This window comes from Saccopteryx bilineata, chromosome 1, assembly GCF_036850765.1.
Source record: "Saccopteryx bilineata isolate mSacBil1 chromosome 1, mSacBil1_pri_phased_curated, whole genome shotgun sequence".
Lineage (NCBI taxonomy): Eukaryota > Metazoa > Chordata > Mammalia > Chiroptera > Emballonuridae > Saccopteryx > Saccopteryx bilineata.
In genome coordinates, this window is record NC_089490.1 from 159,712,201 (window position 1) to 160,801,263 (window position 1,089,063).

Sequence of the window (1,089,063 nt, forward strand, 5' to 3'; positions counted from 1 at the left end):
CCAGTTTTGAGTCAGCTCTACTAATGAGCATCACTTGTTGACTGACTCCCTGGGAGGAGCTCATTATTCACTTTTGGCCCAGCGCCTTCTCTTGTAGGATTGCAAAGGAACAGATGCCATACGGCATCCATGTTCACCTCAGTGGAAAAAAGTGTAAAGATCATCAAAGTAACAATTTAGTTCATGCTTCTCATTGAAAAGGGGTCAGATTAGCTGGAAGGAAGCTTGAGGAAGCTGTTTGGCACAGAATTTTCACACTTGATCTATTCCTTTCTTCCTCAATGCATTGCCCCTGCCCATCCCACCTTGATCCCTTGAATGGGGACATTGTTTGCTCCAAGTCATCCAAAAGAAAGCCTCTGTTCTTCTGAGCAATTGCTGCTCCCCAACCCCCAGATGCTTGGGAAATACAACTCCTAAGAAAACAACATGAGGTTGAGAAGATTATGTCCGGAGTCCCTCTTCCTGTTAAAAGGACTGGCCTAATCCAGAAACTTTACTTCTGTTATTATCCTTGCTTCAAACCCCCTACAGCAGTGGTCCCCAACCATTTTTGGGCTACGGACCGGTTTAATGTCAGAAAATATTTTCACTGACCGGCCTTTAGGGTGGGACAGATAAATGTATCACATGACCAAGACAAGCGGCAAGAGTGAGTCTTAGGCCTGACCAGGCGGTGGCACAATGGATAGAGGGTCGTACTGGGATGCAGAGGACCCAGGTTCGAGACCCCAAGGTCGCCAGCTTGAGCGCGGGCTCATCTGGTTTGAGCAAAAGCCCACCAGCTTGAACCCAAGGTCGCTGGCTCCAGCAAAGGGTTACTTGGTCTGCTGAAGGCCCGCGGTCAAGGCACATATGAGAAAGCAATCAATGAACAACTAAGGTGTTGCAACGCACAATGAAAAACTAATGATTGATGCTTCTCATCTCTCTCCGTTCCTGCCTGTCTGTCCCTGTCTATCCCTCGCTCTGACTCACTCTCTGTCTCTGTAAAAAATAAATAAAATTTAAAAAAAAAAAAAGTGAGCCCTGGCTGGTTGGCTCAGCGGTAGAGCGTCGGTCTGGCGTGCAGGAGTCCCGGGTTCAATTCCCGGCCAGGGCACACAGGAGAAGCGCCCATCTGCTTCTCCACCCCTCCCCCTCTCCTTCCTCTCTGTCTCTCTCTTCCCCTCCTGCAGCCGAGGCTCCATTGGAGCAAAGATGGCCCGGGCGCTGGGGATGGCTCTGTGGCCTCTGCCTCAGGCGCTAGAATGGCTCTGGATGCAACAGAGCAACGCCCCAGAGGGGCAAAGCATCGCCCCCTGGTGGGCATGCCGGTTGGATCCTGGTCGGGCGCATGCGGGAGTCTGTCTGACTGCCTCCCCGTTTCCAGCTTCGGAAAAATGAAAAAAAAAAAAAAAAAAGTGAGTCTTAGACGGATGTAACAAAGGGAATCTGGTCATTTTTAAAAAATAAAACATTGTTCAGACTTAAATATAAATAAAACAGAAATAATGTAAGTTATTTATTCTTTCTCTGCGGACTGGTACCAAATGGCCCATGGACCAGTACCGGTCCGGGAGTTGGGGACCACTGCCCTACAGTATCTTTCTCTTGTAGCTCTTCATCTCTTGGTAAGAACTCTAAAATGAAAACTCTAGATAGAGTCTAGTGTAGGTATTTGGAATTAGAAATCAAGGTAGAAAATAAGTTGGAATGAATGGTCCGCAACTCCAAAATGCTTTCCTGGGCCATCCCCAGCTGACAATCCAAGGAAAGGGAAGAGACCTAGAGCAAAGATCAGATTTAGATACTTTAGGTTGATGGTTTTAATATAGATAGCCACCTTCTTTAATCATAAGACCACACGCCCTGCCCAGATAGCCAGATAACTCAGTCTTCCAGAAATGCAAAAGTTATCGGTTCAATCCCTGGTCAGGGCACATACAGGAACAGATCAATGTTCCTCTCTCTCTCTCTCTCTCTCTCTCTCATCAATAAAAAAATAATCATGGCCCTGGCCGGTTGGCTCAGCGGTAGAGCGTCGGCCTAGCGTGCGGAGGACCCGGGTTCGATTCCCGGCCAGGGCACATAGGAGAAGCGCCCATTTGCTTCTCCACCCCTCCGCCGTGCCTTCCTCTCTGTCTCTCTCTTCCCCTCCCGCAGCCAAGGCTCCATTGGAGCAAAGATGGCCCGGGCGCTGGGGATGGCTCTGTGGCCTCTGCCCCAGGCGCTAGAGTGGCTCTGGTCGCAACATGGCGACGCCCAGGATGGGCAGAGCATCGCCCCCTGGTGGACAGAGCGTCGCCCCTGGTGGGCGTGCCGGGTGGATCCCGGTCGGGCGCATGCGGGAGTCTGTCTGACTGTCTCTCCCTGTTTCCAGCTTCAGAGAAAAAAAAAAAAAAAAAAAAATAATCATGATCCTAAGACCACACTACACAGAAGTGCAGAAAGGGAGATTTCTTCCTCTCCCCGAAAGGGGAGGCTTATTTCATTCCTTCCCGTTTCTATAGCCCACAGATAAGGGAAAAACACCTCAGCTTGCTTTGGGGCAGCCTTCATTGCTGTCCCTGCCACCTAGGACTTCTTCTCCTGACTCCTAGACAACTTCTGAGCTGACATATTGATTAAAAAAAATGTTTTTATCTACAGGAATCCCTTCATTGTATGAAGGAGAGTCAGGGGCCTTAAGAGGTAAATGATTTACAAAGATATAATCCAGCAGTGTGGGTTTCCTTTTGATGTTACTCTGGCATGGCTCATATCAATAAGTTTTAAGACCACCATGCTCCCTTTAACAAGGGCTGTGCAGTTGGAGGTGAGAAAAGAAGGGATGGGGAAATTAAACAGCACTAAGGAATGCAAGTTTAGCCCAGCTTTAGTCTAGGTCAGGGGTAGTCAACCTTTTTATACCTACCGCCCACTTTTGTATCTCTGTTAGTAGTAAAATTTTCTAACCGCCCACCGGTTCCACAGTAATGGTGATTTATAAAGTAGGGAAGTAACTTTACTTTATAAAATTTATAAAGCAGAGTTACAGCAAGTTAAAGCACATAATAATAATTACTTACCAGGTACTTTACGTTGGATTTTCGCTAAGTTTGGCAGAATAAATCTTTATAAAACAACTTACTATAGTTAAATCTATCTTTTTATTTATACTTTGATTGCTCCACTACTGCCTACCATGAAAGCTGGAGTGCCCACTAGTGGGCGGTAGGGACCAGGTTGACTACACTGGTCTAGGTGAATGAGAGGGGTGGAAGCAGTGTCAGCCCTTCTCTCTGCTGCTCCCTCTCTTTCTTTGGGGCTCTTTCTGTCCATCTCTCCATCTTCCTGTCTCTGCATGGTTCTCTTTGTTTCTGTTTTTCTATAGCCCTGTTTAGACCAGGAGTTCTTAACCTATAGTTCATGGATCCCTTGAATATAATAGAAATATGTCCATTGTATGAGGAAAGGCCTCTAGTTACTCATATTCTTAAAATGGACAATGAGAAAAAAGTGAACTATTATTCTAGACTTTGACCTCTTCCCCCCCCCCCCCAGGATTCTGACTCTTGTATTGTTATCACCCTTCCTGCCCCTGCTGATGTCTTTTCTGTCTCCTCTCGTTCCTTCTCTTTCCCCTTCTCTTTGGTTTCTTATTCCACGCTCTCTTTATTTCTTTTTTTCTTTCTAAAAACTGGCCATAATATGAAACGGAATACTAATAATTGTCATGTGTTGAACAATGTTCACTAAATAAAGGTTTAGGCTCCTAATTATGTTCCTAATTTTAAGAAACCCTAAGTTGGTTATTTTATATTTTCCTCTAAAATTTTTTTCACGAGGGGTGGTTGTTGGCCACTTTTTAACCTCTCTGTGATAACTGATTTATCCCTCTATGATCCCACTGCTGTGAGAATATAACTTACTGACCATGGTTGACGGGAGCATGATTGCTCCTCCTTGTGTCCTACTTTGAGATTGCACACTGAATCTCAAAAACTGAAGGGCAAGAAACCGAATGGAATTTGAGTCCATGAGCGGGATTCTTTTTCAGCAGCTTGCTGGGCTGTCAGAACAGATGGCTGCAGAGAGGCTTAAAAAAAAAACCAAGAAGGTCTGACACTGTCATCTAACCAATATGAGACTCTCCCTGATGGATACAAACAATTAGAGCAGGTTTTTGATGCTCATGAGTATAGACTGCAATCCCACGTTTTGGTGTTTTGATATATTTACATTCCAGTATTTTTGTTGGCATAATGCTGCCACCAGAGTGTTCCTAAAATCTGAAACGTTCACATCTTGAGGAGTATTTAGAAAGTTAGACACTATATTAATTTTCAAATGGAGTAAATGATCTTTCATGCCTTCTTTTTTATGTTCTATAATGTTCAAGAGAAAAAAACTAGTTGGTAGAGACTCGCTTACAAGAATGAGTCTTGATTTTAAAGGCTTTTGAACAAGCAGAATGTAAACATCATGCTATTGAAATTGACATAACTGCCAAACTCTCCAGCTATACTTGACAAAAGCAATGGAGATAAAGCAATTCAGACAAAAACTATAACTCAGAGTCAAGAAAATGATTGCAGTTTCTGAAAAAGTACACAAAGGAGTTCTCCTTAAAAGATTTTTTTAAAGATATAAAGCAACCAAAAAATTGTATAATGTGAAGACGGATTCAGAGAAAATATTTGGAAATAGCTTATAACTATTGTTCTCTTACTCTTCCCTCAAGTCGTACAGAGAACACTTTTCAGCAACTGGGAAGATTTGCACAAAATATACTCATAAGTGAACAACAATATCATTGGAACATTTTGTTTTTTGATGTTTCATGCTTTTAAAGCTGAAATTGTTATTTTGTGTTCAATTTTTCATGATGATTTTTATTTTTACCATTTTAGAATAATACCACTTATAAATATATATACTCTACTTGATGGTTGTGTTTATAACTTTTAAACTTGAAATGTGTGAAAGTTTTTTTTCACTGATATTTAATTTCATAAATTCTGAACCTTAAAAAATATGTTATAGTCTGACCAGTGTTGACGTGGTGGATTGTCAACCAGGAGCACTGAGGTAGCCAGTTTGAAAGCCAAGGTCACCAGCTCAATCCCGGAGTCGCTTGCTCGATCCCAGGGTCGCTGGCTTAATTCCAAGGTTGCTGACTTGAGCTTGAGGTTGCTGACCCGATCCTGAGGATCCCAGGGTCAGTGTCTGGATCCTGAGCTTGCCAGCTAGATCCCTAGTCAGGGCATATATGAGAAGCAATCAATAGATGCACAACTAAGTGGAGCAACAAGTTTATGCTCCTCTCTCTCCCTTCCTCTCTCTCACAAACAAACAAAAACAACAACAAGTATGTAGTATCTGCTAAACAGTGTGTGTAAAGCCAGTAGCCACGGCCACCATCACAGCCACCTAGCCCATGCAGGTTCACATTGGATTCGGACAGATGGTAATGAAACAATGAAGCCAAGAACTGGTGGGCCATCATCTTTATCCTAACTCAAACCCGACAGGCAAGAAATACACACAGTGGGAAAATGCTTCCCTTTCCATTCAGGGCTCCCAAAGCCACTGACTTATCTGAGTTTCCTAGAATCAAAGGTTTGTACCTCACCAGCCTTATTCACCTCTGTTCCCCATCTCCTTCTCCCTGCACAAACTCTGCGCAAACTGGCTTCTCCTTCAGAACTCCACCATCTTGGCTGCTTCTCTTCTCTGCCATATGGCCTTTCTCTGCTCTCCTCTCTAATGCTAATCTCAGGAACCAAGAGAGCAAGCTCCCAGTCTGCCCCACTTTATAGTGTAGAAATCAAAACCTTTAATCCAATATACAAACAAGGAAGTCTCTGATACAAAGTCACTTATCTGAGACATAATGGGATTCCTCATAAGAGTGCAACACCCCACATCATGCAATCAGTTAAGGGTGTGGGGAAAAGCTTAGTTTTAAAACTAAGCCTTAGGCTATAACCACCTTGCCTGCTTACAGCCTGTCCCCTACACCCAATGCAAACTATAAGTGAGCAAACCTATATATCATATTTACAAACTTATTTGACCAACAATCCACCCCTTTTGCTCACTTACAATCTAAAACACAGGTATTCCAGCACAAGGAAATTAGGTATATTACACAAATTACAACAGCACAAATCATACAGTTTCAACAATTACAAAGGTACATTTCACCTGTCTCTGAGCACTTAGCCCAAAGCACAGAATTTCCTCGGACTTCTTTCTAGCCATGGGAAAAGCTTCCCGGGGCAGGGGGAGGGCCTCCAGCAAAGCTGTCCCCTCCACCCCCATCAGGGTATTTCACATTGTCCAAATTCAATAAGTCCATCCACAAAGGAGCCAGTGCCCACTCCGGTCATAGTCCAGGAATCAGTCCACACACATGGGGCCGCAGCCCCCCCCCCCCCCATCCCTGCCATCCTGCAGGTCTTACACTGTCCCAAGGAGGAGCATGTGGCATTGGCAGTCAGCATTTCCATCTCTGCTCTGGACAGCATGATGGCATTCACACCTATGTCCCAAAATCGCAGACCTACCAGGGGCATAGCAGGTACTCCTTGCTGCTGGGCTCTCATCTTCTGGAGACTGCAGATCACAACTCCAGCTCGATTCTCCTCATCCTCCAAAGAGGAACCAGAAACACCAGCTTCTGCTGCCAAAATCGAGCCCTGAGCCGCCGCCGCCTTCTACTCCGCAGGTCTTGCAGCCCCAGCTCCAGTCTCAGCCCCGGCCCCCCACAGCTGCTGGCTCTCTACAACGTCCAGGGCATGCTGCAACTCACGAACCTGTGATTCCTTCTCCAACAGCTGCTCCATTTCCAAGCGAATCTCATGAACCTGGTTGGCCTCCTCCTCCAGCGCTTCCTCCAGCTCCAGGGTCAGCATCTGTTTCTCCCATGTCTTCTCCAGCTCCTTCTACTGCTCGGTTTGCAGGTCCCAGGAAGCCTCTTCCATAGAGCTCTTGGTTTCCTCACACATGGCTGTAAAAGTCAGCCAGCCTATGGTCCCCAAAAGGACAGCTGTTGGGCAGTTAAATTATGCTCACTTTGTTAAAGATGGCGCTGCCCACATGGAAGCCCTTCACCCAGGTGATGGTATTGGTTGCCCTTCTTGCTTGGGATGGGCATGATTATATTAATGTGTGTTGGGGGCGGGCTGTGGGCAAACAGGATCCTTGTAGCCTGGGGCTTGGTTTTGGGACTAAGCCTTTCCCACTCTTTTTGATGTGGGGTGGTGCACTCTCATGAGGAATCCCATTATGCCTTAGATAAATGACTTTGTATCAGAGACTTCCTTGTTTGTATATTAAATTAAAGGTTTTGGTTTCTACACTATAAAGTGGGGCAGACCGGGAGCTTGCTCTCTCTCGGTTCCTGAGATTAGTATTAGAGGAGAGAGCAGAGAAAGGCCACATGGTGAAGAGGAGAAGCAGCCAAGATGGCAGAATGCCAAAGGAGAAGCCGTTTGTTCAGAGTTTGTACAGAGAAGGAGATGGGGAACAGAGGTGAATAAGACTGGTGAGGTAGAAATCTTTGATCCTAGGAAAACTCAGATAAATCAGTAGCTTTGTGAGCACTGAATGAGTGGGTTTTGGAGCCCAGTGTGTGTTTTTACTTGCCCACCGGGTGCAAGCTAGGATTAAAGGTAATGGCCCACCAGTTCTTGGCTCCATTGTTTCATTACTGACTGTCCGAATCTAATGCGAACCTGCATGGGCCAGGCTGCTGTGATAGTGGCCTTGGCTACTGGCTTTACAACAGCCATGGGGAACCATAACAGCAGCCAGTCCTCTACTCCACCACTCAAAGGTGGTGGCGGCTCCTTGCCAATCTGTATCAAATCCTGCCGACTATGCCAAATGTAATGCCAGTATTTTGACTCATTTCATCCTCACAATTCTGTTATCGTTTCCTCTCCACAGATGGCGGTGGTAAGTGGAGATTAAATAACTTTCCTAATGTTACATCCTTAGTATTGGTAGAGTCAGGATTTGAACTCCAAAAGCTGACTCCAAAATCTATGCTCTCAAACGCTACATCATACTGCCTCTTCAAAGAAACACTAATATCTCGGTGTTACGTGAAAGAAATCCCAAGGCCAAGGCTCAAACCAAGACCCAAGCGGAGGCTGCAGCTCTGGCTTCAGCTTGGCTCAGGCTCAGACTCCCAGAGGTGCCCAGGCCCTCATGAAGGCGCCAGAGCAGGGCCTCTGCCTGCTGTATGAGGAGGGAAGGATTGCTGTGCCCCTGGCTTTCTGCCTGAGGCTGGTGTCCTGTGCTATTTGTACAAGTAAACCTGAAGCAAGATCTGTAAAAAAAAAAAAAAAAAAGGGCTGGACCCAACTAGTGGTGGCGCAGTGGATAGAGTGTCAACCTGGGACATGAGGTCCCACTTTCGAAACCCTGAGGTCTCCAGCTTGAGCTCAGGCTCATCAGTTTGAGTGTGGGGTTGCTGGCTGGCTTCCATGTGGGATCATCCACATGATATGGTCACTGGCTTGAGCCCAAAGGTCATTGGCTTGAAACCCAAGGTCACTGGCTTGAGCAAGAGGTCACTGACTCAGCTGGAGCCCCCTAGTCAAGGCACATATGAGAATTAATCAATGAACAACTAAAGCAGGGGTTGGGAACCTATGGCTCGTGAGCCGATGTGGCTCTTTTGATGGCTGCATCTGGCTCGCAGACAAATTTTTAATAAAAAAAATAGTAACATTAAAAATATAAAACAGCCCTGGCCAGTTGGCTCAGCGGTAGAGCATTTGCCTGGCGTGCAGGAGTCCCGGGTTCGATTCCCGGCCAGGGCACACAGGAGAAGCGCCCATCTGCTTCTCCACGCCTCCCCCTTTCCTTCCTCTCTGTCTCTCTCTTCCCCTCCCGCAGCCAAGGCTCCATTGGAGCAAAGTTGGCCCGGGTGCTGAGGATGGCTCTGTGGCCTCTGCCTCAGGCGCTAGAATGGCTCTGGATGCAACAGAGCGATGCCCCAGATGGGCAGAGCATCGCCCCCTGGTGGGCATGCCGGGTGGATCCCGGTCGGGCGCATGCGGGAGTCTGTCTGACAGCCTCCCTGTTTCCAGCTTCAGAAAAATGAGGAAAAAAAAAAATATATATATATATATATACACACACACACACACACACACACACACACACACACATATATATAAAACATTCTCATGTATTACAATCCATTCATTTCCTACCACTCATGTTCATGGTTGTGGGTGGCTGGAGCCAATCACAGCTGTTCTCCGGGACAACACCAAATTTTTATTGGATAATGCGTAAGGTACACAGGTTGTTGAATGGCTCTCATGGAATTATATTTTAAAATATGTGGCGTTCATGGCTCTCTCAGCCAAAAAGATTCCCAACCCCTGAACTAAAGGGATGCAACCACGGGTTGATGCTTCTTATCTCTCTCCCTTCCTATTGTCTTTTTCTGTCTCTGTCTCTCTCTTGCTAAAATAAATAAAAAAAGAAGGGAAGGAGGGAAGAAAGGAAGAAGGGAGGGAAGAAGAAAGGACTGACAATGGGATTGAAGGCGAGGCAATCATTAGCCTCCTGCCACCACCACCACACCACACACCCCCAGCTCCATCTGCCCTCACTTGCCTAGTCCCTGCACACAGCTGTCATTTATCCAGTCCAGCCCTTCCCTAGGGGAGCTTCACCCCTCCCTCCACCCACACCACTCCTAGTCCTTTTTCCGTGGGTCATGAAGTATAAATGAAACAAATCTCCCATAACTGCTTTTCTATTACTAGGTATTTTGTAAGTTCCTCCATACATATATTAAAGTCATTTGGAAATTTTATGCAACTTTTACTTTGAGTAAACCTCTTCAGAACTTAACAGTGTTGCTAGAAATGGTTTTCCTGAGGAGACATGGCAAGTCCACCATACTACAATTCCAACAGGCTGTTTCTATAACTTTACAGCAATAACCTGTAGTTTAAAAATCAAATTCCTACATAATAATGTACACGTGAGTTTACCTTCACGGGAATGGTGTTTTCTAAAACAAAGCCTAGCTTTTTCCAAATCCCTTTTAAAAATTAAATAATTCAGAATGCTGTAGGAAATCCTTAGATCTCTCTTGCACATTCTCGATGAAAGAAATGAGTGGGGCCTGACCTGTGGTGGCGCAGGGGATAAAGCATCGACCTGGAAATGCTGAGGTTGCCAGTTCGAAACCCTGGGCTTGCCTGGTCAAGGCACATATGGGAGTCGATGCTTCCTGCTCCTCTCCCCTTCTCTCTCTCTCTCTCCCCTCTCTATAATGAATAAATAAAATATTTTTAAAAAATTAATTAATTGGCCCTGGCAGGTTGGCTCAGCGGTAGAGCGTCAGCCTGGCGTGCAGGAGTCCCAGGTTCGATTCCCAGCCAGGGCACACAGGAGAAGCGCCCATCTGCTTCTCCACCCCTCCCCCTCTCCTTCCTCTCTGTCTCTCTCTTCCTCTCCCGCAGCCAAGGCTCCATTGGAGCAAAAGATGGCCCGGGCGCTGGGGATGGCTCCTTGGCCTCTGCCCCAGGCGCTAGAGTGGCTCTGGTCGCGACAGAGCAATGCCCCTGGTGGGCAGAGCATCGCCCCCTGGTGGGCGTAACGGGTGGATCTCGGTCGGGCGCATGCGGGAGTCTGTCTGACTGCCTCCCCATTTCCAGCTTCAGAAAAATACAAAAAAAATAAAATAAATAAAAATAAATTAATTAATTAAGACAGAAACAGAACAGAGGCATGATGGGTACTGTACCACATGCCCTCAGCGAGTTAAACAGGTAGAAATGAGAGCATGGGTGTTGGAGCTTCAAGGGCGGGTTTTCTTTGGGAGGTAGAAGGTGAGGATGAAGTCAGGGAGAAATTCTATCCCACCATCTTTCACGGGCACACGCTCACCTTTCCTATCAACAGCGAAGGAAACTACAAAAGGAAGGTCCCGGTCTGTTCCTTTCACAAGGTGAGGTGCTCCCAGCTGCCGTGCTGTCTGCTTGCTTTGCACATTTCCTCTCATCATATGCTAACGGCGCCTGTCAGACGCCATCCTGGCACGGATCCAAAAGGAGGCAGATGAGTTAGAACGTGGTGGTGGTGGGGGGGGGGAGCAGAGCATAGATTGCTGTTTTGGAATTTGTGATAATACATCAGTTACTTTATTTTTTAATTTTAATATAGTTTCTTGTATTTTAATTGAGTTATAACTTACATCAAGTACGTAAACCCTGACAACTTTTTACATGTGTATCAGGATCAGGTAACCGCAAACCACATTTAAGATAGGATCCCTTACGCTGTCTCCTAGGCAGTTTCTCCCCAAAGGTAACTGCTTTGCCAGCCTCCATAAATTGGCTCTGCCTATTTGTTTTATATATATGGAGAGATAGATAGAGAGTATTTGTGTGTTTGTCTTCTTTTTCTCATCACTGCCTTTGAGATTCATCCAGGTATAGTGTTCTATATGGCGATACTTCGTTCTTTTTCTCTGCTGTGCAATCATTCCATTATATGACATATCACAATTTATCCATATTGTTGTCGATGAGCCTTTGGTTGTGTCCAGCTTTTGGTTGTTACAAATAAAGCTTTTGTGGACATTCTTGTACATTCTTGCACACTGTAGACATTCATTTCTCTCCTGTTTGTACCCAGGAGTAGAATGACTGAGGCACAGGGTGCATGTGTGTTTAGCGCTGGTAGGTACCAAACACTTTAATCCCCAGTGTCTCAGAAGGAGGAGAAGCCTCCACAGAGATGCTTATCTGGGGTTTATGGAAGACCCAGGGAGTTGCCAGAGGGTGGGAAGTAGTGAGGGACACAGGGAAATTGTAAAAGAAAAGAACAAAGGAGGGACGTAAAGACAGGACTGGAGGAAGGCTCGGCTGTGGAGATGTCGGGGTCTAGGAAACGTGGGGGGGCAGACTTGCGGTCCTTCAGAGTATTGTACAACTGATCACAGCAGTGAAAAAAAATGCACAAGACAAGCTTTTATAAGAGGTTAAAATCTTTTAGAACAATGCCATTTGCCTGTGAAAATAAGTAAATTCACTCTCCTAAAGACAAATAACCTCTTAAATGCCATTATGTGGCCATCCTACAGTGATGGCATTGGAGCCTTGGCCATGTAAGTCAGAATTTAATGTCCCCAATAGGCACAGAATTTTCCATGTCTTATTTACTTTAAAATGCATGTTTAGGCCCTGGCCAGTTAGCTCAGTGGTAGAGCGTCAGCCTGGCGTGCAGGAGTCCTGGGTTCGATTCCCAGCCAGGGCACACAGGAGAAGCGCCCATCTGCTTCTCCACCCCTCCCCCTCTCCTTCCTCTCTGTCTCTCTCTTCCCCTCCCACAGCCAAGGCTCCACGGGAGCAAAGTTTGCCCGAGCGCTGAGGATGGTTCTGTGGCCTCTGCCTCAGGTGCTAGAATGGCTCTGATTGCGGCAGAGGACGCCCCAGATGGGCAGAGCATTGCCCCCTGGTGGGCATGCTGGGTGGATCCCGGCCGGGTGCATGCGGGAGTCTGTCTGACTGCCTCCCCATTTCCAACTTCAGAAAAATACAAAAAAAAAACCCAAAAACAAAACCATGTTTATTATAACAGTTTAACTTAGTTATTTTAGAGACAGCATCCTAGATCAACTTCTTAAGCAAATATAAAGTGAAATCAGGTATTTTCTTTAGAAGCCTAAATTTTTCATCTATAACTCACCTCAACTTTCTCTACACACACACACACCCTATATTAGCAGTTAATCTTCAGCCTTCAGGATGACGGCACTTCACTTACCTTGAGTGCCTGTTAGGGGTGGTCTGTTCTGTCTGGGCTTCTTGAGCAGATCCCAGCAAGGCTTCGGTTTGCCTTTTCTGTCTCTCTGGCCTGAGAGGACAGGAGGTAGCTGTGAATACATGTAAATGCCATCAGAAGCTCAAGATCCCAGCTCCTGTCTGTTTTTCTCAGTCTTAAGTTGGTGTTTAACACCTACCTGAGTAGGAGTCATACTACCCTATCTTATTCCTTTATTCTTTTTTTTTTTCTTCTTCTTCTTTTCCTAGTGAGAGGAGGGAAGGTAGAGAGACAGACTCCTGCATACACCTCAACCGGGATCCACCCAGAAACTTCTGTTTGGGGCCAGTGCTCTGCCCATCTCAGGCCATACTCGCAACCGAGCTATTTTTAGTGCCTGAGGCAGAGGCTTCCCAAGTCATCCTCAGCACCTGGTGCAATGCACTTGAACCAATCAAGCCATGGCTGCAAGAGGAGAAGAGAGAAAGAGAGAGAAGGGTGAGTGGGAGGGGTGGAGAAGCAGATGGTTGCTTCTCCTGTGTGCCCTGACCAGGACTCAAACCTGGAACATCCACACGCTGGGCTGACACTCTACCACTAAGCTAACTGGCTGGAACTATTCTTTAACATTTATTGAGCATCTCCTCTGCATAAATAACTGTGAAAGTTGCTGAGAGGAGATGAAAAAAATGAACGATACGATTACAACCTCAATTAACTTAACAATACTCAGGGTAACTTTAGGTGTCTAAAAGTAGTGTTAATAAAAGGTAAATATAAAGGTTAATAAAAGATAAATAAATCACATAATGGATTGATACACAAAAGGGTAATAGAATCTGGGAAAGCATTGGCTAATCTCGACTGGAGGCTGTCACAAGTTTCTCAGCAGCTGTAGCATTATTGGCTGTGTCTTAAACATGATGAAATAGAATTTCTGTAGGTGGAGAGTGGGGGTAGGGGTGGGGAAAACCCAAGGAAAGGCAAAATTTCTCATTTGCTATAACTAACTGTGACTCCTTAGCAACCTCTAAGCCCTGGCTAGAGCTACTGCCATTACAAATGCTCTCAGGTAAAAAAAAAAAAAGGCCATAGCACTTTCACAGCAGAGAGCATTTGGAACACAATGTAACTATCTTTTTTTTTTTTTTTTCTTTTACACAGAGGCAGAGATAGGGACAGACAGACAGGAACAGAGAGAGATGAGAAGCATCAATCATCAGCTTCTCGTTGCGCGTTGCGACTTCTTAGTTGTTCATTGATTGCCTTCTCACATGTGCCTTGACCGCGGGCCTTCAGCAGACCGAGCAACCCCCTGCTGGAGCCAGCAACCTTGGGTCCAAGCTGGTGAGCTCCTTGCTCAAGCCAGATAAGCCCGTGCTCAAGCTGGCGACCTCGGGGTCTCGAACCCGGGTCCTTCCGCATCCCAGTCCGACGCTCCATCCACTGCGCCACCGCTTGGTCAGGCAATGTAACTATCTTAAAACAGACATGTGAGCTCATCTCATTGCAGAAATGCATGGAGAGCTACCTTTCCAGAGGTCTCTTGGTAGAGATGTTCAGCCAATTGGGATTCTTCAGAAAAGGATTCAGGATTCCATGCTGCACTGCCTCTCCCTTCTCATTCCTTTGCTGCTCCTGAACAGCAGCCGCTTTCTGCGAAACCATTTTGGGATTCAATTTAAAGAAACACTTCCCCAAAATAACGCTCTTTAGTTTGCTTTCGGTGGTTTAAAATTTATTCCTTCTTTTAGTCAATCAACAAACGTTTGCTAATTGCCTTTTATATGCCAGATCAGTTTCTGGGCACTGAGATACAGGAAATAAAATAGACTGAAATAATCCCTGCTGCCTGGCCAGTTTGCTCAGTGGATAGAGTGTCAGGCCAGTAAGTGGAAGTCCTGGGTTTGACCCCTGGTCAGGACACACATGAGAAGCGAACATCTGCTTCTCTTTCCCTCCATCTCCCCCTTCGCTCTTTCTTCTTCTCTAGCAGCCAGTGGTGTGATTGGTTCAAGTATGACCCCAGGTGCTGAGGATGGCTCAGTTGATTTGAGCATTGGCTGGGTGGGGAACAGGGGATATTGCTAGGTGGATCCTGATCGTGGCACATACAGGAGTCTATCTCTCTGCCTCCCCTCCTCTCACTGAATAAAAAATAAATAAATAATAAAAATTTTTAAAAAAGAAAATACTTCTGCTGTTTCATAGAGTTTCCCTTCTTTTAAAACAAAACAGACCATCGCTAAAGAAATAAACAAGAAAACGATCAGCAAATGAGAAGAGCTACACAGAGAATTAAAATAAGGTGACTTAACAGTGAGTGAATACGGGGCTTCTTATAAGGGTTGCCTGCAAAGGTGACATAAAGCTGGAAGCTGAGTTCTCAAGGAGTCCGTCATGCAGAGATAGGAGAGAAGAGCATTCCAGGCAGACATGGCCCCTGCAGAAGCTCAGAAGAAGTAATATTCACTTATTTGAAGAACGGAAACCAGGCCAATTTGTCCAGCGCACTGGGAATGAACAGAGAGAGTGGATAGGAAATAGGTTAGGAAAAGGCAGTCTGGGACTTTGTGACTCAGAGGGAGGAGTGACATTTCTCCAAATGCAATAAGAAATCATTGGAAAGCTTTTAACAGAGGGATAATTTGATATCTCAAATTTGATTATATATGTTGATTATATAATTTGATCATATATATATATATATAAATTTTTTCCCCCCAAGGTCATGCTGGTAGGCTTGTGAAGAGAGGACACAATTGGGATCAGTGAGAACAGTGGGGTCAATACTGTAAAACAAAACCTGCTGGTGGCTTGGGCTTGGATGTTGGGTGGAGTCGGAGTAGCACAGATGAAGAGGAGAAAATGCACTTGAGAGCCTGTGGATGCAGACACAGGTTCTACAAGTGAGAAGGGAGATGGGAGAGATCTAGGAAAATTCCTAGCTGTTTGGCAGTAAGCACCTGAGTGGATCATGTTGCTTTCTCAGAGACAGGGATGCCTCCAGAGAAGCAGGTTTGTGTGGGGGGAGGGGAGCAGTGAGAGTTCTCTTTCCAGCAAGCTCATTGGAGATGCCTGTGAGACCGTTCAAGTGTTAATCTAGAGTTCTGGGCAGAGGTGAGGGCTGGAAAATATAGATTTGGGGAGTCATAGGCAATAGGGCAAATTCCCTAATCCTCTGTTCAATTACTATTGCCTCTGTCTCTCCCTGCCAACATTATCTTCTCCTTCCAGGTCCCTGGAACCTTACTTACTCCCTCAAGGTGATAAAAAGTGAGAAAGCCACCTTTTCTCAGCCTGCTCGCTTTCTTTGTGTAAATATGGGGACCAGATGACCTGGCCATTTTTCCATTTGTAATAGGACTGCCTTCCCATTCCCATTAATCTCCCCCATCCCCATCTGAGATATACCTACACACACACGCGAACACACACTTACACACACTTCTGGTGGATTACATTATTGATTTACTTTGAAAAATTATTTTCCATTGATTAGAGAGATAGAGAGGAAAAGGGGGGAGAGAGAATTAGAGAGGCATCAACTCGTTCCACTTAACTGTTCCATTTAGTTGTGTACTCATTAATTGCTTCTCAAACATGCCCTGGGAGTCAAACCTGTGACCTCTAGTGCAGGGGTCCCCAACCCCCGGGCCTAGGACTGGTACTAGTCTGTGGGCCATTTAGTACTGGTCCACAGAGAAAGAATAAATAACTTACATTATTTCCATTTTATTTATATTTAAGTCTGAACAATGTTTTATTTTTTTAAAAATGACCAGATTCCCTCTGTTACATCTGTCTAAGACTCACTCTTGCCTCTTGTCTCGGTCACGTGATACATTTATCCGTCCCACCCTAAAGGCCGGTCCATGAAAATATTTTCTGACATTAAACCGGTCCGTGGCCCAAAAAAGGTTGTGGACCACTGCTCTGGTGCACTGGGTCAATGCTTATCCACCGAGCCACCCAGTCAGGACCTATATTCATTGATTTTTGATTTGTTACCCTGACCCCAGCAAATGTAAACATAAATACAGATTAAGCCAAGTTCACTGAACTTAACAGCTAGGAAAGCTTCCAAAATACCAGATAGTATCAATTCTTAATGATGACCTTTGCCCTGTTTCTCAGCTGAAAACATTGGATGGATCTAGGTTTTCATGCTGATCAGTGGCAGAGGCAGAAACTAAGTCCACTTTGGGATCTCGATTGTACTGGACAGCAAAGCCACAGAGCCACTACGCACACAGTGCAGTGGTCCCCTTCATCGCCGATGGGACCTGATACACTCCCTGGTACTGTCGTTGGGACCAGAGGAAAGAGGATGAACAGGGACTTCTGAGCCCAGGCATTGAATACTGGCTCTGACACTAGAAACTGAAAAAGAATTACTGAACACTTTTGTGTGGCAAGAACTATTCTTTAAGGTTATCTATCTTAATTTCCACACCAATCCTGTGGAATGATTTTTATTATCCCTACTTTCCAGGTGAAAAAAAAAAGGGGGCTCAGACTGGAAATATAATTTCTTCAAGTTTGGGCATCGAGCCCAGATCTGTTTGATTCTATTAATCTGTTGTCCCTCCTGTTCTATGTCCTTGGGCCAGTCTTTTAACCTCTCTGGACTGGGGTTTTGTCATAAATTAAATATGACATGAAAAAAAAAGTATTTGGTTATTTTTTTTGTTGTTTGTTTTTTGTATTTTTCTGAAGTTGGAAACGGGGAGGCAGTCAGACAGACTCCCGCATGCACTGACTGGGATCCACCCGGCATGCCCACCAGGGGGCGATGCTCTGCCCATCTGGGGCATTGCTCTGTTGCAACCAGAGCCATTCTAGCACCTGAGGCAGAGGCCATAGAGCCATCCTCAGCGCCCGGGCCAACTTTGCTCCAATGGAGCCTTGGCTGTGGGAGGGGAAGAGAGAGACAGAGAGGAAGGAGAGGGGAAGGGGAGGAGAAGCTGATGGGCGCTTCTCCTGTGTGCCCTGGCCGGGAATCGAACCTGGGACTCCTGCACGCCAGGCCGACGCTCTACCACTAAGCCAACTGGCCAGGGCAAAAAAGTTATTTTTATATTCTCATTTAGCTCTACTAGTCTGGATTCTAAATGCATTTAATTGGGCTTAACTTTTCAGTTTCAACGTGAGGGTTTTGAATCATACTGGACTGAAAGGCCAGAGTGTGCTGTTCACCCCTTCATGGTGAGAGGGGTTAATGACCTTGTATTTGGACTGTCTGGCACAGAGGGGTTTTTACCCTGACCTCAGAAGTGAAAGCCACTTAGAAACAGAAAGGATACTGTCTTAGTGTCTTTGTTCCCCTTGTTTTCAACTCTTGATTTCTTCTTACATTTCTTTATCTCTGGGAAAGACTTCTCATTTTCTAAATCCTTATGCTTTGAAGACAAAGCTTGCCAGAGGAATGTCAAAGGAGGCACAGGGTTAAATACAGAAGTGACTCTGTTCCCTTCTAGCTGCAGACATGTGCCACTGTCACCCCAGACCTTGTTGTCCTTGCCTCCGCTGTGAGAGGACAGGCTTGGCATTCCAGGTCCATCGTTCCCTCACAGTTGGCTGGCAGCAAAGGGCAAAGGGCTCTTTCTTCATTGACGTTTGCCTGCCTGGGTCCGGAGGAGCATTCTGGTGGCAGAAAGGACAAGCAGCGTCAGCCTAGTGGCAGGATGTTTTTTTTTGTTTGTTTGTTTTTTTCCTTTTCCCTTTTTGCACTTTTCTGAAGCTGGAAACGGGGAGAGACAGACAGACTCCCGCATGCGCCCGACCGGGATCCACCCGGCGCGCCCACCAGGGGCGATGCTCCGCCCACCAGGGGCGTCTCTCTGCCGCGACCAGAGCCACTCCAGCGCCTGGGGCAGAGGCCAAGGAGCCATCCCCAGCGTCCGGGCCATCTTTGCTCCAATGGAGCCTTGGCTGCGGGAGGGGAAGAGAGAGACAGAGAGGAAGGGGGGGGGTGGAGAAGCAAATGGGCGCTTCTCCTATGTGCCCTGGCCAGGAATCGAACCCGGGTCCCCCGCACGCCAGGCCGACGCTTTACCACTGAGCCAACCGGCCAGGGCCTGGCAGGATGTTTTGGTCAAAGCCTGTCTTCAGTGTAAGAGTCATTTGGGGTTTTGATCTCGTACTCTTTGGAGAATTCTCCATTTATAACCTATTTTAAAACTCTAGCAAGGAGGCCCTGGCCGGTTGGCTCAGCGGTAGAGCGTCGGCCTGGCGTGCGGGGGACCCGGGTTCGATTCCCGGCCAGGGCACACAGGAGAAGCGCCCATCTGCTTCTCCAGCCCTCCCCCTCTCCTTCCTCTCTGTCTCTCTCTTCCCCTCCCACAGCCAAGGCTCCATTGGAGCAAAGTTGGCCCGGGTGCTGAGGATGGCTCCATGGCCTCTGCCTCAGGTGCTAGAATGGCTCTGGTTGCAACAGAGCAATGCCTCAGATGGGCAGAGCATCGCCCCCTGGTGGGCATGCCGGGTGGATCCCGGTCGGGCGCATGCGGGAGTCTGTCTGACTGCCTTCCTGTTTCCAACTTCGGAAAAATACCAACAAACAAAAAAAAAAAACTCTAGCAAGGAGAGTCTTCTCTCAGTATTCTTGGCCAATTATTTACCCAGGTGAAGTTTATTACCTTATTAGTTTTTATAACATATTGAACATAAATTTTTTTTCCAACATGAATGAGTGTTGGATTCTGTCAAGTATTTTTTCCGCAACTGTTGATATGATCATGTGATTTTTGTTCTTTAGCCTGTTGATACGCTGGATTATTTGAATGTTGATTTTTTAAAAATGTTTATTTTATTGATTTTAGAGAGAGAAAGGGAGAGAGCAGGAGAAAGACAGGAACATTGATCTGTTTCTGTATATGCCCTGACCAGGGATCAAACTGGTGACCCCTGAGCTTCGGGATGACGCTCCAACCAACCGAGCTATCTGGCCAGGGCTTAATGTTGATTTTTGAACATTGAATATAGCCTTCTGTGCCTGAGATAAATCCCACTTGGTCGTAGTGTATAATTCTTTTTTATGCATTGTTGGATTCAATTTGCTAGTAATTTGTTAAGGATTTTGTATTCTATATTCAGAAAAGGTATTGGCTCACAGTTTTCCTTTCTTATAATATCTTTGTTGGTTTTGGTAGTAGGATAATGCTGTGTCCTCACAGAATGAATTAGGAAGTGTTCCCCTTGCCTCTAGTTTCTGGAAGGGTTGGTAGAGATTTAATATATTTTCTTCCTTAAATGTGTGTTAGAAGTCATCAGTGAAACCAATCTGAGCCTGGTGCTTTCAGTTTTAGAAGACTATTAATTATTGATTCAATTTCTTTAATAGATAAAGGCCAACTCAGATGATATGTTTCTCGTTGTGTGGGTTTTGGTAGAAAAGAGTTTGGCAAAAAGACTGTGTCTTTCAAGAAATTGACCCATTTCATCTAAGTTGTCAAATTTGTGGGCATAGACTTATTCATAATATTCCTTTATTATCCTTTTACTGTACCTAGAATTAGTAGTCATTTTTTTATGTGTTTATGTATTTTTAATGTTCATTGGATCTTTTATTTCTGATATTAGCAATTTGTATCTTTTCTCTTGTTTTCTTGGTTATCCCAAGCAAGTTGATTTTCCTGTTAAATCAGCTTTTGGTTTTGTTGATTTTCTCTATTGATTTCTTGTTTTCAATTTCATTGATTTCCGCTCTGGTTTTTGTCATTTCTTTCCTTCTGCTTACTCTGAATTTAATTTGCTCTTCTTTTTTGAGTTTCCTAAGATACAAGCTTATATTACTAGTTTTAGATATTTTTTCTTTTCTAAAACATGCATTCTATATTGTAAATTCCCTCTAGTGCTGCTTTCACCACATTCTACAAATTCTGATAAGTTGTATTTTCATTTTCATTTCATGTAAATATTTTAAAATTTCTCTTGGGACTTTGACTCACATGTTATTTAAAAGGGTATATTTTAAAATTTTCCAACTATCTTTTATTATTGATTTCTAGTTTAATTTCATTGTGCTTTAAGAGCATACTTTGTAGGTATCCTTTTTTTAATTGTTAAGGTGTGTTTATGGCCCAGAATGTGGTCTGTCTTGGAGAATATTTCCTGAGTGAGCTTAAGGAGAATGTGTATTCTGCTGTTGAGTGAAATGGTCAATGATGTCAGTTATATCCAGTTGATTGATGATATTGTTGAGTTCAGATACATCCTACCGATTTTCTGTCTGCTACATCTGTTTCTGATTGAGGGCTGCTGAAGCATCCAACTGCAATAGTGGATTCATCTATTTTTCCTTGCATTTATATCAGTTTTGTGTCATATTTTGACACTCTGGTGTTAAGTCTACAAACATTAAGGATTATTATGTTTTCTTAAAGAATTGACTACTTTATCAATATATTTATCATTGTATAATGCCTCTCTTTATCCCTGATGACTTTCCTTGCTCTGACATCTACTTCAGTTGAAAATCATATAGTAGCTACTCTAGCATTCTTCTGATTAGTGTTTGCATGGTATATCTTTCTTTATCCTTTGGATTTAAAAAATATTCCATTGGATTTTGTGTGTGTGTGTGTGTGTATGTGTGTGTGTGACAGAGACAGAGAGAGAGATAGGGAGAGGGGCAGATAGGGACAGACAGACAGACAGGAAGTGAGAGATGAGAAGCATCATTTCTTCGTTGAGGCTTTTTAGTCTCCTTAGTTGATTGCTTTCTCATATGTGCCTTGACCAGGTGACTCCAACAGAACGAGTGATCCCTTGCTCAAGCCAGTGATCTTGGACTTCAAGCCAGCAACCTTTGGGCTCAAGCCCACAACCATGGAGTCATGTCTATGATCCCATGCTCAAGCCAGCAACCCCGCACTCAAGCTGGTGAGCCCACGCTCAAGCTGGTGACCTTGCAGTTTCAAACCTGGGTCCTCTATGTTCCAGTTCGACACTATCCACTGTACCAGCGCCTGGTCAGGCTAAAAAAATATTACATTGGACTATTGATTTGATGTAATATTTTGAAATTATTAAAGAAATTATTATTGATTAATAATTACTGATGATATTATTACTCTGGAAAGTGTAACTACTCTTGCAAAAGTCAGTATAATAAGCTATTTTCAATATTTAATTTTTTGTTTTAGTGAAGATAGTCTTTTATTTATTTATTTATTTATTTATTTTTATTCATTTTTAGAGAGGAGAGAGGGAGAAGGAGAGAGAGGAGAGAGAGACAGAGAGAGAGAAGGAGGGAGGAGCTGGAAGCATCAACTCCCATATGTGCCTTGACCAGGCAAGCCCAGGGTCTTTAACCGGCGACCTCAGCATTTCCAGGTCGACCCTCAATCCACTGCGCCACCACAGGTCAGGCAATAAGCTATTTTCAATCATTCATACTTTAGTATGGATTAGTATATAAGATCCTTTCAATAAACAGATAAAGATAATTTTATGTGGAAGGAAATAGGGAAGTTGTAAGAGATTAAGAGTCAGTAACTGAGATAGGGAGACTGAAGCCCCACAGAGAGGAAGAAGAAGCAATCAGATGTAAAAAGCAAATCTTATGCACTTCAGGATTTTTGCACAAGGTTAATGTCTGAGTGCCTTAGGGCTTTCTTTTCTGAGTGAACTCATTAGCAGTCTTGCACTGAATGTGGAGTTGGATCGAAGAGGGAACTAGGAATTCACAAGGGCTCCCAAGAGTGACCAGTGACCACAATATCTAGTGACACTTCATAGTTTAGCTTATAAAACTTACTGTGTTTCTCTCACTAGGTTGAGGAAATTGAGGGGAAGACAAAATTGATTTCAAGGCTTATTCTACAAGGTTCCTTTTTACTTCCTTCTTTTAGCCACATCTATTTGTATCATCGCAAACTGTTTTTACTCGATACACCGAGTTAGCTCAATGCCAGAAAGCAGGACATGCTTTCTTTCTCTTTTTTTTTTTTTTTTTTTTTGTATTTTTCTGAAGTTGGAAACGGGAAGGCAGTCAGACAGACTCCTGCATGTGCCCGACCGGGATCCACCCGGCATGCCCACCAGGGGGCGATGCTCTGCCCATCTGGGGCATTGCTCTGTTGCAACCAGAGCCATTCTAGCGCCTAAGGCAGAGGCCATGTAGCCATCCTCAGCGCCCGGGCCAACTTTGCTCCAGTGGAGCCTCACTGCAGGAGGGGAAGAGAGAGACAGAGAGGAAGGAGAGGGGGAAGGGTGGAGAAGCAGATGGGCGCTTCTCCTGTGCGCCCTGGCTGGGAATCGAACCCGGGACTCCTGCACGCCAGGCCAATGCTCTACCACTGAGCCAACCGGCCAGGGCCAACAGGACATGCTTTCGAAGCTCACTTCCTGTCAGACTGCTTCAGTCTTGAGAGGATCTGTCCTTTCAGCTACACTGAGTATGTGGTGATTCTTGATAGTATGATTTGAGGAGTGGCAAGGTTGCCACATTGCAAACTTTTATTTTCCACTCATGCCTAAAATTCTAGCTTAATGATTCATCCCTGTTGTTAACACCTGGTGTCTGGAAGGAAAAGACACAGAAAGAGATGCTGGCTAATTTTGCTTAGGGATAGCCCATAAGCAGTCATAAAGGGACTTCAGGGTGTGCAAATTGGAATATCTTACAACTTCCCAGTATGCTGACAGCATTCAATCCTAGGTCTTAACAGGACAGGGAGAAAAAAATCAAAGAGGCTTTCTATGGCTGTTTCTCAAGAGGCAGATTAACAGCAATGAGCTGGGTTTGACCAAAGTCAGGTTAGATCATGGCATTTTAAAAAAATTATTGACTGGGCCCTGGCCGGTTGGCTCAGCGGTAAAGCGTCGGCCTAGCGTGTGGAGGACCCGGGTTCGATTTCCGGCCAGGGCACACAGGAGAAGCGCCCATTTGCTTCTCCACCCCTCCGCCGCGCTTTCCTCTCTGTCTCTCTCTTCCCCTCCTGCAGCCAAGGCTTCATTGGAGCAAAGATGGCCCGGGCGCTGGGGATGGCTCTGTGGCCTCTGCCTCAGGTGCTGGAGTGGCTCTGGTCGCAACATGACGACACCCAGGATGGGCAGAGCATCGCCCCCTGGTGGGCAGAGCATCGCCTCTGGTGGGTGTGCTGGGTGGATCCTGGTCGGGCGCATGCGGGAGTCTGTCTGACTGTCTCTCCCTGTTTCCAGCTTCAGAAAAATGAAAAAAAAAAGAAAAGAAAAAAAATTATTGACTGATTTTAGTGAGAGAGAGAGAGAGAGACAGGAGTATCACTCTGTTCCTATATGTGCCCTGACTAGGAATCAAACTAGCCACCTTTGTGCTTTGAGACAATGCTCTAACTAACTGAGCTATCTGGCTCAATTGAATATCCTTCTCTGTAGTCAGTATATCACTTATGCTCATTTAAAAGCATATGGAGCCTGACCAGGTGATGGCACAGTGGATAGAGCGTGGCCTAGGATGCTGAGGACCCAGGTTCAAAACCGTGAGGTCACTTGCTTGAGCATGGGCTCATCTGGCTTGAGTGCAGGCTCACCAGCTTGAGTGCAAGGTTGCCAGCTTGAGCATGGGATCATAAACATGACCCCATGGTTGCTAGCTGGAGCCCAAAGGTTGCTGGCTTGAAGCCCAAGGTTGCTGGTTTGAGCCCAAGGTTGTTGGCTTGAGCAAGGGGTCACTTGCTCTGCTGGAACCCTCTGCTCAAGGAACATATGAGAAAACAATGAACGACTAAGATGGTGCAACAAAGAATAGATGCTTCTCATCTCTCTCCCTGTCTGTCCCTGCCCCCTCTCTCAATCTCTCTCACTAAAACAAGCAAGCAAACAAACAAATAAATGCATGTGCAATAAAATTGCCTGCTGGTGTCCCCACTACTCCACTTTGTCTTTATTTAACTAAATTTATTATTACAGTAGTGATTTACTAGCTTGACTAAAGCTCTGCTAAGTGTTCAAATGACCACTTACTACAATCTCTCTTTTTCCCATTTATCTCCCATCCTTTTCCACTCTTCTCCCATCAACCAATTCATATATACACACCCCGCAGCAATCTACACACTTGGTTACTTCCTGAGAATGACTGCACGTGGACATTCACAAGTATCAAATATGGATCCGTTTTGACTGCCCTTTGCCCAGCCCTGTCTCTAGCTCCTGGATTCCGGGAGCGTCCTAACTAGCCTCTTCAGGCTCTGCTATCCTTGACACTCCCACTGTCCTTATGCAGTCCCAAGGGCTCCCACTATCCTTGAAAAGCCTGTAATTCAGGAACATTCCTGGACACAGATTTGGGTTGGGCTGCATTTATTTGCTACTTATAAAGTGTTCTCTAACATAAATAGAAGTTAACCAGGTCTACAGTAGAAATAAGCTCTTACCATGTGGAGAGGAAACACTTGTGAAGTATATGCCAACGTTCAGAGCAGAATTATTCACAATGGCCTAAAGGTAGAAACAACCTAAGTGTTCATAAATAGATCAATGGATAAATAAAATGTAGCATGTGGTATAGCCATACAGTGGACTATTATTCAGCTGTGAAAAGGCAGGAAATTCTCACACATACTGTAACATGGGTGAATTTGAAAATATTATGCTAAGTGGAAGAAGTCAGACACAAAAGGACTAGTAGTATATGATTTCATTTATATAAAATATCCAGAATAGTCAAATTCACAGAGACAAAAAGCAGATTAGACATTACCAGGGGTTGGGTAAAGCATAAAGTGAGGAGTTACTGCTTCATAGAGACAGAATTTCTGTTTAGGGTGATGAAAAATTATGGAAATAGTGGTAATGGTTATGCATCATTGTGAATGTAATTAATGTCACTAAATTTTACTCTTAAAATAGTTACAATGACAAGTTTTATATGTATTTTGTCACAATAAAAAGATAGTAAAAAGAGTACCTAGGAGTAAACTTAACCAAGGAGACTAAAGACTTGTACTTGGAAAATTACAAAGCATTGATAAAAGAAATCAAGGAAGATACAAACAAGTGGAAGTATATACCGTGCTCATGGTTAGGAAGAATAAACATCATTAAAATGTCTATTTTACCCAAAGCAATCTATAAATTCAATGCAATACCAATTAAAATACCAATGACATACTTCAAAGATATAGACCACATATTCCAAAAATTTATATGGAACCAAAAGAGAACACGAATAGCCTCAGCAATCTTAAAAAAGAAGAATAAAGTGGGAGGTATCACACTTCCTGATATCAAGTTATACTACAAGGCCATTGTACTCAAAACAGCCTGGTACTGGCATAAGAACAGGCATATAGTTCAATGGAACAGAACAGAGAACCCAGAAATAAACCCACAGTTCTATGGACAACTGATATTTGACAAAGGAGGTAAGGAAATACAATGGAGTCAAGACAGCCTCTTTAACAAACGGTGTTGGGAAAATTGGACAGCTCCCTGCAAAAAAATGAAACTAGATCACCAGCTTACACCACTCACAAAAATAAACTCAAAATGGATAAAAGACTTAAATGTAGGCCGTGAAACCATACGCATCTTAGAAGAAAACATAGGCAGTAAGCTCTCCGACATCTCTCAGAGCAATCTATTTGCTGATTTATCTCCACAGGGAAGTGAAATAAAAGACAGGATAAACAAATGGGACTATATCAAACTAAAAAGCTTTTGCACAGCTAAAGACAACAAGAACAGAATAAAAAGACAAACTACACAATGGGAGAACATATTTGACAATACATCTGATAAGGGGTTAATAACCAAAATTTATAAAGAACTTGTAAATCTCAACACCAGGAAGACAAACAACCCAATCCAAAAATGGGCAAAAGAGATGAATAGACACTTCTCCTAAGAGGACATACAGATGGCCAATAGGCATATGAAAAAATGCTCAACATCACTAATCATTAGAGAAATGCAAATTAAAACCACAATGAGATATCACCTCACACCAGCCAGAATGGCGCTCATCAACAAAACAACACAGATAAGTGCTGGCGAGGATGTGAAGAAAAGGGAACCCTCCTGCACTGCTGGTGGGGATGCAGACTGGTTCAGCCACTGTGGAAAACAGTATGGAGATTCCTCAAAAAACTGAAAATTGAACTGCCTTTTGACCCAGCTATCCCACTTTTAAGAATATACCCCAAAGACACCATAGAATGGCTCCAAAATGAGAAATGCACCCCCATGTTTGTGGCAGCATTGTTCACAATAGCAAAGATCTGGAAACAGCCCAAGTGTCCGTCAGAGGACGAGTGGATTAAAAAGCTTTGGTACATATATACTATGGAATACTACTAAGCCATAAGAAATGATGACATCGGATCATTTACAATAACATGGATGGACCTTGATAACATTATACGGAGCGAAATAAGTAAATCAGAAAAAAACTAAGAACTATATGAATCCATACATAGAAGGGACATAAAAATGAGACTCAGAGACATGAACAAGAATGCGATGGCAACAAGGGTGGGGGCTGGGGGGAGGCGGGATGGGGCGAAGAGGGAGAGAGGGGGTGGGGGAGTGGAGGGACACAAGAAAACCAGATAGAAGGTGACAAAAGACAATTTAACTTTGGGGGAGGGGTACACAGCACAATCAAAAGTCAAAATAATCTAGAGATGTTTTCTTTCAACATATGTACCCTGATTTATCAATGTCACTGCATTAAATTTAATAAATAAATAAATAAAAAGATAGTAAAAAGAAAAAGCAAACTAACAAACCTGGGGGTTTAATAATGGAACTGTCTGTGACTCAAGATACCAGATGTGGGAATAGCCCCACAGAGCTAGGGAAAGAGTCAAAACTCAGAGGAAAACAAATACAAAGGCCTAGAATCTAGCAAACACAGCTTGTCTGGGGACTGGCCACCTAGATAAAGTGAAGTTATCAAGAGCAGAGTAGCAATGATGGAGAGATGAGTAGAGGTCAGATCAGGAAAATCCTGTCTCCTGTGCAAAAGAGTGAACTCTACCCAGGGATGGGTTTTTTAGCAAAAAGGAATATTTGTATGATTTGGTTTGCCTCTGAGAAAAATCACCCTGGCAGATATATTGAACAATTTGGAAAGCAGAGTGATGAGTCAGAACAGTGCTGGGTTAGGCTCTGCGGGAAATACAGTGGTCTCCTCCCTTATTCGCGATTTTTGTGGTTTCAGTTACCCGAGGTTAACACATCATCACAAGAAGGAGGGTGAGTACAGTACAATGAGATATTTTGAGAGAGAGAGACCACATTCACATAACTTTATTATATATATTGTTATAATTGTTCTATTTTTTTTTTTTTTTTGTATTTTTCTGAAGCTGAAAACGGGGAGAGACAGTCAGACAGACTCCCGCATGCGCCCAACCGGGATCCACCCGGCACGCCCACCAGGGGCGATGCTCTGCCCACCAGGGGGCGATGCTCTGCCCCTCTGGGGCGTCGCTCTGCCGCGACCAGCGCCACTCTAGCGCCTGGGGCAGAGGCCAAGGAGCCATCCCCAGTGCCCGGGCCATCTTTGCTCCAATGGAGCCTTGGCTGTGGGAGGGGAAGAGAGAGACAGAGAGGAAGGAGGGGGGGGGGGTGGATGGAGAAGCAAATGGGCGCTTCTCCTATGTGCCCTGGCCAGGAATCGAACCCGGGTCCCCCGCATGCCAGGCCGACGCTCTACCGCTGAGCCAACCGGCCAGGGCCATAATTGTTCTATTTTATTATTAGTTGTTGTTAATCTCTTTATTGTGCCTAATTTATTAATTAAACTCTATCATAGATATATGATGAGTACAGGAGAAAACATAGTCTTTATAGTAGGTTCAGTACCATCTGGTTTCAAGCATCCACTGGGGGTCTTGGGATGTATTCCCTGCCCATAAAGGGGGGGCAACCTGATTCATTTACAGAGCCCCTAATATCTAGTTTAAGTGACAGGAGACCCACCAAGATGTCATTGTTTTGTTACCTCCTTTGCATCAGCTTTACCTGTGCTAATGGGAGCCCATGTGTGTCCTCCACTGTGCTCAGCCTGACACCATGTCCCGTACCTGGAAGAGAGCCCATGTGGGATTTAGCTTAGTGACAAGAATTGTGTGTGAACCCTGGAAGCTCTAATCTAAATGTCTCTCTTCCCGGCAAGGTCCTCTCAGGAGAATCCCTATTCTCAGGAGAATGCCCTAATAAGGGAAATGAGGGGTGTTTTCATTTTGTCTGAGAACATTCTGATTCACTCCCTTGTGCCCTGAGGCTGCCACCCTGATCTTTTACCTAGGCTTGATGAGCTTTCCTTTCCTTTTTTTTTTTTTTTTATTAAGTGAAAGACGGGAAGGCATACACACAGACTTCCTCATGTACCCTGACCCATCCAACAAGCCCCCTACTGGGTGATGCTCTACCCATCTGGGACAGCTGCTCTGTTGCTTGGAAACTGAGCTATTTTAATGCCTAAGGTGAGGCCATGGTGCCATTCTCAGCACCCAGGGCCAACTTGATCAAACCATTCGAGCCATGGCTGCGGAAGAGGAAGAGAGAGAAAGACAGAGAGAAAGAGGGGTGGGGTGGAGAAGCAGATGGTTGCTTCTCCTGAAATCAAACCTGGGACTTCCACACGCAGGGTCAATTCTCTACCCCTGAGCCAACTGACCAGGAGCTGTTCTTAGCTCTGCAAGAATTCACTTTCTCCTGCCTGGTCCCTATCCCTACTACCCTAAAGGCTATATGTGGACCCTGCTTCTGCCTAGGCCACCCCACTGCCATGCTCCTCACTAGCACTGCTGTCCAGTTGGGAGGCTCTGCCCCTAACTAACCAGGATACCCCTTCTGTCTGCTTCTCACTGGGTGCTCCCATTCATAGCTCCCTGCCTGTAGCCTTGAGATTGTTAAGCCAATTATCTGGGCTTGGTGGCATGCTGGAGTTCCAACTCTGTCCAGCAATCTCTTGCTGGTAGTTTGAAGTCAGCCACAATGGGAGTATTTACACCACAGAAATCTGCAGACACCACAGATCAGAGCTTTCCTTTCTGGAGAGCCTGTGGTTGTTTATTCATGAACCGCTGACTGAGCTTCTAGTTCCCTCAGAAGAAAAAATAAAACTAATCTGGAAGTGTTAGGCAGGGCTTTATTACTCTCAGGGACCCTCTGGGTCCCTGTCACCACAGAAAGCAGCAGACTTTAAATACAAGAGATGTGTAAAGCCAGTAGCCACGGCCACCATCACAGCCACCTGGCCCGTGCAGGTTTGCATTTGATTCAGACAGACAGTAATGAAACAATGGAGCCAAGAACTGGTGGGCCATTACCTTTTAATCCTAGCTTTCACCCGGCAGGCAAGAAATACACACAGTGGGAAAACACTTCCCTTTCCATTCAGGGCTCCCAAAGCCACTGACTTATCCGAGTTTCCTAGAATCAAAGGTTTCTAGCTCACCAGCCTTATTCACCTCTGTTTCCCATCTCCTTTTGTTGGGCAGATAAAGTATATTATGCTCACTTTGTTAAAGATGGTGCTGCTCATGTGGAAGTCCGTTGCCCAGGTGATTGCTTGGGATGGGTGTGATTATGTTAATATGTGTTGGGGGAGGGCTTTCACACCAAAAGGTTTTAAAGGGAAGAGAGATCACGTTGTTCTGGGGGAAGAGTGATTAAGTTCTAAGAGGAGCCCATGCTGGAGGAGAGCAGAGAGGAGAGCAGATAAAGGCCATGTGGAGGAGAGGAGAAGCAGCCAAGATGGCAGAGTGCTGAAGGAGAAGCCAGTTTGTGCAGAATTTGTGCAGAGAGAAGGAGATGGGGAACAGAGGTGAATAAGGCTAGTGAGCTAGAAACCCTTGATTCTAGGAAACTTGGATAAGTCAGTAGCTTTGTGAGCACTGAAGTGGGTTTTGGAGCCCAGTGTGTGTTTTTACTTGCCCGCCGGGTGCAAGCTAGGATTAAAGGTAATGGCCCACCAGTTCTTGGCTCCATTGTTTCATTACCGCCTGTCCAAATCGAATGCAAACCTGCATGGGCCAGGCAGCTGTGATGGTGGCCGTGATTACTGGCTTTACACCTTCTCTCTGCACAAACTGTACAAACTGGCTTGTCCTTCAGAACTCTACCATCTTGGCTGCCTTTCCTCTCCTCCACGTGGCCTTTCTGTGCTCTCTCCTCTAATGCTAATCACAGGAACTGAGAGAGCAAGCTCCTGGTCTGCCCCACTTTATAGTGTAGAAATTAAAACCTTTAATCCAATATACAAACAAGTAAGTCTCTGATACAAAGTTACTTATCTGAGGCATAGTGGGATTCCTCATGAGAGTGCACCACCCCACACCATGTAATCAGTCAAGGCTGTGGGGAAAAGCTTAGTCTGAAAACTAAGCCTTAGGCTATAACCACTGCCTACGTACAGCCTGTCCCCTACACCCAATGCAAACTATAAGCGAGCAAACATACATCATATTTAAAAACTTATTTGGCCAACAAGATGCCACTCTGCTTCCAGGCATTCAGACATGCCTTTTCAGCCCTTCCTGCAGGAGGCAAGACTCATCAGCTACACACAGATATATGACTTATGAAGCCTCTAGGCCAAGCATGGCCAACATACAGCCCACAGGCCAGATCTGGCCCGCAAAATGAGTTTATACGGCCCACGATTAAATTTTTAATATTCTCCGCTACTTTAAAATCTCAGCTACTCAGAAGCAGAAGTGTCTTTGATTATTGGAAATTGAGATATTTAAGAAGATAGTGATATGTGGAAAAGAATTCCACGTGTGACTAATCTAGAGTTAACTTCCAATAATTGGTCGAATGGATTCACGATACTTCTTTATTTTTTAAAAAATTCCATTATAAAGATTTATGGCTTTTGTACTCGTCTGTATGCAATATGAACTGTTTGATGTTTAGCAGCGATGTGAAACCCACATTTTTTTAGGCGGAGTTTGCCAGTGCACACCCAAGAACAAACAGTTCGTTATTTTTGTGGTCAAGTGTGCTGAATCAAGTGGCATTGTAGCACATAGACAATAGCTGCAGTTGATAACTGAAAACATATCTAGGCTGTTTGTAAAATGAAATAATTGTTTTATTTGCGATATAACCCTTTCAAATTCATTCTATTAAATATTATTTCGATTGATTGCAATACAGTTTGGATATTTATACGGCATGTAATTATATTTTTATTAAAATATATTTTTTATTAAAATTATATTGTATATTAAAATTTTTTCACTCACATGTATTCATAAACAAATTACATAATAAAATTTTGTTTACTTAAATAAATTGTTTTTGTATTTAATATTTTGTCCGGCCCGTGAAAAAAGTTTTCTTTCTAATCTGGACCGGGGTCAAAAACTGTTGGCCATGCCTGCTCTAGGCTATCTTATCTCAATAACATCCCTAGTTGCAACTGGAAAAGCCTGAAAAGTGTTAAAGGACAGAAAGAAGAAAGTTGTAATCAATTTGGTTTTACTGTGTTAAACTGTTCGTGTTTTGATACATTGGAGATTATATAATGTACATGGTTATTATCTTTGTCATCTGGTGGTGCGATTTTCATAAGATTACACTTTGAATTCCAAGCTCTTGTTCCTTGTTATGGGTTAACTGTGACTTCTTCAAAATTTATAGGTTGAAGCCCTAACCCCAAGTATCTCACAGTGTGACCTTATGGAAAAAGGGTTATTTCAGATGTAATTAGTTAAAATGAAGTCATACTGGAGTAGGGTGGGCCCTTAATCCAATATGATTGGTGTACTTATAAAAGAGGGCAACTGGACATGGTCACTAATACAGAGAGCACACCATCTGAAGATGGAGATGGCTATCTGCAAGCCAAGAAAGCAGCCTGGAATAGATTTTTTCTTCCCATGCCTTAGAAGAAACTGATCTTGTCGACATGTTGAGCTCAGACTTCCAGCCTCCAGAACTGTGAGACAGCAAATTTCTGCTGTTCGTCATCCAGTCTGTGCTACTTTGTTAGATCAGCTCTAGCAAATCAATACACAGCCCAATAAGTATACTTTCCTTATGTGCCCCACTAGCATTTGCTGACAAGCAAAATGTCATGGTTATCTAAAGCCTCAGAACTTTTCCTTAGGTAACTTTAGTATTTAGAATGAAGGGAAACTGAAATATTGCAATGCTATCCAAAATTAGAATCAGTCCCAACTTAGAAATGTTTGAAAAGTTATTTAATAAAAGAATCTTAAGACACATTAAACTCTAAACTATTTACATTGCTCCAAAGTTTCCTTTTACATTTGTCAACATATCTTGCACATAGTTGGAATCATTGACTATGTGCTTTCTTGTGTTCTAAGTTTTCCCATTAACATTCTTTTTTTTTTTTTTTTTTTAATTAAGTGAGCAGTGGGGAGGCAGAGAGACAGACTCCTACATGTGCCCAGACTGTGATCTACCCGCAGGTCCCCTGCCTATTTGGGGCTGCTGCTTTGTTGCTCGGCAACCGAGCTATTTTAGCACCTGAGGCAAGCCATGGAATCATCCTCAGAGCCAGGGGCCAACTTGCTTCATAGGAGCCAGAGCTATCCGCTGCGGGAAGGGGAGTGAGAGACAGAGAGAAGGGAGAGGAGGGGTGGAGAAGCCGATGGTCGCTTCTCCTGTGTGCCCTGACCAGAAGTTGAACCCAGGCTTCCACATGCCAGGCCGATGCTAAACCACTGAACCAACTGGCCGGGGCCTCTTTTTAACATTATTTTATAGAAATATTTCTACATAGTGATAATGATCAGTGTTATTTAAATAGCTACATATTGCCTGACCAGGCGGTGGTGCAGTGGATAGAGCGTTAGACTGGGATGCAGAGGACCCAGGTTCGAGACCCCGAGGTCGCCAGCTTGAGCGCGGGCTCATCTGGTTTGAGCAAAAGCTCACCAGCTTGGACCCAAGGTTGCTGGCTCAAGCAAGGAAGGCCCATGGTCAAGCACATATGAGAAAGCAATCAATGAACAACTAAGGTGTCGCAGCGCGCAACAAAAAACCTAATGATTGATGCTTCTCATCTCTCCGTTCCTGTCTGTCTATCCCTCTCTCTGACTCTCTCTGTCTCTGAAAAAAAAAAAAGCTACATATTTTTGTGCCTTTCACATATTAATTTGTTACTAATTTTTTTATGGTGAATATTTTTGTATAATTTACCTTTTTTACTCCTTTTGAACTATTTCCTTAAAGTATATACCCAGAAGATAAAGTCCTGGATTACAGTTTTATAGTTCCTGTTACATATTAATCAATTATTCTTTAGACAGATTATGCCCATCTGTGGTTTCATCTGAAATAAGACTGTGCAGATTTTTTTCATAATCTTGACATCATTCAGTCTTACAATTTTACTTATTTTCGCTAGTTTAAAAAGCTTTCCCTACTTTTAATGTTGCTTTAGTTTTTTATTTATGTAGGAGATGGCCCCAGGTACTTTTTTTTTGGCCCAAGGTACTTTTAAAGCACCTGGTTTCTTTTTATATCTTACTGAGATATGAGCATTTTGCAATAAATGCTAGCTAGCTGCAGTAGGCCTAAGCGGCCAGCCTGTCCTCTTAGCTGCAGTTCTCACATTTCCTGCGACCGCACCCCGCCGCGGGGACCAGAACTCCGTCCGGAACTGCGCCCACCAGGGGTCAGCGCAGGCTCAGTTTTGGGATCTGGCTTCCCACAATGCACCGGGCTCTGTAGTCCCAGCGTCGGAAGGTGACTGAGCCGCGAGGGTTTGCGAGTCGCGGGAGGGGCCGCCGAGGGGCGGGGCGTCGTGGGGGCGGGACCAGGGCCGCCGCTGCCGCTGTAGTACCGGCGGACCTGGAGTTTAAGTCGCGCGCTCCTCCGCGGTGGAGACCTCTCCACCTGGCGCCGTGAAAGGTAGGGAGGTAGGTGGTGCTCGGGAAGGCGGTATGTGAAGTCTTTTCTTAGTTGTACAAAGAGGAAAAGTCTTAAGCTGCTAAAATGTAGAGCTGGAGCAACCAGGTTTGTTAGGAGGGAATGTGTTTGAAAACTCTTTTGTCTTGAGTCCCTGTCTTCCCGTCCCTCCAGTCGCTGCTGGGCTTTGGGGAGCCGGATTTGGGGAGTGTGTGCCAGGGAAATTTCAAGATCTTGTTTCATCCTTTCTTGTGTTCGGATGGATGCAAGCTCCGAGGTGAAGTTAGAGTGTGTGAGAACTTGTGTCGGTGTTGGCTGGGTTTCTTCAGATGTGTACGTGTGTGAGGGCTCGTGAAAGATTAGAGGTCGGTCGGGATCCATTTCACCGCGTGGCAGAGGGTCCCGAGCCCAGCTGTTTCAGATACAGAAGTGAGTGGCGTCCGTCACGTGTCTCGCCTGCGCCACCTTGTCAGGTGGTGGCTGTCCTGTGATTTAAGCTAGTGGTGCCCTCAAGTTCTAAGAGACCCAAACACACCGTACCCAGGATGCCTCTCCAGGACACTGCTTACCAAGAGTCCCTGCTGCCATACTCCAGGGCCCCTCACCGCACAGCTGACCCTAGTTTGGGGATCCCACACTTTGAACGTTTCAAAAAGTAAAGTTTGGCAGATAGAAGCACTGGCATATCGGGCAGCTGGGATAGCTTTAGGTTGTTGGTGTCTGTCCTCCTCAGTCTGTTTCTGGGTCACACTGGGCTTCCTCTGTTCAGTCCCGCTTCCTGTTATCCTAACACCCCTTGGTGATAATGCCAACGTGTAGCAATGCCAACCTGAAAGCTCCAGGCTGCAGTTCTAAAGTAACTCCACCTCTGCCCACTTCTAAAGCCTCAGAAAAAAAGCACTTAGTCCTCTGATTCCTTATCCCCAATGTAGACCACATTATATTTTTAAAGGTATATTTTTCTTTAAAACCCTCACCCTATATTATGTTTATTCCAATATATATCAATTGATTTTACTTTTGAAATCCAAGCAGTTTCTTTTATTGTTTAGCAATCAAGGTTATACTTAGGAAAACTACCTAAACAATATATTCTTTGGGTGAACATGATCCTGATTAACAAATTAGCTGATAGTAAAAGGTGCAAGATGGGAAATCAGGCAAGGCTGGTTCCCAAACATTTCTGCTTTTAAGAAGAGGTTGGATGATAAAATTATTTTTATTGTTCCTTCCAAATGTAAAATGCTATGAATGAACACAGATTCCTGCCTGACCAGGCGGTGGCGCAGTGGATAGAGCATCGGACTGGGATGCAGAAGATCCAGGTTTGAGACCCTGAGGTCGCCAACTTGAGTGCAGGCTCATCTGGTTTGAGCAAAGCTCACCAGCTTGTACCCAAGGTCGCTGGCTCGAGCAAGGGGTTACTCGGTCTGCTGAAGGCCCACGGTCAAGGCACATATGAGAAAGCATTCAATGAACAATTAAGGTGTCACAACTAAAAACTGATGATTGATACTTCTCATCTCTCTCCATTCCTGTCTAACTCTCTGTCTCTAAAAAAAAAAAAAAAAGAACACAGATTCCTTTTCTTTGTTGGCCATACCTCTTGACTTGAGATAATCAAATATAAGAAATTCGTTTAAATTATTTCAAAACAGGTGTCATCATCTCATCTATGCCCAAGAAAAGAATCTAGGAGTTATCAGGATTCTAAGTCTTTTTTTTTTTTTTTTTTTTTACAGAGACAGAGAGAGTCAGAGAGGGATAGACAGGGACAGACAGGAACGGAGAGATGAGAAGCATCAATCATTAGTTTTTCGTTGCTCGTTGCAACACCTTAGTTGTTCATTGATTGCTTTCTCATATGTGCCTTTACTGCGGGTCTTCAGCAGACTAACCCCTTGCTTGAGCCAGCAACCTTGGGTTGAAGCTGGTGAGCTTTTGCTCAAACCAGATGAGCCCGCGCTCAAGCTGGCTACCTTGGGGTCTCGAACCTGGGTCCTCCGCATCCCAGTCCAATGCTCTATCCACTGCGCTACCGCCTGGTCAGGCAGGATTCTAAGTCTTTGTTAAGCAGAATTTCTTAATGGCCCTTAACCCTATCTCTGGAAGCTTTTCTTCGGAAGTGTCAGTTTGCCATAAAAATATGGAAATTTGAATTGTTTATTATGTCTAATATTTTCTCTATCTGACATTAATATTCATTTCAAAGAGTTGTATGTTTGTGAGTAAAAAGCTACAAACCTTTAAAAGATTAAAAGCAAGGATAAAAAACCTTAGCTAGTAGACATCCTCAGTTTAGTGGCAATATGCACAAAAGATAAAACAAAGATTTAGTAAGTCATTAATAGTCAACAACAACCCATAAGAACTAGAGGGCACCGTTTGAAGCTCCGAAGAAGCAGTTAAGGACATGTTAAAGATAGCTTTGCACAGTAGATTGCCAGCATCAGTAAGCCCATATAGCCTCATAAGATTCATGTGCAAACACACTGATACCCATATAAAGAAACTTATAGACAAATTAATGGCCTCCCTAAAAATAAGCAGATGAGATGTTTTCCATGTTAACTGTAAATACTATGCATGTTAGGTTAATTTAAACAGTTGGCCCATTGCTTTTACAACCTTCCAATGCTTTTATTATCTCAAAAATGGCACAGCTGGCATAGTTCTTGCTTCTGAAAGAGGCAAAAAAACCCCAAAAAACTCTGACCTCTGTTCATAGACTGGAGTTTACAGGAGTTAGCACAGACAACTCATAAATCACTCATTTCTTGAGCAGATGTTTATCAAGCACCTATTAAGTACAAGACTGGATGTATTGCTTTAGCCCACTCCTAATGAAAAATAGCTGTGGGAATGCTTTCCTGTTGGGCAGTGTCATCTGGACTTCATAAATAGGGACTTAGAATATTTCTCAGATGCTGAGGAAGGAAAAGCATCTCTCAGAAGAGCCATGAAGACATGAGAAGCTCAGTTGAAAAACACACAACTTATTTTGGAGGGAGAAAGGAATAAACTACTTCAAAATATTTCTTCTTTGGCTTCCATCTCTGGGGTACCAATTAAAAAAAACTTTATTCTATTATGATACTAATTATAACATTAACTAAATATAGCATTAACAAAATTATAGAGGTAAAGCTGCAAGATGTGAGGCCCAGAAAAATAAGAGATAAGACTGAAGAGAGACCTAACAGACTGAACTGGGTTTGGGTTGCATTTTTCAGGGATCTGGAATGGTGTTGGGGCCATCTTGGACTTGGTGAACATGTTAAGGACACTACTCTTTTATGGATTCTTGCTGTATTGGCCAAGAGTTTGCTTAAAGGCTTTAATCACTGTAAAAAAAAAAAGGAATATAAGATTAGATAAAGAATATGTGCCACATATACACCATGGTATACTATTCAGCCATAAAAAATGATGACATCGGATCACTTACAACAAAATGGTGGGATCTTGATAACATTATACGGAGTGAAATAAGTAAATCAGAAAAAAACAAGAACTGCAGGATTCCATACATTGGTGGGACATAAAAACGAGACTAAGAGACATGGACAAGAGTGTGGTGGTTACGGGGAGTGGGGGGGGGGAGGGAAGGGAGAGGGGGAGGGGAAGGGGAAGGGGCACAAAGAAAACTAGATAGAGGGTGACGGAGGACAGTCTGACTTTGGGTGATGGGTATGCAACAGAATTGAATGACAAGATAACCTGGACATGTTTTCTTTGAATATATGTGCACTGATTTATTGATGTCACCCTATTAAAATAAAAATTTATTTATAAAAAAAAAGTTTCCTTTACAACGATAGCCATTTTATATTAATAAATAAAAACCAACTTAAAAAAAAAAAGACTGAAGAGAGAGGTGAGGGTCAGATCACAGAGGCCTTGCGAGGATGAGGGGAGCCACTGAAAACTTGAGCAGGAGAATGACAGGACCGTAGTAGCTTCAGGTAGCTCACTCTGAAGCCTGACTTAAGAAGCTAGGAGGCAGGAAGAACTGTTAGGAGGCTGTAGCAGTGATTAGGAAAGAAATGGTGAGGACTTAGCTTTTGTAGAATGCATTACCAGTTTTAGCGCTCTTATGCGTCACTTCATTTGGTTTTCATAATGGTCCTTTGCAGTTAGTGGGCTAAGGTTCATATCTTCATTTTGTAAGTGCTTACCTCAGTGCTTTGTGTACATCACCCCTCTCATAAAAACCCTGTAAATTGGGTATTATTAGCCTACCTGACAGAAGCTGATACAGAAGCAGGGTAAGGAGCAGCCCCTGGTCTACTGTCTAGTGCAGGACTCATTTTGAATAGCAGCTAGGTCCTGCTCCTCTAGCAGAAGAGGCAAGACAACCCTTCCAGGCAAACCTGCACCCCGGAAACACCTCTCAGGAGTCAGCAGGGCAATGAGATTGCAGTGCCCAGCTTCTTAGGCACTTCTGTCCATGCAAGAGTCCCACTGAACAGAGCAGTGTGGTAGTTCCTCAGAATAGTAGACGTGCAATTACCATGTGATCCAGCAGTTCCACTTCTGGGTGTGTACCCAAAAGAAGGGTCTCAGACATGTTTGTACACCTGTGTTCACAATACTCAAAAGGTAGAGGATGTGAGGGCGATCTGGCTGCGACATCTGTCACCCCATTGATTGCCAGGGTTGATTCGGCTGATCTGGCTGGCTAGGCAGCTGTCCCTTTCCTCCCTCACTGCTCCATGTGCGTCCCTCCCGAAGCTGCGCACTCGGTCGAAGAGGACGACCTTCCCCGCTAGAGGAGAGGACCGTTCTTTGGTCAAGGGTATACGAGTAGCTGCGCTCCCCTGCTAGAACCTCCAAACAAGTCTCAAAAGGTAGAAACAACTCACGTGTACATCAGTGGAAGAATGGATAAACGAAAAGTGGTATATTCATACAATGAAATATTATTCAGCCGTAAAAAGGAAGGAAATGTTGACACATGCTACAACATGGATGAACGTTGAGGACATCATGCTAAGTGAAATCAGCCAATAGCAAAAGGACAAACTGTATAATTCTAGTTACAGTAGTAGTAAAATTGACAGAAATGAAAAGTATAATGGTGGCTGGCAGGGGCCAGGAGGAGAGGGGAATGGGAGGTTGCTGTTTGCTGGGTAGAGAGTTTTAGTTTGGAAAGATGAAGAGTTGATGGTGGTGATTTTTGTACAATAGTATTTATGTATTTAATGCCTCTGAATTGTACATTTAAAAATGGTTAAAATGGGTCCTGGCCAGTGGTGCAGTGGCTAGAGAATCTTCCTGGAGGGCCGAAGTCGCTAGTTCCATCCTGATGTCACTGGCTCGACTCTGAAGGTGCTGACTCAACCTTGAGGTCCCTGGTTCAAGCCCCGGTGAGGGCTCAACCCCTAGGGCACCGGTTTGAGCCCCCGTCAAGGCACATATGAGAACCAGTCAATGGAACAACGAGTTGATGCTTTTCTCTGTCTCCCTCTTTCTTCCCTTTTCTCTCTCTCTCTCACCCCCCCAAATGGTAATCTTTATTAAAGATTAAAATGGTGTATTTTACTACCAAAAAAATCTGCATTATGAACAGATAACCAAAGTCCAGGTGCATGTGATAAAGTAATGATAAGGAAGACTAGAAAATGTACTTCCAAAATTAAAACAGACATCTTGTAAAACCCCACCCAATAAAAGAATGCTAGCTGGATTACCAGAGACAGATCACAGAAGTGTGAGGCTGAAAGGTACCAGAGATACCATTCAATACAATCTTCGTTTTTTACAGATGAAAACAGCGAGGCCCAGCATTATCACATTTTTCCCAGCCACTGAGCAAGTTCAGGCAAAGGGAGAATTTGAAGCAAAAGCCTGGCCTCTGCCAGACAGTCGTGCCTGATACAGACAAGAAACCACTTTGGGCTGAGAGATAGGTGTGCTCTAGATTTTTATTTTTATTAACTTGGTTAATTTCTCTTTAATTTTATTTATTTATTTATTTTAGAGAGGCAGGGGACAGAGGGAGAGTGAGAGAGAGAAGGGCGGGGGGAGGAGCAGGAAGCATCAACTCCCATATGTGCTTTGACCAGGCAAGCCCAGGGTTTTGAATCGGGGACCTCAGCATTCCAGGTTGACGCTTTATCTACTGCACCACCACAGGTCAGGCTGGATTTCTTTCTTAAGCAGAAAAAGAAACCCAAGATTTCCATTTTTATCAGCCTTGCTGCAGCAAATTCATAAGATTATAATTAGTGAAGAAGTTTGGGTGCTTAGACTCGGGTGTCTGGTTGCTGGCTTTGTCTAGGTATTTTGGTGGGAAAGTGGTGATGAGTCAGTTTGTTCGTTCATTCATTCATTCATTCTCAAACACTTGAGGGACTGTCGTGCCAGATATCCTCTCCGGTTTCCAATGTTTCTATCTAGTAACAGCCGTCTGCCAGTCACCTTGGACTTAAACTCCTAGTTATATAAGCCTTCATCAACTCCTGGAAAGGTGTTAGGGGAACAGGTACAGTCACAGGGGAGGTGATATGAGGTGAAGTGGCAGGGTGTGAAATGCCAGAGAGTTGTGATTGCAACAACGAAGCCACCTGGAGCTGGAGGAGTCTCACTAGGACGGTGTCTAGGGCTACAGATGCAAAAGGATGGGCATCCTGCTCATGTAGCTCGCCCTTGGCACAGACCAAATGTGGGGACTGCCTGGAGTTCTGAACACGTGCATGGAGATCAGGGTGATGCATGGAGACCAGCGGAGGTACCAAGAGAGAGGAAGAGATATAGAAGACAGTGCAATTCTGCAAACAACCTGATTTTCATGGAATGACATCCCCATCTTGTGGCCTGTACAGAAAAAGCCAGGTTGGCTCTTTTCATCTTGTGTGCATGAGGGTGAATAGAGCCCCTTTTAAAAAAAAATCCAGTAGCTTGACCAGCCTGCTTTCAGGGGACCTGAGGAATAGGATACAAGGTAAAACATGACCTACAGAATAAGGCACAAGAGTAGTTTAGTTAAACAAGCACCATATTTGAAACCACTTAACAAGGAGAGGCAAGCAGGAAAGGCACCATGCCTGGCATTTAGGAGACACACACAGTATGTTCTAGCTATTTTTTTTTTAATTTTTATTTATTCATTTTAGAGAGGAGAGGGAGAGACAGAGAGAGAGAGAGAGAGAGGGGAGAGACAGAGCGAGAGAAGGGGGGAGGAGCTGGAAGCATCAACTCCATATGTGCCTTGACCAGGCAAGCCCAGGGTTTCAAACCGGCGACCTCAGCATTTCCAGGTCGATGCTTTATCCACTGCGCCACCACAGGTCAGGCGGTTCTAGCTATTTTTAAAATTATAAAACATAAAGGTGTTCATAGCAGTGAAGCAGAAATAGATCCTAGGAGGCACCTGAGATGAGACATTTTGGCATGGAATCTGCCTTAAAATTTCTTGGAAGCCATGATATAAAAGGAAACAGGTTGGGTTACATCATTTTCTTATCCTGGCAAGATAAAATATACAGATTCAATTATAGCAAAGATTTTTTTTCCCCTGGAACTAATTTCAAGGAAGGATTTATCACATGGGCTCCCTTAAATATAATTTTGAGGCCATGTAAAATATCTTCAATAACATTTATGGACAACTCTGAAAACTCCATGCAGATGAATGGTTTTTATCTAACAACACTACTCTCTATCTTTGGTGGGTATCTAGAGTTACCACTGAACGTGTAAAATATTTTTCTGTTAGAATGCTGCCCTGGTAGGATTCTGGGAGTGTCACTGTCAGGAAGTTACCTGGGGATGAGTCATCAGAAGAACCTGCAGAAGTGGGCAGATTAGATAGCTGAGCCGGAAAAGGTTTGTCTTTTGAGTTCCATCATTTTATTTACTGTTTTTGTGGGGTAGAGGATCCCTTGGCAGGAAAAAAGAGCTAAGTGGTCCAATAGGCATTTAAGTTTTGAAGCAAGAATAGAATAAGCCCTGTGCTACTCTTAATTTAAAAAAGTTTTTTTATTAATTTTTTTTTAGAGAGGAGAGAGTGAGAGAGAGAGAGAGAGAGAGAAGGGGGAGGGAGGAGCAGAAAGCATCAACTCCCATATGTGCCTTGACCAGGCAAGCCCAGGGTTTTGAACCAGCTACCTCAGCGTTTCCAGGTCGACGCTTTATCCACCGCGCCACCACAGGTCAGGCTGTGCTACTCTTGACACAAGATGGCAGTCTCTAGGGACACAAATGGCCGCTGGTGATGGGGAGACCAGCAGTTAATCTCCAGCCTGTTACTTCAGAGTAACAGGAGGTTATGATGTAGTGGGAAGGCCATGGGCTTTGAAGTCAGATAAATCTGGTTCAGCTCCTAGTTCTTACACTTAATAGATAATGTGATTTCACAAATGACTCAATTTTTTTGGTCCTCAGTGGGATATTAATATCTACCTTGGCCTTGGCCAGTTAGCTCAGTTGGTTAAGAACATCGTCCTGAAACAACAAGGTTGCAGGTTCAATCCCCAGTCAGGGCGCTCAGGGCAACCAAAGAATGCATGACTGAGTGGAACAACAAATGAATGCTTCCCTTCTCCTCCCCTCTCTCTTTCTTCCTCTTTCTATCTGTATAAAAAGCAATAAAAATTAAGCCCTGGCCAGATAGCTTAGTTGGTTGGCACATTGTCCCGGAGCATAGAGGTTACCAGTTTGATTCCTTGGTCAGGGCACATACAGGAGCAGCTCAATGTTCCTGTCTCTTTCTCTCCCTGCCTCTCTTTCAAAAGAAAAAAAAAGAAAAGAAAAAAGACCTTGTATGAATTATTTCACTGATCAGAGATAAGATATATAAACACTAATACATAATAGTAGCTGACAATTATTGATGCTTAACTGAGATGAAGCCTTATGTTAAGTGCTTTATTACATGCATTATTTCATTTATTCTTCAAAGCAGCTCTCTGTGGTACATACCACCTGGGACCTGATTGGTATATATAGTATTACTAGTATCAGTTATAATAATAAATCAATCAGGAAAAAGTGAAAGAGGCCATCTCTGCCCTGGGTGTTAGTACTCTGAACAGAGTCAGCAAACTCTTGGCCACTGGCCACATCTGGCCCTTTGTTTTTGTCCAGTGGGTGAGCTAAGAATGCTTTTACCTATTTAAATGGTTGAAAAAATCGAAAGAAGAATAATATTTCATAACATATGATATAAAATTCATGAAAATGATATAAAATTCAAACATGAGTCTATAAATAAAGTTTTATTGGAACACAGCCATATCCTTTTGTTCCCATATTGGCAGAGGTTGCTTTCGTGCTGCAACAGCAGAGCTGAGTAGCTGTGACACAAATACGCCTGCTCATCCTAAAATATTGACCACGGGGCCCTTTGCAGAAAGTGTTTTCTGATCCCCAATCTAGAATAGGCCTCCAGGGGTCAGGGCAGCGGCAGAAACTAAGCCAACCTCAGTGTGAGCAAGACTGGCCAGAGGTAAGTATTTAGAGATGAAATCCAGAAGGAGCAGAACTCTCATTGGCCTCAGTTTGGGGCCCTAAAGATGTGGCAGGCTGTTTTTGGGCCAACACAGGTAGACTGAAGAGAGGAAGATGGCTTGGGCTGGACCATTATCTACCAGCTCTCTGAGCTCAGCCCGTCTGGGACTAGAACTTAGTGAAGAAGCAGGCTTAGAAGTCTGGGATCTGTGAGCTGCTGTTCTTTTTTTTAATGTTACAGGTCTCACTGTCACCACTGTGCTTCTCAGCGTATCCACATTAACAATTTCTGGACACTGAACAACAGTGCCCGTTTTCTTCTAGAATGAGGCTTGTGAGCTGTTCATTTTTATGCTTTTGTATGTTTGCTTTTCCCTTTGTGTTTGTTTACTTTTCCCTTTGTGTTTTAGCAAAAATTCCCTTTCAAATATTCTAATCTTATCTAAGCTAGCCAGGGGAAAAAATGATTGAGTCACACCTGGACCAGGATAAAGTCCAAACTTTTTAACTATTCTTAAACCATAGAGTATCTGGTCTGGTCCCTTCTCACTTGTCTAGGCTCCTCTTCCGACCACTCCCTAGACACCCTGTGCTACACTCATGTTTACAGCTTACACCCCCTGGAAGCGAGTGTGTTCCACATCTCATGTTTTTTTTTCCCATAAAAAATTGTTTTTATATTTATTAAATTTAATGCAGTGACATTGATAAATCAGGGTACATATGTTGAGAGAAAACATCTCTAGATTATTTTGACATTTGATTGTGCTGTATATCCCTCCCCCAAAGTTAAATTGTCTTCTGTCACCTTCTATCTGGTTTTCTTTGTGCCCCTCCCCTCCCCCAACCCCTCTCTCCTTCTTCACCCCTCCCCCCTCCCCCCACCCCCCACCCCTGTTGCCATCACATTCATGTTCATGACTGAGTCTCATTTTTATGTCCCTTCTATGTATGGATTCATCTTAGTTTTTTTTCTGGCTTATTTCACTCTGTATAATGTTGTCAAGGTCCATCCATGTTATTGTAAATGATCCGATGTCATCATTTCTTATGGCTGAGTAGTATTCCATAGTATATATGTACCAAAGCTTTTTAATCCATTCGTCCTCTGACGGACACTTGGGCTGTTTCCAGAACTTTGCTATTGTGAACAATGCTGCCACAAACATGCGGGTGCATTTCTCCTTTTGGAGCCGTTCTATGGTGTCCTTGGGGTATATTCCTAAAAGTGGGATAGCTGGGTCAAAAGGCAGTTCGATTTTCAGTTTTTTGAGGAATCTCCATACAGTTTTCCACAGTGGCTGCACCAGTCTGCATTCCCACCAGCAGTGCAGGAGGGTTCCCTTTTCTCCACATCCTCGCCAGCACTTATTCTGTGTTGTTTTGTTGATGAGCGCCATTCTGACTGGTGTGAGGTGATACCTCATTGTGGTTTTAATTTGCATTTCTCTAATGATTAGTGATGTTGAGCATTTTTTCATATGCCTATTGGCCATCTGTATGTCCTCTTTGGAGAAGTGTCTATTCATCTCTTTTGCCCATTTTTGGATTGGGTTGTTTGTCTTCCTGGTGTTGAGATTTACAAGTTCTTTATAAATTTTGGTTATTAACCCCTTATCAGATGTATTGTCAAATATGTTCTCCCATTGTGTAGTTTGTCTTTTTATTCTGTTCTTGTTGTCTTTAGCTGTGCAAAAGCTTTTTAGTTTGATATAGTCCCATTTGTTTATCCTGTCTTTTATTTCACTTCCCTGTGGAGATAAATCAGCAAATAGATTGCTCCAAGAGATGTCCGAGAGCTTACTGCCTATGTTTTCTTCTAAGATGCGTATGGTTTCATGGCTTACATTTAAGTCTTTTATCCATTTTGAGTTTATTTTTGTGAGTGGTGTAAGCTGGTGGTCTAGTTTCATTTTTTTGCAGGGAGCTGTCCAATTTTCCCAACACCATTTGTTAAAGAGTCTGTCTTGACTCCATTGTATTTCCTTACCTCCTTTGTCAAATATCAGTTGTCCATAGAACTGTGGGTTTATTTCTGGGTTCTCTGTTCTGTTCCATTGATCTGTATGCCTGTTCTTATGCCAGTACCAGGCTGTTTTGAGTACAATGGCCTTGTAGTATAACTTGATATCAGGAAGTGTGATACCTCCCACTTTATTCTTCTTTTTTAAGATTGCTGAGGCTATTCGTGTTCTCTTTTGGTTCCATATAAATTTTTGGAATATGTGGTCTATATCTTTGAAGTATGTCATTGGTATTTTAATTGGTATTGCATTGAATTTATAGATTGCTTTGGGTAAAATAGACATTTTAATGATGTTTATTCTTCCTAACCATGAGCACGGTATATACTTCCACTTGTTTGTATCTTCCTTGATTTCTTTTATCAATGCTTTGTAATTTTCCGAGTACAAGTCTTTAGTCTCCTTGGTTAAGTTTATTCCTAGGTACTTTATTTTTTTGGTTGTAATTGTGAAGGGGATTGTTTCCTTAATTTCTCTTTCTGACTGTTCATTGTTGGTATATAAAAATGCCTCTGATTTCTGAGTATTGATTTTATATCCTGCCACTTTGCTGAATTCATTTATCAGGTCCAGTAGCTTTTTGACTGAGACTTTAGGGTTTTCTATATACAATATCATATCATCTGCAAATAATGATAGTTTTACTTCTTCTTTTCCAACTTGAATGCCTTTTATTTCTTCTTCTTGTCTGATTGCTGTGGCTAGGACTTCCAGGACCATGTTAAATAAGAGTGGTGAAAGGGGGCACCCCTGCCTTGTTCCTGATCTTAAGGGTATTGCTTTTAATTTTTGCCCATTGAGTATGATGTTGGCTGTGGGTTTCTCATAGATGGCTTTTATCATGTTGAGGTATGTTCCCTGTATTCCCACTTTGCTGAGAGTTTTGATTATAAATGGGTGCTGGATTTTATCAAATGCTTTTTCTGCATCTATTGAAATTATCATATGGTTTTTCTCCTTCTTTTTGTTTATGTGATGAATCACATTGATTGATTTACAAATATTGTACCAGCCTTGCCTCCCCAGAATAAATCCCACTTGATCATGGTGTATGATTTTTTCCATATATTGTTGGATCCCGTTTGCTAATATTTTGTTGAGGATTTTAGCATCTATATTCATCAGAGATATTGGTCTATAATTTTCTTTCTTTGTGTTGTCTTTGCCTGGTTTTGGAATCAGAATTATGCTCGCCTCATAAAAGGAACTTGGAAGTCTTCCTTCCTCTTGAATTTTTTGAAATAGTTTGAGAAGGATAGGAGTTAGTTCTTCTTTGAATATTTGGTAGAATTCCGTTGTGAAGCCATCGGGCCCCGGACTTTTCTTTGTTGGGAGTTTTTTGATAACTGTTTCTATCTCATTTGTTGTAATCGGTCTGTTTAGGTTTTCTGATTCTTCCAGATTGATTTTTGGAAGATTGTATGTTTCAAGGAATTTGTCCATTTCATCTAGGTTATCTAGTTTTTTGGCATACAGTTCTTCATAGTATTTTCTTACAATATTTTGTATTTCTGTTGTGTCAGTTGTTATTTCTCCTCTCTCATTTCTAATTTTATTTATTTGAGTCCTCTCTTTTTCTTGGTGAGTCTACTTAAAGGTTCATCAATCTTGTTTACCTTTTCAAAGAACCAGCTCCTAGTTTCATTGATCCTCTGTATTGTTTCTTTAGCCTCTATGTCTTTTATTTCTGCTCTGATCTTGATTATTTCCTTCCTTCTACTACATTTGGGCTTTACTTGCTGTTCTTTTTCTAATTCTTTTAGATGCAGGGTTAAATTGTTTATTTGAGCTTTTTCTAGCTTCTGAAAGTGTGCCTGTAGTGCTATGAACTTCCCTCTCAGCACTGCTTTCGCTGTGTCCCATAAATTTTGAGTTGTTGTATGCTGATTGTCATTTGTTTCTAGGAATTTTTTTTATTTCTTCTTTGATCTCATTCTTAATCCATTCATTATTTAACACCCTGCCATTTAGTTTCCATGTGTTTGAGAATTTTTGAGCTTTTCTGTTGTGATTCATTTCTAGTTTCATGCCGTTGTGATCGGAGAAAGTGCTTGATATGATTTCAGTCTTCTTAAATTTGTTGAGAGCACTTTTGTGCCCTAACATGTGGTCTATCCTAGAGAATGTACCATGAGCACTTGAAAAGAATGTATATTCTGCTGCTTTAGGGTGAAAAGTTCTGAAGATATCTATTAAATCGAGTTGATCTATTGTTTCCAATAAGTCTGCTGTTTCTTTGTTAATTTTTTTTTCTTGAGGATCTATCTAGTGATGTTAGTGGGGTATTGAAATCCCTTACTATTATAGTATTGCTGTTGATCTCGCCCTTTAAATCTATCAAAGTCTGCTTTATATATTTGAGTGCTCCTATATTAGGTGCATAGATATTTATAATAGTTATATCTTCCTGTTGGATTACTCCCTTTATCATTATGTAGTGGTATTCTTTATTTCTTACTATATCCTTTGTTTTAAAGTCCAATTTGTCTGATATAAGTATTGCTACCCCTGCTTTTTTTTCATTTCCGTTTTCATGAAATGTTTTTTTCCATCCTTTTACCTTCAATCTATGTGTGTCTTTTGTTCTAAGGTGTGTCTCTTGTAGACAACATATGTATGGGTCCTGTTTTCTTATCCACGCAGCTACCCTATGTCTTTTGATTGGATCATTTAATCCATTTACATTTAAGGTTATTATTATTATTATTTTTTAATCCAATTTATTTTATTTTATTTTTTTTTTACAGAGGCAGAGATAGACAGGGACAGACAGACGGGAACGGAGAGAGATGAGAAGCATCAATCATCAGTTTCTCGTTGCGCGTTGCGACTTCTTAGTTGTTCATTGATTGCCTTCTCACATGTGCCTTGACCGCAGGCCTTCAGCAGACCGAGTAACCCCCTGCTGGAGCCAGCGACCTTGGGTCCAAGCTGGTGAGCTCTTTGCTCAAGCTAGATGAGCCCGCGCTCAAGCTGGCGACCTCGGGGTCTCGAACCTGGGTCCTTCCGCATCCCAGTTCGACGCTCTATCCACTGCGCCACCATCTGGTCAGGCAAGGTTATTATTGATATGTAGTTGTTTATTGCCATTTTCTTCTTTAAAGGTGTATTCCTTTTTTTGCTATATTCTTTTCCCACTTTGATCTGTTTACAACAGGCCCCTTAACATTTCCTGCAGCATTGGTTTGGTTGTAATGAATTCCTTGAGTTGTTTTTTGTCTGGGAAGCTTTTTATTTCTCCTTCGATTTTAAACAATAGCCTTGCTGGATAAAGTAGTCTTGGTTGTAGGTTCTTGTTCTGCATTACTTTGAATATTTCTTGCCATTCCCTTCTGGCCTCAAGTGTTTCTGTTGAGAAGTCGGATGTCATCCTTATGGGGGCTCCTTTGTAGGTGATAACTTTTTTTTCTCTTGCAGCTTTTAATATTTTCTCTTTATCGCTTAGCTTTGGTATTTTAATTATGATGTGTCTTGGTGTAGGTTTCCTTGGGTTTCTCTTTAATGGAGTCCTCTGTGCTTCTTGGACTTGTGAGAGTTTCTCTTACATTAATTTAGGGAAATTTTCAGCTATCATATGATTGAGCAACATCTCTATTCCTTGTTCCTTTTCTTCTTCTTCAGGAACCCCTATAATGCAGATGTTATTTCTCTTCATGTTGTCACAGAGCTCTCTAAGAGTTTCCTCTGACTTTTTGAGTCTCTTTTCTCTTTTCTTCTCTGCTTTCATGCCTTCATTCCAGTTGTCCTCTAACTCGCTGATTCGATCCTCTGCTCTATCTATCCTGTTTTTAATTCCTTCCATTGTGGTCTTAATTTCTGATATTGTATTTGTCATCACCGACTGATTCATTTTTATACTTGCTATTTCTTTATTTAGGTGTTCATAGTGACCATCCATTGTTGTTCTAAGATCCCTAAGCATCCTTACAATCATTATTTTGAACTTTGCATCTGGAAGTTTGATTATTTCCATATCACTCAGTTCATCTCCTGAAGGTTTCATTTGGATTGCACTTTTTTGTCATTTTTGGTGTTTTGTTTGTAGAGTTGGTTGAGTCTAGGCTTGGTGTTGTCTGCCTCCAGTTTTCAGTTGTGTTATTTCTAGGTCCCACATCTCATGCTTTTTATACTCTGCTGTTTCCTCTGCTTTCCAGCTTCACACATTTTCCCTGCCTGGAGAAATCCTCACTCTTCAAGACGGCTGACAAGTTACCTCCTCAGTGAGGCTTTCCTGACTCTTTCTACCTCTCCTGGAAGAGATGATCATGTTTGCTTCTTTGCCCCTCTACCTGCTATCACAGCCCCTGTCAGTCTATTGGCATCCATTGTTGACTCCTCCAAGGATAGGGATGATGTAATCTTAGCACATCCCTTTGCTTCTGGGACATAGTAACCTAAATGTGTAAAGGCTGAGGATGAAAACCAGAGTACCCTGAAGGTCCAGGGGAGATGACATTTTCAGCTCAAGAACCTGGAAATGATAGGTAGGAAATGGGGCAGGTAAACAAAAACCCAGACAGGAAAGCTTAGGGCAAAGTTCCTGCCTGGGCTTTTGTTTTTTGTTTTTTTTTTTCCCTTACGAGGAATATTGAATAATTCAGTAGGAGATACCCTCTACTCTAAAAGATAACACTAGCCTGACCAGGTGGTGGCGCAGGTAGGCGTCCCCAAACTATGGCCCCCTGAGGCCATTTATCCGGTCCCCCCCACCCCCCCTCACTTCCAGAAGGGGCACCTCTTTCATTGGTGGTCAGTGAGAGGAGCACTGTATGTGGCGGCCCTCCAATGGTCTGAGGGATAGGGGACTGGCCCCCTGTGTAAAAAGTTTGGGGACCCCTGGAGATTGTCAACCTGGGACGCTAAGCACCCAAGTTTGAAACCCTGAAGTCGTAGGCTTGAGTGTGGTGTCACTGGCTTGAGCCCAAAGGCCACTGGCCTGAAGCCCAAGACCTCTGACTTGAGCAAAGGGTCACTGGCTTGGCTGGAGCCCCCCCCCCTACCCCCAAGGCATGTATGAGAAGCAATGAGTGAACAACTAAAGTGCGGACTATGAGTTGAGACTTATCTCTCTCCCTGTTTATCTGTCTGTTTCTCTGTTTATCTGTCTCCCAAAAAGACAACACTTTTCAGAGTAATTCCTATCATATCTCTTGGAAGATGAGTATCACAAGACTACATTGCAATTCAGAGAAGACTTTCAGGAAGGGCTTGAGACAGTATGGTCCAAAACCTTATTGATGAAACTAAATATAAGGATAGAACTTGAAAATACAGGGTGGGGAAAAATTAGGTTTACAGTTGTGAGTACACGAAACAGAGTTTATTCTTGTATTATTATTTGTTAATTAACTATGGTATTTTTCCTTCTTACAGTTATAAACCTACTTTTGCCCCACCCTCTGTGGATGGCTAATGTGGCCAGTAGATGAAATCTTTCAAGTACAAATGTCTCATGCAAACTCTTATCACCTCTCAACTGAAACTTAAGAGTCTTGACACTAAGAAGGACCTTATCTAGCAGCCTCTTGGTATTTGGTGTTTGCACAACCCAAGGGCTATATCTGCCCTTAAGGATTTGTTGCTTGTAACTTCTCTTAACTGGGTGACTGCTGATATCTCAAAACCTTTATTTTACAAGCACAGCTGAGTCTTGTTTGTTTTTTTTAAACCCAGATTCATATCATATTCTAGCCTGGCTGAATCTTTTTCTTTTTTTCTAATTTATTGGGTTGACATGGTTCACCAAACCATACAAGTTTCAAGTGTACAACTCCACATAACACCCTCTAGCCTGCTGCGTCCTAGTGGCCACTCTGGGCTCTGTCCCACCATTTGTGAGCTCTCCCACATGGTTTGTCTCCACCAGGTTGGCAGCTGACTGCACGGAAAAGCTCAAGAGTCATGTCAGCAAACCTCAAAGTTTCCCATTTTGATCAGCAATGAAAAGTGTCCCAGTACTAACATTTCTCATTTATAAAAGTGACCTTTTATATATCTGTTGTTTTACTATAGTCAAACATTTACTTTCAGAATCTATCCTTTCTTTGACTTCCAAGATTTTGGTAAAACTATAGAATGGTTTCTGCCATCAAGTGGGCATCCAGCCAATTCTTCTTTCCTAGTCTCTCCTATTCTCCACAGCAGTTTTTCTTTTTTTTAAAACATTTTTTTCTTATTTATTCATTTTAGAAAGGAGAGAGAGTGAGAGAGAGAGAGAGAGAGAGAGAAAGAGAAAGGGAGGGAGGAGCAGGAAGCATCAACTCCCATATGTGCCTTGACCAGGCAAGTGCAGGGTTTTGAACCAGCGACCTCAGCGTTCCAGGTCGACGCTTTATCCACTGCGCCACCACAGATCAGGCTTTATAGCAGTTTTTCAAATTAACTTTATTCTCGTAAAACTTCCACCCTCAGGTTCTCCTCCCTCTGGGCAAATGACTCTGCCTACTACTTTATGGAGAAGGTAAAGGCTGTCAGACAGAACCTTCAAGCTGCTATGCTAAGAAGTCTAGTAATTCAGGTCTGACCAGAGGTGGCGCAGTGGATAGAGCATTGACCTGGGATGCTGAGGTCCCAGGTTCAAAACCCCGAGGTCACCTGGTGAGTGCAGGCTCACCAGCTTGAGTGTGGGGTCACCGGCTTGAGTGTGGGATCATCGACATGGTCCCATGGTTACTTGCTTGAAGCCTAAGGTCGCTAGCTTGAGCAACGGGTCACTGGCTCAGGTAGAGCCCCTCTCCTCCCCCCAGTCAAAGCATGTATGAGAAGAAATCAATGAACAGCTAAAGTGCCACAACTACAGTTGATGCTTCTCATCTCTCTCCCTTCCCGTCTCTCTCTCTCTTAAAAAAAAAACAAAAGAAATCTAGTTAATTCTGCATGCACCCATCTGTTTTTCTATTCTGTCCCACCTGAAGAGGTATCCTCCCCTTGAGTTAGGGCAAGTCTTTAAATCTGCCTTGCCCTGGCCAGTCCTTACTCTGGTCAGTTGACTCAGTTGGTTAGAACATCATCTCCATACACCAAGGTTGCAGGTTCAGTCCCGTCAGGGCAATTGCAAGAATCAGGCAGTGAATGCGTGAATGGGTAGAATAACAGATCAGTGTTTCTTTCTCTCCTCCCTGCTGCTTTGCTCTCTAAAATCAATAAAAAAAATATTTTTTTTGAATAAAAAAATTTTTTAATTAAAAAAAATTTATGCTTTGGTGCTCTTGACCGTTTCCCCCCCTCCCTTCTTTTTTTTTTTTTTTTTTTTTTTTTTTTTGTATTTTTCTGAAGCTGGAAATGGGGAGAGACAGTCAGACTCCCGCATGTGCCCGACTGGGATCCACCCGGCACGCCCACCAGGGGCGAAGCTCTGCCCACCAGGGGGCGATGCTCTGCCCCTCCAGGGCGTCGCTCTGTTGTGACCAGAGCCACTCTAGCGCCTGGGGCAGAGGCCAAGGAGCCATCCCCAGCACCCGGGCCATCTTTGCTCCAATGGAGCGTCGGCTGCGGGAGGGGAAGAGAGAGACAGAGAGGAAGGAGAGGGGGAGGGGTGGAGAAGCAGATGGGCGCTTCTCCTGTGTGCCCTGGCCGGGAATCGAACCCAGGACTTCTGCATGCCAGGCTGACGCTCTACCACTGAGCCAACCGGCCAGGGCCAAAACATCTTCTGATAACCTTCTGTTAACACACAATTTCTTTTTTTGGGGGGGGGGAGTGAGAGGAGGGGTTATAGTGAGGCAGACTCCCACATGTGCCCCAACTGGGATCCACCTGGCAACCCCATCTGGGCCCATGTTCCTGTATCGAGCTATTTTTAGCACCTCAGGCTGGTGCACTCCAACAGAGGTATCCTCACAGCCTGGGGCCATCCTCAAATCATTCAAGCCACCGGCAGTGGGAGGGGAAGGGGGGGAGAAAAGGAAGGAGGGAGACAAGCAGATGGTGGCTTCTCCTGTATGCCCTGAAGGGGAATTGAACCCGGGACTTCCATATGCTGGGATGATGCTCTATCCTATGAGCCACCAGTCATGGCCCCCACACAGCTTTTTGATTTAGAATTGTTTCTGTTTACTGACCTTCCTTACCTCAACTCTTCAGGCCCCTTCAGTCTGGTTTCTACTCCCATCCCTCTATTGAAACCATCCTCACAAAGACCGCCAACTCCTGCCTGTTGCTAAAGGCATTGCATCTGTCTCAGTAATTGCCTTACTTATCTCAGTAGCGTCTGACTATGCCAACCACACGCTTCTCTTTGAACATTCTCCTCTGTTGGCACTGCACTCTCCTGGGTCCTGCTCTGCTTTCTCCTTGGGCTCATCTTCCTGTCACTTCTTCAGTTCTAACCTGAGCTCTCTGCACTCACTTTCCCTGTTCTTCCAATAACTCTTGGTTCCAAGTGGCAGAACCCCAACTTAAATTGCTAAACAACCAACCCACCAAGCCACCACCACCAAAAACCACAACAAAGGGAACGCACGATTCATGTGCCTGACAAGTCCAGGGGTAGATCTGGGACAGCTGGCCCCGAGATGGGATGTGACATAAGGATGTCACAACAGCCTCCCTGTCTGTCTCATAGCTTTGTTTTTCCGTGTGTTGGCTACATTCTCAGGTGGCCTCTTTCCAAATGATGGCAAAACGCCTGCCAGCTACTGCAGGCTTATATCCAGTCCTCTTAGCAAACACAGTGGAGAATTTTCTATCCATTTCTTTTTTATTATTGATGAGAGAGAGAGAGAGAGAGACCAATTCATTTTTCCACCCAATTGTGCCTTCATTAGACCTCTGTATGTGCCCTGATTCGGGATCAAACCCACAACCGTGGCTCATTGGGACAACTTTCCAGCCGAGCTAACCGGCTGGGCCTCTACCCAATTTCTTAAGCTGGAAGTCTAGGAATTATTTTTGACTCCTCATCCCCCACATCCGCTTAATACCAAGTCTGATATCAACTTTCAAGTATCTTTCTACTCCTGCTGTTCATATTCAAGTTCAGGTCACCATCTTTTGTGTAGATTCACAGACTTTTCTGCTTTGGGTCTTGCTGCCCCAGAATCTATTCTTCACATCACAGCCAGGGCAATCTTTGGAAATGTTTCTCTGATTCCATCACTTGCCTACACAAACCTTTCAAAGGCAGCTAAAAGCAAAACTCCTTGATATGTTATTATGTAAGGCTTTGCTATCCTGATATGGCTACTGCTTGCTTCTCTTTTCACTCCTCACCCCATCCTTGTTCTGGGACACTTGAGCCACAGGTGACAGATTAGTAAACTGTCTCCTAGCTCCACACCTTGTCACAAAGTGCTCCTTCTTCCTGGATCACTTCCCTCCTGACCCCCTTCCTAAATAACCACTACATACCCTTTCGGGTCTCAGCCTTAGAGAAAAGCCTTTTTTACTGCATTGTGTACACACTCTTCCTGTTAGAACGTTCTGCTAACACTTTATTGTGATTGTTTGTTAATTTAATAAGGCCTGTGAAGGCAGATATTTCCCTTGTTTGGTAAGATATCCCCAGCATCACAGAGTAGACACTCAATGAATATTCATTGAGTTGTCAAATAAAATGAGATGTGATGTACTGATTTTCCCATTCTCTTCTTGATATTAGAATCTGGATTGATTCGATTAGTTATTGGAATACCTAAAAATGCAGTATCTACTGCTTTTCTTCTTTTTTTTTTTTTTTTTCATTTTTCTGAAGCTGGAAACAGGGAGAGACAGTCAGACAGACTCCCGCATGCGCCCGACCGGGATCCATCCGGCACGCCCACCAGGGGCGAAGCTCTGCCCACCAGGGGGCGATGCTCTGCCCATCCTGGGCGTCGCCATGTTGCGACCAGAGCCACTCTAGCGCCTGAGGCAGAGGCCACAGAGCCATCCCCAGCACCCGGGCCATCCTTGCTCCAATGGAGCCTTGGCTGCGGGAGGGGAAGAGAGAGACAGAGAGGAAAGCGCGGCGGAGGGGTGGAAAAGCAAATGGGCGCTTCTCCTGTGTGCCCTGGCCGGGAATCGAACCCGGGTCCTCCGCACGCTAGGCCGACCAGCCAGGGCAACTTTTTTTTTTTTTTTTTTTGTATGATTATTGGTCCTCCTTAAAGAACAGTCAAGTTTTAGAATTGAAGAAGATCTTAGTAATTACCTAAAACTAATTCACTTCATTTGACAGATTAGAAAGAGGGAGCTCAGAGGAGCCCAGTAACTTGTACAAACCACAGAACTATTTACAGTTGCATAATTGGACTAGAACTCAGAGCTCATGACCTTCAGTCCAGAGTGGCTTATGATATCAACACTTTTACCAGGTAGTATAGTATGATTTTTATATTAATTCAGAGGAATCTTATTGCCTATAGCCTCACATATTTAACTTTTAAAAATGTACTTCCAGATCCTGTATGTGTCAATAGGTTCTTTCAGTTTCTTACGATGAAAATTACTGATCTAGAGATGCCTAAAGTATTCCATAGAGCCTGTCTTCACAGGTACAGTTGAGAGTATCTCGTTGGCTTTTTAAGATACCATCACAAAAAACTAGAAGTTATATTTTTGATGTAGTTGTTAAACCATTTCACCTCAGAAGAGTAATTACTAAGGAGATGCCATCTGGATTTGATCTGAGGAACTCTCATGTTGTGTAAGAGAAGTAACAGACTTCTCTGATTAACTCTTTTTTTATATCTTTTTTTAAAAGATTTTATTTATTAATTTTAGAGAGGAGAGAGAGAAAGGGGGGAGGAGCAGGAAGTATCAACTCCCATATGTGCCTTGACCAGGGAAGCCAGGGTTTCAAACTGGCAACCTCAGCATACTAGGTCAACGCTTTATCCGCTGCGCCACCTCAGGTCAAGCTTTGTTTAACTCTTTGTATGAACTGCTCCCGTGCCTTCTGGAAGGCTTATAGACAGTGTCCATTATGAACTAGGAGCTCGGAAAGAGAATTGCCTCTATAAAAACCATGTTGATGTTTGGAAAAAAAACAGGTAATAATGACTTTCTAACACTAATTAAAATAGAATTGCATATGGGTGAGAAAACAAATATTGGGGGAAATTTTCATTTGATTTTTAAAAAAACTCATTTTTAAATTTAAAAATTTAATAAAAATTAAGAAAATATTTTAAGGAAACCCCAAATGGAACCTGTTGACCAAAGTATTATGAGACTTTAATTTTTTTTTTTTTTTTCCCACAGAGACAGAGAGTCAGAGTGAGGGACAGACAGACAGGAACGGAGAGATGAGAAGCATCAATCATTAGTCTTTCGTTGCGCATTGCGACACCTTAGTTGTTCATTGATTACTTTCTCATATGTGCCTTGACCATGGGCCTTCAGTGGACCGAGCAACCCCTTGCTTGAGCCAGCGACCTTGAGTCCAAGCTGGTGAATTTTTGCTCAAACCAGATGAGCCCACACTCAAGCCGGTGACCTCAGGGTCTCGAACCTGGGTCTTCCGCATCCCAGTCCAGCTCCATCCACTACAGCTCCATCCACTACACCACCGCCTGGTCAGGCTGAGACTTTAATTAATGGACTTATTCCAAAAGAAAATTTCTTGAGAATTCAGAGACTGTGCATAAATGTTCCTCAAGTATTAATTTACAATAAAAATTTCAATGTATCTTTTCATTATGATTCTTTACTTAAACGGACTGTTTCAGTTAACCAAGTTACCTACCTTTTCACCTTTTGCATGTTATATGCTTCTGAGTCTTTTCATATAGTTGTGATTTTGCTTTTGAACTAAATTTTAAGCTTCTCTAGGGCTAGGACTAGACCATGCATAGTTCATTTCTTCCAAATCTTATCATGGTGCCTGATGCAGTGTTGTTCTATGTACATCTCTGATGATGGACTTTGATTTCCCTAGATGTGAGTGGGGCCAACCAGGCTTTCTCACTCACGGTCAACATTACTGTTTTGTTTTCATCTTTTTTCCTTCTTTCTTAACTCGGGGATTTTTTTTTTGAAAGGAGAGAGACAAGTAATATATACAAAGAGATGCTCAATCAACCAATCTCTATTGGGAACTTTCCATGTATTTGTCATAGTTCTTGTTATTTACACACACACACACACACACACACACACTAAAAATGAAGTGAAAGATAAGTTTAAAATATATTTAAAACAGATGTTTGTGCTTAAATTAAAAAATTCCAACTGCAGCCTTTTGACCCAGCAAACCTGCTTCTGAAAATCTATCCTATGGAAATAATTAAACACTGATAAAAAGATTTAGCTCTAACAAGTTCATCTCAGCCTTGTTTACAATGGGGAATAATTAGAAATGGGTTGAATATATAAATACAATGGAATTCTCAGTTAAAGATAATGTGTTTACTGATATAGGTAGATACAGTTTATTAATTGGAAAAGTTAAGCTATAAAAGGTATACAGTTTTATCCCATATTTAAGAAATTTTAAAAATATGTTTGTTGATTTTAGAGAGAGAGAGAGAAACATCAATCTGCTCCTGTCTATGCCCTGACCAGGGATCGAACTCACAATCTCTGCATATCAGATCAGTGCTCTAACCAACCAAGCTATCCAGCCAGGCTATCCCATTTTTGTAAAAGAAAAATATACAAAAATGAGTAGGAAGATATACACATATATTATATGGTGGTAATGAAATAAAATTTTTTCTCACTTGTGTTTAAAACTTGTCTACAGTAAACTTATATAAAGTTATTTTTATTTATTTATTTTCATGGGGAGGGGAGGGACAGACAGGGACAGACAGGCTGGAAGGGAAACAGATGAGAACCTTCAATTCTTCGTTGCAGCTCCTTAGTTGTTCGTTGATTGCTTTCTCATATGTGCCTTGATGGGCGGTGGGGCAGATCCAGCAGAGCAGGTGAGCCCTTGCTCAAGGCAGCACCTTGGACTCAAGCCAGCAACTCTGGGGTCATGATTATGATCCCACACTCAAGCCAGCAACCCCGCACTCAAGCTGGTGAGCCTGTGCTCAAGCCGGATAAGCCCACGCTCAAGCAGGTGACTTTGGGATTTTGAACCTGGGTCCTCAGCGTCCCAGTCCGACTTTCTATCCACCGTGCCACTGCCTGGTCAGGCTATAAAGTTATTTTTAAATTAAAGACTATGCTAAACAAAATGGTTTCTATTAGTGACATTATTTTATATGACTTTTTTCTACAGAAGTATTTGAATGTAAATGAATGTCAAATAGTTAAGGTTTATGACAGCGGTTCTCAACCTGTGGGTTGCAACCCCGGTGGGGGTTGAACGGCCAAAACACAGGGGTCACCTAAATAAAATATGTATTTCCGATGGCTTTAGGCGACCCCTGTGTTTTGGTCGTTCGACCCCCGCCGGGGTCGCGACCCACAGGTTGAGAACCGCTGGTTTATGAGAAGGTCTTACTGCTTTTACTTTCTTGCTTTGGTACCACTTTTTCCTCTGTGCAGTGGTTCCAAATCTGTGGCTATGTTAAATTAGAGTCTCGGGGCCCTGGCCGGTTGGCTCAGTGGTAGAACGTCGGCCTGGCATGTAGAAGTCCCGGGTTCGATTCCCGGCCAGGGCACACAGGAGAAGTGCCTATTTGCTTCTCCACCCCTCCCTCTCTCCTTCCTCTCTGTCTCTCTCTTCCCCTCCAGCAGCCGAGGCTCCATTGGAGCAAAGATGGCCCGGGCGCTGGGGATGGCTCCTTGGCCTCTGCCCCAGGCGCTAGAGTGGCTCTGGTCGCGGCAGAGCGACACCCCGGAGGGGCAGAGCATCGCCCCCTGGTGGGCAGAGCGTCGCCCCCTGGTGGGCGTGCCGGGTGGATCCCGGTGGGGCGCATGCGGGAGTCTGTCTGACTGTCTCTCCCGGTTTCTAGCTTCAGAAAAAATACAAAAAAAAAAAAAAAAAATTAGAGTCTCGGGAAGAGAGAGAGCAGGTGACTGAGTTTTATATCTAGTTCACTTACTAATTGTCACCTTGGGACATTTACTTTACAACTTTCTGTCCTGTAACTCTCTCTGTAGAATGTGGAGAACTCCTTGTTTATTACTACCCCAGAAGTATTGAAAATATCAGTGGTTCTGGGACTGGAACATGCCTGATCTCTGCTATAAAGCCATAGATACATAGATATGTATAAGTACTATTTATTACTCCACTATGTGAGTATTCACTAAATTATCAATTTAATTCTGAGCCTTTACTTATTAATTGATCCCACAGATATCTGAAAACCGACACACTGGATAAATTCTGGCTCTTTTATTTAACTTTATGAGGTGGGGAAGTAAGTTAATTTCTCTGGGCCTCAATTTTCTTATTTATAAAATGAATAGTATAATACATTGCTTTCTAAGGATTAAATGAGATATAAAATATATAATGCCCAGAAATGAATAGTATAATAAATACATTGTTGCAAGGATTAAACAAGATATAAAATGCATAATGCCCAGCACACAGTAAGTAGAAAGTGTTAGATGCCTAATATGTGCCAAATACTGAGGTTCATATTCAGTCAACAAACATTTATTTAGTGCTTAGTGTGGGCTATACAGTGTTTTAGGTCCTGAGTTACCTCAGTGAACAAAACAGACTTCCCTGCTATCATGGAATTTATATCCTAGCAGGTGGGAAGATGAAATACAATGTAGTTCATTCTCTGGTTATTGATAACAAGAATTACTGTTATGCCTATTAATGTATTATATGCCAGCCACTGTGTAAGTGATTTTTGCATGTAATCTTCTCATTAACCGTGTGAGGTAGGGGTTATTGTTGTCGTCTGATGGTTTGGAAACTGAGCATCAGAGAGGTTACGTCAAATAAGTCGAGAAATAAGTGGAGGAGCTGGTCTTGCAAACCCAGTTTGTCTGATTCTAAAGCTCATGTCACCACTTCACCTTCCTACCTTCACGTGGTGAGTCATTGGTGGGTTTATTTGTATTTATTTATTTTTGCTTATGGTTCTTTCTTGACTCTTTAAAAAATATTTTATTTATTGCCTGACCTGTGGTGACTCAGTGGATAAAGCGTTGACCTGGAATGCTGAAGTTTCTAGTTCAAAAACCCGGGCTTGCCCAGTCAGGGTACACATGGGAGTTGATGCTTCCTGTTCTTCCCCCACTTCTTTCTCTGTCTCTCTATCCTCACTAAAATTAAAAAAAAAAAAAAAAAAAAAGGAGGTCCCCGGTTTGAAACACCAAGATTGTCAGCTTGAGTGCGGGATCATTAACATGATCCAAAAGGTCATTCACTGGCTTGAGCCAAGAGGTCGCTGGCTTGAGCCCAAGGTTGCTGGCTTCAGCGAGGTGTCACTGGCTTTGCTTGAGCCCCCCCCCTCAAGTCACAAATGAGAAGCAATCAGTGAACAACTAAAGTGAAGCAACTATGAGTTGATGCTTTTCATCTCTCTCCTTTCTCTCTCATCAATAAAATAAATTTAAAAAAACTTTTATTGCTTGATTTATTTGAGAGAGAGGAATTGAGTGTAAGAGAGACGGAGAGAAACATCAATATGCCATTCCACTTAGTTGAGTATTCATTGGTTGTTTCTTGTATGTGCCCTAACCAAGGGATCAAACCCACAACCTTGGTATATCAGAGGGTGCTCTAAGCAACTGAGCTACGTGGCTAGGGCTTTCTTGACATTTTTGCCAACACTTTTTGCTCTGCAGTAGGAATAGTGAGGGAAAGAAACTTCCCAATGAGGCAGGATAATTAAAATACTTAATTATTCCTACAGGAAGCGATCAGAGAAAGAATAAATGACAGATTTGCTTAGAGTGTTTCTTTGAATCAATTAGGAGTCCTGGCTGACTCTCCTCCTTGCGTAGGAAAGAGGTCACAATTAGAGGGAGAGGTCAGGATGCAGCCTTGAAAGACGCACATAGGTGAGGCAGAGAGAGATGTGTGCTGGTCATCCTGCCAGGCCAAGGTGAAGGAAACAGTTGATTTCTTCCTGTAAACATCTCACGGTGTTGCACCTTCATTTCCTAGCTCAGAGTCGTTAGGAAAGATATGGCTCCTCCAGCTCCAACTATCCCTTGTCCTTTGCAGATCTATAGTTGCCCAACTCTGTGAAATGTTCATGTCCTCAAAGTAATTCTGGACAGATTATGCTAGAATGTGAAAAATTATTATTATGAAATCTTTCAAATATTCAGAAGAGTACAAAACAATATCATGTCCTCACAACTTAGTTTGTCAAATCTTAACATCTTGCCTATTTTGCTCCAGTTCCTTCTTTAAAATACAAAAAAATATAGATGTAAGTTACACAGAGGACAACTACCATGTGATTTCACTTAGCTGTGGAATCTAAAAAATTAAACAGGAACAAACAAAACAAACAAACTCAGATACAGAGGACACACTAGTGGTTGCCAGAAGGTTGGAGTGGGGTGGAAAGGGAGGAGGGGATGAAGAAGTACAACCTTTCAGTTGTAAAATAAGTCACAGAGATGTAATGTACACATAGGAGATAGAGTCAGTAACATCATAACTGTAATGTGACACGGTTATCAGACTTATTGTGGGGATCACTCTATAGAGTATGTAAATGTTGACTCACTATGTTTTACAGCTGAAACTAATAGGTCAACTATATTATAAAAAATTAAAAATAGGTGTAGAGGAGCCTGACCTGTGGTGGCGCAGTGGGATAAAGCATCGACCTGGAACACTGAGGTTGCCGGTTCGAAACCTTGGGCTTGCCTGGTCAAGGCACATAGGGGAGTTGATGCTTCCTTCTCCTCCCCTTTCTCTCTCTCTCTCCCCCCCCTCTAAAAATCAATAAAAAGATAGGTGTAGAGGAAACCCCTTGTGTACCTCTCCCTAGTTTTATTTTTCTCTCTCCCTTCCAGAGGCCACCACTGGAATTATCATAACCGAGGTCCTGAATTATTACTGTGCATGCTTTCATCCTGTCACTTGCTACATATAAATGCATGGATAAATACACTTACACATGTTTTAAGGCAGTGTTTTTCAACCGCAAATCTATGGACCAGTGCCAGTCTTGACAGAAATTTTGTGCCAGTCCATGAAAGGGTTAACCACCCTGATACTGTATGAAGATTATCGAATCTATTGGGTCTATAATCTCCATAGATTCTATAATCTTCATACAACATCAGGATGGTTAACTCTTTTACGGTTGAAAAACCACTGCTGTAAGGCACATCCTTGTATCTGTGTCCTTGTACACATGTTGATCTAGAGCAGGGGTAGTCAACCTTTTTATACCTACTGCCTACTTCTGTATCTCTGTTAGTAGAATTTTCTAACCACCCACCTGTTCCACAGTAATGGTGATTTATAAAGTAGGGAAGTAACTTTATAAAATTTATAAAGCAGAATTATAGCAAGTTAAAGCATATAATAATAATTACTTACCAAGTACTTTATGTCAGATTTTCGCTAAGTTTGGCAGAATAAATCTTTATAAAAACAATTTACTATATAGTTAAATCTATCTTTTTATTTATACTTTGGTTGTTCCTCTACCGCCCACCATGAAAGCTGGAGCGCCCACTAGTGGGCGGTAGGGACCAGGTTGACTACCTCTGATCTAGAGCAACGACTAGTGGGTCATAGTGAACGCACACTGATGTGGCTGAATTTCTTTCGTAACAGTCGTACCAGTTGATGGGGCATATGACAGAGACTGCTTCTCCACTGCCTTAGCCATGCTTACTGTTCTCTGACTTCAAAAATTTTTTGCAAATCTGGTCCATGTGAAATGATGTCTCATAGATGTTCATATTTTCCCACTTACTAATGAGGTTGAGCTGCTTTTCATGTGTTTATTGGCTATTTATAGCTCCACTTATGCTGAGTTATCTGTCCATGGTCTTTGCTTTTTTGTTGTGTTGTCCTTTTTTTCTTAATGGTTGAAGTAGTTCATTGTGCATTCTGGTTGCCACTCCTTTACCAGCCACAGAGATCTGCTCCAGGCTTTTTGTCTTTTATTTTGTGTAGGTTGTATTTTGATGTATAGACAAGTTTAATTTTGACATAGTCAAGTATTTCACCATCTTTATTATTTGTGCTTTCAAGTCTTATTTTTAAAAAATTTCTCCCACTCCACAGTCATATGTATATTTTCCTATATATATATTTTTTATAAATAAATTTTTATTAATTTTAATGGGGTGACTTCAATAAATCAGGGTACATATATTCAAATAAAACATGTCCAGGTTATCTTGTCATTCAATTATGTTGCATACTCATCTCCCAAAGTAAGATTGTCCTCCGTCACCTTCAATCTAGTTTTCTTTGTGCCCCTCCCCCTCCCCTTCTCCCTTCTTCCCTTCCCCCGCCCCCCGTAACCACCACACTCTTGTCCATGTCTCTTAGTCTCATTTTTATGTCCCACCAATGTATGGAATCCTGCAGTTCTTGTTTTTTTCTGATTTACTTATTTCACTCCATATAATGTTATCAAGATCCCACCATTTTGTTGTAAATGATCCAATGTCATCATTTCTTATGGCTGAATAGTATACCATGGTGTATATGTCCCACATCTTCTTTATCCAGTCTTTTATTTTTTTTTAACAGTGATTAAAGCCTTTAAGCAAACTCTTGGCCAATACAGCAGGAACCCATAAAAGAGTAGTGTCCTTAACATGTTCACCAAGTCCAAATTGGCCCCATCACCATGCCAAATCCCTGCAAATGCAACCCAACCCCAGTTCAGACCGTTAGGAGCTGTCACAAGGAGCAGGAGTCCAGGAAAAGTCCACATCCAGGAAAAGTCCACATGGCCCTGGGATTGTTGTCACAATTCTATACTTTGCAGCTCATGTCCAAGTCCCAGTGACCGCTGCTTCTAGCTGGTAATGATTCAGGTAGATTGGAAAAGCCATCTGCAGCATGTGTGGAGATGGAGCTTCTGTTCTCCTCTGCCTGGAGAGATGAGGCCAGGTTGTTTTTCCCTGGAGCTCTGCGACTGTGGCGTGGTACAGAGAACCTTGGGATACACTAAGCTAGGTGGCAAAGGTAGATTCATAATAGAAGTTGGCAAAAGGGGGAAAGAGAGCTCTAAATTAGGAGTAGGTCCCAGCCTGAAATATAAGTGGGGCATTGAGGTAGGAGAAATAAAGGAAACACTATATATTAAACAAAGCAGCAGAAAATAGGACTATCAACTCCCACAACAGGGATCTTCGAGGGAAGAATAAAAAACCTGACTATTCAGGCAAGACATAGTTAAGTGGCCCTTGTGCAAATGAGATCAGTTTACCTGCTTCTTGGAAGAAATACCCTAGGCTCATCCACAGTGTCATAGATGGGGCTGACGGCTCTGGGCACCTTCAGCCTTCAGTGGCAAACCCCAGCATTCTGGGCGAGGTTAGGTCATAGGTGGCTGGAGCAGGGCTGGAAGAGACTGTACCCTCCCTTAGAGGAGCGAGGGGGAAGCCTACCTCCCAGTGTCCCTTTTTCCTCACAGCAGAGGCATGTAAGTCTGGCAGGCTTTAGCTCAATAACCTTCCTTTTCACTATTGAAGCAGGACCCAGATGGCATCCTATGAGACCCCTTTGGGGCGTTGGAGCCTTTAAGGATGTATCCTAAAAGCTGGTAGTTCACCTGATCTCTATTGGGCTTTATCTGCCTCTTGGTATCTTAAAAGCCATGCTCAGAAGATCTTGCTGAGGGGTTTGAGGATCCCCATCTGCCTATATAAACCTTTTCCGTATATCTGGAGCTATTTGGAAAAAGACAAAACAGTGTTATTAGCTGGATCAAATAAAAGAAGGTAGAAGTTTGCAGGAGAAAAAGATTTGGCGTCTCCTGTTCATCAGCATTCAAAAGAAATAAAAAAATTTTAAAGTAAAAAGCATGATATGGTAGACCCATAGGAGTTCCAGGATATCACTCCCCCCTTTTAAATTTTTTTAAATTGACCTTAAAATATTTGTTGGGTACACTTTAATAATACCTTGACTTTAAAGATTGTAAGAAATACACATAATTAGAAAGGTTTGACAAAATACAGTAAATGCTTTTGCTCCATATGCAGGAGCATTGTCAATTTAACCAGTTTAGGAAATCCAATAATAGAACCATGCATACAGACAATGAGCTATAACATGCTTAGCAGCCTCTCCTGTTCTGACAGAGGTTACTATAAATCCAGAATAGGTATCCACTGTAACGTGGACATGGGACTGTTTGCCAAATGAAGGTATATGAGTAACATCCACTTGCCAGAGGTGTCCTGGTAGGGGTCCTTGAGGGTTAACTCCAAATGAAGGGACAGATTGTAGTATAGGACACCTTGGACAGGATTTACCAATCTGCCATGCTGCTTCCCAAGAAAGTTGAGACTGTTTACACAGGGCTGCAGCGTTCTGGTGATGAATAGTATGAGACTGAATTGCTCGATCTGTCATGGTTGCTCCAAATAATTTTCTTTTGGGTGGCTTGATCAACAAGGGCATTCCCTTGTGCTAAAGCTCCAGGGAGCATGGAGTGAGCTCGAGTATGTCCTATAAAACATGGAGCTCTATGTTGACATACAAGTCTTTGAAGAAGGAGTAACTGCTGAAATAGTTCATCAGCATTTGTCCCTAAGACAGCAGTCTTTATAGTGGAAACACCATAAGTAAATTATTTTCCTATATTTTATTACTAAAAGTTTTTAAAGTTTTGGTTTTCACACTAAGCAGGTAGTTCATTTATAATTTATTCTGTGATTAGAGTAAGTGCTGGCGAGGATGTGGAGAAAAGGGAACCCTCCTGCACTGATGGTGGGAATGCAGACTGGTGCAGCCACTGTGGAAAACAGTATGGAGATTCCTCAAAAAATTAAAAATCGAACTGCCTTTTGACCCAGCTATCCCACTTTTAGGAATATACCCCATGAACACCATAGCACTGTTTCAAAAGAAGAAATGCACCCCCATGTTTATGGCAGCATTATTCACAATAGCGAAGATCTGGAATGTAACTACTTTTTTATTTTATTTTATTTATTGATTTTTAGAGAGAGAGGAGAGAGAGAGAGAGAGAGAAGGGGGAGGAGCAGGAAGCATCAACTCCCATATGTGCCTTGACCAGGCAAGCCCAGGGTTTCAAACCGGCAACCTCAGTGTTCCAGGTCGACGCTTTATCCCACTGCACCACCACAGGTCAGGCACAATAGTGAAGATCTGGAAACAGCCCAAGTGTCTGTCAGTGGATGAGTGGATTAAAAATCCTTGGTATATATATACTATAGAATACTACTCAGCCATAAGAAATGATGACATCGGATCATTTACAACAACATGGATGGACCTTGATAACATTATACTGAACGAAATAAGTAAATCATAAAAAACTAAGAACCATATGATTCCATACATAGGTGGGACATAAAAATGAGACTCAGAGACATGGACAAGAGTGTGGGGGTTACGGGGTTGGGGGGGAGGAAAGAGAGGCGGTTGGGGGAGGGGAGGGGCACAAAGAAAACCAGTTAGAAGGTGACGGAAGACAATTTGACTTTCGGTGATGGGAATGCAGCATAATCTAATGTCAAAATAACCTGGAGATGTTCTCTCTGAACATATGTACCCTGATTTATCAATGTCACCCCATTAAAATTAATAAAAAACAAACAAAACAAATTTATTCTGTGATTGATGGAAGGTGAAGATTCATTTTGCTTTTTCTTCCATATAGAAAATCAGTTGGTCCAGTACCTTTATCAACAGTCTGTTCTTTCTCCACTGAGTTATGTCTTTTTGATGCCATGTTTCCATTTAGTTAGGGGTTGACTGATCTAGTTATTTGTTCCTGGGCTAATATCACACCATCCAAAACTACAACTTTTATATATCTTGACATGTCATAGGGAGAGGTGGCCCACCTTGTTTTTTCTTTTTCAGAATTATATTTTGCTATTCTTAGTTCTTTGTTCTTCCATGTGGATTTTAGAATCTGCTTATCTAGTACCTTAAAAAAGCAGTAGTAAGTACTTGATCTTGGCTTCATCCAGACCGCCATGCTTCTGTTTGCAGTAGACATTATAACATTATTCTTCCTACATAAATTTTCATAACAGATTTTAGTTCCTATGTTTGCAGGTTAGTTAGGACTAATTCCTTTTTTCTTTTAAAAATAATTGTGATAAAACCTGACCTGTGGTGGCGCAGTGGATAAAGCGTCGACCTGGAAATGCTGAGGTCACCGGTTCGAAACCCTGGGCTTGCCTGGTCAAGGCACATATGGGAGTTGATGCTTCCAGCTCCTCCCCGCCCTTCTCTCTCTCTGTCTCTCTCTCCTCTCTCTCCCTTTCTGTCTCTCTCCTCTCTAAAAATGAATAAAATAAAAAAAATAATTGTGATAAAGTTATATAACATAAAATTGGCCATTTTAACCATTTTTAAGTGAATAACTCAGTGGCATTAAATATATCTGTAATGTTGTGCAGGCCCTGGCCAGATAGCTCTGGTGGTTATAGTGTCGTCCAGATTCGCAGAGGTTGCCAGCTCGATCCCTGGTCAGGGCACATACAGGAACAGATCGATGTTTCTCTCTCTCTCCCCACCCCCCCTCTGTTCCTATCACTCTTCTTCTCTCTCTAAAATCAATAATGTTTTGCAAGCTGATGCTACTATGTCCAAACTGTAATTATTAAGCAATAACTCCTCATTCCTCCCTCTCTCTAGCCCCTGGCAGCTACCAATCTACTTTCTGTCTATGAATTTGCCTCTTTTAGATATTTCTTATAGGTGGAATTGTAGAATTTGTGTGATCATACACTTTGTGTCTTCCTTCTTTCACTTAGCATGACATCTTCAAGGTTTATGTATATCATAGCATGTGTGAGAACTTCATTCCTTTTAAAGGACGAATAATATTACATTGTATGTATTTACCACATTTTGTTTATTCATTTATTCCATGTTGGACACTTGGGCTGTTTCCCCCATTTGGCCATTGTGAATAATGCTGCAATAAACATGGTGTACAAATATCTGTTTAATCTCTGTTTTCAGTTCTTTTGGGTATTTACCTAGCAGTAGAATTACTGGTTCATATGGTAACTCTGTTTAACTTCTTTAGGGATGGCCACGCTGTTTTCCACAGCTGCTGACCTGGTTTGCATTCCGCCAACAAAGTCTGAGGGGTCCAATTTCTCTACGTCATCTGCAATGTGCTATTTTCCATAATTTTTAAATAGCCGTCCTAGTAGGTATGAAGTGGTATCTCATTGTGGTTTCAATATGCATTTCCCTGATGACTAAAGATATTGACCATCTTTTCCTGTGCTTATTGGCCATCTGTTTCTCTTCTTTAGGGAAATGTCTGTTCAAGTCCTTTGCCCTCCCCACTCCTCTGATTTTATTTTTTTTTAGAGCACTTTTAAGTTCACAGTAAAATTGAGTAGAAAGTACAGAGAATTCCCATATACCCCCAACACGAACAGACTCCCCGTAATCAGTAACCTACACCAGAGAGGTACATGTGTTATCATCGAACCTACATTGACACATTATTATCACCCAAAGTCCATAGTTTACCTTCGGGTTTACTCTTGGTGTACACTCGGTGGATTTTGAGGAGCATATAATGGCATGCATCCCCCACGATAGCAGCGTATCAAATAGCATCACTGCCCTAAAAATCCTCGGAACTCCAGCTACTCATCGCTCCCTCCCCTCCAACCCCTCTGTATGCCCCTTTTGAAATTGGGTGGTTTTGTTTTTATGTTGTTGAGTTTTAGGAGTTCTTTATGTATTCTGGATATTAAACCCTTATTGCATACATGATTTGCAAGTATTTCCCCCCCGGTCTGTGGGTTATCTTTCACTCTCTTTATGAGCAGAAGTTTTTCATTTTTTATGAAGTTCAACTTTACTCTTTTTTTTTCTTATGTTGCCTGTGCTTTTGGCATCATGGTTAAGAATCCATTGCCAAATTCAAAGTCCTGCAAAATTGCCCGTTTTTTTGTAAGAGATTTATAGTGTTAGCTCTTAATTTAGGTCTTTGATTCACTTTGAGTTAATTTCTGTTTATGGTATAAGGTTAAGGCTATATATACCCAGTCCTAAGAAAGAAGGACTCCTAAACTTTCCCTTCAGATAACGGTTCCTGATCCAAACATTGCTCAACAAAGAAAAGCAAGAACTATTACTTGATCGAACCTTTCAGGCTTATAAGAGGAATATGGCAGATCTTTGTTGAGGTGCCAAAGCAAGATGGGAGGAGTGGGACGGATTCAATCTTCCGTTCATCAGCACTCCACCTGCGTTTGTTAATGGACCTTGTAAGGTTAGCACCAGTCCTCTAATATGAGCAGCATACATTGAATATTCTGTTAATATTCTGGGCACTTTAGAAATTGTCACCTGATTTAATCACTACAGTGAATCTGCAAGACAAATATTATGCCCTATTGTTTAACAAAATCAGCCCCAGAGGCCCTGGTCAGGTGACTCAGTGAATGAATCGTTGTCCCGCGGTTGATTCCTGGTCAGGGCACGAACAAGAAGCAGTCAAAGAGTATACAACTAAATCGAACAACTAAGTGGAACAATGAGTTGATGCTTCTCACTCTCTTTCTCTCTCTTTCTCTCCGCCTCCCCCTTTCTTCTCTTTCAATCAATGTAAAAATTAAAAAGAAAAAAGAAAAAAAGAACGGAAAGAAAAGAAAAGCCTCAGAGAGATTGAGCAGTTTACCGTGGTCATGCAGAGAGGAAGTGACAGGGTTGCATTCAAACCACAGCATTCTGGTTCCCAAACCCATGCTCTTGTCATCTTCTTGTCTTGGCTTCATTAATCTTATACTTCAGGACTAAAAGTCATTCATTCCTCAATAGGTATCTGGCAAACAAGGACATATGCATTGTATCTCTCTTTCTACTATTTTTTTTAAATATAGAAAACCTAGATTTATTTGTTAAGCTATTACAAAGACAAAATAATTATCTGTACTACTCTGAGGACTTGAACCCAATTTCATGTGTTCTAGTACAGAAACTGAAATAAGAGGCTGGAAATTAAAGGATATAACCTAAGTGGTTATAACAGAACAGACTGGTAAAATATGATAAAAGGAGCAAAAGCTAGTCAGAAGCACTTGTGTTAGTATGTCTGGCTGAGATGTTTCCAAAGAGGTTCTCTAGAGATGCCTGAATGAATTAGTCTGGGTCCTAAATTAGTAAAAAGATCCTTACCCCTGCGAAGAATAAGCAGAGACCAGTCTTCCTGAGGTCTTCGTCTTTCTTTTCTAAGGGTAAGGATATCCTTAGGCCTTAAAGAGTTGTATCCTTGATTCAGCCTCTCTCCCATCTAGTCTACTAACATCTTCAAGTGCTTATGTATTTTCACCACATAGCCCTGCGAAGTTCCTGAAGATGCATACACTGAAGGCAAGAATTACAGGCCTACTTAGAGGGTATCTAGACACAGAGAGTTTGGGGATAAATGATAAACTACAAATACCCTCTTGGTTAATTTACCTTTGTTAATAATAAAGGTCATAGTTTTTTCTGCTGGTGACAAGTTGTCTCAGTACAGTCTGTCTCAAGGAAGAACCGGTTCAGGTAAGTTTTGGAGAAGAAAAAATACTTTTATCATCATCCACTCCACAGAGGAAGAGGTACCAGGTTCTCTCCTAAAGTTGTGAGCTGAATCCCAAAACAGCATAAAATAATTTTCAGTGATCAACATCTGCATCCTCAAACTGTCCAGCAACTGTGGGTGTAGTATCTACCTCCATCCCATCTTCATAATCTCTTACTGAATCTTCTGTCCGGACTCCAGCCATGTTATACTGGCTGCTCCCTGACTGAGAAAGCATTCCTTCTAATCTCTCCAATGTGGCCTGGCCTTCGGCTGTTAAATGGGATAATCCTTCTTCATAGGTGTAAAATGTAGGGATGTCCCCCTGCCCTTGTTCATGTGCTTCCACATCATATTCTTCTCCATCGTAATCATCTGAATCTTCATCCTCAGGATCTGGATGCAAAGCCTGGCATTCACACATTGCAGTGAACATGGCCTCCAATGCTGATTTATCACTAGGCACAAATCTAAATTCAGCAATAGGTTCAATATCATCATCACTGTCTTCCTCTTCTTCATCAGCATCAGATTCTTTTGATTCTTCTCCAAATTTGGCATTCACCATAACATATAAATGCTCTCATGGATAGGCAGTTAGGTCCCTGGACACCATATGCAGACTAATAGTGGGGTATTTCAGAGAGAATCCCAATCCAGAGCCATCTAACCAAGACAGGCGGCTCTCAGTGATGTAAAGAGTGCTGGTGCCGAGGCCCTTCCCGTTCAGCACAGCCTCGGTATCTGGCTGCTGCTGCCAGAGACCTTCAGCCGACCCGGGTGGTGGGAAACTTTTGAGGAAGCTCATTGCCTACTTCTCTCTCTCTCTGCTATTTACAGAATAACTCCACCTGGTCATCATGGGGAACTGAACCAGGGTAGAGGCTGATAGAGAGGCAGAGGTAAGTGACTACATGGAGAGTTGCTATTGATGTAAAAGTAATAGGAGTTTGTTGGTGATTGAAAGGGTGGGAAGGAGCAGGTGGTGTCAAGATGAGTCAGGATGCTGGCTCATTGAGAACCATTCTTCCTTTTTCTATATGTATCTATTCATTTTAGAGAAACATCTGCCATTAAAAATGCTTTTCTCTGAGGCATTCTAGCCCCTGGTTATGGACCAGCTGTGAGCAATCAGAAGGCCATGACAGCAGTTTGGGTTTTGCTAAGGTGCAATGATCTTGAATTGTGTGTGCTGTAAGGCTGGTGTATAGGAAGGAGGTGCCTGGTTTCTGAGAGTGTCCATAAAAAAAAGACTCCCAGACCTGTCCAGGTGGTGGTGGCGCAGTGGATAGAGCGTCAGAGTGGGATGCGGAGGACCCAGGTTCGAGACCCTCCCCCCACCAGGTCTCCAGCTTGAGCACAGGCTCATCTGGTTTGAGCAGAGCTCACCAACTTGGACCCAAGGTCGCTGGCTCGAACAAGGGGTTACTCGGTCTGCTGTAGCCCTATGGTCAAGGCATATGAGAAAGCAATCAATGAACAACTAAGGTGTCACAATGAAAAACTAAGAATTGATGCTTCTCATCTCTCTCCATTCTTGTCTGTCTGTCCCTTAGCTATCCCTCTGATTCTCTCTGTCTTAAAAAAAAAAAAAGACTCCCAGGAAGGTCTGAACTGTCATTTAGATTTTTCAGTTTTATATTCTTTATTTTCATTGTACTATAGTAGAGTAGCCCTTTGTTTCATTACTTACTTTTGGTCCCTCCAGCACCCTCTTGCTCTGAAGGAACTGCTGCTGGTTCACTTGAACCATGTGATTCTAGAATGGATGGGTATGTTCTTACAGCTGATTGGTCCAGAGTTGACACCTGACCTCTACTGGCCAATCAAAGACTCTCTCAGGGTTTTTGTGCTTACAATCAGAAAATGTTTGAGGAACTCCTTGCCAGTGGTGATTCTTGGCCCCTACATGGCTGTATTTCCTGCCAGGTGGGGAAGACAATGAAAAAGGCTGATGGGCAGAGCTCTGGTGGTGTTTGTGTCCCTGTGCCCTGTTTTCTTGGAAGCCTACTACACCCGTCTTTTCCTCAATTTGGCTGTCTCACCATTCCTTGAATCCTGTCCTCCAGTTCACTCCCCTTTTGTCACTTGAGATTCTATCACTTAAAATCAAGAGTCCTGACTAACATAGGAGGAAGTTTTGTGCAATAGTGCTGTTCCCACATTTGGGATTCAGGAAGGCTTTAGGATAAATCCCTTGGAAGTATCAAGGTCCACTGTATGTTTTTTAAGCATCAAGGGGCTGGATTTTGCCTAACTTGACTGACATTTTTAAAAAAATAAAACATTTGTTGAATGATGAAAAACTGTTAGCCTCAGCTATGCCCAAACCTACTTAAGTAATTTGAACGGTAGCTTACTTTTCCCACGATTACTAAGGAGCTGAGGAAAAGATTAGTCAAGTTTCAAATTGTACTTATTAAGTTTCTGAGATGAATAGGACCATCATCATCACTGGGGTTTAGAGAGTGGAGGGAGGAAAGTGATTCGCAGTGCTAGATATCAAGTTTCAAACTTGAAGAAGGGGAAGGCATCTCTTTAATGACTGCCCTTGACTTTCCTGGAGCTGGACAGTTCCACTTGGCCCAGCCTGATTAGGAGGAGGATCGCCCTCACCTATGGATATCTTCAGCATTATAGAAATTTTAAAAAAGTATTGTATTCTTATTGTTTACATTTGTAAAATTCTTATGCTACCTATCTGAGCTTCCTTTACGTTTCAGTTTCTGTACTACATAAGAGTAGTTTGATTTGGTTTTTAATATATATGTTATATATAGACACACACATAGTATACACTCCTTTTTGGTTTTTAAGAGTAATCTATACTCAGTAAAATTTTTTATTGGACAGCACATCAAAGCATAAAGATTAGAAAAAAAAAATCACCCAGGTTTACACAATTTGAAGCCAGAAGCATTCAACATTTGGGCAGATTTCTGTGTGGTATCTTTGGGGAGTATTTTCTAAGCTTAACTTGGCTGCCGGCCAGACATCTGTCCCGACTCTTTGACCTCCTGTGCTTCATTCCTCCCTTAATAGAAGTTTACTTAATCGACCCTGCCCTCCTTCTTCTGCCTCCCCCCCCCCCCACACACACAGTAAAAATTAAAGCCAGCTGCTTGAGGATTCTGGTAACTGGTGCGGATGGCTTGTCATGAGCATCCTGGTTATGGGAGGAAAGGCTCTGGTGAAGGGGAAGCACCTGGCAGGGAGCCATTTCAGCCAGGTGGTGGCTCTGAAACCTTGGGACTTGATGGCATGGGTGGAAACTGGCCAGTGGTGCCTGTGCAGAAACTGCGCTCTCCTCTCTTTCATTTCCCTGCTGTTTACAGAGCTGGTCAGAGCTGGCGTCCATGCTCCACATGGTGATGGCCAGGAGGAGTCCCCCAGAAACTAGCTCCCTCATTATGCTAGGCCTCCTAGGGGGCATGTTTTTATTTTTTAAAAATGGTTCTCTTCTTAATTTTTTTGAATAGGAAGACATTCAGGTGGTTCCAAATATATCTTTGTGTTCTATAGAGCAGAGGTCTCTTTCCTGCCCCTTCTTTCCTACTCTGTTTTCACTCTCCGGCCAGTCACTGCAGATAATCAGCTTTTAGTTTTTGTGTGTATTTGTCTACCGTTTACTTAGGAATATTCAAGCAAATACAAGTATATTCTGTGTTCTTGTTTTTCCCTTGTTGGAAACGAAAGAATGCATTGTGTACACGATTTTCTGCACCTTGCTGGTTTGTTTGTCTCTTTGTTTCCCACTTAATATTATCTTAGAGACGTTTAAACATGTATCTGTGCATTGAAAGCTTCCTCATGCATTTTTATACTTTCAGAATACTCCATTTTATGGTTGTAGCATGATTTATTAAACCAGTCCTCTATTCAAGGGTATTTGAGTTCCTACCTATCTCTTGTTATTTTGAATAATGCTGCAGTGAGTAACTTTGTGTTTATGTTATTTCTCAAGTATGGCAGAAGGATAAATTCCCAGAAGTTAAATTACTGGGTCAAAAGAGATCTTTAGTTCTAATTTTGAACTCTGTTGCGGAATTCTTTCCACAAGGGGCTGTGTTAATTTATACTTCTACCCCAAAAGAATGAGAATACTTGTTTCTCTTGGGAGGTTATTACACATTTCTTAGATGTTGCTTTGAATTGTTCGAATGTTGTTTTAATTTGGAAGTTGTCCTTCTCAATTAAAAGGCAAATTTATTGAGTGCAAGGGCTAAGCATTTTGCTGCTTTTGAATTGTCTGCATTTATAAATAATATAACACGGCACCCTAGGAACACAGTATATTGTTTCCAATGTGATTTGGGAGAGTAAGCCAATTAAATCTTAATGCTAAAATGTTCTACTTGGTTACCATTCAACTGAACTGGTTTCTCCCCTGAAGTAGTTATTATGAGGCCTTGTTTCAAGCAGTGTGGAATGAATGCCTAGGTGAGATGTTGTGACTTGGGCTTACACTGGTTCTCATGTCGATTTGTGGATCCAGATCCAGTCCTGTGACTGGGCATCAGCAAGTCTAGTCGCATGCCTGTCCTGTCACTTTCCTCAACATGTGCCAGCACCTGCCCCATAGTGAGCAGGAGAACAAAGAGCTGCTTTTAAATGTTTTTTTGTCTGCCTGGGATGTCAACATTCCATTCATCACTGTAACTTAGTTTGCCTGTATCCTAGTAGCAAAAAATGTACTAATTGTTTCTTTGTTCTCTCCGTTTCTGCTGCATTGGCTTCACCCATGTGCATTATCCTGTGCTGGCACCCAGGGGTCTTCCAACTGTTTGGCTTGCATATCCTCCGGAGGAAGCTTATAAAATTACATGGCCCCTCACACATTTGCAGTCTGTAGCTAAAATTTTATAGTTTACATAGTTGTAAAGGATATATTTTAAATTATATGATCAATATTGACTTTAAAAATAATTGTTGTGGCCCTGGCTGGTTAGCTCAGTGGTAGAGCGTCGGCCTGGCGTACAGAAGTCCCGGGTTTGATTCCCGGCCAGGGCACACAGGAGAAGCGCCCATCTGCTTCTCCACCCCTTCCCCTCTCCTTCCTCTCTGTCTCTCTCTTCCCCTCCCGCAGCGAGGCTCCATTGGAGCAAGGATGGCCCGGGCGCTGGGGATGGCTCCTTGGCCTCTGCCCCAGGCGCTGGAGTGGCTCTGGTCGCAAAAGAGCGACGCCCTGGAGGGGCAGAGCATTGCCCTCTGGTGGGCAGAGCGTCGCCCCCTGGTGGGCGTGCTGGGTGGATCCCGGTCGGGCGCATGCGGGAGTCTGACTGTCTCTCCCCGTTTCCAGCTTCAGAAAAATACAAAAAAAAAAAAATTGTTGAATATTTGTGTACACATATGTGTGTGTATATATGTGTGCCCTTATACATTCACAGATATTTGTTTACCAATCATACTGAAGAAATATCCTGCCAGTTAGAAACCCTGGGCTTGCCTGGTCTAGGCACAAATGGGAGTTGATGCTTCCAGCTCCTCCCTCTTCTCTCTCTCTCTCTCTTTCTTTCCTCTCTAAAATGAATAAAGTCTTAAAAAAAAGTTAAAAAAAAAAAGCTTCTATTTAAGAAAAAAAATCCTTTTATTCTTATTTTTTTTTATTCCTATTTTAATGGGGAGGGTTTTCCTCTCTTTGTTTTTTGTTTACAAAAAATAAAATTTGTCAATTTAAAGTATGCAAGTTGATGAATTTTGGTAATTGTGTATAATTGCATATAATTGTAATATATATAATTGTATATATATGCATATCTGTATGCATTTATATGCATAGTTTGCACATGTATTTATATATGGCATAAAGCCTTGACATAAATATAAATGTACATATATATTATGTACATGTGTGTATATTAAAATATACACATCTAAATAGCCTTAATATGAATATATATGTATAAGACATATATGAATAGATATGTAGATAGCAATATATATGTCAATCCACTTATATATATTCCTGTTGAGACTATATATTATATAAATACATATGTATATTTTATATAAGTGGGTTATATAAATATATTGTATATAACAATATAAAATATAAACATTTATATAAACTATAGATGCTAAACTATGTAGCCTTAACATGAAATATATATAGATCCAGATTTGTGCATATATGTATGTGTATGACACACACTCAAAACTGTCACATTATTCTTTTAAATGTATACAGGAGAATCTAATACTGTTTGCTACCCACTATCATCCATTAAAACAATATAAGAGCAAGTTCTCCTTTAAACACCAAGCGCCCTCTTTGCGCAGTGGTTATAAACATCAGTCATATGAACATCAGAAATTTTATCAGAATTTCCATTTTTTTCCTGAATTTGAATTTCCATTTCACATCCCACACAGACTTTTCCCATATATATTTTTATGCTTGAAAATTTTTTATTGGATTTATTAATGTCATTCCATTACCATTAATAAAAATTTATTAAAAAAAAATTAAAAAAAAATTTTTTTATTGGTTACCCTATTATACTGCAACAAAAAAAATGTATAAATTGACAGTATTTTTATATCCTGTGACCTTAAGTCCTATGATTATTGAATACTTTTTTCTGATGGAGTTATTATAATAATAATTATTATTATTTTTAAAGGTTTTATTTACTGATTTTACAGGGAGGATGCAGGAAGATCAATTCATAGTTGCTTCACTTTAGTTGTTCATTGCTTGTTGTATGTGCCTTGACCAGGCAAGCCCAGGGTTTCAAACTGGCGACCTCAGCATTCCATGTCAACGCTTTATCCACTGTGCCACCACAGGACAGGCTATGAGATTGGTTTTTCATGTTTATCTAGGTGGCAAAAGCTGAACTTGTTTAGGTGGCAAACCCTGGGGGCCCAACGCTCCTGGCTGCTCAAAAGACTGTTAAATTATCCTAATGATTGCCTATGGTTCACTTCTGCATTTTCTGTCTGTTGCCAGCCAATTTGAAGCTTCCATGGAACTTCTTTTCAAGAACTACGTTTCCCTGAAGTGTTTGGGCTGTGGCTTTCTCTTTGTCAATTTCATACTCACACTTTTCATGTTCTAGGAGTTCTCAAGATTTCTGGTCTGCTGATGGCTCCCTTTGACCTGCTGTTATTATTTCATTCTTCCTCAAAATATTCTTTTAAGCATTTCATCTGGCCCTTGGATGGGAAAGGAGGGGGATCTTGTACTCAGTTCAGCAGTTTAAATCAGAAATTGCTGAAAATTGTCGCCCATTCCTCTCCTTGCCCCTTCCATATTCTGGATTTTTTTTTTCTTTTTTTGTATTTGTCTGAAGTGAGAAGCAGGGAGGCAGAGAGACAGACTCCCGCATGCGCCCGACCAGGATCCACCTGGCACGCCCACCAGGGGGCGATGCTCTGTTGCAACCACGCCATTCTAGCACCTGAGGCGGGGAGGCCATGGAGCCATCCTCAGCGCCCGGGCCAACTTTGCTCCAATGGAGCCTTAGCTGCAGGAGGGGAAGAGAGAGACAGGAAGGAGAGAGGGAAGAGTGGAGAAACAGATGGACATTTTTCCTGCGTGCCCTGGCCGGGAATCGAACCTGGGACTTCCACACGCTGGGCCAACGCTCTACCGCTGAACCAACCGGCCAGGGCTCATATTCTGTATTTTCTCCTCCATCAAGCATTTTGGACGATTTCCTGGCAGACTGCACTTGAAGACCTGGGGCTCTCTGTGCTGGTGGTTTTGTTGACTTTATTATTACCAGGTACTTTGAGACTGCAAGGATGTAAGAATACGGCGGTACTAACAGAGCTAGCTATTCTAGCGTCCACCTATGCCCCATCAAAGAGAAATTGCATTGGACAAGTTAAATAGGCAAGGAAGATTTTGTTTAAGACTAATGCTATGAGGGTCAAAACTGTTGCAATTGGGGAGAGAGACAGATCTCAACACTGACTACAACAGGGGTAGCTGCGGGTTTGTAGTCTAAAGACAGGATAAGGTATATCAATGGATAGAAAATTACTGAGAGGAACTTGGTTAGATACCAAAGGTTGGGGGATACTTACTAAACTGGTTTGGCAGGATTCTTGTTGAACTTGACGTTAGCAGGCCAAGGATGGTAGGCCCAGGATACAGCCTAATGAAGAAGAGCTCAGAGGAGCCGGACCAAGTTTGGTCAGAGAAGGGGCTCTCGTCATCTCATTCTACATAAAAGATACTGTGAATATTTCTGTTCAGGGCTGGGATTCTTGGCCTCCTGGCCAAGTGGCTCCCATCCTAATTTGACCGTTAGCTCATGCGTAATGCGATATCTCTTTATTTCACCTGGTCTTCATTGCTGATGCTTCCTTAAAGATTAATCCTTCCCAACACTTACAAAGGCAGAAGTGAATTGTGGTTAAGAGTACATGATTTTGAAGCAGAAGCATTTGGGGTCGGCTCTGTTACTTATCAGCTGTGTGACTTTGGAACGATCACTTAAAACTATCTTCTTCCTAGAGCTGTTAATTATTAATGTAATTATAATTGCTCAATAAATGGAAGCTACTATTCCTATCACATATCTGGATCTTCTGAAGCCAGCCCCAGCAGGACTCCCTGCATTATGACTAATGCTGTATATGGGCCTGGCAGATTGGCAGATATTTAGTAAGTACCAGTAACCTAAGGAGTAGCCCTGTTTGCTCCAGTAAAGGCAGAATCCCTGAGGCCCTCTGGCAGCTTACTCTGAATGGTATTCTGGAGTGCCTTAAACTTGCACTGCACTGACTCTAAGGAAAGCATCTAACTTTATTCCAGTAGTGTCGCACATCGAGGCCACTGGAACATTCTGTTCTTGTGGAATAATTATTAAAGTAAGTTATCTGCATCAGGACTTGAAGTGCCCTGTTAGTGTGTACAGCTTGTCTGCTTTCTCATGACTAGCAAATGCTTCTCTTCAGGTTACCATCTGCTACAAAATGCTGTCACTCATACTAGATTAATTGATATGTCCTATATAGCCTCTTTACTTTCAAGAGGACACCTAAAAGCTTTAGAAACTTGAGAATAAGTGTGTGCATTACAAAATTAGGGGGAAATAGAGTCATTTTTGTTGTAGAACACAGAGAAGACTGAAGACAAAAGACAGAAATGGAACAGGATCCTTGAAAATTATGGTGACAGAAATGTTTCCGCTTTTGCTATTATCCCTAAGTTCTCTACTCTCAGATAATAACAGAACAATCATCACTACCTAGGACAGTACAGTGGGTGTTTCTCTTCCAGCAAGTCCCAGCCTGGACTGCACAGCTAGGGCTGACAGCGCCATAGAGCTGAAGTCGTCAGTGAGTCACCAAATCGGAATCACCTCTGTGGAAATGTCAAGTTACAGACATCCTTTAAAGGGACTTTGTAGAGATTGCTAGGAATAGTGCTGATTTAGTGAAGTAGAAGTAAAAACAGGAAACAGGTGATTTAGAAAGAAATTTTTGCCCAATGTTATATTAGGATTCTCCTGAGAAACAGAACCAGTAGGAGATATATACATAGACATATGCATAAACATGTGTGTATAGATATACAGACAGCCTCCAACTAATGATGGTTCGATTTACTAGTTTTTGACTTTACAGTGGTGTGAAAGTGATATGCATTTATTTGAAACCATACTTTGGGTTTTGATCTTTCCATGGTTAGCCATATGTATAATACCAATAGTCTCTCATGGTGCCGGGCAGCAGCAGAGGGATGCTTTTGCCCAACTGCAGGCTAATGGAAGTGTTCTGAGCACATTTATGGTAGACTAGGCTAAACTATGATATTTGGCAATTTAGGTTCATTAAATGCAGTTTTGACTTACAATATTCTCAACTTACAGTGAGTTTATTGGGATGTAACTCCATCATAGGTCGAGGAGCATCTGTATATACATATGCATATACATATATAAAGAGATTTATTATAAGGATTCATTGGTGGCAAAAAGACCAGACCTCAGTTAAGCAACCTCAGTACTTGAATTCAGCTAAGAAAGAATTCAGAGGCAAGACTCAAACTATAAGCAAAAGTTTATTTAGAAAGTCACAGAGGTAGAAGAAGTAAATGAGCTATTAAAGAAGTGATTCGGGAAACAAGTTACAGAGGTAAAAGAAGGGCCCTTGGAGCTTAGGAAAAAGAAAGGTAAAGAAAGGCAGTACACCTGGGGATGAGAAGAGGAGGGCGGAAAGGTGTGGGCATGTTCCAGGAAGGGGAGGCACTGGCTTCTCAGTCCTGAGGGCTTCTCAGGGAGGAGATTTTAGGGGAGGTTCCAGGGGAGGAGCTCAATAGAATATTCATCAGCTTTTCAGGTGTGTCCTTTCCTGATTGTGGTCTCCACTGGTGGTTTGGTGCCAGGGTAGGCTGTCATTAGTCATCGCAGCTGGTCCTGAGGTCAGCTGTGGCCTGTCTGGTTTTGCTGCTTTTCTGGGCCTGGAGCTGAAGCACAACTGAGGCTTAGTTGTATTTGCTGCGGGTCAGAACCTTATTGTTCTGGGGGCTTAAAGCTTAAGGGGCTATTCTCTGGCCCCTTGTTCATTCCTCCTCTAAGGGGGTCTAGCCTACATGACTAGCAACATGGCAGGGGATGAAAGGTCAGGGTAGGGTCCAAATCTAATGACTAGAGATATGAAAGGTCAGGCCATCTAAACCACAGGACCAGAGATACGCTGGTGGAGGAAGGGTTACTCTGGGGGCAACGTCCTTGTTTTTCCAGTTTTGCCCTTTGCTAGGCACCTAGGGCTTTCCTCCATGGTGACCTTCTGTGCCCGGCCTGCCATCCGTGCTCTGCTCATGTCTGTCTAACTGCCTACCACAGATGGACTTATGCAGTTATGGAGGTTGGGAAGTCCCAAGATCTGCATCCAGAGACTCAGGAGTGCTGAGCCTTAAGCCAAAAAAGAGCCAAGGTTTCAATTTGAGGCTGAAGGCAGGAAAAAACCCAATATGCCAGGCTCAAGGCAGGCAGGCAGGCAGGCAGAAAGAGTTCTATTCAGGCCTTCAACTGATGTATGAGGCCCACCCATGTGGGGAGGGCAATCTGCTTTACTCAGTTTACTGATTCAAATGTTAATCTCATCCAAAAAGAATCTCACAGACATACCTACAGTTATGTTTGACCAACTATCTGGATCCTGTCCACCCTGCCCCAATCTCTTCCTGGTCAGATTGACACATAAAATTAACCATCACAAGTACGTTCTCTGTATTATTTCGGTATTTAATGGTATTTAATTCCCTTCCACTTTCGGAAATGTAAAGGCAGAGAGAATAGTGTGAGAGCAGATCCTTCATTCTTTTCCTGACAGCACCACAGCTCCTGCTTAACCATTGGTTGGATTCTTTACTCAAACTTGCCTGATGTTAACACATCAGTCACTGGACTGGGATAAGGGTAGTAGTTACTAAAATTCTTCTTTCCAGTGGAACCCCAGGAGAATGGGAGTTATGGGAAGACGTGTAGTCCTCCCTTGCCACAGTTATTTTTCAGAGGACAGAATTTAGAGTGTTAGAACCCGTGTTGCCTGACCCGTGTTGGCACAATAGAGAAAGCACCAACCAGAAACGCTGAGGTCACCGGTTCAAAACCCTGGACTTGCCTGGTCAAGGCACATATGGGAATTTGTGGGGCAGCTGTGTTAGGCTTGCTCACGGGTTTACTGGCTGCAAGCACTTTGCTTGATTAGTGCATGAGCACATGGCAGAGACCCGTGAGTGTAGCCTCTGTAAAGCTATGGGTGCTTCCCCCAGGCAGTGATTCTCCCAGATCGCTCTCCTGCCACCATGAGGTGCAGTTTTCTGTGCTCCCTTGCCCTTACTGCCAATAGCAGGTTTTCCTTTGTTTATTAGCTCTTTCCCTTTTGTTGTTTATTCACTCACCTGTCCTTGCCAGCCTCCAATAAACGGGTATGGCCCCACACTTCTCAGCTGGGCAGTTTATGTACTGTCTGTCCGAATCCAATGTGACCCTGTCTGGCCTCAGCCACCAGCATTACAGAGTTGATGCTTCTTGCTCCTTACTCCTTCTCTTTCTCTCCCCTCTCTCTAAAAATGAATAAATAAAATCTAAAAAGAAACATTTTAAAAACCTGTATTCCTCTTGCATTTCTTTTTTTTTTTTTTTTAATTTTTAGTGAGAGGAGGGGAGGCAGAGAGACAGACTCCTGTGTACCCCAACCGGGATCTAACCAGCAAGCCCACTAGGGGGCAATGCTCTACCCATCTGGGGCAATGCTCAGTTGCAACTGGAACCATTTTTTAGCACCTGAGGCTGAAGACTTGGAGCCATCCTCAGTGCCAGGGCCAACTCGCTCTAATCGAGCCATGGCTGTAGGAGGAGAGAAGAGAGAGAGAGAAAAGCGAGAGAGGAAGAGTGAAGAAGCAGATGGGTGCTTCTCCTATGTGCCCTGACCGGGAATTGAACCTAGAACTTCCACATCCACACGCCGGGCTGACGCTCTACCACTGAGTCAACTGGTGAGGACCCTCTTGCTTTTCTAACACATAGCGTCTACATCCCTAGCTGACATTTTCCTCCCTTAGGTAGCTTGGTGGAGGCGGAGGTTGTCGAAGTATGTAACTGTACTGATTATTTGCTTTCCTTAGAGATGATTTTCTTCAGGCAGATAGGATTAGGTCCTCCTAGTAGTGAATATTGTCTGGTTCTAAAAGTGTGGTACCTGGCCCTGGCCGGTTGGCTCAGCGGTAGAGCGTCGGCCTAGTGTGCGGAGGACCCGGGTTCGATTCCCGGCCAGGGCACACAGGAGAAGCGCCCATTTGCTTCTCCACCCCTCTGCCGCACCTTCCTCTCTGTCTCTCTCTTCCCCTCCCGCAGCCAAGGCTCCATTGGAGCAAAGATGGCCCGGGCGCTGGGGATGGCTCTGTGGCCTCTGCCTCAGGCGCTAGAGTGTCTCTGGTCGCAACATGGCGACGCCCAGGATGGGCAGAGCATCGCCCCCTGGTGGGCAGAGTGTCGCCCCCTGGTGGGCGTGCCGGGTGGATCCCGGTCGGGCGCATGCGGGAAGTCTATCTGACTGTCTCTCCCTGTTTCCAGCTTCAGAAAAATGCAAAAAAAAAAAAAAAAAAAAGTGTGGTACCTGACCCAGGCTCCTGAGCATTACCTCGGAATTCATTAGAACTGGAAAAATCTCAGTTCCCCCCAAATCTAGTGAATCAGAAACTCCAGGAGTAGGACCCAGAAATCTGCATTATAACAGGCTTTCTAGGTGATTCAGATTCATCTGAAAACTTGAGATCCACTCATCTAGTCTGTTTGCAGTTAAGATACTTGGTGGTGCCTGACCAGGCAGTGGCGCAGTGGATAGAGCGTCGGACCGGGATGTAGAGGACCCAGGTTCGAGACCCCGAGGTCGCCAACTTGAGCGCGGGCTCATCTGGTTTGAGCAAAGCTCACCAGCTTGGACCCAAGGTCGCTGGCTCGAGCAAGGGGTTACTTGGTCTGTTGAAGGCCCAAGGTCAAGACACATATGAGAAAGCAATCAATGAACAATTAAGGTGTCGCAATGCGAAACGAAAAACTAATGATTGATGCTTCTCATCTGTCTGTCCGTCAATCCCTCTTTCTGACTCTCTCTCTGTCTCTGTAAAAACAAACAAACAAAAAAAGATACCAGGGTTTTGATTAGCTGATGCATATGTTGAAATTGAGCAAAAAGCTAAAAAGGCAACAAACCATAATCTCAGAGATCTTTGATGTCCTTTAGTGGTGTATTAGAGGTCAGAGCTAATACTCTTCTTTGACAAGGATAGGCCAGATAAACCTAGATTGTGGACTAACTGAAACACAGGTTATACGTTCTGTGGTCCACACGCCATGACACAGAGGAGGGAGAAGAGACTCGTGCAAGTCAACTTGCTGTTGTGGTTGAGCCGTTTGGCGTTTTCTTACCTCTGTCAGCTGCCAGAGCTTCTGAAGATTAGGTTAAAGCTCATGAAATGTGAACAGTGTTTGAGCACCCTTACTCTCATCAACAGCAACCAAAGACTTACTGTTCCTCGGCTCCGGTTTTTTTTTTTAATCTTCAAGGGACTCCTGCATACCTGCACAGAGGCTGCCTCCGAGGAAATTTCATGGAAAAAGTTATTTTCACATTTTCCCTTCTCTGAATTAAGTAGAAGTTTTACTCCAGAAGGACAGATATACCTGTAATGGGCAAGAACAGCAATTGGATATTGTGATATTCTTTAAAAATACTTGTGACCGTGTTTCCTTGCAGATCTAAAGGCGGCATATATTACCAAAGGCACAGTAAGATTATGCAAAACTGAATTACGCGTCCCTCCATGCAACTCCCTAAGCTGCTCTCTTAGCATTGTTAGTTTCTTTTGTTTTTAAAAGATTTTATTTATTCATTATAGAGAGGGGAGAGAGAGAGAGAGAGAGAGATGGGGGAGGAGCAGAAAGCATCAACTCCCATATGTGCCTTGATCAGGCAAGCCCAGGGTTTTGATTAGCTGATCAACTCTTGGAGCGCAGAGGTTTTTGTTTGTTTGTTTGTTTTTTTGATCTTGCTTATTATATGCACAATGCTTCTCACATAATATGTGTTAAGTAAATTTTTGTTGAATTAGTGAAATTTTTGAACCTCACCCCTTCCAACTGTCAGGGCCTATTCTTGGTACTGGCTATCTGAAAGCAAATAAGATAGGCTTCTGTCCAGCAAGATATTACAGCCCTACAGAAGAGGGAAACACAGTCAGTACTCTATAGTGTAAGGACAATGTCATAGAGGAATTGATGTCAGTGAGATTATGATGGATGCATCGAAGTTGGCCAGGCAGACACGCTGACGTGGGAAGGTCTGCAGAAGGAAGGGCACTTTGGAGTCACGCACCTTGTGTGCTAAGATACAAAGTTGTAAAGCAGCACAGGCCATTCCAGGAACTGATATTGTATCAGTTGCATGTTTACAGAGGGGAGAAAGGGTGGGAAATATATTGGGAGTTGAGGCCAGGTTAAGGGGCTCAGAAATTATCGTATAAACAGTGGGGATGCCTTAAAGAATTTAACCAAGGAGGAAATGAGGTGGCAGCATGAAGGATGAACTGATTAGTGAAGATGAGAATTGCCAGGGCCCACACCGGGGTCGAGGTGGTCATAGACCTGCCTGTACTTGGAGACCGACCTGAGTGGGTGAGAGGAAGCAGAACACTGAGGAGTTGAAGGTGACCATGTGGGTGGCAGTGCGACCCTATAGCCCAGATCTCTATAATAGATGCAGAGTAGGTGGAGGAGGAGATGGTGAGTTCACGTCAGAAGTGCCACGTTTATAAAACTGCAATATTTTGGCAGAAAGGTCCAGAAAGCAACTGGACATTCTGTGGCCTCAGAGAAGAAGCCAGGGATAGAGTGATTCTCAAATTTAGAACACATATGTCTATTTTTATTTCTTTTTAGGATTTTATTTATTCATTTTAGAGATGGGAGAGAGAGAACAAGAGAAAGAGAGAGGGGGGGGGAGGAGCAGGAAACATCAACTCTCATATGTGCCTTGACCGGCAAGTGCAGGGTTTTGAACCAGCAACCTCAGTGTTCCAGGAGCACACCTATGTTTAAACAAATAACCAAGTCCATCTCTGGGTAGCTGAGACCACTTAAAGGATGTAGCTCCAGAAAAGAAGAGGCCTGGAGAGAGCCGTGGGGAATCAAACGTTAAAGGGACAGAGGAAGGCGTTGGAGAATGGTAGGAAGCAGAGACCTGGAGCAGAAGCGGCACTTCCCAAATTTAGAGAATCACCTGGAGAGCGTGTTAAAGCACAGCTCATGCCAGTGCCCCACAGAGATTCTGATTCAGTTGGTCTGGGTGGGCTGAGAATTGCATTTGAAATGCACTCCCCTGCAACGCTGAGCTGCTGGCTCTTGGCCACACTCTGGATGACATTGGAATAGGCGAGAGAGTGGTCATTGGAGGGCAGTTTGGATTTCTGGGGATATAAAGACCTTGGGCATGTTTAAAGGTCGAGGCGCAGGAGGTAGCAGACACACGGAGAAATTGGACATCCTGGAGAGAACAGGGATGAGTAATGAAGGAAATGCACGGACAAGATAAGAGGAACAAAAGGAAGATGGAGGCACCAGAGATGGATGCAGTGCAAATATTAAAGGGCCGTGGTGTCCACTTTTAAAACCAAAGCCCCTTTGAGGAAGATAGTTTTCTTGTAGCTTCTCCTTGTGTTCTGTGTCTTTATCTCCTGCCTCCTCGGGCTGCTGTTTACTTGACCTTTCCCTCCCCACTGTGCCTAGGAGCTTTGTCTCAGCCGGGATCCTCCAGTGCTGTCGCTTCCGTGTGCAGACGCAGAAGGAGACGACTTGCTACGGATGAAAGATCAGTAATGAATAGGCTTTCAGCAACACAAAGCATTTCAAGGATAAAGGAAAATTTCAAAGAAACGTTTGATCATTATTGCTAAAATTGTGTTTCTGCTGCCTTCTTGCTGGAATTGCTGTCAAGCTGTCTGACAGCTCCCCCGGGATCTTGCCCCTGGTGTTGCAGCCACAGAGAGGGACAAAGGCCCAGCTCTCTCCTCTGTTCACCAAAGCCTGCTTCCTTGTAGCCTCAGAGCCCTCAGACAAACTAGAGAAGCTTCAAAAATCACTTTGTACAATTAAAAACAACAAAAACAAAACAAAAAAACCAGCCACCACACCAATGATTGCTCTGAGCAGCTCTCTGTGTTTGTGTGGATCACACTGTCCGAGTTCAAGACAACAGAAATTTATTGGGGGCTGTCATAGAACAAGTACCCTAAGAGGCTCTGCGATCCAAAGCTTAGGAAAATACTGTTGGGATTCTGAGGGGCTCCTTCGTGTTGCTTTCTTTTTGGAGTCATGGACCAGATGATACAGTTAGAGGAAACAGGCCAGGATTAAAATATTGTCTTTCTTGCTGCTTAAAGCTGGCTGGAGTATGTAGCTTGGGCCCAAGGCCAAGATAGGCATCCCATTTCTTTCTGCACGAATGAAACTTTCCCCTTAGACATAGGCACAGTCACTGGAAACTGTTTTATCCAAGAAGAAACCATGGGCCCAGTGGAGCAGACATCTCTGAAAGAAGAATTCAAAAGCAGCCTGGGCAGTGAGTGTGTAATGACCCTATCCCTACTGTCATTGATCATGTAAGTCATTTATTCTTCTTTGAGGGGGTGATAGTAAGGGAAGTAGGCAGACAGAAGGGTGGAAGCTATTCAAAACTGTAGAGAAAGGCCCTGGCCGGTTGGCTCAGTGGTAGAGTGTCGGCCTGGCGTGCAGGAGTCCCGGGTTCGATTCCCGGCCAGGGCACACAGGAGAAGCACCCATCTGCTTCTCCACCCCTCCCCCTCTCCTTCCTCTCTGTCTCTCTCTCCCCCTCCTGCAGCCAAGGCTCCATTGGAGCAAAGTTGGCCCTGGCGCTGAGGATGGCTCCATGGCCTCTGCCTTAGGCGCTAGAATGGCTCTGGTCACAGCAGAGCATCGCCCCTGGTGGGCATGCCGGGTAGATCTCGGTCGGGCGCATGTAGGAGTCTGTCTGACTGCCTCCCCGTTTCCAACTTCAGAAAAATGAAAAAAAAAAAAAAAAAAAAAAAAAGCTGTGGAGAAAGTGTTACCTATATTCTTCATCAAAACAAGAAGAACATGGCTTCTCCTACATTGTTCAAACATTTGGCTCTTTTTTTTTATTTTTTATTTTTCTGAAGCTGGAAACCAGAAGAGACAGCCAGACTGACTCCCGCATGCGCCCGACCGGGATCCACCCGGCACGCCCACCAGGGGGCGATGCTCTGCCCACCAGGGGGCGATGCTCTGCCGCGACCAGAGCCACTCCAGCGCCTGGGGCAGAGCGCCCGGGCCATCTTTGCTCCAATGGAGCCTCGCTGCGGGAGGAGAAGAGAGAGACAGAGAGGAAGGAGAGGGGGAGGGGTGGAGAGGCAGATGGGCACCTCCCTGTGTGCCCTGGCCAGGAATCGAACCTGGGACCTCTGCACGCCAGGCCGACGCTCTACCACTGAGCAAACCGGTCAGGGCCGCCATTTGGCTCTTAACCCGTGGGCTGCCTGGTCAGACCTCTGGCCAACCAAGCATGGAGCGACCTTCCTGTGATATGTGGGTTGGAAGTGATGAGACAAAGATCAGGGGGTATATTCCAGACATCAAGAACAGCTTGGCTCTAACTTTCATGAGAGCTCTCCCTTATAAACTTTGCACCTTTATGTATCTCTGCCTGGGACCAATGATGGGCTTTCGGCTTTGCCTGCAGAAGATTCTGTGAAGAAGCAGAGCAGAATGTGAATTAAATTAATTCCAGCACTTTAATGTGCTCCATTTTCTCTTTTGGTTCTCATTTCAAGATGTCCAGCCATGTTTTGCTATGAGCTCGAATTGTAGCATCAAAGTACATTACATTGCCCTGAGTTCGATGACTCCTCCCATTCTTAAATCCCAAAAGACAATTCAAGTTCCTACCTCAAGAAGCTTTCAATCTAATGGAATAAAACTAATACTTAAATAATTACAACCCAATCTGAGCATTTGAGGGTAAAAATTAAAAAAAAATTTACAGCAGGTTAGAGGGGGTGGCATTAATTCTGAGAGGGTAGGAGAAGGTTTCGTATAAGTGATGGATTTAAAAACAGTTTTTATTTTGGAAAAATTTCAGTTGTAGAAAAATTACAAGAATGGTAAATTAACTCGGATTCAGCAGTTAACATTTTGTTGTATTTGTTCTCTCTCTCTAGATACACACCCCAGCCCCACCCCAACATTGTTATTGTTGTTAATTTTGCTGAAACATTTTAAAGTTGCAGACATCTTAATCCTTTGCTCCTAAATTCCTTAGGTGTTTTATATAATTTTTTTTTTGTATTTTTTGTATTTTTTCTGAAGCTGGAAACCGGGAGAGACAGTCAGACAGACTCCCGCATGCGCCCAACCGGGATCCACCCGGCACACCCACCAGGGGGCGATGCTCTGCCCCTCCAGGGCGTCGCTCTGTTGCGACCAGAGCCACTCTAGCGCCTGGGGCAGAGGCCAAGGAGCCATCCCCAGCACTCGGGCCATCTTTGCTCCAGTGGAGCCTTGGCTGCGGGAGGGGAAGAGAGAGACAGAGGAAGGAGAGGGGGAGGGGTGGAGAAGCAAATGGGCACTTCTCCTGTGTGCCCTGGCCGGGAATCGAACCTGGGACTTCTGCACGCCAGGCGGACACTACCACTGAGCCAACTTGGGTTATATATTTTTAAAGAACAAGGACATTCTCTTACGTATAACTCCAGAGAAATTTTTAACAGTTTATTGTGTTGACATGTTTTCAAGTGTCCCACTCACTATAATACCCCACCCTGCATTGTGCCTCCCTATACCCCATGCAAAGTCTCTTTCCACCCCCATTCCCCCCCACCTTTGCCCCCACTGCAATTTTTAAACTCAGGAAATTTATTATTGCTATAATATTGTTATATATTAAAGAGTCCATTTTCAAGTTGCAACACTTGTTTCAATAATGTATTTTAGCCTGACCATGCGGTGGCACAGTGGATAGAGTGTCGGACTGGGATGCGGAGGACCCAGGTTCGAGACCCCGAGGTAGCCAGCTTGAGCACAGGCTCATCTGGTTTGAGCAAAAAGCTCACCAGCTTGGACCCAAGGTTGCTGTCTCGAGCAAGGGGTTACTCGGTCTGCTGAAGGCTCGCGGTCAAGGCATATATGAGAAAGCAATCAATGAACAACTAAGGTGTCACAACAAAAAACTGATGATTGATGCTTCTCATCTCTCTTCGTTTCTGTCTGTCTGTCCCTATCTATTACTCTCTTTGACTCTCTCTCTGTCCCTGTAAAAAAAAAAAGTATTTTACAGCAGTTTTCCCCCCATCCATCATCCAACAGAGGGTTACACATTGCATTTAGTTATGTTTCTTCTTCTTTCTTTAAAAAAATTTTTTTTTTAAATAAGAGTTTATTTGAACCAAGGCTGATAACAATTGCTGACAGTTGCCAGGAAGCAAGATCTCGAGTGCTCCCAGTTGTCACATTTCTTTTGTCTCCTTTGACCTCAAACAGTTCCTCAGCCTGACCCTCCTTCTCTCCTTCCTTCGTTCCCTTCCTTCCCTTCCTTCCTCTCTCCCTCCCTCCTTCCATCATTTCTTCCTTCCTTCCTTCCTTCTCTCCCTCCTTCTCTCCTTCTTTCCCTTTCTCCTACCACCCCTCCCTTCCTCCCTCCTAACTTCCTTTCTTTTATTATGACATTGACATTTTCAGAGTATAGGCCAGTTTGGTGAACTTTCCTCAACTTGGGTTTGTTTGGTTGTTACTTCTTGTTTACATTGCCTCATACTTCCTTTTCCTTTTGAAATAATTTCAAACTTACATAAAAGCCAGAATTATATAGGTTTGTAACTTTCAAAGAATTCTCACCCAGATTCATCGACGTTTTAGAGTTTGCCACATCCACATTTATTACATCGTTCTCTCTTCCACTCTCCCTTTTTGAGTGTTTGTATGTGTTATGTATAGAATAGTTTTTAAAAATCTAAACCAGTTAAGAATAAGGATCACCTTTTAAGAGACAGCATAAATTAAATAAATTTTTAAAAATTGTATATATATAGGCCTGACCTGTGGTGGCACAGTGGATAAAGCATCGACCTGGAAACACTGAGGTTGCCAGTTCGAAACCCTGGGCTTGCCTGGTCAAGGCACATATAGGAGTTGATGCTTCCTGCTCCTCCCCCCTTCTCTCTCTCTCTCTCCTTTCTAAAATGAATAAAAAATAAAAAAACAAAAATAAAAATTGTATATATATATATATTTAAGGTGTACAACATGATAATTTAATATACATAATATTAAACTGATTGCTATAATCAAGCTAATATGTCAATTTCCTCAACCCAAAATAGTTACATTTTTTTTTCTTTTTTATGGTGAGAGCACCTGAAATCCAATCTCGTAGCAAATTTCCACTATTAAACCCAGTATTATTAACTAGAGTCATTATGTTGTTAGAGTGCTAGACTTCTTCATCCTAAGTAATTGCAACTTTATAACTTTTTGACTAATATCTTCCCTTTTCCCCCCTCCGTACTCCTGGAAACCACCATCCTACTCTGTTTCTGTTTTCGATTCCACATATTAGTGAAATCACACACTCTGGCTTATTTTACTCAGTATAAAGGCCTCCAGGGCCATCCATGTTCTCACATGCAGAATATTCTTCATTTTTAAGGCTGAATAATATCCCCCCCCCTCTCTATATATATGTTAATATACCTCAATTTCTTTACCCATTAATCCATTGATAAACAATTCGTTTAGCCTGACCAGGTGGTGGCGCAAGGGATAGAGCTTTGGACTGGGATGTGGAGGAACCAGGTTTGAGGCCTCAAGGTCACTTTCTTGAGCATGGGCTCATCCGGCTTGAGCGAGGGGTCACTGGCTTGAGCGTGGGATCATAGACATGACCCCATGGTTGTGGGCTTGAGCCCAAAGGTTGCTGGCTTGAAATCCAACGTCACTGGCTTGAGCAAGGGGTCATTTGCTCTGCTGTAAAGTCAAGGCACATATGAGAAAGCAGTCACTGAACAGCTAAAGAGCTGCAATGAAGAATTGATGCTTCTCATCTCTCTCCCTTCCTGTCTGTCTGTCCCTCTCTCTGACACATACTCTCTCTTTCTCTCTCTCTCTGTCAAAAACAAAACAAAAAACCAATTCATTTGTGGTAGTTCTATTTTTATTTTTTGAAGACTCTCTGAACTGTTTTCAACAAGGGCTGCACCAGTTTACATTCCCACCAAAAGTCTCCAAAGCTTCCCCGCTCTCCACATTCTCAGCAACATGTCATCTCGTTTACCCTGGTTGGTTGGCTCAGTGGAAGAGCGTTGGCTTGGTGTGTAGAAGTTCTGGGTTCGATTCCCGGCCAGGGCACACAGGAAGAAGCGCCCATCTGCTTCCCCCTTCCCCCTCTCCTTTCTCTGTTTCTCTCTTCCCCTCTTGCAGCCAAGGCTACATTGGAGCAAAGTTGGCTCAGGCGCTGAGGATGGCTTCGTGTCCTCTGCCTCTGTCACTAGAGTGGCTCTGGCTGCAATGGAGCAATGCCCCAGATGGGCAGAGCATCGCCCCCTGGTGGGCATGCCAGGTGGATCCTGGTCAGGCATATGCAGGAGTCTGTCTGTCTCAGTCCCTGAGTCCCAGGTGTGTGTGTCCCCAGTTCTCACTAATAGCCATCCTTATAGGTATGAGGCGACATATCATGAGGTGGTTTAGGTTGCCTTTCCCTGATGATTAGTGATGTTGAGCACCTTTTATGGTCTGTGTGATGTCTTTGGGAAAATGCTTATTTAGGCATTTCTCCATTTTTAATTGGATTTTTAAAAATTAATTAATTAGTTAATTTTATTCAGTGAGAGGAGAGGAGGCAGAGACAGACTACTGCATGTGTCCCAACTGGGATTCACCTGGCAAGCCCACTAGGAGGTAATGCTCTGCCCATCTGGGGCATGGCTCTGGTGCTCAGCAACTGAGCTCTTCTTAGCCCCTGAGGTGGAGGGCATGGAGCCATCCTCAGTGCCTGGGGCCAACTTGCTCCAATCAAGCCATAGCTGCAGGAGGGGAAAAGAGAGAGAAAGAGAAAGAGAGAGGAAAGAGAGGGGGAGGTGTGGTGACGCAGATGGGAGTTTCTGTGTGCCCTGACCGGGAATTGGATTGCTTGGTTTTTGACATTGAGCTGTAGTTCTTTATATACTATAGTTTATTTATTTTATTTTTTTTCATTTTTCATTTTTCTGAAGCTGGAAACAGGGAGAGACAGTCAGACAGACTCCCGCATGCGCCCGACTGGGATCCACCCGGCACGCCCACCAGGGGCGAGGCTCTGCCCATCCTGGGCGTCGCCATGTTGCGACCAGAGACACTCTAGCGCCTGGGGCAGAGGCCACAGAGCCATCCCCAGCGCCCGGGCCATCTTTGCTCCAATGGAGCCTTGGCTGCGGGAGGGGAAGAGAGAGACAGAGAGGAAAGTGCGGCGGAGGGGTGGAGAAGCAAATGGGCACTTCTCCTGTGTGCCCTGGCCGGGAATCGAACCCGGATCCTCCGCACGCTAGGCCGACGCTCTACCGCTGAGCCAACTGGCCAGGGGCCTTATATACTATAGTTTAAATATGAATTCCTATCATATATGTTTTGCAAATATTTTCTCCTAATTTGCAGATGCATTTTCATTTTATCAATTGTTTTCTTTGCCATGCAGAGGCTTTGTAATTTATTTTTGCTGTTGTTGCCTGACATTTTGTTGCCATATAAGTGACAGCTTTTGAAATAGGTCTTTAGAGGGATGAAAAAGTTTGCCAGTTGAACAAAAGAAGTTTGGGTGTGGGAAGAGAATTACAACCAGAGGGATCAACATGTGTGAGATATAAGCCAGTAAGTACATGAGGTAGCTGGTGAGCAGCCCATTTTTAATTTTATTTTTTAGAGTAACTGGGCTGGGGGATGAGGGACAAGAAAGGCTGTTAGAACCTATCCAGATAAGGAACTTAATCTTTGTTCCATAAGGTAAAAAGAAAATGTTGAAGATTTTAAAGAAAGAAATGATGGTATCACATTTATTTTCTTGAAAAATTAAACTAGGGCAGTTTGGGGGAGAAAGGGCTAGAGAGACTATGGAGGCAGATATTGCATTACAGCAGGGGGTGACGAAGACCTGAAGGAGGGCATTATGGGGGTGTTTGCTGAGTTCCTACTGTGTGCCAGCCATTTTGCCTATGCTATCTCATTTAATGATCTCAAAAACCTGAGGTCAGAAAGGTTAAGTAATCTGGCCAAGAACGGTCATAGTCAGTTTGTGGCATAGCTACTGTTTGAATCCAGGCCTACATAACTCTAAAGCCCACTGTGAATCACGGTGGGGTCATGAAAGATGGAGCAGGACAGCAAGGGAGCCATCGGGTCCTGGAGGAAGCATTGTCTGATCACCAGTTGGGCTCAGTGGGCAAGGGAGACAGAAGAGATGACAGTGGATGTTAATGATGAAAATGATGATTAGGAACAAAAGAATTGGGGAAGGTAGAGAAAATAATGATTTTGTTAACAGGCTCTATAAATTTGGTTTGGTTGGCTGGGCTTGTGAAACACCTAGGACAAGATATCGAGTGGACCATTTGGCTCAAGAGCTCAAAAGAAAGGTCTAGGTTAAAGTTAGAGACTGGGCTGCTGAAATCATGAATGTGTTTATACAGTTGAGTGCTGAATGAGAACAGAAGTGGCTAAGGCGGAATCCTGAACACATGAACATGTTAAGGATGGTGGAGAAAGAGTGGTGAGAAAGCAATGTCATGAGAAGCCAAGATTGGACCCTTTCAAGTTGAGTGACTAGGAGCCCCAAGTACTGCAGAAGAATTCCAAAAGGAAGCCTAAAAAGATTCCCTGGGATTAATGAATGAGGTTTCCTTAATGAGAGCAATTTCAGCAGGTTGGCAGAAGGCAGTCTTCTGGGAATTAAAGAGTAAATGGTGGTGGAGGACATAGATAGAGTAGAAATGACTCTTAAGAATTTTAGTGAATGAAGATGATAACAGTTAACATTAACGAGGGCTTGCTATTTGCCGGGCACTGGGCTAACAGTTTACACTTATTATCCAGGATAATCCTTAATAAAAGACTCCTGCGAGGTAGGTACTATTATTATCCCCATTTTTTCCACTAGATTTTATTTATTGATTTTTAAAGATAGGATAGGAGAGAGAGAAAGAGCGGGGAGAAGCTGGAAGCATTAACTCGTAGTAGTTACTTCTTATATGTGCATTGAATGGGCAACTTCAGAGTTTTGAACAGGTGACCTAAGTGTTCTTCCAGTTTGATGCTTTATCCACTGCAGGTCAGACCTTATTATCTCCATTTTCTGATGAGGAAGTTATAGCCAAGAGAGTGTAGAGAATTTAAGTAATATGCCCAAGGTTATACCACAAATAAAGAATAGAATCAGGACTAAATCTTGCTGAATTCAAAGCTGATGTTGCAAGATGGTGGTAGTTTGAGCCTGAGCCTGTGTATAAGCAGTGGAGGAAAATCCCTGTAGTGAGGAATATATTGACAATATGTATCAAAGAGAGAATAATTGATGGAGCAAGGTCTAAAGGATGGGTATTAGATCACATTAAAAAGAAAATGAGGACCCTGGTCAGTGACTCAGTGGATAGAGTGTTTGCCTGGCATATGGACATCCTAGGTGTGATTCCCGGTCAGGGCACACAGGAAAAGAGACCATCTGCTTCTCACTGCCTCCCTCTCCCCTTTCTCTCCCTCTTCCCCTCCTGCAGCCAGCGTCTCAATTGGTTCAGGTGTGGCCCTGGTGCTGAGGATAGCTCAGTTGGTCCCCACCGTCAGCCTCAGGTGCTAAAAATATCTTGGCACTCGAGCATTGGATTGCCAGGTGAATCCTAGTCGGGGAGCATGTGGGAGACTGCCTCACTATCTCTCCTCCTCTCACCTAAAAAAGAAAAGAAAAGTACCTAGTTTTGAACATTCCTTTGTCAAAGGCCAGAACATGTGAGATAAGAATCCATAAATACGGAACCAGGTGTCACCTAAGGTAGTGTTCTTTCTTGAGACTTAAATGAAATTGGTTTAAGCCCCCCGTTCACATCCATTGGGAATTTTAGTGCCAATATTTCTGTTAATTCCTGGAAGCTCATCTTATGGTTTCTTTGGCTTTTGAGTTTCTGCTTCCACTAAATTGCTTCATTTCAGTTGTAATTCAATTCTTTCTTTATTTTTTAAACTGATTTTATAGAGAGAGGAAGGGAGAGAGAGAGAGATAGAAACATCCATCTGTTCCTGTATGTGCCCTGACTGGGGATGGGATGTACAACCTCTGTGTATCTGGATGAACCTCTAACTAACCGAGGTATCGGCCAGGGTGTAACTCAGTTTTTATTCCTTGGTTCCATGCTGATCCACTGGAAGAACTCAGACCTGCCTCCTCCCCTATCTTTTTTTCTTGATTTTACCCCAAATCGTGCACATAAAGCATTTACATGTGTGTCTGATATTACTGAAGGCTTGAGGGATGGCAGATCCTTAGCAAGACAAACAGTGTTACTTCCAGTAATGGACATTTCTATTTTAAACATGCTTTCAGTTCCTCCATCACTGGGACTTTCTCCTCAAACTTTAACCTCCCACACTGTTATTTGAGCCATATCTCTGACACCCTGGGTCCCCGTTTCCTCTCCTCTTTGCTGTCTTTCAGTCTTTATATTCTTACTCTTTTTTGTAATGTAATCTGTTTAGCTATCTCTTTGTTTCACAGTTTTATTGTAAGTCAAGCTTCTTCCATACTTCAAGTGTTATACCAGGTAGTTTCCTCAAATAAGGCATTTTCTAGCTCCAAGAGGAACTCTGGTACCAGCTACAAGAATGATAATTTTTTTTTCTTTTTTTTTTTTTTTTGTATTCTTCCGAAGCCAGAAATGGGGAGGCAGTCAGACAGACTCCTGCATGCCCACCAGGGGACGATGCTCTGCCCATCCGGGCCGTCACTCTGTTGCAACCAGAGCCACTCTAGCACCTGAGGCAGAGGCCACAGAGCCATCCTCAGTGCCCGGGCCAACTTTGCTCCAATAGAGCCTCGGCCGCGGGAGGGGAAGAGAGAGACAGAGAGGAAGGAGAGGGAGAGGGGTGGAGAAGCAAATGGGCACTTCTCCTGTGTGCCCTGGCTGGGAATCGAACCCGGGACTCCTGCACACCAGGCCGATACTCTACCACTGAGCCAACCGGCCAGGGCCAGAATGATAATTTTTTTAAACCCCAGTACTAATAGGTAGGAAGAGGGAATTTGGAAGATCATGTCTGTTTTCTCAATGAGATGTGATCTTCTGTTGAGGTGCGGATGGGTCTAGTACAGCCAAGGTAAGGGATTCTGTTAATAGAAATTTATCAGATTTCTAAAATAACACAGAACACAGTATTTACACAGGATGATTCCTTTAACTAAGCCTACAAGCATGTAGAATTGGTTCCCTTGCTAAAGCTGTTATGCTTTTTGTGTGTGTGTATTTTCTCTGAATTAAGAAGCAGGGAGGCAGAGAGACAGATTCCCACATGTGCCCATCCGGGATCCACCCGGCATGCCCTCTAGGGGGTGATGATCTGCCCATCTGAGGCGTTGCTTTGTTGCAACCAGAGCTATTCTAGTGCCTGAGGCGGAGGCCATAGAGCCATCCTCAGCACCTGGGCCAACTTTGCTCCAATGGAGCCTTGGCTGCATGCGGGAGGGGAAGAGAGAGAGAGAGAGGAAGGAGAGGGGGAAGGGTGGAGAAGCAGATGGGCGCTTCTCCTGTGTGCCCTGGCCAGGAATCGAACCTGGGACTTCCGCACGTTGGGCCGATGCTCTACTACTGAGGCAACCGGCCAGGGCCGGGTTATTCATTTTACTAAATATGCTGGTCCAGTGTTTTTCAATGGTCAGTCCTTGGACAGCTGTACCAGAAGTTTCATGCCGATCCATGATAGAGTTAACCACCCTGGTGTTGCATGAAGATTATAGATCAGTGATCTTATAGCGGTCCCCAAAATAACTATTTTTTACTAGTCACCAAGTGTTAAAAATATTGAAAACTGCTGCTCTAGTCAATATGAGAAAAGTTGAAAAAGCAACAAAGAAGGATAAAAATCAGTGTAAATAAACTAAAGCCAGGTTAATGGAGGTCATAGTGCTCACTAATCCTCTATCTGCCAACATAGGCACGTATACATGTTAAGTGGTTACAGCCTTGCACTGGGGCTAGAGAGTCGTTCGTCTTGCTGATGAAAAAGGACAGAGGAGTTGAATTAGTTATTCTTGTTTCATAACAAATACCTCACATGTAGTCATTTAAATACAACTACGGTATTTAGGGGGTTTTTTTGTGTGTATTTTTCTGAAGTTGGCAACGGGGAGGCAGTCAGACAGACTCCCGCATGCGCCCGACCGGGATCCACCTGTCATACCCACCAGGGGGCGATGCTCTATTGCAACCAGAGCCATTCTAGCGCCTGAGGCAGAGGCCACAGAGCCATCCTCAGCGCCCAGGCCAACTTTGCTCCAATGGAGCCTCATCTGCGGGAGGGGAAGAGAGAGACAGAGGAAGGAGAGGGGGAGGGGTGGAGAAGCAAATGGGCGCTTCTCCTTTGTGCCCTGGCCAGGAATCAAACCCGGGACTCCTGCACGCCAGGCTGATGCTCTACCACTGAGCCAAGCGGCCAGGGCTATTTAGTTATTTTTTTAAATCTTATTTATTGCCTGACTCGTGGTGGTGCAATGGATGGAGTGTTAACCTGGAACCCTGAGGTCGCCAGTTTAAAACCCCAGGCTGATGAGCCTGGCCGGTCAAGGCAGATATGAGAAGCAACCTGTACTACGTGTTGATACTTCCTGCTCTCTTCCCCTCTTTCTCTCTCTAAAACCAATAATAAAAAAAGCTATTATTTGGAAAAATTTATTCATTGATTGACTGATTTTATAGAGAGAGGGAGAGAGCGAGAGATAGAAACATTGATCTGTTTCTGTATGTGCTTTGACCAGGCACCCAACTGGCAAACTCTGTGCATTGGGACCATGCTCTAACCAAATGGAGCTGGCCAGCCAGGGCCATGCAGCTGTTTATTATCGCAGGATATCTGTGGGTCAGGCATGCAGGAGTGGCTTCACTGGGTGGTTCTGGCTCAGGGTCTTTGGTGAGGCTGTGGTCATCTGAAGGCTTGACTGGGGTTGGAGGGTCTGTTTGCAGTCTCACTCATAAGGCTGCTGGCAGGTAGGCTCAGTTCCTCACCCACGATGTGGGCCTCCAGGGTGTTGCCCATGCGTGGTAGTTGGCTTCTTCCAGAGTGATGGAAGAAGGAGAGAGCAGCTGTGGTGAAACCTAAAATGCCTTGTATGACAATCTCAGGAGTGGCATAATGTCACTTTTGCTTTGTTCTATTGGTCACATAGACCATCTCTGGATAGTGTGGGAGGGGACTACAAAAGGGTGTGAGTACTAGGCAGCAGGGACCATTGGGGACATTTTAGAGTCTGATTACCATAGGAGTTTTTCCAAAAACGTGTGTGTGTGTGTGTGTGTGTGTGTGTGTGTGTCTTTCTGTGCGGACTCATACTTTAAAATGCCACGAAGAGCCTGACCAGGCAGTGGTGCAGTGGATAGAGCGTCGGACTGGAATGCCAAGGATCCAGGTTTGAGACCCCGAGGTCGCCAGCTTGAGCGTGGGCTCATCTGGTTTGAGCAAAGCTCACCAGCTTGGACCCAAGGTTGCTGGCTTGAGAAAGGGGTTACTCGGTCTGCTGTAGCCCCACGGTTAAGGCACATATGGGAAAGCAATCAATGAACAACTAAGATGTGCAACGAAAAACTAATGATTGATGCTTCTCATCTCTCCGTTCCTGTCTGTCTGTCCCTGTCTATCCCTCTCTCTGACTCTGTCTCTGTCTCTGTAAAAAAAAAAAAAAGTGTTAATAAAATGCCACGAAGACTGGTAGTTCACCAATGTTTGCCTTTAATGGACTATTAAAATAAAAAATAATTGGTGTGGGAGGGGCAAAATGTTGCATAGGGGAGATAGAGAAAACACATTTAGTATATTTCACATAGTTAATGTATTTTTAGATTATACTCATTCTTTTTCTACATAATCACTGCTTTATAGATATGCTTTTCTTTATAGAAAATGTACACAATGTATGCCCCCTTTTACAAGTGTTTGAAATGTCTGATACTATCCACGAGAGATGAGTTTTGGGTTGTTAATTTTGGCCCCCAGCATTGATGGATTTGTAGAAATTGGTCACATTTTCATTTGGTTCCATTTTTGACCTGTGGCATAATATTTACAAGACTGAAAGCTTGGGTTGAAGGGATTACTATTTTGTTCTGGGAATTGAGGGGTCCCACTAGAATCATGCTGTCACCATGGAGGCTGAGAAATAATCTTGAGCAATATATAGGAAAATAGAGAAAATCTTTCTCCTTGATAAAATCATGTTACAAACCTTCATGATTGGTTTAAAACCTACACATTTTTCTTTTGAAAATCTAATTGTTAGAAACTACTTGTTTTTTTAAAATATATAAACTCCATATGGCCTGACCTGTGGTGGCACAGTGGATAAAGTGTCAGCCTGGAATGCTGAGGTCACCGGTTTGAAACTGGGCTTCCCCAGTCAAGGCACATACAAGAAGCATTTACTACAAGTTGATGCTTCCCACTCCTCCCTTCCCCCTTTCTCTCTCTCTCCTTTCTCTAAAATCAATAAATAAAACCTTTAAAAAAAACCAACACAACTCCATATGTAATTAACAAGTTATATATATTTTAAAAATTTTTAGCATGATTACTTTTGGAATCATGATTACTTTGTTTTGATTTTACAGCCAGATTTGTTAACTCAGAAGTTAATTGATGTTCTTTAAGTACTTCTATGACATTTTGCCAATTTTCAGTTGGAATGCCTTGTTTACTCGGGACATTTTTAAGTAAACATAGTGAGCAGTTGATGTTTTGAAACTGGGTAACTTTCTTAGTGTAAGGACAGCCCTGGAGTCATAGAGCTGCATATAAATATGACATTGGAACTCAGCCATCAACACTCTGCATAATTTTTCTTCTTTTCTCTGGTTATAGCTCTCATTACACTAAGTTCTTCAAACAGCCCTGCCATGTTGTGGTATGTTGTGTCTAATTGAACACATTTTAGCTACTCACTGGCATAAGGTAGGGTAAACGTTAGGTGCCTCTATGTTTGCCTTTAGGAACATTTGTATCTTTATTTGGAACTTTCAGTAGCAAGCTTAGGAAATTTTGATGACATTTAAACAACTGATCATCAAACATGACTGCCTCTGCACAGCTGTGCTGACGTGGTGGGCAGAGAATACAAACTCACAGGGGAGAGGGCTCTCGAAGGAAGAAAGGACCTTACAGACGGATACATTATATTTCAGGGACAACAGCTGGTTTTTCAAATCTTAATTGGTCATTACATATTAGGTGTCTTATGTAGACAACAGGTTTGTAACAGGCTCAGCTGCTTGATGTGAAACTAACACATTTATTTTTCCCAGCCACATGGAAGGTAGTTAGTACTATGACATGAGGTGATGAGTTAACAAATCGGCTTTTAATTTTTATTTTTTTATTTATTGATTTTGAGAGAGAGAGAAACAGATAGACAGACACTGACTTGTTGTTCCACTTATTTATGCATTCATTGGCTGCTTCTTGTATGTGCCCTGATTGGGAATTGAACTCATTGGCGTATGGGGATGATGTTCTAACCAGCGAGGGCAACAAACCGTTTTGGACAATGATATGTGCTTTGCTTTGGAGCTGATGTTAACTCAGTATTCTTACTACAAATTATTTGCAACCCCCCCCAAACTGTTTCTCCTTTTGCTGGCCAAGAAACAGCCTCTTTTAAAGGGTAACATCAAAGCCAGGACTTTCAGGATGATCCATTTTGTAGGCTAATAAGTGCTATCCTTGGAGCATGACCCTTTGTCTTTTTGGTATTGATGGACCTAAGAGAAGAGTAACCTTGGAACTCTAATCTAGAAATTGTCATGCATTGTTCTAATTATAAGCCACAAAATTGCTCAATCATTTATATATAGAAAAGATCTAGCATAGTGGCTGTCAGCACTTTCTTTTAAAATCAAAGCATTACAGACAGACAAGTTCTTATCTGGCTTAAACTCGCTGATAATTCCTGAATCATACTTCTTGAAGGTTGCTCGGGGTCACCAATGGCTTGGCTGTGATTGATCTAGAAAGACTTGCTGAGTGGATTATGGGTCTGACAGCTATCACCATGGAAATGACCACTGGCGCCTCCTTCTCTAGGACTTGAACTACTTTTTCTTAAGTGAGAGCAGGGAAGATAGATTGACTCCTGCATGTGACCTGACTGGGATCCACCCAGCAACCCCTGTCCAGTGTTACTCAGATCAACTGAGCTATCCTCAGTGCCTGAGGCTGATGTGCTTGGACCAACCTCAGTGCCTGAGGCTGATGTGCTTGGACCAACCTCAGTGCCTGAGGCTGATGTGCTTGGACCAACCGAGTTATCCTCAGTGCCCAGGGCCAAAGCTTGAACCAATTGAGCCACTGGTTATGGGAGGTGAAAAGGGAGAGAATGAGAAGAGGGAGGAGGAGAGAAGCAGAGAGTCACTTCTCTTGTGTGCCCTGACCAGGAATCAAACCGAGGACATTCATACACCAGGCCAATGCTCTGTTTACTGAGCCAACTGGCCAGGGGCCTGAACTAACTTTTATTATCAGTTTCTTCTTCCAAAGGAGTAAAACCCTTTCTCTTGGATTGCCATTCTGGGAAAAATAGCTAATCAGTGGGGACCCTCTAAGAGAGTGTTTTGCTTAAATCTGTAAAATAAACAATTTCCTGGTGTAAGAACAGTCTCATTTAATATAATTTGTCACACTATATGCATTTTATATTTCTTCACTTTTTTTTTTTTTTTTAATTTTTTTTTTCTTTCATTTTTCTGAAGCTCGAAACAGGGAGAGACAGTCAGACAGACTCCCGCATGCGCCCGACCGGGATCCACCCGGCACGCCCACTAGGGGCGACGCTCTGCCCACCAGGGGGCGATGCTCTGCCCATCCTGGGCGTCGCCATGTTGCGACCGGAGCCACTCTAGCGCCTGGGGCAGAGGCCACAGAGCCATCCCCAGCGCCCAGGCCATCTTTGCTCCAATGGAGCCTTGGCTGCGGGAGGGGACGAGAGAGACAGAGAGGAAAGCGCGGCAGAGGGGTGGAGAAGCAAATGGGCGCTTCTCCTGTGTGCCCTGGCCGGGAATCGAACCCGGGTCCTCCGCACGCTAGGCCGACGCTCTACCGCTGAGCCAACCGGCCAGGGCCGCATTTTATATTTCTTTAGCAACTCTAACTCAAACTATAATTCCCTTGTGAAAGAAAGAAATGCTTACCAACTTAGACAGCCAGTCTGTTAATCTTTTGTATATTTTCTACATTTGAATTCATTTAAAACCAAATCAGATGCCTTAGTTAAATTCATGAATGCAACATATAATCCCTTTTGCCATTTTCAGCATTTCTTTTACTCAGCGTTGCAGTGTAGTATAGTTGTTAAAATCTCAGGCTTTGGAGTCAGACGGCTTAGGACCAAATCCTGGCTCCATCACAAGTGTGTGATTTGGGAGAGTTACTTCCTGTTCTTGGCTCCCGCTTTCTCATCTGTGAAATGGGAATTATTACTGTGTAGGATTCTTTTTTTTTTAAAGATTTTTTAAAGGTTTTATTTATTCATTTTAGGGAGAAGAGAGAGAGAGAAGTGGGGAGGAGCAGGAAGCATCAGCTCCCATATGTGTCTTGATTAAGCAAGCCCAGGGTTTCAAACCAGCGACCTCAGCATTCCAGGTCCTTGCTTTAATCCACTGCACCATCATGGGTCAGGCTACTATGTAGGATTCTTATAAGGACTACATGGAATATTACATGCCACAAACAGAAACCTATTCACACTAACTTATATAAGTAAGGTTTTTAAAAAATGTCATTTATTTACTTGTTTATAGTGATAAGGCTGCGTGAGCATTCTCATGGATTACCTGTGACAGCTGGAACACATGTGTACAAGGACTGGAAGTCAACAGCCTTTGAGGCTTCTTCCTTCTCTCCCACAACTTTGTGTATTTCCTTCTGTGTGTTGGCTCTGTTTTCTGCAGACCAGCTTTCTTGGCTTATTGTTGTGTATATATCCAGAAATTCTTTCTCCCAAATCTATATGATTTATTGATGAACCACTCTCCATTACTTGACCCAGCTTCCCAGTGTCCTGCTCCCAAGTTTCCAGGTGAGAGGAAGCCCACACAGTCAGCTGGGGTGGAGGGGATGAGGCCATGTGGTAAGAATGGTGGCTCTTTCCAAAGGCTGACGGTAGCTTAGGGTCTCTAAGAAGGTGGTGTAATGGTGGTGGCGGGGATGGCAATAATTGGCAACTCTGATTATTGTGGTGACAATGTTCCAGAACAATTAAAAGCTCCTTGCTTTGACCATCAATTACTTATTTTTAAAAACCTATTTAAGCCTTGGCAGGTAGCTCAGTTGGTTAGAGTATCATCCCCATATGCTAAGGTTATAGGTTCAATCCCCGGTCAGGGCACATAGAAGAATCAACCAATGAATGCATAAATAAGTAGAACAGTAAATAAATATTTCTCTCTTTCTCCTTTCCTCTTTTTCTCTCTAAAGTCAATAAAAATATAAAAACCTTTTATTGAAGGATAATATACCTATAGTAAAGGACTCATATGCAAAGTGTATAGCTTACGACTTTTGACAAACTGAACACATCTGTGTAATCAACCCCCAAGCTCAAGAAACAGAATCACGGGCATCCACATAGTTCCTTTTGCTCCTGTCTAGCCACTACTCCTTAAGGGTAGATTGTCTTTGACCGTTTTTATATGTTATATTAATGGAATCATACCCTACATACCTTTTTGTGTCTGTCTTCTTTGGCTTAACATTGTTTGTAAAATTCATCAGTAGTGTTGTATATATACTGTACTATTCACAAAAATTAGGGGATATTTCAAAATGAATATGAAGCAATAAAAAAAGCATTTGATTTTTTTTATTAAACAGGAACATCAGAAAAACAAGTCAAAGAAAGTTGTTTGATTATGCAAATGAGATGTAAAACCAACTTTTATTTCATTGGTGAAAATACACTATACAAAAGGCTGAAAGTACTGGAGTATCTGCATGTTCCCTGATCCCCTAATTTTTGTGAGCAGTGTATTTGTGGAGCATTCATTCTCATGGCTGTATTACATTGTGTGAATATACTATTCTTTTTTTTTTTTTTTTTTTTCCATTTTTCTGAAGCTGGAAACAGGGAGAGACAGTCAGACAGACTCCCGCATGCGCCCGACCGGGATCCACCCGGCACGCCCACCAGGGGCGACGCTCTGCCCACCAGGGGGCGATGCTCTGCCCATCCTGGTCGTCGCCATGTTGCGACCAGAGCCACTCTAGCGCCTGGGGCAGAGGCCACAGAGCCATCCCCAGCGCCCGGGCCATCTTTGCTCCAATGGAGCCTTGGCTGTGGGAGGGGACGAGAGAGACAGAGAGGAAAGCGCGGCGGAGGGGTGGAGAAGCAAATGGGCGCTTCTCCTGTGTGCCCTGGCCGGGAATCAAACCCGGGTCCTCTGCACACTAGGCCGACGCTCTACCGCTGAGCCAACTGGCCAGGGCAAATATACTATTCTTGATTTCTTCTATGCTGATGGACATTGGGCCGTTTTCTGTTTCGGTCCATTCCTAATGGTGCTGCCGTGAACTTGTTTTGCTGAACATGTGCACATTACTACTAATTATTTTTACCACTAGGGGTTTATGTAGGGTGTGGTGAGTTACCTTTCATCACATATAATTGAATCGATGGTCTCTGGACTCTTCTAGGTGAATATTGTTAGGCTTTTTATCTGGTGATTTCTTATTTTATGTTATGACTTTTCATGATATGAGGGTAGGATATTTTTTTAAAACATTTTGCATATATGAGAGAACCTTGGTATATTTTGATAGGTGCTCAACTGTTTGTTGATGGAACAAGCCCTTTTTACAGGAGAGGTTCCAATTGCCATGTTTAGAGAAGGTTGACCTACTGCTTAGCCCAAGCTTATTGTCTGAGGGATGGACAGGGGACCCAAGCTAGGCCAATCATATCTTTTTCGGGAAATTTAAAATTTGTAACCAAAAGAAAGAGATCAAGTCCCTATAACTTTGTTCTAGAGAGAAGACCGCATAGGCTCCTACTGTTTGGTACCAAAGGCACGTTGGTTTCTGTTCTTTTCTGCTTCCTGAAGCAGATAAATATCTACATATATTACTATTAAAAAAAACAGTGCAAAATTATTTTGATTAAGTTCCAAAATGCAAAGTAGAGACATAAGTGTTGTAAAAGGTCACAATATGGAGAGACCAGTAAAGACTAGCCTCATCGTGTATCCTGTTGCCCTTGACTTGCTTTCTTGAAGAGAGCTATTGTATGTGTGATTGTATTTTCTGAGCCAGAAATTGCAGTATTAAGGCAATAGTTCAGGAGAGGAGTAATGAGGACTTGAACTAGGAAGCAGTTTGGGGACTGTGGAGAAGGCAATGGTAGAGATCTTACAGGTAAAGGCTTTTTAAGTCTTAAAAACTGATTTAATGTGGAGGTAAAGAGAGAAATCAAAGATGATGCTGAGTTTTGAATTTTTGTGTTAGGAAAGACAGTGGTGACACAATTATTGTATATATAAGGGCATTTGAGAAGAGCGGATGGAGAAGGGATAAAGACGAGTTCAGTGTGGGGTATATTAAGGTCCTGGTGTGACGACTGGATTTTTCTGGTCAAGAATATTGTCTTCAGAGTTAGGAAGACTTGGAGTTCCTTCTGTACTTTGCACATCAGACTGTGATCTGGGCACCGCATTTATTTATCTTCTTTAAGTCTCAGTTCCCCATCTATAAGCTGATACCTCTCTGTAAGGATTAACGTGAGACAGTGCCTATTAAGGGTTTTGCTTATTGCCTGGCAAGTAAGTATTCATAAAGTATGTATTAAAAGGATGATGATGGGATGTCTAGAGTACAATTGGAAAAGAGGGACTAGAGCATGGCAGTGAGGGGTCTGCTTAGAGGTGGTGGTGATGTAAGGAAGCTGACTAAAACTGGCAAGGAAGGGCGTGTGGAGAGGGAAAAGAAGGTAGCCCAAGTCATGTCTAGTTAGAGACAGGAACTGTTTGAGCTGGTGAAGGCGAAGCAGGAGCGGAGAGACTCACAAGATGCAGAGGAGGAAGAGGATGGTTAGCAGCAGCCAGGGCTCCAGTGAAGTTAAGCATACACCAAATTTTGATTGGGTATATTTTTTCTTCCTAAAGCTTGACTGTCATTAGAATCAGATAAACTGACGTAAGGGGCAGCAATGTGTTCAGTGAGATGTACATGAAGATTTTTAGGCTGGGTCCTCTAGGCAGCAGCTATCTGCAGGCCCTTTCTTGCAGTGTGGAGATGAACCAACACCTGGTAATTCTTACTGTGGTTTCTATTGTCTCCTCCCACACTGCCAGATTTCTGCCTGCTGCAGACCTTGGAGGAAAGCCAAGAAGATTAACCAAGATTAGCCAAGAGAGAGAGAGAGAGAGAGAGAGAGAGAGATATTGACAACAGTTTTCCCCATTTTTATTTCTTGGAATGCTTTTGATTTTCAAAAATTTGCTTCCCTTGCTCTGACTTTCCTCAACAAAATTGATTAAAGTTAGAAAGGGGTTGTTTTAGTATATATGGGATGGCGGTAGAACTTAGAGTTAGGTCATAGGAATGAAGGGGAAAGGAGAGAAGAGAGCAAGGCTTGATAGGGAAAGAAAAATAGAGGATGGAGTAAGGAGATGTCAGGAAAGAGAGAAGAGAAAGGAGCAGAAAGAGGAGGGGCTGATAGGGATGGAGAGATAAAGAGTGTGCTCTGGATAACAGGTTGGTAGGTTTTTTTAAAAGTTTTGTTTTCCAAACGGAATCCTTAGTCCAAACTGTCCCCTGAGGGAAACTCAGCAATCTTCCGTGTTTTGTCGGCCTCCTAGCTAGAGCACGGGCCTGAGCTCCACCAGGAAGGCTGTGCGGATGGGACATGGCAGCTGTGCAGCCAGGCTCGGGGGCAGTACCTCTACAGCTCCAGACCACCCAAGCACAGAGGCTGGGATAGGAGCCAGCCTCTGGCCTTGGCCTTCCCCAGCTTCTCCGGGTCCTGAAGTGTCTTGGGTTCCCTGGTTACAAAACTGTGGGAGAACAGAATCCCTGCCTTTGGGGATTACAAGCATGTAAAAAACATGTTGAAGCAAATTTGACCTTAGTTTATATTACAGTCATAGGTTTTAAATAATGGTTTTAACTCATTCGTGAGTTAACAATAATGATCAGGTGTGTTTTTTAGGATAGGTCGAGTTCCTTCGCCTGTTCCCATCGGTTCAGTTATCCAGAACATCTTGTCCTGGCTTTGCAAGTGTGGAAGTAGACTATCACGTGTCTCTTAGGACTGGAGAATATGTGCACGTTTTGATTCACAGGGGTTGGCTCTAAGCATTTCAAATGCTATTCCTTTTTCCTCCCAGTTTTGGTTGATTATTGCCATTTGACTGGATGAAGCTCTTGATTTTTGCAAAGCCCCTGGATATTTTTTTTCCTAAGTATTCACGCGGCATAGTTGCGTGCATGTGTAGTGTGTGTGTGTGTGTGTGTGTGTGTTGAAGTATGCAACTTGTTTCAAAACTCCAGACCATTGCTGCAGACCAGTCAGTTCAATCAGGAAGGGCTTTTCTAGGGGATGGGTTATTTTTAAACTTGAATTTCACGGGGTCGGCTCCCGGCCGCCAGGCTCCGTTGTGGGAACGGTTGAGAACAGTCGGGAGCATTCCCCCTGCGCCCACTGGATAGGGTTTTCTGAAAGGTTGAGGGACACAGGGAGGACGCAGGTGTGCGGGCCTTGCCCGCACCGCTTTTCCCGGGTTGGCCCGTTCTCCTGGAGCGCCCCCTTTCCCGCCACGCTTCCCACAATCCCTGGCGCTGCTGCCGCTCCGGGCCCAGGCCAGGCCTGTGTCCCAGCCGAGGCCGCAGCGGCCCTTCGGCGCTGTCCGGAAAGTCTCGAACCCCACTGCTGCCGCGGTCCCGAGCGGCGGCTTCGGCCATTTCCGGCCCGGCGCACTTCGGCAAGTTCCGCAGTCACTTGTCGGAAATGGCTGCCCGCCGGCAGGGGGAGCAGAGGATCCCGCGCGGCCTGGAAGGCGGGCGGCAGGCGGCGGGAGCGGCTGCTGGGAAGCCGAGTTTCGCACAGGCGGCGGCGGCAGCGGGAGCGGCTCGTCGCTGAACTGGAAGCCGGTAGGACTCCTGGTGGCGGCGGCAGGAGCCCCGAGAAACCGGAGGCGGCGGCCTGGAAGAGGCTCGTGGTAGGGCTCGCGGGGCTGGCCCCCAGCGCAGGGCACCGGCCGGGCAGGCGGACCGGGGCTGGCTGTGCTGGGGCCGCCGCAGCCCGCGGGAGGCTGCTGCCCAGCGCGGCAGGGGCGAGCAGCCTTGGAGTAGGCCTTCCCAGACATCTGGGGGCCTGGGGAGGGGACCTCTAGGGCCTGAGCCACCGGCGAGGAGGGTTAACGGGTCTCCGTGGGGTTTTACACACGACCTCCCACCCTCACACGCCCCCTATAGCCCCGATTTGGTTGTCTCGCACCCACTTCCACTCCTTTTATGAAAGCTTGACTTCAGCTGTGCAGCCTCTTCTGCGCCTTCAAGCCCTCCACCCATCCTCTGCTCTCCTGTATTTGTCCAGCTTGTGCAGAGCATCTGTTGTTGTGGCTGAAGGGGCTTTCTCGCTGCCCTCTCCCATTTCCCCTGTGCACGCACTCCCACATCTGCTTTGCGCTGCATTCAGACACAGTCGCCAGCAGCTGCTCTTCCTCCGGCTGGTTTTGCCAGGCTCACCTCCTTTCATGATGAACCCACAGTCAGAATAGCCACTTCCTGTCCAAGGGTCCAGGTGCTGCCGTTTTGTGCATCTGGGGCTCTAGTGCCCAGGTTCCGTAGCGATGGGCCTAGCGCTGTTTGGTCAGGAGAGGGGCTGCAGAGTGCATGTCTACACTGCTGAAATCTTAGCCGAAGACGGACCGGGCTGCCACTGGTGATAGTGCAGATCCCGACCTTTGGAGATCAGCTCCCGGCTGCAGCTAGGGTATTAATCTCTTCTCCACACTGAGCCTGTGGTTCAAGCTCCTTTTTAGATATCTGCAGCGATTAAAGGACTTGAATTTGGTAGATTTCTCCACCTAACCTGGACTTTTTCTTCTTGCCTATTCAAAAATTCAAAGGGCTTCGTCAGGTCCTCTAGTTGTACTGTACTGCTGAGGAGGAGAAAACAGAATAGCACATATCCATTTTTTCTTCTATATGTGATTTACTTAGGTGTCTTTAGCATTTGTTCTCAGTTCGTCCTATTCCAATTTAGGTAGCTTCACTTTTGAAGGCTGGGCTCTCCATGTGTTCTTTTGTTTTAAAAAAGTCTCCGTGTTACTTTCAGGCAAATTGCATTTTTCCCTGTTTTGCTCAACAATTACTCTTGTACTGGATCAGAGTGCCTGGGATAGTAACCTGTGGGGCCTTGATCTTTATGAATGAAGCTAAGCATTCTCAACAACTTACTTAGCAAAGGGACCTTTAAATATTTCATGATGAAAGAAAAGCAGTCTTCTTAAACTCTTACTTGCTGTGTTAAAAATATCTTATCCTGTAGGGAGCCTGAGGAATCCTTATAAGTACTTACAAGTATGTGGGAAACTAGCTTAAATGCTTTCTGGAAGAGAATTAGAATCATGGATCTTCAGAATAGTTGAAACATTATTACTACCCTTTTCCACCTGACATTTTCCCTCTTCTCTTTTCCTGTGTCTTCCCAATAAATGATATTCTTGCCAAAAAAGAAAAAAAAAAAGGCCTGACCAGGCAGTTGCGCAGTGGATAGAGCATCGGACTAGGACGAGGAGGACTCCGGTTCAAGACCCTGAGGTCGTTGGCTTGAGTAGGGCTCATCTGGTGTGAGCAAGGCTCACCAGCTTGAGCCCAAGGTCGCTTACTTGAGCAAGGGGTCACTTGGTCTGCTGTAGTCCCCCCTCCCCCATCAAGGCACATATGAGAAAGCAATCAATGAACAACTAAGGTGCTGCAACGAAGAATTGATGCTTCTCATCTCCCTTCCTATCTGTCCCTATCTGTCCTCCTCTCTGACTTTCTCTGTCTCTGTCACAAAAAAGAAAAAACCTACCCAAAACACCCACATTATTTATTTAATGCCCGGAGATATGGTCAGTGCTCTCAGGTGGCATACCTACTACCCAGAAGATTGACATCATGTGTTCATTCCCCCACTCCTCACTTTTCTAGAGGGGCAGCGACTGACTGGCATTAAGTGTTGGAATCTCTTAATGATTCATCTCCAGTTGTAACCTATGATTGAAAAGATTTTAAGTAAACAGTGTGAGAGAAATGAATCAGGGGTTAGGTTAACCCTGAGAAATGGAGTTCTAAGAGAGTGGGGAAATTGCAAAGGATGGTTTGAAGCCATCAGAAGAATGTATGGGTATTAGATAAGGACATGCCTTTTCCCTCAGGACAGAAAGCTAGCTGTTGAGTGAAAAGTCATTGAAAAGTGGTGCTGGAGTGAGGTGGTGGCAATGGTGTGTGTGGGGAGGTCCCTCTCTGAGGTGAGATTGGTAAATAGGCCCCTGGTGGAGGGTTAGAAACACTGCCTGAAGCAGTAGTAGAATTAGATATTAGGAGAAAAAGGAAGATCCCTCCACATCTGTTGTTGGCAGAGATTTGGTCGTCTCTGCATATAGTTATTTCAGAGTGAGGCAAAGAATATGAATCTTTCATGAAGTCCTAAAACTGCACTGATTTCTGCTGGATATTAAGTTTAGCTTAGAAAACTTCACATTAATTCAAAAGTTCTCTGGACATATTTCCATTCTATTTTTGTTTACTCTTAATTTTTGGTAACTTTCTTTTGAAAACCTATAATGATAGAGTAAGTAATAGGAAAGGAAGGATTTTTCATGTATTTGTAGGTTTCATGGATTGGTGGACCACAAGCAGAGTGAGTTTGAGAACTCAAGAGGGCCAGAGGTAGGCTCACCTGTAAGCACAATCTTTTCTTGACTGAACCAGTCCTACACTCCTTGTATAGTTAGAATTTTTCAGATCTCTTTGGTGGTATTATTAGGTGGAAGAGAAGTGGATTAAAATTTATGTAATCTGGAGTATACAAGAGGAATATGGAGACTCTATTTAGTGACGTATTTACCTCCCCTACACTTAGGCCATAATGTTTAGTGTATGTTCACATGCACCAAAATAACCCATTAAACTCCTAGGGAGAGAGACATAGAAAGATGAACGATGTCTCAGCATTCAGACACCTCTGTGGTTTATAACCTGAAAAAAAGTAGACAAACTTTTTCTGTAAAAGGTCAAATAATAACTGTTTTAGTCTTTGCAACTTCAGCTCTGCTGTGTGGAGGGAGAGCAGCATATACTAAATACACGTATGCATACAATCCATAACTGAATGCACAAGGCTGTGTTCCAGTATGACTAATTTACAAAACAGGCAGCTGGCTATGGTTTGCCCTGCCCTAGAGTCTTACCTTCCCAAACACATATCATTACTTAAATTTATCCCTCCTTTTGACTGTACCCAGTACCTTTTAGACTGGTCAGTGCCATTGATGATTAATATCCTGGATGTTAGTTTTGGTGACTGTTTTCTCTGTTATCTTCTTATATTGTTGTCATTTTAATCCACTTCTTCAACTTCCTGTAAAACGTTTTTTTCAACAAATATTTGACACTTGGAGGAATAAAAAAATTAGGTTGGTAATATGCCCTTAGCCTGTGTAATAAGACATAAATACATTATGATGATAGATTACAATGTCTTAAGTTACTGTAGTTTTTTCCCCCTTATTCAGTACTTTCATATAATTTTTTTCATGCAGATTTTGATCTTTAACTCTGAGAGATAGGAGCAAAATGTAACTATTTATTTTTTGAGGGGAAAGAAGGTAGGAAAAATAACAAACTTGGGGAGGCTTAATTATTTGACCAAGGAGAGAGGTATAAGTGGCTGAATTCTTAAACTGACCAATAATATTTGCTGACCTGTCATCATTTGAATACTTATAATGACGTGGACCTCTGTGGACAGTCCTTTCGAATTTGTAGACTGGTTTTTAGGAGGCTTTTCCTTATTTATTTATTTATTTTGGGGGTATTTTTCCGAAGCTGGAAACGGGGAGGCAGTCAGACAGACTCCCGTACGCGCCCGACCGGGATCCACCCGGATGCCCACCAGGGGGCGGTGCTCTGCCCATCTGGGGCGTTGCTCTGCCGCAACCAGAGCTATTCTAGCGCCTGAGGCTGAGGCCACAGAGCCTTACCCAGCGCCCCGGGCAAACTTTGCTCCAGTGGAGCCTTGGCTGCAGGAGGGGAAGAGAGAGACAGAGAGGAAGGAGAGGGGGAGGGGTGGAGAAGCAGATGGGCGCTTCTCCTGTGTGCCCTGGCCAGGAATCGAACCCCGGACTCCTGCACGCCAGGCCGACGCTCTACCACTGAGCCAACCAGCCAGGGCTGGCTTTTTCTTATTGAGCTGCAGTTTGCCTCGATGATTTTCACTTAGCAAAGTCTGTTCTAGTCTATATTACAGTTCTTCAGATGTTGAAGGTTAGCTGTCATGTTTCTTCAAGCATGAGTTGCAAACTGGTGTGCATGGATCAAGTAAGGCCGATGTGCCTCCCACTTAGCTGCCCAACTTACACAAAAGCTGAATTTGGGAGCCAACTTTTAGAAATGGGAAATTTTTCATGAAAATCTCTATTTCTGGCTTTTATTGGTGATACAGAGCTCACATTTCTGATGGCAGTAACCTCCCTAAATATTATACTTGTAAGTACTCGATGTTTTGCTCCTTTCTGCCAGCTTTATTCATTTACTTCACCTTTAGGGCATTTGTGTCATTGAGCATGCCTTCCTTTTCCTAGGGCTTCTATTCCTCAGGCTGAACATTCCCGTGTCCTTTGGGTGTTTCTTGTTTGACAGTTTCAAATCCCCTCACCAACTTCTTAGTCCTCTGGCCTCCATTTACTTTGCCAATGCCTCTCTTAAAGTGTGGCACCTGGCACAGCTTATCATATTCAATATGCAATGTTGGCTAAAAGAGTCTGGAGTAGACAGTAATCTTAACTCCTTCATTTTTGCACTATACTTTGTGTGTGTGTTTTTTTAAATAAGGCGATAGTATTTTTTCTAAGTGGTCATGTATGCTTGACGCATTGAAATTTTAGTCATCTGAAATCACAACTCTGTGTGTGTTTGCATGCTGTTGTTAAACTAAATCATTTATATGTACATAGTTTGGGGATCTGAATCTGAACCTTGACTTTGTCTCTGAAATTTTATCTGTTTAACTTTCCAGATTCCAAAAATATTTTTGGATCCTGGGTTTTTTCCACCTTATTCTTCCTAGCATGACTTCTAGATTTCTGAAATAGAGCTGTGGAATACATTATAAAAACACTGTGGCTTAGAATGGAGAAAATAGTTGATGAGGTCCCAAACCATAATTAATGAGTCAATGGAAAATTAAGGGGGGGGGCCTTTCAAGGAAGACACTATACCATCCTTGAAATCTTAGAGGTGAAACAAAAGGAGGTGTTGGTAATAACCTTGTTGCCCCAAGTTGATATGTTGGTAATATATTTTTTTCCCAATAAAACAAATCTGTATGTGGTTTCTATGTGCAAGGCAGTTGTAAATCAGCAGGGTCTTAGAATCTAAAAGGATTTTTGAGGTCATCTAGTCCAATCCTTTATGAGTTAAAAAAAGGAAAAGGATGAAATGAAGAGAATACTCATTGCTGATCACTTGGTTAAAAAAAAAAAAAAAAAGGAAAAGGAGCACGTGAGTCAAGAAGGACAAGGAATTGTGAAGTTATGGGATCTACTGAATCAGAAAGATGGTAATGATGAAGGGATGGAGAAACTGAAGCCTTAGTCCCTGGCTGGTGGTTCAGTGGCTAGAGTGTTGGCCTGGTGTATGGATGTCCTGGGGTTTGATTCCTGGTCAGGGCACACAGGAGAAGTGACCATCAGCTTCTCTCCCCCTCAGTCTCTCCCTCCTCTCCTTTTTCCCCTCCTGCAGTCAGTGGCTTGATTGGTTCAAGTGTGGCCTGTGGCATTGAGGATGGCTCAATTGGTTCGAGTGTGTCAGCCTCAGGTGTTAAAAATAGTTTGGTACTTGAGCATTGGCCCCAAATGGGTTGTTGGGTGGATCTTGATCTGGGGACATGCAGTCTTTCATACCATCTCCCCTCCTCTTGCTAAAAAACAAAAACCAAGAAACTGAAGCCTCGGGTTGAATTTACTCATGAAGGTTGAAGTGGGATGCCTGAGTCATAAAGCTGTATTTCTGTATAGCTTAGCAAACTTTTACTTAATTTTTCTGGCTCAATTAGGGTGGGTGGCCAAGGGCACAAATGATGTCAATTATAATATGCCTCCATAGCATAAAATTAAGATGTTTTCTTGAGAAACAGGAACCTTAGAGAAATCAGGCACTTGCACATCAAATTGACTGTTCCAGGAACATACTTCAGCACAATCCATCTGAAGTCCATACTTAAAAAGCAAAACAAAACAAAACAACCCTGCCCCTCTCCCTTACAGTTGAGTCTGTATTTTTTACTTAACGTTATACAGTGTGTCTGTAAAGTCATGGTGCACTTTTGACCAGTCACAGGAAAGCAACAAAAGACAATAGAAATGTGAAATCTCACCAAATAAAGGGAAAACTCTCCCAGTTTCATACCTAGTCAGTGCAGTTTGATGTGGGCTCATGCACACATTTTTTTTTTTTTGTATTTTTCTGAAGCTACAAACCGGAAGAGACAGACAGACTCCCGCATGCGCCCGACCGGGACCCACCCAGCACGCCCACCAGGGGGCGACGCTCTGCCGCGACCAGAGCCACTCTAGTGCCTGGGGCAGAGGCCAAGGAGCCATCCCCAGCACCCGGGCCATCTTTGCTCCAATGGAGCCTCAGCTGCAGGAGGGGAAGAGAGAGACAGAGAGGAAGGAGAGGGGGGAGTGGAGAAGCAAATGGGCGCCTCTCCTGTGTGCCCTGGCCGGGAATTGAACCCGGGACTTCTACATGCCAGGCCGACGCTCTACCACTGAACCAACTGGCCAGGGCTCATGCACACATTTTTTAAGGGCTCCTTAGGTAGCTATCCTGTATAGCAGGGGTCCCCAAACTACGGCCCACGGGCCGCATGCGGCCCCCTGAGGCCATTTATCCGGCCCCCGCTGCACTTCTGGAAGGGGCACCTCTTTCATTGGTGGTCAGTGAGAGGAGCATAATTCCCATTGAAATACTGGTCAGTTTGTTGCTTTAAATTTACTTGTTCTTTATTTTAAATATTGTATTTGTTCCCGTTTTGTATTTTACTTTAAAATAAGATATGTGCAGTGTGCATAGGGATTTGTTCATAGTTTTTTTTATAGTCTGGCCCTCCAACGTGGTCTGAGGGACAGTGAACTGGTCCCCTGTGAAAAAAGTTTGGGGACCCCTGCATAGCCTCTACAGACCCGTCACTGACTGATGGCCTACCAGAACGGGTTTTCTCCACCAAACAGCCTGTTTCCTTCAACTGCTTATTCCACCGAGTAATGTTATTCCTTTGTGGTGGCGCTTCGTTATAAACGCGCCGATATTCACGTTGCACTTTGGTCACGGATTTGAATTTAGCGAGCCATAGAACACACTGAACTTTCCTCTGTACCGTCCACATCTAGACTGGCATGGCTGTGGGCTGTTCTGCTGTGTACTTGGTGTTACATCATCATCTATCTGCACAGGCGCACATGCTGCCTGCCACATCATCCTACAGAAACTGGGAGGGTTTTCCTTTTATTTGGTGCAGATTTCACATTTCTATCGTCTTTTGTTGCATTTCTGTGACCGGTCAAAAGTGCACCATGACTTTACGGACACACTATATTGTGAACATGTCCCCATTTTCTTTAAAATGATTGAAAAGCTATTGACAGCATGCTGTTTATATTAATGTCATGGATTTGTCGCACTTTATATTTTGCCTCACTTCTAATTCTTGGACATTTGACTTACATACATATATATTTTTGATTATAAAGAATATTGTGGTGATTACATCTTTATAATACATATCTTGGTTCACATAGAATATATTCTTAGAAAGTGAAATTGCTGGGTCGAAAATATATAGCATATTTCCCCATATATAAGACACATCTTTTTTTGAAAAATTTGGGGTCGAAAAACTGGGTGCATCATATACAGTGATTGTGGCATTTCTAATGCCATAGATGGAACTGAGGATGAGGGCAATATATGAAAACAGTGATTCGTTATCAGACAGAGATGAGGACAAGCTAATGGATGGGAGTTTTGACAGTGATGAGGAGTTGTATGAATTTTATGATGAATAAAACTTGAGTTCAATAACTTTATGTAATACTTTTTTTTTTTTTCCATTTTTCTGAAGCTGGAAACAGGGAGAGACAGTCAGACAGACTCCCGCATGCGCCCTACCGGGATCCACCCGGCACGCCCACCATGGGGCGATGCTCTGCCCACCAGGGGGCGATGCTCTGCCCATCCTGGGCGTCGCCATGTTGCGACCAGAGCCACTCTAGCACCTGAGGCAGAGGCCACAGAGCCATCCCCAGCGCCCGGGCCATCTTTGCTCCAGTGGAGCCTCGGCTGCGGGAGGGGAAGAGAGAGACAGAGAGGAAGGTGCTGCGGAGGGGTGGAGAAGCAAATGGGCGCTTCTCCTGTGTGCCCTGGCTGGGAATCGAACCCGGGTCCTCTGCACGCTAGGCCGACGCTCTACCGCTGAGCCAACCGGCCAGGGCTATGTAATACCTTTTTTTTTTTTTTTTGTAATACTTTTTTTAATTTCAAATTTCTGGCCCCAAAATTAAGGTGGATGTTATACATGGGAGCATCTTATACATGGGGAAATACGCTACATTTTCAAGACTTGGTTACAAGGGGCAAATAACTTTTCAGTTTATCTTCCTACTAATACAATATAAGAATACTTGTTACTGCAGCTGCCTGCATAGTATAGAGATGTACTGTGCCTTAGTAAGTTGTATACCGGTACTTTGTAATTTTCTAGTGTGAATATTCTCGAAGCCAAATAAGTCTTTTTTCTCATTCTTGATTCTTTCTTAATAGTTTCTGGAAATGGGAATGTAGGGTCAGAGGGTAAACACAGTTTCAGGGCTTTTATTACTTACTGCCAAATTGTTTTCCAGAAAGGTGTGCCAATTTTCACTCCTAGGTGCCAAGTGTGGGAGTGTAACCCTTGATCCTGGATAGCTCCAGATGTTATAATTTTACAATTCTTTGTTGAGTTATGGATGGAAAATGTCACTGTATCTGGTTTTAAATGTGCATTTCTTTGATTGCTAGGATGATTAAATATTTAAAAATATTTATCATTTGGACCCCTTTTTCAAATTTTTTAATTTTTAAAATAATTTTTATTTATTCATTTTAGAGAGGAGAGAGAGTGGGAGAGAAAGAGAGAGAGAGAAAGAGAAAGGGAGGAGGAGCAGGAAGCATCAACACCTATATGTGCCTTAACCATACAAGTGCAGGGTTTTGAACCAGCAACCTCAGCATTCCAGGTCGACGCTTTATCCACTGCACCACAACAGGTTAGGCCTGGACCCCTTCTTTTTGTTTAATTTCCTGTTTACAACAGTTGTATTGCCTTTACTTCTGTTAAAGTGATGTCATGTTGCAAATGCTCCCCTCAGTCTTTTCATTGAATCTAATATATAGAATCCTTTGATACTTAATGTAGTCAAATCTTTTGAATTTTTTTATTTTATTTTTTAATAGATTCTGCTTTTGCTTGCATTGCTGTAAAAGTGGCTGTATTAATGCCTGACCAGGAGGTGGTGCAGTGGGTAGAGCGTCAGGCTGGGATGTAGAGGACCCAGGTTCGAGACCCCAAGGTCGCCAGCTTGAGCGCGGGCTCATCTGGCTTGAGCAAAAAAAGCTCACCAGCTTGGACCCAAGGTCGCTGGCTCCAGCAAGGGGTTACTCGGTCTGCTGTAGCCCCACGGTCAAGGCACATATGAGAAAGCAATCAATGAACAACTAAGGTGTCGCAACGAAAAACTGATGATTGATGCTTCTCATTTCTCTCTGTTCCTGTCTGTCTGTCTCTATCTCTCTGTCTCTGTAATAAAACAAAAAAATGTAAAAAAAAAAAGTGGCTGTACTTACCTTGAGATGAAGTTACTTGTATGTATTTCTTTTGCTCTTTTTATGGTTTCATTTATTAGTTACCTCATGAATCCACCTGGGACTTAGCTTTGGATTTAGTTTGTCATGCAGAAGCCTGACTTGATTTTCTTCCCCAAGAGCTGTCACCTCATTTATTGAAAACTCTAGTGTGCTATACTTCCCTTCCCCATTTTTATAACTTTATTTTTACATAATTTATGGTCCAGTTGTAAAAGTAGAATGAGGAATTTCCACATACTCTTCACCCATATTTCCCAACTTTAAAAATTTTTTAATTTTTAATTTTAGTGAGAAAGGGGAGAGGGGAGAGAGACAGGAACATTGATCAGTTCCTGTATGTGCCTTGACCGGGGATCAAACTGGCAACCTCTGTGCTTTGGGATGACACTAACCAACTGAACTGTTTGGCCAGGGCCCACATTTCCCAATTCTAACCTTTTGTCATTCTTGCTTTAGCTACCTCTCTCTGGTGCTAATTCAAAGCCAACAGGAATCCCCAGTTTGGGGCGTGGTAAGAAAGGAAACTTTATTCAGTGCAAACAGCTCAGTTGTAAAACGACTGGGCTATAAGCTCAATAGTGTTACAGCTCAGTTGTGAAGCAGCACAGCTTCCAGAACCCCCTCTGGCCAGGCAGCTCTGTTCTGCTCTGCTCCCCTCTGCTCTGCTCCCCTCCGCTTTAGTCTGGCTGCTCTTCTGTTCTGCTCCAGCAAGGTGTCTTCAGCATTTCATCTTCTGTGTTTCAACTTAAGCAGGGAAAACACAGTCCTTTGAGGTAAGGAAAAAACCCTTTTCTGAGCCAGAGGGGACCTGGCTTATATAGATAGAAGTCCTAGCCCCTGGCCTTTGATTGGTCTGTCCTCATGAGAATGATCACTCCTAATTCTCACAGTTTGATTGGTCCAAAAGGTATTGTCCTAATTGGTCAGAATTAAGCCACTCTGATTGGTTGGTGAAGATGCCAATGGGGGACTAAAGCTGTGCAGCTCCAGTTGGACAGGGATAATCTCAGGCCTATTGGTTGAAGTACAATTCCAGGAAGTCCTTTATAAGGGCTTGTTCAGGTGGCAGGAACACAGTGTAGGGAGGCTGTTCAGTGAAGGCTTCTGAATCCTGAAATGTGGTTTGCAGGAGAGGCCCTTGTTTAGAAACAGATGCTAGGCTCTTTTAATTTTGAGATCACTAAGCCACCAGGAGCCCTTCTCAGTAGGTATCTTCTTTCTAAGGGTCCACAATATATAATTTTTATGTCCTGTTTCTCAACCTTTTACCAATGAATCTTAGCATCCATTTCTGAATCTTTCCTGAAATAGTTATTAATTTGATGCTCACTAAATGACAGTTTTAAAATCTCCATCATTCTGCCATTTCTGTATATTTATTGGGTAGAATTCTCCAAATGAATAATTTTTCCTTCTCCTTCTTTGTATACTTAATTATTAATTTATTTGATTATGAATACATGGTTTTTTCATTTATTGGTAATTTGTTGATATTTATTTAGATAGCCAGTGTCCCAGATTTATCCAGTGGGATCCCTTCAAACTGGATCTAGTGTCTTTTTTTTTTATATGCCCTACTTTCTTTGACTACATCTCTATTTTGGCAAAAGAAGATTTTCCAGCCTCTATTTTGCTTTGCTTGTCTAGTTCTGAAATCAGCTGCTTATTCAAGGAGTCTTCTTAGGTCATGTATTCACACTGATACTTCAGGTTCTAATGGAACACTACAGGTATTATTTTAGTCTTCCCTCATTTCTGTATTTGTAAGACATCACTTTAGCAGTGAGAAAGCCAGTTTGATCTTTTATCCAGACCACTAAAACTGTCCATATTAGCAATAAGGCTGTTTTACTTTCTGATTATTCATGTGTTCACTGGAATATAGTGTGCCTTGAAGTGATTGCAGCAAGATAATATTTTTTTATTTATAAAAATAATGCATGCGTATTGTAGAATGAATGAAGACAAAAATCAATCTTTGAAGTAAACAAGTAGTAAATGACTGAGCAGGTCAGGTCAGACAGACCTGGATTTGTATCTGGGCACCTCAGTTTGCTTGCTGTATGGCCTCACACAAGTTTCATCTAGGTTAGTGATTCACTTCTTTATCTGTTGTTGAAATTACAGTGCCTACCCTGAGATGGTTGATGTAAGAATTAAATGAGATGACATATGTAAAATGTGTTACCTCGTGTACACTGTAATATAAATACAGTTATAACAAGTGGAAAGTTTCTCCTACCCCCCACATCTTCCAAAGGGGCAGGATGTAGTTTGTTGACTTCCTATATGAATAAGGTATATTGCTGTTTGTCTTACTTAGCTGTCTAAAATTACATTGATTCAGATGTCATCTGTCTGATTGCCATTAGTTCTTTGTTAGACCAATGGTTTCGTGCCAGAGTTGTGTGCCCTGTGTTAAAATCATCTGGGAGCTTTGTCAAACTACAGGCAGCGGGGCCCCACACTTGGAATTTCTGATTCAGTTGATTTTGCGTTGGCCTGCATTTATTGTCTGAAAAAATTCTTAAATGAGTTGTGAATCTGAATTGTAACTCTAGTTAGAAACTGACTGGTGAGACATAACGATTTTGATTTGTGGAATGTTATCAAACTGGTGGGAAGGGAAAGACATCAGATGTGGCCTAATTTTCAAATTGAGGACCTATTCTGGGAGATAAGACTTGCAGGTTCAGGTTTATTGCTGACTAAACAGATGACCTAGTCAATAGTCTTAGTTTACTTGTTACTACCTATATACGCCTGAGCAGTGGAAGGAATGCTTATAACTTATTGATGAGATCCTTTTGTGTATTTTGTGATTTGTTTGCTAGTGGAATTTGTGGAACATCTTTGTACTTAGAAATATGTTGTTGAGTCGAAAGGATATTTGTTTTTCTCTTTCTAAAAGCCCTGTAACTGGTGGCTCAACTCAGGTTCTGTGATTGTATCATAATCTTGACTTTCATCTCTTATCTGGTTTTTGTTTTTTTGTTTGTTTTTTTGTTGTTATTTCTATTTTTCTGAAGTTGGAAACGCAGAGGCAGACAGACTCCCGCATGCGCCCGACCGGGATACACCCTGCACGCCCACCAGGGGGCGATGCTCTGCCAATCTGGGGTGTTGCTCTGTTGCAACCAGAGCCATTCTAGCACCTGAGGCAGAGGCCACAGAGCCATCCTCAGTGCCCGGGCCAACTTTTCTCCAATGGAGCCTTGGCTGCGGGAGGGGAAGAGAGAGACAGAGAGGAAGAAGAGGGGGAGGGATGGAGAAGCAGATGGGCGCTTCTCCTGTGTGCCCTGGCTGAGAATCGAACCTGGGACTCCTGCACACCAGGCTGACACTCTACCACTGAGCCAACCAGCCAGGGCAGGTTTTCGTTTTTAATTGCTGACAATTTTCTATAGATGTACCTTGTTTTATTGCGCTTTGATTTTTTGCATTTCACAGGTTTTTTTTTTTTACAAATTATAGGCAAGACCCTCCCCCAGCAAAAGGGTTCTGACTTGCTTTATTGCGGTGACGTGGAGCCAAACCCTCAGTATCTCTGAAGTATGCCTATACTTCCCTTATTTTATGACTTGGTTAGGTGTATCCAGTAAATGAACTACTGTGATTGTTGTATCATGAAAAACACATGGCTTTGATCTCTTGTAACTGGCGAATGCCTAAATGCAGTTCTTATGAGTCATTATTTATCTACAGTTAGCTTCCCTGGAAAATGCGTTTTGTTATTTTGAACAATAGAAGAGAGACGTCAGAGTCTTAAGAATAGTGATAGTATTGGGAAATTTGTTTTAGTGCTTCCTTTTTTTTTTTTTTTTTTTGTATTTTTCTGAAGCTGGAAACGGGGAGAGACAGTCAGACAGACTCCCGCATGCGCCCAACCGGGATCCACCCGGCACGCCCACCAGGGGCTACGCTCTGCCCACCAGGGGGGATGCTCTGCCCCTCCGGGGCGTCACTCTGCCGTGACCAGAGGCCAAGGAGCCATCCCCAGCGCCCGGGCCATCTTTGCTCCAATGGAGCCTTGTTTGCAGGAGGGGAAGAGAGAGACAGAGAGGAAGGAGGGGGGGTGGAGAAGCAAATGGGCGCTTCTCCTATATGCCCTAGCCAGGAATCAAACCCTGGTCCCCCGCATGCCAGGCCGACGCTCTACCGCTGAGCCAACCGGCCAGGGCCAGTGCTTCCTTTTTTTAAAAAAAATTTTAAAGGTTTATTTTATTGATTTTAGAGAGAGATGAAGGAGACAGAGACACACACAGACAGGAGTATTGATAGTTCTTGTATGTGCCCTGACCAGGGATTGAACTAGCAACCTCTGTGCTTCCCGACTAGGCTCTAGTCCAATGGTCCCCAATCCCCGGGCCGCGGACTGGTACCGGTCCGTGGGCTATTTGGTGCCGGTCTATAGAGAAAAAATAAATAACTTACATTATTTCCGTTTTATTTATATTTAAGTCTGAACGATGTTTTAATTTTTAAAAAATGACCAGATTCCCTCTTATATCTGTCTAAGACTCACTCTTGACGCTTGTCTCGGTCATGTGATACATTTATCCGTCCCACCCTAAAGGCCGGTCTGTGAAAATAGTATTTTCTGACATTAAACCGGTCCGTGGCCCAAAAAAGGTTGGGGATCACTGCTCTAGTCAACTGAGGTATTGGCTAGGGCTTACCTGATTTTGATTTGTGTGTGTGTGTGTGTGTGTGTGTGTGTGTGTGAGAGAGAGAGAGAGAGAGAGAGAGATACTTTGGGTCCTAAAAGTAAGTGTGTATGTGTGTGTGTGTTGTTGGTCAAATAAGTTTGTAAATATGATATATATGTTTGCTCGCTTATAGTTTGTATTGGGTGTGGGGGACAGGCTGTAAGCAGGCCTAAGGCTTAGTTTCAAGACTAAGCTTTTCCCCACACCCTTGACTGTTGCATGATGTAGGGTGATGCGCTCTCATGAGGAATCCCATTATGCCTCAGATAAGTGACTTTGTATCAGAGACTTCCTTATTTGTATATTGGATTAAAGGTTTTGATTTCTACACTATAAAACGGGGGCAGACTGGGAGCTTGCTCTCTCGGTTCCTGAGATTATTAGCATTAGAGGAGAGAGCAGAGAGAAGAGCAGATAAAGGCCACTTGGAGGAGGCCAGGAGAAGCAGCCAAGATGTCAGAATGCAGAAGGAGAAGCCAGTTTGTGTAGAGTTTGTGCAGAGAGAAGGAGATGGGGAACAGAGGTGAATAAGGCTAGTGAGCTAGAAACCTTTGATTTTAGGAAACTTGGATAAGTCAGTAGCTTTGTGAGCACTGAATGATTGGGTTTTGGAGCCCAGTGTGCTTTTACTTGCCCACCGGGTGCAAGCTAGGATTAAAGATGATGGCCCACCAGTTCTTGGCTCCATTGTTTCATTACCGTCTGTCCGAATCTAATGCAAATCTGCATTGGCCTGGTGGCTGTGATGGAGGCCAAGGGTACTGGCTTTACATGTGTGTGTGTGTGATACTTTGGGTCCTAAATCATCTGAAGAGAGGTTTTTTTTTTCCCCCTGAAGCTGGAAATGGGGAGAGACAGTCAGACAGACTCCCGCATGCGCCCGACCGGGATCCACCCGGCACGCCCACCAGGGGGCGATGCTCTGCCCCTCCAAGGCGTCGCTCTGTTGCGACCAGAGCCACTCTAGCACCTGGGGCAGAGGCCAAGGAGCCATCCCCAGCGCCCGGGCCATCTTTGCTCCAAGGGAACCTCATCTTCGGGAGGGGAAGAGAGAGACAGAGAGGAAGGAGAGGGGGAGGGGTGGAGAAGCAGATGGGCGCTTCTCCTGTGTGCCCTGGCCGGGAATCGAACCCAGGACTTCTGCATGCCAGGCCGACGCTCTACCACTGAGCCAACCGGCCAGGGCCTGAAGAGAGTTTTATTTTAAATGTTTATTTATTGATCTTAGTGAGAGAGGAAGGAGTGGGAGAGAGAGAGAGAGACAGATAGATAGGAACATCGATCTGTTCTTGTATGTGCCCTGGCTGGGGGTCGAACTGGCAATCTCTGTGCTTTAGGACAATGCTCCAACCAACTGAGCTAACTGGCCAGGGCAAAGGCTTCCTGATTTTTGAACTAGGTACTACTTTGCTAAAATAGGCTGTTAGTCATGTTTATGCTTAGTAGGAAATCAGGAAATGATGTTCTTTTGGGATGTTTGCATTTAAAACAAAACAAAACACCTGAAATGTGGCTTTTAACAACCTTTTGGAAATAATTTCCTGTACAGAATTGTCTTTACCTTTTCTTTTCTTTTTTTTTTTTTTAGGTGAGAGGCGGGAGATTAGTGAGGCAGACTTCCACATGCATCCTGACCAGCATCTACTTGACACCCCCCCCCCCCATCTTGGGCTGATGCTCAAGTACTGAGCTATTTTTAGTGCCCGGGGCTGACGCTCGAACCAGTTGAGCCACTGGCTGCAGGAGGGGGAGAGGGAGAGAAGGAGAAGAAGAAGGGGGAGAGATACAGATGGTTGTTTCTCCTGTGTGCCCTGACTGGGAATTGAACCCAAGAAGTCCATATGCTGAGCCAATACTCTATCCACTGAGTCACCAGCCAGGGCCTCTTTACCTAATTTGAAGGGCTTGTGGCAATAGATATAACAGTAACAATGTGCATACAGTTCTGTATAGAACCTGACGTGGGTTGTAATGAAATTGTGCCTATTTGACTTACTGTAAATGAAAAAGAGAAATTAGTATGACACATACACAGATACACAGGTAGGTCATAGGTACACAGGTAAAGATATTTTGCTGAGTATATTGTTTTCTTGTTTGTTTAGCAGATGTTGATGTAAGAAATATCCAAACCAATAGAGAATTTTTATGAGGTTATTTAAGCCAAACTGACAACTGCTAGGAAGCAAAATCTCAACTGATTGAGATAAATGCTCTGCAAAATGGCCATTCTGCAGCTTATTTTATACATTAGACTCAAAAGATTAGCTGTAAGGTGGGCTATAGGAAATCCATTGGTGGTAGATTAAGGGGGTGGGAGAAGCAAAGCAGGTATCTCGGCTTGGATAAAAGGCAAAATGGAGAAACACACTTCTTTTACATTGGTGAGTACAGGACAGTTAACATTTACAGCACAGAGAGATGGTATTTGGGGAACAAGATAACAATGAGGGGTTCTGTTATCCTGTGTTCTGGTGCAGTGGTGCTGTGAGGGGTCTGGAAATGAAGATTACTCTTACATTTCAAAGTCATGGTATGCTTACATTTAACAGTATGTTATCTTAAATGCAAAAAGACACTAGACAGGCTCACTTAACGTAAAGACCTCTGTCAAGAAAGCTACAGGGCTAGGACATGACTACTGTTACCTGCTTTTAGTTAGGAATTTTTATGTTCAGGCCACTCTGTATGGTTACATTTGGTTTCTGAGTTTGGTAGACCCACTGTACGGGTCTCTGCTGAGCTTGTCAGGTTCAGTATGTGGTCCCTTCTTTGTCCACATAAATAAATACTTATGAATATAGAGATGGCTTTAGGTTTTGGAGTAGTTTTGCCATGCGTCTTAATTTTAACTAATCGTTGTCCATAGTTGCACTGGAGAGGAGTAATAAGGATAATTTAAGAGTAATTTATGCATGATATGAGTGTGCACTGTGTTCCTTAACTGTCACAGGCAGTTTACCATAATGATTAACACATTGATGTGGGCCTTACAGCTAGAACTGCTTTGATCTGAATCCAAGTTTTACTCAGTATGGATGACCTTGGGCAAATTACCTAAGCTCTGTGTTTTGTTTTCTTCATGTGTAAGATGGGTATAACCCTAGTATCTACATCATAGGATTGATGTGAACATTAACTATGTTAAGGTATAACCTGGCACACGTAAAAATTCAACAAATGTTACCTATTATAATTATTTAAAACATTAAAGTCAGTTGGTTTCATTTGGGAACATCTGGAAAGTGTCTAGCTTCTCTCTTTTTCTCCCATTCTCCATATCTTTTAGATGTAATTAATGCATAACAGCCATCCAGATGGAACCAGCAGTTCCCTTATTTCTTCCCTTCTGCTTTCTTTCATTTCCTCCATGGAGTGTTTTACTTTCGTTCAGTTCAGTTCAGTTTTGCTTTTGTATGAAGAAGGCTATACAGCTTATCCAAAGGCATTGACACTGAAATAAACAGATATCCCAAATCCATGATAGGAAGTTTCAGTATCAGAGTGTTTTAATTTGAAGAGAAGTCAGTAGGATGCATGTTCCTGTGATAGACAGTTTGCCTTTGTGATAAGGAATGGTGAGGAGAGGGCTCTGCAAAGTGGAGGAAGTAACAGAGGGCACCGGCATGCTGCGAAGATGAAGGGAGACTGGAGCATATGCAGAACTCTGAATTGCAGCTCTACCCCAGCTGACTTCTCAGCTCACCACTTGGACTTTTGAATTATTTACCATTTTAGCTTTCCAGGTACATAGCTTGTTTTAAGCCCTTAAGTGAGCTGTTAGCAGATACAGAATTCTACTTTCCGTTTATGAGCAAACATCATTTTTGATTAGGGAAAGAGTAGGGCATTGACTATTATCTGAATGATAAATCTCTATGTACAAGTATTTTGAAATTTTCTTTTCCTCTTTGCTGGGAGAAGACACGACTGTAACCTTCTAGGAGATGTACCTTTGCTGATGTTGGAACATTAAGGTGTGGATGTCTGTGTTGCTCACCACTGGTAAAGATATATCAAGAGGGAGGTCAGGGTTAGAGAGGTAAATCTCAGGGTTATCCATTTAGGGCGGCTAACTGAAACTTTTTTTTCTTTTTTTTTTTTTTTCTGAAGCTGGAAACGGGGAGAGACAGTCAGACAGACTCCCGTATGCGCCCGGCCGGGATCCACCAGCACGCCCACCAGGGGCGATGCTCTGCCCCTCCAGGGCGTCGCTCTGCTGCAACCAGAGCCACTCTAGCGCCTGAAGCAGAGGCCAAGGAGCCATCCCCAGCGCCTGGGCCATCTTTGCTCCAATGGAGCCTTGGCTGCGGGAGGGGAAGAGAGAGACAGAGAGGAAGGAGGGGGGGGATGGAGAAGCAAATGGGCGCTTCTCCTTTGTGCCCTGGCTGGGAATCGAACCCGGGTCCCCCGCACGCCAGGCCGACGCTCTACCGCTGAGCCAACCGGCCAGGGCCGGCTAACTGAAACTTATTGGCCAGCTCTAGTAAGTGAAGGCAGAGAAGGGCAAAGGACAAACAAACCCTTGAGGAACAATTGTAAGGAGTGGTAAAAGGAACTGGAGAAAGAGTTGTTGGAATGGAAAACCAAGAGAATGAATGAGTAAAAAATATAAAATACAAATTAACCTAATATGAAATGTGGGGGTGGTGTGAGTGACAAAACACTGATAGGAGAAATAAAGGAAGGTGTGAATAAATAGAATTTTCATGCTTTTGGATAAGATTAACTGTATTAAAATAAAACTTCCCTACTTAAATTACCACTTCTCTCTTAACTGCAATGTAATTTAATTCTCTTCGTATGTTATTGAATTCTGTTCACTAATATTTTAAGTATTTCAAGTATTCATGAGAAATACTTGTCTATAGTTATTTTTTTGGTGCTCTCTTAGTCTGGTTTTGGTGTCAGGGTATTGCTAGGTTTATAAAATGAACTGGAAGTGTTCCCTCCTCTGGAAGAGATTGTGTAAAATAGATGTTTATTCTTTAAACATTTAGTAGAATTCTCCAGTGAAAGCATCTGGAGCTGGAGATTTCTCTTCTGAAAGTTTTAAAATAACAGAGTCAATTATTTATTACAGGCCTATCTATTTTATATTGAGTGAGTTGTCATAGTTTACATTTTTTAAGGAATTGGTCCATTTCATCCAAGTTGTTAAATTTATGTGTGAAGTTGTTCATAGTCTTCTGTTATTTATTTATTTATTTTTTTACAGGGACAGAGAGAGAGTCAGAGAGAGGGATAGATAGGGACAGACAGACAGGAATGGAGAGAGATGAGAAGCATCAGTTATCAGTTTTTCGTTGTGACACCTTAGTTGTTCATTGATTGCTTTCTCATATGTGCCTTGACCGTGGGCCTTCAGCAGACCGAGTAACCCCTTGCTGGAGCCAGCGACCTTGGGTCCAAGCTGGTGAGCTTTTGCTCAAGCCAAATGAGCCCGTGCTCAAGGTGGCGACCTCAGAGTCTTGAACCTGGGTCCTCCGCATCCCAGTCTGGTGCTCTATCCACTGTGCCACCACCTGGTCAGGCTGTCATTATCTTTTTTTTTTTTTTTTTTGTATTTTTATGAAGCTGGAAACGGGGAGGCAGTCAGACAGACTCCCACATGCGCCTGACTGGGATACACCTGGCACGCCCACCAGGGGGCGACGCTCTGCCTATCCGGGGCGTCGCTCTGTCGTGACCAGAGCCACTCTAGCGCCTGGGGCAGAGGCCAAGGAGCCATCCCCAGCGCCCGGGCCATCTTTTGCTCCAGTGGAGCCTCGGCTGCGGGAGGGGAAGAGAGAGACAGAGAGGAAGGAGAGGGGGAGGGGTGGAGAAGCAGATGGGCGCTTCTCCTGTGTGCCCTGGCTGGGAATCGAACCCGGGACTTCCGCATGCCAGGCTGACGCTCTACCGCTGAGCCAAGTGGCCAGGGCCTATTATCTTTTTGATGCCTGTATTTGGATGGACAAACTTTCCTTTTCGTGTACCCTCAAGGTTTTTTTGGCTGGTCTAATAATCAAGTAGACTTGAGACAGATTAGCAACAGAAAATAACCAAGCTTTAATACATATGGGAAACCCGCTTACATGAGAGAGTCAGAGTCCTACATGTAGGAGCAGTTAAAAAATAGGAAGGCGAAATGGGTATCTGAGACATCCTGAGCTAGGGGTGAGGTAAGGTACCTGGGGGCTTCAGAGGGTCACTGCAGGGTGATAAGAAGACTGACAGCTATTGGACGGGAGGGGGCTTGGGGGGCTGGATGAAAGAAGGTGAAGGGATTACTAAAACACACACACACACACAGACATAAAGCACATAGACACAGACAACAGTGTGGTGATAGCCAGAGGGACAGGTGGGAGGGGTTTCGGTGGAGGTGGGCACAGAGGGGGATAAATGGGGATGGAATGAGACTATGTTTGGGGTGATGGGTATATGATACAGTATGCAGATGATATTTTATTGAGTTGTACACTTGAAACGTATGATTTTGTGAACCAGTGTCACCTCAATAAATTCAATAAAAAATAGAGCAGAATAATACAAATAATTTAAAAAAACCCAGATACTTAGTAAATAGAAGTTTGTCATGTCCTATAGATAGGTGAAAAGAGGTTATCTCTGGTAATTCTTATTATGGACAAGTCTCCTAATTCAAATTCTTGTATGTTGTTAGGGAGGGTAGGAAGTTTCTCTTGAGCCTGAAGCTAAAATTGCCCTTAGTGCAAAAAGTCAGCATACCGGAGAAGTACATCTTGGGGTGACTTGTTCTGAACTCCCACATCTGCAGGGACTGTAGTGATATCCCTGGTTTCATTCCTGACGTTGGTAAGTTCATTTTTCATTCTTGATGTTGCTGGTATCTTTTTCCTTTTCTTTGTCCATCTTACAGGTTTGTCAACATTCTTAACAAAAGCAAGTTTATTGATTTTTCTCTTGTTTTTCTGATTTTTATTTCAATGATTTCTGTTCTTTATTTTTTTATTTTTTATTTTTTTTAAGTCACAGGAGGGGTAATAGAGAGATGGACTGCCTCATGGGCCCTGACTGGGATCTACGTGGCAACCCCCATCTGGGGCCCATGCTTGAATCAACTGAGCCATCCTTAGTGCCTGGGTCCAATGTGGGGCCAACACTCAAATCAGTCAAGCCACTGGCTGCGAGAAGGGAAGAGAGAGAGAAGGAGGAGGGTGGCTGGGTGAGAAGCACATGGTCGCTTCTCCTGTGTGCCCTGACTGGGGATCGAACCTGGGATGTCCATACACTGGTCCAAAGCTCTATCCTGAGCCAACTGGTTGGCCAGAGTGGATTTCTGCTTTTGTTTCTTTCCTTCTGCTTACATTGTTCTTTTTCTAGGTTCTTGAAGTAGGAAGTATATACTCAGTAACCAAAAGTAGGGTTATTATAGTAGGAATAAAGTAGAATGTCTACTACCTAAACCCTAAAGTACTAGGATTGTTGATTTGAGACTTCTCGATATTCCTATTATAAGCATTTCATATGTAGGTTTTTCTGTCAGCATTGCTTTAGCTGTAGCCCACAAACTTTTATCTATAATATCCTGTTTAATCCCCACAATAGCTCTGGAAGTAGGTAGGGATTTTCAGTATCACTGTAAGGAGGAAATTATGTAACATTGCTAAATTCTCAAAGCTGAATCCTGAACCAGATAGTCTAGCTGCAAGTGCAGTGGCCTTTAAGCTTCCTCTTACATGTGAAAGTCTCCCTTTTCATTTTACAGTGTTCATTTTCCTGAACTTTAAACTTGATTGAGAATGAAAATGTAAACTTAGACTTTCAGCTGTCATTATTTATTGCACAGTTACCTTCTACCCAGAACTCTGTGGTATTCTCTAGAGGGATTTTAAAAGTGAGAAAAATAGTATCTTTCTATGAGGAATTTTATTTTTATTTTTTTATTATTATTTTTTTTCTGAAGCTGGAAACAGGGAGAGACAGTCAGACAGACTCCCACATGCGCCTGACCGGGATCCACCCGGCACGCCCACCAGGGGCCACGCTCTGCCCACCAGGGGGCAATGCTCTGCCCATCCTGGGCGTCGCCATGTTGCGACCAGAGCCACTCTAACGCCTGAGGCAGAGGCCACAGAGCCATCCCCAGCACCCGGGCCATCTTTGCTCCAATGGAGCCTTGGCTGCAGGAGGGGAAGAGAGAGACAGAGAGGAAAGCGCGGCGGAGGGGTGGAGAAGCAAATAGGCGCTTCTCCTGTGTGCCCTGGCCGGGAATCGAACCCGGGTCCTCCGCATGCTAGGCCGACGTCTATGAGGAATTTTAAATCCAGCTGGAGAGAAACTAATGAACAGTTAAATTCTGAATTTCCTGATACTGGAAGTTTGGAGAGTTGATAAATCCAGTGTGGTTGGAGGAGACTTTATGAAGAGGTAAGACTTGAATGGCTCCTGAGATTAAGCGGAAAAGAGCAGGAATGGCATTCCAGCGTCTGTCAGTAAGCTGTCAGTAAGTGGGCTGTGGAAGTGAGATGAGGAAGATGGGAGCAAGAGCAGAGCTCGCACTCGCTCCCTTTGCGCACTGGTCTAGTGCCTGAAAGGATGATGGGAATGCAGGTGGCCTCGTCTGTAAACAGAGTGGATGGGTAGAACAAACCTTGATTATAGAGGGTCTTGAAAGTTAATGCAGAAGAGTGATCTAAGCAGGGAACTAATGTGGTAAAGAGCAGTTTTAAAAACAGAAAAATTGGGAAACCGTGAACTGGTAGTGCATGAAAAGAGAAATACAGATGCTCAGTGAACAAATTGTTCCACCTCCAGAAATAAAGAAGGGTAAATTAAAACAACAGCATGACATTTTATCTATTAAGCTGTCAAAAAATTTACATTGAATTAGATTAAGTTAATTAATGCTTCACCTTACCAGTAGACTCAAAAATCTTAGTAGCAGAGCATAAAAGTTTATTTCTGGCCCTGGCCGGTTGGCTCAGTGGTAGAGCATTGGCCTGGCATGCATGAGTCCCGGGTTCGATTCCCAGCCAGGGCACACAGGAGAAGCGCCCATCTGCTTCTCCATCCCTCCCCCTCTCCTTCCTCTCTGTCTCTCTCTTCCCCTTCCGCAGCCAAGGCTCCATTGGAGCAAAGTTGGCCCGGGTGCTGAGGATGGCTCTGTGGCCTCTGCCTCAGGTGCTAGGATGGCTCTGGATGCAACAGAGCGACGACCCAGATGGGCAGAGCATCGCCCCCTGGTGGGCATGCCGGGTGGATCCTGGTCGGGCGCATGCGGGAGTCTGTCTGACTGAACTCCCTGTTTCCAACTTCAGAAAAATACAAAAACAAAACAAAACAAAACAACAACAAAAAAAGTTTATTTCTATCACACGTCACAGTTTGATGTGGGTCAGGTGGCTGTCCTCCAGCCGTGACTCAGGGATTGGGGTCGCTTCCTATCTTGACACTTCATGTTTTAGAGTGTTTTGTTTTCAGTTTCTAGTGGTGGGAAGAAGAAAGGATTCATACTTATTCTTAACTGCCTTGTACTGGAAATGACACTTGAGTTCCACTCACATTCCCTTTGGCAAGAACTAGTCTTAAGGCTCCAACCAAACGTTAAGGCAGAAAGAGAAATGTAGGGGAACAAATAGGTACTTGGTGAGTAATAACCATTTCTGTCACACCATTGTTGGTGAGTTGTTGGTAAGTGGGTGCTCTGTGTATTGCTGGTGGGAGGATAAATGATCATCTTTTCTAGTACACAGTAATTTTTTAAATGGCAAGATGTTCTTGCTCTGACCCAGCATTTTTGTGTTAACGTCTTTCTAACAAATAACCATGGATGTCTGCAAGATTGCTGCAAGAATAGTTGTTATCGTATTGATTATAATTAAAAAATTGGAAAAAAAACTTAAATGTCTAACAAAAGGGGATTGGTTAAATAAATTATGGTCTTTCTGTACTGTGGTATGATACTCAGCCATTAATGATCATGTAGTAGACTATAATGATGTGGGTGGGATGTTAGACTGTTCTTGATGTAAGTGAAAAAAATCAGATAACAAAAAAGAACATGAGATACCCCCTTTTTGGAAGCATGTAATGTATATTCATGCATAGACAAAAGGCTGGAGGAGATCTTTGGATTTGGTAAAATAGCAGACTAAATAAATACATATAAAAATCCCCTGCTACAGAAAGCATATTGTGCTCTCAAGGTAGAAAGGTGTCTCCTTATTAAAAAAGTGAGTTGGGGTCAGGGAAGGTTGGGAATTGAAAAAGCAACTGAAGAGCAGTCTGATGTGACAGCCCCATAGGGTGTTTGCCAGTCTTAGTAACTTGTATTTTAGTTTCCACAGAGACCAGAGCTTTCAAAAGCCTTGGAGCAAAAGCCTGTGAGTGTTAGAACTGTGACACCAGGGGAGAGAATGGATTTTCAAAGGGCTGAACCTTCACTAAAGGGGTGCATAGACTAGAAAAAAATTTGCACATGAGCATACAGAGATGTAGTTCTTAGCGTGGATCTTGGATTAATTGGTGAAAGGAATATCTACTGAGAACTCAGGACTATGAATTTCCCTTCATATAGGTTTTATTTAAATATATAAATTATATTGCCTGACCAGGCAGTGGCGCAGTAGATAGAGTGATGGACTGGGATGCGGAGGACCCAGGTTCGAGACCCTGAGGTTGCCAGCTTGAGTGTGGGCTCATCTGGTTTGAGGAAAAGCCCACCAGCTTGAACCCAAGGTCGCTGGCTCCAGCAAGAGGTTACTCGACCTGCTGAAGGCCTGCAGTCAAGGCACATATGAGAAAGCAATCAATGAACAACTAAGGTATTGCAACGCGCAATGAAAAACTAATGATTGATGCTTCTCATTTCTCTCCCTTCCTGTCTGTCCCTGTCTATCCTTCTCTCTGACTCACTCTCTGTCTCTGTAAAAAATACATAAATAAAAATTTAAAAAATATATATATATATAAATTATTCAAATTTACAGTTCCTGTAGGGCAGGGAGACTCTCCAGATTGAGAACTGACCTACAAAGTGGTCTAAGGCTGATACGACAGAAGACTCTGGAAAATACAAACTGTTCTAGAGGGATGGATCCTCACCCCAGACTATGTACACTTCCAGGAAAGAAAGCACTTCCAGCAATGGACTTCACACTGAGTTGTAAAGCATGTGAGGAGACAAGCCACCTTTCCTCGGTGAGCAAGACTATCTGACAAATCAAACACATGAAGAGGAGGGATAGAAAACGCAGGAAGAAGTCCTGTCATAAAAACAAGGCAAATTAAAAAAAAGAGCCAATAGAACTTCTGCAAATGTAAAATAGTTACTGAAATTAAAACCCAGTGTGTAGGATTAACAGCAGTTTAGGCACAGAAGAAGAAGTAATAAAGTAGGTCAGGAGTTGCCAAACTGTGGCTTGTGGGGTGAGTGGGTTGTGGCTTTTTTATAGCTTGTATGGTAAGAATGGTTTTACATTTTTAAATGGTTGTTTTTAAGAAAGCAGGCAAAAGAAAATATTCTAGGTATATTGTATGTGACCCCCAGAACCTAAAATACTCTGGTTATTTACTGAAAAATTTCATGACCCCTAAACTGGATAGATCTGAGAAAATTTCCAGAAGGTAGCATAAAAGACAAAGAAAAAGTATAAATGTGAGGTTTAAAAACCTGGAGGAGGTCTGACTGACATCTAGTCATCTAGTAGGAGTTCAAGAAGAGAGTGAAGGACAGGCAGTGCTCAAAGACACAGTGGCTGAGAATTTTCTAGATTAGTGAAAGACATGAATCAGAAAATACTTAAGAATCAAAGTACAGTGAGTGCTGAGCCCCCCTCCCGCCATTCCACATGTGGACACATGCAGAAGAACTCCAAAGATGAAAAGATCTCAACCGTAAGAATGAAAGTTAGGTTACCCACAAGGTACAATAATTAGGTTGATATCTCATTTCTCAACAGCAGTGATGGAATCCAGAGGAGTCTTCAGTGTTGGTGGAAAAGAAAAGACTTGTTAACCTAGAATTGCATATCTAGCTAGACCATTATTGAAGATTTAGGGATAAAATAAAGAGTTTACCACCAACAGACTCTTCACTGAAGGAACTACTTCAGGGAAAATGAAATGACCAGAGGGAAGGAATGAAATGCAAAAAGGAGTGGAATTCTGAGTAAGGAATTGATAAATATGTGAGTAACTCTAAATAAGCATGAATTCTGCTAAAAGTAAAGGCTAATATTAAGAGCATAAACACAAGGTAGGGATAAAATAGCCAACAATGACAAAAAAGTCTAGAGACAGCTCATATACTGCCCGTATATAAATAGCCTACTCTGTATTAGATGCTGTGCAGGGCATTTTTTATTTACTGTTTTTTTTATAGCAATCCTGAACGTGAGTGCTATCTTTTTCCTGATGAAATAACTGCATCTCAGAGTGGTTAATTGACCATCTAATAGCTTACAAAACTGGGATTTGATCCAGATCTGGCCAGCTCTTGGGTCTGTACTCTTTCCTGTGTATCACTTCGTTTCTAGTGGTGAGACTGGAAGAATGTAGTATCATGGACAGCACTGAAAGTTACTGAAAAGAGGAAGCATTTGCAATCATGATGTAACCATGATATATCCTTGGAGAGATAGCCTTTAGGGAGTTGGCAATACTGGTCTACTAGTGCATAGCAGAAAGGCTAGGATTGGAGAAACTAGCTTTGGCAGTTGAAGCCATTTAAGTGTTTGGATTCATTACCAGGTGATTCTGAAAGCCTTGGGGAGCACATTTTATGTGGGATAGGGGGAAGACTGGGCACCAGCAAAACACAGTGGGAGAGTGAGTCAAGGGAAGAGATGACACTGGAAAGTATGGTTTCAAAAAAAAGTGATTAGTGATACAATTCACTTATTTAGCAGATATTTGTAGAGTACTTACAGTGTGCCTCACACTGTGGGTCCTGGTGATAAATTGTGATCTAAGTAGACAGGGTCCTGCCCTAAGGATTAGGTTTTGGTGGGGAAGGTAGGTAATAAATAAAGAAGTGGAAAAAATACTATCAAAAAAATCAATAGATCAACTCCAGAAAGTGTATTTTAATACAGGCAGACCCAGGAAAAGCCTTGAGACTGAAAATCTACCTCTGTAAATGAGGGCAGGGAAAGACCGAAGGAGGAGGCTGGCCACTCCAGTCTGGTAATTAATAGAGTTTATTAAGGGAAACTTACATATGAGGTCTGTCTCGGGCAGACCCAGATGCAGTGGGTCCCTATGCTGCTTGGCAGGTGCCAAGGAATTATAGAGGGTAAAGTGGGGAAATAGTCGTGGGTACTAGTGTACAATGCTACAAGTTGCCTTTTATGCTTGACCAGGTCAGGACAGCACCCTATTCCAGGAACCAGCACGTAGCAGGAGGCAAGGGGAGGGTGCTGACTTGTGTCAGAGTGAATAGCAGTTACCATCAGACAGTCTCTAGGGGGGTTTGTGGAAAGCTACCTCCATTCTGGACCAGGTCCAGCTTGCTTGACAAATGGTGGTCTCGTCATGGGACAGTGTCTCTCCTTAGTGTCAAGACCTAAGAAGGACTACTTTACAGGGGAATGTCAAGAAAGTTAAGATCTGCAGGATTAGAGTCAGCGGAGAAAAATCTAGGGGAGAACGTTTGACTCTAAAAGAACAGCAAGTAGAAAGGTCCTGACCAATGAAGAGCTCAGCATTGTTGAGGAATTGAAAGGAGGCCTGTGTGGCTCACGTTGAGTGAGCAAGTGGGATGGTGATGGCAAATGAGATTAGATCAGTAGGTGATGAGAAGCTGGTTATGAAGAGCCTGCCAGCACAATGAGAAGCCACTGAAAGATTTAAGGAGGGAAGAGGCATGATCTAATCCATGTTTTAAGAAAGTGATTCTGGTTGCTGTGTGTTGAATACATTTTAGGGGGTGGGCTGACAAATATAGGCGTTCAGTGCTGTGGCAGATGACAGAATAAGATGTGTGTATTCACCTGACTAGGTGGTGGCTCAGTGGGTAAAGCGTTGGACTGAGATGCATAAGACCCAGGTTCGAGACCCCGAGGTCGCCAGCTTGAGCGCGGGCTCATCTGGTTTGAGCAAAAAGCTCATCAGCTTGAACCCAAGGTCGATGGCTCAAGCAAGGGGTTACTCGGTCTGCTGAAGGCCCATGGTCAAGGCACATATGAGAGAAAGCAATCAATGAACAACTAAGGTGTTGCAATGCGCAACAAAAAACTAATGATTGATGCTTCTCATCTTTCTGTTCCTGTCTGTCTATCCCTCTCTCTGACTCTCTCTCTGTCTCTGTAAAAGAAAAAAAAAAAGATGTGTGTATTCTACTTGGAGTAAAAAATCTCTGGAGATCACTTCTTATCTTTGTTTCAGTGACATTTATTTCTACATCCTATTACCTTCATTGTCGTTTTCCTAAGAATGACAGGAGAAATTCTGAGGGTTTGCTTGTTCTTTTGTGCTTGACATAATTTAATTAGTTGTTTAGAAAAGAAAGTTCATGCTATTGGACATTAATGACCCTTTTGCCTCATTTCAGTAAAAGAGATGGAACCTGATGGGGAGAAATTCTTTTGAATTTAGTGTTGAAATACTGGTTTCCATTAGGACATCTGTTTCTGTTTCTAGCTGTTTATATATAAGTTGGTAGCACTAACAATATTATATTAAATATAGTCTGTCTCCAAATGATTTTTTGCAAACATTTTGTTTAGACCTTGTATAATGCATTTTTGAGCTTTTGTTAGAAAAAATTCAAATGTGTGTAGAAGTAGAGAGCCTAGTACATAACAAATTGCCGTGCATCCCCATCGTCTGTGCCCACACCAGTTTACAGCTGAGCTCATTTCATCTGTCTCCAAGCACTTCTCACACCCTCAGCCTACTTATTTTAAAGCTAGTTCCAGATAAACCATTTCCGCTATAAATGTCTTAGTGCAGCAGTTCTCAACCTGTGGGTCGTGACATCAGCGGGGGGTGAATGACCAAAACACAGGGGTCCGATGGCTTTAGGCAACCCCTGTGTTTTGGTCGTTAGACCCCCGCCGGGGTCGCGACCCACAGGTTGAGAACCACTGCCTTAGTGTGTACTAATGTATTTTAGTGTTTTGATTTATTTCCTCTTAGAGCACATAAATAGATAACCATATATCTGGTTATTTGTCTTCCAGAGTGCCAATTTATGTCTGTTGTCCCAGTGTATTTATTACTAGTGGCCCTTTTCATTTAAAAGAGTGTCTTTCTTTGGACATTAAATTCTTTTTTAAAAAACTTTTAAAAGAGAGGAGGGGAGATAGTGGGACAGAATGCTGCATGTGCCCCGACCAGGATCCACCTGGCAACCCCTGTCACCTGATCTATTTCACCTGAGGCTGATACTCAGACCAACTGAGCTATCCTTAGCACCTGGGTGAGCTTGAACCAGCCGAGCCACTGGCTGCTGGAAAGGAAGAGGGAGAGAAGGGGGAGAGAGTTGGGGAGAGAAGCAGATGGTAGCTTCTCCTGTGTGCCCTGACTGGCAATTGAAACTGGGACATCCATATGCCGGGCTGATGCTCTAGCCACTGAGCAACATTAAATTCTATGGTCATGTTATATATATAAGGGAAGCCTTTTCATAGTGGACGGTAAATAAATTCTTTAATGAAACCTTTAATATTGAATATTTTTCTAATAGCATGTCACTTTTTAATTTTCTGTCAGGACAGCAAGCCCCAGAGTTCACCACTTCAAGAAATTATGTGCTAAAATATATATAATGCAACGTGAGTCAGAGAAAGGAAGGCTCCTGAAACGTACAGTAGGAGGGAATGAGTCAGCTTCACGGCCTTGATTATGCCTCCCTTTTTTCCTCCACTCCTTTCTTTCTTATGATTTGACCATAAATGCAGAGAGTATTCTTTTGAAAACAAAAAGATTTTTAACATTTGAATTAAAAGGATAATGCTTCAGAAATATTAACCTACAATTTTTGGGATATTTGGTCAGCTGTTAATTATCCAAGTTTAGATCATCCAAATTTGGCTTTTCCATGATCGATATTTTTTGGTTTTTGTTATCCTTATCTCTTGCTTTACTTACTTAAGCCTTTTAGTAATAGTCTCATCCACTTCTGTGTGAGACAGAGACAGAGAAAGACAAAGGGACAAATAGAGACAAAGGGAGAGAGATGAGAAGCATCAGTTCTTCATTGTGGCACCTTAGTTGTTCATTAATTGCTTTCTTATATGTGCCTTGACCGGGGGCTACAGCAGACTGAGTGACCCCTTGCTCAAGCCAGCAACCTTGGGCTCAAGCTGGTGAGCCTTGCTCAAACCAGACGAGCCTGCGATCAAGCTGGAGACCTCTGTGTTTCGAACCTGGGTCCTCTGTGTCCCAATCTGATGCTCTATCCACTGCGCCACTGCCTGATCAGGCAGTCTCATTAATTTTAATTTTTATTTAAAGGGAGAGAAGACTGTCAAATCTGTAATACTTCTGTATCTTTAACAAAGGTAGAAACCATTTGATAAAGGTTGAGTATCACTACCTATTTTCTTCTGCCTTGTACTGGTGACCTTGCTCTTTGTAGCTTATCTCTTAGGCTAAAGGAAGTCCATGAGATCAAGGAGTATTTTACATTTTAGAATCTCCCACAATTACACTTAGTATGCCTTTGCTAAGGGCATGGTAAATACTTTTTGGAGGAAATCAGTGAATGAAATTGAGAGTCTTCTTTGGCACAGAATATTATGAATTCAGTTCCCGATCCATTGAGTTTGAGGTGAAAATAAGTGAAAAGCTTTTGTGGCCTGTGGTAGTCAAGTTTGGTGAGAGAACAGGACTGGGAATGTTGTTTCAAGATTTATTAGCCTGAGGTAGCCTCACAGCCCCTGTCCTTTATTTTCTTAGCAACATAATATATTGTTGTTATCTCCATTTTGTGATATTAGGAAACTGAGGCATACGGTCTGGTAACAAATCCATCTCTGAAGGATAAGAAATAATGCCCCTCATTTCTAAGTATAATGTTTTTTCTAAAAGACCAAGTTACTATTTATATTTTAAGAAGGAGCACGTAATGTCTACTAACAGGTGATAAATGAGAAGCAACCTGGGAGATTCATTTTCTCCGGATTACTGCATCTACTACTGGGTAAAGCTAAAGGGAGTTCTCTTCAGCTCTTTTCATCTCTAACTATAACAAGCTGAGCTTCTTACAGAGTGTTTTGGGATTTTTTTGTTAGTAGTTCAAAAGGAGACTTTCATGTTAAAGAATGAACATAGCGCCTGAGTTGTGGTGGCTCAGTGGATAGAGTGTTGACCCAGAACTCAGAGGTTGCCGGTTCGAAACCCTGGGCTTGCTTGGTCAAGGCACATAGTTGATGCTTCCTGCTCTTCCCTCCTCTTCTCTTTCTCTCTTTTTCTCCCTCTTCTCTGTCTCCTCTGTCTCTCTCTAAAGTGAATAGATAAACTTTTTTTTTTTTTTTAAAGAATGAACATAAGCTACCAAGGCTGGATAGGAAGGTGTTTCTTCTCAGCTAAAGGTGATGCCTAATTCCAGAATAACAAATTGTTACAAGCACCTGGGCCCACTGTTGAGTTTAGTTAGTTGATTGTTATTTTATAGGGCTGTAACACTACTTATGTCCAGTTAAATAGGAAGAAAGGAGTGTGTGTGTGTGTGTCTGTGTGTGTGTGTGTAAAAACAAAAGCTCATTTTGGCTTTATCCATTTCTTACTAACCACAAGTAAAAATATCCATACTAAACAAAACCTACATTGAACTTAAAGTGTTCTGTGAGACACACACCAGTGTTCCATCTTATAAGAGTCAAGCATTTTCTAGAAATGTACTAGGGAAGGGCAGGGTGGTTGAGCATACTCTCATCAAGACTGACATGGTTCTCTCTCTTTTGCAGGCCTGATTGTTGGCAATGACATCGATAATAGGCTGGCATTATCTCTGTCCTAACCAGCTACTTTATAACTGTGAATAGTAACTATGCATATTTGTTGGTCAGCAAAACCAAGGAACAAGAGCTATGGCCTTTGAAAAAGTCTGTCTCATTCCAGGTTATTTTTCCTGGGTTTCATCATCAGGGACCTCTTCCTCTTCATCTCATCAACAATGTGGTACCTTTTACCATATGATAAAGATTAAGGACATGTTCTTTGATCAACAACCAGAACTAAAAATCTGCTGGAGTAGGGTCAGAGACCATTTCAACTACAGCTGAGGAAGATGAAATTTCCGTTTTATTTGGTGCCTTGTACAGGGAGCAACACTAACTCTTATGGAAATGTGTGAGTAAAAAAGAGACTGAGTTTTGTCTAATAGAAACTCATGGTTATGGCGAGTGACCCAACGTGATCCGAGGGGGCAAGAGCCACACAGGAACTCATGACGGGCTATACCATGTTGCGGAATGGGGGAGTGGGGAATGGAGGTCAAACCTGGATGTTACGGTGGTCCAACCGTATCCGACTGACGTGGCTCAGTTTTACGCTCTTCATTATTCTGGTGTTCTTCCCCCTCATTGCTCACTATTATCTCACCACACTGGATGAGGCCGATGAGGCTGGCAAGCGGATTTTTGGCCCGCGGGCTGGTAACGAGCTGTGCGAGGTAAAGCACGTGCTGGATCTTTGCCGAATCCGTGAGTCTGTAAGCGAAGAGCTCTTGCAGCTGGAAGCCAAACGGCAAGAGCTGAACAGTGAAATTGCCAAGCTGAACCTGAAGATCGAAGCCTGTAAGAAGAGTATTGAGAACGCCAAACAGGACTTGCTTCAACTTAAGAATGTCATTAGCCAGACCGAGCATTCTTACAAGGAGTTGATGGCCCAAAATCAGCCCAAGCTTTCTCTGCCCATCCGATTGCTCCCAGAGAAGGATGATGCTGGCCTCCCTCCCCCAAAGGTCATACGGGGCTGCCGGCTGCACAATTGTTTCGATTATTCTCGCTGCCCTCTCACCTCTGGTTTTCCAGTCTATGTGTATGACAGTGATCAGTTTGCCTTTGGCAGCTACCTGGATCCCTTGGTAAAGCAGGCTTTTCAGGCCACAGCACGAGCCAACATCTATGTTACAGAAAATGCGGACATTGCCTGCCTCTATGTGATTATAGTGGGAGAGATGCAGGAGCCCGTGGTGCTGCGGCCTGCCGAACTTGAGAAGCAGTTGTATTCTCTGCCACACTGGCGGACGGATGGACACAACCACATCATCATCAATCTGTCACGTAAGTCAGATACACAGAACTTACTGTATAATGTCAGCACAGGCCGTGCCATGGTGGCCCAGTCGACTTTCTATGCTGCCCAGTACAGACCTGGCTTTGACCTGGTAGTCTCGCCACTAGTCCATGCCATGTCAGAGCCCAATTTCATGGAAATCCCACCACAGGTGCCAGTTAAGCGGAAGTATCTCTTCACCTTCCAGGGTGAGAAGATTGAATCACTGAGATCCAGCCTTCAGGAGGCCCGCTCCTTTGAAGAAGAAATGGAGGGCGACCCCCCAGCTGACTATGATGATCGTATCATTGCCACCCTGAAGGCTGTACAGGACAGCAAGCTAGATCAGGTCCTGGTCGAATTTACCTGCAAAAACCAGCCTAAGCCCAGTCTGCCTACTGAGTGGGCACTGTGTGGGGAGCGGGAAGACCGCTTGGAGTTACTGAAGCTTTCCACCTTTGCCCTAATTATTACTCCTGGGGACCCTCGCTTGGTAATTTCGTCCGGGTGTGCCACACGGCTTTTCGAAGCCCTGGAAGTCGGTGCTGTCCCAGTTGTGCTGGGGGAGCAAGTCCAGCTTCCTTACCAGGACATGCTGCAGTGGAATGAGGCAGCCCTGGTGGTGCCCAAGCCACGGGTCACCGAGGTTCACTTCCTGTTACGAAGTCTCTCAGACAGTGATCTACTGGCTATGAGGCGGCAAGGCCGCTTTCTCTGGGAGACCTACTTCTCCACCACCGACAGTATTTTCAGTACTGTGCTGGCTATGATCAGGACTCGCATACAGATCCCAGCCGCGCCCATCCGGGAGGAGGCTGCGGCGGAGATCCCCCATCGTTCGGGCAAGGCAGCTGGGACGGACCCCAACATGGCCGACAACGGGGACCTGGACCTGGGGCCAGTAGAAACTGAGCCGCCTTATGCCTCACCCAAATACCTCCGCAACTTTACTCTGACTGTCACTGACTTGTACCGCAGCTGGAACTCTGCTCCAGGGCCCTTCCACCTTTTCCCCCACACACCCTTTGACCCAGTGTTGCCCTCAGAGGCCAAATTCCTGGGCTCAGGGACTGGATTTAGGCCCATTGGTGGTGGAGCTGGCGGTTCTGGCAAGGAGTTTCAGGCTGCGCTTGGTGGCAATGTTCCACGGGAGCAGTTCACAGTGGTGATGTTGACTTATGAGCGGGAGGAAGTGCTTATGAACTCTTTGGAGAGATTGAATGGCCTCCCTTACCTGAACAAGGTGGTGGTGGTGTGGAATTCTCCCAAGCTACCATCGGAAGACCTTCTGTGGCCTGACATCGGTGTCCCCATCATGGTAATAGAAAACTGAGCAGTTTGTTCTATTGCATGAGACAGTATTACACTCTTAAACCCTTTCCTATATGTATATAGATATGTATGTACTTTTTAACCTATACTCCTTCTTTCCCCATGAAATTTCTGCTTGCTGCTTTTGCAGTCTTTTCAGGCTTTGTCAGTTCCATCTCTGCTACTCCCTAAATCTTGTAAGACTCTCAAAACTAAAACTGATCATGGCCTCAGGAAACCCCTTGTTACCCCGTAGATTTCTTCTCCTAACAAAGATGATGATGAGATTGATAATGAAAAGCTAATGTTTAAGAAGGATGCATGATCTAGGCACTGTAATTTAGCATTTATAGAACTTATCTATTGTGATTTCTTCATTTTGTATCTGTGGAAGCTGAGGCTTAGAGGGTTAATTATTTTGCTCAAAGTCATGATTAGTAATGGAGGAGCTGAGCTTTAGTATGTGTGATTCCAGAAGCTGCAGTTTTAATCACTTCCCAAAGGATTTACAGAGAAAACTTGTGTCATTTACCAGGCTGTTATAAAAGTCTTGGAAGACTGGAGTCAGGGATTTATATACTGTTCACAAAAATTAGGGGATATTCTAAAATGAATATGAAGGAGTAAAATATCCCCTAATTTTTGTGAGCAGTGTATTTGGGAGTTGGAGATCCTGAGCCTTTCCTGTAGTTTCTTGTAGGTCCTTTCTCATTCTTTATTTATGGTGGTTAGGATGCTGTATTTTATAGGAACAGTATAGCCAAATATGTAGGATAGGGCTTTTGTTCTGAGTACTTTGTTTATTCACCTTCTGGTGTAAACTTGACAGTCTAGGACAGTGGTCGGCAAACTTATTAGTCAAGAGAACCAAATATCAACAGTTCAATGATCAAAATTTCTTTTGAGAGCAAGTTTTTTAAACTTAAACTATATATGTAGGTACATTCCTTATTGAGGTAGTGCCTCACTTGGTATTTTGTGGAAGAGCCACACTCAAGGGGCCAAAGAGCTGCATGTGGCTCGCGAGCCATGGTTTGCTGACCAGGGGTCTAAGAGGTTAACCATTTCTCTGAAATGTGAAGCCTAGAGCAAGCCTTAAGTGAACTGCCAACTGCATACCCTGCAGTTTAGCTACTTCCTAGAAGAAAGGTAGCAAACAAGGGAAGAAGATCTGATGGGCCATGTATGTGTTGCTAAAACTTGCTTAAGAAAATTAAGTGTAGTTTTTAGGAAGAATTTATCTGGAAGGGGAATTGTTTGGGCTATACTAGCTTTTGGAAATTTATTTCATTGAGAAACTAATTCATGTGAAATATTTCTAAGCAGCAGCATGGTATAATAGAAAGGTATGAGTTTTGAAGTGTTATGTAGATCTGGGATTAAGTAGAATTTTGTGATCTTTGATAAATTAACTTCTCTGACATCAAGATTAAAGAGGATTTTAAGGTAAGTATGTGTTGGGCAAATGCGTTTGTAAAATTTGTGTTATTTGAGTTTGCTCACTTTTATTGTTAAAAATGACTGGGCAGCCTGACCAGGCGGTGGCGCAGTAGATAGAGCGTCAGACTGGGATGCAGAGGACCCAGGTTCGAGACCCTGAGGTCGCCAGCTTGAGCATGGGTTCATCTGGCTTGAGCAAGAAGCACACCAGCTTGGACCCAAGATCGCTGGCTCAAGCAAGGGGTTACTCGGTCTGCTGAAGGCCCGTGGTCAAGACACATGTGAGAAAGCAATCAGTGAACAACTAAGGTGTTGCAACACGCAACGGAAAACTAGATGCTTCCCATCTCTCCGTTCCTGTCTGTCTATCCCTCTCTCTGACTCTCTCTCTGTTTAAAAAAAAAAAAAAAAAAAAAAAAAAAAAAAATATATATATATATATATATATATATATATATATATATATATATATATATTTTTTTTTTTTTTTTTTTTGAGAATGACTGGGCAGCCACCAGGTATGTGATCTGTGAAATTGCTAATTACCTTCCTGCTTGGGAAGGACCATTGTTATGCTAATGTGTGCTGGAAGAGAGGTTTTGGTGCCAGAAAAGTTTTTTCTTTTTGTTTGTTTTTAAAGACTTTATTCATTTTTATAGAGGAGAGAGGGAGAGAGAGAAGGGGAGGAGCATATGTGTCTTGACTAGGCAAGCCCAGGGTTTCAAATTGGTGACCCCAGTATTCCAGGTCAACACTTGGTCCACTGAGCCACAAAAGGTCAGGTGACTCCAGGAAAGTTTTAAAAGGGGAGAAGGAGAAGAAGAAGGAGCCATGATGGCAGGGAAAGAAAGGAGGCCATTTTTGCAGAGAGAGAATACAGGGTGCTGAAGAAGAAGAGAATTTGCACAGAGAGAAGGAGATGGGAAAGAGAGATGAGGGCTTTTGCAAGCTTTGCTGAGACTGGTGGGGCCTTTGATTCTAGGAAAAAGCGGAGAAGATTCTCCTCGTTGTGGAACTGGAGAATGTGTCAGTGGCTTTGTGAGCCCTGTGTGTGTTTGCTCATCGACCTGTTGTAAAGTGCCAAAAGCTACAGAATTAATATTAATATTTTAGGAAATTTAAAGAACATTTTATTAATTTGGGCTAGGCATGCAGAAAGATTTTGTAAGTGTGATTTCTGTGCTTGTGTGATTAGCATCAAAACTAAGATGGCCAATGGCATTGTGTTGTAAATGCAGAAGAGGAAAGAGACTTGGATTCCCTGACCTTCCCCCATACCTGTGGGAGGAGGGGTGAATAGCTAGCCAGGTACAGGAAGAACAAAGGATTAAATTAAAATCTTTTCTTATGCTGATGAGCCACTTAAAGGCATCTGTCTCTAGGGAAACTACCCCTCCCCTCCTGAAAGCATGTAGTTAATGTATGTATCTCTAAACAAAAGGTATAAACTTTTGCCGTGATGTCAGGTTTTCTCCCCTCTCCTGTATAATTAGGAGTATATAAACAGCCCCTGAACTGTTTTTGGGGTTGACACAATTTGGGTCTGTTGCCCTGTGTCAGCCATATGCAGCCTGCACATTTAATAAATTTTCTCCTTTAAGAAAACTTTTAAAAACTCATTTGGACTACGTGCCTCTACGAACACCCGCAGATTTGTGGATTTGGTTATTTTACAACATTTGGTGCCCACACGGGGCCTACAGTGTTTCCCGTCACTGGGTAGAGGCACCCTGAATCGGACTCTACGGGGAGCTGCCCCGAGCCCTCTTGAGAGCGAGGAGAGGCATGCCACCTGAGACTTACAGGGCTCCCAGTCTTCCTATGGGGTTCAGACACCTGTGGGGTTCGGACACAGTTCCCTGGTAGACAGCCCCAGTTCCAAATTTGACAATTTGGACTATTTGGCAGAAAAATAAAGGAGGTAAGAAAAACAACTCTTTCTGCTTTGCTGAATTTTTGTGGCTTTCCTCTGAATACTTGCTTTCACTTTTCTGTCTGAGACTGGTACTGGTCAAAATTGTTTGGGACTAGAAGTAGGTAAAGTAGATTTGGGGGATTTGCTGATTTGGGACTCCGGGAATGTGGAACTCCGGTGGAGTAAGTAGGGCTTTCGAGACTATTTTGCTGTCTGTAACTAGTCTATAGTCTTTATGTTTTGATCTGCTGCAAAACAGATCAGATGTGATTGTAAGTTCGCGCAGGCTTTCCAAGACCGAGATGTCGGTGGAAAGTTTTAGCTCCTGCCTTGGACTCTGGGGGATATCTGCTCGTACTCTGGAAGGACAATTGGTAGGAGCTGAAAGTGGCCAGGTCTGTCGCCCTCTATCACGGTTTTGTGTTTGCACATTTGGTCATTATTAGGAACTGAGTGGACCAGATCCACCAGTTCTGCCTCGGGCCTTCAGAGACATCAGGTTCTAAGAAATATAAGTGGGGACAATGTGTCTATCTCTAGGAAGGTTAAGACCATCCAGGATTAGTCAGTTTCACTTTGCACTGAATCAGTGGAGGCTGAGCTAACCTGGATTGATTAATCTCGACCCAAGACTTCCAAGAGATGTCTCTGTGTTTGTCAAGATCTCATTATTCTTTGTTCTCCTTACTCTTAAATTCTAAAATTCCTGGGTTTAAAGTTTAAAGTCCTTGCAGAATGTGGCCTGTGTACACCTGAGAGGCCAGGAGGGGGAGCCCTTCCCCGTCTATGAAAGAGCACTCGTGTGTGGTTGTGTGTCTTTTGTTTAATGTCTAAACGTGTCTGTTTTAAGGCCTGTTTGAGTCTTTTGTGTTAAAATTGGAAGCTTCTGACTAAAAAAGCAATCTTAAGTAGCAAACTGTTATTCTCTTTGTTCTCAAATACTAGCTTCCGGTGCCCTAGAATGGGCAAGCTAAGGTTTCTCCCCTGAAGGAAATTACTCTCTTCTGTTGGCTTCTCCCCTTGGTTTGGTGTAATAATTAATATCCCTATAGTCAAACACTTTTATTCTGGGTGCTAGTTAACTGTCTGTCTTATATTTTTGTTTTATTGGTGCACTAATTTCTGGATTTTTTTGAAGTATTTTTAATTTTGTAATTAGTAACCTTAGCTATTAAATATGGGAGGAGGGGCCAGTTCACAGAAGACCCCATTAGACTGTCTTTTAAAACTTTCAAGAAGCTTATGGAGATGGCCGTAAATATGGAATTAAATGGTCCAAGAAAAGGCTACGTTATCTCTGTGAATCAGAATGAACTAGGTTTGGAGTTGAATGGCCCGCAATTGGAACTTTTAATCTCGGCTAATAGAGGAAGTCTGGAATATTGTAACTGAGGATCCAGGCTACCCTGATCAGTTTCAATACATTGATCAATGGCTAAATTTAACATTAGATCCACCACAGTGGCTGAAAGCTTGCTCAGTACAGAAAGGGTGATACGTCTTCCTAGTCCGGCCAGACTTATATCTAAGACAGAAAAAGAGATTCGAAAGAAAAAAATAGAACTCAATTAGGAAGAAATCAATATGCTTATTGCAATAGGGAATATGGCCGGGAAAGTATTTCTCCAGCCTCTAGGAGAAAAGGCTGGCAAGTTAGCGATTTAGGTGAGAGAAGAGAGAAAAGCTGAGCGGGGACGTGAGGTGTGTGGAAGGATAGAGTGGGGGTGCGGCCACGGAGAGGCCAATGTGGACATGCCTCCTCCCCCCTTAGCCGCACCCCTGCCCTCGCCACCACAGCGCACACAAGCAGAGGGCAAACATCAGGCAGAAGGCTGAGCACCAAAAGGCAAGCCCCACTGCCACCTCTAGATGCATGCCTAGAATAGGGTTCAGCTTGCTGTGCGTGGGGCAGGGGAGAAAGAGCAATAGAGAAAGGATGAAATAACTAAAATATAAAATAGAAATTGATTTCAAATGTCCCCCTGTGGACCAAAGGAGATTTTGCCCATTTGGAAAATACAGGGTAGGAATAGTATTAAAAATTAAAACTTTGCTTTTAAAAAATATTTTTTATTTATTTTATTTTTTATTTTTTTACAGAGACAGAGAGAGAGTCAGAGAAAGGGGTAGACAAGAACAGACAGAGCCCTGGCCGGTTGGCTCAGTGGTAGAGCGTCGGCCTGGCGTGCAGAAGTCCTGGGTTTGATTCCCGGCCAGGGTACACAGGAGAGACGCCCATCTGCTTCTCCACCCTTCCCCTTCTCCTTCCGCTCTGTCTCTCTCTTCCCCTCCCACAGCCGAGGCTCCATTGGAGCAAAGATGGCCCGGGCGCTGGGGATGGCTCCTTGGCCTCTGCCCCAGGCGCTAGAGTAGCTCTGGTCGCAACAGAGTGACGCCCCGGAGGGGCAGAGCATCGCCCCCTGGTGGGCAGAGCGTCGCCCCCTGGTGGGCGTGCCGGGTGGATCCCGGTCGGGCGCATGCGGGAGTCTGTCTGACTGTCTCTCCCGTTTCCAGCTTCAGAGAAATAAAAAAAAAAAAAAAAAAAAAAAAAAAAAAAGAACAGACAGACAGGAATGGAGAGAGATGAGGAGCATCAATCATTAGTTTTTCATTGCGACACCTTAGTTGTTCATTGACTGCTTTCTCATATGTGCCTTGACTGTGGGCCTTCAGCAGACTGAGTAACCCCTTGCTCAAGCCAGCGACCTTGGGTCCAATTTGGTGAGCTTTGCTAAAACCAGATGAGCCTACACTCAAGCTGGCGAACTTGGGGTCTCGAACCTGGGTCCTCCACATCCCAGTCCGATGCTCTATCCACTGCGCCACCGCCTAGTCAGGCTTAAAATATCTTAAAAGAGAGAAAGAGAATTTAGAAATTAACAAACCGTGGACCTTGCTAATTAATTGGCAATTAAATTAAATTGCAGCTCCAAAAGAAGTAATGGAAACATAAGTAATAGAATTATTAGAAATAAGCCCTCAGTGGTTTTGGAATAGTGGCTTGTTGCCCTCCACTGATGTATAGGAATTTATAGAAGGGTTTTGACTCTCTCCTGCTGGACCAAAGCGGGTGTAGGGCCCCCTCTAAGTTTCCCCTACACTTCCCCAGTTCCTTTGTGTGGCATGGTTGTTATCTGATATGGGAGGCATGGGATTCATGGGAAAAACCCACTGTTTTAGCCATAATAGTAAAAATTGTAAAAATGACTTTTTAGGGAATTACAGGAAAAATTAGAAACCTCATAGGCTAAAGCAACTCATTATTGAGAAAGTAATTTTTGTAAAATTTGTATTTTAATTAGCTGCTCAAAGCAAGGCAGTTAATTTACAGGTGGCAAATTGATTCAAATCCTGCTTAGGAGAAGTCCCATTATCTTTTTTAAAAAAATATTTTTTTAAAGATTTTTTTTATTTTATTGATTGATTTTTAGAGAGAGAGGAGTGAGAGAGAAAGACAGAGAGGGGGGGGAGGGGCAGGAAGCATCAACTCCCATATGTGCTTTGACCCGGCAAGCCCAAGGTTTCGAACCGACAACCTCAGTGTTCCAGGTTGACGCTTTATCCCACTGCGCCACCACAGGTCAGGCAGAAGTCCCATTATCTTGCTAAGGAGCTTGACTACAAACTGCAAGGAAAAAAAAAAGGTAAAAGCGGCAGACTCTACTTTCAGTTCTTGGAGTCTACTTCCCCCTCAGGCATCCATCCCGCCCCTTATGATTGATTCAATAGTGTAAATTACTGTAGGTCAGAAGAAAGTTAATATCTCTTTGCCGGCTGGGTAGTTTGTACCAAGAATCCTTTATTGTGTAAAAAAAAATATTTTTCCATGTTAAAATGTATGTGTTATTTTAAAGACCTTTTGTTAATTCTTTATTTGCTGTTTTATAGCCCTATAATATTAGAATCTTAGTTTAAATATTAGAAATTTTAATGTCTTTTTATGTAATACTTAGTTTATTATCATTTTATAACAATATTGTTTTATACTAGGTAATATAAGAAAAAGAAGCCATATACTGGAACTCTTGCGAATCTATTTTATCATGCTTTTGTTGAAATTTATTTTGAATACTAATGTACTGAGTTATTCAGCAGCAAAGAGACTATGGAATTCTAAAGGAGGCACCAAAACCTTGTTTTTCTTGATTTAATCTAGCTACTAATGCTGATTTGTCCTTTTCCAAGAGTTTATATAGACAAAAAGGGCTCTCAAGCCCCTCAGCGAGATCTTCTGAGCACGACTTTTAAGGTCTTTAATGACCAAAATAGAAACAGAAAAGGCATATAAGGCCCAAAAGAGATCAGGAAAATACCAGCTTTTGGCATATGCTTTTAAATTTAGGCTCCAGTGCCCCAAAGGGCTTCGTAGGATTCCATTAGAGCCCTACTTCAAGAGTAGAAAGAAAGGTCATTGAACTGAGACCTGCCTGGCTTCCCGGCCCCACCGGAGGACAATGTCTTTGCTGTAGAAAAAGGGACACGAGAAGGTAAGCTGCCTCCTTGCTCCATGGAGGGAGGGTTCAGTCTCTTCTAGCCCTGCTCCAGCTTCCTGTGACCTGACCTTGCCCAGCATACTGGGAATTGCCACTGAAGGCTAAAAGGTGCCCAAGGCTGGCCATTGGCCCCATCTCACGATATCATTAATGAGTCTAAGGTATTTCTTCCAAGTAGCAGGTATACTGATCCCATTTCTTGTGAAAACAAGGGCCATTTATTATGCCTTGCCTGAATATTTGAGTTTTATTTATCCCTTGAAGATCTCTACTGTGGGTATTGACAGTCTGATTTTGTTGCTTAATGTATAGTGTCTTTATTCCTCTTGTCTCAATGCCCCATGCCTATTGTAGGCTGGGACTGGCTCCTAATTCCAACTAAAAGCAATGATCATTAGAACTTAAACTCAAGCTACAAAGTGTAGAATGTGACCACAACTCCAATGCATTGTGGACTTTTCCTGAATATATGTAAGTGTGTTCTTTAGGACATTTCTCAAACTAAAGTGAAATTAAGTTACATTGGCAAATAATATAAAGCAATGAGAATGTCAACATAGACTTAGTGAAATTATGTTAACATGTTAAGAACATTTGTGACTGTAAAAGTTTTATTTTGAATCCTGTTATATTAGTTATAATTTTATTTTTGTTTAATAATCTAGTAGGCTTTAGTCACTTTATTGTATTAAGATGCTTGTTATAGTATTTGTTAACATTAGCTATTTGAATTTTATTGTTAATTATATATTCTTTCAGTCTGCCTCAAAATCAGAACATAGTAATTCAAATGAATAGATGCCACCCAGAATCAGTGGGGTTTTGGGACCCTTATTGCCAAAGGTTTATTCGAAACCAATTATAAAAGATTTAAAAACAGGGAAGAAAAGAATTTTCTCAGGTAAACATCTAGAAATAGACTTTAATGAATTGATTGACAATTGTTAGGAAATCACTGTATGTATGGTTCTTTCCGGGTTTAACTTGCCTATAGGTATTGGACCTATATTTGTGTCCACAATTTCAAAGCTAGTAGAAAAGCAACTCAATATTAATTAGAAGCTAATTAAAAATTACATTGTACCCACAGGTACCCAAAGGTTCAGGGCAAGTAAATTACATGAATCAAATAGTAAAAAGAAACATAACCACTCTTTCCTAAGTACTTGGAGGATTTACTGGTTATTTAGCAAACTGATCAAAAGACTGTCCAAAGGTGCTTCCAGCAAATTCAGTACATCACCCAAGGACTGACTCCCATGCAGACTGGGCCACACTCTGTGATCCTGACCACTCCCACTAATGCCAAAAATAGAAGGCATCAGCCACAAACAGGAAACTGATTGGTCTACATATGGCGAATATATGAAGAAACTAAGGACTCTTTTTAATCAGACTTTAGGGAAAAAGGGAACTAGGGTAAAACAAAAGCCAACTTAATTGTCACTAAGAATTAAAGGTTATAAATTAAGAGTTCTGACTAAAAGTAAATTGTTATAAAGGCCAGTTAGTTTTATGTAAGTTGCAAAAAGGTTTGTGCAGTTTATAAGAAGTTAGTCAATAACATTTGTTTCTTTAGTGAACTGTATTGCTATTAATGCTGTCTGTTAAATATCTGTTCTGTGTTATAAGTTAATAGGCTGCTCATCAGTAAATTAAGTCAAAGATTTGACTTGGGAAATAGAATCAGTGGGGAATGTTGTAAAGTGCCAGAAGTTACAGAATTAATATTAATATAATATTTTAGGAAATTTAAAGAATATTTTATTAATTTGGGCTAGGCGTGCAGAAAGATTTTGTGTGATTTCTGTGCTTGTGTGATTAGCATCAAAACTAAGATGGCCAATGGCATTGTGTTGTAAATGCAGAAGAGGAAGGAGACTTGGATTCCCTGACCTTCCCCCATACCTGTGGGAGGAGGGGTGAATAGCTAGCCAGGTACAGGAAGAAAAAAGGATTAAATTAAAATCTTTTCTTATGCTGATGAGCCACTTAAAGGCATCTGTCTCTAGGGAAACTACCCCTCCCCTCCTGAAAGCATGTAGTTAATATATGTATCTCTAAACAAAAGGTATAAACTTTTGCCGTGATGTCAGGTTTTCTCCCCTCTCCTGTATAATTAGGAGTATATAAACAGCCCCTGAACTGTTTTTGGGGTCGACACAATTTGGGCCTGTTGCCCTGTGTCAGCCATATGCGGCCGGCATATTTAATAAATTTTCTCCTTTAATAAAACTTTTAAAAACTCATTTGGACTACGTGCCTCTACGAACACCTGGGAATTTTTGTGGATTTGGTTACTTGACTACAGGCCGGTGCGAGTCTTGAATAAAGGAATGGCCCGCCAGTTTGGCTTCACTGTTTCTTTGCTATCTGCCCAAATCCAGTGAGGACTTGCATCTGCATGGCCATGATTGCCGTGACTACTGGCCATACAGTACAGAATCTAAAAAGTTGCCCAATTATTGATTCCTACTTATTCCTTTATGTTGGAGGAGTCTGGGCATTCTTCCTATATTATGGACAGCTTGAACTCACTTCACTCACTTCTGTGTCCTCTTCATTATTTTCCTCTGAATCATAGCTGTCAGTGCCTCCTTTCTTCTGTACATATCTTTGTGGGTTTTTTTTTGTTTGTTTGTTTTTTAACAGAGACAGAGTCAGAGAGGGATAGATAGGGCAGACAGACAGGAACGGAGAGAGATGAGAAGCATCAATTATTAGTTTCTCGTTGTGACACCTTAGTTGTTCATTGATTGCTTTCTCATATGTGCCTTGACCGCGGGCCTTCAGCAGACCTAGTAACCCCTTACTTGAGCCAGGGACGTTGGGTTCAAGCTGGTGAGCTTTAGCTCAAATCAGATGAGCCCGCGCTCAAGCTGGCGACCTTGGGGTCTCGAACCTGGGTCCTTCCACATCCCAGTCTGATGCTCTATCCACTGCCTGGTCAGGCCATATTTTTGTTTTAAATTTTCCTTTTTGCTATGGCTACTACTTGCTTACTATTAATATTACTGCTCATCTTTTTTTTTTTTTAAATAAATTTTTATTTTAATGGGGTGACATCAATAAATCAGGGTACATACATTCAAAGAAAACATTTCCAGGTTATCTTGTCATTTAGTTCTGTTGCATACCCATCACCTGAAGAGAGATTGTCCTCCGCCACCCTCCATCCAGTTCTCTCTGTACCCCTCCCCCTCCCCCTCTCCCTCCTTGCCTCCCCCCACCCCCATAACCACCACACTCCTGTCCATGCCTCTTAGTCTCGCTTTTATGTCCCACCAATGTATGGAATCCTGCAGTTCCTGTTTTTTTCTGATTCGCTTATTTCACCCCGCACAATGCTACCAAGACTCCACCATTCCGCTATAAGTGATCCGATGTCATCATTTCTCCTAGCTGAATAGTATACTGTGGTGTATATGTGCCCATCTTCTTCATCCAGTCCTCTATTTTTTTTTACAGTGATTAAAAGCCTTTAAGCAAACTCTTGGCCAATACAGCAAGAATCCCTAAAAGAGTAGTGTCCTTAACATGTTCCCCAAGTACTGCTCATCTTTATGTAATTGAATTTATAGTTCGAGGCTACTCAAGACTGAAAAGGGTTCTAAAATTTTTTTTTATTTTTTTTTAATTTTTTACAGAGACAGAGAGTGAGTCAGAGAGAGGGATAGACAGGGACAGACAGATAGGAACGGAGAGAGATGAGAAGCATCAATCATTAGTTTTTTTTTCATTGCGCGTTGCAACACCTTAGTTGTTCATTGATTGCTTTCTCATATGTGCCTTGACCGCGGGCCTTCAGCAGACCGAGGAACCCCTTGCTGGAGCCAGTGATCTTGGGTCCAAGCTGGTGGGCTTTTGCTCAAACCAGATGAGCCCGCGCTCAAGCTGGCGACCTCGGGGTCTTGAACCTGGGTCCTCCACATCCCAGTCCGACGCTCTATCCACTGCGCCACCGCCTGGTCAGGCTCTAAAAATTTTTGACCACAGAATCTGTCACAAAAGTGTTATAAATGGCGAGATTCTTTTATAGACTTCTTTTCAAGTAAATTTCACTTTTTCTTTCTCAGTTACATCTTTTTCAATGTCATTGAAATAAAAAAATACTTGTTCTGTGAAAGGTAGATGCTGCTCACATAGAATAATAAAGCAGCCTTTGTTTTCTATTTTTTCTGAGTTTTCTTTGAATTTGATAGGGATGTGGAGAAGCTGATGACCCTCCCCCCCACTTCACACTGCCTGAAATTTGTCAGGGAACTTACCAGAACTGATCCTTTCTTTTAACTCTGGTGGGAAATACGTAGTCCTCTTTGATTACCGGGCAGCTCATTACAACAATACAATGCCTAGTGGGAAAATACCAAAAGCTTTACAAACAGGGGCCATTCTGAATAACTTGTTCATACTAGCAATACAAGTTCTTTCTAGTTCTTTGAAAAGGAGGGAACAGTTTCGAACTAGCAAATTTTATTCCATTCTCTAAATATTTTGACTATGCTTTCTATTAAAGAGAGGCAGGTTTTTGAGCAGCAGTTGAATTGCTGACTTTTTGGGCATAGAGCCAACGCTACCCAGGTATCAGGGCTAAGAGATTCTTGCAGCTCTTTCTCCTGTGGAAAATGGTGCTATTATGAGACATCTCAAAGTGGTTTTTCCACCTAGGATGCAGAGGTACCTTATCCATTACATTATAGTTAACAGGTCTTTATAATATTAGCAGCAGGTGGTTCCCAGGCAATCTCTCTGATTTCAGTCCTTCAGGGAAAATGATTTGCAATGAGCATATTGGCTGAATGAATCAACTGAGGAATCCACATGCCATTTTAGAAAATGCTGGACAATTTGTGTTCCTTTTATGCTCAGATTCCCATCTCAGCAATAGGAATAAATGCTAGGTATTTGTTGGCTATAAATCTATTGAGCCATAGGTGTCTTGAGTAGAGGGAGATTGTCTTAGGGGTACCTACTGGGATTTATATATTAAAATTCCTCATTCTTTACTATTGTTTACATAACAAAGGGGGAAACTGCATTGGATCTGGCTTGGAGTAAATGTGATATTCACTGCCACCATTCCTGGACACTCCTGCCCTAACTGCTTTATGTAAAGAAAATTTCAGTTCAGATGGGACAGGGCCTGGGCAAGGTGACAGACAGTATTACACTCAGAGAGATGGAAGTAGTGTCACCAGTTGGAGTAGATCTCTCATCTGAATGGTGTGGGCTTCTGAAGAGGTGGTAATGGTGGGTGACTGCTCTTTTTCTGTCTCTTGTCTGTTTAGTGAACAATTTAATCAGGTTCATTAGCTCCTGGAGTGTAACAACAAAGAGTATCTAATGGAAGTCAAATGGAGAGTCTGTTGTGCCAAGGGATTTGAAAGATAGATTTGAAAAAAAAAAACCCTTAATAGCTGGGAGACCATCACTTTCATGCATCTTGAAGATGTTCCACTCTTTCCAGGCCACCATTGTTTCTATCATATGTCAATTGGTTTTCAAACTTTTGTTTCCCTATATGTGATATGTTGTTTTTCTCTGGTTGCTTTCAAGACTTTTTCCCTTATGTGTAATTTTTAGCAGTGTGAGTATGTTGTGGCATGGTTCTCTGAATTTTATTATAATTGGGGTTTGCTAAGCTTCTTGAATATGTCAATTTATGTTTCTCATTATATTTTAGGAAATTTTTATTTATTATTTACTTAGATATTTTTATCTCCTCCATTCTTTTCCTCCTTTCCTTTGGGGGCTTCATTATATGTATTTTAGACATTTTTATGATGTCCCACAGTTCTTAGTGGCTCTGTTTGTTTCTTTTTTTTTTTTTTTTTTTTTTTTTTTTTGCATTTTTCTGAAGCTGGAAACAGGGAGAGACAGTCAGACAGACTCCCGCATGCGCCCGACCGGGATCCACCCGGCACGCCCACCATGGGGCGAAGCTCTGCCCATCCTGGGCGTCGCCATGTTGCGACCAGAGCCACTCTAGCGCCTGAGGCAGAGGCCACAGAGCCATCCCCAGCGCCCGGGCCATCTTTGCTCCAGTGGAGCCTTTGCTGCGGGAGGGGAAGAGAGAGACAGAGAGGAAGGCGCAGCGGAGGGGTGGAGAAGCAAATGGGCGCTTCTCCTGTGTGCCCTGGCCGGGAATCGAACCCGGGTCCTCCGCACGCTAGGCCGACGCTCTACCGCTGAGCTAACCGGCCAGGGTCCTGTTTGTTTCTTTAAAATATTTTTTTCTCGTTTTCAGTTTTGATAATTTTTCTGTTAATCCATCATCACGGGCACTGATTTTTGTGTCCAGTGTTAATCTAGTCAGTTAAGCTAGTCCAGTCAGTTTTCAATTTCAGATGCTGTATTTTCAGTTCCCAAATTTTCATGGTTTTAAATAATATAAATAGTTGTAGTTTTTCTGCTGAGATTTCCTGTCTTTTTTTCTATTCTGAGTGTACTTCATTGAGCATAGTTACTGATAGCTACTTGAACATCTTTGTCTACTTTAACAATTAATTCTAGCATGTCAGTTATTTGGGGGTTTGTTCTTATTTATTTATTTATTTGTATTTTTCTGAAGTTGGAAGCAGGGAGGCAGTCAGACAGACTCCCGCATGAGCCTGACCGGGATCCACCCAGCACGCCCACCAGGGGGTGATGCTCTGCCCATCTGGGGCATCGCTCTGTTGCGACCAGAGCCATTCTAGCGCCTGCGGCGAGACCATGGAGCCATCCTCAGCGCCTGGGCCAACTTTTGCTCTAATGAAGCCTTGGCTGCGGGAGGGGAAGAGAGAGAGACAGAGAGGAAGGAGAGGGGAGGGGTGGAGAAGCAGATGGGCGCTTCTCCTGTGTGCCCTGGCTGGGAATCGAATCCGGGACTCCTGCACACCAGGCCAACGCTGTACCACTGAGCCAACCGGCCAGGGCCCTGGGGGTTTGTTCTTAATTGATTTTTTTTTCTTGAGTACTGGGTCACACTCTTCTGGTTCTTGGTTCATCGAACAACTTTATATTAAACTAGACACATTGTGAATGTTATGTTGTGAAGACTTTGGATTTTGTTTGATTTATCTGAAAAGTGTTGATATTTTAGTTTTAGTTGGTAATTAATTTAGACTTCAGCTGGTCTGCTTATGAACAGCCCCAAGCATGCATTTTTTAGGTGTGGCCCAGAGACTGGGTAGTTTATACACAATTGGAGCTCCTCCTGCCTGGCTTGCTCCTTTCTGGAATCTACTTTCTTCTAGGGCCTGTGGTTACCCCAAACTCTTTCCTCTTATTCTTCAGTTAGGAAGACTTGGGTATCATGTGAGTTTAAGTTGTTTGGCATGGTGATAGCTCTGGCCTACTCTCAGAGTAAAAGCAATAGTGAATCTTGCCATGTTGCTAATTTCTTCCTATATTTCAGCTCCACAGTATAATTTGCCACCTCTGTTCACTGTTAGTACCTTTAGATAATTGTTTTGGGGTATTTTTCCCCCAGAGTATATAGTTACCTTCTGTGGGAGGATTGGGTATGGTAGGAGTTTATTCAGCATTCCTGGAAGCAGAAACCTCCATGTGTCTCTTGTTGAGTCATAGTCCCATCCAGAATTTTGGTTCAAGTTATTACTTTATTCTGACCAGTTACCACATCTTCCACATTCTGTTTGATATTCCAGTAAATAGCAATAAATCAGGTGGCCTTGTCGGAGCCTTCTGTGGAAATGAGATCATCAAAATCTGTCTCCTTGAAGTTTTAACACATGGGATGTTATGAAAGGGACATCTTTCAGGTAACAGTGTAGTGAACATTGCTTGTCTTTACACTATATACTCATTTTTAATTTTTGTGACAGGCAATCCCTTGATTCTTAAGGGTACGGTTGATTTACGCAGTGTGCCTGGAGAGCCTCTTTGAAGAGGTGACGTTTGAGCAGGAGCTTGAATGAAGTAAGAGAAGAGGCCGTGTAGATTCTGGAGATGTACAGACAATGGCAAGTGCAAGAAGCTTGTGTGTCTAGGATAGAGCGATAGAGGGGAGAGTTTGAAAGTAGGTTGGAGAAAGCAGAGGCCAGCACATGTAGGACCATATAGGCCGCTGTAAGGAGTCTAGATTTTATTTCATGTGTGTTAGGGTGCTTTTGAGTAGGGAGTAATGTGATATGTGTGGGGCTCTGGGGAGAAGAGCAGAAACAGTTCAAAGGCTATTGCAGTAGCCTAGGTGAGAGGTGTTGGTGGCTTGGACCAGGGCAGTAGTGGTGGAGAGGTGAGTTCAGAGATAAACAGATCACACCTTCTAGTAGACTCCAAGGTCTCTGTGGAAGTGGTAAGGCCTCCGTGCACCATTTTTTCCCAAATGCAAGCTATAGAGATACAAGATTATTTTCACTCACCCTTTTCTTTCCCTTTCAGCCCTTAATATTAGAATTTTAAAAGGAGAGTTTGGGGAACTTAATGTCACTCCAGGGTAGTGATTTTAATACTGTTTCCCTAGTAGTCTACTAAGAGAAACGGAAGACTGAGAGAGAAACTGTAGTAAACTTGGTGAATTAATATTCAGACTTGGGTCTCTGCCAACCTGGCTGTTAAAGGCTTTACTTCTGGCGAGACCTCAGGCCAAAGCAGAGAGCTCTGGTTATTCCTTAGAAAGTTGATACGCTTTGTTTTTATCTGTACCCACTCTGCTTTTAGAAATATTACTTGAATGGATCAGATGATAATTTCCTAAAACTGATTTCTCACCAAAGTTAAGAGGAAAAGCCTTGTCCAGTTTCTTAGGTTCCACGATTGTGCAAAGTCTGGTAGACCTCATTAAAATTGATGTATCTGGGTGGGGCTTTTTTTGTGGCAATATATTATTTAATAACTTGGTGGCTAATGCTGTGGCCCTTTTTCTGTTTGAGAATGGGCTGCATATAAAAGAAAGCTAGTAGAAGGCCCTGGCTGGGGATGCAGTTGGTTAAGAGCGTTGTCCCAATACACCAAGGTGTTGTGGGTTTGATCCCGCATCAGGGCACATACAGGAGGCAACCACTGGGTTCACAAGTAAGTGGAACAACAAATGGATACCCACCATCCTTCCCTTCCTCTCCTGCCCTCTCTCTCTTCCTCTTCCTCCCTCCCTCCCTCCCTCCTTCCCTCCCTCCCTCCTCTTTCCTCTTCTTCCTCCCTCCTTCTCCCTCCTCCTCTCTCTTCCTCTTCCTCCCTCCTTCTACCTCCACCTTTCCCTTCCTTCCTGTCTCCCACCCATTCCTCTTCCCTCTCTCCCACCCTTTCCTCCTCTCCCCTTCCCCTTCTTCCTCTCTTTCTCTATCTCTGCCTTCTTCTCTTCCTCTCTCTCTCTCTCAAATCAATTGAAAAATAAAACAGTTTAAAAAAACCAAGTTGGCCCTGGCCCATTGTCTCAGTGGTAGAGCGTCAGCCTGGCGTGCAGGAGTCCCGGGTTTGATTCCCGGCCAGGGCACACAGGAGAAGCGCCCATCTGCTTCTCCACCCCTCCCCCTCTTTTTCCTCTCTGTCTCTCTCTTCCCCTCCCGCAGGCAAGGCTCCATTGGAGCAAAGTTTGCCTGGGTGCTGGGTATGGCTCTGTGGCCTCTGCCTCAGGTGCTAGAATGGCTCTGGTTGCAACAGAGCGACGCCCAGATGGGCAGAGCATCGCCAGGTGGATCCCGGTCGAGCGATGCGGGAGTCTGACTGCCTCCCCGTTTCCAACTTCAGAAAAATACCAAAAAACCCCCCAAACAAACAAAAAAAACAAGTTAAGTAAAAGACTTAACTTTTTAAAAAAGGAAAGTTACTAGAAATAGCAGAAATTCTAGATGTATGAAGGAATTGCTGAAGTCACATTGCATAAATTTATAATTGCAACAAATCAGTTCTTCAGGTAATGTTTCCCTCTCCTAGTTTTTATGTATTCTTTTTACTAATTCAAAGTTAGGAATCTGAGTCAGAATTTTATTGCTGTAGATCACTTAATACCTAAATTAGAACTTAGGTGTTAGGACTTCTGACCATAGTTCAGTGGATATTTTTCTTTTTTTACTAAATCTAAATTTTTTGGGAAGGCACAGAGTGTGTGCGTGTGTGTGTATGTGGTGTGTGTTTTTATATATGTATACATATGTATACAAATATACACATACTGACACACATAAATGTTTACAAATTAGGAAGAGGTTGTACTAATCTCATGTTATAACCACAATTTTTGAGCATTTTCTACATGTTGGGTAGGCACAGTGTCATGCTCTTTATATGAATTCTCTCATTTGATTGTAAACTTCTAACCTGTGTTATTTTACCTACAGTTTCATAGCGATCATTGGCAACTTTTGCTCATATAGGTTAAGCAGACTTATCTTATAACCTAAAACATACTTTGTTTTACTGCATTAGACCTAGAATTGTTTATTAAAAAAAAATTATTGATTCATTTCAGAGAGGGAGGAAAGGGGGAGGGGGAGAGAGAGAGAGAGAGAGAGAAACATCAATTTGTTGTTCCACTTATTTATGCATTCATTGGTTGATTCTTGTACATACCCTGACCAGGGACTGAACCCACAATTGTGGTGTATTGGGGTGATGCTCTAACCATCTAGCTGCCAGTCAAGGGCTAGATCCAAATTTAAACTAAGTTATAAATGGAATACCAGTTCACTGTGTTACCTTCTTTTTTTTAAAATTTATTCATTTTAGAGAGGAGAGGGAGAGACAGAGAGAGAGAAGGGGGAGGAGCTGGAAGCATCAACTCCCCTATGTGCCTTGACCAGGCAAGCCAGGGTTTCGAACCGGCAACCTCAGCATTTCCAGGTCGACGCTTTATCCCACTGCGCCACCACAGGTCAGGCCTGTGTTACCTTCTTATTTCTTTTCCTTCTGCCTTTGCATTTCCTTTTTGTCCCGACCACTTCATTGAATGAATGAGTCCCTGGAAAAATTAAGAAGTTTTAATGCTCACTTTTCAGTTGTCTTCTCTCTGTGGATCACCTCAAGTTCTGTTTCACATACCTCACAGTAGGTACATATGATGATGTGCTCCTGCCTACACCTCATTTTCTTGATTCTCCAGCTCCTTGGCAGGTTACTTCTTTAAGTCAGAGGGAAGGGTAAGATGGAAGATAAGAGCTAGTAGGCGTTCACCTTTATTGCCTGTGTGCTGGCTTGACATAAGGTTCGTTTGGAGAGGTGGACTCATTACCATTGTGTGTGTGTGTGTGTGTGTGTGTGTGTGTGTGTGCGCGCGCTGTTGAAGACTGGAGGCTGTTGGTTTTGGCTGGGTAAAGTTGACCTTAAAGAGAAAAAGGATGTTATAAGTGTATTTAAATTGCTTTATGTTTGGCAAGTATGTGTTTGTATGGTTTGTATTTTCCACATTTTCTAATTTTATTACTTCTGAGGTGTATTCTACACTGTGTTCTCTGTATTCCGTCTGCTTTATGACTAGGCTTAATTCACTTAATCTCTCATGTTCTGTTTTCTCTCATGTTCTGTTTTTCTTACACCTGCTATGACTAATCATGAGCTGCTTTCATAAAAGATTCTTTATTTAGGTAGTTCCTCCTTTGGAATCCAGATTCATTATTCTCCTTCATTTGAACAACTATCACTTTCTAAATTGTTGAAATGTTCCTTTGTTCCTTGGTAATAGCAGTAAGTACTTACATTTCCATTCTGTAGATATTAAGAGATATTTGCTAACCAACTGGGAATCAGATTTATCATGATAATTAATTTATGATGTGAATTGATACTTTGCTAATTAATGTGGATTTGCTGATTCTGCTTGGATTCAGAAGCCAAATGCCTTGTTAACATACTAGAGTTGTGGTTCATTTATTATTCATAAACTCCAGAATTCCTCAGGAACCAAGTTGAATATTAACTGAAGTTACTATTTTTTGATCATAGATACACTTATACATAGTTGCATATGGCAGGGTTCTTGGGCATGATTGTGGTACTGGTCCATTGTGATGAGAATGGAAGAGAGGCACCATGAGAAAGTCCAGGCTTTTATGAATGATGGTTAAACAGAAGAACTAGTGATGCATTATCAGGAAGCATTGTGTGTGAAACAAGGAAAATGAATGTTAGTGAGCATCATCCCTGACTTAATTATTGTAGGTTGATGGATTATTTTTTTTTGCAGTGGAAAACTAGATTAAATTTTAAGATGTGTTAGTATATTGAATGTTTATAGTTTTTATATGTAAACTTTTCAAGTCTTTATTTCATATTCTGAAAATAGAGTGAGTAGGGCTAAATTAGATACTGCTTCCTTTTCGTTCATCGGTCTGTTTGTCCGTCCATTCATCCATCCATCCACTTACTTAAACATTTGTTGAGTGTGAGTGTATGCCAGGCACTGTGCTCTATATGTTCTGGTCAGTGTTACACCAGTAGTTATATCAATAACTTGAAGGTAAGTCTTCATGTTCACAGGTTACTAAGGCGTAATCATAAGGCATGGAGAAATAGCCATTGTTAAGGGAGGAGTCGTCGTACTGTATTGGTTTAATTAGACACAAAAGAACATCAACAAACATGAGAATATTTCCTAAACATGACATACTACTCTGGTTGATGCAGTGCTGATCTGCAAATTCTCAAACACTTAGGCACCAATGCTGATTTGCATGTCTGCATTACAAATATTTGAGTCCTTTGTCCTGATTTTTGTGCCAGAATGGATAATGGTGGTTTGCTGATTCTTTTCTAGCCTTTAAGCACTATAATTTTGAAGTAAAACTGTTAGAAGAAGCCCCCTCCCCTTAATTTTAGTTCGTATTTGCAGAGTTTGTAAGACTAGACATCTGTTTTCAGTTTGGGGGAAACGGTGACTGTCCTTATATAATGAGCCACATTTGTTCTTGGAAGTTTGCTTTACTGTCTCCTGGTGGTTGACTATAAATTAGGGTGTCTCAGTAGTAGCACCAGTGACACTTTGGGCTGGGTAATTCTTTGTGGTGGGGGCTGTCCAGTGCTTATAGGATTTAGCAGCGTCCCTGGCCTCGACTCACTAAATATAAGTAGTTCACTTCCCCTTTGCAGCAGTTTTGATAACCAAAAATGTCCACAGATACTGTTACGTCTCCTGGGGAGGCAAAATCACTCGTAGTTGAGAACCGCTGCTCTGAATTCTTAGAGCAGACTTCCCTGACCACAGTTACTTGTGAGTTAACCACAAGCAAGCTGCCCAGTGCTTGACGTTGTGTTTCTGTGAATCCTTAAAGCTTTCTTTTTGTTCTGAAGGCTGCTACTTTACTTCCCTAATCTTGAAAATCTCCCTGTCATCCAGCCCAGAGGAGTCGTGTCAGGACAAGCCAAGGGAGTACGCACACTGTATTCCTGGAACCCACAGTAGCTGTTCTTAATGGACTTTAATAAGCTTGCTCAAATCTAGGCCAAAACCCACTTAGTATTAGACCTTTTGGTCTAAGTCTTCCAAAGGACAAGCAGTCCTCTTGATTTGATTTATGTTGTAAATTGGACAAAAAGTTTTGGATACATTCTGGGTATCACATCACCATTTTAGGTTTTCGTTGTTTATTGTTTTTAGGTTAAGAATTAGGTCGTTTATAGAATTGCCAGGTTTGGCTGGCAAACAGCTTCAGTTTTTGCATACAGCATGGTGCTGTGTTGATTTAGCAAGAGCTTGCTTACCTTGGCGTTCACACATCTAGTAAGTGGTGGTGAACTCAAGCTTTTCTGACTGACTCCAAAGTCAGGCTTTAAAAACCCTCCATCTCAGCGCCTCTCAAAGTTTAATGTGCATGAGAATCACCAGGGGATCTCATAAACTAGCTTCTGATGGGGTAGTGTTGGGGGTGGGCCTGCAGCTCTTCATTTTAACACAGTCCCAGGTTATGCCTGCTGATCTTTCAATCACTCTGAGTACTGAAGCTTGGTGCTGTGTTCCTGGGTTACTGATTTTGCTGGAGCTAATCCCCCTGGTGATTAACCCACAAAATTGGTAATCTACCGTAGAATAGTCAAAAATTGTCTTTTTCAGTTATTTTTTTCTTTATTTTAAACTATGTTTGTTTTCACTACTGGATTTTAAGCTGTATGTATTCACTGCTAGAGTTGAGGGGGAGTGTTGTTCCCCTGGACCTGCAGAGTGGCAGTTCTGTATTAAGTGAATGCTAGGCACGCTAGTAAAGTAAAATGATGATCCGAGGGTAGCTTGTTGGGGGCATCTGAGTGAACAACTACCGTAGTCCACTGATTCCAAGGTGGTCATTATTTACATTTTAACATTCTGAAATCGGTGCATCTGAAGATGGATGGCGTTTTACCATTGCCATGTTTGGTGTTTGGCTTCTGCTACTCTGGCCACCTTCGCACTGCCCGGAGAATGGAGCCCAGCAGCCACTGTGGTGTGTGCCTGGCTGCCTCCCCTCCTCCTTCCCCTGATCCAGGCCTCAGAGCCTTTGTTCTCCCTTGCTGTATCTGAGCCTGGGGGACCTTGGCTACAGGCTTAGGGATTCCTACACTGGTCAGACGGGCTGCAGGGCAAGATGGATTTCAGTGGCTGTTACTTAGCTCTGACATCTGTTGTATGTAGTAGCAAATATATTATAGATCCTTCCTTGTCTTGCCTTGGGTGGAATTCCTCTGGGGCTGAGGCAAAGTCTTGAAACGCTCTTTAATAAAGTCAACTTTGTAAGTGATAACTATTTTATGAGCTTTCTTATTTAGCAGAGTTTTTCTTTCTTGGTGCTACACAAATTAATAATGCATTTTGTTTAATGAGATTTATAAATATAGTATAAGATTAGCAGAAGACTGATGTGGAGTTTGAAGGTAGAAATTAGAGTTTAGCTCTGCCATTTGCTGGTTGGTTGTCCATGTATAAGGTGAGAGGTGGACCAGATGCTCTCTGAGGTCCTTCTGCCTCTTAACTAATTGGATTCTGAGTGTGCTAGAATGAATTAATTGAATTAATTGAAGTATGAGGACTCTTTTAATAACATAGAAGTGATTAATTTTGACAAGGGGTATGTAGGAGGTGGCAGGAAGCCATGAGCTTGGTCTCCAGGGAGAGAATAATTTTTGGTAGAAAAATAGGAGAAGGAATATTTAAGCTGAAGAAACAATATTTGTCAGGTCATAGAAGTGTATACTTTTGAAGTCATTCACGAACTTTTAGACCCCAAATAGAATTATGTTCATCATGCTAGGTAGAGGTTATCCTTAGTACAAGTAGAACATTCTGGCGAAAGTAAGTTGACCCATCCTGGCTTTCTATTGTAAAAAGGTCATTCCTCAAGATGTTCTCTTTGTTTCTGGTTTTTGTGCATAATATGATGGTGTCTCATTAGTTGGATTAATTAGATATAGATATCATAAAAATAAAATGAGCTATCAAAGTACTGAGAAGGGTCATCCTTGTTTATTTGAGTATTGAGGGCAAAGTGAGTAACAGATCTGCTACCTACATTAATAAATTGTGCTTATCTGAAATATGGCTTAAATATAATTTTTAAAAGTTATAATGTAGTTCTGTTTGGGCACTAATCTTTGTTTTATGAAGAAAATACTGCTTTGTACATATGGGTCACTTTGGATAGAGATTCTTTGACTTGAGAGTTGCTGTGGACACAGAAACAGCTTTACTGAATTTAGGTACATCTTAAAAGGAAAAGCTTTTGTGTATGTAGTCAGTGCTGCAGATAGAAAGTGCAAAGTAATTAACTTCAATAGAAGAGGCAATTCTTTTTATTTACTTATTTTTTAATACCAAAAAGAGGCTAGAAAATTGGTTAGAAATAATATAGACTCGAGATTTCTGAGTTTGGTTTTAAAGTTTCTGAGTGAACTGGGGGATTCCGGAGCAGGGAAGCACAGTCTCAGCTCTGCTCTGCCACCTGTGTTCTCGTGGGAAAGTCGTTTGAAATCGCTCTGCATTGTTTATTGCACTTATAAGACAGTGTTCAGCTTTAGCTTGTTTCATGGGAAAATTAGTTAGCAAATGAATAGGGCTTAACCTGTGAAACCCTCACTCACTTGCTGAATGGTAAGACACTATGTATTCCTGAAAGTCATGTGCTAGATTTTACATGTGGGAGGTAACCAGGCAAAATTTTTCTGTAAATTTAGCCACAGTCGCCTTTAAAAAGCAGTTTTGGTTTGTGTTCTGTCATGCAGCAATGACCGTTGATGTTTTTCCTTTTTTTTTTTAACAGGTCATCCGTACTGAGAAGAACAGTTTGAATAACCGATTCTTGCCCTGGAATGAAATTGAGACAGAGGCCATCCTGTCTATTGATGATGATGCTCACCTCCGCCATGACGAAATCATGTTTGGGTTTCGGTGAGGAGCTGACTTTCAATCAAAAAACACTTTGATTTGGGAAGACCAAGTCAAACCCAAATCACGCAGCCAAGTGAATTTCTCGGCTGATGTGACTGGCTGAGAAATCCTTGGAGGTAGTAAGGGCAGACAGGCTGGATGCAGGGCCTTAGGTGATGTCAGAGAACTCCCTTTCTCTTCAGCTCTAGGTTCTCTTTTCCTCTGTGTTGCCTTTGCTGTCGCATAAGCGCTTCCTCTGATGCCAGGGAGATGGACTTCCATGACTGGCCAGGCCAGGGTGACCTGCCTGCCCCTGGAGTAGATCACTCTCTAACCGAAAACCATGTGGATTGAGAATGGAGGCCAAGGGTGGTCCCTGAAGGAAATGTGAGGGTTCTGTGTTTAGAGGAAGGAGGTTAACTCCCAGGCAGGCAGAAACAACAGGTTACTGTGTATTGGGGTAATGGAACAGTGCCAGCACCCTGGGCCTGGGGGTTGGAGGAATGATGGAGTGGGGTTCAGAGATCCAGGAGGAAAAGGGGGAGGAAGAAGTGGTTATGATGAATGACATTTGCTGACCTGTACTGTGTGCCAGGGACTAGCCGAGCACTTTGGTGTATCTCACTCGTCTAAAACTTGGTGATGCAAGTGGTAGTCATTTCTGTCGTACCTCAGACTGAATTGAGATCCAAGAGAACAAAACTGTGCAGCCAGGAAGTGAGTGGCAGAGCTGGGATTCTAACGGGCTGGGTCTAACGGGCTGGTCAGACCCAGAGCTTCTAGTCAGCCACTGCACTATACCTATTTTATAAAATTTAGTAGTTCTTGCCTGGCCTGTGGTGGTGCAGTGGATAAAACGTCGACCTGGAAATGCTGAGGTCGCCAGTTCGAAACCCTGGGCTTGCCTGGTCAGGGCACATATGGGAGTTGATGCTTCCAGCTCCTTTCCCCTGTCTCTCTCTTCTCTCTCTCTCTCTCTCTCTCTCTCTCTCTCTCTCTCCCCCCCCTCTCTCTCCTCTCTAAAATGAATAAATAAAATAAAATAAAAAAATTTAAAATTTAGTAGTTCTCATTTGAGCTTAAATAAACCACTTGAAGAAACATTACAGAGAGTAAAGTAGGTCAGGGCTACTTAGTGTCTGTTGTGGACTGGTATGCTGGTCTATGGACAGTTGATTGCCTGTCCACAGTGAGTTAAGTTCTAAAATTGAGGGTAATCATTTAAAAACTTTAAAGCAATTTGACAGTTATCATGACATCCAAGAGTTTGATCATTTATCTTTCATTTCACTTTTGGGTAACGTTCCATATAATTCATACATTGTATAATTCACATATAAATATATCATTCAATGGTTTTTGGTACATTTAAAAAACTGTGCCACCATTACCACAATCTATTTTAGAAATCTTTATTACCACCAGAAGAAACCCTGTACCCATTAGCTCTTCCCTCCAACCCTTCTAAGCCGTAGGCAACCATTAATCTAGTGTGGACATTTCATGTAAATGGTACCATAACATATGTGCCCTGTTATAACTGGTTTCTTTCACTTACCATAGTGTTTTCAAGGTTCATTCCACATGTAGTAGTGTCAGTACTTATTTTTTATGGATATATACAGTTTAACCATTTATCCATCAATGGACATTTGTAGACAAGTCCTGACGGGGGTGAGAATGACGGAGACGCAAAGACCCGACTCCGGGGACCAGGTTCAGTGACGCAGATCCACTTTATCCAGGAAGTAAGCTAGCTTATATACATGGGTTCAGCCTATAGGGTGTTAGAGCATGTCCTTCATAGCCAATGGCTGAAAAGATCAGGGAGCTGCCTGGTTGGTGCTAAGTCACTTCCTTATAGTGGGCGAGCTCCCTTCCTAGGTATGCCCAGGAGGCTTCTGGGAGCTGGAGTATTCCCACAGCATTGCAACAGCCTCAGCTGCTAGGAATGCGCTCTGCGCTCCACCCACATCTCCCTCTTCTCTTTTAATTAAGGCCAATTGGACTTGATGAATGACAGCTTGCTGTTGTAGCTTCTGAATGCTACGCATTATGCAACGGAACACTAGTAGAACTATAATACCTATTATACTATATGCTAATAGATTAGCTGGATTAAACAATGAGGCAAGCTTCTGTAATGTTTGACTAGTTAGGATATAGAACAGAGGTCTTAAACAGGGGATTCCTCCTAGGGATCGGGATGTCATTTCCTTCCCATTGTGTTACAGAGACCTTCTAGGTGCTGTTAAACACAGTTCCATTTTGATTGTAAAAAATGGACGTAGGTCCATGCACGCCCCCTTTCTACAAAGGTCCCATCGTCCAAACACGGAATGGATGGCTTGCCGTGAGCTGCGTACTGCATATGGTTGCATTCGGTCTCTCAACTTCTGAAACTGGAGGGTTCGCAGGTGTTGGAGGTGTCGTTGGTGGGGTCATCTTGGGACACCGGGAGTGGCCGTACGTTCCTTCCTGGTATCCAAATTGGATGTGGGCTATTTTCTGGAAAAACACAGGCATAACCTCTCCCTTGTATTAGAAGGGGGTGCAGTCCCTGCCGCTGAGCTGTGGCTGGATCCTTCCAGCGTACTAACGGCAATGGGATCGGTTGGCTATGAAGGCCTCCCCAATGTTTATAAGCGGGAGTTACTCCTTCAGAATCAAAAGTTAAATAATTGGGAGTGAATACAGCACTGAGGAGCACTTCTCTGGGTGAGGCCCGGGGCATATCCCCCCTTTCTTTTTGAATTTGAAGCTTAATGTCTTTGTGTCGCTGTTCTACAACGGCTTGTCCTTGGGGATTATAAGGAATGCCAAGGCGGTGTTTGATTTGCCATTGGGAACAAAAAGCTTTAAATTGCCTGCTGGTATAACAGGGCCCATTGTCAGTTTTAATTTCCCAAGGTACACCAAGGCAATGCATGGCCTGTCGAAGTACATGAATTGCATGTGTAGTTTTTTTCTCCTGCTAGGGCCGTGGCTGAGATGGCTCTGGAGAAGGTATCTACTGCTACATGTACGTAGCAGAGTTTGCCAAATTGGGGGACATGAGTGACGTCTATTTGTCACACAGCATTAGGCTGTGAACCTCGAGGGTTGACACCCTGTGGTTGTAGGGGGCCTAAGGGTAGTAAGGGCCCGCACTGTTTACATATGCGAACAAGGTGTTTGCAGGTTGCGTGAGTGAGATGGGGAAAGAGAGATTTGAGAGAATGGGCAGACATATGAAACCAGGCATGAAGTTGTCTGGCTTGCTCTGTAGGGGCCAGTATAGTTAGTTAACAGTGTCTGCATTTCTAAATCATTGGCTAAGAGAAATTGAATATGGTCGAGAAGAATTGACAGAATAAGTACATCAGGCTCTTGGTCATACAAGGTGACACAAGCTCGCTGCAGCTTCCAGCCAAGAATGCAGATTGCAGTCTTGCTGGGGGTGACTAAAGGGGTTTGTTTTGAAACAGGACACCAGTAGGAGTGACTTTTGTGGCTAGGACAATAGCTCAGATTGGCTGATCAGGTTCTAATCTAGCTGTCGATACAGCCAATAGCAGTGTTGATATTTGCTATAACCTGTTTTGCTGCTGTAGTTAGCGGACACTGGTAGGCTCTATGTCGCCCTCAAGGAGGGAGAATAGGGGGTCTAATTTGGCTGTAGAAATAGATAGGTATCCATGTATCCAGTTTATTTGGCCACATAGCTCTTGTAATTCATGTAAAGAGCGTTGTTGAGGGATTGCAAGCATAGGGGAAATAGGGAGGTAGGGGCTCCTCTGAAAGAGGAGTAGCCTGTAGGACCTTAGGGACCGGCGGAGGGTCCCCAGCAGGAGCACCGGTCAAGCAGGCGTGTATTGCCAATAAGGCAGGAGTGAGGCTGAGAGGGAAGGCCCGTCCCTCATGTACCTCGGCCTAACACGTTGGAGAGCTCGGGCCTAATCAGGGTCCCAGTGCAGCGCGTCCTCAATCCAGGGATTGAGACCAGAGAGGATCTCCCAGTAAGTACAGAGATCCTATTCACAAACTTCAACTTGCCTACTCTGCAATAGGGCATGCAGGGCTCGAGCCTGCGGGGCTCGAGAGTGGGGGAGAAGGTTTCCCATTGCAGAGGGTCACTCACCCACTCACCCGTCCCTTGGATGCCGGTTAGGTCCCTGCCTGATGTTGGGCTTAAGTTGTGAACAAGTCTTGCTGGGGACTTGGACAACGGAGGTGAGGACTTCAGCCGAGGGTGAGGACAATGGAGACGCAAAGACCCAACTCTGGGGACCAGGTTCAGTGACGCAGATCCACTTTATTCAGGAAGTAAACTAGCTTATATACATGGGTTCAGCCTATAGGGTGTTAGAGCATGTCCTTCATAGCCAATGGCTGAAAAGATCAGGGAGCTGTGTGGTTGGTGCTAAGTCACTTCCTTATAGTGGGTGAGCTTCCTTCCTGGGTAGTATGCCCAGGAGGCTTCTGGGAGCTGGAATATTCTCACAGCATTGCATCAGCTGCAGCTGCTAGGAATGCACTCTGCACTCCACCCACAGACATTTGGGTCATTTCTACTTCTTGGCTATTGTAAAGCTGCTGTGACATTCATGTCCAAACTTTTGTGTGAGCACTTTCTTTCTCTTGGACATATACTTAGGAGTAGAATTGCTGGATCTCATGGTAACTCTTTGTTTAACATTCTGAGGAACTGCTAGACTGTTTTCTAAAGTAGCTGCACCATTTTATATTGCCATGAGTAGCATATAAGGGTTCTTTACATTCTTATCAACACCTGTTTTCTATTTTTTATTTATAGTGTGAAGTGTATTTCAGTATAGTTTAGATTTGCATTCCCTAGTAAATAATGATGTTGAGCAGTTTTTAATGTGCTTAGTGACCATTTGTATATCTTCTTTGGAGAAATATCTATTCAGCTCCTTTTTGCCTATTGTTATTTGGCTTGTCTTTTTATTATTGAGTTGTAAGAGCTCTTTATATATTCTAGATATAAGTTCCTTATCCAAGGTGAGATTTATAAATATTTTTTGAGAGTTATCTTTTACTTTCTCTTTTTTTTTTCTTCTTTTTTTTTTTTTTTTTTTTATGAAGCTGGAAATGGGGAGAGACAGTCAGACAGACTCCCGCATGCGCCCGACCTGGATCCACCCGGCACGCCCACCAGGGGTGACGCTCTGCTCACCAGGGGGCGATGCTCTGACCCTCCGGGGCGTCGCTCTGCCGCGACCAGAGCCACTCTAGCGCCTGGGGTAGAGGCCAAGGAGCCATCCCCAGCGCCCCGGCCATCTTTGCTCCAATGGAGCCTTGGCTGCAGGAGGGGAAGAGAGAGACAGAGAGGAAGGAGAGGGGGAGGGGTGGAGAAGCAAATGGGCGCTTCTCCCGTGTGCCCTGGCCGGGAATCGAACCCGGGTCCCCCGCACGCCAGGCGGACTCTCTACTGCTGAGCCAACCGGCCAGGGCCCTCTTTTACTTTCTTGATGGCACTAAAGTTTCACTTTGATGAAGTCCAATTTATTTGTTTTCTTTGGTTGCTCATGCTTTTAGTATCATATTTAAGAAACCATACAAGTGAACCAAGTATGGGCCTTGGCTCACTTCAGCTCATGTACTTTACAAAAGTGTTAATCCCCAATTATTTTATTTCAGCTGAATAGGAATGAAACAGACCTAGGCTGAAAAGGGAAGGGCAGGTATAACAATTCCTCCCTCTGGGGAAAGGTAGTATGGGCCTTGGCTCACTTCAGCTCATGTATTTTACAAAAGTGTTCATCCACAGTGGATTGAGGGAAAATGACTTCTGCACAGAGAGTTTGAGAAGCGCTGGAGGAGATTTCCTTGAAGATCTCATTCAGATTACATGTGGATCCAGGAGGGGATTCTTCTTTGTGAAGGTTTTTACACTCAACCTGACCTGACTCACTCTGAGGCTTCCTCTGGTTCAAGTGGATAAGAGCAGATGCTCAGATGAAAGGAGCAGCAGTGTTATTGCTGTATTTGTCTCAAGTCCATCAGTAAACAATTATTTGGCATATTTCTGAGAAATTAGAACATCTGTTGTATCTGTTATCTCCCCCACCCAACTCTCATATTTCCTTTGACTTACTCTTACAGTGTTATTGAGGCAAGAGTCTGTTGTTAGCTGTGATAAAAATTCCACTGAACTGGAAGTGTGTTTTCTTTGTACCTTGATAATAAATAGCCAGCCATGTGATGATTTCAGAAATGGTCTTGCCATCACAATTCACAGTTGTCATTGTTGATGGTGATAGTAAGGGAGGGGGAGGCAGAGTATTTCTCATAAAGCATGATGCATTGTAGAGCATGCTGAAGGACTGGGAACTGTGACAGTGTCCTGGGATGTTAGCAAGAGAATGCCAGTCACCTTCAGATGACAAGAATGATTTAGATAAGAGGTCTTGCTTTAATGAGTTTGGAGCTTATTAAGATAGCTGACAATATCAGCTATTTTCTGTGGCTCTTGGTGGAGGGGTACCTTTGACATTTTCCATTTGTCAACAGATTTCCAAGTGGTGAGAAATTATTGAGAAGCCTTTTATGTCTCTTAACAATCATTGGAAATTTGTATATTTGAGGTTTAGCCCCTGGTTATGGAACTGGCAGATTTTCTTTGGCTGTGCATTCTAACCTTTTATCACCCTGACTCTTCTCATTTGTTTGGGCATTCTTTGTTCTAAAAGCTGTCTTTTATTAATATCCCTAATTATTTTATTTCATCTGAATAGGAATGAAACAGACCTAGATTGAAAAGGGAAGGGCAAGTATAACAATTCCTCTCTCTGGGGAAAGGTAGTATGGGCCTTGGCTCACTTCAGCTCATGTAGCAAAGAAAGAGGCAACTATGTTCTTAAGGACCAGATAAAACAAAGGAGACCCAAGAGAATTGAAAACATATGTCCATACAAAAAACAGTACATGAGTGTTCATACTAGCATTATTTATAATAACCAATAAGTATAAATAATACAAAAAGAGAAATATTATATGATTTTACTTACATGAGACATGTAGAGGAGTCAGACTCAGAGACAGAAAGGAGAATGCTTGCCAGGGGCTGGAGGAAGACAGGAGTGGGGAATGAGTATTTAATGGGAACAGAGTTTCAGTTGGGAGGAAGACAAGTTCTAGAGCTGGGTGAGTGGGGATAGTTGTACAGCAGTGTGAAGGTACTTATGCCACTCCAACTGTATACTGTACTTAAAATGATAAGTTTTATCTGTATGTCACATATATTTTTGCCACACACAAAATATGTTGTCAAAAAAACAAAAGCAAATATGTAAACAACTGAAATATTCATCAACAGATGACTGGATAACCAAAATGTAATATATCCATACAGTGGAGTTTTATTTGGCAATGGGCGAACCTTGAAATGGGCTAAGTGAAAGAAGTCAGTCATGAAAGGCCACATGGTATATGATTTCATTTATATGAAATGTTTATAATAGGAAAATCCATGGAGACAGAAGATAAGTTAGTGGTTGCCATGAACTGGGGAGATTGGGAGTGACTACTAATGGTTATAAGCTTTCTTTTTGGAGTGAAAAATATTCTGAAATTAGATTGTGGTGATGGTTGCACAGTTCTGTGAGTATACTAAAACCCAGTGAGTTGTACATTTTTAAATCAGTGAATGTTAGCGTGCGGAGGACCCGGGTTCGATTCCCGGCCAGGGCACACAGGAGAAGCGCCCATTTGCTTCTCCACCCCTCCGCCGCGCTTTTCTCTCTGTCTCTCTCTTCCCCTCCCGCAGCCAAGGCTCCGTTGGAGCAAAGATGGCCCGGGCGCTGGGGATGGCTCTGTGGCCTCTGCCTCGGCACTAGAGTGGCTCTGGTTGCAACATGGCGACGCCCAGGATGGGCAGAGCATCGCCTCATGGTGGGCGTGCCGGGTGGATCCCAGTCGGGCACATGCGGGAGTCTGTCTGACTGTCTCTCCCTGTTTCCAGCTTCAGAAAAATGAAAAAAAAAAAAAAAAATCAGTGAATGTTATGGTATGTGGTTTATAGCTCAACAAATTTTATTTAAAAAAAAAGGAGATAGTGTAAGTAAGCTTAAGAGATGGAAACTCAGCAAACTCATTAGTCAAAAGAGCCAAATATCAATAGTACAACGATTGAAATTTCTTTTGAGAGCCAGATTTTGTAAACTTAAACTATATAGGTAGGTACATTGTTATTACCTTAATTAGGGTACGCCTAAGCTGGCCTTTGCTAAACACTCAAGGGGCCGAAGAGTTGCATGTGGCCTGCATTTCAAATCATTTGGTTATTAATGGACCAGAGGGAAAAACTTGGAAGTATGACCAACAAGGATAGGAATGTCTTTTTGTATGAAAAAGTCTGTATTCTTTAGTGTCCTGTAATAATATCTTAAATATTTAGTGATCTTTATTCCCAACCATTCTGCCTAAGTTTTGAAAATCAGAGAATCAGTTTTAAATTAAACATTAATAGTAACATGACCTTTGGTTGCATTCAGTTAACTCATTAAAAAATAGTTTTGAATCACACAGACCTGAACAAAAATATTTAGTATTTGGGTTGTCAGTGAACATATTATTTACTTAACTGTCTATACTAATATAGAACTGATGTGTTACATAATGTGCCAAAGTTCATATCATGAAAAGACTGATGCACTTATTTCTTCCCTCCCTCCCTCCCTCTCTCCCTCTCTCCCTCTCTCCCTTCCCTTCCTTCCCTTCCTTCCCTCCCTTCCCTTCCCTCCCTTCCCTTCCCTCCCTTCCCTCCCTTCCCTCCCTTCCCTTCCCTTCCCTTCCCTTCCCTTCCCTTCCCTTCCCTTCCCTTCCCTTCCCTTCCCTTCCCTTCCCTTCCCTTCCCTTCCCTCTCTTTCCTTCCTTCCTTCCTTCCTTCCTTCCTTCCTTCCTTCCTTCCTTCCTTCCCTCCCTCCCTCCCTCCCTCCCTCCCTCCCTCCCTCCCTCCCTCCCTCCCTCCCTTTGTGGGAGAGAGAGAGGCGGGGGCAGAATGACAGGGACAGATATGAGAGCCATCTACTCATCATTGAGATACCTTAGTTGTCCATTGATTGCTTCTCATATGTGCCTTGATGCGGGGAGGTGGGGGGAAGAGCTGCAGCTGAGCTGGTGACCCCTTGCTCAAGCCAGTGACCTTGGGATTCAAGCCTGTGATCATGAGGTCATGTCTATGATTTCTTTTTCTTTTTTTTTCATTTCATTTTCTTCTACAAAGACTGAGAGAATCAGAGAGAGGGATAGATAGGGACAGACTGATAGGAACGGAGAGAGATGAGAAGCATCAGTCATTAGTTTTTCGTTGTGACACCTTAGTTCATTGATTGCTTTCTCATATGTGCCTTGACCGTGGGCCTTCAGCAGACTGAGTAACCCTTTGCTCAAGCCAGCGACCTTGGGTCCAAGCTGGTGAGCTTTGCTCAAACCAGATGAGCCTGCACTCAAGCTGGTGACCTTGGGGTCTTGAGCCTGGGTCCTCGGCATCCCAGTCCGATGCTCTATCTGCTGCGCCACTGCCTGGTCAGGCCATGTCTATGATTTCACACTTAAGCTGGTGAGCCCGTGCTCAAGCTGGTGAGCCTGTGCTCAACTGGATGAGCCCATGCTCAAGCCGGCAACCTCAGGGTTTTGAAACTGGTTTTGTAGCATCTCAGGCCGACACTGGATCCACTGTGTCACCGCCTGGTCAGGCAATGTACTTATTTCAAAGGTGGTTGGTAGTATTTAAATTTGAAATGTTAATAGAAGGATTAGTCATGATTCAGATTCTTCATCTAGATTTCATTTATTTTAAAATTTCTCTTTAATCGCTTCTCGGCCTTTTGGCTAAGATCAAGTGTAGTAAAATTTCTCTTTAGTTTAGTGAAATTATGTTTATACCCAGTGCATTTTCTTGGTTTTTAGTTTGAACTACGGCCCTGGTCGGCAAACTGTGGCTCGCGAGCCACATGCGGCTCTTTGGCCCCTTGAGTGTGGTTCTTCCACAAAACATCACGTGTGGGCACTACCTCAATAAGGAATGTACCTACTTATATAGTTTAAGTTTAAAAAACTTGACTCTCAAGAGAAATTTCAATCGTTGTACTGTTGATATTTGGCTCTGTTGACTAATGAGTTTGCTGACCACTGAACTATGGAATCACATTGAAAATTTTTTCCTAACACACTGTATAGTTAGTTATTATTTTAATACACTTAGAGAATAATTCATTAAAGGGGGGATATACCGAAGCATGATCTATAATACTGCATGTAGATTAAAAATACTGAGTGCAGCATAAATTTGAATATAATGTTACGGAACTGATTATGTGTGGCACTTTTAAATGTAAATTGGTGCCCTGACTGGTTAGCTCAGTGGTAGAGCATTGTTCTGGCGTATGGATGGCCCAGGTTTGATTCCCAGTCAGGGAACACAGGAGAAGTGACCATCTGCTTCTTCATTCTTCCCCCAACCCCTTCTCTCTCTCTCTCTTCCTTTTCCTTCCGCAACCATGGCTTGATTGGTTTGAGTGCATTGGCCCAGGTGCAGAGAATGGCTCATGGAACTTCTGCCTCAAGTGCTAAAAATAGCTTGGTTGTGAGCATGGCCCCAGATGGTCAGAGCATTGGCGCCAGACAGAGGTTGCTGGGTGGATTCCAGTTGGGGCGCATGTGGGAGTCTATCTCTCTTATCTCCCCTCTCAACTTGGAAAAGAAGAAAAAAATAAATGTAACTTGGTAGCAATATACATAATTTAAATGCTTGACTTTTTGAAAAAGTATTTTATTTATTGATTTTACAGAGAGAGGAGGGATAGGGAGTGAAAAGTATCAACTCATATTTGCCTCACTTTAGTTCATTGGTTGTTCATTGTAAGTACCTTGACTGGGCAAGCCCAGGTTTTTGAACCAGTGACCTTAGCGTTCTAGGTCAATGCTTTATCCACTGCACCACCACAGACCAGGCTTATATTAGATGCTTGACTTTCAAATATCCATTTAGACCATATTATCTAGAACCCTGTTGCGTCGTCCCAGGAATTTATTTAAGCCTTTTAGTTGAGTTTATTGCATGTCAGTGCTTGCATATTGTTGTTTTCTTTTTAATAGAAAATTCACACCTGGTCAGACATATCATGGTTGACAGCCTTTAACAAATTAAGCATGTTACCTTTGATTTTGCTTTATTAGGATTGTCAAAAAAAACAAACAAACCCCAAAACAAAGAAGAACCTTCTACATTATATTGACATAAATCAGTGAAATCAGATGACTGACACATTCATTTTTCTATTCTTCTAATCTAATGATACTTCAGGACTAGTAGGAGCAATAGGCATTTGAAGAGATCAGAATCTTTAGGAGTATTGATATAACATTTGGTGATGCCAGTGGTACTTGCTAGCAGTACTTAAGTCCTGGATATGTCAAATTATATTACATAGCTGCTTATGGCTTTTTTTTTTTTTAATGAAAGGAGGAGAGATAGACTCCCACATGTACTCCAACCGGACTCTACCTAGCAACCCCCATCTGGGGCTGATGCTCGAATCAACTGAGCTATCCTCAGCGCCCAGGACTGATGCTCGAACCAGTTGAGCCACTGGCTGCAAGCGGGGAAGAGAGAGAAAAGGGGGAAAGGGAGGGAAAAAGAAGCAGATGGTCGCTGCTCATGTGTGCTCTGACCGGGGATCGAATCCAGGGCATCCATGTGCCAGGTTGACGCTTTAATCCATGGAGCAAACCACCCAGGGCTTACTTATGGCTTTTTAGGTTAGTAACTTGGAGTCAGTTTTAGGAGATAAATCAGGATAGAAGTAGGGATTTGGGTAGGAGGTGGCAGAAAGCCCATCTAGAAGACTTGTGATAGAGGTGTAGTATCTCTTTTATGGGACTAGATTAGTTGCTTTTGAACTTAACAGGAGAGGAATTCACCTGAAGTGAAATTGTGTGTGTTTTAGGAATTGAAGTTCCATGTAAGTGATGAGGGAGTTCCTCAGGCAGTTTATCTGCCCGTTTGGGATTAAGGTGGGGTAGGAGGTGATGGTCTATTGTTTACGGGAGGCTGAAACACTCTGCGGGGCTGCAGGGTTCTGTGGAGCAGAAGTGCTTTCAGCTTTGCAGTTTTAGCCTGGGAAACTGGGGAACTGATTTTGTTTATTCTAGCTAACCTATAAATTTGGGGATGATATAAAAGTTTGTCCTGGAAACATACTGAATTTTTCATTTATTTCTTGCACATACGAAGTCTTTCACTTACATGGTCCTGGAGACCACTTCTTTTATGATGCAGGTCTCTTCCTTAGCTCTGCTCAGGTCAGGAATGACGACTGTTGGACCTTACTCCAGGCAGCAGTCTCCTGTGGTCAGACTGGTGGTCTCTAAGCTTCTTTCACGGTGTACCCTCTCAGTAAAAGGAGAGTATGCAGTATATATTTGTTATGAACAGTCCTAGTGTGCTAATATAGCATTCTCATTAATAACAAAACCTGTTTCTAGAAATTAAGACTAAAAATAAACAAGTAGAAATTGATCTCTTCTTCCTGCTTCTTAGCAGATTGCTGCACACTCCCCACTCTGGAGACCTCTGACTTGATTTCCATGCTGTCCAGCTTGTTCTTTCTGTAAGGGCGGAGAGGTGCTGGCTGCCAGGGTTAGAAGAGCAGTAGTAATAGCAGGTGCTTGTTAAGGAAGCTACATGAGACACTTTGTTTTTATCCTGTTTGGCCTGTAACTGATCTTATAATTGAAAAAGAAAAAGAAAAAGGAATAAAGAAGTAACAGCCTAAGCATGAGAGCCTGCAAGATATAGGCAGTAATTTTAAACATTTCTGATAAACTCAGAGCTTTGTACTTAGTGTGTGCGTATACTTGTGTTTTCTGAGGGTGTGGAGAGAAGCACGAGACCGCATTGTGGGTTTCCCTGGCCGTTACCACGCGTGGGACATCCCTCATCAGTCCTGGCTCTACAACTCCAACTACTCCTGTGAGCTGTCCATGGTGCTGACAGGTGCTGCCTTCTTTCACAAGGTAAGGAAAAGCTTGGTGTGAGAATGGCACGAGCATGGAAATGTTGAGCCTATGTGGTAGTGAAATGCTGCCCTGACGTCAGCTCTTCTAGTCTTTTTATATGTTCCTTCCGCACTACAAGTAAGGTGTGTCTGTTTCTAAAGACAGGGCTTAGAGCAACTCTGGAATAAAATGTCAGAATGAGAAGGCTGCTTATACAATTACACATAGGCCATTAGGGAAATAAGGTCCTTCTGGGCCTTACAGCTCTCTATAAAATTGAGAGGATTGTGCTAAACTGCCACCCAGTGTCAAGACTGCCATTTCAGATGCGGCCTGGCCACCAGGGGGCTGCGCCTGGCACTCTGACTCAGGCTAACCACCACTATCCCAGGTTGCACCACAAGCTGGTGTCTACTGTGGTTCTGTATGTTTGAGTCCTTAGCACTTGTAACTTTCACTGTGCCTCACACACTGGTTTTCAGTGAATATCCAAAATGCACACCCCTCCAGTAGCTACTCCTCTTCTGTACTGTTATCGCTAAAATGTTTTTGGTCTTGGTTTTTTGGGTTTTTTTGCTCCTGACTCATCTCTTTATTTCTTATCTGTTCTGTAAAGTAGCCACTGTCCACATGTGGCTGCTGAGCACTGGAAATGTGTCTGGTCAGTGTTGGATGTGCTATGAGTGTAAAGTACACACCGGATTTTGAGAACTCAGCATGAGAGAAAGAAGGCAGACCATCTCAGTAATGTCCTATATTGATTGTATGCTAAAATGCAGTTATTTTGGATTTACTGGGTGAAGTAAAATATATTACTGATTTACTGTTTCTTTTTGCTGTTAAATATGTGAGCCCTGGAAAATTTAACATGCCATATGTGACTCACATGATATTTCTGTTGACTAATGCTGCTTTGTACCTTCCCTCCCAATCCCCTCCTTGTGGCTCTGAGGGGTCCCTCTGCTGAGATAACCGGGTCATCTGTCCCCTCTGCCCCCCATCTTTGCCCCCTCGACCGCCTCCTCGTCTCCTTGGCCTGATTGGGACCTGACCATTCTCTGAGGACAGTGTGTCTCCTTCGGCTAGTTCCTGCATTTCTCCCAGGAACAGAGATCGAGGCTGCTAATCTCCCCAGATTGGTACTGTGCAGCAGGAAAGGCACAGAGAACTATTTTCACTGCCTACCAATGACACTTCTAGACACTTCTCAACTGTCATATAACATCCCATTTGAGGCGTATGGCGTCTGTCTTATTGCTGCCATCTGCCATCTCGTAGTCATTCCCTCACAGTCATCAAGAATGTTGGCACCTGGCCCATCATCCTCATTCCCACTCCATGCTGTCTGCCATTCTGGGTGACCTCATTGCCTTTATGGGAGACCCGCCCACTACACTTTCCTCCCCATAAATGTTGAAATGTCTCAGTGTTCTCATTCAGCTAGTGCTCTTCTTACTCTGTGTTTTCCTTAGACATTCTTGTATACCTTCAAGGTCTTGTGACTTTTCTTAGCACCTATAAGCTGATGATTTTTATATTCTAGCCTGGGCCCTTCCTTGAGATCCAAACTCGTATATTTAATTGTTTTTAGAACACCTACTGTATGTCCCTTTGGTACTTCACATTAAATTTTTCCCCAAAAAGCTCATCATCTCACACCTCCCCACTTGAATTCCCTCAGATCTTTTGTCCCTCATGTATTTCATATCTCAGATGGTGGCATCCTGCAAGTCATCTCAAATAGAACCTTGGGAGTAATCTTACTAGGGACATTTGAACCAGCCTAAACAGTCATTACACTTTCAGCTTTTTTTTTTCTTTTTAAAATGTAATGTGTGAAGCTGATACGCTCATTTCATTTTTTAACCTTGCCCTCATGTTTATTTTCTAAACTTGGATGGGCCTTTGTGGGGTTGGGGATTGCAAGTAAGATTAGAGAATATTTGGCTGCAAAAACCAAACCAGGCTGGGAGTCATTTATTTTCACACTGGTCGTCTAAGAAAGAGCCACCAATTTTAGCAGTGTCTACTCATATTTTGAGGATTTGTCTTCTGAAAAGTCTACCTTCTCAAATTATCTGTGATTTCTCTTTAAAAGTTATAATAGTCAGGCCCTGGCCGGTTGGCTCAGCGGTAGAGCGTCGGCCTGGCATGCGGGGGACCCGGGTTCGATTCCCGGCCAGGGCACATAGGAGAAGCGCCCATTTGCTTCTCCACCCCCCCCCCCTTCCTCTCTGTCTCTCTCTTCCCCTCCTGCAGCCAAGGCTCCATTGGAGCAAAGATGGCCCGGGCACTGGGGATGGGTCCTTGGCCTCTGCCCCAGGCGCTAGAGTGGCTCTGGTCGCGGCAGAGCGACGCCCCGAAGGGGCAGAGCGTCGCCCCTGGTGGGTGTGCCAGGTGGATCCCGGTTGGGTGCATATGGGAGTCTGTCTGACTGTCTCTCCCCGTTTCCAGCTTCAGAAAAAAAAAAAAAGTTATAATATATCTCTTTACTTTCAAGTATTTACTTATTAAGTAAAGTAATAAATAATTTACTTAATAAGACATAGGTTTATTTTTCTGTTTGAAAATCTAGAGCAGAGGTTACAAACTAGCAGCCCCCAGCCTTCTATAGCTTCAAGAAATGTTTATTTAGCCCCCCAGCGCTGTCTCATATACTGCCAAGTTTTAAAACCCAGAGGATTTTACAAAAAGATCTGGACCTTAATGAAAATGGAGATTGGTTCGTACTGGGGCCCTGTTTCTGCCCAGCGCTAGCGGCCTGCGGCCCCACAGCCCCTGCTCCCTGTCCCCGGGCCCCTGTGCGAGTTTGTCTGGGCCACGCCTCTGTATGTTTCTTACACCATTTTTTTCAAGTGTCATTTATTTGTTTGTACCTTACTTGTTTGACCTTTGAAAGCAATTAAGTTGGTTATTCCCTAATCTGGAATAGTTTTTTTTTTCTTCAATTGCACAGTTGACATTCAATATTATATTAGTTTCAGGTGTACAACATCATAGAGATTTATATAATTTACAAAGTGGTCACCCCCATAAGGCTAGTACCCACATGACAACATTCATAGTTGTTACAGTATTACTGACTATATTCCCTTACTGTACTTTACATCTTCATGACTGTTTTGTAACTTCTTAATTCCTTCACCTTTGCACCCAGCCCCAGCACCTCCCCCAGTCTGGCAGACATCAAAATGTTCTCAGTTTTGTTTGTTCGTTTGTTTTGTGTTTTAGAGGCCACATGTAAATGAAATCATGAGGTGTATGTCTGTCTCTATTAGACTTATTTTGCTTAGCATAATACCCTCCAGTGGAGCAATCAAGTGTTTTTACTGTAAGTGCCTATCATTAAAGAAATTTGAACTTGTACCTCACAAATATGTATATTTTCTTATGAGTTATATTTATATATGTGTACTATCGTACTTATTGACATTTTTGTAAGGTAGATATAAAGATGAAATAAAGTTTCAAAGTATTCTCACTAAATTATTAAATTGTAGTAAAAGCAATGTGATTGAATATGCCTTATTGTTTTTGAAAAGCTTGCCTATCTGTGTTATATCGCAAGTATAAGGGGTCTATTTTTAAATTAAGCATATTTTTGGTACTTGGTTTTAATCACTGTCCCTGGGAGACATATGTTACTGCTGGGCTTACTAAGTCATGTTACTCATCTACCAAGTTGGTAGCATTTTGCTGAAATTGACTAGAATTTCCATCTTCAGTGATGCCATTCAGTTTTTCTTAGCAAACTAATGAGAAGATGTTAACATTTTAATATTTTAGAATAGGTTCTAGCTTCATTGAAACTTTTAATTTAGGAGATTTTAAAACATTACAGGAGGTTTTTCTATGTTTTTAAAATGTATAGATATGAAAGTTTTTGTAACTTTTCATAAATTATTTTTGGCATCAAAATGAAATAGTGAAAATACTTCTCAACCTTTGTTTTCATAATGTTTTCTCTGTTTTTCAAGACAGTTCTTATTATTTCACCTTTCTGATGAAGGATATATATTTTGATGAAGATAGGTATTGTTTTTGATAAATATTTTCTCATTAGTATACTAATGACAGCCACTGACCATTTAAAGGGTCAACATATTTTAAGTATCTTTTTCTAAAAGAAAAATGTATAAATAAGTATTTTATCACCAAACCAGCAAACCAGTGTGTGCTACAAGAACTTTATGATTAATTTTTTCACTATATAGGTTCTATATCTAAGGTAAAAAAATACATAAATCAGTTTTATTGAGCACCTTATTTATCATCACCATATTCCAGCATATCACAGTTAGCATGTGCCCTGTTTTATAGCATTTGCCCGTTTCTCTGGTGTAAAAATTCTTACCATGGCTGATTTCAAGTTACCGACATGAGTCACTGAACATAGAGTTGGGAAGAGATAGACATTTACACATCACTTTATAGTATTTTTGCCATATAAATATGCTAGAAATACATAAATAACCTCAAGATAACAGTAAAATTTAGTCAAGAATAGTAAAATATAACAAATTAAGTAGTGAGCTCTAGGTTTTTATTATTTTTCAGTGTAACTTATTTAACTTGAAGTTTGTATAATTGTATTTTAATAATGGCTCTTTTTCATAACAAGCTCACAAAACTCCTAAATAGTCTCACAGAATTTCTGAAAATTTAGCCATCAGCATTCATGAGCAGGAGTGAGCCAGCCCCTGCTCCCCACGCTGTGGGCCTTGCAGGACATTTCAGAACCCAGGCTTTTACGCTGGAAAGCCATTGAGGGGTATAGAGCAGTGATTTTCAACCTTTCTCATCTCATGGCACACATAAACTAATTACTGAAATTCTACCACACACTAAAAAAATATGTGTTTTGTTGATCTGACAGAAAAACAGGTATAATTTTGATTCTCTCACACCAGTAGTCTATTTTGCAGGTTGTTGTCATTTTATTTGACACCCTAAGGGAAAAGAGCTCAGTGCCCCTGATTAGTCAAATAGTGCATGTTTTAAAAATTCTTGCACACATTGGTTGAAAATCGCTGGTTTAGAGTAAACCATGTTCAGTTGGACTTATGTTTTAATATGATCACTCTGCTGTGCTGAGAATGGACTGTAGGGAAGAAAATATGGCAGCAGGGACACTTTTAAGACAGTATGAGTAACCAGGCAAGAGGTGATGGTGGCTTGGTACAGGGAGGCCAGTGGCAATGGTGAGAAGTGACCAGATTGTAGATCTGCAACTGAGGCACTGAGGTGTTGGCTATTTCATGGCCCAGTGGCTTACTGAGAAGTCTGAGAAGATAACCAAGCTCTTGCCCTTATTTATCCCATATTGCCCTTATCAGAGATAGGCTGATGTTCAACTGAACCAGTGTCTTACCTAATCTGACAGACTTTATATTGTTGTAAAATCACTAAGGTACCAAGAAGGTTCAATGACATTATGATTCTCAGTGGGGGGTGATAATGGCAGTTGGGAAGGGTAATCTTTCATTGCAGATCTGCCTTGCAGGATGGTGAGCATCCCTGGCCCCAGCTCCCTGAATGCCAATGACTGCTACCCCCCACCCCCACTTACTAAGAGCCCCTATATCCATGCATATTTTTCATGATGGCCAAAGCAGTGTGGCTTGTAATGGTGTGTGATTCTTTTTCTATCTCTGACAGTATTATGCCTACCTGTATTCTTACGTGATGCCCCAAGCCATCCGAGATATGGTAGACGAATACATCAACTGTGAGGACATTGCCATGAACTTCCTTGTCTCCCACATCACTCGGAAACCCCCCATCAAGGTGAGGGTTCCACCGCTCATGGGTCTGGGGTGCATGCATACTTCATTCACTCAGTCTGCAGTAGCACAGCTTGTAACCCTGCCTCAGTCCTCATCTGGGAAATGGGGATACTGATACCATCAACCAAACAAGGATTGTCTTCAGGTTAAAGGAGTTAATATAGGGGTTTTTCACACCTAACGCATAAAATGGATAGAACTCAGTTTGGAACTTGGTGGGGGAAATGTTGCATCTTTAATTTTTACTCATCTTTGTGGAATTTAGCATTTAATTTTCATCATTATGAAACAGGCTACAATTCATGAGCACATTTGCAGTAACTGATTTGTCATCAGTGGAACTCACATTTTCATAGCACGTTTGCTGCCACACTTCAAAGTATCACTTGTGTTCACTGCTTTGAAATTTGGGTATTCACTTTTAGATCTTGTTACTTAATGCATTTATAAAAGAGCACATATATTACTGTATTTCACTATAACTTGTTTGCTTTGTAAGCTCATGTAGTTTATTTTATGCATGTAAAGATAATTCTGAGGTGTAGTTTACAGGCTTCACCAGAATGCCAACCCAGAGTGGAGGGAGTCCATGGTAGAAGAGTTTAAGAATTTCTGACTTAATTTAGGTGAAGATCTAAGAATAGTGCCTGGCACATAAGTACTATGTCAGGTATTAACTTAAAAACAAAAGTGGCCTGACCTGTGGTGGTGCAGTAGATAAAGCGTTTACCTGGAAACGCTGAGGTCACCAGTTTGAAACCCTGGGCTTGCCTGGTCAAGGCACATATGGGAGTTGATGCTTCCTGCTCCTCCCCCCTTCTCTCTCTCTCTCTCTCTCTCTCCTCTCTAAAATGAATAAATAAAAATTAAAAACAACAACAAAAAACCAAAAGTGATTCAGAATTCTAGAAATTAGAGTTTTGCTTTTGTCTTTGAGTTGTCAAACATGAGAATATACCAGTGTCACACTCAGCATACAGACCAGTTCTATCGCCCTTTCTGTCACTGCAGAGTCAGAGGAGAGAAGGCTCTCCTGGTAAGGGCTGGGGTGTGTAGGCCTGGTAAGGGCCTTGCAGCAATTAGTAATAGAGAGTCTGTGTGTCAATCAAATTAGTAGTGTAAGGCTGGTGGTTGCGGCCATGTGGATTCACATTGAATTCGGGCAGATGGTAAAGGAACCATGGAGCCGGAAAACTGAGCCATACCAATTTATTGGAGGCTCGCAAAGACAGGTAAGCCAAAAGAAGAAAGGAAAAAAAATACAAAGGAAAACCTGCTTTTTGCAGTGGAGGGTAAGGGATCAGGAAACCGCACCTCTCAGTGGTGGGAGTGTGATCTGCTCCACTGGCCCCTGAGGGGAAGCACTTATATCCTTCAAATAGTGCTGTCACTGTGCTCACGCACTAATTGCACAAAGGGCTTGCAGCCAGTAAACCTGCGAGCAAGCCTAATGTGGCTGTTTTCTGCACAAGTATTATTTATGACTGTGCTGCTAGTATTTATGCTGTAGAATCACAGGTGATGTCCTTAGAATCACACTAATTAAGATCTTATTTTTATTATTTAAAAGGGAAATTATTTAATATTATATACAATGTTACCTTTATGGACATCATTAGTGCAATGAGTATGTAATAATTGGGTACATATTTCATTCTTAACAGTTTGAAGGTGAGTTCTAGAGTAAGTAACAAGCAGCCTGTACTAATAACGATAATCAAATCATGTCTATGGTGGGACGCACTCTGGTAACCAGAGGACCTTGGGTCCATGCAACAAAGGGTAACAAAGGGAGATAAGAAAGCATTGGAGGCCTTCTGCATTCATTTCTACCTAGCAAACCTTTTTCCAAGTATGCCTCAGGGTTAAAACTTAATTCCTGGTCACCCAAAGTTTCCTCTATCCCTGAGCCTTCTGCTAAAGCCTCACAAAAGAATAATTGGCAAAATAATGCACCCAATTGTGTGGGTTTTTTTAAACTGTAAATGATAATAGTATAATTGTTTTAATGAAAATAGTGTGTTTGCCAGGTACAGTGGCGATCTGATATAAAACAATGAAAAGCATACTTCTTTGCAAATGTTAAGGCTGGGAGGCGAGGTCTTAGAAAGAAATTAAGGATTGGTGAAATTTTCTGTTATTTGTTTATCCTTTCTTATGTAGCCAGGAACTGGACTTCAGCCAAGGTGTATACTTCTGTTTATACCTCCCTAGTAGAGCAGAGATGTTCATGAAAATTTGAAGTCTCTGAGTGATTAGGTACCTAATAATAACAGTCGCCTGAATTTCTACAGACATGATGCATTTTTCATCTTCACAGAAGTGTATTTGTCTCCTATATTATTCGGCCGGTGTTTCATTAGCTAAACCATCTCTTCAGTGTAGAGTGAGACAGAAGTAATTGCACATGTTACATGCTTCTTAACAAGTGAAAAATAAGTATTCTTTGTGAATTGTCTCAGTCTTACGGGAATATAAGAGGAGTGCAAGATTAGTATGACCTTATAAAATCAAAGACTCAATAAATTAAGACTTCAAATTCTGAGATAATGTGTTCAAATTCCTAGTCTATTTATGTACTTTATAGTGTAGAACTGGTTTGAACTAAATATATTTTTATTAACTTATCCAATTTTAATAATATCAGGTATATATGCTATTTTGTGTTATAAAATAGTAAATTTTTTTAATTTATTGACTTTAGAGAGAGGAAGGGAGAGGGAGAAAAAGACATCAATTTGTTGTTCTACTTAAATTAATGCATTCACTGGTTGATTCCTGTATGTGCCTTGACCAGGGGTTGAACCCACAACCTTAGAGTATCAGGGTGATGCTCTAACCAACTGAACTACCTGGCCAGGACAATATTTTTTTTTGCTTTAAATGCTTCAACATTTCACTGTTGAACTGTTCTCTCTTGTTAAAATGGAAAAGTTGATTGGTTTTTATAATTAACAGTATTCTTTCAATAATGTTAATATCCTAACAATAGTGACTAAAGAACAGGGAGTGAATTTTATATTGTTGCTTTGAATAATATTATCCTTTCAAGTAGGAATAAAGATCTGGAATGTAAAGAGGCTTTATTCAGAATAAGGACTTGGAGGGGTGTGATTGATGTTTAAGGGTACAAACTTTAGTAGTAAATAAGCCACAGAACTCTAGTACACAGTATAATGAATACAGACAATAATATTGTAATATTGCTGCATTGGCAATCATATCACAAGCCAAGGATCGCTGGCAACACCAGAACTAAGGAGAGGCATGGAACAGATTGTTCCCTTCACCTTCAGAGAGCAGGTGCACCTACTGACACCTGGGTTTCAGACTTGTAGTCTGCAGAACTGCGAGAGAATAAATGTTTAAGTCACTAAGTTTGTGGTAATTTGTTACAGCAGGCCTTTAGTGGTATTCACATTATTGTTTTTTTGTTTGTTTTTGTTTTTTGTATTTTTCTGAAGTTGGAAACGGGGAAGCAGTCAGACAGACTCCCGCATGCGCCCGACTGGGATCCACCCGGCACGCCCACCAGGGGCAACGCTCTGCCCACCAGGGGGCGATGCTCTGCCCATCTGGGGTGTTGCTCTGTTGCAACCAGAGCCATTCTAGTGCCTGAGGCAGAGGCCACAGAGCCATCCTCAGCGCCTGGGCCAACCTTGCTCCAATGGAGCCTTGGCTGCGGGAGGGGAAGAGAGAGACAGGGAGGAAGGAGAGGGGGAGAGGTGGAGAAGCAGATGGGCGCTTCTCCTGTGTGCCCTGGTCGGGAATTGAACCCGGGACTCCTGCACACCAGGCCGATGCTCTACCACTGAGCCAAGCGGCCAGGGCCTGGTTGTTTGTTTTTTTAACTTTTATCACCTACGTATCCATCCTTAAACACTGTGGCTTACTTTTAAAATAAACTTTATGTATTAAAATAGATTTAGATTTACAGAAAGGTTGTGAGAAGAGTACAGATAGTACAGAATCCCCATGTACCTACGGCAGTTTCCGGTTAGGAGCAGCTTCTGTCAGTATGGGACATTGGTCTCGATTAATGAACCAATGTTGACACACACTATATTACTAAAGGCCCTCCTATATTTGTATTTCCTTAGTTTTTGCTTAGTTTTTTTTTAAACTAGAGTGATCATATAGCAGAGTAATATAAAAATATAACACAGAGCAGTATGTGAGCAAACTGTGCCCTAAACTCTTAGTTCTACATTCTTGGACCACATTTGATGATTCCCTGGGGCAGAGGGGCCCTCAGGAGCACGAGGAGATGGCTGCAGACCTGTCCCATGCCAGGGCACAGGCAGCACATGAAGGGAGGCAGACAGGCTATACCTGCTGCCCCCATGAAGCCCTGGAGAGAGGCTCTGGACCTGGCAGGACCGCTGGACCACGGGGAGTCTGCGGCCAGATACGTAGAACCCCAGACTGATCTGTTCCCTACATCTCCCTATTCACATCTCCACTAACTGGAGAGGTTAGAGGAGCAACATGGGAGCTTGCTTGGTTGTCGGCCAGCAGGGATAAATATGAAACAAGTTCCACAGTTGAACTTGGACAGAACTGGTCATCACAGGTGAAAGATTCCAAAGCCCCAGTTAGCACCAGTGCAGAAGGTGGGAGGAGGAGATGTGTGTGTTCTGCTGTGGTCACGGTGGCAAGTACTGTTCTGCTGTCCTGGTCCGACTGGTACAGTTCCTACCAGCTTTCTGGGTCTGCCCTCTGGTGGCTCTGAGCTCTCACTTCTAAACTCAAACTTCCCAGCCTCAGACACACACAAAGCGGGACGGCCAGAGGCAGAGAGGGCTCTGTGACAGGGTGAGCAGGCAGTCCTCCTGAAGACGAGTTCTTCCACACCGGGACCCAGGCAGGGTAGGGAGCCTGCGGGCTCCCAGGAGCAGAAGGCACTGAGCTGAGAGCAGCGAGGATTTCAACGGGGAGAGGACAGGAAGTCAGTGTCTTTTTTTCTGTTCCAAGATCGCTTTTGCCTGTTTTGAATTTTATGTAAATGGAATCATGCAGTGTCACTACTCCATGCCTCTTGGAGTAGTGCTTTCTATATTTTAAAGGTTTTTGTCAATATTTTCCATTTTGAGTAATAATTTTAGTTTACCTTTCATCACTAACATTCTCTTTATACACATCCATTGAGTGTCTGATTGAACTCAGTATACTTTTCTATTGTTCTATTTGGTTCTTTTTCATATCCGCTATCACTTTTTTTTGTTTTTGTTTTTGTTTTTTTTTCATTTTTCCGAAGCTGGAAACAGGGAGGCAGTCAGACTCCCGCATGAACCCCACCGGGATACACCCGGCACGCCCACCAGGGGGCGATGTTCTGCCCATGGGGGGGGGGTCGCTCTGTTGCATCCAGAGCCACTCTAGCGCCTGAGGCAGAGGCCACAGAGCCATCCCCAGCGCCCGGGCCATCTTTGCTCCAATGGAGCCTTGGCTGTGGGAGGGGAAGAGAGAGACAGGGAGGAAGGAGAGGGGGAGGGGTGGAGAAGCAGATGGGCGCTTCTCCTGTGTGCCCTGGTCGGGAATTGAACCCGGGACTTCTGCACGCCAGGCCGACGCTCTACTGTTGAGCCAACTGACCAGGGCCCTGCTATCACTTTTTTGATAGTCCCTTGTTTCTTCCATTAAACTTTGAGAAATCTTAAAATTGCATTGTAATGTTATACACATCAATGGTTACAGTCACTTTCTGGTACTCCTGCTATTTTGTCACATTTTGGGGTCTGATTCTGCTGATATCTCACGTGGCTCATTCCCTTTTCTGTGACTTTTGATTGTGAGCTCATCTTCTCTCAGATATTATTTACAGTGTTGCTTTGAGGTCTGAACTTACACCTGAGAGGGTGTGCAGTTGTTTCTTCCATATTTCTGAGGTCATTACCTACTTGAGACCTATGCTAAATTAGCATTGGGGGGGGGGCTTTTCAGGACACACAACAACACACACGCTAGCCTTGATGTTGAGAGCCAGCTGTTATCAGTTCTCAGAGGAGATGTTTCCTTCTGCACTTAAGAGCCGAGGCTGCAAAGGAAACATCTCCTTCCCAGCTCTCTTGGAAGGGCCACCTCCATCTGGTGCAGTGTGTGGGTACATGGGGTCCCAGTGTTTCAAAAGTCTCCAATCTGATTTCATGGTCCTGCCTCCCACACCTGACAGAGACCCACACTCCTGGCTCTCTCACTGGCTCAGGCTTTCCATTGTTTTGGCCTCTAGGATTGTAGTTTTTATTACAAGAGATGGTTTATATATTTTATCTTGGTTTTTTTTCAGGTATTCTGTGCTGAGGGGGCAGTTTTATGTTATTTGGTTTACCACATTGTTGATAGTGAAGCTGTTTATTCATACTTTTCTAATTGCTTGAAATTTCATAATATTTTTTTTTTAATAAATTTTTATTAATGGTAATGGGATGACATTAATAAATCAGGGTACATATATTCAAAGAAAACATGTCTAGGTTATTTTGTCATCAAATTATGTTGCAAACCCCTCGCCCAAAGTCAGATTGTCCTCCGTCACCCTCTACCTAGTTCTCTGTGCCCCTCCCCCTCTCCCTAACTCTCTCCCTCCCTCCCTCCCATGTCCTCCCTCCCCCCCCACCCTTGGTAACCACCACACTCTTGTCCATGTCTCTTAGTCTCATTTTTATGTTCCACCAATGTATGGAATCATGTAGTTCTTGTTTTTTTCTGATTTACTTATTTCACTCCTTATAATGTTATCAAGATCCCACCATTTTGCTGTAAATGATCTGATGTCATCATTTCTTATGGCTGAGTAGTATTCCATAGTGTATATGTGCCACATCTTCTTTATCCAGTCTTCTATTGAAGGGCTTTTTGGTTGTTTCCATGTCTTGGCCACTGTGAACAGTGCTGCAATGAACATGGGGCTACATGTGTCTTCATGTATCAATGTTTCTGAGGTTTTGGGGTATATACCCAGTAGAGGGATTGCTGGGTCATAAGGTAGTTCTATTTGCAGTTTTTTGAGGAACCACCATACTTTCCTCCATAATGGTTGTACTACTTTACAGTCCCACCAACAGTGAATGAGGGTTCCTTTTTCTCCACAGCCTCTCCAACATTTGCTATTACCCGTCTTGTTGATAATAGCTAATCTAACAGGAGTGAGGTGGTATCTCATTGTAGTTTTGATTTGCATTTCTCTAATAACTAATGAAGCTGAGCATCTTTTCATATATCTGTTGGCCATTTGTATCTCTTCCTGGGAGAAGTGTCTGTTCATGTCCTCTTCCCATTTTTTTATTGGATTGTTTGTTTGTTTGTTGTTGAGTTTTATGAGTTCTTTGTAAATTTTGGATATTAGGCCCTTATCTGAGCTGTCGTTTGAAAATATCAGTTCCCATATAGTTGGCTGTCTGTTTATTTTGATATCAGTTTCTCTTGCTGAGCAAAAACTTTTAATTCTGATGTAGTCCCATTCATTTATCTTTGCCTTCACTTCTCTTGCCATTGGAGTCAAGTTCATAAAATGCTCTTTAAAACCCAGGTCCATGATTTTAGTACCTATGTCTTCTTCTATGTACTTTATTGTTTCAGGTCTTATATTTAGGTCTTTGATCCATTTTGAATTAATTTTAGTACACGGGGACAGGCTGTAGTCAAGTTTCATTCTTTTGCATGTGGCTTTCCAGTTTTCCCAACACCATTTGTTGAAGAGGCTTTCTTTTCTCCATTGTGTGTTGTTGGCCCCTTTATCAAAGATTATTTGACCATATATATGTGGTTTTATTTCTGGGCTTTCTATTCTGTTCCATTGGTCTGAGTGTCTATTTTTCTGCCAATACCATGCTGTTTTGATTATCGTGGCCCTATAATATAGTTTAAAGTCAGGTATTGTAATGCCCCCAGCTTCATTCTTTTTCCTTAGGATTGTTTTGGCTATTCGGGGTTTTTTATAGTTCCATATAAATCTGATGATTTTTTGTTCTGAAATTTCATAATATTAAACTGTAATGTGACCACTTTCCATGTCTTTAAATGTAATTTTCTTAGACATTTTTTAATGAATGTGTAGTATTTTACAATTATTTAACTAGTTCCCTTTTGATGGGTAGTTTTCTAGTATTTTGCTATGAAAAACATTGATGAAACAAGCAACTTTTTACCTACATTTTGCTGTGCAACCAAGATGAAGCCCAGAAGGAGAGTTACTGAGACAGCGACCTAAACATTTCAAGGCTTCTGCTGTCTGTTAAGGATAGGCTGTTTGGAAAGGGCCCTTTGCTGATGGCGTAGACACATCCCCAGCAGACAGGCAGGCAGGCGGGCCCTGGCCCGACTTGCTCTGTGAGCTCCGTGCGGGACCACAGCTGTGGCCGGCTAAGGGCTGCGCCTTCCTGGTCAGAAGCCTTGGGTTGGGTAAGCTGCAGGGCGTCCATCAGTGCCAGCACCTGTGGTTCTAACTGTGCTCCTTCTTCCCTGTCCCCAGGTGACCTCACGGTGGACTTTCCGATGCCCAGGATGCCCTCAGGCGCTGTCACATGATGATTCCCACTTTCATGAGCGGCACAAATGTATCAACTTTTTTGTCAAGGTGTATGGCTACATGCCCCTACTGTATACTCAGTTCAGAGTGGACTCTGTGCTCTTCAAGACCCGCCTGCCCCACGACAAGACCAAGTGTTTCAAGTTCATCTAGGGGCACGGCACGTTCGGAGAGAGATGAGCAGGGTGAGGGTGGTTCCTAAGATTCTGAGACATTGAAGGACCCAGGACATCCCCTGGGTGGTTGCCCAGACCCTCTGCTGGAAGAGGTGCAGGAGGAGTGGACAGGAAATAGTTACCTTTCTCTTGAAGTTGGTCACACTGGGCCTGGAACCCTGGCCAGAGGGCACTGGGGTTTCCTACATAGGGCACTGACTGATAGCTTACACTGAGGACATGGGGACTCTGGAGAGTCACTCACACAGTTCATAAGCCCAGGACAGCTGGTTTGTGGTTTTTAAATTCAGTAACATCTATTATTATTATTTAAAAAGTTTCAGATTTGCTATTCAAGGCTTATTTATATATGTGTGAGTATATATATATACATACATATATATGTGAGTATATATATGCACGCACACACACACATATACATACATATATATATATATATATTTGGGGGGAGTTTGCAATTTCTGCTTGTCTCACAAAGTGAGGGACCCACCAAGGTTCCTGATAGTCTTTTGGTGGAGATGGATCCTGGCCTTATGGTGTCTGGCTCATCCTTAAAGGTCATCTCCATTGTCCCCAGGGTCACCTTTGTGCAGATACAACAGGGTGGGACTGGCCCTCTTATGGGGCCTGAACGAGCTAAGGCCTGTCAGTCTGTTTCTTCTGCTACCAACCAGCGATCTGGAACTCACGTCTCCTCTCACGGGAGTTCTTGGGGAGGACCTGCATCTTTGGGAACACCTGAACTTCTTTGCTGGGTGTGGTGGTGGTTGAGGAGTCACTATTAGGTCATGTTGCCCTAGGGCTTGTCCCTGTTCTCCTGGTCTTTTCCTTGTTGGAACCAGAAGAAGGGGCACATGGAGACCCAAAGGCAGCACTCCCAAATGGCTCCTTTGTCCAGCCCCCCTTTAAAAACATGTGCTTTGGCTTCAGGCTTTCCTGAAGGCTATGTCCTGTACAAGAGAACAGAAAACTGGCAGGCTGCACTTCCAGGAGTGGCCGGATGTGGTTTTCAGGTTGGCTTTCTCTCTCGACGCAGAACAATGAGCGACCCCTGCAGCTCCCCACCCGGCTGGCCGGCAATCCTTACACAAGGCTCCTGCCTTGGCATTAATACCTTGGTGAAATTCACCTTCCCCTCTTCCTCTGTCTGGACCTACATCACATGATACCTATAGTTTTTGGATCCTAATGCCTGGTTGGTTCCAGGACCCCTGAGGTTTGTGGTATGTGCCAGAACAGTGGGAGAGGATCCCTTACGTTCAGCTCAGATCCAGCCTGACATTTCACAGGCATATTCCCCCACCCCCCATATTACCACTTTCTTCTGGGACTTATGTTTTATTCCCTGGGCTGAAATGGAAATAAACTAGTTTTTCATCTGGTGGTGGTGGCAAGTAGGAGAACTGAAGAGGGTGTTAGTGGCGGGGCAGGGAGTTAGCCCATGACTGCTGCCGTTTTCTGGACCCCATGTTCTTCCAGTGCAAGTGAGCGTAGCTGGTGTTCTGCAGCTGAACAAGCGCTCAGGTCTGTCCTGGTCATGCACATGCCTTAAACCAGTTTCGTCTTCCCCAGACCTTGACATCAGTGCTTCTGTTTCTTGGGGGCACATTCCCCTGTGACCTTGTCAGTAGGTTCTCATCAAGTGTCTGATTTGAAGCCAGGCTCTGTTCTGTAGATACCGCCCCACTAGGGCTAGCTTGCCCAAGGGGTCTCTCTGTGGGCACACAGGACCAGGGTCGCTCCCAGGGCCTGTGTTGTCCTCCAGGAGCTCACTGGTACCACATAGCTGTCCTGTGGAGGCAGCTGCTGAGGACAATGAGTTACGCTTCTCAGCAACCCAGCCAAGGGGTCCAGACCCCGTACTCTTAACTATCTAACACCCTTTCCTTGACTTCTGACTTGATTCCTTTTAGCAGTAGCCTTCTTCCCTCTGGGAAGCCAAAGAGTGTGGTGTTTTGAGCTATGTATGTGGCTGCTATTTTTATCTTGTTTATTTTAATGTGAGGAACTTATAAACTGCCAGTGGGACCTGGTGAGAAAGGACCCTTTTAGCCGAGCTGGATTGTCAGGTCCCTGAATGCTGTTGTTGGGCCCAGGAGTAGCTGATGGTCTGAGATTGTGGAGGATGTCAGTGTGCTGCAGGGATGGCTGTGACGTCAGAGATCCAAACAAGGATAGCCCTGTTTGGATCTGAACGGACCCTGACATGAAAGACCCCAAACAGCAGGCTCTGGTGGGCACTTTAAGAAAACAGCTGTGTTCCCTCCTCAGTAGCAGAAACAGGGCAGTCAGATTTCAGGTGGCTTGGTTAGTGCTCCTGGGGAGCCACTAGGGAGAGGTCCAGCTCCGTGCTGAGAGTGCCTCTGGTGCTGAGCAATCAGCTTGGGAAGCCGATATCGCTGTCATTGCCTGACTCACCTGGAACAGGAAAACCGCTCTGAAGAGCCACATGGGTGCCCTCAGCTATCTGAAGGTAATGCCCGGTTGCCTCGTCTTTGCTCCCAGGCCCAGGACATCCTTGCTCTCCGGCTGGTCTGTGCACTTTCCCGGGAGGGGCGTTCCCCTGTGTGCTCGTGGGGCTCTGCTCTGGGCGTGTGCCCCTTGGGCAGCAGTTCTGTCGGTGCAGCTGCGCCTGCGCAGGACCCTGCCTGCAGGAAGGAGGTCCTTGCTGTGGCCGTGGCTCGGGGAGCTCCTGGTCCGAAGTGGTATTTTGAAGGGGAAGCTCTTTGCTCTCCATATCGTGTCCATCCACCCTGCCCTTTTCCAGTCATGAGCACAATGGTCTGACATTGGATTTTTGTAAAAAATAAAATAAAATATGTGGAGACTAACTCGAACAGATTGGAGGTCTTTTGTGCCTTTCCTCTGCAAGGACAGAAGAGTGACCTGAGAAAAGGCACCTGCCCGACTCCGGGGGGGCCTCCGAGCGTGGGGCAGGCCTGTGTGAGGCCAGAGTGGCCTGTGCGCCGAGCCTTGGGGTGCCGGGGACACGCAGCCATGGGAGCCTTGCCTGCGTCCATTCCTGTGTTAGTCATCTGATTCCGTCTAGAACTGAGGTGTCGTTTAACTGGCTCGAGTGTGATGTGGGATGGCGTGGGGCGTATACGCCACCTTTGTCTTTTCACCGTCATTTACAGAGGGCTGTGCTCCTGGCAGAGAGGCTGGCCCAGAGCTGGCTGTTGAGATACAAGGTGTCAGGAAAGGAACCTACATCCAGCTGGTGCTTAGCTGTCAGAGCCCGGTCCTTTGGTGTCTGTGGTCCTAGACTGCGGCTGGGCCAGCGGCAGCCGTCCCCAGGGAGAGAGCCCTGAGTTACCCACATTGGAGATGGATGGAAATGGGAAAGAGGATGGGAAGCCAGGGAAAAGCTGAGTTGGTGCTCCTCTCCTCAGCTCTGCAGCTGGGGGTTTAGGTCACCCTGATAATCCCAAGAATGCGGGGGACTCAAAAGTCATTGTTACCATAAGTAGTGGTGACAGTTGATCAGGTAGATTTGCAGCAGGTTAGGTGGGTAGATAATGTCATATAGGGTGGGAAGGCCTGCTCTGGTCTGGCGTTTTCACTGTCAAGTTCCTATTGTTCCAACTGTCCATTTTGTCCTGGGACCAGAGAGACATAAAGTTGCATGATGTCAGTTCCTGCTTAGACTTAAGGTAAGCTAAAAGTGGCTGGTGCTAGCAGTTGATAATATTGTCAGTGAAATCGAAGGCACCAAAATATTTACAAACATGTGGTTGAAAAGGATGTTGCAATTACAGGTATGGGATCTGGAGTAGATTGACATGGGTTCAAATCCTACATTGCCCATTAAACTAGGGTGGGAAGTAAGTTACCTATTTTAAACTTTAATCTCATCTGTAAAATGGCAGATATTGTGCTACATCTTAAAGACGTGTTGAAAGTTAACACAAATGTGAAGATTCTGTTGGCCACACAATAGAAATGAACCATTATTGGGGTGACATACTATAAACTCTCTAGTGTCTTTTTTCTGTGTGCCATTTGTTTTAATGCCAATTCATTGTTCAAGACTCGGGAAGCACTGCCCTCCTCAGTCACTGCTTAGCCCCCCAAGCCCACCCTCTCCTGCTCGAGCTGCCTCACCTGTCTGCCTCACCGTGCGTGCACTGGAATGTTTAAAGCTGTTTCCCATGCTGGGTTGTAAGCCTCTCAAGACAACAGCATACAAAAAGTGCTGAATAGTTTCTTGACAAATAATGATTTGACAGACTAAAGAGGGTCACATAGAAATCAGTTGACAGCCACTTCAGTAATCTGTACTGTAGTGTTTTGGGGATACTGTACAGCCGATGTGCTATTAACCAGATAGTTCATGGCGCCTTGCCCGTGTGGCTGCGAAGTCACTGTCATTATTTTTATCATGACAAAGGGGGATAAGAGCACACAGAAAAATTCCAGACAGAATGGATTCCAGAGAGATCATTAAGGTGGGAAGTACTGTCCTAGGGCCAGGTTTGGTTTGATAATTAATTCATTTAATTCACTTGCTTCTTAGGCAAATTGTTTTACCTTTATCTACAAATCCTGGTTATATTGTTGGTTGTCATGTTAGAATTTAAACTGGTATTTAGATTCTATTTATTTAAACTATTGGTCCCAATATTTCATTATGAAGCCTTTTAAATATACTGGAAAGTTTAATTTTTATAGTATGAACCTGTATACTTAACCATTTTACTGTACTTGCTTTATAGCTGTCTACCTCTACCTCTCTATCGCTCTCATCCACCCTATTTTTGGTTCATTTCTAAGTAAACTACTGACATCACTGTATTTCCTTCTAAATACAAGCACACACATCACAAACTGGAGGTATTAGTTTCCACGTTTAATGTGAACTTTATTAAATTTACACACTAAAATGCACCTTAAGTATATTATAAATTTTAGCTATATAGCTCAAACCCCTATCAAGAAGTAGAACATTTCCTATCAAGCCTGATGTTCCTTCATATTCCTTCCTAGTCAGGCTCCACCCTCACCCTCCCAGAACCAATATTCTGATTTTTTAAAAAATCTTGGCTTAGTTTTCTCTGTTCTAGGATTTCATATAAATGGTATTGCACAACTTTTACTCTTTCGAACAAGGCTTGTAGGAACTCAGTGTAAGGTTTTTGAGGTTCAGCCTGTGTTGTATTGGTAATCTATCCCTTTTCTGCAGACAGGCACTTGGGCAATTTTTTTGTTTTTCCAGTTTTTGGCCATTATGAGTAAAATTGCTAGGAAGATTCATGTGCAAGTCTTTTTGTGGGTTTTCCCCTCAGGTGAATACCTAGGAGTGGGAATTGTATGATAAGGTAGATATATACATATTTAGTTTTTTGTTTTTGTTTTTTTAATTTAATCTTGCAGTTACAGATTTCATTCAACATTACTTGGTATTGGTTTCAGGTGTGCAGCGTAGTGTGTAGATAGATAACTGTACACTTCACAAAGTGCTCCCCCCATCCTTCCAGCACCCGCCTGGCACCATCCGTAGTTACTACAGTATGATTGACTATATTCCTTATGCTGTACTTTACACCCCCATTACTGTTTTGTAATTACCAATCTGTACTTCTCAATCCCTTCACCTTTCACCCCCTCACCCCTCTGGCAACCATCAGTCTGTTCTGTCTGTTAGTCTGACACATGTTTCTAAGAAACTTAAGACCTTTTCCCAAAGCGACTGCACCCAGTTAGTACTCCCACAGATAGAGTCCCAGTGCTTCCACAGCCTCACCCATCTGTGCTGTTGCCAGGCTTTTAAACTTGCCATTCTGATGGGTGAGTAATGGTATCTTATAGTTTCAACTTGCATTTCTCTGGTGACTAGTGATGTTAAGCACTTTTTTCATGTGCTTATGTCCTTATATATATTTCCTCGACGAAGTATCTGGATAAATCTTTTGCCTATTAAAAAAGTTTTTTTGGTTTGTCTTTTTAGAAAATACATTTAAAAATAAATGTTTTATTGATTAGAGAGAGAGAGAGAGAGGAAGGGGGAGAGGGAGAGAGAGACAGGAACACTGATCTGTTCCTGCAGGTGCCCTGACCAGAAATCAAACCAGCAACCTCTGCATCTCAAGATGATGCTCCAATCAATTGAGCCATCCTGCCAGGGCTAAAATATACATTTATAATAAATAGACTTTTTAAAAGCAGTTTTAGGTTTACAAAAAAATTGAATGGAAAGTAGAGTTCCTCCTCTGCTTCCCCACTGTTAGTATCCTGCATTAATGCAGCAAATCCATTGCAGTTGAGAAGCCAATATTGACCTATTAACCAAAGTCATAGCTCACACTACTGTTCATTCTTTGTGTAGTATATCCTTTGGGTTTGGACAAAAGTATAATGACATGTATCCACTATAGTGATGTTCTGCACAGTAGTCTGACTTCCCTGAAAATTCTGTGCTCCACCTTTTCATCCTCCCGCTCTGCCCCCTGGTCTTTTTATCATCTCCATAGTTTTGCCTTTTCCAGAAATCATATACAGTTTGGAATCATATAGTATGCAGCCTTTTCAGATTGGGTTTCCACTTAGCAACATGCATTTCAAGTTCCTCCATCTTTTTGTGATTTGATGGCTCATTCCTTTTTTATTGCTGAGTTAATTCCACTGTGTTTTATTGTTGAATTCTTTACCTTGGACATTAGTCCACATATTTTTTCCAGTTTGTGGCTTGTCTATCCAGGTTCTTTATGCTATCTTCTGATAAGCAGACGCTTTGAATTTTGATGAGGTCTAATTTATAACTTTCTTCTTGTTGCTGTTTCTGTGAAGAAACCTGTGCCTCCCCCAGGTCGTGATGATATTCTTGTGTTTTCTATTAAAAAGCTTATGGTCTTAGCTTTTCCCTAGGTCTAGGATCTCTCAAATCAGTATTTGTAAATGGTATGTGATAATGGTCAAGCTTCTAATTCTTTTTTTGTGAGAGAGACAGAAAGAGGGACAGGGAGAGAGATGAGAAGCATCAATTTTATTTTATTTTTTGAGAAGCATCAATTTTTTGTTGCTGCACCTTAGTTGCTCATTTATTGCTTTCTCGTATGTGCCTTGATGGGGGGGGGTGTTAACATCAGAGCAAGTGACCCATTGCTCAAGCCAGTGACCTTGGGGTCATATCTATGATCCCATGCTTAAGCCAGTGACCCCACATTCAAGCTGGTGAGCCCATGCTCTAGCCGGTGACCTCGGATTTCAAATCTGGGTCCTCTGTGTCCCCGGCCAATGAATGCTCTATACACCGTGCCACCACCTGGTCAGGCTCTAATTTTTTTTTTTTTTTTATGAATAGTCATTCCAACACCACTTGTTAGTTTTTACTTTCTCCACTAAACTGCTTTGGGGCCATGGTTGAAAAGGTAATGACTGAGTAAGTGTGGTCATTTCTGAGCTCTCTTTTTGTTAGCTGATTTTTTGCCAGTACCTACCCTGGGCATCAGTGTAGCCTTCTAGTTAAATCTTAAAAAGTAGTATGTCTTCCAACTTGTTCATCTTTCTAGAGATTGCTTTGGTCTTATAGTTACTTTGTATTTCTACATATGAATTTCAGAATTAGTTTGTCAATTTCTTTTTAAAAACCTGTTGGAATTTTAAAAATTTATATTCTCATAAAATATACATAACCCAAAATGACTATTTTAGCCATTGTTAAGTGTACAATTCAATGGCATTCACAACGTGTAACCGTCACCACTAAGAGTTGTGAGAGCCTTTTCATCTTCCCCAACAGAAACCCTGTCCCCTCCCCTCAGCTCCCGACAACCTTCATTCTGTCTCTACGATTTGTCTATCCTGGACATTCAAACGGGAGTCATACAATATTGAGTCTTTTGTGTCCAGCTTATTTTATCTAGCATAGATTCATCTATGTTGTAGCATGTATCAGAATCTCATTCCTTTATGGCTCAGATGTTTCACTGTACACACACACATGTACACACACACACCGACAGGTGAGTGGATAAATGAGTGTATTTTGTTTATCCATTCACCCGTCGATGGACATCTGGGTTACTTCTACCTCTGCCCGTTGCGAATAATGCTGTGAGCACATTGTATAAATATCTGAGTCCCTACTTTCAATTTTTTTGTACCTGTGGATAGAAGGGATGCATCATACGGTAACTCAATGTTTAACTTTTTGAAGAACCACCAAAAGGTTTTCCACAGAAGTTGTACCATTGTATATTCCCACCAACATGTGAAGGTAACAATTGCCCCCTTCCTTGCCAGTGCTTGTTTTCTGATAACTACTCTAGTAGGTGTGAAGTGGTACCTCATTGTAAGTTTTTGATTTGCGTTTCCCTGATGACTAATGACACTCAGTACCCTTCAGTGCTTATTAATCATTTGTATGTATTCTTTGAGAATTTACAAATAGACTGTTGAATAGAGAAATGTCTATTTGGTCCCTTCCCTAGTTTAAAAAAAATTTTTTTGTTATCCACTGGGATTTTGATAGTATTTTATTGAATCTGTAGCTTAGTGGGTAGAAGTGAAATATTAATATTTTCTAATCCATGAGCATGGAGAACCTCTCCAAGTTGGGGTCTTTAATTTCTGTCAGCAAGATTTTGATACTTTTAATGTAAGAGATCTTACCCATCTTTTCAGAAGTTTATTCCTAAGGACTTTTCTTACAGTATTATGAGCAAAATCACTATTTTTAAAAAAATTCATTTTCTAATTTTTTATTATTGCCAATATAGAAAATAATTTATATATATTTGAAATCTTGCTAACTTCACTTATTATATAACTGTTTTGTAAATTTCTTAGGCTTTTCTTTATAAGTAATCTTTTACTCATGGTCCTGGAAATTTTCTCCTATGCTTGTGAGAAGTCTGGGGAAACTTGTACAGGTATTTGGTCTGTTATTCTGGGGAGCAAAAGTCATCAGAGACAGCACAATGCATAGAATACAGTAAGTGCTTAATAAATGTTCAGCGACGATTGGAAGGGCCTACTGATGATGACTGAGAAAGACTCGATAAAATCAAAGTTCATTATTTTCAAAGTATTGTGAACAGTGTAGTTACTAGATTAAAAAGTTAGATAATAAAAAAAATGTTAGCAATTAGGTGATAACATGTTAGTCACTCAAAATTTATTATATATTATACGAATCAAAGTTATTTTTTGTGACCGAGTTCACAGTTGTATCAGGACAACTTGTACGTGGTTGGCCTCGGCACTGTGGCTGCCTGCAGAAACGTCAGGGAACTCCTGCTGACACGAGAGCTGTGAAGCGCAGCGCCCCTCCGCCTTCCTCAGAGGCCTCGCTAACCTGAGGGAAACTAGGGCTGTTCCACACGCCTAATGACAAAACACGTGCTTAAGTTTATTGCATGTAAACTGTCTCTTCCCCAGCTTTAGACACTGACATATCTAAGTTTAAGTTGCCCACCATGATGATTTGAGACACGTATATATCGAGAAATAAGGTTTACAACATCATCCCTTCACATAATTACCATTTTTTTGTGGTGATAACTTTTAAGATCTTTTAACAATTTTCAAATATATAATACAGTATTGTTAATTACAGTCAGCACGCTGTACAAACATCCTGAGAACGTTTTCATCTCATAGCCCAGGTGTGTACCCTTGGGTCAACGTGTCCCGACCGCCCTGCCCCCAGAGGAGTCGGCTCCTGCCGCCACAGGACGGCTGAGAGGGCCCAGGGACCGTGGGGAGGAGTCCGTGTTCCCGTTGCCTGAGAAGGAATGGACTAACAGGCATGTCTTCCCTTCCTGACACCTATGACGTTATGACAGGGCACAAGTCACTTACAGGCTGTTTCTGGGAAAGCTACCTCACCTTTGTGCCTCCGTTTCTCATCTCACTCCCTGACTGCAGCCAGCAGGGGGCCCCCGCCGAGCCACCCGGACTGCTGCTCACAGAAACGTGGGAGGGATACTGTTGGTTTTTAAGCCACTAAGTTTTGGGGTAATTTGCTATATAACAATGATATACCACTTCTTAGAAAGATTAAAAGAAGAAAATCAGGCTTCTATGGTTTTTTTATTATTAATCAAAATTTTGTTGGATTGGAGGGAAATTTTTCTAGGTGTCAGTCTCCGCAGTCAGTGGCTGTACGCCCATCGGGCTTGACAGCGCTGGAAGGCAGGTTCTGCCGGCCCGGGGTCTGGGGTCTTCCTCGGGAGTCTTCCTCCGCTAGCCTGCCGGCCCGGGGTCTTCCTCGGGAGTCTTCCTCCGCTAGCCTGCCGGCCCGGGGTCTTCCTCGGGAGTCTTCCTCCGCTAGCCTGCCTGCAGCAGCCCCTAGTATCTGCTCTCGGTTCCCTCCCTGCTCTAATCAAAGATTCTTGCTGCTTCCTCCCTCTGGCTTCCACCACTAAATAGGCGGGAATAACTTGATTAAAACCTTCATAATTTCTAGATCATTCCTTTGTTGGCTAATTTACATCTGCATACTGTTTGTCTCTTTAGTAAACACCTTTCAAGGGATTATACCTGTGCTCGCTGATTGAGCACCTTAACAGGAATCAAACTTGGACAAATCCAAGTCATTCCTGAAAGTAGCATTAGGATAGTTCAGTAAAATAACCATTTTGATTTTTTTTTCCTTTTTGAATTTTTCTGAAGTGAGAAGCAAGGAGGCAGAGAGACAGACTACCGTGTGTGCTTGACTGGGATCCACCCAGCAAGCCCAATAGGGGGCGATGCTCCATTGCAATCAGAGCCATTCTAGCGCCTGAGGTGGAGGCCATGGGGCCATCCTCAGCACCTGGGCCAACTTTGTTCCAATGGAGCCCTGGCTGCAGGAGGGGGAGAGACAGAGAGGAGGAGGGGTGGAGAAGCAGATGGGCGCTTGTCCTGTGTTGCCCTGTCTGGAACTGAACCTGGGACATCCACACACCAGGCCGACATTCTACAACTGAGCCAACTGGCCAGTGCCTTATTTCTTTTGAGCTCTATTTTGTACTGTTTTTTGTCTTTTCATGATTTTAAAAAAACTTCAACTTGATTCTAAGTTTTATTAGGAAGTGTACCTACATTATATTACTGATAATTCTACAAATACTGAGTGTCCACAGCTACGGCACAGCAGCCTCTTATAATGCCAGTCCTCTCACCGGTGAAGGCTCCTTTGATTGGAACAACCTGTACCTTAGAAAACAGACCCAGGTCAGCATCCCTGGGTCGTCATCTGACAGTTAGAAATGGCAAAAAGTGAAGTCTTTTTCCTTCTAACAGAGAACTCATTCCTGCTGATATGTCTAGCTCAGAGAGAGGACCGAGAGTCCACTCCCCATGAAACCCAAGCAGGCAGTGCTGTAGGATTTTATATAGCTCTTGGGCCACCAGAACCCTTTATGATGCTGAGCTGCTAGCCAAGTTGGAGGACTAACTTCTGGCTGGATTTCAACCAGGCCACAAAATTGTTACAAAAAGCAGGCTGAGCTGGGCCTACTACCATAGCCAACCAACTCTAAGACTTGTCCTCTCCACATCTGAACACCTGCAAAATTGGCATGTGTGTTACAAACGATGCATGTTAAATTAGATGTCATCTTGTAAATGTCTGTCTGAAACAATTTGGAAGCAGTATCATTTGAAAAGCAGTAGCTTCCTGTTGTCAGCGGGGGGGTCTGTGGTGTAGGAGTTTGATGCTCAGCTCCACGTGGAGAACCCTGAGCGCCTGTGGGACAGGCGGTGACCGGCAGGACCCTTCCCCAGAGCGTGAGGGCTGACGTTTCTCATTATAGACACAGCGCAGATCAATTTAAGCACCTTCTCATACAATTTAAGAAAAAGATGTTTTATTTTTTAAAGAAAGTTTATATGGTTAAACACACCAAAGCCAACTAAAATTTGCTATATTTTCTAAGCTGACGCTATGCTGCACATCTTCATATTTATCAGATACTGTATCAGTGTACAGTATAGGTTCAACAGAGCATAGATACGTCTATAAAAATAAGTTTTATTAACAAAATGGGCTCACAATATAAAATACAGATAAATGGGTTCGTTTACTAATTATTTTGGATCATCTGTTTTACTCGGTGCAGCACTGTAGCCAAGCGGGTAAGACAGTCAGTAGTTCCCCGCCTGAGGCCCAGGGAGCGTGGAAAACATGCACAGGCCACTTAGGACAACATGTTCGCCATCTTCCTCCACCTTCCCCGACTCGCCTCTCGATCACTCTCACGCTGCTCGGATCGCTGTCCACCCTCCTGGTGACCCTACAGAGCCAGACTTGGGGGAAGAAAGTGAGTCTAACTTTAAAGCAAGAGTGCTGCCTGAAACGTGCCAGAAAGCAGCCTGGGTGATGCCGTCAGCTCTGATAATGTCCCTTGAGAGCCTCTCCCCTCAGGCCAGACGACAGCAGCAGGCCCGCAGCCCCCTGTGCTGCTTCTCAGGGCTTGTGCTGGGCAGCCTGAGGGATGGGCCAGGACCCTGGGGACGTAACACGGCTCAGGTGTCCCGTTTAGAACTTCTGTAGGAATTTGAGGACAAGGTCCCGCAGCCGTACCCTGAGCATCTCGTCATTGTCACAAATGATGTGGGTTGAATCTTCCTCAATCTGGATGAGTGTCTCAGCTTCTTGGAGCAGGACAATATGGCCCTTGGCTGTGTCTTCCACTTTAATGTCACTGAAACCATGCTGCTCCAGAAAAAAGAGAAAGGTTGGCAGGGACTCTGAAAAGGGGGCTGCCTAGATGGCGGGAAATCTCAGCAGCTGAGCATTCTACAGCGGCCCTTCCTGGACAGCTGCACTCAGAACCTAGAAACGGGCATTTCTGACGCTCCTCAGTATAACCATTCAGACTGGGACCTCCCACAGTGATAGACTTGAATCCTCATTCCAGATACAGCTGAACCCTGAATCGTGCAGGGACAGAGTGCCGACTGCCAGTGTAGTTGAAAACCTGCTGGTAACTTCTGATTCTCCCAAAACTTAGGCCCAGTTGTTTCTTGATATCGGTCAGGGGTTGATTCCAGGGCCCCCCTTCAGATACCAAAATCTAGATGCTCAATCCCATATATAAATTAGTGTGGTAAACATGCAGAGTCAGCCCTCCGCACCCGTGGGCTGAAAATATTGTTTTGATCTGAGCTGGTTGAGTCCGCGGATGCAAGACCCAGGGAAAGCTGGCTGTGTATTGAGAAAACTCCAGGTAGAAGTATACCTGCACAGTTCACGCCCATGTAGTTCAAGACTCAACTGTACTTAAGCCCCCAAACATGCAAAATCTCATGCAAAATAACAATTTCTGTAACCTGCTTAAGCTTTTGTGATCGAGGAGCACAGCCAGGCTCCTGGGTTCAGGAGGCCGGACGCTGGGCTCTCCGTCACCAGCCTCCGTACCATGCCCGTGGCCCCTGGTAAGAAAGCTCCATCCAGTCCCGGGAAAATGCCCTTCCTCACAGCAAGACGCCACGACCGTGTGGCGTGGCGTACCTCTCAGGGCAGCGAGGCGGTGCAGCACGGACGTCCCTAGCCTAGATCTCTCGGGTGGATCACAGGGTTCCTTACACAGGGAAGAGGTCAGAAGAAAAGTGGAAAGGAGACTGATTTGCCTGACGGGGAAACAGAACAGGTAAAGAGCATGACCCAGGGAGTTTCTCCTACACCTGGTTCTAGAAAGCACACAGGGAGTTGGGGCCGGGACCAATATTCCTCCTGCAGGAGAAAAGGAGGCAGAGCTGGTGGAGGGGACTGTTGGTTCTAGGGCTCTGTTCCTGGATGAGCCCGGCAGAGGAACTATGTAAAGGTCTCTGGGGAAGCAACACAAATCCAGGGTGAGTCCTTTCATTAGGGCTAGGAGTGCTGCAAAGTCATGGACATTCCCATGTCACCCCCACCAAACATCTAACTAGGGACCAGGGGAGCTGCACAGCCTGGCTGAGGCCCTTCCTTCAGGGAAAATTAAATGACCAGTGGAGAAAAACCCTAATAAAGAGAAAGTCTTGCCTGACTTGGCAGTGGCGCAGTGGGTAGAGTGTTGGACTGGGACGTGGCACACCCAGGTTCAAAACCCCAAGGTTGCCAGCTTGAATGTGGGGTGGCTGATTAGAGTGTGGGATCATAGACATGACTCCGTGGTCGCTGGCTCGAGCCCAGAGGTCGCTGGCTTGAAGCCCAAAGTCACTGACTTGAGCAAGGGTCACTCGCTCTGCTGTTGCCACCTGGGCAAGGCACATATGAGACAGCAATCAATGAACAACTAAGGAGCCACAATGAAGAATTGATGCTTCTTATCTCTCTCCCTTCCTGTCCCTATGTGTCCCTCTCTCTGACTGTCAAAAATAAAAAAGAAAGTCTTTGAGACGTGGAAGAACTCAGCCATCAAGATATTCTGTGTGGACAAAAGGCACTAACTCTAGTTTGAGAAGGAAATCTCTTCCTGGAACTCTGTATCAGAATTAGTTGCAGTCAGTCCTTGCAAGAAGCAGCGTGAATAATAGGTTTGGCCAATTCCTCGATCAGGGGTCTGTAACTCTCAGGGATGCTAAAATAATGATCTCTGAAGTTTTGTGACTGAAGGCAAATTCTAAAAACCTTTAAGATTACATTTTTTGTTTTTCCTAATTATAGTCAAGGAAATTATTCCCTGGGAGGAGCAACCCTGGGCAAGGGTGGAGGCGACTGCTGAGATGGAGAGAACCATCTTCTCTAAGATGGCTGCCCACTTCTCTCTCCTCTCACCCCACCTGGGAGGGGCTGGACCCTGCTTCCTGAGCTCCCAGGGGCCCGGCCACAGGTGCCCTCTGCCCACACTGCCCCATACTGATAGTTAGCACCCACTCACCCGCTGACAGGCCATGCTGGCTCTCTGGCAGCAGGGGTCGTGTAGAAAGTGAGGCTCTAGAGGGGCAGACCCGTCTGTCGCAGCTGGGTGTTTGAAGGCAGGCCCTTCCTCAGTCTGCTCCCACAGACATGGTGTACCTAAGCCACCTGGTGCCCGATGGGGAGAAGCAGCTGGGGAGTGCAGGGAAGGAGGGCACACTCTTCTGTAACTCCCCGGCCTGACCCTGGATCAAGCGGATGCTACAGGGACAGCAGCTCAGACAGTGGAGACTAAGGAAAAGGCGGTGCATGCCTGAGGCCGGAGACCGCTGTGCAGCTCACCTTCTCCAGGGTCTGCACGAACTGCTCCACCGGGATGGAGCCGCTCAGCAGGGGCTTCAGGACCTTGCAGTCGGGGACGTCCTCGTTGGCCCGCTTTCTCTTCTTCCCACTGGTGGGCTGGGCAGGCCTGGGTGGGGGCTGCAGGAGGAAATGGGGACCCCATCAGAACTCCCCAAGAGGATCTCTTCTACCCTGAGGGGACCTCTTCCCTGCCGGCCCAGGGCTGGGCCACCTGGTGTCACCTGTGGTATGAAGTGCTCAAATACTTGCACTCAGGGTCTCTCAGCCGGGGCTCTGCCTGGAGTTCTCAAGAAAAACAAGCTGATGCCAGCTATCTACTCTGCATCAACATCTTATTTGACAAAGATGTCTTCTTTTGATAAAGACTCATTTTTAATTCTTAGTTGCTTCAATGCAGTATTTTCTGAGTAAGCTCTTAATAAACCGCTGGCAGTTTCAGGTACAGCGACAGCACGGGCTGAGTCACTGGTGAATGCCTGGACCCTTTGTCATGAAAAGGAAGGTGGAGAAGCCGCCTATAAGATGGCGGCAGAACCCTGGCAGGACTAAACGGGACAGCACTCGCACACCGGGCGGGGTTGGGGAGGGACGCAGCCGGCACCCAGAGGAGCTTCCCACGGGGTGAAGACGAGTGGCCCCAGCCAGTGACCTTACTGAAAGTGGGGCCCGCAGTCCCAGGAAGCGCTGTCCACCAGGTGCAGAGTCCGAGCGGGGCGCCCAGGCCCTAAGCGCTTCATGCAGGTGTGCTGAGCATCTCCAGGGCCCCACGCGAGGGCGCTGTCTCGGCTGGCTTGTGAGTCTCCCCCAGCACCACCTAGTGCCCTGGTCTACCGGGCGTGGCCGCAGGGGCTCTGGGTGAGGCCACCCTTTCGCTTTCGGAGCCGGAGCCGCGAGCAGCACTCCGGCTGATGCGCGGCCCCATCTCTGTGGTAAGTTTCCCCTCTCTCCCTGAGGCCCAGGCCGGAGGAACAGGTGGTGAAGAGTTTGTACGCAGTGCCCGTTTCACATCCAACCCACCAAGTAGCCTGGTCTCTAACGTTGGCTGGTTGGGGAGCAGTGTCCTGGGAGTGGGTTGGAATGCGAGGGCCGTTTTGCGGAGGGGACTCTGGTCGTCACAAGCCACAGAGGTTCCTAATGGGTTTAAGCCCAGCCACCTCCCCTCCAGTACCTGGAGAACGTGCTTGTTATCCTTAGTGTGCAGCACGGCCGAAACGGTTGCCAAGGAAATGCCGGGCTTAATCTCCATGGGCACCAGCGAATCCGCAAGCTGGAAGCACACACAGGGGTTTTAGCCAGGCTCACTCATTCTCACTCGTCCTGGGTCCTGGGGCTGCAACGCCACCCTCCCTGCAGGGCTCAGGGACGGAAGGAGGCACCAAGGGTCAGCAGCCTGGCCCCTGCCAGTCTGCTGGGAAAAGTGCCAGTCAAGTGTCATAAAGCTGAGCCTTCAAAGATTACCATTTCTTTTCTTTTGAATTTTTATTTACGTGACTACAATCTAAACTAGCCAAACAACTTTAAGGAAGAAAGAAGGTAAAAAATTAAATTTTTAAATAAAAAATACATCATACAAATCATCTATCTACCGGTCTACCGACCGCAATGAAGGGGGGAGGAAGAGCAGACAGAGGAGAAGGGGGTGGCGGCAGAAGCATGGACTGAGGAGAGGGTGGGAACTAGCCATCGTTCCTGGATACAAAGTCGTGGGTGCTTTCCCGGGGCCTCTCGAGACTGCCCTGCCAAGTACCCAGCACAGGCACCTGCTGTGTGTGCTGGGGCGCCGGGTGCTGACCCCAAACACGGGCCAGTACCCTGCCAAGGGCTCAGCATTTGACCTGCTACAACCTCCTCTCCATCTGTCAGGGCCCTGGCAACACCTCTTTCCTAGTAGGTCTTGAAACCTTTAAGGGCCTCCAGAGGCCGACACTGCAGAGGTTTGCAAATGTAAAACAGTGCCCTTTTTTCTTAAGAAACATTTTTCACACAAGATATTTCAGTTAACAGCTAACGGGTTTATATTATTTGAAAATGAGTTAATACATATTTTAAAATATCCTAGTTTTAACTATTTGTACATCAAACATCACTCGCAAAAACAAAGGCTCTCTGGGGTTCTAATTTTAATAAATCTTGACACCATAAAGTTTAAAGACGGCTGGCTTCACCTATTGAAATCTATACCTAACCCTCAACTCCACTGCATGACACTAAGCTAGAAAGTAAACACCAGACAAAGGCGATCCAAAGACCTTGGGTTGGTGTCTCTCACTTTGGAGCAAAACGTAGAAGAAATGACAAGCAAAATCATATACATTAAACAACAGTAAGAGCCAGAAGTGCAGATGGTTAGCTCCACATTTGGGTACAAACAACAGAACAAAAACTTGGCCTCTTTCTGGAGGGGGAACTTGCTTTCACCTCTCCACCATTGGAAAAAAAAGTTCATTATCAACGTCAGATCACTGAAACAAAACCGGCTGTATTAGCCTAGCGCGCTGGGCAGCTGGAGTCTAAGCAGAAGCCGTTGTTCCAGCGCCCCAGCAGAAGGGTGCAGGACACCCGCACACTAATGGCGACCTGAGGACAGTGGAGCAAGTCACCCAGGGACAAGCAGTGGGCAAGGGCTGCTCTCGGGGTCAGTGCTGCTTGTCCGCTCCTACTGGGTTTGATGGAGGGGCTTTGTTAAGGACAGAACAGGGTGCTGTGCACAGCACACACACCCTTCCCAAAAAAGCCAATCCGTTCTCTGGCTCAGTGTCAGAAGGAATAGCAGGCAGATTTATGCTTTTCTTTGGTGACTTAAAATGGGAACAGATGCCTGACCGGGCGGTGGTGCAGTGGATAGAGTGTCGAACTGGGATGCGGAAGGACGCCAGTTGCCAGTTTGAGCGTGGGCTCATCTGGCTTGAGCAAAAAGCTCACTGGAATGGACCCAAGGTCGCTGGCTCAAGCGGGGGGTTACTCAGTCCGCTGAAGGCCCACGGTCATGGCACATATGAGAAGGCAATCAATGAACAACTATGGTGTCGCAACGAAAAAACTGATGATTGATGCTTCTCATTTCTCCGTTCCTGTCTGTCTGTCCCTGACTGTCTCTCTGTCCCTGTAAAAAAAAAAAAAAAAAAAAAAAAAAAAGGGAACAGACAAGCTAACATGGACTATTTAATCATAGAAAGGGATCAACTTGGGAATGAGAAATGCCAGAAATTAATTAGTAAGATGGCTACTCTGTAGATGTCTTAATATTTTTGTGTTTGGCTTGAAAACAACATTCTGGCCTCCCTTTGCCTCTAGTACTGAAAACCAGCACACATGGGATGGTCTCCACCAGTGGAGCTCAAATTCTTAGCGTGCTTCAGGACTGCCTGGAGGCCTTGCGACAGCCCGCCTGGACAGCCGGCTGAGCCTGGCCTGGCTCAGAGCACTGGGCTGTGGCTCGGGACCTGCATTTCTAACAAGTCCCCTTGCAGGCTGCTGCTGCTGCTGGCGAAGGGGTAGCTCTGAGCACCGCCACTGCTCTCAACAGGGAGGCTGCGTGAAGGAAATACCACGGACCCATCTGGGGGCTCTGCTCTCCCTCAGGTTAAAGGAGAAAAGCTGTAACACCTGCTGGGAATGACCTTTGTGGAACAAACATACTGGTGATCATCTGAGGTTTTCCCAGAGATGGAAAAGATCCATCCCTGCCCACTGAGACCACGTCAAATAGAATAACTACCTGTCTCAGAGCTGGGTGATAATCTATGGAGAGTGCTTAGTATTTTCCCACCGGGATGGTCAATAAACAGGTTATGTTCATTATAATTAAACGGGGGGGGGGGGGGAAGGGCTGGGCTATTGAAAAATGGAGACAGAACAACGGGAATTCAGAGCTAGAAGAACTTTTATTCTCTTGGGTCTTGATGGTATGTGGAGCACAAGAGAGCCCACTGAAGTGCTCTGCATGTTGCCCACAGTACTAAGAGCAGTGGGACATTCCTGGGCGAGGCAGCCGCGGCCCCGTCCCAGGAATGAACTGTACTTAGAGAAGTGCAAGTCAGCTCTTTGCTGAGAGCGACAAGGGTTTGAGCTGCTGCCTTTACAACTGCTAATAAAAAGTTATTTAAAAAGAATTAGCAGACTGCAAACATCCAAGTGACCCTCAAAACAGTCTACTTGAGGAGCCGCACGCATCTTTCTACCAGTACTGCTATGTGTTTGTGACCCCCTTTTAACAAATTATCTTTATAGCCAATTTATAAGGCTTAAAAAAACTGGTATCATTGCTTTGAAGTTATCATTTGACTTGGGCTGAACTGAGCTTGCCTGATTCCTCCATCTTGATCCCTTCAGACCAGCACTCATGCAACATTCCTCAACCGTCCCACACGGACCACATGCGTTTTATCTTCTCTCCCTAGTAAAACAGGCTCAGATTCCACATAACTAAAATATTTAGACTTTAGTAGATCACATCAATAGATCAAAATCTTCACGTTATACTAGAATGTGTACAAATAATTAAGTTTATATCCCTTATTTTTTGGTTACTCTTATCTCCTCCATTTATCTCTGAATTTGGTGAAATTGGACCCTTTCTCATAAATGATGTCCAAGAAGCAGGAAAATAATCCACAACCCTAATGTGATTAATGACAGAGAAGGCATCAGCATTACTGTTCTCTGAGGCCCTGGCCTCCCTGATCACATGCAAAAATGTTAAAGCAGCAGTCCGGCTGCGAACAGCTGTCCATTACTTAAAAAATGAAAGCCCCACCTCTCTTCCACCTGCCCACTTATGGGTCTAAAGGGGTTCTTTGCTTCATCCACATTTGACTCAAACCCAAAAGAAAGCCATGGTCCTCCAGAGACTCACGGGGACAACCAGAGTTCAACCCTGAGAAGCGTGCAGCTCACCTCCGGCATGATTTCGATCTTCTCGTACCGCCGCTTGAAGGGCAGGGCGAGGACCTCGGCGCGCCGGTAGGACATGGGCGGCGGCTGGCAGTCGATCATCAGGTCCATCCTGTGGGACTGCGCTGGCGGCGGCTGCGTGTACTGCTCCGGACACACCACGTGCAGGGGCTGGGGCGCCGCGGGACAGGAGGGGGAGGGAGAACCAGGAGGCCGTGAGGCAGAGCGGCTGATCTGGAGGGCCCACTCCTCACCTCACCTCCGATGCTCAGCCCGGCCCCTTCCAGCCATTCTGAACTTTCCTCTCAAACCCAAGTTACCAGTGATAGGAGAGGGGAGCTCAGTGAGGGGAGGAAGAGACAGCGGGACAAGCCCCCAAGCTGCCGCCCTGCAGCCAACAGAGGGTTTGCGGCCTCCCTTTGTATGCGTTTTTTCACTATATTTAAGTCACTTTGATGGCGACTTCCATGCGTCTGCTCCAAACTGGTCTCAGAGCCCCTTCAGGGCACAGGCGTGTCCCATCGTCATGACTGGTGCAGCTCTTGGCTGACTAGCCAGAGCTGTGACTTTGTGCTAGTTTGGTGTTGTCATTTTTTTTTTTAATTTTTTTTTTTTTTTTGTATTTTTCTGAAGCTGGAAACAGGGAGAGACCGTCAGACTCCCGCATGCGCCCGACCGGGATCCACCCCGCACGCCCACCAGGGGCGACGCTCTGCCCCTCTGGGGCATCGCTCATTGTGACCAGAGCCACTCTAGCGCCTGGGGCAGAGGCCAAGGAGCCATCCCCAGCGCCCGGGCCATCTTTGCTCCAATGGAGCCTCGGCTGCGGGAGGGGAAGAGAGAGACAGAGAGGAAGGAGAGGGGGAGGGGTGGAGAAGCAGATGGGCGCTTCTTCTGTGTGCCCTGGCCGGGAATCGAACCTGGGACTTCTGCACGCCAGGCCGACGCTCTACCACTGAGCCAACTGGCCAGGGCCAGTGGTGTTGTCATTTTATTGTGGTATCTGCAGGTCCACTGCCTGACAGGCTGAATCAGGTGGAAACTGTTTCCTTTTTTCTTGTACAGAAAGTCTCTTTTTGTTATTTTGAGAGAAAAAATAGTAAAGCAGTGTTCACTTTGGACAAATACTACCCAACTGCAAACTGATACTGGCAGCCAAGGAGTCTCTGTATCGTCACTGCTTTTGCTTAAGAGTTTGGCTCAAGCCCCAGGTCCTGGAAGAGAATGGCTTTCCAACAGCCTGAACCGGCTGCATGTAAAACAGCTCTCGGGGCTAACACTCCTCGCTTTCCTTCCTGCCCTGGTATTTATAACTGTCTCAAAGCCATCGACCCCACAGTCGCAGCCTGAGGACGTTTCTCACGGATTCCGCTCACACTGGAGGCCAGCTGGGCTCCAGTCTGCAGTACCGCACGCCACCAGGGGCTTGGCCAGTACACTGCTGGCATGAGGAATGTGGTGTGAAGTACCCAGGAACAGAAACCACACGCTCTCACTGACTGCCCCCTCCAGCAGGCTGGGTACACAGCGGGCTATTAGATCACTCCATGTGGCCAAAACATGGTTGGCAGCTCTCATCACGTCTAGAGGAAGCCCTCCTCCTTTCCTTGAGGGCCAGCAAGCTAGTGGTCACCATAACCCATAATCCCTGCATTCCTGAGGGCCCTCGGCTTTCTCTGCTCAGGACCCTTCCTTCGAGTTTTGTGTGGGCACCACTCATCCTGGGGTCACAGGTTCTGTGGAGAGGAGAAAAGTGGACTTCTGACCTGGGCAGGACACGAAAGGGCTCACCGTCCCTGGCTCAGGGCACCCTGGCACTCTTAATCCCCTCTGGCCTGTCCTAAGCTACCTTTCCCGACAATTCCAATCAGCCTCTCCCACCCTCAGCCATCAGTGTGTGCACCGAGCCTAGCTGGAGCTTCACTCCCTGCTCTCCCTCTGAGTTCTGCTGTCTGACTGCCTCCACCCCCGCCCCCCACCATATCCCCTAACTACCTCTTCCCTCCCTCTATGGCAGAAATGCAAAATAAAAAAAAACCCCAAAACAAAGCAGAACAAAAACCAAATCGAACTTCTAGCAGAAAACAAAACACGGCTGCCTGAGGCCCTAGCCCAGACGTGCAACAAGGCCCCCACAGGCTTCGGGAACCTGTCCCTCAGCACCACCAGGAGGACCTTTTTCTCGGAGTAGGGGGAGGGGAACACTAGGCTTTTAACTGGACACAGAGGGTCCTCATCACAAATATGGGGTAGCTGTTTATGCCTTCTTTTCCTTCCAATTCTGATTTCTTTAGTACAGAAACTCCTTTCAGGGTGTAAAGTTCACCACTTTGAGGTTTGCCAGGTAACTAGTACATGACCCAGCACCCAGCCGATGTTGAGAAGTGAAGATAAGAAATGCAGCTAGTGCCTGACCAGGTGGTGGCGCAGTGGCTAGAGCGTCGGACTGGGATGTGGAGGACCCAGGTTTGAGACCCCGAGGTTGCCAGCTTGAGCGTGGGCTCATCTGGTTTGAGCAAAAAGCCCACCAGCTTGGACCCAAGGTCACTGGCTTGAGCAAGGGGTTACTCGGTCTGTTGAAGGCCCACGGTCAAGGCACATATGAGAAAGCAATCAATGAACAACTAAGGTGTGGCAACGTGCAATGAAAAACTAATGATTGATACTTCTCATCTCTCCGTTCCTGTCTGTCTGTCCCTATCTCTCTCTCTCTCTCTCTCTCTTTCTGAAAAAAAAAAATGCAGCTAGGTAGGTCCCCAGCCCTCACAGCACAGGGACACCGGGGACGCAGGGGTAATGAGAACACAGGTACGGGGAACACACAGGTGGGGGAGACACTAGCAATTTCCTTGGTTACCTGCACTTCTTTGAGCAGCTTGGACACCTGGATGAAATTCAGCCGCGTATCAATGGGGCAGTAAATGCATTTCATGGCCAAGGGCTGGTAGGGAGCCAGTGCTTCTAGGTAGGAGAAGTCAGGTTCTAGGAGAGCACAGACAAGAGAGTGTGAGGGGCGGGAGCTGCCATGCTAGCAGGGGCTGCTGTGGTCAAAGGCCACGCGGGACCGCGTGGTGGAGGGGCCCAGAAGGGAAGTGCCTGAGATGACGGGAGCCAGACTCCTCACCGGCAGAGAAGAGCCATTTACCCACAGGGAAAGGGGAGCAGATGGGTGCTGCAGGATGGAGGTGGGGTGCAGGTGTGGGCATGGGCTCGAGGTGTCTGACCCAAAGGGGCAAAAGAGATAAACGAGGGATAAATATGGGGCTGGGAAGGGAAAGCTCTTCTTTGCAACAAAATGTCAACTAATAAATGTAAAAGAAATGGTGAAATTAAAAAAATCACCATTTGGCAACTATACGTTAGTAATAACATAATTCAGCCCAGAATCATCAATAGATGCTAAAAAAATTAAATGAAAATTGGGGAAGACCAGGATATACACATAGATTCCAAGTGTCCCACAACAGACAAAATACAGCGCAGTGAGCTCAGAGTGAAGAGATTTGGCAGAGACCGTGGGCTCCAAGTTAACACCAGGCACAGGACAGCCGCAGGCCACCTGCTTGTCAGGTGCACCTAGAAAATAAAAAGGACTCTGACCCACGTCAGCAAAGTGCTTCTGCTGAGACTGATGCACTGCTATCAGCGAAGCCCAGCGCCTCACAACCGGGACCCGTGTCATAAGGGCCAGTCAGTGCTCTCAAGAGCCGCCCATGCAGTCTGCTTGGCAGGGACTCACTGCACTGGACAAACTGCCCACCTTCAGCCAAAGAACTGGCTCGTTCCTGGTATGAAGAATTATCAGCCTGTGCTCCACGGGTTCGTACAGCCCTCAGCTTACACTCAACCTCCCACGTCCGGTGTGCTCAGGGTCACTGACAGGACGTCCACATTTTTAGATTAACACCCTCCAGTGGATCCTTTTTCCCCACAGAGAGTGCCCAGACTGCCCCCCAGAAGGCTAGCACAGACTGCCTGGGGGGGAGCAGCTGACCCCCTTTTTACATGTACTGTGCAGCTGCAGTTCCCACCATCGTCATAATACAATTGGAAGAACAGGTCCAAACTTACCTCTGACACCGGCAGACATAGTGAATGATAAGCCAGTTTAAATATAAATGCATTACCCAGAGTTGTCACAGTCACAGAGCCTTGAACCCGCCTAGCTGACTGAAAGAAATTCCTACTACAGCCAACACTTCCTATGGTGCCTGTGTGGATGCGACACCCGCTGTCACATCAGTCATCTCCTAAGAATGAGAGAGCACCCTGTCCTCCTGTAACGCTCCCTGACGACCTCCGTGCACAAAACTAGACCTGGTGAGGTTCTGGGTGTCATGAACCAGTGTTGTGTGGCTGACCTCCTCTGCCTTTAGCTGAAAGGGGGCCTGGGGAAAAGGGTTAACAGCGCTGACACCTGCTCTCCTGAGTTCTGGAAAGGCCTGGTGTTGGCAGGAACTGGCCTGGCTCTCACGGCTGTCCATGGTGTTCTCCTGTTGGACACACACAATTTCACAAACACTGACACCAGATAAGGCCACTCAGTGGCCACGATGGAGCAAGACAAAAACAAGAGCTCTCCGTAATCGTGCTTGAACAGAACCATACGCTGTCCGAACCAGCAGACAAGCCCACCGGTCCTTACCCTGGCCCCACGGGTCCCGCCACAGAACCACCGCTTCCTGACAGCACCCTGCAGACAGTTCAGTACCCAAAGCAGTTCAGTAAACTCTGTCTCAGGAAAGAAAACTACAAAAAGAGGCAAAAGCTTCGTCTAGGACAGTTAATTAACAAGACATTAGCTTTATCTCTTTCCTTTGTGGTTTCTATATCCTTTGGTATTTATGACAAAAGAATGGGCCCTGGCCGGTTGGCTCAGTGGTAGAGCATCGGCCTGGCGTGCTGGAGTCCCGGGTTCGATTCCCGGCCAGGGCACACAGGAGAAGCGCCCATCTGCTTCTCCACCCCTCCCCCTCTCCTTCCTCTCTGTCTCTCTCTTCCCCTCCCGTAGCCAAGGCTCCATTGGAGCAAAGTTGGCCCGGGCGCTGAGGATGGCTCCATGGCCTCTGCCCCAGGCGCTAGAGTGGCTCTAATTGCAGCAGAGCGACGCCCCAAGATGGGCAGAGCATTGCCCCCTGGTGGGCATGCCGGGTGGATCCCGGTCGGGCGCATGCAGGAGTCTGACTGCCTCCCCGTTTCCAACTTCGGAGAAATACAAAAATAAATAAATAAATAAATAAATAAGACAAAAGAATGTGTTTATGCCTTATTTTAAAAATTGTCCCTGGGTGTCTACCCTGTAGGTGCACTCAGTGACGTCCAGGGGGAAGGGCAGGGTTTTGCTTTACCTGTGAAGATGACAGTGTTGAGACTAGATTTCCCCCAGAGCTCCATGAAGTGGACTACGTCCCCAAACCGGAGGGAAGGGTGCCCCGTGAACACCACGCACGGCTGTTTGAAATCATTGCTGAAGTCGCCGTGGATGCTGGGGTAGTGCTTCAGCTTGTTGGTCTGAATGAGCTAGAACAGATATGTGGGAAAAAACACAGGAGGAAATGTCAACCTGCTTCAGTGGCAACAGGCCAAAGATTGAAAATTTTACCTACAATGTAACTTTTTAACAGATGGGAGCTGTTGGTAAGGTGAACATTCTGAATAGAAACTTTTCGGGTTGTTATGGCCTGATGCGGCCCAGTCTTCCTTTGCAGCTAGCTTCCTCAGCTCCCTGACACCCAGCCCTGGCCGAGAAGTCCCCAATATCAGTTATTGCTTGAAGTACAGGTAACCTTCCCAAAACATGGGGATCACCGAGTTCTGTCACCAGTAAACATCTCATACAACAGCAACCATTTACCAACCAGGACCTCCTCTTGAGAAGTTACAGCTGTCAGTTACTGTGGCAACCCCATAAAGACAAAGACCGCACTGGCTTTCAGAAATCCAGATGACATCCTCATGGCACAGAGAGCCATGGTAAGAAGCAGATGGTGCACAGCCTCAACCCTGTCTCATATATTTACGTTTGGAACCAAAAAGGTCTCCCTCTGCCCAATACTTGGTAACACCTGCCCAGGGTCAGGCGGACCCAAGGCAACACCACATAGTTACAGATGGCATCTGAGGTCACTGCTCAGAAGCTCGGCCCCCACCCTCCCTACTGCAGCCAGCATCAAAAGGTCAGATGACAAAAAATCCAGAGTCAGACCCTATATATCAGCTAAGCCAAGGGGAATATTGTCTGCAGATGCTATTTAATGGGTAATGAAATGACCCAGGACACAGCTTAACCCTGAAGCAACCCCTAATGCAGAGAAGGGGAGCCCATCAACAACTCCAAGGCCAACTGAAGTCACCCCAATAGCAAGAATATGGCCGGATAGGACAGTCCCCAAATGGAAGCCAAATTCTCTTCAATTTAAAGATTAAATATGTAATTCAGAGACCTGTATTTATTCGCAAGATGGTGTGCCCAGCCTGGGAGCTACCTAGGGTGTCACATGCTCGGATGGGACACGCACAGTGGAGAGCAGTCATCGAACCCCCACCTTCCTTCCAAATGACATGCAAACAGAATTGGCATTATTTTTATAACCTAGCTGGCCAAAATCATGACTCGCCCCCGTTAAGTGGGTGAGCGGCTGTCGAGAAGACTAATAAGTTTATTGTACCCAGCACCATCTGGGAGATGAATGGGCCTCTGAAAACAGCAGCAGGTCTTTGCTGTAACTTAAGTCACCTTTTCAGGCCTCCCTCCAGATCCAGCAGTTCTCCTGGTCAATGCATAGAAACTAAGATAAATTTGTTTTATTTTTTGGCCAACCAGACCAGCCTTTTCTGCTGACTTACGACATCTGAACACAGAACTGCCGCATGCTCCAGCAGACTGCCAGTTTCCTGAGTGGTTATAGCGATTTAAACAGCTTTTACGTATATATTATACATATGTCACATATACACTGCTCACAATAATTAGGGGATATTTTAGAGTTTCATATTCATTTTGAAATATCCCCTAATTTTTGTGAGCAGTATATAACATATATATAACACATATATATAATATATATTTACTTATTATAAAATAAGACACATATACATACATACACACACACATATAAATTGGGAGTAACTCTATTGTCTGATAGTAACAAAATGGTTAAAGTATGTTCATATAATGTGTTTTTGGAATATTAGGAAGCAATAGTCATGACGTGAGTAAGGGGTACAGAAAAATGCCTAGGATACAATGTTTAGTGAGAAGAATACAATGGAATCGAAACTGGGCACATAGCTATATATAAACACCTATCAGTTCTCTGAGAAAAGGGGAATTTTCCTTTTTCAAAAAAACTGAGGTATAGTTGATGTTTTTTGTTGTTTTTAAAAAATTTTTTTTTTTTTCTCCAAAGTTGGAAACGGGAAGGCAGTCAGATAGACTTCCCGCATGCGCCCGACCGGGATCCACCTGGCACGCCCACCAGGGGGCGATGCTCTGCCCATCTTGGGGCATCGCTCTGCCGCAATCAGAGCCATTCCAGCACCTGAGGCAGAGGCCACAGAGCCATCCTCAGCGCACAGGCCAACTTTGCTCCAATGGAGCCTTGGCTGCGGGAGGGGAAGAGAGAGACAGAGAGGAAGGAGGGGGAGGGGTGGAGAAGCAGATGGGCGCTTCTCCTGTGTACCCCAGCCGGGAATTGAACCCAGGACTCCTGCACGCCAGGCCGACGCTCTACCACTGAGCCAACTGGCCAGGGCCAAGGTATAGTTGATGTTTAATGTTAGTTTCAGGTGTTCATGATTTGGTATTTGTATGTATTGCAAAATATATGATACAGTGTTAACTCTAGTCACCATGCTGTGCACATACATCTCTGTTACTCATTTTTTTTTTGTAACTTTTTTTTTTTTAAGATTTTATTTATTGATTTTAGAAAAGCAGGGGGGAGAGAAATGGGAAACACCAGCTCACAGCTGCTTCTCACATGTGCCTTGACCCAGCAAGCCTGGGGTCTCGAATCAGCCAACCTCAGCATTCCAAGTTGATACCTTATCCACTGCGCCACCACAGGTCTGTCTGAAAGTCTGTATCTTTTGACCCATTATTTTTTATTTATTTTATTTATTTATTTTTGTATCTTTCTGAAGCTGGAAACGGGGAGGCAGTCAGACAGACTCCCGCATGCGCCCGACCGGGATCCACCCAACACGCCCACCAGGGGGCGATGCTCTGCCCATCCGGGGCGTCGCTCTGTTGCGACCAGAGCCACTCTAGCACCTGAGGCAAAGGCCATGGAGTCATCCCCAGCGCCCGGGCCAACTTTGCTCCAATGGAGCCTTGGCTACGGGAGGGGAAGAGAGAGACAGAGAGGAAGGAGAGGGGGAGGGGTGGAGAAGCAGATGGGCGCTTCTCCTGTGTGCCCTGGCCGGAATCGAACCCGGGATTCCTGCACGCCAGGCCGACGCTCTACCACTGAGCCAACTGGCCAGGGCCTTATTTTATTTTTTACAGAGACAGAAAGAGAGTCAGACAGAAGGATAGACAGGGACAGACAGGTACGAAGAGATATGAGAAGCATCAATCATCAGTTTTTCGTTGCGACACCTTAGTTGTTCATTGATTACTTTCTCATATGTGCCTTGACTGTGAGGCTACAGCAGACCGAGCAACCCCTTGCTCAAGCCAGTGACCTTGGGTCCAAGCTGGTGAGCTTTGCTCAAACCAGATGAGCCCGCACTCAAGCTGGCGACCTCGGGGTCTTGAACCTGGGTTCTCCGCATCCCAGTCTGACGCTCTATCCACTGCGCCACTGCCTGGTCAGGTGACCCCTTATTTTTTAAACTGAAATGTTATTATTTTCATTATTAAAACCTTACACCTATGATTAATATAACTAACTGGAAATAAGACTTTACAATAAAAACTCCGTTATAGAAAACAGTCAGTAGTAGGTATTAGAAGAGACTTCCTCCTGCAGTCAGTAAGAGAGAGGCAGGTGATGAAGTGTGTGAGCACACGGCTTACAGGACAGGAAGACAGTCATGAAGCTGGAGTAAAGAGGACTCTACTGTCCTCTCATCTGGGAAACAAAGGGCTATATGAGTTTATGAAAGGATTTTTTAGAAAGAATCTAATGGTCCGCTCTCTCTATCCACGTCCATGAATCTCCATTTCTTTCTTGCTCTTGTCCCATGAGACCATTTTCTTACCTCTGCATGAGGAAAAGGTGGTTCTGGGAGATATACCTTCGTCTGTTTGTTGTGACAAAGCCTTAAAAAGGAAAGACAGATGAGCATGTCAGGTGGCACAGGGTCATTTGTTGCCACCTAGTGAGAGCAGCGCAAATATTACAGTAAGTTCTGAAGTTGATTTAAAAATTCTCTGCCAGTGAATCTCATTGTGAATAAAACCCTGTGTCTACAGAGCCCTTGGGACAGAAATCTCTTCTGAGCATGTTTTTTTTTTTCACCTTTGAAATTCCTCAATAGATTCTTTCTTTTTTTTTTTTTTGTATTTTTCTGAAGTTGGAAACAGGGAGACAGTCAGACAGACTCCCGCATGCGCCTGACCAGGATCCACCCAGCACGCCCACCAGGGGGCGATGCTCTGCCTATCTGGGGCATTGCACTGTTGCAACCAGAGCCATTCTAGTGCCTGAGGCAGAGGCCACAGAGCCATCCTCAGCGTCCGGGCCAACTTTGCTCCAATGGAGCCTTGGCTGCGGGAGGGGAAGAGAGAGACAGAGCGGAAGGAGAGGGGGAGGGGTGGAGAAGCAGATGGGTGCTTCTCCTGTGTGCCCTGGCCGGAATCGAACCCGGGATTCCTGCACGCCAGGCCGATGCTCTACCACTGAGCCAACTGGCCAGGGCTCAATAGTTTATTTCTTAAGGAGTAACCTAGTCATTTTGGAATAATTTTAGTTTCAGGGAAGTTGCAAAGACAGTATGGAGCTTGTACCCTTCACCTGGAGCCCCTGCTGTTAATACCGTACACAATCATGGTAAACTTGTTAAAGTGGAAAACTAAACATCAGTACATTACAATGAACAAAGTCCAGACTTCACTGGGAGTTCACCAGTTGTTCGTCAATGCCCTTTTTGCTCCAGGATCCAATCCAAAGTACCACATTGGATTAGTGGAGATCAGTACTGAGGAGACAGTGACACAGTCTGCTTCTCACACCCACAGAATAGCGCTAGTAACTCAAGCTGCAGGGTGATCGAGTATCTCGACCTGGAGACACTCAGTTTCCGGCAGCGTGTGTTTTACGGTCCTAGCGACAGACATGATAATGTGCATGTGGGATGGAGGAGCCTCTCTGAATGTAAATACAGAAAAAAAGATCCTGAGCACAACTACAAGGGGAGGGAAGTCTAGGAAAGCGGGTGAGGGAGAAACGGGGGTGGAAAGAGACTGTGCACGGGGCATGGGGGACACGGTGCAGTGGGTAAGAGGGTATTATATTGAGCGGGACGCTTGAAACCATGTCACCACAATAAATTAAATTAAAAACCCCCAGAGATTTATGAGCCAAAAAATGCGAGTGAGGGGTCAGCATGAGACATGCGATGACCGAACGGTGTACACATTACTTTTTAATGAGAAACTTGGTGGAATTCTGTGTTCGTTAGGCTACCAGACCACTAAGAGGGGTTACACTCACCGTATGGACCTGTGTTTTCACAGCGCTGCATGTATGGAAACACCATTCTAAGGCACTAGGGAGTCTATTGTCAAAGGTAATCTATTTCCTCCACGACTGCTGCCTTTTGGCCAGGTGAGTTAGATACAAATTGGCATCTAGGTAATCCTAAAAAAGCTCACTGACTTCATCCTCTTCAATAATTTACCCACCCTGGATTTGATCAAACAACTTCCTGCAGTAATAAAACAGTTTTGTCAAATATCATGCTATTAAAATGGAAAAATATATATATAAGTTTTTCTTTCTTTTTTCTTTTTTTTTTTTTTGTATTTTTCCAAAGCCGGAAACAGGGAGAGACAGTCAGACAGACTCCCGCATGCGCCTGACCGGGATCCACCTGGCACGCCCACCAGGGGCGACACTCTGCCCACCAGGGGGCAACGCTTTGCCCCTCCGGGGCGTCGCTCCGCAGCGACCAGAGCCACTCCAGTGCCTGGGGCAGAGGCCAAGGAGCCATCCCCAGCACCCGGGCCATCCCTGTTCCAATGGAACCCCGGCTGCAGGAGGGGAAGAGAGAGACAGAGAGGAAGGAGGGGGGGCGGGTGGAGAAGCAAATGGGCGCCTCTCCTATGCGCCCTGGCCGGGAATCGAACCCGGGTCCCAGGCATGCCAGGCCGACGCTCCACTGCCGAGCCAACCGGCCAGGGCCTATATAAGTTTTTCTTTCAGATTGGGTATAAATTTAGACAACATGAGCTTGGGCTTTAAAATCTGTTTTGCTTTTATAACATTAATTTTACTTTGTAACAGGTAAAAGATAGCATGTGAGAAAATAAATTTAACATTTTTGTTACTAATCTGGAAAGTGCTTGTTAAAGTAAAGTAAGTCTTTACCTTTCATCCTTCCTCCCTTGATAACTTACAATTCTTCTAAATGTTGGCAAAATAACAGATTGGCTTTCACCCATACTATCACAGATACGGAAAAGCACAAAATAAAAGTTCCATGGTAATGTGAGGAAAACACAGGACAGCTTCTGTTCACTGCTTGATTGGACTGAGTCAAAGAGAGCTCAGAAAGCAGAGCGGGGACATACCACTCAGCAAAGATCTGGGAGAACTCCAGCGAGCTGTTGGCCACCGGGGAGATGAAGTAGAAGGGGGTGCTGGAGAGGCCGGCTGAGTCGATGTACTGATACAGGCATTCCAGGAGGTCATAGATCACCCCGGAAGGGTAGCAGGGAACCAATACGTTGCCTCCGTTCCGCACTGTCAGTGCTAGAAAAGTTGAAGCCAGAAGGAAAATAGTAGTATCAGAAGACAGCTGCATAAAAGCAGAAGGGAACTTTTACAGTAACATTTGCATTTCCTTCACTGTCCTGCCTCTACCAGGACAACGCGCTTCACATCTCTAACAGTCTGCTTCTGAGGGGGACAGCGCCAGACAGGGAGTGCCCAGAGGCTGCCGGGCAGCCCCGGGCTTAGTCCACACGTCAGGCCCTGGCACAGGCCGTGCGGTCACGGGCTTGGGTTTTAAAGGTGACCAACGGCAGCCAGGCTTCAGGACAGAAGACCCTCCAAGCTCCTCTTTTTAGCTCCCGATCAAAACTTTGCTGGACTTGTCTCTGTTCGGCCTCTGCCCATTGCTGAATGACCTATAACAAAACGGGCTGAATGTTTCCTTTTGACTCATTTTAGTGGCATTTTCTTTCATGAATGTTTGTAAGAAAATGCGCCCTACTTTAAATACTTAAATTATCAAATGAGGAACTGCAAATATGGGTATAATCATATTAGAAATTATAACTGGCTTAAAAAATATCTAAGCATCCTCTCAAGTTTGTTTTCTGTTGGGTTTTCAAAACAAATAAGCAAACAGCAGTCTCCTGAGTGCTGGCTGACCCACTGTCACTAGAGTATGGTGCCGTGGGAAAACCAAGGCCAGTGGTCAGTTAGGGCTCAAGAGGGCTGGCTGTCTCTAGCCCTGCCTTTGCCACAGCTACAGGACTCAGCAAGCCATGACAGCCACGCCAGGAACCAGTTTCATCAGCATGTTAAGAACAGTGAACTAAATCAGTGGTTTTCAAGCTTTAGTTTGCATAAAAATACCCGGGGAACATGTTAAAAATTCAACTTTTCCTCTGGGCCCCTCCTTTCCCCAGAGTTGGATTTACTGGGTCTGCTACCAGTAGGACCCCCATATTTGCATTTTTAACAAGTTGACCTTGAGGCAAGCAGTTACTGGACCCCATTGGGAGAGCCAGTGGATTATAGTTTCCTTTTTCCCTGATGTTCTTTGTGTCTAGGATTCTAGATCAGGGATTTCCAACCGGTGTGCTGTGGCGGGCACTCTGGTATGCAGCAAGGATTTTTAAAACGTGCTGCAGTGTCTGACTGATCTTATTTTCCCTTAGATTGTCCAATAAAAACAACACAACAGCAGCCATCCAGCGTGAATGAATCAAAATTATACCTATGGTTTTTGTGTGGGTTTTTTTTGGTCAGATTAGCAAAAAATATATATTTTGATGTGCTACAGAAGTTTGAGATTTGTGTGTGTATGTGTGTGTGTGTGTGTGTGTGTGTGACAGAGACAGACAGATAGGAACAGACAGGAAGGGAGAGAAATGAGAAGCATCAATTCTTCGTTGTGGCATCTTAGTTGTTCATTGACTGCTTTCTCATATGTGCCTTGATGGGGGACTACAGCAGAGCAAGTGACCCTTTGCTCAAGCCAGCGACTGGGCTCAAGCCAGGGACCTTGGGCTTCATGCCAGTGACCTCTGGGTTCAAGCCAGCGACCATGGGGTTATGTTTATAATCCCATGCTCAAGCCAGCCTACCCTGCGATCAAGCTGGAGAACTCACACTCAAGATGAGCTCGTGCTCAAACCGGTGATCTTGGGATTTTGAACCTGGGTCCTCTACGTCCCAGTCTGATGCTCTATCCACTGTGCAACTGTCTGGTCAGATGATGTGCCACAGAATTTTACCAATTAGTTTATGAGTGTCTGAAGATGAAAAAGGTTGAAAATCGCTGCTCTGGATGATAAATAAACATACAAACCAAGGATTCTATTTGAGACTAGTAACTCCTTTGACTTGCTATCAGCAAAGAACAAAATCAGACTATGCTTATTGGCCTGGCCAAGTGAGATTTGAAAGGATGAAGCCTTCCCTGTAATATAAGATGATACTTTTCTGCCCAGAGCAGAGGTAATCTCTCTTATAACTGCTACAGGTGGAGGGTCTGAGCTCATTAACTTCTCTTTGGTAACTGTTATGGACAAAATGTTTGTGTCCTCCCCTCCCCCAATTCACGCACTGAAGCCCTACCCCCCATGTGACGGTAGTAAGGGGGGTGCTTTGGGACATCGTTAGGTTTAGAGGAGGTTAAGAGCACCCATGATGGGATCAGTGTCCTCCTTGTAGAGGAAGAGGGAGACACCAGAGCTGCTTCCCTGCTGTGTGAGGACAGCGGGGGCGCCCTCTCGCCAGGGGGCCTCCCTAGGACCTGACTGTGCTGGCACCTCCTCTCAGACTCCCGGCCTCCTGAACACGAAGAAATAAAGGCCTGCTCAAGCCACCCAGTCTAGTATTCTGTTACAGCAGCCTGAGCTGACTGAGACAGAAACCAATCTATATTTTTCTAGAAGAAAGGCAGGATTTCTAGATTTTATTGACAATTTCATCCACAGAATGATAAATTGCTTCCATGTAGCAAACACCCCCAGTCTCTCATCTCAATTTAGTTTTCTCCCACATCCTCAAGTGACACCAACCAAAAATATCAGTGGGAAAAATTACACCTGTTCAGTGGTATCAGTGTTGTGAGTTCCAAGTAGGTACACAGTGAGACTCACTTAATGTTGCTGATAGGTTCAGTGGCTTTAAGCAAAACAATGTATAATGAAACCAGTTTTACGAGTTAAGTTCCTATGGCATCTCAACAACCTATAATGACACGGTGCTGAACAAACGACTTTATTGGAGGACAGTGCTGTTATTTGCAAAGCAAAGGTGTGATTATGCCCTTGTTTGACCACTGCCACCCTGTAAGCACCCTGCTCCACCAGCAAAGCCCACCCCAAAGCAAGACTATGAGAATTTTCTATAGAAACAAGTGAGAGAATGTTGAGTATCTGTTGTATAACATGCCAAAAATTCAAATTTACCATTATAGTAACTATTTTTATGGTACTCTCAGACTTAAATTGCTTAAGAGTTGCTTTGGTTGACTACAGGTTTTGAAGAATGAGCACAAGGGGGGAAATACATGGGGAAAAGGCCTTAGAGGGGGTATCACAGAGCATGAATATGAAGGGAAGGGGCAAATATCCTATAGTATATTTGTACTGAAAAATAAACTTAAAAGAAATCTCCAAGTTAAGACTGGAGCTGCGCACGTACCCAGGTTGCTGAAGAACTCGCCCACCATGCCATCCGGGTTTGCGGTGGGAATCTGGGTGAGGCCCGTCAGAACGAGAACATCACTGTTTTTGAGAGAAGCTTGGTCCATGGGCTGAAAAACAGAGAACTACAGTTAGTAATTTAAAAAGAGATGTTACCTACAAGTTGTAAAGGAAAAAGAGAATATAGACTTTGCTCTTCCTATGTCCAACTCATCATCTAGTCCTCTTACTTCCTCTAATGCAGTCTGCTATGAAACAGTGGTTGCTCCTTGCCCTGGCTGGTGGCTCCAATGGTTAGAGAGTCGTCCCAATATGAGAAGGTTACCGGTTTGATCCCCGGTCAGGGCACATACAAGAATTAACCAATCACACTAAGTGGAACAACAAATAGATGTTTTCCTCTCCCCCTTCCTTTCTAAATCAAGTAAAACAACAATAACTATAACAAAAACCAGTGGTTGCCTAAGGGGGATGGGTAGGGACTGATGGGAGGAGGCATGAGGGAACTTTTTTTTTTTGTATTTTTCTGAAGCTGGAAACGGGGAGAGACAGTCAGACAGACTCCCGCATGCGCCTGACCGGGATCCATCCGGCACGCCCACCAGGGGCGATGCTCTGCCCACCAGGGGGCAATGCTCTGCCCCTCCGGGGCGTCGCTCTGCCGCGACCAGAGCCACTCTAGCGCCTGGGGCAGAGGCCAAGGAGCCATTCCCAGCGCCCCGGCCATCTTTGCTCCAGTGGAGCCTTGGCTGCGGGAGGGGAAGAGAGAGACAGAGAGGAAAGAGGGGGGGGGGTGGAGAAGCAGATGGGCGCTTCTCCTATGTGCCTTGGCCAGGAATCGAACCCGGGTCCCCCGCACGCCAGGCCGACGCTCTACCACTGAGCCAACCGGCCAGGGCCGAGGGAACTTTATAGGTGATAAAAAATGTCTTGACTGTGGTGCTGAGCACATATCAAAATATTGGCCCTGGCCAGTTGGCTCAGTGGTGGAGCATCAGCCCAGCGTGTGGATGTCCTCGGTTCGATTTCCAGTCAGGGCACACAGGAGAAACACCAATCTCCTTCTCCACCTCTCCCCCTCTCGCTTCTCTCTCTCTCTTTCTTCCCCTCCTGTAGCCAGGGCTTGAATGGTTCGAGCAATTTGGCCCTGGGTACTGAAGATGGCTCCATGGCATCTGCCTCAGGTGTTAAGAAGAGCTCAGTTGCTGAGCAATGGAGCAATGCCCCAAATGAGCAGAGCATTGCCCCCTAGTGGGTCTTCTAGGTGGATCCTAGTTGGAGTGCATGTGGGAGTTTGTCTCTGCCTCCCCTTCTCTCACTGAATAAAAAAAATTCATTTAACATCTTGGGGTTTCACCATATATAAATTTTCCTTCAATGAAAAACAGCGTATTTCTATAATGCTCTGCTCTTTTCAAAATATTCTCTCACATTTATCACTGGTGGGTCTCAAACACGAGGGTACATCAGAAGCCTCTGGAGAGTTTGCTGAAATACAGGCTGGCTGCTGGCTCCTGCCCCCCCCCCCCAGAGCTTTAGCTCCAGGTCTGAGGTGGGACAGAGAACCTGCATTTCTAACAAGCTCCCAGGAGATGCTCCTGCTGCAGGTGTGGGGATCACACCTGCATGATGACAGCCCTGCACGATGAGTCTCAGAACAACTCTAAAGAGCAAAGGAGCTATGGTGACATGGAATTCGGGACTCCAGGAGTCTCGGTGGCAGAGGGACGAGGACGGACACTGAGTCAGGAATCAGAAACACAAAGCTTCCTTCCATGCCATTACTGGCCACATGGCCTCACACAGGGCTCTGCGCTGGGTTTCTCATACAATGGGCCTATTTCTTGACCCATCTCTCTTCAGTGATTCTGAGAGCCTCAAGTGAACTATGAATGCCTGCAGCACACTGAGCTGCAGGATGTTATTTTTTTATTTATACCTGGCACTATCTGAGTTTTTGACTTTTTTTCTAAATAAAGATTCAAACTGGAAACAAAAATGAAGGCCCATGACTGAGATGCTGGTGAGCTCATATTTTCATTTTGTAACACATCTTTTCTGTTGTTTTATTCACTACACTTGATCACTTATTGATTTCCCAATAAAGAAATCAAGTTCCAAACTATAGCAAAGACCCCTCGTCTGCACTGCTACCGCTTAGTATATGTGCCTTTTGATGCAGTTTCCTTTAGAATTTTATATAAGCATGGTACATAGACTTCATTATTTTTTAAATAACATGACTGTTATTATATAAGTTGCTTTATAACCTCAAAAACATTTCTTTAATACGAATACATCCATGATAGACTACTAGGCAGATAGCAAACAACCCGTGGTGGAATACTAATGACTTAAGGAAAGTTCATTCTTTTCTTTCTTTCTTTTATTTAAATTTAAGTGAGAGGAGAGGAGATAATAAGACAGATTCCTGCATGTGCCCCTACCGGGATTCCCCAGCAACCCCCACCATCTGGGGCCCAAACTTGGAACTAAGCTATTTTTAGCATCTAAGGAAGAGGCTCCATAGAGCCATCCTCAGTGCCCAGGGCCAACACACTGGAATCAACCAAGCCATGGCTATGGGAGAGGAAGAGAGGGGGAAGGGGGAAGGGGGAAGGAGAGAGGAGAAAGGAGAAGGGGAGGAGAAACAGATGTGCGCCTCTCCTGTGTGTCCTGACCAGGAATCAACCCTGGGACATCCACACACTGGGTCAATGCTCTACACACTGAGCAAACTGGCCAGGGCCAGAAAAGTTCATTAAATAGTTAATCAGAAAGAGCAGAAAAGCAGGCTGCAAAGTCATCTTTTTTAAAAGATTATTACATTAAAAAAATTTTTTTTCTAAAAAGAAAAATTTTTTTCCCCTAGGATTTCTATATGTTCCAAAGTTACTACACTAAATATAAATTAATATTCTAATAAGAAATACAAGGACACCTGACTAGGCGGTGGCACAGTGGATAGAGTGTTGGGCTGGGATGTGGAGGACCCAGGTTGGAAATCCCGAAGTTGCTGGCTTGAACACAGGCTCATTTGGTTTGAGCAGGGCTCATCAGCTTGAGCCTAAGGTGGCTGGCTTGAGCAAGGGGTCATTCGGTCTGCTGTAGCCCCCACGGTCAAGGCACATATAAGAAAGCAATCAATGAACAGCTAAGGTGCCACAACCAAAAATCGATGCTTCTCATCTTTCTCCCTTTCTGTCTGCCTGTCTCTCTCTCTCGCTCTGTCACAAAAATAAATAAATAAAATATCTCTTCCTATGTCTTCTATAAGAGATTCATTCACTAGGAAAAAACGCAGAAATAATAGGAAAAAAGGGATGGGAAATAACAGCAACTATGATGGGGGAGATAAGTCACTTGGCTTTGAATGCAATTTTTATAAAGAAAAAAGAAAATACCCTGATAAAATGAATAGTTTATCAATAAAATACAATGATCATGAACACCTATATCCCCAATCACAAAGCTTAAAAACATAGAAAGCAATAATTGGTGAACCTATAGGGAGAATTAGATAAATCAAGTAACACAACCTTTTCAAAAACCAGTAGCTGAGCCCTGGCCGGCTGGCTCAGCGGTAGAGCGTCGGCCTAGTGTGCGGAGGACCCGGGTTTGATTCCCGGCCAGGGCACATAGGAGAAGCGCCCATTTGCTTCTCCACCCCTCTGCCGCACTTTCCTCTCTGTCTCTCTCTTCCCCTCCCGCAGCCAAGGCTCCATTGGAGCAAAGATGGCCCGGGCGCTGGGGATGGCTCTGTGGCCTCTGCCTCAGGCGCTAGAGTGGCTCTGGTCGCAACATGGCGACGCCCTGGATGGGCAGAGCATCGCCCCCTGGTGGGCAGAGCGTTGCCCCTGGTGGGCGTGCCAGGTGGATCCCGGTCAGGCGCATGCAGGAGTCTGTCTGACTGTCTCTCCCTGTTTCCAGCTTCAGAAAAATGAAAAAAAAAAACCAAACAAACAAACAAAAAAAAACCAGTAGCTGAGCAAAGATCTGAAAGACTTGAAAAACACAATAAAGTCAAATAAATAAATTCATAGAGAAAATTTTTCTTTCAAAAGTAAATGCAATCTTTTCCAACATATTTTGAACATTTTGGGGAAAAAAATTAGAATCCTGAAACATGAGTATGACTTGATAGAAGTTTTGTTGGACTCCAAATCTAACTACCCTGGATAGACTAGAAACAAACAAGATTACAGTAAGCACTATAAAATAACCTCTGGTTATTCAAAACATGAATATTATGAAGGAAATGATGATATACTTAGAGAAGAACAACAAAACACTTCATATTAAAAATTTAGCAGACTTAAATGATACTGAGAAAAAACTGACAGCTTTAAATATACTGACTGGAGAGCAAAGAAAGACAAACACAGATAAGTATTAAAAAAAAATAAACCCAAACAAAAAAATAACAATGGGCAGAACAGAGAATGAAATATAATACAACAAAAACCTTTTCTTTGAAGAAAAATAGTAATGCAGACAAACTTTTGGCAAGTCTGCCCAAGGGGGGGAGGGAGAAAAAGAGATGACAATAAACAAAATTTAAAATGAGACTAAAATTACACAAAAAAATTTAACCAAATAAAAGGGTAACATATACAGTTCCATGTGTTAAAACAACTTTATGTTTTGAAAACCTTGGAAAAATAAATTTCTGCCAAAACTGGCAAAATTTTGACCCAGAAAATATAGTTCAATAACCATGAAAAGAATATTAAAATAGTAATCCCAGACTAGACAGTTTTATGGGAAATTTGACTTTCAAGAAAAAGTAACTTTTACATCACACATTTGTGAAATTAGAAAAAGAGGGAAAGGGACCCAAATCCTTTAATGAGACTAATATACCTGGTTTCCAAACAGATAGTACAAAAAAATATGCATAGATGCATTGTTTACTTATGAGTATAAATTATCAACTTCAATAAAATACTGACCAGCCCTGGCCCGTTGGCTCAGCGGTAGAGCATTGGCCAGGCATGCGGGGACCCGGGTTCGATTCCCAGCCAGGGCACATAGGAGAAGTGCCCATTTGCTTCTCCACCCCCCCCCCTTCCTCTCTGTCTCTCTCTTCCCCTCCCGCAGTCAAGGCTCCATTGGAGCAAAGATGGCCCGGGCGCTGGGGATGGCTCCTTGGCCTGTGCCCCAGGTGCTAGAGTGGCTCTGGTCGCGGCAGAGTGACACCCCGGAGGGGCAAAGCATCTCCCCCTGGTGGGCAGAGCGTTGCCCCTGGTGGGCGTGCCGGGTGGATCCCGGTCGGGCACATGCGGGAGTCTGTCTGACTGTCTCTCCCCGTTTTCAGCTTCAGAAAAATACAAAAAAAAAAAAAAATACTGACCAACTGATTCCAGGAGAGCATTTTAAAAAACATGAACTGCAATCATATAATAGTTATCCAGAGAATGCAAGGATGGTTAAATGTGAGAAAAGCTGACTTTGCAATTCACTACATTAATGGTCTAATCCTGAAAAGAAATGACATGATTATCTCAGTTTCAGAAAAACCATTTAAGGTACAACATCTATATCTGATTTTAAAAAGTCAGAAAATTAGGAATAGAGGAGAAACTCCTTAAAATTGATAAATAAAAATGTACAGTAAGCATCATGTTGACTGAAGAAGCTATAAAAGCACTCTTTTAAAATCTGGTACAAGACAAGGATGGTACTATCATCACTTCTATTTAACATGGGACTAGAGAGCCTTGCTAGAAGATGGAAAAAGAAGTAAAAGACAAAGGGCTGGAAGAGAAATGACAAAATTTTTACTTTTTTGCAGATGCTACCATCAATAAGTAAATACTAGAATTAACATGAGAATTCAGCATGATTACTGAACATCAGATCAATTTTAAAAATTTTAACATCCAGACCCTGTGCTCAGTAAAGGCTAGTTCTCTTCTTCCTCCATCTGGGATGCTGTACATTCTTGGCCTTAATTCTCCTCCAATTCTCCAAACATTTTTATTCAGGACTATTTCCCTCCCTTCCACTATCTATTGGTAAATGTTCCTGACAGTCCAGTCTTTCTCCCTTAGCTCTTTATTTATGTGCCTTTAAAAATCTGAAAACTCTTCAATTTGTCTCCAGGCTTGCCTTCATATCTGTGTTCCAGCACTGCATTTCCATCTGTCCCATGTTCCCTCAAATTCCCATTCATCACTCCCCCCACCCCTTCTACAACCAACCACCCCTACCAACTCCTCCTTGTCACCTGGATCAGTGTCGTTATAACCATTTTCAATGTCATCTAGGCATGAGATCTTCTGACTTGTATTTTTCCTTCCCTAGAGATGGTGAACATTTAATATATGTTTGTTGAATTAAACTGCCAATGTTTTCTTAACTGATTTCTCCATTCTTACCATCTTAGCCTTCATCCAGTCTCATTCCTCTGTGTTTATTAGATCATTAGAGCAGCCTTCTAAGCCAGTAAGGGTTCCACGCAAGTGGACCAGTGGTTGGCCTTTTTTCTGTCAAGTTTAAAGTATAACTGCCACAGTGGTGTGTAAGCAGCTGTTAACAATCCATAAACATAAGGGTGTAGCTTTATTCCAACAAAACATTATTTACAAAAACGGGCCGGGGCAGGGGGAGGGGTCAGATTTGGTCCCTGGCCCATAGTTTGCTGACTGCTGAAGTAGACTATCAAGTTTTCTCAAACCAAAACTTTTCTTATCCCTGCTAATTCAATATAGAATCCAATCATTTGGGTAAAAGAAAATCTAATTTCTTTTTTAACATACAATACTGTTGCCAGCTAGGAATTAAAATTAATTACTAAAGTATGTTGCTCACTATTTTCAAAACCTTATTTTCCCTTTAAATTTACAAACCTTATAAGAATAATTTACTGGAAATTACAGCAATAGTACTGTAAAGGCTTTCATGTAAGCAGGACAAATGGGAAGAGTTGGCAGCCAAGTAATCTTTCTGTCTTTCATAGAGGAATATATCAGGAATGATAGAAGCTGCCAATAAAAAAATTTGGTTCAATGAAGCAGATTAAGATGACATTGATGGGCTTTTGATTTCAATAAGCGGGAAAGGCCCAGAATTCTACTAACTATAGGAAAAAATTACAACGTGTGCCCTCTAGACCTTGAGATGAAACCTGATTATAAAAGGTATAAAAAAACAATGCAGAGTGGCAGCTCAGGATCATCTGCTGTTCTAGACTCACAGCAGCTGTTCTTGTTCCCATATTCAAATGCGATATGGACTTCCCTCAGTTACCTATGTACCCATCCATCCCGGCACCCACCCATCACCTGCTATCTCATAATATCCCCTGCCCTCCTTTACAAACATGGGAAGAACTAGGACGTATAAAATAAGTAGTAAATTCTTTAAGATACCTAAATTGGAATAAGTGACACATTTATACAATATTTAAGTACTTAGCTTTGTCAAAATGTTAATGAATGACCAACTTAAAATCTTCCAATATCTTCCCTCTGCACATTAAAATAAAATCCAAGTTTCCCCCATGGCCTATCAAGTCCCACAGGACCTGGTCTCTGCTACCTTCCCGGACACCTCTGACTATACTCAGCATGCTGCAGTCACAGGGTCTGCTCTGCTACGTGCCTGGCTGCTCCTGCTTTAGGGCCTTCGCCCGCCACGTCCATAACTCCATAACGCTCTGCCCTCACAGCTCCACAGGGCTCACTGCTCAGGTCTCCATTCCCATGAGCTCGCCCCCTGAAGCTCTCTGTCTACCCAATCTAAACCAGTCCCCTTCACTCTGTACACTAGAGAGCTCACCCCTGAAGCTGTCTACATAATTTAAACCAGTCCCCATCACTCTGTACACACCCCACCCAGTTGTTCTCAGTCTTCATATCACAATCAGAAATTATTCTGCACATTTATTTTCTGGATATTGTCCTCTCTCTATACGTCAACTGAACCTAGATCCACAAGCAAGGACTTTGCCTGTGGGTCACCCCTGAATGTTATAACACCTAGAGGAGTGCTTGACATGTAGTGGGCCCTTAGTAAACACTAAGTAATTAACACCTACTGAGTAAACAAGTGTCTATCTCTCTTCTACATCAGGTTATGATTATTAGCAGTGCTGGGAAATGTCGGAATCCTAGAGGTAACCCTAGAGGCAGCAGGATTTTACAGAGGAACTTGAGATTCGAAATGCCGGGACACAGGTAATTGATCTTTGATATAGAGTATACTGTAGAATAGCGATTTTCAACAGGTATGCCATAAGAATTTTTATTATTATTATTATTTTTTAAGTGAGAGGAGAAAAGATAATGAGACAGACTTCCTCATATGCCTTGACTGGGATCCACCTGGTAACCGCTCTCCGGGGCTGATGCTCAAATCAACCGAGTTATCCTCAGTACCTGGGGCCGACGCTTGAACCAATCGAGCCTCTGGCTCAGGGAAGGAAAGAGAGAGAAGGGGAAGAGAAGCAGGTGGTTGCCTCTCATGTGTGCCCTGACCTGGGATCGAACATGGGATGCCTGCATGCTGGGCCTACACTCTATCCATTGAGCCAACCAGCCAGGGCCCCATAAGAATGTTTAAAACATGTAATACCTGACTACTCAGTGACACCTCCTTTCTCTTAGATTGTCACATAAAAAAACTGACAGCAGCAAGCATAATAACCACTGGTGTAAATGAATCAAAATTATACCTATTTTTTGGTCAGAGCTGAAAAAACTTATATTTTCTGGTGTGCCACAGAATTTTAGTAATTAGCTTATGTGTGCCATGAAATGAAAAGGGTTGGAAATTGCTGCTGCAGAATACAGTTTTGGTCCAGCAAGCTGAGTAAGCACCAGAAACCTGCAGTACAACACCACACCTAAGTCAACAATAATGTATCATACAGTCAAAAATTTATTAAGAGGGTCAATTTCACGTTAAATGTTCTTACCATAATTTTTTTGTAAAGTGTCTATAGAAACCAAAATTAGGAAGAGTGAAAAACAGCTGGTGGTGCTCTGGATATATTCTGAATTTGGGTTAAATAACCAAAAAGCTGAGTTGTTTGATGAGAACTGAGAGTTACCTGTGGGTGTGTGGTAAGCAAGGAGGATCCAGAGACATAAGACACTTTCTCATAATGGGACTGAATAATCCAGTTAGAGCTTCCGAGGGCATAGCCGGAGCTCAGAGGAGTCACCTGGACCGCGCCAAAGAGCTCCTGGAAAAGAACCACAGGAAGATGTGTGACAAGCGTGCAGCCATGTGGTCACGCCAGGTATGCCTGTAGAAGAGAATAGAACTAGCCTTCTCCACTTAGACACTATTTCAAAGCAGACCAGAAAGTTTCAAGTAAAACAAAAACCCCTCACTCACTAAAAAAGCAGAGATGATATATTACCAAATAAACCAGAGACAAATACTTAAGTGTTTTTTTTTCTTTTCGGCTTAGGTGTTCATCTCATGGCTGTTCGCACTGAGTGGCTCTGAGCACAAGTTGATAGAAATGAGAACTTATCATTATCAGATCAGAGCTCAAAAGTTCTATTTGCCAATGTGCTTCCCGATCTCTTTCATGCTCTCTGTTTCTCATTTCACTTGTCTAAAGTCTGTAAAATAGCATCCACTGTTCTAAAGTGAATAGAATGAAATGCCTTTCTCGTAACTTATTACATGCTGGCTAATCAATGATAGCCAATGATGGGGAATGTGAGGGTTAGGAGAGAGCGCCAATCAGAACCTGGGAGAGATGGAGGAAAATGACAGACACTCTGTTCTGCCTTTTCATGGTTCATGATTCTTAGTGATCAAATGGCTTATAAGGTGAAACTATGGGATCTTATCAAAAAACAATATGAATTGAAAGCATTCATTAATCACTTAACATCATATCAACACTCACAATTTTCTGAGAATATCCCACCAGCTGGATTTTACTGAGGGCGGAGTTCACCTCTTGCATTGTATAGCACTTTCTCCAGGTGGAGACCTCCACCGCGTCCTTGAGAGGAGATGGCAACAGCCTGTGAGTAAATCACAATGTCAGTTCTTTATGTTAGAGAGAGTCCTTTCAAGTGATGTCTCCATTTTATCTAAGTTGTCCAACTTACTGGCACATAACTGTTCACAGCATTCCATTGTAATTGTTATTATTTCTGTTGGTCTTGCTGTCCTCTCTTCTGTTTCTAGTTCTAGTGATATAAGTAGTCTCTCTCTCTCTCTTTTTTTTTTTTGGTCAATCTAGCTAAAGGTCTGTCAGTTTGTTGATCTTTTCAAAGAATTAATTTTTGGTTTCACTGATTATCTCTACTGTTTTTCTATACTTTATTTTGTTTATCAAGCATATTCTGGATCTTTTAATTTTTGATCCAGTCTGATAATCGGTTATTTGATTGAATTGTTTAAGCCATTCACATTTAATATTAGTACTGATATAGATGACTTACGTCTGCCAAAAGTTTTATGTCTCATGCCATTTTCTCCTTCTTGTCTTCCTTTTCTATTCTTTTTTATAATAAGAGAATATTTTCAGTTGTAGCCTCTAAACTTTTTTTATTATAATTTATTTATTAGTCATTTCCTTAGTGGTTGTTTCAGGGCTTACCATATACATCTTAGCAACAGCATTTCTATGTGACATCTCACATTCTCTCCCTGGTCACAAAAGATAAATGAAATAAACTTTACTCATGGGCCTGCAAAGCTACAGAAATAGGCTGTGTGACCTTTCAGACTAGCATCAGGAGCATTCATTAAGACAAATAAACAAAGAAATGTCATTAGAAAAACATTTTATCATTTGCTCTAACATAATGAGAACTGACCTGAGTGACTTCCTTGAGATTCTCAGTACAACAGGTGAAGGGACTCTGGTGAACTGAATGTATGCATTATTAGCTCTGCTCTCTCCCAAAATATCACTGAACACTAATAGCAAAGGGCTTTACCCTCAAGACAAAGAGAACAAGAGAAGCGATAATTGTGGCAGCATTTTGGAAAGCAGACTGAAGGACAAACGCTGACTGACTTAGCAGACCCAGGAAAGTTAAATTCTAGTAACTTAATATACTGCAGAACCCACAGAGAGCTCGGCTGTTGGAAACAGCTGGTTCATCTGGAAATAAAGTTGAGAAGTGGTTCTAAAAACAAGAGGATTTGCTGAAAAAAACTGATTAAGAAATAGAACCTTCCAGTTCACCTCCCCTGTTCCACACAGCTCGGCAATTGTCCCTTCCCCTCCCAGGTAGGTCCCAGGGGTTACTCTCTGCAGAGACTAAGAATGAGAGTCCAGCTAAGGAGCAACCACAACAACCGAGGCAGCTTTCTTAAAGCAAAGTTTATATACGGATAGTAAAAATGTTATCATCATCTGGCTCCCAGAACACCCTTAATCAGGCTTACAACCTCCAGGTTAGGGGACTGGAAGAAACTTCTCTGAAAAATTGATCATCACCAAGGAAAAAATTCAACTAAAATATTCTGACACTGAGGGTTTCACAAGGAAATTTCCCAACTAGATTATATCATGATAAAATCTAGAATTCAACAAGACCTTCTCACGACACAATAGAATCGGTTTTTATTATTTAACTCTTAATCATGTGCCAATAACCAAGGATTACCATACATTTAAGGAAAGTGTCTAAAAGAATAAAGGCCAAAACAAATGGAGGAAGGAGGAGGAAAGGAAAAGAGAAAATAAATTAGGCAAGTAGACTATTATCATCATTGCTATCCTAAGAGAGGTAAATAAGACAAGATAGCTAGGAAATGAGAAATTACCTCTATTTATAAGTGGAGGCATTAAGAGAATAAAAAGAGCTCTTGGAAATATCAAAATTTTAAAATAAATTGAAAACATTAAAAATTATACAAGATGTGAGACCTACATAAATGAAAAATCAGAAAAGTTTAAAACTAAGGTGACAACTCAGTAAAGAATTAGAAATGAAGACTAAAGAGACACACAAGAGTGAATAAACATTAACAGTAAAAAGAAATGAAGAATTTGAAAGAGCCTGACTGGTAGTGGTGCAGTGGATAGAGCATTGACCTGGGATGCTGAGGTACCCGGTTCAAAACCCCAAGGTCAGAGGCTTGAGCGCAGGCCACGAGCTTGAGCGTGAGGATGCTGATTTGAGTGCAAGATCATCGACATGATTCTAAGGTCACTGACTTGCGCAAGGGGTCACTGACTCAATTTGAGCGCCCCACCATCAAGGCACATATGAGAAGCAATCAATGAACAACTAAAGGGAAGCAACTACAAGTTGATGCTTCTCACTCTCTCTCTCTCTCTCTCAAATTAGTACCAAAAAAATTATGAAAAAGAATTTGAAAGTGTAAATGAGACCTAAAAGACAGGCAAGATGTAACATACAGACAATAGGAGTCCCTAATAGAAATCCCAGCGAGGGAACAGAACAAATACCAAAACCATAATTGGTCAACTCAGAGAGGCTCGAAACTACAGACTGAGAGCATACACTGCATACCTGAGAATGCTGATGCAGAAGGACTAACGCCAGATAGATTCTGGGAAAATATTTAGCTATATAGTAAACAGACAAACCAACTTTTGGGTGTATAGGCAAGAAGAGCAAGTGACCTACAAGAAAAAAAAATTAAGATTCCATGAGTTTTCAATAGTAATGCTTTTACTAGAAGAAAGCAGCGTAAGATATCTAAGATGCTCAATGAAGAAAATGAAAGCCAAGAATTACACATCTTGCAAAACTGACTTTCAAGGTCACAGAGAGCATAGATAAATAATTATAAACCCGCAAGAACTCAGGGTATTTTGTTCTTATATAATCATTTTCTGAGATATCTTCTGAAGAATGAGTTTCAGACAACTAAAATGACAGAAATATTGATATATGCAATGGCAGTGAGCATTAAATACACAGTTACTTGTAGATGCCTAAACGAAGGTTAAAAGGACTGAGGATGATACGTGATATACTGTAATGGCTGTATGTTCTGACCATACATAATAAAAAGTATATATTAAAAAAAAAGGAAGGAATGGGGTTGGGTTGCATTTATCAGGGATTTGGCATGGTGTTGGGGCCAACTTGGACTTGGTGAACATGTTAAGGACACTACTCTTTTATGGATTCTTGCTGTATTGGCCATGAGTTTGCTTAAAGGCTTTAATCATTGTAAAAAAAAAAATAGAAGACTGGATAAAGAAGATGTGGCACATATACACCATGGTATACTATTCAGCCATAAGAAATGATGACATTGGATCACTTACAACAAAATGGTGGGATCTTGATAACATTATACGGGGTGAAATAAGTAAATCAGAAAAAAACAAGAACTGCAGGATTCCACACATTGGTGGGACATAAAAATGAGACTAAGAGACATGGACAAGAGTGTGGTGGTTACGGGGAGTGGGGAGAGGGAAGGAGAGAGAGGGGGAGGGAGGAGGGGGAGGGGCACAAAGAAAACTATATAGAAGGTGACGGAGGACAATCTGACTTTGTGTGATGGGTATGCAACATAATTGAATGACAAGATAACCTTGACATGTTTTCTTTGAATATATGTACCCTGATTTATTGATGTCACCCCATTAAAATTAATAAAAATTTATTTATTAAAAAAAAAAGGAAGGAAAATATATTGATATATGCTCTATTCTCCAAAAAGGCCTACAAACAGTGACCAATTTAGTAGCGATGAGCATTGGTAGCAACCAGAACAGGAACTAAAAATTTTATTTCCCACTCAAAGAATCCAGAGTTTCTTAGAGAAATGGGTGATGCCAGACTTAGGGAAGAAAATGTACAAGTATCTTAAACATCCTGTTACATGAGAAAGCAAAAACAAACAAAACAAAAAACATAAAGACGACAATGGTCATAATAAAAGGATACAGTGGATGACCTGCAGATGCTTTCACTGTCCAAAGATGGGACAATCTGAGCTTGTTGGACAATATTGCCATAAACTGAAATCCATGATACATATTTTAGAGTGTGCTGTGATTAGACGGGGGCATAGAGAGGGGCTTTTGAGTTAACTGGAAATTTTCTATTTCTTAACCTGGGTAGTGTTTATAAGAGGGCTTGCCTTATCATAATTTACTAGCTACATATATAAATTTTGAGTGTTTTTTGTTCATGTTTTATATTATAATAAAAAGGTTAACATAAAAGTAGAAAAAATTATGTCAAAATAAAAAAATATGATAGCCAAAATAAAAAACTAATACAAAGGTTGGGGGATAAAATTAAAAGAATATCCCAGACAAAAGAACAACCAAAAACAGAGATGGGAAAGAAGGGAGAAAAAATTCGAGTATCAGTACAGAAGGTTCAACATCTAAATAACAAGAGTTCCAGAAAGAACACAAAAAAATAAAGACGGAAACAAAAAATAAGGGAAAATATTTTTTAAAAATCAATTCTTGATTTCCTAGACTGAGGTTCAGTAAATATTTTCTCTGAAGGACCACAGGCATTTTAAGTTTTGCAGACCACATATAGTCTCTCAAATTATTCAACTGGGCCATGTAATGCCACAGACAATATGTAAATGAGCAACCATGCCAATAAAACTATAAAAACAGGGCCAGGCTAGGCTTGGCTCACAAAACAGGGGCGTGGCCATAGCTGCCACCCCAGTTCTATACAGAAAGGGCCTACTAAGTACTCAGCACATGAATGAACACTGTCTTTTAGTAAGACATCATACACTTAAAGAACAAAGAGAAGATTCTGAAAGTTTTTATGGAGGAAGCAACAGACTACATATCAAAGATCTAGACTCGATAGCATTGGACTCGACAACAGCTTTTCTGGGAGCTAGAAGAAGAAAATGAAGAAACGCTTTCAAAATTCTAAGAAAATCTTTTTTTTTATCTAATCTGCATTTCTATCAGAGCGTGGGGGAAGAACAAAGGCATTTCAGACATGCAGCGTCTCAGACAATTTACTTCCCAAGCATACTTTCCCACAAAGTTAGTGGAGGATGTGCCCTGCAAAAATGAAAGCGTAAATAAGAAAAAAAAAAGAAAAAGAAAGAAAAAGGGCCCAGGAAACAGAACTTCTTACAGAAGAAAGAGGGACAGAAATCTTCAAGTTAATGAAGATAAACTGAAAACTGCAGCAGGCTCAATCAAGAGCAGCTGAAGTAGGGGACAGAGAAAGCTCTGAGAGAGGATTTCTTAAGAAGAAAAAAAACTGTAGGAACGCTGAGTTTGAACACAGGAGAGACCTTTTCAAGTTGGGGAGAAGTTAGAAATAAATTAGCAATAAGTACACAGTAATTATCTTGTTTGCTTATTTGCTTAGTTTTCTAACTCAAGGGGAAACAGAAAGATGTGCAGAAAGAAAAAATGTTATCCTAATAATGTTACCTTTATGTCTGTGAATTGCATTTACGCAGTCAATAATAATGTAAACACTAGAGATTTAGCCAAAATAGCATATAGATCATGTTCTTCCAATTCCCTTTGCCTCTGTTTCTCCAGCAACAAAATATCAAGAATTCTTTTTACATAAACAGACATAAAAATATTTTATTTTCTTCACTCTTTTTAAAATGGAATTTATGACATTGGTTAGAATGATACAGGTTTCAGGTATACACTCATATAATACATCATCTGTATACTGTACTGCAGGGGTCCCCAAACTTTTTACACAGGGGGCCAGTTCACTGTCCCTCAGACTGTTGGAGGGCTGGACTATAAAAAAAACTATGAATAAATCCCTATGCACACTGCATATATCTTATTTTAAAGTAAAAAAACCAAAACAGGAACAAATATTTAAAATAAAGAACAAGTAAATTTAAATCCACAAACCAGTATTTCAATGGGAACTATGCTCCTCTCACTGACCACCAATGAAAGAGTGTGTGTGTGGGGTGGATAAATGACCTCAGGGGGCCATAGTTTGGGGACCCCTGCTGTACTGCATTGTGTTTACCACCCCTCCTCCTCCCCTTTACCCTCTGTCTCTCCCACCCCACTTTTCCTCTTGTAATCACCAAATTATTGTATCTGTTTTTTTCTTTAATGGGTTCACCCTTTTCACCCAGCCCCCAACCCTTTTCCCATCTGCCAGCTGTCTGTTCTCTGTACCTATGAGTCTGCTTCTATTTTGTTTGTTAGTTTATTCTGCTCATTAGATTCCACATATAAATGAGGTCATACAGTACTTGTCTTTCTCTGACTGGTTTATTTCATTTAGCATAATACAAGATTTTCTTATGCCACTTATCTGTCCTGTATATATTTGATTGCTTTGAGTTTTACGTATTTATTCAATAAATATTTACTCAGCCCTGATTGTGGCCATAGCATTTAAGCCCTGTAAGGGATATAACAGGTAGAATAGAAAGGCCTCTGCTCACAAGAAGATTAAGTCTAAGAAAAATTTCCTAACAATACAAGGCAATAAAAGAGATGTCAAAAGCCATGAGTATCCTTGCCTTCCCACATAGAAGGGCCTAAGTAATGTTAAAAACACAAATCTTAGCCCTGGCTGGTTGGCTCAATGGAAAGAGCGTCAGCATGGCATGTAGATGTCCTGGGTTCGATCCCCTGTCAGGGGATACACGAGAAGCAACTAGCTGCTTCTCTTTCCCTCCCTGCCCCCCTTTACTCTCTCTTCTCCTCTTGCAGTCAGTGGCTCGGCTATACCAAGCATCAGTCTCAGGTGCTAAAGATAGCTGGGTTGACTCAAGCACGGGCCTGAGACAGGGGTTGCTGTGTGGATTCTGGCCGGGGCACATATGAGAGTCTGTCTCACTATCTCCAATCCTCTCACTTAAAAAACCCCCCAAAAAACAAAACAACAAAACAACAAACAAAAACCAATAATGCAAATCTTAACACATACACATCCTCCTCCACTTGAATGACTTGTCATTACACTCAGGATAAAATCCAGGGCTCTTCGAATGACTGTTAGTCCCTTCTTTTTTTTTTTTTTTTTTTTTTAAAGAGAGAGAGAGAGTCAGAGAGAGGGATAGACAGGGACAGACAGATAGAAACGAAGAGATGAGAAGCATCAATCATTAGTTTTTTGTTGTGCATTGCAACACCTTAATTGTTCATTGATTGCCTTCTCATATGTGCCTTGACCGCGGGCCTTCAGCAGACCGAGTAACCCCTTGCTCAAGCCAGTGACCTTGGGCTCAAGCTGGTGAGCTTTTGCTCAAACCAGATGAGCCCTCACTCAAGCTGGCACCCTTGGGGTCTCGAACCTGGGTCCTCCGCATCCCAGTCCAATGCTCTATCCACTGTGCCACCGCCCGGTCAGGCTGTTAGTCCCTTCTTCATCTAGGTCCTGCCACAGTCCGTATTCTATATACAGCTGGTCCTCAAACAACAGCATGAGGGCAGGGCTGCTACTCCTCGCAGTTGAAGATCCATGCATAACTTGTGGTTCCTCCGAAACTTTACTAATGGCCACCTGTTGACTAGAAGCCTTACTGAGAACATTAACAGCTGATTAACATATTTTGTATGTTATATGTACATATTATGTACCGTATTCATACCACAAAGTAAGCTGAAGAAAAGATATTATTGAGAAAATACATTCACAATACCGTGGATCTTTTCTCATTTTCTCCCTTCAGGATAAACAACATAGAAATCATAAACTTACATTCCAGAGAAAGTGAAGAAAAGCATTTGTTTATACAGAAAACAGTCATGATGAGTTTTGATAGCCAGTTTGGTAGATCAATGTTGGAAGGAGAAGAGCCATTACATTAGCAAAAACAATAACATATCTTTCATCCTATTAATTATATTATGCACATAGTATCTTTTTCACTTTTGTATCCTCAGTACTGAACACAGTGCCCAACATATTCTCCAGTCACAGCTCAGGAAAGGTAAGAGGCAGTGAGTTAGCTGTGAGTCCTATCTGAAGTGTGCCAGAAAGTTTGGGCAGAAGTGAGCCTTGTGAGAAGTGTGCCAGCCTCAAGGAGGAACAGACTGGTGAGCCAGCAGAGGAAGGCTAAGCAGGTCCTAATGACTCTGGGGTCACCTGGCCTGCTCAGTTTGGACTTTTGTGGCAGGCAGCTTCTGACACAGCTCCCAAGGATCCCATCCCTCCTGTATTCACCACCTTGTGTTGATCCCTTCCACCTGAGTATGGCCTGGATGGCTTATGTCTGGTGCAGAAAACGTGACAAAAGCCACCGGATGTCACGTCCAAGGGTAGGTGACAAAAGACTGTGACCTTCATCTTGCCTACACTCTCGGGCCCTTTGCTTATTAGCTGATTCAATCAGCTGCCACGTTGTGAGATGCTCTGTGGTGAGGCCCACATGGCAGGAGCTGAGGGAGGCTTCAGACCAGTGTCCCTGAGGAACTGAATCCTGCCAACAACCCCGTGACTGAGCCAAGAAGGGGCCCTTCCCCATGCAGCTTGAGATAACTGTGGCCTGCGGGAGACCCATACCCAGATAACCCAGTTATAAGTTAGAAAGCTTCTGCGGACCTGTTCTAGAACAGAGGCAGTGTTTTAATACCTTAACTGAGTTTGAGCTTTTCTCGGGTCTTGTCAATGACATTTTTACAAACTCTGATTGTACAGAACTTCTGTAGAAGGCTGATGTTCCTATCCAATTTAACTTTGATTTTTGCTTTTAGTTGCAACATTGAGCAATTTACTTAACCTCTTTTTTACCTCCAGATTTCTATTTTTAAATTTTTTTATTGATGTTTTGAGAGAGAGCAAGAAACAGAAGAACATTAATCCATTCCTGTATGTGCCCTGACCAGGGATTGAACTTGCAACCTCTGTGCTTTGGGATGATGCTCTAACCAACTGAGCTATCTGGCCAGGGCTGTTATTTTTTTTTCTTTTATTGTTTAAAAACTTTTTAGAGAGAGAGAAAGAGAGCAGGAGGGAGGGAGGAAGGAAAAGAGATGAGAAGCATTAACTCAAAGGGGTGTCACCAGTTGTTGACTGATTGTTTCTCATACACGGCTTGACTGGGGAGCTCAAGCTGAGCTAGCGACCCTTGCTCAAGCCAGCGACCTCTGTACTCAAGCCAGTGACCATGGGATCATGTCTATAATGCCATGCTCAAGTCGGTGACCCTGCTGTCAAGCTGGTGAGCCTGTGATCAACTGGCAACGTCAGAGTTTCAAACCTGGGACCTCAGCATCTCAGGTTGATAGTTGATCCACTGTGCCACCACCAGTCAGACCATATTTCTAAAATGAGGGTAAAATACTTCCCTCACAACCACTGTTCGCACTACAACAAATGAGTAATAAAATATACATTGATATGTAAATAAATATGATATTCAGTACATATTAATCCCCCCCCTTATTCTTCCATTCTTATGTACTTTACATACTGACTACAACTTTCAGATTTAAAACTTTCTATTTCCCATTTCTCTATCTGGAAATGTCTAGGTTTCCTTTTTCATATAATTGTTTTATAATTAAACGATTTGGGTAAGTTTTCTATCAGCTAGACAAAAGGCTTAAACTAGTAATTAGTCAAATGTATTGTTGATGTTTTCAAAAGTACAAAGTTTCATTCTTGCTTTAGATAATGTGATCTTCTGATTTTTTTCTCTCCTTCTTGGTGTGCACTGGCTGATTTTAACCAAGCCAGGAACTGTGTTTTTATCCATCATGCTCTCTTCTCTTAGAATAATCTCTGTCATCATTCAAACCCTACTGAACTTGCCAAGCTCAGCCTAAGTCTGCTTGGCACTTAGTACCTAATCTTTACTTGGTAAGCTCCTTGAGTACAAGGACTATCTTAAACTTTCTGGGCATTTTTTCTACAAACTTATTATAATGCTAGGCACTTGGTAGTTAATCAACAAATAAGTTTGAAGTTCTCTGAATTCCATCTTTATAACCACAAATCCCTTTTGCTAACAACTCTTTTGAGATAGTCACTTTTCATTACTTCCCTCTATCGCCTCACATCTTGTAACTTAGCTTTCCCTCCGATACTATCATAGAGCGGGACTTGCAGAGCCACTCAAAGCCATTAGGATTACTGGCTGATAAATTGGATAAGGAAATACAGTGGGAACAAGTTCCGTTTTTTCCTGACTTTCTAATTTATCAAAGTCAAGTTCTGAGAGTCTAAATGTTTCATAAGTACTTTCTAAAAGATTGCATTGTTTTGTCCTTACCGCACTGAGTGCCTAGTAAACACATCCCACGGCCGTGACATCCGACCAGAGCCCCGCTCTCTCCTCTTCCACCCGACCAGCACAAGGCACAGCTCAGGAGTTTTTGTGAAAAAGGAAGACTTTAGAGTCCAATGAGATCACTTAGACGCTTGTAAATAAAACATTGGTTGAACTTCTTCTAAGTATTTGATGAATGAATGAACAAAATGAATATAAGGGAAAATACAAAGAAAAAAAAGAGGTTGTTTTCTTCTTTCAGCAAACTGTACTTAACCTTCATGTGAGTGGGGCAGAGTGCAGACGTCTTATGTTAGTAGAGTGACATCGAGGGAGCTTCCAAATTGTGCATTTAATATTAACCTGAAACTAGATTACAATCCCTCAGTTTTATTTTAGATCCATTTATCCCTAAAAAGGACAAAGGAAATTGCTTAGGCTCTGACAGTGTAATAGAAACAATTCCTGAGAGTACCTCAACTACCTCTGCTTTAATTCTGTGCTCATGAAAAAAAACCCTCTTTATCTATAATTTGATCTTGTCAGTGGACTTGCTGACCAAAACACAGTGTCCTAGAGAGATGAACCGTTCTAATTCTGGAGCCGGGCCCATGTCTCAGTATAATGTGATTAAGCGGATTTTTTGTTTGTTAGTCAATAAACCTGAGGTTGGTTAGCCTGACTCAGTCCCTCAGAGGCTAATCAACTCTGAGTGAAATGGAATAATTAAGTTTCTGGAATTTTAATGCTGAAGACCAAGCTATGAGGGTGCCATCCAAGTACTGCCAAGCCAGGAGGATCTGCTTGGGGACCTCTCCCATGGACACCTTTAAAAACTATAAGATGAGTGAAGTTAGAGATAGTTTAATTCTTTTTTTTTTAAACAGGAAGGAAGATTGAGTCCCAGAATCTGAATTGCAGTACTGAGTAACCAGAGGCAACAGAGGGATTAGAAAATGGTTTAAGAGACTTCACTTGGATGGTGAACACACAATACATAGAGATATTGTACCATAGAATTGTACACTTGAAAACTATGTAATTTTATTAACCCATGTCATCCCAAATTCAATAAAAAAAAATAAATATAAAAAAATAAAGAGAAAAAAAGAGAAAAGTTTCCCTTCTACTCTCTTACCTTGCTTTCATAAAGAGTCTAGGGCTAAATGAGGCTGGGGAAGGAAGGTGTGTTCTGGTAACTAGCAGGGGGCAACGTGACCAAGGGCATCATTAAAGGGAAAAAGGACATGGGTGTTCACTGAGCACCCACTATGTGCCTGGCACCACAAAAAGGACTTTTGTCATGTTACTCATTTAATCTTCCCAAGAACCCTGTAAAGTTGCTAATATTATTCCTAGTTCATAAACGAGAAAACAGAGCCTAGAAGAATCAAACTGGTGTAGCCACTAAGAAGCAGATCTGGAATTCTAACCCGAGTCTATTTGACCTCCAAGCCCATAGATTTAATTTTCTTTTTACTGGATAGTTAAACCTGATAAGTTCCTCTGTAATACCCAGGGAGTATCATATCAGAGGAATTTCAACTACAATATGCTTGTATTTTCTTTCATATCTTCTATAAGGTATGAGCTCATATTTTAAGCTAAGTATCAAAAACTGCCATAACATTTTAGTCAAGAATATATGAATCCTTACTGCTTGTGAGGACTATGACAGTATCCTTAATTATAACTGCAGATTTTTAGTCTTACACCAAAAAAAAAAAAAAAAAAAGAAAAAGAAAAAGAAAAAATGTCAACCTTAAATAAAAAATACTAGAGGCTATGTTAGTTTCTTAAGTGAAATATTTTGCTTTGAATTTTCCCACAAAAATTACATTGTAAAGAAGGATTCTCCTTTTCCTACCTTTCAAAATCTCTTTTTTCAAGAAGAGTAAAAAAATGCAATGTCAAAATGAGGAAGAAGGATGGTTAACTTCTAAATAAATCTCAGAAGTGTCAACTGAGGCAGGGAGTCTGACAGCTGCCAAAAAGCAAGTAATAGGTGGGGTTTTTTTTCCTATACATACTAATACTAAATCAAATGCTAATTCAAGTGCTAATTTAAGGGAAATAATTTAAGGGAATCTGTCAAACTCCTTTGACCAATGAGTTGGAAAGATTTTAATTTATTGTTTTCTTTAGTTGATGGTCTTATTAGTAACTTAAGATACTAAGATGTATTAATTCTAGGCACTTAACCAAGAGATTGCCTGCATAAGGTTTCAGTATAAGTCAAAAATTGGGGGCTTAAACCTCAAATCCAACTCACAGAAGTATTTTTACTTGGATTATACAGGACTTTAATGTGTGAGCCATCATTTTGAAAAGAATTTTTAAAATGACATTTAAAACAATCAAATTTTGAGCTTTTCCTAAAAAAAAAAAAAAGAAAGAAAAGGGGAGATTTGGCAGTGACAGGCTCCCATTCCCACAAGGCCACACTCGGCTGAAGGTATGTCAACTGCTCCACTGGAGAGGTCAGGTCACTGATCACACTTCTTGGCTGCCACCTTACTCCTGTACTTATGCTCCCCATCCCTGGAGGCATCCGAGTTTGTGATGCCTACTTTAGAAGAATTAGATAAGGAGAGTGCAGAATTAAAGAAAAAAGAAACAAGAGCATAAAGAGAAGAACAGCCCATATCACTTGGGGAAAATGTCAATGTACTAGACAGCAAAAACTAGTGTTTCTCAATATCGTATGTTATAGCTCTCTGGGGCACTAAAGATCAACTGGCTTGTGATGGCGAAATTTTACAGTGATGTAAATTGTTTAGCATAAATGTTGTCCAAATGAAGCACTTTTTAGTATTCCTGCCCAAGGTTAAATTCTAGGTGAATATTTCAAAAGAACTCCTTTTGTCTGAGATCAACTACAACACAGCTCTTCAAATTCATCCACCACTTCTAACATGTATACTGAGTTTACCCAGGAGAAAAAAAGAAGACACAGAGTTTTTCTGGTTTGCCTAACATCTCAACGTAATCTTTACAATACTTAGGCTCTTCTCTTTTGCTGTCAATAACTATAGCTGATCTCATGCGCAAAAGCCAAAACAAAGTACTTGACCAGATCAGAAACATGGTCATGACAGATGAAATAATGAAATGTGGTCTTCCCCAACAGCACAAGTTATTTTTGCTCATATACCAAGTTGAGTTTCAAGCCTCTAACTTTTGCCCACCAGGTGGCGAGATAGCAAATTCAGGATTTTGTTTCACTGAGCCACTTTTTTAAAAAGGGAGAAATCTTAAGACTCTTAGGGAAGAAATTTCAGGGCCCTTCCCTAGCCTTCTGCTTCTTTGAGTTCAATTCACCCTTTTCCCTAATATACAATGACACTTTTTTTGTAAGCCAGTTATCTTGTATTTTATAAAGAAAGGAAGGCAGCGGAAAACTGCCAAACGCTCTGCCCAAGGTCACAGAAGAAAAGGCAAAATAAAGACTTGGGACTTCCTAAGTCTTGGCCCAGGGTTTCAGAATGAGGAAACAGTGACCTTTGAATGTCATTTCTGGTGTGCTAAATTATTTGTGGCAGAATATTCAGGGTATAAATTTAAAAGAAGGAAGCAAGGGAAGCCAAGGCATACATGTTCCATGGGGAAAGAAAACAAAGTCCTAACGTTTTTAAAAAGGGGGATGTGGAGAACTGGGTCGGATGCAGTCCAGGGAGCACATGGGAGAGAGAAAGAAGAGGGAAGAAGGCATAGCAATGGCAAGAGGAAAGGGAGCTGAGAAAAACAAATGCAAAATGAGGAGGGGAGGGGGCCCCTGTACTAAGCAGGTGGGTGAGCCGATCCCGGAAGCCATTTAAAGACTCAGACGTGCGTGTACAGAAAACATTTCCTAACGTGATGTCAGACAGACACCATATCCCCAACTCAGAAAAACAGGGGCATACAGCAGTTCCATCAAACACAGGAGAGAACACACTTGTTAAGTGCACAGTTAAACACACTTCTTCCTCTTCACATGAGATGGGTGTCACACACATGTGAAAAGAAGTGTGTGTACGTACAAGAGACTGCCCAGCACAGTGGTTAAGAGCACAGACTCTGGAACCAGACGAGCCTGACCGTCTGGGTTTGAATCCAAATCCTCCGGTAGCTCACCAGCTGAGTGACCTTGAGCAAGCTATTTAACCTCTCCGTGCCTGTCTTTTCTTCTGTAAAATGCTAATGTGAAAAAATTAAATTTATTAAAGAAAACATTGAGAATAGTGCTACATAAGTTAAATAACTCATATACAAAAGAATGCAGAGAGGAGACTCACGTGCTCAAACAGATACCATAGAAAAACAAAGCCCATTCTCCTAGCTACATATATGTACTCCTGTAGAAAGAACATTCACAAAAACTAAGACATTCTGAAGTTTAGACAACCAGATGACTAACAAATCACTGATCTCCAGGGAAAGAGAACTCAGTAACAAGATAGATGGAAAGAAGAGGCCTTGGGTAGGATGTACGGAACATGTGTGGCTTAAGAGGTCACAAGAGGAGTTTGGTCTTGCCTTGGGGGGCTGGGTCCAGAAGGCCAGGGTGACTGTGGTGCCCGGAGAAGAGGGCAGCAGTTGGCAGGGATAGAGAAACTGCAGTATAATATGTTAAGGTTAACTGGTGTCCTCTCATTAAATATGAGAGCATGGAAGTGGAATCAAGCTGCTATGAATAGTATTTCTACTTCACCTCTTATCATCTGGTTTGTGATCCCAGGGCTGGACTGAAACGACCCTCCCTGGGATTTCCATAGCCAGGGGCCTCGTCTTACATGATGATAGGTCTGCAGTATCCGAGACCAACGACAAGCTGGCCTCCATTCAGTGCACCCCTTCCCTTCCTAATTACGGTGACAGCCTCTTTCACTATTCTTAGCAATCTTTTCAATTCTATCGTAGACATTTCTTTTGTATTAGACTTTTTATGTGCATTACTGCTGCCTTAGTTCAGGCCTCTGTTGTCTCCTCTGGGTTTCGGATAGTCTTCCTGTGGGTCTTCCTGCCCTCACCTCTCCTTCCACCCACTCTCCCTGCTGCTTCCAGAGTGACTTTCCCCAAAATAAGTATGTGATCACCTCATTCTTCTCCTTAGAGAGTTGAGTGGCCTCCCCACTCAATAATATTCCAACTTTACACATAATAGTTCCTTCATTAGCCTGCTCCAACGTTCTTCTTTAGCTTCATCTTTATCTTCTCTATTCTACCCACTGCAATCCACCCGAACTCCCTGTTCCCTGAATACACCATATCCTAGGGGGCTGCGCCTGACCTTTTCCATCTGCAAAGTCCTTTTCTTCCTCCAAGAACAAAGTCTCCCCTGAGACCAGTCCTCCTCGGCTCCCTAGGCAGAGCACTTTTCATTTTCTGAGTGCCTCCAGCACTGGGATCAAGCACTTCTTCTCACACACACCATCCAAGCTGCAATCTGCCTGTGCACTGATTTCCCGTTAACCCGAGGATCTCCAAGATAGAGCCAATTGTTTTACTATTTGAAAACTCCCAGACCCAGTGCACGCTGTGACTGCCTCTCAAAATATGTTAGTTGCACCAAACATACCCTTTCATAAAGTAGGGAAAAGAGAGCCTTTAGTTCTAACAGTATACATATACATCAAATAAGAAAACCAAGAGCCTGGTTTGCAAAGCCTAAGGCTCTACTGTAGAGGGGAACAAACAGGCCTGTGCTCACCGCTGAATATCCTTGTTCTTCCACAAGGAGGCAGACTGAGCCTTGGGCACTCTTTCAATGAAATTCACCAGCTCTTCCATGAGAAGCCTGAGTTTAAACAAACATAAAAAAGTGATGAACACTCAAAAAAATTAGAAACCGCACTCTAACACTGTAGACAAGAGAAATGTGCTTGTCTTCCTCACCCCCATCAGCTATCTCTGCTGCATACAAATATGGGCACCAGTTTACACTTCTATTGAATTTTCATGTTAAAAACTCAGAACATAAATGATTTAATCTACCTTTAAACCAAGCCTCGTATGTTCTTGTCTCTAAACACAGAGATGTATAGGCCTATGCTTTAATTCTCACTCTCAGATGACTGCCTTCATGTCACTAAAAATACAAAAGGAGAAAAAGTTAAATTACTGTGAAGTACCTGATGTTGGTGTCACAGAGATGGGGGTAGGATTTTTTCTTTCTTTTTTTTTTTTTTTTGTATTTTTCTGAAGCTGGAAACGGGGAGAGACAGTCAGACAGACTCCCGCATGCGCCCGACCGGGATCTACCCGGCACGCCCACCAGGGGGCGATGCTCTGCCTCTCGGGGCGTCGCTCTGACGTGACCAGAGCCACTCTAGCGCCTGGGGCAGAGGCCAAGGAGCCATCCCCAGCGCCCGGGCCATCTTTGCTCCAATGGAGCCTTGGCTGCGGGAGGGGAAGAGAGAGACAGAGGGGAAGGAGGGGGTAGGAGTGGAGAAGCAAATGGGCGCTTCTCCTATGTGCCCTGGCCGGGAATCAAACCCGGGTCCCCCATACGCCAGGCCGACGCTCTACCGCTGAGCCAACCGGCCAGGGCCAGGGGTAGGATTTTTTAAAAATGATATTAAATGGACAATTTAAACACGTAGAGTAGGTTTTTATTGATGTGTGTTTTAGGGATTAACAAAATTCCACATGAAAGAATACTCTAATAATTAATTCTAAAAACCTAACTTAAGGACCTGCAAAAGGGCAGGCTGTGCAGATCACAAGGTGAATTAGCACAGAATCACCACTGAGGGAATGTAAGAAATGCCTCCGTCGATGGGATCAATGATCCACATGCTCTGAGGGACATGGTCTAGGACAGGCATGGCCAACATACGACTTGCGGGCCGAATCCGGCCTGCATAATGAGTTTATGAGGCCCACGATTAAATTTTTAATATTCTCCGCTACTTTAAAATCTGAGCTACTAAGAAGCGGAGCGTCTTTGATGATTGGAAATCGAGATATTTAAGAAGATAGTGATATGTGGAAAAGAATTCCGCGTGTGACTAATCTAGGGTTAACTTCCAATAATTGGTTGAATGAATTCGTGATACTTCTTTATTTTTTTAAAAAATTCCATTATAAAGATTTACAACTTTTGTACTCGTCTGTACTTGATATGAACTGTTTGACGTTTAGGGGCGATGTGAAACCCACATTTTTTTTTTTTTGTATTTTTTACTGAAGTTGGAAACGAGGAGGTAGTCAGACAGACTCCTGCATGCGCCCGACTGGGATCCACCCGGCATGCCCACCAGGGGGCGATGCTCTGCCCATCTGGGGCATTGCTCTGTTGCGACCAGAGCCATTCTAGCGCCTGAGGCAGAGGCCATGGAGCCATCCTCAGAGCCCAGGCCAACTTTGCTCCAATGGAGCCTTGGCTGCGGGAGGGGAAGAGAGAGACAGAGAGGAAGGAGAGGGGGAGGGGTGGAGAAGCAGATGGGCGCTTCTCCTGTGTGCCCTGGCCAGGAATCAAACCCGGGACTCCTGCACACCAGGCTGATGCTCTACCACTGAGCCAACCGGCCAGGGCCGAAACCCACATTCTTTTAGGCGGAGTTTGCCAGTGTGCACCCAAGGTCAAACAATTCGTTATTTTTGTGGTCAAGTGTGCTGAATCAAGTGGCATTGTAGCATAGATAATAGCTGCAGTTGATAACTGAAAACGTGTCCAGGCTGTTTGTAAAATGAAATAATTGTTTTATTTGTGATATAACCCTTTCAAGCTCATTCTATTAATTAAATATTATTTCGATTGATTGCAATAGTTTGGATATTTATATGGTATGTAATTATATTTTTATTAAAATATTTTTATTAAAATAATATTGTATATTAAAATTTTTTTCACTCACATTTATTCATAAACAAATTACATAATAAAATTTTGTTTATTTAAAGGAATCATTTTTTTAACATTTTTAAATTTTAATATTTTGTCCGGCCCATGAAAATGTTTTCATTCAAATCTGGCCCGGAGGCAAAAACTGTTGGCCACGCCTGGTCTAGGACCTGTTGGATAAGTACAGGATGACCAAACTAGAAACACAGTTTCAGGACCTTGAGACCCCTTTCATAATCCATGGAGATGACCCACACTGACTTCAATCATCTCCCAATCAGCGTATAGGCGTGGCAGCCATGCATTTATTAGCATTTGAATGCTGACCAACTTTTTGTCATTTTCATTTATTTATCCCTAAAAGCATCCCCTCCTTTCATCTTGAAGGAGCAGCAGGAGTTCCAGCACTCTCTGATCAGAGGCCAGGCTCGCTACCATTTGGGCTGTAGCTTCCTAGGGAACAGTCGGGTGTGTCCATCCTCACGCTCTAACTTTTTCAGACTAGAGTCCAAGGTTTTCACCTTCACCTTGCACAGAAACTGACCCAGCATCACCTTGAGTGTTATATTTTCCTGTAACGCCTCTTCCTCAGATCCCTTTCGTTTCTCTGTACTCACGGCAGGTAACGTGATGTGACGCAAAAACAAGGACACTGTTTTATTTCTGGTACTTTCACCTTGTAGGACTTCTGCAAGACACTAGAACCCACACTGTTGGTCTGGACAGTTGCACCTTTTACCACACCTGTTAGTTTGCTTCAACACACGTCTTTATCCTGAAGTAATCTTCTTCTCACTAAATGATGCTATGGTTACTTACAGCGACCATGAAGGCTGGGGGGAGGGGGCAGAGAAAGAGCAGAGCATCCTGCATCAAAGGTGGGGCTGAGGTTTGTATTCCTTGGCGTTCTGTGTTTCACTCTCATAACAGTCCGGATAACTTACCCATCTGATTACTTACCCTGTTTTCAACAAGCTGTCTGAATTTACAGTCTGTACTGATCCATAAAATGGAAGAAATTTTGAAAGCAAAGTAACAAAATTTCTTCTTTTCTTATATGTGCTATGTTCCCTTCTCCTGAAGCTCTCTGCACTACATGTTTGTGGCATCTTGCTAAATGCCACCTCCCCTAATTAGTATCCTCTGCACAGAGCAGCTGTCTCTGGGAACTCCTTCTTCTAGTTTTGGTACAAAAAAAAAAGTAATGAAGACTACTGCAGCATCTGTCTCTGGGAGATTACAGTGAACATTTGTTTTATGTCGAGAACTGTCTATTCATGCTTATTCTCTGGGTCCGCTGCTCAGAAGGAAATAACAAGCACTCTTGGCACAACACTCTATGACAGTCACCAGTTCTTCAGCCACCTGCTAATGGGGTCAGAATGAAGGCTCACCTGCCGATCTGCACGGTGGGCTCTGTGGCGTACACCGTGCCTGTGAAACCCGTGTGCTCAGTGATATACGGCAGGGCCATCATGCAGTGATAGTTAGAGATGAGGATCACATCCACCGTAGACAGATCTATTAGCTCAGTCTGCAAAGAAAGGACAGGGAGTGATCCATATCTGTTCAGAGCACATAGATCAACATGATGCGACTGAAAAATGAGGCTGTCAGAACGCAGAGTAGTTTTGTCCTATGGAATAATGATGACTTTCCTGCAACACTCCCATTCTCATTTTAGGACATTTCCTAATATTAACATTAAGTAACAGGACAGGATGGCTAACAATGAGAATGTGGCCAGTCCATCGGCAGCACCCTGATTTTACTAAAGCGGAGTTCTGAGTAAGACGTACGAGGATAAATGACAGCACTTTAGCCGCTGCTGCCTGGCAAGTGGACACAGAGCAGAGAGCACAACACACGCTGTGAGGGGAACCAGGCCTGAACGCACCACTGCTGCAGACTGCGGGAACTGCGGGCAGCGCACAGAACTCAGCTCTTCAATGTCAAATGTGGGAACCAACTTTTATTGTTGGTTTTTTTTTTGAGGTATCTTTTGACCACTAGTGCTGGATATAGAGCCAGAAAAAAAAAGTAGTGGAGGAGCCACGAAAGGAAACTATGTTCTCCTCTTCTACCCTAGTCTGAACCCCAAATCCACCCTTTCCCTCATTAAGGTCATGTGAAAAAAGAAGACAGGTTGGCAGGTGAGGGGAAAATGCTACCGTGCTTAGTAAATTTTGTGAAAACTCTCTTAGAACGAAATGGTTTCCCCATAAATGGACCTCTTAACGCTCAGCCCTCTTCCCTCCACTGGGCCTTCCTGTCTGCCCAGATGACGCCACACTTCTCTCTCAGAATGAGCCAGGCCCTGTGTGCGGGTCCCTCTTATGGAGGTTCTCATTCTGTACAATGGCAACTGAAAGTAGTGCTTCGTCCCTCAAATACTAAACCTCTCTGAGGTCAGGAATCCTGTCCCCGCCCAGGTGTAGGTGGCCCACGACAGGCCGTGGGCACCGCTGCTGGAGGAGTGCGGTTGGAAGCAGCACTGTCTTTGGGGAAAAGAGAGGTGCTGCGGTTCAGAGACAGCACCCAGTACTGAGTGTGCCCCTCACAGAACCCACTGAGGACTGCGTGAGGTCGAGGAGGTCTGTTAGAGGGATGGGTCACTGAGTGAATAGGTCCCCCACAGAGAAAAGGTAACAAAGATGTCTGTGCCATCTTTGCAAACAATAGAGACAATGTACCTTTCTGCTGTGGGTATTTTCTGGTTGAATGACTTTGCATATGAAATAAGTTAATCTAACAAAGCTGCTGAGGCGTAATCAGCTTCTGAGGATGGCGTGTAGATGCAAGGTCAAAAGCTACTTACTGCTCAGGGCAATGGCATGCTGTGTGAATAAAAGGCTTAATGACAATAATATTTCATTTCCATCACCCTTAACTCCGGGTTGGACATTGCACTTCCAAGACCATGTCCTCATCATGAAAGGCCACGTGGTAGCATTCTGCTGTCCTATCCCCACTGCCTCCCTAGCACCATTTTTTTCTTTATTTTCTTTATTATTTTTAAAGATTTTATTTATTCATTTTAGAAGGGGGAGAGAAAGAGTGCGTGTGCGCGCGCGCATGAGAGAGAGAGAGAGAGAGAGAGAGAGAGAGAGAGAGAAGGGGGAGGAGCAGGAAACATCAACTCCCATATGTGCCTCAACCAGGCAAGCCCAGGGTTTTGAACCAGCGACCTCAGCATTCCAGGTCTACGCTTTACCCACTGCACCACCACAGGTCAGGCCTCCCTAGCACCATTTTTATTTATTTTTAATTTTTAAAATTTTTATTATTATTTTTTTTTGTATTTTTCTGAAGTTGGAAACGGGGAGGCAGTCAGACAGACTCCTGCATGCGCCTGACTGGAATCCACCCGGCATGCCCACCAGGGGGGTGATGCTCTGCCCAGCTGGGGCGTTGCTCTGTTGTAACCAGAGCCACTCTAGCGCCTGAGGCAGAGGCCATGGAGCCATCCCCAGCGCCCGGGCCATCTTTGCTCCAATGGAGCCTTGGCTGCAGGAGGGGAAGAGAGAGACAGAGAGGAAGGAGAGGGGGAGGGGTGGAGAAGCAGATGGGCGCTTCTCCTGTGTGCCCTGGTCGGGAATTGAACCTGGGACTCCTGCACGCCAGGCCGACGCTCCACCACTGAGCCAACCAGCCAGGGCCCTAGCACCATTTTTAAACAAACAAGGAAGCGAGGACAGAGAAGCAGAGAGACAGGTCCAGAAGACAACAGGGAAGGACAGCTGAAGCCACAGCAAAGCGCAGAAGCTTGTCTGTGTTCCTGCTCATGCAGAACTGGGTGAGAATGTTGGTCATTTCTCTTTAATATGTAAGAACCAGCCCTAGAGGCTAGAGTGATAAGAAATTTAGGAAGGGTAGCTAGAAGAAGAAGAAGAAAAAAATATACATATATATAGTGTCTGTACATATATCAACAGCGCCTACACAAACATGTTATCTCTGAGGAATAAATGTAATATCCAAACCATGTTTACATACTCACATTTACGTATTTACTTACATATTTTCACTTGATGAAATCCAGTAAAGATGATTTTAATTTTAGACTTCTTATATATGGACACTTGGGTTCTACAGATCATGAACTGGGTCAAACTCCCCCCATTTATTGGTTGCTTACTATACTATCCTGGACCTTATCCATCATCCATGGTATAGACCAGGGGTCCCCAAACTTTTTACACAGGGGGCCAGTTCACTGTCCTTTAGACCGTTGGAGGGCCAGACTATAAAAAAAAAACTATGAACAAATCCCTATGCACACTGCACATATCTTATTTTAAAGTAAAAAAACAAAACAGGAACAAATACAATATTTAAAATAAAGAACAAGTAAATTTAAATCAACAAACTGACCAGTATTTCAATGGGAACTATGCTCCTCTCACTGACCACCAATGAAAGAGGTGCCCCTTCCGGAAGTGCGGCGGGGGCCGCATGTGGCCCGCGGGCCATAGTTTGGGGACCCCTAGTATAGACTTTAGGGGACATTAAGATGTGTATGGCAGTTGTATGAGATTATAAATGGTACATTCCAAGGGGACTGGTAGGAGGTGTGGCTGACTCACCTACTGGTCAACGAAGACTGGACTGTGGTAAGTAACTCTCTCCTGCTTCTTCAACTCCTATTTCTTCCCGACCATACAATGCCCTGGTTCTACTTTAGAACAGTAATTATTGCTAACTTGTTATAAACACAAGTTATGACAGAAGTTGAAAATAACTTATATGGCTTTTGAGCAGCAATTTTCAACCCTTTTCATCTCATGGCACACATAAAGTATATAATTACTAAAATTCTGTGGCACACCAAAAAATATATTTTTTGCTGATCTGACAAAAAAAATAGTTTTAACTCATTCACACTGGATGGCTCTTGTTGTGATGGCTGTTGTCATTTTTTTAGTTTGACAATCTAAGGAAAAATGGTTAGTGCCCCTGACTAAATATTCATGTACTACACGTTTTAGAAATTCTTGTGGCACACTATTTAAAAATCGCTGCTCTAGAACCTTAAATATATCAATTCTTCTTTAGCTCACCAAAAGTTGAATTGTGAAATGGTAACTGCCTAATTTCAAAGTTTAGTACTCTATGGAGCAAGTCAAGTAGTTACCAGAACACCAACTGCAGGCTGGTTCTCCACCGCTGTCCACACACTGAGGGCTGCAGCAGTCAGGCCCGAGCAGTCACCGGAGATAAACACGGCCCCTGCGCTCAGGAATCTTTGAGCAGATGGAGAACGGCTTCACCAATTCCCAAGTGACAAATGAAGATGACAGACTACCTGCAGGTAGGGATAGCTCAGGGGTTTGATAACTGTCTCCCTTCTCCTTTATTCTTACTCCTTTAACCTCAGACTCCCTCCCTTTCTGCAACCTTCAATTATCACATCCTTTGTTTTCCTTCCTTCCTTTCACTCTGGTACCCCAAGGGTACATACACAGACTTTAAAGACAGCGAAATGTTTATCTACAGGATATCAAAGAAAGTGCAGCAATGGGAAGAGAGGGGAGAAGAGAGGACAAAAATAAGAGAAGCTGCACTCTAAATTTCTTTTTTCTCTGGCACTGAACTGTGACAGTACCTTCTCTAGGCGCTGTAACCCAGTGGGGCATGGAAACAACAGGACGGCAGCCTCTCATCAATTTCCTCAGGAACCCTGGACTAGCTCCTGGCTTTCCTACACTTCATCTGTCTGTGGAGAACTCCATCTAGTCACTCTGGGGATCAGGCTGTCAGCTGAGATTAGTTTCCTTCAAAACGAATAGAAACTGATCTCTGCTTCCTTTAAAGGATGAAATTGGTCCCGGACTCTTACAACAAGTCTCACTGTGACAATAATATGTAAATGACAGATATCTATAACTCAGTTCAGAATCCATGAATTTCAAGCAATGTTCAATGTGATCTTTCATGCCAGCAAGAATTTTTACAGTTTACCGCATTGGCTAAATAACAGTAATTCCAAATTTATCCACCGTAAGCAAGAATGGGAAAAGTATGGCTAAAATAAGTCACAGGCATTAAAATTACAAAACTCAAAACCATGCCCTAGGACAGGTGTCAGTGGGGATTACAGAAAGCTAGAACAGGGAGAGTAATAAACGATTCCCAGACAACATAAAGAACTCCAAAATGACATTTTAGCTGTATAACAAAGTGACTGGAATAACAGATTCATTTCAACCTGAAAACAGGAAGCCAAGCCCCTTCAAATTATTTGACTTCATTTTGAGAGATGACAAGATATACCTTGTTTCTACAGTGAGGTTTGCTTTAATCTTACCTCTGGCAAGCAGAATTCAGGAACAGAATCCACAAACACATGACCCGAGCACTCCTTTAGCTCCTAAAAATAATGAAAAAAAAAATTCTAGGAAGAAATATCCAATAGATATAGCAACAAAGAAACTTCATCCCCAAACGAAACTTTGCTTGGAGAATCACAGCCTGCTAGAGCTGGAGGGAAGCTAGGTCGTTTAGGCCAACTGGTTCCAGGTGAGGCTCAGGGAGCTGAGGGGTCTCCTTCAGGATAAATGCTGGTAAGTGGCTGACTCGGGACCTGGAGGCATATTTCTTGATGTCTCTTCGAGAAGCCATGTGTGGACACATGTTGCTTCCATTATTCATGATCCAATGCTTCCTGAATAACATTTTGTATGCCATACCAGCAACATCAGAGTACTCGGGGAACTGATGAAGCCAAGATTCCTGGGCCTATCTAAAGCCTAAGAGTTCAGAAACTGGGGATGAGGTCATAGAACGTGTATTTATAACAAGCACTTCCAGTAAGTTTGCTCTGTAATCCGGTAAGGTGTCCTGGCCCTAGAGCCTCTTCCTCCTCCCCTCAAGGGGCAAGGTAAGGAGGAAGATGAAGAATAGAGGGTATGGATTAAACTATACCCCTCCCCATCACCTTCATCTTTGTCCTTGCAGAGCATATGATTCAGGATTATAAACCAAATGTAATCATTCAAAAGAAAGTAAGTATACTTGTAGTTCAACGGCCCACTCTGCTCATGACCTATCATAGTTGGTAGGTCTGTCTTATTTGGATTCCCTCACAAACGGACCCTGAGACAAGGGCAAGCACAAGCTTATGTGGATGGTGCTGAAAAACAGGAGGACGCCTGGTCAAGGCACATAGGGGAGTTGATGCTTCCAGCTCCTCCTCGTCTTCTCTCTCTGTCTCTCTCTCCTCTCTCTCTCCCTCCCTTTCTCTCTCCTCTCTAAAATGAATAAAATTAAAACAAAACAAAACAAAACAAAACAGGAGGACGATGGGTAACTGATAAAGGGAAAGGAAGATGGTGGATAATGGATGTGTTACTGAGCTACACACCACTGTGGGTACATTGGACCTGATCCATGGAGACACTCTGGTGTATAAACCATACACCTTGGAATTATCCTACCCAGTGGCATTCATATAGCCATCCCTGCCTTTTATAACTTCAGGAAGAACTTGCCAGGAAACCATATAGGCACTGGCAGCTGGGAGAATGACAGAGCACGCTGAGGACACAGGAGTGGGCCACCAACAGGGTCGGCTACTAGATGCTGTCCTCCCTCTCTGCAACTTGAAACTGAAATCTATGGAGAATTTTTCGTTCCATCAAGGTTAAAGCTATTTATGACTTTATAAAAAATATATAGCTTTGTTGATAGTTCGCTCTTTCCAGAAAGAGAACAATACTGTTAGAATTTTGTTCTATTGTGTTTTCATTAGTCACTGAACATATATTTTTATATATTCATAGATATGTATCTATATTTATATTTGAGTCTGAATGATTTTACTTTCAATCCTTACTGGGAGATAGTATTAACTATATGGTATTTTCATTTTGAATTCTGTAAGTCTCATATCAGAACCTTGACAGAATATTTCCTCCCCTTGCCTTTCACAATTAAAGTCTGACTCCTTTCCTTACATAAATTTAATTTAACCAGTAAAAGGCTGAGCTAAAAGACTGCAAACAGTTCTTTTTTTTTTTTTTTTCCTTTACAGGGACAGAGAGAGACAGAGAGAGGGATAGACAGGGACAGACAGGAACAGAGAGAGATGAGAAGTATCAATCATCAGTTTTTTGTTGCAACACCTTAGTTGTTCATTGATTGTTTTCTCATATGTGCCTTGACCGCGGGCCTTCAGCAGACCGAGTAACCCCTTGCTTGAGCCAGTGACCTTGGGTCTAAGCTGGTGAGCATTTTTTATTTTGCTCAAGCCAGATGAGCCCGCGCTCAAGCTGGCGACCTCAGGGTCTCGAACCTGGGTCCTCGGCATCCCAGTCCAATGCTCTATCCCCTGTGCCACCGCCTGGTCAGGCTGCCAACAGTTCTTAATTACAAGGTATGTGCCAGCTAAAAACAAATAAGCAATTATGTTTAATAGGAGAAGACTCCCAACTCCCTTAGGATGAGGTTAAAAATGACTGCAGACAAATCATGGGAAATTTCAGAGCTCTGCCTGGTCTTCAATTGGCTATGTGATCCTCTTCCCCATATGGCTACATATCAAGGCATGCCTACCTCGCATGACAAAGCCTCCGCGCAGACTCCCTCCCTCCCGGCTGGGGACATGCATTTACCATTCTGCACACTTACACTGTCACTGTATTTTAAACGCCACTCCCTTCTAATGAAATACTCTCACATCCACAGGCAAGGCATTTTGCTCACAATGCACAGGTAATGGGATGCTTTCTCAGGAACAATGATTTACAGCCAGCAAAATCAGCTGCACAGGCTCCGTCCTGAGTGTCACATAATTTTACAGACTGACTGTGAGGGAAATCTCATTTCAGAGTACATATGTGGCTTGCACTTGAGGTTAGGGTGCAGTTCACAGGAATTAGTTCTGGAAAAAAAAGCACCTCTTTATTTAACAATATCTATTACGAGAAGAAAATGCCTTACTCAGATGAATCACTTTAAGGATCTTTAAACTTATTTCACCTGGCCTGTGGTGGCACAGTGGTTGCAGTGTTGACCTGGAATGCTGAGGTCACTGGTCTGGAACCCTGGACTTGCCCAGTCAAGGCACACACAAAGAGCAATCAGTCAATGAACAACTAAAGTGAAGCAACTATGAGCTGGTACTTCTTGTTCCCTGCCCCTCTCTCTACTCTCTCTGTAAACTTAATTAAAAAAAATTCCTTAAACTTATTCAGTCTTTCAATTGTGAGACACGGGAAACAAAGGCTGATTTAGAAGACTAAGAATGGCATGAATGAACTTTGAAGTTTTTAACCTTTTACTTCTGATTTTTATTTTTAGAATAAAATTTGACTAGATTTTGTTTTAACATTTTTTTTGTACCTCTGATCTCTCATTTATAAATTAACTGCCTAAATAATGACCTGAGAAAGAAATTACTGTGATGATAATTTTTTTTTTTTTATTATTATTATTTTTTTCATTTTTCTGAAGCTGGAAACAGGGAGAGACAGTCAGACAGACTCCCGCATGCGCCCGACCGGGATCCACCCGGCACGCCCACCAGGGGGCGACGCTCTGCCCACCAGGGGGCGATGCTCTGCCCATCCTGGGCGTCGCCATGTTGCGACCCTCCTGGGTGTCGCCATATTGCGACCAGAGCCACTCTAGCGCCCGGGGCAGAGGCCACAGAGCCATCCCCAGCGCCCGGGCCATCCTTTGCTCCAATGGAGCCTTGGCTGCGGGAGGGGAAGAGAGAGACAGAGAGGAAGGCGCGGCGGAGGGGTGGAGAAGCAAATGGGCGCTTCTCCTATGTGCCCTGGCCGGGAATCGAACCCGGGTCCTCCGCACGCTAGGCCGACGCTCTACCGCTGAGCCAACCGGCCAGGGCTGTGATGATAATTTAATGTTAAAAACTTAATAGCCTAGCCTGACCAGGCGGTGGCGCAGTGGACAGAGCATCGGACTGTGATGTGGAGGACCCAGGTTCGAGACCCCAAGGTCACCACCTTGAGCGTGGGCTCATCTGGTTTGAGCAAAGCTCACCAGCTTGGACCCAAGGTCGCTGGCTGGAGCAAGGGGTTACTCGGTCTGCTGAAGGCCCGCAGTCAAGGCACATATGAGAAAGCAATCAATGAACAACTAAGGTGTTGCAGTGCACAACGAAAAACTAATGATTGATGCTTCTCATTTCTCCTTTTCTGTCTGTCTGTCCCTGTCTATCCCTCTCTCTGACTCTCTGTCTCTGAAAAAACAAACAAAAAAACAAAAAAAACTTAATAGCCTAAAAAAAATAAATGATTTAAGTCATTACTTTGGGTTTTGTTAGTCAGATGTTAAAGTCAAAAGGACCCCAAATTTTAGATTCTTAGACTACTATGTTTTTTTTTTCATAAAAAAAGGCTGTGACAAAATCATAGGTCATAGCCTGGAAGGCCCTCTTTACCTAAGAACATGTTTTCACCCCATTCCCCACAGAATGCACTGGCTGGGAAGGTTAAACACCTAGCTCCTCAGTCCATTCCTCATGTGGCGACCAAAGGGATCCAATCAAATGATGACAGTGCCTTCCAGCAATCCTGCTGTGGCCTCTCATCACTCCAAAAAGATACAGCTGACCAGGTGTTGAGGCAGTGGACAGTGTCGGCCTGCGACAGAGGGCCCACGTTCGAAACCCTGAGGTCGCCGCTTGAATGCAGGCTCATCTGGTTTGGGCACAGGCTCACCAGCTTGAGCACAGGATTGCTTATGAGGTCACTGACATGACCCCATGGTCGCTGGCTTGAGCCCAAGGTTGCTGGCTTGAGCAAGGGGTCACACTGGCTTGGCTGGAGCACCCCAGGTCAAGGCACATATGAGAAAGGAATCAATGAACAACTAAGGTGCTACAATGAAGATCTGATGGTTCTCATCTTCCTCCCTTCCTGTCTGTCCCTATCTCTCTCTCTAAAAAAAAAAAAAAAAAAAGACACAAACTTTATAACATCCTACCTACCTGATCTGACCTGACAGAAACAGTTCAAATCTCACATAACTCAAGGATTTTAAAGTTATTTAAAAAAAAAAAAAGGTTTAATCCTTCCAGTCATAGACTTGGTGGAATTCTCTAATAAGCATCAACTTTGAAAAATCTTATAGCAATTATAAAAATAATAGTTTTCCTTTTGTGGGGATGAAATGTATTTGCAGCTGCAGCTCTTAAATTTTTTTCATATGAGAAAATTGGGCCTGAATCTGAACACAGCATTGCTATAAAGCTCTTAAAAACAACAATCAGCCTGACCACGCGGTGGCACAGTGGATAGAGCATTGGACTGGGATGCAGAAGACCCAGGTTCAAGACCCTGAGGTCGCCAGTTTGAGTGTAGGCTCATCTGGTTTGAGCAAAGCTCACCAGCTTGGACTCAAGGTCTCTGGCTTGAGCAAGGGGTTACTCGGTCTGCTGAAGGCCCACGGTCAAGGCACATATGAGAAAGCAATCAATGAACAACTAAGATGTTGCAACAAAAAACTGATGATTGATGGACTTCTTATCTCTCTCCGTTCCTGCCTGTCCGTCCCTATCTGCCCCTCTCTCTGACTCTCACTCTGTTTCTGAAAAAAATAAATAAATAAAATATTAAAAAAAAAAACAAAAAACAAAAAAAAAACCAATAATCACCAAGTACGAAAGGCCCTACCTGGATCCTGGGATCTTTTCAGGGAGAATGTGTGCGAGGGAAAATCAGCCCATCACTCACACTACTATTGTGACTATTGTGTGGCCCTGGTATGAAAAGAGGGTTTTCCCCTGGGTGCAGATACATTTCAGTTAATCATTACCTTGTCCAAGAAAACATTTCCATCCTTTAGGGACCAGCCAGGAAGATTAGACAGCCTGGGACTGCAAAAGAAAGGAAAGAAAGATTAAATTATCCCAAATAGATTATAATTTTTAGTGATTTCAAGGTGACTGTGTTGTCTCCATAAAATTAAAAAGAGCTTGAAATTATCGGCAGCAATGCTCATCCAAAATACTAATCAAAAAGATAAAAAAAGAACCTTGTAGCATCAAGCTTAAGAATTATGAGGCAACAGATCATTAAAAAGCCAAAAAGTTTAGCACTAAAATTGGGAAAATTAAAAGAACACTATGCAGAACAAAAAAAGAAAAAAGGAAGATGAGACATTAGAGCATTTTATAGTTTGCCAGTCACTGTCCCCAACTTCACCTGACTGGTGTCTGACGACCAGCCTGAGGGGAAGGCCAAACAGGGTCATAATCTGTGGATGAGAAAAGCTCAGGAGAGAGGCCAGGTGCTCTGGCAAGAACACTTAGCTCCCCACCGGCCAGCACTCACTGCAAATGAAAATACTCAAATTCCAGTCAAATTTACATTCTGGATTTACTGCTTGTAAGTGGATGTGTCTCTTGTCACTTGTGGCTTGAGTTTCCTCTTTCACAGGCCCAGCCTCCTAACCACTGTCTTCGATTCTGATCATGCTCCTGCCTGAATCCAAAGTCATCTTTTTGTTTAACTTTTTACCTAGAAATTACTTCAGATTTACAGAAAAGTTACAAGAATTGAACAGACAACTCCCAATTATCCTTATTAACTATTAACATTTTACCACATTTGCTTTGTCATTTTCTCTTTATGTCATTTTCTATTTATGTGTATTCATGTAATTTTTTCTGACCCATTTGAGAGTTATAGGCATGACACACCCTTACCACCTAAATGCTTGAGTGCCTGTTTTCTAATAAGGACTTTCTCTACCTAGACACAGTATAATAATCTAAATCAGCCCTGGCTGGTTGGCTCAGTGGTAGAGCGTCGGCCTGGCGTGCAGGAGTCCCGGGTTCGATTCCCGGCCAGGGCACACAGGAGAAGCGCCCATCTGCTTCTCCACCCCTCCCCCTCTCCTTCCTCTCTGTCTCTCTCTTCCCCTCCCACAGCCAAGGCTTCATTGGAGCAAAGTTGGCCCGGGCGCTGAGGATGGCTCTGTGGCCTCTGCCTCAGGCGCTAGAATGGCTCTGATTGCGGCAGAGTGGTGTCCCAGATGGGCAGAGCATCGCCCTCTGGTGGGCATGCCGGGTGGATCCCGGTCGGGAGCATGCGGGAGTCTGTCTGACTGCCTCCCTGTTTCCAACTTCGGAAAAATACAAAAAAAAATTATTACAATAATCTAAATCAGGAAATTTACATTAATTTTATACTAGTATGTAAGCTTTATACCTTATTCATAGTTCCCAAGTTATACCAATTCATATTTTACTATCTATACAATGCCTTTTATAGAGAAAAAGGAAAATAGCAATACAGGTCCAGGATCAAATCCACATCACATGGTGTGTTTAGTTGTCATGTCTTCAGTCTCCTTTAATCTGAAAGGATTTCTCAGCCTGTCTGTGTTATGACCTTGTCATTTTTAGGAGTACAAAGCCAATTATTCTATATAGCATCTTTGAATTTGGGTTCGTCCAGTGTTTCCTCATGATTAGATTGGGATTATTTTTGGTAGGAATGCCGGACAAATGATGATATGTGTTATCAGAAGGCACGTGATGTCAGCTTTCTTTTAGAATTACAAACCTAATCTTGCCTCACCTGTTTAAAGCAATGGTCTTTCATTGCTGTTAGGATAAATAACAAGTACATCTTGGTATATTAAGCTTTATGCCTGCCCCTCTGGTTTCTTGCTCTTTGTTTCCTTTCAGTTTCAAAGAAATCTTATCGCCTGTCTGGGACAGTCACACAATTGTTCCTTCAGCCATGAGGCTCTTCTCCCCTCCTTCATCCCCCCTCTTCTAGCCTATTTAGCAGGAGCTTATCTATCCAATCTTTCATGACTCCAGTTTCTACACAGAAAAGGCATGGAGATGGCATTCTAGTTGGATAAGGGGAAGGGATTGTATGAGGGACTCTTCCTGAAATTTTACTTGAATAATCTTTTGTGTATGTTGTCCATGCCAAAAGCAGATAAGACAGAGGGGAAGAGAGTCCTAAACCTTGCAGCTGCCTACTTTCTCTGTTCCCTCCAAACTCTGCCCCTTGTCCCAGTTTCTCCTTGACTACTTCTATCCAGATCTCACCTCAGTCGTCAGAGACACACGCAAGTCTTTTGCTGTTGCCTAGCCCTAGACCATCACTAGAGGATGTTGTCCTGCTTTGTACTACACGGCTTCATCATTTTAACAGCGTGTATGAGACTTGATATGTCTGTCCTCCAGGAGGACAGGTATGTCTTGCTAATGGTCATCTCACCAGCACCTGAGTGCTTGACACATAAAAAAAGATTCATTAATGAATAACTGAAGATCAACACCTACCTCATTCTCCTACAGCACTGCAAATGATAAGGCTGTTCCCTGTTTCCTTTTTCTACAAAGACCTCCTCCATCTTTACCTTGTAACTCCTATTCCCTACTCTCCCATACAACTACACACTGCCAGAATTGTGAGTCCTTTCTGTGTGAGTCCATGACACCTGCTTACCTTGTCATAGCTTTTATTTTATTTTATTGTAATTGCTGTTTACTGTCTCCCTAAACTAGAGCTTAATTCAAAGATTATTTTATTTACTATCATATTCTTGTACTATGTTCAGAGTAAATTTTACAAATATTTTTGAGTGAATGTCATCATGCCTCTTTCATTATTTTGTGAGCATAAAAGTAATGCAATTCAAAGTAGGAAGTTGTAAAAATGAAAAGTATAAAAAATTAATTGCATACCATATTTACTGTTTCACTATTTTATTTTATTATTTTTATTTATTTATTTATTTTTGTATTTTTCTGAAGCTGGAAACGGGGAGAGACAGTCAGACAGACTCTCGCATGCGCCCAACCAGGATCCACCCGGCATGCCCACCAGGGGCAACGCTCTGCCCACCAGGGGGCGATGCTCTGCCCCTCCGGGGCGTCGCTCTGTCGCGACCAGAGCCACTCTAGCGCCTGGGGCAGAGGCCAAGGAGCCATCCCCAGTGCCCGGGCCATCTTTGCTCCAATGGAGCCTTGGCTGCGGGAGGGGAAGAGAGAGACAGAGAGGAAGGAGAGGGGGAGGGGTGGAGAAGCAGATGGGCACTTCTCCTGTGTGCTCTGGCCGGGAATCGAACCCGGGACTCCTGCACGCCAGGCTGACGCTCTACCACTGAGCCAACTGGCCAGGGCTGTTTCACTATTTTAAATAATAGATTACTTTTAAATGCCTTGGGTTATTTATTTACCCAATTTCTTTTTTAATAGATTATTATTATTATTATTATTTTTTTTTCTGAAGCTGGAAACAGGGAGAGACAGTCAGACAGACTCCTGCATGCGCCCGACCGGGATCCACCCGGCACGCCCACCAGGGGGCGATGCTCTGCCCCTCCGGGGCGTCGCTCTGCTGCGACCAGAGCCACTCTAGCGCCTGGGACAGAGGCCAAGGAGCCATCCCCAGCGCCCAGGCCATCTTTGCTCCAATGGAACCTTGGCTGCGGGAGGGGAAGAGAGAGACAGAGAGGAAGGAGGGGGTGGGGGTGGAGAAGCAAATGGGCGCTTCTCCTATGTGCCCTGGCCGGGAATCGAACCCGGGTCCCCCGCACGCCAGGCTGACGCTCTATCGCTGAGCCAACCGGCCAGGGCCAATAGATTATTTTTTAAGAGAGAGAGGGAAAGTGAGGAGAAAGATGAGAGGCATCAACTTGTAGTTGTGTCACTTAAGTTGTTTATTGCTTCTCATACATGCATTGACCAGTGGGGAGTGGGGTGGGTGCTCTAGCCGAGCCAGTGACTTCTTGCTCAAGCCAGCAACCTTAAAATCATGTTGATGATCCCATTCTCAAGCCAGCAACCCCGCACTCAGGCCAGTCACCTCGGTGTTTCAAACTGGAAACCTCGTTGGGCCATGTCAAAGTTCTACCCACTGTGCCACCACTGGTCAGGCTAAAATTTAGATTTTATATACATGTTTTTCTTGACTATAACATTTTTAATGGCATTCTTTTTTTCCTAAGAAATTCTGTTAAATAGTGGACGCAAAGAAATGTTCATCTATAATCATTATTTTTCTAATATCACCTCCCATATTTTATTAAAATAGATTTCTGTGGCAAGACTCCTTTGTTTTCTTGTTTAAAATTTTTATATAGTCAAATTTTGTAATCATTAAGAACAAAATAGTAAGTTCTTTCCCTTTTGTTCTTTCAAGTTTAGTAACTCTTGATAGTTTAGTTATTAACTCACTGGAACCAGTAACCAAATATTTTCATCCCTGTAGTCAATATTTTTTGGCATTTGCTGACACATTTCTGTGGATCTCTATCTTTGGTGCTATTGTTTTATCCCCCTATTTCAGATTTTTTTTCAAATTTATTGGGGTGACATTGGTTAATAGGATCGAGTAGGTTTCAAGTGTACATTTCTATGATTGTGTACTCACCACCCAAAGTCACATCATCTTCCTTCACCATATATTTGGCCCCCTTTACTCTTTAAAACCCCCCACCCCTTTCCTCCTGGTAACCACCATACTGTTGTCTGTGTCTGGGTTTCAGTTTTATAGCTCACATATGAGTGAAATTATATGGTTCTTAGTTTTTGTGACTGACTTATTTTGCTTAGCATAGTATTCTCAAGGCGCATCCTTGTCACACAAAAAGATGACTTTGGATTCAGGCAGGAGCATGATCAGAATCGAAGACTGGTTAGGAGGCTGGGGCAGTACTGCCTGTGAAAGAGGACAGTAACTGCAGCAGCACTGAAGCGAAGTGCCTGGATTCCAGAGCCCTTTAGAAAGTAAAAATGACAATGCCTAAATGTAGGCTTGACACGGGGAGTGTGGAATAGGGGCCAGAGTTAACTCCCGGCTTTTCTGGCTTTTACAACAGGATGCCATTCAGTAAGACAACGTACTGTAGGGAAAACAGGTCTGTAAGTGCCTGTGCTCCTCTTCGGGCCAAGTCAAGTCTAATGATAAATTCCACTTTGGGCATGTTGAGCTTTGAAGGCAAAGGCACGGCCAAAGATATAACTTTGGTTATATGAATATTTTGGATATATGAATCTTGAGCTCAAAAGAAAATTAACTAAAAATGCACATTTATAAGTTATTGTTTGAATGGTTATGGAATCCCTACACATTTATTAAAATTCCTTTGGTGGAAACTCTGATGGCCAACCACTGGATATTGAAGAATTCTGGTATGTGATGGCCAGTTGTAGAAAGATGACTCTCCAAAGCAGACAGAAGAGGAGGAGCCAGAGATCTCAGAGGAAAACCAGGAACACATTGCCCTGACCAGATAGCTCTGTTGGCGAGAACATTATGCTGAAGTACAGAGGTTGTCAGTTCGATCCCTGGTCAGGATACATACAGGAACAGATCAATATTTCTGTTGTCTCTGTCTCTCTCCTTTCCTCTCACTCTAAAATCAATAAAAAAAACATTAAAGAAAGGAAAAAAAAAAAGAGAATGTGCAACTTTAAAAAAGGAAACCAGGAATGCATTATCATGGAGGCAAGTGCTGCAGAGTGACGGTCAAGCAGGATGAAGACTGACACCCGGGCATTCTAGCTAACGACATGGAGGCCACTCGTGCCTTCAAGGAGAGGTGCTCTGTGGGTGGTGTGGGAAAAGCACAGAGTAGAGAGAAGTTAGGAATGCTGAAGGAAAAAGCAGAGTTGAGAAAAGGTGAAATTTTTTCTTAAATTTGAAGTTATACGTGACGGAATCCCCCGGCCAGGTACTTTGGTTGGTTAGAGAGTCCTCCTGACATGCCAAGGTTGCAATTTGATCCCGGTCAGGGTATATATGAGAATTGACCAATGACAGCAGGAATGAGTGGAACAACAAATTAATGTTTTTCTCTCTGCTTCCCCTCCCTTCCTCTTTCTCTAAAAAACTAAAATAAAATAAAACAACAAAAAAGTTACTGAGCACAATTAAGTGGGATAAACTGAGTGAAGATGGAAAGGTTCAAGATAAAGGAAAAATTATAATAGCGAGATGACTGAAGAGTGAAAGAGCTGGAATCCAGGGAAGAAAAAAGGGATTCATTTACACAACAAATATTTACTGAGAAGCTACTACATTATCAAGAACTGTTTTAGGCACAGAGGATAATGTGGAGAAAAAAATAAAACCCTTGCCCTTATAAATCTAACCTTCTAGTGGAGAAGAAGATATATACATACATATAATCCATGTATGTATATATTATGCAGTGATAAGCACTGTGAAGAAAAATAAAGCAGGATGAGGGGATGGGGAGAAACTGGGGATACTATTTTAGCCACGTATATCATGAAGGTTTCTGAATTGAGCAACAGAAGGTAGTTTTTGAAAGAAACTATGTGGGTTGTCAATCATCCCACTAGCTATAACCTCCCTCTGAGAGAAAACCAATGCCAAGGGGTAGACAACAAAGTGGATTCTAATGCTGAGACAGGGTTGTGAGAATACAAGAATTAGGTAAAGACAAAAAGAAACAGGAAAGGGAAAGTATAGCTAGGACTGTCTGCCTAATTTAGGTTTTGAACACCTAGATAATTCATGACCCCACAGAAACTGTAGGTCCTTCACAGTACCTTGTATTTTATTTTTCTTAGTAGTTGTCAATACATATAGTTGTGTTCTTAACACAAGTATAATGAAATCTTCAACCGTGTAATTCTTTTTTTCCTACAGACTATAAGCTCCATGAGGAAAGGAAAGTTGTCTTGTCCCCTAGTCCAACACAATGCAGATCCTCAGTAAACAACAAATAAATAAACATTTTAATATTTGGGGTGCTGGGGGGGACAACACAGTAATTTCAGTCTTCTTTAATAAGAAATAACCTGTCATTCATATTTGTTGGAAGATATATGTGATCCAGTGCTTAAACCAATTATAAATATATATATATATATATATATATATATATATATATTTTTTTTTTTTTTTTCTCCTTCCTCTTTTGTATAATATCTGTGGATGGTAAATGTATTTCTAAGTGCTAGGTGTGATCATAACTGAATTTTATGAGCTTTGCATAACATGTAAGCTGAAATTATCTCTGACCTTGTCCCCATCACCTTATTTACAGCCCTTAGCTCAAGGGGGGAAAAAAATCAATGGCTGATTTTTACTTTTACTTTTTCTAGATGGTTCATAGGGTCATTGCTATGAATAATCATTGCACACAGTGATGTCTTCAGGAGTGAATGAGATGCATTAGATGATTTACTTAACTTGCTATATGCTCCAGTGCTCTTAATCTGCTTTAGATAGTTTTCTGTTTCCCCTCTTATATGTGGTATCACATTTGGCTACTGGGAGTATGTCTGCTTCTGAAAGTTACTGCTTCTTTTGTAAATTGCTGTCTTAAAATAACAGCAAGCTTCCTAGATGAGGTCTTAGAAGAGTAAAAAGCACTGACTGTAGGCCTGGGATAATCTATCTGCTTTAAAACATGGACTTTGGCTTCACGTACGATTCTATGATATCTACAGCTGACTAGTATAAAAATAATGCATAGCTACCTATCAAAAAAAGCTGTCAGGCTCTATGATGTCAAGTCCCTGCAAAGACAGTTAAATGATTCTAAAATTCAATTCTTGGGCTCATCAGTTGACCATTTATCAGCTCTTATATGAATTAGCAAGAAAGATGAAATATACATGACCTCACTTGCACTGAGCAGTTGCAGGAACATTTTAAAGAATCTCAGAAGTTATAATAAAGAAGTCAATCAATAAATCAATACCATGCTTTCCATCAACCCAGACAAAGAAAATTATTTTGATGAAAAACATCTTTAAGAGAACAAAGTAAACTTAGGACAACACACAGGGTACTGGTAACCTTTAATATAAATGGGTGCCATTTTTCGGCAAACTGAAGCTCATTTTGTCTCAGATGTATCAGCACATACCTTTGAACAAGTGGCAAAGGAAGGAAATTGAGGGTGGAAGTCATGTCCAGTCCACAGTCCAGCATAATGGTGGTTGACTTGAATTTGAGCACATTGCATGGTAAGGTTGGGTGCCCCGACAGGCAATACTGAAGAAAAAAAATCACTTTCATTAATAATCAGTTACCCAAAAGCTGAAAAAGTATGGTAAATTAAGTTAAACTGATCTTCTCTTAAAAGAATCGTATGTAAATTCAGGTAACTTTCTATGTGGATTCCACCCTTTTACAGCAGTTCAAAATACTCAAAAGTCTCAGATCATATCCTATTTTTCATAGGGCACCAAGTAATATCTGAAGCAAGCACAGTTTTGGAGGGGCTGTAATTACACTAAATAGAAAATTTCCAGGCTACAGTGACCTGCTCCGCTTTCACATGACACTTCCAAATTCCCACTGTCCCACTAAATGTAAGTACTGCCTAACGCTGTGGCAGTCAATTATATTCTAAAGCAGTTCCTTAAACTGTGCTATAGGCTTGATTTTCTCCTCCTGTAAATAAGGGATTTTCCTCAAAGAGAAAATGGCAGGGGAGGGTTAACAAACAAGCTCCAGTAAGGAGTGCTGGCTCAACCTCGTCAGAAGAATGAGGCTAAAGGACAAGAGACTTCCCTGATGTTTAGATACTAAGCAGGAGAGAGGGATACCTACTCTCAGCCAATTGACAGTCTCTTGTTGGGGGCAGCAGACCTCAGAAGTCAAAGGGGCATAAGCCACAGTGCAGTATTCACAGGAGAGTGATGAGGCAAGACAACACACTGACCGCAAATATCTATCATGTCCTCCTCAGTGTAGTCGGGATGACAGATCCGCCACACTGGAAATTATTTATATGGGATGCACCCTGTGTCGCCTTTTATAATTCGATTGCTGCTCTGAAGAGAGGAAAGAGGAAACAGACCTTTACCCCACTTCTAAAGTCATTACGTACAGCAAGGCCTGGAAAACGGAGGGACCAATGTCCTTAATCCCTGGACAGTACATTCCTTCTTTCTGATTTGAGTACAAGTCCAGCACAAGCCAGAAAAATATGACATCAATATCAGGCCCCACATGGCCACAGGTGCTCAGGCTAAGACCTCCCAGGTACTTGTTGCTGTTGCTTTTGCCACAGAATAAATGTCCCTTTTTCTCCAGAGGACATTAAAGAGGCTGATGATTTCTTAAAACTGCATGTCCTAAAAGGGATGAGGCCTAAATCCAAGAAATTGTGGGTATTTCCCAAGCTTCTTTATTCCAAGTTTATGTATCATGATTATATTTTCCAAATGAAAATACACAACTCTTGGTCTGAAAGATTCAAGGTTACTTAAAATAAAAACAGTACAAATTATTTAAAATTTTAATTGTCCTTTTAAGGTCCAGGAAGCATGATTTGCCTAATTATACTTTTGCATAAGTTCATTCTGATAGGTATCAAAATTACAAGAAAAAATTTTCCTTTTAATCCCTACCCTATACTTCCACTCGCTCCCCATTGCTAACTTGATCTTATCCCTATCTAATAATTTTTTGTTAAAGATAAACTGTCTCATAGGATTGGTGGTGGTACAGTGGAGAGAGAATCAACCTGGGACACTGATGGCCCAGGTTTGAAACCTCAAGGTTACCAGCTTGAGTGCAGGCTCACCAGCTTGAGCATTGGGTTAATGGCTTGAGTGTGGGATCATGTCTTTTGATTGACATGATCCCATGGGCTTGAGCCCAAAGGTCACTAGCTTGAGCAAGAGGTCACTTGCCTGGCTGGAGTCCCCAGGTCAAAGAATATATCAGAAGCAATCAATGAACAGCTAAAGTGTCACAACTACAAGTTGATGCTTCTCATCTCTCTCATTTCCCATCTCTCTCAAAGAAAAAAAAAGAAATAGAATGAAATATATATAATATAATGATTATCTCTGGGTAGAATAATACTGTGTATTTCTCTTCTTTCTACTTTCTATATTTTCCAAACATTTGACAGTAGCACTTACTGCATTTGTATAGTTAGAAAAAACAAAACAAAACAAAACTGGAGATCTAGGCAGCCACGCTGAATGACAAAATTTTTCTTATCTTCATTTTTACATCTAAATTATGGATAACAAGGTACACCAGAAGACAAAAGGCTGACATGTAAAAGCTGTTGCTCAAAAGATCTGAGGTAAAAGAATTGAGCTGAAAGACTCCATCTGCTCCTGTCACTCAAGGATAAAGAAAGGTGAGGAACATTTTATAAGGGCCATAACCGAACGGGAGCTTTTCAGAGCATTGACTAGGATGACAGACCTTTATCTCACTAGTTCCATTTTTACAGATGAGGAAATCGAGCTTTACACGGCTGCGTGGGTTGTCTGAGAAGTGCCAAAGACACACAGCAAGGTCCCCTGACTAAAGATCCCACTCATGTTTCCCAAATTGCACCACTCACTTTGTAGGTCAACTGAGTCTCCTGAGACACACAGTGACTGGCCCAGGTTCACACAACCAGTAAGGGAGACACCTGCAGTTTCCCAAAGTTTGCTGGTTATTTCTAATATGCTGCCTGCAATCACTTGAGACTAGTACACAAAACATCAGTCATGTGATTTTAATTTTAAAATTAGAAATAAATCTGTATTACAAAAAGTTTGAAAAACAGCAGAAAGAAAAAAATGTATCCACAATCTTTTTTCTATTCCTTGTTATTTTTCATATTTGTAAAAGCTGTAATTTTAGTGCATATACTGCTCTACGTGCTGTTTTTTAAACACATGACAACTATGTTTTCTTTGTCTATGCTGTATCATACTTCACTTTTATTGGCTGCCTAAGTAAACATATCGTTGCTTGTTTAATCATTCCCTTACTGTTGAACATTTAGGGTTGCTTCCACTTGTTCTATTACAAACATGGCTGTGATGATCACTTCAGTACTTAAGGTTTTTTTCCATATTGGACTATTTTTTTAGAGGATTCCCAGAAGTGGCATTAACTAGGTCAAAAAATATGAGCATTTTATGGCTCTTGAAATATGTGCCAAAATGCTTTCCAAAAAAGGCTGAACCTATTTACAATGTCATCAGTAATACACCAGAAGATCTGTTTCACTGCTTACTCCTATCAGCATTATGGTCAAAACCATCTAGAATCTACACCAAAATGCAGCTGTAATGTTAGTAGTAGCTGCCTAGAAGCAATTAAACGGACTTAAACAGGAAAGTCAACTACATAATAAATGGCTTTAATTGTGAGAGGCAGTTTGGAGAAATGATTGAAAGCAGGAATTTGAAGTAAGATTGCCTGTGCCCAAATCCTGGTTGTGCTCATTATTAAAATGTGATGTGGGGAAAGTTACTTAACTTTACAAAGACAGTTTCCTCATATGTAAGATGTAGTAACAGAAGCTCCTGCTTAAAGTTGTGAGCACTAAATGAAGGGATACAGCCCCTGATACAGAGTATATGTTCACTAGTATAGTAGTTTCTATAGTTATAGAATCATTAATGGGCCAAAGAGTCTACTTAAATTTGGAGGAATAACTGATAGCATTTTAGAGAAGCAATTCTATTCGAAAATGGTATTCACTATCCCACAGGTAAAGAAATGAACAATTTTACAAATACTGTCTGTTGGTAGTTGCCCCTGCAGGAAGATAAAATTACTGTTGAATACACAGTGAATATTCTAGCCACTATAAGGTTTTACAATTTGAAATTTTTTCTAGCATAACAAGCACATAGCAATGCTTGTGCAATAATAATGTTAATATTATTTCTATTTAACAGAAAGTTAAAATAAATCAGGTTTATAAGATATAATAAATCTTATAAATGAGAGCAAGTTAATTTTTATTATTTTTTATTAAATTTATTGGGGTGACATTGGTTAATAAAATGAAATAGGTTTCAGATGCACAATTCTACAATACATCATATATTGACTATGTATTCATCACCACGAGTCTCCTTACAGCATCATTTACTCCTTTATTCTCTTTTACCTCTCTCCCATCATCTTTTCCCTCTATAATCACCATACTATTGTCTGTTTCTGTCCTCTTTTTTCTTTTGCTTGAAGAGACAACTACTTAGCTTTTTCTTCTAGTTACTTCTGTATTTCTCAATAATATGGTTATACTGTTACTTCTTAATTTCTTGGGTTTTAGTTATTATGTGTTTATTGACTTTTCTACTATGGAAGAGATCCAAAAGTTTGATGACATTTTTGCTATGCTTTGTAATCAAGGAATGTTCAAAAGAATTTATCACATTCAAATAAATGCACGTGAAGGCAACTGCCAAATTCCTTACACTAGATAAAAGAAATTGCAAATTAAAGAGAAGTTGGTGTATCTAACTTTGTAATATACTGATCACTACAATCCTTAAAGCACTGGGTCATGGTTTAATTCTCAGTGTTGTTTTTTCGCTCAGTGCTATGTAAATAAAAAACATGTTTTAAGAGAATTGTAGGGTCAGCGAATTATTCTACACTTTTTTGTAGTTAGTAATTATTTACTGACATTTCAACCAACTTCTTTGCTCACCAAACCTTCTTGTATCTCATTTCTTCCTTTAATATATATACCACCTGTAGTGATGGTATTCAAAATGGATCTCTCTGGAAATTTCCTAATTTTGACTCTACTCCTTAACAGTGATGGTGTTGAAATTATAAGGTAGCAAACTACCACAGAACACTAAAGATAATAATCCAACTGTCTTCTGTCATTTGTTATCACTGATGAGAAATCTGCTACCAGTCTAACTGCTATTCCATTACATGTTATGATCAAAATCTTCTCTTCTCTATGAACGTTCTGAGAACTTTTTGTTTTGTTTTGTTAATACATCTAATATATGAGGACTCGTCTTTCACAACTGTGAAAAAATGTCAGCCATTATCAATCTGAATATTGTCTCCCTCCTTCCTTCCCTCCCTCCCTTTCTTTTTCTTTAGGTGAGAGGAGGGTAGACAGTGAGGTAGACAGTGAGGTAGCATATGCCCTGACCAGGATCGCCTGGCAACCTCGTCTAGGGCCGATGCACAGTACAGGGCCATTTTTAGCACCTGAGGCTAACACACTCAAACCAAGTGAGCTATCCTCAGTGCCTGGGGCCACGCTTAAACCAACGGAGTCACTGGCTGTGGGACTGGGGAAAAGGAAAAAAGGGGGGGGGAGAAGCAGATGGTGGTTTCTCCCATGTGCCTTGACCAGGAAACAAACCCTGATGTCCATACACCAGGCTGATGCTTTATTCACTGTGCCACTGGCCAGGGCCTCCTTCTAGTTTCTATCAGTGGAATGTCTATATAATGTATGCTGCTCATAAAAATTAGGGGATATTTCAAAATGAAGAAGAAGCAATAAAAAAAAGCATTTAATTTTTTTATTAAACAAAAGAATGAGAAAAGCAAATGACAAGTCAAAGTTGTTTGATTATGCAAATGAGATGCAAACCCAAATTTTATTCCATTGGTGAAAATACACTATACAAAAGGCTGAATGTACTGGAGTATCTGCATACTCCTTGATCTCCTAATTTTTGTGAGCAGTGTATGTTCTAATGTTTCATTTTACACTCAATCTCCATGACTCTATAATCCGCTCATATTTTGCTTTTTAGTTCTGTACAGTACATTCTGCATACTTTCCTTAGCTCTAACACAGGGGTCGGGAACCTTTTAGGCTGAGATAGCCATGAACGCCACATATTTTAAAATGTAATTCCGTGAGAGCCATACAATATGTTTAACACTAAATACAAGTAAATGTGTGCATTTTATGTAAGATCAACACTTTTAAAGTACAATAACTCTCTGAATTCTTTTTAATAACGTTGTTATGCTGTTGCTAACCAATGATGAATAAAGTACTTCTTATCATTAATGTGACTTTTGGTGCTGCATGGTTTTGCTGATGGCTTTGTAGTCTGGTTGATATGTGGTGAGGTTAAGCTTCATTCAGGTGTTGAGACTTCCATTCGTTAAATGTGATCGTAGGTTGGTCTTAAAGTTCTTTAGATGTGAGAGACTGCTCACATGCATGCGTAGAGCCAAACATTGTCAGTACAGCAATACTCACACGCTGCACTGTGTGGTATGTGACGGGAAGTGTGCTCCAAGTATTGACAATCAGCTGGTCCGCGAGTTGAAGTTTTTTCATTTCTCCCCACTTGTGTTTGCTCGCCAACTCTGCTTGCTGTTGTGCAAGTCTTTCCAAATCTTCATCAGTGACTTGAACTTATTCACCCACATGTCTGAGGCCTTCAGAAGGTCAACAGCTCATAGCTCAAAATCTCTGAAGGAGATACTGGGGATGTAACTCAGGTAGGCGCTGTCCACTGCATACTTGTGTGGATGGGTGATGAACTTAAAAAAGACGAGTGCACTCACGAAATTGTCCAAGGCATGCTTTGAATGACTGCAGAAGATCAAGATGTTGAGCAGGGTCACTTGCTGTGCATGCATCTTTAAACTCTCCCAGTTTTTCAAAGTGTAGTAAATGACCTGTTTCAATGTCTGCGATGAAGAGTTCCAGCTTGTTTTCAAATGCAAACACTGCTTGTTGAAGGGATAAGACCGTATTTCCAAAGCCTTGCATTTTCACATTGAGCTGGTTCAGATGTTCAGTCATGTCCATGAGATAGTAGAACTTCAGGGGCCACTCAGTGTTAGCTAATTCAGGATGCTTGACGTTTTTCATTTCAAGAAAAGTCCAGATTTCGCTCAGACAAGCAGCGAAACAGCTGAGCACCTTCCCTCTTGACAACCAACGCACATTGCTGTGCAGAAGCAGACCAGGATAATTATTCCCAACTTCATCCAGCAGTGTTTTAAACTAGCGATCATTTAAAGCTTGAGCAACAACCAAGTTGACCACCCGAATGACCAGCGACATCACCTCACCAAGCTGCTAGCCACACATCTGAGCACAAAGCGCCTCCTGGTGTAGGATGCAGTGAAAACTTAGGATGGGTCGTCTCTTTTCATGTTCACAAAGAAGCACTATGAATCCTTTGTTTTTCCCCACCATGCACAGAGCACCATCAGTACACACCGAAATAAGTTTATCAGATTTTTTTCTTTAGCGAACTCAGTGAAAGACTTAAAAAAAAGAGCCACATCTGGCTTGCGAGCCATAGGTTCCCGACCCCTCCTGCTCTAACAGTTTACTAATCCTTTCTGGGTTTGTTTGTTTTTTTTGTATTTTTTCTGAAGTTGGAAATGGGGAGGCAGTCAGACAGACTCCCACATGAGCCCGACCAGGATCCACCCGGCATGCCCACCAGGGGGCGATGCTCTGCCCATCTGGGGTGTAGCTCTGTTGCAACCAGGGCCATTCTAGCGCCTGAGGCAGAGGCCATGGAGCCATCCTCAACACCCGGGCCAACCCTGCTCCAATGGAGCCTTGGCTACGGGAGGGGAAGAGAGAGACAGAGAGGAAGGAGAGGGGGAGAGGTAGAGAAGCAGATGGGAGCTTCTCCTATGTGCCCTGGCCGGAAATCGAACCTGGGACTCCTGCACGTCAGGCCGACGCTCTACCACTGAGCCAACCGGCCAGGGCCCTAATCCTTTCTTCAGTGGGTCAAATCTGCTGTTGAACTCATACACTGAAATTTTCAATGACTGCATTTCTAGAAGTTCTCTCTCTTTTTTTTTTTTTGTATTTTTCTGAAGCGAGAAGCAGGGGGGCAGACAGACAGACTCCCGCATGCGCCTGACTAGGATCTACCCGGCATGTCTGCTAGGGGGCAATGCTCTGCCCATCTGGGGCGTTGCTCCATTGCAATCAGAGCCATTCTAGCGCCTGAGGTAGAGGCCATGGAGCCCTCCTCAGCACCTGGGCCAACTTTGCTCTAATGGAGCCCTGGCTGCGAGGCGGGGGTGGGGGGAGAGGGAGAGAAATAGAAAGTAGAGGGAGAGGGGTGGAGAAGCAGACAGGTGGTTCTCCTTGTGCCCTGGCCCAGAATTGAACCCAGGACTTCCACACGCCAGGTCGATGCTCTACCAGTGAGCTAGCCGGTCAGGGCCTAGAAGTTCTTTAAAAAAACACAACAGAAAACTAGCATCTTGTTTCTTTCATTGGCTTGAGATCTTCATATATATCTTAGCCACTTTAAAATATTAATTTCAACTCTCCAATAGATTGTACAACTGTCTCACGTTCTTGGGAGTTTTATAATGTCTGCTTATTCTAACTCATGATGAATTTCATTACTATTGTTTTAAAATTGTGAATTTTAAACCCATCTTTGGTGATAGTGTATCTGTGGTAATTCTATACAGAATGGATTGGGCAGGTCCCCAAGAAATATCACCATCTTGAAATCATTTTTGTGTTGATTTCTCAGTTTGAATAGCTACACTCTACAGGAAAACATACAATTCACTTTCAACACTCTCAAAGCACTGACCCAAGCTCCTTGCAGACACAATCTTCCATACTGACCCAATGAGCAAATGAATATGATATTTTTCTACTATTAATACTTTCATTGGGGTACATAGCCCTTGGGAGTTTTCTCATTACTGATTTTGAAATATGCTTTTCTGAATATTGTATCTATTACTAAGAAGACTTATGCTATGACCTCAGCTTTCAGCAAATCTTTTTATTAATTTTATTGATTTTTAGAGGGAGGAGGGAGGGAGGGAGAAAGAGAGGGAGAGAGGAGGAAAGGAGAAGGAGAGGTAGAGGGGATAGGGAGGGGAGAGGGGGAAGGAGGAAAAGAGAGAGAGAGAGAGAGAGAGAGAAAGAAAGAGAGAAGGAGAGGACAGAAAGAGGGGGGAGAAGCAAGAAGCAGCAACTCATAGTTGCTTCCTTTATGTGCCTTGACCAGGCAAGCCTAGGTTTTGAATTGGTGACCTCAGTGCTCCAGGTCAATGCTTTATCCACTGTGTCACCACAGGTCACAGCAAATCTAATACTTTAAAAAGCTGCATGAAGACAAAGTGACAACCAGCCAATTTAATCTCAAATAAATTTTCAAAAGCAACATGAATTACTGTAAACTTCATTAAAAATACACAAGAATTTGGCAGTTTGGTAAACATGGCAAATTGAATTTCAGTATCAATAAATTGGCTTTGGGGAAGAAGACTGTCTTTTGCAAAAAGAACTATAGGCTAAAACATTGGATGTTATCCTTTTCCCTAGACTTGGTTAAAATTATATATATAATTATAATATGGTGTTTATTTAAGTGTTAGGCATTCTCCAAGAACTTTACATTTAGCTCCTATTTAATCCTCCCAAGAATGCAATGAGATAGTAATAATTTTCCCACCTTAGAGATGAAGAAAATAAGGCACAGAGAAATTGCATGTGTTACCAAAGTTGTAAGGATGTGCCAGCACCTAAACCCAGGACAGTGAGATCCAGAAGTGTACATTTTTTTTTTTTTTTTTTTTTTTTTTTGTAACAGAGAAAGGGAGAGAGATGAGAAGCATCAATTTTTCATTGTGACACCTTAGTTGTTCATAGATTGCTTTGTCATATGTGCCTTGACTGGGGGGCTACAGCAGAGTGAGTGACCCCTGGCTTAAGCCAGCGACCTTAGGTTCAAGCTGGTGAGCTGTGCTCAAACCAGATGAGCCCAAGCTCAAGCCGGTGACCTTGGGGTTTTGAACCTGGGTCCTCTGCATCCCAGTCCGATACTCTATCCACTGCACCACCACCTGGTCAGGCCAGAAAGTGTACACTTAACTACCAAAACATGCCACGCTACACAGGGAAAGGAACTGTCAAGAGATTCAAAAAATTTTGCAGAGATAATGTACTTAAAGGCCATACCTTCAGCTGATTAAGAATGAAGACTGAATTTATAATTTATTGTTTTTTTTTTTTTTTTTTTTTTACAGAGACAGAGAGAGAGTCAGAGAGAGGGATAGATAGGGACAGACTGACAGGAATGGAGAGAGATGAGAAGCATGAATCATCAGTTTTTCATTGTGGCACTTTAGTTGTTCATTCATTGCTTTCTCATATGTGCCTTGACCGCGGGCCTTCAGCAGACCGAGTAACCCCTTGCTCGAGCCAGCCACCTTGGGTCCAAGCTGGTGAGCTTTGCTCAACCCAGATGAGCCCGCGCTCAAGCTGGCAACCTCAGGGTCTCGAACCTGGGTCCTCTGCATCCCAGTCTGATGCTCTATCCACTGTGCCACTGCCCGGGTCAGGCTGAATTTATAATCTAGATGTGAACAATGAAAATTAGTTATATGGCTAACTTAAAGTAAAGCAAGGTCCCAAGCAGATTAAATTATTAAATTGGTCCGCAATCCATCACAAGTAATAATTTTCTTTTGCTGGGTTTTTCCTTCCATTCAAAAAAAGGTGATAGGAGTCTCTCACTATAAAGTAGTTTTACTGCTAAAAGTGCCTTTAAATAGCTGTAATGTAACTTATAACCTCTGGGTTGAGGTAATGCCAAAAGCTATTTAATCTTGTTTGGAAGAATTGCACAGCATCATAAAGGGGCTGTTTTTTCATAGGTAATAGTGTTAATAAAGTTGTAAATGACATCACCATCTCCCCTCCCCCTTTTCTCCTCTCTCTAAACCAACTCATATATCTATTGTGGAGAACTGTGAGCAGAGAAATGAAGGTCAGTTGCCTTTTCTCCCTGGCAATAAAATAAAAAAAGTGACTTTGGTTGTTTCTGACACAAATATAACATGAAAATATTTTTGTGTAATGGTTTTGTCTCCTGGTACAACATCAGAAAGCCTTATAAGAATAATTTAAACATAAATGAATATAGAGGAAAACAAATTAAATAGATTCAGAGAATATATTTGGAAAAAATTCACACTGATTCATGGCAAAAACTCTTACCAAACTATAAATGGAATGGTATTTTCTTTAATCTGATAAAAGGTTCCTGACTAAATCTTACATGATAGTTAATAATGAAGCATGAGAAACAGTTTCTTTCAAGTTAAGAACAAAACAAGAATACCCACTATGGCTAATTAAATTTAAGACTATACTGAAAATACTGTACAATGTGATAAGATAAGAAAAATAAAAGATGTAATGAGAAATAGAGAAAAAACTGTCATTGTTCACAATGATGATGATATAATAAGAGATTGTGAAAACACAGTATTACAATTAATAAGATAGTTCATCAAGGTTGTTGGACACAAGAATCCATGTACCAAAATTAACTGAGGTGGGGTTTTTTTGTGACAGAGACAGAGAGAGACAGATAGAGGGACAGATAGGGACAGACAGACAGGAATGGAGAGAGATGAGAAGCTTCAATTCTTCGTTGCAGCACCTTAGTTATTCATTGATTGCTTTCTCATATGTGCCTTGACCAGGGGGCTACAGCAGACCAAGTGACCCCTTGCTCAAGCCAGTGACCTTGGGCTCAAGCTGGTGAGCCTTGCTCTTACCAGATGAGCCTGTGTTTAAGCTGGTGACCTTGGGATTTCGAATCTTGGTCCTCCATGTCCCAGTCTGATGCTCTGTGCCACTGTGCCACTGCCTGGTCAGGCTAACTGGTTTCTTATATGCCAGCAATAAATAATTAGTAAATGCAGTAAGAATTAAAATAGAATACCATTTCTATTGCAAAAATTAAATGTAGCAAATTGAAGCTTCTCATCTCTCTCCATAAATAAAAGTTAAAAAAAGGAAATATAAAATCTTTACCAAAAAATTATAAAATTCTACTTAAAGATAATGGTAACTAGACAGAAAAATAAACTATTACAAAAATTAGCAGTTTTCACTATCTATGTTTTTATAGAGCTTAAGAATCATACAGAAAAGACAGAAGCTAAGATTAGTAAGAAAATTAAAGAATAATGATTAAGAGTATTTAAATTTTATGATATTACAATTTAGTATAATGTAATTAACAGTAGGATATAGCACTGGGATAGCTAACAGACCAATGAACACATGTATCTAGGAGTCTGACATATGATAAAAGCAGCATTACCAATATATGGTGCTGGGAAAGTTTGTAACCCATTTGAAGAAAATTACTTGAGAAACAGAAATGCAGAAACAATTAATGAAGATATGAAAAGATGCTTAATATCACTAGTATCAGGGAAATACAAAATAGGACCATAATGAGAAAACCTTAGATTGGCTACAATTAAACAGGATGAAATACTAACTATTGGAGAAAATGTAATAAAACTAGAGAATAAAGTGGTATAACTCTGGAGAACAATTTGGCAACATCTAATAATGCTGGAAATATACAAACCTTAACATATACCAATAAACACACACATGGGTATAATACACAGCAACTTGAGGAAAGTAGTAACCTCTGGAGAGGGAGGAAAACAAAGATTGTTGATCTTAGCTTTAGATACAACTTGTCCTTAAAGGGGGCAGGGGAAACAGGAGAGCTGATTCTCCTTCTCACCCCCTCAAAAGGGCAAACTATCAACATTTATCTAATATTAGTAATGAATACAAAGTTGTCTTTTCTGTATTGTCATCAGATACTTCCGCAGGCATTAGAATTATGTAACTATACCTTTCCTACTATTGTGAAAATTTGTAGTGCTATTTTCCTTATGAAAAAAGTCTCATGGTGCAAAAATAAATCTAAGTGATCATAATGGAAAAAATGTTTTAGCATTAGTATAGCATTTGCTAGATATATTTGTTAATTTTCAAGGAAACTGTGCTCAGTAGTGACAATGGTCCACAATTTTCATTTTGATATCACATTTAACCCTGATGCAAAGTGAACAAGACTTAAAACTGCTGGCATGGCAATGGAATGCAGTACAAATGTCACCTCAGGAGACGGATGATTCAACAAGATACAGCCTTGGGTGGGGGTAGAGAGACAGAGGTAACTCCAAGATTTTTAAATTGGTACCCTTAATGAACTTCCTGATGCTTTCTAGTGTTATGAAGTTTGGCAAAACACTTCTCTAATAAGACCCAGCATGGCTTTATAATTTTATGATAAAATTTTCAAATGATATAGATAATTATCCAATTACCAGAAATGTCATATTAATATAGTAGCTATATTTATAAATATACATGTTCATAAAAATACCCATCAATGCTGATACTTGAAAAGGAATTCTAAAAATAAAAGTGGACCTTAAGTTAGAGAGGAATAGGACCCGGAAGGTCTATTGTATGAATCACCTTCACTAACAACAAGAACTACTGGTAAATATTCTCCAATATTTAATTAACTGAGTAAATATTAATACCCCAACAACTGAGTAAATATTAATACCAACGCGACTGTCAAGGCCCAAGATCACACAGTTAATAACAGACTGAATTTGCACTCAAATCAGCACAAGTTCTAAATGCTTTCTCTTAAATCATTTCATTAGTAGGAATGAGAAAAACTAGTACACTATGCTGAGTGACAGATTTAATATGGATAAAAGAGTTGGATAGGGAAGAACAATCAAAAGATCTTAGACATAAAAGTGACTATATTTTTTCTAGTCATCTTTTCTTACTGCTCCCTCAATAAAGTTTCCCTAATGTACCACTATCAACCCCCTGCTGGATTACTTCTAGGGCAGACAGCTTGGAATAGACTGATAAGAGAGAGCATTTGATTAGCTGATTCAGACTACTGACAGTCATTTCCATGTCCCTGAGAAGTTGCACACTAGCATATTTGAACATTTTTAAATGTGGTAGTTCTTGATGATAAAATCCACCAAGTATTTTATTTTATTTGTTTTTCCCCCCTATAGTCTAGCTTAGGATCATCATACTTTTGCTTCCATAAAAATCATAAAATATTAGGGTTAAAGTGACCTTGAATTAAAAATGCACTATTTGCCTGACTAGGCAGTGGTGCAATGGATAGAGCGTTGGACTGGGACGTGGAGGATGACGAAGGTTCGAACCCTGAAGTACCAGTTTGAGCGCAGACTCATCTGGTTTGAGCAAGGCTCACCAGCTTAAACCCAAGGTTGCTGGCTTGAGCAAGGGTCACTTGGTCTGCTGTAGCCTCCCGGTCAAGGCACATATGAGAAAGCAATCAATGAACAACTAAGGTGCCGCAACAAAGAATTGATGCTTCTCATCTCTCTCCCTTTCAGTCTGTCTGTCCCTCTCTCTGTCTCTGTCACAAAATAAATTTTTTAAAAATGCACTATTCAACAAAAATACAATGCATGCCACATACAATTTAAAATTTTCTAGTAGCTAAATTTAAAAAGTAAAAGGATCAGGTTTAAATGAACTTGAGACAGCCTGTCTGTCTCTCTTACTAAAAAAAATAAGTGTGGGCCCTGGCCGGTTGGCTCAGCGGTAGAGCGTCGGCCTGGCGTGCGGGCGACCCGGGTTTGATTCCTAGCCAGGGCACAAAGGAGAGGCGCCCATTTGCTTCTCCACCCCCCTCCCCTCCTTCCTCTCTGTCTCTCTCTTCCCCTCCCCCAGCCAAGGCTTCATTGGAGCAAAGATGGCCTGGGGGCTGGGGATGGCTCCTTGGCCTCTGCCCCAGGGGCTAGAGTGGCTCTGGTCCTGGCAGAGCGACACCCCTGGTGGGCAGAGCTTCGCCCCTGGTGGGCGTGCCGGGTGGATCCCGGTCGGGCGCATGCGGGAGTCTGTCTGACTGTCTCTCCCCGTTTCCGGCTTCAGAAAAATACAAAAAAAAAAAAAAAAAGTGTGGCTCATGGAGACACAGTCTATGCTAACTTAAGAGGGTGTGTACGATTCTGAGTGTGTCAGGGAAAGAGGGGAGTACAAACTACTGAGACTTCCTGCTTTATACCATACCATGCTGAGTTAAACTGCTTCCACTGAGCCAAATTTGCCTAATTGGGAACTATTAACCCTGCTAAGAATTTTGGGCCAGTCCCTGAAAACTCAAGAGACTTCTATAAATATACTTCAATTTTATTTGGTAATCTTTCACTTTCTTCCACTTTATATCTTGATTCTAGTTTGCAAAAGAGCTGTTAAATGTGCCAATCATACTCACTGTCAAACTGGCTACACAGCTGTATAAAGTAGGAGATAATTTTTCCACTTGAGCAGAAAATCTGTAGCATGCATAGTGAACACAGAGAAGCCACTTTCTGGTTGGAGAGTGGCTAAATATCACACCCAGCTGGGTAACTGACACTTATGGCAGCTCCCTCCTACTTATCCTGTCCTCTGACTTGGCTTTCCATAAAAATGAGTAAAGCAGCAGCAAGTGGTCATAAAAAGCACCCGCAACCCCAAGACAGAGAAGCTCAGAAAGGGTGGGAATATTACCAGTAAATCTGAAGGATGAGAAAGGGAAAATGGGCAGGGGCTGACTTGAGAATAAACATTGTTTGCTGTCTGGCAACAGAGCTTCAAAAATGTTAAAAAGTATGGTAATTATAGTTTATTTAAAATTTTCACAGAGCTATATATATATCATGAAAAATATTTTTTAAATTGACCAGAAGCACATATGTACCAAATTGGTAAAAGTGGTTACTGCTGGGTAGAGGGTGGTTGATTATATTGGCACCTTCACTTTTTACTTTTGATACTCTGTACCCTTGATTTATTCTTTGAGACATTAACCAGACTGCCCTGGTTGGGTAGCTCAGTTGGTTAGAGTGTCAGCCAGCTATACCACGGTTGTGGGTTCAATCTCTGTCTGATCAGGGCACATACAAGAGTCAACCTGACCAGTGGTGATGCAGTGGAAAGAACATCAACCTGGGACACTGAGGTCCCACATTTGAAACCCCAAGGTCGCCATCATGAGTGCGGGCTCACCAGCTTGAGCATGGGGTTGCTGGCTTGAGCGTGGGATCATAGACATGACTCCGTGGTCACTGGATTGAGCCCGAGGTTGCTGGCTTGAGCAAGGGGCCACTGGCTTAGCTGGAGCCCCCCAGTCAAGGCACATATGAGAAGCAATCAGTGAACAACTAATGTGCTGCAACTATGAGCTGATGCATCTCATCTGTCTCTTATCTCTGTCTCTCTTGCAGGAAAAAAAAAGTAAACCATGAATGCATAAATAAGTGAAACAACAAAGTGGTGCTTTTTCTCCCTAAAATCAATAATAATAAAAAAATTTTGTCCTAAGTAGGTAATTCTGACTTTGCATTTGCTAAGCTCGCTGATGCTTGTTTTGAAATTTCATTTTAAAGCCTGACCTGTGGTGGCGCAGTGGGTAAAAGCATCAACCTGGAACACTGAGGTCGCTGTTTCGAAACCCCGGGCTTCCCTGGTCAAGGCACATATGGGAGTTGATGCTTTCTGCTCCTCCCTCCCTTCTCTCTCTCTCTCTCTCTCTCTCTCTCTCTCTCTCTCTCTCTCCTCTCTCTAATATGAATAAAATCTAAAAATAAATAAATAAAATAATTAAAAAAAAGAAATTTCATTTTAAAAATATTTTCTATAACTGAAATGAATTATACATTTTGAATTCACATGAGTATGTAAGATATAGTTCTCCTAACTCCTCTGTCCAATTTCCAAAGGGATTAATTTAAAGGCTCAGGTGGGCCTGACTAAGTGGTACACAGTGGTTGGAGTGTGCTTAGGATGCTGAGGACCCAGGTTTGAAATCCCAAGGTACTGGCTTGAACAAGGGGTCACTGGCTCAGCTGGAGCCCCCTCCCCACTTTTTGTAGAATAGTAGGTTACTGATAGGTAGGATCTGTATGTTATTTCTTTTGTATGCCCCAGTGTCAAGGAGGTTTTATACAAGTTAGGCATTTAATAACATTTGTTGGATTTGTGTTATTCTTTCTCAAAACTGTTAGTTTTAACTATAGCATAGTCGTTCATCAACAATTTCTTCCTATTGGATCTACATAGTTTGAATCAAATACAGCTTAAAATAAATAAGCTACTTGTCCAGGGTTCCAAAACCCTCTTTGTTCCTATAGAGGTTTTTTCTGGTGTGGTAATCATGTTTATTTTAAGAGACTGATTTGTTTACATTTCTTGCTTTTATCAGGCCTGTCTCTTAAGTACAGAGAGGGAAACTATTTCTGGCTGTTCTGTTTTCCAAGAAAACCTTACAATTTTCTTTTAAGGTCACAAAAGTCTTTTACTTCTATGAGTCTGCTATGTACCACGTAAGACTTTAAGTTATAAAAACCATTGTTTTCTCAAAAGTCTGGAAAAAGCTTACAAGATATAATTAACTGCCTAGAATAAACAATACAACATAAATAGATCTTCGCCTCAGAAAATAACTTACTGTTGGGCTATGTGAAAGAATCTCACTTTATCAGTGACTGGAAAATTCTGCAGCAGAAAAGCAGCTACAGTAAATTAAAATACACAAAAATTTCAAGCCACAAATCACTATAACAGTGGCATGCTGAGTTCAAGAGGCATGTCCACTCACACCAGAAACAGAACAGAGATGCCTACCACCACTACTCCTAGTCCAAACTATTCTGGAAGTATAAGCCAATGTAATCACACCATAGGGGGAAAGAAATGAGGTTTAAAAAATTATCTCTATAAACACCTGGAAAACCCAAGGAAATTAACTGGAAAAACTACTAAAAATTAAAATAGAGAAACTCAACAAGGGGCTGTACAGAGAGTAGTAATTTTAAAAAAATACTCCTTCTATATGTAAACTATGTAGGAAAAGATTCCAAATACAGTACCAATAAAAAAGATATATATATTTTTTAAAGCACAAGAGGGGGGTGGAGAGGGAGACAAACAGAGACACACAGGGACAGACAGACAGAAAGAGAGATAAGAAGCAACAACTCATAGTTGACTCCTTAGTTGTTCATTGATTGCTTTCTATATGTGCCTTGACTGGAGGGTTACAGCAGAGCCAGTGACACCTTGTTCAAGCCAGTGACCTTGGGCTCAAGTCAGCAACCTTTGGGCTCAAGCCAGTGACCATGGGTCATATCTATGATCCCATGCGCAAGCCAGGGACCCCGTGCTCAAGCTGGTGAGCCTGTGTGCAAGCTGGTAATTTTGTGGTTTCGAACCTGGGTCCTCAGTGTCCCAGGCCAATGTTCTACCCACTGTAAATTGCCTGATCAGGTAAAACTTTTTTCAAAAAAAGTTTATAGAAAAGACATTTCTTGTTTTCAGATTCAATGATATGTTGAAAGAAATAACTCAATTCTCTCCTTATATTTTTATAAATGTAACTTGATTATAATAAAAATATAAAAATAATTTTACTGAGAATAATTCTAAATTTTATATGAAAAATAAATGTTTCAGAACAGTGTGGAAAATTCTGAAGTGAAGAGCAATAACTGGGAACAAATACTACAAGATACTAAAATATACTCTAAAGCAGGAGTCCCCAAAGTACGGCCCGTGGGCCGCAGGAGGCCCCCTGAGGCCATTTATCCGGCCCCCGCTAAACTTCCGGAAGGGGCACCTCTTTCATTGGTGGTGAGAGAAGCATAGTTCCCATTGAAATACTGGTCAGTTTGTTGATTTAAATTTACTCGTTCTTTATTTTAAATATTATATTTGTTCCTGTTTTGTTTTTTTACTTTAAAATAAGATATGTGCAATGTGCACAGGGATTTGTTCATATTTTTTTTATAGTCTGGCCCTCCAACAGTCTGAGGGACAGTGAACTGGTCCCCTGTGTAAAAAGTTTGGGGACCCCTGCTCTAAAGCTACCTAAGATAAAATAGTTTAGAGTTAGAACATTAATAGAATAAAGTTGGAAGGAAATGTGGGTTTGTTTTTTTTTTTACAAGGACAGAGAGAGAGTCAGAGAGAGGGATAGATAGGGACAGACAGACAGGAACAGAGAGAAATGAGAAGCATCAATCATCAGTTTTTCGTTGTGATACCTTAGTTGTTCATTGATTACTTTCTCATATGTACCTTGACAGCGGGCCTTCAGCAGACCGAGTAACCCTTTGCTCGAGCCAGCGACCTTGGGTCCAAGCTGGTGAGCTTTGCTCAAACCAGATGAGCCCGCGCTCAAGCTGGCGACCACAGGGTCTTGAACCCGGGTCATTCGCATCCCAGTCTGACGCTCTATCCACTGCGCCACCGCCTGGTGAGGTGAAATGTGGATGTTTTTATACACATATGAAAGCATGTACCACATCTTACACATAATGAGAGAAAAATAAAGTATAATTAAACCATTTTTTCACTTTCGAGTGAAAAGCAGTTGTTAATATAAAATGATCTGTGAGATGCGTTTCTAACTTAAAAAAGAAAAAGGAATATGCAAAACCAGTGAGCAGTATCTCATCATTTATATAAAACATACGTACAGAAGGTTGGAAATTACAGAAATGTGTAAAAGCCCACAGAATGTCTTGGAAGGATACACTAGACACTGATAACTGAGACTGTTCTGCAGAGGAAGATAAAGTTAGAAAAGGATCTTTTCACAGTTTTAAAATCTGTTGTATAAGCCCTGGCCGGTTGGCTCAGTGGTAAAGCGTCGGCCTGGCGTGCAGGGGTCCCGGGTTCAATTCCCGGCCAGGGCACACAGGAGACGCGCCCATCTGCTTCTCCACCCCTCCCCCTCTCCTTCCTCTCTGTCTCTCTCTTCCCCTCCCGCAGCGAGGCTCCATTGGAGCAAAGATGGCCTGAGCGCTGGGGTTGGCTCCTTGGCCTCTGCCCCAGGCGCTAGAGTGGCTCTGGTCACGGCAGAGCGACGCCCCTGAGGGGCAGAGCATCGCCCCCTGGTGGGTGTGCCGGGTGGATCCCAGTTGGGCGCATGCGGGAGTCTGTCTGACTGTCTCTCCCGGTTTCCAGCTTCGGAAAAATACAAAAAAAAAAAAAAAAATCTGTTGTATAACCCCCCCTCAAGTTAAACAATGTACATGTATTAACTATCTAAAAAATACAAAAAGATGCTCAACACCATAAATCATTAGGGAAGTGTAAGTCAAAACCACAGTGAGATACTGCTTCAACCCATTATGTTGTTATCATAACAAACAAACAGAAAATGACAAGTCTGGCTAGCAGTGGAGATGTGGAGAAATGAGAAGCCCTGTGCGTTGATGGTGAGAATGTAACATGGTGCAGGTGTTGTGGAAAACAATATGTTTGTCCCTCAAAAAGGTAAAGTAAACTGAGACTTACTATGTGATCTAGCAACTCTATTTCTGGGTACACAACAGTCCCCCTTATCTGCAGGGGATACATTCCAAGACCGCCAGTGGATGCCTGAAACTGGATAGTACTGAACTCCACATATACTGTTTTTGCTATACGTATGTACATCCATCCATCCATATACACACACCTATGATAAAGTTTAATTTATAAATCAGACACAGTAAGAGATTAATGACAATGAAAATAAAGTTATAACAGTATGCTGTAATGAAAGTTATATGAATGTGGTATTAAGTAAAATAAGAGTTACTTGAACATAAGTACTGTGATACAATGATAATCAATCTGATAACCATGATGGCTACTAAGTGACTACCAAGCAGGGAGAGTAGACAGCACTGAGTCACTAGACAAAGGGATGATTCACATACTCCGTGAGAGTGGGACAGTGTAAGATTTCATCATTCTATTCAGAATGGCACACAATTTAAACTTAGAAAGTATTTATTTCTGGAATTTTCTATTTAAGATTTTTGGACCATGATTGACCATGGATAACTGAAACTAAACAAAGCAAAACGGGGGACTACTGTATACTCGAAAGAACAGAAGCAGACTTGAACAGATATTTGTACATTCAGCCATGTTTTATAGTAGCTTTAGTTACAATAGTCAAAAGGTGAAACTGCCCAGGCAAGTGTCTATCGACAGATGAATGGACAAACCAAGAGGCAGCTACATACAGTGTAATATTATTCAGCTTTAAAAAGGAATTCTAACACATGCTACAATATGGATGAATCTGGAAAATATGCTAAGTGATGTTTTGAGATGGATGGTAGTGATGACTGCGCAACAATGTGAAAGTACTTAATGTCACTTAATTATACATTAAACATGGTTAAAATAGTAAAATTTATGTTCATGTATTTTACTTCAATCAAAAAAAAAAAGTAATGCACAAGTAGAAAATCTGATGAGATCTATAGCAAGTAAAGAAATTGAATTAGTCAATTAAAAATCTTCCTCGCCTGACCAGGCTGTGGTGCAGTGAATAGAGCATCGGACTGGGATGCAGAGGACCCAGGTTTGAGACCCCAAGGTCGCCAGCTTGAGCGCGGGCTCATCTGGTTTGAGTAAAGCTCACTAGCTTGGACCCAAGGTGGCTGGCTTAAGGGGTTACTCAGTCTGCTGAAGGCCCACGGTCAAGGCACATATGAGAAAGCAATCAATGAACAACTAAAGTATAGCAACGAAAAACTAATTGATGCTTCTCATCTCTCTCCGTTCCTGGTTATCTGTCCCTATCTGTCCCTCCCTCTCTGACACTCTCTGTAAAAAAAAACAACAAAAAACAAAAAACAACTTCCTCAAATAAAAGTCCAGACGCAGATGGTTTCATTGATGAATTCTATTAAATATTTAAAGAAGAAATAATATCAATTCTTCATACACCTTCCAGAATATATTGGGGAGGAAACATTTCCTAATTCATTCTTTGAAAACAATATTTCTCTGATACTAAAGCCAAACAAAGATATCCTAAGAAAACTACAGAATAATATCTGTCATAAATGGACCTGCAGAAGTCCTCATCAAAATATTAGCAACCAAATCCAGCAACATATAGAAAAGATTATACATCATTGTCCCTGGCCGGTTGGTTGAGTGGTAGAGCGTCGGCCTGGCGTGCGGGAGTCCCGGGTTCGATTCCCGGCCAGGACACACAGGAGAAGCGCCCATCTGCTTCTCCACCCCTCCCCCTCTCCTTCCTCTCTGTCTCTCTCTTCCCCTCCCGCAGTGAGGCTCCATTGGAGCAAGGATGGCCCTGGCGTGCTGGGGATGGCTCCTTAGCCTCTGCCCCAGGCGACAGAGAGATGCCCTGGAGGGGCAGAGCATCGCCCCCTGGTGGGCAGAGCATTGCCCCCTGGTGGGCGTGCCGGGTGGATCCTGGTCGGGCGCATGCGACAGTCTGTCTGACTGTCTCTCCCCGTTTCCAGCTTCAGAAAAATACACACACAAAAAAAGATTATACATCATAAGTGGAAATTATCCCTGAAATGCAAGATTGATTTAACATTCAAAATTCAATTAAAGTAATACACCATATTAATACAATAAAGGACAAAAACCATTGATCATTTTGATATTCAAAGGAAAAACATTGGATAAAACCCAAGATCCACTCATGATAAAAATGCTGAACAAACTAGGAATGGAATGGAACATCCTCAACTTGATAAAGGGCATCTACAAAAAACCTATAGCTCACTTCACATTCAGCAGTAAAAGACTGAAGGTTTTCCCCCTAAGATAGGGAAAGGGGAAAAAATGGAAAGGACACCTGCTTTCTCCACTTCTATTCAATACTATACTGAAAGGTCTATCCAGTGCAATTATGCAAGAAAAAAATAAAAACATTAGAAAGAAACATGTACACACAATAAAAGTAGCCACAAAGTGTAACAATCCCCATGTCTATCAATTGGTACATGAAAAATAAAATGTGGTATATTCATAGAGTGGAATATTATTGAACAATACATGCTGCAACACAGATGAATCTCAAAAACACTATGCTAAGTGAAAGAGGTCAGACACAAAAAACTGCATATTGCATGAGCCAATTTATATAAAATGACCAGAAAGGGCAAAGCTACAGACAGAAAGTAAGTAGATTAGTAGTTGCCTGGGAATGGAGGTAGTGATGAGGACTAACTGCCCATGATTACAAGGGATCTTTTTTGGAGTGGTGGAAATATTCTAAAACTGAATTGTGGTGATTTTTACACAACTCTTCAAATCTTCTAAGTCATTGCACTGTACCCTTTGAATGCATGAATTTTGAGGGATGTAAATTATACCTCAATAAAGCTGTTTAAAAATGTAAAATAAAAAAGCTGTGGCCAGATAGCTTAGTTGGTTAGAGCAGTGGTCCCCAATCCCCGGGCCACGACCGCTACCGGTCCGTGGGCCATTTGGTACCAGTCCACAGAGAAAGAATAAATAACTTACATTATTTCCGTTTTATTTATATTTAAGTCTGAACGATATTTTATTTTTAAAAAATGACCAGATTCCCTCTGTTACATTCATCTAGGACTCACTCTTGACGCTTGTCTCGTAAGTTCGACAATTATATTTAAAAATACCACAGTTTTTATGCCGGTCGCATAATTTTATTTTGTACATTTATCCGTCCCACCCTAAAGGCCTGTCCGTGAAAATATTTTCTGACATTAAACCAGTCCGTGGCCCAAAAAAGGTTGGGGTCCACTGGGTTAGAGCATCGTCCTGAAGCGCAGAAGTTGCCAGTTTGATCCTCGGTCAGGGCACATACAGGAACAGAGTGATTGATGTTCCTGTCTCTCTCTCTCTTCCTACCTCCCTATCTCTCTAACATCAGTAACTTAAAAAAAATTTTTAAGTAAAAAAAAATGTAATTACAATAATAGTATCTTTACATTAATACTTCTGCTTGTTTACCCATATTTCTACATGCTGGAAAAAAATTATGGGAAGGAAGAGTTATTAAGTTAGAACATCCAATTATGTCTTCCTCTATTTTACTAGAATTGAAAATACAGAAATACTATACAGAAATACTAAGAGAACTCCTGCTTAGGCCATAAATCTGAGAAATGGATTATTTATTAATGCAAGACATTTTTTTATTCACCTTCCTTTATCCCTTCATAAACATAAGTGATGAAAAATAAACTGTACCTTAAGGGCAAAAGGGGTGTTTAGTTTTACATTTCCTAAGACATCATCTGTCTGATTATCTATCTTGAGAAAGTTAAAGTTCCTCCAGTTGAGCTTTTAATAAGTTTAAAGGTTTTAGACCTTAAAGGTATCTCCTTCAGCTATATGGTCAATTAGGGCCAATCTAAACTTCCTGTTTTTCTCACAGTCAAGTTCCCACCACATAGTTCTTAGTCTTTTTTTTTCTTGACAGAGACAGAGAGTCAACGAGAGGGATAGATGGGGACAGACAGACAGGAAGGGAGAGAGATGAGAAGCATCAACTCTTCGTTGCAACCTCCTTAGTTGTTCAGTGATTGCTTTCTCATATGTGCCTTGACCAGGGGGCTACTGCAGACTGAGTGACCCCTTGCTCAAGCCAGCGACCCCTTGCTCAAGCCAGCGACCTTGGGCTCAAGCCAGTGACCATGGGTCACATCTATGATCCAATGCTCAAGCCAGCAAGCAATCCCTTGCTCAAGCTGGTGAGTTCGTTCTCAAACTGGATGAGCCCGTGCTCAATCAGGATACCTTGGGGTTTTGAACAGGGTTCTCTGCGTCCCAGTCCGACACTATCCACTGCACCACTGCCTGATCAGGCCATAGTTTTTAGTCTTTTTTTTTTTTTTTAATTAATTTTTAGAGAGGAGAGAGAGAGAGAGAAGGGGGAGGAGGAGCAGGAAGCATCGACTCCCATATGTGCCTTGACCAGGCAAGCCCAGGGTTTTGAACCGGCGACCTCAGCGTTTCCAGGTCGACACTTTATCCACTGCGCCACCACAAGTCAGTTAGTCTTGATCACTAAGCGCCTTGGGGCTTTCAAGTTGACTTCTTTCTCCTAGTCGGTCCCGTTCCCTATTCGCCCTTTCCTTTTTCATTCTTGCCTTTTCTCATGATCCCTGCAAATCCCTGCATCTACCTTTCTTAGTTTTCCTGATGAGTCAACTCCTAGCTTCAACTCACTGGTCATCCCTTTACTGGGGTCTGGGGAACCGCCTCTGACATTTACACACACTTGGCCCAGCTGCCTCTCCAATTTGCTTGATAACATAATACTGTCATCTTAATTATGACACCCATGCACTAGCATTTTCAAAGCAACACAATAGATTCTTTTTAAACCCTCCTTTTTTTTTTTAATCTGAAGAAATCTGTTCCCCTTTCTGAGACATTTCTGTTTTAATAAATATGTCTAAGAGACAAGAGGGTATGACGGATGAAAGAAAAAGGTTACATTACTGTATTAGTAAGACAATCATAAGGGTAAAGAGACAGCCTGGCCAGGCAGTGGCGCAGTGGATAGTGTCGGACTGGGATGCAGAGGACCCAGGTTTGAAACCTCAAGGTCGCATGCAGGCTTGAGCGCGGGCTCATCTGGTTTGAGCATAGCTCACCAGCTTGAGCCCAAGGTTGATGGTTTGAGCAAGGGGTCACTCACTCTGCTGTAGCCCCATGGTCAAGGCATATATGAGAAAGCAATCAATGAACTAAGGTGCTGCAACAAAGAATTGATGCTTTCATCTCTCTCCCTTCCTGTCTGTCCCTATCTGTCCCTCTGTCTCTGTCACAAAAAAAAAAAAAAAAAAAAAAAAAAAAAAAGAGTAAAGAGACAGATGGAATTGTTGGCAAGGATGGGGAAATGTATTCTCATACACAACAGGTACAGCGGTAAACGAGTGGGCAAGTTGGCCACCCGTTAAAATTTTAAGAAGGCATATTCTTGGACACAAATAAATTTTTTGATTACTGCATTAAAAAAACCTGAGCCAGTCCTCAACAATCTCTCTACATTAGGAGGTTCACTGTTAATAGTTCGCATTGCACAGTAGGACTGCTAGAGTTTCTAAAGGCATCAGAAAGAATAAATCTGTTTTGCTCACTGCATTATATCTAGTGCCTGAGCAATGGCTAGCGCAGAGGAAGCTGATATTCAGGAAGATTTGTTGAATGAATAAATGGATGATGGAGATATGAGGGGCAGTTTATGCCTGGACCGGTCTTGGTGTATAGCAAGCCAAGAGCAAATTTTCCACTCAGAATACTAGGTTTTACTGAGTCCCATGGCTATGCAGTATCCTTGGCCCATGTCCATCAAGTATATTTTGCTGAGCATCAGAGCAAACAGCACAGGAATTTGAGTACTTGGAGCAAACCAGTCACAAAACAAATGTGCTTCTGCAGTTCTAAGTAACAGTAATACTGTCATGGTTGTTTGATAAGTCATATATGTATACATATATATTTGTATATACTCAATTTAAAAATCTATTATCAGTATACTTTTTTTGCCTTAATATGCATAAAAGACTTAATCTTCTGAGCAACCACTAATGTCCAAGACAAAATTGTCCATTTTTATCTCAGAACGCTACTGAACAAGGTATGTGACTTGGCCTTAAGTCACCTACAGCTTTTTAGAGATCTTCCAAACCTGTAAGAATTTTTATGAGTTTATTTGGGCCAAACTGTAGACAACTGCAGGGAAGCAAGGTCTCAACAAATTGAGAAAATGCCCCAGAAAATGGTGGTTTTGCCATTTATTTTATACATTAGAATCAAAGGGGAAGATGTACGGGGGTTACATGCTATTGATTGTTGACAGATTAGGGAGGCAGGAGAAAGCAAAGCAGGGAAACCTCTGGGATTGGGTAACAGGTAAAAATGTGTATACAGAAACTTCTTTATATAGACAGGCAAAAGATAGTTAATTAAGATGATAATAATAACAATGAGGGAGTTTGTTGGTCTCTGCTCTGGTGGAACATTTGCCCTGAGCAGGGCAGGAAAAGATTACCCTTACATTTTAAAGGCATGTTATCAGGTACGTTATTGTAGATGAAAAAATAGGTTCAATTAAGGTAAGCATTGACCTTTGTTACAGAAAAATACCTCCCTAGGACATGACTACCACCACGAGCTGCTTTTAATTAGAAAGTTTTAATTTCAGACCATCCTGTGTGGTTACTTTTTGTCTCTGAGTTTGCAAGGCCACCATGCTCCCCTCCCTGGAGCTTGTCAGGTTCAGTATGTGGTCCCTTTTTCCATCCACAGAGGAAATCATTTGAGAAGAAAAAAACCCCATTACATTGACACTATTGTAAAACTTGAAATGATATTACATCATAAAGACACATGAGGGCACTCTAATCAACCAGCAAAGAGAAACAGAAAAGAGTAAAATCAAGTTGACATTTTGACAATGCTACTGCAAGAGGTGAATAAGCACTGGTAAAATTGTGAATGTTTGTAATTTATGGCAAGAGATTTTCTGTTCTTAATTCAAATTCTAAAAAGCCAAAAGGATTCTTCAATTCTGTAAATTGGAGAAAGAATCCGTCATTCTCAGATCCAAGGTGAGGATTAACCACAACCCCTTCTAATGATTTGTTAAATTGACCTTGTAGCAGGATTTGCACCTTTCAATTAAACGATCTTCCATACAAACGACAATATCACTTGGTGTTTTACTCTACTAGGAGTAATCCATGAATCCATTTCTTTACTCCCTCTTTTCCTAGCTGAAATGGCAAGTTAAAAGTTTGAGCCTTCCCCAAAGTCAGTAGTGATGAGACAGCATTTTATACAAAGGAGCATAGACGATTAAAGAATATATCTCATGGTTTTCTTGAGGCTTTTCGTTTGTAAACACAACCACAGCATATAATTTCCTCCATCAAATTTAAACTGTATAGCATACCAAGCACTTAAGTGACCTTTCTTTCAGACCTATAACAGAGCAACGACATGTGCACACTATTCCGAGACAATCATTCACTAAGGATTATCATAATCTTTTTTCTTTTCTTTTTTTTTTTGACAGAGAGAGAGGGATAGACAGACAGGAAGGGAGAGAGATGAGAAGCATCAATTTTTCGTTGCAGCACTTTAGTTGCTCACTGATTACTTTCTCATATGTGCCTTGACTGGGGGACTACAGCAGACCAAGTCTTGCTCAAGCCAGTGACCTTGGGCTCAAGATGATGAGCTTTGCTTAAACCAGATGAGTCCATGCTCAAGCTGGCAACCTCAGGGTTTTGAACCTGGGTCCTCTGCATCCCAGTCCGATGCTCTATCCACTCACTGCGCCACTGCCTGGTCAGGTGAATTATCACTAATCTTAAAGTCACATTAGGATTTGTGCTTCAGCAAAATTACAAGTAATTCCTTATCATCAATCTTTGGGGTCAATTATAATAGTTAAAATGGGTGGTATTAAAACTCCGAACACCAAAGGTTCAGAAAAAAATGCGAGTGGTTGCATTTTTGTTGACTGAATACCTAGATTATCTCATCTCTGAAACTATAGAAATAATGACACATGCTGCATTCTCAAACTGTAATTATTTTATTCACTTTATTCTTCATCTATCTTTATTCTTCGTCTATTAGAATGACTAAATTCCTGGTCATGAAGTTTCAAAGTCAGTTTCTATCGATATATTCAGTCTTTTCTTGTTCAGTTTCATGGTGATTTCTAGTTCCTCTCCTTAGCTAAATTAGCCATCATGGTGTACCACCCAATTAGGCTCAGTCTATACTAAAACAGAACGATGCTCTAAAATGTGCTAACTTAGTGTAAAGCCAGTAACCGCGGGCGCCATCCTAGCTGCCTGGCTGACGCAGGTTCAGGTTTGATTGGGATCAATTGTAGAGAAACAATTGAGCCAAAAACTGGTGGTCCATTTTCCTTTATTTTAGACTCGCACTCGGCAAGCAAGTAAAAAACACACCAGGCTCCAAAATCCACTTATTCAGCACTCACAAAGGTGACTCATCCGAGTTTTCCTAGAATCAAAGGCTTCAACCTCACCAGTCTTATTCATCTCTGTTCCCCATCTCCTTCTCCTTCTCCTTCTCCTTCCCCATTCCGCCATTTTTGGCTGCCTCCTCCACGTGGCCTTGCTACACCATGGACTCTTCCTCTCTCCCAAAACTTCCTCTTAGCTCCTCCTTTTAAAACCTTTTGGCGTGAAAGCCCTCCCCCAACACACATTAGCATAACCAAGCCCCTTCCCAAGCAAGTAGGGCAATTAGCTGTCCCACATGAGCAGTGGCCATCTTTAATGAGGTGAGCATAAATTAACTTATCTGCCCAACTCTTGGAGACCACATTTCTGAATTTTCTGTTCTTTTTAATAACAATTCGGCCCTGGCTGGTTGCCTCAGTGGTAGAGCATCGGCCTGGCGTGCAGGAGTCCCAGGTTCGATTCCCGGCCAGGGCACACAAGAGAAGTGCCCATCTGCTTCTCCACCTCTCCCCCTCTCCTTCCTCTCTGTCTCTCTCTTCCCCTCCCGCAGCCATGGCTCCATTGGAGCAAAGTTGGACCGGGCGCTGAGGATGGCTCTGTGGTCTCTGCCTCAGGCACTAGAATGGCTCTGGTTGCAACAGAGCAGTGCCCCAGATGGGCAGAGCATCGCCCCCTGGTGGGCATGCCGGGTGGATCCTGGTCGGGCGCATGCGGGAGTCTGTCTGCCTGCCTCCCGTTTCCAACTTCAGAAAAATACAAGAAAACCAAAAAAACCCCCCCAAAACCCTAATTCTGCTTAATTAACAGTACTAGTGAACTTCTTCAGTTAAATAAAGCTGCCTAAATACTGCATAATATTATAGACAGTCATTAAAATCCTTTCAGTTGGTAGCTAAGGAGATATGCAAGGATTATATACTAATGACATCCATTGTCTTCCCTTGGGAGTGTAAAAAGCCACCAAAGAGAACCATAAATGATATAAGAGGCTAATTTGGGTAGTATAAACACTTGGGTACTAAATTGGTACGATCTTATATGGAGCCCTTTATATTATCAAGAAAGTTTCAAATTTTAATTTTTTATCATTAATCTTTTTTAAAAACTTCATTTAACCAAACTCCCATTTAAAGCTAATTTTAAAAACAGTCCATAATAGCAGGTAAGAGGGGAAAAAGAGAGTTGGGGGGGGGAGACTCCTTCCCTTAAGAAGGTGAAGTTTCTCACACCGCCAACTCTCCAGAGTTCTCCCAGGTGCCAGACCTAAAGGCTTTTTCCTACAGTGATTCTTTGATTTTTATTTCCCCTTGACCCTTATGTTTTAATAGGATTTTAACAAACTATACTCAAGTTAAAAAAAAAAAAAGCCCCAAATAAACTCTTTCAGTATGCACAGTGGTTTCCTCTTTTTAAGAAAGAACTTATGAACAACTAGAGACTAAGGAGCCTCAATGAAGAATTGATGTGTCTCATCTCTTCCCCCCCTTCCTGTATGTCTGTCTCTATCTGTCCCCTCCACTGTTGCTGTCAGAAAAAAAACAAACAAACAAAAAAAAAACTTAGCACATGCCAGGCGCTGGGGGTCCATGCCCTTATTAAGCAACAGACCCTTTAAAAAAATTTAATTTATTGATTTTAGAGGGAGAAAGAAAGAAGTGGGGAGAGAGGGACAGGGAGAGATAGGGAAAAGAGAGAGAAGGAGAGGGAGAAAGAGACAGAGGAGGGGGAGCGAGATCAATTTGTCATTCTATTTATTTATGCATTCATTGGTTGATTCTTGTATGTGCCTCAGCAGGGTATCGAACCTGCAACCTTGGCTTATCTAGACAACTCTCTAACCAACTGAGCTACCTGGCCAGGGCAAGCAACAGACTCTTGAGGAAGAAATCTAGGGTTCAGATCTTGGCTCTACTACTTTTTTCCCCTGTGTAACTTTGAGCCAATTCACCTCCCTGAAGCTCAGATTTTTATTTATAAAATGGGAATACTATCATCTAGATCAAAGGATTAAATGAGACACTAAATAGGAAGTATCTCACACAGTGTCTGGCACAATGTTAGTGCTCCATAAAGGGTAGCACTTAATTCTTTTTTACTCCAACATCATAGCTTATTGTAATATTTCAGCTTCACCTCTTAATCTTTTCTCAATGATATTCAGACCTTGATAAGCCCCTGGGGATTTATTCAACTACTATTTGGTAGTGTCATTGTACCTGGTTTTAAGAATACACAAAGTTTACAAGAGGAAGGGTAGAACGAAGACCAATACATGGAGTCCTCAGGTTACGACAGTCTTGACATACAACGTTTCGAGTTTACAATGCTCACTCCTGTAAGAACTTAAAAAAATTGAGACATGTTTTGACTTATGCTGTTAGTGCCATACTTACAGATTACGTTGGCAAACTATATAGTTTGGTTGAGCGTGGCAGAAGAATATGCAGTAACGTGGCATATGAGTGAGGGAGTTGGCGTCCCCCAGTACGCTTACCTACGCCATTGTGGACTGTTAAAAGCTCAAGTGTTCCGTGTGTGTCAGGCTAGGGTGTGTTTCGACTTACACCAAGATTTGGGTTACATCACTGTTGTAGGAATGGAACTGCGTCATACTCTGAGGACCCCTGTAGTTGTAAATGTTATGAAAGGAAGTGTGCCCTGGAAGCATGTAAAAGGGGTCCCTAATTCAAGGAAACCTTGAGTGAGTGTTTTTTAAACAGACTTGAAATGTATAAAGAAAGTAGGCAGGCCGAAAAGTGCTATAGGCCAGTGTTTTTCAACTGTTTGTTCATAGGTCCACAAAAGAGTTAAGCACTCTGATGTTGTATGAAGATTATAGACTCAATGATCTCAGTAGAATGCACTTAAGCTCAGGGTAATATCTCCTATTTTCACCAGTCCCTAAGTATAAAAAGGTTGAAAACAAAGGCCATAGGCAATGGAATATATGTAAAGTCCCAGAGGCAAAAGAGTGTCGGGAAAGTTCAAGGAACTGGAAGATGTGCGATATAAGTAGAATAATGACAGCAAAGGAGATAAGGGCTAAACACCAGCCTGGAGAGGTAGGCAGGACCAAGTAAGTCAAGTGGAGATTTATATAACTTTATCCTAAAGGCAAAGTGTTTTATGTTAATGCTGCAATTTAAAACAAGTCCTAGGCTGCAGAGCAGAAAATGAGTTGGAGACGGGTAAGAATGAATGTAGGGAGATCACATAAAAGGTCTCTGAAATTCCAAATGTCGAGTGAAAAGAGCCCCTACAAGGGCAATATTAGCAGGACTGGAGCAGAACAGACCTGTTCAAGAAGAGAAGTAGAATGAATAAGATCTGGTCAAACCCAGGCCGGTTGGCTCAGTGGTAGAGCATCAGCCTGGCGTGCAGGAGTCCCAGGTTCGATTCTCAGCCAGGGCACACAGGAGAAGCGCCCATCTGCTTCTCCACCCCTCCCCCTCTCCTTCCTCTCTGTCTCTCTCTTCCCCTCCCGCAGCCAAGGCTCCACTGGAGCAAAGTTGTCCCGGGTGCTGAGGATGGCTCTGTGGCCTCTGCCTCAGGTGCTGAAATGGCTCTGGTTGCAACAGAGCAACCTCCCAGATGGGCAGAGCATCGCCCCCTGGTGGGCATGCCGGGTGGATCCTGGTCGGGCGCATGCGGGAGTCTGTCTGACTGCCTCCCCGTTTCCAACTTCAGAAAAATACACACACAAAAAAAGATCTGGTCAAAGAAATATGCGTGTGAAGAGGATTTTGGCAAGTCATAATCTCAGAAATGACCCTTGCTGGTTTGCTCAGTGGATAGAGCATCAGTGGCATATGGACACCCTGGGTTTGATTCCTGGTCAGGGCACACAAGGGAAGTAACCATCTGCTTCTTTCCCCTTCCCGCTGTCCTTTCTTTCTCTCTTGCCCTTCCACAGCCAGTGGCTCAATTTGTTCAAGTGTTGGCCCTGGGCACTGAGGATAGCTTGGTTGGTCAGAACGCCTCCTCTCAGGCCCTAAAAATAGCTAGGTTGATTCAAGCATCTGCTCCAGACAGGGGTTGCTGGGTGGATCCCAGTCCAGGGGATGTGGAGTCTGTCTCACTATCTCCTCTCCTCTCACTTAAAAATAATAAGAATCTCAAAAAAAAAGAATGTGCTCAATAAAATGTATTTCTGTGTTTCATGATATAAATGTAAAACATGGCTTACTACATATTCCTAAAGCAGTACACAAAGTTAACCATTTTAGGCCATGGGTGGATTTATTTCAACTCGACCAGAGGCATGCCACACAAAAGAAGTCTAATTTACTGAGTGTCAATGTTTTTGAAACCAGTTTGCTATGCTGACAGAAATTCTGCATCACAGATCACCTAACTACTAAGTGACTTACAACACTTACTTCCTCCAAGGCATCTTTTGGTTCTTAAAGGAAAAAAATAAGTTTATTTTTTCTCTTCCATGTTTTCCTATCTTTAAATTAAGCAGGATAGTATGAGCAAACCAACGTATAGTATAGGGGTAGGCAAGAGTAGGTTTACAGTTGTTCGTATGGAAAAAGACATGTAGGTTATGATTAATAAATAATACAAGAATAAACTCACAACTGTAAACCTACTTTGCCTTCCCCTGCATGTGTAAACCATGGTTCTCTGATAACCTCAGCAAACCAGTTTTTATGGAAAAACTGTTTCACACTTGCATGCCTTCTCCCAGAGCACACCAAATGTAATGTATCCTTTATTAAAGACATATGGTCTGTGCTCCAACCATTTAGGTGCAAGCTCTTTTGCTTCTAAACTGAACCTTCTTCCTGGAAGGCCGTAGCCTCCTCATTGTTCTTTTTTTTTCCTTTTTTTCTTTATTCATTTTTAGAGAGGAGAGAGAGAGGGAGAGAGAGAGACAGAGAGAAAGAAGGGGGGAGGAGCCGGAAGCATCAACTCCCGTATGTGCCTTGACCAGGCAAGCCCAGAGTTTTGAACCGGCGACCTCAGCATTTCCAGGTCGACGCGTTATCCACTGCTCCACCACAGGTCAGGCTCCTCATTATTCTTATCAGTTCAAGAGTCATGTGTCAAGAAAGCTGTCTCTCAATCATCCTCTCCATTTGCCACGCTTTGAATATGCCTCTGAGTTATCAAGAATGCTTACTTTTGGCTTACTTTTCTCTATTATATTGCATGCTTCTTTAGGGCTAGGGTGGTGACGTTCAATTGTGTTTTTATTTTAGCATGCAAGCGCACAAAAGAAAAAAAGAGAAAGAAAGAGACAGGAAGGGAAAGAGATGAGAAGCATCAATTCTTTGTTGTGGCACCTTAGTTGTTCACTGATTGCTTTCTCATTTGTGCCTTGACAGGTGGGGGAGGGGGTGCTCTAGCCGAGCCAGCAACCATATCATATCTATGATCCCATGCTCAAGCCAGCAACCCCATGCTGAAGCTGGTGAGCCTGTGCTCAAACCAGCGACCTTGTGGTTCTGACCCTTGGTCCTCAGCATCCCAGGCTGATGCTCTATCCACTGCACCACTGCCTGGTCAGGCCAATCCTGCACTCTTAAGTGTCTAGTCTAGCACAATGACCCAGAAGCAAATCGAGAATCTTAAGGTTTACTGATCTGCGTCCTTTCCTTTACATAAACAGCTTTAAATGGAGAGAGTTTTGGAGTTGAACCTACATTGAATACTTTGACTAGTCAGAAAACAGCTGACACTTTCCTGAATAAATACATACCTGTAGCATGATAGTCACTAAAGGGAGGATGAAGGGGATGTGTGTACTTTGGAAAAACATGCTCAAGTAATTATATAAATGGAAAAAGAAAATAAATCTTTTGTTTTTGTATAAAAATGACCGAATGTAAAGCTTGACAATATTTGCCTATAGGAACATAATTTTAAAAGGCACCACATCTCACACAAATTTTTCTAGTCTCATAATTATGTTATTAACTAATTCCATACAGATGAAATAAACTAGTTAGATCTGTGTGCATGATGACAGTAAAATGGCTCAAGATAAAGTTCTGAGAAGTGTTCCTATAAGCCAGGTGTTTTGAGTTTCGTGATGCAAAGACTCGAGGCATTACTGGCAGGCTCCATCTAACCTTGGTTGATTAAGTCCCTACAGCCCTAGACTGTAATATATATTTTTTTAATTTGAAGATCTAATTGGCTTTGCGAAAGCAATCCATGAAACGGGCAGCATTCCATCCAGCAACTAGAAGGCGCTCCCAACTGTAATGCCTTGACACTTGTTCTCAACCCATCCACATCCTACAAAGGGTTTAAGTTTCAAGTCCTCAGAACACATCCTGACCTCGTCGTTCTCTTAATTCCAAGTGCAATTAGGACTTTGTAACAGAAAATTTAATAATTACTCTTTGTCCAGTATCTTCTACCCTCTGCTCAGAAGAAGTAACCAAAGCCTTCTCAACAAGGGTGGGAAGAAACGCTAATCAAGCGCTAACTGCGGGGAAATAAGTTAACCTATTTAACACTCACGTGGCAGCTGAGAAGTCAAACCTAGTCCATAGAGCCCAACCTTAGTTCGTCGGTGAAGAAACGTTCCAGTCAACCTCTTAGCGAACCAAAGGGACCCTCCAAGGATGTATAAGATCTCCTGGCAGGTGTGTGTAGATTGGGGTAAGGGAGCTGTGATTTTAACACCCTCAACAACAGCAGCTTTCCTTAGTCCACCTCACTTACTAGTTTCTAATCGCCACCCCTTTAGAGACGGATATGGCATAACCATTGCCCCTCTGACCTAGAAGCGGAGACTCACCAGTTTCATATCGGACTTTTGGTTGTTCAACACCAGTCACTGGACTCCTCAAACCCTGACAGAGTCTTCCGGTTCAAGCTCCACCGCTCGCCAGAGGAGAGCATCGCGGGACCTGCAGTCTTTCTTCCCTGCGCCCCCTTTCCGGGGCATCATGGGAACTGTAGTCATATCTCCATATATCATGGGAACTGTAGTTATCTTTCCCTTTCCTCCCTTTTCTCAGTAAACACCTCCTTCCGTCAGCTGAAATTCATCCCCCGCTAATTAATCCTCCTTCTCCACGCCAGCATGATATCATGTCCCCAGTCTGGGCCTGAACCCATGGTATTCTGGGATCTGTAGTTCCCACGGCTCCGGCGCCCCTTTCCCCTCCTCCCTGTGGGAAGGCCGATGGGCGCGGCTCTTGCCGGGAGTTGTAGTTCTCTGGGGTCTCTGGACGCTAAGCTCCGCGCCTTTACTCAAGGGAGGCAAGAACTACAACTCCCAGGGCCGCCCCGCTGCAGCAGGTGGGAGCGGGGCTGTTGACATCAATATGGCGGTTGTCAGCCAGACAAAGACAGTCAGTCTGATGTGATTGAGACAAGGGAGGATTTCAGGGAGAGACTGGGAGATAGGGGCTTCCCCTCCCCCTTCTCCTCTTCCTGCGCGGACCTCAACCCCTCCCCAGTCCCCTCCTGACTGGCGCCCCACGCGGAAGACACCCCTCCCCCTCCCGCTTTCCTCTCCTCCCCATCAGCGGTTCGTACTGGGACGTTGGGGAGGGGGCTGTGCCGCGCGGAGAGAACTCTGCAACGATTCCGAGGTGAGTCGAGCGGTTTTCAAACCGGACTATCTCAAGTCTCTTTCTTCACTTCTTTCTTTTCACTTTCTTTCTTTTTTTCTTTCTTTCTTTTTCCTTTTTCCTTTTGGCGAGGTTTTGAGGAGAAAGTGAGTGGGCTGGGGCTGGGTCTCTTAAACGACCGGAATGAGAGGAGGGAGGGAGCCCGGGGCTTCTGAGCGGGTGACCCGTACGCAGGGTGTGGGGTGGGGCAGTTTGTGGGGGGCGGTAATTTGGAAGGCGTCGGCTGCTCCCCAACTCTTTTCTCCTGGTCTCCACTGTGGGCAGAAGGTTTGAATCCTGGAGGTGGGGTCTCCTGTGAGGAGTTTGGGAAACTGTAAGGTGAATCGGAGATGTGTAGGTTTGGGGCTTGTAACTGTTTTAAACTGTGTGACGTGTACTTGTGTGATGTGTTAGTCTTGGATAAATGTCTGGCGATAGGAAGTTAGATAGCTGGAGTCATCGCTTGTAGCTGGGCCTGGGCAGAGAAGCGTGCGTGAGGTCCGGGACCTGGATCCTCGGGCTGGCGCCGTGGTGCGGGGCAGCTGGGGTTAGCAACTCGTTTGCGTCCCATTGCCCGGTCGCGCTCGTCCTCCCCGCCTCCGTCTCCACCTCCACCTCCACCCCTGCGCACATCTCCACCCCAAACTCCCGGCAAGAGAGCCGTTGAGAGGAGGTGGTGGCCAGAGGGATTTTCTGCGTCCTTAAGCCGGTAGATGAGGTGGGAAAGGAAAAGTGTTCTTAATATTTTATTCCGGAACCCTGTTTTGGTTACACTGTTGGGGCTACTTGGAAAGGAGTCCTCCACCCACCCTCACCCCGAAACAGCAGGTAGGGGGATCTCAGCGTCTGCGGTGTTAAATGCATTAAACATTACTTAAAATTCGGGGGCGTGAGGTCGGGGTCGGGAGTGCTGACATGTGTAGGCATCGCTGTCTACTAGAGACACAGAATGACTGTTGGGTATCTTGAGATAGGGCGACTTATTTTCGTGGAAGGAAGAACTGTTGTAAATTATTTGGAGGCGGGGGTAGGGGGGAGTAGCTGAAAGGCGCTGTTTGTATTTTTCTTCTACCCCACCCTGTTCTGCTTCGCATTTGTCTGAAGGCTGGTACGGAAGACAAGGCATTTGGTGAGTGAAGGGGAGAATGCAGTTGGCATTAAAGATACTGTGTAAAGTTGAATGGTATAACGTGATTGCTTTATACATTTACTCTGAAGCTTTAAAAACCCTCATGTTTCGTGTAGGTGGAGTGATTTCTTTGGGATCCTGCAGGTACACAGAACTCTGCCTTCCCTCTCTCTTTCCCTCTCTCTCCCTCTACCTTCCTTCCTTCCTTCCTTCCTTCCTTCCTTCCTTCCTTCCTTCCTTCCTTCCTTCCTTCCTTCCTCCCTCCCTCCCTCCCTCCCTCCCTCCCTCCCTCCCTCCCTCCCTCCCTCCTTCCTTCCTTCCTTCCTTCCTTCCTTCCTTCCTTCCTTCCTTCCTTCCTTCTCCTTTCTCTCCTTTCTCCCCTTTCCCTTTCCCTTTCCTTTCCCTTTTCTTAGCATGCATGGTACATTTATCTTCATGGATGAACATAATGCCTCCTGTGCCTATTTATTTAGTTTGTGCTAATACTGTTGTGCTTTTTTGTGGGTTTTTGTGTAAAGTACTTCTTTAGATGAAAAGGACCTGCATTTGTTTCTATTTTGCATTTAGCCACAGGTAATTGTCCCATCAAGGTTGCAGTGCTTTGTATTAAACTTATTTTAAAACTGTGCTACTAAGTTGTTAGATCCAGTTGACTTACATATACAAGTTTGGAAAATTTGAATTCTGATTTTTTCTCCTCTCAGAGTTATAAAGGGAAGGGGATTGCAACATCTTGTTTCTCAGTCTTTAATATTTAATAACATCCCACCAGAAGAATTTAAGATAATATATTTTGTACTTCCTTTGGTCTGAAATATGTTTATCAACCTTTCTCATGTGACTGATATTTAGTGTAATAGGCTTTTAAATAACTAAAGGAATTGGCATAATTTCTCTTTTGACTGTTGATAATTTAGTGTATTTACATATTTGGTTCCAAATTTATCAATTCTTGAACCTATCAGTAAAAGATCTTCAGATTCCGTAAAAAACTTGCATAGATACAGCATGTAATATTATAATATGTTTTATAACCTTTTCAACTTGAAATTTCTGCAGTTGGTCATTCACACAGATAAGCTGACTGTACGAATGAGGCAGCATATATATTTGGATTGACCTGAATAGAAACAAGATCTCCAACTTAGAATATAGAATATGTTGATACAAGGATGAGCCCTTACCTTGTTATAGAGTAGGATTTCCAGAATATTTTTGTTTTAACCTTCTGTGTTTACCTAAAACATTATTTTGTAAAAACTGGAGAAAAAATCCTAAATAACTACATAAGAGTGTTTTGTTTTGTTTTTTTGGCTGAAAGATACTCCGTTAGACAAGACTATTTGTTCTTCTACCCACTCTTCTGATTTTGTTTTCTTCTATAAAAACACAAAGTTACTGGAAAAGCTTTTATTGAACTTTCTCTGACTAGTAGTCTGGTTGAAATCATTACAGAGTAAACCAGATATATTCCTTGCATTCATTGGAGTGATTCCATTGCATTTTAAGCACAAGCATTAAAATGATGTAAAGCCTTTACTGCAGGTTAAAGCATAAAACATTCTCAGCATGTGGAAGTCATATGGTTTACGAAAAAAGTAGGTATCAGGGCATTGGTGCTTGTCCTTAAGATTTCATCCTGTAAATTGTGAAAGACACATTTCTTTTAATATGATTGCTTTTGAAAATGTTGCCTATATAATGAAAGTTGAAAATCCTAACTGTTTTTAACCAGTCTGCTGCTAGTTGAGTGATCACTTGAATACTGTGCTTGCAAACGTGCATCAGGCAGCCTTTAGGGGTCGGCTTTATGTTCAGTGTCTGGTGGGGCTTCATTTTCACTGTTGTACTAACAGATTTCAGTGTCCTTAGCACAATCCTTGAGTAAAGCGTCACTAATATAAATTTAATAGCACAGATTTGGTAAATTATAAAATGTATTGTCACAAATCTCTCCTTAGTTCATTATTTAAAATATAGAAATAGCTAATTTAAGGCAACTTTTGTGGAAAGGGTTGATTGGAATGGCATTGTTTGTTTTAGTAGATACTGAACACATTGATAATATTTAAATCTAATTCCTTCATTTTGGATGTTTTATGTATTATATTTAGTCTCTCCTACTTTTTTTTTTTTTTTTTTACAAGGACAGAGAGAGGGATAGATAGGGACAGACAGACAGGAACGAAGAGATGAGAAACATCAATCATTAGTTTTTTGTTGAGACACCTTGGTTGTTCATTGATTGCTTTCTCATATGTGCCCTGACCGTGGGCCTTCAGCAGACTGAGTAACCCCTTGCTTGAGCCAGCAACCTTGGGTCCAAGCTGGTGAGCTTTTTTTTTTCATTTGCTCAAGCCAGATGAGCCCGCGCTCAAGCTGGAGACCTCGGGGTCTCGAACCTGGGTCCTTCCGCATCCCAGTCCGACGCTCTACCCACTGCGCAACCGCCTGGTCAGGCTAGTCTCTCCCACTTTTATTGTTTCCTGTAAAACCATGTTTGCTTTTTCTGTTCATTTCATTGTAGCTCTTCTGTTATTTTTATATGCAGATCTTTAAACTTGAATGATTTCTTTTGGGAATTAGGAAATTATCTTACGATGTCGTTTTTCATAAATGTAAATTCGTGTACTGGTTAACTTTTTAAAAATGTGAACATTTACAAATAAAGATACTTAGTGAAAATGTGTTGGCTTTGTCTGTTTTGTGAACCTGCTTTATTTAGATTTTTTGGTTCTATAGTTAATTTTAAAGCTCCCTTTACTGTTTGGCTAGATTTTTCTTACAACTGCTGGCTTTTTCTTCCCAATTTAGTAGGACTTTAATTTCAAAATCAGTTGTTATGAGTAGAAATCCCAGCTTGTCTAGAGTGTTATATCTGTACATTCACATATGCACTTACACATATAAAACACCTCTATGTTTGCTTATATGATATATGAAATTGGTATATACCTATCAGATGTGCAAGCCATAAAAAAGGAATCTGAACCACAAATAACAGGAGACTAAAGAGTGGCTCAAGCTAGGAATGAAAGTGTAACCACCACTACATGCTGCCCACATTATAGAAACTATGGAGCAGGGTCCCCAAACTTTTTACACAGGGGGCCAGTTCACTGTCCCTCAGACCATTGGAGGGCCAAACTATAAAAAAAACTATGAACAAATCCCTGTGCACACTGTACATATCTTATTTTAAAACAAAAAAACAAAATGGAAACAAATACTATATTTAAAATAAAGAACAAGTAAATTTAAATCAACAAACTGACCAGTATTTCAATGGGAACTATGGGCCTGCTTTTGGCTAATGAGATGGTCAATGTGCTCCTCTCACTGACCAATGAAAGAGGTGCCCCTTCCGGAAGTGCGGGGCCGGTAAATGGCCACAGGGGGTCGCTAAATGGCTACAGGGGGCTGCATCTGCCCGTGGGCCGTATTTTGGGGACCCCTGCTATGGAGATTTTCACTATTACTGTAAACCATTATTACTTTAACAGATTTTGCCAAAATCTAGTTCTCTCAAAATGGAAACCATTGGTATTGAAATTTTTCTCAAAATAAGGTTAAGTAATATGTGACTTTGATTCCTAGGTGCAGCTATCTCCCTAGTTGACCCTTACTGGACTTAAGGCCTATAATATATACAACGTCAAGATTTTTCCGAATGATTACTTGACATAAAACTTTTAGTTAGAGTCTATTTAAACATAATCCAGTGCTTTAGATACTTGTTTATCTTGATCTTAGATGAAACAAGTTGGAAATTTACTATAACATTTTCTTGGACACTTTCCAAGAGCATTTAGTTACTGGAAGTTCCTGGCATTATCATAGTTTTTCAGTGTATGTGCTGCGGAAGTGAGCACATGAATAGTTTTTTTTTTTACCCTCATAATGGTAATAAGGATGAAGTTACCTAAGTTTTTCTAATGGTTATTATAATGTTAATGAAATCTTTTACAGAGTTTTTACTTGGGGTATAAGAATAGTATTTTTTTTTTTTTACATTTCCAGACTATAGAAGAAAAAAGAACAATAGTTGATTTAGCTTTGAAGTTACATTATTTTGCTTTTTAAAAATCCTAAAATAGATGGTCATAGACCCCTCCTTTAAGAGGTCAATTTGTAATCTAATTTATTCAAAGGTATTTAGATTATTTCTTACACTTAGAGTGCTGAGTATGAACAATGTCTCCTAAACTCCACATACTGGATGTGTTCTCTATAGCTTCTCTGTCCATCTCACTTTCAGTGATTTGTCAATGGACTGCATGTGGTTTATTGAAAACATTTAATATCTCTCTTTACTGTATACATATTAAATAATTAGTGTGGAATTTGCCAAGTACAGAAGTTTTTATGTTTTTATTTTTTTATTACAGAGACAGAGTCAGAGAGAGGGATAGATAGGGACAGACAGACAGGAACAGAGAGAAATGAGAAGCATCAATCATCAGTTTTTCGTTGCGACACCTTAGTTGTTCATTGATTGCTTTCTCATCTGTGCCTTGACCGTGGGCCTTCAGCAGACCCAGTAACCCCTTGCTGGAGCCAGCGACCTTGGGTCCAAGCTGGTGAGCTTTGCTCAAACCAGATGAGCCCGTGCTCAAGCTGGTGACCTCGGGGTTTCGAACCTGGGTCTTCCGCATCCCAGTCCGACACTGTATCCACTGCACCACTGCCTGGTCAGGCAGAAGTTTTAATATATATAATCATATTTTTTTCAAAGAGAGGAAGTCAAATGCTGTGGCCATTGCTGAGGTAAGGATGACTTAAGATTGATCGTATCTTTAAGTTTTGATAAAGGAATCATATGCTTGAAATATGAAGCTGTTGGGTTGGGCCTAGTCAGTCAAGCTGTGGAATCATTTTTACTCTTTTCATCCAATCATGAAGTCAAGTCGATTTTGCATCCTTTGTGTTTTATCTATTCACTTAATTTTCATTCTTTTGCCATTCCCTTAATTCAGGCCTTCATTATTCCTGGCTTGCCACATCAGTCTCTTAACTAATCTTGCTGCTTTCAGTGTTTTTCCTTAGTCATTCTTCAACCCTACTTTAGGGATCTTGCTAAAATAATGTGATTTTGATTTTTAGCCATACTTTGCCTGTAATCCTTCTCTGGTTCTCTAGCCCTTTAGATAAGTCCAAATAGTCACTCCACCTGTGTCCAGATCCTGGCTCTGCTACTTACTGGCTGTGTAATCGTGGGCAGATTTTTAAATTTGTCTCTGTCTGAATTACTTCATCATTAGAATGGGAATAAATATTCTTTCAAAGGAATTTTTTTGTGTGTGTGAGAAGGAGAGAGACAGGAAAGGGAGAAAGATGAGAAATATCAACTTATAGTTGTGTCACTTTAGTTGTTCATTGATTGTCTTTCATACATGCCTTGGCTAGAGGGGCTCAAGTTGAGCTAGTGACCCCTTGCTCAAGCCAGCAACTTGAGCTTCAAGTTAGTGACCTTGAGCTTCAGGCCAATGACCTTTGGGCTCAAACCAGCAACCATGGGATCAGGTGGATGAGTCCATACTCAAGCCAGTGACCCTGTGCTTAAGTTGTCAACCTAGGGGTTTTGAACCTGGGGCCTCAGAGTCCCAGGTCACCATTCTCTCTATTGTGCCACTGCCTGGTCAGGCCTTCATAGGATTATTGTGAGCCCTTAGAATGCTGTTAAGTCCTTTTTTTTTCTTTTTTCATTTTAGAGAGTAGAGAGAGAGAGAAAAAGAGAGAAGGGTGGAAGAACAGGAAGCATAAGCTCCCATATGTGCCTTTACCAGGCACGCCCAGGGTTTGAACCAGTGACCTCAGCGTTCTAGGTCGATGCTTTATCCACTGTGCCACCACAGGTCAGGCATTGTTAAGTTCTTAGAATGCTTCTGACATATCATAAATGTTAACTATTATAATTATTGTGTTATACCAGATAATCTTATGTTCTGGTTCCTGCCTTACATTTTATTACTGATCCTAGACTTTTAGCCATGCCAAATTACTGGTGGACCAGATACCCCGTAGCATGGATAAAGGAGGATTGGGTATTAGTCTGTGAGGATTGGTATTTGTTAACAGTTTCTTCAAAAGTAAAGAATTAAATGTGAACTTTAAAGTATATTGCTATATGAAGGATGGTAGTATATTCTGTTGTCTGGCTTTTCTTTCTCTCCCAAAATAATAATACTAGTTAACTTATTGACTAATTCAGACTATAATTTTAAAAATCACTTTCCTAGCCCTGTTAATATATTTTTCTAGCATTCTAACCTAGATTTCCCAACTTGATGAAAAGTTGATACTCCCAACTTTTCATATCTTCTCACCTAACTTCACTAAAGATGTATTAACTTTGTATAGTTTCTTTTACTTTTTTCCTTCAATTTTGAATTCTCACTCCATTTCAAGTAATGTGTTTTCTGTAAGTTGCTATTGGGACAATTGAGTAGTTGTATTATATGATCTGGAAGCCACTTTAGACAGACATCTGTTTTATTTACAAACTGATGTTTGTACTTGTTGTTTATTCCAGTACTGCTTCAGTTGTTTTTTCTAAGTGGTAGATGATATACATATGATGATTTATATCTATGTCTCATTCTTCTCGGAGAGTGTTCTGTTTTTTATCAAACTGAGCCATACAAGGATAAATGTTACCCAAAACTATTGTATTGGGATAGCAGGATGATAGCTTAGGTATAAGTTCAGATGTTAGAATGTGATTTTTGTAGGATGCTGTATTATTACTGTGGTTTGCAACCACTAATTTAGCCAGCATTTACCTTCATGGAACGTAATTGTTTATTGTGGAGAACTTGAAAGTAACTATTCTCAATATTATCTTTATTTGGTTGAAAATGCATTGTTTTGGAGTCAAAGATAGGCTATGTTTAGTTTTATATACTAACAATTTGGAACCACTCAAGACAAGAATAGTTACAGTACATTCTTCTCTAAGGAAGACTTCTCTGTAAAGATGACAGACGGCATGATCTTACTTAGAATACTATGTCATGCTGTCAAAAAGATGCCATTTCTATCCAATGGTGGTTGGTTTAAGGTTAAATATAAATTTCTTCAAGGTATTTTTTTTCCTCAAAAAAGTTCCTTTAATTAAAGTATAATAATTAAAAAATATATATGTGTATTGCTTGCTTTTCAATGCATTATAGGCATCAAATGACCTAAAACAAGGAATCATTTAATGAGCACAGGTTATTGGTTACTTTCAATTTTAAGTTCCATTTTCTGAACTGTAATGTTTAACTGATGGCATGTTGGTTAGGTGTCTTCATGCTGTTATTGACCATGTAAGTCTGTGTGTGTTACCTGGCTAGGTTTCAGTTTTAAACAGGGAGGTACTTAGGTTATTTGTTTTTTATATATGGTATTTTTGGTATCATTAAGTGAACTCAGAAATTGTTTGCTTAATTGCTTTTAATTTTAAAGAAATTGTAAATTCACAAGAAATTGCAAAAATAATAGAGAGATTTGTACATTTCATTCAGTTTCCCCTAATGGTTATATCTTACATAACTTTAGTACAATATTAAAACCAGGAAACTGACATTGGTACAATGTGTATATAGATCTCTGCCATCTTATCACGTGAGGATTCTGTAACCACCACTACTATCAAGATTCAGAACTATTCTGTGACCATAGAGATTGACTAATTCCCCTCTTATTCATAATTTTGTTTTGGCAGTAAAATTAAGGAGAAAAATACCAATTATTAGAAATTCCTTTGACGCATCATGCAAATTTTTATGGAAAATTCCTATCAGACTTTCTTGTTTTGATAATTAAAAAATGGGTAAACTTTACTTGACAACTTATTAGTATCATTAAGCTTTTTTAGTATAAGTTAACAGAAGTTTTTAAGTTTCTGTAACTAAAACGTGAAAGATTTAAATGAATTCAAGATTTAAATAATATATTTCTTTCCAGAGGGAAAGTATGCGAGCATCTGTATTAGATAACTGGAATTATAGTTATTCTGACATTAGTTTGGTCTTTGGCAGTGTTGAAGCAAAATTGTCAGATTAATTAATTGTGAGCTCCTGTTAAGATCGCATTGGATTTGTTGTAAGGGAACTTGTTTTCAAGTCTGTTCAAAGATTTTCAGAGAAAGGATAATTAGAGGGGAAAAACGAAAGGGTATCTTGAGACTGTTGTTAATCTAAATATAAGAAAGGACCATTGAATTAAAGGCAAGTTACAGGACTGGTTATATTTTGCTTTGTCTTTATAAGCTGTATGAATTATAAAGCCTGTCAAAGATGAAGCTATTAATCCAACATACTGCTGATTATTACAGACATCAAACAGCAAAGGTCTTCTTTAAAGAGCTAACAAAATATTTTCAAATATATTAACAGAAAAGATATATCATGGCTTTGTCTTCTGGGTGTGAGACAGCTTTTTATTTGTCAACCCTGATAATGTACTTTGATCTAGATCAATTATATTTTAATTTGTTGACCAAAATATAAATATTGGTGGTACTTCTTGATAAGTTGAATTCATATATAGAGGGCTTTTTTGTAGCTACCTGAGATTTTACTGTCTTTGTGGTACAATTTGTTTTTTCTCTTTGGATTTATCTGTTGCCAGCTTTTTTATTTATCTTGGTGTACATTCTTTTAAAAAAGAGCTTTAATCAGGAATTGTTTAGCTTTGAGGAGAGGTTGTTGTTGGGATCCAGCTATCCTGATTTGAGGAGGAACAACTAGACCAGGGGTCCCCAAACTACGGCCCGCGGGCCACATGCGGCCCCCTGAGGCCATTTATCCGGCCCCCGGCATACTTCCGGAAGGGGCACCTCTTTCATTGGTGATCAGTGAGGGGAGCACATTGACCATCTCATTAGCCAAAAGCAGGCCCATAGTTCCCATTGAAATACTGGTCAGTTTGTTGATTTAAATTTACTTGTTCTTCATTTTAAATATTGTATTTGTTCCCGTTTTGTTTTTTTTTACTTTAAAATAAGATATGTGCAGTGTGCATAGGGATTTGTTCATAGTTTTTTTTATAGTCTGGCCCTCCAACGGTCTGAGGGACAGTGAACTGGCCCCCTGTGTAAAAAGTTTGGGGTCCCCTGAACTAGACCATGTATAAGTGGGAGAACTGTCAGGAATCTGAGAAGTGAGGCTCTCTGTCTCTCATATCAGGGATACAGTATATGGTTTCTTGTCTTGCCTTATATTTCCATGTCTGCTTCATCTACCTTTCTCCCTTCTCCCTTCCACTTCTCTTTGCCTTGCTGCTTTAGTTATTTATAGTTTCTGTTTCTACTTAACTTTGACTTGCAGGTGGATTAGAACTGCTCTTTCAACTACAGTTTACCTCTTGGTGGCACCAGTGTGATCCCTTTAGTTCAGTTGGCCAGAAAGAAATCTGAATGCATGGCATGACTGTGAGTTAGCTATTTCTATTCCATGACGTTGGCAGGTAAGGCATGGGGCAAGTCATTTTTCATAAAAGCTAATGCTTTTGAGTACTCTCTATGGGAGGTTTCTCTTGCAGGAGTTGAACAGGGCACATTCAGGTAAACATGTCAAGTCTAGCAGTGCATGTTTAGGTACTCTGGGATATAAAGGCTTAGAAGGAATTTGCAAATGGCAAAAGTCTCCCAGTATAATTTACTGTTAGTGCCTGACCTGTGGTGGCGCAGTGGATAAAGCATTGACCTGAAAATGCTGAAGTCGCCGGTTCGAAACCCTGGGCTTGCCTGGTCAAGGCACATATGGGAGTTGATGCTTCCAGCTCCTCCCCACCTTCTCTCTCTGTCTCTCTTTCCTCTCTCTCTCTCTCTCTCTCCTCTCTAAAATGAATTAAAAAAATAATTTACTGTTAGTTATTGTGTTAGTCATCTCAGGCAAACAAGAAAGATGACAAAGAACTAGCCAGAATTAAGAAAAGATAACCTGCCTGACCGGGTGGTAGCGCAGTGGATAGAACATCGAACTGGGACGTGGAGGACCCGGGTTTCAAACCCTGAGGTTGCCGGCTTGAGTGTAGGCTCACTGGCTTGAGTGCCGGGTTGCTAGTTTGAGCATGGGATCATAGACATTGGCTCCATGGTTGCTGGCTTGAGCCCAAAGGTCACTGCCCTGAGCCCAAGGTCGCTGGCTTGAGCAAGGGGTCACTCGCTCTGCTGTATCCCCCACCCCCCGCCTGGTCGAGGCACATATGAGAAAGCAATCACTGAAAAACTAAGGAGCTGCAACAAAAAATTGATGCTTCTCATCTCTCTCCCTTCCTGTCTGTCACTGTCCCTCTCTCTGTCACTACAAAAAAAGGAAAAGAGAACCTGAGGTAGCGCTAGAAACATGGATATTCTGTCTCTGCAGTTGACTCACAGATCTGCTAAACCATGAAAGAACCCAGAAGCCATTCTGTTAGGATTCTAGTTGTTACTATCACAGAGCATCCCTGGTTGAATGAAAAGACTCTCTTGTTCTACCTCATATGAAGTAGAAGACCTTTTGGACACTGTTTGTCTCTTTGTTGAAGTCAAGAGACATCTTAGAAAAACTCCTTCAGTAGTCCAGAAACTGGAACATTTTTATAGACACTGTCTATGATGACAACAACTATTTTCTTAGAAAATATCTTTCATTCTGGACAAGCTTTTGCAGTAAATCAAGATAATGACAGGACATGTGTGCCCTCTTACTATAGAGGCAGTAAACAGAAATTTAGATGGTGAGCAACAATGAGCATCTTCTCCACAGATCTGGCAGCATAAGAATTGACATACTGAGTGAGTCCAGTGTCCAGTCAGCACCAGATGTTATATTTAACAGAAGCCCCATGATGTCAAGGAAAGAAACTGGAACTTGTTTCCCTATGTCAGTATTGGAGTTGATATGGATTTCGGGGCTAAAAACCTCAAAGCCAAGTTTTGATTATGTAACCAAACCAGGACTAAGATTTTATTGATAGAAATAATGACAAATGAAGCATAAGCAACTGAAGAAGCTGGAAGACCTGAGTCAGTTTACAAAGCCGCAGGAGATGAGATAAACAGGGAGGCATAGAATTCTAACACCTAGGCTACAACAGAGGAAGCCTGTGCATCTCAATTTTTCTGCGAAAGAATTGTCTGGAGAAAAAATACTACAATTTTAGTTTCCCGAGCTCCACCACCAGATTCTTAAAATCTTAGATGGACCAGCCCTGGCCAGTTGACTCAGTGGTAGAGCGTTGGCCTGTCGTGTGGAAGTCTCAGGTTCGATTCCCAGCCAGGGCACACAGGAGAAGCGCCCATCTGCTTCTCTACCCTTCCCCCTCTCCATTGGAGCAAAGTTGGCCCAGGCGCTGAGGTTGGCTCCATGGCCTCCGCCTCAGGCGCTAGAATGGCTCTGGCTGCAACGGAGCAATGCCCCAGATGGGCAGAGCATTGCCCCCTGGTGGGCATGCCAGGTGGATCCCAGTCGGGCACATGTGGGAGTCTGTCTGACTGCCTCCCCGCTTCTAACTTTGGAAAAATACCAAAAAAAAAAAATCTTAGATGGACCAAGGAATATGCATCTTTCATAATGGTACTAGGAAATTGATGTGGTCCTCTGAACATTTGGAAAATACACAGACATAGCATAGTACCTACTGAGTCCCTACTATGGACTTGTTTCTGTAGTAGAGGGCTTGGCACTCTTAAATACCTGTTTGTAACTTGGACTGTTTCCTCTGTGACGCATGCCTGCCTCATGTTAAACATATTGTATTGAATATAATTACTTATGCTACTGAATTGTGCAGTGGGCTATGTTTTGGTTAAGCATGGCTATTTTTCTAGATCTTATACTTAATAGTATTATGCCCCAAACATCTAGTCTATAATGGTTTATCATCAGTTCATTTTCTTAAGCTTTTATATTTACACATACTAACTCTTAAGCAGTCTTTCCCTCCCCTTTGTCAGGAAGTTCTAGTTTCCTGGCTCTGTTGAGCAAGACTTTTTTTCACTGTATGCACTTTTGGTATTCAACCATCTCTTGAATCTTTGCCCTCACAAATTAATTTTTCATTTTTATTTAAGGTCTGTCATCATTCTTTTCAGGATCTTAGTTAATCCTAGAATATTGAGTTGGCCAGAAGATGGAATTTGAAGCCAGACTGTTTAGGTGCAAATCTGACCTCCACAACTATGTAATTTGCGTAAACTTTGCTGTGCCTTAGTTTCTCCATCTGTAAATTGGAGATAAATAATAGTACCCATATCATAGGATTGTTGTGAGAATATGAGCAGTGTTAGTCAAGTGCTTAAACTAGGGGTTAGTACAGATTAAGGCACACCTCTTTATTTGTTATTAGTTAGCCTGTCAGTACTTCTCTTTCTAAGGTATTTACTCTCCTGCTGAATCATTAGAATTGTATACAATTCCTGACCAGTGGTGCAGTGGATAGAGCTTCAGCTTGGGATGCTGAGGACCCAGGTTCAAAACCCTGGGTTGCCGGCTTGAAGGCAGGCTCACCAGCTTGAGTGAGGGGTTGCTGGCTTGAGCAAAGGGGTCACTGGCATGGCTGGAGCTCCCCGGTCAAGATACATATGAGAAAGCAATCAATAACTGAGGTGCTGCAAGTATGAGCTCATGCTTCTCATCTCTCTCCCTTCCTGTCTGTCTGTCTCTCTCTCTCTCTTGCAAAAAAAAGAAAAAGAAAAAGAAAAAAGAATTTGTATACATTTCAAGCAGTCCTTAGCTACTTATTTTTATGTGTGTTGATATTTTTCTTAGCTTTACTCTAATAGACCTTAGTTGCATTTGATGCAAATATCTATTTTGTCCTAGTTAAAATTCTTTTCTATCCAGGTCTTCTTCCTTCCACTAATTATCCCTTTCCTTTCTAAGAATTGCCTGTGTCCTTGAAGTTCCTAGATTTAAAATCTTTAACTTACCCTCTTAGAACTTTCCTTTTTTTACTTTCTTCCTCATCTAATTCATCAGCAGTGTTCTGCTAATTCTTTCAGTATCGCATCTTAGATACTGCTCTTGCTGTTTACATCTATACTTACCATCTTGTCACTTCTTGCTGAGATGATGGCAGCAGTAAACTGGCCTTCGTGCCTCTTCCTTCCTCTGTTCCACAGGGCAGTGCTGTTAGGATAGTTTTCATCAAGTCTTTTAAGCATTACTTTATTTTAGTTTGAGTTGTGTTACATACCTTTTTTTTTTTTTTTTTTTTTTTTTGTAGAGAGGCACAGGAAGAGAGAGAGATAGGAAGTGAGCATTAATTCATAGTTGCAGCACTTTAGTTGTTCATTGATTGCTTCTCATATGTGCCTTGATGGGAGTGGGAAGAGCTCCAGCCAAGTCAATGACCCCTTGCTCAAGCCAGCGACCATGGGATCATGTCGATGATCCCACACTCAAGTTGGCAAGCCTATGCTTAAGCTGGCAACCTTGGGGTTTTGAAATGGGTTCCCATGTCAATGCTCTATCCACTGTACCAGCCAGGTATATTCCAATATATATATATATATTTTTTTTTTAGATTTTATTTATTCACTTTAGAGAGGAGACAGGGAGAGAGAAAGAGAGAGAGAGAAAAAAAAAAGGGATAAGAGCAGGAAGCATCAACTCCCATATGTGCCTTGACCTGGCAAGCCCAGGGTTTCAAACCAGCGACCTCAGCATTCCAGGTTGACACTTTATCCACTGCACCACTCAGGTCAGGCTCAATTTTTAATTCCTGTGCTTTTTACAGTTTCTCTAACATTTTCTTTCCTCCCTATCTAACATCCTACTTTATTATTCTTAAAGGTGTTTTCTCTGTTATATTCAAGTAAATTACTTTTCTTCCTGTTGTATATTTTCAGTCTTTATTTTTTGGTATTGACTACTTTTCCCACTTAATATGCTTGTATATCCTTATCTTGCCAGTTAAAACCTTCTTGGTAAAACTTATTCAATGTCTCCTCAGAGATATGTTCCCATTTGGACCATTTAGTCCAAATATAGGCTGCATTTACGTACTCAGTTATGTGTATATATAATTTTTTTTTGTATTTACTTATAAGGTATACCACATTTTAAATATTTTAGTTTTCCTTTCATATGTATGAATTGAATTCTTAGTTTAAGTGTAAGGTCCTTGAGTCTCCTTTTGGTCTGTCCCCTGCTATGTTTGTTACCCCCCCCCCCCATGTAATTTTTAGAGTTCTTTTATTCTCACTCATCTAACCAATATTGATTACATAGTGTATGAGTAAAACATCAGCCTAGACTTTAAGAAGCTCAGTTTGGTTTTGATAGGATCAGAAAGAGGGCTTAACCCTGAGATACAGATCTCAGTACTATATCTAAGTTATTCTTGGTTGAGTAATTCCTCTGATCCATCAAAAAATAGTACTTAGTACTAGATAGATGCCAAGTTCTGGACAAATATATTTTGCCGTAAAATGCTGGTACCAATGACAGTGGTTAAGAATGATTAGGGTAGCTTGACCAAGTGGTGGCACAGTGGATCCAAGCATCAACCTGGAATGCTGAGGTTGCCAGTTCAAAACCCCGGGCTTGCCCAGTCAAGGCACGTATGAGAAGCAACTACTACTATGAGTTGATGCTTCCTGCACCTTCCCCCATTCTCTCTCTCTCTAATCAGTAAATAAAATCTTCAATTAAAAAAAGTAATGGTTAGGGTAGGTAGAAATTTTAGCTTCATTGTCTTGTGAGGATGAGCTCAGTTTTTCCCTCTTTACTATGACAGCAGGTGATTTCGGGACTTTAAAAACTGCAGTTATAGCCTGACCTGTGGTGGTGCAGTGGATAAGGCATCGACCTGGAATGCAGAGGTTGCCAATTCGAAACCCTGGGCTTGCCCGGTCAGGGCACATATGAGAAGCAACTACTACAAGTTGATGCTTCCTGCTTTTCTCCCCCTTCCCTCTCACTCCCCCCCCTCTAAAAAAAAAAATCAATAAATAAAATCTTTAAAAAAATTTCAATTATAAAATTATTACAGCGAAAAAAACCCAAGCAATAAAAAGTATATGTAAAATAAGTGTAGCTGCTTCCTCCTCTTCCTGACATGATCTGCCCATGTTGTTGTTGTCTGTTGCTCATAGCAAACTACCCCCAAAGTTAGTAACTTAAAACAACGATCATTTTATTCTTTCTCATGTTCTGGAGGTTGACTTCATTAAGTGGTTCTTACTTGAGATCTCTCATCTGAAGGCTAGCTCACTCATGTGTCTGCTGCCCAAGTTGGGACAACACTTGAAGACTGGGTCAGCTGCAGCTTAAGAGACCTCTATTTTTGTTTGGTCACTTGTATGATGGCTTAAGGAGAGCTGGACTTCTTACATGGTACTTTGGGGCTCCAAAAGAAGGTGGAGATAAAGATAAAGAAAGTAAGACATTTTGTATGACCTAGCCTTGGAAACAACAGTGTTATTTCTACATTCTGTTTATTGAGTCAGTCATTCTGGCCTACCCATGTTCAAGAACAGGAACACAGACTCTACCTTTCAATAGGGAAAGTGTCATGGTTCTAGAAGAGTATGTGTGAAGGAAATATTCTTGTGGCAATTTTTGATTGTGACAGTGGAGTGGTGATTGTGTTCCCTTCTAGTGGGTAATAGAGAAGCCAGAGAAACTGTAAAACATCTTTTAATTCTCCAGACAGTATTGCTCCTACCCTCACCCCACCCCCAAGAAAGAATTCTCCAGTCCAAAAAATGTTCTTAGTGCTAGGGTCAAGAAACCATGATCTAGGGCCAAGGCCTTTTCTTGGTGTATGAATCTACAGATTGGCATTTCACATCAGCTTTTCATGCATCTGTACCCATAATGTATTATTTATGATTTCAAGTTTTGAATTCTTTAAAATGGAGGGAGAATTTAAAGACATTAATTATATAATTTGTGGGTCAGATCTTAATATTTTAAAAAAATTTCTCTAAGTCTTCTACAGTAATCTCCACATCCAATTCAATTAGAATTTTCTTTTTTAAAGTAAATCTTCCGTAATAAAAGATTATTATTATTATTTTTACAGAGAGAGAAAGAGAGAGAGAGTGTGTCAGAGAGAGTAATAGACAGGGATAGACAGACAGGAATGGAGAGATGAGAAGCATCAATCATTAGTTTTTTGTTGCGCATTGCAACACCTTAATTGTCATTGATTGCTTTCTCATATGTGCCTTGACCACGGGCTTTCAGCAGACTGAGTAACCCCTTGCTCGAGCCAGTGACCTTGGGCTCAAGCTGGTGAGCTTTTGCTCAAACCAGATGAGCCTGCGCTCAAGCTGGCGACCTCGGGGTCTCGAACCTGGGTCTTCCGCATCCCAGTCCGACGCTCTATCCACTGTGCCACCACCTGGTCAGGCAAAAGATTCTATTTTTTTAACTTAATTTTTAATTTTTTTTTTTCTGAAGTTGGAAATGGGGAGGCAGTCAGACTCTTGCACGCACCCAACCGGGATCCACCCGGCATGCCCACCAGGGGGCAATGCTCTGCCCATCCGGGGCGTCGCTCTGTCACGACCAGAGCCATTCTAGCGCCTGAGGCAGAGGCCATAGAGCCATCCTCAGCGCCCGGGCCAACTTTGCTCCAATGGAGCCTTGGCTGCGGGAGGGGAAGAGAGAGATAGAGAGGAAGGAGAGGGGGAGAGGTGGAGAAGCAGATGGGTGCTTCTCCTGTGTGCCCTGGCGGGAATCGAACCCAGGACTCCACACCAGGTCGATGCTCAACCACTGAGCCAACCGGCCAGGGCTTTAACTTAATTTTTATAGAAAAAAATTCTTCATACTGAGACAGGATGGCGCTGGAGTAGGCGGACGTACCAGCATCTACCTCCCAGAACCAAATGGATTACAAACTAATTTTATGAACTATTGTCTGGAAAAACCAACTTTGGACTAAACTAAGAGGACTCTTCAACCAAGGAACACTGAAGAAGCCACACCGAGACTGGTAGGAAAAGCTGAAACGCGGAGAGGGCTTCCCAGCTCCTCGGAGCGAACGGCAGCAGGGAGAGACTCGTGTGGCGGGAAGTGAGTTTAGCAGAGGGGAAAGGGTCCTGAGCCCCAGGAACAAAGTCCCAGCCTGCAGCCCCAGAGCCCAGAAGAGGCGTAAGGACAGTATTTAGCTGGAAACAAGTCAGAATACTGTTTGTGAGAGAGCCTTATTTCTCAGACCCAGGATCCTTCTTAAAGGGACTGCACAGAATATCTCTCTCAAAAACAATCACCTGGGGCTCCTAGGGATGGGGGGGGGGAGAGGAGAGGACCAGAGTAACAGGAAGAGAGTGTAATCTAGGAGGCATAGGGAGAAACATTTTGGGAGATAGCCACCCTAACCCCTGGGATGAGTCACTCCCCAAAGCTGAAGTGAATATTTCCCCTGGAAACAGCAATACCAGCAAAGGGTAGCAGGAGAGCAGCCAAACAAGCTCCCCCGTGGCATTCAGAGCAGAGTCGCATAGAAGGAGGGAGCTTTTGGGTCTACAGTAGTGAGTCTTAGGGTCCGAGCTGCAATGCCCCCACCCACGCGGCTGAGGGCGCGCCAGAGAGCGGGCGGGAGACAAAAGCGCGGTTCTGCTGGCAGGGGCGGAAGCCGGCTGGCCACCACTGGGCTCAGGTGTGAGCTCAATCTTGCCCGGCTGGGAAGAAGGGGGCGTGCAAAAGCGGTCAAGCTCAGCTGCCGGCAGCCTGTAATCCAGCCTCCGGGAGAAGGGCGGGAACCCCGGAAAGGGTGGAGACCAGCCCTGCCCCGCCCCTGCAACCCAGGCTTGCGGTCTGACTTGGTAGCTGGCTCCTCCTGCGGGGGTGGAGCCAAAAGCCCAGAAGAGGCGGAGTTCCGCTACTGAGCTGAGCTTGGGCACGCAGCCTTGCCCGGTGGTAGAGCCAAGGCTAGCAGCTGTTCCTTGAGTGGGATCCTCCTGCAAGGGCAGGGCGAAAGCTCGGAAACAGGTGGAGACCCACAGCTGAGCAAAGGTGCTCGCCAGTGCCCTCAGGACCAAGCATAACGTCACACACGGGGGCGGGGCAAAGGCCAAGGCCACCAACCCTTGTGCACCCGAGCACGTGATCACAGCCACTCCTGTGAAGAGAAAATGTGGAGGCAGAGAAATACAACCCAAATAAACCAAGAGAAATCCCCAGAAAAGGACCTAAGTGAATCAGATATAACCAAATTACCAGATGCAGAGTTTAAAATAACGATTGTTAGGATGCTCAAAGATATTAGAACAACCATAGATGGCCATTGCGAAAACCTAAATAAAGAGATAACAAATATAAAAAAGGACATTGAAATAATAAAAAAGAATCAGTCAGAAATGACAAATACAATATCTGAAATAAAGAATGCAATGGAAGGAATTAAAAGCAGGATGGATGAAGCAGAGAATCGAATCAGCGAGTTAGAGGACACAATAAATAAAGGCACGGAAGCAGAGCAGAAAAAAGAAAAGAGACTCAAAAAATCTGAGGAAACTCTAAGAGAGCTCTGTGACAACATGAAGAGAAATAACATCCGCATCATAGGGGTTCCTGAAGAAGAAGAGAAAGAACAATGGATAGAGACTTTGTTCAAAAATATTATAGCGGAAAACTTCCCCCAATTAAGGCAGGAAAACATTTCACATGTTCAGGAAGCACAGAGAACTCCATTAAGGAGAAACCCAAAGAAACCAACATCAAGACACATCATAATTAAAATACCAAAGCTAAATGATAAAGAGAAAATATTAAAAGCTGCTAGAGAAAAAAAGACTATCACCTACAAAGGAGCCCCCATAAGGATGACTTCTGACTTCTGAACAGGAACACTTGAGGCCAGAAGGGAATGGCAAGAAATATTCAAAGTAATGCAGAACAAGAACCTACAACCAAGACTACTTTATCCAGCAAGGCTATCATTTAAAATTGAAGGAGAAATAAAAAGTTTTACAGACAAAAAAAAACTTAAGGATTTCACTGCAACCAAACCAAGGTTGCAAGAAATGCTAAGCGACTTGTTGTAAACAGATCAAAGGACAAAAAATATATAGCAAAAGAGAAATACAGTTTTAAAGAAAAAAAATGGCAATAAACAATTACATAACAGTAATAACCTTAAATGTTAATGGATTAAATGATCCGACCAAGAGACATAGGGTAGCTGCGTGGATAAGAAAACAGGACCCATACATATGCTGTCTACAAGAGACACACCTTAAATCAAAAGATGCAAACAGACTGAAGATAAAAGGATGGAAAAAAATATTTCACGCAAATGGAAATGAAAAAAAAGCTGGGGTAGCAATACTTATATCAGACAAAATGGACTTTAAAACAAAGACCATAGTTAGAGATAAAGAAGGTCACTACATAGTGATAAAGGGAGCAATCCAAAAGGAAGATATAACCATTATAAATATCTACGCACCTAATATAGGAGCACCTAAATATATAAAGCAGACTTTGATGGATATAAAGAGCGAGATCAACAGCAATACTATAATAGTAGGGGATTTCTTTTTTTTTTTTTTTTTTTTTTTTTTTTTCATTTTTCTGAAGCTGGAAACGGGGAGAGACAGTCAGACAGACTCCCGCATGCACCCGACCGGGATCCACCCGGCACGCCCACCAGGGGCGACGCTCTGCCCACCAGGGGGCGATGCTCTGCCCATCCTGGGCGTCGCCATGTTGCGACCAGAGCCACTCTAGCGCCTGAGGTAGAGGCCACAGAGCCATCCCCAGCGCCCGGGCCATCTTTGCTCCAATGGAGCCTTGGCTGCGGGAGGGGAAGAGAGAGACAGAGAGGAAAGCGCGGCGGAGGGGTGGAGAAGCAAATGGGCGCTTCTCCTGTGTGCCCTGGCCGGGAATCGAACCCGGGTCCTCCGCACACTAGGCCGACGCTCTACCGCTGAGCTAACCGGCCAGGGCAGTAGGGGATTTCAATACCCCATTAACATCATTAGATAGATCCTCAAGAAAGAAAATTAACAAAGAAACAGCAGACTTAAAGGACATATTAGATCGACTCGATTTAATAGATATCTTCAGAACCTTTCACCCTAAAACAGCAGAATATACATTCTTTTCAAGCGCTCATGGTACATTCTCTAGAATAGACCACATGTTAGGGCACAAAAGCGGGCTCAACAAATTTAAGAAGATTGAAATCATATCGAACACTTTCTCTGATCATAATGGCATTAAACTAGAAATCAACCACAATAGAAAAATTGAAAAACATTCAAACACTTGGAAACTAAATAACATGTTATTAAACAATGAATGGGTTAACATTGAGATCAAAGAAGAAATTAAAAAATTCCTAGAAACAAACGATAATGAGCATACATCAACTCAAAATTTATGGGACACAGCAAAAGCAGTCCTGAGAGGGAAGTTTATAGCATTACAGGCATACCTCAAGAAGCTAGAAAAAGCTCAAATAAACAACTTAACCCTGCATCTAAAAGAACTAGAAAAAGAAAAGCAAGTAAAGCCCAGAGCTAGTAGAAGGAAGGAAATAATAAAGATCAGAGCAGAAATAAATGACATAGAGGCTAAAGAAACAATACAGAGGATCAATGAAACCAGGAGCTGGTTCTTTGAAAAGGTAAACAAGATTGATGAACCTTTAATGAGACTCACCAAGAAAAAAAAGAGAGAGGACTCAAATAAAATTAGAAGCGAGACTGGAGAAATAACAACTGACACAACAGAAATACAAAATATTGTAAGAAAATACTATGAAGAACTGTACGCCAAAAAACTAGACAACCTAGATGAAATGGACAAATTCCTTGAATCATATAATCTTCCAAAAATCAATCTAGAAGAATCAGAAAACCTAAACAGACCAATTACAACAAATGAGATTGAAACAGCTATCAAAAAACTCCCAAAAAAGATAAATCCTGGGCCTGATGGCTTCACAAGTGAATTCTACCAAATATTCAAAGAAGAACTAACTCCTATCCTTCTCAAGCTATTTCAAAAATTCAAGAGGAAGGAAGACTTCCAAACTCCTTTTATGAGGTGAGCATAATTCTGATTCCAAAACCAGGCAAAGACAGCACAAAGAAAATTATAGGCCAATATCCCTGATGAACTTAGATGCAAAAATCCTCATCAAAATATTAGCAAACCGGATCCAGCAATATATGGAAAAAAATCATACACCATGATCAAGTAGGATTTATTCTTGGGAGGCAAGGCTGGTACAATATTCGCAAATCTATCAATGTGATTCATCACATAAACAAAAGAAAGGAGAAAAACCACTTGATAATTTCAATAGATGCAGAAAAAGCATTTGATAAAGTCCAGCACCCATTCATGATCTAAACTCTCAGCAAAGTGGGAATACAGGGAACATACCTCAACATGATAAAGGCCATCTATGACAGACCCACAGCCAACATCATACTCAATGGGCAAAAATTAAAAGCAATCCCCTTAAGATCAGGAACAAGGCAGGGGTGCCCCCTTTCACCACTCTTAGTCAACATAGTTCTGGAAGTCCTAGCCACAGCAATCAGACAAGAAGAAGAAATAAAAGGCATCCAAATTGGAAAAGAAGAAGTAAAACTTACATTATTTGCAGATGACATGATATTGTATATAGAAAACCCTAAAGTCTCAGTCAAAAAACTACTAGACCTGATAAATGAATTTGGCAAGGTGGCAGGATATAAAATCAATTCTCAGAAATCAGAGGCATTTTTATACACTAATAACTGTCAGAAAGAGAAATCAAGGAATCAATCCCCTTTACCATTGCAACCAAAAAAATAAAGTACCTAGGAATAAATCTAACCAAGGAGATTAAAGACTTGTACTCGGAAAATTATAAAACATTGATAAAAGAAATCAGGGAAGATAAGAATAAGTGGAAGCATATACCGTGCTCATGGTTAAGAAGAATAAACATCATTAAAATGTCTATATTGCCCAAAGCAATTTATAAATTCAATGCAATACCGATTAAAATACCAATGACTTACTTCAAAGACATAGAACACATATTCCAAGAATTTATAGGGAATCAAAAAAGAACACAAATAGCCTCAGCAATCTTGAAAAGGAAGAAAAAAGCGGGAGGTATCACATTTTCAGATATCAAGTTATATTATAAGGCCATTGTACTCAAAACAGCATGGTACTGGCATAAGAACAGGCACATAGATCAATGGAACAGAACAGAGAACCCAGAAATAAACCCACAGCTCTATGGACAACTGATATTTGACAAAGGAGGTAAGACAATACAATGTAGTAAAGACAGCCTCTTCAACAAATGGTGTTGGGAAAACTGGACAGCTACCTGCAAAAAAATGAAATTAGACCACCAACTTACACCACTCACAAAAATAAACTCAAAATGGATAAAAGAGTTGAATGTAAGCCGTGAAACCATAAGCATCTTAGAAGAAAACATAGGCAGTAAGCTCTCTGACATCTCTCGAAGCAGTATATTTGCTGATTTGTCTCCACAGGCAAGTCAAATAAAAGACAGGATAAACAAATGGGACTTTATCAACCTAAAAAGCTTCTGCACAGCTAAAGACAATAAGAACAGAATAAAAAGACAAACTACACAATGGGAGAATATATTTGACAATACATCTGATAAGGGGTTAATAACCAAAATTTATAAAGAACTTGTAAAACTTAATACCAGGAAGACAGACAATCCAATCCAAAAATGGGCAAAAGAAATGAATAGACACTTCTCCAAAGAGGACACACAGATGGCCAACAGGCATATGAAAAAATGTTCAACATCACTAATGATTAGAGAAATGCAAATTAAAACCACAATGAGATATCACCTCACACCAGTCAGAATGGCGCTCATCAATAAAACAACACAGAATAATTGCTGGCGAGGATGTGGAGAAAAGGGAACCCTCCTGCACTGCTGGTGGGAATGCAGACTGGTGCAGCCATTGTGGAAAACAGTATGGAGATTCCTCAAGAAATTAAAAATCGAACTGCCTTTTGACCCAGTTATACCACTGTTAGGAATATACCCTAAGAACAAGATAGCACTGTTTGAAAAGAAGAAATGCACCCCCATGTTTATGGCAGCATTGTTCACAATAGCAAAGATTTGGAAACAGCCCAAGGGTCCATCAGAGGACGAGTGGATTAAAAAGCTTTGGTATATATATACTATGGAATACTACTCAGCCATAAGAAATGATGACATAGGATCTTTTACAACAACATGGATGGGCCTTGATAACATTATACTGAGTGAAAGAAGTAAATCAGAAAAAACTAAGAACTATATGATTCCATACATAGGTGGGACATAAAGATGAGACTCAGAGTCATGAACAACAGTGTTGGGGTTACAGGGTGGGGGGAGGAGAGGGAGGGGGTTGGGGGAAGGGAGGGGCACAAAGATCATGGCTTTTCAGCATTTGCCATATTACCCCTTTAATCTATAGACAGACAGCAAATATTTACGTATGGTGTTTCCACTATAAAGACTGCTGTCTTAGGGACAAATGCTGATAAACTATTTCAGCAGTTCCTCCTTCTTCAAAGACTTATATGTCAACATAGAGCTCCATGTTTCATAGGACATGCTCAAGCTCACTCCATGCTCCCTGGAGCTTTAGCACAAGGGAATGCCCCCCCCCCTTTTTGTGTAGTATTTTTTCTTTTATTTATTTATTTATTGTATTTTTCTGAGAATGGAGATGGGGAGACAGTCGGACAGACTCCTGCATGCGCCTGACTGGGATCCACCTGGCATGCCCACGGTGGGGGGGGATGCTCTGCCCATCTGGGGTGTTGCTCTGTTGCAACCGGAGCCATTCTTGCGACTGGGGCGGAGGCCATGGGGCCATCCTTAGTGCCCAGGGTGGCTTTGCTCAGGTGGAGCCTTGGCTGCAGGCGGGAGGAGAGAGACGAAGAGGAGGGAGAGGGGGAGGGGTGGAGAGGTAGATGGGCGCTTCTCCTGTGTGCTCTGGCCCGGAATCGAACCCGGGAATCCTGCACACCAGGCCAATGACTCCGACAGGATACCATATCATGCTTTTTACTTAAAAAAAAAAATTTACATTTCTTTTGAAAGCTGATGAACAGGAGACACCAAATCTTTTTCGCCTGCAAACTACTACCTTCTTTATTAGATCTAGCTAATAACACTGTTTTGTCTTTTTCCAAATAGCTCCAGATATATGGAAAAGATTTATATAGGCGGATGGGGATCCTCAAACCCCTCAGCGAGATCTTCTGAGCATGGCTTTTAAGATACCTAGAGGCAGAAAAAGCCCAATAGAGATCAGGGGAACTACCAGCTTTTAGAATACACCCTTAAAGGCTCCAACGCCCCAAACGGGTCTCATAGGATGCCATCTGGGTCCTGCTTCAATAGTGGAAAGGAAGGTCATTGAGCTAAAGCCTGCCAGGCTTACACGCCTCTGCTGTGAGGAAACAGGGACACTGGAAGGTGGGCTTCCCCCTCACTCCTCTAAGGGAGGGTTCAGTCTCTTCCAGCCCTGCTTCAGCCACCTATGACCTAACCTTGCCCAGAAAGCTGGGGTTTGCCACTGAAGGCTGAAGGTGCCCAGGGCCGTCGGCCCCATCTTCGACACTGTGGATGAGCCTAGGGTATTTCTTCCAAGAAGCAGGTAAACTGATCTCATTTGCACAAGGGCCACTTAACTATGTCTTGCCTGAATAGTCAGGTTTTTTATTCTTCCCTCAAAGATCTCTGTTGTGGGTGTTGATAGTCCTATTTTCTGCTGCTTTGCTTAATATATAGTGTTTCCTTTATCCCTCCTACCTCAATTCCCCACTCATATTTCAGGCTGGGACCTACTCCTAATTTAGAGCTCTCTTTCCTCCTTTTGCCAAGTTGTATTATGAATTTACCTTTGCCACCCAGCTTAGTGTATCCCAAGGTTCTCTTTACCATGCCATAGTCACAGAGCTCCAGGGAAAAGCACCCTGCTCTCAACTCTTCAGGCAGAGGAGAACAGAAGCTCCATATCCACACATGCTGCAAATGGCTTTTTCCAGTCTACCTGAATCATTACCAGCTAGAAGCAGTGGTCACTGGGACTTGGACATGAGCTGCAAAGTATAGAATGGTGACAATTCCAGTGCCATGCAGACTTTTCCTGTGGGGAACTTTCCTGGACTCCTGCTCCCTGTGACAGCTCCTAACAGACTGAACTGTGGTTGGGTTGCATTTTTCAGGGATTTGGTATGGTGATGGGGCCAACCTGGAGTTGGTGAACATGTTAAGGACACTACTCTTTTATGGATTCTTGCTGTATTGGCCAAGAGTTTGCTTAAAGGCTTTTAATCACTGTAAAAAAAAAATAGAGGACTGGATGAAGAAGATGGGGCACATATACACCATGGTATACTATTCAGCTAGGAGAAATGATGACATCGGATCACTTACAGCGGAATGGTGGAGTCTTGGTAGCATTGTGCGGGGTGAAATAAGCGAATCAGAAAAAAACAGGAACTGCAGGATTCCATACATTGGTGGGACATAAAAGCGAGACTAAGAGGCATGGACAGGAGTGTGGTGGTTACGGGGGGGTGGGGGGAGGGAAGGAGGGAGAGGGGGGGAGGGGTACAGAGAGAACTGAATGAAGGGTGGCGGAGGAGGATCTCTCTTCAGGTGATGGGTATGCAACAGAACTAAATGACAAGATAACTTGGAAATGTTTTCTTTGAATGTATGTACCCTGATTTATTGATGTCACCCCATTAAAATAAAAATTTATTTATAAAAAAAAATCTTCATACTGATACTTTGTTGGTTTAGATGACATATAATCAAATCCATAATTGCAAAAAAGAATTGTAAACATTGAAGAAACCAACCTACTCTTAGTTGGCACACAGTGAAGTATATGAAATAGTAGCTTTTAACCTCCCATGTCACTTTGTTTTAGAAGGGTAATCTAGAAGGCTGTGGTTGATTGTGATAGCTGGTTAGGTAGAGGTTGGCTAAGAGCTTCAATATGAGCAGTCTGGGGTAGAAGGGTTGTTTTTGTTATTAAAAATAATTCTAAAAGGAAGTTCACAGAAAACTGTTTCTTAAATAAATGAACAAGCAATAAAGAAAAAACAATCTACATACACAAAAAACAAAACCAGACCAAAAATCCTACAAGCATAAGAAAATGTTATATTCTAGCCTAACTGGGTGGTGGTGCAGTGGATAGAGCATCGGACTGGGATGTGGAGGACCCAGGTTCGAGACCCCAAGGTCGTCGGGTTGAGTGCAGGTTCATTTGGTTTTAGCAAGGCTCACCAGCTTGAGCTCAAGGTTGCTGGCTCGAGCAAGAGGTCACTCAGTCTGCTGTAGCCCCCCCAGTCAAGGCACATATGAGAAAGCAATCAACGAACAAGTAAGGTGCTGCAACGAAGAATTGATGCTTCTCATCTCTCTCCCTTCCTGTCTCTCTCTCTTTCTCTGTCACAAAATAAATAAATAAAATGCTTAAAAAAAAGAATTAAAAAATGTTTTAAAAAAAGAAAATGTTATATTCTAATTGAGTTTGTCTTGCCCCATATTGGTAGGATTTGTGAGGATGTCATGGAGGAGAAAGGACAGAGGTGATGAGATGAGTGTCTTAGAAAAAGAATAATATTCGCTCTTGATTTAAATACTTTGGTGACAGGATTTTATATATTTAGTGACCTTTGATTATTTGGGATAATCAGGAAGCCTCTTCTATCTAGAAGTTATTAAATTCTTTTGCTGGATCAGTTTCTCTCATGAATATATTTAATCATATTTTTGTGTGTATGTGTGTGTGTGCTTCAAAGACTGCTACCAGCTAGCCTTATGCTATTTAACAACTCTATTTTAGTCAGGCTAACTTCTGTGATTGTCCTGTGTAATTTCTGGATTACCTTTTCATCTCTAGACCTTTCTGTGGGCTTTTACTAAAACATTTCTTATACTTTTTAAAAATACTTAAACTCAGCTTCTCAGTTTTTACTAGATTTGATTCTAGCACATTTGCACTCTTTGTTTTACTAGCACATTTTTTTCAGCTTTGATTATATGAATTTTCAGAATATATACATAATTTTGGATACATGAATTTGTGCAAGTTGATTCGTTGCCTAATAAAAATGGTGTTACTTAGAACTTAATCAGAGATTAATCAGAGAAATCCAAAAACTGGCATTTTAGGTATCTTGATGAATTATCTAGTAACCAGCACCCATGGGGAATATGCGGTAACCTGAATAGATGGTTAATCTCAAAGCTAGAGGATCTAAACTGAATTGAGCATAGGGTCGTTAAAGTTGTTAATTGCTATTTCTATAGTGTTGGGGAAAAGGTTAGCTCTTTTCCCCTGCACTTTCTGTTGTTAATGATGGTGATTTCCTTCTTTTTAAAATGTTTTATTTATTGTGGGTGACATTACTTAATAAAAGTATATAGTTTTCAAACATATAATATAATATATGTTTATAATATATCATCTGTATAATTACATTGTGTTTACCACCCAGAGTCAAATCTTCCATCACCAAATGTTTGACCCCTTTACAGTTAGTTTACTACTGCCCCCATACCCCTTCCCCTCTGGTACATCATACTGGTCTGTGTCTATCAGTTTTTCTTTGTTTCTCGTTCATTTGTTGTTTTCAGTTTTATATCCCATATATGAGTGAAGTCATGTTATTCTTGACTTTCTCTGACTTATTTCGCCTAGCATGATAGTCTCAAGATTCATCCATGTTGTCACAAATGGCAATATTTCATCTTTTCTTACAGCTGCGTAGCATTCCATTGTGTGTATGTACCGTGTTATCTTTAGCCAATCATCTATCGAAGGATCCTTTGTTTCCTTTCTTGGCCACCATGAATAATACTGCAATAAATATAGGGGTACATATGTCTTTTTTTAATGTTTATTTTATTGATTTTAGAGAGGGATGGGGGTGTCAGAGAGAGAGAGGCAGAGAGAGATACAGATGGGAACATCGATCACTCTGTTCTTGTATGTGCCCTGACTGGGGATCGAACTGGCAACTTCTGTGCTTTGAGCTGATACATTAACCACCTGAGATATTTGGCCAGGGCAGGGTACATAGATCTTTACAAATAAACTTTTTCAGATTTTTTGGGTAGATACCTAAAAAGAGGGTTTGTTAGTGATTTCTTTATCTAGAGAAACTGTAAGAAAAAGATAACTTTACTTAGAGCAGCACAACTGGGTTAACTTTTAGTTAATGAGATTTTTAAAAATACCCATTTTTTCCCTTCAAGCTTACATAAAGACAAATTCACTGTATAAAAAATTATTTTGTGTATTTATATAATAAAAAATTTATAAAATATGCAATAATTTAATGTTTTTAACTTTGTATCTCCTTTTTCTCTCACTTTTCAAGCATATTGGCATAACTAGATATTTGTAGGAAAAATATTTTGAAAATGATGATTTTGAATGAGTTATCAAATGAGTAATTCCATACTGATCAAGATAGTAAATTTTAAGTCAAATATATATTTAAATGTTATCAGAATTATTTGCAAAATAATTACATGGTTTTTGGGGGGAACTTTTAATTTGTTTTTAATGAAAGATTATATTCCAAATGAACTATATATGTGGAGGGTTCAATTTAGTAGTGGCAAAGTAAACATTTTAAAGCAGTTTGTTGCATATATGTGCTGATAATGTTTTACATTTTTGGTATTTGTATTAACAAGCTATACTGTAGAATCCTTGAAAGAAAGGGACCAGAAATAATATGATGTATCATTTGTATCCAATAAGGAAATGAAGGGAGAAAGACAGTTTTGTCCAAAGTCTTATTGCCAGAGTAGAACTCAGTTTGCCTATCTTCTTCTTCATAGTCACCATTGTACTACCAGTTACCGAAAGCTACTGAATTGGAATTCATTGTGCTTAAATTCTGCAAAATTTTTTTTCTAAAGTGAGAAGCGAGGAGGCAGACAGATTCCTGCGTGTACCCTATGGGCCGATGCTCTGCCCATCTGGGGCTGTTGTTTCATTGTTCAGCAACTGAGCTATTTTAGTGCCTGAGGCAAGGACATGGAGCATCCTCAGCAGCTGTGGCTGTGGGAGAAGAGAGAGAGAGACAGAGAGAAGGAAGAGGGAGAAGGGTGGAGAAGCAGATGGTTGCTTCTTGTGTGTGCCTTGACCAGGAATCAAACCCAGACATCCACATCCCAGGCCAACGCTCTACTTCTGAGCCAAACACCCCGGGCCAAATTCTGCGAGTATGTGACGGACTCAGAGGATTTAAGAAAGTTGCTTTTATTGATAACTCTTGATTTTTAACAGCAATTCAGTTTATCTCTTTTGTTTTCATTATCTCTTTATTATAGACTTATATTGTACATTATCTAAACAGTCTAATCTAGATGGTATAAAAATATTTGTACGATAATCAATTGTTAGAAGCCTCTGCACCATGTGTTTTTGGAGGCTGGCAGGCTACTTAACCTCTCTCTGCAATCTTTGACAACTTCTCTTCTACTTTAGTCTGAGTCTTGAAGGCATTTGCAGGCCCTTAGATTATGAAGCCCCTCTCCTAGTGGTCTGTTAAATAATATATGTATGGTTGATCATTGTAGTGCCTGATTTTATTCATTGACACACATTTGGGACATATTGTATTATGGGTAGATAATGGTTTAAAATGATTTAAATATATTGTTTTGCAAAATTTCCAAATGAACATAGAAACGTGTGTGGTTTGCTTTATACTTTTATTTTAAAGTAAAAATTTAGTTAGTTTGCCTTGTTTTGATTTATAAATTTTTTTTCCTAGGACCATAATTTATCCGAGTTCAAAGACTAGATTTATTTTTATTTAAATTCAAATCTTATATATTTTGACTTTTTGTCTTTAAGTTATAAACTTTAAAATCTATTTATAAGAACAAAATAACAGATGGACATCTATTGAAATCTGAGTTATGCAGATTGCCTTAAAATTTGGCATTGATAAATATATCACCAGAGTAATTGGAACATTTGAAAGCATGCTTAAAAAATTTTAATTTGATCTATATGGTAGGTGTGATAGCCAATTGTAGGATAGTGGAGTGGCACAACCATGTAAACAGTGTTCTCAAACTGTGACATTGATTTTTGAGCTTCTGATTATTACCTGATGCTTTTTTTTTTTTTTTGACAGAGTCAGAGAGAGGGACAGATAGGTACAGACAGACAGGAAGAGAGATGAGAAGCATCAATTCTTCATTGTTGCACCTTAGTTGTTCATTGATTGCTTTCTCATATGTGCCTTGATGGGGGTTGGAGGGGGCTACAGCAGAGTGAGTGACCCCTTGCTCAAGCCAGTGATCCTAGGGTCATGTCTATGATCCCACGCTCAAGCCAGTGACCCAGCACTCAAGCTGATGAGCCCTGCTTAAGCCGGATGAGCCCACACTCAAGCTGGTGACCTTGGGGTTTCAAAACTGGGTCCTCCGCGTCTCAGTCCAACACTATCCACTGCACCACCATCTGGTCAGGCCAGAATGATGCTTTTGTAAAGTGCAATAAAAATGAATCCCTAGAAAAAATTTAAATATGATTAGAATTATTTGGAAAATAATTAAATTGGATTTTTAAACTTTGCATCTTCATATTTTAGATATACGTCTTTTATCAGATATGCCATTATCAGCTTTATGGTTTTCTCCTAATCTTTGGCTTGTATTTTCATTCTTTTACTGATGTGTTTTGAAGTAGGAGTCTTTCAGTTTTTATTAAAAGTATTTCTTATCTTAATCACAAGGACTAATGAAATAGGAGACTAGTGGCTGGGTACCTTTACTCTGTTCTTCAGCCCTATGTCAGAAGGTACTTTTGTCGTCCTAGACTTTGCTTGCTGAGTGATGGATGGTACAAAATTGAGTCACTGTTTAAAACCAGATATCCTGGTATATGGGTTGGGGTACTTGTTTTACCACCGCAAAAGTTGATCCAGAGGTTCTAAGATGTCATCAATAATCTTTTTGATGTTGTGTTTGACTTTGCATTCAATTTCCTAGAGCAGCTCTGTCCAATAGAAATAAATATAAGTCACATTTGTAAATTTAAATGTTCAAGTAACTTTGTTTCAGAAGATAAAAAGAGATGACAATTTTGATATCTTTCACTTAATTCAGTACATACAAAATATTGTCATTTCAACATATATCATTATAAAAATTATTGAGATATTTTACATTCTTTTTCATGGTAAGTCTTCAAAATCATTGTGCATTCTACGTTTACAGCATATTTCTGTTGGGATTAACCACATTTCAAGGGTTCAATAACCACATATGGCTGGTAGCTACTGTAGTAGACAACAGTTTTAAAGTCTCAACTTTGCCTTAATGCTGCCTTTCCCTGTTTCTTCAAGCTGGCTACCTGCAGTCAGTGAAACCATCCGGGCCTGGAGTTTCCTTTGTTGGGGTATTTTGTTTTAGAAGTTTCATTTCTTTTTGTTAAGTTTTTTTTTATTTATTTTAAGAGAGGGGAGAGAGAGAGAGAGAAGTGGGGAGAGAGAATAAGAAGGACCAACTTGTAGTAGTTGCTTCTCCTATGTGCCCTGACCCGGCAAGCCTGGGATTTCAAACCAGCAACCTCAGCACTCCAGGTCCATGCTCTACCCACTGCACCACCACAGGTCAGGCTGTTGGGATATTTTTAAAATGTGAACTCTATTTCTTTTGATGGTTTATGTATTTCAAGGAGTTAGTTATTTCATCTGAGTTGCCAAAGGTATGGACACAGAATTGTTTTTACTTGATTCTTTCAGTCTCTGAGGGATCTCTAGTGATGTTCTTTCATTATTAAAACCCATAACTGGCCTGACCAGGTGGTGGCGCAGTGATTAGAGCATCGGTCTGGGATTCAGAGGATCCAGGTTCAAGACTCCGAGGTCGCCAGCTTGAGCACGGGCTCATCTGGCTTAAGCAAAAAGCTCACCAGTTTAGACCGAAGGTCACTGGCTCGAGCAAGGAGTTACTCAGGCTGCTGAAGGCCCACGGTCAAGGCACATATGAGAAAGCAATCAATGAACAACTAAGATGTTGCAACAAAAAACTGATGATTGATGCTTCTCATCTCTCTCCATTCCTGTCTGTCCTTATTTATCCCTCTCTCTGATTCTCTCTCTGTTCCTGAAAGAAAAAAAAACAACCCATAACTGATTAAATGTGCTTTATTTGAGTGTATAAACATCATTTTACCACCAGCGCACCAAATTTAAATGCTTTCAGTCTTTCACTTAGCACAAGTGTGTAAAAGAAGTAGAATCAAGGTCATTCAAAACTAGTGATCTTCTGGGATGTGAATGAATAAATAACCAAAAAATAGTCTGCTGATGGTGTTTCTGATGTTTATCAAAGTCATTTACCTACCTGAACTCAGTGAAGACTACTAAAGTCATAATCCAGTTGTTTGGGGTTTTTTTGTTTGTTTGTTTTGTTTTTTTACAAAGGCAGAGATAGACAGGGACAGACAGACAGGAACGGAGAGAGATGAGAAGCATCAATCATCAGTTTCTCGTTGTGCGTTGCGACTTCTTAGTTGTTCATTGATTGCTTTCTCACATGTGCCTTGATCACGGGCCTTCAGCAGACCGAGTAACCCCCTGCTGGAGCCAGCGACCTTGGGTCTAAGCTGGTGAGCTCTGCTCAAGCCAGATGAGCCCGCGCTCAAGCTGGTGACCTCGGGGTCTCGAACCTGGGTTCTTCCGCATCCCAGTCCGACACTCTATCTACTGCGCCACCACCTGGTCAGGCAGTCATAATCCAGTTTTAAACAACAAGAGCTTCTGAAGACATTATCCAAACATTGTAGCAACTTTTACAGCATTTCTTTCTTTTCTTTTTTTTTCTTAGCAAGAGTGAGAGAGACAGACAGAGAAACACACAGGAAAGGAGAGAGAAATGAGAAGCATCAATTTATAGTGGCAGCGCTTTAGTTGTTCATTGATTGCTTCTCATATGTGCCTTGACCAGAGGTCTCCAGTTGAGCCGGTGACCCCTTGCTCAAGCCAGCAACCATGGGGTCATGTCTATGGTCCTATGATCAAGCCAGCAACCTTGAGATTTCAAACCTGGGACCTCAGTGTCTCAGGTCAATGCTCTGTCTACTGTGCCACCATGTGGTCAGGCTAAAGCATTTCTTTTATTATTAATTCTAAATTGAAAAATTAGGGAATTAAAAAACAAAATTATTTTTCTTGGTCAAAATACTGACAGAGAGGTAAGTAACAGACTGAATATTGGTTGCTAAATGTTTCTGTATGAGCTAGCTTTACTTTTACAGTGAAGGATTAACTCTGATAGAAGACATATGCAGAAGGAAGATAGATGTAGGATAGCCACAACCTGAATGACCTGTGTATATTTTTAGATGTCAAAGTAAAATTCATACCTGTTCATCTTTCTCTGGCAAAAAAACATATCCTTGAAAGATAGTTAAGTAATTTTAATTTTTATATATATCTAATTTTGTTGCAAATGCCCTAAAGGAGGACAGGTAAAGATTTAAAAAAAAAAATAATCTGTTTTAAATTATTTTATAAAATGAATAGTTACAGGTCATTGTTCGAAAAATTGAGTATTTATCTGTTTTTATGTTCTTTTTTTCTCTTTATTTTGTTTATCTTTTTTAAAATCCAAAAGTAACTATAAATATGAATTTTTAAGTGAAAGTTAACAGTACCTTAATTTAAAAATGAAAGCCTAGTCAACTAAAAAGGTCTTTCAAATGTTAAATATTATAAAGAACACAGTGTTTTTTGAGTAGCTAGGCCTAGAGATGTATTGCATACAAAATTGGCTTATGAATAAACAGTTATGTTTATTGTGACAAATATAGCATTTAAAAAATATTTCTTCCAGGATTATCCAGGTAAACTTGACAACAGCTCTAGTTTCCAATCTTTATGTTAACCTTTTACTCATATTGTTTATTCAGTCATTCATAAAGTCTCTGAAGTTCTTACTATGAACAAAGCACTATGGTAGGGGCTTAGAAAATACATTGTGAACAAGACAGACTTGTTCACACCAAACTGATAAGCCTTTTATATATACTTGTAAATTAAAACCCTAGGCAATATTTAATTAAAATTTGAATAAATTATCAGTTTCAATACTATGCAAAATTTTATGTTCAAATTCAGTATAAGTTGATAAGTGATATACATATGTTTATTTACACTCACATATTTATTCACACCCATATTTTTATTTACACCCATACATGCAGATATATATAGAAGGTTCTCAGGTTACAGCACAGTTCCTCTCCTGTGACAGTGATGTAACCTGGATTTTGGTGTAAGTTGAGACACACCCTAACCTAAGTCACTTACCTATCCTAACACAGTTGTAAAGTCATAATCTACAACATAAAAACAACTGAGCCACAGGAAAAAGAAAAGGACATAAATACACTGTTTTGTATGCTGTACTGTAGTAACAGAAAAAATAACAAAAAATGAGTAAAAAAAAGAAATTCCTTAGCTTTATTTCTGTGGTTGGCTTGCAAAGTGGGACCTATTGGGAGGAGGAAGCTGGAGAGGCAGCAGAACCTGCAGAAGGTGCTGGAGATACTGGGTCAGGTGAATCAGGATTGCCTGAGGAACATGCAGGAGACGCTGGAGATGATTCTACCTGTACTACAGATGTGTCATCTTGTGAAGCAGCTGATGTAGAGGGTACAGGCCTCTCTACCTTCTTTTTTTTTTTTTTTTTTTTTTTTGTATTTTTCTGAAGCTAGAAACCGGGAGAGACAGTCAGACTCCCGCATGCTTCCGACCGGGATCCACCCGGCACGCCCACCAGGGGGCGACACTCTGCCCACCAGGGGGCGATGCTCTACCCCTCCGGGGCGGCGCTCTGCCTGACCAGAGCCACTCTAGTGCCTGGGGCAGAGGCCAAGGAGCCATCCCCAGCGCCCGGGCCATCTTTGCTCCAGAGGAGCCTCAGCTGCGGAGGGGAAGAGAGACAGAGAGGAAGGAGAGGGGGAGGGGTGGAGAAGCAGATGGGTGCTTCTCCTGTGTGCCCTGGCCGGGAATCGAACCCGGGACTCCCGCACACCAGGCCGATGCTCTACCACTGAGCCAACCGGCCAGGGCCCCTCTCTACCTTCTTAAAGAATTGTTCCAGGCTAGTCTGGAATGTTAATAATGTCTCTTCCAAAATCTGGCTATACCATTGTAAGGCATCTATAACAGCTCTATAGACCTTACTGAATCTGTTAGCATTGGGCTTCTCAGCCTGAAATTTTGCCAACCCATCCTCCACCATAGAAAAACCTTTTGCCAAACCTTTGGTGATTTAGGTTCTGGGGTTTCTACCTCCTTCACTCATACATGGCGTTACTTGTATTCTTCCACCACACGCAACCAAACTAATTCGCCCACATAGTCCTTAAGTACAATACTAATGGCGTAAGCTGAAACACGACTCAATTTTTTAAATTTTTGTGACAGAGACAGAGAGAGGGAAAGAGAGGAACAGACAGACAGGGAGGAGAGAGCTGAGAAGCCAGTGACCTTGGGCTTCAAGCCAACGACGACCTTTGGGCTCAAGCCAGCTACCATAGGGTCATTTCTATGATCCCATGCTCAGGTCGAATGAGCCCGTGCTTAAGCCGGCTACCTCGGGGTTTCCAACCTGGGTCCTCTGCGTCCCAACCTGACGCTCTGTCCACTGCACCACTGCCTGGTCAGGCTCATGTCTCAATTTTTTAAAGTTTTTATGAGAGTGAGCGTCATAAACTCAAAACGTCCTCTGTTGAAACTAGTAACCCGAGGACCCCCTGTATATGTATATTTGGAATATAATAAGCAAAGTGGTTAACAGCATAAACTCTGGAGTTAGATTATCTGAATTTGAATAGTGGATATGCACTTATAAACTGTATATGATCTTTTAACAGTTAACACTGTTCACCTGCTACATAAGAGTTGGATTAAATGAGTTACTTGCGCCTGATCAGGTGGTGGCACAGTGGATAGAATGTCACACTGGGACGCAGAGGACCCTGATTTGAAACCCAAGGTCGTTGGCCTGGCGTGCAGGAGTCCAGGGTTCGATTCCCGGCCAGGGCACACAGGAGAGGCGCCCATCTGCTTCTCCACCCCACCCCCTCTCCTTCCTCTATGTCTCTCTCTTCCCCTCCCGCAGCCAAGGCTCCATTGGAGCAAAGATGGCCCAGGCACTGGGGATGGCTCTGTGGCCTCTGCCTCAGGCACTAGAATGGCTCTGGTTGCAGCAGAACGATGCCCCAAATGGGCAGAGCATCGCCCCCTGGTGGGCATGCTGGATGGATCCCAGTCAGGCGCATGCGGGAGTCTGTCTTACTGCCTCCCCGTTTCTAGCTTCGGAAATATGAAAAGAAAAAAAAAATAGAAAAAAAAAACACCCAAGGTCGCCAGTTTGAGGGCAGGCTCATCTGGTTTGAACACAGCTCTTCAGCTTGAGCTCAAGGTCACTGGCTTGAGTAGGGGGTCACTCAGTCTGCTGTAAACCCCCAACCCCCGTCAAGGCACATATGAGAGAGCAATCAATGAACAACTAAGGTGCCTCAAGGAAGAATTGATGCTTCTCATTTCTCTCCCTGTCTGTCCCTTTGTCACAAAAATAAATAAGTAAATAACTTGGTATAAAACACATAGATTTAGTGTGCTCTGTTGGTGTTATCTGTAAACTAAACTTATATTTTGTCAGAAAATAAGTTGTTTATTAATTTGAAAAAATTGTAATAACAGCCTGTGAAATCTTTGTGCTATTTCCTATGTTAACTGTCACAGTATGTTTGTTTGAACTTCTCTCTTCAATTCGGACTTGACAAGCTCAGTCTACTTCCATCTCATACGTGGGAACTACTGTATATTATATGTCCACCTCTACTCTCAAGGGTGTCTGTTGACTCAAAAAAAAAATCTTTCTTTTCAACAAGTAGTTGGCAGTGTCTGCTCTGATTTTTTTTCTGTAAAATCTTTTTATTCTCTTGTTTTTATAGTTTATATCAGGAATTTCCTTTCTAACCAAAGCAATAAAGGATTGATACAAAATAGAAGTGTTGGGAGTAATATAATATTTTTATGTGTATATTGTATTCCATACACAATCTTTATGTACCCTTTTTGTCCTAGATATTAGGTGACCTTGATTCTAGTGAAATTTTAAGTTGGACTCTTTTCTGGAGAGCAAGGATGGTTTAAGTATGCCCTATCTTTGTACTTGAAATATGTGTTGGGGACTAAGTTATTTTGACACTTCCTGGCATTTATTTCATCACTATTTTGTACTGACGTAATGAAGGATGACATATCTGTTAAGACAAGATATTGTATGGTTGGATTGTTATGAGCTTTATCTCATTTAATGATTCTGTGTAAGTTTATATTCATGATCTTACACCTAAATATTTCCTTAAAGAAATTAATGAACAAACATGTATTGAGTGCATGGTATGCTAGAGACTGTGGTTAGGTTTTAGAAAAGAAAATATGACTGAAACACAGCCCTTTGACCTTATAAGGTTTACTGTATGATGAGATAGGAGTATAAGTGAAGTGAGTGATGTGATTACTGCTATAGTAGAAATATGTCCAAGGTGTTGGTAGAAGCAGAGAGAAGGAAAGCATTTTAATTCTGCTTTGATTTTTGAGAGAAGAGTCTCAGAAAGGCTTCATCTGTCTCTCTCTTGGAAGACTAGCAAGTTCTACAAAATAATGATGAGTAGATGAAACACTAGTAGTGGACAACCTAGAGTAAATGAAATTGCTGTCCTAATTGGAGATTTGTCTCACTTCCTATACTGAGTCAACAGTAATTTAGTCTTTGACAAAGTGAACTAAACTCTCTATGGATTCTAGTGTAATTTATAACATTGTGATGGTAAAAAAAAAAACCCTTTAAAGTGAACATTTCATACATACTTAAATATATTTTCATAGTTCCTTTGTCATCATTTGATGTCAAAATGATGAATTACGACCTTTCATTCTTAGTTTGTCACACAGTGAATAGTGTGTAAAATAAACCTTAGAGGTTCTGGAAAGATTTTAATACTTTTATACCTGAGATAAAATAGACATTCATGGAATGTCTAACAGTGCAATGAAGCATTAGTAAATATGGTTGATCAAATGAATCAGCATGATAGGTGATAGTTTTAATGACATCTTTGATAACTGGATATGTTTTATTCATTATTTATTATTATTTATTACTCTAAGATATATACTTTATTGAAATATAAGAAGGTGTAACATAATAAGATATGCTATAGTTAATTTTAAATAGTTAATTTTAAAGAACATATATGGACATTATAAAAATAAAATGATTATTTTTACCTTCCATATTCTAGAACTACTAAATAAGTAAAAAACCTTTATCATTTGTGAAAATCTCATTATTTTACAGGTCTTTGTATATGCTGTTTTTTCCTCATTATGTTGCTTTTTGTCTTTTCAATGAGGGCATCTTATATTTTAAAAACCTTTTAATTTGATACTTTTAAACTCAATTTTTTAATATTTTAAAAATAAATACAATTTTAAAAATAAATTAAAAATAAATATAATAAAAAATAAACGACCTATAGCTAAAGGTTTTTCTCTTAGCTGTTACTTTTGGTGACTTTGAATCAACTTCTTTTAGACAGTTATGATAAATGAAAGGTTGGAATGAGTTAAAGCCTAGTGTGCAGATGCTAAAAATGATGTTTATTTATTCAAATGATGCATAAGTATTTAGTGTTTTGTGATTGACCATTTTGGTTATAATAAAATGAATCTCAATTTGTTACTTGCCTTCTAAAAAATTTGGTAACACACTTGAAGAATTTGTATTTAAATATGAGAGTATTTTGTTACTTTATTGGTGATATACACACATGCTCACCTTCACCCCCTCATATATATACACATTTATTTAAAAGGTTGGTGGATTGCCTGATCAGTGGTGGCACAGTGCATACATCATTGACATGAGATGCTGAGTCACCAGCTGGAATGCGGGCTCAATAGCTTGAGTGTGTGGTGGTTGGTTTGAGTGCGGGATCAACATGATCCCAAAGTCTGGCTTGAGCCCAAAGGTCACTGGCTTGAGCCCCCTATCAAGGCACATACAATAAGCAGTCAAGGAACAACTAAAGTGAAACAACTGTGAGTTGATGCTTCTCACTCTCTCCTCCCTCTCTCTCTGAAAACAATTATAAAAAAAAGAAAGAAAAGGTTGATGGATTAAATATACCCAGTTTCTAATGTTTGAATTTTACCTTTGTTTTTCTTTTTTTCTTTTTATTTTTTTTTGTATTTTTCTGAAGTGAGAAGTGGGGGGGCAGAGAGACATACTCCTGTATGCGCCCGACCAGATCCACTCAGCATTCCCACCAGGGGGCGATGCTCTGCCCATCTGGGGCGTTGCTCCGTTATAACTGGAGCCACTCTAGCACCTGAGGCAGAGGCCATGGAGCCATCCTTAGCACCGGGACCAACTTTTCTCCAATGGAGCCTTGGCTGCGGGAGGGGAAGAGAGAGATAGGGAGAGAGGAAGGAGAGGGGGAAGGGTGGAGAAGCAGATAGGCGCGTCTCCTGTGTGCCCTGACCGGGAATCGAAACTGGAACATTCACATACTGGGGCCAATGCTCTACCACTGAGCCAACCAGCCAGGGCCTCTTACCTTTGCTTTTGAGAGAATACATGTCATAAAATTACAATGCTCCTAGCAATCTTATGATTTATCTTATTCCAGATCTAGTTTGAGAGGTAATTTTTTTTTTTTTTTTAGAAAGAGATGAGAAGCATCAATTCATAGTTACAGCACTTTAGTTGTTCATTCGTTGCTTTCTCCTGTGTACTTTGATGGGGCTGGGGGAGTAGGGTGAGGGCTCCAGCTGAGTCAGTGATTCCTTGCTGAAGCCAGTGGTGCTCTCCAGGTGGTGAGCCTGTGCTTGAGCCAGATAAGCCTGCACTCAAGCTGGTAACCTTGGGAGTATTGAACCTGGTACTTCAGGATCCCAGGTCGATGCTCTATCCACTTTGCTACACTGGTCAAGCTAAGGCTTTATTACAATGAATTCAACATTCTATTTTAAGTTTTTCAATAGCAATTTTTGCGAGGCAGAGCTAGTTTTTAATAAGATAACTCATACGAAAAGAAATTTACAGTTGCCACTTAAACAGCTGCTATAAAGAACTAGACTGACCTGGCCCGGTAGCTTAGTTGGTTAGAGTGTAGTCCTGACATGCCAAGGTTGCAGGTTTGATCCCATCAGGGCACATACAAGAATCAACCAGTGAATGTATAGATAGATAATTGGAACAACAAATCAATCTCCTTCCTTCCCTTCCTCCTTCCCTTCCTACCTCCCTCTCTTTTTCTGTACCTGTGTCTCTTCCTCCTTATCCCTCCTCCCTTTCTTTTTCTTTCTTAAAAAAGTTAATAATAAAAGTTTAAAAAAACAACAACTACTACTGCAACTGCTATACAGGAGAGTAGCCTGGTGCTCTTCGTGGCAGTTTGATCTAGTCTGGGGAGTCAACAAAGACTTCCCTGGAATTGAAATCTGAAGGATGAGTAGAAGTTAGTCTATGAGAGGAGACGACATCCTTCAAAAACAGAAACCATGTTGTAACTTGGACTCTGATAAGAATAAGGATCAGCTGGTATGGTTAAAAACAAAAAAGTATGATGTATGTGATGCAAAATGAGACTGGAAGGGTAGGATGGGGTCAGGTTAACCATGGCCTTTTGTAACATGTCTAAAGGAAATTGGTTTTTATCCTAAGAGTAAGTGTATTAAATAATCAAAGGGTGTGTTTTGAAAATCTCACTCTGGTTGTTCTGTGAAGAATGATTGTGGGAAGAGAATACAGGCTGATTAAATAGAAGTGATGGTAGCCGGCACCTGGATGGTAGTTATGGTGATGATGATAGCAATTGATGGAGATGAGTGACAGATTTCAGAAAATGTAGGAGGTAAATCTGACAGGACTTTGGGGGAATAAAAGAGTGTAGGGTATCAAAGATAACTTCACAATCTGGCTTGTCTAGTTTTCATGGAGAGTACTACCATTTACTGAACTAGGACAGTTGTTTTTATTTGGCTTGTTTAGGATCGAGAGATTAGGGAGGGGGAACCACTCATTCATTCATTCCCTTTGGACCTGTTTGAGTTTCATGAGCTGTTGGATATTTATGCCTGGAGTTCAGAGGAGGGATCTGAAATGGAGAAAGAAATTTGTGAGGTCTGACTTTCCATTTTATTGTGAAACACTGCCATCTCTGCCCCATACTCTGTGATATTCCTGCAGAACTTCATTTCCCTGATGGCACTTATTTTCTAATATATGGTCATATGATACACACATGTGTCATGTATTGCCTATTTTTTATTGTATATTGTTTATATCCTCCTCTCAGTCCCAACATGTATAGTACAGGAGCCCAAGAATTTTTTTCTGCATCTCCCATGTGGAGATCAGCACCTGATAGTAAGCCTTTGACAAGTATTTGTTGAATACTGAATGAATGAATGAATGAACGAACGAATGAACGAACGGAGTAAGTTAGCTTGAGATAGGAAGAAAGACTAGGATAGGTGCCGTTAGAGGTTTGTTTTTTCATTTAATGGAAAGCTGTTGGAGCTCTTGCCTGATGGTTATTTTCTTTAAAGTTGGAGAAAAGGTCATTATTTCACTGCAAGGGAGAGGAGTATTGGTCAGAGGATCAAGGAGAGTTGCAATACCCATGGTGAAGTGTGGAAGATCCACTAACCAGAGAAATGTAGGATTATTCCCTTCTGTAGAGTGCTTCTCAGTAAAGATGAGTTAATAATGGAACCAACTTGCCCTTTGGAGAACTTTCTGTAATAGTTGCTTGAATGTGTAGGTGCAGTCATGTATGGAGAAAGTAAGTAATAATAGAACATATGAGTTACTAATTTTGGTGGAAAAGCATTTTGAATGATGATCAAGGTCCAAGATTTTACCTTGGCAGTGGATGGCTAAAGTGACGTAAAGTATTTCAATGGAGATGACCTGAGGACATACTGTTGGGAAAGTAGTTCTCTTGGATCTGAAAGTTATTGATGATGATAAGGCTTAGTGCAAGGAGACTACTGTAAGCTGGGTGCCAGAGACTTAGGCAAGTGAGGAGAGAATGGCTAGGAGGTTAGGAAATGACAGTAGTGAGTAGAGGGTGAGATGAATAGTGTCTGTAGGTTACATTGGGACCAAGGAAATCCATTTTCCGCTTGTTGCCCTGAGGTAACTACCATGTGAGGAAAAAACAGTCAAAAGAAAACACACACAAAAGCAGTCATATAAATAAAGGCTGCAAGGAAGTATTGTACTCAGGGGAGAGCCAACTTTGTATAAAAGTGAGGAGATAGAATCTGAAAAGTTGGAAGATAAGATTTCCTGGCTGTTGCTTAAGACAATGTTGGAGGCACATGGGAATGGTTTGAAAGGTAGAGTGAATTATCAGGCATGTATAGGCCATTTTGGGCACAGACCTTTAATAATGTGAGGAAAGGCACTGTGATGTAAGTTTCAGTTGCCTTTAAAAAAAATTAAATTGAAATTCACCTAACATAAACCAACCATTTAAAAATGTACAGTTTAGTGGCATTTAGTTCCAAATCCTTTCTCATATCCCCAAAGGAGACGCCATACTCATTAAGTAAGCAGTCACTGTCTATTCCTCCCATATCAGGAATATGTTTGAGGATGATGGGCTCTGAGCCTTTTGGCAGAGAAATATGTGTCACTTACCTAGGAGATGGTGGACTTAGAACATACTTGTTGGAATGTGTGATAGAGGCTCTAGAAACTGGGTGTGCTGCTGTTGCTCTAAATTCACATACACTGCTCACAAAAATTAGGGGATACTTCAAAATGTATATAAAGCAATAAAAAAGCATTTGATTGTTTTTTTATTAAACAGGAACATCAGAAAAGCTAACAAATCAAAGAAAGTTTGATTATGCAAATGACATGCAAAACAAACTTCTATTGCATTGGTGAAAATGCACTCTCAAAAGGCTGAAATTACTTGAGTTTCCTGATCCCCTAATTTTTGTGAGCAATGTATTTCTGAAACTTGACTCTTCATTACTACTAACAGCTCCTTTCCACCTGGATCTACCTGTTACTCTCAATTATGCCATCATCTACTAACTGAGGTATAAGCCCTACAGTTTTACCTTTTAATTCAGTTATCACTGCAGTCACTTAATTTGGGTCCTTAATAACATATACCTGAACTTTTATAACAAGTCTTCTTGTCTCTAGTTTCTTTATCCTCTGATGAAGGAGTAGTCCATCTTAGACACTACTGGCTAGACATTTATAACCTGATGCTCAAGGCCCTCTATAATAATCTACTCTTTCATAGATGGCTATTTTAGTGATCAAATGAGATAATCTAAGTGAAATTATACAAATATCAAGTATTACTATAGTTATTAGGCTTCATCCTTTTCCCTCGCTGTTACCTTAACCAGCCTTTACATTTCAAACTGGTCTAGTCAGTATCCTTGAGCGTATTTATATTTTTTCCCTCCCTTAGCGTCTTTGTTACAGCAATTTCATTTCCCTGGAATGGTCTTCTCTCTTTCGTTCCACTTACCTAATTTCTGCCTCCTTTATGAAGTCTTTGTTTATTTTAGTCTTTGGTGATCATTTGCTTATTTGAATCAATGGAAACATATTATTTGTACCATTCATTTGGTAATAAGTTATTTGGCCTTAAGTTACTGTTTGTTTGTTTTTAACTGTATTTTAATTATCTTGACAGTTAGGTTGTACATTTTAAGGGTAAGGAATATGTAAGTACCTACCTGGGTATTCTGAATATAAGTTATTAGTAGATGATTTATGATATAATATGTATTAAGAGAGTCACCAGAAATCCTTTTAGGAAATATTTAGTAGCCCTTTCTCCTGAATCCCTTTTTTTGTTTGGTTTTTATTAGCACACTGATTTCAGCATGATATTTTAACCAAAAGTGATTTTTTTGTATTGAACTTAATTTCAGTTTATGCATCTTATTTTAGATGAGATTTATGGCTAACTAGCTTATTTTTCAATACCTGATATATCCCAGATAATTGAAAATGAACAAATGTAGGAAGTTATATAGTGACAGAAGGCCCCTCACCTACCAGGTTTCTTCCTACACCTTTGTATCTAATGCTAATATGATTATTGTACATCCTTACAGAATTTCTCTATACATTTATGTAGTGGAAAATTTTCATATCTGCACATAGAGCACTTCTTCATTCTTTCCTACATTTGCAGAATACTGCACTGTGTGGATGTATTACACGTTGTTTAAAGTAGTCTCATATTGTTCATTCCATTAAGATTTGGCTAGGATGAATATAGCGCCTTATTCTTCTATAATTGTGCTTTCAATTACTTAAAAGAGCTGTAATCAAGGTGATCTCAGTAGAGGAAATAACAATGATATCAAATTTGTGTTTTATTTTATGCACTTAGCATAGCAGATTTGAATGTAATTCAAGAAAAGTCATGTGTGCCTGACCAGGCAGTGGCACGGTGGATAGAGCGTCGGATTGGGACGCGGAGAACCGAGGTTTGAAACCCCAAGGTTGCTGGCTTGAGTACGGGCTCATCTGGTTTGAGCAAGGCTCACCAGCTTGAGCCCAAGGTCACTGGCATGAGCAAGGGGTCACTCGGTCTGCTGTAGCCCCCTGGTCAGGACACATGAGAAAGCAATCACTGAACAACTAAGGAGCTACAACAAAGAATTGATGCTTCTCATCTCTTTCCCTCCCTGTCTGTCTGCCCTTATCTGTCCCTCTATTTGTCTCTCTCTCTCTCTCTCTGTCACCAAAATAACCCAAACAAACAATAAAGAAAAATCATGTTTGTTGAATGCCTGCCAAACACTGTAGAAATGTTTATTCTCAGAAATTATAATGTTTTAGAAGTAAAAATCTTTGAATCTGATGTGTCTAAAATATGAATTTCTCTTTAGTGAAAAATAACATAGAAATTTTGTCTATCTTATTAAGTGGAGACTGTTTCATGAATTGCTTCAGGAAATTGGTTTGAGTTTAGTCAAGAGAAACTCTAAAACAAGAAGTATAGAGAATCCACAACTGGGCCCCAATTAATTAAAAGCTTCTAATAAACAGTGTTGTTTTGAATGGCAAGGTCCTAGTGTGTAAGATGTGGAGAAGAGTAGAAGTTTTTAGTAGTGTATTGGGTGCTCCAACTGAGAAAATTTTGAATTTAAAGTAGGTCTCTGTGAATGGTGTGTAAACCAAGTTTCTGCGAACTTCAAAAAAAAGAGAAACCAGAAAGGAAAGGAGAAAGGATTCAACAGAGAGTGAGAACTGAGATGGTCAGGGAAGTGACCAAAATATTTGTGGTGGAGGGAGTAAGCAAAAAAAAAGAAAACTCATGGACATGAACAACAATGTGGTGATTGCTGGGGGGAGATTAAAAGGGGGAAGGTGGGAGAGAGTATGGTGGGAATAAATGGTGATATACAGACACTTGACTTGGTGTGGTAAACATACAATAAAGTGTACAAACAATGTGTTGTAAAATTGTGCACCTGAAACCTGTATAATTTTGTTAACCAGTGTTACCCCAATAACTTACACAGGAAATATTTGTGGGTGGGCTAAAGCAGCAAACAGAGGAAAATTCAGACAAACTAGGAGTCATTGGGAAACTGGAAGCAAACTGAGAAAGAATTTTCAAGGGAGTATCCAGGAACTGATATATTGCTTGTTTCTGAAAATGTGCACAATAGCAAGTACCTAAAATTTTAAATGATCTAGATTACAATGTTCTTATGAAAGTATATTGATATACTTCAGACTGATAGTCAGTGATCACTATTGCTACCATGGAATATTGTTACTCTGAAGTTAAATTTAATTTTTAAGTAACCATAGTGTTTAGTAGGGCCCCATTGCAATTTATTTAATTATTTATTTTTAATTAAAAAATTTTAGTTTATTATGTTTGCATAGATTCTAGTAACCCCCCAATGCATCCCCCCACCCCCATGTTCCCCACAATATCCCCCTTTCCCCCCCTCAATGCCCTCCCTCTTTCCCTCCAGGATTTGCTCTTCTGTTCTCTATAATGTTGTGTTATGTGTGTATGATTTCACCAATCTCTTTTCCTTTTCTGATCCCTTCCTATCATCCCCTTTCTCTCTGTCTGCTTTCCTTCTGGACCCATTGATCCCGCCTCTGTCTCTATTTCGTTCCTCAGTTCATATTTATTTTTCATTGGATTCCTCAAATGAATGAGGTCATATGATCTTTTTCTTTCTCTGCCTGGCTTATTTCACTTAACATGATAGTTTCCAGGTCCATCTATGTTGTCACAAAAGGTAAGATTTCCTTCTTTTTCAAGGCCCCATAGTATTTCATTGTGTATATGTACCATAGCTTTTTTTTTTTTTTGTACCATAGCTTTTTAATCCACTCATCTACTGATGGACACTTGGGCTGTTTCCAGATCTTGGCTATTGTAAACAAAGCTGCCATAAACATGAGGGTGCATTTCTTCTTTTGAATCATTGATGTGTTTTTCGGATATATTCCTAAAAGTGGGATGGCTGGGTCAAAAGGCATTTCCATTTTTAATTTTTGAGGAATCTTTATACTGTTTTCCACAGTGGCTGCACTAATCTGCATTCCCACCAGCAATGCAGGAGGGTTCCCTTTTCTCCACATCCTCGCTAGCACTTATTATGTGTTTTTTTGGTTAATGAGCACCATTCTGACTGGTGTGAGGTGATATCTCATTGTGGTTTTAATTTGCATTTCTCTAATATGATTAGTGATTTTGAGCATTTTTTTCATCTGCCTATTGGCCATCTGTACAGCCAACATCATACTCAATGGACAAAAGTTAAAAGCAATCCCCTTAAGATCAGAAACAAGGCAGGGGTGCCCCCTTTCACCACTCTTACTCAACATAGTTCTGGAAGTCCCAGCCACAGCAATCAGACAAGAAGAAGAAATAAAAGGCATCCAAATTGGAAAAGAAGAAGTAAAACTATCATTTGCTGTTGATATGATACTGTACATAGAAAACCCTAAAGTTGCAGTCAAAAAACTACTGGACCTGATAAATGAATTTGGCAAGGTGGCAGGATATAAAATTAATATTCAGAAATCAGTGGCATTTTTATACACCAACAATGATCTATCTGAAAGAGAAATTAAGAAAACAACCCCCTTCACCATTGCAACAAAAAAATTAAAGTACCTAGGAGTAAATTTAGCCAAGGAGGTTAAAGATTTGTACTCGGAAAATTATAAAACATTGATAAAAGAAATCTAGGAAGATACAACAAGTGGAAGCATATACTATGTTCATGGTTAGGAAAAATAAACATCATTAAAATGTCTATATTACCCAAAGCAATTTATAAATTCAGTGCAATTCCTATTAAAATACCAATGACATCAAAGGTTAGAATAAATATTCCAAAAATTATATGGAACCATAAAAGAACACGTATAGCCTCAGTAATCTTGAAAAAGAAGAATAAAGTGGATGGTATCACACTTTCTGATATCAAGTTATATTACGAGGCTATTGTACTCAAAACAACTTGGTACTGGCATAAGAACAGGCATATAGATCAATGGAACAGAACAGAGACCCAGAAATAAACCTACACCTTTATGGACAATTGATATTTGACAAAGGAGGTAAGAGCATACAATGGAGTAAAGATAGTCTCTTTAACAAATGGTGTTGGGAAAATTGGACATCTACCTACAAAAAAATGAAACTAGACCACCAACTTACACCTTTCACAAAAATAAACTCAGAATGGATAAAAGACTTAAATGTAAGTTGTGAAACCATAAGCATCCTAGAGGAAAACATAGGCAATAAGCTCTCCAATATCACTCGCAGCAGTATATTTGCTGATTTATCTCTACGGGCAAGGGAAATAAAGGACAGGATAAACAAATAGGACTATATCAAACTAAAAAGCTTTTGCACAGCTAAAGATAATATGAACAAAATAAAAAGGCAAACTATACAATGGGAGAACATACTGGACAATACTTCTGATAAGGGGTTAATAACCAAAATTTATAAAGAACTTGTAAAATTCAACACCAGGAAGATAAACAATCCAATCCAAAAATGGGCAAAAGAAATGACTAGAGGGCCCTGGCCGGTTGGCTCAGCGGTAGAGCGTCGGCCTAGTGTGCGGAGGACCCGGGTTCGATTCCCGGCCAGGGCACATAGGAGAAGCGCCCATTTGCTTCTCCACCCCTCCGCCGCGCTTTCCTCACTGTCTCTCTCTTCCCCTCCCGCAGCCAAGGCTCCATTGGAGCAAAGATGGCCTGGGCGCTGGGCATGGCTCTGTGGCCTCTGCCTCAGGCGCTAGAGTGGCTCTGGTCGCAATATGGCGACGCCCAGGATGGGCAGAGCATCGCCCCCTGGGGGGCAGAGCACCGCCCCTGGTGGGCGTGCCGGGTGGATCCAGGTGGGGCGCATGTGGGAGTCTGTCTGACTGTCTCTCCCTGTTTCCAGCTTCAGAAAAATGAAAAAAAAAAAAAAAAGAAATGACACTTCTCCAAAGGGGACCCATTGCAATGTACTGTAAATGTTGATAAGATCACATGAGAGACTTGAAGTGATAAATTTAAGACTGAATTTTCTGCCTGACTAGGCAGTGGTGCAGTGGATAGAGCATTGGACTGGGATGTGGAGGGCCCAGGTTTGAAACCTGGAAGTTGCCGTCTTGAGCGAGGGCTCATCTGGTTTGAGCAAAGCTCACCAGGTTGGACCCAAGGTCACTGGCTTGAATAAGGGGTCACTAGCTCTGCTGTAGCCCCCCCCCAAGGCACATAGGAGAAAGCAATCACTTAACAACTAAGGAGCTGCAACAAAGAATTGATGCTTCTCATTTCTCTTCCTTCCTGTCTGTCTGTTCCTATTTCTTCCTCTCTCTGACTCTTTCTTTCTGTCAAAAAAAGAAAAAGAAAAAAAGACAATTTTCTTATCAAGAATTGAATCCTGGGTAATTGTGTTTGGCTTAGCTACTCATAGTCTCCCTTTACTTAAGTAATTTCATATATTTGCATGTAGTAATTAGTATATTTTTATGTTCAAAGTAGTAAGTTTTATTTACTGAATGCCTGTGAACCTGGATTCTATTCTGCATCCAGCCACTAACCTGCCTACCAAAAGCTATATAATTATGTGAAGTTTTATGCATGGATTTATTTGTCCCTTAAATAATGTTCACTTCCACTTTGTGATTAGTACTGTAGTAAGATATAAAAAGAAATACAGATGCAATTCTGACAGAGAGCTCATGTCATATTCTAGACAGCCCTCACTATTCTCAAAAACTACTTCACATTGCATGAAATTTCTCCCCACCTGGAAATGTTACATATAGCACATAGTGTTATAAAAGTTACCAAGCTATGCACTTTTAGGAATATACCCCAAGAACACCATAGCACTGTTTCAAAAGGAGAAATGCACCCCCATCTTTATGGCAGCATTGTTCACAATAGCGAAGATCTGGAAACAGCCCAAGTGTCTGTCAGTGGACGAGTGAATTAAAAAGCTTTGGTACATATATACTATGGAATACTACTTAGCCATAAGAAATGATGACATCGGATCATTTACAACGACATGGATGGACCTTGATAACATTATACTAATGAAATAAGTAAATCAGAAAAAACTAAGAACTATATGATCCCATACATAGGTGGGACATAAAAATGAGACTCAGAGACATGGACAAGAGTGTGGTGGTCATGGGGGGGGGGAGAGGGAGGGTGTTGGGGGAGGGGAGGGGCACAAAGAAAACCAGTTAGAAGGTGACGGAAGACAATTGGACTTTGGGTGATGGGAATGCAGCATAATCAAATGTCAAAATAACCTAGAGATGTTTTCTCTGAACATATGTACCCTGATTTATCAATGTCACCCCATTAAAATTAATAATAAAAAAAGTTACGTAGCACAACTTCTGATTAGCCATCTTTATAGCAAAATTGTTCAGTGATTTTCTACCTCAAATTGTTGTCACATTCACTGTATCCCTGTGAGGATGGAACATCTCTCATTATGGGGCCCATCCATCTGTCTCTCCTTCCATAATATAATAAAGATGTTCCTGGTGTTCCCTTTGCGCAGAGTGAAACTCCTTCCTGAGGGACCAAAGTCACTTAGGCTCCCTAACCAGGAACTGGAGTGGAGCGTCTTCTTTCCAGTGGTGCTGGAGAGCTCCCACAGAATTAGTTCTAATTTCTAATATTGACTTTTTTTGGAGAAAGTGCCCTTGGATTATGCCACCTACTCTTATCTTAATAAATAAACAAAAATGTGTTTTTCAATCAGGTGGATTTCCTAGAGACCCTTTGATTTTATCTATTCTTAGGAGCTTTCTTCTAAGCTGACCTAAAAGTTAAATTGTTTTGCTTTTTAGACCACTGGTAAATTAGACGAGATCGGGCGTGTTCAGGGTGGCATGGCCGTAGACATGACTGGTAAATTAGACTCTGGTTTCAAAAGAATGTACTAGGAAATTTTTTTTTAAATTTAAGTATAGTTAGCATACAATATTATATGAGTTTCAAGTATACAGTATAGTGATTTGACATATACCTTACAGTGTGACCACCACACTAAGTTTAGTAATCGTATGTCCCCATGCAAAGTTATCACAATATTATTGACTATATTTCCCCCACCTCCTCAGCCCCCACCTCTTGGCAGCCATCAGTTTAATCTCTATTTTTATGAGTCCATTTTTTAAAATTAATTAACTAATTTGCTTCTATATATGTAAGTGAAATCATAGGGGATTTGTCTTTCTATGCCTGATTTATTTCACTTAGCATAATACCCTAGGTCCATACATGTTGTTAGAAATGACAAGACTTTACTCTCTTTTTATTGCTGAGTCGTATTCCATTACACACACACATCTTTATCTATTCATCTATCGATAGAATCAATGGTCAACTAAGTTGCTTCCATATCTTGGCAATTGTGGAAATTTTTTGTTTTTTTAAAAAATAGCTGCCTGACCTGTGGTGGCGCAGTGGATAAAGCGTCGAACTGGAACGCCGAGGTCTCCGGTTCAGAACCCGGGGCTTGCCCAGTCAAGGCACATATGGGAGTTGATGCTTCCTGCTCCTCTGCCCTTGTCTCTCTCTCCTCTCTCTCTTAAAGAAAAGAAAAAAATAGCTAAGCTAGTTGACATCTAATGAAGGCACATCGTTCTTATCAAATAAAAGAATGCTGGTATATAATATTGAGTCCTTTAATTATTGTGATCTGTCTGCACTATTTTTGATATTATTGAGACATTCAGATTTAATGATTTTTTTTAAATGAGCTTATTATCAGCAATGCCATTTTCACGTGAAGTGAGTTTACCCATTATAAGAAGGACCATTCAGAATTACAAAATATATGTGTGTAAAAATCAGTTTAAGAGTAATATGTAGATTAGTTTCCTAACAGTCACATATCATTTTTGCAGCAGTCTGTTAACAAAGTTAACACTTTTACTCTTAAAACTTAGCACCTGACCAGAACTAATCTAATTTTTAGCTTTTACTTATTACTTATATCTGCTTGTTCAATAATCCTGCAGCATTTGGGCTCATAGTAACAATCAGAGTTTAAAGAGAGCCCTGAAATGTAGTAGTTGTCAGTCAGGAACCAACCAGAAAGCCACAATAGCTAGCCCTCTATCTCTTCTACATCCTGATATTTTTAAATCAACTAACAGTAACAGGGCACCACCCACTTTTATTGGACCTTCATTTGTAGATGCCCTCTCTATGCCAAGATAAGTTAGTATGCTTTAAAATACCAAAATGTTGGACAATTTTATCTAATGTGACATAATTATTCTGTTGCTTTGTTCAAAATTTCTAGAGAAAAAGGATTACCATACAGTTTTGTAGTCTCCTTTTCATTTAACATTATATTATGAACACTTTCCATGTCACTGGGTACTGATTACTAAAATTTTTCCTTAAGACTATATATTAATGCCTGATCAGGTGATGGTGCAGTGGATAGAGGGTTGGCCTGGGACGCAAAGGACCTAGGTTCAAAACCCTGAGGTCGCTGGCTTGAGTGCGGGCTCACCAGGTTGAGTGTGGTGTTGCTGGCTTGAGCATGGGATCATTGCTTTGAGCCCAAGGTCGCTGGCTTGAAGCCCAAGGTCACTGACTTGAGCAAGAGGTTACTGGCTCTTGCTGTAGTCCCCCAGTTAAGGCACATAAGAGAAAGCAATCAATGAATAACTAAGGAACTGCAATGAAGAATTGATGCTTCTCATCTCTCTCCCTTCCTGTCTGTCTCTCCATATCTGTCTCTCTTGCTAAAAAATAAAAAGCATATATTAATGAATTCTGTAACTGTCATTGTGTATTTATCAATCATCTATTGTTGGACATGTGAGTTATTTCCAGTATTTTATTATTCTAAGCATTATTGCAGCTTAGTAATTTGCACATATCTTTATAGATATAGATATATACCAAATTTGAAAGTCTTTTATATAAATATGTAATCTTATTTTAATATTTGCTCTATGACTGCTTTCACAAATATGTGTATGTTATGTATATATGTATTATAAAAACAAGCTTTGGTATATCCTCCAGTATAGATTTTAGTGAAAGTAATTGATAATCTTATGTCAGAAGGATAATTTAAAATGCCAAAAAAATTTAAAAAAATAAAAAATAGGGAGAAAGGCCCTGACCGGTTGGCTCAGTGGTAGAGCGTCGGCCTGGTGTGCGAGAGTCCCGGGTTCGATTCCTGGCCAGGGCACACAGGAGAAGCGCCCATCTGCTTCTCCACCCCTTCCCCTCTCCTTCCTCTCTGGCTCTCTCTTCCCCTTCCACAACCGAGGCTCCATTGGAGCAAAGTTGGCTCGGGTACTGAGGATGGCTCTGTGGCCTCTGCCTCAGGTACTAGAATGGCTCTGATTACAGCAGAGTGACGCCCCAGATGGGCAGAGCATCGCCTCCTGGTGGGCATGCCAGGTGGATCCCGGTCGGGCACATGCTGGAGTCTGTCTGACTGCCTCCCCGTTTCCAACCTCAGAAAAATACAAAAAAAAAAGGGGGGGGAACAAGTAAAACAACAACAAGACAAAGGAATAAAAAAAATGCCATGCAATTATATATATATATATATAAGTATGTCAGTGAAGACTGGAGTTCTCAGAAAAGGCTCTGAAATATCAATATTTGTGATTGGACCTTTGTGTAAGTACTTACTGTTGGTTGCCTAGTCAGTGAATCTCTCTTTCCCACCTTTCAGAACTCTGATGTTTTTATTTTTATTTATTTATTTATTTTTGTGGCAGAGAGTCAGAGAGAGGGACAAATGGGGACAGACAGACAGGAAGGGAGAGAGATGAGAAACATCAATTCTTCATTGCGGTTCTTTAGTTGTTCATTGATTGATTTCTCATATGTATCTTGACTGGGGGGCTACAGCAGAGTGAGTGACCCCTTGCTCGAACCAGCGACCTTGGGCTCAAACTGGTGAGCCTTGCTCAAACCAGATGAGCCCGCGCTGAAGCTGGCGACCTTGGGGTCTCAAACTTGGGTCCTCTGCATCCCAGCCCGACGCTCTATCCACTGCGCCTCTACCTGGTCAGGCAGAACTCTGATTTTTTTTATTGTGTAGGTTGATGTATCTACATATCACCCTTACTATAGTTTAAAAACACTAGAGTAGGCTATTATTTCTCATTGGGGAATGGCAAGGGGGAGGTGTGTAAGAATTAGATTCTTTGATAAAGACCATTGGTCTTCTCAATGAAGTTAATCCAAAGCCACTTTATCTTCCAGACTTTTGTTATGTAAAATAGTAAATGTCCTTTTAATTTAAGCCATTTTGAATGGTGCTGCCTATTACTTGCTCCTGAAAACAATACTGGTGATACTTAAAGAGTTGGAATTGGTTTTGAAAGGTGAAAAATTCTGCTTATAACATTTCCAGTGGGAGAAATCAGATAAGCAAAAGAGAGAATGTGTTCAAGGATTTATTAGACTGATGGGCATATAAAAGTGTCTCATGCCTGCCACCAAAAGAAAAGGAGAGTTACTGTAGCAGACTTTGTTTTCAACAAAAATGAGATCTTAGTCCTTTAGGACTCTTAGAGGCATCTAAGGGTATCTTACTTTGTTTTCTCCAGAAAGCTTGCAACTTGGCTTTCAGGTTTGAATTGTGTTTCTGGTTCTCCTATGAAGAAAGTTACAGTCTAAACTGGGTCATAGGAGCTAATTAGGAAACACTAGTTCAGTTTTATGTCCTCACACATAGCCCTGGTTTGTAATGTAGTATGGGGCCTGTGCTGGCACATACTCTGTATAGTGAAAGGTGACAACTTATTAAAATCTAATACTTTTCTTGTAACTTTCAAAATACTTAGTTCTCCATTAATGAGGAGCTTGATCTTTCTCATCCTTACACCTTTCGGAGTGGATTGAGAGTCCCAAACTAATACCATATCTTTATGTAATTCATTCATTAAGAAAACAAGTATTGAAGTACCTCCTCTGTGCCAGACACCTTTTAAAGTCCTGGAGATACAGTGATGAACCAGCCTGAAATAATTCTTACCTTGATAGATCTGGAAGAACAGATAATATAAATATTCAAGCAAATAATTTTAGATAGTATATTCTGGAAGAATATAAGTCAAGGTTATGATAATGAATAGTATTTTAAATTGATCAGTCAAGAAAGGTCTCTCCAGGGTGACATTTGAATTAGCACCTGAATAAGGAATCACCTGTGAAAATAATATTTTAGGCTGAGTGCAGTAAAGACTACACAGTAATAAGCATAGGATATTCAAAGATCAAAAAGAAGGAACTGTCTAGTGCCTAGGGCATGGGGAGAGAAGGGCAGAGGCCAACTCTTGTAAGGCAGTGTAGATCAAAATAAGGAATTTAAATTTTATTCTGTGAATACTGGGAAACCGCTGCAGGATTTTAAGTAGAGAATGTGACATTATTTAAATTATAGTTTTAAAAGATAACTCTGACTACTAGTGAGAATGTGTTGTAAGGTCTGTTTTCTAAAGGGAACAGAGACACAGCCAGTGTAAAACTAATGTATACATTATGGAAAGCTCTTATTTAAGTTTTTTTTACCTCATACTCTTTTTTTTTTTCTTTTGTGGTTTTTAATGAGTAGATTTAGCAGTAGGTATTTCAGTTGACTTGAATCCTCTTATGTTTTCCCCATATTCTCAACTCCTAAAGAGCAAACCTTTCCATCTATTTTTTGTCAGTACTCAGCAGTTCAAGTTAATTACAGACTAGCCACTTCAAAACTTAGCAACTGAAAACAAGGATTTATTATTTCTCATTTTTCATGATTTTAAGGTTTGGCTGTGCTTTTCCTCTGTTGGTTTTGCCTGGGCTTACTCGTTTGCCTCCATTTAGGTGAAGATTTGGTTAGACTGCAAGTCTGAGATGGCCTTATCTACACATCTGACCCATGGTAGGCGTGACTTGGTTCTCCTCTGTGTGGCCTCTCAATTTTCATAAACTAGATCATCTTTACATGATGACCTCAGGGCAGCTCTTCAAGAAAACAAAAAGCATAAGTACCAGAGACTTGAGATTTAATTTCAGGAAGTTGTATAACCTCATTTTCTTTATATTATTTTGGCAAAAGCAAGTAAATCCAAGCCCAGTCAGATTACAGTCCTCTCTCTTGATAGGAATTGGGACAAAATCACCTTACAGAGGAGCAATTATTATGACCATCTATGAAAATAATTACCACAGTCCACTCTGGCCATGACAGTTTGTACCTTTCACATGGAAAATATACTCATCTTCCCAAATTCCCAAAAGTCTTGCCTGAATGCAGCCTTACTCTCCAAGTTCAGGATCTCTCTTGATCTGCATCAAGTCTAGATGGGAATAAGGCTCCTCAAGTTCAGTTTCTCTGGTGCAGAAACTCTTTATTCTGAGAGCTATGAACTAAAAAGTACCAAATCAATGATCTAAATTTCTAGCTCAAGAAACTAGGTAAAGGACCCTGGCTAGTTTGCTCAGTAGATAGAGAATCGGCCCAGCCTATGGACGTCCTGGATTTGACTCCCAATCAGGGTACATAAAAGAAGTGACCACCTTCTCTCCCCCCACCCCTCTCTCCCTTCTCTCTCTCTTCCCCTCTCACAGCCAGTGGCTTGATTGGTTTGAGCATCAGCCCCGGGCACTGCGGGTAACTTGGTTGGTCCAAGCATTGGCCTCAGACGCTGAGGATAGCTTGGTTGATTTGAGCATTGAGCATTGGCCCCAGATGGAGTTTGCCAGATGGATCTGGTCAAGGCGCATGTGGAAGTCTGTCTTGCTATCTCCCTTCCTCACACACAAAAAAAGAAACTATGTAAAGATGAGCAAATTAAACCCAAAGTAAGCAGAAGGAAAGAAATAATCAAGAATGATAATGAAACAGAAAACAAGCAAGAAAGTTAATGAAGCTAATAGCTAGTTCTTTGAAAAGATCCTTAAAATTGACAGATAATCAAGAGAGAAAGAAAATATTACCAATATCTGGAATAAAAAAGAGAATATCACTACAGCTCTTACAAACATTGAAACAGTAAGAGAATGTTATGAACAACTTTGTGCCAATACATTTGAAACTTAGGTAAATAGTCAGATTCTTTGTTGGACACAAACTATCAAAGCTCATTCAAGTAAAAATAGATAACCTGAAAACTTCTCTGTCTATTAAAGAAATTAGATTTGTAGTTAAAAACCTTCACACACCTGATCAGGCAGTGCGCATTGGATAGATAGTCGGCCTGGGACGCTAAGGACCTAGGTTCAAAACCTCTAGGTTGCTGGCTTGAGTGTGGGCTTATCAGGCTTGAGCCCAAGGTCACTGGCTTGAGCAAGGAGTCACTGGCTCAGCTGCAGCCCCCCCCCCCCCATCAAGGCACATATGAGAAAGCAAACAATGAACTAAGGTGCTGCAACAAAGAATTGATGCTTCTCATTCTCTCCCTTCCTGTCTGTCTTTGTCTCTCCTCTCTTCTTTTTGCTAAAAAGGAAACAAAAAACCTTCCCACAAAGAAATAGTGCCAATTCCATTTAAGTTAGAAAACAGAAGAGAAGAGGAACACTTTTCAATTCATTTTATGAAGCCATTATTACTCTGATACCAAGACAAAGACATTACAGGAAAAGAAACTTATAAACCAGTATCCCTCAGGAATATATATAGAAATTCTTTTAAAAATATTAGGAAATGATAAAGTAGCAAATTGATTTCAGCAATATAATAAAATGTTACTATATCATGACTAATGAATGTAATGTCAAAAAAATGTAAGCTTAATTTAACATACTAAATTCATGATTCACTATCGCATTGAAAGAAATTATAATCATTTACTGAAACATAGAAAGAAAAACCACTGTCTTTTCAATAGATGCAGACAAACACCCTGATTTAAAAAGCAGAAAAACAAAACTCATAGAACTAGGGATAAAAAAATAACTCACTTAAACTGATAAAGGCTATCTACCAGAAAGCTAAAATTAATATTATATTTAATGGTGAAAGACTGAATGCTTTCTTGTTATGAATTGGGAACAAGGCAAGAAATTTCTGCTCTTAACACTTCTATTGAAGAATGTCCTGGAGCTCCTTATAAATAGTGTAGTAAAGAAGGAAAATAAGTAAAAAAGCATATGAACTGGAAAAAACTTAGCAAAACAGGCAACCTGATTGTGTTTGTTAAAAATCCAAAGGAGTCTTTCTTTTTTAAGCCCTAAAACTATTAAGTCACCTTATTTAGCAAAATCACAGGATACATGGTCAATATACAGAAACCATTTTTTAGCCCTGGCCTTGTAGCTCGGTTGGAGCATCGTTCCAATACACGAAGGTTGTAGGTTTGATACGTGGTGAGGGCACATATAGGAATCAGCCAGTGAATGCATGACTAAGTGGAACAACAAACTGATGTTTCTCTCTCTCTTTCCTTTCCTTTCTCTAAAAATAATCAATGAAAAGAAATTTTAAAAAAGGATTTTAAGAAAGTAATCATATTTATTTCTGTATACCCTTTTTCATACTAGCAATGAACAACTAACTGGAAAGTGGAAGTTTAATAACAATACCATATGCAATAACATCAAAAAAGAAAATATTCTAGAATAAATAATAAATGTGTATAAGACCTGATGCTGAAACCCACAAAACACTGCTGATGTAAATTAAAGAAGAGCTAAATAAACGGAGATGTATACTATGTTCATGGGTTAGAAGACTCATTAATTTAGAATTTTCAGTTCTCCCAGATTGAACTACACAGTCTCAGTCAGAACCTTTGGACACTTTTTTGTGGAATTTGATAAGCTCTGTTTATAATTTATATGGAAATTCAGAAGACCTACTAAAATAACCGTTAAAAAAAAAATACCCAAACTTGAGGGAAGTTATACCATATTTGAAGGTATACCATAAAGTGTAGTAATCAGGACTGTGTGGTGTTAGCATAAGGATAGGTCACTCTGTTGAGCACAACATATTCTAGAAAAACCTACCTATTTATGGTAATTGATTTTTGACAAGGCAATTCATTAAGCAAATAGGGCTAAAGGAATTAAATATTCTTATAGGGCAGGGTGGGGAGGGGGTGGAAACTTTGACCCTTACCTCATACCATATCCAGAAATCAACTTGAATGGTTTATAGTCCTAAACTAATAGTTGAAACGTATTGTAAAACTTCTAGAAGAAATAGAAGAAAATGTGACTTAGGGAAAAGTTTTTTCGAGAAAACCTGAAAGGCATGAATGATGAGAAAATGAATATTGATAAATTTCAACTCATCAAAATTAAAAACTTTCTTTGAAAAATGTGATCAAAGAGCAACAGAGCAATAAGGTCATATTATAAACACATGCAATCTGAGATGGGTGTAATTTATAGACTTATTTTGTTGCAACCTATCACTCCAGAGTAGTGTAGAAAAGAGAGTCCTAAGTTTTTACAGTCAATAACTTCTCATATGTAATCCTAACTTTGTCACTTGTTGAAGATACTGTTGACTGAATGATGTAGTGCATTGTTACATTTCCTGAGCCTGTTTTCTCTTTTTTGTGGAATAATAATACTTATACCTACCTTATAAGATTATAATGATGGTCAAATAAAAAATAGGTATGGCCTGACCAGGCAGTGGCACAGTGGATAGAGCGTCTGACTGGGATGCGGAGGACCCAGGTTTGAGACCCCAAAGTTGCCAGCTTGAGCGCAGGCTCATCTGGTTTGAGCAAAGCTCACCAGCTTGGACTCACGGTTGCTGGCTCAAGCAAGGGGTTACTCGGTCTGCTGAAGGCCCACGGTCAAGGCACATATGAGAAAGCAATCAATGAACAACTATGGTGTCACAACAAAAAACTGATGATTGATGCTTCTCATCTCTCCGTTCCTTTCTGTCCCTATCTATCCCTCTCTCTGACTCTCTCTCTGTCTCTGTAAAAAAATAAAATAAAATAAAATAAAATAAAATAAAAGTTAAACATAGAATTACTATAAAAAATAGGTATGGAAAAAGAGGGTTACTGCTATTCTTACTTAATATATCATCATCATTTTTTTTATTATAGGTAGTTGGTCCTTAATTTTTCCCCTTGAAAAATAACTATGGAAGGACTTCTTGTTAGTCAAATAAGTTTATAAATATGATATATATGTTTGCTCACTTACAGTTTGCATTGGGTGTGGAAGACAGGCTGTAGGCTGGCAAGGTTCATGTAGCCTGAGGCTTAGTTTTAAGACTAAGCCTTTCCAACCCTTTTAATATTAAGATCTTCTCAAAACTGAGCTTTTCTCCACACCCTTGACTGTTGCATGATGTGGGGTGGTGCACTCTTATGAGGAATCCCATTTATGCCTCAGATGAGTGGCTTTGTATCAGAGACTTCCATATTTGTATATTGACTTAAAGACTTTAATTTCTACACTATAAAATAAGGTAAACTGGAGACTCTCTTGCTCAGATCCTGCCATCAGCATTGCAGAGGAGAGACAGCTAAGAGGAGAGGCAGCTAAGATAGCAGAGTGCTGAAGGAGGAGCCAGTTTGTGTAGAGTTTGTGCAAAGAGAAGGGGATGAGGAACAGAGGTGAATAAGGCTGGTGGAGCCTTTGATTCTAGGAATACTTGGATGAGTCAGTGGCTTTGGGAGCCCTGAATGGAAAGGGAAATGTTTTCCTACTGTGTGTATTTCTCACCCACTGAGTGCGAGCTAGGATTAAAGGTAGTGGCCCACCAGTTCTTGGCTCTATTGTTTCATTACCTTCTGTCCGAATCAAATGCAAATCTGCATGTGCCAGGTGGCTGTAATGGTTGCCGTGGCTACTGGCTTTACACTTTTCTTTTTCACATAACCGAACATAATTTTCTCTTGAGACACTAAAATTTTTTAGTGTTTCTATACATGTATGAACAGATCTATAAACTCCAGTTTATCCTTCTGATTCTTGTTGACTATAGAAATTAAAAAAAATGACAACTCATTTTCCTCCATTTTTCTTTTATAATTTATTTTTATTTTTCTTCAGAGTGAGAAAGGGAGAGAGATGAGAAGCATCAACTCTTAGTTGCATCACTTTAGTTGTTTATTCATTGCTTCTCATGAGTGCCGTGATTGGGGTGGGGGGTAGGCTCAAGCTAAGCTACTGACCCCTTGCCTAAGCCAGAGACCCACACTCAAGCTGGCGAGCCTGTGCTCAAGCTGGTGACCTTGGGGTTTTAAACCTGGGTCCTCAGTGTCCAAGTCAACACCTATCGCCTGCACTACCATTGGTTAGGTTCCCTGTTTTTTCTTAAGGCAATAACTGCCCATGCTTATAGTTTTATGCCAAGCCAATTGTTTTCACCGGCATTACTCTTAGAAGCAATTGATAAAACATTCTTTAGAGGTATAGAGATAATAATAATCACTTATTATTCTATGAATAGAGATCATAACACTATAAAGATATACGATGTTATATACGAACTATAATGCTAATAAAACTCATTGGTTATTGGTGTACTTTTGCCTGGAAACTTCCTCCATGTACTTTTTTTTAGTAGAGCAAGATTTAGCTAGCTAGCTATACTCTAAAACATATAATCCACTGTGAGAAGTGAAAGATAGTTAAGTGGTTCCCAAGAACATTTTAGGCACTTTGAGGTAAAAAGAGAATGATTTCATGTCAAATGAGAAAAACACTATTGCTTCACAAATCCACTTGTCTTTGGTGTAGAGAAAATTAGTTTTTTAACATCTGAACATCAGATTGTAGAGATTCATCCATGACTCAGCCATTACAAATTTAAACTGTCTGTATTACAGAGGTTAAGAACCTTTTTTCTATTAAGGACCACTAAACCAGAGGTTAAAAAATAACAGCAGCCAAGGCCACTTTCAAAAAAGGCCAATTAAGGGATTTGAGGGCCAGAAAAATAGAAAACATTATCATCATCCTACTTTTAAAGTACAATGTTGTTCCTCATTTTATATTAAGGTAGATAAGATAGGTTTTTGTGACAGTGCTATTAAAAAGCTCAAAAGAAAAAAAAATCCTTTTTTTCAGTTGTTGGCCCACCATATTTTCAGTCACCCGGACCAGATGAGAGAGATGGACAAGAGGAAGGATGTAAGATTGGTAGAGGGGGGTAGGGTATAGCTGAGATGGCAAAGGAGATTTTTAAAAGGTTCTGAGGGTTTTTGAAGTGGGTATCTGTATTTCTCTACAGATATCCTAAGTCCTTTGTGGTAATGTTATCCATACTCATTGAAATTGTTTTTCTTATTAGCACTTAATCATTTTTTTAAATTATTTTATTTATTCATTTTTAGAGAGGAGAGAGAGAGAGAGAGACAGAGGGAGAAGGGGGAAGGAGCTGGAAGCATCAACTCCCATATGTGCCTTGACCAGGCAAGCCCAGGGTTTCAAACCAGCGACCTCAGCATTTCCAGGTCGATGCTTTATCCACTGCGCCACCACAGGTCAGGCAGCACTTAATCATTTTTAACCTTAGTTCTTTCCAAAGTTATACTACCTTTAACTGTAAGGACATTTTTTCTTATATGGACATTATCACATTATAAAGTACATACATATATACATATTTGCTGGATATATACATATTCATAAGCCAGGAGCACCCATTTTTTTTGACCTGTCGCTATGTGACATAAAATCTGCTTATTCATGGCTTGGAAATTTTCTTCTGTAGAAAAAAAGAGTCCTTTCTGTTGATGAAAAGAGAATAAATAAAGCCCAACAGGTTTTTTTGAATACAAACTAGCAGTTGTACCTTCCGGTGTTGCCAAAATATAAACCTCTGAGGCCGGAGACTTTGTCTTTGTATCTTCTATAATATTTTGCACCAACTAGAGGCTTAATAATTATTATAAAAGGAAGACTGTTATTAACATCATGTAGAGTTCTCCATGTGTTAGAACAGCATAGATTTTCAGTGTGATGGAGATGTTTTTTTGAAGGCAACCTGAGAGAAAGCTGCAAGATCACTTTAAAACATCAGAAAGTGCTGTTTGAAGGTGAAGTATAGCTCCTGTATCTGTTCGGTTTTGCCCACGGTATATTGTGCTGCCTAGTTTTGTTTTGCCTCTCCCCGCCTCAAGCCCCCCTCTCAGCCCTTTATCCACAGTTGTTTTTTATACCTCAGTTACTAGGTCTCATTAGGGATGCCTGCCTCATTGGAGTCTCTGTTCCTCTGTCACTTTCTCTATCTCACTGTCTGAGAAAACCACCTGCCTATTACATTGCCTTCATTTAAATAAAGCCAGGCTGACTGGCTTCTGCCTGAAATTATCATAGTAGATTTCTTATGTGTCTGGTATCCCAAGCCTACCCAGTTCCCTTATATTTCAGATAACAAACTTTGATATGAGTTCCACATCCTGATGATCATGAATCTGTAATGTTAAAAGGAAAGAGCAGTGTTGAAATGTGACCTTGCACAAGTCAACCTCATTCAGCTGGCTTTCTTTATCTGCAAAATCGAGAGAATTAATGTGTGTCCTTGAACCTAATAGAATTTGTTGTGAGTATAAAATTAAACAAAGCTCTGTAAGCTCTAAGACCTCTGCATCTTCAAGATAGTATGGGGATGAAATTTCTAAAGTACCACTTAGGAAAGGCTACATTAAAATAAAGTATTCACACTCCTATGAAGCAGCAAGGGGTATCTTTTCAGTCTCTTCGTCTCTTTATCTGTAGTATCCTCTTTATCCTCTATCTGTTGAAATTCAATCCATCTCTAAAAGCCTAGAGCAGATGTCACCACCTTCATAAAGTCTTTTGTTATGCCCTAAATTAAAAGTGATACAATTACTTAGAATTCAGATTATTTGGCAACTTTTTAATAGACTGAGCAGTTCCCTTATTTTTGCATTCTTTTTAATCCGCCCATTCCTGAGTGAAACAGCTAGATACTATAAAACAGTCATTAGACTTAGGGGAGTAGTCACTGAAACCTTAATGTTGTCTAAGGTCATGGGAATCCTGATCTCACCTTGGAAGGTGGTCAGGCTTTCCTCAACTACACTGCGCTTCCTTGAGTCTCTTGCAGTTTACATGGCCCCTTCCACAGTGGGCCTTTTGCATGATGTTGCCTTCACCTAAAATTAGTGTTTCCTTTCTTTCTTTGTCTATATGATGCTATCCGTAGATCTGAGCTTTATCATTAATTCCTAAGAGAATCATTTCCTAGTCTCTCTCTAATTCCTAGTGAATCCTGTTCTAGCTCAACTCTCCCACAGTATATGTTCTCACAGCACTGGGTACCCCATCACAGCACTTAGCACAAGTGAAGCTTTGCCATTTTTTGTATAATTATTAATTTAACAACTCTTATTAAATGAAGCTCAATGACTATTGAAACTATGTATGTCTTGGTCTCTGTTATATTCCTGTTGCTTATATATCTATGCCTATTGTTCATAGTACCTGGAACACGGTTATATCTTAATATTGAGTGAGTAGACGAAGAGTAGTCCACAAATATCACTTTGGCAAACACGGGACCAGAAGTTCTGGACCCTTACATTGGATCTTGGGCTTACAACTGACCTGTACGTTCTTTTTTAACCTTCTGTGTATGTTTTGGTGTCTAAAATTGAGTGAAACCTGTCCTACTTACCTTACAGGGTGTTGGGAATACCAAGTGAGAAATATGAAGATACATTGAAAAGTATTAAAGGACTATTCCAATATAAAAGTGCATTAAAAAGCCTGTGATATAGTAGAAGAGACTGCCATGTATACAAAGTACAGTTGTTGACTCTGAGTAACTCGGACTAGGGCACCGACCCCTGCACAGTCGAAAATCTGGATATAATTTTTGACTCCCCCAAAACTACTAGTAGTAACTACTAGTTGCCTAATGTTGACCAGAAGCCTTACCGATAACATCAACAGTTACTACATTTTGTATATGTGTTATATACTGTAGTCTTACAATAAAGTAAGCTAAAGAAAATAAGAAAGTCATATGAAAGAGAAAATACATTATAGTATTAATTGAAAGAAAGCATGTACAAGTGCAGCTGCAGAGTTCAAACCTGTGTTCTTCAAGAGTCAGCTGTATTAACAGGGACCATGTTATTGTTATTCACTCTGTCAAACATAGCTGTTACAGTTTGAGATGGAGTCTAATTTCTCTCTCACTATCCATTGTTTAAGGTAATGAATATCATTTATTTCCATTTCCTGGCTGGTTCCTACCAGCCCAGGCCCGATAGCTCCATTGGTTAGAGCAGGGATAGTCAACCTTTTTATACCTACCGCCCACTTTTGTATCTCTATTAGTAGTAAAATTTTCTAACTGCCCACCAGTTCCACAGTAGTAGTGATTTATAAAGTAGAGAAGTAACTTTACTTTATAAAATTTATAAAGCAGATTTATAGCAAGTTAAAGCATATAATAATAATTACTTACCAAGTACTTTATGTCAGATTTTCGGTTAGTTTGGCAGAATAAGTCTTTATAAAACAACTTACTATAGTGAAACCTATCTTTTTATTTATACTTTGGTTGCTCCACTACTGCCCACTGTAAAAGCTGGAATGTCCACCAGTGGGCAATAGGGACCAGTTTGACTACCACTGGGTTAGAGGTTGGTCCCAAAGCTCGAAGGTTGCTGGTTAGATCCCTGGTCAGGGCACATGCAGGAGCGTTTTTATGTTCTTGTGTCTCTCTCCCTTTCTCCCTCTGTCCCCCTCTCCTCTCTTCTTCCCCTTCCCCTCCCCTCCTCCTCTCTCTCTTCCCCCTCCCCTACCACCCCACCTCTTTTGACAAAATCAATAAATGAAAATGAAAAACAAAAGAAAACATAGGAACCAAAATTGTTTAAGACTAGACTTCAAATTCCTTTCACTTTATGGTTCAGCAAGTCCTGTGGTATTAGTATAAGCCCCATCTTTCACAAATAACTTATCTGTGTATTTATAATTACTTAACACTGTGTGCTGGGAGACATAAAGGGATTGTATATGTTAACTCTGGATAAATTGGAATAAGAAATTTAACAACTTGAATTGATATTTTGTTGTATTTTTGGAACAGGGCAAGATATTATCAGCTTGTAAAACGAACTCTATATTTGGTCATTCCATAACTTTCTGCCCCTAGCCTATTAAATTATATTTATGTTTTACCCTCTCGTTTTCTGTTCCCAATTCTTCCTACCTTCACCCTTTTCTTTCCTCTAATTTTTCTTCTTTTTAATCTCAACAGTCTGGGTTGCAGGGGAAAAAACCTGGCACTCAATCAAGAACATGATCTCATTGCTTTCAGTGGCTTAGAAAAGAAACATTTTAAAGCAGTTGAAAGATTTCACTTTGGAAAGTAGGTACTGCATAACTAAGTGTGTTGGTTCCCAGCAGAGCCTTGAGTAACCTCTTTCCAGCCATCCTCATGTTTTTTCTCTTTTTACATCCTGTTCAGTGAGCAATCTCCTAACTTAAAAAAAAAAATCCAGTCAGACTTTCCCTTTGGCCCTCTTGGCAGAGTATTGTTTTCTGTTCTTGCACTCCTCTAGGTAATACTTTTATGTTTTTGTAGTGTTCTTGTTTCTCGGCTTCATCACCTATACAGAGATGGAGGATGGAGTATAATTTTTAGTTCTCTCCTACTCGCACAAACCTCCCAGTCCTCCTCAGAGTTCCCTTAAGTATTTCTGGGAGTCCTTGAGTGGAATGTAATAGGTACTCAAAAGCAGAAGTGAATATTCTTTTCCTACAGCCGCCTCAGGAAGTCCATCCCTTCAAGCCACCCCAGCATGATGCTTTATCTTTACCACTGCTGCTGGGTCCTCTGTGAGGGCTAGAAGTCATGCCAGGAATGTTGTCTTTAGTGCTTTCAAATCTGCCAGTCTTCAGGGTGTCCAGGAGGTGCAGGGCTGCGTTAGAGAGTCCCCCTCCCACCTCCATCTCTGTACCACACTTTGTCTCCAAATCCCAAAGCCCCAGAGTTTGTGCTTACAGTTTCACAGTCTCTTGAAAAGGTTTCTTATCTTTTAGATCTACCCTTTTACTCCTCTGGGCTCAAAACCAGTTCAGAGAGCTAGTGGAAAAAGACACCATGTCATTTTTTCCTTTGTTCTTATTTCATCTGTCTCCTCTCAACTTCCTTTAGGTTCCCGCTGCAATTTCCATCATCCGTGAAACAAAAGGCACAATGCTGCATATGCAGAGGGGTCACAGGCTCATGAGTTCTGATAGTTGCTGAATTCTTAATCATACTTGGAATCAGCTCAGCCAACCTGTTACATTTTTAAAAAATGATATTTGAACGTGTACCTATTTACCTGCTACAAAATTCAAAAGTTATTAAAATAATTCCAATGACATTTTCTAGCGCTTCCATCCTGCAGTTATCAAGTTCCCCATTCTGAGGGACTCATTATTACCAGTTTCTTCTATATCCTTCCTGAAATATTCTGTGCATGTATAAATAAATCTGTGTTTAGTTACTTATGTATTCTTCCCCACACTCCTCCTCCTCCTCCCCTTTCACAAGAGATATATATGCTCTGCTCTTCCTTGTTCTTTTCACTCAGAGTCTGTTTCATATTAGCACATAGGAATCTACTCTATTTCCCCGTGTATAAGACACTCCCATGTATAAGACGCACCTTAATTTTGGGGCCTGAAATTTGAAAAAAAAAGTATTAAGTTATTAAACTCAAGTTTATTCATTATAAAATTCATATAACTCCTCATTACTGTCACAACTCCCATCCATTAACTTGTCCTCATCTGTGTCTGATGACGAATCACTGTCTTCTTATATTGCCTCGTTCTCAGTTCTCTCTGGGGCATTTGAAATGCCACAACCACTGTATAGGACCCAGTTTAGTCCCCTTAATGGTAGACATTTAGGATTTTCTGATCTTTTTCTATTACAAATGCTGCTGTAGAGAACCTCCTACATTTTCGGGTACTGAATTCTATTGAAGTTTTGTCTGTTTATTTGTTTTGTTTTTTATGTCTAGCCTCATATTCTAGACTCCTCCTTTTCAGTAAATAAACTAGCCTTATCACTACTTCGTTTTATTTGTCGATTGCTCAGGCAGTGCCTCGGCAACATAAATAAGTGGGCCAGGTATAAGGGAAAAAAATGGATTTTGTTTTCACAAAGACCTAAGTATGAAGAATTATTTTTCTACCATGGAACCAAACCACTGGATAAGCTTGGTAATAAGGCAGTTTTACTTAGTGTCTAGAGATGGTGAACTGTCTTAGGGACTGGTGAACTAGGGGGGCGTGTGCCTCATATAAAAGAGGAAGTTCACCTCAAGCCAATTGCTTTCACATGAGAGATTACAAACTCAGTGGTGACTCAGTAGTGACAGAGATGTAATTTTTAAAATCAAAGCCCTGGCCTGGTAGCTCAGTTGGTTAGAACATCATCGTGACACACCAAGGTTACAGGTTTGATCTCCAGTCAGGGAGATACATACAAGAATCAACCAATGAGTGCATAAGTAAGTGGAATAACAAGTCAATATTTCTCTCCCACTCTCTCCCCCTCCCTCCTTCCTCTTTTCTCTCTCTAAAAATTAATTTAAAAATTAAAAAAAAACATTAAAAATAATAAAAATAAAATAAAAACAAAAGCCTCCATATTGATATTTAGTCTCCCAACTTTTTTTTTTTTTTTTTTGGATGATTTATTTTTTTTTTTTTTTTTTTAAATGAATTTTTATTAATGGTAATGGGATGACATTAATAAATCAGGGTACATATATTCAAAGAAAACATGTCTAGGTTATTTTGTCATCAAATTATGTTGCAAACCCCTCGCCCAAAGTCAGATTGTCCTCCGTCACCCTCTATCTAGTTCTCTGTGCCCCTCCCCCTCCCCCTAACTCTCTCCCTCCCTCCCTCCCTCCCTCCCATGTCCTCCCTCCCCCCCCACCCTTGGTAACCACCACACTCTTGTCCATGTCTCTCAGTCTCATTTTTATGTTCCACCAATGTATGGAATCATGTAGTTCTTGTTTTTTTCTGATTTGCTTATTTCACTCCTTATAATGTTATCAAGATCCCACCATTTTGCTGTAAATGATCTGATGTCATCATTTCTTATGGCTGAGTAATATTCCATAGTGTATATGTGCCACATCTTCTTTATCCAGTCTTCTATTGAAGGGCTTTTTGGTTGTTTCCATGTCTTGGCCACTGTGAACAGTGCTGCAATGAACATGGGGCTACATGTGTCTTCACGTATCAATGTTTCTGAGGTTTCGGGGTATATACCCAGTAGAGGGATTGCTGGGTCATAAGGTAGTTCTATTTGCAGTTTTTTGAGGAACCACCATACTTTCCTCCATAATGGTTGTACTACTTTACAGTCCCACCAACAGTGAATGAGGGTTCCTTTTTCTCCACAGCCTCTCCAACATTTGCTATTACCCGTCTTGTTGATAATAGCTAATCTAACAGGAGTGAGGTGGTATCTCATTGTAGTTTTGATTTGCATTTCTCTAATAACTAATGAAGCTGAGCATCTTTTCATATATCTGTTGGCCATTTGTATCTCTTCCTGGGTAGTCTCCCAACTTTTAAATACCTTGTAGACCTACCAAAATACATCCATGGGACTGATGCAGCTCCCTGAGCCTTGAGTTTATGCTCTCTGCTATTTTACGTACAGAGGCAGCTTCTGGGTTTAGTACTTTAGATTTGGCTCCCACATATTCTGGTTCTTCATCATTGCTATCAGCTGGATACTGACTCTTGATGTTCCACTGATTCTTAAATACTCATTTCTGCATACCATCATTGTCCATCATCTTAAATCTTTATTTGGAATTTTCTTCACCTTGATGTTTTCCAGTCAGAACATGCAGAATAATGAGATTCTAATACTACATTTCTATCCATTTTGTCACTGTATGCTGTGCCTCCAATAAGCATTTTTTATTTTAGAGATGTAAACTGTTAAAATTTTAGCAGCCATCCACTGAAAGTATTGATATTTGTTATGTTCTCTATATGATCTCTACCAGGACTTTTTCTAGATTTTGGTCATTATTTGAAGGGACAGGAGGAACACAATCATAGATATTGTAAGTATTAATATAAAGCTTAGCAAGAAAGGTTTTTCTGTTTGAGTTTATTCATAGCACTCTTTGAATGTGGTTTGTTCTATGAGGTATTGGAAAATGAATTAATAGCTTGAGCCAAAGACTTAAAAGACTGCATTACGATTTCCATTGGATCAAAATCTCTTACCTGGTAGATTTGTACTTCTGCATATTTCTCTATTTCATTATTTCAGAACTTCCCACTGGAGAGGGGTGTACAGTTGTCAGGATCACCTCTTCCATCACTCTTGTCAGATACTTGCATTGTCTGCCTCAATCCACACAGCTTTCGGGAGATGAAAATAATTCAAGATGGTTAGAAACCTTAGATGCTTTTTCTTATGTAGTCACAGTGATTTCTTTATAATTAGCGTAATTAAAAGGTTAGTTAGTGGCACTATAAAAAAAAACCTGAATTTTGGAAAAGAAACTTAGGGTAATGAATCCTTGCAGTTACTGGTGGTGGAGAGTTGGGAGCAAGCCTTGTCCCAAGCAGTTCTTGGCTGAGAGCTGTCTGTCTGACTCTGGGTTTCTGCATACTTACAAAAACTTCTTTCTCATCTTAGTTTAGTTTTCCAAATAAACTCCCCTACTAGACAGCAAGTATTCTCAATTCCAGCCATTACATTGTTTTCTGATACTCTCCTTATATGAGTTTTCTGCTGGGATGTGATGACCTTTTTGGTGGTTCAAACTTACAAAAAGTGCAGGAGAGCTTAAACATTTCTGGATGCGTACTTTAGGGGACTTTTTTCCTTATTTACTCCTCATGGTGACCCCATCCACAATTCAGAGGAGCAGAGGAGGGCTTAGCAAGATTAAGACATTTGTATAAGATCAAACTGCTAACAAGTGGTAGAACCTGATTTTTCAAACACAATTAGGTTTTGCTTCAAGTCTCTTATTTGTGTTATTAAATCCTACTCCCAGTTTTGCATTTTAGAAAGATTATTTGGTTAACTATAGGTAACGAGAATAAAAATGGAGGTAGGGAAGGCAGTGGGAAACCATGGCTTAACACAAACAGCAGGAAGAGAAGGTCTTCAGTAAGAGACAGTCACACGTAGGAGAACCTGCCAAGTGGTGTAATTAGCACCACTTGGTTTAGTATATACTTGTGTTTTGTTTTAGTTCAACAAATAAAGAGTTTATTTTCCAGCAATAACTTTCAGTTTAAGATGACTGCCTTTTAATTATATGTTGAAGTTACCTAACACTTAATATTTGGGGATATGGCATAAAGTATAAACTTAGAATTTTAAGACTGAATCATTCTCTGCCTTTGATAGGGATTATCTTTAACCTGAATGAGCTTCCTAGGTATTTTTAAATTTTTACTTATACGTTAAGTCATATAAAAGAAGTAATACGGAGCCCGGGATACAGATTTAGGTTTTTGTTTTTTTTAATGCTGGTGAGACAATATAAAAAAATTTGATACCGATTTGAGTCTGGAAATTATTCTAAAGATTGACGAAGTCTTGCCACCTATAATTAGACATAAATCTATATTATAGAAGATGCTTTTGATAGCTAGTTGTATTTGGTAGCATACAATAAATAACTTAAAATATTAATATTGTGTGTTTGTATGGTACATTATACTTTATAATTATCCTTACAGTTTGAGAACTCATGAGCTTGTTGGGAGATATCTGACAAAAATAATTGAGAAAAAGGAATCTTAAATATATGGAGACTTTAGCAGATAAAATTGAGGTAAGCCATTATGATCCTGGAGTACAATGCATGATGCTGCTGGAAATGCGCAGGTCATGGGAGATGTAGAGGAACAAAGAAAGAGAGAATGTGATGGTTATCTGCAGCCCCAGGTTTAAAGACAGAAGTGTGAGAAAGCTGTGTGTTCCCCAACTCAGGTTGGGAGAGCTCCGGAGAGCCTTTTCTCATGACTTGAGATACTTTTTTGTCCGTCTAGTCAGGCAGTACAAAATGCCAAGCCCTAAAATAACTGTAGTAGGCTTGGGAATGTAGAAAATAAGAGAAATATTGTTGTTTTGGGATGTTTACAGTATTACAAGTATTGGGGTAAAGCGTAAGTTGGCTGCCTGGAATTCTAACTTCAACTTTTAGTTGTAGAACATTATCCAATTGGCTATCTTCACATTTTGAATTATATATTAGCATATCCTCTTGAGATGGGGAGGTAAAACACTTCACTTCTCTTTCAATGGAGAGCATATTAATTCCCTCATCCTTTACCTTCTTATCCTCGTTCCAGCACTCACCTTCTAGTAAATTCATAAGATGATACTTCAAAGTTAGTTTTAAGAGTGGTTGATAATGCTTTCAGAAGTACAACTTAATGGATTCTGGGAATGTCCAAAAATAACATCTCGGCTAACCTGTTGATATCATAAATTCTACCATTAGCAGTTCATGCTAAGTTTCCTGTCAAATTGGGTCATTGCTAGTAAAGCTATTGATTTAATCCCAATCTAGCTAAAATAATATTTAGTATTTTTTAGTAGAAAATTTCAACTACAGCTTTCTCTCTGATATGGTCCTCCAGTAGTTCTCTCTTCTCTGGTTTCATGTTCTGTTACCCTTCGCTCATCAAACTAGCCACATTGTTCTTGGTGCTATTTTTTCAACATGATAGACTATTTTTGCTTCAAGGTCTTGACCTTGAATACTCATTTCCCTGTATCTCCTTGCTTCTTAATTTCATTCAAGTCTTTACTCTTTCTTAACTCTCTCATTGAGGCTTTCTCTGACAACCCTATTTAAAATTGTAACCCCCACCACCCTCTTTCTCAGCTTTATTTTTCCTATTGTACATATTATGATCTGAATACTGTATGTTTGACTTTTTAAAATGTTTATTTTATTGATTGTAGAGAGAGAGACAGGAACATCAATTTGTTCCTATATGTGCCCTGACTGGTGATAAACCGGCAACCTCTGAGCTTCCAGATAATGCTCTAACCCAGGGGTCGGGAACCTTTTTGGCTGAGAAAGCCATGAATCCCACATATTTTAAAATGTAATTCCGTGAGAGCCATACAATGACCCATGTATGTTACGCATTATCCAATAAAAATTTGGTGTTGTCCCGGAGGACAGCTGTGTTTGGCTCCAGCCACCTGCAACCATGAACATGAGTAGTAGGAAATGAATGGATTGTAATACATGAGAATGTTTTTGTTTTTTTTTATACATGAGAATGTTTTATATTTTTAACATTATTTTTTTTTTAATTAAAGATTTGTCTGCGAGCCAGATGCAGCCATCAAAAGAGCCACATCTGGCTCGCAAGCCATAGGTTCCTGACCCCTGCTCTAACCAACTGAGATATCTGGCATGTTTGAAATTTTTGGTTTTTTCACCTGCCAATATCACAAGAATGTAAGCTTTATGTGAACAGAGATTTTGTTTTGTTCCTTGCTGTATTTGCTAGTGCCTACCATGTCATAAATGCTTAGTGTGTTGGAAGCATAAGTGAGTAAATGCAATAACGTGAAGGATTGAGGCAAAAAAGTAAGTGCCTGTAGAGAAGGTGGATACCAAACAATTGTCTCACTGTATAGTTCTCCTTAAGATGGTATTTCTCAAAATATGTTACATTTTATTTCCCGCTCTGTGGAAATACTTTGCCTAGATTCAGCTATGAATTACTTCGTTTTACACATTTGTAACTTTTCTGAACTTTTAACAAAACTTTAAATGACATCCTTTTAATAGATTCTGCGTTTCTGAATGACTGACTGGAATTTTTGCTTTTATTCATAGGTAAATTAGTATAAGCACTGACCTGGGAGTCAGGGTTTCTGGCTCCTATTAGATTTCTTTTTCATTTGTAAGCTGAAGTGATTGGAAAGCACTGTTAACATCAATTGAAGCTTAGTATTAAGATTTCATGCTTCACTTTAGTCTGGCTTAATGAAATTTCTTACTCTAATTCTATAATTATTTCATTTATTACACATTGGGAAACTGTTGGGATAGGAGAAATGCAGAATCAGGAGGAAGATTCTGGATATTCCAGAAATGCAGAAGCACATGTTTCGCTCTGGGAATAGTTTGGCAGTGTATTATTATATACTCTGCCTGCTGAAGAGAGGTAGAGGCTTCAGAAGCCACACGAAGGAGCAGTAGATCAGGGCGTCTGGATTGGTTCTGTGAGTTAACTTTTCAAGTTTAACATAAAAATATTCTAGATATGTGCCAGTAGGAATAGTTTTTTGGTTTGTGTTTCTTTTAGTTGGTTTTTGAATGACAGTCACACTGTGTAGGGCCAGTGGCTGCCGCCATGGCCAAGCCGGTTCTCATTGGATTTGGGCAGACTGTAACTGAACTATGCAGCCAGAAAATGGTGGGCCATTCTGTTATTAAAGTCTCCTAACAGCGAATAAGCAAACAGGCAGGGCTCCTAAGCCCCTCAGCATTCTGGACTCATGAACTCACAGGCCCCTACAAGCCTCAGCACTCCTTAGTAAAACAGGCCAGGCCAAAATCTCATAGCTCCCAAGCCCCAACTTGGTCTCCGTTCCACAACCCAGACTCATTCTCCAGACTCACCCTCGGGACTCCTTCTCTGCTCTCTCTAGATTCTCTCCAGCAAAACAGGCTGGGGGAGAAACCCCTTCTCCAACAAACTATAGCAAACAATTGCCCCTCCCCATGGGGGCAGGCAATCTGCAATTTGCAATCTGCCATCCTGAGGGCAAGCACCTGCAGCCTTCCATAGTCTACACACAGAGCACTGCTCCAGTACAAGCTGAACAAATTAAAAAAAACATTTGTTTACCCAACACACAGACTTTTAAAATTATTCATAATAGGAGACTGTCATTCAAATGTTAAGTTTTTAAGTTTTCCTGTTGTAGTGAACTCTGTCGTAGGTTAAATAGCATGGAGTTTGTTGAACTTGTGAATTGTCAGACTAGTAATTTTAGCTACCTGAAAGAGGGATATCAAAAAACCTAATAAAGTTTGGCTTTAAGGGCTCTGTGATATAGATTGTAAACCAAAGACAAAAGACAGATAGCTTTTTGGCCTGGCAATACTCATGCTACATACCCAACTATCAGGAGCAGTTTATTTTTCTTTCTGTATCCTTAGCACTTGCCCGGCATTTAGCTTATAGCAGATACTTAATAAATGCTTATCAGATGTCTTAAAAATATTCCAATTGCTTTATTTTAAAATTTACTAACATAGAATCTGTTGGTGTTAACTTTTAGGATCAGAATCCTAAAGATTATCTTAGTTATCTTAGATAATCTTAGAATGAGACATGAAAATAGGCAATTTCTTTTATTACTTCAGTAAGCACAAAGATTTACTGCTTACAGTGTTGCTAGCACATTGGTAAGAGCTGGAGCTACCCTTGATAAGAAACAGTCCCTCCTTTTAAGTTGCTCACATTCTAGGAGAGAAAGACAGATTTGTGTATGCATTATAATATAGTGAATATATCATATTTATGATATTGTACTAGCAGAGAGTTTGTGGAGGGAGGTTTGCTATCTTATTCATATGAGTTACCAAGGCTGGTAGAACAGAAAGGGGGAAGAAGGCATTTTATTTCTAAAGGGCTAAGAGAAGTAAGCCCTGGGCTGGGGCAAGTAACTTACTATGTAAGCAAGGAGTAGAGGTTAGGGAGACTAGTTTGAGAATATTTGTGAGTAGCTTTGACCAATAACTCTTACATGAATTTCTTTGAAGTAGACATATCTCAAGTACTGTCAAATTTGACTTCAAGTACAATAACTAAGTTTAAGTTGGAATGTTGGTATAGGAAAAAAAATAGGAGTCATTTGGGTAATGTTATTCTCAAAATTGTCTAAGCCTAGACATTGTATTTACACAAGAGAAATGGCATTGCATTATTATTTATTAGAGTTCTTTCTTGTCCTCTAAACCAGTAGTTTCCAAGTAGCATTGCCTCAGAAGCTGTTTAAAAATATTGTTGAACCTGTACTTTCAGTTATTTGGATTCAGTAGGTCCAGAGTGGGCTAGGAATTCTGTGCTTTTTAAAGACAAACATGTGATTCTGATGCACAGCACAGTTTGGGAACAATTGCCCTAAGCTGACATGGAGGGAAGGTGCTGCTTACTATGATATATTTGCCGTAATTCAGTAGGAATGGAGTAGGGTCATGTGTAATTTAACAACAACAATCCTAAGGGTATAGAATACCCTGAGACTTTAATAGTAGAGAATGCTAAATATTGTTGTATGAAGAGCAGCTGCTCCATAGATGTGTTTTGAACTTAAATGAGTAAAAAATCTGAAATCAAGCCACAGAATATATACAACTCTTTCAGAAATAATAAAGCCACAAAGAAAATTGCGTCTAAACTAAGAGGTAGTGGCTCAGCCTCTGTCCTGAGGGTATGTCTCCCCTAACATTTCACAACAGTTCAGTAAAGTTTACCATTGCCCTACTATTAATAGGAAAATGTGTATTTTTATTTTCAGGTTATATAATTATTTTAGAATGGAAAAAAGTAGGGAACATACTGAGGGTAACATCAAAAACCATCGCATATCTTAAAGTAATCAAAACCTACAACTCCTCTTTGTGCGAGGAGATGGTAAGTGTGAACGTCCTGCAGTGCACCTGGCAGCTGCTATGCAGCCTGCCCCTAAAGTGGGGGTGGTGGTCCCCGGTGCTCTGGCCATCTTTGCACAGCTGCCCGCAGGCAGGCCCCTGCTTCTCACAGGTGAGTCTGCAGTGCCACATAGGGGCTTAAGGGGTTTACGATGTCCACAGGTATGTTATCCTTGAGTAAAGTGTGAGTCCTGGAAGTCCAGCCAGGGGCAGTTTTCTGTCACAGAGATTTACCACTAAACCGGTGACTGAAAGCCTAAGGTTACTCCTGTTGGAGAAGTGCTCTTGAGATGGCTGGATGCCTGAGTGTGGTTCCTGCGACTTGAGGCTATGACAGGAAAAGCCACAGTCCTTCTCTCTGGCTACTATGGATTTTGCTGACACAGAGGATGCCCTCTATCTGGTTTTAGGCCGATCCTAGGAACTTATATCTTCCTGCATTAGCCAGAGTGAGCATTAGTCAACTTACTGGGGAGAAAAAACTGCCTAGAAATTTGGAAGTGCTTAAATATCAGTTAGCTTTCACATCTTTGTCTTAAACAAGTGCTTGGTTTTATCAAAAAGGGATCCAATAAAATATATTAAAGCAAAAATCAAAAACAAAAACCTCCAACTCAAATTTCTGTATTAGACTATCATAAAGTCCAGAGCACGTGGCAGTCAGTCATGTGGCTCTTCTGATTAATTGTGCTTATTGATAAAGCTTCACAATCATCTAGCAGTGAAGTATACTAGTTTAGAGACCCCTTTCAAGAACTCATAAAGGATATTAATATTCTACTCTTCTATCTGTTCATGTGTTTGTTCAGATATAACAAAAATAGTGCCTTTTTGTCTTCTGGGTACAACTTTAGGAGCTGGTACAGAGAATAGACAATAATGACACAGATTCTAGACACAAAATAAATATATAATATGTCAAATACTAATATTTGCTTAGAAGAAAAAGCAAAAATGAAACTAGTTGGCTTTTTTTTAAAGCTGTGTTTAGGGAAGGGTGGGACCTAGGAAAGGAAAGCTTGTTTCAATTACATCTTTAATCATTCATTCCTTTTTTTTTTTTTTTTACAGAAACAGAGAGAGAGAGAGTCAGAGAGAGGGATAGACAGGGACAGACAGACAGGAATGGAGAAATGAGAAGCATCGATCATTAGTTTTTCGTTGCGCATTGCGACACCTTAGTTGTTCATTGATTGCCTTCTCATATGTGCCTTGACCGCGGGCCTTCAGCAGACAGAGTAACCCCTTGCTTGACCAGCGACCTTGGGTCCAAGCTGGTGAGCTTTTGCTCAAACCAGATGAGCCCGCGCTCAAGCTGGCGACCTTGGGGTTTCTAACCTGGATCCTCGGCATCCCAGTCGGACGCTCTATCCACTGCGCCACCACCTGGTCAGGCTAATCATTGATTCTTAATGTGCAAAAGACTTCTGTCTGCCAGTTTAATACACACAGAAATGACTTGGTTGTGGGAGAAAGTTATATAATTTTAGGTCCAGGACAGGAAAACTAATAGTTCCCTGTATCCTGCTGTGAGTAGATGCTCTGGAAGAGTCCTGTGTTGAATTTGAGGAGCCACTTTTGCAGTGAAGAAAGGATAATGACAAATGAAACCATGTCAGACTAGAATCATGACTGGGAATATTTAGTGTGGAGACTCTTTGCAAAGATTATTATTTAAAAGGCAGCCTTGTGGCCTGATCAGGCGGTGGTGCAGTGGATAGAGCATCAGACTGGGATGCGGAAGACCCAGGTTCGAGACCCCGAGGTCACCAGCTTGAGTGCAGGCTCATCTGGCTTGAGCAAAAAGCTCACCAGCTTGGACCCAAGGTTGCTGGTCAAGCAAGGGGTTACTCGGTCTGCTGAAGGCCTGTGGTCAAGGCACATGTGAGAAAGCAATCAATGAACAACTAAGGAGTCGCAACGAAAAACTGATGATTGATGCTTCTCATCTCTCTCCATTCCTGCCTGTCTGTCCCTATCTATTCCTCTCTCTGACTCTCTCTATCCCTGTAAGTAAGTAAATAAGTAAGTAAATAAATAAATAAATAAATAAAAATTAAAAGGCAGCCTTGTGGAAGGAAAAGAAGACATTTAGTCTTTATTGATTCAGCCAGATGAGTTGGTTGAAGTTACAAGAAACAATTTTAGAATCATAAAAGGAAGATCTTTATCAGTAAAACTTTCCATTAAACTTTCCTGTAGCTGGAAATACAGGGAAAGCTATATAAGTATTTATTGGGCTTTAGAAATTTAACAAGTAGTATATGATAAATCTTTTGGAATAGAAATCTCCATGGTATGTGACATACTTAATCGTAATGAGTAAAACTTAATGTATACATCATTACATATTTAAAAATATGCATCAGATATTTTAGAAATATATCTGTTGCTCATTTTGTTGTATAGTGCCTATCACAATTAAACATTTGCTCCAGAGAATGAAAATAAATAGTATGCCTAATTTTGTATTTTGAAGAAAGATGAAGCCTAACATTAAGTACTTCAACTATAGTTCTAATAAGAAAAGCAAGTTCATTAGCTGATGACCTTGGGCAAGTAGTGTCTTGTCTTAATTATGTACCTCAGGGGATAGTGAGATTAAATGAGTTTGTATGTCTAAGGCACTTACCCACCAAGTGTCTAGCCCAGGAAAGAGTTCATTAAATAGTGTTAGTGATTTTTATTTACAGTTTTAAAATACCTTGGGGCATTATTTGAGAGATTCGTATTTTAATCTGAGTTTTTAATTCCTAATATCTGTGTTTCTGTTTTCTTCACATGTCACCAATAATTCTTCACCTTAACTCTCCATGTGCCTCTCAAATCACAGCTAAATGTGGTAAGGCCTTTTTTTTTTTTAAGGATATGAGATTTATTTTTTTAATTATTTTTATTTATTCATTTTAGAGAGGAGAGAGAGAGAGACAGAGAGGAGAAAGAGACAGGGGGGAGGAGCTGGAAGCATCAACTCCCATATGTGCCTTGACCAGGCAAGCCCAGGGTTTCGAACCGGCGACCTCAGCATTTCCAGATCGATGCTTTATCCACTGCGCCACCACAGGTCAGGCATAAGGCCTCCTTTACCTGGAATTATTCAGGGGGAAAAATGTTCAACATGAGTGACAACTTCTGATTACTTACTGAAATGTAAAGTTTTCTTTTGACTATTTATTTCAACTTTTAAAACAAATTCATCATTGTCCTTGCCAGATAGCTTGGTTGGTTAGACTCTAACCAACTCTAACCGTTAGAGCATCATCTAGAAACGCAGAGATTGCTGGTTCAGTCCATGATGAGGGCACACACAGGAACAGCTCAGTGTTCCTCTCTCTCTCTCTCCCTGTCTCCCTCCCTCTCTCCCCCTTCTGTCTCTCCCTCCCTCTCTCTTCCTCTCCCTTCTTCACTCTTCCTCTTCCTCTCCTCCTTTCCTCTCTCACTGAAATCAATAAATAAAAAATTTAAAAAAAGAAGAAAGAAATGTATCCTATACTTCCCTGCCCCCCCCCTTTTTTTTGTGGGAGAGACAGAGTCAGAGAGAGGGACAGATAGGGACAGACAGACAAGAAGGGAGAGGGATGAGAAACATCAGTTCTTTGTTGCGGTTCCTTAGTTGTTCGTTGATTGATTTGACTGGGGGCTACAGCAGACCAAGTGACCCCTTGCTTGAGCCACCGACCTTCGGCTCAAGCTGGCCCAAGATGAGCTTGCGCTCAAGCTGGCGAGCTCGGGATCTCGAACCTGGGTCCTCCACATCCCAGTCCGATGCTCTACCCACTGCGCCACCGCCTGGTCAGGCTTCCCTGCCTTTTTGAACAAAGATCCTAAACATGATGCTTTTTGATGTGTCAGTGTTGTTATGTGTATATACAGAGTGAGAAGAAAGTAGGTTTACAGTTGTTTGTAAGGAAAATAATACAATAAATAATGCAAGAATAAATTGTTTTTCACATACTCATAACTGTAAACCTGCATTGGCTCCACTCTGTATTTACAATAAATTAGTGGTTTTTATTTCTTCTTTTCTTTTCAGGCAGCTATTATTTCTTTCCTTAGGTAAATCCTTTCCTGACCACTTTCTAAATGTTTATGTCTGCTCTACCCTGGATTTGAAAACCAGCTATTAATGGTTTCTAATAATTGGATGTTTAGAATAATAAAATGTCTAGAATTTGCTTGAAAATATCCAGGGAAGCACAGGAGCAGGGAAGAGGAGTTGTTACTTATTCAATCCGAATGATGGGTACATAGCATTTATTACTCTGTTCTTTCTGCCTTTGCACATGTTTGCAAATTTTTATAATAAAAAGTTTTTAAGAACCACATTAAAATTGTATGTTAGCCCTATCTTATCTATCTATCTATCTATCTATCTATCTATCTACCTATATTTCGTAGTAAGGATTCACAGGAAGCTTACTAGTATTTATCTTAGGATAAGACTCAGAGGTAAGGAATAGAGATGTTCACTTTTTATTTGTTATGGTGGAGATTTTTTGTTTTTTTGTAACAGAGAGAGAGGAACAGGTAGGGACAGACAGTTGGAAGGGAGAGAGATGAGAAGCATCAATTCCTCGTTGTGGTACCTTAGTTGTTCATTGATTGCTTTCTCATATGTGCCTTGATGGGGATGGGGGGGCGGGGATCAGCGACCTTGGGCTCAAGCTAGTGACCTTGGGCTTCAAGCCAGCGACTTTGGAGTCATGTCTGTGATCCCACTCTCAAGCTGGTGACCTCGAAGTTTTGATCCGGGGTCCTCTGCATCCCAGTCTGATGCTCTATCCACTGTGCCACCGCCTGGTCAGGCTGTTATGGTGAAGTTTTATGAAAATTTTTTACCTTTATGTTTATTTATATATTTGTGTGCGTGTTTCTAAGGTATGTGTTGTCCAGAAGAAGGTACAGTTCCTCATCTGTGAATTGGAAGTATTGATAGTATCTAATTTAAGGGATCATGAAGTTTGTGTACCTCTGTACTTTAACAAATTTTTTATTTTATTTTAAATGAATATTTTAGATGGATACCACTTGGTTCTGTGTGAGGCATTAAAAAAGCTGTGAAGGTTATCTACATCTGGGCTTAAGGGCCTCACTAATAGGTGCTTACAGTGATAGCTTGCTTGCTGCTTGTGCTGTAGCTAAGCTACCACTTCATTCTCTCTCATGCTTTGCTTTTTTCCTAAAGCTTTATATTCCTTGTTTCTTATATATTTGATTTAAATATTTTGCCCTTTCTGTGTTTACCATTATTGAGTGAAACAGCTACGTGTCCAGCTGCACAGTAACAGTTCAATTGTACATTGCCACTGATATACTACATTCGCAATGAAGCATTTCCCAGAGGTGGGAGTGTAAAGTGATGCCTCTTTGTGAGGTAGTTTGATAAAATCTATCTGTTGTAATTTAGAATATACTCTTTGTCGTAACAGTTCCTTTGATGAGAATTTATCCCAAAGTTATATTTACATGTGTGCAAAGATGTATGATGAAATTGTGGCTGGTGTCTAGGTGGAAGAGAAAAGAAAGAGTATGGAGTGAAAGGGAGACACCTTTCATTGTACGTGTTTTGAAATTCAGCTTTTCTTTTACCTTATACAGTTCCTACTTTTTATATTAAAGAGAGAAATGGGCAAAAGGGGCTTTTTACCATCTATGAGTAACACAGCATCTACAGGTTCTTATTCCCAATGAATTTTCTGAGTTACATTTTTCTTAAAGGTGATGATAGTTTTATTCATTAATGTATGTATTTATCTACTTCAGAGATGCATTTATTCTTCCTCACTCATGTTTCTTACATATATCTATCCTTAACCCCAGCTTCATTACTTTCTGACCACCTGTTTTCTTTCCATGCTCACATACTTACTGTATTTTTTGCTCCATAAGACACACTTTTCTCCCCCCAAAAGTGGAGGGGAAAATGCCCTTGCGGTCTTATAGAGCGAAAAATATGGTATTTTATTAAATATTTTAACACACCATTTGGTTCAGTATTTTTTTTTTTCGTATTTTCCTCCTTAAAACTCTAGGTGTGTCTTATGATCAGGTGTGTCTTATGGAGTGAAAAGTACGGTAGATATATGTGTATCTGTATGTGCATGTGAACATATTTAGATATACACTGATATGAGACACATGCAAAGGAATTTTTGGTTGTAGTTTTTTTAAATCTATCATATTATACTCATCTGATTGCATTTTGCTTTTTTTTTTTTTTTTTTTTACTAATTTGCGATGTGCTAATCTCACCAAGTCACCTAGTAAAACTCTAATTTGTTTTTTCTGAAAATTGAATTGTGTCAATTGGTAAAAAATATATTTAGTTTATTCCTATATCGATTAAAACAACTCTTGTTTATTTTTTTTATTTTTTACAGGGAGAGAGAGAGAGTCAGAGAGAGGGATAGACAGGGACAGTCAGACAGGAGCAGAGAGAAATGAGAAGCATCAATCGTCAGTTTTTCGTTGTGACTTCTTAGTTGTTTATTGATTGCTTTCTCATATGTGCCTTGACTGCGGGCCTTCAGCAGACCGAATAACCCCTTGCTCGAGCCAGCGACCTTGGGTCCAAGCTGGTGAGCTTTGCTCAATCCAGATGAGCCCGTGCTCAAGCTGGCGACCTCGGGGTCTCGAACATACCAGTCTGACGCTCTATCCACTGTGCCACCTCCTAGTCAGGCGAAACAACTCTGTTTATAGAGACAAGAAATTGGAAAATAAGTGACACTAAATGTTCTTGTACATATTAATGTAGGATTACTTTTATTTCTGTGTGATAGATTCCCAAGAGTAGGACTACTAGGTTAAAGGTATAAGTACTTCAAATTTTCATATAGGTTGCCAACTTGCTTTCCAAAAGGATGTCATAATTAAAATTTAGATCAATGAAATATAATAGTTCTCTGTTGAGGAGATATTATCAATCTTCTAAATTTTTGCTAAAGTAATATCTCATTGTTAAACTAATTGCTGTTTTACTGATTCCGAGTAAGTTGGAGTATTTTTTATAAACTTGACAACTTGGTTCTGCTTTTTCTCTACATGTCAAATATTTTTCCTCATTTAATTGCTTATTTGGTTTATAGTTTTTTCCATAATAAGAAAAATTTTTTTTTTCAATGAGAGAAGGAGAGGCAGAGAGACAGACTCTCACATGTGCCCCAACTGGGATTCACTCTGCAAAACATCAGGGGGATGATGCTGTGCCCATCTGGGTTGTTGCTCTGTTCAGCCATCAAGCTCTTAGCGCCCTGATGCCATGGAGCCATCCTCAGTGCCTGGGGCCAACTTGTTCTAATTGAGCCATGGCTATAGGAGGGGGAGAGAAAGAGAGAAACGAGAGGGGGAGGGATGGAGAAGCAGATGGTTGCATCTCCTGTGTGCCCTCATTGGGAATTGAACCTAGGACATCCACCCACTGGACCAATGCTCTACCACTGAGCCAACTGGCCAGAGCAGGTTTTAAATTTTTTTTTTTTTTTTTTACAGAGAGTCAGAGAGAGGGATAGACAGGGACAGACAGACAGGAACGAAGAGATGAGAAGCATCAATCATTAGTTTTTCTTTGCGCATTGCAACACCTTAATTGTTCATTGATTGCTTTCTCGTACGTGCCTTGACCGCGGGCCTTCAGCAGACCGAGTAACCCCTTGCTCGAGCCAGCGACCTTGGTCTCAAGCTGGTGAGCTTTTGCTCAAACCAGATGAGCCCTCGCTCAAGCTGGAGACCTCGGGGTCTCGAACCTGGGTCTTCCACATCCCAGTCCGACGCTGTATTCGCTGCGCCCTGTCAGGCAGTTTTAAACTTTTTGTATCTCTTTTATTTTAAAGTTTCTTTATGCTAAAATAAAATTTGACCTTTGACTTGAACAATATTACAGGTATGCTGAAATGGACTATATGTTAGATATTTATTCTGTTCCACTCATCTGTGTGTCCGTCTATTCCTGTACAAGTTTCATATTGATTTGATTAATGTCTTTTGAATATATTTCAGTATCTGGTCAGTGAAGTCCACTTTTGGTTTTCACCTTTTCTTTTTTTTGTGTGTGGTTCTTGGACTTTCCCTTTTATAGCTTTAAGATTCTATAATTAAATTTAAATTTTTTTGGGGGGGTATTTCTCAATACAGCTATTCATATATTGGGAAAAAGTTACTACTGTGAATGAAATATATTTTCCATTTTTCTTTTCTTAAGATTTTATTTATTGGCCCTGGCCGGTTGGCTCAGCGGTAGAGCGTTGGCCTAGCGTGCGGAGGACCCGGGTTCGATTCCCAGCCAGGGCACACAGGAGAAGCGCTCATTTGCTTCTCCACCCCTCCGCCGCACCTTCCTCTCTGTCTCTCTCTTCCCCTCCCGCAGCCAAGGCTCCATTGGAGCAAAGATGGCCCGGGCGCTGGGGATGGCTCCTTGGCCTCTGCCCCAAGTGCTAGAGTGGCTCTGGTCGCAACATGGCGACGCCCAGGATGGGCAGAGCATCGCCCCCTGGTGAGCAGAGCATCGCCCCATGGTAGGTGTGCCGGGTGGATCCCGGTCGGGCACATGCGGGAGTCTGTCTGACTGTCTCTCCCTGTTTTCAGCTTCAGAAAAATGCAAAAAAAAAAAAAAAAAGATTTTATTTATTGATTTGGAGGGGGCATTGGGAGGAGCGGGAAGCATCAACTCTTTTTTTTTTTTTTTTTTAATAATTTTATTTTTTTAATGGGGTGACATCAATAAATCAGGATACATATATTCAAAGATAACAAGTCCAGGTTATCTTGTCGTTCAATTATGTTGCATACCCACCACCCAAAGTCAGATTGTCCTCTGTCACCTATCTTGTTTTCTTTGTGCCCCTCCCCACCCCCTATCCCTCTCCCATTTCCCCCTCCCCCCCGTAACCACCACACTCTTATCAATGTCTCTTAGTTTCACTATTATGTCCCACCTACGTATGGAATAATACAGTTCCTGTTTTTTTCTGATTTACTTATTTCGCTTCGTATAATGTTATCAAGATCCCACCATTTTGCTGTAAATGTTCCGATGTCATCATTTCTTATGGCTGAGTAGTATTCCATAGTGTATATGTGCCACATCTTCTTTATCCAGTCATCTATTGATGGGCTTTTTGGTTGTTTCCATGTCCTGGCCACTGTGAACAATGCTGCAATAAACATGGGGCTGCATGTGTCTTTACGTATCAATGTTTCTGAGTTTTTGGGATATATACCCAGTAGAGGGATTGCTGGGTCATAAGGTAGTTCTATATTGCAGTTTTTTGAGGAACCACCATACTTTCTTCCATAATGGTTGTACTACTTTACATTCCCACCAACAGTGTATGAGGGTTCCTTTTTCTCCACAGCCTCTCCAACATTTGCTATTACCTGACTTGCTAATAACAGCTAATCGAATAGGTGTGAGGTGGTATCTCATTGCCGTTTTGATTTGCATTTCTCTAATAGCTAAAGAAGATGAGCATCTTTTCATATATCTGTTGGCCATTTGTATTTCTTCCTGGGAGAAGTGTCTGTTCATGTCCTCTTCCCATTTTTTTATTAGATTGTTTGTTTGTTTGTTGTTGAGTTTTATGAGTTCTTTGTATATTTTGGATATTAGGCCCTTATCTGAGCTGTTGTTTGAAAAAATCATTTCCCATTTAGTTGGCTTTCTGTTTATTTTGTTATCAGTTTCTCTTGCTGAGCAAAAACTTCTTAGTCTGATGTAGTCCCATTCATTAATTTTTGCCTTCACTTCTCTTGCCATTGGAGTCAAATTCATAAAATGCTCTTTAAAACCCAGGTCCCTGAGTTGAGTACCTATGTTTTCTTCTATGTACTTAATTGTTTCAGGTCTTATGTTTAGATCTTTGATCCATTTTGAGTTAATTTTTGTACAGGGGGAGAGACTGTAGTCCAGTTTCATTCTTTTGCATGTGGCTTTCCAGTTTTCCCAGCACCATTTATTGAAGAGGCTTTCTTTTCTCCATTGTGTGTTGTTGGCCCCTTTATCAAAAATTATTTGACTATATATATGTGGTTTTATTTCTGGACTTTCTATTCTGTTCCATTGGTCTGAGTGTCTATTTTTCTGCCAATACCATGCTGTTTTGATGGTCGTGGCCCTATAATAGAGTTTGAAGTCAGGTATTGTAATGCCCCCAGCTTCATTCTTTTTCTTTAGGATTGCTTTGGCTATTCTGGGTTTTTTATAGTTCCATATAAATCTGATGATTTTTTGCTCTATTTCTTTAAAAAATGTCATTGGCATTTTGATGGGAATTGCATTAAATTTGTATATTGCTTTGGGTAATATAGCCATCTTGATTATATTTATTCTTCCTAGCCAAGAACAAGGTATATTCTTCCATCTCATTATATCTTTTTCGATTTCCCTTAACAATGGTTTATAGTTTTCATTATATAAGTCCTTTACATTCTTTGTTACGTTTATTCCTAAGTATTTTATTTTTTTTGTTGCAATCGTGAAGGGGATTATTCTTTTGAGTTCCTTCTCAGTTGTTTCATTGTTGGCATATAGAAAGGCTATTGACTTCTGTATGTTAATTTTGTATCCTGCGACCTTACTGTATTGGCTTATTGTTTCTAGTAGTCTTTTTGTGGATTCTTTGGGGTTTTCGATGTATAGGATCATATCATCTGCAAAAAGTGATAGCTTTACTTCTTCTTTTCCGATATGGATGCCTTTAATTTCTTTGTCTTGTCCGATTGCTCTGGCTAGAACCTCTAGTACCACATTAAATAAGAGTGGAGAGAGTGGACAACCCTGTCTTGTTCCTGATTTAAGGGGGAAAGCCTTCAGTTTAGTGCCATTTAATATGATGTTAGCTGATGGTTTATCATATATGGCCTTTATCATGTTGAGATATTTTCCTTCTATACCCATTTTGTTGAGAGTCTTTTTTTTTTTTTTTTTCCATTTCACTTCACATATCTTTAATCCACATTTTTTGAAGAGGCATAGTAATCTTATATGATATCCTTTCCTCTATTTCTTTAGTTTCTTTTTTTTTTTTTTAATAAATTTTTATTAATGGTAATGGGATGACATTAATAAATCAGGGTACATATATTCAAAGAAAACATGTCTAGGTTATTTTGTCATCAAATTATGTTGCAAACCCCTCGCCCAAAGTCAGATTGTCCTCCGTCACCCTCTATCTAGTTCTCTGTGCCCCTCCCCCTCCCCCTAACTCTCTCCCTCCCTCCCTCCCATGTCCTCCCCTCCCCCCCACCCTTGGTAACCACCACACTCTTGTCCATGTCTCTTAGTCTCATTTTTATGTTCCACCAATGTATGGAATCATGTAGTTCTTGTTTTTTTCTGATTTGCTTATTTCACTCCTTATAATGTTATCAAGATCCCACCATTTTGCTGTAAATGATCTGATGTCATCATTTCTTATGGCTGAGTAGTATTCCATAGTGTATATGTGCCACATCTTCTTTATCCAGTCTTCTATTGAAGGGCTTTTTGGTTGTTTCCATGTCTTGGCCACTGTGAACAGTGCTGCAATGAACATGGGGCTACATGTGTCTTCACGTATCAATGTTTCTGAGGTTTCGGGGTATATACCCAGTAGAGGGATTGCTGGGTCATAAGGTAGTTCTATTTGCAGTTTTTTGAGGAACCACCATACTTTCCTCCATAATGGTTGTACTACTTTACAGTCCCACCAACAGTGAATGAGGGTTCCTTTTTCTCCACAGCCTCTCCAACATTTGCTATTACCCGTCTTGTTGATAATAGCTAATCTAACAGGAGTGAGGTGGTATCTCATTGTAGTTTTGATTTGCATTTCTCTAATAACTAATGAAGCTGAGCATCTTTTCATATATCTGTTGGCCATTTGTATCTCCTCCTGGGAGAAGTGTCTGTTCATGTCCTCTTCCCATTTTTTTATTGGATTGTTTGTTTGTTTGTTGTTGAGTTTTATGAGTTCTTTGTAAATTTTGGATATTAGGCCCTTATCTGAGCTGTCGTTTGAAAATATCAGTTCCCATATAGTTGGCTGTCTGTTTATTTTGATATCAGTTTCTCTTGCTGAGCAAAAACTTTTAATTCTGATGTAGTCCCATTCATTTATCTTTGCCTTCACTTCTCTTGCCATTGGAGTCAAGTTCATAAAATGTTCTTTAAAACCCAGGTCCATGATTTTAGTACCTATGTCTTCTTCTATGTACTTTATTGTTTCAGGTCTTATATGTAGGTCTTTGATCCATTTTCAATTAATTTTAGTACACGGGGACAGGCTGTAGTCGAGTTTCATTCTTTTGCATGTGGCTTTCCAGTTTTCCCAACACCATTTGTTGAAGAGGCTTTCTTTTCTCCATTGTGTGTTGTTGGCCCCTTTATCAAAGATTATTTGACCATATATATGTGGTTTTATTTCTGGGCTTTCTATTCTGTTCCATTGGTCTGAGTGTCTATTTTTTTGCCAATACCATGCTGTTTTGATTATCGTGGCCCTATAATATAGTTTAAAGTCAGGTATTGTAATGCCCCCAGCTTCATTCTTTTTCCTTAGGATTGTTTTGGCTATTCGGGGTTTTTTATAGTTCCATATAAATCTGATGATTTTTTGTTCCATTTCTTTAAAAAATCTCATAGGGATTTTGATGGGAATTGCATTAAATTTGTATATTGCTTTGGGTAATATGGCCATTTTGATTATATTTATTCTTCCTATCCAAGAACAAGGAATATTTTTCCATCTCATTGTATCTTTTTCGATTTCCCTTAACAATGCTTTGTAATTTTCATTATATAGGTCCTTTACGTTCTTTGTTATGTTTATTCCTAGGTATTTTATTTTTTTTGTTGCAATCGTGAAGGGGATTATTTTTTTGAGTTCGTTTTCTAATATTTCATTGTTGGCATATAGAAAGGCTATGGACTTTTGTATGTTAATTTTGTATCCTGCGACCTTACTGTATTGGTTTATTGTTTCTAATAATCTTTTTGTGGAGTCCTTCGGGTTTTCGATGTATAGGATCATATCATCAGCAAAAAGTGATAGCTTTACTTCTTCTTTTCCGATATGGATGCCTTTTATTTCTTTGTCTTGTCTGATTGCCCTGGCCAGAACTTCTAGCACCACGTTGAATAAGAGTGGAGAGAGTGGACAACCCTGTCTTGTTCCTGATTTAAGGTAGAAAGTCCTCAGTTTTATGCCGTTTAATAGGATGTTGGCTGATGGTTTATCATATATGGCCTTTATCATGTTGAGATATTTTCCTTCTATACCCATTTTGTTGAGAGTCTTAAACATAAAATTGTGTTGTATTTTATCAAAAGCCTTTTCTGCATCTATTGATAAGATCATGCGGTTTCTGTTCTTTGTTTTGTTGATATGGTGTATTACGTTAACCGTTTTGCGTATGTTGAACCATCCTTGAGATTCTGGGATGAATCCCACTTGATCATGATGTATTATTTTTTTAATATGTTGTTGTATTCGGTTTGCCAGTATTTTGTTTAGTATTTTAGCATCTGTATTCATTAGAGATATTGGTCTGTAGTTTTCTTTCTTTGTGCCATCCTTGCCAGGTTTTGGTATGAGGGTTATGTTGGCTTCATAAAATGTGTTTGGAAGTATTGCTTCTTCAATTTTTTGGAAGACTTTGAGTAGAATAGGAACCAAGTCTTCTTTGAATGTTTGATAGAATTCACTAGTATAACCGTCTGGGCCTGGACTTTTATTTTTGGGGAGATTTTTAATAGTTTTTTCTATTTCCTCCCTGCTGATTGGTCTGTTTAGGCTTTCTGCTTCTTCATGACTCAGTCTAGGAAGGTTGTATTGTTCTAGGAATTTATCCATTTCTTCTAGATTGTTGTATTTGGTGGCATATAATTTTTCATAGTATTCTACAATAATTCTTTGTATTTCTATGATGTCTGTGGTGATCTCTCCTCTTTCATTTTGGATTTTATTTATTTGAGTCCTGTGTCTTTTTTCCTTGGTGAGTCTTGCCAAGGGTTTGTCAATTTTGTTGATCTTTTCAAAGAACCAGCTCCTTGTTTTATTGATTTTTTCTATAGTTTCTCTGTTCTCTATTTCATTTATTTCTGCTCTGATTTTTATTATCTCCTTTCTTCGGCTGGTTTTGGGTTGTCTTTGTTCTTCTTTTTCTAGTTTCTTAAGGTGTGAAGTTAAGTGGTTTACTTCGGCTCTCTCTTGTTTGTTCATATAGGCCTGAAGTGATATGAACTTTCCTCTTATTACTGCTTTTGCTGCATCCCAGAGATTCTGATATGTCGTATTTTCATTTTCATTTGTCTGTATATATCTTTTGATTTCTGCGCTTATTTCTTCTTTGACCCATTCATTTTTTAGAAGTATGTTGTTTAGTTTCCACATTTTTGTGGGTTTTCCCCCCTCTTTTTTGCAGTTGAATTCTAGTTTCAAGGCTTTATGATCAGAAAATATGCTTGGTACAATTTCAATTTTTCTAAATTTGCTGATATTGTCTTTGTGGCCCAACATATGGTCAATTCTTGAGAATGTTCCATGTACACTAGAGAAAAATGTATACTCTGTCGCTTTGGGATGAAGTGTCCTGTAGATGTCTATCATATCCAGGTGTTCTAGTATTTCGTTTAAGGCCACTATATCTTTATTTATTCTCTGTTTGGATGACCGATCTAGAGCCGTCAGCGGTGTATTGAGGTCTCCAAGTATGATTGTATTTTTGTTAGTTTTTCTTTTAAGGTCAATAAGTAGCTGTCTTATATATTTTGGTGCTCCTTGGTTTGGTGCGTATATATTAAGGATTGTTATGTCTTCTTGATTCAACTTCCCCTTAATCATTATGAAATGACCATTTTTGTCTCTGAGTACTTTTTCTGTCTTGTAGTCAGCTTTATTAGATATGAGTATTGCTACACCTGCTTTTTTTTGGGTGTTGTTTGCTTGGAGTATTGTTTTCCAGCCTTTCACTTTGAATTTGTTTTTATCCTTGTTGCTTAGATGTGTTTCTTGTAGGCAGCATATAGTTGGATTTTCTTTTTTAATCCATTCTGCTACTCTGTGTCTTTTTATTGGTAAGTTTAATCCATTTACATTTAGTGTAATTATTGACACTTGTGGGTTCCCTACTGCCATTTTATAAATTGCTTTCTGTTAGTTTTGTATCTAGTTTGATTCTTCTCTTTTGTTTTTCTATCATTTGTTTTTGTTTGTTTGTGTTCCATACTTCTTTCCTCTGTTGCTACCTTTTTTAAGTCAAGTGTTTTTGTGGTGGTTTTTTTAAGGGTGGTTACCATTAAGTAATGAAAAGGGTACCTACCATATTGATTGTAGTACCCTATCTTATAAGTATTTCTGCACTTCATCATCCTTTGCTACTGTTAATCTCCATCCTCTCCCCCCTTTTTTTCCTTTGTTGTCACAGTTTAAGTTTGGTTTTATTGTGTTCTTGGTGGAGCTGTTACTTGTGGTGGTGTTTTCTTTTGTTCTTTGAATCTGGTTGGAAAACCCCCCTTAGTATTTCCTGGAGTGGGGGCATTCTGTTGATAAATTCTCTCATCTTTTCTGTATTTGTGAATGTTTTTATATCTCCTTCATACTTGAAGGATAGCTTTGATGGGTATAGTATTCTTGGCTGAAAGTTCCTCTCTTTCAGGGCTTTAAATATTGGGGTCCACTCTCTTCTAGCTTGTAGAGTTTCTGCTGAGAAATCTGATGATAATCTAATGGGCCTTCCTTTATATGTTGTACTCTTCTTTTCCCTGGCTGCCTTGAGAATTTTTTCTTTGTCATTGGTTTGTGTCATCTTTATTATGATGTGCCTTGGAGTGGGTTTGTTGGGGTTAAGAAAACTTGGTGTTCTGTTTGCTTCTTGAATTTGAGGCTTTAGTTCCTTCCACAGGCTTGGGAAGTTCTCCTCTATTATTTGTTTGAGTATATTCTCCATTCCATTTTCTTTCTCTTCTCCCTCTGATATACCTATTATTCTTATGTTATTCTTTCTGATGGAGTCAGACAATTCCTGTAGGGCTTTCTCGTTTTTTATTATTTTTGAGTCTCTTTCTTCTTCTCTCTGTTGTGCCTCAAGTTGTTTGTCTTCTATTTCACTAATCCTATCTTCAATCTGGGCTGTTCTGTTAGCTAAGCTTGTTACCTCGTTTTTCAGCTCGTGAATTGAGTTTTTCATTTCTGTTTGATTTGTTTTTATAGTTTCAATTTCCTTGGTAATATATTCTTTGTGTTCATTGAGTTGTTTTCTGATCTCCCTATATTGCCTTTCTGTGTTTTCTTGTATATCTCTGAGTATTTTTAAGATTTCTATTTTAAATTCTCTGTCATTTAGCTCCAAGGCTTCCAATATGTTAAGTCTTTTCTCCATAGATTTTTCCACATCTATTTGTGTTACCTTTCTTTCTTTTGTATCCATAATATTCGATTTCCTCTTTCTTATCGGCATCTGAGGGTGGTCTTATTGATAGCACTAATTAGAATTAATAAAGAGTAAAAAGAAAAAAAAAAAAAAAAGGGTAATACACCCCACAAAAAAAAACAGTAATAATTTATTATTTCCCCCTTTTTTTCTCTCTTCTCTTTCCCTCCTCTCCCCTCCTCAGGGAAATATCGTGCCTATAATGGAGGGCCTGATTTGGGGTGAAGAGTTCAAGGGGCAAAAAAAAGGGAGTAGGGACCTACTAAATGCAAAAAAAAAAAAAAGGAAGAAAATCTTAGACAAGCATAAGATGATTTGCTTGTAAGTGATGGTCAACTAAGAGATATAATGAGAGGGGCAAGAGGGAATCAGAAAAAAGGACCAAAAAAGAATAATAAAGAAGAAAAAATAAAAATAATAAGTAAAAATCTGTTGTATTAAGTGGAGCGAAGACTAAATACAATGGAGACCTTGGGTTGGGAGGACCCAAAATGCCACAAAAATAAACAAGAGAAAAAAAAAATAAAAACAAAAGCAAAAAAGAGAAATAAAGCCAAAAAAAAAGCCTTGAGTCCCAAATTAACTAATTTGTTCGTGATTGAGGATTATATGGGAGGAAAGTAAAATGAGAAAAGAAAAAACGAATAGAAAGGAAAAAATAAGGAAAAGAGAAAAACGAAGGAAGAAATAAAATAGGAGGAGAAAAAAACAAAATAAAGCAAGACAAAAAAAACAAAAAAACAAAAGAGGAGAGAGTGAGAGTTAAGTGTTTTGGAGTATAACCTTAAAGGAGGGTGAGGATGAAGAAGAAAAATAAAATGCAACACTCATGGGTAGTGTAGTTCAAGAAAGGGGAAGCATAAGATGGGCAGAGAATAGAAGGACCGAGGTGGAGGAAATAAAGGCAAAAAGATAGAAGAAACAAACGACAACAACAACAACAAAAATTAGTGGATCAAGTTGTAAAGTCTGTGGGTTTTTCTTGATTTTGAGAGGTTAACCTCTTCCTTTTTCTTTTCTCTCCCTCTTCCTGGTCGGTGACTCTGTACCCCAGGCTCTGCCCCTGTGTCACTCTTAGGTAGGGATTTGCAGTTGATGGGATTCTATGGCAATGTCATATAATTGGCTTTAGTCTTGCTGGAAGTAAAGGCTTGTTGGCGTTTGCAGGGTCCAACGATGAGAGAGTTTGCTTTCCTGGATTCTCTCTCCTAGTCCCCCCTTTCTGAATTAGCAGCCTGGTGATCCAGCTATAAGGCTGCAACTGCTTCTGCCTGGGGAGTAAGAGGCTCAAAGAGCTGGGAAATCCCCACTCTATCCCCACTCAGTGCAAGGCTTTGGGAAAGGCTCTGAGAGTCAGGGCCTCCAGTGTAATCAGGCGGGGGTGGGAGTCAATTGTTGTCAAGGTGACTGTTCAGCGCCTATCATTTAGTTGGACCTCTCAACCCAGGCTTTCCACACTTTGTAGCCTGTTTTTGCAGGGAAGAAGAGGCACTAGTCTCTGCTTACGACTAGTGTAGTATAGACCTTATTATCTGCCAAGTTCTTCTTGTTAGCGTTTATCCCTGAATATGGAGGCTCTATCAATCAGAAGTTGCCCCCGCCCCTTTAGCGAGAGGCACTAAAAAATATCACGCCTCTTGTCTTGGATCGCTGAACTGAGAGAGATCTTATCAATTAGAACCGAGGGTGCGCAGATTTTATGGGTTAAGCTAATTTCAGTGATTGGGTCGCAGCTGTGTTTCCGAAGGTATTTTAGGCTGCCTGCGCGCGCCCCTCCCCCAACGCTTGATTGTTAGCTTGAATGGCTGGGTGAGGTGCCCCGCCTACGGAGAGAATCTCCCAAGCCTCTCCCGCTCGCCCCGCCGCTGGCGGCTGGACCGCACCAGGCGCAGGATAATGGAGCCCCCTGGGTGTGCGGGCCAGCAGGGCGCCCTGGGCGCGTGGAATGCCCAAGGCACACGGGCGAATGGGGCGCTCCGGGCACCGGTGGCCGGCGACCCCCACTCGCAGTGTGCGGGCCACTGGGAACGTCAGTGGTGCTCAACCGGACCGGGCGCGCGAGCGGAGGCTCGTGGCGGCCGTTCGCGGCGGCCGCTCGCGGTTCCCAAGTATATGGGCTGACTCACCGCAGGCGCACTCCCTCGCGGCTTGAATGAGCGTCGCTGCTGCAGTAGCTTCCTCCACACCCTCGTCTCTCAGATTCAAGTGATAACAGTCCTTTTGCTTTCAGTTTGTGTGGAACTCCGGAATGCTCCGAGGATAAATTTTTCTGTTTCTAGTTGATAAATTTGTTGTGATTTAGGGGAGAGCTGTCGGACGCGCTTCTCATGGCGCCATTTCCGTGACGTCACTCTGTTGAGAGTCTTAAACATAAAATTGTGTTGTATTTTATCGAAAGCCTTTTCTGCGTCTATTGATAAGATCATGTGGTTTTTGTTCTTTGTTTTGTTGATATGGTGTATTACGTTAACCGTTTTACGTATGTCGAACCATCCTTGAAATTCTGGGATGAATCCCACTTGATCATGATGTATTATTTTTTTAATATGTTGTTGTATTCGATTTGCTAGTATTTTGTTTAGTATTTTAGCATCTGTATTCATTAGAGATATTGGTCTGTAGTTTTCTTTTTTTGTGCCATCCTTGCCTGGTTTTGGTATGAGGGTTATGTTGGCCTCATAAAATGTGTTTGGAAGTATTGCTTCTTCTTCAATTTTTTGGAAGACTTTGAGTAGAATAGGAACCAAGTCTTCTTTGAATGTTTGATAAAATTCGCTGGTATAGCCGTCAGCTCCTGGACTTTTATTTTTGGGGAGGTTTTTAATGGTTTTTTCTATTTCTTCTCTACTGATAGGTCTGTTTAGGCTTTCTGCTTCTTCTTGACTCAGTCTAGGAAGGTTGTATTTTTCTAGGAATTTATCCATTTCTTCTAGGTTGTTGAATTTAGTGGCATAAAGTTTTTCATAGTATTCTACAATAATTCTTTGTATATCTACGGTGTCCGTGGTGATTTCTCCTCTTTCATTTTTGACTTTGTTTATATGAGTTCTTTCTCTTTTTTCCTTGGTAAGTCTTGCCAAGGGTTTGTCAATTTTGTTGATCTTTTCAAAGAACCAGCTCCTTGTTCTATTAATTTTTTCTATAGTTTTTCTGTTCTCTAATTCATTTATTTCTGCTCTGATTTTTATTATCTCCTTTCTTCAGCTGCTTTTGGGTTGTCTTTGTTCTTCTTTTTCTAGTTCCTTAAGGTGGGAAGTTAAGTGGTTCACTTGGGCTCTCTCTTTTTTGTTCATATATGCCTGAAGCGATATGAACTTCCCTCTTATCACTGCTTTTGCTGCATCCCATAGATTCTGATATGTCGTATTGTCATTTTCATTAGTCTGTATATATCTTTTGATCTCTGCACTTATTTCTTCTTTGACCCATTCATTTTTTAAAAGTATGTTGTTTAGTTTCCACATTTTTGTGGGATTTTTTTCCTCTTTTTTGCAGTTGAATTCTAGTTTCAAGGCTTTATGATCAGAAAATATGCTTGGTACAACTTCAATTTTTCTGAATTTGCTGATGTTGTTTTTGTGGCCCAACATATGGTCAATTCTTGAGAATGATCAATGTACACTGGAGAAAAATGTATACTCAGTCACTTTGGGATGAAATGTCCTGTAGATGTCTATCATATCCAGGTGCTCTAGTGTTTTGTTTAAGGCCACTATGTCTTTGTTGATTCTCTGTTTGGATGACCGATCTAGAGCCATCAGCGGTGTATTGAGGTCTCCAAGTATGATTGTATTTTTGTCAGTTTTTGTTTTAAGATCAATAAGTAGCTGTCGTATATATTTTGGTGCTCCTTGGTTTGGTGCATATATATTAAGAATTGTTATGTCTTCTTGATTCAGTGTCCCCTTAGCCATTATGAAATGGCCATTTTTGTCTCTGAGTACTTTTCCTGTCTTGTAGTCAGCATTATCCGATATGAGTATTGCTACGCCTGCTTTTTTTTTGGATGTTATTTGCTTGGAGTATTGTTTTCCAGCCTTTCACTTTGAATTTGTTTTTATCCTTGTTACTTAGATGAGTTTCCTGTAGGCAGCATACAGTTGGATTTTCTTTTTTAATCCATTCTGCTACTCTGTGCCTTTTTATTGGTGAGTTTAATCCGTTTACATTTAGTGTAATTATTGATACTTGTGAGTTCCCTATTGCCATTTTATATCTTGCTTTCTGTTAGTTTTGTGTCTTGTTTGATCCTTCTCTTTCGTTTTTCTATATTTTGTTTTTATTTGGTTGTATTCCATACATCTTTCCTCTGTTGCTATCTTTTTTATCTCATGTGGTTCTGTGGTGGTTTTTTCAAGGGTGGTTACCTTTGAGTAATGAAAAGGGTCCCTACCCTGTTCATTGTAGCAAACTATTTTGTGAGTACTTTTGCACTCCATCGTCCTTTGCTACTGTTAATCTCCATCCTCTCCCCCTCTTTCTTTTTGTTGTTGTCACAGTTTAAATTTGGTTTTATTGTGTTCTTGGAGCTTTTACTTGTGGCTCTGGTTTTTTTTTGTTCTTTGTATCTGATTGGAGAAACCCCTTTAGTAATTCCTGGAGTGGGGGTTTTCTGATGATAAATTCCCTCATCTTTTCTGTATCTGTGAATGTTTTTATTTCTCCTTCATATTTGAAGGATAGCTTTGATTGGTATAGTATTCGTGGCTGAAAGTTCCTCTCTTTCAGGACTTTAAATATTGGGGTCCACTCTCTTCTAGCTTGTAGACTTTCTGCTGAGAAATCTGATGATAATCTAATGGGCCTTCCTTTATATGTTGTATTCTTCTTTTCCCTGGCTGCCTTGAGAATTTTTTCTTTGCTGTTGGTTTGTGTCAATTTCATTATGATATGCCTTGGAGTAGGTTTGTTGGGGTTAAGAAAACTTGGAGTTCTGTTTGCTTCTTGAACTTGAGGCTTTAGTTCTTTCCACAGGCTTGGGAAGTTCTCATCTATTATTTGTTTGAGTATGTTCTCCATTCCATTTTCTCTCTCTTCTCCCTCTGATATACCTATTATTCTTATGTTATTCTTTTTGATGGAGTCAGATAATTCTTGTAGGGCTATCTCATTTTTTTTAATTTTTGAGTCTCTTTCTTCTTCTCTCTGTTGTGCCTCAAGTTGCTTGTCTTGTATTTCACTAATCCTCCTTCTATCTGACCTGTTCTATTAGCTAAGCTTGTTACTTCGTTTTTCAGCTCGTGAATTGAGTTTTTCATCTCTGTTTGATTTGTTTTTATAGTTTCAATTTCCTTGGACATATATTCTTTGTGATCATTGAGTTGTTTTCTGAGCTCTCTAAATTGCCTTTCTGTGTTTTCTTGTATATCTCTGAGTATTTTTAGGATTTCTATCTTGAATTCTCTGTCATTTAGCTCCAAGGTTTCCAATATATTAAATTTTTTCTCCATAGATTTTTCCTCATCTAGCTGTGTTACCTCTCTTTCTTTTTTATCCATGATATTCGATTTTCTCTTCCTTAATGGCATCTGAGGGTGGTTTTGTTGATAGTATTAATGAGATTTAATAAAGAATAAAAAGTTAAAAAAATAATAAAAAAAATAAAAAATCGAAAAGAGTTTTTTTTTTAAAAAAAATTAATAATGAAATAAAGAAAAATAAAATAAAATTAAAATTAAAAAAAAAAAAAGGAAATTATTCCCCCCCCTCCTTTTTTCCTCTCCTCTCCTCTCCTCTCCACTCTTTCTTGAGAAAATCTTTTGGTGGACTGTGAATTATAACAAACAATGCCTGTGATGGAGGGCCTGAATTGGGGAAAAATATTAAAGGGGGGGGGGAAAAAAAAAAAGAGCGTATGGACCCACAAAAAGCAAATAAGGAAAAAATTTGGGTCAAGAATAAAATGATTTGCTTTTAGGTGTTGGTTGTCTAAGAGTTATGATGAGAGGAATAAGAGGAAAACGGAAAAATGGGGGGACAAATTAAAAAATTACTATTGTATTTAGTGGAATAAGAACTAGATAATATGGAGAGCCAGGGATGAGAGCACTGCTAGTGAGTTAAAAAGGTGAAGTAAAACCCCCCCAAAAATGCCACAAACATAAGTTTGAGTCCCAGATAAGATATTTTGTTTGTTATTGAGGTTTGAATGAGAGGAGATGTAAAGGAGAAAGGAAGAAACTAATATAGAGGGAGAAAAGAAAGAGAGAGAGAGAAAAAAAGAGGGAACCACTAAAAGAAGAAAAAAGAAAGGAGAGAGAGAGAGAGTTAAGGGTTTTGGAGTGCAACCCTCATAGAGAGAAAGGAAGAGAAGAGAAAAGATAATGGGAGATGTAACACTTATGGGTAGTGTAGTTCAAGGAGAGGAGAGAGTAAGACCGGTAGAGAGTTAATCGGCCAAATTGGAGGAGGAAAAAAAAGTATCAAGAATGAAGATAAGAGAAACAAACAAACAAATATAATAAAATGGGATAGGTTATAAAGTCTGCAGATTATTCTTGATTTTGAGAGGTTATCTTCTTGCTTTTTCTTTTCTCTCCCTCTTCCTGGTCGGTGACTCTGTACCCCGGGTTCTGCCCCTTTGGCACGCTCAGGTAGAGGTTTGCAGTTGATAAGTCTCTATGGCAATGTCATGTATTGTGCTTTAGTCTCGTTGGCAGTCGAAGCTCATTAGCATTTATAGGCTCCGACAGTGAGAGAGTCCGTGTTCCTGGAGCCTTTCTCCTAGTCTTTCCTTCCTCAATTAGTAGCCTGATAATCCAGCTATGGGGTTGCTGCTGCCTCTGCCTGGATAGTAAGAGGCTCAAAGAGCTGGCAACTCCCCACTCTATTTCCACTCAGCACAGGGCTCTGGGTAAGGCTCAGTCAGTCAGATCTGCTAGCGTAATCAGGCGGGCTTTCCGCCCACTCAAAGACCTCTGGCTCTGCCACTCTGTCCGGTAACACAAGCGGGTGCCCACTTCCGGGGCGCTTGGAGGAAACTCTCACTCACTGTCTGTGACCAGGATATCCGGCCAGCAGTCTCACGCTCTGAGTGAAACCCCCAACCGCAGGGAAAAGTTGCAGCGTTGGAATTGAGTCTCACTCTGTCCCCGTGCGCGGCTTTTGCAAGGCGCTGGGGCGGCCCGAGATTCCGCTTTGGCCCACACAAAGGCCCCTGACTCTGCCCCTCTGTGCGATAACACGGGCGCGCACTGCCGAGGCACTCGGAGGAATCGCTCACTCCTTATCTGCGCGCGCAAACCAGGATATGAGGCCAGACGCTTTTCCCTCTGAGTGAAACACCCTCCAGCACGGAAAATCTCCACCGTTGGAATTAGTTCTCACTCCCTCCCGTGCGTGGCTTTCCCAGGGCGCTGGGGCTGCCCAGAGACTCTGCCCTCGGCCCACAGAAAGGCCTCTGACCCTGCCTCTCCGTGGGGCAACACGGGCACCCACTCTCGGGGCCTAGGAAGAAATTCTCGCCCACTAACTGCGCACCGACCAGGAGACCGGGTAAAATGGCCGCTCCGCTTGTCTTTCTTTGTTTGGGTTTGGCACGAGTGTTAGCTTGTATTGCCCGGGTTGCCACAGGATCAGATTTTCCTCGGCTTGGATCTCCATGCCACAGCCTGGTTCAGCCATTTTTTTCGCGGCCTGGATCTATTCACCCCCTTTGCCTGCCTCAGTTTCTATATTCACAGTTACCAGAGAAAGCCGCCCTGTTTAGGTTAGTGAGGAAGGCGGAGCATTTCTTACTCCCTATTTCCTTCGGGGTTTGGTTATATATTTAGCCAATTTTTCACTCAGTCATACCTTTGGGTGTATTGCGAAGCATCTGGAAGCTCCAAGTATAGGTTTTTCTGTTTCTGGTTGAAGATCTTGTTGAGTTTTGGGGGAGATTTATCGGTATCGCTTCCTACCCCGCCATTACTCTGACGTTATCTCTCAGCATTAACTCTTATACCCATATGTGCCTTGACCAGGCAAGCCTAGGTTTTTAAACCAGAGACCTCATCATTCCCAGGTCAGTAGTATCCACTGTTCCACCACAGGTTAGGCTTTTCTCATTATTTTTCTAGGTGTTTCCTGCTAAACTAGGGGAAATTTTTATTAATTTTTTTTCTTTCTTTTTTTTTTTTTTTTTTTTTGTATTTTTTGTATTTTTCTGAAACTGGAAACGGGGAGGCAGTCAGACAGACTCCCGCATGCACCCGACCGGGATCCACCCGGCACGCCCACCAGGGGACGATGCTCTGCCCATCTGGAGCGTCGCTCTGTCGCGACCAGAGCTACTCTAGCGCCTGAGGTAGAGGCCACAGAGCCATCCCCAGCGCCCGAGCCAACTTTGCTCCAATGGAGCCTTGGCTGCGGGAGGGGAAGAGAGAGAGAGGAAGGAGAGGGGGAGGGGTGGAGAAGCAGATGGGTGCTTCTCCTTTGTGCCCTGGCTGGGAATCGAACCCGGGACTTCCACATGCCAGGCCGACGCTCTACCACTGAGCCAACTGGCCAGGGCAATTTTTATTAATTTTAAATGTGTTTTATCAAACCTCTCCTTAATTTATTTTTTTAACTTCAACTTTTTTTACTAGAATTGCTTGAGAATTTTAGGTATTCCATCAGATCATTAGCAAAAGATATCTTTTTCTTTCATTCTAATGTTTGTTTGCTATTGTCTTCAAGTCAGTGTTGAAGTATAAAGGGCTTAGTCAGCTTCCTGCTCTAATTTCTAATTTTATTCATTTCATTTATTGAATGAATAATAACATTTATATGGTTAAAATAATAAAAAGAAATGTTTCCTGTGAATTCTCCTTCCTACCCCACCCCATCTGTCCATTTTGTACCCTGTTTTGAATATAACCATTCTTGTTGGATCTCTTCCATAGATCATTAAATTTCTATATAGAAGCAAGTCCTTAATAGATATGTATACATAACAGACATATTACAATATATTTATTTACTGTGTGTGCATACAATCTTTGTTGAAATAGTTTGAGTATTTTGCTGTTTAGGATACTTGCTATTCTCTTTTCCCAAAAATGTTTAGGTTTTTTGTTCTATTGTTTTTCATGGGGCTTTTATTAAAAAATTGTTGCTGGGCCTGACCTGTGGTGGCGCAGTGGATAAAGCGTCAACCTGAAAATGCTGAGGTTGCCGGTTCGAAACCCTGGGCTTGCCTGGTCAAGGCACATATGGAGTTGATGCTTCCTGCTCCTCCCCCCCTTCTCTCTCTCTCTCTCTCTGTCTCTCTCTCTCTCCTTTCTAAAATTAATAAATTTTTTTAAAAATGGGAAAAAAATTAAAAAAAAATTGTTGCTGAATTTTACTAGATGCCTTTTTAGCGCCTGGTATTATCATATAATTTTTTTTCTTCTTAATTTGTTGATATATTGGCTTATGTTGAAACCACTCTTTCATTTTTGCAATAAGTTATAATAGTATATTATTTTGGATATGCAGCTGGACTTTGTTGTCTAATTTGATTTTTTTATTTAGAATTTCTACATTTAACTTTTAGGTGAAATTGGTTTCAGGTATATTTTGTGTACTAGATTTGTTATTGAGTCATTCTGACTTCAGAAAATGAATTGGAATATTTTCTGTATTTTTCAGTGATTTGATATTATTTGAATTATTATTTTTTAATTGATTTATTAAGATTAAGAATATGACAAGAACCCAGATGGTCTTGATGTCTTTTCTCTAGTAGGATTTTAATTATCTTTAAATTTAATACTTATGTTTCTACTTTATTTCATAAGCATGCCTCATAATCTCCTTTAACTATTTTTTCTCTCTGGAATTTTTCTTCCAATGATTTTCACCTCTCTTCACACCTTGGTTTGGTGCAAGTCTTATTCTAATCTTCAAGTAACAGTCGAGATCTCACTCTAAGTTGTTTTCCCATTTCTCTGTAACCTAAATTAATTTCCAAATTGTTACTCTAATTAACTTTGTTATTTTAGTCTATTCACATTGTCTTTTATTAGAGGTGTGTGTGTGTCTACTTTTTATTTGACTCTTCTCCATAGTTTAATAAACTCCTACACTGCTGAAATCATCTTATTCAAATTATGACCTTGTGTCAATGCCAGGGTACATAGCTACTTAGTATAAATTTTAGCTGAATTTGTGTAATAGTGAAAAATGTGTATTGACCAGTAATCAGTTTTGTGGCTTGGTGTTGCTATTTTAACTACCAGTAACATTTTCAGTAGATTTCTTTGTAGGTACTTCATAGCCTCTTTTTTAGGACAGGTGATTCTTAAGTCAGCAAGAAAATTAAGTACAACAGGAACTTCATTAATGCTACAATTTAAGATACGCAAATGTCAAAGGTTTCTAACTTTACCCTTTATATTTCGCATATATCTTTAGTCACTGTCAGACACTTGGATCATGCTTAATATAATTCAGTGCTGAATGTGTATTTTAATGTGAGAGTTTTTGACATCAACAATTTTAACTTTAATTTATAATCTTAACTTTGAATTTAATGGAAATATTTGCCTCCATAGATTGTGTTTTCAAACTGCTAATAGGTTCAGTCAGTAATACATGATCTTTAGCTCCTAAAATCATGAATAGTAGATATCATTTTTTGTTAAAAATCTTTGCCTGAATTGAAAGGGGTCAAAGTGTCTGTGTGGTGAATAAAGCATTAGAATACTAATCAGAAAATGAAAGTACTTAGACTCAGTCCCTCCATTATTAACTTAAACTCTGTTTAGTAATCTACAATACAATATAGGCATACATCATTTTTAAAATTGGCAGTAATAGCCCCTGCTACTTGATAGTTTGTGAAGTGCTTCATCACCACTATTTTAAAAATGTTTTGACTTCTTTTAGCTTATTAAAGTAGTTATCTCTTACTCCTGTTTGATTTATGGGAAAATTGAGACTTAGAGAAATTAAGCCACTCAAGATTTGGCTAGCAGTAAAATAAGTAATATACTTGGAACAAGATCCCAGAATTTACCACATAGTTAAGACCTTTAGTTGCAATCATGCTATGGTATGTTTTTTGTTTATATGATTCTGTATTAATGCACTGATGTTATTATCAAAATGTTATCTTGAATGTCACTATGGTGTATATATAGTATATACATTACACATGACATTGAATATTTAAATCTGTACCTCTGGGTGGTGTCCGATAACAGATTAACATTGAGAGGTTTGATTTTCATTACTTTTCCCAAGTGAATAATTTGAAAGCTATAACTAATAGTTTTCTATTTTTAAAATTTTGCTTCAAACCAGTGTTTAATTTCAGAATTACAAAGTAATTTTAAAGACATGATTAGCTGATGTTACCTAATGAAAATTTTTATTCAATACTTGGTTAACAAATATTTCTGAATTTCCTGTCTTTATTCTACAGAATGATAGATAACGCTGATCATCTCTAGAAAAGATATCAATTCACCTCATGTAAAGTATGCTCAGTTCCTTCCCAGTGGTGTAAGTATCTAGCTCTTTTCTTAATTTTAGTCTTCTCAATTATTTTTTATAAAGTTAAGAATCATTATGATTATGACTCAAAAATGATAGTAACCATTTATAAAGTTGAATGAATTTTTTTCATAATCATGTGATCATGTGGTAATTTCTTTTTTTTTCTTTTTTTTTTTTTGGTGGGCCATCATCTTTAATCCCAGCTTGCACCTGGCGGGCAAGTAAAAACACACACTGGGCTCTAAAACCCACTCATTCAGTGCTCACAAAGCTACTGACTTATCCGAGTTTCCTAGAATCAAAGGTGTCTAGATCACCAGCCTTATTCACCTCTGTTTCCCATCTCCTTCCTTCTCCCTGCACAAAGTCTGCACAAACTGGGTTTTCCTTCAGCGCTCCGCCTTCTTGGTTACTTCTCCTGGCCTCCTCCACATGGCCTTTCTCTACTCTCCTCTCAGCTCTGTCCTCTATTGCTAATCTCAGAAACCGAGAGAGCATCATGTGGTAATTTCTTGATGAATTTTCAAATTGATCAACTTTATTTTTACCATTTTTTTAAACTTTAAAGTCTGACATTGATTTTTAATTGAATGTAAAATTACTTATTTAAAACTACTTAATAGCCTAGAAACTTGTGAAAGAGATATTTAGTCATTGAGAGCTAGTGTTAGATTCCTTGTTACAATCAGAATATTGGGAGCGTGTTACCTCAGTGCTGCCTTCTGTGTGCAGACTCCTAGCACCTTAGCCATTTTCCTTCACCAACTGGGGATAATAATGTAGTTAAGCCTGTTAGCTAATGTGGTTGCTAGCCTTTCTTTGGAGTCAGACAAAAAAAAATTACAAATTGAAATAGTGGTATTATGTTGAGAGTTTTCTTTATGCTAGGATGTGAACTGTAACCACTAGTTCATATTAAAGAGGCCTCTGAATAAAAGTATTCCGGGAATTTCAGATATTAGAGAAGATAAAGTATCTATTAGCTCATTAAGTGCATCTTTAGAGTCTAATGCAGCATGCCTTTAGCATAAGTATTTTCTAAAATTTGGTGCAGTCTCTGTTTCAATTAAATTTCTTCCGTTTTGGTTACAGTTCTTTAATCCAGTAAATCAACATTAAGATCAGTTTTCCTTGTTATTTAGGTTTTTAATTAAAGGTGTTCCCCCTCTCATTGACTATCATATATTGAAGTCTCTGGAATAGACTCAGAAGATGTGAAGAGCAGCCTTAGTTTATGCTAAGTAGCTGTGTCCTTGGGAGATGAGCAGGCACTGCATGGTTTTGTGCTTTGGCTCCCATCCTTTTAAAAAAATTATTTTTGCTGAGATCACTGGTTCAAAACCCTGGGCTTGCCTGGTCAAGGCACATATGGGAGTTGATGCTTCCAGCTCCTCTCCCCCTTCTCTCTCTCTGTCTCTCTCTCCTCTCTCTCTCCCTCTCTGTCTTTCTCTCCTGTCTAAAAATGAATAAATAAAAAAAAATTATTTTGTATTTTAAATTTTTTATTTATTGATTTCTTAGAGAGAGGAAGGGAAGAGAGAGAGAAAGAGAGAAACACTGATTTGTTGACTGGGGATCAAACCTGCAGCTGGCATATTGGGATGACCAACTGAGCTACCTACCAGGCCAAGGCTATTTGCAATTATTTTAATAGCTGTTCTCACTAGGCATTAGATGAGGCCAGGAAATTTTGCCTGATTTCTTCCTTGTTGCATCCTCTGTGCCTCAAACATGGTCTGATACATGCGAAGCACTCAGTATATCTTAGTTGAATTAATGATTTTTGTTTAACTGGCCTACAGTTCTCTGATTCCACATTCAAATTATAGTTCCCTCTATATACTTGAAAATTTTTTTTCTAAATGTGCATAAAATGGTTACAAAGAAATCTCAATCTTAATCAGTGGTGATTTAGAAATAACTATTGAAGTGAGATTCACACATTGGAATATAATTCTATTTTTCTCAAAGTCTTTTTATTATGAGAAGAGTATTTTTATATTGTTATCAACAGTCATAGCCTCCTATTGCTTTCAATTACAGAATCATTTTACCATATTGTCTAAACTCATTCCCTAGTAAATCTTTATTTCTTACTTATTCTCACTTGTCATTTTTTTACTTTAAGATTGCTGCTCCTTTGATGGTAATATTAATTGTGAAGAGGGTAATGTGCCATAAATAGTAAGAAGGGCCTGACTACATCTTTAGTTGATGAATATTGTAATTGACTTTAGAATGTGTTAAATCATCATGCAATAAATACCATGTAATCACAACAAAACTAACTGATGACTAAGCCATCTTTTGCCTAGTCATTCCTGATAAAAAGATAAAGATAGCAGAATCAAGCTAAAGGAAAGGCTGTTATTTAATAAAATCTCATTAAGTGTTGATGCTTTACAAGTAAGGAAGTAATGTCATTTTTTATGCCAATCATTTCAAGATCAATCATTTGTGAATACTTGAACCTGTTTTGCTCTACATATATGTAGATTAGTCTAAGAAAGTGTGTTCTGAACTTCATGCCATATCCCAGAAGGGTTTATGTCCATATCCAAGTAAAGATAGAATTTATTGTAAAATATGTTTACTATTATGGTCTGATAGTATGGTATTTTAGAGCATCTGTTTTTGAACTGAGCCATAATTCCTGAATTTAATTGTTCTTTTATGCTTTAAGTGTTGTCTGTGTTATTGCAGTATTGAAATTCTTTTCACACATTTTTAATTTTTGTTAGTCTGAGTCTGCATTCAGATTAGTAATTTAAAGTGGAAGATTTTCCTCATCCTGTGAACAGTTCTTGCACAAATTAATTCAGTTCTTATAAGTTATCTTTTTCTGTTATGAAAGAATTGCTGGTATCATGGACTTACATGACCTTTGTAGGTCATTTACTGCTGTAATTGAATGATTATGTGCTGAAACTAGGTAAATTACAAGAAATAAAAATTAGAAATTACAGAATGTGTGCCTTTGTGTATAATAATGCACACTGTGATATTCTCAATATCCAAGAAAGCTTCTAATCTTGGCATTTTCTCAGTAAAATATTGCACCTCCAGTGCCATATGTATGATTTGATCCTGCTGGTTATGCCATTATCATTCTACTTGATAATACTGAACTCATACATTCCATTCTAGCAGTTTTAGATCTTTTTACTTAGCTTCATCTTAGGGACCTCTCTTGGTACAAGGCACAAACATCTAATTTAAATAAGGTGATGCATAAAGGGAAATTTATTCTCTTACATAATAATACAGCAAGAAGAGCAGGAATGTAGTAGGGGCTTAGGAATTACTAGAAGAAGGGATATGAACACTGCAAAGCTTCCTCCTTTGCTCTGCATTTCTTGGTATGTCTGCTTTTTTCTCCTGCAAACCAGCTTGGAGGAATATACCAGATTAACATGATTCTGTAATTGGACACAGTTATAATGACTGTCCACTAGCCTACCCTGAATATTTTGAATCTAGCCTGAATATTTTGAAGAGAACAAGGCTTGGCTTCCTATGTGCCTGCCCCACTGGTCAGGAAGTAGAGTATTATGAGGGGCAGCCCCAAGAACACGTGGTTGGAAACAATGGGACATTGTAGGCAGACAAAATTAATAGGCCCTTTTTATTTCCTTTTATGACTTTTGAAATAAAAATGTGTCCCATCATCAGTGACTCTAAAATGACATAAAATATTACATTGTTTCAGATACTATGGGATCCTTAGTTCTAATACCAGCTTTAGGATGGATTCTTTTTAGTTGCAGGTTAAATTCATATAATTTTAGTTTCATGCTAATATAAAATGCTGCTCCATACAGAGTGAGAGATTTGAAGAGTTAATACAGATTACTATCTATTCTGAGAAAAATGAGATAGGAAAATTGTAGGGGCATAAAAATAATTTTCTTCATACCTTCTAAATTATTCTAGCTGGGCTAATAATCAAATTAACAAAGACAGATTAACAAGACAAAATGTTCAAATTTTATTATACAAATATACATTTGGTGGTATGTTTGGGGTGTCAGAATGAGACCCAAAGAGGCATTCAGCAGTTGATATTTATGTGTTATTTTGAACAAAGGAGAAGAGGGGCACATGGGACTGAAAGTTTGAAGAGTGGAACGCGTGATGAACAGCTTCCTCGTAGGCAACCCAAATATAACGGGGCGAGGGGAGACTCCAGCAGAACAGGTTTTTTGCATGGATCTGTCCTGTCTACCATACTTATTTCATATTAGGCAGAGGGGAAAATTCTACACTGAGTATGTTAAGATGCCCTTCCTGAAGCAAGACTTTCTGATTTCCCTAAGGCAGGAAAATGGAGGGTCAAAGGTTCTTTCTGAGTTTTTGTTTCTTAATAACCAGCTTAAAACCAATATCTCAAAAGGTATATTTTGGGATGGCAAAACATCTCTCAGAGTCTCATAGCTAAAGTAAGGGCAGGTCAGCTTATGAAATATTTTGAAAACATGAAAAGTTAGCAATGGACAAGCCTTCATTTTTAAGGAAAAAGAATAATGTATAAAACCTCAGTTTACCAAATTAATAAATTAATGTTTTTGTTATTTTTTAAATAGAGAAAGGGAGAGAGAGAGGTGAAGAGAGAGAGGAGTAGTTGCGGCACTTCGGTTGTTGATTGCTTGCTTCTCATACATGCCTTGACCAGGAGTTCCAGCTGAACCAGTGACCCCTTGCTCAAGTCAGTGACCATGGGCTCAACCCAGTGACCCCATGCTCAATCCAATGAGACCACACTGAAGCCTGTGACCTCAGAGTTTTAAAACACAGGACCTCAGTGTCCCAGGTCAGCACTCTATGTACTGCACCACCACCAGTGAGGAATTTTAATGGGTAAATTATTTGGATTACTAAAAGGATTCAGCAGCCACTTTAAAAAATAACCTCCTAGGATTAAGGGTTAATAAACAATATTTGCCCCCTTATTCATAGGGGATGTGTTCCAAGACCTCCAGTGGATGCTTGAAACTTTGGATAATAACCCCATATATACTATGCTTTTTCTATAATACATACCTATGAAAAAGTTTAATTTATATATTAAACACAGTAGGAGATTAACAACAATAACATTATAAAATAGAAGTTATAACAATATATTATAAAAGTTATTTGAATGCAGTCTCTTTCAGTGTATTATCACAAATTTCTTTTACCGTCTATATTTCACAGACAGAAGATTCATTGTTGCCCTATCAGGCGTCCCCAAACTACCACCCGCGGGGCCGCACGCAGCCCCCTGAGGCCATTTATCTGGCCCCTTGCCGCACTTCCGGAAGGGGCACCTCTTTCATTGGTGGTCAGTGAGAGGAGCACTGTATGTGGCAGCCCTCCAACGGTCTGAGGGACAGTGAACTGGCCCCCTGTGTAAAAAGTTTGGGGACCCCTGCTAGCAACCTCAGCATATGATTTCATTTTTCTTAATAAGTTATGAACTGACTTTTTCACTTCAAGGAAGCACTGTACAGCTTCTCTTTGGTATCTCCCAATTGTCAGCATCACTACTCTTGTACTTTGGGGCCATTAGTAAGTAAATTATGTGTTAGTTGAACACAGGCACTGTGATACCGTGACAGTCCATCTGATAATTAAAATGCATACTAAATGACTAGTGAATGGGTAGCCAGTAAGTGTGGAGACTCTGGGCAAAGGGATGATTCATGTCCTAGGCGGGATAGAACTGGACTGTGTGCAATTTTGTCATACTACTCAGAACGACACACAGGTTAACACTTATGAATTGTTTATTTCTGATATTTTCCATTTAATATTTTGGGACGTGGATTGACCATGGGTAACTGTAAGAGTGGAAAGCAAAACTGTGGGTAAGGGGGACTGCTGTACTACTAAGCACTTGATAAAGTGGACAAAGGGCTAAGGGTTAAAACAGAAACTAAAGTGTTAAGTGTCTCTTATACGCCATTAGGAAAACGTTCATATACTTTTGCCAACAAACTTTATAACATATCTACTGAAAAATACACAAATCAGTAGTGTACAGCTTGGTGAATGTTCATAGCGAGTGCACCTGTGTAATGTAGCTAGCATAGAACATAGAACATTTTAATAAGAGATCATTTGTGTTAAGCAAGGTGTCCTGTTCTTTTGAATTGATAAAGTAAATGAGTTACTCTGGTTGAAAGTTTTCTTTTCTCACCCACTGGGTAGGTAATGATAAATTACAGGGAGATGTATCAAGTTAACAAGAAAATTAGTAGAGTACAATTGCAGTAGCCAAAGCAATTAGAATAGCTAATAATTGGAAGCAGTCCATGTGTCTAGAATGGACGAACCAACCTGTGGTATATTCCTACAATGAAATACTCAAAACTCAGCAGTAAAAGGGGACAAACTGTTGATGTACACAACAGTATACATGAATCTCAAAATTTTTCTATTCAATGAAAGAAACCTTACTCAAAAGAGTACATAGCAATTCCATTTATATAATTTTCTAGAACAGACAAAACTAATTTGTGGTGGGGGAAAAATAACCTGAGTTGTGGTTGCCTCTGAGGTAAAGAGTCATGGACGGGAGACAGACATGAGGGAACTTCCTGAGGTGATACTAATATGCTGAATCACCATAGGGATTTGAATCTCACATGTGTGCCTGCTTCTCAAAACTCATAGAAAGGTAAGCATAGATTTGTATGTTTTCTTTTAAAGTTGACTTCAAAAGAAGAAAAAAACCTAAACAAATACTGAGCTCTAGTCAATGATATGCATGTAGAAGTAGTATACAAATGTCTATGACTGATTTTGAAATGTATCAAAAAATAAGAATAGAGGGATGGATTGTATAAGGGAATAGATAGAGTAAAATGTTAATGGTAAAATCTAAGTGGTTAGTATGTAGGTTCACTGTAAAATATTTCAACTTCTCTGTATTTAAAATTTTTTTTTCTTTTTCTGAAGCTGGAAACGGGGAGAGAGACAGTCAGACAGACTCCCGCATGCGCCCGACGGGGATCCACCCGGCACGCCCACCAGGGGGCGACGCTCTGCCCACCAGGGGGCAATGCTCTGCCCCTCCGGGGCGTGCTCTGCCGCGACCAGAGCCACTCTGGCGCCTGGGGCAGCGGCCAAGGAGCCATCCCCAGCGCCCGGGCCATCCCTGCTCCAATGGAGCCTTGGCTGCGGGAGGGGAAGAGAGAGACAGAGAGGAAGGAGGGGGTGAGGGTGGAGAAGCAAATGGGCGCTTCTCCTATGTGCCCTGGCCGGGAATCGAACCCGGGTCCCCTGCACGCCAGGCCGACGCTCTACCGCTGAGCCAACCGGCCAGGGCCTCTGTGTTTAAAATTTTTTATTATAAAGTGGAGGAATAAAACCTAGACCATCAAGAAAGAATGTACTAATTATGAAAATAAGGACTTTTATGGTAGATAGTTGATCACAAATGAGTGTTGGAAGAAAGCAGAAGATAATGTGTAGGTATAAGGCAGGTACTGTGGCCCATGGGCCCAAATGCCCTGAAACCTGTTCTTTGGGATCCACAAAATGTGTATATTTTTATTTTTAATGAGCCCGTCTCTAAAAATAGAGCGATTTCACATTAAAATTTGAGATTTCTGACTGCTTGTTTTTAAAAGTATTTGAAAACAATCAATGGAGTAGAATAGAGAATCCGAAGGTTAGATACAGTTTGTGTGGAAATTTTGTATATGAAAAAGTTGGCATTTCCGATCACAAGAAAAGAGACATGTTATTTAGTAAAGCATATTGAACAACCACCTATTCTTTTGGGAAAAAATAAAGCTCAAATTTTTTCACACTCATTAAGTAAATATAAATTCTAGATGAAGCCAAGATTTTAAATATCAAAAACTATTACTAGAACCCCTAGTCTATTAGCAGAATGGTTTTGTCTAAGTGGTTTGAACTGGAGACTTAGAAGAGTACAGTAGCCTATATCCCAAGTCATGTAATTCCGGTAAGTCCTGCCTACATTGGAAAGCAGAATGTTGTATGATTTTGAAGTCAGGAAGACCTAGGTTTAAATTTTTTTCTGGTTCTTAATCAGTTTTTTTACAAGGTACAAAACCACTCTAAGGACAAAACCACTCTGAGCCTAGTTTTCTCAGTAATCCTACAGTCAATATAAATTACAATAGAAGATTGTTGTGAGGATTAGGTGAGATTACATTATATGAAAGTCTTGCCTAATGCCTTCTTAGATGTGAAAGTTTAATAATGTTTTAATATAGAGAGTTGAAGAAACATCTCCAGTAGCTGAGGGGAACTGGCCCAGAGTGTATATTTACCTGTAAAGGATGAGAAAATGTCTTAACATTTTCTTCCATCAGCACTCTTAATTGAGAGTGTACTTCATGTCATGCATACTGTTTGGCACTAAAACTATAAAAATAAAAATAGAAGAAATTACCAATTTAAAAGATGTTAAGTAGGAAAGTTCTATTGTATAAAAAAAATCAAGTAGTGAGGACTTTTATGTTTGACAACTCCCTTAATACAGTCACATGCCACTTAACTATGGGCATACATTCTGAGAAATGTGTTGTTAGTCAATTTCATTGTTATATGAACATTGTAGAGTGCACTTACACAAACTTAGATGGTACAGCCCACTACACACCTAGGATATATGGGACAGCTTATTGCTCCTAGGCTGTAAGCCTGTACAGCATGTTATTGTACAAAACAGCACAAGAGAAGATGATGTGATCAGGAGACAATGTAAACATGAAATGTGAGGCTGCTGCTGTGGTAACACCGCATAGTTTTATAGCAAAAAATTTTTTTTGACTATGCTCTAAGATAATGATAAAAGTATAGTATAGTGAATACATGTCAGTAAAATGATTGTTTATTATCATTATGAAATATTGTACTGTACATTATTGTATGTAGTGTACTTTTATACAACTGGCAGTGCAGTAGGTTTGTTTGCACCAGCATCACCACAATCACAGGAGTAATGCATCGCATCATGACATTACGGAAGCTGTTACAGTGGCTTATGATGTCACTAGTGATAATCATAGGGGATCACTATTATATGTGGTCCATTGTTGACCAGTATTGTGGCACATGACTATATTGTTATTAACTGAAACATCTGTTGTGCCACAGTATCTTGTGTTAGTTGAAGGAAACGTAATATAGAAGCAATTTCCTAGGAAAGATGAATAGTTCAGTTTAAATACAACCATGGAAGGTCCATTTCTCAGGATATCAATGAACAGAATGCATTACGGGGATGAAATGTGAAATTGCTAAGGGGTAGGTGAGATGGTACTTAATAATTTTTTATGTGCCTTTCTTACTTTTGTATTTAAATATTTTTGCTGGTTATTAGTATTTGCTTGGATTTAGTTTATCAAATCATTTGTTTACAATAAATGAAGTTACAGAGTCCCTAGGTCACTTTTACTGATATTTAGTAAAACAAGAAAATACAAACATTTTCTTTTCAGAACTTTATATTCATACTCTAATGTAGATATTTGAGGTGGAAAAAAACTATGAGTAATTACATAGTTTACTTATTAGTAAACTATGCTTGATAGTTTATTTTCTTATTCTGTTATTTTGGTATTACTGCCATAATTGAAATTTGGGTCATTTTTTTAGTTGTCTTAGCCATCTCCAGTGAGGAATCTCTGCACCTCTGCTGAGCATTTTTTATAATGACATGCTCTTTGGTAGATACTGTAAATGGACTCTCTTTTATTTTATTTTTTGTTTTTTGTTTTTTTTAGTTTGTTGGAAACCATGTCTCACTATACAGATGAACCCAGATTTACCATAGAACAGATAGATCTGCTTCAGCGCCTTCGGCGTACTGGAATGACTAAACATGAAATTCTCCATGCCTTGGAAACTTTGGATCGTCTTGATCAAGAGCATAGTGACAAGTTTGGAAGAAGGTCCAGCTATGGAGGAAGTTCATATGGGAATAGTACCAACAATGTTCCAGCATCTTCCTCTACAGCTACAGCTTCCACACAGACCCAGCATTCGGGGATGTCCCCATCACCTAGCAACAGTTACGATACCTCCCCACAGCCTTGCACTACCAATCAAAATGGAAGGGAGAATAACGAGCGATTGTCCACGTCCAATGGAAAGATGTCACCAACTCGCTACTATGCAAACAGCATGGGTCAGAGATCATACAGTTTTGAAGCCTCAGAAGAGGACCTAGATGTAGATGATAAAGTGGAGGAATTAATGAGGTTGGTTCCTTTGGTTATTCAGAGTCCCCAAAATGTCTGTGTTTGTATATTGTTTTGAATAATAAACTGTATTTCAGCTACTTAACTATAAGAACTGTGATTTCCCTTGTCCACTTTGGAGATGAAGGACAATTTTCAGATTTTATGGTTTTGATTCAGATATTCTCTTTTCAACTTCAGTGCTTTTACTTTGCTGTTTGATAAACCTTTTCCATTCTCTCTGTTTATCAAAGCAAAGGTTAGCTGTTCCTTTATGGCTCTAATTGCTAATATCTGAATTTTCAGCGTTGTTAACAGACACATTCGGTTTCTTAAATTCATTGTAAGTACTTTTTCTGAGGGACAAGGTGATTCTATTGTGGCACAGAATTTGTAGTCTTATTTTATCCCTCCAACGTACCAATCAAAAAAATAATGTTAAGCACCTATTATATAAAAAGTAGTGTTCTTAGGAAGAAAAAGACAAGGTTTCTACTCCTAAGAAGTTAAAGTTTGAATTTTAGCAATAGCTGCCACAGGTGTATGTTTCTCTATTATAAGATAAGCTTAAGCCCTTAGGGTTTTACACACTGAGAAAATAAGTGAATGGATGAATTTTAGCTAAACCGTAAAAGATGGCCTCTCTTTTGAAATATAGAAACTTTAAAGTTAAGGGAATAGTAAAAAGTAGAAAAGGTGAGGCATGTTTTGTCTTCAAAGATTTTGTCTTCATAGTCTAGCAGGTGGGCTAGACTATGGTAATAAGAATAGTGTATTTTGAGGCAGTATAGGCTTTGGAAAATTTGAGTTCCATGGAAATAGCATATGGTTAATTTGGTTGGAGTTAAGACATTTTTTATAGACTGGTAGGAACAGAGATGATAAAAGCATTGATTTCAATAGGTTATCATGATAGGCATATCTCGTTTTATTGCATTTCGCAGATACTATGTTTTAATCAACATCAATGCAGGACCTCCCACCAGCAAAAAGATTGAGTCACTGAAGGCTCAGATGATGGTTAGCATTTTTTAGCAGAAGCATTTTTTAATTAAGGTATATATAATTAATAGACTTAGTATAGTGTAAATGTAACTTTAAAAAACTTTTAAAAAGTTTTTTTTAATGATTTTATATATTGATTTTTAGAGAGTGAATAAAGAGAGAATTGGGGGTGGTAGGAAGAGTGAGAAGCATCAGCTCGTAGTAGTTGATTCTCATATGTGCCTTGACTGGTCAAGCCCAGGGTTTCAAACTGGAGACTTCAGCATTCCAGGTCAGTGCTTTATCCACTGCACCACCACAGATCAGGCTAAATGTAACTTTTATATGTACTGAGAAACCAAAACATTCCTGTGGCTCACTTTATTGCAATATTTGTGTGATTGTGGTGCTCTGGAACTGAGCCTGCAATATTTCTGAAGTCTGCCTGTACTGTAATAGGCAGGAGAGGCTACAGATAGATTAGCTACAGTACATAGTAAACCAAGCTGTACAGGAATTGGTCAGAAATAAAATTAAAACCTGTAATTATGAGTTATGGTTTCCCCTACAGAGTTTAAGACTTAAAGATAGAAAAATGGTGACTTAATATTGTGATATGGCAGATCTATCCTTTAGTACCACAATGGTTTTGTATCTTTTAAACAGACTGTCCAGAATTTATTTTCAGGATGGAACTGCCTGTATGGAACACTGGGCTAAATGGACAATTGTAGCTAGATTCCAGTGTAATTCATGAAATGAATAGTTGCATAGAACAGCCAGAGGATCCTATTATTAAGGACTTTAAAACTTAAAAATATATGATATCAGTTTGACTTTGAATTCATTTTCATTTGTTAAAGCAGCAAGCCGAAGTTTAGATGTTCTTTTCAGATTTAACATATATATACATCATCAAGATTAAGAGAATCATTTGGGCAAATAAAGATTACTTTGGTCATTGAAATTTAAGAAGGTTGCTTTTAATTATTCTGAGTAGAGAGGATATCAACAATAAAATTTGTTTGGATGCTAGCCTGTTTGGGTTTTTTTTTTACAGAAACTCAGAGAGAGGGATAGACAGGGACAGACAGACAGGAATGGAGAGAGATGAGAAGCATCAATCATCAGTTTTTCGCTGCGACACCTTAGTTGTTCATTGACTGCTTTCTCATATGTGCCTTGACTGCGAGCCTTCAGCAGACCGAGTAACCCCTTGCTCGAGCCAGCTACCTTGGGTCCAAGCTGGTGAGCTTTGCTCAAACCAGATGAGCCCGTGCTCAAGCTGGTGACCTCGGGATCTCGAACCTGGGTTCTCGGCATCCCAGTCCGACACTATCCACTGCGCCACCACCTAGTCAGGCACTAGCCTGTTTTTTGTTGCTGGTGCTGTTAATTGTTTTTAATAAACTTTTAACAACATAACAGTTCATTCCCAAATGTGTATTGGGCTAACAAGAAGTTTGGGAAAACTTTTTTTTTTAATTTTTTTATTTTATTTATTCATTTTATAAAGGAGAGAGAGAGAGAGAGAGAGAGAGAGAGAGAGAGAGAGAAGGGTGGGAGGAGCAGGAAGCATCAACTCCCATATGTGCCTTGACCAGGCAAGCCCAGGGTTTCGAACCGGCGACCTCAGCATTTCCAGGTCAACGCTTTACTGCGCCACCACAGGTCAGGACAGGAGAACTTTCTTTTTAACAAAAGGCTCTGGAAGATTCACCAGGGTTTAAAACTTGACTGTTAGCTCTTAGGTTAATATATACTGTAATTCAGCTATGTTCTGAAAGTAAAGAGAAGACCTATTTAGCAATGGGTAGTAATAGTAGTTGTTTTTAAATCCTGCAGAGTTACACACATTCAGTTTCATCATTAAATACATGTTTATATATTGTTATTAGTATTTACATACTGCCACCTTGTTGCATAGTTAGGACACTTTATCTTCTTCCTTTTCTCTGCTTTAGTTTCTTAGAACTACTACGTTGGTGTCCTCTAATCATCTAGGACCTAGATAGGTGTTCCATTGGACCTTCTGGCCCTCTGTGGTTCTCTGCCATTACGCCCTCAGCCACACCTACATTCTTTATCTGTACCCACCTGTCGGTTTTTTCTTAAGTTTGTAGATAATAATTTACCTTAGGTTGGAGGGAGAAGCTTATTGCATGACTGTTCTTACTTTCATCATAATCATGCCGTGAGGTGGAGCAGAGAAATCAAGATTTACAAAAATTAAATAATTGGCTCAAGAAAAATGTATATTAGAGAATTAGAAAGAGGGACAGACAGAAAGGGAGAGAGATGAGAAGCATCAATTCTTTGTTGTGGCTCCTTAGTTGTTCAGTGATTGCTTTCTCATATGTGCCTTGACCAAGGGGGCTACAGCAGAGCAAGTAGACCCCTTGCTCAAGCTATTGACTTTGGGCCCAAGCCAGCGACCATGGGGTCATGTCTATGATCCCACACTCAAGCCAGCGACCCCATGCTCAAGCCGAAGGAGCCTGTGCTCAAGCCAGTGACCTTGGGGTTTTGAACCTGGGTCCTCTGTGTCCCAGTCTGATGCTCTATCCACTGCACCACTGCCTGGTCAGGCAAGAAAATTTTAAATGGTGAGCCTGAATTATAACTCACGTCTTTATTACTAGTGTGCCACTGTTAGGTTGCCACTGTAAATAATTTACTTTTTAAGTGAGAGGAAGGGAGATAGACAGATTTTTGCATGTACCCCAACCGAGTTCCTCTCGTCAACCCCTGTCTTGGTCCAGTGCTCGAGGACTATTTTTAGTGGCTGAGGCTGATGTACTCCAACGGAGCTATCCTCAGTGCCCAGGGCCACGCTCAAACCAATTGAGCCACTGCCTGCGGGAGGGGAAGAGGGAGAGAAGGTGGAGAGAGAAGGGGAGGGAAGCAGAAGGTCACATCTCCCATGTGCCCTGACTGGGAATTGAACCCAGGATGTCCATATGCTGGGCTGATGTTCTATCCACTGAGCTATGGGACAGGGCCAATACACTTTTGATGTCTGTAAGATTTTATGAACAGTGGTTAATACAACTTAAGACCAATTGTGAATGCCTTAATTAGCTAAGTCCCCCCTTCCAACTCCCATGATATTTGCCCCTTCAAATCAATCACTAAATAACCAAATGAATTTTTATTTGGTAGAATATCAGACATTTTTGAGCAGTGGATCTTTCTGAGTGTCCTGTGCCCATATAGGGCTATACTGCCCTTGCTGTTCACACTACACTATGGATGGAATTTGTGGTCTCTAGTTGAAGAGAATGAGTACCTAGTACCGGGATGCCATCCTGCCTCCATTTCTGCATGTATTATATGTAGGGTGGGACGAAAGTAGGTTTACAGTTGTAGGTATGTGGAACACAGAGTTTATTAATTTTTATTTATTATTTTTCCATATGAACAACTGTAAACCTACATTTGCCCCACCCTCTAAATTCACCACTTGCATACTCACATTTCTCAACTTCCATAGCACTCGTCATAAGAGACATTTTTCAATTTTCATAACGCATTGCATCCACATACTTTCAGTAATTTCACAGTGGATACAGGCACTTTTTGTACAAAGTAAGTTATAACTACATCTGATCAACTTGTTAATAAGAAAGAAAAAAAAAATCACTTTTTCCATTTTTTAATTGATCAGGATAAAAAACATGAAAGGGAAACTAGAATATGAATTCTCAACAAAATGTTGAATATAACATTTAAGGAAGGACTTTTAGGCTCTTAGCCTTAGAACAAAGATCTATTTCACATGCTAATATTTTTAAATGCAACTCAATATATATATACATGTAGGTGTACATGTATCTGCTAATAACATAGTGCATGTATATTAAAGTGTTCTGTTGATTATATATTATAAAAGAACAATTGAAATGAGGTTAGTGTTATAATAATGTATATTAGCATTTCATACAAGATTCCAAGACTTTTCTTCCGAGTTGGTGATTTATAACCCTACAGTAGTTTCATAGATCATAATGTTCAGTTACCATGTTGTGTCTTTATACAGAGTAGCATTTCTTTCAAAGTTATCTTTAATTTTTAAAACATTCTGCTTGATCTCCATGGGTGGAAATTAAAGAGAGCAGTTTTTTTTCAGATGTGAAAGAATTTGTATGCAATTATATTTTTCTACCTGTGAAATATAGTAGTCTGTCTTCCATCTCTGGATGTCTTTGAGATAAAAGACTACCTTCAGTATTAACTGATGTCACCCCAATAAATTAAATAAAAGGGAAAAAAGGACTGCCTTTAAGTGGGATCCTAAAGAATGTGTAATGTATATAACCAAGAGACTATGGAAGATCTGAAAACATACTACTTTTAAATTGAAGTCAATAATATTCTTTGTTCCAGAAAAAAATATATATTGCCATTTAGAGCTGGTATAAATAACTTTTTTCATTCTGGTTTGGAAGATGAAACATATTTGAGAATAAGAATTTAGAGCTGTTTTATAAATCATCTAGATCAGGTTTTCCATTTTACAACCTTTTATCTCCACCTACAGATATATCTGTTCATTGAACAAATTAAGCTCTATTTTATGCAAACCCCATGATGAATAAGATAATCTTTTTGTATTTTTCTGAAGCTGGACACGGGGAGAGACAGTCAGACAGATTCCCGCATGCGCCCGACCGGGATCCACCCGGCATGCCCACCAGGGGCAACACTCTGCCCACCAGAGGGCAATGCTCTGCCCCTCCAGGGCGTCGCTCTGTTGCGACCAGAGCCACTCTAGCGCCTGGGGCAGAGGCCAAGGAGCCATCCCCAGCGCCCGGGCCATCCTTGCTCCAATGGAGCCTCGGCTGCAGGAGGGGAAGAGAGAGACAGAGAGGAAGGAGAGGGGGAGGGGTGGAGAAGCAAATGGGCACTTCTCCTGTGTGCCCTGGCCGGGAATCGAACCCGGGACTTCTGCACGCCAGGCCAACGCTCTACCACTGAGCCAACTGGCCAGGGCCAAGACAATCTTTTTTTTTTTTTTAATTTTTCCATTGATTGAGAGAGAAGCATAAACTCCTTGTTCCACTTAGTTGTTTCTTTTCATTGTGTACTCATTGATTGCCTCTGTTTTTGTTTTGTTTTGTTTTGTTTTTTTGTATTTTTCTGAAATGAGAAGCGAGGAGGCAGAGAGATAGACTCCCGCATGTGCCCAACCAGAATCTACCTGGCAATCCCACTAGGGGACGATGATCTGTCCATCTGGGGCGTTGCTCCATTGCAACTGGAGCCATTCTAGTGCCTGAGGTGGAGGTCATGGAGCCATCCTCAGCTCCTGGGTCAACTTTGCTCCAATGGAGCCTTGGCTGCAGGAAGGGAAGAGAGAGACAGAGAAGAAGGAGAGAGGAAAGGGTGGAGAAGCAGGATGGGTGCTTCTTCTATGTGCTCTGGCGGGTGAATTGAACCCGGGACTTTCATACACTGGGCCAATGCTCTACCCTTGAGCCAACCAGCCAGAGCCTCATTGATTGCCTCTTGTATGTGTCCTGATGGGGATTGAACCTACGTCCTCAGCACAGGGATGACACTTTGTCCATTGAGCCACCATCCAGAGCCTGAATGAGACAATCTCTGTGGTAAAGGACTTTACGGGCTAGTAAGAGACATAAGACCAGGTCAGAAACCACTGTAATAAAGAATAGCATGTGTTAATGTGATGTTGGAAGAAAAAATCTTTTATAGCTGAGGATCAGAGAAAACTTCACTGAATAGATGACAATCAAATTGTGTCTTAAAAAGGAATGATTTCACAGAGGCATTACTGATTAATTCATTCAGCTATTAAGGTCGCTCTGTAGATAACAAAGGAAAGTATAGCAAGTTATAGTAATAATGGCAATGGACAATGGAAAGGAAGATAGACTCCAGCATGGCTGTATTTGGAAAAGGCAGTAAGAGGATATGACATGAACTAAAAGTGGTTAGATGCTAATAGAGTGCTAGCTCCTCTTGGAAGTAAGCTGTGGAATCAAAGAAAAATCGGCATGTATTTGACTTGACAAGTCATAAGGGGCATGAGATTTTATAAGACGAAGAAAAGGGATTCATTCTCTTTAAAGAGGATGTCAAATTTCAGATGAAGAAAGGAAGAAAGGAGACGGAAAATGAAAGAATTAGATTTGGAGTAAATGAAAGAATTTTTACACCAAGATAAACTGGTGATTTTATAGGATACAATGTATACCAAAGGAGAGGCAGGTTGTTAAAGAAGGCTGAATGAGGGGAAATATGTAAAAGTTTCAAGAGCAAAGGCAGGCCTGACCAGGCAGTGGCGCAGTGAATAGAGCATTGGACTGGGATGTGGAGGACCCAGGTTCAAAACCCCGAGGTCGCCAGATTGAGCACGGGCTCATCTGGTTTGAGCAGAAAGCCCACCAGCTTGAACCCAAGGTTGCTGGCTCCAGCAAGGGGTTACTCGGTCTGCTGAAGGCCCACGGTCAAGGCACATATGAGAAAGCAATCAATGAACAACTAAGGTGTTGCAACGCGCAATGAAAAACTAATGATTGATGCTTCTCATCTCTCTCCGTTCCTGTCTGTCTGTCCCTGTCTATCCCTCTCTCGCTCTGAAAAAAAACACACCAAAAAAACAAAAAGGCAACCCAGTGGTTGGAAGTCTTTGAAATACGTAAAAGAGAATTGTATACAGAAAAAGTTCAATGTTCCTGCTATTTTGAAGGTACCTAGTAAAACCAACGAAGTGCCCACATCACTGCTTGTGTCTAAAATGACTTTCTAGAAATCTTTCCATTGGTACCTTAAAGTACCCAATGTTTAATTCCATCTGATACAGTTATAGAAGATCATTTGTTTCTTCTTTTCCTAGGATTCTTTCTGAGGTTTTGTAACATAATAGTCCTTATTTATGTAGTGCTTTTACAATTTAAAAATATTCGCATATTCAAAAATGTTTATTTTATGTTATATACACATTTACTATTAAATTTTATTTAAGTTTAATTTCAGTGCCTGGAGAAAAAATTTAAAAGCTTTGTGTGACAGTATTAATGTTCTCATTTTACCAGATGATGAAACCAGGACCCAGCTTTATTAAATGATATGCCCAAGAGCACTTTTATCTTTCAGGTCTTAAATTTTTCTTCTACTCAAAAAAGATTTTCTCTGGTAAAGCAGTTAAGTAAAGAGATTTTAAATTTTTTCATTGATTTTTAGAGAGAGAGAGAGAGAGAGAGATGGGAACATTGATCTGTTCCCGTATGTGCCCTGACCAGTCCGGGGATTGAACTGGCAACCTTTGTACTTTGGGGCTACACTCTTAACCAACCGAGCTATCCATCCAGGGGAAAGAGTCGTCGTTTTGTGGGGGTTTTTTTTTTATGACTTACTATGAGTACTTAGAAACTTGCCAAGTATCTGAAAGTATAGTCTATGAGAGTGGTGAATTGCTGTTGTCTTGCTGCCATTCTTGGAAGTATCATACTGCAAGACTGAATAATTCATAGACTGGATATTCCCTATTGGGATAATTATTATCTCTTTTATATGATTTAATTCTGCTGTAGGTTAACTATTTAAAATAAATTGATTTAAATTAAAAAAATTTAAATAAACTCCAGTTTAAATCAGTGATCAAGAAAATAGTATTTAGCCTCACCTGTGGTGGCCCAGTGGATAAAGCATTAACTTGAATCTCTGAGGTTGCCGGTTCGAAACCCTGGGCTTGTTTGGTCAAGGCACATATGGGAGTTGATGCTTCCTGCTCCTTCCCCCTTTCTCTCTCTCTCTCTCTCTCTCTCTCTCTCTCTCTCTCTCTCTCTCCCCCCCCTTCCTCCCTCCCTCACTCCAAAAATAAATAAAATTGTAAAAAAAAAAAAAAGTATTTACTTTCCTCTCAGAGCACGTTTTTAACAATTTACCTTAATAAATATTTTCTTAAACTCAGGCTTTTTTTCCATGAAGGATACTCTATATACATTGAAGTGCAATGCTTTATTTAAAGTTTTTCACATTAATTTTGCAGAAACCAAATTATTTGGTTGTTTTATGTACACCAGCCGGTTCAAATAGATACTGCTGAAGTTATCTCTTGCTCAACTGATCATTGATGGGTATTTGAGAGCTTTTTAGTCTACATTACCTGTATTTTACTCAGCAGTTGGTTATTTTGTTTGACTTTAAAATGTATTTATTTATGCCTTTTCTATAAAATACACAATTTTAAAATAAAATGAGGATGCATATTTTTCAAGGAAACATTTTAAATGTAAACAAGCACTTTGGAATGAATCAGTCATTATCTAGATTATAAGCTAGATCAGTATGAGATTTTTTAGATATTGGATTGGGCAGTTGACTGAACTTTCTTCTTTTAGGAATCTTTTTTATTAGGATTTCCAACCAGTAAATGAGGAATATACTTTAGAGCAGTGGTTCCTAACCTTTTTTGGGCCACGGACCGGTTTAATGTCAGAAAATATTTTCACGGACTAGCCTTTAGGGTGGGACGGATAAATGTATCACGTGACCGAGACAAGCGTCAAGAGTGAGTCTTAGACGGATGTAACAGAGGGAATCTGGTCATTTTTAGAAAATAAAACATCGTTCAGACTTAAATATAAATAAAACGGAAATAATTTAAGTTATTTATTCTTTCTCTGTGGACCAGTACCAAATGGCCCACGGACCAGTACCCAGTCTGCGGCCCAGGGGTTGGGGACCACTGCTTTAGAGCTTCCAATTGGAAACTGTCCCAACTGTCAGCTCTCTGTTTTTTTCCAGAATTCCTGAAATGGAGTGTGGAATTAATTTATTAATAGAATGTATAGCCCCTCCTCATCAAGGGGCCAAAATATCTGCTATAAATCAAGTCACAACTGATTCTTTTTTGAAAGGGTACTTTCGTTTCTCCAAATAATCTGTAGAGAGACTTGAGCTCCTGTAAGGTGTTTGTGGCTCATTCACAAAATGACTTGCAAAGATTTCATGATCCCTTTGTCTCAGATCAAGAGTCAGCAAACTTTTTCTATAAAGGGCTGTGTAGTTAAACATTTAGACTGTAGACAAGAGGTAAAATTAAAGATACAATACAGGTACATACAAGAGAGAAAACGGGCACAAACTTTTATTGAGAAAATTCAATGTAGAATAATAATAATAAAATACAATTTAAAAAATACAAGCCTTCTACTGAGAAAAATAAATTGGGGAGGGGATGATATTTTGTTTTAATTCACATTTAGAGATAGTGTTTCCTGTCATTAACTTGATTGCAAATGTTCATCTGTGAAAACCATTCTTAGCTCGTAGGTCGAATGAAAAAAGGTGAGAGGCTAAGATTAGCCCATGGACCATAGTTTGCTGATCTGTGTTAGAGTATAAGTTACTGCTATTCTATGTTACTTTTGGGCTTCAATAAAAAAATAGTGCTCTATTTATATAATCCGTTTGTACATAAAACATTTAAAGAGAAATCAATCCATTTTAAGTATAATTTTCATTTACTTATTGTTTGTTCTGTTTTAGAGAAACAGAATGTCTAGTCTTTTGAGAATTTATTGAATTTTTAAATAAGTAAAACTTGTTAAAGCATCTGAGTTGATGAAAAATTATGTCTATAATATGTAATCCCAAGGATGCAGAAAATAATGTATATTTAAGTACTGTATTAAGTATTCTGTATAATACATGTAATAAAAAATTAATAAATAACTTTTTATATTAAAATTTTATATGCAGCCCACCTCACTTAGATTTTATTTGGTTTATACAGTAAAGAAGCTAAATTACAAGGCAAAGCCTTCCCTAAAATGACTAATATTTTAGCAGTTGTGAGAATGACGATTTTTGTTCTTTAACAAAGGTTTTAAAATGAACTGCACCTTATTTATGTAGTTACACATTTAATATGCGAACCCACAATCTACTCACAACTGATATTTGCTTTTGTTGTTGATTTTTATTTTTCTAGGATTTCTGTCTAAGATATATTCATTCCACAGTAATGAAACTTAGCGTATACCATATGGCAGCCGTGTTCCTAATGTGAATTATTCACAGCTTGCTATTAGCCATCCTCTGGTATGAAACTTACATCTACTGTGGCATTCACTAAAGCGTCTGTCTGATGGTGTGGTGTTTTAGAATGAACACTTGGTGTTTCTTGGTTTCATTTAATTTCATGTTTCACACAAGCTTGGTCTGTTTACCTTTATTTTGTGTCCTTTCTTTCTATATTCTCCCAACCTCTCTGCTTCACCTTTCTTAGCAAAGATGAGGATTTCTACCTTCAACATACATTGTTGGTCTTGTCTTCTGTTTTTGTTAGGAGGGACAGCAGTGTGATAAAAGAGGAAATCAAAGCCTTTCTTGCCAATCGGAGGATTTCCCAAGCAGTTGTTGCACAGGTAACAGGTAAGAGCTGAAGAGCCCTTTATTCTGGAATCTTGTCTAGTCTCTGCCTTCTGGTGCAGATGTTGGATTATTGCTTGCATTTCTGCATTGCAGTGCAGATCTGTCAACTTGGCATAATAATGTATGCCGGTGATTTAAAACCTATTGTCTCCAATATCATGGAACTTCTCCAGTGATTCTTTTAAAATTTGTGCTAGTAAATTTTGATAGCATTTGTAAAAAGCACAAAATTTCCCATTTTATGGCTAAAAAGGGTTCTCTGGTTTTCTTGTAATTGTGACAGAGCTCATGACACATGCACATCCAACTGCTACCTACATTTCATATATTTAAAAGCTTTGCCATCCTCCAAATCTAGTCCTCCATTTTATCAATTAAAAAATGATTCATGAGGGTAAAGGAAGTTGTGTTTTTTAAACCACTTTTCTGTATGTGAAACCTTTTCTCAAAACATTACTGAGAAGATAAGAGTTATTACCATTGTCTTCTCTGTTTTTTATATCCCATCCCACCCCATGCAGCCCCATCCCAAGTATGTGGTGTATGTGTCATTCTCTATTTAGATTGCATTTTTTTATGAAGTTATTACATTTGGTTAATGTCTTTGTTGATATATAGTGTTCCTTTCTTGATTATCAGTGATTTACGAAGCCAACTATGCGGTCATCGTTAGAGAAACCAGAAACTCTTTCAACTACATTTTATAGTTGATACATTACTGTGCATTGTACATTGATAAATATGAAAATTAATTTGTTCCTTCCCCTTCTTTTTTTAAACATGCCAGTAACATCTATGTGATGTTGGCTTTTTTAGCCTCTGTTGCCTCAGTTTCTTATGAAAGAGTGGACCTGATCTTCAACAGTACCTTACAATTTTAGGATATTATGTGTGTTTTCTAGACATTGATGCATATTGAAGACAATTTACCTAAAAGGTTGTTATTGACCATTAATTTGGTTAAAAATGAAACTTGAGATTTCAGAAGTCTTAAATTTTGTTCCAAGAATCTAAGGTCAGCCAGTCTTAATATGCTCGTGTGCACATGTATGTGTAATGAACTAGTAATATAATTTTATAAATGACACTGTTCATGGTACAAGACTCTAAAGGCATATTCTTTTGTATAGAAATCTTAAACAAAAGGATGGTGTGTGAATTTAACTTTAGTAATCATCAGGGGTTTTTCAGGAGGATGTTTAAAGTAAATTGTTACCTTTTTTTTTCAAGGATTAAGATACAATGCTAAGGACACACAGTAAGGGCAAGTTATGTTGGTTTTCCCAGAACCCACTGTTATATACTATGAAAAGAGGGAGTACTGTCTTTCAGGGCTTTTACTTTAACCCCAAGATTAGGAGCAACAGTATCTTCTACAATAGTTAGCCAGCATTTGTAGAATGGCATTATAAAGTATTTTGTCTAGGTGGAAATATTTCTGAGTATCTTGAATGCCCTGAATTTTGAATCATCCTGGACTTTTAAACTAGTAGCTTTTGAAATGGATTCAACATTGATGCAAATTATAATAAAATACCTTTAAAAGGAATTTCTTAGGCATATGTAAAAGCATTAGATAAACCATAATGCATTCAACATGGTATATCAAATATTGCCTTTTTGGAAAGGGAAACTGAAAGACGTTTTAGCATCTTGCTACTCAAAATACAGTCTGTGGGACAGCAGTATTGGGAGTTTACTAGAAATGTAAAGATACAGAACAACCCTCCACCTGAATCAGAATTTAATCTTAACCAGATCCCCAGGTGATCTGGGTTTGAGAAGTACTATTCTAGGAGACTAGCTGTGGCAAGCTTTCCTGACATTAACTTCATTGATTGGCATGGTTTAACATTGCCCCACTCAGTACTAGTCATCATGAGGCCTTCCCCTGTTTATGAAAGCAAGAGTTGATAATATCTTTACACACTTATTATCTGTTATATCACATGGACCTTTCTTTTGCTACTGTAATGATAGGATTGGGTACTGTACTGTTAAAATTTTCTTCCCCCATTTCAGCCTCCTCCTCTTCATTGCCAGTTTCAAAAGCTTGGGATCATTTCCCCTTGATCAGATATCTTTCATGGTTCTCTATTGACTGAAAAATGAAACTCCTTATATTTTGACTCCAGCCTTCTTTTTACTGTCACTTTCTAGTCTGTGTACTCTATAATTGAATTCAACTACTTGCCATTTCCAGAATTTTCGATGCTCACAGATCATTGGTTGAGACTAGGATACTTTTCATCTTCTCACCTTAGCCTTATCAATTCCTGTTTGTCAAGATGACCTCAGTTTCTATCCTCATTCTGCCTTCTTTGATCACTTTAGCTCTTATGGACTCTTTTTTTTTTAAATCCTTCAGACTTAGTTTGCCACTCTGAAGTTTTAAACCTCATTTCAGGTATACATTTTGGAGTACTATTCTTTTAAAGCAGTGATCTTTCTTACAATCCCCAAAGAATCTAGCATTGTACATGCTCTCTGAAGATTTCATGTTTACCTGGCTGCCTTGTAGGGTAAAGCGAGTATTGGTGAAGTTTACACAGCTTTACATGTGAAAATTTATCCAGCATAACTGTCCAGTGGTGTTCCCTTTCCCAAAATATTTATTTATTTATGGTGCATGAATTTCTGCCCTTAAGGAACTCACATTTTTCTTTTATCTACTTCAATTAAATTATTTACATAAGGCCAGGGAATGAGGATGTTTATAATCAATTGGTTAATTTTCCTATTAGTCAACTTACTGAATTCATGTATTTCTCTTGTATTATTGTGTTACATATTCATCCAGCACATCCAGTCATTAAGCTAAACTCAGGGGCAGAGCTTTTTATTCCAGAAAAGAGTTTTTTAGTAAGAACTAATGTAAAGTCAAGCTTGGCCCTGGTAAGTGGCCCACCTGGAATAGAGTGGTACGAGTGAGGCAGCCTTCTAGCATCCAGGCACTCACTAGGGTACATAGGCACATTTTATGTCTTGAAACAACTCTGTCAACTCTATCTTTGAACAATAATTCCCAGTGAAATCTACCCCAAAATAAAATTAATGGTGTGATTGTCTGGAATCAGTCTTGTAATGGAGTTTCTTAAAGTCAGTAAAGTTCAACTGTAGTGTGTGAAATAATGAAATAAATCAACCTGAGATCAAAAGGATAAAAAGTGGTACATAAAAAAAGAGAATGCTAAATAAAAAATAGTAGTGAGGTGCAAAATAATGACACATGTGCTTGTTCCAGAAACAAATGCAGAGGCTTCTTTTTATAGATCCAGAGGATATCTATAATAAGATAAACAAGAAGTTCATGGGTGGGGTCTGTATAAATAATATCCTACTGATAGGAAAAGTGACAGTATAAACAGGATATAATAGCAGTGCCTGCTGAATTTCCCAGCATGTTATTTGTAGCTTCTTTCACAGAGTCATAGCTGTTCTCACCAAGGGTGGATTTATTATTATTTTTTACTTTGTAAGAGGTTGAACAAGAGTCTAAATTCTCACTAACAATGGTGGGGTGGGGAGCATAGCCTTTGCTTTAGTAATAAACATATGTATTTTTTGTTTACTTTCAGGGTAAAACATATTCTTTGACCATTGGAATTCTGAAAGCATAAATTTCTTTTTAAATGACCTCTAGGAAAAACCAAGTGGGCAGAATAAATGAGTAAATGGTCAGGCCTGAGTGAGTACTTATCAGCCAAAGAAATAACACTAATTGGATTCATGTCTTTTAAAAGAAATAAATAAATGTAAGAAGAGAAAAATTAGCATCTCTGAATTTTAAGAAATTGATTATTTTTGTTTTCTTGAATGATAGTTATATAATGAGAAAGCAGCCATTAACTTGAGAATGCCCAAGTTCTAATCCTATCATTAGACACATCTGTAGCTTCTCTGTGTCTCAGTTTCCTTATTTGTGAGATGAGGGGCTTTGATCAAATATTTTCTAAGTATCTTTTCTACTTGTCAGATTCTACTCTGTTTTTAAACTGTTGAGTACATTTAACACTGTACATCATACCAATAACTAGTGACTCATTCACAAATGTAAAAATCTGTGTTAACAGAAGCTTTCAACTGGTTTTCGAGGTGTTCCAACTGTACTCAGGCCACTTCCCTTTTTTATCTTTCAAATGAAGCATAAAAACACTACATACTCAATTTAACTGTAATAATTTCTTTACAAAGATTAGTGTATATTGATTCTTTCCCTAAGCAGACAGCTTCAGACCAATTATAAAAAAACAACTAAAGCAGGGATAGTCAACCTTTTTATACCTACCACCCACTTTTGTATCTCTGTTAGTAATAAAATTTTCTAACTGCCCACTGGTTCCACAGTAATGGTGATTTATAAAGTAGGAAAATAATTTTACTTTATAAAATTTATAAAGCAGAGTTACAGCAAGTTAAAGCACATAATAATAATTACTTACCAAGTACTTTATGTCGGATTTTTGCTAAGTTTGGCAGAATCTTTATAAAACAACTTACTATAGTTAAATCTATCTTTTTAAAATATTTTTGTTTGTTTGTTTTTACAGAGACAGAGAGTCAGGGAGAGGGATAGACAGGGACAGACAGACAGGAACGGAGATATGAGAAGCATCAATCATTAGTTTTTCACTGCGTGTTGCAATACCTTAGCTGTTCATTGATTGCTTTCTCATATATGCCTTGACCGCGGGCCTTCAGCAAACCGAGTAACCCCTTGCTCGAGCCAGCGACCCTGGGCTCAAGCCAGTGAGCTTTTGCTCCAACCAGATGAGCCTGCGCTCAAGTTGGAGACCTTGGGGTCTTGAACCTGGGTCTTCTGCATCCCAGTCCGATGCTCCATCCACTGTGCCGCCGCCTGGTCAGGCTAACTCTATCTTTTTATTTATACTTTGGTTGCTCTGCTACCGCCCACCATGAAAGCTGAAACGCCCATTAGTGGGTGGTAGGGACCAGGTTGACTACCACTGAACTAAAGTGTCACCAGACTTTTAAAAAATATATAATTTATTTTTTTTAGATCAGTTTTAGGTCCACAGTAAAAGAGAGTGAAAGTACAGTTATGTTCCTCCTGTCCCCTGCACATGCACAGCTCCCCTATTGTTAGCATATGGCACCAGATTACATTTGTTATAACCTAGGAACCTCCACTGACACGTTGTTATCACCCAAGTCTATAGTTTACATTAGGTGGAAATGGTTTTCTACATTCCAGGGGGTTTAGAAAAGTGTAAGATAACAATTATCCATAATTCGTAGTATCACAAGATGATAGTATAGTTTCACTACATAAAAATCTTTTGCGCTCTTCCTGTTGGTCCCTCCCTCTCCCCAACCCCTGGCAACCGTAGATCTTTTTACCGTCTCCATAGTTTTGCCTTTTCCATAATGTTACAGAGTATGTAGTCTTTTCAGGTTGGCTTCTTTTAATTTTTTTTTTTTTCTTCTTTTCATTTTTCTGAAGCTGGAAACAGGGAGAGACAGTCAGACAGACTCCCGCATGCGCCCGACCGGGATCCACCCGGCACGCCCACCAGGGGCGACGCTCTGCCCACCAGGGGGCGATGCTCTGCCCATCCTGGGCGTCGCCATGTTGCGACCAGAGCCACTCTAGCGCCTGGGGCAGAGGCCAAGGAGCCATCCCCAGCGCCCGGGCCATCCTTGCTCCAATGGAGCCTTGGCTGCGGGAGGGGAAGAGAGAGACAGAGAGGAAAGCACGGCGGAGGGGTGGAGAAGCAAATGGGCGCTTCTCCTGTGTGCCCTGGCTGGGAATTGAACCCGGGTCCTCCGCACGCTAGGCCGACGCTCTACCGCTGAGCCAACCGGCCAGGGCCTCAGGTTGGCTTCTTTTAATAGAACTGAAGGGTTGCTTTAATAATATAAATAAGAAGTTTATTTACTTAGTAGGCATTTAAGGTTCCTTAATATCTTTTCATGCCTTGGTGGCTCATTTATTTTTAGTGCTAAATAATATTTCATTGTCTGGATATACCACAGTTTATCCATTCACTTACTGAAGGTCATCTCGGTTGCTTCCAAGTTTTGGCAATTATGAATAAAGTTACTATAAACAAGTAGAATTTATGTCTACATTAGAAAAGCAATGTTTGTAGGGTACAAATCACAGACTGGAATTGGTTTTTTATAATAAAACTAAATGTATTCTCATTTAATAAGATTTTATTAATATCCTACCTAATGAATTTTATTAGTTGTTGGTAGATCTCCAATTTGAAGGCTTATCTGTCTACAAAATAGGCAAATTTTACCATGTGAGTTGAAACTTTTGTCTCCAGATTGAGAAGGTTTAGAGTTTTTATTTCTGTTAGGAGAAAACTTCTTTTCAAATCATTGAATGGACTTCAGTTATATAAATGTTTTTACACAGTACATGTGCAGATTTTCTTTTGTTTTGCAGTCTCTGGAAAATAAGAACAGATAGTGTCCTGCAGTTCAAAAATTCTTGTTTTTTATTTTATTATTTTTCTATCTTATGCATTTTGTTGGAACATTTATTTTTTTGTAAACACTACATATAAGGTTCTTTTTTTCCATAGGAAAACATCCAGCCTCTAAATCTGACTTTGGTCATGGCTCAGTGAAAAACAGAAGTGAAAATAATTTTTGTGTATTCTTTTTGTTAGAATTTTCTACGATTCTTGAAGTTCATTATTTTACCAGGGTTTCCATCATCTCAAATGCAATGGAAAGGATTGTACATTTCTAGTGTAAAAGTTAGGAAGCTGGTTTTCAAGTATAAAACAAGATTTCTCTTTTACCTGTATTTAAAGGATAGACTATAATTTAAAATTTTTTATTCTACCATAAGCTTTGACAAAAGTGACTTTTAAAGGGTAGGCGCAGATGTGCTTTATACCCCCTTTGATAATTTTTGTTTCCCCAGTTGTTTCCTAAGATTATAGAGAAAAGTCTATACTAAACTTAAGGTTTAGTATTACTTCCACAGTTTTATGAAATATTTTCTTATATTAAGAAAATAATGGGACAGGGATAAATGACAGAAAGAAGTAATACCCTAGTAAGAAAGGAAGAAGATATTTGATAAAATAGCAAAACCTGAAGTTCATCGGTAGTCCATGTGAGTCATCAGGCAATATTATAAATAACTTCCTGCAGAAGAAGGCTTTCAAGGGAATAAATACCATTTTTATAAATTATACATATGCTCTTTTATGCATTAAGGAATTAATCCTGTTAACTTTTGAAATTTTCTCAGAGATCTTATATCAAAGGATTTGACATCAGTTGCTATAAATAATTTGTTCCGTCAGGAAGATGTACTAGATTTAGTAATATGCAGTTAACTAACTTTAGTTAGGTAAGGAATGGAACCTTGAACTCACCAAACTAACCAAGCTTAAGGGCTTAGATATCTGAGAGACCTATACAGTTTTGAAGCAATTGTTTAAATTCTTTGGCCTTTAATAAAGCTTTTAATATCAGTATGTGTCAACTTCAGATAAATTTGACTGTATCATTTGCTCTTCTCCGTTAACTTCAGATAGACAGGGGAAATGTGTCTTTTTCTTTGTTTTTAATCACCTTTATTGAGATAAAATTTGCATAAGAGTTCTCTGAGTTGTATCAAATTTATATAGTGGTATACCCATTACCGAAATCAAGATATAGAACATTTTCAGTGTTTCAACAAGTTTCTCATGCCTCTTTCCAGTCAGATACCTTTTTCCACCTCAAGTCTCTGGCAACCGCTGATCTGTAGCCTATCAATATAGTTTTACATTTTCTAGAATGTCATGTGACTGGAATCTTATACCTTTGTGTGTATAACTTTTTTCACTTAATAACATATTTCTGCGATTCGTTAGCATTATTCAATGTATCAGTAGTTTGTAACTTTTAAATGCTGAACACTGGTTCATTGAATGGATATAATAAAATTTATCTAGCCTGACCTGTGGTGGCGCAGTGGATAAAGCATTGATCTGGATCACTGAGGTCACCAGTCAAAACCCTGGGCTTGCCTGGTCAAGGCATATATGGGAGTTGATGCTTCTTGCTCCTCCCCCCTTTCTCTCTCTCTCTCTCTCTCTCTCTCATTCTAACTCTCCTCTCTAAAATGAATAAATAAATAAAAATTAAAAAAATTATCTATTAATCAGTTGAAGGGCATTACAGTTGTTTCCAAGTTTTAGCTATTGTGAATTAAGCTGCTATGAACATTTGTCTACACCTCATAATGTAGACATACGTTTTCATTTCTCATACCTAGGAGTTGGATTGCAAGGTTATTGGTATGTACATATTTAATATTTTTAAGAAACTGCCAAACTGTTTTCCTAAGTGGCTTTACCATTTTGTATCCCCACCAGCATACATGAGGTTTTCAGTTGCTTTGCATTCTCTTCAGCACTTAATGTTTGTGCTTCTCTTTAACTTTATCCATTCTAGTGCATATGTAATGGCATCTCACTCGAGTTTTATTTTGCAATTTTCTAATGACTAATTGTGTTGAAAATATTTGCAGATGCTCATTCGCTATTCATGTATCTTCTTAAGTAAAATGCCAGTCAGATCCTTTGCCCATTGTTTTTTAACCAGGTTTGTTTCTTTATTGATTACAAGAGTTGTATGTATATTCTGGGTATAAGTCTTTAAATATGTGAATATGTAGATAACCTAGTCTGAAGCTTGCATTTTCTTTTCTTTTTTTAATTTAAAATTTTAATTTATTGTGTTGACATGGTTTAATTTTTATTGTTGAGTGCCCCACTCAATATAACACTTCTCTTAATATTGTCTTTTAAAGAGCAAATGTTTTTAATTTTGATGAAGTTATATTTATCATATATTTCCTTTATGGTTCATGCTTTCTGTGTCCTGAGAAAATTTGCCTAATGAAGTCTCAAAGTTTTTTTATGTTTTATTTTAGAAGTTTTTCTAGTTTTAGCTCATACATTTAGGTATATAGATCATTTCAAATTAATTTTTGTGTGCGTGAGGTAAAGGTTAGGATGTATATTTTTCCATATGGATGCCCAATTATTGGAGCACCATTTGTTGAAATGGTCAGCAGTGGTTGAAAAGAGACTAGTCTTTTTCCATTCAGTTACATTGGCACTGTTACAGAAATCAACTGAATATATATGTGTGACTATATGCTGGGCTCTTTATTGTGTTCTCTTAGTCTTTATGTCTATTCGTATACCAATACAAATTGTAAATTAGTGTAAATTTGTAATTTAGTCTTAAAATCAGAAATTATAATTTCTCCCAAATTTGCTTTTCTTTTTTAAGATTACTGTTGACATTCTAGACCTTTTGCATTAAGATACATATTTTAAAATCGGCTGCTCAGTTTCCACAAAAAAGCATATTTGTAGTGAGATTTTTATTGAGATTATTATGTTGAGTGTATAGGTCAGTTTAGCATTAGTAATTGACATTTGAATCATGAGTATTCCCATCCACAAAGATGGTCTGTCTCTCTATTTGTTTAGGTCTTTTTTATATTCTCTGAACTCTGTTAGTAGTTTTCAATGTACAGGTTTTGCCTATATTTTCTTAAATTTATCTCTAAATATTTTATGTTTTTGCCCTGGCCCAATAGCTCAGTTGGTTAGAGTGTTGTTCTGATGTACAGAAGTTGCTGGTTCGATCCCCAGTCAGAACACAGGCAGAAACAGACTGATGTTACTCTCTCTAAAAATCAATATATAAAAAAACTAAATATTTTATGTTTTTGGTATTGTTACATTCATACTATCTTTAACTTCTATTTCTAGTTGTTCTTTGTGTCATAAAATAATTGATTTCAGTGTATTTACCTTTTCTATAACCTTGCTAAATTTGTATATTTGTTTTAGTAGCTTTTTGGTAAATTCTTAGGGTTTTCTACCTGGACAATCATATTGTTTATATTAGAGATAACCATATTTCTTTTCTATATGTATGTCTTTTATTTTTCTTGCTTTATTTTGCTGGCTAGCACTGTGAATATGATGATGAGAGCAGATATCCTTTTTTCCCAATCCTAGGGAGCAAACATTTAATCTTTCACTATTAAGTATAGCTTAGTTGTAGATTTTTCATAGATGCCTTTTACCAAGATACTTTTTTTTAAGTCCATACATTCAGAGATTTTTTATTTTCCTATAAAATTTCAATACAAAGTACATTCTTTTTTCTTCTTCTTCTTCTTTTTCTTTTTCTTAAGTTGGAAACAGGGAGGCAGACAGACTCCCGCATGCGCCCAACCGGGATCCACCAGGCATGCCCACCAGGGGGCGATGCTCTGCCCATCTGGGGCGTCGCTCTGCCACAATCAGAGCCATTCTAGTGCCTGAGGCAGAGGCCACAGAGCCATCCTCAGCGCCCAGGCAAACTTTGCTCCAATGGAGCCTCGGCTGCGGGAGGGGAAGAGAGAGACAGAGAGGAAGGAGAGGGGGAGGGGTGGAGAAGCAGATGGGTGCCTCTCCTGTGTGCCCTGGCTGGGAATCGAACCCAGGACTCCCGCACACCAGGCCAACGCTCTACCACTGAGCCAACCGGCCAGGGCCATACCAAGATACTTTTAAGGGATGTTTCCTTCTATTTCTAGTTTCTGACAGTATTTATCATGAATGGATTTTGTATTTGGTCAGATTCTTTATTTCAATAACCATGTGGATTTTCTTTTCTAGTCTTGTTAATATGGTGAATTACATTGATTTTTAAATGTTAAATTAGCCTTGGTCCGACCTGTGGTGGTGCAGTGGATAAAGTATCAACCTAGAATGCTGAGGTCGCTGATTTGAAACCCTGGGCTGCCTGGTCTAGTTTAGTTACTGTGATAATGTGGCCTTACAAAACAAGTTCAAAAGTGTTCCCTTCTCTTATATTTCCAGAATAATTGGTATTATTTCTTCCTTAAATATCTTTTATTTTGAGACTATTTATGCTTCTTTTATTATGATGACTATCTTACACTTGCTTCTGACTTATGACCTAGATCACCTCCTGTAGAGCTTATAGCTTATGCTGAGGTCAACAGAACAAAATATAGAAGGGTAAAGATAGTTGGGTCTTTAATACCAGAAAGGTTGCTAGCTCTTTTCTACATGCTTTTACCCTAGGCAGAAATATTCTTCTCTTGCCAATTGCCTAAAATAGCAGGATTACAAGCCACAAACCAAATCAAATTTGCTTTCAATATAGCAATAGCCTTGCTCTCGTGCCCTCAGTATGGCTGAATTAAGAATAGTTTTCACTCACCTAAACTATGAGATTTTTCTTCCTGTAGAATTAAAGATATTGAGTGACCTATCTCTAAATCTGTTCCCAGCAGAGCCATGGACAACATCTTGGTTTTGAACACATTGATTTTAATATGAATATCCAATATAATACTTATTGTCATTGTTCCTGATTAGAAACATAGGGAAAGGATTTCAAAAACATACTTAATGTGATCATTATTTAATGTTTTGAGACATTTTAAGAGCCAGAATATGTTATTTTTTTATAAACTTTTTTTTATGCTTTCACTGTTTTAAACATGAAAGTTGTTGGTTCTGCCCAAGCCTGTCTCTTGCTAAATATTTTTTGAAGGACATTTATTACCAGTTTGTCTTCATTTTTTTAGTGCATAAAAAGTGTCTTTGAAATAAATTAAAATCATTATTATCATGCCTAATAATATTTATTAAGAACAGTATCTCTTAAACTATTTTTTGCTCATGCTTTCTTTTAGTCTTTAGCTCAGTTTTCATTGTGCTAAAAACCTACTGGGACAGCCTATAGCCCTCTAAATCAGGGTCAGGAACCTATGGCTCACGAATCAGATGTGGCTCTTTTGATGGCTGCATCTGCCTCGCAGACAGATCTTTAATTAAGAAAATAATGTTAAAAATATAAAACATTCTCATGTATTACAATCCATTCATTTCCTACCGCTCATGTTCATGGTTGCGGGTGGCTGGAGCCAATCACAGCTGTCCTCCGGGACAACACCAAATTTTTATTGGATAATGTGAAATGTACATGGGTTGTTGTATGGCTCTCACGGAATTACATTTTAAAATATGTGACTCTTTCAGCCAAACAGGTTCCCGCTCCCTGCTCTAAATAAATTGTAGATAACCAGCGGCTCTGCTTTTCACTACTTGCTAAACCTCCCTTTTGAGAGGGTTTTTTATTTTTAGTTATAATTTATTTTAACACTTACAAGTGCTAGATGCTGTGCTAACTGTTTTATATACTTGAAAGTCAGGTGTTAAGATCTTCATTTATAATTGAGAAAACTGAGGCTAAATGAGATTCCCTCATTTACCCTTAGCCACATGGCTAATTGTTGTCTTGCTGAAAAGCCATTGCCCTTGACATGGCATTTTAATATATATAGACAGTATGATGTAGTGGTCAAGACTAACTTGAGCATTCAAAATGTGATTTCTATCACAGCGTCTTAAGTCTCAGTTTCTTGTTTTGGAAAATGAGAATAATAATAATAGCTACTTATGAGGTTCTTGAGTAGATTAAATGAGTTAGTTTATGTAAAGCTTCTGGTATACTATAAATGCCTTAGAAGATTTGTGTTTGTTTGTTTGTTTTTAAGTTAGAGGAGGGGAGAAAGTGAAACAGACTTCCACATGAGCCCTGACTGGGATCCACTTGACAGCCCCATCTGCGGCCAATGCTCCAATCAACAGAGCTCTCCTCAGCGCCCTGGGCTGGTGCTCAAACCAGCCAAGCCACTGGCTGTGGAAGGGGAAGATAGTGTCGGGGAGAGGGAGGGGGAGAGAAGCAGATGGTTGGCTTGTTCTGTGTGCCTTGACCAGGAATCAAACCCAGGACATCCATACACCGGACCCATGCTCCATCCACTGATCCACTGTCCAGGGCCAACATAGAAGTTTTTTATTATCATTATTTACCATTTACTGCTTAATGTTTGGCCAGCAATCATTTCTTTTTTGTCTTCTGCCAAAAACTGACTGTTCTGAAGCTAAGCTTCCTGAGACTATGTTATTACCATAGTGTTTTAATATTTCTAACCTTGTATTACTTAATTTAATAATGGATGTTTAAAAAATATAGCACCCTTATGTTCATAGTAGCATATTTACAACAACCAAAATGTAAAAATAGCCAAAATATTCATTGATGATATATGAATGGATAAAGCAAATGTGACATGCGTGTTGTATATGTATGTATATGAATGTGTATATAATGGAATATTATTACTCAGTATTAAGAACAAGGAAATACTGTTATTTGCAACAACTTGGATGGACCTTAAGGGCATTATGTTAAATGAAATAAGTCAGAGAAAGTCAAATATTGTGTAGTATCTCTTTTATATGTAATCTAAAAAATCCCAAATTCATAGATACAAAGAACAGTTGGTGGTTGCAAGAAAGGGAGGGTGGATGGTGGTGGGGGGTGGGCAGAATGGACGGATGTGGCCAAAAGGTACCAACTTCCATTTATAAGATGAGTAAGCCTGACCTGTGGTGGCGCAATGGATGGAGTGTCGACCTGGAATGCTGAGGTTGTCGGTTCAAAACCCCGGGCTTGCCTGGTCAAGGCACATATGGGAGTTGATGCTTCCTGCTCCTTCCCCTTCTCTCCCTCCTCTCTCTCTAAAAGTGAATAAATAAATAAAAAAAATTAAAAAAATATATAAGATGAGTAAATCCTGGGTATGTAATGTACAGCATGGTGATTCTAATTAACAATACTGGATTGTACATATTTGAAAGATGCTTAAGAGAGTAGATCTTAAATGTTCTCATCACAAAAAATTATAACTGTGTGGTGATAAACATTAACAGACTTATCTTGATAATCATTTCACAATATATACATGTACCAAATTTTTATGTTGTACACCTAGAACTACATAATAGAAAAGTTCAAGTTATATCAGTGGATTTTAATGAAACAATGAAAAAGTTTAGTGAGTTGATTTCAGATTCAGTGTCACAGCTCACCTTTAAGAATATATTACCTGTCAAATTTTAGTATAGGGTCAGAGAATAGCTACAATTATTGAAAAAGCTATTCAAATACTCCTTCCTTTTTCATCTAAAATAATAACTTTAAATTTTATTTTGATATAACTAAAAGAAACTTTCTTTACTATGACTATCCTTCCAGTTTGAGATACACAAAATCACCTTTAGAATGTTATTTGTATAATTACAGCTAATATCCCGCAGAGTTTTAAGTGGGGAGGAGAAACTCCAGCTCCCCTGTGGCAAGATTCTCCTTCTCTCTACCCCACAATCTCTCTACTTGCTGACCTTACCAGGATTTTGTCTAGTGTCCTCATTTTATTACTCAAAATGAAATCAGTTGTGATGATTGGACAACTTTTTGAAGGTACTAAAAAATATTCAGTTGTACACTATAAGTGGGTAAATTGTATGTGGATTATATCTCAATAAAGCAGTATTTTAATTTTTTTTTTTTTTTTTTTTTTTTTTACAGAGAGAGAGTCAGAGAGAGAGAGATAGACAGGGACAGACAGATAGGAATGGAGAGATGAGAAGCATCAATCATTAGTTTTTTGTTGCGCATTAAGACACCTTAGTTGTTCATTGATTGCTTTCTCATATGTGCCTTGACTGACGGCCTTCAGCAGCCCAAGTAACCCCTTGCTCAAGCCAGTGACCTTGGGTCCAAGCTGGTGGGCTTTTGCTCAAACCAGATGAACCCGCGCTCAAGCTGGTGACCTCGGGGTCTTGAACCTGGGTCCTCGGCATCCCAGTCCGATGCTCTATCCACTGCGCCACCGCCTGGTCAGGCTCAATAAAGCAGTATTTTAAAAGAGGAAGTAATAAATCCACAAAATATTCTAAAATAACTTCTGAACAGAATTAATTCCCCGAAATTGAATTTTAAAATTTTCAATGTATTGTCTTTACTGATATAAAAGCCTATAATTAAACTAAAAATAAAAAGTGAAATAAAGTACATATTCACTTTTTATATTAGAAAGTATATTCAGGTAGTTCAAACTTCAGCAGTGCATAAGGGTGTTATTCAGTGCTAAATCTCTCTCCTGTCTTTGTCTCTCAGCCATAGTCCCCTTTCCAGAAGAAACTAATGTTATCAGTTTCTGCAGAGATACTTTATTCATTTATATATGCAAGTAAATATTTCTTTAGTTCTTTTCTCCTTTTTCCCCAATAGGTGGTTATACACTATTCCGCACCAAACTTTTCTAACTTGGAAAATATCCCACATCAGTGCATAAAGAGTTATTTTTACTGTGTGTATGTGTGTACATGCCAGTTTTATTTTTTTATTGGTATATAAAATGATGCATTTTATAATGTGTTATAGATTTCTGTTTATGTTTTCTTCTGTGAGCTGTATAACTTTATGTTGGGGACCAAAAAGCCAACGGGGTTTTTGGAGTTTAGATTTTTGGGGGACAGAGGTGTGGGGAACTGGCTGTAGGCTGGCAGTCTGCCCAACCCCCAACCTCACTTGCCTGATTAGGTTGCTAAAGGCTGTTAAGCTGTGGTGGATTGTTTATACTCATCCTAACCCCCATGTCCCTCGGAAAGACTGGAGGAAAGTTTCTTCTATCCTTTGTTTTGTGTAAAGTTAAGATGTTATGTATGGTGGGGGTTTTCTGCACTTGGTAAAATTCTTGGATTGCCTTGGAAATATGATCAGAGATCTCATTGATTTGCTAATGGCCCACTTTGCCCTATAAATAAAGCAAGAAGCAGTCGTGGAGGGCGCTCTCTTCTTGCCAGCAGCAATTGCAGAGCCTTCCCGACCCCATCCTTTATTTCTTTAAGCCTGTTTTCTTAATTCCGAGCTGTTCCCACTCAGGACCTGTAATAACTAGTTGTGCTGATTCGTGGCAACTTTAACTCTTAAATAGGGTGGGCAAAACTAGGTTTACAATTGTGAGTATGTGAAGTACAGTTTATTTTTGTATTATTTATTAATTATTGTATTATTTTCCATATGAAAAACTGAAAACTTTTTCTGTATTTAGGTACCCAGTCCATTTTGAGTTCTTTTTTTTTTTGTTTGTTTGTTTTTTTTGTATTTTTCTGAAGCTGGAAATGGGGCTCCTGCATGCACCCGACCAGGATCCACATGGCATGCCCACCAGGGGGCGATGCTCTGCCCCTCTGGGGCATCACTCTGCCTCAATCAGAGCCATTCTAGCGCCTGAGGCAGAGGCCACAGAGCCATCCTCAGCGCCCGGACAAACTTTGCTCCAATGGAGCCTTGGCTGCAGGAGGGGAAGAGAGAGACAGAGAGGAAGGAGAGGGGGAGGGGTGGAGAAGCAGATGGGCGCTTCTCCTGTGTGCCCTGGCCGGGAATCGAACCCGGGACTCCTGCACGCCGGGCTGACGCTCTACTACTGAGCCAACCGGCCAGGGTGAGTTCATTTTTGTATATGATTGGAGGTAGAAATCCACTATCATTTTTTGTTTGTTTGTGGATATCTAGTTGTTTCAGCACCATTTGTTGAAAAGACTATTGTCTTATTTTTTTAATTTTTTTTATTGATTTCAGTGAGATAGGAAGGGGAGGTGAGAGACAGAGAGGAGAGAGTGGAGAGAGAGGAGATAGAGAGAGACAGGAACATCAAGCTTTTTCTGTATGTGCCCTGACCAGAAATCAAACCAGCAACCTTTGCACCTCAGGATAGTGCTCTAACCAGTGTTCTTTCCTTACTGAATTTTGTCACCCTTGTCCAAAATTAATTGACCATAAATGTATATATGGGATTTTTTATTTTAGTGCTTTTAAATTTTATTTTTCTATTACAGTTTACATTCGGTATTATTTTGTATTACTTTCAGTGTACATCATAGTAGACACTTACATACTTTACAAAGGGTCCTTGACTTTCCATTTTATTACATTGATCTATGTTTGTCCTTATTCCAGTACCACACAGTCTTTATTACTGTAGTTTGACAGTAAATTTGGAAATCAGGAAGTATGAGTTCTCCAACTTTGTTCTGCTTTTTAAAGATTGTTTTGGCTATTCTGTGTCCCTTACTTATCCATATAAATTTTAGGATCATTTTGTCAATTTCTGCAAGAAAGCCAAATGGAATTTTAATAGAAATTATGTTGAATCTGCAAGTCAATTTGGAAAGTGTTGTCATTTTAACAATATTAAATCTCCCAATCTGTGAATAAGAGATGTCTATTTATTTAGGTGTTCTTCATTTTCTTTCAACAATGTTTTATAGTTTTTGTTATACAATTTTTGTACTACTTTTGTTAGATTTATTCCTAAATATTTCTCTTTTTTAAGGTATTGTAAGTGAAATTCAAATTTTGGATTGTTCATTGCTAGTGAGTAGAAGTAAAATGTAATTTTGTCTGTTGATCTTATATCCTGCAACCTTGAAGAATATGTTTATTAAGTTCTCATTTTTTATGTGCGTGCATGCTCATGTGGATTACTTCAGATTTTCTACATAGAAGATCATGTCATCTGCAAAGAGAAGTACTTGAACTTCTTTCTTTTCAATCTGGATGCCTTTTATTTATTTATCTTTCCTTATTGACCTGCCTAGGACTTCCAGTACGGTGTTGAATAGAAGTAGTGAAAGTAAACATTCTTGTGTTGTTACTGATCTTAGTGAGAAAGTTCTCTTAGTGAGAAACCACTGGAAATGATGTCAACTGTGGGTTTTTCTTGGATGCACTCTATCAAGATAAGGTTTGCTTCCATTTCTAGTTTGTTAAGTATTCTATATTATGAAATATGTTGGATTAGCAAATACTTTTTCTGAATCTATTAAAAGAATTTCATGGATTTTTTCATTTATTAACATGGTGTGTTATGTTGATTGGTTTTTATCTGTTGAATGAACCTTGCTTTCCTGAAACAAATCCCCCTTGTCATGGTGTATAATTTTTTTATGTGTTGTTTGGTTCAGTTTTGCAAGTATTTTTTTGAGAAGTTTTACATCTGTAGTCATAAGGGATTTGATCTGTAATTTTTTCTTGTGTTTTCTTTGTCTGATTTTGGTATCAGGGTAATACAGGCCTCAAATGAATTGAGAAGTGTTTTTTTATTTTTTGAGAGTTTGTGAATGATTGGTGTGTGTGGAAAGATTTTTACTAATTCATGTCTTTACTTGCTATAGACTTATTCAGATTTTCTGTTTTGGACAAGATTTAGTACGTTGTTCTAGAAATTTGTTCATTTCATCTTGGTTATATAATTTGTTAGCATACAGTCTTTCATAGAATTCCCTTATAATCCTTTTTATTTCTGTATGTTCAGCAAAGTCTTTTAAGACATTCCTGATTTTGGTAATTTGAATCTTCTCTCATTTTGCTTTCTCAGTCTACCCAATAGTTTTTCAATTTTGTTAACTTTTTCAAAGAACCAACTTATTTTATTGATTTGTTTTCTGTATTATGTTTTTATTTTATTCATTTCTACTTTATATTGTTTCCTTCTGCTCATTTGAATTTATTTTGATCTTTTAATACAGGCATTTACAACAATAAATTCCCCTCTAAGCACTTCCTTAGCTTTATTGCATGCATTTTTATATGTTGTATGTTGTGTTTTTTGGTCATTTCAAAGTATTTTCTAATATTCCTCATGATTTCTTCTTTGACATACTAGATAGAGCGGTGTTAATTTTCACATTTTTGTGAATTTCTACATTTTTTTCTGTTATTGATTTCTATTTTATTTTATTGAGCTTAAAGAACAAACTTGGTATAATTTAAAAATCATTAAGACTTTTTTTTTTAGCGAGAGACAGAGAGACAAGACAGGAAGAGAGAGAGATGAGAAACATCAGCTAGTAGTTGCGGCACTTTAGCTGTTCATTGATTGCCTTCTCATACGTGCCTTGATTGGATTGTTCAGGCTGAGCCAGGGACCCCTTGCTCAAGCCAGCAACCTTGGGCTCAAGCCAGTGACAATGGGATCATGTCTGTGATTCCATGTTCAAGCCAGCTACCTCAGGGTTTCAAACCTGGGTCCCCAGCATTCCAGATAGATGCTCTGTTCACTGCACCACCGCTTTTTCAGGTGCATTCAGACTTGTTTTATGGCCTAACATTTTTCTACCTTGGAGAATGTTCTGCATACACTTGAGAATGTGTTCTGCACCTGACCAGGCGGTGGCTCAGTGGATAGAGCATCAGACTGGGATGCAGAAGACCCAGGGTTGAAACCCCAAGGTTGCTGGCTTGAGCATGGGCTCATCTGGTTTGAGCAAGGCTCACCACCCAAGGTTGCTCGCTCAAGCAAGGGGTCACTCGGTCTGCTGTAGTCCCCAGTCAAGGCACATATGAGAAAGCAATCAATGAACAACTAAGGTGCCACAACAAAGAATTGATGCTTCTCATCTTTCTTTCATCCTGTCTCTGTCCCTATCTGTCCCTCTCTTTCTCTGTCACAAAAACAAAACAAAACAAAACAAAAAACAAACAGTAAAACAGGAGAATGTGTTCTGCTGTTATTGAGTAGAATGTTCTGTAGATGTTTGTTCGATTTAGGTGGTCTATAATGTTCCAAGTTTTCTATTTTCTTGCTGATCTTCTGTCTTGTTTTATCTATTATTGAAAGTGGAATATTGAAGTCTCCTACTATTTTTGTTGAACTGTCTTTTTCTCCTTTCAGGTCTGTCAGTTTTTGCCTCAAGTATTTTGAGGCTCTGTTGTTTGGTGCATAGATGTTTTTAATTATGTCTCCCTCATGAATTAACCTTTTTATTATTTTTAAGTGTTCTTTTGTCTCCAAACATTTTGTTTTTAAGTCTATTTTGTCTAACATTAGTGTAGCCACTGGAGTTTTCATTTGGTTACCATTTATATGGCATATCTTTGTCCATTCTTTTCAATATATTTGTGTCTTTGGATCTAAAATGTATCTCTTGTAAACAGCATACAATTGGATTGTGTATTTTTTTATTGATTCTGCCAGTCTCTCTTATTGGAGTGTTTAATCTATTTAAATGCAATGTAGTTATGATGAGGGAGGATTTACATTTGCCATTTTGTCATTTTTTTTCAGTCTTGTGTCTGTCTTGTCTCCTTATTACTTGATTACTTCCTTAATTTTAAGTCTAGTTTGAATTAATTCAAACTTAATTTCAATAGTATAGGAAAACTTTGCTTCTTTATGGTTTAATTCCCTACCCCCATCTTTGTGCTTTATTGTCATGTAAATTACATGCTTATTCATTGTGTGTCCATCAACTTAGATTTGCATTATCCAGTTTTCTTTATATATAAATAAAAGGAATTATAAGAAAAAATACATTTATACTATTTTTTATATTTGTTTTTTTTTTTTGTTTTTTTTTTTGTATTTTCTGAAGTTGGAAACGGAGAGGCAGTCAGACAGACTCCCACATGCGCCTGACCAGGATCCACCCGGCATGCCCATCAGGGGGCGATGCTCTGCCTATCCGGGGTGTTGCTCTGTTGCAATCAGAGCCCTTCTAGCACCTGAGGCAGAGGCCATGGAGCCATCCTTAGCACCTGGGCCAACTTTGCTCCCATGGAGCCTTGGCTGAGGGAGGAAAAGAGAGAGACAGAGAGGAAGGAGAGGGGGAGGGGTAGAGAAGCAGATGGGCGCTTCTCCTGTGTGCTCTGGCCAGGAATCGAACCCAGGACTCCTGCACGCCAGGCCAACGCTCTACCACTGAGCCAACCAGCCAGGGCCTATATTTGGTTTCTGATGAGAAATTCTCTATTAATCTTATTGAACATTCCTTGTACATAATGAATTACTTCTCTCTTACTGCTTTCAAACTTTGTCTTTGGTTTTCAACTGTTTTGATGTTGGTGTGTACTTCTCTGAATTTACCCTACATGAAGATTATTGACCTCCTTGGATGTGTAGATTAATGTTTTTCATTAAATTAGATAATTGACCATTATTTTTCAAATATGTTTTTTTCACTTTTCTATTTTCTTCCTGGAACTCCCATTGTGTGTATTGGTATACATGATAGTGTCACACAGCTTTTTGAGGCTCTGTTCTATTTTTTTCTCTCTTTTTTATAATAAATCATTATAATTTGACATGTTTTCAAGTTTACTGGTTATTTCTTCTGCCAGGTCACAACTGATGTTGAGCCTTTTAAATGAATTTTTCACTTCAACTTATTATACTTTTTTGGGGGGATAAGAAGAGGGGAGAAAGTGAGACACACTCCTGCACACGCCCTGACCAGGATCCACCTGGCAACCTCTGTCTTGGGCCAATGCTCAAACAAATCAAGCTCTCATCAGCACCTGAGGTTGACCTTTGGACCATCCAACTTATCGTCAGTGCCCAGAGCCATCACTCAAACCAGTTGAGCCACTCTGTGAGAGGGGAAGAGAGGAAAGGGAGAGTGGGAGGAAAAGAAGCAGATGGTCACTTCTCGTGTGTTGCCCTAACCAGAGATCAAACCTGGGATGTCCGCATGGCAGGCCAATGCTCTATCCACTGAGCCAACTGGCCAGGGCCTTAGTGAACTTTTCAACCACAGAATTTCTATATGATTCTTTCCTATAATTTCTGTCTGTTGATATTCTATTTGGTGAGGCAGTAATCTTCTCATAGTTTCCTTTAGTTTTTTTAGACATTTTAAAAATTTCTTTGAATATTTTTAAAATAGCTAATTTAAATCTTGGTTTAGTAAATCCAACATCTGAGTTTCTGAGTTTCTTCAAAGACATTTCTTGTTGATTGCTTCTTTTACTGTGTATATGTCTTTCTTGTGTCCTTTGTGGTTTTGTTTTTGTTTTGTTTTTTTTACCTGGACAGTTTGAATAATATAATGGGGAAATTCTGGAAATCATTCCTTCCTACACCTGGATTTATTGTTATTGCTATTTACTGTTTCTTTTGTGTGTGTATATGTGACTATGTGACTTTCCTGAACTAATTCTGTAAAGTCAGTATTCTTGGTGGTATGTGGCTCTGTTGTCTCTTCCTTGTTAGCTTAATAGTCTTCTAATTATTACACAGAGATTTTCATTTCTTTTTCTTTAATTTTTAAATAGATTTTAGAGAGAGGAAAGGAGAGAGAGAGGGAGGAGAGAGATGAGAAACATCAACTTGTAGTTGCTTCACTTTAGTTGTTTATTGATTGCTTCTCATATGTGCCTTGCCTGGGGGGCTCAAGTTAAGCCAGGGACCCCCTTGCTCAAGCCCCAGAGACCTTTGTGCTCAAGCCCCTGACCTTGGGATTATGTCAGTTATCCTGCACTCAACCCAGCAATCCCACACTCAAGCTGACAAACCCACACTCAAGCCTGTATCTCTGGGTTTTAAACTGGGAACCTCAGCATTCTGGATCAAGGCTCAATCCACTGCACTACTGCTAGTCAGGCTAGACAGATTTTTTTAAATGCCTGTAACCAGTAAGTTTCCCAGCTTTGCTGAGGGACTCTGTATGTGTACTGGGGTATGTGTATAATGCCCAGGAAGAAAGTTATAATTCTGCCTTATTCTTCTCTTTCTCTTTGCACCACTTGTCAAGGTCAACTACAAGTAAGGGCTTAAGGCCTTCACAGTTGTTGTATTTTTGTGCTTGCACATTGCCTTAGTCATGCATATAGACTTAGGCATGTGCACAGCCTTTCCATGGGCCTGACCTCCTAGAGTTTCAGAAATACCATATATCCCCATGTATAAGATGTTCCCATGTATAAGACAAACCTTAATTTTGGGGCCTGGAATTTGAAATAAAAAGGTATTACATAAAGTTATTGAACTCAAGTTTTATTCATCATAAAATTCATACAACTCTTCATCACTGTCGAAATTCCCATCCATTAGCTTGTCTTCATCTGTGTCTGATGATGAATCACCGTCTTCATATATTGCCTCGTCCTCAGTTCTGTCTAGGACAGGGGTTCCCAAACTATGACCAACGGGCTGCATGCGGCCCCCTGATGCCATTTATCCGGCCCTGCCGCACTTCCGGAAGGGGCACCTCTTTCATTGGTGGTCAGTGCAGTACTACTTCCAGTGATGTGGGACGCACAAGTCACGGCTCTGGAAGCGCGTCATATCACTTGTTACAGCTAGCAGTGACAAATATGGAACCGGACATTGACCATCTCATTAGCCAAAAGCATGCCCATAGTTCCCATTGAAATAGTGGTCAGTTTGTTGATTTAAATTTACTTGTTTATTTTAAATATTGTATTTGTTCCCGTTTTGTTTTTTTACTTTAAAATAAGGTATGTGCAGTGTGCACAGGGATTTGTTCATAGTTTTTTTTATAGCCTGGCCCTCCAACAGTCTGAGGGACAGTGAACTGGCCCCGTGTGTAAAAAGTTTAGGGACCCCTGGTCTAGGACATTTGAAATGCCACAACCACTGTATAAGATGCACTCAGTTTTTAGACCCCAATTTAAAATTTTTTTTTTATTTAATTAATTGTGTTTACATAGATTCTAGGGTCACCCCAAATGCATCCCTCCTCCCCCCTATTCCCCTCAACATCTCTTTTGCCCCCCTCCCTACAACGCCCTCCCCCCTTCCCTTCAGGTTTATTCCATCCTATCATCCCCTTTCCCTCTGTCCTCTTTTCCTCTGGTCCCTTTGATCCCTCCTCTGTCTCAATTCTGTTCCTCAGTTCTCATTATTCCTTGGATTCCTCAAATGAGTGAGGTCATATGATATTTTTCTTTCTCTGCCTGGCTTATTTCACTCAACATAATAGTTTCCAGGTCCCTCCATATTTTTGCAAAAGGTAATATTTCCTTCTTTTTCATAGCCCCATAGTATTCCATAGTATATATGTACCACAGCTTTTTAATCCACTCGTCCACTGACGGACACTTGGGCTGTTTCCAGATCTTTGCTATTGTGAACAATGTTGCCATAAACATGGGGATGCATTTCTTTTTTTCAGTTGGTGATATGGTGTCCTTGGGATATATTCCTATAAGTGGGATGGCTGGGTCAAAGGGCAGTTCCATTTCTAATTTTTTGAGGAATCTCCATACTGTTTTCCACAGTGGTTGCACCAGTCTGCATTCCCACCAGCAGTGCAGGAGGGTTCCCCTTTCTCCACATCCTCGCCAGCACCTATCATGTGTTGTTCTGTCAATGAGCGCCATTCTGACTGCTGTGAGGTGGTATCTCATTGTGGTTTTAATTTGCATTTCTCTAATGATTAGTGATGTTGAACATTTTTTCATTTGTCTATTGGCCATATGTATGTCCTCTTTGGAGAAATGTCTATTCATTTCTTGTGTCTATCTTTTGATTGGATTGTTTGTCTTCCTCGTGTTGAGTTTTACAAGTTCTTCATAAATTTGGTTATTAATCCCTTATCAGATGTATTGTCAAATATGTTCTCCCATTGTGTGGTTTGTCTTTTTATTTCTGTTTTTTTTTTTTCTGAAGCTGGAAACGGGGAGAGACAGTCAGACAGACTCCTGCATGCGCCCTACTGGGATCCACCCGGCACGCCCACCAGGGGCGACGCTCTGCCCCTCCGGGGCGTCGCTCTGCCGCAACCAGAGCCACTCTAGCGCCTGGGGCAGAGGCCAAGGAGCCATCCCCAGCGCCCCGTGCCATCTTTGCTCCAATGGAGCCTCGGCTGCGGGAGGGGAAGAGAGAGACAGAGAGGAAGGGGGGGGGAGGTGGAGAAGCAAATGGGCGCCTCTCCTATGTGCCCTGGCCGGGAATCGAATCCGGGCCCCCTGCACGCCAGGCCAACGCTCTACCGTTGAGCCAACTGGCCAGGGCCGGTTTGTCTTTTTATTAATACTGTTCATATTGTCTTTAGCTGTGCAAAAGCTTTTTAGTTTGATATAGTCCCCATTTGTTTATCCTGTCTTTAATTTCATTTGCCTGTGCAGATAATTCAGCAAAGATATTACTGCGATAAATGTTGGTGAGCTTACTACCTAAGTTTTCTTCTAGGATACTATGGTTTCACGATTTACATTTAAGTCCTTTATCCATTTTGAGTTTGTTTTTGTGCGTGCTGTAAGTTGGTGGTCTAGTTTCATTTTTTTGCAGGTAGCTGTCCAGTTTTCCCAACACCATCTGTTAAAGAGACTGTCTTTACTCCACTGTATGCTTTTACCTCCTTTGTCAAATATCAATTGTCCATAAAGATGTGGGTTTATTTCTGGATTCTCTTTTTTGTTTCATTGATCTATATGTCTGTTCTTATGCCAGTACCAAGCTGTTTTGAGTAAAATGGCCTTGCAGTACAACTTGATATCCGAAAGTGTGATACCTCCCACTTTATTCTTCTTTTTCAAGATTGCTGAGGCTATTTGTGGTTTTGTTTGGTTCCATATAAATTTTTGGAATATGTGTTCTATATCTTTGAAGTATGTCATTGGTATTTTAATTGGTATTGCATTGAATTTATAAATTGCTTTGGGTAATACAGACATTTTATTTTTAATTTTTAAAATTTTTTTTTATTTATTCATTTTTAGAGAGGAGAGAGAGACAGAGAGGGAGAGAGAGGAGAAAGAGACAGAGAGAGAGAAGGGGGGAGGAGCTGGAAGCATCAACTCCCATATGTGCCTTGACCAGGCAAGCCCAGGGTTTCAAACAGGCGACCTCAGCATTTCCAGGTTGACGCTTTATCCACTGCGCCACCACAGGTCAGGCCTATATAGACATTTTAATGATGTTTATTCTTCCTAACCATGAGCACGGTATATGCTTCCACTTGTTTGTGTCTTCCTTGATTTCTTTTATCAATGTTTTATAATTTTCTGAGTACAAGTTTTTAACCTCCTTGGTTAAATTTACTCCTGCTTTATTTTTTTTGTTGCAATAGTGAAGGGGATTGTTTCCTTAATTTATCTTTCTGACAGTTCATTGTTCGTGTATAAAAATGCCTCTGATTTCTGTGTATTAATTTATATCCTGCCACCTTGCTGAATTTGTTTATTAGGTCCAGTAATTTTTTGATTGAGACTTTAGGGTTTTCTATATACAGTATCATATCATCTGCAAATAATGATAGTTTTACTTCTTTTTTTCCAGTTTGGATGACTTTTATTTCTTCTTGTCTGATTGCTGTAGCTAGGACTTCCAGTACTGTGTTGAATAAGAGTGGTGAAAGGGGGCACCCCTGCCTTGTTTCTGATTTTAGGGGAATTGCTTTTAATTTTTGTCCATTAATTATAATGTTGACTGTGGGTTTGTCATAGATGGCCTTTATCATGTCGAGGTATATTCCCTGTATTTCCACTTTGCTAAGAGTTTTGATCATGAATGGGTGCTGGATTTTATCAAATGCTTTTTCTGCATCTATTGAAATTATCATGTGGTTTTCCTCCTTCCTTTTGTTTATGTGGTGAATCACATTAATTGATTTATAAATGTTGTACCATCCTTGCCTCCCCAGAATAAATCCCACTTGATCATGATGTATGATTTTTTTTATATATTGCTGGATCCGGTTTGCTAATATTTTGTTGAGGATTTTAACATCTAAATTCATCAGGGATATTGGCTTATAATTTTCTTTCTTTGTGTTTGTTGTCTTTGCCTGGTTTTGGAATCAGAATTATACTCGCCTCAGAAAAGGAACTTGGAAGTGTTCCTTCCTCCTGAATTTTTTGAAATAGCTTGAGAAAGATAGGAGTTCTTTCTTGAATGTTTGGTAGAATTCACCAGTGAAGCCATCTGGCCCAGGAGTTTTGTTTTTTGGGAGCTTTTTGATAACTGTTTTGATCTCTTTTGTTGTAATCAGTCTGTTTAGGTTTTCTGATTCTTCCAGATTGATTTTTGAAAGATTATATGTTTCAAGGAATTTGCCCATTTCACCTAGGTTGTTTAATTTTTTGGCATACAGTTCTTCATAGTATTTTCTTACAATATTTTGTATTTCTGTTGTGTCGGTTGTTATTTCTGCACTGTCATTTTTAATTTTATTTATCTGAGTCCTCTCTGTTCTTTTCTTGGTGAGTCTTGTAAAAGGTTCATCGATCTTGTTTATACCCTTTTATAGAATCATCTCTTGGTTTCATTGATCCTCTGTATTGTTTCTTTAGTTTCTATGTCATTTATTTCCACTCTGATTTTTATTATTTCCTTTCTTCTACTACCTCTGGGCTTTACTTGCTGTTCTTTTTCTAGTTCTTTTAGATAAAGGGTTAAGTTGTTTATTTGAACTTTTTCAAGCTTCTTAAGGAATGCCTGTAGTACTATGAACTTCCCTCTCAGGACTGCTTTGGCTGTGTCCCATAAATTTTGAGTTGTTGTTCATTCATTATCATTTGTTTCTACGAATTTTTTTATTTCTTCTTTGATTTCATTGTTAACCCATTCGTTATTCAATAACATGCTATTTAGTTTCCAAGTGTTTGAGTGTTTTTTAGTTTTTCTGTTGTGGTTGATTTCTAGTTGCATGCCATTGTGATCAGAGAAAATGCTTGATATGATTTCAATCTTCTTAAATTTGTTGAGACTGCTTTTGTGTCATAACATGTAGTCTATCTTAGAGAATGTACCATAAACACTTGAAAAGAATGTATATTCTGCTGCCTTAGGGTGAAAAGTTCTAAAGATATCTGTTAAATCAAGTTGATCTAGTGTGTCTTTTAAGTCTGCTGTTTCTTTGTTAATTTTTTTTCTTGAGGATCTATCTAGTGATGTTAGTGGGATATTGAAATCTCCTACTATTATAGTATTGCTGTTGATCTCACCCTTTATATCCATCAAAGTCTGCTTTATATATTCAGGTGCTCCTATAATAGGTGCATAGATATTTATAATGGTTATATCTTCCTGTTGGATTGCTCCCTTTATCATTATGTAGTGACCTTCTTTATTTCTTACTATATTCTTTGTTTTAAAGTTCATTTTGTCAGATATAAGTATTGCTACCCTAGCTTTTTTTTCATTTCCATTTGCAAGAAATATTTTTTTTCTTCTTTTTACCTTCAGTTTATGTACATCTTTTTTTTAAGGTGTGTCTCCTGTAGACAGCATATACATGGGTCCTGTTTTCTTATCCAAGTAGCTACCCTATGTCTTTTGATTGGATCATTTAATTCATTTATATTTAAGGTTATTATTGCTATGTAGTTGTTTATTGCCATTTTATTCTTTAAAGCTGTATTCTTCTTTTACTTTATTCTTTTCCCCCTTTGTTCTGTTTATAACAGGCCCCTTAGCATTTCTTGCAGCATTGGTTTGGTTATAATGAATTCCTTGAGTTTGTTTGTTTTTTGTCTGGGAAGTTTTTTATTTCTCTTTCAATTTTAAATGATAGCCTTGCTGGATAAAGTAGTCTTGGTTGTAGGTTCTTGTTATGCATTAATTTGAATATTTCTTGCCATTCTCTACTGGCCTCAAGTGTTTCTGTTGAGAAGTCGGATGTCATCCTTATGGGGGCTCCTTAGGTGATAGATAGCCTTCTTTTCTCTAGCAGCTCTTAATATTTTCTCTTTATTGCTTAGATTTAGTATTTTAATTATGATGTGTCTTGGTGTAGGTATTTTTGGGTTTCTCTTTAATGGAGTTCTTGTGCTTCTTGATGCAAGACCCTTCCTTGCATCAATTTAGGGAAGTTTTCAGCTATGATTTAATTGAATAAAGTTTCTATCCCTTGTTCTTTCTCTTCTTCTTCAGGAACCCTTATGTACAGATGTTATTTCTCTTCATGTTGTCACAGAGCTCTCTCAGAGTTTCCTCAGACTTTTTGAGTCTCTTTTTCTTTTTTCTGCTCTGCTTTTGTGCCTTTGTTCATCTTGTTCTCCAACTCGCTGATTTGATCCTCAATTTCATCCATCCTGGTTTTAATTTCTTCCATTGTGGTCTTCATTTCTGATATTGTATTTGTCACCTCCGACTGATTCTTTTTTATATTTTAATGTCCATTTTTATACTTGCTATCTCTTTATTTAGGTGTTTATAATGACCATCCATTGTTGTTTTAAGATCCCTAAGCATCTTAACAATCATTATTCTAGACTCTACATCTCACAGTTTGTTTATTTTCATATTACTCAGTTCCTTTTCTGGAGATTTCTCTTGTGGTTTCATTTGGATTGCACTTCTCTGTCTTCTCATTATGTCTGTTTGGTTGTGTTGTTTGTAGGGCTGGTTGAGTCTAGGTTTGGTATTGTCTGCCTCCAATTTTCTTTTCTTTTTTGGGGGGGGATATTTTTCTGAAGTTTGAAATGGGGAGGCAGTCAGACATGATTCCTGCATGTGCCCGACCAGGATCCACCCAGCATGCCCACCAGGGGGTGATGCTCTGCCCCTCTGGGGCGTTGCTCTGCCACAATCAGAGCCATTCTAGCGCCTGAGGCAGAGGCCACAGAGCCATCCTCAGCGCCCATGCAAACTTTTGCTCCAATGGAGCCTTGGCTGCGGGAGGGGAAGAGAGAGACAGAGAAGAAGGAGAGGGGGAGAGGTGGAGAAGCAGATGGGTGCTTCTCTTGTGTGCCCTGGCCGGGAATCGAACCTGGGACTCCTGCACACCAGGCTGACGCTCTACCCACTGATCCAACCGGCCAGGGCCTGCCTCCACTTTTCAGTTGTGTTATTTCTAGGTCTTCTTGGGTTGGCATCAGCTGTTATTTGTAATCCACTTTCGGATATGGGCTGCTTTGAAGTCTTGATTTGTTTGTTTTCTTCTCAGTTGTAGTCTTGTTTACTGATCTCAGCAGGGGGCTTATTTGAAACTGTGTCCAGGAATGACATGGTTGTAACCTTAGACTCTGAAGGCCTGATCTGCCAGTTACTCTCTCTGGGGGCGAGGTGCTTTCTCCTCTTCAGTAGGGGGAGGTGTATTTTAGATGTCCATGGAGACCTGAGTTACTACTCCTCCTCCCCACTTCTTGTTTTCAGCTGTGTCTTTTTGCGCTGATTGGAGCTGGAGAAATGTCTGGAGATGTATGATCTGGAAGCACTTTAGTCTTGTGTTATGTGGAAGGATCAACCCCTCCCCCAGCTATGACTACCTCCAGCACTGGATGAGTCAGCTTCTCAGGTCCTCCCATGCATTCCTCTGCCAGTCACCGTCTGTCTCTCTCTCCCCCCTTTCCTTTTCAAAGATAAGCCAGCCCTTTCAAAACACCTTGTTACCAGGTCCCCAGGCAAGTGGCTGTGAGTGATATTTACTACTCTTTTCCTTGGAATGAGAGTCCTTCTGGGCTCTCAGCCTCACACCCCCTTTGTTCCTATAAGCAGGGGGACTCACTGCTCCTCGGCACTCCCCAACAGGCTTAGTGTGGCTTCTTCTTTGCTCCTTGGTTTTTGAGAGCTGTTCTTGTAGTCCAGAGTTGGTTTTTCATGCTGATTGTTCTTAAATTAACTTGTAATCCAGTTTGTTGGTGTGAGCTGGGAGTCTGTGCATCTGCCTACTCCGCTGCCATCTTCCTTCAGCATCGACCCCAATTTTTTTTTTGAAAAAGGGTACATCTTATATATGGGAAAATAACGGTGTGTCAAAGCTTTTGGAAGACCCTCATAGACTAATCTCATTCCTTGGCTTTTAAATTATTTTGGTTAGCTCCTTATTTGCCGCGATTGCTATCATCATCTCAGGCACCTACTGTGTTAAATAATTGCCACTGATTGTTTTTAACAGACCACCTCCCTTCCTTCCCTTTTCCCAGGGAAAATACTACTTACACTGAATGAGGTCTGGATCAGGTCAAATAAGGGCAGACCTTGTAAATGGGAGTTTTCAGGGAATCCCCAGAAAGGTAAAATAATGAGAGTTCTTTTAGAATAGTGTTTTGGGGAACTCCAAACCTGTTATACTCCCTCTATTAGCTATGAAGACACTCCTGTTTTTCAGTGTGTTTGCAGGAATGTTGGTTTTCATATCTACTGGGATGATGGGAATGGGTGTAGGGTCAAGTTCAGAATGTCATTAAGCTGTTTTTAGTAGAATTTAGCTTTTTTTTTTTTTTTTTTAAAGAAAGCACTCCTTGGATTGATACAAGCCTTTGGTCAATTTTCAGAGTTATAGAAAAGCTGATTATGATCATTTTTGCCTGCACTTCTATGGTAGAGCAGTTGTTCTCATTGCTTTTATGGAGGACTGTCTTTTTCAGAGCTCCTTACTTTGCTGTTTTCACTGACATTATTCCAACAGAATAAATTTTGAAGGAAAGTGTTAACCCAAAAATATTTCCCCTCAAGAGTTGTTCTTAGAGTATAAACATAGAAGACGAACACAGCATACAATAACTGGGGAATACAGCATCAATAAACGTGTACAGTAATACATCGCGTAATGATGGGAATGCGTTGGGAAATACATCATTAGGTGATTTCATCATTGTACAAACATCATAGAATGTACTTACACAAAACTACATGGTATAGCCTACTACACATCTATACTATATGGTGTACCACAGTCGTCTATGCAACCTGTCATTGAAACGTTATTACGTGGTACATAGCCATACTGATAAAAACTGCTGGATGAATAAATCTACCAATCAGAAATTGAAAATGTAGAATTTAGGAGTTAACTAAAAAGGGGACAAGAAGAACCTTTAGGGAGCATGAAAATAATTTATATCTTTACTTGAGCAACAGACACATATGTATACATACGTCAAAACTTGTTAAACTAGATACACTTAAAGAGTAGTGTATTTCAATATATGTAAAATAGTCCTCAGTTAAAAACAAAAATACAGAACTTAGGAATGGGAAATGAAACTGTATGGTAAATCTAGAACTGAATAACAACTATGGGAATTACAAATCCAGAACAGAAAGTAAATGTGGATCATGTAAAAATATCTTCTAACAATGCGGAGTTATGTGTGAAGGATGGGAAAGGAGGGGGAAAGTATTGTCTATGTATATGTATTAGTTATCTTTTGCTACATAAACATTTACCTCAGACCATAATAACTTGAAACCTAAATCTTTATTATCTCACTCAGTTTCTATGGGTCAGGAATCCAGAACTGCTAGACAGGTGATTCAGGGTATCTCAGGAGGTTGCAGTCATCTTAACTAAGGCTAGGGAAACTCACTTCCAAGATGGCTACCTGCATAGCTGTTAGAATCCCTCGGTTCTTTGCCACATGGATTTCTCCATTGGTCTGGTTAGGTGGTCTCACACGATGGCAGCCAGCTTCCCTCAGAATCAACTGTCTTGGAGAGAGCAAGGCAGAAGTTGAAATGTTTTTCATGACTCAGCCTCAGAAGTCGGAGACGATCATTTCTACCACATTCTACTGGTTGTAGAGACCACCCTGAAGCTTGCACAAAGGTAGAAAGACTAATAGGTTTTTAGGGGTCATCTTGGAGGCTGGCTACCACAATCTGCTGATTTCCCTTTTTTCTTTTAGCCAAGAATCTTTAGATACTGCTCACAAGTTATAAAACAACGCTTCCAACCTCCTAATGCTTTTATATAATTCTTTTTCCTTGCTTTAGTATGCTCTTTTTAATAACCTCATTTCCCATACAGAAGCATTTACTACACTCAGGTAGATTTTTCATTTCACTCGTTTATTTTAAAAATATTTTCTTGAATTAAAATCAGATCAAACTAAATTTGTTTTTAATTTTAAAGTTCTGTCTATAGTATAATTTCAGTTTAGTAATTATTTCTCCCTCTTCTATTTACCTTTATGCTTGGAATGATTTTCTAATGGGTGTAGTTCTTTCTGAGTAGTAAGATTTTGAATTTTTTTTTATTAGCTTTACTCTGTTATTTTCTACTTTGATTTGCTTAGAATTCCTTTTTATAATGAGCATATATTATGTTTACAGATAAGTTAGATTTTCAAAGTAAGTTTTATAAAATATGGTTATGGTAAGACTGTCTTACTACTATTGGTTAGAGTATAAAATTGTATACAGCCTTTGGTGAATAGTCTGGTAGTATCTGTAACAAACGTACGATATGAGTTAAAATGTTCATTCCTGTGAGTTGACTCTAAAGTATTTATGTGTACAAAGGTAGGTATGCATAGAATGTTCATTGCATCATCATTTATAATAGTAAAACATGAGCAACAACTGAAATGTTCGATAATATTTAGATGAGTTATTGTATAGAATACCTTGTAGCCACTAGAATGATGAAGATTCATTATGTACTACATGAGAGAATTCCAACACATTATTGAAGAAATGCAAGTTACTTATTATGTATAGAATAACTCTAAATGTGTATTTAAAAAAGACAAGTAGGTGTGTGTGTGCATTTGTGTGTGTGCGTTTGTGTGTGTGTGTACATGTTTATGTATTAAATACACAGGGAAGTGTCTGGAAGGAGTCACATTAAAAAAACAAGTGTACCTTTAGGATAGAGAATAAGAGAAGGGTTACGGTGAAGAACTTTCTAGTCTACATGGTTTTGAGTTATTTTTGTGGAGAATGCATGCATGTGTTTTACTTTAAAATTGTGGAAAGTGAATTGTAGAGATGACTGCAGTTCTCAAGCAGAAAATTGCTTGAAGAAGGATGTTTCACTTTTTCAACTGTGAAGTGATCTTCCAATTAAAAAGGATCTGATCATGAGAATTTGGGGTCATAGATGGCTTGTTCTTTTAATCAGTTATTTCAGTCATCCAGACAAAGGAAGCTGAGCTTCCAAACTGCAAAAATGAGGGTTGGAAAGAACATGAAGAGAATATTAGGAAGAGAAAGTTTGGACTTAGTAAGCATACAAGGGTTGGGGAAAAGAGTATAGTAGAAGGTAAAATTGAAATGGAGGACACTAGAAGAGCAGATTAAAAGGAAGAGGATAATGAATTAAGTTTAATGTTTTAATGACCTATGGGAAATTCTCATGAAGTTAACTAGCAATGGTTTGAAAAAAACAACAACAGTCTGGTACTCTGGCATTTAGATGATATTTTAAATCATGATTGTTGATAATTGAGATGACCAAGGAAGAGTGGATAGAGCAAGAGAAGATGCTTAAAGATGTAAGCCTAGGGACACTAACACGTAAGGTGCTAGCAAAGCAATTCCTGAAGTTGCATCGGAGAGCTGTCTCCCACACTCCAGGGATGAAAGTGATCTGAGTGGTCAGATCATCTTCACATTCCACAGGAAGTGGAAGGAAGAGGACACTTTTAAATGTGTACAGAGACTGACAAGAATGAGTAGTGGTGGAGAGCCCTCTAGTGGAAGGGAGCGTGGCATCTGAGAAACTGGAAGAAGCCTGACAGCTGAAGCTCAGAAAAGAATGTGAACAAGGCTGGCAAAGAGGCCTTTTTTTTGTCCTTTGAACACAATGTGATCCCTTTCTTATTGGAATGAAATTAATCGGGTTAGTTCTAGTTTCTCAATGTATGAAGGTTATATGTAAACTTTTCTTTTCTTCCCCCTGTGAAAGGTAGAAAAGAGGCTTCAAAGAGCTAGAACTTGTGGAGAATAGTTTTTTTCCTCCAGCTGTGTGAAGTAAGAGAAGAAATTTTTTTCCCAAGGAGAAGAACAGAAAAGAGAAGCTGCAGGGTCTTTTGACAACAAGCTCACCCCAAGTCCCAAAGGCATGAGCATCCCAGAAGGATGAGTTGAAGAACTACCCCCATCAGGAAGCTGCTGAGAAAAATCACTGAAAAAAATGTATTATTGTATAATTTTTATAGTACTGCTTCTGGGAAAACTACCTGCTTTATTACTTCGTTTTCTAGATTTGTTGTATGAAAACAGATTAAATTTACAGAGAAGAAGTTCTTTTTTATTTCCTCTTACACAAAAGACTAGACAGAAGGATATTCTTCATTACCTTCTCTCCCTTTGTTTTATTACATTAATAATTACACATAGAGAAAATTGTAGGGCAACATGTTTAACTCAGGGTGGTATTGCAGAGGGAAGGCTGAAATTAACTTCTTTTTTTTGTACATCTTTTGTTGTTTAACTTAATTGCAGTGTTTATAAAACAGCCAGTTAAGTATGTAGTGTTTATAAGGGAAGGCTAAATATAAAATAAATTAATACATATTTGTTGAATGATTAAGAAAACAATATAGAGGTATCCAGTAAAGGAAGTCTGCCACTTTACTATCTTTGGCAATATGTAAGTTTTTGTTACTCTACAAAACAGAATGGATTATGCAAATGTTTATAAAACTATATACTTTTTCATTTATATCATGGACATCTTTCCATATTGATACATATTCATTGACTTTATTTTTTATAATACTATATAGAATTTTGAAAACTTTCTTTTAATTGAAAAAATATACAGAGAAAAGTGTCTAGTTAATGACTTTTACAAAAATGAAGACATACATATAGCCACTGTCCAGACAAGAATCAAGAATGGTGCTGATCACTGTGTTAGCCTTCCTCACACTGCATCTCCATAATTCGCCTGTTTCCTCCTAGCCATAGGGAGGGAACCACTGTTCTGATTGCCATTCATATAGATAATTGTATCTGTTTCTTAGTTTTGTATAAACTGACTCATATGCTGTGTGTGGCTTTTTTATGTGTCTGACTTTTTTTGGCCGACATTGTTTTTGTGAGATTTATCCATGTGGTTGCATGTAGCAGTACTTTGCTCTTTTTCCATTTGATGTAGTAGTCTATAGTAGAATGCTAAGTATCACAGTTTATGCATTCTCCTGTTGATGGGTGTTTGAGTTGTTTTAAGAAGACTATTATGGATAATGCTCATATAAGCCTTTTGGTACATGTCTTTGAACACATTGCTATTGAGCACATACACATTTCTGTGTGCTACATACTAAGGCAAGAAACTGCTAGTTCATATGGTATTCATATGTTCAGCTTTAGTAGATTCTGACCAGTTGTTTCCCAAAGTGGCCCTGACATTCACTCTTCCATCAGCTGTAGGAGAGTTCCGTATATTCCATGTCCTTGTCAACACTTGGTATTGATGGCTTTTTGTTAAATTGGTTTTGTTTTTTTGGTTATTGTTTGTTCTTGGTGGCTGATTTAGAACATTACTTTTAAAAGTCTGCCCAGTGTTTTATTATGTGAGCATACCATGATTTAACTGATCTTCTGATGGGCTCTTGCCCTATACCTCCACTAAAGCACAGCCAGAACCTGGATGTTGCTAATATTTACTGGGCTCGGTATTTGTTCTGTGTGATCTGACTGTGTGAGGAAGAATTAATACTGGAAGTAACAGAGCTTATAAAATGTTTTATTTTGTTGACATGAAAATCAACATTAATTTCATGGTGGAAAGTGGTTGTTTTCTTCACTCTTGTTTAAAAGTAGTGTAGGCCCTGGCCAGTTGGCTCAGTGGTAGAGCGTCGGCCTGGCATGCAGGAGTCCTGGGTTCGATTCCCAGCCAGGGCACACAGGAGAAGCGCCCATCTGCTTCTCCATCCCTCCCCCTCTCCTTCCTCTCTGTCTCTCTCTTCCCCTCCTGCAGCCAAGGCTCCATTGGAGCAAAGTTAGCCCGGGCCCTGAGGATGGCTCCATGGCCTCTGCCTCAGGCGCTAGAATGGCTCTGGTGGTAACAGAGCAACGCGCAAGAGGGGCAGAGCATCGCCCCCTGGTGGGCATGCCGGGTGGATCCCGGTCGGGCGCATGCGGGAGTCTGTCTGACTGCCTCTCTGTTTCCAACTTTAGAAAATACAAAAAAATAAATAAATAAAAGTAGTGTAGTGTCTGAATCTAGACTTGTGGTGAAGGCATCGCAAAACATAGCCAATTTTAAATAATTTGCATTCTCTTAGAACAAGCATGCAGTGCTAGCTGCCAGCACCTGCATCACATAGATCTTTAATCCATTGGAAAACTGCTGTGTGAATTATTTGAGAATGTAATCACTTAGGTTTTGGAAGACTGAATTTCACCCGTTGAAAGTAGAAGCTGTTTCCAATTAGAGAACCTATCTTTGTTCACAGCCCAACTTATCTTTTAACAAAATTCTCCCCTTTCCTCTCCAAATTCATTTTTAACATAGGTTTTTAAAAGTATGAACTTCTAGGGGCTTGCTTTTAATGAGTTAAATGTGATCACCAGGCCTCCTGTTTCTTCACATGTTAGGGGGTGTGATTACTTCATGATAACCACTCTTCCTGTTGTGCATTATAGCTTTAAACAGGTGTTGGCACAGGTGGTATTCAGCACTATCCAGTTACCATAAGTAATTCCTTTGGAGAGTTTAGATACTGTTAACTCTGATTGCTTACTGGTCCTTTAGAAAGTGCCTTATGGATATATAAGACAGTTTCATTTTTTCTATTATTCTTTGCTTTTTCCAGTTGTATGTTAAATTATTTCTTTTTCGGAGTAGCTATACTGACCAGAAGAAGCATGTGATTTTCATTCTAGTAAGTTTTAGACATGCTTTTTTTATTTTCAAATTTCTATTTAATTGCTGTCAAGAACTTCTAGTGATAGCTGAAAACTAATGCTTTGTAATTTTTTTTTTTAAGTCTGTGTTTGAAGACTGTCTTTACCTCTTTAGATTTCTTAAGAGGTCACATTACAGCAGAACTTGACTTATGGTAATGAATCTCAAATGGTGAAATGAATTAACAAATAAGCCAGAAACTTTATTGAAGAGAAACCTTATTTTCTCTTTTTTCTTCTTTTTTTCCCCATTGATTCGAGAGGGAAGAAGGGTAGAGTGAGGGAAGGAGAGAGAGAAGCATCAATTCATGTTCCACTTAGTTGTTCCACTTAGTTGTTCACTCACTGATTGTGACCTCTGTGTGCTGGGCTGATGCTCTATCGACTGAGCCACCAGGCCAGGGCCAAGAGTATTTCCAATGAGTTCTTTCCTCGCCTCTGTTTTTATCAGTATTGGTAATGAGTAGCAACACTTGCTGGCTTGATTCTTTTTTTTCTTCTTCTCAATGTCTAGTAAAATTTCTAATATTCTAAACCTGGATTAGGGTGTAGGTAGTGGTGGTTGAAGGATCACAAATCTAATCAACTTCTGGTACCCCTTAGGAATCTCTTCCTGTATCTCAAATATTTATGGACCAGGTTTAGAGATTGACTTAGAGGCCACTTTCAAATCTTGGTTAATAAAATGCTGTGACCTCTAGTACAGGGGTCCCCAAACTACGGCCCGTGGGCCACATGCGGCCCCCTGAGGCCATTTGTCTGGCCCCTGCTGCACTTCTGGAAGGGGCACCTCTTTCATTGGTGGTCAGTGAGAGGAGCATAGTTCCCATTTAAATACTGGTCAGTTTGTTGATTTAAATTTACTTGTTCTTTATTTTAAATATTGTATTTGTTCCCGTTTTTTTTTTGTTTGTTTTTTTTTTTTTTTAATTTTAATTAAGATATGTGCAGTGTGCATAGGGATTTGTTCATAGTTTTTTTTATAGTCCGGCCCTCCAATGGTCTGAGGGACAGTGAACTGCCTCCCTGTGTAAAAAGTTTGGGGACCCCTGCTCTAGTAGATAATTCTGAATATATCCTAGTTTGTGTAATCAGCCTTTACAAAGAATCCCAATGTGCAAGAGTTTAAGTTGCAGCTTCCTTATAGAGGAGAGAATACAGAACCTAGTAACCTAGAACCAGCAGAACCCTCCTTAACATGCCTGTAATTTCTCTTTCTACATAGGTATCAGTCAGAGCCGGATCTCTCACTGGCTGTTGCAACAGGGATCAGATCTGAGCGAACAGAAGAAAAGGGCATTTTACCGATGGTATCAGCTTGAGAAGACAAACCCCGGTAAATATCATTTTCTTTTTTCATTTCATGTGAAATAGGACATACGTAATTAGTTACTTCATTGAATCCGTGTGCTGCCTCGTCTTCACAGAGGTAGTTTCAGACTTTCCTGTTCCTTTAGGTGAAAGAACACTCTTAACTGTAAAACCTAAGCCCTAATTGTATCAGTTTTTAGTTTAATGTGTAATATTATTAGTCTTCTCACTCTTACCTCCAAGTCCCCTCTTTGTTTCCAGGTTATGTTATCTTTCTAACCAAAGTTTAAAAGAAAGGTCATGGTTGTCAGTGGGTGATTCTCTTTTCCTCAACTATGGTTACCCACATATGATTCTTTCTCTAGTGTTTTTTAAATCTTGTTTTAGTTAGTAGTATAAATGTACACTTTTATTTAGTTCATGCTATACCATATCCAATGATCTCTGCTAATGATTTTGTGTTTGTAATTCTAATTAACTGGGTGATGAGTGTGTTTTTGGACTTAGGGATGAAGCAGTTCTAATGACTTCAAGGGCGGCAGTAGATTGGAAAGTATAGAATAAAATCTTTTCTTTTTTTTTTTTACAGAGACAGAGAGAGAGAGGGACAGACAGACAGAAACAGAGAGAGATGAGAAGCATCAATCATTAGTTTTTTGTTGCAACACCTTTGTTATTCATTGATTGCTTTGACGGGGGGAGTGGGGGTATAGCAGACTGAGTAACCCCTTGCTCGAGCCAGTGACCTTGGGTTCAAGCTAGTGAGCTTTGCTCAAACCAGATGAGCCCACGCTCAAGCTGGCGACCTCAGGGTCTCGAACCTGGGTCCTCCACAGCCCAGTCCAACGCTCTATCCACTGCGCCACCACCTGGTCAGGTGGAAAGTAGAATAAAATCTTAAGGAAAAAGATCACAGAAAACTTCGTGTCTGCGGTTTCCAGGAGTAGGCAAATTCTATTGCAGGATACTTTTAACAAGCGGTATATAAAGTAAAATCTGAGGCTGTGTGACAGACTGCCTCAGTCTACATGAAACACAGGCTGGTGGTAGTGAACTGAGCTCAGGTTAACCTTGTGATTGAGCTGTGTGCTCTGTAATACTGCAGCATGAAAGCCTTTGCTTACAGACTAAATTGCCAATTGCAATACTGCATATTGAAGGCTCTTAGCTAATAATAGCATTGGCTCTGGGTAGAAATAAAGAATGTTTTAGACACATAATTTTGTGTGTGTCTATGGTAAGATATTTTTTCAAAGATCATATTCTTGACCTGAAAAGCCCAGACAGGCAGAAACAGAAGAAACCATGGTAACCTCTGCAATAAATTTTTTGTCTCTTCACCCCCAGTTTGTATTATGAAATGTTTCTGTGTACAGAAAAGTTGAAAGGCCAACACAGTGAACATTATCTTCACCGTTTACTTATTAAAGATGATAACATTTTACTATTATGCTTTATTTCTATAAAATAAATGAATACATTAAAACTTTACATATATGTATTTGTGCACTTGTACACACACAACTGTCTTCAGCATTCATCCCCAAAAGCAGGTAACTGCCTATATACCACAGTACCTATTATTACATCTAAGAAAATTAATAATTCCTTAATATCATCTAATATCCAGTCCATATTCACATTGCTCTAGTTGTTATAAGAATGTCTTGTAGCTTTTTAAAAATTGAGTAGTATCTGATTCAGGTTGACAAGTTAGAATTTGTTAGGTCGTTTAAGACTTAAATCTAGTCATCCATACTTTTTTTATGACACTTTTTTTTAGCGAGAGATACACAGAGAGAGAGAGAGAGAGAGAGAGAGAGAGAGAGAAGGAGGGATAGATAGGGACAGGCAGAAAGGGAGAGAGATGAGAAGCATCAATTCTTCATTGCGACACCTTAGTTCATTGATTGCTTTCTCATATGTGCCTTGACAGAGGGGGGGGGGGGCTACAGCTGAGCCAGTGACCCCTTGCTCAAACCAGCAACCTTGTGCTCAAGCCAACAACCTTTGGGCTCAAGCCAGCGACCCTGTTGTGCTCAAGCTGGTGAGCCTACGCTCAAGATGTTGTCCTTGGGGTTTCAAACCTGGGTCCCCTGCGTCCACTGCCTGGTCAGGCCATGACAAACTTTTACCCATTTAATATTACAGAATGTTCAATATTGTGGATTTTTAATTTCCTCTTAATTTTTTTATAGCCCTATATTTCCCGTAAACTGGAAGTAGGACTACAGGCTTGATTAGATTCAGGTTAAACATTTTTTGAAAAAAATACTTTATAGATTATTTAGGGAGGGCATGCACTAACTGGCTACAATTTACTTTGAAATGTATCAAAGTAAAATGGATAGGGAAATGGAAAGATGTGTGAAAGTTAGTACTGTATGGTAAAATATTAGTATGAATACAAATTTTACCATAAATTCTTTCATTGTTCTATATGTTTGAAATTTTCACAAGAAAATATTGGGGCATAATGCTTTGTGGCTCTTTACTTCAACTTATCACATATGAAGAGGCATATAATGACAAGTTGTAGTATTAGTCATACGCTAAGTTTGATCATTTGTTAAAATAATGACTACCAGGTCTTGGCTTTGCAGTTTGTAAATAATCTACAGGGTGTAATTCTGCCTCTGGATGTATGTCCTCTTTAACCGTTTACCAGTGGTTTTAGCGTTCATTGACCATGCTCCTCTATACCAGTTGTTCCCGTGGAGATTGCAAAATGGTGCTCTTCTAACCTAACATCCTTCAGCATGTATTAGCTCGCAGTATTTTTTGCAAAGGAGTTTCATTTTTAAATATTTTCATAATGATATTTAGATGTACAAACCTCAAAATAATGACTTGATGCTATTAAACAGTTCAGTAGAAATATAATACAATTGGCATGTTCAATTTAAAATTACCTAGTAACCACATTTTAAAAGGTAAAAAGAAATAGCTAAACTTACTAATATATTTTAACAAATAAGTATTATTATTAAACATTTAATCTTCTCTGTACTGATTCTTTGAAATACAATATGTATTTTACACTTAAAGTACATATTCTAATCAGCCACATTTCAAATATTGATTAGTCACATGTGGCTAGTGTCTACCATATAGGACAGCACAGTCTTAAGATATATCACAATTGAAGCAATGGTTCAAATCGGCTCAAAGCAGTCTTCTCAAAGACATCACTTCTCAGTGATTCAGAGCAGAGCAAATAACATGGAGAGACAAAAACTTGGCACTTGTTTTTTTAATGGAGCAGCTTAGGCTGGCTGATAGCAAGGGTTCAGCTAGGTAAATAAGTAACTGTGCTTAGGGGTTCCACGAGCCTGGTCACATTCCAAAAATGGGTTACCGGGAGAGCACGAGAGAGATTGTCAGGATGTTCCAAAATGAAGAATTTGGAGGCAAACACTAGACATCTGTGCCAGGCAGTCAGCCTCCATAAGAGATGTGATTTTTGTCACTTGTATTTGGCACTTAGAACAGTGTCTAACATATAATCTTATCACAGTTGGGGCTAAATTCCCACACTGTAATTTCAGGGCTGGGCTCCAGTCCTAAGCAGGGATGCCAATCCCAGGAAAATGAACTCACTGGAAACAGAAAGGGGGACCAAGTTGCTGCATTTTTGTGGCTGATCTGATAGCACTGTCCACTGCAGAATACTAATTGGAATTCAGTTACCACTGGGGTGGTACTGTGTTCTTCTGAAGCTGTTCTTTTAATGTTGTTTTAGTTTTTTTTTTAAGCTATTCTATTTTCTGTTTCTTCTTTTTATTTAGGAATTAAATATAATAGGGTAACTTTGATCAATAAGAATACATAGGTTTCAGGTAAACATTTCTATAGCATTTGGACTGTTGATTACATTGTGTGCCCATCACCCAAAGTCAAATCATTTTTTTGTCACTGTATATTTGTTCCTATATATTCCCTCCCACAACCCCTCCCCTTGGTAACCACTTCACTTTTGACTATATCCATGTATCTCAGTTTTATATCCCATCTATATGTGAAATCATGTATTTCTTAGTTTTTTTCTGATTTTACTTGGTGCAGTGTTCTCAAGGTCCATCCATATTGTCATAAATCGCAATATGTAATCATTTCTTATGGCTGTGCAGTATTCCATTATATATATGTATCACATCTTCTTTATCCAATCCTCTATTAAGGAACATTTTGCTTGTTTCCATGTCTTGGGCACCATAAATAATGCTGCAATGAACATGAGGGTGCATGTGTCTTTGCATACCAATGGGATCTAACTGGCAATGCACGTCTGGGGCCGATGCTAGAATCAGTTGAGCTATTTTTAGTGCCTGAAGCTGATGTGTTTGTACCAACTAAGCTATCATCAGCGTCCAGGACCAGTGCTTGAACCAGTCAAGCCACTGACTGTGGGAGGGGAAGAGAAAGAGAAAGGGGGAAAGGAGGGGGAGAGAAACAAATTTTTGTTTCTCTGTATGCCCTGACCAGGAATTGAACTTGGGATGTTCCATACACCAGGCTGGCGCACTATCTACTGAGCCAGCCAGCCCAGGCCTGTGAGTTCTTTATATATTCTGGATATTAACCCCTTATTGGAGCTGTTGTTTGTAAATATCACCCATTTGGTTGGCTTTTTGTTTTGTTGTTGGTTTCTTTTGTTGTGCAGAAGCTTTTTAATTTAATATAGTCCCATTCATTTATTCTTGCCTTTACTTTCCTTGCCTTTAGGGTCAAATTTATAAAATGTTCTCTATAGCCAAGGTTCATAAGTTTTGTACCTGTGTTTTCTTTTTAATCTTATTTTCTATTTCAATTTATATTGGAACCAGAGCTAAGTCCACCCATCATCATTGGAGAAAAGTGAAAGTAAGGCATTGAAACAGGAAAAATGGGAAAGGACTAACATCATTCATTCATCCAGCTGTTGATTAGGAGCTGTTTTCTTTATAGAGATAGTGCCTCCTTTTAGAAATAAATTCCCCTTATCTTACACATTTGCTGTTCAATAAAGTTGCATTACCAGTCTGACCTGTGGTGGCACAGAGGATAAAGTGTCGACCTGGAAAGCTGAGATAGCTGGTTCAAAACCCTGGGCTTACCTGGTCAAGGCACATATGAAAGTTGATGTTTCCTGCTCCTCTCTCCTTGTGTCTCCCTTCTCTCTCTCTCTTTCTCTCCTCTCTCAAATGAATAAATAAAATCTTTAAAAAAAATAAAAGAAAAAAAGTTGCATTACCAACCCCCCCTTATTTTTTTAATTTGAAAATTAAATCCATATGGATCTGAGTTCTCTCCAGTGAAGTTTTCTGTAAGACATAATTTAAAGGATAAGTTTATAATTCAGTTGCTAGTTTTCATTGCATCAACAGTAATTGGATGTGAGCAATTGAAATTTGACTTTTTAAAACTTTTCTTTGCATTTCAACCTTTACTATTAAGAGCTATGTAGAATTCTTTCTAGATAAGTGCAGTTTTATTTTGTAGACTTCAACTCTTTTAAAACATGTTTTTATTTTTCATTTGCAATTGACATACAATATTTTATTAGTTTCAGGTGTATACCCTAATGACTAGACCAGGGGTCGGGAAACTATGGCTCGCGAGCCAGATGTGGCTTTTTTGATGGCTGCATCTGGCTCGCAGACAAATCTTTAATAAAAAAATAATAACAAGCCTGACCTGTGGTGGCGCAGTGGATAAAGCATCAACTTGGAATGCTGAGGTCGCTGGTTCAAAACCCTGGGCTTGCCTAGTTAAGGCATATGTGGGAGTTGATGCTTTCTGATCCTCCCCCCTTTCTCTTTCTCTCTCTCATTCTCTTCCCTCTATAAAGAAATGAATAAAAAAATAATAACACTAGTAATATAAAACATTCTCATGTATTACAATCCATTCATTTCCTACCGCTCATGTTCATGGTTGCGGGTGGCTGGAGCCAATCACAGCTGTCCTCCGGGACAACACCAAATTTTTATTGGATAATGTGTAACGTACATGGGTTGTTGTATGGCTCTCATGGAATACATTTTAAAATATGTGGCGTTAATGGCTCTCTCAGCCAAAAAGTTTCCCGACCCCTTGACTAGACATTATACTTACTAAGTGAACAGCCTAATAAATCTCATACCCATCTGACACCATGCATAGTTATTAGAATATTATTACTATATTCCCTACGCTTTTTGACTATTCTATAACAATCAATTTATACTTTTTTTTTTTTTAATTTTGACAGAGACAGAGTCATAGAGAGCAACAGATAGAGACAGACAGACAGGAAGGGAGAGAGATGAGAAGCATTAGTTTTTTGTTGTGGCATCTTAGTTGTTTGTTGATTTCTTGTTCATTGACTGCTTTATCATATGTGCTTTGACGGGGTGGGGGGGGTACAGCAGAGCGATGGACCCCTTGTTCAAGCCAGCAACCTTGGGCTTCAAGCCAGCGACCATGGGGTCATATCTATGATCCCACGCTCAGGCCAGTGACCCCACGCTCAAGCTGGCAACCTTGGGGTTCTGAGGCCGGGTCCTCTGCGTCCCAGTCCATACTCTATCCACTATGCCACCGTCTGGTCAGGCCCAATTTATACTTCTTAATCTCTTCATCTTTTTCACTCACCCCTCTTGCCCCCTCCCATCTGACAACCCTTAAAATGTTCTCTGTATGTATAAATCTGTTTCTGTTCTGCTTGTTTGTTTGGTTTTTAGATTCAATTGTTAATAGATATGTATTTATTACTATTTTATTGTTTATATTTTTAAACTATTTTTTTTCTTTTTACAAAATTTTCTTTAACATTTCATGTAATACTGGTTTGGTGGTGATAAGCTCCTTTAGCTTTTTCTTGTCTGGGAAGCTCTTTATATGGCCTTTGATTCTAAATGATAGTTTTGCTGGGTAGAATAATCTTGTTGTAGGTCCTTGCTTTTCATCACTTTGAATATTTCTTTTTCTTTTTCTTTCTTTCTTTCTTTTTTTTTTTTTTTTTTTTTTTGTATTTTTATGAAGCTGGAAACGGAGAGAGACAGTCAGACAGACTCCTGCATGCGCCTGACTGGGATCCCTCTGGGGCGTCGCTCCTCCATGACCAGAGCCACTCTAGCGCCTGGGGCAGAGGCCAAGGAGCCATCCCCAGTGCCTGGGCCATCCCTGCTCCAATGGAGCCCCGGCTGCAGGAGGGGAAGAGAGAGACAGAGAGGAAGGAGGGGGGCGGGGTGGAGAAGCAAATGGGCGCTTCTCCTATGTGCCCTGGTTGGGAATCGAACCCGGGTCCCCCACACGCCAGGCCGACGCTCTACCGCTGAGCCAACCAGCCAGGGCCTCTTTTTCTTTTTATTGGCAAGAAAGAGACAGGAAAGGAGAGAGATGAGAAGCATCAACTTGTACTTGTGGCTCTTCAGTTGTTCATTGATTGCTTCTCATATGTGTCTTGACTGGGGGACTCCAGCCAAGCCAGTGACCCCTTGCTCAAGCCAGCAACTTTGGGCTTCAAGCTGGTGACCATGGGGTTTTCATCCTGAGTCCTCAGCATCCCAGGTCAGCTCTCTATCCACTGCACCAACACTGGTCAGGCTTTGAATATTTCTTGCCAGTCTCTTCTGACCTGCTAAGTTTCTGTTGAGAAATCAGCTGACAGTCTTATGGAAGCTCCCTTGTAGGTAACTAACTGCTATTCTCTTGCTGTTAAATAAGATTCTTTCTTTATTTAACCTTTGGAGTTTTAGTTATGATGTGGGCTTGTTTGGGTTCAGCTTATTTGAAACTCTGTGCATTCCCAGACTTGAATGTCTGTTTTTCTTCATCAGCTTAGGGAACTTTTCCATCATTATTTTTTTTAAATAGGTTTCCAGTTTATTGCTATCTTCTCCTTCTGGCACCCCCATGATGTGACTGTTGGTACGCTTGAAGTTGTTCCAGGGGCTCCTTTACAGTATCCTCATTTCTTTTCTTTTTTGATTCTTTTTTCTTCTTGCTATTCTGATTGGATGTTTTTTTGCTTCCTTATATTCTAAATCACTGTTTTGATTTTCATCTTCATCTACTCTACTATTTATTCCCTGTAAATTATTCTTCATTTTATTTAGTGTATCCTTCATTTCTGACTGGTTCACTTTTATGATTTCCATGTTCTTTTTATGCTGTTAAGGTTTTCTCTAAGTTTATATAGTCTTCCCCTAAGTTTCTTGAGCATCCTTATAACCACTGTTTGCACTTTGCATCTAGTAGATTGCTTGTCTCTGTTTTGTTCTTTTTCTGTAGTTTTGTTCTGTTCTTTCATTTGGGACAAGTTTCTTTGGTAAGATGAACTAAAGCAATGTTAGCATCTAAGAATAGCTTATCCTTAGTCTAGTTAATAGTTGCTTATAATACGTTAGAATCTTTTCATCTCTGGCCAGTTGGCTCAGTGGTAGAGTGTTGGCTCGGCACATGGATGTCCTGGATTTGATTCCCAGTCAGGGCACACAGGAGAGGTGCCCATCTGCTTCTCCACCCCTCTCCTTCTCGCTTCTCTTTCTCTTTCTCTCTCTCTTCTTCTCCTGCAGCCATGGCTTGATTAGAGCGAGTTGGCCCCAGGTGCTGAGGATGTCTCCCATGACCTCTGCCTCAGGCGCTAAGAAGAGCTCAGTTGCTAAGCAATAGCGCTACGCCCCAGATGGACAGCATCCTCCCCTAGTGGGCTTGCCGGGTGGATCCCTGTTGGGGCACCTGAGGGAGTCTGTGTCTGCCTCCCCTCCTCTCACTGAATTAAAAAAAAAAAAGAATCTTCTCTGCATGTTATCGCAGAGATGATGGAATCCACCTAAGTGTCCCTACTCAAGAACTAAATAAATTATGGTATATCTTTACAGTGAAACACTGTGGAGGCTATATAGCTATTTTTTTAAAAGGTGGCTTTATATGACTTGGATTTATATGTAATAATATTAAATTCATAAGTGAATAAGGATACAAAAGAGTATAGCATGTTGCTATTTATACGGGGGATACACATACGCACTTGCGCGCACATACTTAAACACTGAACATCTCTGGACAGCCTTATTAGGATTGATAAGAATGACTCTGTGGAAGGAATCTGAGAGACTCTTAACTATACAACCTTCTGTGTCTTTCTAAATTTTTTATCATGTACTTGAACTATATATTCAAAAAATAAATAATGGGTGAGGGGAGTAAAGAGGGACAAATAATACGGTGATAGAAAATGATTTGACTTTGTGTAATGGGTACACAACATAACGAACAGTTCAAATGCTAGAGAGATGTTCACCTGAAACCTGTGTACTCTTCTTGATCAATGTCACCCTGCTAAATTTAATTTTCTAAATAAAATTTCCAATGAAACTAAAATAAGGTATAATGAAAAGTAAGGAGGAGGAAAGGTAAAGAGGGAGGGAGGCGAAAAGAAATTAATTTGCCTTGTTACCAACTTTCAAGATATAAAAACCGAGAACCTAGGTTCACATATCCCAGACCTGCTTTTGAGAGGCTGTTAGGTAAAAAAGTAAGATGTCACTGATTTTTACTGGTATGTAGTTTTTGTATTTCATAGATTTTCCTCTTTTCAGGATAGACAGCTCATCAAAAGAAATATAACAGTTACCATCCCTTTGCATGTAAATCTGAGAAAAAATTCAGGAAAAATTACAAAATGGAAAAGTACTTTGTTTTTTTATGTAAATTTAAGCATTTCACCAAAGAAAAAGAAATTTAAGCGTTTCACAAACAAAAAACTGCATTCTTTAATCCTGGACTCAGAACTTCTCTTTTTCAACCTCTCCACTCTGGACCCGTTTAGATAAGGGTTTTTTTGTTTTTGGTCATGGTGTTTTTGTTTTTTTTGTTTTGTTTTTTGTTTGTTTTTGTTTTCTTTGTAGAAGGGGGGTCTCTTGTTAAGTGGACTAAGCAAGAAAAGTAATAGGATGGATATTTAGGTTGTTTTTAGTGATAATCCAATAGATAAAGATATAATGTAAAGGTGCCGCAAGGAAGAATTGATGCTTCTCATGTCTCTCCCTTCATATCTGTCTGTCCCTAGCTGTCTCTCTCTCTATCTCTGTCTCTGTCACCAAAAAAAAAAAAAAAAAGATAAAGTGTAGATCTCCAATAAACAGAACCATCATCAGAATTTCCCAGCAAACCCCAAAGCCTGCCAAGGCATATGAATAGAATAGTGTAATGGAAACTGATCAAAAACATTTTATCTTGTTTCTCATGAAAACATGTACAAGAAAATGCCTATTTTTTAAAATGAGTGAGTCCTAAATTCAGCATGGTTGACATCAGAAGCCCCTTTATTTAATCAGATTAAGCTCAACAGTCTTTTCCTTGTCTAATTTAAACATCACTATAGCAGACAGGATTTGCTGAGTTCCTCTTGGCTCATGGCACAGATTCTGCATATTTCTAAACTAAACAATTAAATAGTTTGCCAAGAACCTTATGCAGTAAGCAATGGAAGTAAATTTGGAGAACAGGAGTAGTAATATTTCCTCCCTTCACTGCAATAGAGTGTCAGAGCCTCAGGAAATCATGTATGTCACATGAGGAAGATGAGAAATTACTTTTGGAGAAGCTAGTTTCTATGTACAGACTAAGTTGACATGCATGTAGTCATTTATTTATTTTTTATTTTTATTTTTTTTTGCATTTTTCCAAAGCTGGAAACGGGTAGGCAGTCAGACAGACTCCGGCATGTGCCCGACTGGGATCCACCCGGCATGCCCACCAGGGGGCGATGCTCTGCTCCTCTGGGGCGTCGCTCTGTTGCATCCAGAGCCATTCTAGCGCCTGAGGCAGAGGCCACAGAGCCATCCTCAGCGCCCAGGCAAACCTTGCTCCAATGGAGCCTTGGCTGCGAGTGGGGAAGAGAGGGACAGAGAGGAAGGAGAGGGGGAAGGGTGGAGAAGCAGATGGGCGCTTCTCCTGTGTGCCCTGGCCGGGAATCGAACCCGGGACGTGCCGACGCTCTACCACTGAGCCAACTGGCCAGGGCCGTAGTCATTTTTTTATTAGCTGATTGGTTGAAGGCTCACCCAGAATGATAAGGCTCATCTAGAAATAACCCTGATAAGAAAATTATATCTACCAAGGAAACATTTATCAAAATTTTAAAATCTATCAGCAAATTAGGAAGAGGTTTCTTTTTCCTTTTAGGATTAGATTTGCTAGATAAATGTATAAAATTTTGCCCTACTTGGAGCCCAGAAATAATGTGAAAAAAATGTTTCTGTAAAGAAAATAGGTAACACATTTCCTCTAAGAGAAAAAAAGTGGGTTGTTTAAAAAACCCAGAACTCCTATATTTTATTTCAGAGGGGTTTAAAGGCTTATATACATTGTTCCTACATTCTGTGATCTTTGTATTTTTCTGTCAAAGTCAATAATTTTGAACTTATTCTTGAGTTATTCATTGCTCTATACATTTTGACCAAAGCAAGATGAACCAAGTTTTTTGGAACAAATCTGTTTATTGGAGTGTTTCCAGAGTGCTTCTGGTGCTATTTTAAAATATCGCTACATAGAAAAAGGAAAAAGGAGCAAGAAAAAAACCTCAGTCCAAAGTAAAGTGATATTATGTTTCAAATGAAGTATGTTTACAAGTTTGAAATTATTCAGAATTTCCACCTTCCGTGCATAAATTGCCTTGATTTCTTTACCAGGCCAAAACTTCATCCTCTTCTTTTTTTCCCCCTCCTTGCTTATCTCCCCCTTTCATTTCCTTCCTGACCAATTTTATTTCATCTAAATATTTTTAATAAAAAATAGGGACATCATATTGTTAAGAAGCATAGTTATATTACTAATAAACCCCAATACCAAGAAAGAACATTTATTATCAGTTGGCTTATTTCCTTCAACTTCATGATTGAGTTAAGATTCTGTGTAGTCTTTGTTTTATTTGTATCCATTTATCACTCTACTTAACTAAGAAAGCATAAACTTAGATGTGACCCACTATGTGGAGTTCACTGCCATATTCCGTCTTGTACCCACTGAAGCCGGGCATATCTCTATTTGTTTATCAGAGCTGGGACTTGGATGAGAGGACCCATTGCTTTACCTACTCTGCTTCTACTGCTGTCTTTATCAGCCATGATAGTAGCCTGGCTCTGATTTGGACTTTTTATCGTTATTATAGAACAAAATTTATAGAGTACTTAGATTCCAGATTCCAGTGCCCTCATCAGGCTGTAATTCCTGTTTGCATTCAGAAAAGTACCAAAACAAAGATTCTTAAACCCTCCATCTCCATAATTCCTTCTTATGACTAAACTTTGTTAACTTTGAACTGGCCCAAACCTAATTGCCAAGTTACCTTGGTAGAATGGAACATTTTCTTGAACTGTTTCAATTTAGAGTTCCATAGTATGTAGGCCTGGAATTTTTTAAACCAGGGGTCAGAGGCAAACTCTTCATGTAGAACACCAGATAGTAAATATTGTACGCTTTGAAGGTTATGTGGTTTCTGTCACGGTTACTCAGCTGCCACTGTAGTGCAAAAAACAATAGGTACATGAATGAGTATGGCTGTGTTCAAGTAAACCTTTATTTAAACAATGGCAACACAGCTCAGTTTGCCATACATTTTAAGCCATGAATCTCTAAATCATTGTATGATAGCACACTGTCCATTTGAGGAAGAAATTAAATATTTGCATCACACACAACATCATATATCAGGGTTTATACAAAAATTAAAACTGTAAAAATATTAAGTTTAACTATGTCAAAATTAAGATCAGGCCCTGAACAGTTGTATCAGTAGATAGAGAATTGGCCCCAGGTTCGATTCCCAGTCAGGGCACCCATGAGAAGTGACCATTTGTTCTCTTCCCCTTCTCTCCCACTCCCCCTCTTGCAGCCAGTGGCTCGATTGGTTCGACCGGTGTACCTGGGTGCTGAGGATAGCTTGGTGTTGGTATGAGTGTGTCAGTCTCGGGTGTAAAAACTGACTCGGTTGATTTAAGCATTGGTCCCTAGACAGGTTGCCAGGTGGATCCCAGTTGGGTTGCATGCAGGAGTCTGTCTCACTATTTCCCCTCCTCTCACCTAAAAAAATTAAGACCACAAAGCATCCCATTAACAAAGATATCTAAATGATGAATGACAAACTGGAAAAAAATATACAGTATGACTAGCGATTGGTAGGGTTTCTACACACCACTAAGGTGAATAACTCAAAAGAAAAAAGGATGTAAGATATAAACTTATAAAAATAGATATATAATCCTCAGTATGTTATATACTGATATGTTATATATGATATAATACAGCATATTAATGCTGCACACCTGAAATTAATACAAAATAATACTTAATGTAAACTATAATTGAAAAAAGTCTTTTTTTTTTAAATGAAAGAAAGAACTGTGGGAGAGCCAGGGAATGAACTCTGAAAGTGAAGCAACCAAGCTACATTTAAACTCTTTAAATGAAGTCTGTGGAAATCAGGGACACTTTTGCTTTCTTTATTTTATTCAGCTTCTAGCCTAGAACAAGCCATGTAAAAAGGGTTTGGTAAATGGTAAATGAATAATTACATGCATCATCACCAGTTCAGGTTTTTTGAGAAAAGGCTAGTCTGAATTAGTGCAATATCTCAATTATAAATGTTTTTTTTATTTGTTTTATTATGTAACAAGTAACAGAAAATGGTATGTAGCATTAACAGGTAGTAGACCTGTGGAGATCTGATTGGGTTAGTACACTAAAAGCATATCAAATATCATCTTACTTTGTTGGATGTTATATGTGACTTTTTAAAAAGAGTTTATAGCAATTAGGGTTGTTTTAAGATTTTTTTAAAATTTATTCATTATAGAGAGAGAAAGAGAAGGGGGGAGGAACAGGAAGCATCAACTCCCATATGTGCCTTGACCAGGCAAGCCCAGGGTTTTGAACCGGCAACTTCAGCGTTTCCAGGTTGATGCTTTATCCACTACGCCACCACAGGTCAGGCAATGATTATTAGGGTTGTTTTAAATTCACCCCCTCACTGCATATGTACTTTAAGGGCTCCATTTTCTCAATAACAAGATTTTTGAGTGGTAAAGTTTTTGAATGTAGATAGGAAATACTGTTAGAAAAATTTAAAACTTCAATTTAAGTTTAAAAAATCAAATAGGAATTTCAAGAGAGATTCCCCCCCCCCCCAAAGGAAGACAGTCTGATTGCCACTGGGGAAAAGATCATATTTCTTATTCCCCAAAAGAGATAGATTTTGACCTTTGTTTTAAAAAAATGACACAAAGATAAAAGACAAATAAATAAAAAAGAAGCCATTTTAAAATAATGATCACTTTTTTTTTTCTTTTTAAAGAGATAAAGAGGGATAGATAGGGACAGACAGGAAAGGAGATGAGAAGCATCAATCATCAGTTTTTCGTTGTGACACCTTAGTTGTTCATTGATTGCTTTCTCATATGTGCCTTGACCATGGGCCTTCAGCAGACCAAGTAACCCCTTGCTTGAGCTAGCAAGCTTGGGTCCGTGCTGGTGAGCTTTGCTCAAACCAGATGAGCCCACGCTCAAGCTGGCGACCTCGAGGTCTCGAACCTGGGTCCTCCGCATCCCAGTCCAACACTCTATCCACTGCGCTACCACCTGGTCAGGCATGATCACTTTTTTTTTAATCTTATTTTTATTAATTTTAATGCAGTGACATTGATAAATCAGGGTACATATGTTCAGAGAAAACATCTCCAGATTATTTTGACCTTTGATTATGCTGCATACCCCTCACCCAAAGTCAAATTGTCTTCTGTCACCTTCTATCTGGTTTTCTTTGTGCCCCTACCCTCCCCCTACCCCCTCCCTCTCCTTCCTCACCCCCTTGCCACCCCTCCACCCCACTCCCTGTTACCATCACACTCTTGTCCATGTCTCTGAGTCTCATTTTTATGTCCTATCTATGCATGGGTTCATATAGTTCTTAGTTTTTTCTGATTTACTTATTTCACTCCGTATAATGTTATCAAGGTCCATCCATGTTATTGTAAATGATCCGATGTCATCATTTCTTATGGCTAAGTAGTATTCCATAGTATATATGTACCAAAGCTTTTTAATCCACTCGTCGTCCTCTGACAGACACTTTGGCTGTTTCCAGATCTTCGCTATTGTAAACAATGCTGCTATAAACATGGGGGTGCATTTCTCCTTCTGGAACCATGCTAAGGTGTTCTTAGGGTATATTCCTAAAAGTGGGATGCCTGGGTCAAAAGGCAGTTTGATTTTCAAGTTTTTGAGGAATCTCCATACTGTTTTCCACAGAGGCTGCACCAGTCTGCATTCCCACTAGCAGTGTAGGAGGGTTCCCTTTTCTCCATATCCTTGCCAGCACTTATTCTGTGGTGTTATGTTGATGAGCGCCATTCTGACTGGTGTGAGGTGATACCTCATTGTGGTTTTAATTTGTATTTCTCTAATGATTAGTGATGCTGAGCATTTTTTCATATGCCTATTGGCCATCTGTATGTCCTCTTTGGAGAAATGTCTATTCTTTTCTTTTCTTTTCTTTTCTTTTCTTTTCTTTTCTTTTCTTTTCTTTTCTTTTCTTTTCTTTTCTTTTATTTTTCTGAAGCTGGAAACGGGAGAGACAGTCAGACAGACTCCCGCATGCGCCCGACCAGGAACCATCCGGCACACCCACCAGGGGTGACGCTCTGCCCACCAGGGAGCGGATGCTCTGCCCCTCCCGGGCGTTGCTCTGCCGCGACCAGAGCCACTCTAGCGCCTGGGGCAGAGGCCATGGAGCGATCCCCAGCGCCCGGGCCATCTTTGCTCCAATGGAGCCTTGGCTGCGGGAGGGGAAGAGAGAGACACAGAGGAAGGAGGGAGAGGGTGGAGAAGCAAATGGGAGCTTCTCCTATGTGCCCTGGCCGGGAATCGAACCCGGGTCCCCTGCACAACAGGCCAACACTCTACCGCTGAACCAACCAGCCAGGACTATTCATTTCTTTTGCCCATTTTTTGATTGGATTGTTTGTCTTTCTGGTGTTGAGATTTACAAGTTCTTTATAAATTTTGGTTATTAACCCCTTATCAGATGTACTGTCAAATATGTTCTCCCATTGTGTAGTTTGTCTTTTTATTCTATTCTTATTGTCTTTGGCTCTGCAAAACCTTTTTAGTTTGATATAGTCTCATTTGTTTATCCTGTCTTTTATTTCCCTTGCCCGTGGAAATAAATCAGTAAATATATCGCTGCAAGAGATGTCGGAGAGCTTACTGCCTATGTTTTCTTCTAAGATGCTTATGGTTTCACACCTTACATTTAAGTCTTTTATCCAATTTGAGTTTATTTTTATGAATGGTGTAAGTTGGTGGTCTAGTTTCATTTTTTTGCAGGTTGCTGTCCAATTTTCCCAACACCATTATTTGAAGAGGCTGTCTTTACTCCATTGTATGCCCTTACCTCCTTTGTCAAATATCAGTTGTCCATAGAGCTGTGGGTTTATTTCTGAGTTCTTCATTCTGTTCCATTGATCTATGTGCCTGCTCTTATGCCAGTACCAAGCTGTTTGAGTACAATGGCCTTGTAGTATAGCTTGATATCAGGAAGTGTGATACCTCCCCCTTTATTCTTCTTTTTTAAGATTGCTGAGGCTATTCGTGTTCTCTTTTGGTTCCATATAAATTTTTGGAATATGTGATCTATATCTTTAAAGTATGTCATTGGTATTTTAATTGGTATTGCATTATGAATTTATAAATTGCTTTGGGTAATATAGACATTTTAATGATATTTATTCTTCCTAACCATGAGCATGGTATATGCTTCCACTTGTTTGTATCTTCCTTGATTTCTTTTATCAATGTTTTATAATTTTCCGAGTACAAGTCTTTAGTCTCCTTGGTTAAATGTACTCCTAGGTGCTTTATTTTTTTAGTTGTAATAGTGAAGGGGATTGTTTCCTTAATTTCTCTTTCTCACAGTTCATTGTTGATGTATAAAAATGCCTCTGATTTCTGAGTATTAATTTTATATCCTGTCACCTTGCTGAATTCATTTATCAGATCCAGTAGTTTTTTGACTGAGACTTTAGGATTTTCTATATACAATATCATATCATCTGCAAATAATGATAGCTTTACTTCTTCTTTTCCAACTTGAATGCCTTTTATTTCTTCTTCTTGTCTCATTGCTGTGGCTAGGACTTCCAGAACTATGTTGAATAAGAGTGGTGAAAGGGGGCACCCCTGCCTTGTACCTGATCTTAAGGGGATTTCTTTTAATTTTTGCCCATTGAGTATGATGTTGGCTGTGGGTTTGTCATAGATGGCTTTTATTATGTTGAGGTATATTCCCTGTATTCCCACTTTGTTGAGAGTTTTGATCATGAATGGGTGCTAGATTTTATCAAATGCTTTTTCTGCATCTATTGAAATTATCATGTGGTTTTTCTCCTTCCTTTTGTTTATGTGATGAATCACATTGATAGATTTGCGAATATTGTACCAGCCTTGCCTCCCCAAAATAAATCCCACTTGATCATGGTGTATGATTTTTTCCATATATTGTTGGATCTGGTTTGCTAATATTTTGTTGAGGATTTTAGCATCTATATTTATCAGGGATATTGGCCTGTAGTTTTCTTTCTTTGTGTTGTCCTTGCCTGGTTTTGGAATCAGAATTATACTCGCCTCATAAAAGGAGCTTGGAAGTCTTCCTTCCTCTTGAATTTTTTGAAATGGCTTGAGGAGGATAGGAGTTAGTTCTTCTTTGAATATTTGGTAGAATTCACTTGTGAAGCCATCTGGTCCAGGACTTTTCTTTGTTGGGAGTTTTTTGATAACTGTTTTGATCTCATTTGGTGTAATCGGTCTGTTTAGGTTTTCTGATTCTTCCAGATTGATTTTTGGAAGATTATATGTTTCAAGGAATTTGTCCATTTCATTTAGGTTGTCTAGTTCTTTGGCATACAGTTTTTTTTATAGTATTTTCTTACAATCCTTTGTATTTCTGTTGTGTCAGTTGTTATTTCTCCCCTCTCATTTCTAATTTTACTTATTTGAGTCCTCTCTCTTTTTCTTGGTGAGTCTAGTTAAAGGTTCATCAATCTTGTTTACCTTTTCAAAAAACCAGCTCCTAGTTTCATTGATCCTCTGTATTGTTTCTTTAGTCTCTATGTCATTTATTTCTGCTATGATCTTTATTATTTCCTTCCTTCTACTACATTTGGACTTTACTTGCTGTTCTTTTTCTAGTTCTTTTAGATGCAGGGTTAAGTTGTTTATTTGAGCTTTTTCTAGCTTCTTAAAGTGTGCCTGTAGTGCTATGAACTTCCCTCTCAATAGTGCTTTTGCTGTGTCCCATAAATTTTAAGTTGTTGTATGCTCGTTATCATTCATTTCTAGGAATTTTTAAATTTCTTCTTTGATCTCATTCTTAATCCATTCGTTATTTAAAAACCTGCTATTTAGTTTCCATGTGTTTGAGAATTTTTGAGCTTTTCTGTTGTGGTTGATTTCTAGTTTCATGCCATTGTGATCAGAGAAAGTGCTTGATATGATTTCAATCTTCTTAAATTTGTTGAGAGCACTTTTGTGCCCTAACATGTGGTCTATCCTAGAGAATGTACCATGAGCACTTGAAAAGAATGTATATTCTGCTGCTTTAGAGTGAAAGGTTCTGAAGATACCTATTAAATCAAGTTGATCTAGTGTGTGCTTTAAGTCTGCTGTTTCTTTGTTAATTTTCTTTTTTGAGGATCTATCTAGTGATGTTAGTGTGGTATTAAAATCCCCTACTATTATAGTGTTGCTGTTGATCTCGCTCTTTAAATCCATCAAAGTCTGCTTTATATATTTAGGTGCTCCTATATTAGGTGCGTAGATATTTATAATAGTTATATCTTCCTGTTGGATTACTCCCTTTATCATTATGTAGTGGCCTTCTTTATCTCTTACTATATTCTTTGTTTTAAAGTTCATTTTGTCTGATATAAGTATTGCTAACCCAGCTTTTTTTTCATTTCCATTTGCATGAAATGTTTTTTTCCAACCTTTTACCTTCAACCTATGTGCATCTTTTGTTTTAAGGTGTGTCTCTTGTAGAGAGCATATGTACGGGTCCTGTTTTCTTATCCATGCAGCTACCCTATGTCTTTTGATTGGATCATTTAATCCATTTACATTTAAGGTTATTATTGATATGTAGTTGTTTATTGCCATTTTATTCTTTAAAGCTGTATTCCTCTTTTACTTTATTCTTTTTCCACTTTGATCTGTTTACAACAGGCCCCTTAACATTTCCTGCAGCATTGGTTTGGTTGTAATGAATTCCTTGAGTTTTTTTTTGTCTGGGAAAGTTTTATTTCTCCTTCAATTTTAAATGATAGCCTTGCTGGATAAAGTAGTCTTGGTTGTAGGTTCTTGTTCTGCATTACTTTGAATATTTCTTGCCATTCCCTTCTGGCTTCAAGTGTTTCTGTTGAGAAGTATGATGTCATCCTTATGGGGGCTCCTTTGTAGGTGATATCCTTTTTTTCTCTCACAGCTTTTAATATTTTCTCTTTATCACTTAGCTTTGGTATTTTAATTATGATGTGTCTTGGTGTAGGTATTTTTGGGTTTCTCTTTAATTGAGTCCTCTGTTCTTCTTGAACTTGTGAGAGTTTCTCCTGCATTAATTTAGGGAAGTTTTCAGCTATGATATGATTGAACAAAGCCTCTATCCCTTGTTCTTTCTCTTCTTCTTCAGGAACCCCTATGATGCGGATATTATTTCTCTTCATGTTGTCACAGAGCTCTCTAAGAGTTTCCTCAGAATTTTCGAGTCTCTTTTCCTTTTTCTTCTCTGCTTTCTTGCCTTCATTCCAGTTGTCCTCCAACTTGCTGATTCGATCCTCAGCTGTATCCATCCTGTTTTTAATTTCTTCCATTGTGGTCTTCATTTCTGATATTGTATTTGTCATCTCCGACTGATTCTTTTTTAATATTTCAATATCCTTTTTTATACTTGCTATTTCTTTATTTAGGTGTTTGTGATGACCATCCATTGTTGTTCTAAGATCCTTAAGCATCCTTAAAATCATTATTTTAAAGTCTGCATCCGGAAGTTTGATTATTTCCATATCACTCAGTTCATCTCCTGAAGGTTTCTCTTGTGGTTTCATTTGGATTGCACTTCTTTGTCTTCTCATTGTGTCTGTGTATTTGAGTGTTTTCTTTGTAGAGCTGGTTGAGTCTAGGCTTGGTGTTGTCTGCCTCCAGTTTTCACTTGTGTTGTTTCTAGGTCTCCATGATCACTTTTTAAGGCACAGTTTTTGTTCTTTGGATTTTTATTTTGGTCAAGTACTTTATGTGTGTGTGTGTGTGTGTATGTGTGTGACAGACAGAGAGAGGGACAGATAGAGACAGACAGATAGGAAGGGAGAGAAATGAGAAGCATCAGTTCTTTGTTGTGGCATCTTAGTTGTTCATTCATTGCTTTCTCTATGTGCCTTGATGAGGGGGGGGGCTACAGCAGAGCAAGTGATCCCTTGCTCAAACCAGTGTCCTTGGGCTTCAAACCAGTGACCTTTGGGCTCCAGCCAGAGACCATGGAGTCATGTCTGTGATCCCACGCTCAAGCTGGTGAACCTGTGCTCAAGCCAGACACCTTGGAGTTTCGAACCTGGGTTCTCTGCGTCCTAGTCCAATGCTCTATCAACTGCGCCACCACCTGGTCAGGCTGTTTTTTATTTTTTTATTTTTTAATATAAATACTAAAGTCTTGGGCCTGCAAGTGTCAGTAGAGGGGCAAAAGTTTATTCTTGTTGATTTCATGATATATTTAGCATATTGGTTTTAAGAAATTACAGATATTTGCTAACAATGCGTTGTTTATTTCAGGGGCTACACTAAGTATGAGACCGGCCCCCATTCCAATAGAAGACCCAGAGTGGAGACAAACACCTCCCCCAGTGTCTGCTACTTCAGGCACCTTCCGAATACGACGAGGGAGTCGCTTTACCTGGAGAAAGGAGTGCCTGGCTGTCATGGAAAGGTACCTGTCTCTTCTTCCTATAAGCAGTCGTCCAAACAAAGCCACTTTGGATAGATTTGGACAACTTTCCTTTCAAACAAGTAATTTGGGATCTAGGTTCCACCTCTAAAAGTATTTTGGGGTATTATAAATGCTGTATTATTGAAATAAGATGTTCTTACCATTGAGAATTCATAAAACTGGAGGTAATATCTATCAATATAATTTAATAGTGACGTAAGTAATTTAAGAAACTTTAGAAGAATTTTTTAGAATTTAGATCTTTATATTTGGGGAAAATTCTGATGGCTTATTTTCAACAAAATAATTGTTATAGGAGGCCACTGAGAATTGTTTTTTAATTAAATTTTCAATTACAGTTGACAAACAACATTATGTTAGTTTCAGGTATATAATAAACTGATTAGACATTTATATAACTTACATACTGATTTCCTGCGTAAGTCTAGTACTCATATCTGACACCATCCGTAGTTATTACAGTGTTATTGACATTATTCCCTGTACTGTAGTTTACATCCCTGTGACTGATTTTATAACTGCAATTTGTACTTCTTAATCCCTTCACCTTTTTCACTCATCTACCTGACCCCTTTCTCTTCTGGCAACCACCAGTTTGTTCTCTGAATCTGTGGGTTTGTTTCTGCTTTGATTATTTTGTTTTTAAGATCCTATGGTTTGTGAAATCATGTGGTAATTGTCTTTCTCTGTCTACTTATTGCACTTGGCATAATACCTTCTAGATCAGGGGTCGGGAACCTATGACTCGTGAGCCAGATGTGGCTCTTTTGATGGCTGCATCTGGCTCGCAGACAAATCTTTAATAAAAAAAATAATGTTAAAAATATAAAACATTCTCATGTATTACAATCCATTCATTTCCTACTGCTCATGTTCATGGTTGTGGATGGCTGGAGCCAATCACAGCTGTCCTCCAGGACAACACCAAATTTTTATTGGATAATGCTTAACATACACGGGTCGTCATATGACTCTCACGGAATTACATTTTAAAATATGGGGTGTTTGTGGCTCTCTCAGCCAAAAAGGTTCCCAACCCCTGTTCTAGATCCATCCATATTGTCACAAAGGGCAAGATTTCATTCTGTTTTATGGCTGGGTAATAGTCCATTTTGTATATGGCCACTTCTCCTTTTTACATTCAAATATTGATGGACACTTAGTTTCCTTCTTTGTTTTGGCTATTGTAAATAATGCTGCCATGAATATAGGGGTGTGTATAGCTTTTCGAATTAGTATTTTGGTTTTCTTTAGGTAAATACCTAAATGTGAAATTGCTGTGTTATTAGTTCTGTTTTTAATTTTTTGAGGAACTTCTATACTGTTTTCCACAGTGGCTATACCAATCTGCATTCCTACCAACAGTGCTCAAGGGTTCCTTATTTTCTACACTTTTCGACAACACTTATTGTTTATTGATTTATTGTTGATAGCCATTCTGACAGGTGTGAGGTGGTATATCTTTGTGGTTTTAATTTGCATTTCTGTGATGATTAATGATGGTGAACATCTATATGTCCTCCTTGGAGAAATGTCTGTTCAGGTCTTATACCCATTTCTAAACTTGTATTGCTTGCCCTGTGGTGGCGCAGTGGATAAAGTGTTGACCTGGAAAGTGGAGGTTGCCGATTTGAAACCCTGGGCTTGCCTAGTCAAGGCATATACCACAAGCAACCAATGAACCGCTAAGAGAGAAGCAATAACTTTGAGTTCCCCCTCAGCTCCCCTCTATGTAAAATCAATAAATAAAATATTTTACAAATAAATAAAATTGCATTGTTTGTTTTTTGGTATTAAGTTGTATGAGTCTCATATGAATTTTGGATATTAACCCTGTATTGGATGTGTCATTGGTTGAGTGTCTTCTTCCGGTCAGTAAGTTGTCTTTTTGTTTTGTTGATGGTATCCCTCATTGTGTAAAAACTCTTGAGTTTGATGTAGCCCATTGTTTAATATCAAAGAGTTTACTGCCTTTTTTTTTTTTTTAGAAGTTCTATGGTTTCAGGTCTTACATTTAAGTCTTAAATCCTTTTAGAGTTTAAGAAAGTTACCCAGCCTGACCAGGCGGTGGCGCAGTGGATAGAGCGTCAGACTGGGATGCCCAGGACCCAGGTTTGAGACCCCGAAGTCGCCAGCTTGAGCGCGGGCTCATCTGATTTGAGCAAAAGCTTACCAGCTTGGACTCAAGGTCACTGGCTCCAGCAAGGGGTTACTCGGTCTGCTGAAGGCCCGTGGTCAAGGCATATATGAGAAAGCAATCAATGAACAACTAAGGTGTTGCAATGCGCAATGAAAAACTAATGATTGATGCTTCTCATCTCTCTTCATTCCTGTCTGTCTGTCCCTCTCTCTGACTCACTCTCTGTCTCTGTAAAAAATAAACAAAAGAGCAGCAACCAGTGAATTCAATGTTCAAGACAAAACCTACCTAAGCTAAAATCTAACAAAAATTAATAGTAAAAAGTGACCCAGTTTCATTTTTTTGCATATATAGTATTTTTTTTTACTGAATTTGTTTATATCAGTTCTAAATTATTTTGATAGAATCTTTAGGGGTCTATAAATACAGTGTCATATAATCTACAAATAAGGACAGTTTAACTTCTTCCTTTCCAATTTAAAAGTTTTCTTATTTTGCTCTGGTTGCTATGGCTAAAACTTCCAATACTCTGTTGAATAAAAGTATTGAAAGTATACATCCTTGTCTTCTTCTTCCTGATGTAAACAAAAAAACTTGAAGCTTTTTATTATTAGGTATTTTAGCTGTAGGTTTGTCATATGTGGCCTTTATTATGTTGAGGTATGTTTTCTCTGTCCCCACTTTGCTGAGAGTTTTTAATTATGAATGGATATTGGATTTTGTCAAATGCTTTCTGCATTTATTGATAACATATGACTTTATCTTTCATTTTGTTTATGTGGTGTGTCACATTAATTGATTTGTGGATATAGAACCAACTTTGCATCCCAGGAATAAATCCTACTTAATCATGGTATATGATCTTTTTAATGCATTGCTGTATTCATTGTGCTAATATTTTTGTGAAGATTTTTGCATCTATGCTCATTAAGGATATTGGCCTATAATTTATTTTTTTGTAGTTTCTTTGTCTGGGTTTAGTCTCAGAGTAATACTGGGAAGTCACTGAGATTTAACTTTCTTTGATAAGGAGAATGGCCTACACGTGCTTAGCCCCAAAGATTAGAAATACAGGGAGGTCCTCGGGTTATGATACAGTTCCATTCCTACAACTGTGACGTAACCCAAATTTCGATGTAAGTTGAAACACACCCTAGCCTAAGTAAGTCACTTACTGATCCTAACACAGTTATAATATCATAATCTAAAACATAAAAACACAACGAAGCTACAGAAAAAGGAAAAGGACATAAATATACTGCCCTGTACATTGTACTGTAGTAACAGAAAAAATGACAAAAAATGAGTAAGCCAAAACACGTCTCAATAAAAAATTTTTATGGCAGTGAGTGTCGTAAACTCAAAATGTCGTATATCAAAACTGTTGTACCTGAGGACCCCCGTGCTTGGTTTGTTTGTTTTTTTACTTTGACTTGGTAATTAATCCTTTGTCTAAAGAACCAGGACCTGATGGGATAGTAGGTACTCAGTACTTTTAAAGTTGGATTGACCTTGGATTTATTTTCACATATGAAAAGGAATGAATTAATTAAATAATTATAAAGTGGTTGATATATTTAGGGTGGGTCTGTAGTAGAATTATCCTTTTAGTCTCCTACTTTATAAGTAAATATTTATGGGATTTTGTTTTGATGGAAAGTTTTGTATGCAATAAGGTAATGATTTTCCATTAGAAGAATATTTCCTTCCTAAGATTAAATGAAGAGGAGAAGAATAATACTAAGCAGAGGTAAAAACAAATGAATTTTTGTATTGAGCTTTAAGTAATTTCAGTAATAAAAAAAGAATGAAATTGTATGCTCTGTTTAATGTCTAAGCTGATATAGCATACATATTTATTTTTCCTTCTTTTCCCAACTGAGAGGAGGGGCAATAGACTCCCCACATGCACCCTGACAAACCCTGTCTGGGGACGATGCTGTGTGCATCTTGGGCTATGCTCACAAATGAGCTATTTTTAGTGCCTGAGGCAGAGGCTCCACAGAGCCATCTTCAGCACCAGGGACCACGCTTGACCCAATCGAACCATGGTTCCACAATGGGAAGAGAGAGAGAAAGGGGAAGGGTGAGGGGTGAAGAAGCAGATGGTCACTCCTTCTGTGTGCCCTGACCAGGAATCGAACCCAGGCGGATGATCTTCCACTGAGCCAACGAGCCAGGGCCAGAATACATATTTACATTGATACAGTTTCACTCGTTCTTTCCCACTGGTCTAATCTGACCAGTCTAATGACATGCAGGAAAGAGCATTTGACTCAGAAGACCTAAAATCTGGGTTTGGCTTTGCTGTTAACCCAGCTGTGTAACTTTGTGCAGGTTACAAACTCTGAGCTGTAGCTTTCTCATCTATAAAGTGAAGTTTTTCAGTAGCCAATAGTAAATTATATGTCATTTGACCATCTTTCTTCATTCCTGTTTCCTGATTATTTTCCAGCTCATTAACGTTGCTACCTGAAAGAGAGGGAGATTTTAATGGCTGGAGTTTAGGCTGTGTTTCTGTTTTTGTGGTCAATTTGAAATTGAAAGTTTGCTTAAGGAAAAGGTTGGATCCAGGAGCCAAAGTGAGACTATAGGCTATCATTGATGTTTCTTTCATCTGTTTTTTTCCTCCTTTTATTATGGATAAGATTGGAAGCCTTTTATTGAATAAAATGAACCCTTATATGCTGGATTAAAGTGAAAGAATGAGCCTGACCTGTGGTGGCACAGATATAAAGTGTTGACCTGGAATGCTGAGCTTGCCAGTTTGAAACCCCAGCTTGCCCTGTCAAGGTCGTGCGAGAAGCAACTATAAGTTGATTCCCATTCCTCTCCCCCACCTTTCTCTCTCTCTCTTATCTCTTCAAAAGTCAATAAATCGCCTGACCAGGTGGTGGTGCAGTGGATAGAGTGTCGGCCTTGGACACTGAAGACCCAGGTTTGAAATCCCGAGGTCACCAGCTTGAGCGCGAGGTCCTCGGCTTGAGTGTGGGATCATAGACATGACCCCATGGTTGCTGGCTTGAGCCCAAAGGTCACTGGCTTGAGCCCAAGGTCACTGGCTCAGCCGGAGCCCCCCAGTCAAGGCACATATGAGAAGGCAATCAGTGAACAACTAAGGTGCCACAACCATGAGTTGATACTTCTCATCTCTCCCCTTGCTTCCCTGTCTCTCTCCCTCTCTCTTTCGCAAAATAAATAAATAAATCCGTAAATAAAATCTTTAAAGAGAGAAAAAAAGAATGAGAAGTATTGTCCTAGAGACCTGAAATTCACAATCTAATTTTTCTCAAGAAATCTAGATTCTTTTGTTTTCTTCAGAACTTACCACATAACAGATGCAAATTTAAATAATACCTGATTTGTATTGTTGTACATTTTTCTCTGTGTAAAAAAAGCTTTTGTATTAGTTTCTAGTTGGTAAATAAGTTGTAATTGTGCTACTGACTCATTTATTTAATTTTTTGTGAACATACCAATATATATTTATCACATAATGTCAGTGTAAGGAGGAAGGATTAATTTAAAATTTGATAACATTAATCATGATCGGTGATATTTCTAATGCATTTTCAGAATTGAATGTTGAAGGCTTTGCAGTTGTTTTTATCTTTATTTTTTTAAGGCAACAAGAACTAGCCACAGTACTACAGTGATTAAATTTCAGTTAAAGAGATATTAAGTACTTTCTCTGAGTAAGGCTTTCATTTAATCTTGATTTTTACTTTTTAACCTTAATTTTAATAAATAAATATCTTTAATCTGAGAATTGGTTATCTTTGGTTTAATTTTATCTTAACTTAGCACAGCCAGAAAAGTATGTGGTTTATTCCAAAAGTTGTAAAATGCAAAAGCCTCTCAAAGTATTTAGTAGCAATAGTAGAGAAGGTCACAGTATGATTTTTAACTGAAAGTGGAACTTTTTTTTTCTAACCTGGAACATAAATTCCTTAGCCTCAGAGCAATGCATGATATTTTTTCTAAATTGAATGGGTGAATAAAAATATACACACAGGCTGCAAAGCCAGCAAAGTACTAGCCTTATATATATTAGTATAAGTCAAACATTGTTCACACTGTGTACCAAGATAAATTTCAAATGAATCAAAAAGTGAATCCGGCCCTGGCCGGTTGGCTCAGCGGTAGAGCGTCGGCCTAGCGTGCGGAGGACCCGGGTTCGATTCCCGGCCAGGGCACACAGGAGAAGCGCCCATTTGCTTCTCCACCCCTCCGCCGCGCTTTCCTCTCTGTCTCTCTCTTCCCCTCCCGCAGCCAAGGCTCCATTGGAGCAAAGATGGCCCGGGCGCTGGGGATGGCTCTGTGGCCTCTGCCTCAGGCGCTAGAGTGGCTCTGGTCGCCAACATGGCGACGCCCCGGAGGGGCAGAGCATCGCCCCCTGGTGGGCAGAGCGTCGCCCCATGGTGGGCGTGCCGGGTGGATCCCGGTCGGGCGCATGCGGGAGTCTGTCTGACTGTCTCTCCCTGTTTCCAGCTTCAGAAAAATGAAAAAAAAAAAAAAAAAAAAGTGAATCCGTATAAAAAGAAGAAAACATTGGTGATTCTTCCATATCCTGAAAATGGAGAAAGTATTTCTAACCATGACTCAAAAAGACAAAAGCAATAAGAGAAACGGTTGATAAGTTTCATTGTATAAATTCAAATAAAAATTTTGGTGGGGGTTAGGGGAGAATGTGAGCAAATTTTTAAAATAAGAAAAATTGCAAAACTATTTACCACTTTTAATTTCCCTGATATATAAAAACTTTCAAAAGGGAGAGAAAATTTATATTAGTATAATGGGTTTTTTTAAATCAGGAGTAATGTTAATCATAGAAATTTTTCTGAATATGCACAGCCCAACTCCAGGTTCACTGGCCCAGTTTTCCACAGTGGCCTGCCCTGTGTTGTTTGGAAGAGTTCTTCCAGGTGATAAAATCCCTGGTTTAGCTCTTTGTCTTAATATGCTTTTATTTTTCAGAATCCTGGACATGATTTAACATATTTCCCCATGTATAAGATGCTTCCATGGTAAGACTCACCTTAATTTTGGGGCCTGCAATTATAAAAAAAAAGTATTACATAAAGTTACTGAACTCAAGTTTTATTCATCATAAAATTCATACAACTCCTCATCACTGTCAAAACTCCCATCTGGCCCTGGCCGGTTGGCTCAGCGGTAGAGCGTCGGCCTAGCGTGCGGAGGACCCGGGTTCGATTCCCGGCCAGGGCACACAGGAGAAGCACCCATTTGCTTCTCTACCCCTCCGTCGTGCTTTCCTCTCTGCCTCTCTCTTCCCCTCCCGCAGCCAAGGCTCCATTGGAGCAAAGATGGCCCGGGCGCTGGGGATGGCTCCTTGGCCTCTGCCCCAGGCGCTAGAGTGGCTCTGGTCGCAACAGAGCGATGCCCCGGAGGAGCAGAGCATCGCCCCCTGGTGGGCAGAGCGTCGCCCCCTGGTGGGCATGCCGGGTGGATCCTGGTCAGGCACATGCGGGGGTCTGTCTGACTCTCTCTCCCCGTTTCCAGCTTCAGAAAAATACAAAAAAACAAACAAAAAAAACCCCCAAAAAACCCCTGATGATTGAAGCTTCTCATCTCTCTTCGTTCCTGTCTGCCTGTCCCTAGCTATCCCCCTCTCTGACTCTCTCTCTGTCTCTGTAAAATAAATAGACAAACAAACAAATAAATAAATAAAAGGGGTAAAAGTAGTCTGGCCAGATGGCTCAGTGAATAAAGTTTCCTGGGATGTCGAGGTCACAGGTTTGATCCCCAGTCAGGGCATTTATGAGAAGTAATCATTTAGTGCACAACTAAATGGAACAACTAAGTGAAACGAGTTGATGCCTCTCTCTCTCTCTCTCTCTCTCTCTCTCTCTCTCTCCTTTTCCCCATTCATCTTTTCTCAATTCAATGAAAAAAATTAAAAAATAAAAGTGGTAAAAGTAAAGAACTGAGTATTTAACCTGCCTTTCAGATATGAACTTTATTTTCAATTAACCAAAAAGTTTTTCTTTGATGGATAAATGAAAAAAGCTAATAAATAAAAAAAGGAGTAATTAGAATATTATTATTTTGTAAACTCCTAAACTCCTAATGAATTAATAGATCTGACAGTGATCATTAATAGCTGCTAACACCCCCAAAAGTTAGTCTAACAGGCATTATGTACCTCTTGGAGCATGTATACAACACCCCAATAGAATATTCTTTCCAACAAATTTGAATCAAATCGAGCTTTTAGACCTAGCTCCAAAGTTATACAAAATATGGAACAAAATTCTGTTAAACAATACTAAGGGGGTTCAAATAAACAAAATCAGTGATATGAAAGACCCTAAGAATGAAAGAAATCTTTTGAACAATGGCTGAGTAAATGAGAATTCTTCTGTCAGTTATGATAATGACTGCTTATGTGTAAATGGTGCTACATTTATAAAATAAGAGTTCTTGTCTTTTAGAACTGTGTACTGAAATATATAATGATATGATAAAATGTTATGATATCTGGGATTTACTTAAAAATAACAAGGCAGCCCTAGCCAGTTGGCTCAGTGGTAGAGCGTTGGCCTAGTGTGCAGAAGTCCTGGGTTTGATTCCCGGCCAGGGCACACAGGAAAAGCACCCATCTGCTTCTCCACCCCTCCCCCTCTCCTTCCTCTCTGCCTCTCTCTTCCCCTCCTGCAGCCAAGGCTCCATTGGAGCAAAGTTGGTCTGGGCGCTGAGGATGGTTCTGTGGCTTCTGCCTCAGGCACTAGAATGGCTCTGGTTGCAACAGAGCAACGCCCAGATGGGCAGAGCATCGCCCCCTGGTGGGCATGCCGGGTGGATCCCGGTCAAGCGCATGCGGGAGTCTGTCTGATTGCCTCCCTGTTTCCAACTTCAGAAAAATACAAAATAAATAAATAAATAACAAGGCAGAACAAGGTGGAAAGACGGGTAAGAGTGTGGATAAAACAAGAGTAGGATCAGTAAATTGATGATTTTTATAGTTTGATGATGTTTACCTGGGGGTTCATGGTACAGTTCACTCTCTCTCTCTTTTTCTCTCTGTTTATTTTATTTATTTATGTATATAATATGTGTGTTAAAGGAGAATCTAAATTTTAGCTCAGATCACATAGAACTATGAGAAATGAAAAGACTTTTTATACTATAAAAACTCAATTATACAGTGTTATCAAATAATAACATTTACTTAAATACTTGAGTATCATTATAGTAGGTCCTAATAATACAGAGGTGAACATAAATTGTTCCTGCCCTCTTGGAGTTTACAATCAAATAGACAGACAATCCTATGTCATCCAAATAAAGATAGCATTGCAACTGTTACACTGGACATGTATGAGAGGAAAGGCAGATCTTTCCTGGCAGATCTTATAATAGGGAATCTGCTGAGAGTTAATTAGGTGAAAGTAAAGGAGAAAATTTTGTAGGTAGAAAGAGCTGTAGTCAAAGTGCTCTACTTAAATTTAAGTTCTTTAAAATTAAAATTTATAATTCAGTTTCTCAGTCACAGTAGGACATTTCAAGTCATATTGGCTACTGATAGCACAGATATGGCACATTTCTGTCATCGCAGAAAATTTTATTGGCTAACTCTGAAACATAGCATCTATATCTTATCCCCAGCAGAAAGAAGATAAAGATATATTTGCCCTGTAATAATTTGTTTGTTTTCCTCTTTATTCAAAATCTTAAGAGAAATGTAAATATGATTTTTTTTCCTTTTTTTTTTTTTTAGAATTTATTTATTGATTTTTGGAGAGGGGAGCGAGAGAAAGAGGGTAGAGAAGCAGGAAGCATCTACTCACAGTAGTTGTGTCCTGTATGAACCTTGACCAGGCAAGCCCAGGGATTTGAACCGGCAACCTCAGTATTCCAGGTTGATGCTTTATCCACTGCACCACCACAGGTCAGGCCAAATATAAATTTAAAACCAAACATTAAGTCCACTGAAATAGTTTAGAAATTTTTCTGTGACCATGACAGAAACAGATATTTCACTAAGTCACATATCAAAATGAGTAGGCTTCTGCATTCTTTTCACATCTAGCTCTGCTTTTCAAAGTACAAGATTTAATAATTCATCATTTATCATAATTGATCTTTTCTCTCTAGCATTCAATTCATTCATTCATTCAACTGTTTCTCAAGCATGTATTTTTATAAACTGCATTCGGTAGATATGTTGAGTGTCTTAATTTGTAACAACAGTTCCTTACACACACACATACATACACACACACACACACACACACACAGAGTTTTTTTCATGCATTTAATTTGTTGAAGAGATAAAAAATATCCGAATGAATTCTCCATGTTTTAGATTAGGCCAGTTACATCCTTGTAGTGTCTCTTAACATGACCTCTTATTATCTGTACACAAGTGTTAGATCTAGAGTCTTAATTATTAATTAGATTCTGGTTCAGTTCTTTTGGCACATAATTGGTGCTTTGTTCTTCCTATTACATCATATAAGGAGGCACATAAAGTGTGGGTGTCCCATTTTTAGTAACTCTAAAATTAATTATTAGATCAGTGCTATCATCCTGATCCACTTATTATAATGTTCCCCATCTACCAAATAATTTTAGAGCAGTATTTCTTAATCTTGGCTGCATATGAGGATCACTGGGAGCTTTTAAAAGTTCCAGTGAGAATTTACTTCTGACCAACTGAATCTTAATTTCTGGGTGTGAGGCCTAGGCAGAGGTATATTTGAAAAGTTCCCAAGTGGTTCTAGAGTCGAGCCAGGAGTGGAAGACACTGGTTTGTCATCTATTAATGATTTTTTTCCTAGTCACTTACTTCATAAGGGGTTACAAAATGGTTTTGTTCCTTTTTTTTTTTTTTTTTGCATTGATCAGCTAGAATTCTATACAGAACTTTTTCTCAACTCTTTAGTTACCTAGAAACTATATTACCTTACAAACTTGGGGGACACTAGGATATAAGCAGTTACAGAACTGAGCAATAAATGCTATTAAGAAGATAGGCAATAAGTTTGTGGGATCATGAGATGCATACAGGCAGAAGAAAGAGTCAAGAAGATTTTACCAAAGTAGTGATATCTTTGTTGCATTTTAATGGATGACAGGAAGGACTTCACCAGTTAGAGAATCAGAGAAATGATAATGTTAGGAGATTATCAGGAAGTTCTTTGTGGAAGAACATAAGGTTTTTCGTTAGGAACATCTCTACTGTGATTATTCAGGGCTTTGTCACACTCTGCATACTATAATTAAATAAGTACCATGTTTAATTACCACAGCTTTGGTTTTCAGACTTCATCGTTAAGGAGCTTATACCTGATCAAATTGGACTATTGGATAATATTAGTGGGAGTATGGAAGATGGGCAAGAAATCAGCCAATCAAGTACGTTTGAGCACATACCAGATGCCTAGAGTGAAGAGGAGGTAAATGTAAATAAATAGAAGTTGTATGATCTTCTCTATCTTAAGGCAGTAATAACTTACATTTGGATAAGATTTTACAGTTTGTGTATAATTATTGGTCTTATTGGTAATTATTTCATATACTGATTGGTCTTATTTAATTTTTAAAATTACAGTTTTATTACAGTTTATTTGTAAGAACTGCAGGGAAAGGAAGTGACTGGCCTATCTGGAGGAGGGATAGATCAAGGCCAGCTGGGAGACTGCTGTTAGAGTAATGCAAGCGTGTGTGATGAGAACCCCCATTATCTTATCAAAGCAAAGGGATAGAAATGAATAGATGGTAATAGATATCAGAAAAAATTTGAAGATAAAGAGGAACTTAATCCAGTTACAGATTGGACATAGAGATGACAGCACAGGAAGTGGAAAGGAGAGCTTGACAACGATGATGCTCAAAGAATTTCATCTAGGAAACAATGTCTGTACTATTAAGAAATAGTTTGCCTGACCAGGCATTGGCGCAGTGGATAGAGAGTCAGACTGTGATGCAGAGGGCTCAGGTTCAAGACCCTGAGGTCGCCAGCTTGAGTGCGGGTTTACCTAGTTTGAGCAAAAGCTCACCAGCTTGGACCCAAGGTCGCTGGCTTGAGCAAGGGGTTCCTCGGTCTGCTGAAGGCCCACGGTCAAGGTACATATGAGAAAGCAATCAATGAACAACTAAGGTGTCGCAACGAAAAACTGATGATTGATGCTTCTCATCTCTCTCTGTTCCTGTTTGTCCCTATCTATCCCTCTCTCTGACTCTCTCTTTGTCTCTGTAAAAAAAAAATAATAATTTGACTTTGTGCAAACTATTCAAGATCTTTTAACCCCAATTGCCATATTTATAAAAAGAAGAGTTAAGTATTACGATATAGTAAATAGTAGTTGGGCTTCAGAGTCACAGATTTACCATTTAGTCTCAGCTTTGCCTTTTGAGTCTTCAGGCACTTTGATTTTCTATAAATGGAAATGGTTATTATGAGAAGACAGATTTATACGAGATAATACATGTAAAGCACATAGTAGAATGCCTTCCTCATAACGTCAGTGTTGAACAAATGTTCTTTTCCATCTCAGTTTCTTCTGTTTAAGAACTTGGATTGTGAAGTTACCTCAAGATTCCTGTGTTAGGAGATTTCAGTGTCACTAGAAATGGGTTGAGGAGTCATCAATATATTAGAAATAATTAAAGTCATGACTATGAATGAACCCTTGTTTAGTCCAGTGCGTTTTTTTAATATTGTTTCTGCATTTTTGCAGCTAAATATGGCTGAAGGAAAAACTTAAAACCCTGTTGATTGGTGTCATTTAAATTCATGACCATGAACCTCGAGTGGATCTTTAATTCTTCCAGACAATCATACTCTACCGTCCTGGTTCATTCTTTCTCACTCTCCTAAACAATTATTTTACATTTTGTTCTCTCTGTATTCTTTTTTTTTTTTTCTTTTTTATCCATTTTTCTGAAGCTGGAAACGGGGAGGCAGTCAGACAGACTCCCGCATGCGCCCAACCGGGATTCACCTGGCACGCCCACCAGGAGGCGGTGCTCTGCCCCTCTCGGGCATCGCTCTGTTGCATCCATCCCACATTTGTTCTCATGATGACTTTACTTCCTGTTTAAATGAGGAAAGTGAAGCGCTGGGAGAAAAATTCTAGCTGGCATGTAACACACATGTACTCTGTGTTCCTGCCTCTTAGCATCCCTCAAGCATTTTGGTGATAGTCTCCACCATGAAAAAAGTGCCCCACCACAAATCTTAGTGCCTGGCTTACAGTGGATACCCATTATATGTATGTCCCCCCCACCTTTGGACCTTTTTCACTTCTCTGACCTCATTGCATTATGTGTACCACATATTTGACTTTTAAAACATCTAGTTGCAGCCTAACCAGGTGGTGATGCAGTGGATAGAGTGTAGGACTGGGATGCAGAGAACCCAAGTTTAAAACCCCGAGGTTGTTGGCTTGATCATGGGATCATAGACGTGACCCCATGGTCACTGGCTTGAAGCCCAAAGTTGCTGGCTTGAACCCAAGCTTGCTGGCTTGAGAAAGGGGTCGCTCGCTCTGCTGCAGCTCTCCCCTTCCCGCCCCCCTATCAAGGCACATAACGAGAAAGCAATCAGTGAACAACTGTGGTGCTGCAACAAAGAATTGATGTTTCTCATCTCTCTCCTTTCTTGCCTGTCTGTCCTATCTGTTCCTTTCTCTTTCTCTCTCCCTCTCTCTGTCAGTAAAAGAAAAATTAAAACATCTAGTTGTAGAAATATTTATTGTCACAGAGGACAGTATTATATGATTGCATTTATTTGAAGTATCCAGAATAGGCAAATCCACAGAGACAGAAAGTAGATAGTGTTCACCTAGGGCTGGAGGATAGAGAGACTTCATGTGTGGGTGGTAAAGGCCAAGGAATGTAGGTTTCTTTTTGTCGTGATGAAAATTTCCAAAATTCATTGTGGTGATATACAACTCTGTGAATATACTAAAAGCTATCGTACACTTTAAACCAGCGAATTTTTTGGTATGTGAATTATATCTCACTAAAGTTTTTAAAAAGAAACTGCACTGTTAGGAGCATCACATATACAGGTTGAGGCAAGGTAAGTTTGCAATTGTGTGTATGGAAAATAATACAATAATAAATAAGAATAAACTTCCATGTACTCACAACTGTAAACCTACTTTTGCCCTACTCTGTATTTATCCGTCACTTATAACCTCACTGCAGTCCTGGTTTCTCTTTTTTCTAATGGCGATCAAGGCTTTTCTTGGCTGTATAAATTTCCAGTGCTGCAAACCTGATAATAAGTGGCCCAGCCACATGTTTAGACACTACTAACCATAGATTTGAGTTCTGCTTATTAATTAAGAAGAGTGTTCTTGCCTGACCAGCCGGTGGCACAGTGGATAGAGCGCTGGACTGGGACGTGGAAGACCCGGGTTCAAGACCCTGAGGTCACCAGCTTGAGCATGGGTTCATCTGGTTTGAGCAAAGCTCACCAGCTTGAGCCCAAGGTCTCTCTGTCCCTATTGGCCTATCTGTCTCTATCACACACACACACACACAAAGTGTTCTTTTTATTTAGGTGTATGCTGGCTTTTTATTTATTTTTATTTTTTTAGTGAGAGATACAGAGGAACAGGAAGGGAGAGAGTTAAGCATCAATTTGTTGGTGCAGCATTTAGTTGTTTATTGATTACTTTCTCATATGTGCCTTGACTGGGAGGCTTCAGCTGAGCCAGTGACCCCTTGCTCAAGCCAGCGACCATGGGGTCATATCTATGATCCCACGCTCAACCTGAAGACCCTGGGGTTTCGAACCTAGATTTCAGCATCCCAGGTTGATGCTTTATCAGTGCACCATTGCCTGGTCAGGTGGATTTTTTAATATATGTACTTGGCCTTTGTTAACTCTGAAGTCTGATACCACTAGATTATCGTATGTTGCAGCCTTCTGTCTGCTTAAGAACATATAGAGCCCTGGCCGGTTGGCTCAGCGGTAGAGCGTCGGCCTAGCGTGCGGAGGACCCGGGTTCGATTCCCAGCCAGGGCACACAGGAGAAGCGCCCATTTGCTTCTCCACCCCTCTGCCGTGCTTTCCTCTCTGTCTCTCTCTTCCCCTCCCGCAGCCAAGGCTCCATTGGAGCAAAGATGGCCCGGGCGCTGGGCATGGCTCTGTGGCCTCTGCCTCAGGCGCTAGAGTGGCTCTGGTCGCAACATGGCGACGCCCAGGATGGGCAGAGCATCGCCCCCTGGTGGGCAGAGCATCGCCCCATGGTGGGCGTGCCGGGTGGATCCCGGTCGGGCGCATGCGGGAGTCTTTCTGACTGTCTCTCCCTGTTTCCAGCTTCAGAAAAATGAAAAAGGAAAAAAAAAAACAAAAAAACAAAAACAAACAAACAAAAAAAGAACATATAGAAATTGTAATGGGGGAAAAGTGAAACATGAATAGCAGAACAACATAATTGTTGAAGCTGGATAATTGGTAATGGGGGTTCGTGGGTTTACTGTAGGCTTGAAATTTGAAGGCTTGAAATTTCCCATAGAAAGGTTTTTGTTGTCATTGTTTAAAGAGGACCTGACTAGATTTTAATGAATAAAATAGACTTAGTAATTGACTAATATTAATTCATTCAGTCATTTCTTTATAGAGCATCTGCTATGTACTAGCACTGAACTGAGCTTATATGAAGTAGTTTACATATTCACAGGAGGATAAAAAGCATCTATATTGTATATCTGAAATAATATGCATGTGCAAATAATGCAAGACTTGAATTTGATTTTATTCAGCACACCTAACTGCCCCTTTATCCATTCATATAACAATGCACTTACTAGGTATGAGGCTATGTGCTAGGGATGGGGATGTGTACTTTAGAGTGGAAGGAGTGAGGGATGATGAGCCTCGTAGGCCTGGAAAGTCTTTAGAGTGTAAGGTCAGAAGTTTCGGAGGCTTTGTGGCCTAAAAGCAAAGCTTCTTTTATCATTATTATTATTATTAAATTTATTGGGGTGACATTGATTAATAAGATTATATAGGCTTCAAGTGTGCATTTCGGTGATACATGATCAATATATTGCATTGTGTGCCCACTACCCAAAGTCAAATCATATTCTGTCACCATATATTTAACCCTATTAATTCCTCACCCTCTTCCCTCTGGTAACCACCACACTGTCTCTGCAAGTTTCCATTTTGTGTCCCATGTATAAGTGAAATCCTATGGTTCTTAGCTTTTTCTGACTGACTTATTTTGCTTAGCATAATATTCTCAAGGTCCATCTTCCAGTGTGCTCTTTTCTTCTCAACCCTTTAATATTTTGGGCTGGAGAGCCTTTGGCTTTGGAAACTGGTGTGTCTCTGGAGTATTGGATATATGACTGGGACACAAAAGACTGAGATCTGGCTATTGTATCTCTTCTGGTCTCAAAACAGAAAGATAAAAAAAAAACCTTCAGATCTCTTTATACAGGTTTTCACTTCCAGTTAAGCAAGATAGAAAAGCAGCAACTGGGAAAGAGCTTTCACTGGATACAGGAGAAAATGTAAGAGTGCCTACCTGTGACACGCAGGGGCAACAGGGTGTAATGGGCCAGAGTACCAGCTTCGGGGCCTGATTTGTATGTATAGGAAATTCATTGCTCTTATTTTTCATCAAAGTAGCTGAATGATGAGTCTGTATCTGGGTGTGATCAGGAAAATGAAGGCAAAATGAATACTTTCATGTGTGTTTATAATTAAAACTATTGCATTTTTTTTTTATGGACTGTTACACCTGTAATATATTTTTCTTCCTCTTAGGTTTTTTTTTTCATGCTCATCTTCAGTGAGCAATATAAAACAAAGTCACTACTAATGCCCCAAACACCAGGAAATTATAAGGAAAACAGTTTCTGTTGTTTTAACCTTAGTCAATCTCCAAAATAACTTTAAAAATTAACCCAAAATATTCTCCTCTTACCTCCTGCAGCAAAGAATCAGCATTAAAAATTTTAGCTGGAGTGTGTCTCTTCCCCTCAAAATTTAAGCATCTAAAAATAGTCTCTTAGGATAAAAGTGCCTCTTCGTGAAGAAAAATAGCATCGTAACCACAATATTATAACAAACCAAAATTAAATCATAGCTCTAAGTTTGGTATCTCTGCCATTAACCTGACATGTTATACAGTCTGAATATGTAATCTGAATTAGAGACATGGGTCTAATGCACAAATGCATTTTATGTAAGTGTGTTATACATCCTGGGAGAATCAACACAGAAGAGACAAATCAGTCTGTAAAGTGTGTTTCTAGAATGTTGCTTGAGGTTTCTGTAATTTAATTCTCTTGGTATTTTCTGCATTTTGGAATTCTTCCCAGGACAGTTTATTAATACTTGGATTTTGGTTTCAGTCTCTTTCCTTTCTCCTTTTTACTTTTCATTTTTTTCAGTGAATACTTAGACTGTGAAGGTTAAGAAAACCAATAGTTCCAGAAACTAAATTCTATATTTAACTGCAGACTGGGTGTGGTTCAGACAACTGCATTGCAAGCTTGCTAGTGTTTTGCCAGTCATCAAAACCCTGACCTGCAAGTAACATTTCTTTTCCTAGTCTTCTGACTCAAATATGCTGAATTATGATGATACGACGATATAGGAGATATATATAGATAGATATAGATATAGATATAGATATACATATACATATACATATACATATACATATATAGGTATAAATAAAGACAAAAGAGTTGCATAGGTTCGCCCAGGCTGGGGTAGTTCAGTTGGTTAGAGTGTCATCCTGATATACTAAGGTTGCAGGGTTGTTGTTGTTGTTGTTTTTTTAAGTAAGAGGCAGGGAGGCAGAGAGACAGATACCTACATGCACCCGCAAGCGGGATCTACCAGACAGTACCCTACTAGGGCGATGTTCTGCCCATCTGAGGTCCTTGCTCCACAGCCAAGCTATTTTAGCACCTGAGGCGAGGCCAGGGTGCCAGCCTCAGTGCCTGGGGCCCGTTTTCTTGAACCATTGGAGCCACGGCTGCACTATGGGAAGAGAGAGAGAGAGAGAGAGAGAGAGAGAGAGAGAGGAGGAGGGGTAAAGAAGCAGATTGTCACTTCTCCTGTGTGCCCTGACCGGGAATTGAACCGCTACTTCCACATGCTAGGCTGATGCTCTACCACTGGCCAACCAGCCAGGGCAAGGTTGCGGGTTTGATCCTCGGTCAGGGAACATACAAGAATCAGCCAATGGCCTGACCTGTGGTGGCGCAGTGGATAAAGTGTCGACCTGGAAATGCTGAGGTCGCCGGTTCGAAACCCTGGGCTTGCCTGGTCAAGGTACATATGGGAGTTGATGCTTCCAGCTCCTCCCCCCTTCTCTCTCTCTGTCTCTCTCTCCTCTCTGTCTCTCTCTCTCTCTCCTCTCTAAAAATGAATAAATAAAAAAAATTTAAAAAAAGAATCAGCCAATGAATGCATAAATAAAGGAACAACAAATCAATCTCTCTCTCTCTCTCTATATATATATATATATTCCCCCCTCGTTCCTTTCTCTAAAATATATAAGTAGATTTTAAAAAAACTAGTTGCATAGGTTCAAAGTTGAAGTGGCTCTGCAAGATCTGTTTTTGTGTTCTTCTGTAATCTCCAAATGATATTAACCTGCCCTACTTTTACAGTGCTGCTTCCCACAATTCTTTTATTACCTTTAATTATTACAATGCAATTTAAAATTTTTTACACAAGAAGTCTTCTCCACTTCAGCTCCTATTTTGTGAGGTTACATTTTCTTTTAATGATTTCTCCTTCATGTTTTGCTTTACTTTCTTAATTACTAAAAAAATAGAGAAATAACTGCTTGTTCTCCTAGTAAGATCCCCCCCTTTAAGTAAAAACACTGTCTCTTGAAGAGAATCCTGTTACTTTGTAAAATGGAAACATAAGCACCTTTTTCTTTCTTAGCAGTATTCTTGTGTATTGTTTTGTGTAGTGTCCGAATATTCATTTGGTGTCATTCATACTAAACAGAACTCTATGAAGTAAAAGATCCTGCTCGCTTCAGTAAGGTTACCCCTAACCAGAAAAAAAAAAAATTAGAGCAGAAATGCTTTATAAATGCTTTCATTTAAGAGATTGAGACCTATCCAGATGTTTCTTTGAATGACAGCTTGTATCGTGAACAATAAAAGGACTGATTTGCCTTCCTTGTACAAAAATACATAAATTGCATCTGCTGAGAACTGATTCAAGATTAATTAGCATTTAAGTTAAGAATCTCCCTTTGGTTTCATTTACCTATATTTGGATCCCATTTCTGCAGAGAATAAGAGAGACCGTAGAGATCATCCAGTTCAGTTTGTTTTTTAGGCTGAGAGCCTATACCCAGGAGGTTAATTAACTTGGCTAAACTCACTGAAGAAATAAGATTAAGTTGCTTTTTTTTTTTTTTCCATTTTTCTGAAGCTGGAAACAGGGAGAGACAGTCAGACTCCCGCATGCGCCCGACCGGGATCCACCCGGCACGCCCACCATGGGGCGATGCTCTGCCCATCCTGGGCGTCGCCATGTTGCGACCAGAGCCACTCTAGCGCCTGAGGCAGAGGCCACAGAGCCATCCCCAGCGCCCGGGCCATCTTTGCTCCAGTGGAGCCTTGGCTGCGGGAGGGGAAGAGAGAGACAGAGAGGAAATCGCGGCGGAGGGGTGGAGAAGCAAATGGGCGCTTCTCCTGTGTGCCCTGGCTGGGAATCGAACCCAGGTCCTCCGCACGCTAGGCCGACGCTCTACCGCTGAGCCAACCGGCCAGGGCAAGTTGCTTATTTTTAATCCACGGCCATGTGATCCACAGAATATAATTTTTTTGAAAGTGTATTCATTGAACTTCTCAGCCCTTTCTCTTTATGTTAATTTTATTGGTAAACATTTATTGACATCTGCTGTGTGTTAGGCTATATGCTGAGAACTGGGATTCAAAGATGAAGACAGAAGTCCTTATTATATTTAACTGAATTTCTTCTTGCCTGTGTTTCCTTATTCATCTCTTACTTTTTTCAAACCTCTTGGTCTTTCTCTTTCCCTCCTGAACTCCTTTCTGTATCTTCTCTTCACACTTTCCTTTTAAGCACACCTCCTGCTCTGCCACCTCTGATCTTCTAAGTTCCTGTTTAGTTGATCATAATGTAAACTGAATTATATTCTTAGTATTCCTTATTCTTAGGAATAAAGTATTATGCTCCCATTTTATTTGAAAAGCAAATTGGTCAACATAAATGTAAGAATTAGTAAATGTTACATAATTTCCAAGGGTCCTTCAAGTTCTCAAAATTGTATTGTGCTATGATTCTGATGACTCATAGTTCTTGTTTGTGTGGAGCCTTTGTTACCTTAGACTTTTGATAGAAAAATACTTCCCTTCCCACCTAGAATTAAATCTTTCGAAAGTAATTGGTGCTTAGCATAACAGCATGAATAGAGTACATTCAAAGAACAAAATCAGCTCCATGTTAACTAAGTTCTATGAGAATACCAGTTACCGCTAACCAGGGCTGTATGTATATACATATAATCTGTCTCAGTACCTTGTTTGGCAGTTGGCTTGTATTCTGATCCCTCAGTTTCTATGTTAATGTACATATATAATAATGAAATACTGAAAATGCAAAGAAATCATTGTTCACCTACCTTTATGTAGTGAGAATGATTTCCTTCTTCCTTAGAATATGGGAAAACTAAAACTCAATGATTAGAAGAAATTTTCTTATTTTTCATTTTATTTCTAAGAGTAAAACTTTCTCTAGTACTTTATATTTGAAAAGAAACTTAAATCTTACTCTCTTCTTTGTTATATTGCTGCTGAATTGAGTAGAGCAGCTGAAAAAAATATCTTTTTCTCAGGTCAAAGGAACCATATATCTGCTGGCCAGGATAGTTATTTTGTTTGGATAGGAAATACAGTGAATGTTTTTCGATTTCTTTACATTTCACCATGATAGCTTTTTAGCAAGGAGATAGGTCAGTGATGATGATTCTGTTAAGTGGAATGTCATGGTAAAATGACAGATGTGACCTGTGTCAAGTTGAAGAAAAATGTGAATGAAATATGTTAAGCAATAGAAGAAAAATTGCATTATTACAATAATATAAAAAGCCATAAACATACAAAGGTAAAAATTGGGAGAGGTAATAAAATTTTTAAATAAATGATTCAGCCTGACCAGGTGGTGGTGCAGTGGATGGAACGTTGGACTGGGATGCCAAGGACCCAGGTTCGAGACACCTGAGGTCCCCAGCTTGAGTGCGGGCTCATCTGGTTTCAGCAAAGCTCACCAGCTTGGACCCAAGGTCACTGGCTTGAGCAAGGGGTTGCTCGTTCTGCTGAAGGCCTGCGATCAAGGCACATATGAGAGAGCAATCAATGAACAACTAAGGTGGTGCAATGCACAGCGAAAGGCTAATGATTGATGCTTCTCATCTCTCTCTGTTTCTGTCTGTCCCTGTCTGTCCCTCTCTCTGTCTCTGTAAATAATAATAATAATAATAAAAATAAATAAATGATTCACCATAAATGTTTAATACTTAGTACATTTTTATGTTACTTTATGTCTTTTTGTTTCTTTCTGATTATATAGTTGTTAAGAACAAAAGACTTGATTTAAAAGATCTGGGGTTTCAGTATCAACTCTTTTAAAAGCTATAATAGGCCCTGGCCAGTTGGCTCAGCGGCAGAGCGTCAGCCTGGCGTGCGGGGGACCCGGGTTCGATTCCCGGCCAGGGCACATAGGAGAAGCACCCATTTGCTTCTCCACCCCCATCTCCTCCTTCCTCTCTGTCTCTCTCTTCCCCTCCCGCAGCCAAGGCTCCATTGGAGCAAAGATGGCCCGGGCGCTGGGGATGGCTCCTTGGCCTCTGCCCCAGGCGCTGGAGTGGCTCTGGTCACCACAGAGCGACGCCCCGGAGGGGCAGAGCATCGCCCCCTGGTGGGCTGAGCATCGCCCCTGGTGGGCGTGCCGGGTGGATCCCAGTCGGGTGCATGTGGGAGTCTGTCTGACTGTCTCTCCCCATTTCCAGCTTCAGAAAAAAAAAAAAAAAGCTATAATATTTTGTTATAAAGAAGTGCTATGATTTAATACTAAACGACAGTCGTGCAAAGATAATACATAGTAGGTATTTAATAAATAAATATATTCCTCCTACTACAGTCAGTACAGAAATATTAAATAAGAACTTTCAAAAAGAATGCTGGATTACTTCAAATGGAATTTTCTGAAGAGTTATTTTCTGTATTCCTAAGCCTCTGCCAATAAAAGTCTACTTAGTTTACTTAGTTTTTGTGTGTTTATTTGTTTTGTTTTTTTAAACTTAAAACAAAGTCATTCATCACCAGTGCTGAAGCATATTTAAAGATCGGGCTTTGCCCATTAGGTCTCAGTGTGTCCAAGGAGTCCGGTTGAAAACTCCTCAGAGGTGCCCTGTGCAGTAGGACACAGAGGAAAGTGTGAAGAAGGGCAGCAACACTGAGGTGACATTCGAGCTGGTCCTGCAGACAGGGATGATTTTGATGAGCTGGGAAGAAGAAGAAAAGTGTTCTTGGCAGTGGAAGCGGTATATTGAAGGCACAGAGGCATGAAAAATTAGATAACTTGAGTGTATGCTCAGTAAGGCAGGAAATAAGGCTGGGAAGTAGGTTATACTCAGATTATGGAAAACCCTTGTATCGCTACAGTTACATTTGTCTTTCTCAAACCTTTCATGGTTCAAACCATCCATGCCAGACTATGGTGGTTCTAATAATTGGAAAAAAAAATTCTTAATCTCTTTTTCCATTGTTTGTGCCACTTTCTTCCTATGTATAACTCATTAATAATAACCCTTTTGTGACAGGGACTCAAATTATTTTGAGGATGGACTTTGTGCGACTTCCTAGGAATTAAAAAATTTAAAGTTTTTGAAAAATTTTCTCAGCCTTTTTTTTTCTTAGGTGAGAAGTGGGGAGGCAGAGAGACAGACTCCTGCATGTGCCCAGACCAAGACCCACCAAACAAGCCCCCTATGGGGCGATGCTCTGCTCATTTGGGGCTGTTGCTCAGCAACCAAACTATTTTAGCCTCTGAGGCGAGGCAATGGAGCCATCCTCAGCACCCGGGGCCAACTTGCTCCAACCACGCCATGGCCATGGGAGGAGAAGAAAGAGAGAGAGAGAGCAGGGGAAGAGGGAGGGGTAGAGAAACAGATGGTCACTTCTCCTATGTGCCCTGACCAGTAATTGAACCCAGCACATTCACATGCTGGGCCAACGCTCTACCACTGAGCAAACCATCCAGGGCTCCAGTCTTTCTTTTTGAAGATAAAAGCCTGTATTATATTACCTTTTCTATGTGTTCAGGGAAATATGTTGAAATTTCAACTGCTTTCAATTAGAAAAAAATCTTCTGATCTATTTTTTTCCCTGCTGTCTTGTATTATAAAGGTGGGTTATTATAAAATCCAATTTTCTACTGACTTTTAAGTGGTGCATTGTTGGAAGAAAGATTGAGTCATATCTTTACCAGAATGGAATATTTTACCATCTGTTCAGTAAATTTACCTGGTATTTCAGTGTTGTAATTTATATGCTCCTGCAGGTGGAGGTTTGGTTATACTCAGGTGGCCTGTAGGCTAGTGCAGTGCAATACATAAGTCTGACATCAGTGAGTATTGCTTGCGCTGGAGCAAACTGAATATTTAAGAAGACTGCAACTTTAACAACATTAGAAAATGCTATACCTCATCTTCCCAGACATATTAGACTTCAGCTGGGGGATAGAGTAATGCAGTATTTTATAATTTTGTTGAGTTTGTAAGGCCTTCAATTCAATGATAAATAATTTGGTGATTTAAAATGATCCAGTAAAAATGACTCAATAACAGCAGAAAAATGACTTTCAAATGCCTCGGTGTTATTTTTCCTTAGCCCGGACATTGTACCATTTCCCTTCCACAAAAACCACTTTGTGGGCGTCAAGTTGGTGTTCGTCCTGGTCTGTAACAAATCATGACCTACAGTATATGCGCCCAGCCTACCTTAGGTTGTCTTGCTGTCACTGTAGCCCCTGGCAAGCTGGTCTTCCTTCCCTCTCTAATGACGTCATTGCTCTTTTAGGATAGAAAATGCTGAAAGAATACACTATAAAATTTGGAATTAATGGATGCTGGAAGTTGAATTTTAAAGAGTTTATCTTCTTTCATACTCCTTATGGAATGACTTGGGTGGAACATAATGAACCCTCCTCCTATATCTCTCAAAATAGAAGGAAGTTCTTAACATTTATATAAGACAGCAGGAGCCTGGACATGACCTCATTTCAGTCCATTAGACTATTTGAGGAATAAAACAACAAAATTTTCCCACTTATTGACAGGTAAAGTTATCCTAATCCATTTCTCATAGCCAGTAAGAAGATGAACTGTCCTTAAATGCATTTTTAAATTGGCAAATTATACTTCCTGGTTCCTTTTTGGTCAAACAGAAATAGCCAAAAGAGAAATTATCACATTGTTTTTGAGGAAGATTTAAAATTCTCCCCATCCTCTTATGGAGGACCTGTCAATAGTTTCATTTTTATAAACAACAGGCCCCTCATTCATATAGTCCCAAGCCAGTTAAACAGGACTGAAGACCCCATGCTCCTCATACTGTTCTGTGGCCAGAGTTTACCAAGAAATGAAGTACAGTTTGGTAACTATTGGTTTTGTATGTAATGACTCACCAATGAGGACATGATTTACCCCAGAAGCAGAATTATAAGCATCATATTGTAAACATTAATACTGATGGAGACCAATTATAGGCTTAGCTATAAAACCTTCACAGAAAATTAGTAAGCTTTTCTTTTTTAAACTCACAGAATATGTAGTGTGCTTCTACTCTGTACCACTCACTGCAGGATACAGTTGACAGACATGTGGTTCTTAGAATAGTGCATTAGGAGACGATTAGTGATGGACTAAATACTCACAGCATCTACTGAGGTTTGCATATGTTTTATGTTTGAAGATCTCTATTTAGTAGAATGTGAACTTGTAGGTATGCCCACTAAGGGGTGATGCTCTGCCCATCTGGGGCGTTGCTCAGTTGCAACTGGAGCCATTCTAGCGCCTGAGGCGGAGGCCATGGAGCCATTCTCAGCACCTGGGGCCAACTTGCTCCAGTCCAGGCATGGCTGCAGGAGGAGAAGAGAGAGAGAGAAGCAAGAGGAGTAGGGTTTGAGAAGCAGATGGGCACTTCTCCTGTGTGCCCTGGCTGGGAATCAAACCCGGGACATCCACACACCAGGCCTACACTCTACCACTGAGCCAACTGGCCAGGTCAGTTATGTTATCTCATTTTAGATACAGACTATATGTCCTTTTAGCAAGATGTAGTCATTTTTCAAAAGTATAGTATTGATCTTAAGAAAAACCATATGGGAGATAACAGATTGATTTTTATCAAACCTGTTCTGTTGATTTTCACATTAAACTTTTGGTCTGTAGTGTCAGATTGGTAAGTGGCCAGTCTATAATTTGGCACTTTTTGTTTAAAAATAGGCTCCCTGCCTCAGGACAGCTTCTACACTAAGTATAAGAAACTTAACAATTCTGGATCGCCTTACAAATCTTTTAGAAACCTACTTGCTACCAGCAGAGGCTGACAAAAATAGTCAGGAAGCTATAGCTGCTTCCCAGCCAGAAGTGAAGCAGGTGCGGCAATGGGCACACCTCAGCTTCAGGGCCGTGGTGGGGGATGCAGTTCACTCTCCAAAGTACCACCATTTCTTTCCACTGGCATGAACTTCACTTAATCATCACTCACATTTGGTGGTTTCAGTAGGAAATGGGAAGTCCATGGACCAGCAAAACTAAACACTGTGCTCTTGTGTGTGTTCTTTTTCTTCCTTAATAAAATAAAATGAAAGGTTGAACAAACATTTAATGAATTTGGTGGTATGTAATCAAGAGACATGTTTCAAAAGAAATGCTGTTTCTCAGTTATTTTTCTTTGAGGTGCTTAGAATTTGTCAGTTTAATTTTTTTTTTTTTTTTTTGCCTGACAACTCCAGAAAATTGTCTATATTCTTGTCAAGGTCTTCATAGAAAGACTAAGACTAAAAGGTAGTATACATATTAGAAGGAAACTTGCCCTACAGTTGTCAAGTAGGAATAAAACTCACCAAAGCTCTACTAAAGGTTGGGCTTCGTTTGGGGCTGCTTGTTACTGGACAAGGGATAATAAGCCTATGTTGTTTTTTTTCTTTTTTTTTAAGATTTTATTTATTGATTTTAGAGAGAGATGAGAGAGAAAGGGGAGGAGCAGTGGGAAGCATCAACTCGTAGTAGTTACTTCTTGTATGTGCCTTGACCCGGTGAGCCCAGGGTTTTGAACTGGCAACCTCAGCACTCTAGGTCAATGCTCTCTATCCACTGCACCACCTCAGGTCAGGCCTGTGTTGTTTTCTAAAGTGTGCTTAAAATATCAGTGTTACTTGAAACTTGGTGAGCAAATAGCTGGAAGGGTATAGTGCTGTGCATAAATAAATTATTTAAACATAGAATCATTGCAATGAAGGACCTTGGGCCTGACCAGGTGGTGGCTCAGTGGATAGAGCATCGGACTGGGATGTGGAGGACCCAGGGTCACTGGCTTAAGCTGAAGGCCCATGGTCAAGGCACATATGAGAAAGCAATCAATGAACAACTAAGGTGTTGCAATGAAAAACTGATGATTGATGCTTTTCATCTCTCTCTGTTCCTATCTGTCTGTCCCTATCTATCACTCTCTCTGACTCCCTTCTGTCTCTGTAAAAAACCCCAAAAAAACAAAAAATGACCTTGGGAGACAAAAATTTCATGTTAGGGCACATTTCAGACATGGTATCCATAATTCTGATGTGTGGATTATTTTTTAAATGGATGAAGACAGGCATCTTACCATACCGATAAGAATTTGGAAGCCTTTTTATTTTTCAGTGTTAGTGTCTGAGGAGCACTACTAACTTTTGTACAATAGGTTAACTACACTGTATCCATAGATTTTACTTTAGGCTTGCACTGATGTGTTTGGAGGGAGAAGCCCTGGGGTTTATTTCATTCTCTTGTGCCCTGGGAAGAAGTGTCAGTCAGTGTATGGTTGTCTCCAGAGTAGGGTTCCTTTCCCAGGAGGAAAAAGCCCCTAGAGATGTAGCTGTGATTCAGGGACTGTCACCTGTTTCCTACTGATGCTCTCCCATCTTGGTTTTCAGACGCTTTTGTGAAATTTACCAGAGTTTGATTTAAATAATTCATTGCTACAGAGATTTGTATCTTAAAGGAAGTCTGCAACAATTTCGGTTCTTAGCGAAATAATGGCTGTTCCTGTGAGGCCTTTGAGCCAATGAACCGAGTCAGGAAACCAGACTTCTCCATGGTGTGACCTTGAACAAGTCAAATCTCCTCTCTGGCCCTTTGACTGAAACATTCAAAATGAAGAGTCTGACTTGGTAATGTTTCCTTCCAGTTAAAGTTCATTGATCCTTTGTCAGGATCTACTCTGGTTTATCTAAATCCATTTGTAATGAGCTATGTTACGGGATTCCATTGCATTTATGATTTAGAATTCCAAAATTCAGCTTCTCATATCTGATTCTTTTATCTCTGCATAGGCCATTGCTAATTTTTCCACTTAAAAGTCTTCTCTTCCGACCAGGCGGTAGCACAGTGCATAGAGCATCTGACTGGGATGTGTAGGAATCAGGTTCAAGGTCAAGACCCTGACGTCGCCAGCTTGAGGGCAGGCTCATCCGGTTTGAGCAAGGCTCACCAGCTTGAACCCAAGGTCGCTGGCTCGAGCAAGGGGTCACTGGCTGAGCTGTAGCCCCCCAGTCAAGGCACATATGAGAAATCAATCAATGAACAACTAAGGAACTACAATAAAGAATTGATGTTTCTCGCCTGACCAGGTGGTGGCGCAGTGGATAGAGCGTCGGACTGGGATGCGGAAGGACCCAGGTTCGAGACCCCGAGGTTGCCAGCTTGAGCGCGGGCTCATCTGGCTTGAGCAAAGAGCTCACCAGCTTGGACCCAAGGTCCCTGGCTCCAGCAGGGGGTTACTCGGTCTGCTGAAGGCCCACGGTCAAGGCACATGTGAGAAAGCAATCAATGAACAACTAAGAAGTCGCAACTCGCAAAGAGAAACTGATGATTGATCAGTTCCGTTTCTTCTCATCTCTCTCCGTTCCTGTCTGTCTGTCCCTGTCTATCTCTGCCTCTGTAAAAAAAAAAAAAAGAATTGATGTTTCTCATCTCTCTCCCTTACTGTCTTTCCCTATCTGTCCCTCTCTCTGACTCTGTCTTCTCTTGGTTTTTCTATTCTAAAACTTTTAAGAAGCTGCAAAGCCATGAAAACTTACAGCTTTTTATTTTATAATAGAACACATTTATTTATATTTTGGCTTTTTTTTTTATAGTTATGTGACCCTTCCAAAAAGCTGACTTGGAGAGAGCCATCATTTCTGTCTCTAGAATTAAAAATGAATTCTTAAAGTATAAATTTGTTGGCAAAAGGCGTTAAGATAAAAAAGAAAATTGCCTGACCAGGCGGTGGCGCAGTGGATAGAGTATCGGACTGGGATGCGGAGGACCCAGGTTCGAGACCCTGAAGTCACCAGCTTGAGCACGGGCTCATCTGGTTTGAGCAAAGCTCACCAGCTTGGACCCAAGGTCGCTGGCTTGAGCAAGGGGTTACTCGGTCTGCTGAAGTCCCACAGTCAAGGCACATACGAGAAAGCAATCGGTGAACAACTCAGGTGCGCAATGAAAAACTGATGATTGATGCTTCTCATCTCTCTCCGTTCCTGTCTGTCCCTATCTCTCTCTCTCTGTCTCTGTAAAAAAAAAAAAAAAAAAAAAAAAAAAGGAAAATTCATCTGACCTGTGGTGGCGCAGTGGATAGAGCATTGACCTGGAGTGCTGAGTTGCCGGTTTGAAACCCTAGGCTTGCCTGTTAAGACACATAGAGAAGTAACGATTATGAGTTGATACTTCCCACTTCTCTTCTACTGCCTTTCTCTCTCACACACACACTTCTCTCTCTGGGATCAATGAATAAAATCTTTAAAAAAAAAATTTTATGCAATTCTATTTTGCTCACGCTTTGAGACTGCAAATGGTATTTTCAAATAATGCTATTTTAAATTACAACATTAACAGGTACTTACGTAAAATATGGCAAAGGACAAAAAAAAAGTGAAGAAAATTCAGATATTCCTTTACACCATCCTTTAGAAATACTCATTCACCTTTGGTGTATTTCATTTCAATATTTTTATTTTATTTTATTTTATTTTAATGTGGTGACATTGATAAATCAGGGTAAATATGTTCAGAGAAAACATCTCCAGGTTATTTTGACATTTGATTATGCTGCAATCCCCTCACCCAAAGTCCAATTGTCTTCCGTCACCTTCTAATTCTTTGTGCCCCTGCCCTCTCCCAACCCCCTCCCCCAACCACCACACTCTTGTCCATGTCTCTGAGTCTGATTTTTATGTCCCACCTATGTATGGAATCATATAGTTCTTAGTTTTTTCTGATTTACTTATTTCACTCCGTATAATGTTATCAAGGTTCATCCATGTTATTGTAAATGATCCGATGTCATCATTTCTTATGGCTGAGTAGTATTCCATAGTACATATGTACCAAAGCTTTTTAATCTACTCGTCCACTGACGGACACTTGGGCTATTTCAGATCTTTACTATTGTGAACAATGCTGCCATAAACATGAGGGTGCATTTCTTCTTTTGAAACAGTGCTATGGTGTTCTTGGGGTATATTCCTAAAAGTGGGATGTCTGGGTCAAAAGGCAGTTTGATTTTTATTTTTATTTTTTTACAAGGACAGAGAGAGAGTCAGAGAGAGGGATAGATAGAGACAGACAGACAGGAACGGAGAGAGATGAGCAGCATCAATCATCAGTTTTTTTTGTTGAGACACCTTAGTTGTTCATTGATTGCTTTCTCATATGTGCCTTGACCATCAGTCCTTCAGCCAACCGAGTAACCCCTTGCTCTTACTTGAGCCAACAACCTTGGGTCCAAGCTGGTGACCTTTTATTGCTCAAAACAGATGAGCCCGCGCTCAAGCTGGCAACCTTGGGGTCTCGAACCTGGTTCCTCTGCATCCCAGTCCGATGCTCTATCCACTGTGCCACTGCCTGGTCAGGCTCGATTTTTAATTTTTTGAGGAATCTCCATACTGTTTTCCATAGTGGCTGCACCAGTCTGCATTCCCACCAGCAGTGCAGGAGGGTTCCCTTTTCTCCACATCCTCGCGAGCAGTTATTCTGTGTTGTTTTGTTGATCGCCATTCTGACTGGTGTGAGGTGATATCTCATTGTGGTTTTAATTTACATTTCTCTAATGATTAGTAATGTTGAGCATTTTTTCATATGCCTATTGGCCATCTGTATGTCCTCTTTGGAGAGGTGTCTATTCATTTCTTTAGCCCATTTTTTGATTGGATTGTTTGTCTTCCTTGTGTTGAGTTTTACAAGTGCTTTATAAATTTTGGTTATTAACCCCTTATTAGACATATAATCAAATATGTTCTCCCATTGTGTAGTTTGTCTTTTTATTCTGTTATTTTCTTTAGCTGTGCAAAAGCTTTTTAGTTTGATATAGTCCCATTTGTTTATCCTGTCTTTTATTTCACTTGCCCCTGGAGATAAATCAGCAAATATGATATATTGCTCTGAGAGATGTCGGAGAGCTTACTGCCTATATTTTCTTCTAAGATGCTTATGGTTTCACGGCTTACATTTAAGTCTTTTATCCATTTTGAGTTTATTTTTGTGAATGGTGTAAGTTGGTGGTCTAGTTTCATTTTTTTGCATGTAGATGTCCAATTTTCCCAACACCATTTGTTGAAGAGGCTGTCTTTACTCCATTGTATGCTCTTACCTCTTTTGTCAAATATCAGTTGTCCATAAAGGTGTGGGTTTATTTCTGAGTTCTCTGTTCTGTTCCATTGATCTATATGCCTGTTCTTATGCCAGTACCAAGCTGTTTTGAGTACAATGGCCTTGTAGTATAACTTGATATCTGGAAGTGTGATACCTCCCACTTTATTCTTCTTTTTTAAGATTGCTGAGGCTATTCGTGTTCTCTTTTGGTTCCATATAAATTTTTGGAATATGTGAGCTATATCTTTGAAGTATGTCATTGGTATTTTAATTGGTATTGCATTATGAATCTATAGATTGCTTTGGGTATTATAGACATTTTAATGATGTTTATTCTTCCTAACCATGAGCATGGTATATACTTCCACTTGTTTGTATCTTCCTTGATTTTTTTTATCAATGTTTTATAATTTTCCGAGTACAAGTCTTTAGTCTCCTTGGTTAAATGTACTCCGAGGTACTTTATTTTTTTTGTTGCAATAGTGAAGGGGATTGTTTCCTTAATTTCTCTTTCTGACAGTTCACTGTTGGTATATAAAAATGCCTCTGATTTCTGAGTATTAATTTATATACTGCCACCTTGCTGAATTCATTTATCAGGTCTAGTAGTTTTTTGACTGAGACTTTAGGGTTTTCTATATATGGTACTGTATCATCTACAAATAATGATAGTTTTACTTCTTCTTTTCCAATTTGGATGCCTTTTATTTCTTCTTCTTGTCTGATTGCTGTGGCTAGGACTTCCAGAACTATGTTGAATAAGAGTGGTGAAAGGGGGCACCCCTGCCTTTTTCCTGATCTTAAGGGTATTGCTTTTAATTTTTGCCCATTAAGTATGATGTTGGTTGTGGGTTTGTCATAGATGGCCTTTATCATGTTGAGGTATATTCCCTGTGTTCCCACTTTGCTGAGAGTTTTGATCATGAATGGGTGCTGGATTTTATCAAATGCTTTTTCTGCATCTATTGAAATTATCATGTGGTTTTTCTCCTTCCTTTTGTTTATGTGATGAATCACATTGATAGATTTGCGAATATTGTACCAGCCTTGCCTCCCCAAAATAAATCCCACTTGATCATGGTGTATGATTTTTTCCATATATTGTTGGATCTGGTTTGCTAATATTTTGTTGAGGATTTTAACATCTAAATTCATCAGGAATCTATCTTTTTTTTGTAAATGTACATATCCATATATCTTTTTAAACAAAAGAAGGTTATACCAGGTATGTAGTTTTGTATTTAATATTATTTCTATGCTCTTTGAAAACATGATTTTTAATGACAAACTCCACTTTAAGTATATTACTGTAGTTGATTACTCAGTGCCCTGCAGTTGGGCATTTAGATTGACAACTGGATTTACTTCAGGTCTGAACTATGTAACATTATGTTGCCTGTTTGTAGACAGATACAGGGATGGTGAAAGAGAGAAATGTGTTACGAAAGGCCATTATAAAATTAATCAGAGGTAGGTTTTTGTAATATTATACAACCCAATTTAGTTTTATTTTGGGTAACATTTTATTAGAAAATTAATGGTTAACACATTATAAACTATTTAGAAAACGTAGTCTATAAAGAAGAAAATATTTCCACTCATAAATAACGACTGAAAATATGTTGGTACACTTAAGTTGTTTCCATTTATATATTTTAAACAATTAGAACAACTCGTGGTTTTCTCAAGTCTTTAGATGCTCTTTGAAAGATGATTTTTAATGACTCCTTCTTTCTTCAAATGACCATTATTGCTTTTATTAGACATTTAAATTTGTCCCATTTTGCCCTATTAAGAACTGACTTGAACGCCACCAGTTTTCTTAAGAATAATGATTCAGCCTGACCAGGTGGTGGCGCAGTGGATAGGGCGTTGGACTGGGATGCCGAGGACCCAGGTTCGAGACTCTGAGGTTGTCAGCTTGAGCTCGGGATCATCTGGCTTGAGCAAAGCTCACCAGCTTGGACCCAAGGCTGCTGGTTCAAGCAAGGGGTTACTCGGTCTGCTGAAGGCCCATGGTCAAGGCACATATGAGGAAGCAATCAATGAACAACTAAGGTTGCAATGCGCAACAAAAAACTAGTGAATAATGCTTCTCATCTCTCCGTTCCCGTCTGTCTGTCCCTGTCTATCCCTCTCTCTGACTCTCTGTCTCTGTAAAAACAAACAAACAGACAAACAAAGGAATAATGATTCATTTGCCTGGTTACCACTTCCCTCCAAAAGAGCTGAATTTATCCACATTGCTAACAATGGCCTTGCACATACACTGCTCCTGTCACCAGATCCTGCCCTCCAGGCCACTGCAGTCATCTTTTTTAGTGAGAGAGCATCAGCTTTGTGTAGGCCAAAGGCACTCTTTTATTTTTGTCCACATAAAAACTTCTCTGATTCTAAGTGAGGCTGAACATTTTTACACATTTATTAACCATTCACACTTTATCTTCTGGTGTTTGTTTTTTTCCCTTACCATTTTTTCATTGTATTTTCATATTGACGTATATATTAACTTCTTATAGAATGAGGCCATTGACTCTTTCTGCTATGCGTTTGCATTTATTTGCAATTTACTTTTATTTTTCAATTAAATGTAGATTAACCCAGTGCTCTGTTCTCATGACAGCCTCCATCATTTATGCTTTCCTCATTCAAATGTTTTCTTTTTTTAATAATCTCACTTTTACACTTAACCCTGATATATTGGGTTCATAAGGTTAGGATCTAATTGGTCTTATTTTTCAGATAGCTGATTTTCCCTTCCTCCTTAGATTTAAGATTCTTTCTTGTATGTAGTTATTTTATTTGTTGGTTCTATTGATCTTATCAGTTCTTAAACCACAGGTTTTTTTTTTTTGTTTTTTTTTTATTTTATTTATTTATTTTTTTTTTGCATTTTTCTGAAGCTGGAAACAGGGAGAGACAGTCAGACAGACTCCCGCATGCGCCCGACCGGGATACACCCGGCACGCCCACCATGGGGCCACGCTCTGCCCACCAGGGGGTGATGCTCTGCCCATCCTGGGCATCGCCATGTTGCGACCAGAGCCACTCTAGCGCCTGGGGCAGAGGCCACAGAGCCATCCCCAGCGCCCGGGCCATCCTTGCTCCAATGGAGCCTTGGCTGCGGGAGGGGAAGGGAGAGACAGAGAGGAAGGCGCGGCGGAGGGGTGGAGAAGCAAATGGGCGCTTCTCCTATGTGCCCTGGCCGGGAATCGAACCCGGGTCCTCCGCACGCTATAAACCACAGTTTTGATGATTGTAACTTTTTTTTTTTAATTTTGATGTATTTGACAAGATGGGGCCCATTAATACTATTTATTTTCAAAATGTTCTTATCCATTTTTATTTGGTTTTCCAAATGAACTTTAAAATTATATTATTGACTCATATCCACTCCCACTAGAAAAATGAAGTACATTAAACCTAAAAATTTATCTGGTGAGAAATGAAATTGTCATATTATTTACTCTTACCTAGGAATGTGTCAGGTGCCTCTTCATTTCTTATATATATACGTAGTTTTTATACCTATCAGCAACGTGAGTAAAAATCTTTTTAGTTTTTACATAGTTTATATATATTCCTTGTTAGGTTTTTTTTTTTTTCCTCTCTCATGAATATATACCTTTTTTCTATAGTCAAACTAGTTATACATGGGAAATTTTGATATTTATGCATATAGTACCCAACCACTGATTATTTCTGAGGTATTTTTAATTTATCTCTTTTTTTATATATAGTATGCAAATGATGGTTTTGTGGCCCTCCTTCCCAATTTGTTTCTTGTTTCATGTCTTAGTGTACTAACACTTTCAGAAATATATTAAAGTATAGCAAGAGAAAAAGTTGTATTGGAGATACTAGGCTTTTTTGCCTTGTTTCTGATTTAATAGGGATTCTGCTAGAATTTTATTATTTTATTAACAATATTACCAGTTACTCTTTTCCGAATATTTTGTGAAATTTTCAAACACACAGCAAAGCTGAAAGACTTACAGTTCCACCTAGATTCTATAATTAATATTTTACTATACTTGTGTTTAATTTTTCAATTACTATTGCTATGTAATGTATTAGTTTCGGGTGTGCAACATAGCGATTAGACCAGCAGTTCTCAACCTGTGGGTTGCGACCCTGGCAGGGGTCAAACGACCAAAACACAGGGGTCACCTAAAGCCATCGGAAAATACATATTTTATTTAAAAATGTATTGTATACACAGGTTGAGAACCGCTGGATTAGACATTTATATAACTTTCAAAGTGATCTTCCCACTGCTGTCGGGCTTGGCATCTTTTGTTGGGTACCAGAGTGTGAACTGAGGCCAGTTGCCACTTGTGCTTAGTTTATGGCCACTTAATTCAGGCTACTCTCTAAGACAAGACTGGTCATTGCTTATGCCAGGCTTGGGGCTACCTGATGGGAGTTACTGTGCAGGTTGAGGCTGGTCACTGGTTTTGCCAGGCCCTGGAGTAGCTTAGCAAGAGGGACAGGGCTCACCAAGTCCAGATGCTGCTTGTTTGGGGTTTGTGCACCTTTGAGAGATTTTAGGAAAGTCTGAGACAGGCTCTTTGTGGGAAGGAACCACTGAATAGGTTCTTCCTGTGATAGCTGGGTGGGTATCACAGAACCACCAGGGCAGTGAGCAGTGTTAGTTAGCCAGGTTAATGGAGAGCTCAGATTTGGCACCTTGCTTTGGGCTGACTGAGTTGTGGAAGGGGTCAGCAAAGGAACAGTGATGCTAGCCAGCACTTCAGTCCCCAGAGTGAATGATCCCAACTCCATCTCCTCCAGCCTTTCCCTGCTGCTAGTCATTTTAGTTCCTCCCTGTATGTCCCTGGTGCTTTTCGAGCTGCTGTTTCTTTGCTGGAGGTTAGAGCGAGTGTCCGTGAGCAGGTGCTTGTGTGCTCAGGTTCTTTAAGAGGACGCCTAGGTCAACAAGTAGCCAGTCTCACCCAGACTGAGTCCCTGTTGATTTTCACAGCCAACTGGTGTGGGGACCCCCTTTTCCCAGTACTGGTGCTTCAGGCTGGAGCCATTGCTTCTCAGGGGTATCTCTGCAGCTGGGGTCTCCCTCCTTGTTCTTAAGTGCCTCCCATGGGTGTGGGGCCTGCTCATTCCAGGTCAGCCATGGCTTCTTTATGTCCTTAGCTATAGGACTTCTGTTCTTTAAGTAGTTCTCAACTAGTTCTCAGTGATGGCTTGTCTGTAGCTATAACTTGGACATGGTCATGGGAGGGCGTGAACACAGCCATCCTGACCAGAAGCCCCTGCTACACTTGCTTTATTACATTATCTCTGAATAGGTTTTTTTGTTGACTCATACCAATATCAATAATCTTTGTGTTGTATTACAGAAATATTTATCTGTACTTAGTGTTCCAAGATTTTAAAAAAATCAATACTGCACTAATTGCTGGAGCTACAGATGAGTACCGCAGTCTCTTAGCCATTTATTACCAAAAAGTAGTCACTCTAAAAAATTTCCAGAAAGCTTTGAAATGGGAAGTTATTATGAACACTGCTCAATAAAAGACAGTGTTAACCATTTTTATTATAAGATTTTATTTATTCATTTTAGAGAGAGAGAAGAGGGGAGGAGCAGGAAGCATCAACCCCATATGTGCCTGACTGGGCAAGCCCAGGGTTTTGAACTGGTGGCAACCTCAGCATTCCAGGTTGATGCTTTATCCACTGCACCACTCAGGTCAGGCAGTGTTAACCATTTTTTAAAAAGGCTAGCAGCCCAACTTAGCTTACAGAAGGAAAAAGAATCAAGTTAGAATTTTTCAGTATTTGACCAGACTTTCTAGAGAAGAAATTGCCTTATTCATCTAGCAGACTACTTACTCTAAGAAACAGCTGCTTACTTCAGTTTGTTGGCCAGGTGTGTGCCTACAGCGAAACACATCCCACATGGCATGACATTGACGACATTATCTCTAGACCATCCTGGTCCCTTTTGTGCTGACTCTGTTTACCCAGTGTATTAGCCTCCTAGCACTGCCTCAATAAATTCCCACAAACCAGGTGGCTGAAAAGAACAGAAGCATGCTCTCTCCAGTTCTGGAGGCCAAAGTCTGCGAGGAGGGCGTTGGCAAGGCGATTCCTTCTGGAGGCTCTGCAGGAGCCCTGCATGCCTCTCCTGGCTGCTGGCAGTTGCCATCCATCACTCCTTGGCATTCTTGACTTGCAGATGCATCACGCCAACGCCTGCTTCCATTTTCACGTGGAAGCTGTCTTTTCTGTGTTTGTGTTTTCTTTTTCTTGTAATTATGGACACTCTCATAGGCTTTAGGGCCCAGTGTGACTTCATCTTAGCCTTACCATAAGTACATCTGCAGAGATCCTATTTCCAAGTAAGATCACTTTCTGAAATTCTGGGTGGACCTCGATTCTTAAATGACACTATTCAGCCACGACACCCAGCAGCTTCCTTAGCAAGTGGTGGTTGAGGAAGCATGAACCTGGAACTCACAAGGCTTGGCTCTGATCCTAGCCCGCTCTGTAACTTTGGGGAAGCTTGTCATTGTTCTATTTCTCAAAAGTAGAGATTGATCAGTGAATAATCTTTCAAGATTCCTAATTGTCCCGAAGTCCATGTTAAATGATGAAGAGTCAGTTGCAGAGCTGATTATTTCTAGCTCCACCTCTCTTCTCTTCGGCCCGATTGTTTCTGTGGCGTATTGTAAGGCATGACCAGTATCAGAAGGACTTGGACATCTTTGCATAAAATATAGAATGTCACTCTCCTGGTCTGTAAGGAATAAAAGGAATGAGAAAACTCTAAGTACAGCAACTGTTTTTTATTAATCCATGCAGGTCTAAGGAATACTTTCGGTTCAGAGTTTTCTCATTCCTTTTATATCTGCCTTCACACTGTTGTTCAAAAACAAAAAGAGGAGAGAGAAGAACATTTTAAATTAGTTTGTTTCTGAAGATCATTTAACACATAGAAACTCTCAAATAGGAGATGGGCAATTAGGTTCCAGAGTGTTTTAGTTTAATGTTATTATTCTCTTTTCTGCCCAGTAATTTTACTAAGTGGTGAAGAAATGCACTCTGATTGCAGAGAGTGGGTGGGGCTGCTCCCTGAAATCTTTGAATTACTGGGATGATGAAGTTAAAATTTCTCTTCAGGAGAGACTTCACCTAAAGGCATAGATAGGCAAAGGGATTACAGGGCATTACCTCTTGCTTAGAGAGCCAGTCTCTATCTTTTCTACGTGCTCATAAGACACAAAAGGAGGAATTTTCTGGCTGCAAGTTTTATAGACTTCTGTGTTATTGAAATGAAAGTGCCTCAAGGACATTTCCATTTGTTACCAGCTTATGGTTTCTCATCTCATGTAAATTATTTTGCCACTTTTCATTTTAATTCTTTGCTGTCATTGTCTGGCAAAACGACCATTTCGTTTATCTCTGAAGATACTCACTGATTATTCAGCTGACAATGTCCTTTGTCTAAAAAAGTGTACACCCTGCAGATTTATTTTATCACCTTTTTATTGTTACCTGCAGGTTTCTGTTTTATATTTTTTCATTTTTTTCTTAGAAAATGTTTAGGGCTATAAACATTCTTATATGGCCAGATGTATATTTTGAACTCTAGAGTTCTGGTTCAGAAACAGTAGTTTTGGAGCCAAGCTCTACAGTTTATTCACCTGGTAACAGAAGAACTATTTATTCCTTTAAATAAAAGTTAAAGTGCTTGAAGATGAATAATAACTAGTGAGTACTATTCCTAAGGCTATCTTTGCAGGTGGGCAGGTGCCTAAGCCCTGAGGCTGTCTGGAGTGGCTGCCACCTCTCTCCACTTCCATGCCTCACCGTACCTCAGACCTCTCCTCAGCTCCTGCCACCACTGCCTGGCTTCTGCCTCCAGTGTCGCCAGGGATACTGCCCTACAAAAATAAGTTTGATCATATACTACCCCTGCTTAAAATCCTTTGCTCCCAGTTAATGATGAGCTCTATCATAACCTTTAAAATCTGGACCCAGTAATTTTCTTCATTTTGATTTCATGTACTAAAATATAGTTCAGCCACACCAAACTCCTTCCCACCTCAGAACATGTTAAGCTCGTTCATGCCCCCCCCCCTTTTTTATACAGGTTACTTCCTCTGCCTCATCTATTTCCCTTTATTTCTTTAGGACCCTGCACAAATGTCGATTCATCTCTGCTCCTGTGTATTATACTCATACCACTAATATAGTCCACTTTACAATACTTTACAATGTGTTTTGTTATTTACATACATCCCCTGGTGACTGCACTGGGAAGCTGTGTCAGGTTCTACTTTGCAACCACTTAGCCACTTGCCAGGGATAAACTAGGACATAGTCCACGTTTTGGGGTGGCTAGATGAGTGATTATGTCCAAATTCAAAATCATTAAACCTATTTCCCAACTTCATTGATAGTGACTGGTTATATACTGTTTAAAAATAAGCACCAGCCTGACCTGTGGTGACGCAGTGGATAAAGCGTCGACCTGGAAGTGCTGAGGTCGCCGGTTCGAAACCCTGGGCTTTCCTGGTCAAGGCACATATGGGAGTTGATGCTTCCAGCTCCTCCCCCCTTCTCTGTCTCTCTCTCTCTCTGTCTCTCTCTCTCTCCCTCTCTCTCTCCTCTCTAAAAATGAATAATAAAAAAAATAAGCACCATACTAATCTATTCAGCTTGATCTTAGTCTAAAATCCCTGAATGTACCTAGAGAAGATAGTGTACAATATGGAAATCCCAACGGGCTATGTCCTAAAAGAGAGATTACTGGTTTCACCAAAAGCCTTAACTGAAACCACTGTTTTTACCTTTGTTTCCTTCTCTCATTCATTTATTCCTTCATGTATTCATTTATTCAAACATCTATTGATGAAATAGTTATTTATTGAATATCTGTTACAACCAAGCGCATTCCTTGGGCTTAGAAAGCTCCTCTTGTGAGTAACTAGATAAAAACTGTCATTATTATTGTCTTTATTGTTTTCTTTTTCCTGAGTAATTAACATATTCTCTTTCACAGAGCACATATGAAAAAGACTTAGGGGAATTTTAAATTTTTTATTTTACTTTTGTTGACATTAAATTCAGATAAGTCAATAATGTGATGTGGTCCTAGGGTGACCATATCATTCATCGTCTAAAATGGTGTAAAGCCAGTGGCCGCCCGGCCCATGCAGATTCGCATTGGACTCGGACAGTTGGTAAAGAAACAACGGAACCACCAGGAGCCAAACAAACGGGTGGGCCATCATCTTTAATCCTAGCTTGCACCCGGCGGGCAAGTAAAAACACACTGGGCTCCAAAACCCACTTATTCAGTGCTCACAAAGCTACTGACTTATCCGAGTTTCCTAGAATCAAAAGTTTCTAGCTCACCAGATTTATTCACCTCTGTTCCCCATCTCCTTCCTTCTCCCTGCACAAACTCTGCACAAACTGGCTTCTCACTCAACACTCCGCCATCTTGGCTGCTTCTCCTGGCCTCCTCCATGTGGCCTTTCTCTGCTCTCCTCTCTCCTCTAATGATAATCTCAGGAACTAAGAGAGCAAGCTCCTGTTCTGCTCCCACTTTATAGTGTAGATTCATAACCTTTAATCCAATATACAAAATAGGGGAGGTCTCTAATACAAAGTCACTTCTCTGAGGTATGATGGGATTGCACCACCCCACATCAAAAAGGGTGGGAAAGGCTTAATCCTAAAACCAAGCCCCAGGCTATAAGGATCCTGCCTGCCCACAGCCCACCCCCAACACACATTAATATCACCTGGGCGTCAGCCTCCACGTGGGCAGCGCCATCTTTAACAAAGTGAGCAATAATATATTTTATCTGTCCAACAATGGGACACTTTGGGTGAGTGAGGGAATTTTTTAATAATCCAGACAGTAACACTAAATCAGGCAAATCAAGATGTATCACCACCCTACAGATAACCTGGTGTCCAATCAGATTGCATTACTAGTTGCCTTTTGTTTTCCAAGCACCTACTAGGTTTTTCTGCCTTTGTAGCTGTGTCTGTTGTTAACCCTTTTCTCTCCAATGCCTGGAGGCTGTGCATCCCCCGGAAGGCCGCCCAACTCAGTAAGCTTTACTTGGTCAGCCTAGTTCAGATAGCTCTCTACCCTGAGTTTATTTAGCATATCATTTATATATTTATATAGTTAATTAGCAACTAGATTTATTCTGATTTGTCATATTCTGTTGTTTAACTTTTTCATATCTTCCTCCTCAGCTGAGCCATATGTTCTTTAGATCAAGGTCTCATTTTGAATTTCCACCTACTCCTCAAGTACGGGGTCTTGTTTGTACTCATGTAACACATATCTGTTTATCTGTTGAGTATTTCCTGGCCTACCACTTTTTTTTTTAGCGAGAGAGAGGGACAGAAAGGGAGAGAGATGAAAAGCATCAATTCTTTGTTGCGGGACCTTAGTTGTTTATTGATTGCTTTCTCATATGTGCCTTGACTGGGGTAGGAGGTGGGGGGCTATAGCTGAGCCAGTGACTCCTTGCTCAAGGCAGTGACAACAGGGTCATGTCTATGATCCCACGCTCAAGCCAAGCTGGGCCCCTCCGTGTTTCAAACCTGGGTCCTCTGCGTCTCAGGCCAACACTCTATCCACTGCGCCACCACCTATTCAGGCTCCTGGCCTACCTTTGTCTTTTCTAAACACTCTTCCACTTTATAGCAACATCATGTGTCTCCCCCCCCCACCCCCTAAAAAGCTTTCAGAACTTTGCAATGACAAATTTTGATTACATTTTTACTTAAAATATTTTCTAGGACAGTGGTTGGCAAACTTATTAGTCAGCAGAGCCAAATATCAACAGTACAACGATTGAAATTTCTTTTGAGAGCCAATTTTTTTTTTTTTTTTTTTTCATTTTTCTGAAGCTGGAAACAGGGAGAGACAGTCAGACAGACTCCCGCATGCGCCCGACCGGGATCCACCCAGCACGCCCACCAGGGGGCGACGCTCTGCCCACCAGGGGGCGATGCTCTGCCCATCCTGGGCGTCGCCATGTTGCGACCCTCCTGGGTGTCGCCATATTGCAACCAGAGCCACTCTAGCGCCTGGGGCAGAGGCCACAGAGCCATCCCCAGCGCCTGGGCCATCTTTTGCTCCAATGGAGCCTTGGCTGCGGGAGGGGAAGAGAGAGACAGAGAGGAAGGCGTGGCGGAGGGGTGGAGAAGCAAATGGGCGCTTCTCCTATGTGCCCTGGCCGGGAATCGAACCCGGGTCCTCCGCACGCTAGGCCGACGCTCTACCGCTGAGCCAACCGGCCAGGGCCGAGAGCCAAATTTTTTAAACTTAAACTATATAGATAGGTACATTCCTTACTGAGGTAGCACCCACACGTGGTATTTTGTGGAAGAGCCACATTCAAAGGCCCAAAGAGCCGCATGTGGCTCGCGAGCCGCAGTTTGCCAACCAGGGTCCTAGGAGATATTGTAAAATAATGATTTTTGTTGGTTTAGATCAGTGGTAGTCAACCTGGTCCCTACCGCCCACTAGTGGGCGTTCCAGCTTTCATGGTAGGCAGTAGCAGAGCAACCAAAGTATAAATAAAAAGATTTAACAGCCTGACCTGTGGTGGCGCAGTGGATAAAGCGTCGACCTGGAAACACTGAGGTCGCCGGTTCAAAACCCTGGGCTTGCCTGGTCAAGGCACATATGGGAGTTGATGCTTCCTGCTCCTCCCTCCCCCTTCTCTCTCTCTCTCTCTCTCTCACTCTCTCTCCTCTCTAAAAATTAATAAAAAAAAAAAAAGATTTAACAATAGTAAGTTGTTTTATAAAGATTTATTCTGCCAAACTTAGCAAAAATTCGACATAAAGTACTTGGTAAGTAATTATTATATGCTTTAACTTGCTGTAACTCTGCTTTATAAATTTAATAAAGTAGCCTGACCAGGTGGTGGCGCAGTGGATAGAGCGTCGGACTGGGATGCGGAAGGACCCAGGTTCGAGACCCCGAGGTCGCCAGCTTGAGTGCGGGCTCATCTGGTTTGAGCAATGAGCTCACCAGCTTAGACCCAAGGTCGCTAGCTCCAGCAGGGGGTTACTCGGTCTGCTGAAGGCCCGCGGTCAAGGCACATGTGAGAAAGCAATCAATGAACAACTAAGAAGATGCAACGCGCAACGAGAAACTGATGATTGATGCTTCTCATCTCTCTCCGTTCCTGTCTGTCTGTCCCTGTCTATCTCTGCCTCTGTAAAAAAAAAAAAAAAAAAAATTTAATAAAGTAAAGTTACTTCCCTACTTTATAAATCACCATTACTGTGGAACCGGTGGGTGGTTAGAAAATTTTACTACCAACAGAGATACAAAAGTGGGTGGTAGGTATAAAAAGGTTGACTACCCCTGGTTTAGGTTATACTGTCTATATTGTGTATTAGTATTTTAAACATTACTGAACAAGAAGGTGAAAGTTATATGTATAATCCAGTGTACATACCTACTATGTAGTAGCACATTTGGATGAAAATTAATGTTTCAACGGGTTTACAATTGTTAATTATAAAAAATAGGTCTTTAGCAAGGAAGAAGGGATTAATTGCCAGGCCTAGTACTGCAGTGAATGAATTCGTATATTCTTGAGCCTTTGATGTCGAAGAAATTACTGATTTATTTTTATTCTGATCTTCATTTCATGTAGTTAGATCCTAAAAATACAGATTGAAAATGATTTTTAAGCCTGACCAGGCAGTTGCACAGTGGATAGAGCGTCGGACTGGGATGCAGAGGACCCAGGTTTGAGACCCCAAGGTCGCCAGCTTGAGTGTGGGCTCATCTGGTTTCAGCAAAGCTCACCAGATTGGACCCAAGGTCACTGTATCAAGCAAGGGGTTACTTGGTCTGCTATAGCCCCACGGTCAAGGCACATATGAGAAAGCAATCATTGAACAACTAAGGTGTCGCAACAAAAAACTAATGATTGATGCTTCTCATCTCTTTCCATTCCTGTCTGTCCATCCCTGTCTATAACTCTGACTCTAAAAAATAAAAAATAAAATAAAATAAAAATAAATGATTTTTAAAACATTTTAACTCAAATAGTATATGCCATGAATAATTACAAATACTAATTTCGCTTCCAAAAATACTGATCCATATACACTTCCCAAATTGTTTATGGACTTGCATTAATCATTAAACTAATTTCTAATTCTTTATATTTTTCAAAGTTCTTTTATTTAAAAAAATTATAATAATAGCATATGTTCATTTTAGAAATTTAAAGTATATAAAAAAGAAAGTGAAAATTGGTTCTAATTGCACCCGTCTTCCACCTGCCCCTGGCATTTGTAGCAGCTTAGCATGTAGCCTTCAAGACCCTGGTTCACTAACTCTACACCACTGATTGTCATTCGTTTATTTACAGTGGTAGCCATTTTTTTGGAGGTCCCTGCACTGAGTTTGTGGTGACTTTATTCATCTTTATTGACTTGTCAATTCTTCGTCAGTGAGGAGTTTGTATAAGGATGGGTCAGACTTGCACAAACTTGCATACTGGCTGCAGGTGGCTTTCAGTGTAGTAGGAAAGAGATTTGTACAGTGCTAACTATAATATAAGATGAAGAAGGTGTGCGAGAGGAACAGATGAGGTGCTGTGGGATTCATGGGGTGAGGAGAATATTTGCCTTTGATTACGTAAGAGGTGATATTGGAGCTGTATCCTGACTGACCTGAGGTGGCGCAGTGGGTAAAGCGTCAACCTGGAATGCTGAGGTCACCGTTTCAAAACCCTGGGCTTGCCTGGTCAAAGCACGTATGAGAAGCAACTACTACGAATTGATGCTTCCTGTTCCTCTCTACCTCCCTTTCTCTCTCTCTCTCCTCTTTCTTAATAAGTAGAAATGATTTTTTAAAAAAAGAATAAAAGAGCCCTGGCCAGTTGGCTCAGTGGTAGAGCGTCGGCTTGGCGTGAGGGAATCCCAGGTTCGATTCCCGGCCAGGGCACACAGGAGAAGCGCCCATCTGCTTCTCCACCCCTCCCCCTCTCCTTCCTCTCTGTCTCTCTCTTCCCCTCCCGCAGCGAGGCTCCATTGGAGCAAAGATGGCCCTGGCACTGGGAATGGCTCCTTGGCCTCTGCCCCAGGCACTGGAGTGGCTCTGGTTGCAACAGAGCGTCGCCCCCTGGTGGGCGTGCCGGGTGGATCCCGGTCGGGCGCATGCGGGATTCTGTCTGACTGTCTCTCCCCATTTCCAGCTTCAGAAAAATACAAAAAAAAAAAAAAAAAGAATAAAAGAAAAAATATATAGGAGCTGTATCCTGAAAAACGAGATCTGGGTTTGAGGGGGAGGCAAAAGCAGATATACTGGCAGGAGAAAGGCACAGAGATGCAGGTGATTTACAGGGTTATTTCACTTTCCTAGACTGTAGTATGCATATGTGAGAGTACAGCAGAAAAAGATGTGAAGGTAGTTTGGGAGAGAACACTGAGCACCCCTATAAGAAGTCTTTAGAAAGTTTTGAACAGAATAGTGGCATGACTAGAGATGTGCATTATGAATATTAATCAAACATTGGAGGGGGTATTGTATGTCACAGACTTCGCAGTAATTTGGAAGAAGAGTTACCATAATGAGGTATAGTGAGCATACAGCTGCTACTGAAATATAGAACCTGTAGGTCTTAGCAGCTGCCATCAAATCTAAAAGAAAACTAATTATAAGACACATCGTTCTCTTATATACTAGTGAGGCAGGGTGACACTACTAGTTAGTTTTCAGATACCACCAATCATAGGATATATCCTAATTTTAGATTATAATAATGAAGAAATGAACATCATAAATTCAATGAAATAGAGTAATTGCATGGGTAAGGAAAGGATGGCATATACATGTAAGTAAGGGGAGAGTTGAGAAAAGGGGGAGGTGTGAGAACAAAGACACAAGCAGAGAAGTAGACCTTAAAGAGGGGAAGAATACATCTTCCTCTGCTGTGGGATAAAGAAATGAAAGAGCAGTGACTCGGAAGTTTAGAAGATGAGAAGCTAAAAACATTAACTAAACTCGTGTTAAATAATCTCCATCTTGGTAAGAGAGGAGCCAAGGTCAGCTGCATAAAAGAGGACAGTAGGGGGTTTGAGGTCTTGGGACTTAAGAGTGAAGAGGTTTCGCTTGACCAGGCAGTGGCGCAGTGGATAGAGCGTCAGTCAGACTGGGACATGAAGGACCCAGGTTCAAAACCCCAAGGTCACCAACTTGAGCGCAGGCTCATCTGGCTTGAGTGTGGGCTCATCCAGCTTGAGCGCAGGGTCGCTGGCTTGAGCGTGGAATCATAGACATGACTCCATGGTTGCTGGATTGAACCCAGAGGTTGCTGGCTTGAGCCCAAGGTCACTGGCGTGAGCAAGGGGTCACTTGCTCTGCTGCAGCCCCCTGGTCAAGGCACATATGAGAAAGCAATCAATGAACAACTAAGGAGACTATGGAGCCACAGTGAAGAATTGATGCTTCTCATCTCTCTCCCTTCATGTCTCTCTGTCTCTGTCACACACACACACACACACAAAACTGAAGAGGTTGTAGGTAAGTGGGGCATGAAAGAGAACTAAAGAGAGCTGGTTAGAAAGGACTTAAAGATCCTGATATCAAGCCATGGCTGATTGGCTCATTGGTAGAGCATCGGCCCAGCGTGTGGAAGTCCTGGATTTGATTTCCAGCCCAGACACACAGGAGAAACGCCCATCTGCTTCTCCACCCTTCCACTTCTCCTTTCTCTTTCTCTTTCTCTCTTCCCCTTCCACAACCAAGGTTCTATTGGAGCAAAGTTGGCCCGGGTGCTGAGGATGTCTCCATGGCCTCCACCTCAGGTGCTAGAATGGCTCTGGTTGCAATGGAGCGATGCCCCAGATGGGCAGAGCATTGCCCCATAGGTGGATCCCGGTGGGGCACTTGAGGGAGTCTGTTTCTCTGCCTCCCCACTTCTCACTTCAGAAAAATACAAAAAAAAAAAAAAACCAACACGAGTAATATCACAAGCAGACAAGGCACCACAACAAAAAATTATAGGCCAATATCCCTGATGAACACAGATGCAAAAATTGTCAACAAAATAATAGTAAACTGGATCCAGCAATACATTAAAAAAAATCATATACCATGATGAAGTGGAATTTATTCTCATGGTGTAAGGTTGGTACAATATTCACAAATTAAAGTGATACACCACAAACAAATTGAGAGGTAAAAATCTAATGATCATAGCAATAAATACAGAAAAAGCATGTGACAAAACCCAATAGCCATTTATGATAAAACTCTCAGCAAAATGGGGATAGAGGGAACATATACCTCAATGTAATAAAGGCCATACATATATAAACCCATTCTATAGCTAATGTCATATTCAAAAGTGAAAAGCTGAGAGCTTTGTCTTAAACATCAGTAATAAGACAAATATGTCCCCTTTCAACAGTTTTATTCAACATAATATTGGAAGTCCTAGCCACAGCAATCAGACAAAAAAAGAAAAGACATCGAGTTAGGAAGGAAGTAAAACTGTTATTACTTGTAGATTACATGATACAATATAGAGAGAACCTTGAAGATTCCACTAAAAAAAAATACTGGAACTAATAAATGATTCAGTAAAGTAGTAGGATACAAAATATTCAGAAATTGGTTGCCTTTTTATACACCAATAATGAATTATGAAAAAGAAATTAATAAAACAGTCCCATTTATAAGTGCATCAAAAATAATTAAATAGCCTGACCAGGTGGTGGCACAGTGGATAGAGCGTCAGACTGGGATGCAGAGGACCCAGGTTCGAGACCCCGAGGTTGCCAGCTTGGAGCGCGGGCTCATCTGGTTTGAGCAAAAGCCCACCAGCAAGGTCGTTGGATCGAGCAAGGGGTTACTTGGTCTGCTGAAGGCCCACGGTCAAGGCACATATGAGAAAGCAATCAATGAACAACTAGGGTGTCGAAAAGCGCAATGAAAAACTAATGATTGGCCCTGGCCGGTTGGCTCAGTGGTAGAGCATCGGCCTGGCGTGCAGAAGTGCCGGGTTTGATTCCCAGCCAGGGCACACAGAAGCGCCCATCTGCTTCTCTACCCCTCCCCCTCTCCTTCCTCTCTGTCTCTCTCTTCCCCTCCTGCAGCGAGGCTCCATTGGAGCAAAGATGGCCCGGGCGCTGGGGATGGCTCCTTGACCTCTGCCCCAGGCGCTGGAGTGGCTCTGGTTACAACAGAGCCACGCCCTGAAGGGGCAGAGTGTCGCCCCCTGGTGGGCGTGCCGGGTGGATCCCGGTCGGGCGCAAACGGGAGTCTGACTGTCTCTCCCCATTTCCAGCTTCAGAAAAAGAAAAAAAAAAAAAAGAAAAACTAATTATTGATGCTTCTTATCTCTCTCTGTTCCTGTCTGTGTGTCCTTATCTATTCCTCTCTCTGACTCACTCTCTGTCTCTGTAAAAAATAAAGAAAAAATAATAATTAAATACCTAGGAATAAATTTAATCAAAGAGGTAAAAGACCTGTACTTGAAAAAGTATAAGACACCAAAGAAAGAAATTGAAGATGATACAAATAAATGGAAAAATATACCATGCTCATGGATTGGAAGAATAAACATTGTTAACAGTGTCCATACTACCCAAAAAAATCTACAGATTCAACGTAATCCCTGTCAAAATAACAATGGCATTTTTTTTTATCTTTTTTTTTTTTCCAGAGAGAGTCAGAGAGAGGGATAGATAGGGACAGACAGACAGGAACAGAGCGAGATGAGAAGCATCAATCATCAGTTTTTCATTGTGACATCTTAGTTGTTCATTGATTGCTTTCTCATATGTGCCTTGACCACGGGCCTTCAGCAGACCGAGTAACCCCTTGCTCAAGCCAGCGACCTTGGGTCCAAGCTGGTGAGCTTTGCTCAAACCAGATGACCCTGCGCTCAAGCTGATGACGTTGGGGTCTCGAACCTGTGTCCTCTGCATCCCAGTCCGATGCTCCACCCACTGCGCCACCGCATGGTCAGGCAATAACAATGGCATTTTTCACAGAACTAGAATAATCCAAAACTGTATATGGAACCACAAAAAACACCCTGTATAGCCAAAGCAATGTTGAAAAAGTAGGACAAAGTTTTAGGTGTCACACCACCTGATATTAAACTATACTACAAAGCCATAGTAATCAACACAATAGTACTGGCATAAAAACAGACACATAGATCAATGGAAATGAATAGAGAGCCCAGAAATAAACCCATACCTATATGGTCAATTAATCTATGACAAAGGAGGCAATAATATACAATAGGGTAAAAACAGTCTCTTCAGTACATGGTAGTGGGGAAAATTGGGAGATAAATACAAAAAAAAATAATGAAACTACACTACTTTCTTACAGCACATACAAGAGTAAATTTAAAATGGATTAAAGACTTCAATGTAAGACCTGAAATCATAAAACTCTTAGATGAAAACACAGGCAGTAAACTTTTGGTGGGGGGGATAGAGAAAGATGAGAAGCATCAACTCATAGTTGGAGCAGTTTAGTTAGTTGTTTGTTCATTGCTTCTCATATGTGCCTTGACCGGGGGGAATGGTGAAGCCAGGCCAGCAATCTTGGGATCATGTCGATGATCCCGCACTGAAGCTGGTGACCCCGCGCTCAAGCCAGTGACCTTGAGGTTTTGAACCTGAGAACTCAGCGTCCAGGCCAACACTTGATCCACTGCATCACCACTGGTCAGGCAGATAGTAAACTCTTTGAATTGTTCTAAGCGGTGTTGTTTTTTTGGATATGTCTCCTGTGCAGGGGAAACAAAAAATAAACAAATGGGACTCATCATACTTAAGAATTTTTGCACAATGAAGGAAACCATCAAGAAAACAAAAAGTCTACTGAATGGAAGAAGATGTTTGCCAGATGCATCCTATAAGCGGTTAATATCCAAAATACACAAGGAACTCATACAAATTAACACCAAAAAAGCAAATAAAATGGGCAGAGGACCTGAATAGATATCTCTCCAAAGAGGACATATAGATGGCCAGTAGACTTATGAAAAGTTGCTCAACATCACTATCAGAGAAGTTCATATTAAAACCATAGTGAGATATCACCTCAGACCTGGTAGAGAATGGCTATTATTAACAAATCACAAACAGCAAGTATTGGTGAGGACGCAAAGAGAATTTGTGCACATTGGTAGGATTGTAAATTGGTGCAGCCAATTTGGAAGTTTCTAAAAAAACATATGTGCACCTGTATGTTCACTGGCATTATTTGTAACAGCCAAGATATGGAAGTAACCTAAGTGTCCTTTGATAGATGGATAAAGATGTGGTACATACACACAATGGAATATTAGTTGACCATAAAAAAGGAATGAATTATTGCCAATTCTGACAACATGGTTGAACTAGAAGGTATGATGCTAAGGGAAATAAGACAAAGACAAGTACTATATGATTTCACTTTGCATATGGAATCTAATGAATAAACAGAAACTCATACAGAGGACAAATTGATGGTTGTCAGATGAGAGAGAGGTTGGGGGAATGAGTGAAATGGTGAAGGGATTAAGAATTAGTACAAATTTCCAGTTATAAAAATAGTTATGGGTTTATAAAGTACAGCATAGGGAATATAATCAATAATGAATACTCATATGATTTCAACTGAGGACTAGACTTACTAGGCTGATCACTTTGTAAGTTATATAGACATTTAATCATTATGGTGTACACCTGAAACTAATATAATATTGTGTGCCACTGTACTTGAAAAAAAATTTTTAATTAAAAAGACTAAAAGTTTTCTTATCAGAAATGAGAAATCCAACTAAGGTTGAAAGTATGGACTTTTAAGAAAACCAATTAGTTTTAGTTAATGACTCTGGCCAGGAACACCTGGTACCCTGATAGAAGGCTAAACAGTGGAAGGCGCTTTTGCAGGGCTGGAGGTCGGCGGATAGGAGTGGTGGAGGGATGGGACAGGCGAAGAATCTCCTTCAGCATACTGTTGATCTGGCCCACCCTGGAGTGCAGGCTAAGAACTGTGAGGTGAGACCAGGAGATCAGTAGTCTATGAACAGATGTTTTTTAAATTAGTATGTGGGGATTAGGGATTTAAAGTTATACAGAAGGTGAAGAATAAATTATTGAGAAGAAGGTAAACAGAAAGATGATTGGGAGATTTCAGAATTTAAGATTGTGGAGGTAGAATTCTGAGGGTTGATTCTGGAAAACACGTTATCTTTCAAAACATATAGGAACATCTCTCATGTGGCTTGAAAACTTCTGTTTCAGGATATGAAGTCTTTACTACTTAAATAACAGACAAGGCTCATCAAAGCTGTGCACAGAATCCTGAAGGCTCTTTTGTACTTTGCCTTCACATGTGCTATTCCCCTTGCATGAAATGCTGTTTCTCCTCTTCTCTGCCTTGCTAACCCCTGCCTGTCTTCAAGATCTAACTCAGTGCCACTTCCTCTGCCAAGTCTCTCCAGGCGCCTGCACAGAACACTGAGCACATCTTCATCTTCACTCCCGCAGAGCTCCCTGTGGGCCACCTGCGGACTTTTACCACAAGTGTGCTGATTTGTATGTCTCTCTGTTCAGTAGTCAGTAAACTCCTTGAAGTCAGAACCTATCTAATTATCTTCTTTACCTGTAGTATAGTGCAAGCACATATCAGGTGTCTAATATCTGCTTTTGTTGTTGTTGCTGTTGAATTTTAAATAAATGAATTAACCTGGTGCTTCACAATGCTAGTGTGCATTCAGGTCACCCAGAGGTCATGTCAAAATTCAGATTTCTGGGTTAGTCTGAGAGTCTGCCTTTCTAACAAGCCCCCAGCTGATGCCAGGGCTGCTGGCTTATGGACTCGTCCCGTGTACCTTTGTCCAAGTAAACAACGTTTTAAGTGTAGTCAAGATAAAGTTCAGTAGGAATGTGGAAGTGGAGCAGTTATGGGGACAGAGACTTGAAAAAGCCTCAGTAAGCCTCAATATGAACACTGGAGTCCTAAAAACAATAGCACAAAATCATGTGAGAAGAGATGCTTAAATCATGGAATGAAGCAGGAAACCATAGTGAGGAGGGTAGTTGAAAAGACTGGGATGATGTAGTTCTATGACATGAGGTTTTAGCAAAGGAGGGGTGGTGTGGTGCTGTTAGTGCTGTCTGGGGACTCGGGAGGAACTCCCTGGGGAGAGGGGGTGGTGTCAGAAGTCGGCCTTGGGGTTCACAAGAAGGGGTAGGGGCCTCCAGAGTTTATTCCCAGTAGAATGGCATTCCACCAATGCAGATAGGAGAGTGGGGGGAGGGGAACCCCTGAAGAAATGGCACTATAATTTGACAAAGGATCACTTCCTGATCTTAAGTTTCCAGATTCAAAGTACCAAAATGCTTTTTCTTTTTTTAAACTCACAAATGACAGAAAAACTAGCACTAATAAGCATTCTGTTCTCACATAAAGTCTCACAGATCTGATAATGCTAAGGATGGCTTCAGTCAACCCAGTTTCTTTTATGTGCTACTGTACAGAAGGTGCAGGAAGTACGGCTGTGCCGTTTGCCATAGGGGAAAGGCAAAAAGAAAGGGACATTTGCATCCTCCCACTAATCCCCTCCCCCCACAATGAACTAATCAATATTTACAGCCTGATGTGTACTCTTGTAGCTTTTATCCATGCAAATTTATGTGCACTGAGACAGGAATTTTTCAAATTCAATAACGGTATTTTTGCATGCACATTATTCTGCAGACTGTTTTTCTCACTTAGGAATATGTCATAAACATCCCTCCAGGTCAATGGATAGAGCTCTCATTTTTTTTCTAGACATTTTTAAATAGCTGTGTATAAATATAGATGTCCCACAATTTGTTCTGCCATTCTCCCATTGATGAAAAATTGGTAATTTCCAGTTTTGGCTACTACAAACAATGTGACACAAAAAAAGTCCCATTATTACCAGTGCCTCAGTAACAGAACTCTGTGGTTTTAGCCAGCCACACGCATCACAGGTAACTTTTATATCAAAGGCATTTTTAAATGAAGCATCCCATTGGCGAGGCCTGTGCTGTCCAGTGTAGTAGCCACTGGTCATATGTAGCTGTTTAAATTTTCTAACTTAAAAGTTCACTTCTCAGTCATATCAGCCTCACTTCAAGAGTGCAGCGGCCACGTGAGAGCAGTGGCTGCACCATAGACAGCACAGGACAGGCGTCTCCACCCGCGGAGGAGACTGCGCAGGACAGGCGTCTCCACCCGCGGAGGAGACTGCGCAGGACAGGCGTCTCCACCCGCGGAGGAGACTGCGCAGGACAGGCGTCTCCACCCGCGGAGGAGACTGCGCAGGACAGGCGTCTCCACCCGCGGAGGAGACTGCACTGCACAGCTTGAGCTAGACGCTCCAATGTCACAGCCTAAGAAAGAAAATACTTTTCAGTGCACTAGTGTTGTAATGTGATCACATTTTAAAAGGTGACAATCTGTGTTTTAATTGGTTGCCTCTGTAGTTACTTCAATGAGAACCAATACCCAGATGAAGCAAAGAGAGAAGAAATCGCAAACGCTTGCAATGCTGTTATACAGAAGCCAGGTAAGGCAGCTCGGCCTTGGGTCTGTGTTTAGGACGCCAGGTCTCCTCTCACTAAGTCCAGCAAGGAGCTCTCAGCTCCTCTGTGGAGTCATGCCTGACCCGGTCAAACCCTATACTGAGGGATGGGAGGGCCATACTCCACACCAGATGTGTCCACGTGGGAGTTTCCAGGGAGTGTCCCTGAGATCTTAAAACTATTTTTTAAAGACTATCATTTTAAATCTATCTTAAAAATATCAATTCCAAAATCATTTTAAATATTTAAGCAAGGTTATTAATGAAAAGATTGAGGTAGATTTTTTTTTAAGTGAGAGGAGGGGAGATAGAGAGATAGACTCCCACAAGCACCTGACTGGGATCCACCTGGCCACCCCCTTCTGGGGCCATACTCACAACTGAGTTATTTTTAGTGCCTGAGACAGAGGGTCCACAGAGCCATTCTCAGGACTCGGGGCTGATATGCTCGAATCAATTGAGCCATGGCTGCAGGAAAGGAAGAGTGGGAGGTGAGGTGGAGAAGCAGATGGTCACCCCTCCTGTGTGCCCTGACTGGGAATCGAACCCAGGACATCCACACACCAGGTCGACACTCTACCGCTGAGCCGACCAGCCAGGGCCAAGATAGATTTTTTTTTTAATTGTTGTAAATTATGTAATTCTCTATTTCTACCTGAAGAAAGAATTCTTTTTGGAGTTGACTTCTGTCTCCTTCCCATACTGGGATGGTTTCTGCTTAGCTCAGAAGAACGTAGGACAGTTCCATCCTGAAGTCCTATTCTCATGCAAGTCACCAGGGCCACTTAAACACTCACGTCTTTTCTTCTATGTGCTAAGATATTCCACATTGTACAGTTTTTGTTACCAGAAATTATTCTCAGTTAAGATGACCCAGCTGAGCTCCATTTGGCTGGTTAATTTGATTGGCTTAAAAGCTATAAATGAAAATATAAATGCTTTATAATAATTAAATAGTAATGTATTCTTCCTCAGCTGGAAGCCAGACTGCTAGCAGTCCAGAGCCTACAAATTCAGCTCCTGTAGCACCTAAACCCTTATTTCACACAAGCAAATTCCCAGCCCTAGAACTGTAAGAACTCAAACTCTTTCTGGAGAACACGTTACCCCTAGATCAGCAAGGCTCCAACCTGTTTCCTGGTGTCTCCACCCACTGTGGATTCAAAGCTGAAACAGAAAAGGACAGTGGAGGGAAGGGAGGGAAGGGAAGGTGCTGGTGGGTCCTTGCTGGTCAGCATGGTGCTATCTAGGAGAAGTCACAATGACAGCAAAGACAGTGAGTCTCAAGTGCAGCCTGACGGTGTTGGGCCCCAGCAGAGCTACAGTAAGAACGGTGAGAGCAACCTTTAGTCTCCAAGAAAATGGGAACAATATCCTCTGTCCTAAAAACGCAGGAAACTAGTTAACGCAAGGTCTTAAAAATGTAAGTAAACTTCAGCTACCTGGAAACATGCTAAAGAATAGCATATTCATTTAGAATTATGCTAATTAAATGAAGTCTCTCTGTACTATGATGTGAACTTTAAACCCAAGCAGACTGATTTTGTGGAAGTCTTTAAGATTGTATTTAATATTGGAATTCTTTAATATTGTATAGCTTTCTAAATACAAGCATTTTATGTTACTCATTGCTATTTGTGTATTTACCGTATTTCCCCATGTGTAAGACGTGCCCATGTATAAGACACACCTTAATTTGGGGGCCTGAAATTTGAAAAAAATGTATTACATAAAGTTATCTAGCTCAAGTTCTATTCATCATAAAATTAATACAGCTCATCACTGTAAAAAAAAAACAGAAAATGCAAGTAAAAAAATCTGTAACCACTGTATAAGACATCCAGTTTTTAGACCCCAAAGTTTTCGGAAAAGGGTGCATCTTATACCTTTTTAATACAGTATTTAATTATTTGTATGTGAACATTGTATTAGGTGATGCAAAAAGGAAAAAACTCCCTGTATCTGTTATTCCTGCGATAAAAAGAACTTTTAAAAAAGGAAAGTATTAGTCCTTAAAACTAGTCTCGGATACAGGTTATATGAATTTCATTGCATGCATTTACAGGCAAGAAACTGTCAGACCTGGAACGAGTTACCTCCCTGAAAGTATATAATTGGTTTGCCAACAGGCGGAAGGAGATCAAGAGGAGAGCCAACATCGGTAATGTGCCCGAGAGGCTGCTCTCCTTCACCGCAGCGGCGGACGGCGGGCTGGTTTGGGAGGGATTGCAGTTTAGAACTGCAGCTCTGAGTTACCTACCGTAAATTCTAAACCTACTAAGAATTGCCCTTATGTTTTTCTTCTTTGTATTTTTAATAACCCAAAGTTGTATTATTTAAACTCTTTGTTATATTATTTTTCCTAAAAGTCATTGTTCTTAATGTCCTGGGATCTAGAATTAGACACGGTCTCAGTCACTCCTCTGGTGCACATGAAAGGTACTTGTAAGCTCTTGAGAGAGGGAGTACGGTTCGATTCCTAAGCTTCTTTGTTATTCTTGGGCTATGACTTCTACACTAAGAAACATCTGATTATTAGAATTAGAATGAAGGAATCTTATTAGAGAACATAGCAAAAGACAGAGATTTAAATAAAAGAAAGTTTAAGAAATGCGAATTGATGAAATCAAGGTGGGCGATTGGTTTTGAGCTTTTAAAATTATATCTCATTTATAAACTTACTCATCTCATCATTACAAATCTCAAACGCTTCTTAGAACCACCAGACAAGAGGTCTGTCTCATTAGTTGGTAAGTGTAGAAAGCACCTAAAAGTCAGCCATTCAAACGTAGCATGCGGCAGCAGGGGCCCCAGGACCCCAGGATGGCAGAGGGCCCTTCCCTCGCCCTGCGTAGCTGATCCTACCTGTCTGCAATTCAAAAGAAACAAGACATAGGGAACTCTAATTCCTCAACACAAAAAAGTAATTCAGCGTTTAGACCATTATGATGATATAACAGAAAATTTAGGGATCTATTTGCTTTTTTCGAAGAAGCAGCAATCCTGGAGAGTCATGGGATAGATGTCCAGAGTCCAGGAGGCCACTCCAACAGTGATGACGTTGATGGAAATGACTACTCAGAGCAGGTGAGTGGCTGAGCCGAGGTTCTCGGGTGCAGAGTGGGCGGGACAATATGACAACTCAGTTCTGTGGGTGCGTTTGGAATGGGGTGGGGGAGAGGAGACGATCTGATGTCCCTCTACTGTACTCGTATGTCTAGAGTTTCATGTAATAAGAAAGGAATGTGATAAGATTCAGTTGTCCTGTTGAATTATCGCTATTCACCCACATGGATTTATTGTCATACAACAGGACACTTGGCAAGTACGCAATGGGGAGGAGGAGGAGGGAAGAAGTTCAGAGGGAGGCAGAGAAGCAGAGAAGGTAGAAGAAGAGAGGAAGATCTGACCCAAACAAGCAAGTTCCACTATTCACCACACACACACTCGATCTTTGAGAGCCACTAGGGGCTGCTGAGTAGCCGAAACCCAAGCCTTAACACGCAGTGCACAGTGGAGGTCCCGCCCTCCGCGCCTGCCACAGCGCGGGCCCTCGTGCTGCGATGAGTGGCTCTCTCCAGAGTCTGGCACAGTGACACACACATTCTCTCATGAATGCATGTCTTCTCGCCTCACCCTACTTAGTCTTCATTGTTTGGGGGGAAATATATTTAATTGTAGCCACTGGATGGAAAAATTCAGTAACTAAGAATGAGGGAAATTTTCCCCCACATATCTGTTCACAGATTTCATTAAAAATTTTATAGGATTTAAAATTCATTTCCATTTGGAATATGGTCTCTTCTCCTGAACCCAGAAAGGAAACTGCTGTGTAAGACTCCCTCGCCGTGCTCCTCAGCTGGCCCTGGAATATGGCCCACGGTGTTCTCCCTCTGCCTCCCACTCTGCAGCCTGCTTGCCAGGCCGTGTGTGTGCGCACGCGGTTCCGCACGACCCTCTCTGAAGCCCTGCAGCCAGTCCTGGACAGTGGGAATGGACCGTGGACCCGTTTCCCCAAGTGCCCTTTTTCTCTTTAGGGCTCCAAGTTGAAGCTCCACATTTTACTCAAGAGAATGTTCTATAAGTCCATCTGGAAATGTTGCTGTTATTATCAACCTGCCAGTGTAGGCCCATCATTTCCACCTTTTTATCCAGATGCCCTAGGGCACCACATCCTCCCTCCCCCCAGGGTCTTACTCTTTCTCCAGAGCTTTTTGATACTCAGAGTTCCCTTGAAGATGTGACAGGTGGGAGACTTGCCCGTATCTGTAACACTGCTCTGGGCCTGTGCACCACCTGCACTGCCCAGAGCCCTCAGCTCTGAGTGTGACCCTCCAGCTGTGTCGGGGAGAGCCTCACCGCAGGGGAGCTGCCTTACACCTGTTCTACGTCCTGTCCTGTTGTAATTGAGATTTTTTTTAAAACAAAAATGTGTTTTTCTCTGTAAGATGTTGGTGTCTGTTTAGCTTTTTGTCTAGTCTTCTCAGTTCAGTAGAGAGAGATACCATGGATTCTAATAACCTATAGTGTTTGTAAGAGTCCCAGTGCAGAGTCCGATAGCTCACTAGTCTGGCCTTCAATGACTAGCGATCTATTTTTCACAAAACTGTAATGAGCCAGGTTTGTTGATCATCACCAGCAATCTTCCTGAAAGAAGGAATACAGTCCTGAGCAAGAGAAAATATTTTTGTGCTTATTTGTTGAATCATAAAACTGTAAACCGGAAGTCTCTGAATCTATATCCATTCAGTGTCTACATAAATAGATTTCACCTCCACGCTACCACGAGCCCCTCCCCCACTGTGCCCGCCCCCAGATGTTCTGCCTCCTGTGCCCCCAGCATGCCTTTCTATGAGCTAGAGAATTTTACCAGTCCACTAATAACACTTGTTTCTTATTTCTGCACATCTAGGATGACAGCACTAGCCATAGTGACCACCAAGACCCCATCTCATTAGCTGTGGAAATGGCAGCAGTCAACCACACTATCTTGGCATTGGCCCGACAAGGAGCCAACGAAATCAAGACAGAGGCCCTGGATGACGACTGATCAGGGAGGGGTGAACACAGAAGTTAACTTAGTTTAGACGTAGCACCTTAGCAGACTTTCCTCGGTCCTTAACACGTGTTCTTACAGTATAACTTGCAGTTTCTTGTATGTCAGTTAGCCGTTAGGGTCTTCTTGTTCTGTGAAGATGGCATGGTGCCCTCAGCCTTTGCATATACTTACTCTCTCAGTATTAACTCCCAGTAAATAATAAGCAACCAACCAACCAAACCTCCCTCTCCCAGCCCCCGAGGCTTGAAAATCTTGCTGCTCTGTCTTAGCATTCCAAGAAAGTGCTTCCAGGTATTTAGATAGACCTCAGTTCTCAGATGTTAGCTCTGTGTAAAACCTTGGGCACCTTTAGATTCCTTAACACTCGTCTGTACCCCTTCTTTCCTCGAGACTGACAGGATGCAAGCTGAGGTAGTGCGGCCAGGACTGACAGACACCGCGTGGGGAGTGTCCGCAGACTAAAAGGGACACTGGAACCCCCACCTCGGAGAGGGGAGAATTGATTTCCAGCTGCAATAAGCCGTGCCTCATAATAGTCACACTGTGGCTAGATTCTACTACTTTGGGTGCTGTGCTAAGAGTGTCAATGGGAAAACTTGATCTCAGATTGTGGTTGATGTTAACATGCCTGACACAGACATCCATTCCTCTCATCAGCTATGTAACTTAGTAGATAAAATACTGCCTTCTACCTTTGGGACCATGATCAAAACAAAAAAGACAAAAATAGAAGTCATTAAAAAAATAACCCAGCTTGAGAGGCATTGGAAAAATCATGAGCTGAATGTATGATGGACACTGAGTCCAGTTCTCAGAACCACTGTATGTTAGACGTAGCTCCAGTGTGTGCCTACCTGGAGGAGCGCTGGAGGTCATCCTGGAAGTGCTTTGCCTCCTATCTGCTCCCTTTCCCTGCTGCCAAAACAGGTCTTTCAAGGATGAAGCTAAGGTGAAAAGTGAGTGGATGAGCTTTCAGTCTTGTATCCATTAACTGAAGCCCCCCAATGTCAGAGGTTGGTAGAGGACTTTGTAGTGGGATTTGCTGACTGGCTGTCACAAATGCAAACACTTTCTAAATGGGTGCAGAGAAAACGGGACGTCTGCCACATGAGGGGTGGGTCTGTGAGGTGGGACCAGACGGACTGCTTTGGTGTTCTCTTTACTCTAGCCTTGTAGAGGTGTGAAAAGCTGTGTTGCTACAGGCAATTTATTTAATAATTGGAAGCCATATTGATAATGGATGTGGTAATGTTTGTAAAGTTTAATCTACTTTAAGCAGCAGTAACTAATGGAATTTTTTTCCTTGGTCACATATGTAGCACTTTTGTTACTTTTTAGAGATATTTATATTTGATAAATCTTTTTTTCATTTTGAGAACTCAAAATACCAAACAGTGAACTTGCGTTATAAAGTCACCCTGTGATCACCTTGTCATCTGGTAGCAAAATGATGAAGTATTCATGCATCAAAGAAAATTACATCAGCTGGCCTTGTATGAACACAGTCTCGGCATCCCGATTACTGCCACATTGTCACAGTGTGTCAGCACAGGGTGTGCCTGCCTCATCCCATCTCTCCTGTCTGTGTACAGCGAAACCTTGTTTACAGGGGACTCGGGGGGCTGGCTGTTAAGCAGGGCTTTGGTCTTTTGTCCGTACCTGGAAACGATTTCTAAGATAGAAAGAAGGTGCCATTTCCTTACCTCCTCCCCCATCAAATGTAGTCAACTTAAAACCACTGAGAGTGAGACTTCCTGACCTTCCTTTTTCTTTCTCGTTAGTGAGATACTGCATAGCCACCAGTTCTTAGCTGGTCTGAGTCCACTGAAGGCACATGCTGATGAGACCAGCTCTGTGTCTGCTAATCCTGCTCATGTGCTAAGTCCTGCTCATGTCGGTGTGAGGAAGCCTTTGAGGGACATGAAAATGCCACTTTGTTTGGGTCTGTGACTTTAAAGAGCTATCGGCAGGGTCTGGCCTCCTGTTATCCATGGATCTGGGTTGGGGGGGGAGTGTATATAGTTTTTCATCTTCCAAGAATTGAAGTAGAACGGAGTAACCTTTTCTGTTTTACTGTATTACTTGAACCAACCAATTCAAGAGTAGCATTTGTTATTCTCAGGAATGATCCACCTGCTCATTTTCTTTCCTGGTGTGTTTGACTTTATTTCAATTAGGAGATTGTGTTATCTTTCTGTCCTTTTATATTACTTAGAAGAAATATAACACTGTATCTTTCCATTTCAGTGGAATTTTGTGGGCTTATTCTAGGCTGAATCAGAAGGAGAAGGAGAGAGAAAAATACACTGTCTGACAAGCCACATCCATGATTTATTATTCTAAGGCGATCATTATAATTGATAGCTTCTTTATGATGGGATTGCTAGTATCATTTGTTCTTGCTGGTCTTTTTAAAGAAACGAACTCAAACTATTGAGACAGCTGCAGTTTCTAAAGAACCACAGTTGATTGTCAGAGGAGAGCTAAAAGGTTTAATTGTTTTAAGACCTTTAAGGAAGGAGCAAGGGGAGAGACAGAGAATAAAGAAGAGTGAATGACTGTGAAGGCAGTCCCAGACCCTATCTGGCAGTCTGGGGAAAGTGACAGGGTGTGTCTGCTGCAGGGAGAGCATCTATCGGTGTTAGCAGGGGCCAGAGGAGGAGGGGATCTTGCACCCAGAATTCTTTCATTAAAGAAGACTGCTGGCTTGATTTTAAGACTCACTGCCTTACATACAACTTTTGCTTTTTCACCAAGAGTAAAACATCTAGTTCTTTGGGGCCTACACTTAAATCTGCCATGGTTTTTTGTTTGCTACCAAGTTCAGTTCCACTGTCTCGTCCAGGTTACTGTAGTTACTATAAAGGCATATGGTGTTGCCACTAATTTGTAGTATCTTTGTTAGTAATTTTTTTTCTTAAGCTTTTTTAGGTTTGCGAGGTGATATTAAAATAGAAACTCTAAACTAGTCTCTTACTGAAGGGGAAGTAGCCGGGCCCTTAACCCGACGCTGTGCTCTTCGGCTGTTCCTGCCTCTTCTCTCTCAGTTCGTGATGAACTTCCTTCCGGGGTTGCTGCTTCCTGGGTGAGGGAGACTAACGGTGGGGGGGGGGGGGGGGATTGCCAGCAGTTCATGTAACTGGCTTTTTTTTTTGTAAGATTTCATTAAATTACTAATAGGGTCACATGGGTACTCTTCCTTCCTACCCTTCTTAAACACAGCCTTACAAAGGGACCTTCTAAAGATGGACCATCTAATAAAATGTCTGCCTATCAAAGACTCGAACCCTCGATGGAGGCCAGAGCACTCTTCTACCCGAGCCCTTCCACAGCCAGCGAGCGCCAGACAGACATGCTGGCTGTTTCAGCAGTCGAGCGCTGGCATGCCCCTAAGGCAGTTTGCTTTACAATCTCTCCTTTGGGGGGGGGTCAGTGTGGTTGCCTTCTACCTCCTTGGGGAATCTGCACACTGCCCACGCTGTCTCTGGGCGGGACAGCCCTGCCCCTACATTTCCAAACAGGAAGACCCTTTCAGGGCACCTGTTACTTCAGCTCAGTGAAGGTACCACCTAAAAAGATGAATGAGGAAGAAGCGCATAAACACTGAACACCACCAATGCTGCAGACCCTACTCCAGTTCCGGTTCTGACGGCGGCTGTCCAGTCAGCAGCAGCTCTGTGGGGCCAGATTCCCAGAAATTTTTACCTCGAAAGAACTAGTTGAGTTCACAAATACAGTTGTTCCTTTCTCCCTGTGTGGCCTTTGTCTCTGTAACCTTCCCTTCTGGATTCTACTGTCAGGTACCAAGTGTAGGGAGACTTGCTTGTTTCATCAGAAACCTCGGCCCCACCCTCTCCGTCTGTGAACAGCTCCCCCGTTTCCCTCTGGGCCTGGCACGAAGGCCTTGTCTGGAGCTGGCTTCTTGGCTGCAGTTTATTCCCACAGCATGGCCCTCTCTGCACACAAACACACCTTCTTGTCTTGCAGCCCAATGTTTTGACCACCTACATATTCCACTGACCAGCTAGCTACATTTTCTCTGCCCATAACAGTGGAAATAGTCCCTTATTCATAAGTGATCTCCTAACCCGTCCTCAAAATGTGAACTTCGCCCTTACTCTCTTTGGTCTTAAGAAGGGTTTGGTTAGAAGCAGTCTTCCCCTTTAACTCATGACTCCGCCTTTTTTTGTTGTTCAGAGAACCACCAGAGTATTCTTCCCCAATGAGCCTCCACAGATTGTTAGGCAATAATTTTTCTTGTTGATGACCCTGTGGTCAGCAGCACTCTGCAACTAGTCCTAACCCTCAGCATTGTGGGTTGGTTTTCTGTGTTATCTCTGTCTGTGATTTCAATCTTATGTCAGCGTGATGATGGGTTTTGTCATTTTGTTGTGATTATTAGTGATGTTTTACTACTGCATTTGTTGGGGCTACACTGAGACCAGCCAAGTCCGTTGATAGCTTTACTGAGCCGGATTTGTTTGTCAGGATTTCCCGAGTGAAAGGTGGGCACATTGCCCACCTCCTGCTGGTGACATCTTTGTGGGGTGGGGGTGGGGGTGCTTTGGGACCGAGGCGGGGTGGGAATTACCATATAATACATTCCTTTTTGTATGCTCTCTAAATAGCAAGGAGGCGTTCTCAGGACTTGGGGATCTATTGTCAGCCATAGTGAATTTGGCAAACTGAGCTGCATGCCCTGAAAACCCTCTTACTGTTTTCTTCAATTTCCATGTCTAATATTCTTGACCTAGTGGTAGCTAAGTTATCCAGGTGAAAGGCACTGCACCAGAATGAGAACAGAAGGTTTTTGGGGTCTCTGATGGTGGCATGCTGACAGGCAGAGACCCTTTTCTTTTTGTACTGTGGTCTCCTTTTCAAGAGACGGCTGCTCCGAAAAGGAGGGATGTCCTCACTGCTCTCAGAGCTGCCATACTGAGGTGGTGAGGAGGGCCTGTCAATACATCACGTCTCAGAGTCCTTTGCCCAATAGAGAAACTCCTCTCACAGACACGTTATGTTCAGAGAAGCTGTTCTTAACCCTCGACACCTGAAAGGGACACGCCACTGCTCTCGCTGTCTTAGAGGGCCGACGGTGGACTCACTCATCTCTGAGGCACAACTTTGTCCATGTCTGTGGACATTGAAAAGCTAGTTTATAAATTGAGAAGTTTCCATTCTTAGCATCCTTCTTTCTTGGTGGGGATGAGAAATAGCAGCAAACAGAAAGCTAATGATCTGGGAAACCCAGTTTCTGCAGCACTGGGGTGCTGTCGTCACCCAGACAGAAGAACCAGCCGGGAAGAGAGGCGGAGTCTCGCCGCCCTGCGGATCTCCCCCTTCTCCTCCCAGCCCTGGAGCCCGGAGGTGTCAGGAGGCCTTGGATTATAACCGTGCATGTCCCTGAACTCCTTTTTTTGTCATTCTTCTCTGAGACTTGGGACCAAGCAGTGAGTAGAACTAGATCCATTCAGGTGAAAGCTCACTGGCGTTCTTATGCCCTGACAGCTCACCACACCTGTCACAGCATCACCTCATGAGCCTTCCGTGCTCTCAGGGTGCTGGCTCCTTCTGCGGGGGCTTGGCCTTCCTCTCCCAATGTCCCTTTTACTTAGCAGGTTTTCAGTTCAGTGTGCCCCAGTGCTGTCCCCCCGTTGGTGTGTCTGAGCCTCGCAGGGCCACCCCACGCCGACCGGGCAGGGCGTGTGCACACGGCCCGGCTCTCACTTCAGGCATCCCAGATGCTGGCTGCATTTTCAGCTTCTCTCTTTAAAATAAAAGTGGCTCCATACAGCCATAATTAACTCTCGGATGCACATTGCTGTGCTGTGATCAAGTGAAGGTTGCCTGAATCCTTTCAAATTGTAACCATGGTAATTGAGGGGGTGGCATAGAATAAGTATATAAAAAATCTAATGACAATTGTTCTGAATGACTGAGTGTCCTCCTGACATGTAATTAGCTGTTTTAGCAAGATGTAGATTGGCATGGTCATAATTAAAAGGATTTCTGTCCTTTATGTGACTAGAAATGGCAGCTCTCCCATTCCCTGTTCCCTTTTAGCACGAGTGCTCCCAGGAACATTGGGAACAGCAGCTCAGTAAACCAAAATAATGGCATGGTGTCTGTGTCCTCTCCTAAGTGGCAGAGGAGGATTTGGAGTTATTTCAGCTCCAAAATGGAAGCCTTTGATTATGGCTCCCTACTTGACTTCTAAAGTGTTTGAAGCCTCTCTCACACACTGCTTCACATTTGGCAGAAATTATAGTCAGAATCCCAAACTGAGTCAGCCACGGACAGACCTCCTGGTTCCTCTGTCCAGCTTGCTAACCAGCTCATGTATTGCGTTGGCTGGACTTGAGGCCATTTGCTGCTTAACAAGTCCCTTAGAAGTTTACATGTTTCCTTGGTTACATGACATTTGCATTGCCTTCACTATCTGAAAGTATGTATCAAGTAGGTGCTCACATGTGAGTTAAATAGGGTTTTCCTCATGGATCATAGGACACAAACATACATAAGCACACGTGAGCTCTAAACCGCTGCGAGGTGGAAACAGAGCCCAGACATTTATGTCTGAATGTTACGGAGAAGGATGCGCAAGGCCCACCCTGGCCTTCTCACACCCTGTCACAGACAGGTGTGGCGCTGTGGTCAGCAAGCCTGTCTGCCCAGCACAGGCCCAGGCCTGTGTCTCCCTCCCAATTGCTTCCCTCCTCTTCCCTCCACTCCAGGGTCCAGCACTGTGTGTGGTCTCGGCCACGCCCAGTCCCCCGCCCAGTCGGCCACTGCTCTCACCCTGGGGCTTGCCCTCTAGCCTTTCTCTGGAACAGCTGCATTTGGGCTCTCCCCTCAGGTGCTGGTCAGGCGTGTCTGCACAAGCATGCATGAGCTGGTGAGGCCTGGATGCCCTGGGGCCAGTTAGGAGGCACCAAAGAAAATACAGCTCCTGCTTTTGTTCCTAGTTTCCTGCTCATCTTCATACGGCTCCTCCCCTGTGCACATACCAGAAGGAACCCTAACCCAGATGCTAGCTAAACTCCAGTGTATGAACATGCTGAGGTAGGCTGCTCCCCCAACCCCCAAGCACACAGAATTGGAAAAAGGTTCTGTCTTGGAGTTTTCAAAACTGTTCCCCTTGAAGTACTATAGTCCAATGTCCAGTTCGGTCAGACCAGGAAAGTAATGCCATGAAAGGTTGTTACTCACTGCTTCTCTTCCTGTGAGATCTGAAAGCACCTGCCAGCCCCCTGCCCCACACAGCACATGTGAAGTCATGAAAATTTTGCAGGGGGCTCCCATCCGTCTTCTGACAGTTGGGGAGAATATGGATTTATGACCCCAAAGAGTACCCCATCCATTTTCTCAGTTGCCCAGCTGCTAAAAGACAACTCTCCATCAGAACTGAAAACCTATCTGAAGCCGACGGCGGCAGTGCTGTGAGACATGCTCGGACAGCAGCGGAACGTTCTGACTGCTCACATTCAGAGAAAACAGAATTATCATTGCAGTTAAAACCTCTTAACACAATCTATTTTAGGGATCAGAGTACTAACTGTGCTGCCTAATGAGTGCTACTTAAGAAGAACAAGTTGGCAAGACATTTCCCTTCCCAGATGTCTCAGGCCACTTCAGTCATTCAGAACGCCCTGCCCAGAGTCCTTTACCATCAGCATCCCTCACTAAAAAAAAAAATAAATGAAACCATCTCACCAAAATTAGTGAAAATATAGGTAGTGCTTACCCAGGAAATATGTATTTTTGGGAGAAAAGACAGTAAACTGTTCTTACAAGAAACTAAAGAGGCTGTCATGTTAGATCATAATGCTACACAAGGCAAACATGCAGACCTCCCAGAAAATCTGAGCTCCCAATACAGCCCGACATTGACTGAGCGCGTCGTGGGCGCCGGGCACCGTGAGGGAGCTGCTGCTGCCTCGCTGATTTTGGAAAAGGCACAGGCCCTGAGCCGAGCCGCACCGCACCGCCCTCGTGGTTTCTTCCAGCAGGAGGATGTTAACGGAGGAGACTGCAGTCTGCCCAGCGCTGCTCGGAGGGAAACCACCGCATTTTACCCATTTCACTTTGTGGGATGGTGCTGGATGCACCCCACCAGCACACTGCCGTCACCCTCTGTGCTCGATTCCCTCTGACACCAGTGTCACCAGGACAATCTAAACACTGATCACCCCTCCCCTGGCCTTGGTCCTCAGTGAGGGCCACAGGAGCACAGCGAGCCTCCTGTGCAGGGCGTGCCCTCTCCTGGGGAGGAAGGCTTCACAGTCTGAGCTCGGGGGTGGGATTCCCTGGCGCTGGTGTGGGTTCTGGTTAGTTGAGGCAGAGAACATTGCAGGATCTGCTTCCTGTTTTCTTTCTGTTCAGCCTCTCTAGCGTGTTCTCAGTACCTGTCACCTTTAGGCATCCTGCTAGTTTCACAATGTTTGGCAAAAGCCATTCCAGCTCATTCTGCTGTCCCTCCCGTCACAGTCAGGAGAGGCAGTGTGGCTGGGCCAGTACTTGTGGAGGCTGGAGGCCCTAGAATGTCTATTTTGTCTCTGAGTCTGCCCTGCTCTGGGCTCCCTGGGGCTGCTCAGGAGTCGCTGTGGCCAGAAGCAGCAGGTACATGGAGAGATTCAGGTTTGGGCTCAAAATAGCCACATGCAGCAAAGGGGTTCGTGTGGTGGCACGGTGACTGTTTAGGGACATGGGAGTCCAAGCAGACCAGAGACTTGACTAAAATTTCATGGTCACCCCACTCTCTCAAAAATGAGTGGTTCTGCTCTGCCCTGGGCATCAATGAAACCCAAGAGAGTGAATACCACCCCAGGAGCAAGGCCCCATTTGGAGTGACCCTGTGAGTGGTCTACCAGGTCAGCTGACTGGGACTGGTAGTCCCTATAATTAGGCATCTTGTTTCATTTGCTAACTAACAGGTTTCTACTTAACTTTCCCACCAGGAAAACCTACCCTGTTATTACTCTTAGGGGAAGAAGGTGTCTGTGCCTCCCATTTAGTACTGGTCCAGACTGGGCACCCCAGTGGCGTGTGGGGTGGGGACACTAGCCCGTCCCTCAGAAGGGACACGTGGCCCTCACCAGCCAACACACACCCAGGGACGGTCACAAAACCATGCTTCCCTGAGGGCTCTTTCAGCTTCCTATCACTTCCAGGTCAGGTTTCAATCTCGGTCTCATTTTCTGACTTCCTGCGAGCACAGAACCCTCTCCATTCTGTTCACTTTACTGGAACTAAGAGCCTAGCATAAACTTGCGAGGGTCATTTTTCCACTTCATCATTCACTGAAGCTATTAAACTGGCAACAAAACGACATTAGTGCTGTATTAATGTAAACAGCAGCCACTCTAGTGATATTACATTGAACTCTTGTTTTTATGCCAGATTCGTGGTGGGGTGGGCAGCACATACATTAGAGCGGATTGAACGAGGGTGAGAGCTCAGCTGTGGGCTCCTTTCGAGAGTGTTGGTTGTTGGCCTTGAAAACCGCATCTCAGTCCGTTTGTGTCAGTGAACCCGTGACGATGCAGCTCTGGTCACGGGCACTGCGAAACCAAAGCCAAAGTTGCTGGGGGTGGCAGGGGAGCTGCTCTTCCCAGTGCTTCCCTACTGATCGCTGGTTTTGTCAGAACACTCCTCTCGAAGGCCTCTTCTTTTCCTAGTAATCTTTCTCATCCTGAGAACAGAAAGCAAGTCTGTGCAGCCCGCATGTCACCCTCAGCCCTGTGGCCGTGTGTCTAGAGCAGGCGCCAGCCTTCCCCACCCTGATCCCCCCTCCCCCCGTGTCCTGACTCACCTGGGCCACAAGGTGGGCCGCTGTCTCTGCCAGAACACGCCAAGAGCATCCTAGCTGCCTCCCCTGGAAGAGCCCACAGCCTTCTCTGACTCCCCGCGGGCTCCCTGCTTCCACGGCCATGCCCCTGGGTGTGCAGTACCTCCCAAGGGTCAATTTCTATTTATGTTAAGTGCCTAAGCAAGTTACAGACCTCTGGAACCTGCCAGAGTTGCGGTGCCCTGTCCCCTTCCCCTCCCTACCCTGCACTTAGCCCTCAGGGGAGGGCAGGGGCGCCCCCATGCCAGTCCCAGTGTTCTGCAGGCAGAGCAAGGGCAGGCACGCGGCAGCACCACTACCCCGCAGGGCTGGCTCTGTCGCTCTCCCGTGCTTCTTTTTTAGGGGTGTTTCTGTTGATAGAGTTGTGGTCTTGGTCAGAGTGTACAGCCTGCTTAGAGAGTCCCTAGCTCCTGAGTGAGGAAGGAGGAGCAGCTGCCAGCGCACCCAGGTCCCGCAGGGCAGAGTCAGTGTCGTAGTTGGAACACAGAGATGCCCTTGCCGCTGTCAGCGCCCAGAGCCCTGGCCACCGCCCTGTCTCTCTCCCTGTGTTTGTGGTGTAGGCTGTCTGCTCACAAGGGCTCAAAAGGCCGTCACCGGCAGGGGTGAAGCAAGATCAGAAGTGCGTCTTTGAAAATGAGTGTGAGATTGTTTGCTTCATTTTTAAAGTAATTTTAGTCTGACCTAAACCCAGGGCCTTTATTCCGTGGTGGACACACTTAACGATGGTTCATGACTGCTCGCTGTTCACATCACGGCACCAGGAACGCTCAGATCGCTCGGTGCGTTAGAAGGTTTTGGAAAATGGAACAATCCATAGCCAAGCACTTTATTTTCATTAATAACCCAGCATTTTTGTTCAGACAATGTAATAACCCAAACGCTGGGTGTTCATGTTGAACACGGGGGGGAGGGGGGTGGCGTTCGCCAGAGGAAGTCTCAGAGTGGGGTAGAGCAGGGAGGCGGGCTGATCAGATAGGGAGGTTGCCGTGGTGATCATGGAACTATGTTTTTTCTGGAGTGTCAGCGACCTGGACTCAGCAGTCACTGTCACTGTCACTCAGTTCAGATGCTGTTTCTACAGGTTCTACCAAGTGCTCGTGGATTGCCAGGCTGTCACTGAGCAGGAATGCAGGGAGTGCGGCGCTGCAGAAACACGGGGCAGGGCAGTTAGCGGCAGGGAGAGAGGCCCCGGTTTCTTTTTCCTTAACTGGACTTGAACTCTCCGCGAGCCCAGTGCTGGGGAGTGCTTCCACTGTGGATGGTGTGCAGCTCTTACTGTCACTGCAGGGGCAGCTAGCTTGCACAGCAAGTTAGAGAGCGGACAGCGAGCTTGACTGTCGCAATCTGATCAGACACCACGGACCAGATGCCTTGGGGCCGCCCGAGAGTCTGTAGCATCCGCCAGAAACCGAGCACCGAGGGGCGAGTGCTCCCGCCCTGGCCGGCCGTCGTGTATCCTAGTCTTCGTGTTTCCCTCTGGCGTCTGCTTGTCCCCACCTGTGCACCATGTGTCCCTGAGGGGAGTTGCACCTGTGTCTGAGTCTGCTGTAAGGTGTTCAGTCTACCTCAAGGGGTCATCATGGTCACCTCTGTCCCCTAGCAGTCCTCCCAGCGTCACCACACACACTGGAATGTACACGTGCCCCGGCCCTGCCTCCCGTCCGGAACCGCTCAACCCTGTCTTCCCTGTGATCACCACAAACTCCTAGTGCAAATTGGATGCTGCTTTAAATGTGAAAACAATTGTTCAAAAGCTATAAAACCTGAATGAAAGCTAAAGCTGAATTTATAAGCCTTGTTGCATATGAGCCAAAAGTGCAAAAAGCTCTATATAATGACTAACCTGCCACTCATATAAATATAAATATATATAAATATATTAAAATCAGACTGTTCTACAAAATTGTGTATTTGTATTTTTGTGTACGTACAATTTTCTGCTAAGCAGAAGGAGGATGTAGTATAGGAAGCTGTGAGAAGAGATTTGGTTTAATCCTATTTCTTTGTTACTTATTTTTGTTAACATCAGATGCCTGTCTTCGTCTCTGTGTGTACAACACTGTTTGGAAAGCTGCAGTATCGCTCTTCCTTAGGTCCAGAGTCTATAAGAGAACGAAACCAGGTGTTTAGAGGGTCATCCAGGCCACCCGGCTCGGAGAGCGGACAGAGCTCGGCCCTGCACTGCCCAGGAGCCGCCCAAGGTCCTGAGACAGGACCGAGGAGGGCAGGCCTCTGGGAAGCAACATCCCGCTTATAGAAATCAGCTTTCAAAACAAGTGATTGTCAGATTTCTCTGCCGGAGACTCTCCACCGGGCTCACTGGGAGGGGACGCAAGGCCTCCCTGAACGGAGGCCCGGCCCTCTTTATCTCTGGGCCATAGATTTGCCCAGAAAGCAGAGGAGGCTCTGCCTGGCTGCAGTGCCCACTTACCGGCCATCCGGGGCTCCCTGTCCCTGAGTAGTTGCTGCCTTTTTCAGAACAAGTTAACCAAAATGCCTCCGCTTGGCTGCGTGGCTGGCGCTGCACCACCCAGCCCTCCAGCAGCCTGTTCCCTGCGTGTCTCAGAACCCGCCTTCCCGGTGCTAACACACGGGGTGGGGGGTGGGGGTGCAGTGGCTGCTGGTGACAGGCAAAAGCCGCCAGCTGAGGGGCCAGGCTGGAAGACAAGCTCCGTGTGCCTAGCGGCCCTGGGCCCGGCCCCTGCTGCCCACCCACCTCTCAGCTCCACCACCGTTCCTCTTGACGCGAACCTTCTCTAGGGAGAGCGATACTGCATCTTCATCCGAGGGACTCATATTTATAACAGTGTGTAATGGCTGTAGCAAAAAGCCCTTGTTTCTAGATGTAAATGGTCAAAGAAACAAGTGCCCTATTGTATTGATTAAAATAGTTCCAATGAGTCCTGTATCATTGTATCTCCTATTCTGGATTAGTGCCTTTTGGACAGTAGACTGTTCTGTAATTAAAATGTAGTATATACTGCTTTTTTGTACAGTTTTGTTTTAATAAAACTTTTTTTTAATTTGTGTTTATTTTAGTATTGTACCTATTAGAGAATAAAACGTATAACTGAACAAAGACTGGCTGGGATTTCTTTGGGAAGAACAAGCACTTGGGAAGTGCCCAGTAAAAATGCTGGTGGTGGTGGGGTGCTTCTGTTTTGAACATCAGTCTCTTGTGCTTTAAAAAAGGATTGGTGCCCTCTAAGACCCAAGGACACGTGAAAGGGCTAAGGTGACAAATGACCTGTTGAAGGAATGCAGGCGCTCAGAGCCCCTGAATCCATCTACCTGTGCCTCCGGCCCGGCCTACCGGCCCAGAGCCCAGTGCCCACGCTCGGCCACTACGGGGTCCCAGTGGCTTCTCCACTGTCCGCTGGTTGTGCTGAGCAGTGAGGGCACACATCGTCTTGCCCACTGCCGCCCGGGCCTGAGCACCTCGTTTTTCCTATAGCCAGCTTCCCCCTGAGCAGGAAAGAACGAAGCGAAACAGAGCTGAAGCATTGTCATTTTCGTTTATTTAAAGGTGTTCAATTGTTGAGATCAAATTTTAAAGCAGGACTGAAGGGCAAAGTGCCCAAACTCCCCTCATCCTATAGACGGATTTACTTTCCCCCTTCTCAGAGAAAACCTGAAGTAACAGGCTGTCTCCCTCATTATACACAATAAGAGACTGCAAAATTTTAAACTGCCACCAAACCCTGTCAAAATTGCCAAGCGAGATAAGGGAGGGGCAGTGCTGAGGACCAACCCCACCCCATGCTCTGGGCCAGAACTACTCGTTCTGGTTCTGTCCTGATGCCCACCCCCAGAAGTCTTACCCCCATGCTGACCCCTGTACCCTCACCTCCCCGACTGCACACTACAGGATGAACTAATTTGCCTGCTGTGCACAGAGACCAGGTGCAGGGCAGGCATGCAGTGTCCACTGAGTGAGGGGTGGGTAAGCGATACAAACGTGACAATCCCCTGGAGCCCGTTTAGGGGTCTGAGCAGCCGTAAAAACCCCACAGCCTTATGCAGACAAAAAGCTCATTGACTTGCAAAAGAGTAAGTAACCGCTTGAAAAATAAAATTTATCCTAGGAGCTAGATCAATTCTACATCCAGACTCCTGCGTCAGAGCAGGGCAGCTCCAGGCGGCCAAATTACTGTCATTATTTGGCAGTGCTTATCTCCGAGGACAACTCGTGGACATTTACGAATATAAACAAGTCCTGCAGAGATGAGCTCCGACAGCCACCTACCTCCAGCCAGCCTACCCAGTGGCCGCAGCCCTACGTCTGCGAGCACATTGTCTATCAGACAAAGGCCGAGTGAGTCACTGACACAGGCGACAGCTTTGTGCAGGGCCACCAGCGAGTCATGACCTTGTGCAAGCAGTGCACAGGCCAACCATGTCCTTCGCTGGTGCTGGGCCGTGCCTGCGACCACAGGTAGGCCCTGCAGGTGATCTCAGAGGAGGCCTGCTCACCTTCCCACTCAGAGGGAACCCGCGCTGGGCTACGGCTAGGTGCTGTGACTCACGGCTGTTGAACTCAAGAGCAACTTGGTCCAACCCCTAACACCAGGTTCCACAGCCTGCCGGGAGGAGACCCAGTCCAACGGCGTCCACAGCCAACATCTTCCTCTTCCCCAACACCCTACGATAGAACCTTCCAGGGTCAACCCACCTGCGTAGCAATGAAAAGTCCTCTCTGCTCCCTGGGTGGGGGACTCTGGCATGGGGCCATTTCTATAAAGAAGGCAGGTGGTGGAGCCATGTCCTGAGAGCTGGGACATTCCTACTCCCAAGAAGTGGCCTGTCCCCACCACTCCACCCTTAGCCCACAAGATCCAATTACCTTGGGTCTAAGGCCACCAGAAAGTCTATGTTGGTTCTTGGCTCCTGTAAGAAATCTCAACTTAGGGGGATAAGACTGTTCATAGAACCAACTAGGCCTTCCTGGTTCTTAAGTCCAAATGGCAAAGAGCTCTGGGGCTGGGGAGGTGGGCCAGGGACCTGTGGCTGCCCCAAAATCCCTGTCGAAGGCTCCATCTTGAAAAGCCTCACCGCCACCACTCAGAACCAGGCCACCCGCCACCTATGGAACAGTCTAGAACGAGCCCAAACACTGCTATGTCAGGGTGGGGGTGGGAAAAGCAGCAAGGCTGACCTCAGACAGGCAAGAAATCACCTGATTTTATTTAGAAGTGGCTGGTCATATGGTGGAAAGGCATATATGGTACAAAATTACAGAGGTTTAGTTCATTATACAGTATAAACCATCAAGTCTTTACAACAAATTACAGTGTCTTTGGATTTTTTTAAACTCTCATTTTATGTGTAGCAAATCGATGTACTCCTCCAATCACATCACTTCTTTATATCTGAACCCCTTGTATTTACAGAACTCTACACACAGAGGTGTCCCAAGACTCCCAACAGTGTCAGCAGTCCAGCAGAAGGTACGATGGATCCTCGGAGAGGAAGATGCATGTGGGACAATCGAGTCAGTGTCTTGGGCATAAAACAGAGGCGGTATTCCCAGTCCCCAAAGTAAGGCACGACAGATAGGCGGCCGCCGTCTCAAGCACTGCCCATCCGAGGCAGCCCTGGGAGCTAAGGGCACCGTGAAATATGGCCACAGGCAGGCCTCGGGTTAGGAAAAAAAATACCATGGACTTCTTGTCAGTTTCTCATACAGGGAAGGTTAAGGTGGGAGGAGGAAGTGTAAGGGAGTAAGGGGGCATCTAAACAGCCTCTACGCCCTTCTGACTCTTCAGTGGCTCAGCTCACAGCTCCCTCTTCCAGTGGACACACAGGCCCTTCCTGGCTGGCCCCTGTCAGTCACACCACTGGCTGCTTTCCTGCCCTCCACTCCCTCTGGCTAGGCTGGGCATCAGGCCAGTCACCCGCCCCTCCGCTGCCCCGGTCCCCTGGGGGTGGGAACTGGCAGTACAGAGCGGGAAGCAGTGGCCAGAAGGTCCCCACCCAGTTTCTGCCTGGGCACGTTCGCACCGACAACAGCCATCCTCCCCAGTCACACGATCTCCCAGAGCCAGGGCCTGCTAGGAACCGTACCACGAATCTTAATGCTGACACTTATTTAAAATTAGGTCTGTTTATTAGTAAAGTGAGAAAGATGATGGGTGAAATGGAGCCCCCTCAGGCTCTGGGCCTCATGCTGCTCGCAAATCCACACCTTCAGCCCAGTGCCTGCTGGGTCGGGTACCTGGGCACGGGGCACCAGTGTGCCAGTTACAAGTTAACATTGGTCTGTGCCGAGATGCAGGAGTGCAAATGCAGACTGGGGCAGGGCAGCTTTCATTCAAACAAACCACCAAGGAGGAGGGGGCCCTGAACCCCCAGGAGGACGGGGCTGTGACACAGCTACAGCGCCAGTGTCCTAGGGTGTGCCCGGCGTGAGCCACCAACACCTGGCTCTGAAGGGATGTCCAGGTTGCAGAGCAAGTAACATGGGGGGAAACCAGGACCACAACCCTGCCCCCTGCCACAACTCAGCACGCTCCCAAGCCCCAGCAGGGCAGCCAAGCTGACCGTGATGGGGATGCCGGGCAACCATCGCGCTGCCTTGCCTGCACAGTAACAGTTTGCCCCGGGCACCAATGGGACAAATATCTCCTCCCTTACACGCTTGTTCTAAGACAACCCAGCTGAACGCTGTGAACCAAGCCATCTGCCCAGCCAGGTCCAGGCAGCTGCTCAGAGTCTGGGAGCCTCATCCCGCGCAGGGCGATGGGATCCTGCAGGCCCCAAGGAGAGGCTGCTTCCTGGGAAGGTCCCCATCAGGGCCAGCCAGGCCTACGGGGAAAATCTCAGGCAGAAAACTGAGCTTGGGGGAAGAGAAGGTGCTCCGGAAACCTCAGATAACATAGCTGATCCAACTTCAATCACTCAAGACTCTTCCATTGTTCTGAGCTTCAGCTAGTAACACATTCAAGTCAATAATTCCATTACAGTCTATCCCATTTAAATTAGAAGGGTAGAGAGAGAGTACGACACCCCTCATCCCCCACAGACCTGCCCAAGACGGTTCTGGAAGGTTGTTGCCACCATATTACAGAGCAGATGGGCTCCTCTAAGTACTTGGCCAAGTCAGTAAGGATCATAAGCCCCCAGCCGCCTTCCATCCCTAGTGCCCTCCCTCTAGCGAGCCTGGCGCGCAGCATTCTGCACAGCCGGTCAGAGAGGCTGTGCGGACAAGGGCCGCTCTGCCCAGAGCAGCGGGCCGGGAGGCCATGCTGGGACCTCCGCACTGGCCCCCACCGACAGCGACGCAGAGAAAACCCTGTAACTGAAAACGGCCTTCCAAGGACTGAGCTGGAGGTTAAGTAGGAAGGCAGAGCACTGCCCTCGGGGACACAAGCCCGCGGGCGCTCCCGCAGTGCCAGGTGCAGGCAGGAAAGGGACACGGGGCCTGTCTCGGAGGGCGAGCCCCACGGACCTGGGCGCCAGGCGGCCCGCGTCGCCCTGCGGGCAGGAAACGGGAGTTTCCTGGCCTCCCTTGCGGAGGGCGGACCACCAGCCCTGAGTGCCCGCCTGTCTGTTCGCTGGGACTAGAAAACAGAAAGACACCTACCTCCCAGGCCGGCAGTGACATGCGGACATGGACAAAAGGCTGAAAGCCGCTGACGGCCCAGGACCCTGCCAGGGAGATGGAGCTCGGGGAAAGCCGGACTGGGCATGCGCTGGGGGCCGGGGCAGCAGATCCTCGTTAAGAAAGCAGTGGGTTCAATTATAACACCTGGGTGTGGGCAGTGAGCTCCCTGTGCTGGGACAGGGCGGGCCGAGGCCCAGGTCATTAAGGAGGGACCAGCAGTCTGTTTTGTCGGGAAAAGGGAAGAACCAGGCTGGAGTCAGAAGCTGGACCTTCCCTGGTTTCAGGCTGCTCCCTGTGAGACCCCTCCCAGCTCGAGAACTAGGACTATGTACCAATACTGAGAGAGCTAAGCGAGACCATGCTCGTGACCTCCTGACCCTGTCCCTCTTTTGTTAAACAGGGGAGAGGTGATGTGTGGCCGCTCGGGGCGGGCTGAGGTCCTTCGAGGGCTGGAGGACCCCAGGTGAGCTGGGCCAGCGCGGCCAGCTGGGAGCGATTCCGTTCCATTAAGGCAGCTCCACCTGGCCGACCGCCGACGTTAGGAGACAGACCTAGGTCAGGCCGGGCGTCCCCAAGAGGAATCACTAAGTGCTAATCAACCCTCAGCCCTTGCCCCCCCCCCACTCTGAGCATGCGCAGTCATGCCCCATGGGCATTCCCGTAGGGTCTGAGCATGCGCAGCAATGCCCCGGGGTGTTTGGAGCAGCCCACCAGGGGCAGGGTACTTGGCCTGCGTCTCAGGAGGGGCTTCAAATCTCCAGAGAAGCAAATATTGAAGAAGAAAAAAAAAGCTTGCTGGATATTGTTTCCAAAGAGTCTAAATATGGGAACTAAAACCACGCACACCCCGACTAGGAGGGAGGGGGCGGATGTTCAGCACCAGGTCACGAGCTCCTGCCTCAGGAAAGACAGGAGCTCCAACTCTCCCCCGGGCCCACCCCTCCCCCGTCTGCAAGGCATCTACCCTCTTCTGGCTTCCAGATGCCTTCCAAGTGAGCCCAGCAGGGCTCTGGGACCAGAGGTGGCCTGCCCAGAGGTCGGCGATGTTGTGGGACGCTTCAGACTGTCCAGGTTAGATCTGGCCTGTGGCTCTGCCAGGGCCCAGCCCCAGGGATGGTGGAGGAGCACTCCCTCCGAAGGCCCTGGTTTGGTCAGGGAGTCCTGCTCTAGAATTTTAAGAAGTTAAATCGGTCTAAGGACCATCCCAGAAACCAGAATTGCACAAAATATTGGGATGCCTCTAACGTCATTGAATGCAAAAGCACAACATAATTCTCCCAGTTTTCGAAGTTATCTTAGAGTAAGGCCACTTGTGTATTTTTATTAAAGGAACATGGGGAGGGGGTCGTCCTATGCCCCTTTGGGGACCCCTGTCTGAGGCAGATGGCTGGCAGCTCCAAGGGACCACAGAGGCTTGGACGGTGCAAGGCAGGCCCTGGGCACTTGCACCTGGGTAGACGATTGTGACTCGCGAATAATTTCGGATTTTGAAAAATAAATATAAATAAATATATTCCAAACACTCTGTTAAGGGAATAAACAGCAAGGAGAAAAAACTTCCCAGGTATAAGATGCTAAAACACACGCAGAGCAAACTCGAAGAAACCCTGTGCGAAGGACACGGTAAGTGGGGGGGCAGGCCCAGTGGTCCTCCCTGGGTCAGACAGGACCTGGGCCAGAGGTGCCAGGAGGCCAAGCACAGGCACTTATGGTGGTAGTTGATGTGGGAGCTTGGGAATGGGGTTGGGGGAGTACAAGGAGCCTGAGGAGCCAGCCAGCATTTGGGGGCTGGGCACCAGCCCTGGACACAAAGGGAGGATGCCCTGCTCTGCGAGGAGGAAAGGCACTGGTTAGGATTATTCTTTAAATTTAGAGGTTAATAGGGTTTCCAGAAGAGAAAAGGAGCAAGAACAGCCCCAGGTGGGAGGAGCCCCATGACCAGGGGACGGAGATGCGGGGCCCTGTACCTGGTCTCCCTCCCCACCGGTCAGGACCACTCTGGGCTCCCGGGGCCTTCACCCAGGCCCTGAGGACGGGCCTGCCCTTCATTCTCTGGGTAGAGAGGAAGAGGTGACGCTTCCAGAGTTTTGGGAGAAACGGAGTCACCAGCTCTGCGTCGTACAAAAAGCCTTCACTGCCTGCTACCACGGGGAAGGGGTTTGAGTTGATGTGACTACTCAGCTCCAACTCCGCCCCAGTGCTGTGCTGCCCGTTGTCAGAGTCCGCCCAGGAGGGTGCTGGCTCAGCTGGCCCAGGACTTCCGGTCCTCGGGGTTCTTGGGGCTCCTGTCCATCCGCAGAGCTGAGGTGCTCTCGGCCTTGGCCAGAGCTGCTGTCAGGGAGGCCAGGTTGGTGGCAGAGCCGGAGAGGGTGCTGGTCCTGCGGGGCTCGGGGGCGCCCTGCAGCCTGAGCCCCGCGCTGCGTCGCCGGCCCGCCCCCGCCACCCTGCGCACTCGGCCCGGCCTCACCAGCAGCCCGTAGCCGGGGTTGCACTTGAAGTACTGCTTCCCTCCGATGGAACCGTCGTTCTTACCTGAGGGGAGAGTTAAGGAAGAGGCTGAGGTGGCTCATGGCGGCTCACAGCCCCCACAGCCCCTCCCTGCAGGACCCTATGTGCCAGATGCCCGCCTGTGTGCTCACCATGTAACAACTGAGGCCAGGGGCCCATCTCCTGGGCACACATTGGTCACTACGGACAAGCACCGTTGAAGCCTCAGGCTGAGGCTGATATGCTAGTCCTGCCATTTCTCAAGCCACCAAAACAGAGCTGGTCCTCACCCCCACCCCACTCCAGGACACAGATTATTTTCAATCTAGATGGTCAAACTGTAAATTTAGCATGGAGGTTTTGGTAGAATGATAATTTTTCCTAAACCCATTAGATGGTAGCCGGCAAATTCCCAAATTATAGCTTGTCAGATGTCATGTTTGACGTGTCAAAATGGAGCTAAGCTTCCCTTGTGAAGTGAGTGGAAATAGGTTTAGGGTGAAGAATGAGAACTCAGCACCTGGGGGAGGGGCACACCTGACCACTAAATGTCAACACCCCCCAGTGATGGGTTGGTGGGGAGCAGGATCTTTGTTGCAAAAACAGTCATGAATTTCCTATCCTCATAGTCTAGCCTGCCCTCTCTTTACCCCACTCCAGACAGGCCTACTCCCACTCAACGCTCAGGGTATCCCTGTTCCCTCCCACTCCCGGGCCATGTCACCACTGGGCTGCTGGGTCACACTCTCACCTCCCATCTCACTGGACCCTTCCAGTCTCACTTTTGCAGGGCCGGGGGCTGTGCCCTCTCCCTGGGGGCTCCCTGGCCCTGGTCTGAACACCCGTCAACACTGATGCCTCTTAGCTGTGTCTCCAGTCCAAGAGCAGCCGCTCTGACATCTCATCTCCACTGGAACATCCAACCTGCACCTCCAACTCCACCTCCCCAACAGAACCCGGTTCCTCCAGCCTGCGCACCTCCAACTCCACCTTCCCAACAGAACCCGGTTCCTCCAGCCTGCGCACCTCCAACTCCACCTCCCCAACAGAACCCGGTTCCTCCAGCCTGCGCCCTGCCTGCTCTCTCAGGCTCTCCCATGGGGTCATGACAGGCTCCCCTGTCACACTGCCCCTGACCTGGCCTCTTCTCACCACGCATCTGGCCTGTACATCTGCACAGCCTTCTACCTGGCCTTCCTTCCTGGTCCCACTCTTCATCCCAAGTCTTTTCTCCTAAGAGAGTCGTCTTTTTAACCGCTCCAGGCCCTCGGCCAGTCGGGTCCCTGTGCAGAGTTTGTGCCCAAGGGGCACCGTCAGCCCGCTGCGCTCCAGCCCACCTCATCCTTTACATCACTCCCACCCTCCTGTCCCTCAGTGTTACTGAAATAGTCCCACGCCCACCATCCTCTCTCAGCTTAGCCTACTTTATTTTCTCCACAGCACTTGCATGAAGTATTATTTATTTGTTTATATGCTCATTGTCTCCCCTCTAAAATAAAAGTCCAGTGAAACCAGGGACTTGGTTTTGCTCAGGAAGGTGTCTTCAGAATTCAGGACAGTGACTGAAACATGGTAGGTCACAATATTTACTTGGTGAATGAATTCATCTATTTGCTTATCTCCCTTTAGTTTTTTCTTAATTAAAAAAAATTTTAATTGATTTTTAGAGAGAAAGGGAGAAAGAGAGAGAAACACTGACTTGTTGTTTCACTTATTTATGCATTCATTGGTTGATTCTTATATGTGCTCTGACCTGGGATCAAACCCGTAACCTTAGCCAGGGACCTCATTTAATTATTTTTTTAAGCGAGAGAGGCAGACAGACAGGAAAGGAGAGAGATGAGAACCATCATCTTGTAGTTGTGGCACCTTAGTTGTTCATTGATTGCTTTCTTATATGTGCCTTGACTGGGGGGGGGGCTCCAACTGAGCCAGTGACCCCTTGCTCAAGCCAGCGACCTCAGGGTTTCGAGCCTGGGTCCTCAGCATCCCTGGTCAACACTCTATCCACTGTGCTACCACCTGGTCAGGCAACTAATTCTTAAGTTTCATTGCAAATACAAACTTCTTTCCCAATTCACCTTTGCATTTTGGCAGAAATGAAGTTTAAAAACTTCCAGCCTGTGCTACAGTAATTTTCTAGAACCACTTCCAATTTATGATATTTTTTGCCAAAATTATTTTTATAAAGACAGTCAGTGACTTCACAGCTGAGCTGAGGGGCCCAGAGTCAAAGAGTCCATGTGGGACAGCCTTGGTGTCACAGAGCACGCCAGCCCAGCTCCCCCTCTGTTCCCACCCAGCACAGCCCCTCAGCCTTTTCTCATTCCTCCTCCCTGCACCAACAGCACCCCCCCAGAGTGCACATTGGCCCCCTGGAAAGCCATCTCCTCTGCTCCCAGCCCTCCCCCAGTGGGGGGGCTGCCGGACCCACATATACAACGAGGGAGGGGGTGTCACTCTGAGTCCTCAGAATGTTAAACACAGAGGTAACTCCTGGGATCTACTCAAGAGAAGTAAAAATGTGTGTCCATACAAAAACTTACACACAAATATTCCCAGAAGCCTTATTCACAAAAGCCAAAGAGTGGAAATGACCCAAATGTCTGTCAGCTGACAAATGGATGAACAGCATGCAAGCCATCCATACAATGGGATGTTATTTGGCCACAAAAAGGAGTAACATGCTATAACAACAGGCTACAACTGGATAAACCTTGTAAGCATTACGTTCAGTGAAATAAACCAGACACAAAAGCCCCCATTTTATAGGGTTCTGCTTACGTTAAAGTATAGACTTAAACATTTCATATTTGACAAAAAGTAGATCAGAGGTTACCTGGGGTCTGAGGAGGGGAAAGGTCTTGCTAATGGACATGTGGTTTCCTTTGGGTGTGATGAGCCTGTTCTAAAATCAGATGACAGACACGGGTGCACAACTCATAAAGATACTAAGACCGCTGAACTGTACACTGTACAGGTGGAGATTATGGTGTGGAAGTTGTCGCATGATAAGGATATTTTAATAAAACACCTGAAGAATAAATTACTTCCATAAAGCCTGCCCTTGGCTTTTCTGAAAATGATGATCTATTCACTCTAAGCTGTGCCATTCTAGAATGAGTCTTCAGAGATTGGCCAGCCTGTGATGGATCTTAGATCGCCTTGTCATCTGCTCCCAACTTGTGGGCCAAGGAGCCCTGGGATGCCTTAGGGACGGCTGAGCATCTTCAGAGGCCCAGTGAAACCTGAGCCAACAAAGCAGATAGAGCTGCTATCATAGTTCCAATGCAAATGCTTCTGTGACTAAAAAAAGAATGGCATTTAAATTCATTACCAAATTTATAGTAGCTTTCAATTAATGTCTTAGGTTTCTGAGAAACTTCTGGAGAAAACCTGACTCTTAAAATGCTTTGGAAAACTTCATCTAAAATTCCTCATTTTGAAAAGTGGTGACTCCAGAGTCCCAGAGGTGAGATGATGTGCCTGGGGCACACCGCGAGCCTCTGGCGCAGGCGCAGTGGCCCCTCCCGCTAGACCGCGTTAGCCCGTCCAGTTGCCTCCGTGCCAGGGACCTGTCCTAAACGAGCAGCACTCACCTGAAGGTAAGTCCAGCTCCACTCCTACCCATGTCCCCTCCTGAAAGTCGGTGGGCCCAATGTATCTCACAATGCCCATTTTGTTGGCACCCACGGTGACATATTCCCCTTCTCTGAGCCACTCTGGGACTTCACTGGCTTCTTCAGAATCAGAAGAAACTTCCAGCTTCTCCAGGGTCTGTCCTCCAGAGCTGCTGTCGCTGGGCCCTCCCAAAGCCAGCAGGTCCCCCTCGGGACCCGAGGGGCAACCAGAGTCCCCACCAAGCATGCGCGTGAATGACTTCAGCTCCGAAGTTCGCACTTTTCGGATTCTGAATGGGGATGCTGGAGAAGGCGACTGAGACAGGAGGTCAGGAGGCAGCTGTGGTTTGGAGACATCTGGTTCTAAGCTGGTGGCTGGCTTGGCCTGGTCCTTAGGTCTCCCCAGTGGCTTGGTGGCAGGGGAACTGTCCCCTCTGCTCTGCGGGCCAGGTGACTCCTGGGGTGCAGAAGTGGGATGACCAGTTAGCGAAGTGCCTGCTTCTTCCTTCTGCTTCTCTGAGGAAACCACTCCGTTGGCCTGGGCCACTCTGGCACTGTCACCACCACTCTGCTGAGTCTGCCCTGCTGGGACAGGTAGTGACAGAAGGCTGCTCTGATCCTCCAGTGAGGCAGGGAGAGTGCTGTCTGTGCCTCGAGCAGCAGAGGGAGACAGGGGCTGGGTCTCAGGGCTGGCCAGGCAGGGGACAGCAGGGGGCGAGCTGGGCGTCTGCCCACCAGCCTGGGCCACAGCCTCCAGGCCCAGGGCAAAGGCATCAGACAACGTGGCGGTGGAGACACTGTGTGAGAAGTAGCCGCTGGAGGCCTCGCTCATGGGGCTGGGTGGCCCGTCCTGCACTTCAGGCCCCTGGGTGTTGATGGCCATGCTCTGCGGCGAAAGCACTTGAGTTGGTCTACTGTAGGTCTTCACCACTGGGGCAGTCTGCAAAGTCACATCAGAGGCCACACTGGCCCCCAAGCTCTCTCGGTGAGCCTGAAGAGGGAAAAGGGAAGTGAAACTGGTTAGAATTCAAGGTTAGGCGTGTACTTCCAAAAGGGCTGAGACAGAGGCCGTGCTGTTGGTTGAAACGTCACAACTCAGTGGTGAGAAGAACACTGCTGAGCAGGAGGGCAGTTCTGGCTCCAGTGTTGGCTCTGCCACTTACTGCCATGTGACCAGCTTTTCCTGTGCTCAACCCTGAGGGCCCTGTGCCTCTGCACGCCCTGGGGCCTGCCCGACGCTGGGATTCAAACAGTTTAACAACCGTTTCTCTGCCCTAATGACCATTTTAAGTATAAAAAACTGATATATCAAAAGGTAGTTTATTACTTCATGCACTTAATACTTAAATAAAAACAATAAAAGAGGTACACAAAACTAGATTATGTTAAAAGTTTTAAAATATTAATGAAAAAATATTAATACCTGACAAAAAACAATAAAACTGTTAAGATATTTCCATATTGCTTCTTGATTGGCGTCCTCACTTGCAATTTTTTTCACCTATGGACGGAATGAACATTACTACAGGCACTTGGAATACACTGTTGGAGATGAACATTAAAAAAGAGTAAGGAATGTAAGTTTGTGATTTCCACACTGGGCCGCTGCCCAGGCGCCCACCTTAGAGAGAACCCTGATTACAAGTGCCGTTTTAACATCTGGTTCACCGAACTCAGCAAAAAATTAGATATCGGTTCTGCTGAACCAGTATAAACTGGCTGAATCCCAGCACTGGGCCTGCCCCTTCCATCTCCTTACCTTCTGTGTAGAGAGTCTAAGAGATGCCTGGATCCTGTGATTTATACAAGAAATATATATTTGGTCTTCACCCCCATTACTGGCATAGAGCCTTTTCTAATACCCTTGGAATTTTCTAAGTAGTAAGAGCAATAAAGGTGTCTTGACATTCAAAACAAACCCCTTCCAACAACTCCTTGCATTTATGTTAATAGAGTGACTTTTAGAAATCCCCTAAGGATGGGGGATGGATGCCAGGAGAACCAGCCATGCTTAGAGGGTTGTTCAGTCCCACCCTGATTTCTGGGCAGCGGGAAGGGGATAGAGACTGAATCAATTGCTAATCACCAATGGCCCATGCTTTAATCAACCATTCCTACATAATGGAAACTCCATAAAAAAGCCAAAAGGACAGGTTCCGGAGAGTTTCTAGGGTGGTGAACACATGAGGTCTGAGGGGAGACAGGCCGCTTCACAGCCCCTCCCCATACCTTGTCCTGCACCTCTCTTCCATCTGTCTATTTCTGAGTTATATCCTTTTATAATAAACCGGTGATCTAGTCAGTAACATGTTTCCCTGAGTTCGGTGGACCACCCTAGCAAATCAATCAAACCCAAGGAGGGGCCATTGGAACCTCTGGTTTATAGCTAGATAGTCAGAAGTATAGGTGACAACTGCACCTGGTGTCTGAATGGAAGGCAGTCTGGTGGGACTGACACTTAACCTGTAGGCTCTGACACTCTCTGGTAGACAGTGTTGTCAGAATGGAGCTCAATTCTTGGACACCCAGTTGGTGGTGTGGGAACAACTCATATGTGGCTGCCCCTAGGGTCGGTGTGGCACAAGGCAGAGCATGGCACACGGTAGGCGCACACTAAAATCTCCATCCCTTCACCCCCAAGCCTTCCCCACCTCCCTGAACTCAAGCTCCCTTGGGAGTAAACCCCTTAAACCCCCTGCCCATACAGACTTCCCAAGGACACTGTGAGAATCACAAGGCCAGAAGAACACTCTTCTGAAAAACTGATATGATGCTCTCCCCAGAGGACTGGGAAGTGCTTCAGCACAGCTACCTAGCTGAGGCTCAAAGAAACAGCTGGAGGCCTACTCCCGAGGAGGACAGAGGCTGCTGCAGGCTGGGCCCTTGCTGGGAGAGGCCATCCCTCAGGCTGCTGCCTGGTCAGGAGGTCCTTGACCTGGAGACACAGGCCCAGCAGCAGCCAGCCCCCAGGGGCACAGCTGAGGCCAGGGCCGCTCACATCACTGCATCTGAGTCACACTAGCAGGGACGCACACAAAGCCCCATCTCATGGGGAATGACAACAGCCACTGCTCATTCTGTTTCTGAGGTGCTCATGAGGTAAGAAATCGTTTGAAAAAGGTGGCAGATTATCTTTCTATTACCAATTCACAATGACGGGGGCGGGGGGAGCTGGCAGGGATGGGGAATGGGGTTGGGGTGGTGGAGAGGGTGCTGTTCAGGAAAAGAAATATGCTTTCCAATATTTACGGAAAGGTTATTTATATTACAAGAATGGCCATTTTCCATTTGAAATACAGGATTTATTTGAACTGGGAAACAGCTGAGATCTATAAGTCTCTTACAGTTACTTGGCTTAACTCAGCAGTTTGATAAATCATGCATTTTCACGTGAACTGTCATTTATATTCCTGTCTCCAGGGACCCTCCCTGCCCCACAAGGCACACTTTCAGAGTATGGAATTAACGGCACCTCCTGAGATTAACAGCCCATTTTTGTGATGGATCTCTGGGCTGCAAAATTTACTAAATTCAATAGATCAATAACTGTCACCAGCATAAATACTCTAAAAGATTAGGCAATCCTTCAATCATTTTTCTTTTGCAACTTATACATGTTTTATTTATTCTTTTCTATTTTATTTTTAATATCCCTGACCAGCCAGGGAAGAGTACACGAACAAGTTACAGGAGTCCTGAGTCTGAACAGTAGCTGTGATCCCGAAGGGGCAGCACTCCCCCTCCCTTTCCTGCTGAGACCCCAACACTGCCAGGCCAACAGCTGTTTGTGAAGGGCCAGCCAGGTGCTGTCTGTCCTGAGGAGGTGACAGTCCAGTGACAGTGCCTTACACTCCCTGCTATTATCCTATCTGCTTCTATACGAGTCCTCTGACGTAAGCCCAAAGGTAGTATCACATTCATTTTACAACACGGCCCAGAGAGGTTAAAGGATTTATGCAGAGCCACCAGGAAGTGAAACACCAGGGGCCAGAGGTCAGATGCACCACCACGACACAGAAGAGACAAAAGTGGCGGGTGGGGAGCATGAGGGCTGCTCTGTCCTGTGAGCCGAAGCGGGCCTCCGACTGCTTCCGCTCTGCACTGCAGGGAGCATGCGCACTTGACCGGAGTGGATATGTGAGTGGAAACCTACCTGCCACCTTTGGGTGACACCCCTAGTATTGACACTTCTAGACACTGCCGCTAAAGCCTGGGCTGCAGACCACCATGACGAGCCCCAGGCTGCACCGAGCAGCAGAGGCCGTCGGTCAGCGCCCTCACCACTAGGAGACGCGCTCTCACTGTGTCCCACCAGCCTGAGGGCCCCAGTGCCACTTCAGCAACACTGCGCGTGGGGTGGGGAGATGCGGTAGTAGCTCCAGCTAACCTCACAAACATGAGTGTAGGGATGGAAAACGGCCTTTTAGAAAGGAGTGAATTCATGGCGGTCTGACTTTTAAATTATTTGGCCTATTTTGCTGTTGTTTTAATAAATAAAATTTCCCCGTGAAGATACAGCATTTCTAAGAGAACGAGTGCACAGTGGGAGAAAATAGTTCTGCTGTTCATAAGATTAGAAGTGCTATTCATCGGTGGGAGATCATAAGAGACCATTTTTTCTCCCCGGGCTTAGCATTAGTCTTTTCACGCTGATATCATGAATCAGAATGAAATGTAAAACTGAGAATTAAGCAAACACTTAGAATAAGGAGATTGTTCTGTTTATAGAAATCGCCTTTCCTGGCAGTGGGCTATTAAAGCAGCAGACTACATTAGCAGTCAAGCACCTAAAAGTTTAGCAATCATATGATTAACAAGTTGAAAATAGCAAAGTGTAACAAGGAAAATACGGAGGGAGAAGACAGTGGCCTATATTATGGCTAATTATCCAAACAGGAATGCTGAAATAAAACCACCGTGGTGTGGACTCAGCAGTCACGGCCCCGGCCCCACTGTATGTGGGGCAGCCCGCCTCACTCACCTCCGCCATCCTGGCCATCCTCAGGTCCGGGGGGGCAGACTGCACCATGATTCGGGGCACCGGCTGAGAAAACAAGTGATAGGTGGGCATGAGGGATCAGGAGGAACAGAAGAGAGATACCAGCGAAGGTTTAAACTGAACAGACTGGAGAGCCTGTCAGCTTTCAGAAAGTTCTAACAAGTCACTGCCATGTTCTGGGCGTCACACTGTACAAAGAAATGGGAGAAATCAGGAGCACGGCAAGCGGCTTATCCCTGCCCCCCAATTAGCAACAGAGGACACAGGCTTATCACAGGAATACATACAGCAGGCTCACACTCTCAGGCTTTTCCCATTCATACAACAGGAACTGCGTCCGCACATACAAGTGCTACACTTTCTGGGAAAAGCTACTGGGACAGGAAAGATCAGGAAAGGCATTAAGCAGAGGTGGAATTCAAACGAAGCCTGATGGCCAGGGAAAACTCATGGTATAAAAGGAGGAGAGGGGTGCAGTCCCAGGAAGGAGGAGTAAGAAAGCCAGTGTGGCTGCAGCATGACTCTGGGCATAAGGCGAGCCGGACAGATCCAGGGAGAGAGGTTTTGGTATGTGGCACTATCCCAACCAGGTAATGTGGTTAGGACCGCCACAGGTGCCTGAATGGAGAAAGCAGGAGGCTGAGGAGAATGATCTGGTGGCGGAAGGCAAACTGAGTGAAGAGATCCTGAAAGACTAATGTAGGCTAATCAACAATAAGACTCCAGCAAGAGTGGGTGTGAGTAACGGGTGTGAGCACCATCACAAGAAAGAACTTCAGTACTAGGGGACCCAGCATTCAAGTAACATTAAAGAAAGAATAAAAACAAATAGGCATCAGGATAAGGAAGAGGGATGTCAGAGGGAGGACAAAGAAGCAGAAATTCATTAAATAGCGGCAGAGTTTACAATGGCAGTGGGACACTGAAGCAGACGTGATTATCACGGAGAAACTAGGAAGCTACTTCTGTGTTTATTCCCTCAATACTCATCTCTCCCCCTCCCCGGTCTCCCTGCCCCAGAGTAGGACTCTGGACCACAGATGGCTCAGGTCGAAGAGGGTCCATGCTCACAGAACAAACAGTCCTACTCCCCCTCTCTCAAAGAGAAGTGAAAATTGGGTGAAACTTGTTTCTGTGCAGTATGAGTGCCTTTGCTTTCGTTGGGTCCATAAGAAAAGCAGCTGGTCACTGACCTAAACTGCTCAGAGACACGGATTCCATGTCTATCCATTTCCCTTCTCTGGGTCTGAATGCTCCAGGCCCTCCGCGCAACGGCTCTGGGTGTTAGTGACTCTTATGTCACACTCTCTGGACAGTGTGCAGACCCTAAGGCTGGACGGCCAAAGTCCTGCTTCTTACAGGGCTGGCTAAACTCTTAATTAAAGAGACCACAGACCACGTGGAATAAAAGGGCCCAGTTAGGGTGGCGGTGACCCGAGGTCACAGCACCAAATCACTGCATTTCTGCAAAGGGAACCATTATAACCAATTAGCACTTAGGGAACTTTTGGGAGAAGGTGGTAGAAGGGATTTACCTACTGAAGGGAAGGGAGCAGTGAGAAGATTGAGAAGAGGTGCAGAGAAGAGGCAGTTAAGTAGGGAATGGTGGGAGATAAGGCTAAACAGACGGGAGGACCTAGGGACAAACAAAGGAATATACAGCTTCCCCTGCAAACCCCAGGGAGTTAGGCCTGAAAGTGCTAGAATCAGAGTTGTGTTTTAGAAAGGTAATGTGAGCCCTGGCCAGATAACTCAGTTGGTTAGAGTGCTGTCCTGATATACCAAGTTTGCAGGTTTGATCCCTGGTCAGGGCACATACAACCAATAAACGCATGAATAACTGGAATAACAAATCGAGTTTCTTTCTCTCCCTTCCTCTCTCTCTCTCGAAAAGAAAAAAATTTTTTTTAATGTGAGTGGCCAACAGACCAGACAGGAAGGATCCTAGAGGCAGCAACTGCACATGACAAGGACCTCCAGACCCTCGCTCAATCCCTTGACCAGGACACATAACCCCTCCCCTCCCTCAAAGCCCCTCCTGGTTTGTCCTTGAGTGAGTTCTTCATTTCCCTACTCTACTGTCAGCAACTGATAATGGAATTATTTTCAAGCCAGTATCCCCTGCTCTGCCGTCGAGTCCTGGGCCACAGGGCCGCTATCTTTACGCTTATTTTTCACATATTATCTGAAGTCCCCCACAAATGGAAAGGTAGTCAGAGCATACTTCTTAGTAAAAACAGGATAAAGTTTTCTTAAGTTTGAACTCCATAATACTTACATTCTTTAGTTAGAGCTTATTTAAAATAGACAAGGTTGGGATGAAACATTCCCCCTTAAAGTATAAAAACATAAAAATCCTACCAATGATGGAACCATCACTACCCAGGATGAAGCCTTCTCTAAGATGATATACTCCTGCCCTACTAAATAAAGCACAGAAACATAATTTACACTTTTCTTTATGACTCAGAGTCATTAGAAAATTCCAGTAAATGCTTAAAAAATCTTAGCTGAAATGAATTAAAGGACCAGATTGGCTGTGACACTATACAGGAATCCAGCAAACCACAGGGAGTCACGGTGCCCTGACCTCATGGCTCCGGGCTACCGAGCTGAAAACCTCATGTCTGCCCCTCGCAGACTTCCTGTCACCATTCTTCACTTCCAATGACCACTTCCTAATCAGGGAACATGTTTCAAGGTGCCCCCCGACCCCCACCATTCAGACAAAGCATGAGCAGAAAAGTGTAAACACATCTAAAAAGGCTAAAAACAATGCCACAAAGTAAGATTGGGCCAGATCTGAACAGATGTTGGGTGTAACGACGATACTCTGACCACGCTACTGCACCTGTGCCTCCTGTTCCTACATTAGGAGCTTCGTGGTGCCTTCCTCCATGAGGTGCTTGGCAATGGCGGATGCCAGATCTCAACTCTGGACAAGAGGGAAACACAGGATGACACTGCTCCAACAGAGGAAGTCTGAAAGGTGTATGCTAACGACAGTGGGGGCACAGACATACAAGACTGGCCACGTGTTAATCTGTATCAAAGCTAAGTGACAAGCATATAGAGATTCATCCCCTCTACATTGTACATTCCCATTTTCCCATAACACTGCCCTACACTAACGTCGCTGAGGCTGTGAGCCAGTGTAACATTCCGTGCAACAGACTTCTCCCGCCCCACAGCGACAAGTGTTACAATTGTTTTCAGGTACTCAGCAGTCTCCCTTATATAGCTCAACTTTTATTTTTTTCCCTCTTACTATCCAAATTCAGACTCTTACTAGCTCTCCACTGAACCACTGAGAACACGAAGATGAGAAAGCCAGCGCTCTGCTCTCCAGACTGGCAATCTTGTTTGTGGGAGGGACATGGGTGTAAATAACTCAAATGTCAAGAAAGAGTAGAGACAGCAGAACAGACGTTTCCAAAGCCGAGGTTTGGAGGAGGACGGGATCATCAATGGAACCGGCCTAGAATACTCTCACAAGGGCAATTTTATTCTGGGTGAGGGTATACTTCAAACACAAAAAGTGGTGTGACAAAGGATGGCAAAGAGCCATTTTGTGTCACATGTGTCCCTTCTGCTCACAGCTGTGCTCTGGGAAAAGATCCTCCATCATCGGTTTTGGGCCTAGACTGGCAAGCACTAGAGGGTCAGGGCCTTGTGGGCATGTGGTTGATCATCACGGGCAGTAAGGAGCTACCAAAGGTTCCTGAATGAAACTCTAAGGAGAGCTATGACTACGAAAGATTAATGCTTAAATAGGAGAAATACAAAATACAGAGAAATCATTAAGAAGTTGCTTTAATGGTTCAGTAGAAAGCTAGTAAGAGCTTGAATTTGGATAGTAAGGGAAAAAAATAGAAATAAAAGTTTAGATATGTAAAGGAGACTGCTGAATACTTGAAAACAACTGGCTATACGTGGGGAAACAGAGTCAGAGATGATGAATAGGAAGTTGGTAACGAAAATTAGCAGAAACAGCATTGGTGTGTGTGTCGCACATGTGTGCAGGGGTGGGAGTGCTTAGCTTTCTGTTTTTGGCAATGGCCTGTGATGAATTCAGCAAACTTATTAAGGGTACCAAAAATACCTACAAAGTATATTGAAATCTTAGATGTGCCATTTGTCCTTCACACGTAACAGCTCAAATTTCCAAATGTGTATTGTTTGCATTTTAATGCTCCTTCACATATCCCCTGTGCAGGCAGTTGCCTCCTATTTCAGGAGCTCAAAACATTTTGGATCATAAGCTCATTAATCCTTATGACACATCTGGTAACTATTAATAAAAATGACTGCAAAGTATTTTGCAGCTATAAATATTAAGAAGAAGTCCCATGAGGCCAGCAAATATAAGTATAATTATCTACATTTCACACCACAGAAACCAGGGCTCACAGATATTTTCCTAACGGTTAAATGCAGTCGGGGTGCCCACTGAGTTAGTGACAGAGACAGGAAAGGTCTGAGTTCTTAAGCGCCAGGTGAGCCTGCAATCACGCTATCCGCTAAGCATGGCTAAAACTGAACAGATGAGTAGGTTACAGGCAAAAGAACTGCTTAGAGCCTGGCCAGGCAGTGGCGCAGTGAATAGAGCGTCTGACTGGGATGCGGAAGGACCCAGGTTCGAGACTCCGGGGTTGCCAGCTTGAGCACGGGCTCATCTGGCTTGAGCAAAAAGCTCACTAGCATGGACCTAAGGTCACTGGCTTGAGCGGGGGGTTACTCAGTCTGCTGAAGGCCCGCGGTCATGGCACATATGGGAAAGCAATCAATGAACAACTACGATGTTGCAACGAAAAACTGATGATTGATGCTTCTCATCTCTCTCTGTCTATCCCTCTATCTGACTCTCTCTCTGTCCCTGTAAAAAAATTAAAAATTAAAAAAAAATTAAAAAAAAAAGAATTGCTTAGAAGTATTGCAGGGTTAGGTGATGATCACTTCTCTTAACGCATCTCATCATTTTGTAATTCGGGCTTTCATAGGCCACATGAATTAAAATAGGGCAGATAAGATGAGAATTTCTTAACTAGGCATCAAAGCTATTTTGGAAACCCCAAAGTTTTAACTTCTTGACATGACACAAAAGACCCTCACCTCTCTGTGAGGTTACAGCCTCTCACTCTGAACTCCCTAAATACATGGCTTTGCCAGGGCCTTCCTCTCGCTGTTCCTCCCCCGGAGTCACTTCCCACCCATTCACTGTAAATGTCAGCTTGAGCAGGACCTACTTCTCCTGAAACTGTAGCCCCAGACATACACATGCCACAGCGGCTACAATATCATCCCATTTGTGTTTATGTGTCTCTGAGGAAACTTCTCTAAATCAGCTATCTGAAGGGCAGGAAGATGTCTCATTCGTTGCTGTATTCCCACACATAAAACAGTCACTTACCATTTGCTGAATGAATAAATGAATAAATCAATGACTTCAGTAATGTGAAGAAAGCCAAATTGTACAGTTATAAAGAATTTGGGAAAGAACTGACATTCCGAAGTTTGAGAATAGGTGTAGGTAGAGAGAAGAAATTATCAGCTGAAGCCCCCCAAAGAATCACTCTGTTCAAAAACAATGAATTTGCTGACATTTTTTTTGTTTGAAAATGAACCTTTCCTAATACCGTATTTCCCCATGTATAAGGTGCACCCTTTTTAGAAAAATTTGGGGTCTAAACACTTGATGCATCTTATACAATGGTTGCAGATTTTTTTTACTTGCATTTCCCACTTTTTCAAGCTTGTATGAATATTATGATGAATAAAAATTGAGTTCAGCCTGACCACGCAGTGGCACAGTGGATAGAGCATTGGACTGGGACGTGAAGGACCCCGGTTCGAAACTCCAAGGTCACTGGCTTGAGCAAGGGGTCATTTGCTCTGCTGTAGCCCCCCTGGTCAAGGCACATATGAGAAAGCAATCAAAGAACAACTAAGGAAGCTGCAACAAAGAATTGATGCTTCTCACCTCTCTCCCTTCCTGTCTGCCCCTATCTATCCCTCTCTCCAATTCTCTCTGTCAAAAAAAAAACAAAAAACAAAAAAACTATTCACTGAGAATAAAAAATAAATTAAAAAAATAAAGAACGAGTTCAATAACTATGCAATACATTTTTTTTCCAAATTGCAGGCCCCAAAATTAAGGTGCATCTTATACATGGAGAAATACTTTACCCCTTATCTTGAATTTGATACTTTTTTTTTAGAGAGAAAAAGGGACAGACAGGGCCAGACAGACAGGAAAGGGGAGAGATGAGAAGCATCAACTCATATTGCAGCACCTTAGTTGTTCATTGATTGCTTTCTCATACGTGCCTTGATCGCGGGCCTTCTGCAGACCGAGTAACCCCCTGCTCGAGCCAGTGACCTTGGGTCCAAGCTGGTGAGCTTTTGCTCAACCCAGATGAGCCCGCGCTCAAGCTGGTGACCTTGGGGTCTCGAACCTGGGTCTTCGACATCCCAGTCCGATGCTCTATCCACTGCGCCGCCACCTGGTCAGGCAACCTCAAAGTTTTGAATGTGGATCATCAGCATCCCAGGCCAATGCACTATCCACTGCACCACAGCCTGGTCAGGCCTGAATTTGATACTCTGGTTCCTAAGTTAATATGACCCTCTAAGTTTTTAAAAAGTCTAACCAATCATTTAAATCCAAGCACAGGAGTATACAACAAGAGATGTAAGATTTGCTACAAATAACCACTAGCCAACCTTTGATTTTCATGCTGACAATAAAGTAAAAAAAAAATGCAAGAAACAAAACCAAGCAGGGGCAGTACATGTAAACAAATAAATGCTTCCTAATCTTCTAGTATGTTCTGATAAAATAAACAATGAATAAAATCAGACAAGTACAATTACCTAATAATTGTACAAGTACACTTATCAATACTTCACAATAACCTAGTCAATGTAGATTTGTTTTTAAAGGTTATAAATCAGAGGCAGAAACTAGGCTGGAAGACGGGAGCGAGAGAGTCACAGGAGGAAAGCTGGTAGCACCCAGCGCTGGTCCGAGACAGGCGCTTTGCCAGCGCCATGTGACGCCTGCCATACAGCTCACATAGCAGCCGTGCGCTCACAGAGCCGCCTCCTGACTTATCCTCTGCTTTCCAGGGTGGTCTGGATACAGTTGTGTTAGCCCTGATGACGCCAGCACTTCTGTCTGTCTGGAAGTTATATTTCTCATTTTAAATGAGTAACAGCACTCAAAGTGATCCATCAGTCCTTTGATTGTATGAACCAGATCACCTCCGGGGTTGCAGGCCTGGAAGGAGGTAATCCAGGCCCATGAATCCTCTAAGCAGCGCCACCCAGGAGGATAATGGGTGGCCACCAGCGGGTTCCTGCAGGACACTGTTATCCTACCTGCCACATGCCCCTTTCAATCGGTGACGTTAAAGCATCAATGTGTCAAGCATGGAAAGGTGACTGACTTCATTTTTCTGATTAATATTATATTCTCTCATGAGGCTTTTCCAACACTTGGATAGATTCTTCCAATTTTACCTTCCTTAAATCCACCCTCCAAACTGAAGTCAGAGGAGCTTTCTAAAACACAAATTTGATCATGTCCCTTTCCTGCTGTAACACTGACAATGCTTCCCCACTGCCCACAGATAACTTCTTCAGAAAGAGAATGGTCCTTCCCAAGTTATTTCCATGGTTAACCAGTCCTTTCTTCAAATACTGTACAGATTCATTCAATAATCACTGTGACTTTTAGTCAAATCCAGTGAAATCATTTAAGATCACAGCTGTGCATTAAATTTTACTTCTTGAATATAAATCTCAGTTCTGCCACTCACTAGGCTCTGTAACCTTAGATAACATGCTTGGCCTACCCAAGTCTCACTTACCCCTCAATCTAACTCAGTGTCTAATAGCCCCCTCTAACTCAGCACTGTCTAATACGGCGGCCAACAGCCACGGGCAGCTACTGAGCCCTTTGAAATGCAGCTAGTGTAACTGAAGAAGTGAATTTTTTATTTTATTTCATTTTAATTGATAATATGTAAATTTAAGACTTAAAGTACCTTTCTGTCTATAACAGCTTGGGCATGTGGTTCTACTTTTTCAGCTTTATAAACTCTAAATGTAGATCAAGTATTTCTGACAAAAATTTAGTACATGAAATTAAGATGTGCTAGAAATGTAAAATACACACCTGATTTTGAGGACTGTACAAGAAAAAAGATGGGAATATCTCAGTTTTTGATACCAATTACAGGGTGAAATGGCAACATTATGAATATACTGGGTTAAGTAAATTATATTATTAAAATTAATCTGACCTGGCCCTGGCCAGTTGGCTCAGTGGTAGAGCGTCGGCCTGGTGTGCAGAAGTCCCGGGTTCGATTCCCGGCCAGGGCACACAGGAGAAGCACTCATCTGCTTCTCCACCCCTCCCCCTCTCCTTCCTCTCTGTCTCTCTCTTCCCCTCCCGCAGCCGAGGCTCCACTGGAGCAAAGTTGGCCTGGGCGCTGAGGATGGCTCCATGGCCTCTGCCTCAGGTGCTAAACAGAGCAACGCCCCGCATGGGCAGAGCATCGCCCCCTGGTGGGCATGCCAGGTGGATCCCAGTCGGGTGCATGCGGGAGTCTGTCTGACTGCCTCCCCGTTTCCAACTTCAGAAAAAAAAAAAAAAATAATAATTAAAATTAATCTGACCTGTTTATTTTTACTTTTAAAATGTGGCTACTAGAAAAATTTAAATGCCACACGTGGCTTCCGTTCTGTGTCTATCAGACAGCACTAGTCTAACTCAGCACTATTCTGAGCTGACGCACAAAATATCCTGGCCCGGTGAGCACAGCACATGCGCAGAGTGGCATGGTTAGCCTCATCATTAGAATATTGTGTGTTATCTTCCAAGAGACTTCTAAGTCAGCTGACTATAAGCATATTTTGAAATAATCAACAATTATACCTGCGCTAAACAATCTAAAGTTTCTACTTGTGATTAGTAGTCCCAAAGCCATTCAGGATACCACATTAATTCCATTTTCTTTCAAACAAGGGACTTTAAGTTTTATTAACTTACTCACTCGTGAACCTGTACTAGTTACCTACTATGTTCTGAAGATGATTCCAGGAGCTGGGGATACAGAATGAGCAAAGCCAAGCACAGTCCCTATGCTCCTCAGAAACAGGCACTCAAGATATTCCTACTTCATTTTAATTATATAAAACACCTAAAAGGCCCATTTCTTCTACCCACAAGTAAACTATCAGTGAATAAGAGGAAATAAGACCACCTAAAAAGACTTTTTATTTCACTATATAGGTATTACTACAAGTTATTAGAGGTACTACATGTAGAAAAATTTAAATACTAGTATTTCTGGAGCTGTCAGAAAAGATACAGTTTCTTGCCTGACCAGGTGGTAGCACAGTGGACAAAGCGTCAACCAAGGATGCTGAGGACGCAGGTTCGAAACCCTGAGGTTGCCAGCTCAAGTGCGGGTTCATCCAGCTTGAGAATGGGGTCACTCACTTGAGTGTGGGATCAAAAACATGACCCCATGGTTGTTGGCTTGAGCCTAAATGTCACTGACTTGAAGCCCAAGGTCGCTGGCTTGAGCAAGGAGTCACTGGCTTGGTTGGAGCCCCCGAGTCAGGGCACATATGAGAAGCAATCACTGAACAATTAAGGTCTGCAACTATGAGTTGATTCTTCTCATCGCTCTCCTTTCCTATCTGTCTCTCTTTCTCTCTCTCTCTTACATAGATGCTAAAAAGAAAAGATAGTTTCTTATTTTAGAATTTAGCTAGTTTACTCTTTAAACTTCTATATAATTGTTAAAAATGTATTTAAATATTTATATGAAAAAATCATTTATATATTTTAGAAAGAGAATATAATATTAACTTCATCCAAAATAATGGTCATGTGTTTTTCAAATGTCCATGAAGGATGAAGGATGTATACTTAAAACACAGAATATTTGTTTATCTAAAAACTTAAAAATAGGGTCTAAATCTAGACTGTCACCAGCATGGTATGCTGTCTGTCAGCTAAAAACAGTTTTTATATTTTGAAATTGTTGAAACAAAAGAATACTTTGTGACATGTAGAAATTACATAAAATTCCAAGTTCATTGTTATAAATAAAGTTTTATTGGTACACACTCAGACTCATATGTTTAGAATTGTCTATGGCTAGTATTGACAGTCTGTCTGTATGGCCTGCAAAGCCTAAAATACTACTATCTGGCCCGTTACAAAAAAAGTGTGCCAGCCTCTGACCTACCAAACCATACAAAAGCACACAATGCCAGCTTCTGAAAAACGACTGCCAGACTGAAGTCTCTTCGATCAACGTCTCTACTACCTCAGAAACTATCTTATTCTCATTATTTTTCAGATCAGCTGCTAACCCAGACCCTGAAGTCAACGTTGTCCTCTTAGAATCTCTAAGTAGATTGATACAGTATCCATATATTTCTGGGGCAAAGACAGACGGCAAAATATTAAGATTTTGGAAAACTAAAACATCTCCTACTGGTGGAAAGGGTGTGCAAAACTTCACTCCTAGAGTAACTGAACGAAAATCACTTGCCTTGAATTTTAAAAGAAGTATACATACCAGAAAGCCTGTGCAAACTTCCCTTTGTTACCTCAGAAACAGTGAATGTGGCATACCATATCCAAATATATTTATTATTTGTGGCACTAAATTACAGGGGAAAATGATCACATGTGTGTTTGTTCATCAAGAACCTAGATAATTAAGGAAAACCGAAGGCTCGGAAAGAACACTAGATCCTTTTTCTAATTGTAGTTAAGAAGATGAATCTTTAATGAAGACACAGGGATGACCATTCATGTGGTTCCTTTTGCCCAGGGAGCCCAAATATGAGTAGCCTACAACAGCACCTTCATGAACAAGGGAAGGACCAGTAGCTGCTTTGCTTTTCCCCATCTTACAGATGGAAGGCTCACTGACATGAAAGATGGAATAACCATACGAGCATCTGTAAAGACACCACAGATGTGCCAGGCGCTGCTCTCGAGTCTCTGTCCTTCTACCACACTGGAAGCTATGCCGAAACTGGAAAGAACTCGTTGTGGTTTACCAGACCATCCTAAGCAAAGCGCAGGACACAGGAAAGGGGCAGACAGTGAAACAAAGGCCAAAAATGTAACTGCTTTTGATTGCAGACCTTATTAACTCTTTAATCTTCCAAATGAACCAAAGATGCCATTTGGACTCCATAAGTTTGAATTACATAAATAGCTTCATCTGAACACAAACTCTTAGATACATGAAAAAAGCTATTATGCCAAATTAATTCAATCTAACTAATTAGAGAGCAGGAAGTTCTTTCAATTATTGTATGTGCTGTCTGAGAAACACACTTGAATATGAGTACAGATTTCATTAATTGCTGTTCATTATTTTCCAGATTAGTTACTAAACTTGCATCTGAAGGTCAAAGACAGCAATTTTGTCAGCTGTCACCTCCTCCAGTGCAATGTCTTTGCATTTCTAAGACTCAGACAGAAATTGATTACAAACAGAAACAAATCTCCATAAAAATGAAAATCTTTATGAATACGGTCAAATCAAAACATTTTGCAAAATATTAGAATCTTTGTTTCTAAATCTTCTGAAAAAGCTGTTAACTTCTGCTTTACAAGAAAAGATCCATGAGTCTTTACAAATATTGAAATATAATACTCCTAAATTACAGCATCTTGATCTGAGAACATGCTGATTCCAAAGAACAAGTTAATAAACATTAATCTTTTCATTAGAGTTTCACCGTGGTTATATCTTTGCATGAAGGAGAGGACTGAACATTCTTGTTTGAAAATGTCAAGGACACCCTGATTAAAAGTACTTTTTTGATAATAATCATTCCTTCATTACACAACTTCTGCATCTCTTCCCCCTAAGCTAACAATGAAAACATGAGGCTCTTACTTGGACTATTTTTATATGCTCAAAACCGTATTTTTTAAAAACAGAAGTGACAGAAATCCCATGGTATTTTTAAGAGAGTATCCTGCTATCTATAAATCATTTTACTTATTCACAGTTGTTAGCATTCCCTTCATTAATTTCGTTTCTGTCATTCTGTGTCTTTCAAGCCACTGCTTTTAGGAGCCAGCCGTCCACAATTCTTCCCCGCCTTTAGCGTTGATCTGCCTTGAATGCTTATACAGTCAGCTCTCTCAGTCATTGTTTGGTCAAACTATAAATAACTCCTTTAATCTGTCCTCATAAATCATTTCTGATGTTACTCTCTAAAATCATTTCAGTTGGTCAATGTTATTTCTAGTAGTAACATATCCAGAAGCAAGTACAATAATCTAAGTGTGGTTTGATTATGCCAAAGAGAACCCAGAGGTGTTAGTATGAGCTCCTTCATTATTGTGACTGTTTCAGAGGAGTTTTAAGTCTACAAACTAAACTTTAACAGAAACAGGAAAAGGAAGAAGTTCTAATAATTTTCATCATAGGTGGAAAATAAAGACAGAATGCCTTTAAAAATGATAAAAAGAGAGCCTGACCAGGTAGTGGCACAGTGGATAGAGTATCAGACTGGGACGTGGAGGACCCAGGTTTGAAACGCCAAGGTCCCCGGCTTGAGCACAGGTTCATCTGAATTGAGCATGGGCTCACCAGCTTGAGTGTGGGGTTGCTGGCTTGAGCATAGGATCCTAGACGTGACCCCATGGTCGCTGGTTTAAAGCCCAAGGTCACTGGCTTCAGCCCAGTGTCACTGACTTGAGCCAGGGGTCACTCGCTCTGCTGTAGCCCCCCCCCCCATCAAGGCACATATGAGAAAGCAATCAGTGAACAACTAAGGTGCTGCAACAGAGTTGATGCTTCTCATCTCTCTCTCTCTCCTGCCTGTCTGTCCTTGTCTGTCCCTCTCTCTCTGTCAAAGAGAGAGAGAGAGAGAGAGAGAGAGAGAGAGAGAGAGAGAGAAAGCTGGGGGTAGGGTAGAAATAAGAATGTGTTATCATACATGGTCGATTTGGTTACCATGGCTGTCTCTGTTGATCCTCAAACCACTTTGGGATTGGGGTGTGCGTGTTTACTTACTATCTTATGCAATATTAATATCAACATTTATCCCTTCCTAAAATGTAAAACTGATCCAGGTTCTGATTTCTAGTTTTAGGTGTACTGATTTCTATTTTTCTGGGTTCTATCTTTGAGGTTATTCTAAAATCTACAAGTTTTTCAGTTTGTTATTATTTAATGATAGGCTGCCAAAGTTAACAAACAAACAAGGCACTAGCAGCAAATAAAGAACAGAATGAGAAGAGACAGCAAGGTTAACAGTGCTCATGTGGGCCTTATGCTGCTAGTAAGTCACACCTCACACAAACAGACGGCAGAGCCAGGCCCTGAAAAGGGTGATCTAGAATGTTCATCAGCAAGACAGGGTTGTCCACTCTCTCCACTCTTATTTAATGTGGTACTAGAGGTTCTAGCCAGAGCAATCAGACAAGACAAAGAAATAAAAGGCATCCATATTGGAAAAGAAGAAGTAAAGGTATCACTTTTTGCAGATGATATGATCCTATACATCAAAAACCCCAAAGAAACCACAAAAAGACTACTAGAAACAATAAGCCAATACAGTAAGGTCGCAGGATACAAAATTAACATACAGAAGTCAATAGCCTTTCTATATGCCAACAATGAAACAATTGAGAACGAACTCAAAAGAATAGTCCCCTTCACGATTGCAACAAAAAAAATAAAATACTTAGGAATAAACATAACAAAGAATGTAAAGGACTTATATAATGAAAACTATAAACCATTGTTAAGGGAAATCGAAAAAGATATAATGAGATGGAAGAATATACCTTGTTCTTGGTTAGGAAGAATAAATATAATCAAGATGGCTATATTACCCAAAGCAATATACAAATTTAATGCAATTCCCATCAAAATTCCAATGACATTTTTTAAAGAAATAGAGCAAAAAATCATCAGATTTATATGGAACTATAAAAAACTCCAAATAGCCAAAGCAATCCTAAAGAAAAAGAATGAAGCTGGGGACATTACAATACCTGACTTCAAACTATATTATAGGGCCACGACAATCAAAACAGCATAGTATTGGCAGAAAAATAGACACTCAGACCAATGGAACAGAATAGAAAGTCCAGCAATAAAACCACATATATATAGTCAAATTATTTTTGATAAAAGGGCCAACAACATACAATGGAGAAAAGAAAGCCTCTTCAATAAATGGTGCTGGGAAAATTGGGAAGCCACATGCAAAAGAATGAAACTGGACTACAGTTTGTCCCCCTGTACTAAAATTAACTCAAAATGGATCAAAGATCTAAACATAAGACCGGAAACAAGTACATAGAAGAAGACATAGGTACTCAACTCATGGACCTGGGTTTTAAAGAGCATTTTATGAATTTGACTCCAATGGCAAGAGAAGTGAAGGCAAAAATTAATGAATGGGACTACATCAGACTAAGAAGTTTTTGCTCTGCAAGAGAAACTGATAACAAAATAAACAGAAAGCCAACTAAATGGGAAATGATATTTTCAAACAACAGCTCAGATAAGGGCCTAATATCCAAAATATACAAAGAACTCATAAAAATCAACAACAAACAAACAAACAATCCAATAAAAAAATGGGAAGAGGATATGAACAGACACTTCTCCCAGGAAGAAATACAAATGGCCAACAGATATATGAAAAGATGTGTCGGGAGCCGATCAACAACTGCTGGCTGACAAGGTCACATCAGGAGAAGACCCACAACTGCTGGCTGACAAGGTCACAGCAGGAGAAGACCCACAACTGAAGGCTGACAAGGTCACATCAGGAGAAGACCCACAACTGCTGGCTGACAAGGTCACAGCAGAAGAAGATCAAAAACTGCTGATTGACAAAGTCATAGCAGAGAAGACCAATGGCTGCGGGTTGACAAAGTCACCCAAAGGAGAGACACAACAATACTTCCCCCTTTGACTTTTTGAATTAATCTGGCCTTATATCACCCCTTTTCTGGGTGTGTGCTATTATTTATGGCACAGGGATGACAGTACCGTGCTTTCCCTGTAGATTCGTAGTGATTTCTTTGGAAATGAGACAGAGGATGTGAGTTCCACAGAAAAGCCTGTAAGCCCCTTGAACTGGGCTCATAAACATAAGAGGCTGGCTATGATATCCCTCGTAAAGGGTTAAGTTTGTAGGAGAATTCTTTCTTAATCATGTTAGAAAGAATAGATTGTGACTTGTGAATGGGTAGGAGGCAGGGGCTGTGCACAGAGCACCTCTAGGCCTTCACTTAATTCAACATTTTTCCTCCCTAGCCTTTTCATGTGATAGAGTAGAGAAACATTCCTTTCTTCTTGCTTATTTGATTTGCAGATAGTGGTACACTCTGAGAAGAATAGAGTTAGAACTTAACTAGTGTTTAAATATAATAAATAAGTAATATTTGACTAGACAATAGTATCTTAGGAAAGGTATAGTAGAATGGCCCATTGTGTGGCCTAGGATGAGAGCGCAGTCGGCAAGAAAAGAATGTTTTACTAAGAGAATTGTCTTTTGACTAAAGGCAATTGCTAGGCTTTCTCAATGAGATGTTCTCATGAGATTTATATACTTTCCAAAATTCTTTGATAATGAGAGGAATGTAGGGAAATCCATAGAAGTAATAACAGTTAATGTCTTCTGAAATTATGTTGCTACTAGGCTATCTTGCAAGTGCACTCTGTATATCTTTGGGTGAAAGCTACTCTTAATGTTATGTCAATTTCTTTATAGGCAAGCCTTTTAGAATCTTGTGAGAAAAAGTAGGACACTGCATAAACTCAAAGCCATTTACCTAAGCAAGCGGTGGTCCATTGTTAGTCCTTAATAATTTCGTCTGCTAATCTCTCTCTGCCCCTTGACTCACAACAGCAGTAAAGTTAGTTAACTATTAGTACTAATACTTTAAAAGCTTTTACTGATGTTGTTATCGCTATTCAAGTTATTTTGTACTTTGAATGACTTGCTACCTGGTTTGTAATTTATAGATATAAATTAACTGCTATCCGGAAACATGTAAACATAGTGAAACAGAAGCAATAATTAACACCATGTAATTGTAACTCAGTGTGTGTGTATAAAAAGGGACCTATACTAGCATTTGAGAGAGATGCCTGGCAGTAAATGCTAACCAGAGAATAAAGAGAAAGAAAAGAATTCGGCTCTCTCACTCGATTTCGCCGACGCCGTCTTCTCCTGTGGGACCCCTGGATCCCCTCCGGGGCTGGACCCCGGCAAAGATGCTCATCTTCTTTAGTTATTAGAGAAATGCAAATCAAAACTGCAATGAGATACCACCTCACACCTGTTCGATTAGCTATTATTAGCAAGACAGGTAATAGCAAATGTTGGAGAGGCTGTGGAGAAAAAGGAACCCTCATACACTGTTGGTGGGAATGTAAAGTAGTACAACCATTATGGAAGAAAGTATGGTGGTTCCTCAAAAAACTGAAAATAGAACTACCTTATGACCCAGCAATCCCTCTACTGGGTATATACCCCAAAAACTCAGAAACATTGATACGTAAAGACACATGCAGCCCCATGTTTATTGCAGCATTGTTCACAGTGGCCAGGACATGGAAACAACCAAAAAGCCCGTCAATAGATGACTGGATAAAGAAGATGTGGCACATATACACTATGGAATACTACTCAGCCATAAGAAATGATGACATCGGATCATTTACAGCAAAATGGTGGGATCTTGATAACATGATACGAAGCGAAATAAGTAAATCAGAAAAAACCAGGAACTGCATTATTCCATACGTAGTTGGGACATAAAAGTGAAACTAAGAGACATTGAGAAGAGTGTGGTGGTTGGGGGGGGGGGAGGGAAAGGAGGAGGGGGAGGGGCACAAAGAAAACTAGATAGAAGGTGACAGAGGACAATCTGACTCTGGGTGATGGGTATGCAACATAATTGAATGACAAGATAACCTGGACTTGTTATCTTTGAATATATGTATCCTGATTTATTGATGTCGCCCCATTAAAAAAATAAAATTAGAATGTTCATCAGCATGAATTTCTGTTTTAGGCTAATGAGATTAGTAATAATAGAAAGGCCATGGCCAGGATGTCCCTTTACTTTCATATGTATTTAACAAAGTTTCCTGTAACCTCTCTGGTAGAGAGAGAAATGGGGCTGGAGATGGAAGTTACTGAACACGCAGAGCTGAAGACTGGTCATTCGGGGACCTGAGGAGCGGTCTCTAGTTGCACATGCCAGGGTTCCCTCTTCCGTCCTATAATGCTCAGTATTTTGTTTATGACTCAAACACAGACTATGCCCTAAAATGTTAGCAGATGACAACTAGAACATATGCACATAAATACTTAAAATATCTGAATAGCCTAGAAATGTTAAAACAAAATCAAGATGCAGAATTTTAGAAATGAATCTATAGCTCCTTAGTATTTTTACATATCAATTAAACAATATAGTAGTAAAAGAGAAATCACTGGCAAGACCTAAACAAATCAACAGAAAAAAGGTAATGCTAATTGACCAGAACCATAATAAACTAGCAATACTTGTCTTTTTAAAAAAAAGAAAGAAAGCCTGACCAGGCGGTGGCGCAGTGGATAGAGCGTCAGACTGGGATGCAGAGGACCCAGGTTCGAGACCCCGAGGTTGCCAAGCTTGAGTGCGGGCTCATCTGGTTTGAGCAAAAGCCCACCAGCTTGAGCCCAAGGTCACTGGCTCCAGCAAGGGGTTACTCGGTCTGCTGAAGGCCCGTGGTCAAGGCACATATAAGAAAAGCAATCAATGAACAACTAAGGTGTTGCAACACGCAATGAAAAACTAATGATTGATGCTTCTCATCTCTCATCTCCGTTCCTGTCTGTCTGTCCTTGTCTGTCCCTCTCTCTGACTCACTGTCTCTGTAAAAATAAATAAATAAATAAAATTTAAAAAAAAAGAAAGAAAGATTGCCATCATATGCTACTTTGGTAGCGGGACATTATTTAGAAAAGGAAGATAATAGTTGCACTATTTCCAAGCGTAGGAATTACTGTATCATTTCTGGGCTCTCCACTTTAAGTAAGACCCTGGCAAAACAACTGAAGAATGATGAAGCATTTCTTATGAGATATAGTTGATTACAGCTGTCAAGTCCGGACTGTGCCTAAGAGAACACAGAGCCTCCTTCGCCTCTCCCTTTTCCTCCTGAGTAATAGCAGAGAAAACTCAGAGGTTGGTTGGAAATAAGTCAACCTTTCCCTAGAAGACCTGGAGGTTCCACAAGAAGGGGAAAGCTAGATTATCAAAAAAAGTATGAACCTCAATTTAATGAGGAAATCTGCTAAGTAGTAGTAGAGATAGAAAATAAAAGATAATAAGAAAATCAGAAAATATATATATACAAGAGATCTTACATCCTACTTTTACAGGAGACATTCATTCAGAAATAAAACAGAGAAGTGGAGAAAAGGAACTTCTCAAAGAAAAAACAAATAAAAAAATGTCTTAGAACTGAAAAGTAAGAGTATCCATAATGAAAGAGCCCATACTGAAGCAAAAGAGCGAGATCATTGTAAAATGTTATAAAATCAAAGAAAGAAAGACTCTGAAATGCGTCTAGAGAGGACAAGCTGGCGGTCTCCACACACACATTTAAGAATGAAAATGGCATGGACTTCTCAACATGATACTAGAATCTAGGAGACAATGCAAAAATGTCTTCTGGAAATCTGATGGAAATGATTTCCAACCATAAAATACTATAGCCAGGCAAACTACTAAGTAAATATGAGGGTAAAATAAAGACATTCTTAGATATAAAAAAGAAAGAACCTCAACTTTTAGGTTTTGAATCTGACTGCCAAAAGACTAGGATGCCATTTGAGTAAAATAAATTGGGGAACACTCAAGTAGCCAACACCGCATTGTTCTTGTTGCTGCTAATTTGAAATTCCATTGGCACTAAAGTGTTGTATTCCCAAAGATAAAACATCAGTCAGGTGTAACAACTTAAAGCATATTTAAAGTGACCCAAGTAATGAAACCTCTATATTGATACTATCTTTTAAAATTACAATTTACTCCTTTTAGAGCTTTAGCAGATATAGTTATGAACTGAGACAAACACAAGCATCTCTGATCAATGAAATCCAAAACAATAGCCAAATTCTCCTCTTATAGGATGGTTCTTTAGTGGAACTTACATCAATCTAGGAAAGAAAGTTCATCAATATGTTCTGATATCTCAAATCCCCACTCAGATGCGATTCTCTCACCTCTAACTGCAAATATAGTCCTTTATACCACTGTATGACACTTGCTGTACACAAGCTAGCTAATATAATCTGTGTATATGTCGTGGTCAGTTAACCAATACACATTTTGTTATCACTCTGCCTCTGCCCTCAAGGATTACATTCTAGAGGGAAGAGAATCAGTAAACAGAGATGTAACAATAACTCCCACAGAAAACATGAAGTATGGTACGACAGTGCACTGTGTGTGGTGCAGGCTGGCGTTTAGTTTGGTTGGTCAAGGCCACTCTAAACTCAAACACACTTCCTCCGGGTAGCCTTTCTCGGCCCACTCTAGTGGTGAACCACTCTACAAGGGACCTGGAAGCCATGCCAAGACTTGGGAAAGGGCAGTCCAAGTGGAAGAAAAAACTCTGAAGGCCAAAAGAAATTTCATGTGTTACTAAGATTAAAAACAACAATAACAACAAACAGACCAAAAAATGGCCAAGTGGCTTAGTATGGTGAACAAAGAGAGAATAAAGGAAGTAAGAGTCAAGATCAGACACACATGGGATGCTGTCAGTCACCATAAGGAATTTAGATTTTACTTGGTTCCAGTGAGAAACAGTGGAAGGGTTCAAGCCATGGACTAATGTAAGGCTTTGGAAGGTCACTCTAGCTTCCTTGTTGTGAGGCAAAAACAGTGTCAGACAGACCACCCGGGACACTGCGCAACAGTGAAGAGAGGTAGTGGCACGGAGGAGTGGCGGGAAACGGAGATGGTCAGAAGTGCCTGGGTGGAGGTGGCACCTACACAAGCCTCCTGATGCTCTGTTGCAGGGGTCGGGAACCTTTTTGGCTGAGAGAGCCATGAACGCCACATATTTTAAAATGTATTCCATGAGAGCCATACAACGACCCATGTACGTACACATTATCCAATAAAAATTTGGTGTTGTCCCGGAGGACAGCTGTGATTGGCTCCAGCCACCCGCAACCATGAACATGAGCAGCAGGAAATGAATGGATTGTAATACATGAGAATGTTTTATATTTTTATTTTTATTTTTTATTTTTATTTTTTGTATTTCTCTGAAGCTGGAAATGGGGAGAGACAGTCAGACAGACTCCTGCATGCGTCTGACCGGGATCCACCTGGCACGCCCACCACGGGGCAACGCTCTGCCTACCAGGGGGCGATGCTCTGCCCCTCCAGGGCATCGCTCTGTCACGACCAGAGTCACTCTAGCGCCTGGGGCAGAGGCCAAGGAGCCATCCCCAGCGCCCGGGCCATCTTTGCTCCAATGGAGCCTTGGCTGCGGGAGGGGAAGAGAGAGACAGAGAGGAAGGAAAGGGGGAGGGGTGGAGAAGCAGATGGGCGCTTCTCCTGTGTGCCCTGGCCGGGAATCAAACCCGGGACTTCTGCACGCCAGGCCGACGCTCCACCACTGAGCCAACCGGCCAGGGCCGAGAATGTTTTATATTTTTAATGTTATTATTATTATTATTTTTTAAATATGGTTAACGTGTATTTTTATTTTCCCTGTTTCTCTATTTTTTATTTTTATTTTTATAGAGACAGTGAGTCAGAGAGAGGGATAGACAGGGACAGATAGACAGGAACAAAGAGATGAGAAGCATCAATCATCAGTTTTTCGTTGCATGCCGCAACACCTTAGCTGTTCACTGATTGCTTTCTCACATATGCCCTGACCACGGGCCTTCAGCAGACCGAGTAACCCCTTGCTCGAGCCAGCGACCTTAGGCTCAAGCCAGTGAGCTTTTGCTCCAACTAGATGATCCTGCGCTCAAGTTGGAGACCTCAGGGTCTTAAACCCGGGTCTTCCACATCCCAGTCCGACGCTCCATCCACTGTGCCACCGCCTGGTCAGGCGTTATTATTATTTTTTATTAAAGATTTGTCTGCGAGCCAGACGCAGCCATCAAAAGGGCCACATCTGGCTCGCGAGCCATAGGTTCCCAACCCCTGCTCTACTGTAAGATGTATGCAACTAGGTGGATGTCAGTGCTACACACTGAGACAACCGTGGCTTTAGTAAGCATTCTGTGTGTGAGCTGGAGCAAACAGTAGTGTTTTGTACTTGTAAAACACACAAGCCTAACTGACACCAAGTGGAAAAGCTGAACGGGTAATGAGAGCCACAAAACCAGAGCTCAGGGACAAAGGCTGGGCTGGAGATGTGAGTGTGAGCACTGTCAGCGCATAAGCAGTTAAAGCTATAGAACTGAATGACATTACCCAAGCAAAGAATTAGGTTTAAAAAAGAAAAAGAAGAATATGAGGGTGATCTGTCTGCGACATCTGTCATCCCATTGATCGCCAGGGTTGATCCGGCTGATCTGGCTGGCTAGGCGGGTGTCCCCTTCCTCCCTCACCGCTCCATGTGCGCCCCTCCCTAAGCTGCACGTTCAGTCAAAGAGGATGACTTTCCCCAATAGAGGAGAGGACCATTCTTCGGTCAAGGGTATATGAGTAGCTGCGCTCCCCTGCTAGAACCTCCAAACAAGTCTCAAGAAAAAGAAGAAGAAGAAAAAGAGGGCTCAGGACCGAGCGCTGGGGCACCTGAATATTAGTGTCTCGATGGACTACAGGACCCCAGGAAAGCCCATCAAGGACTGAGCAGTCTGCAGAAGGAAAGCCGGCAAACGCTGTGGCACTGAGTAAAGCCTACAGGTAGAAAGCATTTCAAGCATGCTGTGGATGGAAGGTCAAGTTAGATGGGGACAGAGGTGGTACAGGGAAGATATGGCTCCCCGGTGACCTGGAAAATGGTTCTTCAGTAGAGTGAGTGTTTCGCATACCAGTTGGAACATTTAGCTCCACTACTGGGCCTCTTATTAAGTCCAGTTTTGTATGTCTATTTCATTTATTTATGAAATATAAGCACCGCGGACCAGTTTCCACAACACCTTTACTCATACATACTCAAAAAAGGTAAAATGAATGAGCAAATACTGCTCAAAGGTATCTTCAAAATATGGCAAGATTAACGCTCTTAAATCGGACATTACAAATTACAGTTATCCTCTAATCACTAGATCTGTTTCTAACCCATTACTGTTCTTCCAGAGAAAACAATCACTTACTGTCAAACAGTGAAAATAATTTCTTATTGTAGCAGGTCATTTGACTTGCTACAAAACTCAGAGTAGCTTTAAAAATAATTATAACTAGAGTAGGCTGATTCAATGACTTCTAAGGCCATTCCAATTTCCTTTAATGTAACTCTGTCTGCACCAAATAGTAATGGAAACAGTGGTTATCAAACTTTAATGTGAATAAGAATCACCTTGGCTGCTTATACGGGCTGATTATAAGGTGCTGCAGGTGAGGTGTGAATTGAGATGAGGCTATTTTTTTTAAATAAGTGAGGGGGGGGGTACACAGACAGACTGCCTCATGTTCCCAGACTGGGATCCACCCAGCAAGCCCCCTATGGGCCACTGCTCCATTGCTCAGCAACTGAGCTTTTTATCACCTGAGGCAAGGCCATGGAGCCATCCTCAGTGCCTGGGGCTGACTTGCTTGAACGGTTTGAATCAGGGCTGCGGGAGGAGGAGAGAGAGAGAGAGAGGGAGAGAGAGAGAGAGAGAGAGAGAGAGAGAGAGAGAGAGAGAAGGGGAGGGGAGGGGAGGCAGATGGTTGCCTCTCCTATGTGCCCTGACCGGGAATCGAACCCAGGACTTCCACATGCCAGCTGACACTCTACTGCTGAACCAACTGGCCGGGGCTATTTTTTTTTTTATTATTATTATTTTTTAGTTACCTTTTTAAAAGGTTACCATGAAAATTCTGACAAAGTCCATGAATCACATTTTGCAAAATAATGATTTGGTAGTTTAGAAGAGAATACTGTGTGCAATAACAAAACTTGGAAAAATAATTTTTAGCTACCACAACCCCTCCAAGTATTAGGCTTGCTATTTCTTTTAGCTCTCATGGTTATAGATTCATTTTGATTACTATCATGCATCTGTTATATCTCCAGTTAAATTTAGTTTAAACATTTCCAAAATTTCAATGTTTAATTTTTTCATCCAATTGTGCACATGAATCTTATGTATATGCTTATATAATGCTAGACTAAAAAAAACTAACATCATCACCCTTGCATATGCATTCATGAACTTAGAAAATTCTTTTAAATAGTTAAGGTCTCAGACAAGGCCTCACCTGCAATTTCTGTAACTTGAATATTTAAGTGAATGTGGAGAAGCTGATATCAAAAGACCTATTTCAACAACTGAACTTGCACTGTATGTGTTTTTGAATGAGTATAAATAAATCCTCATTTATCATTTTCTGCTGAATTCACATCTATGTAAGTCTAGAAATTGCATTTCCAATAGGTTTCCCATTCACCGTCTCATAGAACAGTTTCCTGATTATTTGGAAAGTGCGTTAACATTTTCTCTAAAACTTATTATAAGCCTGGGTTAAGTTTTAGAGAAAAAGGGGAAATAAGACAAATGATCCCTTTTAACATTTTAAGTGACAGAACAGGTAAACCACAGCAGATGAAAAAGAGGTTAAAAGGGAAGGACATGCTGATAGAAAACTGTTTGAAATAAGAAGTGAAATCAAGAATTAAAAATAGAATTACATTTCTGTTTGGCAATATACAGGCAACACTAAGTGCACTTCATAAATTTTACTATTGTTGCTCTAAGTGATATTACCATAAATCACATTAGTAGCGTACTTGGCATTTTGTAAAAGCAAAAAGGATTGAGAGTGTCAATAAGTTTAAACAGCTCTGTTATCTCTGAAGAGAGGGGAAGAGAAATGATCACGAGCTCTTCCCAGGACTAAAAGCCCAGTTCCAGCGCCCCCCACTGTTGCCACTGTCCCTCCAGCCTCACTGCAACACAGAGCGCCGTTCTGGCCGAAGCCTTGCTTGTTAGAAAACATGTTCACCGATGTTTTTGTGACGTTTTACCTGATGGCCAAGGGGAGACGCCTGTTTGCCCCTTTTCTCGTCGCGAACAGGGAAGAGAGACTTCAGGAGCTTTGGCATCTGTGGCACAAAGGATTTTACTGGATTTAAGTAGGAGGCCGCTAGGCTACTAAGTCCTGTCAAAAATATTGAAAAGAAAAGAGATAAGGCAAAAACAATTAACACAGATATTTCTGTTATTATAAATTTGACAAATATCATTTGTAAGCTAACCTGACAATATAAATTTAAAAAGGTACCCTTTAAAGTTAATATTAAAAAACAGTATTATCATAGCTACCCTCAAACACATTGGGGTTTCCTTTTCCAATTAAATAGCAGCAACCAAGGTGCTTCTAAAATGTTTTAGCCTCCAGTGTTGCTGTTAGTATGTAAAGGGTAATCCAATCCCAAGATTATCCTAACTGGTTCAAGTTCTAACTTCTGCCCTAGAATAAAATGAGGTTTTGTATTTTTTAAATTTTATTTTATTTGTACTTTTCTGAAGTTAGAAGCAGGGAGGCAGTCAGACAGATTCCCGCATGCACCTGACCAGGATCCATCCGGGGGCGATGCTCTGCCCATCTGGGGTGTTGCTCTGTTGCAACCAGAGCCATTCTAGTGCCTGAGGCAGAGGCCATGGAGCCGTCCTCAGCACATTGGCCAACTTTGCTCCAACAAGCTTTGGTTGCGGGAGGGGATGAGAAAGACAGAGAGGAAGGAGAGGGGGGGGGAGTAGAGAAGCAGATGGGCACCTCTCCTGTGTGCCCTGGCCGGGAATTGAACCCAGGACTTCTGCACACTGGGCCAACGCTCCACCGCTGAGCCAACCGGCCAGGGGGGTTTTGTATTTTAAAATTACATAGCTGATGGCACACACTGTGTAGCACTCCATTTACACTTTAAACTCTTTGAAGTAAGGATCTATGTCTTATTCAACTTTAATTTTTCATGCTATTTACTGCATGAAAATGATGAAACTGACCATTCAGTAGTGTTTTAGCTGTTTTTACTAGAGAAGAACAGATGCCCTGAACCAGCCATGCTTTCACTTGTCCTTAATTACTGAAGGTTGGGGTCAAATGTGCAGATAATGCCTACATTGTAAAATTTATTTCCCCTTAGTGAATGAAACTAAATTTTTAGAAAAATCTAATCCAAGTCATAAATGATAAAACACTGTATCCTCATAACACATTTTTTTTTAAAGCAAAATGACTTGAGGCATTTGTACGGGATACTGCCTGAAGAGACTGCCTCACTGCCCCCAATTGCTACTTCATGTTGACCCCAGAAATGACCCCAAGTTCAATGGCAGTACAGTTGGTACATGGACTTATACATAAAGTGGTATAATATCAACTCCAAGTAATCTATGAAAAGGTAAGGAACTTTTGTGATCCTGAGATCAATCACTAAAAAAATTAAGCAAAGAAATAGTTATAATGTCAAGAAATACACTAAAACAGAGTTTAAAAAAAAGGTAAATGATTTTTCAAGAAGGCAAAAATAGGGAGGAGAAAAACAAACAGAAAAAAAGGAACAGACAGAAAATAAGTTTAAGATAAATAGAGCCAGAAGATATCATTATCTAAATGCTAAGAAAAAAAGTATATAGACAATCTAGAGTTCCATATGCAGTTAAACTAACATTCTAAAGTGAGGATGACCCCTAAATAAATAAATATCTAGTCAATTGTCCCCCAAAGCTGCATCTATCACAAAAAGAGAGACAGACATGCTGTCTCCTGAGGAAAGTTATGCAAACTATCCATTCATTTCTCCTCCCTTCCTTCCCTTAACTTTTCCTGAATCTGATCAGCTACCAATTTACAGAAAATACCAGGGGCAGAGAATCATGTCCCTCATAGGGATGTAACTAGCAAAAATAATGTACAGACTACTGTACAAAACCTGGTTTCTTCAACAAATATAGTGCAATGGAGGATAAAGATGGAGAGGAGCACACAGATTAGACAGACTTATACATACCACCCAATCACATGTATGAACCTCACTTGGATTTGCATTCAAAATACATAAAAGATATTTTGATCCAAACCAGGAAATCTGAGTATTAACAAGATGTTTGATAATATTTAAAAATTACTTTTAATTTTTTTAGGGGTAAAATATTATTATGGGTATTGCTTTAGAGACACATGTGCAAATATTTACAGACAAAATAACCTCTGGGATTTGCTTCAAAACAGCCATGAGAGGGTGTGGAGAAGCAGTGAGTGTACAGATAAAGATGGCTAGTGAGGAGCTGATCACTATGAAATCAGGAGGGCATACTTCAGGGGCCACATCATGGTACTCTTTGTACTTTGTATGCCAGGTGTTTCCCATAGTGAGAGCAAAATAAAAACTTTAATAATGATATATAAAAGAAATAAAGAGTTTGTCACTAAAAATGATTGCTAAAAGCACTAATGATAGGTATAACTGACTAAAAAAGAAACCACACTCAGAAAAACAGAGTGAGGTACAATAAGCAATAATGATCAAAGCAAAGTGGTAAATATGTAAATCAAATAGCATTGATTAGCCTGACCAGGCGGTGGCGCAGTGGATAAAGCGTTGGACTGGGATGCGGAGGACCCAGGTTCGGGACCCCGAGGTCGCCGGCTTGACTGCGGGCTCATCTGGTTTGAGCAAAGCTCACCAGCTTGGACCCAAGGTCACTGGCTTGAGCAAGGGGTTACTCAGTCTGCTGTGGCCCCACGGTCAAGGCACATGTGGGAGGGCAATCGATGAACAACTAAGGTGTCGCAACAACAACAAAAAACTGATGATTGATGCTTCTCATCTCTCTCTGTTCCTGTTTGTCTGTCCCTGTCTATCCCTCTCTCTGACTCTGTCTCTGTAAAAAAATAAAAAAAATAAATAGCATTGATTATACACACACACATATACATTCACACAGGGTGGGGCAACAGTAGGCTTACAGTTGTTTGTATGAAAAAATAAGATAATTTAAAAATAATAATATAAGAATAAACTCTGTGTCTTGAGTACTCACAATGGTAAACTTACTTTTGCCCCACTCTGTATCTAAAAAACTGTATTCACAGAATTTTAAAACAAGGTAGTACTCTGTGACCCATCAGTTTCACTCCTAGGTATTTACTTGAGAGAAATGTTCACAAAACAACTTCTACAAGAACAAGCTATATTTATAGTAGCCAAAAACTGGAAACAAACCAAATGCCCATAAATAGAACTAATGAAAAATTACATTACAATAAATTCAATTGGCTGACCAGGGGGAAATAACTGAAGTCACACAAATCTTCTATATTTTGACTGGGGTGTAAGTTAAATGGGTAAACACATTTGTCAGAACTCTAATCCATAGTCAAGATAAATGCAGTCAATAAAATAGAACAAGAGATGGTCCAGATGCCACAATTAGCATACAAAATTTTTTTCTTCTTCTTTTTCAAGTTAGAGGAGGGGAGATAGAGAGACAGATTCCCACTTGCACCCTGACCAGGATCCACACGGCAACTCCTATCTGGGGCCAATGCTCTGCCCATCTGGGTACATGCACGCATTTGAGCTATTTTTAGCACCTGAGGTGGATGGAGGCTCCAGTAAGCTATCCTTAGTGCCCAGGGCTGATGCATTCAAACCAATCGAGCCATGGCTATGGGAAGAGAAGAGAGAAGGAAGGAGGGGAGGGGTTCAGATCTTCTGTGGGCCCTGACTGGGAATCAAACCTGGGGCATCCACATGCCAGGCCAACACTCTACCACTGAACCAACCAGTAAGGGTCTAGCATATAAACACTTTAAAGAAACTTTATATACAGGTTCAAGATGTAAAGAAGTATTTGGTCTTAACAAATGCACAGATAGGGAAAAATCAGTAGAGAAAATAAAACTATTACAAAAAAGAAGCAAGTGGAAATTCTAGAACTGAAAATAATAACAACTGAAATAAAAATTTCCCTGCATGTGCTTAGCAGAAGACTGGTAATGGCAAAAAAAAAAAGTATCCAACTAGAAGAACAAGAATAAGATAAAAAGATTAAAATTAAAAATTAAAAAGAATTAGAGCTTCTGTGATGTGGGCAATATTAAGCCATCCAGATTTCCAGAAGGATTAGAGAGAAAAGAACAAAGGGGAAATTTTAATGAACTAATAGCTGAACATTTCCCAAATTTGTTGAAAAACTCAACTTACAGATCTAAAAATATCAGTGAAACCCAAGCAAAAGAAATACTAAAAAACTACACTTAAGCACATCATTGTCTAACTGCTAAAGAGAGAGAGAAAGAATTTTGAAAGGAAATAAAGAAAGCAAAGACATTACATGTAGTGGAAAGTAACAGAAATGATGGCTGAATTCTCATCAGAAAAGGAGTCTAAAAGGTAATTTAGAATATCTGAAGTACTAAAAGAAATAAACTATCAAGTCAAAATTATCTACAGAATATATCCTTAAAAAAAAAGGTGAAATAAAGATATTCTCAAAAAGGGAGAGCATTCTTCTCCACAAGGACTACACAGCAGGAAATAACAGAGGATATTCCTTGGGCTAAAGAGAAATGATACCATATGAATACAAGATCTTCAGGAAGGGCTGGATAATGCCAGAAATAATAAATATAAAGAAAAAATATAAAAGATTTTCTATAGTCTCTTAAGTTCCTTAAAAGTGGTTATTTTAAAACAAAAGAAGTAACATTGTAAAATGGGCCCATAACATCTGTAAAAGTAAAAGATATAACAACAATAATATTTATATAAAATAAGAGAGGGTAGGAATAGGTAGATGAAACTACATTGCTGCAAGGCTCTTATATTTGTACAGTGGGAACTGACAGAAATTCATAGACTGTAATACATTAAGGATGCACACTAGGGTCTTTGAGCAAACACTTTACTAAGTAAATAAACACATACAGGCAAACCCAAAAGAGGAGAGAAAATTTTTTTTTTGGGGGGTAGGGGCAAGAGAAAGAGAGACAGAGGGACCAGCAGGGACAGATAAACAGGAAAGGAGAGAGACAGGAAGCATCAACTCATAGTTGTAGCACTTTAGTTGTTCATAGATTACTTTCTCATGTGCTTTGTTGGAGGGGGGGCTTCAGTTGGGTCAGTGACCCCTTGCTATAGCCAGTGACTTTGAGCTTCAAGCCAGTGACCATGGGGTCACGTCTATGATCACGCACTCAAGCCAGTGACCCCATGCTCAAGCTGTCTAGCCTGTATTCAAGCCAGATGAGCCCGCGTTCAAGCCAGTGACCTTGGGGTTTCGAACCTGGGTCTTCAGCATCCCAGGCTGATGCTCTATCCACTGTGCCAATGCCTGGTCAGGCCAATTTTTCTTTTCTTTCTTCTTTTTATTCTTGGGAACAAGTTTCTTATTTGTAGCTATGAGATCCGGTACTATTCTCCATCCTTCCCCACTGGGTTTCTTTTTTCTTATTTAATTTTGTAATTATTTATAATTTACATTCAATATTATTTTGTATTAGTTTTAGGTGTAAAGCATAATGGTTAGATATATGATAGTCTAAAATATATTTTTCATATAAACCAAAAGAAGGCAAAATAGGAATTCACAGTGAAAAAAAAATAGGCCAAATAGAAATCAATAGGGCCCTGGCCGGTTGGCTCAGTGGTAGAGCATTGGCCTGGCGTGCAGAAGTCCCAGGTTTGATTCCCAGCCAGGGCACACAGGAGAAGAGCCCATCTGCTTCTCCACCCCTCCCCCTCTCCTTCCTCTCTGTATCTCTCTTCCCCTCCCGCAGCCAAGGCTCCACTGGAGCAAAGTTGGCCCGGGTGCTGAGGATGGCTCTGTGGCCTCTGCCTTAGGCGCTAGAATGGCTCTGATTGCAACAGAGCAAGGCCCCAGAGGAGCAGAGCATCGCCCCCTGGTGGGCATGCTGGGTGGATCCCAGTTGGGTGCATGCGGGAGCCTGTCTGACTGCCTCCCCGTTTCCAACTTCAGAAAAATACAAAAAAAAAAGAAAAGAAATCAATAGGAACATGGCATACATAATAATAATATTGGATGTAAAAAATAAACATACCAATTAATAACCAGAAATCATCAAACTAGATTTAAAACAAAAGGTAGCCCTAACTACATGTTGTCTACAATATGATCACTTTCAATTTCAAGACAAATATAGGTTAGCCTGACCAGGCAGTGGCGCAGTGGATAGAGCACTGGACTGCGACACAGAGGACCCAGATTTGAAACCCTGAGGTCACCAACCTGAGCACAGGCTCATCCAGCTTGAGCGAGGGCTCACCAGCTTGAGCATAGGATCACTGGCTTGCGCGTGGGATCATAGACATAACCCCATGGTCACTGGCTTGAGCCCAAAGGTGGCTGGCTTGAATTCAAGGTTGCTGGCTTGAGCAAGGGATCACTGGCTTTGCTGAAGCCCCCTGGTCAAGGCTCATATGAAAAAGCAATCAATTAACAACGAAGGTGCCACAACAAAGAATTGATGCTTCTCATCTCTTTCCCTTCCTGTCTATCCCTATCTGTCCCTCTCTTTGCCTCTCTCTCTGTCAAAAGAAAGAAGAAAGAAAGAAAGAAAGAAAGAAAGAAAGAAAGAAAGAAAGAAAGAAAGAAAGAAAGAAAGATAGATATAGGCTAAACATTTAAAGACTAAGAAAAGTACACCATGAAAACAATAAGCAAAAGGAAGTTGATGTGGCTATATTAAAATTAAGCAAGGCATATTTCAAAGTAACTATTACTAGAGATATAAAAGGGACATTTCATAATGAGAAATATCACTTCTTCAGGAAAAGAAACGAGCCTTAATGTGTATATAACTAATAACAGATTTTCTAAGTGAATGATGAAAAAGTTGATATAATTAATGAAAAAAATAGATAATTTTCACAATTATACTTGGATATGCAATGCCTTCTCTTAGTGATTGATAGAACAAATAAAAAAAATCAGTAAGGACAAAGATTTGAGATTATCAACCACTTTGACCTAACGGATATATCCAGAACATGATGGCCCAACACAGAATAGACATTCTTTTTAAGTAGAAACAGAATATTCAAGAAGACAGAAAGAACAGTCTCAAAAAATTTCAAAAGACTGAAATATTAAAGAGTCTATTCTCTAATTATAATGAAATTAAATAAGAAATCAATAAGAAGACTCCACCAGATATATGAAAATGGATGAACATGCTCAATAATCCATGGCTCCTAAAACAAATCCGAAGAAATCAGAAAACATGTTGAATATACTAATAATGAGAGCACAGCATGCCAAAATTTGTGAAATGAGAAATAATAGAAATCAATGAAACAAAATAAAGCCAAATGTTGGCTCTGTGAGAAGACTATGAAAACTGGTAAACCTGTCTCAAAAATATTCTAGAAAAACAAAAAGAAAACAAAAATTATCTATATGAGAATTAAAAAAAAAAGAACCACAGATCTTGTAAACATTTAAGGGGCAATAAGCAAACCCTTGTAACACTTATTAACATAAATTTAATAATTTAGATGAAATAGAAAAATCCCTGAAAAACATAATTTATGAAAACTGACTCATAAGGAAATAACAAAAAGTTAAATAATCCTATATTAAAGAAGCTGAAGTCATAATTTCATTTCTTCCCACAGAGAAAATTACAGGCCCAGAATGTCACTGGTGAATCCTGTCAACATTTAAGGAAGAAGCAATACCAAGCTTACAAAAATTTTTTAGAAAAATAATTCCCAAGTTTTTTTTATGAGGCCAACATAATCATGATACCAAAACCTAACAAAGAATTATTATACTGAGAAAATTTCTGACAGATATTCACCAAAGAACATATACACAAAAATCCTTTTTTTTTTTTTTAACTTAAGTGAGCTGGGGAAGAAGAGGGACAGACTCCTGCATGAGCCTGAGCCCCGACTGGGATCCACCTGGCAAGCCTTCTACCAGGGGATGTTCTGCATATTTGGGGCCGCTGCTCCGTTGCTTGGCTCTCCTGACATGAGATCTTGGAGCTATTGCAACGGGGGCCAACTTGCATGAACGATTTGAGCCATGGCTGAGGGAGGGAGGGAGAGAAAGAGAGAGTGAAAGAGGGAGACGATGGGGTGGAGAAGCAGATGCTTACTTCTCCTGTGTGCCCTGACCAGGAATCAACCTCAGGACTTCCACACACTGGGCCAATGCTCTACCACTGAGCTAACCAACCAGGGCCTTAAAATGTTAGCAAAAGAAATCAAGCAAATATAAAAGCTAACACATCATGCTCAAGGGGTATTTATCACAGGAACACAAGACAAATTCAACATTCAAAACATCAATGTGCCTGACCTGTGGTGGCGCAGTGGATAAAGCGTCAACCTGGAATGCTGAGGTCACCGGTCCAAGACCCTGTGCTTGCCCGGTCAAGGAACATACAGGAAAGAAGCAAGGTGATGCTTCTTGTTCCTACCTACCCCTCATCCTTTTCCTCTCTCTATCTCCTCTCTCTAAAATCAATAAATAAAATCTTAAAAAACAAAACAAATCAATGTAATTCAACAAAGGAAAAAAAAATCCAGGTGGGTATGAATGAGTAGGACAGTGGTTACCTGATAGGAATTCCTGATTTAAACTACTCCTGAAAGCTGCTCAAATTTCACGACAGGGGTTGACAAACAAAAATATAACTTACCTGGATCAGGGGAATGGTTATTTGGGGGACAACCCTGGACTGAGGGGGCAACTGGAGCTGCTCCCCTGGAAACTGCGATCTGTGATACATCCTGTTGACTTTCCCATCGGCCCTGTTAATGATAAAATCAGTAATTTTGATTCAAATAAATCATTTAACAACAACAACAAAACACACCTAAACATAGTTAACAAATAAAACCTGTTACACATTGTTAAAACTTATTTCTTTGAAAGGACATGATCAATTTGGGATAGTAAGTACTTTTCCTCTTGTACTTTCACCTTCTTTAGATAGTGTAATTCCCTTAGTAACAGTGACAGCTCACATTCCGATTTCCCTCCAGCTTACTGCTGACTATGTAGCCTCCTCAGTTCCATCCTAACAGTCTTCCTACTGCAGCATGGTGCTTCCCACAAACACGCCTCCTTCTGAAATCTGCCCTTATGTTCTGCTTCCTGCTCTTCTGCCCCAGGGTCCCCTTTTTCACTGCAGATGCCGACTGAAACCCAGAGCAATTCTAGTGGAGGCCTCCTCTCCAGGCGTGCATCTTCTCATCCATTCACATATCGTTCATGAAAGTAAAAATTCTAGAACAGTGTACTGCCACATGTCTCATTTTAAATAGACATTAAAAAGATAAGCTCTAGTTAAGCCCAAATCAAGTAATCACAGGTTCCCAAACTGGATGTCTCTGACTTAACAAGTTTTATTGTACTCTCAGCTTATTTTATAAATTCCATTACAGAGATTTCACCTGACACCAGAAAAATGCCAACCAGGCAATGCATTAATTCACCATTCTAAAACTTGTGGTGAGCCATAACAATGGTGTTATCATCAAAGCACTTTTTACATCAGTGCCATCTAGGAAACAAATAAACCCCAACCAAATATTACAAGTACAAAAACCAGTAATAGAGATGACATACAAATCTTTTAAGTGCTTTAAGTTCCCTTCTGACCCTCTGATAATCACTCTGACTTCTATTTCTCTAGAGTTAAATAATGGTATTTTATATTCATTTAGGCTAGTATCTCACAGATGAGCGGCCCTAACGATTAAGCTGCGTTTTCATTAGTGATCACCTGCAGAGTGAGTTCTTCGCTGCCTCTGAAGATGGATTGGGGTGGAAAGACCTTAGGTTTCAGCTCTGTATTGGAAACCTATCTGCTTTTAGCAGCAACCTAAGCACTGATCATAAAATCAATAAGCCCTAAGTGATCTGGATCCTGTTTACCCTAGAGAACACTTTTCCCTAGGAACTCTCTCAGCACTTGATACTTTAAAAAATGGTATAATGCTTAGCATTAGGAAGGAAACAAAATAGATGTGAGGAGCAATTCGGGAAACCATGAGTTCTGCAGCAGCATTTGTGTTACTATGAATCACACACTGATTTACATACTTTAATGTTTCATTAATGTTTTTTGCATTTAAATTTAATTATCTGTCTGGGAAGCGACAGCTCTGTGTATTCGGGGACATTACAATCAGTTGGCTGAACATGAAGGTCAATACTCTTTGGAGCTTCACAGAGGAAAGAAGCCTCATGCTTTGTTTACAGTGTTCAGCTCATGCAAGGTTATTTTGAAGACAACTTACTTAATTGGAGAATAAATTTATTTTCATATTTTGGGTTTTTCTGCCCAGTTTGGCAGCTGACAGAGTGGCACTCTATCCCTTAGGAAAACTAAGTAGCTGATTTGAAGTCAGCACCTCAGTTGTTTGGTGTATAATAGTCCAATGACAAATAATGCAGGTGTCACCTCTTCCCCGAGGCACTCTCGGGGCTCTGCTAGCTTCCCGAGTAATTTTTCCCAGTTGGCACTCCCACACAATGTTACTACCAAATCAGAATGAAAGCAATAACTCTTACTGTCTCATATATTCAACTATCTCAAGTGAGAACACTTGAAAGGATGCACAGTACCTTAATTAATACCGCCTTAGCCACATTGCTAGCCCTATCGGATAATGAAAAACGGAGACACGTTTCACTTCATCCATCTACCTTAACCTTCATCTTAACCTTGAGGAGTCCCAAATGCTAACTGTTCCCAACTCTTGCGGACTAGACACAAGGACACAGGGCATCTCAGATCACCCTGGATAGGAGCTCTGCTTCGGAGGGAACAACAAATCTGGATGATAAACTGGGTAAAGTCTCCTCCCTCCTCTCTGACACCCACAGAGCTCTGGGGAACACTCCGCTGACATCGCTCACTGCACTGTTTTTCTCCTGCAGGATGTCCCACGCTTCTGCCCGAAAAGAAACCCATGATTCAGGATCTAGCTCTACACACTGCCCATCGGGCACAAGGCAATTTGTGTTGCCAATAAATTGTATGTGCTTGGTTGTTCTAGAATCAGTTTTCCCTTTACTGAAATGTTGGGGCTCAGGGGAAAGTATCCCAGGTAAAGGTGCTTTAGAGGGAGATGAACTCAGGACAATGAATAAAAAGCACCTGGCCAGACAATGGACCACTGGACTACTTTCTCTTATAAACTCAGTTCCCAAAGTAAAAAAGTATGGTGTTTGGTTGTTGTTGTTGTTTTTTAAATTTCTACTGTAGTAATCTCCACCCCACTACCCTGAATCTAAAAAGATACATCTGTGATCTGTTTCTAACAATCTGCCTGCCTGTCTATCAAACTTCAGAATCAGCCTAAAATTAGGAGAGGACAAGAGAGAAAACTCTGGGTTATCCTGGATCCATGCACTAGCTTCGTATATGTGAGGAATTATTTGTGCTCCTAGGCTGAATTCAAGGACACAAAGCCCTATTTGACAGCCATTGTTTGTATCTAGCACCATGCTTAACGGCAATTTTGAACAGGGAAAAACAAAGGAGTCTCTCAGCTGCTTTCAGAACGTGGTTTGGTCCATGTACACCCAGTTTTCCTGTTACGGCTCTCCTGAGAGACAGAGATTCTTTAGGTTTTCTGTAAAGATGTCTGTTTTTCATCAGGAAAGTAACAAAGAGGTAATTAAAGAGAAGTGACATGCCAGAACCAAAGGTAACTTCTAACGCAACTAAAGAAGAGCCTCACATCTGGCGTCAACCTTTTCCAACCAACCAACTAATGAATGAACAACAGTTTTCGGGAAGGGAATGTGGCCAAAATAATACACAATTCAGTTTTGTTAACTGGATACTCATTTAAGCTTCTGGCTGGTTTTTTTGTTTGTTTGTTTGATGTTTATTTTATTGATTTTAGAGAGAGGAAGGGAGAGAGCAGGACAGAGATGGGAACATCTGTTCCTGTATGTACCCTGACTGGGATTGAACTGGCAACCTCTGCACTTCAAGACAATGCTCTAACCAACTGAGCTATCTGGCCAGGGCCTGGCTGCTTTTAATTGCATCAAAAACTCCAATCAGAAGATGACAAACACACTATCTTACTAACTTATAAAAAAATTTAATTCCATCTAGATGGTTTTAGAAATACTGATATTTTTATGTTGACAATGTTCCTTACATTGCAAATATGTTAATGCACAGCCGATTTTTATTTATTTATTTATTTTTAATTAAAAAAATTTTTTTTTTACAGAGACAGAGAGAGTCAGAGAGATGGATAGATAGGGACAGACAGACAGGAACGGAGAGAGATGAGAAGCATCAATCATCAGTTTTTCGTTGCAATACCTTAGTTGTTCATTGATTGCTTTCTCATATGTGCCTCGACCGTGGGCCTTCAGCAGACTGAGTAACCCCTTATTCGAGCCAGCGACTTTGGGTCCAAGCTGGTGAGCTTTGCTCAAACCAGATGAGCCCGCGCTCAAACTGGCGACCTCAGGGTCTCGAACCTGGGTCCTCCACATTCCAGTCTGATGCTCTATCCATTGCGCCACTGCCTGGTCAGGTGCACAGCTGATTTTTAGATGAAAAAACAATCTGCTGAAATTAATTCTGCACCTAAGTATGTGTCCATCTCGGAAAGCTGGTCATAAAAAGTTTGCTAATTTTAATTTGATCTATTAAAAAATTGCCTTACAATCATGATGAAATATCCAGTAATGGTAAGCAGCAACATCACTGCAATTAGAAATATTTTATATTTTTAATTGAAAAGCTTATTAAGAGTGATTTCTTTTAAGCCCTAAGGTGAATTTAAAAGTTGGAAGTTTTTAACAGAATTTAATTTTGACAGAGCTCAGTAAGAACAATTGCAATTTTAATATGGAGCAAGGATCAATAAATAAGGGAACGCAAAATCTGACTGGCTGAATTCAGAATTACAGGTCAAACTGAGGTTGTTTTCAGTATCCCTACCACTTCCCCTCACCTCCCTGAGGGCCCTAATCCTATGACACTCTCTGATCCTGCCTCCCTGCCCCAACTTTTAATGTCGCTCTGCTCCCAAATGATGGGTCTTTGCCAGGATAATAACTGAAAACCAGGAGACAGGGAGACCTGAGCCTGCTCTGTGGCTGTGCCCTGATCCCACTCATTACTTCAGCCAACCCGAACGCTCTGTATCACATGGGAAGACAGCACTTCAGGTTCCTACTGTATAATTCAGATCCGTAATCAAGATCAGAGGGACAAACACATAGATCAATATAAACAAAAAACCCAGGAAAAGGGCATCAAGTTGGCGAGGTAGGCGTAACTAATGTAATCCAATTTTCAATGATTTCAAAACAAGTTTTCTAGCATTTTAAGCATCATTAATTCCAGGTTAAAATTATATTTCTGACTCAGCTCTCTTGAACATTAAACACTTCCATGCAAAGAAACCAGGATGGCCCGGCTGAGCCGAGTTCTGTGGTGGGAAAGGCGCGCAGAGCACGTCTCACATTTCCACTCCTCTCCCCATCCCACGCTTAGGGAAAGAACATCTTACGCATGCTCATATATCTACTTGTACTATTTGCTTAAGACAAATTAACTCCAACTCCACCCATTCCAGAGCCTTCTACATTCAGTAAGATGCCTTAACTCCTGTTCTCTTTTGACAGATACTTTTTACAGTCATAGACCCAGACCAAGGAACATTTGAGAAGAATCATCCATACTGACAACCAAAGTTATTTTTATAAAAGGGTAAGAGCCAAAAACTTTATGCAGTGTCAATTTATTCATTCTAGAGAAACTACATTTAAAAATACATTCTTAATCCCAAGGTAAAAGCAAAATAGTAGGATAGCAGTGTATCCCACTCATTAGGAAAACCTAATGGATTCATTACCTCTCCCTGGAGCTCTGAAAACTGAAGAGTACAAGAAGACCCCAAAAGAAAAAGAAAAAACAACATGAGTATTTGAGATTTTCCAGAACAATTTCTTCAATAATCTTTCCTTGAGCATTTTGTGCACAAATTGTTATGGAAAAACCAACTGGAGGCTCTCTCAAACTACTACACACAAGAAACAAAAACTTCTAGCAACTTTACAGGTAGAGAATGAAATTTTTACATTTTAATTTATTTAATTTTTACAGAGGTAATTTGCTCACATGATCCAAAACCCAGTAATATAAAAAGGCACATGTGCAGTGAGAAGTCGCCTGCTCAGTCCCCGACATGTGCCCACTCTCTTGCCGGGCCAATGAGGAATGGTATTAGTATCTCATCTACCCTCATATGGTTTCTTATGTACCTTTAAGATAATCTATAAACAGCCCCACGCAATTCCTTCTTGTCCTCGCCTTAATTATACAAATGGCATCATACTATGTCCTGCACTATTTAATCACTTAGTATATCCTGGTGATATACTAAGTTTATATACCAAACTTCCATACTAATACCTAGAGGAGGAGTTCCTACTTAATTTTGCAGCTACACAGCACCCTATTTACTTATCTGTGCATGTGTGTGCACAACCTGGTGCAGACTAAATACAGTTTAACCAGACCGAACCAACAGACATTTAGTTTGTTTCTAACTCTCTGCCATTAAAAACAATGTCACAGTGAACACCCTCGTGTGGTTGTGTCACGTGTATATAAGCACGCTGCCGTGTAAAGGGATTTAAAAGGGTTTAGATAATTTGTATGTCAATTAGCTTAAACACTACCCAACTATGATGAACTCTATTGTGGATAGCATTCATATTAAACTTTGAATTCAAGGCAATGCTATACTTGAAGATGTTTTTCATTGTTCCATTTAAAAGGCCACTGGGAGAACTCTGTTCCTTGCTGCTAATGGTGGGCGAGGCAGCAGGGGCTCTTTTCTCACTAGTAAGAATATAAAATTTTAAGAATATTCATTTTCCCTAAAAATATTTTAAGATGCTCTGCTTTGGATGATAATACTGAGGGGCCTCTCATCTGAAAATGGGGGAGCCGCTCTGCACTCCCCAGTGACGTGAGCCTGAAATCAGAACTTCGCTGCTTCCTTTTCCTTTCACTCCTAGCATCACTGCTATAATCCTCTCTCCCATGAATTGCCTTATTCATTGAATAGGCCCATCCATAACAATCTCAGAACAATTTTCCTCTATCTGTCCCCTAGAGTAAAGCAAAAGGTCTCTAATTTTGATATGTGAGCTTTCATTTAACCTGTTAATCTTTAAAAACAAGTGAGAAGTCAGGTAACGCCCACAGGACAGGAACAAGATGTTGACTGAAGCCCAGTTACACCTGATACCCTTTCAGGGCTCATGGGTGCCAAGAGTTCAAAGAAAGACAAAGGGACAGTTCCATGGCTGAACTGGGAACAAAGTCAGTAATGGCACACTGGCACCTTTGGCTTTCCTGATGACACTTCCAGTGTTTGTCAGAGGGTGAGGACAGCCATAGTTAGGAAGGGGTGAGAGAGGCCGAATTTTGTGGAAGACTGCAAACTGGGGAGAAATGGGTATTTAACTTTTGTGAAGTGTGTGACAACGTAAAGTATACATTGCACTAGAGTGGAGACCTCCATGTCCTATTACTGCAACAGCACGATGACACCAGGAAACCTGAGAGGAAGGAACTCAGACTTCCTCATCTTCGCTAAGTTATCCAGGCATCCCAAGCAACCAAGATGACTCAAAGGGGAAGGTCCTGGTAGAGTAGCAAAAATGTGTAAAGTTATATTTACTCCTTTAAATGACACATCCAGCTAACTTCTTCCCAGTCCTTCACAGAAATTGCCCTGGGAAAGGTCTCTAATAAATTCTTTTTTTATGTATGTATGTATTTATTTATTTATTTTTACAGAGACAGAGAGAGAGTCAGAGAGAGCGATAGACAGGGAAGACACAGGAACAGAGAGATGAGAAGCATCAATCATCAGTTTCTCATTGCGCATTGCGACACCTTAGTTGTTCATTGATTGCCTTCCCACATGCGCCTTGACCGTGGGCCTTCAGCAGACCGAGTAAACCACTCGCTTGAGCCAGGGACCTTGGGTCCAAGCTGGTGAGTTTTTTTGCTCAAACCAGATGAGCCCGCACTCAAGCTGGCAACCTCGGAGTCTCAAACCTGGGTCCTCAGCATCCCAGTCTGACTCCCTATCCACTGCACCACCACCTGGTCAGGCTCTAATAAATTCTTAATTGTCACATCCAAAGTAGTCTTTTAGTCCTCATTTTATGTCTCTAAAGACCCCGGAAGGGGTCCTTCTCCCACCATGTCCCAGCCACTCTCCCTCGCAGGCCTTCTTCCTGTCTGAGGACTCCTTCCAGCTGCTCTGGCCAGTGCTGCTCCTGCACTTGCCCTAAGCGTTATCACCATGTCCATGTAGCTTCACCTTTGTGATGCAATCCCTTCCACTACTTCATCTATGCTCTGGCCTCTCGAATCTATCTTCACCCCAGGCTTCCAGACGCTTGAAACGGCCTAGATACCTTAATGTCAAAAATTGAACGAAATCGCCTGACCTGTGGTGGCACAGTGGATAAAGCGTCGACCTGGAAATGCTGAGGTCGTCGGTTCGAAACCCTGGGCTTGCCTGATCAAGGCACATATGGGAGTTGATGCTTCAAGCTCCTCCCCCCTTCTCTCTCCCTCTCTGTCTCTCTCTCCTCTCCCTCTCTGTCTCTCTCTCCTCTCTAAAAATGAATAAAATAAAAAATAAAAAAAATTGAACGAAATCATGTTCTTCCCCAAGAACACCTCTTGCAGCTCACAGCTACATACTGTCACCCAGAAACTCAGATGTCACCCCAGTCTCCTCCTTTGCTCAACTTCATCCTTCAGGCCCAAAGGGTTCTGCAGATTCTATCTCCTTAATATACTGTCAATCTTCTCCCCGTCCCACCGCTGAATCGTCTCCCTTACCCTATCTCTCTACAGCCAATTAAATTTTTTTTGTACTTTTGCATCGATAACTGCAAACATTTGTGTTATATACATTATTCTAATGTAATTTTACAGATCATAATCAGGAACACAAGTGGGGTTTAAGTGAACTGTTAAAAAAAATAAACCCTTTCAATTCAAACTTAAGCATGTTACTGCCTTATTGTTGCAGTGGGTCCCCAATTCCCCGATGTTCCCTGGCACTTCTGTTGGAAGTTCTGCAAGAAGGCCCCTCTTCTCTGGGCTCCGCCCACGATGCGCCCTACTCTCACTGCACACACTGTCATCAGCATGACAAGCTTTCTTGTCCCTCCATGCTCTGTGCATGCTGCTACGTCAACTCCCTCCTGCCTGGGGTGGGGGGCTCACTGCCTCTCCAGCGTGACGCTCGCAGGTGGTACACCTCCCTGTGGCCTCTCTCAACCCTGCACAATGCATGCAACAGTGCCTGCTCCTCCTCGGGCTGCTGCTCTACTCAGTCATATTTCTGTCAGTTCCTTTATTCTACTTATTTGATGTAGAAGAAGCACAATGATTTTCTTTCAAGGATATACTATTACTTCCTCCGTTTAAACATAGAAAACTAAAGGGAAATATAAAAGCTGAAGAAATTTTGGCCACTATTTTCCAGAAACTTACAATGAGGGTTTGGGTTAGACGTAGTCCCCAGCCCCCCCCCAAAAAACACAGAAAGTCATTTTTTCTTGTAAGTATGTTTCTCTTAAAATATTTTATTTATTAAAAAATATATTTTATTATTTACATTTAAAAATATTAATTTTCCAAAAACTCTGCTTTGTTCAGGTAATCGCAAGTTCAGGTAACCTATGCTTATCAAGAGCTAAACAAACCTATCATGGGGCCAACATGAAGGAGCACTGAACCTGAGCACACTTTCAGAGACATGGTAGATGGTCAGTAAACTGACGAGCCGAAGAGCAATTTGTCTATAAACACTGATGTAGCTCGTTGCTAAGATCCAGGTTACTAGTAGTTTGCCCGAAGTAACAGGATATATACACATAAATATGTGTGTGTGTATGTATGTATGTGTATATATATACATACATATACATATATATACATGCACATATATATAGGTATTTGTATATATATGTATACATATGTATGTATTTTTAAGGTAAATTACTAATAACCTAGATATTAAAAATAAATAATTTTAAAATCAATTTTATAGCACTATTCTTTTTTTTTTTTTTTTTTGCATTTTTCTGAAGCTGGAAACAGGGAGAGACAGTCAGACAGACTCCCGCATGCGCCTGACCAGGATCCACCCAGCACGCCCACCAGGGGCGACGCTCTGCCCACTAGGGGGCGATGCTCTGCCCTTCTGGGGCGTCGCTATGTCACGACCAGAGCCACTCTAGCGCCTGGGGCAGAGGCCAAGGAGCCATCCCCAGCGCCCAGGCCATCTTTGCTCCAATGGAGCCTCGGCTGCGGGAGGGGAAGAGGGAGACAGAGAGGAAGGAGAGGGGGAGGGGTGGAGAAGCAGATGGGCGCTTCTCCTGTGTGCCCTGGCCGGGAATAGAACCCGGGACCCCTGCACGCCAGGCCGACGCTCTACCACTGAGCCAACTGGCCAGGGCCTATAGCACTATTCTTAAATTGTTATAAGAAAGATGTGTGGTGGACTTGTGCACCTGAAACCTGTATAATTTTGTTGACCAATATCACCCCAATGAATCCAATTTTAAAAAAAGATTTAAAAAAACAGTACAATAAACAGATGTTATAAGGAAAATTTAAAACATACACTAAACTAGAATGTAGGATAATTAACAATAATAATAGGAGTACTATAATGAATTCCACTGGGCTGTAATAATTATCATTAGATAGCCAATCTTATTTTATCTATACCCCTAGTCCAACCCACACCAAAATTACTCTGAAACAACTGCCTAATATCAGACTATTTTATGTAACTCTGTTCACCTGTAACCTCCAAGCATTAAGATGTCAGTACAGAGCACGGTACTCACATTTGAAAGCACCAGCACCTAACCAGGGTCCTCAAAAAATATTAGACACAAAACTGTAATGTAACATCTAATTATGACAATTCAAGAGAATCTTTTAAGTAAATAATAATGATATTATCTATGCTTAAAACTCTGTTAAATTGTGGCAAGCTATATGAACAAGTAAATAAATTCCAGCTAACAAAATTTCTTTTCCCTTATTTTTCTTTCTTTTTTTTTTTTTTTCATTTTTCTGAAGCTGGAAACAGGGAGAGACAGTCAAACAGACTCCTGCATGCGCCCAACCGGGATCCACCGGGCACGCCCACCAGGGGCGACGCTCTGCCCACCAGGGGGCGATGCTCTGCCCATCCTGGGCGTCGCCATGTTGCGACCAGAGCCACTCTAGCGCCTGGGGCAGAGGCCAAGGAGCCATCCCCAGCGCCCGGGCCATCTTTGCTCCAATGGAGCCTTGGCTGCGGGAGGGGAAGAGAGAGACAGAGAGGGAAAGCGCGGCGGAGGGGTGGAGAAGCAAATGGGCACTTCTCCTGTGTGCCCTGGCCGGGAATCGAACCTGGGTCCTCCGCACTCTAGGCCGACGCTCTACCGTTGAGCCAACCGGCCAGGGCTCTTTCTTTAAACAAATAATACTAACTTTAGGTATAATATTCTTATTTCTCATACATTTTCAATCATTAATCAATATTTTACTATTAAAAATCTGACTTGGAAGTTCCATTTCTGACACTAACAGGAAGAGTATTTTAAACAGAAATATGAACTTAGTAACAAATTTGGTTTTTACCTCTAAAGATTAACAGGAAGGTCTGTTAAATAGTAGTCTAACTATCTGATAAAAATAAATGAACTCAAACACATTCCAATACCCTTCATATGTATAGAATAGCAAGATGAATTCTGGACTGCAAAACTAGTAGTGTGTACTGAGAGGAGGAAAGCGGAGTGGGAAGTAGATCTAAAACTGGCAGAACATAGTTACAAACCCTCACCTTGTTGCTGCCCAGACTGTAGGATGGAATGAGATCTTGTCGGCTGCCAGATAACTGAAGAGAAATTAAGGAGGGGGATTAGTCCTTTACGTGTAAAAGTCCTGGAAACACAAGACTAAAAACCAAATCAACAGAATGTTCAAGTTGGAAAGTAGTAAAAAGGCTGTCAAGACCAAAGTTGCAAATAAGACTAGTGGGCTTTGGTACAATTTTTAAATTGAATTGTTTATCAACAATTTAAAGATGGGAGGTTTGTATGGGATCAGCTATCCAGTTTATACTGAGGCAACAAACAACTGGGCTCAAATAAGAGGTATTTCCTTCATTTATCCCCTTCCATTTGAAAGACACTGGGTTACTGGTTATCTTATCATATCCTTTTTTTGGGGTATTCATAGCAAATATATAAAAACAAACTACTTATTTTAAACCATAGGATTCTAAATACCAAATCTCTGCATATATCAGTACACTGTAATATACCATTTTCTGAAGCAATGAGAAGATATTAATGTTGAATTAAAGTGGGATTACTTAGTCTTTGAGAATGTCCCCAATCTTTTAGTGTGAGAGCATTAGAGATGTCAGTCACTCTGGGGCCACCTATCACCACTGTCTCTCAAATGCTAAAGCTAAGGGCCAGCTGCTCTTTAGCACAATGTTAACACTGTGCTTTTTCTTGGTGCAAAGTTCAGACAAAGATATGTTTATCACATTGATATCTTTATCGAAGTATGAAACGAAGAGATAAATCACAAGGCCACAAGCATACTGTTTTGTGAAGAATTATTTACATGCTTAATATGCATATAAATTATACATTTTGTCTTAAAATGCAAGAACTTAAGATACTGTTATAAAACAAACCTAACTTATTTTGCTCATTTATACTACCCTGGTTGGCTTGTAAGCAATTGAGTTTGTAAACCTAGCCCAGACTCCTCCTTTTAAAAATAATTAAGTTAAACCCAGAAAATTCAAATGGCTTGCCCTAGGCATCTGGCTGGTTTTGTTTTAGTTCAGCACTCACTCACTGAACACACAATCAACTGTGCTAGGCACTGTACGTATAAACAAGAAACACGAAAGAGGTACATAAATGGGTACTTGCTCCTAACAATAGTAAGGACAGGGACAGAGGTATGCACAGATGCTGCAGGAAAGAGAACAGGCACTCAATCAGTTCAGATAAGGAAATGATAACCAAGATGAGATTTAAAGGATGGTGAAGAGCTATCAAGGAGATGTGAGAGGAGCAGGAGATCGCAAGCAGGGCAGAGGGGGGACTCCGTGTACTCACTCTGTTCACGTTGGGAGAGCTAATGCTCCGCCGACTCAGCTTCCCTTTTCCTGTCAATTGCTCCCTCACTGCAACTTCCTGCCGGTCAGAAAACAGATGAAAACCATATTAGAGACATACCTCCAAAGCAATACTATCAAAAGCAAGCTAGGGGCTACCACCTGGACATATACATTCCAGTTCTGTAAATAATGGCTCTAACTTTATATGACAAATGACCCAATTACAATCACCGTGGAATACTCAGTTACACAGTTGACAGGCTACCTAGATCATTCTCTTCTTCATCTCCTGATGGCCCCCTGAAGCTGAGAAGTCAGTCCCAGGAGAAAGATTGTGAAAATTAGATCATTCACTTTAATTTTTCATTAGTATGTTTGGTTTTTAAAAAAGGTCTCAATACTGCCAGGTGAAATGAGATTTAGGGTTTCTCCGCGGACGGGGCTGACTGCTGGCATTTCTAGTGTTCCTTCCCGACACCACGCTAAGGCTGCAGCAAGCATGTCCAGGGCCCACTGTGCCTCATTACTGCAATTTCTGCAGCAACATTATCGCCCAGTATAAGACATTTTAAAGATAATTCTTTAGCCAGCAAGAGTTAAATATTATTTCCCATTACCTTAAGACAACTAGCTACCATTTAGTGTCCTGGAAAAGCAACTTTCCAAATGTAGCTTTTGTATCTTCAAAGATTAACCCGGCAAGGTTCAGCTAAATTAATATGCTCCACTTAAGCAGATGCTTCAAAAGTTTACGTGTAACGATACAGTGAATTGTGGAAAGTCAGACGTAGCATCAGGCTGGCTGGCACATGGCCACCAGCTCCGGGGCTGACCTGGCGAAGACGATCTAAGGTGAGAAGGTTCTCCACAGCCAGCACACTTCTCAGGTATTTTTCAATGTAAGCCTCTGAGTCAGCAGAAGCCGTGTTTTCAACATTAGCTGCCATTCTTGCTAATGTTTCTCGTTCCTCGGCTCCCTGGGCATCCTGGAGAACAGAAAGTTTTATAATAAAAGTGAGTACTTTGCAGAAGAAAACATTATAAAAGGTTCTTGATTTATACACATAGACATACACATACACACGCAGAGTACTAAACTAACAAATGGAATGTGTTCCAAAGTTTCATTTTAGTCAGTTCTGGAACCCCAAATGCCATTTCCCACAGAAATCTTGGTATAAATGGCAGTCAGGTCGCCTTGAAAAGCTAGTTAAACGCAGCATAGCTGAAACAGCACATTTGCAACAAAATCGTTCTCTGTGTCACTTCCATTGCAAACAAAATCATTACTGGTTAGAGAAAGGATTTGGTGGGCTAGCTGGAACCAGCACCACCACATTCTGGGAGCACAGAATGAGGAGCAAGAGAGAAGAATGAGGAGCTGGGGTGACAGCTAGATAAGGGTGGGATCCCAACAACCCTTGTAGGAGGCAGACATGGTACGGAAAATAGCGGCAGAAAGAAGGGCTGGATATCAGCTCTCTCACTGGGCAGCCCATCACACGCTATTTACTCTAGATGCACCAGCCTCTACCACTGGCCTCGATCCTCAACTCCAGAGTGGAGAGCCAGCCAAGAAAGAAGTATCTAGGCAAATTCTCACTGTGCTTTCTGGCAGAGCCCAGCCCTGCTGCTCTGACAGGGGCGGGCCATGCGTACAAATGAGATAATCACAGTCAGGGAGGCACTGTATTAATGCACTTAATTTTTTTTTTTTTTTTCTGAAGCTGGAAATGGGGAGAGACAGTCAGACAGATTCCCGCATGCGCCCGACCGGGATCCACCCGGCACGCCTACCAGGGGCTATGCTCTGCCCACCAGGGGGCAATGCTCTGCCCCTCCGGGGCGTTGCTCTGTGGTGACCAGAGCCACTCTAGCGCCTGGGGCAGAGGCCAAGGAGCCATCCCCAGCGCCTGGGCCATCTTTGCTCCAATGGAGCCTTGGCTGCAGGAGGGGAAGAGAGAGACAGAGAGGAAGGAGGGGGAGGGTGGAGAAGCAAATGGGCACTTCTCCTATGTGCCCTGGCCGGGAATTGAACCCGGGTCCCCCACACACCAGGCTGACGCTCTACCGCTGAGCCAACCGGCCAGGGCCTGCACTTAATTATTTCAAGCAAACTTAGTTCATAACAAATTATTCTGCTCAGGGAAAATCAGATACCTTATTTACTTGTGAATGTGTTATAATGTCAAAAACTACAAAGTATATATCTGCATGCTGTTGTACTGCATCTTAAGATGCTACCAACTTTAAGGGGGAAAAAACCCATCATTTTCTATACCTCTAAGGAGAAAAAGAATTCTGCCAATTAATTTTAAAATGTCATCAACTATAAGACACATTCTAACTTCAAAAATATTTTTTAATTTAAATAAGCATTAGAACAGATCAAATACGGAAGAATTTGGAAGATGGAAAACTTTTGATTCCTATAGTAATGTATCCGAGCCCTTTAATAATCCTGAAAAGAAGAAACCACCTTCATTTTACAGATGAGGAAAGAGGAAGGTCACATGATGAACAGACGAGGCCAGACTAGAACTTCAGTCTCCCGACTCCTGACAGAGCATGGGTTCTTTTTACCACTCAACACAGAATACTTTTTGGGGTTTGAAGGGAACAGGCATTGTCCTGATTTTCTAAAGGGGAAACCTAAGTTTTAAGAAACACGTATATCTCCATGTTACCCACACACCTATCAAGAGATAATACATTCCCATTATCTCAGGAAGTTCATTGATAGGCTTCAGTCAATCCCTAGCTTTCCTCAAGGCAACACAATTTCACTGACCATAGATGTTAAGAGTTTCACCTGTTTTAGAATTTCAAATAAATAAAATCATACTCTTTTGTGTCTAGCTTCTTTCACTCAACATAATTTTGAGATTCATTCATAGAGTTTATTTCTCTGTATGGCTGAGTAAGCTTCCACAGTATGGCGATACCACAATTTATTTATCCATTCATCTGCTGATGGATGTTTGAGTTGTTCCCAGTTTCAGGTTATTTTGAATTAAGCTGCTATGAATATTCCTGTGCAAGTCTATTTGTGTGTGTGTGACAGAGACAAAGAGACAGAGAGGAACATACAAGGACAGACAGAAAGGGAGAAAGATGAGAAGCATCAATTCTTCACTGCAGCACTTTAGTTGTTCATTGAATGCTTTCTCATATGTGCTTTGACTGGAGGGCTACAGCAGAGCCAGTGGCCCCTTGCTCAAGCCAGTGACCTTGGGCTTCAAATCAGTGATGATGGGGTCATGTCTATGATCCCACGTTCAAGCCAGTGACCCTGTACTTTAGCTAGTGAGCCCACTCAAGCCAAATGAGCCTGTGCTTAAGCTAGTGAACTCAGGGTTTCGAACCTGGGACCTCTGCATCTCAGTCTGATGCTCTAACCCAGGGGTCGGGAACCTTTTTGGCTGAGAAAGCCATGAACACCACATATTTTAAAATGTAATTCTGTGAGAGCCATACAACAACCCGTGTACATTATGCATTATCCAATAAAATTTGGTGTTGTCCTGGAGGACAGCTGTGATTGATTGGCTCCAGCCACCCGCAACCATGAACATGAGCGGTAGGAAATGAATGGATTGTAATACATGAGAATGTTTTATATTTTTAACGTTAGTATTTTTTTTATTAAAGATTTGTCTGCGAGCCAGATGCAGCCATCAAAAGAGCCACATCTGGCTTGTGAGCCATAGGTTCCCAAACCCCTGCTTTAACCACTCACCACCACCTGGTCAGGCTTCCTGTGAGAGTCTTTATGGACATATGCTCTTATTTCTCTTGCGTCAGGACTTAGAAGTGGAATTACTGGGTCATGGAGTGGGTATATATTTTCTAAAGTGGTTGTATCATTTATATCTCCATTAGCAATGAAAGCATTCTTAAGCTTTGAAAAAAAAATGTGACGATGTTTCTTGTTTCCCTCTGGCCTATGACCACTTCCTGCCACCCAGCCCTCATAGCTTCTGTGATATGGACACAAAAGGACCTTGCAGGGCTTTTCATGATGAAACCTACCAGCTCCTTAAGGGATCTTTGTTTTGTTCTGTTTTAAATAAACTAAGTGTAGTTCTTACACTGTAAGCTTTAAGTCTCACTTTTCCTTTGTCTTTACCATCAGGACTTGGTAATGTGACAATGACACCTGCCCACTGAGAGTTGTAGCTCATTGTTCAGAGGTAGCCCGATCACATGAGGCTAGTGTTCATCTTCCCCCCCACAGTCTTCCCTTTGAGAACCATATGACCTGAAGAATAAAAGCACTTTTAAAGAGGGTAAGAAAACTACAAGTGGGAGGAGTGGGGACAGAAAAATGAAAAGGGAAACATGAAGATGGCTCACTATAGCTGTCACTATAGTTGTTTCCCAACTGCATTCAAAGCATTCACAGGGCTAAGATCTGAAACAACTAGAAGAACATATAAAGCATTCAGATATAGAGAATAAACAGTAAGTCTCTAGTTAGACACATAAGTATACAAATAGTTATCTATTATAGACCCATAGTTTTGCAGGTAGTCTAACTCTGAAAACAGACTTAACATTTGTTCAGCAGGCTTCCAAATTAAATAGTTTAACAGTCAATATTTACTATGTTTAAGTCTAACAATTTGAAGATCCAGGAAAAAACAAGTTACTATTTGACATTATTTGAGAGGAAAAGAGTTTTGCAAAATAAGAAATCTAGATCAAAGCCCAGATATTAGGGAATCTTTTCACTCTTCCCAAAACTGATCCCTGTATTAAAATACATATTGTCCATCTATTGTTCAAATACTCAACAAAATCTAAAATCTATGAACAAATACTGAACCCACCAATAGAGAGAATGAAGCTGCTGTGAATGGCGTGGTTAGGAGGGTGTCACCCCCAGGGCTCGCATTCTGCCTCACTCCTGAGAAAGTGATCTGCACCCCAATACTCACTCTCACTTTTGGACAGTTAGTGTGGCAGAGGGACTGCTCTTCTTTCTTTTTGTCATAGAGCCTTTCTTTAGGCTCTTCATTTCTCCTATCCTGTTAGGAAGGCCTCCAATACCAGCAGCGTCAGGCCCAGGTAGATAAACCTAACTTGAGGATTAAATATTAGGAAGCGTGTATAGCTGGCATCCTTCAATAAGCTTCTGTCGGGGATATTTTAAGCACCATTTGTTTAATTTATGTGACTATCTCACTTAGTTCATAAAGAGAAATAATAATAATAAACAATAATCATAACTATAATAATAATAGCAATTACAATTTGTACACATTGTCTCATTTAATCCTTAAAGCAACCCTGTTTGGAAGGTATTACTAACCTCATCTGATAAATGAAAGAAATTAGAATCAGCATAACCTACCCAAGTTCACTTCACTTCACTAATAGGTGAAAGACAAGATTTCTGTTTGACTCCGAAATGAAACCCTAAATCTCCATGTTATGCTATGTTGCCTCCCTTTGAGGCTTATGTCTTTTTTAAAATTTCTCATTAAAGTATAGTTGACATACAGTACTATATTAGTTTCAGGTGTTCAACATAGTGATTTGATGTTTATAGAACTTACAATGTAATCACTACAATAAGTCTAGTAACCTTCTGTCACTATACAAAGTTATTATGACATTACTATTTTCTCTATGCTGTTCATTTAAATCCTTGTGACTTTATTTTATAACTGGAAGTCTGTGCCTCTTATTCCTTTTTACCTCTTATGAGTGAAAAGGTGTTGATTTGATTTTCAAAACAATTTCCTTCTTGAACAAAATACTAAAACCAGAACCTGTAAAAGCCACACATACATTTTACTGAGTCACGTTAAGATTAGGAAGTTCCATTAAAAATCTAGAGCATTCCCTACATATACACTTCCATCTAGTACATGCTCTTGGGCAGGTGATTTTTGCAGGAGTTAGCTTTTTACATGTTCATTTTTAGTAAATTTAAATTTTATCTGATCCTTCACCTCTGGAATATTGGAGACAATTTCAAAAGTCACTCCACAGCCAGGAATAGAACTTCGATGAGACATCTTTTTTAGGAGACTCTGGGCAAAACCCTGGAAAAACAAAATAGAAAATATGGTTTTCCACCTCAAAAACTGGGTTCACATTAACAGAGAAACTGCATAAAAGATATTGCATTCATTCCAATCACAAAGAAACAAAGTGTATTTGCAATATATGCAAGCTGAAATCCAAAATCCAAATCATTAAATACAGGTTTTATTTAATTTAATTTTTATTTATTTATTCATTTTTTAGAGAGGAGAGGGAGAGACAGAGAGAGAGAGGAGAGACAGAGAGAGAGAAGGGAGGAGGAGCTGGAAGCATCAACTCCCATATGTGCCTTGACCAGACAAGCCCAGGGTTTCAAACCGGTGACCTCAGCATTTCCAGGTCGACGTTTTATCCACTGCACCACCACAGGTCAGGCTAAATACAGGTTTTAAAAACAACTTCACCTTAGTGCACAATACCAATTTTAGGTGCCTAGGCATCTACATGTGTGCAATGGGTGACAGCTCCCAGACCCAACATATGGACCTGACCCCAACCTCTGAAAACTTATACTGGGCATCTGGTCCAACTTTGCTTAAAGGCTACAGAAATAAGGCCACTGACTTCTATATAATAAAATGACCTTCTAACTAAGATGTAAGCAAGGACTGGTGACTCTTACACTTTTTTTTTTTTTTTTAGCACGATGGACATCCTGTACCATGAATATTGACAAGTTCAGGCATTAAATTCTTGACTGAAGCAGGACCGTTATGAAGAATGATTTAAGAGTGCATGGTCATTGTTTATGCTGACTGTGCTCTTTGCACAGTCAAGAATTGAACTGTTGAATTAATGCATAGATGAGTCATTTGAAGCGCTGCTAAGACTGAATATCCTGTATAGGTTGAAGAGAGCAGGGATGAGGGCAGAATACAATTGGTGAATAAAGATAAGAATAAGAGAGAATATTAAACCAACACTGAACCGTTTCCCTCATGCAAAAGGGAAGCAGGAAATTGTGAAAACACCAAAGAAAATAGAAAAATCAGGCTGCTTGGTCTTAGAAATACATATTTTCACAAACCTACTAAATATTTTCACAAATTTACTGAATAATTTCTTTCCTAGTTAGTAATCTTCAGTTAATTTTTAAAAATATTTTGGCCTCTTAGAATGCAAAGGGTCGGGCCCGGTTAGTACTTGGATGGGAGAATGCGGGGCCACTTATTTCAGCCCCTCCCTCTGATGGGAGCCTTGCAGTGCTGAGCCGCTGCTGGCCACACTGCTCAGAGTGCAGCTGCAGCTTTCTGCTAACAGGTCGGGAGGGAGAGGGTTATCTTCCTTTCTTGATTTCTACTTCTATGGAATTACTGCAGCTGACCTGCATGTATCAGGGTCCTCAGGAAGTCCCTGTTCTTGCTATAAAGAAGTCATTTTTAGATGAAATATCTGAAATTGAGAGGCAAACTGCCATGCCCTAAAATACCATCATTTCATTCAGTATCGTGATACTATCAAATCATTTCAACTGGGGGGAATGCAAAATCTTGTTCTGACAACAACAAAAACAAAACAAAAAAACTTGGTGACACCACAATGCACACTTTCTGTTAAAAATTCTAAGGGGCTGGTACTGGGTCAGTCTCAGCTGTACCAGGGCAGTCTCAGTGCCCGGCAACCAGAATCCCTAGTTCTAAAATGGCAGATGTCACTTCAAAACCCTCCCCAGATACAGCGTGTCCTTTTCAGTCCCTTAAAGCCTTCAGAGGAAAGGGAGCCCGAGAGAAGAGGGAACCGCGGACTGGCCGCTATATCCACGGCTCACCCGACGACCTGGGCTTTATCGGTGTTGGACTGCCCAGCTAAAGAGCCACAATTCTACCAGCATTATCACCACTCTTCATTTCAAAGATTGGTATCAGTGTGACATTTAGAACTAAAGATTAATTTTTAGGGGTGAAGATCACATCTAGGACTCTGTCAACTGTGACTATGCTCTTTGAAATGAAAAGATCTGTTTTCATCTGTCCTGGTTTTAGTTAGTGTACTGAGAAGGCCTCCAAAGAGTGAGCACAGGCAGGGAGAAGAATCCCTAGAATCAACCGCCCAAATCCTATACTTGCAAAACCAGTAACAGAAATAGTTTATATCCACCTAGAAATGCTCTACCAAACCCCTTCACAGGGCACAGGGTAATCTAGCTGCAACTATGCTGACAGCAGAGCCTTGGCCTCTTCGGCACACCCTACCACATCATGGTGCTCCTCGAAGTCCCCACGCCTGCCACGTCCTCTCCATCCTCACTACCTGGGCACACGTGTTTCCTCCTCTCCACAGAACAGAGGGCAACTCCCTCCTCGTCTGTGAGAAAGCAGCTCCCACACTACCCTGCTCTCTGAAGACCTTCCAGGCTCCTCAGTCTCAACTCCCCCTGCTCGCATCTGCAAACTTCCAGCACATGCCGAGCACCAGCGTTGGGACACTGGCCCTTTAAGGACAGAGACTATTTCTTATCCATCTTTTACTGCAAGCTTGACAGAGTACACTTTCCAAACTTATGAATCAGAGAATTAGTAGCGATGACTGAGAGGAAAGAAAAGTATGGAAAGCACAGGGTAAGAAGCACAAACAGAGGCTAACTGCAGTGAATCTTTGATCCAGATAAAAAGTCAAAATCAAACAGCAAACTTCACCTTGACAGGGTTCTGTGGCACCAAAAAAAAAATGGCTGTAATTTATGAATATGCAGTAAGAAAGATTCAGTGTAACAGTTTAATACTGTCTAGGAGGAAGTAAGGATGACATATCTGGAACCGAAGCAAGCACAGGTACAGGACAGGAACAGTCCCCTTGAAAACAGAGCCTGATGGAACAGGAGGGCAGAGCGGTCATTCCATGGTGCTGCCCTCACATCGGACCCGTGCTTAAAGTCATTTCTTCAAGTAGGATTCATGACTCACCTGCCGGCCATGAACACTGACACAGATGCGTTTGCGTAAAACCAGCTGCATGTCAGCCGGATGGCTGAGCTGGACCGTCACCCGCACGATCAGGAACACTCGCTCGTCCACAGGGGTGCCCTTACTGAGCTGAGGACAACTGTGCACTGCAGAGTCCCAAGAGGCTTCAGCTCTCACCTGCAGGCAAGACAGAAAGAACATACTTTCCATCTCCCCCTAAAAACAAAAACCCCCACAAAGAAACGTCTTAGCTTGGGCTGCAATGGGACATGCTGGTCACAAGGATTCTATTCCACTCAGATACCTGCCCCGAGACCCTGCGGAGTATGAGGACGTGGCCTCAAGCACCCTAGCGGAAGTACAGAGCAAAATGTGCTTGGCTGGCTGGCTTTGAAATTTTAATTTTGATAAATGCTCAAATATAAAAAAATTTTTGCAAAATCAGTACAATAAACTGCTATGTATCTTTTGTCTATATTCATCAATTGTTAACATTTGTCTTATTTCCTTTCCCTCTTTCTCACAATATACACAAAGTATTATTATTATTATTTTGGCTGAATTGCTTTAGAGTGAGTTACAGATATATAATTCTACTTCCCTAAATACTTCAGCAATGATCGTCTAAGAGCAAGGGAATCCTCTAACTTAACCATAGGACAATTACCATACTCGGAAATTTAATATCAATATAATCCTATCATATAACATAGAGTCCATAGTCAAAATTTTCAATTGTCCCAATCCAGGATCCCAAACTACATTTAGTAGACCTTGTCCCATTACTCTAATCTGAAGTGGTTCCTCAGCCTTTCTCACTTGTGACCTGACTTACTAAAGAAGGGTGCAGGCCCTTGTTACACTGCGTTTATCTGATGGTTTCCCGACTACTCACCTCAGAGTTGCAGTGTCAGGATGACGTGTCTTTCAAAGCATCATTTATCAGCTTTCCTTCCTTAAACTATTTTATAATTTTTCTGATATCATCAAAATTTTAAAATGATCTCCGATTATATACCCATCACTTAGATTCAAACATTATTAGGATTTTGCCACACTGGCTTCATTGATTCTTTTTTTTTTTTAATTTTTTTTATTTTTTACAGAGACAGAGAGTGAGTCAGAGAGAGGGATAGACAGGGACAGACAGACAGGAACGGAGATGAGAAGCATCAATCATTAGTTTTTCATTGCGCGTTGCAACACCTTAGTTGTTCATTGATTGCTTTCTCACATGTGCCTTGACCGCGGGCCTTCAGCAGACCAAGTAACCCCTTGCTGGAGCCAGCGACCTTGGGTCCAAGCTGGTGAGCCTCGCTCAAACCAGATGAGCCCGCACTCAAGCTGGCGACCTCGGGGTCTCGAACCTGGGTCCTTCCGCATCCCAGTCCGATGCTCTATCTACTGCGCTACCACCAGGTCAGGCCTTTTTTTCCCTTTTTAAAAAGTCTTTACTAGACTGACCAGGCAGTGGCGCAGTGGAGAGCCTCGACCTGGGACACCAAAGACCCAGGTTCAAAACCTCAAGGCCGCTGGCTTAAGTGTGGGCTCATCCGGCTTGAGCACAGGATCACCAGTTTGAGCATGGGATCATAGACAGGACCCCATGGTCTCTGGCTTGAGCCCACAGATCACTGGCTTGAGCCCAAGGTCACTAGCTTCAGCAAGGGGTCACTGGCATGGCTGGAGCCTCCTGGTCAAGACACATATGAGAAAGCAATCAATGAACAACTAAGAAGTCGCAACAAAGAGTTGATGCTTCTCATCTCTCTCCCTTTCTGTCTCTCTCTTTCTCTCTAACAAAACAACAAAAAATACTAAAAAATTTCTAAACAAGTCCCAAGCATAGTGTCATTTTACCTTTCACTTCAGCAGCATCTCCCTAGAGAGCAGGCCACTGCTGACCTGAACTATGAATCCTAACAGACAGCCTTCACCAGGAGAGAAAGTAAAATGGTGAGTGGATGTAATCTAATGGTCCACTCCTGGAATTCCTAATAAAAAGTTTTCATTTCCGTTTTGTGAGAAATGCAAGCACTGACGGAACCACCTTGCTGACTGTTTCAAAAGGCTGATGTAAAGGTTAGAGAAACTACTTTCCATCCAATCCTCCCGAGTTATGCTTTATTTACCTCCCCATCATGCTGTTTTACAATCTGCAGTTCAAAGAACTCGTCCTCTTCTTCCCCAGTGAGGGTAGCATCCCATCCACCAGCTTCTGGGTCATCAAGATTATCCTGAGAGCTGAAATCATCAGCTAAAAGCAAACGAGTTCCATTAAGTATGAAGATCATTTTAAAGGATAACCCCTACAAGTTAAATTTCAATGTGCTTACTATTAAACTTCTTCTGCCTCAAATTTCATTTCTTTTGGCTCTAAAATATTACGTGACACAGATGATGACCATTAAACAGTTCACAGATTCTGTTTTTATGCCTTATTTTGCATGAAAGGCAACTGAAGCCAAAAGGTTTAAAAACCAAGAGGTTACTCAAGGTTAGTCCATAAATGTTAATGATAAGATTAAAACCCAAATTCTCTATCTTTAATGCACTGAATAAATGAGACACAATAGTGATTCCAATTACCTGACAGTTAAATTCAACAAAAGAATCAATTAGCTACATGAACTAGAAACTGGAGGGTTGTCCCATGGTCCTTTGATTACTCAGTTCCAAGCCTGGCCCTCCCAAATTCCTGTTCATTATAAGCTTCTGAGTAGGTATCAAAAGTATCTTTTTAGGCGCTGGCCAGGTGGCTCAGTCAGTTAAAGTGTTGTCCCAACACACCAAGGTTATGGGTTTGATCCCTGGTCAGGGTACAAAGGAGGAGTAACTAATGAATGCATAAATAAGTGGAACAACAAAAATTGATGTTTTTCTCTAAAATAATTTTTCTTTTTTAATTTTCAGTGAGAGGAGGGAAGGCAGAGACAGAATTCCGCATATGGCCAGGCTTGGATCCACCCGGCAAGCCCACTGGGGGGTGATGCTCTGCCTATCTGGGGCCTGTGCTCTGTTTGCAGTTTTTTAGTACCTGAGGTGAAGGCCATGGAGCCATCCTCAGCGCCTGGGGCCAACTCGCTCTGAGATTTGGCTGCAGGAGGGGAGGAGAAGAGAGAGGCAGAAAGAGAGAGAGAGAGAGAGAAGCTAGAGGGGGAGGGGTGGAGAAGCAAAAGGGCATTTCTCTTGTGTGCCCTGACCAGAAATCAAACCCAGGACATCCACATGCCAGGCTGACACTTTACCACTGAGCCAACTGGCCAGCACCAGAAAATACATTTTTTTTTTAAAGTATCTTTTTTAGTATGTGAGCTTGGGTAGACCAAGAATGCTCATAAGGCTAGACAAGGTCCTAATCATGTCTAGGACTAGCCATACAAACAAGTCTTCTCTAGGTTTAGTTTTTTCCATTTTCTTATCATCTCTCTCTTTCTCTCTCTTTCTCTCTCTCTCTCTCTCTCTCTCACACACACACACACACACACACACACACACACACACACATCTCATCTAGCCAGGAATCCAATATAAGACTAGGCCAGAGTCACCCTCAGACTTTTTTTTATTTTTTTTATTTTGACATTTGATTGTGCTGTATACCCCTCCTGCAAAGTTAAATGGTCTTCTGTCACCTTCTATCTGGTTTTCTTTGTGCCCCTCCCCTCCCCTAACCCCTCTCTCCTTCTTCACCCCATCCCCCCACCCCCAACCCCCCGCCCCTGTTGCCATCACATTCTTGTTCATCTCATTTTTATGTCCCTTCTATGTATGGATTCATCTTAGTTTTTTTTTCTGATTTACATATTTCACTCCGTATAATGTTATCAAGGTCCATCCATGTTATTGTAAATGATCCGATGTCATCATTTCTTATGGCTGAGTAGTATTCCATAGTATATATGTACCAAAGTTTTTTAATCCACTCGTCCTCTGATGGACACTTGGGCTGTTTCCAGATCTTCGCTATTGTGAACAATGCTGCCACAAACATGCGGGTGCATTTCTCCTTTTCGAGCCGTTCTATGGTGTCCTTGGGGTATATTCCTAAAAGTGGGATAGCTGGGTCAAAAGGCAGTTCGATTTTCAGTTTTTTGAGGAATCTCCATACTGTTTTCCACAGTGGCTGCACCAGTCTGCATTCCCACCAGCAGTGCAGGAGGGTTCCCTTTTCTCCACATCCTCGCCAGCACTTATTCTGTGTTGTTTTGTTGATAAGCGCCATTCTGACTGGTGTGGGGTGATATCTCATTGTGGTTTTAATTTGCATTTCTCTAATGATCAGTGATGTTGAGCATTTTTTCATATGCCTATTGGCCATCTGTATGTCCTCTTTGGAGAAGTGTCTATTCATCTCTTTTGCCCATTTTTGGATTGGGTTGTTTGTCTTCCTGGTGTTGAGTTTTACAAGTTCTTTATAAATTTTGGTTATTAACCCCTTATCAGACATATTGTCAAATATGTTCTCCCATTGTGTAGTTTGTCTTTTTATTCTGTTCTTGTTGTCTTTAGCTGTGCAAAAGCTTTTTAGTTTGATATAGTCCCATTTGTTTATCCTGTCTTTTATTTCACTTCCCCGTGGAGATAAATCAGCAAATATATTGCTCCGAGAGATGTCGGAGAGCTTACTGCCTATGTTTTCTTCTAAGATGCTTATGGTTTCACGGCCTACATTCAAGTCTTTTATCCATTTTGAGTTTATTTTTGTGAGTGGTGTAAGCTGGTGATCTAGTTTCATTTTTTTGCAGGTAGCTGTCCAATTTTCCCAACACCATTTGTTAAAGAGGCTGTCTTTACTCCATTGTATTTCCTTACCTCCTTTGTCAAATATCAGTTGTCCATAGAACTGTGGGTTTATTTCTGGGTTCTCTGTTCTGTTCCATTGATCTATATGCCTGTTCTTATGCCAGTACCAGGCTGTTTTGAGTACAATGGCCTTGTAGTATAACTTGATATCAGGAAGTGTGATACCTCCCACTTTATTCTTCTTTTTTAAGATTGCTGAGGCTATTCGTGTCCTTTTTGGGTTCCATATAAATTTTTGGAATATGTGTTCTATATCTTTAAAGTATGTCATTGGTATTTTAATTGGTATTGCATTGAATTTATAAATTGCTCTGGGTAATATAGACATTTTAATGATGTTTATTCTTCCTAACCATGAGCACGGTATATGCTTCCACTTGTTTGTATCTTCCTTGATTTCTTTTATCAATGTTTTGTAATTTTCCGAGTACAAGTCTTTAGTCTCCTTGGTTAAGTTTACTCCTAGGTACTTTATTTTTTTGCTTGTAATTGTGAAGGGGATTGTTTCCTTAATTTCTCTTTCTGACTGTTCATTGTTGGTGTATAAAAATGCTTCTGATTTCTGAGTATTGATTTTATATCCTGCCACTTTGCTGAATTTATTTATCAGGTCCAGTAGTTTTTTGACTGAGACTTTAGGGTTTTCTATATATAATATCATATCATCTGCAAATAATGATAGTTTTACTTCTTCTTTTCCAACTTGAATGCCTTTTATTTCTTCTTCTTGTCTGACTGCTGTGGCTAGGACTTCCAGGACTATGTTAAATAAGAGTGGTGAAAGGGGGCACCCCTGCCTTGTTCCTGATCTTAAGGGTATTGCTTTTAATTTTTGCCCATTGAGTATGATGTTGGCTGTGGGTTTCTCATAGATGGCTTTTATCATGTTGAGGTATGTTCCCTGTATTCCTACTTTGCTGAGAGTTTTGATCATGAATGGGTGCTGGATTTTATCAAATGCTTTTTCTGCATCTATTGAAATTATCATATGGTTTTTCTCCTTCTTTTTGTTTATGTGATGAATCACATTGATTGATTTACGAATATTGTACCAGCCTTGCCTCCCCAGAATAAATCCCACTTGATCATGGTGTATGATTTTTTCCATATATTGTTGGATCCGGTTTGCTAATAATTTGTTGAGGATTTTAGCATCTATATTCATCAGAGATATTGGCCTATAATTTTCTTTCTTTGTGTTGTCTTTGTCACCCTCAGACTTTAAGGCTCAAGAGAACAAGGTAAGACAGAGTGCTGTGGCAATATATTAAAACTGCATCATCAGGACAGACAGTAGAAGTGGCTAAGTATTCTTCCTAACTCTGTGTGTATGAAAATCTTCCATGTGTCTAAATAAGCTAAGGGACATAAGATACTAAAAATCTCAGCCATTATAACTCATTTCCAGCTAGGTGAAGAAAACCGTCGTGGACATCTAATCTTTCCCATAAAGAATAATTAATTTTCATATAAAATACAATAGTTCTTCTGCACATATTTTAGAAATTTAACTTTTCATTTATTTTTAGCTCTTTAATCTACATTTCATTTTATTTTCTCTCCTCAGATAGAGTATATGTAAAATGTAGTCACATCCAAAATATTTTCATGACAAAAAAGTCAGAAAAAAAAGACACATTAAAAAATAGGCAATGTTTGCCTGACCAGGTGGAGGCCCCAGGTTCGAAACCCCAAGGTCGCCAGCTTGAGCACAGGCTCATCTGGTTTGAGCAAGGCTCACTAGCTTGAGCCCAAGGTCTCTGGCTCGAGCAAGGGGTCACTCGGTCTGCTGTAGCCCCCAGTCAAGGCACATATGAGAAAGCAATCAATGAACAACTAGGGTGCTGCAACAAAGAATTAATGTTTATCATCTCTCTCCCTTCTGGTTTGTCTGTCCCTATATGTCCCTCTCTCTGTCCCCGACACACACACACACATACACACACACACACTACACTACACACACACACACACCACACACCACACACACACACACACACACACACACACACACAAAGGCAATGTAGGTACTAAAACTGAGAAATTTATTAGGTAATGCTAAAAAAACACCAGATTTAAAAAAAAGAAAAAAAAACAGGCTATATAAGCAATCACTAATTATTAGTCCTTTCCAGAGAGAAGCATTTTCCTAAGAACTAAAGAAGAAAATATTAAACATTCCTACCTTCCTAAACTGAAGAAAGAACAAAGCATAGAGCAGTGAGGGTTGCAGAATGAAATGTGAAAACATCTCACGATGAAACATACCTATTACTGCTACAGAATAATATTCTCACAGAAAACTCATTCTTGGGCAAGTATCAGCGTCCTCCCCACACAGTAAATGAACCCTAGCCTTAGGCTCACAGAATTGCCTAACGGCATGCTTTGTTAGAACCTAAGTGTTATGGGGACACATTCGTCAGAGGCAAGCCTTTAGAAAGGAATGGTAACTTACCATTTAAGTCAAGAAATATAACAGGAATGTGTGTTTCCATCCCAGGAACCGGGGTCCTAAAATATAATGAACAATTAGCACCTCAAATACAGCAGACAATCTCAACAGAATGTACCTTGTGACACAGCCATAGCACACAGTCAGAGCTGTGATAGGTCAACCCAATAAAAGTCTGCTGTAGGGTGTGCAGTAATCTCACAAAGAGATGCCACAGAGACTTGGCTGTAAGTGCTGCTTCCTTCCACTGGTGCTCTCGGGTATAATGACCATACTTGTGAAACGAGAACTTGACCTTCTAAGACACATTATGCCTGTTTATAATTGAAGTTCCCTTGTTTAAAGTTACTTTCTTATAAAATTATATACCTATGGGCCCCATATGCCTTAATTTACTATTTTTAATTTCTATAAAGTGGCACAGAAATTGGCTGACAGCATAGTTTTAGCAAGTACCAAAACCAAAAACTCCTAGAGATGCAATTTTATGATGACCGAATGGTCTTTTAAGAGAATGACCCAAGTAATTAACATACTAACTATTTTTTTAAATGCAAAGTGCACTGGTACTAAATATTGATTTAGATTCTCAGAAATCTTAATTATTTGAGCCAATAATAATATTATTTAATAAAAGTTTTAGGCCATAGTTATTCCAACTCATGAAAAAACTCTAACACTTCCTTTAACAACTTTTTCCCCATAGGCTATAATGAGTCTTTTATTAATTAAAGCACAGGCAAAATTCACACAGAAAGCAGTCAGCTCAGAGAGTATTTAGAACTTCAGGAAACACGTGGTGGCGTTCATACCATTCCGCTGGGGCCCCTGGAATCCCACTGCCAGCAGAGGGGACCATGACTGCATTCCTTTCCTCGGTGAGAGTCAACCTCATCTCTAGAAGCTGGGCTTCCCGGTCAGCATCATCCTCTGTTTTATCTAGAACAATAGGAAGGAGGAACAAATAAGGTTATCTCACTCACTACTCACATGTTTGTCCTGTGTAGTGACAGGATTTGTCTATACAGAAATTGGTTGATGAAGGTTCACTAGAAACTTATGAGTTCCCTAAGTCATGATAAAAAAAAAATTTATGATACAAAACTATAAGCTAAGAAGTTGGTGCACTCTTACAAAGGTCATCCACGGGTCAGCGGAGACCCAAGTGGAAGAGCACCAGAGTGACCTCTCCCAGAGCCAGAGGATTCAAGTGCTTTTGGACAAGAAATCAAAAAAATGTTAGCATTTTCCTTAAGTTATTTTTGAGGGACAATATTTGTGTACTGTATTTTCTCTTTCTTTGTTGGGGGTGGGGGACACCAATGCAAAGACATTACGACAATTAGAGAAGTGTTCTTTTGGAAGGATATGACACAAACAACATTCCTGTGCTCTTGCCATCCTGTAACTGATGTGTTCATCTACATTTAATTTATGTGCCTGCAAATGGGGATTAATTATGCTCTGATCTGGGGGGAGGGAAATATTCAACTTGCTTTTCCTACCATGTTTACTGACAAGCTTTTGCAGTTGTTGATCTAAGTACTCCTGACGTTTTGTTAATGCATTTAGCCATTTTCTACGTAGTCTCTCTAAATCCCGATCCTGGAAAAAAACAGGAAAATGATATAAATATAACGTGTAAACAAGCTATCTGACACTGATGCTCTATCTTACCTTGCTCTAATGTGCTTCAAAAATGTTAAGCATTATATACTAATATTTTTATTACCACCACTAGTTGACTCCGACCATTATTCAGAACAGAAACTTTCAAAAACTAAAGCATCATTGTTCTACTGTAAGACTTTCTGAAAGGCCATTCTCTGATATCCAGAACCAGTTTTCTTCTATTGGCTCAAAGTAGAGAACCCCAAGCACTCGCAACTCAGATATTCTACGGTCTTTATGCTGGATAAAAATCACAAATACTACTCAATAATCCTCATGTATTTATATTCCTTAGAACCATCATAAAAAATTCTTCAAAGTTTTTCACTACAGCCTTCAACCTGTCTCACTGCTCTCTACAAACAATATGTAAATGCTTCTTTCCCTTGTTTTGGTGGGGAGAGGGGAGGGGTCACCATCAACAAACAACTCCACCTATCAACACCTGACTGTATATCAATCTCACCTCATTTCCTTTTGTAATAAAGTTACAAGACTGGGTAGATCAGTGGAATGCTGTGGATATAGTGTGTATCTGGATTTCATTAAGGTACTTAACCAAATAGCTCATGACATTCTTGTGGACAGATGGAGAAATGTACACTGAATCTACTTGAATGAAATCAGAAATGACTGAAATATCACATCCAAAGAACAGTGATTAATGAAATAAAGTCAGCTTAAAAGAAATCTCTATATTGCTGTGCCATAGAACTTTGTATTTAACCCTCTCTGGTACAGTATTTTTATCAGTGACTTACATAGGAAGGGGCAGACACTTTTATCAAATTAGAATGATGCAAAACCAGGACAGTGACTACACTGGATGATATAATCAGGATCCAAAGAGCTCTGAGAGTCCCAATAAGACTAACGAGATAAAACTTAACAGACACAAACAAAATCTTGCAGATTAGGAAAAGGGGAGGGGCAGGAGGAGAGACAAAACCAAACCTTAACTCCATGAAGTGGGGAAGAAAGACCCGACTTAAAATAAGTATATTGGGGCGTGGCTTGACTGGAGATCAGTGTGACACAGCTCTTATAGGGAAAGGAGTGGGCAGCTCCACGCAAGGACAGAAAACACAAGCAAGAGAATCTGAAGAAATAGATAGGAAGGAAACCTGGATGGAGAGCTCCAGGTTTGGAAAAGGTTGATGGTCACAAATGATTTCCTGCAGTAAACAGATTCTACAGTCTACGACTTTGTAGTCTATGACACACCCATTGTTCCCTACCCTGTTTTGAGAAAAAGCAATATTTGAATCAAAATTAATTGTGTAATTATTAAATAACAGTATAGCAAGACTCAGGAATGGGTAATTTTGTACTTTTATCAAGCTTATTTGATGAGGCTAACAGGTGCTTCATTACCTGGTAGCTGTCCATGTCCTCTTCTTCCTCCTAAAAGAAGAAAATACATTATGTGAAACCAAAACAATTATCCAAGAATCAGGCTATGCTAAACAATCAGAACCTTTTCTCATATTTCTTATATTTTAATTTAACAAACATACTGCTTCATCTCCCACCCACACTCACTTCACTCTTGCTCTTACAGGTTTCAGGAAGTTGGAGTAAAATCTTGAGCTTCTCATAGGAAGATGAAGAGCACACATTTGACCTTTTCGGGGACCTGTACAATGCTTTCCCTGCTGGGTTTAGAGTCCCACCCCCCCAGGGGAAATCAAACACCTGCTGGCAAACAGTCTTCCCAAGCCAGTAGGGGGTTTCTGCAGAGGGGTGATGATGGGGAGGTTAATCACTAGTAGGCACTGAGGAGTTTATGGAGATTTGAGATGTTTTATTAACCCTCAGTTTGCCATGTACCAGGGCAAAACCAACAGTCTGGTACAAATACAATACAATTTTTTTAAAAAGGACAACACAAGAAATATTGAAAGAATTATTCACGGAAGGCAATTTTCTGACAGGTTCCCAGAGACTCTCCTGTCTGGTTGGGACTTTCAACACAAACGTAACAGGCACAGAAACTTACATGGGAGATCTCATGAGTCTTGGGGGATCTGAGTGCTCTAACTTTTACACATCCAATGCCAACAGACAATATACATTCCTCCATCAGTGGTAACGTCCCAGATTCCTGCACAGTCTTCACTTCTACCTGTACTCGCCGGGACTGTCCCTGTATAACAGACAAATTAGGAGTTTCTTAAAAATCAGTTTGATTCATAAAAATTTGATTTAGAGAGACCTCTATAGGCTGATGTTGGGAAAAGCATTTAAATTGGAGATACTATCTCATTAGATCTTAAAATGTTAAAATAGTAAACTACAAATTGAAAAACTAATCACCAAAAATTACCTACCTTATAAGCAAGTAGAAAGACACAGAAATATGTAATTTACATATTTTTCAACAAAAAGAAATATTAAAAGAAAACATTCTAACAAAAGAAACCCAAATAGCTAGACAATAAAAACTGTTTAGCCTACTAATAATCAAATAATTACAAACTAAGATTAGCATGATACACACTTGCTAAACAGTCAATTACCTTTTAAAAAGGCAATTTCCAATATTGCCCAAAGTAATTGCACACACAATTGGTGGGGATATAAATTGATATAAAGTTTTCTACAGAGCAATTTGCTTTAAAAATATAAATTTTCCTTGACGCAGCAATTCAACTTCCTAGGAATCTCTTCTAAGTAAATAATCATGTAGGTATATAAAGAATCATAAACCAAAACATTAAGAATAACAAAAAACTAGTTACAAATTAAATAAATAATATTGGTAACTGCTTAAACTTTAGTATACATAGTAAAATATTACAGTCATTTAAATATGGCTGTAGAAAAATATACATGATATGTTCAAGTTAAAGAGTTGGGGGAAAGATGTTAACTAGCCGTTTTTAAAAAGGGCAGATGATCAAACTCAGCATATGTGATATGATCTACTTTAAAAAATAAGCAGAGTAGCCTAATCAGTTGGTGATGCGGAGGGTAGAGCATTGGACTGGGACTCAGAGGACCCAGATTCAAAACCCTGAGGTCACCGATTTGAGTCCAGGCTCACCAACTTGAGCACGAAGTCACTGGCTTGAGCGTAGAATCACAGACATGACTCTATGGTCTCTGGCTTGAAGCCCAAGGTTGCTGGCTTGAGCAAGGGGTCACTTGCTCTGCTGTAGCCCCCTGGTGAAGGCATATATGAGAAAGCAATCAATGAACAACTAAGGAGCCACAACAAAGAATTGATGCTTCTCATCTCTCTCCCTTCCTGCCTGTATGTCCTATCTGTCTCTTGCTCTGCCTGTCACAAAAAAAAAAAAAAAAAAAAAAAAGAAGAGGAAGAAGAAGAAAAGAAAGCACAGAAGAAATAAGAACAATTACTACCATCCTGAATTCCTTGCTCTAATCCTAAAATAATACAATTTTAAACCAAGCTACAAAATAAAGAACTGGTCAAAGAGAACCTATGCTTTCCTTAAGCACATTTTCAGAACACTGACTCTGTATATTTATAATGAAGCAATATATTTCTTAAAATTCCCAGTATTCCCAAATTACTGACTTCAATGCTGGTTTACAAATCTAGAATTATAAAACATAATTTGAAAAATGTATTTTGAATATATAATTTCAAGTCAGTAACTCTTCCTCACTTCCATCGGATTTTTATTCCCAAGAGCTTTGCATTATCAGCGACATCCACTAAGGCAATGACTGACCCTGTCTAGCTAGATTTGAAAAGATGGGTTACAGATGTCTTTTGATTTAATATTTTCCAAAGACTGTGCAGATATTTTGTGAAACAAATGTCTCAGAAAAGATTTTTTTTTTTTTTTTTTTTTTTTTCCTTTTTCATTTTTTTGAAGCTGGAAACGGGGAGAGACAGTCAGACAGATTCCCGCATGCGCCCGACCGGGATCCACCCGGCACGCCCACCAGGGGCGACGCTCTGCCCACCAGGGGGCGATGCTCTGCCCATCCTGGGTGTCGCCATGTTGCGACCAGAGCCACTCTAGTGCCTGGGGCAGAGGCCACAGAGCCATCCCCAGCGCCCGGGCCTTCTTTGCTCCAATGGAGCCTCGGCTGCGGGAGGGGAAGAGAGAGACAGAGAGGAAAGCGCGGCGGAGGGGTGGAGAAGCAAATGGGCGCTTCTCCTGTGTGCCCTGGCCGGGAATCGAACCCGGGTCCTCCGCACGCTAGGCCGACGCTCTACCGCTGAGCCAACCGGCCAGGGCAGAAAAGATTTTAATTGTCTAAAATAGTTTAGTCATTTCAATTAGCTACCTTTTATTTGCCTTAGTCAGAAAGTGATCAATTTTAAACGTGTGCCAAATGTGAAAGGTAAAGTACAAATACTTTGGGGAAGATTCAAGATAACGAGAGGGAAGAAAAGGAAGGAAAGATCCAGGAATGGCTAAACGTCCCATATAAAAAACTTTGATCAGTAGACATAAACTACTAGATTGACTTCTTGTAACTGCTGACATTTGACCATTCTCAACTATAAAACCAGCAATTTCATGTTAACCTAATCAGTTTTCCTCTGCCATTTTCCTGTTCAAGAATAACAGGTTCCAATTTTGAAATATATTAAATTCAATAAGCCTCCCACCCAAGGTTCTTTATGAACTAGCTGCCACATGCTTCTGTAACCTCTTCTGTTCCTGCTTCCCAGCTCTTCCCACATGTGACTATTTACCTAAACTTGCCAAATGCCAACCTCCTAGCTTTATTCTTTATTCTTGCACACATCCTTCAACAAGTCTTTCCTGATAAACCCAACATATCTTTAAGGTTGTCAGAAGTATAACAAATACTCAAGTTCAATTTATACTAAACCATAGAAAATTATCTGGTCTTGCCTCCCAGGAGATGAATTTCTAAGGCATCTAAAAAAGATATATATAGTTTTAACAGAAGTTCAGAAAAAGATATTCTTCACACCCTTAAGAATCTACTTTATGTGCATACTTCATGCTATAATTTACACTACCTTCCTTTTGCTTTTAGTTTCTTGACTATACATGAATGAGTTTGCTAAAATTCATTTGCTCGTCAGAGAATAAGTACTTATCTTCATCCTCCTACTAAAACATTCAGGAACTTAAATATTTAAGCAAACTTTGTTTTTCCTTTAACCTTTTCTCATATTTTGCTGTGAATGATTTAAACATTCATTTCCTAGGGCTGTTCTATTATTTGACTATGGTTCTAAAGTATGGAAACTATTATAGGATGCTATAGTTTACTAAATGTTGAATTAATGTAAAGCATGGCAGAAAGAGATCATTTGCTAACCTGCCACAGAAACTCTATGAAGATCCTCCCTGCCATCGTTAGTTGGCAGCACAATTCCCAGCTTACAATCTGCCTGGGGTCAAGTGACGGTCCCACACATGTCAATGCTGTATTGATTTCTGGCAGGATTCATGTCTACCTAGCAACATTTACTTAACCCTCCCATGGTACCATCAAAAACACTTGGTCTTTGTCCTTAGTTCCTGGCAGACAGTTCCTAAAACTCTTGGAACTATATACCTGAGTGACAAAAGTTATAGGCACATATTAAAAGATGCAACTTTTAATCTGGCTACTCTTGGCAGGCCCCCAGATATCTTCAAGAGGGGGGATGCTCATCAAAAGACCAAGCCTTGTTTAGAAGCTGGAACTTTCAGCCTCCCTCTCAAGGAGAGAGGAGGAGGGGCTGGAGACTGTGTTGCCAATGGCCAATGCTGCCATGAATCATGCCTACATAAACAGAACATCCATAAAAACTCATAGAATATCAGTTTAGAGTGCTTCCTGGTTGATGAACAAATCTAGGTGCGAGGAGGGTGCACACCCGGAGAGGTCACAGAAGCTCCTCACCCCTCATCCCATACCTTGTCCACACAGCTCTCCCATTTGGCTGTTCCCGCCTTGCATCCTTTATAATAAACTGGTAACAGTATGTAATAGGCTTTCCCGAGTTTTGTGAGTCATTCTAGCAAATTATCAAACCTGAGAAGAGTTGTGGGAAACCCCAACCTTGTAGCCAAGTCAAATAAAAGGTGGGGGGGGGGACCTGGAAACCCAATACTTGTATCTGGGATCTGAAGTGAGAACAGTCTTGTGACTGAGTCTGTGCCCCTAAACCTGTGAAGTCTGAGCTAACTCCAGCAGTTAAGGTCTAAACTGAACTGAATTGTAGAACACCCACTTTGTGTCTGCAGAGAACTGGTTGGTGTCAGGAGGGAAAAACACTTCTGACCTCCCATGACCAAGCACTGTGCTTCATACACAGTATCTCTAATCTTCACACCAATTCCACAAAGTTGGTATTATCACCACCTCCATCCACTTCCCACCTGAGAAAAGGTTCTGAGGGTTACAGGACTCGCACACAGATGCACAACTAAGCCTTGGGAGACCCAGAGCTGCACCCCAGCATGTTAGACCCTGGAGGTTTGTTCTTTCTGCCATGTCACTTAATATTATAATGCTGCTTGATATGTTTGCTATATTTTGTACAATTCAATTCTAAGTTGTTCTTTTAAGTTCCTCTTTTTTACTTAAAGCTAACAAAAGCTGGTTTTAAAATATTATAAATAGAAATATATTTTTTTCTTCTTTTTCCAAGTGAGAGGAAGGGAAATAGAGAGACAGACTCCCACATGCATCCCAACCAGGATCCACCTGGCAACTCCCATCTGGGGTTTTGTTTGCAACCAAGCTATTTTTAGCATCTGAGGTGGAAGCTCACAGAGCCATCCTCAGCACCTGGGCCAAGGCACTTGAATCAAACAAGTCATGGCTGTGGGAGGGGAAGAAAGACAGAGAGAGAGAGAGAGAGAGAGAGAGAGAGAGACAGAGAGAGAGAGAGAGAGAGAGAAGGGGGAGGGTGGAGAATCACCCTTCTTCTCCTGTGTGCCCTGACTGACAATCGAACCCAGGACATCCACATACCAGACCAATGATCTACCACTGAGCTAACTGGCCAGGGCCTGAAATATTTTTTAAAATGAAAGAAAATATACATCAATAGGAGATGATTTTAATACAAGAAATGGAGTTGGCTAATCTAGCTTTCATTATCATTGACATTTGTCTAAAGGAATCCAATAGTAAGCTTTATGATACCAAAGAATTTAATGTGAACAGTTAGAATACGTTACCTGCCGGAGTTGGAAGATTCCTCCTGTAGGCACGTCCTTTGCAGAAACTACTTCTACAGGGCAGTATTCACCATTCTCATTCTGTTCCAAGATTTGAACCCAGAATTCCATTTTCCTGGTGACTTCACTCCATCTAGGAAATAGGTGAAGTTCTTGGAAAATCATACATTTCTATTTTAATACAGGTAGCTTAGGCTCTTACATGAGAATTAATAATGATAATGACCTACAAGAATAACTCAATAGAATGATCTGTAGTTCAATGAGTAATATACAACTACACATTAGCAAATATAATTAGAGTTAAACAAACAGCATCAGAACTAAAACTACACTTTCAGATATCATTTCTATAGCTCACTACCAGAGGAGTTTATCTGAATGTGTAGAGCGCCAAAACTAGAAATGGCTCCTGTATTTCCTTAAGGTATGGTAATTACAACTCTATTTCAAAGGGATTGTTTAAAAATCTAAACACTGTAACCAGCTGGAGATAAAGGTAGTGCTGTATGCTTCAGTGACTTCACAAGTATCTTTGCTTAAGTCAAAAAGAGTATCAGAAAGAAAGCTCAACATCTAATTACTATCTGTCAAAACCTTCTAAAGGAAAACAGAGAAAATATGGTTCTCACTTATAATGATGAAAAGTATAACTTTATGTACTTTTAGCCATTTCCTTTTAACTCTTCTTTTTAAAGTCCTGGTCAAAAAATAAGACTGCCTCCTCCCATTACTGATACCACCTGAAAAGAACTTTGAACTAAAGAAAAATAAGTAGCCCTGACCAAGTGGCTCAGTGGATAAAACGTCATTCTGGTACAAAGAGGTCACAGGTTCGATCCTTGGTTAGGGCATGTACAAGAAGCAAGCAATGAGTACACAACTAAATGGAACAATAAGTTGATGCTTCTCTCTCTCTCTCTCTCTCTCTCTCTCTCTCCCCCCTTCTTCTCTCTCTCAAATCAATGGATAATTTTTTTAAAGCTGATTAATTAGAGGTAATTCATAATGGTAAGCCATCTATTCCCCTAAAATTTATTTCACTCTTTATTCTTCACTACTCGTATATTTAACTTTCTTCTATCACTCTTCAAAGTTCATTCCTCTAAAGAAGTTTAACTGTGCTATTCCTACCCTGAAAACATCATTATCTATTCCTGGAACAGTGATAATGCTCAGGAAAGGACCACCTTTGTAAATGGCAGTATTAATCTCTAGCAATTTATAAAAATGGCAAATGAAATCAGATGGATATATAAAATTCACCTGTCCCGAAGGCTTCGTGTTTTTGCTTGGATAATCCCCAAATCCCACAGGGCTGGGTTTTTCCGAGGATCGGTCATCTTATGGCCATATATTTCAATTGCCAATGCCCCTTCTGAAAGGTGCTCAAGAAAGTCTTCAGTGATGTTAACAGAAAATTCCTAAAAGAAAATAATCACAGAACAGGAAACAATTTCTGGTATCCTTATGCTTACTTATACCCAACATCATATACTTTCTTCATCATGGAGGAGAAATAGAAAAGAATGTTTTAGTTATAGAACATAACTGTTGTTATACAACATGCATAATGAATGCTCACATGGTCTAAAGTTATTAGACTTTAAAAATAACTATAACTTGCCCTGGCCAGGTAGCTCAGTAGATTAGAACATCATCCCAATAGGCCAAGGTTCCAGGTTCAATCCCCAATCAAGGTACATACAAGAATCAAGCAATGAATAAATGAATAAGTGGAACAGCAGATCAGTGTTTCTGTTTCTCTCTCTCCATTCCTCTATCTCTCTCTCTCTCTAAAATAAATAAACTGTAACTCTAATTTTATATAAAATGTTTCACCTTGAAAATCTATTGTGAAAGACCAGCATTCTATTATATTTTCTTAACAATACTTTGGAAGCTACTTTTAAAAGTATAAACAATTATGTTAATAATTAAAACAATGATTTATGATGTCTTGATATAAAAGTTATTATATGCAATAAGGCAGCAGTGTGTTAGAAAAAGTTTTTCCCAGTTTTTAGGAAGCTATCTCGAATAATAGGAGAGAAAGGAAATAAAAAATGATTGTAAGTACAAAATAAAAATAACCACTTAATTTTTAAAAATTCTCCCAACCTGTCAATCTTCACAAGATAGATTCATGACAGCATTTTGCAATAGTTAGGATTAAGTCCTAGCACAGTTGTTGTTTTTTTTAATTTATTGATGAGAGACAAAGGAGAAAGAGAAAAACACTGATGAACAAATCTATTTATGCATTCATTGGTTAACTCTTGTACGTGCCCTGACCAGATATTGAACCCACAACCTTGGTCTGTTGGGACAAAGCTCTAATTGAGCTATCCAGCCAGGGTGAAACAGTTTATTTTTAAAAGTAATAGAATCTCCATCTCTTTCTCTCTTGAGCTTTAACACACTACAGGTATTTCTATGTGTTAAAAAGATTAGAAAGAGACTTCTCTCTTAAAAATAAATGGGAGAGATAAACTGTGCCACAGCAGAAAAAAGGAATCTAAAAGCTGACCGTCCTGGCCCTGCTGGCCACTAGCCACGGGCCGACTGGCCTGTGTGAAGCGGCTTCTCCTGCTGAGAAAAAGCACCATCATCAAACACAACTGTGGTCAGGAGCAAATGAGAGAACAACATACAGTGCCCAGCAGAGCACTTGGTGCTCAATAAAGTTAGTTCTTGTCTCTTTTCTGTCTTCACTTTCTCTAAAACACTAGTTACTTACCCTTTCAGATGACAATTTCCCCAATAATCTAATACAAAACATAGATTCCTTTTGGAGAAGAGCACACATATGTACACATATATACACATATGTGAGTGTGTGAGTGTGGGGGTGTATGTGTGTGTATTCACACAAAAGTTAACTTTTGATTGCAAAGGAGTTAAATGCATTGACACTTTAGTTTGTTTCCCCCCAGCATTACTGAGATAATTGGCATGTAACACTGTGGAAGCTTAAGAAATATAATGCATGGATAACACTTCAGATTTTTACTACAGCCCCACTCTAAAATACTCTGATCCAAGTCACATGGCAATACCAAATTAGTCAACAAAATGAGGCTCATTTTATGGCTTTGTTTTGACCTGAGTAATTAAATGCCGCCCAGGTCTGGAAAACACACTCACCTTGCAATGATCAAAGACAACCATGCACTGAGGTTCCTTGCTGACAGGAGATGATGATGTATCCACTTCTGGTGCAACAATTACTGGCTCCTGCTGATCCCAGAAGCTGTATTTGCAGAACACAAAGTGGCACAGGTGCTGTGGCAATCCAGTGGCTTGGAGTATTTTAACCTGAAGGAAAAGAGAGGGCCTATTAGTTTTTAACTCAGAAAGTTCCAAGAAATACTTTGAGTCAGAGATATGAATTCCAATTGTGACTGTGTCACCATTGGTTTATGCTGACCAAATCCTATTCACTCTGGGGCTGTATTTCTGCCTCCGTGAAATGGTGATAATAGTCATTACCTAGTGAGAGGATGACTTAGGGTAACAACCTTGACTATAAAGGAGGATGTTTTAAAGCACTTATAGGCTGATGAAAAACACTTAAGTTATCATCATCATCATCATCCTGTAATAATAATAAACTCAGAAAAAGAAAGTTCTCAGACATCAACACCATTCAATAATACAACTTTGGTTAATAGCTACTTCATAAGAAAACAAGATTGTTAAGAAAGATGAATGAAGAACAAAATCAGTGTATGTGCCAATAATCAGTAACTATTCAGAAAGGGACAAACAATATTGATTTTTATTTTTTTTTTGAGAGACACAGAGAAAGAACAGACAGAGAGGAACGGAGAGAAATGAGAAGCATCAACTTACAGTTGCTGAATCTTATTGATTGCTTTCTCATATGCATCTTGACCAGGGGGCTCCAGCTGAGTCAGTGACCCCCTGCTCAAACCAGAGACCTTGGGTTCAAGCCAGTGACCTTAAGGCTCAAGCCAGCGATCATGGGGTCATGTCTATGATCCCACACTCAAGCCAGTGACTCCACACTCAGGCCAGCAACCTTGGGGTTTTGAACCTGGGCCCTCAGCATCCCAGGCCGACACTATATGCACTGTGCCATCACCTAATCAGGCTGATATCTTAAAGTATAAAATGAAACAAGGTTCTCAAGTAGACTATTTCATACTACCCGAGCATTTGGAGAAAAAATTTAAAGGCATCAAGAATGTACACCTTAGAGATTTGGAGTGGTGAACAGCAGAGACTAAGGATGGTAAACACTGACCAGTCTCTGCACCAGTACTTCCTGAATGCCTTCTCTGTGCAGCCAGGAGGGAGGCACATCAGAGGAAACGGGCCCTGACTGCAGGCGTGTAGGGTTCTGTGATAACATGCAATTACAGTATGTGTCCAATCAGACTCAGATGCTCCCCCAAAATGTCCATAACAGATTCTTTTCATAACAGATTTTAAAGCAAATATTCTAAACATTTCTTTTGACAGATAGCGTCAAATTGATTTTTTTAAGCTGAAGTTTTTGTGATAAGTTATAATACAGTGTGTTCGTAAAGTCATGGTGCACTTTTGACCGGTCACAGGAAAGCAACAAAAGACGATAGAAATGTGAAATCTGCACCAAATAAAAGGAAAATTCTCCCAGTTTCATACCTATTCAGTGCAGTCTGATGTGGGCTCATGCACAGATTTTTTTTTTTGTATTTTTCTGAAGTTGGAAATGGGGAAGCAGTCAGATAGACTCCCGCATGCGGCTGACCAGGACCCACCCAGCATGCCCACCAGGGGGCGATGATCTGCCCATCTGGGGCATTGCTCTGCCGCAACCAGAGCCATTCTAGCACCTGAGGTAGAGGCCAAGGAGCCATCCTCAGCACCCAGGCCAACTTTGCTCCAATGGAGCCTTGGCTGCAGGAGGGGAAGAGAGAGACAGAGAGGAAGGAGAGGAGGAGGGGTGGAGAAGCAGATGGGCGCCTCTCCTGTGTGCCCTGGCTGGGAATTGAACCAGGACTCCTGCATGCCAGGCCGACGCTCTACCACTGAGCCAACTGGCCAGGGCCTCACGCACAGATTTTTTAGGGCTCCTTAGGGAGCTATCCTGTATAGCCTCTATCGACTCGTCACTGACTGAGGGCCTACCAGAACAGGGTTTCTCCACCAAACTGCCGGTTTCCTTCAACTGCTTATCCCACTGAGTAATGTTATTCCTATGTGGTGGCGCTTCGTTATAAATGCACCGATAATCACTTTGCACTTTGGTCACAGATTTAAATTTAGCGAACCACAGAACACACTGAACTTTCCTCTGTACCATCCACATCTCGACTGGCATAGCCGTGGGCTGCTCCGCAGTTTACACGGTATTACGTCATCATCTGTGCATGTGCACATGCTGCCACATCATCCTACAGAAACTGGGAGGGTTTTCCTTTTATTTGGTGCAGATTTCACATTTCTATCGTCTTTTGTTGCTCTCCTGTGACCGGTCAAAAGTGTACCATGACTTTACGGACACACTGTATTCTAAAACTCCTCCAATTATGAGGGCAACTGAACCCTCAAATTAATTAAGCTAACCTAAATTCTGATTTTTATAATTGAATAGGCCACCTTTCATATGACTGAGCATTGATCATTTATTTATACTTCACCTGGTTACTAGCTTGCATGTTGTAGGATGCACTCTAGCCCCAGTAAATACATTTAACAAACATAGATTTGAATATGCAGCAGAAGTTGATGTAGTTCAGCAACTACAAATAGTCTTAACATTTCAGGAAGCTTTAACAATGACACAGAAAATCTCACAAAGCAAATGACTTCTATACCAGGTCCATAATGGGTAAACAATGAAGGGGAACTGTTATTACCCAATTTTTCCTGTGATGGCAACTAGTGTTTGATACATCTAGACAGCAACTCCTTGACAGGTTATGAAAGATGGATTAACTAACAACATATTTTATTCCCAAACAAAATACAGCAATCTGTATTCAGCAATTCATTTTTTGTTAAATTTTATTTTTTTTAAAGACTTTATTTATTCATTTTAGGGGGGGGGGAGAGAGAGAGAGAGAGAGAGAGAGAGAGAGAGAGAGAGAAGGGAGGAGCAGGAAGCATCAACTCCCATATGTGCCTTAACCAGGCAAGCCCAGGGTTTTGAACCGGCGACCTCAGCATTCCAGGTCGATGCTTTATCCGCGGCGCCACCACAGGTCAGGCTTTTGTTAAATTTTAAAAACTCATTTTTTCACTTGTTAAATGTGGTTACTATATTCTTTAAGGTGAGGCAATGTGGTATTTGGGAAGATTAAAAGATTTTGGAAGACATAGATCTAGATAAAAATTTCTGCCACTTATTAGCTTCTGTTTTTTGAGCAAATTACTTAACATCTTAGTTTCCTTAGGCTTAGTTTTTTTCCATAGCCACCTAATGATACTGGTGTGAGGACTGATCATTACGAATGAAATGAAATGAATAAAAAAACTCTATTGACCTTTGAGTGGATAGACTATTAAATACATACATCACGTGATTGAGGAATTCAACCTCTATTTTAAGAGTGAAGTAAATAAGAAGATAATATTTCACATACTGAACTCTTCCCTACAGATAATTTCTCAGGAATGAGACTGCCAGCAATGAAGAATAACAAGAATGACGAATATCTTGGTATCGAGGACACAGGTTTTTTTGTTTTGTTGTTTTTGTTTTTGCCTACAGAAACCAAAAATCACCACAAGGGGTCAGAATACAACAGACTTCATTCAGCTTGCCACTGCTCAAGATACCAGAGCGCAGGAACGACAGAAGACATTGATGCTGTTTGGAATTTTAAACTGCACTAACTGTATTTAATGTAATTGAAAATACCAATATGTTAATATGTGCCAACTTCTTTTCATTCCAGAAAAATAAATCCTGACTTCTTTTATGAGTTGGTGACACTAATCATTCATGTATGATATCTTAAGTGTCCCCAGACTGGTTTTCTTTTTTTTACCTACCAATATTGTTTACTGTCATGCTCAAAATATGGTCTCTAAAAACCACTTTCCACTAAAAGGAATCAGGTTCCTTGGAGAAATGACTGGATATGTACAGGAAGAGACCAGAATATCCACTGTATCAGAATGCAAGAAAGCTAGCAGAGTCTGTGAGGGTTAGTGTTGTGTCAAAGGACTCAAGAACCAACGGAAGGCCCTACCAGGCGGTGGCACAGTGGGTAGAGCATCGGACTGGGATGCGGAGGACCCAGGTTCGAGACCCTGAGGTTGCCAGCTTGAGCGCAGGCTCATCTGGTTTGAGCAAGAGCCCACCAGCTTGGACCCAAGGTCACTGGCTCGAGCAAGGGGTTACTCAGTCTGCTGAAGGCCTGCGGTCAAGGCACATATATGAGAAAGCAATCAATGAACGATTAAGGTGTTGCAATGCACAATGAAAAACTAATGATTGATGCTTCTCATCTCTCTCCATCCCTGTCTATCCCTCTCTCTGACTCATCACTGTCTGTAAAAAATAAATAAATTTTAAAAAAAAGAACCAACAGCAGAGGGCCCACAGGCCAAAGATGGGATCATCTGAACCTCAACATAGGCAATAAATTCAATGGATCCAAACACATAAAATATGTTAGAACCAACGGTTCATAATAATATTAAAACTAAAACCAAAAAAATCTCCTTGACTGCTTCTGGATATTAGTAGGTAAACCAATTCATTATTTTGAAAATTACAAATAATGGGGGAGAACGGAATATTTACCCTGCCTCTCCTACACAAACTATCTCTGAATAGCAAAGTAGTTGATAATAGAAAGGTTCTCTCTATAGAAGAATTCCAACTAATAACTGAAGCAAAGGTAGAATTATAGCCTCATTCTTTTAATGAACCATCTAGGTAATAAATACCAATGATTGTTAACAACCTCAAAAGAGAACCAGACATAATGTGCCTTCTAGTGGGAGAATAACACCACTACCTATAAAGTATCCTCACCACTCCCCTCCTGCATACATCACCTGTATATCTAACTAGCAATTTATGGAAAATACATCTTAACATGTTAAATACCACCAGTACCAATACCAATCAGTAAAATACAGGCTATGAGAAAATATAAGACACTAACCTATTTTCTATACTAAATAAACTGTAGGGTAAGAAATAATGAGAGAGAGCAGACAGAGAAGGAGCGAGAACATGCACAAGTGACAGAGCCTAAAAATTAAAAGATGTCAGAGACACATCAACTAAGGTAATCAAAGAAACTGACTGGATATTTCATGATATTTAAGAAGGTATGTATTTTTTATTATGATATTATGGTTTTGTTGGCTCTTTTTAAATACTCTTCTTTCAGATATACTAAACTCTTTATAGATGACATAGGATGTCTGGGCTGCTTTAAAATAATCCAAGGGAAGAGGTCAGCACAGAAGTGGCGTGGGTGTATAAATGGAACAAGGGAGGATGAGTGGGGATCAATAATACTTTTCTCACTACTTTTATATGTTTGATATCTTCCATTCAAAAAAATGGTAAGATTTTCTAAACTTTATTTTTTTAAAAAGCTCGTTGGCCAGGATATACTTTATTTTCAGTAATAAAGATAAATTTCCCAAGTGAGAGAATATCCTTGTATGTTACTTTACTAACAGCAAACTCACACAGCTGATCTTTCAGACAGTTGCACTGACTAGTCCATCACCTTTAAAATGGGCCATATGGAGTCATCAAGCCTATATCTCCATCTCTGATATTCCTGTAACCTTAAAGGACATGTTCTGAAATTAAGTACAATACAATCAAGATTAACTTTTCAGTGAGTTAGGAATTTTCCCCCCTCACACTGACAATGAGAATTGACTTAAACCTCTGAGGCCTTCTTAATACATGCAAATACCTACAGAAAGTAGCCCAGCTTTTAACATACCTTGGTGCTAATACCTACTTAGTTCTTTTTTTTAATCTTGAAGTATTTATTTATTTATTTATTTATTTATTTTTTTTACAGAGACAGAGAGAAGGATAGACAGGGACAGAGAGACAGGAACGGAGAGATGAGAAGCACCAATTATTAGTTTTTCATTGCACATTGCGACACCTTAGTTGTTCATTGATTGCTTTCTCATATGTGCCTTGACTGTGGGCCTTCAGCAGACCGAGTAACCCCTTGCTCGAGCCAGCGACCTTGCATCCAAGCTGGGGAGCTTTTTGCTCAAGCCAGATGAGCCCGCGCTCAAACTGGCAACCTCGGGGTCTCGAACCTGGGTCTTCCGCATCCCAGTCTGACGCTCTATCCACTGAGCCACCGCCTGGTCAGGCTTGAAGTATTTATTTTTAAATTCTTATTAATTGCCTACTTAGTTCTTTCAACACCAACTTCCATTTTAAAAATGTTTGCTGAGACACAGGACTGGCCCTAGGATGGATTATGAAGTCAGAGTTCAGTTTAGGTGTCCTCTGCTCCACGTTCTATGGGTCTCCTCACACATGCACTGTTCCTGTGCCCCTGGCTGACTTCTCATCCTAAAAATCTTAACTGGTTCCTATGTGATTCTCAACCAATGGCATGCTGCCCATTGGAGTGTGTTTGGAAACGTATGAGGGGATTTTTATTCACTATCATGAGTGACTGCAGTGGCACCATCTCTGCTGACTGAGCAGAAGTCAGGAATGTGAAGAGCTACCTAAAATCCACCTAGCAATTTCCTGTGAAAATACCAGAGCACTTCCAGAGTGAGAGTTTTACATAATCCACTCTCCTACAAGTTCATTCTGAATCTCATTTTTCCAGAACTGTTCCTCAGACTTTACTATCAGAATTAATCAATCACCACTCCTCTGAGTCCCAGCGCATCCTGTGTACTTCTCTCAGGGCACCAGGGTTACATGACACTGGGCACGTGTGTGTCCTCCTTACCCACACACCTGCACTACACAGACCGCTCCTTGAGAGCAGGAACTGTCTTGTTTGTCTTTATGTTCCCAGGGCCTGGCACAATGTCTGAGACATACAGTTGACACAGTTCACGAATGGCACGATGGGAAGAGCGGAGAGAAGAGGGCCTGGAATCGGGGGCGGGATGACAGAATTAGCAAAGGCAGTAGGGGAGAGCGCCTTACGGCAGGAGCTTAGGAACAGTACCTTCAGCGACAGCAGGAATCGAGAGGCTCGAGAGGAAAAGGAAAGGCGTGTGAAAAACTGGGCTTCTCTCTGAAGAAGTTCCAATAAACACAAATCCATACAATCTGGAGCAGAATGGCCCAGAGGAAAGCGGTAACTTAACTCAGGCTTCGCAGACAAAAGCAGTGAAAGGACCTGGCTCCCCAGCGCATCAGAACATATGATGAAAGACTAAATACTCAAGATTTATTTAGGAATAGCTATTTTCAAAACTTGACAAAGAACACAAAATTTATCATCTAATACTTACAATCTTCAAAATCAACCACAGTTCTACTGCTTGTGAATGACCTGGGACTTACCATGCACGTAAGTTTATTCTCAGGGATTTCCTTATCAAAGGAGGTATCTGCGGCATCATCTCCTCCAGCGATCCTCTCCACAAGGTCACCACTGATCCGCATCACCTCCACGTGCAGCCGACCTGCCACCTGTAATGACGAGGGGAAAGCAGATTCTTTTCCAGATTTTGTTCTTTCTTCTGTTTTAGAATCAAGTGGTTAGGTTAATGGTATATGAGAATTTAGAAGCCTAGGTTCTGCCTGTTACTTTCCCCCAAAGTACTTGGAATAATCACCATAAAGCAGTATGAAAACACAGGTATTAATAACACACACAACCACTACTTGTTATTATTGATGAAAAATAGTAACAACAATATATTAGCAACACCCTGCTGCTTCTTTTGATTTGATACAGCGTGAAGGAGATGGGGGATGAGAAGTATCAAATCATAGTTGCTAGTTGCTTCACTTTAGCTGTTTATTGATTGCTTCTCGTATGTGCCTTGACCAGGAAGCAGGGTTTTGAACCTGCAATCTCAGCATTCCAGGTTGATGCTCTATCCACTGCGCCACCACAGGTCAGGCCAGCATGCTGTTTCTTGAACTGTTCTCTGCAGGATACAAAGTATGAAGAGAAAACTAACCTCTCCTTTCTGGTTGACAACTGGAATAGCATACTGCAACTTCACATCGTAGAAGAGGGACTCGAGGAAGACATTAGCCACCCCAATGAGACTGTAATTTTCCTGCTCATCATAGAATGGATCAGCACGCTTGAAGTAAGACCGTATTACCTTTAAAGAGATTCAGAACATAAAACTCCATAAAAATCGATTAAAATAAATTCAACCTATCACTTTTTGATGCACTCTAACAAAGTCATTAAAACTTAACTAAAGTATAGCACTTTATTTCCTACTTTTCCCCCTTCCCCCATCTGTTTTAGAATAAATAGTCAGCAAGCATCCTTTACCCATGAGAGAATGATCCAAATAATGCCACTCTTTTTAATTTTTAAAATTTTATTTTTTTCAATTACAGTTGATATATGATACTATAGTTTCAGTTGTATAACATAGTGGTTAAATACTTTACAAAGTGATCATTCCAATTAATCTAGTGCCCATCTGACACCACACATAGTTATTACAGTATTATTGACTATATTCCTTATGCTGTACTTTACATCCCCATGAATGCCATTACTTTTATCATTTCTTCTCCTTTGGAAATCTTGCCACAAAAACATAGAAACATACATTGACTAGGAAAAGAAGTAGAGTTTCTAAGAGAACTCTTCATTTTCTTTCATATCTATTCTACCTATTCCTACTGGAACACGAGAGATGTTGCCACTGAGAGGCAACATCCTTACAGGAGAGTGGTTTGGTTTTTCATATTTGTTATTAATGTTGTTTTATTTGTATGCTGAAATAGGGGAGGAATATAGAAGAAAACAAAAATATATTTTTATAGAAAAAGTTATCTAACTGTAAGAATTCATTTTCATTGATGACAGCCTGGAAAAATTAACATTTTTTTAAAACAAGAGGCTAAGGAATTAACTCTATGAGGACATTAGAGTACTGAAAATATGTAAAAATATACATAATGCATCTTTCTATTTTAAATATGTGCAAGTACAAAGCTGACCTAAATGAGGAAACCTACCATCTGAGGAGAGAGTACCAGAGTACAGATGTATGGCAGCTGCTTAAGGATGAAAACACCTTCAGAATATGCTCTTAATAGTACAAATATTGTGGTATCACTGATGTTCAATTAACAAAATAGATATTATAGGCTCATGAACTACAGAGCTAAATGTGCTAAAAAATGAGGAGAATGTTAACCCTTTGAGTAGTATGAACATCATGTATGTCCTCGTGCCTCCTGACCATCCAGAGAACAATTTATTTTAAAAATGTGTAAGGCAACATTTAAAAAAGCACATGTATGCTCTTCTTGTTTCTATAAATTGGTTATCAAACAAACATGATTCTAAGATAATAAAACTGTAACTCGAACTAATTTCATTTTTTGAAAAAAAAAACTCATCTCCCGGGGGTCAGTGAGTATGAAAAGAAATCACTACTCAAAGGGTTAATAGGCATGGTCTCTAAATAAATTCCCAATGAATAAATTTACAATCCAGTACAGGAAAAACATGTAACTCCAACAGAAGTAAGAATAGAATATAGAAAATTCTACTAGAAATACAAAGAATACAAAATGAGGGAAAGGAAAAAAAAATCCCCGGAAATTAGGTCATTAAAACTATTGATTAGCTAAACAACTTAGAAGATTAAAATAAATATCCTAGAAACAGAAAATATGAACAAGTCTCCCCTACAATGGATAGGCTAATTCCGAAATGCTTGGTTCCTTCTGTACCAGTTAAGTAAGTTTTCTGAGATAACTTACTGGGGTATCCTCTTCACACTCCTTCCACTCCTGATAAAGGTCTCTCATGTCCAACAATCTGTTGTCTAGTTTCTCCAAAGACCAAATCTGCTTTCCTTTTCCTTTTCTTCTCACCTGGATTGCAGGTTCACTAAGAAGACAGCCCCGCTGCAGAGACAGTGGAAATGACTACGTGAAACACAAAGACATCCATGGTGGAAGGCATCCTGAACATTCTATACCTGCCAATCAAATACCATCAGCGCAAACTAGAACTGCTATCACTCTTCACTCTGTTCACTGCAAAGCTTCCCAGAAATCTCACAAGCCTAATATAACACCTTTATGCCCAAGTGCATTATATTAATATAAATTTTCATTATGGTTAGATATAAATTTAAATTTTAAACACAAAAGACAAGACTATGTTCAATGGGAAGTAAAAAAAAAAAAATTTTCAGGCCATCATGAGTAGAGAGCATCAGTGGGTAGAGAGAGAGTCCTAAGAATTGTAAGGCAGGGGAAGGTTTCCTTGGATGTGTGGTTAAGAAACTATCTCTTACCTGCCAGTTAAATTTTTCTGAATGGGTGGCATCCTAATATGGTACAAAACACAAAACTTTTTAAGAGTAAACTAAAAAGTATTCTACTTACCCATTTGGAGGCAACAAATGATAACAATTTCTAAATATCCATAGTTTGAATTGAAAACTGAAACAGTACAGAACTTGGGAAAGATGCTAGTTGCACAGTATTGTGAATATACTAACTGCCACTGAACTGTTCACTCTAAAATGGTTAAATTTATGTTATGTGAACTTCACCTGAAAATTTTAAAAAAGAGCATTCATTGAATTTTCCCAGCTTAAAAAAAAGCAATGTGTTTTTAATATAGAAAAATATTTAAAAATTTAAAACCACAAAGTAGAAAATAAAAATGCTCATGTATCCCTCCCAGAAAAAGATGTATTTTTTTTTCAGCTATCTAATCAATTTAGATTTACTGGATAAATTTATCCCTGTTCTGATATTTCTACTTAGAACTTCATAGAATTGTGCAACATATCAATGATGCTTAACATCTTGTTTATAATTGTCCCCCCCAAAAAAAATAACAGAATCTACATGATGAGACAAAGATTTTAGAATTGTGAAGGTCAAAAATCACCATTCTCTCACCTACAGTAAAGGCCCTTTTTTTTTTTTTTTGTATTTTTCTGAAGCTGGAAACGGGGAGAGACAGTCAGACAGACTCCCACATGCGCCCGACCGGGATCCACCCGGCACGCCCACCAGGGGCGATGCTCTGCCCACCAGGGGGCGATGCTCTGCCCCTCTGGGGTGTCGCTCTGCCACCAGAGCTACTCTAGCGCCTGGGGCAGAGAGACCAAGGAGCCATCCCCAGCGCCCGGGCCATCTTTGCTCCAATGGAGCCTTGGCTGCAGGAGGGGAAGAGAGAGACAGAGAGGAAGGAGGGGGGGAGGGGGGGAGAAGCAAATGGGCGCTTCTCCTATGTGCCCTGGCCGGGTCCCCCGCACGCCAGGCCAACGCTCTACCGCTGAGCCAACCGGCCAGGGCCAGTAAAGGCCCTTTTACCTTGTATTCAACCAGCTCGGGAATCATTACAAAAACTTCATTAGCGATCTGTGGATGCAGCATTCGGGGGACAACAGCAGAGCTGGACTATATGGCAATGAGCAATATGCTGCAGTAACATGACATGGTCCTCCTGTAAATAACTGTACCAGGGATTGAGGTGGGGGAAGGAGAAATGTCGGCCCTTGCCAAAGACTACCAGACAGAGGTGAGTACAAAGCCAGGAGTAAGAATATAAAAAACAGCATTCACATCACAGATAGGACATTACTGAAATAAGAATAGTCAAGCATCAAAAAAAAGAAAAAAAAGGTTTGCGGGATAAAAGTGTGTAAGACACACCCTGAGTGAGACTATGTCCTTCAGAAATACTCCTTTGTCCAGCTCCTCTCTGTAACTGAAATCTGAAAATACTAATATAATAAACCAGTAATAGAGGGGCTTGGTAGCCATCTGTTAATAAGGACTGCTTCAACTTCAGCAATGTGTGTCATCTCTACCAACAAAAAACAAAAACAAAAGCACAAAAAATAGCCCCCACAAACACAGTCAGGTGTCTGGGAGGAGAGAGATGCCCAAAGCGACTTGAGTCACTTCTAGGTGTTGAACTGGGTCCCCAAGGTAGGGCTGCTCCTTCCAACAAAGCTCAAGCCAGGATACACATGACTGTCAAGTCATGTGTAATGGGGGAAAAATATCCACAGTTCTGTTTTTTCAAGTCAAACATTACAAGATGGAAAAAGACCTTGCTCTTCTCAGTCTTCTAGAAGAAGCTGAGCCCTGTACCTTTTGACCATGACTGGCTTTCCTCTAATATGTTTTATCTGTGAATTTCACTTACAAATACCAATAAGCAAAATAAAGTAGTAACTGAGTAAAATCTTTTAAACTAGACACAGAATATATATTAAAAGACAATTCTCTAAAAAGCAATGATTCATAATGCCTTTATTCCTAAAAACATTAGGAATCACATTTGCCAAACATATACTCTCTGCAAAACATTGACCTTGATGCTGTGATGCCCCAAGAAAAAGAGGCAGTCCTCGCTGTCAAGTTAGGACAGCCAAGAAGGCCTCGTTCAAGCTTTGCTGTGTCAAATACTATAAGAGAAACAAACCACGTGAACTCTCAAACATTTATCTGAACACAAACTTCTGCCTAATTTATCAAAACTCATGTACGAACCTGATGAAGGACTAGAAAAGAACCTAAATAAGAAAGAGTTGTTACTGAATGGCAAAGATAGATGATTTTGATGAGACTTTCACTCTACATTTTATTAAGCTTATTACATCACATACAGAAAAGAGATTTGCAATCTTGAATACATACATGAAATAACTGATGAACAATTTTTTAGAGCAATCTATTAGCATGCAGAAAATATCATCCCTTTAAGGAAAATAAAAAACCTAACTTGGCAGTTGGGGGTGTGTGTGTTCTAAAATGGTAACAGAATAAAGGGGAGAAAACACTGTGGGAAAACACATCAGAGAAGACTTCTCAGACGTAATTTAAACAGATTTGAAGAAAAGTTGAGTGAAATAAACTGGTAGGTTTGGGTGGGGGACTGGAGAGGATATTTCTAGTATATAATGGACATAAATGAAAAAGGCAGAGAATTAAAAGGAAGTAAATTCTACTCCAAAGAGGAGGGCAAGTATAAAAAGATCTAGATCATGTAAAGTATAGATGGGGATGAGGCCAAATCCACTGGTGCTTAAATAAACACTGGTGAAATATAAAGCAGCTTTAGCCAATGATCTGTTTTTTTTATTAATGGCAACCTCACCTTCCGGTTGGCATCGAGGCTAGAGGCCAGAATCTGTAGGGTTACTTTATATTCTGTTCTTTTATCCAGTTCTTCTGCAATGTAATTAGCTTCTCTCACCAACAGATTGGCTTTAACAATTTGTTCCCTCAGCCTCATCAAGCTGTTATTCAGTGTTGCTTCTCTTTAAAACAAAACAAAACAAAACAAACAAATAAATGGAGGTGGGGGAGATACCCACCAAGCAGCACATCAGAATTATTATACAGGACATGACATGTTAATGCCAAACTGCCAACCAAGCTTTGCCACTGTCCTTCACACACAGGAAACACATCACCAACACTGACCCATGCACACGCTCTCTCTGGACTACATTACAATCACTGGCCTACGCTCCTGAAACAAACAGGCCCTCAGGTAGGGCCGTGCTTTGAACTTGACTCTGTATACATATCAATGTGGGATCTTGATAAACTGAAGATTCTGACCCAGTAGGTGTGGGGTGGGGCCTGAAATGCCATATTCCCAAGAATCTCCAGGTGACAGAGACACAGCCTGTCTGCAGACCAAACTTTGAACAGCGAGAGGTTAGTGGAGTATACAGTCTGTAACCTTGAATAAGACAGTTTAGTGCGATGCTAATTAGCTGGCACATAGCTCCCACTTGCAACCTGATCTCATCAGCACCATGCTTTACCTACCTGTGCTAATCAGTCCAGACAACCACCTTTCTTTTTTTTCTTTTTTTTAAAAAGCATCTACCCAAGCTTCAGAACCTAAAGTACAATACAACAATAGAGTATAACTTCTAAGTATAAGTAGTTGTTTATTCAAATCCAAAAGCCATACAAACTAAAAAGAAGGCAGCACCTAACATGGCAGCTTTAAATAAGTTAATACAAATAAACAAGTTCCATTTAAAAAATAAAATAAAGTCAAGTGGTTCTTAGCTGTACCACTTTCTTTACTATAATTCTTTCTACAGTAATATCTAGATTTTCCATTCTGTATCCTGCCTCGTGGGTCAGAGGTGAAGAGCACATGCTGTGCATGTGATCAAGGCCCAGGCACCACCTACCTCTCTTCAGCCCACTGTCTCAGTCGCTGCTGAGCGCTGGGGGAGTGGAAGGAAAACCTGTCCCCGCTGCGCCAGTTCTGCTTCTCGGGAGACAGCCGCCTCCGCAGCTGCTCCAGCTCGTGCTCGTACATGAGCCTCTGGCGCTCCAACGCTGATCGCTTCTCCTCCTCATGCTGCTGTTCCAGGCTGCTCAAGATGGACTGCATGGGATCTAAACGCAGTTTGGTAATAAGGTAAACAATGAACAAAAGGTAAATGATACAGCACAATATACTTCCAATGTTAGTCTATACTGTTGTTTGTCACCCTAATAAAAATAAGATTTTAAAGAGAGAATAAACTTAGTAATCAGTACTCCCAATTACTTACAGGTTCTGTCAGACATATACCAAACTTATTTCCCATACAGAAAAAACGAGTCTATTATATGTTCCACATAACCCAAGATGTGGTTAACGCTTCAGAAATCTGCTATGCTAATACACCAGTGTAATCAAGTCCCAAACCTGAGACATTCTATCAGTGAGGACAGAGTATGCAGTGATTTGTATATCAAGGCAGAAAGAACGCATGATTTTATAAGTACAATCAATTAAAGCCAAAGACACAAAAGACACAAAGAAAACAAACTAAAGAATTCTTTATTTTGTTAACCTTTAAAGCATCTCAGACATAAACATTTTTACCTCTCCACCAATTTTAAAAGAAACAGATACCAAAGAGATGGTTAGCAGAAAGAAGGGGAATTAGTGAAAATAGGAAGGGGAACACAGTCAACAATATCGTGTTAAGTTTACTTGGTGATAGATGGTTATTAGAATCAGTAGGGTGATCACACTGTAAAGTATAAAAATGTCAAATCACTAGATAGTGCACCTGAAACTATAACCTATTTAAGATTGTATACCAACTATATTTAAGTATAAAGTTAATTTTAAAAGATTCTTAAATGCACAGCAGATCTGCTCACCATTACTACTCAGAGCCTTCATGGTAACTTCCATCTGTGCATACTCGTAGTTGAAGTTGATTTCACTGGACACCTCGCTGGAGGAGTCTCCATCTATATCTAGCTGCTCAGAGCTGGTGTCATTCTTCAGGGACGTATCTTGTTCCTCGTCCTCTCGGTTTGCTTTCTTTTTCTTTTTAGGCAAATTCAATCTGGAGGAAAATTATTTTTAAATAAAGATATAAACATTCATTTAGTTCATTAAATACTTGCACTTGCTAGATGCCAAGGGGATGCCATGTAAATATAAGACAATGGCTGTACTCAGTTTGTATTCCAGTAGCAGAAAGAGAACACACACACATGCAAATAATTAGAACAGAGAGTCTGACACAGACTACGTGACTGTCACAGCTAGAAGTCATGAATGAAACAACATGGGGATGCCCAAAGTTTGTACAGCAGAGTTGTGAGAGGGTAATGCTGAAAGGATCAACTTAACCCAAACTATGAAGGCTTTCAATTCTTTTTTTTTTTTTTTTTTTTTTTTTTTTTGCATTTTTCTGAAGCTGGAAACAGGGAGAGACAGTCAGACAGACTCCCGCATGCGCCCGACCGGGATCCACCCGGCACGCCCACCAGGGGCGATGCTCTGCCCACCAGGGGGCGATGCTCTGCCCATCCTGGGCGTCGCCATGCTGCGACCAGAGCCACTCTAGCGCCTGAGGCAGAGGCCACAGAGCCATCCCCAGCGCCCGGGCCATCTTTGCTCCAATGGAGCCTTGGCTGCGGGAGGGGAAGAGAGAGACAGAGAGGAAAGCGCAGCGGAGGGGTGGAGAAGCAAATGGGCACTTCTCCTATGTGCCCTGGCCGGGAATCGAACCCGGGTCCTCCGCACGCTAGGCCGACGCTCTACCGCTGAGCCAACCAGCCAGGGCCTTTCAATTCTTTTTTAATTTTTGTTTATTTATTCATTTATTTATTTTTCAGGTGAGAGGAGGGGAGATAGAGAGGCAGACTTCTGCATGTGCCCTGACCAGGATCTACCTGGCAACCCCATCTAGGGCCAATGCTCAAGTACTGAGCTATTTTTAGCTCCTGAGGCTGATGTGCTCCAAACAGCCTCAGGAGCTAAATGTATTTGAGCCTGATGTGTTCCAGCACCCAGGGCCATGCTCGAACCAATTAAGCCACTGGCTTTGGGAGGGAAAGACGGAGAGAAGTAGGGGGAGAAGCAGATGGTCACTTCTCCTGTGTACCCTGACTGGGAATCAAACCCAGGATGTCCATATGCCGGGCCAACCCTCTATCCACTGAGCCACTGGCCAGGCCCTAAAGGCTTTGAATTCTAAGCCAAGCTATTTACACTTGATTTAGTACAAGAAGAAAAAATATATATATTTTCCACACACTCTATACCCTTCTAACCTTTCTTCAATAATTGAAATATCATCTGACATACAAACAAAGGATCTCCATGAACTACAAGAGAAGTCAGTTTGATATATGGAGCACAGTGGCCAGTGACAGAAAGAGAAGCAGACTGGGATTTTAATTTTATACAATATCCAGCTCATCCTCCTTACCAACACACACCCAACAGTGTGTGTGGTCCCAGGTCTGACTCTTTCTCAGCCTTCCTCTCAGCTAAGGGGCAAATTCCAGCAAACAAGACCTAAGTGGAAGGTTGCTGGGCCTAGCAGAAGACTTCTACAGTGGTGTGGCCATCTTTAGGCCCTGGGAAATGCCAAGGTAATGACAAGACTTCTGCCATAACATTTTTTGAGGGCCTTAGCCAATGCCAACAACAATCTTCCTTTGGATTTCTTGCTTTGTCAAAGAAATAAATTATCTGTTAAGTTATGAGTTAAGTTTGCCGTGACTTGCAACTAAAACCTTATTTTATGAATAAGAAAGCTAAAACCACTACTTTTCCTATTAAAAAAAAGAACAAATAAAAAGATAAGCATGTCAGAAAAAAAATTAATGAAGTTTTATACCAGAGTGCAAAACAATCACCTTCCACTGAAAAATAAAAAAACAAACTTGTAAGTGAACTCAGTATTTTCCCTGAGTATATTGTTCAGATGTCCCTTGGGCCCAAACCACATAGTGAAAACACACATATACAGGGTGGAGTAAAAGTAGGTTTACAATTATGAACACATGTAACACAATTATTGTATAATTTTTCATAAGAACAACTGTAAACATACTTTTGCTAAATCCTGTATGTAGTATATAAATTTATATATAGTAAATAAATATATAGATCCACTAAAAATATATGCTATTTATGGAGTTATTCTTTTTTTTTTTTTTTTTTTTTTTTTTTTGTATTTTTCTGAAGTTGGAAACGGGGAGGCAGACAGACAGACTCCTGCATGTGCCCGAACAGGATCCACCTGGCATGCCCACCAGGGGGCGATGCTCTGCCCATCTGCTCTGTTGCAACCAGAGCCATTCTAGCGCCTGAGGCAGAGGCCACAGAGCCATCCTCAGCACCTGGGCCAACTTTGCTCCAATGGAGCCTTGGCTGCGGGAGGGGAAGAGAGAGACAGAGAGGAAGGCGAGGGGGAGGGGTGGAGAAGCAGATGGTTGCTTCTCCTGTGGCCGGGAATCGAACCTGGGACTCCTGCATGCCAGGCCAATGCTCTACCACTGAGCCAACTGGCCAGAGCCTATGGAGTTATTCTTACTTTTCAATATATATTCTTGTATTTCAGAGTATAGTGTTCAACAATTTCCTTCTTTAAGAGCCATGAATAATGTCGTACCTGAAGAAGTGGTTGTTTCCCCACAATATCCTGTCCCCATGGTGTAGCTGTATAGGACTGGATACAGAAGAACCATTTACAAATGTTCTGTGGGGTGAAGAGGTCAAACATGTAAACAATGATTTTCACGTTTTCTCCTTTAATTTTCCAGTACCACAGAGATCTGGTTACTAGGAAAAACAAAATAATTTCCCCAAATAAAGCCCAACAAATCTTGGTGATTTGTTATTTATATCTACTTCTTTGCTAATTTACCTAAAATGCTTACGGTACTAAATATAATATTTATCCTCTGTTTTCCAAAGTTCTAAATTTGTACGCAACATACTAAAGAGTAAGTAGAGAACCACCTACAACCAATTAAGAAAAAGATGGTGGCTGTTTACATTACAACTAAAACAAGTATGTGCAATCTCACAGATACAAAGAGCCAGTCAACCAACTGGACTCCAGAAATATTATATACAGATTAGTTATAAAAAAATGAGACTGGCCCTGGCCAACACATAGGGCATCATCCCAGAGTGCCAAGTTGGGGCTCAATCCCAAGGTTGCCAGCTCCATCCTGGGATCACTGGTTCGATCCTGGAGGGCATCAACTCAGCCCCGAAGTCACTAGTTCAAGCCCCAGTCAGGGCATGTATGGGAAGCAATAAGTGAGTGCACAATTAAGTGGAGCAACAAATTGATGCTTCTCTCTCTCTCTCTTTCTCTCTCTCTCACTCTCTCAAAAATCAATGGGGGAAAAAATTGAGACTAATGTTCAATTCTTCAACTGACCATAGCATAGACAAATGTCCATATCCTATCAATACACAGATTTGTCAGGTCCACCTGACTGCTTCTCTTGACAATGGAGTCCAACAGAAGAAATGGTGAGTAAAAGGATATTAAATGAAGAGTTTGGAGAGGGCAGGAAATAAACAGATAATTATGTATACTACTATAAAATTGATATTCCTGGAATACCACCACTGTCATGCCTCTTTCCTGCTGAAAAACTTGTTTGCTTAGATATAAAGGTCAATTCTTTAATTTGACATTAAAATTAGAAACTTAGTTTCTTTAAGCTCTAACAAAAGGAAGCCCTCTTTATCCCCTCCTTTTCTTCTTCTAGTGAACTCTCAATTCCAGGAAAAAACAACAACAACAAAAAAACCCTTTATGTTCTGTGCACTGACTCCTCCTCCAAAGCCAGGTGTACAGCAGTCCTATAAACTGCAGTAGGGTTCCCATTCCACCTGTCGCCCTATATCTTACTCAGCTTACAAAGACCTGTTTGGTTTACAATTCCTATGAAAAGGCTGCTCGTCACTCTGGCCTGTAGTACCTTAGTTTCTTTACGTTCCTAAAGCACCTCCTTGGCATTATACTTGCTAGTTATTTTTTATATATACACATATACACAAAATCTTACTCTTTGTCTCTTACACAGTGGATTTTTTAAACACCATGCAATTGGTCTTTATACTCCTATAGTCTGATTACTCAAAATGCAAGCTCAAAAAATATAGTTACGTCAAGAGGGGACCTACTAAAATCAGCAGATTTTAGCCTTTATGACAGATTACTGAAAAACCATGAAGATTTTAATTAAAGGCAAACACATAGGTAGGCTTATTTTAAAAAGCAACAGCAGTTAAGCCATGATTAGTAAATAAAAGCATGAGTACAGTTCTCAGTGTACATTCTGTGTGTGGTCCCAGGGAACCTGCCCCGTCCCCTGTGTTGACATCCGTACTGGCAATGAGAAACACTGTTGGTACAGGAAAATAAAGAAAAAACCCTGCCGGTGTTTCAGCACAAATCAAGGCAGTGGCGCCAAACGTTACTCGTTTCCCTGGATCATTCAACGCCACACACTCACAATTTAAAACAATGTTTTGTTTGTGAATGTCCTTGAGGAAGCAATAAAAATTATAACTTGTATTAAATCTTGACCCTTGAGTACACAACTTTTTAAACGTTTCAGGTGACAAAAATGAGAAGTACACAAAAATCACTGTGTTAATGCATATGAAGTAGGATGACCATCTTGAGTCAAAGACATACACAAAGTGGCCTTTTGCAGAAATTTTTTTGAAAATAAACAAAGCCAGTCTGTCATTTGGAGGAAAATAACAGTACTTGTTGCCAACTGCAAATTTCAAGCTTCCAAGTGAAAATAAGTTTTGGAAAACTTGTGTCAATATCCTCCAAGCAAAGAGCAGGGGTTGAACATCCCTGTAGGTGAACAAGCCGGTTTGTCACTTGTGCAGAGGGAAAAGACACGCCACAGGAAGCCTGGGTGTCAGGGCGCAGGTCCGAGAAGGACCTGCTGCAGGATTTGGGCTTTATGGATGATTTGGGAGAGGGTCTAAGGTAGTGGGGGTTCTCTATATATTGGATGCTGGCAGAAAGCAGAAGAAATTCAACAGTGGGGTACTAAACAAATCCTATCTACTGAGGGAAGACTAGAATGAGGATCCAGTCGTAATGAGTGAAGGAGTCCCTCACATCAGCCAAGAGCCAGTGTTTGGTATTGTGTGTGGCATAGTGACTTTAGTCTTTATGCTAAAACAGTATTATGCGGTCTGCTCCGTCTTGCTTTATCACAGCCTCGGAGTAACCTGGCCTGAGGTGGTGCTCTGTGAGATTACATAACAGGAACACAGCCTGCCCGAGCTGGGAGGCAGTGCCAGGAAGGCTTCTGCTCTTTCTCGTCCTTGTCCTTTCTCACTTGTGTCCTCCAAAAGCTCGATAGCTTCCCAATGTGTAGACTTGAAAGATGAAATTAGTGATGATATGAATGATTTTTTATATCATATGAAATGGATCAACATTCAGAAGATCAACGTTAAGTCAACTACCTATAAGTTATAGAGAGTTATATAACAGGGTAGTAACAGTTTTATAGCTCAAGGAAACATACTGACATTTAATTAATGTTATACCTCTTCATTCATTCATTATTCACTGAACACTTATATACTAGTCTTATATTAAATAAGAAGAATAGAGAATGAAAAAAAAGGTCCTTGTCCTCAAGAAGCTCACAGTCCAATGGGGTAATAGAGATGAGCCCATACAAATACAATACAGTTAATGTAATGGGAAGCATAACATACGCTGGGAATTCATGGTAAGGGCCCTTAAGTAAGACCAAACAGGGAATTCTCCAAAGTAGATAACGACAGAGTTAACCCTGAATCTCAGATAGGAGTTAGCTGGCTAAAGAAACAGCAGAGGAATATGAGAAAAATAGGAAGGATGTAAGGAATTCTGCATCAGAAATAGTGGAGAGCCATCTGGCTGTATGGTGTGCAGACCAGGAAGATTAGGGTACTGGCAGGGGTTCTAGTCAAGATCTGATGAGGGTTCTTATTTAAATAAGGCTGCAGTAGTAGGCATAGAAAGGAAGGAATGGATTTAAGAGATATTAAAAAGTTAATATAAAGGACTTGGTAACTAGGCCAAATGTATTGTATACCATCTGCAACTAGTGTACTTTCTTCTTCTTAAAAATTATTGTGACATTAACACTAATTAAAATACATTACCTGGTGTTCTTTTGAGGAGTCAGTATAACTTGGCCTTCTGGCGTGATGTCTATAATACAGTGTTCAGGAAGAATTCCCATTCCACATAGTTGGATATCTTGGGAATTTGCTGAACCTATCAATGTATGTTCCTACAAAGGAATCAAATTCACTGATTAATACCGTATTCGTACATGTACACAAAGTGAAATCATCCACTCTGAGCCCTCTTACATTGATCCATTACCTTAGCTAAGAGATTGTTCAAGCAAATGGAGTAACATGGAGGAATTTCTGGCTTTCTCTGAAAAATTCTACAAGTTTGATTTCCTTTAAGTTAAAATGGACTGAATTGAGTTATATCTTTTAAACCAAAAACTATAGTTTTACATTAATGTCTATACTATAATCATAATTGTCCATTGCAATCTTGATTACAAATATTTGATACTACCATCAGAGCAGAGCCATGCGTCAATAATGTACCAAAGATACTGGTCTGAAAATTACCATTACTTAAGTTGCACACTGCTTACCTGGTCTCATTCCAGATAAGTCAAGTACAAAGATAAAATATTATTCAAATATTAGGAATTTGCAAAGGCTAAAATAATTTTATGAATCACATGGTGTCCCTAAACCTCATAAAAGACAGTAATAGATGTGTTCTTTTTATTGCAGCTCTCCCCCTAATTAATCAAGTCTCTCCACCTCAATTACCAGCCTCATTTTTTGGCAGGTTACTGAGAAAACACACATAAAAATTGAGCTTCCACGGCCCTGGCCAGCTAGCTCAGCGGTAGAGCGTCGACTCAGCATGTGAAAGTCCTTGGTTCGATTCCTGGCCAGGGCACACAGGAAAAGCACCCATCTGCTTCTCCACCCTTCCCCCTCTACTTTATCTCTCTCTTCCCCTCCCGTAGCCAAGGCTCCATTGGAGCAAAGTTTGCCTGGGCGCTGAGGATTGCTTCATGGCCTCTGCCTCAGGCGCTAGAATGGCTCCAGTTGCAATGGAGCAACGCCTCAGATGGGCAGAGCATTGCCCCCTTGTGGGCATGCTGGGTGGATCCTGGTCGGGTGCATGCAGGAGTCTGTCTCTCTGCCTCCCTGCTTCCCACTTCAGAAAAATATACAAACACACACACACACACACACACACACACAAAATTGTGCTTCTTCTTCTGGGCTTCCACACTGGACTGACCACCCATGGTTAATGTTAACACGACCTGGATGTGTTCCAGGCCATTCTCCTTCTACTTAGCTAGGTCAGGGGTCAGATATGAAGTATTTTAGGCTTTGTGAGTCATATGCAACTACTCAGCTCTACCCTCGTAGTGTCAAAGTAGCCAGCAAAAAAAAAAGAGTAAATGCAGCTTCTTTCCCATAAAGCTTTATTTATGAGCACTTAAATTTGAATTTCATATAATTTTCATGTGCTTGAAATATGAAGATTTATTTTATTCCTTTCAATAATTTAAATGTACAAACCGTTCCTGGCTCCTGGGCCAGATAAAAACTTGCAGCAAGTTATATCTGGCCTAGGTTGCTGCTCCTGACCATAATGATCTCATCATATAAATTAAATCACCAACAAGGAACTCCAGAACTTGGTTCCATTATTTTCCCACCTCTACTCCCAGTATCTTAGTCTCAGTCCTCATTACTTCTTGCCTATCTGGAACAATTTGGATGTCTAAAGGCATTTCAAAGTGAAAGGGCCAAAGCAGAACTTTTGCTCTCTCCCCCCACAAACCCCCCCACTGGACCAATAACTCTATTCCTTTTCCAATTAATGGTGCTACCACCACCCAATTAACCAACCAAATGTTTAAGTGCTATGTTCAAGTCTTCTCTATCCCTTACCAGTCTATCCTTAGCCTCATCTCAATAAGAAAATCCTTACAGGCACTGCCTCCAAAACATGTAAGGAATCAGCTCATTTCCCCACCTCTACTATTACATCCTAGTCTCCTTCCTGTCCTGGTGAACACAGGAGCTCTCCTCTATTTTTCCACTTCTACTCCCTACCCCCATCTACTCTCACCACAACAGCTGATCAAGTGATCCCCCTGTTTGAAAACCTCTAGTGGCTTCCCTTTGAAGGTCCAGTGAAGTACAAATTCTTACCAGGCTTACCAACACCCCCTGCCCTGCCCCTGCCATGCTAGTGCCTAGGCTCCCCCTCCCCGGTGGGAGCACACTCAGCCACTCTGGCCTCTATCTGCTCTCTGAGTACACTGGCTGCTTCCTCTGTCTGAAATGGTGTTCCCCTGATCTTGATACTGATAGTTTCTTATCATGTCTACTTTATGAGCACATCCTCAGAGAAGTGCATCCTGAACTGATAATCAGAAATGGCCACCCCCATCCTCATATTTGAATCTCTGACCTAGCTCTTACTGTTTGTGTCAGAGGTGACCTAGCTCTGTCATCTCCAGAGCCAGGATGGCAACTCCACAAGAGCAAGGAACAGCTACACCTGCTCCCCACTCTGAGCCAAGTTCTTAATATAGGACCTGCACTTAATGGCACTAAATATATACAAAAAAAAATATGAATGAACTGTCATTTCCCTTAGCCTTTCCCTCAGACTCAGAGGAAGACGATTTTCTCCTCTTCTTTGCTGGTAACACTTCTAATAATATTCTGAATCCCAATTCTTCCCATCTTGTCTAGGATCTCATTCTAATAAAAGGGCCTCTCCCCCTCTAACAGTTTCACTTCCCTTTTCTGGGAGTTTCTTCTCTCAACAATACTGCAGTGGTGTTTCCACGGAAACAAAGAGCTGGATCCAGAACTGACCCATGGCCTCCTGTTCACTCCTCAAGGGGTGTATACAACACAGAGGACACTCCAGGCAACTGCTCACTATTAGCTGAGGCTTCTTGGCCAATCACATACTTTCCTAAATTGGAAAGCAGAACTTGACCAGTCGTAAACGACAAGCATTGCTTCTGTGATGGTCAGTAGCACAATCTATTCCATGCCTGTCTCCATTCCCCACCTGGGTTTCTCCTGTTTTACAGCACCAACCACAAGTGGAGAGAAATGCTAAAAGAAAAAAAAGAAAACAGTCCAGCCTGGCCTGTGGGGGCAGTGCAGTGGATAAAGCATGGACCTGGAATGCTGAGGTCACAAGTTTCAAGCCCCAGGCTTGCCGGGTCAAGTCATATACAAGAATCAACTACTATAAGTTGATGCTTCCTGCTCCTCCCCTCTTCCCTCTCCACTCTTTCTAAAATCAATAAATAAAATCTAAAAAGAAAAAACAAGAGTCCAAAGAGAAAAAGGGCTCAAGATCACCTAAAATGAAAAGAGCCCCAAAGCACTTGCCTTAGGCCATTTCTATACTGTATTTAATCACTTTTCTCCTCCCACAAGAAATTCTAGCAGGAGTCCTAGCTGCACCTTTGGAATCCTTTTCATCTTGGGGATTGAGGTGGAGAAAATCCTTGAGCTACAGGCTAGCTTGGAGTTTGAGTGTAGAACCAACTCCTGGTACCACTCTCCCAAGACAGCACAGGCTTTGCCCTTGTTCTTGTTCTCTTTGCCAGAACTGCTCTCCTCTCTTGATCTAAATATGAAGTATCTTTCAACAACTACTTCTAATTTCATCTTCTATTTGAAGGTTTCACTATTACCTAACAATGACTTCTCCCTTCTCTGAACCCTGGTAACACTTAGAGTCAGTACCTCAATTTACTCTGTGGATGAGGAAGGGGCTAATAAATCTGACCAGAAGTAAACTCACAGGGTGATTTGATCATAAAATTCCTAACTGGGCATATCATAGTGAGGAGTCATGCCCCAGGCCTATACAAAGGTTTATCTTTGTCTTAAGTAAGCCCTGTCCATTGTTCTTGTGCATCTAGGTTAACATACCTTTTAAATGCCAGAGGAATCCTCTTTTTCAGACCCCCTGAGAGAGATCACGTAACCTTGTTAACTATCCTGTACCCTGCTTTCTCTCACCTTCATATAATTTTCTTTCATTCCAAATGTAAAAAGGAAACTACAGCCTGGCTTGTGCTGGCACAGTGGATAGAGCATCAACCTGATATGTTCAAGTCCCAGGTTCGAAACCCAGAGGTCACTGGCTTGAGGGCAAATTTGAGCACAGGCTCACCAGCTTAAGTGTGGGATCACCAGCTTGAGTGTGGGATCATCAACATGATCCCAAGGTCACTGGCTTGAGCCCAAGGTCTCTGGCTTGAACAAGGAGTTACTGGCTAAGGTGGAACACCCAGGTCAGGGCACGTATGAGAAGCAATCGATAAACAACTAAAGCAGCGGTTCTCAACCTGTGGGTCGCGACCCCTGTGTTTTCATCGTTCGACCCCCGCCGGGGTCGCGACCCACAGGTTGAGAACCGCTGAACTAAAGTGACACAGCTGCAGTTGATGCTTCTCATCTCTCGCCCTTCCTGTCTGTCTCTTTCTCTCGCTTAACAAAAGAGAAAACTTAAATCTCTCACTGGAGGTTATAATATATTCTAATATCTATACTAATTTGTATGATGATTCACTGGAATCTCAAATTAAGTTCTAAAAGCTTAACTCTGCCAAAGCCTTATTCTTTGATGCTGAAACAAGTTAAACAATAAACTTTTTTGATAAGTTCTTCCCCTAGTGCTCTAAATACTGCAATAAAAATACTGATGAGGGGAAAAAAAATAAACTTATCATAGGTTGCTAAAGAAATTTATCTTATCAGTAAATTCTGTGAAGGTACAAGGAAATCAAAATAAGATAAAAGTAAATCAGGGATAGCTTTTCAGTCTCTACATGATACATGGATATAATGACTCTGAAGTATGTTAGTTTTAGGGAGTGTTTAAGATCTTGCTCCCTGGCATAAGTTGTCAGTTTGGCTCAAACAAACTCATAAAATTTCAAAAATAAAAATAAAAGATATTAGTTTTGGGGAAACTTTAGCAAACATAAAATACTATATTTAAATGTCTCAGAAACAAGAGTGTTTGAGATCTTGTTCCCCCGGCATGTATTGTCAGTTTGGTCCAAATAAACTTATGAAAATTCTCAAAAAAAAAAAATCTCAGAAACAATGAAAAGATAGAAATGGCTTTTTAACCTTTCTTCACTTAAATTTAATTTCACTGGAGATGGTTAACGATTCTATAATTTAACTGGACCTTGCCTCCTTTATGAATGAACTATATGTGGTTCTTTTGAGAATCTCTCTTTGATCAACTAATTCCTAAAAGGGGAGATGAAGATAGAGAGAGACAGGACGCATTCACTCATGACATGTCATGGGGTAGCTTCCTATCCTGTTACCAGGGCAAGTAGCCTATTAAATGTCGCCTGTGTGTTCCCTTGGCCTTATCAGTATTCTCAGACAATTTTTGAAGGAAAAGGTAAGAAAGTGCCAGGGGTACTAAGCAAAAGAAATAATCTGTTACTCTTCACATATTTAAATAATTAAAATTATTTTTCCCCCAAAGATTTTATTTATGGTTTTACAGAGAGAAGAGAGGAGGGTGAGGAGTGAGAAGCATCAACTCATAGTTGCTTCACTTTAGTTGTTCACTGGTAGCTTGTTGTATGTGTCTTGACTAGGCAAGTCCAGGGTTTCTAACCAGTGACCCCAGCATTCCAGGTTGACATCTGATCCACTGAGCCACCACAGGCTAGGCAATAATCAAAATTCTTTAACAAAGAACTTACTCTTGCTTAACAGAACCAAAACTCAGAGGACAGCTTTTCTGGAACAGAGGTACAAAAGGAAGGAAGGGACTCTTTTACCAATTCAAGTGCTACACTAGAGGAGCCAAACTGCTGCTATCCAAAACTTCTAACTTCTACCCTGTGTCTTATTCATCTTGGGTTCCTTGAAGCCTGGCCCACAGCTCCATGAACACTGCATGGCAACTGCCCCTGCCATTCTGGTCCCCTCAACTGGGGATTGTGAATACTGGCAAAGATAACAATAACATGCAGTTTACTTCCAATGGGAGTTATGTATGGGGTCAATATGTGCTTTCAATTACTACTTAACCACTGGTACAAATCCTTCTAAAGTTTGTATGTATATAATATGCCCCAAATCCTTCAGAATCACCCCTGCTATTCTAGCCATTAGCATCTGACTTTTGTGTATGGTGTCAGATGGGTACTAGATATTTGGGGTGATCACTTCATAAGTTACATAAACGTCTAATCACTATGTTGTACACCTGAAACCAATATAATATTGTATATCAACTGTAATTAAAAAAATTTTAATTAAAAGAAATTTAAGTTATTTAAAAAATAGCTGACTTGTGAAAAAGGTTGACCCAGAACCACACAAGCAAAATAGCTCTCCACATAAGCAAAATAGCTCTCCTGAAAGATTTGGTGGATGACTCAAGAGGCGTGACTGGAATCACTCAGACTATGATCCCATTTCTGTAGTTAAGAAACATGTATCAATATAAATCCTTACATATACATATAGGGATAAACCCAGGGTATACAGATAAAAGTAATGAATATTAAAACTGTGATCATCTCGCCCTGGCTGGTTGGCTCAGCGGTAGAGCGTCGGCCTGGCGTGCGGGGGACCCAGGTTCAATTCCCGGCCAGGGCACATAGGAGAAGCACCCATTTGCTTCTCCACCCCCACTCCCCTTCCTCTCTGTCTCTCTCTTCCCCTCCCGCAGCCAAGGCTCCATTGGAGCAAAGATGGTCCGGGCGCTGGGATGGCTCCTTGGCCTCTACCCCAGGCGCTAGAGTGGCTCTGGTTGTGGCAGAGCGACGCCCTGGAGGGGCAGAGCATCGCCCCCTGGTGGGCAGAGCGTCGCCCCTGGTGGGCGTGCCGGGTGGATCCCGGTCGGGCGCATGCGAGAGTCTGTCTGTCTCTCCCCGTTTCCAACTTCAGAAAAATACAACCCCCCCTCCAAAAAAAAAACCTGTGATCATCTCTGCATGTTTAAATTTGGAAACTAACCCCCAAATACTTCCTTCTTTTTCTAATATGTTTTTATAATACTTTTTAGGGGGAAAAAGTATATTACTAGCACCATGTTTTTAAGATGAGGGAAGCAGCTCTTCCTCCTAGAAGCTTGGCTCCTGCTGAAATAAATCTCCAATTTACCTTAGAACTCCGGACAGACCTTGCTTTGCATGAGAGTGCAGGACCATAAAAATAATTGTGCAAGAAGAGCTTAATAAACAATGGGGAAAACTACAGTTATTCAGTGACCTTTAAAAATGTCTGTAAAAACATTAAGAATTCTCTTAATGTTATAAAGTATAGGGAAATTAGAAAATAGTAAAACATATTTATTTAGTATGCTATAATTTAACACATTAGAAACACTGAAACTTAAAGCATTTTATTTCTTTGTAAAAAGCTTATGGAGAGTTGCCAGAATAGTGCTTGCCATATTCCCAGCATATAAGTTATAGCATGGAGTAGGCTTATTTCCCATGTCTTGGTAAACTGTTATACTCCTTCCTAAGCTTTTATCATTTTACCCTTTGTGCTTTTAATGTTGCAAAATACCCAGGAGATTTCCTTGTCTGAGTATGGTCTGGTGTCACTGGCTTGAGACATCTATAGTCTTATCATCACAACCACTTTCATTATTTACCTCCATAAACTCACCCTATGTTTCTCTGGCTGCATATCTAGAATTGCACACAGGGCGGCAGTGTCAACACTATTTACTAAATTATGGTAACCAGAATTTGTGTGTATCAGAACTATGTAAAGCAAGGGCAGCCTGTATATGTAAATGAGTTGCAAACTTATCTTGTGAGTTATGTTCTACCTATGCTTTGGCCACCATACCTTCCCTCTGCCAATTCTAGACAGAACAAATTTAATAGAGGATTCCACTCTGGAAGAGAACCATACAACTTGGAACTAGGAAGAATATTAGAGATATTTTAATTCTATTTGCAAATGGGATGCCAAGAGTCACCCAGAGGTGTGAAGTCCTCTGCCCAGCATTTCAACTGACTTGAGAATTTGAAAGCAAAAAGTTACAAAATGCTCAGCCTCCAAATTCCTCCGTCCCACATCATGATACAGCTTTACTGAAACAAAAACTGTTCTTGGACTGAGATCATCCTTTTGAATGTGCTTGGTCATGAATATATTCTTGTCATGGGGTTAGTCTGGACAGTGAAGAAATCAACACTGCCTCAAATTCTGCCAAAACAGGGTTGACCACAGAGTCTGAAACAGAATCCCAACACCTCCACACAAGATGACCAGAAATATTTTGACTTCTCTCCAGAAGTCTCTAAATAGTTTCTTTGTTTAACTTTTTAGTTAGGAACAGATATGAATCAGGTTTTCTCTTGTTGGGTGCCTGTGTTTGTGTTCCACTTTGAAATTGCCCACATCAGAAAGTGAAAGAATTCACAGATCTGAGAAATAAAAAGGGCAGAATATTTAAGTCCTCCAATATTGCATCTTTCCTAAAGCATGTGAATGTCTACAGCTGAAATTCTAACAGAAAATGCTGCCAACATTGTCTAGAAGCACGTTAAGTAATGTGATAATACATCACATTTTTTTCAATAGACAATGATAATATACAAAAGTACTACAGAGACTATCAAATGTGAAAACAATAAGTAGAATATTTTATATCCGTGGACTGCTTCTGTTTACACAGTGCTTCCATGTATACAACCTCATTTAATCCTATAGGAACTCTGTGAGGTAGCCCAACAGAGAAAGCACCTGCAGAAGTTTTGAGGTCAAACACCTGCTGAATAGTGACATGGACTAGAGACACAGGACACCCCTCCAACTCCAGGGTCGTTCCTACTCCACACAGTACCTGAAAATGCACAAGACTGTATGTAGCAAACACACAATTTCACTTACAGAGTAATAAAACATGGTAATCAGAATTACACCAAGCAATTATCCCAGGATATCTTTGATAAAAACTGGGAAACTAGCCAATGGATCATGCATTCTTTAGTCTCTTTTGAAATGAAATCACACAATTCTCTCATTTTAAAGCAGTTTCCAACTTTAGCAGCTCATTATCTTTCTTTCCTAGTCACCTTAGTTAAACCCACATATATTATGAGGGGGGAGAATTTCCTCCTAATATTTATTAACCTCCTGTTAGAATCATTATACAACTCACTTATGCTCTGGGCTTAATAAAAACAATTTTGGGTAGCTCTTCATAATTCATACAGGATCAGAATTCATGAATTTGTCTCTTGTCTTCCTTTGTCTCACTATAGCTTTCAATGTATATTGGTAATTTTTTTCCTGTTTCACACTCTGACCCTCCCAGTTTCTAAATGACCTACTCTCTCTTATAAGTTGATAATCTAATTTTTTTAATTTTTCTAAAAGTTACTGGAAACACAATTTCATATAAAATGGTCCTATGAATGTAACTTTCTTTAAACATTTCCTCTTATAAGCTAACAAACCATTAACAAAAAGGCATGCTTCATATAAACCACAAAAGCTTTAGTCTACTAATGAATCAGTTTAAAAGTCACTCCTCAAGCTTTAAAGTTATCTACTTAAGCCTCTGGTATAAATCACATTAAACAATAGGAATTAAACTACTTAATTTGTTAGAAATAATATCAGAATATCGGTTTTTTTACATTACACAGTTGAATGACATCACTCAAAAACTAAAAAAAGGAAACTGTTCTAGAAACCCATGATTTTCTACACTTTAGCTTATTCAAATAAAAACAATTGGCTAATTCATTATTCTGAATAAGGGTGGTTCTCCAAGTTAAAAAAAACATTCTGTGAAACTCTGTTCTATTTTGTGACAGGAAATAGTAGCCTTTACCTTTAAATAGTAAACCAGAAGTTCATTCAAAGCAGGATCAGCATTCAGATTAACGAGGAAACATTTATCGTCCCCAACTTTAATTCCAGAAGATTGGAGAGATATTCCAAGACTCTCAAGTTGTTTCTGTCGCTCCTGCCAATGTATTAGAGAGGTATTAATTCCACAGCTATTGATGTAGTGAGATAAGAAAGGTCTAATGTTAGAATAATTATTAATTTTATAATTCAAATGTGTTAGCTTAGGACATGGTATTATAGATTACTGTATTTTTTCTCTTTCTGAACTATGTAATATTTTGTTAACAACTTTTTATATTTTGAAAAATAAAGCCATTGCAAATAACAACTAAGTACACTACTGAGTTCTCAATTTTCATTCTTGAAAATATCTAACATGTTGAATTTGTCTTTCTCATTTAATTCTGTACATATGAGCAGATGTATGCTTGTTCTGCTCAACTGTGAAGTTTCTACAAAGCCAAGTTGTCAATACACTATCCTGTGTGAGACCTCAGTGCTTCGACAGCCAGGATAAATGCCAAACTCTCTCAACCAAGTCCACAAGGCCCTTCAACCTGGCCCATTTAATTTACTCCCGTCTTCACATCTTGTCACTCCTTCTTTCAAAACCTGTACTGTACTCACATGGAATACCTTCCAGGCCCCTGAATGTGTCAAGAATGCTCTCTTTAGTTTGGAGATTTTACACCTGAGTCTTCTAGCTGGAGCATACTTGTTCTCATCCCTAGTAACTTTACCTGCCATTTCTCTCTGGGGGCCTGAACCTTATGTATCCACTGTGTACTCCTAGCACAATGCTTAACACACAGCACGTACTCAAAACATTGGTCTTAAAAAATTTATCAAAATAAAACTTGCGCCTGACCAGGCGGTGGCGCAGTGGGTAGTACGTCGGACTGGGATGCGCAAGGACCCAGGTTCGAGACCCCGAGGTCGCCAGCTTGAGTGCGGGCTCATCTGGCTTGAGCAAAAAAAAAGCTCACTAGCTTCGCTGGCTCAAGCAAGGGGTTACTCAGTCTGCTGAAGGCCCGCAGTCAAGGCATATATGAGAAAGCAATCAATGAACTAAAGTGTCGCAACGAAAAACTGATGATTGATGCTTCTCATCTCTCTCCGTTCCTGTCTGTCTGTCCCTATCTATCCCTCTCTCTGACTCTCTCTCTGCCCTTGTAAAAAAACAACAAAAAACAAACAAAAAAATAAAATAAAATAAAAGCCTGCATATGCTTTCAAGTACTATTTTCATAAGAATATGAACTTTTCTTTTTCTGTGCCTACTGTCTCTGAATCTATACAAAATATGAATGTATGCATACAGGGGGATGTATATGAACCCTACAACCAATGTTCTATAATTAAGGTGGATAAATGGGGTAGAGCAGGGTGTCTCTGACTATTATAAGTAGCAAGTAGTAATGAGTCACTGTCACCAAGGAACTTTGATTTTAGGGAAAGAAAAAACATGTTAAGTCATTTAACTAGGACCACACAGCATATCTGCAGTATCATTAAATCACAGGTTCTAAATTTTGCTGTTTCTAGGGATACCATACTAATTTATATGACCACTGCAACTTGATCAATACATTTTGCTTAGAAGTATTTTAGTTCTGGGTCTTTGAACCAAGTCTCTCTTCTAACAAAAAACACTACTGGCTTCTTTCAGAAGATTTGATTTAGCATGAGACATTAGAGTTTTCAGCATTCAGTTCTAAGAAATGATTATCCTTGACAAAGAACCATGTTCCTAACATGAGTAAAGCAATTCTGACATATCTTGTATAGTCCCTTCTGATGGAAGGTTCTTTTACATGGCAATTGTGATAGGCAATTAAAAAATTATTCCAATAATAACAAGCAACATTTCTCTATAAAAATTTCATTTTTTTATAAACTACCGCATAAACTAGTATCAAGTTTAAAATGTAGAATATAAATTAGTATATCAATTTATTTACTAGAAAAATTTGAAAACACAAAGAAACTAACCATAGTTTTTTCTAGAGTATTGGGTTCCAATTAATTTAAATTCTCTTCATAATAATCTTTCTATATTTTCTATAAGTCAATACTATTTCTGAACCTAATATAATAGTTTCTTCTATTTAGACTCTCTTTATGGCTGCATAAATTCTCACTAAGAAAATAAGTAAGGCCCTGGCCAGTTGGCTCAGCGGTAGAGCGTTGACCTGGCGTGCGGGGGACCCGGTTTCGATTCCCGGCCAGGGCACATAGGAGAAGCGCCCATTTGCTTCTCCACCCCACCCCCCTTCCTCTCTCTCTCTTCCCCTCCCACAGCCGGGGCTCCATTGGAGCAGGGATGGCCCGGGCTCTGGGGATGGCTCCTTGGCCTCTGCCCCAGGCGCTAGAGTGGCTCTGGTCGGGGCAGGGCGGCGCCCTGGAGGGGCAGAGCATCGCCCCCTGGTGGGCGGAGCGTGGCCCCTGGTGGGCGTGCCGAGTGGATCCCGGTTGGGCGCATGCGGGAGTCTGTCTGACTTTCTCTCCCCGTTTCTAGCTTCAGAAAAATAAAAAAAATAAAAAAAAAAGTAAAAGATTTAAAGTGGCAAATGGGTTTTGCCTAAGGGCGTATCTGCTAACACCAATCAAGTCCAGGTTTTGAGTCATGTAGGTGTGCATGCCTTAATGAGAGTAGAAAAAAATAAAAATGAGAGACCATTTTGGATCACAGATATGTCACTGTGCTTAGAAATTAATCGACTTGAGTTGTTTGTTTACTCAAAAATATTTGAGTAACTTGAAAAACAAAAGGATATGGCCTTTTTTCTTGAGAATCTTACAGACTCATTAGGTAATAAAACTATACCAAAAATATTGAACAACAGTCAAGTGTTGCATGACTTAAGGGTCAAAGAGTGTAAGTAGGAACTCAACAGCAGGGATGACCTGTGGGCTGACTACTTCAGAAAGATACCCAGAGCACAGGGGACTTCTGGGGAGCCTGGAGGACTGCGAGCTGACGTGTGAAAAGTCCCTCAAAAAGAAATCCATTTAACTGGGTTAACCCAGATGTTCTCACAGTTATCTGACCATGGACCATTTTTATCCCAGAAGACTTTAGTAACAATTTCTGGATATACTGCCAGAAATACATTTTGGGTAATGCAAGTCAATTTTGGAAAGAGATCAATGATCAGCAGATGCAGTGAGACAGGAGAAGGCAGCTCAGTGGCCTGAAGCCTGGGGGCGTGGGAAGATAAGGCAGAAGTTGGATAAAATCACAGTCCCCAAAGACATCTGAGAGAGAGAGAAAACAGTTAGGTGAGGAAGATGCTAAAGATAAGACTCACTAGCACAGCAATCTCACTCTGACATACCCTGAATTGTATCCGCGAGGCAATCCAGGGACAAGAGCACTTCAAAGACAGTGTTTTCCTTTTGGAGAGCTCAAAAGGGCTCACACAAATTAGTTCCCAATTGAACAATTATTAGAATGACATAATTTATGAAAAACAAAAAGACATTTAATGAGAAATAAAGTTTATATACTGGTATCTTCTCTGTAATTTGAGGGTTAGGTTTTAAAATAACCCAATGTGGTGACACAGATAAAATAAAATTGGTCATATACTGATCCTTAATAAAACTGGCAGATGGGTACATGTGGCTTTATTATGTTCTTCTATCAATTTTGATATTTATTATTATAAACAATGTTTAAATCCTAGTCTGTATACTATAAATACAGCATCCACTTCATGCTACAATATACATGAGCAGTGTCCTACAACTTCTGATATAGAGACTTGTCCTGGACAGCACATTTAAAGGTGGAATCTACTGGGTGGCAAAAGAAGTAGCAAGTTCTACATACTTTCTAATACAGGGAACAGCTAAAAACACTAGAGATTTTTAACTTTAAGAAAGGAGAGAAAGAGGCAGAGGTGACTTTAAATATCAGGATAATAACAGTTTTGCAGGGCATTTGGGAGGATTAAATAAAATACTACATTGAAAAGTGGTTAGCACAGGCCCCTACAAATATCTGTATCCAAGAAAAATGGGCTATTATTATTATTATTAGTTATGACATGCAATTGTAATACTTGCTCTCTTAGCTTTGGAAGAACAAACTAAGGCCAATGAGCAGAAATAAAAGAATAAAAGATTTCTATTTTATAGCTACTATTAGAGTTGCCCAATCATGAAAAGACTGCTTGAAGGGCTACTGAGCTCCACATTATCATATGTATTTCTAAAATAGAGTCTGAATGAACCATCTAACAGAAAAGCCACAGCATAAGTCTTTTAAGACTTAGTTGGACATTCTAAGATTTTATCCAAATGCTAATGCTCCCACCCTAAGATTTCACAACTTACATCAAGTGTTCTAAATATCAGAGTCACCTGAAATTTAGGCATTTCATATTACTTTTAATGAGTTACCATATAAAATTGAGAATCTCATAGCCTAAAATCTACTACTAATAATTTTGTCTTTTGGGTAAGCTTCCTTAGGTCTACAAAGCACTTAATAGAACTGAGTGTTCAGAACCAGAGGTTACGAAGTAGCTATTTCATGAAAAAGTCTTTTGGCCCTGGCCAGTTGGCTCAGTAGTAGAACGTCAGCCCGGCATGTGGAAGTCAATTCCCAGTTAGGGCACACAGGAGAAGCGACCTTCTGCTTCTCCATTCTTCACCCTTTCCCTTCTCTCTCTCTCTCTCTCTCTCTCTTTCTTCCCCTTCTGCAGCCATGACTCAATTGGTTCCATTGTTTTCAGTACATTGGTCCTGGGCTCTGAGGATGGCTCCATGGAGCCTTGGGCTCAGGTGCTAAAAATAGCTCGGTTGTCAGCATGGCCCCAGATAGGCAGAGCATTGACCCTAGATGGGGGTTGCTGGGTGGATCCTGGTGGGGGTGCATGTGGGAGTCTGTCTCTCTATTTCCCATCCTCTCACTTAGAAAAGAAAAAGAAATCTTTTTATGACCCTAAAAAATTATTTCTTACATAATGAACAATTAATTGTAATTAATCTTTTCTTATCTTATTAATGGTGTTAGATTTGCCATCTTCAAAGCAAAATATCAAAAGCACCAGAAACGCCGTCTAAGCGGCCTTGCCCAACTGCCACGAGGTTCTCTCCACATCAGGAAACACGAACCTGCGCAATCTCCTCGGTCGTCCTTAGTTTCTCCTCCCAGGTCACTGTCATTTCCTGGATTAGCTTCTCGGATTCTTCTAGCCGTTCTTTTAGCTCTGGAGATTTCATTGCCTAGAAGCAAAATGGTCATTTAATGAAATGACGGTGTGATGCACTGAAAAAGGGATTAGATAAATCCAGAAAAACAAAAGTAACAATGTGCCTCCTCTGAGCCCACTGGCTCAGAGGCCTCTGATTTGCCTGAGACATGACTGACTCTCTGATGCACAGCAGCTCGACTGTGTGGGGCCCCAAACAAATCCCATTACTCAAGGTGGGTTTGAAAGGAAGAAAACCTTTTCCTTTCCCTCCAACCTACTGTCACTGTGAAGACCTAATTGCATTTAAGGAGATAGTTCACACTATCCGAGGCTTGTTTTAAAATCCCAATCAGTCATATATCTAGTCATACATGATTCATTCTAGCCTTTACTGATGACCTCAGGTATTTATTCAAGTACAGACAGACTAAATTTGTACATGTTGCAAACCAGATCGGTGTTATTAATATCAAGAACACAGAAACAAAATTTCAAAAAATCTTGATGAACTTTAAAATTACTCCTATCCCATACCAGGTAGCTCAGTTAGTTGGAAGTCCTGAAATGTCAAGGTTGCAGGTTCCATCCCCAGTCAGGGCACATATAAGAATCAACCAATGAATGTATAAATAAGTGGAACAACAAATTGATATTTTTTTCTCTCATCTCTAATATTAATCAATAAATTTAAAAAAAATTAACTTTCCTATAAAAACAGGATAACATTCAACAAGCAAAAATATGATCAAGATAACTGCTTTGACCACATATTTTACCAATTTACTACCAGAAAGCAGGTTATGACAAAGAAGAGAGAAGCAGTCCCACAGTGCTGGGAAATTGGGGGAACAGGAAAGCTAATTAAAGTAGGAGTCACAACTCTGCTATTTTATTCATCATTTAACAAGAGGCTGATCATTCAGTTGTAGGTGAAAATTGTGTAGGTTTCAAATTCAGTAATGGACAGAGACAGATCAAGGTCGGTTAAGGCCCTGGGCACAGAAGAAAATATTGGGACTCTTAAAAAAAAGAGAGACAGGGAAAATAAAAATACATGTTAACCATATTTTTAAATAAATAAAAAATATTATGTACTATTAATGTTAAAATTGCACATGTGAAACCAAACTTGGTGTCATTAGAAAAAGGTGTAAGGGCCCTGGCTAGTTGGCTCAGCAGTAGAGTGTTGGCCTGGCGTGCGGGGGACCCAGGTTCAATTCCCGGCCAGGGCACACAGGAGAAGCGCCCATTTGCTTCTCCATCCCCCCTCCTTCCTCTCTCTCTCTTCCCCTCCCGCAGCCAAGGCTCCATTGGAACAAAGATGGCCCGGGCGCTGGGGATGGCTCCTTGGCCTCTGCCCCAGGCGCTAGAGTGGCTCTGGTCGCAGCAGAGCGACACCCCGGAGGGGCAGAGCATCGCCCCCTGGTGGGCAGAGCGTCGCCCCTGGTGGGCAGAGCGTCGCCCCTGGTGGGCGTGCCGGGTGGATCCCGGTCGGGCGCATGCGGGAGTCTGTCTGACTGTCTCTCCCTGTTTCCAGCTTCAGAAAAATGAAAAAAAAAAAAAAAAGAAAGTGTAAGGTTGGGTTTTTTACAGGGTCCTTCAGAAGTCGGGGTCCAGGGTGCATGCCCAGTGCTCCCACTGTTAAATCCGCCTCTGGTAACGGAACATAAATATCACACATTACAGAATGTTCAAAGAAAGGTGGAAAGAGAGTACCACTAAATAGATGGGTACTGCTGGTATAAAATGTATTTTCTTCAATCAAAATGAACCCATCACATGGAAAAAACTAGATTTTTAAGGCGTGAAAGACCTCCTTAAATTTCCATTCTGACCTCAACCAGTGAATAAATGACGCAACAAAAATCTGTTTGATTCCTCTTCCAATTAGTCTATGCTCACTCTCCACCATTTTCTGCATTACAGTTAAATTACATATATATTTTCAAGCACCTCTCTTAATCCCCCTTATTCTATTACAAACCTCTTCTCTCTGGTTTGCCACCTATACTGTGGAATCCTCTCAATTCCTTTTATTCTTTCTGCCTATTCGGTCCTTTAACACCTGTAAGAACTCTAAATCTCTATTATGACAATCTGTCTTTTATTTATTACTCATCTTATATCTCTCTTTCTACAGGAAATTCAAAAATACTAAGTTCATTACTCATCACTGAAGGCCAAAGAGGAAGAAAATCCAAGTTCTAGCGTTTCCGGATTTTACACCAATAAGGTGTTGCTCACATACCTCTGCTTTGGTTAACTGCTCTCGAAGTTTTTCTACTTCTTCCCTTAGGTCCCGGATAATTCGTGCATTAGGATCCTCGTTCACCACAGCATGGTTCACGATGTGCTTGGCACGATCTGCATACCGCAGGGTTGAAAGGGTCTCGTCATAGTTATCAGCTGCTGGGCTCACAGTAGCTACCATGGCTGTCTTACTGTTACCCCCCAGGCTGTCCTAGAGAAGAAATTGAGCAGCATTTTAAATTTGGAAGAAAATATTACATGAGAAAACTGAAGTCAGAAACGGTGAGATAACATACCAAAGTCAAATACATATTTAAGGACAAAGTGAGGACTAAAATACAAGTACACCGACTCCCTGTCCCATGCTCTTTTTTCTCTGCCAAGCTACTTTTCTGAAAAAGGAATTTTAGTTTTTAAAGAGAACATAGAAATACAATAAAGTTCACATTTATTTTAGTTTACTAAAAATTAATTTAAGACAATTTGTCTTCTTTTAACAGACAACATAATACCATAAGTTATTGTAGTATATTACTCAAATTAAAAAAGAATGATTTCTTAAATACCTACAAAATCCTCCTTAATGGAACTAAATAATCATAATATTACTTATTATCTGACCAAAGAGTGACTACCTACAATCTACTCCATAACGCCACGTACTTGGGTTGTCATCTCTGAGAAGCCTAACGGCCCAGAAAATGTTTTTAGGTATCCAGCATCTTGTAAAATTTTTAAAAACATAATTATATCATAAAAAGGTACAATTATATTTTATAAAACAAGATACACTGACATTTCATTTTATTCCCTCTGATACAACTTCAAAAACTACTAAAATAGGCTCCATGTTCTACAAAACCACCTCTGCAGTGCAGACAAAGGTGTTGAACAAAAGTCACTTGCCCCCCCCCCCAAAAAAAAACGTCACTTGTCTTCATCAGACTGAAGCTGAAAAGTATAGTCAAACGGGCTTTAGAATGAGCTCCAACAAATTCAAAATACTTTCACTTGAGAATATTAAAAATGACTAAATATAACTCCACATTACAAAACTAGTCTATACCCACACCACATCACCACAACATGGCCATGGCAGGCAAGCTCTAAGACGGCCTCCAATGTCTTCTCCCTGCTGGTAGTAATACCCTGAATCCTCCCCTTACCTTGAGGGGGGACCGGACTTGTTTTCTGCATCTAAGAAACAGAATACAGCGGAAGTGATGGCTTGTCACTCCTGATTATAAACGGTGTGGCTCTGTCACGGCTGTTTTCTCTCACCATTGTCACGTGAGGTGGTTCTTTCAAGGAACCACAGGAATGAGTTTGGAAACAGACCTCCTGAAGCCTGCCAACAACTGCATAGGTGAGCAGTCCAACCCACGCTGAGCGGTACCTGCAGCCCTAGATGACAATGACTGAAGCCACATGAGAGATGCCAGCCAGAGCCACTTCGTTAGGCCACACCTGGAATTCTAACTCACAGAAACTGTGAGATTAATATATTTACTGACTGCCATTTCCAGCTGTTAAGATTCAGGGGTAATAAGGTATACAGCAATAGATAACTATTAATACACAAATATACCATGCCAGGATGAGAATTCCCAAAAGAACAGATTCAATATCCTTTTTCAGGAACAGAATATTGCTGAATACAGCCTCAAGATTAGAAAGAATACTAAACAGGCAGTAACGAGATTATAAGAAAGCCAATATTCCCTTTGGGCAGCCTTAACCAATACAAAATTTTTACTTTTGAAGATACAAAGTTTTTCCAATATCAGTATGTCTAAAATTTGTTCAAGCAATCTGTGATTTACACAATCTTTGTGCACAGAATTAACTTAGTCCTCAGCCTTTGGTGAACTAGATTATTAATATCTCCATTATACCAATAAAAAAAAACACAGAGGTTTGTTCTGACCAAGAAGGTTAAATACTCTGCCTAAAGATCCAGAATTAGTAAATTGAACAATATTCTCAACTGTATTATGGCTCCAAGTTCAATATGACTTCCATTCCCCCCACAGCTACCCACAATAACATAACAAAACAACATTTGGTGATAGAGTGCAGTCCTGAGAAATAAGAAGGGTGACCTGACACCTTCCTAAATTATTTTGTCCTAGTGCCAGGAACAAAACAATTCCTTAGGTGTTCCTAACAGTTCAATATAATTGCAGACAATGTGTCTGCTTCTTCATCTATTACTAAAATTTGATTTTCCACAGAAAACACAGCAAGATCATTATATCTTTAAAGGAAATACACTTCAACACACAGAAAGGAATATAAGTAATCTGGGCTTCAGGAAGCAAAAGCGATCTCTGGGAAGCCTGTATAAGCATGCTCCACTCTTCATTTCTCGATTCTGATCTCACATAGCTGGTGCCCAGTGCTGGCAACTTCCAGAAAAATGTCTAGAAGAATCCCATGCACATTAATGAAATTCCAATGCCACACACAGTGATCACAGGAATTACATCTTGATGGCAATTCAGTTCCCTGGCAGCACTGTGGTGGTGGTGGAGGCTGCCTTTCAGGAACCACGGCATTCTGTTGCCCACGTGATCAGCAAATGCTACTGGGTAAAAGGGATGTGTAACAATAAGCAGCAATGGAGAAAACCATGCACATTGTGCTTCAATTTGTGCTGAGAAAAGGAAACCTGGCAAACAATAAATCTTTGATACTTTAAAAGCCCTTGTGCATGAGCAACAATGATATACTTATATTCAAAAACCAGCCTCAGGCCAGCAAAAAGGAAATGGCAACAGAAGACCTGGCATTCATTCAAGGAGAAAGTATATATAAAGCTTCTTGTTTACTCTTTAATTGTCTAATTAGGCAAATCAACTGAGCTTTGTTTCGAATGTAGCAACTGCAAATTAAATGGACCTAGGAAAAAAATTTAATTTTGGAAGTCAGAATTGTTTAAAGCTGAAAGAACTCTTTGATGTCATCTAATCAAATTATTTCATTTTACAGACCCATGAAGACAGAGAGGCTTACCAAAGGTCATAATGCTAGTTCAGAGTAGAGCTGAAATTATTCATTCATTCAACTCTTTATGGACTTTACCATCTGGAGGCAGTGCTGGTGAGCAAATACTATATAAGAACTAAATAGGAATAAATGCAATATGGTATGGGGAAACAGAGAAAGAGCAGAAAGCCCAATCCTGAAAGATTAGGGAAGACTCCCAGAAAAAGTGGCATTTGAGACCTTCAGATGAATAAGCATCATCCAGAAAAGGGGAGGGAGAATGGTGTGAGAGGAGATTGAAGAGAGGAGAAAGAACGTTCCACAGTTAAGAGCAAAGTCCTAGAAGTCACTTAGAGAGAACTGATAATATCAAGAGCAAAGGATGAACAATGAGAAGTAGGGAGTGGTCAGATAATGAAGGGCCTAGTAAGTCACAAGTCATTAAATAATTTGGACTTTATTGTAAGGGCTTCTGGAGAGATATTAAAGAGATTTATGTTTCAGAAGAGTATTAATTTAGAGAGAAATTGCAATCTAACTATCAAGAACGAAATGGACTACAAAAGCTTAAGGGAGAGGTTTCAATCACCCAAGCGAGAGATAAAAGTCGCCTTCATTATCTAAGTGGCAATAAGAATGGGGAAAAGTGGATAAATTCAAAAGATAATCATTATTGGAGCATTTGTTTCCAGAAGTTACTTAGTTATTTGATGTTAAGAGACCCATATTACTAAAGTTACACGGAGAAGTCAATCATCTTCATACAAAATGATTCTCCACTGACCACTTACAAAATGAGTAAGCACTCTCTCATCCCTGAGAGTGAGACAGCTTACAACTACACCTATGCCCCAGCTAGTGTATCCAAGTTTCTCCAATTCTCAGATGTTATAAACACCAAGAGCATGGCACAATTATAATGCAAATACAATGCAAAATACACACACAAAACTATAAAGAAATTGCAAATCTTACAATGAGCTATTTTATGAGTTTAATAAAAGCTACTTTGGAGAACACCAGAATCATATCAGGTCAAACAAGATCTGGGAGAGTTAGGCTAATTAAAAGTTAAAAAAGGGCCCTGGGCAGTGGCTCAGTAGATAGGTGTTGATCCAAGCCAGGTTCAATTCCCAGTCAGGGCAGAGAGAAGGAGCAACCATCTGCTTCTGTCCTCTCTCTCTCCCCATTCTCTCCCTCTTCACCTTCCACAGCCAGTGGCTCGATTGGTTTCAGCATGGCTCCACGCACTGAGGATGATTTAGGTCAGTGGTCAGCAAACTCATTAGTCAACAGAGCCAAATATCAACAGTACAACGATTGAAATTTCTTTTGAGAGCCAAATTTTTTAAACTTAAACTATATAGGTAGGTACATTATTATTAACTTAATTAGGGTACGCCTAAGCTGGCCAAAGAGCCACATGTGGCTCACAAGCCACGGTTTGCCAATCACTGGTTTAGGTGGTCTGAGCACATCAGCCTCAGGCACTACAAATAGCTTGGTACTCGAGCATCGGCACAAGATAGGGTTGCCAGGTGGATCCTGGTCAGGGTGCATACGGGAGTCTGTCTCATTATCTCCCTTTCTCTCACTTAAAAAGAAAAAAGAATTAAAAAAGAAAAAACTAATGGGGACATAAAAGCCACATCAAAGGGGAATGATTTGTATATCAATGGATTCCAAGAGCCTGTAGGGAAAAGTATTTAAACCCCCAAGTATGTTTTGCAGAAACACCTCTACTTAGCATCTCACTGCAAAAATCAAACAAAATAAAAGTCAAATAATTTTTAAGGAAAAAAATGACAAAAATCAAGAAAAATATTAATTTTTTAACCTGAGAACACATAGAAATTACTTAATTTTAACCTAGTTTTACTAAAACAGATGATAAAGTGAGCTTTTTAAGATAATATTTTGAGCATCGGACTGTGATGCTGAGGACCCAAGTTCGAGACCTCGAGGTCCTCAACTTGAGCGTAGGCTCATGTGGTTTGAGCAAAAAGCTTATCAGCTTGGACCCAAGGTCACTGGCTCCAGCAAGGGGTTACTCAGTCTGCTAAAGGCCCGCAGTCAAGGCACATAGGAGAAAGCAATCAATGAACAACTAAGGTGTCGCAATGTGCAATGAGAAAGTGATGATTGACTGCTTCTCATCTCTCCATTCTTATCTGTCTGTCCCTGTCTATCCCTCTCTCTGACTCTCTCTGTCTCTGTAAAAAAAAAAAAAAAGTTTTGTTCTTCAAGTTCCAGTGTTTATAATAATTTCTATCAATGCCTGATAACAAGTGTTTCTCCTTCTAATCAAAGGTAACCTTTGATAACCTCCTTCCTAGACAAAAGATGGGCAGTGAAGCCCTGGACTCCAATCTTGTTTCTGTGTCCATCGCCTCATCTGTAAAATAGGAAGACCTTTCCTTACCTTTCAAGAGTAATTGATTTAATGTACGAGACACTTAGCATGGAAACTGTCCTAAAACAAGTTCTCCTGGCCTTCGGTGGATGGACCGGCCACTGAATAATTACCTAGGCCATTTTAACTATATCAACTAACAAAAGATATTTCCTATTGTTTATTTAAACAAACTGAAGTAGCAACACAAACAGCAGGGCAATTGAATATTCTGTCTTTTAAATCAGGCACATTCAAGGAATAATCATGAATAATCAGGAAATGTTTCCATGGAAAGTTTTAGAAAGAGATACGTATCTTATTGATATTTCTTCTGGAAATTAAACAAATGAGATTTCAAGGTTAATTATCAACTCATGAAGACCAGTACAATTATTTCCGTGGTAGTAAAATGTTTTGTAATATCCCTTTAATTCAAGAGTTATTTAGAAGTGGTTTTTACTGATCAAATTTTGTTTGTTCAAAATTGAAACAGACTCATTGACAGAGAATACACTGGTGGCGGCCAGAGAGAAAGGGGGGTTGGGGAACTGGATAGAAGAGATGAAGAGATTAGGAAGTACAAATTGGTAGTTACAAAATAGTCATAGGGAATAAAGGTAATAATATTGTGATAAATATACTGCTCACAAAAATTGGGGGATATTTCAAAATGAATATGACGCTATAAAATATCCCCTAATTGTTGTGAGCAGTATATATATGGTGCAAGGTGGGTACTGAAAATATCAGGGGAACACTTTGTAAAGTACATGACTGTTTAACCACTATTCTGTACACCCAAAACTAATAAAAATAATGCTGAATGTAAACTGTAATTAAAAAATAAAATTGCCTGACCTATGGTGGCACAGTGGATAAAGCTTGACCTTAAATGCTGAAGTCATTGGTTCAAAACCCTTGGCTTACCTGGTCAAGGCACATATAAAAGCAACTACTAGGAGTTGATGATTCCTACTTCTCCCCTGCCCCTTTTCTCTCTCTCTCTCTCAAAAATCAATAAATAAAATCTTAAAAAAATTTTTTAAGTTTTTAAAAAAAATTGTTTGTTTATTCTTTGGTTTTAAATTTCAATTTTACTGCATTTTGCCCTAAGGAAGTAATGTATCTGATTTTCTACTGCAACAAGTTACACTAAATAAACCATGTTCAAATAGTGCACAGAATTTTAAAAAGTAAACTTGAATACTACCCTATAAGAGGGTGTCAAAACTAAAAGATAATCTTATTCCCTTTATAAATATAATTCTCTAAACATGTCATGGACTTAGTCAAAATTGTGTCCTCCAATAAACTACTTGGGGACCTATGTTTAATCTTTATACTCAAACCCTGGCACAGTGAATACTAACAGGTTGTTCAATACATAAATCTTATTTTTATTTATTTATTTTTTAATTAATTTATTTATTTACAGAGACAGAAAGAGAGTCAGAGAGAGGGATAGACAGGGACGGAGAGATGAGAAGCATCGATCATTAGTTTTTCATTGCACATTGCGACACCTTAGTTGTTCATTGATTGCTTTCTCATATGTGCCTTGACCGCGGGCCTTCAGCAGACCGCGTAACCCCTTGCTTGAGCCAGCGACCTTGGGTCCAAGCTGGTGAGGTTTTGCTCAAACCAGATGAGCCTGCACTCAAGCTGGCGACCTCGGGGTCTCAAACTTGGGGCCTCAGCATCCAGTCTGACGCTCTATCCACTGCGCCACCGTCTGGTCAGGCCATAAATCTTATTTTTATTATCTATTGTACATTTATTTATGATGACTTTTAAATAAATGAACAAAATCACATGGATTTCTTATTTTTCAGCTTTTAAAAATTTCTAATTTATTTATTTATTTTTGGTATTTTTCTGAAGCTGGAAACCAGGATAGACAGTCACACAGACTCCCGCATGCGCCCGACTGGGATCCACCCGGCACGCCCACCAGGGGGCGACGTTCTGCCCACCAGGGGGCGATGCTCTGCCCATCCGGGGCATCGCTCTGTTGTGACCAGAGCCACTCTAGCACCTGGGGCAGAGGCTAAGGAGCCATCCCCAGCGCCCGGGCCATCTTTGCTCCAATGGAACCTCGCTGCGGGAGGGGAAGAGAGAGACAGAGAGGAAGGAGAGGGGGAGGGGTGGAGAAGCAGATGGGCGCTTCTCCTGTGTGTCCTGGCCGGGAATCGAACCCGGGACTTCTGCACGCCAGGCCGACGCTCTACCACTGAGCCAACCGGCCAGGGCCTCTAATTAATTTTTAAATTGAGTTTATTGGGGTACAGGTTCAGGTGAGCAACTCATTAAAACATCATCTGCACCCTGTATTATGTGCCATCACCCAAAGCAAAGTCTCTTTTTTCCCTAGCCCCCCAACTTTGCCCATCTCCACCTACCCTCACCCCCCTTTTTAATTTTCACCACACTGTTGTCTAATACATTGTCTTTTTTATTCAATTTATTTGGGTGACACTGGTTAACATAATTATACAGGTCTCAGGTGCCCAATTCTATTTGTAATTCTAACAAATCTCTGCGCACCGTATTGTATGTTTATCACCCCCTATGTTAAGTCTTAATCATTGAGGAGAAAAGGCTATCATAAGACTAAAAAAGATTCATAGAACTATTTCTCTATTTAAAAAAAATAGAAAAATAATATAGTAGGAAAATATTTTGTTCTAGATTGGCCACTCTATGAGGATTTAAAACCATCACTAGATTTTATATACTCTAATCCAGCGGTTCTCAACCTGTGGGTCCTGACCCCAGCGGGGGTCGAATGACCAAAACACAGGGGTCGCCTAAAGCCATCAGAAATACATATATGTGTAGTGAAAATTAAAAAGGGGGGTGAGGGTAGGTGGAGATGGGCAAATGTACATATATGTATTTCCAATGGCTTTAGGCGACCCCTGTGTTTTGGTCGTTCGACCCCTGCCGGGGTCGGGACCCACAGGTTGAGAACCGCTGCTCTAAGTCCCAGGCCAATATCCAGTTCACTAAGACTAAAGGGAACCTTGAAGACCATAGGAAACCTGCAAACAGTCTCTTTTTTCCCCAGACTCTTATGACATGTCATTACTCTCTCTCCCACGGATCACTAAGTCATGTTGTAATATTTTATGTGCATATTGTGTCTCCCATACGAGACTCCGACCAACAGAGAACAAGGAGTGTCTTATGTTCTCCACAACATTTCATACAGGCTTTTTACTTCCCCATTTCCACTTTTCTCATTGACATAGAATCAGTCAATGAATGTTGTGTGACTGACTCTGTATTCTTAAACAACATCTTTAAAAAAGCAAAATAAAATGATCACAAGTAGTCTTGAAGTTACACAGAAATAAATACAAGTTCCAAAATGTCGGCCAAACATAAGGAGCCTGTGAGACAGCAGTCCAGTTGAGTCTGTTAAGACAGTGGAACTCGCCCTGGCCGGTGGCTCAGCGGTAGAGCATCGGCCTAGCGTGCGGAGGACCCGGGTTCGATTCCCGGCCAGGGCACACAGGAGAAGCGCCCATTTGCTTCTCCACCCCTCCGCCGCGCTTTCCTCTCTCTCTCTTCCCCTCCCGCAGCCGAGGCTCCATTGGAGCAAAGATGGCCCGGGCGCTGGGGATGGCTCCTTGGCCTCTGCCCCAGGCGCTAGAGTGGCTCTGGTCGCAACATGGCGACGCCCAGGATGGGCAGAGCATCGCCCCCTGGTGGGCAGAGCGTCGCCCCTGGTGGGCGTGCCGGGTGGATCCCGGTCGGGCGCATGCGGGAGTCTGTCTGACTGTCTCTCCCTGTTTCCAGCTTCAGAAAAATGAAAAAAAAAAAAAAAAAAAAGAAAAGACAAGACAGTGGAACTCCTTTTCCATGACTCACTCGCCTATCAGATTAGTACAAGGTCCTTCTTCTATGCCCCAAAATATCAGAGGCAACTGTGCAATCCAGTGTGCCCCAAACTCCCATTGCTTCCAGGTTCTGCTAGTCAGGAAGAAGCCTGTGCTTTAATCAATTAACATTATGACTATCGCCTAACCAGGTGGTGGTGTAGTGGATAGAGCATCAGACTGGGACCTGGACAACCCAGGCTGGAAAGCCCAAGGTCACTGGCTTGAGCACAGGGTCCCTGGCTTGAGTGTGGGATCATAGACAAAATCCCGTGGTCTCTGACTTGAGTCTAAAGGTCGCTGTCTTGAAGCCCAAGGTCGCTGGCACAGCAAGGGGTCTCTTGCTCTGCTACAGCCTATCCTCACACCCCACCCCTGTCAAGGCACATATGAGAAAGCAATCAATGAATAACTAAGGTGCCACAACAAAGACTTGATGCTTCTCATCTCTCTCCCTTTCTGTCTATCTGTCCCTCTCTCTGACTCTCTGCCTCTATTAAAATAAATAAATAAATAAATAAATAAATAAAATTATGATTATCATCTAAGAGCCTAATGATTATAAACTTGAACACTGATGGAGGAAATGATCACTGGAAAGGACTAATATTCTACTCTTCATTCTTCCTGTTACCAGCCACCAAGAGGAGAGGAGGAAGGAAAGAATAACTTACTTTAAGCAGCCAGGTCAGAACTGAGTCACGATATGGAACAAATTTATTCTTGTTTTTGCCAGCACTCTGATCTGCTAGGGCCGAGATAACCAGACCAAGCGTTGTGAGGGACCTGCATGATGCAACAAATCATAATAACCATGAAAAATTGAGTATATCAAGTGTCACATTTCAGCGCGAAGATGGAACAGCAAGATGCCTTTGAACCTGCATGAAAACAACACTGTTGTCAGCATTTCACCACTCCCTTTAAAAATACATAAACTCTAAAAGCTAGTGTCCCTCTAACACTCCTGCAAGCAATAAAATTACTTAGCTCAGCTCTTTTTTTCTTTTTCTTTTTATAAATAAAAATGTAGCCATAAACCTTTGGGCCAAGATAACAACATAAACACTACATATCTTTAAGAAAGGAAGCCACAAACACAATATAATTAAAATATAACACAAAAATTATATGTATAGCCCTGGCCGGTTGGCTCAGTGGTAGAGCATCGGCCTGGCGTGCGGAAGTCCCGGGTTCGATTCCCGGCCAGGGCACACAGGAGAGGCGCCCATCTGCTTCTCCACCCCTCCCCCTCTCCTTCCTCTCTGTCTCTCTCTTCCTCTCCCGCAGCCGAGGCTCCATTGGAGCAAAAAGATGGCCCGGGCGCCGGGGATGGCTCCGTGGCCTCTGCCCCAGGCACTAGAGTGGCTCTGGTCGCGACGGAGTGACGCCCCGGATGGGCAGAGCATCGCCCCCTGGTGGGCATGCTGGGTGGATCCCGGTAGGGCGCATGCGGGAGTCTGTCTGACTGCCTCCCCATTTCCAGCTTCAGAAAAATGCAAAAAAAAAAAAAATTATATGTATATAATTGCACATATATATATAAATCTATATATATATCGCCATTCAATATTAACATGGAACCTGCATGATGGTGTTTTACTATCAGCTGGATATTGATGACTCATTATCTCACTATGGTTCCTTCTGGGAGCCACAAAGATTCCTTCCCACAGGAGCTAACAGTTTGGCCAGAGGTAAAAAATATAACCATACAAAAGAAGTGGTACAAAATATCACCCCATAAAGCCCTACTGTAGTGGAATAATAAGAACCACAGCAGTTATAAAGGGGAAAATCAATTCTGTTGTCTGTTCAGACAGTGACATCCAGGTCAAGATCAACAGCTAGCCTCTGACAAACCTTTGTTCTTTGCTATAGTTTAGACTAGCAGGTCTCAACTGAAGGGGACTATGCCTCCCCAGGGAGCAGCTGACAATACAGTTTGAGTTGTCACAACTGAGGGTGGGGGAGAGGTGGCAGATACTACTGCCACCTAGTGGGTAAAGGCAGGAGTGCTGCTAAACATCCTGGAGTAGACAGGACCATTCCCAGGAACAAAGAGCTGTCAGGCCCAAATCTCAATAAGGCCACTCTTGAGAAACCTCTGACTTGACTGAGGCTGTACTTCTCAGCTCCATCAGACATAAAACCAAAACGTAAAATAGGTTCAAACCCATAAAAAAAAATACACATGTGAAAAAAATTCCCAATTATTTATTCATTATTGCATGAATTGGCCCAGCATCTTATTCTTTTAATAACCACAGCTGTTCACCTATTAGGCTACTAATTCAACAAAGCAATAAAAGTAAGTTCCTGGAAAACTTACTTGTTAATATTGCTCCCCTCCTTCAACCTGTCACCGGCAGCGCCAGTCTTTGTTGCCCGCTCACTGCCAGCTAAATCGACCAGGCTCAGCTTGCCCACTTTCTCTCCAGATGTCTAGAAAGTAAATTGATAAATACTAGTTCACAGTTAAAGAATACAAAAGTGATACTCTCTCTACGGAATGAGTTTACCACCAAAATCTTCTATTTAATGAGTGATTGTTATTTCAAACTTAGTTTGCCCTGCTATAAACTAATATGAGAAAACGATACAATCTAGCAAACACATTATTATACAAAATTCTAGTTTTGTATCTAGACAGAATGAAAGTTATCTCAAAAAAAACAACACCCCCTAAAATGACACATTTTTAGGGAACCCAATAAAATTTTCATAGGGAAGTATACAAAAACAATATTTATAAGATATATTTTTTTGTGTGACAGAGACAGAGAGAGAGAGAGAAGGACAGATAACAACAGAGAGACAGGAAAGGAGAAAGATGAGAAGCATCAATTATCATTGTGACACCTTAGTTGTTCATTGATTGCTTTCTTATATGTGCCTTGACCAGGGGCTACAGCAGACAGAGTGACCCTTTGCTCAAGCCAGTGACCTTGGGCTCAAGCTGGTGAGCCTTGCTCAAACCAGATGAGCCCGTGCTCAAGCTGGCAACCTCGGGGTTTCAAACCTGGGTCCTCTGCGTCCCAGTTTGACATTCTTTCCCAGAGGTCTCAAACTCGCGGCCCGCCGAACAATTTTGTGCGGTCCGCAGACTAATCCACGAAGTTCAAAATATTTTGGATAAAATTAAGTAAGCCTAGGGGCCTACTTGTATTTTTCATTTCTCTAGCACCCTAGCTAGATATTAGCTTAGTTAACAGCAGTTGTGATGCGAACTACAGTTTCTGGTCGTTTTGTGACACTGAGTAAACTGCATGTACGATTGTGCTTGTTGTACTGATTTTTTTTTGTTTTCAACTGCAGTGAGAAAAGTGTTGCGTAACAGTTGCCTTTTGTAAACCTAGTGCGGCCCGCCGAATGGCTGTGATCTTGCTCTGCGGCCCACATGCTGAGTTGAGTTTGAGACCCCTGCTCTATCCTCTGCACCACCGCCTGGTCAGGCAGGATATAATTTCTGATACAATTTGAAACTATGCTTAAAATTTTACAAGTATTTACCAATAATTCTAAGGGGAAAATTTGTAATTCTTACTGACATAAAAAAAATTAATCTGATTTTTATACAATAGAAGGGTCCCTCAAAAACTCAACTTTCTGCCCTGGCTGGTTGGCTCAGCGGTAGAGCGTCGGCCTAGTGTGCGGAGGACCCGGGTTCGATTCCCGGCCAGGGCACACAGGAGAAGCGCCCATTTGCTTCTCCACCCCTCCGCCGCGCTTTCCTCTCTGTCTCTCTCTTCCCCTCCCGCAGCCAAGGCTCCATTGGAGCAAAGATGGCCCAGGCGCTGGGGATGGCTCTGTGGCCTCTGCCCCAGGCGCTAGAGTGGCTCTGGTCGCAACATGGCGACACCCAGGAGGGTCGCAACATGGCAACGCCCAGGATGGGCAGAGCATCGCCCCCTGGTGGGCAGAGCGTCGCCCCTGGTGGGCGTGCCGGGTGGATCCCGGTCGGGCGCATGCGGGAGTCTGTCTGACTGTCTCTCCCTGTTTCCAGCTTCAGAAAAATGCAAAAAAAAAACAAAACAAAAAAAAACAAAACAAAACTCAACTTTCTAAAATATTTCATATTACTTATGTAATTTTCTTATCTCATAATTCCAGGTATTAAAAAGCAACCAATGAATGCACAACTAAATGGAACTAAGTGAAATAATAATTTTATGCTTCGCTACCTCCCACCCCCTCTATCAATTCAATGGGAAAAAATTTTTAAAGATATTATACATGTATACATATATATATAGATATTTTCCTTTATGAAAAATATTTTATAAAAATAAAACAAAATAGAAACAGACTCAAAAAACAGAACAGACTGGTGGTTGCCAGAGGGAAGAGGTGAAAAAAGTGAAAGGACTGGGAAGTACAGATTGGTGGTTACAAAACAGTCGTGAGGATGTAAAGCATAGCATAGGGAATATCTCCACTAATATTATAATAACTATGTGTGGTGCCAGGTGGGAAATGGAAATATCAGGGGACACTTTGTAAAGTATATGAGTGTCTAACCACTGTGCTGTACACCTGAAACTAATACGAAATAATATTGAATGTAAACTGTAATTGAAAAGTAAAATTTAAATTAAAAAAAAAAGCTTTATAATAAGTCACACAGGTAACATTTTATTTTCAGCAGCAATACACAGACAAAAAAAGTGAGACATCAATGCCAAATTCTAAAGGCTGGATCATTTTTTAAAACTTTCCTGTAAAACGTACATTTATTTTTATTTCCATAAATAAACATGTTGCTACAAAAGGGTATTCAACTTCCCAAATCAAAAGTACATTTGGTTAAAAAAATAAGTCTTCAGTATGTTTTTTGTTTTATGCTGAAAAGGAAATAGAAAACAAAGAACTTTTTGTTGTTACACTAATCATGCTGTGATGGTAAAAGAAGAAAAATATGCTTTCAGCAAATAAAAATCCTGCCAAAATATAGCACTTTGCCAGGGTGATTATTTTACCTTCTGCTGTTTGAAACTGACTTGCTGGAGGACAAGCAGCATTAAAAAATATGTAAAAGTTCATATTAAAAGAGGCAAACTTGTAAGCCAAACATGTAAGTCAACAGAGAAGTTTTCAGTGAGTAGGAGCATATACATCTCTGACTGTTTACTCTTTTACGTTTCAAAACCAAATGCTCAAAAAATTATTCTACAAATCTAGCACTTTTCTAGTACAATTTATTTCTTCTAATACTTAGCTGCTTAGCAGAAGTACTATTTCAAAACTATCTCCACTGATTCAGCTATATACCAATTAGCTTTATACCATTAGCCAGCATAGTTTCAAGCTCAAAAAACTGCTGTGGCAAAGACTTTGGACCATCTGCTCGTATGACTTCTGCTCTGCCTTCTGTTAGTTGTACAGGGTGAGAACTCAGACTCCCTTGCAGGCCAGGGTTCAGTATGTGACTTAGGTTCTGTCAATTAGACACACTTGCTTAAGATCTGAAAACAGAAGTGAAGAAGAGGACATCCCCCTGCCCCTTTTTGGGGTTTTCTGCTGGCAGGCAGGGTCGTGGAGTCTGGTCCTGGATTGCAGCAGTATGCTGTCCTGGATCACAGCTATGGGACATGCCTAGAACTCAGCTCACAGCACAGTAGGCCTCAGAGGTAGTAGCATCCTGGTCAGTAAGCTCTGTATTGTTCTGGGCGTTTTTTCTAGAGATTCGGTCCAGAATCCATTCCTCCACAGGTGTTCCAACAACTTCGCAGTCACCCAAATCCCTCCTTTAAATCTCTTTCTGTTTACCTAGTATGGCTTTTGTTTCTTGCCTCATGTCCTAAGTGAGACATGTTTGGTTAGGACTTTAAGTCCTCTAACAGATGAAAGGAATAAGATAAACCATAATCCACATTAAAAATTGTTTTAAAAAGTCATACGACACCTACCCCAGACTTCACATCATACAAAGTATGCGTGAGGGTGATTTTGAAGACCGCATGGGATCGACTGCTCTCCTCATTCATGTTGGTTGCAGCAACTGTACGAGATTTGTTACCCTCAGACATCAAAGACTCAATATCCTAAGTGAAAACAAGTTCCAAACACATTTCATTATTTGTCTAATATACATTAAACTCTTCTTACTACAAAAATACATTGTAAGTTTCACTACTTAGCGAGCCATGTTTGGCATTTACACTTTGTTCATCAATGAACATTAAACCCCACAGAGTACAACAGCCATTACTGCCCGTATGTATATATACACACTATTTTCTGTACGTGAAGATAAAGTGGTGGCTCTGAGAATTAGAAAAGTTTAGACGCTACATGTTGAGTCTTACAAAATGGACAAATATGCCATGCCAATCTTCATCCAATCTAGAAACTTGAAAAAATTTTGTTCCTTCAATTACAGAAGTAATAGAAGTTAACTGTTAAATCATATTAGATTACACAATAATTTGTAACCCCTTCAAGCAGGCAGAGAATTACCTCCCTAACTTGAAGTATATCTTACCAGACCTCATTTTTTAAATAAAAACATCAAGAAACTAATTCTCTGTGCTACTCTGTTGCCATTACTGCTAAAGTAGTGACAGCATGATGCAATATAGAAACATCATGGGATCTTTATTTGTAAAAATGTTATATACTCTAAAACAGTTCCTTATCCAATCTGAATTTTTGTTTCATAAGTAACAATACAGAGCTATAACATCATCTACCTTACAAGGACTTATTGAGGAACAAGAAAGAGGGTAAGTCTGAAAGAGTTCACAAGTTGCCTCCTTTTATCCAGTCTCTTCCTCTTTCCAGTAAAGGAACTTACTCCTCAGTGAGCATATAGCAGCACAACATTTCCCAGATAGCCCCTGCAGCTCAGTCTGGCCATATGACTAGTTTTAGTGAATGAGAATTAAAGTATAATACAGGTCACTGGCAAGTCTCCTTAAGGGAGTAGGGATGCTGTTGCATCTTGGTTCTGAACCATCATGAACTGTAAGAACAAAAACATTTCTATACAGTTGATAGGAATCTAGGTTCCTAATGGCATATTTGGGGCCACCATACCAGCCCTTCCACCATTTATTCTTTCATTCATTCATTTGTTCACTCTAATATATATTGAAAGCACCTACTGTGTACTAAGTACATTTTAAGATACTGAGAACACAGAATGACCAAAATATTATATAATGATTCATATCCCAAAGAACTTAAATCTCGTTATATTTTTCTGCTTATGTAGCCAATACAGTCCTAACTGACACACATATATTAAAACCTTTAAAAATCCTAAGTTTCTATTTTGTTGCAGAAGTAAAAAAAATAATAATAATAATGTTTAAGGGAAAAATTCAGCATTATAAATAAAATGGCCTGACCAGGTGGTGGCGCAGTGGATAGAGCGTCAGACTGGGATGCGGAAGGACCCAGGTTCGAGACCCCAGGGTTGCCAGCTTGAGTGTGGGCTCATCTGGCTTGAGCAAAAAGCTCACCAGCTTGAACCCAAGGTCACTGACTCGAGTGGGGGTTTACTCAGTCTGCTGAAGGCCCGCGGTCAAGGCACATATGAGAAAGCAATCAATGAACAACTAAGGTGTCACAACGAAAAATTGATGATTGATGCTTCTCATCTTTCTTCGTTCCTGTCTGTCCCTGTCTATCCCTCTATCTGACTCTCTCTCTGTCCCTGTAAAAAAAATTAAATAAATAAATAAATAAATAAATAAAATGTCTCAAAGTAAAAACATAAACTGCAAAAAGATATACCATAAATCGGCACCAGAATGGATAAAAATCACAACTTTATAGATTCACTCTAAATCTATTTTAGACCCATTAAATCTGACAATGCTGAGGCTTAATGTAAAAGCTTTATCCTATTTAGCCTACATTTATTCACTGGTCTCCAATCTGTTGTCTCCTGCATGAACTCTGTATTGAGCCTTTTAATTATTTAAACAAGCAAAAGTTCTTTTTATAGTTTCCAATCTCCTCTGAGCTCTCAAAAACAATCTTGATCTCTCACCAACACTGCATATATATGCTCTCAAATAATCATTATTCATATAACAAGACCTAACATTTCTGTAAATATTTTCTAGTTTTCAAACACTTTTAACATGCATTATCCCATCTGATCTCCTCTAGGAAGCCTTTCCAAACAACCCCACCCAGCAGCTACATATCCATTTAAGTTAGGTACCCCTCCTTGAAACTGCACTGAACCTTGAATATGCATCTATCACAGCACTTAAAACTGTGCTCTTTTATAATACCTTTATAATATTTATAAGCAGCTTGAAGTAATGGGTCACTTCATTCATTTTTTTATACCTGCAGCACCTAGTACAATGTCGGGCACATAATAGGTAGTCAATAGATACTTACTAAATGAAGTAACTAACGTTAACGAAATAAAGTATCATTGACCAAATGATAGAATTGACTAATGAACAAAGAAACAAATAAACCTACCTTGTAAAATAGTAAAAAAATAAATAAAATTAATTTCCATTTTAAAATCTAGGACAAAGAGGGTAGGTGAGGAAGAGTAAATGATCCAGAGTCACACAGGAGTCACACAAAAGGATTAAGTATCACTAGATTAACATTTTCTGACTCTTAATACAATGAACATTAATTACATCACGCATGTCACCCTAACCCCACTCCCCCAATGCGCAAAGCCTGATGGACTCACACAAAGCAGAACAGTGAAGTTTGAAAACAAAGAGAACTAACTAAAGGCCAGTAAGTGATTCTCTCATATGAGAAACAGGCTTTGGAATCGCAACTCAGTGCATACATTTTATTTCATTAAATTCACTAACTCACAAGCAACTTCATTATTTTATGTAGTACTACTAAAAAAGCTGACATTTATCATTGAAAGGTACATCACAGTTTTAGAGCTCATGAAACCAAAAATATGTATGTCTCACAATAGACGAATAGGTATGGCTTGTAAATGTACACCTTCTCTCACAATTAAACTGTCCTGACAGTGTTTTAAGTAAAAATTTTTGTAAAAAGTAATTTATCAAGTCATGCTGCTATAATTTTTAATTTCAAAAATAATAATCACAAATTTTTAAAAATTGTTACACTGAATTCAGTTAGTTTATATAAAATATGTTGTTACCTTATAGCTTGTGACAGCCAGTTTAGAAAGTCCATCGACATAGGGTCCCAACACACTGTGCTCCCTTACTTTTAATGTTTGACGGCTTCTGTTCATTAGAAACAAAAAAAAAATCTTTAAACAATAACCTGTATTCTAAAGGATTCAACTGTGCCCCACAAATTATATACTGGATTCAACAAAGATCCCAAATAAATAAAACCAACTGACTTGATCCCAGAAGAATTTAAACCAAAAGTTAAAATCTTGACTGGTAACAAAAACTCCATAATGTGGTAAAATATCACATCATTCAAAAGGGTACACTGTGGGATGTCTATTTACTACCACAAAGAATGCAGAGTCAAATAAATACAAACAATCGACTTGTCATATCACAGAATGTGGTAGAGAGCAGAAACTCTATAAATGTTAACTGTACAAGAAAGGAAAATTACAGACCAACCTCAATCACAAATAAAGACAAACTAAAGGTGACAAATAACGAATCTGATGAGAATTAACAAACTTAAAATCGGGCTTATCTTGGGGTTGTCAGGATTTTTTAGCACTGGAAAAATATTCACGGCCTTTACCATATTGATAGACAGATGGGGGAAAAATCCATGCATGATCATTTCAATAAATGTGGGAAAAACTATTTAATAAAATTAAATACTCATATGATATTTTTCTTTGAAGAATCCAATGAACAAGGTGAACTGAGGAGCGGAATAGAGACAAAGGTGGGATCAAAGGGACCAGGGGGAAAGCAGACAGACAGAAAGGGGATGAGAGGATGGGATCAGAGAATGGAAAGAGATTGGTGAAACTATATACACATAACACGGTGTTATAAAGAGCGGAAAAGCAAATCCTGGATGGAAGGGGGAAGGGCATGGGAGGAGGGGGTAAAGGGGTGGTTCAGGGGCACATGGGGGTGGGGGATGTACTCGGTGGGATATTTGAATCTATGTAAACACATTATATTAAAATAAATAAATAAATAAAATTAAATACTCATTCATGATTAAAAAATAAATAAGCCTCTTAGCAAACAAAGGACTGATAAACCCAGGGAAGGACAGCTGCCAAAAACCTAGAGCACACAGTAGTGATAGCAACCAAAAATACTAAGATGTACTTGCTAATGATATAATCATATGACATGTTTATTATATCGCAAGAAAACTCTTTAAGAAATAAAATCATTATAATGTATTGTTGATGGTGAGATTACAAGTGATTCTTATTATAATACTTAACATTCTCTAGTGTTGGATTCTTTTGGCATCCTAGGATGAACCACTAAAAACATTGCTATGTTTTTATGATAACTAGGATAAAATGGTGCATACAGTAGACATAGAACAATTATTTACCTCAGTTCTGACTTCAGAATACAGTCTAACTTTTTCCTTTCCCTTTTTCCCTTTATCTCAAAGATAATGAGTACTGTATTATCTCCTAAGTAAAACATAATTACATCATTACACAAAGTACATGCTGAAGTAATAAAATTAGTACTTGAGTAACAAAACAAAGTTCTCTCAAACAGTCATTCACTGAAAAAATATCACTTCTATAGATTTTTTTAAAGAGAAAGACGAGAGAGAGCGAGAAAGGAGGGGAAGGATTAGGAAGCATCAATTTCATAATAGCTACTCCTCATATGTGCCTTGACTGGGCAAGCCCAGGGTCTCAAATCAGCAACCTCAGCATTCGAGGTCGATGCTTTATCCACTGTGCCAACACAGGTCAGATTCACCTTTATAGTCTTTAATCTATTTACTTCAACTGTTCGGAAGCACTACAGCAACAACAAAAACCTCAAGACCTGCCATGGGGGAAACAACTATAACAACAGCTAACACTTATTTCGCACTTACTATGTGCCATGAAAGTTCTAAGACCTCAAGTCTGGCTTCACAGCAGCCCTCTGAGACAGTACGTAACATTACCCTACCCTCTGTACAAATGAGGCCTACAAAGCGTACCTTCCTCAATAAGTAACAATTACTGGACCTAGATCCAGAGCTAGGTAAACCCAAAACCCAAGCTACAAATTACTAAACTATACACAAGACAAACATATAAGAAATTATTTAAGACTGAAAAAACTGTAGATAAAGTTTAAGCTATGCCACACAAGCACTGTGGAATACAAAACACAAGAATGAAGCCAGCTAAGAATTTCTGAGTAGGTCTGGACTGGGTCTCTAAGAAAATGATGGTCTTCACAGAGGTGAAAGTGCAAGAAGTATTCAGAGGAAAACCAGAAAAAGTTCAAGAGCACACTATTCAGCAAGATGCAGATGCTTACACCATACCCATCCTTCTCCAGCCTCCTTTAGTGCCTATGCTGATTTCCAGGCATACTGCCCTCCAGCCACACTGGACAGCTGGGTCGCTCTCCAAGCAAAGGATTTCTACAAACATCTTTGGCATGGGCTGCCCCTGTGCTTGAATGGTTCTCACCTAACTGCTCTGTGAACAAACTCCTACTCGGCACAAAATTCATCAAGCACCTTCTATTGAATCTTTCCTTCTTTGGGCAAAGACACTCATTTTGACTGAGCAATAATTCACTGGGCTTCACAGCCTCTAAGACCACCTTTCCTTGATCATCCTCCTCTTCATCCAAACACAACTAAATGTCGTCCATTATCCTCCGCACTTTCTGTTAGCTTTGGCTCATTTGGCTCTTTGACCTCCTGAACACTGTTTGTACATCAGTAAGTCACAGCTGTAGTTATAGTTATTATCTGTTTCTTTCTCTCCATTGTTGCACTTCCTTAAAATCTGACCTCAAAGAATGCTCTGTGCAAAGAACAGATTTCCTCAGATACCTCTTATCTTCCTCATTAGGCTCAGACATGACTGCAGAAAGAGAACATTTTTTAAGTCTTTCTAATACTTGTAAGTCACTTTTATCTCAAAGTCTATACCATAATATGGGACTTTTTTTTAAATATGGAAATCCTTAAAATTAACTATCCTGCAGTCTAGGCTTCTATCTCTATGCCTCTCTTGCACTTCATAACCTGAAAACAGCTGAATTCCCCCTGAAATTTCTTGGTTAAAAAAAAATTATAAGGGGGTGTAGGATGAGATGGAAGATAAATGGTGATGGATAGAGACTTGACTTGGGGCGGGTGAACACACAATACAGTGTACAGATGATGTGTAGTAGATTTGGGCACCTGACACTTGTATAATTTTGTTAACCAGTGTCACCACTCCAACAATTCAATAAAAAGAAAAAAGATAAAATAGAAAAAAATATAGTATATTATAATAATAATAATAATAATAATTACCTCCTTGATTAAGGATTCCAGTTATCCTGATACTAAGTAACTTAATTTTCATTGCACATTTTGTGTTTGTGGCTTTGGATGTACATGAGAAAGGCAACGTGACCCAAATGCATACTGCTCAACCACACCGCCCAGCCACATCTCAGCCTTCATTTCAAAAGCCCAGAATTGGCTGCAGGAAGCCATTCAGTGCAAATCACAAAAATAATAACTAGATAACCAGATAAAATCACAAAGACAATAACTAGATAAAAAACTCTCTACTAGAGTTCAATATAAAAAAAATTTCACTTATGCCAATTTATTAAGTCTGTTTGAGTCCAAAATACTATAATATTAAAGTATGAAAGTCATTTACCCTTTGGGATCAAGAAGGTCTCTGACTTTTTCATTATAAATTTCCATATAGGACACTTCTACTTTAAAACTCTGCTCTTCATTTTCCTCTTTCTGAGTTCGTTCAAAGAGTCCACTGCAAAGTCTTGGGATTAATCCCGGTTGGTCAGCTGTGCCCATCATGGTGTAAGACTTTCCAGACCCTAAAAAATGAAAATCACAGTTATCCCTGTCTCTTTGAGAAGTTGAAACACATAAACCTCTTTCCAGTGCCCATAATAAATTACTAGCAGTTAGGAAAATGCTCAAAATAAAATAAGAAATATTCCCAAATATAATGATGAGACTAAGCACTGAAGTTTTCCTACTGAAAAAAACCCACCTCTTCAGCCATCTTCAGAGTTTAAAATTATTACCTAAAACAACTGAAAAATAATTTCCTAAAATCAACTGGGAAGATCCATATGATCAATAATATTATTGTGCCTGCTCTCAACCACTAACCAGACCACAAAAAATGTGTTATCCTAAAAGACCCCAGGGCAAAGGAACCTACGACCCTTTGGTAATAGTGTAGAAACCAGGGTAATCTCCTACTATAAAATTATCTTCTCCATTGTATCAAGAATACATATTCATTAAAGACAATTTAGAAAATACCAGAAAATAGAGAAAATCCAAGCACTCACAGTCTTAACTAAGTATAATTCTTTTTCCTTTTTTAGTAGCAGTGACTTTATAAACATACTTTTAAATACAAGTTGCTGCTTTTGTTACCTGATACATCATCATTATCATAATACCTAAAACTACTATCCCACTTCCTATGTACCAGGTCTTTTCAAAAAGCTTTCACAGGTTAACTCACTGTGCAACCCACTAAGAGAAGTCTGTAATTATCAACATTTTACAGACAAGGAAACTGACGTGCAAGTTTCACAGCCCGTCAACAGCAGGAACAGAGTTGGAGCTGGGATAACCTGGATCAGAGTCACTACACTTAAACCACTATACGCAATGCCTGTGAAAAATACCAGAAGCATTTTTCCATGAAGAACAGTTTTCAATTGGACAAGCTATACAATGTACCCTCAAAACAGTGACTCCTTCACTTGAAGTAGATTTTCTTTCCTGTTGACTACAGACACAGAAGTCAAAATGCTTCTTATCAGTCATGATTGATAAGATACTAACAATATCTACAGGCTATTCTGCTGTGATCTTTAAAGTTTAAATATATATACATGTATTATTGAATATTACCAGTCTGTCCATAGGCAAAAATACATGCATTGTAGCCATCAAAAGCATTTTGAAGAATATTCTCCCCAAGGCACTTAAAGACATCGTCTTGACCTAAAAAAGAGAAAGACACAGAAAAAGAATGTTTTAAGCCCAAACTACATATGAACAATTTTTAAAAACCCTCAAAAATGCACTTTTTCCAACTTATCTCTAAAAAAAGATTTTTAAACATGATAAATACTGCCAAAGGCTAATGTTCTTCAGGATATTTCTAGTTTAGCACATGAGAGAAAATGAGTAAAAATTCCTGATAATATAAACTTGAATTAATAAACACTGACCAAAAAATCTTCTGTAATGCAAAAAGCTAATGAACTGCTAATTTTATAAATTGTGATTATAAATATCCAATATTTAAACTTGGGATCTAGGGGCTCTGAAATTAACTCTATACCAGTCAGCTAATGCTTTTTTCAGAGGGTACTAGAGTTCAAAACATCATGTATATAAATCCCCTCTCCTTTTCCTTAATGATATTTTTCTATTTGGAAACTTTTTTCCTGGCCAGCTGGCTCAGTAGTAGGGTGTCGGCCTGGCATGTGGATGTCCTAGGTTTGAATCCCAGTCAAGGTACACAGGAGAAGTGGCCATCTGCTTTTCCACCCCTCCTCCCTCTTCCCTCCTACAATCATGTCTCAATTGGTTTGAGTGTATCAGCACTGGGCACTAAGGATGGTTTGGTGGAACCACCTTCTCAGGCGCTAAAAATAGCTCAGTTGTGAGCATGGCCCCAGGTGGGCAGACCACTGACCCCAGATAGGGTTTGCCAGGTGGATCATGGCCAAGTCGCATGCGGTAGTCTGTCCCTCTAACTCCCTTCCTTTTACTTGGAAAAGAAGAAGAAGGAAGAAGGAAGAAGAAGAAGGAGGAGGAGAAGGAGGAGGAGAAGGAGGGGGAGGGAAGGAGGAGGAGGAGGAAGAGGAAAGAAGGAAAAAAGGAAATATTTATTTATTTATTTATATATGTTTTTTAATAATTTTTATTTATTTTTTATTTATTCATTTTAGAAAGGAGAGAGAGAGAGGGAGGGAGAGAGAGAGAGAAGAGAGAGACAGAGAGAGAGAAGGGGGAGGAGCAGGAAGCATCAACTCCCATATGTGCCTTGACCAGGCAAGCCCAGGGTTTCGAACCAGCAACCTCAGCATTTCCAGGTCGACGCTTTATCCACTGCGCCACCACAGGTCAAACTATTTATTTATATTTTTTAATGAGCTGGTAAGATAGAAATGGCCTTACCAGACAGAAAATGCTATACTGGAATAAAATTTCAAGTCTCTTTATAAAAAAATTATAGCTGTAAAAAAAATACATATATATAGTTGTGGCTAAATTCACGGGTAGCTTGTTTTACCTCTGTAGCCACATGTTTGAAACCAGTGGTATTTGGAACCCAGTGATTCTCCAGGGACTCCTTTTTTTTCCACTTTCCTTTCTCAGTGGCAATTTTAAATTACAGGGTCTACAATATATACCAGCTAGGACAGGGTGGAAGATATTAAAAATTTCTTCTAGCTTTCTGCCATGGACATAAATAATAGGGTCGAATGCTCTTCTACAGGCTAAATTAAATATGCCATTCAACCTCAAGTCTTGAATACTGTGATAATGTTCTGATTTATAGGAAATATATATTTGGTCATTCAAAATCCTTAGAATTTCCAAAGCGTTAAAATTAATAAATATGTCTTGTTATATTGTTGAGTTTACTTTTGGGCTAGACCCATGGATGGGGGCTAGTTGGCAGGAGAACCAGTCATGTGATTAGAGGCTGGAGGCAGAATCAATCATCATTGACCAATGATTTAATCAGTTATATCTAGGTGATGAAGCCTCCATGAAAACCAAAAGGACGGGGTTTGGAGAGCTTCCAGGTTGGTGAACATGTGGAGATTTCAGGAGGGTAGTGCACCTGGCGAGAGCATGGGAGCCACGTGCCTTTCCCCACTCCTGCCCCGTGCATCTCTCCCATCTACCTGTTCCTGGGTTATGGCTTTTTCATACTGAACTGGTAACCTAGTAGTAAAACTTTTCTCTGAGTTCTATGAGCCACTCTAGCAAATTAACTGACCCCAAGGAGGAGGTGGTGGGAACCTCCGATTTAGAACTAATTGGTCTGAAGTACAGGTAACAACCTGAACTTGTGACTGGTGTCTGAAGTGGGGCGTGAGGGTGCGGGAACAGTCCTGTTGGACTGAACCTTTAACCTGCGGGATTTGATGCAATCTTCAGTTAGACTATGTCAGAACTGAGTTAATTATAGGACACCCACCTGGTGTCTGCAACATTGCCTAATGGTGGTGGGGAGACACCTCTGCCCCCACAAACACACTTTAAATATGAGACACCTGGATGCTATTAGTTTTGTTATGTTTTATGTGCTATAAATAGCATTCCACTATGCCTCACTTCCTAGTTAATTTACCAGATTAGTACCTCATCATCATACTTCCGATACCGAAGCATTCCTTAAAGTCATCACTAGGGCCCTGGCCGGTTGGCTCAGCGGTAGAGTGTCGGCCTAGCGTGCGGAGGACCCGGGTTCGATTCCCGGCCAGGGCACACAGGAGAAGCGCCCATTTGCTTCTCCACCCCTCCGCCACGCCTTCCTCTCTGTCTCTCTCTTCCCCTCCTGCAGCCAAGGCTCCATTGGAGCAAAAATGGCCCGGGCGCTGGGGATGGCTCTGTGGCCTCTGCCTCAGGCGCTAGAGTGGCTCTGGTCGCAACGTGGCGACGCCCAGGATGGGCAGAGCATCGCCCCCTGGTGGGCAGAGCGTGGCCCCATGGTGGGCGTGCCGGGTGGATCCCGGTCGGGCGCATGCGGGAGTCTGTCTGACTGTCTCTCCCTGTTTCCAGCTTCAGAAAAATGCAAAAAAAAAAAAAAAAAAAAAAAAAAAAAAGTCATCACTAGGCCAGTAGATCAAATTACCCTTCATTTTTGAAACAACTGTAGTACTAAAAACCAATACAATGCGACACTCAATATTTAAAAGAGATTGCTTAGAAACAGATGTCGTAATCAGTTAGGAATAAAGGAAATAAAAGGCTATCCCTGTAGTCCTAAACTTCTGGTGAAAAGGGGGCTTGAAACAGTCATCATTGAAGAGAGTTAGAGAAAAAAAATTCCAGAGCAAATTTAGAAAGGACACGGTATATTCCTCTTCATTAAAGAGAGAAAACAGAACACCAAAAGCTTCAATGATCTCCTCAAAGTCACAGAGGCAGTCAGGAGCAGAGCCTGGGTTAAACTCAAGGTTTCATCTTTTCCATGGCTCTTCGTCTGTTACCCCAAGCTGCCTCTGTGGATCACATCACAGACATCTGGGGGAATCGAGTGGCTACTGTGTGCTACTGGTGCCACAGAAGGCCTGGGATGCACCTGAGTAAGATAACCTTAACTGAGTACCCTCTCAACCTAACTTGATCATCTTAAACCAAGAGCAGTGCACAGTGAAGCTCCCATTTCCCAACCAATGCAAAAACTCTAACAGCAAAAATTAGAGGAAATTCTCTGTGTAGTTTATAAAGTTATGAAAATAATACTATGATAATTTATGGAAAAAACCACATTAAAACACCTTTTCTAGGTCATCAGTAGTTACTAGTATGCTGTACTCTTACCTGCATACTTTTCTTTGACAGATTCATCCATAGACCAGAAACAGTGATCATATGCAAACACCTGTTGAAAAATAAAATATAGTGTGTATTAAGAACAAAATCTTAACATATTTATAATATTATAACAATGTCATAACATTGACAACATTGTTCATAATAGTGAAATAAAAACAACTTAGTGTCTCACAATGAAGATAATTAAGTTATTTATAATACAGTCTTATAATGCACAACGAATGTTTTTCAACTGTTAGTCTGTGGACCAGTGGTGGTCTGCCAGAAATTTCGTGCCAGTCTGCAAGAAAGTTAACCACCCAGATGTTGTATGAAGATTGCAGGCCCAATGATTATAGACTGTGTATAATCTTCATACAGCATCTGGCTGGCTAAGTCTTTCATGAACCCGTGGTTGAAAAACACTGCTATAGATAATATAGAGCTTTTTTCACACAGAAAAATTAACAGAGTTAAATGAAAAAAGAGGTTACAAAACAATATGTACAATATGATGCCTATTACACACACATGCATACACATATACATAAGTGTATTTTTGTATGATAAGGTTAGCATTCTTTGTTTTCTTCTTTGTGTTTTTATGTAGTCTCTATATTTTTACTTTCTCAGAGAAAAAAAGATATTAAAAAAATATAAATGCCTATGTGTGGTGGCGCAGTGGATACAGCATCAATTCGGAACACTGAGGATGCCGGTTGGAAACCCCAGGCTTGCCCAGTCAAGGTACGTATGAGAAGCAATCAATTAGCAACTAAAGTGAAGCAACTACGAGTTGATTCTTCTCACTCTCTCTCCCCTCATTTCTCACTCTCTCATATCAATAAATTAAAAAAATAATGTATAGATGAGCCTGACCAGGCAATGCCACAGTGGATAGAGCATTGGACTGGGATACAGAGGACCCAGGTTCAAAACCCCAAGGTCATCGTCTTGAGTGTGGCTCCTCTGGATTGAGTGAAAGTTTACCAGCTTGAGCACGGGGTTGCTGGCTTGAGTGTGGGATCATGGACAGGACCTCATGGTCGCTGGCTTGAGTCCAAAGGTTGCTCGCTTGAAGTCCAAGGCCACTGGCTTGAGCCCAAGGTCAATGGTGTGAGCAAGGGGCCACTGGCTCAGCTGGAGTCCCCCAGTCAAGGCACACATGAGAAAGCAATCAGTAAACAACTAAGGAGACTAAGGAGCTTCAACGAAGAATTTGATGCTCCTCATCTCTCGCCCTTTCTGTCTGTCTGTCTGTCCCTATCTGTCCCTCTCTCAGTCTGTCACTGTCACCAAAAAAAAAAAAGTTTAAGTGGTTATTACAGTAAGTTGAAAACAGCTATAAAATAGCAGATTCTTAAGTAAATTATAACACATCCATAGGCAAAATGTATAGCTCTAAGATTGTAAAAGGCTGATAAAAAAATGCTCATATATTAATGTAAAAGTTACCGCCATGATCCCATATTTGTACAAAAATCTATACAGACAAAAAGTAGAAAGAATTTACATTAGCCTGACCAGGCAGTGGCGCAGTGGATAAAGCATCAACCTGGGATGTGGAAGATCCAGGTTTGAAACCCCGAGGTTGCTGGCTTGAGCATGGGCTCACCAGCTTGAGCGCAGGGTCGCTGGCTTGAGTGTGGGGTCATAGACATGACCTCATAGTCGCTGGCTTGAGTCCAAAGGTCGCTGGCTTGAAGCCCAAGGTCACTGGCTTAAGCCCAAGGTTGATAGTGTGAACAAGGGGTCACTGGCTCAGCTGGAGCCCCCCCCCAAGTCAAGGCACATATGAGAAAGCAATCAATGAACAACTAAGGAGCTGCAACAAAGAACTGATGCTTCTTATCTCTCTCCCTTCCTGTCTGTCCCTATCTGTCTCTCTCTCTGATTCTCTCTGTCTCTGTCAAAAAGGAAAAAAAGAATTTACAATGGAAATATGGACAGTGGTTAATGCTAGTTGGTGGGACATCATGGATGATTGGTTTAGATCTTTTATGTTTACTAATTTATAAAATGTGCATACTTTTTGGTGACATTTTAAAAGTATTGCTCATTTTTTGGATTTCCTGTTTTATAATTTAGTCTCTTTAATGATTTTAAGTGTAATTGTTCTAAAATTCATTCAGCTGGCATTTTTAATCTTCCGATTTGGTGTCTGTGGCCTTGCTTACAGATACAGTTTTCATCTTGCGCCTTTATATATCAGTTTGCAAATGCACTGGCAGTCTGTATTTTATGGAATACGTCAGTGTTTGTTCTTTCCTCTCCCTTTGGCTGCTTTTATATGACTAGTTATAGTGCCAATCCCAAATACTGAAGCCCAGACTTTGGTCTTCCCAAAGCCCAATGACGTCTCCATTCCCTCCTACGTACACAGACATGAGCTCAATGTTGGTGGCCAAACCCATTTTTTAAGCCTTCATTCATGGTGGAGCTGCACCTAAATCAGTTCTCACATGGGGAGCTTCTCCAGCCCTCACCATATATCAGGACATTTTATTTTCTAGCAGAGTTAGACTTCTATCACCTCTGAGAAACTGTCTGAAGCCAAGGCCCAGCAAACGTGATGCTTCAGTCTCGTTGTCTCCAAAGTTACATATGTTTTTGAATATGATGTGATTTTAATATTTTAAAATATTTTATCTAGCCCAGAGTCTGTCTAAAAGTTAACTTTTTTAACAAAGAAAATTAGATTAGGATGGTAAAGTAAATATAACACATATCCCCCATCCCAACTGAAATTAACTCAAAATGATGGAGAGAGGATGGGAAAGAGCCAAAAGGGGGAAAGGGAGAAAGAGAGGGCAAGTTTTAGAAGCAAGAACGCTTGATTGTACCTGGATCAGAAATTAAGATTCCCTGAAAACAGTTGCAATGAGATTGATGGGGAGTGAGGTGGAGGGGCAGCCACAGCGAGACCACAGGACAAAACACTGCAGAAGGAGATGGTGCAACGAGCAGCCCCAGAAGTGAGAACACCAGAAGAGCAGCAAGCTGAGCAGGAGGGGACCCCAGGTCAGCAACAAAGCAGGAGGACAGGAAAGGAAAATAATCCAGCATCTTTACATAACAAAGATAAGATCAAACTAATAAAATTAATTTTATATATATAAAGAAATAAGGGTCATATTAAAAACTATGTTTTAAATCATTCAGAGTCCCAAACAGCCATGTCTGTACATATTTTTAGCATCAATAATAGAGAATGGAATTACAATTCAACCATAGACTCTAAAATAAAAACAAAACTCCAAGAATGCAGATAAAAATCTGAATTTCCTAGAAAGTTCCAAGTAACTTCAGAGAATGGTCAATTCAAAAATATAGTCTTTCTGTCAGTCCACTTTGGCACACCTATAAATTCTCTGAGATGCAGGGACTGACGCAACCCACTGAAGTTTCTGCAGAAACTGGGCTCAGCTCTAAAATGAACTCTTCATGTTCCCTTGAAGAGGCCGTGGCCCAGGACAGGTTACTGTTGGCCTGAGAAGGTATCCCCAGCTGTCTTGGGAACAACATGGATGAGTCCGCCTAGCATAGTCCTGACCGCAGTTTGGAACAACCAGTGTTGAGTCAATCCATGGTGAACAGCAAAGCACAAAAGGAATCTGTGTTGTAGCTGCCAGAAGATCGGCTATAATTGGTCAAAGTACAACTACAGTTTTTCCATAAACCTCCAGTCCCTCCTATGCCAATAAATGGCTTCGGCTTTATGAATAGGCCAACAGTTTGCATGACTTTTACAAAAGTGACAGAGAGAAAATACGTTGGAGAAGAAAATTACCAGTACTTCAGAAATACGCACCTCATATATCTATATTAAGAATCGCATAATACACCAAATCTCTTACCTTTGGCTGGCTTCTGAGATCCCCAAAAAGATGTTATCGTTGACATGAAAGAAAGGAAAAAATGTTCAAAAAAACCTTTTTTTAGTTTATTATAAGACCTTTTTGGAAGGGTCAAAAATGATACTAAACATCATGTAAATTTTTATTATGAGTATAAAATATTAACTTTAAAATAAAACAGCAATTTAAAATAAATCAATTAATATCTATTACCTAGTAGGGCAGAGTGCTAATTATAAAAAACTTAACTGGTACCTTTCTGGTAGAAGAAAGATTACTTGAACACTGGGTAATTCTTAAAGTACTAATATTTCTTTCTTATACATTCTTTTTATCCTTGTATATGTCGTATAAGTACATATTTAAAACTTCTTTACTTTTCATCATCTGATTTAACTTCGAATTAGTTTTCTCTGTTTTGATGTAGCAGTAGTTAACTCTCTATCTACACAGGCCCTTCTACACAAAATGAATTCTGTCTGGCTAAGGAAAAAAAGTTAAATTAAAGGAACAACCTAATATTTCGCCAGTGAATTTGCTGGATTACTCATTTATTACTCATTACCTATCTGCTATGCTCTCCCAGTTGCTTCTACCCTCCCTCCCTCTGAAACTGCCACTCACATCTCCTCAGAGTACAGGAATATAACTCAATCCAATATAAGTTTGAGGTAGTTTCAACTTAGAGGAAAGTTATATGGAAAGCACAAAGCACTCCCTTCACCCAATTCACCAACTGTTAACATTGCCCAGGCTACTACGTCATTCTCCCACTAACTCCCTCTCCTCTCGTCTCCCTCTCTCTCTATACATGTGTATGTATATATAAATATGAGTATTTATACATACATATGTACACACATATATTATTTTTACTCAACCATCTGAGAGTAAGTTGTGGACATGCCCCTTCACCTCTAAACACTTCAGTGTATAATTCCTAAGAACAATGATGTTCACTTACAAAAGTACAATTTCAAAATCAGAAAATTTAAGAATAAGTGAAAATACTTTTGACACTAGAACAAAACAGAAACAATGTCTGGAGCTTAAAGAATAGCTGGTCTCAGAGGCTCAAAGTGCCAACTCAAACCTAAAACGAGAAAGAGAACTCTACATGGACATGCTTCCTTCCAACTGTCTGTACATCTCCTTGTCCCACTGTCTCATAAAAGATTTTCTCCTAAAATAATATTGTTATTTGTATAAAATCATTTCAGATAACAACACTAACACACAAAAGAATGTCTCACAAATGAGTGACACCTGTCTAACAGATTTTGGAGTAATAGCTAATGTGGTATCATATAAAGGAAAATAATTTCTCTGGAATAAGAGATATGGAAAAACTTCCCTAGGAAAAGACTTGTGAAATACTGGTAGAGGTTACTGACATACGTTATCATTTTTAAAAATTATTTTTACTTATTTATTCATTTTAGAGAAGAGAGACAGAGAGAGAGATAGAGAGAACGGGGGGGGGGGAGCAGGAAGCATCAACTCCCATATGTGCCTTGACTGGGCAAACCCAGGGCTTTGAACCAGCGACCTCAGCATTCCAGGTCGACGCTTGATCTGCTGTGCAACCACAGGTCAGGCCTATCATCTTTTTATAGGTCTTTATAAGCAAAGCAGATTTTCAATTGCTTAGTTATAACCCTAGCTGAGGTCAGAACAGAAACAGCAATATGGGAAATGCCCACATTAGACCAGGCACATTGCATACTACTTTACTTAATTCCTACAATAACTCTGCAAGATGCTATTATCATTCTAGTTTTACAAATGAGAAGCTTTAGGCTCAGAAAAATTAAATGACCTGCCCAAGATACAATAATAAGCTGCAATGAATCTGGGAAGAAAAACTAGATCTCCTGATTCTCAAGTCCATGTTCGTTTCCTCTATCACTGGTCAAAACAGCCTCATCAAGTTTCTTCTAGATTTAAGAATCTATGAGTCATGCCTGACCAGGTAGTGGCGCAGTGGATAGAGTGTTGGACTGGGATACAGAGGATGCAGGTTCAAAACCCCAAGGTCGCTGGCTTGAGCATGGGCTCAACCAGTTTGAGTATAGGTTCACCAGCTTGAGGGCAAGGTTGCTGGCTTGAGCATGGGATCATACACATGACCCCATGGTGGCTGGCCTGAGCCCAAACAAAAGTCATTGGCTTGAAGCTCAAGGTCACTAGCTTGAACCCAAGGTCACTGGCTTGAGCAAGGGGTCTCTTGCTCTGCTGTAGTTCCCCAGTCAAGGCACATATAAGAAAGCAATCAGTGAACAACTAAGATGCTGCAATGAAGAATTGATGCTTCTTGCTTTTCATCTCTCTCTCTTCCTGCCTGTCTGTCCCTATCTGTCCCTCTCTCTGTCTCTGTCACACACAAAAAAGGAATCTATGAGTTATTTATTAACAATTGCTCCTAACAGAAACACTTAAATGTATTAATTTCATCCATTCTTCTTATTACCCAATAAAAGGTTGGCAGCTGGTGCTTATGCTAGTTTAAGTTTACTTATTGATTATATTTACAAACACTCCAAACTGTCTTTTCTGAGAGAAAAGTAAGATATTTGGTAGAATATTTCAATTTTAAGAAATTTTTATACAAAAATCAGCTCTTCCTAGGCAACAACTAACAAATGTGAAGTTCAACAATATATGACACATAACAGAGGAATTCATGAGACTAACCTGAATTCAGACCATAATAATAAAAACAGAAATGAACCAGTAAATTAATTACAAAGCTAAGTTTCCAGCTAGGGATTCTGGTGGCTACAGCAATAAAGCTCAAATAACCTACAGAGCCATTGGAAACCCAAAGATGTAATTACAGCCTTGTACAAAAATAAATAAGTAAATTAATTAATTTTAAAAAATCTTTCAAAATCTAGTTGCAATCCAAACCAGTAATGCCTTGCTTATCCAAAAATTCCTTAATAAGAAACCTCAGCTACCCAGATCACAGTGGAGATTTAGGAAACCAAGAAAGTCACCCCTAGCCTGACCTGTGCTGGTACTGTGAATGAAGTGTTGACCTGGAATGCTGAAGATGCCAGTTTGAAACCCTGGGCTTGCCCGGTCAAGGCATATACAACAAGCATTCAATAAACAACTAAAGTGAAGCAACCATGAACTACTATGAGTTGGTACTTCTCGCTCCAACCCCCTCTCTATAAAATAAAAAAATTAAAAAGCAAAGAAAACCACCCCTAACCAATCAAAAGAGACATCACAAGGTAAAAGCATGAACTCTTAGTTTATCAGCTGAGTTGAATTACTTTATATTGTGGTTATGGCTTAACTTCACTTTGAAATACTTTCAAACTTACAAAAAATTCCAAAAATAGTATAAGGAATTCCTGTGTACCCTTTTTCTAGCTTCTCCAAATGTTAACACCTTAAAGTGCCACAGTTATAATGATCAAAACCAGGATATTAAGCACGAACAAAATTGATCAAATGATCTAGTGCCAACTGATACAATTTTTGCCAACTGCCCCACTGATGTCCTTCTGGTCCAGGATCACACATCGCATGCAACTGTCATGTCTCCTCCAATCTGGGACACTTTGACTTTCATGAACCTGATAGTTCAAGAGGACTGGCCAGTTATTTTGCAGAACGTCCTTTAATCTGGGTCTGGATGCTTCCTCATGACTCAATTCAGGTTATGCACTTTGGCAAGCACAACACAGAAGTAATGCTGTGCCCTGCATCATACCACAAGGCACATGATGATGTCTGTGACTCTGCCCATTTGGTTACGGTAATCTATGGTATCTACTAGGTTTCTCCACCATAACATTACTGGTTTTCCCTTTATAGATTTTTCTTTGGAGGCATTTTGAGATGACATAAATACAATTTCTTCTCATCATACTTTCACCCACAAATTTTAGCATCCATTGATGAGTCTTGCCTAAAACAATTACTGTTTCCCAAATGATAACTGTCTAGTTACTGAAGATGTTAACAGCCCAGGTGGACCAACATGGAGGGATGTGCTTTTTAGGAAGCGAACAGCCTGGGAAACAACAAATGATTTGGTTGCATATTTTGGATAGAACTGTCACCTATAAATAAGCTAGTCACTTCCTTCTATAAACTGACCTGGTTTGTGCTTATTTCTCATTTAAATAATAAATTACAGAAATATACTTGACGTGGTGGTAAACACAATGCAACACAGATAATGTGTTGTAGAATTGTGCAACTGAAACCTGTATAATTTTATTAACCAATGTTACCCCAATAAATTCTATTAAAAATAATTAAATAAATAAAACAAAAAATTTAAAATAAATTACACCAGAAAATAAAGTCATATTATATTCCTAACATTTAGAATGACACCATACAAACAAGAAATTTAATAATAATTTTATGTTAGTGATCTTTGTTAATTTTTGTTAATATTTCTGAAACTTACAAAAATAAAACTGACATTGGATCCAAAAATAAACCACAAAGTACCACATACATTTAAAACATAAAGCAATGTCAACAGAATGACAAGTTATGTCAATGACTACTATCAACTACCAAAATCAAACATTATATCTTAATATCATCACTTCTTTTCATTTTAAAGATTTGAGTTTCTGGGAAATGGCACCGTGAACAGCGCGTCCGACAGCTCTCCCCCAAATCACAACAAATTTATCAACTAGAAACAGAAAAATTTATCCTCGGAGCATTCCGGAGTTCCACACAAACTGATAGCGAAAGGACTGTTATCACTTGAATCTGAGAGACGAGGGTGTGGAGGAATCTACCACAGGGACATTCTTTCAAACTGCAAGGAAGTGCGCCTGTGGTGAGTCAGCCCATATACTTGGGAACCGCGAGCCGCCACGAGCGGCCGACGCGAGCCGCCACCGCGAGCTGCCGCGAGCCCCCGCGAGCCGCTGCCGCGAGCGGCCACCGCGAGCGGCCGCCACGAGCGGCCGCCTCGAGCCGCCGTGCAGCCGCGCGCGCGCCCTGTCCGGTTGAGCACCGCTGACGTTCCCAGCGGCCCGCACACTGCGAGTGGGGGTCGCCGGCCACCGGTGCGCGGAGCGCGTGCCTTGGGCATTCCACGCGCCCAGGGTGCCCTGCTGGCCCGCACACCCAGGGGGCTCCATTATCCTGCGCCTGGTGCGGTCCAGCCGCCAGCGGCGGGGCGAGCGGGAGAGGCTTGGGAGATTCTCTCCGTGGGCGGGGCACCTCACCCAGCCATTCAAGCTAACAATCAAGCGTTGGGGGAGGGGCGCGCGCAGGCAGCCTAAAATACCTTCGGAAGCACAGCTGCGACCCAATCACTGAAATTAGCTTAACCCATAAAATCTGCGCACCCTCGGTTCTAATTGATAAGATCTCTCTCAGTTCAGCGATCCAAGACAAGAGGCGTGATATTTTTTAGTGCCTCTCGCTAAAGGGGCGGGGGCAACTTCTGATTGATAGAGCCTCCATATTCAGGGATAAACGCTAACAAGAAGAACTTGGCAGATAATAAGGTCTATACTACACTAGTCGTAAGCAGAGACTAGTGCCTCTTCTTCCCTGCAAAAACAGGCTACAAAGTGTGGAAAGCCTGGGTTGAGAGGTCCAACTAAATGATAGGCGCTGAACAGTCATCTTGACAACAATTGACTCCCACCCCCGCCTGATTACACTGGAGGCCCTGACTCTCAGAGCCTTTCCCAAAGCCTTGCACTGAGTGGGGATAGAGTGGGGATTTCCCAGCTCTTTGAGCCTCTTACTCCCCAGGCAGAAGCAGTTGCAGCCTTATAGCTGGATCACCAGGCTGCTAATTCAGAAAGGGGGGACTAGGAGAGAGAATCCAGGAAAGCAAACTCTCTCATCGTTGGACCCTGCAAACGCCAACAAGCCTTTACTTCCAGCAAGACTAAAGCCAATTATATGACATTGCCATAGAATCACATCAACTGCAAATCCCTACCTAAGAGTGACACAGGGGCAGAGCCTGGGGTACAGAGTCACCGACCAGGAAGAGGGAGAGAAAAGAAAAAGGAAGAAGTTAACCTCTCAAAATCAAGAAAAACCCACAGACTTTACAACTTGATCCACTAATTTTTTTTGTTGTTGTTGTTGTTTGTTTCTTCTATCTTTTTGCCTTTATTTCCTCCACCTCGGTCCTTCTATTCTCTGCCCATCTTATGCTTCCCCTTTCTTGAACTACACTACCCATGAGAGTTGCATTTTATTTTTCTTCTTCATCCTCACCCTCCTTTAAGGTTATACTCCAAAACACTTAACTCTCACTCTCTCCTCTTTTGCTTTTTTTTTTTTTTGTCTTGCTTTATTTTGTTTTTTTCTCTTCCTATTTTATTTCTTCCTTCGTTTTTCTCTTTTTCTTATTTTTTCCTTTCTATTCGTTTTTTCTTTTCTCATTTTACTTTCCTCCTATATAATCCGCAATCACGAACAAATTAGTTAATTTGGGACTCAAGGCTTTTTTTTGGCTTTATTTCTCTTTTTTGCTTTTGTTTTTATTTTTTTTTCTTGTTTGTTTATTTTTGTGGCATTTTGGGTCCTCCCAACCCAAGGTCTCCATTGTATTTAGTCTTCGCTCCACTTAATACAACAGATTTTTACTTATTATTTTTTCTTCTTTATTATTCTTTTTTGGTCCTTTTTTCTGGTTCCCTCTTATCCCTCTCATTATATCTCTTAGTTGACCATCACTTACAAGCAAATCATCTTATGCTTGTCTAAGATTTTCTTCCTTTATTTTTTTTTTGCATTTAGTAGGTCCCTACTCCCTTTTTTTGCCCCTTGAACTCTTCACCCCAAATCAGGCCCTCCATTATAGGCACAATATTTCCCTGAGGAGGGGAGAGGAAGGAAAGAGAAGAGAGAAAAAAAGGGGGAAATAATAAATTATTACTGGTTTTTTTTGTGGGGTGTTTTACCCTTTTTTTTTTTTTTTTACTTTTTACTCTTTATTAATTCTAATTAGTGCTATCAACAAGACCACCCTCAGATGCCGATAAGAAAGAGGAAATCGAATATTATGGATACAAAAGAAAGAGAGGTAACACAAATAGATGTGGAAAAATCTATGGAGAAAAGACTTAACATATTGGAAGCCTTGGAGCTAAATGACAGAGAATTTAAAATAGAAATCTTAAAAATACTCAGAGATATACAAGAAAACACAGAAAGGCAATATAGGGAGATCAGAAAACAACTCAATGAACACAAAGAATATATTACCAAGGAAATTGAAACTATAAAAACAAATCAAACAGAAATGAAAAACTCAATTCACGAGCTGAAAAACGAAGTAACAAGCTTAGCTAACAGAACAGCCCAGATTGAAGATAGGATTAGTGAAATAGAAGACAAACAACTTGAGGCACAACAGAGAGAAGAAGAAAGAGACTCAAAAATAATAAAAAACGAGAAAGCCCTACAGGAATTGTCTGACTCCATCAGAAAGAATAACATAAGAATAATAGGTATATCAGAGGGAGAAGAGAAAGAAAATGGAATGGAGAATATACTCAAACAAATAATAGACGAGAACTTCCCAAGCCTGTGGAAGGAACTTAAAGCCTCAAATTCAAGAAGCAAACAGAACACCAAGTTTTCTTAACCCCAACAAACCCACTCCAAGGCACATCATAATAAAGATGACACAAACCAATGACAAAGAAAAAATTCTCAAGGCAGCCAGGGAAAAGAAGAGTACAACATATAAAGGAAGGCCTATTAGATTATCATCAGATTTCTCAGCAGAAACTCTACAAGCTAGAAGAGAGTGGACCTCAATATTTAAAGCCCTGAAAGAGAGGAACTTTCAGCCAAGAATACTATACCCATCAAAGCTATCCTTCAAGTATGAAGGAGATATAAAAACATTCACAAATACAGAAAAGATGAGAGAATTTATCAACAGAAAGCCCCCACTCCAGGAAATACTAAAGGGGGTTTTCCAACCAGATTCAAAGAACAAAAGAAAACAACACCACAAGTAACAGCTCCACCAAGAACACAATAAAACCAAACTTAAACTGTGACAACAAAGGAAAAAAAGGGGGGAGAGGATGGAGATTAACAGTAGCAAAGGATGATGAAGTGCAGAAATACTTATAAGATAGGGTACTACAATCAATATGGTAGGTACCCTTTTTATTATTTAATGGTAACCACCCTTAAAAAAACCACCACAAAAACACTTGACTTAAAAAAGGTAGCAACAGAGGAAAGAAGTATGGAACACAAACAAACAAAAACAAATGATAGAAAAACAAAAGAGAAGAATCAAACTAGATACAAAACTAACAGAAAGCAATTTATAAAATGGCAGTAGGGAACCCACAAGTGTCAATAATTACACTAAATGTAAATGGATTAAACTTACCAATAAAAAGATACAGAGTAGCAGAATGGATTAAAAAAGAAAATCCAACTATATGCTGCCTACAAGAAACACATCTAAGCAACAAGGATAAAAACAAATTCAAAGTGAAAGGCTGGAAAACAATACTCCAAGCAAACAACACCCAAAAAAAAGCAGGCGTAGCAATACTCATATCTAATAATGCTGACTACAAGACAGAAAAAGTACTCAGAGACAAAAATGGTCATTTCATAATGATTAAGGGGAAGTTGAATCAAGAAGACATAACAATCCTTAATATATATGCACCAAACCAAGGAGCACCAAAATATATAAGACAGCTACTTGTTGACCTTAAAACAAAAACTAACAAAAATACAATCATACTTGGAGACCTCAATACACCGCTGACGGCTCTAGATCGGTCATCCAAACAGAGAATCAATAAAGATATAGTGGCTTTAAACGAAATACTAGAACACCTGGATATGATAGACATCTACAGGACACTTCATCCCAAAGCGACAGAGTATACATTTTTCTCTAGTGTACATGGAACATTCTCAAGAATTGACCATATGTTGGGCCACAAAGACAATATCAGCAAATTTAGAAAAATTGAAATTGTACCAAGCATATTTTCTGATCATAAAGCCTTGAAACTAGAATTCAACTGCAAAAAAGAGGGGGAAAAACCCACAAAAATGTGGAAACTAAACAACATACTTCTAAAAAATGAATGGGTCAAAGAAGAAATAAGCGCAGAAATCAAAAGATATATACAGACAAATGAAAATGAAAATACGACATATCAGAATCTCTGGGATGCAGCAAAAGCAGTAATAAGAGGAAAGTTCATATCACTTCAGGCCTATATGAACAAACAAGAGAGAGCCGAAGTAAACCACTTAACTTCACACCTTAAGGAACTAGAAAAAGAAGAACAAAGACAACCCAAAACCAGCCGAAGAAAGGAGATAATAAAAATCAGAGCAGAAATAAATGAAATAGAGAACAGAAAAACTATAGAAAAAATCAATAAAACAAGGAGCTGGTTCTTTGAAAAGATCAACAAAATTGACAAACCCTTGGCAAGACTCACCAAGGAAAAAAGACACAGGACTCAAATAAATAAAATCCAAAATGAAAGAGGAGAGATCACCACAGACATCATAGAAATACAAAGAATTATTGTAGAATACTATGAAAAATTATATGCCACCAAATACAACAATCTAGAAGAAATGGATAAATTCCTAGAACAATACAACCTTCCTAGACTGAGTCATGAAGAAGCAGAAAGCCTAAACAGACCAATCAGCAGGGAGGAAATAGAAAAAACTATTAAAAACCTCCCAAAAATAAAAGTCCAGGCCCAGACGGTTATACTAGTGAATTCTATCAAACATTCAAAGAAGACTTGGTTCCTATTCTACTCAAAGTCTTCCAAAAAATTGAAGAAGAAGCAATACTTCCAAACACATTTTATGAGGCCAACATAACCCTCATACCAAAACCTGGCAAGGATGGCACAAAGAAAGAAAACTACAGACCAATATCTCTAATGAATACAGATGCTAAAATACTAAACAAAATACTGGCAAACCGAATACAACAACATATTAAAAAAATAATACATCATGATCAAGTGGGATTCATCCCAGAATCTCAAGGATGGTTCAACATACGCAAAACGGTTAACGTAATACACCATATCAACAAAACAAAGAACAAAAACCACATGATCTTATCAATAGATGCAGAAAAGGCTTTTGATAAAATACAACACAATTTTATGTTTAAGACTCTCAACAAAATGGGTATAGAAGGAAAATATCTCAACATGATAAAGGCCATATATGATAAACCATCAGCCAACATCCTATTAAATGGCATAAAACTGAGGACTTTCTACCTTAAATCAGGAACAAGACAGGGTTGTCCACTCTCTCCACTCTTATTCAACATGGTGCTAGAAGTTCTGGCCAGAGCAATCAGACAAGACAAAGAAATAAAAGGCATCCATATCGGAAAAGAAGAAGTAAAGCTATCACTTTTTGCTGATGATATGATCCTATACATCGAAAACCCGAAGGACTCCACAAAAAGATTATTAGAAACAATAAACCAATACAGTAAGGTCGCAGGATACAAAATTAACATACAAAAGTCCATAGCCTTTCTATATGCCAACAATGAAATATTAGAAAACGAACTCAAAAAAATAATCCCCTTCACGATTGCAACAAAAAAAATAAAATACCTAGGAATAAACATAACAAAGAACGTAAAGGACCTATATAATGAAAATTACAAAGCATTGTTAAGGGAAATCGAAAAAGATACAATGAGATGGAAAAATATTCCTTGTTCTTGGATAGGAAGAATAAATATAATCAAAATGGCCATATTACCCAAAGCAATATACAAATTTAATGCAATTCCCATCAAAATCCCTATGATATTTTTTAAAGAAATGGAACAAAAAATCATCAGATTTATATGGAACTATAAAAAACCCCGAATAGCCAAAACAATCCTAAGGAAAAAGAATGAAGCTGGGGGCATTACAATACCTGACTTTAAACTATATTATAGGGCCACGATAATCAAAACAGCATGGTATTGGCAGAAAAATAGACACTCAGACCAATGGAACAGAATAGAAAGCCCAGAAATAAAACCACATATATATGGTCAAATACTCTTTGATAAAGGGGCCAACAACACACAATGGAGAAAAGAAAGCCTCTTCAACAAATGGTGTTGGGAAAACTGGAAAGCCACATGCAAAAGAATGAAACTCGACTACAGCCTGTCCCCGTGTACTAAAATTAATTCAAAATGGATCAAAGACCTACATATAAGACCTGAAACAATAAAGTACATAGAAGAAGACATAGGTACTAAAATCATGGACCTGGGTTTTAAAGAACATTTTATGAACTTGACTCCAATGGCAAGAGAAGTGAAGGCAAAGATAAATGAATGGGACTACATCAGAATTAAAAGTTTTTGCTCAGCAAGAGAAACTGATATCAAAATAAACAGACAGCCAACTATATGGGAACTGATATTTTCAAACGACAGCTCAGATAAGGGCCTAATATCCAAAATTTACAAAGAACTCATAAAACTCAACAACAAACAAACAAACAATCCAATAAAAAAATGGGAAGAGGACATGAACAGACACTTCTCCCAGGAAGAGATACAAATGGCCAACAGATATATGAAAAGATGCTCAGCTTCATTAGTTATTAGAGAAATGCAAATCAAAACTACAATGAGATACCACCTCACTCCTGTTAGATTAGCTATTATCAACAAGACGGGTAATAGCAAATGTTGGAGAGGCTGTGGAGAAAAAGGAACCCTCATTCACTGTTGGTGGGACTGTAAAGTAGTACAACCATTATGGAGGAAAGTATGGTGGTTCCTCAAAAAACTGCAAATAGAACTACCTTATGACCCAGCAATCCCTCTACTGGGTATATACCCCAAAACCTCAGAAACATTGATACGTGAAGACACATGTAGCCCCATGTTCATTGCAGCACTGTTCACAGTGGCCAAGACATGGAAACAACCAAAAAGCCCTTCAATAGAAGACTGGATAAAGAAGATGTGGCACATATACACTATGGAATACTATTCAGCCATAAGAAATGATGACATCAGATCATTTACAGCAAAATGGTGGGATCTTGATAACATTATAAGGAGTGAAATAAGTAAATCAGAAAAAAACAAGAACTACATGATTCCATACATTGGTGGAACATAAAAATGAGACTAAGAGACATGGACAAGAGTGTGGTGGTTACCAAGGGTGGGGGGGGAGGGAGGACATGGGAGGGAGGGAGGGAGAGAGTTAGGGGGAGGGGGAGGGGCACAGAGAACTAGATAGAGGGTGACGGAGGACAATCTCACTTTGGGCGAGGGGTTTGCAAAATAATTTGATGACAAAATAACCTAGACATGTTTTCTTTGAATATATGTACCCTGATTTATTAATGTCATCCCATTACCATTAATAAAAATTTATTAAAAAAAAAAAAAAAAGATTTAAGTTTCTGAAACCTTTAAGTTAGAAATATTTGGAATCTCTGTTTTAACAAGATCCTACTCCATCCTACTCTATAATGGATGTATACATCACAAAGAGCTTATTCTAATACAGCCAAACTACGTAATGATATTGTTGCTTTTCTGGACTTAGCTGGCAGTACCAGCAACCAAACAATCATTATTTCCTCTTTGTCACCCCTCCCCCAATGTGCTTTTCACATAAGAAATAAAACTGAGCTGACTGAAAAATTAGACACTGACTAGATTCACAAAGGAAGTTTATCAATCTATGCTCATCTAGCCAACTTTAAGAAGTACAAATATCATCAGCTCTCTCTCCCACGAGCACACCCACACCTTTCCCCTTCCCCTCTTCTTCCCCCACAGGCATGCATCTCCTAAACTCTAAGAGTCCCCACGAGACTTGCAACCAGGGGAGCAGTAGGCAATGGCAGCTCATCCCAGGCTAACCGCTGACCTGGTCTCCATGGCCTTTTTTCCTCTGATTTCTCTCTCATGTTGCTTCTTCTATTCTGGGCCTTTCCTTGTTTCACTGTCCCCAGCTTTAATAAACATACTCTCAAAACAAATATCACTAAAAGTCCCATTCATTGTTTCCTTGACATTTGAAATATTCCATTCAATTTTGAAGAATTAATTTTTAAAATGTCACTGATAGAGTGGAGTATTTTGGAGAATAGCATTCAGGATGTAGAGGGGTTTAAAAATGGTACCACTGAAAGAATCAAAGAGCTGGAACCATGTAGCCTGGACCAGAGAAGACTAAGGGAAGACATGGTGCCCCTCACCAGAAGTAAGGAAACTCACATACTTGGGATGGGGTGTGGGGAGAGCAGATTCTTTCTAGGTCACTTCAGAGACTAGACCTCAGTAGGACTTGCTGGAGAAAGCTAAAAAAAGAGAGATGTCTCTTTAATATAATAATAATTAGCACTGTGTTAAAAAAAAAAAAAAAACAGCTCCAGCCTGACCTGTGGTGGCTCAGTGGATAAAGCGTCAACATGGAATGCTGAGGTCGCTGGTTCGAAGCCCTCAGTTGCCCAGTTAAGGCACATACCATAAGCAATCAATGAACAACTAAAAGGAAGCAACTATGAGCTGATACTTCTTGCAACCCTGTCCCTCCCCCTCCTCTCTCTTTGTAAAATCAGTAAATAAAATCTTAAAAAACAAACAACAACAAAAACACAGTTCCCATCAGTGGAATTATCTAAAGAGAGCATAGAAAAGCATCTAATGAGGATGTAGAATGAATGAGTTAAGACTAGATTACTTGTATGACTTTTTATTTACAATGAGAAAACCAACTTGAAGCATTCAATGAGTTATATCTCAACATTTCTATCAATGACACTTGCAGACTACTGGTACATCAGAGGTGACCCAAGCTACAGTTCGAGCATCACATTCTACAGAGTGTCCGTAAAGTCATGGTGCACTTTTGACCGGTCACAGGAAAACAACTTAAGACGATAGAAATGTGAAATATGCACCAAATAAAAGGAAAACCCTCCCAGTTTCTGTAGGATGATGTGGCAGGCAACATGTGCACATGCGCAGATGATGATGTAACACCGTGTATACAGCGGAGCAGCCCACAGTCATGCCAGTCAAGATGTGGACGATACAGAGGAAAGTTCAGTGTGTTCTGTGGCTCGCTAAATTCGAATCCGTGACCAAAGTGCAACGTGAGTATCGGTGCATTTATAACGAAGTGCCACCACATAGGAATAACATTACTCGGTGGGATAAGCAGTTGAAGGAAACCGGCAGTTTGGTGGAGAAACCCCGTTCTGGTAGGCCATCAGTCAGTGACAAGTCTGAGGCTATATGGGATAGCTCCCTAAGGAGCCCTAAAAAATCTGTGCGTGAGCCCACATCGAACTGCACTGAATAGGTATGAAACTGGGAGAGTTTTCCTTTTATTTGGTGCAGATTTCACATTTCTATCGTCTTTTGTTGCTTTCCTGTGACTGGTCAAAAGTGCACCATGACTTTACGGACACTCTGTATATAACACCCTTAGATGACCCTCCTCTCCAGGAAGCTAACTTCCTGTATTCCACAGACCTACACTCAGGTCACACCTCTCCCACTAACAACTGCTTATTTAACCCTTACTCGTGTGAGAAAAACTCAGATCAAATTAGTCTCCCTCAAGAATCCTTCCACAAGAATCCTAAGCAAAAGTGAGTTTTTCTTCTCAGATTCCTGTTAGTCAAAATGATCTTTACTGCTGTTTACCTATCATTTTGTCACATGATATAAACTTTTTAATATATCTGCTCTGCTAGACTATAAGCTTCTAAAGGACAAAGTACCATATTTCCCCATGTATAAGACGCACCTTTTCCCGAAAAATTTGGGGTCTAAAAACTGGGTGCGTCTTATACAGTGGTTGTAGATTCTTTTATGATACTTGCATTTCCTGCTTTTTCATGTTTGTTTTTGTGCTCATTGTTGAAGACAGTGATTCGTCATCAGAAACAGATGAGGACAAGCTAATGGATGGGAGTTTTGACAGTGATGAGGAGTTATATGAATTTCATGATGAATAAAACTTGAGTTCAGTAACTTTATATAATACATTTATTTTCAAATTTCGGGCCCCAAAAAAGGTGTGACATATACACGGGAGCATCTTATACATGGGGAATACAGTATATATCTTTCTGCACTTACCAACACAAGGATTTTGCTTATTCAGCAACAGGTTTTAAGCTCTCTAAGTGACCTGATGCCTGTCTCTCTCTCAACCACATCTTGCAACATCTTTCACTATCTTCCTAATTGGCCCACTGTACCCAGTCTCCTAGTCTCGGGGCTCACATACATGATTGAGGCTAACTCTCATTCACTTGTCATTTATCAGCTTAATTATTATTTCCCTACATGTATCTTTCTTAAATATCCAATTTAAATTAGTTCCCTTAATATTATATGCTCAGTCACAGTGTTCCTGATAGAATAAAAACATTTCTACCACTATCTCTGCTCTCTAAAATCATTCTCAAAACAATAAAGTAAATAAGAAATAAAAACAAATGCTACGTTCAATGAAACTAGGAGATAATGATAAATCAAACACATGATATTTAGACAGAGAATGCATCTGTAGAATGCAAGAAGAGATGAGAAATGAGTAGTGGTGAGTATACCAGAAGATGAGGGGTAAAGGGGCCTAGAAGAAATGGAAGGACATTTGAGTCACTACCTCTGATATATAGTCCTTAAAGAAACTTCTCTAAAGGAAGAGAAAAGACAGTTTGACAATTCTTTTTTTTTTTTTTTTTTGACAATTCTCTTTTATTACAACCTTCCACCCACACAAACAACAGTTAAGAATATAGGGACATGCATAGAACATGGACATTGAACCATAACTGACAAATTTCACAATCACAAAACTTTACAAATATGAAACCCTGGTTTCTGAATTCTGTAATTTCACATTACCACATATTGGGGTAACATAATTCAAAGAATACGTTCACTATTAACTCAATCATTTTCAAATCACCTGCCTCTTCTCATCTGTCAAACACACAAGCAGAGTAAGTCTTAATTCATTGTCCACTCTCACTTATAAGTAAGTTTAAATCTGACCAAAGAATTAAATCAATATTGATGCATTTGTGGGGTATTTTTTTAAAAACATATTTCACATCCTACATTAACAGAGTAATATACATTCATTTCTATATTTACATGTTAAAATAACTTCATGGTATATATACATAGATAGCAGAATAGATTATTGAAATACTCAGACTCCAAACAAAGAAAGCTCTTAAATTTTTTACTTCTCTCAATATTTGTGGTTATCTGAGGTTTCAATTTTTATCAATCTACAGTTCTCCAGTTTTCCTGATTGTATTAATGTTATTGGATTTCTCCTTGATTGGATTGGATTTATCTGGAAAAGGTTTTCACTGAATATGAAATTAACTCTCCCATTCCCTCACCCTTTCTAGATCCAGGTCCATACTTCTGTCTCCAAACCAGAGGTCACCCCTCAAGGTCCATAAGCCCCATATAGCTTACAGTTGCAATTGCATTTTTTTGTTTAGTCCTCACAGTATTGACCAAAAGTAAAAAATCGGAAGATTTCCCATTAGAATTCTCTTGCAGATTCGATGATCTGGAAACACTAGGCCTGAATTCCCACATAGTGACACTGTGATCTTCCACATGGACCTGCCAGGCAGGCAGCTGAGTTTTAAATTCCTGCTATCAAGAAAGAAAGTAGTGCCATGTTTTCTTCATACTCAGAGAAATTAGAGACAAATTCACACCAATAAAGAGACGGTTTCCAAATCCAATTTCAAGAATGTCAAGTGCAGTGCCATCACTACCACATCAGGACCACACTACAGAGTCTGCCCACCTAATTAAATAACATAATCCCCTAAGAAAAACCATAATATATTAAAATTATGTTAAATGTGTCAGACAAAGCAATTAGAAATAAGATATTTAGAAATTACTTAGAAAGCATTACAAAGATAAATGTGACAAGATGAACAGACATTTTCACTGTAAACCTCCAAATCGAACTTAAATTTGTATTTTTAAATCAATTTAATTACACTATTAATATTCATCTCTTCTCCCAAAAACTAACTTGAATTAACCTGCTACATGTCATGGATCCAAGGAGTTCACCATTCCATACTGAAAGTAAAGCCTAAAATTTGAAGAAAAAAAGACTAACCCTCACTGTACAGTTACAGCAACCTTTTTCATCTTCTTATTTTGTTTTTCTTTTTGGAGGGGGAGGGGTTGTAAGCAGGAATTTTTTTTTAGTTCACTTTATGATAACATTTCCCAAAAGAAATGTTTTGTCACCCAAAATTCACCATGCTTTCATCATTTCTATGTTTTTAAATATTGATTTGAATAGGTAAAGAAGTAACAGAGAAAGCAAAATAAATTAATAAAAGCCTTGGTCACTTGTGGAATGAAGAGTCAAGATACAGAAAGAAAGAACTACAGATTAAATCAAGGCCACTACCAGGAAGTGGCAGTGTTTTACAGCCTTAGGACAAAGCTATAGAGAGAGATATTTTAAGGATCCAGAAATGCCTGAACCAGCAAGAGCCACAGAGAATCCCAAGTCAAGGAAATCCCTATGCTAGACAAAAAGGATTCTTTCCTTTTTTCTTTACCTTGAGAGAAAGAGAGAGAGAGAGAGCAGGACACAGGACAGACAGGCTAGAAAGGGAAGAGATGAGAAGCATCAATTCTTTGTTGTGGCATCTTAGTTGTTCAGTGATTGCTCTCTCATATGTACCTTGACCAGGGGGCTCCAGCAGAGCAAGTAACCCCTTGCTCAAGCCAGCAACCTTAGACTCAACCCAATGACCTTGGGCTTCAAGCCAGTGACCTTTGGGCTCAAGCCAGTGACCATGGAGTCATGTCTATGATCCCACACACGCAAGCTGGCAACCCTGTGCTCAAGCTGGTGAGCCCATGCTCAAGCCAGCAACCTCGGGATTTTGAACTGGGTCCTCAGCATCCCAGATTCATCCATGTTACAGCACGTTATCAGTTCTCTGTTCCTTTGCACTGATGTTAAATAGTATTTTGTTCATCCATTCACCAGTTGATATGCATTTGGACTGTCTCCAATCGGGGGCTATTAGAAATAGCGCTGCTTTGAACATTCAAAAGCAAGTCTTTTGTATGGCCTTTCATTTCTTTTGCCTAGATACTAACAAAAGAACAGTTGGGTCACAGGGTAAGAGCATATCCACAATTTTAGAAAAACAATCAAGCTGTTTTCTGAAGTGTTGGTACCGTTTTACTTTCCTACCAGCAACACAAAGTTACATTTGCTCCTCATCTTCCATCTTTACCATCACTTAGTACATCTGTCTTATGTACGTTAGCCTTTCAAATGGGTGTAAATGGCATCATCAAGAATTTAATTTGCAGCCCTGGTCAACTAGCTCAGTGGTAGAGCATCGGCCTGGCGTGTGGAAGTCCTGGGTTTAATTCCCAGTCAGGGCACATAGGAGAAACGCCCTCCTGCTTCTCCACCCTTCCCCCTCTCCTTCCTCTCTAATTCTCTCTTCCCCTCCCACAGCCAAGGCTCCATTGGAGCAAAGTTGGCCTGGGTGCTGAGGATGGCTCCATGGCCTCTGCCTCAGGTGCTAGAATGGCTCTGGTTGCAACAGAGCAATGCCCCAGATGGGCACAGCATCACCCCCTGGTGGGCATGCCAGGTGGATCCCGGTCAGGCACATGCAGGAGTCTGTCTCTCTGCCTCCCTGCTTCTCACTTCAAAAAAAATACCAAAAAAAGAGAGAATAATTTAATTTGCATTTCCAGAAATACCAATGGTTGAAAGTCTTTTTTTTTTTAAGTGAGAGGAGTGGAGATAGTGAGACAGACTCCCACATGCACCCTGACTGGGATCCACCTGGCAACCCCATCTGGGGCTGATGCTCAGTACAGGGCCATTTTTAGCACCTGAGGCTGACACACTCAGACCAAGTAAGCTATCCTCAGCATCTAGTGCCACATTGGTACCAATTGAGCCACTGGCTGTGGGAGGAGAAGAGGAAGAGAAGGAGGAAAGGAGAGGGAGAGAAGCAAATGGTTGCTTCTCTTGTGTGCCTTGACCAGGAATTGAACGCAGGATGTCCATATGCTGGGCCAGCCAGCCAGAACCGAAAATATTTTAAGAAGTGTTTACCCTTCACTTACAGGCAAAAATATTCCTCACAATCTAGTTTCTATCTATATTTTTAGACTATTACAAGGATTGACAAACCCACACTTTGATTTTTACAAGGATCAGTCAAATCCATACTTTTTCTTTATTCTCATTCATACTTAGTTCTCTGTACCACTTTGTTTCATTTATTACTTTTATCTCTAGCCACTTTTGTTCTCCTTCACAGTTTTTGCGAAGACGTTCATTTTTATTTCCCTTGGATACCTAAGAGTAAAGCTGCAGGGTCATATGGTCAGCATTTACTTAACTTCATAATTAACAAGTTTTATGGTCCATATGTATAAAACTGCCTATCTAAAATGCAGGTTAGTCTTGTTTGGACCAAGCTCAATACATATAAGTTTATTTTAGTAATTATGAACATCCACAATGGATGACTCAGCACAGACACCTGAATCATTATGCCAAAGTAATCTTTATTGCATTAAGTCTAACTATTAAAGCATCTATAATCAGATGGTACCATGGACTTAACAGCTGATGTCCCAGGAAGCTTTCGATGTAGTTGATAAAATAACAAATCATTAGATAGTAAAGATCTTATCTTCATGGGCTGATGCTATAGGGAAAAGTAGTCTGCACTAGCAGTTAGAAACCCTTCATTGAATTTTCATTCTGCTTTGCATTAGCTGTGTGATCTAATAGTCAGTTACCCTCATCAGAACTCTCTACTTCAGTAATCAGATGGGGCTACCCCCTACATACTCTAGGTCAGTGGTCCCCAACCTTTTTTGGGCCACGGACCGGTTTAATGTCAGAAAATACTATTTTCATGGACTGGCCTTTAGGGTGGGATGGATAAATGTATCACGTGACCGAGACAAGCGTCAAGAGTGAGTCTTAAATACAAATGGCCAACAGATATATGAAAAGATGCTCATCTTCTTTAGCTATTAGAGAAATGCAAATCAAAACAGCAATGAGATACCACCTCACACCTGTTCGATTAGCTATTATTAGCAAGACAGGTAATAGCAAATGTTGGAGAGGCTGTGGAGAAAAAGGAACCCTCATACACTGTTGGTGGGAATGTAAAGTAGTACAACCATTATGGAAGAAAGTATGGTGGTTCCTCAAAAAACTGAAAATAGAACTATCTTATGACCCAGCAATCCCTCTACTGGGTATATACCCCCAAAACTCAGAAACATTGATACGTAAAGACACATGCAGCCCCATGTTTATTGCAGCATTGTTCACAGTGGCCAGGACATGGAAACAACCAAAAAGCCCGTCAATAGATGACTGGATAAAGAAGATGTGGCACATATACACTATGGAATACTACTCAGCCATAAGAAATGATGACATCGGAACATTTACAGCAAAATGGTGGGATCTTGATAACATGATACGAAGTGAAATAAGTAAATCAGAAAAAACCAGGAACTGCATTATTCCATACGTAGGTGGGACATAAAAGTGAAACTAAGAGACATTGATAAGAGTGTGGTGGTTATGGGGGGGAGGGGGGAATGGGGGAGGGAAAGGGGGAGGGGGAGGGGCACAAAGAAAACAAGATAGAAGGTGACAGAGGACAATCTGACTTTGGGTGACGGGTATGCATCATAACTGAACGACAAGATACCCTGGACTTGTTATCTTTGAATATATGTATCCTGATTTATTGATGTCACCCCATTAAAAAAATAAAATTATTTAAAAAAAAAAAAAAAAGAGTGAGTCTTAGACGGATGTAACAGAGGGAATCTGGTCATTTTTAAAAAATTAAATTTCGTTCAGACTTAAGTATAAATAAAACAGAAATAATGTAAGTTATTTATTCTTTCTCTGCGGACCGGTACCAAATGGCCCACAGACTGATACCGGTCTGCGGCCCAGGGGTTGGGGACCACTGCTCTAGGTCACACTGCTATGCAATTTCATGAGGGTGGGTAGCAGAGTTTGGGAGCTAGGATTGGGTTCAAATCTAGATTCTGCCTGACCAGGTGGTAGCACAATGGATAGAGTGTCTACCTGGGATGCTGAAGACCCAGGTTCGAAATCTTGAGGTCACCAACTTAAGCACTAAAGGATATCTTCTTCATTTTACAAGTCAGGAAACTAAGGTTAAAAAAGATTAAGTAACTTGCTCAAGGTTAATCAAGTATTAACAATTTAATACTAGATTAGGGATTCAAACCAAGGCAGAAGCAATATCCTGCTTAAGGGACAAAATAAAAAACACATAGGTCTAGCTTGACCTGTGGTGGCATAGTGGATTAAGTGTCAACATGGAATGCTAAGGTTGCCAGTTTGAAACCCCAGGCTTGCCCTAGTCAAAGGCACATATAAGAAGCAACTACGAATTGATGCTTCCCACTCCTTCCCCTGCCTTTCCCTCTAAAATTTGAAAGAAGAAAAAAAAAAAGTCATATATGTCTGGTAAAATCATTAATACCGTGTTTTCTTTCTGGGACTGAGTTGCTAAAATCAAGTCCATATAGTGGCTCTTCCTTCCTGCATTAGTCTTAATGTTTTGTTTCAGTCTTCCTTCCCTCCCTCATGAAGTGTGGTTTCCTGAATAGGCAAACAAACCTCAAGGAAATGTGTTCCAATCCCCAAATAGACTAAGTGGTATGTGAGGAAGAGGGGAGGGGGATATAGGTATCTAGGAAGTAAATACCTGTCAAGCAGCCCTGGCTGGGTAGCTCAGTTAGTTGGAGAGTTGTTCCAACATGCCAAGGTTATAGGTTCAATCACCAGCCGGGGCACATACAAGGAGCAACCAGTGAATGCAAAAATAAGTAGAACAACAAGCTGATCTCTTTCTCTCTAAAAATAAAAAAGACTTCTCAAGCCTACCAAAACTAGCGAAATACATCAATTTTTGTGCAACACAGAGGAGAGATAGGGTGTGGGGGACAGGGACACAGGACATGGGAAATATCTTAAAGAAAAAGAATCATCTACATTCTTTGATTATTTCACATCCCAAGATATAACAAATCAACTCTTAAAGAAACAGTATGCCGCCTGACCTGGCAGTGGCGCAGTCGATGGAGCGCGGGACTGGGACACTGAGGACCCAGGTTCAAAACCCCAAGGTCGCCAACTTAAGTATGTGCTCATGTGGTTTGAGCAAGGCTCACCAGTTTGAGCCCAAGGTCGCTGGCTTGAGCACGGGGTCACTCGGTCTAATGTAGCCCCCCCATCCCCCGGCCAAGGCACATATGAGAAAGCAATCAATGAGCAACTAAGGTGCCGCAACGAAGATCTCATCTCTCTCCCTTCCTGTCTGTCTGTACCTATCTGTCTCTGTCTCTGTCACACACACACAAAAAGAAACAGTATGCCTTCAGAATTTATGATATTCTTCAGCCAAGCTAAAATGTTTTGAAGAAAGCAGTAATCTTTGACTGCATTAGCTTAAAGACAAAGAAAAAAAAGCACTGGAAGCTTTCAAATGCATATTTAGACTCTTGGAAATCAAAAGTAAATGATACAAATTCTTAGAATTAAGACTCAGTTTGCATATAACATATAAGTAACTAGTATTGCATATAGGAGGTATACTTGCAGATTTGTTTTGTGCACTCACCTTCATATATGAATATATCTGTAGATAACCAGACGAAATACCTGAATATTAACCAGTATTCCCATTTCCCAGCAGTGTAAAAAGGAGATCTGCCTAAGAAACTTGCTCATGTAACTGCTGAAATTATATTTTAAGCATTCAACAGGTTTAAGTCTATAGTTTCAGATCTTTATTAACAATAGAAACTACCGTTGGTTTCTGTGAGTCAAATACCTAGTATACTTTAGTTCTAATCTTCACACTAACCCTATGGTAGGTTTTGCACTCTCTTTTATAGGATAATAAAGAATAGCACTGAGAGGTTAAATAATTTGTTCAGTGACAAAGTTGAGATTAAAACTTGTTTCTCATTCTAAAACTATGTTCCTTCTACTTGAACATTCTGCTTCTCTTTTTCTATGGCAAATGATATGGAAGAACAAGTTAAAGACAACTTGGCTTACCCTGGCAGAGGAGCTCAGTTGGTTAGAGTCCTCCTGAAAGGCTAAGGTTGTAGGTTCAATTCCTGGACAGGGCCCATACAACAATTAACCAATTAATGAAAAAATAATTAGAACAACAAATCAGCATTTCTCTTCCTTCCTATATCTCTAAAAATCAACCAATAATTAAAAAAAAAAAAAAAAAGACAACTTGGCTTGTTTCAGGAAACTTGAGGAAGGATGCTTGTTTAAAATGACCTGATCTGGGGTTTTTTTGTTGGTTGTGTATTTCCTCCTTGTCTTCAGATAATATAGACAGCATGAGAAAGTGCGCTCTCAACCAGGAAAGCTAGGGGCTAAGTGTAGACAGTGGCAGCTGTGTGGTAAGTTTCAGGTGCTTAACTAAAATCTCGTTTGGGGAAAGGTTGCCCCCTCTCCAGCTCTTGCCCAACCTATGCTAACTCCCCTCAAAATACTGGCTCTTAAATGAACCAAGAGGCTAAGAAAAAATCAGGGCTAAAATGGCTGAGAAGAGAATATTTTATTCCTCATTCCCTGTTTCCATGTAGAACTCCAAGTAGTACTCCTGATGTTTCTAAGCCCCTTCATTCTGTCCTCCTGAGGAAAGGAAGGAGGAGTTATCAAATTAGTGGTGTTAGGGAGCTGGGTCCACAGGCTCTGCTCCTCCGTACCACACGAGGGCCTGCTGTTGTTCAGACTGCCTGAGAAAAGCTGTAAATCAGGGGTGCAGTATCAGGAAGCCCACTTGGCCTACGGCCCTCAAGCCATTTTCTCTATCAGTAACTGAGGTGAAATGGGATGCAGGAAAACACAGAGGTAAAGAGATTGGGCTCTAGAATCAAATTGCTGATTCTGAGTCCCGGCTCCACCACTTATTATGTGACCCTGAACAACAAACCTGTCCATGCTCCGGTTTCCCTTATCTGTAAAGTGCAGACAATAGGAGAACCTATTTCATAGGATTGCTATGAAGATTAGAACAGTGCCTGGCACATAAAAAGCAGCACGTATTAGTGTTTCAATTTTTTATTTGTATATTTCATCTGTCTCTATCGTACTGATCCCATGACTACCAGTTCAGAATCGGGGTGAGGAATAAAAGGGGTGCTGTGTACAGGCTTCTGAAAATCCCAAAAGAGAGAAGAATCTCTTTCAAAAGTAAGATGGATAAATGCCTTTGACTATGATGACAAGATGAAGTAAATGTCTTATTTTACTCTGACGTAAACTAGCTTGGAAGAACCTCCAGAATAAGAGCTGGTTCAGAGGAGATAAGGCACCAAAGTGCCTGGTTTAAAATCTCCCCAGTCATAGACCACTAATTGGAAATTCATTTGCACTAGTATGGTTTTATCCATGGTGGAGGGCTGTTAGGACATCCCCTACCCCAAGTGGTTCATTATGCTTTGCTGTAGTAATTGGATCTGTCACTCACTAATTATAAATGTTAAAATTTGGTGGCTTTTCCTAATACCACCTCTCCCATCCCTCTTTTATGGGTGTCAGTTGATTTCCCCTTGAACTTTTTAAACCTGTTTCTTATCTGAAACACCCTTTGGTCTTGGAATGTTGTGATCACAGTTACACAGTACTTACTGATTGGGATAAAAGAATTTACAGGAATGAAGGACGAAAATAAAAGGTTCCCAGAATTCCAAGAATGTTTCCATATAACATGTACTAACTGTTTGTTATAACACTGTATCAAATGCTTAAAGGTGCTTGTGCAGGCTGCTGCCTCCACACCAGCTCCTTCACCTTGATATATTAACACCTAAATTAAGCCAAGTGCTGTCAAACTGTAGTCATTCAACGAATGCTTATTGAAATAAGAGACTAAGAGTTAGGTTAATCATTGCTACATCCTGTCTAAAGTAAAATCTTCTCTATTAGAGAAATGCAAATCAAAACGGCAATGAGATACCACCTCACACCTGTTCGATTAGCTGTTATTAGCAAGTCAGGTAATAGCAAATGTTGGAGAGGCTGTGGAGAAAAAGGAACCCTCATACACTGTTGGTGGGAATGTAAAGTAGTACAACCATTATGGAAGAAAGTATGGTGGTTCCTCAAAAAACTGCAAATAGAACTACCTTATGACCCAGCAATCCCCCTACTGGGTATATATCCCCAAAACTCAGAAACATTGATACGTAAAGACACATGCAGCCCCATGTTTATTGCAGCATTGTTCACAGTGGCCAGGACATGGAAACAACCAAAAAGCCCATCAATAGATGACTGGATAAAGAAGATGTGGCACATATACACTATGGAATACTACTCAGCCATAAGAAATGATGACATCGGAACATTTACAGCAAAATGGTGGGATCTTGATAACATGATACGATGCAAAATAAGTAAATCAGAAAAAAACAGGAACTGTATTATTCCATACGTAGGTGGGACATAATACTGAAACTAAGAGACATTGACAAGAGTGTGGTGGTTACGGGGGGGAGGGGGGAATGGGAGAGGGATAGGGGGTGGGGAGGGGCACAAAGAAAACAAGATAGAAGGTGACAGAGGACAATCTGACTTTGGGTGGTGGGTATGCAACATAATTGAACGACAAGATAACCTGGACTTGTTATCTTTGAATATATGTATCCTGATTTATTGATGTCACCCCATTAAAAAAATAAAATTATAAAAAAATAAATAAATAAATAAAGTAAAATCTTCTCTATAAGCCTCTTCCCTAATCTCCAGACACCACTTTTTCTATGTATATCTATGTCAACATCTTGTTCTTCCCATATTGTTACACATTAGACTCTAAACTACCAGTTTTTTTTTAAGAAACCAGGACTTAACGACTAAAAAGAGCCAGAAAATGTAAACTATTCCCCATTGAATTCCAGATAATAGTCTTATAGCGGTGGGTCTAAAGAGCAAACACAAGACAGAAGGCTCTGAGACAGAGATCTTTGGGGGAAATTAGTAGAATGGGATAGCTAAGAATTTGAGAGGAAAATTTTAAGAATATACTAAAAGAATAAAAAATAAACAAATGGCAGGAAAAATAAAAAGCTATGCACGTGAATCATGGTCCAAATACAAAACAAACAAACATGTGTTAAAGTCTGATGGAACTTATGAGAATTTATTTAAACTTTATGCTAGAATACACTCCATCAAATAGCTAAGGGTCATGGTAATGAACCCAGAGAAGGACAAGCAACCCTAAACACTACTTGGTTTAGTACTGAAAGAGATGGATGGATGGATGGATGGATGGATGGATGGATGGATGGATGGGAGGATGGGTGGATGGGTGGATGGGTAGATGGGTGAAGGGTGGATTGGTGGGCAAGCAGGCAGATGGGTAAGTGTATGGATGGATACATACATAGAAACATAAAAAATAATGTCAACTTATGAAAACAGCAATTGGGTTGTAAAAGGGAATAGAAAGGAGTAGGATAAGGTCTTTGTCTTGGTAAAGAAGGAGTAAAGGGGTAATGTTTAAAACTGATTTTGTAAGAAGTACAGGCTTCACTATGTTATGCAGGCCTGACCTGCGGTGGCACAGTAGATAAATCATTGACCTGGAATGCTGAGGTCACTGGTTTGAAACCCTGGGCTTGCCTGGTCAAGGCACATATGGGAGTTGATGCTTCTTGCCCCTCCCCCTCTTTTCTCTCTCCCCTCTCTAAAATGAATAATTTTTTTTAAAAAGGTGTCTTAAAAAAAAGTTTCTTAAAAAAATGTTATGCAAAACATTCACAGAAATGACTAACAGAAGAAATAAAAATCATATAAAAAACAGTAAGAGCCCTGGCCGGTTGGCTCAGCGGTAGAGCGTTGGCCTAGCGTGCGGAGGACCCGGGTTCGATTCCCGGCCAGGGCACACAGGAGAAGCGCCCATTTGTTTCTCCACCCCTCCGCCGCGCTTTCCTCTCTGCCTCTCTCTTCCCCTCCCGCAGCTAAGGCTCCATTGGAGCAAAGATGGCCCGGGCGCTGGGGATGGCTCTGTGGCCTCTGCCCCAGGCGCTAGAGTGGCTCTGGTCGCAATATGGCGACGCCCAGGATGGGCAGAGCATCGCCCCCTGGTGGGCAGAGCGTCGCCCCATGGTGGGCATGCCGGGTGGATCCCGGTCGGGCGCATGCGGGAGTCTGTCTGACTGTCTCTCCCTGTTTCCAGCTTCAGAAAAATGAAAAAAAAAAAAAAAAAAAAAAAAAAAAAAACAGTAAGAAAAGAGATAAAAAGCTTGTATATATAAGCTAAAATACTTCAGGAACTCAATGAATATATAAAAGTGGCGAATCAAGGTATGCACACTTACCTAGAGTGTTTTTCATAATGTGCCCACAAAAGAACCTTTTAAGTCCTCATACATCTCTTTTTTAAGTGAGAGGAGGGGAGATGGACTCCCATATGCACCCCGAACAGGATCCACCTGGCCACCCTTCCTTGGGGCCGATGCTCAAAACAATCCATTCACTGACTGCGACAAGGGAAGAGAGAAGGGGGAGAGAGAGGAGGAAAGAACCAGATGGGTGCTTCTCCTTTGTGCCTTGACCGGGGATCAGACCCGGGATATGCACACGCTGAGCCGATGCTTTACCACTGAGCCTGGGCTGCCCTTCTAACTTTTTAAGTTGCCATATAAAATTTTTCAAAAATGAGTTTAAATAACTGAAAAGGATATATTTCCTGAAATGTTGTATTTTAAAATAAAATTTATTTTAATACATCTAAGTACCATAAATGTTTGTAAATTTGGGTAATTATATTTCATTACTATCGACTATTTTTTTAAACAAAAAAAGTAACTCTTCTTTTACAATCAGTAATTTTATATATTTTTCTGCAAAAATATCTATATAAATTAAAATTTTTAATTTCTTCTATATTGAGCTATCAATACAATTACTAGTATATGATTGATCAGAACAAAATAAATATACAGTGTGTCCATAAAGTCATGGTGCACTTCTGACAGGTCATAGGAAAGCAACAAGAGATGAAAGAAATGTGAAATCTGCACCAAATAAAAGGAAAACTCTCCCAGTTTCATACCTATTCAGTGCAGTTCGATGTGGGCTCACGCACAGATTTTTTAGGGCTCCTCAGGTAGCTATCCCTTATAGCCTCTACAGACTCGTCACTGACTGACGGCCTACCAGAACGGGGTTTCTAAACCAAACTGCTGGTTTCCTTCAACTGCTTATCCCACTGAGTAATGTTATTCCTATGTGGTGGCGCTTCATTATAAATGTGCCGATACTCATGTTGCACTTTGGTCACGGATTCGAATTTAGCGAGCCACAGAACACACTGAACTTTCCTCTGTACCATCCACATCTCGACTGGCATGGCCGTGGGCTGCTCCACTGTATACACAGTGTTACGTCATGATCTATCTATGCATGCGCACATGCTGCCACATCATCCTACAGAAACTGGGAGGGTTTTCCTTTTATTTGGTGCAGATTTCACATTTCTATCATCTTTTGTTGCTTTCCTGTGACCGGTCAAAAGTGCACCATGACTTTACGGACACACTGTATTTCCAATTCTGATAAACATAAGAAGTAAAAATTGTACTGGAAAAGCATCTTTTAATAAAATGAATCCATGGATGATTATGAGTTAGGACTACAATGAAACAGCAATGAACATGAATTCTAGTACTTTTTAAAAAAAATTTTAACATAAGCACTGAAAACCTTGCTCAAATATAGGGGGCAAAACTAGAAGGAGGTGGCGCTGGTTGGGAGGCTCAGTGGATAGAAGGTCATCCCGGTGCACTGAGGTCACTGGCTCGCACACCTCCTCCCCCACCTCAGGGCACATTTGAGATGCAATCAATGACTGCCTGACTAAATGGACCAACTCATGGAACAAGGAGTTGATGCTTCTCTCCCTCCCCCCCAACCTTGCTTGCTCTTTCTCTCTTTCAAAAATCAATAGAAAAATTAGAAGGAAGTATAGCAATATCACTCAAATCTTTGCACTCCTTCAATGGTACACAGACCCCCAAAACACAGCATAATGATCTAACATTAGTTATATTTTTAATGATCTAAAAGCTAATGAATCAAGTAAGTCTCCTGAAAGCAAAGAATTGACAACTGCCTGACTTACAAGAGGAGTTGTAACCCAGGTCATAGCGTACTCATTTGCTCAGTTTCTTGGATATATGCCAAAGTCTTTATCATAACTTATCAAGTTAATTATATCTGCTATTGTTTCACTTCATGGAACTTTGCCTAACCTCTGAAACTCAGAAAAGGTTGAGAAAAATCAAATCTTTATTATACCTTTGAAAAAATAATATCATTTGACAAAATTATTTCATCTTATGATGTGCTTTAAATATATTTTCCTCCAAACATTGAAGCTGCATATTTAGTTGATTCAAGTTATGAACAAGTTAGCACTATAATCTAACTAGAATGTAGCTTTATTAACAAACCTTTATCTTACATATCTTATCAACTCTTGATTATCTTCTTTTTTTTTTTTTTTTCATTTTTCTGAAGCTGGAAACAGGGAGAGACAGTCAGACAGACTCCCGCATGTGCCCGACCGGGATCCACCTGGCATGCCCACCAGGGGTAATGCTCTGCCCACCAGGGGGCGATGCTCTGCCCATCCTGGGCGTCGCCATATTACAACCAGAGCCACTCTAGCGCCTGAGGCAGAGGCCACAGAGCCATCCCCAGCGCCCGGGCCATCTTTGCTCCAATGGAGCCTTGGCTGCGGGAGGGGAAGAGAGAGACAGAGAGGAAAGCGCGGCGGAGGGGTGGAGAAGCAAATGGGCGCTTCTCCTGTGTGCCCTGGCCGGGAATCGAACCCAGGTCCTCCGCACGCTAGGCTGACACTCTACCGCTGAGCCAACCGGCCAGGGCCTTGATTACCTTCTTATCAAAATAATCAGGTAAGCCCTGGCTGGCTGGCTCAGTGGTAGAGCGTCGGCTGGCGTGCAGGAGTCCCAGGTTCGAGTCCCAGCCAGGGCACACAGGAGAAGTGCCCATCTGCTTCTCCACCCCTCCCCCTCTCCTTCCTCTCTGTCTTTCTCTTCCCCTCCCGCAGCCAGGGCTCCATTGGAGCAAAGTTGGCCCTGGCGCTGAGGATGGCTCTGTAGCCTCTGCCTCAGGCGCTAGAATGGCTCTGGTTGCAACAGAGCAACGCCCCGGATGGGCAGAGCATCATCCCCTGGTGGGCATGCCGGGTGGATCCCAGTCGGGCACATGTGGGAGTCTGTCTGACTGCCTCCCCATTTCCAATTTCAGAAAAATACAAAAATAAAATAAAAATAATCAGCTAAATCAAAACACATTTTTCTATAAAAATAACTTGACCTCATTTTTTAATCTAAACAAAAGTTTTAACACTCAATTCAAAGGAAATTATCTTACGTAATATATTTTGTAAGAGATTTCTAAAAAGTAATCAAGTAGAGATTTAAATTGTATATTTAGTAATTTCAAATGAATAAAGGACAAGATAGTATAATATGCTGTTTCTCATTAATTTGTCATAATAAAAATTAATGGTGATTAAGCTATTTACAAACCAAGTAGTATGATAAAGACATGGTATTTCATGGATTAATATGTGTATTGAATGCTGATATACTAAGTTTTTTAAAATAATTAAATAAGCCCTTGGCCAGGGAGCTCAGTAGGTTTAGAGCATTGTTCTGATAAGCCAACACTGCAGGTTCAATCCCCAGTCAGGGCACATACAAGAATAAAACAATTGATGGGCACACAACACAATCAATAGTTCAAATGCTATAGAGATGTTTACTTGAAACTTATGTATTCTTATTGATCAATGTCATTCCTTTAAATTTAATTTCCAAATAAAAATAAAATCAACCAATGAATACATAAAGAAGAACAAAACTGTTTCTCCCTTTTTCCCTCCCTTCCTCTCTCTTTCTCCCCCCTCCTCTCTCTCTAAAATTAGTCAGTAAATAATTTTTTAAAATAATTAAATAAGAATAATAAATAAGTCCATTAACTTTTTTTTTTGTATTTTTCCGAAGCCGGAAACGGGGAGGCAGTCAGACAGACTCCCGCATGCGCCCGACCGGGATCCACCCGGCATGCCCACCAGGGGGCAATTCTCTGCCCATCTGGGGCATTGCTCTGTTGCAACCTGGGCCATTCTAGCGCCTGAGGAGAGGCCATGGAGCCATCCTCAGCGCCCGGGCCAACTTTGCTCCAATGGAGTCTTGGCTGCGGGAAGGGAAGAGAGAGACAGAGAGGAAGGAGAGGGGGAGGGGTGGAGAAGCAGATGGACTCTTCTCCTGTGTGCCCTGGCCAGGAATTGAACCTGGGACTCCTGTACGCCAGGCCTACGCTCTACCACTGAGCCAACTGGCCAGGGCCAGTCCATTAACTTTTTAAACATTAAGATTGGACTTTGGGCCCTGGCTGGTCGGCTCAGTGATAAAAGCGTCCACCCAGCGTGTGGAAGTCCTAGGTGGGGCACACAGGAGAAGTGCCCATCTGCTTCTTCACCCCTCCCCCTCTCCTTCCTCTCTGTCTCTCTCTTCCCCTCCCACAGCCAAGGCTCCATTAGAACAAAGTTGGCCTGGGCGCTGAGGATGGCTGCATGTCCTCTGCCTAGGTGCTAGAATGACTCTGGTTGCAGTGGAGCAACGCCCCAGATGGGTAGAGCATCGCCCCCTGGTGGGCATGCCGGGTGGATCCCAGTCAAGCACATGCAGGAGTCTGTCTCCTCCCCGCTTCTCACTTAAGAAAAATACCAAAATAAAGGATCAGACCTTTCTGCCTGACTGGTGGTGGCACAGTGGATACAGTGTCAACCTGGGATGCTGAGGTACAGGTTCGAAACCCCAAGGTCACCAGCTTGAGCACAGGCTCATCCCACTTGAGCACAGGCTCACCCTCTTGAGCACAGGGTTGCCAGCTTGAGTATGATATCATCAACATGATCCCATGGTCGCTAGCTTGAGCCCAAAGTCACTGGCTTGACCAAGGGGTTACTGGCTCGGCTGTGCCCCAGACAAGGCACATATGAGAATCAATGAACAACTACAATGACACAAATACAAGTAAAGCTTCTCATTGCTCTCTCTAGCTCAAAAATAAAATAAACCTTTCGCCTGACCTGTGGTGGCACAGTGGATAGAACATTGACCTGGAACACTGAGGTTGCCAGTTCAAAACTTCAAGGTACATACAAGAAACAATCAATGAACAACTGAAGTGAAGCAACTATGAGTTGATGCTTCTTGCCCTCTCTCTCTATCTCTCCTTTCTCTCTAAAAGACAATAAATAAAATCCTTTAAAAATAATTTTTAATTATAAAAAAGAAACCATAGTTTAAATCAGACCATTAGTCTGTCAACATGAAAGTGAAAAAAAATCTGGAAGTGAAAAGTATGGAAGGGAACGCAGAGAGCATATCAGAGCAACAATGGGGATGAAAATTTTTAACATTTAGTCTCGACTGACCTGAAAATCTTCATTGCTTTACAGTAGATTAAAAACAATAATACTTCTGATCAGAAATATCAGGGAGTTTAAGATACAGAGGCATCTCTCCCAGGCCTGTGAAGGTGATGAAAAAGCTAGGATTGTGTAGGTGAACGCACAGGGAAAGACATCCATGGGCCTTCCCTATCACCCACCCACAGGCTCCTAGTCAGTGAGGCCAGGAGCTAAATCTGGACTCCGCTGACAAAAAGCTTTGTGTCAGAAATCAATCGACTTAGCCTCTCTATAAATGCAGAATGTAGGTTAGGTATGTTTTATAAACTCCCATGTAGATCCAATACAACAAAGTGTGAAGAACTACACACCTGGTTATTTTCCTGCAAAGCAGTCATGTGAGTTCACATTTTTGGAGCCCTCTTGAATCTGTTTACTTGAGAACTCACTATACTGCTAGAGACCTCTTTCCTGGGCCTCGGAAGTCAGGACTCACTGAGGTTTTGCTGTATTTCACATCAAAGATGAATCAATCCTGCTCTAGATCCTGAATGCTTTGACCTAAAACTTCCCCTTCCATTTCTCTGCAGTTTTCTTTAACTGATTGCTAGCAAATGAGCCAGATTTTGAATGCTTCTTTTGCTGTGACAAGGTCTAAGTATCTGTAAGCTTAGTCACTGTACAATGTAACATTTGGAAACTCTTCCACTGGTTTTCCTATCTAGACAAATGACTAAGGGGGTGCTTACTGCAAACATTACTGGTGATTAAAATAAAGTTCATAATGAACACTCTTCAGTCTGGGAGGGATACTTATAACACAGGAATTGATCCAGTCAACTATATATTTAAAATTGGCTGGTACCAATGCCACTCTGATAAACTCAGTTTGTTTGTTCTTTTTTTAATTTTAATAAGTAAATTAAAAATAAAACTGGCTGGTAAAAATCTCCACTCAGAAATACTGGATTTTCATATCCTATTTAGTGGCTGTTGTCTAACTTGAAAACACAGACAGGAAAATTTCCAAGCTGGAAAATTCTTTTCACCTGTTCTTAATGCTCAGTGTTCAGACCTATTTCACCACCTCTTGCCGGTATCATTTTAACAGTCTGACCTGATTTTCCTATCTCCAGTCATGCTCCCGCTTAATCTATCCTCCACACTGTCATCAGTGTAATCTTGTATTGAGCTGTTTTGAGTCCAGTGGAGCCAGACAAGGCCTAGTTTTGACTCTGTGTAAGATACTTAATCTCTCCCTGTCTGTTTCTCCATCTGTAAAATGCAAATAATAACAGGATTGTTGTGAGGACTAAATAACTTGACATGTGTAAAGTGCTTATAACTGTGACTACATAATTATGTCACTCACATATGGAAGAACCTTCTAGGCCGTGCCCTCCCTCAGGTGTGGCCCCGTTCTGCCTTTCCGCCTTCCATCCCCACTGTCATGCTATTCCCTGTAACTGAAATGCCTTTATTTCTGAACCAGACAGAACAAGCCCTAATCACATTCTTCTGTGATATCTTTTCAATTTTAAAGAATTATAGTAATTACAACTTTTATTGTTTTCTCCCCATTTTTCCTAACAGCCATCGTACATCACTGCATTCACATTTCAGGCGTCTCCAAATTAAAGCCCGCGGGCTGCATGCGGCCCCGAGGCCATTTATCCGCCCCCCACTCTCCCCCCCCCCCCGCACTTCCAGAAGGGGCACCTCTTTCATTGGTGGTCAGTGAGAGGAGCACTGTATGTGGCGGCCCTCCAACGGTCTGAGGGACAGTGAACTGGCCTCCTGTGTAAAAAGTTTGGGGACCCCTGGCTAAGTCCTCTCATTATATTGCCCTTATTTTAGACAAGATGTGTTTGTCTTTCTTTTAAAATATTTCAACATAATACTATATCACTTTAGAGCTTTCTACTATGGAATTCTTTGTATATTGTATTCTTTATTTGTATAGTCTCACAATCCTTACCATATTATAAAAAATAGTAATAAATGCAAATGTTAGTTTCAATCAACATGAAAGGATAATTAGATCACACTCCAGGGTTGATTAGGTTACATGTGAAAAAGGTAATCAAGAATACACATTCTGTAGTGATTCCTCACCTGGATAGAATGAATGGGCATCTATGAAGATGCATAGGAAAAAAATTACTCTATTTTTTGCTAACTTCTGAAGTTTAGTAATTACCTTCAATTACAAATGTAGGTAATGAAAACCTACATTTACTAGCAGTGACTCTGTCACCAATAAAAATCACAGCTATCTCTATGTCAGTTGTTGCAGGTATCTTCTTGCGTTTACATGCATCACAACTCGGAAATTAAAGAAATTATTGCCAACACTACACCTTGTTAATAAAGAAGCACATATTATTGTATAGCACATATTTTAAAATATTTCTGATAACCATATATCATTATATGTGCTTCCCGTTGTAATCCTTTGTATTTTAAGTTTTTGTTTTTGAAAAATGATTCTGAAAAAAAAAGAAAAAAAAAAAAAAGAAAAATGATTCTGAGAAGGGTTCACAGGCTCTATCACATTGCCAAAGGGTTCATGGCAAAAATAGACTAAGAATTTCTCTAAAAAACAGGTTTTACATGCCTTCAGCTATCTTTTTTCTAGTCAACACTAGAGGGTTTGTTTATCAGGACAAAGAATGTCAGAAATAAATTTCGGCCCTGGCCCACTGACTCAGTGGAAGGGCATCGGTCCCACATGTGGATGCCCTGAGTTCGACTTCCGGTCAGAGACCCAGGATAGGAGACCATTTGCTTCTCCACCCCTCCCCCTTCTTTGTCTCTGTCTCTCTCTCTGTCTCTCTCTGTCTCTCTCTCTCTCCCCTCTCCCGTAGCCATGGCTCAATTGATTTGAGCAAGATGGCCTAAGACACTAAGGATGACTCCATGGCCTCTGCTCCAGGTGCTAAAAAAATTTTTTTAATTAAAAAATGGTTCCATTGCTGAATAATGGTGCAATGCCCCAAATGGGCAGAGCATCACCCCCTAGTGGGCTTGCCAGGTTGATCCCGGTAGAAGCACATGCAGGAGTCTGTCTCTCTGCCTCCCCTCCTCTCACTAAAAATAAAAAAGAAAGAAAGAAATTTTCACTGGTAAAATGCACAGTGTTAAAACTGTCTAGAAATCCCATAGAGCATGTAAAAGGGACTAGAAATATCTAGAAATATTATATACGGTATGTACCTTCATTCTTAGGAGAACAAAGTATATAAGACTCTCACAAACCTAGCATCCTGTGCCATTTGTATTATTGTTCTTGGCATAGGTTTCTATCCAGACCTGAATTCAGATTCTGTCACATAATTCTAACCAGAGGGTATCAAATCTTGGTACATTTGTCTCAAGGAATATTTTCTATTAAGATGACTATCAGAGAGCTGTGATTTATGTGTAACTAGTGTTGTGCCTGCCTGCTAATAAATATGTGACAGAGTCCAGTCAGATTTTCACAATAAGATACCACCTGGGGTGAAAGGACTATAAGCTGTCAACTCGCTCTAATCATAGGAGCGATTAATATAATTAATCATAGATATAATTAATATCTAGTTATAAAGGGCTAAAATGGCTTAGATTAGTTTATAATACCCCTGGCTAGACTAATAAACTCCATGAAGCCTGGAATCAAATTTCCTTTTGGTTAATCATTATTTTCTTAAGATCAACATCATCCTGACACACAGAAGACAATGAATAGTTGTTGAATGAATTAATGAATATAATATACTTAACTGTATATAGGTTTTTCTAACTCCAGAATGCAAGATCTTTAAAAAAAGAGCATGTCATATTTATCTTTCTCTTATCAGGTGACTTGCCAGGGTTGTACATATGAGATATCAATCAATAACTATTGAATGCCTATAGTTTTGCTCTAATCTGAATTAACCAAATATATATATATTTTGAATGTTTAAATATTAAGAAGACTGTATTCAGTAAAATCTTAGAAGGCAATGAGAAGCAGTGAGCACATCTAGCTTTGGAGAGATAAGCTCAAGCAGATCTGAATTCAAATCCCAACTCTGACACTTACTAATTGCGTGATCTTGTGAAATGATATTAACTAACATCTTCCTGCCTCATTCTCCTTCTGAAAATTTTAAGAAAATCACAGTACCTATATCTTTGGTGTAAGTAATTTTGTTGCCTGACCAGGTGGTAGCACAGTGGATAGAATGTTGGGCTGGGATGCAGAGGACCCAGGTTCGAAACCCCAAGGTCGCCAGCTTGAGTGTGGGCTCACTAGTTTGAGTGTGGGGTCGTGGGCTTGAGCAGGGGATCACTGGCTCTGCTGGAGCCTCCCCGGTCAAGGTACATATAAGAAAGCATCAATGAACAACTAAGGTGCCACAGCCATGAGTTAGTGCATCTCTTCTCTCTTCCTTCATGCCTGCCTCTTTCTCTCACAAAAAAATTAATTAATTAAAATGTTGCACTTATAGGTAAAACCCTTGAAAAGAACTAACACATTGTAAGCGATTATAATGCCTACAAATATAATGAGATCTTATAATCAATGAGAAGATCCAAAAACTAAATTCCTTGTTCACTTCTTGTATTTCCAAGAACTCTGTACTGTGCTACATTACTTACATTTACACCTTCTAAGTATTCAAAGACCATGAGTTCCTTTTATGATAATTATAACTCTTTGCTCAGAAGAAGGAAACCAACTCTGGGCAATATTATGCAAACTGATGCTCTTCAGAGGAAACCCACAATCCCAGAAATAAACATCTTGTAGCTGCTATCTGGAAGGTTAAGAAACTACACTTAGAACTATACAGCTTGTCACTTTAGGTTGTTGCCAACTAAAAGCCAAAGGATATGAGTTATTATTAGAAACATGATATGATAGTTTACAACTCAGCCAATAAATACTTAGTATCTATTTTAGAAGAAATACTACTTAAATACGACATATTTGTTGTTTGGAAAATATATTATTTAAAATATGACATATTTCAAGAAATAAGATGTTTATAAAGAAAGTTGGCCAGTATAAATAAATCAAGAATAACAACAGCTACCATCTACCAAGTACCTACCACATGCCAGGCATTTTACATAAATAACTCCTTTATGCCCATAGCAATCTTTTTTTTCTGGATTTTTCTGAAGTGAGAAGCAGGGAGGCAGAGAGATAGACTCCCGCATGCGCTCAACCAGGATCCACCCGGCACGCCCACCAGGGGGTGATGCTCTGCCCATCTGGGGTGTTGCTCCATTGCAACCAGAGCCATTCCAGTGCCTGAGGCAGAGGCCATGCAGCCGTCCTCAGCACCTGGGCCAATTTTGCTCCAATGGAGCCTTGGCTGAGGGAGGGGAAGAGAGAGATAGAGAGGAAGGAGAGGGGGAAGGGTGGAGAAGCTGATGGGCACTTCTCCTGTGTGCCCTGACCAGGAATCGAACCGGGAACTTCCATACGATAGGCCGATGCTCTACCACTGAGCCAACCAGCCAGGGCCCCACAGCAATCTTACAAGATCCATATTTTGGTGGTCTCCCCTCAATTTTACAGGAAAGAATACTGAAGCTCAGGGAGGTGATGTAAACTCCTAAAGTCACACAGATGGTAAACAGCAAACCCAGAACTTGAACTGTGGTCTGAGTCATACTTCTGTGATGCCCTTCAACCTACTCTTGCCTTTTCCTATACTTACCAACAATGATGATGGTTAAATTCCACTTGTTTACCTCAATCCTAGATCTTTTCTAATGCTTATGAGGTTGATAAATTTAAAAATTAATCCACTATGAAAAACAGACCTATCTTCTTCCTAATCTTTAAGCTCGTGTCTTTATTAACAGTACCAGGTCAGGCCAAAACACATCAAATCAACCAACAGTTTAATACACAAGCAAGAGAACTGATTTGTATATAGACCAAAGGCATACATAAAGGATGTTCTGAGCATGGATTTCTCAGAAAGCAAAGCCTAAAGGCTTACCATGGAGTATAGTCAGTCCCAAGGAAGAGACGGGGAACGAGGCACGAGGTGTCAGATTCAGCCCACATAAAGTTGGCGAGGGTCCAGTTTGAGTTGGCAACAGCCAGGGTTGAAAAGTGTTCAAAAGCTCTAGGGAGAGTGAGGCCAAGAGGATCTGAAGCAGCACATGAGAGGTGTCTGATACAGGAATAAAGATGAAATCGGAGGCAGGAAATTTCAGCGAAGCTTATGGAATAGCAAGGCACAACCTTTTAGTTCAGAACCGAGGTATGACTTAATCTTAACTATTCTGTCCCTGTATCCTACTTTTAAGCATCCTTCCTGATGAAACAGATAAATATGACCGCCAGGTTCAGTCCTAATAAATCTAATTTCCAGGGAAAAGATTTCCACACAGTAGGGTTTTCCTGTACTACTTATATAATTTAATTAGAATGACTAATGGGAAATAGTGCCAAATGTGTATACAATGTCTGGTTCCTCCCCAGACATTGCACTTTCCAGTCCCCAAAGAGTAAAGCACATCGCACGGGTGATGCAAACTGGACATGTGACTAATTGGGAGCAACAGCTGAACACCCAAATATTTTGCTTACACATCAGGTTTCTGTTGTGGTAATACTTGATGAGAATCAAGTTGAGAAAGGGAGTTTATTTATTACATATGACCAAAACATCAAGTTACCTAATTTTCTCTCTTCTTTTTTTAATTTTTACTTATTGATTTTAGTGAGAGAGGAAGGGAAGAGAGAAAGGAAAAAGAAAGGAACATTGATCTGTTCCTGTATGTGCCCTGACTAGGGACTGAACTGGCAACCTCTGCACTTCAGGACGATGCTCTAACCTACCAAGCTATCCAGCCAGGTCAAGTTACCTAATTTTCTACATAGAGGAATATGTAAATCAAACAAAATAATAAAGCACTATAATAAAGACAGTAGTGCCTGACCAGGTGGCACAGTGGATAGAGCGTCGGACTGGGATGCAGAGGACCCAGGTTCGAGACCCCAAGGTCGCCAGCTTGAGCGTGGGCTCATCTGGCTTGAGCAGGAAGCTCACCAGCTTGGACCCAGGGTTGCTGGCTCAGGCAGGGGGTTGCTCGGTCTGCTGAAGGCCCGCGGTCGAGGCACATGTGAGAGGGCAGTAGATGGGCAGCTGGGGTGTCGCAATGAAAGACTGATGATTGATGCTTCTCATCTCTCTCCATTCCTGTCTGTCTGTCCCTGTCTGTCCCTCTCTCTGACTCTCTCTCTCTCTCTCTGTCCCTGTAAAAAAAAACACAAAACAACAAACAAAACTAACAGATATCCTAAAATTTGAATTACTATATTTCCAAGTAAAAATAAAAATAAAATTAGTCTTGCCTGACTGGTGGTGGCACAATGGATACATCAACCTGGGACACTGAGGTTCCCTGTTCAAAACCCCGAGGTCAATCAAATAATCCCATCCTGTTGCCAATAAGTAAAATTTTGATTTGTCAAAGATTTCTTGCTTTTTTTCAGATCAATTTTATTATGTACTTACCTGCATTTTCTGCCCTCTTTAACATACTGGTTGACCCAGGAACTTCACATAACCCAGTCTAGGAAGAACCTATCCTGGGGTCTTCTGCCCAGAGGAGCTCCTTCTTAGAAAGTACAGCAGAGACCAAGAGAGTCATCACAATTAGCCCTCTGTAAGCATTGGAAACTGCAGGCCAAAGTCCCTGCAATTATCAACACAATAATTAAATAACGACTAATCTTATCTTCTCTACATATTCTCTTGCAAGACCCATCCTGGTTCTACACTATGAAGGAAATTATTTATTTATTTATTCATTTGAGAGAGGAGAGAGAGAGAGAGAGAGAGAGAGAGAGAGAGAGAGAGAGGAGAGAGAGAGGGAGGGAGGGGGAAGGGGAAGGGGAAGGGGAAGGGGAAGGGGAAGGGGAAGGGGAAGGGGAAGGGGAAGGGGAAGGGGAAGGGGAAGGGGAAGGAAAGGAAAGGAAAGGAAAGGAAAGGAAAGGAAAGGAAAGGAAAGGGGGGGGGGAGGAGCAAGGAAGCCTCAACTCCCAAATGTGTCTTGACCAGACAAGTGCAGGGTTTCGAACTGGCAACCTCAGTGTTCTAGGTTGACACTTTATCCACTGAGCCACCACAGGTCAGGCTGAAGGAAATTTTATGAGATGAATGCTAAGGATTTTTCACTCTCCTCTTAGAATAACAGGACAACATACATGATGTTTTCAATCTAAAAGTATTGCTTGAAACAAATGAACAAACAAGAAAAATAAAAACTCATACACACAGACAACAGTATGCTAGTTACCAGAACAAAGGAGGGTAGAGGAATAGTAGAAGGTAAGGAGAGTCAAATATATGGTGATAGAAGAAGATATGACTTTGGGTGACAGACACATAACGCAATATTAGATGATGTATCATAGAACTGTATTTTTGAAACCTAAATTTTATTAACCTATGTCACCCCAATAAATTTAATAAAAAATAAAAAGTATTGCTTGAGGCTCTAGGTGCCTAACCCTATGCTAGATAATAATATAGATATCCTATACCTACAAATCCTTTTGGTATCCTTACTATCCTTGTAAGGGTAATAATTCAAGATGATTCAATTCCTAACCCAAAGGGATCTAAAAAAAAAAGTAGTTGGAGAGACAAGACAGGTATTTACAACCAGAGAATAAAAGGATGCATGTGTCCTGACTGCATGTACCGTCCTACTTGGACAGCTGCCCAACTGACTGGCCCGGGAATTCCACAGCCCTGGTTACGTTGTTGGAAATTTCTCTCCATCCTGTCTGCTTCCCTTTCTCTCACCACAGCAAAAGCTAAAGAAGTACTCTTCCCCTCTCATATCTTCCTTTAACTACTCTATGACTCCAATGATATAGGATGAGGAGTAAAATAATAGGACAGAGTAAGCCAAAGCAGAGACAGGAAGGAAAAAAGATTCTCTCCATGTTCCTCTGGGGACAAGCAATGGTGACTGATGGATGGATGAAAAGAAGAGGAAAGGGAAACTTCAGGAATCTGTGGGCTAGTCATCTCTTCCAGGATGTTCACCCCTTACAGAAATGGATTATTTCATCCCCCTAGTCTCCAAGAAACCATAGTTCTCTTCTCCACAACTGCCTATTCTCTTACCCCTCTAATATCTGAATCTCATTTAATAGCCCCCCAAAATCCCAAATCATACCAAAATCCCATTTAGTTCTTCAAATCTTCTTCCCACTGTTGACTCAACAAACTTGCTCTACCAAGGTCTAAAAAACTATCAGAAACGTTTAGAACCAGGGAATTCCTGATCCATACCCCAAAAAGTAGAAGGTTACATTTCTTGACATTTTAAGTTGAATCTCTGAATTCATAGACTTTTTGCTTATAATGTCTTAAACAGTGCTATATATTTCAGAGTCTAGGCTAACACATCATTTAGGATCAGAGATTTTTAAACTCTTTTAGTATCAGGACTCCTTTATACTCTTAAATATTATTGAGAACCCCAAGGAGCTTTCTTTTTCATGTGGATTCTAGCCTTTGGACTTTTTTTTTTTAATTATTTTTTGTGACAGAGACAGAGAGAGGGACAGACAGGGACAGACAGGCAGGAAGGGAGAGAGATGAGAAGCATCAATTCTTCGTTGTGGCACCTTAGTTGTTCATTGACTGCTTTCTCATATTTGCTTTGACGGGGGGGCTACAGCAGAGCAGAGTGACCCCTTGCTCAAGCCAGCAACCACTGGGTCATCTCTATGATCCCATGCGAAAGCCAGCGACCCCACACTCATGCTGGTGAGTCCACACTCAAGCCAGATGGCCCGCCCTCAAGCTGGTGACCTCAAGGTTTTGAAACTGGGTCCTCCACATCCCAGTCCAATGCTCTATCCACACAGCATCACTGCCTGGTCAGGCTGGAAATCTTATGAATTAGAAATTAAGGCTGAGAAACATTTAAAACATTTTACCAATTTTTTTTAAAATAGCAAGATTTATTATGTTAACGTTAATAACATTTTAAAGAAAAACAACACTATTCTCCAAAACAAAAATATACAAATATATATTTAGTGAAACAGGAGCATTTTTTTTACATTTTTGCAAATTAAAATAATGTCATGTCAACAGTTATGGAATTCGCATGGCTAAACCTGATAAAGTAAAGAAAAATGAAGAATGTAACACATGCAAAGGGCAGAGGTTGATGGTCTTAAAAAGTAACACGCTCCCCAAACTCAGGGGCAATGTCAAGAAAGGACTTGTTTTGTGACTAAAGCCAATAAGAATCTACAAGGGTTTTAAAAGGAAAGGTCTATAAAGGTCAAGCAAATAATACAAATTACAGAGTTGATCAGCTGGGAACCTAAAGAGCTCATGACCTTGTCAAGGGCATCAAGTCCAGTGTAGCCAGATTTTCAGGTTGTTATAGAAAATCTACATTTTTTTTTTTTGTATTTTTCTGAAGTTGGAAATGGGGAGGCAGTCAGACAGACTCCCGCATGTGCCCGACTGGGATCCACCCGGCACGCCCACCAGGGGCGATGCTCTGCTCATCTGGGGTGTTGCTCTGTTGCAACCAGAGCCATTCTAGCGCCTGAGGCAGAGGCCACAGAGCCATCCTCAGCACCCGGGCCAACTTTGCTCCAATGGAGCCTTGGCTGCGGGAGGGGAAGAGAGAGACAGAGAGGAAGGAGAGGGGGAGGGGTGGAGAAGCAGATGGGCGCTTCTCCTGTGTGCCCTGGCCGGGAATCGAACCCGGGACTCCTGCATGCCAGGCCAACGCTCTACCACTGAGCCAACTGGCCAGGGCTTAGAAAATCTACATTTTTAATGAAAATCTGCAAATCTGAATTTTTAAGTATTTAAACTGCAGGCTAAACAAAACACATCTACAGGTAAAGGTAGCCTATGATATACCCAGTTTGCAACATCTATTCTACATAGCAAACAAGAATTATCTAATCTTTAGGAAATTATTCCCAAAGGAAATTTATCCTACAGTGTGATACTGATATTAGATCAGTAGAAAAGAACAAACTTAGCCTGACCTGTGATGGCACAGTGGATAAGGCATCAACCTGGAATGCTGAGGTGGCCGATTCAAGGCTCCAAGCCTGCCCAGGCAAGGCACATACAAGGAGCAACTACTACAAGTTGATACTTTCCACTCCTCCCTTGCCCTGCCTCTCTCTCTCTCTCTCTCTCTCCCCTCTCTAAAATCAAAAAATAAAATATTTTTTAAAAAAGAAAAAACTTATAATAAATGAAACAACATTAAAATAAAATGTTATCAAAACAACAAAAAAATAAAAGCTGTGGTGCTTCAGGAGTGAACAACAGACTGTATCTAGTAGACAAGAATGTCTATTACTAGAAAATTGCACTTTATTTTGGTGGAGTTGTTGGAGATGGCTCACCAGGTTCTACCATTGTCTTGGGAAATAGTCTTCATAAAATCCAAGTCCTAGATTCACAAATCACTCTTCCAATTATTAATTGGGAGTAATTGCAGAACAGTAATTAAGAACAAGCACTCATAGAACAGCCATAAAATATCAAGAGATATTTACTGAACACCTTCTACTTGCAAAGCACTCTAAGAAACACAATGAATAAGAAGTGGTCTGGGATTTCTAGTAGCCACAGCCTAAAAGATGAGGGGGCTCAAAACACATAGAAAAAAGCTAAACAGTACCAGCGTTAGAAAACAGGATGAGTCAAATACAAAAAGATGTCACCCAGACAGTGACATTCCCTAAGGAGTAGAAAACATACTCTAAATTCAAAAGGCAGATTATAGGAAATAGGAGCAGGCCTGAAGGAAGATCAGACTGGTATTTTGGCTTCCAGAAACCAGTTTGAATGCTATGTTGTAATCTAAACATAAGGCAACTTTGGTTCTAACTAGGGTAATGTCAAAGAGTATGAAAACAAATGTTGGGATAAAAATACTCAAGAAAAATCAGCAAGATTTGGCACCTGACTAAATAAGGATATTTAATATTCACTTATTAATCCATCTACAGAACAAATGACCCAGTTTCTTCAACAACGAAGGACCTAACAAATCAAAAGACAGAAAATCCCATCACAGTGTGTAGATCCTATTTGGATGCTATTCAAAACAGACTTTGGGGAAAAACCTTTACAAGACAATTGGATACATGAACCCTGACTGAAAGTTGGATGCAATTACCTAATTATTGTTAATTTTTTAGGTGTGGTTATGTCAACACTAATAAGATATATATTAAAATATTTGCCTGACCAGGCGGTGGCGCAGTGGATAGAGTGTCAGACTGGGATGCAGAGGACCCAGGTTCGAGACCTCGAAGTCGCCAGCTTGAGCGCGGGCTCATCTGGTTTGAGCAAAGCTCACCAGCTTGGACCCAAGGTCGTTGGCTCAAGCAAGGGGTTACTCGGTCTGCTGTAGCCCCACGGTCAAGGCACATATGAGAAAGCAATCGAACAAATAAGGTGTAGCAACACGCAACGAAAAACTAATGATTGATGCTTCTCATCTCTCCGTTCTTGTCTGTCTGTCCCTGTCTATCCCTCTCTCTGACTCTCTATCTCTGTAAAACAATAAAAATAAATTAAAAAAAATTTTTTTAAAAATATTTGTGGGTACAGTGGGATTTACTTCAAAATAATATGGGAAAAAGAGTACAAGCTGTGGATAGAACAATATTAACTATGGGCTAATGGTTTTGGGGGCTGAGTGACAAGCACATAGAGATTCATTCTACTACCCTGTCTACTTTGGCATAGCTTTTAAATTCTCCATAACAAAAATAGTTTTTTTTAAATTAAATGGCAAATCCAACTTTCACAAACTAGTTGACCTTTATATAAAATCTATTTCACTTTTCCCAAAAACAGAGTAAAGGGATTATTGAATTATTTTATATAAGGGTCAAAACATGAAAGTAAAGATTTATTACTACTCTTGTCTGATCTGTGGTAGCACAGTGGACAAAGCATCAACCTGGGATGCCGAGGTACCAGGTTCAAAACCCAGAGGTCAATGGCTTAAATGCAGGCTCACCAGCCTGAGTGCAGGGTCACCAGCTTGAGTGTGGGATCATTTGGAAAGATGACTGGAAAGGTGATTTGTGAGTCTGGGAATTGAATTTTTTTTTTTTCATTTTTCCGAAGCTGGAAACGGGGAGGCAGTCAGACAGACTCCCGCATGCACCCGACCGGGATCCACCCGGCATGCCCACCAGGGGGCGATGTTCTGCCCCTCTGGGGCATCGCTCTGTTGCATCCAGAGCCATTCTAGCGCCTGAGGCAGAGGCCACAGAGCCAACCCCAGCGCCCAGGCCATCTTTGCTCCAATGGAGCCTCAGCTGCGGGAGGGAAAGAGAGAGACAGAGAGGAAGGAGAGGGGGAGGGGTGGAGAAGCAGATGGGCGCTTCTCCTGTGTGCCCTGGCTGGGAATCGAACCCGGGACTCCTGCACGCCAGGCCGACGCTCTACCGCTGAGCCAACCGGCCAGGGCTGGGAATTGAATTTTATGAAGAGTATTTCTCAAGACAATGATAGAGCCTGGTAAGCCATCTGCAATGACTCCCATGGTCTCTGGCTTGAGCCCAAAGGTCACTGCCTTGAAGCCCAAGGTCATTGGTTTGAGCAAGGAAGGGGTCACTGGTTCAGCTGCAGCCCCTGGTCAAGGCACATATGAGAAGCAGTCAATGAACAATAAAGTGATGCAACTACGAGCTGATGCTTCTCATCTCTCTCCCTTCACCCTCCCTTCTCTCTCTTGCTAAAAAAAAAAAAAAAAAAAAAAAAAAAAGGATTTATTATTACTCTTATACCCATCCTACAAATATTTTTATTTAACTATAAGAAATATATAAATTTGGTTTGATAAAAATGAAGCAATAGTGAAATTCACCATCAGACAAGATACTTTTTAAATATTTTTTAAATTATAGGTTGACATATATTATATCAGTTTTAGGTGTATAACATAGTGATTAGACATTTATATAACTTATGAAGTGATTGATCATCCCAACAAGTCCAGTACCCATCTGGCACCACAGTTATTACAATATTATTGACTATATTCCTCGTACACAATGTTCCTGTCTCTCTCTCCCTCTCTCTCCTACCCTCCCTCCCTTCCTCTCTCTAGCTGAAATAAAAAATAAACATTAAAAAGTATTATTGACTATATTCCTTATGATGTACTTTACATCCACATGACTATTTTTATAGCTGGCAATTGGTACCTCTTAATTCCTTTCACCTTTTTGTCCATCTTGACTGCCGTCCCCACCAACCTGGTGACCATCAGCTTGTCCTCTGTATCAATGAATAACAAACTAAAGTAGGCTCCAGAACCCAAAACTACTAATTTCCAAAATAAATTATTTTTATTTTAGCTAAACATCACTCTCATAAGAAAATGGACAATGTGGCCCTGGCTGGTTAGCTTAGAGGTAGAGCATCAGCCTGGAGTGTGGATGTCACAGGTTCAATTCCAAGTCAGGGCACATAGAAGTGACCATCTGCTTCTTCACCCCTCCCTTTCTTCCTTCTCTCTCTCTTTCTCCCTCTTCCCTTCCCATAGCCATGGAGCAAGTTTGCCCCAGGCACTGAGGATGGCTCCATGGCCTTGCCTCAGCTCAGTTGCCAACCAATAGAGCAACAGATCTAGGTGGGCAGAGCATCGCCCCATAGGGGGCTTGCTGGGTGAATCCTAATTGGGATCTTAAATTGTCTGCCTCCCTGCTTTTCACTTAAGAAAAATAAAATAAATAAATAAATAAATAAATAAATAAAAGAAAATGGACAATACTCAAAATTAAACAATAGAACCATTTCAAAGCTGACTTTACAAAAATCTAATCTTACAAAGTGCACAAGAGAATAATTCCACTTTTCTACTTTTCAGTTTCTTTTTGCTTTATTTTTGGTTTTTCTAATATGTTTAGATACTGTATGCTAAAAATAATTTACCTACAACTTATTAGAACTAAAGATTGATAACGATTATCCTAACTCTTAGCTTGATACTTGGCCAAGAGTTGTTCAACTGTTGAATGGATCATAAAAGTACCTAAGGTATTGTGATACAGCAACTTTTGCTGTTGGATTCTGGTTCCTCAGATATTCCCTCATGGAGTATTGCTACCTTCCTCTTTAAAACACAAGTCTACATTCTTACACAATATCTGGTTTATACTAGCAACAACTCCTACACTAGTGATTCAAAGAGCCCCCCCAAAATACACTATTGTCAAACAAACACAAATTTTAAGACCTCAATAGTGGGACTTGGTAGTTAATTAAATATCTTATCTAGTATATTATATACTATCTGATAATTTTATGCTGAATCCAGAATTCTAGGGAAATTCAAAGCATTTAACTCCTATTAGCTATAACTTGCTTAATCTAGTAACTAACCATATACATATAATGACCTCCATTATAACAAATGTTAATATACAAGTCATATATCGGTGATAGAGGCTCTTCTTGTATTAAAAAAGTTTATTTCTTCTTAGTGCTATAAAAGCATAAATGATATATTTATATATCCAGTGACAATGCTAAAATATCATAACTTCTACTATAACTGTCTAATTTTCATTCACATGGGTTTACTAATCAGCTATTAAACATTCATAACAACAACTTACTAGCCTTTGCTGGTAAAACTTCAAAAAAATCTTAATTTATTACTATTTGATGATCTGCTAACATCAACTATGCAATGATATGAATTCAACCATATATATCTTATTATCTTTTTGGTTATTAAGAATCTCCCTGCCTGACCAGGCAGTGGTGCAGTGGATAGAGTGTCTGACTAGGATGTGGAGGACCCAGGTTTGAGACCCCGAGGTCGCCAGCTTGAGCACAGGCTCATCTGGTTTGAGCAAGGCTCACCAGCTTGAGCCCAAGGTCGCTGGCTCAAGCAACGGGTCACTCAGTCTGCTGTAGCCCCCTGGTCAAGGCACATATGAGAAATCAATCAATGAACAACTAAGGAGCCGCAACAAAGAACTGATGTTTCTCATCTCTCTCCCTTCCTGTCTGTCTGTCCCTATGTGTCCCTCTCTCTGACTCTCTCAGTCTCTGCCACACACACACACACACACACACACACACAATCTCCCTGATTGCCTAACCTGTGGTGGCACAGTGGATAAAATGTTGAGCTGGAATGCAGAGGTCGCCAGTTCAAAGCCCTAGGCTTGTCTGGTCAAGGAACATATAGAAGTTGATGCGTCCTGCTCCTCCCACCCTTCTCTCTCTCCTCTCTAAAGTGAATAAATAAAATCTTCAAAAAAAAGAATCTCTCTGATTTGCCAGACCAGGTGGTGGTGTAGTGTATAGAGCATCGACCTGGGACACTGAGAATCCAAGTTCAAAACCCTGAGGTCTGCCCTGGCCGGTTGGCTCAGCGGTAGAGCGTCGGCCTAGCGTGCGGAGGACCTGGGTTCGATTCCCGGCCAGGGCACACAGGAGAAGCGCCCATTTGCTTCTCCACCCCTCCACCGCGCTTTCCTCTCTGTCTCTCTCTTCCCCTCCCGCAGCCAAGGCTCCACTGGAGCAAAGATGGCCCGGGCGCTGGGGATGGCTCTGGGCCTCTGCCTCAGGCGCTAGAGTGGCTCTGGTCGCAACATGGCGACGCCCAGGAGGGGCAGAGCATCGCCCCCTGGTGGGCAGAGCGTCGCCCCTGGTGGGCGTGCCGGGTGAATCCCGGTCGGGCGCATGCGGGAGTCTGTCTGACTGTCTCTCCCTGTTTCCAGCTTCAGAAAAATGAAAAACAAACAAACAAACAAACAAACAAAAAAAACCCTGAGGTCGCCAACTTGAGCACAGGCTCACTAGCGTGAGCGCGGGGTTGCTGGCTTGAGCATGGGATCATAGACAGGACCCTATGGTTGCAGGCTTGAGTCCAAAGGTCACGGGTTTGAAGCCCAAGGTTGCTGGCTTGAGCAAGGTCATTGGCTCAGTTGGAGCCCTCCCAGTCAAGACATGTATGAGAAAAAAAATCAATGAACAACTAAAGTGCTACAACTACAAATTATGCTTATCTCTCTTCTTTCCTGTCTATCCCTTTCTCTTTCCTTCACTAAAAAAAAAAAGTCTCCCTGATTCATTTTCACAACTATATTCAAAAGTAGTAAGTGATTTTCACACTCAATAGACACAGTACTTTTTAAGAGTAATCATCTAGGCCTGACCTGTGGTGGCGCAGTGGATAAAGCGTCAACCTGGAACACTGAGGTTGCCGGTTCAAAACCTTGGGCTTGCCTGGTCAAGGCACATATGGGAGTTGATGCTTCCTGCTCCTCCCCCTTCTCTCTCTCTCTCTCTCTTTCTCTCTCACTCCTCTCTCTCTAAAAATCAATAAATAAAATTTTTTTAAAAAATCTTAAAAAAAAAAGAGTAATCATCTAAAATTTCTGAGTACACAAACCAATGCGCTCCCCACTTTCCCCTGATATAATCAGAGTGGACAAGCTCCCCTATGAAGAGCCTCTTTATGAAATTAAAACATACCACATACCATTCTCCAGAGGAGTAAATTGTATTTGGGCAGAGTTATTAGTTTCACTCAAGTCATTTCACAGCAAAGAAAACAAACAGGACTGTTGTATATACCATAATTACATTTTGCATGATTTCCTTCAATTAAAATCTTCCCTTAAATTACCATTCATATAGCAGCAGAGAAATTTTAAAAGTCATTATCTAACATGACCCAATGATGCTTTCCACTAACAAGAAATTAGTCTGAAAAAGATTTCATATATTTCTAGAGGGTTTTTGTTTGTTTTGCTGTTTGTAGATAAGTAGGTCTTGAATTTATTTTGTAAACAAAACTTGTTCTATCTACCTTTTCATTTAGAAGGCTAAAAGTGATTTCATATATTTTAAAGCAATTACTGGCATAAGGCCCTTTCCTCAGCAGCATTACTCAGTACATTTACAATACAATGTATATGCATGGACCAATCTCAGCTAATTCTGCATACTTGTTTTATGTATGTATATACATATAAATGAATATATACAGAAATATACACGTGTGTTTTCTGTATATACTCACTCATCTACCAGGATTAGAGTACTCTGAATCTCCAAATAAGGACTTGGTATGCTTTGATCATACTAGGCATTCACTAAATACTAAATAATCTTAACTAAACTGATTGCCTAGTAAACAATAAGAAGAAATAAAAAGATTTTTAATTACTTTATTAACTAGAGCTGGTTGAGATCAACATCTCAAACATTCTTCTCACTAGATGGGCAGCTATAACCTTACATTATCAATTAATCACTAGGTTAAATATAACTAAATGGGAAGGAGAGGAAAGAACCATATTATTACTATGAACATAAAAATCTCTGCATAACTATGCCATCTATGGCTTATTCTGTCCATGTTGAAGAATATCTAACACGTACTAAAAAAACAGGCCATTTCACAAAATACTACAGAAATCAGTGTTCAGGTTCATTAAGATCTTTTTTTTTTTTTTTTTTTTACAGAGACAGAGAGAGAGTCAGAGAGAGGAATAGACAGGGACAGAAGACAGGAACGGAGAGATGAGAAGCATTAATCATTAGTTTTTCATTGCGCAATTTGACACCTTAGTTGTTCAATGATTGCCTTCTCATATGTGCCTTGACCACGGGCCTTCAGCAGACCGAGTAACCCCTTGCTTGAGCCAGTGACCTTGGGTCCAAGCTGGTGAGCTTTTGCTCAAACCAGATGATCCCGTGCTCAAGCTGGTGACCTCGGGGTCTCAAACCTGGGTCCTCGGCATCCCAGTCCAATGCTCTATCCACTGCACCACCGCCTGGTCAGGCTCATTAAGATCTTGAAGTCTAACTCTCCAAAAGTTTTCTACTTTAGGAGTTCTGGTCTTAAAATCTTACTCTTGGGGGAGGGGGAGGGGGAGGACACAAAGAATACTAGATAGAAGGTGACGGAGGACACCTTCTGACTTTGGGTGATGGGTATGCAACATAATTGAATGACAAGATAACCTGGACACGTTTTCTTTGAATATATGTACCCTGATTTATTGATGTCACCCAATTAAAATTAATAAAAATTTATTTATATAAAAAAAATCTTACACTTAATGGGGCAGAGTAATAAAGAAAGAATTGTAAGAGAAACTAGCCTGATCAGGCGGTGGCACAGTGGATACAGCATTGGACTGGGACGCGGAGGACCCAGGTTTGAAACCCCAAGGCCGCTGGCTTGAGAGCAGGCTCACCAGCTTGAGCACAGGGTTGCTGGCTTGAGCATGGGATCATAGACATGACCCCATGCTCGCTGGCTTGAGCCCAAAGGTCGCTGGCCTTACGCCCAAGGTCGGTGGCTTGAGCAAGGGGTCACTCACTCTGCTGCAACCCCCCAGTCAAGGCACATATGAGAAAGCAATCAGTGAACAACTAAGGTGTCGCAATGAAGAATTGATGCTTCACATCTCTTTCCCTTCTTGTCTGTCTGTCTGTCCTTATCTGTCCCTCTCCCTGACTCTCTCTGTCTCTGTCAAAAAAACATAAAAAAGAGAAACTCTAAGTTAATGTATTAATGTTTGTAGTGTTACACACACACACATACACATACACATACATGATAGAAAACAGGGCTAAAAACAAAAATGGATTAACTGACTGACCAGTGGATTAAAAAGTACAATTTATACTGAGAATATTTTTCCCTTTCAGGTTTCAGTTCAAGTGTTAAAGTGAGGTCACCTCTGAACAGGCTCACTGATCCACAGTCTCTTCAAAGACTTTAAAGTACATGGCCCTGGCCGGTTGGCTCAGCGGTAGAGCGTCGACCTAGCGTGCGGAGGACCCAGGTTCAATTCCCGGCCAGGGCACACAGGAGAAGCGCCCATTAGCTTCTCCACCCCTCCACCGCGCCTTCCTCTCTGTCTCTCTCTTCCCCTCCCGCAGCCAAGGCTCCATTGGAGCAAAGATGGCCCGGGCGCTGGGGATGGCTCTGTGGCCTCTGCCTCAGGCGCTGGAGTGGCTCTGGTCGCAACATGGCGACGCCCAGGATGGGCAGAGCATCGCCCCCTGGTGGGCAGAGCGTCGCCCCTGGTGGGCGTGCCGGGTGGATCCCGGTCGGGCGCATGCGGGAGTCTGTCTGACTGTCTCTCCCTGTTTCCAGCTTCAGAAAAATGAAAAAGAAAAAAAAAAAAAAAAAAAAAAAAGACTTTAAAGTACATTAAAACAATTTCCACTGCCACATTTGCTTGAAATTTACCACAAATAATAGATTTAGGAGGGAAATCCTTTTGTTTTTATTTGGTTTTTAAAGAGGGGAAAAAGGAGTAACAGGATATTTGTTTTTGTTTTTTCTTGACAAAGACAGAGAGAAACAGAGAGAGGGACAGATAGGACAGATAGGACAGACAGGCAGGAAGGAGAGAGATGAGAAGCATCAATTCTTAGTTGCGGCTCCTTAGTTGTTCACTGATTGCTTTCATATGTGCTTTGACGGGGGGGGGGGGGGGGGGGAGGCTACAGCAGAGCGAGTGATCCCTCCCTCGCTCAAACTAGCAACCTTGGGCTCAAGCCAGCAACCTTGGGCTTCAAGCCAGCGACCATGGGGTCATGATTATGATCCCACACTCAAGCCAGCAACCCCTCATTCAAGCTGGTGAGCCTGAGCTCAAGCTGGTGAGTCCGCGCTCAAATCAGATGAGCCCGCACTCAAGTTGGCGACCTCAGGGTTTAGAACCTGGGTCCTCCATTTCCCATCGACACTCTATCCATTGTGCCACCACCTGTCAGGCCAGGATATTTGTTTAAAATATCAACTTTTACCCCCCCCAAGATAAATTTGTAATATTATTTTTGGGTCCTTTCAACACAATTTTTTTTACCTTTAAAAACGAGGCATTATACTTTGAGTAGTCAATTTTTTTGAGTCACATCTAATCTGACTTTTTAATAGAAAAAGACATTCGTGTCCAGATAATATTGTGCAAATATTTACAAATATACATAGTGAAAATGTGAAGAAATATGAGGGAAAGACAGAAACAAATTCAGCTAAGTAGTTAACTGTGGTAAAGAGGAAAGGGGTTACAATTGAGAGGCAATTCACAGAAGGCTTAAATTGTATATTGACAATGATTTGTGAAACTGAGTGATAGGTACATAAAAATGTTTTATTCTTTTAACCTTTCTGTATACTATATTTTTAAATTTTTGATCATGCTGCCTGGCCTGTGGTGGCACAGTGAATAGAGCATTGACCTGGAATGCTAAGTTTGCTGGTTCAAAATCCTGGACTTGCCTGTCAAGACACAACAAGCAAGCAATGAATAACTAAAGTGAAGCCACTATATGTTGATACTTCTTGCTCCCTCTCCTTCTACTCTCTCTGTAAATCAAAAAATAAAATCTTTTTAAAAATGTTAAAAAAATTTTTTTTTGCTCAAATCCTTATAAGGCCTGACCTGCGGTGGCACAGTGGATAAAGCGTTGACCTGGAACGCTGAGGTCGCTGGTTCGAAACCCTGGGCTTGCCTGGTCAAGGCACATATGGAAGTTGATGCTTCCTTCTCCTCTCCCCTTCCCCTTCTCCTTTTCTCTCTCTCTCTCTCCTTTCTAAAATGAATAAGTAAAATCTTAAAAAAAACACACACATGAAAAAATGAAAAAAATCCTTATAAATAGTGAGTGCTCAATAGAAAAGTATACTGGAACCTAGAGTTCCAAATCAGTAACCAAGGATAGATGCTGGCCAAGACCTGTTTTATTTGGATAGCATAATGTTTTGTTTTGCTTTTTAGTTGTAATTTGAATGCCTTCAGACAGGGGTATGCACTCTTCAATTAGGCAGAGTCACCACCATTTTCCTTACAATAAATGAGTTCTTAAAGAGTAAAAGAAATTGGAATCCTCATATACTGATGGTAGGAATATAAAATGGTGCTGCTGCTTTGGAAAACAAGCTGGCAGTTACTCAAAATGTTAAGCATAGAGTTACCATGTGACCCAGCAATTCCACTCCTAGATATATGTACCTAAGAGAAAAGAAAACATATGTCCACACAAGACTTTTACACAAATGTTCACAGCAGCTTTATTCTTAATAGCTAAAAAGTGGAGACAACCCAAATATCCATCAACTGATGAACCAATAAACAAAATAGAATACAATGAAACATTACTGCACCATAAAAAGAAAAGTGCTGATAAATGCTACAACAAAGATAAATCTCAAAAACATTATGCTAAGTAAAAGAAGACAATTACAGAAGACCACATGTTATATAATTTCATTTATATGGAATGTCCAGTATAGGCAAATCTCAGATCTAAACAGACAAAAGTATACTAATCAGGTGATTAAAATATCATAAAATTTGGCCCTGGCCAGTTGGCTCAGTGGTAGAGCGTCGGCCTGGTGTGCAGGAGTCCTGGGTTCGATTCCCAGCCAGGGCACACAGGAGAAGCGCCCATCTGCTTCTCCACCCCTCCCTCTCTCCTTCCTCTCTGTCTCTCTCTTCCCCTCCTGCAGCCAGGGCTCCACTGGAGCAAAGTTGGCCCGGGAGCTGAGGATGGTTCCATGGCCTCTGCCTCAGGCGCTAGAATGGCTCTGGTTGCAACAGAGCAACACCCCAGATGGTCAGAGCATCACCCCTTGGTGGGCATGCCGGGTGGATCCCAGTCAGGCGCATGCAGGAGTCTGGCTGCCTCCCCGTTTCCAACTTCAGAAAAATACCAAAAAAAAGAAAAAAAGATTAAATGTCATAAAATTAGATGATGGTGAAGGTTGCACAACTTGGTAAATACATAATGTCAATCAGTAGTTGCTGGTGCCAATTCAACGCCAACAGGATTGCTTTTCAGCCTTTTGGCTAAGTCAAGTGCAACACCAGCAGGAATCCCCAATCTAGGGTGAGGTAAAGGAGAAGACTATTCAGTGCAAACAGCTCAACAGTGTTACATTTCAATTATGAAACGGCTATGGAGAACAACCTGTGAGATGACTCTTGGGATGAGGTGGCCCATGACCCCTTTCTAGCTAGACAGTTCTGCTCTGCTCTTGTCAGTCCAGTCTGGCATGCCAGGATGGCTATACTCCACTCCACTGAGACACCTTTGGTGTTTCAGCTCTAGCCCGGAAAATGCAGTTTTAGATGGAAAGAGAAAGTATGCTTCCCTGAGCCAGAGTGGAACTGCCTTAGAGAAAAGGCCCTGTCTCAGACCCATGATTGATCTGTTCTCATGCAAATGAGGGGTCCAAATCCTCAGTTCAATTTGTCTAAAAAGCACTGTCCAGACTGGTCAAAATGGAGCTGTTCTAATTGGTCAGTGAAGATGCTAATGAGAATATAGCTATGCAATTCTGATTTGACAGGATCTCCTTTATATGGGCTGGCTCAAGGTACGGAAACACAGTGTGGGCAGGCAGTTAGGCCAGAAGGCAGGCAGCTTAGTGCAAGGTTTTCTGGGAGGCACAGCTTGTATGAGAGGCCCTGTTCAGCAGTGGTTGCTAGGCTCTGTTTTGCCGTGGATTTTTTTTTTTAGCCCAATTAGCCACCAGGAGCCCTTCTCTATTTTTTCTTTGTCAGCGTCAACATTAAAAAACCACTGAACTGTTCAATTTAAAGGAGTGAATTATATGGTACATATAGACTATCTCAAAGTGGTTTAAAAATAAACAAACCAAAGACATCCATTCATTTTAACTCCCTAAATGTGGTTCTCAAATTGTGGTCTGAGAATTCCTGGGGGTCACACAGGGCTCTTTAGGAATCTTGAGGCGAAAACTCTTTTCACAACACTGAACATTTTCCTTTTCCGCTGTGTTGATATTTGTACTAATGGTGTAAAAACAATGGTAGGTTAAACTGCTTACACCTTTGGCATAGTGACACCAGAGTTCTGATAGTCATTCATCTGTATCACCACACACCACATGAAAAAATTAAAATATTTTTCACTTCAAAATGTCCTCAATAAGGAGTAAAAATTATTAGTTTTATTCAATTTGGACATACACATCTTCTTAATATTATGTGTGACAAAATGGGAAGTAGCTATGAAGCACTTCTACTAGAGACCAAAATATAAAAAAAAGTGTGATTTTATGAGTTGTGGGCCAAACTAGTCACTTTTTTAATAGAACAGCATTTTTACTAGAAACGACTATTTTCCTATGGGAAAACCCATTCCCATTTCCAAACTCACCTATACATAACTTTTTTATAACAAAACTGTTTCATAAAGTGGAGGCTGCCACTCTCCATGGGAAATCATAATTCCTCCCTTTTAAAACAACAATTTAAGTATATTAACCAATCTTTAAACCTGAGTTAGCAGGAAAGGCCTGTTTGGTGGGTAGAGGAGGGAATGAGGCAAAAGGCAGAAGATAAGACTTAGCCTAAGAAACTATTTTGTCCTATCACATGACAGGCTAACTAGCATTAACATTTTACTATAGGACAAAATTTTAATAAGTTTTAAGATATAATCAAAACAAAATAAGGCTTAAAGATTTATATTATTATTTAAAAGGCGGCTGTTTTACGTTATGGTACTGTTCTAACTAGTTACAAAAGGAACTTAAAATACTCCTAAATGCGGCCCTGGCCGGTTGGCTCAGTGGTAGAGCGTCGGCCTGGCGTGCAGAGTTCCCGGGTTCGATTCCTGGCCAGGGCACACAGGAGAGGCGCCCATCTGCCTCTCCACCCCTCCCCCTCTCCTTCCTCTCTGTCTCTCTCTTCCACTCCCACAGCGAGGCTCCATTGGAGCAAAGATGGCCCAGGCGCTGGGGATGGCTCCTTGGCCTCTGCCCCAGGCACTAGAGTGGCTCTGCTCGCAACAGAGCGACGCCCCGGAGGGGCAGAGCATCGCCCCCTGGTGGGCAGAGCGTCGCCCCCTGGTGGGCGTGCCGGGTGGATCCCGGTCGGTTGCATGCGGGAGTCTGTCTGTCTCTCCCCGTTTCCAGCTTCATAAAAATACAAAAAATACTCCTAAATGCTAAGAGTCACACACTGATAATTACACTTGAAAAAATCGATTAAGAATAGATAACGAGTTACTCATTTAACAGATGATTTGTATGTCTGTTGAAGATGAAGATATAGAAAACCCCAAGGACCAATCTAGAAAACTAATTTGGTGCAGGACAAAGGTAATTCCATAAAGACACTTAATTGTACTAGTAGTGGTATAAGAAGTGTAGCCGTGCATAAGAAAAATATAGATCAAATCTACCAGTGTGCATCCAGTACTTTACGCGTAAGGAGAAGACTGATCTGGTAGAATTCAGTCATTGGAGTGTTTAAAGTGAGTGCTGTGGAACAGAAAGAGTTCCTCCTTAATCTTTCCTGTATTTGATAAAACAGCCTTTTGTTCTTACCCATGTTCACTAGCAATATTTTGACCTGGTTTCCCAAGTTAGCTGATACTAAGAAAAGTCCAATTTACAAGGATTAATATTTTATTCACTGTAAACATAAAATAAAGGATCTAATTTCTCTAACAGATGGCATGTTAGTCCCTAAGAGACCCATCAACTTTCAGCAAACTAGACAAAATAAAGTTTCTGACTTTGCAAAACTGTAATTTTGATACAGCTAGGTATTTTCTTGATAAGCGTGTGTATTTTGGTATTGAACTGAATACATTTTGGGTTTAAAAACATTTACTTCCTTTATGAAGTTATATTCTAACTCATTAAACATACCATGGACTACAAGTTAAATACTGGTCATCATAACAATAACAGTTACACTCCAATAATAGCTAACATTTATATAAGGTTTATTATAAATAAATAGGCACTGCAATTTTACATCTTTTAACTCATTTAATCCTTATAACAACCTCAGCGCGGGTACTACTACAATCCCCACCCTGAAGATGAATAAGCTGAGAGGAAGGACAATTAAGTAATTTGCTCCATATCACACATGTTAAGTGGTGTGGCTGGGATTCAGTACCGGATGTCTGGCTCCAAAGTCAGCATTTTTAATCTGATTAGCCTTGTAGTATCAATTTTCTGAATTTTAATCATCTTATTTTTCAAAATAATCTTGAAATTTTATATATGTCATAGCAAAAATGTTTCCCAAATCCCTGTGATAAAACTGTTAAACACTGAAAATGGTTTACTTATTCATTTACCCAGGGCTTCTATTAGTTTTAATGAGCATAAACATCAATTTATGAAACTTTCAGAAGTTAATGCAAAATTAATCAGAAAAATATATAAACCATTGTTTTAAAATTTATCCATGTTCACTTTCAAAGTACTGTATACTAATTTCAGTTAAGTATACATATAGAATTAGTCACAGTTTTAGATGAATAAAATTGGATATATTCTAAAACCAACAATATTGTAACTTTTTTTTTTTTTTTTTTTTTTTTTCATTTTTCTGAAGCTGGAAACAGGGAGAGACAGTCAGACAGACTCCCGCATGCGCCCGACCGGGATCCACCCGGCACGCCCACCAGGGGCGACGCTCTGCCCACCAGGGGGCGATGCTCTGCCCCTCCGGGGCGTCGCCATGTTGCGACCAGAGCCACTCTAGCGCCTGGGGCAGAGGCCAAGGAGCCATCCCCAGCGCCCGGGCCATCTTTGCTCCAATGGAGCCTTGGCTGCGGGAGGGGAAGAGAGAGACAGAGAGGAAAGCGCGGCGGAGGGGTGGAGAAGCTAATGGGCGCTTCTCCTGTGTGCCCTGGCCGGGAATCGAACCCGGGTCCTCCGCACGCTAGGCCGATGCTCTACCGCTGAGCCAACCGGCCAGGGCAATATTGTAACTTTTAAAATAAAAATATATATTAATTGGAGTCTTTCTGACTAGTAACTCAAACTGACTCAAATCACTTACATGTCAATGTCAAATTCCTGGCTCTACCTCCAAGTATATCTCCCATAAAACCATAACTTGTTTTATGGATTAGTCAGTCATTCAATGAGCTAAAGTATAAATAATCTCATATCATATAAAATAGCTTTTAATTTGCACTTTCCTATTTTTCCTCAAATTTAATGAAGTGACCATATACCACTGGACTGCTACATTGCAAATTTTTCATTTTTCGCTTTACACCTAGAGATTACATTAAAAGAAAAAGCACTTCTCATGAGTTAGTCCTCTTTCATACTAGTAATGTTCTTGTTTTTTATCTGAGTGCTTGTTATCAGAATATGTAACTAATGAAAATTCATTAGGTGTTATACACTTTTCTATATGTATATTACATACTTCAATAAAAAGCTGTTTAAAAAAAATGTGCTTCTTAATACTACTTCAACAAAAATTATTACATACCAACTTTTTTGGAAATTGTCATTAAATTTTTTATCAGATGGCACTCTGATATACATATAAAATATAAGTTGAATAACACTCAATTTGCATTTTCAGCATATGAAAAAAAAAGAGCCATGCAAAATATTCTATAGAACCAAAAAGTGCTATTTATTTATTTATTTGTGTGTGTGTGTGTGTGTGTGTGTGACACAGACAGAGAGACAGGCAGAGAGAGGGATAAACAGACAGGAAGGGAGACAAAAGAGAAGCATCAATTCTTCGTTGTGGTTCCTTTGTTGTTCATTGATTGCTTTCTCATATGTGCCTTGACCCGGGGGATACTGCAGAATAAGTGACCCCTTGCTCAAGCCAGTGACCTTTGGGCTCAAGCCAGTGACCATAGATAGGATGTCTATGATCCCATGCTCAGCCAGCGATCCCCCCTCAAACTGGTGAGTCCATGCTCAGGCCAGATGAGCCCATGCTCAAATCGGTGACCTCGGGGTTTCGAACCTGGGTCCTCTACATCCTAGGCCGATGCTCTATCCACTGAGCCACCACCTGGTCAGCCAAAAAGCGCTATTTAATTATCTCACAAATCTCTGAGATTTGATGGTCTCAAAAGGAAAGAAAACCTTTTAGGTTGTGTGGACGTACTTTATCTCACAATAGTCTCAGCAGGTAGATACTATGACACACTTGTGGCAGCTTGTTTTCCGAAGACAGCTACAACAACATGGATCCTATCTCAACTGCTTTTTTTATGTGACGATAGAGTTCCTACACCGAGAGATGAGTCTGTTTCTTCTTGAAATCATGTAATTTTACAGGAGCCTTAAGCAAGAAAATGTGACAGTAGTGACACTGCATGACTCTCAAGATTAAGACATAGAAAGCAATCCTGCTGCAATCTGGCTTTCTCTCTTCGCCTGCTCTTGGAACCTGCCACCAGGTTGTCAGTAGGTGCTCTGTCCACTGTCCCAGTGGCATCTCCAGCCAACAAGCAGCATCAACTGCCAGAGCTGAGTAACCAAGCCTTGTCCAGAGGATTCTAGCCCGCAGCCTTCAGATTTTAAGAGAGGTCTGACTAGTGGTGGCACACTGGTGTCAACCTGTAACACTGAAATGGCTGGTTCCAAACCCTGTGCTCACTGATTCTGAGCACAGGCTTGTCACCATGGGGTCACTAGCGTGAGTGGCATCAGCAACAAGGGCCGGGGTGGGGTGGGGGAGCAATGGGGTTCATCTAGGTCAAAGCACAAATGAGAAGCTCAATATACAACTTAAGTGAAAGCAACTACGAGTTGATGCCTCTCATTCTCTCCCACTCTCCCTTCCTGTCTTTCTCTAACTCTCTCACTCAAAAAAAAAAAAGACTTTCAGCTAGGCCCCACATAGCATGGAGCAGAGACAACTCACACTGTGCCCTGTCTGAATTCCTGAGCCACAAAAATCATGAGATAATAAATGATTATGGTTGGTTTAGACACTAAGTTCCTGAGGTAATTGGTTATACAGCAATAGAAAACTAATACTTTATATATAAGTAAGGAACACAGGTAGGTAACCATGCTAGCAAATGGCTCAGCCAGAATTTGAATCCAAGTCAGTCTATGTATAAAGCCCAAACTCGCCCTGGTCAGATAGTTCAGTTGATTAAAGCATCATCCCAATACACCAAGGTTGTAGGTTCAATTCCCAGTCGGGCATATATAAGAATCAACCAATGAATGCATAAATAAATGGAACAACAAAATCGATGTTTCTCCCTTCCTCTCTCTCAAAAATCAACTTAATAAATTATTAAGTCTAAACTCTTTTTTTTTTTTTTTTTACAGAGACAAAGAGAGAGTCAGAGAGAGGGATAGACAGGGACAGACAGACAGGAATGGAGAGAGATGAGAAGCATCAATCATCAGTTTTTCATTGCGACACCTTAGTTGTTCATTGATTGCTTTCTCATATGTGCCTTGACCGTGGGCTTTCAGCAGACCGAGTAACCTCTTGCTCAAGCCAGCAACCTTGGGTCCAAGCTGGTGAGCTTTGCTCAAACCAGATGAGCCCATGCTCAAGCTGGCGACCTCAGAGTCTCAAACTGGGTCCTCCGCATCCCAGTCTGACACTCTATCCACTGCGCCACTGCCTGGTCAGGCAAGTATAAACTCTTTTTTTTTAAATATTTTCTTTTTAACTTTATTCAGTTTTTTTAGAAAGAGAGAGAGAGAGAAGGGGGGAGGAGCAGGAAGCATCAACTCCCATATGTGCCTTGGCCAGGCAAGCCCAGGGTTTTGAAACCGCGACCTCAGTGTTCCCAGGTCGACACTTTATTCTCTGCGCCACCACAGGTCAGGCCAAGTATAAACCCTTTTTACCATAAGTTATTACCAAGTTTCTTCAGAGGTGCCCACATTTCCAGATAAAGCAATTCTACAGATCGAAAAGTCTAAGTAAAAAAAAAAACCCAAATGATTTCAACTAATACTGAGACAATCGATCATTAAATTAGCAGGCCCCAAATCCCAGTATCATTGTGACACATCTATACCCTTTATTTATACTATGATAACAGCACGTCTGATAGTACCCATATGCTGGTGCTAGCGATGCTGAAGAAGTATCTCTACATCAGGAACAATAAAGCTGACCACTTTACAAAGCACTTTAAAAATCACTGATTAGAGCTTCAGAAAACACCTGTATGAGACAAGTATGCATGCACCACACAGATGAGGCTCCAAAAAGTTAAAAATAGCTACAATAACATAGTTATTAAGTAAGGATTTGATTTCATATTTCCTGACTCCAAGCCCAGTGCTCTTGTCAATTCAACTCAACTCCAAAGAACATTTATGGTGTATTTCCACATAAAACATTGTTTCTACACATGTATATGATCTATTTTGTGCAAGGCATCACGGCAGCCACTGTCTCTCTGACTTGTACTCTCCACTTCCAGGGTCAGTACAAAAACATCTCTGATACAACTCATCTCCATAAAAAGCCAGTTTTTCCCGACTTTGACCACTTCTCTACAATGCCAGCTGACAACTTCCCCTAATCTATCTCCTTAATCTTCAAAAACTGTCAAAGTTGACATCTTACCCATAAAAATACAGGCCAAATTTCCTGATCTGCTTTCAAGGTCTTCTTCTATATTCTGATTCTAGTTTATAGAATTTTTCCTGCATTTACTGAGGAAAAAACAAATTAATCTCTTCCTTCTTCCCCAAATTCTCATTCTTGACACCTTCTTGCCTTCCCTCTTGTTCATACTATGACCCAAATCCAAAAGTATTCATCCTCAACCCCGACAGTCCTTTCTCTCCAAGACCTTAACATCTACTAGCAAGCTACAATGGACAATCCAAAACAACATATAAGAACTAAGTTAGGTGGTAGAGGTGACAGCTTACAGGCCTTTAGAAAAGAATCACTGAGGGCTGCAGGCAGGCCTACAGATAGAAGGCAGCGCCTGAAATGGACTGACTGACAAGACAATCCAAACTGGCAGAAGCAAAAGCAATCTAAATCAAGGAACATACTAGAAGCCTCCCCTCTACCCCACTTCTTCCCATTTACATCTTACTTATTCCTCCAGCCAATACTGTCTCCTTCCTCAGAGGGGAGAAGAACGGTGATGGAGGGAGACTTGACTTGGGGTGGTGAACATACAAGGCAATATACAGATCATGTCTTGTAGAACTGTGCACCTGAAACCGGTATAATTTTATTAACCAAAGTCACCCCAGTAAATTCAATAAAAATTTTTAAAAAGCCTTCCTTAGTTCACCACCATCTGATCTAAGCTCTCATCTCTGAGCTTGTAATACAACCTAAAAACACTCATTCTGGCACTTAATCATTCCATATTATAGATCTCATCTCTTCAACTTGACAGCAATATGTCTCTACACAGTAAGCATTCAGCTACCATTGTTGCTCTCATCATTTAAAAATCCATTGATCATAACATTGTTTCTTAACTTACCGGGCATCTCCTTTGGAAAGATTAGTATTTACAGGATTAAGAATAACCTTGTTTGCATCTACATCCACCACACATTTGGTATGCAAGTCAATTTCTGCAGATAAAAAAAAAAGAAAAATAATCATTTTTAAAGTAATTTATTTCATAAAAGGCATTTGACAAAAATTCAACACTCTTTTATGACAAACACACTCAACAAAGTAGGAATATAAGGAAATTTCGTCAATCTGATAAACAGTATCTACAAAAGACTGCAGCTAACATCACACTGAACGGTGAAAGACTGCACAGCTTACCCTCTAACATCAGGAAGAAGACAAGGCTGTCTACTACTGCAACTTCTATCAATATTATACTGGAGGTTCTGGTGAAGGCAGTTAGCAAGAAAAACAAATAAAAGCCATCCAGATTGTAAAGAAGTCAAACTATCTCTATTTGCAGTTAATATGATCTATGAACAGAAAATCCTAAGGAATCCACTAAAAGACTACTAGAATAAACAAGTTCTACAAAGTTGTAGAATATATGATCAATATACAAAAATCAGTAGTGTTTCTATACATTAGCAATGAGAAATAAGGGGGAGTGTGGAGAAGCAGATGGGTGCTTCTCCTGTGTGCCCTGATCAGGAATTGAACCCAGAACTTCCACATGCCAGGCCAACGTCTACCACTGAGCCAACCAGCAGGGCCCACGTTTTTTTTTAACCCTTTGAGTAGTGAGTTTTTTTCATGCTCGCTGACCCTCGGGAGTGGATTTTTTTTCAAAAAATGAAATTAGTTCCAGTTACAGTTTTATTAACTTAAAATCATGTTTATTTGATAATTTATGGAAACAAGAAGAACATACATTTGCCTTTTTTTAATGATGCCTTACACATTTTTAAAATAAATTAATCGTACTCTGGATGGTCAGGAGGCACGAGGACATACATAAACGTTAGTACTACTCAAAGGGCTAAAGGCTGAAACAGCCTGACCAGTGGATAGAGTGTCGCTGGGATGTGGAGGACGCAGGTTCGAAACACCAAGGACACTGGCTTGAGCACAAGCTCACCAGCTTGAGTGCGGGGTCACTGGCTTGACTGTGGGATCATAGACATGACCCCATGGTTGCTGGCTTGAAGCCCAAGGTTGCTGGCTTGAGCAAGGGGTCACTCGATCTGCTATAACCCCTGGGTAAAGGCAAACATGAGAAAGCAATCAATAAACAACAAAGGTGCTGCAATAAAGAATTGATGCTTCTCATCTCTCTCCCTTCCTGTCTGTCTGTCCCTAACTGTCCCTCTCTCTGTCTCTGTCAAGTAAAAAAAGACTGAAACAATTGGGAAAATATTTATGTTCCTGAATTGACAGACTTACTACCGTTAAGATGGTAATATTTTCCAAATGGTCTACAAGATGCAAGGCAATCCCTATCAAAAGTCCAGCTGCCTTTTTCTTTTTTCAAAATTTCACAAGCTTTTCCTAAAATCTATATGAAAATGCAAGAGATCCAGAATAACCAAAGCAATCTTGAAAAATAAAAACAAAGTATAAAAGCTATATTCACCAATTTCAAATGTACTGCCAAACTACAGTAATCAAGACAGTGTGGTACTAACAAGGATAGAAGGACAGAAATTAGATCAAGGGAACAGAGAATCAAGAAACATATGGTCACAATAATGGCCAAATGATTTTGACAATGGTGTCAAGACAACCCAATAGGGAAAATATAGTCCCTTCAACAAATGGTGCTGGGACAACTAGATACCCATGTGCAAAAATGAAGTCCTAATACCGTAGTTATGCTAGTGGTGTAATGTGGTAGTTCACTATGGATTTAATTTGCATTTCCCCTGTATCCAATGATATTGAATATCTTTTCTTGAGCATTTGGCCATTTTAATAGCATACACAAAAATGAAGTCCAATAGATCATATACATAAATATGTAAGAGTTAACACTATAAAACTCTTTGAAGAAAACCACATGACTTGGGGTTAGGTGATGGTTCTTAGATACCAAAAGCACAAGCAATAAAAGAAAAAACAGATAAATTCGACCACATCAAAATGAAGTTTTTCTGCTTCAAAGGACACCATCAAGAGAGTAAAAAAACAACCCACGGAATCAAGAAACTATCTATAAATCATACATCTAATAAGAGACTTGCATCAGAAAATAGAAAGAATGCTTACAACTCAATAATAAAAAAAGAATATATATAAACATCTCTCCAAAAAAGATACAAAAATAGCCTATAAGCACAAGAAAAAATGTTCAACATCATTAGACACTGGGGAAATGCAAATCAAAACCACAGTGAGATACCACTTCAAACTACTAGCATAAGTATAATCAAAAAGACAGATAACAAGTACTGTCAAGGATATGGAGAAGTTGGAACCTTCATACATTACTGGTGGGAATGTGAAATGGTGCAGTCACTTTGGAAAACAGTCTGGCAGGTCCTCAAAAGTTAAACATAGAGTTAGTATACGACCAAGCAACTCCTGTTCCTAGATATATATACTCAACAGAAATGACGACCTATATCCATACATAAGTTTATACATGAATGTTCACAGCAGTATTTTGGCTATCATGGCAATTCATGATAGCCAAAAAAGTGGAAAAAACCCAACTGTTCATCAAAGAATGAATGGATAAAGGTGACGGATCCATAAAATGGAACAATTTGGCAATTTAAAGAAGTACTGAAACATACAAAATGAATGGAGCAAGCTTGTGCTAAGTGAAAGAAGCCAATCATGAGAGACCACATATCGTATGATTCCATTTATTTCAAATATCCAGAATAGGCAAAGAGAGAGAGAAAATAGACTAGTTATTGCCTAAGCCTGGGGAGTGACTACTAGTTGGATACAGTTTTCTTTTGGGGGTGATGAACACGTACTAAAACTGATTATGCTAACAGCTGCACAACCAGCATTAGTATAATAAAAAGCCACTGAATTATATGAACTGTTGATATGTAAATTATATCTCAATAAAATTTTTTAACATATAGGCCATGTTTATGTTCTCATGTTTTTATATTCTTCTATTTTTCTGGCACAAAGTATGAAACTTTCTGTTTGCCTTATCTCCACTACCCAAAGATCTGATCTACGAAAGGAGCTGTACTACATTGGCATCACTTTGTATTTCCCAAAGAACCTTGGCCAAATGTCAACTATCATTATAACTCTGAAGTATTTCCACTGCCAGGAAATGTCATTTTCTTTTTTTTTTAAACTTATATAACTGAGACAAATGCAAAAAGAAAAATAAATTTGCCTCCCTGAGTTTGCCACAACTCAATTTTTTTTGTATCACTTATTCTACATTGGTTCTCAAACATATAACCTAGCCCTGGTGAAGTAGCCCAGCTGATTAGAGCATTATCCAATATGCCAAGGTTGCAGGTTCGATCTCCAGCCAGGGCACATACAAAAAGCAACCAGTGAATGCACAACTAAGTGGGACAACAATCCATGTTTCTCTCTCTCCCACCCTCCCCTGATTGCTTTTTCTCTAAAATCAATCAATAAAAATTTAAGAAAAAAGATATAACTTAGAAGTACAAAAAATGTAGTGGTTTTTTTTTTGTTTTTGTTTTTGTTTTTTTAGCCAATGCATTTTTTCAGACAAAAAGAGCTAAAAGGAAAATATCAGAGCTATGTTTTATCTAGGTATGGAAAACTAACCACCAAAAAGGTATATGTTCCACTGTAGTCAACTAGCATTAAAACCTAGTACTTAGTGTTTAAATCCACTCTAGACCATACCAGAAATGTGGCAAGAAAGTCTCATCCACACTGCAAAAACTTCTCAAAGATACGATTTTACTTCTTCCTTTTCCTTGGATCCAGAGCTCAACAAAGTTTGCAATCATCATACCTTGTTAATACCAGCCCTTAATGATCTCTGACCATACCATACTGGCGGGCCCCTTACAGTCAAATCTGAATGCGTTATCAACTCTCTGGAAACTGTACTGTGACTCAGAATCTCTATCTCACCACTCACCACAAAGTTGGTTATTAGTTTCTTGCAAGAACCTTTGTTCTGAGCAGAGGAGCTGCATGTATAGTTCTGCATACATGAGCATACGTCTAGAATGAATGCCTGAAAAAATGCAAATCAAATATCCACTCCAAGTAGTGTTTTGCCTTCATTTCAAATGATCTTGAATTGAGAAGAGTTCCAGACATTATTCAATTTTTGTATCATTTCCCCCTATCCTCTTTACAGCTCTTTCCTCCTCCCCTTCATGACTTCATTAGGTAACAACTAGTACTTTGTAAGCATTAAATAACATGATAAAGGAACCAATCCCTGGAAAAGCCTATGTAATACAAAGAATCGATTCAATCCAAAATCATATTGTCCTCAAGAGTGCAATACATAAAATGTCTAACTTACATCAATGGTGGCCTTTAAAATGTAAACAACTATCTTCACTTCTTTATTAGCTCAGTTTTAATTATCAAACAAAATTCCCACCCAGCTCCATGTGATTGATAAATAGATATTAAGAAAAGGCTTTTTACAAGACTGTTTAGAATATGGGTGGAATGTCTAGGAAATATACCCAAGCAAATAAATCAGTGAGGTCTGAAAAGAATTTAAGGGTCAGGTTTATGACAAGCATCTTTATATAAAATGCTATAGCTAGTGTACCATGAACTGCTACTAGTTGGCTGAATTAAATTATACTGCTACAAGATTCTAAATACATTTTTTCCTTAAAAAAATTCTTGGTCTATATGGCTTAGAAAGCAAAGTAGTGATTAAATAGCAGTAACAAATTTAGGTCTTAAATCTAATATGAATTTTTAACTTTTTATTAAATTTTAAAAACACCAAAATGCAAAAGATAAACAACTTCCTCTTCATTTGGAACAACATTTAGATCAAAAAGGTAAGTCTCAGCTGCTATTCACTGCCTTTACAAAACAGCACTGCAGTACACCCATGTTCACAGCACCATCATTCACAACAGCCAAAAGGCAGAAGCTACCCAACTGATCAGTGATTAGAATAAATGGATAAACAAAATGTGGTATATACATTTAACAGAATATTATTCACCCTTAAAAAGGGACAAAATTCTGCTAAAACACAGATGAATCTTGAAGACATTATGCTAAGTATAATAAGTAGTCACGGCCTGACCTGTGGTGGCGCAGTGGGTAAAGCGTCGACCTGGAAATGCTGAGGTTGCCGGTTCGAAACCCTGGGCTTGCCTGGTCAAGGCACATATGGGAGTTGATGCTTCCAGCTCCTCCCCCCTTCTCTCTCTCTGTCTCTCCTCTCTCTCTGTCTCTCCCTCTCCTGTCTAAAATGAATAAATAAAAAATAAAAATAAAAAATTTAAAAAAAAAATAAGTAGTCACAAAAGGACAAATATTGTGTGATTCCTCTTCTATGAGGTGCACAGAGTAGTCAAATTCAAAGAGATACTGTAGAAAGTTGGATGGTAGTGGCTAGCGGCTGGGAGAAGGGGGCAATGGGAGTTAATGACTCATGGGTACAGAGTTTCAGTTTTGCAAGATAAAAAAAGTTCTTGAGGTGAAAAGTGGTGACTGTTGCACAACAATGTGAATGTACTTACTTCCACTGAACTGTACACTTAACAATGGTTTAAGATGGTAAACTTTATGCTATGTATACTTTACCACAATAAAAAAAATAGCACCAAATACTCATCACTATTATAATAAGTAATATATGGACAACAGTTCATTCCTAGTGAAGCCTCAAATAATGAGTTTGGGATTTAATTAGTACTATGTCTAGAAAACAGTACAAAAAAAACCCCAAAATGATCTTAAAGTTAAGTATTACTATAAGTTTATGTCATGATTAATCGTTTTATTTATAGTATTCAGAACCACGAATGCTTTGATGTAGCCTTCAGTTCTTAAAAAAAGAAAAAAGAAAGAAGCAAAATTTATTCCACTAACATTAAAGATTCCATATTAATTCCCAAACCAAATCCCTTTCTAGGTCAAGTTCAAGTTGAATATTAAATATGTACAGCTGACAATTCAGCTTATTTAGCCAGCAAATTAGTCATGTTGCAAAGAGAATAATAATTTAAAACAAGTCTTTCCTCAATGCATAAATCAGCTATGGCTCGTTCCCCAATGACATCATAGTAAAAGATGGGCAGGGCCTGGGAGACTCCCTCTACATAACTCATATTCCATCTGACAACATGCCCCATTCTCAGTGTGGACAAAGTAAGTCTCAGTTGCCTATTTGGTAATCTGCTTTCCTAATTCTCCAGAAAATTAATAATTATTTTCTTTTTTTTTTTTCATTTTTCTGAAGCTGGAAACAGGGAGAGACAGTCAGACAGACTCCCGCATGCGCCCGACCGGGATCCACCCGGCACGCCCACCAGGGGGCGATGCTCTGCCCACCAGGGGGCGATGCTCTGCCCATCCTGGGCGTCGCCATGTTGCGACCAGAGCCACTCTAGCGCCTGAGGCAGAGGCCACAGAGCCATCCCCAGCGCCCGGGCCATCTTTGCTCCAATGGAGCCTTGGCTGCAGGAGGGGAAGAGAGAGACAGAGAGGAAAGCGCGGCGGAGGGGTGGAGAAGCAAATGGGCGCTTCTCCTGTGTGACCTGGCCGGGAATCAAACCCAGGTCCTCCGCACGCTAGGCCGACGCTCTACCGCTGAGCCAACCGGCCAGGGCCTAATAATTATTTTCAAACCAAATTTACTACTCAGAAATATAAATGTACCTCCCTTTTTCTACCAGTCATCTTCCTAAATAGCTAACTATAATGTAATCTTAAATTCCTAATTTTTAAAAGAAAGTAACTTATTTGTAAGACTCACATTTTAATCAAACTGCAAAACTTGCATGTTATATAAGGTTCTATTTTTTTAACTACTTTGTGTCACATGCCTAATGCTTTTACATGTCTATGCATGCTCATATAAATAAAATTTTCATTGTCAATATATCAAGTACAAAGGACTTGTTTTCCCAAGTGGAATTTAGTATTATTGATATTATTGTCAGCATAGGGAACATGACCTATACTTCTTCATTATACTTATAAGTTGCTTGGGACTCCCTTAAGGCCCCCCTGGTCCAAGAAGAAACAAAATTATGTTATTCCACATCATAGGTAAAAAGCAAGTTGGTGGTTTGCTTTCCAGTAATATATGTAAAATATCCTAATAACTTACTTTTATGTTTTTACCAGTGAACATGAAAATCTATTCAATAAATAGCCTGACCAGGCAGTGACGAAGTGGATAGAGCGCCGAACTGGGACACAGAGGACCCAGGTTTGAAACTCCAAGGTCACCAGCTTTTGTGCGGGGTCGCTGTCTTGAGCGTAGAATCACAGACATGACCCCATAATCACTGGCTTGAGCCCAAAGGTCGCTGGCTAAAAGCCCAAGGTCACTGGCTTGAGCCCAAGGTCGCTGGCTTGAGCAAGGGGTCACTTGCTCTCTGCTGTAGCCCCCTAGTTAAGGCACATATGAGAAAGCAATCAATGAACAACTAAGGAGCCACAACGAGAATTGATGCTTCTCATCTCTCTCTCTTCCTGCCTATCTGTTCCTCTCTCTCTCTCTGTCTCTATCACAAAAAAAGAAAAAAAAATTTATTCAATAAATAAAAGATAAAAATATAACTAAGCTCTAAAATGGCTACAGAAAAAACTGAGGAATAAAAGAAGATTCAAGACAGAATGGCTAAGGGGGATAAAGTTTATAGCATGAAAATAGTTAAAATAAGCTATGTGGCCCAAAATATAAAACGTGTATATTCAGGAAAGTAATCAACTACAGAGGGCTAGGAAATAGGTATTTAAAAACTTACAAGACAAAACCAGAATAGCCAAAACAATCTTGAAAACGAACAAAACAGAAAGACTACACTCACAAATTTCAAACTTACTACAAAGCCACAGTAAAGAAGACAGTGTGGTACTAACATAAGGATAGACATATAAGTCAATGGAATAGAAAAAGAGTCCAGAAATACACTGTCACATTTATGGTCAACTGATTTTCAACAAGGGTGTCAAGAGAATCTGATGGGAAAAATATAGTTTTTTCAACACAGTGCCAGGATAACTGGATATCGACATTCAAAAGAATAAAACTGGGCCTCTATCTCCTACCACACTCAAAAATTAGCTCCAAATGGATCAGAGATCAAAAGGTAAGAGCTAAAATTATTAAACCGTTAGAAGAAAAAATAAAGGCATAAATACACGTGACCTTGGGTTAGGTAATGGTTTCTTAGATACAATATCGAAAGCATAAGCTGCAGAAGAAAAAACAGATAAACTAGACTGGACCACATCAAAATGAAGAACTTTGTGCTTCAAAGGACACGATTACGAGAATAAAAAGGCAACCACAAAAATCAAGAAAACATTTGCAAATCATATATCTGATAAAGAACTGGTATCTAGAATGTATAAAGAAGTCTTATAACTCAATAATAAAAAGACAATCCAATTTTAAAAATAGGGTTTGATAGAGGTTGTCAGTTTGATTCCCAGTCAGGGCACATACAGGAACAGAACAATGTTCCTGTCCCTCCTCCTTCTCTCACTCTGTCTCTCTCTTTCCCTCCCTTCCTCTGTCTCTAAAATCAATAAAATAAACATTTAAAAAATCGGGCTTGAATAGAGATCTCTCAAGATATACAAATGGCTAATAAACACATGAAATGATGCTCAATATCATTAGATATCAAGGAAATGCAAATCAACATCACAATGAGCTACCACTTCACACCCACTAGGAAGGCAATAATCAAAAAGAGGGGCAATAACAAGTGTTGGTATAGACATGGAGAAATTGAAGCCTTCATACCATTTGGTGTGATTGTAAAATGGTGCTGTCAACTTTGGAAAACAATTTAACAGTTCCCTAAAAATTAGAGTTACTATATGACTGAGCAATTCCACTTCCATGATATACATATCCAAAAGAAATAGAAAATACATCTACACAAAAACTTGCACACAAATGTTCATAGCAGTGTAATTCATAATAACCAAAAAGTGGAAAGAAGCTAAATGTCCATCAACCAATGAATGAGCAAACAAAATAATGACACAGCCATATAACAGAATATGATTCAGCTATAAAAAGGAATGAAGTATTGATTCCAGCTACAACACGGGTAAGCTCTAAACATAATATGCAAAGTGAAAGAAATTAGATACAAAAGTCCACATATTGCATGATTTCATTCATATAAAATGTCCAGAATAGGCAAATCCACAGAGACTAGAAGTAGATTAGTGGTTGCCAGGGGCTTAGAGGAGGGGAAGGGTATAGAAATGGTGGGTGGGTGGGTGAAGGCCGACTACTATTGGGAGAGAGTCTCTCTTTGGGATGATGAAAATGTTCTGGAATTGGACAGTAGTGATAGTTGCACAATTCTGCAAATACACTAAAAGCCACTGAATTGTACACTTTTGATGTGTGAACTACTTTTTAAAAACTTGGGAGGGAATGACCCCATTGCACTCAATAGATATAAAAACATGGTTAGAATCCTTCAAACACATTTCTTTTTTTTTAGAAAATTAAATTTAACAGTGTGACATCGATCAACAAGGGTACTACTGTACATAGATTTCAGGTAAACATCTCCACAACATTTGAACGGTCAATTATGTTGTATACCCATCATTCAAAGTCAAATAATTTTCCGTCACCTTATATTTGTCTCTCTTTATATCCTTTCCCCAACCCCCTCCCCTATATCCCCCCTTCCCTCTGGTAACTACTGCACTCTTATCTATGTCTGTGAGTCTCAGTTTTGTATCCCACCTATGTGTAAAATCATACAGTTTTTAGCTTTATCTAACTTACTTATTTCACTCAATATAATGTTCTCAAGGTCCATCTGTGTTGTCGTAAATGATACTATGTTGCCCTGGCCAGTTGGCTCAGCGGTAGAGCGTCGTCCTAGCGTGCGGAGGACCCGGGTTCAATTCCCAGCCAGGGCACACAGGAGAAGCGCCCATTTGCTTCTCCACCCCTCTGCCGCGCTTTCCTCTCTGTCTCTCTCTTCCCCTCCCGCAGCCAAGGCTCCATTGGAGCAAAGATGGCCCGAGCGCTGGGGATGGCTCTGTGGCCTCTGCCTCAGGCGCTAGAGTGGCTCTGGTCGCAACATGGAGATGCCCAGGATGGGCAGAGCATCGCCCCTGGTGGGCATGCCGGGTGGATCCCGGTCGGGCGCATGCGGGAGTCTGTCTGTCTCTTCCTGTTTCCAGCTTCAGAAAAATGAAAAAAAAAATGATACTATGTCATCATTTCTTATGGCTGAGTAGTATTCCACTATATATATTTACCACATCTCCTTTATCCAATCCTCTATCGCAGCGGTTCTCAACCTGTGGGTCATGACCCCTGTGTTTTGGTCCTTCGACCTCCACTGGGGTCGCGACCCACAGGTTGAGAACCGCTGCTCTATCAAGAAGCACTTTGGTTGTTTCCATGTCTTGGCCACTGTGAACAATGCTGCAATGAACATGGGGCTGCATGTGTCTTTACATACCAATGTTTTCAAGTTTTGGGGGTATATACCCAGTAGAGGTGTTGCTGGGTCATACGATAGTTGTATTCTTAATTTTTTGAGGAAATACCATACTTTCTTCCACAATGGTTTTACTAATTTGAATTCCCACCAGTAGTGAATGAGGGTTCCTTTTTCTCCACAGCCTCTCCAACACTTATTATCTGTCTTATTGATAATAGCCAATCTAACAGGTGTGAGGTGGTATCTCATTGTTGTTTTGATTTGCATTTCTCTAATAGCTAATGAAGATGAACTTTTTTTCACATATCTGTTGGCCATTTGTATGTCTTCTTGGGAGAAGTGTCTGTTCAGGTCCTCTCCCCATTTTTTAATTGGATTGCTTGCTTGTTTCTTGCTGAGCTTTGTGAGTTCTTTATATATTTTGGATATTAATCCCTTATCAGAGCTGTTGTTTGCAAATATCATCTCCCATTTAGTTGGCTGTCTATTTGTTTTGTTGTCAGGTTTTTTTGCTGTGCAGAATAAGCTTTTTAGTTTGATACAGTCCCATTTATTTATTTTTGCCTTTACTTCCCTTGCCTTTGGGGTCAAATTCATAAATTGTTCTCTGCAGTCAAGGTCCATGAGTTTAGTATCTATGTTTTCTTCTATGTAACTTATTGTTTCAGATCTTATATTTAGATCTTGATCCATTTTGAATTAATTTTTGTGCAGCAGGATGAACTGTAGTAAAGTTTCATTCTTTTGCATGTAGCTTTCCAATTTTCCCAGCACCATTTATTAGAATCCTTCAAGCACATTTCTAAACACTACTCTGAAGATCTCAGCCAATCCAATCCTTCTTACTTTTAATTAACCTCACATTTTACCTCATCAAAAAAATTAAGCACTCCAGGGCTTTCCCATTATATAATTACCCTCTTCCTCTCATATTTCAAAAATTTCCTTCTCTAATTGGCTATTTCTGGCTATAACAAAGCTCAAACATCTCCCAGACTTAAAAAAAAATGGCCTGTTCCTAACTACACCTATGGATACCACTCTTTACCCTTCCCTTTCACTTGGAGCTTCATGAAAGAATATTGATATAACTTACTGCCTCCAGGTTGGCATGCCCACTTATTTCTCAGCTCAATACTAATATACCAAGACTCATCCATTCATTCAATCAAAATTATTCTCCTGACCCTGGCCAGTTGGCTCAGCAGTACAGTGTCAGCCCAGCATGTGGAAGTCCTGGGTTCAATTCCCAGTCAGGGCACAAAGGAGAAGTGACCATCTGCTTCTCCACTCTTGCCTCTCCTCTCTTTTCAACTCCTGCAGACATGGCTCAAATGAGCAAGTTGGCCCCGGGCACTGAGGATGGCTCCATGGCCTCACCTCAGCTGCTAAAACAGCTCGGTTGCCAAGCAACAGCCTAAGATGGACAGAACATCAGCTCCAGATGTAGGCTGCCAGATCAATCCCAGTCAGGGCACAGGCAGGAGTCTGTCTCTCAGCCTCCCTGCCTCTCACTTGATTTACAAAAATTATTATTCTGAAAATTACTATCAACTGCCTTCAAGTCAAATCCACTAAAGACAATTCAGTATAAATCATACATGCCACTCCTGTGATATTTGGCTACCAATCATTTTTTGGACACATTTTCCCCCATGGACTTCCACATTACTTTCATCTGCTTCTCCTATGTCTTTCTGCTTGGCCTCTGTGTCCTCTTCCCTCCAAATAAACAACATGCCTTAATTGAGTGTTCTATATTCTAAACATAGTAATGACTCCCAAATTTACAGGTAACTCTGGTCCCTTTGTTTAAAACTCATATGTACAACAGCCTTCTAGATCCATGCATGTGGCTGCACTTCAGACACCTAAAACTCAAGATATCTGTTGAATTCCTTCTGGGCATGCACCACATCTTATTCAAAGTTATAGGTGAAGCACATGTGCATGATAAACACTGACTAATAACTGTTGAATGTCCAAAAATAGAACTTGTCATTCCCTGTAACTCCACCCTAAAACCTGCTTCTTTTTTTTTTTTTTAATTCATTTTTAGAGAGGAGAGAGAGAGGGCCGAGAGAAAGAGAGAGAGAGAGAGGAGAGAGAGACAGAGAGAGAGAAGGGGGGAGGAGCTGGAAGCATCAACTCCCATATGTGCCTTGACCAGGCAAGCCCAGGGTTTTTGAACCAGCGACCTCAGCATTTCCAGGTCGACGCTTTATCCACTGTGCCACCACACGTCAGGCCCAAAACCTGCTTCTCTTATACATCTGATCTCAGTTAATGACACCAGCATTTATTCACTTAGTCATCTTAGAACAGGGGTGCCCAAACTTTTTACACAGGGGGCCAGTTCACTGTCCCTCAGACCGTTGGAGGGCTGGACTATAAAAAAAACTATGAACAAATCCCTATGCACACTGCACATATCTTATTTTAAAGTAAAAAAACAAAACGGGAACAAATACAATATTTAAAATAAAGAACAAGTAAATTTAAATCAACAAACTGACCAGTATTTCAATGGGAACTATGGGCCTGCTTTTGGCTAATGAGATGGTCAATGTCCAGTTCCATATTTGTCACTGCTAGCCATAACAAGTGATATGACACACTTCAGGAGCCGTGACGCGTGCGTCCCGCATCACCGGAAGTAGTACTGTACGTGAGCAATGCCGCGCTTTGCGGCACCACCACATACAGTACTCCAGGAGCACAGGATGCATTCGCCAATGAAAGAGGTGCCCCTTCCAGAAGTGCGGCAGGGGCCAGATAAATGGCCTCAGGAGGCCGCATGAGGCCTGCAGTTTGGGGACCCCTGTCTTAGAAGCTTTGTAGTCTTCCTATATTTCCTAAACTTCAGTTGCTTTCATATCACCTTGACACATTCTTTTGGCTAGATCTCTCAGAAATGTTCACAGCCAGCCACCTTGGGGGACTAGTTTGTCCTTCAGGACAAACAGCAGGCTTGCTCACCACTATAAAGCAATGGATTCCCCAAGCTCAGTGGTCCTCATGGGCAACACAAAGCCACTGCTTGCAGAGCATCCATTTAGTCTCCTCCACATCACTCCTGTGGGGTCTGCAGGTAAGGGGAACCATGTACACTGCTTGCTGTGCCATGAGTAAGTCCTCTGTCTTGGAAGTCCCATGTCCTCTACCAGCATCCATGAAACAGTATCAAGCTAACTTACTAGCCTGTAGGCACAGTAAAGACACATAGAGCAATTTATCTTCCTCAAACATCACTGTAATGGTGCCACTGCTCTACTCAAAAATTTATAGTCACTGTACTGCTCAAACCATGTTTGATACCCTTAATCTGCCTGTACATCATTTAAGTAACTTTCTACTCCTCTACTCCCCACAAACCTCTCTACTTCAGTAAAGGAAACTCTATCAATCTTCTCATCCCTCACTCCCTATATTCTTCCAACTTTTCCAAAAAAGCACAGAATTAAAGGCCTGAGTGCTGGAGTTTAACTGCTGAGGTTCCAATCACCAGTTTCTCCACTTTGTGGTTATGTGATTTTGCGCAAATTGCTAAGCTTCTCTAAATTCACATTTTCTCATCTGTAAAATGGAATAATAAATGCTTCCTAGCATGGATGTGAGGATTAACTGAAATAATCTAATTCAGTGGTTGGACCATGTCCGTAGTTTCCTATCAATAACTGTTAATTATACAGATACTATATTGTCTCCTTCCTACTGAAGGAGAAATTTTACATCTAATTTCTTCACTGTTCTTGCAAACATCTTGCTAATTCCTACAACTCCCCTTGTGCACCACAAATGCCATGCTTTCTTCCTTGACCACTGTCTTCAACTCATTCTTCATCATTCTAAAGGCCCACCCCATTTCTTTAATTCATAATACACTGTCATCATGGCATTGTGTACATATGGTCTTATAATTGACTCTCCTGTGCATCTCTCATTACCAACACGAGAGTGAGCTCCTTTGGTCAAAGATCATGACTTATGCTTCTCGTGTATCCTGCACATCTTCTTTTTTTTTTTTTTTTTACAGGAACAGAGAGAGAGTCAGAGAGAGAGGGATAGATAGGGACAGACAGACAGGAACGGAGAGAGATGAGAAGCATCAATCATCAGTTTTTCATTGCGACATCTTAGTTATTCATTGATTGCTTTCTCATATGGGCCTTGACCATGGGCCTTCAGCAGACCGAGTAACCCCTAGTTGGAGCCAGTGACGTTGGGTCCAAGCTGGTGAGCCTTTTGCTCAAGCCAGATGAGCCCACACTCAAGCTGGTGACCTCAGGGTCTTGAACCTGGGTCCTTCCGCATCCCAGTCCGATGCTCTATCCACTGCGCCACCAACAGGTCAAGCTCCTGCACATCTTTGAAAAGTATGTAAACTCAGGAATGCAAGGTCCCTTAAAGATCATCATGTCCAATATAATAGTAAAAATAGGCCCTGGCCGGTTGGCTCAGCGGTAGAGCGTCGGCCTAGTGTGCGGAGGACGCGGGTTCGATTCCCGGCCAGGGCACATAGGAGAAGCGCCCATTTGCTTCTCCACCCCTCCGCCGCGCCTTCCTCTCTGTCTCTCTCTTCCCCTCCCGCAGCCAAGGCTCCATTGGAGCAAAGATGGCCCGCGCGCTGGGGATGGCTCTGTGGCCTCTGCCCCAGGCGCTAGAGTGGCTCTGGTCGCAACATGGCGACACCCAGGAGGGTCACAACATGGCGACGCCCAGAACGGGCAGAGCATCGCCCCCTGGTGAGCAGAGCGTCGCCCCTGGTGGGCGTGCCGGGTGGATCCCGGTCGGGCGCATGCGGGAGTCTGTCTGACTGTCTCTCCCTGTTTCCAGCTTCAGAAAAATGCAAAAAATAAAAATAAATAAATAAATAAATAAATAAATAAAAATAATAGTAAAAATACAGGCTTTAATGGCAAAGTAGGTGAAATTCAAGATCTAAAATACTGGTTATGTAATTCTGGGGAGTTAACATCTCTGAGATTCTATTAAATGGAAATTCTATAACTACCTTTTTCAAAAATTTTTTTGAAGAGTAAAATAATAAAAAGCACAAAGCACAAAACTCTGTAGCTCACAAATAGAAAACTCTCAAAAAGTAACTATTATTTTTTCTTCAATTGACAAGTATTGAATTGAATGAGCTAATCAATACTATCTTTTAATGATATCTACAGCTTCTGAGAGTTAAAGCCCAGTACTGATTAAGTCATGGATTTGTCTCATAGATCAGTTAGCTCTGCACACTTCCCATAGATTACACTGGTCATCTCTGCCAAGTTGTTTTAAAGAACATGCTTTGTTAAATACAACGGGACTTGATTGGCAAATATAAAGATCGATAATTAATCCATTTCCATTCAATAAACATCTCAATTCATCTGCTTAATGAATCAATTTGTCAGTGGTTTCCTCCATCTTCAGAACTTAAGAATTGGAAAAGGCACACATTGTTTTACGGATGTGAAGGGATAAAAGTAAATGTCAATTCAAACAAATTTTTATATTATTTTATTTTATAAAATTGTACTTTCTTCTCTAAAAGCCTATGGCCCTATGTGTATAAATTCTTATTTCAGTCACTGAGTTGACAGTAGAAACAAAAGAATGTTGTAATAGATGTGTGTCTCATCCATTAGCATATCAAGCAGCTGCTAGTAAAACAAGTATCTTCTGTTTTAGAAAACATGTCAGAAATTTCCATCCACAGTCATCCTTAACTCCAACATCAGCTCTCTCTGAAAAGGCCAAAGAACCACCATTGGCCTCAGGGTCAAAAACACCTTCCTGTTTTTGATTCTCCCCCCCCCCCCCCCCCCCCCCCCCGCCCCACCTTGCCCCTTCACTTGCTAAGGATTACCTGTTTCTTCACTGACTTCCAGGGCCTTCTAAGCTTCCTCTTTCTTCCACAGTTTTACCTTGTCTTTTTTTCTTTCCAATTAAAAAATTTTTTTCCAACTATAGGTGACATACAACATATTAGTTTCAGGTGTACAACATAGTGATTAGACATCTAAATAACTTAAGAAGTCATCACTGCAATAAGTCTATTACCCACCTAACACCATACATAGCTATTATAATATTATTGACTATATTCCCTATTCGGTGCTTTACATCCTTGTGACTATTTTTACAAGTGTCAATTTATACTTCTTAATCCCTTCACCTTTTTCACCCAGCCCCCACACCAACACCTCTCCCCTCTGGCAACCATCAGTTTGTTCTCTGTATCTATGTTTGTTTCTGTTGTATTTGTTGGTTTATTTTGTTTTTTAGATTCCACATGTAAGTGAAATCAAATGGTATTTGTCTTTCTCTGACTCATTTGAAAAGGGAACTTTCATGCACTGTTAGTGGGACTGCAAATTGGTACAACCACTGTGAAAAACAGTATAGAGTTCCTCAAAAAACTAAAAATAAAGCTACCTTATGACCCAGTGTTGGGCAAATAAAATATATTATGCTCACTTTGTTAAAGATGGCGCTGCCCACATGGAAGCCCATCGCCCAGGTGACTGCTTGGGATGGATGTGATTATGTTAATATGTGTTAGGGGAGGGCTTTCGCGTCAAAGGTTTTAAAAGGAAGAGAGATCACGTTCCGGGAAAGAGTGATTACTTTCTAGGAGGAGAGCAGAGAGGAGAGCAGATAAAGGCCACGTGGAGAAGAGGAGAAGGAGCCAAGATGGAGTGCTGAAGGAGAAGCCAGTTAGTACAGAGTTTGTGCAGAGAGAAGGAGATGGGGAACAGAGGTGAATAAGGCTGGTGAGGTAGAAACCTTAGATTCTAGGAAACTCAGATAAGTCAGTAGCTTTGTGAGCACTGAATGAGTGGGTTTTGGAGCCCAGTGAGTTTTACTTGCCTGCCGGGTGCAAGCTAGGATTAAAACAAATGGCCCACCAGTTCTTGGCTCCATTGTTTCTTTACCAACTGTCCAAATCCAATGCAAACCTGCATGGGCCAGGCTGCTGTGATGGTGGCCGTGGCTATTGGCTTTACACCCAGCAATTCTACTTTTGGGTATTTAACTGAAGAAATCCAAAACAGTAATTCAAAAAGATATATGCACCCCTATGTTCAATGCAGCATTATTTATAATAGCCAAGATATGGCAGCAGCCTCAATTTCATCTCATCTTTTGAGTCATGACTGCTTACTTGGTTTTGACTGGCCTCCTACTTTTCCACTCACACAAGCTCTTAAATGTTGCCCAGCTATGTCCCGAATCAGTCATCTACCCAGGTTTGCTCTCTTGCCCTGAGATCTGGCAATATTTCCCCTTCAGGCTTGTGTCTGAGACCCACACGCAGTTTTAAAGATGTAAATTAGAGCACAGGGACCAGCCACCCTAAACCCTGACTTCTGGACCTATCAGGGCACCCTGTAATTTCACCCTGCCTTTCTAATCTCATCCTTCTCTAGACAGCCTCACTGAGAACCCTCCTTTCTGGCAGGCTAAGCTGTCTCTGCTGCCTAAACTTGCCTAGCTCATTCCTGTTTCTGTGCCTTTGCTCTCAGGCCATTCTTCCTCCTCAAAGAACCAATGCTTTCCCCTTCCTCATACCTTGCTCCCATTCCAATCATGAGCTCCCTTCTCCAAGTCCAAAGTTCTCCCTCTCTAGAGAAGCTTTCCCTAATCACCCATCTTCCAGGGGTCCTCTACTCCTCTAAATTCCTATATTTCTTATCACTCACCTGGCATTTAATCACTTAGCAATCTGCTAAAGGTGTTTACCTTTTAATCTTATCTTTTCACATGACATTTATTTCCTCATAAGCATGAACCATAAAGCACACTTTAAAAAACTAAAAACGACATTAGACAACACTAAGAGAAAGTTTTTAGGAAATAAAATTCTCCCAAAAAGAACAATCAATCTCATTTTTTTCATATTTCTTTCTAGCCCTTGCCCATTCATGTTTATATTTTTATATAATAATAATCATAACAGTAGATTCAATAGTAGATTGAATAGATTACCATAATAGTAAATTCAATATAGTTACGAATACAATATCACATTCTGCTTTTACTTCTCTTATAGAAAACAGTCTTTCTTGTTAAATGGTTTTGATTTTTGTCATTTTTTTTAAATTTTTATTTATTCATTTTTAGAGAGGAGAGAGAGAGAGGGAGAGAGACAGAGAGGGAGAGAGAGGAGAGACAGACAGAGAGAGAGAAGGGGGGAGGAGCTGGAAGCATCAAATCCCATATGTGCCTTGACCAGGGAAGCCCAGGGTTTTGAACCGGCGACCTCAGCATTTCCAGGTTGACACTTGATCCACTGCGCCACCACATGTCAGGCCGATTTTTGTCATTTTTAATAGTTATATAATAGCCTGACCAGGCGGTGACGCAGTGGATAGAGCGTCAGACTAGGATGCGGAGGACCCAGGTTCGAGACCCCGAGGTCGCCAGCTTGAGCGCGGGCTCATCTGGTTTGAGCTAAAGCTCACCAGCTTGGACCCAAGGTCACTGGCTTGAGCAAGGGGTTACTCGGTCTGCTGAAGGCCCGCGGTTAAGGCACATATGAGAGAGCAATCAATGAACAACTAAAGTGCCACAACAAAAAACTGATGATTGATGCTTCTCATCTCTCTCCGTTCCTGTCTGTCTGTCCCTGTCTATCCCTCTCTCTGACTCTCTCTGTCTCTGTAAAAAAAAAAAAAAAAAAAAAAAACAAGAAAAACCTAATAGTTATATAATAGTCTTTCCACTGAGGCACTAGATGGCAATTTACTTAGGCACTAACTCCACTAGACATCACATTCTTCTCTGTGTCTTTCAATGCCTTGGTTCTTTTTGGTGCCTTTCCCTGTAAAATGCTAAGTAAATCCTGAGAAATGTCTGTTGAAATAAATATATATTGTCCATGCTTACCTGCAATAACCCATTTCACTGTTTTTCTCTCCAGCTATATTTCTAGACTCATTCCTGATTTCACCACCTTAGGCTAGGTAGATAGCGAAGGTATTTTCCAAATACTGTACTTTTGATATAGATTTATTTATTTTGGTAGTTGATCTTAGACATATTTAAACATGTGAAGCCCTCTGAGGAAAGGTAGTAAGATCTCATAATATCTAATACTAGCTAGACACCTGGCAGGCACTCAATAAATAGTATTTTTTAAAACCACCACCTACATTTATAAAACATCAAATTCCCGAACAGGAGAGTGTCACTGATCTAGCTAGTACCATCAATTATGCTTGTCAAACTTTCAGTTCATTTAATAATTAGGTTCGTTAATAATGTATGAAAGGGTGTTCTTTACAGTACATTGAAGAACACAACCAGAGTTACCTGGTGAGTTTTACAAGTCTGAAAGAGAACACAAAAGACAATATTTGCAAATAGAACTTCAAGAGCTCATGACAAAATAAGTTTACCCCTTTTTCTTTAACTTAAGTTCATATTTCAAAGAAACCAAATTAATTAAAACTATGTAAAATTACATATGCATGTGAACACAAAGCAGAATGGAAATAAGAAAATAAGAGTATGAATTGTCAGGATGGATGTCAGAGACTTTCCTTTTTATGTTTTGTTTGTTTTGTTAGTACAATGTTAAAATGTGTAACAAGAAAAATATTCCAGACAAAAGCATATTCATTAACCATTACAACTCTTGCTATTTAACAAAAAATTATTGAAACACTCCTCCCATGATAAATGTATAATAATAAACCATCTACCTTAACACCTAAGCACAGTGAGCTACTAAATCACATGAAGAATGTAAGAGCTTCTTGCAAATTTCAAATTTTCCTCAAACAGTAGCTAATGTGATTCTAAATATCAAAGTCTATACAGTAAAACTACACCATCCCAGTAACTACTCTCATCTCATTCTTATTTGTGAAGAGTGGTTTCTGAGGTTGATTACTGCACTAATATATTAAGAGAAAAACAATTATGACTAAAAGTTTACTGTTCCTCATAATTATATATTATTATCTAATACATTAACTTTTCCAAAAGTAGTAACTGGTCAAAGCAATATGATTCTTTCCAAAATTACTTGAAAAGAATATGGTTTTCTTTTAGCTTTTTTTTTTAACTTTTTTTTTTTTTTTTTTTTTTTTTTTGCATTTTTCTGAAGCTGGAAACAGGGAGAGACAGTCAGACAGACTCCCGCATGCGCCCGACCAGGATCCACCCGGCACGCCCACCAGGGGGGCACGCCCACCAGGGGCGATGCTCTGCCCATCCTGGGCGTCGCCATGTTGCGACCCTCTTGGGTGTCGCCATGTTGCGACCAGAGCCACTCTAGCGCCTGGGGCAGAGGCCACAGAGCCATCCCCAGCGCCCGGGCCATCTTTGCTCCAATGGAGCCTTGGCTGCGGGAGGGGAAGAGAGAGACAGAGAGGAAGGCGCGGCGGAGGGGTGGAGAAGCAAATGGGCGCTTCTCCTATGTGCCCTGGTCGGGAATCGAACCCGGGTCCTCCGCACGCTAGGCCGACGCTCTACCGCTGAGCCAACCGGCCAGGGCTCTTTTAGCTTTTTTAAACAAACTCTAGCTAGAAGTTTAACTATCACTGGCTTTAGAATTTTACTATATTGCATTCTATAACAATCTCTGGATTTATGTAAACAATTACTTCATAACAAAATAGAAATAGGACCAATTTTAATTGTCTGGTAATTATCTGAAAAAAGAAGTCCATGTACTTTCAGGAACTATAAGGCAAAGCAAGAGACAGCACTAAATGAATGAGGTAGTTCACCACAAATAATGCACTTCTATTTGCAGGGTGATGGATCTACATACAAACCTTAATTTTAAAATGCATTCAACCAAAGGAAAAGTTAACACCCATTCCATAGCTAAAATTACTTTATGCATCTCTCAGAACTCTGATACTGACAATTATTAATGACAATTTATAAGTTAAAAAAAGATGGTACTTCCCTCAAAAACTGAAATCCACGAGGGGGGGAGGAGAGGGAAGGATTCTACATGATAGGTCTTTTGCGGTGGTTGGTTAACTGCCTCTTTTTAGCACTGACATTTCCAAGTTTTTTACAAAAAAGAAATTTTAAGAATATGCTAAAATCATCCTTTCAGAATCAAATCCCAGATCAGTTGGGTTTATACAGCTTGGTTTTTGGGTTGTTGTTTTTTTAAGCTTTTTCTAATCACTATGATGGTAACAAACTGTAAGGTGAATTTAAATAAAGATGCCTGAACTCTGAAGAACAGAAGCTTTTGAAAATTTTCAGAGTTCCTTGAAGTTCTTTCATTTTGTCAGAGCATGGAACTAGTGAGGCCAAGACTAAACTAGCTTAAGTTCTTAGGGAAAAATTCTTCTTTTGTCACCTGACAGCCTTAAGCTGACCTACCAGGGACAGAAGGAATCATCAACTCCAGTAGAAGAGATAAACATACTCCCAAGAGAAGAACAAACCAACCAAGTACTTGTTACCTGGCTGACCTGTATATCTCACTATACACAAAAGACAGCAGAGACAAGGAACATTGAAACACTCGTGATTCCTACATAGACCTAAACGACACTTGATTATGAACAAGGAAGTGGCAAGAATGACTTAAACAGTGATTTTCAACCTTCTTCATCTCATGGCACACATAAACTAATTTACTAAAATTCTGCGGCACACCAAAAAATATATTTTGCTTATCTGACAAAAAAAAAGGTATAGGTACAATTTTGATTCATTCACGCTGGATGGCTATTGTTGTGTTGACTGTTGTCACTTTCTTATTTGACAGTCTAAGGGAAAAGAGGTCAGTGCCCTTGACTACATAGTCAGATATTGCATATTTTTAAAATTCTTGCACCACACCAGTTGAAAATCACTTACCAGAACATGACTCTGGTACTTATAAATGATTGGGATTGGTTACGAATCTTTTGAAAATCATCTCCTGGGATTGAAACAGTCACCCTCAGTAATATAACCTTATACAGAAAGTGTTTTCAAATATCTTATTTAAAGTGACTTGCCCAGTTACACTGTTAGTTAAGCATTAAAGCCGAGACCAGCCCACTTCCTCCTCAGACTTGGAGTTGGGGTTCTCTCCATTCCATTCGACTATCAAAGAGGATTTGAAACGTACTTGGTGTATCTGTTTTCTCTACCCTCCCTGCAGAATGGAGAGAATGTCTGAAAGATACAATTTCACAAGAATCTTGGCACTTAAAACTATTTATTGTTGACAGATGACCAATATGACTTCAAGCAAAACCAGAACTTTCTCAACAGTCAAAAAAGTGGGGGTAGGGAGACATCTCCTTTACCCAACTTCTATCAAAGTAGCATTTACAACCCTTTATGTCCGTCCAGGTTAAAAGAATACAAAGTGAAAAAGCAAGACGAGGAATGTCTTCACTTGAGTGCCTTCTCAGGGAGTAAACCAAATTCCCTGCCACTTTTCCTGCCGCGGGCCACCAGAGTGCGGAGTTTGGGCGCCCGGGAGGGTGACGTAGGGCATCGGGGTCCCGAGCTGTCCCCGCCGGGCCGGAGGGGTGAACACCCACGGGCCGGGGCCGCACTGACAGCTGGCGAGGAGACAGCGGGGACCCGACGAGGCAAGGGCCGGGGGGAATGGGTGGGGGAAAGAGGACAAGAGCTCGGGGCGCGGGACTAGGGCGCCCTCCTGGAAGGGCAGGGGGAAGCGAGAGGGCGAGAGGGCGAAAGGGCGCCGGGGCGGGGCGGGCGCGCCGGCGGAAGGGCCAGCGGACGGGGACATGGGGCCCGCGGCACCCCGGGACGCGGGGCAGACGAGGGGAGGGGCGTCCCGCACAGGCAGGGCGGGCGTGGGGAACAAGGTTTCGCGGTGCGCGGGCCGCCTCCCGGCCGGAATACGCACTCCAGGGGCGGAGCGGTCGGACCCCACACGGCGGCCGCCGCGAAGGGGCGCACCAGGCACCTGCCGACTCCGCTGTGGCGGCCCCGGGCCAACTCGGTTCTTACCTCTTCGGTTCATGGGCCGGATCCGGACGGCCACTTTCACTTTGGAGTCTCCCATCCTGCCGCCGCCGCTGCCGCCGAGATTCTCGCTCGGCTTCCGTCTGCCGCGGCCACCGGGTAACTCTTCGGGGCTGACCAGGCGGTAAGGGGCTGCGGCGGGAGGGCGGGGCCTGGGGCGGGGCCTGTGGAGGGGCGGGGCAAGTTGTAGGGCTCCCGGCGGGCCCCCCCCGCTGCATGACGGGATTTGTAGTTCCTACAGTGGTCGTGGACAGGACGGCGGTGGAGGGGTCTGCAGGGAGAGGTATTCGAACTTGGCTCACAAGAGACCTTGTAAATTTCCTTCTGCTTCTACACCATTTTTATTCTCATAAGCTGTCGATGAGCTGGTACCTTCTCTGAGAACAAACAGTTAAATAAATGGCGTTGGAGACCCTGCAACCTCTTCAGACTCATTATCTGCCAAGTTAATGTTCCATCCCTGGGCTCAAATTCTTTCCTGTGCCTACTTATATTGCCCTTCCAAGCCTTATTTACCAAAGTCATCCTTCAAGACAAGTCAAAAGTTACCTCCTCTGGAAGTCTTTACAGTATATAGTATAGTTTATACCACTGCTCCTCACCCCTTCCAGTCACCTTGGTCTCTGGAACCAATCTGAGTTAAAATTCCCTTTCTAGCTATGTAACTTCACACAAGTTATTTGGCCCATCTGTGCTTGTTATTTCATATGTAAAATGAAGACAGTAGGATTGTTGTGAGGTTTAAATGAGTTGATACAGGTATAGCTCTAAAAAACAACCTAGCACACACACACACAAAAAAACTTCCTAGCACAAGGAAAGTGTTCAATTTATGTTAGTCCTTATTTTTGCTCTGTGATAGCATTTATTTTGCAATTATTTATGTCTGTCTTACTGTGTATTTATTAAATCATATATGTGTAGCCTAGCCTGCAGTAGATACCCAGGAAACATTTATTGCATCAATGAATGAATGAAGCCACACTAAAATTAGTTCTTTATTAAGCTATTGACCAAACCAACCAACCAACCACAGGCCCAACATGGCTTCACTCGGGCTAAAAAGCCCATGATATCTGCCCTGGCTGGTTGGCTCAGTGGTAGAGCATCGGTCTGGCGTGCAGAAGTCCCGGGTTCGATTCCCAGCCAGGGCACACAGGAGAAGCGCCCATCTGCTTCTCCACCCCTCCCCCTCTCCTTCCTCTCTGTCTCTCTCTTCCCCTCCCGCAGCGAGGCTCCATTGGAGCAAAGATGGCCAGGGCGCTGGGGATGGCTCCTTGGCCTCTGCCCCAGGCGCTAGAGTGGCTCTGGTCCCGGCAGAGCGATGCCCTGGAGGGGCAGAGCATCGCCCCCTGGTGAGCAGAGCGTTGCCCCCTGGTGGGCGTGCCGGGTGGATCCCAGTCGGGCGCATCCCGGTCGGGCGCATGCGGGAGTCTGCCTGACTGTCTCACCCCGTTTCCGGCTTCAGAAAAATACAGAAGAAAAAAAAAGCCCATGATATCAAACCTAGATTTAATACCGGATCTAATTATAATTTCAGCCTCTCCCAGAAATGTAATTTTAAGCAACCAGTATGAAATTTTTTGGTCAAGCACTAGTCAAGTAATTTGTTGCATAGGCCCTATTTCCCCATAGAAAGAAGATGCAATCCACATATAGAAACCCTTCCTCTTCTCTCTCCCAAAAGAAAAGGAGTCCCTGCCTCCCAAAAATCTTTTCTTTTCTAATAGCTCCCTTGTCCCACCCATCTTCCTATAAAATTCTTCCATTTTGGACAACTCAGAGCTCTCTTCTGGCTGTCAGGTGGGCTGCCCAAAGCACAAATCACTTAGATCTTCAAATTTACTCTGTTGAATTTTGGTGTGTTTTTTTTAGCAAAGCCTGGACAAAGACTGTTAACTGGTGGTCTATGGCAAGATCTGGCTTGCAAATGTGTTCTGTTTGGCACAATGGTATTGACCAATGCCTGAAAATCAGGAGATTTTTACATGCAATACTGGGCCTGTATTACATTTTGGAAATATGGATTAGAATTGAGAAGCAGTGGTCACCTTTATAAGAGGCAGGTCTCTCTAGTTCGCTGTAACCCCCCTCCAGTCTGTTTACCACTCACCTCTCTAGATCCTATGGGCTTATGATACCTGCTTGGATATGTTTACATGATAATAAAGAACTCAGAGCCATTTTACAGATGAATAACTACAGAAAACTGGTAAGATTTACCCTTTTACCAACCATCCTACTGTTGAAAAAGCTTCAATACAAGTGGAGTTATCTTAAAAACCCCTTTAAAAAGAATGTAATTCTAATATATACTACAGCATGGATAAACCTTGAAGACATTATGCTAAATGAAATAAGCCAAACACATAAAAACAAACACTGTATAATTTCACTTACATGACCTGGAATAGTGAAATTCACAGAGACAGAAGGTAGAATGGTGGTTGTCAGGTACTGGGGGTGGAGGGATGGAGAATTAGTGTTTAAAGGGTACAGACTTTCAGTTGGGAAAGATGAAAAAGTACTGAAGCTGGATGGGAGTGATGGCTGCACAACATTGTGAATATGCTTAATGCCACTGAGCTGTGCACCCAAAAAATGATTAAAAAGTTAAGTTTACTCAGGTACATTTTACCACAATTTTAAAAGGTTAAATATGGAATCATTAGGTTGTACAAGTGAAACTACCATGCTGATATGTTCTATCTACCTCAATTATTCCTGAATTTAAATTGTTTTTTAAAAAGGTTAAAAATAGCCCTGGCCAGTGGCTTAGTGGATAGAGCATCAGCCTGGTGTATAGATGTATTGGGTTGAATTTCCAGTCGGCACAGAGGAGAAACTACCATCTGTTTCTAACCCCACCTTCTCCCCATTCTCTCCCTGTTCCTTTCCCACAGCCAGTGACTCAAGCAGTTTGAGCGTGGTCCTGACTCTGCTGATGGCTCCGTTGGAGAGCATCAGCCTCAGGTGCTAAAAATAGCTCAGTACTCAAGCACTGGCCCATGATGCGGTTGCCAGGTGGATCCCAGTCAGGGCACATACAGGAGTCTGCCTCATTATCTCCCTTCCTCTCACCTAAAAAAAAAAAAAAAGGTTAAAAATACAAAGTGCCACATTTGCAGGCCCTCTTTATAAAAGGGGATTTCTTTCTTAGAGGCACTTCCTCTGAGGTTTTAGGAGAGGGCCTTCTCAGCTTAAGAAGCAGTAGGTTTTAATAAGTCTTATGATTTTTTACAGCCCAATAAAGTGAACAAATAAAATAACAGGAACCAACTAAGAATTGCTTAAAAATTTTACCAAGTAAAGTCTTTCAAAATTAATGCAACTATTGCTATTCCCAGTTTCTGTAGGATGATGTGGCAGCATGTGCGCATGCGCAGTTGATGACATAACACCGTGTATACAGCAGAGCAGCCCACGGCCATGCCAGTCGAGATGTGGACGGTACAGAGGAAAGTTCAGTGTATTCTATGGCTCGCTAAATTCAAATCCGTGACCTAAGTGCAACGTGAATATCGGCGCGCTTATAACAAAGCGCCACCACATAGGAATAACATTACTCGGTGGGATAAGCAGTTGAAGGAAACTGGCAGTTTGGTGGAGAAACCCCGTTCTGGTAGGTCATCAGTCAGTGACGAGTCTGTAGAGGCTATACCGGATAGCTACCTAAGGAGCCCTAAAAAGTCTGTGCATGAGCCCACATCGAACTGCACTGAATAGGTATGAAACTGGGAGAGTTTTCCTTTTATTTGGTGCAGATTTCACATTTCTGTCGTCTTTTGTTGCTTTCCTGTGACTGGTCAAAAGTGATAGTATATACGGACACACTGTATATACCATCACCATCATTTTTTTTTTAAAAGAAGGTCACAAAGGATGTATTTTATATTGAAATTTTTATATTGAAATTGTTTGCTTGGTGATCTTATTTGCTCTTATTTAGTGTTGAAAAAACTTTTGTCCTGGATCCTGGGCATCCATTCTTCATTTTCTCTATCTGTTTAAGGACATGTTCTGATAGCTTGAATCTAGCTTTTAAACAGAAGCAAGGCAGGCAGAAAAAGAGAAGCTACACAGTTTCTAAGGGAACATTGTATTTAAATATAAGCTCAAATTTCAGAGGAGAAAGCCCCTAAGGAGAAGGAGGGGGCATATACTAGGAAGGAGGTGAGGACTTTCTCTAAAGTTCCAAAACCAGTGAAATACTCCTGAAAACATCAGATTGAAAGAAAATGATAGTAGCTTCCCCAGGGACTATAGAGAAAATCCCCTGTGGGCTCTTCTCCCTTTTGCCTTCTATTCACACTAACCTCTCTCTTTTGACTTCTGCAGTAAAGGTGAGGAGACATGATTCTGAAAGAATCCTGAGAGAAAGGACAGAGATGCTGCAGAGAAGCGAGTTACAACCTGCAGCCCAGGAGCTTGGGGGTTTTTCCACCAGGTACCTGGAAGGCAGCCCAGTCCTCAGTCTGGGGGTGTTGGCTTAGGCTCCAGTAGGAGAAAGGAAAAGTGTTGGTTTCTCTCTTTTCAACTATTAGACAAAGAAGAGAAAAAGAATTAGTAAATAAGCTACTCCCTTGGATCTTAATTTTGTAAAGCAAGTACTTAAGATATCACCCAATATGTATGGTGTAGCTAGTACATTCAAAGCATTCAGGACATTGTAGGTCTAACTTAAATTTAGGTGTGTTGGTAAGAAGTTTCTCGGGTTTGTTTTGTTTTTGTCCTGACATGCTACAAACCTACTTGTTCTAAAATTGATTTCTAGTCTACTTTTTGTTGCTTTGATCCACCCTTCATCAGTTTTTGATGGCCCCTGCCCGGGCTGAGGAAGACAGTTTACCTTTTTTCATAAGATTGCCATTGACAGAATCATGACAGCTAACATATTGAATGCTCACTATGTGCCAGACACTGTCCTAATCACTTTACTTGAATTTACTCACTTAATCCTCACACTAACTCTATAAAGTAGTTACTGTTATTATCCCTGTACTATAGATGGGGAAACTGATTACCTGAGCAACTTACTGAGTGTCACTGTGCTGCTACTATGATCTGACTTCATGATGGGAAGTGTCTACATGCAGATTACTCAGCCCATAGGAATTTCTTTTTCTGTATTTTTGTTTTGTTTTGTTTTGTTTTAGAGACTGAGTCAGAGAGAGGGATAGACAGGGACAGACAGACAGGAACAGAGAGATGAGAAGCATTAATCATTAGTTTTTCATTGCGACACCTTAGTTGTTCATTGATTGCTTTTTCATATGTGCCTTGACCGCAGGCCTTCAGTAGACCGAGTGACCCCTTGCTCGAGCCAGTGACCTTGGGTCCAAGCTGGTGAGCTTTTGCTCAAACCAGATGAGCCTGCACTCAAGCTAGCGACCTCGGGGTCTCGAACCTGGGTCCTCGGCATCCCAGTTTGATGCTCTATCCACTGTGCCACTGCCTGGTCAGGCGCCCATAGGAATTTGAAAAGATATTTTTTTGCTCTGGCCAGGTAGCTCAGTTTGTTAGAGCATCATCCCTATACAACATGGTTGCAGGTTCAATCCCTGCAGGGCACATACAAGAATCACTAGTAAATGCATAAATAACTGGAGGAACAAATAGATGTCTCCCTTTCCATTTCTCTCTCTAAAATCAATCAATAAAAAAAAATTTTAATCAAAGTTTAAGAACTACTTTTCACCATTATATTTTCCAAAATAGTTTCTCAAACCGTATTATTTTTTTTTTATTTTTTTTTATACTTTTATTTTTTTAATGGGGTGACATCAATAAATCAGGATACATATATTCAAAGATAACAAGTCCAGGGTATCTTGTCGTTCAATTATATTGCATACCCACCACCCAAAGTCAGATTGTCCTCTGTCACCTTCTATCTTGTTTTCTTTGTGCCCCTCCCCACCCCCTATCCCTCTCCCATTCCCCCCTCCCCCCCGTAACCACCACACTCTTATCAATGTCTCTTAGTTTCACTATTATGTCCCACCTACGTATGGAATAATACAGTTCCTGTTTTTTTCTGATTTACTTATTTCACTTCGTATCATGTTATCAAGATCCCACCATTTTGCTGTAAATGTTCCGATGTCATCATTTCTTATGGCTGAGTAGTATTCCATAGTGTATATGTGCCACATCTTCTTTATCCAGTCATCTATTGATGGGCTTTTTGGTTGTTTCCATGTCCTGGCCACTGTGAACAATGCTGCAGTAAACATGGGGCTGCATGTGTCTTTACGTATCAATGTTTCTGAGTTTTGGGGATATATTCCCAATAGAGGGATTGCTGGGTCATAAGGTAGTTCTATTTTCAGTTTTTTGAGGAACCACCATACTTTCTTCCATAATGGTTGTACTACTTTACATTCCCACCAACAGTGTATGAGGGTTCCTTTTTCTCCACAGCCTCTCCAACATTTGCTATTACCTGACTTGCTAATAACAGCTAATCGAACAGGTGTGAGGTGGTATCTCATTGCCGTTTTGATTTGCATTTCTCTAATAGCTAAAGAAGATGAGCATCTTTTCATATATCTGTTGGCCATTTGTATTTCTTCCTGGGAGAAGTGTCTATTCATATCCTCTTCCCATTTTTTTATTGGATTGTTTGTTTGTTTGTTGTTGAGTTTTATGAGTTCTTTGTATATTTTGGATATTAGGCCCTTATCTGAGCTGTTGTTTGAAAATATCATTTCCCATTTAGTTGGCTGTCTGTTTATTTTGTTATCAGTTTCTCTTGCTGAGCAAAAACTTCTTAGTCTGATGTAGTCCCATTCATTAATTTTTGCCTTCACTTCTCTTGCCATTGGAGTCAAATTCATAAAATGCTCTTTAAAACCCAGGTCCATGAGTTGAGTACCTATGTCTTCTTCTATGTACTTAATTGTTTCAGGTCTTATGTTTAGATCTTTGATCCATTTTGAGTTAATTTTTGTACAGGGGGAGAGACTGTAGTCCAGTTTCATTCTTTTGCATGTGGCTTTCCAGTTTTCCCAGCACCATTTATTGAAGAGGCTTTCTTTTCTCCATTGTGTGTTGTTGGCCCCTTTATCAAAAATTATTTGACTATATATATGTGGTTTTATTTCTGGACTTTCTATTCTGTTCCATTGGTCTGAGTGTCTATTTTTCTGCCAATACCATGCTGTTTTGATTGTCGTGGCCCTATAATAGAGTTTGAAGTCAGGTATTGTAATGCCCCCAGCTTCATTCTTTTTCTTTAGAATTGCTTTGGCTATTCGGGGTTTTTTATAGTTCCATATAAATCTGATGATTTTTTGCTCTATTTCTTTAAAAAACGTCATTGGAAGTTTGATGGGAATTGCATTGAATTTGTATATTGCTTTGGGTAATATAGCCATCTTGATTATATTTATTCTTCCTAGCCAAGGACAAGGTATATTCTTCCATCTCATTATATCTTTTTCAATTTCCCTTAACAATGGTTTATAGTTTTCATTATATAAGTCCTTTACATTCTTTGTTATGTTTATTCCTAAGTATTTTATTTTTTTTGTTGCAATCATGAAGGGGATTATTCTTTTGAGTTCCTTCTCAGTTGTTTCATTGTTGGCATATAGAAAGGCTATTGACTTCTGTTGTTAATTTTGTATCCTGCGACCTTACTGTATTGGCTTATTGTTTCTAGTAGTCTTTTTGTGGATTCTTTGGGGTCAAACCGTATTATTTTTTAAATGTTTATTTATTGATTTTTAGAGGGAGAGACAGAGAAGAGAGAGAGAAAACATTGATTTGTTGTTTCGCTTATTTATGCATTTATTGGTTGATTCTTGTATGTGCCTTGACCCAAGATTGAACCCGCAACCTTGGTGTATGAGGGTGATGCTCTAACAAACTTAGCTACCTGGCCAGGATAAAAAAACCCATTATTTTTAAAAAGTGGGAACTGTGTACTAGATTCTATCTTCTGCTTTTCTATAAAGGAGGGAATGAGCCAATCACTTCCTCAAGGCCAAAGACCTCTCCAGCACAAATCAGTGTTTACCTGCTTGCCTCAGAATTAGCTTAGTTTTCCCAATTATAATTGTTTCTTCCTGTCACCCCAGTTATACTGTGAGCTCAAAGAGAGTGTCCCTTTCAAGTCTGTTTATCTCTAACACCTGGTACAATGGAAGGCAGGCACTTCATGCATTTTAGGAAATGATGATATTAACAATACAGCATCATGATTAACGACAGGCAGATTAAATGACATGCCTTGTGTTATACAGCTAGTAAGCCACAGGGTTGGATTGCAAACACAAATGCATTTGATTCTAAAAATCTATGCTGTTTCCACAGAGAAGGCCATGTCTATGTGTCCTCTTCTGCATTTCTATGTTAGTGTTATCTTTCCTACATTGTGAATGCCTAGTGGAAGCCCAGGTCTTGGTAATAGCAGTCATCTATATTCATTTATTGAGGGCTTATTATATGCCAGGCATTGTGCTTAGGCCCCCATATATGTGATCACATTTAATTTTCAAAGCAATCCCATGAGGTTGGAGCTATTGTTATGGCCTTTGACTGATGGACAACTGAGAATCAATGAGGCCAGTTATCTTACATACTGGCCTGAGTAAGAGGTTCCTGGATGCAAATCATGAGTCCCCCTTTGTCCCTTGCCTGGACTGTCAAACCATTACTACTACCTGAACCTGCCTCTTCACATATTATCTGTTGCCCTGCACACTTTACTGATTCTCTTCATCAACCAACAACTGGTTGGGCCCTACCTGTATCCTGCCATGAGCTAAGACTTCTCTGCCTATGAAATTTATTAACTCTTATTCATAATCTTAACCTCATCCAATCTGTCTCATTCTCCTACACTCAAGTACCAACACACTATTTGTAAGCCTCTAGTTCCTCAACTTACCCCTTTCCTCACACTCAAGCTCTTTCCAGGGTTTATCTCCTAACAACTCTAACCTAAACCTCCCTCTCTCTCTCTTTTTTTTTATTTTTTTAAGTGAGAGGAAGGGGAGATAGACATACCTACATATTTCCTGACCAGGATGCACCCAGCAACCCCTTTCTGGGGCTGGTGTTCGAATCAACCAAGCTATCCTCAGCACCTGAGACTGACGGCTTGGACCAATCAAGCTAGCCTCAGTGCCCAGGGCTGATGCTCAAACCAATCAAGCCACTGGCTGTGGGAGGGAAAGAGGGAAAGAAAGGGGAGAGGATGAGGGGAGAAGCAGATGGTCACTTCTCTTGTATGCCCTGACCAGGAGTTGAACCCAGGGCGTCCATAAGCCAGGCCAACACTCTATTCACTGAGGCAACCGGCCAAGGCCTAAACCTCTATCTTGACTATCTTGTCACCACAACTCATGCCCTGTGAATCCATAAACTTAGGTCATTTCCTTCCTCTCACATTCCTTCCATATTTGCTAGAAATCCAGCCAGAGAAAGCCACACATCCAGGCACATTGGTGCCCTCACAGATCTGTGGTCTTTGATCACAATGTGGCCCTTGGTAGCACTTGAAACTTTTTCCTGCTCAGCTCCCCCTCCCAGGGTCCTTTACCATCTTCACTACTCTCTCTTCAAGGCCCAGCCCAACATGGCCACTCCCAAATCACTGCAAAGATCAGGGCTCTCAGGTGAAAATTCCCCAAACTCCCTGTGCCTACACTCTTATCTATGACTGTATTCAGCACCAGCTTCTCAGCCTCTCCTTCTCCATTAGCCCCTTCCCCTCAGCTGAGCATCTCCCATGGTAAAACAAAAACAGAAGTAAAACTTAAAAAAAAACAAGCACAACTTTCCCTTGACTTAGTTTACTTCTAGTTGCCTCCTCCATAGCCACACTCCCCCAAATAATACTCTACACTCACTGTCTTCCCTTCCTCACCTGTCATTACTCAACCAGCTATTAATTCAATTACACACCCACCTGCCCTCACCCCTCTGATAGAACTGTCCTGGCAAAGTGTACCACCAGCCTTCTAATTGCAAATCCAGTAAAGCAGTGATTTTCGACCTTTGTTTCTCACGCACTCATAAACTAATTACTAAAGAAAAAGGGTCCCTGACCTCTTCTTCCTTAGTAACTAATTTATTTGTGCCATAAGATGAAAATGGTTGTATTTAGTCAGGGGCACTGACCTTAGTAATTAGTGTGTGTTTGTGCCATGAAAAAAAGGTTGAAAATCACTGCGTAAAGTACCTTTCAGTCCTCATTTTATTTACTTTCTCTGTGATATTTGGTGTTCTTGACCATCCCCTTCTTGAAGCTTTTGATTCACTTGCTTTTTATAACATCACTCTATTCCCCTTGTTTTAATTCATTTATTCTCTTAGTCAACAGTCTTCCCTACCACTGCTTGGCACTACGGTGTTAAGTGCTTGAGATACCAAGATACAAAAGATATGGTGGTGGTCCTTAAGGACTAAAAAGTTGGTTTAGATTTCTGGAAACTTTGCAACTTTTCAAGTTTGTTTTGCTGCCTCTTTGTTTGTTCGTTAGGACGGAATCCCCTTTAAAGACAGTGCCATAGTAAACAGGAGGTTCAGTGTGCCTGGTTTGGGAGATTACACAAAAGGCAAAGCTAAAGATACTCCACCCCATTCCAGAGCTTGGAAGGAAAAGGAGCCAATAGATGGAGTGGGCAACTAGGAGACAGAGAAAGTAGAATCAAAAGAAAGAAGACAAAGGAGAGAAACACTAGTCCACATCAAAGAGTTGCCACTAGGAGCATAAGTAGCAAAAAAAAACCTCACATGGATTCCTAGAAATCAAAAGCCATGTGTCTTGCACCTGTTTTTTCCCACCCCCATTGCCATTGCCCTATTCTAAGCCTTCTAGAGTCTTTGCTTTCATAGTCTTTGCAAGACCTGTCCCTAAAAGATACCTCTGGACAGAGAGTATCCATACATCCTATATATGAGACCCACTCTAGGGTCATAGTATTTCATAGAATTAGGTTTCTCTTGAAAGGGCAAAGTCACAACCTTGGGGGCTTAGGACGCTGAATGGAATTGGCTTAGTTTTTTTGTTTGTTTGTTTGTTTTTTAGAAATTTAGATGTTTAGCCCTGGCCAGATGGCTCAGTTGGTTAAGAGCATCCTCCCAAAGCACAGAGGTTGCTGGTTTGATCCCTGGTCAGGGCACATACAGGAGCAGATTGTTGTTCCTGATTCCCTCTCTCTCTCTCTCTCCCTCTCACTGAAATCAAATTAAAAAATTAAAGAAAATAAATTTAGATGTTTAGAAGAGACTTCTTAGGTTTGGAGGTTAAAGATACCCCCTGAAATGTACTAGGTAGGGTAAACCCAGGCAAAGCCCTCATTCCCTGGGATCTGATTTGGAATGAGGAAGGAAGTATGAACCCCAGGGAACAAGATCATAAGCTCAGTTGTTTATGCATCTGTTTCTTTTTTGTCTTCTTTGTGTTTTGTGAAATTTTGTTAAGTGTATGTTTATTTGACCTGTGCTAAGGGGAAGCTGAGGAAGGGACTTTCGGGCAGAGCTCTAAAAGGGAAGCAGTCTACCTCTGAGGCTGATGCGGTGAAGGCCTTGGGCACTGGGGAAAGACCACAAGAGTCAAATCAGAGAGTAGATGTGAGGTTCCTAGGTTCTGCTCCAGGAGTCCTCTCTTCATACTAAGCAGCAGCTTTGGGTTTTACTTTATTAGGGCAGGTGGCATCCCCTCCCCTCCCCCCTTTCTACTCTCTTCCCAGCTGCTGCGGTCTCTCATGTCCCACACTCGTGCTTTGGTTGCTCTCACTCAAGTTGCTGCCTTCCTTAAGTGCACTCCCTCTTGCCAATTAGAGTCTAACACCATTTTCTCCATAAGGCCGTCCCTCACCAATCCTATACACATTACCATTTCCCTGCCAGAAACTACTAGCTCTGTACCATATTAGCATCACGTTACACGCTGACATAAATAATGGATGTAGGTCTTATCTCCTTTAATTAGGTTGAGGACTCGGTAGCAGGATGATGTCTTCTCCTCTTTGGTTTTGCTCACAGTAACTAGCACCCAACTAATGCAGTCTATACTAGGTGACTGAGTTGTTCCAGTTTAAAAGCCATGGAGGTGGAAGAGCCAGGAGAAGAGGGATGGCTTTAAGTTCATTATTTTGAGTGTTAACCAACAGTGACAAGAAATTCCAGGAATAAAATACGCTTGGTTCGTGGGGTAGAAGATCTCTAGAGCATCACTTTGCTCTCTTTATTGAGGAAATGTAAAATCCTCTCTCGTCTCCGAAGATCTGGAACTAAAAGGCCTCCCAAAACACACAGATTTCACACTAAACTCCCCCAAAGTGTTGTTTGCTGCCTGTAGGAACATAAATTTACTTCCCCTTTTGTTGAAAGGGAGCTCTGAAGAACAGCATCAATAATGAATTTCTGAAGAGCCTAGTTCATCTCCATCAATCATTCAGGGACAGAGGTCAGGAGAGGGTCCTATTTTGGTATTATTCAAGGCAGATTGTACAGTTCAGGCCCCATTAGTGAGCACAAAAGAACAGACATAAAATATTCATCGGCTGTGGTACAAACGCATTGACTGCTTAGGCACCCTCGCCTGAGGGATTAGATTAGTCAGACTATGGTTGCCACAGCCTACTCCCTTAAACTCAGAGGTTTCCACAGCTCTTCAACAAATCTGATTTAGAGTTTAAAGGGATTTGTTTGAAACCACAGGAGAAAGGGTGGAGTGAGCAGGAGGTAAACTATTTTGTCCATGGCTCTGAGCCTAAGGAGAAACAACTGATTATTTTTTTCACTAGGAGGACTATCTGAAAAATATTGGATTAAGTTAGAGTTGGGGAAAAAAAAGAAATACCGTATTTTTTGTTCCATAAGATGCACCTGATCATAAGACGCACCTAGGGTTTTAAGGAGGAAAATAAGAAAAAAAATATATTCTGAACCAAATGGTGTGTTAAAATAGTTAATAAAATATACTACAATAGTATTTCAACAATGTAAACTCAACAGCAGTATTAATAAACCATTAGCATTGTTTTTAACAAATGAGAAGAGACTTTAATGTTCAAATACTCTTCTAGTTGTTCAGGAACCCACAGCAGCTAAAAAAAAATGAACATTCATTCCATAAGACGCACGGTCATTTTCCCCTCCACTTTGGGGGAAAAAAGTGCATCTTATGGAGCGAAAAATACGGTACTTCAGAAATAGACCTAGGGAGGAATCCCTGCCATGAAAGACACTCTTGATAACCTTTTCCCCCAAATACAGTTAAATCTAACATTGATTGTATATATACTCAATGCTAGGTATTTGCCTAATAAGGAATTAAAAATGAATGTAAAGCCAGTAGCCATGGCCACCATCACAGCCGCCTGGCCCATGCAGGTTCACATTTGATTCGGACAGTCAGTAATGAAACAACGGAGCCACGAACTAATGGGTCATTATCTTTAATCCTAGCTTGCACTCGGTGGACAAGTAAAAACACAGAATGGGCTCCAAAACCCACTCATTCAGCGCTCACAAAGCTACTGACTTATCCGAGTTTCCTAGAACCAAAGGTTTCTAGCTCACCAGCCTCATTAACCTCTGTTCCCCATCTCCTTCTCTCTGCACAAATTCTGCACTAACTGGCTTCTCCTTCAGCACTCCGCCATCTTGGCTGCTTCTCCTCTCCTCCACGTAGCCTCTCTCTGCTCTCCTACAGCGTGGTCTCCTCCTAGAACATAATCACTCTTCTCTAATGCTAATCTCAGAACCAAGAGAGAGAGCAAGCTCTGGGTCTACCCCAGTTTATAGTATAGAAACCGAAACCTTTAATCCAATATACAAACAAGGAAGTCTCTGATACAAAGTCACTTATCTAAGGCATAATAGGATTCCTCATGAGAGTACACTACCCCTACATCAAAAAGGGTGGAAAAGGCTTAGTCCTAAAACCAAGCCCCAGGCTACAAGGATCCTGCCTGCCCACAGCCTGCCCACAACACACATTAATATAATCACATCCATCTCAAGCAAGAAGGGCAACCAATACCATCATCTGGGTGAGGGGTTTCCACGTGAGCAGTGCCATCTTTAACAAAGTGGGCATAATATATTTTATCTGCCCAACAGTGAGTATGACAAACTACATTTCTAGAAAGTTAGAATTTACTTGAAGATAATCACAGTCATTCCTTGGTATTCAAGGTGCATTCGTCCCAGGATCCCCCTCAGATACCAAAATCTGTGGATGTTCAAGTTCCTCAGTTCAAGGCCCTCAGATCCACAGGTTCTAAAGTTAGTGGAACCCTGTGGATGCAGAACCTGCGAATACTGAGGGCTGACTGCTGTTACAGTGGGAAAAAATATCCACAGAATGCCTCCTCTGATACTAGGCAGGTAATTAAGATCCTGTTTTCCCAGGGAAGTTGTCACATATTGCAGCTGCAGGTGGGTGGGGCCTGAGCCTAACTAGGGAGAGAAAAGGACCATTCTGAGTCACCCAGATTCAGATCTAGAAGGTGTCATCTAGGCAGGAAGCATGGGGGTGGGGCATCAAAATCCTGAAACTAGAGGGAAGAGGAGGGCAGAGCAAATAACCCAGGCTACAATGGATGCCATCTGTGGTTTTCGTCTTCTAGACACTGGGCATAAAGCAGTTAAAGAGAAACAAGACAGCTGCAGCCCAGGGGCTCTGTAATAGGAAGATATCTTAGAGTTCATTTTTCTATGCCACCAGGGGAGACTTGTTTTCCACTAGGACCCAATCTGGAAACTGTTCTACCCACTAGAAAGCCAGAAGCTATAAAACCCTCCCAATGCCACAGCATGACTCAGAGGCAGCTGAGTAAGACCCGAAACAGCGGGGACAGCTGCACTGGTCTCCCTCTTTTGCATGGACTATGGAAGGAAAGTAAAACCTCCTTAGAACTATAGAACGATATAGCTGTCATTTACCAATCTAAATTCCAGACAAAATAAAGGCTTTCTTGTAAAGACTTGAAAAACTAGAAAAAAGCAGAAGTGAATATTTAGCTGATCTCAAGCAAAGAAACAAGTCATCATAACAGTGAAAGTGCAGAGAAACTAAAAACAAACAAACAAAAAAAGTACAGAGAAACTTTTTTTTTATGTCTAATGTTAATTCATTCACACCAGATTTATTGATTTTAGTAAGAGGAGGAAGGGGAACAGAGAAAAAGAGAGAGGGTGAGAGAGTCAGGAACAATGAATTGTTCCTGTGTGTGCCCTGACCGGGGATCGAAAAGGCAACATTGATGCACGTTCGACCCTCTTCACAGAGTTAACCAGCTAGGGCGCAGAGAAACTTTTTTAAGGTCTAGACCGGTGGAGCTGGGACATAACTTGGGTCTGTGTAACATATAAGAGCCCAACTCTTAACCCTGCCCCAAACTAAAAACAGGTAGTTCAGAAAACAAAGATTTCTTAAGTATGCCCAAGAAACTCACCAAATATAGAAAGGACAGGCAACAGATTGGGAAGTTTTGGCAATATATGATAGACGTAGAGTTACAGTCCTAAAGAAGACTTATAAACTAAAAAAAAAAGACAGGAAGATGCCCATAGAAATTTTGACAAAGACATCAAACAGGCTGTTTCCAAAGAAAGTGTGGACAATGAACATGTAAAAAATATTTAGTCTCTTTAGTATCAAGAAATAAATATTTTCACCTGAAACCTATATAATTTTATTATCCAATGTCATCCCAATAAATTCAATTAGAAATTTTAAAAAGACAACACTTTTTTAAAAAGTGCATATTTAAGAAAGACAGCATTTTTCATTTAAAACATTGACAAACTTAAAAAAAAAATTTTTTTTCCCCATTGATCTGTGGAGGGGAGGGAGAAAAAAAGAGAGAAGATCAACTCATTGCTCCACTTAGCTCCATTTAGTTGTGCATCTTTTGTTGCTTCTACATCCCATGACTGGGAATCAAACCCACGGCCTCAGAGCACTGTAACAACTCTCTGTCCACTGAACCACCCAGCCAGGGCCAGAAATTGACAGGCTTTTTTTTTTTAATCAAAGGCCAGCCCTCAGAAGACATTTATTAAAAAGTTGAGTGAATAAAAGTATAATTTTATAAATTTCATGGGTTTGAAAGTAGTAAAAATAGCATATACAAAGAAGAAATTAACAGACTTTTAACAAAAAGTTAATACCTAGTTTTTCATGAGGAAAGGTTGGTAAGGAGACCAACTTTTAGAGAACAAACCCAGGATACAATCAAACCAGACAAAAATTAATAATAATATAATATATAATAAATAATTACATGTTATTAAACAGAATATGAAAATAGGTATTAGTTTTAAATTCTGTATTATTTATTTTCTTTTTAAAAAAATTTTATTTATTGATTTTTAGAGAGAGGAGAGAGACAGAGAGAAAAGGGGGTGGGGAGGAGCAGGAAGCATCAGCTCATAGTAGTTGCTTCTCATATGAACCTTGACCCAGCAAGCCCAAGGTTTTGAACTGGTGACCTCAGCATTCCAGGTCGAATGCTTTACCCCCTGCACCACCACAGGTCAGGCTATATTATTTACTTTTCTATTACATAAATAATATTTAAACAAAACCACAATGAAAGTGCACTTTCCACTGAAGACTACATTTCCTGAGTATGAAGACATCTCAGTGGGACAGAGCTGACCAGACCATCCTGAAGTGGACCATGGCAGAGCGGAGCAGAGCTGCTTAGCTGAAAAGGGACCTGGCCTCAGGGCCGCCGGGTTCCAGGGTAGCCGCATAGCCATATGCTGTATCACTGTTGGCACTGAATCAAGTTTCCTTCTCCACCACAACAAACAAACTAAACAAACCACAGTGAGGCTAGCTAACAAGTTAGTGGTAATTAAATAATAAGACTAATTGAAAACTAATGTGGGGGAAAAACATAACAATATTCTTATAAAGTTTCTCTTGGTTTTCTGATATAGTAATTTACTTTAACTCTATTGGATAGTTACAGTTCGTAGTTAGATAACATGACAATCTTTTACACTTTCTGTACTTTCATTAAAAATTTTATGAAAAATAAAATCTTCATAGAAATCCAGATGATGGTTTGAAATTTCATTTTTTATGTCCAAGTGCCTAAGTAATAGAACATTTTTCTGTTTGGGGGAGGAAAAAAACCTTTTCCTTTACCCTCTTAGGTTCTATAGCTGGGGCCTGTGAGTTAAACTGACAAAAGACCAATTAAAAAGGGAAAAGGTACAATTTTAAAAAAATATTTACATGCACAGGAGTTCACAGAAAAGAAGTAAGACTCAAAGAAGTGATTAGATTGGAGAGGGAAGTTATAAGCCATTTTAACAAAGGAAAGATTTGGGCTTTGAAGGGATAATAAACCATAGAAATCAGGGAAGGGACTAGGCAATTTATGGGGGAACTAATGGAAGATATGTTTGTTTTAGTAAGATCTGATGATGAAATCTCAGTGTTGACTTCCTGTCTCAGGTAATAACATTGCTCTTCTCTTTCTGATACAAGGGACTGGGTTGGGGAGGTAGGGTAGATAGAGCACCTTTCTCAAGGGGAAATTTATGCCCTGCTGTTAGGTAGGTGAGAGGGGGCAGAGAGGGCTACTGTTTCTCAAGTGCCTTCAGCTCAAAATAATATGACAAAGTAACATATTTTGGGTTGGCCTATCCTGAGCCCCTTCATTGTTACTATAGTTGCTGTGTTTGAGTCTCACTTCTTTGAGTCTTACTTCTTTTCTGTGAACTCCTGTGCATGTAAATATTTTTTTTAAATTGTACCTTTTCCCTTGTTAATTGGTCTTTTGTCAGTTTAATTCACAGGCCCCAGCTATAGAACCTAAGAGGGTAAAGGAAAAGGTTTTTTTCTTCCCCCAAACAGAAAAATGTTCTATTACTTAGGCACTTAACTCATCACTTGATACACTGTAGAAAGCAGAATGGTTGGTTAATCTCTGCCAGAATCAGCTCTATATTGTAAGAAGCCAATACATTTAAAAAATTTTTTTAATTTATTCATTTTAGAGAGGTGGAGTATGGGGGTAGAGAGAGAGGGAAGGCAGAGGAGCAGGAAGCATCAACTGCCATATGTGCCTTGACCAGGCAAGCCCAGGGTTTCAAACCAGCGCCCTCAGCATTTCAAGTCAAAGTTTTATTCACTGCACCACCACAGGTCAGCTGAGGCCAATACATTTGTTATCAAAATTTCCTCTTTTGTTTCTCCCATAGGACACTTTAGTTTTGTTTTTATTTTTGTTTTGTTTTTTTTTTTTGAGAGAGAAAGAGAGGGAGAGACAGGAAGGGAGAGAGATGAGAAGCATCAACTCATAGTTGTGGTACCTTTTAGTTGTTCACTGACTGCTTCTCATACGTGCCCTAACAGGGTGAGGGGGCTCCAGCTTAGCCAGTGGCCCCTTGCTCAAGCCAGCAACCTTGGGTTTCAAGCCAGCAACCTTGGGCTTCAAACTAGCGACTTGGGCTTCAAGCCAGTTAACTTTGGGCTCAAGCCAGCAACCCTGCACTCAAGCTGGTGAGCCTGCATTCAAGCCTGTGACCTCGGGGTTTTGAAGCTCTATCCACTGTTCCACCACTGGTCAGGCAGTATACTTTAGTTTTAACCTCTGAATCAGACAATACAAGCAAGGGAATGATAAAAGAATTTGTGTTCCATAGTGGAGTAAGCTCACACTAATTTAGTGGCCATTCTTTTCCATTAAGCATTGATGTCTTTTGGAGAAACAAGAAATCTTTTGATTGATTAAGAAGGACTTGCCCTTCTCATCCTGGACTTTTCAGATTCAGTCTCCATGTGTGCTTTTACACCTCCTTCCAACCATGCCTAACCCAAATTTATTTTCTGCCCCTGTGTAGTATGCTCAGTTTTGATTACTTACCCCGCTAGTCAAGTACCCGTGTCCTTCCATCTGTCATTAAAATGAAAGTAGTCATTTAGCCTACTTTTTCGGTGACATCTGGGTCATGGTGGTGTTGGTATTGTAATCTGAACCCTTAGAAACATGAGCACAATATTCACTACGTTAAAAATTAACCTAGCTCTCAATACAAACAAATTGTCAATGCAAACGAAGCACCACAGGTGACCCACAGGCAGAGTCAAAGACAGAGAGTTAAAACTCGGGATTACAAGGCACTTGAGTTGCACATTTAAGTAGTATCACGTCTAATGATGTAACAGTGGATGATCTGTTACTAGGAACTGAAAATCATGGTGGCCAACATTAGCAGTCAGTGACCATGGAAGGTGGATAATCCATTTGACACTAAAAGCAGTGTCACTTTCAGCCTGACGTGTGGTGGCACAGTGGATAAAGTATCAACCTGGAATACTGAGGTTGCCAGTTTGAAACCCTGGGCTTGCCCGGTCAAGGCACATACGAGAAACAACTACTATGAGATAGATGGTGCTTCCTGCTCTCCCCCCCACCCCTTTCTGTCTTTCTTTACTCTTTCTAAAGTCAATCAGTAAAAACTTTCAAAATACAAATAAAATAAAATGGTAATGATGGCAAATTTAAAGAAAAAAAAGAAGCAGTGTTGCTTTCGGATCCTGGTTTGGCCATAATATGAGTTTTGTACTTTTCCCTTAATCTTTCACACCTCAGCCTGGCCTGTGGTGGCACAGTGGATAGAGTGTTGGCCTGGAATGCCGAGGTCATTGTTTTGAAACCCTGGGCTTGCCAGGTTAAGGCACATCTGACAAGCAACCAATGAAGCAAATGCTTCTCATCCCCTACCCTCCTCTCTCCGCAAAATCAATAAATAAAATCTTAAAAAAAATAAATTCACACCTCAGCTGAAAATAAGGACTTCTTATGTCTGTAGAGGGGTTTCCTGGAGTGTGAAAGTTTCAGTGCTAACGCTACAGGAAGGAGGGGACAGTCCCTGTGAAAACAGTACTTTAGGTATTTCTAGTAGAAAGTACACACATATTGGTGCAGCTTTTCTGGAAAACAGCTTAGTTGTGAATTTCAAGAGTCTTCAACATGTTCATACCTTTGAACCAGTCATTCCACTTCTAAGGAATTTATCTTAAGGAAATGATTACAGGAAGTCATAAACCTTTATCATTATGTGTAGTCAACTGTGTTTTATTTATAATACTCAAAAGATTGGAAATAGTTTTTAAACTATCAACAATAGGGAAATAGTTAAATAAACTGTGATTTTTTTTTGCAATGGGATGCAGTCAATAAATGCAATCATTAAAATTCATGTTTTGCCCTTAGCCAGTTAGTTCAGTGGTAGAGCACCAGCCAGAATGTGGGTGTCCCAAGTTAAATTCCTAGTCAGGGCACAAGGGAGAAGTGACCATCTGCTTCTCCACCCCTCTCTCCCCCCTTCTCTCTTTCTTTCTCTTTTTCTCCCACAGCTATGGCTCAATTGGTTTGAGTGCATTGACCCCGAGCACTGAGGATGACTCCGTCCGTGGAGCCTCTACCTCAGGTGCTAAAAATAGCTTGGTTGCGAGCATGACCCCAGATGGGCAAAGCATTGTCCCAGACGGGGGTTGCCAGGCAGATCCTAGTCAGGGCAAATGTGGGATTCTCTCTCTCTCTCTTCCCTTCTCTCACTTGGAAAAGAATAAAAAATAAATAAATAAAATTCATGTTTTGGAGGAATATTTAATGGCATGGAATAATACAATACATCCTAACAATAACTAGAAAAAGCAGTTGATAGTATGATCCCATATTAACCTAAAGTATGCATTTATACACACACATACACACATAAATATACAGTAAAATAAAAACTAGAACTACTCTAAGAATGTTACATTTCAGTGGAGAGGACTATGGCTAATTTTAATTATTTATTGCACTTTTCATATTTTCCCAATTTTCTATAATCAACATTTTTTCCTGATTATTTTGCTTTTGTAACATTTAATTAATTTTATGAATTGGTTAATATTTTAATGACAAAAATACCTCTATAAAAATAAGAAAACACAGCCCTCGCCAGGTCGCTCAGTGGATAAAGCATTCACCTGCTCACCAGAGGTCACGGGTTTGATACCTGGTCAGGACACATAGGAGAAACAATCAATGAGTGCACAACTAAATGGAACAACTAAGTCAAACAATGAGTTGATGCCTCTTTCTCTCTCCCTTCCTCTCTCTATCTAAAATCAATGGAAGAATTAAAAAAGAACTTTTAAAGAATTAAATGGGAACATAATTTTAAAGATTTTATTGATTGATTTTACAGAGGGAGGAGAGGGAGGTGGGGGGAACTAGAAGTATCAACTCATAGTTGCTTCACTTTAGTTGTTCATTGATTGCTTCTCATATGCCTTGACCAGGCAAGCTCAGGGCTTCAAACCTGGCACCCCAGTGTTGCAGGTCAACGCTCTATCCACTGTGCCACCGCAGGTCAGGCTTAAAAATATTTTTTTAAAGTAGAAAAGGAAACAAACTTCTTGTTTTTGTTTTTGTTTTTTTTTTCATTTTTCTGAAGCTGGAAACAGGGAGAGACAGTCAGACAGACTCCCGCATGCGCCCGACCAGGATCCACCCGGCACGCCCACCAGGGAGTGATGCTCTGCTCACCAGGGGGCGATGCTCTGCCCATCCTGGGCGTCGCCATGTCGCGACCAGAGCCACTCTAGCACCTGAGACAGAGGCCACAGAGCCATCCCCAGCGCCCGGGCCATCCCTGCTCCAATGGAGCCCTGGCTGCGGGAGGGGAAGAGAGAGACAGAGAGGAAAGCGTGGCGGAGGGGTGGAGAAGCAAATGGGCGCCTCTCCTGTGTGCCCTGGCCGGGAATCGAACCCAGGTCCTCCGCACGCTAGGCCGACGCTCTACCGCTGAGCCAACTGGCCAGGGCGGAAACAAACTTCTTAATGCTATAATGAAATAGAAGCAGTTTAAAGGTATGACTAGATTTTGTGATTAGTCAGTTAGGTGAAAATGTTAAAACAGAATTTTAATAGGCATCACCCAATGTACAAGTGAGTGATATCAAGTGACCCTATGCAACAGATCACGTCATTCAGCTACATGGGATCCATTTTGCATAAAATTTATGCTGGCCTTCATTCAGATACTCTTCTCAGACGTGGAGCCATTATTTATTTCAGGATGAGACAGATAACTGATGCAATTATCCTTCAGACCCTCTCTTAGGGATTTACCTGATGATTTTTAAGAAATCGTCAGATAAAATGTTATAATACTGTCTGCAGGTTGAGCAATTGCCAACCATGAATGAGGGTTTACTGGAATTAGTAATAACGGCTATAATGTCAGGAAGTGACTTTTTCATTGCAGACTAGGATGGGATGCTGATGGTGAAATAAACCATGACAAAGTAGGAGACGGCAAAGAAATTTGTCTAAGCTTTCATCAAGATGTAGAGAAGAAATTAATGTCATAACACTGCTACATATTATCTATAGTTATCACTTATGTAATTTTATTTATGCTAACTATAGAGTAAATGGGGCAGTTCTCATTCCATAGTGTAGATTTTGATTGATTGATCGATTGATTGATTTTAGAGAGAGACATCAATTTGTTGTTCCACCTATTTATGCATTCATTGGTTGATTCCTGTACGTGCCCCAACCCAGGATAAAACCCACAAATTTTGTGTATCTGGACGATGCCCTAAGCCACCCAATTAGGGCCAGATTTTCTTATTCTTTTTTTTTTTCTTTTTAATTTTTTGACAGAGACAGAGAGAGAGTCAGAGAGAGGGACAGACAGACAGAAAGGGAGAGAGATGAGAGGCATCAATTCTTTGATGCAGCACTTTAGTTGTTCATTGATTTCTCATATGTGCCTTGACTGGGGGGCTGCAGCAGAGCGAGTGACCCCTTACTCAAGCCAGCAACCCTGGGCTCAAGCCAGTGACCTTTGGGCTCACGCTGGTGAGCTCATGCTCAAGCCGAATTAGCCTGCGCTCAAGCCGGTGACCTCAGGGTTTCGAACCTGCGTCCTCCGTGTCCCAGTCTGATGCTCTATCCACTGTGCCACTGCCGGGTCAGGCTGGATTCTCTTATTCTTGATGAATCTTTTAGTTGCCTTTAAAGTCTCGAGTTAAAAAACTCTTTGGGGTGTCATTATAGATACATCTGGGAACTAAGTTGCCTTCAGTTGACAAGTGCAGAGGGATTCATTTCTCAAAGTTTCTTCTAAAATGGGACTTCCAGCTTAGTCCTGCAGGGCCCAAGTAAGGAGGGAGAAGATGACACATCTCAAGTCTATTGCAGGGGCTTTAATTAAAGAGCGAGGTCCTTCCAGGTTAGTAATTCAAACATTAAGTGAAGGACCTGTGTGAATGTGGAGTCCTTGCCACTTGTGTCTTGCTTTTCTACTCACTGTCCAGTGTGGGTTGATTTGATTCTGAAATCTCAGCCTGGCTCTCACTAGAAAAGTAATTCTCATTTCCTATTTGAGCCCCATGAGCCATGTGTGACAAAGAAGAGAGAAGCAAAACTGGAGAAAGGAATAAATGAGGCGTGAAAACCATGATATTAAGATGGGAAGCATTGTGGGTTTTGCATAGTCTACTAGAATACTTTATGCCTTACCCTCAGATTCCTAAAACATACAAAAAAAGGTAAGTTGCGTTGGGATACCCTAAAATTGGTCCCTTCCCTTTTCCCTGTGTTAACTTTTTCCAGATGTTTTTCTTCTTTGTTGTTTAAACGTTCAGCTTATCACCTAGTTCTTTATCAGAGAAGTGGCCAGGATTCGGTTAGAACTGCAAGAAGGAAGTAAAGGTTGGGAAAGCTCAGAAGGCGGGAACCTATCAAGGTGACAATCAGGAGGCAAAATACCAAGAGCAAAGAAGTAATCGATTCTGCTGGTCTGTGACCAGGGAGGAGCCCAGGGAACATGAGATTCCAGTGCCAGCCATGGGGTGAGTAGGTCACTGAGAGTCAGAAACAAGTTCTCCATCCGGGATGTTATCAGTAAACCATAAACCAGATCAAGAATCTAGGAAATTAGGAGGATGAGTTAAGGGGTGTTTGTGGCCTGATTTGAAGAGAAGGCTTGTCTGCATGAAAAGTGTAAATCCTTCAGGAACCAGTGTAACTGGGCCTATCTGTACCAGGGAGGTAGGAACAGCCAGCTGAGAAGCAAACACTGTGGTTGCAGGTGAGTCGGTGTGAAAGTTCTACCAGCTCTGACAAAGCAGACGTACAAGGGGTGTCATTCAACACTGGCTGCACATTAGACTCACCTGGGGAGCTTTTTAAAAAAAATCTATGTCCAGCCACACCCTGCACCAATTAGATTGGAATTTCTGGGGGTTGGGCCCAGGCGTTGGTTGGCATGTTTTAAAAAGCTGCCCAGCTGATTTTCATACATAGCCAGGACTAGGAACCACTGAGTTATTATACAAACAGGTTCTCAGAATGGTTCCTGAAGTATAATTCTGACAGATTCATTTTCTTGTGATCAACTAGAAATGATAAGCAAGCTTTACAAAAATAGTGTTTAAAGTGTTTAAAGCATTTAAACAATAATAAACTTTGAAAAAAGACATAAAGATAAATCGATGCCTACTGAAGCTAAGGAAGTGGGGCTTTATCCAAACTTAGAAAGATTCTGGAAGATTTTGATCAGGGGAGTGATATGTAAAAGTGGCAATCTAGGGAGAGGAATTGGACACTGGCGTACAGGGAAGAGCTTGTTTAGTTCAGCAAACATTGACTGTTAATTGTAGTTGGTGTTTGCTGAGGCAAACACTACAATAGTCTTACTCCTGTCCACAGTCCTGTGAGGTGGGTACTTTGGTTACCCCGTTGGGGCAGCTGTCTTAGGCTTGCACTCAGGTTTACCAGCTGCAACCACTTTGCTTGGTCAGTGCATGAGCATGTGGCAGAGACACGTGTGCATAGCCTCTGTAAGGCTATGGGTGCTTCCCCTGGGTGGCAATTCTCCCAGATCGCTCTCCTGCCACTGTGTGCTGTGGTTTTCCTTGCCCCTTGTCCTTACTGCAAATAGCAGGTTTTCCTTTGTTTATTATTAGCTCTTTCCTTTTTGTTGTTTATTCTCTCACCTGTCTTTGTGAGCCTCCAATAAATGGGTATGGTCCGACGCAGCTCCGCAGTTCCTCTACTGTCTGCCTAAATTCAACGGGGCCTGACCTGTGGTGGCGCAGTGGATAAAGTGTCGACCTGGAAATGCTGAGGTCGCCGGTTCAAAACCCTGGGCTTGCTTGGTCAAGGCACATATGAGAGTTGATGCTTCCTGCTCCTCCCCCTTCTCTCTCTCTGTTTCTCTCTCTCTTCTTTCTAAAATGAATAAATAAAATAAAATAAAAAATAAAAAAGTTTTCCATGAAAAAAAAAATCCAATGGGAACCTGCCTGGCCTCAACCGCCAGCATTACATGTGGTGTAGTGGGCAGGGTTCAGAGCAGATTGTATGGAGCCGCTGACACCCTTGAAGGATAGGGTAGAGGAGTGGTCACTGTTCTCCAGCTCGTATGGTTCCCCATGGCTGTCCTTTTGGGTGCTGTAGACTGGGTGTTTTTTACAGCACACAAGAGGAAACCAAGAGCTCTGTGTGAGAGGTGGCCTGAAGTTGAGAGCTCCAGGGTGAGCTGCAGACTGAGAGGCAACAATGGCTCAAGCTGGAACAGTCATTGGAGAAATAGCTGCAGATCTGAGAACTGTAAGTCAGACTGGAGGCTGAGAACCAGCAACAGCGTGAACTGAACCAGAGCACTGGGGAAGGAGGCCGACTGGGTTCGAGAGTTGCAGTTTTACCTGGAAGCTGAACGTTGGCAGCTACAGCTGTTGGAAAAACAACTGTGGGTTCAGAAGCTTGAGAGTCAGCTTCAGGCCGAGAACTGGCAGCCACAGGAGCCAAAGTGGGTGCAGAAGATAGAGCTACATTCCTGCCGGTGGAACGACTCTGAGTCGTCAGGAGCAGGCGTTTTGACTCTTCCTCTTCTGAGGGGGAGGCTTGGGCCGCAACTGTCGTCCGCAGACTCAGAGCCCAGCTGGTGGTCACCAATAAGGTAAAATCCCAACAGCAAAGAGTCCCTCAGGGATAATCACAGCCCCCTCCACAGAAGTGGAGCACGCTGTGGTCTGGCCCTACACCCAGGTGGAACTGATGGAATTGGGGGCGCAATTCAGGCAGAAACCCATGGAGCCGCTGGCAGCCTGGTTACTGAGGTTGTGGGACATAGGGGTGGATGGCATCATGCTCTCCAGAACAGAGATGAAGAAATTGGCCGCCATTATCACACACTCCTTGAGGCAATGTCTTCAGAACTGCCATGAGAACCCAGGAAACCATACCCTATTAGAATGGGTGATGGCTGCCATTCGTACGGTCTGGCAGAATGCTGGGGACTTGCCGGGGGCAGCGAGTTGGTGGCAGTGCTACAGTGAGTTAGTAAAGGTCCTTCGGGAGCTAGGTATGAAGAATGCTGCTTTCCACTCGGTGTCCCGTGGACCAGATGAGGAAGTGTTTACGGCTGGGATGTGGGATCTTATCCTCTGCAGTGCCCCATCAGCCCTTTCTGGGTCACTAGTGGCTATCCTGGGCCCCCATGTGGGACAGCCTATCAACACGGTTACACAGATGGTAGCAGATTTGGGGGAGCTGGAGGTAGCACAGAAGCACAAGCTGTGAGGGATGTTGCCCATGCTGCCCCTCCAACTATCAAGAGGAATGGGCCTGTGAAAGTCACCGGAACATAGATGTGGGTAGATTTAATTGCGGCTGGGGCAGATAGGGAGGACTTGCATGGCAAGCCTAATAAGGTTCTTTTGGAGCTTTGGCAGCAGCTTAAACCAGGACAGAGATTCCAGGTATTGAGACGAATGGCCCCAGCAGCTACTAATAAAATGGTTGGTGCGCGGGCGGCACGGTTACAAGATTATATGATGGAGACTGATGAAGAAGAGGAGGATCCCCAAGACTCGCTGTTCCAGTTTGAGTAGAGGAAAGGCCGAGGGACCTAACAGGGGCAGGTGGGGACCAGAGGCCACATGTGGAACTGGCTATCCACTGGTCCCCTTCTAATGTACAATGGGTATTGGCCTTGGTGGATACAGGTGCAGAATGTTCCCTTTATGGGAACCCAGAGAGGTTCGCTGGGATCCCAGTAACCATTGACGGTTATGGGGGCCAAACTGTTCAAGTGAAGCCAATAACTATTCCATTGAGGATAGGAAGACTGCCTCCTAAGCCATATAAGGTGTATGTATCCCCTATTCCTGAATATATTTTTGGGGTAGATGTCTTACAAAGACTGTGGTTGGAAACTACAGCCAGGGAGTTCTGCCTGCAAGTCTGGGTCGTGAAGGCAGTGTTGTGGGGACATGCAGCACATTCCCCCCTGCAGTTACCCATTTCCCGGCGTGTGACTAGCAGAAGCAGTACCGCCTGCCAGGCAGCTATGAAGTCCTGGGACAGTCTTCGAACTAGAAAAGGTGGGGATCATCTGGCCTGCACACAGCCCTTACAATTCCCCAGTGTGGCCCGTGCATAAACCAGATGGAACCTGGAGAATGACAGTGGATTACAGGGAACTTAATAAAATTGGTCCCCCTTTGCATTCTGCTGTGCCCTCAATAGCTAACCTGAAGGATTGGGGAAGCCATGAGTTGGGGACATACCACTTTGTGGCAGATTTGGCTAATGCCTTGTTCTCTATTGATATAGCTACAGAAAGTCCGACAAATTTGCCTTCACTCGGGAAGGGTGGCAATGGACCTTTACAGTATTACCACAGGGCTCTTTGCATAGCCCCACCTTGTGTCATGGGCTGGTGGCTGCTGACCTGGCTAACTGGAAACAACCAGAGGCAGTTCATATGTATCATTATATGATGACATTATGCTAACTAGTGACTCTCTTCCAGAATTGCAGTAAGCAGTTCCTACCCTGCTATCCCATGTAAAAGTGTGTGGCTGGGCAGTCAACGAGAGCATATTATAAGGAACTGGGTTATCGTTAAGTTCCTGGGAGTTATCTGGTCGGGTAAGACAAAGGTTATACCTGACACAGTTATAGATAAGTTCCAAGCATACCTCATGCCCACTACGGTAAAGCAGTTACAGAAATTTCTAGGTCTGTTGGGGTATTGGCAAGCATTCATACCCCATTTGGCTCAGTTACTGCGCCCCTTATATCACCTTATTCAGAAGGGGGTTCGCTGGGATTGGACTGAGCAGACACAAGGTGCATTTGCAGCAGCTAAGAGAGCTGTCAAGTTGGCACAGGCCTTGAATGTGTTTGATCCTTCCAGGCCCTATGAGCTTGATGTCTATGTAATGTAGCCCCTGAGGGGTTTGAATGGGGCTTGTGGCAACAGACAGAGCTCCTATGGCAACCTATTGGGTTTTGGTCCCAATTGTGGAAAGGCACTGAAGTTCATTACTCACTAGTGGAGAAACAGTTGGCAGCTGTGTATACTGCCCTCCTGGCCACTGAGAGTATTACAACCACAACACCAGTTACAGTCAAGACAACATACCCTACTGTAGGATGGGTGAGAGATTGAGCAACCAAACCCCATAGTGGTATGGCCCAAACCTCCACCTTGACTAAGTGGGGTGCATACTTGCAACAACACTGTGCTCTTAGCACCAGCCCATTGAGAGCAGAACTGCGAGAAGTCTTGAGTCCAGTCACCTATGCAACCTTAGAGTCAGGTGCAGCTTGGGCTCAGGAGGCAGAACCTGAAGTCAGAGTTTCTACCAGGTGGGGCACGTGCCCATCCCTGAGGATGCCTGGTATACTGATGGTTCCAGCAGGGGCCAACCGGCCAAGTGGACTGCCATAGCCTTCCATCCAGCCACTGAGACTATTTGGATGGACGCAGGTACAGGCAAAAGCAGCTAATGGGCAGAATTAAGAGCCATATGGCTGGTTGCCCATAATGAACCTTTACCTCTGGTGATTTGCACCAACAGTCTATCATGGATTGACCCTTTGGATTGCTACTTGGCACATTAACCAGTGGATGGTAATGCACTGTCTGCTATGGGGTCAGGCCATGTGGCAAGACTTATGGGAATTAGGACACCAGAAACAGGTGACAGTATATCATGTCACAGGCCATGCCCCTCTAGCCTATTCTGGGAATGATGAGGCAGACACTTTGGAGAGGGTGCAATGGTTGGAGACTGTGCTCGATGCAGGACAAAAAACTATGTGGGCTACTGTTAAGGCGTGGAACTTGCCTGTGTCCTATGCAGAGGTACTTGAGGCCTGTGAGCAATGTTCAGTGTGTTCTAAGGAGCACCTGTGGAGACAACTGGCATCACCTGGACAGATCCAGAGAGGTCATGTTCCACTGACACGATGGCAAATAGACATCATCGGACCCTTACCAAAGTCATATGGGTACCAGTATGCAGTCACATGTGTAGATACTGCCACCAGTCTGCTTGCTGCTTACCCTGCCTGTAACCCAGACCAAAGGGCACTCATACAGGCTCTGGACCGCCTGACTGCTGCATACAGATGGCCACAGGTCCTTGAAAGTGACAATGGTACCCATTTCACGGGTTCTATGGTGAGGCAATGGACTCAAGACCTAAGGGTGGACTGGAAGTACCATGTCCCCTACCACCCACAGGCTGCTGGTATCATTGAGCAGTATAATGGACTCTTAAAGCAGGGACTGTGACAGGAGGGGGGCACTGGCTCCCTTACTGGATGGACACGCCGCTTGTGGACAATACTCTGGATTTTGAATGAGAGACCTCGACCAGAGGCCCCAGCTCTGGGGGAGGCCCTCCTGCACTGGGCAGCTGCTCCCATCCAGTTGCAGATACGCACCAAGGATACTTTTCTCAAGCCAGGCTTTGGACAGCCGGGCAACGTGCTTTTGCCTGCCCCAACAGCCCTCCTTAAAGGCCAATGGCCTTCAATGGACATGGCCCTGGACTGTACAGGCCCCCAACCTGCAATGAGTGGCCTTGTTGGCACCATGATTAAGGGCTAGAAGTGGACCTCCAGTTAACTTCCTGGGCAACTAGCACCTGGCTACCTAAGGTCGAAGTGTATTATCCCTTGGGTGCTCAGGTAGACAGTATTATAAAGGGCACCTTTGTAATTTCTTTGTGGCCCATACTGAGTTCTCCCATTTTGCTGCACATAGAACCAGCAGATCCTGGTGTGTAGGTTTGGTGTGCCTTCCTGGGGCAGCCTCTGGTACCTGCTACTGTGCTGTCTGCGGATAGAACTCTGGCCTGTATTCTGCCAGAAGGGCAAGATTTGCCTCTTTTGGTGCCATTGACCACTCTATCATTTCACTCATAGCTGTGTTTTGTAATTTTGTTGCTGTAGTCTGTACTGTTTTTGTTTTTGTAATGTACCTCACCTCTCACACAGGGACCATCACAGAAGAAACCTGTCATGTAGATTGTGAGGCAAGCAACCCTAAAGGGGTGAAATGTGGGGCAGCTGTGTTAGGCTTGCTCGCGGGTCTACCAGCTGCAAGCACTTTGCTTGATTAGTGCGTGAGCACATCGCAGAGACGTGAGTGTAGCCTATATAAGACTATGGGTGCTTCCCCCAGGCAGTGATTCTCCCAGATTGTGCCCGTGCCACTGTGAGGTACGGTTTTCCTTGCTCCCTTGCCCTTACTGCGAATAGCAGACTTTCCTTTGTTTATTAGCTCTTTCCTTTCTGTTGTTTATTCTCTTGCCTGTCCTTGTGAACCACATAAACGGGTATGGCCCCACACTTTCTGGCTCCACAGTTCCTCTACCGTCCGCCCAAATCCAATGTGAACCTGCCTGGCCTCAACCACCAGCATTACACCTTGTTTCATAGAGGGAGAATCTAAGGGTGACAAAGGTTAAGTGGCTTATGCAATGTTATGGGTAAATAAAAAACAGGATTTGAATCTGGGCAGACTCCAGAACTCCTTCCATAACTACCTTGTTCCATCTGTCAGCCCATGAATGACTGTGCCAGTATATTCTTTGGGGACACAAAGATGGATGTCACTATTTTTGCCTTCAAGAGAAGGTCAGAGGTGTCAAGAGAAAACCACAATGCTGGGTGACTGGTGCCTTACTGATGTTCTGAGAGCACAAACGAGGCACAGTTAAGTCTTCCTAGAGGAACAATGCTGGAAGAAAGCAACAACAGACGTGACTTTGGTCTTAAAGGACAAAAAGAGATGCAATGGGAAGCCGAGTTAGAGAGTCATTGCAGTGATTTGATCAGGAGCTGGGACTGCGGTTGTAGGAATGGAAAGGAAGAGTGAACAGGGTGGGACTGAGGTATCTTAGTCTGTCCAGGCTGCTATAACAAAAATACCACAGACCGCCCTGGCTGGTGGCGCAGTGGATGGAGTGTCATCCCAGAGCGCTGAGGAGGCCAGCTCGATCCTGGGGTCACTGGCTCAATCCCAGGGTCACAGGCTCTATCCTGAGGGCACTGGCTGGACCTCAAGGTTGACAGTTGAAGCCCCAGCCCAGGCTCGTATAAGAAGCAATTAGTGGGTGCACAACTAAGTGGAACAATGAGTTGACACCTCTCTCTCTCTCTCTCTATCTATCTATCTTGTCCCTTCTTCCTCTCAAAAACAAAACAAAACAAAACAAAAAACCCCCACACACAGACTGCCCTGGCTGGATAGCTTGGTTGGTTCATGCATCCATCAGATATGCAAAAGTTGCAAGGGTTGGTCCCTGGTCAGGGTACATACAGGACCAAGTCGATGTTTCTCTCTCCCCTCTTCCATCTCTAATTTTTTTTTTTAAATGAGATTTTTCACATTAAAAAAGAATACCCTAGGCCCTGGCCGGTTGGCTCAGCAGTAGAGCGTCGGCCTGGCGTGCGGGGGACCCGGGTTCGATTCCCAGCCAGGGCACATAGGAGAAGCACCCATTTGCTTCTCCACCCCCCCCCTCCTTCCTCTCTGTCTCTCTCTTCCCCTCCCGCAGCCAAAGCTCCATTGGAGCAGAGATGGCCCGGGCGCTGGGGATGGCTCCTTGGTCTCTGCCCCAGGCGCTGGAGTGGCTCTGGTCACAACAGAGCGATGCCCCGGAGGGGTGGAGCATCGCCCCCTGGTGGGCAGAGCGTTGCCCCTGGTGGGCGTGCTGGGTGGATCCTGGTCGGGCGCATGCGGGAGTCTGTCTGACTGTCTTTCCCCGTTTCCAGCTTCAGGAAAAAAAAAAAAAAAAAGAATACCCTAGACTGAGGAAAATAAACAACAGAATTTTATTTTTCATAATTCTGGAGGCTGAGGAGTCTGAGATCAAGGCAGACTCCATGTGTGGTGAGGCCCAGCTTCCTGGTTCATAGATGACATCTTCTCATTGTGTGCTCACCTGGCAGAGGGACAAGGTAGCTCTCTGGGGTCTTTTCTATAAGGACACTAATTTCATTGAGGAGGGCTGCACCCTCATGACCTAATCACTTCCCTCCCAAAGGATCATCTTACCGCTTAAGATGATCCCAATGGTTCTTCACTTTCAACATGAATTCTAAGGGGACACAAATAATCTATAGGAGGGACTCAAGGGAAGTCCCTAGGATGAAAGATTTAAGGAGGCACCCAATCTCAAGGCAGTGGTTACACTTGTATCCTGAACATAAGTGCCACCTTAAAGTTTGTGCCTTAGCTCCCCAGTTCGCCTCAGCAGAAGCACCTGGCTGCCTCACCCAGTCCTGGTGTTGAGGGTCTACTTGACGAGAGCAGTGCTAGGGATTTAGCCACCTGGAAGAAAAGCAATCAAAGGTACTTTGAGAATGCAATCTTAGATTATCAAGAGAATAACATTGTATGGAACATAACATGAGATAATGGAAGGATACCTACAACCGTGGAAACATGAAACCAGCACTTTGACCACAAGTGGACCTTATAACTTTGATCAAGACAGGCTCTTAGATACAGAGAACAAGCTAGGGGCTGCGAGATGGGAGAGAGATAAAGGGGCTGGTTAAGAAAGCTGAAGGGATTAAGAAGCGACAGAACAGTCACAGGAGGTAAGGTGTAGGTAGCATGGAGAATATGGTTAATAATATTGTGATGGCTATGTACAGTGCCAGGTGGGTGCTGGTAGTGTTGGGGGAATCACTATATAAATCATTGGGTTGTCTGGCCATTATACTGTACGCCTGAAACAAATATAGAATAATGTTGAATGTTACCTGTACTTGAACAATTTAGAATACAAATAAATAAAATGTAGTTACATGTAAAAAAAAAAAAAAAGGTGGGGCATGTTGACGGGGGAGTCATGAGAATGGATGCTTTGCAGCAATAGAATAATCAGAGGTAAGAGCAGAAGGCTTGAGAGTCTCCCACAGGTAGTTTAGGGCTCGTTCAAAGAAAAAGAGCTTCACACGTGGCTCTCTCAAAAGAAGGGCGATTCTGCTCACAGTACAGGTACTCCATAAAGGGGAACACGTTTCACACCTTTATACCATTACTGAGTGTTTCCTGTAATTAATGAGCTGTTTCTATATAAACAATGGTTAAGCAATTTTTCATAATTGCTACTGAATAGTTTACAATTATAAATAAATGAATTTTTGGTAGTTCCCCTGATCAAACCAAGTTCAGGATATAGAACTAATTTAAAGATTTTGTAGTCTTCTGATTGTCTAGCTACATATGGCCTAAATGGGAGATGGAAAGCAGATATTTCCTGAGCACCAACTATGAACCAGGCACTATTCTAAGCACTTACTTATGCACCATCTCATTTAGTTTAATGACAACTCTCAGTATTTTTTTTTGGAAAGTATTTATTTTGGGGCTTGTTTATGAGATTAAAGTCATTGAGGAGAAACCAGTCCCTGGGGAGGCTAGGGTTAATTTCAAGCCACCAGGTACCCAAAAGAGGAACAGGTTTCAATATCTTGACTTGACCTTTTGGGGAACGGAGGTCTGCTCTGTGTTTGAGAGGACTCTTCAGACGATAGTAAGGAATTGAATGAGACAATCTAGCACTGGGTGTGTGTCTGGGAAGAAGCAGACTCTTGGAGCCATTTCTGGAGCCAGAATTACATCATTACCAACAGCAACAGCATGAAAATCCCCCAGCCCCTTGAAGCTCGGTTGGACAATGGCTGAGGTGGTAGAATCCCAGACAGATTCCACACAGGGACTCCAACAAGAGACCAGGATCATCCAGGAGAACACCCGCATTCCCACCTTGTCCCTCAATTCTGGGCAGATGGATGATCTTGAGGGTCCGCTAACTGGTGACAGCTGGTCTAGGGGCAGTCAGAAGTGTGAGGACAGGAAGGCAGCCCCCTCACATGAGATTTCTTCACCTTCCTACTGGAAAGGGAGGTCTGGGTCTGAAAAGAAGCCACAATTTTATTTATTTTTTTTTGTAGCAGAGACAGAGAGAGTCAGAGCGAGGGACAGATAGGAAGGGAGAGAGATGAGAAACATCAATTCTTTGTTGTGCCTCCATACTTGTTCATTGATTGATTTCTCATATGTGCCTTGATGGGGGGGGGGACTGCAGACCGAGTGACCCCTTGCTCTAGCCAGAGACCTTGGGCTCAAGCTGGTGAGCCTTGCTCAAACCAGATGAGCCCGCGCTCAAGCTGGTGACCTCGGAGTTTCGAACCTGGGTCCTCCACATCCCAGTCCAACGCTCTATCACTGCACCACCACCTGGTCAGGCTGAATGGAAGCCACAATTAACATATCACTTTTCCCAAAGCTAATGTTGCTGTTTGGCTCTGAAGTGCAGCTTGCTCACAAGCAATCTAAGATGTTCACCTTGCTTAGTCCAGAATGAATATTTCTTGGCTTCTGCCTTGAAAACTGGCTTCTCACTCACCTGACTGACAGTGCTGAGCTCTTTTTTTAAAATTTTTTTTATTTTTCTTAAGCTAGAAACGGGGAGAGACAGTCAGACAGACTCCCGCATGCGCCTGACCGGGACCCACCCGGCACGCCCACCAGGGGGCGACGCTCTGCCCACCAGGGGGCGATGCTCTGCCCCTCCGGGGCGTCGCTCTGTCGAGACCAGAGCCACTCTAGCGCCTGGGGCAGAGGCCAAGGAGCCATCCCCAGGGCCCAGGCCATCTTTGCTCCAATGGAGCCTCAGCTGCGGGAGGGGAAGAGAGAGACAGAGAGAAAGGAGAGGGGGAGTGGTGGAGAAGCAGATGGGTGCTTCCCCTGTGTGCCCTGGCCGAGAATCGAACCCGGGACCTCTGCACGCCAGGCCGATGCTCTACCACTGAGCCCACTGGCCAGGGCCAGTGCTGAGCTCTTTTAGGTGATTTTTCCTTAAAAAAAAAAAAAGCTTTTTGGTGGCAAAATACATGTTACCTAAATCGGCTACTTCAACCATTTTAAAGAATACAGTTCAATGGCATTAAGTAAAATATAAAAAAAAAAAAAAAAAAAGTAAGGGGCGCCTTATCCTGTGCTGTGAGAGTTATAACTGCCTTTGTTTTGTGTGTTGTTCTTGAGAACTCGAAGTCATTCTGGAATAGAAGAGTCCTATGATGGGAAGGGACTTTTTAAAAGTTTTTCAGTTTTTTGGTATTTGTGCTGTCCCGAGATGGAAATGCCACCATTTTTTGGAATTACATCAAGTATTTACATAGAAACCATTGATTCTCTTCATTAAATCACATAAAAGCCTAGGTACCCTGGCTCATAGGATAGAGCAGTTTTGATTTATTAAAAACAGCAGCAGCAGCAGCAACAAAACACTAGAGAGATCAAATTAATTTTTTTTTTAATTTATTGAATTCAGCTAAAGAGAGAGAGAGAGACAGGCACATCGATCAGCTCCTGTATGTGCCTTGATCCAGGATCGAACCGGCAACCTCTGCACTTTAGGACGATGCTATAACCAACCGAGCTATCCAGCCAGAGCGAGAAAGACCAAATTTTAAAAAGACAAAACAGCCTGACCAGGTGGTGGCTCAGTGGATAGAGCGTCGGACTGGGATGCAGAGGACCCAGGTTCGAGACCCCGAGGTCGCCAGCTTGAGCACAGGCTCATCTGGTTTGAGCAAAAGTTTACTGGCTTGGACCCAAGGTTGCTGGCTCGAGCAAGGGGTTACTCAGTCTGCTGTAGTCCCATGGTCAAGGCACATATGAGAAAGCAATCAATGAACAACTAAGGTGTAGCAACGAAAAAATGATTGATGCTTCTCATCTCTCTCTGTTCCTGTTTGTCCCTATCTATCCCTCTCTCTGACTCTCTGTAAAAAAACAAAACAATGTTTGGCTGATTTAAAGCTTTCTCTGACTTCATCTTTGCTTAGGAATTTGATTACTGTGATTCATCTAATTAGAATAATAACAAATAATACAATTTTGGAGGGAAAACAATAGCAAAAATACAGTTTTCCCAATGGGTAAGCGCAATATAAGGTGCTTTACCTATATTTAACTCAATTCCCACAGCAACTCTATAATAGGCATTATTATTATCTCTAATGTATAAATGAGGAAACTGAGGCACAAAGTGGTTGTTTGCTCAAGTTAATATGGCTAGTAAGTGACAGAGCTGACTCTTTAAAAAAATTTACTTACTAATTGATTTTAGAGAGAAAGGAAGGAAGAGAAAGAGAGAGAAACATCATTTTGTTGTCCCTTTCATTTGTGCACCCATTGATTGATTCTTGTATGTGCCCTGACTGGGGAATCGAACTCACAACCCTGGCATATGGTGAAGATGCTCTTACCAACTGTGCTCCCTGGCCAGGTTCAGAACTCACTCTTAAACCAGGCAGCTGGGTCCAGAGTCGGTGTTTCTTTAACCACTATGTTGTACTGCCTCTGAGTCACAATAACTTAGAGTAAATATTCTAGCCATGAGCATACCACTGTGGAAGCCCCTCGAGGATCCTCACAAAGAATCCCCCTTCCAGGGGACCCCCCCATCCAGGGAACCCTCCTCCCATGGACCCTACCTCCTTTACTGATGCTTGTGGGAGAAGCTGCCCTGGCAAAACGGAAAGAGCCTTCTCTGAGAGGAAGATATGTTTGAATCCCACCAGCTATGTGCTATCAGCTAAGTTATTAACCTCAGTTTTCCTCATCCACAAAAATGGGGCTAAGCACAGTTTCTTCATAGGGCTGTTGTGAGGATTAAATAAAGTATGGTGCAGAGTAAATAATAAACCCAAAGTGTTCAGAGGAAGGTGGGTGGGGGTGTTAAGCTGAATTGGGGCCACTCATTGATTTGGATCCAGGTCTGAGACTTTACATTTATTGCAGATTTAACTTTGTTTAATTGGATGTAGCCAATTGTTAACTGCCTATTTCAGTGGTTCTGAATCATGATCAAAATATTTGACAACCTTTCCTGCTTTGTGTTATTGAAAACATGGTCAGGACCCGGGACAGACTGACTTTTTAACTCAGCTCTGGAAACCTCCCTCTATTCCCCCTGTGCATATACACAACAGTCATAAGAGCTTGCACAAAGAATAGGACCTTGGCCATGTCTTACTAATGACCCCACAGAATAGAGACATACTATAGATAGGATGGAGCCCAGCCAGACTATACTGTACTTAAAATGCTAGCTGAGTAATCTTGTCAGAAAAAGGAAATGAGCTGTAAAATTTGTTTCACTCTCTTCCTCCTCTGATAAAATCAAATTGAGTCTCAGATGAACCCAAGGTGAAGAGTCTGGCTGTGATTTTTATCGTTCTCTCCCTCATCTTCTCCTTTTCCCTGATTGAGTAATTAAAATGAATCTGGGGTCATTTAACCTCATCCATTGAGACAAACACTCAAGGACCCAGCTGAAGCTAGTACTGAGGCAAAGCCAAGGCTGACCCTAGGCAACAGCGTCACCTTGTGACCAAGCAATATTTTTTACTGTAGTCAGAGTGCCCAGCAGTGAACCTTCATAATGTTCTAGGCAAAGAATGTATGTAATATTCCTTTTCAAATTCTCTGAGTTAGGTCACCTGTTAAAGTCTTTTTAAAAATAATTTTTAGCCTGACTGGTGGTGGCGCAGTGGATCAAGCATCGACCTGGAACACTGAGGTCAATGGTTCAAAACCCTGGGCTTGCCTGGTCAAGGCACATATGGGAGTTGATGCTTCCTGCTCCTCCCCCTCTTCTCTCTCTCTCTCTCTCTCTCTCTCTCTCTCTCCCCTCTCTCATCATTAAAATGAATAAATAAAAAAATAATTTTAAAATAATTTTTATTTGAATAGTAACAGAGCATTTTATTGATTGATTTATTTGTAGGGGGGTGGGGAAGAGAGAAACATCAATTTGTCGTACTACTACTGACGGGATTGAACCTGAAACCTGAGTGTATCAGAATGATGCTCTAACTGAGCTACCCAACCAGAGTCAATTGTTAAAGTCTTAACTTGTGCATTGAACATGAATCATGTATCTAAATCATAGATGTATAAGTTCATTACCCATTTCCACAAGTACCTTAAAAATCATAGATTGGAGCCTAAACCAGGCGGTGGCGCAGTGGATAGAGCGTCGGACTGGGATGTGGAGGACCCAGGTTCGAGACCCTGAGGTTGCCAGCTTGAGCCCAAGGTCTCTGACTAGAGCAAGGGGTCACTCAGTCAGAAATCATCAATGAACAACTAAGGAGCCTCAACGAAGAATTGATGTTTCTCATCTCTCTCCCTTCCTGTCTGTCTGTCCCTATCTGTCCCTCTCTCTGACTCTCTCTGTCTCTGCCACAAAAAAAAAAAAAAAAAAAAAAATCATAGATTGGAGAATTGATGTCTTTGTCATTAGGTAGCTTATAGTACTTATTGGTTTTTAATACCTTATCACCAATCCATTTAGAGTGTATGCCAAATGCTGTAGTGATATTGGATAAAAAGTGACATAGAATACATATAGAGAGTCTTGACCTCAAGTAGATTACAACCTTGTCAAGGTGGTTAACTTCATTTTGCCTCCAGTTGGCCTGATGTCTCCTTCCTAGAAGCTTGTGGCACCAAAATGTGGATAGATCCTGAAATTCAGCTGGTGCCAAATACCACCACTCCAAATTCAAGACATCCATTATTGGCCAAGAACTTGTGGTTAGGAGCTTGCTTGAGCCAGATTTCTTCAGCACATATTTAGTCCTTCCCCAACCCAAGGATAGATTAAGAAGCCCTACAAAAGGACACATGCCTGTCTTACTTTGAAAATGAAAATAATTAGCCAACTCAGACAAGATAGTCACATTAAATTGATGTTTAAATTTAATTAACTCTGATTAAAATTGATGTTTCTCAAAATGAGGGCCTCTGAATCCCAGGGGAATGGAAAGTCATATGGGTCTCAGACTTCCTCCTTCTCTTCCTTTCTCCCTCCCTTGGTTTCTTCCTTTTTCTCTTTCTTTCCTACTCTTTCTTTTCTTCCTTCCTTCTTCCCTTCCTACCTCCTTTCTGTCTTTATTTCTTTTAATTTTCAGCATTTCAAAACATCAGTGGTTATTTTACTTTTCCCTGTGAGGACAGCTAAAAAAAATTTGGGGGGCAGTGCTGGAATTTAATAACACTGGTTATATCAGAGTGATCTGAAATGTATGATGGCCATTATTTATGTCTTTTGTAAACAAATCCAAATGATTTTTTTTTTAAATTTTGTTTATTGATTTTATAGAGAGAGGGGTAGGTGGGCGAGAAGCATCAAAAGTTGCTTCACTTTAGTTGTTCATTGATTGCTTTGTTATATATGCTTTGACCGGGCAAGCCCAGGGTTTCGAATCAGTGACCTCAGCGTTCCAGGTCAATGCTTTATCCACTGAGCCACCACAGGCCCGACCAAAGTTAATTATTTCTTAATAAATTTAGTTTGTTTGGCAGACAAAATATCTCAAGGCAGTTTAGTCTCGAGATAAAAGTGATGGAAAGTCTGCTTTAGAAGTGGGTAAATGGAAACTCATAGACACAGACAATAGTATGGCGGTTACCAGAAGGAAGGGGCATAGGAGGCGTAAAGGGTAAAGGGGGTAAAATACAGGGGTGGGCAAAAGTATGTTTACAGTTGTATGTGAAGCACATAGTTTATTCTTGTATTATTGTTTATAAATTATTGTTTATAAATTATTAATAATTTCTTTATATTGTTTGTTTTATTATTGTTATTATTATTATTTCATATACTTACCTATGATTTATCTTTTAGGTAATGATGACCGGTACTTTAACCTACTTTTGTCCTTCCCTGTATACGATGACAGAGATGATTTTACTTTGGGTGGTGGGAACACAATGCAATATACATATCATGTATCATAGAAATGTATGATTGAAACATATAATTTTAACCAATGTCACTGCAATACATTTAATTAAAAAATAACATAAACGGGTAAGTGCTGACCTCTAGTGGAAATGTGTAACATTACAGCCTATAAATGAGGCTCACAGAGAAAACGGAAGTTGCTTAGTAAGTTGCCAGTTGAATGCATCCTGCAAAGAATGCTGTTGTTTTCTTTTGAGGATTCCTCAGAACCCTGAAAACTTCATCTTCCACATCCCACAAAATATCTGCAATTCTCTGGTTGATAAAGTACCTAATCCAGCTCTTATAACTCGCTCCTTTTCTTTTGCCTACATGTGGCCTGATTACAATTTCCTATTTATAAAGCAACCAGGTAACCCATAAGGGAGGACTCCTACTAATCCATTCAGTGTCCCTTCTTTTTCTGTTGGGGTAGGAGGTGGAGAACAAAGGGACTAAGGGAACATCGAACAATTCATTGTGATCATCAAGGGCCAATTGTCATTGGTCTTTTCTTACAGCAAGCATTTATTACTTCATAACACATACTGGCCATTTATACAAAACACATGAGTGAGAAAAACCCAAGAAAGCATTTTTTCCCATCTTAAATAGCAAGGGAAGTGATAATAGCATGATGCAAAGACTTAGGTAAGGAAACAGGTCTAAGACTGTCACTATCCAAATGGCCACAGGCAGAGGAACGTCTCAATTCCTCAGTTTCCTCTCCTATAGAATGGGAGCATTAGGCCCTGGCTGGGTAGCTCCAGTTGGTTAGAGTGTTGTCCTCATACACCAAGGTTGCAGCTTTGATCCTTAGGGCACATACGAAAATCAACCAATGAATGCACAAATGCATAAGTGGAACAACAATATGTTTCTCTCTATCTCTTTTTAAAGATTTTATTTATTTATTTTAGAGAAGGGAGAGACAGAGAGAGAGAGAGAGAGAAAGAAGAGGGGGGGAGGAATAGGAAGCATCAACTCCCTTATGTGCTTTGACCAGGCAAGCCCAGGGTTTTGAACCAGTGACCTCAGTGTTCCACGTTGATGCTTTCTTCGGCTGGTGTTGGGTTGTCTTTGTTCTTCTTTTTCTAGTTCCTTAAGGTGTGAAGTTAAGTGGTTCACTTGGGCTCTCTCTTGTTTGTTCATATATGCCTGAAGTGATATGAACTTCCCTCTTATTACTGCTTTTGCTGCATCCCAGAGATTCTGATATGTCGTATTGTCATTTTCATTTGTCTGTATATATCTTTTGATTTCTGCGCTTATTTCTTCTTTGACCCATTCATTTTTTAAAAGTATGTTGTTTAGTTTCCACATTTTTGTGAGTTTTTTCCCCTCTTTTTTTGTAGTTGAATTCTAGTTTCAAGGCTTTATGATCAGAAAATATGCTTGGTACAATTTCAATTTTTCTGAATTTGCTGATGTTATTTTTGTGACCCAACATATGGTCAATTCTTGAGAATGTTCCATGTACACTAGAGAAAAATGTATACTCTGTCACTTTGGGATGAAGTGTCCTGTAGATGTCTATCATATCCAGGTGCTCTAGTGTTTCATTTAAGGTCCATATATCTTTATTGATTCTCTGTTTGGATGACCAATCTAGAGCCGTCAGCGGTATATTGAGGTCTCCAAGTATGATTATATTTTTGTCAGTTTTTGTTTTTAGGTCAATAAGTAGCTGTCTTATATATTTTGGTGCTCCTTGGTTTGGTGCATATATATTAAGGATTGTTATGTCTTCTTGATTCAGTGTCCCCTTAATCATTATGAAATGACCATTTTTGTCTCTGAGTACTTTTTCTCTCTTATAGTCAGCATTATCAGATATGAGTATTGCTATACCTGCTTTTTTTTTTTAATGTTATTTGCTTGGAGTAATGTTTTCCAGCCTTTCACTTTGAATTTATTTTTATCCTTGTTGCTTAGATGTGTTTCTTATAGGCAGCATACAGTTGGATTTTCTTTTTTAATCCATTCTGCTACTTTGTGTCTTTTTATTGGTGAGTTTAATCCATTTACATTTAGTGTAATTATTGACACTTGTGGGTTCCCTATTGCCATTTTATAAATTGCTTTCTGTTAGTTTTGTATCTTGTTTGATTCTTCTCTTTTGTTTTTCTATCATTTGTTTTTGTTTGTTTGTATTCCATACTTCTTTCCTCTGTTGCTACCTTTTTTAAGTCATGTGATTCTGTGGTGGTTTGTTCAAGGGTGGTTTTCATTAAGTAGTGAAAAGGGTATCTACCATATTCATTGTAGTACCCTATCTTATGAGTGTTTCTGCACTTCATCGTCCTTTGCTACTGTTAATGTTACTCTCCCCTTTTTTTTGCTTTTGTTGTTACAGTTTAAATTTGGTTTTACTGTGTTCTTGGTGGAGCTTTTACTTGTGGTTTTGTTTTATTCTTTGAATCCCCTTTAGTATTTCCTGGAGTGGGGGTTTTCTGATGATAAATTTCCTCATCTTTTTCTGTATTTGTGAATGTTTTTATTACTCCTTCGTATTTGAAGGATATCTTTGATGGGTATAGTATTCTTGGCTGAAAGTTCCTCTCTTTCAGGGCTTTAAATATTGGGGTCCACTCTCTTCTAGTTTGTAGAGTTTCTGCTGAGAAATCTGATGATAATCTAATAGGCCTTCCTTTATATGTTGTATTATCCTTTTCCCTGGCTGCATTGAGAATTTTTTCTTTGTCGTTGGTTTGTGCCATTTTCATTATGATATGCCTTAAGAAAATTCAGTGTTCTATTTGCTTCTTGAATTTGCGGCTTTAGTTCTTTCCACAGGCTTGGTAAGTTCTCGTCTATTATTTGTTTGAATATATTCTCCATTCCATTTTCTCTCTCTTCTCCCTCTGATATACCTATTATTCTTATGTTATTCTTTTCTTTTCTTTTTTTTTTCTGAAGCTGAAAACGGGGAGGCAGTCAGACAGACTCCCGCATGCGCCCGACCAGGATCCACCCGGCACGCCCACCAGGGGGCGATTCTCTACCCATCTGGGGCGTTGCTCTGTTGCAACCAGAGCCACTCTAGCGCTTGAGGCAGAGGCCATGGAGCCATCCCCAGTGCCCGGGCCATCTTTGCTTCAATGGAGCCTTGGCTGCGGGAGGGGAAGAGAGAGACAGAGAGGAAGGAGAGGGGAGGGGTGGAGAAGCAAATGGGCACTTCTCCTGTGTGCCCTGGCCAGGAATCGAACCCGGGACTTCTGCACACCAGGCTGACGCTCTACCACTGAGCCAACCGGCCAGGGCCATGTTATTCTTTTTGATGGAGTCAGACAATTCCTGTAGGGCTTTCTCATTTTTAAAAATTTTTGAGTCTCTCTCTTCTTCTCTCTGTTGTGCCTGAAGTTGCTTGTCTTCTATGTCACTAATCCTACCTTCTATCTGGCCTGTTCTATTAGCTAAGCTTGTTACCTCGTTTTTCAGTTCATGAATTGAGTTTTTCATCTCTGTTTGATTTGTTTTTATAGTTTCAATTTCCTTGGTAATACATTCTTTGTGTTCATTGAGTTGTTTTCTGAGCTCCCTAAATTGCCTATCTGTGTTTTCTTGTATATCTCTGAGTATTTTTAGGATTTCTATTTTAAATTCTCTTTCATTTAGCTCCAAAGTTTTCAATATATTAAATTTTTTCTCCATAGATTTTTTCCACATCTATCTGTGCTACTTCTCTATCTTTTGTATCCATGATATTTGATCTCCTTTTTCTTTTTTTTAAAATCTTATTTTTATTAATTTTAATGCAGTGACATTGACAAATCAGGGTACATATGTTCTGAGAAAACATCTCCAGATTATTTTGACCTTTGATTATGCTGCATACCCCTCACTCAAAGTCAAATCGTCCTCTGTCACCTTCTATCTGGTTTTCTTTGTGCCCCTACCCTCCCCCCACTCCCTCCCTCTTCTTCCTTGCCCCTTCCCCACCCCTCCACCCCACGCCCTGTTACCATCACATTCTTGTCCATGTCTCTAAGTCTCATTTTTATGTCCCATCTATGCATTAGTTCATATAGTTCTTAGTTTTTTTCTAATTTACTTATTTCACTCCGTATAATGTTATCAAGGTCCATCCATGTTATTGTAAATGATCCGATGTCATCATTTCTTATGGCTGAATAGTATTCCATAGTATATATGTACCAAAGCTTTTTAATCCACTCGTCCTCTGACAGACACTTGGGCTGTTTCCAGATCTTCGCTATTGTGAACAATGCTGCTATAAACATGGGGGTGCATTTCTCCTTCTGGAACCATTCTATGGTGTCCTTGGGGTATATTCCTAAAAGTGGGATGGCTGGGTCAAAAGGCAGGTCGATTTTCAATTTTTTGAGGAATCTCCATACTGTTTTCCACAGAGGCTGCACCAGTCTGCATTCCCACCAGCAATGCAGGAGGGTTCCCTTTTCTCCACATCCTCGCCAGCACTTATTCTGTGTTGTGTTGTTGATGAGCGCCATTCTAACCAGTGTGAGGTGATATCTCATTGTGGTTTTAATTTGCATTTCTCTAATGATTAATGATGTTGAGCATTTTTTTTTTCTTTTTCTTTTTCATTTTTCTGAAGCTGGAAACAGGGAGAGACAGTCAGACAGACTCCCGCATGCGCCCGACCGGGATCCACCCGGCACGCCCACCAGGGGCGACGCTCTGCCCACCAGGGGGTGATGCTCTGCCCATCCTGGGCGTCGCCATGTTGCGACCAGAGCCACTCTAGCGCCTGAGGCAGAGGCCACAGAGCCATCCCCAGCGCCCGGGCCATCTTTGCTACAATGGAGCCTTGGCTGCGGGAGGGGAAGAGAGAGACAGGGAGGAAAGTGCGGCAGAGGGGTGGAGAAGCAAATGGGCGCTTCTCCTGTGTGCCCTGGCTGTGAGCATTTTTTCATATGCCTATTGGCATATGAGTATATTGGTATATACTCTTTTTTTATTTTTTATTTTATTTTTTTTATTTTAGAGAGGAGAGGGGAGAGAGAGAGAAAGAGAAAGAGAGAGAGAGAGAGAGAGAGAGAGAGAAGGGGGAGAAGCAGGAAGCATCAACTCCCATATGTACCTTGACCAGGAAAGCCAGGGTTTTGAACAGGTGACCTCAGTGTTTCCAGAATGACGCTTTATCCACTGCGCCATCACAGGTCAGGCAGTGTATATCCTCTTTAGAGAAGTGTCTATTCATTTCTTTTGCCCATTTTTTGATTGGATTGTTTGTTTTTCTGGTGTTGAGATTTACAAGTTCTTTATAAATTTTGGTTATTAACCCCTTATCAGACATACTGTCAAATATGTTCTCCCATTGTGTAGTTTGTCTTTTTATTCTGTTCTTATTGTCTTTGGCCATGCAAAAGCTTTTTAAATTGATATAGTCCCATTTGTTTATCCTATCTTTTATTTCACTTCCCCTTGGAGATGATTCAGCAAATATATCGCTGTGAGAGATGTCAGAGAGCTTACTGCCTATGTTTTCTTCTAAGATGCTTATGGTTTCACGCCTTACATTTAAGTCTTTTATCCATTTTGAGTTTATTTTTGTGAATGGTGTAAGCTGGTGATCTAGTTTCATTTTTTTGCAGGTTGTTGTCCAATTTTCCCAACACCATTTGTTGAAGAGGCTGTCTTTACTTCATTGTATTTTCTTACCTCCTTTGTCAAATATCAGTTGTTCATAGAGCTGTGGGTTTATTTCTGGGTTCTTTGTTCTGTTCCATTGATCTATGTGCCTGTTCTTATGCCAGTACCAGGCTGTTTTGAGTACAATGGCCTTGTAGTATAGCTTGATATCAGGAAGTGTGATACCTCCCACTTTATTCTTCTTTTTTAAGATTGCTGAGGCTGGCTGCAGTGCTCCCTCGCATGGGTTGCCTGCAGTCCCTGCGTAGGTTTGCAATAAAACTTATAAAATTCAAAAAAAAAAAAAAAAGATTGCTGAGGCTATTCGTGTTCTCTTTTGGTTCCGTATAAATTTTTAGAATATGTGATCTATATCTTTAAAGTATGTCACTGGTATTTTAATTGGTATTGCATTGAATTTATAAATTACTTTGGGTAATATAGACATTTTAATGATGTTTATTCTTCCTGACTATGAGCATGGTATATGCTTCCACTTGTTTCTATCTTCCTTGATTTCTTTTATCAATGTTTTATAATTTTCCGAGTACAAGTCTTTAGTCTCCTTGGTTAAATGTACTCCTAGGTACTTTATTTTTTTGGTTGCAATAGTAAAAGGGATTGTTTCCTTAATTTCTCTTTCTGATTGTTCATTGTTGGTGTATAAAAATGCCTCTGATTTCTGAGTATTAATTTTATATCCTGCCACCTTGCTGAATTCATTTATCAGATCCAGTAGTTTTTTGACTGAGACTTTAGGATTTTCTATATACAATATCATATCATCTGCAAATAATGATAGCTTTACTTCTTCTTTTCCAACTTGAATGCCTTTTATTTCTTCTTCTTGTCTGATTGCTGTGGCTAGGACTTCCAGGACTGTGTTGAATAAGAGTGGTGAAAGGGGGCACCCCTGCCTTGTTCCTGATCTTAAGGAGATTGCTTTTAATTTTTGCTCATTGAGTATGATGTTGGCTGTGGGTTTCTCATAGATGGCTTTTATCATGTTGAGGTATGTTCCCTGTATTCCCACTTTGCTGAGAGTTTTGATCATGAATGGGTGCTGGATTTTATCAAATGCTTTTTCTTCATCTATTGAAATTATCATGTGGTTTTTCTCCTTCCTTTCATTTATGTGATGAATAACATTGATAGATTTGCAAATATTGTACCAGCCTTGCCTCCCCAGAATAAATCCCACTTGATCATGGTGTATGATTTTTTCCATATATTGTTGGATCCAGTTTGCTAATATTTTGTTGAGGATTTTAGCATCTATATTCATCAGAGATATTGGCCTATAATTTTCTTTCTTTGTGTTGTCTTTGCCTGGTTTTGGAATCAGAATTATGCTCGCCTCATAAAAGGAGCTTGGCAGTCTTCCTTCCTCTTGAATTTTTTGAAATAGCTTGAGAAGGATAGGAGTTAGTTCTTCTTTGAATAGTTGGTAGAATTCACTTGTAAATCCATCTGGCCCAGGATTTTTCTTTGTTGGGAACTTTTTGATAACCGTTTTGATCTCATTTGGTGTAATCGGTCTGTTTAGGTTTTCTGATTCTTCCAGACTGATTTTTGGAAGCTTGTATGTTTCAAGGAATTTGTCCATTTCATCTAGGTTGTCTAGTTTTTTGGCATACAGTTCTTCATAGTATTTTCTTACAATCCTTTGTATTTCGGTTGTGTCAGTTGTTATTTCTCCCCTCTCATTTCTAATTTTATTTATTTGAGTCCTCCCTCTCCTTTTCTTGGTGAGTCTAGTTAAAGGTTCATCAATCTTGTTTACCTTTTTAAAGAACCAGCTCCTAGTTTCATTAATCCTCTGTATTGTTTCTTTAGTCTCTATGTCATTTATTTCTGCTTGATCTTTATTATTTCCTTCCTTCTACTACAGTTAGGCTTTACTTGCTGTTCTTTTACTAGTTCTTTTAGATGCAGGGTTAAGTTGTTTATTTGAGCTTTTTCTAGCTTCTTAAAGTGTGCCTGTAGTGCTATGAACTTCCCTCTCAGTACTGCTTTTGCTGTGTCCCATAAATTTTGAGTTGTTGTATGCTCGTTATCATTCATTTCTAGGAATTCTTTTATTTCCTCTTTGATCTCAGTCTTAAACCATTCGTTATTTAACAACCTGCTATTTAGTTTCCATGTGTTTGAGAATTTTTGAGCTTTTCTGTTGTGGTTGATTACTAGTTTCATGCCATTGTGATCAGAGAAAGTGTTTGATATGATTTCAATCTTCTTAAATTTGTTGAGAGCACTTTTGTGCCCTAACATGTGGTCTATCCTAGAGAATGTACCATGAGCACTTGAAAAGAATGTATATTCTGCTGCTTTAGGGTGAAAGGTTCTGTAGATATCTATTAAATTGAGTTGATCTAGTGTGTCCTTTAAGTCTGCTGTATCTAGTGATGTTAGTGGGGTATTAAAATCCCCTACTATTATAGTGTTGCTGTTGATCTCACTCTTTAGATCCATCAAAGTCTGCTTTATATATTTAGGTGCTCCTATATTAGGTGCGTAGATATTTATAATAGTTATATCTTTCTGTTGAATTGCTCCCTTTATCTTTATGTAGTGGCCTTCTTTATCTCTTACTATGTTCTTTGTTTTAAAGTTCATTTTGTCTGATATAAGTATTGCTACCCCAGCTTTTTTTTTCATTTCCATTTGCATGAAATGTTTTTTTCCATCCTTTTACCTTCAACCTATGTGCATCTTTTGTTTTAAGGTGTGTCTCTTGTAGACAGCATATGTATGGGTCCTGTTTTCTTATCCATGCAGCTACCCTATGTCTTTTGATTGGATCATTTAATCCATTTACATTTAGGGTTATTATTGACACGTAATTGTTTATTGCCATTTTATTCTTTAAAGCTGTATTTCTCTTTTGCTATATTCTTTTCCCACTTTGGTCTGTTTACACCATGCCCCTTAACATTTCCTGCAGCATTGGTTTGGTTGTAATGAATTCCTTGAGTTTTTTTTGTCTGGGAAACTTTTTATTTCCCCTTCAATTTTAGATGATAGCCTTGCTGGATAAAGTAGTCTTGGTTGTAGGTTCTTGTTCTGCATTACTTTGAATATTTCTTGCCATTCCCTTCTGGCCTCAAGTGTTTCTGTTGAGAAGTCGGATGTCATCCTTATGGGGGCTCCTTTGTAGGTGATAACTTTTTTTTCTCTTGCGGCTTTTAATATTTTCTCTTTATCGCTTAGCTTTGGTATTTTAATTATGATGTGTCTTGGTGTAGGTTTCTTTGGGTTTCTCTTTAATGGAGTCCTCTGTGCTTCTTGGACTTGTGAGAGTTTCACTTGCATTAATTTTGGGAAATTTTCAGCTATGATATGATTGAACAAAGTTTCTATCCCTTGTTCTTTTTCTTCTTCTTCAGGAACCCCTATGATGCGGATGTTATTTCTCTTCATGTTGTCACAGAGCTCTCTAAGAGTTTCCTCTGACTTTTTGAGTCTCTTTTCTATTTTCTTCTCTGCTTTCATGCCTTCATTCCAGTTGTCCTCCAACTCACTGATTCGATCCTCAGCTGTATCCATCCTGTTTTTAATTCCTTCTATTGTGGTCTTCATTTCTGATATTGTATTTGTCATCTCCGACTGATTCTTTTTTAATATTTCAATATCCTTTTTTATACTTGCTATTTCTTTATTTAGGTGTTCGTGATGATCATCCATTGTTGTTCTAAAATCCCTAAACATCCTTACAATCATTATTTTAAACTCCACATCCAGAAGTTTGATTATTTTCATATCACTCAGTTCATCTCCTGAAGGTCTCTTTTGTGGTTTCATTTGGATTGCACTTCTTTGTCTTCTCATTGTGCCTGGGTATCTGCGTGTTTTCTTTGTAGAACTGGTTGAGTCTAGGCTTGGTGTTGTCTGTCTCTAGTTTTTACTTGAGTTGTTTCTAAGTCTTCTTGGGTTGGCTTCAGCTATTATTTGTAATCCACTTTAGGATTTGGGCCTCTTCGAAGTCTTGATTTGTTTGTTTTCTTAACAGGTGATTGTCTTGTTTGCTGATCTCAGCAGGGGGCTTATTTGAAACTATATCCAGGAATGCGGTGGGTTTGACCTGAGGCTTTGAAATCCTCTTCTGCCAGTTAATCTCTCTGGGGGCGGGTTGCTTTCTCAGCTTCAGTAGGGGGAGGTGTATCTCAGATCTCCAAGGAGACCTGAGTTACTGCCCCTCCTCCCCACTTCTTGTTTTCAGCTGTGTCTTGTTGCGCTGATTGGAGCTGGAGAGATGTCTGTATCTCTTTGACCTGGAAGTACTTTTGTATTTTGCTTTGTGGAAGGATCAGCCCCTCCCCCAGTTATGGCCGCCTCCAGCACTGAATGAGTCAGCTTTTTATGTCATCATCTATATTCCTCTCCCCCTCACCATTCGTCTCTCTCTTTCTCCTTTCTTTTTGGAAGACAAGTGGGCCCTTTCAACACTCCTTGTTCCCTGGTCGCCAGGTAAGTGGCTGTGAGCAATATTTACTGCTCTTTATCCTTGGAATTGAGAGCCCAGCCTCACTGCCCCCCCCTGTTCCTGTAAGCAGGGGAGATTCAGGCGCTCTCTACCAGGTTTGTTGTGGCTTCTTGCGTGCTCCTTGATTTTTGAAAGCTGTTCTTGTAGTCCAGATTTGGTTTTTCATGCTGATTGTTCATAAATTAGTTTATAATCCAGTTCGGTGGTGTGAGCTGGTCATCTGTGCATCTGCCTACTCTGCTGCCATCTTCAGGTCTCACCTTGATCTCCTTTTTCTTAATGGCATCTGAGGGTGGTCTTGTTGATAGCACTAATGAGAATTAATAAAGAATAAAAAGTTAAAAAAAAGAAGTGAAAAAAATTTGGAAAAAAAGCACACACACAAAAATAATAATTTATTATCCCCCCCCTTTTCTTTCTTCTCTTCCCCTTCTCTACCCTCCTCCTTAGGAAAATATCATGATGAACTGTGAATTATATTATGCTAAATGGAACAAAAACTGCCTATAACAGAGGGCCTGAGTTGGGGGGAAGTGTTCAAGGGGCAAAAAAGGAAGTAGGGACCCACAAAATGCAAAAAAGGAAAAAATTTGGGTCAAGTACAAAATGATTTGCTTGTAAGTGATGGTCAACTAATAGATATAATGAGAGGGATAAGAGGGAAACAGGAAAAAGGAAAAAAAATAACTATTGTATTAAGTGGAGCAAAAACTAAATAGAATGGAGATCCTGGGTTGGGAGGAATGCTAATGAGTTAAAAAGCAAAGTAAAAAGCACCCAAAATTCCACACAAAAAAATTTGAGTCTCAAATTAAATAATTTGTTCGTGATTGAGGATTGAATGAGAGGAAAAGTAAAAGGAGAAAAGAAGAAACTAATAGAGAGGTAGAAATAAGAAAAAGGGGAAAAGGAAAAGAAGAAAAAATAAAAAAACAAAGAGAGAGAGTTAAGGGTTTTGGAGTGTAACCCTCATGGAGAGTAAGGAAGAAGAAAAGAAATAAAATGTAACACTTATAGGTAGTGTAGTTCAAGAAGAGGAAAGAATAAGACGGGCAGAGAATAAAAGGACCAAGGTGGAGGAAATAGAAATAATAATAATAAAGGCAAGAAGATGAAAGAAACAAAAAAAAATAGTGGAACAAGTTATAAAGTCTGTGGATTTTTCTTGATTTTGAGAGGTTAACTTCTTCCTTTTTCTTTCCTCTCCCTCTTCCTGGTCAATGACTCTGTACCCCAGGCTCTGCCCCTGTGTCATGCTTAGGTAGAGATTTGCAGTTGATGAGACTCTACGGCGATGTCATATATTAGGCTTCAGTCTCATTGGTAGTCAAGGCTTGTTAGCATTTGCAGGCTCCAACAATGAGAGAGTCCATTTTCCCGGAGCCTCTCTCCTAGTTTCTCCTTCTTGAATTAGCAGCCTGATGATCCAGCTATGAGGTTGCCACTGCCTCTGCCTGGGGAGTAAGAGGCTCAAAGAGCTGGCAAATCCTCACTCTATCTCCACTCAATGCAGGGCTCTGGGTAAGGCTCTGGCAGTCAGAGCCACCAGCATAATCAGGTGGGGCTGGGAGCCAATTGCTCTCAAGGTGACTTCCTATAAGCCTCCAGGCCTGTTCAGCATGCCTAGCACTCTGTGGGACCACTCTCCCCAGGCTTTCCGCATTTTATAACCTGTTTTGGCTGGGAAGAAGATGCCCTAGTTGCTGCCTGCAGTATAGGAGGTCTTAACATCTGCCAAGTCCCTCTTTTTAGCGTATATCCCTGAGTATGAAAGCTCTGCCAATCATAAGTTGCCCCCCCCTTAGCAAGAGGCACTAAAAAATATCATGCCTCTTGTCTTGGATCACTGAACTGAGAGAGATCTTGTCAATTAGAGCCGCGTAGGTCAGTTGGGAGGTGAGCAGACTGTGGGTTAAGCTAATTTCAGTGATTGGATCCGCAGATGTGCTCCAGAAAGGATTGCAAGCTGCCCGCGTGCCCCTCCCCCTGACACTTAATTGTTAGCTTGAATGGCTGGGTGAGGCGCCTGCCCGTCCAGAGAAGCTCGGGCGTAGGGAAGTTCGCTTTGGTGCACTCCCCACACGCTGCTGGCAGCTGCTGCTCGTGGCGCGGGCGTTTGCTCACGTGGGCTGACCCACCACAGGCACACTCTTTCCTCGGCTTGAACGAACGTCCATGCCGCAGCCTAGCTTTCTCCACATCCTTAGCCACCCCCGACTTTCAGTTCCAAGTGAAAGCAGGCTTTGCTCAGGTTAGTGAGGAAGGCAGAGTGTTCCTTTGTCCGACTTATTTCTTTCAGGGTTGATTATATATTTAGTCAATTTTTCGCTCTATCCTACCTTCGCCTCCAGTGTGTGGAACTCCCGGGTGCTCCAAGGATAGACTTTTCTGTCTCTGGTTGATGAACTTGTTGAAATTTTGGGGAGATCTGTCGGCCCTGCACCTCATGGCGCCATTTCTCTGATGTCACTGACCTCCAGGTTGATGCTTTATCCACTGCACCACCACAGGTCAGTCTCTCTCTTACTTTCAAATCAATAAATAAAAATAAAATTTTAATGAGAGTATTAGATTACCTGTGCTTTAAAAAACAGTTTAGCTCTAGTTTTGTATGACTTATATTTTTTGGACTCTCCTTGAAATTTCTCTTCAAAGTACCTTCTCTGAGGGTTTAGTTATTTGTTAGTGTATAACTATGCCCAGGAAGGCAGTGTGGTCTCAAGTAAGCTCGTTAGATATCAAATTGCCTGATATTTACAGTATGGATTAGTTCTCTATTGTATAACACATCATCCCAAAGCTTAATAGCTCAAAACAACAATATTTATTATTCTACAGTTTCTGGGGTTGGAACCTGGCTGTGACTTGGCTGGGTTTTCTGGTACAGGGTCTTTTATGAGGCTGCAATCCAGGTGTTAGCTGTGGCTGCTGTCTCAGCTGATGGCTCTGTTGTGGGGAGGATCTTCTCTCACATCCTCATGTGTAGTCACTGGTAGGCCTCAGTTCCTCATGGCCTGTTGGACTGGGGGACTCAGTTTCTTCACATGGGCCTGCCTTTAGGGCAGCTCACAATGTGGTAGCTTTCTGCATCAGAATAAGCAAATGGAAAAAGCCAGCATGAAAGAGGAAGAGTTAGGTGAAAGTCTTTAGTTCACTCTCAAGGGAAGGAGATAATACAATGGTGTGATGGTGGTACCAGGAGCCAGGGATCTTTGGAAGCCATTTTAGAAGCTGTCTATAATACTGTGTGACTTGAGGAAAGTGAACGTCTTTGTACCTCAGTTTCTTCAGTTGTAAAATGCGGATAATAATGCCTATCTTACAGATTTGAGATAAGAAGTAAATGTAGAGTACTGAGCACTTAGTCATTACAAGCTCAGTGACCATCAGTTCCCACATATTCCTACTAAAAGCCTTCCATATAAGTAACCGTAGAATTGAATTACCCAGGCTGTTTCATATTTTGTCCCCAAATACGCTTTGAGTTCTCTAAGGAATAGTAGCGATTGGAAAATAATGAAAACACAATGATTTAGTTTACCCTTAAAATTCTAAATCAGCCCTGGCCGGATATCTCGGTTGGTTAGAGAACATCGTCTTGAAGTGCAGAGGTTGTTGGTTTGATCCCCAGTCACAGCATATACAGGAACAGAATGATATTTCTGTCTCTCTCTCTCTCCCTCCTTTCTCTAAAATCAATAAACATTTTTAAAAACTATAAATCAAAATGCTAAAATAATCTTTAAGCCACCAATTATATGCAGGAAAGGAATTATGTCACTGGAGGTGTGGTTTCTATATTTCTCACCATCATATTCCTAGCACCACTGCATCAGGCCTATGGCAGACACTTAATAAATAGCTTTTGAATTATATACCATTTTGTTTTATAAAATACTTCTCAAGGAAACTGCCATAAATGTTGCTTTGACTTAAAGGGACAACAAGCTTCTTGCTATCCTAAGAAATGTCATTAAAAAAGAAAAAATCTGGGGACACTGTCTTATACTTGGTGAAAGCTAAGGATTTCTCTTCATGAGGAACACTGTGAGATTCCTGGTGCTTTAAGAAGAAAAGGTTTTAGGGGAGGATAGTTTGATGACCATAAGTCTGAAACTCAAAGGTCCTATCTTTCTTTTTTCAGAGAGAGAGAGGGAGAGAGAGAGAGAGAGAGAGAGATAAGGACAGACAGACAGGAACAGAAAGAGATGAGAAGCATCAATTATCAGTTTTTCGTTGTGGCACTTTAGCTGTTCATTGATTGCTTTCTTATGTGCCTTGACCGTGGGCCTTCAGCAGACCGAGTGACCCCTTGTTCGAGCCAGCGACCTTGGGTCAAAGCTGGTGAGCTTTGCTCAAACCAGATGAGCCCATGCTCAAGCTGGCGACCTCAGGGTCTTGAACCTGGGCCCTCCACATCCCATTCTGATGCTCTATCCACTGTGCCACTGCCTGGTGAGGCTCAAAGGTCCTATCTTTAGGGTAAAGATAAACTGGCCCTTGAGCTTGAGCTCTGCTCATGGGGTTGTTTCTGGTCAGGACTGGCAGCCCCTCTTGCCCTTAGGGAGCTGGCCTAAGCCCTACCCCTCTTCAAAGGAACTAGTAGGGTAGGAAGTTTTTAACTGGGTGTTAAAAAAAGAAGATAAACTTGCCCTTGAAGGGATTTGTCCTCCTGGTTTGCATCATCTGGTGGTTTAGGAAATCTCAGGCAGTACCGGGACTGGCAAGTGTTTTCACGTTGGGCTGGAGCAAATACAAATCCTTTCCAGAAAAAAGATGCTTCATCTCAGCTCTGAAATACTTCCTATAAATAATTATTTCTAGTGCAGTAGCAACACAAAGTAAATAAATGCAAAAGAAGAATGGAAGTGTGACTGAGGATCAGAAAGAACAAAAAGACAAGGCCCACAAAGGCCCAAGCTATTGGAATTGTCAGGTAGAATCAAACAACTGTGCTTACTATATATTTAAGTAGATTAAAAAAAAAAGTTTAGATATTGTTGTAAGAAAATGGAAATAAATAGCAACAACTAAGTTAATTTAATAAAAAAAGAACAAAATAAAGCATCTAGAAGTAAAACATACAATAACTGAAATTTAAAACTCAGTAGATAGATTTACCACCAAATTAGACATAGCTGAAGAGATAATCATCTGAAGAGAGGTCCGAAAAATTTTTCAGAAGATAGAACTGAGAAACAGATATAAAAAATATAGAAAAAATATTGAGGCAGAGTGAAAAATGTCTAACATATATGTAATCAAAGAAAAGTAGAGAGAATAGGAACAACAATATTTGAAGAGAAAAGAGCTAAGAATTTTCTAGAAATTTCTAGAAATAAGTAGACATACTAACCCAGAGATGTAACCCCCCCCCAAAAAAACCAAATTGATTTAATTTTGAAAAAGGCCACATTGAGATTATAGTGAAGCTTAGATGACCAAATGCTAAAAGAAAATGTTATTAAAAGCGATCAGAGAAAAAAGATCCTCCAAGGTTTGGCAGCAAATCTAACAGCAAACTTCCCAAGAGCCGGAAGACAATGGAATGATAGTGGCAATGCCTTAAAAGAAAAAAACTGCCCCCTTATATATAGTAAAGATATATTTTAAGAATGAGGTTGAAATAGAAATTTTGTTTTTAATATTCTTACCGAGAGGGAGTTTGCTACTATCAGAAGATCAACAAAGTAAATTCCAAAAGTTATATTTCCAACAGAAATCATCTGACACCAAATTAAGGAATAAAAAAATAGTAAATATCTAAATAAAAACTAAATCATCATTGATTATATAAAAATAATGCCATGTGAGGATTAAAATATAATTGAAATACACAATAATAACAGCAAATATGTTGTAGAGGGATAAATAGAGTGAAAGTGCTCTAAAGATTTTTAATTTTTCAGGGAAAGAATAAATATGGGCTAACTTTAGAATTTGGTAAGTTAATTATGCATATTTTCATTTTGGGGTATTCATTAAAATAATGGAATCAGAGTATATGACTTATAAATCAAGGAGAAAAACAGAATGACAAAACATAATCAAGTGCAAAGAGGAAATGTGGTAAAACCCAAAATCATATAAGATAATGAGAAAGCATAAAATAAAGTACTAGATTTAAATCCAAATATGTTAGCAATTGCACTAAATAAAATTGGACTACATGCTCTAACTTAAAAATAGATGGCTTCACTGGCAAGTTTAACCCAACATTCAGGGAACAAATAAGCCTAGTCATACACAAATGTTTTAGAAAATAGAAAATGGAGTTCTTTCTAATTTCTTTCTTTCTTTTTTTTCTTTTTTTTTTTTTTACAGAGGCAGAGATAGACAGGGACAGACAGGAACGGAGAGAGATGAGAAGCATCAATCATCAGTTTCTCGTTGCGCGTTGCGACTTCTTAGTTGTTCATTGATTGCTTTCTCACATGTGCCTTGACCGTGGGCCTTCAGCAGACTGAGTAACCCCCTGCTGGAGCCAGCGACCTTGGGTCTAAGCTGGTGAGCTCTTTGCTCAAGCCAGATGAGCCCGCGCTCAAGCTGGCGACCTCGGGATCTCGAACCTGGGTCCTTCCGCATCCCAGTCGGATGCTCTATCCACTGCACCACCACCTGGTCAGGCTAATTTATTTCTGAAGCTGTCATAATCTGGATAACAAAATCTGACAAATATACAACTGTATGTGAAAAGAAAATTATAGGTCTCACACAAACACAAAAATCCTAACCAAAATATTAGCAAATAAAATTCAATGACATATAGAAAGGATAATATCATCAATCTGGTTTATTCTGGAAAACTAGATTGGTTTAGTATTAGAAAAACAATTAGTGTAAATTGTTACATTAACAGATTAAAGGAGAGACGTTTGCGATCATCATTTCTTTCTCTCTTTCTTTCCTTTTTGAGAGGAGAAGAGACAGAAAGGCTCTCTCATGCACTCTGACTGGGATCCACCCGGCAAGCTCCCTATGGGGTGATGCTCTGCTTATTTGAGTCTATTGCTTGGCAGCCATGGTATTTTTTATGGCTGAGGCTAGGCTCCCCAGAGCCACCCTCAGTGCCTGGGGCCAACTTGCTCAAACCAGTGGAGCCATGGCTGTGGGAAGAGGAGAGAAAGAGAGAAAGGGGAAGGGGAGGGGTGAAGAAGCAGATGGTCAATTCTTCTGTGTGCCCTGACCAAAAATCAAACCTGGGACATCCACATGCCAGGCCAAGTGATCATTATTTCAAAAGATGAAGAAAAAGTGTTTGATTAAATTCAATGTCCATTTATGATAAAAATTCATAGCCAAATAGGAATAGTAGACTTTTTGCAACTTTATAAAAGATATCTACAAATTAAAACACAGTAGAAAAAAAAAACCCCATAATTGAACAAAATAAAAAAACAAGGCTTGGATGGCCCTGGCTGGTTGGCTCAGTGGTAGAGCATCGGCCTGGCATGCAGGAGTCTTGGGTTCGATTCCCAGCCAGGGTACACAGGAGAAGTGCCCATCTGCTTCTCCACCCTTCCCCCTCTCCTTCCTCTCTGCCTCTCTCTTCCCCTCCCACAGGCAAGGCTCCATTGGAGCAAAGTTTGCCCGGGCGCTGAGGATGGCTCTGTGGCCTCTGCCTCAGGCACTAGAATGGCTCTGATTGTGGCAGAGTGATGCCCCAGATGGGCAGAGCATTGCCCCCTGGTGGGCGTGCCGGGTGAATCCTAGTTGGGGACATGTGGGAGTCTGTCTGACTGCCTCCCCATTTCCAACTTCGGAAAAATACAAAACAAACAAACAACAAAGCTTTGACAAATAACACATTTAATGAAATTTAACTTTCTCTTTGGGATGCAGAACAAGATAAAGACCCACTATTATCACTCTATTTAACATTGTACTAGGAGTCTTAGCACAGTAATGCAAGAAAAATATACAGAATAGTGGAGAAAGAATGTTATTTCCAGTAAATAGTGTTATAATGAGTAAGTGTTCATTTGGGGGGAAAATTAACTTGCATTTTTAACATTATTTACAATAAAACATTTCTAAATGAGTAAGTCTTAAAAATGAAAGGAAAAAACCAGTTAGGAAATACTATTTAGGAGAATATTTTAATGATCTTGGAGTAGGGAAGGATTTTTTACATAGGACACACAAAGTTTCTGACCTTGTGGTTAGGAAAATATCATACCATATATTTGACTATATAAACAAAATATTTGTTGCAGCACATGTAATTTATGAAAAACAGGTATCTAGAACCTAAAAAGAATCTCTGTAAATCAGTAAGAAAAAGACAATCAAGCTTCCCAAATGAACAAAACACTTCAATAAAAGGAAATCAAAAAGTCCAATGAACATATGAAAAATTGTTCAACCTTCTTAGTAATCAGGGAACTGCAGACTTAAACTATTGTGAGATACCGATATACATTCACCAGTTGGGAAAATTAAAAAGTCTGAAAACTATCAAACATTAAAAAAAAAATAAAACAGAGGACGAGAGAATATTTCATTTTATGAGGCCAGTATTATTCTGATACCAAAATCAGATTCAGATATCACAAAAAAGAAAATTATAGACCAATATTTCTTATAAACATAGACACAAAAATCTTCGACAAAATACTAGGAAACAGAATCCAGCAGTATTTGAAAAGATTATACAATGTGACAAAGTAGGATTTATTCCAGGAAAACAAGGTTGGTATAATGTTAAAAAAATCAATTTAGGTAATACACTGCATCAATAAAGTAAAGGAAAATAACTACATGATTATCTGAATATATGCAGAAAAAGGATTTGGCAAAATCCAACACCTCATCATAATAAAAGCACTCAACAAAGCAGGAATAGAAAGGTACTTCCACAGTCTTGATAGAGGGCATCTATGAAAGCCCCAATCTAACATATACTTAATATGAATGCTTTCTCCCTAAGAAAAAGAACAAGGCAAGGATGTATGCCCTTACTACTTTCATTCCACATTGTACAGGAAGTTCTAGTCAGGGCTAAGCAAGAAAATGAAATAAAAGGCATACAGTTTGGAAAGGAAATAAAACTATCTCCATTTGTAAGTGATATAGTCTTGTATATAGAAAACCCTAAATTATCTACTAAAAATCATTTAGAATTAATAAATGAGTTCCACAAGGTAGCAGGATACACGACTGGTATACGTACAATAGTTGTAGTACTTCTTTCATTACAGTAGCCATTATCAAACCAAAATAAAATTAAGACAATTCCATTTGCAATAGCATAAAAAAATACTTAGAAATAAATGAACAAAAGCAGTGAAAGATGTCTAAACTGAAAATCATAAACATTTTGGAAAGAAAACTCAGTAATAAAAAGACAAATAGCCCAATTAAAAATCAGCAAAAGCCTAACATGTTGTGGCACAGTAGATAGAGTGTCAACCTGGAATGCTGAAGTTGCCAATTTGAGGCCCTGGGCCTGTTTGGTCAAGGCACATACAAGAAGCAATTATGGCCTGACTGGGTGTTGGCGCAGTGGATAGAGCATTGGACTGGGATGTGGAGGACCCAGGTTCGAGACCCCGAGGTCGCCAGCTTGAGTGCGGGCTCATCTGGTTTGAGCTAAGCTCACCAGTTTGGACACAAGATCACTGGCTTGAGCAAGGGGTTACTTGGTCTGCTGAAGGCCCACGGTCAAGGCACATATGAGAAAGCAGTCAGTGAACAACTAAGGTGTCGCAAAAAAAAAAAAAAGCAATTACGAATTGATGCTTTCTGCTCCTCCCACCCAATCTTTCTCTCTTTCTCTCTCTAAAATAAATAAATGAAATCTTGGCCCTGGCCAGTCAGGGCACACGGAAATGACCATCTGCTTCTCTCTTTCTCTCTCTCTTCTCCTCCCACAGCCATGACTCAGTTGGTTCAAGCGAGTTGGCCGAGGCATTGAGGATGACTCCATGGAACCTCCACCTCAGGTGCTAAAATTAGCCAGGATGCCAAGCAACCAGCAACTGGGCCTCAGATGGGCAAAGCATTGCCCAGGAGGGGGCTTGCTGGGTGGATCCCAGGTGGGGTCCATGCAGAAGTCATCTGTCTCCCCTCCTTACACTTAAATAAATAAATAAATAAATAAATAAATAAATAAATCTTTTTAAAAATTGGCAATGGATCTGAATAGACATTTTTGCAAAGAAAATATTCAAATGACCAATAAACACATGAAAAGATGCTCAATCATCAGCTATCAGGGAAATGCAAGTTAACACTATCAGGAGATACCAATTCACATTCAATGGAATGATTATTATAAAATCATAAAACCAAGTATTTAAGAGGATGTAAAGGAATTGGAACTACCATGCACTGCTGGTGAGAATGTAAACTGGTGCAGCTGCTTTGGAAAATAGTCTGGCTCTTCCTCAAATGATTAAAAATCGAATTTCTATGTGATCAGGACCTCCACTCCCAGGTATACACACAAGGAAAATGAAGACTTATGTCCACACAGAAACTTGTACATGAATATTCACAACAATATCTTCATAATGGCCCCCCAAAAGAAGAACCCCAATGTCTATCAACTGATGAATGGATAAGTAACATGTGGTAAATATAATGGGATGTTACTTAGAATAAAAATGAAATACTAATAGATACTACAACAGGAATGAACCTTGAAAAATTATGCTAAGTGAAAGATATTACAAAGATCTACACATTGTATGATTCCATTTATAGGTATATGAATGTTCAGAAGAGGCAAATCTATAGAGTCAGAAAGTAGATTAATGGTTGCCTAAGGTTGGGCATCTGAGCTCTGATGACTAAGAAGTGTGGAAGTGAAAGAAATGGCAGAGTGAGAGATACTCCTGATATCTCCCCTTGAAATTTCAAAAAATTCAACAACTATATGCAGAGAGAAAACCCCAGGAGCACCTAAAGTATGCACACACCAGATAAAGGCACGATAAGGTGAGAAGGCGGCCCAAAGATAGAATCCACTCACAGAGGAAATAAGGCAGAGGATGGAGTTTTTCTCTTTCCTTGCTGATCTGAGGGAGGGAGGCACTTTTAGTGTGGGTTTTGTTTTGGAGCCAGGAGAAGTGGAGAGACTGAGGGACAGAGGGGAAGGAACTGAATTAAGGCGGGTGTACAACCAAGAACAGGAACATGGTGGGTTCCAGCATCTGCCTGCACTGCTGGGCTCCATTTGTGATCGCAGGCACTGGGCGCACACATAGCCTGTGGCGTGCTCCTGAGATCGTGCATAAATAGCCCATGGATATTGGCCTGCATGAGGCAGAGGCATACTTAATCTGCAATCTTCGCCCCACCCACCCCTCTCCCCAACGCCCATGACGCGCAGGCCCTGCCCTGCCCAGTACCATGCTTTGAGTGGTATCAGAGGAAGGACCCAGCTGTGTCTCCCCCAACACCCAAAGTCCTGCATTGCTCCCCTTGCTGTGCAAACAGTGGCAGTAGTGAATCCCCCACAGCTGAGTCTCTGGGCGCTCCCTCCTGTGAGAGGCTGGATGTTTGATCCCCTGCTCTGTTGGGACATGGGGAGAGGCGCCTGGAGACCTGAGTCTGCCATTGCTACAGCCATAAAATTGCAAAGCCCTAACAACAAGCCCCTCCTGCCAGAGGCCAATTAAGATTGGTTGAGGCCCTGGGTGCAGAAGAAAATATCGGGCCCCTTAAAAAAAGACAGGGAAAATAAAAATACATGTTAACCAAATTTTAAAATAAATAAAAAATATTATGTACTATTAATGTTAAAATTGCACATATAAAAGCAAACTTGGTGTCATTAAAAAAAAAGTGTAAATTTGGGGTTTTGTAGAAGTTGGGGCCCAGAGTGCGCACCTGGTGCCCCTGCCCTTAAATCCACCTCTGCCTCCTACCAATGGGGGTGTGGCCCTGCCTACATCATTACAACAGTGACGCCTAAGCAGAACTCTGCCTAAGAACCTCACAGACACAAAGCTTGTAGTATATAGCACCACCTGCTGGAAAAAGGGAAAAGTTACCTCTCAAAACTGAAAAATACATTTTTACTATTTTTTTGCTTTTTCTGTTTTCTTCTTTCCTTTTTCCTATTTGAACTTCATTATCCTTAGTTATCCAATATATATAGATATCCTTATCCTTACAACTATATATATATTAGTTGTTATATATATATTTTTGTGTGTGTGTGAGGGTTTCATTTCTGACACTTTCTCTTTTACTTCTTTTTTTCTCTCTTCCCTTTTTCCTCCTTCCTTTTTTTCTTTTCTTTTTTTCTCTCATCAGAACATCATTTTCATCAAAATTATTATATTTTGGACTTATACTTTTTGTTGTGGCATTTTGCTTGTGTTTGACCTTATTTTTTCTATCTTTTTTCAGTATTTCTCAGTTCTTGCTCCTTGTTCTCTGTAGTTTTTGTTCTACTTATTATTGTTTATAGAATTTTTATTTCTTAAGTTTTATTTTAATTTAGTTATCTATTGTTAGTGTTATTAACAATACTACTCTCAAATGCTATAAAGAAAAAAGGAATCAAATATCATGGCTACACAAGACAGAGGCGTAACTCAGATAGATGATAAAAAATCTCCAGAGAAGAATCTCAATTACATGGAAACCTTGGAGCTAAATCACAGAGATTTCAAAATTGAAGTTCTGAAAATATTCAATAAGATACAAGAAAACACTGAAAAGCAATTTAGTGAGCTCAAAAAAACAATTTAATGATCAAAAAGAGTACTTCACCAAGAAAATTGAAACTATAAAAAAAGAACCAAACAGAGATGAAAAACTCAATACATGAACTGAAAAATGAGGTAACAAGCTTAGCTAGTAGAACAAGCCGTATAGAGGAGAGAATTGGTGACATTGAAGACAGGCAACTAAAGATACTACAGAGAGAAAAAGAGAGAGACTCATGAATTTAAAAAAATGAGAAAGCCCTACAAGAATTGCCTGACTCCATCAGAAAGAGCAATCTAAGAATAATGGCTATATCAGAAGAAGAGGAGAGGGAAAAAGAAATGGAGAACATATTCAAACAAATAATTGATGAGAACTTCCCAAGTCTGTGGAAAGATTTAGAGCCTCAAATCCAAGAAGCAAACAGAATACCGAGTTACCTCAACCCAAACAGACCTACTCCAAGGCACATAGTAATGAAATGATCACAAATCAATGACAAAGAAAAAAATTCTCAAGGCAGCTAGGGAAAAGAAGACTATAACATATAAAGGAAGGTCCATTAGGCTATCATTAGATTTCTCAGCAGAAACTCTATAAGCCAGAAGAGAGTGGACTCTAACATTTAAAGTACTGAAAGAGAAGAATTACCAGCCCAAAATACTCTATCCATCAAAGTTATCCTTCAAATATGAAGGGGGAATAAAAACATTTACAGACATAGAGAAGCTGAGGGAATTTATCACTAGAAAACCCCCACTTTAGGAAATACTAAAGGGGGTTATCCAACCGATACAAAGAACAAAACAAAACAAAACTACAAGTAAAAGCTCCAACAAGACCACAATAAAAATAAGGATAATCTGTGACAACAAGAACACAAAAGGGGAGAGGACAAAGATCAGAAGTAGCAAAGGAGGATAGAATGCAGAAGCACTCATGAAATAATGGACTCTAATGAATATGATAACTTTTCTTTTAATAACCTAATGGTAACCTCCCCTGAAAATGCCACTACTGAAACACATAGCTTAAAAAAAAAAAAGAAACAGAGGAAAAAAGTATGGAATACCACCAAACAAAATCAAATGTCAGAAAAATGAAAGAGAAGAACCAAACAAGACACAGAGCTATCAGAAAGCAATATATAAAATGGCAATAGGAAATCCTAAAGTGTCAATAATTACATTAAATATAAATGGATTGAACTCACCAATAAAGAGTCTCAGAGTAGCAAATTGGATCAAAAAGCAAAACCCACCTACATGCTGCCTTCAAGAGACACATCTAAGCTACAAGGATAAAAATAGATTCAAAGTGAAAGATTGCAAGCCCTGGCCGGTTGGCTCAGTGGTAGAGCGTCGGCCTGGCGTGCAGGAGTCCTGGGTTCAATTCCCAGCCAGGGCACACAGGAGAAGCACCCATCTGCTTCTCCACCCCTCCCCCTCTCCTTCCTCTCTGTTTCTCTCTTCCCCTCCCGCAGCCAAGGCTCCATTGGAGCAAAGATGGCCCAGGTGCTGGGGATGGCTCCTTGGCCTCTGCCCCAGGCGCTAGAGTGGCTCTGGTTGTGACAGAGCGATGCCCTGGAGGGGCAGAGCATCGCCCCCTGGTGGGCATGCCGGGTGGATCCCGGTCGGGCGCATGCGGGAGTCTGTCTGACTGTCTCTCCCCATTTCCAGCTTCAGAAAAATAAAAATAAAAAAAAAAAAAAAAAAAAAAAAGACTGCAAAATGATTCTCCAAGCAAATAATATCCAAAGAAAAGCAGGTATAGCCATACTCATATCTGACAATGAAGACTACAAGATAACAAAGGTAACCAGAGACAAAGATGGTAATTTCATAATGATAGAGGGGACATTGTATCAAGAAGACTTCTTAATATATATGCACCAAACCAGGAAGCACCAAAATATATAAGACATCTACTAACTGATCTAAAAATAGAAAGCAACAAAAATACAATCATACTTAGAGATCTCAATACACTGTTGATGGCTCTAGATCGTTCATCTAAACAGAAAATCAATAAAGATATATGGGCCTTAAATGAAACACTAGAACAAATAGATATAATAGACATTTATAAAACATTTCATACCAGAATGTCAGAGTATACATTTTTCTCCAGTGTACATGGAACATTCTCGAGAATAGACCATATGTTGGGCCACAAAGCTAACATCAACAAATTCAGAAAGGTTGAAATTATACCAAGCATATTCTCTGACCATAAGGCTTTGAAACTAGAATTCAACTGCAAAAAAGAAGAACAAACCCACAAATATGTAGATATTAAACAACATACTTCTAAAAAATAACTGGGTCAAAGAAGAAATAAAAGCAGAGATCAAAAGATATATATAGAGGCCCTGGCCAGTTGGCTCAATGGTAGAGCGTCAGCCTGGCGTACAAGAGTCCTGGGTTTGATTCCTGGCCAGGGCACACAGGAGAAGTGCCCATCTGCTTCTCCACCCCTCCCTCTCTCCTTCCTCTCTGTCTCTTCCTTCCCCTCCCGCAGCCAAGGCTCCATTGGAGCAAAGTTGGCCCGGGCGCTGAGGATGGCTCTATTGCTTCTGCCTCAGGTGCTAGAATGGCTCTGGTGGCAACAGAGCGACGCCCCAGATGGGCAGAGCATCGCCCCCTGGTGGGCATGCCGGGTGGATCCCGGTCGGGCGCATGCAGGAGTCTGTCTGACTGCCTCCTGGTTTCCAACTTCAGAAAAATACAAAAAAAAAAAAAAAGATATGTATAGACAAATGAAAATTACAACACAAAATATCAGAATCTCTGTGATGCAGCAAAAGCAGTAGTAAGAGGGAAGTTCAGGCCCTGGCTGGTAGGCTCAGCAGTAGTGTGTCGGCTCAATGTGTGGAAGTCTTGGGTTCTATTCCTGGCCAGGGCACACAGGAGAAGTGCCCATCTGCTTCTCCACCTCTCCCCCCTCTCTTTTTTCTCTACCTCTCTCTTCCCCTTCCATAGCCAAGGCTCCATGGGAGCAAAGTTGGCCTGGGCACTGAGGATGGCTTCATGGCCTCCGCCTTAGGCGCTAGAATGGCTCCAGTTGCAACGGAGCAACACCCAGATAGGCAGATCATTGCCTCCTGGTGGACATGCAGGGTGAATCCTGATCAGGTGCATGTGGGAGTCTGTCTGTCTGCCGCCCCCCACTTCTCACTGCAGAAAAATACAAAAAAAGAAAGAAAGAAAGAGAACCCAGGTAAACAACTTAACATCACATCTTAAGGAACTAGAAAAAGAAGAATAAAGGCAACCCAAAACCAGCAGAGGAAAGGAAATAATAAAAATTATAGCAGTAATAAATGAAATAGAACACAGAAAAACTATAGAAAAAATTAATACAACAAAAAGCTGGTTCTCTGAAAAGATCAATAAAATTGACAAACCCTTGGCAAGACTCACTAAGGAAAAAGAGAAAGGACTCATATAAACAAAATCTGAAATAATAGAGGAGAAATTAGCACAGATATCATAGATATACAAAGAATCATTGTAGAATACTATGAAAAACTATATGCTACCAAATTCAACAATCTAGAAGAAATGGGTAAATTCCTAGAACTATAAAATCTTCCTACCCTGAATCACAAAGAGGTAGGAAGCCTAAAAAGACCCATAAGCAGGGAAGAAATAGAAACAACCATGAAAAATCTCCCTCAAAATAAAAGTCAGGGCCAGATGGCTACACTAGTGAATTCTACCAAACATTCAAAGAAGATTTGGTTCCTATCCTTCTCAAAGTCTTCCAAAAAATTGAAGAAGGAAGCAATATTTCCAAACACATTTTATGAGGCCAACATAACCCTCAAACCAAAACCTGTCAAGGACAACTCAAAAAAATAAAACTACAGACCAATATCTCTAATGAATACATATGCAAAAATCCTAAACAAAATACTAGCAAATCAAATACAACACCACATTAAAAAAATAACACATCACGATCAAGAGGAATTCATCCCAGAAACACAAAGATGGTTCAACATACGTAAAATGATTAACATAATACACCATATCAACAAAACAAAAAACAAAAACCATATCCTATCAATAGATGCAGAATAAGCATTCGATAAAATATAGCATCCTTTTATGTTTAAAACACTTAATAAAATGGGTATAGAAGGAAAATACCTCAACATAATAAAGGCCATTTATGACAAACCATCAGCTAACATCATACTAAATGGTAAAAAAACTGAAAACTTTTCCTCTAAAATCAGGAACAAATCAAGGCTGCTCCATCTTTTTACTCCTATTCAACATAGTGCTGGAAGTTCTAGCCAGAGCAATCAGACAAGAGGAAGAAATAAAAGGCATTCATATTGGGAAAGAAGAAGTAAAGGTTTTACTTTTTGCAGATGACATGATTCTGTATATAGAAAACCCCAAAGACTCTAGAAAAAGACGATTAGAAACAATAAACCAATACAGTAAGGTTGCAGGATACAAAATTAATATACAGAAATCTATTGCTTTCATATACACCAACAATGAAATTTCGTAAAATGAACTAAAAAAAATGATCCCTTTTACAGTTGCAACAACAAAAAAATACCTAAGAATAAACATAACAAAGAATGTAAAGTATCTATATACTGAAAACTACAAAACATTATTAAAAGAAATAGAAAAATATCCCATGTTCTTGGATAGGAAGAATAAATATAGTTAAAATAGCCATATTACCCAAAGCAATATATAAATTTAATGCAATTCCTATCAAAATTTCAATGTCACTTTTTAAAGAAATGGAACAAAAAATTATCAGGTTTGTATGGAACCATAAAGACCCCTGAATAACCAAAGTAATCCTGAGAAGAAAAAACGAAGCTGAAGGCATTACAATACCTGACTTCAAACTATACTACAGAGCCATGATAATCAAAACAGTGTGGTATTGGCAGAAAAATAGACACATAGACCAATGGAACAGAATCGAGAGCCCAGAAATGAAACCACACATATATGGGCAAATCATCGTTGATAAAGGAGACAAAAACATACATAGAGAAAAGAAAGCCTCTTCAATAAGAGATGCTGGGAAAATTGAAAAGCCACATGCAAAAGAATAAAACTTGTCTACAGTTTGTTTCCTTGCACAAAAATTAATTCAAAATGAATCAAAGACCTAAATATAAGACCTGAAACAATAAATTGCATAGAGAAAACATAGGTACTAAACTCATGGACCTTGGCCATAGAGAACATTTTATGAATTTGACCCCAAAGGCAAGGAAAGTAAAGGCAAAGATAAATGAATAAGACTATATCAAACTAAGAAGCTTCTGCACAGCAAAAGAAACTGACAATAAACAAACACACAGCCAACTAAATGGGAGATGATATTTGCAAACAACAGCTCAGATAAGGGGTTAATATCCAAGATATATAAAGAACTCACAAAACTCAACAACAAACAATCTAATAAAAATAATGGGGAGGCCCTGGCCAGTTGGCGCAGCGGTAGAGCATTGGCCTGGTGTGCGGGGGACCTGGGTTCGATTCCCGGCCAGGGCACATAGGAGAAGCGCCCATTTGCTTCTCCACTCCCACCCCCTTCCTTCCTCTCTGTCTCTCTCTTCCCCTCCTGCAGCCAAGGCTCCATTGGAGCAAAGATGGCCCAGGCACTGGGGATGGCTCCTTGGCCTCTGTCCCAGGCGCTAGAGTGGCTCTGGTTGCGGCAGAGCGACGCCCGGGAGGGGCAGAGCATCGCCCCCTGGTGGGCAGAGCGTCGCCCCTGGTGGGCGTGCCGGGTGGATCCCGGTCGGAGGCATGCGGGAGTCTGTCTAACTGTCTCTCCCCGTTTCCAACTTCAGAAAAATACAAAAAAAAAAAAAAAAAAAAAAAATGGGGAAAGGACATGAACAGACATCTCTCCCAAAAAGAAATACAAATTGCCAATAGATATATGAAAAGATGCTCATCTTCACTAGCTATTAGAGAAATGCAAATCAAAACTACGATGAGATACTAGCTTACATCTGTTAGATTGGTTATTATCAACAAGACAGGTAATAAGTGTTGGAGAGGCTGTGGAGAAAAAGGAACCCTCATCCACTGTTGGTGGGAATGTAAATTAGTACAACTACTATGGAAGAAAGCTGATGGTTCCTCAAAACATTAAGAATAGAGCTACCATATGACCCAGAAATTTCTCTACTGGGTAAATAACCCCAAAACTCAAAAACATTGGTATGTAAAGACACATGCACTCCTATGTTCATTGCAGCCTTATTCACAGTGGCCAAGACATGGAAACAACCAAAGTGCCCTTCAATAGAGGATTGGATAAAGATGTGGTACATATATACTATGGAATACTAGTCAGCCATAAGAAATGATGATATAGTATTATTTACAACAACATCGATGGACCTTGATAATATTATACTGAGTGAAATAAGTAAATCAGAAAAAGCTTTCTGTGTGTATATGTGGTAATTAAAAAATCACAAGATTTTTAAAAACATCAGTTCTTCAGCTTTACTGAAGTATAACTGACATATAAGCTTGTAAGACATTTAATGTGTACATTGTGATGATCTGATATACATATATAAAAATGTTCTAAAATTGATTGTGATGATGGAAGCAGAACTCTGTGAATATACTAAACACCATCAATTTATACACTTTGGAAAGGTCAAATGTATGATATGTGAATATATCTCAATAAAGCTGTTAAGAAAAACCATCTGACAATACCAAGCATTAAGGAGTGTATAGAATTCTCAGGCATTCTTGGTGGGAGTGCAACCACTTAGGAAAGGCATTTGGTAATATTTAGTAGTTGAGGACATACATCTCTATAACTTAGCAATTTAACTCCTGAGTACACCCCTGGGAAACTTGTGTATATATTTACCAGGATCCATCTACTTATAATAACTCCAAACTGGCAACGGCCCAAATGCCTTTCATCAAGAGAATGCACAATTAAATTTTGGTATAGTCATATAATGGAATACCATCAAGAAAGAAAATAAATGACCTAGACCTGTTCTCAGTAAACATGGATGAATCCTAAAAACTTGATGTTCAGGGAAAGAAACAGATACACAAAAAATACAGACAGTCCATGTGCATAAAAATTCAAAACCAGACCAGAGCAAAGTTTAGCATTTAAGGGAATAACCATAGATGATAGGACATAAAGAAATGCAAGAAAGTGATTTTCTTAAAAGTCAGGATAGCGTTTACCTTTTTCCTTGTAGAGAAGGAACACATAGGAGGTTTGGGGACCCCGGCAATGATCTTCCTTGACCTAGTATGAGCACATAATTATTCCCTTCAAGGTTATTAATTAAGCTGTTTATTTACATGTTTTTATCCTTTTCTGTATGTAATTATACACAATAAAAAAATCCAAGAAAAGTTTGAAGAAAGTGTTAGAACAAATACAGGGAATATTGTTTTAATATTTCAAACCTATTTTTAATTTACTATTTATAGGTATTTAAAATGAAGCAGGAAAAATGACATGGGCTTATGCACAATACTGCCTTTCTCACCCAGAAGTTATAGATATATTGCTTTTTAAACAAAAGAACTCATTACCTGTAGTGCCTGGAGTGGGACTACAGGCTGAGGTTCAGAAAGGGTTTAGATAAATTGATGGAAGGGAGGTCTCAAATGGTGATACATAAGATAAAATCCTAACCTTTTGAAGCGGATGTCAAAGAGGGTAATTGGATTCTCCTCAACATGTTTCTTGTGGCTGCTGTCAGATAGAAAGCTAGACTGGATCGATGGAGGGGCTGACCCAGGAAGGCAAATCTCATCTTTTCCTGTAACTACGGAAGACACAATTCTTCCCCAGAGGATCTCAGTCCATGTCAAGTGCCCAGAATGAAGGTCGCAGCTGATCAACCAGGGTTGGCCATGCAATTTCGGATTAGAGTTCATTCTTGGACCCTGTTTTCAAAGAATTTATAGTCTGATTGGGAAGACAAAAGTGACACACTAAATAGAAACTAAATTTTGAATTGTGTGGTTTTAATTATAAATTTATTAGGAGGGAAAAATTTTCAGTTGTAAGCCAAAAAAATTTACAAATCAATAAGAAAAATATAACAACCCAATAGATTAAATGGGCAAAGGACCCGAATAGGCAGTTCACAGAGAAAGAAATTCAAGCAGCAATAAGTATATGAAAAGCTGCTCACCTTTGCTCATAATTAAAGACCTGTAGATCACAGCAACAGGTTATTCCCTATTACCTATCAGATTGGCAAGTATTTACTTGTTTGAAAATAGCCAGCGTAGGTACGGGGCATAGGGAATCAAACTGGTAAGAATACAAATTAGTATTTACTATGTCCTAGATAGTATTACAGTTGATGCTTGAACAATGAACAACATGGGGTGCCCTTGCACTCAAAAGTCCAGGTAGAACATTTTTTTTATAATATTTTTATTTTTTTAATGGGGTGACATCAATAAATCAGGATACATATATTCAAAGATAACAAGTCCAGGTTATCTTGTCGTTCAATTATGTTGCATACCCATCACCCAAAGTCAGATTATCCTCTGTCACCTTCTATCTTGTTTTCTTTGTGCCCCTCCCCCTCCCCCTTTCCCTCTCCCATCCCCCCGCCCCCCCCCCCTAACCACCACACTCTTATCAATGTCTCCTAGTTTCACTTTTATGTCCCACCTACGTATGCAATAATGCAGTTCCTGGTTTTTTCTGATTTACTTATTTCGCTTCGTATCATGTTATCAAGATCCCACCACTTTGCTGTAAATGTTCCGATGTCATCATTTCTTATGGCTGAGTAGTATTCCATAGTGTATATGTGCCACATCTTCTTTATCCAGTCATCTATTGACAGGCTTTTTGGTTGTTTCCATGTCCTGGCCACTGTGAACAATGCTGCAATAAATATGGGGCTGCATGTGTCTTTACGTATCAATGTTTCTGAATTTTTGGGGTATATACCCAGTAGAGGGATTGCTGGGTCATAAGGTAGTTCTATTTTTAGTTTTTTGAGGAACCACCATACTTTCTTCCATAATGGTTGTACTACTTTACATTCCCACCAACAGTGTATGAGGAGAACATTTTTTTTTGAGAGAAGGAAGAAGGGAGAGAAAGAGAGAGAGACTGAAAAAGGGAAAGAGAGAGAGAGAGAGAAGCATCAACTTCCTTGTTCCACTTAGTTGTGCCATTTAGTTTTGCACTCACTGATTGCTTCTCGTATGTGCCCTGACTGGGGCTCAAACCAGTGACCTCAGGGTTGGACGGGTACCCTTCTGATCTAAATGGCACCCCAGGGGATGGAGCCAGCAACCTCAGGGGTTGATAATCTGTCCACTGTGCCACTGACCAGGGCTATAACTTTTGACTTCCTCAAAATTTAAGTTGTCTCCCAGTATTCAGAGGATTGGTTCCAGAACCCACAGGAGATAATCAAATCCACAGATGTTCAAGGGTCCTATATAAATGGTCTACTCAATATATACAGTAGGCCCTGTGCGTCCATGGATTACCAACCACCGGTCAAAAACAGTACAGGAATTTATTGAAAAAAGTCTGGGTTGTTCAAGAATCAACTGTATTAATTATTGAGTTAATATTTACTAATTACTAAGAAAGTTGGCAGTATCAACTAACAACAAAACAAAACAACCCTTCTCCCCTAACCCCCCCCCCAACTCTGATCCAACAATTTGAGTACTTGGAATTTAGCTCGTGAATATATCCTATTAAAAGTACGGCAATATAGATATAAGTAAGAAAGTAGTGACATTAATTGGCTCCATGAAGGAGAACTAGGTGGCTGGGGACTGTGAAGGAGGAATGGGATTATAGGAAAGGGGGAGACTTTTTACTTTATACTCTCCTTGACATTTGGATTTTGAATTGTATGACTGTGCTACTCACCTTTAAAAAATAAGCCTTAAGAGGGGGACTTCAAGATAAGATCATTACCATATTATTGTAACGAAGGACTAAACAATTCCCACCGCCCACCAATTGGGGACTGGTTAAGTAACTATACACCCCATGGAATACTATGCAGCTGTTCAACAGTGAGACAAATTCCAGAGGGATTTTTTCTTAGATAAAGATACCAAAAGAAAGTTACAAGTATGTGCACAGGGGGATTCCATGTTTGTTTGTTTTATTTAAAGATTTTATTTTTAGTGATTATTTTTAGAGAGAGGAGAGAAAGAGAGAAAGGTTGGGGGGGGGAGAAGCAAGGAGGAATTAGTGGAAACATCAACTCATAGTAGTTGCTTCTCTTCTCATATGTGCCTTGACCAGGCAAGCCTGGGGTTTCAAACTGGTGACCTCAGCATTCCAGGTGGACACTTTATTCACAAAGCCACCACAAGTCAGGCAATTCCATGTTTTATAAATGAAAAATATGTATACAGAAAATCTTGGGGGACACTATGTTGGGAAAAAAGATTTATCTTTATTTTGTAATTTCTATGTTGTTTGACTAATTTACATTTTGCTTTTTTTTGCATATGATTTTTATCTTAAACCATTTCAGTAAAGATTTTCAGGAGACCATTACTTCAGCAAACACAGTTGGTGTGATCCAGATTTTGTGCTAGGCAGAAGAGATGATTGGATGAAGAGACATAATGCCTTTGCTAAAAGAGCTTAGTCTAATTGGAGACCACAAAAATATTTATAGGTAATTATAATACAATGGTATAAGACCTACTGAGAGAGGGTGACCAACACTGTCTGGGGGTCAAGGAAGACATAGATTTTGGAGACTGTGAGAGTCTCCAGGGCAGAGGAAGGAATGCTGCCCTAAGCAGGTGAGTGATGATCAAGATCCAGCCTGAGGCCATGGCAACAGGGGCGAAGAGGAGGTGATGGGTCAGAAAACTGTTCAGTAGTAGAACTGACCCAAGTCAGGTGATTCATAGGATGTGGGTGAGTGGGGTTCCAGGGAGGGAGAGAGAGAGAGAGAGAGAGGGAGAGTTATTTCCTTGTGATTGGGTTAGGGACATCAACTGAGTTTGATACTATTTGTAGAGCAGCAGGAATTGTTATGCATACGGATTATGCTGTGTTGGGATGCAAGAAACAAACAACAGGGTCCCTTGTTCCCAGAAAGGGTTACAATCTCCTTGATAAGAAACTAATATTGGCTTTCACAGACAGTGGGTTTAAGCTGATACTTTTTTTTTACTATTCTATTGATATTTTTAAATTTTATTTATTATTATTATTATTATTATTAAATTTAATGCAGTGACATTGATAAATCAGGGTACATATGTTGAGAGAAAACATCTCCAGATTATTTTGATCTTTGATTATGCTGCATACCCCTCACCCAAAGTCAAATTGTCTTCCGCCACCTTCTATCTGATTTTCTTTGTGCCCCTCCCCTCCCCCCACCCCTCTCTCTCCTTCCTCGCCCCATCCCCCCCACCCCCCCACCCCCGTTACCATCACATTCTTGTCCGTGTCTCTGAGTCTCATTTTTATGTTCCATCTAGGTATGGATTAATATAGTTCTTAGTTTTTTCTGATTTACTTATTTCATTCCGTTTAATGTTATCAAGGTCCATCCATGTTATTGTAAATGATCGGATGTCATCATTTCTTATGGCTGAGTAGTATTCTATAGTATATATGTACCAAAGCTTTTTAATCCACTTGTCCTCTGACGGACACTTGGGTTGTTTCCAGATCTTCGCTATTGTGAATAATGCTGCCACAAACGTGGGCATTTCTCCTTTTGGAGCAGTTCTACGGTGTTCTTGGGGTATATTCCTAAAAGTGGGATAGCTGGGTCAAAAGGCAGTTTGATTTTCAATTTTTTGAGGATTCTCCATACTGTTTTCCACAGTGGCTGCACCAGTCTGCATTCCCACCAGCAGTGCAGGAGGGTTCCCTTTTCTCCACATCCTCACCAGCACTTATTCTGTGTTGTTTTGTTGATGAGTGCCATTCTGACCGGTGTGAGGTGGTATCTCATTGTGGTTTTAATTTGCATTTCTCTAATAATTAGTGATGTTGGGCATTTTTTCATATGCCTTTTGGCCATCTGTATGTCCTCTTTGGAGAAATGTCTATTCATTTCTTTTGCCCATTTTTGGATTGGATTGTTTGTCTTCCTGGTGTTGAGATTTACAAGTTCTTTATAAATTTTGGTTATTAACCCCTTATCAGATGTATTGTCAAATATGTTCTCCCATTGTGTGGTTTGTCTTTTTATTCTGTTCTTATTGTCTTTAGCTGTGAAAAAACTTTTTAGTTTGATATAGTCCCACTTGTTTATCTTGTCTTTTATTTCACTTCCCCTTGGAGATAAATCAGCAAATATATCACCGCGAGAGAGGTCAGAGAGCTTACTGCCTATGTTTTCTTCTAAGATGCTTATGGTTTCACGACTTACATTTAAGTCTTTTATCCATTTTGAGTTTATTTTTGTGAATGGTGTAAGTTGGTGGTCTAGTTTCATTTTTTTGCAGGTAGCTGTCCAACTTCCCCAACACCATTTATTAAAGAGGCTGTGTTTACTCCATTGAATTTCCTTACCTCCTTTGTCAAATATCAGTTGTCCATAGAGCTGTGGGTTTATTTCTGGGTTCTCTGTTCTGTTCCATTGATCTATATGCCTGTTCTTATGCCAGTACCAGGCTGTTTTGAGTACAATGGCCTTGTAGTATAGCTTGATATCCGGAAGTGTGATACCTCCCACTTTATTCTTCTTTTTTAAGATTGCTGAGGCTATTCATGTTCTTTTTTGGTTCCATATAAATTTTTGGAATATGTGATCTATATCTTTGAAGTATGTCATTGGTATTTTAATTGGTATTGCATTGAATTTATAGATTGCTTTGGGTAACATAGACATTTTAATGATGTTTATTCTTCCTAACCATAAGCACGGTATATGCTTCCACTTGTTTGTATCTTTCTTAATTTCTTTTATCAATGTTTTATAATTTTCCGAGTACAAGTCTTTAGTCTCCTTGGTTAAATTTACTCCTAGGTACTTTATTTTTTTGGTTGTAATAGTGAAGGGGATTGTTTTCTTAATTTCTCTTTCTGACTGTTCATTGTTGGTGTATAAAAATGCCTCTGATTTTTGAGTATTAATTTTATATCCTGCCACTTTGCTGAATTTATTTATCACATATAATCTTCCAAAAATCAATCTGGAAGAATCAGAAAACCTAAAGAGACCAATTATACCAAATGAGATTGAAACAGTTATCAAAAAACTCCCAACAAAGAAAAGGTCAGGGCCTGATGGCTTCACAAGTGAATTCTACCAAATATTCAAAGAAGAACTAACTCCTATCCTCCTCAAGCTATTTCAAAAAATTCAAGAGGAAGGAAGACTTCCAAGCTCCTTTTATGAGGTGAACATAATTCTGATTCCAAAACTAGGCAAAGACAACACAAGGAAAGAAAATTATAGGCCAATATCCCTAATGAATATAGATGCTAAAATCCTCAACCAAATATTAGCAAACCGATCCAACAATATATGGAAAAAATCATACACCATGATCAAGTGGGATTTATTCAGGGGAGGCAAGGCTGATACAATATTCGCAAATCAATAATGTGATTCATCACATAAACAAAAGGAAGGAGAAAAACCACCTGATAATTTCAATAGATGCAAAAAAAGCATTTGATAAAATCCAGCACCTGTTTATGATCAAAATTCTCAGCAAAGTGGGAATACAGGGAACATACCTCAACATGATAAAGGCCATCTATGAGAAACCCACAGCCAACATCATACTCAATGGGCAAAAATTAAAAGCAATCCCGTTAAGATCAGGAACAAGGCAAGGGTGCCCCCTTTCACCACTCTTATTCAACATATTTTTGGAAGTCTTAGCCACAGCAATCAGACAAGAAGAAGAAATAAAAGGCATTCAAATTGGAAAAGAAGAAGTAAAACTATCATTATTTGCAGATGATATGATATTGTATATAGAAAATCCTAAAGTCTCAGTCAAAAAACTAAGCTGACACTTTAATTCCACTAAAACACGCCCTTTTACTGACAACCGGTTAACCTCGCCCATGCAGCATGCACTAAAAAACACCACCACACACCTTTCTTTACCATGCAGCTTTGCTGCGGTGGCCACACTAGGAAAACAACCCGGGTGCAGACGTAAGAAAGAAGCCCAGAGTTTCCATGCCTGTGGTAAGGGGCTAACGCCAAGAATATTCAGTAGGAAGTGAAAAGAGAGACATTTCTGGAAGAGAAATGAATTCTCTTTCAGAATTAAGAGAAAGGCTTAAAAACAAAAACTCCTAAAGTAGAAATAAAGGGTCATGAAAAAAAAAACAATGAGACTCTATTAGGGGATGTTGATGATGGGGTGGCTGTGTATGTGAGCGTGCAGGGGGTCAATGGGAGAACTCTGTCCCTTCTGTACCGTTTGACTGTGAACCTGACACTGCTATAAAAAATAAAGTTTATTAAAAAAAAAGTGAGAAGGAAAATATAGGGGCTGGCAGCGACCTTTTCTCTTCCTAAAATGTCTCTTCAGAGAAAGAAGCATCTATTGATGAGCTGTAATTCACTCCTCCACTTGACATTTGGAGCCGGTTTGAGAAATCCTGCCACGATGTGTTTGGGGGCTGTGAGCTTCAGCTTGCCTCATCCCAGATGGCTGAAAGGGGGTGGCTTTCTTTCCTGTGTCTTCTGTACTGAAGATTTCCTTTCGAATGAAGATCCCTCAGCCTCATAAGAACATGAGAGGAAAAGTGAGCTTTCCTGGACCCAGAGGACATGAAGCCCAATGGAGCTTTTCTGGTGACCTGTGCCTCCATTGCTCTGTCACATCTTCAGAGCTCTGTTGACACATGTGCATGTAAATACATTAGCATGTCCATCTTAGCAGATGTCCATTTGGCAAGAGCAAGTCCATGTGCCAAAGTGTGGTCTGACCCATATGACCTTGCCTTCCCCTGAAATAGAAAGCCAGTTATTGTGTGAAACCAAGCAATGTGCTTTTCTCACAAAGTCAACTGTTGACCTATAGGCAGTCATTGTTACATGCAGAGAGGGCCAGCAGGAGGAGCGGAGGGGGTCAGAGAGTCAGTTTAGTTTATCAATAGTGATGGCGACCGTGCTTCATTTCAAAATCTTTCTGGATTGTTGACCTATTTTAACAAGGTTTGCAATGTTACTTTATCTGTTAGGAGCTACAGTCCCCCTGTTTGAGACCTATAAGTTTTAAAGAGCCTACAAAAATGTTTGAAACATAGAAAAATATGTATCTTTCAAAGAATTTTTAAAAAGAAGGAAAAAATGAACTAACAGATTTTAAAAAGATTTTATTTCTTGATTTTAGAAAGAGGAGAAGGAGAGAGAGAAGGGGAGCGGAGAAGGAGCATCAACTCATAGTAGTACTTGTTTCTCATATGTGCCTTGACCAGGCAAGCCCAGGGTTCAAACTGGCAACTTCAGCGTTCTAGGTCTATGCTCTATCCACTGCGCCACCACAGGCCAGGCAAAACGAACAGCTCTTGAACTAAATGTTCACAAAACATAATTTTACATCAATTTAATGTTATTATTTTTTTTCATAAAATTTCACTATATTTAAAAACTGTCTGTAGGTTTGGTTTTCTTCACAAAAATTCTGGCATATGCTAAATGATTGGTGAGAAGTCAGAGCCAAAGTAAATGCATTTTTCAGAGCTAAATTTCAAAATTAATTTATACAAATTCTTTCCATTTTTTTCAACGGCTAAACATTGACATTTAATGTGAACTGCAGGTACATTTCACAATTTTGGTATGACGTAGGGCAAAGATGTAAGGATAGAGAGGTGATATGCAATCTTACAATGACAGTGCACACAAACATTTACCTGCAAGGGTGTTTATCACGGTGTGGTTTATAACAGCAAATAATTTCAAATGACCTAAATTGCCACCGACTGAGGACTAGGTTAACTAATGATGATAATGCACAATGGATACTAGCTGACCAGTGAAAACAAAGGAGAAGAGTTAATGTTCTAGAAAGATGTTTACAATGCATTAAAATATAATAAAACAGTTGGTACAATATGATTACTCTATCTGTAAAGGAAAAACTATTCTTAGAAAAAAGACTGGCAGGATGTATACCCGCACAGTGATGACTAACGGTTATCTCTGAATGGTAGATTTACAAGTGAGCTAAATTCCTTCTCTTTTTAAAAGTTCTCTATATTTTCTACTAAGAACACCAAATGTCTCTGGAAATCAGACAGATAAAATTAATAAAGATGGGTAATCCTTTAGATTTGATGACTCTTTTTCTGATAATTAATGTATTCTAACCACAGAAGCCTATGGAAAGGAATGGATTGAGTGCAAACTGCTGGTATTTGCCTCTCCCATGCCTGAGGTTGAACCCCATGGAAACATCACTTATATGTAGATTTTTGACTAAAAAACGGCTATTAGCGCTTAAGTCACAACCAGGAGTCAGATAAGCCATTTAAAAATTAAGTTAAATTTTTCAGTCTTTCACTGTCTTCTTTTTATACTTAGGATAAGAGCTTAAAACTTTATCTCAGCCAGCTTCTTCTCCCCAGCTCTATCCGTATCTCCAGGGTCATCTTCAGCTACTCACACTCCAATATGAAACTCTGCAGTCACGGGAAGATGCTTCTACTCCACGGTGAGGGAAAAAGCAAATTATAGGACACCTTGTGTAGCTTATTTCCATCCATGTAATTTTTTTTTAATTTTATTATTTATTTATTTATTTTTTAGTGAAGGAGATACACACACACACACACACACACGAAGGGAGAGAGATGAGAAGCATCAACTTGATGTTGCAGCACTTCAGTTGTTCATTGATTGCTTTCTCATATATGCCTTGACTGGGGGGGCACCAGCTGAGCCAGTGACCCCTTGCTCAAGTCATCAACCTTGGGTTCAAGCTAGTGACCATGGGGTCATGTCAATGATCCCAATCACTTAAGCTGGGGACCCCACGCTCAAGCTGGTGAGCCTGTGCTCAAGCCAGCGACTTTGGGGTTTTGAACCTGGGTCCTCAGCATCCTAGGCTGACACTCTACCTCCTGCACCACTACCTAGGTAGGCATATCCGTGTAAAATTGAATATATTTATTTTAGTCTGTTTACATGCACCAAACTTTCTGGAAAGATAAACTCAAAATGTCAACAGTGGTTACCCCTGAATGATGTCATTTGAGTAACTTAAAAACTATGTGCTTTTGCACTGGTTGGTGGCGCAGTGGATAGAGCATTGTCCTGGAACACCAAGGTCATGGATTAGATCCTGAGGGCCCCAGCTTGACAGGGCACCAGTTCCAGCCCTGGTTGGGGCACATATGAGAAGCAGTCAATGGCACAACTAAATGAAACAACAGTTGTTCCACCTCCCTTCTTCTCTCAAAACAAACAAACAAACAAACAAGCAAACAAAACAAACACCAAAAAATCCCACAACTATGTGGTTTCAAATTCCTATAGATCTAAAGTGTCATTTAAAAAAAATTGTAACTCTTACTTTATTTAACTCATTCTTGTTTATGCTAACAGCTTTGCTAAAAAATAAAATTAAATAAAGATCTCAAAAATTAGTTTTAAAGAAGGAAATGGCTGGAAATTATTCTGGGGTAGTGGGATAAAGCGGGGCTGGTTTCACCCCATGGTCATGTGTGTTTGGTCTCAAGGCTGAAGGGACCTGTCAAGTGTTATGAGAGGGCAGATATTTGTTGACTTGTCTTCAGGCTTAAGGCTCAGGATGTCAACAGTGCTGAGGCCACTGTTCTTCCACTGAAGGCACAGGCTCATCCTCCCTCAGGCAAGAATCCCGTCTATACCCAAGGGGCCCACCACCTTGGAAGAGGATACTAATTTGTAGGCAAAGCACATAAAAGAAGAAAACCACCTTGTGAGAACTGACCATGCAACATTCAATTTCAAGGGTTGTGGGAGGTGCTGTAGAGAGCTGGTTAACTAGAAGGTTCTTGGGTCAAAGAGGCTTCTACTCCAAGCCTGCCCTTACCACTCACTAGTTGTTGGACCTTCTTAACATTCTGGACTTGTTACACTGTATCAGCAAAGGACTCGTTCATTGCTTCAGCTGCTGAAATATGGTCAGCACACTGTCTCCAGCTGCCAACCCCTTTGAGGTCTTCCTCAGATGCAGAGCCACCTCGTCCAAAGTTCGCCCTTCTGAGAGATCTCACGACTGATTGAGAGGGAGTATAAAAACCTGGTCATCTGGACCCAATTTGAGATAACTCTAAAGAACCGTTCTAGTGCCAGGGTTTGCCATGTTTGGCTGAGGCCATTGGTGAGCTGCATCAGAGCTCCGCTTCTCCTTCTGCCTACTCCCATTCCCATCCCTTTTGATCGATGGGTGCGAATCTCAATAAATGTGCTGCCCAATAACTCCAGAGTCTGCATCTTCAGAAGCCCAATCCAGGACAATTAAGTCACTCAATTACTCTGAGCCTACATTTCTTTTTATTAATTTAATTTCATTTTTATTTTATTATCTTTTTTTTTTTTTAATTTGAGGAGGGGAGATAGAGAGACAGATTCCTGCATGTGCCCTGGCTGGGATCCACCTGGCAACCCCCCTCTGAGGCTGTTGCTTTGCCCATCTGGGGCCATGCTTGCAACAGAGCTGTTTTAACACCTGGGGTGGAGGCTCCACAGAGCCATCCTCAGTGCCCAGGGTCAAGGCGCTCGACTCAATTGAGCCATGGTGGCGGGAGAGAAAGAGTCTATGCATGACTATTCACCATCATGACTAACAGTTTATCAGATAAGTTAGTTATAAAAAGAGAAGGGTTTTGAAGACACAGACACAGGGACTTAGGGTGACATACACTGATGGGGTATAAGGAGGTTTGGAGCAAGGGGTGCTGCCAAATGAGGGAAGCTTACAGGAGGCGCATCCTCACAATAAGTCAGTCAGGACGCATCTGGTTTACTAAGGAGTCTCTTACAAGTTTGGTCAGCACAAGGCAGTCCCCTAGGGCCTGGCCACGTTTGAGCAAACTAGCCACGTTGAGGTCATGGCCTGCAAAGCTGAGAGGAGGAGCTGGAGCTGCAGTGTCTTCAGGAAGATTGACGTGTCCTAGACATATATGAAGATATTATTTAGCTCACACACTTTAACAAGGGAGAGAGACAAAGTGGACTGTGTTGTTAGGGGAGCATATGCCCTCCCCACTGTCACTGCTGTCTTCTGCTGACCTCCACTCGCCCCGCACCTTCCCTGGGCTTCAGCGTCTGGCTAGTGGCCCTTCCCCACCCCCAGGCCTGCCATCACACTGCACATGTGGTGCTCAATTTTGAGCAGCAGAGTGATCAATGACTTTATAGTGACTGGGACTTTGTGTTCCCTGTGTTGTTTTTGTATCTGCCTTGGCTGCGTTTTCCTCTAGAAATCTGTGTCCTGGGTATAGATTTGGCTTTGGGAGAGCTGTCCATCTGGATTTGTTTGATTGTAAAGTGCTGTCTTGTATTTAAAGCTATAGTTGTCCGTGACGAAGAGCAGACCTGTGGCTGTGGTTTTCTAGTCCCGAGATCGCACCAAGCCTCTGCGGCTCAGCCGCACACAGGAGGGGCGCGTTCTGTAAAGTCATCTGGTGTTCCAAGACACCCGATTTGTCCCCAGGCTCTGGCAAGTGAAGCTGGGAGCAGCCGTGAGCTGCCAATATCTTCACACAGTGACTATAAATTTTAAAAACCTTACTTTGAAGATATTATTTAGCTAGCACATAATTTTTCTAATGGTTTATTGACACTTAAAAATAATGTTTACAATACTTCAAGTCTGGACTGGTGTGCATTGATGGTCTACCATCTGGCATCATTAGGGAATAAAGTAATTTTCTCTCTCTCTAAAAAAAGATAATCCCATACATAGAAACATTATATTCAAGGTAAATCTTTCTACTATATAATACATATTTTTTCCCACTTTCCCCCCTAAAATTTCTATCATTATTGAATACTAACTATCTGCCAGCTCTTTATGTACATTATTGCATTCAGCTGTTAAGAGCCCCGCAAAACAGGTATTATCACCATTTAGCCAGTAAGAAAAACGTAAGCTCAGAGGACTTATGTAACTTGGCTAAAATCACATGTTGGGTGAGTGCCAGGGTGGAAATTTGAAACCAATTTTGTCCAGCTCCAAAGCCCATGTTATTGCTACTACATTGTGATAACTCTCCTACCTTTTGCAAATTAGAGATTATCAAGCATACTTTTAAACCCTTCCCTGATGTGTCAGAGACAAAACTGTAAACATGAGCGATAACACAGTGTTGAGGCACAGATCTGGTTGAGGCCCTTGGTGGAAGTCACAGAAACCCAGTGGCACTAGCTTAAGCCAAGAAAGAATTTCTGAGAAGACACGGTGTGCATTGCATGATGGGAGGGGAAGATGCAGCCAGGTCTCAGGAAAACACCGGAATTGAGACAAACCCATCAGATCTTCTCTATTTCTTATCTTTGCTCTACTCTGTGCATCTGTTTTTATTTTCTTCTTTCTCTTCCTGCAGACCAGTCTGAAGGCAGGCAAGCCTGGGTTGGTGCCATTGTTCTATGACATCATCAAAGACGAAGATACCACAAAGCTCCCAGCCTTTTTTCTTTTGCTTTTGTTCTCATTATCAGGAGATAGCTGCCCTGTCTCTAGACATCAGGTTATTATTCCAGGCTAGAATATAAGAAAGATGAAGAGCAACAGGGTCTTTGCCTTTTATTCAGGGGGTGTCCCAGCGAACAGTCACAGAGCATATAAGCCATCAGGAAATAAAAACATCAGACAGTTAATCACACAGTTGAAAACTGCTGATAAGAAGGTGGAATAGTACCCAAGAAAGATGAGTGCTTTATGTGTGAAAGACAGTTAGTTGTCAGAACAGTCATATGGCTTTATTTATAATACAGGTTTCTCCCGCTATCTGAAAGGAAAGAGTTCCTGTGAAAAGTTTTGTAAGCAGAAATGGCATAAAGCAAAGGAGCAATTACCATATTTCCCCATGTATAAGACACTCTCATGTACAAGGTACACCTTAATTTGGGGGCCCGGAATTTGAAAAAAAATGTATTACCTAAAGTTATTGAACTCAAGTTTTATTCATCATAAAATTCATACAACTCCTCATCAGTGTCAAAACTCCCATCCATTAGCTTGTCCTCATCTATGTCTAATGATGAATCACTGTCTTCATATATTGCCTTGTTCTCAGTTCCACCTATGGCATTTGAAATGCCACAACCATTGTATAAGACACACCCAGTTTTTAGACACCAAATTTTTCGAAAAAGGGTACGGTCTTATACAGGGGGAAATATGATATCATTATTAATTTATAAGAACATTTTTTTTTAGTGTTCCCAGACCCCCAGCATAACCTACCAAATCATACCAAATAGTGTGTTGATCCTAAAACCTCACTAACATATATACAAGCAGGAATGCACAAAATAAATCGAGATCAAGCACAGATGCTCCCAGACACCGTTCAAAGCTGTGGGGCTTGGTGCTGAGATGCTGAGTGCAGTTTCTGGGGAAGGAGCTCAGCGGGGTCACTCCTGCTGCTCTGTAACAGCTGCAACATAAATGTTGAATGCTATTTTTGCTTGTTATCTTTTTTCTTTTGTCATCTTTTTTGGTAAGAGCAAAAACCCTTTCTGGATTTGTTTTGGATGGCAAAAGCAGATCCTAATAGATCCTTCATAAGGACAAAGTGGCATAATGCAAACTCGAAAACTGGGGGTTATCTGTAGCCCCAAACTGCAAATAACCAAAGTGTGTACCAACAGAAGAATGGGCAGGTAAATTGTCATATATCCATACATCGGGAGACAACTTAGCGCCCACCCAAAAATAAAACAAAAAAACCCCTCAAGTAGCTGCTATACATGACAACGTGGGTCAATCTCACAGGCATAAGTTTGCACGGAAGAAGCCAAACACAGAAGAGTACATACTGCATTCCATGTATATGAAGTTCAAGAAGAAGCAATGAAAGTCAGAACAGTCGTTACCTCTGGAGGGGGTTATTGATTGAAAGGAGCCCTGCAGAGCCTTCCGGAGTGCTGGGAATGGTCTGTACCTTGATCCGAATGCAGGTGTGCACATATGTAAATTTGTTTAAACATACAACTTACTGGGTACTATTTATGTCACACTTGAATTTTTAAAGAGCTAAGGGGTTGTGGCACCTAAAAGGGAATTTTAAAACTTTCCCAAAACAAGCAATTAAATAAACAATCTAGGAAATGTGTAATTGGACTTGATGTTTTCACTGTTAGCTACTGACATTATTGCACAGTGGTTCTCAATCATGGCTGTGTATCAGCATCACTTGGCTTTTATTTTAAATTTGTTAATTTTAGCCCTGGCCAGACAACTTGGTTGGTTAGAGTGTTGTCTTGAAGCACAGAGGTTACCAGTTCAATCCCCAGTCAGGGCACATACAGGAGCAGATCCACATTTCTCTCTCTCTCTCTTTCTCCCTTCCTCTCTTGCTAAAATAATAAATAAAAAAATTTAAAATTTATTAATTTTAATTTGACTTTTGATATAGGTAAACTATTTACCTGGTTTAATATCCAGAAGAATTAAAAATGTACAGTGAACAGGTGCCCTCTGAACCCAACCCCCACCCACCCAGAACCACTGTCTCTAGAGTCTTAAAAAAATCCTTCCAGCTTGACCAGGTGGTGGCGCAGTGGATAGAGCATCGGACTGGGATGTGGAGGACCCAGGTTCAAGACCCCGAGGTCACCAGCTTGAGCACAGGCTCATCTGGTTTGAGCAAAGCTCACCAGCTTGGACCCAAGGTCGCTGGCTCGAGCAAGGGATTACTCGGTCTGCTGAAGGCCCACAGTCAAGGCACATATGAGACAGCAATCAATGAACAACTAAGGTGTTGCAATGAAAAACTGATGATTGATGCTTCTCATCTCTCTCCATTCCTGTCTGTCTGTCCCTATCTATACCTCTCTCTGACTCTGTCTCTGTCTCTGTAAAAAAATAAAATGAAATGAAATAAAAAAAATCCTTCCAGAGATATCTTATGCATATATATAAATGTAGACAAATGTATATTTTCATTCCCTACACAAATGATAGCATACTGATTTAAACCAACTTTATTCATATTATGCTCTATCTTGGAGCTTTTTCCTTGTTAGTGCATAAACAGCTTTTGTTTTGTTTTGTTCTTTCAAGTAAGAGGAGGGGAGATAGTGAGACAGACTCCTGCATGCACCCGGTCCAGGATCCACCTGGCAACCCCAGTCTGGGACCGATGCTCGAATCAACCAAGCTATTTTTAGCACCTGAAGCTGATGTGCTTGGACCAACTGAGCCATCCTCAGCTCTGGGCGGAAGTTCAAACTAATTGAGTCACTGGCTGTAGGAGGGGAAGAGGGAGAAAAGAGGGGAAGGAAGGGAAGAGAAGCAGATTGTTGCTTTTCTTGTGTGCCCTGATGGGAGATTGAACCTGGATGTCCATACATGCGGTTAATACATTATCCACTGACCAAAACAGCCAGGGCCATAGTCTTTTCTTTTCTTTTTTTTTCTGAAGCTGGAAACGGGGAGAGACAGTCAGACAGACTCCCGCATGCGCCTGACCGGGATCCACCCGCACGCCCACCAGGGGGCGACACTCTGCCCACCAGAAGGCGATGCTCTGCCCCTCTGGGGGCGTCACTCTGTTGTGACCAGAGTCACTCTAGCGCCTGGGGCAGAGGCCAAGGAGCCATCTCCAGTGCCCGGGCCATCTTTGCTCCAATGGAGCCTCAGCTGCCGGAGGGGAAGAGAGAGACAGAGAGGAAGGAGAGGGGGAGGGGTGGAGAAACAGATGGGCGCTTCTCCTGTGTGCCCTGGCCGGGAATCGAACCTGGGACTTCTGCAGGGCAGGCCGACGCTCTACCACTGAGCTAACCGGCCAGGGCCCAGTCTTTTTTTTTTTTTTTTCATTTTTTCATTTTTCTGAAGCTGGAAACGGGGAGAGACAGTCAGACAGACTCCCGCATGCGCCCGACCGGGATCCACCCGGCACGCCCACCATGGGGCGACGCTCTGCCCACCAGGGGGCGATGCTCTGCCCATCCTGGGCGTCGCCATATTGCGGCCAGAGCCACTCTAGCGCCTGAGGCAGAGGCCACAGAGCCATCCCCAGTGCCCGGGCCATCTCTGCTCCAATGGAGCCTTGGCTGCAGGAGGGGAAGAGAGAGACAGAGAGGAAAGCGCGGCGGAGGGGTGGAGAAGCAAATGGGCGCTTCTCCTATGTGCCCTGGCCGGGAATCGAACCCGGGTCCTCCGCACGCTAGGCCGATGCTCTACCGCTGAGCCAACCGGCCAGGGCCTCCAGTCTTTTTTTTAATGTATGGGTTTACAATTTGTTTGAGTCCTGAGGACATTTTTTTTTTTTTTTTTTTTTTATTTTATAATTTTATTTTTTTAATGGGGTGACATCAATAAATCAGGATACATATATTCAAAGATAACAAGTCCAGGTTATCTTGTCGTTCAATTATGTTGCATACCCACCACCCAAAGTCAGATTGTCCTCTGTCACCTTCTATCTTGTTTTCTTTGTGCCCCTCCCACCCCCTATCCCTCTCCCATTCCCCCCTCCCCACCGTAACCACCACACTCTTATCAATGTCTCTTAGTTTCACTATTATGTCCCACCTACGTATGGAATAATACAGTTCCTGTTTTTTTTCTGATTTACTTATCTCGCTTCGTATCATGTTATCAAGATCCCACCATTTTGCTGTAAATGTTCCGATGTCATCATTTCTTATGGCTGAGTAGTATTCCATAGTGTATATGTGCCACATCTTCTTTATCCAGTCATCTATTGATGGGCTTTTTGGTTGTTTCCATGTCCTGGCCACTGTGAACAATGCTGCAATAAACATGGGGCCGCATGTGTCTTTACGTATCAATGTTTCTGAGTTTTGGGGATATATACCCAGTAGAGGGATTGCTGGGTCATAAGGTAGTTCTATTTTCAGTTTTTTGAGGAACCACCATACTTTCTTCCATAATGGTTGTACTACTTTACATTCCCACCAACAGTGTATGAGGGTTCCTTTTTCTCCACAGCCTCTCCAACATTTGCTATTACCTGACTTGCTAATAACAGCTAATCGAACAGGTGTGAGGTGGTATCTCATTGCCGTTTTGATTTGCATTTCTGAGGACATTTTTTAAAATTTAACTTTATTTATATTTGTAATTGATTTTAGAGAGAGAAGAAGGGAGAGAGAGAGAGAGAGGAAAACATACCATATTTCCCCATGTATAAGACACTCCCATGTATAAGATGCACCTTAATGTTGGGGCCTGAAATTTGAAAAAAAAAAAAAAATGTATTACTTAAAGTTATTAAGCTCAAGTTTTATTCATCATAAAATTCACACAACTCCTCATCACTGTCAAAACTCCCAACCATTAGCTTGTCCTCATCTGTGTCTGATGACGAAGCACTGTCTTCAACAATGAGCACAGAGACAAGAGCGAAAAAGCAGGAAATGCAAGTAAAAAAACTACAACCACTGTATAAGACGCACCCAGTTTTTAGACCCTAAATTTTTTTTAAAAGGTGCGTCTTATACATGGGAGAAATACAGTAGGTTTGTTGTTCCACTTATTTATGCATTTATTGATTCATGTGTGTGCTCTGACTGGGCTTTGAACCCACAATCTTGGCATATTGGGATGACACTAACCAACTGAGCTATCCAGGCAGGGTTCCTGAGGACATTTTTTTTTAAGATTTTATTTATTGATTTAAAAGGGGGTGGGGAGTGAGAAGTATCAGTTCATAGTTGCTTCACTATTGGTTGCTTCTAGTATATGCATGTGCCTTGAACAGGCAAGCCCAAGGTTTCGAACTGGTGACCTCAGTGTTCCAGGTTGATGCTTTATTCACTGTGCCACCACAGGTTAGGCTCCTGAAGACTTTTTTAAAATGCTCATGCTCTGGCCCTGGCTGATTTGCTCAGTGGTAGAGTGTTGACCTGGCATGTGGAAGTGCCAGGTTCAATTCCCAGTCAAGGCACACAGGAGAAGCTTCCTCTCCTCTCTCTCTCTCTCTTTCTTCCCCTCCTGCAGCCAAGGCTCCATTGAAGCAAAGTTAGCCTGGGCACTGAGGATGGCTCCATGGCCTCCACCTCGGGTGCTAGAATGGCTCCAGTTACAATGGAGCAACAGCCACATGTGGGCAGAGCATCACCCGCTAGTGGGCTTGCCAGGTGGATCCCAGTCGGGTGTATGTGGAAGTCTGTCTGACTGCCTCCCTGCTTCTAACTTTGGAAAAATAAAAAAAAAAAAAAAGAAGAAAGAAAGAAAGAAAGAAAGAAAGAAAGAAAGAAAGAAAGAAAGGTATTGGAGCCTGACCTGTGGTGGTGCACTGGATAAAGCATTGACCTGGAATGGTGAGATTGCCAGTTCAAAACCTGGTTAAAGCACATATGACAATAAACAACCAAAGTGAAGCAACTTTAGTTGATACTTCTCCCCACCTCTCTTGCTCCTCTCTGTAAAATTACTAAGTAAAAAATCTTTTTAAAAGAAAGGTATTGGAAACATAAGGGAAAACATTGTACTATCATATAAAGGTACTGCATTTATTAGTCTGAATTCTATGTCAAATTTTGGTTGATAAAACTTAGAAAAATATGCTAGGATTTAAGGACACTACAAAAAGTTAGAGGAACAGGCAAGGATGGGGATGAGAAAAGAAACAAAGTATTTTGTTTATTGGGCTTTGAATATATGATATATTATACAACTGAAGGCTGATAGGCCCATTTTTTTAATTTTACGAAATCAAATAGATTTCCATATTAAAAACAACCCAAATGTCTTTCAGTGGGTGGATGGTTAAATTGTGTTATATCCATACTGCGGAATACTATTCAGCAATAAAATGAAACAGACTATTGATACATGCAGCTACTTTGATGGATCTCAAATCTCAAATGGCTCCAGTTATATAATATTCTATAAACAAAATTATAAAGAGAAAATGGATTAATGGTTGTCCAGGGGTTGGAGGTAAGGGGAACTGGCTAGGGCTAGAAAAGGGTAGCATTAGGGATCTTTATGGCAATGAAACTATTCTGACGTTTGACTATGGTAGTGATAAAATTGCCTAGAACTAAATGCTCCAACAACATGTTCACACACACACGCTCACATGCATATGTAACTAGTATTTGAACGAGATCAGTGAATTGGATCAATGCCAATGTCCCAGTTGTGATATTGTTCTATAGGGTACATGAGATCACTTTGTATTTGTATTATTTCTTACTATTGCATGTGAATCTACAACTGCCTCCAAATCTAATTTAAAATATTAAATAAACTTAGAATGTTAGTACTAGAAAAAAAGTAGAAATGGACAAAGCAACATCAACACTGATTTCTTATCCAATTCAAAAGGGGGCAGCTCTAGACCTTTGATAGAAGTAAGTTTAAAACTGATGGACTTATGTACCTTTTCACACACTGACTAATGAACTTATGAAATGTATTCACTAAGAGATGTAAGAGGATGTTTACACAAATATACCTTTAAAAAGCAACAATGGAAATCTAAGACATATTAAGATTTCCTGGAAGCTTTTCCAAACTTAGAGTGTGACGTCACAGAGAAGAACCACATACTTCCACAACAGTCACAGTGGGAGATGTAGGAATTCAAAAATTACTTCAACAAACATTGGCTGAGCCCCTGTTCTTTGTCAGGCACTGTCCCAGGTGTTTTGAATATGAAAAGGCAAGAGACACAACCCTGTCCTCCAGCAGTTCATTACCCAGAGTTCTCCTGTAATTTGTAAATGTTCCACTGTTCAGAAATTCAATGCTGGTGACATTATTTATGGAACAGAAATGAATGTCATCCTGACAGATATTATTTTTAATGATATCCTGATTAATAGTCACACTTGAGGCTATTTTAAAAATGGAAGCAAGTCACCATGAAGTGTGATAGGAATTACCCCAAAATAGACCATTTTATGCTCAGTGAATAATTTAGACCCCGGCACTCCAAATGCAGTGAAGAGCGTGAGGATCGTGAAAGAGCTGATTGCGAGCTTTTAGAAAGTAGGGCCTGTATCTTATTATCTCTGTATCTCAGGACTGAACAGTGTGGTATGCACCAGGAGCTCAATAAATGCTGAGCTGGCACTCTAGAGGCTTTTATTTTATAGGCGTTTAGGCTAAAAGGAGCTTTTGGGGCTCTGCCACTGATGACTGGAAATTGATTTCGACTAGTGTCAGGAGGATTTAGGGTGGGATACAAAATAAAAATTAAAAAAACTGAATGGGGGAGCAAAGAGCGATTGGCACAGGAATGACTTGCAATTGTACGTGTGGAATGCCTTTGGAGATCAGGGGCACCTGGGCCTGCAACAGCTCTTCCCTGTGCAGTGAGTGGCTGCTCTGCTACTATGAACTTGAGTTTCTCCCATTTAAGTAAAGGAGCAAAATCCCATCGACTCACTCCTTTCTCTCCAGTGGCTGCATGTGGATATGCCTTACCCAACCATTTAACTTTCATGTACAAAGATTAGCTGAGCATCATGAACATCATACAAGCAATACCATGGCAATGAAAAGTCGTGATGAATAAATACTTCTGGCCGGTGAGCTCTGCAGAAGGCAGTTACTGAAGAGACGTGGGGCAAAATGTGAAGATGGCCTTTAGCATCCTCAGCCTCGGTGACTGCCACCAATGGCAGTGTTATCTTTGACCTCTAAGAGAAAATAACTAATACCTGTCAATGTAGCAGAGACTATGCAGTGATAAGGAAGTTCATCTCTGTGACATTTTTTGGCAGAGGTGGATATGGGATTAAAAATGTTAGGTGCACCTGACCTGTGGTGGGGTAGTGGATAGAGTGTCAACTTGGAACGCTGAGGTTCCTGGTTTGAAACCTTGGGCTTGCCTGGTCAAGGCACATAGGAGAAGCGATCAATGAACAACTAAAGTGAAGCAACTATGAGTTGATGTTTCTCTCTCTCACTCTTTCCCTCCCTCTTTCCTTCTCTCTCTCTCTCTCTCTCTCTCTTAAATCAATAAACAAAGTCTTTTAAGAAAATAAAATAAGGCATGAATTGTGGTGGTGCAGTAGATATAGTGTTGACCTGGAATGTTGAGGTTGCCAGTTTGAAATCCCAGACTTGCCCTGTCAAGGCACACAAGAGAAGCAACTGTGAGTTGATGTTTCCTGCTTCTCCCCTTCTTCTCTCTCTCTCTTCTCTCCTTAAGTAAGTAAGTAAATAAATAAATAAAATCTTAAAATAAAAAAACTAAATAAAATAAAAAATACTATGCTTATTCTTTTGTTGAATGTAATATTTTATTCTTTGTGCCCAACTGAAGTCAGAGGAAGGCCTGGAGCACTGTGACTGCACCTTGCAGATCTCCAACTACAGGGATCATAATTGATTAAGGGTCCCTCTGCTTTGCTTGAAATTCATAGCAGTCTCTGTGCTGAGTCCACGGTTCTCACTGGGAGCTCCTGGCCAATGACCCCTATGATACTAGGACTTCTCTGATGCTTGACTTTGGCTCCAGCACTCCCAGATGGCTTTGCTGAAACTTCCTTAGACTTCATGGCAGTCTAAGATGCTTCCCTCCAACCTCTCTCTTTCACTTGGGGTCAGACTTGCTTCATGGTCCGCCATGGCTCTCCAGCCTTTGGGGCTCCTTCCCAATGTGCTCTCTTGTAAGCATTTCCCCTAGTAAAATTCTTGCATGTTACACCCCTTCTTGGTGTTTTCTTCTCAGAGGACCTGGACTAACACAAGTGGTATTGAGAGTGGTCTGAGAAAACAGGGGGCAAGGTGGAGATGTGGGATTGGATCACTCACCAGCCCACCTATGAAGAGTTAGGGTGTGGGGCATGCATAGTCCCTGGTACGATGTGCTAAAGATTCGTGGTGGTGATCTGGGATATGTCATGGTGGAGTGGAATGCTGTGGCAGGTGTGATGATGTGGGAATTTGAAAAATATGGGGGGGGGTCAAAGACAATAGGATTGACTGGTTACTACAGTTTTATTGCTGCAACTGCAGAAGGATAATGAGAGACAAGGACTATTAACAAGCAGATAATGGCTAAGTACAAGATCCAGAATGCTTTGGTGGTCATTCACAAAGAGGCCCTTACTACCTGGAGTGGAAGGACGGAGACACTTGAGCAGTGGGTTGAAGCCCTCAATGTGAGTCACAGAGGTGCAGAGATGTTTGAAGGCTCAGCTGAGGCGGGTCTAATGCAAAGGACACAGCCCTGGGAAAAGCTGTGCTATGAACGGAATTCCTATGTTGAAGCTTTAATCCCCAATGTTACTATATTTGAAGATAGGGCTTTTAGGGAGTAATTAAGTTTAAATGACATCATAAGGGTAGGACTTTAATCTGATAAGACTGTGGTCTTGTGAGAAAGGAAGGTACCACTCCATCTGCAAACCAGGACGAAAGCTTTCACGAGAAACTAACAAACAAATCAGCTGGCACCTTGATATTGGACTTCCCAGGCTCCAGAACTGTAAGAAAATAAAATAAAATTGTTTAAACCATGCATTCTGTGTTATTTGGTCATAGCAGCCTGAGCTGACTAAGACGATCTAGGACTCTGAAACACAGGATGGGGCACCTGGATGAGTATTGAGGATGCTAACTCTATAGGCCTTCTGGTCCTTCTGGTCCTCCTGGCAGATGTAACCCTCCATTCCTCACTAAGAGCCAGCACTTCCATCGTGCTAGAATATACTGCAGAAACCTCTGCCCTAGAGCACCCAGTGCTACCCTAGGAGCTGACCTTACCTACTCTCCTGGTGGCCAGGCTGATAACTTGTTATATCTCAGATTTAAATCTAGCTGGAGATGTGCATTTAAAGAATTGTTAAAAACTAGACAGCATGTACTGGCAAGAGCCAGGGGGGCATGTCTGGGATTGGATTTTAGGGCTGTGTGATCAAAGGGGCTAGAGTGAGCCTCGATAAGGAAGAATTGACTTGGGGGCACTTTTATAGGACATGAGATTTAACACCCCACTGAGCATCCCAGCAGATGGAAAAACTCAGCTGCTTGCTGGGGTGGCTCTTTGAAGCCTGAATAAAATAATGGTCAATACCAAGCAAAGTAGCATATGCCTCAGTTACTCTGGAAGATGGTAGTAGGAGGCATAAAGAGGAAGTGGATATGCCAGAGTGGCTAATAACAAGGACAGAAGAAGGTCCACCCGAGGGTTATAGTCCATGAAAGGGCCCAGAGGACACACCATTTACCAAGAGCATCAGGAATGAATGAAGTTTAGTGGTGGTCTCATCTGCAGGCCAAAAGGGGTGGTAGAGTTGATCACAGAGCTGGGCTCATTCACCTACTTTGGGATGAAGGGCCTTGAATAATAGAGGCTAGATAGCAGCAGGTAAATCCCAGAAGCCAGGAGGCCATAATTACTGTAAAAACCAGCAAGGTTGGAGAGGTAGAGAAGTGAATCTGACCCTCAGGGAATGGTGGAAATGGTTGACTAGAGTATGGCATAGTTAGAGGAAATATAGACAGGTGCCAGAAAGAGTATCAAGATCCTTTGTTCAGTTCCCAGACCTGAGCCAACTTTAAAATCAGAAACCCACTGCCTAAAGAAGTGATACCTAGAAGGTGGGAACCTACATTGTCATGGCAAATATACATTAGGATGATTTGCCAAGCCCTTCCCCAAAAGATCTAATTGATTTGGATTATTGTACACTGGGGAAAGGGGAATAACCAAACATTTTGAGGATCATTAGATCCAGAATCTGAGGTGACATTGATCTAGGTTGTTTCTACATTCCTTGATAAGAAGGAAGGCCTATAAAGGCCAGGTTATAATGGAGATCTGGCTAAGATCCAGCTCATGGTGGGTTTGCTGAGTCTTCAGATTTACCCAGTGGTCATTTTTCCCAGGCTAGTGTGCCGGAGGCTTAGGTAAGACACGTGCACTCTAGAGGGTGATGAGAAAGCCTTGTAAAATTCAGAGATTGGTCACCTCAGTGAAGTTTTTAGGGACCCAGTAGTCAGAGACCTTCAAAACACTAACAACAACAATAGCAAAGACAAGTAGTGTATCTTGCATTCCCTATGATGATGAGGAAAGCTCAGCACCAGTAAGCCCCTTTGGTTTTTGGAAGAAATGGATTCCACACCTATGCACATAGATCTTGGGGGAAAACTGAAGGCAGCCAGCTTTGAGTGGGACCCAGAGAAGGACAGGGTGATTCAGCAAATCCAGATGGTGGTATAATTGCCATGCCATGTGGGCCATACACTCTGGGAAATCCCTGTGCTGGAGGTGTCGATTGTGGGAAAAGATACACTACTGAGCTTATTGGCATGTACCAGTGGGAGAATCACAATACAGGCCCTGGGATTTGGAGTGAGGCCATGCCCTCAGAGACTAATGTGCCCTTTCAGAATCAGCTCTCGGCATATTACTGGGACATGGTGGAGGAGATGGAATTGAGTTCTGGAAGTTTGAAACTTGACCACGGGGTACCCAGTGATTCTACCTTCAGAACTGCCTGTTATGAGCTGGGTCCTGTCAAACTTGCAAAGTCATAAATTGAGTAGCTGCAGCCCATTATAAAATAGAAATGGTCCATCCTAGACTGAGTCTGAGCTGGACCAGAGGGAATGAGTAAGCTGCATAAGCAGGTAGCCCACACCCTTATGTCACTACTTATCAGAGTTGCATCATTTCCCCTCCTCTATGGTTATACTTATGGCTATATACACAATCCTGTGTAGCTATCTGAAAGAGGAGGAAATCCCAGGCTTGGTTTATAAGGGCTTGGCTTGTTATGTAGAAGCAAATTAAAAAAGGATAACAATCACACATTCAGTGGTGACCCAGGCACTCAGTGTAGAGAGAAAATCTTCCCAGTGGACAGAGTGGTGAGTAGTACACTTAGTCATCTATCTTGTATGTCATGAAAGATGGCCACTGGTAAGACGACATGCAGATCCTGGGCAGTGGCTGAGCAGGTCGGAGGCAAAGGCATGTGGCTGTTCAAATGAGAGTGGGCACAATATACGTATGGAGAATTCTGTAACACACTTTGCTTAGAAGCATCCACCAAGAGAGAGCCTCTGAACCATTAATTGCACAAAATGACGTGGCCAGTGATGTCAGCTGTAATTATCCACCTCAGAGCCAGCACAATAGGCACATGAACAGAATAGCTGAGTGGGCAGAGAGAGAGGACATCTATGGGTCCCACAGCATAGACTCACACTTAGCGAGGCCAATAGAGCTACTGCTGCCTCTGGGTGTCAGCAACAAGTTTGACCTTGACATAGCACTGTTCCTCAAGGACAGTAGCCGGGAAGGGTCAGTGTTTCATCTTCACCTGGGTAGATATTTATTCTGGGCATGGATTTGCTTTTCCTGCCCACAGCATCTCACCTAGAATCACTGCTTGGGGCGTATAGAATGTCTGATCCACAGGCATGGATTCCCATAGAGCATAGTATCCAGCTGGAGGATATACCTCAAACTAAGGGGTGGACCCATGAACACAGGATTCACTAATGATACCACATACCACACTGTCCTGAGACAGCTGGCCTCCCAAAATTCCTGGAATGGCCTTCTTAAAGGAACAACTGAAGTGCCACCTGAGGAAATCTCTCGAAAGGATGGAGTGCCACCCCTCCGTGCCCAAAGACCTGTTTATGGCACTGTGTCTCTGAAAGGAAGGACACATGAGTCTGGAAACCAAGAGGCAGAAGTGCTCCCCTTATTACCACACTCAACTCTAGATGGATTTTTTCTCTTGTTCCTACAACTCTTTGCTCTGCAGCATTGGAGGTCCTGGTTCCAAAAAAAGGCATAGCTTTTCCAGGAGACACAGCAAGGGTCCTGTGGAACTACAAGTTAAGGCTGCTGGCAGGACACGTGACAGTCCCTGTGCACACAGATCAGCAAGTGACAAAAGTAGTCACCATATGGGTAGGAGCCATTGACCTTCATGAGCAGGAGGAGATAGAAATGCTCTTATACAATGAGGGCAGGGAGGAACATATGCAAAACCCAGGCAACCCACTGGGTGCCTCCTGGCACTCCTTTGTCCCACTGTAACTGTGAATAGACATGTGCAGCCCCCTCAAACGGAGAAGGGTGTGATTAGGATTCAAACCCTTCAGGTCTAAAGGTCAGACCATCAGGTGAGCCACCCACACCTGCTGAGTTGGGAGCTAAGGATGAGGGGGGTTTAGCATGAAGAGTGGAAGAGGGATGAAGACTCTCAGTTGTCCCAAGTTCAACTGCAGTGATAGGTACTGTGGCTCATCCAAAGGCGGATTTAACGGTGGGCGCACTGTGCATGCGCCTGGGGCCCCGACTTCTGAAGGGCCCCGCAAAACCCCAACTTGACACTTTTTTCTAATGACACCAAGTTGGTTTCATATGTGCAATTTTAACATTAATAGTACATAATATTTTTATTTATTTAAAAATATGGTTAACGATTCCCGGCCAGGGCACACAGGAGAAGCGCCCATTTGCTTCTCCACCCCTCCGCCGCGCTTTCCTCTCTGTCTCTCTCTTCCCCTCCCGCAGCCAAGGCTCCATTGGAGCAAAGATGGCCCGGGCGCTGGGGATGGCTCTGTGGCCTCTGCCTCAGGCGCTAGAGTGGCTCTGGTCGCAACATGGCGACACCCAGGATGGGCAGAGCATCGCCCCCTGGTGGGCAGAGCGTCGCCCCATGGTGGGCGTGCCGGGTGGATCCCGGTCGGGCGCATGCGGGAGTCTGTCTGACTGTCTCTCCCTGTTTCCAGCTTCAGAAAAATGGAAAAAAAAAAAATGGTTAACATTCATTTTTATTTTCCCTGTCTCTCTCTCTTTTTTTTAAGGGGCCCAATATTTTCTTCTGTGCCCGGGGCCTCAACTGACCTTAATCTGCCTCTGAGGAGAAATAAATGTCTGTTGTTTAAGCCCCCAGTCTGTGGTGTTTGTTATAGCAGTGTGAGCTGACTAAATTAGGATACAAAACTGAAAGGCCTCGAGGTCGCTTCTGACCTGGCTCTTCCAAAGTCAGGCTTGGTAGCTGCTCCCATACTTCGGTTCCCATCCCAGAACCCAGCTTCTTGTTAAATGATGTCGTTGAAAATCCTCATCTTTCTCACCTGAGAAGGAAACAAGGGGGATTGGTCCTCAGCATTTTCCATTCCAGCTACTCTGGGGAGAAGACATCCACCCAGCAGGCCGGTCCTTCCCCTTTCCTCTTCACATTTCTCTCTCATTGCTACTGTTTCCTCAGGTTAACATTGAACTTGGGGGGGGGGGAAGCACCTCCTTAGATTTTGAGCAAATGTTAATCATGAACAGCAGTCTTAGCAATCTGCTTTTAATGTTTCTCCTGAGGTGGGCAAGGCTAATTTGGCTTGTCAGTGGAGGTTCTGTCTGTTATTAACCTCTTCACCTTTTTGTCTTTCCTGAGACTAGTTGCTTTTGCAGGGTTTAATTGGATTAGGGTTAGGATCTCAGAGACTTTCAGATCTGGAACCTTTATTATATGAGACAATGGGAAACAGGAGGTGTGGGTAGGGGCAGAAATTCTATGCCTGGCTCACAAGGGAGACTTAGACCCAGAATTAGTGATATTTGGGAGTGGGGCCTCTCCATGGGATTTCCTTCGGATTCCAAATTGCTCTCTGACCAAGGAACCCCCAGGAGAGGAGAGTATAGGCATTTCTGGTGCTTTTTCCCCTTTTTTCTTTTTTGGGGAGGAGATGAGAAATATTGGTGGCTTGCTATGAAGAGAGACAGCAATACAAGACAGAAGTGGTATGGTGTTATGAAAAGGAGCAAATGTTATACAGTTGGTAAAAAAAGAATGTAACAATTTGTGGTCTTCACAACCAGAATCTGTCATAAACTTAACTTTGATGCTGAAGATTGCTGCGACTTTGGCACCAGGGCTAGAAGAAATGGTCAGCATTTCAAACCATGGGAGTCCAGGGATGGGACAGACTCCAGGATTGCAAGTATCTGAGGAGGGAGGCTATGGGAAGAAGCCAATCTGATTGGTTTGAGTCTATAAATAAGATATTCTACCAGGACTTGCATCAAATAGTGTGTGCACTATATAACTCCAAGGGCATCATTCACAGGACACTGGCGATCCTAGCGGATACCTGTGGTATCACCTGGCTAGTACCTTTTTTAAAAAGATTGCCCCTCCCTCCCATCCACAGTTACCAGGGGAGCCCCATACATACACCTAACTTACACTTGACTAATTCGGGTTTCCATCCCCCTTTGGTCAGGTTGATTGAATTAGGGTGGGCACCTGGCCTAAGCTGGGTGATTAAATACAAAACCTAGGAAATCCCAACGGCCATGTGTCTTGATGTGTGGACCTGGGAAATAGAGACCAATTTGCAGAAAGAATTAAATATGTTCAGAAAGGAGGACAGATAGGAGACTCAGAGAAAGACTGTCCTTGAGTTGCAACTAGATTCTTGTACAGGGTTCCATGAGATAATACATTCCCTTTCATTTTTAAGCTGGTTCACATTGGGTTTCTGTCACTTGAAATCATCAGAGTTCTGAATTATATGCTAGAGTCAGGGTCAGGGATGTGAATAAACCCTCATTTTAAATCCTTCATTAGACCTCCTCCAATGTCAAGCTTAGCTCTCAGAAATTAGAGGGAAGCAAGATGTAGTAAGGGGTTTCAGAGACCCAACCAAGGGGGAAGGTATGAGGATTTAAGCACAAACAGCCAGGAAACACATGATGATCAGTGGGTATACGTGGGTATACAGGTGACCAGGGCACCTACCTGATACTAGGCATAGGATGGTAAGACTTTATTCAGTGAGTAAGGGACTGCTGATTCCACTCTTTGTCAGAACAGCCTCAGACTTGCTAGAGTAATGATTGTCACAACAACAACAAAACAAGCAACCCAATTAAAAAATAGGCAAAGGACTTGAATGGATATTTCTCTAAAAAAGATATACAAGTGACCAATAAGCACATGAGAAGATGCTTAGCTTCATTAGTTATTTAGGAAATGCAAATCAAAACCACAATGAGATGCACCCATTAGTATAATTGGTATAAAAAATAATAACAGAATATCACTGGTGAAGTTGTGAAGCAATTAGAACCCCTGTGCATGGTTGGTAGACATGCAAAATGGTGAGGTCACTATGGAAAACAGTATGGTGATTCCTCAAAAAATTAAAAATAGAAGTGATATGTTCTGTGCACTGAAGTCTGTCTCTCCCCACCTCAGTTTCATATGTTGAAGCCCCAACTCCCAATGTGATGGTATTTAGAGATGGCAAATGGTATTTGGCAGGTGGTTAGGTTCAGACGAGGGTGAGGCCATCATGACTGCCCTTATAAGAAAAGACCAGAGCTCTCGCTCCATCTTTTTCTCTCTGCCATGGGAGGACATAGAAAGAAGGCAGCCATCTGAGAGCCAGGAAAGAACTCTCACCAGAATGCGGCTATACTGGCTCCCTGATCTTGGACTTCCAGCCTCCAGAACTATGAAAAAATAAATTTCTGTTGTTCAAGCCAGCCACCCATTCTGTGGTATTTTGTTATGGCAGCCTGAGCTGACTAAGACACTATATGATCCAGCAATTCCCACATGCAATCTGGTCCCAAACTTTCTTGCTGATATATTGTAATGATACCTAGGCATAGTCCTGCCAACCTTTCTCAGCCCTGGGATGGTGCTTATGCTAATTGTATCATTTAGGATTCATTCTCACCCCCATATCCTACTTGCCTCTTAAAGTTTCTCTAACCATCTCGTTGGAAAATTCATCTCTCTCTTTTTTTAAATTTTACTTAGAAAATTAAATTTAACAGGGTGACTTTGATCAATAAGAGTACATAGCTTTTAGGTAAATATTTCTATAGTATTTGAACTGTTGATTATGTTGTATACCCATCACCCAAAGTCAAATCATTTTCCATCACCTTATATTTTGTCCTTCTTTACACCTTTCCCCATCCTCTCTTCCCCCCATAACCACTTCACTTTTATCTACGTCCATGAGTCTTAGTTTTATATTCCACCTATGTGTGAAATCATACAGTTCTTAGCTTTTTCAGATTTACTTTTTACTCAGTATAATGTTCTCAAGTTCCATCCATGTTGTTGGAAATGTTACTATGTCATTTCTTATGGCTGAGTGGTATTCCATTGTACATATATACCACATCCTCTTTATCCAATCCTCTATCGAGGGACACCTTGGTTGTTTCCATGTCTTGGCCATTGTGAATAAGGCTGCAATGAATATAAGGGTGCATATGTCTTTAAATACCTTTTTTTTTTTTTAGTTTTGGGGTAGATACCCAGTAGAGGAATTGCTGGGTCATATGGTAGTTCTATTCTTAATTTTTTGAGGTACCACCATATTTTCTTCCATAATAGCTGTACAAGTTTCCATTCTCACCAGCAGTGAATGAGGGTTCTTTTTTCTCCACAGCCTCTCCAACACTCTTTATTACCTGTCTTGTTGGTAATAGCCAATCTAACAGAACACATCTGTTTCATTTTACCTCTCCTAGCTTTTTTTTTATTTTTAATTTTAATTTTTATTTATTCATTTTTATTAGAGAGGAGAGAAAGAGGGAGAGAGAGAGAGAGAAGGGGGAGGAGCAGGAAGCATCAACTCCCATATGTGCCTTGACCAGGCAAGCACAGGGTTTCGAACCGGTGACCTCAGCATTCCAGGTCGATGCTCTATCCACTGCACCACCACAGGTCAGGCTCTCCTAGCCTTTTGACTATCTATCTTGCATGGCACCAATACCATTAGGCTTTGTCATAACTACTTATGTATTTGTCTTATTATACTATTGGGCTGTAGGATTATTAAGGGCAAGAAGGGAGTGAGTCTTATGTATCAATAAATCCCTCCTAGCTGTCTGTCATCAATGTTTTACACACAGCAAGATTTCAATAAGAATTGCTAGAAAAAAATGAATATGAGGGAGTTGAGAAGATCTGTAATTAGCAGTATGAGAAAGTAGCACAGAATTAAATTTAGGAACACCATGCCTACATTTTTCCCTCTATAATTTGATCTGTGATTAGGAACAAATGTCAGTCACTAGTGTGACCACGTTAGTTTTGTCATTTCTGCTCCACAGATATACCAAGTTCTTGTTTCTAAGAATAACCCTCCACAAAAGCCTTGCTATCCCCACTTGTGACATGCATGCATGTAGCAAAACAGTTCTGAGATTTCCAAAGGCTGTCCAGAACCACAGTGGGGAAATTCAAGAAAACGTTCCTGGCAAGTGGCTCCATCAGTGACTGAAAAAATTGTACCCCAATGGGCCCTGGAGATGCTGAGCTGGGGCTCATCCAATAGGCCATGTGTGGAGCAAATGATAGGCCTGGCCTCTGATTTGGAATCTGAGGGAAGAGAAAGAGCTGTTCCCTGTGTTTGGAGAGAGATGGGACCCTGAGAATAATGACTACTAAGCATTTATTGAGCACTTACTATATGCCCAGTATTATGCTAATACCCTGCATTGTCTGATGGGATAGCCACAACCTACATTTTTGGCTGTTGAGCACTTGAAATGTGGCTACTGCAAACAAAGAACAGAACTTTTAATTTGCATTTAAAAACCAAATATTCTTTTCAGTTATTAAGAAATATTTAGAAATGGTTGAAACTAAGGTGGGTATAGGAATTTACTTCTTCAATTATAAATTTTGCAAAATCTAGATACAAAGCAAGTATTTCTGATGAAAATTTAGCATCTTCATTGAGATGCACGGTAAGTATAAGATACACATTAGATTTTGAAGATTTAGTATGAAAAAAAGAATGTTAAGTATCTTTTTTTGTTTTTAAGTGAGAGGAGGAGAGATAGAGAGACTCCCCCCACAAGTGCCCCAACCAGAATCCACTCAGCATCTCTCATCTTAGGATGATGTTCATATCAATCAAGATATCCTCAGCTCCTGAGGCTGATGCTTGGACCAACCAAGCTATCTTTAGTGCCCAGAGCCAATACTAGAACCAATCAAGCCACTGGCTGTGAGAAGGGAAGAGAGAGAGAAAAGAAGGAGGAAAGGAGAAGCATACGGTCACTTCTCACATGTGCCCTTAACCGGGGATTGAACTCAGGACATCCACATGCTGGGCTGACGCTCTATCCACTGAGCCAACTAGCCAGGGCCAAGTATCTTACTAAAAATTTTTATGTTGATTTCATGTTGAAGTAATCATATTTTGGGTTATATGTATTGTGTTAAAAACATATTGTATGATGAAAATTAATGTCATGGGTTATTTTTACTTTGTAAAATGTAGCTACTAGATTTTACTATTCCATGTATGCTTAACATTATATTTCTATGGAACAGTGATTTGTGCCATACTAAACATTTCAAAAAGCATTAGCTAACTTAATTTTGACAACAACTCTGTGAAGTAGATACCACTATTATCATCATCTTTTTACAGAGGATGCTCAGAGAGGTTTAGTAACTTACCCAAAGTCACAAAGTCTAGTGGTAGAACCAAGAATCAGACAGAGGCAGTTTAATGCCAGAAATCACAGTCACCCACACTATGCTGTGCTCTCTCCGGGAGATGGAAAATAAGCCTAAGCATACAAGCCTGGAGGCCAGGATCACAAAAGGTCTCATATGCAATAACATTGTAATAATTAACTCTGGCCTAGCGGCTTAGTTGGTTAGAGAATCTTCCCAAAGCACAGAGGTTGCCGGCTCGATCCCTGGTCAGGGCACATACAGGAACAGATCATTGTTCCTGTCTCTCTCTCTCTTCCTTCCTCTCTCACTAAAATCAATAACTAAAAATTTTTTTTAAAGTTTAAAAAATATTGTAATAATTATCTATGGTGCCAGGAGGGTACTGGAAATATTAGGATGGGGGACACTTTGTAAATATATGATTGTCTAGCCACTATGCTGTACTCCTGAAATTAATACAAAAATAATATTGAATGTAAACTGTAATTGAAAAATTAATGATGTGAAGATGTACACTGGCCTTCCTGAGTGAAAAGAAAAACAACAATAACGAAGGGCTTTATATGTTGATTTTCTGGTAATATTTGTGGAAGATGCTATACATATAGCATAGGTATATGACCAGAATTTAAAGCAAATACTAATCATGTAATTTCAAATTCTTAACTATAAGCATATAACCTTGCATAGCATTACTTATTATTATTTTTTTAATATCCCAGAAGCCTCAGAAAATGGAAGAACCAAGTTCCTCTAGACTTCTGAGAGGCCCTGGGATCACACGGAATAATTTCTCTAGCTGCCCCAAAGGTTGTCTCGGATAGTTTTTAGTCAATAGTATGATGAATGATTCAGGAATTGAATAAGACAGGTTTAATGCAACAGAGGTGCAGAATGGGCTGGCAGCAGACCATGCTCCTAACCTCTCATGCAATGCTGCTGCTATTGATTAATTGTCCACGTGAAGGCGGCAAGATGCTGAAGGAGAAGGAGAAAGGTAGAGAACTGGAAGAGATGGTTGACATTTTCCAAGTCCAAGTTTTCTAACAGGCTGGTGGGAAGCCGGAAATGCAGTTACTGTATATGTTGACCTTACAATCACTAGAAAGTCACGACTGTTTTGCCTCTGGCCACACAAGACTTGCTCTGGGTCTGGATTTGCCATTGTTCACAACACAGATGCACTGTGGGAATGCGACACAGTCAGGGTGTCAAGGAGATGAGGGAGCTTGAGTTAAACACGGGAAGGCCTGACTAGGGAGAGGAGGATGAACAAAACCAACCTGGAACATGACAAGGTCAGGCTTTGCCCAGTTCCCAATTTGCCTGGTACTCCTCTGAATTTACTTTGGATTACTGGAGTAAAGAGGGTGCATTGTGTATTTAATCTAATAATTAATTATGATTCATGGGAAAGTGACATCAGATTTCACAATTACACAAAGTGACATGGAAAGGCTGGCTTTACGTGTGGTCGTCTTTGACCTAGACTGAAACAAAATCACAGGTGTCTCTGTTAAAGGCTCAGGGTGCTCCTCCTACTTGCCTCTACAAGTGGGACAAGGAGAATGTCAGAGCTTGGGGAGGGAACAAGGACTCATTTGGGGTTTCTCAAATATGTTTTTCTCATTAACTATGTCATATCTATGTGTTTGGAGAATTGGTGTGTCTGGGATGAAAGGGTGATGACACTACCCTCGTCGTAAAACTGGGGAAGCTGATGCTTTCTGCCTTCCCACTTTTGGATGCCTTTACAAGCATCTCCTACAGTTAGATTTCACTTGTTATGTAAGTGCTTCTTCTAAAATGTAAATATCCCTGGGAAAGTTGAGAGACTCAGCAATTCACATATTAGTGTGAGATAGCTTAACTTCACTGCTTTTCTCCTAACACCTCTTGATCATTGAGAACACTGATGTTTTCAAGGGGCAGGGGGAGGACAGTAGAAGAAAACAGAGATGGATTATTCATTTATTTAGGACAGACCCCCAGTGGGGAAGACCTTGGGTGAGATGTGAATTGGGGGTGATGAAGAAAGAGATTTGAATATAAGGGTCATTAGAAAGTAAAATAAGGGTTCTACAAGAAAGAAGGATTCTAAAAAAGGGTTATTATTATTATTAGTAGTATCCTTCGAATGTATGTCTGGGATGGGTGTGTATGTTGAACTATTTGAAAATCAGATTCCACATATCTAGATGAGTGAAGCAAGGCCATGGTGAGGGGATGACCAGAAATACTTTAAGCTCCTTCCTTTCCTAGGAGGCTACTCAATCCTCTGCCCGAGGCCTTAATGCATAAACTGTAGCTTTTCTCCCGGAAAAGGACAGATGCAGTTAATTTAATTACATCCAATTTGGGTGGTATTTATTGAGCCTTATGTGTGAGGCACCTTCCAATCAATGTCCCAGCCCCACACAACACTTGCCCCCACTTTACCCCCACGAATAGCCGGGACCAGAGGATTTCCAGGCTGTGATGAAAGCCTCCTCCGGTTCATCAGAAGGGCGAGGCCTCCAGATGGCAATGGGCTGCCTCAGCCAAAGCCAGCTGCCCTCACATTTTGTTTTCTCTCCTCTGTACAATTCGGATTGCTGATGCTATGCAGGCTGCTAGAGAACTTCAAGAGATAAATGTAAGAACACATTAGAGCATTTCAAGCATTATTTCAAAATGAGGGAAGAAGGGAAAACAGACAAAGAAGGACCTTCCTGTTGTCTTTACGATTTTTACTTTTATTTTCCTGTTTCCCCAGGCACCAGGAATGGGAAGTACTTGCTTCTGCATATCAATAAACTCAGGGCACAAGAACAAAATTAGACAAAATAACACTTAAAAAAAGAAGGCTATTGCCCCCAATTGCATCAGCTGCACATGGGAAGGAAGTAAAAGAGAATGGGTTTCCAGGGCATCTGTGGGAGAGGAGACAAAAGCTTCCTCCTCATCTCTGAAAATGGTGCCTTTCCCAAATAGCTTTTTCAAGATACCCTCCTTGAAACATGAAGTGACTTTATCTGAGCACTCCGCTGGAATCGATGATGTTATGTACAGGGTAGCTTTCAGCCGGACTGTGGCCAGTCTCCCGAGAGGTGAGCAGGAGAATGGGGTGGGGAGAAAACTCTGAGGCTGAGGCACCTGTACGTTCTTCTGCTTGAGAAATGCTAATTCAAAAATGGCTCCAGAAAATGAAAGCCCAGAGGGGGTGAAGAGAGAGAGGAAACACATTTTCTTTTCTTTTCTTTTTTTTAATTAAAAAAAAAAAAAAAGGAATTATTTACTTCAGTTGCAAAGAGAATACCCTGAAAAAGGGAAGAAAGCCTGAAACTATCCCCAATCCCTTATAACTGGGCTAAATGCTGGGACAAACAAAATGACTGATATGCCCAGTAAATCATCTCAGGGTGGGGAAGGGTTTGAATGGAGGCTCAGGGAGAAAGCAGAAGCCAGGCCACATTAACTGATTCCAGCAGAGGCAGTAAGCAATGAGGGGCCTGGACTATGGGGTCCATAATTGGCTAACGAATAATAAAGCCCAAAATTGAATATTAACAGCAATTAGTTTCTGTAGCAGCACCGGGGAAAAGAGCTGCAGAAAACTCCATTGGGCTTTAAGCTGGAGCAACCTGAAATTAAACCAGTGATCAAGTAAATGGGAATAAATATTGCCACATCAATCTGTGTAAGTGTGGGAGGGGGCTGAAGGGGACCCCCTGTGAAGTCCAGGTGCACCTTCTTCTGTGTCAGAAGCTTTCAGTGGGGCGACCTTTGTGAGGCACGCTCTGGCCCTGACCTCTGGCCTCTAGAAGCCACCCAGCCGCTTCCTGGGGCACCGGACCTTGAGACCCGGGCTCTGAGGCTTGTGTCAGGGCACTGGCCTGCTAAGCCAGAGGAGCCTTACGTCACTAACTCTGCTCCCTGGTGGGCCCAGCAGAGGAGGAGAAGGTAGGGATTTAATTCTTTTTAAGACAGAGACTGTCCACCGGAGCAGCCGCATCTCTTTGAGCCTGGGCCGGGGCTGGGGTTCCGGGGTTCACGAACACAGAACCAGCAAGTCTGCTCTCTTTCCAAGCGGCTTCAGGCCCTCTGGTGTAAGATCTGGACTGAAGGAGATGCGTGTCCTTTCCTTTTGGCTTCTTCAGAGTGTTGTGGGGGCAGGAAGGACGTGTCACTGGGGGGCGGTGGACTGCTGGGTCCCAGGGACGGAGGTGGCATAAAGGGAGGCAGGGAGGATGCACTAAAGCAAAAATAAAAAAATAAAAAAATCCCTCCTCCCCAAATTCATCCCGAAAGTGCTTTCTCCCTCGCGCTCTGCTAGTGGTGGGCCAAGAAGTGGCTAAAAAGTGACATTTCTGTCATTCGTCATCCTTTCCCCACCTCCTCCCTGGTGGGCCGCGCGCATCCGCCCTTTTACTAGCAAGTTCTGTGGCTTTCTGGGGGTGGGGGATGATACCCTCGAGGCCGCAGGTCCCGCTGCGGACCAGAAGAAGCCCCGCGGGGGAGGAGGGGAAAGGGACGGCCACCCCCGCCCAGAGGCTGCGGCGCGCTGGGGGAGGGCGCGGCGTCCAGGCCAGGCCTGCGGCTCAGCGCTGGGGCGCGGGCAGGGAGGATGTTTCATTCTAACAAGGTCTTCGGGTCCGCGTGCTGTTCTTCGAAGCCGAAGATGCACCCCCGCTCTAACCCGCTCCCGACATTCCACCTTCGATCCCCCCCTCCCAATCATCTCTAACACTGGTCGCCGGGTGTCTATCTGACGCTAGAGCGAAGTTGGGGGACCCGAGATACGGGAAAGGGATAACAAGGTGGACTCTCCGGGAACTGTCCCCGCCCGTTGGTGGCCCTGTGCCGAGGGCACCAACGGATCAGTCCGAAGCTCTGGGAAGTGAGGGGTGATCCGGGTCTTTGGGGCCCAAGATTTCTTGATTTTCGTGCAAGAAAAAAAAAAATCACAGCCGGGAAAAACAGGAGCGAAAAAGAAAAGGGAAGCCAGCTGTGTTCACCCGGCTCAATTCAGAGTTCTCGGGGTATTAGAAGAAGAAGGAAAAAAGCCTCATGAACATTGGAAAGCAGGTCACTGGGAAGCCCTGGGAGCGGGACCGCGGCCGGCCGGGGTGGGATGGCAAGGCCGAACCTAACACGCCTCTGCAGAGACAGCACCTGAACACTGATCTCCACAGGGAACGCTTCAGAAACATTATACAAAGTAGCAAATTCAACTTCCAGCGAAAATATTGCCTCTGAGGTCCTATGGCTAAGAAATAAATAGACTGGATTTTACCTACCCTACTTTACTTTTGAGAGAAAAAGCCCATAGTGATCCTGGATGGAGGTTTATTTTTTGAGCTTATGCAGCATGACCTAAGTCTTCAATTTTTTTTGCGAGTGTGGGGGAGGGGGGAAGGAAGGATAACATTTTCATTATAAGACAAAAGGGAGAAGGCTAAGAAAATGAAAAAGTGAACCTGTTGGGAATTGCTGACACTTCCTTTCTGACCTGGAACATTCCTTGCTCTCAATAAGGCCTGTTTTCCAGGCCATCTAAATCTGGTGCAGCTCTCTCCAGGCCCCCAGCAGACGGGCATTCCCTGGCACAGAACAGCACACACTGATTTCAGTACATCTCATTTGAAGTCTTTTCTCCTGCTGTATGCCTATACTGGAGATGCAATTAAAGATTATAGATTTTAAAAGTTAAGTCAAATTGAGTAAGACTTGGCAAAAACACCCACACGAAAGAACTGTAGATGGAATTTGGAAGAAAAATCTTTATTAGGTATCATAATTCTCATAATTGTTATTATTGACATACTCATCACCGTGAATCAGCCAGCCAAGGCGCAAACACACAGACTCTAGCACAACCCTCAGCTCCTGTTGACTCACGGGCTCTAAAACCACCTACAGAGTAGAGGAGGGAAGGGAGGCTCCATCTGTCTTAGGGAGAATGCTTTGCAGCTGCCCCCAGAGAACTCCATTCTCAGGTTGGAACAAGGGGTGGGGGTATTATGTAAGTTCAGTAGAAGGAAAGAGAAAAATTATTTCTCTGTGGAGATAGTATAGATGGATGGATTTTGTGTGTGTGTGTGTGTGTGTGTTTAAATGCTTTTCTATAAATGTTGGTGGATACGGTTATGGGAAAATAATGTATGTATGTGTGTATGTATACAAGCATATGCTTGTTGAGACATTACCCCTCCCCTAACTATTTCTCTGGCTAAAGCTCCTCATGCGTCCACGGAAACTGTACCCCCCCCCCCCAATTCCATCCCATTAATGACAGAAGTGATAGAGGAATTTACCTTTGCCTTTGATCAATTTCCTTCTGCTTAAACAGAGATCTGGGCCTGGGCAGTCTCTGGCAGGGGAAAGAAAAATATTACATTTTTACTTTGATACATTACTAAATCCATCTTAAGAAACACGTGAGCTCCCATCCTCATTACTACCATAATAATGGTAGTGTGTGTGTGAACTAACAGGGGCCTTCTTAGCAAATTTTCAGGAAACCACCTCAAACATTTTAAAAAAATCATACACTTTCCCCTTCATTTAAATCATAGGATGTATGGATTAGAGGGGCTCAAATAGATAGGTAGTTGAGAGTTAAAAATATGATTTGAGAAAGCAAGTCTTTAAGTCTCTTACATAAATATCGCTGGGCAGAAATAGGCCCCAAATATAGAGGAAGGGAAGAAGCCAGGGTTGACCTTCACTCCAATACTTCTATTTGATGAACACAAAAGGGGCCCTGAAAATTACACAGGGGACAGAGTGGTACATTTCTCTCTGCCACTTTTGGCCATTAAAGCCCCACATAAAAACACATTGTGTAATGAGACCTGATGAACACAGGGCAGTCTGCACACACATTAAAGCTTTCTGGAACTAGAGTTTACATAAGTAATAAAAAAGATGCTCCTCCCATTGAAGATTATCAGCAGCAGGAATTTGGCAGGTCTTGTCCGTGGTTCCTGCGGTTTGAGCTCTCAGAGAGAAGTGTGTTGGGTTTCCATCAAAGAAGGGCATTACTTGGGCAGGCACATCAGCTAAAGGTGCAGCCATATCTGATGGAATTACGGGGAAGCAATTATGGAGGCAGACTCACTAATGTGGACAACTGACGGGCAAGCGGTTGGTCATCAGAGGCTTAAACCATGCTCCACAGAGCCCTAAGAGCAGCCTCTCAGTGAGGAGGGATGGGAGAGGCCAGAGGATTTACACAGACAGGAAGGCACTGTTTGAAGGGAGGTCTTAGAAGGTAGTAGCTGCCAGTGCCTCTTAGGACAACCTTGGCTAAGGCTCAGGAACAGTGAAGCTGCTCTCTCTTCTGTCCTTCAGCTAAGCTTGCCTTCTGAGGTTTGAGGAACAACACCGCACCTACAATTTGCATGATGTGAGCTGCAGCCTTCTCTGCAGGGGAGAGCAGTTTGTGGGACAGTTCTGCAGACCCAGAGAAGGTCCTGGGAATGCCTAGAGAGGGTATGGCAAACTTAACCTCACCTGACTCCAGACATCCTCTTAGGAAGGCAAAAGAAAAGCCCAAGAAATAATAATTATACAACAATCAGCACATAGTAGTTACTCAATACGTATTATCGAGAGCAAATGAGGATATCCTTAAATACTAATTTATTTTGTGGGTTAGACTGAGGCTTTGGAGAAGAAAGAGCTCCGCAGTAAGCTACAGAGAGTCTCTTAGGCCTGATTACTGTGTAAGAAATTAAACTAAAACCCTAAGCATTCTTATGGCCTTAGCTTTGCAAAGACAGGCCTCTGCTAAGAGTCGGGACAGGGATGCAGCAGGATTTTTGGGTGGGAAGATCCAGCGCTTGCCTTCTTTTCTCAGCAGGGACCTGTCTCTCCCATTTTCTCCACCAGAAAAATTAATGAGTGTGGGTCTTGCCATCATCCACTGCAGCTTGGGGGTTAATACAGAGCAGGAGCTGGGATGGGGCTGTCTCTGTGCAGTGTGAAGGGGGTCTAGGATCAGCTGTTGTTCCAGGTCTAGTGATGGGAATGCCCCATTTGGGAACCAGGATGAGGGAGAGCTGACCCTTTGCATTCCCTGATGTTTTCTTTCAAAACAGTCTTTCCTCAGACCCTCACTTGTATACATTCTGCTTTTCCTCGTTAGGATTTTAAAAGGAATGCACCCCCACCCCCTTGGTACTTGTACGTTACTGCGCCTCTCCCTTCTTCTGCATCTTTTGGACCGCTGCCTAAAACTGCAATTACAGCCATAAGGAGGAAGTGAGATGCTCCCGAGAGCCCAGGCCATGCTTTCAGCCCTGATGGAGCCTGTGAACCCACCAGGAATTTGCTCCTTCTTCCCTGTACATCCCAATGACTTCCTTAAGCTTGTGAGGTGCCCATAGCTCTATAACAGAGGGTGACAAACATCTTCCTCCTCCCTGCCAACTGACTACCTCCCTTCCCCCAAAACTCAAGCAGAACATAGTATGCCCACAGCCCAAGCCCAAGCCCTGGCACAGTCTGCCAGTCTTCTGGATGCCAGATTATTTTTTTTAAAGAGCAAACTAAAAGCTACGCCTAGAACAAAAACACAGCCACGGATAAAGGTGTCCACCCGCGTACAAGCCTGGAGAAAAACAAGCGTACGGAAGCAGCACTCCGCAATGCGCTCACGGACACCCTCCCCACCGTCCCCTCCGGTGCTTGCACAGATCTGCTGGTCTGGCACAAAGTCAGCCTTCGGTTTCTCTCCCTGAGTCGGTTCGCACTCTAAGACCCTGGCTGTCACAAACCACACACCTCCCCAGCCAAGGGCTCCAGCCGCCGGGAGCCCACGACCCCTCCACCCCAAAGCCGCAGCGCCGAGCTCTGCGGAGGGCGCCTTGGCTCCGTGGCTCCTTCTTTGGCGGGCCCTCGCGGACCCACGGTGCTCAGCCAGCCCCATTCTTGGCATTCACCGCGTGCCTTAATTGTATGGACATTTAAATCAAGGTCCGCTGTGAACACGGAGAGAGAGGCCTTTCTCCTGAGGAAGGCAAGAAGGAAGGAAAGGTGGAAGACATAAGGGGGGGGGGGAGAAGATGGCATGAGAAAACGGGGAAAAATTAGTAAAAAGCCGTGCGAGTGCGTGTGCACTGACAGCGGGGAGAGAGAGGAGGGTGGAGGAGTGCAGGGAGAGAAGGACCTCAGCATCCTCCCTACCGCAGCTCCCCCAATCACACAGACAATGAGATAACGGCGACGTCTTCCAAAGGCTCTTTGTTCTCCCCCATCCTTTCGGATCCAGGCTTTTTCCTGCAAAGCGGAGGGGGTGGCGGGTGTGGGTGGAAGTGGGAGACGAAGAGGTGCCTCCCCCGTGTTAATTACCCGGACCTCCCTCGCTCCTTCCCGGTGCCTCGCCTCCCCTGCAGCTCCAGACAATGAAAAAAACAACATCAACCCCACCTCGCCCCAAGTAGCAAACCCTACCCACCCATCCTAGCCTCAACTTAGCCCAGGAAACTGAGGGAGGCTAGAAAGGGCGAGACCAAAGCAGGGGACCTGCAGGGCAGCAGGGGCTCGACAGCGGCTGCCGAGACGGGCAGCCGCCGCCGCATTTACCTTGCTGGCGGAGTCCAGGCGCAGCCTGGCCGGGCGTGCCGCAGGGCTAGCTGCGGCGGTCCGAGGCCGGGATGTGGGAAATCAGCCTTCCGGAACTCGCCTGCTGCAGTCCTCTCTCTCACGTCCCAAGTGGTGGAGGGGAAAAAGAAAAAGAAAAAGAAAAGAAAAAAGAAGAAGAAGAAGAAAAAACCCCATAAGAACGAAGCCCATCTGGCCCCTCATCAGCTTTGTCAAGTCTTGCATACGCTAAAATGCTAATGACCTAGATAGCTCATGCAAAATGCAGCAGGGAAGGAGGGAGGGAGGAGGTGGGAGGGAGGAAGAGAAAGAGTGCGGGAGGGAGAGCAAGGGAGGAGGAGATGGAGGGGAGGGGAGGAGAGGAGAGGGAAGGGAGGGAGGGGGGGGGAGGAAGAGAGAGAGAGAGAGAGAGAGAGACAGACAGAATATATTTGTCTTCGAAACACTCCTTCCACTCTCCCCACCCTACCCCACCCCAAACTGTCATGGGCTTTACCAGGTAAAGGTGGGGGTAAATTTAAAAGGTCATTCGTGTCTACTGCCGCTGTCTTTCTGGGTCCAAAAAGGGAGGAGGCCAGAGGATGAGCGTCCCCAAAGCCAAAGGGATAATAAGACATTATTTGAAACCCCCTCCTTCCTCCCCTCCTCTACCTCTCCACTCTGTTTACACATAAATTCAAACGCCTCTTTATGTGTGCATGGACATATCACATTTTCATCAATCTCTCAGCGCTGCTATAACAGACACCCGTATTCTCATCCCCAGCAAAACTCATCCTGTGAGACTGGCCGTCCCCTCTCACCTCTCTCTCGCCCCACTATTCCCTCAGCCTCCGGCTTCTACTTTTTTTCTAAGCCTTCTCATCCCCAGTCTCTTCTCCAACACCCGCATCTCGACAAGGTGAGCTGGAAAGCCAAGTTAAGTCTATCTGGTCTCTCACAATTCAGCTCTTTCCTAGCAAAACTAACCCAGTCCCGCCCCAACAATGACACTGCTCAAACAGACCAAAAGGATTAGTAAAATTTCATCTAAATACCCTCAGAAGTCCGCACGGGCAGGCGCTCTTTGGCACCGGAGATCACTCGAATTCCGGAGCCAACGCTCCTGCGCATCCCTTGTCGCCGAGCCCACAGTGCTTTGTCCGATGGTCCACTCAAGGTCTTTCCCTTTTTGTTCTTCTTTTTAAGATACTGGTTGCAGTCCGCAGCGTTTCAGCCAGCCCAACGAAAGGCAGTAGATCTACTGGAATAAAAGGGATCGAGATAATATACACACGGATGGGAGAGGGAGGCATGCGGAGAGGCAGAGGAAGCCACATCTAGGGAGCGGCCGCCAGGGCCGGGCCCCAACTGCTTGCTTCGCTGGGGAAGGGGCGGGCGGCGAGAAGGCGCTAGTGGTCGCTTCACCTGGCAGGAGGAAATGATAACCACGACAAGGAGCATCATGATGATGATGATCATGAGCATGACAGATAAAAAAATTCTGCATCTCCCTTTGGTGACCAGAGCTTGCGGGCAGGAGGGACTGCACTGCTGGCGGCGGCCGGGGGGAAGGAGAGGAGCGCAGGAGCAAAGGTTGTAGCGGCAGCACACTCAGATGAATAATAATAACGCGCAGCGCAAGTTGCGGTTCAGCCTGGAAAGCCAGCCCTCCGCGTGAACTCGTGTCGAGTGTGGATTGCAGGGGATGGGGAAGAGGAGGGGGGGGGGAGGGGAGGGTAGAGGAGGGAGGGGAAGGAGGAGAGACAGGAAGGCAGAAAGGGACAGAGAATTTGGAGCCTTTTAATTTATCCTTACCAAGCCCTAATCTCGTTCGCCGTCCTCTTTGGGTGAGGTCGATCTCCTTTTTAAAAATTATTATTCCTTTAACGGATTATTCGGCTAAAAGAAGCCACATCTGCTGACTGTACCGAAAACAAGAGGATTAGGAGCCGGTCCACAGAGCCCGGCCCGCAGCTCCCCTCCTCCCCCCTCTCTGCACCAGCACACGTCATTCTCACTGCCCCCGGGTACCTCCCTCTCCTTCTTGCTCGGGGAGAGCTCTGCCAAGGAAAATGCGGATTTGGGGAAAGTGAGAAGTGGGAGCGCTCGGAAGAGCGGGAAAGCCAAGGCTGTAGGTGGCGATTCGCACCCCACATTCACACGCGCTTCCGTTTACCCGTTTCTATCCTGGGAGAAGGGGGCGCTTTCGCCTAGCCTACCCGAGCAGCACCTACAGGGGTCCTGCCCTCTGCCTCATTTACGTAACCCAGGCAGCACCAGTTCGGGGCAGACTCCTCTTAGGGGCCTGGGGCATCAAACTATATCTGGGCCCACTGCCCCCTCCTCTTCTTCAGCGCTAGGGGTGGCGGCACCGCGGCTGGTCCACTCCCTGTCTTTCCGCTTTTGCAAATGGAGTGGGGGGCTCAGGGTACCAGCACGCCTTCTGCTACTTGTCCCCAGGCCGGAGGCGCCGGACTAGGGTTTTCGCGGGCGGCCGCGCGGGCTAGACCCGGGATGGAGGTGGTTGGGGTTGGTGGGGGCAGGGGGCGGGGGTGCGCTGCGGCGGATGCGGTTGACATCACTGCGGAGAGCGCGCGGCTGTCCCGGGGGTGAGGCTACCAGAGAGCCTTTGCGCCTCCTCAACCTGCGTCCTCTCCGCCGCCCCTCCCAACCCCAAGCTGGCGTCTAAGCAGGACAGTGGCGGGAGGGGCGGGTTGGGAAGAAGGGTAGATGGAGGGGGTAAGGTAGTCCCATCCCCCGCCCCCTTGCAGTCAAGGTGAATGGAAGGAGAGTGGACGCGCGTGGACGCGCTTCTGGATACGTGCGCGTGCCCCTTCGGGCTCCCCACTCCCCGCCCTCCGCGCCCTGCCGCCAGCCCAGGCCAGATGGACGCTAGAGATTAGAGGCACAGAAGTGCGTCTCTACGTCCGGCTGCCACCCGTCCCGCGTACATTTAGACTCACTTCGGGGAGGCGCCTTTTGTTGCGGTGGTTGTGGAAGTGCTATGTGTTTTCCCGGGAGCACTTGTTAGCTGGGCCTTAAGGAAGCACTCAGAATGAATCTACCCGTAAGAATAAAACCCTAGGACCCCCCCCCCCCGGCCCTGACCCCCAATAAAATCCCAGCTTCAACAATGACAAATCTTCGGTCTTTCCGAAGAGTCCTGGAAGAAGGGGGTGAGGCGAGAGAGGAAGTTCATCAGCCGCGGAGTCAACCCTAACCCCTGCGATTTCCACACGCTCAAGGCCCATCTCTGCTTTCCCTACTCCGCATTTTCTTCTTTGATAACTAGGGGGAAAAGAAAAAATATATCTAAGTGTTTCTAGGCAGCACTGGATTCAGAGCAAAGGGAGATGGAGAGGAAGACAAGCCCCTGACAGCTGAAAGCAACTCCTCAAAACAGGCGGCCAGTGTGTGGCGGCCCGAGCGATCTTAAGGGTGTCGCTGCAAGTGCGGCCCACCAGTGGGGACCATCCGCATGAATGGTGGCCCTGGGCGCTGCCCTGCTTGCCTCAAGGCCGGTTCCGTTCTTGTTGATGGGGTGTTTGTCCCAATAAAAGAATTACAGCACTCTCAAAACCTCTTAGCACTAGCTTTTTGCCTCCAACAAAGTACTATGAGAAGCTTACACATAAGCAGTTTTTGTAAATGAGGAGAGCTTTGGTGTAAATTGAGAGAGACAGGCAGGAAGAAGTAGAGAGCAACAGAGAGAGTAAAGAAACGAATATAAAACACCAACTTGCAATGGCCTTTTTTAATTTCTGAAGACTCTAGTTCGTTGGCAAGAGTCATTATCTGGGACATCCCCCTCCCCAGGGAAAACTTCACATTCTGATAACGTTCCCCTCAAATTAAAATAGTTTTCTCGTGGAAAAACTCTATGGGCCACCTCTTGGCTCAAGACTCTCACCATTTGGTAAGGGTTTTAGATTCGGGACTATGTGTGTTCCAGTCACTAAGACTTCCGTTAGCAGATAGTTTCTGTACCTTTTGGATACGGAGGGATGGGGCCGCGACTTGAGTTCCAGGCTGTCTTGACTGAAGGGCGGCAGGACACACCGCTGTGGGCCTTGCCTCGGTTTTTCTTCGAGGCCTGGTTTTGTTTAGCCGGAGGACAGCTTCATTGCAGTCCTCAGGCGGCTGCTGCAATGCAGGCTATTTGCTCTCTCATCTTGCGGCATGGGGGGAGGGGAGCCGAGAGATGGTTTTGTAACAGGCTCTGCAGGCCTGAGTGGGAACGCCTTAAATGATGAGCTCCGGTTAAAAAAGAAAAGGGGGGGGGGAGCAGCTGATGCTGAATTAATAGTTAGAGCAGACCCCTGGGGCCTTCTCCAACGTGGGGGTCAGGAGTCCTTTCCCCTCCCCCAGTCACAGATTCCCTATCTGTTTTTAACCAGTCTGATCAGAAGCTGGGACATTTGTGATGGCTTCTTAAAACCTAAACCCTTGGGCTTAAGAGCTGTCTATACTCTTGATCAAACTCACCCCAAATACTAACACGTTAAGAAATTACACTGTAAAACCTCCCCAAATCCGATTGACTGGGCTGTTTGGGGCCCATATGGCTGGACAGCTGTGCAGCTCCACGTGAAAAGACACCATTGCCCCTCGGATGGTATAAAGCAGGGGTTCCCCAGAGAGCTCAGACATGACCTAAGTATTAGCTTAGCCTGAGGTGAAGACTGAGTTAAATCTCGTCCTTCTTGGAGGTTAAAATAAAGACAACAACAAAAATCAAAAGAGGTGTACTTTCCAATTCATTGTAAATTGCATGCCTCCCAGCTGGTCCCACCCAAGGAAGGAAAGAACACCTGAAAAATAAACGGAAATAAACTCTCTTCAGCTTGCCATAAGCATGACAGGAGGCAAACTGAAGACACAGGAGATTGGAAAGAAATATATTATTTGCCAAGTGTACCATGTGTCGGTGACATTTGTGGTTCCCTGTTCAGAGAAACAGGGCTCTGACCTCAGCCGATGCTTCAGTGTTAACCATAAAGAACGGCCATCAGAACGCAATTTCCATGGTGAGAAGATGAAACCTTGCTTTAAAAAGGAAAGCCCATTATGAAATGCAGCCGGATTTAATTTTTAATATGATGGCAGATCCTCTAACGCATTCTTTGCTGGTGTTTGCATTCAGGAGGAGTGATTCATTTTGTGGCAGAAATCAAAATAACACAACACTCCACAGTACTTTTCAGTGTGCTTCTCGTTTTATTATTTTTTTAAAGGTGTCTTGAAATAGAATATTCTATCACCGTCAAGTGGTGGTGACCGGAAAAGCTGAATGCAAAACCCCATTTCTACTGAAGTGTTCAGGCTAGATAAGAACCATGCTTGATCTCACTTATCTATGTGTGCATAAGCATACTGCATGCTCAGTGCCCCTAGTTCTCATCAGGCCTAAACACATATTTTAACATAAGTAAAAAGGGGAAAAAACCCTCACAAATCAATAGGGAATGTGAAATGGGGAGTAATATACTGGTTAGAGAATTAGATTCATAATCTCTTAGTCCAAAGTCAGTCAACAGCGTTTTGGAGAATTATTTTGATAGTGAAAGCACCTCCTTCAAAAGCTTAACATAAAATTAGCAGATGCTGAAGTATTCCTTTAGTGTCAGTTCCCGTCTTTGGAAATGGCTACCGATAGTTTTACAGCTACTATGGTGTTCTAAGAAAAAAATGAAAACAATTTTGATGATGTTATTTGAATGGCATCACTAATGATGGAACCCCAGAGATCATTAAGTTTCCTTCTTTCTTGTATAGAAGATGAAAATGAGGCCTAGCGAGGAGGAAAAATTGCTTCTAGAAATCAAGTGGATGGTTTGTAGCAAATTCAGTGGGAAAGTTAAGAATAAAACCAGTTCTTTTCATTTCTTGCCTCATATTTGAATTTTAACTTTTATTATGATTTTGGTAAGTAAAAGGAATAGCTAACTGACCCTATCGAGTACAATTAATATGTAGCTTGGATTTAATTTTAAAATCCAAGTTTTTCTATTTATGTTTCTCTAGCTTTGATGATATTTCAGAACAAATTTAGAACAACACACACTGACTGCTAGCCTCTCAGGGCCGGAGGGATGGGTAAGAGCCACACAAAAGTTTCAGAGCCTTTGGCTAAGTGAATTAAGTGCCACAACATGCCTAGAAAATAATCACATTAAAGCCAGAGCCAGAGGTTTTGAAGAAGGACCCCCAGACAGAGGTCTGGCAAATAGCATCCTTTCATAATCATTTTGGGGGAAGGATGAGGCATGTGACAAGGGTCTCTGACCCCTATCTAGTTTATCAGATGGCAGTTACCAAGTCAATTTTTGTTTCTGCATTATTTAATAAATTATTCATATTGTACAAAAAAAGGAATCTAAAAAAAAAAAAGACCAAAAGAAAATTAAACTGTGGCACGATGAAGGTGACTGTGTGACCTTTGGCAAGTAAATCACTCTCTTTCTCCTAGGTTCATATCCTCTTTTTCAACATGCGATACTTGGAGCAATGACTGCTTAAGTCCCTTTCAACACAAATAGTGTATGATTCTACTGTTTTTTTAAAAAACAACCCCCATGTTCCTGAGTCCGGAAGATAGTTTCTCCTTTTTAAAATCTATCTGGCAGACATTGTTTGGGGCCTGAAAAGTTGAACACAGAAAGCTTAGAGAAAAGTAGTGTGTGTGTGTGTGTGTGTGTGTGTGTGTGTGTGTATGTGTGTATGTATTTAAATGACATTCATCTAAAAGTACAACCCCTCTTGATTCTTGATTTACTCTCTGGGTCAGGAAAAGGTCCCTATATGAAGTGAAAGCATTTTCTATCCTCCTTTGAATGCCTCACCACAATATAACTGTCGGCCGCTTGTGCCTTCAAATAAGCAGATCCAGCCTGAGCCCTGTAGCAGATTTAAAAGCCCTCCTGTTAGCTCCATCATGACCTAGATCGTAGAATGAAGACTAATAACTCATTTGCAATGCTTATGATGGGCATCAATGGCAGGGTTCTCCCAAAGAAACCCTGTTCCCCTTCTCATCTGATAGGACCACAAATAAATATCATATTTTTGTTCAATTGTTACGTAGGGCATGAGGCTATTTCCTAATGAATTACCTGCCCCAGGAAGAAGATCTATAACTCACCAGCGCTTCAGGCAATTTTTAGCATGTGTCAGATTGTGTTTGCATTGGAGAAATTGCATTGGTTTTTTTCCAGTGCAGGCAAACTATCTGTTTTTCTTTCTGTCTTTATGCAGAGATGTACAGTTCAACATACCTTTACAAAGAGAAAAGCCTTGTTTGTGTTTAAGAGTCTGATGGGAACATACATACAATGTTCATATGCATAAAGGATGAGACCAGGTGAGGATATAATGTTTGTATTCACATGCCAGATACAGTTTTAATACAAACCAGACAAGGCTCGAGTTTTGTTTAGAGGCAGCTACCATGTACAAATTATGAAACCAGAGCATTGAACTAGAAAAAATGGTCCTGACTAATAATAAAGTGCAGATTGGTGTGTTCATTAAATATACAGATTTGAAGCAGAATTAGTAGAAATTACTAAAATGGAAATCTTGTCAATCGTAAACAAGACAGCTGACAAGTCAGAGGAAAAAAAAACCCCCGAAGTGATTCATATCTTATAGGATTGTGTCTGAGAATGATTTAAATAAATTTGGACATTAGGTGGTGACAAGATGATAATGAAAAATAGCATCCAATTGGAGAAAAGTCTGTAGAAGGCCTGGGGGGAGTATAAAAAAAAGTAAAGGGGAAAAAGGAAGAGTGAGGGGGTCGTTTGGAGGATAGCTGGTTTGTAATGAATGAATGAATATATGAAATCTAGAATATTTATTTCCCAGTAGCCGACACTATGGAGACATTCAACTATTGTTCATAAAAGAAAATCATGTCCCTTCTGAGTTGAGCAGCATCAAACAGATTATCTGCATATAGAACTCTGCTGGGAGGCCAAAGAGGCGTCAGCTGGAAGTATAGTATGGGGAATATTGGCTTATTTTCAATCTTTAATTTCAAAAGTGCCATAAACAGGTATTTAAAAACATTGTATGCAAAACAAAGGGGGCCACTGCCAGGCACAGGGCTATTTAGGTGTTTTTCATATATTAATGAAAATCTCACAGCCTTGCTAACTCCATTCTACAGAAAAGGTGACTGTTCCTTGAGCAGTTAAGTGACTTTCTCAAGTATATAAGCTGTAACTGGAATCCAGTTATGTCCGATCCCAAAGACTCTGCTTTTTCCATTACAAGTCAATGCTGCGGGCTTCCCAGAAGAAACAAGAATAACATTACATAATGTAAAGCTGATGTAAAAAAAAAATGTCAGCGTCTGTCCTGCCTCGTGTACTCAGTTGAAGCAAGCACTGTGAGACTGACAGAGCAGATGAGAAACATCACTTAAGATAATTTTTCCTGCTAAACTCTGTTGTGCACTATGCAAATATGATTGCAAAAGTGGAACATTATCAACACTTTAATGCTAGTTATCTTTCAAAGATGATACTTAGAGCAATCAACATAAACTTGGTATACTGTATCCTAAATAATAAAAACGTTGGCTTGCATCATTCTGACATCTTAGTACGACCTAGAAAGCCGATCTGGATGAAATATAGTGATAATAACATTCTGCCTTTAAACAGCATCTTAACAGTCACAACGTTTCATCACCTGGGGTGAGTTGGGGGAGGGGAGTCAGAAAATAGAGAAGGACTTAGGGGCTCAAATATTTGGGGGCAGAGTGCCCTGGGGAATTCTTGGGATGGGGGACTGTAAATCAAAGTGAACATACTTTCATTTGGTTCTGGGTGATCTCCTGCTTCCTGTCTCCCCCAAGAGAGGGCTGATAAGAGGGACCCCTGCATGGCAGAGATATTCCCTGCTTTTGGTGCATGAGCAGATACCCTGAGCTGATACTAAACAATGCCACTGAAAATGGTAGACTGAAGCAAGGGATAGAAAAGGTAGGAGGGAATAAAAGAGGAAGGATGGGAATTTAGTTTTTAGGGACATTTTTTTCTCTCTGCTTAATTATACTTTTTAATTGCTGCGCTGCCCTAGGACACGAAAAGGTGTATTTCATTCCAAATTTCTTACTAGTCATATGCCAACAACCACATTATTACCAAGAGAGTTCCCTCTCAAATAAAGGTGATAACATACTGGCAAAATGCTCTGTGATTTGAGCTACTGGTCTGGGAGCTAAGAGGCCTGGGTTCTAGTCTTTGATTTGTTACAGTGACCTTGGAAAGTGACAAGTCACTTTCCTCACTAAGCCTAATTCCTCTCACTTGTAAGTGGAAGGTGCAGGGGTTCTGTCCACTTACCCAGATTCTCAACCTTTCTTTGTTCTGTTTCTTGCTCCCCCTTCATGAAGCTCCCTCCTGGTGCTTGAACTCATTATGTTTATCCTCTTAAGGGAATTTTAAAAAGGCTGTAACAGCATAACAGCCTTTTCTGAACCCCTAAGCCAGTGAGGGTGGTTGTTTGGAGAGAGACAGAGGATGGTTTCCTGGTACTTCTGAAATCATGCTGGTCTGGATCCCTGACTTTGTCGACCGACTGTAGAGGGTGGACTTTGTGAGAACAAGCAGGGGTAATGGAGCCAACACAGATGTGAGATCGCATACTCACTCCATCAACTGCCTACTTGGTGACTTTGGGCCAGGTTTTTAAGTGCAATATGGGGACGATGATAAGGCCGATGTCACAGAGCTAGTGTTTACTGAGAGAACACACAGTAAGTGTGAGTTTTGTACTTCTCTTTCTGCTTTCTCTCTAAAAGGTGGGCCTGGGGATGACCCCTGCTCCTGACATCCCCCCACCCCAGAAAAAAAGAGTGCTGGGAAGTGGGCCGGTGAAATGCAATGCCATGTGCTGTGTGGTCTGTGGCTGGCCCTAATCTGAGCAGAAGGGGGGCCTGGGGCAGGATAATTTCATGATGTATTTTGTAGTTGATCCACAATCTGACTGAACAAACATTGTAAAAACAGCACATTATGGCCCCTGGCTAGGTAGCTCAGCAGGTTAGAGCATTGCCTCTATACATCAAGGATGTGGGTTTGATCCATCCCTGGCCAGGACACATATGAGAATCAACCAATGAGTGCATAATAAGTGAAACAACAGAATGATGTTTTTCACTCTCTCTCTCTGACTGTCTCTCTTCCTTCCCCTTTCTCTAAAAATCAATTAAAAACAAAACATAACAAAAACAACACATTATGAAATAGGGAGAAATGCAGCTATGAACTTCTCCTGAGTTCTGGGGCAAAGATTGTGAATTCTGAGGTTTTCAGAAATCTCAGAAACGGAGCTCAAACATCTGGGGGACATTGTCCCACCCTAGCTGACCAGGTTTTTTGGCCCTTGTGTGTGTAGTAGTCAGAGATAAGAGAGAATCTCAGAATTAGATAAGGAAACTGAGGCCCTGAGAAGTGAAGTACTTTGCCAATGGCCATGCCATTATTAGGTGGCTAGAAATCAAAGATGAAAGGCGTGCACAACTGTGCAGAGAACCAGAGGGGTTGCCAAGGGAAAGTGGTAGAATTCTATGCAGGGCCCTCACAGAGTATGTTGACTTGCTTTCTTACTGGACCTGAGCATAGCTCTGATTAGCTCTAAGCCTTTGAGTTTTCTTTTAGAGTGATAATAGTTATATCTATCTCTGAGAGTTGTTGGCAGGATAAAAATGACACAATGTGCAGAAAATACAGCACAGTGCCTTGTCATAATGAGTGTTCAATAAATTTAAGCTAAAAGCATAATTTTTTACTCAAAAAATTAAATAAATAAAAGACAGCCATGTTACTATTGACCAAGAAAGATGGTTAGTATAGTTGGCTTTGTTCTTCTTTTCTTTTCTTTTTTGACAGAGACAGAGAGAGAGATAGAGACAGACAGACAGAAAGAGAGAGAGATGAAAAGCATCAATTCTTCATTGTGGCTGGCTCCTTAGTTGTTCACTGATTGCTTTATGTGCCTTGATGGGGGGGGGGTGGCTAGAGCAGAGCGAGTGACCCCTTGCTCAAACCAGCAACCTTGAGCTCAAGCCAGTGACCTTGGGCTTCAAGCCAGTGACCTTTGGGCTCAAGCCAGTGACCATTGGGTCATATCTATGATCCCATGCTCAAGCCAGCGACCTCACACTCAGGCTAGTGAGCTCATGCTCAAGCTGGATGAGCCCAGGCTCAAGCCAGTGACCTTGGGGTTTTGAACGTGGGTCCTCTGTGTCCCAGTACATTGCTCTATCCACTACAATACTGCCTGGTCAGGCTAGTTGGCTTTGTTATTGATGAAAGCCAGAGAAGTCCCCCAATGCCTTGATAAAGTGACATTGCCACTCATTGCAGAGGAGGCCTATTGGAACCATGCCTTCCATAGGTCTAACTAACTCTCCTTCTCTTGGACACCTGAGCCTTAAAGTTAAGGTCTGTTTTTGAGGAAGGGACACTATGCAATAACTACTTTATCATTGTTTCCCTTCTGGTGCAATCTGTCAGCAGGAATAAGAAGAGACACTGAAGACTGTAGCTGTGGATGTGACATCCTTTGGGGATGTCTGGAAGAAACAAGATGACATTCAGGACTTGTTGGATGTGATGGACAGCACAGACTGAGTGAGAGAAAGGGCCAATTTTTAACTGCCTAAGGGAGACATTGTAAACAATATCCTCAGTAATCTTCTTAAATAACAGGGCCTTAGACCCTTCCTTTCTGGAAATAACAATAATAAAAAAAAACCCTGAAGACTTCTTGGAAATAGATACCTACATTTTTTTTAGATAGGATTAATGAATATTCTTTTAATTGCTTAACAGAACTTGAAGGAAATAAAGCTGGACCTGAAATAAAATCTAGCTCTATGCTGCTTACAAGAGATGCATCAAAACGTGGAACAACAACAACAAAGGCTGGAAGGAAAAGGATGGGAAAAGAAATAACAGGTAAATATCAAAAGAGAACTTTTGGTGTAGTTTATTAATGTCAGTTAAAATAGACTTGAAGACAAAATACCTTACTGGTGATAAAAATGGTATCCAGGTAATGAACAATGTGAAAAGAACAATTAAGTAGAAGAACAATTCTAAACTTGTATACCCCTAGAAATATAGCTTCAAAACAAAAAAGCAAAAAATGAGGCAATTTTAGGGGAGAAACAACAAAGTAGAAATCACTGTAAGAGATTTTAATATACCTCTCTCAGTAACTGATAAAACAAGTTGGAAAGAAAACAGATTTGAGCAACACTATCAAACTTGGTCTAGTGGACAAGCTTGGAAAACCTTTATCAATAATTAGAAAAATCACATTCTTCTGAACATAACTGGGGCATTTATAAAACTTGATTATGAACTATCCCATAAATGAAGCCTCAATAAATACTATGATATAATGTCATACAGATTGTATTATTGACTGCATTATTATTTAGTGAGAAATAATTAGCAAAATAAAAAGAAATTTACCTACTTTTCCTCATGCATTTGGGGGGAGGCAAAAAGGCATTTCTAATAACTCACTGGTTCAAGAAGAAATCACATTGTAAATTACTAATTAAGTTAATTAAAATTCTACATATCAAGACTTTGTGTCTTGCAGTCATAGAAATACTTAAAGAGAACTTAGAGCCTTAAAAAGTTTATATTTGTAAAGAAGAATGACTAATAATGAATGATCTAAGTGTCCAATGGAAGAAGTAAAAAGAAAGAAAAATATAGTAAGCCTAAAGAAAGGAGGAAAAAAATTAATGATAGGAGACAGAAATGGGAGATAAGGGGACAGGTAGTAAGATTTATACTCTAATATTCTGTAATAAGTCCTTGGCTATTTTTTGGATGAGGAGAAACATCTCTCCACTGCAAATACCTTTCCCTCTCAGCAGAATGTAGTCTCTGTCCTCTGAAGACCTTTCTTAGAGAATCTGTGTCATCTTTACAGTAGATGGACCAAAACAGTGTTTTTGTTCATCCCTTATAGCCTTGGTATCCAGCCCAAGTGCTCCACAGTTCTATTCAGTGACTTTTCTTCTGTAGTTATTTGTGTATTTACCTCTTTTGCCAGATTGTAAACTCTTTGAGGGAGAAACTGTATCTTTCTCATCTCTGCTGCTCCAAACATGTAAGCCAGGGCATTGTACAAAGAAGATACCTGATATTAAATGTGTTTGAAGTTGAGTTGAATTTGTAGACAGAGTTTCTCTTATAGACTGAGAGAGAAATGGGAGAAGGAGGGTGGAAATGATTCCTGACTCTTACAGACTTGGAAATCTGATTATAATTCAGAGTAGGCTACTGCTGACCTTCAGCACAGAGAGAGGACCTTTTCCCATTTGTGGGGATGGTTTTGTAGTGTCTTAAGAAACACAAACAAACAAACAAACCCCTCCATTGAGAGGAAGCACATTCCTCTCTGAGTCCTGTCTGTGGCCGGGACGCATGAGGATTGGTCAGGGGTAGAAGGTTTTGCAGTTGAATACTACTCAGGTTTAAGCCCCCATTGCTTTTTAAAATTATCATGGAAAAATATACATGACCTAAAATCATTTTAAGTTGTACATTTCAGTGGCATTAAGTACATTCATAATGGCATGCACCCACCACCTCTCCCCGTTTCCACAATTTTTTCATTATTCCAAACAGAAACTCTGTCCCCACTGATTTTTTGCTGCGCAAGTTTGGTCAAGTTGCCAATTTCTTCATCTGTAAGTCAGGGCTAATTATATTACCTACTGAATAGGATTATTGTCTTGACTAAATGACATAATGCATGAAAACTTCCAGCACAGTGCCTGGCACTGTGTTTTACTGAGTAAGTACCCAATACATGCTCCTATAGAAAAGAACAAAGGGAAAGAAAATTCAAATTCTTTGGAGCTTGGAGACGAGGCATACATAGTTCATGAAAAGCTTGCTGGACAGCGTCTTGATGGGGCTTGACTACAACTCTGTTGGTTAATAACCTCTCCAGGCTTGGGTCTGGAGGGGTTTATCTCTAAAATTTCTTCTAGCACCAGCACTGCATCTGGCATGTCATGGGAACTTAAGAAACTCCTATCTGTGTGAGTGAATGAACACATACATAAACACGTCAATGCTCGGAGGTAAGATAGAGATAATTTTGTCTTAGTTTTAAGTTTATCAATGAGAAGACTGAGACTTGGAGAGGTAAAGTGACTTATCCCAGAACAGAAAGTTAGGAGTAGAGCTATATGAAATAGTCGATGCCCCTTAGCATATTGTACAAATCTTACCTTGAACCAGAACCCAGAAAAATAGCAGAAAAACCTGAGAAAATCCAGAAGGCTCATACAATGCCCAATCCAGAGTACAAAGTCTACAAATGTTCAATGTCATTGTCCCTACTATGACTACACATTTGACCCAGAATACTGCAAATAATTGCTTTTCATTAAGAAGAGAACATTTCCTTCCAATATAAGGGCAATGGTCGTTCTGGTGAGGAAGGTCATGGAAAATAACTATTTTAAAAACCACGATTCTTGGAGAACTAGGAATTTTTAAAAGACCAAAAATAGCCCACCCATTTTCTAACCTCAGCCAGCTTCAGTTTTATTTGTCAGGTATGGGAATTAATACTTCACGAAGCTGTGGCGAGAAAAGTGAGATAAAGGATGTGATGGTGGTGGGCACAGTGCCTGGCGTATGGATGGTGTCCAGCACATGTTTGTTCTGAGCAAAGGGGAATATTATTGATGAAGCGTACTCTCCAGCCCTATCAACAGTCCACTTGACCCTGCTGGGAAGATTTGCTGGTGCTCTATACACTTTGTTTGCAGTGTGACCCAAAGAATAACCTCAAGGGAAGAGGTAGCCATTAGCACTGGAGCAATTTATAGCAAGCACGTGCTGCTGTTTGGCTGCTGTGCCCCAGGTTGCAGTCAGTCAGAAATGGCTTCCCATGTTTACTGGAAACATAGAGAAGTGTCTCAGCGACACTAGTGCTGTGGCTGCAGGTTTCAGCCTGTTTCCAGGCACACAGGTCGCTTGACATAGAGGCAGTTAGTTATCTTATCTCCATGTGGAGCAATGATGGGAAGAATCCTGACTGGATATCAAGACACTGGGTCCTAGACCTGCCCACCTATTAGCTCATAATCTCAGGCAAAGGACTTTACTTCTCTGAACCTCAGGATCCTCTTCTATGAAACAAGGGGCTGGAAATGCATGATTTATCTGACCCCCTCCAGCTTGACAATACTATGGTGCTATTTATTTATTCCACTCACAGCTCTCCAAGTACTGCTGCTCAGTGAAAATATGAGTGCCCATCTGTGTGAACAATTGCACATACACAGGAGTGTACACACACAAACGCACACACACACACGCATGCATTCTGATATACTCAGAATCTTCACTTAGGGAATTAGCACAAAAACCTAATAGCCATTTTACTCACCACCTTTAGAGTGACATAACCCAGCTGCTTCTGGACTAGGACCTCATCTTCCTTGTGACTCGGTGCTTCTGCTGCCAAATGAGGTAGAAATGGTGCAATCTGATTTCCACCCCCCAGAGCAACTGCTGCTGCGGCTGCTGCAGCCGCCCGCCTTTTTGACCATAGATGCTGCATCAGCAGAGAAGTGCTGAGCACAGCACATTTCCAAGCTGGGGGAGGCAGACTGGATTGCTGCAGGGGGAACCGAGTTTCCATTCTTCCAAGGGCTATTTCCACCCAGGGAGTTTTTGTGGTAGGAGGAAATTTACTTTTGAACATCGCAAAATCCAAAGGGATGAATTTGAGAAAACTTGGCTTTTGCCATAATCCAGTCCCCTTTGTGAAATCAATTTAACCATTTGGGATTGTGATCTTGCTTCCCGCTAAAGCAACATTTGTGTTTGTGGATGAGGACCGTGACAGGGTCTTTAAAGCATCCTGGTACAAATGCTTGGCTTTTCTATAGAAGGGTGACCTTTCTACAGACTTCCATGGTTCAGGACGACATCATTCAGCCTGATAGAACGAGATAGTCTTTGTGGTCCTGGCTTTCCTGGCTCAATCTGTTGGGAATAGAACAGGGCAGAGCCTGGGACTCATTAGCTATGGGGGTGAAATTCACTTTCTAGTTCCCACAGATGCCCCCCTGGATTGTTCACTCAACTTTTGGGGTGCCAGTTTCATTGGTAGTCAGTCTTCACTTCCACATAAATTTTATAACTAGTGGTCTCTGGGCATTGTTGCCACTCTGATTTTAGTTTTCTCAGATGAACACCACTCACAGCATCATCATGAGTAATTGTTTAGATGATTTATGACAATGGTTTGCAAATCTTTTTGAGTATGTTCCCCATCAGTGAAAATTTAGTTCATATATACATGTATTTGCAAATGATAACACACTAATATCATTAGCTAATATCTCAAGTCAATATATATCTAAGGATGAGGTTCATTATTAAGAGTAGTGGATGTTAAATGATATTTCAAACAATTATGATACTTTCAAAAACATTTTTGGTCAACTTCTTGGGTTTAAATAAGTTATCATCATTTCGATGTTATAATACAGTTGTGAATACAGTTGTAATATGATTGACCTCTTGCTAGAGGTAGAAGTGCCAGCTCAACCTTTTTCTTTTGCTGTGTTATTAGGAGTCACTTCCATTTGGGATTTCTTTGCAGGAATCTTTCTAAGCTAAGCATCCACTTTGGTGGGGGGTTATTTTAATTAAAACTAGATTGTATAATCTGCAGTTCCACTTACCCTTTCCACAGTGTGGAATTCCCACTCTTCCCTCAGGATAACATGTTTTCTGTAAGTAACACATGACAAAAAAAGTCATCAACGTTAAGCCATATATTAGATATTAATAAAAATTTTTTTTCTGATATTTCAAATAAGAGGTTTTGATATGGTCTTTCTTGTACTTCAGTGGATGGTTCTGTTTATTCCTCCTGGGATACATATGTGCTTATACTCTTTTTTTGAAAACCTCTGAGTTAAAGACGGTAAATGTGTTCTGTAAAATACAAAGAGCTGACCAAAGGAAAACAATGGTAAGGATGCATACCCAGAGAACATCTTTATGGGCTCACCTACATTTTTATGACCTCTGAACACTTTTTCTACACTGCATTATCTTCACTTAAGCCAGACAGTCAGGTGCTCAGACATGAAATGTACATGGTGTACAAAGAGGGACTTGAGTCAGTTACCTTTGCTGTTACTTTTTTCTCTTAGAAATTGTTGGCTGCTGGCGTACAAAATGTCTTCTTTGGAAATGACATGTAAAATAAAGGCTCTGTGTTTGACAAACAAACAAGCAAGCAAGGATTAAGAAGGATCAATTCCATTGGTTGTTACTCACAAGAAAATTGAACAGGCCTGGTTATTCTTTCTTTGTGATTGGAGTCCCAGGTAAGTTGGTCACACCTAGATCTTTTTTACTCCAGATGTGACCCCCTGTGTGACTATTGTAAACACCTTGAGCCTAGATTCTAATTCCTTATTCTCTGAATTGAAGGCCTAAGAGACTGTGTTGTAAGAGGGAAGACTTCTGCAGGTTTAGTGTGGCTGTAGAATTATAAATGGGCAGAAAGAATAATGCTTCTGCACTGGCCTTTCAGGAGACAGATAGTTGGGTTTCAGACAACCAGAACTATCAGTACAGGTCTAGGGTTTTGGACATAACACTCAATAATCCTTCCCTGGATCCTGAAAATTTCAGTTGTTTCTTCAAATGCAGTTAGGTTACAGGATTCTGGTATGAAATAAGTGGGGTCAAGTTATATTGGGTGTTGAGCCAGAAGAGATGCTGCTTATGACAAGCCAGACTTTGGGAGAAATGAAATACTCACAAATTATGACTTAAGCAAAATATTTATCAGCAAGTATCTGTAGCTCACTCTGTGATACATACATAGGGTGGGGTAAAGACTCTAAGTCCTTGTACCTTACAGATTTTATTGGGCTTGGAGAAACTCTGGAAAGAGCTAAGCTTTCTCTAGAACAGAATGATAGTTCCTGAAAATCCCTTTGATAGTGTTTTGGTCACTTTAAAGACAAGTGAGAAAGACACCTATCCAGACAGCAGTCTGGCTTGAAACAAGCAATTCTCTTTGGAGTCAATTTGGCTTCCAGAAGACTAATAGGGCAGCAGAAGTTCAAGGATCATGTGTATTCCAGCTTCAAAGAGAGGGATAAAACACCAAGAAATAATTTTAATTACATATTCAGTGAAAAATAAATGGCAGTGAGGGCCTTCTTTCTTAATATGTTTTCTCATAGTAGCAGAGTAGTAGCTGGGCACATGCTTCATGGCAAGACTGATATTCCCAGTTTCCCTTGTTATTAGGTATGGCCATGTGACTGAGTGCTTATCAATAGAATCTGAGCTACTTTCACTTCTGTTTCCCAAGATGGTGGTATGTCTCCTCTATGGATGATGTGGTAGCATGTGCGCATGCGCAGATGATGACGTAACACCGTGTATACAGCGGAGCAGCCCACGGCCATGCCAGTCAAGATGTGGACAGTACAGAGGAAAGTTCAGTGTGTTCTGTGGCTCGCTAAATTCGAATCCGTGACCAAAGTGCAACGTGAATATTGGCGCGTTTATAACGAAGCGCTACCACATAGAAATAACATTACTCGGTGGGATAAGCAGTTGAAGGAAACCGGCAGTTTGGTGGAGAAACCCCGTTCTGGTAGGCCATCAGTCAGTGACAAGTCTGTAGAGGCTATATGGGATAGCTACCTAAGGAGCCCTAAAAAATCTGTGTGTGCGTGTGCTCGACAATTACACCTAAGCAGGACTACAGTTCATAAGGTGTTAAAAAAGTCTCTGTTTTATGGGGTACAAATTTGGCAACAGATGGAGCCCACATCAAACTGCACTGAATAGGTATGAAACTGGGAGAGTTTTCCTTTTATTTGGTGCAGATTTCACATTTCTATTGTCTTTTGTTGCTTTCCTGTGACCGGTCAAAAGTGCACCATGACTTTACGGACACACTATATTTCTCATTACATGAACTCAGACATTACGGTGACCCAACTTGGGACATGGGGATGATGGTGATTCTCTAAGCGGTGGCCAAACAGTGATTGGATTCCTGAATGACCACATGGAGTAAGGCTACTGGCCTTCTTTTGAAACTTGGCCTACTGTAGTGGATACTGTGGTGGGCTGCCTAGACCTTCCCCTTCAGGCCTAAAGCACTCAATACCCCAGATTCTGGGAACATTGGCTCCTGCTGATTCACATTTGCATTCTTCTTCAGGAACTGTTCTTGGCCAAAGAGAGCTGAAGTTCTATACCTCCCCCAAGGGGCAACCCACATCCAGTGATTAGTCAATGCTGGGTTGAAGGACCTGGCCCCCATGCCTCAATTTTGGACAACTCTGAAAGGTATCCCAGCTATAGAGTCCTTGTGGTATTGGCTGAAGCTTCTGTTGCAATCATAACAGCCCCTCTGCCCAGATGCTGTTCCAGAAAACACTCCCCAGTCGATCTCTGGCATGCAAGTTTCCTTATTAGTTTATTTCCTGGGAAATCTGACTCAGTTTATCATTCACACTGTGACTGTTACATGAGTGGGGAAAACCCCTTATTTATTCCTTAAATCTTTGCAATGTTGGGTTTAGTTGTTACAGCACCTCAAATTTCACCTAAATCCAACTATTAAGTAGTGAGAAACAACTGATGTGGGAATTAGAAGACTTAATTTTTGAGGGTTTTTTTGGAACTTGTGTTTTGACTTTGAAATTCACCTCTCTTGGCCCTAATCTTATCCATGAAATATAGGGATTGGATTGGATCTCTGTAAAAGTCTCTTCCAAATGTAATAATCTGTGATTATTTTCTTTCTAAAATGTGTCTCTTCATGAAGTTACAGTGATATCCAGTGGCAGTTGCCTTAGTTGAAAATTTCCACCCAAGAAAAAGATTTGGAATGTGACTCTACATCATGACCTCTCTTTTGCTTCTGCTCATCCTGTCTCTTTTCCCTTCTGCCTGCACCACCTGTCCTCTATTTCTTTCTGATTCATCTCACTCACCAGCCAGAGAGTAGGTCCAGAAAACCTCAGTCATTTCTTTGAGCTCAGCTGCTGCTGTATGCTTCCAGCTGAAATTCCATCTGGAGCTACTGTTTTAGGCCAACTCCTCCTGTGAGAGTCATCTTTTTTCTATGGCACCTCTCTGCCCTCCACCCCAGGGGTGGCTTGGGCAGAACTGGCCACTGAGGACAAACATTGTATATTTTCTTTTCCAAGTCAGAGCTCTTTTGGAATCAGAATGCTCTTGATAACTCTTTCTGGGAACACAGTGCTGCTCTCAGCACTGTAACCAACCAGAAGCACCCAACCCTGCCTTCATGGCTCTTACACACAAGTGTAAGCCTTGTCCTTCAAACAGTCAGGACATGGTTAGCTTTTCTTTTAATAGTAGTTTGTAGTTTAAGAAGTATGTTTTCATGCTATCTCAACTCATCTCTAAAATAACTCAGCAAGTCTGATATTATTATTATCCTCAGTTTGCAGATACAGAGAAGCTAAATGACTTTCCTAAGATAGCAGCAGTATAATTGACAGATTTAGGACTGGAACCTACATTTTTCTTTCCTATTTTTATTTATTTATTTTAAATGGAAATTATTGGGGTGATATTGGTTAATAAAGTGATACAGGTTTCAGGTGTACAATCCTACAATACATTATCTATACCAGGGGTCGGGAACCTATGGTTCGTGAGCCAGATGTGGCTCTTTTGATGGCTGCATCCGGCTCGCAGACAAATCTTTAATAAAAATAATAATAACATTAAAAATATAAAACATTCTCATGTATTACAATCTATTCATTTCCTACCACTCATGTTCATGGTTGCGGGTGGCTGGAGCCAATCACAGCTGTCCTCTGGGACAACACCAAATTTTTATTGGATAATGTGTAACGTACATGGGTCGTTGTATGGCTCTCACGGAATTATATTTTAAAATATGTGGTGTTCATGGCTCTCTCAGCTAAAAAGTTTCCTGACTCCTGATCTATACACTGCCTTGTGTGCTCACCACCCCAAGTCAAGTCTCCTTCTCGGAACCTGCATTTTCTAACTACAAAACCTGTACTTTTTTCCCCCCCTTTTATTAATCTAATAAACTCCTTTTCTAGATCCATGCCTAGATCTCTGGGCTCTCATGAAACTTGAGTCATATGTAGGTATATAAATGATTACATTGCAGTGTACACCTCCCCCCTCAATAGATTGGGAATGCCTGAAAAATAGAGCCTATGTGTCTGTCATCCTTTTGTTTCACTTGAATGACTAAATATTTATGGTGTATAATAAGTTAAATGTGCTTTTTGTATAATACCCAAACCTTTTACATTGTGTAAGGATAATAGTAATAAAGACTGCTTATATGGAGAGACAATAGGAGGCAGCATATGGGTGTGACATAATAAGCCTGGAGAAATATCCTCTTTGCTTATTGTACCCTTCCCCCAATATCTTTCTTAAATGGTGACATAATCTTTCATTTCATGACAAGTAATGTTTCAAATGAAGTCTCCTGTTGACTTAAATTCACTCCAGTATATAGAAGATGTCTCCCAAAATCTCTCCTAAGAGTGGGCTTGGAAAAAAAAATTATAAAAAAAAAGAGTGGGCTTGGGAAGCAGGTTGTGGAAGAGCTGCATTTGAAACAGGGAAGGAAGAACCACAGAAAGAGGAAACAGGACACAAAAAGTGGATTCTTGGGACATTAGTGGCAAATCTCATCTGACAGTTTGGTAGGTACAGGTCTTGAAGTTTCAAGAATCTGTTTTCTGTGCCTTCAGAAACTGGTGTGAGTGGTGGGGGTAACAGTAAAGGTGGGGATATAAGGCACTTTGTCCCAATTCTGAAACAGGAAATTCAAGGGTTGAAGGCCGCGTGACTCTGGAGCTCAATCACAAGTGGAGCATGGCGCAGCCTGGAATCTCTCTTGCTGTCTCTGCGTGATCCGAGCACCAGGCTGTGCTACTTCAGCACCGAAGACAGCGCCTCGAAGGCCTTTTTTTTTTTTTCTTCCGGAAACTGAGCTGAGACTCTGAGGCTATTTACATTGGGGTGTTCTCCGTGTTTGATGCAGTGTCCTTTGCAAAATGTGCTAAAGATTGGAACCTGGGGTCTTAAGGAAGGCTCAGCATCCAGGAATCTAACTCAAATTCCTTTGGGTTTTACCCCAGGCTAGTAATCATTTACCTTTTAAGTCTATTATTTGGGCTTTAACTCTCCCTTTTCTTTTTCCAGATGCTTGAGGCATTTATCTCATCCTTTCTGCCCCATTGTTTCAGAAATAAGATGGAATTCTGTGGCATCTCTTCCCACTCCCTATAATTAATCTCATTCCTTTTGGTCTAAATATGCTCTTTCTCTCCTTGCACTTTCGCTCTCTGTTTTCCATGCGAGAATGGCTCAAACAGCCCTGGGTTTAGGGAAAGCATGGATGGATACTAAAGTATGATGACAGAGAATTGGGCGCCCATTTCTTTTCTACTTTCCCAGGCAGAACATGGATCTTTTGCAGACATGGTTCATTAACAAAATGAGCATGTTTCTATTAGTAGGAATTCCAGGTTCATTTCAGACCAAGGTGGAAGATAGTCTCTAAGAATCTCTAAGGCTTCAGAGATGTCACAAATTATTCAATAAAAGACACATGGACAGTCCACCTCTATGAAAGGCCACCTTGGGTATATTTCAAATTCTTCCCCAACCATGAAGTTTAGAACAGGTTACTTAACTTTCTGAGTCTCAGTTTCCTGAACTGTAAAGGGATGAGTAACAAATACACACCTTATGTAAAAACTAATGCGATCATTTATGAGAAATTGTTAATTGCAGTGTGCTACCTAATAATTAATAATAACCATCCCTACAAAACCTTTGATGGGAAGATATTGGTATTTCTAGTTTCCTAATCATTGTAGGCTATGAAAGTATCAAACCATGCCCGCCAGAGAGGTGCAGATAGTGGTCCCAGGACAATTCAAAAGGAAGCATGTCATCCTGCTTTGAGTTGGCTGTTGCCTGTGAACTTGGCTTTGGTACCTTCTGTATCTAAAAAAAAAAATCTTCCATTAAGTTAATAAGCCAGGGACACTCACACTGACACCTTGATTTATAAGACAGTCACAGTGCTGCTGGGAACAACTACTGACACATCCCCTCCTCCACCCTCAGTTCCCACTGACATTTGGACATCTCAGACCTTGCAGAAGCCTGTGGGTTTTTATTAGTCATTGCCCACATGTTCCCATCCATCCCCCAGCTACCTTCATGTCACTTCTACTCAGTGCTGCCAGATCTTTTGAACAATTTGACTTTCCTTTAGAGTTCCTAAGACAGACTGCTTTGTATTTTCTCTAAGGAAGAATAAGCTCTATATCTTTTAGTTTGCGAACAATGCAGTTCCTGCATATGTGTTTATATAGGCATTTAGCCCTTTCTAGTTATCTCATTATGTCCTAAGATGGATTGTGGGATGACCAAGCTTGGTTGTCTACACATCCTCCATTCCACCTCCTTTCTTAACAGAGCTCCAATTGTGTTAGTCTGTTCTTTCTTCCCTATGTAGCCACATGCCTGTAGAACGCTGACCTTGCCCCCAGCTCCAGAGAAGTCCTGATTGGGGAAAGAGTATTCCTGTTCCCTATGCCAGCAGTTACTACTCTGAGGACTCTATAAAAGGCTTCCTTACCCCTAAGAGATGGTGAAGTGTCTGGATGAGGCATTGAGAATTGTTGCTGCCAAATTCCTACCAACCTAATATTAAAGCCAACACCATAAATGACAGGGAAAAGGAGATGAAAAAAACCCCAGGTCCTGGGTGACTTTGCCAATCAATTCTGAAACCTGCATTTCTTCTGGCTTTACTGTTATATGAGATAATTCAAGTGTTTTATTGATTGAGCAGGGGTTTCTGTTACTTGCAGCTAAACACATTCTAATATACTCAGTTACTGGTCAGGAGATGAGTCTAGGTCACTTGTGAAAGACACAGTGCACACTTGACCTGCTCTTGAGCTCCACAAACAATACCCCACATCAATCTACTGAGCTTCTTAAACCAACAGCCTTTCACTCACTCCTGCCATTCTTAGCCGCGTGTGTCAGATGCTGTAAGGTGGCAGTAGCTAGGGACATTTTCTGCCTGCTTGTGGATTCTACTTTGTTAAATATATGGATTCATTCTTAATCATAGCTGGTTCTATTTCCTCTAGGCGCCAAGCCTCATTGGCTAACTTAATTGCTTGATGTGTAGTTTTTCTTTGTTTTGGTAGGAAATATGTCCTTTAGTTATGTAGAACAAGAAGCCTACAGGGAAGGAGATATTTACCGGGGAGAAAAACCCTGTTGCTCCTTGGAAGTCAGTTTGGAGGCTCAAGATTTTGTATATGGGACCATATTTATTAATCTTTTTTAAAGGAACCTTTTGAAAGGGTATCATGTCCAAGACTCTCTATTAGCTAGAACAACAGTTTCTTCCTCTCAGCTCTGGTGTCTTGCCTGCCTCCCAGGGGCAGTAAGAAAGTAGAGGAAGCCATTTTTAAAGGCTGATTATTCATGCTTGCATATGGATGAGAATTATAGTCTACTAGATGAAAATTAGAAAGGAAAGGACAGATGGGGGAACTGAGGGACAAAAGAAGCTGTAGAGAGATTAATTTCATACTCAAAACAGATCCAATAGTAAAATTCAGTCACAAAATCATATCGAGCTCTTCCCAAGTGCAAGTTTTGTTGGGAGGAGCACTGAGATACTTTCTCTATCTTTGGAGTTTCACTGTCTAGTTGAAAGATTATATAAACAAGCAAAAAGTTACTTTTAACTATAAAACTAGCTGATAGGAAAACATAAATAATTGCTCTGAACAATGATATTAGCATCACAAAAAGATAGGCCATTACTTTTTAAAATTTTCAAATAAACTGTATAGATAATAATCTAGAGGTGAAAGAAAATTTGGGGCTATAATGGACTAAAAAACTATGGAGGATATGGGAATGATTTCTCAACCATCACTGTCATAATTACTATTACTACTGCTACTCTGACAATAGCAGCTGCTATTAACTGAGCATCTAATGTAAACCAGTGCTATTCACTCTCCTACAGTCACTCACAACAGCATTTTAAGGTAACACCTCCATTTTTTAATAATGAAACTGACAATTAGATGCTTAGGGATTTTTTTAAAAAAATCAGCTTTATTGAGATATAATTCAAATACCATACAATTTACCCATTTAAAATACATAATCAAATGGTTTTTATTATATTAACAATTATGCAACCATCAATTTCCAAACATTTTCATCATCCCGAAAAGAACCCCTGAATTCATTAGCTCCTTTAGTCCCCAAATCCCTAGGACCTTTGCTTAAGGGTTTTAACTCAGTCCTGTTAAATACTGAAGGATTTGTAAAAGCTCACAATTCCTGAATTGTTAAACTATTACTTAGTCCTTCCCCCCCAAGCCCTACTCACTATGACCCTTTTATCAAGGTGTAGATGGTTTAGTTTAAATATGAGGATAAATTCCTGGATGAATTTTTACTAATAGTGTCTATTTGATTGTACTGATTTGGATAAGAAGTTCTAGAATTGCACTTGGAGGCTTTCTCTCTTTTATACTTATGTGCTGCCCGAGGCTGGGACTGTTGAAAATTTCAATAAAATTTTCTTTGCAGCGTGTGCTGAGAGCTGAGGAAGGAGAGCAGGAGATTCACAGATGACTAAACAAACAACATGTATCATCCTAGGTCTCACTTTCAAACACTGAAATTGGTAACTGAATACCACGTTTTACAAAAGCAAGAGCTCTGTCTCCTTTCCTTTCATCATTTGGTGGTTTAGCCAACTTGGAAATTGGTATATGTTCTTGTTACAGAACTCCCAGTGGGTCCCTCTGTATTGAGAACCGCTTGACAAGATTTTAACCCACTGTCTAAATTAAAAAACTTGGTGAATTTGAGATGTGGAATCCAAAACTGAACATTAAAAACATTTGAAATGCAGGCACTAGGATATTGAAGCTTAAAGCAAGGACCTGGAATCTTCTCTTACCTATGTTAAGTAAACTGGGAGAGTAAAGAAGGGTGTTGGAGTTTGAATGGGTCTGTTCAGACTGCTCTCAGCCCTGAGACTGAGAGAATATTAAGTAATTTGTCCAACATCAAATAGCTATTCAGTGGAGGAAGAGCTGAGCTTTAAACTCAAGTTTGCCTGATTCCAAAGGGTGTTTTCTTTCCAATATACCAACTCACTAAGAGCAAGTAGAGTCATGGAGAAAAACCAAAGACCCACGAGAGTAAATGATAAACAGAACATATTCTGAGCATTCTAAAGGGAGATGAAAATTGTATCACCCTGCAGCAGGAAAGGTGGTCCCAATACCTAGAGGCTATTTTGAAGGGGGGAGGGTAGCAGAAACTCCTTCATTTAGCTTAATCTCTCTGGGCTTCTGTTTGTTTCTCTGGAAGGTGCCGTGTGGCTGCTGGGTTCGGAAAACAGAGCTTGAAACAGAAATATGTCCAGTGGTGGGATTCAGATAATTTAACAACCTGTTCTCTGCCCTAATGACCGTTATAAGTATAAAAAATGATATACCGAAAGGTAGTTTATTATTTCATGCATTTAATACTTAAATAAGAACAATAAAAGAGGTACACAAAACTAGATTATGTTATAAGAAAGAGTTTTAAAATATTAATGAAAAAATATTAAATAATACCTGACAAAAAACCAATAAAATTGTATTTAAGATACTTTCATATTGCTTTTTGATTGGGCATCCTTACTTGCAATTTTTTTCACCAGTGGATGGAATGAACATTATTGTGAGCACTTAGAATATGCTGTGCGCAGATGAACATTAAGAAAGAGTAAGGAATGTAAGTTTGTGATTTCTACATTGGACAGCTGCTCAGGTGCCCACCTTAGAGTACCCTGATTACAAGTGTCATTTTAACAACCGGTTCACTGAACTCCATAAAAAATTAGGTATCGGTTCTGCTGAACCGGTGCAAACCAGCTGAATCCCACCACTAAATATGCCCCTCATTCCTGACTGTCTACTATAATAGTGTGCTATATTCCTTATAGCACACTATTTCTTGATTTTTTTAAACCAATTTATGTGAGGGCAAACCATGGCACTCACATAAATTTCCACATCCATGTTGAAGTGCCAATGGTGTGACATCTTTATCTTTCGTGCCAGGCAGGAGAGACGTAGAGAGGAACAAGTTCAGACACAAGGGAAGGGGCCATGAACCTTACTCTAGTCTCAGCCACTAGAATATTGTCCTGGACTCTTAGTTGGACTCCTATGGAGAAGAATGAGACCATGTCTGAAAAGTGACCTGAACATCTTGCGGCAAGAAACTAAATAACTCTAAGGCCTACAGTGCCATTGTCTGCCTCCCATTTGTAATCCTGATTCAAGGACCAGATTTAGTTTCTCTTTTTAAAGAACTGGTCTGCTCTTGAGTTGGAGAGCTGGAGTCCTCTTATTTTCCTCTTCTGGGTTTTCAAATGATGTCAAGAACCCCTAATGGCATGGCAACAGAAGCTGTGAAAATCCTAACCTGGAAATGTGGGATGGAAAGGACTTCTTGGAGATGACAGCCTCTAAAGGACAAGTTACCCTCCTGAAGGCAGACAGGAGGCTGGTCCTTCGCTCCGTTTTGACATTTCCTACTGTGGCTAGGATCTTAGGGAGGCAGTATGCCAAGGAGCAGACAAATACATGGGCTCAGTCTGAAAACCAGCTCTGATACTCACCGGCTGTGTGGCACTTGGCAGGCTGATTAATGTCTCTGAGCATGTGACTCAGAATTGCTGTGTAGATTGTATCAGAGGATGAATAATTGAAAGGGCTTGGCATATACTAGGTCAACATACGGTCCGCAGGCGGGATCCGGCCCACGTAATGAGTTTATGCGGCCTGCAATTAAATTTTTAATATTCTCCGCTACTTTAAAATCTCTGCTACTCAGAAGAAGAAGTGTCTTTGATTATTGGAAATCAAGATATTTAAGAAGATAGTGATACGCGGAAAAGAATTCCGCATGTGACTAATCTAGGGTTAACTTCCAATAATTGGTCGAATGGATTTGCAATACTTCTTTATTAAAAAAAAAAATTCCATTATAAAGATTTACAACTTTTGTACTCGTCTGTACTTGATATGAACTGTTTGACGTTTAGTGGTGGCGATGTGAAACCCACATTCTTTTAGGCAGAGTTTGCCAGTACACACCCAAGGTCAAACAATTTGTTATTTTTGTGGTCAAGTGTGCTGAATCAAGTGGTATTGTAGCATAGACAATAGCTGTACTTGATAAATGAAAACGTGCCCAGGCTGATTGTAAAACGAAGTAATTGTTTTATTTGTGATATAACCCCTTCAAGCTCATTCTATTAATTAAATATTGTTCTGATTAATTGCAATACAGTTTGGATATTTGCACAGTATGTAATTATATTTTTATTAAAAATATTTTTAGGCCCTGGCCGGTTGGCTCAGTGGTAGAGCGTTGGCCTGGCGTGTGGGGGACCCGGGTTCGATTCCCGGCCAGGGCACATAGGAGAGGCGCCCATTTGCTTCTCCACCCCCCCTCCTTCTTCTCTGTCTCTCTCTTCCCCTCCCGCAGCCGAGGCTCCATTGGAGCAAGGATGGCCCGGGCGCTGGGGATGGCTCCTTGGCCTCTGCCCCAGGCGCTACAGTGGCTCTGGTTGCAGCGGAGCGACGCCCCGGAGAGACAGAGCGTTGCCCCTGGTGGGCGTGCAGGGTGGATCCCGGTCGGGCGCATGCGGGATCCTGTCTGACTATCTCTCCCCGTTTCCAGCTTCAGAAAAATACAAAAAAAAATATTTTTATTAAAATAATATTGTATATTAAAATTTTAAATTACATAATAAAATTTTGCTTACTTAAATGAATCATTTTTATATTTAACATTTTTTAATTTTAATATTTTGTCCAGCCCGTGAAAATAGTTTTCTTTCTAATCTGGCCCGGGGGTAAAAACTGTTGGCCGTGCCTGTACTAGGTGCTCAATAAATAGAAGTCATCATGGCCTATTTTAAGCATTGGGTTTCTTATCTCTTGCTCCAAGTCTCTGCTGCTAGCCTCTGATAGTGTGGTTCATCCATTTGGAAGAGTATAGGTGAGAACGGGCTCCTAGGTCTCAGGCTAACTTAGATCTGGAAGGAACTAGGGGGAAAGCTGCCTGAATTATTCCTTGGGTATGTGGCTTTTCCCTGGCCAAGATGTGATGATCAAGGAGAGAAGAAAAAATTTTTAGGCAGAGAACCGAGAATGAGGTCACCTGTATTCATAAAGCCCTGACTCATGGAGAGACCCTGGGCCAGTCATTTCCCCTCACTGGTTTTAGGCTTCCATGCTGTCATGTGGGTTTCAAAAGGTTGCAAGCTCTTTAGAAAAAAACACATATTAGAGTTGGGATAAGATTACCCTCCTCTACAAAATACTTTTCTACTCATCTCCCTGAAGGCTGAAACCCTACTGCCAGAGTCTCCTCCCTTGGAGAAATCCAAATAGGGGTTTTGTTTGCTGGGCCAAACGCACTCACTAAATGAATCACTGAGTACATCATGGCTCTGGGAAGGTTGGGAAAGGGGACAGGAACATAGAAAGTCAAAGCTGCAGGGCTCCAATGTGTCCTCCATGTTTGGCATTGTGCCGAGAGCTGGGCCATTGGCCAACTAGCCCTGTGCATCAGTAGAGAGGATAGAAGGACTCAGGAGCTCACTGCTCACCCTTGGGAAGCTCATTCCACCTCACTGGGTCCAAAGACTGTATCTGTAAAATAGGAGGGGTAAACCTTTTTAACTCTGAAACTCTGATTATGGACCAGTGTGGGAGGTTGCCGCCCTGGGTTCAGAGGACCTGGGTTAGCAGCCAGGGGCTCTGTTATGGGCTCTCAGTTCCAGCTTCTCACTGCTAGACACCTGCTGAGAGGGAGACACGGAGCTCATGGCTGAACTGAGGTTCCCTTCTTCTCTCTTGCAAGTCCTCAGAGAAATGTCTGACTGGAGAGAGGAAGTCTACGGGAAGTGGGTGGTGTTGCTCTGAAGAAAACCCCTTGTCCTTTGGTGTGTAGTGCCATTTTCTTTTTCCAATACATAGTCTTTATTGAGCACAATAATCAATCAGGTGCTTTTTCACATCTGCATACAAAATACACAAAAGTTCCTAGCTTTGTAAAGTGTATGCTCTAATGCAGGGAGACACACAGGAAAATTAATGTAGGAAGTTATTTTTAGCAGTGTTTTGTTGGTGATAAAACTATGGGAGACACAGAATCAGAATTGTGAGGGGTTTCAATAGAGCTGGTAGTCGTTAAAATAGGTGACTTTTGATAAAGACTGGAAGGATATTGGCCAGCCAAGGGGAGATCATTATTTAGAATATAACAACACATTAATATTCACAAAATGCCCTTTAATGATGCTATTCATTAGTGCTACTTGTTTGTTAATAATTAATGAATGAGCCATCATCAATTTATTCTTTTTTTCCCCCCTTTCATAAAGACCTATACATGTTTTACTTCTCCTGGGCTATCCAACTTTTCTCTTTGTCTCCTTTCTTCACATGGATGTCCCTGCTTCTTCCCTTATTTCTCCCACAGTCACCTGGGATTTTTCCATTCCCGTTCTTCCGCTTGCCTCGCCCCTCCCCCACACCCCCTCCCCTGCTGGCTCCCCGGCCCACTCTGCTCCAGCTCCCCCGCCAGCCTGTCAGTTTCAGTCCGATGCTAAGGGCTAATAGAGTGGAACAGCCAGGCCCAGGGAGACCAAAGGGAAGGAAAGCCCTTGAGCAGTCAGAGTGCATTGCAGGTGCTCAGACCCCCCTGCCCCTCCCCCTGGCCTTCCCGCACTTCCGTTTGGTTCTCACTTTCAAAGCGGTTGGGGTGCTGGTTGCGGAGGTAGGAGGTTTGGTTCCCTTTCTGATGAAGCAGGCCACCTGAAGGAAAGGCACACACCCCAAATGCAAGCTTCTGCTTCTTATTTAAAACAAAATTTTTTTAAATTGAATTTATTTGAGTGACATTGGTTAATAAAATTATGTCAGTTTAAAGTGTACAATTCTCTATTACATCATCTACATATTGTATTGTGTGTTCATTAACCCCAGTCAAGTCTCCTTCCATTACCCTTTACCCCCTCTTCACCCTCTCCTACCTCTCTCCATCCCCTTTCCCTTGATAATCATCATACTGTTGTCTGTGCCTATGAGTTCCTTTTTTTCACTTAAAACCTTTACCTGTTTGCCCAGCCCCCAACCCCCTCCCTTCTGACAGCTGTCAGTCTGTTCTCTGTATCTATGAGTCTATTCTATTTTTTTGTTAGTTTATTTTGTTTATTAGATTCCATATATAAATGAAATCATATGGTACTTGTCTTTCTCTGATTGGCTTATTTCACTTAGAATAATGCTCTCCAGGTCCATCCATGCTGTCCTAAAGGTTAAGATTTCCTTCTTTATTATGGCCAAGTAGTATTCTATTGTATATATGCACCACAGCTTTTTTTATCCACTCATCTACTGGTGGACACTTGGGCCGTTTCCAAAGCTTGGCTACTGTAAATAATGCTGTAATGAACATAGGGATTAAAATATCTTTTTGAATTAATGTTGCAGGTTTCTTTGAATATATTTCCAGAAGTGGAGTCACTAAGTCATAAGAGAGTTCCGTTTTTAAGGTTTTTGAGGTAACTCCATACTGCTTTGCACAGTGGCCACACCAGTCTTCAAGGGAAAAATGGCCCCAGTTCTAGAACCACACATCTTGGTCTGCCCCTGATTCTGCCAGGAGCCATCAGGAGTTGGGAGGATTGGGCTAGTGAATCTTCTTGGGGGGGGGGGGAATGTCAGGTTTAGCAGAAGGTGGGGGGAATGGCTCCCACTCCAGGGTTACACAACCCAGTCTATCTCCAGTTCTGCCCAGACCTCGGCAGGGTGTATGATAAAGTAGATCTGTCCTGGCCTGAGGGTTAGGAACCACCCATTCTTTGTATTGGCCTGGAGCAATCTAAATGTAACTGAAACTGGGGTATGGTGATGTCTCAGTAACAGTTATACAGAGAAGGTGCATCACAAAGGCATGTGTACAGGTGAAAGGGGGCTTCAGTTCCCCCTAAGGAATTTGGTAAGCTGACATGCCAGGTAGCACGAAGAATGCTGAGCCTGCAGGATGAAGAGAAAAGGCTGAAGGTGTGAGTAGGAGGCTTGGGGAGAAGCCCTCTCTCTGCTTAAGGGACTGATCATCATTAATTGTCATGACAGACCCATTGGTGAATAAGGTGTATTATTTATTTATTTATTGAACATTTCCTTCTTTATTTTTTTAAAGATTTTATTTATTAATTTTACAGAGAGAAGGGAGGAGGGTGAGGAATGAGAAGTATCAACTCATAGTTGTTTCACTTTAGTTGTTCACTGATTACTTGTTGTAGGTGCCTTGACCAGGCAAGCCCAGGGTTTCGAACTGGTGACCTTAGCGTTCCAGGTTGACCCTCTATCCACTGCATTACCACAAGCCAGGCAGTAGGGTGTATTTTTACATTCTTTTGAAGCAGAACAATTTTAGGCAAGCATGTTTATTATTTGCATTTATTTCCAGATTACCTACTTGTGATCTGTTATCATTTTCTATTGCTTTATTCATATTTTAAAAAAATTTTTGGGGTGCACTTAATTTATTATGAATAATACTACTTTACAGGCTTGTTGCCAGTGGTTTTCCTAATTTGTGTTTTGAATTGGTTTATAGTATTTTTTTTTGCAGCTTTAGAGGGTATAGTTGGTGTACAATAAATGCACATATTTAAAGTGTTCAATTTTGAGCATTTACAAAATAGTCCCAGGCGATGTAAAATACAACATAGGAAACATAGTCAATAATATCATAATACACATGCTAGACTTATCGGGAAGGTCACTTTGTAAGTTATACATATAAACATCTAATCACTATGCTGTACACCTGAAACTAATATAATATTGAATATATATGTATATAATGTAATATAAAATTTCAACTGTATTGAAAAATAAAAAATAAAGTGTTCAATTTTATGTGTTTTGAAATATGTATGCATTGGTGAAATCATCATCACAATCAGAATAAAATGCACTTGAATCACTCTCTAAGTGTCCTTGAGGCCCTTGGTCTCCCTCCTTTCTCTGTTCTCATCCCCAGCCTACCATTTGATCTTCTTTCTGCCACTATATATTACTTTACATTTTCTAGAATTTTATACAAATGGAATTATACAACACCTATTTTTTTCATCTGCCTTTTTTCATAAAGATATTAAGACTCATCCATGTTGTTGCATGTGTTAATAGTGTGTTCTTTGCTGCCAAGTGTGTGTTTATTATATCACAATCTGTGTATCTATTCACCTGTTGATAGACGTTGGTATTGTTTCCAGATGGTGGTTATTAACAATTGAGCTGCTGTGAAGATTTGTGTATAAGTCTTTGCATGTCAAATAGGATTTTGACAGCTAGAGATGAAAACATAATTTGGACAGTGGGAGTACATGGCTACGGAGAGGTACACATGACATGGATAGGGAACGGTGTGGTAGTGGTCCGGGGGAGCTGGAACAAAGGATACTCACTTGAAGGGCAAAGGGAGAAAGGAGAACAGGTTGGAGTTGGAGTCACCCATTTCTTGCCAGGACTTTGCCTGATAAAAAGTCAATTCCAAGTAACATTCCACTTGGTTCTTCTGATATGCCAAGTGATTCACTGCACCTGGGTGAACTAACATGGTATTTGGAATGGTTGGCCCATTCCACAACCTGTGCTAGCCACTGGAGGCCTCGAGTCTCCCTGCAGGTCATATGGGAGCCTCCGAGATTGTCTCCCACTTCTGCCTCCTGCACCTGATCAGTGTTGGGAGTCTTTTATTCCAGGCAGACTTCTCACACCCACCCCACGTGCTTCCTTGCAGAGGAATAAGGGCCCTCGGTTTCCTTTTGTTTCATGCTTGTAGCTTCCTCCAGCCCATTTCAGATTGTGCTTTGCAGAGCCGAGATCTTTCCTTACAAGGTAGGGGAAGCCAGGTTTGTAATTATAGTTTCTCCTATCAGTGTTTAAAGATCATAGACTAGGAACAACATGTCAGTAGTTTCAATACTTGTTCCAATTTATCTCTGGACAGGTGGCTCCATCTCTAATTCCAGGTCCAAATTTCTTACTTGGGCTGCTGAAATGTTCCTCGCTGTGAAAATTTTTATTTTTTTATTTTTTTTTATTTTTTCATTTTTCTGAAGCTGGAAACAGGGAGAGACAGTCAGACAGACTCCCGCATGCGCCCGACGGGGATCCACCCGGCACACCCACCAGGGGCGAAGCTCTGCACACCAGGGGGCGATGCTCTGCCCATCCTGGGTGTCGCCATATTGCAACCAGAGCCACTCTAGCGCCTGAGGCAGAGGCCACAGAGCCATCCCCAGCGCCCGGGCCATTTTTGCTCCAATGGAGCCTTGGCTGCGGGAGGGGAAGAGAGAGACAGAGAGGAAAGCGCGGCGGAGGGGTGGAGAAGCAAATGGGCGCTTCTCCTATGTGCCCTGGCCGGGAATCGAACTCGGGTCCTCCGCACGCTAGGCCGACGCTCTACCGCTGAGCCAACCGGCCAGGGCCGAAAATTTTGTTCCCTTTAGAGCCGATCAGCTTGTTCTCGCTCCAATTCTCTCTGGGTCTAGAGCAAACAGCTGTACTGGGGCAATAACAGTAGAAACACAGGGATGGACAAAGATGGCCACACAGGATCTCACATTCTCCATGTTGGTGAGGGGCTTTTTTCTGTGACCAATGCATTTCATTCATTTGTTGCCAGTGTGAGTTCAATGCCTGGCATCTGCATTTGAAGAAGTCACAACTGACTCCTTAGAGTAGATTTGCTTGTTCTTTTTCTCCAGTCATGTAGCCCTACCCAGGCTCTCTTATTTGGTTTTCCTTGTATTTTTGCAAAATTTTGCTTAAATTCAACTGTGGAACTGAATGAATCAAACTAACTGAATATGTGCCTATGATCTTCTAAATTCTTGTCAACTCCTGCTCCAATCTAGGGAGGCCCACCCACCACAGAGGTAGTGGTTGAGTCTCTGAGGAAGGAGCCCAAGTGTTGGGCCTTCAGTGTGGCTCTGCTTTTCGCTAGGCAAGGGTCAGGCATGAGAACTTCAGCATCTCTGAGCTTCACTCTCAGTATCATGGAAAGGCCTTGACATTTTCAAGTTCATGGAATTTCTGCCCTACCTGCCTGATGGCATTTCCCAAACATTTATATAAGGGCTAGTGATGCGCCTGGCCCAGCTATGTATGAGTGAGTCATAATTGTGTTCTAAAGAAGTTCTGGTCTAGTAGACCGGAAGAACTGATATGCTGGTAAGCGGATCATCAGACACTAGAACCGTGATGGCGACCCTTTCTTAAAAACTGCCCACTTTTGCAGTGCTGGTCAACCTGGTCCCTTCCACCCACTAGTGGGTGGTCCAGCTTTTATGGTGGGCCAATCACTGCACCTACCATGAAAGCTGGAACGCCCACTAGTGGGTGGGAAGGACCAGGTTGACCAGTACTGCAAAAGAGGGCTGTTTTTATAAAAAGGTTCACCATCACGGCACTAGAAGCAGCTGAAGTACCAGTTAAGAATGCAGATTCCTGGGCACTACCTCCAACATATTGAATTAGATTCTCTGGTTCTTATACACAATAAGGTGTGTTTGGATGATGGTGCTGATGGACCACAGATTGAATGCCTAGCACCAGGTACCTGCCCCACAGAGGACTACATTTGTCTGACCACCTTCATGTTCTTCACTATAACTGTGTGCCTGCTCTATTATTTAATATTTTCTTTAAATTTGTTCATTTAAAGATTTGAAATGTATTTATTTAAGATGAAAACTTAATGCCATAAATGTAGAGGGTAAGCAACCACTGATTGGCCTAATGGATGGCAACTGTAAAGGGAACACGATGGAAGAAAGAAAAGCTATGTTGTGCTTCTACCGTTAAGGCTAGACTCCACTTATTTTTTCTTTTTAGGGAAAGTGAGAAATTAGCAAATGTTAGATGAGAGTTTGCACTTTGAAAGAGGAACCCTCGTTCCTAAAATGGAGTCAGTTTGATGTCACAGATGCTGAACACTGGAATGTTGAATAAGAAGAGAGATTTTTTCAAATCAATTTTCTTCACCTTTCTTCAGAAAACGTTTTACATTAGGATCAGTGTGTAAAACATATTAAAGCCATCACCACCACCACTGACAACGACACCAAACAAAAGAGCTGCTTTGAAAAAAGCCAGCACAGGGTACCCATTCTATACTGAGTCAGACCCAAAACATTCTGACTGCACTTCGAGAAGCACCAGGGGACTGGTAAGTAGCCAGAGTCTGAGGACTTGAGCATGGAACAGGGTCCTGTGGTCTCTGTGCCGGCTGCGGCTGTAGGAGAAGCATAGGGGTAGGTGAGGGACCGTGATCACAACAGTTTGGCCACATTTCAGGCCAGGATAGGGTGGGGATATCCTGAGATTTTCTGACCTAGTAGTGAGGTTATTTTATTTTATTTCATTAGTTTCTTTAGATTCAAGAAGGCAGCAGAGCAGTGCTCTCTTGGTCTGGAGCAAACCCCTGGGTTTTCCCTTTGATTCAGGAGGGGCAAGGAAATCCAGTCATGGCAGTTAAGAAAATGGAACCTGTATTTCAGAGTATTTGTAAATGGAAAGGTTCCTGGAATTTGGAGTTACCCATGGCCTGGCTCCTGTCCCTGTTGCTCTGATGAATCAGGAAATCATCTGAGCCCATAAAGAAGTATCATGTGATCATTCTAAACCATTCTTGGGAATCCTTCATGACACCTAACCGGAAACCTTTTGACTCTGGGAAGAAGTCTAAAATGAATTCATGTGCTTAATTTTGGAGGAAAACCAGAGTTAGATTAAGTTGTAATTCTTCACATGAGAAGTTTAGTCCAGATGGTAGCCAACTAGATTGGATACGTGGCATTCTACCGAGATCCCTTTCCGGACTAATGAGCCCATCCCCCAGCCACCAGGCATACTGGCTGCAAAGGCTCAGAGTTGAGTCTTTTGCTGAGATTTGCTCTTGGTACCGGGGAACTGCCTTGTCCAAGGTTACATCCCTCCCAGGGTGTGAACTGCTGATGACTGGCTGACACAAAAATACAAAGGCGAGGCCCCTTGGCTTAACTGGGAACAATCCCGAAGGACAATCCCAGTTCCAGAGCCCTCTCTGTAGGATTGATTCAGGTCACAGTTGCAATCTCATTCTGAGTCAGCTCCCAATCTCCTGTACTTCTGGTGACATCATGATATGAAACCAGACAATGGAATTAAATGATATGAAGTTTCCAGGCAAGTGCAATTCTCCTGAGCAATAAGAATGCCTCCATGAAACAAAACTGCTCAGAGCTGCAGAACTGTACAAGGTGGCTCATCCTTGTGTTCAGGGGGAGAAATAATAGAGTCTGAGTCCATACAGATAGCACCAGAAATGTGTGTCTATTCATATTCAGTTAAGACATAAAAACTGCTCCCCATGAGTAGGTGTTCACCTGTGAGTAGCTCTGTCCCAGACCCAGTTTATCCTCCTCCCTAATTTGCTCAGCCTCACTTACCCTCTAGTTCTTGGCTGTCTGATCCACAAAGAACTCCAGCTGCTTCCTCTGTCACCTCTCCTCCTAATACTGCCATCTGGCATAGCTCCCCTGAGTGAGCGCCGGACTTTGGCAAGGTCTCTGTAACGTCTGCTGTGGTGGTAGCCACAACAGGTCCAGTGCCCAGGAGTGACCTGACGCCACGTGGAGGCCTTGGCTCCCTAATGTCTGGTTTCGGAGAAGCAACAGACTGTGCACAGAACAAGTCTCCCAGCAGCGGCCCGGAGGAGCTGGAAAACACAACCTGGAAGTGGAGGCTGGTTTTAACATCCCCTTGGATGAAATCTGAACAAGGAGAGACAGGAGACAGGACAGAACCAACAAATAAATGACTCTCTCTCTCTCTCTTTCTCTCTTTCTCCCTAATGGACTGTTCCAGGTGCTGTGACTCCATATGGTTTTTCTCGAGACTTCCGGAGTGACTAAGCAAGTGGTGGTGTTGTTTTGTGAAGCTGTAGCCAGCTCAGTGACATGCCATCCTTGTATTTGTCTCATTCTTTCCAAGCTCATTTCCCTTTCCCCCTAATCACAGTAGCCCCGGGACTGTATTGTTAGTAGTGTGTTGCCACATAAGATTTGTTTCAGACTGCTTTCTCCAGAACCCAGGGCAAGGCAGCATCTAAGATCTTTCGTGTATGGTTAAATGAATATTTTATATTTAAGCACTATATTTAGCATCCAAATATGAATGACATACCAACATATGCACAAACAGCTGAACTTCAATGTATGTGGAACAGCTGAACGTGTGGGTTAATATCAGAGCAAATGTGGGAAACAGTTAAGTTGATATTCAGAGCTTGTGGGGTCAGTGCATGTTAAAACTGGTGTATTAGTTATCTGTTGCTGCATTATAAATCACCCCAAAATACAGCAGCTGGAAACAGCAAACATTTATTATCTGACAGTTTTTAAGTGGGTCAGGAATCTGGGAACAGCTTAGCCAGCAATTCTGGCTCAAGGTCCCTCACAGCAGTCACGTCATCAGCTAGAGCTCAAGATTCAACCTGGGGGGTGGGGGAGCTGCTTCTAGGCTGACCGGTGTGGCTGTTAGCAGCCTTAGGTTCGCACGCCGTGGGCCTCTCCATGGGGCTGCCTTGTGATGTGGCAGCTGGCTTCTTTTGGAGAGAGCAAGACAGAGTCCCCAAAGGAAGCCTTATTCTTTTTATAACTGAATTTTGGAAGTGACATGCTATTATTTCTGCCATATTCTAGTCATTAGAAGTGAGTCAACAAATCTAGTACACATTCAAGGGGAGGGGATGAGAGAAAGTGTGAAAACCAGAAGGGAAGAAGATTGGAGCTGGTTTTAGAGGCCACCAGCTACAATGGGTAACTGTTCCAGTTGTAACTGGTACCAACTGCCTCTGTTTTAGTCTTGGAGAAACTCCCTCATATCTTCTCCCAGGACCTATTGGGTTTATTCTAGAAATTATTCTGATTGAGCTGAATAATTTCTGCTGGTTTTGTTTCCAGTCGTGTGTGAGATCTAAAAATCCCAATTTTCCTAACTGTGCAGTGATGGTATTTTGATCAAGGTTGGGAGTACTGTAGCATTCAGTTGGGGCAAAGGCGGACAGACTCTCTTCAAATGCCATGAGGACACATCACCCTTGGACATCATGAGAGTGAAACCACAGGCCTGAGAAATGAATCCTGAATTCCTAGGTTGCATGACCAATCTCCAATCTTGCCTTTGGGTTTAGGAGGCAGAGAATTTGATGTAGCACCTCTCATGGAGACCTGTTGTCTTAGTCTTGCCCAAGGTACCATGAGGGATGCACAGATGAATTAAGACAGAGTTTCTGTCCTTATGAATTTATTCATATGAGCCTAGAGCTCAGAGGGGGAGGTCAAGGCTGCTACAAGCATAACTTTGGGAAACCTCAGGCTATAGGAATGTTATAGCAATGAGTGTAGATGAAGCCCAACAGAGCTGAAGACAGAGCCCTGGGCACTCCGATATTTAGTGATTGGGAAGAAATGGACCAGCTAGCAAAGAAGACAGGGAAGTCTCATTTTATTTATCTCTAAGTGACATTTGACCTAGCTGGGTCAGTGATTGGCTTGGTGAGTTTCTGGTTATGAGAAACTACCCATGGGTCTTCCTGTGGCCAGTTGGAAGCCCTCAGAACCTAGTTTGAAATGAACACAGCTCCAGGGAGCTCTCAGCAGCAGTTTTTTTTTTAAATGGACTATTTGTTTAAGAGCAGTTTTAGGTTCATAGCAAAACTGAATGGAAGATGCAGAGATTTGCTATAAAACCCCCTGCCCCACACCTGCACAGCCTCCCCTACTATCAACATTCCCCACCAGAGTGGGATGTTTGTTGCAAATGGGTGAACCTACATTGACACATCATTATCACCCAGAGTCCAGTGAGTTACAGGAGGGTTGATTAGGGTTCCCTTTTGGTATTGTACACTCTATGGGTTTGAAATATGTGTAATGACCTATTTCCATCATCATAGTAGTTTCACTGCTAAGTCCTCTACTCAGCTGCAGTTTTAAAAGTCTCTTTTTAAGAGCAAAGTGGAAGGAGTTGGGAACGTAAAGAGGCAGCACTCTGCTTGTAGCTTTGAGGATAAACCCAGATGTGGCTCTCAGTCCCACAAAGAACACTTTGAGTGCCCCTTGTCTTCAGGAGTATAGCCCCAGCTGCCATTGGCTATCTCTAGACCCCAGGCCTAGCAGCTATGGCTTCAATCTTGTTCTCTATCATCCTTTGTTTTTCTTTTAAATCATGTTTATCTGTTTTTAAAGTCAAGTCATCTGTGCTTAAGTGTTTTCTGAAATGCATGTGATTTATCAGTACTCTGTGTTGGAGGAGAGAGGTCCACCAAAATTTGACCTACTGTGTCATCTTGACTGCAAATTTTTGTAAAGTATTTTTTCAAAGACAGATTTTCTTCTTTTTGGGTGTGAATGATCCCAAAATCTCAGATCCCAAGAGTTTAGCCTGATGACAGGCAGGCACAAGAAGGCTGAACTTTATTTAGGTTATACCAGAGGGAGGTGATTCTTTTTTTTTTTTTTTTTAATAAATTTTTATTAATGGTAATGGGATGACATTAATAAATCAGGGTACATATATTCAAAGAAAACATGTCTAGGTTATTTTGTCATCAAATTATGTTGCAAACCCCTCGCCCAAAGTCAGATTGTCCTCCGTCACCCTCCATCTAGTTCTCTGTGCCCCTCCCCCTCCCCCTAACTCTCTCCCTCCCTCCCTCCCATGTCCTCCCCCCCCCCCTTGGTAACCACCACACTCTTGTCCATGTCTCTTAGTCTCATTTTTATGTTCCACCAATGTATGGAATCATGTAGTTCTTGTTTTTTTCTGATTTACTTATTTCACTCCTTATAATGTTATCAAGATCCCACCATTTTGCTGTAAATGATCTGATGTCATCATTTCTTATGGCTGAGTAGTATTCCATAGTGTATATGTGCCACATCTTCTTTATCCAGTCTTCTATTGAAGGGCTTTTTGGTTGTTTCCATGTCTTGGCCACTGTGAACAGTGCTGCAATGAACATGGGGCTACATGTGTCTTCACGTATCAATGTTTCTGAGGTTTTGGGGTATATACCCAGTAGAGGGATTGCTGGGTCATAAGGTAGTTCTATTTGCAGTTTTTTGAGGAACCACCATACTTTTCTCCATAATGGTTGTACTACTTTACAGTCCCACCAACAGTGAATGAGGGTTCCTTTTTCTCCACAGCCTCTCCAACATTTGCTATTACCCGTCTTGTTGATAATAGCTAATCTAACAGAAGTGAGGTGGTATCTCATTGTAGTTTTGATTTGCATTTCTCTAATAACTAATGAAGCTGAGCATCTTTTCATATATCTGTTGGCCATTTGTATCTCTTCCTGGGAGAAGTGTCTGTTCATGTCCTCTTCGCATTTTTTTATTGGATTGCTTGTTTGTTTGTTGTTGAGTTTTATGAGTTCTTTGTAAATTTTGGATATTAGGCCCTTATCTGAGCTGTCGTTTGAAAATATCAGTTCCCATATAGTTGGCTGTCTGTTTATTTTGATATCAGTTTCTCTTGCTGAGCAAAAACTTTTAATTCTGATGTAGTCCCATTCATTTATCTTTGCCTTCACTTCTCTTGCCATTGGAGTCAAGTTCATAAAATGTTCTTTAAAACCCAGGTCCATGATTTTAGTACCTATGTCTTCTTCTATGTACTTTATTGTTTCAGGTCTTATATTTAGGTCTTTGATCCATTTTGAATTAATTTTAGTACACGGGGACAGGCTGTAGTCGAGTTTCATTCTTTTGCATGTGGCTTTCCAGTTTTCCCAACACCATTTGTTGAAGAGGCTTTCTTTTCTCCATTGTGTGTTGTTGGCCCCTTTATCAAAGATTATTTGACCATATATATGTGGTTTTATTTCTGGGCTTTCTATTCTGTTCCATTGGTCTGAGTGTCTATTTTTTTGCCAATACCATGCTGTTTTGATTATCGTGGCCCTATAATATAGTTTAAAGTCAGGTATTGTAATGCCCCCAGCTTCATTCTTTTTCCTTAGGATTGTTTTGGCTATTCGGGGTTTTTTATAGTTCCATATAAATCTGATGATTTTTTGTTCCATTTCTTTAAAAAAATCTCATAGGGATTTTGATGGGAATTGCATTAAATTTGTATATTGCTTTGGGTAATATGGCCATTTTGATTATATTTATTCTTCCTATCCAAGAACAAGGAATATTTTTCCATCTCATTGTATCTTTTTCGATTTCCCTTAACAATGCTTTGTAATTTTCATTATATAGGTCCTTTACGTTCTTTGTTATGTTTATTCCTAGGTATTTTATTTTTTTTGTTGCAATCGTGAAGGGGATTATTTTTTTGAGTTCGTTTTCTAATATTTCATTGTTGGCATATAGAAAGGCTATGGACTTTTGTATGTTAATTTTGTATCCTGCGACCTTACTGTATTGGTTTATTGTTTCTAATAATCTTTTTGTGGAGTCCTTCGGGTTTTCGATGTATAGGATCATATCATCAGCAAAAAGTGATAGCTTTACTTCTTCTTTTCCGATATGGATGCCTTTTATTTCTTTGTGTTGTCTGATTGCTCTGGCCAGAACTTCTAGCACCACGTTGAATAAGAGTGGAGAGAGTGGACAACCCTGTCTTGTTCCTGATTTAAGGTAGAAAGTCCTCAGTTTTATGCCGTTTAATAGGATGTTGGCTGATGGTTTATCATATATGGCCTTTATCATGTTGAGATATTTTCCTTCTATACCCATTTTGTTGAGAGTCTTAAACATAAAATTGTGTTGTATTTTATCAAAAGCCTTTTCTGCATCTATTGATAAGATCATGTGGTTTTTGTTCTTTGTTTTGTTGATATGGTGTATTACGTTAACCGTTTTGCGTATGTTGAACCATCCTTGAGATTCTGGGATGAATCCCACTTGATCATGATGTATTATTTTTTTAATATGTTGTTGTATTCGGTTTGCCAGTATTTTGTTTAGTATTTTAGCATCTGTATTCATTAGAGATATTGGTCTGTAGTTTTCTTTCTTTGTGCCATCCTTGCCAGGTTTTGGTATGAGGGTTATGTTGGCCTCATAAAATGTGTTTGGAAGTATTGCTTCTTCTTCAATTTTTTGGAAGACTTTGAGTAGAATAGGAACCAAGTCTTCTTTGAATGTTTGATAGAATTCACTAGTATAACCGTCTGGGCCTGGACTTTTATTTTTGGGGAGATTTTTAATAGTTTTTTCTATTTCCTCCCTGCTGATTGGTCTGTTTAGGCTTTCTGCTTCTTCATGACTCAGTCTAGGAAGGTTGTATTGTTCTAGGAATTTATCCATTTCTTCTAGATTGTTGTATTTGGTGGCATATAATTTTTCATAGTATTCTACAATAATTCTTTGTATTTCTATGATGTCTGTGGTGATCTCTCCTCTTTCATTTTGGATTTTATTTATTTGAGTCCTGTGTCTTTTTTCCTTGGTGAGTCTTGCCAAGGGTTTGTCAATTTTGTTGATCTTTTCAAAGAACCAGCTCCTTGTTTTATTGATTTTTTCTATAGTTTTTCTGTTCTCTATTTCATTTATTTCTGCTCTGATTTTTATTATCTCCTTTCTTCGGCTGGTTTTGGGTTGTCTTTGTTCTTCTTTTTCTAGTTCCTTAAGGTGTGAAGTTAAGTGGTTTACTTCGGCTCTCTCTTGTTTGTTCATATAGGCCTGAAGTGATATGAACTTTCCTCTTATTACTGCTTTTGCTGCATCCCAGAGATTCTGATATGTCGTATTTTCATTTTCATTTGTCTGTATATATCTTTTGATTTCTGCGCTTATTTCTTCTTTGACCCATTCATTTTTTAGAAGTATGTTGTTTAGTTTCCACATTTTTGTGGGTTTTCCCCCCTCTTTTTTGCAGTTGAATTCTAGTTTCAAGGCTTTATGATCAGAAAATATGCTTGGTACAATTTCAATTTTTCTAAATTTGCTGATATTGTCTTTGTGGCCCAACATATGGTCAATTCTTGAGAATGTTCCATGTACACTAGAGAAAAATGTATACTCTGTCGCTTTGGGATGAAGTGTCCTGTAGATGTCTATCATATCCAGGTGTTCTAGTATTTCGTTTAAGGCCACTATATCTTTATTGATTCTCTGTTTGGATGACCGATCTAGAGCCGTCAGCGGTGTATTGAGGTCTCCAAGTATGATTGTATTTTTGTTAGTTTTTGTTTTAAGGTCAACAAGTAGCTGTCTTATATATTTTGGTGCTCCTTGGTTTGGTGCATATATATTAAGGATTGTTATGTCTTCTTGATTCAACTTCCCCTTAATCATTATGAAATGACCATTTTTGTCTCTGAGTACTTTTTCTGTCTTGTAGTCAGCATTATTAGATATGAGTATTGCTACGCCTGCTTTTTTTTGGGTGTTGTTTGCTTGGAGTATTGTTTTCCAGCCTTTCACTTTGACTTTGTTTTTATCCTTGTAGCTTAGATGTGTTTCTTGTAGGCAGCATATAGTTGGATTTTCTTTTTTAATCCATTCTGCTACTCTGTGTCTTTTTATTGGTAAGTTTAATTCATTTACATTTAGTGTAATTATTGACACTTGTGGGTTCCCTACTGCCATTTTATAAATTGCTTTCTGTTAGTTTTGTATCTAGTTTGATTCTTCTTTTTTGTTTTTCTATCATTTGTTTTTGTTTGTTTGTGTTCCATATTTCTTTCCTCTGTTGCTACCTTTTTTAAGTCAAGTGTTTTTGTGGTGGTTTTTTTAAGGGTGGTTACCATTAAGTAATGAAAAGGGTACCTACCATATTCATTGTAGTACCCTATCTTATAAGTATTTCTGCACTTCATCATCCTTTGCTACTGTTAATCTCCATCCTCTCCCCCCTTTTTTTCCTTTTTTGTCACAGTTTAAGTTTGGTTTTATTGTGTTCTTGGTGGAGCTGTTACTTGTGGTGTTGTTTTCTTTTGTTCTTTGAATCTGGTTGGAAAACCCCCTTTAGTATTTCCTGGAGTGGGGGCTTTCTGTTGATAAATTCTCTCATCTTTTCTGTATTTGTGAATGTTTTTATATCTCCTTCATACTTGAAGGATAGCTTTGATGGGTATAGTATTCTTGGCTGAAAGTTCCTCTCTTTCAGGGCTTTAAATATTGGGGTCCACTCTCTTCTAGCTTGTAGAGTTTCTGCTGAGAAATCTGATGATAATCTAATAGGCCTTCCTTTATATGTTGTACTCTTCTTTTCCCTGGCTGCCTTGAGAATTTTTTCTTTGTCATTGGTTTGTGTCATCTTTATTATGATGTGCCTTGGAGTGGGTTTGTTGGGGTTAAGAAAACTTGGTGTTCTGTTTGCTTCTTGAATTTGAGGCTTTAGTTCCTTCCACAGGCTTGGGAAGTTCTTGTCTATTATTTGTTTGAGTATATTCTCCATTCCATTTTCTTTCTCTTCTCCCTCTGATATACCTATTATTCTTATGTTATTCTTTCTGATGGAGTCAGACAATTCCTGTAGGGCTTTCTCGTTTTTTATTATTTTTGAGTCTCTTTCTTCTTCTCTCTGTTGTGCCTCAAGTTGTTTGTCTTCTATTTCACTAATCCTATCCTCAATCTGGGTTGTTCTGTTAGCTAAGCTTGTTACCTCGTTTTTCAGCTCGTGAATTGAGTTTTTCATTTCTGTTTGATTTGTTTTTATAGTTTCAGTTTCCTTGGTAATATATTCTTTGTGTTCATTGAGTTGTTTTCTGATCTGCCTATATTGCCTTTCTGTGTTTTCTTGTATCTCTCTGAGTATTTTTAAGATTTCTATTTTAAATTCTCTGTCATTTAGCTCCAAGGCTTCCAATATGTTAAGTCTTTTCTCCATAGATTTTTCCACATCTATTTGTGTTACCTCTCTTTCTTTTGTATCCATAATATTCGATTTCCTCTTTCTTATCGGCATCTGAGGGTGGTCTTATTGATAGCACTAATTAGAATTAATAAAGAGTAAAAAGTAAAAAAAAAAAAAAAAAAAAAAAAAAAAAGGTAAAACACCCCACAAAAAAAAAACAGTAATAATTTATTATTTCCCCCTTTTTTTCTCTCTTCTCTTTCCCTCCTCTCCCCTCCTCAGGGAAATATCATGCCTATAATGGAGGGCCTGATTTGGGGTGAAGAGTTCAAGGGGCAAAAAAAAGGGAGTAGGGACCTACTAAATGCAAAAAAAAAAAAAAAAAAAAAGGAAGAAAATCTTAGACAAGCATAAGATGATTTGCTTGTATGTGATGGTCAACTAAGAGATATAATGAGAGGGATAAGAGGGAACCAGAAAAAAGGACCAAAAAAGAATAATAAAGAAGAAAAAATAAAAATAATAAGTAAAAATCTGTTGTATTAAGTGGAGCGAAGACTAAATACAATGGAGACCTTGGGTTGGGAGGACCCAAAATGCCACAAAAATAAACAAACAAGAAAAAAAAATAAAAACAAAAGCAAAAAAGAGAAATAAAGCCAAAAAAAAGCCTTGAGTCCCAAATTAACTAATTTGTTCGTGATTGAGGATTATATGGGAGGAAAGTAAAATGAGAAAAGAAAAAATGAATAGAAAGGAAAAAATAAGAAAAAGAGAAAAACGAAGGAAGAAATAAAATAGGAAGAGAAAAAAACAAAATAAAGCAAGACAAAAAAAAACAACAAAAAAAAAACAAAAGAGGAGAGAGTGAGAGTTAAGTGTTTTGGAGTATAACCTTAAAGGAGGGTGAGGATCAAGAAGAAAAATAAAATGCAACACTCATGGGTAGTGTAGTTCAAGAAAGGGGAAGCATAAGATGGGCAGAGAATAGAAGGACTGAGGTGGAGGAAATAAAGGCAAAAAGATAGAAGAAACAAACAACAACAACAAAAAAAAATAGTGGATCAAGTTGTAAAGTCTGTGGGTTTTTCTTGATTTTGAGAGGTTAACTTCTTCCTTTTTCTTTTCTCTCCCTCTTCCTGGTCGGTGACTCTGTACCCCAGGCTCTGCCCCTGTGTCACTCTTAGGTAGGGATTTGCAGTTGATGGGATTCTATGGCAATGTCATATAATTGGCTTTAGTCTTGCTGGAAGTAAAGGCTTGTTGGCGTTTGCAGGGTCCAACGATGAGAGAGTTTGCTTTCCTGGATTCTCTCTCCTAGTCCCCCCTTTCTGAATTAGCAGCCTGGTGATCCAGCTATAAGGCTGCAACTGCTTCTGCCTGGGGAGTAAGAGGCTCAAAGAGCTGGGAAATCCCCACTCTATCCCCACTCAGTGCAAGGCTTTGGGAAAGGCTCTGAGAGTCAGGGCCTCCAGTATAATCAGGCAGGGGTGGAAGTCAATTGTTGTCAAGGTGACTGTTCAGCGCCTAGCATTTAGTTGTACCTCTCAACCCAGGCTTTCCACACTTTGTAGCCTGTTTTTGCAGGGAAGAAGAGGCACTAGTCTCTGCTTACGACTAGTGTAGTATAGACCTTATTATCTGCCAAGTCCTTCTTGTTAGCGTTTATCCCTAAATATGGAGGCTCTATTAATCAGAAGTTGCCCCCGTCCCTTTAGCGAGAGGCACTAAAAAATATCACGCCTCTTGTCTTGGAACGCTGAATTGAGAGAGATCTTATCAATTAGAACCGAGGGTGCGCAGATTTCATGGGTTAAGCTAATTTCAGTGATTGGGTCGCAGCTGTGCTTCCGAAGGTATTTTAGGCTGCCTGCGCGTGCCCCTTCCCCAACGCTTGATTGTTAGCTTGAATGGCTGGGTGAGGTGCCCCGCCCACGGAGAGAATCTCCCAAGCCTCTCCCGCTCGCCGCTGGTGGCTGGACCGCACCAGGCGCAGGATAATGGAGCCCCCTGGGTGTGCGGGCCAGCAGGGCGCCCTGGGCGCGTGGAATGCCCAAGGCACGCGCGCGAATGGGGCGCTCCGGGCACCGGTGGCCGGCGACCCCCACTCACAGTGTGCGGGCCGCTGGGAACGTCAGCGGTGCTCAACCGGACCGGGCGCGCGCGCGGCTGCTCGCGGTGGCTCTCGGCGGCGGCTCACGGGGGCTCGCGGTGGCGGCTCGCTTCGGCCGCTCACAGCGGCTCGCGGTTCCCAAGTATATGGGCTGACTCACCACAGGCGGACTTCCTTGCGGTTTGAAAGAACGTCCCTGTGGTAGATTCCTCCACACCCTCGTCTCTCAGATTCAAGTGATAACAGTCCTTTCGCTATCAGTTTGTGTGGAACTCCGGAATGCTCCGAGGATAAATTTTTCTGTTTCTAGTTGATAAATTTGTTGTGATTTAGGGGAGAGCTGTCGGACGCGCTGCTCACGGCGCCATTTCCGTGACGTCACTGAGGTGATTCTTATGGATGAAAAAATATTGATTCTTAATTGCAAAATAAGAATAATAGTGTCTCATTTTGCATCGAATTTTAATGAAATAATATATGTGGAAGTGCCTTTATAAAGTACCAAGTGCCCTGTGAATTATAGCTGTTACTAAAGATGGGTCATCACCAGGGAGGAGGCTCTTCCTATGGATTTGGTTTACCAAAACCTAGCGCACTCCTTTAATTTATTCAGAACTCTGAGTTTAGAAAATGCACATTTACTCCTCATTCAACCTTCTCTCAGGCTCTAGTGCTGTAACCAGATATATACCTGAGGCCATGCCAAAATGAAGGGAAAACATCTGGCCAATTTAATCAATCCAATAAAAGCATTTTTTCAAACTCATCCAAAGATTTGGAGTACAGATCTCTAGGTAAATTACTGACTGAATGTTCTGTTTCAGCTGATAAGATGTTTTGAGGTTGTGTAGGCACTACTTAGGAGATCAAGGGTCAAGCAGCAAATCCGGAGCCTAATTGGACTTAAAACTTGGTGTTCTTGCGTTGAGCCAGGCTGAGCTCACCACCCAGTTCCGGAAGCTGTAGGGTGAAAGCCAGGGAGTCAGAGAGGTAACCCCTGGAAGGAGTTCATCCAGTTTCATTTTCCTGGGCATTAGTCAGGGAGCTCCTTTCTGTCTGTCCCTGTCCTCTGACTCGTCCCTGCTCCATTTAAAATGTCATGAATGACAGATCACTTCCTAAGGGATGCCCCTTCCTTAATGTACCCGTTCTCTGAGGAACTGTTCTTTCCTGCTCTTCTCCCTGGAAGCTTTCATTTGGGTCAAGGCCACCCTAGGGGCTCTCAGCTTACTGATACCAGCCTCTTCTCTTTCCCAGAATCACTTTATGGACTGAGAGCAAAGATAGACTCGGAGGCCCCACACAACACAGTAAGGAAACTCAGGAAATAGAAGCCACAATGATTAGGAAAATTAAGAAAGGGGGGGGGATTAAAAGACTTCTCCGTAGCACATCATCTAAACAAGCTAATCCAAGTAAAATGCTTAGAACAGTACCCGGCACATTGTAAACACTTAATACGTATTATGATTACTGTTATCATCATTATTATCTGGATCTTTTATAGCAGTTTATTCCTTTCTGCTTTGTAATCGTGACTTCTAAAATCTAATGAGACAATGGATACCAAGCTCCTAGCATTGGGTGTGACACAAAGTTAGTGCTCGACAAGTTTCCTTCTGTACACATCTCTTCTAGGATTCTCTGTATCTCCCATAGCACCTGGCATAAAGGTGATGCTGGATTCAATCTCATGCTTGAATAAAGAAGCTTCATTCCATTTGGTATACCAGCAAGCAGGCTGTTTAGAAATTGGTTTCCAACTAATAGCACTTTTTCCATAGGAAGGGTAACCATGGCCACTCATATCACTGCATAGAAGGGTAGTATAGGGCTGGATGTTGCAAAGACAAGATTTCTATTTTCTCCTCCCTGGGAAATCCAAGGTGGATGCAGTCTTCCTGGGTTTCTCAATGTATGTTGATAGCTGCTCCCTGCATCCCCTCTTCAGCTATCTACTTGCATCCTTCATGGGCTACCCCCAAGATATTGGCCCTGACTTTCATTCAGATACCTCAAAATATCTCTTGGCTAAGCAGGATTCTGGCACCTCTTTCGCAAAGCTGTCCTCTCAGACTTGCTTCCTGCCTCTTTAGGTCTTAACTTACAAGAGACCCTGAAATTCATGCAGCTGAAAAGGCCTTTCCAAGTCAAGCAATAAATAGAAAAGCACAGCTGCAATCAGAAACCAGGGCTCCGGACTCCCAATCCAGTGCCCTCTCCATTTTACTAACCGAACTACCCACTTTCCTTCAAAATACATAATCCACACAAGGTTCCATTTCCTTTTGTTCTTAGTTGACTTTCTGTTAAAAAGGGAATGAACTGAATTCACTTTTAATGAACTATGAGCATGACTAGCATCTCCAAAGATATGCCCACTTTTCAAGGCCACCACAATGTGGTAGGTCAAGTACTACAGCAGGGTGGGTGGGGAGTGTCTTTGGAGGAGAAGGATTCTTCTTAGGGGTGGTAAGAAGGACCTGGGGGACAGCTGGGAATTTGGAGAGGGATTGATGGTGGGCGGATGGACTCCACAATTGAAAGCCCAGCTCATTTGTCTGCAGGTTTTGGGTCAAGTGTGGGCTGAAGTTTCTGCATCGTTACAGTTGATGCTGACTAACCCTCTCCCCTCTGCTGATGCAGTAGTTTGATTTGTTTATTGAAAGAACAGGTCCCAGAAGTAACCTGCTTGTACGCTTTTTTTCAAAATCATTCCTGGGGTTCCAGGTCTGGATGGTAGAAGGGCTTAGTACATACCATGTTAAGGTAGAGCAGGAAGAGCTTTGGAATCAGACAGCCCTGGTTTCTCATTCTTGCTCTCCTGACCTACTGGCTGGAATTAGTAGAAATAATGCTATCTATCTTACAGGATTGTTGTGGGATTAAATGTAATGTATACTAGGTGTTCCATAAATGGCAGTTATTGTCATAAATATTGTTAACTAGGTAATCTTGGGCAAGTTACTTAACCTCTCTGAGTCCCAGCTTTTCTTCTATATATGAAGGATAATTTTAACTTTAATGCAATCAAATTTGTCAGCCTTAAAAAAAAAAAAAAAAGAAACTATTTTGTACTCTGAGGTCATGAAGAGTTAAGCTTCCTATTACTTTCACATTGATGTGCATCTTTGTTGCTTCAAAAGTTCTTTATAGACATTAGCATCACATTATAACCCAGAATTTTGTTTGAATGACTACAGGATATTCAGTGCTTGTCCTGGGACATGAGGAGCCTGTGTCCTATGGGAACCATGCTGCAGAGTTTTCCATCATCTCTATGACATAGGTGCTAGAATGAAACAATTTTATAGATGAGAAAGTAGCTTCACATGGTTATTTAAATTTTTTTTTGCTTATGGAAGACCAGTTAGCTGATTATGTTAATCTCCTTCTGCTTTGCTCCCTTTAACTACAAAGGGTGAGAAAGCTAAATACTCATTTTCCAGCCTCCTTTGCAGCTAGAAATGGTTATGTGACAGTACTGACCAATGAGACTTAAATGGGGATCTCTGAATATGCTTTCGAGAAAACCCTTGTTTTCTTTTTTCTTTCTTTCTTTCTTTCTTTCTTTCTTTCTTTCTTTCTTTCTTTCTTTCTTTCTGTTTTTTTGTTTGTTTGTTTTTAGTGAGAGAGACAGAGACAGAGAGAAAGACAGAGAAAGGGAAAGATAGGGACAGACACACAGAAAGGGAGAGATGAGAAGCATCAATTCTTCATTGTGGCACCTTAATTGTTCATTGATTGCTTTTTCATATATGCCTTGACTGGGGGCTCCAGCAGAATGAGTGACCCCTTCCTAAAGCCAGTGACCTTAGACTCAAGCCAGTGACCTTGGGTTCAAGCCAGCGACCATGATGTCATGCCTATAATCCCATGCTCAAGCCAATGACCCTGTGCACAAGCTGGTGAGCTCATGCTTAAGCCAGATGAGCCTGAGTGCAAGCTGGCGATCTCTGGGTTTTGAACTTGATTCCTCTGCATCCCAGGCCAATACTCTACCCACTGCGCCACCTTGTGGTCAGGCAAAACCCTTGTTTTCTTAATAAAATGGACAGATGTTGAAGGGACATTTCCCTCCCTTCTTTGTTTCTTAGATGTGGATGTGATACCTGAAACAAGGCAGCTATCCTGAGATCATTAGATGACAGAAAACCAATAAGCTAAGAATGGCAGAATGGGATGCCAGAAAGACCTGGAATTCCTGGTAGTATCACTGAAGTCTGAACCTATATATAGGTACAAATAACCATGAACCTACATGCACCTAACTCTCTAAAGTGAAAACAGTATGGACATCTAAAGGGCCACAGAACATTTTGGCTTTGTTGCAGGCCAAAGTGAAAGGGTGGGTAACGGCACAGCTAGGAAGTTTGCTTTCTTCTTCCTCTTTTATTTTTTACTTTCAAAAATTATTTCGAATTGTTTTCAGGTATACAACATAGTGATTAGACAATCACATACTTCACAAAGTGTTCTCCCCAATATTTACTGTACCCACTTGACACCATACAGAGTTATTACAGTATTATTGACAATATTCCCTATGAATGTTTGCTTTCTTTATGTTATTGAGATTTTTTAAAATTAATTTTAATGGGGTGACATTGATAAATCAGGGTACATATATATGTTCTGAGAAAACATCTCTAGGTTATTCTGACATTTGATTATGCTGCATTCCTATCACCCAAAGTCCAATTGTCTTCTGTCACCTTCTAACTGGTTTTCTTTGTGCCCCTCCCCTCCCCCAACCCCCTCCCTCTCCTCCCCCCCACCCTGTAACCTCTTGTCCATGTCTCTGAGTCTCATTTTTATGTCCCACCTATGTATGAAATCATATAGTTCTTAGTTTTTTCCGATTTACTTATTTTGCTCAGTAAAATGTTATCAAGATCCATCCATGTTGTTGTAAATGATCCGATGTCATCATTTCTTATGGCTGAGTAGTATTCCATAGTATATATGTACTAAAGCTTTTTAATTCACTCGTCCTCTGATGGACACTTGGGCTATTTCCAGATCTTCGTTATTGAGATTTTTAAAACAAATTTCTAGGACAGGTTCCACAGAGGGCTCTGCTATGAGCTGTCCACCAGGGTTGTGCTGATATTTCACATTATGCTGCTTGAGGAAACTAGGAGCTGTCCCTGCAACTGCCACAGCATGGCAGCAGCAAGAAGACAAGGGGTGTGTGTGTGTGTGTGTGTGTGTGTGTGTGTGTGTGTGTGTTTCTGTCATTCCTGACAACCGGGAAAGCTCAATGGCCATGGCATTACTAAATATTCTTTACTAAGAAGAGAGAACAGGAATCTCGTGGCGATTGAGAGTTAGGGTTCTTAGGACCCCAAGTCAACTTTAAAAAAAGGCCGATTTATTTCCCAGCCCTTTTGGTTCAATGTGGGATACAATTAGTCTATGAAGACTAATCACCTGCTTTGGTTCTGATTTTCAGGGAGGCAAGAAATAAAAGCGTGAAGCAACTACAAAATAAATAAATAAATAAAAGTCCCATGAAGGTCTTTCTTCTGGGATATACACTTCTGAGAGCATGTCTGAACTCCAGGAACAGCCTTCAAGCTTTGATTTTTCTTTTGAGGATCCCAAGGATGTGACCATTTGCTCATCTTTTTGCTGTCCTGTCTTGTCACAACCTTGTCAAAAAGGATAGAGTACATACTTTTGATTGCTTGCCTCCCATACCTTTAGTAAATGCACAATCTTAAGCATTTCTTTTTCTTGCTGAAAGTAACTACTGAGAAACTGAGATGGATAAAAACAAAACAAAAACAAACATAGGTCAGTTGCTAAGTTACATGAAATCTTAAAAGCTTTTGAGAAATAGCTGGTACTGATTTAGTTGAAATATAAATGGAGCTATTTTTGATTCTAACTTAACCCCTTTTTGACCCTTTCACCAGCCCATCTCTCTTTCTTTTTTTCATACCTTGAATTCTCTTTTGATTCTCTAGACTGCTGCTTCTATATTTCCCAGTCTCCTTCTAATCCAGCCTTGGGCTGTAGGAAGAGGGCATTCTGCTTTATGAAAAGTGTGAGGTGCTGAGGAGGATGTAATGAGCCTAGATAACTATTGGGAAGTGAAATATACTTTGTTCTTATCTCCTCATCCTGGGCTCTTTCTTGGAGTACCATACCATGCTTACAGCTGGACATATCTTTTTATTTGAGGGTCCATGACTTGCACTTGGTAATTTAAAGAGATAGCCTTAAATAGCCATGCTTCTGAATTTCACTCCAATTGACTTTTCCTACATCCTTTTCCAAATTACCAAACTTACCCCATCTTTTAATTTCCCATTCAAGCTCTATCTTTTCTGTGGAGGCATTCTAAGAAATCCAGCACAGAAGGATATCTTCTTTTGTCACTTAGAGTCAAGATATGCAAGATCACTCAATTAACACTAAGTTCTTGTCTATTACATTGCTTTCCACCAATATGTCTCTTTAACTATTTAAGAATTCACAGATCTTTCTTAGGTAATTGAATGAACAGTGTTTGGAAATATTCTGGATACCAGCACTGGATATCCTGAAATAAGTAAAGAAGAATTTAATTATGATTTAAATATAATCTCCCAGATTTTTTTGTGTGGCTACCCACCATTTCTTCTGTCTACCTTTTTTTGTGTGTGTGTGAGTGTGTGTGTGTGTGAGAAAGAGATAGACAGAAAGAGAAAGAGATGAAAAGCATCAATTCTTCATTATGGCACCTTAGTTGTTCATTGAGTGCTTTCTCATATGTGCCTTGACCAGGGGGCTCCAGCTGAGTCAGTGACTCCTTGTTCAAGCTAGCAAACTTTGGGCTCAAGCCAATGACCTTGAGATTTAAATCAGTGACCTTTGAGATCAAACCAGTGACCATGGGGACACATCTATGATCCCATGCTCAAGCCAGCAATTCTGTGCTCAAGCTGGTGAGCCTGTGCTCAAGCCAGTGACCTCGGAGTTTTGAACCTGGGTCTTCTGCATCCCAGGCTGATGCTCTACCCACTGCACCATCACCTGGCCAGGCTCTTCCATTTACTTCTCATATGCTTGCTGCTAATTCACCTGCTTTCTCCTTACTAGTCCTCCAACCCTTTCACTTGACCCCTGGGTCTCAAATTCTCTTTTAGTCAGCAAGGTATGTGTTCTTTTATCTAAATACATACCCGCCTTCCCTAAAGGCAGGACTCTTATTTCCTTTCATGGGTAGATTCTCTAACCACTGGACTCTCTTTATAGAGCTCAGTTCTCTGGCACACAAATTGTATTCTGCCACATATCTGTGGAGTGATGTTCCAATTACAGTCCATTTGGGAACCTCAGCTTTGTAGAACTACAGATTTAACAAAAGCTTCAGTGATTATCTATGCTAAAAAAAAATTCCTTTAAGTAGCAAATTCCAAGAATGGGCCTAAAATAGGTTTAATTTAACCCCAGTCCAATTTGTATATCCTGTTTAATAATGTTCTTATTGTTAAAGATGAGGTACACTGGTGTCTATTTATAGACTAATTGCTTGTTGTCCTTTAAACCCCCCTACTTTGTAACTAGTAGATCACACTTCTTTTGAATTATTTAAAATTCACTTTTTATGGTAAGGATATTTTCTGACGAAGAGAGTGCCTCAGGGTAATCCCATCATCTCTATTGCCCATGATCAAAGACAGGAAATCATCTCCACCACAGACCACACCAAGATGCACAGCCTCTCCCATCTCTCTGTTCAGATCGCTTTCTTTCTCTCTCTCTCTCTCTCTCACACACTCTCTCTATCTACTTCGGTCTCCTTCAGAACACCCAATCAGTGATTGTAAAATTCACAATTGATTTCAGTCTAGGTCTTTGTGTTCCCACTACAAAGGAAGTGTTCACCCCACACATGGGCTTTGAGATAACAGAGAGAGAAAGTCTACGGTCACATTGCTTGTACTTTCTCATCAGAACTAGACAAAGGACTCTCTACTCCTTTCTGCTGAAACTGTATCTGAAATTCCACAGTAGACAGCACTGCATATTCCAGTGCACATGACCTGTAGCTCTCATGTTATGGTCATGTCTTTAGGATTCCGGCTACTCTGGTGAACAATAAAGGTAACCTGAGAAGGAAACTCAGCTTGTCTACACAAGTGTTGCTTGAGTGTTTTTACTTATCAGTTGGATGTTTTGGAGGTCAGTCTATAAATGGATTCAACCATAGGTGGTTTTTCTTTTTACTTTTTTAGTGAATTTATTGCAGTAACATCGGTTAATAAAATTATATAGGTTTTACCCTGGCCGGTTGGCTCAGTGTTAGAGCGTCAGCCTGGCGTGCAGGAGTCACGGGTTTGATTCCCGGCCAGGGCACACAGGAGAAGCGCCCATCTGCTTCTCCACCCCTCCCCCTCTCCTTCCTCTCTGTCTCTCTCTTCCCCTCCTGCAGCCGAGGCTCCATTGGAGCAAGGTTTGCCCGGGTGCTGAGGATGGCTCTGTGGCCTCTGCCTCAGGTGCTAGAATGGCTCTGGTTGCAGCAGAGCAACGCTCCAGGTGGGCATGCCGGGTGGATCCTGGTCAGACGCATGCGGGAGTCTGTCTGACTGCATCCCCGTTTCCAACTTCAGAAAAATACAAAAAAAAAATTATATAGGTTTTAGGTGTACATCCTCTGTATCTTTGATGTGTGTTCACCATCCCAAGACAAGTCTCCTTCTATAACCATCTATCACCCCTTTACCCTCTTCTCCCCCCTTTTGCTTTCCCTCTGGTAATCATCATACTGTTGTTTGCATCTACATGTTTCTTTTGCTTAATTCTTTCACCTTTTTCACCCAGCCCTGAAACCTATTTCTTCTCTGACAGCTGTCAGTCTATTCCCTATCTATGAGTCTGTTTCTATTTTGTTTGTAGTTTATATTATTCAGGGTTATAGATTCCACATATGACTGAAATCATATGGTGCTGCTTGTCTTTCTCTGACTGGTTTATTTCACTTAACATAATATTCTCCAGGTCCAACCATGCGAAGGGTAAGATTTCCTTCTTTTTTTGGCCAAGTACTATTCCATTGTTTAAATGCACCACAACTTTTTTATCCACTCATCTGCTGATGGGCATCTGGGATACTTCCAAGTCTTGGCCATAGTAAATAACGCTACAGTAAACATGGAGGTGCATATAATCTTTCAAATTAGTGTTCCGGGTTTCCTTGGCTATATTCCCAGAAGTAAACTCTCTGGGTCATAAGACAGTTTTATTTTCAATTTTTTGAGGTAACTCTATACTGCTTTTCACAGTAGCTGTACTAGTCTGCATTTCTACCAACAATGCATAAGTGTTCCCTTTTTCCCATATCCAAGCTAACTCTTATTGTTTGTTGTATTGATTATAGCCATTCTAACAGGTGTGAGGTGATATCTCATTATGGTTTTAATTTGCACTTTTCTGATGATTAATGATGTCAAGCATCTTTTCATATGTCTATTGGTCATCTATATATCCTCTTTGGAGAAGTGTCTATTTAGGACCTTTGCCCTTTTTTTTTTTTTTTTTTCTGAAGCTGGAAACCGGGAGGCAGTCAGACAGACTCCCGCATGCGCCCGACCGGGATCCACCTGGCATGCCCACCAGGGGGCGATGCTCTGCCCATCCGGGGTGTCTCTCTGCTGCAACCAGAGCCATTCTAGCGCCTGAGGCAGAGGCCACAGAGCCATCCTCAGCACCTGGGCCAACCCTGCTCCAATGGAGCCTTGGCTGCGGGAGGGGAAGAGAGAGACAGAGAGGAAGGAGAGGGGGAGGGGTGGAGAAGCAGATGGGCGCTTCGCCTGTGTGCCCTGGCCGGGAGACCTTTGCCCATTTTTAAATCGGATTGTTTGTGTTTTTGCTGTTGTATTTTAAAAGTTCTTTATAAAATTTGGGTATTAACCCCTTTGTATCATAATGACTATTTTCTCCCGTTCAGTGGGTTGTCTTTTTATTTTGTTAATTGTTTCCTTTGTTATACAAATCTTTTTCAGTTTGATGTAGTCCTATTTGCTTATTTCTTCTTTTCTTTCCCTTGCCCAAGGAGAATATCAGAAAAAGTATTGTTACGAGAAATGTCTGAGATTTTTTTTTTATTATTCAATAAGAGGAGGGGAGGCAGAGACAGACTGTCACATGCACCCTGACCAAGATCCACCTGGCAGACCCACTATGGGGTGATGCTCTGCCCATCTGTGGCATTGTTCCACTGCTCAACAACCGAGCTTTTCCTAGTGCCTGAGGTAGAGGCCATGGAACCATCCTCAGCACCTGGGGCCAACTCGCTCCAATCGAGCCATGGCTGCAGGAGGGGTAAAGAGAGAGAAAAAAAGAGAGAGGGAGAGGGGTGGGAAGCAGATGGGCGCTTTTCTTGTGTGTCCTGATCAGGAATCAAACTTGGGACATCTACATGCTGAGCCGATGCTCTACCACTGAGGCAACCAGCCAGGACCAAGAAATGTCTGATATTTTACTGTCCATGTTTTGTTCTAGGATTTTTATGGTTGTAAGTCTAACATTTAAGTCTTTAATCTTTGAGTTTATTCTTGTGTATAGTGTAAGAAGGTGGTCTGGTTTTATTATTTGCACATATCTGTCCAACTTTCTCAATACCATTTATTGAATAGACTATCTTTACTCCATTGTATGCTTTTGCCTCCTTTGTCAAATATTAATTGAACAAATAGTTGTGGGTTTATTTGTACCTAGTGGTGGTTGTTAAAGATCTGTTTAAAGGGATAATTTAACCAATTGTTGCGACAGCCTCCTAACTGTTTTTCCTAAAGTCTCACCTTTATCTCATGAAAATTTTTCCTCCTCCTTGACTGTGCATCTGAAACTTTAATGTGCATCTCGGGAGTTGTTAAAAGGCAGATGCTGATTTAGTATGTTTGGAATGAGGTCTGAGATTTTAAATGTCTAACAAACTCCCATGTAATGCTGGTCTATGGCCTCCACTTTGATTAGCAAGGCTCTATAAACTTCTAGAGTGATTATTCTAAATGCGAATCTGATCATGTCACTTTCCTACCCAAAATCTAACAGTAACCCTCATCACTTCCAAGATTAAGTTACACACTTGGGCTGGATACATACAGACCTTGTGGCATCTTTCATAATGAGCCTCGTGGCATCATTCACAACTGCCCAGTGGCTGGATCTGTAAGTTTTCTTCTCCTGGAAGCCTGTGGGGATGGACACATAGACATCTTGGATCTTTCCTGAGGAGGGAAATGGGCAATAGCAGTTGCTGCTCCATTGGTGCTTACAACCACCCCCACCCCCAAGAAAAAGGGGAGGATCTATATACACAATGGTCTGATGATCAGAAAGTGTAAGTCCTGGCCTCAGTGTTGCAGCTAAGATATCTTTAACCATAATTAAGGCAATTCGCTTTCTTCTCTGTGAGGCTTAGTTTTCTAGTTTGAAAATGATGGGTTTGGACCAGCCGGCCTAGAAGGTTTCTCTCAGTATCAGTATTCTAAGGTGTTGGGACTTACTGTGACATCCAACACACAATGAAGATTCTATTGGATGTTGATTTACTTCGTTTTTGAGTTGGGAGATCTGAGAAACCTGGCTTTGGCAACAGCAAATATCATTCTATATCACTTCATTCATCTAAAAGCCTCATTCTATCCCGTCTTAGAGCCCCTTCTCCAACGTTTGTTAGCAGTTACATCTCCCGATGTAGCCCTTGAGCTCCACTTAGTTCTTATTTCTTATTTCACCTTGCACACAATGGTATCCATGTGTTAGGGAAGAGGCACAATAAAAAGTAGCTGAAATGTGAGTTCTTTATCCAGATGTTAACTCTGGGAATAAGCTTTGGAAGTAGGAATGGGGCAAATGACTGAGCCCTGTCTCACCCATGGATTACCCTTTACTGTAGGAGATGGTAATATAGTGGAGGGATAAATGGAGAGGGATAATAAGGAACACAAGAAGTTTAGATCCTAACTGTAACCCTTGGTTACAGAGACAAGAGTCCACTAGAGTAGTAGCTGGACACTTTCTTTAGGTAAGATGGCTTATGTAAAGAAACTACATCAAAGGAGAAAGACTATGTATCCAGATGGAGTAAAACATCAGTAAGAATCTTGTGTGAGCTTCTGGAGTGAGGCTCATAAACCTTAAAGAACAGCACTGTTTGTCTATATGTAGGGAGAACCTGTATTTGTGTTCATAAAAGAGCAAATAGCAGTGAGTTTTGGCATCATGTAGGGTGAACATCTAAATAGTATTTTGGTATCAGACAATGCGGCACAAAGACGTTATTTGTGCTCTGCTCTTTTGGAGATATTTTTGTGTTTCATCTCAGGGCCTGTGGGTACTAATGGGAAATGTTGAACATTCCTGACAAGTTGTTACATAAGGAGTCAGTTCTTTACCATTCAAATAACCCTAGAGTGACCATCCATGATTTCAAGTTACTTCTCTTCATTAAGTGTTTCTGGTGGAATGACTTAAGTGCTTTCTCGATTTCTTAACCACCTTCTCTGTTAGAGTTGTGTCACAGTGAATTAAATGTGTTTTGCAAAAAGAAAAAATCCAAAACCTTTAGATGACATCCACGGGTCTTATAATCAGCTCCCTGGCTACCTTTTCAGCTTCGTCTGTCACTTATATTGTTCCTAGAACTGATCACGTTCTTCTTCAACTTGGCACAGATTATAGACCTCATTGATTTCCACCCACCCTTTTATTTTTTTTTATTTTTTTATTTTTTTTTAATAAATTTTTATTAATGGTAATGTGATGTACATATATTCAAAGAAAACATGTCTAGGTTATTTTGTCATCAAATTATGTTGCAAACCCCTCACCCAAAGTCAGATTGTCCTCCGTCACCCTCTATCTAGTTCTCTGTGCCCCTCCCCCTCCCCCTAACTCTCCCTCCCTCCCTCCCATGTCCTCCCTCCCCCCCCCACCCTTGGTAACCACCACACTCTTGTCCATGTCTCTTAGTCTCATTTTTATGTTCCACCAATGTATGGAATCATGTAGTTCTTGTTTTTTTCTGCTTTGCTTATTTCACTCCTTATAATGTTATCAAGATCCCACCATTTTGCTGTAAATGATCTGATGTCATCATTTCTTATGGCTGAGTAGTATTCCATAGTGTATATGTGCCACATCTTCTTTATCCAGTCTTCTATTGAAGGGCTTTTTGGTTGTTTCCATGTCTTGGCCACTGTGAACAGTGCTGCAATGAACATGGGGCTACATGTGTCTTCACGTATCAATGTTTCTGAGGTTTTGGGGTATATACCCAGTAGAGGGATTGCTGGGTCATAAGGTAGTTCTATTTGCAGTTTTTTGAGGAACCACCATACTTTCCTCCATAATGGTTGTACTACTTTACAGTCCCACCAACAGTGAATGAGGGTTCCTTTTTCTCCACAGCCTCTCCAACATTTGCTATTACCCGTCTTGTTGATAATAGCTAATCTAACAGGGGTGAGGTGGTATCTCATTGTAGTTTTGATTTGCATTTCTCTAATAACTAATGAAGCTGAGCATCTTTTCATATATCTGTTGGCCATTTGTATCTCTTCCTGTCCACCCACCCTTTTAGATTCAGCTCGCAGTTGCCTTCTCCATGAGTCCTCACCTGTCATCTTGAGGCTTCTGTGCTTCCTCCTAGTGCTTCCCAAGTACCTGCTATGTACCTTGATTATGTAGTGCATAGACAAAGGGTTTCGTCTATATTTCTTTCTCCCTATTAGACTATCAATTCATCTGGGGTCATTGGTCATATTCTCTCAAACTCAGACTCTCTAGCTGCTAGCAATGCTTGGTGCACTTAATAAATACTTGAATGAATTTAGAAATGAGTTCAGGCCCTGGCCGGTTTGCTCAGTGGTAGAGCGTTGGCCTGGCATGCAGGAGTCCCAGGTTCGATTCCTGGCCAGGGCACACAGGAGAAGAGCCCATCTGCTTCTCCACCCCTCCCCCTGTCCTTCCTCTCTGTCTCTTCCCCTCCCGCAGCCAAGGCTCCATTGGAGCAAAGTTGGCCCGGGCGCTGGGGATGGCTCTATGGCCTCTGCTTCAGGTGCTGGAATGGCTCTGGTTGCAACAGAGCGATGCCTCAGAGGGGCGGAGCATCACCCCCTGGTGGGCGTGCCAGGTGGATCCCTGTCGGGTGCATGTGAGAGTCTGTCTGACTGCCTCCCCGTTTCCAACTTCAGAAAAAACAAAACAAAACAAAAAAAAAATTAAAAAAAAAGAAATGAGTTCATAGTCTTGTATTTTTGCTCCATACATGGTACTTGCCCAGCCCAGGTCAACCTTTCTCTGATTGTTGTATGTCAGACCCTTGTTCTTAGAAATTTATGTTCAACCTTCTATCTGGAGAGATGAGTGAGATGACTAAGAGTCATGTCTAATTCCATGACCTGAACATTTGCAGCAGTTAATTCATTGTTGTTGTTTGAAAAATGTTAATTAAGCAACATGATTTGTCTGGTGCTCAAGGGAAAAAGCCTGTTTTAAAAGCAGCATCTTTCTCTTCAGGTAACTAAGTTCAGTGAGTCTCAACCCAAGCTATTCATTAGAATCACTTGGGGAATCTTTAAAAAAGAAAAAAACCAATGTCTGGACCCCTCCCCCAGGAATTCTGATTTAATTGGTCTGGACCTAGGGTCTGGCATTAATATTAAAAAAAAACAACACAACTACCTCTGAAAATCATTTCACCAAAATACATCATAACCAACAATCACAATTCTTTCCTAATAAAAAGTTGCCACTTATCTGATGATATATTATCCAACCATCATTCTTCTTTGGAAACTCTTGACTTAAAATTTTTCTTGACATAATTAGCAAAGGTGATAATGTTATAATTTCAATTTATTCACTAGCTCTCATTTATAGTTATGATTCTATGCAGTCTCTAATTTTACTAACAGGTCTTCTGAATTAAAACCTGTGCTTATCAGACTTTCAGTTGAGAAGCAGCATAGATAAGTGCATTACTCACATCTTCCCACAACCACATCAAAAATACAAATAAACTACAAAACAACCATCACTTATAACTGCCTGAAATTTAGCTGAACAGAAGTCCTACAACTAAGGATATAAAGAAGCCACACCAAGACTGGTAGGAGCGTTAGAGACATGAAATGGGCTGGTTGCACACAGCAGACAAAAATCGGGAGGTATATTGCTGCTGTGGAAATCCCCTGAGGAATGAAGGGTCCCAGCTGCACACAGGTCTCCCAACCTAAGGTTCCAGTGCCAGGGACAGCAGCCCTCACCACTTCTGGCTGTAAAAAATGTGGTTGATTGATATGAAGGGCTGCTGAAGTCCCAGGCAGTTCCTTTTAAAGGGCTTACATATGGACTTCCTTAGACTTGCTCCCTCTGAGCTCCAGCACTGGAGAAGCAGCTCAAAAGGGACCACAGACATACAGGGAGGAACTGAAGTGTCTGGTATCAGAGTAAGTACTGGAGAGGCAACTTATTCCCAGACAGAACTGTTAGCAGAGGCTGTTGTTCCATTTTTGAGTCCTTCCCCCACAAAGCCAGCAGGCAGGCACCATTCTGAGTCTCCATCAACCTAGCTCACACTGTTTGCCCTGCCCTGGTGATTCCCAGAGACCCCACCCTACCAGTTTGAGGGGCAACCCAATCTATTTCCAGTAGGGGTGCTGGAAGAAGAAAAGAGAGAGCAAGAAATTGAAAACCTATTTGAAAAAAGGAATGATAGAAACCTTCCTTAGCCTGGTGAAGGAAAAACACACACAAGTTCAGGAAGCAAAGAGAGTCCCAAAGAAGATGGACCCAAAGAGGATCCATCATAATTAAAATGAAAAAGTTTAAAGACAAAGAGAGACTCTTAAAAGTAGCAAGAAAAAAGCCATTAGTTACCTAGAAGGGAGCTTTCCATAAGACTGTCAACTGATTTCTCAACAGAAACATTTCAGGCCAAAAGGGACCAGCAAGAAATATTCAAAGTGATGAAAAGCAAGGACCTACATTTACCAAGATTACTCTACTCAACAAAGTTATTATTTAGAATCAAAGGACATATAAATAGCTTCTCAGATAAGAAGAAGATAAAGGAGTTCATTACTCAAACCAGTATTATGTGAAATGTTAAAGGATCTTCTTTAAGAAGAAGAAAAAGATAAAAAATATGAACAATAAAATAGTCATATTAGGATGGCAATAAATACATATTTATTAACAATTCAATCTATAAAACAAAATAAATGAACAAACAGAACAGAAACAGACTCAGATGCAGAGAACATTTTGATGGTTTACAGATGGGAGAAAGGTAGGGTGTTCATTGAAAAAGGTGAAGGGATTAAGAAGTATAAGTTGGGCCCTGGGTGGTTGGCTCAGTAGTAGAGTATTTCCCAGTGTGTAGATGTCCTGGGTTGGATTACTGGTTCGAGCACACAGGAGAAGCAACCATTTGCTTCTCTATCATTCCTCCTTCTCTCTATTTCTCTCTTCTGCTTCCACAGCCATGGCTCAATTGGTTCAAGTACATTGGCCTCGGGCGCTGAGGATGGCTCCGTGGAGACTCTGCCTCAGGTGCTAAAAATAGCTCAGTTGTGAGCATGGCCCTAGATGAGCAGAGCATCAGCCTTAAATGAGGGTTGCTAGGTGGATCCTGGTTGAGGAAGATAAAGGATTCTGTCTTTCTATCTCCTCTCTTCTCACTTGGAAAAGAAGAAGTATTAAAAAAGAAGTATAAATTGGTAGTTACAGAATAGTCATGGGGATGTAAAGTACAGTGGAGAGAATAAGGTCAATAATATTTTAATAAATATGTATGGTATCAGACAGGTATGAGACTTATCAGGGTGATCATTTAGTAAATTATATAATGTCTAATCACTGGGGTGCACACCTGAAACTAATATAATATTGTATGTCAACTGTAATTGAAAAAAAATATTAAAAGAATGAAAGAAAAAAAATACCCTGTACTTCAAAAATAAAAGCCAACAACATAAGGGTTGCTTGCAGAAAAAAAAAAAGCTTATCTTTTTCAGAAGAGAAGATTTATCCTATAATAAGCTATACATTTTATTTAATACACAAGAATATTTTTATGGCTGCCATCATCAAATAACCATTTGACCTAAATAGATATGAATTGGCACCTTTAATGAGTCAATTGTGAAGTTATAGTCCTTGTTCAATAATTGTAAGAAAATAACCAGGACAAGAGTTTTATTCTGACGGCCAAGGGGATATGGTATTTCAATGTCAATCTCAATTTTCAAATGAGCCTGTGGATTAAAAGACACTATCTTTGAAGTATACATTTTTTTCTCCTTTTCATTCAAATCTATAAAGTAAGAAATGAGAGGTATGTATATAATTGTACTGATCAGACCAATGAATCATTAGACAAAAGTCTTAGTCACATTAGGACGAATTTCAACCTAACATTTAGCTGTCTCTGCCTTGTTGATCAGAAATCCTGGTATTTCTGGGCTTTTCTTTTGTCATGAAAGCAGGGTTTTTATGTGCAGTCATCAGATTCCTCACTGGTGGTGACGGGCTTGTCAGTGATGAATGAAGTGATCTGTAACAGATGCAGAAAATATGAAGAAAGAAAATACACCTCATAGAACTGGTGCAGCAGCAGTTTTTTTATCATGGTCTGGCTGGTGAGCACGTGCCATCAGTGGACACTGAGGGGATGAATGTATAAAGTGTCACTTTGGGGGCTTTTAGAGAAGCCAGTCAATTGCTTATGCTGAGTTTCCAGAAATACCGGTACTCATTTTCTACTTGAAGTAGGGATATGTATTCATTGAGAAAGAAAAGAAACTCCTAGGTGGCCTGTGTTTATCTAGGAAGGAAATGGTTTTGAATTTTTGGCCAGGGTCTTATTTTATACAACTTGTGTTAAAAGACCAGAGATAAATATAAAATAAAGCTAGTTTTATTTTCCTTCATTTTTAAAACAGAACAAAGCCAAACCAAACCAAACCCTGCTTATCAACTCCAGCTGGATTTGAATTAGAGAGGAAGAAAGTCAGCTTCAGGTTGCTTTCCATAAACCCTGGAGGCGTTCACTGCTCATCGCTAGAATAGACACAGGTATGAGGGGAAGAGTCCAGGTGAGGGCAGGTGTACAACTGTTTAGCTTACCCTGGGTCATTTTAGATGGAGTAATTTCTTTGAGGCATTGTGCAGTCTCAGAGCTCCCAGAGATGATTTCTGAATTAGCTATAGTTTTGAAATCAAGCTGCTAATGATATCTCTCTCTTGGTTCAGGGAATTGACAATAGTGCTTATGGAAAATTATCATGGAATCTTGAAGAACTAGTGGTGTCTTCATAGGGGGCCAATTTTCCCTTCAGAGGGGATGAGTTTGTAAGGGGCTGGTCTGGCAAGGTCTCCCTCACCCCGAGTTCTCTCCTCACTTGGCAGGTATAGGTCAACAGGATCCTGGGAGCCACAATTCCATAAAGTGGGTTTTGAAGAAGGTCCATAAACAGTGACCAAGAGCCTGACTGCACATTTCCTAAGGCTACACTGCTTCCCAGCATCAAAGCCATTGGTACAAGGGCTCAGTATGAGGGACAGGGCGTAAGCTGGTAACCATTCTGTCAACAATTGGTGGTGTTAAAGTCACTCACAGTGCCTAGTCTGGTTCAAAAGAAGGTTAGCTTTTTGGCTCACTTGTTCCCAGCAGATTTCCCATCTCCAACTTATGAAAGTATCTCCTAAATAAGATCAAGGTTTTTAAAGTGGTTTTGATGCAGAATGGTAAAGCCTTGGTAATCCTAGAAAAAAAATTGAGAGAAAAAAATTTTTAACCTGGTAAGTTTATAAGAAAGCTTTAAATGCAACCCCACTAGATAAAATTTCCTTGAAGGCAGGGGGCTATTTTGTTCATTTCTTTATTCTTCTCTCTACCCCTTGCCCATATTTTCTTGCATATTATGGGTACTCATAAATGATAGTAAGTAAATACAGCTAAATTTTTGAGTGCTTATTTTATGCCAAGTACTTTATAGACAACCTCTAATTAGCTCTCCCCAGGAACTCTGAGAGGTAAGAAATATTATCATCCAGTTTTACAGAGGGGACCATTGAGGCTCAGTGAAGTTAACTAACTTCTATAAGGCCAAACAGTAAGTGGCAAAAACAGGAGTCAGCCTCTCTTTGTGTGATTATAATAATTTGCTCTTAATTCACCTGGTGTATCCTTTTTTTAGATCAGACAAGATCGGTGCATTCAATGTGGCATGGTTATAGACTCAGCTGATATATCTTTTTTTTTTTTTTTTTTTTTTTTTTCATTTTTCTGAAGCTGGAAACAGGGAGAGACAGTCAGACAGACTCCCGCATGCGCCCGACCGGGATCCACCCGGCACGCCCACCATGGGGCGACGCTCTGCCCACCAGGGGGCGATGCTCTGCCCATCCTGGGCGTCGCCATGTTGCGACCAGAGCCACTCTAGCGCCTGGGGCAGAGGCCACAGAGCCATCCCCAGCGCCCGGGCCATCTTTGCTCCAATGGAGCCTTGGCTGCGGGAGGGGACGAGAGAGACAGAGAGGAAAGCGCGGCAGAGGGGTGGAGAAGCAAATGGGCGCTTCTCCTGTGTGCCCTGGCCGGGAATCGAACCCGGGTCCTCCGCACGCTAGGCCGCCGCTCTACCGCTGAGCCAACCGGCCAGGGCCGACTCAGCTGATATATCTTAACAGGTCCCAGGAATATGTCCATTAGACTCATGAGGTGGGGGAAGAAATTTGTAGAAATGCAGATTTCTGGGTTCTCTTCTCATAAGGTTTTGATTCAGCTGGTTAGGGGTGGCCCTAGGGGTCTGCAGCCTCCCAGTCACATGCTGAATTGTTGAGTTGCCTGGCACATTAACCCAACTTTCTTGGAGAGTAGGCATCTTGGCAAGACTTTATCTCATGTGGATGTTCTCAGGACCCCCAAAAGTGGTTCAAACCTTCCAAGCCCAGCCTTTCCTTAGAAATATTAGCCTTGTGCTCATCAAGACAGGTTCCTGTGTAACAAAAATGCCAATCCTTCCTTGGTTTTTCAACTTGCAAATGAATCAAGTTGTTTCATATGTATGGTAGAGTTTTGTGACAGAGATTACTAGCATGGACTCAAGAGCCAGACTTCCTGGGTTCTCATTGCACTTGTCACATACCAATTGGCCAATACTGAGAAAGTAACTTCTCTTTTCTCTGCCTTGATTTCCTCATCTGTGAAATGGGAGGGGTAATAGTTCCTGCCTCACAGACTTGTTCTGACCAGTCAATGAGTTTTTGTTGCAAGGCTTTATAACTAGGACCTCATACATAATAAATATTATGACAATGCTATTATTTACATTAAGCTGATGTCTATTTTTCTGTAGATCAGTGCTTCCCAGATATCTGTGGTAAAATTTTTTTTTTTAAATTTTCAATCCAGGGTGGACTGATAATTTGGTAAAACGTAATAACATTGAATAACTAGAAAAATGAAATTTAAAAAAGACATACAAAATTTCAACTCCAATGTTTTATTGTTAGAGTCAACAGAAATAAAATTACTATGTCAAATTGATGTGTTTTTAAATTATTACTTTGAATTTCTGTACTTGTCATGAGCTGGTAGTAAACAGCTTGTGGACCACCACCAGCTCACAGACACACTCTGAGTTACCTGCTCTAAATTTAGGCATGCTGGTTTTTGCCTAGTCCTGCAAGAGGCCCATTCCTTTTGCAGGAAGTAAGGTTTGGTTGTCTTTTGTTGGGTGGCCCTAAAGTTCTTTTTCTTACAGCTGTTTTTCACCTGCTAGAAACTGAAATGATTATAAACAAACAAACAAACAAACATATGTCATAAGTGCTATCACCAGAGACTAGTTTTCTTTTCTTTTCTTTTTTTATTTATAAATAAATTTTTATTAATTTTGATGGGGTGACATCAATAAATCAGGGTACATAAATTCAAAGAAAACATGTCCAGGTTATCTTGTCCTTCAATTATGTTGCATACCCATCACCCAAAGTCAGATTGTCCTCCATCACCTTCTATCTAGTTTTCTTTGTGCCCCTCCCCCTCCCCTCCCCCTTCCCCTCTCCCTCCTCCTCCCCCTTCCCCTCTCCCTCCCCCTCCCCCTTCCCCTCTCCCTCCCCCTCCCCCTTCCCCTCTCCCTCCTTCCCTTCCCACCCTGTAACCACCACACTCTTATCCATGTCTCTTAGTCTCATTTTTATGTCCCACCAATGTATGGAATCATGCAGTTCTTGTTTTTTTCTGATTTACTTAGTTCACTCCTTATAATGTTATCAACATCCCACCATTTTGTTGTAAATGATTCGATGTCATCATTTCTTATGGCTGAGTAGCATACCCTAGTGTATATGTGCCACATCTTCTTTATCCAGTCTTCTATTTTTTTTTTTACAGTGATTAAAGCCTTTAAGCAAACTCTTGGCCAATACAACAACAATCCATAAAAGAGTAGTGTCCTTAACATGTTCACCAAGTCCAAGTTGGCACCAACACCGTTCCAGATCCCTGCAAATGCAACCCAACCCCAGTTCAGTCCGTTAGAAGCTGTCACAAGGAGCAGGAGTCCAGGAAAAGTCCACATCCAGGAAAAGTCCACATGGCACTGGGATTGTTGTCACAATTCTATACTTTGTAGCTCACGTCCAAGTTCCAATGACCGCTGCTTCTAGCTGGTAATGATTCAGGTAGACTGGAAAAGCCATCTGCAGCCTGTGTGGAGATGGATCTTCTGTTCTCCTCTGCCTGGGGAGATGAGACCAGGGTGCTTTTCCCTGGAGCTCTGCAACTGTGGCTTGGTAAAGAGAACCTTGGGATACACTAAGCTGGGTGGCAAAGGTAAATTCATAATAGAAGTTGGCAAAAGGGGGAAAGAGAGCTCTAAATTAGGAGTAGGTCCCAGCCTGAAATATGAGTGAGGCATTGAGGTAGGAGGAATAAAGGAAACACTATATATTAAACAAAGCAGCAGAAAATAGGACTAGCAACACCCACAACAGAGATCTTCGAGGGAAGAATAAAAAACCTGACTATTCAGGCAAGACATAATTAAGTGGCCCTTGTGCAAATGAGATCAGTTTACCTGCTTCTTGGAAGAAATACCCTAAGCTTGTCCACAGTGTCGTAGATGGGGCCGATGGCTCTGGCCACCTTCAGCCTTCAGTGGCAAACCCCAGCATTCTGGGCAAGGTTAGGTCATAGGTGGCTGGAGCAGGGCTGGAAGAGACTAAACCCTCCCTTAGAGGAGCGAGGGGGAAGCCTACCTTCCAGTGTCCCTTTTTCCTCACAGCAAAGGCGTGTTAGCTCAATGACATTCCTTTTCACTATTGAAGCAGGACCCAGATGGCATCCTATGAGACCCCTTTGGGGTGTTGGAGCCTTTAAGGGCATATCCTAAAAGCTGGTAGTTCACCTGATCTCTATTGGGCTTTTTCTGCCTCTTGGTGCCTTAAAAGCCATGCTCAGAAGATCTCATTGAGGGGTTTGAGGATCTCCATCTGCCTATATAAACCTTTTCCGTATATCTGGAGCTATTTGAAAAAAGACAAAACAGTGTTATTAGCTGGATCAAATAAAAGAATGTAGAAGTTTGCAGGAGAAAAAAATTTGGCATCTCCTGTTCCTCAGCATTCAAAAGAAATTAAAAAATTTTTAAGTAAAAAGCATGATATGGTAGACCCGTAGGAGTTTCAGGATATGACTGCCCCCTTTAAAATTTTTTTAAATTGACCTTAAAATATTTTCTGGGTACACTTTAATAATACTTTGACTTTAAAGATTGTAAGAAATACCCATAATTCAAAAGGTTTGACAAAATACAGTAAATGCTTTTGCTACATATGCAGGAGCATTGTCCGTTTTAACCAGTTTAGGAAATACAATAATAGAAAAATGCATACAGACAATGAGCTATAACATGCTTAGCAGCCTCTCCTATTCAGGCAGAGGTTACTATAAATCCAGAATAAGTATCCACTGTAACATGGACATAGGACTGTTTGCCAAATGAAGGTTTATGAGTAACATTCATTTGCCAAAGTTTTCCTGGTAGGAGTCCTTGAGGGTTAACTCCAAATGAAGGGACAGATTGTTGAATAGGACACCTTGGGCAGGATTTACCAATCTGCTGTACTGCTTCCTGAGAAAGCTAAAACTGTTTACACAGGGCTGTAGCATTCTGGTGGTGAATAGTATGAGACTGAATTGCTCAATTTGTCATGGTTGTTTCAAATAATTTTCTTTTGGGTAGCTTGATCAACAAGGGCATTCCCTTGTGCTAAAGCTCCAGGGAGCATGGAGTGAGCTCGAGTATGTCCTATAAAACATGGAGCTCTATGTTGACATAGAAGTCTTTGAAGAAGGAGGAACTGATAAATAGTTCATCAGCAGTTGTCCCTAAGACAGCAGTCTTTATAGTGGAAACAACCATAAATATTTGCTGTCTGTATATAGATTAAAGGAGGAATATGGCAAATGCTGAAAAGTCATGATAATGGCATATAATTCTAGTCTTTGAGCTGATTTTAAGTTGATTGTTTCAGTATAAAGTTGTCCATTGATTTGCAAAAGCGATTTGCCCTTTAGTGGAAGTTTCCCAGAGCCATTGTTGTTGATCCTTTGAAAAAAGGAAAAACAATAATTTTGAGGCTCAAAACCTGTAAGGTGTAAGGGTCGCCTATGCTCCTTGATAATCAAGGAGGCGACAAGATCAAAATATGGAAGTGTATTCCATGGGCTATTAGATGATTCAATGTGCCCAAGCTGTAGCTGCTCTTGTACCAATTGAGCAGCTGCCCTAAGTTTCTCCTGAGAAAGGGGCCATTGGTCTACCCATACAGGATTATCTGATTTCCAAGTAATTGGGTCTGCACAATGCATTATTGGGGTAGCAGGAGCTACCAAGGCCCCTATGCTAAATTTTGATATCCTAATCCACACTTTCTGGTATTGGGAGCCACTTCTATGGGGGTGAGAATTCCTCGCTGTTCTTTCCCTAATCCCTTAGTGGGCAAAAATCCCCGATCAAGCATCTGAGTACTGACTAAACCCTTAGGACTGACAAGCAACGCTCCCATATTTTTCAAAGCATCTCTACCCCACAAATTAACTGGCAATCCAGGGAACACATAAGGCTTAAAAAAATCCAGAATGATCTTCTTAATCTTCCCAATGTAAAAAACTAGAACTTTGTTGAGGGGATTTACTCTGCCCTATACCTTGTAATTCTGTGGCTGCTGCATGAGTGGGCCAGGAAGGAGGCCAATGTAGCTTAGCAATAACAGATACATCAGCTCCAGTATCTAAGAGTCCTTTAAATTTATGCCCTTGTATTGTTAGTTCCATTTCAGGGTGTTCCTGACCTATTTTTTTTAAATCCAATTGGCAAAATCAGAAAAGCCAAATCACCAATTTTCTTGGGGCCCCTTTTGCAGGATGTGGCCTGAGAAGCAGAATTAGCATCCTTATACTATTCTTCTAACTGCCTGAATTAGCCGTGAAACAAATTATTATTTTTCTTTTTTTGATTAATTTTGATGAGGTGACATTGATAAGTCAGGGTACATATGTTCAGAGAAAACATCTCCAGATTATTTTGACATTTGATTATGCTGCATTCCCATCACCCAAAGTCCAATTGTCTTCCGTCACCTTCTAACTGGTTTTCTTTGTGCCCCTCCCCTCCCCCAAACCCCTTCCTCTCCTTCCCCCCACCCTGTAACCCCCACACTCTTGTCCATGTCTCTGAGTCTCATTTTTATGTCCCACCTATGTACGGAATCATATAGCTCTTAGTTTTTTCTGATTTACTTATTTCGCTCAGTATAATGTTATCAAGGTCCATCCATGTTGTTGTAAATGATCCGATGTCATCATTTCTTATGGCTGAGTAGTATTCCATAGTATATATGTACCAAAGCTTTTTAATCCACTCGTCCACTGACGGACACTTGGGCTGTTTCCAGATCTTCGCTATTGTGAACAATGCTGCCATAAACATGGGGGTGCATTTCTTCTTTTCAAACAGTGCTATGGTGTTAGGGTATATTCCTAACAGTGGTATAGCTGGGTCAAAAGGCAGTTCGATTTTTAATTTCTTGAGGAATCTCCATACTGTTTTCCACAGTGGCTGCACCAGTCTGCATCCCCACTGGCAGTGCAGGAGGGTTCCCTTTTCTCCACATCCTTGCCAGCACTTATTCTGTGTTGTTTTGTTGATGAGCACCATTGTGACTGGTGTGAAGCAGTATCTCATTGTGGTTTGAATTTGCATTTCTCTAATGATTAGTGATGAGCATTTTTTCATATGCCTATTGGCCATCTGTGTGTCCTCTTTGGAGAAGTGTCTATTCATTTCTTTTGCCCATTTTTGGATTGGATTGTTTGTCTTCCTGGTATTAAGTTTTACAAGTTCTTTATAGATTTTGGTTATTAATCACGTATCAGATGCATTGTCAAATATATTCTCCCATTGTGTAGTTTGTCTTTTTATTCTGTTCTTATTGTCTTTAGCTGTGCAGAAGCTTTTTAGTTTAATATAGTCTCATTTGTTTATCCTGTCTTTTATTTCACTTGCCTGCGGAGACAAATCAGCAAATATATTGCTGTGAGAGATGTCAGAGAGCTTACTGCCTATGTTTTTTTTGAGATGCTTATGGTTTTATGGCTTACATTTAAGTCTTTTATCCATTTTGAGTTTATTTTTGTTAGTGGTATAAGTTGGTGGTCTAGTTTCATTTTTTTGCAGGTAGTTGTCCAGTTTTCCCAACACCGTTTGTTGAAGAGGCTGTCTTTACTCCAATGTATGCTCTTACCTCCTTTGTCAAATATCACTTGTCCATAAAAGTGTGGGTTTATTTCTGGGTCCTCAGTTCTGTTCCATTGATCTATGTGCCTGTTCTTATGCAAGTACCAGGCTGTTTTGAGTACAATGACCTTATAGTATAACTTGATATCCGGAAGTGTGATACCTCCCACTTTATTCTTCTTTTTCAAAATTGCTTAGGATATTCATGTTCTCTTTTGGTTCCATATAAATTTTTGAACTATGTGTTCTATATCTTTGAAGTAAGTCATTGGTATTTTAATCGGTATTGCATTGAATTTATAAATTGCTTTGGGTAATATAGACATTTTAATCATGTTTATTCTTCCTAACCATGAGCACGGTATATACTTCCACTAGTTTGTATCTTCCCTGATTTCTTTTATCAATGTTTTATAATTTTCCAAGTACAAGTCTTTAATCTCCTTGGTTAAATGTACTCCTAGGTACTTTATTTTTTTGGTTGCAAAGGTAAAGGGGATTGTTTCCTTAATTTCTCTTTCTGACAGTTCATTGTTGTTGTATAAAAATGCCTCTGATTTCTGAGTATTAATTTTATATCCTGCCACCTTGCTGAATTCATTTATCAGGTCTAGTAGTTTTTTGACTGAGACTTTAGGGTTTTCTATATACATATCATATAATCTGCAAATAATGATAGTTTCACTTCCTCTTTTCCAATTTGGATGCCTTTTATTTCTTTTTCTTGTCTGATTGCTGTGGCTAGGACTTCCAGAACTATGTTGAATAAGAGTGATGAAAGGGGGCACCCCTGCCTTGTTCCTGATCTTAAGGGGATTGCTTTTAATTTTTGCCCATTGAGTATGATTTTGGCTGTGGTTTGTCATAGATGGCCTTTATCATGTTGAGGTATGTTCCCTGTATTCCCACTTTGCTGAGAGTTTTGATCATGAATGGGTGCTGGATTTTATCAAATGCTTTTTCTGCATCTATTGAAATTATCATGTGGTTTTTCTCCTTCCTTTTGTTTATGTGATGAATCACATTGATTGATTTGTAAATATTGTACCAGCCTTGCCTCCCCTGAATAAATCCCACTTGATCATGGCGTGTGATTTTTTTTCATATATTGCTGGATCCGGTTTGCTAATATTTGGTTGAGGATTTTAGCATCTAAATTCATCAGGAATATTGGCCTATAATTTTCTTTCTTTGTGTTGTCTTTTGCCTGGTTTTGGAGTCAGAATTATGCTTGCCTCATAAAAGGAGCTTGGCAGTCTTCCTTCCCCTTGAATTTTTTGAAATAGTTTGAGAAAGATAGGAGTTAGTTCTTCTTTGAATATTTGGTAGAATTTACTTGTGAAGCCATCAGGCCCAGGACTTTTCTTTTTGGGGAGTTTTTTGATAACTGTTTCAATTTCATTTGTTGTAATTGGTCTGTTTAGGTTTTCTGATTCTTCCAGATTAATTTTTGGAAGATTATATGTTTCAAGGAATTTGTCCATTTCATCTAAGTTGTCTAGTTTTTTGGTGTACAGTTCTTCATAGTATTTTCTTACAAGATTTTGTATTTCTGTTGTGTCAGTTGTTATTTCTTCACTCTCATTTCTAATTTTATTTATTTGAGTCCTCTCTCTTTTTTTCTTGGTGAGTCTGATTAAAGGTTCATCAATCTTGTTTACCTTTTCAAAAAACCAGCTCCTGGTTTCAATGATCCTCTGTATTGTTTCTTTAGCCTCTATGTCATTTGTTTCTGCTCTGATCTTTATTATTTCCTTCCTTCTACTAGCTCTGGGCTTTATTTGCTGGGGGTTTTTTCTAGTTCTTTTAGATGTAGGGTCAAGTTGTTTATTTGAGCTTTTTCTAGCTTCTTGAGGTATGCCTGTAACACTATGAACTTCCCTCTCAGGACTGCTTTTGCTGTGTCCCATAAATTTTGAGTTGATGTATGCTCATTATCGTTTGTTTCTAGGAATTTTTAAATTTCTTCTTTGATCTCATTGTTTACCCATTTATTATTTAATAACATGCTATTTAGTTTCCAAGTGTTTGAGTATTTTTCAGTCTTTCTGTTGTGGTTGATTTCTCATTTCATGCCATTGTGATCAGAGAAAGTGCTTGATATGATTTCAATCTTTTTAAATTTGTTGAGACTGCTTTTGTGCCCTAACATGTGGTCTATTCTAGAGAATGTACCATGAGCACTTGAAAAGAATGTATATTCTGCTGCTTTAGGGTGAAAGGTTCTGAAGATATCTATTAAATCTACTTGATTTTGTATGTCCTTTAAGTCTGCTGTTTCTTTGTTAATTTTCTTTCTTTAGGATCTATCTAGTGATGTTAGCGGGGTATAGAAATCCCCTACTATTATAGTATTGCTGTTGATTTCACCCTTTAAATCTATCAAAGTCTGCTTTATATATTTAGGTGCTCCTATATTAGGTGCGTAGATATTTATAATGGTTATATCTTCCTGTTGGATTGCTCCCTTTATCATTATGTAGTGACCTTCTTTATTGCTTACTATAGTCTTTGTTTTAAAGTCCATTTTGTCTGATATAAGTATTGCTAACCCAGCTTTTTTTTCATTTCTATTTGCATGAAACCTAAGTTCTACAGACAGGGCAAGGCTGTGCTCCTGTGCCCTTGCTCAAGGGTGGGTCTCCACCCCTTCCGGGGCTCCTGCCCTTCCCCTGCAGGCTGGATTGCAGGCAGCCTACAGCTGGGCTTGACCACTTTTGCATGCTCCCTCTTCCCCAGCCAGACAATACTGAGCTCACACCTGTGCCCAGTGGTGGCCAGTCAGCTTTTGCCCTTGCCGACCCAACTGCTCTTTCGCGTTCCACCACCGCCTGCCCTCTGGCAAGCCCTCAGCCGTGTGGGTGGGGGCAGTGCAGCTCAGACCCTAACACTCACTACTATAGTCCCGAAAGCTCCCTCCTTCTAAGAGACTCTGCTCTGAGTGCTGGGGGAGAGCTTGTTTTGCTGGTGTCCTGCTTCCCTTTGCTGGTATTGCTGTTTCCAGGGGAAATATTCACTTCAGATTTGGGGAATGACTCATCCCAGGGGTTAGGGTGGTTGTCTCTCTAAATGTTTCTCCCTGTGCCTCCTAGATTACACTCTCTTTCTTCTACTCTGGTCCTCTCCTCTCTCCCCACCCCCCGGAGCCCCAGGTGAGTGGTTGTGAGAGAGATTTTCTGCACAGTCCCTTTATGAAGAATCCTGGGTCTGAGAAATCAGTCTCTTTCTCACAAACAGTATCTTTTCTTGTTTCCAGGTAAATACTCTCCATACACCTCTTCTAGGCTCTAGGGTTGCAGGCTGGGGCTTTGTTCCTGGGACTCAGGACCCTCCCCACTCTGCTAAACTCACTTCCCACCACACAAGTCTCTCCCGGCTGCCGTTCGCTCTGGGGAGCTGTGCAGCCCTCTCCGCATTTCCACTTTTCCTACCAGTCTCAGTGTGCCTTCTTCAGTGTTCCTTGATTGAAGAGTCCTTTTAGTTTAGTCCAAAGTTGTTTTTTCCAGATTATAGTTCTTAAAATTAGTTTGTAATCCACTTTGGTTCTGGAAGGTAGAAGTTGGTACGTCCGTCTACTCCATCATCATCTTGTCTTCCTCTTTTCTTTTCTTTTTAAATCAAGAAATATTTTCTGTGTAAAGAATCTTCCTCATAAAGACAAGCACCTTTAGGAGAAACGCATATTTTCATTTTGTTTTTTCTGACTCAGGAAGAAGACAAGCATAAACGTCTAATTTTCTGAATCTTGAAATTGATTGTAGAGTCTTTGAAGTCATCTATCTTCTTCTTCCTCACCTTTCCCTAGTGACCCTTCAGTCCTGTAGATACAGAGGGTATTATTAACAGACAGCCGAGAGGCTCATGAATGCTATCAGGTTGAACCATGTGAGCTTGCCAACATTCTGCCATTTTTAATGACAAAGAGGCAATCTCATATGGTCTAAGCTATCTATGTGTACACATTTGAACCATTTCATCTGGGGCCTCTCCCCACAGATCTGTTGAGTAATTCTTCCCTGGGAACAGAATCCTCCCATTTCTAGGAGTTCACGTCCTGAGTGGGGAAGGATGGCCTGGTGCCTCCTTCAGCCTAGCTTTTCACAGTTGCTACCAGAACCCAAATCCAAGGAGTGGCCTTTATGCCACTCCAGGTATCGATTAAGGAGAAATATGTTATACCAGTTGGAATGGATACATCCTAGCTGCTGTGGAAACTGTTAACCCTTTGAGTAGTACAAACATTCATGTACGTTCTCATTCAAAGTGTTAACAAAAAATTCACTATTCAAAGGTTAATGGAAAAAATTACTCATGACGCTTGTTAAAGATGATAAGTAAGACTTTATTTAAAGGAGCTACTACAACAGAATTTTGCAGTAAAAGGGAGAGATTGGGCTCAACTCTGAATACAACAAGGAAAAGTGGACAAGGAGCAGGGTGAGAGTCAGTGAGTAAAAAATGACTAAGAGGAGGAGACATCAGGACTAAGAGGAGAGGACATCAGGAATAGTTGGATTCTTGTTAAACCGACTCAATAGGATCTTTGTTGAAGGCAGGCCAGGGGGACACATGTCACCTGGGGGTTGGAAGAGGATGAGGAAATTGATTAGATATTGAGGCTGATCACATATATAGAGTGGAGATTCACTCTAAACTGACTTAGCAGGATTCTTGCTATAAACGGGACTCTGTAAAGACTGAGACAAAAGCCCAAGTTTGGGCTCGTGGAGCAGAGGGCTCAGAGGAGCTTGATTGCAGTTCGGTCAAAGAAAGAATCTTTGTCAGGATTTAACTGCGTTGATCAAAGTCAGAACTGGGTTCTTTTTCAAGTTTCTTTGTGAATTCACAGCCTGTGTCATTCTGTCTCCTAAATACAACATTTCTATAGCGACCTAAGTACATATACACTTGACTAAAACCATGACTTAAATCAGATGTAGTTTTAGAGTCTTTTCTGAGCTAAAAAATATAATTTATTTTTAAACTATTAACGTTCAAAAAGACTAGGGGTCAAATGCTCTGTCTATCTGACATGAAAAGAACTGTTTTTCTTAAAATTGATTTTTCTAGAGAGAGAGGAAGAGAGAGAGACAGACACACAGAGAGAAACATTGATCTATTGCTCCACTTAGTCATGCCATCATTGGTTGATTCTTGTATGTGCCCCGACCAGGGATCGAACTCACAACCTCGGCACGTCAGGACGGTCCTCTAATGAACTGAGCCACCCAGCCAGAACTGAAGATAACTGTATTTAATTCTAACAACTGATTAGTTCTGTGGGGAAAGGGGAAGGCTCTTAGAATTTAGTCAAATATAGTCAGTCTATTGACTGAAATTAACATGTATGTTTTCTAGAAATCCCCAAGAGGTGAATTTTTATTATCATCCTTTCTGAAAGAAGGAGCATGTCAATTTCTGCCTGATGAAATCTGCCTTACAAAATCCATGCCTGCCACTGGCCCTCAAACTGAGGGACAAGCTGCCAGAGACTGTCACAGGTTACTGATCACAGACTCCCTGAGCCAGAATTCAGAGATGTGAGCTTGAGCGAACAGAGGCATGGCTACTCTATGGTAACCTCAGCCTCTCTCCTTTATGTGCCCTTTAGAAACACACCCTGCCTCGGGCTTGCACACAGCCACATTCATAGAGACACACACATGGAGACATAAACACAGAGATCACCCATAAACCTACACAGACCCACACTCATACTACGTGTACAGCCACACAGCCCACTGCCAGTAGGAAGGGAAGATGGTTAAACTCAATCTCAGCTTTATTCATAGACAGCATCTCAAATGGGATAGGGATGAGAAAAGCAAGCACAAGGAATTGGAATGCATGAGGAGGTAGAGCAAGAAGTAGGCGGATGACTGAGATGAAGAAATTACTTGGGGGTGTGTCTGTAAGCATCATTCAGTGGGGTTTTGGTCTGGGTAGCAGAAGGTCAGTTCTAAAGTAACTCTGTGACTTTGGGGCAGGCACTTTGCCACTCTGGTCTCAGTTTTCCTATCTGTGAAATGTTAGCATGGGAATAGCATGGTAGTTCTCAAACTTTAGCTTCAGTTAAAATCACCTAGAAGGCTTATTAGAACAGACTGCTGGGCAGCATGCCCAGAGTTTCTGACTCAATCTCTGTGGGATGGGGTTCTATAGTTTGCATTTCTAACAAGGTTCCAGGTGATGCTAACGCAGATAGTCTAGGGACCACACTTGGAGAAGTACAGGAGTAGAAGAACTCTCTGGTCCTCATTAGTCTGAAGTTCTGTAACTATGGGCAGACATCAGGACTAAATATAACTTTAAGTTGTTGCAGTTCTCAACTGCGGATGATTTTGCCCTGCAGGGGCCATTTGGCAATGTCTGGAGACATTTCTGATTGTCTCAAATTAGGCTAAGTTGATACTGGCATCTTGTAAGTAGACACTAGAGGTTCTGTTAAGTATCCGACCATGCACAGGACAGTCTCCATAACAAAGAATGGTCTGGCTTTTACAATGTCACTATAGCTGAGATTGAGAAACCCTGCTCTAAGGGATCCAACTGGGCTAGATTAGAATTTGTGTAAGAATGGTGGTGAGATTGACACTGACCTTTCATTTCCCGAAGGAAAAAGTCCACAGAAACTACCTGAACTTCTGTGACCCAGAGTTTGCTCCTCGTTCCGGGATCTCACTCAAGGTTGAGCAGGACAACTGCGACTCTTGGGAAGCTTTCAGAGCTCAGATCCCAGGGAAACTGCCCAAAAAAGCACAAGGGCTGGCTCCCAGCAGGGCACATTCCCAAAGCAGCATCCATCCAGGACCCAGCAGGCCCTGCACTGGATGAGGACAGCACTAGGTGTTGATTGCATTGTGTTTCCCTTTTCTGTTTCCAATCCATGGGCTAGCAAATGAGGGTGACCCTCGTGGGTCCTGATTAAGAGCTTCATATAAGCAAGTCCCTAAATTTGCAGAATGTTGTAAGCCAGAAAGACTCTGTGTCTGCATGTGTGCGTGTACATGTGCATGTGCCTGTGTGGTGAGAACCACATATTCAAACCATTCCCCATTTCTGCACCTCATCCTGCCAATTACAATCTGCTTGGTGGTGTGAAACTGACAGCCGGCAGCAGTGATGGAGACAGGAGAACTATGAACAAGGGCTTTGTGCATTCTCAGCTTTAGAGAGAATGTTCAGTGGGGCAGACAGGCATGTAACTGGCAGGTTTAGGAATCAGTAAAAACCAAGAACTGGAAGTCCTAATTTATTGTCTGTTTCAAAACAAGGCTAGACACAGGCTATTTAATATAATGCATTGTTTACAAGTGGAGGAGAGTGGAAGTTATTGATGCATTACAAATGCAGGCAAATGCATCTCATAAGCCAAGGGGTAGGTAATAGCAATTGCAGAAGACTAAATTTGACTTTAATCCCCTGAAGAATGGCATGCACACAGCTTAAAATGATAAAAGCTGGAGGGGGTGTGGGAGAGCGAAAGTAGAAGGGAGAGAAGGAGACTAGGGGAGACTGAGGGAGACAGAGGAGAGGGGGGAAGAGGGGAGAGAAAGAAACAGAGCAGAGCTGATTTCCTCCTGGGAGTATGCACTTCTTGATTAAAAAATAAAATGGAAATGGAAAGAAAGTATATATATATTTTAAAATTTGTTTTGATAAACAGCATCCTGCTTGGCAGGGTGTTTTCTGTAGCAGGTCTGGCATCACGGTCAAGCAGCTTGGAGCAATTTAAAGACCTGCCGATCCTTTAACTAATCCCAAAGGCAGAAATAGAAAACAGGTCTTGGTTTGATTAGTGCATGTAGGCTATCCGTGCCCTCCTCCTGGGGTCGTTAGAGCCATGGCTACAGTGGCTGGGTGTAACAAACCTGCTGTATCTTTGTGGTTAGAGTTCCCCCCATCCACACCGTGCTTTGGCTGTTCAGTGCATGCTGGCTGAGTGAACATGGGGTGACGCAGACGCCCAGAGAGCAATGACAAACTGGACTCCATATTTCAGAGTCTCAGCAGCAAACTTTGCTTTACAGGAAGCAAACTGAGCCCATTCCCCACCCATGCTGAAATCTCCTCTGCAATATTATTGACAACGGTTTCTAAATTTCGAGTAAAACAATCATCTGATAGGGTATCTCTTACCCTTGAGATGGCCCATGCCTTCATGGACTGGGATTTAATAGCAGACAACATTTACTGGGTGCTTACCATGTGGCAGTCACTGTGCTAAACTCTCCAAGGGATGTATCTCTTTTTATGCTCCATTCATTTGAGGAGGTATTAAGCATCATTTCCTTTTGAGGATGTGGAAATGAAGGCACAGTTTTCACAGCTGGTAGCTGGTGGAGGAGGCTTACTCCATAGGGCATACTCGTCCTCGTTGAGGGTGTTCTTCTTGCGTTGACCTGAATTTTGCCGTCATTCCCACCCAGTGGCCTCACTACTGTTGTCAGTCTCCTGGGCTGCCGTGCCCAGTGTTGGATTTTCATAATCAACATGGTTCACATTTGCCTGGTTTATGGATATGTTTGCAGTGTGCCATCTGCCTTCTCTGGTGATCCAGTGGCAAACAGAGGGAGAAGGAAGATTGGCACTGGAGGATCTCTCTGTAACAGCTTTCCAACTGTGACGGCCAAGTGCACCCAGCAGGGGTCATGGAGCACAGAGAGCCCTTGGTCATAACTGCAGGAAGCAGTTATTTGTGGATCACTCTGAGATAAACAAATGAACTTACTCTGGAGAACAGTGGTTTCGGTGACCCCATCTGTGTGCTTAAGCTGGCTGACTCCTGAGGGGAGCCAGTGATTTCACCTCTCTCGGCTAAGCCCAATAAGGTAGGCCCTCAGTAAACATTTGTTGACAATCTGAACTGACAGCATTGTGGCTGATGGTATTGCTGCCAGCTCTTGTTCTCAGAAGGGCTCAGCCTGGAGAGAGAAGACATTTTTTATTTGGGAGAATGATCTTGACCATTTGTTTATGACTTTGGGGTAAGTGGACTTCACAGCCTGGGGTCCTATTCCCTTGCAACTGGCTTAAACTTCTGTGCTTCATGTTTTAGGGGGGTTACAATGGGTCTTTTGCTTGCTCTTGATTTCCTGTGGGAATCAGTGGACAAATCACTTTCTTTCTCTGGGATAGGTAAGTCCTCCCAGATGTTTCAAAAAAAGAAGCTACACTATTCCCAACAAAATGTATAGCATGCCCCAAACCATTTTGATTGTTTCCTTTTTCTTTCTGAGAGCTAATGACACCTTAATTATTGCAAACAAGCTTGAAAAAAAATCAAAGGTATTTTTATCTTCTCTCCTGAGTGTCACATCCAACCAATTGCCCATTCTAGTGACTTTGTCTGGAAAATGTCTCCCAGGCCAGTTCGGGACTGCATGAGCTCTCATTTGAACGGTGGCAGGAATCTCCTACCTGGTTTTCCAACCCCTAGCTCTCAGTCAACTTCGCTCCTGCCCACAGGCAGAGAGAGCTGCCTAATGCAGCTTTTCTCCCTCCGGGTTTTCAAACTGTGCCCTGAGGAGCCCTAGGGTTTCCCATAGATGTTGCAAGGCCTGTTCAACAAGTCTGGAGAGGTCTTGGGGCACCCTCATGCAATTCAGCCAGTTCTAGTTTAAAAGTTGGGGTTTTTTTTTGAGATCTAAAAACTACAAAGACTTAAAAAGCCATAGAGGATCAGCTCTGCCTTTTATCTGTTATAGGCTTTTCCCTTAAGATTTCATTTAGAGAACTCTGTTGCTCATTGTTTTGAAAACCTTTGTCTAAAACACAGACCTTGATGAAGAAACTGTAAGATGGTGTCTGAGTCTAGAGTTAAAAGTTCTCCAGGGAGAGAATGAGGAACCATTTATTCAAGTTACCTCTGGTTCCCAAAGGCTAGTGCAGGGGTCCCCAAACTTTTTACACAGGGGGCCAGTTCACTGTCCCTCAGACCATTGGAGGGCCAGACTATAAAAAACTATGAATGAATCCTTATGCACACTGCACATATCTTATTTTAAAGTAAGAAAACAAAATGGGAACAAATACAGTATTTAAAATAAAGTACAAGTAAATTTAAATCAACAAGCTGACCAGTATTTCAATGGGAACTATGCTCCTCTCACTGACCACCAATGAAAGAGGTGCCCCTTCTGGAAGTGCAGCGGGGCCAGATAAATGGCCTCATGGGGCTGCATGTGGCCCGCGGGCCGTAGTTTGGGGACCCCTGGGCTAGTGCAACCTGGGGATGTTTGAGTTTCTTGCAAACTGGAGTAGGGAATGGTATGTGTGTGTGGTGGGGCACATGAGGAAAATGGAAGGAAAGGTTTGTGGAGTTGTTTCAAATCACTGGAAAGGCAACAGGGGAAATGGTTTGAGCTGAAGCTGAAATCTAACAGAGGAATCTCTTAGATGCCCTTACCAAAAACCAGTGGAAGGTGGGTTTTTATTCTCTTGCTCTTGGGGGTGATGTACTTTGGGAGACTAGAGAGGGAAATGATGTCTAGTGAGTTCTTGTCTCATTTGTTTTACAAGCAAAACCAAAAATGACAACAGCTCAGTTCAAAGCAGAACACATGAAATGAGGCATTTGTTTACCAAATTCTTTCTGATCTCCGGTACCAAGTACTTAACATTTTCCAAAACTGGAATCAGGTGTGTACTGCCCTGGATAAGTTGTATCTTTTGTTCAGGAATCTTCACTGCTTCTGGTTGTCATGCACATGACCAACACTTGTTTGGGATGGATACTTGGAATAAATGAGTTAGTGAATGTAAAAGGAAATCTAACATTTACCAAATTCATCCTTTATGCAGGGATTCAAAGTAGGCCAGCCTAGTGGCACTGCCTGTGTTCTCACTGCCATAGCACGCCATCGAGGCCATTTAGAAACTGTAATTACTGTATAATTGAGGCACTATTATTATTATTCTCTTAGTGTTTGAGAGAGCACGAAACTGCAGGTCTTAGAGAGGAATGACACTGTATTTTTAAAATGATTTTACTATGCTCTTGCCAGAAGAGATTTAAGTTGATTCAGAATAAAGGACATGGAGCTGATAAAACAAGATTCAGATAATAAGAACCACGGAATAAAAAGGAATCAGGAAGTATTGATGGTCTCCAACTTAGGATGGTTCAACTTACAAATTTTCAATATAACGATGGTACATAAGTGATACACACCCAGTAGAAACAGTAGTACAAAATTTGGATTTTGATCTTTTCCTGGGCTCCCGGATGCATTATGATCGATACTCTCTCCTGATGTTGGGCAGCAGCACTGAGCTCTACAGTGTGCTGTGTTGCCAATGTTTTTTGAATACTGTATTGTGTTCTAAACACCTTTAAGGTAGGCTAGGCTAAACTATGGTAGTCAGGAGGTTAAGTGTATTAAATGCATTTTCTACAAATAGTAGAAAATATTATTGTAGAAATAAATCCAATTTACAATGGATTTATTAGGACACAATCCCATTGTAAGTTGAAGAACATTTGCACTTATAAATTGGAAAATGTAGGCTAGGTAGCCATTTGGCTTGATTCCTAAAAGCCATTTCTGAACGTCTCTTTCAAACTTCATTTTCAGTGATATCACGTTAGAAGTAGCAATGGTGGGAGTATTTACACCACAGAAATTGGCAAATGTGTCAGACCAGAGATTTTTTTTCCTCCCAGGAAAGATGGTTGTTAAATATTTACCAATAGCACCACTGGGCTACGAATGCTCCTACAGCTAACATGTTGTGCTTCTTTCTGGAATGTGGATCTGCTCTGCATGGTGTACTGGCTTTCAGCTCCCCACGTTCAGGGGAATGCTTTCTATTGTGACTGCTAGTGGCAGTAGTGACGACGTTACCCAGGTGGGTGAGTGGCTAAGATGTGACACAGGGTCTCTGCCCTCTGAAGCTGGTTTAAGCAAAAAGAGGAAGTCATAAGAAAGATAGATGTGTCTCTCAAAGAACCCAAGGATACCTAGGTCTCACAAAGGGCTGGAAACAGCAACTGGAAGGCTTTTCCTCAGGAAGAAGGCTCTCTTTCTCCCTTCTACCCGCCCTCTTCCTGTCTCCCATTCTCACTCTGCTTTTCTCTGGGTAGCTGCTTTATTTTTTTCTCTGTGCAGACTACATTTCTCAGGTCTACGTCCATATGGACCCAATATAATTTACTTAGTCTTGACGAGAAGATTCTCTGACAAAGGGGCAAGGCAAGGCAGGAAGACAAGTTGACTAAGGTGTCTGTTATAGGTACGCATTAGTTTCCCTTGGTATTTTTGCCAATACTGAGGGGTGAGGAAGCCAGATCTGGACAAGAAACAGAGTAGTTGTTAGATTTCCCTTTGAATGTTTACAGTCACCCCCTCTAACAGTAATGAATTGTATTAAAGGAAAAAAACAACTCTATTCTTAATTCTTAATATGTAATGTTTGTATTTCAAATACGAAAAGTGAGGAATGGGTAGGGCAAAAGGAATCACAACAGTGAGGAACCATGGCAGTGAGAAAAAAAACATCAAGCAGTCCTCTGGCCTGGGTTTTGTCTCTTGAAAGTGAGCATGTATTTCCCCAGGACAGATAATGCTCTTTTTTTTGATGAAGAAATTCTTACTATATTTGTGTTATTTCCACACTGATAAAATGTGAAATAGTGTCTGGAGAAAGTATTGGGGTAAGCTTCTGTATGCTATTTACCCGTGACTAAGAACAGAACACCTTCTCTTGAGGAATGGGGAGGAAGGTGCGACGGAACTATTAATGATACTGGTGTGTGATACATGGTAGTGTGTTTGCGGTGCAGACATCACGAGCGCTGCTGTGATTTATTTAGCATCTACTATGTGCCAGGCATTGCTTCAAATGCTATCCATACCTAATTTCTTATCTTTGCTACAGCCTTGTAGTAGAAATGCCTGGATTATCATCTCTATTTTGCAGACAGACAGCTGGGGTTCTGGAGAGAGCCAGAGCTACAGAGTTGATACATGGCTGGGCCAGGGCTCAGATCCATTTCTCTGGTTTCACAGCCAACCTCTCCTCACCCCCTTTTGTCACATTGTCTTCCTTCCAGAAACAGAGTCAGAGGTGGAAAAAATAATCAAATGCAGAGTCACCTGCAGAGTTACTGAAAAAAAGAAATAAAAAGGTAAGGGCTTATTTTCATTAGGGTTTCATTTAAGACTTATTTTCATTTCCGCTTCTATGTGGTGATGAACATACATACTTAATTTGAAGTGAATATCATCAAAAGTTATAAAATAGGTAATGTGAGACCTTTAGACATCTCTTTAAACTTGAAAAAATATAGAAGGGTATATTTTATTTATTTGGGTAATTGCTCCTGATGTAAAACATTTTCTCACTCTTGCTCAGTGGACAGAATGAATATACTCAGACTGGAGAACAGTGAACAGGGCTGGGAGGAACTGCGTGGACTGATGTTGAGAGGCAGAATGGTAAACAGTACTTTCCAGGGCATTGGTTCTAACCTAACAATAGTGTTCCTGTGTGATTTGTCATGGAGAACTATTTGCCATACTCTTATCTTTTCAGCATGTCTACTCCCTGAGAGTAAAACAGTAAGACATATTAAAAAAAAAAAAGAATTGAAACACTAAAGAATCCTTTAGAAGATCTGTCCAGAAAGCCAAGAAAAAACATGGGTGATTTCATGCTCTGAACTTTGAAATCTTTGTAGTTGAATATCACTATTTTTCTCTGTCCTTGATGCTTGGATGTTCTGTATGTATTGTTACTAGCATGTTGCAATGAATCCAGGTCATTTGGAAATAATGTTAACCACAGAGACAGATATTTTGGGGAATATTCAAAAACCTCACTTGGAAATGAATTTTTTATATTATATGTTTAAAAATGGTTGTACACAATACATAGCATAAAACCCACCATTTTGACAACTTTAACAATTTTAATTTGACATGAAGCAAATTTGCAGTGTTGTGCAGCTGTCACTACTATCCATTTTCAGAACTTTTCATCTTCTCAAAATGAAACTCTGTCCCCACTAAACATTAACTTTCCATTTTTCTTCTTCCCAACCCATTGACAGCCATTATTCTGCTTTCTGTCTATAAATGTGATTCTAGGCACCTCATAGAAGTGGAATTGTATAGTATTTGGTCTTTCATGACTGGCTGACCTCACTCACCACTGTGTCTTTGAGGTTTATCCATGGTGCAGCTTGTCAGGACTTCTTTCCTTTTTTAGTCCAAACAACATTCAGTTGCGTGGGTACATCACACTTTGTTTATCCTTTTATCCATTGATGGGCAGGGGGTTGCTTCCACCTGAAAATGGCTTTTAAAACAATGTTTCTAACTGAGAACCAATATTGATTGTTGACTCATAGAGACAAACTATTTTAAGTTTGCTTTATGGAATCATCAGATATACTTTGATCAAAATGCCATTTTATAGACACAGAGTTCAAACATTTTCTACAGTATTCTAGTCAGGTTGCTCAGACCTGGATCTAAACCAAGTCAGGGACAAAATATTCTGGCAGCATAGATTCTGTTATTGAAATACATTTGATTGCTAAGTATAGATTCTGCCTCCTTTACTGACCCTCCAGCAATCCTTAGAAAGTCAAAGGTGTATCACGACACAGATTATGATTCATTTTCTAGGATCATCTACCTTTGAAACTTTTATGGCCTTACTTTAATTTAGCCTTTGATACAATTACAGTGCTTTACCAGAATCAGAATACAAGGAGAACCCACTTTGGTCTGGGGCAAATCTGGCAAGTTTGTAATAACACACCAAGAATGTGAAATGGTTAAAAACCCAATCTAGGGCCGCTACACACAGGCAGGGAGGCTGTGCCAGAAGGAGCAAGCCAGACAATGTTTTTTGCATAGGGAGGGGAGGGAAACAATTTCTCTTTGGATTTACAAGTTATTATTCTTATTAAAGGGAGAAAGCTTATACATTCCCTACTTTCCTGGAGGGTTTGGGGGGAGCACAGAGTTCTCAGGCAGAGACACTCAGGGAGACACAGAAAACCACAGTCACGTAGGAGAAGAAGCCATTCCCAATGTGATAAACAACCGGTGAATAGGCATTCAACACAGAGCTCTGAGAGAAAGGCAGGCACTTTTCTGTAACTACAATAGACGAAGATTCTTTTTTTAAAACCAGAGGCCAAGAGACAGCTATTTTCTGAAATTAGTAATAATGACACTGATATCATGAAGTAACCATTCCAGCACAGAATGGTATGGAACAAGAACAGCCTGGGACACAGAGGAGCAGTGGGACCTGGATTATGTGAGAAGAAAACAGATCCCCGCAGGCCTAGACAAAGGCAAATTCCCTGTCACATCTGACTGAGGCTATTCACTAGTTTCCCAAAGATGGGGAACTGGGAGTTAATAGCAAAATCTTGCTGGATATTTCTTCTTGTTATTGGTTGTATAATTATGTTTATGTTAACTGCATGCAGTTCTCATTGCACAAGACAGAGTCATTGATTTCCAACCCATCTTCATAATGCCCTGAGTTCGAGAGTCTCTTCAGGTGTTGTAGACTGATTTGTGCACCAGCTGGAGCCTGGTCCTGAGCATCATCCCTCTGGAAGATGACCTTTGACTGGTGTATTCCTATCTGCGCATGCTGCACATTACCTGGCTATTGTTTATGGAAATAATGATTTAGCCTCAGTTTACTCAGTTTACTGCCCCTATAGATTTCTGTGTTCTATTATCTTTTGGGGACTTTTTCCCCCAGCTCTTTCTTGATGCTCCTAAAGAGATCAGGAGATGCAATGCAGGAATGGGGAGACATACACCATACTAAGAACTAAGTTTCCCAAATGGCTTCACTCTTGACTATTAAACAAGAATAGACTAACTAGACTAGCAATCACTAGACTGAAGTGGGAACTGGGTAGAGACCATTTACAATGATAACACAGCAGTTGGAACATGGGGAAGAAAACATCTATAGCTGTCTGAAGGTCAGTAGCTGCCTCTTGAACCTTATTAAAACAGGCCTTTGCATTGTCTAAATCTTTCCTCTCAATGCCTGTTTCCATACCCTGGTGTAGAGCAGTTGCTCAGCTTAGGTAACATGTGCCTTTGGTAAGGCTGCTCTGTGCCCACAGTGTTCCCCTGTGCTCACTGCCCCCAAAAGCCAGCCTGCCCGCTGGGCTTCCATGTATGGAGACACTTAAACTTACTTTTCTCCCCTATGCACCTCCATGTTCATTGCAGCCTTATTTACAACAGCCAAGATCTGGAAACAGCCCAGGTGCCCATCAGTGGATAAGAAGATAAACAAGCTGTGGTAAATTTACACAATGGAATACTACAAGGCCAGAAAAAAGGAACTCTTACCGTTGGCAACACCATGGATGGACCTGGAGATTATTATACTAAGTGGTATAAGCCAATCAGAGAAACAGAAATACCATATGATCTTACTTATATGTGGAATCTAATGAACACAATAAACTGATGAACAAAAAGGAAATAGAGACAGGGTAACAGGGAACAGATAGACAGCTCTCGGAAGGGAGGGGGTGAGGGGCCTGGATGAAACAAGGTGAAGGGATTAACCAAAACGCATATATACATAACACATAGATGCAGACAATAGGGTGACAATAGCCAGAGGGAAAGGGGGGTGGATGTAGAAGGAAAAGGAAAAAGGGGGAAATGAAAAGAGACTTTCCTTGGGGCAGGGAGTACACAGTGCCGTGTGTAGATGGTGTTTATTGAGTTGTATACTGGAAACTTATATGATTTTGTAAACCATGTCATCTCAATACATTAAATAATTCTCTTTGGGGGGACCAGGGAAAGGCTGGGAAAAGGGAAGATAGAAGATGACCAAGGGTAGGCTCATGAGCTAACTGTCTTTTATTTTTAGTTGATTGCTCAAGAACCTGGCTTCTGGGACACAATATGGATCTTGTTCATCAAGTTGAGTCAACAGTGATTTTCTGGCTCACCTCAGATGGAACATTTCCCTTAGCCTCTGTTCTGGCATCTACGAGTTGGAAAATTCCAAGACATTTCTCTGTATACTTCACAGGAATATAAAACAACCAACAAGGCTATGATCTATACAATAAAACAAGCAGCTCTGGGAAATGAGTCTAGACTCAATTTTCTGTGATGTTTTCATTGATATGAAAGGCTACTTGAGAACATTTCCTCTTGGGCATCCTCTATTGTGGATGACAGAACTACTGTCCAGAGAGAGTAAGACTTGACAAGGTCATAGAGTGGCTTCATGGCAGAGCTGGCTCTAGGACCCAAAGCCTCTGTTTCTCAAATCATGCCTCTACCTCCAGCTCCTATTATCCTTTGCTCTTTCCCCATTGTCTTTGTTTAATGTTCCTTGTCAGTTCTGAAATCCCAGACCTTTAGGCTCCTGTGCACTCTGTTAAAAAATGGTTCTATGCAGATTTGAATGTAATTAAAATCACTTTTCCGTTACAATGTGGTAAGATTGACATATTAGCAGCTTAAGTCTTTTTTTTTTTTTTTTTAACTTCCTGACAGATTATTTTCTTTATTCGGATAAAACCTGTGTCTATTTTGAATGCTGGAGAATGTAGACTTTTTTTTTTATTCATTTTGAGTTTGGGGCAATTAGAGCCACAAATTAATTTCTCACATTAAAAGGAATGTTTTGTCTTCCAATCTGCACCTGCTCAATCCCATTTCCAGTGCTTATAGATTATAGTACTAAAGAGGAAGAGAAAATACTTAGCCAGGGTCAGAGGGAATCACTAATGGCTAATCAATAACTGTGGAGTATTTCAAAACTCTAAAGAGACGCGACATAGTGTTGTGGAAACAGTGGGACCACTTATTTGTGGTTTCACTTATGTGGGGTTACCGGAAAGATCGAGAATTGACCATCAAGCATCAAATATCTCTACCTATTTGTTTTTTAGTCACTTTAAACTCAACCACAAATTCATGGATCCCCCTCACCTCTCTGCCCTCCTCCCAAACTTGCTTCTTCTCTTGTATTTCAAGTCTTTGTTAAGAACTGTCAACATCCACAGCCATCTGAGCCAGAAACCTTGGCGCTGTCCTTGGTGCCTCCTGCCTTCCTACTCTGTGGCATGGACAAAGGTTGGCTTCTTACCAAGTGCCCATTCCTTCCCCCTCCCAATGCTCATGGGACCCAGATTTCTCTTGGGATGTCATGCCTCTACCTTATATTTGCTATGTGGTTTCGGTAGAATTTACTTTGTCCCTCGCCTGATTGTGGGCCCTGATTAGGGAGAGTCAGTCAGCATAATTCACCTCTCCTGCCCCAGAGATCAGCTCAGATTCTCCCCACCCTTTGCCCAAGCCCAGAGGTTGGTTTGGTTCAAATAAATGTGGGACTTTTGTATCATTTTGAAAGAAGGAAAACCTCTTTTTTTGTTGTTTGAGTGAGGGGATATGCAACTATGAGATCTAGAGAAGCTGAGCCTATGCTGCTACCATGAAGAAAGCCAGAATGAAGACAGGGCCCATTTGTTCAGGAGAGCAGAGCCAGGCACATTACAAGGAAACAGATTCAGAGCCCAGGGTCTCTCTCATGGAAGCACATCTGAAGCCCATTCTACTGCTGGATTTTTTTCATAATATGAATGAACTAGTTTTTTTTTTTATTGTTTATGCCAGTTTGTGTTGAATGGTCTGTCAATCAAAAGTATCCTTAGCATATCAATACACAGTCCTCCAATCATTCATTCCATTCTATTAATTTAGCTTCTTTAGTAGATCTCAAATCCAATCTCCCTCTACTTTCCTCTACATAGATACCTCTACATAGACGGTCACTATCTTCATTATTGGGCTCCAACTTAACTTCTGAAATGACACTTTTACTATTGAAGAACCTTCTAATAATGTAGACCCCTGGTAATTCCACCATTAGAAAGCTAACTGATGATTCTCAGAGCTATCAGATATGTGTGGAGTGTTTTACACGCCACAGAAAGGTCTCATATGAATGAGGTCCTTCATGAATTTCTTCTCATTTTACAGCCTTACCTCCTGAGCCTTTGGCCACATGCCTCACACTGTCACCGCACCATGTTTCTCAAGCTCCATACTCTATAATGACTCTGTGTTTTCAATTTTTAAAAATATTTATTTTCTTATTGCGGAAGCCCCGGACACACACATAACATACAATTTACCATCCTAACCATTTTTAAGTGTTTAGTTCAGTAGTGTTAAGTATATCCACAGTGTTATGAAATGGATCTCCAGAACCTTTTCATACTGTAAATCTGAAATTCTGTACCCGTTAAACAACTCCCTTTGCCAGTGGTGGGATTCAGCCAGTTTGCCCTGGTTCGGCAGAATCGATACCTAATTTTTTGTTGAGTTCAGTGAACTGGTTGTTAAAACAGCACTCATAATCAGGGTTCTCTTTAAGGTGGGTGCCTGGGAAGCCCCCCAATGTAGAAATCACAAATTTACATTCCTTACTCTTTTTTACCGTTCATCCACACAACAGCATATTCTAATCTCCCATAGTAATGTTCTTTCCGTCCAAGGTGAAAAAATTGCAAGTGAGGACAACAATCAAGAAGCAATATGGAAATATCTTAAATAACAGTTCTATTATTTTTTTGGTCAAGTATTATTTAATATTTTTTATTAATATTTTAAAACTTTTATAACATAATCTAGTTTTGTTTACCTCTTTTATTTTTCTTATTTAAGTATTAAATGTATGAAATAATAAACTGCCTTTTGGTATATGGTTTTTCTTCATACTTAAAACGATCATTAGGGCAGAGAACAGGTTGTTAAATTATTTGAATCCCAGCACTGCCCTTTGCTCTCCTCCATCCCCTGTAACCACCATTCGACACTGTTTTTATGAATTTGACCACTTTATATACCTCATAGAGTAGGATTATACAGTGTTTTTCTTACTTCATTTAGCATAGTACCTTCAAGGCTCATCAATGTTGTAGCGTGTGGTAGAATTACCTTCCTTTTTAAGGCTGAATAGCATTCCACTGTATGTATATTCTATTGATACATGTTTATCCATTTATCTGTTGATGCACATTTGGGTTGCTTCTACTTCTTGGCTATTATGAATAATGCTTCCATGCCATGGCTGTGCAAATATCTCTTCAAGATCCTGCTTTCAATATTTTGGGTGTGTACACAGAAGTGGAATTGTTGGATCACATGAAACTGGCTGTATTTAATCAAATTGCATAAAACCTTGCAGGAGCAGCCTCCACACTGACTGCTGCATCTAGTCTGAGATTTGGTGCTTGCCTGAGCTTAATGTAGCTAGTGTGACCCTGTTTATTGATTGTCTGGCCCACGGTGAGGGAGCTGCTATTTTCCTCAAGATGGAGACCCGTGTGAGTGCTGTGAACTGATGACCAGCCCAGGGAGGAGGCTGAGGTAAGGTAGAGGGCCACAGTCACAAACAAAGCCTGGAGCCTCAGTGATGGCAGATGGAGCTAGACAGCATGGCATAGAATCACAGGATTCTGGGGCAGAGCAGGTGGGGGAAATCTTAGAGATCACATAGTGCACCAATCAATGGATAAGCACCCTTACATAAAATAGGTTAAGTGACTTGCCCAAAGCCACTCAGATAAGCAAAGCCTCAGTGAGATTACAGGTGTTACAGCTGACAAGCTAGTGTTCTGTTCATGATACCACAGATTGGGCATCTGTGCAGATGAATGCAATAAAGGTCAAACCAAGGGCAGTGTGCCATCCTCCAGGGCTGAGAGTCCATGGATGGGTCAGGAGAGAAGCTGTGAACCAAGAAGTTATTGAGATGGGGTCAAAAATGGGTTGTGACATTGCTAAGTGGCCCTTCAATTTAGTGATAGATTTTTATCTATCTTATCCAGTGACTTATTAACTCAGTTTTATTACTACATGCTAATGTCTACTCATGATGAATAAGGTTGATTTTCTTCTTTCTTCTGCCCTTCCCTTCTCCTTCTTTTCCATCTTTCCTTCCCTTCCTTCTTTCCTTCCTCCCTTCCTTCCTTCCTTCCTTCCTTCCTTCCTTCCTTCCTTCCTTCCTTCCTTCCATTTTTTCTCCCTCCCTGACTAGCTCCTTCTTCCCCTTCTTGTTTCTTTTCTGAGCACTACCCAGGTGTTGGACATTATGTACTGTTGATCCAGAGGTGAAAATGATTAGTTTCTTTCTTCCAGGGACATGTAGAATAGAAGAGAAGAGATGGGGAGGGATTGAGGTCCTGATGCGGGATTAACCTTTTATTTGAGGGCTTCTTTACATAGAAATAATAATGAAAAAAAGAACCTCTAAGATAACTCTGGAAATAAAATAAAATGCTCTTAAAGGCAGTCCTTATAATTCAGAGTGAGAGTCACTTACATATGATTCCTACATATTTGGATTTTGCCCTCTTCTCTGATACTTCCTTGAATTTATATATTCATGTTTGACCTTCATTGAACTTTAATCTATATTCATGCATTTTCATCAACAACAAGTAAACTGAAGGACCAGACACACAGATGCATATTTATGGAATGCTATTCCTCCACAAACATTCATGGGTACACATTATACAAATCTCAGTTATGCAGGGACATGTATACACAAATATAAGCAGAACTACATAAATGCAAACATGAAAAACGCTGTATTAGTATTTGCTTAACAGTGTTTTAGTTGAGGAAAGGCAGTGCAGTGCTTTGTTAAATAATGACAACAACAGCACAACAACAAAAATACTTGAAGAAATGTGACCAGATTTCAAGTGATTTATAACTCTGATTGCTTTGACTCTTATAGCAGAGCTCGTTCAGAGAAAATACTTGGGGAAAATATGGGATGCCATCAAAAGCAGCAGTAAAAAGCTGGTTTATTCTCTTAGAGGAGAGGAACCAAGAATGCACATGGCTAAGTCTGAGCTCCTCGAAACTCTGTGCACGTCTCCCCTAGCAACCCTTTCTTTGTTGTCACCACCGCTCATTGTTTTGTTTCTTCCACTAGACTGTGAGTTTCTTCAGGCACAGAGGGTCATAGACATGTTGGTGTTCCCTACCTCTAGCACAATGCCTGATTCATAGCAGAGGTTCAACATTCAGTCAACATGAGCAATGTTTTGAGTGATCAAGAAAATGTGACCTGACCTGTGGTGGTGCAGTGGGTCAAGTGTCAACCTGGAACACCAAGGCCACTAGTTTGAAATCCTAGGCTTGTCCAATCAAGGCACATACCTGCTTCTCTACCACCACTCTTTTCTCTCTTTCCTTTCTCTAAAATTAATAAATAAAACTTTTTTAAAAAAGAGAAAATGTGATATATATAAAATATATTAAATATATATAATATATAATATACAATGTATATATATAATATATATAATGAAAGATTACTCAGCCATAAAAAATGAAGGAAATTGTGTCATTTTTGACAACATGGGTGGAACTTGAGGGCATTATGCTAAGTGAGATACATCAGACAAATAAAGACAAGTTCTGTATGATCTCACTTAAGTGTGAAATCTAAAAATAAAGCCAAACTCATAGATGCACATATCAAAATTGTGTTGCCAAAGGTGAGGGTAAGGTGGGGGAACTGAGTGAAGGTGATCTAAAGGTACAAACTTCCAGTTATAAGATAAAGAAGTTACAGGGTTGTACTGTACAGCAGGGTGACTAATTAACAAAACTGTATTGTCTACTTGAAAGTTCTAAGAGAGTAGATCTTAAAAGTTTTCATCAAGCCCCGGCCAGTTGGTTCAGTGGTAGGGCATCGGCCTGGTGTGTGGAAGTTCCGGGTTTGAGTCCAGTCAGGGCACACAGAAGAAGTGACCATCTGCTTCTTCCTCCCTCCCTCCCCCCACTCTTTCCCTCCTGTAGCCATGGCTGGAATGGTTCTGGTTCCAATGGTTTGAATGGTTTGAGCAAAGTTGGCTTCAGGCACTGAGGATGGCTTTATGGCCTCGCCTCAGGTGGTAAAATAGCTCAGTTTCTGAGCAACAAAGCAGCATCCCAGACGGGCAGAGCATCACCTGGTAGGGGGCTTACCGAGAGGACCTGGTCACGGGGCACATGTGGGAGTCTGTCTCTGCCTCCCTGCCTCTCACTTAATAATATAAAAAAAGTTCTCATCACAATGGAAAAACGTATAACTATGTGGGGTGAGGGATGTTGACTAAACTTAATGGTGGTGATCATTTTACAATATAAGCATACATCAAATCCCTACGTTGTACACCTAAAATGAATGCAGTGTTGTATGTCAATTTTATCTTAACATCTTAACAAAACCGGAAAATAATTGTTGACTGAGAAGATTAATTGCTCTAACTAAAATGAGTAGGAAGGAGGATCACCCAAAGCTAGCCTCTCAGTTTTGGTGCATCTCTTCCCTCCTGTGTGGAAACTGGTGTGGCTGGGATCCCTTAGCCTCTATTTCAACTTCCTCCTCTCTAAAGTTTCTATTGTGATCGAGTTTGGAAAGCCGAGATCAACAGTCCCAACTCGCTTGCAGTTAATTCCTGGATATGATTTGGATGATACCAAGCAGCTGCACTAGAGGGAGACTTGCCGTTGCAGCTGTGAGGGGCAGGAGACTGCATTGCAGCAGACATGGTGAGGTTTTGAATTCCTCCCTGTACTGGTTGGTAGCTTTCTGATTTGACCAAGAATTTTATGATTGTAGCAGGAAACTTGGCAGTTCAGTTCTACAATGTGACTTCAACAGTTGTTTTTGAAAGCTCAGTGTAGGCACTGTCTCTGAAGCTCCCTGTCTCTGGCAGTGTGAGCCACGTTGTAAATTCCTTTCTGTTCAAATCAGCGAGACGAGTTATGCTCTTTCTGACAATACACTGTGGCAGGAACAGGTGGCATTTATGTTTAAATTTCAGGGATGGCAGTGGAGGGATTCACACAAGATGAGTAGCCTTCTCATGACTATCTCCACGTGAAATAGTTATGAGCTACAACGACTGCCTGTCTTCTCAAATAATAAAATCTGACGTGTTATTTGAGATACAGAGATGAAAAAGACCAGTTAGCTGGCAGTTTAGAACTGGAGAAATCTGTTAAGATTCTGTTTGGCTCCAAATCTAGTATGAGTGCCACAGAAAGTAGAAGCAAGCTGACATGTTGGGAGCTGCGAGGATCAGGCACTGTAGGAGGGTGATGTGGACTGAATGTTTGTGTCCCCCTTAGTCCATATGTTGAGGCCTTAACTCCCAATATGGTGGTGTTTGGAGATGGGGCCTTTGGGAGGTAATTTGATTTGGATGAGGTCATGAGTAGAACCCCCCTCCCCCAGGCATGGCATGGCTGTTCTGATGAGGAGATGAAGAGACCAGAACTTCCTCTTTGCCATGTGAGGACACAGTGAGCAAACAGACAAAGTTTTTGCCCTTATGGGACTGATCTTCAAATAGGGGACTTCAGACAGAAATGAAAATTAAATATATACTATGCCAGTCAGTTCACTGACTGTTTAATGCATGTTAGCTCCAGTTTTTCAGGGCGTTTTAAGAATGTGTGGGCAAATGCTCTACCATTTGGGGTCCCCTTAGTAACACCCAGCCCTGAACTTAAGGTAAGTAATAAGTAAATGTCTGCTGACTTATTACTTGAGGTTTGCTGAGTTTGCATGGCATGACAAAGGGATATAAAAATTAGGCCTTGCTTACATAACTCTGAATGCTACAGACAATTTGCCTCTCACAGTGTGGAGGTAATATCTCCAAGTTCATCCTCTAGCACTAAGATCTATGACTCTTCTTTCTCTTTGACTACCGTCGTTGTTTTAAAAATCAACTGGTGAAAATATAGGCTGAACATATATTACATTTATTTCATCATGACTTGGGTAAGGAACAATATAAAAAGAAAAGAGAAGAAATTTTATTAAAATCTTCATAAGCACTATTCCAAAAGTACTGCTTTCATAATGTGCTATTATCTTATACTCTCCCCTTTAAAATGGATTTTCCCCTATAAACCTGCATAAAATTTTCTTTATAGCTATTTGCCTTCTATATCTATATATCATTAAAACTTTACTGCTTTAATACAAAATGGTGTGCTCCTTCTGATTACAACCAAGCAAAAATTATGTGTGTGCATGGACAAGAGCCAGAAAGGAAAAAAGGAAGAGGAAGCCAGTTCTTCAGCAAGGACAGTGAGACCTAGGGTAGTTTTTTTTCTCCTTTAGATGTTCCTTTAATGCCATCATCCAACATTTATACAAGACTATAATTTGCTACTGATTAGGTTTTTAAAAAAAGTTTCTCTGACTGAAAGGAGTTTAAAACTCAGCATAATGGCCCAGACAGCACCGATCAGTGCCAGGGTGCTGCTAGCCTCAGTGACACAGACAGAAGGTGTCCTTGCACGTGCTCTACAGAAAGAATTTGCCTGTCCCAGGTGTCCTGGCCTCCCAGACCCAGGATCTTAGCTTTGGAAAGGCCTCATAATTTCCTGTGACTGGCCTCAGTCAGGGAAGCATTGGGCAGGTCTCTGGGGGAGCCTTGTGGCCAGATTTTTCCAACAAAGGCCCCTTTCCATCTCTGTTTATGTCCCTTATCTGTCTCAGCATCATTTTTGGTATTATTTTCCTTCCCTCATCCTTCCCCTGACTCCAAAGATTTAACATGGAGTCTGGAGAAACTCAGATTCCAGTCCTGGTTTTGCCACTAACTCTTAGCATGTCCTCTGAGCAAACTACTTAACTTTTGAGATATGAAAATGGGGATGTTAAACTAGGTGATCTCTAAGATGCTTCATTTCTCATAATCTATGACTCCATGATGCAAAGAATTGGAAAAAAGAAAAAGAAAAAGAGGACAGCCTTGTAATTTGCTCATCAGGCAGAGCTTTGGGCTCAATCCAAGAACGTTCCTGTTGTTCCATGGCCGGGTGGCACAATGAATAGAATGTCATCCAGGTACACCAGAGTTGATGGTTCAATCCCCAGGTGGGCACATATGAGAAACAACCAATGAGTGCACAACTAAGTGGAACAACGAATTGATGCTTCTCTCTCTCTCCCATCCCCTCTCTCTTCCTTCCCCTCTGTCTCCCTTCCCCTCTGCCTCTCTTTCTTTTTCTCTCTCTAATCAATGGAAAAATTAAAAAAAGAATGTTCCTGTTGTGGCTACCTGAAGGCCTGAAACTCAGCAACACAATTTTGGCACCCAATCTAGTCTCTTCAAATCAACAGTACCCCCTTATCATTTTTTTAAAAAGATTTATTTATTGATTTAGAGAGAGGGAGAGTGACAGGTGTGGGGAGAGGAATGGGAAGCACAAAACCATAGTAGTTTCTTCTCATATGTGCCATGACTGGACAAGCCCTGGGCTTTGAATCTGGGACCTCAGCATTCCAGGTCAATGCTTTATCCATGGTGCCACCACAGGTCAGGCCAGCACTCCCTTGTTTTTAAAGACAACATTGCTAGATAAACTTGGAATGATCAAGTCTACTATTAATTCATATAGCTAGGGACTTCCAGCTTGTTATGCAAATACACAACATACATATCCAACAATGCAGGTTTATAAAGACAGGAAGACAAAGACCTTCATTGGAGCTGGGGAGGAGGCAGAGGGAGAGAGACAGTTGGTGCATACTGAGCATTTTTAAGGACAAATTTCAAAAACCCACCTCAAAACCCAGACTTCATTGGCTTTTGCTATGGTTTAAATGTGTCTACTCTCCTGCCATTGACATGCTGAAATATCAACCTCCATGGTGACTGTATTTAGAGATGGGGTCTTTGGAAAGTGATTAGGTCATGAGGGTAGAGTCCTCATGAACGAAATTAGTGCTCTTAATAAGAGACACCAGAGAGCTCCCTTGCCCTTTCCACTGTATGAGCTTACATTGAAGACTCGGAGGAATCTGATCCTCACCAGTCTCTGAATATGCCAGCACTTTGGTCTTAACTTCCCAGGCTCCAGAACTAAAAGAAATAAATTTCTATTGTTTATAATACACTCAATTTATGGTATGCCTGAACGCACCAAGATAGCTTACATAATTAAAAGGCCAGTTCTACACTCAGCTTGACTGAGGGACTCTTTAACAGTATCATAAGATGTAGATTATATTCTTTGTCTCTGTCTCCCATCCTGGTTCCTCTATGCAGGCAGCTCTCCTCTTAGGGTGGCCTTATTAGCTCCCAGCATCTATTGTCCTTACTCTCAGTCTCATTCCCCAGGGCAACCACTTTCTCCAATCATTTTTTTTTTCTGGTTAGTCACTTTTATAGTCTCTAAGACAAATGATAATATGACAATATTATATCATTGCTTCTTTATCAATATCAATTTCTTTTCATAATAGTGGAAGAGCCTATCATTCCTATCATGTATGGCCCAGTAGAATTTATTTTTTTCTTCCTCGGTTGACTTTTGCCTCTATAAACAACACACTTACCCTTCAGTTTTTGTACTAGCCATTGTATCTTGACTCTTAATTTTATAAGATGAGGACACCACTGCTCTCATCCTTCCTTTTATGGTTCCCCCAATTCCTTCCACTTCAAAGTTGATAACAGCGATATTGTGTTCTGTAACTATCATGGACTTTTCCAAGATTTCTCTAGTTGTTGACTCTATACACTTAAAATTAAGAAGCATATATTTACATTATTATGATCTTGTAAATATTGTTCACTGACTAGCAAAGTACCACACTTGGGTTTAATCTCCGTGGCTCCAGTGTCATTATTAATTTGCCACTATATGGAGAATACACCTAACGTATAGTTCAAGTAGATACAATAGTTCCCCTTTCCATGATCTCCAGTGGATGCCCGAAACTGCAGCTAGTACCGAACCCTCTATATACTATGTTTTCTCCTAAACGTACCTTCCTATGATAAAGTTTAACTTATAAATCTGACACAGTAAGAGAAAAACAACACTAACTAACAATAAAATAGAATAATTATAACAATATACTGTAATAAGTTATGTAAATGTGGCATTATTAAATCAAACAGGTGTTCCTTGAACACAAGTACCACAATAAGGCAATAGTTGATCTGATAACAGACAGCTACTAAGAGACTAACAGGTGGGGGAGCGTCTACAGAGTGGAGACGTTAGACAAAGGGATGAATCATGTTCCCCCTTATTGGAGGGGTTCACTTTCACAGTCTCAGTTACTGGCGGTCAACTGGGCTTTGAAAAATTACGTGAAAAATTCCAGAAATAAACATTTCAAAATGCCATTTTTAGGAGCGTGATGAAATCTCACGAGGCTTGCTCCTTCCTGCCCAAAACGTGACTCATTCTTTTGCACAGTATGTCCAGGCTGTATGTGCTCTAACCCCCTTCCCTCATTAGTCACTTAGCAGCCATCTTGGTTACCAGATGGACTGTCGAGGGACCACAGTGTTTGTGTTCAAGTAACACTCGTTTTATTTAATAATGTCTCACTCATCTCCCTTCATCTCACCACATTGGCATATCACCTCACATCATAACAAGAACGGTGAGTACAGTACAATAAAATACTTTGAGAGAGAAGGATAAAGGCCATAGTCACATAACTTTTATTACAGTATATTGTTATACTCGTTCCATTTTATTAGTAGTAAGTGTTGTTAATCTCTTACTGTGCCTAATTTATAAATTAAACTTTATCCTAGGTATGTATGTATAGGAAAAAGACATAGTCTATATCGGGTTTGATACTATATACAGTTTTAGGTATTCATACGTTGTCTTGGAAAATAGTACCCTCAGATAAGGGGGGACTACTGTATTGCACTTTTAAAATCCTAGCAATTGTGTAAGCCAGAATTCTGAATTCTACGAGCTCTTTCTTATTCCCTCATGGCTCATTTATTCCTTGAACATCATTTTTGGTTTTACAGACTTTGTTCTGCTTGTGTTTTTAGTTCTCTTCTGGCCCTGAATTATCTTTAGGTTGGGGGGGGGCAGCAATTTTTTTTTTTGCTTAATTTTTTCATTTACATTTGCAAATATTTGCTTACATTTAATACCTCAGCAATAGAAACTGAATTGAGAGTTCTGCATATAGAACAGGAGTTGTTGACTGCCATACTTTTTGAATGGTACAGATGGTGAGCAGGTTGGTATGCTGGAGAACCACCACATGGAATTAAATGGAAGACTCTCCTCTGGTGTGGCTGCTTAGTAGTTACCCTAATTTATCCCCAGATAACATTTATTTATTTATTTTTATTTTTTACAGAGACAGAGTCAGAAAGAGGGATAGACAGGAACGATGAGAGATGTGAAGCATCAATCATCAGTTTTTCATTGTGACACCTTAGTTGTTCATTGATTGCTTTCTCATATGTGCCTTGACCATCGGGCTACAGCAGACCGAGTAACCCCTTGCTCAAGCCAGCAAGCCTGGGTCCAAGCTGGTGAGCTTTGCTCAAACCAGATGAGCCCGCGCTTAAGCTGGCAATCTCAGGGTCTCGAACCTGGGTCCTGTGCATCCCAATCTGATGCTCTATTCACTGCGCCACCGCCTGGTCAGACTCCCCAGATAACATTTAAAGTTGAGAATAGTTGTTTTTTTTTTAATTAAGAACAACTTAATGTTGGCCAGAGAGAAGTGTCTGGTTGTGGCAGTTCTGCTCACTGTGGAAGGGAAGAGTTGGGGGTTGAAGGATCACATGTCCAATAAGCAGGATTTCAATTGCTCCTGGAGTTCTCAGCACCGCTGCTCATACCTGTGCCTGTGTCACCTGTTAGCTCAAAGTCTAGAGTTTTTCAGGTCTTTCAGATCCCTTCATTTATGTTCTAGGCTCACCCTGCTTTTGTTTCCCTTCATTAGCCACCATTATTCTACCTGCTTTATATCTTCTAGCAACTTACTAAATCTTCTCCTACTGTTGCGTCTTCTCTTGGTTGTTGTGGGTTTATATCTTTTAAATTATTTTTACCATCTTTTTCATGAGGTTTTGGGAGCTGAGGAGATGTCCATGTGTGTTTGGCACCCCACTCTAAACTGCCTGACTTGTGCTGTTAATTTTGTGTAGACAAGATGACTCTCTGAATTTTCAATTGATTAGGGATGTGAAGAGACTTTGAGATTACTTTAGAATCTTCCAGAGCTGAAAGGAAACTTGGACTTTAATAAACAAATCTCACAAATCTCTTAACATTCTTTTAAAAAAAATTTTTTTTATTGATTTGAAAGAGAGAGAGAGAAAGAAGCATCAACTCATTGTTCACTTAGTTGTTCCATCTAGTTGTGTTCTCGTTAATTACTTCTCATATGTGCACTATCCAGAGTTGAACCTGGGGCCTCTGGTGTATGGGGTCGATGATTTATCTACTTAGCTACCCATCCAGGCCACCCCTTACTTTATATATCTGTTGTGGTTCAATAAAAGAAGCATGACCACTAGGTATTCATTTATTTATTAAAGGAATTTGACCTTATACAATTGTGAGAAGTGATTAAAAAGTCTCCCTATGGCTATTGTCTTTGTGTTTAATCTTGGGATTTGAACTTTGCAAGGGGGGGTTGGTGGGCAGGAAAGATAAATATAAAAGGGAAGAGTCAGGACAAGAGAGAACCCAGAAGCATGATTTTGAGCCCATGAGAATGGTATAAAATTTCTGTCTATTCTTTGTTGCCTTTGACCTTGATGATATAGATGTCCTGCTGAAGAAATTGGTGTCCTTTATTACAGAGGTAAAGACACAGCTAGTCCAGGACGTATAGTAGCTGAAGGAGGATCCGAGGGAAGACAGAGAAGCTTCAGGACTGACAGATGTCCCATGCCAACAAGATGAGCCAGCAGGTAAGTGACAATGTACATGAGCTGCCTGGTAGAGCATAAGAACAATATGGCTGCTGCTTCACTTTCACTCTCCCCAACTCAGGGACCTGCCAAAGCTGAGAACTTACAGGGAAAGGGATTTTAGGAACCAGCTCAGTCTCATGAATTTTACACATTGCAAAACGACCACACTTTCAGATTCAAAAAATTAGGCTCAGAGCAACAGTATGAATTATCCAAAGTTCAATAATATTTTTAGTGGCAGAACTTGAACTAGAAACCAGGTCTGTTGGCTCTCAATTCATATACTTTTTAAAAAGTTTCCCCCTTACTATAATAACATATATAGAATATAACACATTCTTATTAAAGAAAATCTGAATAACAGGAAAGTTGAGGTAAGATAAAAGATCATCCATAGTTCCATTATTTAAACTCAGTCATTGTTAATATTTTAGTATTTTTTTATTCTTTTTTTCTATGCATTTCTACCTACATTTCCATAATAATACAATACATACATATATAAGTATTTCCTTATGCATTAAAATTTTTATCAACATCATAAATATTTAATTGTTTATAAATAGACATTAAGGATATTTCTGTTTTTCTTGCTAGTATAAATAATGCTGAGTAATACAAATAATAATTAGCATCCTTAGGCACACATTTTTATTCCCATTTTATCTTTATTATAGAATTTTAAAATTGAGTTTTAAGAAATTATTGTCATCAAAGATTATACCAATTTACCAGAAGTGTGTGAGATTATCTGTCTTCCTTAACCTTTGACAGCATTAGATGTCATTTTTAAAATATCTTTGTTATCAACTTTTATCATATTATTGTTTTATTTTGTATTGCTTTGATTACTTGAGAGGGTTAAAATTTTACCTGGATTTGTTAATCATTTGTATTTAATTTTGGTGAATTGTTTATCCACTTATCAATTGCAGGTCTTATTTATTTACTTTTGGTATTGTCTTTTACTGTTTTAAATATATTAATTCATTGCCGTTTTTCACAGATACACATTTTTTTTTTGAGCAGTTTGGTGCTCTGAGTCATAACTATGCCAGAACAAAGGGCCGCTAAGAACAGAAGTAGGGACATGTGGAAGGTGGGGACAGGCTGACATTTAGAAGTATTCTGGTCAAGAGTTCTGATTGGTTTTGTTTGTTGAGGGTGCTGGTGTGATGCCCAGCTGAGTCATGAGGTTTAACCACAGCCCCTGAGCAGATTAGCAAGGTCAGGTGGGGACAGAAGCTGGTGAAGGGCTCGTGCTCTGGGGCATCCTTAGAATTGGGAAAATTGTCTGGTGAAGTGGATATGATGAGAACAGTTGGAGAAAGTGACTTTGACATATTAGAGTTTAGAGGCAGTGACTGTCCCCAGACTTTGGGGAAGGCTTATTTGAAAAAGTTCAGATGACAGATGGGTGCAATTATATTCCCTAGGATGAAGGAAGCTGCTCAAAAACAAAATGATGATAAGTGCACGTAAGAGAATCCTAAAACGTTAAACTTGGAGGAAGCAGCCAAAATGTTTTGCTTTTCAATATAGTGGAAAATATGTTTGGATATGGATTTTATTCTTGAATGGCAATGCATTTTCTATATATTAAATGAGAATTTATATTCTTGCTTATATAGCTTGTATATATTATATATCTCATATATACGTAAAACATAAATGATTAAGGTGGATATGTTCCCATCCCCTAGCACAGTGGTCGGCAAACCGCGGGTCGCGAGCCACATGCGGCTCTTTGGCTAGCTTAGGAGTACCCTAATTAAGTTAATAACAGTGTACCTACCTATATAGTTTAAATTTAAAAAATCTGGCTCTCAAAAGAAATTTCAATCGTTGTACTGTTGATATTTGGCTTTGTTGACAAATGAGTTTGCTGACCACTGCAGTAGCAGAAGAAGGCTTTACTTTTGGAGGGGGCTATGGAGGAGAGAAGTTCTGATCAGATATGAAGTGAGAGAGAAGTAGATAGGATAAGAAAAAGGGCTTTACTAAATGTTTCTGTAGACTATGTAAATTCCCTTCAGAGTTCTTAGAGATAGGTAAATCTCTAAATGATGGTATCCCTTCTAATTTTCTATTGTCTAATGAACTGTATCTTTTGGTAAAGAGTTCCAAGACTTAACCCCTATGTTTTAGTTAATAAAGGTTATGTCAACCCTGGCAAATTAGCTCAGTAGTAGAGCATTGACCTGGCATGTAGAAGTCCTGCATTTGATTCCCGGTCAGGGCACACAGGAGAGGCAACCATCTGCTTCTCCCCAACCCCTTTCCCCTTCTCTCTCTCTCTTCCCCTCCCACAGCCATGGCTCAATTGATTCCAGTGCAATGGCCCTGGGCCCTGAGGATGGCTCCATTGAGCCTCTGCCTCAGGTGCTAAAAATAGCTCAGTTGCAAGAATTGCCCCAGATGGGGCAGAGCATCGACCCCAGATGGGGTTTACCAGGTGGATTCTGGTCAGGGCTCATGCAGGAGTCTGTCTCTGTATCTCTCCTATTCTTACTTTAAAAAAAAAGTATGTCTTCTGCAAAACACGTTTTGGAATTCTTTAGGAAATAAAAGCAAATACAAAAATTCTTATATATATTAAATATCATTAGAAGGGAAAACTATTCTATTTTATCTTGAGATAAAAAGCATGGATATTAATCTAAATTTTGCTTTCAACTGTGGAATGTTAGATATAATAGAAAAGTAAAATAGGGTGTATAGCTTTGTACTCTCAAAGACTTTTGTGAGTTTATTTCTACCTCATTTCATTTCATAAAAAAACAACTCTATGTTTGAGCTTTTTTGTCTTTGCCCTGCTGCTTCCTTTACTGGGAATAATTCTTTCTCTGGTGAACTCCTATCATACTCCAAGAGCCAAGTAAGTTACCACCTGCTCTGTGAAACCTTCTGCAGCTCATCCAAGGCAGAACGGACAAACCTCTTCCTAATGTACGGCTATTACATTGGATTGTTACTAGTTTCTACTAGATTATAAACTCTCTAAGGTCGCTTTGAGCATCTATTCCAGAGTCTGCCGGGTATACATGAGTGACCCAAGCACGCAGCACAGAAAATCCTTTATGATGAATGGACTTTCTGTTTCTCTTTCTTTGTGTTTTTATGTGGAGTGACTTAGAATAACACATATGGCCACTCCTTGTTCTGCTCCCTCATTTATGCTTCCCCGGGGGTGGGGTGGGGCGGGGGATGACTGCTCTGATTAGTTTAGGCTCCTTGGTTAGCCTGTCACAAGAATGCATGCAATTAGCCTTGACTAGGTGGATATGTTTAATTCTGGGGTAAAGTATGAGGAAGTTCACTGTGGCCCTGCATCCAAACCAGTTGTTATCAGAAATAAGTCTGATGACGAGTTGATCTTCATCTGGCTGACTCCCTGTGTCTCTCTCTCAGTTGGTTCCTGACTCAGGAATGGAAGAGATGTGTTATCTATTGCTCCCCTGCTAAACTCTCAACATCTGACATTTGTACAGTGCTTTTCAGTTTACAAAGCACTTCCACATCACTATTTCAAGGGACTATAAATAAGGTAACAAAGTACCATGGGAATATTGGGAGCGAGTGATTAATCTATTTCAGTTGGGAAAACCACAAACACAGAGCTCCATGTTTATAGGTCTTGTTCAGCACAGGTGTTGGGATGAAAGGTATCTGACCTCTGCCCCTTCCAAGCCTTTGTATAGAGAAGGGAATCAGCAGGGGACATTGACCCATTTCCAGAATTTGCCTCATTTAGTTTGCTTTTCTAATGTCCTGCCCATTGAGCTCATTTTCCTCGGATCTGATGTCTAGTGCTTCTACAGTGGTATTTCCAGTTCTTACCTCAGAGGGCCCTTGCTTTGTCAACCTCTTTGAATATGCTGCTAAGACATGACCTGGTGTTCTCTCTGGGTCAGGACCTGATAATCACTCTCTAGAATTATATGCTCTGTGACTACTGCTCCTTTCCCCTATCTTTCCGTCACAGAATCAGCTGGCATGGACAGCTTTGAGCTCTAACAGTCTATCACCATTGGACTCAATCACTTTAGCAACTGGATCCTTTTCTCAGTCACAGCAAAGTCTTCATGACATCAGAGATATTGTCACACCTGAGGTGCATACCAGGTGACTTTGTAGTCACCATAAGTTTTCCTAAGATGTGGGTCTACCAATAGGCACTGCATTGATGTGGGTGTGCTAAAAGGCATTTTGGAACAAAAAGCTTCCACAAAAGTGCCAAATTCTAATTGACATTGTTGTTTTTTTTTAAACTGTTAGAATATAAATTGAATTTCAAGGCAAAGAGGAAAAAATTAGAACTGAGAGTGAAGAAAGTGAATTTACAAGCAGAAATGAAATGAGTCAATCTAATTTCAAAGCCTGTCCTGAACCAAGGGTAAAATAACAAACAGAATCTGTTATTAAAAAAAAAAAAAAGGAATCTAATATTTATAAGGGGTTCAACATCCAAGGGATGATAAATTGCACTTGAGAGGAAACACTGCATTAGATAAATTTTATCTTGACACCGAACCCTTTAACATGCCTGTAGAGCTTGTCTGGTACATCTGTTGTAGCCCACATACCAGTCTGTCCCTGATAGTAAGCGAAGGGTTATTTTGCTAAGAAAAATCTGTTTGATTTAGAAGCTGGAAGAAAGGAGAGAGGAGCTCAGAGATTGGAATCTAAATAAGTAATAGGAAAATTTCAAATACCACCATGGCAAGGAGAAGATGAGCAAGCCTGTGATCATTGACACCTCTTCTTACATTCAAGTTCATTGTATATGATCTCCCAACACATTTTTAGCCTGATTTAAGATCATTTGGGTCTGTTTGGAATTGCAATAGAGAAGGTGGCAAAGGAAATCGAATTGGTGAAGTGTATTGTTGGGTGAAATAACCTGGAGATGGGACATTGGGTGGTCTTGTTTCACTGTGGGTCTGGAGCCCCTGTAGTCCTTTGCTGGTAACAGGTACTGATGGGGCAGGAAAGGTGAGAAGGGAAGAGCAGAACCCCACGTTGGGAGTGTGTAGGGTTGGGTGGGTAGGGAGTCAGAGATTAAGTGCAGTCACACGGTGTGTGTGTGCCTGTGTGCACATGCAGGCAAGCATGGGTACGGTGAAATTAGAACCTAATGGGTGGAGTGAGCAGTTGTGGTCAGGTGAGATTCTGGTTAGTAGTTTTTGGAGCAACATCTCCTTTCTTTGCTTTATGATTTAGCTTCTTTAGTTGGTGATTCACCTCATTCATCAAAGCTTCAGAAGGGACATGTGTAAGGCAATGCATTTCATTACAAATAATCCAAACTATGCTTTTAAAATGAACCAGGAAAAGAGTGGGCATTAGCCTGCATTGTTTAATATCAAATGTAATATGTTTTATATGAATACATTTTTATTTTACATATATATAATATGATTGTGATATAGTCACACCTTATAAGTATTTACTGATGAGTATCTGATTTGACACTATAAATATTCAATAGACCTGAATTCAAATTCAATTTCCACCACTTACCTTAGGAACTGTGAGATCTTTGATTCTGGTTTCATCATTTGAAAAATGGGGATGAACTCTATCTTAAAGGCTTGTTTTGAGGATGTCAACTGATGGTTGTTAGACCAATTCAATGCCAACAGGAATCCCCAGTTTGGATGGAGTGAAGAAGAAAACTTTATTCAGGGCAGAACAGCTCAGTTGTGATACAGCACAACTGTGAAAACAGCATGGCTGGGAGGCAGCCCGGGGCCAGGCAGCCCGGGGCCAGGTCCCTCTCCAGCTGGCCAGCTCTGCTCTGCTCCTTGATGGTCTGTTTTGTGCTGTGCTGGTCTGCTGCACTGTGCTTTGGTCTGCTCTGTTCTGTGACAGTCTGCTCTGGCCTGTGCTGGTCTTCTCTGCTCCGCTCCAGCAAAATATCTTTAGTATTTCAGCTCAGCCAGGGAAACACAGTCTTCCATTGTCAGTGGAAACTACAGACCCAGAGCCAAAGGGATGCTATCTTATATAAGTAGACTTTTAGACTGAGCTGGAGCCCAGAGTAGAGCAACTACCTCCTGTTCTAAACAGTTACACTGCTGTTTTAGGAGGAACACATGTTATCCCCCCAACTGGTAAGTTCTGCCAGGGCTGAGACTGTTTACTTTTCATTGTCTCTCATAGCACTGGGTGCAGAGTTGAGCACATAGTACATACTCAGTAAACACTAGTGGATCGATTATTTAAGATTCTGTAACTCTAGCCTGACCAGGTGGTGGCACAGTGGATAGAGCGTCGGACTGGGATGCAGAGGGCCCAGGTTCGAAACTCTGAGGTTGCCAGCTTAAGCACAGGTTCATCTGGTGTGAGCTAGGCTCACCAGCTTGAGGCCAAGGACAGTGGCTTGAGCAAGGGGTCACTGGTCTGCTGTAGCCGCCCCCCCCCCCCCCCCCCCCCGTCAAGGCACATATGAGAAAGCAATCAGTGAACAACTAAGGCAGTGGTCCCCAACCCTTGGGCCGTGGACCGGTACAGGTCCGTGGGCCATTTGGTACCCGTCTACAGAGAAAGAATAAATAACTTACATTATTTCCATTTTATTTATATTTAAGTCTGAACAATGTTTTATTTTTAAAAAATGACCAGATTCCCTGTTACATCTGTCTAAGACTCACTCTTGACGCTTGTCTCGGTCATGTGATACATTTATCTGTCCCACCCTAAAGGCCGGTCCATGAAAATATTTTCTGACATTAAACTGATCTGTGGCCCAAAAAAGGTTGGGGACCACTGAACTAAGGTGCTGCAACAAAGAACTAATGCTTCTCATCTCTATTCTTCCTGTCTGTCTGTTCCTATCTGTCCCTCTCTCTGCCTCTCTCTGTCTTTCTCTGTCTCTGTCACACACACAAAAAAAGATTCTGTAACTCTAGGTGCTTATTATATAGGGACATTTTATGTTGAGCAGATCAACAGAAGGCTCTAAATAATCTTTAAGAGCCATTATACAGTGGACTTCTCAGGGAAGCTCCATAGGAAACACTTACTACCTTAGAGAGCTAGAAGCCATTTTGTTGTTATTAAGAATGGACTTAAGACCCTGACTAGGTGGCTCAGTGAATAAACATTGACCTGGTGCAGTAGAGGTTACAGGTTTGATTCCCAGGGCATGTTTGAGAAGCAATTAATGAGTACACACCTAAATGGCACAATTAAGTGAAACAATGAGTTGATGCTTCTCTTTCTCTCTCTCTCTTTCCCTCTCTCCCTCCTCCCTTCTCTCTCTGTCTTTCTTAAATCAATGGAAAATTTTTAAAAAATATATTGGACTTAAGTAAATGCATTGGTCTCTTTTCTCAACTTTGATTCTATTTGGTCTCAACTCTGACAATGTATAATATAGAAATGTGCCTGTCTTTGTCCCTAATAAAGGGAGTTTCTTGGGTTAGAGGTACTAATCAGTTTTAGCAGGTTTTAGAGATGAGTGACCCAGCATCAAAATTTTTAGTAATTGAGACTATGGGAGACATCTTCATAAAGAAGGAAGGGTGAAATTGGATCACAGCATCTTTCTCCCACAACACCTAATGAAATAACAACAACCTTAAAAAAGTAAAAACAAAATATCAAAAGTTAAAAAAATTACTAGCAATTTTACAAGAAAAAAATGTATTACCCAATACCACTAACATAAAAAAAAAAAAATATATATATATATATATTTGTATTTTTCTGAAGTTGGAAATGAGGAGGCAGTCAGACAAACTCCCACATGCGCCCAACCAGGATCCACCCAGCATGCCCACCAGGGGGTGATGCTCTGTGCATCTGGGGCATTGCTCTGTTGCAACCAGGGCCATTCTAGCACCTGAGTCAGAGACCATGGAGCCATCCTCAGCACCCGGGCCAACTTTGCTCCAATGGAGCCTTGGCTCCGGGAGGGGAAGAGAGAGACAGAGAGGAAGGAGAGGGGGAGGGGTGGAGAAGCAGATGGGCGCTTCTCTTGTGTGCCCTGGCCGGGAATCAAACCTGGGACTCCTGCATGCCAGGCCGATGCTCTACCACTGAGCCAACCGGCCAGGGCCTAACATCAAAATATTTCAGCAAATGAAGGAGATTCTGGCATAGTACCTCGATCCTATATACATCTTCCCAAAGATGGTGCTATAAATTGAAATATGCCCAAATCTGGAGACAGTCTAACTGAGGGGATGTTTTTATACTTTCTATTACTGAGATCAAGGGAATAGAGAGAAACTGAGCAAGTAGGGCTAACCTAGAAGTGAAGCCTCATTTGCTCTTTTACACTGAAGTTGGGGACATAGTCAGGAGGGTTCACCCCTAATTAGGGACTGTACTCATAATCGGCTAAGCCCTGCCTGTCCACCACACCTCTCACCCTCAGGTTAGAACAATGTAGAGAGATCACAAAATACGTATCTCTCAGACTGTGGCTGGGAGGGGAAAACAGAAATATATACAGGTTGAGATACTTGGAAAGGGAGTCAAGAAAAATGCAATCTAGAAAAAAATAGAAGGTTTGGAGAGGTCCATGTTAAGCATGAGAAAGATAGAAAGAAATGGCACAGACACCATGCAAACATACTAAAAAAATGTAGTATAAAAACACAGCTGAAGAAAATATAACCCACAAAACCTAAAGAACAGAAACAAATTTATTAAGAATGTTTCACATTAAAGAAGAATTTACAAAGATGATGACAATAAATTCAACAAATGAACAAAGAAATATTTGAAGATAATACAAGAAAAACCTAATTATATTGGTTAGTTTTAACTATTTTTAACATCATTTTTGAAGAGAATAACATTGCATTGTATGATTATACCATAATTTATTATCTATACTTTGTTGACAGGCATTTAAACCATTTCTAATTTTTTGCTGTTATAAACAGTTCTGGGCAAAAGCACATGGGAAAAGATTTCTCTAAGATATATGCCCAGGAGTGAAATCGCAGGCACATTCGATATGAACATATTCAACTTTATATAATGCTTTTCCTTCCAAAATGAATACAATTTATGTCTCCCATTGATAATTCATGGGTTTGCTTTGCTGTACATCCTTATCAACATTAGGAACTGTTTGCTTTTAAAATTTTTGCCATTTTAATAGCTGAAGATGGTATCTTGTGGTCATAATATGTGTTGTCTGATAATTAATGAAGTTGAACATCTTTTTGTTTATTGTGAAATCTGTGTTCATGCTTGTGAAATTCCAGTTTCTGTATTTTTTCCATTTGTTTATTGAGCTGTTTGTTTATTTCCTGGACTTATAGGAATTCTTTATATATTCTGGATAATAATCCCTTCTCAATCATATAAGTTGCAAATATTTTCTTCTAATTTATAGTTTCTCTTTTTATTCACTTAATGTTCCTCTTGATTGCCAGAAGTTCCTAATTTTATTTTGTTTTATTATTTTTTTGAAGTTCCTAATTTTAATGTAGTCAAATTATTCAATCTTTTCTTTTATGGTGAGTTTTCTGTTTTTGTATTTTCTCCAAGAATTCTGCCCTTCCTGAAGTTCACAAAAATAATCTCTTATATTTTATTCTAAAATGTTAATTGCCATCCACATTTTAGCCTTTACATCATCAGAAATTAAATGTGTATGTAACACTTGTGAGATACTCAATTACATATTTTTTCACATTAATAGCCAATTCTCCTAGAACTATTATTGAAGAGCCCATTATTTTCTAGCTGATCTGTAATGCCATCTCTATCATAGTTCAAGTAACAATATATGTAAAGTTTTGTTATCAAACTCTTACTGTTGTCACAATGAGAAATCTTACCCTGTATGGCAACATGGATGAACAGGGAGAGCATTATGCTAAGTGAAATAAACCAGTCAGAGAAAAACAAGTACCAGATGATTTCAGATGATTTCACACTTATGTGGAATCTAATGAACAAAATGAATTAACAAGCAAAATAAAATCAGACTCATAGATAAAGCTGTCAGGGGGTGAGTATGGGAAGGGAGTGGAGGAATTGAGCAAAAAAAGAGTGAATAAACCCATGAACATGAACAACAGTGTGGTGATTGCTGGGAGGTGGAGGCAGGGGTGGAGAGGTAGAGGGGGGTGGAGGAGGGGAGGGAGGGTGGAAGGCAGTGGAGGAGGGTATAGGAAGGATAAATGCTGATGGACAGAGACTTGACTTGGAATAGTGAACACACAATACAGTGTACAGATGATGTGTTGTAGAATTGTGCACCTGAAACCTGTATAATTTTAACTCCAATAAATTCAATAAAAAATTGTCTACACCCACACCAATATCACACTGTTTGAATTAGTATAGTTTTTTTTTAATTACAGCTTACATTCAATATTATTTTGTATTAGTTTCAGGTGCACAGCACAGTGGTTAGACAATCACATATTATAAAGTATTCCCCTCAATATTTCCAGTACCCACCTGGCACCATATGGTTACTACAATATTAGTGACTGTATTCCCTGTGCTATACTTTACATCCCCATGACTATTTTGTAACTATCAATTTTTACTTCTTATTCCTTTTACCTTTTTACCCAGTCCCTAAACCCCCACTCCTTTGGTAACCATCAATTTGTTCTCTGCATCTATGAGTCTGTTTCTGTTTTGTTTGTTTATTTTGTTCTTTAAATTCTACATATAAGTGAAATCATATGGTATTTGCCTTTCTCTGCCTGAGTTATTTCACTTAGTGTAATACCCTCTAGATACATCCATGTTGTTACAAATGGTAAGATTTCATTCTTTTTATGGCTGAGTAATATTCCACTGCCTATTTGTATTGCAGCTTTTTTTTTTTTTTTTTTATCCTGAAGCTGGAAACAGGGAGAGACAGTCAGACAGATTCCCGCATGCGCCCGACCGGGATCCACCCGGCACGCCCACCATGGGGCGACGCTCTGCCCACCAGGGGACGATGCTCTGCCCATCCTGGGCGTCGCCATGTTGCGACCAGAGCCACTCTAGCACCTGAGGCAGAGGCCACAGAGCCATCCCCAGCGCCCGGGCCTTCTTTGCTCCAATGGAGCCTTGGCTGCGGGAGGGGAAGAGAGAGACAGAGAGGAAGGAGAGGGGGAGGGGTGGAGAAGCAAATGGGCGCTTCTCCTGTGTGCCCTGGCTGGGAATTGAACCCGGGTCCTCCGCACGCTAGGCCGACGCTCTACCGCTGAGCCAACCTGCCAGGGCTGTATTGCAGCTTTTTTACCCACTCATTTATTGTTAGGAACCTGGATTGCTTCCATATCTTAGCTATTGTAAATAATACTACAATGAACATAGAGATGCCTCTATTCTTTTGGAATTAGTGTTTTGGATTTCTTTGTATATATACCCCAAAGTGGAATTGCTGAGTCATAAGGCAGTTCAATTTTAAATTTTCTGAGGAACTTTCATGCTGTTTTCCACAGTGGCTGCACTAATCTGCATTCCCACCAAGAGTGCACATTCTTGCTAACACTTGTTTGTTGATTTATTGATGGTAGTCATTCTGACAGGTCTGAGGTGACTTTAGCTTTGCCATTGATGACAGTATTATTAGGACCAGCCCTGCACCTTACTTATTTTCAAGTGTCTTGGTCATTTTTGAGACTTTCTCTTCTGTATCAATTTTGGAATCAGGTTGACATATCATAAATCCCTGTTGGGATTTTGGTTGGAATATACTTGTTGATGTGGGAGAAAATTGACAGATTTTCAATACTGATTCTTCCTAACCATAAACGTGGCATGTTTCTTTACTTCATTGATTTTTTTAAATTAAGATTTTCTTTATAAACCTTTTGTATAGCTTTTGATACTTTTACAGAATTTATTTTTTGTTACTATATTCTATTACTCTTGTTAATTCTAATAATTTATTTGGATAATATGTACCTATGAAGGACTATATAGATAATCATGTCTTGGAATAAAGAGAAATTTGTTTTTTTCTAATCCATTTTTAAACCTTTTTTTTTCACTTACTGCAGTGGCTAGAACCTCACGGAACAATCTTTAATGAAGCAAGGATAGCAGGCATCTTAAACTTGTTTCGAATAAAATTAGGAAAAGTTTCTAACTTTTCACCATTAGATGTAATGTTTGCTGAAGTATTTTTGTATAGACACCCCTTTTTATTTTTATTTTTGTTTTATGTATTTTTCTGAAGTGAGAAGCAGGGAGACAGAGAGACAGACTCCTGCATGCACCTGACCGGGATCCTCCTGGTAAGCCCACTAGGAGATGATGCTCTGCCCATGTGGCGCATTGTGCTGTTGCAACCAGAGCCATTCTAGTGCTTGACACAGTGGCCATGGATCCATCCTCAGCACCCAGGCCAACTTTGCTCCAATGGAGCCTTGGCTGTGGAAGGGGAAGAGAGAGATAGAGAGGAAGGAGAGGGGGAAGGGTGGAGAGGCAGATGGGTGCTTCTCCTGTGTATTCTGGCCGGGAATTGAACCTGGGGCTCCTGCATGCCAGGCCGATGCTCTACCACTGAGCTGACTGGCCAGGGCAGTATAGATATCCTTTTATATGAAAAAGATAATTCTGTTTTATTCCTGTCTTTCTAATAAATTTATTTTTATTCATTCATTCAACAAATATTTATTGAACACTTAGATAGTGCCCTAGTTTAAGCAGTAGGGATACATCCCAAAACAAAACAGGCAAGAAGTTCTTCCCTCATGAAGCTTGCAGTATAGTGAAGGATAACATAACAAATAAAACAAATAAATATTTAAGTATTGTGTACTAGCAGGTAATAAATGCTACAAGGAAAAGAAAAGCAAGGAAAGGGATGAGAATGTTGGAGTTGAGGGGTGCAGTTTTATGTAGGGTGATGAGGGCAGGCCTCACTGAGGAGGTGATGTTTGAGCAAATATTTAAAATGGGTAAGGAAAGGAAGTTTTACAAATATTTGTAGGGAAAGCATTCCAGGTAGAGCGAATAGGTGCAAAGACCGAGGTAGGAGAGGCTACATGGCTTGTTTAAGACACAGCAAGGAGACCAGCATGCCTGACAGTGAATGAGCAAGGAAGTATAGCAGGAGATGGATTAGAGAAGTGATAAGCAGCTGGATGAATGAGTTAATTTTATCCAATTCTTTTTCTGCATCTGTGAGATAATTATGTGATTATTCTCCTTTAATTTCTTCATGTAAAGGATTATATTTTTATATTTGTCTATGTTAAATTTCCATTTAAATGCCTTTACATTCCTGGGATAAGCGAAAAATTTGGTCATTCTATGTGATCTTATTTTATGAACTAAATATGGTTTGGTAACATTTTCTTCAGGATGTTTGCATCTATAGTCATGTGGTTTTGGCTTGTAATTTTATTTTTAATATTGCCAAGTCATACTAGCCATCATGGAATAAGTTTGAAAGTGTTCCCTCATGTTCAACAAAAAATTATTAGTTTTGATTTATCCCTGTGTTTATTTCCTTGCTCTTCTTTCCTTCTTGCATCTCAGCTCTTCATTCTAGGGTTATTTTCTTTCTTCCTAAAATATGTATTTTAAGAGTCCATTTATTATAGAACTGTGGCTTTAAAGTATCTTGCTTATTTACTGAAAGATATCTTTATTTCACTTTCATTCTTTTTTTTTAACCATTAGAACTCAATTTTTTAATTGATTTTAGGGGATGACATTGATTAAAAAATTATATAGGTTTTGGGTGTACAATTCTGTAATACATCATCTGTATATTGTACTGTGTGTTCACCATCCTGAGTCAAGTTTCCGTCCATCACCATTTATCCCCCTTTCACCCTCTTCTACCTCCCCCACTCTCCTTTCCCTGTTGTAATCACCACACTGTTGTCAGTGTCTCTGAGTTTTATTTTCTTTAATTAATTCCTTCACTTTTTTCACCCATCCTTAACCCCCATCACCTCAGACAGCTGTCAGTCTGTTCTCTGTTTCTATGAATCTGTTTCTATTTTGTTAGTTTATTTTGTTCGTTAGATTCCACATATAAGTGAAATCATATAGTATTTGTCTTTCTCTGGATGACTTATTTCACTTAGCTTAATACTCTCCAGGTCCATCCATGCTGTCACAAAATGTAAGATCTTTCTTTCTTTCTCTCTCTCTCTCTCTTTCTTCCTTTCCTTTCCTTTCCCTTTCCCCCTTTCCCCCTTTCTCTCTCTCTCCCTCCCTCCCTCTTTTCCTTTTCCTTCCTTCCTTCCTTCCTTCCTTCCTTCCTTCCTTCCTTCCTTCCTTCCTTCCTTCCTTCCTTCCTTTCTTCCTTCCTTCTTTTTTTCTTTCTTTTATTCTCTCTTTTTTTCTTTCTTTCTTTTTTATAGTTAAGTTATTTTCATTCATGAAAGATAGTTTTGCTAGATATATAGTTCTTAGTCAACAGTTATTTTTCTCTCAGCACTATGAAGATCTCAATAGTATCAAATATTGAATATGATACGATCCCAATTTTGTAAATATGTATATATAAAACAGACTGGGAGTAAAGACATGAATAATTGTGAACATAGCTTTCATAATAAAACATTTTAAGTCTTAAAAAAAATTGTGAAATACCATCCAACACAATTCAAGTTATCTGTCTATACCTTCTTGATCTCATTTCCTTACCTCCCAAACAGAAAGTTCTCTTGAATCTAGTGTTTACCATTTCCTTGCTTTTTAAAATAAGATATAGAATTAAGACCAAATAACAGAGAATTATGGTGACAGAACATAATGTAAATATTACATATACTTCCAATTGAAAGAATAATATAATTAACAAAGATAAAAGAAAATATGAGCTATTTTATCTTATCATTCATCACAGATGGTATTGCTGTTATCTAAAATTAAAACATGTACAGATCTTAAGTAAAGACTCCAACCCCTTTTTTCCATAAAATTTTGTAAAATATCTCTAGTGAAAAATATTTATCTAGACTTCATCAATTCCTTTGGTTTCAATTTATTTCTATTCCTTATGTAAAATTAAAGTAAAATTAAATGCAATTCTTTTTAATATGAGACATGGACAAGAGTGTGGTATTTATGGGGGGGGAAAGAGAGGGAGGGGTTGGGGGAGGGGAGGGGCACAAAGAAAACCGGATAGAAGGTGACGGAAGACAATACAAGAAAAAAAAAAAAAGAAAAATGAAATTAATGTTCTGTACTAATGCCCTCAACCATCAGTTTCACCTCTTTTCTTAGGGAATAGTCAATATATGCACAACTAACATGAGTGGTAGAATTTCTTATCCTCAGAGTTCTGCCCTGCAATGCTGCTATAGACCAATTGTTTGTGTCCCACTCCCGTTTATGTTACAATTCTAACCCCCAGTGTGATTTGTAGGGGGGTTATAGGAGATAATTATAACCAGGAGAGGTCATAAGGAGATAATTAAGTCATGAGAATGGAGCCCTCATGAAATGACATTAGTGTCCTTATAAAAGAGACTCCAGAAAGATTCTCATTCCTTTTTCCATGTGAGGGCCCAGCAAGAAGACAACTGTCTATGAACCAGGAAGTGGCCTCTAACCAGACACCAAATCTGCTGGCACCTTGATCTTGGACTTCTCAGCCTCCAGAACTGTGAGAAATATTTGCCGTTTCTAAGCCACCCAATCTGTGATATTTTTGTTATAGTGGCCTGAATGGACTCAGACAGGTGTCTAGTCTGTCCTGAGTGTCTTTCTGACAGCCATTTTCTTAATGTTGGCATTTTACATTATTGCTGCTAAAAGTGGATGTTTTAACTTGTCATCTTATTCTTCCACATACATTTTATAACTTTGATTACTTTGTTCTTTTAATTAAAAAAAATATTTATTTTGCCTGACCTGTGGTGGTACAGTGGATAAAGCGTCAACTTGGAAACGCTGAGGTTGCTGGTTCAAAACCCTGGGCTTGCCTAGTCAAGGCACATATGGGAGTTGATGCTTCCTGCTCCTCCCCCCCCCTCTCTCCCCTCTCTATAATGAATAAATAAAAAATAAAATCTTTAAAAAAAAAAAGTTTATTTAAAAAAAATTTTTTTAAAATTATAGTTTACATTGAATACTATTTTGTGTGAGCTTCAGATATACAGCCTAGTGCAGAGGTCAGGAACCTATGGCTCGTGAGCCAGATGTGGCTCTTTTGATGGCTGCATCTGGCTCAAAGACAAATAAAAAATAATAATAACATTATTTTTTAATAAAAAAATAATAACATTAAAAATATAAAACATTCTCATGTATTACAATCCATTAATTTCCTACTGCTCATGTTCATGGTTGCAGGTGGCTAGAGCCAATCACAGTCATCCTCCGGGACAACACCAAATTTTTATTGGATAATGCTTAGCGTACAAGGGTTGTTGTATGGCTCTCATGGAATTACATTTTAAAATATGTGGTGTTCCTGTCTCTCTCAGCCAAAAAGGTTCCTGACCCCTTGCCTAGTGGTTAGACCCGTGATGGCGAACCTTTTTATAAAAACCGCCCACTTTTGCAGTGCTGGTCAACCTGTTCCCTCCCGCCCACTAGTGGGCATTCCAGCTTTTATGGTGGGCCAGTTGTGGTGCCGTTTGGTTGCTCCGCTACTGCCCACCATAAAAGTTGGAATGTCCACTAGTGGGCGGGAGGGACCAGGTTGACCAGCACTGCAAAAGTGGGCGGTTTTCATAAAAAGGTTCGCCATCACAAGGTTAGACAATCATATAGTTTACATGTTCTTCCTGATATTTCCAGTACCCAACTGGCACCATACAGAGTAATTACAATATTATTGACTATATATATTCCCTATGCTGTACTTTGCATCCCTAGGACTGTCCTGTAACTAGCAATTTGTACTTCTCAGTCCCTTTACCTGTTTCACCCAGTCCCTCAATCCCCCTTCCCTCTGGCAATCTTTCATCTGTTCTCTGTGTCTATGAGTCTGTTTCTGTTCTATTTGTTCATTTATATTGTTCTTTAGATTCCTTTTTAGAATCAAGTCTTAAAAAGTAAGGTCAAAGTGTATGATATTTTTTATTAGATTATCTTTTAAAAGTATATATTTTTTATGACTTTTTTAATGCTCATAATTTTATATAGCCAAGTTCATTCTCAAAAAGGCTATTCTAATTGATACTTTCACTAGAATTATGTATAAAAATGCCTCTTGCAAAACTGTCTTGCCAGCACTAATAATTTTTTGTGTGACATTTGTGCCTATTTCATAAGCAAAATTATATTTAATTGCTCTTTTAATTAACACTTTTATTATTTGTGAAATTGAATGTTTTTCAAATGAGGATTGAATTTTTAAAATTTCAGTGAAATTTTACAAGTGGGCAGACAACATGATCATATTTATTTTTTAGAACTGTAGTTCAGGTGAGAGTTAAAAGTGAATGGCTGGATGAGCCAGATGTCAGGAACTCCGGAGAGGTCCTGCTAATGGGTGAGGAGGGCCTGAACAGGGCAGGGGAAGCAGGTCTGACAGCATCCTATCTCCAGTCTCAACTTCCTTTCCGGCTTCCTGATTCCCATTATGTTTTCCACTTTGAAAAATCGGCATAGCAATAATACTTTGACCCAAATAATGTCCTGATGTTCTTAGTGTATTTCAATTTGGGGAGGATTTTATAATTCTACTGAGAGATCCATTTCTATACTGAATCAACAATTTTGCCTGACCAGTGGTGGTGCAGTGGATAGACTGTCTGCCTGGGACGCTGAGGTCCCAGATTCGAAACCCTAAGGTCTCTGCTTGAGAGCAGGATTATCAACATGAGCCCAAAGGTCGCTGGCTAGAAGCCCAAGGTCAGTGGCTTGAGGCCAAGGTTGCTGGCCTGAGCAAGGGGTCATTGGCTTGACTTGAGCCCACTCCATCCCCAGTTGATGCTTCTTATCTCTCTCCTTTCCTATCTCTCTCTCTCTTCCCTCATCTTCCCTTTCTTCTCTCTGTCTCTCTCTCTCTCTTCTCCCATCTCCCCTTTCTTCTTTCTGTCTCTCTCTTCCCCATCTCCCTGTCTCTCTCTCTCTCAAAAAATAAAATAAAATAAAATAAGAAAAGAATCTACAATTTGGAAAGAAAACAATCTGGCTGCAAGATGATGAATTTAATTTTCCTATGATTCTTACACAGAAAAGTGGAAGTGGATTCTATGTATTCAAATACACTGAAGAAATAAACTGATTTACTCCTGGCTTTTGCTAGGATTGGTTAATTTCTTGGCTTTTACCTTAAAGTCCTTATATGTTACATTTTAAAAATAGAGAAATGAAACATAAATACAAAGCAAGCCCTGATAAAAAAAAAAAGACTTGGCCCTCTGTAATTCTGAGCTGAATTGTAATTCTTGTTCTCTGTAGACTTCAGATAAAAGGATTCATGTGGGATGGTAGATAGGGCTGTTTTAATTTGGATCAACTGGCCTTGCTACTGGATTTTACGCCAGCCATGCTGTGAGGCACGTTCTTTGTTTTCAGCAATTATCAAACTAAGCCTAATTAAAATTGCTTTGCTTTGATGTAGTATAATGTTTTCCATAATTTTATATTCTGAACCATTTTCATAAGCCCTTGTTTGAAATCAAGGATAGACTATAGATTCATTTTATATCTGTCATGCCACAGTTTAGTATGTATCTAATCAGGTTTTAAGATGCTTACTTTTGGTTGTCATAATTCAACATTCTTCTTCTTGTGTTTTTGCAATGTGGACCCATGAAATTGTCTTTAAATAAAATATACCAATATAATAAATGCAATATATATATGTGGAAGGAAAGTGTAGAGACTTTCAATTCTACAAATCAAATAGACATATTAAACTGTAGAACACATTTCTATTTTGTAAAATTCAATTGATTTCCCTTTTTGTTGATTTTCCTTAAGGGAACTTTTTTTTTTTTCCTCTTAAAGCTCATTTGGTGTAATCGACTCTGTGTATATTTCTTTTGTGTAAAAGAGTTAAAGGTACTTGCCTGTTTTTGTATTCACAGGTTGTTAATTTCCCATTGGTGCAGCATCCATTAGATCTCTCTTGCTTTATGGGTGATAGCACAGGAGATGTGAGTGTTTTTAAAGAGCATTTTTCTTCACCATGGAATAGAAACAATTTAAAAACACATTTACTTTACTCAGCTGGTACCCTACGAGGAGTTCTTGTTAGCCACATGCCTGTTGCTGCCTTTGAAAATGGGCTTAACTGTTTTTGTTATTTTACCATAATTTCCTGTGGATTTTTAGCCTATCAGTTGAAATGGGCAAAGGATATAAAACCAGACCACTTATGTCGCATGGATTCCTCTTTTAGCCCATATGTGAAGGGAGCTTTGCCATGAAGACCCTTGTAAGCATTTTTGAACAAAGTAATGCCTTTTTTTTTTTACTTTTTTGAGATTTGTCATAAATAAGTATTATTTTTACCTGTGCCTATTAAATTAGGAAAATTGAGATCCAAATTACTGTCAATAATAAAAAAAATTTGTATTGCTGGGCACTGTTAGATGATATTTAAAAAATTTTTGAGGTTGAAGTATAATATACAAGGAGAAAAGTACACATGTTGTTAAGTGCACAACTCAATGAATTTTTACAACCAGAAAGTAACTGTTTAACCAATACTCAGACCAGGAAAGAAAGTATTGCCTGCATCACAAGACACCCCCATGTGCTCCTAACCAGTCACTACTCCCCCTAACTCACCTCCAGAATGACCACTTTCCAGAGTTCTGACAGCATAGCTTGGTTCTGCTTGTTCTTGTGCATTATCAACATTAATCATACGGTATGCACCCTTCAGTGCCTGGCTTCTTTCATTCAACATAGATGCCCATTCTTGTTATTTTGTAGTTTTCCATTGTATGACTATATAACAACTTATCTATTTTACTGTTGAAGGGAAGTTTTACAGAGAGGTGGCAGTGGATGGGCTGAGAAGGTGCTGAAGGAGGGGTCAAGTGACTTGATATATATATATTTTTAATAATTTTATTTTTTTAATGGGGCGACATCAATAAATCAGGATACATATATTCAAAGATAACAAGTCCAGATTATCTTGTCGTTCAATTATGTTGCATACCCATCACCCAAAGTCAGATTGTCCTCTGTCACCTTCTATCTAGTTTTCTTTGTGCCCCTCCCCCTCCCCCCATAACCACCACACTCTTATCAATGTTTCTTAGTCTCACTTTTATGTCCCACCTACGTATGGAATAATGCAGTTCCTGGTTTTTTCTGATTTACTTATTTCACTTCGTATAATGTTATCAAGATCCCATCATTTTGCTGTAAATGATCCGATGTCATCATTTCTTATGGCTGAGTAGTATTCCATAGTGTATATGTGCCACATCTTCTTTATCCAGTCATCTATTGACGGGCTTTTTGGTTGTTTCCATGTCCTGGCCACTGTGAACAATGCTGCAATGAACATGGGGCTGCATGTGTCTTTACATATCAATGTTTCTGAGTTTTGGGGGAATATACCCAGAAGAGGGATTGCTGGGTCATCAGGTAGTTCTATTTTCAGTTTTTTGAGGAACCACCATACTTTCTTCCATAATGGTTGTACTACTTTACATTCCCACCAACAGTGTATGAGGGTTCCTTTTTCTCCACAGCCTCTCCAACATTTGCTATTACCTGTCTTGTTAATAATAGCTAATGTAACAGGTGTGAGGTAGTATCTCATTGCAGTTTTGATTTGCATTTCTCTAATAACTAACGAAGAGGAGCATCTTTTCATATATCTGTTGGCCATTTGTATTTCTTCCTAGGAGAAGTGTCTGTTCATGTCCTCTTCCCATTTCTTTATTGGATTGTTTGTTTGTTTGTTGTTGAGTTTTATGAGTTCTTTGTATATTTTGGATATTAGGCCCTTATCTGAGCTGGTGTTTGAAAATATCATTCCCATTTAGTTGGCTGTCTGTTTATTTTGTTATCAGTTTCTGTTGCTGAGCAAAAACTTCTTAGTCTGATGTAGTCCCATTCATTAATTTTTGCCTTCACTTCTCTTGCCTTTGGAATCAAAGTCATAAAATGCTCTTTAAAACCCAGGTCCATGAGTTTAGTATGTCCTACACCACTACTCTATTAGCAGGAATTGTTAGCAAGCTAAATAGATTTGGTTCTACCCTAAGTGCTTGTTCACTCTAGATAGTAAATACCTTGAGGGCAGTTACTAGCCTTGCTTATCGTCTGCTTCCCCACTAATTCAGGGTCTCACACAAAGGCACTCAAATGAATGTTAACAGGATTCAAAATAGCTGACCCAAAAGGAGAAACTATAAAATGCAATTAAGAGGATGTAAAACTTGAGACTGGAGAAGAATAGTGTAGGACCTTCCAAAAGAAGAGAGGGCTAAAGGATAGAGAAAGGGAAAGAAGATAGAACATAAAACAATACTTATTTATCTTGCTATCATGTAAATGAGCCTAATAAAATAGAGTTCCTAAGGCACTACTAAATCCTCTGGTAAGAGTATAAATAGAAAATTGCTTTGGTCTGCTATTTTCTTCTTCCCTGCACAGTAACTTTCTTGGCCTCCCATCTTTGATCTTTTTAAATGTATTTTGTTCTGTTCGCATGATTTCTTTTTGCCCCCCAAAGCAGCAACTGAATTGAATAAACCGATACTTGTATAAAGTTGACATTTATCACAGCCATGTAAATGTTTAATATTTCAGCCAATTTTGCTTTTCTTTCCTTCCTTCCTTCCTTCCTTCCTTCCTTCCTTCCTTCCTTCCTTCCTTCCTTCCTTCCTTCCTTCCTCTCTTTCTTTCTTCTGTATGTGCCCTGACTGGGGAATTGAACCAGCAACCTCCATGCTGGGATGGCACTTCAACCAACTGAGCTACCTGGCCAGGGTTTTATTTATTGATTGATTTTTAAAGAGATAGAGGCAGGGATGGGAGGAGGGGGGAAGGGAAGCATTCATTTCTTGTTCCACTCAGTTATTCATTGGTTGCCTCCCGTGTGTGCCCTGACCCGGAATTGAACCCGCAACCTTATTGTTTTGGGACGATGCTCTTAACCAACTGAGCTAACTGGCCAGGGCCCAATTTTGCTTTTCTAGATTGTTTTCTATATCAGGCTTCACTGTAGATTATACAAATTCTAGTCATTTGTAGAAAATATGACCCTCTATTATTTTTCCATTTCTTTTATTGACTTGATTAGGTTGCTTCACAATCTCAATAATTAGTATGCTAATAGATGAATAATTGTTGCTACATCCCAGTAAGTGTTAGTAAGATAATTGTAGAGCTAATACTTGCGCAATACATAAATTATTCCTTTAAACATAAGGTGCCTATTTGAACATATTGCTACTAGCAAAAGCATCTAATGCTTTACCGGAGACTCTCATTTTGATTAAAAAAAATTAAGATGGCCCGTCCATTCTGGTAGATTCAGAGAGTTAATAATTTGACTATTCTAAAACTTGACCTCCAGGGAATGTGAACAAATGAAAGACTTTAAAGGAAGTCAGGGTGGAACTTGATTTGGTTGATTTCTAATCGACCCTTTTGTATGAGTCTGCTCGGGCTGCCATAACAAAATACCACAGACTAGGGGGCTTAAACAACAGAAACTTACTTTCTCAGAGTTCTAGAGGCTGGAAATCCAATATCAAAGTGATGGCAAGGTTGGTTTCTCCTGAGGCTTTTCTCCTTGACTTGTAGATGACCATCTTCTCCCTGCATCTGCACGTGGTCTTCCCACTGTGTATGTTTGTGTCCTAAGCTTTTTGCTAACTCAGATTTGAGATCAATTTCTAATTTCAAATTGAAGCATCCCATGGCAATTTTTACATCTTGTTCTCTTTGCATTTTTTTCACATAAAAGTATTTATAAGAAACTATAGTCTACAGAGAATATTTAAACACCGAACATCACCAGTAAACATTGTTGGGTAGTATACTAATAATGTAACATTTGTATATACTAGTAAATTTAACAGTAATACACAGAATCACATGTTGGCCTTGTTAATTTGAGGACTTATTTTGCTTTGAAAACTTGTTTTCTTAGAATATCACTCATAGGATTTGTATAATGTGTTCAAGTTTAATGATAGTCTTTTTTGTTTGCAAGAACGATTTACCGTTAGCAGCAGACTGGTCCAATAAACACACACTTAAAATAGGGCAACAGTGAGCAAGACTGATGACACTTGTGGCTGCTTTCTTTCTGCATGTTCCTGTCATGGTTCTCAGAGATGTCAGCTTTATCATGGACTCTACTTGTCAGCATTTCCTGCTCTTGCTTTTAACTTGTTGTCAGTAGATTCCTTTGAATCAGGATTAACCCAGCATTCATTCTCACAGGAGAATTCCAATTTTCTTTGACTTTTTGACTGACTTTTGGGGGATTCAGAAAAGTATAAATTCCCTAAGAAATTCTAGAGAGGAATGGGCCTTCAATAAACTAGTTCTTTATGGCAAGAGTAGTGTTTAGTCCCACTGTGCATCTAGAAGCTGTTGTAGCTCTAACTTGGGTCTACTCATGGAAAGTAAACACATCTAGGCTAATCCAGAGATCTTGTGGGGTGGTCTTGCCATATGGCAATCTTCTTTGGTCTTATCCTGTTACACATATTTTATTTTTTATTGTGCTTAAATATACAACAATATAAGGTTTATGATCTTAATTATTTTTAAGTGTACGATTCAGTGGCATTAAGTACATTCACATTGTTATGTAACCATCACCACCATCCATCCCCAGAACCTTTTCATCATCCTAAACTGAAACTTTGTGCCCATTAAACAACTCCCCATTCTCTACTTCCCTTAGCCCCTGACAACCATTCTACTTTCTGTCTCCACAGATTAGACCATTGGAATCTTACAATATTTGTCCTTTTGTGTCTGTCTTATCTCACTTAGCATAATGTCTTCAAGGTTCATCTTTGCTATGGCGTCGGCAGAGGCCAGTTTTTAAAGGGCCCTAATATACTTTTGGGAAGGAACTCATTGTAAAGAAAGGTAGGTACATTGGCTGGGCTATCCTTAGAACAATATCTTAGTATTCAGAACACTGGAAAGCTTCTGAGAACAGTTAGAACCAGCTCTTGGAGTGGTCCTCTAGTTCAGCTCCTTTGGACTTTTAGTCCCATCGAGAGAAGGAGTTGAAATGAGAACACAGGGAAATGTTTTCATTGTAGGTTCTGTGGCATATTAAGTTCTGTAACACTGTAGGACCAGTGGTGGGAGGTGGGCTAGCATTTTATGAGCATCAGGAGACAGTACACATGGTATTGACACTCACACTCTCTTAATGGGCCCCAGAGGGTAGAGAAAGTAGGGAAAACACTTAACTTCATGTGGGCTTGTAACTAGTGAGGCCTTAATAGCAGATATCCCTATTGAATCATAAAAGCAAGAGAAACGTTGGATACTTCATTGGTTTATTGGAATATATGAAACATATTCTGGAAATTTCTAGAAATGACTCAGGAGGTTTTGAGAGGCATTGGAGGTTTTATAACAAAGAGTGAAAGAGGCAAAAATAATATTACTGTGAATGTGATCACTGATTATTCCTCGGCTGATTGAACTTGAGAAAACAGATGTTATAATAGCAGTGTGTGATCTAAGAAAACTGAAAGAATAAAATCATGCAAAATGAATGACTATGACCCCTGGCATACAGGGCTCTCCTCTCCTTTAACTAACAAAAGACTTTAATCAGTAAGTGGCTGACCATCTCTGTCACATGTGCTGGGTATAGAAATTCTAGAAGAGTTCATTCCTACTTCTTTGCATGGCTATAAGGATATTTACTGCTTCCCTCAAAGGTTTGAAATGAAACTAGCAGCACTTTGAGTCAATAGAAGAAGTATGAAGTCTGTGATAACCTTGAAATACTTCTAGGATGAGATTGCACATTTTGGGGACACTTAACCAAAATTTTGGTAGAACTTCTCAAAAATACTTGATGGCCATCAAGGATTATGTTGAACCATGTCTACTATGTTTAACCATTATGTATAGTCTTTTGGCTATAAAGTCTGTTTCAGAGCACATGGCAGAGTCTCTACTCTCTGACTTCATTAGAACTATTACCAGATATGCTGTACCTAGTATAAGCAACATAATGTGGAACTGTTCTCAGGAATGATAGTGTGATTGCTTCATACCAGGCAATATATGAGTTGTCATGTTAGAATCAGCAATGTATTATTATATCTCACTATTAATCCTTCAGGCCTGATCAGCCCGAAGAGCAAAGTGACCTATAGAGGTGACACATTTTATGCCAGTCATCAAAAGTAGATGACTCAAGCCATTCAGATTTGTATTACCGTAGACAGGCATACAGATCTAAGTCCTAAGCAAATATTCCACCATTGCCTGTGTAGTCCACACATGAAAAGTAAAGTAGTTAAATCCCATGAAGCAGCAGGTGGCTGCTTTTAACTTCAGCTGTGGTCAGGGAAGGGGTGGGGTGGTGAGTGAGTTTCATAGTGGGAGTTAGGGCGTAATCATAGGGAAAATGGCTGCTGCATGATGGGGAAGTCTTTCAGGCTGTGCTAGGAATTAAAGGCCATTACCCTATCTGAGGATGCTCAGAGGCTATGCAGAGGGAAGGCTGGTAACAGAGTCCTTTGCCGTTGGAAGGGAGTTACCTCCACAGCATTTCCTGCATCTCTTGGTTTTGTGAAAGGCACAGGGGGATAGAAACCACCAAAGCAATAAAAATGCTCTTAATGATTTTGAGGCACAAAGCAGGTAGAGTGAATTTTGACCATTTTCAGACAGCAACTGGGAGCACTTTGAGACCAGAAAGCAAATGGTCTATTGTAGGACCTATAGGAAAAGCAGGCAGCAAGGTACCTCTGTTCACCCAGCTACCCAAGCTAGACCCAGAGAAATCACCCTTGACACCTGCAGTTTTCTTCCACCCTCTCTTCCCTTTTATATATATAGTGGTAGAAGACACATAACATGAGGTCTGCCCTCTTAATAAAATTTTAAGTGTACTGTATGGAATTGTCAACTATAAGCACAAATGGTTATAGCAGGTCTTTAGTACTTTCTCATCTTGCATGCCTGAAACTCTGCACGCACTGAGCATGAATTTCCTATCTCCCCGTCCCCACAACCCAGGCAGCCACCATCTACTTTCTGTTTACTGGTGGCTTTTTCTTGTCCTTTGGGCTCTGTTTCATCCCAAGGGGCCCATCCTTGTCTTTTTTTTTCATAATTTTATTTTTTTAATGGGGTGACATCAATAAATCAGGATACATATATTCAAAGAAAACATGTCCAGGTTATCTTGTCATTCAATTATGTTGCATACCCATCACCCAAAGTCAGATTGTCCTCTGTCACCTTCTATCTAGTTTTCTTTGTACCCCTCCCTCTCCCTCTCCCCCCTCCCCCCGTAACCACCACACTCTTATCAATGTCTCTTAGTTTCACTTTTATGTCCCACCTACGTATGGAATAATGCAGTTCCTGGTTTTTTCTGATTTACTTATTTCACTTCGTATGATGTTATCAAGATCCCACCATTTTGCTGTAAATGATCCAATGTCATCATTTCTTATGGCTGAGTAGTATTCCATAGTGTATATGTGCCACATCTTCTTTATCCAGTCATCTATTGATGGGCTTTTTGGTTGTTTCCATGTATGTCCTGACCACTGTGAACAATGCTGCAATGAACATGGGGCTGCATGTGTCTTTACATATCAATGTTTCTGAGTTTTGGGGGTATATACCCAGTAGAGGGATTGCTGGGTCATAAGGTAGTTTTATTTTTAGTTTTTTGAGGAACCACCATACTTTCTTCCATAATGGTTGTACTACTTTACATTCCCACCACCAGTGAATGAGGGTTCTTTTTTCTCCACAGCCTCTCCAATATTTGCTATTACCTATCTTGTTGATAATAGCTAATCTAAGAGGTGTGAGGTGGTATCTCACTGCAGTTTTGATTTGCATTTCTCTAATAACTAACGAAGAGGAGCATCTTTTCATATATCTGTTGGCCATTTGTATTTCTTCCTGGGAGAAGTGTCTGTTCATGTCCTCTTCCCATTTTTTTTATTGGATTGTTTGTTTGTTGTTGAGTTTTATGAGTTCTTTGTATATTTTGGATATTAGGCCCTTATCTGAGCTGTTTTTTGAAAATACCAATTCCCATTTAGTTGGCTGTCTGTTTATTTTGTTATCGGTTTCTCTTGCTGAGCAAAAACTTCTTAGTCTGATGTAGTCCAATTCATTAATTTTTGCCTTCACTTCTCTTGCCATTGGAGTCAAATTCATAAAATGCTCTTTAAAACCCAGGTCCATGAGTTTAGTACCTATGTTTTCTTCTATGTACTTTATTGTTTCAAGTCTTATGTTTAGATCTTTGATCCATTTTGAGTTAATTTTAGTACAGGGGGACAAACTGTAGTCCAGTTTCATTCTTTTGCATGTGGCTTTCCAGTTTTCCCAGCACCATTTGTTGAAGAGGCTTTCTTTTCTCCATTGTGTGTTGTTGGCCCCTTTATCAAAAATTATTTGACTATATATATGTGGTTTTATTTCTGGGTTTTCTATTCTGTTCCATTGGTCTGTCTATTTTTCTGCCAATACCATGCTGTTTTGATTGTCGTGGCCTTATAATATAGTTTGAAGTCAGGTATTGTAATGCCCCCAGCTTCATTCTTTTTCTTTAGGATTGCTTTGGCTATTTGGGGTTTTTTATAGTTCCATATAAATCTGATGATTTTTTGCTCTATTTCTTTAAAAAATTTCATTGGAATTTTGATGGGAATTGCATTAAATTTGTATATTGCTTTGGGTAATATGGCCATCTTGATTATATTTATTCTTCCTAACCAAGAACAAGGAATATTCTTCCATCTCATTATATCTTTTTCGATTTCCCTTAACAATGGTTTATAGTTTTCATTATATAAGTCCTTTACATTCTTTGTTATGTTTATTCCTAGGTATTTTATTTTTTTGTTGCAACTGTGAAGGGGATTATTCTTTTGAGATCTTTCTCAAATGTTTCATTGTTGGCATATAGAAAGGCTATGGACTTCTGTATGTCAATTTTGTATCCTGCAACCTTACTGTATTGGCTTATTGTTTCTAGTAGTCTTTTTGTGGATTCTTTGGGTTTTTCAATGTATAGGATCATATCATCTGCAAAAAGTGATACCTTTACTTCTTCTTTTCCGATATGGATGCCTTTTATTTCTTTGTCTTGTCTGATTGCTCTGGCTAGAACCTCTAGTACCACATTAAATAAGAATGGACAACCCTGTCTTGTTCCTGATTTAAGGGGGAAAGCCTTCAGTTTTGTGCCATTTAATATGATGTTAGCTGATGGTTTATCATATATGACCTTTATCATGTTGAGATATTTTCCTTCTATACCCATTTTGTTGAGAGTCTTAAACATAAAATTGTGTTGTATTTTATCAAAAGTCTTTTCTGCGTCTATTGATAAGATCATGTGGTTTTTGTTCTTTGTTTTGTTGATATGGTGTATTACATTAACCGTTTTACGTATGTTGAATCATCCTTGAGATTCTGGGATGAATCCCACTTTATCATGATGTATTATTTTTTAAATATGTTGTTGTATTCGATTTGCTTGTATTTTGTTTAGTATTTTAGCATCTGTATTCATTAGAGATATTGGTCTGTAGTTTTCTTTTTTTGTGCCATCCTTGCCTGGTTTTGGTATGAGGGTTATGTTGGCCTCATAAAATGTGTTTGGAAGTATTGCTTCTTCTTCAATTTTTTGGAAGACTTTGAGTAGAATAGGAACCAAGTCTTCTTTGAATGTTTGATAAAATTCGCTGGTATAGCCATCTGGGCCTGGACTTTTATTTTTGGGGAGGTTATTAATGGTTTTTTCTATTTCTTCTCTACTAATAGGTCTGTTTAGGCTTTCTGCTTCTTCTTGACTCAGTCTAGGAAGGTTGTATTGTTCTAAGAATTTATTCATTTCTTCTAGGTTGTTGAATTTAGTGGCATAAAGTTTTTCATAGTATTCTACAATAATTGTATATCTATGATGTTCGTGGTGATTTCTCCTCTTCCATTTTGGATTTTGTTTATATGAGTTCTTTCTCTTTTTTCCTTGGTAAGTCTTGCCAAGGGTTTGTCAATTTTGTTGATCTTTTCAAAGAACCAGCTCCTTGTTCTATTAATTTTTTCTATAGTTTTTCTGTTCTCTATTTCATTTATTTCTGCTCTGATTTTTATTATCTCCTTTCTTCGGCTGGTTTTGGGTTGTCTTTGTTCTTCTTTTTCCAGTTCCTTAAGGTGTGAAGTTAAGTGGTTCACTTGGGCTCTCTCTTGTTTGTTCATATATGCCTGAAGTGATATGAACTTCCCTCTTATCACTGCTTTTGCTGCATCCCATAGATTCTGATATGTCCTATTGTCATTTTCATTTGTCTGGATATATATCTTTTGATCTCTGTACTTATTTCTTCTTTGACTCATTCATTTTTTAAAAGTATGTTGTTTAGTTTCCACATTTTTGTGGGATTTTTTTTCTTCTTTTTTGCAGTTGAATTCTGGTTTCAAGGCTTTATGATCAGAAAATATGCTTGGTACAACTTCGATTTTTCTGAATTTGCTAATGTTGTTTTTGTGGCCCAACATATGGTCAATTCTTGAGAATGATCCATGTACACTGGAGAAAAATGTATACTCAGTCACTTTGGGATGAAATGTCCTGTAGATGTCTATCATATCCAGGTGCTCTAGTGTTTTGTTTAAGGCCACTATGTCTTTGTTGATTCTCTGTTTGGATGACCGATCTAGAGCTGTCAGCGGTGTATTGAGGTCTCCAAGTATGATTGTATTTTTGTCAGTTATTGTTTTAAGGTCAATAAGTAGCTGTCTTGTATATTTTGGTGCTCCTTGATTTGGTATATATATATTAAGAATTGTTATGTCTTCTTGATTCAGTGTCCCTTAGCCATTATGAAATGGCCATTTTTGTCTCTAAGTACTTTTCCTGTCTTGTAGTCAGCATTATCAGATATGAGTGTTGCTACGCCTGCTTTTTTTTGGATGTTATTTGCTTGGAGTATTGTTTTCCAGCCTTTCACTTTGAATTTGTTTTTATCCTTGTTGTTTAGATGAGTTTCTTGTAGGCACCATATAGTTGGATTTTCTTTTTTAATCCATTCTGCTACTCTGTGCCTTTTTATTGGTGAGTTTAATCCGTTTACATTTAGTGTAATTATTGACACTTGTGAGTTCCCTATTGCCATTTTATAGATTGCTTTCTGTTAGTTTTGTGTCTTGTTTGATCCTTCTCTTTCGTTTTTCTATCTTTTGTTTTTATTTGGTTGTATTCCATACATTTTTCTTCTGTTGCTATCTTTTTTAAATCATGAGCTTCTGTGGTGGTTTTTTCAATGGTGGTTACCATTAAGTAATGAAAAGGGTTCCTACCCTGTTCATTGTAGTGCACTATCTTGTGAGTACTTTTGCACTCCATCGTCCTTTGCTACTGTTAATCTCCATCCTCTCCCCCCCTTTCTTTTTGTTGTTGTCACAGTTTAAATTTGTTTTTATTGTGTTCTTCTTGGAGCTTTTACTTGTGGCTTTGTTTTTTTTTTTTTTTGTTCTTTGTATCTGATTGGAGAATCCCCTTTAGTAATTCCTGGAGTAGGGGTTTTCTGATGATAAATTCCCTCATATTTTCTGTATCTGTGAATGTTTTTATTTCTCCTTCATATTTGAAGGATAGCTTTGATGGGTATAGTATTTGTGGCTGAAAGTTCCTCTCTTTAAGGACTTTAAATATTGGGGTCCACTCTCTTGTAGCTTGTAGAGTTTCTGTTGAGAAATCTGATGATAATCTAATGGGCCTTTCTTTATATCAGGGGTCCTCAAACTTTTTACATAGAGGGACATTTCACTGTCCCTTAGACCGTTGGAGAGCCGCCACATACAGTGCTCCTCTCACTGACCACCAATGAAAGAGATGCCCCTTCCAGAAGTGTGGCGGGGGGCCAGATAAATGGCCTCAGAGGGCCTCATGTGGCCTGCGGGCCGTAGTTTGGGGATGCCTGCTTTATATGTTGTATTCTTCTTTTCCCTGGCTGCCTTGAGAATTTTTTCTTTGCTGTTGGTTTGTGTCAATTTCATTATGATATGCCTTGGAGTAGGTTTGTTGGGGTTAAGAAAACTCGGAGTTCTGTTTGCTTCTTGAACTTGAGGCTTTAGTTCTTTCCACAGGCTTGGGAAGTTCTCATCTATTATTTGTTTGAGTATGTTCTCCATTCCATTTTCTCTCTCTTCTCCCTCTGATATACCTATTATTCTTATGTTATTCTTTTTGATGGCGTCATATAATTCCAGTAGGGCTATCTCATTTTTTTAAATTTTTGAGTCTCTTTCTTCTTCTCTCTGTTGTGCCTCAAGTTGCTTGTCTTCTATTTCACTAATCCTACCTTCTATCTGGCCTGTTCTATTAGCTAAGCTTGTTACCTCATTTTTCAGCTCATGAATTGAGTTTTTCATCTCTGATTTGTTTTTATAGTTTCAATTTCCTTGGAAATATAGTCTTTGTGTTCATTGAGTTGTTTTCTGAGCTCCCTAAATTGCCTTTCTGTGTTTTCTTGTATATGTCTGAGTATTTTTAGGATTTCTATTTTAAATTCTCTGTCATTTAACTCCAAGGTTTCCAATATATTAATTTTTTTCTCCATAGATTTTTCCTCATCTATCTGTGTTACTTCTCTTTCTTTTGTATCCATGATATTCGATTTTCTCTTCCTTAATGGCATCTGAGGGTGGTTTTGTTGATAGTATTAATGATATTTAATAAAGAATAAAAAGTTAAAAAAATAAAAAATCAAAGAATTTTTTTAAAAAATAATAATTAAATAAAGAAAAATAAAATAAAAATTTTAAAAAAAGGAAATTATTCCCCCCCTCCTTTTTTCCTCTCCTCTCCTCTCCCCTCTTTCTTGAGAAAATCTTGTGGTGAACTGTGAATTATGTTGTACTAAATAGAACAAACAATGCCTGTAATGGAGGGCCTGAATTGTGGAGAAGTAATAAAGGGGCAAAAAAAGAGGTATGGACCCACAAAAAGCAAATAAGGAAAAAAATTGGGTCAAGAATAAAATGATTTGCTTTTAGGTGTTGGTTGACTAAGAGATATGATGAGAGGAATAAGAGGGAAACAGGAAAATGGGGGGAAAAATTTAAAAATTACTATTGTATTTAGTGGAACAAGAACTAGATAAAATGGAGAGCCAGGGATGGGAGCAGTGCTAGTGAGTTAAAAAAGTGAAGTAAAAACCCCCCAAAGTGCCACAAACATAAGTTTGAGTCCCAGTTAAGATAATTTATTTGTTATTTAGGATTGAATGAGAGGAGATGTAAAGGAAAAAGGAAGAAACTAATACAGAGGGAGAAAAGAAAGAGAGAGAGAAAAAAAGAGGGAACTACTAAAAGAAGAAAAAAGAGAAATGAGGAGAGAGAGAGAGAGTTAAGGGTTTTGGAGTGCAACCTTCATAGAGAGAAAGGAAGAGGGAAAAAAAGATAATGGGAGATGCAACACTTATGGGTAGTGTAGTTCAAGGAGAGAAGAGAGTAAGACTGGCAGAGAATTAAACGACCAAATTGGAGGAGGAAAAAAAAAAAGTCAAGAATGAAGATAAGAGAAACAAATGAACAAATATAATAAAATGGGATAGGTTATAAAGTCTGCGGATTATTCTTGATTTTGAGAGGTTATCTTCTTGCTTTTTCTTTTCTCTCCCTCTTCCTGGTTGGTGACTCTGTACCCTGGGTTCTGCCCCTGTGGCACGCTCAGGTAGAGGTTTGTAGTTGATAAGTCTCTATGGCGATGTCATGTATTGTGCTTCAGTCTTGTTGGCAGTCAAGGCTCATTAGCATTTGTAGCCTCTGACAGTGAGAGAGTCCATGTTCCTGGAGCCTCTCTCCTAGTCTTTCCTTCCTCAATTAGTAGCCTGATAATCCAGCTATGGGGTTGCTGCTGCCTCTGGCTGGATAGTAAGAGGCTCAAAGAGCTGGCAACTCCCCACTCTATTCCCATTCTGCACAGGGTTCTGGGTAAGGCACAGTCAGTCAGAGCTGCTAGCATAATCAGGCAGGCCTTCTGCCCACACAAAGACCTCTAGCTCTGCCACTCTGTCCGGTAACACGGGCAGGCGGATGGGTGCCCACTCTTGGGGTGCTTGGAGGAATCTCTTGCTCACTATCTGCGTGTGCAGACCAGGATATCAGGCCGGCAGTCTCACCCTCTGAGTGCAACCCCTGCCCACACAGAAAAGCTCCAGCATTAGAATTAGCTCTCGCTCTCTCCCCATGCGCAGCCTTTTCAGGGTGCTGGGGCAGCCCGAGATTCCGCTTTTGGCCCACACAAAGGCCCCTGACTCTGCCCCTCTGTGGGGTAACACGGGCGCCCACTCCCGAGGCGCTCGGAGGAATCTCTTGCCCACTCTCCGTGCGCGCCGACAAGGATATCAGGCCTGCTGCCTCACACTCCGAGAGAGACCCCCGCCCACATGGAGAAGTTCCAGTGTTGGAATTAGCTCTCGCTCCCTCCCGTGTGTGGCTTTTTCAGGGCGCTGAGGTGGTCCCAAGACTCTGCTTTCAGCCCACACAAAGGCCCCTGACTCTGCCTCTCTGTGGGATAACACGGGTGCCCACTCTCGGGGCTTTCGAAGGAATCTCTCACCCACTATCTGCGTGCGCCAACCAGGAGATCGGGGCGAATGGCTGCCCGACTTGTCTTTCTTTATCTGGGTTTGGCGCGAGTGTTAGCTTTTATTGCCTGGGTTGCCACAGGCACAGTTTTTCCTCGGCTTAGATCTCCATGCCAAAGCCTGGTTCGGCCGTTTGTCCCGCGGCCTGGATCTATTTGCCCCCTTTGCCCACCTCAGTTTCTATACTCTCAGTTCCCAGTGAAAGCAGCCCTATTTAGGTTAGTGAGGAAGGCAGAGCATTTCTTACTCCCTATTTCCTTCGGGGTTTGATTTTATATTTAGCCAATTTTTCGCTCGACCATACCTTCGGGTGTATTGCGGAACATCTGGAGGCTCCAAGGATAGATTTTTCTGTTTCTGGTTGAAGATCTTGTTGAGTTTTGGGAGAGATTTATTGGTATTGCTTCCTACCTCGCCATTACTCTGACATCATCTCCATCCTTGTCTTTACGGCCATTGTGTTCCTGCTTGTCCTCTTCTCACTAAGTACACACACCCTTCCCAGGGTGACCTCATCATAGCATCATTTCTAACAGCAAAAACATGATTTTGTAATTACTCAAAGGTTCAATAGCACAGGGTTGGGTACATATGGGTAATTTTTTTTAACTGGCTCACTATGCATCATTTGATGAAAACTGCACTGTACAAGTGCATTTATTGACATAGAGAGATGTTCATGGCATTACTTAGTTAATAAACCATATTGCATACATAATATAATCAATCCTATTTGTATAAATAATAAATATACAATGACACTTGAATGAATGTTCACCAAAAATATTAACAGTTTTTTTATCGCTTCTCGGCCTTTTGGCTAAGATCAAGTGTAAAAATATTAACAGTTTTTATCTCTGGGTGGGATTATGTGTGAGTTATTATTTTTGCTTGTCAGCAATTTTGAGTTTTCCTACAGGGAACATATATTTCTAGTGTAATGAAAAAGAAATACATGTTATAGGGAAAAAATTCTGTTGGGATATGAATCCTAGTCAGCCAGTTGACTGCGTAAAGATGCAGTAAATTTTAACCAATCATTTTAAATGCAGAGTCAGCCCTGCTCAGGGAAGGCCACACTCAGTTACTTACCAGTGCTTCTTAAAGAGAGATTTTTCTTATTTTAATAAAAACCAACTCCTTAATTTCTGGAAACTTGTGCTACAAAACAGTACTAAACAGGTATGTAATCATCAGGCCTTGAATATGGCATTATTTTATTACTGCAACTATTGTAAGGGCCTACTTTATGACAGAGTGTGAGGGTGCAGTCAACCCATGAGAATGCAGAAGACATTAAAACACTAGCACTGTACTGCTTACCCTTCCCTGGACATGTGTAACAGGTAGCAGAACTTAACATTTAGATGAGTGTTCTTGAAGCTATATGTTCAATGATGTTATATTTGGGAAAGTCTTTTTTGATCAATAATAATAATTATCATGTCATAAGCACAAACTATGTGACAACTCTATGTGTGTCATCTCATTTTAACCATTTTTTGAGATAGGTGCTGATCTGATTTTACAGAGACAGAAACAGACTTGGAGAGGTCAAACCTCTTGCTCATGGTCAGTTAGTTCAGGACAAAGCCAGTTTCTGACCCTTTCTGCCAGAGTCCAAATTCAGCACAGAAACTTGTCTGAGCTGTCTCCAGGTCCACACCAAAAATCTTATATCTTTATAGCCAACCATGTTTTTAACCTAAAACATTAGCGCCCAGTTTAATCACCTGCTTTATGTTCCACATTTTGCTCAGAAAGACTTCAAAGTTGAAGGTTTGCCACCAGAGGTTAATACTTAAAAGAATGTTCCTCAAATGAAGAAGACTCAAATCTTCAAAGAAGTGTTCCCAAAATGAAACAAGCGAATCATCAGAACTGCTGTTTAACCCTCCAAGGGATGGCTGTCAAGAACATCATTCATTGGAACAAGTAGTTCCAAGTCTTGTGAAAAACAGTTGTTTTTCTATAAAATTCTATCACTTTGAGAGTCTGAATGGAGTTCTTTAAATATCCACCACTTTGAATCAAGAACATTGGGCTCTGTCCCTTAGTAGCTGTGTGATCTTAGGCTTCGCACTTAACCTTTTCAAGTCTCAATTTAATCTTAGAAATGGGTCATATACCAACTTCATTCAGTTGTTTTTAGGACTAATGATTGAGCACCCAGTCTCCCGTGTCTGGCCTGTAAAGTCATTCTTTGTAGAGCATAAGTTCTGAGAGTTCCTCGTACTGTAAAGCAGTTTGATCTTTATATGGCTGATTAATGTACAGAGATAGTATCTTTTAATGCAAGTTTTATACCTGAAATGAGGTACCAAGTTAATAGCCCAGGAAAATAAAAGGCTTCTATTTTTTTCCCCAAGTAATAAACTGTGAAGAAATGAGTCAAGCCAGTTTCCTAGTCTCTCCTTGAGTGTGGTGTGCTTATAAAACACACAATGCACATGCAGAATCTTTGATACACTATGTTACTATTTTCTTGAACCTGCAACTAAGCTCTAAAGCAGTCAGATCTGTTCACGTTAGCACTTGCACAGGAATCCAATGATGTGCCAGGCACTGGGTACTGAGGGCTCAGAAATAAGTAAGACTACCCTCCCACCAAAGCCCTCAGTCTTGAGGGACCACAGAAGCACAAGAAGATCATTTTAATAGTCTGTGGCCAAGACAGGGTAGAAGATGGCCCAGAGTATTCTGGGAACCCAAAGAAAAGATGTGCAACCACTTCCCACTTGGGAGAGTGAGGCTGATAAATACCAATGTTAACAACTATACAAACCCCAATGAAACTCCCAACTGAACTTCTAGAAGGCAGTACAGATGCAGGATGAGGAGCAAAAGACTCCTAATTTCTCCAGAAAGTTAGCCTCATTTTCCACCCCCCATTGTGTGTCAAGGGAGTTGCTTAGCTAAGACAGGGCTAGGGCACAGTTCTGGGGATCTTCTGAGTAGAATAAGTACTTCACTTCTTCTGTTCTAGCACCTGCTATGAGGCAGACACTGAAGGGGAAAGTAAGCAAGGTGTTGCCTGTCTCCCAGATGCTTACAGTGTAGTGGACTTGATTAGTTCCCTAGGGCTTCGGTGACAAATTGTCATAAGCTGGGTGGTTTAAAGTAACAGAATTTTTTTCTCTTAAAATTCTGGAGGCCTAAGTCAAGGTCTCAGTAGGGTCGTGCTCTCTCGGAAACTATGGGTTGAATTCTTCTTGCCCCTTCTTACCTTCTAGTGGTGGCTAGCGATCTTTGGCAGTCCTTGGTATATGGCTTCATAACTCCAATCTGCCTTTATTGTTTTTCACTTTTGTATTCACATCATCTTCCTATGAGGACACTAATATTGGATCAGGGGCCCACCCTACTGCGATAGGACCTCATCTTAACTAATTATATCTGCAATATCTCTATTTGCAAAGAAGGTTACAATCTGAGGAGGGTCAGAACCTCAATATATCTTTTTTTGGGAAGGAAATTCAATGCATAATAGGGAGATAAGGCAAATGCAGAAACATAAGGGCTTCTCTAAGCCCTCCCTCTCATTTCTGTCTTTGTGTCCTGTTGATCTTTAACAAGTAGATGGCAAGATATTTTTCTAGCAAAATTGGTTTATTTGGACATAACAAAGAATTGCAGTTGAAGATATGTGGTCTAATGGGAACCACACTAAATGCCAAAGAAACAAAGGAGAGGAAGTTCTTTTATGGACTTAGAAAGAGCTGTTGTAAAGGAAGAATCCATTGGAGGAAACTGAAAGTTTGAAGTATATTGACTTTATATTGACTGAATTATGGCACCCTGCCATTGGCTGGGCTATTACTGGGCAAGGAAGAATCTTTTTTTTCCTCTGCAGAGGTAGTAGTGTGACTTCCTGTCAGAGATGCAAGGTAATATCTCTTCCTAATGGGGTCATTAGTGTGTCTCGAGTGACATGTGTGAGAGTTCTGTCTTGTGGCCTCCCAACTCCACTTTAAATGAGGTTGCTATCAATAAATCAACAAACAACAAGTGTTGGTGAATACTAGGAAAAAAGGGAACCGTCATGCACTGTTGTTGGAAACAAAGATTGATGCAACTGCTATAAAAACAGTATAGAGTGTCCTCAAAAAATTAGAAATGGAACTGCCTTATGATCCAGCTATTCCACTTCTGGGTATAAATCCAAAGAAACCCAAAACACTGATTTGAAAGACTATGTGCACCTCTATGTACATTGTAGTGTTATTTACAATAATCAAGGTATGGAGGCCCTGGCCGGGGGCCCAGTGAATAGAACTTCAGCCCAGCATATAGATGTCCTAGTTCGATTACTGATCAGGGCACAGAGAAGAAGCAAGCATCTATTTCTCTCCCCTTCTGTCTTCCTCTTCTCTTCCTCTTCCCCTCCTGCAGCCAGTGGCTTCATTGGTTTGAGTGTCGTCCCAAGTGTGTCAGCTTCAGGCACTAAAAATAGCTCGATACTCGAGCATCAGCCCAAGGTGGGGTTGCTGAGTTGATCCCAGTTGGGACGCATATGGGAGTCTGCTTCACTATCTTCCCTCCTCTCACTTAAAAAAAAAATGAAATCAACCTGTGTGTCCATCATAGACAAATGGATAAATAAGCTGTGGTATATATATACAATGGAATATCACTTGGCCATAAAAATAATGAAATCTTACCATTTGTGACAACATAGATGGACCTAGAGGGCATTATGCTCAGTGAAATATAAAGAAAGATGAATACCATATGATTTCACTTATATGTGGAATCTAAAGAACAAAATAAACAAAACAGAAACAGACTCACAGATACAGAGAACAGAGAGATGATTGCCAAATGGGATGTGGGTTGGGAGACGGAGTGATAAAGGTGGAGGAATTGAAAAGTACAGATTGGTAGTGACAAAATAGTCACAAGGATGTACAGTATAGCATAGGAAATATAGTCACTAGTATTGTAATAACTGTGCATAGTGTCAATTGGTACAGGAATTACGGAGGGGATCACTGTAAAGTATAAGAGTGTCTAACGACTATGCTGTACACCTGAAAGTAATGCAAAGTAATACTAAATGTAAACTATAATTGAAAAATAAACAATAAAATTTAAAAATTAGAAATAAAAAATATAAATGAGGTTTCCATCATTTTATAATTTTATAAATTGTAAATTTTCACAGCCCCTCCTCCAGATTCTGTGTGCACACAGGTGTTCTGCCTACATTTGCAGAGCTCCCTGCTTGAGAGTTCATTTATTACCTATTTCAGACATTTGAGAGTAAAAACTTCTGACTCAGTATGCCTCCTCTTAGAGGAATTTAAAGCATCCAAAAACAGGCAGGAACATGCTTTATTTTAACTCAGGAGATTTGCCATTATTTCTAAAAAATCACACTTGAATGCTCAGTGGAAAAACCTGAATTTCCACCTGACTTAAGGCTACTGGGATGGCTAGAGTTGGGTGAGGAAAGATGGTCTGTATCCACACCTACTCCTCTGTATAGACGCTGTGAGTTGCTTCAGCTTTGGTGGTCTGGAGCCCAGACACCTTGCTGGGGAGAGCAAGTGCTACAGCTCTAGGACCTGGCGCCATCTTGTTTGGTCTTGGAATGGCTGGTCGGCCCTCTGCCCTCTGGGAGCTTGCTTTACTGCTCTACTCTTCTGTCTTGAGCAGCGGTACCATTTTGCATCCCCAACAGCAATGTAACAACAGTTTCATCCGTTTCTGTTGTTTTCTACCATTGTTATTTCTTCAATCCTTTAAAGCTAGAGGAGGGATTAGTATGTTGTGAAGGTCTTAATTCTCATCCATGAACAACCCCTCCCACTCCACTCCTTACCCTCATCCCTGCCATATCTCCTTTCACTATGGCATTCAATAGTTAATAAGGGGCTAAATAAACTGATGGGATAGGAATAGTAGAATTCACAGAATCGTACAGTCGTGGTCCTCTCTTTGTTCTCAAGATGATGTTGTCATGTTGTCTAATAATCACAGTTGTACATTGGGAATGTAGGCACTGGAATGTTTTCCAAGCAAATAGACTGAGGAAATCAAACTACTTTTTATCAGTGACCAATAGCAACTCTAAAAAAAGCTATTTGAGTTCTCCTATAAAAATAATGTGTTTGCCATAAGGCTGGCTGTCTTTTAATTTAATAAACAGAGGTTTAGAAAGATGGCCTCATTTTTTATGTAAAGTACACGTATAGAATATAGCCAATAATATTGTAATAACTATGTACGGTGCCAGGTGTATACTAGAATTATCAGGGAAAGCACTTTTTACATTATATAATTGTCTAACCACTATGCTGTACACCTGAAACTAATATAAAATAATATTGAATGTCAACTGTCATTAAAAATAAAAAAATAAAGTTTTAAATAAAAAAATAAAAAGTTTAAAAAAATTAGCCTAGCCCCTTTCATGTACAACTTCTCCAATGTGTAGCCAGCCTCAAACTATGTTTACTATATTCTTTGTGACAGAATCATATTCACTAGAATATGAATAGGACTTCCTGAAATCCAGATACTTCACATATAAAGCTTTACCCTTATCGAAGTTGGCTACACTGCTCTAGAAAGAAATTAGAGTGATATGACAGGCTGTGCTTCAAAAAACAAAACAAAACACATTTGCTGCAGTCACACTGTGATTTTGTAGGCATTTCCATAAAGCAAGCAAAATACAATTTATAAGATGAACTGTTTCTTCATAACAAAAAGACGACTACTCCATTTCCCTCTGTTTTCTGTGGTTTCTTAAAATAGCATCATAGAAATAAGTGTCCTGGTTACTGTGACACCCTGGCTTGCACTTTTGGGCTATTTTAAGTGCAGTAAACTATTGTAAAGTAATAACAAATGAACTTAAGAAATATGTAGACATACTTAAAGAAAATGCTAACATTCACTGAGGCAGAAAAGAAAAGACAAATAAATGCAGAGACCTGTGACTTTCCTGGAGAGGAAGACAAGCTGTCCGTGCCCCCCAGTTTATGGCACAGACATACAAAGGTTCTAGTCAAACTCATTCAAAAACCTGTCAACAAAAATAAATAGGAAAAAGAACCAAAATAATTTTGAAAAACAAGTATGAACAAAGGAATACTTGGCCTCATTAGAAATCAAAACAGTTTAGAGCAAGTGCTTGATCTCATTGAGAAATCTTTATTTTTTGTTTATCCGACTACCCAGGGTGTGTTAAAGGCAATAATGAATATTTGAGCAGAGTGTGATGAAATAGATATGTATGTTTTACTTTTGAACATTTCAAAAGGGAAAACTGAACCTATTCTGGTTGGGCTGAGGTTTTTTTCCACAGGGGTCAAATTCATTCCAATTATATCCTTGTGTGAACATCATGCTTTCTTTAGAATGTCCCCAACGATTGCCTGAAAGTGACATGGAGCTTTTAATATTAATAAAGAGGGTTCAGTATGTTCCCATCAGAGCATTCCTTATAATGCTAGGATGTTCTGGTTGGTTCCAAGAGCAAATAGATACTTGAGAGCATTTAAGTGACAGAAAAATAAGTGTATTATTGATACTTAAATTAAAAGACAAACTTATCAAATCATTAGAATTGTGTCCATAAGCCTCTTCATAATTTCTGGCTTCTCATTTTCATATTAACTAGAATGAATTTCTTCTAAAATATAATAGGATGGAAGATGAAGTGGAGAGGATTGACTTACTGATGGGAGGAGAAACAATTCCTCCCCCTAAAGAATGAGGTCACTTTTTAATTTAAAGTTTCAGTAGATGAATAATGTTGCTATTTCCCCAGAGTGAACTTGATTGGAATTTCCACCCAGTCCTAGAGAGCCGGGGAAAGACAAAGGTGCATTTTTCATAGCTCAATACTGGCAGTCTCCCTCATCCCACCTCACTTTCCATCCTGTAATGCTGGTTTGGTCCATGGTTCAATGCTTCTTTCAAGGCTGAAGATAAGAAGTGAGAGCTTGCCCTAGACAAAAATGGTTCAGCAGTATAACTTCAGTTATAGGACATTGATGTAGCTAGACACGCACTTGGTGAACACACTTATTTTTTAGAACTATCCCATAACATCTTCACGAAAACAAATTGGCACCTCCCTCTGGGTCTCCCACCCACCTTACCCCAACCTCATCTCCAGGCACTGGGCTGGAGAAAAAAAAATACTAGGCTTTTTTCTATGCAGCCTACCAGGTTATCTGTATATTCTCATGTATGTAAGAATATTTATTTATTTATCTATTTATTTATTTATTTATTTATTTATTTTTGGTGAGAGGAGGGGAGATAGTGAGGCAGACTCCTGCATGTGCCCCAACTGGGATCCACTTGGCAACCCCCGTCTGTGGCTGATGCTCGAGTACCAAGCTATTTTTAGCATCTGAGGCTGATGTGCTTGGACCAACCGAGCTATCCTCAGCTCCTGGGGCTATGCTTGAACCCACTGAGCTGCTGGCTATGGGAGGGAGAGAGGGAGAGAGGGTGACAGGAATGGGGAGAGAAGCAGATGGTTGCTTCTTCTGTGTGCCCTGACTGGGAATTGAACCCAGGATATCCATATGCTGGGCTGACACTTTATCTACTGAACCACTGTCCAGGGCCACGTATTCATTTTTTTTTATTTTTATGAATGATGACTAATTTTTTATTTATTAGCTAAAATCTTTGCTTTCTCAATCGCTTACGTGAATATAACTAAATATCCTCTGTACGTGAAGATCTAACTTCACAAATTAGACCATAAACAAATTTGAAGTCATTATTTTACAATGCAGGAAAAGAAGTATAAGAAAAAATTAATAACCACTCCATCCCAAAGAACATTTTTCTTTTGTAAACATCAAGTCACAAAAAATCTGTACACTGATGTTCATAGTAGCATTATTTCTAACAGTCAAGTGAAAATAACCCAAATATCTATCACTTATAAATTAAATATGGCATAGCTATTCAATGGAAGATTATTCAGCAATAAAACAAAAGTACTAATCATGCTTCAACATGGTTAAATCTTGAAAATATGCTAAGTGAAAGAAGTCAGTCAAAAAAACCCATATAGCCTGGGCAGTGGCACAGTGGATAGAGCATTGCCCCAGAACACCAAGGTCACAGGTTTCATCTCAGGGTCCACAGCTAGATCCAAGAGCACCAGCTGGAGCTGAGAACACTCCGAGGTCTTTCCTTTATTTTGATAGTCCATTATACACTGAATGAGATGGTTATTTTCATCCAACATCTTCTGAATCGCGGCGGGAGTGATCTCCCCCTTGCCTCGCTGTCTCGGGGCTGCGAACACCACAGACATGTTGCCGCCGTCACCACTATTGGCAAGTCCCGAGCGCTCCACATATTCATTCTTATGACATTCAGTCTGCACATCTCTTCAAGTGTGGGCACTGTAATACTTTCAGGAGGAATGATTTAGTCCTTTCCCATAGCACTGATGCTGTCAGTTTCAGATTTATATCTCCAGCCCTGATGTCTCATTGTGTTTCAGACCTCTGTATTCTGCTCCTATGGAACATTGTTCTATAAGCCAGAAATCTGGGACTCATCCTAATTTAAACTCCTCTTTATATCTAATTTCTAATATCCAGGTCACAAACACCTATTGATTCTACTGCTAAATATTTTTCAAGCCCTTCTTCACATCTCTATCTTTATTGCCACTAACTTCATCTGGAAACCCTCACAAGGTCTTGCCTGGAATATACTAAAAGCCACCTAACTGGCCTTCTAATTTTTTTTTTTTTTTGTATTTTTCTGAAGTTGGAAACCAGGAGGCAAACAGACTCCTGCATGCGACCAACTGGGATCCACCCCGCATGCCCACCAGGGGGCGATGCTCTGCCCATCTGGGGCGTCACTCTATTGCAACCAGAGCCATTCTAGCCCTGAGGCAGAGGCCACAGAGCCATCCTCAGTGCCTGGGCCAACTTTGCTCCAGTGGAGCCTTGGCCCATTGTGGGAGGGGAAGAGAGATACAGAGAGGAAGGAGAGGGGGAGGGGTGGAGAAGCAGATGGGTGCTTCTCCTGTGTGCCCTGACCAGGAATTGAACCCAGGACTCCTGCATGCCAGGCCGACACTCTACCAACCGGCCAGGGACTACTTTTAATTCTTGTTGTGTGTCCTTTCAACTTAATATCAGTCTCATTTCCAGGATGATCTCCCTAAAATGCAAATGATTATATCACTGCCCTATTTAGAGTCCTTCAGTGGCCCCCTTATCAGCAGGGCAAAAGGTCTACATGAGGATGCCATGTGCCAGCCTCGGGGGTGGGCACTTGCTTGCTTCCCAGCTGCGCTTTCACCACTCCTTGTTTACAACATCCCTTCTGGCCATACTGAATTACCTGCAGGTCCCCAAAAGGCTTTGCATTTTAATACTTTGCACTGCTGCACATGTCCCCATCAAATGGAATGGCCTTCCTTGCCTCTGTATCTATCTGGTAACTTCTTGTCCACTGTTCCACATTGAGCTCATACCTTCACAGCATTGCAGGAACATTCTCTGACCTTCCAAGACAGAATGTGCTCCAGTAACACTGTCGTTCAGGGGTAATAAGCTGGAGCTAGAGGGAACAGACCTGCAGCCAGGCAAGCAGGCTCTGACTCCTCTTTGCTGTCTACCTCCTCCAAAAGCTGGGGTGGAGATGCTGTTTGGCTAAGTGAGGTGGGCACCTGGGAGCTATCTACTGACCCTGGGTTCCCTGTTGAGATTCAACATTAGCTAACATAGTTTTGAAGGCTATGCATTACACAAAGATATGAATATTCTTGTCTTTTGCAAAAGGCAAGACACAAACTTACACAGTACACTTGCAGTTCCATTATTTTGTTAATCATTATTTTTAGCTGATTCCAAAAATTTTTTGGATTTTATATTCTGGTATTTTGCCATGTTCTGGGAGGTAATAGCACTTGTGTCTGGTGTTGAGTGTGGGATAAAGGAACCCCAGACTGGGTTTTCCCCATTTCTATCTCAGCACATCTGTTAAAATGCCCTGTTGTATTTGTTCACACATCGCTTTGCCTGTGTTCCCTGAGAACATGGGCCTCTTACATTGGTTTTTATAGCTTAGGCACATACCCTGGCACATGGATGGTGTTCAGTAAAACTTGTCTCAGTGTATAATTATTATTATAAAATAATATAGCTTCTCGTACTCCATCACCTTTATTATGTTGTTCTTGATATTAAAGATGTTCTGAGGTTAGAGTCATGTCTTGGATTTTTGACATAAACACAATACTTAGGTTTGTCACTTTATTGTAACACATCTTGTAAGAGACACAGGAAGAAAATGAAGGTTTTTGTGTGTATTGAGGCATCCAGGATATTGTTGGGTCGTGAGTTGATGTTGTAGTTACAAGTGAAAGCCACCAGATGGCTTAAGGAAATGAATTTATTTTCGATGGAGATTTTCATTTAGAATCTGGTCCCCCCAAAAAACATGATTGGAGGGAGATCAAAAGGCTCTCCATAGTGAACCCCAAACAACCAACAAAAACCCTCTTACCAGTATCACCTGATTTCAGGAATGGGTTTGTAGAGGTTTTGCAACCTTCAAAGTGAAAAACTAAATGGTGTGTCATCCTTCCAAGTGTCTACACGCTTTAATAATTACAGAATAATTACTGAAATTCAATTCAATTCCACAAATATTTATTGAGTGCCTAAGTCCCAATTAAACCTTATGAGAGGATTATTGAAGCATATGTCACATGAAGCACAGCTTACTAGCCATGGGAAATGCATGGTAGGTTGGAAGTAAAGATGCATGTCTTTTTCTCTTTGTTTGTACTACTGGTTACTGTTTCAAGGAGAAATGCTGGTGGAAATATAACAGTGACCCAGAAAATGTTTGCATATTATTTGCAGGCAGAGTAGGTAAATGAAAAACCACAAACAAAACAAAGCAAAAATCTATAGTAGTTATAAATTAAAACTTATTTTATGTGGTCTTTGTAAATGAAAATTGTAGTTAAAGTTGCTAGATTAGATTAAAACATTTTAATGAGGTAATTAAAAAGTAAACCTGTATATAAAGAGATCTGAGAGGAGATACACCATTGGTAAAATATATTCAAGTGGCCCTTTTATTTTATATTCTTGATGCTCCATACTTGACATGAAGTTCTTAAAACAAGGACATGTTTATTTATAATTTTGAAATGTAAAGAATGAAATTTAAACCTAGTTAAAGATAATTCCATTTATTTATTTGATACATATACTATGTGTGTAGACACTATGAAGGAAAGATAGCTCAAGCATAGAGTTACTAATTTGAATTTTTAATTTTTATTTATATTAACACTAAGATAGTAAACTTTGTTAACTTTCTAAGCTATTAAAATTATGGCATAATGCAATATACAAATTATGCATTAGAATTGTACACCTGAAACCTATATAATTTTATTAACCAATATCACTCCAATAAATTTAAAAAAATTTTTAACAAGAGAGAGAGAGAAAGAAAGAGAAAGAACAAGGGACAGAAAGGGAGAGAGATGAGAAGCATAACTTGTAGTTACATCACTTCAGTTGTTCATTGATTGCTTTTCATATGTGCCTTGACCAGGGAGATCCAGCTGCACAAGTGATTCCTAGCCCAAGCAAGTGACCTTGGGCTTACACCAGCAACCCTGAGCTTCAAGCCAGCGATGTTTGGTCTCAAGCCAGCCACCATGGGGTCATGTCTATGATCCCATGCTCAAGCTGGTGACCCTGCACTCAAGGTGGTGAGCCTGCAGTCAAGTCAGATGAGCTCATGCTCAAACCAGTGACCTCAGGATTTCAAACCCAGGACCTCAGCATCCCAGGTCAATGCTCTATCCACTGTGCCACCACCAGTCAATCTCAATAAAAAATTGCTTAAAAATTATGTCATCACTATGGAAAACAGTGTGGAGGCTGCTCAAAAATTTAAAAATGAAACTGCCTTATGACCCAGTGATTCTACTTTTAGGTATGTATCTGAAGAAACCCAAAACACTAATCCAAAAAAATATATGCACCCCTACGTTCACTGCAGTATTATTTACACTAGCCAAGCTATGGAAGCAACCCAAATGCCCACCAGTAGATGAGTGGATAAAAAAATGGTGGTGCATATGTACAATGGAATATTACTTAGCTATAAAAAAGAATGAAATCTTACCATTTCCAACAGCATGAATGGATCTAGACTGTATTATGTAAGTGAAATAAGTCAGTGAGAGAAAGTAATTACCACATGATTTCACTTATATGTGAAATCTAAGGAACGAAGTAAACGAACAATCCAAATTGAAACAGACTCATAGACACAGAGAACAGACTGATGATTGGCAGAGGTGAGGGAATTTGGGGACTGGGTGAAACAGGTGAAGGGATTAAGAAATACAAATTGGTAACTAAAAAATAGTCATGGGGATGTAGAGTACAGCATAGGGAATATAGTCAATAACACTGTAATAACTATGTATGGTGCCAGGTGGATGCTGAAAATATCAGGGGGAACACTTTGTAAAGTATATGAGTGTCTACCCACTATGCTGTACACCTGAAACTAATACAAAATAACATTGACTGTAAACAGTAATTAGAAATAATTAAATAAGAGTGTGGTGTTTACGGGGGGGGGAGGGGGGAAAGGGAGAGGGAAAGGGGGAGGGGCACAAAGAAAACTAGATAGAAGGTGACAGAGGACAATCTGACTTTGGGTGATGGGTATGCAACATAAATGAACGACAAGATAACCTGGACTTGTTATCTTTGAATATATGTATCCTGATTTATTGATGTCACCCCATTAAAAAAATAAAATTATTTAAAAAAAAAAGAAATAATTAAAAAAATAATCCAATCGGCAATGCCTGCTTTTAAACATATATGTTAAATATATATTTAAAGTAATATATTAAAATATAATTTTTAAAAGCCTGTCTTAAAAATACATATTAAAAAGGCCCTTCAGAAAAGTTTAATATCAGATAATTAAAAAAATTTTGAACCAAAGGTGAAGTAGGTACAAAGGAATTCAGCAAGGACTTTTGGAGGCATAAAACATCTCATAATTATTGGTTAGCAATTTAAAAATATTAATTTGATAATAAGAATTTAATAAAAGTTACCCAATAAATAGGGAACTAGCTCATTTTCGAACATAACCTAAAACTTGAAAATTAACTTTTAAAACTACTAATGTTTTCCGAAGATGCAGAAGGAACATTTTCTTTCTTTAATAAAGCCGACATTTTATCTTTCTATGCAGGCTATGTATGACTGAACCAAGGAAGATAAAAATCTAATGAGTTAACCCAGTATTTGAGATTAAAAGAAAAAAGCTGAACTTGAAAAGATAGCTTACTTTTTCTTTTTACCAACCTGCAATTCATTTTGCACTGATGATTTTCTGTTAAACTGTTTACAAAAGTGATACATGTATAATCTAGAAAATTTTAAAATAGAAAAGTGTAAAGGAAAAAGAAATTAAAATTACCCCTCGTTTCATTACAGAGAGAAAACCACTATTGATGTTTGAGTTTCTTTCATTTTTTTCCCCTACGACTATAAATATGACATACATGTAACTGGATGGTGACAGAAATTTTACCTGTTTTCCAGGAGTTGGCAAAAAAGCACCAAAGGTTAGGGCAGAGAGCCAAGTGCCCCCTGGTTGAAAGGCATCTTCAAACAGTTGGGGTTTAATTGCTCATCCAGAGTTAATTAAGGAGTGGCCAAACCTCTTGTATATGTAAGCGAAAGGCTGATGGTGGGAAGAGGGAGATGCATCAGAGTCTAGAATGGTCCGCCCCGTGGGAAGGACTTCCAATCTCTCCCTTCAAAGCTAAAGGTGCACCTTTCTTGCTGCACCTTTCCCCCAGGGAACTGTTGCTAGCACCCTGTCTTGTAAATTTGTACTTTTACTAGCAGGGAGAAGGAGAATGGTCATGTAGGGTTGACTTACCAATTCTTACTTACTAAATAAAAATGTCATGTATTATCTGACTTTTCTGGGAGTATGTTTTTCTTCCTTAGCTTTTTTTTTTTTTTAAGTAACCCTGGCAAATGGATGATTTTATGAAAGAAAATTAATTGACAAAATAACTTGGCACTGAAGTTTCTAAATTTATACAAAGATATAAGTATATGTAGTTAGGCTCATTTGATCAATAGTGTATACAATTTAATATTATAATGGAGGTTAAAGATTGAGTGGTGATTCAATTTTATAAATTTTTCCAGAGAGAGAGCTTTTCTTACCCTCCTCTTTGCTGAACACGAGTCCCCACATCCTAGGTTCATTCCCAGTTCACACAGGTGTTTCTAACTTTCCATCCCCAGGTTCATCCAACAGTGGGAACAGGAAAGAAGACATTGGGCTTTCTCATCCCATAAGGCATGTCTCTCACCTTTCTAGTCTACCTGGAGAGGTGGCTTGGAACAATGTATGATCAGGACAGCTGATAGAAAGAACAAGATGGAGCAAAAGCTATGAAATATGGCCCTGGCTGGTTGGCTCAGGGGATAGATAGAGCATTGGCCCTGTGTATGGATGTCCCAGGTTAGATCCCATCAGGGCACACATGAGAAGCGACCATCTTCTTCTGTCTCCTTCCCTCTTTCTTCCCCCTTTCTCTCTCTTCCCCTCTCACAGCTAGTGGCTCGGTTGGTCCGAGCGAGCGTCAGCCTGGCTCTGAGGATAGATCAGTTGGTCCAAGCGTCAGCCTGGCTCTGAGGATAGCTCAGTTGGTCAGAGTGGCAGCCCCATTGCCACTCTGGGTGGATCCTGGTCAGGGCACAGGCAGAAGTCTGTCTCTCTATTCCCTCTCCTCTCACTTAAAAAAAAAAGGCTATAAAATAGGGATGGTACCAGCTGTTAATGGACTTCCTATTCCATGCCAGGGGCTATCAGACACATTAACTCAGTGAGTTCCGCACTTGCATTTCAGGGCCCAGTAGAACTGGACCAAATATTTTGGGAGACAGCAAAGGTTGTCCATTTTTTATTTTGCCAAATAAGGGCCTCAGAGGAACAACCGTTATCTGTCATCACCATATATGAGAAGGAAGGACATTTTGGCACCAGAACTGCCAGAGGCATATTATTTTAGAATAAAGGATAGCTTTTCAAAGTGAATGCATTTAGCATTATCAAAAACTTATTACATTATTTTTTCTCTAATTTTGCCTTTTGTTGTAGACTGGTACCATACAATATTTCATTTATTTACATAATATCCGAGAAAGTAGGTAGCATCCCTGACTCTTAGTCGGGGTAAATACTGTAAGGTCGGTGGATAATGGGGGATGGTCACGTGGGGAACCCAGGCCCGTAAACTTTGGCTAGGACCGCCCACAATCAAGCCCGCCAAAGGAAGCTTCCCAAGAACCATTTGGAAAGAAGCGATCGTCTGCCAGCCAGTGAAATTTCACCACATCATAGTAGCTTCACTTCCCTAGAGGGATCCTTTAAATATCTCCCACGCGGTTTAATCTTTGCAACTTCCCTGACCTCCATCTTTCTTTTTCTTCGGGGCCAGGGAATCTTGCTGGGTGGGATGTGTGCTTTGTACTGAATAAAGCCATTTATTATTTCACACTTTGCGGCTCCAAGACCTCTTCCTTCCTTCTTGGTGGGGAAAAATACCTTACAAATATGCCTTCTCTGTGCTTTGATAAACCACATATAATAAGGTCAAAATTTAAACACGACACAGATGTACAAAAGGTCAATTGCCTTATTTTCTATAACTGATCTCATCTTGCTCTCATTTTTTCCTAATGATGGAAGAAAACACTTGATCTTGCCAAATAAAAGTGGTTTTTCGGTGGCTCCCAGTTTTAAATATCCTATTGGGGTAACTTAGTCTTTTCAGGGTAACCCTGAAGATTCTCTTCAGGGTTTTCCCTACTTCTGTCTTTTTTTGAAGATGGCGTCTGTAGCCTGGGAGAACTTACTTGTCCTCCTGGCCTCATGGTCACCCACTGGGGGTCATTGTGGTCACCTTGGCCTCTATCCTCAGGGTACCTGGTTTGGTGTGGCTTGGACTGCTAGCCACAGTGCTCCTGCACTGCTGAGACAGCTGCTCCCTCTCCATCCTTTGGGAATCATGCTGGCTCCTGCTATTAATAACTGAGGACTTGGTTGTTGCAAATGGTCAGAAGGGCTCAGTCCTTGGGTCTCTTTGTCCCAGCTCCAGGCTTTGTTGGGATCATTGGTTCTCTCAATCTTTCCACACCCTCACCCCTCTTGGGAGACCTGGCAGTGCTCTTCTGCTTTCTCCACACTCAACACAATCGTGCAGGATCCTGTGAGGTTGCTCTCAGGTTCACTAGCCTTTGCTCTCAGCCTTTGCTCCTCC

At 41.2% G+C, this 1,089,063-nt stretch overlaps 4 protein-coding genes, 2 long non-coding RNA genes, 2 other non-coding genes and 2 pseudogenes across 35 annotated transcripts; 5 read left to right on the forward strand and 5 right to left on the reverse strand.

Moving 5' to 3' along the window:
* Positions 1 to 34,515: 34,515 nt before the first annotated feature.
* On the forward strand, positions 34,516 to 200,178 carry EXTL3 (exostosin like glycosyltransferase 3). Of its 6 annotated transcripts, XM_066278600.1 has the most exons (8): positions 34,516 to 34,605; positions 72,437 to 72,498; positions 136,181 to 136,391; positions 143,105 to 145,734; positions 169,736 to 169,863; positions 182,721 to 182,865; positions 188,506 to 188,634; positions 197,104 to 200,178. In XM_066278600.1, exons 4-8 carry the CDS (start codon positions 143,587 to 143,589, stop codon positions 197,311 to 197,313), a joined length of 2,760 nt encoding a protein of 919 aa, XP_066134697.1. In that variant the 5' UTR covers positions 34,516 to 34,605; positions 72,437 to 72,498; positions 136,181 to 136,391; positions 143,105 to 143,586; the 3' UTR covers positions 197,314 to 200,178. The 6 variants fall into 6 exon arrangements, with proteins under 6 accessions (XP_066134697.1, XP_066134698.1, XP_066134699.1 ...); XM_066278601.1 differs by lacking the exon at positions 136,181 to 136,391 and having other exon boundaries at positions 34,523 to 34,605; XM_066278602.1 differs by lacking the exons at positions 72,437 to 72,498; positions 136,181 to 136,391 and having other exon boundaries at positions 34,537 to 34,605.
* On the reverse strand, positions 71,033 to 72,404 carry LOC136320226 (methylosome subunit pICln pseudogene; annotated as a pseudogene).
* On the forward strand, positions 179,660 to 179,833 carry LOC136321466 (U2 spliceosomal RNA; annotated as a pseudogene).
* An 8,933-nt stretch (positions 200,179 to 209,111) lies between the features above and the next one.
* On the reverse strand, positions 209,112 to 315,717 carry INTS9 (integrator complex subunit 9). The gene is made up of 17 exons (XM_066278604.1): positions 315,444 to 315,717; positions 280,203 to 280,330; positions 272,142 to 272,202; positions 266,668 to 266,730; positions 261,755 to 261,894; positions 258,225 to 258,311; positions 242,286 to 242,406; positions 241,470 to 241,604; positions 232,413 to 232,524; positions 229,100 to 229,280; positions 226,567 to 226,627; positions 222,708 to 222,879; positions 220,217 to 220,341; positions 217,363 to 217,530; positions 213,635 to 213,733; positions 212,446 to 212,583; positions 209,112 to 209,976 (listed from the first exon to the last, which is right to left on the reverse strand). The coding sequence occupies exons 1-17, from the start codon at positions 315,450 to 315,452 to the stop codon at positions 209,800 to 209,802; spliced, it is 1,977 nt and encodes a 658-aa protein (XP_066134701.1). The 5' UTR covers positions 315,453 to 315,717; the 3' UTR covers positions 209,112 to 209,799.
* Positions 315,718 to 315,969: 252 nt separating this feature from the next.
* On the forward strand, positions 315,970 to 574,185 carry HMBOX1 (homeobox containing 1). 20 transcript variants are annotated; one of them, XM_066278607.1, is made up of 12 exons: positions 315,970 to 316,245; positions 421,391 to 421,470; positions 428,006 to 428,125; positions 431,211 to 431,687; positions 442,969 to 443,054; positions 481,481 to 481,591; positions 502,405 to 502,558; positions 556,112 to 556,194; positions 558,275 to 558,370; positions 559,202 to 559,296; positions 559,523 to 559,594; positions 561,122 to 570,024. In XM_066278607.1, the coding sequence occupies exons 3-12, from the start codon at positions 428,094 to 428,096 to the stop codon at positions 561,257 to 561,259; spliced, it is 1,344 nt and encodes a 447-aa protein (XP_066134704.1). In that variant the 5' UTR covers positions 315,970 to 316,245; positions 421,391 to 421,470; positions 428,006 to 428,093; the 3' UTR covers positions 561,260 to 570,024. The 20 variants fall into 20 exon arrangements, with proteins under 20 accessions (XP_066134704.1, XP_066134703.1, XP_066134705.1 ...); XM_066278606.1 differs by having other exon boundaries at positions 428,012 to 428,125; XM_066278608.1 differs by having other exon boundaries at positions 428,012 to 428,125; positions 559,208 to 559,296.
* A 2,100-nt stretch (positions 574,186 to 576,285) lies between these two features.
* Positions 576,286 to 820,373, reverse strand: KIF13B (kinesin family member 13B). 2 transcript variants are annotated; one of them, XM_066278644.1, is made up of 41 exons: positions 820,241 to 820,257; positions 796,762 to 796,855; positions 746,155 to 746,233; positions 732,899 to 732,911; positions 729,048 to 729,108; positions 725,388 to 725,480; positions 724,147 to 724,327; positions 720,490 to 720,577; positions 717,284 to 717,418; positions 713,707 to 713,819; positions 712,049 to 712,160; positions 702,109 to 702,321; positions 699,781 to 699,891; positions 694,637 to 694,771; positions 684,859 to 684,989; positions 681,320 to 681,406; positions 678,564 to 678,754; positions 677,594 to 677,804; positions 676,534 to 676,696; positions 673,164 to 673,310; positions 671,384 to 671,533; positions 670,758 to 670,886; positions 663,413 to 663,583; positions 661,532 to 661,689; positions 660,266 to 660,398; positions 655,129 to 655,275; positions 654,504 to 654,533; positions 652,964 to 653,063; positions 652,271 to 652,397; positions 651,462 to 651,517; positions 646,330 to 646,454; positions 644,198 to 644,374; positions 641,201 to 641,293; positions 636,074 to 636,226; positions 635,239 to 635,316; positions 633,939 to 633,992; positions 622,703 to 622,814; positions 614,049 to 614,182; positions 589,807 to 589,869; positions 584,805 to 585,816; positions 576,286 to 581,250 (listed from the first exon to the last, which is right to left on the reverse strand). In XM_066278644.1, the coding sequence occupies exons 5-41, from the start codon at positions 729,076 to 729,078 to the stop codon at positions 580,961 to 580,963; spliced, it is 5,634 nt and encodes a 1,877-aa protein (XP_066134741.1). In that variant the 5' UTR covers positions 729,079 to 729,108; positions 732,899 to 732,911; positions 746,155 to 746,233; positions 796,762 to 796,855; positions 820,241 to 820,257; the 3' UTR covers positions 576,286 to 580,960. The 2 variants fall into 2 exon arrangements, with proteins under 2 accessions (XP_066134741.1, XP_066134732.1); XM_066278635.1 differs by lacking the exon at positions 746,155 to 746,233 and having other exon boundaries at positions 820,241 to 820,373.
* Positions 633,482 to 633,557, reverse strand: TRNAS-AGA (transfer RNA serine (anticodon AGA)). Its single transcript has one exon. It is a non-coding gene; the product is annotated as a tRNA-Ser (tRNA).
* LOC136321249 (small Cajal body-specific RNA 15) lies at positions 783,293 to 783,419 on the reverse strand. Its single transcript, XR_010728524.1, has one exon. It is a non-coding gene; the product is annotated as a small Cajal body-specific RNA 15 (non-coding RNA).
* On the forward strand, positions 820,247 to 880,562 carry LOC136337487 (uncharacterized). The gene is made up of 3 exons (XR_010731838.1): positions 820,247 to 820,379; positions 872,832 to 872,990; positions 880,356 to 880,562. It is a non-coding gene; the product is annotated as an uncharacterized lncRNA (long non-coding RNA).
* Positions 880,563 to 942,791: 62,229 nt separating this feature from the next.
* On the forward strand, positions 942,792 to 954,104 carry LOC136337497 (uncharacterized). Of its 3 annotated transcripts, XR_010731843.1 has the most exons (6): positions 942,792 to 943,040; positions 944,803 to 944,919; positions 945,121 to 945,246; positions 947,310 to 947,402; positions 950,505 to 950,681; positions 951,683 to 954,104. It is a non-coding gene; the product is annotated as an uncharacterized lncRNA (long non-coding RNA). The 3 variants fall into 3 exon arrangements; XR_010731842.1 differs by lacking the exon at positions 947,310 to 947,402; XR_010731844.1 differs by lacking the exon at positions 947,310 to 947,402 and having other exon boundaries at positions 944,806 to 944,919.
* Positions 954,105 to 1,089,063: the final 134,959 nt, after the last annotated feature.

Excerpts from the sequence above, each read along its gene's own strand:
- KIF13B (XM_066278635.1), bottom strand. The coding sequence starts at position 820,295 with ATGGGAGACTCCAAAGTGAAAGTGGCCGTCCGGATCCGGCCCATGAAC. Across the intron at positions 681,407-684,858 it reads ACTCCTCAAAAGAACACCAG|AACATTTGTAAATGGTTCTT; the intron begins GTAATGTATTTT and ends TTCACCCCACAG. Across the intron at positions 651,518-652,270 it reads CCAGGGGCCCCAGCGGAATG|GACCCCGGTTCCTGGGATGG; the intron begins GTATGAACGCCA and ends ATTATATTTTAG.
- INTS9 (XM_066278604.1), bottom strand. Across the intron at positions 226,628-229,099 it reads TCCCAGATCTTTGCTGAGTG|GCTTTGTCACAACAAACAGA; the intron begins GTATGTCCCCGC and ends TTCCTTTTTAAG. Across the intron at positions 220,342-222,707 it reads CAACACTGTCATCTTCACAG|AACCTGACTTCTCCTACCTA; the intron begins GTAAAGCAAAAC and ends GTGCTCTCCTAG.
- HMBOX1 (XM_066278607.1), top strand. The coding sequence starts at position 428,094 with ATGTGTGCCTGCTTCTCAAAACTCATAGAAAG. Across the intron at positions 556,195-558,274 it reads TGCTGTTATACAGAAGCCAG|GCAAGAAACTGTCAGACCTG; the intron begins GTAAGGCAGCTC and ends ATGCATTTACAG. Across the intron at positions 559,297-559,522 it reads GAAATGACTACTCAGAGCAG|GACACTTGGCAAGTACGCAA; the intron begins GTGAGTGGCTGA and ends GTCATACAACAG.
- EXTL3 (XM_066278600.1), top strand. The coding sequence starts at position 143,587 with ATGACGGGCTATACCATGTTGCGGAATGGGGGAGTGGGGAATGGAGGT. Across the intron at positions 145,735-169,735 it reads ACATCGGTGTCCCCATCATG|GTCATCCGTACTGAGAAGAA; the intron begins GTAATAGAAAAC and ends TTTTTTTAACAG. Across the intron at positions 169,864-182,720 it reads GAAATCATGTTTGGGTTTCG|GGTGTGGAGAGAAGCACGAG; the intron begins GTGAGGAGCTGA and ends GTGTTTTCTGAG.